Below are 1,109,988 nucleotides of genomic sequence, written 5' to 3'. Positions count from 1 at the left end.
GGGAGTGCTTCTGGGAGGGCCCTGCTGATTTGGCCCATTTAGGGCCCAAATTGGCCCACTGCAGAGCACAGGTGTGCACTGCGCCACCTGGGAACACACCCTAGGAGGCATGTTCCCCCTCCTTTCCCCCTGCCAGCGGGGGGTGGAGGGTGGAGGGTGGAGGCAGGGACTGGAGGGTAAGAGTGGGGGATTCCCTGCCCCCAGTGGGGAACTGGCAACCCTAATATGAGAAGTGAGTGGCAATTTGAGTAAAGGCCTTCTCAGTTGTGGTACCAAAACTTTGGAACTCCCTCCGCAGGGAGATTCCCCTCTCTCCTATCATTGCCTTCCACCAGCAGGTGAAGCCTTCTTTTGTATTGTTTGGTGTGCCCTCCCCAACTCTTACTAGCCTCGTATCTGTGTGTTTTTATTACATTTTAGTTGTTTTAAATATATGTGTGTCTCTCTGTGTGTGTCTGTATTTTAAATGCTTTTTAATGTCTGAAATGTTTTGATGCTAAAACAAAACATTAAACACTTTACACAATAGAAAGCATTTAAAATGCAAAAATACAAAAGTGTGTAAAGTAGGGTTTCCAATTCCAGGTGTGGAAATCCCTGGAGATTCGGGGATGGAGCCTGGGGACGGGGCAAGATTTGGGAAGAAGAGGGACCTCAGTGGAGATGTAATGCCATAGAGTTCAGCTTACAAAGCAGCCATTTTTTCCCCAGGGAAATTGTTCTCTATAGTCTGGAGATCAGTTGTAATTCTGGGAGATCTCCAGGCCCCGTCTGGAGGTTTGCAATCCAAAAATAAATACTGAAAATGCTATGAGGGAAGATGTCAGGAATGCTGGAGGCCACCCTACAGAGGAAAGGGGAGAAAGGTATTTGCTGACAATTGTACAGGTTTAAACAACAATGTGAAGGGGTTACAGATTCCCGGGGGACATTTCGTAGAAAAAGAGCAGGAGGAACTCATTAGTATAACTCATTAGCATAACTCATTAGCATATGCCATGCCCCTTGCCATCACCGGAAGTGGTTCATTAGCATAGCTGATTTGCATATGCCACACCCCTGATATCGCCTATCCTGGCTGTTTTGGACCCAATCCTGGCTATTCAGGGCTGAAATTGGACCCAAAATGGCAAAAGGGGGCTGAAAATGGCAGAAAAGGGGCACAAAATGGTCAGGATTGGGCCGCTGCTGAGTGGGAGATTGATCCACCACCCGTCAGAGGCCCGATCCGGGCCGTTTTGGCCCCAATCCAGGCTGAAACGGGCCCAAAATGGCCGAGAGTCAGGTGGGCGGGGCCACCTGACATGTGACCTCTTTGGGGAACTGCCAGAACTGCGTTCCTGCATGTTCCCCCTCAAAATGAGCCCTGCAGATTCCACAGGGGCAACCTTATCCGTTTATTGTATGCAGCAAAAATGATGACTAGTGTGGCATCTTAAAAAGGAACAGATTTATTTCACCCTGATGGAAACTCTTCTAGTTCATGAGAACTTATGCTTCAGTAAATCTGCTATAGAGTTATACCCTTTGCAGCCCATTGAAGTCTTCGGGTTTAGAAAGATGCAGCTCTGTTTAGGATTGCACTATTAATCTGTAACAGGAGTCTATGTCCACCTTGAGACCCAGTGAGAAAGGCAGACTATAAATGAAGTAAACAAATACATTTAACTTGAAGAGAGGAGTGCTTATGGTTTGGAGGCCACATAGTCTCTTTAAGAGCTAACCTTTCAGTTCCATCCCCAGAAAATGTTTCCTCTGGCTAATGAAATACCACAGCAGTTCTAAAAGGAACGTGGGGACTGGAAGATCTTTAAGAAGGCACCTTGCTTTGTAATTCCCTCTGAAGACCAGTGCCTGGTAATGTGATTAAAGCTCTCTGATTAACACACAAACCTAGTTTCTGGCGATTAGGAAGTGGCTGCTTGGGGGAATTCACCTGACAACTTAGAAGACTGCCATGACAAATTACTTATATATCAATTATCTTGCTAGGTAAATGTCACCTGGTATCTAGATGTTTGCAGAAGTCTGAGATCCAATTAACCGGAGTTGTCAGCGCTGGCAGTTGGAAGCCCCCCCTGCCCAGCAGCTGCCCGTGTGAAAACTTTCAACAGCTCAGCATCCATAGAAAGCCCTGGAGCAGTGTTACAAATGTGTAGCACGCCTCTTGTCTACATGTGTGCATACCAAAAAGCTGGAGAGCCAATGTGGCTGTAGTAGTTAGACCCGGCTTCAAATCCCCATTGTGCCATCAAGTTTACTAGGTAACAAGTTAATCTCAACCTAATATCATATACGTTTGTCATAAGGGTAGAATGAGGGAGAGAGAACAATTTACACTGTCCTGAACTTCTTGGAGGAAAGGTGGGGTAAAAAATGCTTAGATTGTAAGAAAATATTCAAAAGATGAGAATACCGCATGCTCTAGCTCTTCAGCCTTGTACTGCTCATATCTCTCATTGCAGTGAAGGGAACTTCCCTATACTGTAGCACGGGCTGTCCTGCAACGCGATGGAAGGTTTAGGCTGACACTGCAGATTTCCAAGTGCTAAGGAGGCCTCACTCAAAAGCTGTCTATGTGCTGCCAACCATCTGCATTGCAGCTTCAAGGATCACCGATAACAGTTGTGAGATTGATATGAGCACGCTGTCGCTGTCGAGGCTGTCCTGCAAAATGCTGTTCCTCTTTAAGGAGGAGCAACATATTAATCACAACGGTGCTGTTGACAAAGTTATAGTGGTTTTTGTGGGAGGACGTTTTCACGGTATCTCTATTAATCATCTACTTCCTGGGTTTTTCGTTGCTTGTCTCTGATCCTTCTGAACCGTGGTTTGATATAATCTTTTCAAAAAGATTGTAGTCGAAGCATGCTTGCACAGTGGTTAAGTGGTCTGGCTGTGACTCAGCACTCTGCTCCTTCGAATCCCACTACTGCCATGAACTCAGTAGGTGGCCTTGGGTCAGCCCCTCCTCTCAGCCCCAGCTCCTCAGCTGTATTGTGGGGATAATAATAACACTAACTTGTTCACTGCTCTGGGTGAGACACTAATCTGTCTAGAAGAGCAGTATAGAAGAGCAGTTGTTGCTGTTGTTATATCATTATCATTATCATTATCTGGGTGGCAAAGTGCACATTTTAAGTTTCTGCCAAACCATTCACCCCCAAGGCCGCTATTTTGCTTTTTCATCACCGGAGGGCTTTTTCGTTTTTAAAAACCGGTAATTGCTAGATCACTATAGCATTACAGTGATGTATTGTCTGATTATTTACAAGTTCCCCTGAATTCCCAGATTTCAGTTTTTTAAATGCAACGAAAAGGGCAAGAGAGAGGTCAGTTAGCGGGGGATGTGAAAGACCTGGAACTCCGAGAAGCTGCTGCCAATCAAAGTTGGACAGTACCTACTGATACTGACAGACCAATGGCCCGATTAGGGCCCTTTTCATTCAGTCTTTGTAAAACATTTTGGCTGCTGGTTGCTAGTTGATTTTTGGTGCCATTTCAGACACAACTGGTTTGACTGCTGGTTGCTAACAGATTTTTTTTAACCTTTTCAGACAAAGCGGTTTGAGTCCCATTTGCATTTGAGAGCCAGTTTGGGGTAGTGGTTAAGAGTGGTAGGACCCTAATCCGGAGAACCGGGTTTGATTCCCCACTCCTCTGCTTGAAGTCAGCTGAGTGACCTTGGGTCAGTCACAGCTCTCTCAGAGCTCTCTCAGCCCCACCCACCTCATAGGGTGATCGTTGTGGGGATAATAATAGCATACTTTGTAAACCGCTCTGAGTGAGTGTTAAGTTGTCCTGAAGGGCAGTATATAAATCAAATGTTGTTGTTGTTGCTTTGTTATTCTTATTCTTATTATTAATGTGGGGTTGAGCAGTTAAAAAAAAACCGTTTTATGTTCTCAAGTTTTCAACGCTCCTCCCATTCACTGATGAGTACTGTTTGAAATGGCCATAGTGCTTCCAACAGCGCCACCTTTTTTATTTTCCTGCCCAAATCCAATGCATTCTTTTTTGGGATGTATTTAGATGAGCACTACAGCATTGGAACGATACGTATAGCAAGTTCTCTGAATTCCCAGCTTTCATTTTTTTTAAAGTAAGTCTCTAGCCTCCTCAATTGCGGAGAGTAAGTTTCTATTCTCTTCTCTTGTTGAGAGATGCCTTTTTCCTTACATCTCTGCAACTGAGGAGGCTAGAGACTTACTTTTTTAAAAAATGAAAGCTGGGAATTCAAAGAATCTACTACACCTATATATGCCATGCCACTCTATAGCAATATTTTTGTGCTTTTTTAAAAACGCAAAACCCCCGATGGCCCAAGGGGGAGGAGCTTCCACTGCCAGAACAAATGGTGCTGTTTGAAACATACAGTTCATAAACGCTGTTTGAAATCAACCCCTCCACACACACCTCAATTTACATGAAGTCAAGGCAGTGATGGATAACAAACAACCAGGTTAAAATGGAAATGTGAAGGGGGCCTGAGTATAAGGCATGTTCATTGGTATTGATGCCGACAATAGCAAACAATCCTAGTGGGCTCAGCCATGCTCATATCCATCACGCACAAATGTGCAGGCGCACACAGTCTTGCAAATGCTCTCTGATGCATAGTTACCAGCTTTTTCCTCCAGAGGAGTTTCTAACCATGCTCATATAACATGATATAGCATTCTAGCGGTGAGTTAGAAATCTAGGAGTATTGCAGCGGAGGGACTGCAAAAGCTGGGGGAAAGAGATGTGATAACAATGAGATTTAACAGCACAATCCTAAAACCTCCTAAATCCATTGAAATCAATTGGCTTAGAAGGGTATCACTTTGTTTAGGAAAGCACTGTAAGTTTGAGGAGTATCTCCAGACCTGTTGCTAAACTCCCTGGCTAGGGAGCTACTGGTAATGAGTCAGGATTATGGAGAATATATTAGAGAGTCCCAAATCAATTCAGCCCTTGGTCCCATCCACAGTGAATTTGCTGACAAACCGTGATGCCAATTTGGAGTAGTGGTTAAGAGCGGCAGGACCCTAATCCGGAGAACCGGGTTTGATTCCCCACTCCTCTGCTTGAAGTCAGCTCTTCCAGAGCTCTCTCAGCCCTTCCCACCTCACAGGGTGATTGTTGTGGGGATAAGAATAACATACTTCGTAAACCGCTCTGAGCGGGCATTAAGTTGTCCTGGATGGTATATAAATTGAATATTATCGTTATCGTTATCGTTATCGTTATCGTTATCGTTATCGTTATCGTTATCGTTATCGTTATCGTTATCGTTATCGTTATCGTTATCGTTATCGTTATCGTTACATGCACACCAAGGACAGCAGGTAGGGCTGATCATGTTTCCTCATGTTCACCTGCCTGTGGGGTAACCCTATCCTGGACTCTTGAGAGCCTCCTTTGGGTCTACGCTGTGGCTGGCAGCAGAGGCACTGCAGCCCAGGCATGGAACCAGCCAGATGCATGATAACATCTGCTGCAGGCAACCACTGACCTAATTGCATAGCTCACTTCTGACAGTTGTCATCTGTTGCTTGTTGTATGTTATTATTATCCTTACAACAATCACCCTGTGAGGTGGGTGGGGCTGAGAGAGCTCTGGGAATGCTGTGTGACTGACCCAAGGTCACCCAGCTGGCTTCAAGTGGAGGAGCGGGGAATCAAACCGGTTCTGCAGACTGGATTACTCAGAAATATCCCAAGAGAAGCACTTTCCTACAGGGAATGAAAGAACTGTAAGTGAAAGAACAGAGGGCATAGTGTAAAAAAGGCAACAAGGGCCGGAAAGGTTCGGGCAACTTCCAGATACTGAGGCCCCCTAAAGCGTAATAAAAATTAAAATGATGGTACAGGATGCACAGAAAAAGAGTTGCAAAACTTAGCAAATCTTTAACGTAATTAACAAAGTGTGTTAAATGCCCCCCCATTGAACTCAATGCCCAGCCCAGGTCAAATGGCCCTCCTGCCCCCCCCCCCTTTGTCCTGTATGTGACTCTGATGAGTTTGGGGAGAATTATGAGGCAGTTTCATGTTGTGAGGACAAGGCAGGAGTGGGATTCAGGGCAGCCTCTCGTGGGCCTGGCTTACTTACTTATTTCAAAGAGTAAGAGTCCAGTAAGACTCACAAAATTTGTGGTCGAGCATGAGCTTTCATGAGCCACAGTATCTGATCTCTTGTAGGTCCTACCGGACTCTTGCTCTTTTCTACTGCTACAGACGGACTAACACGGCTGCCCATCTCGATTTATTTCAAACAGTGGGCCCTGTCTCCACAGTTCTTAATATTTTGGCATCTCCTTTAACCTTTTGCTTGCATCAAATGCTTAACATCTAACCTTTTGCTGTTTTAAGTTAACAGTAAGCCATAGAAGTATTTACGAGGTTGCATTTCAGTTTATTTTTTTCCAGTTAAAAGTGTATGCACATATAGTTAGACTATTGTCTTTGCTCTTTGTGTTTGCTTGCTTTGCGTGGCACATGCTTTTATTTATTTAAATAACTGTTCTAGGTGAATTATGGTGTATTGTTGATAGAGGTGACCTCCTGTCATCAGAAGATGATGGCCGGCTTCTTGAGTTAGTATTCCACTCCTGGAAAGAGGGATTGTGAAGATGTAGCAGAAATTCAAGCCTGTGAGCTAGAGTTGCCAAGTCCAGGTTGGAAATTCCTGGAGATTATATTATTTATTTATTTATTTATTACAATTCTAGACCGCTCTCCCCGTCGGACGGGCTCAGGGCAGTGTAACAACATACAGTTTATAACATACAGTTTAAAACAATAAAAACATTATAAACAAACATTTAAAACATTACGCCATGTGCAATAAAATTTCTCAAATGGCGGGTATAAATATTAAAATCCAGCATTTTAGACGCAGGGCTTAGCTCTTACATGATGACCTGCGTCACACTTTATGAGCTCCGGCATGGGTGGTAGATGGTCTTCAGTGGCATGGCCAGCAAGAGGACAGCCTAGCCCCCACCAAATGCCTGGCGGAACATCTCCGTCTTGCAGGCCCGGCAAGACAGAGGGGAGAGTTTTCACTGGGGGATAATGCCATACAGTCCACCCTCCAAAACAGCCATTTTCTTCAGGGGAACTGATCTCTGTTGCTTAGAGATCAGTTGTATGTCAACTCTACTCTGATAGATTAGGTGTATAGATCTAGGCTGGGTCAAATATTCCTCAAGACACTCTGAACTGAATATGTCTTGAAAATGCCACTTCACTTCCCCTCGATTATAACCTCTAGTTTTCCTAAATGAGGTTTGCCAGCATCAACGGATTAAATATGAAGTATCAGCAAAGAAACCTGAGAATTGTGGAAGTAATTAGCATAACTTCACTGCACAGGCATTAAGAAAACAGTGAGTGAATGGTTATTAAATTAAATTTAAGAATTACATGCAATCAAAATGCAGCGAATAGATCTATGAGAGGCACAAACCATGGAAAGTTTGCAGAATATCAGGCTAACAGGGCCTCTCCAAGAGTTCTCGTAGGCAGAATAGAGGAGTATCACTGTTACGTAGGAGGAGGAAAGCAGAATTTGAGAGGCCAAAGAGTGTTTTCTTTTCAAAAACACAAGCGATTGTAGAAGGCAATATGGCACTTTGTCAGTGAATCACAGAACGGAGAGGAGGTTCGTCATGTCAGTGAATCGCAGAACGGAGAGGAGGTTCGTCATGTCAGTGAATCGCAGAACGGAGAGGAGGTTCGTCATGTCAGTGAATCGCAGAACGGAGAGGAGGTTCGTCAAAGGTATCTTCAAGGTGCTTTCAAGAGCAGACAACCGGTGAGAAGGTTTCATGTTCAGGGCTGTCTCTCCCACAGACTGCAACAAAAGTGGGGGAATGTTTGAGACAAAAGCTAAATAGGTTGACGGACCTCATAATAGGACTATCTGTCTTTTTGGCTGCCAATTCTGTCTGAAGTTGTACACAGAGCTGTATTTCTCCAAAATGAGGACTTGGGGGTTGTGGCATTAGATCAACTTCTAGATTGTTTGTTCTGAACCTAGGATGTGAGATCAGACAGGCTGGAGACAGGAGAGATTTGTACCAGCATCGAGGAAGGGATAACCAATACACTGGCAGTGCAAGTCTAACAGGAGTTACTCCAGTCTAAGTCCATTTAAATGTTAGGATATGACTGTGGGATGGGTGTGATTGGGATTGCTGGAGCTGAATGTTGTCTATTGACAATTTGATATAAACATAAACAAATTAGACTGCAATTTGTTTTATTACTAGATACATTCGTTAAATGTCTAGATGATTAATTGGGGGGGGCAGTTTTAATCCATGGGGTTATTTTGATTCTGACATTGGTAATACAAAAATGTATTTAAATATCATTAATTGATTAAAAGACAGTTAATGAATAAAAAAATCTTTAATTAGTTAACATCTTTGATAATAAAACACTGTAATATAACTTTGTACCCTTGAAATGGTTTGTTACATATTAAGTGAAATCCTAAGGACAGTTACTCCAGTCTAAGACCATTGATTTCAGTGGGCTTAGACTAGAGTAACTCTTCTTAGGATTGCAATAAGTCTGCCCAGTGATCTGGGCCCACTTCTAATAACAACCAGGGCTGGAATCTTCAACACACTTCAGAATAAATCCCATTGAACTCAGGGCCAAGCTACAAGTGATGCCTGACACAGGTTGGACACTTGTCAGCTTCCCTCAAATTTTGATGGGAAATGGAGGCGTCCTGGTCTTGCAGCTTGGCTCTCCGACTGTTGTCCAATGGACTTTTCAACTGTCACTTGTCCAACATTCCACCAAGCTGCCTACATTTCCCATCAAAACTTGAGGGAAGCTGACAAGTTTCCAACCTGTGTCAGGTGTCACTTGTAGTTTGGCCCTCAGTGAGACTGACTTTGGAGTAACATGAAAAGATTGTGCTTCACATGTTCCAGTAGTTGGGTGAACTTGGGAAAAGTGTGCTGTAAATCCAGGCTAAAGAGGTAAACTTAACTTTAAAAACAAGGTTTATTTAGGGAAATTGATTTTAAAACATGACACATAATCATAAATTAATATAAACGTAAAGGCACGCTTGCTAGGAATAAAGTAACAGACGCAGGATGAAAAATGCTATCACTTTACCATGAAGAGATTTCAGTTCAGTTTCAGCAAGTATGGGAATATTCTTTCTCTAGTGGCATGGATCACTTGCAACCCCCCCCCCCCATGTTCTCAGATAAGAGAACTTTAATTTAGGCAGGTGGGACACAACTGGATGAACTAGAACCATTCCTTTCATATGTAGACCATATGTGGACCTGAACTTAATTTGCTGTTTGGTATAGTGGTTAAGAGCAGCAGGACTCTAATCTGGAGAACCGGGTTTGATTCCCCACTTCTCCACTTGAAGCCAGCTGGGTGACCTTGGCTCAGTCACAGCTTCTTAGAGCTCTCTCAATCCCACCCACCTCACAGGGTGATTGTTGTGAGGATAATAACAACACACCAGGCTAACAAAACACTCTATACTCGACAATAGCCCTGCAGAGAAGATTAGCACATCAAGCACCAATCCAGCCAGTTTGGTGTAGTGGTTAAGAGCACGGGACTCTAATCTGGAGAGCCGGGTTTGATTCCCCACTCCTCCACAAAGCCAGCTGGGTGACCTTGGGCGAGTCACAGTTCTCTTGAGCTCTCTTAGCCCCACCCACCTCACAGGGTGATTGTTGTGGGGTAATAATAACACTTTGTAAACCGCTCTGAGTGGGCATTAAGTTGTCCTGAAGGGCGGTATATAAATCGAATGTTGTTGTTGTTGTTGTTGTTGTTGTTGTTGTTGTTGTTGTTATTATTATTATTATTATTATTATATGCAAAAGAACCTCCTCAGGATACAGTGAAGCCTCCCGCCATTAGCATTCCACACCCTGGGAAACTCTTACAGGATGACTCAGCTCAACCCCACCCCTCCTGAGTAGATATAAATGACCTGTCAACATCTTTTCCACACTGTGACACTGAGAGATCTCTGTCTTTTGGTGCTACACCTCTGAAGATGCCAGCCACAGCTGCTGGCGAAACGTCAGGAACTACAATGCCAAGACCACCTTGCTAATGACATCAAGATTGCTGCTTTAAGAGGTTATGGATGGGGGGAACCTTTTGTTTGATTCTGCAATGTGGCTCTTATGGCTGTTGACATTACTATGTGTTCTGCCCTGTGTGGCTGCCCAGCCTGGGTGCCTAACGACTGTCACCCTTGCTAATGAATCGGGAAGTGAGCTGCATCAGCCACCAATACCTCTGACACCAGCTTCACATTGAAGGTAAACTCAGACAGACCCTTTTAGCGTACATGTTATCTGTGCTCTGGAGCTGTCGCTCTCGTTCCCTTCACCTGCCAGCCTGCAAAACAGACGGCCTTATTACAAATTGGATCCACGCGGTCGAGGGAAAGGCTGTATGCACCTTGCCGCCAATACTAGCAAAAGAGTTTGTTACATGGAGAAAAAATTCAAGGGAAACTACTGCCACTGCAGTCTGCTAGCAGCCAGACATGTCACCAACCAACTGGGCTGGGAATTGGGCTTCAAAACGAGCTGCTCAGGAGGAATTACTCAACAGGCTACAAGGCACAGGCAGCAGCAGGCATCCAATTTTCCCAGAAAAGAGCTAGCCTAGTGCTGGAACAGGCTGATTGCTTTCGTAGTTAAACTGTTAGTCACAAAAGGAGTAACGTATTTCTAGAAATAATTGCAATAAGGGGAGGAGTGTAACTATGAAGGAAGTGTCCATTTGTTTTGAGGAAAACGCAGAAGGCAAGGCAACTGGAGCAGTGTTCTCTGTTAATATGGTCGAATATTGTGAAAAGCAGCCAACGGGTACCGCCCCCCCACCAGACTGGAAGTATTCCCCAAGAGGCTTCCCCAGAAGGCTACTCAGAGTCAGAACTGAGCTTTGGTTGCATGAACAACTCTTTCGTGGGCTGATTATTTGTCTGAGGGCAATAACTGCCTTCCCAGTGTACAGCTTCTCTCCAGTAACATGAGTTTATATTTTCTGCTAAGGACTCAGGGTAGTGCCTCTGGAATGTTTCGAGCATACCTGCAGCCCATGTGGAGCCCTGTTGCCCTGTGAGCTCCAAGGCTCCAAGTTGCTAACCTCCACCTACTCCTTGGCAACATTACTAGAGATGGGCACAAACCGGAAAAAACCCAAACCATGTGGGTTGTCAAATTTCATGAACCATGAACCACAAACATTCACGAACCTGCCCCTGGTTCGCAAACCAGTTTGTTTGGTTCGTGAAAACATCACATCCAGGTCAGAAAATTATCACTTCCGGGCCAGCAGAAGTTCACTTCCGGGTCAGCAGAAGGTCTCCAGGAAGTCCATCCCCTGTTGCCGTAGGAAACTGATTGGTTGGCACCAGGCTGTCTGCAGTGACGAACCAAAAAATGAACCAAAGGAACCAGCCTAGAAGTTCGTAGCAGTTAGTCAGAAATGGGATCTGACAAACCGTGGTTTATGAACCATGAACCGGCCTGGTTTGTGCTTAATTTGGGTTTGTATTTTGGTTCATGCCCATCTCTAAACATTACAGCAGTTTGGCAGTAAGCAAGGTGCACTCTGCTTTCAGAAGCAGCCAGTTGCTGGTTTATATCTAAAGGGCAACAGAGAAGCTATGTTCCAAAGACAAGTGGGAATAAGATAAGGATTTGTTGCTGATTGCATCTAAGTTTTGCTTTGGACCTTTCAGAGAGTCAGTAAATAACACCTTATTAAGCATAAGGATGTAATTATTCCTAGATATGCACACTGTAGCACAGTGGTTAAGTGGTTCGGCTACGAATTAGCACTCTCCTGGTTCGAATCCCACTTCTGCCCTGAGTTCAGTAGGTGGCCTTGGGTAAGCCACTCCTCTCAGCCCCAGCTCCTCAGCTGTATTGTGGGGATTATAATAACACTAACTTGTTCACCACTCTGGGTGAGACGCTAATCTGTCTAGAAGAGCGGTATATAAGCGCAGTTATTATTAACTAATAAGAAGTTGAGTGTTGGCAAAATTCCAGTTATTCCTTTAAAATTCTGTGTGGGCCTGTAATACCTCCCGGAAGAACCTGCTTCACTGCGAAGGTCTGAGGAGACCTACTTTGTATACTGCACCTTTGGAGGCGAGGAAGTGGACCTCACAGATAAGGTATTTTCTGCTGTGATGGAATCCCCTCCCCTGCAATCATTTGTCCATGGCCTGAGTTCCTGGACTTCAGATAAAAACTTAAAAAAAAATTTTTTAGTGGAATTTGAAATTAATATTAACATTTTCATCTCTCCCCGCCCCCATCACTGCATATGGCAGAATATGCAGTGATGGCAAAACTGACGAGTTGTATAAATAGAAGACCAATAAGTGAATTTGAAGAGAAATGGGGGAATTATTTTGCTTATAAAGAGTAAAATAAATAAGAGGTTGCAGTTTTATAAAATAGAATAAGATCACATACTGTCTTATTGCATATAGTTTATAGGAGCTTATAGCCTAACAAGGGGAGAAAGGTATGAACATATAACCAAATATTTAATTGCTAAAATAGTTCGTAGATTCGGAAACATTGATAAAGTTAAGGACAAGTAGAGAGGATTGCTATATTAATCAGTTATATAAAGAGTTAAGATGAAACAGTGCAGCAATAATGGAATGAGGATTATATATTGATATATTGTTAAATATTGAATCTAAAGCTATGATAAGATGGAAATGGGCAAATATTAATGACGAGGTAGATTGCATGATGTATTTAGTTTGGGAAGGTAAATGTGAAAATATACAGTAGCTGGGATAGTATATGTATTCTTTATTTTAATATTGATTAACTTTGAATAAGATATGTTTTGAGTACTCTGTATTTTAATAACTCTTGTAGTGCAAAATCCTACCCCTCCTTTGAACCTGTATCTCCCCCTTTCTGTACCCCTTTTATTTTGAACATATTAAAAAAATTAAAAAAAGATTACCATTTTCAGTTCGTTGTACCTAATTTTAATTTAGTTGTTGATCTGACTTGTTTTGATTTTTGGTATCTTTAAAACTTGTTTGCAAGTTGCCTTGAGAACCCTAATGGTTACTGAGTGGGGTGGATGGGGGAATTAAATCCTGGAACATTTTCTGCTTTCTTGACACTGTGCCTTCCCAATAAGCTCCATTCTTGCATTTATTTATTTATTTAGAAAATGTGTGTGCCACTTTTCTAGACGTGCTTCGGGCAGTTCACAAGAACTTCCCCTTTCATGCTTTCCTGACACCTCCTTCCCAATAAGCTCCATTTTGCCCACTGGGCTTTCGTTCTCATGGGTCATATTGTGGCTTTGTTGATCTCCACCTTCATAAGTAGAGATGGGCATGAACCACAAAAAAACGGAACCATGCAGTTTGTGGTTCGTGGGTTTCCATGAACCAGGAATCACAAACTCCCATGAACTGAGGCAAGTTCCTGAACCGGTTCGTGGGGTTTAAATGCCCCTTTCCGGCTGCTTAGCAGCACAACTTTCTTTTTCTTTCTACCCTCTCTGCTTCCTGCATTTATTTATTTATTTAGAAAATGTGTGCGCCACTTTTCTAGGTGTGCTTCGGGCAGTTCACAAGAATAAAACAAAACAGACAGTAAAAACAATAAATCATGCCAATAAAACAACCCAAGTCAATAAAAAAACTAATGCCAATAAAAATGGCCAGTAAAAGCAACCCAGTCGTAACAGCACATAAAATGATTTTGATAAAATTATCTTCAGGAGCATACCGTAACTGCACATCTAAAAGGATGGAAGCCCTTTGTTAGAAGGCTGGGTAAAGAGAAATGTTTTGGCCTGGTGCCTAAAGGTGAGTAAAGTAGGCTCCAGACAAGCCTTAAGGGAGAGGGCAAGGTGCCAACACCAAAAAAGCCCAGTCTTTAGTGGATACGCACCTTACTTGAAGAGGTGGGGTATAAACAGTGCGGCTTGTAGAAGGATCTTATCTGGCAGGCTGGACAATGAGGGAGGAACAGGTCCTTGAAGTACCACAGCCCAGGTCCTTGTAGGTAATAACCAGCACTTGTGCCCAGAAACAGATGTGCAGCCAATGTAGATGCTTCGACATAGGGATGGTACAATCCCTGTAGCCGGCCTCTGACAATAGCCTGGCTGCCACATTCTGCACCAACTGAATTTTCCAGCTGTTTTCAAAGGAAGCTCCACACAGAGAACATGACAGTAATCTAACTTGGATGTGTTCCGAGCATGGATCGTTATGGAGAAACCATGGTCTGTAGCAGGCAGTTCAGCCCAAACTGATGTGCCACGGAGGAGACCTGAGCCACCAAGCGTCAAAAGAATCCCCCAAGCTATGAACCTTCTTCCTTAGGATGGGCTGACTTCTCAGTCCTCACGCAGCTTTGTCACTGACCAACAGCACCTCAGGCTTGTCTGGACTGCCCTTCAGTTTATTGGCCCTCATCCATCCCATTATCCCAGTATCTGCTTCCAAAGGCCCACCTGGCTTAGCTGCTAGGGAGAAACAGAGCTTCTTTTAGCTCCATCAACACAGGCAGGGCTAAAAAGAATGTGAAAAGGCCAGTGCTCTGTTTCATTCAGCATCCCACCCATGAGGTAACTGGATATTGCCTCTGTGACGAACAACCTTCCATTACACGGTGAAAGAGGCTTCTGGTAGTTGTAGAGAATAACTCTCCTATGCTCACCTTTTAGTCCCCAGCAGGGCTAAATGGAGCATGCAAGTGTCTTCCCCCTTCTCTGGGTACCTCTCCCACAGGGGTACCTCTCCCATCCTCCTGAAAGGAGGATGTTGGGAGGAGCAAGCCGAGTATGATTCTATTTCCTGTGTTATTACTAGGCAGGTATTTCTTTCAGCAGGAGAGAGAATAAAAGTTGGTGGCGGGCCTCTATCAAGCTGTGTGCCCAGCCATGTTGACCACTGACGCCAGCCCTGTTGTAGCTGATGGTTCTTCTCTGACTATCCAGTTGAACAATTATGAGGAATTCCTTGGATTTTTGTGTGATGCTGACAGCTGTTAAGAGGGCTGTTACGAAATAGGGGCAGCCTCGCACAAGTGCCATTGAAGTGAAATAGGTAATGCTGAATTTCCCACTATGGTAGAACCAGGGCACAGAGGTACATGTGACACCAATCAAAGGATCAGGTATATTTTTAGGTGTGCCTGTTTCCGTTCTTGAGGAGAGAACAAAAAACTTCAAGCCTTTAGTCTGAGACAAAATGTCTTTATTTCCAAGGTCATCATTTTTGTGGTTCCTTACCCAGTTCTCGCTCTTCATCTGTCTGCTTAATAATATACAGTCTGTACTTGCCAATTCTGAACAAAGTTATAAGACACTAATCCATCTCCCTTAATGAGCAGATTTAAATCAAGCTCAGCCACACCAAGGCTTAATAAAATACCTGACAGGTAGTCAGTGGTTCAGTAGAGTGGGTACCTTTCAGTGGGGAAAGTAAACACTTAGAAGACAGAGAGGAAGAAGTTTGCTCAGTTTTCTATGCTTGCTCTAAAATATACTACATCTAATGTAACAGCTGAAGGAGGGCAATGAAAACTCTTGCTTTCTAGGTCTCCATTTCCTGGGAAACAGGAATTTAGGCTGCACATCTGGAAAGTAGTAATGTGTATCAAGAGTCTGTGGTCACAAACTGCTAGGTACTGTTGGGAGAGGGAGAGCTTTGGAACGTCCCTTCACACATCCAGCAATGATCTAAAATGCTTGAGTCCTGTGTGTGTTAAGTGCCATCAAGTCACCTCCGACCTATGGTGACCCCATGAATGAGAGACCTCCAAAACATCCCATCTTTAACAGAATTGCTCAGATCCCTCAAACTGGAGGACCTGGCTTCTTTTATTGAGTCAAGCCATCTCGTTTTAGGTCTTCCTCTTTTCCTACTGCCTTCTACTTTTCCAAGGCTTATTGACTTTTCAAAAGAATCTTATCTTCTCATGATGTGACCAATGTATGATAGCCTCAGTCTTGTCATTTTAGCTTCTAGGGAGAATTCAGGCTTGATTTGATCTGCTACCCACTTAGTTGTCTTTTTGGCTGTCCATGGTATCCGCAAAACTCTCCTCCAGCACCACATTTCAAATGAATCAATTTTCTTCTTGTCAGCTTTCTTCACTGTCCAACTTTCACAGCCATAATGACTAGGCAAAGAGAATATTGCCACTTCTGGTCTATACAATGGAGTGGTAGAAAAAACTCTACATTTGATTCACACATACATGTGAATGTTGTGATATATGTTGAGGCCTGGGTTGATGATAAGCTAAATCTTGGTAAGCTCTGACTCAACATAAGCCCTGGTCATGAGCACCAGGCCAAGCCAAAGGTTTTGAGAACAGGACTTGACTTAAGATCATCTCAGTTACGCTACAGAACAAGATAGGAACTAGGTGTGGGGAACTTTAATTCAGACTGGCCAACTTATGTTCTCAGGTTTGACTACCTTTTTTCTTGTCTGTGGTTCAGACTTCCTGAGACCTAGATATTTTTGACTGAATGCATCACAAGGCTAATAAAAATGCAGTGTTTGGGGCTGCAGAATGGAAGATGATGGAATTGATTCTCCCATCACCAAATCCCCAATGCCCTTCCCACTGGAACTTACAGATCTGAATAGACATGGGCACAAACGGGAAAAAAACCCTGAACACCCTGTTTGTTGTTCGTTGCCATCCACGAACAACGAACATGGACGAACATGAACTGTTCCCGGACATGTTCGTTGTTCATTGTTCGTGGGGGCCAGAAGCACCCAACCCCCCCACTTAGCCCCCCCTCTCCTCAAACCCACTTACCTGGCTCTTTAAAGATCTCTTTCAGCTATCAGCTGGAAGGCGGCAGGGGGGATTTCCCCCCCCCCACCTGCCCGCTGATAGTTTAAAGGGCCCTGTCCTGGCAAAAACAGCAGTGTCTGCTGGCAGCTAGTTTGAGGGGTTACAAACTGACCTTTCCAATGTCTAATACCCACCAAATTTTAAGGGGACATAGTCCTCACTGTCCTCTGGAGACCCCCCAAGTTTCAGAGAGATTGCATCCCGGGAAAGGCATGATCCATGGGTCTCCCCATTGGCTGTCATTTTCTCTTCACAGTGGCGAAAACGGGACTCTCTGCTGGAAGTACTTTGAAGGGTTAAAGCCAGAAGGAAAGCCAGAAGGAGTTCAGACAGAGTTCAGTCCCTGCCTCTGGTTGCCAAGGGGATTGATTGCAGGTGCCAGACAGTCTGGCTTGACGAACGGCTGCGGAAGGCAACGAACAAGGCTTGCAATGACCACCTGTTCGTTTAGGATGGGGCCTCACAAACAGTTTGTTCGCGAACAGCAGATTGGGCTGTTTGTGGGTTTTTTCTCTTCGTAATGCTGTTCGTGATCTGAATAGGGGCTCCTTGACTATCTTCATTCTCCAGCTGCCACCAATCTACTTTTGCCCTCCTTCTGAATACGAAGTAAGATGCCGGTCCTCTGGGTCAGCTTTCTGCCACTTTTGAGTCTGAGCATTTGTGTTTTGCTGTCCTCTTTCAGTACCTTTGGGAACTATCCTCTCTTTTATCTTGCTGCTACTTTAGCTGCTTTGAACAAGGCAGCAATTATTTGTCAAAATCTGGTGATGGGCAGCCATATCAATTCAAGAGTCTAAAACAGGAAAGAGGATCCCTGGGAAAAAGTAGCTTTGAAGGCCTGTTGACCTCGTCATAGTAATACATTCAGAGGAGTTAGCCATGTTAGTCTGTAGTTGCAAAATAGTAAATAGTCCAGTAGCACCTTTAAGACTAATCAACTTTATTGTAGCATAAGCTTTGGAGAATCACAGCTCTCTTCGTCATAAAGAGCTTATGCTACAATAAAGTTGGTTAGTCTTTAAGGTGCTACTAGACTCTTTACTGTTGATCTAGTAGTTAGCTGTATATTTGGGGAAAAAATCAACTCGAATGTCCAGCTGTAGTTCTCTAGCTGCTCTCTCCCTCCCTTTTTATTTTTATCTAAAAAGAGGACAAAATAGTTGAGTGTACAGGAGAGGGTTAGGGCTGATTCATGCATGTACATACGTCATTTGATGACTTGCAGCTGAAAGTGTGATCAGCCTCCCCTGACAAGCATCGTGCTAATACATGAAAGTCCCATCTGTGCTGTTTGATTTGTGACTGCTTCTTTCCCGGTGAGCAGGCTGCTACAGTGATGAGCATACATGTGTGAAGAATGCTTCTAGGGTGGGAAGCAAACTCCCAAGACTTGAAAAGCTCAATCTGCCAAAGCTAGATGTATATATATCTATAAAGACAAGTATCCTGACTAACTTGTCAACGCCCAGCCCAAACCCCTGGACCTAGAAAGATGAAATTTGGAGAGAACGTTCCCTTCATGATGTAAACACCCACTAAGAAGGGATTTTAAGACATTAGGCCCCTTAAGGGGAGAAATGTGTTTTCCCAAAGGGATATAGCTTCCCTGTGTGGCTGGCAGGCTACTGCCTGCTTGTGCCCCTGCCCCTGCCAGCTCGGCCACTCTTCCCTGATTGGGCAAGCCTTTCAAGGTTATTTGCATATGCAGGCTGATTGGGGCTCACAACATTCCATAGCTCATCCCCCCCACCAGAGACAGTTGGAACACAGGGGTCATTTGTGTATGTGGCTTGATTGGTCCTCTCCTAATCTCCCACAGTCTAAACAGTCTGCAGTTGCTATTGGGAGTCATTGGATGTGTCCTGAGATAAAATGCACCTCCCAATCTTCCCCTCAGAATTCACTAGGATTGCCAACTTAAAAAAAAACCTTCACAAACCAAAAAATGTTACATACCCATAAGTATTATAACTGGTTTTAAAGTAGTTAAAATACCATAGCGAAGCACAGGTATCCAGCTAATCTTTTATAATGAGAACTTAGGGAGATTCCTCAAGATTCCACAAAGAACTGATCCCAGCCAAGGAACTGAACAGGTTTTGTTTACATATATACACATTGGACCTAGAGGCCCTAACTGCAACAACTCTAACAGCGATCTTAACAACCACCATGACACAGCTTAGGGTTGCCAACACCAGACTGGGAAATTCCTGAAGATTTGGGTATGGAACCTGAGCAGGGCAGAGTTTTACAAGGGTAGGGACCTCAGAAAGGGATAATAACCATAGAATCCACCCTCCAAAGCAGCCATTTCCTCCAGGGGAACTGATCTCTGTCATCTGGAGGTCAATTGTAATTTCAGGAGAGCTTCAGGTCCTACCTGAAATTTGGTAACCCTAAACAGCTTTCCAGACACCACCAGGAGGCAGATGGCTTCCTGTCCAAATATTAACTCTTTCTTAAGTGTATCATTCTCTATAATTAAAGTATAAAAAGCAGTAAAGGATACTTCCAAACATCACATCTGAGAAATACCCTTCATTTACTGTAGGCTGTTCAGCAGTAACCTAACGGCGCTCTGTCACTGTATGTTTTTATCTACACACACACATTCCTGTATGATATCCCAGATTATATTCTATATGATTCCCTTTCCCTCATAGGATATCATTTTTGTATTTACTTTTTCAAATGTTTATAGCTTGCCTTTTCTTTGTGGCTCAAGGGAACTTACAAACCCAAATTTAAAAATACCAAGTATAGTAAAACCCCAGTTAACCCCATCCCAAAATGCCTGCCACCTATACCCCATTAAAAGCCCTAACAAATAAGATGGTTGCTAGAAAGACTGAAATAGGGATTGTAGTTAGTATGATAAAAATACTTTTCACAGAAGAAAAAAAATCTTGGCGGAAGAAAATATTGGTTAAGGGATGGGAAAATTACAAACCCAGTAATTTACCTAGAAATTATTTGGTTCAGGTCTGTTTTTAATATGCTGTTGTGACTAGTCCTTTATTGTAGCTGCCATGAATGTTAAATGAATGGATTGAATGGCTAAATAAATTTACTACTGCAGTAGTTGTGTTTATTTAATATTATGTCTCTGTGTGTATATATATAAAGTCTCCTGCTGTATCAATAGATCCTCAAGGTGGCTCACAACAATTAATTAACATAATAGTATAAACCGTCAAGAATTTCAACAGATTAAACAAAATTCAACACAGATAAACCAAAGCAAAGCTAATAAAAGAGCAGCTAGAACAGCTGGTCATCTAATCTCCACATTAAATGCCACCAAAAGCTTGGATCAACAAACCAGTTTTTAGCTGACATCTCAATGATAACAAAGTAGGCACCTGACAGAAATGCTTGGGTAGGAATTCCACAGTCAGGTCAGAAAAGTCACTGTTCTGTCCACCATTTTAGATATTCATCATCATATGTCCTGCTTTTTGAGACCCGATCTATGAAGATGAGACGGGTGGCATCAGGCACAGGTCTTTTTTTGCTGATGGTACTCTGTAAAGTACTTTCTCTCTAGATGTTCACCTGGGAACCTACTATATTGCCCTTCAGCTGCCAGGCACAGATAAATCAAGGTGCCTAGCCTTTAGATGAGTTCTTTTCCTGTCAATTTTGCCCAGTGATTTTACCTGTGCTGTTGTTTTATTAGATAGTTTTATGGATTCTTTTTTTCCTTCTTTGCCATGTCTCACTGCTATTTTGTTGAATGTTTGTTTTTATTCCAGGACTGGGTGATTTTTGATCCCTTGTAACTCTGCAGCCCATTGGAAGACCTATGAAGCGGCAGTGATAGCGGCAAAGAAACTTTACTCCTCTCTGCAACAGGATGATTCACCTCCATTCCAATTGTTTAAAGTATCTTGACATCTTTTTGATTCCTAAACCTGAACCTTCACCGGCTGAAGAGCAGACAATCAACTGTGACACCTTTGCCAAGTTTTTTGCTGATAACACAAATACTCTCTGATCTGGAGGCCAGCTGTAATATAGGGGAGACAGAAGTAATGCTGTCTGGTCCAGTCCTGAATCATTTTGACCCAGTTATGGATATTGACTGGATCTTGTATCTGAGAAGGCCACTCTTTATGAACTGGATCCTTGCCCATCCTGGCTGCTAAAATCTTATAAAGACTACATAAATGAGCCTTTGATGTCTATCATAAATCAGCCATTAACTCAGGGGCTTTCCCTCGAACACTCAAAGAGGTGGTCATCAACCTACTACTTTAAAAAATCATCCTTAGTCAAAAACGATATAGCCAATTCTTGCCCAATCTCTAATCTGCCTTTTCTGGGCAAAGTGACTGAGAGAGCTATAGCTGACCAACTCCAGGCCTTCTTAGACAACTCTTGTGCTCTGAATCTGGACTTTTTTCAGTCTGGTTTTAGGCCAGACTATGGGACGGAGATGGCTCTTATAGCTTTAGCTGATGATCTCTGTCTGAATGTAGGCAAAGGCCATGCCTCATTGTTGCTTCTTTTGAATTTATCTGAAGCCTTTGACACAGTAGGCCATGCCATCCTGTTGAGATGTTTGGTGGCAGGAGTAGGTATCAGGGGATGTGCCTTGGACTGGTTTAAATTGTTCCTTGGAGACCAGCTGTCTTCAGGGAGAGAGTTATCTTGTGGGATTCCACAAGGCGCAATCTTATCCTCCATGTTACTCAACCTCTACGTAAAGCCTTTAGGAGAAATTATTCATGACTACGCAATTGGATGCTATCGACATGCAGATGACATCCAGCTCTAATATTTCGCTATCCAAATCTGCTGGTGATGTAACAGAGGTCCCGAGATGCTGCTTGACAACTGCTTGACAGCTGTGATCAAGTGGTTGAAGCAAACAAACTGAAACTGAACCCAGACAAGACAGACGTGATGCTGGTTAGAAAGGCAGAGACCTTGAAGGACATTGTGCTTCCCGCCTTTCACGAGGTTCAGTTGACCATAGCTGCTGACTCAGTTAAGAGCCAAGGGGGTTATACTGAATCCAGCACTCCTAGCTAGAGAAGCAAGGAAATGCAGCTGCAAAAAAGGACTTCTCCCAACTCAAACTAGTCTAGAAGAAGGTCCCCTACTGTGACACAGCAGCTCTGGCCACCTGAATTCATGCCACGATAACATTGAGACTAGACCACTGTAATGCACTCTACATAGGTCTCCTCTCAAAGTCCAGCTGGTGCAGAATGTCGTTTACCTTTAGGAGTTAGGCAAAGCATGTATATTACTCCCATTCTGTAGTCACTCCATTGGCTGCCCATCAGTTACTGGGCTTAGTTCAAAGTTTTGACTGTCACATACATGTCTGTGGGCCTCATATCTGTGCAGCCACCTCTCTCACTATGTTCCAACACAGCCGCTTTGCTCTTCTGAACAGGGCCTTCAGCAGATGCCACCCCGCAGTTAGGCAAAATCAACAAGTGCCTGTCCATGCATTTTCTCTGTGGTAGCCTCCACCATATGGAATAAGCTGCCTGAGGAGGTCAGGAAGAGTCCCACCTTCCTGGCTTTCCACAAACTATGCAGAACTGAATTATTCAGGAGGGTTTTCTACACATGTAATAGGGCTGTGCCATAACAAATGGCTCAGAGAGATGCCTTGGTAATGGACAAGGGTTGTAGACGACTCTGCTGGGTACTGTCGGCTGAGGTAGATACGCTCCTGCTGGTTAGTTCCCACATCATTAAAGATGTCATGTTAATAAGCTAAGTTTTGTTTCAGATTTCATCTCTGTGTTCAGATTTATGCTAGTTTCCAAATTTTAACAACCATACCCTATTGCATCTGTTCATTAAATAGCCTAGCTGTTGAGCGTATTGCCTTTTGCTCATTGAATGCCCTAGCTGTTGATTGTATTGTGTTGACTTGCATGGTGTAATCTGCCTTGGGTCTCAATGAGAAAGGTGGACTATAAATAAAAAATAAAATGCACCAAGTACAGAGGACCTCTGATTGCCAGTCTTTGAATAAAAGTTTGTGGCAGCTGATTGGAGGAAACTTTTGCTTCCTTTAGAGCACTTAAAGAATTTTCCTCTTAGCCTAGCTCTGTGCAACTCACCTGCCTTCCAGCTTTTCCTTTGCAGAGCTCATCTACCATCCCCAAGTCAGTAATTAGTCCCTGGTCAGAGCCCTTGGCAGGACCGTGTAGAGCTGGATATCGGCCCGGGCCTGATGGGAAATGTAGGCCCCATTTCAAATTGTACTTTTCAAGTACTTTTGTAATCAATGCTATATACATATGATTTATGTATGGGTATATACATGTACATGTGGTCAGGGCCGGCGCCACCGTTGAGGCCGTGAGGCGGGGGCTGCAGGCGCCGCGGGGCCGGAGGGGGTGCCAGAGGGCCCCCCGGGGGCAGAGGCGTGCATCCTGCGCCGCCACCGGCCAGCCCCGCGCCGCCACCGCCTGCCCCCAGGCGGGCGCAGCAGACACGGGCCAGGAATGATAGGTGGCTGGGGCGGCGCGCAGCGCGCAGGCGACCTCCTCGCTCCACCCTAGCCACCTGCGCTATATGATGACATCATCACATGATGACATCATCACGCAGCCTGGGGCCTGTGTGTGCGAGGCTCGCCTCCAGTGCTAGAAACCCTGGCGCCGGGGCCGCATGTGGTATATGATATACACTAGTGGTCAAAATTGTGGAAACCTTTTGGGAAAAGTGTGTTTTTGAGGTTTGATGGCTCACATAACACCACTTTTTTTGGAGTAATACCGTAAAATTATATATCAACGGAAAGATAATTTAATCAAGAATGTAATGCAATAACTTTTATGAAGGAATTTTTTTTTAGAACAGTAGTTATAAAGAAGAAAATTGAAACACATGGAAAGAATGAGTTATACAACAATTCTCACCATGTCAGTTAATACTTAGTTGGGTAACCTTTTGCTTTAATTTCGGCCTTACAATGCCTTCCCATGGAGTGAACCAAGTTTTTTAGTTCTGCAGCTGTTATAATGTGAAACCACGATTGAGTTATTGCTTCTATTCATTGCGGTTTATTGCTGGGTTGCTTCTCACTAATCAGTTTCTTTAGTCAGCTCCATAGATTTTCGATGGGGTTAAGGTCTGGGCTATTCTCAGGCCATTCCAACAGTGGAATATGGTTATCTTGAAACCACTTTTTGCACACAGCAGCAACATGACATGGAGCTGAATCTTGTTGAAATATAAATGCTTCATTATCTTGGAAAAGATCACATGTGGAAGGCTTCAGTTTGGGCTCAAGTATCTCATTTATGTATTTTTGGGCATTTATATTGCCATTTATCATGCATATTCTGCCCACACCTTTTGATGTCATACAACCCCATATCATAACACTAACTGGGTGTTTCACGGTAGGTGTAATGCAATCAGGATGCAAATCTTCTCCGATTCTTCTACTCACGTACTTTATGCCATCACTAACAAACAGGGAGATTTTGGTCTCATCACTCCAAATAACACTGTCCCATTGTTCCGCTGTCCAGTTAACATGGATTTTAGCCCAGTTTAATCTTTTCAACCTTTGTTTGAGAGAGAACAATGGTTTTTTTCATGGAATTCTAGCATTAAGACCAAATTCCTCCAGTCTGCGCCAAACAGTCCTTGCGCTCAACTTCACATTGAATTGCGCCATTTTGTTCTGTATACACCCCGATGATTTTCTTCTGTCACCTAGGCTCAGTCTCTCAATTCTTCTATCATCCCTTGCTTGTGTGCACCTTTTCCTGCCTTTACCAGTCTGGTTTTGTAGTGACTGAGTTGCCTTATACCTCTTCAAAAATTTAGAAATGCCACCTTTGGTTAAGTTTCCACCAATTTTTCTTCTGATTTCTTCATATCTGTAGCCTTGTTCACTTAATAGTACCATTTTACATCACTTTCTGGGTGACCAGTCAACTCTTTGTGCCATTTCTGATTGGCTCTCTAACTCATGCTCATTGGCTACATTCAAACGAAGGAAAGCTACTTCATATCAACCTAAGCAAGTTGTGCTTCCTTTTCCTGGTTATTTGGCTATAACATTTGATAGAACACAGATAATTGAACAAACTTTGTTGCATCACATTCTTGATTAAATTATCTTTCCATTGATATATAATTTTATGGTATTACTCCAAAAAAAGTGGTGTTATGAGCCATCAAACCTCAAAAATGCACTTTTTCCGAAAGGTTTCCACAATTTTGGCCACTAGTGTACTTACAAGCAATAGAACAGATTAAAAGAAATAGAACTGTAATGGCTAAGGAGCCGCTCGTTTGGCACAAATTCACGATCACTTACAAGAAATTAAACGATTTATTCTTAGAACTATATGATAAAGCACTCCTTAACTACATCACATTAATGACAAAATGAATGATTTCTACAGAACAATTTATTAAAAAAGTAACGGTAAGCAATTTTATTCAAGATGTATGTAATGCTAAGACGATACTAAAAGTACAGTACTGTAATGAGAAACACCAAATACATTCTGTACTGGGAATTTCAGATCGGAAACGGGCATCACTTCTTCACATTTAGAAATGCTTTACGTGCTTTTCTTTGGGAAAATTCATGAATAACACCAGAAAAATCAAGCCACTTTGCCTTGTCACTGTTGATGTTCAAAACAGCGAAACCATCGGTCTTGCACCATTGTGGACCGAAAGTATGACTTAATTCATTTTAGAACACTAAAGCTCCTCTCATTCGAGGCCACAGTTGCTGGTAATGACAGAAAAATGTGCAATGCGATTACGATATTTGGAAAAAAATTGCTCGATCTCAATATATGTCCACAATTTTTTATCGGTGACGCAACATCAAGTTTGAAATTCACATAAAAAATTCTTTTAAGAAGAAGTACTTCGCTCTGAACGTCACTTGAAATGTGACTTTGGTATCGCAGCTGAAAATGACTAACTTTTTGTGACAACTTGTTCTCATCTAACTGCTTAAAGTGCCACAAAAAATCAAAAAGTCTACAAATGTCCCTGACTGCAGAAAAGCAACGTGAAAGGCCATCAATAACAAAGCCAATTATGCTGTAGAACACATTTACCCTGAAATAATTTTCAGCATCCTTTTGAGTTGGGTTTCTTGGGTCCCCAGGTCCCCTGTGGATAGCAAAACTACCTGCCACACCAATTTTGACTGACACATGCCGCGCTTCCTCAAGTACGTCATTCCATTTCTCTCTCAGTTTCAGGATATCTGCCCGTAGTTGATCAATGTTGTCCCTTTCCACATCTAATGTGGCATCATGAGATTCTATTACTAAGTTGACCTCATGGATCATTGTGAGAACTTTAATCCCAATGGCTGACACCAGTGCACATTCAAAGGTATCCAAGTATTTTTTGATACCCTGAAGATTACACTTGCACTCTGCGGTCAAATTAGTAACTTCACTCAGCTCTGCCCGTGCATTTCTGACATTATCCAAATGCCGTGCACCCATTCGGGACTGATGGAGGACTGAAAACTGGGCGGGGGGGGGGGGCAGGCGGGTATCAGTTCTTTCAAGGTGACTGTTTTGCCCTCCCTTACCCAGGTCTCAGTCACGCACACCAGGTCCATATCATTTGCTGCAAAATAATCATGCAGCATTCTAGTTTTATGGACCTGGTATTGCACAACATCAGTGTCGAAGGGGCGCTAAATTTCCTAAATTCACACCCAGCATTTCTCAGGATGGGACGCACGTTGGAGGGACACTGAGCTCTACCATATCTCCGTGTCCTTCTCATCTTGGCCCGAGTCCCACCACCATACCTCCCTCGCCCCCAGAGGACTGAGACCCCTGACTCCATACTGGCCAGTCCTTCATCCACCACCCTCTGGCTTGCTCTATCTGCCCAAGCTACCAGCTCTTAAATAATTACAGCTTAAAAATTCCCAGGCATACAACCAACCATTAAACATCCTAACCACTTTTGCCCCTCAATTCAGATCATACACAGAAAGGGCTGTTTCTGTTGGTTTCTGTTACCTGCATTTATTTGTTTCTATTTTATCTGTATTAATCTTCTTTCAAATTTTAATATTTAGTGCTAAAGGATGCCCTTAACTCTTAGAGTAGGCCCCCTCAAAATCGTAGGCCCATGCCAACTGGCCCCACTGTCCCCCCCCCCCCTCTGTTCTGCACTGGCCCTTGGTAAAGTATCAGAGACTTTGATGAGGTCAGTCACGTCACCGGCAATGAGGCATGACAGCAAAGCCCAACACTTTGCAAGCCTCATAGCTGCTCCTCATTAGTTTTTGAGCAAGAGGGACAGACCAGAGGTTCATTTGATGGTACTTAGAGCTGGAAAAAATGTTGGTTACCTACGTGAGCTAAATAAAGCTGCAGTTTGATAAGCTGGAGATTTCTGTCCCTTGAAACTTCCAGAGTTAAGGATAAAGAGCAAATATGTTCTTTGGAGCAAAAAAATGATGGGGGGTGTCAGTGCTTGCCACGGCCACCGCTGGGCAGGGCATCAGGCGGTCTGCTCCTGACATCAGAGGGGAGCCAGGGATGCTGCAGGACCCTGCTCTGTGAAAGGAGGGGCAGTATACATCACCCAGACTCCCTCTCAATCCACTCGCTGGTCTGCTCAACCTGTGCCACTCACCCCCTTTGGCCTCTGGCCTCTCCTCCTCCATCCACTCACTTCTTGGTCTTCGCTCTCACTCCATCACTCCTACTCAAACCCACACCCCAGAGCTCTTCCCAACCATCCTTTATAGGGCTTCCTTTCTCTGCTCCGCCCTCCTTCCAGCCTGGTCTTGGGCTGCCCCAAGTAGTTGCAGCAGGGGTAGCTGATCTGGCTCCACTGACCAGCATCAGCTGTGCCTTGTTCTCTGGCTGCCAAGCCTCCCTGCCTCTGCTGATTGCCAAAGGCAGGTCCAGCTGCAGCCCCCTGGCTGGCTGCCAGGCCTCCCTGGCTGAGCTGATTGCTGAAGGCTGGCCCAGCTGTGGCCCCTTGGCTGGCTGCCCAGCTCCTCAAGCAGAGTGCCTCCAGCAGCTCCACCTGGAGGGGCTTGGCTCTTGGCATCTCCTGGGCCAGGCTACTGTCCTCTAGCTGGGGCGTGGCTCTGGGCTGTTGGGGCTGCTGCTCCTTCTCTTCAGGTAAGGGCGACTGCTGGGTCCCCAAACCTGCTGTCCTTGCCCCCTTCCTCTGCTCTGTTTAGCCCCCTTTCCTCCCCCAGGGGGGTGGGACTAGCAGGGCTCCCTTTGTCTCACCTTCTGAGGCCTTGGGGCCTCGCCCCTTCCCCTGGCACAGGCAGGTTCTGGCTCTGTTTGCCAATCAGAGTGGTTGAACTGCTGTCTCCCGGCTGCCCCCCGCCGCTGCCTCCTGGCAAGTCCGGGGGCTGGGCTGCTGACCCCGGACAGGGGGCTTCTAGAAAGAGCCACCATGGAATGATTTGACCTTCAGGGAAAACAGCTGCTTATTATGTGTTCCCTCTTTCATTCACCCTTGGCTAAGCAACAGCCGTGGCTGAGTAAAGCAAACTGTGCAACAAGCTCCATGCTCTTCTCGACCAAGCCAGAAACTGGTTCTCTGGATGAGGGAGTCAATATTATTTCTGCAATACACTAAACAATGGCCTTATGCTGCCGGTTAGCCCCGTCCTGCCGTATGCATTAAGAACACTACACCTATGGAAACTTCGTAGCATGTAGCATGCATTATGACTCATTGCTAATTAGCCGATCTGCATTTTACGGAGCAACTCCCAGGCTTGCCTGTGGCACAGCGCAAACAGCACAGGTGTCACGGAGGTATTTGTGGAATGTGAATTCCCAAGAGTGTAGGACTGATTACAGACACATGTACCCAGCCTCTGAGGGACAGTGAATATTATTTCTAGAATGGAAAACACTGCTGTGTGTGATGGAGAAAGTGAGGCAGGCTCTGCTTCTCTTATCTAGGCAATACTGCGATGTAAAAACAGCCTCTGCCGAATGACTGTTCGCCTAGTAGTAACTGAAGAAACAAAAAACAGCTTTGGCATCAGAGGCAGTTATTTCCAAATTTATTCAGCAAGGTGTGGTCAGATTGGAGATAGTCTACCATTGAAATAATTTGAATATGCTTGTAAATAGATGGTGTATAGATGATGTACCCTTCCTATGCTTTTTAAAAAGATACCCCACTGTTTAGACTATCACTTGATACAAGAGCAGCATCTAAATTTCCAGTATACGGAAATGTACAATGCTTTCAGTGGAAGATTTGATTGGCTGTTTTGAATCAGTATTTGAAATCCAAACTTCTTTATCCCTTCATAATCCCTCACATTGAACGCATGCTCTCACTCTTGCCCTTCAGCACACATGAGGGTTTTCTCATCTCCATTCTGCATCTTTGTTCTTGTGTCCCTCAGCTGTGTGTGAAGTCCCTCCAACCCAAGTCAACTGACCTTCCATTTCCTTCACAGAGGTGGAACCAATTTCCAGCATTCTCATCCTGTTAGTTGTTTGAATGTTTTTAAAGATTCCATGGTGCTATACTGGGCCAACCGTCACATGGACGAGCAGGACTTGAATTCTTGCTGGATATACTTTGCAGGACAGGCAGAGATGACTTTATGAATGTTGGCCCAGAAAGGAACATGGTGCTCTGGCAGATTCTTTATGGCTGACAACTTTCACATACTTCAGTCTCATGATTTCTTGGGTGGCCAGCCAGGATTGCGGGAAACAATGCCAAAGAGACCAAGAGGAGGATGAGCTCTGGATATCTCAAATCTCCATTGTTAGATCTTTTTAGTGAAAAGTTTGAGAACTATTTGTGCTAGACACATCAATACACATTAATTATATCTGCCCAATAACCAAAGCTTGAGAAGGAATGCATCTTTCAAGTGGATGGGCTATGGAATTAGAGTTCACATGGGCAAGTCTGTTCTCAGAGCCAAGCTACAAGTGACGCCTGACACAGGTTGGACACTTGTCAGCTTCCCTCAAGTTTTGATGGGAAATGTAGGCATCCTGGTCTTGCAGCTGTAATGGAGAGCCAAGCTGTAAAACCAGGATGCCTACATTTCCCATCAAAACTTGAGGGAAGCTGACAAGTGTCCAACCTGTGTAAGGCGTCACTTGTAGCTTGGCTCTCAGTGTTATACATACTGGGTGGGGGAGTAACTTGCTATAATTAAGGGCAATAAAAATTCCCAGATAACTTTCTCCTAAACGACTGGAGAAACTTCTGCAAAACTTTCCCATTAAAATCATATAATTAAAAAAGAAAGAATACTGCCATGACACATTTCAAGATTTTCTGTGTCAGAATTCTTCAAACTGCCAAAAAATCCTCTTGAACTCCCTCAAGCGGCATAACTAATGTCATCCCATTTGTGATTGGCTGAGAATTTGTCATCAGCGGGGACGGCAGAAAAATGAGATAGAACAGACGAAACGTGCGGGTGTTTCACCACAATGGTTATACTTTTTTTAAAAAGTTTCATTTCCTCTGAAAACTGATGTTTTGGTTACCAACCTCATGTCAGTGTTTAATATTTCAGGGGATAAAAAACCAATTTCCCATCCAATTCTAGTTAATGTTCCTCGGTCTAACAATAGAAGCTGCATGTGTGTGTGTTTTAATTTTTTCCATATGGGCTGCCAAGGTCAGATCAGACTAAATCCCCATCTCTTAAGAGCCTGTCTGTTCCTTTGACCCTTCTCCCCAAGTCTTCGGTCCTGTCCTCATTCAACCGGAGCCTTCCATCTGCTCTGCCTTCCCCAGACTTAACAGGCTTTAGCTCTGAACAGAAAACCATTCTCCCGTTGTCTCCTTCCTTTCCTCTCCCTTGTTTGCCACTTTCTTAAAAGATCCATGGCTTTGACAAGGATATCTTCTGGTTTTCCTCTTGCTCGATGCAGCTGCTGTGTGTCAGATTACCCATCACCACCTATGTTATTAAAGAGAGCCTCTCTTGATCTGCTCCCCGTCTCTTGGTCAGATGTATTGACCCTCACCTGCCCCTAATGCTGGTTCTCCAGGCCTCTGTGGATAATGACTAGACGCTTGCCTGATTGGAGTGAATCCCACTCCTACCCTAACAGCCTAGCTGTATGTGATGGTTGGTGGCTGGTGCTATTGTGTAAAGCACAATAAAACCTTGCTCCAAGAGGTAGGGAATAAAAGTATTGTACGTGCTGCTAGGCGCGTTGTGCTGTTTTTTATAGATAGTGGGAATGGCAGGGGGGATGGAGGGAAGAACAAAGGAAAAGAAACAAAGAGAAAGACAAAAAATATTAAAAGAGCCCTCTTCAAAATATTTCCCTGCCTCCTCATCTCCCTTGTCTTTTACCCCAAAGAATACGTTCATATTTCTATTCTAACTCTTCTTTGTGAGCTCCTCTTCTTTAGTATAATGGATGCCTCCAGATTGGATCAATGCTCATCCCCTCCATTCCCTGAGGACAAGACACTTTAGGTCTTCTGCGACTGGGGAATAGAGATGGGCACGAGATACAATGACTTTCCTACCCCTTTCACAGTTTCCAGATGACTAAAGAGAAGGAAGCCTGGCTGGGGTGGTAGTAAATAGGATAATTAGTATGGACTCCAGCAGAGAGAGGAATCTCAGCTGCCTGTAACACCAAGGAAAGATATTGGCTTCAGTTCCTAGCTTCTGTACAGTGACACACACACACACACCCCGCGACCATTTACTATTCTTTTTTTAAAAGTGTTATTTCAGTTTATAAACTCAACAGTATAATCATACAGTCATCTAAATCATACATCTACTATCATCTACTTCTACATTTATCTACATAAAACATAAACTAGACATATACAGTTTAACATAATCCTGAACTAAAATCATTCAAATCATAGAGTTCGCATATCGGTATAGACTTGCCTTATATAGCCCTGATTTTCCACTTCTATTTCAATATTTCTATTCTATCTCTGTCACCTGTCTTCATCTCCGGTAATGATTTTGTTATCAATATGTATTGCAAACATATATTGTCAGTCTCTTTACCTATTCTAATTTAAACTTAAAATTCTTTCTTACTCTTGATTTTTGCTAAATAGTCAAAAAATCCTTTCCATTTTTCTTGAAATTCTGAGGTCGGTCTATTATGTATATAAGCAGGGCTTTTTTTCAGCAGGAACGCGGTGGAACGGAGTTCTGGAACCTCTTGAAAATGGTCACATGGCTGGTGGCCCCCACCCCCTGATCTCCAGACAGAGGGGAGTTTAGATTGCTGTAGCGGCATGGAGGGCAATCTAAACTCCCCTCTGTCTGGAGATCAGGGGGCGGGGCCACCAGCCATGTGACCATTTTCTCCGAGGGCAACCCACTGAGTTCTACCACCTCTTTTCCCAGAAAAAAAGTCCTGTATATAAGATGTTAATTTTGTCAATGATGCATATTCATGTAATTTATTCTTCCATTCCTTCAAATCTGTACCTTTTTCTGTCTTCCATTTTGCTGCAAAAATCACTCTTGCTGCCGTCACCATATACTTGAAGTCACTAAGCATTTTTGCAATATTGCTTGGTATAACATTTAACAACAGATTTTTGGGATTCATCACAAATTTAAATGTTAATATCTTTTGCATTTCTTCAATGTATTTCCAACCAATATTTCCTTGCTATTTTACACGTTCACCACATATGATAAAAAGTTACATCCATATTCTGACATTTCCAGCATTTTCCATTGTACTTTTGGGAGTAATGTACCATCTAAAAACATTTTATACCAATTCTCCCTTAATACTTGGCATTCAGTAAATCTGATTTCATAGATTTTCCCACTGGCTCATGGATATATTTTCTCCAAAGTTTTGCATCCATTTTATCATACATTTTTTTACTTGCTCTGTTTGTGTGTCATAGTGCAATAACACTTTTATATTTTTCCTAGTAGATGCTTTGAGTCTCCAGTAATGAATTGTTCAAAAGCCGTTTCCTCTATAAGTTGGCCTCCTTCTTTAGCTATTTGTTCTTTAAATTTACATGCCATTTGATAATACAACAACCATGGAATGTTTTTTCCTTCATCATGAATTTCCTGCCAGGGTTTTATTTTTCCTTGTTTATCCATCATATATTCATAATGTACATAGTCAGTTTTGTTTCTTATAGTAGGGTCGCAGTAGGCATCTACTGGAGATACGAGTGGTGGCAGTCTTATTCTATTTCTGCACTGAAACCATATTCTTAATTGTCCATCCCTCAAAATATGAGTACCATGTTGTCTTTAAATGGTTTTAATGATTTCTTGATCCAGAAATAGTCATGGATTCCTTCTTTGGGATCAGTTATCTCCAGTTTAACATTCTTTCCATTTGGTTTTATAATCCAATCTGATATCCAAACTAATGTGGCTGTTTGGCGATACAGTTTGATATTTGGTACGGCTAAGCCTCCATTTACCATTCTGACAGAGAGAGAATCCCAGAATCCTAGGGTTGAAAAGGCCATTAGGTCCATCCTCCTCATCAGCATATGAAATCCAAACTTAAATCATTCTTGATAGATGGCTATTCAATCTCTGCTTGAAGGCCTCTACTAAGCACAATTGGTTCCGTTTTAAAATTTATCAGTAGGTAGTTTTTCCTAATTCAGCCAAAATATTCCCTCCAGTAATTTCCGCCAATGAAATCTAAGCAGGCCCTCTGGTACATTAGAGAGCAAATCTTTGCCATCTTCCATGTGACAGCCTTCAGGTATTTGAAGAGTGTGCTCATATCTCCCTTCGGGCTTATTTTCACCAGGCTAAACACACCCATTTCCTTCAGCCTTTCCTCACAGGCCTTGTTTTCTGTATCTTAAAAAGCTGCAGTCTATACCCTACTGTATTGTCTATTTGAATGTCCCAGCCATTGATCATTCTGATTTTCACTGTATAATCTCCTTGAGTCTCAGTAAGAAAGGTTGACTATATGTAACAACGATGACAACAATCATTTGTTGCCTTCCTCTGAACCCATTTTAATGTGTCTATATCCTTAAAATGTGGTGCTCAGAACTGGACACAGTACTCCAGATAAGGTCTGACTAGTGCAGAATATAACAGAATCATTACTTGTTACTTCTCATAATTTGGATTTTATTATTATATTAATACAACCTAATAGCACATCGCCCTTTGACATATATTCAGCTTGTAAATGGTTGCAATCTGGGCTCATTTCGAGGGGCAATGCACAGGAACGCATCGGCCTGGATTGGGGCCGAAACGGCCTGGATCGGGTCTCTGACAGGTGGTGGATCACTCTCCCTCTCATCAGTGGCCTGATCCTGACCATTTTGGGCCCACTTTCAGCCATTTTCAGCCCCTTTTTGCCATTTTGGCAAAAACACAAGTGCTTGGTCGAATGGCTTTTATTCAGAAATCAGATCATTTCCATATACAGGTCCATAAGACTACTTAGAAGCAAGGTAGACATCTAAGCAGCAAGAGCAGAAGTTGATAGGAATGAGAGCATGTGAGAGAAACTTCTCTTTTATCATTCTAGTTTACTTCTTTCTCCCCCCTCCCAACCATAAACAATACTTTGGCGCTTTCTTGGTGTGAGAATGTTTCACATATTTGTGATATCACGTTGAGTTACTAGGAAGCAAGACACAGCAATGTCTGGGAATGAGCACAAGGTCATGAACACTGGAAGCTGTTGCAGTCCAACAGATAAACACCTGTGAAAGTTATGACACTAGCAAAGTGATATTGAGCTATAGCAAGATACATTGTGTTCAGCAGAACAGAATCAAAATTGGCATGGATGGGGCTCAGACATGACACTTCCATCCAAGTTACTGACAAAAATGTGGAAGACTACCGGACCAGGACAGAGAGCCCTGCAGCCCTCTACTCAAGACCTTTTCCCAGATTGATGAAGTGCTGTTGAAAAGCACTCTTTGAGTACACTATTCCAACCAGCTATGAATACATTAGACTGTAGAATATTTTAGTTCCCATTTCCCTGGCTTGCTAACCAAATTTTCAAGGGGAATTTAATAATAATGATACTAACAGTGTGCTTATATACCAACCTTCTGGAGAGATTAGTGTCACACTCAGAGTGGTCAACAAAGTCAGTGTTATTATTATCCCCACAATACAGTTGGGGAGTGTCATTACAGGGAGCTTTACCCAAGGCCACCTGCAGAGTTCATGGTAGTAGTGGGAGTCGAACTAGCAGAATGCTGATTCACAACCCAACCACTCAACCACTATGTTACAGCAGCTTTGTTAAATGCTTTGCTGAAATCAAGATATATCATGTCCACAGCTTTCCCATTAGTTGTCCAGATTAGTAAACTGATCAAACAGCATGATAAGGTTAGACTGACAGGATTAATTCTTGCCAAATTTTAATCTGGCTTCTATAAATCACGCTTTTTCAAGGTGCTTACACTTTATAACCTAGTATCAACATTATGATGCGACGTCCCCCCATGAGTCAGTAAAGACTCAGTGCTTGCACAGAGGACTACCTTTACCTTTTTATCGTCACTGATTTCAAAGTCCAACTGACTGGTATGTAGTTTCCTGGATCCTCCGTTTTCCTCTCTTTGAAGACTGGGACAACATTTGTTCATTTCAAGTTTGATGACTTGTCACCTGTCTTCCAGGATTTCTTGAAGACAATTCACAGAGGTTCTTAGAGTACAACAACAAGTTTCTTTAATACCCAAGGATGTCATTCATCCAGTGCAGCAGACTTGAATTCATTTAGAGTAGGTAGGCATGCCTTAACTAACTCATCATCAATGAACCTTAATCTTGCCCTCTCCCTATTCATGCTATCTTTGCTAGAATGCACACAATTTGCCTTTGGGAAGAAGATGGAGGCAAAATAGAAATGGAGCCGTTCCATCTTCTCTTTGCCATCATTAACATTTCACCATCTTCACTGGGCAGTTCTAATTTTTTAGTGTCTTTGATAATGATATCTGTGATGATAATCCCCATCTACATGGGTTCTGCTTATGTTGTGGTTTTATCCATCCAATGGGAAGTGTACTGTTATTGTCCCAGCATTGTACATGGCATTTTGCAGTGTCAGTGAGAAAAAAAGGTTGGGTCCTTCCTGCTTAAACTAGCTTACCTGTGGGAAGAGTACCAAGAGAGAGAGAAAGAGCCAACGCTGAGGGGAACAATGGATAACTGTGAGCAAATGGAATTAAACAGAGTTAAACACATTTTATCCCACCTTTTCCCAAGGAGTTCAGCGAGGTGTGGATAGAGTTCATTTCCCCAATGTTATCCTCACAACAACACTGTGTGTTAGGTTCATGGCTGAATAGGGGTTTGAATCTAACTGTCTCTTGTCAAAATACAGCACTGCTCTCTGCTCCCAAGAAACATTGATAGGCTTATTAAAATGATTTTTGCTTTCCCTCAGGTATTTCTCCTGAAGGAACTTTCATACTCACCTCAAAATTTTGCTTCAGGCAAATTCAGTGGCAGCTCTAGTTCAAGATATCATGAAGTTGTATGGAAACTTTCTTCACCAGCCCTGAAATGCCACTGTTGGTGAGAGGTAAGTAACCCGGCTTGACTGACTAATGTTTTGTAGTGAGTCACAGGTTGTCTGTGTGGACCCCCTCTGAGAAATGTTGCTACTTCAACCTATCATGTCCCATGACCTCCCAGAGTCTATGACGGGGAAAGCAAAGTCACCAGGACCCCGGAGCCCAGCAAGATATCCTCCCATAGTCTGCTGTACTTATTAGGGCCAGGAGGAATTAACGCTCATGAGGAGGTTTATGAAAAACACACCAGAGGAAATGCATGCCCAATGTCCCCATTCTTTTACTTCAAAACAGGACCTCCCGGTATCATTCCAAGAGATTCAGGTACAGATATGGAGAAGCCTACGTTAGAAGGTTACCTGCCTTGTTTGTTTGTTTATACTCTTTTTCTCTCTCCAGTGGGGATCCAAAGTGGTTTCCAATGTTGTTCTCCCCTTCCCCATATGCTCAAAGCAACAACTCTATGAAGTAGCTTAGGCTGAGGAAGTGTGACTGGCCCAAGATCGCTCAGAGAGCTTCCAGGGTAGAACAGGGTACCTGGGCCTTCCAGATCCTAGTCAAGACACTCTACCCCTACGTTATACTGGTTCTTTACAGGAGACATTTCTGCTCTTTTCTCCACTTCTGCAGAATAGTCTATGATTCCGCACACGTTGGATAATGCTCTTTCAATGCACTTTATCAATCGTTTGAGGTGGATTTTTTGTTCCGCACACAAAAAAATCCATTCCAAATTATCTATAAAGAGGATTGGAAGCGCATTATCCAACATGTGCGGTGTCCAAGACTGGCCCCACTAGTGTTCCGGGAAGGAGTAAAGTGGAAGAGCCAACTATGTAGCCTTTCAGTTGTTGTGTAGACTTCGGTGGTGCAATGTCTTTTTCTAAGCTTGTGTAATCGTGCCTCAGTTCTGGCTGGACAGCTATTGCAGTATACCTAGCCTGGATGCTGCTCCCTGCTGTGCTAGGCAGTTCCCTGCTCCCCTGGCAGGCAAAATGATGGGAATGGGATGGAACCTGCAAATTCACATTAGAATTTCACTTTAAGCACAATTTGATAATAGTTCAATGGCATCATTACAGTGGAAGATGAACACTGGGTAAGCAAGAGGATCCTAGAGAAATTAAATTTTGCATAGATAATTAGATATCTATTTATGTAGGCTCTGGTATATCTTAGGAATGATCTTGAGTCTGATTAAGGAGTGAATGAAGAGAGTTTATTTAGGAACTACAACTTTGACAGAAAGCAGAGAAATAGAATAGAGACTAACTACCTTACTAAACTTGGACTTCCTGGAAAAAGCAGGAAGTAGCCTAAGAACACCAATCTGGAGACATGCAAGAAGGACAGAAGAAAGGCAGAAAGAAGGATCCCATTCTGCTATCTATCTGTCAGACCTGCTGCCCCCTGCAGGTATTATGTGTCTTCTGCCTTCTCTGTACACAAGACCTTGTATTTCCAACCAGTTATGTGTGTGTGTTTGTTTTCTGTGTTAACTCAATGTCCCCAAGGCTGCAAACAAACAAATAAACAGGGAAGAGGGCTAATAAGAGTTAGTGGAGGAACACCAAACCAAAATGTCTTCACTCGCTGGCAGAAGACTGCAATATACTAAGAGTTCTAGAGACTGCATGCAAAACCTTTGCCAATATAAGCTTTCCATATGAACCTGGTCACTTTTAAATACATTTACTGTGCACTCCAGAGTGGTCCATTCATATGTTGTATTGCTCACTAGTGGTTCATTTTTCTGAGTTGTTAATAGCTGCTTTGCTAATGTTAACATAGAAATAAACCAGTGGATATGCAGTATGCACAAAGATGTTTAAATATGCTTACCAAGCTCACTGGGCCCAGCCATTCACACGTTAACATGTGCCGATATTAAATGCAAATGGACTAAAGAATGTGGTTAAGTTCAGCTAAATGTGTGTGTGGAAACTTACTCAAGTAGGTTTTCCCCAGAATGTTTGTTCTATATAAATCAGGCCTAAAAGACATAAGGGCAGGCAGGCAGGCAGGCAGGCAGGCAGGCGGGCGGGCGGGCGGGCAGGCAGGCAGGCAGAAAGAGAGAGAGAGAGAGAGAGAGAGAGAGAGAGAGAGAGAGAGAAAGAAAGAAAGAAAGAAAGAAAGAAAGAAAGAAAGAAAGAAAGAAAGAAAGAAAGAAAGAAAGAAAGAAAGAAAGAAAGAAAGAAAGAAAGAAAGAAAGAAAGAAAGAAAGAAAGCTAAACGTGCTGCTGAAAATAATTAGGATGGATGTTTGGGTCATTTATGAGTACTAGTGACGCACTAAAACAGGTTGCCTCGAGGTGTGGTAGAATCATTTCCTCAAGCCATTAAGATCAGGTCATACAAGCATATGGCTGGATTAGTATAGGCTGGTTCAGTTTCTGGGGCAGAAGGGCTGATGCCAGTTCCGTCCATACAGCCATCAGTGGAAGTCCTTTGACAACAGCCGTTTTAAGTAGATTCATACACCTGGCAAGGGATTGTAAGTGATAATCCGTAAAATCCATTCTACCTCTAGAGTTGCTTGCTAGCCGAAGGTGACACATATACAAGTTGGGAATGTTAGCGGATGTTGAGAGAGCTGCAATAATGCACTGGAGAAATAAGTATAAATAAATGCTGGAGAGAGGCAAGGAGGGAAGTCCTTTTACCCAAAGTAAGAATGACTGACAGGAGTCTTGAGCAAAGCGTTAGGTCTATAGCCCGCAATTTTTAACACATGCATGTAGCCTGCAATTCAGGCCTTATGTTTTTAACTTGTTTTTAACCTACATTTTGTGCACATCCATAATAAATACTTTCTTGGAATATATTTTACATTTTAGGTTGTAACTTGACCCCTTTATTTTTTCCCCTGCTTATTTGAGTTGAGTTTGTGGGGGCTTTCCCCCCACCCCCTTTTCTCTGTTGAATGGGTGGCATGGAAGGCAAGTTGTGGTGTGAGTGTGCAATGCTCTCTCTCGGGGTCATTAACTGTAGAGACAGAGATAGGGGTCTGATGTGCAAAGGGACACAGATAATGAGAAGTGGAATAAATACAACTTCAAGGAGGAATATAAGAAAATGGCATTAAAGTGATGTTTGTACCAGAGTAAAAATGTTGGATTAACCTTATTACTCCAAATTTTACAAAGTTCTGTATATACACCTATGCAGGGCTTTTTTTCAGCGGGAACGCGGTGGAACGGAGTTCCGGCACCTCTTAAAAATGGTCACATGGTCGGTGGCCCCACCCCCTGATCTCCAGACAGAGGAGAGTTTAGATTGCCCTCCGTGCTGCCAAGCGGCACAAAGGGCAATCTAAACTCCCCTCTGCCTGTAGATCAGGGGGCGGGGCCACCGACCATGTGAGGGCGGGGCCACCGACCATGTGAGGGCATTTTCGTTGAGGGCAATTTAAACTTTAAAAAACTCCCCCCTTTTCCCAGCTGACCCAAAGTGACGTCATTGTGCGGTCTTGAGTTCCACCACTGAGTTCCACCACCTCTTTTCCCAGAAAAAAAGCCCAGCACCTATGCATTTCAAATGGAAATTGAAATACTGGTACTTTTTAAAAAGAGACATATACATATGCAAACCAGATCCTTTTATTCGTTGCCGCTTTGTAATCTTCTCTGTGCTCCTGCAGCCTTTTCCACTCTTGCACAACTGGTTTCCATAAGTTTTATGTATTGTCCAGAGAATTCGTTGCCTGTATATCTCCTTCAGAGAACAGTGTCCAGGTCTATTAAGGAAACTCTGTATGCTGTCGCATGGTAACCTAAGGAAATGGCTGTGTGAATTTTTCCCCACTGTTTCTGTTGTATCTGAAGGCAGCAAGGGTATTATGAATATAGTGCCAGAGAGCGTACAGGGTGCTACTCTCACTGATTGTAATAATCAGCGGACATTAATGGAAGTATCCCAAGAAGAGTGATTTGTAAATTGCAAAGCTTCCATCAGCCCTTCTCTGGGGACACCCTGTACTTCAGCTACAATGCTAGGCCATACTTACCTGTACCTAATTCTCCCCAAGCTCTAATCATGGCCCACAGGAAGGGGTGGTGGGTGGGGGAGGCTTCTTCTTAATCATAGTAACACTTGCCCGTGTCTGGCATGTTAAAGTGCAAACACAGAAGGAGCCTCGGGATGATGTCATCTTTTGTTCTTCACGAGTGAGGTTGTCATCGCTGGCTTTCTTTTCCTAGCAGATGGAATGCTTGCAAACAACATAACAGTTCTTTGTTTCCCATGGAAAACATTCTGATTTGGAAGATATAGAATGGCATGTGGAAAAGTGCAAACCAGCAGGGTGTGGGAGGGGATCGAGAAGGGGAAAGGGGGCTTTGACAGAACTACGGAGAGATTTGTGCATTTTGCTGCATAAAAATAGTGTTTTGGTTAGAAAAGTCAACAATGTTTCTGGTAACAAAAAGGCTGTCCTTGGAGTGCTGTGCTTCTCAAAAAAATGATAGTAGTATTATTACTGAGGCCCTGGTTGGTCTTTAAACAGAGTATAAATGTTAAAATAAATAGCTAGCAGCCCGTCCCATTACACTGTGATAGTATGCTCCTTTTACTGGAAGTTAACCCCATTGAGACAATGAGATATTTCTGACTAAGCATGCAAAACATCAGACGACATGTTTCCTGGGCCAATGATTTTTAGAGAAGGGGGCATATAAATTAAACATATTTTTTGTGTGTTATCTTTAAACATATTAGCAGACATCCAGAATTGGCAGGGAACTGGGCACTTATTAATGTTTGTATCAGAAGGAATCATGTGTGTATGTTTTTAAAAATCCCAATCTCTTGAGCTGACCCTTTCTTCTGATGACAACATTTGTGTCTTCTTGTTTCTCAAGTAGAGTGCAAAAAGGGAATACTTGAATAAGGTCATACATCCACACCCACACTCTAATTCCATGCCAGACGCCCACAACAATGGTTGTGAGGCATTCTTTGCCACTCATTGGGAAATGTGAAGTGACACTGGCACTCTCATGAAAGATTTCTTACCTCTGGTTGATTATACCCAACTGAGCCTTTAATATCTGCATGCTTTCAGGAAGCTTTCAGAGGAACATTACACTTAGTGTCTCAAATGCCCTGTCCTGATTTTTGCTTACTCTTAATTGCATGCAGGCGACCTCTTATGAGCCGGCCCTATCCACCAGGCTGTCTGCCTTCTCATCAGAAATGACTTTTGAATTAAGGGATGTACAAAGCATCTGGTGTGGACCATTTAGATCTGGCAGAGAAAGGTTTGAGGGGAAATATTCAGAAGTGCCCACATGCTGGAATCTGAAGCTCAGGAACATTGCAGACTCCTCTTTTCCATTTAGTAAAGAGTCCAGTAGCACCTTTAAGACTAACCAACTTTACAGTGGCATAAGCTTTCGAGAACCACAGTTCAGAGGACGAAGAGAACTGTGGTTCTCGAAAGCTTATGCTACAGTAAAGTTGGTTAGTCTTAAAAGTGCTGCTGGACTCTTTACTGTTTTGCTACTACAGACTAACAGATCTCTTTTCCATTAATCAAAAAGAGTCCAGTAGCACCTTTAAGACTAACCAATTTTATTGCAGCATAAGCTTTCGAGAATCAAGTTCTCTTCATCAGATGCATGGTACAGTTTCTGTACCATGCATCTGACGAAGAGAACTGTGGTTCTCGAAAGCTTATGCTACAATAAAATTGGTTAGTCTTAAAGGTGCTACTGGACTCTTTTTGATTTTGCTACCACAGACTAACACGGCTAACTCCTCTGCGTCTTTTCCATTAACTCTCAGTCCTTCCAGTACCTCTTCTAGGTCCAGTATAACAAAAGCATAGGCCATAGTGGGGCTAGATAAGGGAAGTCTCTCCTTCTTTCTCCCTACCAAGAGTTGCTTTAGACAGCAATCTAATGAGAAGAACCGAGTTAATAGGAATCCTTGTTCTCTGTAGGAATCCCCTTCCTGAATTCTCCATTTCCCTCTTTTTCTCAATGGGTGAATTTCTCTTGCACAGACTTACTATAAATATGGTAACGATTACCGTTGGGTGGCATGCATTTTTCCAGTTCCCCTCTCCACCACTTCACTAACAGGAGGAAGCTGATGGTGATACTTTAGAGCAGTATCTTGTATTTCTACATCAGTTGCCAAAATTCTGGCCGCACATGCCTGAAGCATTTGCTTCCCGTCTCTCTCTGAATAATCCTCAGGCTAGAAATATGTATACGGCTTTCCTGCCTCCTCTGGAGCGAGATCAAACTTGTAATGATAAGACCGCCACCATTTTCCCATTCTATCTTCGTTCCCTCCCACCCCCGCACCTTTATTTTGCAAACAACTGGGTTTTTAAAAAAATAAATAAATAAGGCAAACTCAGTTATCAACTCTCCTGGAGACAAGAGGCTTTTATGGTGGGGTCACATGCACTTAATGAAGAAGAGCAAGGTTCCAAGATACTGTTTCCCTGACAACCAGGAGAGAGAAAGTGAAAGATGGGAAGTGACTAGTGAATGGAAGTTGACGTGGATTCTCTGTGGCCTGCAGGAAAGGGACTTGGCTGAGGGCTTGGCGAGATTGCTTTGAAGGTATCTTTTGAAACCACATCCTGAGATCCCAATCATTACTTTGTTCCTTCTTTCTGGACTCTGCTTATACGAGATGCATATACTGGTGGGGTGATAACTTGGCCATTACGTACTGTTCAGTTTAATGATATTTCTTCCCTCTTGTTCCAACCGTTAGACTTCTTCTAAGGTCAACGCTACACCTTGCTAGTCATACAGAGTGAACTGAGTAGCTCTTCTGTGAGCAACGCAAGAATTGCAGGAGCCAGGATCTGACCAGGAGATGGGCCAAATTGGGTCGAGTCCCATAAGGGGTTAAAAGTGATCAACTTAGAAGCGATGCTACCCTAACCCTTCACTTAGGAAGGAGTGAGTCACAAAGGAAGAAGAGTCTAGAGGGTGGAGAGGCCAGGCTAGATAAAAGTAAGCACAATTCTGGGCAGGTAGGAGGAAATAGGCTTTGTATAACTGGTGTTGGAGTCAGGAACCAGAACAGCAAACAGCAAAGCAAGCCTAGTTGTTTATACTGAGGCATTGACAAAAGAAGGGAAGATGCATGCAAGCAGCAGCCAATTGGTGCTCCGTTGCTGGTCACTTGATCCATTTGGCTGAAGAGCATATGCTGTTTCCCCTCCTCCCCCTAGGCTGGCTTTGCAGGGTGCTGGCAGAAGGCCACGATCTCTGCTGCAATCCTGGGGGATCTGGGCACGACATCTCTCCTGCCCGTCAGCGCAGCTGCACTAGGCATAGCTGTCCCTATGGGAAGATCACTTGGAGAGAAATTTACCTTAGTGTTGGGGCTTTCTCTGGGAAGTCAGTATTTGAAAATGAACACATTGTCTTTCATCACTCTTTATTGTGTAAAAATAAACTCAACAATTCATGTAGTTTTAGCAATAAAATGGAAGAGAAAAAAAAAGCATGAAGAACCAGTAGAAACAGTGCATTTTAAGAACTGCTGATGTGGACCGTGGATGTAAGATAGAACAACAACTCATTCAAAACCCGGTAAAGACTGTTAGCAAGAAGTAGGAAAAATATACAGCTTTGGTTAACAGAATGATAACTCAGGAAACATTTATCCTCTTTCACACTATACAGTATTTACAATTGTACCGCTATCACCCTTTTTTGTTTTCGTTTTTGGCAAATCACACGCAATTCAGACTAGATTTATTTATCTTCACATGTTTTTCTCCCCCTTTCATCAGATTGTACTTACATTCATTATTAGTTGCAACAAGGTTTCCAATAAGGATCAAAACAGATCAATCTTACAAGGGCTAGTTGTTTTTTGTTTTGTTTTAAGAGAACTGCTTAAAATATGCTGCCCTGAGCCAAGATTGACGAGCAAGGTATCTAGGTTGGGTTTGTATAAATTATATATTCCTAGCTTTGTGTTTTTCACAGGAATGGTCATGTGACCCACTCTAATTTCTGAATAGCAGCAGTCTTTCAATAGTGCAGCGTCAACCTTGAACTGCTTATTATATGCCCATCCATGTTGCATATTCATTTGCCACAGCTTTAGAAATGGTCGAAATGGCTCATTAAAACCTTACGGGATTGTCTTTTTCTCCCTTTGACCAGGGAAAGCTCCTTGACCAGAGTAAGAGAGGGTGAGCTCGCTCAAAGGGGTGATGGCTGTGTCTATTAGTACAAACCAGGAATTCTTTTTAAAAAAGAAACTATATAAAATATTATCTATTTCAAAATAAACTTTATCATCCTTTTATCCTTCATCTGTAGCTGAAAAGTATTTTTTTTCAGGGAACGTTGGTTAATTTTCTATATATTCTCTTCTAATAAAAATACCTTTCTTGGTAGGAAACTCCTTTTTTACAACAAGAGAAATAATTTTGTGTTTACAAAAGCAGAAAGGGTTGATATTTCAAACAGTACCTAAAGGGACAGCAAAGGCTATTTCAACAACTATTATATTTAGGCTGATTCTGAACCTTTTTGTTCAGAAGTAAGTTCCATGGACTGACTTCTTCTTGCACAGGTTTAGGATTAAGTACAAGAGGATGATTCACTGGCAGACTGAATGATGTAGCTTTCTAGTTGTCAGTGAAATTACACCTGTGTAAATGGCCAGTTAATCCCCCTCTTTAGGAAGAGGCTTTTGGGGGAACTGTCAGTGTGTAGGCAAACACACATGATGCTCAACTTTTGTTTTTATAAAAGGACATTACCTGAGAAAGGCATGTATTATTCAGTGCAAGAGGGAACATCATCGTATTTAAGCAACAGGCTTGGTTTGAATGGGCCAGATCTATATCCATGCTTGGCCAGCAAAAACTCTAGTTAAGCCTGGAGTAGAAAAGACAATCTGCAGTGGTGCTGAAGGGACAGCTCCAAGCAGATCCAGTTTCATAGGCATTGTCGGTCTGAACCCACAGCAGTGTCGATCGATCGGGCAGCAGAGATACTTAAAGAAACAACCCCACCGCTGACTTTGAGGATAGATCAGGTGCTATGAGCTCCTAGGGCTTAAAGGAAAAAAATGGTGCAGAAGGGAACAGTCCCCACCGATTCAATAGTCACTAGGATTTTAACAGTGTTTGCTTACATACAAAAAGTTAGTAGAGTGCTGTTTATTATGGGGAAGAACGCTGCATCCTTGGTCACCTTTTCCCAGCCACACCTGACCTCTACGAATGTGCTCAGATGGCTTTATTATTTAAAGCATGAACTATTGCTCGGCAAATCCCCACAGCTCTGCATTAGCCCATGCAAACAGGCAAGCATTAGACCAGGTAAAACAAGATTGAGGCACCTACTGAAACATGCAAGAAACAGTTCACCCCTTGCCTCCCCTGTACACCTGCAGGAAATAGAAGGGTGCCACAAACTGGGACAGAATCAATAAACTTCACTCAGACATCACATCACTATGCAACCAGTTGCCACTAAAGGTGGAAAAACAGGCAGTCTCGTCTAACGAAACTGCAGTCTCCATGTGAAAGGTTAACACCTGCACCTTTCCAACTTCCTAAAATAGTTGGTACCTTTCAAAATAATCCAGTCTATATTACAATAAGGCCTACACATTCCTCCCCTTCAGAGAGGTTTGCACAGGCTCTACACAATCCTTCAGTCTATTAGACATCCCTTGTGTTGTTTTAAAAATATAACACAGGGTCTCTCCTGGTACATGAAAATACCGCAGCCTCTTTTTAATCCCCTGGGGCTTTGGATCAATCCCAGGATTTGTCCTTTATTCCCATTTCTGTACGTATTCCCTTTAAGCTTCTCTCAAATACTTCCTTTACTTCTCTCAAAAAGGAAGCATCTTTAACCTTTATGAAAGCAACTTATATCTCATATCCCATTGGGCCCTATAAGCGTGGGGCAGGCAAGACACATTGTGCTTGTTTCTCCTGCCACCTGCAATCATCCCAATTTATATTTCAAAGGCAAAAATATCAGCTCTGCAGTGTGGCCACAGAAATTGGACTGCAACTGCATGCTTTGAGTCCAACTCCCCCCCTCCCCCCCAGCCCTTCATGTTTATGGCTCTTAGTGAAAGTAACGGGGTGTTTATAAGGATAGTGGAATGTCTCATAAGGGGGATATGAACATCTCCCAGCCAGCTAATTCTGTAAGAGGCCCGAGGTGCATTACCTTTGGGGAAGAAAGGCAAGCAAGAGCCTGCTGCAGAAGTGAGAAGGGGAAGAGGGAATGAATTGGGGGATTCTCTGCCAGCTTCAAGTCACAGAGTCTGGAGAAACACTAACTCGTGCCTATGTAAAGAAGGGACTCTGGACTATACCTAGGTTTTGTGATGGTTAACAGAGGCAGATTTTTTAGGGGATATGGCAAAATGAAGGCAAGGTAGGGACGGGAGCTCTGCTGCATTACAATAGGTAAGAGACAGTCACTCCTACAAATAACCCAAGATCTGGACAAGACAACTAGGACACTTGGCCCAGCAGGGCTCTTGAATCTGACATGTGCCCTTGGGGGCAAAGATGGCTCTGAAGTACTCTGGCCATAGCCAGAGGGTTCGTGGTGGAGGAGGTTTAGGGACCTGAATAGGTTGAGAGAACAGTCCTACCCCCTACCCCAAGTCTGACTTCTAATTAAGCCACCTTCATGCATCATTCAAAAGCATTTATCCTCCTGTCACTAAGAGAATAATTCTTAATACAAAATAAAAAAAAGATCTTCCCATAGGTGAATCGGCTGCTTAAAAGACATTAAGTAGAGTAGGAATATAGAGATATCCTTTAAAAAGTATATGCAAATGAAGACAAATGTGCTGAGTCGCACCAGCCCAAAGGCACTCAGGCTTCGAAATGAAGTTGGCAAGCCAGAAAAATCAGACCGTTCATGATGAGACTTCATAAAGCAAGACGGAGAGAGAATAAAGTCTCGTTCCAAAGGAGGAAAGGAGAAATGGGAGAAGGGAGGAACCAACGAACCTTCTCCCTTCCTCGTCAGATTCCAAAGTTCCAGGTTGCCTTAGAATCGCTGTCTGAGAAAACTTGGTCCAAGTCTCCCAGACAAACATGTGACTGATTCTTCAGAACAAAACAAACAAACAATAGAATGGGGTGGGGGCGGGGATCTAGAGAGGCAGAAGAGAGAAAGGGAATAGAATTTGTCCAAAATTCATTCCTGGATGGGGAGAATGTCTGTTAACCAAGGGTTAAATGGGTTTGGAGTGGGAGGGGTAAGGAGCAGCACTTTCAGTTGATCTGACGACAGGCTTCAAATGTCCACTTGGTGGCTCCGCCATAAATATCAATGTTGGTCTCGGACCAAGCTATGACACTGCCCGACAGGGCTTTGGTGCTGCAAGTGGCCAGGTTGTAGATCTCCCCTGGGGTGAGCTTGCGATCCCAGATGTTGAAGTGGGCCAGTTCTCCCACAAATGCCTGCGTGGCATCAAATCCCCCACCAAGGGTATCCTTGAATAAAGAAATCAAAAACAAAGGCTTTGAAAAGATGTGGCATTTATCCCAGCCTAAAGAGCTCCCTTCAACCTAGCCATTGGGCATCCTACAGCCAAAGGACTTGAAACAAGCCAGAAAGCTTTTATAGTAGTTTGGAAAGGTCACCTCGAGAAGAGCTCGGTAAGCGGGAGAGAACACACTATCTTTGAAATGTATTTTCTATGGAAAAAACATCAAAAATAGAACATTTTGGTTCCTGGCTCTGATACCAATCGTATGCTTGAGAAGGGGAAAGGTTGCATTTGTGCACACATACACCAAAGACCACAAACTTCGACAGATATGATTGTGCAAGAGAAAAGGCGGGTAGGCAATACTGAAATAGATGATGATTAAAAGTGCCCCCCCCCCCACGTGTTGAAATTTCTGTGCATGTGAAAGTACAATAAATGGAAAGACTGCAAAAATGTGATATTGTAACAAGCAGTTTCTGTGAATATGCATCCGAGTGAGTGTGCTATGTAAATAGCAGGCAAATTGATCTACGCTAGTTGTGTTATATGTAATGGGGAAAATAACTGGCTATTTTGTCTAGAAATGCAGAGAGGAAGTTACGGCGCCCCATGTTATGTGAAAGAGTCGTGTCTGCCCAGGATTGGCTTTAAGTGAGCAAGAGAGGTGCTTTGACCCACTATTTTATGTATACATAAGATCCTATAAAGTGTAGATTTTTCTGGGGAGTGTGTTTGTGTGTGTGGTTGGGAAGTACTGTTTCCCCACACCAAAAAGGTGAGTCAACTGTAACTGAAACTGAAGTGCAACTGGAAGGCCCCAACTCTGGAATAAATGTACCATTTGCACAATGCACAGGCCATACATGTTGTGTGTGTGTGTGGTTGTTCTTGAAGGTGTACATGACAGAAGGGAGCAGATTTGATTCTCTTTGTTTCCCACTCATTTTAAAGTCCTTCTCCCCATACCATCTGCTCTCTCTTCTCCTCCTCCCCCTCCCCTTCTGCTCTTATAAAGATGCCACAGATTTTGCCACTCATTGTATTTGGAGGCAATCTGCACTGCAGCCTATGGAGGAACTGTTCGGTAGGAGATTTACTCCCAGAAACCGCCCCCTCCCCAAATTCACAAAGTTCTAGAGTCTCCATCATCCCCATCAGAAGCCTTATACCAGAAATATCTTGTACGAAAATGACAGGTTGGTTTCGCCATACCCTATTCACAGCACAGGAAATCTCTGCACAAAAAAAGACTAGAAGAATGGCTGAGATGGTGGAGAATCCAAACAGCCAAACTCTCTGGTTTCTAGTAAGCGCAGAAGGCATCTAGAACTGGAGTTGTGTTTGCAAAAGTAGGGAAAACCCAGGTCTGCTGGGCATGTATTGCTTTGAATTATCCTGATTTCTGTACATATATACATATACATATACGTATACATATACGTATACATATACGTATGCACACACACACACATATATATACCTTCCCTGTGAAGGCTGTCCACCATCCTGTTTTAAATGTGTATTAATACACTGTTGTTTTAATGTTTTAATGTAGATGAATTTTTAATTGTATTTTAATATGTTGTTATCCACCCCGAGCCCACTCGCAAGGAGGGTGGAATAGAAATTTGAAACAAACAAACAAACAAACAAACAAACAAACAAACAAACAAACAAACAAACATCAGAGAGGAAGCTGTGCGGTTTTTTTTACAGTTAGGCCCTTCCTATTCTCTTCTTCTATAATTAATTACTACAAATCTTATACAGTCACAAACAAACCCCGTTCTCTTTCATCTTCTGCTGTCACGGTGCTACTTTACCTGTTCCTGTCCCAGGACAAGGACCCCTTGAGGTTTGATGGGGTGATAAGGAGCCAGGTTTTCCCCGTTGCCTTGCAGTGCACCATCCTGATACGCCTCCCAGACACCATCCCGGGTTGTCCATGTGATGCAGATGTGGTGCCATTTCCCATCGTTAATGATAAATGGGAGCTTTGCTACCTGAATGGAGAAGAAGAGAATTACAGCAGGCACGCAAACCCTACATCAGACAAAGGGAGTACAGGTTGCTAGTCCTCCTGACGTGTCTGTTCTCTTCCCTAATCATAGATCCCAAACACCCAATCTGCACACAAGTCGTAGAGCCCTCTGGTCTCTTTTGCTACAAATATTTGGAATCTATGTGCCGGCAACAATCTTAAGAACCCTTTCCTAGGAGTAAGATCCACTGAATAAAATTGGTCTTGCTTCTGAATTGACGTGCCTAGGATTGCTTTCTAAGTAATGTTAATGACAATGGTACTTTTGCCTTCATAGGTTCAAGTTGCCTAACTCCATCAGATAATATTGTGGAAAACCTAGAATACATTTGTCGGCTTCATAAAATCTGGTGTCATTTATTTTATACATTCTTGTGAAGGCTTTGAGGAGATTTATAGCTTCTGTTGTTATATATTTTGATCTGTTTGGCTTGGTGTGTAAATTTGAATGCCCACATTTGTGAAAATGTGGCGTAGATATTGTGTAGGTTGGGGGCCTGCATTTTTCTGAAGATACCTAGAAAAATGACCTCCAAATAATGGATTTTCCCCTGATTTGGACCACAAGAATATATATTTATAGTTACTGTATGGTGAATATAAACCTGTAAATATTGTAGAGGGAAGAGGAGAACCAGGGCTTCTCAAATCTCTAACTACTTCCCCGTACCGTGTGCCACAAATAAGTCTCTCTAAATAGATTTTTTTAAAAAAACACTTGCATGTTTGTTAAAAGGAAAGGCATTGAAACCTTGAAAGCTTTAATTCACTTCTTTTACCTGAAGTTATCATTTTAAAAGCAAAGTCATGTTTTCTAATATTTTGTTCATTGCCGTATCAACCAGGACAATCACCAGATTGCTCTCATCTCATGTTTGGAAAGAGGATACAGAATGTTTATTGCTTAACTATCCATTTGATGTTGATCTCTCTCTCTGTCACGTACCTTGTCATTGATCAGGATCTCCATGGGATTGTTGCCCCACTCAATAAGCACCAACTCATTGGCTTGTCCGGGTACCGCATAAGAGAAAGGTGTACCTACACCTGGGGAGGCATTTGATTTAATCCACATGCAAATCGTGAAGGCATACATCTCTGGCAGGCTTTTCTTCACCTTGGCATACATGTAGTTGGTTCTCAGGGGAAACGTCAGCTGAAACTTGTCTGTCGGCCTGTTGTCTTTCTGACCTAGGGGAAGATAGAGAGGATGTTTGCTTGATGTCTCGAGAGAATAATAAGACAAGGTGGTTCTATTAGGGGCAATTATTTGGAGAAAGAATTAGTAAGGTGTATAGGAATGTCTCTGTTCCTTTTTCAACACCATGACTAGCAGCCTGGACCAACCCAAACCATGAAATTGGTTTCATACTCTCTCCTCCCTTTCATTATATAACAAGCCGTAAGATGGCACTGTTTAAATCCCTCCAGTACATTTCTGCGCTCTAATCCTGGTCACATGTATAGCACTTCGGGAACAGGGTCTTTCTCTCTCCTTCCCCCCCCCCCCGGCTTTTTTATTTTTACTGTAAAGCTAAAAAGAGCTAATGAGCTCTCATCAATCCCAAGGAAGGGAACAGAGGAGTTCAAATGGGCAAAATGTCCTATCTTGCTGAAGTTAAAGATACACAGATTGCTTAGAGAAAAGAGGAAAACGCTATAGTTTGTCCTAGGTCACTTAGAGGGTAGATGCCAAAGCTCTGAGATACAGACGAATGAACGTGCACTTTCCCTATTTAGGGCATGATAGGTACAAGATATTTTTTCCTCCTTTAGTGAATGGTTTATTTCAAATGTGCCAAATATTTTGGAACAATGACATACTTGTCATTTCTTGCTTTTCCTCACTACACACAAACACCCATCCACACATTCTCTCTTCTATCCACGGGTTCCAGAGAGGAATAGAGTTGAATTTGCTTATAGCTGAATTAATTCTTCATCTCTTTAGATAACAGAAGGGGGGGCACTGCTGTGTACCATGGTGGGGGGAGGACATAGCAGATCGGTTTAGCTCTGGCTGCCCTCCAAATGTGGCATTATTCGGAATAAATGCTGACAATTTCCCTCTATGCCTTTACCTTTCTCTAGGTCACTGATCCTTTGGTGAAGGGACGTTAAAGTGCTTTCTATTTTCCCTCTTTCTTCGGTCTCATTCTTAGGGTTGTACTTTCCTTCCTCCAGGCTGTTAATTCGGGACAGCACTTGCTTCTCTAAGTCATCAATGTTACTTTGGAGTATATCCTTCAAGGAATTGGTCTGGCTTGAAGAATTCATCCTACTGAATTGCTGTGTGGGGTGAGAGGGAAGGGGGAGAAGCAAAGACAATAAGTGGATTGTTGCAAACCAAATTAACACGGCAGCATTATTTAACAGAGACTAGTTCTGATGCCCGTTACCCTGTGGGCTAAACTCATTTAGAGCTTATCAAGCTAAGGAACAATTACTTCATTAAATGAAAGCACCCCCTCTGCCATTAAAAGACAACGGGTGGAGGAAGAGAACTTGAAATTTTACTGAGGATACTTTTTGGGAAAGGTGCAAAGGAAACAAGAAAAGGAGCATTAGAGCAACACCGAGGACTGCAGGTGCTGGGCCACCTGGAAGCTAGCCTGGCATATCTAACTCTGAGGAATAAGAGAAAGGAGAAAGTTGTACCTCCAATGTTTCTAGCCTTGTTTTAAGGGACTGCAAAGTTTGCCCAAGTTGGCTCAAGGTCTCTGCAGCTGGAGTCCGGGAGAGATCTCCCATGGTGTTTTTGGAAGAACCAGTCTGCTTCCGGTTGGAGCCCCCACTGGTTTTGGATTCACCGGGGACTGTCTCCAGCAAGCTCTGGCTCTCGCACCTGCCCAGCTTGGTGGTCAGTTCCCTAATGGTCTCCTTTTGGTTCAGGATGGTCTCCTTTTGCTGAAGCACCGTTTCCCGGAGTTGTAGCACCGTGGTCTTCAGATCCTCCGCGCTGCCGGTCTGCACAGAAGACGTGCACATGTCCATATCCACCGGCACCGACGTGCAGATAAACCGTGTTTGCCCGAAATTCTGGGCGCATCCCCGCAAGAAGACAAAAGAAGCCAACAAGAGGCTGCACCGGAGCCCTGCAGCCATGGCTGAGGCGAAGTTCCCAACAGATGCGCCGCCCCGCAGCCCCGGACTTGCTTTCAGCACCATGGAACTGTCCGCCGAACTGCCGAGCCGACTGCGGTACGCGGGCTGCTTTTATAGCGCGCGGGCGGGGCTACAGCACCGTTGACGTCATAATAGGGTGGAATCCCGGTTTAATTGCCTGGCCAGCGTCTCGAGGCCTGTTCTAAGGAGGCCGCTGGCAAAGTGCAGGGCTAGATCTACGACGAGGGGCCGCCCCTTGTCCTGGGGAAAGGCAAAAGGCAGCGTGGGTGGCTGGGAGGCTGCCCGCCCCGTTCGCCTTCCCCCAGGACAAGGGGCGCATGGGCAAGCCGGCCACCCCTTGTCCTGGGGAAAGGCAAAAGGCAGCACGGGTGGCTGGGAGGCCGCCCGCCCTGTTCACCTTTCCCCAGGACAAGGGGTGCACGGGCAAGCCAGCCACCCCTTGTCCTGGGGAAAGGCAAAAGGCAGCGCGGGTGGCTGGGAGGCCGCCCGCCCCGTTCGCCTTTCCCCAGGACAAGGGGCGCACGGGCAAGCCGGCCACCCCTTGTCCTGGGGAAAGGCAAAAGGTAGCGTGGGAGGCTGGGAGGCCACCCGCCCCGTTCGCCTTTCCCCAGGACAAGGGGCGCACGGGCAAGCCGGCCACCCCTTGTCCTGGGGAAAGGCAAAAGGTAGCGTGGGAGGCTGGGAGGCCACCCGCCCCGTTCGCCTTTCCCCAGGACAAGGGGCGCACGGGCAAGCCGGCCACCCCTTGTCCTGGGGAAAGGCAAAAGGCAGCGCGGGTGGCTGGGAGGCTGCCCGCCCCGTTCGCCTTTCCCCAGGACAAGGGGCGCACGGGCAAGCCGGCCACCCCTTGTCCTGGGGAAAGGCAAAAGGCAGCGCGGGTGCCTAACTAGAGCCTAACTATGGTTGCCCTGGGTGCTGGCAACCGTAGATCCAGCCCTGGCAAAATGGCGGGTCCCGGAGGGGCTACCCAGGCCAGATCACCGGGCGCCACTGCCCCTTTTCCCTGCCATGCATGGAATGGTGGGCAGGGCGAGCCGGAGGTGAGTAGGGGCGCCCAGCCTGCGCAGGGCGAAACCAGCGGTGTGACAGATGCGCAAGGCCTGCCCCTGAGCCGCAGAGAGTTTTCCTCGGCTATGTGGAAAGTGCTGCTTAGAAGGGAGTTCAACGGGGGGGGGGGCTGCCTCCCATTGCGCGCGTTTTCTTGGCAAGTGGTTTGCCATTGCCTTCCCCAGTCATCTACACTTTACCCCCAGGAAACTGGGTACTCATTTGACCGACCTTGGAAGGTTGGAAGGCTGAGTCAACCTGGAGCCTGCTACCTGAACCCAGCTTCTGCCGGGATCGAACTCAGGTCGTGAGCAGAGCTGGAACTCCCCTGTATGATGTGCAAAATAGTCGCTCCAACCAGGTTTTCATGAGGAAGAATAAACCGTATTATCATCCGCATGGTGTGGCTTCATCTGTAAAGGGGAGTGGTTTAGCGTGTTTTAATGTTGGCGCTTCTTGCCTTGGGACGGGTAGTCGCCCAGACGGTCTTCGGGAGCCTTCCAGACCTGTGTGCCATTTTGACGCAAGAATGCTTATCAGGAGTTCCTGGCCAGTAACCCAGTCGCACCTGCGTGGGAGCGCACGCACACACACGTGTAATAAAATCAGTCTTTGTATGAAGTTTGGAAAGAGGAAGCTGTGGCGAGAGGCCTGAATAAGTGAGTATGTTGGGGAAAACTTCAGACAGAGAGGATGTAGAAACATAGCTGTAGATGCAGACGAGTTATTTATAGGCCAAAGCAGGAGGTTCAAGCCAGCTAAGCAAGGAGAATCCTTTTGTAGTTGCGTAGGGGTCACATCTTGAGAAGACAAGAGTCTCTGGAAAAGTCAATAATGCTAGGAAAAGAGGAAGGCCTAAAACGTGATGGGTTGACTCAATAAAAGAAGCCAAGTCCTCCAGTTTGCAGGATCTGAGCAAGTCTGTTAATGCTAGGACCTTTTGGAGGTCTTTCCTTCATAGGGTCGCCATAGGTCGGAGGCGACTTGAGGGCACATAACACACACACACTCCGGGAACCTCTCTCCTTCTAGGAGCCTTATCGTTTGCTTCTAAGAAGAGAGCTGCTGGTGACCGAGGCGATGCCCTCTGAGCCGACGCGCAGAGGCTCACGGCGATCATGCACTGGAACTTTGCACATGCCCAGAGACCCTGACCCAGAAGAGACGTTTCCAGGGCTGCGCCCAGTTGCCAGAGCGCTTCCTTTGCCCTTCCCTCTTTCCGGCCTCTATAATGTTGGCTGCTGCTCCGTTCCCCGTTTTGAGCGGCGGCAAAACCCGACGCCGGGCCCCGGACCCGTCCGTCTGCTGTTCCGAGCCAGGCGTGCTTGGGCGGCAGGCGGGCCTCGGCTGCTCTCGGGCGCCCTCCGGGGCCGGGCGCATCACTCCCAGCGCCTCTGCTGCTCAGCCAGCCCGACAGGGCTGCTTGTCCCCTCCAGGGAAGGGAAGACGCGCCGGCGTCTTCCCGCAAGCCTTTCCCTCTCCCGGGCCCGGCAGGAAGACGCGCTTCCAGTAAAGGCGAGAGAGAAACATCCGCCCGAGGGATGCGCCTTCGGAAGAAACTCATTTCCTGCGGCTTCTCGCGGCCTCGGCTCTCGGCTGCGCTTCCCGATGCCTTCCCGCACAGCGCCGAGGTGCCTCCGGGGCTTCGAACACGCAGCTCTCCGATCGATCCCACCCTCCCCGCCTCTGCTTCCTCCCTCAGGCTTGGCTCTGTTCGCCTGCTCCGAGGACAGGCTGGCTGGCGCATGGGAAGCGCGCAGCCCTGCGCGAAGCCGGCAGTTTGGACTCTGCCCCGCAGGGGATCCCAAACCCATCTCTGTAGGCAAGCAATATGTTGCAGCGCGCCTGGCTTTCTTTGGGTTCTCTGTGCTCTGCCTCGGCCTTCAGCTCGGGCTTGGGTTCCCGCTGCCCTGCTCGAGGACGAGCCTGGCCCTTGTTAGTCAGCAGTGAGAGGAGAAATACCCCCCCCCCCCCGCAACGCATACACCTCCCTGCCGGAAAATTCTCAGAGAATGTTTAATGTGGCTTCTGTTGTGATGGGCTGGAGGCAGAGACGCCTCTGATGCTTTACTGAGAGAGAGAGAAAAAGGGGTATGCCGCAACACATAGAAGGAAAACACACAGCTGTGTTGTTGGCAGCACAAACGGAGGGTGCAGGATCAGGATGGTCATAGATCCAGATGAGTTAGCCGTGTTAGTCTGTAGTTGCAATATAGTAGAGTCCAGTAGCACCTTTAAGACTAACCCACTTTATTGTAGCATAAGCTTTCAAGAACCACAGCTCTCTTCGTCAGATGCATACATTTTTGAGAACCACAGCTCTCTTCGTCAGGTGCATAAGCTTTCGAGAACCACAGCTCTCTTCATCAGATGCATAAGCTTTCGAGAACCACAGCTCTTTGTCAGATGCATAAGCTTTCGAGAACCACAGCTCTCTTCGTCAAATGCATCTGACCAAGAGAGCTGTGGTTCTCGGAAGCTTATGCTACAATGAAGTGGGTTAGTCTTAAAGGTGCTACTGGATTATTTACTATTGATCAAGATGAGTAGCCATGTTAGTCTGTCTGTAGCAGTAGAAAAGAGCAAGAGTCCAGTAATACCTATAAAACTAACAAAAATTGTGGTAGGGTATGAGCTTTCGTGATCCACAGCTCACTTCTTCAGACGCAGCTAGACTGTGAGTCCATCTGTCCTTATATCTTGGAGAATGGCGTGATTGCAGAATGCTGGTGAATGACAATGGCCGGACTGATTGGATAGGGTGGGGCATGCATAGAGGTAATGGGTGTGGAGAAATTAGCTTTGGTAATGAGACAGGAAGCCAATGTCTAGATTCAGTCCAGGTGGATGCATTGTCCACACAGGGTGCATGGTGAGCATGTACGCATCCCCACTCCAGCCCCATTGACTCCCTAATCCACTGGCAATCCCTTGACAGTCCATTTTCCTTAGGAAGCTCCCTGCTGCAAAGGCAGGTGTGTATAAGGGTTATTTCCCAAGTTTAATGTTCTACAGATTTATTTTGTACTTATCTCATATGCATAATCAGGTATAGTCAGAAAGATGGAAGAGCAACTGTCCTCTGTCCTCCTTACGCGGATTGGAATTTAAAGCCCATGGCTGGGTGGCAGAGCACCTGCACTGCATGCAAAAGGTCCCAGGTTCAGTTCCCAGCACCTGCAGTTAAAAGGCTCAAGTAACTGGTGATGTGGAAGACCTCCGCCTGAATCCCTGGAGAGCCAGGCAGGCAGAGCAGACAACACTGACCTGATAGACACATGGTCTGACTCAGTAGAAAGCAGATTCATATGTCCACGTGGCCATAAACATTCAGAGGAGAAAGAGATGGGAAAGCTGCCTTATATGAAAAAGTAGCCTCCCAAACTGGGGAACAGCTGACCATGGTACAACTTGGCATCTACGGGCCAACATGCACACGCCTTTATTTTAGGATGTTCCAGTGGACTCCACCACAGGACCCCGGACAAAGCTCCTCTGGGATCCCCTCTCACCATTCGGCCCCAATCCATACATTATGTGAAATCAAAAATCAAGATATGTGATTCTATACCCAGAATTCTGTCTTCCTTCTGTTCCCCACCTCCAGCACTCAGCAGCCTTGTAGGCTCGTTGCCTGACTGGGCTGGCTGCCTAACCTACCTCGCAGGGCTGTTGTGAGGGACGAGAGAACCATGTGAGTTCCTTAGAGGAAGAAGATAAATCTCAGTGAGTAAGAGGGGTTTTTTAAAGGATTCTTAGCTACTGGCTGTTTTGAAGAGAAGTGGCGCAGGGAACGCTCAGCACTTGACTTGAAGAGGAAGGAAGAAAACAACACGGACTCGATCGATACAGATTTGTACTGCTCCATTACATGTCATTTCCCCCTCTTCGCTTCCTTTCTTCGGGTGGTCGCTGACTGCCTTGAGAGAAGGAGGTGGTACAGATTTCCTCTGGAGAGCCAGAGCGACCAGGGCCCGGCAGGCCTGCTGAGCTGTGAGGAAAACTCCTTTGCCGGGCTGCAGCATCCCAGATTTTCCCCACCTACCCACCCCGGCCCCCTCAGATTCCTCTGGAATAGCCCCTCTAAAATTTGTGGGAATGTTTTGTAAATCTGGCCTGGCCAAAGGAGCTGGCTATTCTACACCCCCCAGCTCTCCAGAGCGCTAAAAAAGAGAAAGAAACAGAAGAATAAAGCAAAACATCCTTGAAGAGCCCTCTGCCCGGACCACCTTAAATGAGACCAGCCTGACTGCCACTCTCTGGGGAGAGGGGCTCCCGCCTACTCCATTTTCCTCTGCTGAAGATTCCCTGACCTCATTTTTTTTCCCCCATCTGAGGCGCTGCTAGTTGGTGTTTCTCTCCATTCACGCTTGGCAGAAAGATGAAATCTGGAAGGATGTGGAGACATGGCCCCGTTGGCTGTCCATCGAGCCCTCGGCTTTCCCTTCGGAATTCCTCACCCCCCCCCCCCTCCGTTATCCATGTGTAAGACTTCTAACAGGTACACCTTAACCAAGCAAGTGTGAACACAGTCATCCAAAATGAGACAAAAGGGGCAACTATGCTCCCCCTCCCTCTGCCCCAGGTAGCTTGTCTCAGCCTTCCAAGTGGCAAGGAAAATATTACCACAAATAATGTGTGGCAGACAGTAAGGGCTTAGCACACATTGGCACAACATGTCTTATGCAGACCTGGGGGGGCGGGATTTTGGAGGGTTCTCTGATGCACAGCTAATGATATAAACACAGACAGGCTGTTTCAGATGTCAAAGCTGGTGTCCCTTATTTTGTCCTCTTCTCTTGCACCTCCCTGGTGTGCTGGGAATTTCTATATTGGATGCTCAGACCAATAATACGACCAATTCCATCCCAAGTAGTATTCTTCCTATGCCCCCCCCCGCCCCATTTGCAGTGTCATCACTGTAAGCCACTGGGAATCGATATGCCTTTCCCCACTCTGTGAAGGCACCTCTTCCCCCTTCCCTCTTTAAATCCAGATAAAGCAAGAACACCAATCTCCAGGTTTTGCTCTTTCCTTGCTGAGAATTTCACTGGGTTCTTCTTTAAGAGATTAGCATAGGATGAGTGCCGCTTCTGAATCAAAACTGGAGTGTTTCAAAGCCAGAGGCGAGGCAAGGAGCAAGCCAGGGGTGCATCAGGCAGACGTTCTTCAAGGGGAAAGAGGGAGAGGAGGCAGAGTGGTGCCAGCCTCAGGCACTCACTCAGAGCCGCTGTAAACAGCCACCTCCAAGGGGAGCAGGAACTTGCCTGCCTGCCAGGGGGGAAGAAGATGCCAGTAGCAGCCAACACTTTTCATCAAGGGAGAGGCAAAGCTGGGAAGCAGAAAACCAAGTCCAACCTCTCATCAAATGCAGATGTTCTGGGCAATGAGCCCAAAGGCCTTAGTGCTCTGCTGGAGCTCTGCCGGTGATTCATTGTGTGTAATAACCTGGGACGGGCCACAGCACGTTCCAAGAATCACAGGGATAAATGAGGCTTTGATGGGTGCTCTGCCCCTTTGGACTGAGGAAAGCAGAAGTCCACAGGATAAAATGTTGTTATGAATCCCGACAGAGTCCTCGAGACAGAGGGGCTGTTTGTGTGATTGTTGGGTGCAAGGCTTTTTTTCAGCTGGAATGCAGTGGAACGGAGTTCCGGAACCTCTTGAAAATGGGCACGTGGCTGGTGGCCCCGCCCCCTGATCTCCAGACAGAGGGGAGCTTAGATTGCCTTCTGCGCCGCTCGGCAGCGGGGAGGGCTATCTAAACTCCCCTCTGTCTGGAGATCAGGGGGTGGGGCCACCAGCCATGTGACCATTTTCTCTGAGGGCAACCCACTGAGTTCCACCACCTCTTTTCCCAGAAAAAAAGCCCTGGGTGGGTGGGATGGTTGCTCTTTCTTGCTGGTTTACATATTCAAAGAGTGAACAGTTCAAGTGCACAGCGTCAAGAATCCCCTGGCAAAATCAAAATCTTTAGCTAAATGTATTGAATTTTATTTAATACATTTTTATCCTGTGTCTTGGCCAAGTGGCATCTGAGGTAGCCATAACAAGTCAAGTCAAGTCAAATACCTTTAATGGCAAACCTAAAAATACAAACAAATCACTGTAAAATTACATTATATACCAAGTGGCTATGCACTTATACAGAACTTAAACTAATCTTAGGAACTCCCACTAAAAACTTCGCAACTACTCTAGAAACCACTGTGTCAATCTCACTCAACAAAAGACGATCGAGAGATGGATTGTTCTGGTATTCAATAGTTGATGTAGATTCGTTTTATTGCATATGACCATTGGCCTTCACAATATCAAAACACTCTCAAATATCAAAATAATACATGATCAAATAGTCAGGTGATCAAACACTTCAGAACCACATAAAACACCCTGCTAAAAGACTTTTAAAATTAATAAAACATTCTAAGATCAGTCACATCAAGTCAAGGGCTAATTCCTTTGCTCTAATCTTCCTAGCAGCTAAAGCAAAAAGCACCTATCTTAATGAAATGAAAGAATCCAGGACCGTTTCCAGATTGCTTACCTTCACGCGGGACGTCGCGCCTCGTTGCGGGGAAAATGCGAAATATCGCGTTTCCTCGCACGGGTTTTGCGTGATGTCGTGCAAAACTCGCATGAGGAAACGCGATATTTCGCATTTTCCCTGCAACGAGGCGCGACGTCCCGCGTGAAGGTAAGCAATCTGGGAACAGCCCTTGTCTGAAAGCATCGTAACAATCTTATCAGAATCAGACAGGGGATGTAAGGCCAATAAGATCTTAGCTAGGAATTTATTTCTGTGTTCTGCGTATAGAGGGCAAGCCAGGTTGTAATGAGGGAGGTCTTCCACTGAATGACCACATATACAAATGCGTTGGTCTACTGGCGTCTTTTTATATCGACCCACTAGCATCTCCGTAGGCATTGTTTGAAAGCGCAATGAAGTAAAGGTCCTCCCAAGATTGTACGCAGTTATATTGGTTAAATAGGAGGCCCTACAATGGTGTTTTTTGATCATTTTAAACCAGGGGGCAAACCTCGATCGAGAAATCATAGAAGCATCAATTAGGGCATCTTCTCTAAAGACCCATTCGCCAAGGTTGAAGCCATACTCTGAGGGCTGCAATAAATCATCTGGGATAGTATATCTAGCAATGATGTGATTAAAAAAATGAAGGGTGTTCAATAGACATTGGTAGCCTCTCAAACAGTTCTCTCCGTAACTTATCATACAGGTGGCATTCCAGCATTATATGTAGTAGTAGCAAAATCAAAAAGAGTCCAGTAGCACCTTTAAGACTAACCAACTTTACTGTAGCATGAGCTTTCAAGAATCACAGCTCTCATCTTCAGATACATGTTCTCTTCTTCAGGCCTAGCTGCATCTGAAGAGGAGAACTGTGATTCTCTTTTTTTTTTTTGAGAAAATTTTTATTGGGTTAGAATCAAATATTTAAACATTACAATCAATTTTCCCATTTCCCAATTTCTAACCCCCTCCCTTTCCCCCCCTTTTTTGTTGACTTCCAACAGTTTTCCAACCCTTTGTCCCTTTTCCCTTACTCTTTATATATACCTCTATCTTACAAATGTATATTCTCCCTTTATTCTAAGCAATACTTCTTTAACTATTTTTAATACTCTGTACCCTAACTATGAGTCCCTTTTTCCATAATGGATAAACAATTTATCCCATAATTCCATTTTCAAATATTTCTGTATAACGTAAACTATATAAGCCATACATTCATTTAAATCAACCAGCTTAACTTATACTCTGTATATTATTCATTCTATCTTCTTCTTTCTGTTTTAGTTATATTTGTTTACATTAATATTTCTATTCCCTTCAATCATACATCTATATATAATATCAATCAATTTGACTCATATATACCTTCAGATAAACATATTCAGTTTGGTACATTGTACAAAATCAGAAAGAAAATATTATTGGTTAGTCAATCCTTATAATTAACCCTTATGATTAATTATTTTCTATCAATATTCTATTTATTATTCTATATATATCAATCTAATAACATAGCTGCTTAGAGATTCACTTTTACCTCCTCTCCCCCCCGGTAAAGTCACCCCCCTCTGCAATGTATTATACTTCAGTAGTTCTCAAACTGCCACAGTTCTCCTCCCACCTCCCATTTCTTCTCCAAATATTGTTTCAGCTTCTCCCAGTCTGTGTTAAACTGTCCTGGGTCCAGATTTCTCAGTTTTCTTGTCATTTTGTCCATTTCTGCCATATACAGCAATTTGTAAATCCAATCTTCAATAGTTGGCACTTCTTGTACTTTCCATTTTTGCGCATACAAAAGTCTAGCTGCTGCCGTCATGTAAAATATCAACGTCCTGTATTGGGCTGGAATTCCCTCCATTCCCAAGTTTAGTAGCAGGAGTTCTGGGTTCTTATTTACTTGAAATTGTAAAATCTCACTCATTTCTCTTATTATTTCCCCCCAGTACTGCCTAGCTACCTCACACGTCCACCACATATGGTAGAGGGAGCCCTCGTGCTTCCTGCATTTCCAGCATTTATTAGAGGTGTTCAAATTCCCTAGCGCAATCTTCTTTGGTGTCATGTACCAACGATAAATCATTTTGTAAATGTTCTCTTTAATGCTGGTGCATATCGTTGTCTTCATTGTAGTCTTCCACAAGTATTCCCATGCCTCCATTGTTATTTCTTTGTTGAAGTTTATGGCCCATTTCACCATTTGTACTTTAACTATTTCATCCTCAGTATACCATTTCAACAGTACTTGGTATACCTTGGATATTCTTTTCTTGTCCTCTTTAAGAAGGGTCTGCTCTAGTTCCGAATTCTCTGATCGTATACCTCCCTTTACAGAGTCCGAATTATATAAATCTCTTATCTGTCTATACTGGAACCAATCGTAATAAGGTAATAGTTCCTCCTGAGTCTTTATTCTGAGTTTAGATGCTTCAGTTCTAGTTATTTCTTTGTAAGTTAAGCATTGTTGCTCATTATCAACAGCTCTCGGATCTATCACCTCATATGGAACTACCCACAAAGGGGTTCCTTCTTGTAAATAGATTCTATACTTCTTCCAGATTATATATAAACTTCTCCGTATATAGTGATGCAGGAACATCGAGTTCGCCTTTACTTTATCGTGCCATAGGTATGCGTGCCATCCAAATATTTTTTTATATCCCTCTAGGGCTAGTAGTTTCTTGTTCTTTAACGTCATCCACTCTTTCAACCACACCAAGCAAATTGCGTCATGGTAAAGTCTTAGATTGGGCAGTTGCATTCCGCCTCTTTCTTTTGCATCTTGTAAAACTTTCATTTTCACTCGAGGCTTCTTGCCTGCCCATACAAAGTCTGATATTTTCCTCTGCCATTTTTCAAATTGCTTAGAGTCACTGATGATTGGTATTGTCTGTAGCAAAAACATTACTCTTGGTAACACATTCATCTTAACTGCTGCAATCCTTCCCAACCATGACAAATTTAGTCTGTTCCATTTAATCAAATCTCTCTCTATCTGAGTCCATAATTTTTCATAGTTGTTTTTAAATAAGTCTATATTCTTAGCAGTCAGTTCGATTCCCAAATATTTCACCTTACTTGTTACTTCACAATCCGTTATTTCCGTTAACAATTGTTGTTTCTGCTTAGTCATGTTTTTACATAATATCTTTGACTTCTTTTTATTAATATAAAAACCTGCCAAGTCTCCAAACTCCTTAATCTTATCTATCACTTTTGGCATGTTCTCCAATGGGTCCTCTACAATTAACATTATGTCATCCGCAAATGCTCTGACCTTGTATGAATAGTCCTTTATTTTAATTCCTCGAATTTCTTCATCTTGTCGTATTTGTATCATCAGGATCTCCAATACCAAAATGAACAGCAGTGGAGACAACGGGCAACCTTGTCTTGTTCCTTTACTTATAATCAATTTCTTAGTCGCTTCATCATTCACCACAATTGCTGCAGTCTGGTCTCTGTAAATTTCCTTAATTGCTCTAATGAATCTTTCTCCCAATTGTAGCTTTTCCATAGTGGCAAACATAAAGTCCCAGTTTAAATTGTCAAACGCCTTTTCAGCATCAACAAAGAAGAAACCAACCTCTTTATCACAACGCTTATCATAATATTCAATAGCATTAATCACTGTCCTTAAATTGTCTCTGATTTGTCTGTCTGGCAAAAAGCCTGCTTGTTCCTCCTCAATAACTTCCGAAAGCCACCCCTTCAGTCTCTCCGCCAGTATCTTCGCAAAGATTTTATAATCGTTGTTAAGTAACGATATGGGTCTATAATTTTTCACATTAGTCAAGTCTTGGCCCTCTTTGGGGATCAATGATATATTCGCTTCACTCCAGGTATCCGGAATCCTTTGATCCCTTAAAACTCCATTGATCACCTCTTTTAGGAATGGTGTCAGTTCATTGGCCATTGTCTTATAAAATTTAGCCGTAAGTCCATCTGGCCCTGGCGCCTTTCCTAGATTTGCAGATTGTATTGCCTTGCTTAGTTCCTCATCCGTTACTTCACTGTTCAGTTTATTTCTCCAAGCTTCCGAAATTACTGGAAGTTTCATTTTCTCCAAATATAACGCTATTGACTCTTTATTTACCTCTTTCTTATTGTACAACTTAGCGTAGAATTTGTAAAAGGCTCTACTAATGGTAGTCTGTTCCAAATACGTTTTATTGTCTTCGCAAATTTTATTTATTATTTTCTTTTCCCTTCTCTTCTTCAGTTGCCATGCCAAATACTTCCCAGGTTTATTTGCACCTTCAAACGCTTTCTGATTCAATCTTTTAAGGTTCCACTCCAATTCTTTATTATTCATTGCTGTTAACTGTTCTTGAAGTATTTTAATTTCCTGATATAATTTCTTTTTCCCTGGTCTCTTTTTTAACTGTATTTCTTTGGCTTTTATTTTCTCCTTGATCTCTTGTCTTTTCTCCTCTTTCTTTTTTCTTGCTCTACCATTTAAGTCCATTAGTATGCCCCTTATAACCGCCTTATAAGCGTCCCAAACTTTGTCAGTTGGTACTTCTTTATTTACGTTGTATTGTATGAAGAACTTTGTCTCTCTTCTCAACATCTCCATATTCTCTCCTTCCTGTAGCAAGTCCTCATTTATTCTCCATGCTTTCCTTTTTCTCCTTTTCCCTAATTTCCACATAATTGGATTGTGATCTGAGCCTACCATCGGCATTATTTCTACCTCCTTAGTCCATAACGCTAAGTCTTTTGAGGCCCAGATCATATCAATTCTTGATAGTGTACAGTGCCTTGCAGAGTAAAAAGTAAATTGTCTACTTTTAGGATGTTCTCTTCTCCATACATCTTCTAGAGTCTCCTGTTGTATCAACTCAAAAAAGAGCTTTGGTAATAGTCCTCTTTTCTTTTGTGCCGTTGTTGTCTTTTTATCTAATTCCAAATTTGTCACTCCATTGAAGTCTCCAGCAAGAATTATCTGGTCGTATGAAAGATCATCTATTTGCTTCCTCAAATCCTCAAAGAAGCTTTCTTTTGCACCGTTAGGTGCATAAACTCCGACTACCAACACTCTCTTTAAGTCCCAGGTACATTCCACTGCTATAAATCTGGCTTCCACATCTTTCATTACAAATTTTGGCTGTAGCTCCTCTTTTATGTACAACACCACTCCTCTTTTTTTCTTGTTGGAGGCCGCTACAAATTCCTTGCCCAATTTTCCCAATTTTAAATATTTTACATCCTGCTTTCGAATATGGGTCTCTTGCAAACAAACAATGTCACATTTTTGTTTTAATAGCCAGTGGAAAATATTTTTTCTCTTATTCGGTGAGTTTAGTCCATTTACATTCCAAGATAAAACTTTACACTCCATACTCATAATCTTGTTGGTAAGTCTTTTTCATTGTCCCTTATAAATCGCTCCATCTCTCGCTCAGATCTAATGCGCTTTTTGGCCCCTCCAAATTCAAAGGACACACCTTCTGGAAGCTCCCATCTGTACCTGATTTTCATGTCCTTCAACATCTGGATTAGCACTTTATATTTTTTCCGATCTAGTAACACTGATCTAGGTAATTCCTTCATTATGATAATTGTCTTGCCATCAATCTCCAATGGATCTTGAAACTGTTTAGTCACAATCTTCTCTTTCATATTTCGTGTCGTAAACTGCACAATCACATCTCTTGGTAATTTCCTCTGGGTTGCAATTCTCGAGAACTGTGATTCTCAAAAGCTTATGCTACGGTAAAGTTGGTTAGTCTTAAAGGTGCTACTGGAGTCTTTTCGATATACTGAATGGAATCTGGATAGTTGGCTATCCAGAAGGACCCACAAGGACAATGTCTTTCCAAAAAGGGAGCTCGATGATATCTCCCATGGAGAACATTGGAAGGGAAGGCGTTCAGTCTGGCCAACATAAAGGCCCTACGACAACCAGGAATCTCGAGATCATAAATGTACTGAGGGATTCTGTCAGAAAACGTAGTCAAACCTAACGCAGCAGGCCATAACATTATATTTCCTAACAGGAGGATGGACAGGGCTTCTGTGAAGAAGACAAAATTCAGGGACACTAGGGGAGATTCCAGGGATACCAGGAATACAAGTTTCCAGGACCTGGGTTAGCTTGGGAAGCTGGGCAAGGCACTGCAAGGAGGATAGCAGCAGCTTGTCTGTCCTAATCAAAGCATCTTGGATGTGTTTTTCTGAATGTGAGAGATGCTCCGGTGGGAGTTTCCATCGGGAAAGATGTGGTGGCTCTTTGCAGCACTGGGGGTGTTTAGTTGACAACCCCTTGCGAACAGAAGGGCACAGGGTAGGGAGGTAATGTAGTGAGGGTGAAATGCCCAGAGACATCTTCTCCATAGCACAGTGCAAGAGCTGCCTTGGAAAAGCAATCTTGTGGCATTGCACTGAAGCAGGTTTCAGCTCACCACAGCATTACAGTAACCCAGGTATACATGTATGCAAGGGCTTGACTGAGACATGCAGAGACCCTAAGCCATATTAAGAAGCCCCATACCATTTTTTAAACGGTAATTTTTGTAAATTTAGTAAAGAGCCTAAGCTGTAGCATGTTTAGCTTGTGCACAAATCCAGCGCTCTGCAAAGGTGCATGCAAATTCATTAATTTTGTACTATCCTTCTATCTCTTTGGGGCAAGGGAAGAATTGGGTTGCACACATATTTGTGTACTCTAACGCCTCTCCCATGATCACAGCTCTGAGGCTCACCTACATTTGGTAAGATATTAGCAGGCGGGTAACTGGCTGAACTGGCCCTGAGATCTAGCTGCACGTTTTTAAGATTTGTTGGGACCAAATTCCACAACTTCAAGTCTGCTAGCGACAGCTAATCTGCCAGTTTCATGTTGGAGTATGTTGGCTTTAAGGTCCCTTACGCTACAGAGTGGCCAGGGAGATTGAAACGTTTTAAGGTGAATTCTGAGTTTGCTTTTTTTTTTTTAATGTCCGATCTGTTTCCCTTTTTTCTTCTTATGAAGAGATTGGCTTATTGCAGAAAGCGATTGGCTTGTATCCAGTCACATTCCAGAGAATTAAGGGCGCTTCAAGTTCCTTAAGAATAGCTGACGATTTCCACCAATCCCTTACTCCTCCTGAAGACCCACATACCGTTTCTAAGGATTCACACTCAGATCCTACAAAAGCTCAGTGGGTATCAGCAGCAATCACTTAAGAAAAGGGTACTGTTGTTTTTTTTTAATTAGGTGTTAACTATACAAACATTATCATTTCCCTCTTAAAATTCAATTGTTTTCCGTTCATCTTTCCGTATGCCATAAGACATTTTCCTCTAGTCCTTAGAGAAGACAGGTTTTACCAAGACATTACCAAGACATTTAACAAGACATTGAGAAGGATAAAACATTGATAAAGACATGAAAAAAAGACTTCTTTGGTTCTTGGTTTTTACATGCTGTATTTTCAAAATCTGTCAAAGTGGTGCATAATTATTGTTTGGAATTAAGATGCTTATGTAACTGGAAATACTGAAACCACCTGACATTTATAGTTTTTTCAGGTAAATAAAATACATCGGCCATCAACAAAGACATCAATAACTCTAGAGGAATCGTTGCTCGCCCAACTAGGTGAAGGAGCTCCAATTCTAAATTCTCAAGTGTAGCCGCAGGACATTAATGGGAATATAAGTGGGCTAAGATGTTTTCTTATTTTCCTGTGCTGTACTAATACCTCTTCAATCAGTGGGTTGGGAGAAAACGAACACTCTCTGCAGGTTACTTTACAACACTTAAAATACCAAGGCAGATAGACAAGAGGAATCTTAGATCTATGTTGTTCCACACAATACAGTACTTAAGTGTTCTTAACTCTGTGGATAGATACAGGCCATTATTGGCAGTGATGATGGTATATATCCCATTAAAAAGCATGCAGGTGAATGAGCTCGTCTTGATAGTTTGTCTAATGTTTGATCCACTGATAGTTTCACATTAATAGATACGTGAACAGAATTGCTCATGAGGTTTGTTGGCGCGGTTTGTTTCTGGATTTGTATCTCCGTTAGGTGGCTAGTAGATGCTGATGAGATGCTGATGAAGGTAGATTACAGGTCCTTGATGCTGTGCTGTGCTGGTGAGGTTTAAGCTGAGAACAGAGAGTGATTATTTTTGTTTTGTCTATTGAAAACAATTATATCCTGCCTTATTTCCTTGGGCTTAAGACAGCTAACAGAGCAGCGACAATTTGCAAGGACACCAAAACAACATAAAAGTCATCAATGAGATGTCATCATTCTATTACTTCCCCTTCTAGGCTACCCTCGCAGTGGGTTGACTCCACCCATCTGGCCTTGTCAATCTGCTTTTTCAGCTTCTCATTTTCTATTGCATTTTTAAGAATATTTGATATAGCATTTATTTCGATAATTTTCTGGATTATTTTGAACTTTAAAAAAGAATGTTTAATATAAATTAGATAAATAGGATGTAAATAGATAGGACACTCTGGAGGTCTTTCATTCATAGGGTTGCCATAGGTCGGAGACGACTTGACGGCGTATAACACACACACACAATCAGGGCTTTTTTTCTCGGAAAAGAGGGCAATTTAAACTCCCCCTTTGACTGGAGATCAGGGGGCGGGGCCACCAGCCATGTGACCATTTTTAAGAGGTGCTGGAACTCCGTTCCACCGCATTCCCGCTGAAAAAAAGCCCTGCACATAATATAAATCCTGGTTGTGTTGGCTTCTATTTAAAGGAGCAAATGTGGTTATATTGTAGGACATGGCGGTAAGCATCGCATCATGTGTTTTAGGTGGTAGTTGCATGCTGTTATGTGTAAGCAGTTTGTTGACTAGGAGTTACAGAGTGGCGCAGTTACCCTGTGAATTCAAGAAAGTGAACTTGTTGCATTTCAGGTGAGTTTAGAAATCACAGACATCCTGGTGCAATTTCCCAAGGACTTCACTCTATTATGATAGTTTTCATGTTTTTATTGTCTCTTTTTTCCAAGGAGTCGTAGGTGGCATGAATGTTTCTCCACTTCTCCATTTTATCCTCACAGCAGTACCGCGAAGGAAGCGAAAAGAAAGCGACAAGCTCAAGGTCATCCAGTGAATTCAATGGCAGAACAATACTCCCAGCATATATACAGTATTCAATAATGTTAAGAATGCAACGTTAAGCACAAAGCAAGGTCTGCCACAATACATTCATTAGATTTTAAAGCAAAGTGCCACCAGATTTTGTGGGTTTTATGGCAGCAGACCTGCAAAGCTACGCTCTGGAACTTTTCAGCAACTCTTTGAAATCCAAGATCCTTGAATTTACAGAAGATGAATGAGTGTTTGTCTTTCAACAGAGCAGGGATGTGCATGAGACAAAACAGGAAAGATCAAAAGGTATACTGCGCAACTTGATGGGATTTCCCTGTCTGATGTTGGTCAATTTGCATACAAAAATATCTTTGCTGCGCAGTTAACACAGGTTCAAATATTAATTTTATCAGCATCCAGAATCTTCCTCTTACATAGATAGAAATTAGATTTTTATATTATACTATTTTCATTGAGGGCTGGACACAAACGGCTGAGCCTGTGGATGCATTGTGCAAATCCAAAATACAATATTGGGTGTAAAAATCAGCAAACTGATAGGACTGCACTAAGCAGAGTTACTGTCAGTTCTAGGGACGGCAGTCCACGGCAGATAGACCCCCAAACCCCTCACAGCAAACACTCCAGTGCATTGAATGAAAAGTTTTTATTATGGAGATCCAATAAGTTCATGGGTACATCCATAGATGGATAAGTTGGCAGGAATGAGGATACAAGCATATGCCCTTTGATATAAGAAGCATGATTTCCCCCCTCCCCTTGAGCAGTTAGCAACTAGACGTGAAAATCCCAAAGGCTCATGAGAACACAATAGCTTTGTCTGGGCAGAGAAAGATAAAAGTTTACAAGGAATCCAACTCCCTCTGTCTCTTGTGAAAAGTTACTGTACAGCTGCAAGGTCAACAAGCAGCCTCCAGAAATAACAGGCTCAGAATTAGTACTTTTGTTTTTTGGCAGGCCAAGGATGGCATGATTATAATGGTTACAGTATATGAGCGTGACATGAAAGCACACAGGGTATCAATACATTGATCAGATCGCTACAGAGAGCAAAGAATATATGAATGGCATGGATGGATGGCAGGCAGGCATGACAGTTACAGCTTTTAAAACCAATTGATTTAAATGGACTTAGAAGAGTATACTCTTCTTAGGATTGCACTGGGAGGTTTTCATCTTCTCTGTCCCCGTTTGTGTCTTCATGGTTTCTACTGAGAAAAAAAAACTGGAACATATGGGTAGTGTTTACTAGAGAGGCTGAGTAGGGCTCCCAGAGATCATCGGACGGGGTTTCTATACTCTTTGTCCAGGGCTTTTTTTCAGCTGGAACGTGGTGGAACGGAGTTCTGGAACCTCTTGAAAATGGTCACATGACTGGTGGCCCCGCCCCCTGATCTCCAGACAGAGGGGCCAAGCAGTGCGGAGGGCAAACTAAACTCCCCTCTGTCTGGAGATCAGGGGGCAGGGCCACCAACCATGTGACCATTTTCTCTGAGGGCAACCCACTGAGTTCCATGATCTCTTTTCCCAGAAAAAAAGCCCTGTCTTTGTCTCTTCCAGGCTAGTATTCCACCTGTCCCTAATTACCCTCTTCGTTCCTTTCCCTGCTTGTTCTTATAAAACTGCATATGTTTAGTTAGATAAATGATATAAAAGAGATACATATGCTCAGGTATACTTAGTTGGTATCATCCTGGATGCGGAATTTGGGGCTTTGCGGCATAGAATTAAATGTTGCACAGTTTTGTTTTATGTACAAACATGCAAGCTTGACCTCACTTGTCCAGATCCAGCCAGGGAGATCCTCAGGCAGAAACAAGCTACCCTGTGCACAGCCAACAAGGAAGTACACGCTCATCTGTGTTCCATTCCACAGGCTGGAAACACCTTTGGATGTACATCCCCACCTGGGATCACCAGTTGTGTGCAATGATTGCTTTTTGCTATTTTAAGGGATGGAGTGCAAGAATGAAAACCTAAACCACAGCCATTCTTGATACATGGTTTCCAGTTCTCTTCCATAACAAGAACATATTAAAATGGGACTGCATTGAATGTTATAAAAATGGGTTCAATATAATAGATGAAAATAGTCCTATTGAGAGCTATGAATGGGCATATTTCTCCCCTGGATTACAACTTTTCCACAGTGACTGTTTTGTGCATGAGAGCACATTAGTTCATTGATTGACGTAAAGGAAAAAAATTCTTCATACTTTTAACAATTCTCCCCACACTCAAAACAGAAAGTCCACATTTCTGGATGAATTTTCCTTGTAGTAAAGAGGAGCCAGGCACAATTCAAGGAAGGAGTCATCGATATTCTTGATGTGAAGGTCGGCTGAGAGAAGTGGGTACGGAATATGAGGGGGGGGTTATATTTAAAGAGTGCATGAGAATAGAATTGGTAAGGATAAGAGGATAGGAAGGTACATTTACTCTGAGAAGGAATTTTGGTGTGATGTTGGTAGCTAAAAAAAGTCAGAAATTCCCAGTTCAGCTCCACTGTTGCCTTAAAGTCAATTGGTGGGCTTATGAAAGCCCATATCTCTCCGCCTCAGACCCACAGTCACCCTGATACTATTGCCTTACATTACCTTACCGGGCTATTGCAAAGATTAGATGTATGTCAAGCCATCTGTATCCTTGAGAGCGCTTAGATCTGTGGATAAACACTTACTGGTGGTCCTCGGCCCCAGGAGGCTCAATTGGCCTCAACCAGGGCCAGGGCCTTTTTGGTCCTGGCTCCCACCTGGTAGAACTCTCTATCTGTTGATACACAGGCCTGCCAAGACCTTCTATCTTTTTGGCAGGCCGGCAAGACAGAGATGTTCTGCCAGGCGGCATGTGGTTGAGGCCACTCCTGTGTTATCCGGTGAGCCTCCCTTCCAGTCTCCCGTCGAGAGGGAATCATAATGGCATGTTGGCCCTTATATGAACAAACTTGAGCCTGCCCCTCCGTCCCTCTTCCCTCACTTCCCCTCCCTCCTCCCCCCCTCCCCGTATTAGAGACAGAGGATTGCTGTTGGTGAAGACCGCCACCTCGGTGACTGTGCTCTGTAGTTTTAAATTGTAATTTATGCTTGTTGTAACCCACCCTGAGCCCGTTCGCAGGGAGGGTGGGATATAAATGGAATAAAACATAAAACATCAACAAGCATTCTGAACACTCAAAGTGGGGTATAAATGCTAAGCACTCTGTTTCTGGACACAGCTATCCCTTGTGCAAGTAGGTCTTCTTAGAACTGTCATTTCTTTTCCAGTGGGGTAGTTGTGCTTTCAATGGCATAGCAAGCAGAAATGTAAAAGGGACTACTTTTCTGTAACAACAACAACAACAACTGCAGCAGCAACAACAACAGCAACAGCAACAGCACTTATATACCACTCTTCTAGACAGATTAGTGCCCCACCCAGATCAGTGAACAAGTTAGTGTTATTATTATCCCCACAATACAGCTGGGGAGCTGGGGCTGAGAGGAGGGGCTTACCCAAGGCCACCTACTGAGCTCATGGCAGTCGTGGGATTCGAACCAGCAGAGTGCTGATTCGCAGCTGAACCACTCAACTACTGTGCTACAGCAGATGGGGATGTAATGGAGATGCAGGAGTGGGGAAAGTGATGTGACTTTCCACTTATCAAGCAGCTGTTAAAAACATAGAAACTCTGTTCAAAAGTTACAGTGAACATGCATACAATCTGTGCATAGTATACACTTCATACATGTGTTGAGTAATTCTCGTGTTACATTCAGCACATGTACGGTGCGGTATAGTGGTCAAAGTGTTAGGCTAGGATCTGGGAGATCTAATTTTGAATCCCTGCTCACTGGGTGACCTTGAGCCAGTCCCACTCTCTCAGCCTAACCTACCTTATGGGGTTGTTGTGTTGGAGGAAAGGCGAATGATGTAAGCCGTTTCAGATCATCGCTGGGAATAAAGATGGGGTATAAATGAAGCAAATAAATAAAAACAAACAAACATGTGATTGAAACCCCTGGTGGTGTCACTTGTAAAGTAAACATGTGTTGGCTCTTCTTTACAAACAGGTGTACACACGCACACAGCACATGTGTTCACTGTGACATGTTAACTGGGCTACAATCTCTGCAAGATGGGGAAATGAAGGCATGTGGTGTATTGGCCAGAGTACTGGGCTAGGACTGGGAAAGCCTGAGTTCCAATCCCCACTCCATTGTGAAACCGACAGGGTGATCTTGGGCCACTCTCACTCAGTTTGACACATCTCACATGGTTGTTGTGCGGATAAAATGGAGGAGGGAATAATCACGCATACCATTCTGAGCTCCTTTGGTGGAAGAGTGAGATAAAATGAGCTAGATAGGTCAGTCGGTTGGTCAGTGGGTCTCATGGGCATATTACCATCCTCAGATTTCCGTGCAGAAGGTACTTTTTTCTGGGATTGAAGCAGTCCTAATCTGTAGCATAGGAATTTGCTTTGCAGAAAGACCCACGTTGCGCTGTGCTGTCACAGGCTCCTTCTGTGCTTACATTGATACCCACAGGATGCTACATGCCTGCTGCATATTATATCCACTTCACTCTGCCTTGATCGGGGAAGAGGAAGATTTTTATGGTCTTCTTTAAAAAAAAAAGTTTGTAAAATCTGCTAAATGACATGTTTTATTGTCTTTTTATGATACCTTGTAAACTCTTGTGGTCTGTTTTACAGCTTCTTGTTCTTACTCTTTTAATTGTTTGTTTTCGAAGGCCATGTTTTGATCTCGGATGCCTCTATGCTAGTAATTCCAAATCAACCTCACTTACCACTAATCCCATTGTACCTAGTAATTGAGATAAGTTGCGATAGGAGGTGCATAGAGGTTTGAGTTTATGATCTAATTTTCCTGTTTAAAGACAAACCTTTCTACAGCTTTTTCAGATCTGCACTACTAATCTGATCCAGACCCTATTTGACTCGTACAATTTGGATTTAAGCCTGTATGGTGCTGTGGAAGCAAGTGGAGCTCAAATGATTTGAATCTTGAATAGTGTAATTGCCCTGGACATTAGTCTGAGAGCCTGGGCTGCTTCAAACGATGATGCATTTAAAAGCTCAGCTTGCCTTTAAGATAGAAAGCTCCTTTCCTCTACCAGGTCGAAGGCAAAGATTTCAGTCTGAAGTTTGCTGCATTTCTCTGCAGTCCCCTTTCACAGATCTTCATCTAGGAGGCTACCTTTCTTCTCACTGTCCCCGTCTCTGCTCAGTATCTTTCTCAATGCTTGACATTTGCAGCCAAATAATAAAGCGAGAAGGTTCTTTCTACAAGCCAGGTCTCTGTAATGCTACGGGGACACGGATCCTTTCATTACAAATAATTAATTTTGTTACATATTGCATAAGATCCTGAGAAGCTTTCTGGGGCAATCTCTTGCTCGCTGGCTGCGCAGCCCCTATCAATATTACATCGCATTTGGGTACTGGCGTTATGAAGTTTCATTAAAAATTTAATTTGTGGTTTAAAACTGCAGCATTCCCTTAAAATCTAGCAACGAAGTCATCGCAAAGGGTGTCGGAAAGAGTTGGGGTAAAGCGGTGTGAAGTGAACGGACAAAAAGTCAAGGCACGGGGAGTGCAGGTATTTTCCCAAGGGGAGGGGCAGAGGACTGGAATAGGAGGGCGCACTGCTCTTTCTCGCATTGCTTTAAGCATAACTAGCTACATTTCCAGTGCTACAGTACCTGACATTCTCCTTAACACTTACCACGGTATTCATTTGTCAGACCCTGACTTCTACCCTTTTCCCTTCTATTGCAGATTGTAAGAAATCATGTCAGTTCTATAACTCTGCATAGCAGCTCACATTTCTTAGCCTTAAATATATGTGAACATATATGAACAGGAGCAAGGGCAGTCTTAATGACCTGCATGGGACAGAAGGCTACAGTAGGGAAGGGAAAGGGTTTTTTTTGCCTCATCTGTTCATGCAGCCCCTTCTCCAATCCTGCTGCAGTCTCACAACTCACATGGCTATTACCCCAGGCGGGTCCCATGAGTTGGAAGGGGCCATACAGACCTTCTAGTCCAACCCCCTGCCTAATGCAGGATGAGCCTAAAACATCCCTGACAAATATTCATCCAGCCTCTTCTTGAAAACTGCCAGTGAAGGGGAGCTCAGCACCTCCCGAGGCAGCTGATCCCACTTTTGAACTACTCTGACCATGAAAAAGTTCTTCCTAATATCCAGCCGGTACCTTTGTGCATGTAATTTAAGCCCATTGTTTCGAGTCCTACCCTCTGTGGCCAACTGGAGCAGCTCCTAGCCCTCCTCCAAATGACAGCCTTTCAAATATTTAAAGAGAGCAATCATGTCCCCCCTCAATCTCCTCTAAAACTAAACATTCCCAAGGCTTTCAACCTTTCCTTGTAGGGCTCAGAGCCAAGCTACAAGTGACGCCTGACACAGGTTGGACACTTGTCAGCTCCCCTCAAGTTTTGATGGGAAATGTAGGCGTCCCGGTTTTACAGCCTGGCTCTCCATTACAGCTGCAAGACCAGGACGCCTACATTTCCCATCAAAACTTGAGGGAAGCCGACAAGTGTCCAACCTGTGTCAGGCGTCACTTGCAGCTTGGCTCTCAGTCTCCAGACCCCTGATCGTCCTCTCGCTCTCTTCTGCACCCTCTCGATTTTGTCCACAGGAATAAGCCCAGGAATAAACTTCCCTGCAATCAGAAAGGACTGCTGGGGGAAACAGAATGCTGGGAAAGTCTGAAAGCCTTATGGCGGCAGATCACTGGACCAACCCAATGAATCAAAGCCAGGTTCAGAGGAGTCCTGCACATTACAGGGGAACACAGAAAAGACAGCAGACCGGCAGCACGATAAAGGGGTGTCTTGCCCCAGGGAACTTCCCATTCAACCTCTGAAGTGTGTAGATGCAGAGGAGTTAGCCGTGTTAGTCTGTGGTAGCAAAATCAAAAAGAGTCCAGTAGCACCTTTAAGACTAACCAATTTTATTGTAGCATAAGCTTTCGAGAATCAAGTTCTCTTCGTCAGATGCCTGATACAGAGACTGGACAAACACAGAAGAGCAGGAGAGGGAAGAGGCAATTAGGGGGGGAGGGGGAGGGAGCAATCCAAACATTCCTTTGCTAGTATATGTAAACATCTCCTTTTGGTGTGTGTATCAGTTGGCTTCAAAGGAGTTTGCCCTGTTAGTTTGTAGCAGCCAAACAGCTAGACCATCCAATTCCAATGCAGTATGGGCCTTCGATAACCACAGCTCTCCCTGCCAGATGCATCTGACAAAGAGATCTGCGGTTCCCGAAAGCCCACGCCAGGTGCCACTGAGCTCCCCCAGACCCCACCTCTGTAAAGGAAATCTGTTACCTGTGGTAATGTGATAACCATTCATAGTCCCTATTCATAGTCCCTCCTCCCTCCCCCTAATTGCCTCTTCTCTCTCCTCTTCTGTATTTGACCAGTCTCTGTATCAGACATCTGACGAAGAGAACTTGATTCTTGAAAGCTTATGCTACAATAAAATTGGTTAGTCTTAAAGGTGCTACTGGACTCTTTTTGAAGTGTGTAGCAATTTGTCTAGAGCATCCACCCAACAGATTGTGTGGCTAATGCGCCTGAAAAATTGTTAAGCAGTTCAAAGGCCAAAGGCCATTAGAAGCTGTTAAGAGAAGCAGAAGGAGAGAGGCCAAATCAGGTCTTACCACAGCAGCCTCCAGGGGTTTCTCACTACTGCCTGCTTTTCCAAAAATAACATTGAATGAGCTGTAAGTGATACGGAACTCCCAGCACCCAAAACAGGGAGATCAGCAGGAACGGCTAGAAACTGAAATGTGGCTCTCAACCCGAAAACAAATTCAACAGAAAATAAAGGTGTTGCCGTTTCTTCTTTCAGTTTCCCAAACAGATCCACAATGCCAGAATGATATCGAGGGATGACCTGCTACAAGATAAGCCCAAACCAACAACAACAAAACACCACAAAACACCACAATACCGAATTCACTCCAACAACAGAAACTCTGGACCTAACACCAGCTATATCATCTTAGGCTCTTTCACTTGTTCATCTTCCAACATTATATATGCCATTGAGCATCAGCAATGCCCTTCAACTCTCTTTATTGGACAAGCCTGTCAGTTCCTTTGCAAAAGAATGGACATAAATCTGATATAAAATATCACAGCATTCAAAAGCCAGTGGGAGAACATTTTAATCTGCCAGGATATTCCATCACTGACTTGAGTAGTAGTTCTCAAGCAGAGAAATGTCCAAGGAAAATTACAACATGAGATTACTGAAATTGGGTTTATTTGTAAATTTGGAACAATGTCCGTCCAGCCCCCCCCCCCGGGTTTGAATTGGAACATAGGATTTTTCTCGCATTACGGATGCTAATTCTCTGTACTTCACACCCCTGCTTTATCAAGCGAATTACAACATATGTATAGCTAGCTTCCCAACACTCTGATTTACAGTACCCCTCCCATCCTCTGCCTGGATTATGAAGACATGTACATTTTCCCACTCCATGTATCTGAGAAAGGGAGCTTTGACTCTCAAAAGTTCATAGCTTGAAACTCTAGTTGGTCTTGAAGGTGCTATTTGACCTGGATCTTACTCTTTTACTGCAGACCAACACTACTACCCACCAGAAACCAAACAAAGCAGCAGTTTTTGGGATTTAACTGGTCTTTCAAGTGAGAAGGTAATGAAGCTGTAGTTTATGCTTCTACTGAATGTTGTTCAAAATTCAGGGATATTCACATTTCACACACTGGAAAAAAACAGGCAAAACAATTAAAACGCAGCAAGTGGGGGAGACAAAATGCCGCTTCTGCCCCTGAGCAATCAGGCAAATGTTAAATAACACTGTTCACTCTTTCCACAAAGACCTGCTATAAGCAAACTCCTGCAAAAATCATTGCCGTTCCTCCTGTTTTATGGTGTTGCTCCTGTGGCATGTTTTACCTTTGGGAAGAACAATTATTGTATCTTCTATAAGTATTATTATAAGCAACGGCATCATAAGGGAATAAGGGAGGGTGGAATAATTTGGAAACCGCACCCCTAAATCTCCCCCCCCCCCAAGTTTCTCTGTCCTCTCAGGGGCTTGAGCGGATTAATTGCCTCCTTTTTTCCCCTTTTCACTGCTTCAACTGCTCTCAACATCTCATCTTCGGGCCTTAGGGGCGGTTTTGCTTTTCAGTAAGTTGACAAAGTCATTTTTCTGAACGCCAAGTATGTGGAGACCCCACACTTTCGTAGAATCATAGAGTTGGAAGGGGCCATACAGACCATCTAGTCCAACCCCCTGCCCAGTGCAGGATCAGCCTAAAGCATCTCTGACAAATAGTCATCCAGCCTCTTCTTGAAAGATGTGGCCTATTTGGCTGCTTTCATCACTGACAGTATGTTCAATATGATGGGGAGGATAATTCCGTATATGCAGGGCTGGACCATCCAGTAGGCACACCTAGGGAATTGCCTAGGGTGCTAGAGGTGGAGGGGCTCCAACCAATCCTGTTGCCTCCTCTGGGCCACAATGTTGAGACCTGCTGTAGCAAGCAGCAGCCCCAGGACTCCAGGAGGTACCTATGAGGAGTTTTCTCCTTCCCTCCTTCCATGGGGGAGGGGGGGTAGGCCCCCCTTCCCTTCCCCCACAGTGCAGAGTCCAGGAGGGCACAGAGCAACCAGGCAACTTCTTGCCTTGCCACAGTGCGAAAGACAAGGTGAGGCACAGAGGGCGGCTGGCAGCTTCCCACCTTGCTGCAGCACAGGGGGAGGAGGGAAAGCTGCAGTTTTTCTGCAGCGTTGGAATGTGGCTTCCCTGCAGTGCAGGATGGGGTTAGCAAAGCTGTTTACCATTTAGGGTGCCAACAATCCTTGAAACAGCCTTGCATATATTGACTTGCATACACAAGATTGCAGATCAGTATGTGGGATGTGTCATTTTATCCTTGCAGCAGCCCTGTGAGGTGGGTTACGCTGACAAAGTGACTTGCCCGAGACTGAGCCTTTGATTTGAGCCTGGGCTGCCTAGCCTGTGAGTGTCCAGCCCGCAACAAACATGCGAAAGGCTTTTGTAGCACATCTGGACAAGAGCAGGAGATCAAGCACTCATAGCATAGACCTCTTGTCTGCATTACGACCCGCTTCTCAGGTGCTGCAATGCTGCCTTCTCATTAGATCAGGATACAGATGCACAAAAGTATCCGAAGACCTGGTGGGCTGCATAATCTTTTGGGCATACTAGCATGGCATTATCTCGATGGGGTGTCACTTATGCCTGTTCTGACAATTAGGAGCAGGGCTTATTTTGAGGAGGAATGCAGTTCCGGTAGTTTCCCAAAGAGGTCACATGTCAGGTGGCCCCACCCACCTGACTCTTGGCCATTTTGGGCCCGTTTTGGCCTGGATTGGGGCTGAAACAGCCGGATCAGGCCTCTGATGGGTGGTGGATCACTCTCCCACTCAGCAGCGGCCTGATCCTGACCATTTTGGGCCCCTTTTTGGCCATTTTCAGCTCCTTTTTGCCATTTTGGGCCCAATTTCAGCCCTCAATGGCCAGGATTGGGTCCAAAACAGCCAGGATAGGTGATGTCAGGGGGTGTGGCATACGCAAATCAGTTATGCCAATGACACATTTCCGGTGATGTCAAGGGGCGTGGCATATGCTAACGAGTTATGCTATTGAGTTTCTCCAGCTCTTTTTCTACGAAATGACCCCTGATTAGGAGTCTGGGGGAGATTCTGGATGCCGCCTTATCAATGAAGGCCCAGATCATAGTGGTGGTTAGGTCTACCTTTTTCCATCTGTGGCAGGCCAGGCAGCTTGCCCCCACCTCTCGACCCATGACCTCACAACAGTGATCCAGGCAATGGTCACTATTGTAACTGCCTCTACACAGGGCTTCCCTTGGGTCTGGTCTGGAAATTACGGCTGGTTCAGAATGCAGCCACGCACGCCTTTACGGATACTCCAAATAGGGCACATAAAACTCCTGTTCTATGACAGCTGCACTGGCTCCCCGTGGAGTTCCAGATCAGATTCAAGGTTTTGTTTCTAACCTATAAATCCCTTAATAGACTGGGACCAGCGTATCTCCGAGACCACTTCTCATCATATATGCCCCGGAGGGTGCTCCGATCAGCTGATCAAAACTTGCTGATGGTCCCTGGCCCTAAGGAAGCTTGCCAGCCTGCTGAAACCCAGGCCTGTAAGACAGAGATGTTATGCCAGGCATATGGTTGAGGCTGGGCTATGGGTGAGCCTTCTTGGGGGGAGTAGTGTAACCCCCCTCCAGTTTTCCACTGGTAGGACCACTGCTGTTCTTCACCTCCCACCCCATAGAAATGTTTTATTGGGGCTGGGTAACATAGGCCACTGTCTAGAGTTGTTTTTATGACTGAATTGTATGCCTATTTATGATTTTAATGTAATTTTAATGTAAATTTTAATAGGGATGTTATCCGCTCTGGGCCCGTTCGTGGGGAGAGCAGACTATAAGTCAAATCAATCAATCTCCCATTGATTCTGAGCTTGATTTGTCAAAGAAGTTGGCCACCGCACCACTTACCTATCTGTTGAGTGCATTTTTATCCCACCTCTTCCTCCTTTTCCTGTTCTATCCTCACAACAGCTCTGCAAGGCTGAAGAAGCTGAGAAGGAATGACTGGCCAGTGAACTTTGCAGCATAAGGGAACTGAACCCTGGGCTCCCAAATCCTAGTCCAGGACTGGCTTTTCTCAGTTGGACAGCTGTAGACTATTTCTTTACTTTCTATTCCTTAAGGACTTTGAGTGGGGGTAGGGGTAGAGGAAGTTTGCCAGAGGCCTTTGTTAAACAGCTGAGATAGCACTTCCATGCCATCAAACCACATTAAAAGCACTCCATTATCCTATCACAGCAATATAGATCTTTTAAAGTCCTTTGGCAATTTGAATGCTCAAAATTCTTTTGCTGTACAGTAGTTTGTCACTCTGTAATCTAGGAAGACTATTCATCGTTCTCCATTGACAGGTTTTCTGTTGAGAAAAGGGCTGGAAACACAATAGTAGCTGCGGAACAAAGTCATCTTTGTTTTTGACACAAGTAAAGCAAGAGAAATCCATTTAGTAATATTTTCAGCTCATGCAACGCACCTCCATTTTCACATGAACACAAACACATGAGTCAGGCCACTAGTCTATCAAGATCAGTATTGGCTTCTCCAGATAGTTCTCCAGAGTCTCAGGTGGAGGCCTTTCACATCATCTGCTACCTGAATCCCTTTAACTAGAGATGGCAGGGGCTGATCGTAGAGCCATGGTTCCCAACCGTTTTGATATGGTGACTAGAGATGGGCACGAACCGAAAAACCCCAAACCATGTGATTCGCAGTTCATCAAATTTCACAAATGGCGAACACGGACTTTCACAAACCTGCCCCTGGTTTGTGAACCAGTTTGTTTGGTTCATGAAAACGTCACATCCAGGTCAGAAAAACATCACTTCCGGGTCACCAGAAGTTCACTTCTGGGTCAGCAGAAGGTCTGCAGGAAGTCCATCCCCTGTTGCCTAGGAAACTGATTGATTGGCACCCATCTGTCTGCAGTGACGAACCAAAAAATGAACCAAACGAACCAGCCTAGAAGTTCATGGCGGTTCATCAGAAATGGGATCTGACAAACTGCGGTTCGCAAACCACGAACTGCCCTGGTTCATGCTTAATTTTGGTTCGTATTTCGGTTCATGCCCATCTCTAATGGTGACCCACAAGTCCAAATTCACTTTACATGGCGACCCATCCAGGGATGGCCCAAGAGACTAAGAAGGCACTGAGAGGAGGTGAGTAGGTGGTGGAGAGTGCCATCAAGTCCCAGCTGACTTATGATGACCCCTGGCAGGGTTTCCTTGGCAAGAGACTATCAAAGGTGGTTTGCCATTGCCTGCCTCTGCAGCCCTGGTCTGCATTGGAGGTGAGTTGAGGAGATGCAATAAGATGGCAAATGTTGGCAAAGAAGTTGGCGGCAAGTGGCTCTGTGCTGTACATCTCCCACAGCAGGGGGAGGGCAGTGAAGCACAGCAGAAGGCTGGTCGGACTGGTAAGAAGCAGCACCAAGACACAACCTGCACTCACACCCACCTCCTTCTTTCCTCTTCCCACTTTTCCATGCACTGAACCGTTCCCGTCCACTCTCCAGCCTTTCCTCCTCTTCTTCTATGTACTATTGTAAGGTTACTAGTTGCCAGACAGCTCCCCCTCCCCTATTATTGTTGCAAAGGGGAAGGGGCAAGCCAAGCCCGTGAGAAGCTAGAAAAGAAGGAGGGGAGTGAATGAGAAGGGTGCAAAGGGATGGCTGGCCTGGGACCCACTTTCAAAGGTTTTGCAACTCACTTTTGGGTCCCAATCCACAGGTTGGGAAATGCTGTCCTAGAGCCTTCTGTGTGCAATGCAGGTTCTCTGCAATTGAACCCTCTCCGAATTAAACTGCTCTCTCTCACATTCCCGCTACCCTTTGCAGTAAATTCTTCAAAATAAGGGAGGTCCACTTGGACTGCAATCTTAAGAACACTCTCCTGTTGACTAAAATGGACCTTACTTCCAAACAGTCGTGTTTTCCCTCCCCTTTCATACTTCTGACTCCATCTGGTGAAGGATTACGCTCACCCTGTTCTTGTCTTCCCCTTCTTTCCTGCCAACTCATCCTTTCCTCCCACCCGCACACCACTGCTGGTGCATTGCCAAGCAAAGCTGGCATCTTGGGCCTAAACGTACACAAGATCACATCCCGCTATTCTGCCTTGCAAAATAACCACTACTCCCTTTGTATTCGCAATCGCTATGGGCATCACCACACCATACAGGTCTGCCCTTTTCTCACCCTTTAACTATGTGGAGGATTTGTACATATAAATGAGGAGTTAGGAGGTCTCTCTTCCATAAATGCCTAGTTTTAGATGTGTGTTCATAGCTACACAAAAAGCTGCACCTCGCTCAACGTTCAAGCCAATCCTTATCAAGGTATGTTTGTGCCGTGAGGTGCTGTAAAGAGACCTTCTGTTGCATCTGCCACACAAGGGAGGGGCTTGGAGGGATAGGCTAAGCGCCTCACCCTGGCTATTTTTACATGCAAGCCAAGAAGTGCAATGTTAGGAAAAGAAACAATTATGTGAGAGGGGATGTTTTTGTGTTCAGGTTTTTAGGGGGGGGGGGTGCAAGCTTGCCCTATGAATTGGTACTGATTATCATTAGAAGGTGCTTGCTAAAGAATCAGGATCCCAAAAATGGTAACATCAAAACTTGACTATTGTAATGCACTATACATTGGTTTCCCATCTAAGTTAACTAGGAGGCTCCAATTGGTGCAAAATGCTGCGGCTCAACTGTTATCAGGAGCAAGCAGGAGCATAAGCTTCACGCCCATCCTACAGTCACTCCATTGGCTACCTCTCAGTTACCCATTCTCAATTCAAGGTATTGGTTATTACATACAAGGCTCTTCATGGCCTTGGCCCAGCATGCCTACGAGATTGCCTCACTCCTTATGTCCTCCACGGCAGCTTCGCTCATCTGAACAGGGTCTCTTGCAGGTGCCAGCCTGCACATGGGCAAAATCAACAGCAGTCCACACACAGGCTTTCTCTGTGGCAGCCCCCACCCTATAGAACGGTCTGCCTGAGGAAGTCAGGAGAGCCCCCACTCTCCTGGCTTTCTGCAAACGATGCAAAACCGAATTATTCAAAGGCATTTTACTCAGATCGGAGGGAAGTATTATCGGGAGGGGTCTCAAATGCTTCGGTAATGAGTTAGGGACCATAGACTTCACCACTATGTAGCCTTGCATATTATCTATTGCTCGAATATGTATTCTTATAGTACCAGTACTTCATGTTTCTCTAATGTCAGTCCTAGAATTGATTATGTTCTGTTTCAGCAATTCTTCAATTCTGTATTGGATCTTTGCTAATGCTACATCTTTGTAAAATCCTATGACATTGTTGTGGGAATGTCCTTAACACAGTATGGAAATGTCCTTGATACTGTATGGATACGTTCCCGATACTGATTATACTAATCTCACGCTATGTAATCCGCCTTGAGTCTCAGTGAGAAAGGCGGACTATAAATGACATAAATAAATAAAATGCATGCTGGAACCCCCAAGCACTTTGTAATAGAGCTTGGAAGGTGGCTATGGTTGACCAATGAAGCCATTAAATCCTTCTGCCTTGGTTGGCTAAGGGTTAAAGCTTTGATCCAGTACTGGTCATCAGCACACACATTAACAAATGGACAAAGGAGAGTTTAGGGATGCTTCCATTTGCTTCCCTTTACTATGTGAAAAAGTAGCATTAAACTAAGCTAAGACCTTCTGTTCCTTATTATGTCAAACTCTCTAAGGAAAATAATATAGATTAAAGAATTTGAAACATGACTTGTTTTTCTAAACTTTTGATTGCAACAGCTAGTGTATGGATTTTAAATAACCACAGAAAATTGTAACTTCCATATTGCTTACACATCCTGGGTCTAATAAAGTTAGGAGCTAGAAAGGAGTTTGGCGCAGTGAGCTGTCCAGCTCCAGGGGTCTTTCATTTTAATCCTTACCGTACCGTATGACAGGATTGATGGCTTGTATCATAATGTAATTTCCTGATCTGCAGGACATCTCAAGCAGAAGTGCATTTTGTACTTTCGTGCTCTTTCCCTGTGGCATGCTACACTTTGATCATTCACAGGCAGAACTGTTAAATGTGTTAAACTATCAGGAATTACTTGGTCACTGGTGGGTTCTATCCTCATTGCAGCTGGATGGATTTTGTGACTTTTGAGTCACCGCCATTCTAAAGGACTATGAATCTGTGACTTCTGGTTCTCTAACTGTGTTGATGTTCACAGATACTGGTACCGTTCTACAGTCATTTCCATTTCACAAAGGTCGGAAAGACCTGATCTGAGACTGAAAGACACTTTGGCCAGCATTTCCTTCTTCGATATAGAGTGAGCCTTCCTTATTAAAGGGAGTCCGGTAGCACCTTTAAGACTAACCAACTTTATTGTAGCATAAGCTTTCGAGAATCACAGTTCTCTTCATCAGATGCATCTGACGAAGAGAGCTGTGGTTCTCGAAAGCTTATGCTACAATAAAGTTGGTTAGTCTTAAAGGTGCTACTGGACTCCTTTTGATTTTGCTACTACAGACTAACACGGCTGACTCCTCTGGATCTATGGCCTTATTAAAGGGTTGTTTTAAATGGATAAACAGAGAACTCATCCTTCTTCCTCCCTCTAGTAAGTGTCTATTTGACACTGTAGCAAGAAAAAGACCTGTTGGCAAACTGGGCACACGGCCTGAGTGCTTTTGACCCTTAGTTTGGTCACGGCAAACCGGCGTTCCCATTTCTCCTAGATTAGGGGCTGTTTTGTTGCTGAGTCAGAGCTGATATTGCTCTCTAGCACCTACCAATGTTTAAGGAAACATTCCTGCGTTGGGAAAAAAGAGAAAAGTCTGTTCAGAGATTTGTATGATGGCATTAGCTGTACATCTATTTTTAAATGAGCACATGGCTGGGACTGAGGGGTAAAATTATAACAAGTGTTGCGAACAAGCCCAGAAAGATAGTGATATAACAAATGAGCTAACATTTATTTATATAACTTCTTTTATACAGATGGATATTAATGTGGTGTATATAAAAATGAGGCTAGATAAGGATCCAGGGGGCCGTTGCTTCTGTTGGCTTCAATGAAAGAATTATACTCAGGGCTTTTTTTCTGGGAAAAGAGGTGGTGGAACTCAGTGGGTTGCCCTCGAAAAAAATGGTCACATGGCTGGTGGCTCCACCCCGATCTCCAGACAGAGGGGAGTTTAGATTGCCCTCTGCGCCGCTTGGTGTGGAGGGCAATCTAAACTCCCCTCTGCTTGGAGATCAGGGGGCGGGGCCACCAGCCATGTGACCATTTTCAAGAGGTTCCGGAACTCCGTTCCACCACGTTCCAGCTGAAAAAAAGCCCTGATTATACCTCTCCTAGACTGTCCCTCTCTGATAGCTTTTTCTTCAGCATACACCCATATCTTAAACACTTTATAAAGTAAACAAATCACCTAAACCGGGGTTACCAACCTTTTCTTTAATGAGAGCTATTTCTGAGTAATGCTCAATATCCTGAGCTATTTCTACCACCCCACCCCAGCATGCTACCAAGTTCTGTCCTAGAAACAGAATGTGGAGCAGACGAGGAGAGCACCATCAGCCAAGCAGCACATAGAAAAATCCCATGCAATAGTTAGAGATACATATATTAGCTAATTGATTTTATTATTACACCTTTTTGAAATATCTTCAAAATGCATTGCTCACCTCTTTTGATTGTAGCAATTATAGTTTATATGTTAATGTTCTAAAATTATCCAAGAATTAATACATTGCTATGTTGACCTCAGATATTCAATATCTGATAGTTAATGTTAAAATAATTTTTTGATTCCAAGCCACCTTGTTTATATGGTTCATTAAATGTCTGTTGATCTAACGGCAAATTTCATTAGGACTGAGAGAGAAATATTCCTGAGTTTTATGAATATGCTGTCAATACCTGAAATTCGCATCTTAAATGTTATATGTTTATCACATTTTGGATGGTCCTTGTAACGTGCATTTTACATTTTCTTTTTAAATTTTTGTCCCCTTTCCCTTTTTTCTCTCTGTATTCCTACTTTGATTTCAAAAAATCAAATATATATATAAATCAAATATATATTACTGACCCATGGGGGGACGTTGCATCATGACGTTTTCTTGGCAGACTTTTTACAGGGCGGTTTGCCTTTGCCTTCCCCAGTCATCTACACTTTACCCCCAGGAAACTGGATACTCATTTTACCGACCTCAGAAGGATGGAAGGCTGAGTCAGCCTTAAGCCGGCTATTTGAACCAGCTTCCGCCAGGATTGAACTCAGATCGTGAGCAGAGCTTGGGCTGCAGTACTGCAGCTTACCACTCCGCGCCACAGGGCTCTTTAACACACACACACACACATATATACACACACATACCATGGAGCAGATCTTTTACTTGGTGTTCTACAAGATGCATGAACTACTCTGCGGCAGCTGACAAGCTACTGGTAGCCCGCTCCTGACCTAAACCACTTGGAATTTACCTCTGCATGATTTCAGCAGTCCTGCATTCTTGATACACATTCAGGTTCCTTGAAACTGATACAACCACAAGCCTATCTAGCAGCAGCAGGATTGCACCAGGTCTTTCTGATCCAGCACACACAGGACTCTCCTATCCTCAAGAGGCTCCCCGTTCACTTCAGCAGAAAAAGCAACTCCAGATAAGTAGAAAGCCAACATATTTTTGTTTTGCAAAGGACCGGTTTTCACCCTGGATGTGTGCTGGTCAAAACAGCAGTCATTCCTCATTTTAAATATGTGTTCTTCGTTTCTTTACATGATAAGAAGCATCGTCTGCTGAGAGAACCAAACTGCATTTTCAAACCGTCCCTAGCTGGAATCTAAATAAAGGATGCAATCATCACTAATCAATAACAAATGTGTTTAAGCCACTGAAGGTTTTATAGAGATACAACAAATTGCATTTGGTTTTGCATTATATTAAAACGTACAAAAACGTGCATCATAGCACATATAGCACTGAAACTGGAATATCGGTCTGTACGAAACCAAATAAGTATTGATGCCGGTTCTCTACATGGGGAAGATGTCATTTGCATCATTTGCATTTAAGAGTTCATTAATTGCAAGAATCCTGGTAATTCTGTGGTGAATTGCCTATCAGGGCATACAACCGAAATCCTGAGCCCCACTAGGTGAAGAAGAAAGGTGGTTGACTGGATCACTACAATACCATGGAGGAGTAAGTGGAATTTGGTAAAATTCTTACAAGAAATGTCCTTGAATTGACTGTACTAATCTCACACTGTGTAATCCGCCTTGAGTCTCGGTGAGAAAGGCGGACTATAAATGACATAAATAAATAAACACTGGATTAATGTTGAGCAGGACTCTGGACAGATGGTGTATAAATACCCTAAATAACAATGGAACTCCACCTGATCGTCCTGTTTCCAAAAAGGATTTCTTTCTTTTAGCTCCAAACAAGTCCACATCCACCCTCTAATACAGGGATCCCCTTCCCTTTTGCTGAATCTTTGGAGAATGGGTGCCAACACAAAACAATACATAATACTTGAAGCTGCGTTACGCTGAACCAATCCATTGGTCCATAAATGCTAGTCTTGTCTACTCGGACTGGCAGAACCCTCCATGGCCTTGGGTAGAGGTCTTTCACATCACCTACTACCTGATCCTTTTAACTGGCAATGCTGGGGATTGAACCTTTGTTTTATTTTTATTTTATCAAATTTATACCCCGCCGTCCCCATGAATGGGCTGAGGGTGGCTAACAACATATGTTTTACAATTAAAACCATAAACATATCTAAAAGCCATAAAAACAATATAAAACAACTAGCATCATGATCAACTCAGGCTATAATAAATATCTAAAAAACCATGTACATAGCGGTGGCACAGCCCAGAGCGGCTGCCAGCGGCACACAGGATGTGACAAACAGGAAGGGGACAATTAACTGGCTCTCAACCAAACGGTCCGTCTCCATTTTGCAAACCCTGTGGAACTGCAACAGGTCCCACTGGCCTGTATCTTGAGAAGAATTTTCTTTATTTAAGCTATAAACAGTAACATAAAAGCTATAAACAATAAACATAAAAGATAAAGAAACACAACATTCTAAAATGCACACACACACACTAACAATACATATAAACATAAAATAACAAACAAGAAAAAGAAAAAAACTAAAACTAAACAACAAATTGAGTTCCAATTGTCTCCGCAACAAATATACATCATTTTCAGTCTTGTTTATTCTATGTTAAACATAAAAGCCCTCTTTTTTCTATTGTTCATGATTCTTAATCCATAAATCCAGATGTCATCAAGTCATTATTATCTATTTCATGTAAAAGGTCTATAAACGGTTTCCATTCAGTCAAAAATGTAACTAATATCTTTTCTCTAATCAGTTAAGTAAGTTTTGCCATTGACGCAAACTCCAAAACTTATATCCACCATTCCTCCATTGTAGGCAATGTTGGAATTTTCCATTTTTGTGCACAGAGTACTCTCGCTGCTGTAATCAAATATAAAAACAAAGTTCCAAAACTTCTTTGCAACTGGCTGTCCATCATTCCCAACAAAAATGTATCTGGTCTCAACTGGATTTTAATCTTCAAAATCTTCTGGATCGATAATTGTATCTGCAACCAGAAACTCTTTGCTTTCTTACATGTCCACGACATATGATAGCATGTCCCTTCTTGTTTAGCACATTTCGAATGTCCCTTCTTGTTTAGCACATTTCGAACATAGATTTGAAGCATCCTTGTACATTCTAGCCAATTTTTCAGGAGCCATATACCAATGATACATCATCTTATAAAAATTATCCTTAATACTAGAGCTTAATGTAAATTTCAACCCCCTTGTCCACATACTTTCCCGTTGCTCCATTAATATGTCATATCCACTATTATTTGCCCATTTAATCATACATTCTTTTACTTGCTCTTCTTCTGTCTCAAACCTCATCAAAAGTTTGTACATTTTAGAAATAACATGTTCATCATTTGTTCAGAGGGCAATTTCAAATTCAGTTTTCGATTGCTCGAAGTCATAATGTCTCGTGTCTAATTTAAATCTCCCCGAGATTTGCATATAAGAAAACCATTGGCAAACATGCCCTTTTGCTGCTGAATCCTCTCTTGATTTAATTTTAACTTGACCTTGAGAAAATTCCAACAGGTCATGATAAGTTAACCATTTAGTTGGACTCACCATATTCCTTCTAAAATGAGCTTCTTGTGATGATCATCAGAGAGGTATTTTCAAACAAAATCTAAGTTTGTATTTATTCCATACTCTAAAAATGGCACACTTTACATAATGATTATTAAACTCTGCTTAGCTTTGTCATACCATAGATACCCATGCCACCCAAATTTTAAGTCGTGCCCTTCAAGGTCCAATAGTCTTCTAATTTTTAACAAAATCCATTCCTTCATCCAACCAGACAGTTAGCTGCAAAATATAATCTCAAATCTGGTAGTCCCAAACCTCCTCTTTCCTTTGCATCCTGTGAAACCTTAAATTTAAACCCTGTTTTTTTGCCTTGCCATATAAATCTCGATATATCCTTCTGTTATTGCTTAAACAGTGCCTCAGTTGTCATTATTGGAATTGTATGAAATAGGAATAGCATTCTAGGTAAAACATTCATTTTAGTTGTAGCTATTCTTCCCAACAACGATAATTGAATGTTAACCCACAGGGTCCGTATCTCAATTGGGAGTGTGTTCCACCAGGCTGGAGCCAGGGCCTAAAAGGCCCTGACCCTGGTCGAGGCCAGACGAATGTTCTGTGGGCTGGATATTCTGCATACCAAGTAAATGCTCTAATACTAAGTCATGGCCCCTCTAGAATTAGCTGCCATGGGATCTGGGGCCAGTCACAAAATAGCTGCCTGGGTGTGCTGGGGCCAATAAAAAGATTTTTCATGGAGTATGCTGCTTATGAATGGATGCTACTTGCAGGCTCAAAGGTGATGCCTCCTGGATTCTTCTAAAGCATCTCCTACTCCAATGAGATAGAGGAAAGACAGGAATAAACTATTAGCTTGTGGGGGGTGGGGAAGCAAATGGGTGCCATAAAACCCCTTAGTCATGGGCATCTCCATCACCACACTGGTGATCATTGCTTTAGCATAAGTATATAAGAATATACAAAGATAATTGCCCTCTGTTGCTGCCCATTCCCAACACCAGGTGTTCAGAGGTATATTACTTCTGAACATAGATGTTCCATTTACTGACACTCAAGGTGGATTACATGGCACACAACACAATCAAATAGCATGATGCTGTGGGGTATCTAATAAACAATAGGGCTAGAACTACAAAAAATGAGAACAGTGCAAAAAAGTAGCAGACGATATTTCAAACAATGCAGGGAATGGAATTACAGACCTAACACAATGCAATAAGAGCAGTATAATATATAGTATAAAAAGTGGCATAAACTACAGTCACATTCCCTTTATAAAAGCACCTTTTTGAACCATTTCTTTATTCTATATCCTATGCCTTTAGTCAAGGCTTTTTTTCTGGGAAAAGAGGTGGTGCAACTCAGTGGTGGAACTCAAGACCGTACAATGACGTCACTTTGGGTCAGCTGGAACAAAGGGGGAGTCTTTTAAAGTTTATATTGCCCTCAGTGAAAATGGTCAAATGGCCGGTGGCCCCGCCCCCTGATCTCCAGACAGAGGGGAGTTTAGATTGCCCTCTGTGCTGCTCGGCAGCGCAGAGGGCAATCTAAACTCCCCTCTGTCTGGAGATCAGGAGGCGGGGCCACCGGCCATGTGACCATTTTTAAGAGGTGGAGGAACTCCATTCCCCTGCGTTCCTGCTGAAAAAAAGTCCTTAGTACATAAGGACATAAGAAGAGCCCGGCTGGATCAGATCAATGGTTCATCTAGTCCAGCATCCTGTCTCACACAGTGGCCACCCAATTGCTACGGAGGACCAAAACAGGGCATAGGGGCTGAGGCCTTCCCCTGAACTTGCCTCCTGGTGCGGGTATTCAGAGGTTTGCTGCCACTGAATGTGGAGGTTCTCTTTAGCCGCCATGACTAATACCACTGATAGATCTCCATGACTCTATCTAATCCCCTTTTAAAGCTGTCTTTGCTTGTGCCCCTCACTACATCCTCTGGCAGTGAATTTCACATCTTAGTCACGTATTATGTAAAGAAGGGAGACTGCAATGAAGAAATCAGGAGAAGATTGAGATTTGGAAGAGCAGCTGTGAGGGAGCTAGAGAAGATCCTTAAAGATAAAGATGTCCCTCTGGGAACCAAGATCAAGTTAATCAACTAATTCCCCATTGCCATGTATGGATGTGAAAGTTGGACAGTGCAAAAAGCTGACAGGAAGAAAATTGATTCGTTTGAAATGTGGTGCTGGAGGAGAGCTTTGCGACAGCCAAAAAGACAAATAAGTGGGTACTAGATCAAATCAAGCCCGAATTCTCCCTAGAAGCTAAAAATGACAAAACTGAGGCTATCATACTTTGGTCACATCATGAGAAGACAAGATTCTCTGGAAAAAATAACGCTAGGAGAAGTGGAAGGCAGCAGGAAAAGAGGAAGACCTAAAATGAGACGGTTTGACTCAATAAAAGAAGCCACATCCTCCAGTTTGCACTTGCAGTATCTAAGCAAGTCTATTAATGATAGGACGTTTGGGAGGTCTGTCATTCATAGAGTCGCCATAGGTCGGAGGACACTTGACAGCATATCACACACACACACACACACACACACACACACACACACACACACACACACACACGTGTGTGTGTAAAGAAGTATTTCCTTTTGGCTGTCTTGAATCTCCTGCCCATTTGCTTCATTGGATGCCCTTGAGTTCATGTATTATGGGAGAGGGAGAAAAAGTTATCTGTCAACACTCTCTCCTCGTATATAACTTTATAAAAATTCCATTTTACATAGTCTGTGGAATGACAAGATTGTGGGAGCCTTCCTGGCCTCCTCAGTCAAACCATTCCACAAGGTGGAGGCCACAGCAGAGAATGGATATGTATGGGCAGCTGTTGTTTGTATTCATTTGTAGTATGGCGCCTTCAGGAGACTTTGCTCAGATGAACAAAGCTGTCACTTGGAGGATAGCAAGAAAGTCAGTCCTGTAGACAGGGCTCATTTCGAGGGGGAATGCACAGGAACGCGGTTCCGGCAGTTCCCCAAAGAGGTTACATATCAGGTGGCCCCGCCCACCTGACTCTCGGCCATTTTGGGCCCGTTTCAGCCTGGTTTGGAGCCAAAATGGCCTGAATCGGGCCTCTGACAGGTGGTGGATCGCTCTCCCACTTTGGGCCCCTTTTCAGCCATTTTCAGCCCCTTTTTGCCATTTTGGGCCCAATTTTGGCCCTGAATGGCCAGGATTGGGTCCAAAACAGCCAGAATAGGTGATGTCAGTGGGTGTGGCATCGCAAATCAGTTATACTAATGACAGACTTCTGGTGATGGCAAGAGGTGTGGCATATGCTAATGAGTTATGCTAATGAGTCTTTTTCTACGAAATGACCCCTGCCTGCAGATAAGAGTGCTTTTTATGTGGTAACAAGTACCTTGAATTGAACCCAATGACTGATGAGGGGACTGCAGAATTGGCATAATATGCATACTCTTATCTTGCTTCCAGTAGCAACCAGGCTGCAGCATTCAGTGCCAACTGCCGTTTCCAAGGAGAGACCCATACAGAATACCTTACAATAGTCTAGTCTGGAGGTCAGCATTTACCACTGTATCTTCTGACCTTGAATTTCATAATGATGTGCTATGTAAAGAAATACTTTCTTTTGTCTGTACGAAACCTTTGCATTTATCCTCCTAGGCTGCGTCTATATGAGGACACGAAAACACATCTCCACCATGGCAGCAGCATCAAGGGGCATGGGAAGAAGTGGGTATGGTGTCCACCTGCCCATTTTCTGGGCCATTCATTGCTGCTGCTGCTCTGCCCTCTTTTCCTCCAGATACAGTGGCAATGACAACAGAACCCGCCCCCCTAGCCCCTCTTTTTCCCTTTATCAGCTCAGCTGAGCCACCCAGTAAAACTTCTGCATGGTTCAGCTAAGAAAGAAAGAAAACTCTTTAAAGGGCCATAAGAAAGGAGAGGTGGAGAGACAGGCCAACCATTTTGAAGGCTGAGGATAGCTCCCCCCACCCTTCTCTTAGATGCTGCAGATCCAGCCGCCTCTCAGTTCCTTCTTGGAATCAGATCAAAGGAGAGTTTTCATTGATCTGTTTTAAAGGGGAAAGCACCAGGAAACACATGAGTCAGAATGAGCATGACATTAGTCAGATACTCCTATTTAATTCTGGGAATTCCTGCATTCCTTAGCATTAAAAAAATCCCTCATGTGGAAACAGTGCTACTTCAGGGTGTTTTTTTTTCCTTTCTGTAATAAGAAGCCTGCAAATGTCTCTCTGTGCTGGTTCTTAAAGTACCAGAAAGGTGGCGTGTGCTCCCATGAATAGTTCAGCAGGTTTATTTCTACAGCTGTTTCTTTTCATTAAAATGCCACCTCATGATAAAGGGAGACTACAATAGAGCATGTAATATTGTACCATGTCGCACTTTCTCTGCTGCCAAAGAAGAAGGGCACGTCGCTGGGTCCCAAAAGGAAAGAAAGCCAGTTGCTTGGACCCCCTGAGAATATCCATCAACCAACTTTGCCATGTACGCACTCTTTTTCCTAAGGCTTGCCCTGTTCCTAGCCTCAGCATGCTCTGGTTCACATATTCTACAAGAAAGCGAGTACTCGAGACTGTGGACTGTGCACTGTGGACACATGAATAATAGAACTGAAATCATCCTTAGTTAAAAATAGATATTCTTCTTAATAAATATTTTACTTACTGTCTTTAGGATATAAAGCTCCCTTGACTGAAACCTTGCTGTTTGGCCCAAGGAGCTTTAAATGACCCCTGGTTCTGGGTTTGCAAACAGTATGGGACCGGTTTAAAGGTTCTCTTTGCTTTCTTTCTTAATGTATTTTATTAAGCATATTCTTGCTTCTCCAGCTGTCAGAATATAATGGGGAGTCTCTTTAACTAAAGGCCAGCTTCTCGGTTTGTGGATAATTTGGTTAACCTTTATATTTAAGTGATGCAAATGTATAATGAAACATCTCTCCGATGTTTATGACTCTTCTTCTTTTTCTTTGTATCCTTGTCTACATGATGAAAGGAGGCAAAGCCAATCATTTTAATGGTTCCCATACGGGTAGCTAAAACCCCAAAAGGTGAAAATTGCTTTTCAGTCTTTGCCAGCATGCTGGTAAATGGTCTTACTGGAATAATGGTGAGAAAGACTGCTAGAGCAATCAAAGATAGGTTTGCAAGTTTCTAATGACCCACAAGATTTTCCAGATATAAGCTTTTGAGAGCCAAAGCTCCCTTCATTGCGAGATTTGAATCTTGAAAGCTTATACCAGAGTTTCCCAACATTTTTTCCACGGAGGAACCACTAAATTAATTTTTTAAATCCCAAGGAACTCCTACCCATGAAAATGTTTACAGGCCGGAAAAAGTTGATGGCAGGGAGTGCGATTTAATGACTGCTGAATTATGGTCACGAAAAATTATTTGTAAAGAGCTGTAAGAAAAAATGAAACATTTCCCCTGTCTTTTTTGTATTATCTAATATTTTTTCAGATATAAAAATATCAAATCAAAATAAGGTTTATTTCAACGTCAATATAAGGCTCACATCCAAAGTCAGTGTAAGGTTTACTAGTGACATTTGGGCTTGTTTATTTTTGTGCATATGTTGAATTCTTGGCTGATTTTTCATGAAACTCCTGATGATGTCCTATGGAACCCTTGTTGGGAAACACCAGCTTATACACTCTGAAAATCTTGTAGGGTCTTTAAGGTGCTACTGGACTAGAATCTTGCTGTTCTACTGCAGACCAACACAGTATCTATTATCTTCAAAGGTAGATATATTTATTTCATTTTCTGGGCCACTCTTTGTCCAAGAAGCTCGGGGCATCTGTTTTATTCTTGTAAGAAACTTATGAGGCTTATTACTCTGAGCGATGGTAACAGTTAACCTTGTGATCAAAGCAGTGGCGTGGCATAGGTTAAGAGCACCCCAGGTGAGGCAAGTACCCTGCCTTTTCGTTTTTGATCTTCCTCGTGCACATGCAAAGCAGGGGTGTGGTGCAGTCTCCACTCTGCCGCAGCTGCCTGCACCACCACAGCCAGCTCAGCCTGCTGCAGGAGGGCTGACTTGGAACTCAGTGAGCCGGCCACCCTGTCAGCGCTCAGGTGGTGGGGGCAGCCTTCCCAAGGTAATGGCGCAGTCTCCACTCCACCGCAGCTGCCTGCGCTGCTGCAACCAGCTCGGCCTGCTGCAGGAAGGCTGGCTCGGTGCCCAGTGAACCAGCTGCCCCATCAGCACTCAGGCGTGCGTGGGTGGCCTCCCCAAGGGGGTGTGGCACAGTCTCTTGCGCCCCTACAAATTTTGCACCTGGGGCAACTGCCCCTCTGCCCCCCCCCACACATACACACTATGCCACTGGATTGAGGAGGGATTGAACCCAGCTCTCCCCAGTTGTAATCGAACACACTAACTACTGTGTCACTTTGGTTTACTCATCAAAGAGCCTTGGCAACACAAAATTCACTGGATTTTTAGAAACATTGCATTGCAACAATATGCCATTCCTCCACATCAAGTATATCTACTTGGTTACCTTGCTCCAGAATGTGTTGCTGCATACCAAATATTTCAGCTTTCATATGCTTGTTCTTGGTACTATGTGCCATTTTAGAATAGACTGTCAGGGCTTGCCGCCACTGCCGCTGGGCATGGCACTGGGCGGTCTGCTCCTGACATCATAGGGGGGCCAGGGATGCTGCAGGACCCTGCTCTGTGGAAGGAGGGGCAGTATACCTCACCCAGACTCCCTCTCAGTCCACTCGCTGGCCTGCTCAACCTGGCCTGCTTGCCCCCTGTGTCCTTCTTCATCCCCTCCTTCCAGAACTCTCCTCCAAACCTCCACTCTTGCATTGCACCACTCTCACTCCAGATCATCACTCCTTACTCACATCCACCACCCCAGGGCTCTTCCCAGCCAGCTTTTATAGGGCTTCCTTCTACTGTCCCACCCCTCTTCCAGCCTGGTCTTGGGCTGCACCAAGCAGTTGCAGCTGGGGTAGTTGATCTGGCCCCACTGACCAGCACCAGCTGTGCCTTGTTCCCTGGCTGCACAGCCTCCCTGCCTTGGCTGATTGCTGAAGGCCTGTCCAGCTGCAGTTCCCTGGCTAGCAGCCCGGCCTCCCTGGCTGAGCTGATGGTTGAAGGTGGGACCAGCTGCGGCTCCTTGGCTGGTTGCCCAGGGCTTCATGCAGAGTGCCTCCACTAGCCCCATCTGGAGTGGCTTGGCTTTTGGCAACTCCTGGGCCAGGCTACTATTTTCTAGCTGGGGCGTGGCTTTGGGTTGTTGGGGCTGCTGCTGCTGCTTCTCCTCCTCAGGTAAGGGCTTTGGGTGGGTGACTGCTGGGCCCCCAATCCCTCTGCCCTTGCCCCCTTCCGCCTTGCTTAGTCCCCTTTCCTTCCCTAGGGGAGTGGGACTCGCTGGCCTCTCTCTGTCTCCCGCTGCCTCCTGAGGCCCTGGGCCTTTGCCCCTTGTCCCTGGTACTGACAGGTTCTGGCCCCATTTGCCCATGGGAGGGGTTGGCCTGCTGTTCCCCGGCTGCCCCCTCTGCCTGCCAGTCAGACCAGTTGACCTGCTGTCAGCTGGCCGACCAGTTGACCTGCTGTCTGCTGGCTGACCAGTTGGCCTGCTGGCTGCTGGCTGCCCCCTCTGTATGCCCGTCAGACCAGTTGACCTGCTGTTCCCCCCTCCCAAGTCTGGGGGCTGGGACCCAGACCCCGGTCATAGACATTGCAACTAGGTGCACCTAAAGCTATTGTTCCAGATGACAAGCCAACTGGAGCATATTCTAGCCCAAGTCTGAGTTTGTGTAAGCTGCATTGATCACACTGGGAGAGTATTAAGCACATGCTTGACTTTTCCCATTTAAATCGATGGGATGTACAACTGTTCAGCTTTGGCTGGAACATGGATTTCATCTTTAAGGTGCTCCTGGATTTTCTATGATCTTTAGGTAATAGATTAATAAGACTGTTCTTTTAGAATGAGGACTGTTATACTTTGTATATCACATCCAGTCTTTTGACCATTGAAACTGGGTCAAGATAGAAGACCTGGAATCTTAACTTAGATTTTGTTTATATGCGTGTGCATGCATAAGTGAATGAATGAATGAGCCCAAGACTGAGTTTGCAAGAAAGCCGAAGAATCTGCCCCCATACCCTGAAATGCATTTGATTTCTTTTCTGATATTTGTTCATTTCAGGTTGTATAACTTTTATCAATTTAAATAATGTGCCTAAAAGCAACATTAATTGATTTTTTTTTTACAATCTGCACTTCATCTTCTCCCATTTTCAGAAGATAAAACAAAAGCCCCCCCCCTCCCCGCCGCCTCCTCGGTTAATCAGTCTCTGTCACTTCCTTGGATTCAGTTTTATCTGCCTGATATTGTTCACAAACCCGGTTGTGTGACATCAGCCCAGTTTCCATGGTGTTGAATGGTGATGCCCCCAAATAATTACAAAAAGCCAAAGCTTTTCCAGTTCCAAGATTTCTTTTCAAGAAACTTAACATAATTGACATTTCAGAGCGAAGAGACATTTATTTCCTGTTTCTTATTGTTCAGCGAATCTCTAGTATCTTTGGCAATGGAGACTGGAATGATTCATTTTTTAGGGAAGCAATAAAAATGGTTAAGGATAAGTGAGCAGAGCTAGAGAAGCGTACATGCCGAGGACTTCTTCTTTTATGCAAACATAACAGTCCTCCCACCCCCATTCTCCAAACCTCTTATTGTGACTTATTGGGTTCTTCTGTTCTTATGGCACTAATTACTGAGGGTCCAATACAGAGTTGCACTGATAAGAATTAGAGCACCCCAACATTACTGCTGAATTTGACAGAATATTTTGAGTCATCTAGCTCAGGGGTGGCCAAACTTGCTTAATATAAGAGCCACATAGAATAAATGTCAGATGTTTGAGAGCCACAAGACATGAGGCATTGAAGTGACTTCAGATGAAGAGGCGGGTTTGGGGGAGTGTCCTGAAAGTGACGTCACAAGAAGGGGTGAGGTTTTGGTGCAGTATGCTGGAAGTGACATCATCAGAAGGGGTGGAGCTTGGGAAGAACCATCACCTGACCATCTCATCCTTCCTTAACCCGCAAAGTCCCCAGGTATCTTCTGAGTCAGACCTGGCAACCCCGGCATTTTTATTGAAAATATGAAAGACATGGAAAGAAGGAAAGAAGGAAAAGGGAAAAGGGAGGGAAAGACATGGAAAGAAAGGAGAAAAGGGAGAGAAATAAACTAAACTAAAATGTATGGCCATGGCGATACTCAGAGATCACTGGGAGCTGCACAATATGTCTAAAAGAGCCACATGTGGCTCCCGAGCCACAGTTTGGCCACCCCTGATCTAGCCGCTCTCTTGATCTATCAACTATTCAAGAATCAATCAATTATATCCTTCTAAGCCAATTGACTTAGGGTCTTAGGGTCTTAGAAAGGTGTAACTCTGCTTAAGATGGCACTGAAGTCACATAATGTATAGCAAATTTCCAAATGGAAGGCTGAAGCCTATCGTGGGTAAGAGTCATGTTTATGGGCTTTCTGGTTGCTGAAGTTATGAAGTCAAGGAATATGGCCCTATGCTTGTTCTCACCAGCTAATACTGTAGAATGCATCCATATATACATGTGTCAAGCAGGACACCTCTTCATGCCATATGAAGCAAGACCATCAGGCCATGTGTAATGACCAACAATGCCTCTTCTCACCCTTTCAACCACAGGTACAAACTAGAGTTAGAGCTGTGTGTGTGTTATGTGTCATCAAGTTGCTTCCAACCTATGGCGTCCTTATGACTGAAAGACCTCCAAAACGTCCTATCATTAATAGACTTGCTCAGATCCTGCAAACTGGAGGACGTGGCTTCTTTTATTGAGTCAAGCCATCTCGTTTTAGGTTTTCCTCTTTTCCTACTGCCTTCCACTTTCCCAAGCATTATTGATTTTTCCAGAGAATCTTATCTTCTCCTGATGTGACCAAAGTACGATAGCCTCAGTTTTTATCATTTTAGCTTCTAGAATTCAGGCTTGATTTGATCTAGTATCCACTTATTTGTCTTTTTGGCTGTCCATGGTATTCACAAAACTCTCCTCCAGCACCGCATTTCAAATGAATCAATTTTCTTCCTGTCAGCTTTCTTCAGTGTCCAGCTTTCACATCCATACATGGCAATGGGGAATACCATAGTTTGGATTATCTTGAGTTAGAATTATCAGGGGCTAAATAGAGGGACTTCAGCATAAATTAGGGATCCTTCACAGAAAGGTCCATTTCTTGTTAGAAATACTGAACTATTTGCAAATAATGTTTGCAGTCAAACCAAAAATGGACAACATCCTTGCATTTAGATACAAATGACGGCCGTATCCCATGAATACTACAATCCTACTACTGATATCAGCAATGGTTAGATCCTTATCAAGCACGAGGAGGGATTTATAATCAAAATAAAGTTAAGCAACGATAACCAATGGGAGAAAGTGGGGGGAGCCCATTCTAAGTAGGTGAGTGCCTCCAAAGCCCCCATTACATGCAAGCAGGTTAGATTTGGGTTAATCTCTTAACTACAGGGTTCATCCATGAAAGTGACAGGAGTGCAAACGGCTGAGTTGTTCTTAGCAAAAGAAGATGGGTAGCCCTGTTAGTCTGTCTGTAGCAGTAGAAAAGAGCAAGAGTCCAGTAGCACCTCTAAGACTAACAAAATTTGTGGTGAGCCATAGCTCACTTCTTCAGATACCATCTGAATACGTATCTGAAGAAGTGAGCTGTAGCTCATGAAAGCTCATCCCCTACCTCAAATGTTGTTAGTCTTAGAGGCGCTACTGGACTCTTGCTCTTTTCACTTAGCAAAAGAAGTGGGCTTTTGGCAGCTGCCACCCTTACAGTGATTATTTCGGTTTTCCATCAGACGGATTAAACAAAAGTCCAGTGTCACCTTAAATAAAAATAACACGTTTTTTCCATATAAGTTTTCATGAATCACAGCCTACTTTTTCCAATAGATATGTGAAGGAAAATCCTTCTGGGAACTCTTATGAGGAAGGTGGGTGGTGGTGATGGGGTGAACTCAAGCTTTGGGTGAATGACATCATAAGACTTGCAAGCATAAATCTCAACATAAGGGGGAAAGGTAAAGTTCATATACAAAGGTTAGGTGTGTCTGTCCAAGTCACCAAGCACACCCCAGCAACCACAGGTTTCCAGACAGCAATAGTTCTAGTGTCACAGTCCAAAGTCAGGTAACTTAATCCAGAAGCAAAGTCTAATAGGAGAGGTGACATATTCCAGAAGCAACATCAGTTTAAGACTCCACATCAAGCAGATCAGTCAACTGGGAAGCTAACCAACAATATTACAGTCAAGTTGATCCCACACTGGCTTCAGCCTCAGTGTAGCCTTATATAGGGAGGGAGTTTCCCCTACAGGTGAAGCTGGGTCTCACCTCAGGCTTCTTTTCACATGCTGAGTCAGCTCCTCTACTCATGAATAGACATGGGCACGAACAGAAAAAAAAGAACATGGTGTTCGTTGTTTGTTGCCATCTACGAACAACGAACATTGACCTGTTCACAAACATGTTCGTAGTTCATGGGGGCCAGCAGGCTCTCCTCCAGCTATCAAGATCCCTACCACACCACTGCCAGAAACCCCACCTGAGCAGGCAACAGGAAATGTACCAATAATAAATAATAGCTTGGCCCCAGAGCCTGGCAGCAGCCCTGGAACCTGAAGGGGTTCCCTACCACACCACTCCCAGAAACCTTACCTGAGCAGGCAGCAGGGAAGGTACCAGTAATAAATAATAGCTTGGCCCAGAGCCTGGCAGCAGCCCTGGAACATGAAGAGGTAGATCCCTATCCCACCACACACAAAGAAAATTCAAGCTCCAATGCACTCTCCCTGTCTCCCTCTCAAAATGCCAACAAAATGCCAAAGAGTGCTGCTATTTTTTTATATTTTTGTACAATGCTTTTAAATGTTTTATATGAAACGTTTTAAATGTTTTAATGCTGTTATCCGCCCTGAGCCTGCTTGCGGGGAGGGCGGAATATAAATACGATAAAATAAAATAAAATAAATAACAACAACTGTCTCTCCCTCACTGTCTGCAAAACCAGGGCCAAATCCACACTACCGTTGTTCTTGCGGCAGTTTTTCACTTCTGCAGCGCCATTCCTTCATCTGTTCACATGCATCGTCTCCAAAGCCGTCATTAATTCGCCATGGCGTCGCCACAGCCCATTGCACTTTCGCCGCGGGTTATCTTTTGATGAATAACTGCCCTCCGTTGAATTCCGAGCCTCTCTTGACCCACCTCCCAATTAAGGAGTAATTCTCCGCCTTTGTCCCCACCCCTTTTTTTAAAAAATAAGAGTACCGTGTCGATATGGCGACATCTCATCATATTAATCTCATTTTAAAAAAGCGGGCAGACCTCAAATATCAGAGGAACAATTTCATATGTTAATTCAATTTATATATTGGGGGGGGGGGCATCCACATGATACTGAAATCATGGCTCATGTTACGCCCCGACACGGACTGTGCCGACAAGTTAGGCACAGATTTCATTTTTCCAAAGACAAAATGAAGCTCTGCTGTGGGATGCTGCTGTAGGTGATCGTGACTGCTCACCCATTCCCGGATGATTTCAACCAGCATGCAGGCTGTGATGTTCCGAGCGCTCATCGTAAGTGTCTCGGGTGTTTTTTTAAAATATATTATCTTAATGGTGTCGTTGTACCATTGAACCAGGATGCTTACTCGTCGATATAGCGTCAATTTGTCCTTTTAAAAAAAAAAAACCGCGGAGCCGTTCGGGTTTTTCCCGCCCCTTTACCCGTCTTTTTGAAAGGGGATGTGATCAACGGATTGCGCAGGAGAAGCGCTATTCAAAGGGTGATGTGGACAAACAAGCGAAGAATGCGCAATAACAGATGGAGCAATCATTGCACAAGAAAAGCGGGAGCTAAGGTAGTGTGGAATCGGCCCAGAGCTGGGAGCCCCCCTCCCCCCTGCTCTTTGCTTCCTTGTAACAAATTTGGAGCGCCACACTTGAAAGGAAGACCTGCCTATCAAGCTAAATTGGGCTTAGATGGGGGTTTCCAGGGCAACAGCAGGAGTTCAGACAGAGTCCAATCCCTCCCTGCCTCCAGTTGCCAAGGGAATTGATTGCAGGTGCCAGACTGTCTGGCTTGACGAACAGCAACGAACAGCAACGAATGAGGCTTGCAATGACCACCTGTTTGTTTAGAATGGGGCCTCACCAACAGCTTGTTCGCGAACAGCTGATTGGGCTGTTCGTGGCTTTTTTTAGTTTGTATTGCTGTTCATGCCAATCTCTTCTCATGAAGAGCAGTGGGGCCCAGATCCTGCTGTGATTCGAGTCCTCATGGTCCTTCCTCAGCACGGGTAAGGCCTTGGACTGCCCCAAGCACACAGTCCTGTGTCTTTTCCAGGCCTCTGCATTAGTCCTTTGCCTTCTCTGCTCCTGGAGTGCTTCAGGAGACCATGGCAGGTTTGGCGGTGGAAGACACCATGCTGGGGCTTCCAAGCTTGAAGGGCAGGTGGTCCTACCCTGATGATGACTCATTGTCCCACACAATACCAGGGCAGTCCATGACGGAGTCCCATTATAACTCAACAGAATTAGCAGGTACACAGACTTGATTGGGAGGGAGCTCAGAGGTTTGAGCACATAAGCATATAGTTGAAGTGAAAATCAATCGATATTGGTACAAGTTTATAGTCTGATAATACATGCTAAGAAGAGCCAATTAAAATGTCTAAAATGTGGATGCTGTAAAGCAAATACAGTTTGTAACGCCAGGGAAATCCAATTCTCTATTTAAGCCAGGATGTCACAGTTTAATTATTTTACAAATTCAGCACTTTCAAGTTTTGTATATTTCCTTTCATTTTTTTTTTCTGTAGGCACGTAACTTTCAGGTCTGCCCAGGGAGATTAAAAAGTTCCTCTACAGATTTCTGAATGTTGTGATTTCTTATGTCCAATTTGTGTTTATGGATTCTTTCATGCAGAGCCTGGCACATTTGTCCAATGTAGACTGTAGTGGGTCATTGCTGGAACATGATAGCATATATTAAACTGGATGATGTGCAGGGGTATGAGCACTGAATGGTAAAGCTGATGCTATTAGGTGCTGTGACAGCATTGCCCAAGTGTATATGGGGACAAGGTTGGCCTCTAGGCCTGTTGCAGGGCTTCATTCCTGGGTTTGTGTCTCTGTTGGTTGATCTACAGTGGTTGCTGAGAAAAAGTTTTAATTGAGGGTGGGAGGTTGTCTGTAAACAAGGAATGGCCTGTTCGCCTGTGAAAAGGAAATATCCTTATCCAGGTGAGCCTTTAAGCCATTGATGAGGTATTGAAGTGGTTTAAGATATGAGCTGTAGTGGTAACTAGACATGGGCATGAACCGCATTACGAACTTCAAAAACCCATGAAATTGGCGATCGTGCGATCTCGATCCAGCAGTTCGTGATTGTCCATGGCAAACGAACCAACATTCGGAAGAAGCCTGGTTCGGTGCGTTTGGCCGCAGTTTGGGAAGCCAGACAGTTAGGCGCCATCAATCAATTCCCCTGGAAACGGAGCCGGGGGAATGCCTGAACTCTCTCTGCGCTCCTTCTGTCACCCTGGAAACCTGAATCGAAGCCCAGCTTACCTTGATCAGCAGGTCTTCCTTCCAACCATGGAGCTGCAAAGTGGTTACAAGTTGGGAGAAGACACCCGGGGGAGGGAGGGGGGAGGGGGTGTTCTGTAGCCACGGGCACTCCAATCTCATCCCTGCAAACCCTGATAGGCAGCTCTGACAGCCAAACACAGACCTCCTGTGTTGCTCTATGGGACCTCAGCTTATAAAAAGCACTGTGGTCCTAGGCTGGCTTTCACTTTCAGCGAGCAGTGGAGTGTGAGAGCTGTTGCTTGCTACTTGCTAGCCTTTGGAGAGAGACGAAGAGAGTATAATTGAGCTTGGATTTTTGTGGGAGTTTCCTGGGGGCCTCGGATTGGAGAGGGTATAATTCCAAGATCCCTATTGCAATCTTGACCAAACTTGGGTGCTGGCTGGAGGACAGCCTGCTAAACACTCCCTGTGAATATGGGCTCTCTACATGCAACAGGGGCCATTCTGAACACCACAAACCACCAACCGTGAACTGGTTTGGCAACGGAAAATGTTGGTTGCGGTTTGCGACCTCGGGATTGTCGTCGGCACCGAACCACAAACTGCAGATTTGATAAATTTTTTTGTTTCGTGCCCATGTCTAGTGGTAACTAGTTATGTTCTGTTGTAGCTTTCTTTGGGTCTATTTGTAGCAGGCTGGCTCTGGGTACCAGTCCAACTGAACATACCATTTCACCATGCACTATAGACATGAGCTTTCCTTCTCCAGACCTTTTAAAAAAGCAACATTTGAAAGATGGATAAGATGGTTGATGGTGGAAAAATGCTCTCAGTTTTTATTTCCTTCTTTCAAAGGAGCATTGATATTTTCTGGATTAGGTTAATTCACATATCCCCCAGATGGAGATTTCCTGAAGTAAATGTTATGCCCTTTAAATCACACATTAAAAATGAAAGTGCATTCACAGCTATGACTGTGCCCTCCTAGTGGGGGATCAGGTATTGACATAACAATGGCAGCACCTTGCGTGCTGAGAAGCTGGCTTTGCAGTTTTACTTCCCTTCGGAGCCTGCATTTCATTGAAGGAATCTGGTCCCATTCCTTTAGACGTGTCCTAATTTTCTACACAGCAACAATCATTGTTCTCCCGTCATGGCTAGACCGTTATCTGGCAAGACATAAGGAGAGAATTTTCTCTTTACATTTGAGGGAGGAAGAGGAGTGTTTGCCATCTGCCATCAGTCTGATTTTGTCCTGCCCTTCTTCCAAGGAGCTCAAGGAAGCACACATGGTTCTCTCCCCTACTCTATTTTATCTTCAACAACAATCTTGTCAGGTAGGGTAGACTAAGAGTGAATGGTTCAACTTGGGACTCCAGGTCCTAGTCCAACTGTTTAACCACTAGGCAATACTAAAGAGTCCAGTAGCACCTTTAAGACTAACCAACTTTATTGTAGCATAAGCTTTTGAGTGAGTCTTAAAGGTGCTACTGGACTATTTTGCAATTACAGACTAACACGGCTAACTCCTCTGGAACTAGGAAATACTGGCACTTTTGCTCTTCTTGCTGCCATTTCATCAGCCGTATTTACTCTTCCGCCATGTTTTTACTCTCCATCAGCAGCGCGAACCATCCAGGGTTACATCAGTGCTTAGTTCTCATCAGGGCCGGATCGAGGGGGGGCAGGGAGGTAGTCTGCCCCCGGCGCCACCAGGGAGGGGGCGCTGGGAGCAGCTGCCATCTGCCGGGATTGCGCGGGCGGCAACGTGGGCAGCCTCCCAGCCCCCCTGCATTGGGAGCCAGCTTGCCATGCTCCCCCTGTCCCGCAGGGCAGGCAAAAGGCAGCACAGGGGGCTGCGAGGCCGCCCGCGCCATTCGCCTGCCCCACAGGACGGGGGTGCATGGCCGCCCCCTGTCCTGTAGGGAGGTGAATGGCGTAGGTGGCTTCCCAGCCCTGCATGCTGCCTCCACCAGCACACCACACGGGCAACACGCTCCGTCCTGTGTGATGATGTCACAGAAGTGACGTCATCACGCAGCGCCAGGATCGCGTGTGTGCTGTGCGCGTGCGCAAGTGGTCGGACTAGGGTTGCCCTGGGCGCCGGCAACCCTAGATCCGGCCCTGGTTCTCATGGCCCTTTCTTATATGCCCAGGGTAATGCCGATCGCCACTTTAGGGTCAGGAAGCAATTTTCCCCAGACCAGTTTGGCTAGGGAGTCTGACGGTGTTTTGCTATCTTCTGGGCATTGAACAGGGGTCACTGGAGGTATGTGAGGGAAGAGGTAGTTGTGAATTTCCTGCGTTGTGCAGGGGGTTGGACGAGATGACCTTGGAGGTCCTTTCCTTCCCTATGATTCTATCATTCCAGAGATGAAAACAGGAGATGCTTGCACCATTCCAGTTCTCACACCAAGGATTCGTGCTGAAATGCCCCCCTCAATTCCTTGCTGAAGGTTGTACCCATTGTCTGTTGTATTCATTTACTCTGAAGTAACTTGTCCCGTCCATTTTTAAAAAGAGAAGAAATTGTTCACTCATTACTTAGGAATAAATCTCCCAGTAAAGTTCAGTATAAGGCTGTTTCCGCACACATTGGATAATGCACTTTCAATGCACTTTAGCAATAGTTTTGAAGTGGATTTTTTGTTTCACACTCGAAAAATTCAGTTCCAAATGATCACTAAAGAGGATTGGAATTGCATTATCCAATGTGTGCGGAATCAGACAATGTGTTCTTTTACTCTAAGGTTCACTAAAAGATAAAAATTGTTTTCTATCGGGGGATAGGCTTGGTTGGTTCCTTTGTTGTAGCAGCTGATACAGTACAGCAGCAACAGGGCTTCCACATGGCAGGTTTCCCACTGTTTCCTTGCCTCCAGTCCCCTGGCAGCAGCCAAACCCTCTCTTACCATGGGACTTTTCCAGGTTTTTTAAACTGGCAATTGATTAACAATCTGTGCATCAGGTTCTCTGAGTTCCCAGCTTTCATATTTTTTTTTTAAAGTAAGTCTTTGGCCCCCTTTCGTTGCAGACATATGTCTTCCCCCATATATATTTAAGTTGTCAATTTTTTTAAAATCCCTCCAGTAGTAGGAAGGAATGGCTGCTGCAGGGATAGTGACAGGGAAAACTGATGCCGTCTGGGTAGACCAGGGTGCTCTGAGAAACCGAAGGAAAAAAACATTTCCTAAAAGCATTGAATCTGGGGCAAATAATCCACGTGGGAAAGGTCAAATTCATGGGATTGGATTCCACTGGGATTTCCCCTTGATTTCTCTCAGTTCCTGTCTACCCTGCAGGCCACGTCCTTCCCAGCTTTTGTCCATGCAAGTCTCAAAATCCCTCTCATGCTGTCCTGGAGGGGTACAAGGTGGGATTCAGGGGAAGTGCCTCTGCAGCCCACCTTAAACCCCAGTCAGCAGTTGCATTCCTGGCTTCCCTCAGGACTGGGACAAAAACCTTGATGGTTGCCTTCTAATCATGAGGGTAGGTGAATGTGTGGACTAACATCAGTGTCTCTCCATCCTGACTCTCACCTTTATGTAAGGACGCCATTTTCAGGTCTCAGAGCTGCCTGCTTTTCGTAATCAAAGCAGGTAGTGGCCTAGGAGCAGCTCATCTCCTCTATTTCCCTCCCTCCCCATAAAGCATTAGTTTATTCTTTTGGCTTGAACAGTACTGCAACCAGGGCTTCTTTTCTGGGAAAAGAGGTAGTGGAACTCAGTGGGTTGCCCTCTGAGAAAATGGTCACGTGGCTGGTGGCCCCACCCCCTGATCTCCAGACAGAGGGGAGTTTAGATTGCCCTCCCCACCGAGCAATCTCAACTCCCCTCTGTCTGGAGATCAGGGGGCGGGGCCACCAGCCCCTGTGACCATTTTCAAGTGGTTCCGGAACTCCATTCCACCGCATTCCAGCTGGAAAAAAGCCCTGACTGCAACAAACCAGGTTTGATTCCCCACTCTTCCACTTGTAGCCAGCTGGGTGACCTTGGTTCAGTCACAGTTCTCTGGAGCTCTCTCAGCCCCACCCACCTCACAGGGTGATTGTTGTGGGGATAATAATGACATACTTCGTAAACCTCTCTGAGTGGGCGTTAAGTTGTCCTGAAGGGCACTATATAAATTGAATGTTGTTGTTGTTAGATAGCAGGAGGAGTAAGGTACTGCTTTCCTCTGTGTGGACATGCAAACACATTCTGGGGAGTACCAGTTGACATTGTATCCAGTATTTTGCCTAATACTAGATCATTCCATCCACCTGGTTGATACAAATACCCTTCTGTCTTACTCTATCACAAAATTAGAATTGGAATCCTATGCAGAAATACTCTGGTCTAAGCCCATGAAATAACTGGAGTAACTCGGCACCGGTTTTCCGTTTTTATCTTTCATTTCTCAGTTTTGCTAAATGATTCTTAAAGGCCACAATCCATGGAATGCTTCTCCTGATAAACACCCACTGAAACAACTAAAATATCTGCAGAATCAATATTTGGTAGATTCTGCCTGAAATTCTCTTGACATTTGAGGATATTTTGTGTAACTGTGAATTAGAATGAGACATATTTGTGGTACCAAAATATCAACACATGCTTAGAGAAATGAAGGTGACACAGCAAAAATTCTTTGTTAGGGGTAGACAATCAGATATTTTGGGAGGTCAGGGAAGAAACTAGGGCTGTTTTCACACTACTAACCTGCTTCCGTAACGTTGCAAAATGTCGTGCAAAAACCGCAGAAGATAGCGTCTTCTTGCGAGAGTTTTGTGTGACATCACGAGAGTTTTGCGCAACATCGTGCAAAACTCTCGCGAGAAGACGCTATCTTCCGCGTTTTTTGTGCAACGTTTCGCAACGTTACAGAAGCAGGTTAGTAGTGTGAAAACGGCCCTGCTCATTCCTCTGCCTCCCTGGTGTACTAGAAGCCACTTGCTTGCCTAATGTGAAACAAACATACCTATATTTATTTGTCAAACTTTGGAAGGTTTGCAGAGCACCCATTATAAAAATGAATAAAAATGCTGCCTGTGCCAAGTCAGTACCATAATAGCCAATCTTCTTGCATTGCCTGGGCTGCGAGACAGGATACGTAAGTGAGTGAATTATATATAAACGTATGGTGTGGAAAAGATTGCCTTTCTCTTTCCCATTCATTCCATGCTGTTTCTTTTTGGACAGCAAAGCTTTGGGCTAATTTTCAGACTGATGTTTATCTTATTCCCTGCTCTCATTCTTGTTTAGGAGACAAATACTCTATTGGATACTTGGACCTGAAATGTTGCCAAGGTAACAAACTGATGGGCGGTGAGACCTAAATGTTGTCAGTAATTCTGGGGTTACCACCCCTCTCTTTAAAAGGATGCAAATTCCAGTGGGATAGCAGATGGTTTCTACAAAACAAAAACAAGTGTTGTGGCATCTTAAAAACTCAGATTTATTGAAGCTTTCGATCTCTCATGCTAGAACCCAGTTCATCAGATGCATGCAGTTTAAAAAGGTAGGAAGTTACTGTTAATTTGCATATGCTAATTAATGTCAAGACCTGCATTTACAATTGCCCTTCAACTAGCTCCAAGGAATGAACTGATTATGTCAATTAATTTTTCTGAGAGTTGAGCTGTAGCAAAGGGCTCTTCTTTGATCTTTCAACTCAACTGCACCATAATGTGTGCCCTGTTCCTAAAGCATTCCCTTAAGCCATTACTTCACAATGTCAAAGCATTCCTTAGACTATAAGCCTACAGGAAGGCCTGTTTACAGTTTTTGCCTTAGTATAACACGTAAGTTATTTATAGCAGCTCAAGAAATAATAATATCGGAACTCGTGCACACCAGCAGTGCAGTTTTATAGTTATTCTGCTGCTCTCATTTTGCATGACCTACATGTAACCGAAGATTCAGTGTACTAGTACTGAGGAAATGAGTTAGATTATTTTACATGGGTTGTGGAAGAATCAGGACTAACTAATTGTAATAGACTGCCCTAGGGCCATAACGGGTCAGTCACACAGCTCTTCCAGAGCTCTCTCAGCCAAACTCACCTCCCAGGGTGTTTGTTGTGGGTATAATCATGGCATACTTTATAAACCGCTCTGAGTGAGTGTTAAGTTGTCCTGAAGGGAAGAATGTAAATTGAATGTTGTTGTTGTTGTTGATATAAAAAGAGCACCAGCACACAAGCACACTTGGAGTTCATGCATTCTACTTAATCTTGGATACAAATTTATTCAGTTATGAGAAGAAGCACTTTGCATATGCTCAGAGGCATTCTATTGTATTACTTTCTGTGTTACAGGCTTGAGTCCTAACTTTGGAAAGAAGATATATTGATTGTGCCCTTAGCTACCCATTATTCTAGAATTCACATTTCCACCAATATGTCTCTTATATTCAACAAGCAGTGTTCCAAAATGTCATTTGTATTTAAATTTTTGATTTGGCTCTTATCTGGTAGAGGCTTCAAGGTTCTTATAAACTTGCACAAATACACACATACACACTTTCAGGACAGCAGCACTTGCCTTACAACTGATTATTGAGTCTCAGCATTTAAAAACAGAAGCATATATGGCCATTGTTGGAGTACTTTTTAAATAGGGAAGTAAAAGTCAATGTACAACTAATAGGGTACTCCAAATGGCAAGATTTTGAAAGTTATCTATAACATTGGGGATGACCGAGAGGGATGTTCAGCTGGTTATACCCTCGCATAGGGCTTTTTTTCTGGGAAAAGAGGTGGTAGAACTCAGTGGGTTGCCCTCAGAGAAAATGGTCACATGGCTGGTGGCCCCGCCCCCTGATCTCCAGACAGAGGGGAGTTTAGATTGCCCTCCCCACCGAGCAATCTAAGCTCCCCTCTGCCTGGAGATCAGGGGGCGGGGCCACCAGCCATGTGACCATTTTCAAGAGGTTCCAGAACTCCGTTCCACTGCGTTCCAGCTGAAAAAAAGCCCTGTCCTCACGTGAGATCAGTTCTGCTCACTTTTTCACAGATTGCAGCTAAAAACCATATGGTTTCAAACCTATGCAGTTTGAAACCAGATTGCAGTTTGAAACCATAGATTTCACCATTATTTTGCCTTACATATTATCCGTTGCTTTAAATATGTACTCCTATATCCTACCTGTGCTTTATGTTGTTCAATGTCAGTCCTAGAATTGATTATGTTCTGTTTCAGCAATTCCTCAACCCCATACTGGATCCTTGCTAATACTATATCTTTGTAAACTTATATTCTTTTACCCCATGACATTGTTTATGGAAATGTCCTTGACCCTGTATGGAAATGCCTGCCCTTGTCCTTGCCACTAATTGTACTAATCTCACACTATGTAATCCTCCTTGAGTCTCAGTGAGAAAGGCAGAATGTAAATAACATAAATAAATATATAATAAAAATTGTTTTCGTCAAGCCTTACAGATACGCAGGACCAGTACAGCAAGAGAATAAAGGCGACATTGCCCGAGCTGTCTGCTTCCGATGGCAAGCAAGAAATAGCTAGGGAGGTGTGGCCTTCGAGCAAGAATAGTAGGCGAGACTGCAAAGAAGGATTAAGTTGCATTGACAGAATCTTGTGTTTCTCAGATGAAATAAAACTTCAGGTCAAGAAGACTATGGAATGCTGGCCAAACTGCATGGGGAACCAAAGCAAAAAACAAGAGACTCCTCCAAACTGCTCAGCCTAACAAAGTAGATGGAGAGAACCACACGTGGAGGAAATAGACAAGTCTGTATAGTGAAACTAATTCCTGTGCAATTTACTAACTTATAAAGTGTCTTTTCACTAAATGCAATACTCTATAAACATCAAGACACAACAGTATAGCAGCCATGTACATCGACAATAAACTGCTTCAAACCACTATACAATAAACGCAACTCTTAAGTAAACCCTATGGTTTTCATAGTCCAACAGGTGCAGAAGAATCAAATACCAGGAAGACATCCAAAAGGCAAGTCTTCACGATGCAGGAAAATTAGTTTGAGTCCTTTTTAAAAATTAATCTCATCACTTTCTTGTTTTTTCTTCCTTAGGTGGTGCCAACAAAGTCGGGTCATTCAGAAGACGCTACCTGCCCACCCGACATGTGGCTGGCAAAGAACTGATATTTCGTCAAATGACCTCCTCGAAGGCGGTTATAAGATCCACCATAAGTGTACTACAATAATAAACATTAACAATAAATACTATCAATAAATATCTGTCAATAAATTACTATAGTATTAAAATATATACATATTATAAGATTGTATTTTTGACTGTTTAATGAGATTTGTGAATATTTTTCTATGACTCTGTAATATGTCTTTAATTCATTAGGCCGCATGTGTAATGACTAGCACTTTAAATAAGCAAAACACTGGGGTGGTATTGCGCATGGCCGCCATTACTAAGCTAATGCCTTATGGTGCTGTAAGAAATTGCATTGAGAACTTGGTAAGTTTTACACTTTTATATAAGCAAACCATAGAGTTTACTTAAGAGCAGGGCTTTTTTTCAGCAGGAACGCGGTGGAACGGAGTTCCGGCACCTCTTGAAAATGGTCACATGGCCAGTGGCCCCGCCCCCTGATCTGCGGCACGGAGGGCAATCTAAACTCCCCTCTGTCTGGAGATCAGGGGGCGGGGCCACCAGCCATGTGACCATTTTCAAGAGGTTCCAGAACTCCGTTCCACCACGTTCCCCCTGAAAAAAAGCCCTGGCTGTGTTTATTGTATAGCAGTTTGGAGCAGTTTATTGTTGATTTATTGTTGATGTCTATGTCTGCTATACTGTTGTGTACTGATGTTTATAGAGTATTGCATTTAGTGAAAAGCCACTTTATAAGTTAGTAAAGTGCATAGTTTCACTACACAGATTTGTTTATTTCCTCCACGCGTGGTTCTCCACCTACTTTGTCAAACTGCATGGGGAGCACATCTCTCTAGCAGAAAGGAGTGTTACACAAGTCAAACTGAGATGCACTAGCAGAGATGTGCAAAAGAAGGTTGTTGACAGTATGTACGGTGCTTATCCTTGTTCGCAGGCTCTTGCTAGATTTTGAATGCCAGAAGGGTTTTTTCCTTTTCATTTTTTAAAACAAACTGCATCTTAGTTGTCCAATCCTCCGCCTTTGGCTTGGCTTTCTTGCTGCAGTTCTTAATTGCCTAAGAAATCCAAGCTATCATATTGTATCTTGAAGACAGGGTGAAGTCTTTTCTTTTTCTTTTTTTTTGCAGATCCTATATATGAGCAAGTAATTGCTCTTAAGAACGGACCTGAAGTAAGATTTATGTCTCTACAGATGTATTACATAAGCAGCAAGACGGGCATTAGGTTTGCAGAGGAAAAGATGTAGCCAGCATGTGTTTACACCATATGTGGATTGAGACTGTAGAGTTTTATGAAAATGAGACATCTACTTCAGCACTGCAGTGCTTATAAGGAGGCAATAACTATATTACTGCTTAGGACTCAGGCAATTTACAAAGCACAATAATTCTGAAGGGAAATTTCTGGTGGGTACATCAGACACTATTTAACAAATCACCATAATGTGTTAGATCATCACAAGCTGATTTGAACGAACTCCTTGTGATGTTCTTAGACAGAGTAGTGACTAGAAACTACAAAGCTGAAGCCACTACTTAGTGGGAGGTGTAGTATGGTAGGAGAGGAAACAGGAAGCAGAAGGGGGGAGTTTCTGCCTGGGTAGACTTGCCAGCCCCGCAGCTGCCAATTCTAGGAGATCTGGAAGGGGAGATCCTGGTGAGGAAGGAGAATAGTGGACATCTGACCTAATTTCCAGGTAATCACCTGAAAGTGATGCCACATCCCCCCAAATGCTTTAGGAATTCCCCCGACCTCTATGGTAAATGCTATAGAGATTAGATGAAATTCCTAGAGCTTTGGAGCTGCTGCGACATCATTTTCAAGTGAAAGTGACATCATAATGTCGGTGATGTTGTTTCTCCCATCCCCCCCCCCACTGCTCTATTGATCAAGTGTAGGAGATCAAGGATGGGGCCAAGGCCTGGACTTAGGAAGACAAGAAGGGGAGGGACATGGGGGGTGGCCTTTGGCCACAGTGTAACATCACTTTTGGGGAAACACCAGCAGTTCTATCATTGCTCTCTAGGAATCATTGAAAACTCCTTTACTAGAGAGGCATGATGTCACTTCTGTGTTTCCCCTAGAAATGATATCACAACATCAACCCAATGGCCATTTTTTAATTTTTCAGGGGGGTGATGGGAAACAAGAAGCAAGGGCAGGATAAATCTGCAGATGGCAAGTGTAGGCCTTGTCCTAGGATTGCCAGGCTTGTCCTAGCAACCAGCAGGAGATTGGGAGGGGGAAGAAATATAGGGCAGGGATGCAGGCCTTTGGCCACAGTGTGTCACTTCTGGGAATGGAAGTGACTTCAAGCCTCTCTAGAACTCAGTAAAAACTCTATGGTAAAACCATAGAACTTCTGGCAATTCTTAGAGAGGACTGGTGTCACTTCTGGGGGAATCTAGAGAGGTCAGTTGTTTTTAGGAATCAACAAAAATTCCTTTACTAGAGAAATGTTACATCACTTCCAAGTTTCCCCCAGAAGTGATGTCACACCATCAGTCCAACAGCCTTTTTAAAAAATTCAAAGCAGTGGTGGGAAATGATAAGTGAGGTTAAGGGATTCCCTGCCCTGCTGGGCAACTGGCAACCCTACCTGGGCCTATGCTAACTTACTGAGAGATGCAATAGCCTATTTAAGATCTACCATAAACTTTGTTTGCAACTTTAATTGGACTTAGTTGCTTGATACAACACTTCTACATCTGCAAATTCAGAAAACATGAATTCTAGAGGCCCAGAACTTTCCCATAAAGAATATGAGGAAAGCAGAGGGTGGCTATGTATGCTTATGTGCTAGACTGCCAGGTCTCCCCCTTATGGTCATAGAGTTTCAGGAGAATCCTAGACTACTGCACCAATGTGATGATGTCACTTCTGGGTTTGCACCACAAGGGATGCTGCAGCATTGGAGCAATTCCTTTTTGCATGTCCCTGCCCCCTAAACCTCTTGTGTGTATACTTCTCATGTGTATACACCCTCTTGTGTGTATACGCTGCCTTGTACTTCAAGTTACTTTTATAATAGCTACTGTCACATAAATCAGAGGATAAAAAGCTTTTTAGATTTCCATTACCTAAATGTAGAATAAAAGAATCATCCAGTGGAGCACCCAGCCTGGCAACTAAACAACAGCTGTTGTCATTCAGCACTTCAGGTGCCTTGAGACAGTGAAAAGACCAACAGCCCTAAGGGAAAGGAAGGAGCATATATGTTTGTTGTGGATTTTCCGGGCTGTATAGCCATGGTCTTGGCATTCATGGTCAAATTGTAGTTCCTGTCGCCAGCAACTGTGACTGGCATCTTCAGAGGTGTAGTACCAAAAGACCAAGATATCTCAGTGTCACAGTGCGGAGAAGATGTTGGCAGGTAATTTATATCTACTCAGGAAGGTGGGTTTGGGCTGAGTCATCCTGTAAGAGTTTCCCTGGGTGTGGAATTGCTAATGGAGGGAGGCTTCACTGTATCCTGAAACATCAGGAACTACAATGCCAAGACCACAGCTATACAGCCTGGAAAATCCACAACAACCATCGTTCTCCGGCCGTGAAAGCCTTTGACAATACAAGGAGCATAGAGCTAGGCAACTGAGCATCCAATTGTTCACAATTAGGCAAGTGAGGCTGGATGAAAGGGGTTAGAAAACCAGAAGGCCTTAACAAGAAGAACTAGGGGTTTGAAGTAAGAGGCAACCTGTTAATTATTCTTAATAAGACAGAAGTCTTCTATCCTGGGCTGGCACCAAATCTGAATAGAACAATGGGCTTTTGTTGAGAAAGTTGGTGACATTTTCTTAATGTAAGGAGTAAAGAGTAACTCAGCAACCTCATGGAACTTTGCTTCTTAAGGGATGTGTTAAAAAATGTTTAGTAAAGTATGTGTTGATTGGGATTTTTGGAAAGGTTTTCTTTTTCCAATTGATATGGTAAACACAGGGCGGGGCGGGGAGGATGACTGGGACTCTGAAATCAGCAGATTGGTAAAATGAAATGTATTTAATTATTAGCACATTGTAATGGGACTGCAATACTGAGAAATGAATGAATTAATGGTGTCTATCTCTCTCAATATTTAGATTCAAATAGGGAGAATCCTAATTTATGTTTTAGTCCACAAGCATGTCAAGATCTCACATTCTCTCATTGTTGGTGGAAATGCAAGCATATAATAGAATTTTGGGGGAAAGTCTTACATCAAATGTATCTTATTACATCATACTCTATACCTCTTAAACCAGATCTAATCTTTCTGGATTGCTGGGAAAATCAATCGATACCACAAATCAGATGTGACTTGATTACAATCTTATTCGTTGCGGCCAAAACTGCAACAACCTCGAGATGGAAGTCACAGTTACCCTCGTCTCTCAACCTATGGTATACAAAAATTTGGGACATATTGATTATGGAAAAAATAACAGAAAGCATATCACTGGCAGTAAACCCCTCTCTCGTATCTGACTTATTTGTGAAATGGAACCCTTTTCTAGAATTCCTCTCAAAAAATGAGTTACTTTTAACAAAAGTGCCCTACCAAACAATTATTAATTTTGAAATATAACATTATCAGCCTTAAAGATTATGGTAAAATATACGGCAAGAAACTTTTTTTTTTTAATTGGGGGGATGAGAAAAAAGAGAAGTTGTTTTGATTTTCAGTTCTTAAACATGACATATTTTTAAAAGTACATATGTTTTTTGTAAAAAAAGTTTTAAAAATGAAAATAATGCTTGGAAGTTGAATAATGTTTGAAAGTTTTTTCTCTGTTTTAACTCTTTTAGGTTACAGCAAGTTTTGTGCTATAAAAGTTGATAGAAAATATTGACATATCTATGACTTATTTTATTCATTTATTTTTCAAAATTAGCTAGACAATAATAATTATTCTTACAAGGGCCATTTCCAGATGGCTTACCTGCCTCTGGAACGTCGTGTTTTCTCACGTGAGTTTCGCGCGATGTCGCGCAAAACTCGCGTGAGAAAACGTGATATTTCGCGTTTTCCCCGCAACATGGTGCGACGTTCCGGAGGCAGGTAAGCCGTCTGGAAACGGCCAAGAGCAAAAATTAAGAAAGCTATATTGTGTGTCATGACCTGCATGCTTGTTCTATGTTAAGTATTGTATGTGTCATATTTTGGATTTTGGGTTTTGCAGGAGGCCCTTCACATGTTTCATTTTTAAATAACTGTTATTTCGAAATCCTCACAACATGTTTAGCTTTGACAAAGAAGGTAAATACCTTAAGAAAATCCAAAAGTTGCTGATTTTTTGCAGCATCAATATTTAGTCTTGCAGAATGTCAAATGGGAGAAATGTTAATCTGGTCCCCATATATAGTGTCTGAACCCTGCTCATTCTTACTTTGAAGACCCCCAAGATTGGTCTATTACAGGCCCAGGCACGATGGCCAAAGAAGAACTCTCTTAAGTGGAAGCAGCCTGACTAAACGAGCTCAGAGACGTGGTGAAGGTTATGCGAAAATTAAAATTCAGCAGTGTGTCTGATAAGAAGACAGAGGTGGCATATTTTAGCTGTATAATTGATGATACAAGTATAATAAAGTTGAAGAACAGCCAAAGCTGCAGAGTTGATTGCATATCAAATGAAGCAGCCTTGCGTACACCTGTGTGCAGTGATGAAGATGGGATGGTTCATCCCAAAACTTTCCCCCTTTCCTTAGTGTTGAGAAGTTTGCAGTCCCTGGGAATGCTCCTGCCTCGTCCCCTTCCCTTGAGTTTCCTGCCTCCCTCCAAATGTTTTGTTCCCATTATTTCTCCATTCCTATAGCAGGAGCTGCTGTGCTCCATTTTCAGAACTTGAGGTGTCCCCCACTGCATACTTTCTGGCTCACTTGTTCCATCTGGTCCTGCTCCAGATTCCCTCCTCGCTGGATCTCCTTTGGATTATTGCCTGCATTTCTGCTCAGATCCCCTCTTGGTTCCTTGCCAGACTTCTCCTCCCAAAGCTGCAAACCTTAGGTTTGTGGAGGTTTGAAGTCTATTTGGGTGCCTAGAAGCTTGCTACCGTAGATGATAACAATGATCAGGGCTTTTTTTCAGCGGGAACGCAGTGGAACGGAGTTCCGGCACCTCTTGAAAATACTCGGCAATTGTGCGTGAAAATAATATTATTTCAAAGAATCCCATGTGTTTCTTCCTCATTTCCCTCTTGAGAGTTCCACCACCTATTTTCCCAGGAAAAAAAATCTGACAATGATGATTGTAGTTTTTTATTTATAGTCCACCTTTATCACGGAGATCCAGGGTGGATTACATACTGCTAGTGACTACAATATAATCAATAACTAGGACATTCACAGCAAAAATACAATATGATCAGCAGGTGGGACATTCAATGAAAAACAGAATACAATTGGGTGTGGTAACTGTACATTTGAAAAGTAGCATAAAGCCAAAACACATACATAAAACCATTCTGAATTAAAGCATAAGTGATTAACATGACATTTTTATCAACATTAAAATACCCAGTAAGAGTGTATCTACATTAGCTCAGATAGTACCTAACAGACTAGTGTATAGTCCCAGTCCTTTACCAAGATACTTTTTGAGCTATTTCTTATGACACAGCCCTATAATCTGAGTAGAAAGCCGTCCTGAATAATTCAGTCTTGCATAGTTTGTGGAAAGCCAGGAGAGTGGTGGCAGCAGGGACAGGGGGAAGAGTGCACCACCTGGAATGCTGAAATCCATGTTGGTACTGAGATGTATTTTATTGGTTTTATTTATTGTAATCTATTTATGATTGTAACCCACCTTGAGCCTGCTTGTGGGGAGGGCAGGCTAAAAATCTAATCAATCAATCAATCAATCAATCTTGACCTCAGACAGGCCATGTTGTCTACATCTGCTCCAGAACACAGCAGCATGCGTCCTTACTGGAATGCCAATCCGAGCGCACATTCATCCTATGATGTGCCAGCTGCACTGGCTGTTCCGGATCCGGTTCAAGTGTTAACCTTAGTGTTTAAAGCCCTTCACGGGACTGGGACCTGCATACCTGCTGGACCACCTCTTCCATTATGTCCCCTGCAGGGCATTGTGCTCTGCAGACAAGCAACTCCTGGTGGTCCCCAGCCCAAAGGACATATGTTTGGCCTCAACCAGGGGCCAGGGCTTTTTCTGCCTGGCCCTGGCCTGGTGGAACGCTCTCCCACTGGAGATCTGGGCCCTGCGGGACCTGTTACAGTTCCACAGGGCCTGTAACATAGAGATGTTCCACCAGGCCTTTGGCTGAGTGCCAGCAGGTGTCCCCCTTCTTCCATCTAAGACCACCACTTTTACTGGGACTGCCCCTGGCCATGTGCTATGCCCATATATTGACTCCCAAACATTTATTTAAATAGCCTGTGTCTGGATTATTTTAATGACTCTTTTAAGATTATTATTGATTTTATGGTTTTGTGATTTTTGTGAATGTTGTTAGCCGCCCTGAGCCTATTTGTGGGGATGGCGGGGTATAGATCAAATCAAATCAATAAGTAAATAATGTCAGTCCTAAAACTGCTTATGTTCTATGGTTGTTGTGGATTTTCCGGGCTATGATCTGCTTATGTTCTGTTTCAGCATTTCTCCAACTCTGTATTGGATTCTTGCAAATGCTATGTCTTTGTAAACTTGTATTTATTTACTCCATGGTACAGTTTATGGAAATGTCCTTGATACTGACTATACTAATCTCACACTGTGTAATCCACCTTGGGTCTCAATGAGAAAGGCGGACTATAAATGACACAAATTAGAACAATTAAATAAATAATAAATACGGTGGGGGCTATCACAGAGAAAGTGCATATACAGGCAGTTGTTGATTTAGCCCAACTGGAGGCTGGTATCTGCAGGAGGCCCTGTTCAGATGAGCAAAGCTGCCACGACAGGACATAGGGAGAGAGGCGGTTCTACAGATATAAAGGACTTGGAATGTAATAGTCATCCTGACCTTGAATCCAGCCCTGTAAGTGCTTAGTAGCCAATGGAGTGACTGCAGAATGGGTGTTATATGCATGCTCTGTCTAGCTCCTGAAAGTAAATGAGCTGTTTTGTACCAGCTGGAGCCTCTGAGTTGATTTTGAGGGGAGATCTATGTAGAGTGAATTACAGTAGCCTAGTCTTGATGTTACCGTGGCATGAATCCAAGTGGCCAGATCAACTGTGTCAGGGTAGGAGGCTATCTTCCAGGCTAGTCTAAGTTGGGAGAAGGCCTTCTTTGCTGCTGTGTTTACTTGCTTCTCTAGCAGCAGTGCTGAATCCAATATAACCCGTAGGCTGTTCATTCAGAGCCAAGCTACAAGTGACACCTTACACAGGTTGGACACTTGTCAGCTTCCCTCAAGTTTTGATGGGAAATGTAGGCGTCCTGGTCTTGCAGCTGTAATGGAGAGCCAGGCTGTAAAACCAGGATGCCTACATTTCCCATCAAAACTTGAGGTAAGCTGACAAGTGTCCAACCTGTGTAAGGCGTCACTTGTAGCTTGGCTCTGAGTCAGCCAGGGTCAACTGCACCCCACTGAAGGTCAAGCATAATGCCCTTCAAGATCTCTGCTTTCCCAACCAGCATCTTGTCTGGGTCTAATTTCAATTTGTTTGCTTTCAGCCATTTGACAACAGCTGTCAAGTAGCTGTCAAGCACCTCTACAACATTACCAGGGGATTTGGGTAGTGAGATCCACACAGAATAAGACAGGTAAAATCTTCATCTGCTCTTCTTTCTGTCCCTTTCTCTTGCTCTCCTGCCTTCTCTTCCTTCAGCGAATACAGGCACTGGAACTCTTTACATGTATTGCATTCCAGAATATCGAAAAGAGTCCAGTAGCACCTTTAAGACTAACCAACTTTACTGTAGCATAAGCTTTCAAGAATCACAGTTCTCTTCGTCAGATGCATGACGCATCTGACGAAGAGAACTGTGATTCTTGAAAGCTTACGTTACAGTAAAGTTGGTTAGTCTTAAAGGTGCTACTGGACCCTTTTCAATTTTGCTACTACAGACTAACATGGCTAACTCCTCTAGATCTATTCCAGAATATGGGTCCAGAATGCAGCTGTGCGTGTCCTTGCGGATATTCCATTTAGGGCACATATAACTCCTGTCTTACAACAGCTGCCCTATAGAATTCCAAATCAGGTTCAAGGTTTTGGTTTTAACCTATAAGGTCCTTTGTGGACTGGGACTAGCATACCTACGGGACCGCCTCTCACCATATATGCCCTGGAGGGTGCTTTGATCAGCTGGAAAAAATCTGCTGGTGATTCTTGGCCCCTGAGAGGCTTGCCTGTCCTTGTCTAGAGCCAGGGCCTTTTCGGTCCTGGCATCGACCTGGTGGGACACTCTGTCTGCGGAAACTCGGGCCCAGCCAGACATATTATCCTTTCATTGGGCCTGTAAGACAGAGTTGTTTCACCAGGCATATGGTTGAGGCTGAGGTGTATGTGTGCCTCCCTGCTAGCCTCCTAGTCGGGGTGGGGGTGGGTGGATTTGTGACCCTCTCTGACCTTACCAGCAGACTGGTTGCTCTCTCCACTTCCTGCCCCTTGAATGTTAACGGGGCAGGGCATATTTTGGGAACCACCATCTTGAGTTTTATTGTATGAACTGAATTTTATCATTGTACAATTTTATGTGTTTTATGTACATTTTCATGTATTTTTACCTGGTTATTACTCCACTCTAAGCCCACCATGGGGAGAACAGACAAAAAATTGAATAAATGAAATGAAATGAATGCATTCATTTCAATTTCGGGGCTGCAATATACTTAAACATTACTTTGACAGTACACATCTTGTTCCGGCTTAATAAAATATCTCTGATTATTCTACTATATAAATCAAATATTATTATTACTATATTCCATTCTCCATTTCATTCCTCATCTGACTTGGAGCATCACCTCCTTGTTAAACACCCATGTGTCATTCCCCTTACACTGCATGTTAAAAACTAAACTTGCAGCTACTTTAAGACAGGAATGACTGGTGGCATCACAGAGGTTTGACTCTTATGGTTGGCTCGCTAACGCATAAGACCTAGGTAAAAAACGGGCCTTAGTCACACCGATGTACATCTATCTTCCTGAGCGCACATAGCAACAACTGAGGCAGGAAGAAGTATATGTTACTGCTACTGTTAATCTGGATGAATTTGTTTAGTAAAAATAGTTATACCCCACCTTATCTCCTCATACTCAAGGCAGCTAACAAAACAGCAAAAGCTGCAAGGATACAAAAACATCACAGGCTTCCAGCAACAATATAAAACCAAAACACAATTAATGCACACTATTAACGACCAATTTGCACAGCAAAAATGCAGCCACGTCTGCCTCCACCAAAGACTCTCCTTCCTGAATGCGGCAAGTGAAAGTGCTCCTAGCAACAGCCCTAACCTGCTTATTCATCTACAAGAGATGTATGAATTGAAGGTGCAGGAGCTGTTCCACTTCTGAATGATTGCTTAGAAGGACAATATTATTGTTTTGTTTTTCCATTTGTTATGCTGGCTGATTCATGTGTTTTGCCAATATTGTTTGTAGAGGTTTTTTATTCCTTGGATTGGGCTCTAGCTTGTTGGAAGAAAGGCTGGCTCATAAATCTTTTTGAAATATAAATAATTTGCTTTTTTTTTAAAAAAGTCTTTGTTTTTCAGGAAATTGACACAATGACAACAAATTTTCAATATATTACATTAGTAATTATATATGATTGGCAGTTCAATTTGCACATCGTGCCAATTTTCCTTTTATAAATTTCCAGCAAGTTTTCCAAAGGAGAGTTCTGTTTATTATATAAGAATATGTACCTTACAGGGAAGCTGCTCTGGAAACCAAGGCCCCCAACCTAGAGTAATTAACTTCCTTCTATTCTGGAGTCCTCTGTGTTGTATGAACCCAATTGGACCAATTGAAGCTAGGGTCACCTCTTCACACAACCGTACATGAAATATTTGTTCTAATTATTACAATGCAAAAACTATATTATGTGCCATTCACAGAGAATTCCAAATATGAATAAAATCATAAACAACTCCCCTTTCAGTTGCATCCATGCTTTATGACCAACCAGTAGCAAGAAATGGAGTGGCCAGCCATTTAGCCCCTTATTGTGGGCTGGGAGCTGGGAAAGAGAAAAGAAGGTAGGGAAGATGATGCCCAAAGAACTTAGTTATGTGAGCATTAAGAAGGATCTTGCTGACATCATTTGAATTCATGTTGCCACAAAGCTATAGCCCTGAATTTGCATGCCCTAGGGAAAATATTAAGTAGAAACCAATCTTACCCCCCAAAAACTCCACTACATGAACAAATCTATTTCCCCAAAATGTTGGAAGCTATGCAGGGAAACAGATCCCGTTTTTCACTGCTGGTAGACTTGCGAAGTCGTTGAGAAGTTCTGGTCAAATGTACTTAAGTGCATCAATCAGATCACAGGATGGGAGGTTCCCCTAAATCCTGAACTAGTTCTGCTTAATCTTTGGTCAGACCAAGTCCTACCAGGAGGGTTGAGGGATTTAATAGTTTCATTAGTAGTTGCAGCTAAGGCTACTGTAGCTACTAGAGATGGGCACGAACTGAAACACGAACCAAAATTAAGCAAGAACCAGGCTGGTTTGTGGTTTGTGAACCACGGTTTGTCAGATCCCATTTCTAATAAATCACCATGAACTTTTAGGCTGGTTAGTTTGGTTCGTTTTTTGGTTCGTCACTGCAGACAGCCTGGTGCCAATCAATCAGTTTCCTAGGCAACAGGGGATAGACTTCCTGCAGACCTTCTGCTGACCCAGAAGTGAACTTCTGCTGGCCTGGAAGTGACCTTCTGCTGACCCGGAAGTGATGGTTTTCTGACCTGAATGTGACATTTTCACGAACCAAATGAACCAGTTCGTGAACCAGGGGCAGGTTCGTGAAAGTTCGTGGTTCATGAAATTTGACGAACCACAGACCGCATGGTTTGGTTTTTTTTCTGGTTCGTGCCCATCTCTAGTAGCTACCCTATGGGAAAACCCCAAGCACCCCTCAATCACAATATGGCATAACAAAATCTGGAATTATTTTTTTATGGAGAAAATAACCTATCAACTTAAACAAGCGGATTCAATAAGTTTCCAGTCAAGCTTCCGGGAAGATTGGCTACCAGTTCTGGACTAGATGCTTAGCCAAGATATAAAACCATGCAAACCGTATCCAGCGGATCCTTTCAGCTTCTGAGAGACTGCTTCAAGATATGGACTATCCTCTAAAACTTGGTCCGTGGATACTTCAATAATGTATATCCTATAGTCACTTCTACCTGTGTATATATTTGATTGTTTCATTTAATTTATTTTTGCTTTCTTGTTATATTGTAAAGTTGAAGTTGGGTTTGAAATGTTGTGTTTAACTTTGTACAAAACAAAATTCAAAATTAAAAGTTTTTTTTAAGAAGTAGACACCATAGAGAAAGAAAGAGTTATTTTGGTAATCTGTGGTTCTTTTCATGCATCTCTTGTCACGGTGCTATAACTGATAACTGGTGTAACAAAATGCATTCAGCACCCTGGATAAGCAATGATGTATCAGTCTTCCATTAGAAGATTTTTGACAGCCACGGCTGTCCTCACCCACTTGTACTGAACCTCCTACCATTGTCATCTCAGGATCTGAGACAATAACTTCTGCTAATAATCCTGGATTAATACACACACACACACACACCTGAAAGTGGGCAGAATGGGCCCTATGGGAATTCTTTCCTGGTTTCCAGTGGGTCACGAGAGGTTCTTGAATGCGATTGAGCTAGGACAAAAGAACACTATGTTTGTAAAGTGAGGGGCGGGGAGGAATGCCCTCACTGAAAAAGTAAAGCTCTAGAAAGTTTAAGCAGTGCTATGTAGGCATTCGATACGCTTCCGTTACTTGGTACAAATGCATCTTACGCAAGGTGGATCCCAACTATTGCTTCCTTTTCTACCCCCTCCAACAGTGGGTGGAGGGAGTGTTCTGTGGCCCCGCTCCTCCCTCCTCCCTCCCTCCAAAAATAGAAAAAGGAAGGAAAAAAATCAAAACCTTTTCCCTGCATTGGCGCCAACATTAACATTAACGCTTGCTGCGTCATCCTATAGTGATTCAAAAGTCCTACAGTGATTCAATTTACCAACCGGGAGATACAAAGGATTTCTGTCTATAACCTTTTTCTTCTAAATGTTGGTGTTCGGAAAAATAGTGTAGTGGAAATTATATCAAGATTTACTCTCCTTTCTGACCCTCACCCCCTCCCCGCCGTGATCTTTACACGTTTTCCTTTTGTAATTCTTGCCTAAAAAATCGTCAACCATCTATTGCAGTTGTTTTGAAATTGTCTTCTGGAGTTCCTTAGAAGTTTTTATTAAAAGCATTGATGACAGACAAGGTCCTCTGAAATGGAACTTGCCTTTTAGTGCCTGTCCTCTTCTGCAAAGGCTGAACTCTTTGGGGATTTTTACACATGTGCTAAACAGGAGTTTGATTAGGGGAAATCCCAATTCAACTTGTGTTTAATGTGTAACCTTTAAAACAGAGAGGGGAGGCTCTATTTGTCTTAACCTTCCCAGGTGTGATTTGACAATATGGAGAGATCCTGGGCAGGTTCGTGGAACCAGCAGTAAGACAACTCACCCTCCTCACCCAGCCTTTCTCTGCTACTTAAAGTGCACAGGATGTAGGGAAGGAAGTAGCTCTTCCTGCCTGCACGCTTGCACCTAAGCCAATTTGTGTTCTCCACCCTTTTTTTAAAAGATGAGCATTGGGTCACATGTTCAACACAAGTTGAGTTGGGGTTTCCCCTAATGAAACTCACATTTAGGACAGAGATGAAGTCCAAAGGGCTGATTTAGCATTCGATATGAGTGGGCTGTGTTCTCCAGAACTAGGCTCGCCAGTTTACTGGGGTGGGTGGGAATAGGCCATTTTCACATGGCTTACTGGCCTCTGGAACGTTGCGCAACCCCCCCCCCCCCGGCAGACAGTGTCTTCTCGCCCGAAATTGTGCCAGGAAGATGCTGTTATCCAGGAGTTTTGCGTGAAATCGTGCGAGAAGATGCTGTCTGCCAGGAGTTTTCCGCAACGTTCCGGAGGCTGGCAAGCTGTGTGAAAACGGTCTAATATTCTGTCCATTTTACTTTTTTCCTTCAAGTAAAGGGCAAAGCTGTTTTTCTTTTTTTAAAAAAAAAATTATTGGGTAGGTTAACATAAGTATTACATATAAAATCAACTTCATTTTGTTCTCTATATATCAATTACCTCACAGTTACCAATTAATATATGCATTTCTCACCCTCCCTCCCTCCCTCTCCCTTGACCCCCAACAGCACTGAAACCCTTTTAATTCTTAAAATATTCCTTCTATTCTATTACTTCTCCTTATTTTCAAAGGTAAAGTTCATACATAAAACTTACCATTATTCTACATACATCAAAAGTTATCTATAGACCACAATTGACCTTTTACATCCCACTTGTTTTCCAAATATTCTTTAAGTTTTTCCCAGTTCCTTAAAAATTCATTTGAACTTTGTTCCTTCAGTTTTCTGGTCAACTTATCCATTTCCACCATATATAACAGTTTTTGTATCCATTCTTCAACTTCTGGTATCTCCTCTTGCTTCCAATACTGCGCGTACAGTAGTCTAGCTGCTACGATCATATACCATAATAATGTTCTATCCATTACATTTACATTTTCCATATTAAGTCCTAACAAAAACGTTTCAGGATTTTTTGGCAGGTTACCCTTCATAATTTTCAACATTTCTATGTACGTTTTAGACCAAAATTGTTTTGCCTTATCACAAGTCCACCACATATGGTAGAAAGAGCCTTAATGTTGTTTACATTTCCAACATTTGTTTGACATAGCATTGCTCACATTTGCTAGTTTTTTCGGTGTTAATAAATACCATCTATACATCATCTTATATCCATTTTCTTTTAGGTTAACACATTTAGATATTTTCATAGCATTTTTCCACAAGTATTCCCATGCCTCCATTGTAATCTCTTTGTTAAAATTTAAAGCCCATTTCACCATTTGAATCTTAACCACTTCATCTTCCGTATACCATTTCAACAGCAATTTGTAAAATTTAGAAAATATCTTTGTTCCCTCTCCTAACAGAAGTTCTTCTAGTTCTAAATTTCTAGTTCTAAAACCAACTCTCCTTTTATCTGATTCAAATAAGTCTTTAATTTGTCGATATTGTAACCATCCATATTTAAAAGGTAGATCTTCTTCTTTCTTCATTTTAACTGTGTCTCCTATCAACAATAAGTCCTTATATGTTATCCAATAAGGGCAAAGCTGTTTTTCCACCCTTAGGTTTTTCTTTAACTGTACCTTTTAGGTGAAGAGATATCTTTTGTGATTGTCTCTATCCTCAGATGCATTCTGTACCCACGGAAACCCCTTGGCTTGGCTTCTAGGCCTTTCCCTTGGACTTGCTTTGGGCTTTGTCCCAGACTGACAGTTGCCAACTCCTGCTGGAAAATTCCAGAGGATTTGGTAGCGGTGCCTAGGGATGGCATAATTTGAGGAGGGAGCTCAGGGGCAATGTGATGTCACATACAGACTGCCCTCGGAAGCTACCATTTCTCCCAGGGGAACTGGTCTGGAGACCGGCTGTGATTCCAGGAGAACTCCAGGGCCCACCACGAGGTTAATAACTATACCTAGAACCCAACAAGAATTTTTAATTTCAAATTTTGGCAATAATACTATAGGCAAAAGAGGTCAAGGTAGTCCCCTGTGCAAGCACCAAGGCATTACTGACCCATGGGGGGACGTCACATCACAACGTTTTCTTGGCAGACTTTTTACAGGGTGTTTTGCCATTGCCTTCCCCAGTCATCTATACCCCCAGGAACCTGGGTACTCATTTTACCAACCTCGGAAGTATGGAAGGCTGAGTCAACCTTGAGCCAGCTACCTGAACACAGCTTCCGCCGGGATCAAACTCAGGTCGTGAGCAGAGCTTGGGCTGCGTTACTGCAGCTTACCACTCTATGTGTAGGCAATTATATAATGTGCACTCATCTCTTGGCAGAGAAGTCAACGGGTGAAGAGTTCATTGAACTTAAAAACATTGAAAAACACTGATGTGTTCTTCAGACCATGTATTTATTTCCTTACATTTAATTTATTTAAACTATTTCTAGTCCTCCTTATCATCATCTTAGACTCATGGTGCTCAGGTATTAACTGCGCCCCCCCCCCCCCAAATGTGGCTATTTCCCCATACTCCGCTACTACTTGACCAAATGGCAAGGGATCCAGAAAGATGAACTTTGTGGAAACTTTTTTCAGAGAAGAACTATTTGGGCTGGATTGGGATAATCGGGTTAGGCTCTTTGGCTAGGCCAGAATCCTCAACGCTGCAAACTATGTCTCCTTGCAGAGGACAATAGCACCACATGTGGGCTGCAGATATCTGTGTCATTTTTTTCAGACCCTTCCTAACCTCCAGTCAAAAACCTGTGCTTTATTCAAAGATGGTTCTGACTGAGCTACATAACTAAATAATTTAAAAACAACTTTTAAACAGCAGCTTTTTTGGTGTCAGCTCCAGGCAAAACAAAGAAGGAAAAGGACTCGAACTTTGTCAAACAGAAGCAGAAGACATCAAAGGAAAGGTGAAGCTTTGAGGAAAAGGTATGGCAAACACAGAGAACGAAACCAATTAAAAGTTATTTAAAGACTGCTCAACCAGTTGGGTCTGTCCTTTTGAAAGTCTGCTAGTTGTCACACTTCTGTTCCTACTGTCTTGACTTTTTCCTCTTTGACCATGAAAAACAGTGATCTGAAAGAAGAATTCATTATCACAACTTGTAAAGTACAGTAAAATAAGTTCTGTGGGTTTTTAAAATTTTAATATATGCTAAAAAAACCCACATTGCTTGCTTATTCTGAGTTATTCAAGTGTTCTACTGTTGTTTCATACGCTGTCTCTTTGCATTTTATGGGATGATTTTTTTAAAAAATCGTGTAGACTATGTTAATTCTTCACATAAGAATATGTGCTCATATTCCTCAAGCACTGAGGAGTGAATGAGTTATATGCACAGTGAAAAATAATGGGATAGACATTTATCAAAGGATAAAACACAGTTTTACTACAACACTTATGAACATTATAACTATAGGCTGCAACACTAAAGCACCTTGGGCATCAGGGACATCAACATAACTGTTCACTATTCCAGAAGTCAAGCCGAAAGGCACAGAATCGGCTTGTATGTGGCCATTCACACCTTTCATGTTTGGTTGGCATGGCTCCAGTTTTTTGTTTTTGTTTTTAGTCCATACTGTGCTAAAATGAGCTGGGATCATGAATGCTGGCATTGTCGCCGTCAGTTCCGTCATTTATGGCATCACAGCCCCAGCCCTTTCTTTCATTCATTTTTTTGTGCATGCGCTGTGATGCATCACTGGAGTTCTAGATCGATCTATTTCCTTGATTTCAGCCTCTCCACCCCTCCCTTTGTTGATCCTGATTGGCTGATTCGCCTGTGCTCCTCTTTTTCCTTTTAAGGAACCCCACATGTGATTGGCTGGGAGAGTCACCTATTAGCCAGTCAAACAATAGAGGAAGCGGGAGGGCGAGGGGAATTCACCCATGCGCTTGAATCACTCGTGTGAACAAGGAAATATTCTTCCCAAGAAACAAATAGAAACAGTATTTTAAAAATATTATACAATATTCCCAGCCATGCCAAAGCAAAAAAGAATAAAAAGAGAACTTCCGCCTGTGTGCTTTCAAATGAGTGATTCATCCATACTACATGGACTTAATGTTTTTTAAAAACAGGAGAGGAAAGAGGGGAGGGGGAAAAGATGGAAAGGAGAGGGGATGGAAAGGAGGGAAGAGGGAGTGGCTAGAGAGATGAGAGTAGCCAATCACAATGAAGTGGGCTGGCGGGAGAGGGGGGAAGAGGGTGGAACACCAAAAGACAGAATAAAGAGTATGCATGGGAAAACTGCCGGCTGCAAAATGGATTTTTTAAAAAAAAGTCAGGGTATAAGTGCTCCCAGGAAAGCCATTGAAAAGCTGCATAGTAGCCTGAGTGACCGCTCCTAGCAGCAAATCAGGTGCAGATGGTCATGAAAAAAGGCTGCAGTATGGGAATTGAACTGGTGAAATTGGCCCGTGCAGAAGGGGTTTAAGAATGCTATCAAGGGGATTTACTTCCACCTTCCAAGTATTTAAGGTTCAAGAGCTGAAACATAAGTTGCAGATCTTGTTTCATCCACCACATCTGAATGTTACTAAATGGTGAACAAGAGTCATGTTTTTATATGTAAATTATATATTTCTTTTGTCAACAGGATTTATTGGAATGTTACAAAAAGGTAAGTATGTCCATCTATAACAGCAGTTCTTTTATCATTCCTTTTTCTTTGTAATCTTTCAGATGGATGCCAACAAGCTTCCAATAATGATATGTCCGTGGAACAAGGCTGATACCGGTTCAATATTCGACAGCCTGAGGGCTCCAGTTGGTTGACAATGAGCCCACCGGCTTGTAATTCTGCTCGTTTCGATGTCTCTTCATCCCAGCCACTATTTTCTAAGAATTATAATTGTCCACTCATAATTAAAAAAGTAATAAAATGTAACTGGTAGGAATATAATAGAGAGTGGTTGGTGGAGAGTGCCCTCAAGTCACAGCTGACTTATGGCAACCCCTGGTGGGGTTTTCATGGCAAGAGACTAAAAGGAGTGGTTTGCCATTGCCTACCTCTGCAACCTTGGTCTTCATTCGAGGTCTCCCGCCCAATTACCAACCAAGGCCAACCCTGCTTAGTTTCTGAGATCTTATGAGATCAGGCTCACCTGGGCTATCCAGATCAGGGCAAAGAGTGGTTACAGAGAAGTATTTTCTCTTTCTTATCATACTGGCAGTTTGGGTCATCCAACAAAACTGTAGGTTCAGGACAAACAAAAGTCATGTATTTCATAACAAGTATGGAATTCATGTTATTAAGATGTGTTGATGGCCACTAGCTTAGATGGCTTTAAAGAGACCCTGACATATGAATTGAGATGTCTGTTAACAGATGGCATCCTGATCTCCCAATTTTAGATCTTCTGTCTTTTCTGTTTTGTGTGAAAGACCCTAAAAGTACTTTTACAGTAGCCACGGACTACAGTAGCCTTGTTCCACGGACATATCATTATTGGAAACTTGTAGGCCTCGACCTGAAAGATTTCAAAGAAAAAGGAATTATAAAGAAACTGCTGTTATAGACGGACATACTTACCTTTTTGTAACATTCCAATAAATCCTGTTGACAAAAGAAATACATAATTTACATACAGTAATTTTCTCAGTCCTTTCATCCCTTACGTCATAATTATTTCTGCTGCTCAAGAGCTTTGCTGGGAGAAAGGAAAGGAAATTGAGATGTCTGTCCACAGTTTTAAGGTAGACTAAACTTCCGTGTAGGGAAGCTTATATCACCGAGTGGCAGATACTGCGGACATGAAATCAGGGCCATCACTCTCATGCCCGACTTGTGAATATGATGCAAGCAGGGATACTGAACTAGAGATGGGCACAAATCGAAATACGAACCAAAATTAAGCACGAACCAGGCCGGTTTGTGGTTCACGAACCATGGTTCATCAGATCCCATTTCTGACGAACTGCCACAAACTTTAGGCTGGTTTGTTTGGTTCATTTTTTGGTTTGTCACTGCAGACAGCCTGTTGCCAATCAATCTGTTTCCTAGGCAACAGGGGCTGGTTCATGAAATTTGATGAACCACGATCCACATGATTCATTTTTTTCCCGGTTTGTGCTCATCTCTATCCTGGACTAGTTGTACCTTGGTATGATTCCACAAGGGATGTTCAGACTGGCGTGTAGGAATGCCTTGTCACACTTCAGTAGAAGACGGACAACGAATAAAGCTATTAAGTATATTAATAATCAAAGGACAAGAAAGCAGTGCATATTAGGAGTATTTGCTGGGGTTATTTTTATTTCAATACCTAATAATAACTATAGCAAATTACCATTTTTTACACAATGGATTTGTGTAAAAGCCCATTAACAATAGTCAAACAATGTGTAGAATGGGTGAGTTGTCCAGAGATGCAGACGCTCCTGAGGAATTTTCGTATGTGACTTGCAGTATTCTGGGGTACTGTCCTCACTAAATCATGCCCCTGACTATGTGGAAGGTTAAATAATTGCTTCTTCCTTACTTTTTAAAATACTATTTGTAGTTTGTCTTTTTGATAAATAAATCCAGAGGAGTTAGCTGTGTTAGTCTGTAGTAGCAAAATCAAAAAGAGTCCAGTAGCACCTTTAAGACTAACCAACTTTATTGTAGCATAAGCTTTCGAGAATCACAGTTCTCTTCGTCAGATGCATGGAGGGCATATCTGACCAGTTTCTTCTTGCCCTCCATGCATCTGACGAAGAGAACTGTGATTCTCGAAAGCTTATGCTACAATAAAGTTGGTTAGTCTTAAAGGTGCTACTGGACTCTTTTTTATTTTGATTTTGATAAATAAATGTTTATGTAGGCCCCTGAAACCGGATTCCATGTTTGGGCTTTTAGCAGAATCTATCGTTTGGCATAGGAAGCATGATTATAGGTGGTTGTGAGTTTGTTCTGCTGGCTGGTGTGTGTGCAGGAGAGAAAATAATAAAAGCATACACTTGCTTTATCTTTAGAAAAGAAATAAGTTCTTTATTGTAGGAACTCCATACTCTGATAGGAAAGGAGGAGAGATAGATCCTAACTACATAGCTAGTCTAAGGATAGACCTGGATGCTAGGACAAGGCCTGCATCCGTGCTGCCAAGATGGAGGGAGGAGAAGGAGAGAGATGTTGCCTGCAACAATGCCAGGAAGAGAAGAAGTGAGAGGGAGGAAGTCAGGAGGAGGAAATCCTGAGAACAGCAATCTACATATCAAAGGACAGTCAGAGCAGTAAACAGTAAACAGCAGAGTGCCCTGACCTCTCTATCTTTCCAACACCCTGGTTTGTCCCCCTCCAAAACCTGAGGAAAGGGACTGCAATGAATCCTCTTCCAACACTTTCCCACTAAACTTTCATCCTATTATTTCTTGTACCTCTGGTAATTTTGTTTCTAAGTACCTCAATGTTTCTATGCCCTGGTTAGGTTTTTAATACTGACTAATGATCGTTAATTGTTATTGTCCTGTATTTTTGTTACATTTTAATTTGTAAGCTACCTGAAGCAGATTCTCTGGGGAGGTGACACAGAAAGTTTCTAAATAAATAAATACATTTTCTGGATCATTTGTAATCTAATGTTACAAAAATGGGGACAAGCTATGTATTCAGTGATTTAAGCCTTTACAGTGTAATCTACCACACTGAGCCATCAAGAAGGGCAGGATATACATATTTTAATAAACAAATAAAAATACAATCCTATGCATAGTTACACTTATGACTTCAATGGATTTAAAAGGGTGTAAGTCTTAAAGATTACACTTTCAGTTACTAAAGGGCTAAAGAGCAGATATTATGGTTATTGTTATTAACTTCATTTATAGCTCACCATTCTTACTGAGACTCAAGAAGGGTTACAAAATATGAAAAGCAATTAAATCTGTCAACAACGGCCTCTAATAATCAATGCAGTAAGACTAGCGTTACAGAATTGGACAATGATGTGTACAAAAATCTGTCTAAGGCAAGAAAACTGGCTGAGGCGTGATATACCATAATAAAGAAAGGGGGTTACAAAGATAGAGGGATTGTAGTAAAAAGGGAGGTGACCTGTACAATAGACACTGTAATAGACTCAAATACTGTCCTTTATAGGAAAAACCTCCTAAACTGTGACTAGGGTTGTCAGTCTCAGGGGGGTGGGAGACTCCCTGCCCCCTAAGGTTGCCTGGGGCCCCGGGGGCCAACGCAAGATTGCAAGTGGCTGGGGTGGGGTGGCAGAGGGGTACCTAACTCCCATGTATGGAGGTAGCACACTCTCCTGTGCTCCTGTTGCATTAGAAAATGATATTTTCCGTTATCACCGAAGAACCACTGGGTGCGTTTGGAGGCAATTTCTACTGGACTTCAGCATACCTAATGGCTCCTCCGTTGTGTGATGGGAGTACAGGAGCATGTGCTTCTTTCTCCCCTTGTGCTTTCCACCCTACTGATCAGATGAGGGAAGCCAGGAAGGCAGCAGGTGGGGGTGGTGGGACGGCAAGCCTCTCATTTACTGCCACCTCAGCAAAAAAGATGGCCATTGGGCTGACAGCTCGACTGCATTTCTGGGCAAAACCCAGAAGTGACATCAGTCTTTTCTAGAAATGGTGGGAAATTCTATACCTTGGAATTCCTGGCAGTCCCTGGATTGGCGTGGCATCACTTCCTCATTTTCCCAGAAGTGACATCACATCACCATTCCCAGGCCAGGCCAGGCCAGGCCATGCCTGGCAACTCTATAGTTGTTGCATTATTTTACAGTTCTTATTCTTTTATAAACATTTCCCTTCTAAATATTTGTTTTGCACATTCTGTGGAATGATAGAAGGGAAGCTTTTCTGACCACTTCAGGCAGGCCGTTCTACAAAGTGGGAGCCACCATAGAGAATGTACATGAATGGGATTCGGTTTCGTTTTCTCAGCCATGCCGGACGCTCCTCTCGGCTGGTCCGGGAGGAAACGACCGGGCACCCTGACCGGGCGGCTGATCCGTAAGGATTAGCCCCCAGGACTCCCAGGGAGGGAGCCAGGGTCCGGGACGCGGCGGGAAGAACTCCCCGAAATCAATGCGGGGGGGGAATTGCCCGTTTGTCCCTATGGAGGCCGGCAGATGTGCGCGGCGCCTCGAGTGCCGCCGGGCAACGAGAAACGGCAAGTAAAAGAAACAGGCGGAAGCCTGTAAACAAGCGAATCCCTTCTGTTCTACAAGCGTTTGTGAAGGAGAGGTTGATCTGAAGAAGACTCGCTCTTCCCCTTCGTGGAGTTCCAGAATTTTGTTGGCGCCCCCCCCCCCAAAATGGCAGCAAAGAAGCAAAGTCCCGCTCTCGGTAAGTCAATCTCGGCCACCTTGCAGAAAGGGGAGTCGCTCGAAGAGTTGGTGCGCAGGGCGGTGGTGGAAGCCATAAAACCCTTTGTTGACAAGCTGAACGAAACTGATCAAAGGGTGGGCTTAATTGAAAGCGAGGTGAAAACCATTAAGGCAGCAGCGGGGGGGGGGCAGAAAAGTCTGCTCTGGAAAGTGCGTCACTTGTGAAGGCTACAAAAAAGGAGCTGAAGTTGGTGGAGAACCAACTGATCGGGCTACAGGTGGAACGAACGCAGACAATTTTGCGTCTCCAAAACGTGAAAGAGGAGGAAAATGAGGATCTGTGGGATTTGGTCTCGGAACTACTGGCGACACCCGCGAGGACGACTAAAGGAGAGGTTAAAAGCGCCATTTTGGAGGTCCGTCGGGCTTCTTCAAAATATGCAACAAAGCGACAGTTGCCTCGTGAGATCATTATTGACTTTTCAACTAAAAAGATTCGGGACACCATCCTATATAACTCATACAATGCGGATTTGGACTTTATGGGTTTGAAAGTCAAGATTTTGAAGGACGTTCCATTTCTAGTCCGGAAACGGCGTTTTAAATATAAAAAGTTTGCAGCTCTTCTGAGGGACCATGGAATAAAGTACAAATGGTTATTCCCGGAAGGAATATGGTTCAGATATAAAGATCAGGCCTATAAGATATTATCAGAAGATCAACTAAAGGATTTTGAGAATAAAAACCCAGAACTCTGCTGCACCAAGAACGAAGAAAAGGAGGAGCCGGAGGGGGGGGGGGGAGGAGGAGAGCATCGCAACAGCAGTTGCACAGAGAGAATTGCGTCCGGGACCTAGAAGGGGGAGGAAAGTTTAATCAGAATTTGAAATGTTTATTTTCTGTATGATTAACCACTCCATCATTATTCTATGGAGCTATTTTTGTATTATGACAGTATGAAGGGAAACATTGAAGTGTAGTGTTTAGTGTTTGTAGTTCATTCCCCCCCCCCTTTTTCTTTTTCCACCCCCCTTTGTCCTTTCCCTTTCCTTGTGATAGTCTGGTGTAGTGTTTTGTAGTTATGAAAAATAAAAAAATTTATAAAAAAAAAAAGAGAATGTACATGAATGGACAATTGCTGATCTTAAACATTTGCAGGGTAATCAGAAGGATTTGCTCAGATAAGTGAAGCTGTCACTTCAGGGCATAGTAGGAGAGGCAGTCCTGTAGGTATGAAGGCCCAAGGCCATTAATGGTGATAACCAGAACCTTGAATTAAACCTGGTAATTGATCATTAACCAAGGGAGAGTCTGAAGAATAGATGTGACATGCACGTTCTGATTTGCATCTGAGTAACATTCTGTCTCATCATAGGGTTTTTAAGGTAAGAGTTTAGCAGAAGTGGTTTACCATTGCTTTCTTCTGCACAGTACTAACCAGGGTTAGCTGGAGTGACACCACTGTTGTCTGTGAAAGATCCTCTGCCAGTGTTACCTTCCACTACTGCTGCTGCCCAGTAGCTAACCTTCAAGAATTCCTCTGCTCCCATCACCATTGGAACATTCAATTCTCTTCTGCTGATGTGACTGTTGATTCATGAAGGGAGTGGAGGCATCTCTGGTGTCTCAGCTTTGACCATTCCGCTTTGAGTGACTCTTTCCGGAGTTCAGACTCTTGACCAAGCCTGTGCTCCTGATGGTGTTGCTCTCAGCTTCCTAACACACTCAAACCCTCTCACCACATTAAGGCATGTATCCAAGAGGGTTGCCATAGGTTGGAGGTGACTTGACGGCACATAACACACACACAGCATTCTGTACCTGCTGGAGTTTCTAAATTGTCTTTAAAGGCAGACCCACGTGGAGTGCATTAAAATAGTAATAAATGCTAACCATTACATGTACCCACACCGCCAGATTGTGGGGGGATCTTTTGATGGTAGAATTTTTTTTGGCGATTTATTTATTTAATTTATACTCCACTCTTCCCTCAAGCAGGCTCAGAGCAGATTCACAACATATAAATACATATAATAAAAACGTCATAAAACATTGGTAGCAATCATATAATACCGCATTGAAAACTGCACTAAAACATCCCAGGTGGCTCCCGTTGCACCCCATATCTCAAAAACATCCCCAAGGTCTACAGGAAAGATGTCTAAGATTTAATAAGCCACTTTGGTGTAGTGGTTGAGAGTGGCAGGACTCCAGTCTGGAGAGCCGTGTTTGATTCCCCACTCCTCCACTTATAGCCAGCTGGGTGACCTTGGGCTAGTCACAGTTCTATCAGAGCTCTCTCAGCCCCACCCACCTCACAGGGTGATTGTTGTGGGGATAATAATGACATACTTTGTAAACTGCTCTGAGTGGGTGTTAAGTTGTCCTGAAGGGCAGAATATAAATCAAATGTTGTTGTTGTTGTCCGGGGTCTGAGCCCCAGCCCCCAGACTTGACAAGAGGGAACAGCAGGTCACCCGGGCTGACGGGCAAACAGAGGAGGCAGCCAGCAGACAGCAGGTCAACCGGTCAGCCAACAGACAGCAGGTCAACCGGCCTGACTGGCAAGCAGAGGGGGCAGCCGGGGGACAGCAGATCAACCCCTCTCACGGGCAAACGGAGCCAGAACCTGCCTGTGCCAGGGGGAAAGGGCAAAGGCCCAGGGCCTCAGACGGCAGGGGGAGGCAGAGGGAGGTCAGCTAGTCCCACTCCCCTGGGGAAGGAAAGGGGGCTAAGCAAGGCAGAAGGGAGCAAGGGCAGAGGGATTGGGGGCCCAGCAGTCACCCACCCAAAGCCCTTACCTGAGGAGGAGAAGCAGCAGCCCCAACAGCCCAAAGCCACACCCCAGCTAGAAAAGAGTAGCCTGGCCCAGGAGTTGCCAAAAGCCAAGCCACTCCAGGTGGGGGTATTGGAGGCACTCTGCAGGAAGCCCTGGGCAACCAGCCAAGGAGCCGCAGCTGGACCCACCTCCAGCCATCAACCCAACCAGGGAGGCCGGGCTGCTAGCCAGGGGACTGCAGCTGGGCATGCCTTCAGCTATCAACCAAGGCAGGGAGGCTGGGCAGCCAGAGAACAAGGCACAGCTGGCACTGGTCAGTGGAGCCAGATCAGCTACCCCAGCTGCAACTGCTTGGTGCAACCCAAGACCAGGCTGGAAGAGGGGTGGGACAGTAGAAGGAAGCCCTATAAAAGCTGGCTGGGAAGAGCCCTGCGGTGGTGCTTTTGAGGAGTTGGAGTTGGAGTTGGAGTTGGAGTTGGAGTTGGAGTTGGAGTTGGAGTTGGAGTTGGAGTTGGAGTTGGAGTTGGAGTTGGAGTTGGAGTTGGAGTTGGAGTTGGAGTTGGAGTTGGAGTTGGAGTTGGAGTTGGAGTTGGAGTTGGAGTTGGAGTTGGAGTTGGAGTTGGAGTTGGGAGTGGAGGGAAGCCAAGGAAAAGGCAAGAAGGAGAGTGGAGGCTTGAAGGAGAGTCCTGGGAGGAAGAGATGGTGGAAGGTGCAGGGGGTAAGCAGGGCAGGTTGAGCAGGCCAGCGAGTGGATTGAGAGGGAGTCAGGGTGAGGTATACCGCCCCTCCTTCCACAGAGCAGGGTCCTGCAGTATCCCTGGCCTCCCTGTGATGTCAGGAGCAGACCGCCCAGTGCCACGCCCAGCAGCAGCTGTGGCAAGCCCTGACAGTTGTTATAGTTTGGGGATATCTCCCCCCAACTGGGAGGGGCCGGTTGGATTAACCTGTTTCTCCAGCAGTAACGCTGCATCTAATATGACTCCTAGACTATTGATTCAGTGAGTGTCAGCTAGACCTCATCAAAAGTGGGAAGCACAACGTCCAAGATCTCAGCCTCCCCAACTGATATTATTTTCATCTTGTCAGGATTCAGTTTCAATTTGTTCACCCTTAGCCATTTAAATATAACATGTCGTATGATCTTTTATGCATGCTATTTGGGGTCCCTACTTGGGAGGAAGTCAGGGTGGAAATGAAATAAATAAATAAATACAGAATAAACTTTTGGCGGGGAACAAAGTAGATCTGGCATTTTTAAAAATTTACTTCATATATATTCAACCCTTTCTCCCTAACAGGGACCAAAGTAGCTTACATCATTTTCCTCTCCTGCATTTTGTCCTCACAACAAACCAGTAAGGTAGGTTAGGCTGAAAATGAACCTTGAACCTGGGTCCAAGGGCACCCAGCAAGCTTCCATCATAAAGTGAGAATTTGAGAAAAAACAATATAGAAATGTACTAGAGGTTTCATTAATAAAAACAGTTGTATTATGAAAAGAAAAGCTATAAAGCCCATATAATTATAGTAATATGATTCTTGAAATATGTAATACAAATGTAGAATATGTCAATCATATGAAGAGTAAAATACAATGTAAATTCAAAACTGTAATAGCCTGACAATTTCTAGTCCTGAACCAATTTTAACAATTGTTATTCACAAACGGGCCATATAATCTCAATCACTGGAAAAACAATAAGCAACTCATACACGGAGTAAAATATAATACAAATTCAGAACTGCAATAGCTCAGCCATTTATTTGAACAACTGTAATTCACAAAAGTACCATATCATCACAATCGTTGGCAATATAACAATGATCAATTCTATCAAGTGCTGGCTGATTCATTTTCAATTAACCTCTTCCTTACAGCATGTCTATCTAGATTCAATTCCTGGAAACATGTTGATAAAAATCCAAGCATAATTCATATCTTACTCATATCAAGATTCACAAAAATGATTCAAAGTAGGGTTGGTGTCATTGTGTGCCTTAGTTCACATGGGCTAGAGGCCCTTTTTGGCTCTTTACTTTGAATAACTTGTAAGTTTTGTATGTTTTGCACATTCTACATTTATACTAAATATATTGTATTACCATAATTATATGGACTAAGGTGCTTTATAATTTTTATTTTCATAACACAGATGTTTTCATTTGTGTTTTCATAACACAGATGTTTTCATTTGTGAAATCTCTAGTACATTTTTATGTTGTTTTTGGTTGCTTGTAGAAGTTTGTTCCCTTTTTTTTTTTTCTTATATAGTGGGGATTTGAACCTGGGATCCTCAGATCTCAGTTTGCTGCTCTAACAACTGTACTACATTGACTGTAAGCTGGTGGGATGTTGACAGTGTCATTCTGTCTCAAATGACTCCTGCTCGTGGTGCTGGATATCTCGATTGAGTGTGCTGGGGAAATTAAAATGCATGTGGAGGACACCACAGGCCATGTCATGTCTTCATAAGTGCTGTGGGCAATGCACAGGTCTGTTCCAGGTTGTTATGGGCCCAAGACGCTGGAGTTCATCTTTTGCACTAAGCAACTTTCTGGTGGTTTGCTAAGGGGCTTAGAAATACTCCATATTGGGATCAGACCATTATCTGTGGAAGACGTGGGTGGTTGGGTTCTTCCTTCCTGTCAGTATGGTGGTGGGCCTGTGAAAATGGTCTCCCCTCAGATACTGATTGTATTAAATATTTTTTATTTAGTACATTTTATGCTTCCCTTCTTTTGAGGAGCTCAGGGTGGTACACATTGCTCTGTGCACCTTCATTTCACCCTCACAACATCCCTGTGAAGTAGGTTAGGGTGAGAGAAAATGACCAGCCCAGCAAGCTTTATGGTAGAGTGCGGATTCTAGTTTGATCCTAGTTTGATGCTCTAACCACTAGACAATAATGGCTCTTGATGGATTCAGTTGGATTTCAGACTGCTCTGGAGGATTTTGAGGGGCTGAAGACAAATCTATGGGAGCCTATATAGGTAGGAGCCTGGAGTGCTAGGCACCTCAGATCAATTGTGTGTGTGTGTGGGGGGGGTGGTCCCCAGCAACAGAAACCTGCGTCATGGAAATTTGAATATAACTGAAAAGTATCTGGCTGGGGCTTCACTGGTGGAAAACTTGGGCAAAATTTGACCATTCATCGCAAAGCCTATGAGATGCAATGAGAGTCGCAAAAAAGTTGTACTTTTATATTACTGTTGTGTCAGCTGAATTGTGTTTGGCATAATTATGTATGTTAATTCAGCAGTTGGCAACTCAGAATATGGTTTCCTACAAGGAATTGGCTGCTGGTGGTGACATTTCTGCCCAATTCTTTGCTGATAGCATGTCTGAGACCTGCTCCAATTTAGATAACAGTTTGAGATAGCAGAAAAGAGCAAGAGTCCAGTAACACCGAAAACTAACAAAATTTGTGGTAGGATATGAGCTTTCTTCAGATCAAGCTGTGAATCACGAAAGCTCATACCCTACCACAAATGTTATTAGTCTTATAGGTGCTACTGGACTCTTGCTCTTTTCTATTGCTACAGAGAGCAGAACTACAAGTGACAAAAGGCACAGGTTGGACACTTGTCAGCTTCCCTCAAGTTTTGATGGGAAATATAGGCATCCTGGCCTTGCAGCTTGGCTCTCTGACTGCTGTCCTATGGACTTTTCAACTGTCGCTTGTACAACATTCCGCCAAGCTGCCTACATTTCCCATCAAAACTTGAGGGAAGCTGACAAGTGTCCAACCTGTGCCTTTTGTCACTTGTAGTTCCGCTCAGACAGACTAAAATGACTACCCATCTTGATCTATCAGTTTAAGATAAGATCAGAGTTTCATCTTGGCCAGATTGTGGGGGAATAGCAGGGTGCAAGCATGGGTGTGTGTGGCTGGATACGAGAATGGATATGCTTTACTGGGGCTCAGATATTCAAGATGTGCAAGCCCCCAGTTTGGTGTAGTGGTTAAAAGCAGTGGGACTCTAATCTGGAGAACTGGGTTTGATTCCCCACTCCTCCACTTGAAGCCAGCTGGGTGACCTTGGGTCAGTCACAGCTCTTCCAGAGCTCTCTCAGCCCCACCTCACAGGGTGACTGTTGTGGGTAGGATTGCCAGCTCCAAGTTGGGAAATTCCTAGAAATCTAGGGTGTGAAAACTGGAGAAACCTGGAGAAAGTGGGGTTTGGGGAGGAAAAGGACCTTGGCATGGCATAATTCCATAGAGTCCACCCCTGAAAGCAGCCATTTTCTCCAGGTGAACTGATCTCCGTGGCCTGGAGACCAGTTGTAATTCCGGGAGATCTCCAGCCACTACCTGGAAGCTGGCAACCATAGTTGTGGGGGGTAATAATAACATACTTTATAAACCGCTCCGAGTGGGTGTTAGGTTGTCCTGAGGGCAGTATATAAATCGAATGTTATTATTATTACTACAATGAGGGATACCTATGACATTCAAGGAAACAAACAAACGAAAAGATCTTTCCCAGTGGCATCACAGGCGTGCACAAGCACGCGGGAGGGAGATGGGGGTAATAAAAGAAGCAAAATTGCAGAATGGAAATAGTGGAAGGAAGCAGGTTTTTCCTTTGTTTGTGTGTACGTACACACACAGATTTTTAATACAGGGGAAAACAGCTTTATGTTTATATTTTCTCTTTATATATCGGTAAAAACAAAATTTCCAGAATAGTAAGGGTCAGCGTACATGCTAAGTAAGCAAATTCCCCATTGCGGGGGTGAGGGGAGATGGCTGTCAGTCAGGCGGCATCTGCTTCCGGCACCTGACTTTTAATGCTGACTCTCCGCGGAATGCTTAGGTGGTTGCCTTAGCAACGCGAGCCCTCCAGGTCAGCCCCTCCCCGCACCGCTCTTACAGAACGCGTTTGGCTCGGCTTGAGCCGGCCGGCGGCCCGTCGCCGCGATGCATTCTGGGCCTTGGCAATATGGCTGCCTCCTTGGTGTGCTGCTGAAGGGAGTTTGGCTCTCCGGGAACGCGGGTCATTTCTCTTCTGCTTTCCGAACCCCGTTATCTGGGGATTTTGTACGTGAAGAGAAACCACCAGCTGCCCGAGGCGGGTGGCGAGATGGGCCGGACCGGGCTCCCGTGGCAGCAGCCGGATAGAGAGCAAGCACCCCCGCGGGGGTAGGACGTCCCCCCCCCCCCGACTGGCCACTATAAGATCTCAGAAACAGGCCCCGGAGGGAGAGCCTAGTCCATCGCCTGAATCGGACTGCCTCGCAAGGGGTGGACTTGTGGGGGTGAGCTGTTTCCTCCTGTGGCCTCACCAAAGATTGGGATAGCCCCGTCTGGAACAGAGGCGCCCCTGGCCAAACTACCCCCCTCCTCCGTAATCTTTCTCCTTAGTACTCAGTATTTTTTCTGAAACAGGATTCTGACTAATCTTCGAGTTCTGTCTTGAACAGAGAAGCATGTTGCAAGGCTGTCCTTCCTCCTTTCTCTCTGTAGCTACTGCCTGAGGCAGGGATCCTGCACTAACAGTCTTTACATTTGAATGCAGAGCGGGGATTGCCCAGTTCCTATATTTCTGCTAACTCCCCTCCCATAAACACTGAGACATAGTCTGAACAGCACCTCTTATTAAAACCTGGTGGGTGCTTGTGCTGTTGATTAGAAAAGAATTCTTGCTGGAGCCCTTTAAATAGGAACGTTCTCCATTTGCAGTAGCGCTTGTATGGTCCACAGTCCTTGTGGCACAAGGTTTACCCTGAACAAGAATGCCAACCTGCCCTGGTGTCACAGTTGCTTAAGATCTCTGCCAGTTAATGGGCTGTGATTAATTTTACTAGATTCTGAAATACAAGCCATATTTTATAGACACTATTAGGCCTACTGTTCAAATTTCGTTTTGAATAAATTCTTCTTGGCATTTCTTTCTAATGAAGTAACAAATAGCTTTTGTTGTGGATGAGGGCTGTTGGAGCCACGTTGTACTTTCCTCAGACTGGGGTACAGTTCATGTTTCTCTCTATTTTTACTCATGAAAAAGGCAGAAAAAAGGATCCACATGCACATCAGCAGTTTATAGTTTCATCTAGACAGTGGTAATCAATTTCCTGCCACACAGTACTAGTTATTTCTAGTACAGGAATTACAGTACTCCCTGACTTTACCGATTCTGAACAAGAGTCCTCCAGTTGCCAAGCAGGAAGCATTGTCACACTTCTGGAACAGTAGCACTCGCAAAATCTACATTGAACAGGGCTTCTTCCGATAACGGTTCATCTGGAACAGGAGCTGCCTGATTCCTTTGCCTTCACGGCTGCTGTTCTCTGCACCTTGTGTTGAAGTGGAGAGCACTCGATAACTTGGTTCCGTCTCTTCTGATGGAGTCTGAGATGCTGCAGTCACCCCTCCTGGGGCTTGGGGAAGAAGATGAATCAGACATGACTGACTGGAATCTGCCCTTGGCCTTCATGAAGAAGAGGCACTGTGAGAAGATTGAGGGCTCCAAGTCACTGGCTCAGAGTTGGCGGATGAAAGACCGGGTAATGATCTGTAGCAGAAGGTTTTATTTGGGGATGGGGGGGAAAGGATGGTCTGATGTTACAGTTTAGTCAAGCAGAGGTTTGCAAACTATCTGTTAGTGCAGCCTTAGGGCTTTTAGATTGGTTAGTTTCCTTTTGCATTGTCTATGTTAAGCAGCTACAGATATTTTAGCAAACCAATTATAGATATACATAAATAGCTTTCACCATTCCTTATCTTCTGTCTCTTTAGTAATTGTTTATCTTAGTAAAAAATAAGTGATATGCAGATTCATGTTTCTGGGAGGCTTACACCTTTCTTTTCTTGCCTGTACATTGCAGGGAATGTATGTTTTACAAAGTAATATTAGACTGGTTCCATTTTAGAAGTCAAATGAAGACAAGTGGATTTTCAAGAGCTTCAGAAACTATCATGTACTGTCACCTTGCATAAAACTTTAGAAAGCTGCAGTAATCAAACAAGGCCTGCTTGTTAGTTCTTCTGGAATCATGGGAAATTGTCGAATTTAAGCTTTTCTGGGAAGATGAGCAAGCCAATTGAAAAATCAAATCCATTGTAGCGGGTACGAGCAGGATAAGTGACAGTTTATCAAATGTGCCAGTGGGATAGTTTATCAAAGACTACAACAACTAGACTAGTTCCGCACACTTTTTTTAGAGTTTATGTTCAAATAAGGACTTTAGCCTCATATGTTTTCATTAAAAATAGTACAGTGGAACTTGGTTTTATAAAAATATTCCTATGCTCTAGCTGCTCAGTAGCTTGATTCTACGTTGTATTATGCCACAACAACAGCGTGTAAGTCAATGTTCGGATTCTAGTGCAAAGATATCCCTTTGTTCCTGTGCTGTGACCATATTTTTATTCTGAGTCAGTGGATGCCATTGGAGCTATTTTGTAATTGTTCAGGAGAAGCTCATGGACTTTGCAAGAGTGTGTATGTTATTAGAAGTGGTGGCTGAGTTTGGACTTCTGTTGGTGCTCAGACTACGTCTTTTGAGCTCTTGGAATGGCACCAGTGAATTTTGCACTATTAAAACAGAATAGGAAGGGTGCTTTAAGGATTTGCTGAGTATCAAGATCATTTCTGCCACAACCAGGGTATTTGGTCTCTTGGTCTGAATTACATTTTATATCTCTCTGAGACTTCTTATTTTGTGATTACTGTAGTTGTAATGCTTTACATTTGAGACTCCTAAATGTCTTCATATTTTCCATCCTTATGCAGTTTTTATTTTCGCTATTTGTGGTTTTATCAGAATTAAAGATTTTGGAGGATCTATAGTATTATAGTAAGGATGCTTTTGCACTCTCTGGATATTGAGTGCATCAGCCTATTCATAATACAGTTACTATTTGTGACACCGAAACAGAGGTTTGAGTCACATCATGCAAAATCCTTTGATTGTGGTTTGTGAATTTGTTTTGGAGGGCAAATGCAAACTGCAAATGCAAACAGGAGTCTGCTGGCATACTATGGTTTGATTCAAAACAAGGAAGGAATATGTGAGCCCAAGGATAATCCACATAATCCCAGATTATGGTTTGATATTATGCTTCCTTGAACAGGTCTGTAGCACAGTTTTATGATAACTTATACAAAAGCTAAAACTATTGTTTGGTATTTTTGTTGTATGTCTCTTTCAGTATTATATGAAGCAGACCATTTAAATCAGGTTTCCCGTTGGTTCTTCATGTATTTCCTAAACACTTAATTGGTTAATCTAACCAGTAAAAGATGCTAATTTACAGCCAATGGAGAATTTACAGTATCAAGGAGAGTATACTACTCTCCATTATTTTTGCTTTCTGCTTCTTTCTCCAATACTGCATTAACGTTCTCTTCCGAACTCAATCACACCCAAACACAAAGTAGGTAATACTCCAAATCATTTGCTGTTGCAACCCATGTGGTCTTTCTCTGTTCAGAGGAAACTAAAATTCTGTAGTGTTGTCAAAACTAGGATTGGTGGTGGAGTGTATTTTCATAAATAGAAATGTTTTTGTTAACAGAGAGTAAATAGACATAATTTAAGAACTGAATATTCATAATTTAAGAATCAAAGTAATTGCAGATCTCAGAGATGAACATATGGAACTGCTTTATACTGAATCAGATGATTGGTCCACGTAGTTCACTACCGTCTATTATGGCTTTCAGTGGCTCTTCAGGGTCTTAGGCAGGGAAGTCTGTCTCAATACCTGTTACTGAGATGCTTTCTAATTAGAGGAGTCAGGGACTGAATGTGCAAATGTGTGCTTTCCCACTGTGCTGCGAGCCCTTCAGTTCAAGCTACTAATATAAAATCTCTTTAGAGGAATTCATGTCAGCCTTGACCCTAACACACAGAGTTTGTTCTAGTTAAGCAATTATAAATAGCATAAAATAGGAGGAACAAGATCACATCAGTGGCTATAGTGGATGATCCTCCAAACAATGTGACAATGGCAGCTCCCGGAGCTGTGTGACGTCTTGTGCCACATTGATATACTTGACCTCCAAACAGTTTTTCCCCGTATGGCTCTTTACACAAAGAATGTCTTTTATCCAATGTGTTTAATATAGGTCCATTGGCTTGAGTTTTATATGTTTATTGGCCTCATTTACAACCCGCTTTCCGCCCCATGGAATCCTGAATGAATGACATCATTCTCCCCCTCCTTCCTTTTATCCTTTTAACAACTCTGTAAGGTAAATTAGGCTGCCCCAGCAAGCTTCCATGGCAAAGTGGGGGATATACAGACTGGTTTAATATGTGTATATTCAGATTTTTAAAAACTAGACTGTTTAAAAGAGGAAATACTAACAGCATGTGTATCTACATTTAAAAATCCAGGTTTAATATTAATTGAGTCTTATCCATTGTGGGGTTAAAACAGATGATCTAAGAGGGAAACAACCCATTGTTGAGGATTTTAAAATGTTTATTTAAAAAATTTATATGCTGCCTTTCCATTCACCAAAGTGGTGAATATCAGACATTAAAACATTTAAAACATTAAAATAACATTTTAAATGTATACATAAATACAATAAACACACACACAATCGGGATAGAGTTTATCTCGAATTTCCCTTGATATAACTTCATATGAACAGAAAGAACATTGAAATTTTTTGGAAAAATAAGTGCCTTTCATTCTGTTCGGTTCTCAGTTTGGTTCTCAGGCAAACCCAAACTAGCATGGGTTTACAAGAAAACTCTGTAAGTTATACAGGTGAGCATCCATATCCTATGTGTCTTCTCGCCACATCCCCACCCCCCATTTGAATCAGTGTTAACTACAAGTAGGGCTTTTTTTCTGGGAAAAGAGGTGGTGGAACTCAGTGGGTTGCCCTTGGGGAAAATGGTCACATGGCTGGTGGCCCCGCCCCCTGATCTCCAGACAGAGGGGAGTTTAGATTGCCCTCCATGCCGCTCAGTGGTGCGGAGGGCAATCTAAACTCCCCTCTGTCTGGAGATCAGGGGGTGGGGCCACCAGCCATGTGACCATTTTCAAGAGGTTCCGGAACTCCGTTCCACCGCGTTCCAGCTGAAAAAAAGCCCTGACTACAAGTTATTTTGGGTTGGATTCCACAGATGCAAGGATTGTGCATCTTTCCTGTATTTCCCTCCCCCCAGCAGTCTTTTGAGAATCTGGGAAAGTTTATTCCCAATGGTTGTGGGACTTGCATGGCGTAATATAACCACATGAGTTGTGAGGCTACACTGGGATGGAGGAATGAGACAAAATTGCTACCTCCTCCTTTTTCATCTGCAGATCTAGCCCCTATCCATGAGAATAGTGGCATAGGAGATGTGGTAATTTCTCTTGTAAGTTTCATATGTATAGTTGTTTTTGGTGATTTTTCAAAATTATTTTAGTTTTATCTGTGTATTGACTTTTCAGATTGCTTGTTAAAACAGACTGTCTTGCATAGCTGTCAGATGTTGGAGAAAATCAGTTTCCAGGCAGCAAATGTAAACCTGCTAATTAGAGGTCATTTTAACACCTTTTGCTATAACCTCAGCTCAAGGAAAAAGTAAAAAGGAAGTAAGAAGAGAGCCTTCTGGAGATATACTTGCACATCACACATGATCTTCTGAGTTATTAATTAACTAGGTTTGATCACCTTTTTAAAAAGTTGCCAAGCGAGAGGCTTTCGGTATGAAAGTGCTGACTGGCTAATTGGTGAGCACTAAACTAAGAAAGTCAACGTTTTTTAAAATCACTAATCTTACGTTTGGGAATGTGTTGCAAGCGAAGAGTTCTGAATCCCTATTTGGTTGCCTGGGGGAAGTTTCTAGTTGTTCGTAGTGACCAGGTGACTTGTTAATGACATCTATGCTGAAACTTATCTTAGTGAGGGTACTGGGTATCCTGTTAGATGTAGTGGTTTTTGCATTTTTAACTTCTGTATGGTGGTCTCTCCCTTTTTAAATACTGTTACCTCTTATGTTAATAATTCAGTGGCCTTTGTCTATTAGCAATATGTCTTGAGAGGATAGCAATTTTGATAATTACATTAAAGTCTGGTTAGAAAGTTTAACTATGATCTGACATCAGATAAATTGATATCCTGCATTCTTAACCCGTATGGTTTATAATGTGGATTCCATAATCACCAGAAACAATGAATGATACAAGATAAAAAAACAATAATAAGTTCAATTCAATAAATAAAGCCATAATATCATACTGTGCCACTGTGGTTTAGTGATTGAAGTGTCAGACTGAGAAACTCAGGTTCAAACTCTGACTCTGCCGTGGAGGCTTGCTGGGTAGCCTTGGGCTAGTCATACATTCTCAGGCTAGCCTACCTCACAAGGTTGTTGTGAGGATAAAAATGGAAGAGAGGAAGATGATGTAAGCCACTTGGGGTCCCCTTTGGGGACTAAGATAGGGTATAAATAAAATAAGTAAATACATAACAAAATCAGACATAAAATTAAAAACAAGCCTCTGAAACCAACAACAAAAAAGTTACATCTTTTTATTTTAAAAAAATCAAGCAAAAGACTGGTGCCTAACACTACAGAGTATGTGCCAGGTAAGTGTTTGTTGGGAGGGAGTTCCAGAATTAGACCACCACCCTAGAGAAGCTCTTTCTCCTAATGGCTTCCTACGTAAAGGTAATAGTGAAGACTCAAGCCTGCATGTGTACATCTGGATCTGATAGTACCCTAACTTACTTTAGGGGAATACAGCCTGGCCCGAACAGGTTGTCTCTGCAATCCTCCATTTGCATAATTGTTGACAAATAGAAGCCCATTCTTGCCTGGACTGAGTTTCATTTTACTGGTTTTTCTCAAGCCTCTTATTAATGCAGGAAATTCACAGATCCAGCTAAAAAGGAGAAATGGATTATGGTCATCCCCATACTGGTTACATTGAACTCCAAACATCTAGACAACCTCTTCCTAGTACTTTAACATAATGTACACGTTAAATAAAATGGGAACAGAAAAGAATCTTATGGAGCTGGAAAGCGTGTGCCACAAGTTGCAGAGATGTATCCCCTAATCATAAAACCGATCTGAAAGAAAGCACCAGAAACACAAGAGGATATTGCCTCCAATCCTGATCTCAGCTAATTGAACCGGGAGCATAGCATAATAGATGGTTTTTAGGGCTGGTGAGAGATTAAGAGTTTCAACAGGGTCTGTCTTTTTCCTGGCAGAGTTCATTGCCCAGGGTGACTAAAGTAGTCTCTGTGCCAAAACCATGTATGAAGTCATATTGAAGCGATCCAGAAAACTGGTTTCACGTATGTATTTCTTTAAACGTTTTAACCCTACCTTTCCTCGTTTTACAAGGCAGTTTACAGGAATAGATTAAAAAATATTTACAGATAAAACCAAAATAACAACCCCAAATCCATCCATCCCCCCATAAAAATGCTTGCGATTCACACCCCTCAAAGGCCCTGGCAAACAGGCATGTCTTGCAACATTTCCTGAAGATCTCCAAGTAGAAGCTCCCTCATCTCTTCAGGGAGCCCATTCCATGGGGCAGGAGCCGTGAAAGACCTGAGCTCTGATCAGTGACAGTTGGCCTACCCTAAGAGGTGGTATAGATAACGGAAGGCTGCCTAAAGACAGTAGTTGGTCACAGGGACATATAATCCAAGAAAGCCCAGAGCTGTGCCGCAACCACCCACTTTGGGCACCTTTGCGAAGAAGGAGATATTTACCACGGGTTGAAAATTAATCAAACTGTTTAGGTCGGTGGAGGGCTTCTTCAGGAGAGATCCCCTAATTGTTCCATTCAAATCAATTGGATTTCCTCCATCCTTTAAATTAGTAACTTCTCCAACCAGGTATTCTCCTATGACTCTGTTCAAAGTCATAACGGGAAAGGGCCAAGCACCTTGGGGGGGTTGATAGCAGCCTCCAAGCAACTTCCAGCAAACCTGGAGTTTTTTTTGCCTTCCTTTGGGGTCACTGAGGGAGTGGGGGGAAGAGAGCTGTGAATTTCCTGCATTGTGCAGGAGGCTGGACTAGATTATCCTTGGGCTATCTTCCAGTTCTATGTTTCTAGCTTGTCTTCTTGGAGTATAATTGCTGAAATTCATTCTGTAGAAAAGCTGTGCTCCGACTTCATTCTGACACTGACTTGTCTAAAAAATTCTGTCCAGATGATGATACTTAGGAGGAAACATCTCACAGCAGGCTGAGTGTTTGAATCCTTATGCTATAGATAGCAATCATGTGGTAAATCATGATTTGGAGGAGATTTGCAAACATTTGTTCATAACTATGATTTGGCATAATGCCTGAATTGACAAACCATAACCATATAGGTTTTCTTCTTGCTCTGCCTCCAAAGGCTATTTGCACCATAGTAACCGGGATGAATTTATGAACCTGAGTGTTGAGAGGACAGAAAATTAAAGAAGAAACAACCGTAAACATTGGTTTAGCTATTATATGTTTAGGAATTGCATCCGTGGTTTGGGTTATAAAGTGTGGACTGTACAGTTTATGATTTGATGTGGTACTTGATGATTGGATGGGGTGTTTGGTTTCTAAATGATAAACACTGTTGCTACTGCACTGAGCTTTGCAACTTGCGAAATGGGTCTTATGTGTGCCTGTATCCCACCAAGGGTATGTGAAATTTATCGGCGGGCCCAGGTTCCAAATAATGAGGACCTTAATGAGGAGTTTGCCTCTCTAGCCTTGTTCACCAGTAGCAATATAAACATTTTCCTGCTTGCAGCTCCCAGACATTTGTAGAGTTGTGCCAGTTTAGTTCTTCTGGAAGGTAAACTCTCTTTGACGACTCTTCTTTAGATACAGAGGTCAAGGCTATTTAGGGCCACAGTGCTTGTCCCTTGAATAGTAAGGATAAAGTTAGTCTTTGATGTGTGTGTGTGAAATAACCACACTTTACAAACAGCATTTTAATGAAAAAACCTAGCCACTTAATGTATTACAATCACAAAAAAGGAAACACCAAGCAAGTAAACAACTACTGAGCAAAGGACAGTTAAAGAAGCATAGAACAACCATGCATGTTCCCAAAGTCTAAACCATCTCCCTCTGCTGCCTCTGCCAGAGGTGGAATAAAGTTACCAAATTGCCATCTTTTTTGCATTGGTTTTGTACAAGTGAGTTCCTGAAGCCCTGATTATCTGTTCAGCTAGACCAACCGGCAGGGAAACAGCCAAGAAAACAGCTCTTCCTCCCACCTCACAATCTTGTTCAGGATAGAAATAAATCTTCCTGTTTTTATGCAAATCATGTTTCAGTTTTTTCACCTGGTGTGCAGTACTGGTGTCTGGCTCAGAGTTTTTAAAAGGAATCCATTGAATCCTAGAGTTGGAAGGAACTGTACAGCTCCGTACAGACCATCTAGTCCAACCCCCCGCTCAGTGCAGGAACAGCCTAAACCACTGCATGTGTGACAGACCCGGTTCACTTTTATGTTACTCCCCATTATCATGTTAGTTGCTGTCCTGCCCTCCCATTCAGACGGGGAATTTTAATTTAATTTAATTTATTATATTTATATTCCGCCCTCCCCGCTTTTGCAGGCTCAGGGCGGATAACAAATACAAACATCACCCAACCATTAAAAACATTTAAAAGCATTAAATAATACATTAAAAACATTTAAAAGCATTAAATATTACAGTTCATACTGCATAGTGGTTCATACATGCCTCTGTTTGCATAGGGGTGATGGTTTAACCCCCCCCTCCACGGGGGTGGGGCACCGCCCGGCGTCAACCATATGCCTGGTGGAATAGCTCTGTCTTACAGGCCCGGCGAAATGCAAGCAAATCTTGCCGGGCCCTTGTCTTGCAGGACAGAGCATTCCACCAGGCCGGGGCCAGGACCGAAAAGGCCCTGGCTCTGGTCGACGCCAGGCGGGCCTCCCTAGGGCCAGGGACACTTAAAAGATGTTTTCCACCAGAGCGGAGAGTCCTCTGGGGCTCATAAGGTGAGAGACGGTCCCTCAGATACTGTTTTACTGTCTGGTCCCTCAGACTGTTTTAGGTTAATTTCTTACCATTTGCAGGGTGCAAATAGACTTTACACACACTGCTGTGCAATAGACTTTGCCAGATTACACGTTTCACCATCTTTACTTTGGGATAAGCTATGGGATTTTTTGCCAGAATCGATATTTTATTTTTATTTATTTTACTTCATTTGTACCCTGCTGTTCTCTCCAATGGGGCCCCAAAGTGACTTGTATTATTTTCTTCTCCATTTTTTCCTAGCAACAACCCAGTGAAGTAGGCTAGGCTGAGAGTATATGACTGGCCCAGGATCACCTAGGAAGTTTCCATAGCAGAGCAGGGAATTGAACTTGAGTCACCCAGATCCTAGTCTGTCACTCTAGCCACTACACCATACTGGCTCTCAGATACACTTTTTGTTTTTGGCTTATCTAGTTACCAGTATGGATTGCAGACGATTAATTTCTGGACATGCTGTTTGTATATTTTCAAAAGTAATGATATTATCATTCCTTATGTTGCTGTTTCCTAAGTATACAGACCTCATTATAAGGAAGATTCCTGGTATTTAGCTGCTTGATTTTATCCTACTGTTCTTACATGTTTCGTATTATATCCCGATAGCCTAATTGTAAGAGTGTTTAGCAGTCATATAACCAGTATCAACTACTAATCCAATGCAGCATTCAAAATGTGGCATTACTCTGATGACTCGCTGACAGATGCTATGCGGGGGCACATTATCTTTTTCTTAGTTCCATAATTGATTCCTAAAAACAATTTTTCTCTCCATTTTGGCTAGAGCTACTTTTCCCTCTGGCAAATTAATGTGGTTAAACATCTTCAGAAACTGTCAAGGATTCTAGAACTGGCAACTAGTTGTTGATCAAATGTCTGTCTAATATATAGAGCATACAGGTCCATTAGAAAATTGAGATTAGAGCAAAAATGTGAGAGTCATGTTAATGATACTGCATATAAACTGCACTAGGTAAAGAGTCAGTGGAAGCAAATTGGGAAATATCATTTATTGGTGTAGGGTTCAAGTAGCTCTATAAATGCTCCTTTCTCAAGTTGTTTTCCTGCAGTTGAAGAATCCATCTCTGTATTGGCTAAATGGGTATTTTGTGTCTACCTGCGATACTGTCTATTAATTTACAGTGGAAATAATTTATATGGGCACTAGAATAAAGAGGTATTATGTGAATTATATTGTGTTTACGTATGCATTTCTCTTGTAAGATCAAATTATCTCAATACTCGACTGATTTAACATTTGTAATTTTTTATTTGTATTTTTGAAATTTGGCATATAATTCAGCTGTAAAACTCCTAGAGTTTTATGGTGTAAATGGGGAGTTAATAACTTCGGTTTTGCTGCAGAAAAAATTGTTAAATGCAGTAATCTACAGATACTTACTAGAAGCTTAAATCCCACTGGATTCTGGGTCTGGTACTTGCAACCATATTTGAGATCAAGTTATCAGAATAGCATAGCATTGACTCTGTGTTGCCAGTCATATTTTAGACCCGAGGAACAAAAACCCTGAAATCTTTGGGGAGACAGAGGATTCTTCATTGTGCTTTGGGTGGGTTGGGGAGGGTGACCTCTACATTTTAAAAAACAAATCTCAGTAGCATGATTAAATATTCACTTCCCTCTATGCCCAGAAATCTGAAATTTTGCAGAGTATTTATTGCTTTCATGGTGTATGTGTATCTTATTGGAATGGCGCTACTTTGATGTATTATTTATTTAAAGAATCTTTATCATCACACAGAGTAGGGATTACAGTTTGAATGTGGAATTAAATCTCATAGCTTTGGTAGTAAGGATTTCATTATAATAAAAAGATCTGGAATGTGTTGGATTTTAACTGACAAGATGCTACAAAAGTTAAAACATTTACTTACATTGATTTCTAAGCAGAGGGAAGCAAAAAGCTGGTTGTAGTCGCTTCATTTACCAGCCTCCTTTCCTCTTGCTGCCTCGTAACCTGCCAAGTGAGAATTAAATCTTTCCTTTATAAGACTAGGCAAACAGTAGGGCGTCCACAGTTAAGGAACCGTATTGGAGGAGCTCTTTGTTCTAATGGACTAATTGAGCATACTGATCTCTGTATCACACACAGTCTCCCCAAGAACTAGCACTAATGGACAGGTTTACTGGCATTTTCAGCATCACACCTGTACACACAAATCTTGACATTTCTAAAGATGAAAATGGCTGTTACAGATATGCAGCCTGACTGACCTTCCTTGCTCCGTGGGGACTAGGGAGCTGGCAGCAGGGAAAAGCTTGTTCAAAACCAGCAGGGTGGTGGGCAGAGCAGTCCAAGAGGTGTACCATTGGGGGGAGGTGTTTATTATAGCTCATTGCGTTGTGCTCCCCAATCAACTTGTTCTGTTCTTTATTGTCTCAGTTTTGGTCATGGAGAAAATTTTTGTAGAGAATACTTGTAAACCAAATGGGGTTCATTGGTCTTTTAAAAATAAAATGTTCCAATCTACACGAGCCCCATTTCTGCCATGACAGATAAATGTGAATAAACAGTGGTACCTTTGAAATGCATTGTTAAGTAGCCATATGGTAGTGGACTGTTTCACATAAACCTCTTACAGAAAAAATGGTGTGCAACATCTGTTCATTTGATAGCTACTACCCCCACACCTTTGGCATTCAGAGATGCCTTTCTAAATTAAACTAAATGTATATGTATTTAGGTAAAGGTAGTCCCCCTGTTCAAGCACCGAGTCATTACTGACCCATGGGGGGACGTTGCACCACAACGTTTTCTTGGCAGACTTTTTACGGAGTGGTTTGTCATGGCCTTCCCCAGTCATCTACACTTTATGCCCAGGAAACTGGGTACTCATTTTACCGACCTCGGAAGGATGGAAGGCTGAGTCAACCTTGAGCCAGCTATCTGAATCCACTTCCGCCGGGATCGAACTCAGGTCATGAGCAGAGCTTGGGCTGCAGTACTGCAGCTTACCACTCTGTGCCACGGGACTCAAATACATACTCATTTGAGAGACAAGAGGTTGAACCTTCTGAAAGCAGTTTATAAATGCTTCTCTGATTCTCTCCCAATATCTTGTAAGGCTTGCTTATATTTGGTGAGAACATTTCTTTACTAATCTCCATATATTTTGATATGTCATTTTTTTTTTTTGCGATCTGTTATATTTTGACATGTCATTTTTTTGCGACCAGTTTGCAGCCTCCAAACAGAACTCTTGTTTCAGTCAAAGTGTGCCAAACCAAAGACTACACTGTTCAGGTAATCGATTATTAAAGATACTTCAATACGAATTTGTTCCGTTTCTTATCGGGTCTTTATCTGAAAGTGCTATTATCCATGCTGAGTTTCTTTTGGAGACTGGGGTAAAGTATGCATCCTCCAGGTCTGTCTGCTACTTTACTTTGTTTATATAGTAGTTAAAGTCTCGGACTAGGATCTGGGAAGCCCAGGTTCGACCTGGGTGACCTTAGGCCAGTCACACACTCTCAACCTAACCTACCTCGTAGGGGTTTTTGTGAGGACAAAATTGAGTACAGGAGAACAAGATTTGGGTCACCATTGGGGAGAATGACAGGGTATGAATGAAGAAAATAAATGTTGCGGTTGCTCAGGGAGCCATTATCTTCCTTTATTGTTTTCTTTTCTTCAGTAGATATGGCCGCATCAAGCTAACCAGTCAAAGCTAATAAAAGGCAGTCCTGCCCACTTGCTGGTCCTGCGGTTGGCTTGGGTCCAAGACTATCCCCAAACCATGGACCTGTCCCTTCAAGGGGAGTGCATCCCCATCCAGAACGGTAACACCTTAAATCCCTGGTCAGAACTTTTGCTCACCTGTAGCACTTCCATCTTATAAGGATTACGCTTCAGTTTATTGGCCCATATCCACTCCAAAACTGCCTCCAGGCACCGGTTCTTGGGTTCTACAGCCTCCCTGGGAACAGCCAGAAGCATAAGATAGAGCTGAATATTGTCCACATAATTGGTGACAACCCAGCCCAGATGTCTGGATGACTTCACCCATTGGTTTCACGTAGATGTTAAAGAGCATAAAGGACCCCACAGACCAAGGTAGCACTTAAACCGCCGCAGAACGGTGCCTCTCAATCTCAGCCTGGAAAGGTGGTCCAAAAAGATATCATGATGAATAGTATCAAAATCCTTTGTAAGGTCCAGAAGAATCAACAGAGTTGCACTCCCTCTGTCCATATCTGGCACAGGTCATCCACCAGAGTGACCAAGTCTGTTTCAGTCCCATAACCGGGGCTAAAACTAGAGAAGAACTTAAACAATTCACCTTATCCAGGAAAGCTTGAAGTTGTCAAGCCGCCACCTGTTCAATCACCTTGCTCAAGAATGGAACATTTGAGATTGGTTGATAGTTGTTGAAATCTCCTGGGTCCAGGGTGGGCTTCTTTTGAAGTGGGTGCATCACAGCCTGTTTCAAGGCTGGGGTGAGCACCTCCTCTCTTAAGGAGGCATTCACTATTAACTACCTCTCATCACCAGTCAGCCAACCCCTCTCCCTTGCAGATTTAAGTAGACAGGAAGAGTGGGGGCCATACAAGCAATGATCCTGTCTGCCTCCTCAGACTGAATAAACTGAAGACTGAATAAACTGAGATGGCACCCTAGCACCATCTGTCCCTGTTACTGTTAATGTAGAGTCCAAGTCAGAACACGTGCAAGAGATTTTATCTGCAAAGTGCTGAGCAAAATGGTAACGGTGGGCCACCAAGCTGTCCACATCCTGCAGGCCAGATCCCAGCAGACCTCTACCCCTCTGCAACAGCTCCACTGGCTTACACAGTGCAAACGCAGTTGTGGCAGAAAAATGCTGATTGTTTGCCTCCATCACTGCTATGGAGTACGCTTTAAAATCAACTTACATCCATGTCTCACCAAATTTGTCCCAAGTCTTCTGTCACTCCAGCTGTCTCCCTTGTTTTTTCATCACCCACAGTAAACTAAGGGGCCACCTAGGCTCTAATACTTGAGAGAGGGCACCTGATAACTACTATGTCAACCACGAGGGTAATTTCCTCCTTCCAGAGGACAACCGAGTTATTGGCAGGAGTATCAGCCACATCAATGGGAAAATTCCCCATAAGCCATCAGAAAACCATTTGCATCTACCTGGCTCCTGGGTGGGGTGGGCGACATTTTAATAAATCCCCTTCAGAGTCTTGGTTTCCCTATCTCTAAACCTAGAACTCTAGTCCTAGCATTGATTACGTTCTGTTCCAGTGTTTCTTCAATTCTGTATTGGATCCTTGCTATTGCTTTGTCTTTGTAAACTTGTATTTATTTACCTTATGGCATTGTTTATGGAAATGTCCTTGATACTGATTGTACTAATCTTGCACTGTAATCCGCCTTGAGTATCAGTGAGAAAGGCTGTCTATAAATGACATAAATAAAATAAATAAAAATAAACCCAAGCAATTAGTGATCTGTTCATGACCAAGGAACTGCCATCAGTTCCTCTGCCCTCGGATTACATCTGGCCTCCAACCCAGAATGAAATACCAAATCAATAGTGTGACCTGCACAATGTATAGGACCAGTTATTACCTGAGACAGGGCCAAGGTTTTAGCATGTCCCGTGGAAGCATGCTTTTATATTTACTCCTGGTGCTGCACATTTTCACGTGGACATTGTTCTCTAGTGGATCCCTGTTCATTCATGTTCTGTTCTTTTTATGGAAAGAATGCTATGTCAGCTATGGTTGTGAAGTCACCAGGCATGGCCTTGCATTGTACGGTTTTGAGCTGGTTACGTTTAGGCTGGTATTTCCATGGTGGCTTTATGCACGAAAGAAAGAAGCATACTCCACATATCTGAAGAAAAGAATAACATTTATTTATCTGAAGAAGATAATTTGATATGCTCAGCAGCCGTAATATATTCTTCATCAGAGCTCCTGCTTTTTGTAATGTGGCTGTTTTTTATGATGCCGTTCAGGTTTCATGTATTTTTTTTCAATTCATGCCTTCTTGCAAATAGTCATTGAGTTTATTTATATTTACATGTATGCTTGTACATATTTTCAGATTATATTTTTTTCTCATTATTGATGGGTTTTTTTTTCTCACCTGTGTGCAGTCACAGGGAAGTGAAAGTTTTGCAGGTGGCAGAATAGTAAGCGGAGTCAGTGGCATTTTGCAAAACCAGTGGTCTTGCTGATATCATAGCTGCTGCTTCTTATCCTGATATTTTAAATTCCGTATGTTCTTTTTCTGTAGAAACCTGCACTTGCCTGAGGTACCGTCTGCAGAATAAACCTTTTATTTGAGATGTGGCAATAAAAGCTGTGGCAGTGCAGTGTATGTGGCTTTAAAACATTTTTAGTAGTTCAGGAGCTAGGAGTTGTGCTTGATGGTGATAACTGGAACCTTTATGTATGTGTCTCTATTAGGGCACCTGATGAAGGGAGCTTTGACTCTCGAAAACTAATACCCTGGAAACCTAATTGGTCCTTAAGATGCTACTGGACCCAAATCTTGCTCTCTAGTAGGGCAGCGTTTGTTCTTCAGGGTTTACTTTTCTCTCTGTTCTATAATTGGAAGCTTCCTTAAGGATACCGAGCAACATGCTGTATCTATGATGACTTCCTGAAATGTTGAATCTTACTCTTAAAGGTCAAGTTAGAACTATCCTTTTAACCACCAGAGAATGAATAGCAGGAGGCAGAACCTCTGGATCCTAAAGGACTGTTCATCTCTGTGGTTTGCTTAGTCATTGCCAGTTGTCCTTCATCTTCCTTTCTTGGAGGAAAAGTGGTCTGTAATGTAATGTAGGCTTTGCTGTTTGCTGTGATCTGCAGAACTCGGGAGTACCCTAATGGAAGGACTGTTGTCCCTCTTTAGTATTTGGACCTACAGAAGACTGGACAAACCTCTTTACCATTCTAGAGTTTTTAAAAACAAAACGTCGTGCTCAAGCAGGGTTCATGAACATCTTCACAGTGGATCTGTTGTTTTGTACTTAATTTAATGTATTTATTTGATTTGTATATCGCTTCTCTTCAGTTAAGAGCTCGAAGTAGTTCACATCATGAACAATTATATCAGTTAAAAACCAATACAAATAATATATTCAATCAAATTGCAATAAAACAACACAACAACATATTACATATACTTAAAACTGCTCTAGTCCCGGTTATGTAATAAGTCTGTCATTGGGCAAATTGCAAATGGAACATGTATGTAACTGAATGTTTGGCTATCATTACATGCTCCCATCTTTTCCAAGTGGCAAGAAGTTCCAGGGGCAGCACTTTGGGTGTAGTGGTTAAGAGCACGGGACTCTAATCTGGAGAACCAGGTTTGATTCTCCACTCTTCCACTTGAAGCCAGCTGGGTAACCTTGGGTCAGTCACAGCTTCTAGGAGCTCTCTCAGCCCCACCCACCTCATAGGGTGATTATTCTTGTGGGCATAATAATGGCATACTTTGTAAACCGCTCTGAGTGGGCGTTAAATTGTCCTGAAGGGTGGTATATAAATTGAATGTTGTTGTTGTTATTATTATTTATTATTATTACCTAGATTGGTTTTCTTTGTGGGACAGACCACTAGAGACTTCAGGCATTTTAGTAATATTTGCTTTATTTTCATATATGTAAGTAAAGCAGAGGTAGAGACAAAGAGTCACTCCTTCACATCAGATAGAGAGAGAGAGCGTCCCCAAGGGGCTTGAGCTAACACAGCAGTTTTTGTTTGCTTTTGTCTGTTTCCAACTAAACTGCTTTTAGTTTTTTCAAGTACTCAAAGGCCTCTTTTACTCTCTTCAGCTGTGTAGTTATGATTGCTCTGATTAACCATTACAGCCCTTTGAGAAAACATCCACAATCCTTAAAGAACACGAACGTATTTTTGTCGTAGTCCCTTGCTCCTTTCAGGTATGCTGCTTTATGCCAGTCCTCATAGGAGAGAGCTGTTCGTGGGAACCACGCTGACATTATAATAGGTGTATGTGTAACTTGCGCTTTTACTGATTACTGCTGCTAATATATCTATTTAAAAAGTGATGCCCTACTTTGTTTCTGCAAACTCATGGCAGCTAACCAAACAGCCGAAGTTGTGGAACACACACGTTTCAAGTGTCCAGCAAATTAAAACCGATACAGAATCAAAACACAGGGTTAAAAGCCAGGGCACGGAGTAGAAACGAACGAAATTGTGACATTTGTCCAAAGAAGTGCTTTTTATTTAATAGATGGTAAATCAAATAGGAATTTTCTTTTATTTGAGGCAACATTGGCGTTACTATCTGCTCTTGGAAATTGCTTAGCAGTTCTTTTTATTGAGTAAATAAACGTAGGGAAATGGGAAGTTCATGGGTTTTTCTGATAAAATTTCATGGAAGATCTGCAGAATGTGAAGGTTAAAAGAGCAAAACAGACTGAAGGAAACATGGAATGAAGGAACCAGTACGCGTTGTCACCACAGTCACAGCGAGGGTTGACCTTTTAGGGTGCACATGGTTGTGGACTCCCTATGGGGCTATGTGAATTATTTATATTCTCCTAAGGTTTTGTTATGCTCTCTTTTTGGTTTATATTTTCTTGTTTTTCAGAAACGTTATCAAACTTGTTGCAGAATTTCTTTTAGGTCTTTGAGGGTCATGGAAAGAGAACAATGATAACAAATATTCTGGTTTTTTTTAGTAGTCCTGGAAAGTTATCCTGGATGAATTTGATATTAAAAAATCAGTATGGTTTCTACAGGATGGGATAGCCCCTGTGGGTAGAAAGTCACAGGGAATAAGAGAATTTGTTTGTGTATTGTAGTGTTTGCGTCATTGTCTTGTACTGAGACTTGCACAACATGAAATAGGAAAGGTTGGTATAAAACAATACTAAGTTAAAAAGGCATCAGTGCTCTTCAAAGTAACCCTAGTGTTAAAACCTCTCAAGTGGTCCGTGGTAAGGAAGATTGCTGCAAAACTTCTATATCCCACTCCTGCAAACAGGAACGTCCTGAAATGTTAATCACTTGGATAGAATAAAAAACGAAGGGACTTCAGCTTCAGCAAGATCCTTCCTATACTTTCTGTTCTTTTTATATTCAACAATTATTCTGCATTCTGTCTCCATACACTAAAATCATTGTACTCTGGCTTTGTGCATGAAGTCATGGTGACTAGCAGTTTGATTAAGAAGCATCATATAAAACTTTCAAACTTCAGAGGATGGCTTGTATGTATCTGGTGAAACTTGCATAAATGCATACGAGGCAAAGAGCTATGAGAACCTTCAATGTTGAGTGAGGATGTTTTAGACAAGAAGAGTTAATCATGTTCCTTGGAGGGAAAATACAGCTCCTTTTGTAAATCGAATACTGACCCAGAATTAGAACTGCTCGAGCTAGACAAAATTGGTTATACTCTTGAGAAATGGATTGCCACAAGGTATCAATGGAAGTAATTACATAATGAATTAATATTCTGCATTTTGGGGTAATCAAACCATACCTTTATCCGGGGCTTTTTTTCAGCTGGAACATAGTGGAACGGAGTTCCGGATCCTCTTGAAAATGGTCACATGGCTGGTGGCCCCGCCCCCTGATCTCCAGACAGAGGGGAGTTTAGATTGCCCTCCGCGCCACTCCCTAGAAAAAAAGCCCTGTCTTTCTATGGCAGCTATTTTACACTTTACTTCCCTTCACCCAGGATCTGGCTGTGGGTTGGCTGGGGGAGCAGTGGGTTTAGAGATGCAATGCCTCCCTTGTTCTGCTTCCAAAGGCAGCTCCAGGGTTCAGAATGTTGGTGCTTGTGATGAAGTGTTCCATGCTTTTACCTATACAGCAGTCAGACAGGGTGACGTAGTAGGTGGTTGTTGGGGATGCTGTCAGCATAGGGTAACTGGTAACCATAAGGGGGAGACCCACAAGGACTTGCAGGGCAACTCATTTCTTCTTCCTCACTGTTTCCTCTTTCCCTTCCTGGCAGCCCCAGTACCCTCTCCATCCCCCCTACCAGCGAACCTACCTTTATTTGCCCGCTCCTCCCATCTTCAGCTTTTTCTCCTTCTCTCCCAGGAAGCAGCCTCTGTGGTGCGATGTCGGCAGAGTCTGGCTGAGTTACATGTGGGCACATTCCCCTTTATCCCTTCCCCACACTATTTCCTCTTTCCCTCCTCCTGGTAGCCCCCCGTATTCTCACCTTTCCTTGCTTCCTTGTCTCCTACCCACCCACCCATGCACCCACCCACCTTTCTTCTACCCTCACAACTTCCACTATATTTATTATTTGTTTACTTTATTTATATTCCCATTTTCTCCCCAGTGGATACTGAAAGCACCTTGCATCATTTCCCTCTCCTTCGTTTTATTCTTACAACAACCCTGTGAGGTGGGTTAGGCTGAGAGTTTCTGACTGGTCCAAAGTCACCCAGTGAGCTTCCACAGCAGAGTGAGAATTCGAACCTGGGTCTCCCAGATCCTGATCTGAAACTCTAACCACTGCACTGGCTTTTGTGAGGTGGCTGCTGTTGAACAGTAGCAAGCCTCCAGACCTGAGTGAGTAATGTAGGTTGTGTGGCAGCAAGTTGCCTTGTGGTTGCTGTTAGGTGTGGCCCCAACAAGTTCACCTCAAAGGCCAAAACAACCCTGGATAAGGCCCCTCTTCACCCCCCTGCCTTTTCCTCACAGAAACCAAATCTTGAATACTGGTGTGGTTGCCTAGCAACAGCCACAGAGGGCTGTTTCTTAAAGCTACAGACTCTCTTTTTATCAATTTGATGTATTTTGATTATCATGGATTTTTTTTTAGATTTCAGTTTTTTTTGCCGATTGTTCTGTACATCTGGGACTTCTCTCCAGTTTATAGAAAGCTCCGTCTTGTCTGTCCATGGTCACAGTTTCCAGATTTAAGTATCCACAGGTGGGACCATGTTGATAATGAGATATATTGATGTCATTCACTATCATTCATTCCAGGTCAGTGGCAGCATAACAGTGCAGTTCTTGTGTAAATTGGCTGCCTTGTTCCAGAACTAGTAGTTTGTAAGTTCTTGTACATGAATTCTTACCATTTTAAGGTATCTTTAAATATATGTGACAGAGCTGTATAAGCTGCAGTGAGAATTACTGGGTCAAAATGATTCCCTACGGGCATTGACAGGCCATCTAATTAGAGTGATGTGTTGGCGTTGATATGGAGACATTTGTTGTGTGAGAGCAATACATGTACCCTTTACTTGGGGGGGATGAATTTTAAAATAAGCTGACACAATCATTTTGTGTATCTGACATGAGTTCATTCTGTGTTGTGCCTTTTAAAAAAATGATCGAAGGCCTAGTATTGCTTTCTTTGTAGTTCTCAATCTGAACAGGTAATTGCTTCCAGGCATGATGAAATGATGGTAAACTTGGATGAGTTAAAGCACTCTGTGACAGTGAACTCTTCAGTTTTTAAACATTTTAGTAAATTAGATTGTCTAGCAGGCAGTGACTAATACAAGTAGGAGTTTTGAGGAAGGGGTATTCACTGTGTTAACATATTGGGAACATTAAACAAATATTACCACCCCCTTTCTTCCTCTTGGAAACTTTTTGTGTTGTTCTTATTTTTTTTCTCTTGTATTTCTGGACTAATTAGGCAACGACTGCAATACATTTCTATATAGTTTATCAGGTCATTAACAAGACATCTAGAAGTAAAATGGCAAATAAATGCCTTGTAGAAGAGGGAAGGGGCACAAACTACAAGCAGCAATATGTGAGAAGGAAACAAAAATAAACAGGATGGAATTTGAGAAGCAGATGGCTAAAGAGAAATTAAAAACAAATTTTTAAGTAGCCGGGAAGTCTAGGCTTGCCTAATCACCAGGGGCTAAAAAAATGAAGAGGGAAGAACAGAAAGCTGGTGAGAGGATCTTAGACATGAACACTAGTAATAATAATAATAACTGCGCTTGTATACCACTCTTCTAGACAGATTAGTGCCCCACCCAGAGCGGTGAACAAGTTAGTGCTATTATTATTCCCACAATGCATCTGGGGAGCTAGGGCTGAGAGGAGTGGCGTACCCAAGGCCACCTACTGAGCTCATGGCAGTAATAGGATTCGAACCAGCAGAGCGCTGATTCACAGCTGAACCACTTAACCACTGTTCTGCAGCAGCTCTCAGTAATTCCTTTACCACATAGGATTTAGAGAGGTATTCAGGCTTTCAGCTTACAAAAAATGAGACTACTTTTAAGAACCGTAAACTTTTGAATACTTCTTCAAGTTTTTAAAAAAATGCACTAAACCACTGAAAATGAGCGTACGTTTTTTACATTTTTCTTGCATTGACAATTTTTGTTTTTAGCATCTTAAACTAGCTCCCTTTGGTTCTGGAATTTTATTCTGAGACTCTGATCATATAATAAATGCTATTGAACTCATGGGTGAGATTATATAGGTAGTTGAAAGTATATGCATACTTTTTCCTGCACCGTCCCTTAGAGTTGCATGGAGCAGGCAACAGTGTACTGCGGAAGAGATCAGTAGTGGGGTGGTTCCAATAGGACTATGAGCCCTCCAGTTCTTGTTTAGTTGTGCCAAAATTTCCTGCTGCCTGTACCACAGCCCGACCTTGGGTTTTGTATAAAAACTTTTATGAACCGTTTTTGGGTGTCAGGTTGCCAGTTTTTCTCACTCTACATACAAATGCGTAGACGGCATTCCACTCAGCACGAGAGCCTAGAACTTTCATTCCTGGCATTCTGACCTTGGTGCTCTACACGGAGAAAAAGATCTGTTCCTTAAACACGACTGTTGTTTTCTTCCAATTGTATATGCTTAAAAAAAAAGATGACCCTTCCATAGAATGTATATAGCATAATTTGCTCCTGAAATTGCATTTTGCTTTTAAATATTATCAGTATTAGAATTACTTTGTAAGTATCAATGTATTTTCTTGTAACCAAGACTAATACGTAAGGAAAATGGCTTAGCAATTGGAGAGCTGCAGCTTTCTCATTGCCTCAGCTTGTTTTCTTGAAATGATTATGTTTCAGCACCTTGGGAAAACGGGTCACAAGGAAGGATGTATGAAGAGAGTAATTTGTAGTGAAGTGGAACAATGTATTTATAAGGGAGTCAAATCGCTGTAGTAGAATACCATACTTTTGTGTGTGTGTGTGTGGTGGGGGGAGAGGACAGGAGGGGAACAACCCTATTCGTCTTCAGGAACAGCCAACTAGACTAATGCTTATTCGTGCCAATTTGATGTCAGTTTTCAAGGAAAAATGCTCCTTTAAAACACATGGAACTCAAGAATAGAAAATAAATATTGGCATGCACAATGCTGGTCACAGATCAGACACTTCAAGTGAAATATTGAAAAATAAGATAGTGTTAGGCCGCAAAGGGGAAGTAGTAAATAAAATAGGGTGGGAGAAAAGATTATTTGGCAGTGTGCTTTTTCTTGGAAGAAATATCTTTGTGTGTTCTGTTCTAATAAGAGAATCTGTCATGTGCAGGCAGCGTTCTTTTATTTTTCCCAGGGGCTTTTCAGTAGCAGTGTCACAGTTTATAATATGCTAACATTAACTAGTAGTTAAGTCTCGTTCTCTGAGATTGTTCAGTCTCATATAATTGCTGAACTAGAAGAAGGTTTAATAGGTACAAACTAGTCTAGCGGTCTAAGGCCCCCCCCCCCTTTGAATGAGAACACTAAATAACTCGTGTGGTGCACACACAAGCATATTTTGACCCTTAAACTAGCATTTCGTTTCCAGTATGCTGGGTATAATTGGCCTTTCCAAAACTGCTGTCGTTACCCTTGGTTGTTCAGTTACTATCATGATAATACTGAGTGATTCTGCACACGTCGGATAATACACTTCCAATCCTCTTTATAGATCATTTGGAACGGATTTTTTTTGTGTGCGGAACAAAAAATCCACCTCAAACGATTGATAAAGTGCATTGAAAGTGCATTATCCAACGTGTGCAGAATCAGCCGTAATCTGACCTTGCTATCGGAATTTTTAAAAATCTGAAAGTCATTTTGCTTTTGATACATGTTTCAAAAAATGTAGTTAGCATCCTCTAACAGTGAGCAGTGTTTAGTTCTCCCAAGAGTATCCTTGTTGTCTGGCAGTGGTCTGGTTAAGGCTCTGACTGCAGGAAGGGCTTTATAGGATCAAGGCCTTCCAACGTAATTGCTCTTTTAGATCTCAGACATTCTTTTAAAAATGAAATAAACAGCTCCATTTTAGTTTAAGGGCCTAGGTACGTGATTCACTATGATTTAAATTAACGTAGACACTGCTCAAAGGAGGGAGGACTTGAGGTTTGAGTTGACTGAGACTGACTTGCTCAATGCAATTCAGAGCATTTCAGGACTGAGCACGGATTTGAATTTCAGTGTCCAAGTAGTATCCACCATACCACACTAACTTTTGGTTATGTTTAAGGTCCACGTTTGCCTGGATGCTCTGAACTGGTCCTAACAGGCTGTTGCTGTGCCATGCTCAGACATAGACGTGGCGTGTGTCACCCTGCTTGCTTCAGAATTTGATTTTGGTATCATAAGAGGCGTTTTGCAACGACTATCAAATAATTGAAAAAAAAATGCTAGTTGTCTTTGTTTTAACTATATTGGCATGACGTTTATTGTATATAGTTCACTAAGACTTTGTTGCTGTTCTATTTTACTTCTGTACATTGTTTTTGTTTGTTCGTTTGTTTGGTTTAAAAAAATAAAAGAAAAAAAAAAGAGGCGTTTTGTGTTGTTTCTTTTTTTATATATAATTTTTTTATTTTTCAATATACTACACAACACTACAATAACACTACACAAGACTATCACAAGGAAAGGAAAAGGATGAAGAGAAAGGGAAGGGGCGGGGAAAAGGAGACATAAAGGGAAGGATAAACTACATTCAACACTACACTTCAATGTTTTCCCTTCATACTGCCATAATAGAAAAAAATAGCTCAATAAAATGATGACGGGGTGGTTAATCATACAGATTACACATTTCAAATTCTAATTAAACTTTCCTCCCCCTTCTGGGTCCCGGACGCAATTCTCTCTGTGCAACCGCAGCTGCGGTGCTCTCCTCCCCCCCCCCCTCAGGCTTCTCCTTTTCTTCGTTCTTGGTACACTGGAATTCCGGGTTTTTATCCTCAAAATCCTTTAGTTGATCTTCTGATAGTATCTTATAGGCTTGATCTTTATGTCTAAACCATATTCCTTCCGGAAGTAACCATTTATACTTTATTCCATGGTCCCTCAGAAGAGCTGCGAACTTTTTGTACTTAAAACGTCTTTTCCGGACTAGAAATGGAACGTCCTTTAAAATCTTGACTTTAAGACCCATAAAGTCCAAATCCGCATTGTATGAGTTATATAGGATAGTGTCCCGAATCTTTTTAAACGAAAAGTCAATAATGATCTCGCGAGGCAACTGTCGCTTTGTTGCATATTTTGAAGAAGCCCGACGGACCTCCAAAATGGCGCTTTTAACCTCTTCTTTAGTTGTCCTCGCGGGTGTCGCCAGTAGTTCCGAGACCAAATCCCACAGATCCTCATTTTCCTCCTCTTTCACATTTTGGAGACGCAAAGTTGTCTGCATTCGTTCCACCTGTAGCCCGATCAGCTGGTTCTCCACCAACTTCAGCTCTTTTTTCGTAGCCTTCACAAGTGATGCACTTTCCAGAGCAGACTTCTCTGCCCCCCCCGCTACTTCCTTAATGGTTTTCACTTCGCTTTCAATTGAGCCCACCCTTTGATCAGTTTCGTTCAGCTTGTCAACAAAGGGTTTTATGGCTTCCACCACCGCCCTGCGCACCAACTCTTCGAGCGACTCTCCCTTCTGTAAGGTAGCCGAGATTGACTTACCGAGAGCGGGACTTTGCTTCTTTGCTGCCATTTGGGGGGGGGGGGGCGCCAGCCAGATCCTGGAACTCACCGAAGGGGAAGAGCGAGTCTTCTTCAGATCAACCTCTCCTTCACAAACGCTTGTAGAACAGAAGGGATTCGCTTGTTTACAGGCTTCCGCCTGTTTCTTTTATTTGCCGTTTCTCGTTGCCCGGTGGCACTCAAGGCGCCGCGCACGTCTGCCGGCCTCCATAGGGACAAACGGGCAATTCCCCCCCCCGCATTGATTCCGGGAGGTTCTTCCCGCAGCGTCCCGGACCCTGCCTCCCTAACTGGGAGTCCTGGGGGCTAATCCTTGCAGATCAGCCGTCCGGTCAGGGTGCCCGGTCGTTTCCTCCCGGACCTGCCGAGAGGAGCGTCCGGCATGGCTGAGAAAGCGAAACCGAATCCCCGTTTTGTGTTGTTTCTTTCAGTGGCCATAGCCATAAAAAGCACTCTGCCGGAGTTGAGTCTCAAAGTCAAGACTGTAGGGAGTTGCACATGTAGGCATTCTGCATAGTGAGTGAAATATCAAATAATATTTTGATTCTGTTTATGATGAGCACTAGTTTATGAGTCATGCATTTGTTCTTGGGAAGGCGCCCATGAGGGTGTGCACATGGAAGGTGGTATCAGAATGTGTCATCCATACAGATTTCCTGCCGACAACTTTAAGCTCTTAACTGTGACAGAAGCTGGATAATATACAGCACAGTTCTATGCGCAAGTAAATCATTCCAGATGGGTAGCTGTGCTATTTTGTAGCAGCAGAATAAAATAGGCATCCAGGGGTACCTCTTTTTAGGTGTAGACTAGCAGAATTCAGCCTAAGCTGAAAATCAGACCTCACTTCATCAAATGCATGGGGTGTACATATTCCATGCATTTGAAGAAGTGAGCTCTGTCTCACAAAAGCTTATACAGGAGTAAATTTTTTAGTCTTTAAGGTGCTGCTGGGCTCATGTATTAGTCTGTTTAGAGGTAGGTCAGTGGTGCTTACTCCAAGTTTACGTATGGACAGGATTACAGCATGTTAGAAGAGGGTACACTTGGTTTAATGTTCTAGAATTTCAAAATTTGATGGTGATTCTTTGAGTGTTTCCTCTGTTTATATCTTTGCTTTTATTTTAAAAAACCTCTCTTGGGAGAACATAGTTCTCATAGTTGTACTTGCTACCCAGACCACGGTAGATAAACCACAGTGCTTTGAAATCTTTGTGCTGATATTAGCAAGAGTTAGTGATATTCTGCCCATTAATATGACTTTTCTAGTGTCTGGGGCCTAGCAAAGGATACAATAGGGATATTTAGTCTGTTGAAATGATACTGTTGCTAGCAAGTGTACAGCCATCTCAGATATTAGTAAATAGGCAAGCCCCTACATTTCAGCTGTGTCTTTTCTGTAAAGTTTGAAAGGTACATGAAAAGTTTGAAGAGTGATGGCAATACAGGGGCATCTTTTCCATTCTGAACAGACTTGGTTAGGAAGCAAATTATGAGAAATCAATTAGGCTGGTTATATGAGAGCCCGTCTTCAGACATCAGTACTCTTTTTTAAGACAGTTGTGGTGTGTGTGTGTGTTTATTTTGATTGATGCTATGACCCTGTGCAGGGTTTCATTCATTCATTCCATTTTCCCAAAGAAATTGCCCCCATCCTGCAACTTCTGTTTCCCTTGATAGGCAAGTTTCAGGAAACTAGAGCGGGGCTGTGGTCCTGATCCAAGACACATGGAGATCTGATCACGGCTCTCCGACATCTTGTCTACTTAAGCCCTCCTAACTGATTAAAATAAATATATGCACCCGTTGACATCAAGTTACATGTACCGCATCAGAATGATGTGCAGTGGCCCTCAAAGTTCCTCTTAAAAAGCAAAGCTGTTAGTATGAGATACAAGCAGACCCCCATGAGATATTGGTGTGTGTTGGGGGGATTGTAGGGAGGTGTTTCTCCTCCCCAATCAGCTGCCCTTGCTTTCCCTATTCTTCTCAAGGCTCTGGGGTGACATCTGCTCCAGCCCGCCCTCCCAGCCACGTCATGGTGCATGTGGTTGTCTCCCCTCCAAGCTTCCCCTCCAGATGTGGTGCTTTTGCCGCTGTGGCTGCTTTCTCTTTCAGCTCCCCCCCCTTTTGGTTTTGGCTTTTTGTCACTTTCTTCCTTTCCTGGAATCTTTCTCCTTTCCTCTCCTCTCTTTGCCAGAAATCTTTCTGCTTTCTCCCCGCCCATCCCAGAAATCTTTCCCCTTTCCTCTTCTCTCTTCTTCTCGCAGTGGTGGCATGGGTGTACATAGATGCTTGCAGTCGTGCCAGGAGAGGCTGTATTGGCAGTTGTGCAGGCTGGTCTGGGGGCAGGCGATGCCCTCTCCCTGGGCCCAGAAGCCCACTTAGCTGCCAAGTTTTTAAGGAGCTAGAGTGGGATGGGCCCTGCTCCTTCAATGGCAGCGCCATGCAGCTTCCAACCTGGCTGTTTTTAACTTCAGTCGGGTTTGGAGTGGCCTGCTGTAGAGCCATCAGTTCAGAGAATCTGTGTTTGAGGTGGATTTAAACCCCCCCCCAATTTTGTTTTGTTCTTTTTTGTGATTTTTTTGCAACTGTGGGGAGTGTTTCAAGGTTGCACAAATACGTCTTTTGTTTCCAAGTGCTGCTGAATAGCAGGGTTATGTATCCATTATATCCTCTGTTCCTTCCCTGCCTCCCATAGCCTCTTCCCCTTTTCCTAGTTCCTTCTCTCCTTCCCACCCACCTTTGGGAGCACCCCTGTATTCACCTTTCCCCCTCACCCCCAGCAGCCTCTGTCCGATGACCTAGAAGGGTGATGCTGGCTGAACTAGGCCCAGGTTAGGCTAAGAGTTTATGACTGGTCCAAAGTCACCCAGTGAGGTTCCACAACAGAACGGTGATTCGAACCTGGGTCTCTCAGATTCTACTCTGAAACTCTAATCATTACACTACATTTGATGGGGGATGCTGCTGTTGAACCAAGCAGCCAGGCCTGGGAGAGTCATGCAAATCATATGGTATCAAATTGTTACATCTGTGCACTGGCTGGTTGAAGGAATTACTGTTTGTGAAAAAAGCACTGGTGGGTTGAAGTAGTCCCACTGTATCTTGGCCCTTGTTGCTACAATGTCTTTGTTGAATGCTATTTCTAGGGAATGCTATTTCTCACCCTATAGTCCCCGGAGAGCAGGAAAACATCTGCTGGTGGTCCCTGGCCCCAAAAAGGTTCGTCTTGCTTCAACCAGGGCCCGGGCTTTTTTGGCCCAGGCCCCAACCTGGTGGAACTCTCTGTCTAAGACAACTCAGGCCCAGTGGGATCTATTATCATTCCGCCAGGCCTGCAAGACAGAAATGTTCTGCCAGGGTTTTGGTGGTTGAGTCAAACGGGCCTCTTCCCTGGCCTCCCCACAGAGGGGGAGTACCCCCTCCTGGCTTCTGTTTTTATTTGTTGATTACCATTGGCCACCGTGGACCAAAATGATTATATGCGGGATTGTGCAATGTGTGCTGCTGAGGGTGGATTGTGCAGTTGGAACTGCTCTTTTAATGCTACCAGTTTTAATTGTCCATATTGTCTATATTGTATATTGCATGGGTTTTAACTGGATGTGATCTGTTCTGAGCCTGCTTGCGGGGAGAGCGGGGTACAAATAACAACAACAACAACAACAATTTTACAGTATTCAGATATCACTATTAACATTGCTTTATAACTAAGAATACTAATAATGAACCAGTATTCAAAGAACTAGATAGAATCTTGGGTTACCTACAACTTACTGTTTTTGCCCACTGTTCTAAACAAAGCAATATTTTTCAGAAGCTTTGATTTTAATGTATTTAAGTGTCGTTGGACATTTATGCCAGTGAAGACAAGGAGGTAGTGGAAATGAGACACGGTTGTGGATTTTGCAGTTGTAATTGCATTATGCTCCCGCTGTAGTAAATCACTGTGGCTCGTTAGTAAAAGCAAGTGTGCATTAGTCATACCCCATCACACTTTCTTTAGTGAGAATAAACGGCCAAGTTGTAATGTACTTGAGTGTTAATTAAAAAGTGATTAAGTTGTAATGCTGCTTGCCTTCTTGCTGGCTTGGACAGGCAGAGGCTGTTGGGAAACTCCGCACCAGGAGGGACAGCATAATAGAGGTGATGAAAAACACCTTAGTTTTGAGGTAAAAAAAAAAGTCCAGACGAGGTTTTTAGAGCCAGTTTCCTGTTTTGTGTAGAATTTTGGGCACGTTATTAGTGAATTGCCTTTTGTGTTTAATTCCTACTTAACAGTTGCAGGTTGAAGCACTGAGTAGGAATAGTCCAAAATACTGACATCTGAGTATCCATTTCTCTCTCTCTCTCTCTCTCCCTCCCTCCTCTCTCTCTCTCTCTCTCAGACATGACTGTATATTGCACTGTACTGTTATAGATACAAAAGCTTGTAAGGGCATGTCCCAGTGTCAGAGCTGAGGAAATCCTCTTAAACTGGTCCAGCAAATCCTGTTTGTATGTATAAATAAAGCCAGTGTGCCATATATATATCCAGGCCTGGTTAACTAAAGAACTGTCCCCATTCCCATATTTTGCAATTACGCCTAAGAAAAGTCTCTACATTGCAAACCTATATATATTTACTTCAGAGTAAGTCTCATTAAACTTAGTGGATATAACATGCATATAAATATGCATAAGGTTGCACTGGTAGTCAGGTAAAAGAATTGCTTCCCAACTTAAGGTCAAATTAATTCATGTCAACCAGGTTGTAATATTCTGGCATACTCTAATAACCAATAACCACTTGTTCATGTCCTGCTTCTGGATTTTTTGCTAGCAAATTCTAAGTTTTAAATAAAGATTAGAACAGATTTTACATAGGTTGTTGTGGATTTTCTGGGCTGTATAGCCGTGGTCTTGGCATTGTAGTTCCTGATGTTTCGCCAGCAGTGAAACGTCAGGAACTACAATGCCAAGACCACAGCTATACAGCCCGGAAAATCCACAACAACCATCGTTCTCCGGCCGTGAAAGCCTTCGACAATACATCAGATTTTACATAATTCAAGAGTATTCAGGGAAGAATAGCTTGAAGATTCATTTTGTTCCTTAAGTGAAATAAGAGTTTGTGTTAATGAAAAGTAAATATCAGATTAGTTTTTCGCAATTAATTTATGTAGGATTTGATGATTAGGTTTACCTCAGTGCCGGTGTTAAGAAACACTACTTTTACCTGTGGACTGGAGTCATGCTAATGTTAAATGGATTGTTTTAAAGCCGGAAGATTTTTTAAAAAAGAAAATAATGGTTGGCATTGTTAGTTTGCATCTTATAGAGGCATATTGAGGCAGTTTGCATCCAAAAATAAAAGCTGACCAGCCATCTTTTGATTTATCAGGAAATCCTCTTTAGGCTGGATGTTTTAAAAAGGGGAGGGGAAATAATGTTAAATTTATTGACTGCAACTAGAATTTTTTGTTTGTTTGGACAGGACTTTTTTTCAGGGGGAACGCGGTGGAACGGAGTTCCGGCACCTCTTGAAAATACTCAGCAATAGCGCTTGAAATAATATTATTTCAAAGAATCATGTGTGTTTCTTACTTATTTCCCTCTTGAGAGTTCCTCTTTTCCCCGAAAAATACCCCAGCAGCTACCTGCTATGTCAGTTTACATTCAAGGAAGGCTCCCTCTTCTTGTCGGTGTATGAAGTGGTGGGGAAATTGAGGTGGGAGCTCTGCATTCTGAAGCCAAAGTATCTTAGAAGTCAGTAAGAAAGGGGAAACTATGCTCTGAAATTTCATGACTTTTGACCTCATCCCTTAGGGCTGCTCCACATGTTATGAATGAAGAATATATATGTATTGTCGAAGGCTTTCACGGCCGGAGAACGATGGTTGTTGTGGGTTTTCCGGGCTGTATTGCCGTGGTCTTGGCATTGTAGTTCCTGACGTTTCGCCAGCAGCTGTGGCTGGCATCTTCAGAGGTGTAGCACCAAAAGACAAAGATCTCTCAGTGTCACAGTATATACTTTGTGTTTACATGGTGTTCACAACTGGTTTTCAAGTGGGTATATACTAAAATTTACTCTATGCAAACATGGTGTAATAAATACATGCAAGTTCTTTGATAGCGTGCATACACTGCACATTATTCCATAAAATGAAGCAGAACTTTCTTGTGAAGTCTGACGGTTAGGACTTTGGGTTAGCGTTCGTAGCTGAAAGATTTTAGCTGCTGAAATGTTTCCACATCTTTCAGCTTTGGGGGTGGGGGGAAGCTTTGAAACAAAATGCCGTATGATGTGGCAAATGTGGCAAAACTAATGTGGAAATTTGAGTCCTTCTGTTAAATGAATGCAGATATCTCTGTAGGAAATTTCTTCATTGATCCTGAGACATCTCAGTTCGCTGATTGGTATCTTCATATTTTCCTGTATTTCACTTCTGGTTGAATACAGAGGTGCTTTGTAGAAAAATATTGTTTGTAGTATTTGGACATGAGTAACTTAATGGAACATTCTCTACTGCTGACAAGGATAGAATATTGGCATAAATGCCGTCTATGATGAATATCAGTGGGGAAGGGGATAGTCCTAATTGGGACTCATTAGAGAGGTTAAATAAGAGAAAGATTCATTTATATTGGCATGCAGCCTCGCTCACTGACTACTGCAAAAATAACTGTATACCAAGGGGTCTCCATATTCAGGAGGCTCCAGCCATGTTTTTGGAATCAGACGATTTTAGGAATAAATGGGTGGCCATTCTAAATAAGTGTGCAATGGATCTTATGCTCTTGTTAATAGATAAATCACAGGAGGAAATACTCACCTGTAACATTCAGGAAATGGAGCAAAAATGTAAGGATACTATGCCTAGCTCTGAATTTGACAATAAAGTTGTGAATTTACAAAATAATTTGAAAGAATTTGAGATGAAAATCAAGGAAATTAAAATCAAAAAAGCCCAACAGAGAATAGAGAGATTATGCAAGTATGAGGGGTATATAGGTGGTGTTCACCTAATGAGAAATCTGTGAAACTACGCGTTTCATGGGCTGACTTAACAACTGCCCATTCGGAATCAGAGCTCATGGAAAGTGAGGAGTCGGGAACATTATCAGGTGAAGAAAGTAGATCAGTCAGATCTTTTTTAGACGGAGGCACCAAAAAATGAGCCAGGGAAACAGCACCAATACGGCAACACGGGGAGAGTCAGAATATAGTGATGAATTTATCCTCCAGGGCCCTTTCAACTATTGCATTAAAAGTACTGAATTTGGGTCTGGGTTTTGCATCGACAGCCAAATATAATGAATTTCGTACTAGAATTGATGTTTTCCGTTTGATTAGACTGTTGAAATTGAGATGTTGGTTTGGAGACACAAGAGTGTAAAACTGAGAATAAATGCAAACCTAAATCAACATTCATGCCATCCATCAGTTACCCTCGTATTCAAGCATTTGAGCAGCTGGTCCTTAGGGATATTGGAGCAGTAGAAAAAAACATTGATGTGTTAGATATAACATCAGTAAGGTGGAATATGAATCCCTTCTGAATTTGGCCCACAATACCAGCATTATTAAAAACCAGCTGATAAAGGGGGAGCCACAGTAATTTTGAATGGGGTAATTATAATGAGATGGTCTTAAGTCTTTTGAGAAATACGGATCATTATGTTAAAATTAAATATAATCCCACCCAACATATACTTGGAATTATCAGGGTTACCATACAAGAGGCTATGGTACTGAATCATATTAATGAACTTACAGCCAAATTCCTTATTACAGAAACACCTAGGGTACCTGTTTTTTATGCCCTACCAAAAGTGCAAAAAGAGCCCCGTGGCACAGAGTGGTAAGCTGCAGTACTGCAGCCCAAGCTCTGCTCATGACCTGAGTTCGATCCTGGCAGAAGGTGGGTTCAGGTAGCTGGCTTAAGGTTAACTCAGCATTCCATCCGAGGCCGGTAAAATGAGTACCCAGTTTCCTGGGGGGTAAAGTGTAGATGGGGAAGGCAATGGCAAACTACCCCATGACAAAAAAAAGACTGCCAAGAAAATGTCACGATGCAACACCCCTCCATGGGTCAGTAATGACGCAGTGCTTGCACAAGGGACTACCTTTACCTTTATCTTTACCAAAAGTACGTAAAGAGGGCTTTCCACCACCGAGAAGACCAATAGTCTCAGGGTCTGCTTCAGTATTGGAACCCTTGGCACAATTTTTGAATGAACATTTAAGACCTTTTGTTCACCAAACACCCTCATATATTAAAGATATTAAGCACCTAATTAGTGCAATAGAAGGAGTATCAGTTAGTGTTGATTCTATTCTGCTTGCTATTGATGTGAGGGCACTATATACCAATATCCCCCACGAAGAAATCAGACTTGTGGTGGAGGATTTATTGGAACAACAAACAGATAAATCAGTACCCACTTATTTTCTTCTTGAATTACTGGATATTGTATTGGAAAAGAATTATATTCGTTATGCAGATGATTTTTATTTCCAACGTAGAAGCGTTGCCTTGGACAGTCCCTGCACACCAAGTTTGGCTAATACCTTTGTGAATCATGTTGAAAAGAAATATATCTACTCCTCAAACAATCCCTTTAGGAAGTCTGTCTCTGTTTTCATGCTTTTTATAGATGGTTTATTGATTTTGTATGAGAAAAGAAAAGAAATCACACATTTTTGGAATGGATTAACACTGTACACCCCACTATTAAGTTTGATGGTAAATTTCACAGCGTTCAGATCAATTATTTGGATACCATCATTTATAAAGGTTCCAGTAACAGATTGGCACTGATCGTAATGCTCTATTACATTATGGGTCTTCACACCCTCTTTTCCTAAGAAATAATTTGCCCTATGGGCAGTTCTTGAGGGTAAAGAGGAACTCTATCGCATTCCAGGATTATAAGAAAGATTCTAAGAAACTTCAAACACAATTAATCACGAGGGGGTATCCAGTCCACATAATCAGATCAGCTAAAAGGCGGGCAGATGGTGTTGACAGGAAGGATATTAAAGGAGAAACTGCTCCTCAAAAGTAACAATATTTCATGTGCAATGGACTTTTCTCCCTTGGCGGGTGCCATCAAAAACATCATTTGCAGACGCTGACATCCAGTAAGCAGCTTATTAAGGTGCAAGGAGAAGCCAAAAATAGGTTTTAGGAAGAATAGAAGCATTAGAGACTTTTTGATTAGAACAGATACAGCTATTGGGCTCAGTAAAGTAACAGGTCACTTTAAATGTGGTCAAGGTTGTTCTGTCTGCAAGTTTGTAGAGGAACGGAAGGAATATACACATCCTCAGGAGGGGCATGCTATTTGATTGAAAAATTACACCAGTTGTGAATCTAAAAATGTTGTATACGTAGCCTTTTGTCCATGTGGCCTCCATTATTAGGCAGCAGTACTAGAAAAATTAAAGTGAGGATGTTGGAACATGCATCCAGGATAAAAAAATCAATTTTAGAGGCTCCCTTGGTTCAGCATTTTTTTTTGACAAGCAACATGTGTTTCTTTGACTATGAACCAGCCGTTCCATCCGGAATTTTGCTCCATGGTTTGTTTCATGCCCATCTCTACCTGGATAGCCCACAAGAGCCTGATCTCATCAGATCTCAGAAGCTAAAAAGGGTCAGCCTTGGTTAGTAACTGGATGGGAGACCTCCAGTGAAGACCAGGGTTGCAGAGGCAGGCAATGGCAAACCACCTCTGTTAGTCTCTTGCCATGAAAACCCCACCAGGGGTCACCATAAGTCAGCTATGACTTGCGAGCAGGATTTCATTTTTTCATATCTATACAACATCTTCACTATGCTGGAGGTTCTATATTAATATAGGCTCATACTTTCATATGTGATAGAGCCAAAGAATCACTTTATTAAATTTATTTGCAGAAGAATGTAAGAATTTGGCTCCCAAGTTTTCAATAACATTTCTTCTACTAGCAGCACAATCCATTATTCCTGAACTCTATGAATCTATGGCAGAAATTTACAGCCCTTGGAATATTGCTCTGTTAGGAAAATTTACTCATCAGGTTAGATCAGTGAATTATCAAAGAAGTCTTGATTCTTCATTGTTTGGAATCCATTTATATATTTTGTTAATTCACATTCAGAAGCTCTTTGTCCTCTATCAAATGCCTAGAAACTGTGGAAAGATGTCAATTAACATAAATAGTGTTCATAGCTTCATTAGAACTGTAGTAACATTTTGTTAAGCTGTAAAACAAATTGTATAATTCTCTCTTCTCCTTTCCACTTCTCTTCTCCCTGTTGGTATATCCTGTTACTTACATGTATTTAATATATAACTTGAGTCCCTGTATATTTATATATTAAAAATAAATGCGATTCTGCAGGATAAAGGACCAAAGGGTAGACTGCATTGCAACTCAGTGAGAAGACAAGATGAGGCATGAAATTGCATCTGCTTGTCCTTGAAAACTGTACCAAAGAAAATGAAGGATGAACGGCCTAGTTGTCTTAAGCAACACTGGTCCGGGGCTGACTGTTGCTTTTTTTATTTTTTATTTTACTTTCCTCCAAGGTAGTATACATGTTCTTCCCTCTTTATTTTATCCCATACCATTTTTGTGAGATAATTTGGGGGTGGGGAGAGAAGGAGTAACCAGTGTCATTACTTGGGCTCAGTTCAGACTCAGCTACTGTCAGAGGTTGGGAAGATAACAGATAGAAACTGTGCCCCTTGCCTCCCACACTACCACAGGCTAGGAGCTAGCTGGGCGCATAATGATACTGGCAGTGCCACAGGCTGGGGCTCGGCTTCAGACCCATCTGTCAGCACAGGTTTGAGAAGAGACAGGCATAGGCTCTTGTGCGCATTGTCTCCCATGCTGTGGGGGTGTGGCTTGAGCAGAGAACTTGGCTGGATTGTCAGAGAACATGTGCGTTTATCTGGCAGGCTATGGCCTGCTGGAACAAACTCTGGACTACTGGAACAAGAATTACTATCCAAGGCTTCACAGAGTAAAAAGGAGGTTTCTCAGGCACCTGTGGATGAGAGGGCTTGTGTTTCTGCCCCTCAGATTAGAAAATGTGTGGTGGTGATTGGGGATTCCCTACCGAGAGGGGTAGAGGCTAAAATGTGCTGACCAGACCTGCCGTCTTGAGAGGTATGTTGTTTACCAGGTGCATGTATCCAAGATATGACAGAAAAGCTGGAAAAGCTTATCAGTCCCATAGATTATCATCCCTTCTTGTTCATCCATGTGGGCTCTGGGTAGAATGCTAAAGGACCAAGGAGCACAGACTGTGATTTCGTCACTTCTTCCCGTTGAAGGTCATGGTTTAGGAAAAGAGAGCAGAATATTGGAAATAAATAACTGGCTATGCAGATGGTGTCATCAGGAAAGGTTTGGTTTCCTGGACCATGGACTCCACTTTCGGAATGAAGTGCCACCTTATCAGGGTAGGAAAAAATGTGTTTGGCAGGAGCCTAGCAAGGAGAGCTTTAAATTAAATCCTGAGGGGAAGGGAGAAAAACCCCCTCAAACTAGTATGATACAGATTACTGGTGATAAGAGTGCTAATGATCAGCAGGTAAGAACAAATTTGAAGCACTCCAGGCACATAAACCACAGATTCCAATGTCTCTACACTAAAGTGCAAAGTATGGGAAACAAAGAAGAGAAGCTCCAAGTCTTAATACAGGAAGGGAACTATGACTGAATAGGCATTACTGAAACTTGGTGGGATGAGACACACAATTAGAACATTAAGATTGAGGGGTACAAGTTGTTTAAAAGGAATAGACCAATAAGGAAGGGTGGAGGAGGAGTACTGTATGTCAAGAATGCATATACTTTGTGAGGAAATACCTGAATCTGAGCATGGAAGATCAGTTGAGAGCCTCTGGGTAAAACTAAAAGGAGAAAGAAATAATAGTGATATTATGGTGGGGGGGGGTCTGCTATAGACCCCCCCCCCCAGGCCAGGCAGATGACTTGGATGATATATTCCTAGATTAGATTACAAAATTTTCAGAGATGGAACATTGTCATCATGGGAGATTTCAATTACCCTGATATCTGTTGGAAGTCAAACTGTGCTAAAACATAAGGACTAATAAATTCCTAACTTGTCTTGCTGACAACTTCATCTTCCAGAAAGGAGAGATGGGAACAAGGGTGGGGGGGACTGCTATTTTGGACTTGATTCTTACTAACAGGGAAAAACTGATTGATGAGGAGAAAGTAGTGAGCACCCTGGGTAGTAGTGACTATGCAATTTTGGAGTTTAAGATCTTGGGTAAGGGAAAAGCTGAACATAAACATACAGGTTGGATTTTAGAAAAGCTAGTTTTAACAGACTGAAAGTCATGCTGGGGAATTTTGGAAAATTTCCTGATTCGAATTTAAATAAATTATTTAAATAATTAAATAATAGCAAAAGAAGGCAAATATACCATTTACAAGCTGGAGGGGGGGCGTTGTTTCATATCCCGCGTGTATCCCATCTTACACAACAGACCTACAGCATAACATTCCTGATAGCTTTAGATAAACAGAGACTACATTTTCATATGTGGGGTGGAACATTTTTCACAGAAAATATAGCATTGAAAAATGTTCTGCCTTTCAACACTGATTAGTATTATTAAGCATAAGGCTTCTTGCAGTGTTTACCCTTATATAAAAATATTTATATATTTAAAATGTGTATATATTTGTGGTTTCCAGTACAGATGATAATTAAACAATATAATAAAAAACAGTAAAATAATAAAATTTCAGTACACTATCATAAGTTAAAACTGGCAAAACCCATCAGATTAAAAGGATAAGATTGTTAATGCAATATTGAAATAGCAATGAAAAGAGTCCCTAAAGTCACAGTCTAAAATAATTTAAACATGATGGGGTAGTTTAAAAAAAAATCAGGGGGTATTAAGGGCTGGAAAGTATAAAAATGTCCTCATTTAGTGCCTAAAAGAATGTAAATTTGGCACCAGGCAAGCCAGTGTGTGGAGGAAGTTCAAAAACATAGGTGCTTGCTATCTCTGAGAAGGCCCCCTCTGTGGTACATACCCAAACGATGATGATGATGATGATGATAGAGATAGATTTATATGCTAACCTTCAGGACAACTTAACACCCACTCAGAGCAGTTTACAAAGTATGTTATTATTATCCCCACAACAATCACCCTGTGAGGTGGGTGGGGCTGAGAGAGCTCTGGAAGAGCTGTGACTGACCCAAGGTCACCCAGTTGGCTGCAAGTGGAGGAGTGGGGAATCAAACCCGGTTCTCCAGATTAAAGTCCCGGTGCTCTTAACCACTACACCAAACTGGCTCTAGCTGCAGAATGTGGGGGTACTTAAAGCAGACCCTCAAAGTTCATTTTAGTATCATTGACCCATCTAGATGTATGTGAAGAACAAGTAAACTCCAAGCTGTTGCTTGCTCATGCTAAAATAACCATTAGTTCCACTATTCTTCCCTAGAAGCATTTGTGCTTATGGCCCCATGGCAGGTCAGCCAGGTCAGAAATGTCACCTTTTTGTAATTTGTGATTTGTTCTCTTCTTTCTTAGTACCATGGGATAGCTTTCTGGCATCCAGCGCGTGCAGGCGGCTCAGGATTTGAGCTAGTTAGTGCAGAATTTAATATAAGACTTGTAACAGTTAGTCCTGATTTGTTCCAAGACACCATCACTACCACTTCATAAATAAGAGATATGTGCACTGCATTCCCATAGGGCTAAACTTCTGTACATGACCTCTTCACATTTATGTGTGTTAAGATTGAATCAGACATGGCCCAATTTTTCTTTTTCTCCGTTGAGCAATAAAGCTTATAAAATGAGTTATCTAGTAACTGTGAAACTGCTTTCTCCCATTTCCTAAGGGCTTTTCAGCCCTGTGGGAATTCCTGTGAAATACTGAATGACGGAACTGTGTGAGAAATGGGGCTGCTTCCTTCTGCATCCTAGAAAGTATCATTTAAATCCCTTGTTAGCATAAAATAGAGACCTGAAGCTTACAAAGCGTCTATGATGACATTGTGTTTTGATCAGCCGCTTGCCTTAGGATTCAGCCTATGTGTACCGCATAGCTTGTGTGCTGCAGGAAGAGGTTGGATGGGGAGAAGGGAGACAGTGGAAGCTACGGCGTTCTTGCCATGAAAGCACTTGGGATTTCCCCCACTCAGCCTCTCTCTCCAGTTCTTTCCTCGCACGGTCTCTTTGCTGTGTGCTCCACTTTCTAGCTTTCTTTATAAATTATGCATTTGTATGGCTCTAGCTTTGCTGTAAGTTTTTTGCCTGCTGTTCTGAATCTTAATGAGCACCCCGGGGATGCGGGGATGCGGGTGGCTTTGCTTTAGACAAGCTTGGGAGTGCTGAATACTTTTAATATAAACATTTGTGAGGAGTCCCCTTATATATGAGATTTGGAAAACGAGGGTGAAGGAGTTGCAGCAGGAGCAACAGAACACTTCTGTGCTGCTTCTCAGTTCTATTAATAAATTATTGGGTAGGGATATCATTCCTTCCTCATGGATATGTCAGAGTGTGTGTTTTGATCAGATTTCTTCTGCTGCCATTGAATTGGTAGCCCTGGGCAACACTAGGGAGTGAATCCAGCTGTCGTTTCTTGACTAGATCCTGCAAATGTTTCTTAATTATGTAACACGCATGTTATAATAACTTTTTGTCTCTATAATTAAACACTTAATGTCTGCAGAACAAATACTTTGAGTTGGAAATCAAAAGAAAGTATACAGTGGGAGCCTGTACTACTTTTGTATGTCATACTTTACTCACAGGAGATTTTACATTTTAAAAAATATGCTTTTTTCAGGTGAAAGTGTCACTGTAGTATCTGCACACCCGCCTTTTGTGTGTTTAGCGGATTTTGAGTTCGTACTTGAATATAAAATGTTCATATTTGGTTCCACTTGAGTGTCAGAACTTGAAATGTCTGAAACTATTTTGAACAACTTATTTTCATTGTTTTCAGTCTCTCTTACCTACTGATGGAGAATAGGTGTTTGGAAGTATGGGGGTAATTACTTGTCAGTTGGATCTGTGCCCATCCTGGAAATAGCTAGCCAAGTGAATTTATTTATTGGGAACAATTATACTTGAACTTTTCATTAAATAAATATTCCCGAGGCAATTTACAAAGACTAAAAAACCCATCCAGAAAATATAAAAGGGCAAACAAAATCGAATGTTAACTAAAATCAGTGCTGCAATAAGAATACAATTGAATAAAAATACCACAGCATCAATATTAAAAAAACCCTTATATATCTCAAACCCCCCAAATATGCCTTGAATGCTTTTCAAAATAGAGGGAAAAGCCTCTTAACTTCTGAAGGAGTGAGGCCAGATTACTACCCAGTTATGTTTATGGGGGAAGACAGGCAGGCTTAACTCTGGGATTATCCACTATCTGCTTTAAAAAGACAGCATTTTAGGTTCCTTGGCCAGCCACCAACTTTTTCTTGTCGTGGATCTCACTGAGTCATCAGCTGTCCTCCAATTCCAGATGTGCTTGAATACCATACATTTATATATATATATATCCTGGCCAGTCTGCTTTTTATCTGGGACTTCATGAATTTGGTGGATAATCTCCCCTGTTAGAGGGATTTATGCTCTTTAACATTAAGTGTAAATATGACTGCAGGACTTGATGTGGCCCCATTAGGTCCTGGCAGGGAGCTCTAGAGGATACTGGAAATGGTCTGTGGTTAATCCCCACGGAACACTTTATTCCGACACCAACAGGGTTCTATTCTGTTCCACACCTTCCGTTGTCAATAGAATCATAACAAGGTAGGAAGTTCAATGCCTTTGCTATGGTGAAGCCGTCCAGATTCGTTTGGGTATGTAGGTAGAGATGGGTGCAGTTGCAATGACTGGGGCTAATCCAAACAATGTATCTGGAGGACAGGGGGCTTTGGGTCACACAACATGGGTCTACCAGTGGGCCAGATGCTGCCTGCAGGCTGTATGTCGTAAACCCCTCATGTACAGTCTTGTTTAAAGTGGGAGTGCGAGCTACAAACCATAGTTTGTCAGTTTCAAAGTAAAGTCAGACCTGCTTGCACTGAAGAAGCAGAAGTGGATAATTGACTGAGTTTTCAAGAGGAGGGTGTCCCTGAGAACATAACTGGTTCATTTAGTGCCAGGTTGTGGTTTTTCATTAATGTCTGAATAATGCCTGGTTGGACCTTCCCTGTATTATACTCACATAAGCTAGATTTGATGCCCATCAGTGGGCCATTATACATTAGCACGTGGCATTGATTTCTTTGAAAAGTATAGTTGTGCATGAAAAAGTACATGTAGGAAAGTAAGCAGGGAAGTCAATTTGAGTTCTAACCAACTCCCACAGTGTTGCTTGAGACGGGCTGGCGTGCTCCGTGCAAAGAGACATGTTGTTTTCCCCATGAGGTCTTTGCAGTATATAGGGCCCTTTTTTCTCACATCTCAAATTACTCATCTAAGGAGTAGATATGACACACAGTTTGTCCTTCGGAGTATACAGAACTGCTGATAAATAAAGTGTGTTTGATGGCAGGACTTGACAAATTTTCTTTGGATCGAGGCACCAGCCTCAAAATTGAGGCACCAGTATAATTTTTCATCCTTCAGGTAGCTTCTATTGTAATGACCATATTTTCTAATTGTTGCTGCTACTGAACCTAATCGCAACCTCTTTCCACAAGTTCTCATAATTATTAATGCTATTATAGAAGTGTTGTCGTACATAAAGAAATAACAGGATGGTCCTGAATTATTAGCACCGCAAAAAGCCAACCTTTAATGGTCTTTTGAAAAGCTGCAGAAATGTTAAAATAAAATATCAAATAGGTTTTATTTACATACACACAATCACACACACTCAGAAAGAGAGAGAGAGAGAGAGAGAGAGAGAGAGAGAGAGAGAATCTCTGTCTATCGATCAATCGATCGATAGATGGATAGATAGAGATATCCTCTCTCTCTCTCTCTCTCTCTCTCTCTCTCTCTCTCTCTCTCTCTCTCTCTCTCTCTCTCTCTCTCTGTCTCTGTCTCTGTCTCTGTCTCTCTCTCCCTCTGAGTGTGTGTGATTATGTGTCTTCAGATTCCATTACTTAACATTCATTAATGCAGTATGAATTATGCCATGACTATCCACTTTGTCCTTACCAATTAGTATGGGGTGGACCTTCCTGAAACTAGTTCAGTTCTTATTTCATTGGGTATGGGGATGGTATAGGAGTGGGCAACAGTTGTTGGGAGTAGCAGCAATCAACCTAAGAGATGTAGGGTTTGCATTCAAAAATCCTTGTGTCAAGCTAAGAGAAAACAAGTTTGCATTTGTAAAAAATAGGATTTTATTTTTTTATTCCATTTATACACCACCTTTCTTCTCAGTGATAAACCAAAGTGGCTTACATTGTTCTCCTCTCCATTTTATCTTCACAACAATCCTGTGAAGTAAGTTAGGCTTAGAGTAACCCAGCAAGCTTCCATGGCAGAGTAGGATTTCATGCCTGGGTCTCCCAGATCCTTGCCCATCATTCTAACCACTATACCACATTGGCTGTAATAAATCTAAGGGAAATGCTAAGTTATCCTGTTGGTTAGGGACTTGATTAGTTTACCAGGCAAATCAGTATTCTGAGGGGTGTTATTTGAGGGAAATGGAATATCAGGTCATAGTCCCACAAGCAGTGGTTGTTCAGACGCGGGAAGATCCCATGGAGTCTTCATGAAAATTCTAGGTGCCATGGTGACCTCATGCCTGGGATTTATAAAGCGTTGCTCTAGGGCCTATTTAGGGTGAGCATGTTGAAGAGTGGCATTAGACACCCATTATCAGTGCTTTTGTTTTGAGGGTTTAAACTTATCACATCCTGTAGATGGAGGCATTGGTATAGAACCTGGCAGTAATTTTTATTATACTTTGTCAGAGGTGGGTTTGTTTTCGAACAGCATTGTAAGAATTGACTATCATCTACTTGAACTTCCTGCATATTTCCATGATTTACTGTACTTAAATTAGGAATGCAAAAGAAATTAATCAACCTCTTAAATAATTACATAAAATCCTGGATGAACAGAGATCTTTTGGCCTGGTGTGTCTAAAAAAAATGCAATGTAGGCGCCAGGTGAATCTCAAGGGGAAGGGTGTTCCGTAAGTGCCACTACTAAAAAAGCCTGGTGTTTGATAGCTGCTTACTTCATCTCTGAAGGCAGGGCTGGTGCTCCTTCCTTAGCCCTGGTCAGTCTGTAGAATACAAACATGACCTGGTCTTTTGACACCATTGTTCCAGAGTGGCTTCTACTCTCTTGCAGAGCCCACAATAGTCCTTCGTTTATTGAGGAGCTTGGAGTAATGAAGTGGTTGGGTAGATGGTTGGAATGCAAATGGAGGAAAACTCAGTGGATGTGACTGACCACTGGTGCTGAGGAACTACTACTTAATAACAACAACATTCGATTTATATACCGCCCTTCAGGACAACTTAATGCCCACTCAGAGCAGTTTACAAAGCATGCCATTATTATCCCCACAACAAAACACCCTGTGAGGTGGGTGGGGCTGAGAGAGCTCCAGAGAACTGTGACTAGCCCAAGGTCACCCAGCTGGCTTCAAGTGGAGGAGTGGGGAATCAAACCCGGCTCTCCAGATTAGAGTCCCGTGCTCTTAACCACTACACCAAACTGGCTCTCCCCATGACATTTATGCAGTTTGGTTGCACAGGGTTCCATCTTGTCCCTTTTGCTGTTTAACATCTACATGAAACTACTGGGAGAGCTTATTGGGGATTTGGAGTAAGGTATCACTCACTAATAAGCAAATTAAAGCCTTAACAGCTGAGTCCGGTGGGTCCGTGGAAGTCCTGAGCAGGTGCCTGGAGAGAGTAATGGGATGGATAAGGGCTAGACCTAAATCCAAACAAGAACGAGGTGCTGTTGGTTAATGACAAAGCTGCTCAAGGACTGCAGATTTGCCTATCCTGGATGGGTTTGCTCTCCCTTTGATGGAATAAGTTTGTAGATGCGTCTTGGCCTACAGTTGAAGGCCCAGATCTCCTTGCTAGCGCTCAGTGTCTTTTATCAGCTTTAGCTGATACTCCGGCTATGGCCATACCTCAAAAAGCGTGACCTGGCCACGATCCAGGTTAAATCACAGTAATGTGCTTTGCTTTATGTTGGACTGCCTTTGAAAATGGTCTGTGAGTTTCCACTCTTCTAAAATGAAGCAGTCAGGTGGCATTTGTTGGGGCCAGGATAAACACCACTGCTTTAAAAAGAGAGATTACCGTTCCTTTTCTTTTGGTTTACCATACAGAGGGAAATTAGAACAACAGAGCTTAATGTAGGCCCATTCACAATTTCATGATTTATCGAGGACGTGTTTTCGTAATGCTTCACTTGCAGGAATACATTTTAATCCATTTTTAAAGGATGCCTTAAACCACATAGCTAGAAAGAATAGTTGTTTAAAAGCAAGCACAAAGCTATTTTTATTTATTTATTAAATTTATAATCCGCTCTCCCTGAAGTGGGCTCAGAGCAGATACTGTCATATAGAATCACAATAAAACCACATTGAAAAACATAAGATTCAGTAAAACATACAACTTTATGCTGCAGCCCATATTGCTCAACGCAAACCAATACATCCCATGGGGTGGGAGCTGGTAAACAGTATTAGGTGAGTTGGTGGAAAAGCTGGGGTGAGGGAGGGTTTCAGTCCCCCCTCAATAGGAGACCAGCAGGGTGCTTGCTCTTCCCCTGACTTCAACCATATGTATAGTGGAACATCTCCATCTTACAGTCCCAGCAGAAAGATAGCAAATCCCGCTGGGCCCTAGTTTCAACAGACAGAGTTCCATCAGGCTGGTTCCAGGACCGAAAAGGCCCTGGTCTTGGTTGAGACTAGGCGGCCACCCTTGGTGCCAGGGACCACCAACAGCTGTTTATCAGGGACTAGGGACCACCAGCAGCTGTAATACCAGAAGAATGATTTTAATTTGGGTTTCTGGAAAAAGAACTTGGGGAAGGGATGAAGAAGGGTTGCTCCAACTTTGAAGAATCCCCAAATGATCACATTTTCAAGTCCATCTCCAGTTAACAGGGCCTACAGAGATAAATGCAAAGTTCTGCATTTAGGTAGGAAAAATCAAATGCATAATTATAAGCTGGGGGAGACTTGTCTTGGCCGTAGTATGTGCGGAAAGGATCTAGGGGTCTTAGTAGACCATACACTGAACATGAGTCAGCAGTGTGATGTGGTAGCTAAAAAGGCAAATGTGATTTTGGGCTCTATCAACAGAAGCATAGTGTCCAGATCATACGAAGTGATGGTATCGCTCTACTCTGCTCTGGTTAGACTTCACCTAGAGTATTGTGTTTAGTTTGGGGCACCACAATTTCAAAAGGATATAGACAAGCTGGAATGTGTCCAGAGGAGAACAGTGAAGATGGTGAGGGGTTTGGAGACCAAGTCCTTTGATGAAAGGTTCAAGGAGCTCGGTATGTTTAGCTTAGAGAGAAGACAACGGAGAGGTGATATGATAACCATCTTCAAGGACCTGAAGAGCTGTCATATAGAGGATGGTGCAGAGTTGTTTTCTGCTGCCCCAGAAGGTCGGACGAGAACCAGTGGGTTGAAATTAAAAGAGTTTTCGGCTAAACATTAGGAAGAACTTGCTAACAGAGTGGTCCCTCAGTGGAACAGGCTTCCTTGGGAGGTGTTGGGCTCTCCTTCTTTGGAGTTTTTAAGCAGAAGCTAGATGGCCATCTGACAGCAATGCTTATTCTGTGAACCTAAGCAGATCATGGGAGGGAGGGCAAGAAGGGTCACATCAGTGCTTAGTTCTCGTGGCCAATCGCCACCTTGGGGTCAGGTAGCACTTTTCACCATGAGAGATCCTCATGGTGTTTGCCATATTCTAGGTATGAAGTAAGGGTCACTGGGTATGCGTGTGGGGTGGTAGTTGTGAACTTCATGCATTGTGCAGGGGGTTGGACTAGATGACCTTAGAGATCCCTTACAACCCTCTGATTCTATATGTACTTAGCTTCACTAGCAGAATTGCTTTCTTTCCTTTCTCTGTACCCACTGAATTAAACATCTTGCCTAGCCTTGTATACCACTCCATGAATTTTAGTAGCTCGCTTGTCCACATTTTTGTTGCACTGAATTCCCCAGTTCAGAAAAAAATTCCATGCTTGGTTGCTGGCAGCAGAACTTGTCACAGGTGACCTGCTATTTACAAGCCTGGTCTTGCCATCTGATGATAAAGAATATTGAAAAAGTTGGACCTGGGGAAAATCTTGGCTATCATTCAGTGCCCAACATTATGCACCTAAAATGAGTCCTACTTGCCATATGGGTGTGGATCAGTCTGAAGAAGATCCCCCTAACAACATCATTTAATCTAACCTTTCTTGTTTTGCTTTTATTATGAAATAATAAAATGGTTTATTTCTGTCCACTTTTTGTTACACTTTATTTCTCTAGGGTTCTGTAATTTAATTCTGAGGTTGTTACTGAGCCAGTTACTTTAACTTTAGCTGTCTGAGATTTTTTGCTTGCATGCTGTATTTAAGAGAAGGTAAAATGTCTTATACCCTGACCTGGATAGCTCAGGTGAGCCTGATTTCGTCAGATCTCAGAAGCTAAGCAGAGTCAGCCTTGGTTACTAATTGGATAAGAGAACTCCAGTGAAGACCAGGGGGGCAGAGGCAGGCAATGGCACACCACCTCTGTTAGTTTCTTACCATGAAAACCCCACCAGGGGTTGCCATAAGTCAGTTGTGACTTGAAGATACTCTCCACCGAAATATCTTATGTATCGATTGCTTGATCGTGTATCAGATTATGCCTCATGTTGCGTATAGTAAATCTGTACTCCCTGTCCTTCCTGTACCCCCATATCCAAAGCCTGTTTCCTCTGCTTGCACCCATGTGATTGTACCAAAATCGTTGAGTGGTTCTTTGGGATATGTGGGCACAGTTTGATTGTCTTACACCATCTTAAATCCATTTTCCCCTTTTTTGACTATCTCTATGATTAACTGTAATGGTGGACTAAAAAGTAACAACTGAATTTAATGTATTAATGATCAAAGGGATACACTGGGATTCTAAAGGATTTATCAATTTATATTGAATTTTTAAAAACTTAGCACGAGTAATGAAAAATTAAGGCATCTAATACAGTTCCAGTGTTTGTCTAGTTGAAATCTGTTTGTTTAAGTAGTAATGGTTGATTATGGCTGCAAAGCTTTCTTTGAAGTAAGCCCCATTGAATAAAACGAGTCTCTTAAAGATTGCTCCATAAATTACTGATCCCCTTACACATTTTAATTGTAATGCTGTTAACTGAATAACTTTTGGCTGAATGCTCTATTCTTATATTAATTATTATAAGTTAATGATGTATTGATGTGGCTGTAATGATATAGTTCACATCAAGTCACATGGATAAAGAATTTTTAAAGGGGGACAATTGCATCTTAAATGATGATAAGACCAAAAAAGATACAAAAACTGAAAGAGAAGAGATAGTGATATAAAATGTCAAGAAATTTGAAAATTGGGGATTTCCCACCCACCCCCATTTATTGAAAAATTGAATATATAAAATTAAAATGTAAACCTGTTTTTCTGCATTAACGACAAAAATGCATAATTTAAAACTTAACATATAAAATTGTATCAATCATATTTATGGAATTTAAAAGTATAAATGCATTACTTTTCTGCAGTCAAAATTCCAGCTTGAAACGGCTACATGCCCTGCTGTCTTAGCACATTTCAGTTATTCCAAAAGGAAAAAAATACGTTTTATAGGAGTTTTTTCCCCTAGTGCTTACAAAAAATTCCCAATTACCCAAAAATTACCCAGTCGAAAAACGTAATGGTCTGAGTGGGTGAGACCTTGTGTGAAAAAAATCTTACTAATTAAAAAAAACATTTTTATACTGCTTCTCAAGGCTTTTTTTCTGGGAAAAGAGGTGGTGGAACTCAGTGGGTTGCCCTCAGAGAAAATGGTCACATGGCTGGTGTTCCCGCCCCCTGATCTCCAGACAGAGGGGGTTTAGATTGCCCTCCCCACCGAGCAATCTAAACTCCCCTCTGCCTGGAGATCAGGGGGCGGGGCCACCAGCCATGTGACCATTTTCAAGAGGTTCCAGAACTCCATTCCCCCTGCTGCTTCTTAAAATTTGTTGAAAAATTTGAAAATAAAATCCTCATCCTTTCATGCCATGTATTTTGAGTGAGTATAACCTTGTCTTTAAAAGTATTTCACTAATTTGAAAAACAAATATTTGGTAGGAGTGTTTCTCAGTGTTCTTCATAGCTTCCTAATTTTTTCATCCGAAAAACTGAACGATTTCCATGGGGGAGGGAGGTTAGAAAAATAATCCCCCAGTTCTGTTATTGCCAGGCCTTCAGATCTCTAGGAGGAAGGTACTTTTGGAGGTATTAGTACTGAAGATATTAGGAATATATATATTTTAAGGTGTTAGAAGAATCTGAGGAAAACTGAATTAACCCGAGAGAGAGGAAGAAAGAGGAGCTGTTAAAAGAGAGGCCACGGGGAGGGAGGAAGGGGAGTTACAGGACTGGGGTGAAAAGTATACAGAGCAGGATAAGAACCAAAAAAGCAATGCAGATGAATGATAGAAAGCTCAAAACAGATTACAAGTTTATGAAGAAAAAACAGATACAGCTAAAGAAGAGGTGAAACAAGAAGTAACATTCCAGAAGGAAGAGCTGGGGAAAAAGTTGTAGATAGGAAGGCAAATTTAAAACGATGAAGACTTCCAGAAGAGGCAGACGGCTAAGATTCGGGTAGCCTTTTTGAAAGACTATTTAGAAGAGTTTTGCAACTGGAATCATTATATTACAATGTTTATTATTATTACGGTTCAAAACCAGCACAGATTGATCAAGCAAATTATACTGAAGAAAAACAATAATAAAATGTACAGACATGAGTATAAAACGGTATAGGTTAAAAACAAGACTCAGGAATAGAAAATATATCATGGGCCATAGTGAACTCCCATTTCATATATCTGATAGCTACTTTAGGTGTTCTTTGTGAAATCTATAAGCTGCAGCAAAAAATCTGGTGCAAGACAATGTAAGCTGAGGAATTGCATCAGATAAAAACTTCATAATGCTATCGAAAGGAGAATTTTGAGAAAATCTAAACAAGGGTTGTAGGATTGTCATACGAGCATCCTGATAAAACTTCAATGAAGCAGACTCTCTCTGCCGTTGGGACCTTTTTATAACATCTCTCGACTGCTGCAGAGGAGAAGATGTTCCATCTGGCCATGGAGAAAGTCCTGCGATGGGATGGAATCTCTAATAATGACAAATAGGCTGCTGGGGTTACAACATATGTCATTTTCATAGAGGCCAAAAAGTGAGGGACTGTATCGATATCTCCCTGCTGTTCGATATCTAGTGTCCTTTGGTTAACTAGGGCCCTAGCTTGGTCTAGGGACCTTGATAGAAGAAACTTGGGGGAAAACCCTAACAAATTCAGCTTTTGATAAACTATCTTGAGCCAAATAGAACAGAAGCTGTCCCTAAGACTTAGTGATGTAAGATAGAGAGGGGAATGGTTTAGCTTAAGCCATCTATTTATAGAAACAAGACTAACTTAGCCTCCAGTCTTATCAGGCCAGATTCAATGCATAGGTTGGCACTGGTAACACAACTGGGGAATCGAAAAATTCCTCTTAAAATTTTTGATTGCATTTTTTCCAGTGGGGCGAAACTTGGTATAATTAGAGGGCCTCTGAAATATATTGCCCACCTTTAGTAAAAAAGAATCTTAGGATACCATGAGCAGATTTATGACCAATGTCGGCAACATACTCGTGGTGAGCTTTTCTCGCCTCAGAGAATTGAATCATCACCCCCAGATATTTGAAACTCGATACCTGCTTTAGACTAGGACCATTGATAGGAATGGAGATGGGAATAGAGTTGGTATGTTAAATAAAATTAGAATTTGCTTACAGGAAGAAACTAATTAGGGAAATTTTTGTAGAATGTATTACAGTTAAAGAAGTTATACTAAGTTCAATATGGAATAGAAAAATAGTTGAAGAGAGAAAATTGAAGTCTTAGCCGATTTACACTCAGACATACTGAGGAGGTGCATAGAGTTGAAACTTCTGACTTTCATTATTTAGTAAAGGAAGATCCATTACAGCTGGATGGAGAGTTATTTTTAAATTCAATATTGTTCTGGAGGATGAGGGGGTAGTTGTTAAAAGTATTGAAGAAACACAGCACCTGTTAGACATTATAATATGTATTCCTCACAAGACAGATACTGAAAAATCAAGAAGTAACAAACAAAACAGAGCTGATAATATTCAGTATGTTGTTCTTTGAAGAATAAAGGTGGAATATATTAATACAGTAACATTGAATGGTAATGATTTTAATCACCCAATTAAAAAAAGATCAATAGAGTATTATAAATAGAAGAATTCTATGTGGTCTTTCTACAAGAGACCCTCTTAAGGGAATACAGATTACATCTGGCAGACAATCTATTTAAAGATCAAAAATTATTGGCGTGTTCAAACCACAGATAAAGGGATGGGTATTTTTATTGCTCCTAAACAAAACTTCATAAAGAAGTGTAAAATTCTTGATCCAGAAGATAGATACGTAATTGTAAAGAGTTGCATGGATTATAAAAGTCTGTGTTTTGGTAGCTGCTATGAGCTCAAATATTCAAAAGCAGTACTTTTTTTTTAAAAAAGTAACATTTTTAGACTTTTAAAGAGGATGAAGTTATGCTAGGCTGAGACTTTAATGGTTGTTCAAACTCTTATACAGGAAAGTCTAGTAATACCAGAATTAAATTGTTTGCAGGTCATAGAATCATATAGTTGGAAGGGGCCATACAGACCATCTAGTCCAACCCCCTGCCCAGTGCAGGATCAGTCTAAAGCTTCTCTGACAAATAGTCATCCAGCCTCTTCTTGAAAACTGTCAATGAAGGGGAGCTCATCACCACCTCCCTAGGCAGCTGATTCCACTTTTGAACTACTCTGACTGTGAAAAAGTTCTTCCTAATATTCAGCCGGTACCTTTGTGCATGTAATTTAAGCCTGTTGCTTCGGGTCCTATCCTCTGCTGCCAACTGGAACAGCTCCCTGCCCTCCTCCAAATGACAGCCTTTTAAATACTTAAAGAGAGCAATCATGTTCCCCCTTCAATCTCTTCTTCTCCAAACTAAACATTCCCAAGGCCTCAGCCTTTCCTCGTAGGGCTCAGTCTCCAGACCCCTGATCATCCTCGTCGCTCTCCTCTGCACCCTCTCCATTTTGTCCACATCCTTTTTGAAGTGAGGCCTCCAGAACTGCACACAGTACTCCAGATGCGGCCTGACCAAGGCAGTATAGAGAGGGGCTATGACCTCCTGCGATTTCGACGCTGTGGCCCCTTTGATACAACCCTGGATTGAATTGGCCTTTTTTGCCACTGCATCACACTGACTGCTCATATTTAGTTTACAGTCCACTCTTACCCCAAGATCTCTTTCACATATACTACTGCCCAGAAGTGTATCCTCCAACCAGTATTTGTGCTTCCCATTTTTGTGGCCCAGATGTAATACTGTGCACTTGTCTTTGTTGAATTGCATCCTATTCGCAGCTGCCCATTTCTCCAGAGTATTCAGGTCTCGTTGAATTTTAATTCTATCTTCTTGGGTGTTTGCTACTCCTCCCAATTTGGTATCATCAGCAAATTTAATGAGCAGCCCTTCCAGGTCATACATAATTATTATTTTTTTGATATTGGAATAGCCTAAACCTGCCATATTCAAGCCAGAGCAGGGAGAGGAAATTAATTTATAATATTTTGTAGGGCTGAAATTGAAGTGATAAAGTTTATTAGTCTGGTGGTTTAACTATGTTAGGTAAGGGCATGCATAATTTCCAAGTTTTGCATTTTGCAGATAAGGCTGGTCAGATATATCTTATGCTGACAGTCAGGGCTTTTTTTTCTGGGAAAAGAGGTGGCGGAACTCAGTGGGTTGCCCTAGGAGAAAATGGTCACATGGCTGGTGGCCCCGCTCCCTGATCTCCAGACAGAGGGGAGTTTAGACTGCCCTCCGTGCCGCTCAGCGGCGCAAAGGGCCATCTAAGTTCCCCTCTGTCTGGAGATCAGGAGGCGGGGCCACCAGCCATGTGACCCTTTTCAAGAGGTTCCGGAACTCCGTTCCCCCGCATTCCCCCCAAAAGAAGCCCTGCTGACAGTCAGCATAAATGCACAGTAAGGATGTGGTATAGGCAGATTCTTAGGATTAAAAAAGCCCTTAACCTGGTTCTGAGAAGACATAATATGCTTAGAGCTAAGTTCCGTTCATTTGTGATCAAGCACGTATGGCGAAACTGTGGTGTATGGTACTTCTGCAATAGATGCCCATTATTTTAAGAGATTAGTAAGAGGTTACTATTGGAGATATGTAAGAGAACACCTTTCAGGCTGCTTTTGTTTTGTTGGTTTTCTGAGTGGTCACTTAAGGCAAGGCTTGCAATGTTGCATTATTGATTTGGGAATCTTGAATAAGGACTTTCCATTATTTTTTAATAAAGCACTTCAGTTGGACTCTGCTTAATCCATGATGTTTGGCAGAAGTCCACTGGCAATCAGTCTTCCATAGAGCTGCACTAAGAGTTTTAGAAATAAGAGCTTCAGGAATGTACGACGTATGTGCTGCCCAGTTATGTGTCTTCTGAAAAAAAAAAAGAATGAAATCAACTCATGAAGGACGAGGATGCACTTTTGTATTTAATGGATGCTTGCGAATGCAGAAATTTATGTACCTTTATTCCCAAGTGTAATACATTCTAATGGTATCTGTATAAGGGTCTCCACTTTTTCTCAATAGCCCCTGGATTTTTGCTTCCCGTAGAAATAGGCTGCAGTGACATTGCTACAGGAATTTCTAGGCCACACATTTTTTAAAAATAGAGTACCTGCCTTATATGTACCTACTTTGTTGCATATCAGTAGCCTGAAATAAAAGAACAGGTCTGTTTCCAGTTTTACAATTAGAAAGCTTTTTACAATGGGAAGTTTTTAAAAATTTCCCTAGAAGTGATTATTTGCCAGACTGGGTAGTTGAATATTTACATGCCTTCTTTATGACAGTGTGAGAATATTCTCAGTAGTTTGGGTGTGTGTGTTTCCCCTGTTAAATAGCAGAATTGAGCTTCAGCTTTCGGCCGCATGTGCATAAACAAGGCAATCACTATGCAGGTTTTTGTCATTCTTGAATGGGAACCCATATGTTTGCCCGTTGAATGGTAGGACTCCACGCATGATGCATTTCCATTCATTTCCTGCATTGTCTGCACAATGGCAACAGAAGACTATATATCAAGGGTCCTCAACCTTTTTGACCCTGGGGGCACATTTGGAATTCTGACACCATGTGATGAGCGCAGCTTCAAAATGGCTGCCACAAAACAGCTACTTCAGGAAGTGGAACCAGCTACAAAATGGAGGCTGCAGCTTCAGTCACACAGTGAAGGTCCTTGTGCTGTGGAAGCAGCTTCTGCCAAAGCAAGGTTTTTAGAAATTTACACAGCCAATCAAATCTCCAATGGCCAATCAGAAGTCATCCTTGGCAAAAGTCCCACCTGGCCCCACCTACTTTCGAAAACACTTGGCAGGCACTAGGAGAGGTGTTGGTGGGAGGAATGGTGCCCATGGGCACCGTGTTGGAGACCCCTGCAATATATAATGGACATGTGTGAGCCAGTTTGGTGTAGTGGTTAAGAGCGCAGGACTCTAATCTGGAGAGCCGGGTTTGATTCCCCACTCCTCCGCTTGAAGCCAGCTGGGTGACCTTGGGCTAGTCAGGGCTTTCTGCAACTCTCTCAGCCCCACCCACCTCACAGGGTGTTTTTTTGTAGGGATAATAATAACATACTTTTTAAACCGCTCTGAGTGGGCATTAAGTTGTCTTGAAGGGTGGTATATAAATAGGATGTTATTATTATTATATTATAAAATGGTGTTACCCAGGGCTTAGGTGCCACATTCTGCAAACCCAGTGAATAGCCAGATTTACAGAACAATCTAACAGTTAAAAAATAAATATATTAGTGAGACCATGCTACATTTTAATGGAATCTCAGTTGCAGTTTCCTTTTTAATCATCTGCATTTGGATATATTTACATGAGCTTTTTGGACAGTTATGGTATGTTATTGTTTCAAAGCACTTATACCATTTTCTTCCATTTTCTAGATGAAGACAGTTAGTGTTGCCTTAGTACTGTGCCTAAATGTTGGTGTTGACCCTCCTGATGTGGTGAAGACGACTCCTTGTGCCCGTCTTGAGTGCTGGATAGGTACGTTCATTTAATTATTATTTTCCTTGAACTTTTATCTTACCCTGTCTTGAGATACTAAGTACAGGTGACCATACTTTCAACACAACTTTAAAAATAACGAGCACTTCAAAGTGTTGCTTTAATCACCCTGTTTCTGACTGGGTTAATTCACACTGCTGAAATGGAACCCAGATGAAAAAAAGGCTTTCAGTGCTTCTGGGAAGAGGCGTGTCCTCAGGTCTTGGTGAGTCCTTTGATGCTCGGAGTTCTGTACTTGTGGAGCAGATAACTGTGGTTGGATCCTACATAGATTTTCACAGGTGTAGGGTGTGTGTGGGGGTGATTTTTGCAAATTTCCCCCTCCCAGAGCAGCCGAGATACCCCTCCACAAATGCTGCTCCTGGAGGGCAAGGAACACCCCGGAATAGTTTAGGTGAGGGAACTGGGGGGGGATCTCTTATGGCATGGGGGAATCAGTGAACATTGTTGTCCTCCACACCTGTGGAAATCTATGTGGAATCGACATAGTCAAGAACACTTCTGCACATACCTCTTAAGTATATACCGAGAAGACGGCTTTCATTTGATTTGGTGGCTTTCAGAGGAAGAGACCTGGATGGTCCAGGTAGTCTGATCTCATCACATCTGGGTCAGCCTCATTAAGTTATGTTGTAGTATGCTCTTTTTTGCCTTTAGTTATTATATAAATCACAGCAAGAACCTTTAAACTTTGCATAAGATTTTAATTAATTGCCTTATGAGGTAATAGATCCAGAGGACTTAGCCGTGTTAGTCTGTAGCTGCAAAATAGTAGAGTCCAGTAGCACCTTTAAGACTAACCAACTTTATTGTATCATAAATTTTCAAGAACCACAGCTCTCAAGAACCACAGAAAAATAAATTCCTTTCAAAAGTTTACTTTATGTGGCGTGGACTTGTTTCTCACTGTGAAAACATGTAGGCTTAAGGAAGCTGGGGGCATGGGCAGTAATTTCCTGATTGGAGGGCTGTCAAAACAAAATCAAGTTTTGTTTCTTTTGGGAAATCCCTGTGTTTCAGTTGGTTGTGTTAAGTTGGTTTTTCTTGATGCCTTAGTTGAACGTGGATGTTCTTTCTTCTTTGGGAACAAATGGGCCCTGATTAACATTAATTGGGTGAGATATTTTGCATATTATCCTTGAAAGACACGAATCCATATGCAAATATTTCATAAAACCACCAGCTGTTTCTGTGTTTGAGTTTAGTTTTGGGGTCACAGAAGCATAGATTTTTTTCAGCATTTGAAGCTTGACAAAAATGAGTTGTGGTCATTGCGATCAATTCAAGTTGATAGAGAAGAAAAAGTTTCCGAGCAGTGATATATTCCAATAGAACCAAATAGAGTTCTATTTATTGTATCACTGTACAAAGTGTGAAACCAGTCCTTCTTATACTCCCAATGAGGCATTTTCTATTGTGAGTTTTTAATATATACTACTATACCTCTTTTCTTAGTTGGGTCTGTGGATATAAAGACGTCCCCCAGTTTTTTGCATTGTAAATAGTGCTGATCTTTTTTTCCTAATATGGGTTTCTTGTAAACATGTAATATCTGCATTTAATGTTTTTAATTGTTTGAAAGCTTTCTTTTCCCTGGTGAGTTTAATCCGTTAATATTGGTTGAGAAGATTTTTATTGGTTTCTGCTCCATTATCTTTTCCCTTTATTAGTATCATCACTTCTTTTTCTTCTTTTTCGCATTGGTTTTGGGCTCTGTTTTGTGTTCCTCTGTTTTGAAGGTCTTTCTTCTTCCTCAGATGTTGTTGAGTGGTCTTGAAGTGGAGTTTCTTCTTCTTTTTGTACCTTTCCTTCGTTTTTAGTTCTCTTTTTCTGTCCATCTTTCTGTTCTCCTCTCTTTCCATGTCTTTCCATAAAGTTCTCCATCTTATGTATCGAGTTAATCTTAAATCTTTGTCCTTCATACTGAAAGAGGAGTCCTTTGGGTATTAGCCATCTAAAGGGGGTTGCTTCTTCCTTTAATTAGTAGAGTAAGTACTCTAATAGGTTAATAACATCTAAGAAATTCTGCAACTGAAGAAGTTAATGTAAGGGGCTTCCTTAAAAACATAGGAATTTTGGTCTGTATGGCCTGAGCATTTTCTCTCTATAGTTTAAAGGATCTTTTTGCGTTTCTTATCCTAAAAAGCTGCTGCAACGTTGGGTTTAATGCAGTTGCTAAGAAGGCAGTAGGTTTTAAAAAATGACTTTGGCATTTACTGCAGAGCTGTTAACAGAGCCTCACAGTTTTATGCACGCATGTTAAATTGTGTAAAGATAACTATGGATTTCTCCTTGCTCTTCAGAGTCTTAAACTCCTAAAACCACAAACAAGGTTTGTAACAATAAGCAATCAGATAATGCTGTTTTGGAGTGTTCTTAATAAACATTAAACTGAACATTAGTGCACTGAATAAATGGTGTAGTTGAGTTCAGTCCTTTTCCCGTTGAGTAGCATGCTGGGATTGCTCTCAAACAGGAGAGCATTGTCGCTTGGCAGTCACCACTCTCCCTTTTACAATCTTGGTGTCCCCAGGTTTACTGGTCCGTGGGATGAAGGTAGGGAGATATAAAACACTCTCTTATCTTGGTGTCTTTGTATGTAGATCTGATCTTGCCAGCTGCTTGTTCAGAGCTACAAGACTACCCAGGCCCTGCTTCTTCCACTATTTCTCTGGGCATCTCTGGCAGCACCAGCCTAGCCCAGTTCTTTTTAAGGTGATCCCAATGTTGCTTCTTCTCTTGGAAGTATGATGTCCTTAGGGTTGCCGCCAGCACCTGATACATGGTGTCATGCTAAGAAGATATCAGACAGGCCCCCAGATATCAAGCTAGCCTTTTATTCACCTTTCTGTCCCAAGTCCTGGGAAAGCAAATTTCTTCTCAGGAAGAAGGGTGCCGTAAAGCTGGCAGGACATAGCCATTTCCTTAAGCTGTCACCCTGTGATGGAGAAGTGGATGTTTTTCTAAGCCGTTTACTCCATCATAAAAACTAGCTCCATGTCAGACATGCTAGAGCAGCGATGGCGAACCTATGGCATGCGTGCCACAGCTGGCACACAGAGCCCTCTCTGTGGGCACGCGAGCCAAGTCGCTGATTGCTAGGTCCAGGGCTCATTTGGAGGGGGAATGCCTGCAACGGCGTTCCAGTAGCTTTGAGCAGAGATCACATGGGTTTTGGCCCTGCCCACGTGATTCCTTTTCCTCAAGGCTGCCTCCTGCTGCCCGTCTCTTTAGCAGCAGGAAGTGGAGGCAGCAGCAAGGCTGCTGGGGCTGGCTTTCTAAAGAAGAGTAAGCTGCTTTGATTTAACTTGCTTTACTTTCAGTCGTGGCTCTTGAGTGAGTGAGAGAGAGAGAGAGGGAGAGAGTGCTTGCAAGCTGCTGGTCTAAAGAAGGGCAAACTGCTTTGATTGTGGCTCTTGAGTGAGTGAGAGAGAGAGAGAGTGCTTGCAAGCAGGGCTGCTGCTCTAAAGAAGGCCAAACTGCTTTGTGGCTCTTGAGTGAGTGAGAGAGAGTGCTTGCAAGCTGGGCTGCTGGTCTAAAGAAGGGCAAACTGCTTTGATTTAACTTGCTTTACTTTCATTTGTGGCTCGTGAGTGAGTGAGTGAGAGAGAGAGAGAGAGAGAGAGAGAGAGAGAGACAACTGTATGAGTTGGGACAACTGTATGAGTTGTTTTTTCTTAACTAAAACCTTAGTATTCAGGTTTAATTGCAGTGCTGGCACTTTGAAATAAATAAGTTGGTTTTGTGTCGCAGTTTGACCTCTCAGGCTCAAAGGTTCGCCATCACTGTGCTAGAGGTTATCCTAGTCATGGATTCTGAGAAGGCTGATCCTAACTCCCAAGGAGGAAGGAGGATTCCCTCCAACCCGAGGATAGTGTTTAAAATACTTCGCAATCTTTTGTGTTACGTGGCTTATCTATGATGGAGAAAATGGGGAAGTAGGGGATTTTTTTGCCACTCCTGGAGTCTTCAACTCGATATGCACCCATCTTGAAGGGATGCAACGGTATCTTTGTAACTCTCAAGTGCTGTAGATAGACATTAGTAAGTTTCTTTTCCTATTTAGCTGCTAGCTAAATAGTGTGCTGTATCTTCCTGTGTATTGTATGCTCTTTGTATTTTATATTCTATTGTAAGACAATAAAGTTCTTCTTTTGGTTAAAAATAAGCTGGGTCAACAAAGTGTCCTCGCCCAGCTGCCTATGCTCAACCATTTGTTAGTACTTTGCACATACTCAGAGGTTCACTAGTAGAGATGGGCACGAACCACAAAAAAACTGAACAATGAGGATCGTGTTTTGTGGGTTTTCACGAACCAGGAACCATGAACTGGCACGAACTGGGCTAAGTTCACGAACTGGTTCATGGTTAGTGGGGTTTAAATGCCACTTTCTGGCTGCTTAGCAGTGGCAGGGAAAGGGGCATTTGACAGTTTAAAGGGCCCCTTCTTGCCTTGCAAGCGGCAGGGCCCTTTAAATGGCCCAAACCCCAGCCCCAGCCCCCACCCCCACACTTATCTTTCCTAGCCACCCTGTGGGCCCATGGCTTCCTCCCCCTCCTCCTGTGAGGGGGGAAGGCTGTTTTTGGCCTCTTCCGCCACTGCATGGGCCTGCTGTGTTGGTCCACAACATTCATTTGAGGGGCAGGAAGGCCATTTTTGGCCTCCCTCACCACTGCACATGCCTGCAGGGTGGTGGAGAAGGCTGAAAACAGCCTTCCTGCCCCTCAAGTGGCCGCCGCCCCTCGCGGGAGGAGAGGGAGGATGCTGCGGGCCCACAGGGCAGCTGGGCAAAGTAAGTGTGGGGGTGGGGGCTGGGGTTTGGGCTGTTTAAAGGGTCCTGCCTCTTGCAAGTGGCAGGAAAAGTTTATATGGCCATTTTCCTGGGGAAATGGCCATTTAAACTGCCCCTTTAATACGTCCTAAATGAACCAGTAGACCAGTTTGTGGAAGTTCATAGAAACAAGCTTCCATGAACCACTGGTTTGCGAACTACGAACCGGCCAGATTCGTGCGTTTTTTTGGGGTCGTAGTTCGGTTCATGCCCATCTATATTCACTAGTGTCCAAAAAGTTTGGTGGTGGCAGGGAAACATGGGGACTGATGGCTAGGAGAGAGTGAGACGTCCCCCTCTTGTTTGTAATACATGTCTACCTGGCAGTAATTCTCATTGAAGCGAGAGCACACAAATAACCAGAACTGCTTCAGTTGGGGAGATTAGTAGAAGCATTGTTTAATCCTGGTCCTGGGGCTGAATTCAGAAGTGAAAGCAAGCTGATACCTTCCTCCTTCCCCTGTTTAACAACCCAACAGGGCCTACTTTTTAGAAACTGTAATAGACTGTTTTTAATGAGGGTTGCCAAGCTGAACCTGGCAACCAGCAGGAGGATTGGAGGCAGGGACATAGAGGGGGCGGCGGCACATGTGTGATGACATAAATTCCAGGTAAACCCGGAAAGTGATGGCAGGTAGCTCCAGGAATTGCCACAGAGTTTCTGGTGATTCCTAGGGCTTATTTACTGTCATTTCCAGGTTTCCCCCAGAAGTGACATTGTCACGCTTGCACTGCTATCATTTTAAAAAAATTACCTGTACCACTACTTGGAGTGGCAATGGGCAACAAGAGCTCAGGTAGGGTTGCCAGGTCCCTCAACCCCCCAGGTGGGAGGTTGGAGGCCCAGCACCTACCTTTCGCTGTTGCTCCCTCGTGTGCGTGTCACTTCCAGGAAGAGACGTCATCGCACAGGCCACGTGCCACCCTGGGAGCACTCCTGTGCTTTGCAGAGGGGCCAAACCCTAACCTCACGGCAGGGGATTTGGCAGCCCTGTGAACATGTTGTATCATCCTCCCTTAATTAGTTTGTTGTTTCCTTACTTCATTGCACTTTTGATTATCTTCACAGAATGAGAGACTTGAATCTTTGGCCTTGGTTATCATCCATTATGTGTCTCTACCACAGAGAACCATGTCTGAATAATGATACCAGGTGCCTTTTAGCTCAGTTTCCCTCTTCCTCTCCCCTTCTGTAATTCTCTGAATAAAAATGAGGAAAACTGTTTTCTTTCTTTGATTGCATCTGAGGATGTGAGCTCTGGCTCATGAAAGCTCGTACTGGAATAAATGTTGTTATTCTTAAGGCGCCATTGGATTTCTGTAGTGTAAAGAGCAGTCTAAATAACATATTTTCTGGAGGTAAATACCTCTGCCTTCTTCTTCAAACAAAACTAAATTTCCCAGCAGCCCCAGCAATAGACCTGGAACTTGCTTTCCTGATACTTCCAGGCGGGTGATTTTTGGTATGGCAAGCACTTGTGCCATGGTTTTGATCTTATTTTAGATCAGTTGTCTGATCCTTCTGGAAAGTAGACAAAGGTCGACAGTCCGGGTGAGGGGGTCTTCAGCCACACACAGACTTTGCTGTGGAAGTGGTTGTGTCTTACAGCAAACTCATATGAAAAGGACTCAAAACTGTGTTTATTGTCAGTCTTCTGTACAGTCTGCATGGGACTGCACAGGCAGATGCTTGCTGATCAGTAGGTTTTTGTAGCTTTAAGACTGGAAAGGGGGTGCCTTCCTCTCCCAGAGAGCCTGCGTGGCTGTTTCCTGCCCAAACAGCCCACACTCTAGAAGGGGTGGTGCCCCAATTCTCAGATCCTCTTTTGCTGCCAGTTGGAGAAGAATGATTGTAGAGAGTTCTTCATCTCTGGGCCTTCTGCATCTTCCACCACTCGCCTATGAGAGAGAAAGCACATTTGTGAGATCATGTCATGTCTGTTTTAAAAGTGCATGTAACACAGCACTAAGATGACCGAGACAGGTGTTCGTTCTCTTTGTCTCATTTGTCTGGAAGAAGGGCATAAGTAAGCACATTGCCAGATCTTCATGCCAGAAACCCATCCCAAGAGAGCCACCTAGCTCTAGGCAGTTCTCTGGGAAAGGGCATTTTCCACCACCAACAGCCCAGCAGCAAAGTCCTCTACCCTGGTGGAACTCGTGGATTGACTGGATTCAGTACAATCAAGCATGTTGAACCTGAGTGCCCTGGGTCCATTGGATCCAACAGTTACGACTTGGATCTAACAATATTCCAAGTCCAGGGACCCCTTGGAGTCAGTCTGGAAGGCTCCATCATCGATGCCGACACCAAGTGGTTTGTGCTCAGACCTGCATCCTAAGAGATTGAGGTCATCGTAGATGAGCAAATTTCCATATGAGACTTTGGAATCGCCCCCCCAAAGAGGTGAAAACGAAGTTGAAACCCTCCACCGAACAAAAAGCTGACTCCCATCAAACTAGGTGCAGATGAGCTGGAGATCATCGAGATTCCCTGTTCTCCATTGGCTCACTCCATGTCTGTCGATCTATTCCTCAGATGAGAAAGGTGAACTGGTCCACTTCCTCCCAGAACCAATGTGGTGGACCCACAGGCAGGTACCCCATTAAGACGGTTGTTTGCATAAATGTGCTGCCTGATACCCTCACAGCATGCCTCTGCCAAGCAGGAATGATGGGCGGGGGGGAAGTACACTGCCTGGAGTTGATCAGATCTGTCTTGGATCCATTACACCCTAGGACCCATCAACACCATCAATTGTGAACTAATAGAAACCTACCAATTGGCAGGCCTGCACATGTGCAGTCCTGTGTGTGCCTGCATAGAAGACTTCAATGAGCAACAGTTACACATAAGTGCAACCCTGTTTTTTCCCCAAATGCTGTGTCCTCAATCTCTGTTTACTTACTTGTTACATAGTATCCCAAACTTGGTAATAATTCCAGAGTAGTAGCTATGTTAGTTTGTTACAGAAAAAATAAACAGGAGGCTTGTGACATTTTAAAGATGACCACGTTTTTATTCTTTGTGAACTAGATAGAGCCCATTTTGTTCCTAAAACCCCTGTGTCCAGACTCAGGTTCTGATACCTGATTAGGGTATAAATAGAGGAATCTTCATTTGAAGTCAAAGGTCACTCATAACATTAGGGACAGATGTTTCTATTTTGCAGCTGTTTTGTAAATTGATTGATCTTTTAAAGGTATTATACTAGGGCCAGAGTTCATTGATATGCATCAAAATCTTTCTCCAATAAAAATGCTCTTATGTCTCAGAATCAAATCTGCAATGATGCTTTTCTCAGAAAAAAAATCAGAATAGTGTTTATGTATCTTTTAATTAATTTATACATGTATTTATTTGAGTGGTTTAATTATTGCACTGTCCAAGGGTGAAAATTTGGAAAACATGTTTTGCCTTATTTTGGGTATACAAACATCTGCTCTTAATTATTGAAAAAATGTGTGAAAATATCTGTGAGTACTTACACAAGACAATGGGATTATTATTTTCAAAATATATTAAAGTCGCTTCAGATTTGGACTTTGATAAGGATTGGTAGTGGTGAAAACTGCTTTCAAGTCATAGCTCACTTACGGTGACCCCGGGCAGGGTTTTCATGGCAAGAGACTAACAGAGGTGGTTTGCCATTGCCTGCTTTTGCAACCTTGGTGTTTGTTGGCCATCTACCATCCAATTACTAAACAAGGCTGACACCGCTTAGATCAGGCTTGCCTGCAGTATCCAGGCTAGGGCTTGATAAGGATTAAAGTACACATGATCAAGGAGTTCTGTGATTAAACTACAGATATGTTATTTGGGCTTAATTTTTTTTACTTCATATATACCCCATCTCTCTAACGAATGGAGACCTGAAGCAGCTTACATCATTCTTCTCCATTTTATCCTCACAAAAACCCTGTGAGGTTGGTTAGGCTGAGAGCATATGACTGTGTCAAAGTAACCCAGTAGGCTTCCACAGAGTGGGGATTCGAGCATAGGCCTCCCAGTTTCTAGATCAGGGGTGCTCAACCTTTTTGATCTTGCGGACACATTAGGAATTCCTTCACTGTATAGTGGGCACAGCTTCAAAATTGCTGCCACAAAATGGCTGCTGCACAAGGTGGAGCCAGCCACAAAATGGCTGCCACATCTAAGTTTCAGTCACACAGTTAAGATTCTTGAGCTGTGGAAGAAGCTTCTTCCAAAGCAGTATTTTTAGACATCTGTACAGCCAATGAAATTTCTAATGGCCACTCAGAAGCCACACTTGGCAAAAGCACCCCTGGCCCCAACCACTTTCTAAAAACACTTGTCGGGCACCAGGACAGGTGTTGGCAGGTGCAGTGGTGCCCATGCATACCACGTTGGGGATCCCTGTCTAGACCAACGCTCTTACCACTGCACCACACTGGCTCCTCCCAGCATTGATAGCCGGTGCAATGCAGTACTTAGATTGGAGTAGGAGCTGGGAGATGTTGGGCTTCATGATCTTTAGCCCAATGCTTCCTCTTTCCCTCTCGGTCAGCCTACTCTAGTTCACAAGATTGTTGTGAGAATAAAATGAGGTGGAGGCAGAGTAAGATAAAAACCCAATCTTGAAATCTGCACAGGTGGAAGTGATACCCCCCCCCCGCCGCCGCCCGACCAATTTCTGTTGCTTCTGCAGTTTTTAGTTCTGTGTGCTTTGACCTACTAGGCTCCACCTTACGGTTGCCAACTCTGTGATAGGAAATTCCTGGGGATGGAGCCTGGAGATGTTGCAGTTGTGGGGAGGGGGGAGCTCAGTTGTGTTGTGATTCGATAGAATCTGCCCTCCAAAGCTGCTGTTTTCTCCTGTGGAACTAATCTCTATAGTCTGGAGATCAGTTGTAATTCTGGGAGAATTCCAGGCTTTACCTGGAGATTGGCAAACCTACTGTCTGCCCCCTAAACCTGACCAAAAACTTGCAAGGGGATAACTCAAGCTTTTCCCCATAGGTTGTTTTTGCTTCCCAGCCAACCTCCAGGTAGGAATGTCAGGGGCTTAACAATAAAATTAGGCTGGTGTTGGGTATTCCCTGATTTTCTTCCTAGTGCAAGTGTGCGTGATACTTTAACAATTTCATTCATTCATTCATTCATTCATTCATTCATTCATTCATTCATTCATTCATTCATTCATTCATTTGTACTTTGTAGTCCTCCTTTCTTGCTGAGACTCGAGGATTATATCATATAAACAGTGCAATCAGACAACCAACAAACAATGCAATATGACTAGAATGATGGAATTAGGAATGAATGTGTACTACAAGTCATCTAAGGCAGATGTTTTGTAAATAATAAAGATAGTGGATTACAGGGTCAAGACAATGCCGTAAAAGCAGGCAATCCATGCAGTCATCATTGCAATGGACCGTTCTGTTATTAAGGTCCCCTCCTAGCCTGTTGAGTCTATTACAGTTTTAATCTCTTTTTAAAAATGCTGTCTTGAATATTACAGTTTTACGCATTATGCGGAATGACAGAACTGTGGAACCTCCTCAGGCAGGCTGCTCCACAAAGTGGGAACCACCACTGAGAGTGCGTGTGAACGGGCAACTGCCCATCTTACCAGTTTTCAGGGTGGCACCATAAGAGAAGTTTCTTCATCTGTACCTTTCTGAACATAAAACAGATTTAAAATGCAATATTTTAATAGCTTCCCAGTGATTTTTTAAAAAAAAATTCTATTCCTTTTGCTTTTTCTTAAATCTCTCTCATGTCTCTTTGGGATTGATACTGAAACGAACATGCAGTTATGTCTCGAAAGAGGGTGAAGGATAGGTGTATGTATCTTTTGTAATTTTGCCCTGAATGAGCTGAAAAACACTATTGCATCCATCTTTTTGGATGCTAGAGTTGTTAAGCAGGCGGCTTTCACTCCAGGTGATCGACAGTGTTTCTGTAATATTTCCTCTCTCTTTAAAGAGAAATTGAAACCTGTCCTTCATTTTGGTTTTACTTTATGACTAGGAATTAAGTGCCCCAAGAAGAACGCAGAAAATGTCATTAAGAAAGATGTATACCTTACACTATGTGAAGGGGGAAAAATCTTTCTTATAAAGGAGCTGAATACTGAACAGAAGCAGTGCAATTGATCTTAAATCTCTGTCTTTATACATCCCCTAATGGAGACTATGGATCAGAACTAGGCTAGCAATACGGCAAGGGTTTGCTGAGACCTCTAGAAATTGGTTAATTGTAAAGCTGAAATTTTCTTCTTTCTCCCCTTTTGTCTTAGTGACCAAAACAGTACAATAGATAGGTAAAACAGTTCATAACAGAGGGAAAAAAAACAGAACAGTAAATGCTCTGTTCTGTCTGGGAACCTTTATTCCTTCTCCGTGCTAAAAGTACTGTAGCCATCTGGGTATAATTGTGAACTAACAGCTTTTGGGAGCCTTGCTTATTTCAGTTGCTGATGGAGACTGTACTTTCATATTGTTGCCAGTGGAAGAAGCAAAATGCAATTATTATTTTAGTAACCAGGAAACATCTTGCTTTGCCAGAGTGCCTATTATAATGCTATTGAGGGCAGGGCCAGGGGACACAGTCTTATTATGTCCGCACAGGAACTAGCTGTTTGTCATCCCCTTCTTCTGCCGGATAGTGCCGACAGTGTCTCGGTTTCCACTTTTCTCGGGTGCTTTCTACACGGGACAGGCTTGTGTAGTCCCCCCACTGCCGCTACAGCAATTGATACAGTGCAGCAAAACCAGGGCTTCCACAGGGCTAGTTCCCTTCTAGCTTCCCTGCCCGTTTCCTAGCAGAAGCCAACGCACCCGCCATGCCTTCATGGCATTTTCTGTTTTTTTTAAAACTCGCCAAATGAATATTGTTATACTGCTATAGTGTTATAACAATCTGCGTATCTGTGAATTCTCAACTTTCATTTTTGTTAAAACTATGTCTCTAGCCCCTTTCGTTGTAGACATCTTTAATGAAAGGGGCTAGAGACTTGCTTTTTTTTTAAAAAAAAGGGCTGGGAATTAACAGAAAACAATTCACAGATTATTACAACATTATATCTAATGATTTTCATTTGCTGAGTTTTAAAAATGAAAAAAGCACCCCAGTGGCAGGAGAGGGTGGGAAAATCGCCGTCGTGGGGGACAGGGGCAGAGAAAATAGCTGCTGTTTGGGCAAGATGAGGAAAATCTGTTGTATTTGTACCCTACTAATTTCTTTTATTTATGTTATTTATAGTCCACCTTTTTCACTGAGAAGCCAGGTGGATTACCCATTGTAAGTCAATGCAGCCAATAGGCTGAGACACATAAGCATAGTAATAGGTCTGAGATTGCAGAAATCAGAATGTATTAAATATGATACATCAAACAAGCAGTAAATGGTATTACATATGTAGAAATACAATGCATACAGCAACATAACACACACCATATAAAGTGGTGAAGTCCACAGATACGTTCTCTTCCTTTGAAACCTCTCCTGAACCAGTCTAATATAGCCCTGTCATCTTTATAAAAATGCTCTCCTGAACAGTTCTGTTTTTCATGGTTTGCAGAATGCCAGAAGTGTGGGAGCCTTTCTGACCTCTTCAGGCAGTCCATTCCACAAGGTGGGCGCCACCACAGAGAACTCATGTGCCTGGGCAGTTGTTGATACAGCCCATTTACAGGGTGAAAACTTCAGAAGACCCTGCTCAAATGAATGATGTTGTCATGGTGGAGCATAGGAGGACAGAGATATGCAAGTCCAGTACCATGTAATGGCCAATGCCTCGAACAGAAACCACTAATTGATGGGCAGCCAATGGAGTGGTTGCAAAATGTGCATGTTCCACCGAGTTCCTCAAGTTGCAGCATTCTGCACCGACTGGAATCTTGACTTTGAGGAGAGACCTATGTAGAATGAATTACACTAGTTAGTCTAGTGTATAGGGACATAGATCTAAGTGGCAAGATCAACCAAGTCAAGGTATCTTCTGGTGGAAGACAGCATTTTTTTTGCAGCTGCATTAACCTGCTTCTCTGTCAGTAATGCTGGGTTCAGTATAACCCCCAGGCTCTTAACTGAGCCTGCCAGGTTCAGCTGAACCTCATTAAAAGTGGGAAGCATGATATCCTTCAAGACCTCAGGTGGGACATATATAGGCTTTCCCCTCCTTTGTCCTTGTAACAGCCCTGTTAGATGGCTTAGGCTGAGACTCAGTGACTGACCTATGTTTACCGAGTGTGGGGCTGAACAGGGATTTCAGCCTGGGGTTTTGATTGAGATGTTGCAGTTTTCCTACTAAACTATGCTGGCCGTAGCGAGCGATTAAGCATCTATTGCATATAGGAGGGGAAATGCTTTTAGATAGAATGAAATTGGCCTAGTTAAGCATTATGTTCATTGTGTAGGTTACTGATTGGGCAAGTATTATCTCTTGTGAAGATAACTAGATAGAAGGTATTTTGTCATATCATTAACATTTGTGTTCTGTCCAAAGTCATCTTTGAAGTGCAGACTGGCTCAGAGCAGACTTTACGAAATGAAAATTCTTTATAAGTATATTAAATAGGGAAATGTCTGCTATGTTCTCCTTTGTTCTTTTCACCTAGAGCTGCTGCTATAGCTATAACAGTGGGCAGCAAAGTCATGCTTTTCTTCATGGTGTCATGCAGGTCACATTAAACACATAAATATTCCCAGTGGCATTTCAGAGCCTGCAAGGATTATAATTCTTCTCTAGGGGAACTTGCGCTGTATCTTATTAACTGCTCTTTGCACACATTTCAAAAAAGCAAATTCATCTTAATGTTTCAGGGTGCAATTTGGGAATGATCGGGTTCGCTTCCGCTTTTGCTTTGGCATCGTATTTTAAGAAGCTTTTAGTTCTGTGGTTCTGAAAGTACGAGAAGGGTGAGCTGAGGAAGGTGGGAGACATTTCATGGGGAGAAGAGAGTTCCTTCCTAATCTCAACCCACTCAGTGTTCTGGTTGTTGGAACAAAGTGCCCTCTTTCCAGTTACCGTAATGCAAACTTTCATGTTGATTTTGAGTGCGACTGACATTGCTGCAGGGCAGCTTTCTCCCTTTTACAAGGCCTTTGTTTCCTAAGGGGGCAGTTTTCAGTGACATGGTTATACCTAATTGTATAACCTTACTTCCATTTATCCTCACAACAACCCTGTGAGGTAAGCTAGGTTGAGGATGTATAACTGTCTCAAGATCACTCAGTGAGCTTGCATGGCAAGGGTAGTGATTCAAATCTGGGTCTTCTAGATCCTAGTCTGAAACTCTAACCACTATACAACACTGGATGTCATGAGGTGGCTGCTATTGAACAGTAGCAAGCACCCAGTTCTGTGTAAATCATGCAAGTTGCGTGTTTGCAAGTTGTCCAGTGGTTGCTGCTAGGCCTGATGCCATTGAGTCCTCTCTTAAAGGCCAGAACAGCCCTAGAGAGGGCCCAGCCCCTTTACTCTGTGTTTTACTGACAGAAACCCAGACCTGAAAGTGGGCAATACTGTGGTGGTTGCCTAGCAACGCCCACTGAGGGCATTCATTTCTTAAAGCTACAGATGCTGCTTCTATTTGGGGGAGTTTTAACCCCTCCCCCCAGTGTATTTTTTTATTTCAGATTTTTTTTCCTGCAAACTTGGGACATTTTTCAGGTTTGTAGAAAGATCTGTCTTGTCTTTTCATGGCTCCAGACTCTGGATTTAAGTATCCTCATATTCGGTCATTCTGAGAATAAGATGTATTTATTTAGACTCTGTTGTTACATTGCTTTACTGTTTGGAATTGATCTGCCATTTGAAAATGGCATATTAATGACATGTAGTTTTAAGGGGTGATATTGTTTTTTATTTATCCGTATTTAGTTTGGGCAGTTAGGACTTTCTGAATTTAAGATTACGGCATTTTCCCTGCTTTAGACTCTTATAATTTAGTAAGTTTTCTCTGAATGATACATTTGTAATTAATATTTTGATTTTAATAATGTTTTTCAGCTGTCTTGGAAGTCCTGTAAGGTGGAATATAAGGGGGGATAGTACATAAATAAATACACAAGAAAGTAAAAAGTTCATCCATTCAACCTTGCATATGATTTGTTTACAATACATGTGAGCTGTCTGGTTTGCTAGTTTTCAGTCTCAGAGACTGCATTAGGATTGTAGAAAGAACTTATGGAGAGAGAGTGTTTGAATTTTAATATAATTTTATATTATATTTTATATATAATACATATTTTTATATAATATATATAATACACACCCCTGTAGTAGAAACTACTTAAGTGCACTTGAGGTGCTGGTGAAAAATACTTACGGATCTTTTATGTGTCTTAGATCCTTTGTCAATGGGGCCACAGAAAGCTCTGGAAACCATTGGTGCAAATTTGCAGAAGCAGTACGAAAACTGGCAGCCAAGGGTAAGTATTTATATTTTTATGTGGGCATTCCGAGCCTCTCTTTCCCCTAGTTGTACTTCCTCTAGCAGTCTATGACAAAATCTTGGTTTCATATTAAAGTATAGAATGTACCTTTATGTAGCTTAATGACATCATGATGCTCAAAAGCCACTATGTTTTCATAGGACTAACATAATTTAAAATGTACCCTTGCTGTCTTTAACATTTTAAGGCTGGCATTTATATTTTCTTTCATTACTGCGCAGTTTCAAATGTACATGCAGGAGCTGTTAATTTCTGTAACTTAAGGGTTTCCCTTTATGCATAATCATTTCTTGATTCATTCCTGTAGCCTTCTCTAGCTTAGATTATATTGATTATGGCTGTTTCTTAGAGTTGCTTCAGATGTTAGATTTATGGAGTTACAGCCATTGAAAGCTGGAATCACGTTGACTTCCTTCCATGTAAAAAGTCATTTGTGTGAAGCAACCACTCTCGTGGTTGTGACAATTTTAATCATGCTCGTGAAACTACAGCCCAATAAGGAAAAATGCTTGCATGGTAAAAATTGCTGCATCTAGTGTTCATATCAAATGAATGTTTTCCTTTATGGGTGGATATTCCCTTGATTCAATTTTTTGCACATATGTTTTGCAAACCTCATATGCTGATACGGTTTGCAAACTGGAGCCTCAGAAGTATATCACTCTCAGTTTTATAACATGCAACCATTCTTTGGGTAATAAATATTCCTGGGGATAAAGGGACTGCATTTTTGGGATGGAAGAAATGGTCTTTCTCTTTTACTGTTCTGGTGAATCTCCATGTGAAAAGTTTGTGTTCGGAGCAAAATCCACTTTTCGTACTTTCCGCAGCAACCTACTGCATGCAAGGCATACTGCATGCAAGGCATACATATTGTCATGATAAACGACCTATGTCTAATCAAAAAGAGTCCAGTAGCACCTTTAAGACTAACCAATTTTATTATAGCATAAGCTTTCGAGAATCAAGTTCTCTTCGTCAGATGCCTGATCAAAACTGGGCAGATACAGAAGAGGAGGGGGAAAGAGAGAGAAAAAAGGGAGGGGGCATAAATCACAAGAAGGCAGAATGCAATTAGCATGGAGGCTATCAAAACATTCCTTTGCTTGGAAATGTAAACATTTCCTTTTGGTGTGCAGTCAGTTTGTAGCAGTGAAGGTATCCAATTCCTATGTAGTATAAGCCTTCGATGACCACAGCTCTCCCTGCCAGCTGCATCTGACAAAGAGAACTGTGGTCCCCGAAAGCCCACACCAGGCGTCACTGGGCTCCCCCAGATCACGCCTCTGTAAAGAGAATCTGTTACCTGTGGTAATGTGATAACCATTCATAGTCTCTATTCAGTCCCCGCTTGACAGAGTCAAATTTGCATATGAATTCCAATTCAGCAGCCTCCCGTTGGATTTTGTTTTTGAAAGGTTTCTGTTGAACCACAGCGACCTTTAAGTCTTTGGTGGAATGTCCTGGTAGATTGAAGTGTTCTCCCACTGGTTTCTGGACGTTTCCATTTCTAATGTCAGATTTGTGTCCATTTATTCTTTTGCGTAGAGGTTGGCTGGTTTGTCCAATGTACAGAGCAGAGGGACATTGTTGGCACATGAGGGCATATATCAGGTTGGAGGATGAGCAGCTGTAAGAGCCAGAGACAGTGTAGTTGATGCCATTGGGTCCTGTAATTGTATTCCCTGGGTAGATATAGGGGCAGAGCTGGCATCTGGGTCTGTTGCAGGGCTTGGTACCTGTGCTGGTGACTCTGCTGGCCGATTCATGATTGTAAGTGAGAAGTCGTTTAAGATTGGGGGGCTGTCTGTAGGCAAGGAAAGGTCTTCCACCCAGGGCTTCTGAGAGAGAGGTATCATTTTCCAGGATGGGTTGTAGCTCACTGATGATACGTTGGATCGGTTTGAGCTGGGAGCTATAGGTGACAACCAGTGGTGTTCTGTTGTTAGTTCCTTTAGGTTTGTCCTGGAGCAGACTGTTTCTGGGTACTAGTCTGGCCCTGTTAATTTGTTTCTTCACTTCATTTGGTGGGTACTGTAGTCCCAAAAATGCTTGTTGTAAATCTCTTAAGTGTGAGTCTCGGTCGAGAGCATTGGAGCAGATACGGTTGTAACGTAAGGCTTGGCTGTAGACAATAGACCGAGTGGTATGTTTAGGGTGGAAGCTGGAGGCATGTAGATATGAGTATCGGTCTGTTGGTTTCCGGTATAAGGTGGTATTTATTCGTCCATTATGTAGTTGTACAGTGGTGTCCAGGAAGTGTACCTGTTGTGTAGAGTGGTCCAGGCTTAAGTTGATAGTAGGGTGAAAGTTATTGAAGTCCTGATGAAATCTCTCAAGGGCTTCCTTCCCATGGGTCCAAATGATGAAGATGTCATCCAGGAATCTTAAGTATAGTAGTGGTTCCAGTGGATGGGAGCTGAGGAAGCGTTGCTCTAAGTCCGCCATGAATATGTTAGCATATTGTGGTGCCATGCGTGTGCCCATGGCTGTGCCATTAACCTGTAGATATAAGTTGTCGCCAAATTCGAAGTAATTGTGAGTGAGCACGAAGTGACAAAGTTCAGTGGCGAGGTTTGCTGTGGTTTTGTCCAGGATAATATTCCGTATGGCTTGCAATCCATCTGCATGTGGGATATTGGTGTACAAGGCCTCCACATCCATGGTTGCTAGGATGGTGTCATCTGGTAGGTTGTCAATGGATTGTATTTTCCTGAGGAAGTCAGTGGTGTCCCGTAAATAGCTGGGTGTGCTGGTGGCATAGGGCCTGAGGATAGAGTCCATGTATCCCCTAAACATACCACTCGGTCTATTGTCTACAGCCAAGCCTTACGTTACAACCGTATCTGCTCCAATGCTCTCGACCGAGACTCACACTTAAGAGATTTACAACAAGCATTTTTGGGACTACAGTACCCACCAAATGAAGTGAAGAAACAAATTAACAGGGCCAGACTAGTACCCAGAAACAGTCTGCTCCAGGACAAACCTAAAGGAACTAACAACAGAACACCACTGGTTGTCACCTATAGCTCCCAGCTCAAACCGATCCAACGTATCATCAGTGAGCTACAACCCATCCTGGAAAATGATACCTCTCTCTCAGAAGCCCTGGGTGGAAGACCTTTCCTTGCCTACAGACAGCCCCCCAATCTTAAACGACTTCTCACTTACAATCATGAATCGGCCAGCAGAGTCACCAGCACAGGTACCAAGCCCTGCAACAGACCCAGATGCCAGCTCTGCCCCTATATCTACCCAGGGAATACAATTACAGGACCCAATGGCATCAACTACACTGTCTCTGGCTCTTACAGCTGCTCATCCTCCAACCTGATATATGCCCTCATGTGCCAACAATGTCCCTCTGCTCTGTACATTGGACAAACCAGCCAACCTCTACGCAAAAGAATAAATGGACACAAATCTGACATTAGAAATGGAAACGTCCAAAAACCAGTGGGAGAACACTTCAATCTACCAGGACATTCCACCAAAGACTTAAAGGTCGCTGTGGTTCAACAGAAACCTTTCAAAAACAAAATCCAACGGGAGGCTGCTGAATTGGAATTCATATGCAAATTTGACTCTGTCAAGCGGGGACTGAATAGAGACTATGAATGGTTATCACATTACCACAGGTAACAGATTCTCTTTACAGAGGCGTGATCTGGGGGAGCCCAGTGACGCCTGGTGTGGGCTTTCGGGGACCACAGTTCTCTTTGTCAGATGCAGCTGGCAGGGAGAGCTGTGGTCATCGAAGGCTTATACTACATAGGAATTGGATACCTTCACTGCTACAAACTGACTGCACACCAAAAGGAAATGTTTACATTTCCAAGCAAAGGAATGTTTTGATAGCCTCCATGCTAATTGCATTCTGCCTTCTTGTGATTTATGCCCCCTCCCTTTTTTCTCTCTCTTTCCCCCTCCTCTTCTGTATCTGCCCAGTTTTGATCAGGCATCTGACGAAGAGAACTTGATTCTCGAAAGCTTATGCTATAATAAAATTGGTTAGTCTTAAAGGTGCTACTGGACTCTTTTTGATTTTGCTACTACAGACTAACACGGCTAACTCCTCTGGATCTATGACCTATGTCTAATTACGGATGAAGCCATTTTACCAGTTGCACGTAACAGTGGCTGTGTATCTTTCGGATTGCTGGCCCCGACCTTGCCGTGGGCCTGTCTTGCATGCTTTTCTGCAGATCGCTCAAAGCTGCTTTTTCCCCCTTGTCATTTTCACCTTCTGACAAGTATGTTTCAATTTGGTTTTACATGAATTGAATATCAGCCAGTAGATTCCCACACTGAACTGGCCATCTTATTACCACGTGCAAATACAGATAGTAATCTCTTCTTTCTGAAATTTTGATCAGTGGAAAGCTTTAGGGCATTTAGAAAATCTTTTTAATGTTCTTTTGCTCTCCAAAGAGGGCTTCTAGCTTGCCCTGGCTTTAGCATCCCCTTAGGTAATCTCCTTCAGAGTCATTGGCTCCAGTGCCTAATTGTTTACGTAGAGACATGTGGATATTTCATCATTAATTTATTTGTTCCTGTATAATTTATGAAATCAATAAAAATAAGTTGCCAAAGCAAATATGGTTAACTTGGGCTGAGAGCGAAGAAGGTAGATGTTTGGTTCGAGGATAATGAAACTGCAATAAAATAAATCTTTCTTCAAATAGTAATCAGAAATATTAATATCTGGATTGAACAAAACTGGCAGTGGGGAAATTTAGAGCAAGTGTGTGCTGCTTCCGAAGTGGAGTGTTAAGGCCTGGCAAGAAGACTGGGAAGGAATGCTAACTGAAAGGCAGAGCGCGTGCTTTGCTTTGAACTGGGGTATCTCATGCAGCACATTCAACAGAGGTCTCTGCTTAAGGCCTTAAGGAATGTGCCGTCGGCATAAGTACTGGACTAGATGATCCAGACTTGGCAGTTTCATATGTTCCTTGTGGAAGTTTCTGAAAAAAAGGCAGCTAGGGCTAGCAGGAGAACCTACTAGGTATTTGCAGGTTGAACTTTTCTCATATTGGCCTGTAGAATATTTGTGTCTCTTCCTTTTCTACTACTTCGTTGGCATCAAATATTGTTATTAAACACCAGTATATTATAGTTAACATTGGATCTCCTCAGTAGTTTCAAGAAGGGCTTTGTAGGCCCTGCATAAGAAGCAGGCTTTATTGGCACGAGCTCAGCTACCTGCTGTAGTCAAATGTTGATGCCATACTTATGGCAAGCTTTGCCTTCATTGCCACACTTGCTTCGTTCCCCTCGCTTGCTGGCTCATGTATACACAGAGGTGCATCTTGGACCATTCTTTATCTAGCCCTCATTTATTCTTGTGAGTTATCTGGGATTTGCTCCGTTCTTCAACCCAGCCTGTACTATCTTCTCGGTAACTTGACTGGCCTCTGTCTCTTCCTGGGTGAATTCCAAAGGAAAGACCAAGGTTCTGTATGGTAGGCAGCGAGAAAGAAGAGAAGGAAAAAGAACTGTTTCTGTTGCTGCCGTGTTGCAATGAGAACTGAGCCCCAATCTCCAGTAAGGCAGAGGGAGGCCTGCTAAGGAGTGAAGAGGGCAGCCTGGCAGGGCTCACAAAAACCTGGGGCTGGCCTTGAGTTGTTGCGGGTCAGCAGTTGGTTTCAACCAGTTTTACTGTAAACCAGTTTTACTTTAGTACTGTATTGTGGTAAATTAGCAGTATAGGAAAGGTTAAACATGTATTCGAGCAGAACAGAGTCTGCAATTGAGTTAAGGTCAAGGTAGATCAGGGAAGAAGACAAATGGACTTTTACCTTGCACACTATAGGGAGTCATGCTAATCAGCTATGAGTCTAGGATTTGGTCCAGATGCTTTGGGCAACATTGTGAACCCTGCCACCATCTGCCTTGCATCTGTGGTAGTGGGGAAACGAGGGTTCCTTCTTCAGATGGCGTGCCAGCAGTCCAAGTAGGACTGTGTGATTGGTGCAGCCTATATGTGAAAATGAGCAGGGCTTTTTTTCCGGGAAAAGAGGTGGTGGAACTCAGTGGGTTGCCCTTGGAGAAAATGGTCACATGGCTGGTGGCCCCGCCCCCTGATCTCCACACAGAGGGGAGTTGAGATTGCCCTCTGTGCCGCTCAGCGGCCATCTCAACTCCCCCCTGTCTGGAGATCAGGGGGCGGGGCCACCAACCATGTGACTATTTTCAAGAGGTTCCGGAACTCCGTTCCCCCACGTTCCCTCTGAAAAAAAGCCCTGCTTATAAGTAATGAAAGATGTAAGAATTTTTCAGCAAAGTGCTGGGATACAAGTTAGGGACAAAGGTATGGCAGCATTATCTAAGAAGGAATCACTATTTTCAGTCAATTTACAAAGAAGAGTTAATAGTTTCAAGACACACCAGTGGTACATTTCCCCATGGAGGCTTTCAAAGGTCTATCTGGAAACTGATGGAATTGCCGTTGTAGGAAAGGTAACTTCCAACATATGTAAATATTAAAGGGACCAGGAGTACTGGAAAACTGACCATCAGACTATTGCAGTTTTGGATAGTTTTATGCTTTAAAGGATAGTTTTACCCTTTACAGTTGAGGTTTTCCTATTAAATTATGTAGGGATGGTACAATCATATAAGGAAATACTGCTAAATTTGGTGACTGTGGCTAGAACTTATTTATGAATGTTTCTGGAAATCTCTGTATGTCCAGGAAAAAAGGACTGGTTGATGAAATTATGGGAAATCATTAGAACAGTAAAACTTACTGCACTTTGGAGGTATAAAGATATTCGAAGTGGGGAAATATGATAGTGTTTCATAATGAGTTATATTGAGAACCAAATTGACAGGTTAATATTGTGATGATTATATGATACTGTGATAGTATTTGATTATATTATATGCCACTGTTAAATTAGTGATAGATGTTTGCAATTTGCATTTTTTTTAAAAAATAAGAATATTTCACCAAGAATTTACACTATTTTTTTCATAGTGAGCAACATAAATATGGTAGTATAATTTTCTCAAACTGTGGTCTGGGGTCTGAAATGGTACTTCAGGGGGTTACATTTTAGCATTAAAGGGGCCCATCCTTTGTCCTTACAAAGGATGGGCCCCTTTAATGCTAAAATGTAAAGGAGCACTTTCCATTTTATGGCTCTAGGCACAGGGGCTCTCTTCTTTGAGGGAGGAGGACAAAACAGGTTCTTCCCGCTTTAAAGGGAAGGAGGTGAGCCTGATCTCGTCACATCTCAGAAGCTAAGCAGGGTCGGCCTTGGTTAGTAATTGGATGGGGGACCTCCAACAAAGACCAGGGTTGCAGAGGCAGGCAATGGCACACCACCTCTGTTAGTCTCTTGCCTTGGAAACTCCACCAGGGGTCACCAGAAGTCAACTATGACTTGAGGGCACTCTCCACCACCATGTAGAGTCACCCCCACCTGCAGTCAGTCACGTGGCTTCTGGATCACTGGCCAGAAAATGTGCTGATTGGTTGCTGGGAATTGATAGTTCAGCCATAGGAACTCTAATGGTCTGAATGGCACCAGGTGGCATATTCCCAATGCAGTTGTCATAGTTATTTGAAATGTTGTATTCCGCCCTGAGCCCACCTGGCGGGGAGGGCAGACTAAAAATCTAATCTAATCTAATAAATAAATAAATAAATTTCTGCTGTAAAGCAGAATGGGTTTTACTCTGTTCTTCCGTGCAGAGGGAGAGATTGAGATGCCAATAAGGGTTTTTAGTTGAAACCCAGAAGTTTAGGTTTTGTGTGAAAGTTTCCCCTCATCTGTTACTTCTCCGTTCAGCTGAGCTCTGGCACAAATTCCCTTCCAATGAAGTGTTGGCATTGAATAAAAGTTCGGTCGGGGTCTTTTGAGTTGTGGCCCTATATTGGCCATCATCTGAGACTTGGTATTTTAGGGCACGTACAAACAATACCAACCCTTACTTAAACTTGCTTCAAAGGGTATTCGGTGTGGTTTTCACAGAGGACAGAATGTGTCTGGCACTTTGGACTGGCATTTGGCTCCTGCTTGGTTCTGCTGAATGGAGAAGGGAAGGCATGAAAATTTTAAAATCAAAATGGGGGTCCTGACTGAGTTGCTAAAGTTTGAAAACGGCTGTGATAGTGAATGTACATGAGTTTTTAAAAAGGTTTAGCAGTTAAGCTGGGAAAAGAGAGTGGAAAAAAGAGACAAATGAGATTAATTTATCTAGAGCAAGTCTAATGAATGTTAACACTAAAAAAGACATCGTTTCTCTGATGTTCTGCTGACTGGCTAGGTGTTTTGTTAAAATAAAACTCAAAATATAAAGAAGCCACAGGAAATTGAGTGTTTTTATTGACAAAATTTTGGTGTAGAATCAATGGGCAAAACTTATAAGATGTTTTTCTGTTGGGAGTTCCTAAGTGGAGTGCTCAGTAAGTCTACACTTGCGCTACATTGAATGTTCACCTATTTAGAAGGGGGCCAAAACATTCTCTGAAATCTCCCATCGCATTGTTTACTGCGTATCTTTTTCCTGTTGGCTGCTGTTATGATCTGGAGGAGGGTTTCTCACTCACTCCCAGTCCGAAGTTCCCCTAGTAGAGCCCATCCCAACTGAAGCAGGCTTGACCAGCTGTTGGGAAAGCTGGTGAGCCTCTGAGCATGTGCAGAGTTCTAGCTAGTAGCTGAACTGAAGGCTTGTGGCTGAAGCGCGACATAGATCGTCTTAACCAAAGAAAAATCTTTATTGTACTACAGAAAACTATAAAAATATACAGAGCAGAAGAATATATCTGGAAGAAGCAGTGCACAAAGCTACAGCTAATAAGAGAACGAAAAAACAAACTCTCAAAGCCTAAGAGCTAACTGTCCTTTTTGGGTTCCCAAATAGTAACTGAGATGTCCAGAGTTTGGGAAGGTGTAGGCAGGTCCATCCGTTAGGACCATCCATTCTCTGTCCCCTGGCCTACACACACACAAGACTGCTGAGCCATTTTGTATTCTCCTTTACCAAAGGGGGTGGGGTGAGGTGGGGAGAGTTCCCTCCCTTGAAACCAGTCTCTCCCAAACAGCACCCTTGTGATGCTTTCCTTGAGTGATTCCGCACATGTTGGATACTGCACTTCCAATCCTCTTTATAGATCATTTGGAACTGATTTTTTTGTGTGTGGAACAAAAAATCCACCTCAAACGATTGATAAAGTGCATTGAAAGTGCATTATCCAACGTGTGTGGAATCAGCCCTTGTCTCCCAGGATGTCAGTTAGAGAAAACGGTTAGAGTAAATTGTTTATTTCCCTTTCCTTTCCGGCGTTCCCAGGGCTGGATCAGAAAAGGTGACTCACAGGCCAGCTTAATATAAAAAGGCTTATGTCCCCATGATGACAGCTGCTGCTTCATTGCCACTTTTAGAAGTTAGGCTGTGCTTTCCCCGTCCATTTGAGGATTACGTAGTGTTATTGCCCCACCCCCAATTGCTGATGGGGCACTTTCTGCCACTACCCAAAAAGTTGTGCCATGATTTTCTCTTCAGTCTTAGTGCATTTTTCTCATTGGCATGTCTTTCTTTCAACCAGTAATTGCTTTCTGAGTTTTTCAAATAATTAATGCACTTATATAGTGCTCTTGTAGACATATTTGTGCCACATTCAGAATGGTGAAAATGCCAGTATTACTATTATCTCTGCAGTACAGCTGGGGAGCTGGGGCTGAGAGGAGTGGCTTTTCCCAAGTCCACCTACTGAGCTCAGAGCAGTAGAGAGAGTCAAACCAACAGACTGCTGATTTGCAGCCCAACCACTTTAACCATTATGTGACAGCTGTACTTGGGGTTGTAAAATTTGGTTTTGGAAAGGGGGTTATTTCTATTTTACTGAATTTTGATTTTCTAAAATGTAATCACATTTTGTTTCAATGATCTCTGTCTTACCTATTCACCTCCTCCTTTCCAAAAAGCAGGGGCGGGGGAACCCATTGTGGCAACTGCCTTATTTGTTTTGGAAAAACTGCTTGAAGATTTAAAAACATCCCATCTGAGTAAGTCTGCACCTTTCTCAAGATGTCTTGTACTTCGTAATAATGTGAATTCAAGGGTCGAGACACAAACTTCTTGTGAGATCATGTACTGACATTACATTCCTTACTTTAAAATGAATTGCCGACATGGAATATCATTGGCGTTTTCTGTTTGAAAAGATAATGGAAAGTATTTTTTAAAAATATGAACTTCTGCTGTCATCCTCTCCTTCCATTCATGTTATTTCTGTACACATGAAGCAGCCCGGGGAGTACCTGCTAGCATACTTGAGGATATGCAGCTAAAAAATGTGATACCTGTAAACACCATTGATTCCCTTTGTGATAACATCTGAACAAGCATGAAAGACCATGGTGGATTTTATGAGCAAAATTGCAATGATAGCACATTATTATACTTATTGATGAGTCATGCCGTTTCTAGTATCCAGGCTACGTGCCATTGCAGAGCCCTTCTGTTTTCAGCAGTAACGAGAATAATGAATCCTCTGGAACACAGCCGATTGGCTGCCTGACATGAGGCTTTAACACAGCATGTGGAACCTAACGTATAGTAAAACCTCAGGGCAGAACGAAAACAAACGAATCTCTCTGCTGTTTAATAACAGAATCTGCGGAATTGGGAGAAGGGGGTGAGAGAGGAGGCTTCTGGTAGCAGCAGGTACTCTGTGTGTGGGCAGACGTCACGCTGCCTTGTATAGTTTGCACAAAACACGAGGCAATTACTGAGCTCAGATGTTGCGGTGCAAGGTGCCTGGTTCGTAGCCGTAAATCACTGCCCTTTGAAACACGGCAAAGCTGAACACGTACTAGTTTATTGCACTCAGGTAGCTTTTGAGTTTTTCTGCAGTAATAAAGAGAAGTTGCTGGGCTATCTGCAATAAAACATTAGGGGAATGATTGAATTTCCTAGACCTTTGCTGTAAATACTAATAGATCTACTTTTGTCTTTGTTCTCTTTCTCTCTCCCCCACCTTTAGTTTGGAAAAGAAGATGACTTGTGAAAGAGCTAAGAGAGAACCTGATGCCTGGTCACTGAAACAGACAGTGTAGGGCAGGGAATATAGAAATAGTTTATCATGAATGCATGACAAGTATTGACTACTGGAAAATGGCCTATGTTAGAAGGATTATCCAATAAGATAAGGCATTACGAGATTTCTTTGTCTATCACAGTTTTTCTTATCAGGCTTAACTTACAAGATTCATTCAGTAAATTCATCGGTTGAGATATCTGTCTAGGTAAATAGTGATTGAAATGAAACTCAAAGATCAGAAGACAAAATCTTTAGAGTCCTAAACACAATGAGCATTCTTTTAGTTTCCAAAAACAGCTCTGATCCTTTATTGCCTGACATACCTTCCTATGCCAAGTATTATTGAGCCCCTTACCGTGTAATTTATCTGCTTGCCTCTGCTTTAAGTATTTCTTTTGATTAAATTTAAGACTTTCCCTTGTTGTTGTGTAGTGCTATAAATTTCTCTGCTGCAGGAGAGGAAAAATTTTCATCTTGTAGTTTCATCTGCAGGACAGTGCAGTTAAATAAAGCAGTCATTTCATTGCAAGGCTCAAATGAAATTTTTATCGGGAGGAAAGAGCGGAGGATTACTAAATCGCGGGTGTACAACGAGGATTTTATCTTGGGAACAGAGTTCTGCTGTTGGGGTGGGGATTATTACAATACTGCATTTTTAAAAAGCCCATATGGCACGGAAATGTATGCCCTAGAATGATAGCAACATATGCTGTTAGTCTAGGCTGCGTCGATATTAAATTGTACTTCTATGAACCAAACTGACTGCAGTGTTGGGTATCCAAATGTTGCTGTATGCTGCCTCAGTCCTAATCGCTGCTGTTTGAACCTAGAATTTCAAAGGGAAGCCACACATAACTATCCCTCTAGCTTCTCTTTCTTGAATAACTCAACTCCTACGAAGTGAAACCCCAGATGTATTCCCTCCTGTGAGGATAAGTCTGGGCATGTGTGTTTTAATGTTTTATATTAAGTTACCAATGAGTTGTCCTTGGTTTTTAAAATTTTTTCTAGGATACTCAAAAAAGAATTATCATAATGAGCTGTTAGTTCCCGTGGCAGCCTTAAGAGGGACTGTATCCAGCCTGTCTTGCCTCATTGAATTGCAACGCTGGCTCCCAGTCGCTGTCTAAAGCTAGGCTTATTTTAAGCCATCTTCCATTGGTGTGTTGTATACTGGCTGAATGTTGTCCTAGTGTTATGCAGCCTGATGCTGTCAGGAAGCGGAGGTGGCTTTTGCTTCTACTTAAGAAATCTTGAACCTGCAGAAACCAGATGACAGAGTGCCATTGTTATTTATCCCACTTCAACTCAATCAACACAGAGTATTAATGAAACAATAAAATATGCAATAAACATCGTAAAGGGCGGTGAGGGAGAGATTCCAGTAACACCTGCTGCAGTCATTTTTGAAAGTTCTAAAATAGAACAGATTTACTATACGGTTAAAACTTTTATTGGAACAAAGAAGTCTTAATTAGAGATGGGCATAAACCAAAATATGAACCAAAGTTCATCAAAAACCTGGCTGTTTTTTGGTTCGCGAATTGGCGGTTCGTTGGAGCTCATTTCTGATGAACCATGTTGAACTGCTATGATTTTTAGAGCAGTTCGTATGGTTCATTTTTCAGTTCGTCACTGCAGACAGCCTGGTGCTGATCAATCTGTTACCTAGGCAACAGGAGGGATGGGCTTTCTTCAAGACCTTCTGCAGCCGTGAAAGTGACGAACAGATAAACCAAATGAACTGGCCAAGTTCATGGCAGTTCGTGGTTTGTGAAACACAACGAACCACGAGCTGCAACGAACCGTCATTTTCCTGGTTCGTGCCTGCCTCTAGTCTTAATCTTTTTTTCTAAATAGAAATAGTAGAAACTAAGCCTATACACTGGTAAACACCATGCTGTAGAATTTTGAAGCACTGTGAAAAAAGGCCCTGCCTCCTTTAACAGTTCTTAACCATTCCTACCTCTGTGGGAAGAAATTACGAACAGGGGCTCACCTCTAAATCTTAAAGTTGCTATCAGCATGTCAAGGTTGGGGGTGGGGTTAAACCGTGTAATCTTAATTAAAATGGTTGTACCAATTTATTCCAGTAGGAATGGAGCTCACCAACCTTGGATCAGGCCTTGTAAAACACTCTGTTAGAGAGGGTACCGCTTGCCTCTTGGTGTACTGAAAACGGGCGTATAGCAACCTTTCCAAACACTGCAGCAGATATTGTTCACAAATACACAAAAAGGTCTCTTTTGCTTCCTATATCCCCTTTCTATAAACTCTAATGCAATACAAGAGGACACTTTGAAAACATCTATTGGTCATCTAGACTTATTTTTAATACTAGTTTCTCTTGTAGCGGAGAAACTGCTGCAGAGGACGCTTCAGGCTGCCTGGTACTTTACATACCAATGTTTTTTTCCCAGTATCCTGTTTTGAGAGGACACCAGTGTTCGCTGCAGTCGATTGGTTGGAGCCTTGGAACTGGGTTACAGTGCCTTCATCCAAATACATTAATTCTGTCCTTTGTATTTTGGCAGTTTTAGCATGGAGCATTAAAACAGAAGCTACCCTGTAATAGATCTTCCCACAGTCGTTGACAGATTCTGTTCAGAGAGCCAAATATCACCCCTGTCTCAAGCTGTAATGGTCACCCTCTGGCTTTCTTTTTCCCCAGACTGTGAGCTTTTGCCTAGTTCATATTGTTTATGTATTTGTGACAAACTGCAAGCAGGGTCGTGTAGCTAAAGGCAAAATTGCAGGCTAGATGGCACACAGTTTACATAATTTAGAATCTGGTGTGAAATACTTTGCAGCATATGCTCATTAAATTTGCATGGAATTAGATTTTTTCCCCTTTTGGTTGATGATTGGATTTTTTTTAACCATTTAATTCTTTTAACTCCTAATTTTCCAGAAATTATCTCATTCAATTTAACACTTTCCCCTTCCCTTCCCTTCCCTTCCTATCTATTACAAGTTTTGAGCAACAAACTGGACATTCTAACTAATCTTATTTTGGTCCTGGAAGAATTGACCTCTCTTCTCCGTTTCCTCCTCTCCCTGGGATCTTTTTCTAAAGGCCATTGTGATTGCTGTTCCCCTTCTTGAATATAAGCTGAGAAAGCTAATTTAAAATGGTTCTCCACATTCCAATACCATTATTTCATGATTCGAATCCCACTACTGCCATGAGCTCAGTAGGGTAAGCCCCTCCTCTCAGTAGTATTGTGGGGATAATAATAACACTAACTTGTTCACCGCTCTGGATGGGGCACTAATCTGTCTAGAATAGCAGCATATTAGTGTTGTTGTTGTTGTTGTTGTTAAAGACCAACTAGATTTCTTGCTCTAGTACAGTTAATGTTAACCTAGTACCTCAGCCAGTACTCTGTTGAAGTACAGCAGTCTATAAGGCTCTGCTGGACAGTGCTACATAGATTTATATGTGACTGTAATGGGTAGGCAGCTTATCTCTATTTTTTGTAATCAATGGGTATTGCAGCCCCCCCTCCCCGAATAAATGATACCGATACTCAAAGGTAGAACCTTTCTCTGCTTATGGAGAAAGTGCGGGTCCTCTTCATTAGACAGATTACTTAGCTCCAAAAGCAAAGCAAGCATATAAAAAGATATAAAAATATCTTTTTGATTCATGGTTTTATAACTAGCCTTGAAATATAGGTTCTGGCTCTTTCTTGTTTGTCAGAGTGACAGTGTGTATATGTATGAGTGGGTGGGTGTCTAAATTCAGTGAACAGAACTTTTTTAAAATTCGCTCCTCATTTTTTGGTGTGATTTTTAGAGTTTCTCATCTGTTCCTTTAAAGTCTACAAGTATTATCAAGCATTTCATGTTTGTATTGCTAATTGTTAAACTTTCTTTTTGTCAACTTAGCCTGAACAGTTTTTAAAATCAAGCAGTAACGATGAAATTTCTTGTGGATCCTAAGAATCAAGATTATTTTTATTTGGCTTTGATTTGCTAATGTGAAGGCATTGAAAGAGCTGCAGTTGGTGAACATGAGCATTTAGAATGGTAAAAGGCAGGGCTCATTTCAAGGGGGAACACACAGGACCGCAGTTCTGGCAGTTCCCCAAAGAGGTCACATGTCAGGTGGCCCCATCCACCTGACTCTTGGCCATTTTGAGCCTGTTTCAGCCTGGATTGGGGCCGAAACGGCCTGGATTGGGCCTCTGACGGGTGGTGGATCACTCTCCCACTCAGCAGTGGCCCGATCCTGACCGTTTTGGGCCCCTTTTTGGCCATTTTCAGCCCCTTTCTGCCATTTTGGGCCCAATTTCGGCCCTGAATGGCCAGGATTGGGTCCAAAACAGCCAGGATAGGTTTGGCATATGCAAATCATTTATACTAATGACACACTTCTGGTGCCGGCAAGGGGCGTGGCATATGCTAATAAGGTATGCTAATGAGTTTCTGCAGCTCTTTTTCTACGAAATGACCCTTGGTAAAAGGGCAGAGCCTCCTAGGAGATCGATGCAGCTTCTTTTAATAAACAGTGACTTGGGCTGCCAGACTTATTAAATAGGTTTCAACACTCATATAGCAGCTGTTTCAAATGGTGGTGCGAGTATACAGGGAAATCTTGTACAATGCTGCTTTCCATAGTGGGGGGCTGCCTCCATTAAGCTTTTGTGTTGGAGTGTCCTGAGAAGCCCCTCTGAGTCACCTTCCATGGTGAGGCTTCTTTTGGGGAGCAGCGGCAGTTTTCTCACTTGGCCCCACAGCTCCTACTGTGACATCATTTTTCAACCATGCAAATCTTTTAAGGCTTTTGATATGGTCAGATAATTGTTATAGCAACCAATTAGAAAAACCAAGAAATTCGTGAATGAGTACATGGAAAATATGATGGCCTTTTTTCCTTGGTGCTTTAAACTATGATTTATATCAGCAATTTAAATTACTGACATTAATTCACCCTGGTTTTGAGGAAGTTATGTGCTCCATTTTCAAACACTCTTGGTAATTTGGAGTGCTTTGGAGTTCGTGTACGAAACTTCAGATTTTCTGTTTTGTGAAACTGTCTGAGCAACTTGATGTCCCTGCCAATGAGTGTATGTCCGTTTTATTTTAAGCGTGGATGCTTATATTTTGCAAGATTTCTGCAGATGTTCTAGTGTGAATCAGGAACTACAAAGCAGGGCTCCATCTGGATGGCGAGGTTGCTAGAAAAGACATCTCCTAAAATACATTAATCCATACCATTTATAAATTGTGTGTAACACCCTGAACATGCCTCATATACTTTGCTGCCATCATTCATGGTAATACTGTGTATTGGTTTACCGTAGTGTTTCCCAGCCTTTTTGGTATGGTGATCCACAAATCCAAATTTACTTGGTATGGTGACCCACTTAAATAAACAGAACATGCATACATGCTTATTGATTAAAATGTTTTTTCTTCAGCAGATGGAAAGTAAATATATGTGCTGTTTAGTTAGGAAAGACCTAAATATTAATAATGAGAACTGAACACATTGCTAAGCTTATGGAGAGTATAAAATAGCACAGGATCTCTGATACAGACTTTGTAGATGGTTGTGGTGATAGCCCCGAAAGATGAGTTGCTTCTTCCTGCCTCTAATAGTAATCTCAGAAAAGTAATAAAGTAAATGATTTATTGTGTAATTAGTAATGCTTAGTGCATGGATACTCAGTGGCTCGGGAGCCACATGTGGCTGTTTGACATGCTACTTGTGATTCTTCTGAACCCCGTTCCCAGTGTACACCCATCACATATTTCAGAAAAGTTGGCATGGCCATTGGGGTTTGTGATTGGCTAATAGTTCCTATTTTGAAACAGCTGCCTCTGGAAGACAGGGAAGCTGTGAGCCTCTCCCCATACCAGGGATGGAAATGAAGGACCTGTCCTCTGACCACTCCCCCCACCCTTCTCCATGTCTTCTGTACTCTCATAACCCTGGGTAGCTTATAACATAGGGAAGCATTTGTTTTTTAACATGTTGCCTAATAAAGCAAACTTGAAAGCTTGCTGTGACAGAGTCCACTTAACAGCAAAATCAGAAAGCTGGGAGGAGGAGGGTTAACTATTCCCTAGAATGGAGAGCTTGAGTGACAGGCTGCTCCCTCTTTTCTGATTGGTCAGTTAGAACCAGTCTGAAGGCAGTCAGTTGGTTTCTGACAGGATTTGGAGTCCGTGAGTCCAAGAAAAGTCAGATAGGTTCACCTTTAGAGTGAATGAAGACTATTCCTTTGCCTTAATAGTAGTATGACTGTCCTGAGGAAGACTTTTATCTAAGAATTCAAAGTCTAAGCATCAGCATAAGCTGAAGTATGCTTTACACAGACCCCAGAGAACGGGGAGTGTGTTTTGGGTGAGAGTGATTGGGTAGTGGGTTGAGACTTCCTTTCAAGCCAAAAGGAAGAGGGGTTATATTTTCTGATTAGAAGAAGATTAATTCCTTCCCAGTTTCAAAGGGGGTTTGGCTCTGAGGAGGACCCTGATCTGTTGTGCACAAAGAAAGTGACTAACTCCAGAAAACATGAACTGTCATAGGAAACTTCCTGAAGAAACATTGTTGCTGTAACTAAATTACTAAGTAAAGCATCTCTCATTGTTAAGGATCAAACATATATGAAAATAAGCTTCAAGGATACTATTTTGCCTGTTATACAAAGTGTATTCTGTAATACCAATAAAATTTTACCTCCACACTTCCGTCCCCTGACTACAGTTACTCAATCCCTGCCTGTTAAATAAAGTTATTTCTTCTTGAATGTTATACAGTCTCTAGTGCCGTTAATAAGCACAAAAGGAAGAGGGCTCCTGCTTTTCCCCATCAAGTTCCTGGGCTGGACTAAAAGCCAAAATGATATCTGCATGTCAAGGTGGGACAAACAGACTTTCAAAACCACAAATATTAACCCGCTCCTTTAGGCTACTCGGTCAAAGCAGGGTAGCTGAATTTTGGTGGGGAAATCTGCCTCACAGAGGAGAGAGTGAAGGGTGGGGGTGGGTAACTTATTAGCTCCCAGTGTATAAGAGAAGGAGTATGGAAGAGGGATTGCATGTGGGCCTGAAGGTCCTTCCATAGTTCATTACGTAGCATCAGATCTTGGTTTGGTGGCCAGACTGCTAAGAGATAGACATGATAAACCAAGAGATAAACCAAGAGATAGACATGATAAACCAAGCCAGACTGCTAAGAGACAGACATGATTAATTTTAAAGCATAGACTTCACTGCTGAAGATGGATTAAAATATTTGGTCTACATAGAACCCCTCTTCCATGCTCTAGAGAGAAAACTGTACACTGTGAGATGGCATGATGGATGGTTTCCAGTTCCGCCCATAGTCACTGCCAATCCCTGATCCTAGGGTGTGTATGCAAATTCTTACTGACTCCATCCAATGAGAGGATGGGGATCTTCACTGTGGGGAGGGGGAAGGAAAGGAGTTAGAGAGAGAGAGAGGTGGCCAACTCCACAGATAGGGCTTAGCCAGGAATAGAAATAGGGATAGGAATAAGTATCCTGTGAAAGGCAAGTTAGTCTATTTCAGGGAGATAGTAGGTTCAGCTTTTGTGAGAGGATCAAGGCAGGATCGGGAGTGAACCTTATTTCCCGAGTCTGAGTCCAAAGGTAACGGGACTGGGGAAGTGTGGGGACTGAATCCACGGTTCAGGTGTTTCTGTCAGTGTAGTAAAGGCAATAGTGAAGGAACCAGATATCCCAGGGTTTAGTAAGCCTTTCCCACATTCCACTTCTCTCACCAGGGAAAGCAGCCTGTGAGTTCTGCAACCTTGTGAGTGTATATGACACTGTAACTATTCTTAAGGGAACTGAGACCCTATTCATCTGTGAAAAGAAACACAGCATACTGGCCAGCCAAAATAAGCCTTTTAATCTTCTATGGAAGGGACAGTATACTTACTATTTTGTTAAAGAAGCTGACTGTCCGAGTCCAAAGGGGGAGAGAGAAAATAGAAACCACCTCAGAAACAAGTTCTGCTGTCCCCATATCCAATAGGTAACTTCAGCAAATTATCTAGCTATCTCAATAATTACATTTAACTGTACTGACCATGCACCATCAAACATTTATTAAACATAACTCTTTGCTAATCTATCTGTTGGGACGGGATTCTGTTCCTGGACTGCAGGGAACATTTAGGAGGGGTTGTATGGGATCTACACAGTTGGCTTACTTTAGATCGGCTAATTTGTCCAGGGTCCAGGTCTTGAGCAGTCCTCGCAACTGGGGAATAAAAAATCGGCTGTAGCTGTTGTGGGTATGAGGAAAGGGTGTTAAAAAGAACCCACCCATCACAGACGGTATTTACCAAGCTTTCTAAGGAAAACGTTTAAACTGATTATGAAGAAATGCTAGACATAAAAGTCATAAAGGCAAGACCTAATATGAGTAGGTCCTCTGGGCAACAATGTAAGTTATTTGAAGATGCCTTTATTATTTTTATTGAACTATGCCAGTGATGCTAATTTAAATAAGAGATGCTGTAACCCTTCACAATTAAGTAGTTGAAGTTCCATTGCCTTCAAGGGGATTTAAACAATCTAACTGTGCAGAGGGTAGCAGTCTTAAATAGTGTTATTAAATTTAACGTCCATTGCAAATATTGGAACCTCAGCAAAATTCCCATTTCAACTGAATGACTACAAAAGGTTTGGAATACAGCCAATGTAGGTTGAAATTACACACTTTATTCAACTGCAAGGGGATCATCAGAGGAAGTTTGCTGGCACTTAATTGCTCCTTGTTTGTTAATAACCGGAATAGGAAATACTCCATGAATTATTTGAATGATATTTCCACTTTCATAGTTCGTTATATATTTTTGTTCACTGAATGAATAATATGTAATTTGATTGTATTGTTATGATGTTGTGGAGCTATTTATGGAATGGAACTTTCATGTCTCTTATTCCTGTTAGAGTCCCCTGCAGCCAAAATGCTGCACCCCAAGAATTATACTGTATGTGATATGAGGTCTGCAGTAGGAGGGGCATTTGGAGAAAATCATGGTTATGTTGATAGAAATGCTTATTTGTTGTCTTCTAACAAATAAGTGAAAAAATAGGGCATAATCAACACTCCATGTAAGGCAACTTTATTTACATAGAACAAAATTCAAGCCCAGTAGCATCTTAAAAGACCAACACAATTTTCCGGGGTATAAGCTTTCATGAGTCAAAGCTCACTTCCCACTCCCCCTCCCCCAGCGGCATTTGGGTTATAGTGGGGAGGAGCTTCCTAGACCCAATTGCTTGTCTTTAGAAGGAACAGTTCTCTGCTCCATGTGTCAGTCTGAGCATCAAACCACAAGAAAGCTTCTGCGTTACCAAGGAAGAAGAAATTACATTGCTTTAAAACCCTGGAATACATTTGGGATGCATTTCCTACTTTGATTGTACTTTTATTGGCAGAATAGAAGGAAAAGTGGCTCTAGAATCTTTCCCTCTCAGGACATTGCGACTTGTACAGCAGTAAGCAGCAACCCACTAAGTACATCCAGTTACAACTTACACCTTCTGTAAACAAACAAATAGGCAAAAAGCATCCCGGGTAAAAAGTAGATGGGCATGAATCGAAATACAAATCAAATTTCATAACAAGTTGGGCCTATTCGTGTTTTGCGAAACATGTTTTGTGGGGCTGCAGTTTTCATGAAATTCACGACTTTTGGGGCTAATTTGTTCAATTCGTGAATGATTCGTGATGTCAGACAGGCTGGCGTTGATCCATTGATTCCCTAGGCAACGTAGGCCTGGAATGTCTGCAGATCTTTTGTTGCCATTGGAACCCTCAATCTTAGCCCACATAACCTTGATAGGCAGCTCTCCCTGCCAACTGGAGAGCTTCCATTCTGCCCTATACAGCAAGGAGCAGGGGGGTTAATCCCTAGGCAAGTGAGGAGATGGGCCTTCTGTAGCCATGGGAACACCAATCTCATCCCTCCAAACCCTGTTAGGCAGGTCTGTCTGCCACCCAGAGACCTGTTCTGCTCTATGTGAGCATTTCTTATATAAGGCACAGCTCTCTGCCTCATGCTTTTCAGTTCAAGTAGACAGAGGGAGAGGGAGGACCTGTTGCTGGGATTTGGAGTGAGAGAGTGGAATTGGGAGCTTTTGGCTAGATTTGTTTCTGCCTTAAAAGAGCCTGAAAAGCCTCTTCCTTATTTTCAGCTCTTGGCCTTGCTGTGACGGTCATTGGGTGAGGGTGCCTTCTTTCTTCCCCCCACCCCAACCCCAGTCTCAGGGCATTGCCTGGCTCTGGGGCCTAGCTTGACTGAGGCCTAACTTTTTTTCTTTAATTTTCTTTGCTTATATTCTTATTTAGAGCATTTGTTCTTGCTAGCTTGTTGAGTGAGGGTGGGTGGAGGAGAGCTTGCTGAAGTCTCCCTGCGAGTTTGGTATCTCTGGGTATGAAGGGGGCCATTGAAGTGCCCTGATAAATCACGAAACTAACAAATTGCTTTGCGAAACAGGACAATTTCATGAAAGTTCGTGATTCGTGGAATGCTGTAAAACACAAAACGCTTGTTTTGTTTTTTCCCCATTTCGTGCCCATCTCTAGTAAAAAGTTGGTTTTGGGGGCCCTAGTTGTTCTGGTACTGTGAAATACAATGAAATACACACAACACACACACACATTTAGCTTGGAGTATAAATATTTAAATATATGTGTAAGTATATATGTGTTAACTTTTTTACAGTGTTAATCAAAATGATGTGATTTGGTTTTCAGCTTCCTACATCAGTCTCTCCCCCCATCATCAATTCTAGTAAACCCTTCTGTTTCAAAAGCAAGATTTGGTCCAGCAGTACCTTGCTATTGAACCCAAATCTTGCTCTTCTGCTACAGACCAACACAACTACCCACCTGAAACTACCTTCTGTTCCATGCGAAGCTTTTCAGTACTGGAATATTTCCTTTTTTTCTTTTTCTATTGGCATCCAAGTCTGAAATCATTTGTAGACTAATTGGTGCAACTCGTAACTTAGTTCATTCATCATTGTAGCCTTTAAATGTGGGGTTTTAATTGCATTTTAATAGATGATGTTCTTTTGGGATAGCAGTTTTATAAACAATATGTGTAAATTGTTGAAGTCGGGATGTGGTTGAGATGGTTTGCCAAAGAACAAATTGTGTGTGTCTGTTATTTAGTCAACAGAAAACATTACCTTAATTAAATATCCTGAAACCATAGCCTGTATTGAAATGATGTAATATTCATTTTGATTGGTTAATTGGTTGATTGGTTTAAAAACCGGTACAAAATTTGTGGTTAAACTTCTTTTAATTTGTTGGTGACCAAGTTCTAGCAACTGCAATGTGTGCTTGGGGGCTCTCTATATGAATAGGTTTTGTATTTTTGTCTTTGAGTGGTGGGTTGCTCTATACATTTATTAAGGAATCACAAAGCATTTTTCTTAATAGAGAAGTTCGCCACGTGTGCATTTTTGTATTGCTATGTGGCAAAGGCTGCATCATGTGTCTAAAGGATCAGAGATTTGTTTAATGATCAATACGGTGTCAAGTTTCTCTTAACTCATTATGATTTTATTATTTAGCTATCTCGGGTCTCCCCAATGTTCTCACCTCTTCCATTTTATCCTCACAACCATCCTGTGAGTACGTTAGGCCGGCTCCAGGTCACCTAGTAAGTGTATGTGGCAGAGTGGAAATTTAAATATCGGTCTCCTAGCTTTTAGTCCAGTGCTCCAACCACTATATCATACTAGCCATTTCCTAACAAGAAAATATTCCCTTGTAGGAATAAGCATGAAAACTGCATGCATGATGTTCGATGATACATGTTGAGCGTTTTTATTTATTTACTTATTTATGCTATTTTTAGCCCACCTTTGTCACTGAGACTGAAGGCAGATTGCACAGTATAGGTTAATGCAGTAAATGGCTGGGGCATTCCGTACACATTCGTTAGAGAACAGACTAGAGTAAGGATTGCAGACATTTGAGAACAAGCAGAAATCTGATAGAGATTTCTGAACACAATGCTGGAAACCAAACATAAGCTGACGTATTACATGATGCAGAATTATCCGGTAGAAGCATACTTACAGCCAGGGCTTTTTTTCTGGGGAAAGAGGTGGTGGAACTCAGTGGGTTGCCCTTGGAGAAAATGGTCACATGGCTGGTGGCCCCGCCCCCTGATCTCCACACAGAGGGGAGTTGAGATTGCCCTCCGTGCCGCTCAGCGGCAATCTCAACTCCCCCCTGTCTGGAGATCAGGGGGCGGGGCCACCAGCCATGTGACCATTTTCAAGAGGTTCCAGAACTCTGTTCCACCACGTTCCTGCTGAAAAAAAGCCCTGCTTACAGCAACAGACAGTAAATAGTACTATACTCTATAGTCCCTATTCCATTCCAGTGCATCTCTCTGAACCATTTTCTGGTGTATGAATATATTTTTCTACATTAAGAGCATCTTTGGTGTAGGAAATTTGTAATATTTGATGCAGCCCTAACTGAATCTGCTTTAGAATTGCTGACTGGGAACTAATCTAAGAGGGCTTTCTGCCTTTGAAGTGACTGTGCTGGAATGGATGCTGTTAGTTTTGCTTATTGTAGGTATTGTGTTGTGCTTCGTAGTTCATTACTTTATTATTCTGATGGGACACTGTTGGAGTGTCCCAGACTGGCTGTGTAGAAAGGAACAAATGAGCAGCAGGTAACTGCAACATATTGTGCTCTACAGGAAACTCCAGCAAAGAAAGCCGAGAGTTCTTTTGTATGAAAGGTAATATACAATAGGAAGAATTGGTCCGCCACTTGAGGGCCTTAACAGTGGTCTTAACAGAGCTTGCTCTGTAAGTGAGAAAACGCCAGTAATGTCAATCATATTGTTACTAGAAGCTAAAATGACAAAAATTAGGCTACCAAACTTTGTTCACATGAGAATACGAGACTCACTGGAAAAGACAATAATGCTAAGAAAAGTAGAAGGCAGCAGGAAAAGAGGAAGACCTAAAATGAGATGGCCTGACTTAATATGTCCTCCAGTTTGCAAGATCTGAGCAAGTCTGTTAATGATAGGACATTTTGGAGGTCTTTCCTTCATAGGATCACCATAGGTCGGAGGCGACTTGATGGCACATAACACACACACACATGACAAGATTGTATTTGGGGGGGAAGGAGAGTGTTCTGCATTGGTTAAAATAATCTTTTGCAACAGTATCCTGGGATCCTGCAAGGCTGACATTTTGATATTGCTTATTAACTCTGATTGGATACTGAGGATTCGGAAAGTAAAGACAAATGTGACATGTTTTTTAATTTTAAATGGCACTTTATACCAAGTTTAACCTTATATCTGTATTGCATAAACAATTATTATGGAATATGAGAGAGGTTAATCTACTAAGGAGTGTGTAACAATGCACCTGCAAATCAACAAGCCGTGGAAATGGAGGGTGCTGAAGCAATAGGTCCATATGCGGCTGGATATACCGCGATGAGTAGGAGGTAGGGTTGCCAGGTTCCTATACCCTCCTGGGTATGGGGGCCCGGCATTTACCTTGTGCCTTCTGTGTCTTTTTACATGCCTCCTGGCACTTGTGTGATGATGTCACTTCCAGAAGTGATGTCGTCATGCTGGCTGCAAGAGTGTTCCCACACTCTGCATGAGGCCAATTTCAGCCCCAAATGAAGTGCTGGAGCATTCCCATGGCCAGCGCAACACTGTTACTTCCGGAAGTGACGTCATTGTGTCTGCTGGGAGTGTGCATGCTGCGTATGTTCTCACAGTGCCTGCTGGTGGTGGGTGATCTCCGGGTGACTGAAAACTTGCTGGTCGCCAGTGACTGGCGGGCAAGCAGGTAAACCACCGGGAGAGTCCTTGCCACTGGTGGGCACCTGGGATCACTAGTAGAAGTGCTACTGTGGTGAGTCTTGAAGACTAGAGTGTGGGCCCAGATGAAGCCTCTGCAGTTGCTGATCTTGGTGGTAGTAGCAAGCAAATATTTTTCAATAAGCTTGTGGTTTGGTGCAGTCCTAGGAAGAGTGGACTGCAAGGGATACCCCTTTTCTTTGTTCTTTGTGGTCTATCCTTGTAAATAAAGGCTTCTCTCTTTGCTATTTGGTTTTAAAAGGCAGACACACAGGGAATAAAAAAGCAGAGCTCATTTATCCCTAAAACAGTGGAATGATCAGTCATCTGTCCCTGGGTCTCAAATGTGTTAGTAACTTATATTCACTTATCAGAGAGATTGAATATATAGGAATACAAAAAGACTGCCATGAGCTCCGCAGGTGGCCTTGGGTAAGCCACTCCTCTCAGCCCCAGCTCCCCGCTTGTATTGCAGGGATAATAATAACACTAACTTTGTTCACCTCTTTGAATAGAGCACTAATCTGTCTATAAGCGCAGTTCTTATGATTTTATCCTTACAACAACTGAGTGAGTTAAGTTACTTGAAAGTATGGGATGGCCCAAGGTCACCCAGCCAGCTTCCGTGGCAGAGTGTGAATTTAAACCTGGGTCTCCCAGATCCTCATTCGACAGTCTAACCACTCCACTATGCTATTCCACTCTGTTTGTTGAGGTGTACAGGAATCAGGGATAGTAGTGCTCAAGCTTTGAAGTATCATAGACCAAAAAAAAAAGTCTACTAGAAGGGAAGCTCTTGGAGAAGTTTTCAGCCATTCATGTTACACGTCTGGTCTCATTTTGTGGATTCAGCATAGCAAAGTATTCCCGTATCAAATCCCACTTAGATATTTTAAAAATAAATACAAGTACTTGCTAATTTTTAGAAAGTACTTCTGAGTCAATGTCATACTTTTTAGAACTAAACTCGTCTGACTCCCTGTGCTGTCATTGGCAGTTTGTGAATAACTCTGTCTTGTCATACAAGACTGTTTATAATAGTGGTACTTACTCCACTGCTCCCAGAGAACCACATTTACTGTTACTATCTATCAAAAGTACCACACATACTTCTTTCCCTGGCCTGATGCCTGCACCTTAGGGAAGCTTGCACCTTACATTGTCGAAGGCTTTCACAGCTGGAGAACGATGGTTGTTGTGGATTTTCCGGGCTGTATCGCCGTGGCTTTGGCATTGTAATTCCTGATCCTGACATTTCGCCAGCAGCTGTGACTGGCATCTTCAGAGGTGTAGCACCGAAAGACAGAGATCTCTCAGTGTCAAAAGTCACAGCTGCTGGTGAAATGTCAGGAACTACAATGCCAAGACCACGGCTATACAGCCCGGAAAATCCACAGCAACCATTGCACCTTACATGTTCCTCCAGCAGCAGCTGTCTCAGGGTGGAAACCAATTGCCAGCCACAAGCCCAATCAAGCAAGGGTATTGCTCGCTTTCCTGAAACATGGGGAAGGGAGCTCAGAAGAGCCGCAGAGTGAGTATCATTGGTTTGCAAAGAGCTACTGAGAGAATACAAGTAAAATATGCCATATTAATGTTAATATTATTGTAACACCCAATTCCCAATATGTATTTGTCCATTTTTTCCAATTCAGTTTTTGCTTATGCCATAATATAATAGAAATTTATTTTATTTATTTTATTTTATCAAATTTATACCCTGCCCTCCCTGCGAATGGCCTCAGGGCAGCTAACAGCAAAGGAAACATTATACATTAAGACCGTATACAATATCTAAAAACATTATTTAAACCTAATTACAATACAAAAGTGCAAAACTGACGCCATAAACAATACAGGCTACAGTAATTATCTAAAAACAAGGCTACAGGGATGGCACAAGCCCAGGATAGCCACCGGTGGAGCATAGGGTGGGGAGCAGGCGGGGGACAATTTGTTAGCTCTCAACCAAAGGCCCCACGGAATATCTCCGTTTTACATGCCCTGTGGAAGCGTAGTGGAATTGTGGTGGTTTTAACCCACCAAGGTAGCTTTTTGATCCCTTCTCAAATTCCTTAATTTTACAAGTAATGCAGATTATTTGCTTAAAGCACCTAAATTGAAAGGTCACTTCCCTCCCCTTTCTGCATGTTTTCTGCTGTTGATTTTGTTGTACCCCTCATTAGATATCTTTGCGGACTTTGATATGGCTTCTGAAGTTTTGCTCTCTTGCATCTTGTTCCCTCTTCCTAGTTAATTGGCGTGCTGCCTACCGTACATCAAAGACTGAGCATTTCCTAAAGAGTAACTAGTTAAGCATGAAAGCTAATTGAACAGATGACCTAATTATTGGGTACTCTTCCAGCCATTGCTTTTCCTTTATTTTTTGTAGAGTTTTTGTTTTTAAAGCTATAGCAAATGCTAATTAATGTTCTCAAACAAATCCAAGAGAATTCCCAAAGGATGGGGAGTGGATATTGCAAGGGCAATTTTTTTTAACACTTTAATGCTTACGTTTTGGAAACATGCAGCTTTCCCAACCAAGGTTTGCAGAGTATGTTTTCCCCCTGATAGTTCTGTCTCAAGGTTGACATCTTGAATTTAGTACATGTGAGATTAAAAACACGCAGTGCAAGGCTTGGTAAATCTTTTCCATTTTCCCATATGGGATTATAGCTGTTGTTGTTGGGAGGAGGAGATTGGAAGTTTTGAGATCTCATCATTAGTGAATTCAGAAGACTCGTCAGATTTTGAAACATCAGAACTAGCCACAGAAGTGAAGCCAATTTAAGCCAAAATACCTTCTCTCTAACTAAGAAAAGCAAGATCACATTTTATTTACTTAAGGGTCCAACCCTTTTGGTTTAACCCCAAATGGGAAATCTGTATGCATTCTATTTTGCTATTCAACCCCTGTTCCAACACAGGTTTCCATCCCTGAATTCATTAAATCTTGAGGTAAATTCAGCGATTGGCCTGGAGGTGGAGGTGGAGGGTTAGATTGGCAAACCGGAAGTTGAATAAGGTGTTCTGGGTAATGGCTGGTGTGATGGGCACGTGTATCAACAACAGAGTGTAATGAAGAAGTATTCCATTGGGGACCTGTGACAATGTGTTTGTGGAGAAATGCCTTCCACCCTAGAGACTACACTTATTTTACAATAGTCGGGTCTGCACTCTACCTGTGCACAGGAGCCTGAAAAGTATAAGGGGTGAGTCGTGGATTCCCAAGCACAGAACACGACAGTGCAAATTACATTGGCTGAAGTGAACTACACCAAAGAAAAAAGTAGGAAGAAGTCCTAATGATTCCACAGGGAAAACAAAGCAGCAGGTAAAGACCTCAAAAAACCCATACAATTTATATGAAAAATTAGCTACAGTATATTCTCACATAGAATGAAATATAAAATATTACATGTAGAAATGTCCACACGTATATTTCCATAAAATGAAGAGAGGAGTAATTAGTTTCACAAAATTCTGCAAAAGACACACTGTTCACAGCTGAAGGAGCATAATACATAATACATTAAAAAGTTTCAATGTACCTTACAACCAGTACCATAACTCAGCATAAAAGAGCCAGTTTGATGTAGTGGTTAAGGGTGTGGGACTCTAATCTGGAGAGCCGTGTTTGATTCCCCACTCCTCCACTTGAAGCCAGCTGGGTGACCTTGGGCTAGTCACAGTTCTATCAGAGCTCTCTCAGCCCCACCCACCTCACAGGGTGTTTTGTTGTCGGGATAATAATGACATACTTTGTAAACTGCTCTGAGTGGATGTTAAGTCATCCTGAAGGGTGGTATATAAGTCTAATGTTATTATTAAAATACAAAACGTATAAACTATATGTTTTTACAATGTAAGGAGAGTAGCAATTCTCTATCAAAATATATTAATTCACAGTAAAATAAATGCTAATTCTTGAGTCTGACTTGTTTCAATACTGCTACAAGTATCTTCTTCAGTATGTCTGATAAGAGTGAAAATTCCCCATAGTTTGTTGGAATTAAGACAGGTATTTTTTTTAACACTGATAGTTTCACACTTGGCAGAGAATTAATGTAAATAAATCATCATAGTCACACTTGGAAGTATTACACATATTTTTCTCCAGAGAGCATATGTCATACTCATTTGTATCACATCTTGACTGTAGAATGGTCCGTGGATCTCCAGAGTTCCAGATCAGGTGAGCTGGAAGAACTAAAAAAAAAAATTAAAGGTTTGTGTGGTAAACCATTTTGATAATCTACAAAGACGTTTAGTAACCCAATTTTCAGATCAGGTGACATATTTAAATTTGATTCTATTAATTTCTTGGTTTACCTCCTCTCCAAATTGGCCACAGTTTTAGAGCTCTACCATATGTGGAAGAAAAAAAAACCCCTTGTATTGTGCAGTTGTGCCAATAGAATGGCATGGATGAGATGCTGCCTTTAGAGTAATTTTATAGCGCCTTCTTTTACATTGGGAGAAATTGCTTGAAAAAGTGGTGTGGACCAAACAAAAGACAAAATTTCAAGTTGGAATATCTCTATGATTTTTATTTTGTACTTGATAAATGGTGGGCATTGTTATCAGTAAACCATAGGGATTGTAGTGGATCATAGGTGACAAGCTATTCTCAAAGGCAGGTATAGGGCATGTGCTATATAAAAGTGATATGGCGGTTTATGTCTTAGGTTTGTATAGTGGTACTGCATTTTATGTGTCTTCTTCACTTTTCTTGATATCTAATATTCTAGCTGCAGCATGTTGGGCACACGGGATTGAAAATAAAACAGTAAGTGTCATAATGCCTTTATATAAACCTATATTGCAGCCACATTTGGAATGTTGGATAGAGTTCTTCCTAGTTAGTTTCAAAAAGAACATCACAGAGCTGGAAAAGGTATAGAGAAGGAAAGCAAAAATAGATAAGGATTGGAGCATTTTCCCTTTAAGGAAAGACAGAAGTATTTAGTGGCTTCTTAGTTTAGGGTGAAAGTGGCTGGGAACAAAATGATATTTCTACAGTTGTGAATAACATTGAAAGAATTGAGAGTATCAGCACAATCCGATGCAGAGTTACTTTAGTCTGAGCTCACGGATCTTGTTGGCCTCAGGCTGGAGTAACTGCATACAATTGCACTGTTAGTCCTATAAGACTAGAATTTAGGGTGACTTAATAGAGATGAGCCGCATCAAGTTAAGGACAGACAAAAGAAGGCAGTGATTTGCACAATGTGTTAATTAGTGAAATTCACTACCGTCAGCTGGGGTGGTAGGCACTAGCTTATTAGCTTTAAAAGGGGATTAGACAGATTCATGGAAGATGTGTTTTTCAATGGTTTATTAACCCAGTTAGATGTGAGATTCCTGTGTTTTATTTTGGGGAGGGGGAATGTAACATGAAGTTACTATACATATTCTCCCCCCGCCCCACACAAAAACATACAGTGGATTGGATACAGAGGTTTGTTCATGCAAGCATCAAAATATTCTTTGCTTTTCGCTCCCCTTGGGTCGTGGATGAGAGTCATGTGGAATAATAGCCACGCAAGTCGGTGGGCTGCAGTGAGTCATGGAAAGGGAGTGAAATCCTGCCTGCCTTGCCTGCCTCTTCCTTCTGTGGAATTCTGCTGAGAGAAGAGGTGGGAAGGATCCTTTCCCCACTCCTCATTGTAGGCCCCAATCTACTCCATACAGATACCATGACCCCAGGAATCAACTTTTTCAGATTTGGAAAAGGCAGTTGCAGGAAGGAGAAAGCAGGCAAAAATCCACAAATGTCCGTTCTTCTCCATGGAACCAACCTACTAAGTTTAGAAGCAGGCCCTGAAAGTTTGGAAACTACTATCCTAACCAATCAAGGAAACATTGCCTGTCATCTAAGTTAGCAGAGAAATACAAGGTTATTATTAACAGATGTGGGACACTAGCGGTGGGGATTGGGCTGTGGGAATAGCTACCTTACTGCACATTGGCTCCAATTCAAGACAAGCACTTTTAACAACAACAACAACAACAACAACAACAACAACATTTGATTTATATACCGCCCTTCAGGATGACTTAACACTCACTCAGAGTGGTTTACAAAGTATGTCATTATTATCCCCACAACAAAACACCCTGTGAGGTGGGTGGGGCTGAGAGAGCTAGAAGTTGTGACTGACCGGAGGTCACCCAGCTGGCTTCAAGTGGAGGAGTGGGGAATCAAACCCGGTTTTCCAGATTGGAGTCCTGCACCCTTAACCACTACACCAAGCTGGCTCTCACTACACCAAGCTGGCTTCCTTTTTCAGGAACCCTCCAAATCTAGAGTAATACTAGTTAAGTTGGCTCTTGACCATCACTTGAGACAGTTCGTCTTTAAGCTAATTAGGGTTATTATGGGGGTGGGTGGGTTCATTTTTAGACACAGCAACTGGTTCCTCTTATACTCTTTTCCTCTTTTGAAAGAGGAATTCTCTTTGGTTTGTCATTAATTTATCTTTGAGTTTTTTTCACCATGTAGTAGTGTAGATTTCCTCACCTGTGAATTTCTACCTGTTGTCGTGGCACCGTAATGCAATATAAATGGTAAAAGCAGTCTGATGCAGCAAGGATAAGTTCAAACAAGTTCTGGCTTGTGTTTAATTGGTAGTTTAATAGTTCACCTTTTTCGTTTTTCAATTATACTTGTAGTAAACACATTACTTCTTAGAGATCTAAATTGGATCTTCCTTTTCATGAAGGAGTTGATTTGAAATCGACTCAAATTTCTAAAAAAAGAGAAATTGAAAAGAATTCCTAGATTTCAGGGAGAAATTTTGAAAAGAGGAATTCCACTGAGCAACCCTAAATCTAATACAATGACAAATGGGCATTACCACTGTATTTTATAACAGACTATTGAGATTTTATTACAAAATATATTTCAGTACTCATTCTACATCTTTTCACAACTGTGAAAAAAGTTTGCAGTTAGATAGTATATTGCCCAGAACAGCTGCGGCTCAGGAGAAATGAAGTTCGAAAATTGAGCTACTCGTTACTACTCTTGTTCAGGCATTCTACAGCAATGACCTGTCATCCTGGAACTAAATCAAGAAAATTGCAAAATCAGTTCAATAGGGAAATCCACCGGGTTTTGCTATCCTGCTGACAAATGCAAGCTCCGCAGACAAAGTGACCTTGGAGAAGAAGAATCTGGGGCAAAGGGGAAATTGGTGCCAAAGTCTACGAGGATAGAGCAAACAACCACAGTCATTGCTCTCCAATGTGTTTGGGCGAGCCTCTCTTGCTTAAGCAAGTGAATGTTCTTGCAGTAATGGAAATGGGAATTTTGGAGAAAGCATAAGAGCTTTGAAAAGACATTTAATGCAAGCTGCTCAGGTTGGATTTGCAGTACTGACCTGTTCATGCCTTGCAGTTCTCTTTGGATAAATAGTTGAGCCACCGCAATGCTAGGTTGAAATTCCCAGCTGATATTCACTAGTAAAGCTTTGATAATGGGTGTATATGTAGTACACATTTTTTTTAAAAAAATCCTAATGTATTCTTTGAAAAGCTAGTATGTACTAGTTGATATATTCCCTTCTAGGTGGCTTTTAGTAGCCCCTTTGACTGAGCTAATCAATGGTAGTCTTTGAGCCTATGAAAGCTAACGTTCATGTTATGGTCATTGCTTCTCAAATGAAGATCATTTGTGGTTAAATCTGCTACCTGACTGTTTTCCAAATAAAAAACAAACTTTGCTTTTAATGAATTGAACAAAATAACCATGTTTTGTAGAGCTCAGAACTGCAACAATGGATACTTGTATCTTATACCAGACCTCTGCGTAGACATTGATTCCTTATTCCGAGCAGATTAAAGGTACCAGTTTACATCTAGGAACCCCGTAAACAACAGTTACTTTCGCATCAGATACAATCAATCTGGTATAATGATTATTATTCCACCTCACAGCTGATAATGTAGTTCAGTGTTTTTACTTTGTATATCAACACTGAAAGGGTGAGAAAGTCCATCTTCTTACCCTGTAAACTCTGTGGTTTTGTAGAGAAAAGATTGATTTAAATGTGTAAATGGTTCACTACGCTGAATTAAGGATCTAAAACTGTAATGTCATAAGTCATCTAATTATGGAGTTACTATTGTGTCCTTTCTAGTGGTCAGAGATAGCAATGGATTGATATCCAATCAAGATTTTCACCTGAGAGGTCATGTTTTTATGGCCACCGCACTCTACGTTGGTGTTTTTCGGTTTTAATGAGGATGTGCTGAAAGAACCAGCATCAAAATGACTTCTTGAAAGGGCTAAGCAACTCTGCTGTTTAAATCGGATTACCGTTTTTCTGTAATTACTACCCAGCCTCTGAGTGACCTATTTAAATAATGCTTTGTCTTTTTGTACAGAGAAAGGACCTACAATGAAGGGAGATGGAAGGGTAAAGAATATGTTTTGCTAGGGTTCTACTTGAGGGTGATCTGAGTGCAGTTTACCCTGCTAGGAAAGGGATATACAAGCTATGATGTTTTTCTCTGCTGTGGAAAATCCCAGATAAGTTTGCTGCCTAATCCTGTGCATGTTTATTCAGAAGTAAGTTCGTTGATTGTAGTGAGATTTACTCCTCAGTAAGTGTGCATAGGACTGTAGCACATATATTTCACCTTTTCGTTATACTTAGAACCTGGGAATTGGAAAGATTTGTTTAATCCAACCCAGTCTCATGAATTTGCCAGTTGCACTATAACAGACAATTTCCCCTTTAAAAATCTTTCATGGTACATGGATCTTCAACTTCCGTGTATCTCCAGCCATCCTGAGAGGAAGCTTTTTTCTGAAAGGCATTGGAAAACTTTGCTGTGTTGCTTTTTGAATCGTTACTTTCTTTGTATTCACATGTGGGCCTTACTGGTCAGTTGCCCTCCAAGGCCGTTTTCACACTACTAACCTGCTTCCGTAACATTGCAAAATGTTGTGCAAAAACCACAGGAGACACTATCTTCCGCATTTTTTGCGACATTTTGCAGCGTTACAGAAGCAGGTTAGTAGTGTGAAAACGGACTTGAAAAGTTGATTCCCTTGGTAGCTTCCACTAAGATTCCATCAACTGGGCTACATCACTTAGCACATAAAAATATAGCCTACTTGAGTGTGGTGGTTGAAGCGTCAAACTGGAATGAGACCCAGGTTCGGATTTGCCTCTACCGTTGAAGTTTGCTGGGTAGCCTTGGGCCAGTCACCCCCTCTCAGCCATGCAAGGTTGTTGTGAGGATAAAATGGAGGAAGAGAGAATGAAGTTGCAAGTTGCTTTGGGTCCCATTCACTTATGGCAGGGCTGGACAAATCCCAGGGGCCAAGTTGCCATGACTCCTAGAAATGTCCTTTCAGCAGTGATTTTGTTGTAGTGTTCGTAAGTATCAGAAGAACTACAAAGGACTTGATTCAATGAGTTTTTCCACTGATGAAAAATGGAGGAAGGGGGTCCCCTTGACCACCAAAGAGGCTGTATTTGGGATCATGGGACCTGCATGAAAAATAGCCATATGGTATAGGGTCTGTAATAAGAAAGGGAATTGGCGGCAATTGAACAAAAATGCTGGCTGCATCCAACCTAAAACTAATTTACTATTTCACGTCAGATTTTTTTGTTGTAGGACATAAAACAATACAGTAGAAAAGAGCAAGAGTCCAGTAGCACCTATAAAACTAAAATTTGCGGTAGGGTATGAGCTTTCGTGAGCCACAGCTCACTTCTTCAGATACATTTACTTAAGATTCTTGTCATACTTGTTTGTATGGTGTTTACATTCCCCCATGGGCCAGTAATGACTTGGTGCTTGCACATGGGGACTACCTTTACCTTTACATTCAGCAGTGGTGGATAAATGGATTTCTTAACCAAAGGCTTTCTACACTGGCTCCAAGCAATAATGGAATTATGAGAAATTGGGGAGAAGTTAGGCTAGAACCAACGAAAATTTGTCAAGGGCTGGCTTATGGTGATACACAATTTCCTCTATGTTATGTTCCTGCTGTATACTGGCAGAACATCACTGTAGTGTTTCTAGCATATTTTGCTCTTCTTTCATTTGTTTATCATTTTTTCTTATTCCTCTCTGTCATTCAATTCTACTGAGCACATTCTGACATCTTTTTCTTTCTATGTTGCCACCTCCTCCAGCCCTACTACTAGTACTAATGCATTCAGCCAGTTGCAAACACAGCTGTTGGATCCTGAAGCACACCCCAGTTAGTGTTTTCTCATGGGGCTGGTGCATCTTGCAGTCCGAAGAGGTAAAAATAACTCCTCACTGAACTGTGTTTCTGCTTCAAGCTGCAGTCCTGCAGCCTGAACTGAACTTACAGTACTGATGAGTTTACATTTAGGAAATGAGGAGCCACATGTAGTCTGAAACTTTAAAGGGCTCTTAAAATAGAAAAATATAGGAAGAAAGGTAAAATGACACAGCTGCGTGGCAATTAGGCAGTCTACTGACTAAGATTTTAAGGCTGTGTCCTCGTGTGTACTCAAAATCATGTTGCAGCCGTTTTATGATGTAACCCTTCGAGGATCCTAAACTGTCAGAGGAGACAGAGTAATGAAACAAAATAAATATATCCTGTAGGTTTGCTTTTATCCTATGTTTTTAAGAACTGGAAAAATATTTACCCTGTCAGCCTTTGAAAAATTGCTTTTGTGATCTCAAGTAGAAAGGTAGAACTTAAGGGCAGCTGGGGAGAAGGCTGCAAAATTCCCATACCCCTCCCAGCCATGTATTATAGTAGCTCTAGAAACCTGCGTGGACAACAGAATGAGTTCGTTCTTCCACGCTATAGAAAAAAAGCATGATAATTAAGAAAACGTCAGGGTTTTAGCCACTTTCGGGTTATGACTCTTAGCTGTGCCCTACTACACGTTGTAATCAGTTTTGGTTAAAAAAAAAATCAGAGCAAGATAATAATATCTTTGTTGTTCTGAGGTCATGCTTTGATGTCTCATTGTTCAGCCCGTGGCAATCAATGAGACTAAACAACTAAATGAAATCCAGCCCTCAAGTCATAGTTATGGCAACTCCTGGTGGGGGAAGAGACTAACAGAGGTGGTTTGCCTACCGCAGCAACCCTGGTCTTTGTTGGAGGTCTCCCATCCAATTACTAGCCAATGCTGACCCTGCTTAAATAGGACTTTGGTAATGTTTATTACTGAGGCACATGGACATTGTGCTCATTGAAGTAGTGTGTGTGTGTAAATAGAATTATTAAATAAATGTTTGCTTTAACATATGACTGGTAATTGAGAGACACATGAATGTAAACCATTGGCAAAACCAGGCCAAAGATTCGCTAAGGAAAAAGGATATCAAGGATAAGCTGTTTACCTTCATATGCCCTTCAGTTTCTGGCCACATGCTAAGCAAAGTTCCTTCCTTCAGCAAAAAGAAACAAGTACTGAGGTAGTGCCAATAAAATATTATAATGATGTTCTCTGTTTACTGCAGATCCTTAGGAATAAAATTTTGCAGGTAGAAACTACAATCATTGAGGGAGAAATCTGTCATCTCAAAAGACCCCCTCCAGGCACTTACAACTAGGGATCCAGAAGTCCTTGAGTTGGTCAACAAGCTAAATATTAATGAGATTTCCTTCAGTTGTTTTCTATCAGGCTTGTGAACTCAGTAAGTGATTCTCAGCCATTCTATCAAAACTAGTCCTTGAAACCATGAGATACTGGGATCACTGCACCTTTCAAGATAAATATTTGTTAGAGCAGATGAATTCTTAATGCCGCGAAGCCTCTCTGATGGGGTTAGGGAGTGTTACATAACATACCGTCAGCCAAAGGCTACATATGCTGTCCTCCAAATAGGCAACTCATCCTCTTGCACTGCATTTTGCAATCACGAAATGTCCTGTTCCGTTCAGGTGTGTGGAACTTTTGAATGTCTTGAAAGCTGACGCAAGTTCAAGTTTCCCAGACTCTTTACTGGAGAAAGCGGAAGAGGCTGTGCACAGGATTTCTTGAAACTAAATTGCCATAAATCACTTTGAGAATCTTGAGTTCTGAAGGAGCAGAGGAACAAAGCTTGAGCTATTAGTGGAACATGTAGCTTATCATTAAAACGACTGCAACATCGAAATCCTTAGAGATTGGCAAACATTTGATTCATTTCAGGAAAAACGGAGGAGTTGTGCCGTGTTTAAGGTGTTTCTGAAGTCTGTAATCAGATCAATACAGACCTTTAATTTTCCTATATTTGTTAATGTTCTTTGAAAGAACTGACTCTTATAGTTCCTTGAAAGAGAGTCGTACAAAAGGTTGCCCCACTGCTTTAAAATAGTGGAGTAATTAGATCAGCTTGCTGTTCATAGGGAAAAGCAACAGAGAAATTTTCTCGACTACTTCTTTGAAGAACACAAGGAACTCCTTGTCCACTAGGCCAGCATCCCATTTTACACAATGGCTATTTGGTTGCCAGCAAACAGGGCATTGAAGCCAATGAAACTTCCCCTGGTGTTGCCAGGGCCTCCTAGCACTGGTATCTATAGGTTTGCAGTCCCTTGCATTCCTACCTATAACCACTGTAAAGAGCCTAAGCATTAAGCAACATTTTATTAACATATTCATATGTTTATATAACTGAAGTTTTTAATAGGTCCTGACCACTTTTATTATCTGCACTATATCGTTTCATAGCATTCAAATAAATAGTTAAAGTTTCTTTTCAGAAAACGCTTAGCATTTGCCAGTTTAATGTAGTGCCTGGCGTGTCACCGTTTGACTAGAGAGTCTGTTATGTATTCTGATGTAGAAACAGTAATTATAGTCAGTATTAAAAAGTGCTGTAATTGCCAGTTTAGGAATAACGTGCAAAGATAAATATTATACTGTTAATAATTACATTCAATACAAAAGTGTTCTATCAAGACATTAAAATAGAAAAAAAGAGAGTAAGAGCAATCAGTGGCTATATCTTAATAACTTTACTTTGGACACATGGAGCTAGTTGTACAAGTCTTTGGATCCCAGCCCAAAATGTTCAAATCGCTCTATCAAGCAGCGCTAGCTGTCTTGAAATTTCATCCAGGCGAACACCTCTGGAGTGGCTTTTCGCTTAATGCTGAAAAGTACAACGTTGCTGAGGATCTGAAAATCTGGTACCATTATGCATTAGGGAAGAAAGTGAAATACTTTGAATGTTCTTAATTCAATTTGTTCCTCAAGACTTCTTTTATGAGATTTCCTCGAGACGTGTCTTATGAGATTTCATCTATGTCATTAACTCTGAGGTCTTCTCCATTTCCAGAGGTTGAAACTACAAGTAATGCTAACTAGCTTAACAGTGAAATCTTAAGCAGATAGAACAAGATAGGCAGCCGTGTTAGTCTGTCTGTAGCAGTAGAAAAGAGCAAGAGTCCATAGCACCTACAAGACTAACAAAATTTTTGGTAGGGTATGAGCTTTCGTGAGCCACAGCTCACTTCTTTAGATACCAGTATCTGAATTTTTAAAACCAGTGTGTGGTATTTTATATTTACTTATATGTCTATAAGTTCCTTTTGGTGTATATTGTTGGTTTAAAACATCCTTCTTTTCCCTTTTGTTGTTGTTGTTGTTTGGGTTAGAGCCTTTATTCTAATAACAACCTAACTCCTTGTCAAATTTCTGTTCTGTAATCAGGATGTTCTCTACGTCTACTGGGGGCGGGGGGGAGTAAACATCCAAAGCATTTACTTTTACTTTGAATTCTCACTCTCTTAGATAATTAGTTGCACTCATTTAAGCAAGATTTCCCTCTGGGTTTGCAGTCTGAGTGGATGATCTAAAGAGAATTCAAAAGCATATAAAAAAGAAACTTGTTTTATTCCTTATAAATGTAGATTAATTTAATCTGTAATTTGAGATGATTGGAAGTTATAACAAGAAGTAGTTCTGCCTGCTTCATCCCTCAGGCATCTAAATGTTAACATCATAATCTGGTTAGCCACATATCTCACTTAGGCATGTAGAAAAGCTTAAAACACTGGACTACTACTGTGTGTGTTGCTAGCATTGAAGAACAATTACTCTTCCAAACTAAATCTGAAATTGGTGTATTTTATGTATATGGTGCTTTTTTGAAGCCTGTTGACTGAATTATGTTAAACCTTGTGGCCTTTTGTAAAACTTTCACCTCCCTCACTATCCTCACTTCCCTCACTTAGCTAAATTCAAGGTTTAGTGCAGTGCTTAACCCTCACAATACTTTAGATATTGCATCAAACAGACCCCACACTACAGCAAAAACTAAAAGAAACCAGGTAGCTCTCTCAGTCATGGCTTAGCTACTAAAAATATTAGACCTTAAGAGTAACTTTCCTTGAAAATGCAGGAAAAACAAGAGTAAAAAGTGTAATCAGGGTAAAAAATCACCCTCACTGAAAACGTCAAAATCCCACAGAAATGTAATTGGGGTCAGATTGACCCCACCATTTTAAATACAACCAAAAAAGAGTATCACGATATCAGGTAATACAGTAGCCATTCCACCATTTTTAAAGCATAAGACATAGTTGGGTATCTGTAAAACTGTTTATTTTAAACAAAGCAATAATTTTTAACTTTTACAATACAGAAATTTAATAACAGTGCAATGTGGAATAACAAAATAAAAAGTGAGGTAAAAGGTGACGCAGCTAGAATTTTTTAAACAAATAATTGCCTCCCAAATTACTCCATTGGGTGTTTGGATGTTTATTCTACCAACCAACCCTTCACCCCGCCCCCCCCCCCCAATCCTGCCATCTCCTATGTCACATCCTTGAATAACTGCTGAGGTTCTAATGTTTGTTTCTGTTTTTCTGAAGGTGTGAATCTTCTTGACAACTGCAGGAAAGGGTTATATAAACGAGGTGACTTTGCTATAGACACTGGCTCTGTGGGAATGGAGTCCTTTGACCTTGCTGTATACACTTCCAAAATGAGAAAGCTGAACTTGGTTTTCAGAGATGGACTGCAACCTATTACTTCAGCATATCCCCAGATTAAGATGTTAAAACCCCACCGAAATGTAATTTGGGTCAAATTGACCCCACCATTTTTAAAGCATGTGACACAGTTGGGATTTTGAGGAGGGACAAGAAATCAAGTGGGCATATAACAGATCCTTGCAATGGAAAGGACTATTCTCTTCCTGCCAGTTACAGGGTTAACAAAAAGGAGAAATATCTGCACCCTTTCTCCTAACCCTCTGTATAACAAAGGGAAACAATCAACTCAGTCAGCAGATGGCTAGAGGCCAGCTAACGTTCCAGTCTTGAAGGAGCCCTTCAGCCTGGAAATGTGAAGAGCTTGGAAGGATGACTGCAAACATGTCCAGGCTTGTCTTGCAGGGGACAGAATGACCCCGCTTTACAGAACTGCAATACAGTTTGATTTGAGCTTTTCCATATGGCTATGGGACATAAGTAAAGCTTTGATGAAGCATAAACATGGGGTTTTTACATGCTGCCATTATCTACGTTACAATTCTGGTTACAAAGACTGGTTTTCCATTGGGGTATTTTCAACCCCGAAATCTGAAGTTGGTGTCAACCCCCAAAGCTGAAGGTGTGATGTTTTTTTCACAACAAATATCTCTATATAAAAAATTCTGGAGAGACATTTTAGTTTCCACTGTTTGCTCCACCTTCCTATATCAAGAAGATCTTTAGATCCATGGCACCAACAGACTCTTCAAGCCCAGATTGACAGGGCCATGAAAGTAGGATCCACATACACTGTGAGCAAATCTTGTATGTGTAAGTAAAATCATAGAGATCCTTGGACATTGTGTAGCCAACAAAAGGATCAACAAAAGGATCTGACTGCGTGGGTTAAAGTTACATCCAGAGGAGGGAGTAACTTTAATTCTGACCAAAGTAACGACCCCCTCAGAGGAGGTTCTCAAGTTAACATTAGTGTCAAAATATTATCATCTTATTATCTGTTCCGGATGTTCCTCAGACCTTCATCCTGCAGGTGTGAGCATTGCATCTGGTGCTCAGTTTGTTGCCTCTGTCTCACTCAGGGCCAAACTACAAGTGACGAATGACACAGGTTGGACACTTGTCAGCTTCCCTCAAGTTTTGATGGGAAATGTAGGCAGCTTGGCGGAATGTTGGACAAGCGACAGTTGAAAAGTCCATTGGACAACAGTTGGAGAGCCAAGCTGCAAGACCAGGACGCCTACATTTCCCATCAAAACTTGAGGGAAGCTGACAAGTGTCCAACCTGTGTGATTTGTCACTTGTAGCTTGGCCCTCAGATTCCAGCACTGCCGCTGTTCTGTCCCATCTCCTTAGTTCCTCCCACATTTTGGCGTCTTGCCGTTGTTGTGCTGCTCTCCTGGGCCTTCTTCCCATTGTGTACTACCTACCCCTCAGCTTCCTGACATCCCTGCTGCTGTCCCTTGGACCCGTATAAAGTTTATTCTAGCTTTTAGTTTCTCTCTCAAACTCTATCTTGTTTGTCAGCATTCTGTTCCTGAGCCTTTCCTTGCAGCCGTTAGAATATTTGTGACCACTACATGCCATCAAAGCAGCTCAGCCAGTGGGGAAGAAGGAGCATCACAGCAGCTCCGTAAATTCATTAACCTTTCTGTCAATGCATTCAATGGTTTGGGGTGTTTGTGTTGGCAGCAGCTCACAGACAGGCAATAGACAGTTTTTAATCTATTTTAATGTGTAAAATTATATTGTTCGTGCTTTTGAAAAGTTTGGGATTATGTGGCAAGATGTGAGTTGCTTTGGAGAGAGCGATATTACATTGCACAAGGCAGGAAGGGAGACAGATTTCTCTGCTTCATCCTTTGGGAATGTAAGAACAGCCCTCTTGGATCAGACCAGTGGTCTGTGTTGTCCAGCATCTTGTTCCTTACAGTAGCCGACCTGTTACCCTGGAGGGCCAATGAACAGGGCAGAGACCAAAGCCTTCCCTTGATGTTGTCACCTAGCACTGGTATTCAGAGGTACTCTAGGCATCCTGGCTACTAGTCATTGGTGGACCTGTCCTCCATTCATATTATCTAATCCCTCTTCAAATGCTAGTGGCCACCACTATGTCCCTTACCCATGAATTCCACCATTTAATTACTCATTGAGTGAAGAAGTGCGTCCTTTTATCAGTCCTGTGTTTCTTGCCCATCAACTTCATTGAGTTCTAACTTAATACTATGAGAGAGGGATAAAAACTTTCTCTTAACCATTTTATCTTCCCTCTTCATAATTTTATAAACCTTTCTCGTTTTCCTCCACTCCCTGCTTGTCAGTCTTCTGCACAGAAAAGCCTGAGTCTTTTCCTCATATGAAAGATCTTCTGACCTACTAATCTTGGTTGCTCTTGTCTGCACTTTCCCAGCTCTGCATTATCACATGCGAGGGCCAAACTAAACATGGCAGCATTCACGGGAACAGCTGCGGAGAGGGGATTTAAGCACTTGAAAAAGTGGGGGGAGCCCAAGAGCATCTCAGCCCACCATGTGTGGAACCTCACATTGTAAAATCACTTTAACATGGCAGTGGCATCTAAGGTGTGAATTGTGAATGCTGTCATATTTAGTTGGGCCCTCAGAATGGGTGAAACCCTCTTTGTTGGTCTAATTGAATAGGGCTATTAGAGATCAATTTTCAGATAGTTATTAATGGTCCATACTTCTTTAAAATTGGGTCATGCAGGGGTCATTTCGTAGAAAAAGAGCAGGAGGAACTCATTCGCATAACTCATTAGCATATGCCACACCCCCTGACATCACCAACCCTGTCTGTTTTGCACCCAAATCTGGCCATTCAGGGCCGAAATTGGGCCCAAAATGGCAAAAGGGGGACGAAAATGGCCGAAAAGGGGCCCAAAATGGTCAGGATTAGGCTGCTGCTGAGCAGGAGAGTGATCTACCACCTGACGGAGGCCTGATCTGGGCTGTTATGGCCACAATCCAGGCTGAAATGGGCCCCAAATGGCTGAGTCAGGTGGGCGGGGCCAACTGACATGTGACCTCTTTGGGGAACTACCAGAACTGTGTTCCTGCGCGTTCCCCCTCAAAATGAGCCCTGGGGTCATGAAAAATATTAGCTGAATAATGTGTAGAGCTACCTGCAGGAATCCTAATGCATCAGATCTGGTGACCAAAAATACTTACTTTTTATACCAGAATCTTTTAGTAGAGCATTATCTCTCATTTTAAAGGCTAGAAACCAGATGAAAGTTGAAGAAGATAGTAATAGTATAATAAGATTATAATGTAGTATTAATATACTATTATGATTATGTGTGTGTGTGTATAATATAAGTGTGTGTTTCACACTTCACACATTTCATAACATAACACTTTCACATGGTGTGCATTAGATAGTAAATTCAGTCTTTAGTATATTCAGATTTTCTGTAAGGTCAGGGCGTGGGAAACCAGAATATTGAACGAGTCATAGGGTTGCAAGGTATTGGCTGTTCTATCACAACTAAAATGATTATGTTATGTACTACCGCTTTCTTTTTCTTCTGCAGTTAAATGCATGTGTTTGGAGCAACTCGTGATAACATACGCAAATTAAAATTTGCAGACCGCTATTAGCATATTTCCTTTTCAATTCAGGCTACTATGTGGACATTGAAACTCTTGCGTAGAACTGCTGATCTTGATGTACTTCGCTGATTCCTTCTGTCCTCTGTAGTCCCCTAATCTGCCATCACAGTGTTTCACCAAAAGAAATGAAAGGGAGCATCAATCGTGAATTACGATTTCATGAAACTCTTGCATAAATCAGCTTTTGTCATCTCCGAAGAGAACACATTTATTAGCATTTTTGTAACATCAAAAGGAAGCAGTGCTTTGTATGTAAGGCACAGTTTGTCCCTAAAATGTTTGACATCATCTATTTTGATTTTCTGATCAAATGGCTTCATTTTAATCTTGTCTGGGATTTCTTCTTTTCCATTTGATGCTATTTCATCATAAAGGGATGCCTTTATGTTTTCATATTCAAGAAGCTAATTTTAATTAATTTTTTTCTGGAAGATTTATTTAGAAATAAAGTGAGTAAAGCTGTGAAAACCTCTTGGCAAGAGAAAATATAGGAGGTCTGGTGTGATTATAGTCTTAATTTTCTCTGACTGTTTGGTATATTTTGTTCAATCACCTTAGATGAATGTTTATTGCGTTAGTGTTCAGTAAGCATTAGCGGTCATAGGTAGATGCACTGCTGGAAGTAATCACCATTCCACTAGAAACAACTAGCTTTTCAAAGGTGAGTGTATACAGGGCAGAATTTTGCACAAGGATGTCACAGTACTGATTTGTGCCACTTTAGAGTCTAAGGCTTGTTCTGTTTTCCGTTAATCACTGCTGGTGTTGGTAGGACAGAGCTCAAGTTGAGGTGAGTTGCTTTGGAGGGCTTTTTTGTGTATGAAGTAGGGAAAAATATGTATTTTACCATGAGGTTCTCTACCCCTGCTGTTTTGTGTTTACTGCTGCTGTATTGATATGATCCCTACTTAGGTACAGTCTTGATAATACAGGCATTACAGAGTCAATACAGTTTTCATGTGATATGAGTCCTGGGAGTGGGGAGATGCAGGGCCGGATCGACGGGGGGGCAGGGGGGGTAGTCTGCCCCCAGCACCGCCAAAGAGGGGGCGCCGGGCGCAGTTGCCAGCCCCAGGAGCGCGTTGCCAGCCCCGGGAGCGCGCCTGGGGAAAGGCGAATGGCACGGGCGGTATCCCAGCCACCCGCGCTGCCTTTTGCCTTTCCCGCCGGACAAGGGGCAGCCGGCTTGCGGGAAAGGCAAAAGGCAACGTGGGTGGCTGGGAGGCCGCCCGTGCCGTTTGCCTTTCCCCAGGACAAGGGGCGCGTGGCAAGCCGGCTGCCCCTTGTCCTGCGGGGCAGGTGAATGGCACAGGCAGCCTCCAAGCCACTCGCGCTGCCGCCAGCTCTGTGGCGCGCCGGGAGAGCCAGCTTGCTGCGGGGGTGGGGGGCGCCCCAGCGTGAAGATGTCACGGGAGTGACGTCATCACGCAGCGCCAGGAGCACGTGCGCGCTATGCGCGCGTGTAGAGCCTGACTACGGTTGCCCTGGGCGTTGGCAACCGTAGATCCGGCCCTGGGGAGATGACTTCTGCCTGGTGACCATAGTTGACCTCCTGCTGGCAACCCTCTTGTCCTTCCGCCACTCTGTGCAGCAGGAGGGGAAAAAATCACTGGTGTTGCATGCTCCACGACATTACTTCCAGGTAAGCCATTGAGTTTCCATGATTCCAGACCTTCCCAATGTCCAATACCCACCAAATTTGCTGGGGACATAGTCTTAGCTGTCTGAAGACCCCCCAAGACCCCCACAACTGCTCCGTTGCGCCCTATGATGCAAGTTATAGAAAAGGGGATTATGCACAGTTTTCTCCAAAACACAAATCTCCCACAGTTTCTCATGCCGTCTGTCCAAAGAAGGTCCTGCTGGATCTGACCAAAAGGCAGCAATCAGGCTTTCGATATGATGTCTAACGACCTCCTTCCATTTTAGTCCCTCATGCTCCCAGCCTATATACCATGCCCATATAATATTTCCATCTGCCCGCTCATCTTCTCCCTGTGTTCAGTTTTCTGTAATCATTCTTTATATTACATGATCCTCTCCCCATTTCCCTTTGTATTTCCTTTCTACCGCGTCCTCCCTTCCTTGTATTGCCTCAGTTTTTAAAGTTGCTTTCTTTCAATTTCTTCCATTCTGAGCTGAAGAGTGTTGGATCAAGACTGAAATTTACTCATTGGTTATATTGACCAGTCTGCCTCTGGCTTCTCCCATTCCTCTGGCTTCTCCCATTCCTCTGGCTTTAGTATGAAGTGAGATTTCTGCCAAAAGACTGTGCAATGGCAGCTTTTGAGAAATGCTGCTCTTGAGAAATTTAGTGACCATATGTCACTTGTAAAGGACACTTAGTAGGATTTGCACATACCTGGCGTGCTGCTAGTTTCGTGCACATGTCTCACTCATCTCTTCTCATGCTGAGAATCTGAGTTGGAAACTAACTCTGGGTACCCATGATGGGGAAATGCAGGTGCATGGGTTAGCTGGGGGGGGGGAAATCATCCCACCCCACCACGATTCTAAACCAAAGTATAATACGGGTTTAGAATTACGGGGTTGGGGGAGGGACTTTTCTGTCTCCATCCAATGTATGTGCGTCTATTGGGTTTATGAGATAATCCCGCAGAGCCACTCTGTCAAAACATGCCAGTGAGATTTGGCTTTTAATATACATTCACTGATGTATTATTTTTTTCCCTTTGTCAGTCTTATTTAATGGTGTTAAACAATTTTTGGACTAATTCCTTTTATCGTATGAAGCGTATAAGAGGAAACCTGACATGATTTTGAACTCACCGTAGTCAATGTATTGTCGAAGGCTTTCACGGCCAGAGAACGATGCTTGTTGTGGATTTTTCGGGCTGTATAGCCGTGGTCTTGGCATTGTAGTTCCTGATGTTTCGCCAGCAGCTGTGACCGGCATCTTCAGAGGTGTAGCACCAAAAGACAGAGATCTCTGTGACACTGTGACACTGAGAGATCTCTGTCTTTTGGTGCTACACTTCTGAAGATGCCAGTCACAGCTGCTGGCGAAACATCAGGAACTACAATGCCAAGACCACGGCTATACAGCCCGAAAAATCCACAACAACCATCACTGTAGTCACACTAATATTTTAAATCAATTATATTGGTGCTGCATAGTCAGCACTTCGGTTCCTGTTGCCTTGTGAACTCAGTTCAGGAAGCTCATTTTGACCTATAAGGACATAAACATCTTGAGTTCCAGATACTTTATAGACCACTCTTTTTCATATGGCCTATTGGGCCCAATAAGATTGATTGAGATCATCCCCTTTACATTATCATCTGTACATTAGTTAACTAGTAGGATAATAAACTTGATGATAATTCACAATTATAAGATTCCCTCTCAATTCTGGCTGGGTAGGTAAGTCAGAAGGCAATAATTTTATTAGACTTCCTTTGTTTTATTTTTTTTCCCCATTCATTTTCTCTATTTTCTTAACATGTTCCTTCCCCTCTGCCTTCAGGCTGAGGTGGGATAGAAACATTAATAGCTATGTGCTAATGGTAACAGAGGAGAAATGTGAGACTGTGGTGATGTTAGTAAAGAGTCCAGTAGCACCTTTAAGACTAACCAACTTTACTGTAGCATAAGCTTTTGAGAATCACAGCTCTCTTCGTCAGATGCAGCTGTGATTCTCAAAAGCTTATGCTACAGTAAAGTTGGTTAGTCTTAAAGGTGCTACTGGACTCTTTACTATTTTGCTACTTAGGGGTCATTTTGTAGAAAAAGAGCTGGAGGAACTCATTAGCATAACCCATTAGCATATGCCAAACCCCTTGACATCACTGGAAGTGTGTCATTAACATAACTGGTTTGCAAATACCACACCCCCTGACATCACCTATCCTGGCTTTTTTGGATCCAATCCTGGCCATTCAGGGCCGAAATTGGGCCCAAAATAGCAAAAAGGGGCTGAAAATGGCCAAAAAGGGGCCCAAAATGGTCAGGATCGGGCTGCTGCTGAGTTGGAGAGTGATCCACCACCCGTCAGAGCCCTGTTCTGGGCTGTTTTGGCCCCAATCCAGCTTGAAATGGGCCCAAAATGGCCGAGAGTCAGGTGGGTGGGGCCACCTGACGTGACCTCTTGGGGAACTGCCGGAACTGCATTCCTGTGCGTTCCCCCTCAAAATGAGCCCTGTTGCCTCTACAGACTAACATGGCTAACTCCTCTGGATCTGTGGTGATGTTGAGTCTGCAGTATGAAAGAGAAATGGGGGCCTGGCTCTCACTATATGGTGGCCTGCAGCAGTAGAGTTCCTCTGAGAAAAGGCAATGCTCAGATACTGATATTTGCCAATATTCACACCCTACCATGCAAAGGCACCTGACAGGGATTCTTTCCAAAGATCTTGAGGTTCTTTGGGTTCAGAATTTGGGTTTTTGTTGCAGTATATACAACTATTATGTTTACAATTTATTTAGTGACTGTGGCAGGTGATGCATAGAATGCACATGGCACGACTCTGACCTGGGAATGTACTGGTTGAGACTATCTGTTCTCATTTTCTCTTATTTTCTCTGAGTTTGTAATGGTCTTCCATTGCAATAATTATGTTCCAGGAAGAAATAGTAGTTCTAATGATAACATGAAAGGCAGTCTATATAATTATATTATCTTCCAAATTCTTTTGAATTTAATGTTGTGACATCCATTATTGTTTCCTTGAGTAAAAATGAAGACTGGTACATGCAGCGTTCTCTTCTCTAGATGCCTTTTTGTTTCCTAAAAGCTGTTCATTAGTTGGTGGTCTGGTAGAGGTATAATGCTGGCAGTCTGTTTGCAAATCAAAGACAGCCTTAGGTCATCTTCTCAGAGTCTACATATGCACACAGATCAGCCATGCTTAACACTGAGCATGATTCCCTCATAAATGTAATAACAATAATAGCATAATAATAACAATGTGCTTATATAATACTCTTCTTTTTTTTTTTGAAAAATTTTTATTGGGTTAGAATCCATTATTTCCACATTTACATTCAATTTTCCCCAATTTTTTCATCTCTAACCCCCTCCCTTTCCCCCCCCTTTTTGTTGACTTCCAACAGCTTTCCAACCCTTTGTCCCCTTTCCCTTACTTTTATTAGCTTCCTCTATCTAAAACAAATATATATTCTCCATTATTCTAAGCAGTACATCCTTAACTATTTTTAACATTATATGCCCAAACTGTAAGTCTTTGTTTCCATCTTAGATAAACAATTTATCCCAATTTTTCAATTTCAGATATTTCTATATATCATAAACCATATAGATCATACATTCGTTTATATCAAACAATTTGACTTATTCTCTATATATATTACTCATTCTATCTTTTTATAATAGTTCTATATATCTCTCCTCACGTAGTCAATCAATTTGACCCATCTATATCTTCAGACATTCAGTTTGGTACAAAACTTATCAGAAAAAAAGAAAATATTGTTAGTTAATCGCTCCTTATATTTAGTCCTTATAATTAATTATTTTCTCTATGTTCTGTTTGTTAACCTATATATATCTATATATATGTCAATCTATTAATCTGACTGCTTATTAATTCACATTTATCTCTTCTCCCCCCGGTAAAGTCTCCCCCCTCTACTTCAATACTTCAGTAGTTCTCAAACTGCCACAGTTTTCCTCCCACCTCCCATTTCTTCTCCAGGTATTGTTTCAGCTTCTCCCAGTCTGTGTTGAACTGCCCTGAGTCCAGATCTCTCAGTTTTCTTGTCATCTTGTCCATTTCAGCCATATACAGCAATTTGTAAGTCCAATCTTCAATAGTTGGCACTTCTTGTACTTTCCATTTTTGCGCATACAAAAGTCTAGCTGCTGCTGTCATATAAAATATCAACGTCCTGTGTTGGGCTGGAATTCCCTCCATTCCCAAGTTCAGTAGCAGGAGTTCTGGGTTCTTATTAATTTGAAATTGTAAAATTTCACTCATTTCTCTTATTATTTCCCCCCAGTACTGCCTGGCTACCTCACACGACCACCACATATGATAGAGGGAGCCCTCATGCTTCTTACATTTCCAGCATTTATTAGAAGTATTCAAATTCCCTAGCACAATCTTCTTTGGTGTCATGTACCAACGATAGATCTATATAATACTCTTCTTGATAGGTTATTGCCCACCCAGAGCAGTGAACAAAGTCAGTGTTATTATTATTCCCACAATACAGCTGAGGAGCTGGGCCTGAGAGGAGTGGCTTACCCAAGACCTTCTGCTGAGCTCCTGGCAGTAATGGGATTCGAACCAACAATGTGCTGATTCACAGCCTAACCACTGAACCACTATGCAACAGCAGCTCTCCCCATGCCACAGCAACTGTTTTCAGATTCAGAGGGAGCCTTGTTAACACTGACCCTAGTTAACATCAGTGTATATGAAACGCTAAACCATAGCTAACAAGAGTGAAGGAAGGATGCGTCCCTGAGGGTAGATCCCAACTAGTAAACCATTGTTATGCCTGCACTAAAAAGTTGTCAAATTTTAGTCAAAACTTTGCAAAATTCTCCTTGATTTTCTCACACTTTTATAACAGCGTAGTATGCTTTAGAGTTGTCCTCCATGTCTCTGTACCCAGTTAAATACCTTTCAAAAGCCCTTCTGTTCTGTTGTACCTGTTGGATGAATCAGAGATTTGTTGTTAATGTAGCACTCCCCACAGTATTTATTTAGATATATGACCCACCCTGCTCTAAAGTCTTTGGGAAGGGAATAACTACTAGAGGTGTGCACTGAGGAAGTTTTTGTTTCAGTTTCAAATCTGAGGTTTTCAAAATAGCTATTTGCCATTATTGTTTTTTTGGGGGGTGGGGGGTGGCTTGTTGCCAGTTCTGCTCTAATCCGTTTGTTTTTTTCCATTATGAGTTTCAGACCCATTCTTTGCTCTTTGGGTCTGCTGTTCTTGAAGTTAACAGCACAGAACACAGTCCTCCCACTAAACCAACAACCCACCGAGTTTGAGCAGACACAATCACAGGGTTCAGCGTTTAAGGACTCCAAAGAAAGCTTGGAGAGGGAGTCAAGGCGAGTGTTAGCTGAACACATGCTCCCTGTTCTTTTCAAGAAGGGGTTGGAGGAAACAAGGATCTAGGCAGCTGTTTTGGCACTTAACCAAAAAACACATCACCATTAGTCCCCCCTCCCTCTCTAAACCATCAGTCCACCCAGTTTTTCCTCAAGTTTGCTGCACACAGAGACATACACACACAGACACACACACAACAATGGACCCTGAAGAAGGCGAGTGTCAGCAGGCACACACTGTGGGAAACTGGCTAGCAAAGCGGTGGCAGGGGAGCGTTGCCCAAACAAGAGAGCGCTGCAGCCAGTGCAGAGACATTTTTTCTATGTAATGATAGTCAACCTTCTCTTGCTGTTAAAACCAACACATAAATACATCAATAAAACAATTTAAATAACTGAATCTATTTAATTAAATAATTATTTTAAATAATTTTAAACAATTTAAATAAATTAATTAAAAACAAAAAAGATAAAAATGACAGTTAAAAACATTGGGAAGGAGGACAGATCACTGAGGGGGATGCCAAGCAAAACAAAAGTCTTCCTCCGCTGGCGGAAGATAGCAACAGCAGGGAACAGGTGACTCTCCCTGTGAAGAGTTTTGGTGCCAAGGCCCTCTCCCAAGTTGCCACCCTCCTAATCTTGGAAGGTGGGGGCACCTAAAGCAGGACCTCTGAAGATCACCACAGTAGTTGGGTAAGTTCATAAGGGAATAGGTGGTCCTTCAGGTATATCGTTTCCAAACCGTATTAGGGTTTATAATGTCAGCACAAGCATCTAGAATTGTGCCCGGAAGCAGGTTGAAAACCAGTGTAGATGAGCTAAGACTGGGGAGGAATATGTTCCCTGTGACCCATTCCAGTCAACATTCTGCTCAAGCATTCTGCTCGAATGGAATTTTCCAGGGCAGCCCCACATTGAGTGCATTGCAGTCATCTAATCTACGTAGATGTAACTTGGAGATGTGCCATAGTGACCAGATATGTGTTACCTAAGAAAGGCCACAGCTCACTAACCAGTCAAAGCTGATAAAAGACACCCCTGGCCTCAGCTCAGCCAGCTTGGGTCCAGAAGCCCCTCCAAACTACAGAACTGTTCCTTCAAAGGGAGTGCAGAACGAGTAACACCTTAAATCCTGGCTCTTACCTTCTGCTCACAAATAGCACTTCTGGCATTTTGGAATTAAACTTCAGTTTATAAGCTTGCATCCTCTCCAAAACTTCGAAGCAGTGGTTCTGGGGGTTCTACAGCTTCTTTGGGATCATCTGGAAGTGGGAGATAGTGGGAGTGTCATCTGCATATTGGTGACAACCCAGTCCAAACCTCTGGATTATTTTACACGTGAGGTTTGAGAGTTAGAGATTAGTTCAGGGGCTCTGCATTTTATCTGCATTGCCAGTGGCTCCGATGACAAGATAGTAGTATGATGTGGAGCCCCAAACACGCATGGCAATTATGCCCATGGCAGAACCAAGTCCAGCTCTTCATTCAGTGAACTGCTCTCTATTAGTCATCTATGTACGGATTTTTGCTTCAAGGAAAAATCAGGCTTCTCTGTAACCTAGCTGTTAAAAAGAATCTGACAATACATTTTTTCTGGCCTCCCGAGTGGCTGTTCTTGGATGAAGATCCTGGACAAGGACCCTGGAACTAAAGATTGTCTGATGTCCAGGGGGAATTTTGGCTCGCTAGCCTGCAGTTTAAAGCACTGCTTTACTAATAGTAGACTACTTGATTTCATAAGGGAAAGAAATGGTCTGACTATGCTGGGATGAGGTGGGGAGACCCTTGTTGGGAAATACTTTGATGCTGTGCTCTTAGGACGAATGGCTTTATAGATGAAGTAATCTGAATGAGTCAAGCTGGGATTCATGAGATACAGCTATCTTAATAGATAACATGGGGTGATAAGAAAAACAGGGGAGGGGGTACAATCCAGGGACCCTAAAAGGGCACTTTTGAGGAACTGTGTGTGGAGGAGCGGAGTGAGAGAGTAATGTTCATTCAGCAGTGTTTTCTGGATGAACTTGGGCTAGGTTCAGGATGTGCCCTGTTTTTTGAGAGAGAATCATAAGATACGATGATCTTTTGCTTCAGTGGCAACAACTAAGCAGTTTCTCCAATGTTCTTGGATGCGCCTTGGGCCACAGGCAGCATGGCCCAGGACTTGTTCAAGGGTTGAATTCCTGGTATCCTTAATAAGGTTGAGGGGTGCCAAAAAAGGCAGTGTGACGTGGTGTTTGGAGTGGAGTGGATCAAGGGAATTGACGTGGAACTTGCATGTTGCCTCAGTGTTCAATTCCAAGAGTTGTGTCCAGATCCCAAATTCAGATAACAGAGACCTCGTGATTTCCTGTGACTAGATCTTCAGTTAGTGGCCACAGTAAGCTGGTAGAGATCCAGAAGAGGTTGTATAACACATTGGCTAAGATGACTGTTTTTGTCTAATTAATTTACGAGGGGAAGGGTACCCTGAGAAGAGTATTAAATTAGGACCAGGGCTGCAGAGAGTCAGAGAAAGCCTCTCGTCTTTTTTGGTTTCTATGGTCTTTTTCAGGTTGTGCTCTACCTCTTCTGACTAAGCCTAAAGAATGCTGGTTTAAAATCTCCTGACCTGACTGATGAGAAGTGGCCAGTTTTTTCTATTTTTTTGCTCTTAGAAACTGGTGAGATTACTATAATCTCGTAAAGAGTTAGCATTTTGAAGTAAGATGTATTTGAATGTGTTTTTTTTGGTGGGGGCTAATTCTTTTGGTTGAGAAACTAGTGGAGAATTTATGCTTTGGGGTCAAAGAATCTATAATAAGAAGTCAAAATGAAGGAATTGTTGCCTTAAATCCTTCACTGCGGTATAGCTGCAGTATAGTAGTTGAATAATATTTGGGTTGTGTCTGATTCCTTTCAAATGGGTTTTGCTTCTCTTGTGCTGAGGACAAAAGACCCTTGTAACTGAAAATTAACATCTGTTCTTAATGTATGCATATAAATGCATGCTATGGTTTCTTCCATTCCACATAGGATTCAAAATTGGTTTTCAGACATTGTCTACATTTAATTAGTTTCCATTGCAAATTAGATCATTTCTAGTGACTTTTCTGAGTGTGGAAAGAAAGAAATATATTGGGTTAGTAGGAAGTATATTACTTTTTATTTATTTAGAATATTTCTACGTTCCCTCTTCAGAGTCCTGCTTGAGGTGGCTTAAAATTAAAAACCACAGTAAAACATTAAAAAACAAATCATTAGACACGAGCAGCATAAAAACTGTCAGTTAAACAGAGCAAGGAAAGATTACAAGACTGTCTAACGAAATCAGCACTTCAAAAGTATTTTATCATATCAATTGCCGTTCAGTTAATTGTAGTTTCTATTTTAATACATACATTATTTTATACAGTCCTCTTCTCATAGACCCATAAAGTGCTGGTGCAGTGCAAAGATGTAAACAGTGTCCACCACAACCAATACTATTCAGTACAACTCCACAATATACAGTTTGTTGGTCATATGGTTGTGGATTCAAGATAGGTCCAGTAGCATGCAGATGAAAACAACCATCTGACGGGATGACCGGTTGGAGTTGTGGAAAGATGCCGCTGTTGAGGTACTGGTGGGTAGAGGGGCATTCAGACATCTGCAGTTGCAGGTGACTTGCAGTCCTGATTTATTCGTGGCCTTGCTCTGCGGTTTATTCTGGAATGCTCATTCATTCATATTTGTTGCTCACCGTATTATCTGACAAAAAGCTCAGAATAGATAAGAGCAATAGTATCAAAATAAAACATAATATAGTAATAAGAGTCATGATTTTCCATTGAAATAGCAGGAAGTTGCCTTTAGTCCCACTCCCTACCTCAGTTTCTGGCTGCTAATGGTTTCTCAACAGTCGTAATGAGATAACAAGTGGAAAATTGATTCTCTCCTTCCACTCCTGTGATAGCATCAGCACATTCTCAGCTGCTAAGTGTGCTATGACCCGCACACATAATGCCGGTTTTATTTTCAGTCTTATTCTTTGTGGGAAGAATGATGATGAGTGTCTATTAGAATACTTCTCCCTCAATCTTTCATACTACAAGACCAATGATGGAGCTTAGTAAAAGCATTCAACTCTTAAGTAAAAATACAATTTCAGATTAAAAAAGAAATGCTGATGCCAAACAAGGTTAGTACCTGGATTAGGGGGAGGCTTAAACATCAGCTTCCTTAGTTGCTTCTGTGGTCTAAAACCCTCTAGGACTTGACATTGCCTTTCTCACATGAGACGACAACGTCTTTCTTCCCTTTGCCAGCCAGGATAGGATCACGAGACACTAGCAGACTAACTATATTGTTCTTACTTTCCCTCTATCCTTTTTTCTCTCTGTTTTTAATTTGTGTGCTCCTTGCAGTACAAGCTACACTTTGGACTATGTCCTTCTAATACCCACTCCCTTGTTCATACCCTGTTTTCAAATTTAGTTTACCAATGCATCCTGCTTTATAAATGCTTCTTCCCCTAGTGACTTATGGGGTCCAGAGACAACTGAATCTAGTACCATTAAAATTAGTGCAAATGGAGTGATATCGCCATAGCTTAAACTTTTACAAGTAATTATTGGCAAGGTTCTCCCCCCCCCCAGATATTATGTGCCATTATGGAGTGCCAGCACCTCTGTCTGTCTGTCTGTCTGTCTGTCTGTCTGTTTATTTATTGGATTTTTTTTAGCCCTCCCTCTCCGCAAGCAGGCTCAGGGTGGGTCACAGTCATAAATAGGATACAATAAGTAAAACCAATAAAATAACATCTCATGGATACCCACATTTCAAATGGGACACCCTTCCCCCTTCCCCTGCCCACCATACACAAGGGAAGAAAAGGGTGGAGGTGTGGGTTGGTGAACCTCTAGCTCTTCAAGCATGGGGAGGCAGATGGACCATATGCTCCCCCCCACTGCCAGGAGACCGGCAGGGAGGCTAATTAGATGGATCCAGTGCTGGCCTCAACCATATGCCTGGCGGAACATCTCTGTCTTATAGGCCCGCCGAAAAGATACAAGATCTTGGCGGGCCTGAGTGTCTTCCGACACTCTTTATGGAGTACCAGCAGCTCCTGAACGTTCAGGGCTTGGGCTAAGAGGAGACAACATCATGAATACTGGGATCTCTTTTTTTAGGGAAAAACTGCAAGTTAGAGTCTCAGACTTTTCATGTGGCTGTGCCCTCTAAGCCTTTCCTAGTTCCTAAGAAGCTCTGTGCCCATGTAATTATGAGTGATGCTTGGCTTTCCAGTCAGTGTTCCAGATTGTTCTTAAAACAAGAAAATACGAATGTGCTGTGGCTGCAGCCCAGAGGCATTAATGCAGAATCTGTGGATAACTTCAGCAGTGTCAAAGAGTAATGTGTTCTTTCTGTAACTCAGGATGATTCGCAGCTCAGTGAGTGATGCACTGCAGCTCTCATCAGGGAGAACAGCATTATTTCAGCTTGTGCAATAATTTATATCAAGTGATTAAGAGGTTCCCGGAGGTTCTTATAATTAAACTACTGTGCCCTTTGTGATATTCTAATACCTCCAGGTATTCGTGTCCCCTTTGTGGTATGAAGAAAATGAGGCATAATTTTGTCAGAAACAAATCTAGAAATATTTGTAATTGCATTTTAAGGAGGCACGTATCGAATCATTTTGTTGCTGGAAGAACAAGTAACTGTTAACACTTTTCATAACCTTCTTTCTTTTGTATAATTTTAATATTTCTTAGATGAAGGAAGACCTTGATTAGAATGCTGCATTTGAGTTGGTGATTGCCCGTATAGCTGGCTTCAGCCTGGGTATTTGGCATAGTATAAACCAAGCACTTGGCATTGGGGACACTGTGGCAGTAACATGTAAGGGCTTGCAGGGAGTATTCAGTGCAATATAATCTATATGTTGTCCTGGTCTCCATGCTCCAAACAAACTTAGTGACTCAAGCTAACTGAGCTGTAGTGGGAGATGACGTTAAACTTGAAGATGTGTTAACTGAAATTATTTCAAAATACATGCCGAAGCCACTTGAGGACGTCACAATATTAACCGATGTGTTCACTCAGTGGTGGAGTACTATTGTAGAATGCAAGCGTTGCGTGCATAAAGTTCCAGATTCAATTCCTGACTTCTCTGGTTTAAAGGGCAGAAGAGCTTCATGTAGAACTTTGCATGGGCTTAGGGTCTTGTTTAAGCTGTGAAGCACACCAGCACAATATCCGCAAAGGCTACAGATTTCTGGTCTATGGACTGAGCCCGTGAGCTCTTTTGTACAGTCTGCAGCTCAGTTTAAATGAAATGCTGAGCCCAGCAAAGTCACATGAGAAATGTCTTTACTTTGCCAGCCTTATGTTTAAAATGGGCCTCAAGAAGATGGACCAGTGATGCGACGGTATGAGATAGTATAGAGAATAGACCAAGATATTTTGATGCCTGAGTCAGAAAATCCAGATGTCCCCCAAGTTGTACACACATTATTGTAAGTTAAATTGTTAATAAGTCAGTGTCTTTTAATGATACAACATCAAATGTTGCTTGACAAGCTGTCTCATTCTGCCTAAATGTGAGCATCCTTGTTATTATGACATCCTAAAACTTCATTCAGCCCTTGTTCAAAAGTCAAAATTTCTGCAGCATAATGCAGTTGTTCATTCCTATGCAGTATTTCCCGCTGTTTTTTTGAAGTTCTGCTTAGCTGACACCATATGATATTTGTGATCTCTGCTGCTTTCCAGTGGTCAGCAGAGGACACTTTTCTAAATTCTCTATATCACATCAAAAATCAGCTAGCAGTTTTTGTCAGTTCAGATGCCTGTTTTAAAACATGAGGAGATCTAGTATAAGCCAACCCCCAGTTAAGAGTGCAAAACAAAGTTTAGAAGATGTTTCAGGTATGGTTGGTTTGCTTTTAATTAAATTAAAAGAAAAGAATTACAGTGCTGAATGAAATTTTGTTTGGAAAATATTCAACGTGGTTTTGGATGGGATGGTGATGGGGCGGCGGGGGGAATGTGGCCTAGGAGCTCCAGAATATTGTTCCTTCTCTCTTCAAGTTCCTGTTTGGACAGCCAGTGATACTTTCCATGGTGTAGATGAGAACATTCTGTTTTGGGCCTGACTGACAAGGTAAAGAGGAAGTATGATTGTTTTTCTTGTCCTCCCTCCTCCTTCACTTTCATTGTGATTTCTACTCAAAGATGTTAAAGATGAATAAAAATAACAGGGTCACAGGAGGTGAGCAAATTGCGCAGAATCCTAACAGAAAGAATTGGGAAAGGAGTTAACCACTTCCATTTTTGTCATCTAGGTATGGCCTTTTTTAATTCATCATTGTGGTTTTCTCTACAGAATACTAGAAGTTGTATTTTTAAAAAGTCTTCTTCAAATCCCTCCATGTCTATGTCATGATGTTTCTATAGGTGGATTCCATAGTGGCTGGTACCAGGAGACCAGGTTTATGCTAGGGTTGCCAGCCTCCAGGTCTGGAGATCTCCTGGAATTACAACTGGTCTCCAGGCCACAGAGATCAGTTCATCTGGAGAAAATGGCTACCTTGGGGGGTGGACTTTATGGAATTATGCCATGCCAAGGTCCTTTCCCTCCCCAAACCCCACTTTCTTCAGGTTTCACCCCTCCCCCCCGGATCTCCAGGAATTTCCCATCTTGGAGCTGGCAACCCTAGTTTATGCTGAGCAAAAAGGGGTTCTTGGCTTTATTCCTGTAATATTAATTTTTCACAAGACAGTCTGTTTTCTTGTTTTTCCTGGTTGATTCCCTCCATTCATTGCATACTGCGCCAATAAGTGTCAGCTAAGGGGAGGAGCGCAAACTCTTTGTTAGGACTGATGTGGTGTTTACATAGCACCTAAAATTCAAGCACCTTTCCCAGTGTATTCAGAGAATGCCAATATTTTTCTGCTTCAAGCACCAATTTTAGAAAAATACAGTTATTTCAACAAAATGCCTGTGATCCAGATCTCTGTGGATATTAGACATCTAGGAAGTTCCCACTGTGTGCATAGACTAACTCTCCTGCATTGTCACTGGTTTTTAATACCAGACTCATGAACAAGCAGGAGGCGCTAATAAGATTGTTATTTTGGGTGGCTGGTAGGTGACTCACCCTTCATTATATATTTATTTATTAATTACACACGCACGCACGCACATCCTACCTCCCCCCCCCCAAAATAAAAACTCAAGGCCACTGAATGTTCCTTGATGCTGTGAATCTTTTTTTATGTATGGCATATAACTTATTATTATATCCATGTATCTAAATAAAGTAGGGGAATAGTTAAGAACTCTTGGGTTGCATTCCTTTAGATGGGATTGTATTTCTTTTCCTGCAGTGACTAAAAGTTCATTTTAAATTCATCCAAGTGTCTGAGCCTGTGAGGAAAATAATACGTGTAACCGGGGCTTTTTTCCAGCTGGGACACAGTGGAACGGAGTTCTGGAACCTCTTGAAAATGGTCACATGGCTGGTGGCCCCGCCCCCTGATCTCCAGACAGAGGGGAGTTTAGATTGCTGGAGCGGCACGGAGGGCAATCTAAACTCCCCTCTGTCTGGAGATCAGGGGGCGGGGCCACCGGCCATGTGACCATTTTCTCCAAGGGCAACCCACTGAGTTTCTCCACCTCTTTCCACAGAAAAAAAGCCCTGCGTGTAACAAGGGGGCTGGCAAAAGAAGTATGAACTATAAATGCAGCTTGAAGGAAGAAGCTCTGTTGTCTCCCTTTCCTTATCCTGCAGAATGGCTATCACTGATGAAGGGTCAGGGGGGGCATGAATAGGGTCTTATGTCCCCCCCTTGCCTAAGCTGCATAGTAGCTGGCCACAGAAACAGCTGGAGAGGGCAAGGGGCACAGTGCAGTGATGTGGATTTCCTGAGGAAATAAGGATTGGAAAACTATCCGATGTTCATTTTGACTTAAACTTAGTGAACAGATTTTTAAAGTATCTCGTGTTAATATAATTTATTTTAAAACATTTGTTTGCTGCTATTCTCCCCAAGGTGGTGAACATTATACATTAAAAACAACATTTTTAGAAGTGTAGAAAAGAAAACCAAAGACACTGAAAACTGTTATGACGTACTAACAATGCAGCCCTATACAGAATTACTCCGGTCCATGGTTTTAGATTGGAGTATCGCTGCATATATTGCAATGTCATTTTAGCGCACCCAAAGAACGGTGTGTGGTATACCAGGGGCATGGTTGTCTGTCATCTATTTCAGCAGCATTTAACTCATCCGCACATTTAACGGGGGCACCTCATCAGTTACGTGTTAGCTTTGTATCAAATTGGTGATTTAAAAATCCATTCTTCCCTGTGTGAGGAAACATATAAATGAGAATTTTAGCTTTAGTTCTGATTTGGCCTTCACAGCCAGTCAGATGAATTCATAACCTGATTTTTTACAAATTTGAATTATTATACGTATTTGTGGTTTTATTTCCCCCTGCACTGTCAAGATTGTCTAATATTATATTGACAGTTGTATCCATTCAGTGTTATTATTTTATGAAACAATAAACCATAGATTTTTATATAGAAAGAAGAGTAAAGTTTCTGCCTCTCCTTTTTAGCCCTGGTGCAATTGTGGGGCAGGCAGGCCATTGGAAATAGTCTTTTATAAGACAGGTTCTTCTGTTCTACCCCACTTTAATTTCCTTGCTATAACTCAGTGATTTGGCTGTGTGTCAAAGCAATGGCTTAAGCTCTTTTCTTTTTATGTGACTGAGAGTCAGGCAAACTTTTTTATGGCGTTAATTATGACAGAATGCCACAATTAGACATATGGGCTCAGAGCCTACGTGAGTGCTGCCGCAAAAGCCATGATGTGATTTGAACGGCTTACACAAGGTTTCTGCCTCATGCTCACAAAGAGGTTGGTGTACTACCCTGCAGCTTCGTCATGTGGCCAGCACTAATGATCAATTGCTTTTCACATGTAGCCAGGGCTGGCCTGCCCATTGAGGCTGGTGAGGCCGCCTCCTCAGGGCGCTAAGGCGCCAGAAGGGCATCAGCCCGGGGGCAGGGGTGTGCGCCATGGAGCTGCTGGTGGCAGCGGCCAGGAGCACATGCTGACAGCAGCAGCGTGGGGCAGCTGAGCGGGCAGCCTCCCATTGAGTTGTTCTGTGGGCCAGGCGCAGCCAGCGGCCAGGGCGGCCAGTTGTGCCTGGCCCGCAGAGCAACTGAACAGGAGGGCTGGAAGGCCCCCCATGCACGCGCCAGCCCGAGTGATGACGTCACATGCAGTGACATCATCACACAGTCTGGTGTGTGCGCGCGCGCACACACACGCACAGAGGCAGCGTTAAGCTGCCTCAGGTGCCGGCGACGCTGGAGCTGGCCCTGCATATAGCAACTGTGTCTGCGTGTAAACTTTAATACATCTACCAGTCCTCATTGTGGCAGCATTTAAGTCCGCAAAATGGTTGCTTTTACACTGTGTACTTATATGCTAATGTGCATCTCTGTAGTATAGAAGCTGAAGAATGCAATGAATTGTTTTTTCCCTTGAAGCAAAGCACCCCTTGCTGATCCTGTTTCACCTGCCAAATCATTATGCATCCGGATGTTTTATTTATGTTATGAAAGAATTAAATCCCTTCTCAGTTGAATAGGGAAGCGCAGGGCTGATAAGGATGCTCATGATTTCTCATCACCTGATTGGATGGGACCGGAGAAGTACTGCTGCAGTGGTTTTAGCTAAGCCTGCTCTAATAAGAAGCGGCTTTATTGCCCATTCAAGACTTTCACCAGGTGTTTTCCCCCGACGTGTTAATTGTTTTAGCAGTGGCGGCGGCGTGTGGCTTGCCCAACTCAATCAGCGCGGTGCCATGGAAGCCTGCACAAGCACAAAGCGGGTCTCTCTTGAGTGATGGAGCTCAGGATGTGTGACAGGAAATGACAATGTGCCACAGATAAAATATGCAGTGCCAAAGCCCACAGTGAGTAGTGCCATGGTGACTTGCTTTCCTTCTCGCGGGGAAGGCAGAGTATTTGTATTCAGAGCTCTGAATCAGAAAACTTGCAACTATGCAGGTGTGATCTCCTGTGTAGATTATAATTTTTTGTGTGTGCGTGTTGCCACGACAAGAGTAAAGCTGCTCTTTCATTGTTGCTTTCTGTTGCTTCTTTTCTTAAGAAAGTGGTTTGAAACATTAGGAAAGAGAGCAGAGTGTAACTTCCCTTGTATCGGCAAATAAAAACTGTGTGTTTCATTACATTTTAGCCTCTTAAATGTCATGGATATGGTTTCGTCGCGTTGTCCTTGGTTTGGCAAATGTAGAACTGTGTAGAAGTATAGAACTGTGAAACTGGAATTTCCTGTAGATGGGAACTCACCGTTTTCATCAAGATAGCATCCTTCAGAATCAGAGCCCTTGGTTTTTCCACACCGGGTTAGGCTTGTCTAGTTTCTCCCTTGCTGCTGTGGCGGTCAGTACAGTTAAGCTGCAATGGGGCTTCCATATGGCAGGTTTCCCAATAGTCTCCCTGCCCCGGTTCCTCAGCAGCTGCAGTCTGCCCCCCTCCTGGGCTACCAGGGCTAGAGACTTTAAAAGGGCTAGAGGTGATGGTGGGAAGTGCTGTCAACTCGCAGCTGTCTTATGGCGACCCCTGTTGGGATTTTCAAGGCAAGAGACTGACAGAGGTGGTTTGCCCTTGCCTGCCTCTGTAGCCCTTTTCTTCTTTGGAGGTCTCCCATCCAGCTGCTAACCAAGGCTTGTTATGATGTGGACATAGGCCTTTTTATGTCAAACTGGCCCATCGTTCACCTTTTCAAAGCCAGCCCTGGGAAAAGCAGAAAGGAGAGAGGGCTGGGCAATTAAAACACCATTTGCGCCATCTCTTCCTGTGATGTTTGTGTAACCGACTGCCTTGGGATAAATAATGGTGTGTTGCTTTAGCCTTTTGATACCATCATAAAACTGACTTCATGGCCGATGTGTGCCTGTGTGACCAGGGGGCAGTATAGCCACGGAGGAGGAGAGTATAAAGTCTTTTGCAGGGTGCTTTGGTACCTCAGAAGGGAATGGAGAATGGAAAGTCCAAAGGGATGGCCTTGCCTTCTCATTCCCCAAGCCCAGAACGCCCATCCCAGCAGGGGGATGTCTCAGGTACTATTTGGTAATTCTCGATGTGATAAGTAGACAGTAGCCCTTTCTGTTCGTTATTTTCTTCTACTTAGCTGCAAGCCTAGGGCAAGGCAACTTCCTGTATACTGTGTGCTCTGTGCCTTATATACTAATAGCCGAGTGGCCCTGATCTGAGGATATTTAAATCCGGAGACTGGAGCCATGAACAGACAAGACAGATATACCTACATACCTGAAAAATGCTGCAGGTTTACAGAAAAATCTGAAATCTAAAAAAAAATACATTGAGGGAGTTTTAAAAAAACCCAAAATAATAAAAGGAATGCCTGTGACTTTAACCAGATGTCGTCAGTGGCTGTTGCTAGGCAACCATTAGCCAGTATTCCAGGCTTAGTTTCTGTCAGGAAAAGGTGTGGGGGGGATGTAGGGCCTTTTCCAGTGTCAGTTGGACATTTGAGGGAGGACTCATTGGGGCCAGGACCAGCAGCAACCTCTGGGCGACTAGATACCACATGACTTGTATGACTCACCCAGGCATGGTTGCTTGCCACTGTTCAACACCCCCCTCCAAACAACCCCCCCCCCCAAAGCCAGTGTACTGTTGAGCTTAGCGTTTCAGAGTAGAATCTGGGAGACCCATGTTTGAATCACCACTCTGCTGTGGAAGGTTACAGGGTGACTGATCCAGTCACACACACTGAAGCCTAACCTACCTCTCAGGGTTGTTGTGAGGATGATATAAGCTGTTATGGGTTCCCATTGTGAACAAAGGCAGTATATAAATGAAGTAAATTAATAAATATAGATGAAGATGGGGGCAGATTAAAGGTAAGTTATTTAGTGGGTTTGAAAGAGATGGATGCAGGGAAAGGTGAGCTTATGGAGGCTGCGAGGAAGAGGGAATGAGGAAATCATGTGGAGAAGGGGATATAGGGAAAAGAGTAGCACCCCCACAAGTCCTTGCAGGTTCCCCACCATTCAACTGGGCAGCTGGACCATAGGGGAGAGGTTGCCTAGAGGGAAGGAGAAGGAAATGGGAAGGGGGGGTAGACAAAGGTGGGTGGGAAGGAGAGAAGGAAGCAGAAAAAGAGGGGAGAGAGTATGAGGGCAGGGAAGGGAAAAATGATTGTGCGGGGAGGGAAAATGAGAAGCCCTCCACAAGTCCTTGTGCGTCCCCCACTCGTATTTTATATTCTCTGTAGTTCAATAGAGACCTTTCTTTTGGTTAAATTAAGCTGTGTGAACGTGTCTTCATTCAGAGACTCATCAGTTTCCCCAACAGCTAATAAAGGGACAGGCCTGTTTCAGATTCAGTTGGGGTGGTTGCTGCTCTACTACAAGAAACCAGTGATCAAGAGGAGAGGTGGGAAGCCCCCCTGCTGATCATGACAAGGGTGACTCTGCTTAGCTTTTGAAATGGGGCTTACCTAGCTATCCAGAACAGGGCAATGGAGCTAATGTGGAAGCTGGGAATTTAGAGAACCTGACACACCTATTGTTACATTTATTGTTACAGCTATATATAACAGTATTCAGTCGCTGATTTAAAACACCCACACATAAAGCCCCCCCCCCCGGTGGCGAGGGATGAAATGCTGTTCTGGGAATAGAGACAGGGAAAATGGTTATCCATGTGGATTGGACTGTTAAAATCCAAACTTCTGTACACATGGCAACCATCTAGCTTTTTCTTCTCAAAACTTTGCAACAAGCAGGTTTGGGGAAGATTGGAGAAAAGCCAGGGAAGCCCTAGGAAATGGATGAACGCACCACGATGCTGTGAGGAAGTAGGAGAAAAACCCACTTCCTAACATAATATAAATTAAAATATGCCACAACTAGGTGCTGGATAGGAATGTAGTAAAGTTTTTTTAATTGTTGAGGCAAATAGTGGCTGGTCTGTAAATGGGGGAGGAAGGATTTTGGGGAGAAGGGCTAATCTTCTTTCACTTTCTGACACGGTTGCAATCCAATTGACACCACTACCGGTTAACTTTCCAAAAAGAATATGTTCAGAGATCTTAATAATGAGTCTCCAATTTCTTGCCCAGTTAGGCCCTTAGAAATCATGACAGAGAGAAGCAGCAGATTCCTTAGGAAAACTGGATCTAAGTCACTAAAACGGAGTAATGTAAATTTAAAAGGACTGTATTGATCATGAGAACATGACATTTTTGCTTCAATATGCCTTTAGTTTTTAGCATTAAGTTCTAATTCTGCGCTCGAAAGGTTTTTTAAAATGACACCCTTATCTATCTAGTTTACTAATTGTACAGTTTTTGTTGTCATTCTTTTGGAGAAACCGGTATAATCCAGGATTTTGGTTACTTTCTTTTAGAGCTGGTGTGTGTTACGCTGATATTGTTATTTAGGTATTCTGTTGGTATGGTTATTTTACACTTACACATATTGTATATCTTAAACTTACATATGTCTATATCAGCTATGTGGATTGCAGCAAACATTAATCTTGCTAAGGCTGCTTTCTTTTGCACAATCTGTCAGCAGTGCTTATTCTGTAAACCTAGGCAGACAGGCAGATCCTGAGAGGGAGGACAGGAAGAGCAACATCAGTGCTTAGTTCTCGTGGCCCATTCGGGTCAGGTAGCAATTTTCCCCTAGGCTAGGAATCCTGATGGTGCTTTGCCATCTTCTGGGCGTGAAGTAAGGGTCACTGGGTGGGTGTATGCGGGGAGGGGGAGGGGGAGAGGTATTTGTGAGTTTCCTGCATTGTGCAGGAAGTTGGACTAGATGACCCTAGAGGCCCCTTCCAACCCTATGATTCTGAGATTTTAATTCAGTGGCTTAATCTATTACTTTGGTAGTATTTCATAAATCAATTGTGTACAGATATTGTAGCTTAAATCTGTTGTTGTCCTGTAGGTGTTTGGGGCACGGGGTACCTTGATTTGTATATATTTCTGGGATTGATGTATAAGCATCTGTATTTAGAATAAGTGTATTCATTATGTTGTCATTCTAGACCTGTGACAGGATTTTTATGAGGTTTATCTTCTTCTCCAACCTGATGTTGTGCATTTCTTGGGCAAGCAAATAACGTTTCATACAGTTCCCAGTCAAAATAGTACATGTAACTGTCACACTCAGCTTGTTTTGGCACTTGATGGTTCTGAGAGCCATTAGAAAAATGTTCATTTTGGTTTACTTAGGGCAGAGATCCCCACCCTTTTCGAGCCTGTGGACGCCTTTGGAATTCTGACGCAGGGTGGTGGGCTCAGCCCCAAAATGGCTGCTGCAGGAGGCAGGGCCAATCTCAGGTTATGCACAACTCCAATACTACCTGTGCAGCAGCATTTCAGGCAGCAGCTCTATTGGACAGGATGCTTTTTAAATGACTGTGTTCTTTTAAAATATCTTCTTACACATACATAGCTTTCCTTTAGCCATTCAGTGAAAATCCTTGTCCTAGGGTGCAAGTTGTTGCCAAAGCAACCTTTAAAAAAATCTGCATAGCCAATGAGAAGCCCTGCTGGGCAAAAGCCCCATCTGGTCTCACCCACATCACAAAAACGCTTGGTGGCTGCTAGGAAAGGTGTTGGAGGGTGCCTTGGTACCCACGGGCACCATGTGGGGGGGAATCCTGACTTAAGGTTTCTCTTTTGTAGGATTCCACATAATATACTTTCATATATCACTTTGGAATTAAGATGTAGCCAACATTTAAATATTCTTGGTGCAGTCGGTTGATTAAAAAAGGGAAAACTAAAGGCTCATACATTAAAATTTTACATTCACCACCTCATATTCTGTATAACACATTTCTTTCTTCAAATCTAGACAGGTGAATTTCAGGTCAGTCCTATTTTCCCAAAACTTATCTATCCTCAGGGAAGGATAACCTTATTCTCTAAATAGTGGTACTTGGGTACAGAATACATATGGACCATGTCACTTAAGAAATCTTGTAATGCAGGCCTTGACAAATTTTCTTTGGCTCCAGGAGCCAGCCCCCCAAAATTAAACATCCGCTTAATTTTTTGGCCTTCAAGTTTTGTTTTTTAAAGACCATATTTTCTAATTATTTTTTCTACAAAACTCCTCCTAAGCATTTTACAGTTTCTTTCACGGTTGCCAGGCAACTGGCAAGAGGATTGTAGGGGGCAGCATCCTGGGAGAGAAATTAAAAAGAAAAATAAGGCTTCGTCTACTTACAGGGAGTTCAAGTGATTCCTAGAGCTACCTGGAGACTATGGTAAGAACTTCCAGCTTTACCATAAGGAAACATTCTATGGTAAAGCCGGAACATTTCCTAGAGCTACCCTTTGTTACTTCTTGGTAGCTCTAGGAATTGTCAGAAATCTCTGATAAGAACTTCCTGTAAGTCGATGAGGCCTCATTTTTTCTTTGAATATTTCTCTCCTTGCTGCTTCCAGCAGTGGAAGGTAACAAGACCTGGGGGCTTGGCAGCCCATGTTTCTTGTAATTTTCTTCATGTTATGAGAACTCTAACCCTAACTCTAGTTGTCATTTCTACTACAGAAACCTAACTCTAACCCTCAATTTCTCATAATTTCATTTAATTGAATTTTGGAACTGGTACGGAACGCAACTGGTTAAGAAAGGAACTGAGCACTACTAAACAGTGTAAATTCAATATAGAAACAAAAAATTACAAGAACTTTGTGCACATGCATTTTTACATCATGCAGCAAAACACATCCTGATGGTAAATTATAAATAAGTTTTGTACTTACATTGATTTACAGAATTTATACCCAGCCTTTCTGTTCTTATAAGGGCCACAAAGGCAGCTAACAAATTAAAACCTTAACTTCAAGCTCAGGTAAGCCTAATCTCGTCAGACCTCAGAAGCTAAGCAGGCCTGGTCTTGGTTAGTAATTGGATGGGAGACCTCCAACAAAGACCAGGGTTGCAGAGGCAGGCAATGGCAAACCACCTCTGCTCATCTTTTGCCATGAAAACCCCTCTAGAGGTCGCCATAAGTCAACTATGATTCAAGGACAGGATTTCATTTCAATATTACAACAACAACAACATTCAATTTATATACAGCCCTTCAGGACAACTTAATACCACACTAAGAGTGGTTTACAAAGTATGTTGTTATCTTCACAATAATCATTCTGTGAGGTGGATGGGGCTGAGAGAGCTCTGAGACAGCTGTGACTGAAGTAAGGTCACTCACCTGGCTTTAAGCGGAGCGCTAGGGAATCAAACCCAGTTCTCCAGATGAGAGTCCTGCTGCTCTTAACCACTACACCAAACTGGCTCTCTAATTCTCAATAAGGCCCAATTTGTGTATATTTAAATCTGGAGACAAATCTTTCTCATTTGAGGAGAGGAAGACATCATGATGTATGTTTACCAGGTCCCCTTACCCTCCCAATGAGAGGGCGAGTACCTGGTATTCACTTTCTCGGTGTCCCTCGTGCATGTGCGCTCCCACGCCTGCATAATGATGTCATTTCTGGTGACTTCTGGGTTACATCATCATGCAGTCACAGGAGCATGTACGCACTTCTCAGTAGCGCGAAGTGCCAGCTGCAAAGTGTGGGTGTGCTCTTGTGGCAGTGTGATGACGTCACTCTGGGAAGTGACATCATCGTGCCACCCCAGGAGCATGCCTGGGAGGCCCGTTCCCCCTGCTGGGGATGGTAGCAGGGGGTGGAGGGTGGGAGCAGAGGATCCCCCACTACCACCAGGGGACTGGTAACTCTATCCTGATGCTTGACTACGCCTTCTCCCATGAACCCTGGAGTCAGGATATTATGTCTTGGATGCCTGCTTGTTTTCAAGTCTGCACATTTGCATACCCAACTCAGGTGAGTATCTGCCTCTAGTAAAAAAGCAAGATTCAGGTCCAGTAGCACCTTAAACAACAACAACCAACAACAACAACAACATTCAACTTAAATACTGCCTGTCAGGACAACTTAAACACCCACTCAGAGTGGTTTACAAAGTATGTTATTATTATCCCCACAACAAACCCCCTGTGAGGTGGGTGGGGCAGAGAGAGCTCCTAGAAGCTGTGACTGACCCAAGGTCACCCAGCTGGCTTCAAGCGGAGGAGTGGGGAATCAAACTCGGGTCTCCAGATTAGAGTCCCGCGCTCCTAACCACTACACCAAACTGGCTCTCCAACTAGATTTCCAGGGTATGAGCTTTCAAGAGTCAAAGCTAGTTCATACCCTGGAAATCTAGTTGGTCTTTAAGGTGCTATTGAATATCCCTGCTGTATTATATTGGTTTACATTGTGCAATCTGCTTTCTGTCTCAGTGAGAAAAGCAGACTATAAGTAACTAAAATAAAATAATAAATAATAAAATAAACGAAGAGCTGCATTTGCAACACACTTCAGTCCTTAATGCATTTTGTATTTGTATGTACAAATGGAATGCAAAATACCTGAACACAAATACTCAATACAAAATGTTTTACGAGAAGCTGTCCTCGCTATTGAGGAGTTTGAAAGCATCAGTTCTTACATACGGACCCGTCCATTTGTTATACGGCAGACTATGGAAATTGTTTTGATTTTTTGGCTATCTTGTTTTCCTCCTGAACTGCAGTTTTATATATACAGTTTTGTCATAGAATATTTCTGTAACTTTCTAAAGATTGTAAGTAAGCTTCCAGGATTCTAAAGTACAGGTTATGTTTTTTTTCTCTCATTGCCAGGAAGTCTATTTGTTTCTCTGTGTTGCCTGACTATGAAGAATCGCTAATATTTTTGCATTTATCAATTATTTATACTGTAGAGTAAACAGGCACCTCTGAATTCTAAAGCAGGATGGAGTCCTCATATTTTGAAGGCTGAGGACAGATGGGGACTTGTCTTTGTGGCTTGTCATCAGGATAGGCACTCTGTCATAGCACTTGAAAACAAAGAACGATTGACGTGGATGGGTGGCAGGCTGGGAATCAGATAAAAACATTGCTACTTGACAATTTATTGTAGTTCTAATATGAAACATTTCTAACTACACAGCAATGTAGAATTTTCAACTGTATCAATAATTAACCCTGAAGTCTGCTTTACACATAAATTCTTGATTTAGCGATATGTAAACGTTTGACACCCTGAAATTAAAATATATGTTGCATAGTTGACGAAATGTAGAATTTCTGTGCTGTGGCCTGCAGATTGCCAATGGCTCCAACTCTTGGGACTGAGGAGAGAGAAACTGCTTAACCATTGTAGCTTGCAAGTTGCTAGCTACAGTTCTACCTACAGAATTCCAGTTGTTTCAACTCGATCTCCTACCTAGAGATGCTGTAGAGGACCTGATTTAGAAGGGAGGGATTCTTTGCCACCTTTGTCTGCTAGCCTCCAGCTGCTCTGAATTCATCGGCAGAAGAGTACTTGTCCTCCCTGGGAAGGGGAGTACTTCCGCTAAGAGTTGCCATCAGCCCAAGAGCATTTTTCCCTGCAGCAGCATTTAGTAATATCTTGGAGGAGATGACTCCAGAGCCAGTTGATTGGTGTAAAGTTTCTATCACCCGCCTCCCTAATGCTTTATGTTGGTATTATCTCCCAGAGTTGCAACTTGGGTGGGGCTGAAGAGCCCTCACCCAACTATTCCATTTGCTTTTGGCTTAGTAGCTATTTTTGATGCGTAGAATATTTTCCACAAGAAGGATTGCTAGCCTCGGAGCTCTCCCCCCACCCCGCAACCTTTGGTAATTATTGAGCTGTGTCTTTGAGAACTGAGTGATGTCAGGAAAGGATCAGTGCCTGATACAGTTTATTGTAATTAGTAGTTGGTGGTACTATTTCCATTTTGAATTGTGGTTTTAAACTTTGTAAGCCACTTTGAGTCCTATAATGCAGGAGACAATTGGCATGGAACTATTTTAAACCAGAAATAAATTTAAGATGCTGTTAATTACCACGCAGCCCATAAATTCTCCATCCCATGGATGACCTCACCTCCCTCCATATACCTGAGTTCACTTCCGTTTTTGCTTGCCTAGACACTGTTCCTGTTGATTCTTCCATTTCCTTCATGCTTGCCTTGCCACCATACGGCTTGCTCAATTTGGCCAGCTTGGGCCTTCATGCATTTTTCTCGGGCATAGGGTGAGCCTTAATGGTTGCTGCTGCTTTCTCCCTTTCCATCTACGTCAAAGGAACAGAGTAAGAGAAAGCATAGTCTGCTGCCCAGCACTCTGCTGAGAGCCAGTTTGGTTGTAGTGGTTAAGAGCAACAGGACTCTAATCTGGAGAGCCGGTTTTGATTCCTCACTCCTCCGTTTGAAGCCAGCTGGGTGACCTTGGGTCAGTCACAGCTCTCTCAGAGCTCTCTCAGTCCCACCCACCTCACAGGGTGTTTTGTTGTGGGGATAATAATGGCATACTTTGTAAACCGCTCTGAGTGGGTGTTAAGTCATCCTGAAGGGCAGTGTATAAATCTAATGTTATTATATTATCAGGGCTCATTTCGAGGGGGAATGCGCAGGAACGCAGTTCCGGCAGTTCCCCAAAGAGGTCACATGTCAGGTAGTCCCACCTACCTGACTCTCAGCCATTTTGGGCCCCTTTCAGCCTGGATTGGGGCCAAAACAGCCCAGATTGGGCTTCTGACTGGTGGTGGATCACTCTCCCACTCAGCAGTGGCCTGATCCTGACCATCTTGGGCCCCTTTTTGGCCATTTACAGCCCCTTTTTGCCATTTTGGGCCCAATTTTGGCCCTGAATGGCCAAGATTGGGTCCAAAACAGCCAGGATAGGTGATGTCAGGGGGCGTGGCATATGCCAGTCAGTTATGCTAAGGGCACACTTCTGGTGATGTCAAGGGGTGTGGCATATGCTAATGAGTTTTGTTAATGAGTTATGCTAATGAGTTCCTCCAGCTCTTTTTCTACTAAATGACCCCTGAATATTATTATTATATTCCTAGGTGAAAAACACAAGTAGGAGCTCTATGAGAGTGGCCTAATTGGACACAGGGCCTGATACAGTAAAACAAGTTCTGACTGTTTTTTCTGTCTAGGACACACATGATACTCGATAGTTGGTTGGTACTTTTGTGCCACCCTGGGGTTGCTGTTGTTTTGTCTAGTCGAAGCACAAGCAATAGGCCTATTCCTAAGGATGTTTATTACTTTTTCTTGCTTTATTTTTTGTCTCTGGAGAAATCCTGGAGGGTAGCTTGAAGATTAAATGTTTCAGTGTTTTCTTCGTCTGCAATCCGAAGTGTTTTTGTATCACTAACTTGAATTGTAGCTTGTGTTTTTTTAGGGAGGCCAACATAAATGTTTTTTCAGTTTTTTACCTGTGCCAGAGGCACTACTTATTGCCTCGATGCTGCTTTGTTAAAAGCTAGTGTCTCCTGTTTCCTTCAAATATATTGTCATAGCAAAAGCGTTTGGTGTAGTGAAACCTGCATAGGGCAGAGTTAAAAAGAAACCAAATAATTATGGGAAATAACAAGATTTCATGCTACGTTTCTCATATTTTATCACACTTTTAATCAAAATACAGAAGTTTCAGACAGCTGAACTGGAACATTACAAAAGCAAAATAATTGGCCATGCATCCAGTTGTGAATGGAACTCGCTGGTTGTCTTAAGTCTTAGCAGAAGTTGAATTATTTCTTTAACACTCAGTTTTAGATTAGGCTTTTTAAGTATGTGTATTTCCATGTATGTGTATTTAATCCGTACATTGTTTTATTATACATAGTTCATTTAATACCATATTGCTTTAAATGGTATCTTCAGCTAATCAATAGGATATAAAATAAATAGAATATACTGTTATCTTTACTAGGCTTTGAAATGTGCCCAGCACTGAATGGAATAAAGTCTTCTGTCTTAATTATATAAATGGAATTGAAACTGTCCTGCAAATGGATTTCCCCAAGGCTCTTCCTGCTGACATGATGTCTTGAGTCACTAAAGAGATCAGGAAAATCAGATGCTCAGCAGAAAAGCAGCTGATTGACATCCCCATCAACAATGTCATGTTTGTCCTGTAGTGCACATCAGCAAGGCATATGGACAACTCTTGAGGCTGGCGTCAGTTTCGGAGTGACAGATACAGCTGGGTATCATCGGTAAAGCAACTACAGTTGAGTTGGCCCTGTCTGTTAGCCCTAAGCAGAGGCAAAACTCCTTGCCAATGGTCAGGAGTTGCTATTCAGAACAAATATTTTATAGAGACAATGACAGCTGCTCCGTGGGCATAAATGTGTAAGAACAGTGGAAACTTTTCTCTAGTTACTTGTGTTTCTGTTCTAGGACTAGTAGACAATGAGATGGGGTAGTACTGCCTTTGGGAAGAACCATGTGTTCATCAGAACTACTTACTCTTTTATCATAGTAAAATGCTATTGTAGCATAACAAGCCAGTCTAGAAACATATGGAGAAAAATATTTATTTTATTTTCAGCCTAAGCTAAAACCAGTCTTTTTGCTTCCAAGAATGGATTTGGAACATCTAGTAATAGAAAATAACCAACACAGACAGAGCAAGCTGATACAGAAAGTCAGAACATAAAGTAAGATTAAAAATGCTTGTGAAAGGAACAAGCTGGCACTAAACACCTTTTAAGAGAAAGAAGAAAGTGAACTTATAAGCAAAAAGATGGCAGTTTTTAAAAAGCTGTCAAAAGTTATGTTTAACATGCACATCCATATAATAAATTCATTTACTGGTGGGTCACAATCTAACATTAAGAGCCAACCAACTTTAAAGCCCTCTCTTTGTATCTGTAAGCAACGGCTGTCTATGGTTTAGTAGATAGTGGTGCAGTTTAGTCTACTTTATCTTAACAAAACCCAATACGATCTTGTGCATTGGTACCCATGGTAAATCTTTATGGGAGAAGGGTAAGGTTGTAAAGCTGTCAGTTGCAAACTTGAAAGAATGGCAAGGTAAATATGTTAGGCAGATAGAAGGAACAAGATGTGCTGCTTTAAACTCCCAGGACTACACGGACTGAAAATGAGGATGACTCCACAATGAAATGCATCAGTATTTTTTCTTTACTGTTGAAATTTATGGTTTGAGACTAGAGATTAGATATGGAGATGTGAAGCTTGGGCGTGCAGAATACATGTTTAACAGTTGTTTGGATGAGGACAGGAGATGTTCCTTTTAAACGTTGAAATAATTATTAAGAGGTTAATAATGAACAGATGGAGGGACAGAGGGAGGGGAGAGAGAGAGAACGGTCCCAGTCTCTGAACTTGTTTGCCTCTCTGGACCTACTCTCACTACCTTTCTCTACCTAAATTAATCAGATTCCAGCTATCCCAGAACGCTGCTGTCACTCAAGTAGCTCTTCCTCAACATTTTATAGTCTTAGGTTAGGGCATTAACAAAGGCAGAGGAGAAAAATGAATTAATCGTATGAAATTATGTGTAACTTTCCTGTCCGAATCTACAGCTAAGATATTGGTGTGAAATCCCTTGTCTCTCTTCAAGAAATCTCTTGTCTCTCTCCCATTTTAAAGTCACTGTAAGTTTCTTCAAGAGTTTGCACTGGGTGACTTGTAATTTGTTCTGCTATGTTGAGGACCCCCTCCCTCAGAAAATAACCATTAGGAACAGTAGTGGACCATTTTTAGTGCAATCTTATTATGTAATGTAGAGAATGCCACTTTTCATTTAATTTTACACTCAGTGCCGATGAAATGCTGGATCCTTGCATATCTTCTGCTTACAAATCAGCCTTTGGAATGGGCGTTGCCTCACCCTCCTCACTCCAGGGCAAATTCTCCCCTCCTTACCATGTTGAGCTTAACCATGGTAAAATGTTGCAAGCGCACCATGCCAACCAAAGCCTTCTTTAACATTGGAGCCCTGTTTAAAATTAACTCTAATTAGCATTAGCTAGTATGGGGGGAGGAGAGTAGACTTCAGAGGTATGGCTTCCCCATTCCTAGTTTGGGGCATGGAGTCTGGGGCTTTTTGATTCTGTTACTAGCAGGGCTTTTTTCTGGGAAAAGAGGTGGTGGAATTCAGTGGGTTGACCTTGTTGAAAATGGTCACATGGCTGGTGGCCCCGCCCCCTGATCTCCAGACAGAGGGGAGTTTAGATTGCCCTCCGCGCTGCTTGGTGGCAAGGAGGGCAATCTCAACTCCCCTCTGTCTAGAGATCAGGGGGCGGGGCCACCAGCCACGTGACCATTTTCAAGAGGTTCCGGAACTCCGTTCCACCGCGTTCCTGCTGAAAAAAAGCCCTGGTTACTAGCCTTATAGTGTTCTACCAGATGCAGATAATTGTGCTTTGGTTGATGGCAAAGGATTTCTGTAATCTTTCTAAGCATGTTTTCGGTCCATTGAAGAACCTGTCTCGATGTACTGGAGTACATCGCCAAAGAGTGATGTGGCTATTTGCAGTAAGTGCAAAACAAGCATGGTCCTTTTTGCAGTTGTAATCATGCTGAAAGATAATGCTTGACTAAAAATCTGAAGATGTCTTGCAAGATTTTGTAGATTTTTTCCCTCTTTGAATCCATTAATGCTTCAACCTGTCCAAAATAGGCAGTTTCTAAGTCTTGTGTTTTTCCTTGACTTCTGATGCTGTCAAAGGAGAACATTTGTCCGCCATCGAACATTTGTCTGCCAAACAAAACCCTTTTGTCTGGAATTTGGGGTGAGCACTGTAATGGCTAAGCTTACGGAGGAAACAAAATTATGCTGGTTGGTGAACACCAGGGCTGATTGTGAAGAATTCCAGGAGGCTGTTTCTAAATTGGGTTGACGACAACATGGCAAATGAAGTTCATTATATACAAGTGTAAGATGGTGCACATTGGAACAAAAAATCCTAACCTTATATACACACTGATGCTATCTGAACTGGTTGAGATTTGAGAGGGAAAGAAATCTTGGGGTTGTACTAGATAATTTGAGGGAAAATGTTAATTCAGTGTGTGGCAGCTGTGAAAAAGGCAAACTCTATGCTGGAGATTATTAAGAAAGGAAACTAATAGTAAAACAGCTAATATTGTAATGTCCCTGTGTAGATCTATGATGAGGCCTTCTTTGGAGTACTATGTGCAGTTCTGGCCACCGTATCTCAGAATTGATGGTGCAGAGCTGAAAAAGCACAGAAGAGGGCAACCAAAATGATTAAGGAGTTGGAACACCTTTCCTATAAAGAATTGTTATGAGCGTGGGACTTCTCAGTTTTGAAAAAAAGATAACTTAGAGAGGACATGATGGAGATTTATAAAATTATGCATGGAATAGTGAAAGTTAACAGAGAGAATTCTTCTGCCTTGCCCATAATACTAGTACTCAAGGGTACCCAAGGGGGCAACAGATTTAGGACAGGCAAGATTAAATACTTCTTTACTCAACGAGTAATGAAATTGTGGAAGTCACTGCCAGGGGATATAATGATGGCCACAAGCATGGGTGGTTTGTAAAGGACATTAGAGAAATTCAAGAAGGAGAGGTCCATCAATGGCTACTAGCTGACTAAACATCTCGGTACAAGTGCCAGGAGGCAACATGAAGGGAAGGCTTTGGCCTGTATTTCCTGTTTGTTGGCCCTTGAGGATGACCCGTTGGCTGCTGTATGAAATGGGTTGCTGGACATGATTGATCACTGGGCTGACCCAGCAAGGCTCTTGTCTTTTTCTTATGCCTTTAAGCAACCTTTCTTTCTGTTCTACAGAATTAATATTGACTGTGTATAGTCATAGGGTCAAACTACAAGTGACGCCTGACACTAGTTGGACACTTGTCAGCTTCCCTCAAGTTTTGATGGGGAATGTAGGCGTCCTGTTCTTGCAGCTTGGCTCTCCGACTGCTGTCGAATGGAATGCCGCTTGTGTAAAGTGCTGATATTGGACTGCATAGGAAATGAGAGGTGTGCTGCATTTTGATAGCGAAAGGGTTTTAAAAAAAAATAGTATTTGGTGCATGGTGGTTAGAAGGTTGAATCTGGGTTCCAATCCCAGCTGAACATTGGAGAACCCTGCCCCCTGCCTCCACATAAACTGCCTTGCAAAGCTGTTGTAAGAATAAAATGTTGAATCCCATTTATTTGGTACTCACTTCCTTGAAAGGGAAAGGTGGGTTCAGATTGGATGTCATGTAAGAGAAGGCCCTGACTGAGTAGAAATCTGATGTTCCTCCTGGACTGCTTACTTGTACACAGTAAAGCAAATTCTGCTCGTTGTCTGCTCTTTCTTCAGGGTATATTGCCTGTTGTTCTGAGTTGGTCTGGAAGTGTGGGGGAGGGGGAGAAAAGGAAGGAAAGGACGGGGTGGGAAAGGAATAAGCTCATAGGCAAGAAATAGAGCTATGTGTTATTAAGGCACAAAGCAACCAAAATGGCTTATGGCGCAGGAGAACATTCATTTAAAAAGAAATGAAACTTTGAGCTGCAGTTCCATGAGATGAAAATGGGTTTTTTTTGCTTGCATGGAATCTTACATCCTGATTTACTGTTTATACAATATTTGTGCTGTCATTAAAATGGTACAACAGCTGTGGACGCTATTTTAGAGAACTCATTTTGACAGGATAACATCTGGGGGGAAAAAACTGTGAATCAAAAGAACCAAGCTGGGCTCTTCATATTGCTTTTTCCTTTGGTGTTCTGTTGCATACACAGGGGGACGTGTACATTTTTAACAAAAAAAATTCCTAGTGTTTTTGAAAAGGGAAGCGGGCAACATTCTTTGAGTCATGTACCTGATTTGTTTGCAAATTGATAGGACTGATAAACCAAATTAATGTGATGAAATATTTTTTGAAAAGTAAATACGGAGCTGCATGCAGCTGGAATGGGGACAGTGAAACATGCCGCATATTTAAAACTTCACACGTGTTGGGTTATGGGATTTCATGCGTTTGATGAAGTGGGCTGTATCCAATGACACCTTGTGCCACAAAAAAAAAAAATTAGTCTTCAAATTGGGAGAAAACTTTTTGTTGTTCCTGGTGCAAAAAACTACCATGATAATCCCTCTATCATAGAAGAACTTGTTGCCACTGGATGTAGCAATGGTCACAAATGGAAATGAGATCAAATAAAAATAAAATTTTGGTGTAATAAAATGCCAACATCAGTTTTGTCATAAAATGTATTGTTGTGCATAATGCTCTGGATGACTCTGATCAGGCCTGATACAGATATAGGCATACACTTAAGAAGTTCTAAGTGTCTGCTTTCCCATATCAAATCATTTAACTCCTGGCAAGAGGAACACCACAAATAACATTTTAGGATCGTTTCCGGGTATAATACATAGGTAATACTATCACAGAATCTCTGCGTCCATTTTAAACCTTTATTGATAAACAGCATTCTTAATATCAGCTCAATTAACAGAAGATCATACAATCCCTTATCATAGATCATTAAAGGAGAGCAGTTATATGTGTCTAAGTATTTTACCCAAAGATAATCAGGTAAGGAGTGCCTTCGAAGAAGAAGCTCCTAATCAGTTCAGCTTCTCATAGGGTTTCAAAACCATCTCCTAACAATAACTAACTCCCACTACAAAGGGTGCATATTCTTGGCTAACTAATCATCTTATAAGTTCAAACTCAAAAAGTTATCTAAATTTGAAATATCTTCTTAAAGTGTATAAAAATGGTTTGTTTTATCTTAACAAAGTCAGTGGGAAATTAATGATTACAGGTTTCTCATACATATGAATATCTTTTGGCCCTCCACCAATACATCTATCCTTGAATCATATCTTCAACTTCTGGTAAAGTTAGACATTCTTGTTATTCTCAGACTCTGCATCTGAGTCTCAACTAGAGACAGGCACGAACTGGGAAAATTGCAGTTTGTTGCGGTTTGTGGTTTGTTGCATTTCACGAAACATGAATCACCATGAACTTGCCTGGTTCACGAACTGGTTCGTTTGGTCCGTTGGTTCATCACTTCCCGGGCTGCAGAAGGTCTGCAGAAAGCCCATCCCCCAATTGCCTAGGTAACAGATTGATCAGCACCAGGCTGTCTGTGGTGACGAACCGAAAAACGAACCATACGAACCGCTCTAAAAATAATAGTGGTTTGTCGTGGTTCATCAAAAATGAGCTCCGACAAACTGCCACTTCATGAACCAAAAAACTGGCCCGGTTTGTAACGAACTTTGGTTTGTATTTCGGTTCATGCCCATCTCAAGTCTCAACACGTTGTATATATTAATTAGACAGTTTTTCTAATTTACACAAGGTCATACAACTGTGTTATTCCTCTGTTTTGTGCCTCTCTCTAAGATTGTTCTGTTCTAGGCCTCTATACTCCTTTTATGGCCTGTCTAGCTAAAGGGCTGGGCTAGCTCTGTTTCTGTGTGCAGAAGTATCTTCTATGATTTTCTTGGTCAAATCTAGCAACTGGTCTCCTATAGTTCTAGCTATAATAAGCATTCCTACATAATATGTAAATTGTTAGCATGAGAAACAGGAAAAAAACTTCATAGTTTCTACTGATACATGTAGTTCCATAATCAATCACCTATAGTTTCCATGCTTTATGATACATCAGTGGGTAGGGCTGTTTATTGAATGTGGAGTTCAGATTTACCTCTGGTGGTGTTTTTCAATAAATTCTGAAGGAAGTAGAAGGGTTTTTTTTTACTATATGTGTATTTGAAATCTCACTAATAGAACCACAGCATACTGAAAATGTTGCACAATATTGGGTGAATCTGTGGCTTGTGGAGAGTTTAGACGAAGTATTATGAGCACAGAATTCTAAAGTTGAAGTAACAACCTTCTCAAGGCAGAATGTCTGTTCTTTAAAATTCCAACAACGTCATTGCCCCAAAGTTTTATATCATTTAACTAAAATGTATATGTAGTAGAACATATAAGGTAGATTGGAGAGCCAGTTTGGTGTAATGGTTAAGAGTGGCAGGACTCTAATCTGGAGAATCAGGGTTGATCCCCCCCACCCCTCTGCTTGAAGCCAGCTGGGTGACCTTGGATCAGTCACAACTCCCTCAGAGTTCACCCACCTCACAGGGTGATTATTGTGGGGATAATAATATCATACTTTGTAAACCGCTCTGAATGGGCGTTAAGTTGTCCTGAAGGGCAGTATATAAATCTATCATCATCATCATCATCAAAGATCTGGCAGTCTTTTACCACATGGCAGGATATAACAAGGCATGCATTTCATGCTTAACACAAGCTGTTCAGTAGAAATGAGCAAGAGTCCAGTAGCACCTATAAGACTAACAAAATTTGTGGTAGAGTATGAGCTAGAATGTGAGTCCATTTGTCCTTATATCTTGGAGAGGGGAGTGATTTCAGCTGCCGAATGACAATAGCAGATAAACGACAATAGCTGGTGAATGACAATAGTGGGTGTGATTGGATTAGGTGGTATATGCAGAGGGGTATTAGGTGTGGAGAAATCAGCATTGGTCATGAGACAGGAAACCGTCTGTTCAAGCTGTACAGTTTCTTCTTTGTCTCTGTGGCAGATGGGCTATTTTATGTTTCTTAGACTTGGCCCACAAGGTTCCAGTCCGAGCTCTGGATCCCCTGATAGTACTCCGTGCCACAATAAAACATCATAAAGCTTTTCCTGAAGTTTCTACTTCCTGAGTTACTGCCCTACTTCTCTGTTTTTCTCCAAAGGAAGTATTACATTGCTGTCAGAGGCAAAACAAATTGCTGGTTATTCCTCTCGTCACAGGCAAAACTAATAGAGATTTGGTTTGTCTGCGCATCAGAATGCTGTTTAATAAAGTGAAGGCTAAAAGTCCTTGGCTGACAGATGGGTATTTATCCAGTCATTAACAGGCTCTCTGCCTTTCTTCTGTTCCCTTCTCCTGCATCCCTGCATTTATAAATGTGGAAGTGATAAGTTTATTTTAGGTTAGATGGGCATACTTCTCTTTTTCTTCATGTTCATTAATTGTGAACTCAATTTAATATTCATACTAAGGAGATGTGATAGGAGACTCCAATGAGGAAATTAAGTATACCCCCCCTTTTTTAAATGATGTGGGAATTGAAAAATTGCCTACCACTTGAGGGCTTGGTTAAAGTGTCTTGTAAATGTGCCAACAGGCAGAATGTGATTTAGGATGTACATTTTGCAAATCAGCACCTTCATAACGGCGCTGTAAGATATGAGAGTGAGATGGAAGGCGATGCTTGCATTAATACAGTCTTCTGTGAACAACATTCCTAAGGGACAAACCTTGGCATCTTTCTTGCAATTTCTTGTCCCTTGCTCATAAACACGGTCGAATAGGGTGAAATATTGCACTGCAAGGCACAGTTTTCTCTGAACAGCTTGAAATGCTAAGAACCACCATTCCTTTATGCCTGTAAAAGTAAAAAACTTGAGAATACAATGTGTTGTGAAAGGTTACTGGGACCATAACTGATACAATAAAATGCTCTGTTTCATTTGTTAGTTTGCCAAAGCATATGGAGGGAGCTCTGTGTATCAGTGTGAAATTGGAGTATGTCTCTTTGTTTAGATGTAGCCTTTTTTCTCCTTTTTACTTTTAAAGGTGTTGCCTGTTGATTCCGCACCTCCAATGGCAACATATTAAATGCAAGGTATTTAGGTATTAATGGGAATTTGATTCCCTTCTTGGCTCAAACCCTTATGAAAAGCTATTGGGGCTGATGTGAGAATTCTTCTTTGAGCCGATGTAGATGAGCTGATTTTCCTCCACGCATGAAAAGTGTGGCATTGGCAGGCAACATATATATTGACTCCATCTGTGAACAAGAGTGGACCAAAGGCTGTCCTCTGCTTGTGGCATAATCCAAGAAGATAAAAATATTGTGTTGTGATTGTGTGTGTGTGTGTGTGTGTGTGTGTGTGTTTGGTAGGTAGATGCCACTCATTTCATTGTGGCTCATACAAGAGATTTTTATCCCAGGAGATGGAATGTGACATCACCTGTCTTTTAGATGCTTTTAGAAGCCTCATGCACTCCTTCCTTCATTTAAGCATTCAGAGTTAGTTAGTAGCTAGAATCCAGCAATGCGTAAGTGGAAATATAAATAAACAGTGCAGTCCTGCTTGTGCAACATCTTATGCAGTTCCTCTCACTTTCCGCCCTATATATTATAGTGCCCAGAAATTAGTTGCACAAGGTCTTGCTCAACTAGAAACAGAAGTGGGAATATAAAAGTTTGACATAGTGCAAGCGTCTACCATTTTTTCTCCCATTTCCACTTGCACAAGAGCTTTAGCACAAGTGGAAATTTTGCACGGGATCAAACCCATTAATTTCTGATTTTGCACAAACCATAATTTGATGCTACATCCAAACTGGCAAGTTTGTACTTCCCCTTTAAACCAGGTTTGTAAACCACAGTTAGAAGATCTACAAATGCAGGGGACACGTGGCAATATATAACCATAGGGCTTGTTAATATATGACCAAACCATGGTTTGGCGTAACAGCTTATTAACTTTCTCACATAACAGACTTAGGTTGATAACCTGACCTTAAAGGACATCCTCAAATGGAAAATAACAAGCTATGATGCCCCCTCCCCTTTTTGACTTAAACAACATAAATTGCACTAGAGGCATTTTTAAATTAAAAAATAACAAAATATTTAATTTAACATAGATGAGAAAGGTCAGGTGAAATCAAGGTTGAAAATTTCTGAGGTAACTTGATATAGATAACTCTGAGGTAAAATCAGTACATGTACAGACGTAATGTCTAATGTTTCAGACTAATGATAGTTTCTTAAGCTCTTCACAGTTTCTTAAATCTTTATGTTGAAAGGCTTTTGTTCCAGTGTTTTCTGAAACCGTCTAGAATGATTTTTTTTTAGTATTCTCTTACTCTTTTTGGTTTCCAGAAGGCTAGTATCCTCTTTCCAGTACCCAAACCCCTTCTCTTGAAACACCAGTACTCGTCTTGAATTTTAAACTGACCCTTAAGTTTCCAAAGACAGTTTCTAACCACACTAGACCAGGGATCTCTTCACTTTTCAAAGCTAACTCTCTGTTTGACTGGGTGGGGAAATTCTCCTCTAACTAGAAGATCTATCCCCTTTCTTTGGCCTGAATGGGAATCTTCGCTCACTTCCCGAACTTCCTTGCCAACTTTCCCCCAGTTCTCCTGTCTGTGTTCAACTGCTCTCAGGGCTGAATCTCCAAACTGTCAGTACTCAACTCCTCTTAGCTAGGGCTGAAATCAGACTCTCTTCTTCTCAGCATCCAGTTCAAAAGTCTTTTTCTGTTCAGCTCATGCTGAATCAGATTTGTTGGAGTAGCCAGTCACTCAAAGCTCTCTGTTTCTGTGAAGCATTAACTTTTCACAGTCCTTTGGCTGTTCATACAGCACTTCTAAGCTTTTAAAAAGTGCAGTTCACACAAATTTGCAGTATACTCAGTCTAATATAGCTTCTATTACTGGCTGATGTAATTGTTGCAATACAGGTGGTGTGTGCTAATTGTAGTAAACCCCTAACAGATCTACTCCTTATTAGTGATGGTGACACCTCATTACTAGGGGTGTGCAATTTGGTAAATCTGGTTTAAAAATATACTGGAAAATACCCTATTGGTATTTTTCAGGTATATTGGCAATCCTGATCAAAGTTGGGATTATTGGATATACCAATAATGGCTTCCTGGTTAATTCCTACGAGGAAATCTTTATGAGGGGCTAGAAAGTCTGTTTTTTGTACCAACCACACCAAAATTTCAGTATAGTGAGGGCTGCCTGCCCTTAAAGACTGCCCCTCCCCACCGAGTTGGATAGATAGTGCAGTAGCTCTCTCTTACATGCAATGCCATTCATCTTTGAGAGTCACTGCTCTCCCCTCTCCTTGGCTGGGAAAGCAGTGAAACGGAAAGGAAAGGGGGGCGGGACCCAAACTGCACTTTCAGGGTGAGGAGTTCGGTCAAGTGGTTTCTGCTGGGATTCTCCAGTTTTTGGGGGCTTTGCTAGTTCTTTCGGGGAGGCTTTGGGTCAGTACTTATACTATTTTGTTTGGGTAAGCCTTCTTTGACCTGGAAGAAGCATGAGATCTCCACAACCCCCCCCCCCCCAATAGGCTAGGCGCTTTATAGGACAGGCAGACTTCACTGCACTTCAACGTTGGTATAGTTTGCATGAAAAATAGACACCGTATTTCTCTGGAAAGATTCCTCCATAGGGAATAAGGAAGCTGAATATAATTCAGAATATTTATTGCATGTGGCCAAAGCCACCACAATCAAGCAACTAAAACTAAATAAAACACATAAGCAAAACATAAATATGGCACAATAAAACTATAATGTGAAAAACACATAAAATTACTTAAAATACATAAGCACCTTTGTTATATGTAGGCGAAAGAGTCACAGTCACTAAGGTCATAGATCCAGAGGAGTTAGCCGTGTTAGTCTGTAGTAGCAAAAGGTCCAGTAGCACTTTTAAGACTAACCAACTTGCATCTGACGAAGAGAACTGTGGTTCTCGAAAGCTTATGCTACAGTAAAGTTAGTCTTAAAGGTGCCTACTGGACTCTTTACAATCACTAAAGACAGCTTGAGTCCTGATATTCTTAGCTGCCAGGAAAAACCGTGCTACTGTGCTGCTATATAAGAGATGTGTTGATCCAGATTGGAAAGAAGGACGCTTACTTTTTCCACCCCAGAGGAAGAATAAATGTTTTTTAAGATTTCTTCAAGAAAGTTATTTCTGGGCTCTGTAGACAAAGGGCAGAACAAAAGATAACGGGGAAGGTCTACGGGGCTGAAGCTCCACCAATACAGAAATGGGTATCTGTTGATATTTGTTTGTCATATATTAGAATTCCTGAAAAAAATAAAATACTAAACCAGTATTTTGGTGCCCAAATAACCAGAATACTGATATTTATCTGATTTTTGATACCTGAATCTGAAAAATACTGATTTTTTTTTTAGTGCACCCCCATACCCATTGCTCAGAGCTTTTTCTAAATGAATCTTAGAAAAACATAATTTTGAAGCAGGGGTAGGGACTGGAAGCTGAGTCCTTCAGTAAATGTAATGGTCATGGTCATCTCGTGGTGACTTCCAAATAATGTTCAGAAACATTTCCTCAGTTAAAGATAACAATAACTAATAACCTTGTGATTTTTTTTTGGCTGGAGACGCTAAATCCAAGAAGAGCCAATACCATCTTGTTTGGAAAATCTCCAACCAGTTTCTGGCAAATTCCCTGGTTTGCTGTTTGGCTGCAGTTATATGGTGTCCTTGATACTGTTGATGGACTTTTGTTTACAGCTGATGAGACATAGACCCAGTTCTCTGCCAGGAAGCCCCATGTTGCCAAGGACTATTTCACAATGCAAAAGGTCACTCCTTTGCCCGTCACATCTCACTGATCTAGGTCTATAGTTCTATAGAAAACAACAGTAATGATTGCTGCCTAATAGCTGAACTAAATTTCTGTGTTCAAGTAAAATGTATCTCCTCTGAATAGGTTGTGGGGGAGATCCCCCTTGCTGTCCTGCTTTGTATGCCTGCCTCTGGATAGTTTCTGTTCGAAATAGAATGCTGTGTGAGATGGATCTTTGATCTGATCCCTGATAACTCAAAGAAAAAAGTCAAAAAGTCACTGGACTAGCATAAGCCATCTGCATAGCTCTGTCTGTCACAATCATAGACATCTAGAGAATTTAAAATAAAACAGGAGCTTAAGCTACAATAGACTTTCATTTGAAGAAGCTGTTGTACTGGAATCCTCTGCCTTCATTAATGTTTATTGACCTATTGGCTGATTCCGCACACGTTGGATAATTCACTTTCAATGCACATTATCAATCGTTTAAGGTGGGTTTTTTGTTCCGCACACAAAAGAATCTGTTCCAAATGATCTATAAAGAGGATTGGAAGTGCATTATCCAACGTGTGCGGAATCACTCATTGTCTGGGTCTACATTGTTGCAAGGCCTTGTCCTGTAAACATTTTAGGTGTTCATTGGACACCAATATGTCAGAGAGGCTTTTGCAGTAGGCTACCTTCTCGGGATTATTCAGTAATGTAACAAAGGTAGTTAAAAAGTGGCCTGCCTGCCTGCCTGCCTGCCTGCCTGCCTGCCTACCTACCTACCTACCTACCTACCTAGAGAGCAGGAATGAATATATGCTTGCTGGTCGTCTGTGCGAATACTTTGAACTGTTGTTAAGATTCATGTTTATGCAGAAATCCAAGTAACTGTTTTTTGTTTTTTTAAAACAACCAGGCTCGGTACAAGCAAAGCCTCGATCCTACAGTAGATGAAGTTAAGAAACTGTGTACCTCATTGCGCCGAAATGCCAAGGAAGAAAGAGTTCTTTTCCATTACAATGGACATGGTGTCCCCAGGCCAACAGTGAATGGAGAAATATGGGTGTTCAACAAGGTATGTGATTTGCTGTGGGAGGAAGACCACAGTCCCTCTTGTGCCAGCTTTGCTCTGTGTTTGCAGGAAAACCAATAAAATACCGCACCGTATTTCTGATGCTTGACCTAAAAGCTTCAGTTTGTTTTACTTACTTCATGTGCCCCCAGGTTAAGTTCTTATTCGTTTCTCAAGTCTCTTTTCCTGAGGGTGGTGGTATCCATATTCCTTCTTGAGCGGTGCTCTGAGCATGAACATCTTCACTGAAAGGAAAAGAGTATAGAGCAAATAAAAGTCTTGACTGAGGTCCAGAGCGGTGCACATGTACGATTCATATGCGTACCCAAATTTCCTTCTTGGAAGATGATCCTACAGAACTCGCAAATTATTCTTGAGCTTCTAAAATAATATGATACTAGAACATTTTAAAGTAGAATTTAGAGGAGAACTTCATGTGCATGTGTGGCAGTCACCCCCAAAGTTCTGCCTGTCTTCAGGGCTCTGAACCAATGCTGGGAAATCTGCCCTCAAGCCCTAGAAACTGGTCAGCCAATGAGAGCCCCTGGAATGTCCCTGGATGGGAGGGGGAGTGAGCCACCTCAGTTTAAAAGGGGAGAAGTGCTACATTTTCCTTTGGATAGGAAAATGGTGTAAGCCAAATGTAAGATACGTCAGACTTTTTTCGGGGGGGGGGGTTCAGTTAGGGTTGGGGGGAGGTCAGGATTCTTGTTTTTAATGAAACTTTACTTTAATGATACTGCTCATGCAGCCTATTCGGCTCTGAGCAGTGCCACACTAGAATTAGAATTAAAAGGAAAAGTTTTTAATATATAATCTGTATAGTATTAAAAATTTAAAACATTTAATAAGTATTTTTCCTTTACCTGTTGGGAGAGAAACTTGGCTACTGCTAAAGTAGTACTAAAATCCACCCCTGCTAAAAGAAGCCTTAAATTATCCTCTATACTTCCTGGGTCCTGGATGTAGGGCTTGATCCGGCTGTCCCTTGCCACGTTTAGAATATTGCATTCAAATAGACAATGTTGAAGGGTGTCTATTTGGCCAGAGCCGCATTGGCAGAGTCGCTCAGGGTAGGGAACCTTATTTAAGCATCCCAGCAACTCTCATGATGGAATACTTGTTTTTAATGAAATAAACGCCCCTTTTTGAAGAGACCTCCAAAACCCAACTGTTCTGTACCGGTACTGAGAGCAGTTTCTCTCAAAGTTAAGGGAGTGGCCTGGACCCTGAGTAGAAGCCGGTCAGCAGTGATTATTTGCCGAGGAGCTCTGTCCGGAGGAAAAGGAATTATTTTCTTCTCTCGGCTTTTGTGTGTGTGTTAACTTAGGCTCAGATTCGATTAGTAATCTCCCAGTAGGGAAAAGCATAACCTCTGGAGTAAAGTTGTAAGCCAGTTGTACCTTGTTTTTACTGTTCTACCGCACTGAATCTGTCGCTCATTTCTACACCTAATGTTTTGTGAATAAATTGTTGGTTGCCCTGTTCCATCTGTGTGTTGTCTGTCCGATCAAACTGTCAGAGGGAGAGAGGTTTCTAATCACCTTCCTATTGACTACCACATTTTTAGATGTCAGGTTCCACTGTAGGGGCATCAGAGCCGGGGGGGGCTTACCCTCCAGGTTGACCTGCTGCCCAAGGTGAGTTGCCGGGGGAGGAGAGAGGTTTACAGCACCCTCACACCCTCTCTGCCCTGTTGTGTGGCTTGGTTGCTTCCCTCTCACTCTCCTCTCTCTTTGCTGCACGGTCATCTTCCTCCTAGGCCCGCCTGGGAGGCTCGCCTTTATAGGGGCTGCCCTGTGGGACACCGCCCCTCCTCCAAACTCTGACAAATGCAATTCCTTCTCTGACTGACTGAGGGGCTGCAGGCACAATTGGGGGCTTCTGCAGGCTCCTTACCCTGTCCTGGCCTCCCTGCTGGCCATTGAATGTGGATCTGCAGGATCGGGCTGGTCGGGCCTCTCTAGCTGCCATACTGGGCAAGATGCCACGCTGGGACTTCCCTGGCAGCCCCCCCCCCCCAGTTACCACCAATGGCAGTGCGTCCGGGAGTGTCCAGGCTGTGCTGTACCTGTTGCCATTGGGGAGAGCTGCTGCCAGCACAGAGGCTCCCTTGGCGGCCATAGCATGGCTGCAGCAGCTGAGGCCTCCTCTCTGCTGGGTGGCCTCTCTGCTGCCTGCTTCCTTGGTAGTGCGGTCCTCCCTGCTGCCTGCTCCCTTGACAGTGTGATGGTGGTGGGGCTGTGACACCCAGAGCCTTGCTAGCTGGCTGGCTGCCGTTCCTCGGTCTATCCACCACCTGTGCCCCTGGCAGCCCTGGTTCAGCAGTGCCCGTCTATGCCTCCGGTGGTGGAGGTAAGTCCAGGGAGGCTCCCAGGACAGCCTGACTTTTTAGTCCTTGACCAGCAGCACCTCAGTCTTGTGTGGACTGAGCTTCAGTTTACTGGCCATCCTTTTACCTTCTCCAAATATTTGCTCTGGACTTCCAGAGACCTGTTGAGACTCATTGGTTGTGGAGAAATGGAGATAGGTATCATATGGGTAGTATGTTACTCCAGATCCCCAGGTGATCTCTCTTAGCATTTTCATATAGATGTTAAATAGCATGGGGCGGGGGGAGGGGGACAGGATGGAACCCTGTAGGACCTCATTGCACAAACACCACGGGGATGAGTGGTAGTCCCTCAATACCACCTTCTGAATGGGGCCAGGGAGATTAAGAGCGTGGTGTCTCAGCCTGTCCAGTTTCTGCAGAAGGATACCATGGTCATTGGTACAGGAAGTTACTGTGTGGTCCAGGAAAATGAACAAGGGTGTGCTCTCCTGCCACCCTCATAGGAAAAAATCATTACTCTGGACAACCTAAGTCATTTCTGTCCCAATTCTAGGCCTGAATGCAGATTGAGATGGGTCTGGATAGTCCATGTCCCACAAGACTGCCTGCAGCTACATAGTCGCCGCCTGCTTGAGTACCTTGCCCAAGAATGGAATAAAGACCACCAGGCAGCAATTAATATTAGATTAAACATAGCATGTACAAGACTACAGTGAAAGACTTTTTAATGCTCCTGACCTTATTATTTTGCTAGATTTTAATTCATGTGAATAATTAGAAGCACTTTACCGGTATTTCCAGCTTGCATGTTGTGTTTGATGCCATATCCTAATATAGCACCGCATCTGTACAGAATCATTGTCAGTTTTATTCCCAATAAAAATTTATTTAAATCCCTTTATAAAAATGGTTCACTGATCAGTGCAACTGAGTCATCTCACTGACTTAAAGGACACTTTACTCATTTAAATGGCTAGTGAGTTGGTTGTTATGATTCAGGACTCTGTTTAAGCTAAATCTGGTATTTAAAAACACTCAAGAGGGTATTCTTATCAAGTGGTTTGTGAGCAACGAGTGGCAGAAATAATGCTATGCTGAATCTATTACCAGAGGGAAAAGAACAAATTACTATTCAATGAAATTTGGATTTTGTGCCAGCAACATTATTAAGAATTTATTTATTGGGCATTTGCCAGCTAGCTTGCCATATCAGCTGGCATAATCTGATGAAGACTCCACTGGAGTCGTAGAGATTTATCATTCAGGATATGAAGGAGGACTGTTTTTGTATAGGTGGAATGTTAAATTTTATAGCTGTTTTGCAGTATTTTAGCCTGTCAGAAATGGAAGGAATATACTTTCTTGCAAAATACATGACAAAATACATGAGCGGAAAATGTGTTTTAAGTACCATCTTAAGACCATTTTGACCTTAAGAAACAAGCATAAGCTGCCTGGCTTTTGTGAGCCTGCCCATGTTTGGTTGAAGTGCTAAACGAATCCGCTTTTTATTTTTGTTGTTCATGCTGAGCTCTTTTGCTGTCACCTCTCCACTTATAGAGCCAACCCTTGATAAGCAATTAGAAAACCTCTTAACCAGAGGCTTGGTTACAAATTTGGGCTTGGCTTCTGGACTAGCTGGCTGTTTATGGCTACCAGAAGCACTGAGGAATGGACAGTGTTTCCCATTTGCTGGGCTCTTGTAGAAAAGGTAAGCCGGACTCTCTGTTGCTGTCTCCTGCAAAAGTCTAACCAGAAAGGAGAGAGAAGCCGCATCTCTTTATGGTGAGCGGAAGGGGAAAGAACCTGGGTTTTTGTTAACAAAAAATGTCTTACTGCTGTTGCTGCCTCCCACATACCAAGGTGGGAGAGGAACTTCCTTCCCTCTCCCAAGTTCCACATGAAGGAGTCGTTGGCTTCACCTTTCTGTTGTTTTTGTGTGTGAGGCTGCAGCAACTGCAAGGACTGCTAGGTTTCCTTCTGCAAATGCCCAGTTCACAGGAGGAAAATCACTTCTCCTTTTCTTTGCAGAGAGTGATGGAGGAAAGAGTAGTGAAGCAGAGGATACTGAAGGTGCAGGGGTATTTGCCACTGGCAATAAAGACAAGTGCATTTATGGAATTGTCTGTTTGAGAGGGGATTGGTAACGGTTTGTGTTGGGATGGTCTTTAGCTGTCTCTCTGAAATCCTATGAGATATGGGGAAAGTGGTGATGTTGCTTAGGTACCTGTGTTGATAGCCTAAGTATGCCAATCTCCAGGCAGGGCCTGGAGATCTCCTGGAATTACAGCTGGTCTCCAGATGACAAAGATCAGTTCCCCTGGAGAAAATGGTCACTTTGGAGGGTGGAATATATAGCATTATACCCTATTGAGGTCCCTATGCTCCCCAAACTCTACCCTCCACTCCTAAACTCCAGGAATTTCCCAACCCAGAGTCGACAACCCTAAGACAACCATATTATTTGATGTTTTAGTTTCTTATTTTTATTGCTGAGATGCTGATAGTGCTATATTCTTGTCACCTAGTTTTCTAAATTGTTCCGTTTGTTTGCATTTGGGATCATGTGCCTTGCTGATAAAAGGCTTTGGGATATGTTCTCTCTCCCTCCCTCCAATAAACTACCCTGGCCTCTTTCTTACTACGGAAGGCCATATTGGTGTGGCTGGCTTGTATTAATAAATATAGAGCTAGACTTGGTGGAGTGGGGAGCATATTTGTGGGTTTGAATTGTGGGAAACTCCCATAGTGATTCCTTTTCAGGCACAGAGCCTTGGACAATTTGTCATCTCTGACTAATGTTTATCATGAGGAAGTTTTGAAAACGAGCGAGTGTAAAACTTGCCAATCAGTTTGGTTACTGAAAATTACTCAAGAAAACGACTGCTGTTGTATATGATGAGCACGTATATAAAAACAAGCCAGTGTCCTTTGACTTTAGTTACAATGCCTGCCTTGTACATTGTGCCCTTTTTCTCTGCAAGAAGTACTTGCACACTGGAGAGGTCAGCATCACCAAACAACAATGGGGAAATGCTTCCGCAGACAGACAGTGATTTTACCATGATTGCTGTTATTAGCAAGCTGTATAGCAGTGTGGAAACTGAAGGACTTGCATGGTTTCCCATCTGGTCCTAGATTCTTAGAAGTTCCTGTTCATCTTTGGTCTTCTGTGCAAATTGGGACTGCACATGTGCAGTCTTTCCTTTATTAACAATAATTTTCTTCAACCTGAGGTCTTAAACCAAACAGTACAATAGTTACAAAATCATCAATCATATATTTGGTATAGTGGTTAAGAGCTGCGGGACTCTAATCTGGAGGACTGAGTTTGATTCCCCACTCCTCCGCTTAAAGCCAGCTGGGTGATCTTGGGTCAGTCACAGCTTTTTTGACCTCTCTCAGCCCCACCCACCTCACAGGGTGATTGTTGTGAAGATAATAATAACACACTTCGTAAACCGCTCTGAGTAGGTGTTAAGTAGTCCTGAAGGGCGGTATATAAATCAAATACACTGCTGTTTTAATGATGTTTTAATGTAGATGAATTTTTACTGTATTTTAATATGTTGTTATCTGCCTTGAGTCCGCTTGCGGGGAGGGTAGAATAGAAATTTGAAATAAATAAATAAATAAATAAATAATGTTGTTGTTATATCAATAACAAGCAGAGAATAACAAATAACAAACATTGTACTGTCAGTACATCATTATCCTGTTAAATACATAAAAGAGAATGTCTCAAACATATTATAATGGATAGAAACTTGGTTACAGATCACATAACTGCAGTGTTAACATCAGCCAGCAAAAAGGATACTACTTGAGGCTCAATAACAAGTTGGTATGTACTTAAAATAGGAAAGATCCAGCGATCCCAAAATGAAGACCAATGTTAACAAAATAACAAAATGTGATCATGGTCTCAATCATGCCAGAAGCAAAGGAGCAAAGAGGCACTTAAGTTCGCTATCCACCATCTTTCCTTCAGACTTTTATAGGTGTCTTCCTTCAAAAGATGTAAAAGACCTTGATAGGAGCTTGATGCTGACAAAAGGGACTTTAATCTCAGATTGAAGGCACAAAGCCAAGCCCTGGATTCCAGTTGTGCAAACTCCATTCTTAATGCAGTCCTTGCCACACAACATGGTACTCCAGCAATTCGGCAAAAATACAATAACAGCGAATAATCAATATCTTCAGAAACGTCATTTATCCAAAGACTTGGACCATATAGAATTTGTGGGAGTACCTTTGCATTTAAGGTCTCAGTGGCTACTGGTACATATTGCCTTCCTTTAAAAAGGAAAAAAAAATACAAGAACATTTATATCTACTTTAGCAGTTTTCTGAACTAAAGAAATATGGGTCTTCTGTGCCAAATTGTAATTAAATGTGACACCTAAATATTTAAAGTGGGCCACTTGTTCAATTACCCTTCCATTTATAGGCCAAGTCTTACACTTCACTCTTCCGTTTTTTGAGAACAGCATAAGTTTAGATTTTCCATAATTATCTGACAGTCCCTCAGAGTTACAATAATTGACAAACATTTTTATTGCTCGTCTGCCTAAAGCAAAACCAGAACATCACGGTTAGCTAAAACCAGTGCATGATGCTTCAAATTCTGCAGATAAGAGATCATATCATTCACAAAAGGTTCAAAAGTAAGGGGGCTAAAGAACAGCCCACACATGTGCGCTCCTGCCATGCAGATCTGAAGCCCAAAGTCAAAATTTCGAGTATACTGTACTCATACTCTCCAGAGACAATTGTATTCCCAGTGTTTGTTTTTTTTTTAATTTATTGGATGGGTTAACAAATATAAACATACAAGTCATTACCATTTTCCACCCCATCACATTTTCCCCATCCTTCCCCCCCCCTTTTTCTGGTGACTCCCAACAGTTTTCCATCCCCAACTTAATCTAAAGAATATATCATATCCTAAAATCTATAATAATATATATCATATATATCTAGTCTATTTACTTATATTAACTATCATAATATAATACTTATCTAAATTAAGAGTATGAAAATTATATAACCATATAATAAGTACATATATATATATATATATATATATATAAAATATACTATTCCTTAACTCCCTATTATCTGTATTATAAATCTATTACTTCTATTACATCCCTAAAATATCATATATACTTACTATTACCCATACAATCTTGTTACTCAATCTTATACTTTCCCAAATAATTATACTATCTTACTCTTAAATTTATACTACTACAATACTGTAACTCTCTAACTCTATACTATACCATTAAAATATGATAATATACCCCCTTTTAACCTTAAGTAAGTTTCTATCTCCCCTTAACAACTATCCAAAGACCACAATTTCCCCTTCATGTCCCACTTTTTCTCCACATATTTCTTAAATTTTTCCCAGCTTAATGTATATTCCAGTTCTTCTTGTTCTTTCAATTTCCTTGTTTAACTTGTCCATTTCTGCCATATTCAGAACTTTCAAAATCCAATCCTCCATAGATGGTATCTCCTGAGTCTTCCACAACTGTGCATAACACATTCTGGCCGCCGTAATCATATAAAATACCATAACTCTGTCCATTTTATCAAAGTCCTCTAGGTTCATGCATAATAACAACAATTCTGGGGTTTTATTTATATTCCTTTGTAAAATATCCGACATAACCTTAACTATATCCCCCCAGAACTGTTTTGCCTTATCGCAAGTCCACCACATATGATAGAATGAACCTTCATGCTGTTTACATTTCCAACATTTATCAGACATCTGACTGTTACCATTGGCCAACTTCTTCGGTGTTAAATACCATCTATACATCATTTTATAAACATTTTCAGGCACCGTGGTACATGCTGAAATTTTAACTTCATTTTTCCATACCTTTTCCCAAGTTTCCATTGGAATTTTCCTATTACAGTTTATTGCCCATTTAACCATCTGGACTTTAACAACCTCCTCCTCCGTGAACCATTTCAGTAGTATCTTATATATTTTAGAAATCATTTTCTTCCCTCCCTGAAGCAAACAATTCTCAATCTCAGCATTTTGTAGTCTAAAACCATTTTTCCTCTTGTCTTTCTCATACAAATCTTTTATCTGCATATATTGAAACCATCCATATTGGAATGGCAATTCATCATTACCTTTAAGCATATAATTATTCTGTTTTATCTCAAGAATTTCTTTATATGTCAACCAGTCTTCCCCTGCATATTCTGTTCTTGGATTTACTACTTCCGCAGGGATAATCCACATTGGTATAGTCTCTTCCATATATTTCTTGTATTTAGTCCATACGGCAAACAAACTTCTTCTTACATAATGATGTAAAAACATAGAATCTGCTTTTACTTTGTCATACCATAGATATGTAGCACCTTTAAGACTAACCAATTTTATTTTAGCATAAGCTTTCGAGAATCAAGTTCTCTTCGTCAGATGCCTGATACAGAGACTGGTCACCAGTCTCTGTATCAGGCATCTGACGAAGAGAACTTGATTCTCGAAAGCTTATGCTAAAATAAAATTGGTTAGTCTTAAAGGTGCTACTGGACTCTTTTTGATTTTGCTACCACAGACTAACACGGCTAACTTCTCTGCATCTATACCATAGATATGCATGCCATCCAAATAATTTATTATATCCTTCCAGTGCTAACAACTTCAAATTCTTCAATATCATCCATTCCTTTAGCCAGTCCAGACATACCGCTTCATGGTATAATTTGAAATTTGGTAATTGTAATCCTCCTCTTTCTTTTGCATCATAGAGTACTTTCATTTTAACTCTGGGTTTCTTTCCAGCCCAAACAAAGTTTAACATCGTTCTCTGCCACTTCTCAAATTGTTTACTGTCTTTAACAATAGGTATTGTCTGTAGTAGAAACATCATTCTTGGAAGAACATTCATCTTAATTACTGCAATACGACCTAACCATGACAAGTTCATTTTATTCCATCAATTTTATTCCCAGTGTTGGAGGGAGTTATGAATATTGTGAATGGGATATGGGAGAACCCTGCTTCTATCTCTGCTACATCCAGGAGGATAGAACATATGTATATGGTTAAGCAGGAGGGATGCTCCTTTTTATTAACTCATCTGCCCCCCCTCTTCTTTAGTAACTCAGAAGGTGCATTCAAAGCGGAGACAAGGATCTAATGTTTTGCTGGCTGCTAGGGCAGAAAATTGGATTCTGTGGGTGCAAAACATACTCTTCCACTGCGTTGAACGTAAAGATTGCAAACTACCAGGCAATTATGGAGGCTTATCAGATGTTCCTTTGGGAGAAGTTGTTGACTTATTTAGACCCTATTTCCAGAGGATTAAAAAAATCACTGGCTAGTCATCCAGACTGAGGCCATACACCTGTCAAAACAACAACTTAACCCAGACAGGCTTGCAGCTTACTGTTCTTCCAGGGCTATGGCTTCCTCCATCATTCTGCTCAGACCTGTGTGCCTGTAGTCAACAGCCCTTACCAACAAGACTAACACTGAAGGCATGCCTTTTGACGGCACCTCTCTGTTTTCTGCTAAAACTGATGATACTCTGAATCAGATGAAGCAGAACAAGTTCACAGCCAAGTCCTGGGAGTGACACCTGGGAATGCACAACCGTATAAACAGAGATACTTTCCTCAATTCAGAGGCCATCTTTCATACCAGCGGGATCACAGATAATACTCATATTAGCTGTCGCAGTATCGTCTGCAATATCTGTCTCAGAGATCCTTTCCCAAGACCTACACCCTGCCTATTCAACCTCTATGCAGAGTATATCGTAAGGAAAGCTGGATTAGATCTAGAAGACGGTGGAGTGAAAATTGGTGGAAGGAACATTATTAATTTGAGATATGCAGATAACACCATGTTACTGGCAGAAAATAGTGAAGACTTGCAATGACTACTGATGAAGGTTAAAGAAGAAAGCACCAAAGCAGGATTATAGCTGAGCATCAAGAAGACAAAAGTAATGACCACTGAGGGATCACACAATTTTAAAGCTGACAATGAGGAAACTGAAATTGTTCAAGATTTTCTATTCCTTGGCTCAGTCATCAACCAAAAAGGAGACTGCAATGAAGAAATCAGAAGAAGATTGAGATTTGGAAGAGGAGCTGTGAGGGAGCTAGATAAGACCCTTAAAGATAAAGATGTCTCTCTGGGAACCAAGATCAAGATGGTATTTCCCATTACTATGTATGGATGTGAAAGTTGGACAGTGAAGAAAACTGACAGGAAGAAAATTAATTCATTTGAAATGTGGTGCTGGAGGAGAGTTTTGCAGATACCATGGACAGCCAAAAAGACAAATAAGTGGGTACTAGATCAAATCAAGTCTGAATTCTCCCTAGAAGCTAAAATGACAAAACTGAGGCTATCATGCTTTGGTCACATCATGAGAAGACAAGATTCTCTGGAAAAGTCAATAATGCTAGGAAGGCAGTAGGAAAAGAGGAAGACCTAAAATGAGATGGCTTTACTCAATAAAAGAAGCCACATCCCCTAGTTTGCAGGATGTGAGCAAGTCTGTTAATGATAGGACGTTTTGGAGGTCTTTCATTCATAGGGTCACCATAGGTTGGAGGCGACTTAACAACACATACACTTAAGGAGGTGAGGGGGATCCAGATAGAAGCAGGAATTACAGCCACCTGGCTTCCCAAGAGCAGAATTGGCTTGAGTAGCCTACCTTCTGATTAAATATACATTCAGCCATGGGATGGGTTAATTTTTTGAACAGGCTATCCGCCTTTAAGAACCATTGGTTGTGATTTTACTTCAGGTTCATGGACCCTTTCTATGATTGCAGGGGGCTACAGATTAGAATTTCAGACTTGCTCTACATGTCAGTTGCCTGGGGCTTTTGTTAATTCCTTCCCTGAGTTAGTTATTCAGTGAACAATTTTGTTGCAGAAGTGTGCAGTTCAAGCTGTTCATACATATCTGTATCCGTAAAACTCTTCTTATGGCTTCTATCTGAGATTCTTTCTCATAGCCGTGAAAGATGGAGGCCATAGCCCTATTTTGGATTTGCGATGAGATGATTAATTATTTTCTCAGGGTTACAAAGTTTCATATGCTTACCTTAACTTCAGTGTTACAATTATTAGCAATAAATGGTTGGTTCTCGGTGTTAAACTTGCAGGATGTCTATTTTCATGTAACTTTTCACCTGGACCATTGAAAATATCTTCATTTCACACTTAAGGCTGTTATGTATCAGTATATGGTACTGCCCTTTGGGCTAGTCACTGCCCCATGAATTTCACCAAAATATTTGGCAGTGGTCATCTGAGAGTACAACAATGCTCTGTATTCTCCTGCCTGCATAATTGATTGGTTACTGTATCTTCCAAAGAGGAGCTCTCTAGCCACTTGAAATTAATATTAGATTCTTGCCAATAATTATGTCTCTAAGCTGGAAGAAGTCTGTGCTCCTCCCTTTACAGATGGTACACTTTGTTGGTGCTGTTCTAGATTCCAGTTTGGCAAGAGTGACTCTCCCTGATGAATACACTCAAGTTTTTAAAAGTATTAATTAGTTTCCTGGGTTGGGGGGAATTACCTGGTCCTCTGGACTTACCAGCTTCTCAGGGCATCTCTGCTTCATGCTGGGAGGGGCCTGGAGACAACCCATCTGGTCAGCCAACCAACGCAGCTGCGGAAACAAGGAGCCCCTGCAGCAGCCAGAAGACTGCACGATGTCAGCTTCAACAAGCTTGCCTGAACAAATAGGGCTGCCTCAACAGGGACAGGTGAGCTGTTATTGCTGGTCAATTGACCGTAATAAATTTGAGTTTGAAAATAAAGTTATGACCAGGCAGTTTTGTCATGTCCACTCAGTCTGTGGGCACATTCAAAAAGAGCTGATTCGGTTTCATTTTCCCGGCCATGTTGGACGCTCCTCTCCGCAGGTCCAGGAGGAAGTGGCCGAGCAGCCTGACCGGGTGGTTGACCTGCGAGGGTTAACCCCCAGGACTCCCAGGTAAGGGGTCAGGATCCGGAGCGCTGCAGGAAGAGCCCCCTGAAGTCGATCCAGGGGGTAAATAGCCCATCTGCTCCTATGGAGGCCGGCAGACTTGCGCAGCACATTGCGTGCTGCCGGGCCATGGAGAACGGCAACAAGCAGATTTAAGGTGAAAACCTGTAAGTAAGCGGATCCCTTCTGTTACTTTAAGCGTATGCGAAGGATTGGTGGGAAGCTTAAGAAGGTTTGGATATCTTCCCCTTCATTGAGTTTTGGAACTTAGTTGGCGGACCCTCCCCCCTCCCCCTAAGATGGCGATGAAAAAGCAGAGCCCTGCTGTGGGCAAATCGGTTTCGGCTGCATTGCAGGGGAAGGGAGAGACTCTTGAAGAGGTGGTTAAACGGTTGGTTGTTGAAGCTATGAAGCCCTTTGTTGATAGGCTAAATGAAATCGGACAAAGGGTTGGTTAAGTTGAAAATGAAGTGAAAACCACTAAAGATGTAGCACTCGAGGCAGAGAAATCTACTCATGAAAATGCAACACTCATGAGAGCTACAAACAAAGAAGTAAAGGTTTTGGAGAATCAACTGATAGGACTACAAGTGGATCGTGCTCAGACGGTATTGCGTATACAGGATGTGAAGGAGGAGGAAAGTGAAAATTTAAAGGATCTGGTGTCGGAACTTTTGGCGTCATTCGCAAAGGCAACTAAAGAAGAGTTAAAAAGCGATATTCTGGAAGTCTGTCGGACATCTTCAAAATATGCAACGAAGCGTCAGCTGCTTCGCGAGATTATTATTGACTTTTCATCTAAGAAGACTCGGGACACCATTTTATATAATTCGACTAACGTGGACTTGGACTTTTTTGGCAACAAGGTTAAGATATTGAAGGACGTTCCATTTCTAGCTTGGAAAACAAGATTTAAATACAAAAGGTTTGCAGCTCTTCTGAGAAAGCGTGATATAAAATACAAATGGTTATTTCCGGAAGGTATCTGGTTTAGATATAAAGACCAAGCCTACAAGATAATATCAGAAGTACAGCTGAGGGATTTTGTGCTTAATCATCAAGAGTTCGAGCAAGAAGAAGATCCAGAATCTGAAGGGGGGAGTGGGGAGGAGTGAGCGCAGCTATTGTAGCTGTTCAAAGAGAACTGAGACCGAGACGCGGGGGGGGGGAGAAGACCTGATCCTGACTGTAGTTTGTATCTTATAAGATGTACCAATCTAATAGCATATTAGAATGTTTAACTTTAAATAATTGTATTATGAAGGGAATTCAATACTTGTAGTTGTAGTTTGTGTTCTTATGTTGTTTTTTCCCTCCCCTCTTGTTTCTTTTTTCCTTTTTCTGTTTGTAGTTTGTAGTTTTGTAGTTTTGATGTTAGTAATTAAAATAAAAAAAATAAAAATTAAAAAGAATTGCGGGGGAGCAGGTGAGATGCTTGCTTCCCCCTAGGACGTCAAAAAGCAAAAAGCAAAAAAAAAAAAAAGAGCTCAGGCTTCCTCTGCAGTTTTCCTTCAAGGTGTTCCACTTCCTGACTTTTGTAGAGCTGCAACGTGGTCTTCATCAGACACTTTTGTTAGACGTTACTCTGTTGACATAAATGCAAGAAAGGAGTCAGCAGTGGGGAAAGCAGTTCTTCATTTGTGTTTCGGTGAGACCTTCACCCCATCACCTCGTAAGTAGCTTGTTAGCGTGGGACTGCACAGACTATTGGAGATGAAAACAGAGTTGCACTTAACTATAGCTGTTTTTTGTTACGTTGTCTGCTGTGCATGCCCACATTCCCTCCCTGATGTCCTGCTGTGAGCTCTTTTTCACGGTTATATCCCTGGAGAGGGCTGGTGATGTCTCAGGAGAAACTGACGGAAGGATATGATGCTTTAGGCGGGGAAAAAACATTGTGCACGCTCCAAGGGGAGGCACGCTCCAACAGGAGGCACGCTCCTTCAGAGTTTTAAAGCTAGAAAATCTTCTCCATGTGGTGAGCCTGCACATTCCCAGTGTATGAGATGACAACTCAATTAACAATAGTTACAGGTAAGTGCAGCCCTATTTTTCTGAACCTGAAGTGCACCTACGAGCCAACTAATGTGGGCGAGGAGAAAGGACAGCACTTGGAGAAATACAGAGTCCCAATATCCTTCCTGAATCTCCTTACTGGTTTCTTTTCTGACACCTTCAAACCTGCTGTGGTTCTTCCTCAGCCTCATGGGCCGGTTCTACACATGCATGTCAGCTTATGATGATGTGGACAGATGGAGGGCATCTTCTTTCTGTGGCTCAATGACAACTAAATTTCTACCACTGTGGGAAGTCTTAATTGATACTGTCGCATCAGTTATAGTATCGGTGGCCAGATGTAGCAAGGGTGGCATCTAAATTAATATTCTGGGACGGTGGGATTATTAGAGTCTAATAAAAGCTTTGCAGGTTTTACCATTTTTAAAAACTGCATTTGTCCTACTGTAGAGAGCCAGTTTGGTGTAGCGGTTAAGAGCGCGGGACTCTAATTTGGAGAGCCGGGTTTGATTCCCCACTCCTCCACTTGAAGCCAGCTGGGTGACCTTGGGTCAGTCACAGTTCTCTGGAGCTCTCTTAGCCCCACCCATCTCACAGGGTGATTGTTGTTGTAGGGATAATGATAACACACTTTGTAAACCGTTCTGGGTGGGTGTTAAGTCATCCTGAAGGGTGGTATATAAATCGAACGTTGTTGTTGTTGTTGTTGTTGTTGTTATTACTGATAAGTAATAAAATAGTTTGTCCTCTCTTTCCCAGTTGGCTCATGTTAAGTACAATTGAAGTTTTGAGGGTTCAGATGTAAATTAAATACTATTGTTATAAATGACACCCAACAATTCAATAAAAGCAAATTTCTCCCATACTCTTCTTATATAGCAGATAGAAATCCATTTAGATTGAAATACAGTTGACTAGCCCTGAAATGCCCTTAAGGGTAGGTAGCACTGTGTGTAGTCATGCTCTTCTTTTGAGCTATAGAGTTGAGCTATAGACAGACTTTGCAAATGATCTCTTTGCCCTTCAGTAGAAGAACTGTGAGGTTTCAGTGGTTCTGTGCAAATCTGGTAATGCTATATTTATGAGCGATTAAGCATAATATATCCTGATAGATAGATTAAACAGGATAAACCCTCCAGGAAGTATTATTTCAGCCTGATTTGTTTTAGCTAAAAAGTCAGATCTTAGTTGCTTCGTTTAACTAAGCAGAGCTGAAATTCCACAGGGTCCAAAGGTAAAAAGCCAATCTTGCATGGTTGGAATGAAACTTTTTTAAACGAATAGTTAAAATCTGATATTTTAAAAATTGGCATATACACATGCACCCAAATCTTACCTCCCTTCTCCACCCTTTGCTTCCATTCATTTTATCCTTACGTTTTTCATTATTCTTGTCGTGTTGTGCTTGTTGTGGTATAAGTGCCTTTGTGGCTGGGCTAATCTTTTAGGACTGCTTTAGGAAGCAAGTCTACTTTTGAATGTTTAATCTTACCCGACAGATAGAGAGGATCTTAATAAATAAATAATCTGCAATACTTCTCTGTTCATTTATTTGGAATGAAAAGTGGGGTTTCTTTATATATTTAGTATGAGAGAGATAATTAGGTTGTGCCCCTCCTCCTATACCAAATCCATATCGCCATGTGGCGAAGCATTCGGGAACGAAGGGAGCCAGTTCCTTTGGAGATTTGCTACCTGATTTAGATGCAGTACATCCAGCTTCTTAATATGTTGAGAGAGGCAAAGATGTACTGCGGTACCTCAGACAATGTCAGGAATCATTTATTGCTACCCTCCCCCTTACCTCTACTGCAGCAGCACAATGGTCCAGTGCAGCCTGGTAAAAATGATTGGTTATTCATCTAAAGACTTACAGGGGTTTAATTTTGATTTCCAACTTGACAAGCAAAGCAAGCCAGCTCTTCAGAGATGCAGATGGACTAGTACATAGAAATAATGGATGAGCTTCCCCCAAGTCATAGCCCCCTACCCTATGAATCCATCAAATCAGATTTTTGGAACAAGAATGCAACACCCCTCAAAGTTGTTCTTTGCTTTTGTAGAAGTTAATGGGCATGTCAGTGGTGAGTTGCTCAAAGAGAAATTACACCCCATGCTAAGGAAAAAAGCAGCAACCAGGGGTTTGAAAGAGGTTTCTTGCATGCTCTTTTTTTCTTATCTTTGACAATAAGGCAGAAAGCTATAGGAATCTATAGCACCATAACTGCACAGAATTTGTAAAATAGGTAAAGCTGAGATATACAAAGTATCTGTCTGTCTGTCTGTCTGGAAGAAGTTGGCCCATGCATTATTGAAGAATTCAATTTTTGGGTTTAAGCAACTTTAGAAGAGATGTAGTAATCACATCAGATGGTAGGTAAAGGTAGTCCCCTTTGCAAGCACCGAGTCATTACTGACCCATGGGGGGACGTCGCATCATGACGTTTTCTTGGCAGACTTTTTACAGGGTGGTTTGCCATTGCCTTCCCCAGTCATCTACACGTTACCCCCAGGAAACGGGGTACTCATTTTACCGACCTCGGAAGGATGGAAGGCTGAGTCAACCTTGAGCCGGTGACCTGAACCCAGCTTCCGCCAGGATCGAACTCAGGTCATGAGCAGAGCTTGCACTGCAGCACTGCAGCTTAGGCAAGCAGAGAAATCTGTCATAATGTTAAATTTTCTTGGCAAACCCAGCCGTTAATTTTAAGGGCATAGTTTACCAGACTTAACTCTTAACACATGTCTGATGGAAATGAATGGGACTCGTACAAATTGCATGCTCTTGTTCAGTGGTGCATGCACAGGTGACATTTCTGGTGTTTGGTTGTTTGTCGTCAGATTTCCTGAAGTCCGATTATTGTGTCCTTAGTATAGTAGCCCTGGTTTCCACATAATAGTTCAGTGAGCCTTGCAATGAGTTGAAAGACTGGCAACTGTATGGCCACAAGTTGTTGGACTAGGACTGGATCAGGTGCTGGGTCTTGAACAAAAGCAGACGTCTTTTGTTGGCATCTGCTTAGGAGTACTTTGGCAAAGCATTGCCTTTTCAAATTTGTAAACTTCTTTATAGACTATACAATTGTCATTAGGAAAATACGATATGCAGGGCTTTTTTTCAGCAGGAACGCGGTGGAATGGAGTTCCGGAACCTCTTGAAAATGGTCACATGGTTGGTGGCCCCGCCCCCTGATCTCTAGACAGAGGGGAGTTTAGATTCGCGCCGCTGAGCGGCGCGGAGGGCAATCTCAACTCCCCTCTGTCTGGAGATCAGGGGGCGGGGGCACCAGCCATGTGACCATTTTCTCCGAGGGCAACCCACTGAGTTCCACCACCTCCTTTCCCAGAAAAAAAGCCCTGACCACATGTATTGGCATGGTAGTTGACAGGATTGTTTTGGAAATTCGTGATATGCTTTGCTGAATCTGAATAAAATCCTGGGGGGAAATCATCATGGAACATTTCTATAAAGACATAGCTTGTTCCAAGGGACCGGTGCAGATATGATTCTGTTTATCCCTTAATGGCTAAGGCATCGGAGATCTGGTCTCAGATGTACCTTTTCTTGAGTGCAGGGATTCTTTCTTTCCAGTAGATTTTTAACTATGGGAAGTAGTGGCTGGAATATGTTAATCAAGGTTCAGTGTGTAAAACTATGACAGTTCAGTTTCCTCCTCCTAGGTTAGCAGAATTTCAGTACTGATTGCACTTTCCCCTCCTCCAACTTCCTTTGCTAGGTTCCAGTTGTCCATGCGGACTTTTTTGTTTCGTTTCAAGCTATCCATGAAGAGTGTTTTTTGTTTTGTTTAGCGTTCCCTCAGTGATTCCTCCTCCGTGCCCAGTGTTTTAATTTGTTTTAATTGTTTTTATATGCAGTAGGAAAAGAGAAAGAGCCAAAATGTGATGGCTTGACTCCGTAAAAGAAGCCATGTCCTCCAGTTTGTAAGATCTGAGCAAATCTCTTAACAATAGGACATTTTGGAAATTTTTCATTTATAGGATCAGGAAGTGATTCGACTGCATATAACACACATTTTTTTTAGCTCTGGTTTTAATTATTTTACTGCTTTGTTGATGTTGCTGCTGTTTTGGTTGGTTTTAATGGTTTTAAAATGTGATTATATTATTTGTTAGCTGCTTTGGTGACCCTTATGAAGGGAGACAGAGGGAATATAAATATTGTTAAATAAAAATAAAAAATGAATTAAAATAAATGCATCTGCTTTACCAGGTTACTGTTTGGCTGGAAGTTGAGGATAGAGTGAATCAAGATTGCAGGTTTAATTGGATCATAATGAACCGAGTATTGCCATGGTTTTATAATAGAGAACTGAGTTTTGTTGATGAAGATAGGTCCCATCATCCATTCTTCCAGAATTATTTTAGAGTGCTTTTGGGGTAGCCAGAGGCTAGGGGGATATCTTGTTATAGGGGATATAAGGTGTTCTTAGATTGGTGTTTTAATTTGGTTTTAATGGATTTTATATTTGTTGTTTTAATGTTTCATTGCTTTCATGTTTTTACATTGTTATCATCTGTCTTGGGTTCTGATTGCTCAGGAGTAAAGACAGGCATATAAATATTTTAAATACATATGTATGAATGCTAGTAATTTGTTTGCCGTGGGCTGCAGTGCAGCGAGAGTTGAGCTTTATTCTGTTGTTGCACCTTTTACTCTGTAGATACAAGATTGCGCGCTTCTTGTCATTCAGGCAATAATACATTTTCCCCTTATACATTTTGTAATGAAGTAATTTTGTCTACTGCAAAATAGTATTTGAACAGTTACAGTCTTTTATGGGAAACAACAAGTATTTGTCCAACATGATAAGCAACATAATAGCAACATGATAGCAATGGAAATCCTATACAGTACAGTTTGCATATGCTGCTGCCTGTGCCCTCAAGCATTTGGTAAAGTTTATTTTACTTCCCAAACTGGGTCTGATTGTTTTCACGACTGTGAACTAGTATCTCATATGATTGTCTCGCTGATACACAATAACTCCTCCCTCCTTCCCCTCCACCCTTCTCTTCTTGCTCTTTCTTACATGGATGAAGAATTTGATTATTAGGAGCTGCTTTTCTTCTGGATAATTTTCTGTGTCGCAATGAGAAATATTTGCTTTTATGAATTTCCAAGGGTTTTTTGGTTGTTTTTACTATATGTTGGAAAAGATACGGAAATTTTCAATGAACTACTGCAAGAAATGCATTCTAATGTACATAAGCAGGAGTTGGGTTAACACACTTCAAAACCCTTAGAAGACTTTCCAGCAGAATAAACAGTTGCTCAGCATTTTAGGGGTTTTATAAGATGTGGGTGGACCCTGAACACAGAAATAACTTTGTATATTGCAAGTAAAAGGCCTGTTAATTTTGGTTATTAACTACCCTGTGCGTTCTTTTTATTTCTTTTGCAGAACTACACACAGTACATCCCATTATCTATATATGACCTACAGACTTGGATGGGCAGTCCTTCCATTTTTGTATATGATTGCTCCAATGCCGGACTTATTGTCAAGTCTTTTAAGCAGTTTGCCCTGCAGAGGGAGCAGGAGCTGGAGGTGAGCGTTTCTGGATACTGGCAGAGGGCTGGTGGGGGACTGGAAATGCTGGACGGGGGAATTCTTGCTGATTGGGAAGCACACGACAACTAACTGGGCAGAAAACTGAATTGAAAAAAGAAATTTATTGGGAAAGAGCTCCGTTCTGTCCCAATCTTTCTGGCACTGTTTGCCGTCTGCTATTATGGCTGGATAATTAATAGGTTAATTAAATTATAAAATTAATAGAATCAGTTAGTGTCCTAACGAGTTTTTTTGCAGAGATGAATGCAGGGGTGAAACAGGTCCGTATATCTTACACATTACAGACATGGAGATCTGTTGCTACTTCTTGCTGTTGTATCGAACGTAACAGTTAGTAAACGAATGTTTTACAAAGGTTGCAAAGAACAAACTTACTGCGGTTGCCATTAATTTTACAGAATGAAGAAGAGCCCCGGTACTGTTAATAAAAAGCCGCATTTGCGTTTTTAGCGTTAAGTTTAGTGTTGCAAATGTAAACTGTAAAGATAAATTATATTTCAGCTTTACTTTTGACACTGAGTTTTGATAGGTATTACTTCTTCTAGTTTACAATTGCCAGAGATTCATGAATAAAAACTAATTTCTTGTTTTATGTTGCTAAATCCATTCAGTCTTTTTAACTTGCAAGTTAAATTTGTCTGAAGCATGATTCTGATTGTCAAGGATATCCACAAATTTAATGTTTTGTTAAAAAAATCTGTGTTGAAATTTTCAGTGTTTAATAACAATGAAATTTCTTATGTATAAATAACATACCCTTTCAGATAGGTGTAAATTTTTATGAGCCTGCTTATGCATTTACCTGCATGGTACCGAGTGGCTGAGTGCAGCCTGCCAGGGTGATATCATATGTCCTTCTCCCTGCTGCTACTCAGTGGCAGGGAGAGGGGCATTTCACCCCCGACTCAGCTGCTTGTGAGGGGTTTCCCTAACAAACGGGTTTCCCTGACAAACGGCTGAGTGCAGCCTGCCGGGGAGCATTCTTCCCTTCAAACTCTCCCCCCCTTCCTCCAGCCAGCTGGAAAGGGCCCTTCCATGCTTCAACTGGGTTGCAGGGGGTTTCCCCTATGACCCAGATGGAGTTTAAAGGGCAGGCCACAAACTCCGCCATGCAGCTGAACTGCTCGGTGGGATTTGAACTCTCCCTCCTCGCATCTTATTTCACCCAATGGGAGGGGAAGGAGGGGGTTCACCCATTGGGTGAAATAAGCAGGGGGGGTAGTTTGTCAGTGTACTCCGAATCTTTACGGAGCACACCGAAGCTGGTCAAACAACGGATTCCCAAAGCAGCTTGTCGCTTCAGGAATCCCTTATTTCTGACTCTTTTTTTCTGCTTCGGGTTTCCCGCTTTTTTTTTTTTGCGCACCCCTGTCAGGCTATGGATGACAGGCTATGGCAGATAGATCCCTGTACCATTGTAGCAAGAATCCATGCTCTTGGTTAAATGGTTTTATTCAGAAATCAGATCATTTCCACAGATATGTCTACAGGATTACTCAGAAGCAAAGTTAGCAACTAAGAAACAGGTTGACAGGAATAACGATACGAGAGAAAATCATTCCTCTTAAAGACAATTACTCCTCTCCCCCTTCCATCAGTAAATATACTTTTGTCGCAAACCATTCCTGAGAACTTCACGCATACTTTTCAGTTATCAAGTCTAGACAATGAGAAAGTAGGAGATCAAAGCTGAGACGCAGTAACTCATGGGAGTGAGCAGTGTCCAAGGTCAGACACACTGAGAGTTCCACAGCCGTTTGATAAGGCACCTGCATCTTCAGTAAGTCTGTGAAAGCATTAAGCCTGTGAAAGCAAAGCAGTTATGGCATGGCAATATGACATCAAGTTACAGCATGAAACACTGGTTCAGAAATACAGGTCAGCATGAAATAATGGCATGGATGGGGCAGACATGACAACCCCGAGCATTAACTACTAGATGAGGTCTGGAGTAAACATTGTCCGTATACGTTGACTGACACAAACACATTTTAATATTAACTAGTAATGCTTGAAACCTGTTGTTGAATTTGTTTATGCAAATCTTTTACCCTCCGTCTACTGATCAAACACATCCCTCTTGGTATTTCTTGGTCCATCCCTCTTGGATTCACTGATCAAGAAATATGTCTTTCAATTTTGGAGCATACCCTTTGTAGAAAATATTATATACCTTAAAAACATACAGTGCCTTCAGTTTTGTAAAACAAAATTTATTAAGGATTAAATTGCAGGCTGTTTTCAGATGACAGATACATAACAGTGTAAGAGTACATCTTATATTTCATAATTAACTGAGATTTTGATCTTGGTACTATATTTTTAATTAAAATTAAGAAGTGCCTGTTTTTCTCCCATTAGGTTTAATGTCATTGGTTATTGTTTAGAGTGTTGCTTGTATAAATAGCGGATATTAAAAACACAAAATCTGTTCCTAGCAAATATCTCTAAATATTTATTTTGGTAGATATAATATTTCCACTCTACAAGAAGTAAACCAATACAGTATAGCGACGTAAGAGCATAAATTGCATTTGTTCAGTTCTTCCTCTGAACTTTATTTTTGTGCCTTAAAAAAAAGTTGACCTACTGGACTATCGATTTATCAAGTAATTTGACATACTTTTAAAAAAATGTGGCCCACAATAGAAGTAGAGCTTAAAGGATGGCCAGATGGTGTGCTGAAATAACAGAGCAGAAGTAGTTGTGTACATGGTGTTTGCTACTTTTCATGTATTTTAATGCGAAGCGTGTGGTTAGATTATGCTCCCCACTCTATCAATCGTTAGCTGTCAGGCCGTGCTCTGTACCTTTATTAATATAAACTAGGTTTCCTCCCAGACTTGTTAACCAAGATATTTTTTCCTGAACTTAAATTTGATGTACAGTTTACTCGTATTCCATTTATAGCTAGCGTCCGTGCATGTGAGTCAACTTCCCTTTAAGCATGAGGTCTAGAAGCTTGAATTATTCAGAACGGAAAAAAACCTCTGAGATGGATAGTCAATCCTGTTTTTTGCACTGGATAAATACATGCAATAAGCATACTCTGGGTATGTTATCAGCATTATGGAAAGTAGCTGTTTCCTCTGTGGGTGCTGGTTGAGAGTGTTTGTGTGAGACTTTAAAATCTCAATGGAGACTGCAATTAGGAAGAATTCTTGCTCAGCATGAATAGTGTTCCTGAGGGACATGAAGATGAAGGGCTGAAATGCCAGTTCAGAGTTCTGAAAAAGTTAAATGCCAATTCAGCTGTATTTGTAGTCTGTGTTTGAAAACGCAAGGTGAGGGTATTTTTCTTGTTGCATCAATATAGCTCCCTCTTTTAATCACCCCAAAGGGAAGTTTTATAAAGTGCCCCTTTGACTTCACAGAATCCCATGGAACATTTTAAATCACTCCCCAAGATTCTAGCAGTGCTATGACTATAAACAAAAAGTGCCATATGCCATCCAGTGGTATTCACACGTTACAGGAATTTTTCCAAAAGAGATTGTTATTGGATATCATGACTAGAGATGGGCACGCACAGCAATATGAACCAAAAAAAGCCACAAACAGCCCAATCTGCTGTTCGCGAACAAGCTGTTCATGAGGCCCCATTCTAAATGAACAGGTGGTCGTTGCAAGTCTTGTTCGTTGCTGTTCGTCAAACCAGACAGTCTGGCACCTGCAGTCAATTCCCTTGGCAACATAGGCAGTGATTGTCTGAACTCTGTCTGAACTCCTGCTGTTGTTCTGGAAACCCCAATCTAAGCCCAATTTAGCTTGATAGGCAGGTCTTCCTTTCAAGTGTGGAGCTCCAAATTTGTTACAAGGGAGCAAAGAGCAGGGGGGGAGGGGGGCTCCCAGCTCTGACTTTGCAGACAGTGGAGAGGGAGAGAGACAGCTGCTGTTGGCATTTTGATAGAGAGACAGGGAGAGTGCATTGGAGCTTGAATTTTCTTTGTGTGTGGCGGGATAGGGATCTACCCCTTCAGGTTCCAGGGCTGCTGCCAGGCTCTGGCCAAGCTATTATTTATTATTGGTACCTTTCCTGCTGCCTGCTTAGGTAGGGTTTCTGGGAGTGGTGTCATGGGGATCTGCCTCTTCAAGTTCCAGGGCTGCTGCCAGGCTCTAGAGCCAAGCTATTGTTTATTATTGGTACCTTTCCTGGTGCCTGCTCAGGTCAGGTTTCTGGGAGTGGTGCAGTAGGGATCTTGACTAAACTTGGATGATGGCTGGAGGAGAGCCTGCAGGCCCCCATGAACATCCAACCACGAACACGTTCGTGAACAGGTCATGCTTGTAAGTGTTTGTGAGTCCCTGTTCGTGGATGGCAACGAACAACAAACATCATGTTCGGTTTTTTTCTGTTTGTGCCCATCTGTAATCATGACAGCTTTAAGAAGGAACCAAAAACAGACAACTGCCTGGAGGCACCTCCTGTAGGTGGTAAGGTGTCCAGAAGCTTCACCAATTAAAGCAGCACTCTGCTTGCCTCCAGATGTTGGACAGATGTTATTTTACAAGTTAACAGCTGCATGACCCACAAAGATACGTTTTGACCGTACATTAGGATTTTCCCTTTCTTTTCTGCTTTTCCTCAGTTTTGTCCAGGGTGTGAGAACAAACCAATAGCATGCAAACTCAGGGAGTTGATGCTCACAGTGATAGAAGCACCACTCTTATCCAGCAGCAGTTCACACCGCAGGGAATATTCCATCTTCCAGCAATGAGTGCTCCTAAAGGGATGGATAGGAATGATGTGCCTTTACTGGATGTGATAAGGATTGGTGTAAGAGGTGCTGGGCCATGGCTGCAGCACAGATAGTGAATCGATAGCAGAACTTGGTGTGGATGCAGATGAAGACATGATATGTTGGCATCGGGTTGCCCTACCCACTTAGTAATTGTGCAACTGCATGGCACTGGACCCTTGGCACCTCTGGCATCACCCGCTGATGCTTTCCATTAAGAGCACTGCATTCCTCTCTCTCATTGGTGATGCTTCGAGATAGGAGCTGGAATCCTCTCTGCAACCCACTACATGAGCAGCTGTAGGCCAGGGGGTAGGGGGCTCCCAGCTCTGGATTTGCAGACAGTGGAGAGAGCTGCTGTTGGCATTTTGATAGAGTGCATTGGAGCTTGAATTTTCTTTGTGTGTGGTAGGATAGGGATCTACCCCTTCAAGTTCCAGGGCTGCTGCCAGGCTCTGGGCCAAGCTATTATTTATTATTGGTACCTTTCCTGCTGCCTGCTCAGGTAGGGTTTCTGGGAGTGGTGTGGTAGGGATCTACCCACCCTCAGGTTACAGGGCTGCTGCCAGACTCTGGGGCCAAGCTATTATTTATTATTGGTACCTTTCCTGGTGCCTGCTCAGGTCAGGTTTCTGGGAGTGGTGTAGTAGGGATCTTGACTTGGATGATGGCTGGAAGACAGCCTGCTGGCCCCCATGAACAGCCAACCACAAACATATTCATGAACAGGGCCATGTTCATGAGTCCCTTATCGTGGATGGCAACGAACAACGAACATCTTGTTTGTTTGTTTTTTTCTGTTTGTGCCCATCTCTAGTAGTGAGCCCAGGCCATGGCCTATTGCAGGACATGGCCACAGTTTTGGATGCTGATAGATCAGATGAAAATATTATAGCTTTGTCCCTAGAGAGTAGTCCTACCAGGAGAACAGGGGTCTGGCCCCAGAATGTTTTTACTTATGGGGGCAGGAGACCAAACTATTTAGATATAGAAAATGGTTACATGAGAATTCCAGAGATCGATGTTAACCACTTTCATTATGGTATAATTGGGAACTTCAGTCTAAGCACAGGTGCCAGATATGCTCTAAGGCACAGGGATAAACACAGAAGGGCTACTTCAGAGTACGAAACCACTTAGAATGATAGATGACTGATATTGCTAGCCAAGTGTGCTTAAGTTTTTGTGTGAAGTACAGGGCAAATTAACCAATTTTGCTAGGCCTGTGTAGATCTCGAGTAGTGAAAGACTAGGTAATCTACTTCTAGCCCAGTCACCTGACAGCCTGGAGATTTTCTAACTATCAGGAGGAGATGGGCTAATGGAATAAGAAGGCTGTGTCCATTTTAATTTACTTGTCCATTTCTGTATTGACATCCTTCCGTAAGCCAGTTGAACATGCAACACCATTACAAGTACAGTCACACTATATCGGGGAGGTCTGTATGTAAATACCAAACGAAAGGGACAACTCCTAAACAGACCCAATTGTTGCGAAACCTCTTATGCCACACGCAAGGATTATCCAAATCAATGTACACTTAAAGAATCCACATCTTCATTCTTTTCAATCCATCTTTATTCTTCTCATTTTCAGGGTAAACATTCAAGCCACAACGTGTTGTGCAGTGAAATCGTTCTGCCGTGCCGCCCTGAAGGGAGCTCCTGGCGGGAGATTGGCAATGGGCTCGCTAGCCTCGGTTTTTCCCATTTCGCCACAACCGCTTCTTCACGGCCTTACCAATTGCTTATTTTGACTCTTTGTTATGCTCTACTCCAAAGCTTTTCTACCTAAGGCTTTGGAGTAGAGCATAACAAAGAGGCCGTGAAGAAGCAGTTGTGGCGAAACGGGAAAAACTGATGCTAGCGAGCCCGTTGCCAATCTCCCGCCAGGAGCTCCCTTTGGGGCAGCACGGCAGGACGATTTCACTGCATAACGCGTTGTGGGTTGAATGTTTACCCTGAAAATGAGAAGAATAAAGATGGATTGAAAAGAATGAAGATGTCGATTCTTTAAGTGTACATTGATTTGGATAATCCTTGCCTGTGGCATAAGAGGTTTTGCAACAATTGGGTCTGTTTGGGAGTAGTCCCCTTCGTTTGGCAATTACAAGTACAGTGTAACACCAGAACAGTTTAGCTAGTGGCATCTAGAAGAGAAGGAGAATGTTTAAGTAAGACCCTGTCACCCGTTTTTCAATGAAAAGTGACAGAGCAAAACAAACAAACCCCAAACAACAAAACTGAAGCGTGGAATGGGGGTGTTCAAGAGCATCAGAAGTTTGATCATGTTAGTTGCTCAGTCCAATGCTGGCAACTCATATGTATCATCAGAAATATGTTTTTTACTTATTTTTCTCACGGTTATCAAAAATTGTCTCCACCCCTTCCGCAAAGGTTTTTGCAAATTTAGAAAGCACTTTGAGTTTTAAATACAGAGTCTGCTTCTGCTGGATGTCCCCCCCCCCTTTTCTTCTGGTGGGTTCATGTCATTCTTGGCACTGTGATGGCTCCTCATGAGAAGGCTGGAAGTTGTCGGGGGGTACAACTGAAGGTCTGACAGATCCCCAGGCATGATCTCTTAAGAAAGCAAATTGCACGTGAGCTCCAGTCACTTGGTAGCTCTTACGGAGAAATAAGGCACCTCGGTCCTGCTCTCAATTATCTAATTAATTAGCTCTATCGAGTTCAGAGAGTGTAAACACACCATAATTCTGAATGGCTAAATGAGCTGCTCAAGGACACTGTGTTAAACAAAAGGCTGCTGATCTTCCTCTATCATCCCACATAATTACATATATACAAAGCAGCTTATTATATTTCAAGAGAAACTGGGAAAGGAAAGTGTCGGGGAATCTCTGCATGTTACAGGGATCTGCTCAGGCTATACAGAAAGGAGCACTGACACATTGGATTTCCTCACCTTATTTTCAGGCCTTTTTAAAAAATGTAGTTTGTGCTAAAGCGTGATATTCCTTTGTGTTTATTCCTTCTTTGTGTGGGAATTAAATGGTACCGTGGGAGTGCTTGTTCCTTTAGATTCAAGGAGGGTACATGACTAACTGCTTCTGATCAGAACTGATGAAATCAGCTTTGTAGTTTCCATTTGCTTTCCATCGTCGGCAATGATGAATCTTTGGAGTTACAATCCAGGGGAGTGCTGCATTATATGTCAATGGTATGGGGAATTTTTTCCTAATCTGTTAGAAAGAAAGAAGATTGTTCTTCTCTAGCTTTGTTAGCACATAGAAGATGAGGATGCTGTCAGTTTTGAGAAATCACCAGGCCTTGCCAGCACTCGCAATTTTAAGAATTGCAGTCTCCAGTTACCACGCTGTCTTTTTGACCTCGCACTGTCTCATGTAAACAATTGCTGTATTGCTAGATCAAACAGTAGCATCAGAAAAAGGTACAACGTATCAGCTCCTAAACAGCTGCAGGTGAGACTCTGGGCTTCAGAGTATTTAGATCAGATATTATGAATTTTAAACAAATTGACTTCATGGAATGGGTCTATCCCCTTAGCCCACCCCCTGATAGCCTCCTGTGTGCCCTTAAAAACTGTTCCTCGTAATCAGGAGGCCCCAGGAAGAGTGGAATTCAGCATGGGGAAATTGACAGAAAAAAACCCACTCTTCCCAGAGTTAAGCAAAAGCTTGCACAGCAAGAGGAGATTGTGCCCATTCCCCCTTCCTGTTGCAGGGGAAGGCAGAAAGTTCTGTCCCATGAAGTTTGTTAATTCAGTTTCTGAATTCCAACCTGTGATATTCCTACATGGTTATATATACTAATGTAGAAGGAAAACCCTCATCTACATGGTATAAACCACCATGTGTTACAATCACACTGTCGTCTTTTGTTTCAGTGACCCGTATGCTCATTTAGAAACTGAATTTTGGAAACAAACTACTGTACATGTTTCCCAGTGTTCATCCTGACAGGGAAAATGTCATATGTGAAGGAGGCCCCTAGAAAAAGTAAACCCTGCAGTATAGCTGCGCTCTACAGATGTACTGGGAAGATGCTTTGTGGCAAAGAAATCTGCTGAACAAGGGACATGAACTGTAGAGTTACAGATGAGTGTTGGGAGTAGAGGTGTGCAGGGACAGGAAGATTCGGCTTTCCCACCTTGGAATTTCCAAAGCAGGAAAAAGAATAAAAAATAAGCGATTTCCGAAGTGGAAGCCACTTTGGAAACCGCTTAGTGCCCTGCTTCAGTATGCCCATAAAGTTTCGGAGCTTACTGACACTTCCTGCCCCACCGCTTATTTCACCTGATGGGAGGGGAAGGAGGGGGTTCCCTCCTTCCCCTCCCATCGAGTGAAATAAGTGGCAGCAGAACTTTCCACGCTTCACCCTTTAAATGCCAGCTGGCCCACAGGGGGATCTCCCCCTGCAAGCCAGCTGAAGCACCGAAAGAGCCCTTTCCCTGCAGCTCAAGCAGCAGGAAAAGAGTCCTTTAAATGCCAGCTGGCCCATGGGGAGATCCCCCTCCCCCACAGGCCGTGCAATGGAACGGGCCCTTTAAATGCTAGCTGGCTCATGGGAGGGGGATCCCCCTTCCCCACAGGCAGGCTGAAGCACCAAAAGGGCTGGGATCCTCCACAGGTCAGCTGGAGCCACCTAGGGTTTGAAAGTCCCGAAGTGGCCCGAATTGCTTCAGGAAGCTTTGATTCGACATTTCTGAGTTGTGGCCAGCATGCTAGGCCAGATTCAGAATCTTTACAAATAGGGTCCGATTTGGGTATTTATCCCGAATCAGAAATCTGAATTGCACACCCCTAGTTGGGAGTGGAGTCCTCAAGCCAACTCAGACATACCAAAGGGCAATTGTGAAAGCAGGAGGAACAGAACTGAAACTGGAGGGCTGTTCAGATGGTTCTGGGCCCCCAAGTGAGGTAGATGAAGAGCAAGCTTTAGGTCACAACCTGCTTCTCCTTCGATAGAGGGAGACATAAACAAATGAACTGGGAACATTATGTGTTTATTTTAATTAAGAATCTCCCAATCCCTCAAATAGAGTAAATCAGCTTTCAACCAGATTGTGTTTTGCAAACTAAGGAGGTTCCAGCATTAATAAAGATGATAATTCTTTAATTTATTCTTTCAATGGGGTAATCCCAAGAAGGCAATAAGCGAGCCTCAGGTCTGCTCTTGACCCTAAATTCCCCTGATAAAATTTTGTAGATGAAGTATCTGTACTGTAAAGTATTGCATAGTGAGCCCAAGTTAGCTACTGCAGAACTACAAATGTGCCTCTATGTAAGCAGTCTCAATGAATAACTCCTGGTCATTGACCAGTAGGAGCCTCTAAGCAGTTCAGAATTTCTGTGGTCCAGAGACAGAATGTGGAACCATGTTCTCTGGATTATTAATATCACTATCTAATTTTTGTGGTCGTAGTCAGTTGTAGCTTTCAAATGTATGCTGTATCACCAATCTTTTGATTAGTTGTAAGGCAGTCAATTAAATGGCAAGGGGAATTTCTTGCAGTGTGCAAAGGAAATGGACTAGAGCAACAGCAAATGAGATGCTAGGTAAAATCTAGAGGAATCTAAATGTGCCTGAGCCTTATGTGTTGTAAGGAAATGGTTCAGAGAGATGCTTTGGTAAAGGGATACGGACTGTTTATTGTTTGTTGCTGCAAGTGTGCGCCTACTGCATAGTTTCCATGTTGTTTAATATGCAGTGTTAAATTGCTTATGTTTCAGCATCATTTCAGCCCAGGATTGGATCTTTGCAGTCCACCCACTCTACAGCATTGTTTATGGGATGCCCCCATCCTGTCAATTGTATTGACATACACTATGTAATCATCCGTGCGTTTCAGTGGAAAAGGCGGACTATAAATAAATAAAATAAAATAAAAACACTTCTCCTACATTTTTCTTGATTCAATATATTCAGGATGGTTGTCCTAGCAAATGGAAAGCTGCCCAGACACTGCTGAAGTCAGCTCTGGAAATCCAGCATTAGTAATCCTTTTGCTGTACATCGAGTTGTGCTCAGCTGATTCTGTGCCATCAGAAAATGCTTCTGCCTTGATACAAATGGCACATCTTCTTGGCCAGTTCTAAATTCTGGACTGCCCAATGTTGATTCAGTGACTGTTCCACATTTACCAAAGAACAAGAGCTTTCAGATCCTGTGAAATCAGCCCACAAGTATTTTGTGACAGATGCTGATTTTTCAGATTACTTTTTTTCCCCCTGACAAATACGTGACCACGTTGCAAAACTACAGATATGGTATCTTTCAGGTAGTATTTTTGCTTGTTAGAAGTTTGTGTTTGTAGCATGTATTGTCAACTTTGTTTGACCATAGCACACTAAATTGCTTTTGTTGATTAAATAAAGCTCATTTCCCCCATGGTTTTGCCTAGTATAAGTTTATGTTTTGTATATGCAAGAAGGAAAAATGAATAAATGGTAGTAATTCTTTGATTCAGGAGGGTCAGTGATGGAATAAAGCAATATTGGCTGTATTCAGGCAGCAAACTTACCCATGGTGGTTAAATTAAAAGGTGCACAGATCTGGCTTGCTGTTAAGCTCATGATGAAGAAATTCTTGTTAGAAATTACCTCTAACTACTCCTAAATACAAACACAAGTGCATTGGTCAAAGAGAGTTATTTTCTCTCTCCCTCAACCCCAAACTAATCAGGATTCTAAATCAGATTTTATTTCAGGCTTAGAATCCTGGTTAGTGAGGGGGAACTTTTGTTAACCTGTACATCATGAGTAGCCAGAATTGGTTTCTAACCGGAATTTCTTCATTGCGCTCTGTTCAAGAAAGGAGGAAGGAGGAGCAAGGTCCATGCACGAACCTGGCAGCAAGCTGTGGGTTTGTGTGCATTTCAACCTGAATTTGTTTTCTGAATGCAGCCAAAATATTGTTATACATCGTCCCTATTGGTTATCTAACTGATCTCAGTGCCATATTTGACCAGATTGGCAATACTGAACCTTTGCGCGGATATTTCCAAAGTACAACACCCATATTGCTTTTCATAATTTGTATTTGAATCCAGTAGCACATTAAAGACCAACTAGATTTGCAGAGTATAAGCTTCCGAGAGTCAAGCTCCCTTTCCCAGGAGCTTGATTCTCTGAAATGTATACCCTGGGAAATCTTGTTGGTCATTAAGGTGCCACTGGACTCACATCTTGTTCTTATACTGCAGACTAATAGAACTACCCAACTGAAAACATAATTACTATGAATCTCTTTATCTGGTATCACTGTATAGAAACACAAATGATCTTTCTAATTAAAACAGCGTGTGAAAGAAGCTGTGATGGGTTGGCACAATCTAACACGTCATCACATAACCAGATTTGATTGGCTGGATGATGACGCACAGTTGCTAGGAGGAAAGGCTAATTTTTTTGTAATAAAATGAACTCTTGACGCTGAAGCCAAAGTGGGCTGCAAACAGGCTTACTGTCAGTGATGCTACTCCCATCTGGACGCTAGGTAAGAGGGGGCTTGGGTTCTTTCTGTATCTTCTCCAGTGAGGGGAAAATGCAGGAACATGTCCCCCCCCCAAGAGGGCACCCCCCCCAAGAGTGCATGCACATATATTTCTTAAGAGGATCTATAAAAGGTGCCTCCATTTTGCTTTGCCCCGCTGCCTGACCCTGTGTTGGCCTGACTGGTCAGCTTTGCGTTGTCTGCACAGTATTTGGCCCTGATATTCAGATTCCACACTCTTTGAGACCAGAGCATCAAAGACTTCAGTATCTCGTCTGCAGTCAGTTTCAGCCCCCTCCCCTTTGAAATGGTGTCCTCCAGCACCTCTCCAGTGCTTCCTTTGCTTGGCACTTCTTCCTTTACATCCATTTGCTGCCTAGTGTTGATGGGTGGCAGGAAAGGGGGGGGGGAAAGCACCTCAGCAACAAAAACCACAGACACAGCAAGTGGAGTGAAAAGAAGACCACAACTTTATTGATTACAGCAGTAGGAGCATTGGCACACATAGGGATCGGATCCCCACATCGGCTGACCCACCTTTCAGGTGATGACCTCCAGCCCTCACAGACCCCCGCTGTGGAGGGGAAACCCAGGGATGGCAATTAGAAGGGTACACGTGGGTGTACACCCCTTGGTGTCCCCCTGCCACCTAGGAGCGAGTCTTTCCTGGCAACCCTCTGAACAGGGCTTGCCCCCTCGCCTCGCTCCCTAGGTTCCTTATGGGAACCCCCTAAAATGGGAGGTAGACGGGGCAGGCCGGCCCCATCTCTCCCCCCCCTTGAGGGATTGGATCCCAATGCCACTCCGCCCCCCAGAGTTGTGACAATGTGAACTAAACAAAACCCAACTAACGCTAAAATACAGGGAGAGGTGGGTGGGACTTTGCCTGCTGGGACTCAACTGAGCAGGGCCCGGGGCATCCATGCTTAAATCCTGGCCCGCCAGACCAGAGAGAAGACTGGGCTGCCCAGGTCAGGCCCACGCCCCGCCCCCCCAACCTTCCTCCGCCACTGCTGATTGGCCAGTCGGAGGATTTGAACTTGATTGGCCGCGGGCGAGCCCAGGGGAGTCTGGGGAGCCACGTCGAGGCCGCCGCGTCTCCCCACCCTGTCCAGCCGCCCCGCAGTCAGCAAACCGGCCGCCCGGGTGAGTCAGGCGACCGTTGCTTTCACTCTATTGCTGATTTTTTGGTTGTGATCTTGAAAACGCATGCTTTGGAACTGAAGTCCTGCTTCAACATGCTGGTAAATTTATGTGGTGGTTTTGCCAATGAGAATGCCCTGCTTCAAAAGAAGAAAGCTCATCATTTCTATGGAATGTCGATTCTTACCTAATCCTCTGAGTGGATGAATTGAATACCATTTATACAATTCATGTTTTCTAGCCATTGTTGCAGGGGTGCTGTTAGCATAATGTATTCATCACTGCACATCTAGTGTGTGAAAGCTGCGGTTGACATTTCTGTCACCCTGCCTATTCTCTCATCATGACTCAGATTTCATGGCTTGCTGTTCCTGGATCAAGCGTGATGCATAGCAAGGATATCATCCAGGCCTTGGGAAGCAATTTCCTGTTTGGAGCGATTTCATTTTGTTGACTCTATTTTGGTTAATTTTATTGACGTGAAAGTCACATGACTTGATGTTTCTCCTGTGACCCACTGCTCGGGGCAAAAAGCTAAGCTGTTATTGCAGGCTGGCTACTGTCTCTGACCCCTTTTAAACACAAAACTTTAAAAAAGATCTAGTTTAAGAGTTATACGTCCTCTAAAGAAAGCATTTAATTTCCTTCTCTGTGTATTCATTTTGCATAATGGTTCTTTCCTTTTACCTTGACAAACCTGCCCTCCTCTTTTTGGAATAGACTTCATTAGAACATCTCCATGCAGTTCTCTTTCTTACTCTTAGTTCACCTCACCAATTAGATGTGTAATTTTCTTTCCCTGAATATGAGGAATGGCTAGTTTATTCAGATCTTTCTAGTTAATTAGTATCTCTGATCTCCATTGTGGGGGTTGGAGGTGATAATCAAGTGTTATTTTGTGGGTAAGAACAAATGCTTGCTTACAACCACAATTTTAAAACCAGAAATCTCTTGAATGATAGCCAGAAATCTCCTGGCATGTCAAAAACTATTTTTTTTTAGAGACATGCTTTGCACCAGGCATAGACTCCTTTGTGAAAATACGCCCTACTTGCTCTTTAGTATTCTTGTTTCTCTTATAAAATCATCTTCAGGCAATGAAATCATTATACTGTTTTATTATTTTGGGATAATAGAATAGATGAATGAAGTGGTATCAGTAGTTCAGTGCTGACCTGGCTAGTTTGTCCAGACTAACATTTTGTGTCTTGTTATTACATGTACCTGGTCTGCACAAAGGAAGCACATTAAAATTTTAATTTCAGACTAAACAGATTTTTTTTGCAAGAATGGTGAAAGACAAAGGGAGTTGAGGTTGTGATGGTTAGCAACTGATTGTAACCAGGGCTTTTTTTCAGCCGGAACACGGTGGAACAGAGTTCCAGCACCTCTTGAAAATGGTTACATGGCCGGTGGCCCCGCCCCCTGATCTCTGGACAGACATGCGGTGCGGAGGGCAATCTAAACTCCCCTCTGTCGGGAGATCAGGGGGCGGGGCCACCGGCCATGTGACCATTTTCACCCGAGGATGATTTAAACTTTAAAAAACTCCCCCCTTGTTCCAGCTGACCCAGCGTAATGTCATTGTGCAGTCCCGAGTTCCACTACTGAGTTCCAGCACCTCTTTTCCCAGAAAAAAAGCATGATTGTAACTAATTTTGTTATATTGTGACTGCACAGCTTTGGTTGCCTCTGATTTTCATTTGTGGCACAGACCTGATGTGATAGGGAAAGGAGAAGGATGGAGAGCAGAGGGAGGAGACCTCTGAAGGGGGGGAAATCTCGGGACTGAGTGCTGCCCTGTTAATCCCACGCTCTGACCTCTCCTTTCCTTCTGTTTAAAGCCCAGCCACCACAATAACAATAAAGAAGGAGACACAAGCTTTTATCAACTGGATGGTAGCATGTAGCTGTACGTCCCTTAAAAGGTTTTTATTTGTGACCCTAATAATGTGGTACTTCATAGTGAGATGATTGGAAACCCCTTTCCCACAGCTGTTTTGACTGGACAGACAGCACACAGTTGGAACACAACAATCACCAAAGATTTATTTACAGGAAATAAGTTATAAAAATAGTTATAGGTTGTGTGTGGAATAAATAATAAGAACAAAGGTACAAGTGGCTTGCAACTCCACTCCCCAGAGGTTATGCTTTTTTCCCCACTGGAATTTAATTGGTTGAACCTAAACCTTCATTAATACAGATGCTGAGGGGAGAAATCAATGCTTTTTCTCCAGACAGGGTTCTTCAGCATTTAAGGTTCATTTGTAACCGTGAGCACAGCTAACAGGCTTCTTTCTTCTCAAATACAAGGCCACTTTTTTTAAACGTTCAGAGAACCCGGCCTCACTACCAGAAAAGTGATATTTTGGATGGGCTCTTTACATGGAGCTTGTTTAATTCCTTAAAACAAGGTTCCTATCCTACTCTGACCCCAGATTCCTAATTAAAAAGCCCAAAAGAAAAACTCAGCTTACACTCTTATCCACAGACAAAATCTGTCCAAAGGAAAATATAACAATCCTGCTTTGTAAACTGAGATGACTCACCACTAGACATGGGCACTATCTGAATTACGATTTCAAGTCCCCGATTTTGGCGTTTGCTCCATCGTGACTCAGCTCATCGGTTCTGTCCACGGCAACCGATCCAGCAGTTGGGAGTTTGCTTGTTCGGGACTTGATCAGATATATCGGTTTTTGTTCGGAATTGCAGACACTCTGGCACCAGTAATTAATTCCCGGGGCAATGGAGTCAGGGGGGAAATGAGCTGTGTTTGCCCTCCTTCTGTCGCCCTCAAAACACGAATGGAAGCCCAGCTTTCCTTGATTAGCAGGCTTCCTTCCAACCACGGAGCAGCAACCCAGGGGAGGGAGGGGGAAGGGGGTGGGCACAAAGGAAAGGCAAAAGGCAGCGCGGGAGGCTGGGAGGCCGCCTGCGCCGTTCACCTTTCCCCAGGACAAGGGGCATGTGGGCAAGCCAGCCGCCCCTGGTCCGGGGGAAAGGCAAAAGGCAGCGTGGGAGGCCACCCGCACCGTTCGTCTTTCCCCAGGACAAGGGGGGGATGTACTAAAATGAATGACAGGATTGCCCATTGAAAATAATGGGAGAGGCTTGAATGCCCGTTGGAAATAATGGGAACCTGGAATGCCTATTGACTTGCATGGGCTCCATTGAAACACATTAGAGCAAAAAAAAGGTGCAAAGAAAACGTGGAATGGATTTTGAAGGAAACTCTTTGGGCCTAGATAGACTGTTCTGGGACTGGATTGACAGGCCCCTGAGTGCAATGACGGCCCCTGGGTGTGACAGAAGGGGTCTGGGACTGGAATGACAGGCCCCATGCTGGAATGACGGCCCCTGGGTCTGTCAGAAGGGCTCTGAGACTGGAATGATGGTCCCTGGGTGACAGTCAGGGGTCTGTCATTCCAGTCCCAGAGCCCTTCTGGCAGACCCAGGGGCCGTCATTCCAGCATGGGGCCTGTCATTCTAGTCCCAGACCCCTTCTGTCACACTTAGGGGTCGTCATTCCTGTCAGGGGCCTGTCATTCCAGTCCCAGAGCCCATCTGAGACACCGAAGGGCCCTCATTGCACTCAGGGACCAGTCAATCCAGTCGCAGAACAGTCTATCTGGGCCCAGAGAGTTTCCTTCAAAATCCATTCCACGTTTTCTTTGCACTTTTTTTTTTTGCTTTAATGTGTTTCAATGGAGCCCATGCAAGTCTATGGGCATTCCAGGTTCTCATTATTTCCAATGGGCATTCAAGCCTCTCCCATTATTTTCAGTGGGCAATCCTGTCATTCGTTTTAGTACATCCCACAAGGGGCGCGTGGGCAAGCCAGCCGCCCCTTGTCCTGGGGAAAGGCAAAAGGCAGTGTGGGAGGCTGGGGGGCCGCCTGCGCCATTCGCCTTTCCCCAGGACAAGGGGTATGTGGGCAAGCCAGCCGCCCCTTATCTTGCAGGGCAGGTGAACGGCGCGGGCAGCCTTCGAGCCACTCACGCTGCTGCCAGCTCCGCAGCGCACCGGGACAGCCGGCTCGCTGTGTGGGCGGGAGCGACTCAGGAGCGCGCATGCGCGCGCAGCAGCCTGACTACGGTTGCTCTGGGCGCTGGCCTCCCCGATTTCCGATTTTGGATCCGATTTTGGACCGGAAACGAGACTTGATCGGTTAGAATCGGGTACCTGTGTTCGGCGGCGCCACAGAATCACGATCAGCTAAATCGGGATTATTTTTTGGATCGTGCCCATGTCTACTCACCACCTCCCATGCAGTGGAGCTCCAGGGGCTATGATTGTCTGGCCCATCTCTGGGGCTTGCTTGGGGACATTTCAAAATGAAACTACGTTTGCCTAGGCAATCTTGAATGGCTGCTGAGATCTCATTTAATTAATTAATTAAGGATATTTCTATGTTGTCTCTTCAGAGTCCTGCTCAAGGCAGCTTGCAATTAAAACAACATCAGAATATAAAAATAAGCTATTAAACACAACAGCATAATGTTATATTTAATGGCCATTAAAGCATTGGTAAGAGAAAACCCCTAAATCAATAGCCTGGGTAAAAAGATGTTTTGGGGTTAAAAGAAAGTAAAGTATGTGCCAGACAAGCCACATGAGATAATCTTGCGAGATCTCAACATTTTAAACTTTTTATTTTCTTTTAGTCTCTTCTTTTTTATCATATAGATGAAGATTCAGCGTTGGACTTTGCTGTTCACATGGGCATCTTTCTATGCTCACCAAGGCAATTGTTGATTCCGCACACGTTGGATAATGCACTTCCAATCCTCTTTATAGATCATTTGGAACGGATTTTTGTGTGTGCGGAACAAAAAATCCACCTCAAACGATTGATAAAGTTCATTGAAATTGCATTATCCAATGTGTGCGGAATCAGCCATTGTCTCTGGGAAAAATTATCCGCTTTCCCAGCCAGAACTCTAAACATGCTTCAGGTTATGTACTATACAGTGCCAAAAGAGCACAAGAAGGGAATCCTTTGGATAAACCATTAGATATAGTGTAGAGCGATTCACTCTTGAATGATAATAGTGCATCCGTATCATTACCTGTGAGGACCTATGACAGTAAGAGTAATCCCTCAGTGGAACAGGAGGTGGTGGGCTCTCCTTCTTCGGAGGTTTTTAAGCAGAGGTGAGATGGCCATCTGACAGCAATGCTGATTCTGTGAACCTAGGCAGATCATGGGAGGGCAGGAATCAGTGCTTAGCTTCGTGGCTCCTTCTTATATGCCCAGGGTTAGGCAGGTCGCCACCTTGGGGGTCACAATTTTCCCCAGGCCAGTTTGGCTAGGGATCCTGATGGTGCTTTGTCATCTGGGCATGGAGTAAGGGTCATTGTGTGTGTTGGGGGGGGAGTATTTGTGAATTTCTTGCATTGTGTGGGGGGTTGGTCCTTGAGGTACCTTCCAACCCTGTGAGTCTATGATTAGCAATTTGAGTGTTGTTGAATGGAGTGATTTGCTCAGCTTTGACATCGCCCATCAGAGATCTACGCTATCAGAGGACTTTCCAGATAATGATAGTTAATCAGAAGGAAGACTTAACTGTTTCTTGTTTTATTTTGATCTCCCATAAAGGTGGCTGCAATTAACCCAAATCATCCCCTTGCTCAGATGCCCTTGCCCCCGTCGATGAAAAACTGCATTCAGCTGGCAGCCTGTGAAGCCAGTGAGTTGCTACCGATGATCCCCGACCTGCCAGCTGACCTCTTCACATCCTGCCTTACTACACCGATCAAGATTGCACTGAGATGGTAAGTGATTTGCTTGCTGTCTGGGGGGATAATGTGCGGTCTGTGTTGTTTGAGACTTGCCTGTTGTGCCGATAGACTTGTTGACCCAGATACTTCAGCTGCTCTAAAATTTCTCTGCAGTACTAAATTACAAGGATTTGAGGTGTTCATCTGGGAGAGCATCTTATTAGGCATACTTTCACCTTTGCGGCTTTGATTATCCTTCTGTTTATTACATTTTGGATTCTAGCTGGATATTTGGGTTTGCTCAGATTAAGGGACTTACTGCGCTGGAAATTAAAATAGTCTGCCTTTTCACAGATCAGAAATACCATATGGCCACAGTGTTATATCAGGAAATCGTTTTTCAGACAAGATATAGTACAGATCCTCAAGTCCTTTACCTGTGCATGTTCTGTTTGCGTTCGTTGGGCTTGTCTCGGTATTATACTTTGGGGATTGGAGTGTGAATCCCATATGTTATAGAAATGCCTCAGATAAGCTAGTTAAATAATAACATGGGGAACAAAATTAAGAGGTATAAATAAAAGAGGAGATGATTGGAAATTATATGGCCCTTTGCTAAGGCAGAGAAAGCAAGCCAACTCTGCCAAGAAATGGAACACACACACACACACACACACACACACACTATGCAAACACATTTAAAACTTTATTCATTTTAACAGTGTTCAGTTCTGTCCTGTATTAAATGTCATAATACTGAATTGAGATTCATTTTTGTTTTTTCAGTGCTTGTTGAATTACTGGTGTTGAATCGTTGTGTCAATTTGGTGTTACATGCCTTGGCTTTCCGCTGGACAGTCTCATACTTTGTATGACAGACCCAGTTGCTGCATATATTTGAGTATTGTGTGCAGCAGACATTCGGAAATATGGAAAACTTTCAATTAGTACAACCTAAGGATGTGAACAACTTGCTTAAAGAAGTCCAGCCACCGTCCTCAAAGCTCAACCCTTCCCTTCTGGACTGAATAAAGCTGGCTGAGGGGGACCCATTGTCTGGGTCTAGAAATCCATAAATATATCTTTAAAGAAGTAGGCGGTACAAAGTTTCTTGGAGGAGATGGTTGTGAAACCGAGAGTTGCCAGGTCTCCCCAAGGGCAAACGGGGGCAGGGAGGGAATGTGTTCCCGCGTTGCCAGAAAATGATATCATTTGTGGCACAATGCAGAAGTGTCAAGTCACACCAGGGCCAAGTTTCTAGGCATCGGGGAGCGCACACGGATGGGCTGGTCCCTCACACCTTTCCCCTCTGCTGGTCAGGTGAGTGGGGGATGGCAACCCTAGTGAATCCCTTTCCTGGAGAGGCCATTCCTGGACCCAAAAGAACTGAATATCCTGTGGTGAATATCCCATTTGGGGCAAGATACCTGAGGCGCAGACTGTTAAGCTGCAGTACTGCAGCCCAAGCTCTGCTCATGACCAGAGTTCGATCTCGGTGGAAGCTGGGTTCAGGTAGCCAGCTCAAGGTTGACTCAGCCTTCCATCTTTCTGAGGTTGGTAAAATGAGTCCCCAGTTTCCTGGGGGTAAAGTGTAGATGACAGGGGAAGGCAATGGCAAACCACCCCGTAACAAAAAGTCTGCCAAGAAAACGTCGTGATGCGACGTCCCCCCATGGGTCAGTAATGATTCGGTGCTTGCACAGGGGACTACCTTTACCTTTTACCTACCTGAGGGGTAGTGGTCAATTTCCTTCAAGCATTTCTGAAGCATTCTGATCGTCTAGGCCCATTTCCTTCTGGCTCCAGGGCCAGCTTTGGTACATAAACTATCTTGTTTGTCCCAATAGATGACCTGTGCCAGAAGAGAGATAAGGGAAGTATGGCACTTCCGGTTCTCCTCCTGGATCACTCCATGGCTTTTAATACCATTGACCAATGCATCCTTGTGGATTGGCTTGCTGATACGAGCCCAGATCTCAACCTAACAGAAACACAGATTTCTGTTGTTTGGGTTGGTTCTCCTCTCGTGACTGTCAAGATGCTGGCAGCATCTGCCATACCCTACAGGGCGGAGGAGGTTGCGGCTGGAGGTTATAATGTTATGATTATCTGTTGCAGATGTGTTCCTTCACTGTCCCAGGGTTATTCTTCCTGGAGTTCTCTCTCTTAGACTATGCTTGCTCCTAGCCACTGGGACAGGAGCCCACATAACTTTGACCCCTGTGTCCTCCCCTGTGCAGATAGTTCCCAGCAGAATTAGCCAGCCTCTAGGAAAGAGGGGGAGGGAATGTTATCCTGCGAATGATATATGTTCTTGATATTTGGTTGTGCCTCATTCCTGACAATGAACCCAGTAAGATCATGATACTAGCAACTTTTCAATAAAGCTCCTACTAACAAACAGTGGAGTCTTTTGGAGGTTACTTACAGTGACCCTTCTTGGAGAGGTGGGATTTTGCACTCTTTCAGGCTACCTTATTGTACCTTACTGTACTGTACTTTGCCTCTGGTGATGGTTGGGAAATTGGAATTGATACAGAATGCTATAATGAGATTGGCTGATTCCAGCCATAGCGATCACATCTTGCCAGTGTCAGAACAACTGCATAGGCCTCCCATTTGTTTCCAGGCTCAATTCATAGTGCCGGTCATGATCTTTAAAATCTTAAATTGTTAGGTACCAGGATATCAAAAGGATTGCCTGCCTTCTCCCTTATGTTTCTACCCATCCTGTAAAATTGCCCCTGATGCCCTGTTCTGCCTCTCTTCTTTTTTTGGAGGCGGGGTAAGTAGTAGCTAGGAACCAGGGTCTTTTCTGTTGTCTGAGGCCAGCTATGGAATATCCCTCCCCTTTGGCTTGTTTGGTGCAGACTTGTTGTCTTTCCAGTGCTAGGTAAAGACTTCCCCCCGCCCCCTCTCTCAGGCTTTCCCTGCTTCCCTCAGTTTTACAGTGTTTTTTTAAAACCTTAGACTGCTGTGTTTATCACTGCTTTTTATACGTTTCTCTTACTGGCTGCCTTTCATTGCAGTGTTAAGGAAGTTAATGCCTAGGCTCCAACACCGAGTCCCAGAAAGAAACGTTGCAGTCAGGGCACTCAGTTATTGAAAACTAGAAAACAAAGCCCGTTGTGGGGGGAAATACAACAGGCTCTAGAAAGGGGAGAGCGGGCAGGCAGGCATTCCCTCCTCCTCCGTCACTGATCCCGGCCAGTGAAGGAGTGGGGTGGGCATTGCCACCTGCTCCACACCTGATCTCAGCAACATAAAGGGGTGGTGGGCTTTGCTACCTGCTGCATGTCTGATACAGGCCAGGTAAAGGGGGGCAGGCATTGCCACCTGCTCCACTCCTAATCCCAGCTGGGTGAAGGGAAAATGGGCATTGCCTTCTGCTCTGTGCCTGATTACGGCTACGTGAAGGGGGGCAGGCACTGCTGCCTGCTCAAAGCCTGATCTCAGCTGGGTGAAGGGCATTACCACCTGTTCCTTGCTGGGTGAAGGGAGGAGCGAGTACTACCTTCTGCTCCTCACCTTATCCCGACAGGTGAAGGTCCGCTTTGCTATGTGCTTTGCTACATGCTTCGCTCCTGATCCCAACTGGGTGAAGGGGGTACAGGCATTGCCACCTTCACTGTTCCTAATTCCAGCAGGTTGAAGGGGGGCAGAGTTTGCTGCCTGCTTGGCTCCTGATTCCGACAGGGTGAAGATGGGTTGGGCAATGCTGCCTACTCAGTGCTTTATTCCAGTAGGTTGAAAGAGGCGGACATTTCCACCTGCTCCCCTTTTTGGCCTGGCTGAGTGAATGGAAGAAGGGAATTGCCTCCTGTTCTGTGCCTGATCCCGTCCAGGTGAAGGTTCTGGGCGGGCACTGGCACCTGCTCCACTCCTGATCCCAGCTGGGTGAGAGGGTGGGCGTTGCCATCTGCTCTGCTCCTGAACCCACCTGAGTGAAGGGGGTGGACATTGCCACCTGCTCCACTCCTAATACCAGCTGGGTTACAGCGGGGGTGGGCATTGCCAGTTGCTCTACTCCTAATGCTAGTTGTGATAAGGAGGGGGTGGGCACTGCCACTTGCTCCACTCCTAATACCAGCTGGATTAACATGGGGGGGTGGGCATTGCCATCTGCTCTGCTCCTAATACCAGTTGAGTTAAGGCGGGGGAGGGGTGTGCATTGCCACTTGCTCCGCTCCTAATACCAGCTGAGTTAAGGCAGGGGCAGGCATTGTCACCTGCTCCACTCCTGATCCCAGCTGGCTTAATGGAGGTAGGCAGTGCCACCTGCTCCACTCCTAATACCAGCTGGGTTAAGGAAGGAGGCAGGTATTACCACCTGCTCTTCTCTTAATACCAGCTGGCTTAAGGTTTGGGGGAGCGGGAATTGCCAACTGCTCCACTCCTAATACCAGCTGACTGAAGGAGGGCGGGCATTACCACCTGTTCCGCTCCTATTACCAGCTGTGTTAAGGCAGGAGGTGGGCATTGCCACCTGCTCCTCTCCTAATACTAGCTGGGTTAACATGGGGGATGGGCATTGCCACTTGCTCCTCTCCTAATACCAGCTGAGTTAAGGCAGGGGCGGGCATTGTCACCTGCTCCGCTCCTGATCCCAGCTGGCTTAACAGGGGCAGGTGTTGCCACCTGCTCCACTCCTAATAGCAGCTGGCTTAAGGAAGGGGGCAGGCATTGCCACCTGCTCCTTTCCTAATACCAGCTGGGTTAAGGTGGGGGTGGGAATTGCCACCTGCTCCACTCCTAATACTAGCTGGCTGAAGGGGGGCGGGCATTGCACCCTTTTCCACTCCTAATACCGGCTGGGTTAAGGTGGGGGTGGGCATTGCCACCTACTCCTCTCCTAATACCGGCTGGGTTAAGGCGGAGAGTGGGTATTTCTACCTGCTCTGCTCCTGATCCCAGCTGCATGAAGGGGGGCATTGCTACCTGCTCCGCTCCTAATATCAGCTGGGTTAAGGAAGGGGGCCAACACCGCCACCTGCTTCACTCCTAATAACAGCTGATTAAGGCAGAGAGTGGGCATTGCCACTTGCTCCAGTCCTAATCCCAGCTGGATGAAGGGGGGCGGGCATTGCCACCTGCTCCGCTCCTAATACCAGCTGGGTTAAGGTGGAGGTGGGCATTGCCACCTTCTCCGCTCCCAATACCTGCTGGGTTAAGGTGAAGAGTGGGCATATTTACCTGCTCTCCTCCTTATCCCATCTGCGTGAAGGGGGGCATTGCTACCTTCTCCCCTCCTAATATTAGCTGGGTTAAGGTGGAGGGCCGGTACTGCCACCTGCTCTGCTCCTAATAACAGCTGGGTTAAGGCAGAAAGTGGGTATTGCCACCTGCTCCGCTCCTGATCCCAGCTGGCTGAAGGGGAGCGGGTATTGCCACCTGCTCTGCTCCTAATATCTGCTGGGTTAACGTAGGGGGCGGGCATTGCTACCTGCTCCGCTCCTAATACCAGCTGGATTGGCAGGGGGCAGGCATTGCTACCTGCTCTGTTCCTAATACCAGCTGCCTGAAGGGGGTGGGCATTGCCTCCTGCTCCGCACCTAGTACCAGCTGGGTTAAGGTGCGGGGAGGTCATTGCCACCTGCTCCATTCTTGTTCCCTGCCTGGGCTTCCAACCATGGCATGTGTTCTGGAGCGATATGGTGACCTATCTGGGCTTTCCTCTGCAGCAGTGCCCTCTGGTGGTGCACCCGGGTATAAAGTGAGTTGTCTGAAACATGCGTACTCAATTATATAGTAAGATATTGAAAATAAGTGGTGATAAAATGTGCTGTTTTATTATTTGTTTTATTTCCCCCCTGCCTTTTCCCAATGCCCAGGGCTTTCTGCCCAGGGCTTTCTGTATCAGTTGGTCTGTCATTTACAGATTGCATTTGTATCCTTACTGCTTCAAAAGTTGTTTTTCTGGCTATGGCTGCATTCAGATGTCACAACAAGGCCCCGTCTGTGAAGGGAATGACTCAGCTTGTTTTCAAGGCCATGCACCCCCCTTACCTCCCTCATTCCCTCCAGTGTGAAACAGAATTGATAGCTTGCTGGTTTGCAAAGCCTTCACTGAAACACCTTCCCTCCTTACTAGTGATGACGACTCGGTGAGGCAGTGCTGTGTGGCTTCATCCTTCCCAGAGGAGATTTAGAAAACAGCGGGAGAAAATATCTGTTAATCACATGCTTTTATTCAGTTTGCCAACATACAAAATAGAAATTGCACCACACAAAATGCTGTTGCAGTCAAAAGCAGTTCATACCTCCACCTGTCGCCATACCTCCCTGTCCATAAAAGAGTTTCTCCTTCAAATCAAAACTATTTCTGTTTACTCAGGCTTTTAATTATTGGGCTGATCTTTTAATACTGTTTTAGTCTGGAAACTGTTATTTTAAGCTGTTAAACTAGGATTGTAAGCAGTATCTTTTAATGTTTTGTTTTTATTATTTTTTATTTTATAAGCTACCTTGGGCAGGCTCCTGGAGAGGGGGCACAAACATTTTCTAAATAGATAAATGACACCAAAGAGAGAGAGAGAGAGAGAGAGAGAGAGAGAGAGAGAGAGAGAGAGAGAGAGAGAGAGAGAGAGAGAGAGAGAGAGAGAGTTTCTTCCAGAGCTTTTATTTCTTTTCTGAGAGAAAATGAGATGAGAGATTGGGACAAAGAGAAAATGAGAACCGGGTGGGTGAAAATTAGTGCTGATTTTTAGCCGAAAGTAGAGAGGAGGAGGCTTGGCTGTTCTCAGCCCCCCCGCCCCCTTCTGTCCCTGTTTACTGCAGCCGACAGTAGCAAGAAGTCTGTATATGTAGTGACACTTTGTCAACAGCCAGGAAATCAAAGGAGGTCTAAGGTCGCCCAGTGAGCTTTACTGGTTGAATAGGGATTTGGATCTGGGTCTCTCAGGTCCTAGTCTAACATCTTTACTACATCTGATTGTCTGCATGCAATGTGTCAGGCCTATATATTTTTTAAAAATATATCATTGTGGAATAGTGTTGCCACATCTCTTTATGCTCCCAGTGGGACGGGGTGAGACCTGGTGCTTACTTTTGTCTTCTTCTCAAGAACCTCCACGCACACGTGCTTTGCATGTGCACAGCCCTGTGTCAGCGTGATGATGTCACTTCCAGGAAGTGATGTCATTGCACAAGGTGGGGGAGGGCGTGCACGCTTCACCACAGGTCAGTTTGGGCCCCAAATGGGCCCTATTTGGCCCATTTGGGGCCCAAATTGGCCAGCTGCGAAGTGCGGGAGCGTTTTTAAGGCCAGCGTGATGACATGAGTGACCCCGTCGCTCTAGCTCTGGGAGTGCAACTGGGAGGCCCATTCCCCACCTTTCCCTCCCCATTGGCCGGGTCAGTGGTGGTGGTGGGCAAAAGATGGGAGCGGGGGATCCCCCACCAGGGGAATGAGATCCCTATTATGGTATGTTATAGACCAGACTAAAAGCTTGTGTTTGCACTGCCCTTGTTTCCAGTATTATGTGGCCCTTGAGGAATGTTCAAATGCACAATCTTCACTTTGTCTGTTGCGGGGATGTTCCCTTCTGTTTGAAGTAAAAGGGGGAAAGTAATATATGTCTGTATGCGTGTGGTTTTCCTCAGGTATGCAGAAACCTTTCTGTTCTTTGTTGGCGATCTCATTGTCCTTCTGTAGTCATCAGCAAGCATTGGCCACCAATTTAATTCTTGGAAGAGAAGACATTTCAGACTAGTTTCAAGTGGGTAGCAGTGTTGGTCTGTAGTAGAAGGGCAAGATTCAGGTTCAGTAACACCTTAGATATCAAGTAGATGTCCAGGGTGTGAGCTTTTGAGGGAGCTTTGACTCTCGAAAGCTCACGCCCTGGAAATCTAGCTGTTCTCTAAGGTGCTACTGGACTTGGATCTTGAATTTCAAACTAGTGGTTTGTGCTTAACTGATTCCTGCTCACCTGGCTGGTGGAGGGTGGGGGCATCTAAAAAGGCCAGAGGCAGGCTTGAGGCATATGTGCCCTCTTGTTACTTCACAAAATGATATCATTTCCAGCACAATGCTGAAGTGCTGGGTTGTACCACAGGCCGATTCTCTAAAAATTGCCCCTTAATACTAAGTTTCGGAACAATTTTTAAAGAATCAGCCCCCCCCCCCCCCAGTGCAACCTGTCACATCCAGGGCTTTTTTTCTGGGAAAAGAGGTGGTGGAACTCAAGTGGTGGAACTCAGGACCGCACAATGATGTCACTTTGGGTCAGCTGGAACAAGGGGGTAGTTTTTTAAAGTTTAAATTGCCCCTGGCAAAAATGGTCACATGGCCGGTGGCCCCACCCCCTGATCTCCAGACAGAGGGGAGTTTAGATTGCCCTCCGCCCTGCTGCGCGGAGGGAAATCTAAATTCCCCTCTGTCTGGAGATCAGAGGGTGGGGCCACCGGCCATATGACTATTTTCAAGAGGTGCCAGAACTCCATTCCACTGTGTTCCTGCTGAAAAAAGCCCTGGTCACATCCATGTCACGTCGGAAATGACATCATTTTCCAGCAGCACAGGCGTGAACATGGGATATTTACCTACCCAACACTGTTCCCCAGTTTGGCCCTCAGGGGACCTGGCAACTCTGGTCATTGCGGAGTGGATAGTTCCCTTTGTACCATGTTTATCTAGGTTATCAAATCATTCCCTTGAGACTATGACTCAAACTCAATGATTTTTTTGCAGTTCAAAGGTAGAGTGGCCTCTGTACCCCAGATGCAGAAAAAGATAAGAGGACAATAGAAAACAGGGTTGTTGTTTTATAAGAAAGTCATACGCTCTATAAAGAGAAAGATGCAATTCCAAAGAGACCTTTTAAGCGACGTTATTACTGTACAGAACAATTTGAGGATCTCTTTGTGTGAGGGATTAAGGTGGAGGATAGGTTCTCCAGAAGTTATAGTTCTTTTGAACTGAAATGAGGTAGAGAAATACATCTGAATGTTCTTCTGTTCCAAATCATCTCATTACAGAACAGTTGCTTTTGTACTTAATCTAGCACAACACATTTGAACAAAATGTACTGTACATGTTATGCACTAGTCTACAGAGGCCTCCACTTAAAAAGTGAAGCGTGAATCAAAATTCAAAAGCTTTAGTATAAACGGAACTGCCGTATAGTGTTTGGTTACTTCTGATATAATAGCTTAGTCATAGTGTGTATTATCAATTCATGGGGTGTAACTTCAGAGCCGAATGGCATGCAGCTGCAAAGTTTGTAGAACAAGGGTGCGTGTGCCAAACTTGCATGCACTGAAATGAAATTCTGCCTGGAGTGAAATGACAGATAAATTATTAAGTAATTTTCAGGAAGAAATAGAATGCCACAAGTAGAGGCATGCAACAAAACATTGCAGATTGTGTTTTGGTAATACTGGGGTCGGGGGGGGGGGGCAGTGCCGAGGGGTGTGCTGGTCCCAGAGTGGTGGTGGTGTTGAGAGTGAGGGCGAAGGGAATTTGTAGGGAGGCGGAATCCCATTCCTCCTGGCTTTGCTTTCCTCCCTGCAATCCATCCTTCCCTGTTTCTTTTTCCCCTTCCACTCACCCTTCCATGTTTCTTTCCCCCCCAATTATTCCGTGTTACCCTCCCCCCACTCAACATTTCTCTCTGCATGGTGCAAACAATGCCAGCCTCGGCCAGCCTCTGCCCTCCTTCTGGGCCCCCAGAAATGCCCACTTGAAACTGAAGCAGTGCAGAGGCCAGGACAACACAGAAGACTGTCAGACTGCTGTGGGGAAAGGCGGTAGCATGGAGCAACTCAGCACCCAAGGAGGGGGCGACGTTGGGGAGAGCGGTGGCCTAACTGCGCAGCAGTGCCCTGTGGTTTTCAGAGAGAAGACAAGGCACTCGGCAGCACGGGCAGCCAGCCTCTCTGTCCAAGAGCAGCCCAGGCACACTGCTTGCAGAAGTGTGGCTGGGCTTGCACCGCTCAGCCATGACAGCCTCACCCAGTGTGGCAGTGAGAGGCCCCCGCCCTTGGGTGGGCCAGACCCCAGCACCAACAAGTTGGCAGTGGCAGCCTCCAACCCTGTTCGGCCCTGCCCAGCCAGGTCAAACGCCCAGACCAAGAGAAGGAACCTGACCCAGGTGGAGGCCTTCCAGGGGACGCAGGGGTGGGGTTGGGGCAAGGCTGTATGGCAGCTCCTAGCCCAGGTGTTGGGCCTCACCCTGGGGTCAGGGACCTGAGAAGCAGGGTGGAGCATCCCTTAGAGCGAGAGAATAAAACAGGCTCAGAATCCTTGGCTGGGGAGGAGAGAAGAGGACTGACCCTGCTTGCCAAAGCCAGCCTCCAAGGCAAGAAAGGGCTTTTGGGGTGATGCAGCCTCAGCCCCTCACCTGCCATTTTTGAGGCCACGAGGGGGAGCTCTCGACCATGGTGAGGGAACCCTGAGGGCAGTGGCCTGCAGACGGCCAGCTCTAAGAGGATGGGATACTGTGATGGCATCACAGCAGAAGGGCAAGCACCCCTGATGAGCCTCATACCCTCTTACCCTTTTTACCCCCTCCAACCTTTCCTTGTTACCCTTTTCCCCCACCCAACTTTTTCTGTTACCCTTTGCCCCCCACCATACTGTTCCATTTTACTCTGTCACCCCAACTTTTCCATGTTACCCTTATGCCCTCTTTTCTGTGCAAGCTGTCCCTGTAACCCTTTCCTTTCCACAGCTCTTCCCTGATACTCTATCCTCCTCAACCCAGTCTTTCCCTGTTACTCTTTCTCCCCCTCCCATTCACATTTCTTGTCTTTAACTTATTGTCAGTGGTTTTCCCCGTAGGTATTGGCACCATCCCTTCATTACATCGCCTTCCCCCACTGATCCCTTGGAGCGATCCTTGCTCACGCTGATGCTGCTTCACCCAGTAAAGCCATTATCATGAGCTTTTAGCTGTTAAAAACTTGGCATGAGGCCCTAATTTTGCACTGTGCTGTATGCCTGATCAGGATCAAGGCCTCGTGGCGATTGTAAAATCAGTAAGAGCTTCTGTAAAATGGCATGCTGTTGGGGAAGGGGAGAAAATCGTGGGGGTGGATTTCAAGGAGCCACGTTGGGCTCATGTCCCCCTCAACACCATTGCCACCAGCAGAGGCCAGGAACCCTTTCCCCACTCTGTATCAGTGAGTCTCACAAGCAGTTGCTTAGTTTCACTGCAAGAAGCGTAGGGAGGAGCTTCCTGGTATGTGCTGCCAGGCTCAGCACAGTTCGTAGCTGTGGTGACTCCCCAGGCAGCTGGGCACCCTGCCCCAGAGTCATCCCTTCAGTGGCAGAGGCAGCAGCAACTCTCTGCCAGGCCCAAGCTTCAATCTCTTAGCAGAAGCAGCAGCAGCTTCACTTCCTCAGCAGTGAAAACTGGAGGCAGGTGTGGTTCTGCACTTGTGCAGACAATGCTGTTCTTTTTTGGGGAGAGAAGGGGTAACCCTCCCGATATATTTCTCCTGGTTTTCAGGTTTTTCTGCACCCCTCAGGAATTCTTCAAGGTTGCAGAAGCATTTGCTTTGTAGCCAAGTGGCCTCGACCCACAAGTTTAAGTATCTGCAGATCGGGGGCGCCTGCCTATTAGTATATAAGATGTGAACTCCAGTATTTGGGCTATGCAAATAATTGCTGGGTTAAGCGTAAGAATGGCCAGTAAAAAGTAATGGGCAGCACCATCCTGAGGACCGCTGAGGTGGAGGTGGCTGGCTGGCAGTGCAATTGTGGTGGCGCTGGTCCATTCCTTACGGACATTCCACAAGGGAAGACAATGTACAGCCCTCCGCAAGGCACAGACGGTATAGCAAATGCAACAGAGTCCATAGCAACCCCAACAGCATCCACCAATTGGGCAACAGCAGCCAATGATGCCTTTGTGAGTGGCCCACACAGAGGCAGCCAGTTACTGGCCACCAATCCAGCCACTGCCCCTCGATGCCACTCCACCCACTCCGAGGGAGAGCCAGTGGGCAGGGAGGTAGCCAGTGGACAGTAACAGAGGCCCATGCCCAAGAGGCCGTCTCTGCATACCATTGGGAAAGGGTACCCCTGTGGAGGACAGAATGCTTACTGCTTCCCTGGCAGGTGCCCAACTGGTGGTAAAACTGCAGCCCACATGCGACCATCCCTGCTCAAAGATATAAACCCTTCTCCCTTGAAAAAGTGCAATAAAAAGGGGCGGGGGAGAGAGCCACCCTGTGCCTTTTAAAAACTTTTTATAAAAATCATAAAGCTGTAATGAGGAACAACAATACATGATTTTTGTGTATTTATCATATAAAGCACACTTACTATATAAAGTAAATACTTTATCATATAACGTACATATAAAAACATCAGAGATAAACCAGAGAGAGGAGTGAAAATGGAGTGAATGGAAAACAGAACAGGGTACGCGCAGACATCCACACACCAAGGTAGATAAAGTCATGAAAGTTTCTTATCTAAATAATTAAATTGCATAATGGATGTTAGCTTTTCCTATTCAATAATGTTTTCTCTTCACTAGCATGTATGTTTCTCCAATATTTGAATGCTTTGCCGTCACAATTACCTGCTTGTTATAACTTCTATTCAGTTTTACTGGAGCTGAATAACATAACATGAAACTTGTCCTAACCCTGCCTCAGATTGCTCCAGTCTTATCTATATTTCTATTAATTATTACTGAATAATATATTAATTATATAATAAATATACAAGGTACTATATGGAATGTATTTTACTTATGTCATTTTTATGGTCCGCCTTTCTCACTGAGACTCAAGGCGGATCACACAGTGTGAGAGTAGTGTCAGTATCAAGGACAATTTCATGAACAATGCCGTAGGGTAAATAAACAGAAATTTACAAAGACATAACATTAGCAAGAATCCAATACAGAGTTGAAGAAATGCTGAAACAGAACATAAGCAATTCTAGGGCTGACATAGGAGCGCATATTTAAAGCAACAGATAGTACAATAAGGTAACATAGTGGTGAAGTCTGTGGGTGAAGTCTATGGTCCCTAACTCATTCATGGAGCATCTGAGACCCCCTCCCTACAATACAAAAGCCTTTTTGAATAATTCGGTTTTGCATCATTTGCAGAAAGCTAGGAGGGTGGGGGCTCTCCTGACCTCCTCAGGGTAGGGGCCACCACAGAGAAAGCCCGTCTACAGGCTGCTGTTGATTTCGCCAATGTGCAGTGTGGCACCTGTAGGAGACCCTGTTCACATCAGCAAAGTTGCCATGGAGGAACATAGGGAGGGAGGCGATCCCGTAAGTATGCCGGGCCAAGGCCATGAAGAGCCCCGGAGGATTAGAATCAATATTAAACAGATGAGGCAGGATTTCTGTGAGGATAAAATGGACGAGAGGAGACCACTGTATGCTCTGTGACGGAAGGGCTGGATCCAAATGTACTAATGCATTCAACTTTGCTTGAGATGCCTGTTGAAGAGAGCCAGTCAGTTGGAGAACGAAAGCAGAGAGTAGTAGGAAGCAGGTAATTTTGAAAGTAAGAACCAGATGCTTGAATTTGGCACACAGCTTGAAGCGAACCACTGGAACTACTTAAGGAGCAGGGTGACATGATTATAGCAATAGGAGAGAAAAGGGACTTGGGGAAAGGCAATTTAACTCTTCTAGAGAAGAAGAGCGAGGAGGGAGGGAATATTTTAGGTAAAGTTACTGCAGACCTGTTGAGGTCATTAATGAGCCGTACTGAGATGACAAATCTGCAAGATGTTTACTCTGTGTTATTGAACTCAGGCTGGAGGTATAATATGGTGAAATAGTACCATGTTTCTTATCTTAACCTAGTATTTTTAGTAATGCAAAACATGTGATACAGCATTGCCATACTTTTTAAAAATCATAAAGCTGTCATAAATAGCTTTCCCATTCCCTCTAATGTCAGCCGATGAAAGGGAAGCGAAAGCTCACGTCACATGTTTTCTATTACTGGACAACCTAGGGTTGCTATTTTTGTCAGCAGCAATGTGTTTCCTGGAATGTCTAGTTTTTCTTTATTAATTAAAATATTTATACCCCACCTTTCTCTTATGGCTCAAGGCAGTTTGCAGTTCCAAATTTAAATGCAAAATACAATAAAACCCCAATTAGCCTGGCACTGCGCCTTCTGGCTTGGAGGGCTCTCCTAGCCCTCCTCTGACGGTGCTCCCGAGGCTTTGGTGATGAAGGGGGAGAGCTGGCCCGCACCTGGCTTTCTGTTGCCAGTCCAGGGCTCAGAAGCTGAGGGGGAGAGCTGGCTGGTGCCTGACTCTGCTGCTGGCCCAGGGCTGGGAAGCTGAGGGACCGATGTTGTTACCAGAACTGCTCTATTTGAATGGGGAATCAGCTAGCAGTCTGGAACTAAATTTAGTGCGGATCTTTTAGCCAATATATATCGGGGTCCCTCTCCAGATGCTCATGCAATAAAGAGGCAGACTAAATAATGATACAACGTGTTTTACTAAATAATGTGGCGTATGCCTGAACTAGCACACACATACAAAATTACACACAAGAGCTAGGAAAACAGAGTAGGAAAATATAGACGGTTGCATTAGCAGGGTAGCCCACTTGAGAGCGATGAAGTTGGGTATACTTACAATCCCGACGTGGAGCAAAGACGTAGCAGTGAGATGAGATGGTCTAATGCCTGCACTAGATCCAATATAGGGTGACAGCAGGGAGTCTGGATAGGAATGGTACGCGCGCCATGTGGCCTGAGAGGCCGGCTTAAGTACCCCAAAACGTACCCTGGGGCTGGTGCGGTTCCCAGTGGTTCTCACGGGTGGAACAAAGGTTCTAATGGCTTTACAACTACCCTGAATGGGCCATCTTAGAATCTGATTGTATTATTGTGACACCTTGGGAAGAGGGGACAAAGGAGGGAGGGGGAGATCCGGGCGTGTTGAATGGATGTTCCAGCGGACAGGGCTTGTCCTGTCGTCATCATCTCTGGAATGCGGAGGCTGCTTTGAGATGCATTCCCTAAGCGCTTGGGATGGTCGGCACTTAGCTTCTTCTCTGGGGCGGCTATTAAGATATGCAGAGCAAGGCGAGGTTTGCCGCTGCGGGTGTGGTCTGCTCGCTTCTCCAAAATGGCTTCTCTCAGCAGGCTGTTCAGGCTGGTCTTCAGGCTGCCTGGGAACATGGCTGCCAGCTGGGCATGGCTGCGGCTTGCTAGCAGGCTGCCCAGTAGCGGGGGTAAGCTGGGCGACCGGCCCGCAGGAGACTCCAGGCGGGGACTGGCCAGGGGGTGCCTGGTCAGGGTCGCTGGAGGTCTCCCTGGCTGGCACCTGGCTGCTAACAGTGCGGCTCAGGCCCAGGTGAGGCAGGCTTCCATGGAGGCAGGGAACAGCAGGTACAACACAGTCCATAGCAGTGGTAGGAGACGGGCACAGTCCTTGGTAGATAATAAACAGGCAGGAAACAGAGAGGGAGGCTACTTGGCAACAATGTGCTGGGACCTGGCTGCGGATCTATGTCTGAACCTTCAGAGGCTGCCTCCTCCTGCAGTGCCTCTGCCACTGGCGGTGGATCTGGGTCAGGTTCGCCAGCTGCCTCTTCCTCAGAAGAGTCCTCTGTGTCTCTCTGCTCAGCTGGGCTGGGTCGGTCCATGGCATGTAGGCTCCATCTAAGAAAGGGGAGAGTTAGAGAACCAGATGCATCTGATAGAAGGCACTCATGGCCACCACTCTGGCCCGCGTTTCACGAACAAGGCTGGGTCTATGTGAACCGACAGGCTCTTAACGTGTTTTGCAAATGCTAACTCCACTCTGCTCAACTCGCCACAAGTGAATCCAGCCCCTTCAAATCATCAGCATTATCTGGTCTGAATTCAGCTCGCTCTGCCTCAGCTACTTGATCACATGCTTAAAGCGCTGGTTCAGAGCTAAGATCGATACACATGGAAGCTTAGATAATGAACTATAGAGCTGGGTGTCATCTGTTTATTAATGACATCCAATGCCAGAACTCTGAATGATCTCATTCAGTGGCCTCATTTAAACGTTGAAGAGCATGGGTAACAAAAAAGAATGCAGAGGCACTTCCCAGGACAAACCCCAACTGAAGACTTATTTTTGTAACACCGGCTCCATATTCCAACTTTGGTCTTTTGGCAAAGTTACTAACATGGCACTGCTGCAATGAGAGCTCACTTTTTATATGCAGAGGTGAAGTTGAGGATATGAGCGCTTTTCAAAGGAAATTGTAGCGTCTACTCAGTTGCAGTATATGTGTGTGCTTATACAAAGGCAAACAAGAACTGAAGCTATTTGCAGTTTAAACCGCCTGGGAGCTTTTAGGATGTTTGAGTTATTAATGTAATTCAGAAAAATAAATCTCAGGTAAAACTAAATTACAGCTCCCCTCTTCTCGATTGGCTAGCGTGGGAAGAAAAATGTCTGCTTACAGTACCTTAATATCATTATGCACCAGGACTCCAAATTATTTCTCTGACTTGTCGAGAAATATAACCTACAAATCATCTGAAATGTAGCTTTCCCCCTGTTTCTGGCATCTATAGTTCTTCTGGGCATTCAAATCATAATTGTTCAGTGCAGCTTTCAGTATATCTTGTCTGCATGGGAAACCTGCAAATGTGAGGTGCATGTTATTGAAAAGATACTGGTGAGATCCCGTTGAGTACTTTTGGAAAATCCAATGAAAGAGTAAAAATTGGTGGGAGGAAATTGAGATGTATGTATTCCCTAAATGGTTCTTTGAAGTCATTTTAGTATTACGGTTCCAGAGAGTGCATCTCCTTTAAAAATTTCAGAGTATCTGGTTTTTCTCCATAGACTGGCTCCGCACACTTTGAATCACCTTGACATTCCAGTCTATGCAATGGGGTGGAGGAGAGTATTTCTTGTGCCAAACTAATGTTGCAACTAATTTCTTGGAAATCCTTCTTTAAATGATGCGAGAACACTGATATGTTGCGTTTGGTTAAATAATTTCCATTTTAATTGGGACGCTTTTTTGTTCTAAAAGAATAATGAGTTACAGATTCTTATGAATTGTTTTTGCCTCCAGTGAAATATAGATCTTTTGTGGCTATCTAATACCTGTAGGCAGGGCTCATTTCGAGGGGGAACGCGCAGAAATGCAGTTCCGGCAGTTCCTTAAAGAGGTCACATGTCAGGTGGCCCCGCTCACCTGACTCTCGGCCATTTTGGGCCCGTTTTGTCCTGGATTGGGGCTGAAACAGCCTGGATTGGGCCTCTGACGGGTGGTGGATCACTCTCCTGCTCAGCCGCGGCCCTATCCTGACCATTTTGGGCCCAATTTCAGCCCTGAATGGCCAGGATTGGGTCCAAAACAGCCAGGATAGGTGATGTCAGGGGGTGTGGCATATGCAAATCAGTTATGCCAATGACACATTTCCGGTGATGTCAAGAGGCGTGGCATATGTGAATGAGTTCTGCTAATGAGTCCCTCCAGCTCTTTTTCTACGAAATGACCCCTGTTTATAGGTCATTGCCGAGTGGTTAAAAAGAACTGAACTGAATGATCGAAAGTGCTGGGAGAATTACAGGAGATCAGTCACTATCAAAAACTGTGGCATAGGGCAGGATAGATGATGAGGAGAAATAAAGAGAGTTGAGGTTGCATTTGAAATGTTATACCTTCTGGCATCTTAGTGCCTTTGGGCAACACGCTAGTATAGCATAAAACAATTCTGAAATATTTTGTTCATTTTCTGATTCTTGTTTTGTGGCACGCCCTTAATGATATTTATATAACTTCAATTTGCTGTGACATTGTTAAGTGAAGGTAGAACGAGCAAATAATACGTTGTTGTACATGAGAGCTTGAGTCAATACACAATGGCAAACAAACGATGACAATTTTAAAACCTAGTTACCATATTCATTGTCTCTAATGCTGATGATGTTAGAGCATATTTCTGCAGCCAAACAGTGGGGAGTGAAATAAGAAGTGGGTTTTTATGGCACGCAAAACTCTGAAAACTCTGCTTATTTGTCCAGATTTCCTACAGATATTTGAACAGCTTGGTGAATTTTAGCATACGCGCAAAATGAATTGCTGTTTGATGCTATCAAGAGAGGTAAAGAGGGAATATGTCATTCATTCATTTATTTGACAGAATTTCCAATACCTGTTTTAAGCTGAATGAGGCCTAAATATACCCCTATTTAAGTAGATCTTAATATGCCCCTATTTAAGTGGATCTTAATATGCCCCTATTTAAGTGGATTAAGTGGATCAAGAGCATTTTGCCTTGGTTTGTGACCCACCTCCAGAGTTCTTTCCTGTTCTTTCTCTGCCCTTCCTCCACTCCACAGACTACTTTACTAAAAGAAGCATCAAGGGTTTGTCCAACATTAAATTAACATGATTTTTTTTCCTGTATGGGGGCATGTGTAAACAGGGTAGGAAGAAACTTTGGGAATCCTTGAAATATTTTTTTAAAAAATTATATATTATTGATTGATTAATTCGATTTATATCCCACCCTTCCCGTGAGTGGGCTCTGGGCGGGTTACAGCAGCATATTACAAAAATAGACATTTAGATAACATTAAAACCATGGTCGTCAGTAGGTATGTACAATCAACATTAAAATAACATCAAGATGGCAGCTCCTTCCACTCTTTCCCAATCAGAGTATAAACAGATGGGGGGAGAGGGGGTACAAGCTAATATCACCACAGTAACTGCGCATATGAGGTGGCAGATGGTTGTATACAGCCCTCCCTTGACGGAAGACCAGTAGGGAGACATTCCTAAGAAGCCTTAGACTGGCCTCAACCGTCCGCCTGGCAGAACATCTCTGTCTTGCAGGACCGCCAAAAGGATATAAGATCTTGGTGGGCCTGAGTATCCTCAGACAAAGAGTTCCACCAGGTTGGGGCCAACCGAACCTCCCTGGGGCCAGGGGCCACCACTAGATGTTTTCCTGCTGATCTAAGCACTCTCCGGGGTATATACGGGGAGAGGCGGTCCCTCAGGTATGTTGGTCCCAGTCTGTTTAGGTCTTTGAAGGTTAAGAACCTTGAACCTGATCTGGAATTCCACGGGGAGCGAGTGCAACTGCTGCAGGAACAGAATGATATGTGCCCTGTATGGTATCCTCATCAGGACATGTACAACAGCATTCTGGACCTGCTGCAATTTCCGGGTCAGGGCCAAAGGAAGCCCTGCGTAGAGCGGGTTACAGTAATCTAATCTGGAGGTGACCATTGCATGGATCACTTTGGTTAGGTTGTGGATAGACAGATAAAGTGCAAGCTGCCTGGCCTGCTGAAGAATGCAGATGGCAACTACCGTGACGGTACAGTGTAGTGGTTAGTGTTGGTCCCAGGAGACTTCTTATCTCCACACTACTATGAAGCTTTCTAGATGAGTTTGGACTGGAGCAGTCATAGTCTCTAAACCTAACTACTAGAGAATAAAATGGGAAAGGGAAAATCAGGTGTGCTGCTCTGAGTTCTAGTCATGTGCTAATTCTTCCCCATTGGCAGAAAAGAAGAGATACTTTGCCATTGTCAAGGGTTGTTCAGGCTTTCTGTTTTATGAAAGGTGCCTGTTGTGCCTCCAGAAATCATTCCCTTAGGAGTCCATGAACCTTGGAAACAATGTGAAAGGCAAAGTGGAGGTCTGTGTTGGGAGAGGCCACCAAAATCAGTCCCCCCACCGACCAGAAGTGCCTTTCCAATGGGAAGAAACATGGTTAGAATATAAGGCAGAGACCTGAGATAAGACAAATAAATTTGGTTACTTTATTCAGAGGGGGTGTCACAGCATTGCAGAGAAAAGACTGCACACTTGCCATATTTTTGGCATCAGCTTATCCAGGTTTGCAGGGTATGAATTAGCTTTCCACATTAAAATTAAGCATTTGTCTTGAGTAATAATTCTTGATTAGCAGAAAAGGTTCAACCCCTGTGTTGGCCACACCATCTTTAAATTAAACGAGAGTTCAAAAGCCAGAAAGAAAGAAATCTTTCCAAACAGTCCTAATTAATTGTTATCAGTAACAAGATCTTAAGTTCAGAGGTCTCCCAGGAAATGCATAAATTTCTCAGCCAGTGAGAACAAAGTTGTAGGCTAATCTTTTATCTACGTTTCAGGTGGGTAGCTGAGCTGTGTTGGTCTGCAGTAGAACAGAAGGATTTGAGTTCAGTGGTATCTTTCAGACCAGCAAGGTTTTCAGAGTATGAGCTTTCAAGAGTCAAAGCATATCTGAACAAGGGCGCTTTGACTCTTGAAAGCTTATACCCTGAAAGTCTTGTTGGTCTCGAAGGTGCCACTGGACTCAAATACTGCTGTTCTTTTATTTAAGAATGTCTTCAATTTATAATAAAAAATAAACCTGGTATAATTGATTTTTTAAAACTTCCAGCGGCCTATAAGTTTTTCAAGAAGCAGGTCTAGAAACGTCTAGCTGTTAGTCAGATTGAAGATTTAGTGTCAAATATAAATGTGACTATATGACAAAGGACTATCTAGATCCAGATTTGCGATCTGGACTTTTGATCAATTTTTGAAAGAATTGTGACCAACTTTGGGGTCCCAGCCTATTGTTCAAGAACCACTGGTTTCACCATTCCAATCTAAAACTCTTCCTGTGAGTTACAATAGTTGTATGATATTCCTTTAGACCCAAGGCTTGTAATCATGTTAATATCTTCAACTTCCTTTTCCCATCCTTCATTATCCTTGAAATGAAATCTTGCCCTCAAGTCATAGTTGACTTATGGCAACCCCTGGTGAGGTTTTCATGGCAAGAGACTAACAGAGGTGATTTTCCACTGCCTGCCTCTGCAACCCTGGTCTTCGTTGGAGGTCTCCCATCCAGTTACTAACCAAGGCTGGCCCTGCTTAGCTTCTGAGATCTGATGAGACCCTAATGCTTATCCCAGCAAATGTACGCCCCAAGTGTTAGGAGCATAACCTCATGAGAAGCATGAAGAACCAATCATAAGCCTCCTTTTTGAGAATTAGTGGTATAAATCAATCCTTTTTCCTGTTGTTACTATTGCTACTTGGCTGCTGCTTTGTTGTTCTCATATTTTTATACCACTTGGCTCCTGTATGACCATAAAGGGAAGCAGAGAAGGCCTGTAATTCAAAATTAGTAGCTCTGCTATCTTTCAGAAAGGTATTTGGCAAAACCCCATATTTGCTACCTGGGATTGAGCAAAATCATAATAGTTAAATTTCCACAAAATACATGGTTGCTGAGAATTCATTCATCTTCAGTATAACCGATATATGCATTTTCTTATGTACTGGATGTACCAGAGTATGTAACATAATGGATGGTTTTCTTGGCATATATTGTTTTAAAAACAAACCTGTCCTATGTAGTCCTGAAAGGCTTGGGTTGACTAAGTTACAACCAATTTTGTGAGGAGAAAGGGAAGTTTTTTGGCAGTTATTCTGATATGGCAGATTAAACTCCTTTGGTTCCTGAACCCAGCTGAACTGAACACGTCTCAAAACATCTGAAAAGCAGGGAGAAAGCACTTTACTTGCCACTTCCATCTCTTCTAAACCCAAATATGCTATGAAAGGCTTGTTTGCACGTGGGAGCTGAACAACTATGGAGACTCCCCCACCTCCCCCCACCCCCGAATATAAACATGCACCTGTAGCTGTGGAAACTTCCTGGGAAAACACATTTTCCCATTGGTACCCTTAAAACAAGACAACCAGAAGTCAGATGCACAGAAAGCACAATAATTGGGTCTCGATGAGAGGGTCAAAAGTGCTTCACTTGGCTGTACTTGGTATGTTTCTAGAGAAGCACAGGGTTCATTTTGAACCCCCCCCCCCAAGGCTAGACATTGCTGACATTACATGACACACCCAGGCTCAGTTGTCTAAGAAATAGTGGTGGGCACGAACAGGGGAAAAAACTGAACACGATGTTTGTTGTTTGTTGCCATCCACGAACAGGGATTCACGAACATCGACAGACATGACATGTTCATGAACATGTTTGTAGTTGGAGGTTTGTGTGAGCCAGAATGGCCCCCTTGGGACTTAGCTGAACTTGAGCCGGGAAAGGTATGATCCATGGGTCTCCCCCTTTAATGTCATTTTCTCTTCACAGTGGCAAAAACTGGACTGTCTGCTGGAAGCTACTTTGAGGGGTTACAAACTGACCTTCCCAATGTCCAATACCCACCAAAGTTTCAGGGGACATAGTCCTCACTGTCCTCTGAAGACCCCCCCCCCCAAGTTTCAGAGATTGGACCCTGGGAAAGCCATGATCCATGGGTCCCTCCCTTTCCTGTCATTTTCTTTTCACAGTGGAAAAAAACTGGACTGTCTGCTGGAAGCTACTTTGAGCGGTTACAAGCCAGAAGGAAAGCCAGAAGGAGTTCAGACAGAGTTCAGACAGTCCATGCCTATGTTGCCAGGGGAATCGATTGAAAGGCGCCAGACTGTCTGGCTTTATGAAGGGCTGACGAATGCCACAAAGAGGGCTTGGAACGAACACATGTTCGCTGGGAATGGGGCCTCGTGAACAGCTTGCTCGCGAACAGCTGATTGTTTTGTTCGTATTTCTGTTCGTGCCCACCTCTACTCAGTAACACAGAGATTAACTGATTCTGGGAGGAGAAAATGTTCTTTGCCCTATTACACTACTGGCTCTTGATATGCGGTACTTCACAGGGGAGTCATTCTCCGTATGTACTTGGATTGGAGGTCTGTTTAAATTTGCATCACTCTGAGGTTAGTATATAAAGATCATTGCTTTTCACGTGGCTGCATGGCACGCTCATTAATAATGTGGGCAATAGACCTTTCAGTGCATTTGATGTTAAATCCTGAGTCACAGCTTAAATTTCATTTCTCCTAAAAGTAGGTCACCAAGATAAAGCAGTTATAACAGGTATTAAAGGACTATTTTGCAAACCAAGTAGTGGATATGAATAAGTTCCAAATTAACCTTCTAATTAAGTGACAAGAATTAGTTATAATACTGCTAAACTCTCACCAAACTGCGTGTGTTTCTATTTTCCATACACACATGCTGTGTTTGAAGTGCAGTCCCTATTACCATGAGGAAAAAATTGAGTATAAATTGGATCTCACTCCTGAGGATATTTATAGAAACTTATTTCCTTATATCTGTCTATCTGTTGTTCAGATCTTGTGAGAGCAACAGCAATCTCGTGTAACATTCTGAACTGCTGGGCCTTCTGGGTCTATCATTTCAAGAACTACCACACCCAGAGTTCCTTTTGTATAGACAGGAGAGAAAAACACCTGGTGGGAAGGGCAACACACTTGGGAGCAAGTGCTGTTGCTTCATCTGGTAGGATTTGCAGGACTAAAATATATGTGTAGGCTTGCCATTCCCCCAGTAGGAACAGGAGATCCCCCGCCCCCAGCCTCTTCCCCCCATCGCCTCTTACCTGGCCAGAGGGGGGAAGAAGGGGGTGAGAACACCATGTTGGGGCTGAAGCGCACTCTCCCATGCTCTGAAGAGCCCCCATACATACCCACATTACACCAGGAATGACAAGTCCTGGTGCAACATGGGGTGCTCTGGAATGCATACTCATGTGCGGTAAGTACCCCCTATACCCCCCGGGGGCCTGGAAACCCTATATATGTGTATAATTCACTCAGTCACAAATGCACACCCTCCATGTTGCTGTACCTGGCGGTGAATATAAATAGAAATCAGATATCCAGAAACGTAAGGAAGTAAAAGAAAAGGATTTTTTTCTTCAGATCATATAAGGGCTTTCTGTAGTGAGTCAACAATACAGTAACTGCGGAAGCAGATGAACAAAATCAAGGTGAAAATTATTTCAGTGCAGAGATTGTATTTCAGTGAAGTGTCCATAGCCCTAAAGATTATTTGCACGTTGCCAATGACTGTGGAAGAAGCGGAAAGAAGTTTCAGCAGGCTGGCACTCATCAAAACCCGAAAGTGTTCTACAACGAAGCAAGAATGGTTAAGCACTTAGCCATCTTTTCTATTGAGTGAGAACTGGCAAGAGAAATTGACTGGGGGGGGGGGCTAGTTCATGATTTTGCAATGAAAAAAGGCCAGAAAAATAACGCTTTAAGTTAATTGGCCCATTTTTGTAGCCATGTTGGTCCTGTACATTTTTTAAAAAAAATACATTTGCAGGGTAATTCCTTTTTAATAACCAAAAAGTTATGAAATAGCAAATTTGCAGAACATTCGGGTTTGGGTGTTATTAAGCAAAAGTTGCAAAAGTGGGCTTTTTTTCAAAAATGTAGAAAATGTAACAGTAATTTTATAACTAAAGCAAACTTTTATCACGGTTCATGAGATGGTATATATGGAATGAGGAATTGTGGTATAGGTGTAGAGGGGAAGCATTTTACAAGTTTTATTCGCCTGCCCCCCGCCCCCAATAAATCTTTGGATGCTAGTCTGATCTCCTTTGCATTGCCAGCCTCACTACCTACATAGCCTGCTCATATTGGTTGGAGAACCAGGCGGAGGAGGCTCGGGGAGGTCCAATGTATTCATCCTTGATTTTGGCTAAGGGTTGTTTCCCTCTCCCAGCTGCTTTGCTGTATTCTCAAAAGATAGTTTCAGGTAGGTAGCCATATTGGTCTGCAGTAGAACAGCAAGATTTGAAGAAGGGAGCTTTGATTCTTGAAAGTTTATACTCTGAAAATCTTGTTGGTCTTTAAGGTGCCACTGGACACAAATCCCGCTGTGTTCCCCAAACTGTACATTTTTCTTGCCTTTAGTGAAGTTAATGAATCACGTTTCTGTTTGGTATAACAAGCTTTCGAGAACCACAGTTCTCTTCATCAGATACTTGCATCTGACGAAGAAAACTGTGACTCTTGAAAGTTTATGCTGCAATCAAGTTGGTTAGTCTTAAAGGTGCTACTGGACTCTTTACTATTTTGCTACTACAGACTAACATGGCTAACTCCTCTGGATCTGTTTGGTATGTCATCACTAAAGCAGAGTATATGTATGGAGGGGACAAGAAAACACCATTGATAGCTGGAGTGGCAAGGTTTTCTGTGTACAGGAGGCTAAAAGGGGCAGTATTGCTGGGCTCGTGTCTAAATTCAGAACAAATTCACAACAAATCATAGTTAACAAGCCAGGGACAAACCATGTCTTAGAACCTCAATTTAGTATCTACCAGAAAACGGAGCTTGTTGGGCAACTAGCGTCCAGAAATGAGCCTTAAACTAAAGTCCATTCATGGTATGGATTATATACTGTGGTATACTTCTGAATGTGATGAAACAATCTGAAATGATTGTTTCACTTCAGATTCAGTGTGTAAAATACTGTAAAACGGGGGGAAATACTGAAGAAACTGGGAATAGTTTTATTGGTAGATAATACAAGTCACCACCATGAGGGACACAGCCTCAGCAAGCTTTTTGGATCGCTATCTTGTACAGTCAGACCTGCAGCAAAAAGCAGAGGTTTTTCTTCATTATTCCAATGCACAAATCCACCCCCTCGTTTTTATATGGGAACTTTTAAATGACAGGCTAAAAGGCAGCTGTAGGACGTCTTACTTTTTCTGGATGGTGTAAAATTGTGAGCATCTAATTTGAAATAACTCCTACCTCACGCCTAATTTTTCTAAGCACCAGTAAAAAAATTTCCTAAATTGTGCTTGCCTGGATTTTTTTTTTTGGCTCCACATTTCATAGCATGCATGCATGAAGTTGTTATATTATGAGAAACTGCACTTGCTTGTGTTTTCCTTCTCTCGCTCTCAGCAAGTTTAGACCCCATTAGCATATACTTGAAGTTGGGGTTTTTTGTTCCAGTGCGCATTACCTTATGCTTGCCTATGCTGAATTTCTTTTGCCACATTGTAGTTGACAGTGAACTTCATAGCCGAGAGGGGATGTGGTCCAGGGTCTCCAAGATGATAATTAAGCGCTCTAACCTCTCATGATTTCTCTATTCCACAAGCCACAACTTAGGTAATCCTGAGTCTTGGAGCTGTGCAGTTCTCAAACAGGTCTGATGGAGCTCATGGAAGCTTCCTAACCCGATTAAGCTAATGAAAAAACAATATATAGACTCTCAAGCCCCTTCCACAGCTCATGTAACTAGTAACAATCCCACCCCTGGCTATAGTCCTATGTTCTAGGGGAAAGTTTTCTAGAAAATATGTAAAATGACTTTGGCTAAGTTTTAGTTCAGTTGTGTTGAGGACCTTCCCCAAATCTACTCAGAGAAGCTCAGGAATCACACAGCTCCTTTGTCCCAAGAAATTTCGCTGAGCTGTGGCCTGTTGGCTAACTCAGGAACCACACTGTTCTCTTAAGCAGCGATTCTGAACTTACTATGCTTCTTGGGACCACTTGCCACTTTCTCCCACTCCAGCATAAAGCTCAGGAATATCACATTAGTTAACACTGAACAGGCCCTGATCTGGATAGGCCTGGTGAGCCTGATCTCGTTAGATCTCAGAGGCTAAGCAGGGCCAGCCTTGGTTAGTAATTGGATGGGAGACCTCCAACGAAGACCAGGGTTGCAGAGGCAGGCAATGGCAAACCACCTCTGGTGGTCTCTTGCCATGAAAACCTCACTAGGGGTCACCATAAGTCAGCTCTGACTTGAGGGCACTCTCCACCACCAGCACTGAACAGAGGCATATTTTATTTTGCTTGGTTTGTATCTATAAATGTAAAAGTGGGAGTCCTACAAACACTTGCAGGGGCATCTCCTCCACTGTTCCCTCTTTCTTTTCCTTGGCAGTCCTCATGGCCTCTCCCTTTTTTCCTGCTTCCGTCTGTCCTTTCTACCTACCAGCCAACCTTATCTGCCCCCTGTCTTCAGCTTTTGCTCCCTCCCAGGAGCCGTTCCCTTGGAAACTCTGGCCAAGTTGTAGGGCAACTCCTCAGCCAGGCCCAAGTTGCATGGCCGGAGAACCTATTAAGTGCTTGTGGGAGGGGGTGCCTCACTTTCCCCTGTATCCCCTCCTCACATTATTTTGCTCTGTTGGAAGCTCTCCATTTGAAGCATGCAGTACTGATGTTGTCTGTATGATATAAATTGATGTAGGACCTGTGCCTCTATGCCCTTGATAAAGATCCAGTGAAACGCATGGTTTAGATACCGGACCACTGTTGGGCAAGGACCCGGAGATCAGCAACAGCATCCCCTGGAGGAGAAGGTCCTCCTTAAGATAATTTTGATTTGAACTTAGAATCACAGAGTGGAAAGGGGCCATATAGACGTTCTAGTCCAACCCCCTGCCCAATGCAGGATGAGCCCAAAGCATCCCTGAGAAATATTCATCCAGCCTCTTCTTGGAAACTGCAAGTGAAGGGGAGCTCAGCACCTCCTGAGGCAGCTGATTCCACCTTTGAACTACTCTGCCGCTGAAGAAGTTTTTCCTGATATCCAGCCGGTACCTTTCTGCATGTAACTTAAGCCCGTTGCTTCGAGTTCTATCCTCTGCTGCCGACTGGAACAGCTCCTTGCCCTCCTCCAAATGACAGCCTTTCAAATATTTAAAGAGAGCAATCATGTCCCCCCTTCAATCTCCTCTTCTCTAAACTAAACATTCCCAAGGCCCCCAGCCTTTCCTCGTAGGGCTCAGTCTCCAGACCCCTGATCATTCTCGTCGCTCTCTTCTGCACCCTCTCAGTTTTGTCCTCATCCTTTTTGAAGTGAGGCCTCCAGAACTGCACACAGTACTCCAGGTTCAGCCTGACCGAGGCAGTATAGAGGGGGACTATGACCTCCTGCGATTTTGATGCAATGGCCCTTTTGATGCAACCCAAGACTGAGTTTGCCTTTTTTGCCACCACATCACACTGACTGCTCATATTTAGTTTACAGTCCACTCTTACTCCAAGATCACTTCCGCATACACTACTATCCAGAAGTGTATCCCCCATCCTATATTTGTGCTTCATGTTTTTGTGGCCCGGATGTAATACTGTGCACTTATCTGTGTTGAATTGCATCCTGTTCACAACTGCCCACTTCTCCAGAGTATTCAGGTCTTGTTGAATTTTAACTCTATCTTCTTGGGTGTTTGCCACACCTTGCCGCCCACGCCATTCGCCTGCCCTGAAGGACAGGGGGTGGCTACCTTGCCACACGGCCCCTGTCCTGCGGGGCAGGCGAATGGCACAGGCGGCTTCCCAGCCCCCCGCGCTGCCTCCGCCAACTCCGTGGCATGCCAGGGCAGCTGGTGAGCTGCGTGGGCAGCATGTTCCTCCCCACATGATGACATCACGGAAATGACATCATCACGCGGTGCTGGGAGTGCGTGCATGCGCGAGGAGCCAGACTTGGGTTGCCCTGGGTGCCGGCAGCCCTAGATCCGGCCCTGCATTTGCAGGGCGTGATATGCAGAACCTCATCTGGCACGATTGGGTATGCAGAAATTGGTCAGTTTGGACTGAATTTGACCAATAGGAAATGTGAGCCCCAGACTTCAGGTAATTTAATCTGCATGCTTTAGTTTCTCCCTGTTTGACTAGGGAATTTTTTAAAAAATGTGCATGCGTAAGTGAATTACATTGCCTTCACAGACACTCAGAAAGAGCTAATGAATTTTAAAAATTAATTTAGCGATAGGATTAAGGTAGAAATTGCTAATTAAATATCTGTGTAGAGCTCTGGATATAGGTGCAGGAACTGGCTTTTGATAGCTATGCGAAGCCTTCAACAGTCTGTTTGGTTCTGGCCTTCGATGTTCCTGTAAGTGTAGCAACAAATTTAAAAAATGGAAGCTTACGTTTTTTTAAACACAGAGAAAATTGAGATTAGTGGTTGGAGGATAGAGCCGCTGCTAACATCTATAGCATGTTTCTTAATCTGTTCAAGGTTAAGGGTGTTCCTCAATCAGTTTTGTTTTGATATGATTTTTTCAAAAGAGTGAAATCCCCTATAAGTCTTTGATCTGGCCCCAGTGAGTTTTCCTTGAAAACCAGATGTGGACGTGTTGTACCGTATATTGTATTGTGTATTCAGAAATGCAAAACTCTTCATTAATATCAGTTTGGTATTCAAAGTAATGACAACTAGCATCTAGATAAAATCTGTAAAGATGTGCAAGAGAAGGGATTTTTTCCCCTTCCTGACCTTTTGATTACAAAGGGAACACCAGCACTGATGGGCTTGTATTCTGTTCTCCAGGCCTGTTTAAAATTCTTTGCAGCTCTGCAAGAACACAGGATTAGCCGATTTCTTCTTTTACAGACATAATGGAAGGAGAGCCAGAGTTTGGCCAGGCAGGTTGAAATTCAGAGCTCTATAATAACATCAGTTTCAGAATACTTTAATGATTGGTTTTGGTAATGATACATGTGAGGACATTTTGCATGGTTTAGCAGTATAAAATGCACTTGAGTGTGTTGTTTAAATCCTAAGCAATGATGCTCTCAGAAACTACGGATCCTTTAGAATACTGAGGGATCTAACTAGATAGACATCACAACATATAAAAACTGTAGTACAATGCCCAAGCTTGCTTGTAAATTACAAGGGCTAAAATTTCGGTACTATTAACATTAACAGTACTGCCCTATAAATCACAACTGAATCACAAGAGGATTTTAGGCATTGGCTGTGGTGGCAGGTGGTGGTTTAAATATGTTGCAGTCCAAGGGATGGGTGGAAGTGACAATATAAAAAGAAGATAGGTTCCCTGTTTTATGCACAAGGTTTCTTTGTTACGACTTTTCCTGTATTTCATAATCTTTTGCAGTTAGGCTGACCGTTTTTTGCCCAAAGTCACTTGAGAACAGATTTACAACCTTCTAAGTCCATTGAAGTCAATCAATATAGAAGGGTGTAACTCTGTTTAGGATTGCACTGCAAGTAAGTTCATGGCTCAGTGGGGATTTGAACCTGCAGATCCCATCCTACACACATACTCAAGTGGATTCAAGTGGAACATCAGTTCCCTTCTTCATCCCTATCCTTTACCCTTCTTCATCACTATCAAGCACAACTGATAATTAAGCATCTTTAGCCTGGAAGTATTTTCTCAGAACTTGATTAGAAAAAACACTGTTCTAGTGTTTCCTAGAGCTGCAGATTCTGGTTAGTACTCTACTACTGGTACCTGCCATTCTTCACAAAACCAGCAGTGCTTAGGCTCTGACCTCAGTAGTCAGTCCTTCCCAAAAGCACCATCTCGTTTTCTCCTAATATTCTTTATGAATTTTACGGTGCAACCTTAGGCAGAGTTACAACCCTATAAAGTCAATGGAATTAAATGTAAGGGTGTAGCTCAGAGCAGAACCACAAGTGACAAAAGGCACAGATTGGACACTTGTCAGCTTCCCTCAAGTTTTGATGGGAAATGTAGGCATCCTGGTCTTGCAGCTTGGCTCTCCGACTGCTGTCCAATGGACTTTTCAACTGTCACTTGTCCAACATTCCGCCAAGCTGCCTACATTTCCCATCAAAACTTGAGAGAAGCAGACAAGTGTCCAATCTGTGCCTTTTGTCACTTGTGGTTCTGCTCTCAGGCAATCGTTCCCAATAAGTGCTTCAGCTGTGGCATCCACCACCAAACTCCGTCCGCAGATTGCCCATCCGTTCAGTATGACTAATTCTAGCTTGGCCACCAAACAAGCCAAATAATACGCACCGTACAAAATGGCTGTTGTCTTATTGCTTGTACACTCCGGATGAAGTGAATTATAAGAAAACTTTTAACTTTGTTTTTTTCTTTTTTGTAAGTGGGATAACTTGAATTGCTGCTATATGCCAGTAAAGGCGAACTTGAACTTGAACTATAAGAAACCTCCCTATGCTGCAGCACTTTCCCTTTTCCCTCTTAACCAGTGAGAGATGTAAGAGATCCTGCTGGTTCTGAAGTCTTCCAGTATCTCTGCAAAAGGTGAAAAAGCATTTGGGAAGAGCCTGCCTTTTAAAGCCTGCTAGGTATTTGGACTGGAGTTCAGGGTCTAAATTTCATTTGGTGCATTATTTAAGATCTCAGACTTAACAAACCTCTCCTAGGTAGGTTTTATTGTGGAGCTATTTGGGTGCCAGGTATGTACACTCTCATAGTCATGCATGCTTACCCAAGGTATTTGCACAATGATTTGGTCACTGACTTGCCTTGATAGCATGTCAAATAATTTTTGAGTTTACAGTGTAGTCTTTTATAAGTTTATAAGTGAAGAAAAAAAAAGATATCAGCAAACCTGTTTGGTTTATCTTTGGCCTTCGTGAGAGAAAATGCAGAAGGTCCTTAACAATAAAAAGTCAAGATTATACTAGTTTGCTGGGTGTCGAATTAGCCTGGTGACGGCACATGCTCATTAAAGGAGAAGACTTGAAGTGTTTCCTTCACTAATCTATTCTGAAGGAAGATTGCAGACCTGCGGACATGAAAGGTACGAGTTCTTGCTGAGTTTGTGCCATTATGTCAAACACCAAGCAGGTCTATGGTGTACTGGCTGTGCCCTCGGAAAAGGGTATTTTTCTTACTGATCAAAAGCAGACGGACCTGAATCATTATTCTCTTGCCTTTGAGAAGCTGAAACCTCCCTTAAAATTTCTGAAGTCTCAGCTTTATTTACATCCTGCTCATATGTATTTGTGGAATGCCCCAGAGGAGGAAAGCAAAATGACAGCTTTGTTCTGTGTGGAGCCTGTGGAAATACCTTATTATAACTGACCCCGAGCATGCACTTTGTTTTCTTTTTTTGTATAAAGAATCAGAATGAAATACTTGACACAGTGACGTTCCCCAGCTCTATCCGATGTCTGGGAGGTCTGCGACAGCTCAACCGCCAAGCCCTAATCAAAAGCCTACTGCCCACAAAGCATATTCTCGAATGTTTCTCCTGGGAAATGAGGTAGAGGCGCTATTTAGATCTCGAGAAGGGCTCTTTGCACTGAAGTCTATGATCACAGTTCGATCCTTAGGCTCCCAGAGTGCAGCCTATATGGGCTTGATGAAGGAGAAAATAAAAATTCACATTTACCCTTGTGGGTGGCTGGTAGCTGTGCTATTACTCTGATGTCAGATTGCACAAGCTAAGCAAGATGAGTTCAGGTGCCAAACGAACCATGCTCTAAAGAAGTCAGTGACCATCAAGCAGGCACATCCTGACACTCTGTAGATGCTGGTGAAGGGATATCAGTTAGATGCCTGAGTTACACTCATCCTGAAAGGGCACACTCTCTATTTATGCATTTGTTTCAGATTTTGTAATCTTAGCAGAAGACATTTAGTGCTTAGGCTTCAGGTACAATTTTTTCCTACAGTTTTTGCTCATTAACTTTACTGTTGTTGTTCGAAGGTAGTCATTCCATCCATGATCTTTAAGAAGGTTGTATAGCTTCTCCTTCCCCAAAAGCAGCAGACATAAATGGGTATGGTTTATTCTAACAATCAGCCATGGGTTTCCCCATCCAGAGTCCTGTGTTATTAACATCCTGCATCACCTTCTTATTTAAATCTTGGCTGTTATTTTTGTTAACAACTAAAACTTTATTTCCTCCCAAGAAAAGCGTAAGGCAATAATCATAAACATTATATGAAATAATGTTTATATATAAACAAGAATAAATTGTATTAAGGCTCTCATGCATACAAGTACTTACAGAAATAGCGTATAGTATTTCAAGGCCAGGCTAAGTCATAAGGAAAGGGTGATAAGCAAATCTCTCCCCAAGGTGGTGTCAAAATTTCACCTACAACAGAAGGTTACATTACCTGTATTTTCCCCAATACTATTTCTGAAGCAGAATGTGCCTTACACAATTTGGATGTGGAAAGGGCTTTATTGTATTACTTAGACAGAACAAAGGGTGTTTGCAAATCTACATCTGTTTTTGTGTGGTTTTTTGGACATTGTAAGGGTTTCCAAGCATCCTCCCAAACTTTATCCAGATGGATAGTGGCAGCTATTAGACTCTGTTACAGGAAGGCAAATGTCTCTTTGCTGATGGTGATCAGAGCACACCTGACTAGGGCACAAGCCTTGTCAGCAGCATTCCTATGAGGGGCCCCTCTTCGAGACATCTGTCAGGCTGCCATGAGGTCCTCAGCAGATACCTTTGTAAAGCTCTACTCTTTCATCACAGATACTAGAAGGGAGTCAGCAGTGGCAACAGCTGTCATGCATTCCTTGTTCAGCTGATCCACTCACACCCATCACTATTGGTGAATAGCTCACTATACTGGCCAATTATCACCCAGTCTCTAATCTGCTCTTTCTGGGCAAAGTGATTGAGACAGCAGTAGCTGACCAACTCCAGACCTTCTTGGATAACTCTAGCACTCTGGACCCTTTCCAGTCAGGTTTCAGACCAGGGAATGGGACAGAGACAGTACTAGTAGCATTAGTGGATGATCTCCATCTGAATATAGACAAAAGGCCATGCCTCCTTATTGCTTCTATTAGGTCTATCTGCAGCCTTTGATACAGTAGACCATGTCATCCTTTTGAGGTGTTTAGAAACTGAAGTGGGCATTAAAGGATGTGCCCTGGACTGGTTTAAATCATTTCTCTTGGAGCAGACTCAAAGGGTTGCCATTGGAGATCAGCTGTCTCAAGAATGGGAACTATCTTGCGGGGGTTCCACAGGGCACAATCTTATCTCATATGTTATTCAACCTCTACGTAAAGCTGTTAGGAGAACTAATTCGCAGCTATGGAGTGGGGTGTCATTAGGGGGGTTAAAAAAAAATTCACGTTTCCCGCTTCGGGAAACCTGAAGTAGAAAAAGGAGTGGGAAATAAGGGATTCCCAAAGCAGTAAGCTGCTTCGGGAATCCCTTCTTTGACCTGTTTCGGTGTGCTCTGTAAAGATTTGGAGCACACCGACAAACTACTGCCCTGCCACTTATTACATCCAATGGGAGGGAGAGGAGGGAACTCCCTCCTTCCCTCCCATTGGGTGAAAAAAGCGGCAGGGGGGTTCAAACCCCACCAGAGCAGATCAGCTGCTTGGTGGGATTTGCGGAGGGCCCTTTAAACTCCATATGGGTCACGGGGACCCCCCCCCTCCCCGCGCGACCCAGGTGGAGCGCAGAAGGGCCCTTTTGCTGTGGCTTGCAATGCAAGTGGCGGCAAAAATGGCCCTTTAAACTCCATCTCGGTCACGGGGGGAATCCCCCCGTGGCCCAGATGGAGTTTAAAGGGTTTTTTCACTGTGGGTGTCATGCGGATCAGCTGCTTGGTGGGGACTTCCCTGCCAAGCAGCTGATCCGCAGTTTAAATGCCCCTTTCCCTGCAGCTGCATAGCAACATGGCAAGGGGCATTTAAAACTCCATGTCCCAAAGCTTCCCAAAGCGATACGAATCGCTTTGGGAAGCTTAGATTTGGGGTTTCCATATCCCAAATCTTTGCGAATTGGGTCCGATTCAGGTGTTCTACCTGAATCAGAATCCCAATTCGCACATCCCTAGATGTCATCACTATGCAGATGAAACCCAACTCTGTATCTCGCTATCCAGGTCCCCGCAGAATGCAGTAGAAAACTTAGATCACTGCCTGACAGCCGTGGTGAAATGGTTGAAAAACAACAAGTTGAAATTGAACCCAGGCAAGACTGAAGTGATGCTTGTTGGGACGGCAGCGATCTTGAAGGACATTGTACTCCCCTCTTTTGATGGAGTTCGTCTGACCCTTGCAGACTCAGTTATGAGCCTAGGGGTTATACTGGATCCAGCATTATTACTAGAAAAACAAGTTAAGGCAGTGGCAAAAAATGCTTTCTACAACCTCACTCTAGCTTTGAAGATGGCTTCTTATCTTGACACGGCTGACTTGGCCACTTGGATCCATGCTATGGTAACATCAAGGCTTGACTATTGTAATGCTCTATACATAGGTCTCTCCTCTAAGTTAACTAGGAGGCTCCAATTAGTGCAAAATGCTGCAGCTCAACTGTTATCAGGAGCGAGCAGGAGTATGAACATCACTCCCATCCTGCAGTCGCTCTGTTGGCTACTCAGTTACCGTGCTCATTTCAAGATATTAGTTATTATATGGCTTTGGTCTGGCATACCTACGAGACCACCTCCCTCCCAATGTTCCTGCTTCGTGCCCCACTGTGAGTGCTTTTGTTTATTATTTTATGCCTCTGGCGGCTCAGGAGAGCTGAGGGAAATAGGGGCGCTCCAGGTCACTAGCTGCGCATTGGCAGGAAAACCTCTGTGCATGTGCAGTAGAGGCAGAGCTTACAGATTTTAAGAGCTAGAGAAATTTCTTCATGGCTGGCCTGTGCATCCTCAATCCCAATATGTGCATGCACAAAAAAATGTGGATGAACAGCAGTTACCAGTAAGTGCAACCATGTTTATCCCTTCAGCTGCCAGGATCCCCAAAGGACAACAGCCCCCTCTCCCCAAACTACCCAGCTTCACAATTCCAGCCTGGTCTGAGGTAATCTCTGAGCTATTCCCTAGGCTTTTATACATTGAACTACAGGGATTCATCATACTGGTCTTTACAAGAGTGAAACAGTGCTATGCCGTTTGCCAAGGGAAGACCCTGTCCACCTTTGGAATACAGGCTTTCATTTCTGACTTGAGACTGAACATCTTCTGGCTAGAGGAAGTGTTGCTGGGCGCTGTGGGAAAGTAGAGAAGGCAACAGGGAGGAATCTGAGGGGAGGAGGAGACCCGGGAAAGAGAAGGGACAGAGATACCAGGTGAATATATAATAATCATAATAATAGTAACAACAACAACATTCCATTTATGTACTGCCCTTCAGGACAATTTAATGCCCACTCAGAGTGGTTTACAAAGTATGTTATTATTATCCCCAGAACAATCACCCTGTGAGGTGGGTGGGGCTGCGAGAGCTAGAAGCTGTGACCGACCCAAGGCCACCCAGCTGGTTTCAAGTGGAGGAGTGGGGAATCAAACCCAGTTCTCCAGATTAGAGTCCCGCGCTCTTAACCACTACACCAAACTGGCTTTCACTGCACTAAACTGGCTTTCAGTCAAACATGACTGTGAGCTGGAGGAGGAGAGGGGCTGAAGTTCATAATGATTTGAAATAACCAGCCAATTCCTGTCGACTGATTTGATGGAACTATTGGAATGAAAAAGGGGACAGCATAAATGATCTATCAGTCCTTTCCTGACTGACTGTAACTCCATGAAATGTTTTCCCTGATCCTATTTTATCCAGCTACTGCTTTTTCGAACCCTGGGCTCCTCCTTCATTGCTTATTCTCTGGGAAACCCAGCTAACATGGGTAATTTATTTCATTAGCTCAGCTTTGTTTTTGTACCTATTGCTCCTGCTCTCTAGACAAAATGGAGGATGACCAAACCTTTTTCCTCGTCTCTCCCCGTTCCCAATCTGTTTAGAACCTTGTCACTGTGGCATTTACAATACACAAGCTTGACACCGTGAGGATGGAAATCACTGCATAATCATGGTTGCGGCAAACGCTGAGAAATGCTTGCTTCCTTCTATGTTGTAGCAAACTTTTGTCAACCCTTACATATAGGAGAAAATTCTAATAATGAGGAACTCGTTCCTGCCCCAGAACCTGCAGATGGGCTGTCATTAGATATTTAATTAGTGTGATTTACATTTAATCTCTTCTTTTCTCTGCAGGTTTTGCATGCAGAAGAGTGTGAGACTGGTACCGGGAGTCACACTGGATTTAATAGAGAAGTAAGCATGATTTTTGAGCCCGTAAACAATTCTAATTTGTCTAGCTTTTGTTTTTGTAAAGATTAAGTCTGAAAGGCATAGTTAAGAAGTCCCTTTCATCCAATTTCTGTGAACGTGAGCATCTTTGAAATGTTTTGTTTACTTTTGTTATACTGGAAAACACAAGAGCTCCACAGTGGTTGTGGCAGTATGACACAAGGAACTCACTAGCCCTGTGGCCACTTCATCAGAGCAACAGCACGAGAGCGAAGCTTGTTTTGTAGTAAAATACAGGTCCTAAATTCAGATAGCAGATAGATTCCATTCAGAAATGAGACTGGCTAAGTAGCAGGGATGAAAGTATTTATTTATTTACTTCAGGTATATACCACCTTTCTCCACAATGGTGACCCAAAGTAGCGTCCATTGTTCTCCTCTCCTCTATTTTATCTCACAACAGCCCTGAGAGGTAGGTTTGGCTGAAAGAAAGTGAATGGCCCAAGGACACACAACAAGCTTCTACGGCAGAGTGGGGATTCAAACCTGTGTCTCTTAGATCAGTTCAAGGTTTTGGTTATCACTAGGGGAGTGCAATTCGGGTATAGTACCCGAATCAAACCTGATTTGCAATGATTCAGGATTTCCTAACCGGGCCCAGCATGTTTGGCCTGATTCAGAAACACTGAATCAAAGTTTCCCTAAGTGATTTGTATCGCTTTGGGAAGCTTCGGGTCAAGGGGTTTAAATGCCCCTTTCCGTGCCACTGCAAAGCAGCACGGAAAGGGGCATTTAAACCCACAGATCAGCTGTTTGGTGGGGAGATCCCTGCCAAGCAGCTGATCCAGGCCTTCCCCACTGCCCAGCTGGCTGCTGCGGCTGAGGAGGAGCTGGCTCCAGCCTTCCCCGCCACCCAGCTGATCAGCCTCCCCTCACCCTGCTGGTCAGGTAAGTGAAGTGGGTGGGTGGATTTGCCGTGGGGGTGGGGTGTTTGCTCCACCTAATTTCAGTACGCTTTGAACCTTTATGGAGCATACTGAAGTGAGCTTCAAGATTCTGGTAATTCCAGATTCTTTTCCCACTTCGAAATGGGAAACCGGAATTTTTGGGCGGTGCACACCCCTCGTTATCACTTACAAAGCTCTTCATGGTCTTGGTCTGGCATACCTACGGAACCACCTTCTTCCCTATGCTCCTCCACAGCAGCTTCGCTCATCTGAACATGGTCTCCTGCAGGTGCCACCCTGCACATGGGCTTTCTCTGTGGTGGCCCCTACCCTGTGGAGTGGCCTGCCTGAGGAGGTCAGGAAAGCCCCCACTCTTCTGGCTTTGCATAAACAATGCAAAACTGAATTATTCAAAAAGGCTTTTTACTCAGATAGGAGGGCTGTATGGTAGGGAGGGGTCTCAGATGCTCCACTAATGAGTTAGGAGCCATAGACTTCACCTCTATGGATTCCTGCTAATGCTATGTCTTTGTGAACTTGTATCTGTTTACCCTGTGGCATTGTTTATGGAAATGTTCTTGATACTGACTGTACTAATCTCACACTGTGTAATCCACCTTGAGTCTCAGTGAGAAAGGTGGTCTATAAATACGTAAATAAGTTACAGGTAACCAACTTTTTATATATGTTTATGTGCCAGCATTTGGGCTTATGTCTATGTTTGGTAATGGGAGGAGGGTTGAATATGGAAAAGAAACCTCACTGAATTCACATATCTCACTATGCTCAGTTCTGAACTGTTTTTTCATACACGGACATTTTAATATATTTAGTATATAACCTTTCTGTTTCTTTACAATTCCTGTTACTCTTTTCATATCTTTCCTGAAAAGTGTAGCCTAATCTAATATTAACCATTCCGAAACGATGCCTTGTGAAGCTATAATTGGGAAGCTTAAACATTTTTATTGAAAGGTGATAAAAGAGGGTTAAGCAGAAGGAATATTAGCAATCTTTATCTCTATTCTCTTTTTATTGTTTTTACTCTGGGGCTCAAGGAATTTGTGAAATGGTATTGCTCTGCTTACCGAGCTACGAACGAGTGTACAACTCTGTATTTTCTAGACCATATAAACTGGCCATCATTTAAAATAAACCAACTTGTCCGGAGGGTGTTAGATATTGGAGTGCGGCGTTAGTGCTCTCTGAAAGCTTAGATTGAGAGGAGCTGATCTTGCTGACATTGCCGCATGCCTGTAGCTGAGTGTGCAGCTACAGAGCTCTGTCATTTATTCTGCACTTGGGGTAGCAGGGCATTGCTCTAGGACTAATGAAGTGCATTGGCACAGATGTTGTTGTGGTTTGCATAGCTGCAGCATTGCAGAAAAAGACGTTTTCACTGTGCTTGCTTAAGCTAAGACTTTCTTCAGCCACTGCAATCATTCTCTCTTTTGATGTCCAAAACGCCTTCTGCATCTTGAGTGTCTGCCAAAAAGTTGTGAAAAGGAAAAACAAACTGTGTTTTCCACTTCTTGGACACATTCTGTTTCTTTATAAAACACATAGCTTTTCTTTTGCAGCAGCTAGCTGCTCTTTAATAAGCCTTCCATCGGAGTCTCATATTACCATAAATATACACACCCAGTGGTAAGGCATGTTTAAATTGATAATGGTAGGGTTCTCTCTCCTATAGTTCTGTTCATATACATTGAAAGGCTAAATCAAAGCTGTCTGCGTTTTTCAGTGTCCTGCATGAAGGTTTTTTTGCAGACAAATGTTAGTATCTCTGATGCTCGTTAGTGATTTTGACTCGCCTGTCCTTTGTATGTTGCTTTGTGTTCAATCAACAAAAAGCAATTAATAAGAGATGTTTTGATTCCCAAAATGTCTTTCATTTAGAACAGGGGTGGGCAAATTGCGGCCCTCGGGCCACATGTGGCCCGCTACAGAGTTTTTTGTGGCCCGCCAAGACAGTCATTAAACTGATTCTAAAATTAAATGTGCTTGCAGCTATAGATGATATGAAATTAGCACAATAAATAAATTGAATAAAACTACCACTATTTTATTTAATTTATATTTATTGATTTTTATGATACAATTTATACCTTTTCTGAAATGCAAAGTTAACTAATGAATGCAATCATTTTAAAAAGTGCGGCCCTCCGCTAACCTCCGCTCCCACAAAGTGGCCCCCGAGCCAAAACAATTGCCCACCCCTGATTTAGAATAATTCTTTATTAAGATTATTTGGGAGCACAAACAATGGACTCATTTGGGTTTCTGATGTGCCTGCTCAGAAACAATTATTCTTTTTGCACTTATCCTGGCAAAAAATGCAGAACAAGGAAGTCGAGTGTATTCTAATTGTAATGAATAGACTTGGGGAGGGGGCATGCCTAATAGAAAATACTTTGACCAAAAAGTGAGATTTTGTAGTTATGCTTAGCTAACTTTGCTTGCTCAAAAGCCATTGCAGAGTTTGGTAATTATTGCAGTTGCAGAATTCCTGCAAGGGAATTTGCATACTCATGGCTGCCAAGTATCAAGCACTAGGTCACAGCAAGCCTTTCACAACGTTGCAACGCCTGTGTTAGATAGATAGTTTTAGAAGTAACAAAGAATGTTAGCTCTCCATCAGTTTCCTCCAATGCCTAGATCGTTTTCCTGGTGCAAAACAACAGAGGCGTTCCTGTAGGGAAAATACTAGAATACCCAAAAAGGTTCCCAGGGAATGAAATCTACAAACTGGCCCCCGAGGAAGTGAACATCACATGAAACAAGCCATCTTTGCCGGCTGCTTGTTGGGCGGGGGGACCCCCTTGGGTCCTCATAACATCTTTTGCTGTTCCATCTAATATTAAGAAAAAGATCATAAAGAGATTAAGCACTTTCATGGGAGAATTCGCTTTGGAGTAGCTGTTCTGACTCACCTGATAGGAAGAGAACGACGTTTCCTGGCAGTCATTGTTTCCTTCATTGCTTCTGAAAAGAGAACTACCCGCAGACAAAAAATACTGTGGACTTGGCACGGTCTCCAGTTTTGAAGACTTACATTGATGTCAATTTCTGTTGATTTAGAGACTGGAATTATGATTCACTGAGAGACGCTTGCTAGCATCACGGTCAGATGTTCATTCACTGTTGTTATGTATGATGGGTATTTGGTTTATCCTACGTTAATTATTGGTGAATTTTCATATAAATATTTGTATTGGATTACTGATTGAAAATTCCGGTTATTCGTTGTCCATTGTAGATTTCGTTCTCTAGATCATTTTCCCGGCAACTTTCTGCCACAAAGATGATATTTTCCAGTGTCCCCCCCCCCCCGAGCATGAAACAGTGTCCTCACACCACATCCTCTCAAATGCAGCTTTGAAGCCTGACCCCAATGCTTGAGACTTGCATTTAAAAGGCATTTCAGATTTCTGTTATCTCCATGAAACTAGGTCTGTTGTCCTGCTCATCATTTTGAAACAGATTTGAAATCTACACCCACTGAATAAAATTGGAATGTAGCACCTGACATGGAAAAGAAGATCAGTAGGAATAGAAAAGCATTCATTCCCGCTGCCCTGCTTCATTCTCAAAGCAGCCTCCATGAATCATTGCTGAGAAGGTGGTAGGTGGGTGGTAAGGTGGGCAGGAAACAAATCTTCCATCTCTCCTCTCCATTCCTCCTCCTATTTTTGCATCCTGTCTCAGCAACATTTGACAAATTTGCTGGGAAGCGTTTGTCTGGTAGATAATTATTCTAAGAGAATTGGCTGCTCCTTATAAACATCGAAGCTTAAGTCAAAACATCTTGACATGAATTTTTGGGTCAGCTCCCATCTGTGTACCGCAAGAAAAAAGGCTAGTCACATTGGCTACTGTTGGATACTCAGACCGGGATTTGAAGATTTGGTATTGCATGACACTTCCAGCACTGGCTAATCTATGTAATGCAGAGCACGTGCCCACTGGTTGCACAGGAAAGCAACCTACTCATGCTGACTGAAGTTGGCAGAGTAAATAAGGCTGCTAGATAATAGCAGATCATGTGGGAAATAACAAAAAGGAATTTCTTTCGCTAACCACATTTGAAAGAGCAGCTTGCTGCATAGCCAAATTTGGATACCTGTTTGGTAAAATAAATAAGAAAACAGTAGGGCGACGGCAACGCTTTCATTTGTCTTGAGGACTTTTTTACATATGAACTTTGACTTCCAACTGGAATGCTATGTTGATTTTTCAGGTGTTTGTTTCTATTATGCCACTGCTGAACACAATTTTCTTTTCCTGCTGTTTGCAGCATGCCTCATGTATTTTTAATCATAGTAATCTAGGCTGCATATTGCACACTGCATTGGTGTTTTAGCCTACTGCTCCAGGAATCCCTGTATGTGACCTGTATTTCAGACTGCAGAATTAAATACAGGCCATTAAATAACTCATAAAGTTTGGCATGGCTGGAAAAGCAGTGCCTGCAGTCCTGAAATAGTAAAGAGTCCAGTGGAATAATAAAGAGTAAAGAGTAAAAAGTAGAGTCCAGATGCATCTGATGAAGAGAGCTGTGGTTCTCGAAAGCTTATGCTACAATAAAGTTGGTTAGTCTTAAAGTTGCTACTAGACTCTTTTACTGTTTTGCGACTACCGACTAACATGGCTAACTCTTCTGGATCTACAGTCCTGAAATATCCATGTGTATAGGTAACTGGCACCTGCCTCTTGTTCATTCTTGCCTTACGGTTCTTTAAAAGATTCAGGAGCTTGCCAGGTTGAGGAGACCAATTTTAAAGAAGAAGTGTTATTGTTTTCAGTAAAGATATATGTTGATGAGATAGTGGCATTGCTTCTCCACTGATAAGAAAGCAGGGTGCAACTCTTGGTCTTGTGAAAGAGCAGCATGAAGAGATTGTCAGCTGTGTTGAGCCAATCACAGTGGACCCATCTAGGCAGAGCTGTTTCCTGACTTGCAGGGAACAATCAGGTCAGGGCCAAAAAGAAAAGCAAAAAAAATGGATTATTACAGGAATATGCACAGCATGCAGAGGAATTTCCTCTGTTGGGAAATAGACACACACACACACCCTCAGAGTTCTAGACGATTCTGAATGTATGGAATAAAGCAGAGTTGGCCTCCCTAATTCAGTTTTTATGCCTGATTTGTTCACGCATAAACTTTGGAGTAACCATGTTGGGATATCCTGCCTCCCTTGGAGACATCACAGCTTGCAACACTTAAGGATGGGGTGTATATATGTGATATATGTGAGAGCCAGTTTGGTGTAGTGGTTAAGAGCAGTGGGACTTTAATCTGGAGAGCCGGGTTTGATTCCCAACTTCTCCACTTGAAGCCAGCTGAGTGACCTTGGGTCAGTCACAGCTTCTCGGAGCTCTCTCAGCCCCACACACTTCACAGGGTGATTGTTGTGGGGATAATAATAACATACTTTGTAAACCACTTTGAGTGGGTGTTAAGTTTCCTGAAGGGTGATATATAAATTAAATGTTATTATTATATTCATGTTAAAGAAAGGCACTTTCTTTTGTTTGTTTGGAGAGATACAACGAGCACATTTTAGATTTCATGCCCAAACTATAAGTGGGATGTATGCTACAGCTCCATGGGAATGTAGAGAAAGCATATAATGTGGTATGGGGTGAAGGATACAACAAAAACATCTCATTTTTCTTTTAAGCTTTGAAAAACAAAGTTTTTAACCCTTTGATAGCAAACTATACATGTGGGCATTGCCTGCTAAAGCTTCAGCTGGAAGTTCTAAAATTCTGGAAGGACTACTGAATAAGATATCATGAGTCAGGGTCCAATGCCATTCATTGCTTCTCATAGAATCAAAGAGCCGGAAAGGGATCCTAAGCCGTTTCCAAAGAAACCTGTTCCACTGAGGCCCTGCTCTAACTGTCAGGAAGTTCTTCCTACGATTTAGCCCAAAACTCTTTTTCTTTCATTTGAAGCTGTTATTTCTGGTCCGACCCTCTGGGGCAACAGAAAACAACGCTGCTCCATCCTCTGTATGACAGCTCTTCATATACTTTAAGAGGGCTGTCATATCTCTTCTCAGTCATCTCCTCTCCGGGCTAAACATACCCTGATCTTCAACCTTTCCTAATAGGACTTGGTCTCCAGACCCCGCACCGTTTTTTTGGGCCCTCCTTTAGACACATCCCTGCTTGTCAACATCCTCCTTGAACTGTGGTGCCCAGAATGGAACACAGTTCTCCAAGTGAGGTCTAACCTTGCAGAAACAGAACAAATTATATAAGACAGTGAAAGCGTAGAATATGTTGTGTATAATAAAACTAGGAAATATTTGCTCATTTATTTAAAACATATCCTGCCTCAAGATGGCCTACAACAAATACTAAAATAGCAATTCATTAATATTATTATGGTGTAGTGATTATTGAGTGTTGAACCATGCCGTTCTACTTTGTCATGGAATCTTACCGAGTGGCCTTGGGTCAGTAAGATACTTTCTACTTAAACCGTCTTACAGAACTGTTGTTGTTAGGAAAAATGGAGGAAAGGATAATGATGCAAGCCACTTTGAGTCCATGCTGGGAAGAAAAGTTGAAGAAAATATTAGAACTGTGTAATAGAATGCAGCTTTTCTTATCATAGAAACTGGTTTTTCCTGTTGCGGAATTCTCTTTTGTTTTTGTTTTAAAGCACCAGAGTATTCAGAACTGTGGATATAACCAGTCTGTTAGGAAGAAATCCCCTTGGTACATGGCTCCTACAGCTGCCATCCAGGATCCAGTGCTAGATGAAGGATCCAAATTGGTTTACATTACCTTGTCCTGGTGGAGAGGTAGATTGTGTTGGTTAGACTCAGGGCTTTTTTTCAGTTGGAACGCTGTAGAATGGAGTTCCAGAACCTCTTGAAAATGGACACATGGCTAGTGGCCCTGCCCCCGATCTCCAGACAGATCTCCAGCGGCGCAGAGAGCAATCTAAACTTGCCTCTGATCAGGGGGCGGGGGCACCAGCCATGTGACCATTTTCGCCGAGGGCAATTTAAACTTTTAAAAACTTCCCCCTCTTGTTCCAGCTGACCCAAAGTGACATCATTGGTTCTGGAGCACCACCTCCCGCCAAGAGTTGCCCCCTGTGCTGGCAACCCACTGAGATCCACCACCTCTTTTCTCAGAAAAAAAGCCCTGGTTAGACTCAATCATGTGTCCCTGAATTCTTAGTGCATTACTAGCGCAGACTTGATGATCAAGCTAGGGAGAAAGGTCATGGTGGTCTGTAGGAGTTCCACCTCTTTCTCCAGGCCCCCAGTATAGCAGTTTTAAAATTTTGAGTGTTCATCTCTATGGTAACGTTGGGTACTTAGAACACATTAGAATTTCTATTGGTGAACTACTGATTACTACTTCTGGTGTTAATTGTTGCTGATGATTTTGTTTTTATCGTATTTTATGGTAAAAGACATTTTGAGCGTTATTAATCTAAAAATTAGATAACAGTATTTTGGCTGAAAACCTGGGAAGTGCATTCCTTTCCCATGTCATATAGCAATATTTGCAAGATTTTTACCAAGTGTGCAGTGCTTGGACTAGACTGAAAGAGCTGGGATATTTATTTTGGGTTTCCAAATTGCTTTTCTCAGGAGGAATTCTGTGCCTTAACTTGAGAAGGGTTATCATGTCAAGGGCATTGTGAGAGTCAGGACTCTGGCATGGTACAGAAGCATTTGGGCCCAATGCACCTATGTGCCATCTGCTCTGAGTGTACCAATCACATATTTTGGTAGGTTCAGTGGTAACCCCTTGGTTGGTGATGCCAGAGAATGAGATATTTACAGGTGATTGCAGCATACTGCATGGGAGAAGGGAGGCAGAAAATGGGAGCCCCTTGTGCTTGATGAGAGGTAGGGGTGTGCACACACACACACCACAAAAAAATCCGATAAATCAGAATTATTTTAAAGAATCTGACAAAAAACTTGGAATTCCCTGAAAAATTGTTTTCTATGAGAAAATCACTCTGGGAGATATCCAGTGGCTCGGAGGGGTCATTTTTCAACCAAACACCAACTTTGGAGGGAACCTACTGCTGACTGTCCTCTAAAGATCCCCTAAGTTTCATGAAGACTGGACCCTGGGAGCCAATTTTATGGGCCCCCCAAAAGGTGCCCCCCCATTCTCCAAGGGACGCTGTTGCAACTTAGCCCAACAGAAACAAACTAAAGCATGGGAATGCCTTGTGCTTGTGGTTGGGTACTGTTTGGTTCTGTTCTGTGGTGTTTCCCCCGTGGCTGAACTCAGTATCTGGTTTCTGTGAATGATACTGGTTCTGTTGAGCTAAGTTGCAATGGGGTTGCTTGCTTCAGTTTGGTTTGGGTGGAATGGATGTGAATCTCTGATGTGATGTTGGTCCCCTTGCTTCATTTTGATTCTGGGGGAATTCCATTCCTGTGCTTCAGTTTGGTTCTATTGGACTTTCTCTGGGATGAGTTCACCTTGCATTTGGGATTGTGCCTTGACCATGGCAGCCTTGCCCCAGTGTGTTTCTTCAATGGGAGTCAGCTTTGACTTTTTCCCCATAGGAAACATAGGAAACAATAGAGTAGCTGGGGACACCTTGTTCAATGACTCAAAGAATTGGCCCCTGGAGTGCAATCTTCCTAAAACATGGGGGGTATTTAGAGGGTGCCCAGGAGTATGTCCCCTGAAAATTTGGCAGAGTTTGCATAAAAAATGCCACCCCCAGCCCCACGGATAGCCCCCAGATATTTTTCCCTATAGAGAATAATGGAAAATGGGTGGGGCACCTTCTTTGTGGGCCCATAAAATTAACCCACGGGATCCAATCTTCACAAAACTTGGGAGGCCTTTAGAGAACAGTCAGAAATAGCTTCCCACCAATTTCCCCAGTGTCATTTCCCCATAGAAAACAATGGCCCAATTTTACCAATTTTTTTTTGAAAATTTGGTAAAAATTCAGAATACCTGGTTTTTTATTCAGAATACCTGGATTTTACCAAATCAGCCAAAATTCAGTATTTTAATCTGAATTCTGAACTGAACTGCATACCCCTAATGAGAAATGAACAGTCCAATCCTGTGCAGTTATTTCAGTCTGTGCCTGTTGATTTCAGACACCCTAGACTGGAGTAACTTTACAAAGGATTGTACTAGTCCAGCAGCTAGATGATGTGCTCAGTGTGTGGAGTAATTACCTTTTATATTACTGGCACAAACTGTACCAGCTTCCCCCATCCCCATGTATGTTAGAGAACAGCATTAAAATTTAAATGGAGACATATAAGAATAACTCCTTTACTGCATGTTCTCATTGCATCCAAAGCTGAGCTTTCTGCCCTGATATGAAAGAATCATCTTGCAAACAGTGGAATCGAAGTTTGTTTCCCTCTCTAAGCCACTTTCTATGCTTCTGCCAGATGAGAACCAAATGAGAAGAACCCACTAAATTAACAGAAAATGCCTTTGTGCAATGAATCTATGCTGTGTAGACTTTGTTTTGCTTTTGTTTTTTGCTTTTTTGCATGTGTGTTTATAAATAGGCAGTGTGGTTTGAAAATATTCTCAAGTCTGCCAAATGGTACATTGAAGAGGAGGGAGAAGTGCTTCATCATTAAACCCACTGCGTATTGATTAAGCTGTCAGGGCATTTGCCAAACTGGATCTCTGGATTTATTGTATAATTGGGAAACTTGCTACATATCCTCATTGCAGTCAGTTTTTTCACTCTACTCTTCTCCCGAAATTGGACAAAGAATTCCTTGTAAAACACTTTTTTAACTAAAGCAGACAAGATTGACTTCTTTCTCTCCGCATCAATTTTAGTCCACTTGGGGTTGTTGTATCCTCTGCTTCGACCCTTAAATCCTTCAGATGTTCACAGCAATAGAAGCCTGCTAAACAATGAAATAAACAGTGTCAAACCAAGTTATTCCACATGAGTGCTTTGCTGGGAAAATTCTCCTGCTGGCAAAGAGAGCTTTCTGTTTCTTTGCCACTTCTGCTGACTTCAAAACTCAGGTTCATCGCTGTAACCAAAGCATTTGTTAAGTTTTTGGAACTGAATTTTCCGAGTGTGAAACAAAAAACCACTTCCAAACGATAGCTAAAGTGGTTGTTGTGGCTTTTCCGAGCTGTATAGCCGTGGTCTTGGCATTGCAGTTCCTGACGTTTCGCCAGCAGCTGCGACTGGCATCTTCAGAGGTGTAGCACCAAAAGACAGAGATCTCTCAATGTCACAGTGTGGAAAAGATGTTGGCAGGTCATTTATATCTACTCAGGAGGGGTGGGGTTGAGCTGAGTTATCCTGTAAGAGTTTCCCAGAGTGTGGAATGCTAATGGCGGGAGGCTTCACTGTATCCCGAGGAGGTTCTTTTGCATATAGAGGTTCTTTTCCACACTGTGACACTGAGAGATCTCTGTCTTTTGGTGCTACACCTCTGAAGATGCCAGCCACAGCTGCTGGTGAAACGTCAGGAACTACAATGCCAAGACCACGGCAATACAGCCCGGAAAACCCACAACAACCATCGTTCTCCGGCCATGAAAGCCTTTGACAATATATCGATAGCTAAAGTGCATTGAAAGTGCATTATCCGTCATGTGCGGAATCAGCCTATGAAGATTAACAGAAATAAAGAGAAACAATGAAAAGTTCATGTAATGATCCATGCCTTACTTATGTCTAGACTGGACATTGCAATGCACTTTACTGGGGGCTACCCTTGAAGAGTGTTCAGAAGCTGTACTAGTGCACTGCTGTTTGTGGCCAGCTATTGGGATCACGCGATTCCCCCCCCCCCAACATTACAGCTGTTACATTGGCTACCAATTCGCTTCCAAGCAGTATTCAAGGTGTTGGTTTTGGTCTTTAAAGCCCTACATGGCTTGGGATCAGGGTATCTGAAGGACTCCCATATGTTCCTGCCCTGGAATTAAGATCACAGGGAGGGGCCATTCTGACTGTCCCGTCAGCTAAAGAGGATCACCTGATGGGAACATGAAAGAGGACAGCACCACCAAGGAAGTGCACCTCGCCTTTCATTATCGATCTTCAGTAGGCGACTGAAGGCATTTTTACTTCGGGCTGCTTTTAATTCATTTTGGTTTTTATGTTGCTGGCAGTCCCAAACAGTGTTGTTGTTTTTAAACTTTGTTTTTGTGTGTTGTTTTTAACTTTGTTTTTTAACTGCGATTATTTTTATTTATATTGCATGCTGCCTTGAGTTCCTGCATGCTAGAAAAGCAGTTTACAAATGTTTTAAATAAATAAAGTGTAGTGTTCAAACCTATTAGGAGAAATTAATGTTACCATTAAAATCATTTCGCATTTTGCTTGAATGTAGCAGAATATTTCAGATTGAAAACTTTTGTTTGATTTAGCAGGCTATGGAAGAACTATGTAGAAACCGGTAGCTGCTTTAAGTGGTGGATTTTTTCCCCCCTGAACACAGTGGGATACCTGTAATGTTTAACTATCTCAAATTGAAAGTGTACAAGCAACTGAATTTTGAAAAGTGCATGCCTTAAAAATAAAGAGGACAACGTTTGCATTGCATCACGCATGAATAGCTGTTCTTGCTTTCATAAAGAAGAGGATGATAACCTAAATTCTGATCAATGGTTGTTGGGGGTTTTCCGGGCTGTATTGCCGTGGTCTTGGCATTGTAGTTCCTGACGTTTCGCCAGCAGCTGTGGCTGGCATCTTCAGAGGTGTAGCACCAAAAGACAGAGATCTCTCAGTGTCACAGTGTGGAACATAGTGGCTGAACATAGCCTAACTCAAACAGGGCACAGTATCTTATTCCAGGACACCAAAATACTGGACAACACTTCCAACTACTTTGTCAGACTGCACAGGGAAGCCATTGAAATTCACAAGCATAAGCAAAACTTCAACAGGAAAGAAGAAACCTTAAGAATGAACAGAGCATGGTTTCCAGTTCTGAAAAACACCAGGCCAACAAAACACTCCACACCCGACAATAGCCCTGCAGAGAAGATTAGCACATCAAGCACCAATCCATATGCAAAAGAACCTCCTCAGGATACAGTGAAGCCTCCCGCCATTAGCATTCCACACCCTGGGAAGCTCTTACAGGATGACTCAGCTCAACCCCACCCCTCCTGAGTAGATACAAATGACCTGCCAACACCTTTTCCACACTGTGACACTGAGAGATCTCTGTCTTTTGGTGCTACACCTCTGAAGATGCCAGCCACAGCTGCTGGCGAAACGTCAGGAACTACAATGCCAAGACCACGGCAATACAGCCCGGAAAACCCCCAACAACCATCGTTCTCCGGCCGTGAAAGCCTTCGGCAATACATTAAATTCTGATCATCTTGCAGACAAGCGTCTAGTGAGGAGCAATTCATCAATACCTAGTGGAAGCATTTCCATTTAAGTTAGCAGTGTGCACCCCTGCTTAGTCCAGTGGATGCTTGTTTAGTGTCCATAACAGACAAGCAAAAGAAAAGAGGGTGTTTAGGGATGTTGCAGCTGTGTGTGTGAGAGAGAGGAGATGGAGAATCAACAGGGCCGGATTGACGGGGGGCCAGGGGGGTAGTCTGCCCCCAGCGCCGTCAAAGAGGGGGTGCCGGGTGCAGCTGCCAGCCGCCGGGAGCACACTGGTGGCTGAGCAGAGGGCTGAGAGCCCGCCTGCGCCATTCACCTGCGCTGAGGGCAGGGGGCATGTGGCAAGCCTGCTGCCTGGTCAGCGTGTCGCCTGTGCGGCAAGCCGGGTGACCTGGCGTGCCGCGGAGCTGGTGGCGGCAGTGTGGGTGACTGGGAGGCTGCCCACGCCATTTGCAAGCCGGCTGCCCCCTCAGTGGGGCAGGTGAATGGCATGGGTGGCCTCCCAGCTGGGAGCAGCTGGCTTGCTGTGGGACGGCGCTCTGCCCTGCATGATGACGTTACAGAAGTGACGTCATCACGCGGCGCCAGGCTCGCGTGCAGGAGACCTGACTTGGGTTGCTGTGGGCACCGGCAACCCTAGATCCGGCCCTGAGAATTAAAGTGGTATGGAATAGGGTCTCAAGGCTTTGCCCTGTGAGGATGGGGGAGAGAAGCAGCACAGTGCCCAAGAGCCAAAGGAGAAAGGGAGTAAATTGGTGGCACCCGGGGTTTGTCTCTGCAGTGAGCAAGCCAGGGAAGGGGTTGTAGCGGAACCAAACTGAGATGAGAATGGGGTGGGGGGGGTGTATGAGAGAAAAGTGGGAAGTGACAATGGGAGAAAGATCCATATGCTGCCTGAATCAAAGCATGAGCATAATCAAGAGTTATGGAAGGAAAATCCTGAAGTGGTAGAGGAGCAGACTGGAGAAGAATAAACTGACTGAACCTGAACTAAGCCTTCAAGAAGCACAATAGTGGAGGGACAGTCTTGGGGTAGAATTGAACCTGAAGTGCCAGCTAACAAGAGTCTTTTATACTTAAAGTCCACATCTCTTTTTGCTCGTGGCAAGAACCTTATTTTCTGGGAACTTGAGTTACTCTGAGGGGGGTTCTAATGAGACAGGAGATGACATCATTCTGTTGATTAAGAACTCAATCAAGTTACCAGGCAGGCCTCTGTTGAAGAGATGCCTTTAAGAGGGGTGGGATGTTAGGTTATTGTCCCACAAGCACCAGTTGTTCAATTTGGCTGGCTGTGAGGAGAAAAGGCATCACAAGACAAGCCCTTGATGAAGGAATATGACAGTTTTTCATGGAAACTTGTCTGTCTTTTCATGAAATATCATTTTATTGCATTAAGTTCCTACTTTGATTCTCTGATTGAATCTAAGATGAAGTCTGAATAGATCCTAGGAGCGTAGGGGGATCCAGAGGCAATCAAAGGTAGGTAGCCGGAAGTTACTGTTAAATTACGTCTTCCGGTAATAGAAAAATCACCCTCCCTCCGTTTTCATTACCAGGTTGCCTAGTGCCCTTCCTGTTGCTCATATTTTTCGATGGCTTTTCACAAACTAGAGAAGAAGAAAGACTTGAAGGAAGAACAATGTGGACTTTACTATGAAAGAAAGAAAGAAAGAAAGAAAGAAAGAAAGAAAGAAAGAAAGAAAGAAAGAAAGAAAGAAAGAAAGAAAGAAAGAAAGAAAGAAAGAAAGAAAGAAAGAAAGAAAGAAAGAAAGAAAGGGGATAACCATTATTTTTGTGGGCTTTGCAAGTTAAAGCGAACAGTTATAAGTCAGTCGAATGAGCTTTAGAAATTATTATAATTTCGACATTTTTGGCAGATAGCTGGAGAAGACAAAGTTGACAGGAGGACTAGGGTGGGTCAGCTATAATATGTAAGGCAGGTGAAGATATGGGCAGTATTACACAGTTTAGCATTCAGAACAAGAATCATGTCAAGATAGGGAGAGGAAGAAAGAAGTGAAGTGAATCCCTTTAGAATTCAATGTGCAAAGTTTGTACCCTTCCTGAAGTTTGTTCATTTTGTTCTGATGCCCTGGAGTCACTTCAGACTTCGTGGCTATTGGGTCTATATGGTTCAGAGCTTTGCTTTACAATGACTTTGATAATTATTTTACTGAGCTATCAAAATGGGTTTTGCTGAAGTTGATATCTGTGAAGCCAACCTTCCCAAGATCAAAAAGCTGTTTGGCCTTTTGATCTTTTACTGCAGCCACAAAAGCCCGTGGGTAAATTCCCTTTGCTCTGGGATTGATCAGAAATTCACCTCTCGTTTGGTATTTCCTTGAGACACTTAACTATGATACAGCTGTTCTCAACTTTTTCTCACTCTTCAACCAACACAGCAAGGAATATTTTTTTAACAAATGTAGATCATTGCTGGAAACTTAGCCAGTCAGCTAATCCAGAGACTCTGGGATTTGGTTAAATTAAAAATCCAAATAAAATAAATACAGAAGTAAAACGGTGCCTTCACATATCCTCTGCAGTTCTGTGAAGGCTGGTCTTAGGAATGTGAAGATAAACTCCACTCATTGTTTGACACGGATATATTGTCTTCTGTGTATAAGAAAAAAAGATGGGTGGGTGGGATAGGAAAGCAATAAATGCAGACTCAACAGCCAGCCTCAGACTAGATAGATGTTTGAGCTACAGGGAACATATAGCCAGGGCTTTTTTTCTGGGAAAAGAGGTGGTGGAACTCATTGGTGGAACTCAAGACCACACAATGATGTCACTTTGGGTCAGCTGGAACAAGGGGGGAGCTTTTTAAAGTTTAAATTGCCCTTGGCGAAAATGGTCACATGGCCGGTGGCCCCACCCCCTGATCTCCAGACAGAGGGGAGTTTACATTGCCCTCTGCACCACAGGCAATCTAAACTCCCCTCTGTCTGGAGATCAGGGGGTGGGGCCACCAGCCATGTGCCAGAACTGCGTTCTATTGCGTTCCTGCTGAAAAAAAGCCCTACATATAGCCATAGTTGTTGGAAAAGGCAATAAGCAAAGAGACCTGGAATTGGTCCATGTGGTTTGTGTTCTGTGGAACCGTGGCCAGGTTAGCACTCTTGCGGTACCTTCCTTGGTTTTTATCCCCCATTGCAGGAATGCAATTATTCCTCTTCTTGCTCTAAAACATTAGTGCCACACAGCTGGGCTTATTTTTATATACATGCCTAGATTAAATTGGGGTTTAGGAGCAAAACAGACATAAAGATCACACAGATACTCATTCATCTTTAAAAGTCAAATTGCAAGCACACGTAGCCCTGGCTTTTAAGCTGGATGTGTGCAGAGGGGGGTTTATCCCTTCAGCCTTCACACAGTTTCATGAATTACCGTCCCCCCCCCCACACACACACACACTGCTACTGGCTCTTCAGAAGAAGAAAGATGAGTTTTTGAAAGGGCACATCTTTCTCCTGTTAAGTGCTAACTGCAGGATGCCCTTCTATTTCAATTAGTGATACTGTATAGGGGTTGGAGGGTTATGCCCTCTCTTCTCTCCACATGGTGGCCTAATTTGAAACACAGTTTGCCTGTTACTGAAGAATGAACATTTATGACTTTTGTCATGGCTGTTTTGGCCCTGAGTTAGTAATTTGCCAATCAGAAGCAGTTAGATCATGATAATGTATGTTTGTGTAAAGAAGAACTACATTTATTAAAAACTGATTGAAGTAAGGTTCTCTTGAATATCATAGCTTAAAAACTTCCTCACCTTAATGTGTTACATGCAGGGCTTTTTTTTCCAGCAGGAACGTGGTGGAACGGAGTTCCGACACCTCTTGAAAATGGTCACATGGGCGGTGGCCCCGCCCCCTGATCTCCAGACAGAGAGGAGTATAGATTGCCCTCTGCGCAGTGGCACAGAGGGCAATCTAAACTTCCCTCTGTCTGGAGATCAGGGGGCGGGGCCACCGGCCATGTGACCATTTTCGCCAAGGGCGATTTAAACTTTAAAAAACTCCCCCCTTGTTCTAGCTGACCCAAAGTGACATCATTGTGTGGTCCTGAGTTCCATCACTGAGTTCCACCACCTCTTTTCCCAGAAAAAAAGCCCTGGTTACATGTATCAGTGATAAAGAACTCTTTTTTAGTAGACCCTAATTAAAGCTTGGGCAAACTGTGAAGGCGCAATATATTAAATATTGAGAAGCTGTAAACTTTTGAGTAAAAAATGCCTTGCACTTTCCTTGAAAAGCTGAGATTTATCATCAACTAGCGACACAAGTATGTTGCTAATATTGCCTCTGCTGCTTCTGTAGCAGCTGTAGGGATTCATTTTCAGCCCTTCATTGGAATGCCCCAAGTATCCCTGATTCTGAGATGTTGGATAGTTGCCTATCAGCAGCCATGCTTTGGGGTGAGGGTATATGATACAAGAATATCAGAAATATAGGGACATTCAAGAGATCATGGACTATTTCTTAGGGTCTGAGAACATACTGTGGAAGATGTGTATTCCACTATCATACTAGTCATGTTTTTTTCTTTGTGAAATGAATTTTTGGTCAAAGCAATTTGTAATAGCTGTTGAACAGCTTGAAAATCTGTCTCTGCTTTTGGCTTAATTACTCCATATGTCCAACTGCTAGCTAGGTTTTAGAATGTTAGTACCAGGGATCATTTCGTAGAAAAAGAGCTGGAGGTACTCATTAGCATAATCATTAGCATATGCCACACCCCTTGACATCACCAGAAGTGTGTCATTAGCATGACTGATTTGCATATGCCACACCCCCTGACATCACCTATCCTGGCTGTTTTGGACCCAATCCTGGCTATTCAGGGCCGAAATTGGGCCCAAAAGGGCAAAAAGGAGCCCTAAATGACCGAAAGCAGCCCTTTTGGGCCTGGATTGGGGCTGAAACATCCCAGATCAGGTCAGTGCTGGGCAGGGGAGGGTTCCCCCGCCCAGCACCGATCCAATCCAGGCTGTTTCAGCCCCAATCCAGGCAGAAATGGGCCCAAAATGGCTGAAAGTCAGGTGGGTGGGGCCACCTGACATGTGACCTCTTTGGAGAACTGCTAGAACTGCGTTCCTGCGCGTTCCCCCTCGAAATGAGCCCTGGTTAATACCATCATCCTTTTGAAGAAAATGAGCTTTTGAGGAAAATTCTAAAGGTAATGGCAGTAGGTCCAAGGTTGGTCCGTCTAGATAGAAGCAGCACAAGGGAAGCTAGTTTTGCTATTCCTCACGATGTAGTCATCCAGCAGTGACTGATCGTTGATCTCTAAAGCTGTCAATTAGATTCTTTTTACCCACACAAAATTCACTTTGGAGAATTTATTAAAAATAACTAAATCTGATGATACAATTACCTTTGTTTCCATTATATACAATTACTTTTGTTTCCATTATAAGTATCATGGAGAGAGTCAGGATGGAAATCAGTAATTCATTAATGTCTGCCAGTCACTGATAAGATGAGTAATGATTCACCATGCGTTAATTTAGAGATGAAATGTGGAAAACAAAATCCTTAGAGAATGTGCAGCAGGAAAATTGTGAGTAACGGGGGTGGAGGGTGGAGGGGTGGAAATTATACTGCAGTATAACAAAATAACCAATTTTGCCTATGTACCATCATCAGAGATCCTTAATTCAAGCAGTCTTGCTTTTATCATGGCTGATCTGGAAGACAGGCTGAGGGATGTAGTTGACTAAGATTCTATTGCTTCACCTCTGGAGAATTGGATTAAAAACGGGTGTACAAGTCAGTGGTTCATGCGGTGCTGACTGAGTTTCTCATAGCCTTTTATGCACTGAAAAATCGGTTTTGCCATTTGTCATGATTAGCAAGATCTTCTGGAAGCGAGGGCTGGCCATAAAACAGAATTTAAGCGACTAGAATTTCCTTTGTGCTAGAATTTTTTTTATGCACCAGCTGGCTATATAAACGTGAACACCATATTCTGACATGCATTGGTCAGTGAAGCAAAGCTCCATAATGAACCAACACTTGGTTACTAGTGTGTGTCATTATAGTGGTGTTGGTGATATATATATCACCATATCACTATATCACTGTAGCCATTGTGCTGTAGTGTTAAGAGTAATGGAACTGGGAGGAGGGAGACTTGGCTTCAAATCACTCTCTGGTTGACCTTGGGGCAGTCAGCCTAACCTGCCACAAGAGGATACTGGGAGGATAAGATGGGAAGGGGTGAGTCAGGTATGCTACCCTGAGCACCCTGGAGGAGTGGGATTTTTTTTAAAGTGATGGAAAAATAGGTTGGTGAGTTACAGCATGGGTGCTTTTTTCTTCTTCTCACCAGCTGCTGTGCTTGAGTCCTGCAGTTATTCGTGTATGTTCACAAAAGTTTTTGGATGAACAAGCAAGGTACTCTTTTACCAGATCGACAAGGAACTGCTCTCTTAAAGTGGCATGTGCAAGTGAACCATCATTATTCAAATCTCAAATATACAATAAACTATTCTTACTAAAGTGCATGTGCTTCAGTCTTCATTAAACATAGTAATGATAAGGCAAGCATAGAATATTGCTCAGTTCCACGAAAGAGTTCAAAAAAGGTTCATATTGCACCACAATAATAAAATGCGGAGTTAGTTCCTTATAAGTTATAATATCCATGCACATTCAGTTCTTGTTGAATAAATTCATCACTCACTTAATTCATAGGATATCTGTAGGTCCTTCATGCAGGTACAGGGTGAGCCATGATCAAAACTTGTTCTATGGGTTATCTAGATCCTTTAAATCCCATTTCAACATCAATCTTTTTCAGAGAATCACAGACTATAGCAAGCAAAATCATTCAGGCTTGCTGGCGTGTTCAGTCTTTAGCTGGTGATGTGTGCTTGAGTCCTAGCAGTCGTGGAGTGCATGTAAGGTTTAAACTATTGGGCCCCCAACATAAACCAAAGGGGTGGGGGGGATAATTCCACATGAAAAATGGCACATTTAAAATTCTTTAGCATTGAAATAGAGCTTTACAATGCAGTCCTAAGTAGAGATGGGCATGAACGGCAATACAAACTTAAAAAACCCCACAAACAGCCCAATTTGCTCTTTGCGAACAAGCTGTTTGTGAGGCCCCATTCTAAATGAACAGGTGGTCGTTGCAAACCTTGTTTGTTGCTGTTTGTCAAGCCAGACAGTCTGGCACCTGCAATCAATTCCCTTGGCAATTTAGGCAGGGATTGTCTGAACTCTGTCTGAACTCCTGCTGTTGCCCTGGAAACCTAAACCCAATTTAGCTTGATAGGCAGGTCTTCCTTCCAAGTGTGGACTGGAGCTCCAAATTTGTTACAAGAGGAAAGGACCAGGGCGAAGGGGGGCTCCCAGCTCTGGCTTTCAGGGAGAGACAGCTGCTGTTAGAGAGACAGGGTGAGTGCATTGGAGCTTGAATTTTCTTCGTGTGTGGTGGGATAGGGATCTACCCCTTCAGGTTCCAGGGCTGCTGCCAGGCTCTGGGTCCAAGCTATTATTTATTATTGGTACATTTCCTGCTGCCTGCTCAGGTAGGGTTTCTGAGAGTGGTGCGGTAGGGATCTTGATGACTGGAGGAGAGCCTGCTGGCCCCCCCGAACAATGAACATGTTCATGAACAGGATCATGTTCGTTGTTCGTGGATGGCAATGAAAAACGAACACCATGTTTGGGTTTTTTTTCTGTTCGTGCCCATGTCTAGTCCTAAGCCCAGGTATACCCTTTTAAGCCCATTGATGTTGGCAGTCTTAGAAGGGTGTAACTCTCCTTAAGATAGAACTATTAAAAACACAGCTAAGTGCTAAAATGTAATAGGTAGTTAGCTTAGCAAGGATGATAGGCCTGGGCTCTTTATTCCGCAGTACAGATTGTGAGGCTTATATAATTCCTCATCCGTGAGGTTAATGTATATAGTACATGTGATTGCACATAAGATCACTATATGATTGTCAGCTTTATTTATTTAGATAAGCTTCAGCCTAAGGCAGTTAAAAATGTAGTATCCATCGACATAAAAATTAAAATAGGTAAAACTAATAAATAATAACGAAACCAAAACTGATGCATCATATGACAAAGTAGGAAGTTTTCCTAAAGGAATGATTTTACATGATTTCTGAGAGACCAGAGTGAAAATTTCTCGTAAGCTTTCTTTGAAAGGGAGTTTCAAGAGTCTGGATCTGTAACAGAGATCTGAATTTTGCTGTCCTAGATTACATGTATACTCATGTTGTTAGAGACATGGACTAAGGTTTTCCTTTTTGTCTGGTATAAAGTGTGCAACCTTATTTTCACTTTTAGTGTTCAATAAAACTTACAGACATACAAACAGGCAGGAGAGCTAGCAAGAGTTACACCAAACAAACAAAGGCTATGAGGAATTCAGCTTCAAATGCTGGGCTTACCGGGCAGTAAAGAGGGGAGGATGATTGACATGCCCCCCTCTTTTGTGGCTAGCCTGAAATGGCAGTTGGTGATGGAATGTTGATGTGACAGTTGGTGCTACCAGAGGGACAGTTGGAGTAGAGTGAAAGGAGTTGGAGCCTGGCTTCTGACCAGAGATGGTCAGCCAGAGATTCCTTGGAAGGAAGTAAAGGAAAGATGAACCCTTACAAGAGAAATCATAACATTTCTAAAGCACTTTTAGTCCTTGAACTAAAGTGGGACAGATAGCACTCACTTCTGTGTAGACATAAGAGATCTGGGAATTGTAGTGGGCCAAGGAAGTGGGTAGAAAGGAGTCTCTCCTTCGGCACCAGGAACAGGGTTATAGCTGGGGCATAACTATAACTCCTGCCCAGTATCTTAAAAAAGTTTTGACTTAGTGGAGTACCTTGAGGTCTGCAGAAAAGGGGAAGCTGTGCTGTGTAGGTGTTAAACTTGGAGCACCTAACTTTTGAAGGAGTGCCAACCTCATAAAGAACTCATCTTTAAGTCTGATAACACCAACATCTCTCATACTCGCCAGCAACTTAAGAACTACATCAAGTGTTTTGTGCCTCACACTAGTGAAATATTAAGTTCAAAAACCTCTAAGTGATTTCAGTTTTAAACACTTGCCTATGTGCCTTCTTATTTTACCTACTTGTAAATAAACCTTGTTTCATTTTGAATCTCCCTGAGCCTCGTGTGCCAGTTCCCTTCTAAGGGAAGTGCAACCCCCTGATCTTTCCCTACTTAGACTCGGCTGGGTAACCATACCACTTACATAGTTCTTAAGGGTGGGACAAGAAAGAAGGTTGAAGCTAAAGTTGCTAAACCTCAACTATGCCACTAAAGGCTTCCCAGCCCAGTATTCAGCTTCATACACTTGGTGAAGAGAAGTTTTACCTCAGGGTAGAGGAAGGTCAGCCCAAGCCTGAGTTAGACAAGGGTTTGCGACAAGGACCTTTCTCAGGTTGCCATCCATGCAGCTTCAGATGGTGGGGGCATCTGAAGCAGGACTTGTCAAGATGACTGGAGTGGATGGGTTGGTTCATAGCGATCCTTCACTGATCATCAAGACATATAGGGTCAATATGAACACCGTGCACTGAGCCTGAAAGCAAAATGGGAGCCAATGTAGATAGAACAAGAATGGAATGATATGGTTCCTTTTTTTTTAAGTTTTTTAATTATTTTTTAATATTTAACATAAAAAAACTACAGAAGACTACAAAAGTATAAAGGGGAGGGGGGGGGAAGGGAAGGGAGAACTGGGAAAAGGGAAAATCAACATACAAACAACAAACACTACACTACATATCTTGTATTCCCTTCATGCTGCAATTTTTCTTAAAAGTTAACTTTCTAATATGCTATCAGATTGGTAGGTCTTATACAATACAGATTATATTCAGGATCAGGACTTCTCCCCCCCCCTTGCGTCTCGGTCTCAATTCTCTCTGCGCAGCTGGAGCAGCTGCGCCCGCTCTTTCCTCCTCCCCACTTTCCCCTTCAGACTTCGAACTTTCTTCCTGCTGAAACTCCTGATGGTTGAACAAAAAGTCTGTCAGCTGCGCGTCCGATGTGATCTTGTAAGTTTGATCTTTATATCTGAACCAGACGCCTTCTGGAAACAGCCATTTATATTTTATATCACATTTCCTCAAGAAAGCCGCAAGTCCTTTATACTTGAATCTTCTTTTACGAGCCAAAAATGGAACATCCTTCAATATTTTAACCTTATTGCCCAAATAATCCAAGTCCACATTATACGAATTGTCTAAGATGGTGTCCCAAGTCTTCTTAGATGAAAAGTCAATAATAATCTCGCGAGGCAGCTGACGCTTCATTGCATACTTTGAAGATGTCCGCCGGACTTCCAAAATATCATTTTTTATCTCTTCTTTAGTTGCCTTTGCGAATGGCGCCAAAAGTCCAGACACCAAATCTTTTAAATTTTCACTTTGCTCTTCTTTTACATTTTGAAGACGCAATACCGTTTGGGCACGGTACACTTGTAATCCTATTATATGATTCTCCAAAAGCTTCACTTCCTTACTTGTTGCTTTCATGAGTACTGCGTTCTCGTGCGCAGACTGCTCTGCTCCGGTCGCTGTTTCTTTAATGGCTTTCACCTCGCTCTCCACTGAATCAACCTTTTGCCCCATTTCATTCAGTTTTGCTACAAAGGGCTGCACAGCATCGAAAACTGCTCGTCTCACCAACTCTTCCAAAGTTTCCCCCTTCCCCTGTAACGTCGCCATCACCGATTTACTCATTGCTGGGCTCTGCTTTCTCGTCGCCATCTTAGGGGGGGCGCCAACTAAGTTCCGAAACTTGGTGCAGGGGAAGAAGTCTGCGCCTTTTTAGCTTCAATTCCCACCGATCCTTCGCATACGCTTAAAAATCAGAAAGGATTCGCTTACTTACAGGTCTTCACCTTAAATCTGCTTATTGCCGTTCTCCATGGCCCGGCAGCACACGCGGTGCTGCGCAAGTCTGCTGGCCTCCGTTGGAGCAAGCGGGCAATTTACCCCCTGCATTACTTCCAGGGGGTTCTTCCCGCGGCGTCCCGGATCCAGGCTCCCTCACTGGGAGTCCTGGGGGTTAACCCTCGTGGGTCAACCGCTCGGTCAGGCTGCTCAGACAGTTCCCCCCGGACCTGCGGAGAGGAACGTCCGACATGGCCGGGAAAATGAAACCGAATCGGAATGATATGGTTCCTATGACCTGCAATCAAAATTATGACCACAGCATACTGTACCAAGTAGAACTTCCAGACAGTCTTCAAGGGCAAGCCCATATAGAATGATTGCAGTAATCTAACCTAGATGTTACCAGGGCATGCACCACAGTGGCAAATTCTTTCTTGCCCAGGGAGGGCTAAAGCTGGTGAAAGGCATTCTTAGCCACTTCTGCCAACTGTTTGTCTGGCAGGAGGCCCAGGTCCAGCAGCACCCTAAGATACAAACCTGGTCTTTTAGGGAGAGTACGACCCTATTCAGAACAGGAGGGGTCCCAATTCCTGGGAAAACCGTCCTCCCACCAGTAAGCACCTCCATTTTGTTGGGATCAAGTTTCAGCTTGTTAGCCAAAATTGCTTCCAGGCACTTGTTTATGGTTTCCACAGCCTCTCTGGGATCTGCTGGAAGCATGAAATAGAGCTGAGTGTCATCTGCATATTGGTAGCTAATCAGCCCACATCTCTGGATGACCTCTCTCAGGGGCTTTACATAGATGTTGAAAAGCATGGAGGATAAGATGGAACCTTGCAGGACCCCATAGGCCATGGCCGAGGCATGCAGCAGCAGTCCCCCAGCACCACACTCTGAAAATTAACTTCAAGGTAGGACCGAAACCTCTGCAGGATAGTGTCGACCCATCCCAACCCCTAAAGGTTGTCCAGAAGGATACCATGATCGATGGTATCAAAAGCTGCTGAGAGGTCAATGAGAATTAACAGGGTCACATTGGGTGGGTCCAAAGTGAGAAAAGGGAACCTGGGTCAATGGCCTCTCCTGCCCTGCCCTCCTCAGAAGTTTTAAGAGGCTGCTCCATCAGCCTGCCCAGGTCCCAGGAGGGCCCAGCTATTGCTGACCTTCTCCTTTAGTCTGGTCCCAGGTGCAGCCGGCTGCCAGAGTCAAGCCTCCCTTCAGAGGTCTGTGCCGGACCTGCAAGGCTTTGAGGCTGCTGGTGGTACATCTCTGGGCATGGCCTCACCATTGCTTCTATCCCCACAGCCATGAGTTGAGCTACCTGCCTTAGTGGTACCTAGATGAGGCTATCCCCTGCCTAAGGCTCCTCTGGAGTAGGTAAGTGCAGGGGTGGGATAATAATTGTATATAGGCAACAAGCACACTGCCCCTGGGAGTTTAGTCATTTATACTTAAGAAATTTAAACCCAATGGGATTGCAGTAATATTATCCCTGGGACCACACCACCCTGAGTTATTTTGTGAAGATAGATCGTAAGTAGTTTAAATGAGTCGGGGATGGATTTCTTTACAACACAATGCAGTAGAATTTTCTTAAAACCATTTTGGTGGCCAGAGGCCAATGATGGCATCTGCCGAGTATACTTCTCCGGAAAGCAATCCTCATTAGTGCATGGGGTTGAGAGAAGAGGCAGCGTTGTCACTGCATTGTGGAAGATGTTCTCCAAGGTTTATGCTTGTCTATATAAATCACTGTTTTTATTGAAATGGTGCACTTAGTTTTATTGCCATTGTTACAGAGGGAGCCAGGCTCTGGAACAGCTATTGTGAATGCAAAGTAAAAATACTCAACCGGATGGTTTTCATGGCAACACTGTTCTGTCTCCTAATATAAATAAATGACATGTCTAGAAACAAACTCTCAAGTTTGGACACACTTTAGCAGTGCAGTCCTAAACTGAGTTAAACCCTACTACATTAAGTAGATTTAGAAAAGTATACATCTTTTTAGGATTGTACTTCCTGATACTTGGTGTGTGTGCGCGCGTGCGTGCACGTCGTCAAGTGGCAGCTGAGTTATGACGGGCCTGTAGGATTTTCAAGGCAAGAGGCATTCACAGGTGGTTTGCCATTGCCTGCCTCTGCAAAGCCACCCTGGCCTTCCTTGGTGATCTCCCATCCAAATACTGACCAGAGCCAATCCTGCTTATCTTCTGAACTCTGTCAAGGTTGGGCAACCCGGACCATCCAGGTCAGGGCTTTTAGTCTTTAAGGTGCCACGAGAGCCGTTGTAGTATAGTGGTTAGAGCTTGGGATTGGGATCTGGAAGACTCAAGTTTGAATCCCCACTCTGCCATGGAAGATTTCTGAGTGACCTTGGGCCAGTCACACACACTCAGCCCAACCAACCCTACAGGGGTGTTGTGGGGCTAAAATGGAGGAGAGAGGAATGATGTGAGCAGCTTTGGGTCCCCACTGGGGAGAAAGGCGGAGCACAAATGTAAATTAAAAAGGTTGCTACTTATTTTTGCTGCAGTAGACTAACACTGCTACTCCTTTGGAATTATTTAAGAGTTCTGTATTCTTTAGTAAAGAGTCCAGTAGCACCTTTAAGACTAACCAACTTTACTGTAGCATAAGCTTTCGAGAACCACCGCTCTCTTCATCAGGTGCATCTGACAACGAGAACTGTGGTTCCCAAAAACTGATGCTACAGTAAAGTGGGTTAGTCTTAAAGGTGCTACTGGATTCTTTACTATTTTGCTACTACAGACTAACACAGCTAACTCCTCTGGATCTATATTCTTTAGTTATTACAGAACATTTTTGTGCTTTGGAATTCAAGAAAAATCGGAATATATTGTTTATTTCAGCACCCACATGAAAGAAAAGGGAAAATACTATTCGCCTTTTCATTCACATTGGGGAAGATGGGAAGTGATGGTTGTTCTGGGCAGTGATGTTTTCCAGAACTACATAATCAATAAGAGACATCACTGTCCCAAGAAACAAACCATAAATAAGTTGGCAGTAGAGGATGTGAAGGGGTTTGCAGACTCCAAACCCAGAATCCTTGGAAAAGGGGAAGCCAAAATAGGGTTCCACCTGTCCATGAACCAGTAGGCTACCACCAGCACACACAAACACACCCGGGCGAAGTCCTTACACTGAAACTGGGGAACAAAGTCTCATGCTAAACCATACTTTACCCGAGTACAGCTTAAGCTGAATCCCAGCCAAATAGTGTAACAGTAGCAGAAAGCAAATTGGCCAAGGCACTGTCTTTAGATTGAAGCCTGAACTGGAGAATCATGACAGATAAAGTATAACAGCTTTTGTTAAGCAGTGGCCAAACTTGCAGCTAGAATGTGTGCATAAAGAATACAGAAAACAAGAAAGCTAAGAACTCCAAATCTCAGATACCTCACACAAAGAATCTGTATCAGGGGAAATTGCTGGTGCCTGAGGCACCAAGACCCAGAGACTTACTCCTTCCTCCCAGTTGTAGAGCATAGCAACCAGGCCAGCTCAATGCAAGGCACAGATGGATCACACAGTCCCCACGTCCAAGTGAACCACAAAAACAAAAACCGTTAGCTGGGGACCAACCTATATTCCTCTTTTGCCCAGCAAACAGCCCGAATTTAATTTGCCAGTCATACTGGAGGAATGACGTAAAAGCGTAGGACTCTGCAGCTGCTTCAGTTCCCCACTTCATGGCTCATCCCTCCTTGAGAGTTCAGACTGAACCCAGTTAAGATGATTGAAAGGAATGTGACTTTGGCCTTGAGTGCCAAACTCCCTCTTAGTAACGGATGCGTGTCAGGAATGCCTGCGCCTAGGTCAAAATAACAGTGTCAGCAGGGCTTTTTTTTCAGCAGGAATGCGGGGGCGGGGGGGGATGTTGGGATTACAAGTGTCATTCTCTTCTGTCATGAAAGAGTTAATCTGTTTGTGTTTAGTTAGGCACAGCTAGTTTAGCATGGAGGCCAGTTAGATGTCGAGTTGATCTTCCCGCCAGGGAAAAGGGAAGTTGCATGCTTAGTGAACAGATCTAGGATTGATTATTGGCTGACCAGGTTTACTGGGGGCAATTAACATTCTTTCCTTTGTCCAGGACGCCATTGCTCTCAAGACAGTTAGACCATTATCTCCATCATGTGAGGATGTAGGAACTAAATTAGCTCTTCTTTATTTTATCACCAATGTAACCTTTATTATTTTACCCTATATGTAGTAAACATTATTTTAGAAGCTGAACACGCATGTCTCTGTGATTCTTTATCTGCTGTGCAATACTCTTCTAAAACATAATCCTAACCCACAGAGTTCTGGCACCTCTTAAAAATGGTCACATGGCCTGTGGCCCCACCCCCTGATCTCCAGACCGAGTGGAGTTTAGATTGCTGAGCAGCGCAGAGGGCAATCTAAACTCCCCTCTATCTGGAGATCAGGGGGCGGGGCCACCAGCCATGTGACCATTTTCGCCGAGGGCGATTTAAACTTTAGAAAATGCCCCCCTTGTTCCAGCTGACCCAAAGTGATGTCGTTGCGCGGTCTTGAATTCCACCACTGAGTTCCACCACCTCTTTTCCCAGAAAAAAAGCCCTGAGTGTCAGGATGTCTCTGTAGAAATGCAGGCATTATTCATAGTGTGTCCAGCTACCCAGAAAGCATTGATAAAACTTTGGTGAAGTAGGCTCCAGCTACTTAATACCACTGTAGGCACAAGGCAGGCCAAATCTTTCACAAAGGAAGGGATAGAAAGGGAGAGTGAAAAGGGCTCAATAAATTAATTTCAGTTTGAGATGATACGGGGTTATATACCAAATATTTTATGGAAAAGGTGAAGGCTGAGAAGAAAATGAACAAGGCTGCACCATTCAGGTACTCTGGAAGGAAGTTCATGACATGGGGGAGAATAGGCAGAGTATAGAAGATGTTCAGGAGGCTGAGGGATGTGGACATGGAAGAGTGGTGGTCACATATGTGTTGGGAGATACGGCGGAAAAGCATGTTAGCAAGCCTAGGGGGAGTTTTGAAGGTAAAGCCAAAGAGCATATGAATAATAATAATAATAACAACAACATTTGATATATATACCGCCCTTCAGGACAACTTATTGCCCACTCAGAGTGGTTTACAAAGCATGCCATTATTATCCCCACAACAAAACACCTTGTGAGGTGGGTGAGGCTGAGAGAGCTCCAGAGAGCCGTGACTAGCCCAAGGTCACCCGGCTGGCTTCAAGTGGAGGAGTGGGGAATCAAACCCGGCTCTCCAGATTAGACTCTCGCGCTCTTAACCACTACACCAAAGTGGCTCTGAAGGATACAGAAATGGATACAAAGCTGGAAAAGGAACAATTTGTTCTGAATAACAAAGGAAATGTATGAATGACGTTCTAGATAGAGGTAAAAGATGTGACAAGATCAGAGGGAGACAGTTGTAGCAGTCAGTGGCTAATGAAGCATTAGCCACTATGGTAACTGAATAGATTGGGTAGAGGGTTTGAATGTTCACAGTGCTGTACAGGAAGAAGTGTCATGAGACATGAAAGAGTGAATATGGAGATCAAAGGCAAGGGAAGAATAAAAAATACACTTCAAGACGTTTTGCCTCAAGTACATCGCAATTATGTCAATGGACAGCAGATTAATTTAGGAGCCAGCCACTCATAAACTTGACTGCTCATGAGTGGACACTAATTTGTCTAAAAGAGTGGTATATAAGCACACTGTTATTAGTATATAGTTGACAGAAGTTCCCGTAGTCACAGAGCCGTTTGTAGCTCTTGTAATCAATGGCATTCATGTCTGTGAGGTTCATATATAACATTTGTCTACATAAATATACCGAGGGTATTTGAAATGGCCTGAAGAATACCTTTCAGGAAAATACCCAGGCTTGTACTCTGCTGATCTTGTTGAAAGAGAGCATCCCAGTACTGTGAGCAGAAGTTCACCTTTCTTATTTCATGTTTAGAAAGTAATGAGCTGTGAAAAGGGGACATCCTTGGATTGTCTACTACAGGGAAAGAGGCAATTTCTATGTATTGTTTAACCATGTTAACTGTGGCCACTCAATTTCTAAATTTTAAGAGTGGCTGAAACATACATTGATGCTCTTCCACACTTGTTTAGTTATTTTTATTTAAGTTCTTTCATTATTTAGTTGTCATGTGTAGCACCAATAAACAACAGATTGCTAGGGCCAGAATAAAACAGAAAAAGTCATACATAACGAATAGATCGTTAAGTAAGAGAGTAAGAAGTCTTGTCTTGGCATGAGAGGATAAAAACAGAGCCAGATCTAGGGTTGCTCGCGCCCGTGACATCATCACACAGGGAGGAGCGTGCCGCCTGCGCAGCTCACCGGCTGCCCCAGTGTGCCGCAGAGTTGGCGGAGGCAGCACGAGAAGGCTGGGAAGTCACCCACGCCATTTGCCTGCCCCGCAGGACGGGGTGCGCAGCAAGCCAGCCGCCCCCTGTCCTGCGGGGCAGGTGAACGGCGTGGGCGGCCTCCCAGCCCCCCGTGCTGCTGCCTGCGCACTCACAGTGGCGCAGCTGCGCCTGGCACCCCCTTTGGCGGTGCCGGGGGCAAACGACCCCCCTGCCCCCCCCCCCTGCTGATCCAGCCCTGGATAAAGATACTTGTTTCCTGGCACAGAGATACAAGGAGAAACAGCATGAAGAAGAAATCACTACAGAGAAGACCCTATCTCACTTCACCTCTGAAGGTGGTGGTGCGTAGAGGGACCAATGTTGCAGTCATTGATTTGAACTGTGCCACCAGCCCTGATGCTGCTGTTCCGTTTCCACTAGTCCACCGTGTGCTTCTGAGCCTCATTCAAGATACTTGCCCGGTCTTCAGTCTCAAAGCATTCTAGGTGTAGGTAGCTTCCTGGCCCAAGACTGTCAGTTGCTATAGCTGATTTCTAACCACGAGTCAGTATGTTCCAATCTAGCATCAGTCTATTACCTTTTTAGTTCATTCTTTCTTCAAGGTTCGGTCTGTTTACTGCAATTTATACCTCCATTTTTATACTTCTAAAGAACTTGGGGAAGTAGAAATGGTTGTCTCTTCCCCACGTTATCGCTACAACAACCCTGTGAGGCCAGTCAGACTGATAGGGCATAAGGTCATAGGTCCAAGGTCAGCCAGCAATCTTATGTGTCAGAGTGGGGATTTGAACTTCAGGCTCTGGGGTCCTAGTTCAGCACTCTTCCTGCTATTACGCTACACTAGATTCTTCTCAGGTTTTCCACTTGCCAGTTTTTCTTTCGCAATAACCCTTTTAGGCAGAGAAAGAGAGAAATATTGGCTCAGAGCCATCCAATAAGCTTGATAATCAAGTTTGGATTTGATCTGAGGCGTGCCAGTTCTAATGTTCTTCACGTTAGTTCTTGGGACTGAAAAGCAACAGCCAGAAGATATTACTCTGTTCTTCAGAGAACAGAGAAGACCATATTTCTAGCATATAAACCAGGACTAGCTATGGAGGGTTTAATCCGTCTTTCAATCACAAGTATTGATATCATACTCCACTGTTCCCTTCTCTGCCTGAAGCCTAAGCGCACACAGCTACAATTTATTAGGCTGGGTCTCATTCTCCTGCCATAAGCCTCTTGAATTAAATCCCAGAGGCCATGATGGCAGCATGCTGTAACAACAGTGGAGCTGTGGAGGCCAATGAAAATTAGATGAAAATTCTAGTTAGAGGTTTATTAAATCCTACGATCTGGACAGCTGTCAGTTGCTAGATAGTAAAGAGCCCAGTAGCACCTTTAGGACTAACCAACTTTATTGTAGCATAAGCTTTCGAGAACCACAGCTCTCTTCGTCAGACGCATAGAGGGAATGAAGAAACTGGCCAGAGATATATAGGTGGGGAGGGGGGGTGCAGGGAGTGAAGGCCGTGTAAATGCAAATCAGTTGCAAAAGTCATGAAAGAGGTGGAGTGCGCAATCCAGGCTGGGTGGGACCCCCTCCTCTCCATTGCTGAATCTGAATGGAATGCCTGAAAGGCAGTTGCTTCTGGTAATGAGATAACCATCCAGAGTCTCTATTCAATCCGAGTCTAATTGAGTCAGACTTACATCTGAATTCCAATTCAGCAGCTTCCCTTTGGATTTGGTTTTTTAAATGTTTCTGTTGAACTATGATGGACCTTTAAGTCCTTGATGGAATGTCCTGGTAGATTGAAGTGTTCTCCTACTAGTTTCTGCATATTGCCATTTCTGATGTCAGATTTGTGTCCATTTATTCTTTTGCGTAGAGGTTGGCTGGTTTGTCCTATGTACAGAGCAGAGGGGCATTGTTGACACATGAGGGCATATATCACATTGGAGGATGAGCAGCTGTAAGAGCCAGCGATTGAGTAGTTGACACCATTGGGTCCTGTAATCATACTTTCTGGATAGATATGTGGGCAGAGTTGGCATCTGGGTCTGTTGCAGGGTCTGGTTCCTGTGTTGGTGACTCTGTTAGCCGGTTCATGGTTGTGAGTGAGAAGTCGTTTAAGGTTGGGGGGCTGCCTGTAGGCAAGGAGAGGTCTTCCACCCAGGGCATCTGAGAGAGAGGCATCGTTTTCCAGGATGGGCTGTAGATCACTGATGATACATTGGATAAGTTTGAGCTGGGAACTGTAGGTGGCAACCAGTGGTGTTCTGTTGTTGGTTCTTTTTGGTTTGTCCTGGAGCAGGCTGTTTCTGATGATTTCTTCATCAGATGCAAGAAAAAGATACAAGAAAGAGATGCATCTGATGAAGAGAGCTGTGGTTCTCGAAAGCTTGTGCTACAATAAAGTTGGTTAGTTTTAAAGGTGCTACTGGGCTCTTTACTATTTTGCTACTACAAACTAACACGGCTAACTCCTCTGGATCTGATGAAGGTGGGAAGCTTGGTTTTGTTGATGTCAGATGTCCCGGAAACAGTTAAGAATGAGTCGTACAAATTTGCTAGATTTTCAAGAAGGAGTTTTGACTGAGATGCCTGGCGCAAGCTGTTTAGTGACCCTGACATTTCCATAGTCCTAACCTCACAACAGACTGTGGTGAACTGGAGCTCAGTAGGGAGGGCTGCCAGGAACAGTTTATAAAAGAAGGAAGTGAAGCAGTATGAGTATGGCTTGAACTGATCTGGCCTATTTCTTTCCATTACTAATGTATTTTAGTTGGTCTTCTGTGTCAAAAGCTTTCCTATGAATGTCAAATTACAATATGATGGCGTCAAGGGAAACAAAGTCTTTCCCCCCCAAGTATTTTGTAAGATTCAGCTGACCTTATACTTTTCTGGACTGTTGTATAGTCCCCCCCCTTTTTTGGGGGGGGGCTGTGCCTGCGAACTTCAAAACGGGTGGAAATGCACTCACCACGTTACCTCACACAGCTGATCAATGTAAATTACTTTTTAAAAACAAGATTTATTTAGGACTACGTTTTTAACTTCTGTTTCTAACTAGTGGAAATTAGAACCTTGCATAAGCACTGATCATTTTAGCATGCATCTGATAAGAAAGCAAATGAAAGATTCTTAATTTTTCCTTCTGGAAGTTGATGTGTACCCCAACTATGATATTCAATCTAGTAAATGTTGTCTGTAAGCCTTAGGCAACTTTATTATGCTGTTCTTCAGACATAGGCAATTATTTTGCATAAGACATGGTAGCAGTTTTGTCCTACAAGTGTTTCTGTGCCCATAAGTATTCAGGACTTGCTCCTGTATCTGCCACAATTCTATGAAAAGCAAGACAACCATGAAGCCTAACATCAGATTAAAAGTGCATGCACAATTCTTATCCCTTAGCATGGCTCTATTCCTTCATTTTTTTAAAAAAACAAAACCCTTGTGGTATCCTTTCAGATAATCTAAATTGTATTGCACTTGTGGTGATAAAGCTTCTGAAATTGATAAACAGAGATGGTGTTATAATTTAAAATATTGATGAACCATTCAAATAGCCATGCTGGCAATGTATGCAATCTGTCTTTTGTAAGGGAAGGGAAAGTAGTCAGTTTGGCTTAGCTTAAAACCTCACTGAGGCCCTCTGAAAAGAAGGAAGCTTATGAGCAGGCTGAGAACTGGAAAAAAGGTCCCAGGAGGTAGGGAAACGGAGGGGCAGAGAGGCCAGAGACAAATTGTTGAATACAATTTCTGAACAGCCAGTGTACTGAGGAAGATGATGATGAGGCAGGTGGAGGTATAGAAGGAAGTTTGGGGAAAGGCGCTTACGAGGTAGGGATCTGAGGTGAACGGGGGTAATAAACAAAGGCGCTGTCAAGAAAAGTAGATGATATGCTATCAAAGTGGGAAGAGCATGCTAAAAAGGGTGGGCAAGAGAATAAAATGATGTAAAAGAAGTGAGCTACAAAGTAGAAGCACTGAGAAATGGATGGTAGAGAGATGATATGAAGAAAGACGGAGTAAAGGAGAATGTAGGACTGGGACAAATCCTCACATGGCTCCTAGAGGTAAGAGTGGTTATGCAAAGTACAAGTGGGCAGGCAAGGCAAGTTGGAAGGACTTGAGACTCTGGGGCCATTTCCACACATCTTTACTGTTGCGCAAAATCGCGAAAAGCTCACGGAATGAAGGCATCTTCACAGAATGAAGGCATGGCATGATTTCTGACGTTGTCGCGTCACAGAACAGAGTAATGATGGGAAATTGCGCCATGAAGACGCCTTCATTCCGTGAGTTTTTAGCAATTTTGCACAACGGTAAAGACGTGTGGAAACGTCCCAGGTCAGGAAGCCAAAGAGTTATAGGATAGTTAAGTCTGGAGTGTAGATTCGGACAGAGCTGCTGCATCTTTTCAATGGCCGGCCTGAGGAGGTCAGGAGAGCCCCCACTCTTCGAGCTTTCCGCAAATGATGCAAAATCGAATTATTCAAAAAGGCTTTTGTATTGTAGGGAGGGGCTCTCAGATGCTTCACGAATGAGTTAAGGACCATAGCCTTCACCACTATGTTGCCTTACATACTACCTGTTGTATTAAATATGTGCTCCTGTGAGCTACTTGTGCTTCATATGGTCTAATGTCAGCCCTAGAATTGCTTACGTTCTGTTTCAGCGTTTCTTTAACTCTGTATTGGATTCTTACTAATGCTGTGTCTTTGTAAAATTGTGTTTACTGTACTAATCTCACACTGTGTAATCTGCCTTGAGTCTTGAGTGAGAAAGGCGGACTATAAATGAAATAAATAAATACATAAGTTACATAGAAGAGGCAAGCTCTGTCAGTTGTGTTTTTTTTCTATCACACTGCCAGTGTAACCTGGCAACATTAAGAGAACAGTGAGGGCCAAGAAGCAACGGGACTGGTAGGAGGTGAATACACCTGAATCAATGCAAATGACAGTTAATGCTGCATAGAGCAAGGGCTTCATTGCACTTTTGCCAGATGTTGCAAAAGTTTGTCACAAGTTGACAAACTTTTGTAGCATCAGGCAGAAGTGTAGTGAAGCCATTGTTGTACATGGCCTCGTTAACTATCACTCGTAAAGAAACAGATGTTGTTAGTTTCCTGTCATCCCGACTGCTTCGGGGCCTTCACTTGTCTCTTAATATTGCTAGATCATAATGCTGGTGTGATAGCCACAACTGTGGGCAATGCAGGTACCTAACCTATTGTGACTTATTCCAGAGGGGTAACAGTGTATTACAGTAGATCCAGAGGAGTTAGCCGTGTTAGTCTGTAGTAGCAAAATCAAAAAGAGTCCAGTAGCACCTTTAAGACTAACCAATTTTATTGTAGCATAAGCTTTCGAGAATCACGTTCTCTTCGTCAGATGCATGGAGGGCAGAAGGAAACTGGTCAAATATAGAGGAGGAGAGGGGGGGAGGAGAGGGGGGATGTAAACAACTCCTTTGATATGGAGATGCAGACAGCTCCTTTTGGTGTGGGGATCAGTTTGCTTGTGTAAAGGTTCAAAGGAGTTTGCCGTGTTAGTCTGTAGTAGCAAAATCAAAGAGTTCAGCAGCAGCACCTAGACTATCCAATTCCACTGCAGCACAAGCCTTCGATAACCACAGTCCTCCCCGCCAGATGCATAAGCTTTTATGCACTTTTCATCAAGTATATGAAGTAGATTCTGTAAGTGGAATGTGTATGGAGAAAAAAGAGGCCATAATATACAATACAAGAGACTCCATCAGAGATATCTGCAAAGTTCAGCTGCATACAAGATAAACACAATCATCATCATTCGTTGTCTCGGTATTTGGCAGTGGCAAATTCTTAGTGCACACAATAGACATTGATACACACAATAAAACATACTGATAAATTCTAGTTTGTCAATTTCATGCTTTGAAGTTTTATTGCCTGAACACCACGTGACATGGCTGATGTTGTTTATGTTGCCTATAAGGAAAGAATGGTCATCTGAGTTAATTGCAGGGCCTAGTCTCGGCTTATGTCTCTGTTTCATGGCCTGGTGGTGTTGAGAAGCTGCCAGACCTGTTACCGAAGGCCTGTGAGAGAAGAGCTTTGTCCTGGTATGGCTGGGAACACAACACCATTCAGGGTGTGGAGGAGAGGAGAGAAAGCCATGGAGAAGAAAGCGAAAAGGAATACACAAGAAAGGGGAACAAAAAGCCCAGAGCTGTATCTGAAGAAATGAGCTGTGTCTCACGAAAGCTCATACCCTATCACAAATTTTGTTAGTCTTACGGATGGTACTGGACTCTTGCTCTTTTCTACTGCTACAGGCAGACTAACACAGTTACCCATCTTGATCTAAAAAGCCCAGTTATTTTTTTAATGTATAAAAATGAAGATTGAAATGATGTCAAGATTGTGAACAGGCAGCTAGTTTCTGTGCTTAGCAGTTGCAAGTTTTTACGTCTCTGACTACAAAGGCTTTCTCTTAACAATAAACTGCTAATTCACAGTTGAGGGTCTGATATTGAAAAATAGCTAGAATCGGCGACAATGATAAAACTTCTGTTTTTGACACCTCATATGAATTAGCATAATGTATTCTGAGAATTTCAATGGCAGCTAATGGATTTATGCAGCCTAGCAGAGCTTTTTTCTCTTGGTCTTTGAGTGGAACGTTCTGATCTTCTAATGTCTTTTGGGTGTTCAGGGACATCTTTTGATACAAGTCATGAGTTGTGGTGGTGAATTTGTTTTGTTTTGTTGCCGCATATGAACCCCCTTCCCCCCCCAAGAAAAACATTATCCCTAAGCGCCGAAAAATCCTATCCCTATTGCCTGTTACGAGGAAAATAGTTTAATTGACATCAAGGGGACTTGCTTCCCTGTAATCTATTGAGGATCAAAACAAAGTTCACAGATAAATAGTCTTTTGAAGTCGTGTGTGTGTGTGTGTGTGAATCACTTACATTCTTTCTGACAATTTTAAATGTAGTGTAGTGCTTTAATAACGATTGGATAGATTGCGCACTTTCAGCCATTCAATCATCTTTGGCTGGCTTTAAAAACATGAAGGGACACATGAAATTTGGGTTAGATGACTGTATGCTGCTTTCATAAGAGATCGTTTAGGGTACGATGTATTGTCAAAGGCTTTCACGGCCAGAGAACGATGGTTGTTGGGGGTTTTCCGGGCTGTATTGCCGTGGTCTTGGCATTGTAGTTCCTGACGTTTCGCCAGCAGCTGTGGCTGGCATCTTCAGAGGTGTAGCACCAAAAGACTACACCTCTGTAGTCTTTTGGTGCTACACCTCTGAAGATGCCAGCCACAGCTGCTGGCGAAACGTCAGGAACTACAATGCCAAGACCACGGCAATACAGCCCGGAAAACCCCCAACAACCATCGTTTAGGGTACGTTTTGTGATAGACATTGAATCGACTTGAGTCTTTATTATTTTAGTGGAAGACTTTTGCTCAATTGTTTTAAACGGAGTAGGTTTTTGTTTTCCTAAATTTAGCAAGGTTTTGTTTGTTTGTTTGTCTGTGTGAGTGTGTATGTGTGTGTGTGTTCCCTCCTGAAATATTTTATAGTCCTGAACAGGAGGAACCATGTTGCTCGCCAAATTGAAGCCCCCACCCCTAGCTGTAATTGTTAGGAAGAGGAACATTCCGAAGCGTGTAAGAGTTTTGCGAACAATGAGGTTTTGCAGAAATTAAACTCTGAGAACGTCTCTGTGTGTTGTTTAATTGGTCCATTCGGAGGACGGTTGCGCTGATTACTGTGCTGTGACAGTACAAGGCAGCCTATAAAGAGATTTATGTCAGACAACAAAGTGCTTGGCTGTGTCACTTCAAGCTGCAGAGCTCCGGGATAGACTCCCATCTGCCTTTTTATTACATTCCAAAAAGATCCATTGTAGCGCATATTATTGTAATGAGGTAAATTTATGTTGTTACCTCTCCATTTATACACCTTAACCAAGCAGGATTCACGTTTCCCAAGCTTTTATCGCAACGGATCCCTGAGACTTTCTCAACAGAGACACATTTTCTGGAAGGGTGCCGTATTGTGTCAGCTTTGAGCCAGCTTGGCAGCCCAGAGCAAGTTCTGAATGAGGTTTTGCGTCCCCCCTCGTGAGTAACAGGATAATGCCAGAAATGGAACAATTTGGCAGAATGCTGAAGAGAGTGGATGGCATCAGTCGGGCAGTGATGTCGAAAACATGCATACTGCCCACGCACTGTAACAGAGGTGGAGTGTCTGGTGTGATATTTCAGTTTCAGGTGTCGTGACCGTTTGCTTCAGCTTGAAGCGCTTGAATCATCTTGCGGGGGGGGGGCACCTCTTTGGGGGATGTTTCCATAGCAAAGGCTGGTGATGGCTGACAAGTGGCTTTATCCTTTCTGGTAGTCAAATGTCTTCCTGTTTTAAAGCAATGCATTCACAGGCTACAGCTTCTGGACCAGCGGGGCTCTACTGAGGAAGTGATCTGCTAGTCCATAGGAACTGCTGGCTGTTTCATCACAATCTGTGGTTTTCAGTATTCCCCTTTGTGTGTCAAGAACAAATCAAGCATATAAAGGAATACATTCAGTGCCTGCTCCTTTACCTATAGAATTATTTCCACTATGTATTCAATATAATCCAGCTCTCTCCTGCTTGCAGTGTAAATCTTTTATTCGGATAATGTAGTATCTGGGCATAAGCAGAAGCTTATTTTAGTTCTGTTTGAATTTCAGCATTTAAAAAAAACCTTATTTATGTGGTTTAAGAAAAGTTCCATTTTATAAAACTTATCCTGCTAGTGCCTTCTAAAATGGTTATAAAGCCCATTCGTAGTGGAGCCCTACTCTGGGCACATTTGGCAAGAGCAGTGAGTGTAAGAAAACTGCTAATACTGGTTACAGTTTTCTCCACAAGTAGAAACGGGCTGCTGCTAGTTATTTGAAATTGCCATTTATCAAGAACTTGGTGGGAGCGAACAGAAAACTCGGAACTAGAGCAGACCCTTCTCAAAGAGGACAAGAAAAGAATATCTAAGGTATACCAAGCACTGCTGAAATGGTATACTGAGGATGAAATAGTTAAAGGACAAATGGTGAAATGGGCCATAAATTTCAACAAAGAAATAACAATGGAGGCATGGGAATACTTGTGGAAGACTACAATGAAAACAACGACATGCACTAGTATTAAAGAGAACATTTACAAAATGATTTACCGTTGGTACATGACACTAAAGAAGATTGCGCTAGGGAATTTGAACACTTCTAATAAATGCTGGAAATGCAGGAAGCATGAGGGCTCCCTCTACCACATGTGGTGGACGTGTGAGGTAGCTAGGCAGTACTGGGGGGAAATAATAAGAGAAATGAGTGAGATTTTACAATTTCAAATTAATAAGAACCCAGAACTCCTGCTACTAAACTTGGGAATGGAGGGAATTCCAGCCCATCATAGGACGTTGATATTTTACATGACGGCAGCAGCTAGACTTTTGTATGCGCAAAAATGGAAAATACAAGAAGTGCCAACTATTGAAGATTGGATCCACAAATTGCTGTATATGGCAGAAATGGACAAAATGACAAGAAAATTGAGAAATCTGGACTCAGGACAGTTTAACACAGACTGGGAGAAGCTGAAACAATATTTGGAGAAGAAATGGGAGGTGGGAGGAGAACTGTGGCAGTTTGAGAACTATTGAAGTACAATAAAATGTAGAGGGGGGTGACTTTACCGGGGAGGAGAAGAGGTAAAAGAGAATTTCTAAGCAGTTATGATATTAGATTGATATATATAGAATAATAAATAGAATATTGATAGAAAATAATTAATCATAAGGGTTAACTATAAGGATTGATTAACTAACAATATTTTCTTTTTGATTCCGTACAGTGTACCAAACTGAATATGTTTATTTGAAGTTGTATATGAGTCAAATTGATTGATATCATATATAGACTTATGATTGAAGGGGAATAGAAATATTAATGTAAACAAATATAACTAAAATAGAAAGAAGAAGATAGAATGAATAACATATAGAGTATAAGTTGATTTATATGAATGTATGGTTTACATAGTTTATGATATATAGAAATAATTGAAAGTGAAATAATGAAAAATGGGATAAATTGTTTATCCATTATGGAAAAAGGGACTCATAGTCAGGGTACAGAGTATTAAAAATAGTTAAAGAAGTATTGCTTAGAATAAAGGGAGAATATATATTTGTTAGATAGAGGAATATATAAAGAGTAAGGGAAAAGGGATAAAGGGTTGGAAAACTGTTGGAAGTCAACAAAATGGGGGGGGAAAGGGAGGGGGTTAGAAATTGGGAAATGGGAATATTGATTGTAATGTGTAAACATTTGACCCTAACCCAATAAAAATCTTTTCAAAAAAAAAAAAAAGAACTTGGTGGGAGTTACCAGATGTTATATGGGGAATTTAAAAAGTGACATTGCTCTGTGGGTCCCAAAATATTTTTAAAATGCCACTATTGTTGCTTCCTCTTTGATTGATGGAATAAAGTTTTACAACCTCTCTTCCCAGTACAAGGGTCCTTATTCCTTTTGCACGTGTACTTTTGATATGCACAAGTGATTTGCAGAGAATGCACAGTCTAGTAAGCATTTGCAGTATCACACAATATGGCTTCTCCAATCTCCAGAAAACTAATTGCAGAATTGTTAAACTGCTAAACTTACCTTGAGCTAGTATCATTTTGCTTCTCTGGCGAGAGGGTCACTGTGTAAACTTTTCAGCGTTTGCATAGGTTTGAACTGATTTCTTATCCCAAATGCTCAAGCTTGTGAATCTGTGCTAGTGCAATTTCTGCCAAGCCTCCAGGGATGTGAGTAGTGTGGGCTAGAGATTGTTACTTGGGAAGCTGCCATGCTCAGAATTGATTAGTGTCACTTTTCTCTTTTTTAAAAAATGAAATAATAGAGATCTGTGAAATATCATGGAAATTTGGAGTAGGGGGTGGAGGAAGATCCACAGTTATGGTTCCTTGGGAAAGAGTCTTTGAAAGTGTTCTCTGGTTAACGGCACTCCTCCCTAACTGTTCCAGCCAGCCGTGTTACATATGCAATCAAAAGTAATTATGCCAACAACATTATTAGTTTATTCATTCCTCTCCCCATTCAGTACTAACTTTTAAAATCAGTTAGTTCATTTTAAAATATAGTAACTAGATATGGGCACAAACCGGGGGAAAACCAAACCGTGCAGTTCATGGTTTGTCACGTTTCACAAACCACGAACTGTTACGAACTTGCCCCAGTTCATGAACCAATTCATTTGGTTCATGAAAAATTCACTTCCAGGGCAGCAAAAGGTCACTCCAGGGCTGCAGAAAGCACCCCCACCCCCAGTTGCCTAGGAAACTGATTGATCGGCACCAGGCTGTCTGCAGTGATGAACCAAAAAACCGAACTGAACAAACCAGTCTAAAAGTTCGTGGCAGTTCGTCAGAAACGGGCTCTGATGAACCGCTGGTTCATGAACCATGAATTGTCCTGGTTTGTGATGAATTTTGGTTCGTATTTTGGTTCATGCCCACCTCTAATAGTAATCCATCTAGGCATTCAGGAAGCCTTGTTCCAGCAATAATATTATATAAAACACAACTAAAACCATTTTACTAAAAACAGCACAAAAATAAATAGTTACAATGTTCCATATTGTCCATAATTTTCAGCAGCAGCTGTTAGGCACTGATATTCCTGATCAAAATAAATACAGTTTTGCTAAAACATGCTGGTCCTGAAAGCTAATCCTAATTCGGTATCTGAATGTTAATGTTTTGTTAATCCTCTGCTTTTTTTATTTGGGTTATGCACCAATCTGCAGCTTTAGTGTTCCTGTATTCTTTTGGCATTTCAAGGTTTCTTGGCTAGAGGGAGCATCTTATAACGACCTTTGAAATTAGTATAAGAACCTTTTGAGAGATTTGTTTTGCATATGAAGATTGGAGGAAAAAATATTCCTGCCTAATGAATCTAATATTCTTAATGAACACAGTGTCTCCTTCACCAAGAATTCCTGTGGGTTTCTATGTATTTAGAAGCTTTACACGTTAGGGAAGAAATTGATGTTCCAGCTTCATTAGTGCTTTCTAAGAGTGCTGATACTTTCCAATTTGAAATCCCTTGGTCATAAAGATGCCGCCTGTTGATATATTAGAAATTCAATATATTTAAATATTAACTTTATCTGTCCAGAAAGATACTGCTGTTGAAACCAAGAGATAGAGGAGGGGTGGACTGGCCATTTTACTTACAGAGAAAGTTTCTGGTGGACCACTGTGTTTGAGGGCTACTGGCAACAAGGAGAAAGCAAGGTCAAGCTCCATTATCTCCGCCAGCACCAATAATAAATAACATTGGATTTATATACTGCCCTTCAGGACAACTTAACGCCCACTCAAAGCAGTTTACAAAGTATGTTGTTATTGTCGGTTGTTGTGGGTTTTCCGGGCTGTATTGCCGTGGTCTTGGCATTGTAGTTCCTGACGTTTCGCCAGCAGCTGTGGCTGGCATCTTCAGAGGTGTAGCACCAAAAGATAGAGATCTCTCAGTGTCACAGTGTGGAAAAGATGTTGGCAGGTCATTTATATCTACTCAGGAGGGGTGGGGTTGAGCTGAGTCATCCTGTAAGAGTTTCTGCTGGCGAAACGTCAGGAACTACAATGCCAAGACCACGGCAATACAGCCCGGAAAACCCACAACAACCATCGTTCTCCGGCCGTGAAAGCCTTCGGCAATATGTTATTATTATCCCCATAACAATCACCCTGTGAGGTGAGTGGAGCTGAGAGCATTCTGGGAGAGCTGTGACTGACCCAAGGTCACCCAGCTGGCTTCAAGTAGAGGAGCGGGGAATCAAACCCAGTTCGCCAAATTAGAGTCCCACCACTCTTAACTACTACACCAAACTGGCTCTCAACCCCTCAACTCAGACCTGGACAGTGGCACAAGCAATGTTGTCTGTCCCCTTGCAGCTTCCTGTTGGCAGCAGTGCTGGAGGAGGCAGTATTTTTTAAAAATTAACAGAGGGAAGGGAGGGCTCATAGACATCGCCCTGCATTCATTGGAGGAAGGGCAAGACAAAAACATAGGTGGATCTTTATGTCATGGTGCCATTGCTGTTTAGACATTCCTTCCTTCCTTCCTTCCTTCGTGATGTTAGACTCACAGAATGTTTGCTTTATGAGGAATAAAGAATGATCACAAAACTGCATTATAGTTTGCTTAAAATTTCCATTACTTTCCCAGTTGCCCTTTTTCAGTAAAGATTGGTTAGTTTATTAGTCAATTCATTCAATGATTTAGTGTGCAGTTTGTCCTTACTGAATAATTAGAAAAACAGATTGTAAAAGTATTCCCCAGTTGTCTTATTACCATTTATTCTGAACTATGGAAGAGCCTTTGTTGTTATCTAGTATTTTTCTTTCCTTGATGGTGTTCGTAACTTGAGACTTTTGAGTCCACTGACTGAGTTGTTGAGACAGAAGAAGCTGCAGTGTGGGAACGGGATCAATATATGGAATAAATTGTCATGTGAAAGGAAATTCTCATAGGTCAGTTTAAGTCATGGTAATGCATGTTTTAAATTTCTGTTATAAAATGGAAATTGTAGCACAGTACCTTTACAGCCACTGATATAGGTATAGCTTATGTCTATTTATGACTAAAGTTTCATAACTTTTTGTAGAATTCCTGGAAGGCTAAATGACAGGAGAACGCCTCTGGGAGAACTGAATTGGATCTTTACAGCAATCACAGACACAATTGCATGGAACGTCCTACCCAGAGGTATGGCTGTAGCCGCTAAACCACAGAATTTCTACCTAAATATGCAGCTGGACACAAATGGGGGGGGGGGGCAGGAGTTTGAAACTATAAACTAATGAGGGAAAAAATCAGAAGAAAGAAGAACCCAGAAGGGGAAAAAACTTGAATAGAGAAAGTAGGATCTCCCCACTAGGGGTGTGCACAGGGAAAAGATTCGGGAAAAGAATCCAAAATACCCCTAAACCTGAAGCAGCAAGCGGCTTCAGGATTAGGGCATTTCCGCCGCTTCAATATGCTCTGTAAAAATTCGGAGGGAGCTCCCTCTCATTGGATGAAATAGCTGGCTTGAACTTTTTCAAAGCTCAGAGCAAGGCTTTTCAGCATTGCTCTGAGCTTTGAAAGTATTCAGGCTGGCTATTTCATCCAGTGGGAGGGAGGCAGAGGGAGCTCCCTCCCATTGGGTGAAATAGCCGGCTTGGACTTGTTCAAAGCTCAGAGCAGGGCTTTTCAGCGTTGCTCTGAGCTTTGAAAGTATCCAGGCTGGCTATTTCATCCAGTGGGAGGGAGGCAGAGGGAGCTCCCTCCCATCGGGTGAAATAGCTGACTTGGATTTTTTCAAAGCTCACAGCAGGGCTTTTCATCCAATGGGTGAAAAAGCCAAGGGCATTTCCCTTGCCCTTGGATCAGCTGTTTGGTGGGGATTTCTCCACCAAACAGCCGATCCTTGTTTAAATGCCCCTTTCCCTGCTGCTTTTCAGGGACAAGGAAAGGGGCATTTAAACCCTTGACCCGAAGCTTCCCGAAGCAATACGAATTTCTTGGGGAAGCTTTGATTCGGGGTTTCCAAATCAAGCCCAGCATGCTGGGCCTGATTTGAAAGTCCCGATTCTTTGCAAATCCGGCCAATTCAGGTATTTTTCCCGAATTGGAAACCCGAATTGCACACCCCTACTCCCCACGCTTAACTCCCTTATGATAACAGGTGCCCCTGGCATTTGCAAACTTTGGTTTCTGCTGTTATTTGCTGATGTAGCTCTGATAGCTCTTCTAATTCTAGGGCTTGGCCTATCACATGGCAGGAGGCAGTGGCATTGAAGCTGAGCTGATTAGAGGGTTTTATTAGTATCTTGTAGCTGTGGAAACCATGTAAAGATGTAGTATTGGTGCCTAGGAATAAAGACTTAGGTTCAGCTAGCTATTGTTAGTGTGTTTAAAATGTAAATACAAACAGCAGATATAACGATTGCAGTGATAATTTTGCCAGCTGGGCTGCCAAGAGTCACTATGGGCCCCAATATAAAGATTCCTTCTTCCCCATTCACCACCACTCAGACCCAGCACAAGCATCATATAAAAAACAAATGTCTTGTTTTGCCTGGCTCTGTGAGCCCACGGGATGATTATGGCCCCTTATTCCTTCCTTCTCAGCAGCCCTATTTGCCAGAGAACAGTCACATAATTAGACCTCTCATTTTATCATGGTTTTTATCACTTCTCTCTATAAACACCATCCCCCTTTTGTGTCTTTTTTTTGCAGATCTTTTCCAAAAACTCTTCAGGCAGGACCTGCTTGTGGCAAGCCTCTTTCGTAACTTCTTATTGGCAGAGAGGATAATGAGATCTTACAACTGCACACCCGTCAGCAGCCCTCGTCTACCTCCAACTTACATGCATGCTATGTGGTAAGTTGCTGCCAAAAAAACTACCTCGTACTCTGAAGGCTTTGCTCAAGCGCCTTACAGAGATTTCAGAAATTGCTGTCACTTCCTGAATGTCTTCAACACATTGTGGATGATTTATAGATTAGGAATTTCTGTTTCCAAATGCCTGTTTTCCTGTTTCCAAATGTCTGTTGAACTACATTATCTTGGCTATGTCAAATAGCTGCATTGTTTGTTTGTTTTTAGCAGGGAGTTGGGACAGAGACACCGAGAAATATTTGCATATTATGGACACCCCTCTTTATTTAGATTACTATTCTGCTATAGCTTGATTGGAATTCTGCTACATCAGGTTCTGCGTTATTTTATTCTGGATCAAAAAGAGTCCAGCAGCACCTTTAAGACTAACCAATTTGATTGTAGCATAAGCTTTCGAGAATCACAGTTCTCTTCGTCAGATGCATGGAGGGCAGAAAGAAACTGGTCAAATATAGAGGAGGGGAGGGGAGGGGAGGAGGAGAGATGTAAACAACTCCTTTGATATGGAGATGCAAACAGCTCCTTTTGATGTGGGGATCAGTTTGCTTGTGTAAAGGTTCAAAGGAGTTTGCCGTGTTAGTCTGTAGTAGCAAAATCAAAAAGAGTCCAGCAGCACCACCAAGACCATACCATTCCACTGCAGCACAAGCCTTTGTCAGATGCATCTGGCGGGGAGGGCTGTGGTTATCGAAGGCTTGTGCTGCAGTGGAATTGTATGGTCTTGGTGGTGCTGCTGGACTCTTTTTGATTTTGCTACTACAGACTAACACGGCAAACTCCTTTGAACCTTTACACAGGCAAACTGATCCCCACATCAAAAGGAGCTGTTTGCATCTCCATATCAAAGGAGTTGTCTACATCCCTCCTCTCCTCCTCCCCTCCCCTCCCCTCCTCTATATTTGACCAGTTTCTTTCTGCCCTCCATGCATCTGACGAAGAGAACTGTGATTCTCGAAAGCTTATGCTACAATAAAATCGGATAGTCTTAAAGGTGCTGTTGGACTCTTTTTGATTTTGCTACTACAGACTAACACGGCTAACTCCTCTGGATTTATTCTGGATGTAAATCTGTGGTTATAAAGGCCCAGGAGAAGTCTGTTTTAAGGCACTTGCATTGACATTCTTGTACACATACCACCTACAAGAAACCAAGCTACTGTGTCCAATTTTGCTGTATAAGACAGTGTCTCACTCGTTTTGAGCAGGCATTCCACATTTTTCAAGAACAGCTGCTGTCTAATTGATACAGTTTATTTAGAGAAAAGGCTCATCAAGTCTTAAGCCTTAAACCTCCTTTCAGTGCTGTCCCTCTGAGGCCAGTATTTTGGTTTGGACCATATTTCTGCACATGTGCAACAGGCTTTTCTTCAACACAGCTCCTGCTCATCTGGCATTAAGAAGGAGGCTTTCAAAGTAGAGCAAATAAATTCTAGGATGTCTTCAACCCTGACATCTTTCATTTTAGAAATTAAACACTACTAGCAGCTGCACACTAATATAGAGGCCGTGCTTTTTAGAGACTGCAAAGGTGACACAGAGCTTTCACAGTCGTATAGCTTAATGCAGATTGTATTGTCGAAGGCTTTCACGGCTGGAGAACGATGATTGTTGTGGATTTTCCGGGCTGTATAGCCGTGGTCTTGGCATGGTAGTTCCTGACATTTCGCCAGCAGCTGTGACTGGCATCTTCAGAGGTGTAGCACCAAAAGACAGAGATCTCTCAGTGTCACAGTGTGGAAAAGATGTTGGCAGGTAATTTATATCTATTCAGGAAGGTGGGGTTGGGCTGAGTCATCCTGTAAGAGTTTCCCAGGGTGTGGAATGCTAATGGAGGGAGGCTTCACTGTATCCTGAGGAGGTTCTTTTGCATGTGGATTGGTGCTTGATATCCTAATCAGAGAAGAGAAGATTAGCAGCATATGTAGATGAAATTACGACTGTACAAACCATCTAATTCATTTTCTCTAAAGGCATGATGTTAGATACCTCTGAGCATTCCAAAGCATTAATTGTTGAAAACTTTGTTCCATTGGTTCTAGGATTTATTCTAAATATAAAACCATGTATTCAAACGTTATCTTTCTCAAGGCCGAAGCTGTAGGTTTGCTGGAACAAAGAAAAAAATGGCACATTTGCAGATTTACTCAAAAACCTAAAAGCAAACTCTCAAGGCTACGCAAAACATTCAAAGCGGTGATTTAAAGTTAAAATCCACAACAGGATTTGGTTATGGGAACCATATAATGAGGAAGTGGTCTAAGGTAGGATGTTGTGGCATCTTTTATCAATAATTCGCAGAAGGAAACAGACTATGGGTAACAAAAGTAAACTGAGAACAAATGTGATTATGAGAACCATAAGACAACATTTAAATTGTGTAGCCAAGAAAAAGATGATAGAGAAGGCAGTATGAGTGGTTTGACCTCTCACCTTAGTCAGGGCCATATTATTCATAAGGCTGACTAGGCTGAAGCCTTGGGGCCCCACAGGGACCCCCACATAGATTACAATTAACTGATTCTCTTATATAACCTCTATTAATAAGATAATTAACTGCTTCCTTATTGGGTAAAAAGGTAAAGGCACCAAGTCATTACTTGGTACAAGCACCAAGTCATTACTGATCCTTGGGGGGACGTCGCATCACGATGTTTTCTTGGCAGACTTTTTACGAGGTGGTTTGCCATTGCCTTCCCCACTCATCTACACTTTACCCCCAGGAAACTGAGTGTTCATTTTACCGACCTCAGAAGGATGGAAGGCTAAGTCAACCTTGAGCTGGCTACCTGAACCCAGCTTCCACCAGGATCGAACTCAGGTCGTGAGCAGAGCTTGGACTGCGGTACTGCTGCTTACCACTTCCTTATTGAAGTGAAACAAATTGTCTCTTATATTAAAACAATTATCCATAATTTATATATTTTAATAAATAATATTTTAATAAATAATACAATTTTTAATAAATAATACAAATAAATTCAAAATATTACAGTATTGAAAAATTATATCCCCAAAATGTGCTTTCCTAAAGAGTTCTATTAGCGCAATAAAAATATTTTTAAAATTGTGAATAGAATTCTTCAGGAGACCCTCAAAATGGATATAGGGCTATGTACTGTGGTCTAGTACCTACCGTACCAGGGTCAGGCTGTCAGCTGTAGTGGGGTGAAAGATTGAAGTGCCAGAGGGGGTCCAAAATACCTGAGAGCCTAGGGGTCTGGCCATGGGTTAATGCAGCCCTGACCTTAGTAGCAGCACACACTCTGAGGTAACAGGTCAGCATCACAGATAAGGCCATTGGTATAGGAGCCATTTCCCTGCCACTGGAGAGTGCATGCAAATATACCAAAGGTATGGGCAAGGACAGTCAAATGGGTCTTTTCCACTTGAGGAGCACCCGAGAAGCCAAGCCAGAGTTGGATACTACTGCCATTCCTTAGGACATGATCAGGATCTAACTAGCAGCTTGTGCCCAGTGAAGGGGAAGGAGGGTGGAAAAGAGGATAAGAATTAGAACAGGGTCAGGAAACATGTCTGTGTCAGATTCTCAGGAAGAAAGAACTCGGAGTGAGAAGAAGGCAGGGGAACCTTATTGTGCAGCAGCCCATGGAAAAGTGAGAACTGTGGCTACGATCCAAATAAACAAGCAAACTTTTCATCCAGGATCGGATGACTGAAGAGTTCTTAATTCGACTTCAGCCAGTTTGGGCAACTTTATGTGTTTAGATTTCTTTTTCAGCACTATTTCAAGGACTCAATGAATGTTATGTCCAATATATAATATGGTATTCCCCATTGTATGTATGGATGTGAAAGCGACAGTGAAAAAAGCTTATACAAAGAAAATTGATTAATTTGAAATGTGGTGCTGGAGGAGAGTTTCGTGGATACCATGGACAGCCAAAAAGACAAATAAGTGGGTTCTGGATCAAATCCTCCCTAGAAGCTAAAATGACAAAACTAAGGCTATCGTACTGTGGTCACATCATGAGAAGAGAAGATTCTCTGGAAAAGTCAATAATGCTAGGAAAAGTGGAAGGCAGGAGGAAAAGAGGAAGACCTAAAACGAGATGGCTTGATTCAGTAAAAGAAGCCACGTCCTCCAGTTTGCAGGATCTGAGCAAGTCTGTTAATGATAGGACCTTTTGGAGGTCTTTCATTCATAGCGTCACCGTAGGTCGGAGGCGACTTGACGGCACATAACACAAATATATAATACAATATATTTATTTAGTGTGTGTAGATCATGACTGGTTGACAGCACTAAAAGAAATGCAAATGATGACTCCTTCTAAACCACTAGACTGCATAGGACTCTGCTTAGCTGTTTATAGTGCCTTTCGTTAAAATAGATTATTCGTATTGCAGGGAGGGGGTGGTCATATGTAGGTAAACTTCCCTCATTTGTCTCCCCCTTCTCATACTTTCCGTGGGGTGATATTAAATCTGATTTTTGTCCTGAGAAGTAGTAGCAAGCTAAGCAGTAAAGCACGTATTCGGCCATAAAAAGCAAATCATGCTCGTTGAGCCCCTTGCGCTTTGAATACTTGAGAGCACTGCAGGAATACTGGCTGTTTTCCCATGAGAAATACTTGGACTCTGCTGTAATATAAATGGGTAATTTACTCAGACACATAGGTTTACAAAACATTAATCTGCTTTCCTTGGGGATCTGATATAAGGGTTTAAAGATGTTTTTTCTTCCTTCAGTCCCGTTTCTCCTTGCTCATTTGCTCATGTGTGTGTAGCCCATTCTTGCATGCCCTTGTGATTGCAGTGTTTTCTCTAGATCAGGACAGCAATCTGTGACTGGAGATCCAGCTTGCCGAGCCCCTGCCTGTGGCCTAAATGATTATTTTGTGAAAACTGTAATGCAGATGAGGCATCATTCATGGAGAAAGAGAAAGGCAAAGGGCCTTGACAGGCTAATGTAACCTGTAACTAGCATATGGTTTTGCAATCTGTTTGTCCACATGCACACGTACCTTCTGTCCGCATGTATGGCATCTATGTATGGAGTATGGTAGCAGTGCTTCTCGTGGGGATGGCAAAATGATGAGGTTAGCACCTGGCTTGCATGACTGAGATTAATCTATCACTGCACTTTGTCCTCATAAGTTCTCGGTTCTGCATCATCATAGAAATGAAGACCAGTGAGAAGTTGAGGTGGTCTGTCAGAATTCAGTCTTGGTCATCAGCATTCTTGATTGGTAGAACCCCAGTTTCAAATGCTTTTATCTGGTGATGGTCATAGTTGGGAGAGATCAGAGGTTCTGTTCATGTACCAACAGCCTGTTTCCCTATCTGGCCTAATAGCGCTGGTTTCAGTTTTGGTGAGGAGGACCTCCAGATTCCTTATACAGGGAGATCTCGATGTCAATTCTGAGGCAGGAGCAACACAAACTCTTGGGGATGCCGTGACAACCATGGGTCTGTTCAAATATGTTACTGGGCTTACTCATATAGAAGATATTATACCTGAGCTGATAGTCTCTCCTGAGTAAGTGAGTGCGATCTGTGGGTTGTGTTCTCTACGTATACGTGAAACCACTGGATGAAGTTATCCAAAGTTTGCATGAAATGTCATCAATATGCAAATAGCATATAGCTCTACTTCTCCTTTCCCGGTCAGGCTGTGGATGATCTGAACAGGGGTAGTTAGAATTAGTGTTGGGCTGGATGAGAACTAACAAACTGAAGATCAGACATGGTGTTGGCTCACATGTACGGTTGGTGGGTGGCCGAATAGATCTTGGATGTGGTGTTTAGCACATTGTGGATGTGGTTGCACTCCCTCTTAACAAAGTCATTTGCGACTTGGGAATGCTATCACACCAGCTCTGGTTTCATTTATTTTTATTCTTATTTCGCACAATTTCTACCCTGGCAGGGTCACCAAAGCGGCTAACGAATTAAAACAATATATAATAAAATTACATTTTAAACCCTTTTAAAAAACCCCACCCCCCACCCCAATACATTATTAAACAATTAAAACTGGAGCTAAAATACGTACAGAAACATTTTTAAAAATTTAAACATTGGGAAGGAAGGAGGGATCATTGAGGGAACACCGAATGAAATAAAAGCATCTTTATCCACTGGCAGAAAATGGCACCAGAAGAGGACAGATAAGTCTCTCTGGGGAGAGATTCCAGAACTTTGGTGCCACTACTGAGTAGGCCCTCTCACAGGTTGCTACCTCCTTATCACAGAAGGTGGGGCACCTGAAGCAGGGCCTTGGAAGATGACTGTAGTGGTTGCGTAGGTTCATAAGGGAGTAGGTGGTCCTTCAGGTGTGTTGGTTCCAAACTTTAGAGGGCTTTAAAAGCCAGCATCAGTGCCTTGAATTGTGCCCAGAAACAAATTGAGAGCCAGTATAGATGAGCCAGTTCTGGAGTCAGATCCCTACAGCCCACTCTAGTCAACATCCTGGTGATAGCATTCTGCATCAATTAAAGTTTCCAAACTCTCTTTAAGGGCAGTCCCATGTAGAGCACATTGCAGTAATCTAGTCTAGATCTAACCAGAGCATATACCACAGTCGCGGGATCTTTTCTGCAGAGGAAAGGCTGCAACTAGCTAATCAGTCAAAGCTAGTAAAAGGCACTTCTGCCCACAGCTGCCACTTGCTTATCTAGCAGTAAGCCTATGTCCAAAAGCAGTTCCAGACTATAGACCTGTTCCTTCTAGGGCAGTGCAGCCCCATCCAGAATGGGCGACACCTGAAATCCTGGGTCAGACCTTACGCTCACCAGTAGCACTTCCCTTTTATCAGGATTTATCCTCTCCAAAACCACTTCCAGGTACTGGTTCAGGGTTTTTCCAGCCTCCCCGAGATCAGCCAGAAGTGTGAGATAGAGCTGAATATGACAATTCAGCCGAATCTCCAGTTGACCTCAACCAGCAGTTTCATGCAGATGTTAAAAAGCATTAAGAGACAGGATGGAACTATGCAAGACCCCAAAGGCCAAGGGGCTTAGCAGCAATCCCACATCACCACCTTCTGAAACATACCGTTCAAGTTGGACCAGAACTCCTACAGAACAGTGCCTCCCAATCCCAGCTCAGATTGGCGGTCCATGATCAGTGGTATCAAAAGCTGCTGAGAGGTCCAGGGGTATGAACAGAATCACACTCCCTCTGTCCGCTTCCTGGCATAGGTCATCCACCAGTGTGATTAAGGCTGTTTCAGCCCCATAACCAGGCGTACAACTGGATTGGAAAGGATATAAACAATTTGCCTCATCTAAAAAAACTTGAAGTTGTCTAGCCACTACCTGCTCAATCACCTTGTTCAAGAATGGAATATACAAGACTGGTTGATGGTTGTTGAGATGTCCTGGGTCCAAAGTAGGCTTGTTTAGGAGTAGACACACCACAGCCTTTTTTTAAGGCTGGGATGACCACCCACTCTCTCAAGGAGGCACCTCTCAGACCTGGTCAGCCTGCCTCCCTCTGTACATTTAAGTAGCCAGGAAGGGCATGTGCCATACAAGCAGGTGGTAGGCAAACCTCCATTGATCCCGTTTACATCCTCAGACTGAATAAACTGAAAAGTATTCTAAAGAGTTGGACAGGTTAGCACCATGAGACTGTCTGACCCTGTCACTGTCACTAGGGGTGTGTACCCCCTCCCCCCCAAAAAATTCACGATTCCGATCTGGGTTTTAGGGATAGCAAAAATATTCAGTATTCTTTAAATCTGGTTCAGATTCTAATCTGGTTAGAGAATCCTGAAAACTATCTGAGGGTCATGTGTGTATGTGTGTTGTGTCATTATTCAAGAAAACTCCACCAAATTTGCAGGGACCCTACTCCCATCTGTCCACTAAAGACTTCCCAAATTTCAAGAAGATTGGACCCAGAGGTCCAATTCTATGGGCCCCTGAACAAGCCGTCCCCAGCCCATTTCCATTGTTTCCTATGGGAGAAGCATTTCCAAGGGTTTCCAGGCAGAGGGAAAACCTTGAACAAAGGCAACCTCTGGCCAGAAGGTAGTCCCCAGTGCAAGTTCCACTTCGATGCAAGCTGGACCAACAAAACCCAGCAGAACCAGAGTAAAGCAAGGGAACCAATGTCAAGCTATAGAGCCCCAGATTCAAGATATTAGAGAGAACCCTTACTGAAGTGAGAGGGGGGAGGCTTGCTGGAGCCGTAGAGTTAAAGGTGGCTGGCTGTGTCATGAAAGGCACTTTTGGGGCATAGGCTGGGTTAAAGGGGTGGGATGGGAATCCATTCTGCCTGCTGCCTCCTGTGCCCTGCCAACCTCATGCCACTCTCCTGCCACGGTGCAAGGCTTGCTTCCACTCTGCACTGCTGGCACTGCCCTCTCACCTGCTGCTGCTCCTGCGGCCAAATAATCCAGCCCAGCAGAGTTTGGCCCTCCAGATCCCCTCCAGGATTCTTTAATGTGATCCAAGATGGCCATTTTATGCCAGATCAGCATAAATCTGGCTTTTTTTTCAGGTTCGTGAATCCCAGATTTTGCACTCCTGTCAGTGCAGACTCCAAGTCAGAAAGGATGTGACCGATTTTATTGTTGGTTTGGAATGCAGCAAGCTTTTTGACATGACGTTGACGTGTCAGCTGTCCTCTTGGACAGGAATAGTCTTGTCATACATTTCTATGCTCTGCAACATCCAGATTTGATTACTGCCCTGTGTTGTACATGGGGCTGCTTTGAACATTGTTTAAAAGCTTCAGTTGGTTCAGAAAATGGCTACCCAATTATTAGCTAGAAGTAGCTGAACTAAACATTCACCGTTATTGAAAGATCTTTCAACGATTTTGATCAGTAAAACAGCTTGGAGCCAAGGACTCCAAGGGACCATCTGGTCCTGTATGACCCTCTCTGCTTTTTGAGGTCACCTTGCTGTTTTTATTGTTTGCTTTTAGACAATTTTATTTTGTAAGCTGCCTTGAAGTTTTGGGAAAGGTAGAATAGACATTTCATAAAAAATAAACGACCCCCCCCCCGTTTGTGCTCAGGATGCTAATTTTCCAGCTGGTTTACAAATTTCTAATTGCTGTGTTTTCTAGGTCACGAGTCTCCATTCTTATATATGCTAATATTGTCTGCAGATTGCTCTATACTTAGATGATCTGATGAGCCAAGCCACTGCTTATGTTTTGCTAGCTAGATAACTGGCATGACACACTTTTAATTGCACTGTGCACTGTGTATTGTAAGTATGCACTGTGTATTGTAAGTATGCACTTCCACAGTGCTGCAGGTGCTTGTTAGTGTGACACTTGTAAGCTATCTCTTCTTTCAGATCCAAAGAAGCCTAATGGAACATTATCCTTGCACGAACACTGAGTGAATATGACATTGCAATTAAGTATTGAAAAGATTTAGTTTGTCTCCTTTTTTTTGTCATCGAGGGACTAGAAGTATAAAATAATGCTGTGAGAAGAGGGAGGATTTATGGGGCCAGGCTCAACAACCACCAGGTGACTTAATACCATGAAACTTGCAAGACTTGCTCAGGCAAGTTGCTGGTTATTGTTCAGCGGCCCTGCAAAATCCAGACAAAATTGCAAAAATCGCTAAAGGTGTCTCAAACTGGCTGAGAGCCAGTTTGGTGTAGTGGTTAAGAGCGCAGGACTCCAATCTGGAGAACTGGGTTTCATTCCCCATTCCTCTGGTTGAAGCTAGCTGGGTGACCTTGGGTCAGTCACAGCTTCTAGGAGCTCTCTCAGCCCCACCCACCTCACAGGGTGATTGTCGTGAGAAGAATAATAACACATTTTGTAAACCGCTCCAAGTGGGAGTTAAGTCATCCTGAAGGGCGGCATATAAATCGAATGTTATTGTTATGTTGGAAATGTGAACAACATGAAGGAACAATTTATCATCTTTGGTGGACTTGCAGCAAAGCAAAAAAAAATGGGTTACAAGTACACATGCTAATACAGAGAATTTTAAAGGTTAATTTACAGCTTAAACTAGAGTTCTATTTGTTGGGAATTATAGATAACAAATTGGGAAAAGAGTATGGAATCTTAATTTTATATATGGTAACAGTGGCCTGGCTCATATATGCTTAAAAATGGAAGTGTAAGGATCTACCTTCATTGGAAGATTGGGTGGGAAAAATGATGGACTTAGCTGAGATGGCCAAACTTACAGTGTTAGTCAGAGACAAAACACTCTCTGCATTCATGGCAAATTGGAAACCCTTTATAGATTATCTGCAAGAGATGAAGAGAGATCAATGATATTTGGGTTTGATTTTTAAAAATAAGGATCTGGGATACCAAGAAGACGAGACACACAGGGAAAAGATATTAATTAGACCACAAGCTGATAAATAATAAAGGAGGAAGTGTTGTAAGAAAGAAACTGTAATGGATTAATAATATGCCTAATATGCTTTTTACTTTTTTTTTATCTTGTAGATAGTAGGGGTGTATGCTTCGGGTTTCCAATTTGGGTAAAATACCCGAATCGGACCCGATCTGTAAAGATTCGGGAATCCTGAATCAAAGCTTCCCCGAAACATTCGGGTTGCTTCGGGAAGCTTCAGAGCCCAAGTTTAAAGGGCCCTTTCCCTGCCTCTTGCAAGTGGTGGGTCCCTTTAAACTTCAGATGGCAAGCAAGGGGGATTCCCCCGCCTGACAGCTGAAGTTTAAAGAGCCCCTTTCTTGCTGCTTGCAAGTGGCAGGGCCCTTTAAACATCCCACCCCAATCCCCAGACCCAGTCCCCCACCCCCACTCCACCCACCCCCACTTACCTTGGCCCTGCCGCATTGGACCCTGTTTGTGGAGAAAGGTGCAGTATAAATTAAGTAAATCAATAATAAATGTAGCATAAGATGGGGAGGGAGATAAAAGATTGGTTGGTAGGTCAGTGAGAAGGAGAAACGCAAGCAGGGAAAGTTGAGGATATGAGAGTTGCTTGAGGAAGGAAAAGAGGAATTAATGTTCAGGGGAAATTGAGGTGCCCCCCACAGGTCCTTGTGGGTTCCCCACCACACAGCTGAGCCTTGCCCTACAGCTCACACTGCACAGGGTTTTTCCAGGAAGAGGCTGCAAAATGGGAGGGAAGGAGGGAAAGTTGAAGGTGGAGGGTGGGCGCAGGTAAAGGTAGGTTGGCTGGTGGGTGGGAAGGAACGAAGGAGGCAGGGAAAGAGGGGAGTCTATGGGGGTTTTCAGGGAAGGACAAGATGAAATAGTGGAGGAGGGAAAATAAGATTCCTCGCTTCCCAGCAAGTTCTTGTGGATCTCCTACATGTTCATTACAGAGTCTAAGTTTTCTACATAAACTGCCCATCGTCTGATTTGCTTCTGCTATGTACTGCAAAATGGGTTTTTCCACACAGAGCATACTTGTTTCTCATTTGCAGCACCTAGTCTACATATATTTTTAAAGCAGCACATTTTTCTAGAGCCATTTTATTTCCCCATTATTCTGACTATAGAGTTTGTTGTGGCCACTCCACAGAGTGACTGCATGCTGATGAAGCTGTGACCCTGGCAGCTCTGTGGCTGCCTCCTGCTGCCTGCTGTTTAACAAGGCACTGCCTCCCCTCCCAATTCAGTAACGGGTCTGAGATATTATTTATGGCTGACCCCGTGAGCCACACCTGCACTATGGTGCCCTGGGTTTAACACTCAATTGATAGTTTAGTGTTTCCTTGGGTCCTTCTACCTTATATCTGCTCTTCTGTACCATTCCCACCCACCCCCTTTCAACCTAGCTGGATGCCAGAGACTTGTTAGATGTGGTTCAGTAGTTCTTGTGGAAAGAAAAGGTTAGCATAACTGACAGCCTATCGTGACAATGGGCAGTTCCACTATGAGTACATCGAAGGAATATACCTATGCTATGAATTGTTTTCTTTTTGACGCGACTATTCCTTATAAATAACCATGGAAGCCCCCTTTAGATGTAAGATGGCAACTGTTTCTCCCTCACTTTTTCTGTCTTTGTGCACCTAAAGATTTTCTCCGACTGTGCTCTCACTATGTAGAAGGTATTCTTCTCTTTTTACTCTCAGTACAAACCACATGAGATTACCTTTGATGGCTTTCTTCCATTTTTTCTCAGTTCCTCTTTAGAATTATATGTCTTGTAAGAAGAACCCCAATTCTTATGCTTACTTCATTATTGATAATCTTAAGACTTCCTTTTCCCTAAAATTATTTTAACTGTTTGCTGATATGGTCCCTTAAATGTGATATGCCTGCCAAAATCTATAATTTAATTTAATTATTTATTTATTGACTTTGGATCTAGCATAGGTTGTTATTTGTGTGTTATGATTCAGATTTTCACTGCAATTCTAAGAAGAGTTACTCCAGTCTAAACCAATTGAAATCAGTGGGCTTAGTCTGGAGTAACTAGGATTACACTGTGTATTTACAAGATCACATACCCCTAATACCAAGGCACTTTGCAGGCTTTGGTTTTGAAACTCATCTGCTTACTTAAGATAAATAAAGGAGACAAGATCCATTGAGATGGGGAAGTTAAAAGCTGGGATATAGTATTGCCTACATATCAGTTTATCATGATACACAGTAACAAGTGCTCTGTAACCATATTTGCCTAGTAGGCCAAGAAAAACACATCAAAAATTCATTTCGAAAAGGAAGCGTGACTGCTAATAGTCTGTGGCCTGTGCAGAAAGGATCTGATACTGTCTGTGAATCTGGATTTGTACGGGCATCGATTGTTACCAGGGCTTTTTTTCTGGGAAAAGAGGCGGTGGAACTCAGTGGTGGAACTCAGAACCGCACAATGACGTCACTTTGGGTCAGCTGGAACAAGGGGGGAGTTTTTAAAGTTTAAATCACCCTCGGTGAAAATGGTCACATGGCTGGTGGCCCCACCCCCTGATCTCCAGACAGAGGGGAGTTGAGATTGCCCTCCGCACCGCTTCAGCGCTGAAGCGGTGCGGAGGGCAATCTCAACTCCCCTCTTGTCTGGAGATCAGGGGGCGGGGCCACCGGCCATGTGACTGTTTTCAAGAGGTGCTGGAACTCCGTTCCACCACGTTCCCGCTGAAAAAAAAGCTCTGATTGTTGCTGTGATTACAGATAATTCCTATGAGCATTAGGAAATGGACAAGCAAACAAATATTAATTTTCTAGTATGACATAAACCATGAAGTTAAAAAGCTAAGTGCCATTGGCAGACCAAGATGATGACAGACATCTTTATTAGACATAACCAGCCTGGAATTCTAGCCGAGGAGAGTGAAGCCTCATATAATATTCATATTTAGAGAGATTATGTTATCAGATAACACAGTCAGGTATGCTATTATTATTGCTGTCTTAAAGATAGGGGATGTGTAGCTAACAAGAGGGCTTTGTTCGGCAAAGTCCAGTGCGAGCCTTCTGTCAAAACAAGACAAGCTCTGGAGGGGTCATGCTAATAGCTGTGTGATGAAAGTACCCTCTAGTCTATGAGAGCTAAGATCGGACTCAGTTCTGCATTCAGTAGTCTTGTGCCTGGATCTTTTTGACTCAAGAACATTAGGATTTTTGATGTTTCAGTTCATTTAGCATGATTGACTCTCACTCTTTGTGGCATTCTGTCCCTGTTTAAAAGATGTCCCTTAAATTTGGAATTCATTACTCTACCTCCTTCTAACTCCAGTAGCAACTGAATAAACTCCATTATACTAACCACTCTTCAAACATTTTTGAGACCATCCTTGTCCTATAGGATGTAGCAACAGGTAGCTTACAAAATAGAGCATGGGGGAAATGCGAAGGAACAGCACAGAAGCAAGTTCATTGTCTTGACTTTTCAAAATATACCTTATAAGAATGCTTGGCAGTTTTTTCTTTTGTTATTAACTGCCACTCCATGCATGCATTGAAGACACAAGCTGTTACCAGAACTGCTATTTATGGGGAAATTATCATGCAGTCTGAGTTTAATTAGTGCGGATCTTAACCAGTTATACCAGAGTCCATCTTCCGGATTACTCGTGCAATAAAGAGGCAATGACTAATAAGTTTAAAACGTGTTTACTAATAGTGTTGCGTATGCCTACAATAACACACACAAGCAAGGTACATACAAGAACTAAGAAATAAAGAGTAGGATAAGTAGAGCCGTTTGCATTAGCAGGGAACCCACTTGAGATCGAAGAAGCGGGGTGATATGCACCTGGTCACAGCGAGGAACAAAGACGTAGCAGTGAAGCGAGGCGATATCTAATGCCGGCACTAGACATGCAGAGTGATGGTTGGGGTTCAAGATAGGAATGGCGCGCACACCTCATGGCAGGGAAAGCCTGCTTAAGTACCCAAAAACATACCCTGAGGCGAGTGCCTTCCATGTGGTTTTCAAAAGGGGAAACAAAGGTTTAATGGGTCTACAACTATTGCTAATGGGCCACTTTAGTATCTGACTATATGATTGTGACACCTCAGGAAGAGGGGACAAAGGAGGGGAGGGGAGTGCCGGGCGGGTTGATTGAGTCTGCCAGGAAGCTGGAGTTGTCTTAATGGTATCAGCTCTGGAATGCGGTGGTTGTATTGAGATGCGTCCATTAGGTGTTCTGGACAGCCGGCACGTAGCTTCCATTCCAGGGCGGCTTCCAGCGATATGCATAGCAGGGCGAGGCTGGGCGCTGTGGACGTGACAGGAGCCTGGTCTTGAAATGGCAGCCTCAGAGTAAATTGTCCATGTTGGTGCTTTGCTGCCTTGGAACATGGCTTCTTCTTTGGCACGTCTTGGGCTTGCTAGCAGGCTGTCTAGTGGTGAGGGCAGACCCAGTGACCGTCCTGCAAGGGGCTCTCCGCGGGAACTGACCAGGGGGTGCCTGGCCAGGCTCGTGGAGATTCCCTCCAGCTGGCACTGTGCTGCTAGTGGCATGGCTCTGGGCCCAGGTGAGGTGGGTGTCCACGGAGGCAGGAAACAGGCATAGGTGGCTCAGTCCATTACAGCAGAGAGAACAGGAAACAGAGATGGGCAATGCTGCCCTTAGACAGAGTCTTTGGTGGATCCTCAAAACAGCAAGGCAGGAAACCGACCCAGTTCATAGCAGGCCCCATAACAGGAGGAGGGGGGACCCTGGCAACAAAGCAGCCATCTGCCATTTTCCTAGATATTTTTCAAGACTAATTAGTAGAGCTGTACCTTGCCATTGTGTTATATGTGGTAACTACGTAGCTCTAGCGTCTTCTCCAGTATGCACAAGTATCGTGACATGAAGAAAATGTTCTCACTTGGTAGAATAAACTTTAAAGGTAGCATGAGAAGAACACCCTTCGATTGAGGCACAGGTGTCTCATGGGCAGATCTGCACAGATGTCTCATGCGCAGGATATCTTCTAGGTCAGGTTCTGCATTGCTGCAAAAGCAGGAGATTGCCTAGAGAGAAGTGATGCATTCTCTGCCTCAGCCCTCAGCTCCACGGTTACCACTATAGTCATTCAGTTTTCCACCTCCAAAATTTATACTGACACCCCCTCTCCATTATGCATCTATGCATACACTCATGTTTCCTAGAAGAGAATTGGTTGCTTATTGTATCACAGAGTTGCTTGTGAGTTCAAGCAAGGGAAAATCTGAGATCAAATTGGAAAAAACACTGAGAAACAACAAACAGCAATAACTTGCTCAATGTACTCAATACAGACTGAAATGCTTAATACGTCAGAAATCTATAATGCCATCCGCTAGACTGGCGTCAATGTTCAGAGAACAGGGACGCCCGGCTACTCTGATTCTTGCAGCAAAAAATCTATTTCAGCGTTCAGAAGGAGGCTTTGGAGTATTGGTTCCTTTCACAAAGGAAAAAGCATAAGGCTAAGACATAAGTAACTTTTTACCCAAACATCGAGTTGAACTAAAAGCATTTGTGAGAGACCTGATTCGGCTCAGGAAATGAAAGCAATGCCGGACTTCTACCAACATTACATGTGACAGAAGAGAACCAAAGTGAGTCTTTGTAATAGGAAAGTAGAAATGTGGGTTTTTAAAAGCAGAAATGTGGGTTTTTAAGGAAATGTGGAAGTTCTCAGCCTTTCTTTCCTTACTTATAAAGTCAAGTTTTGCTGCCCCTCAAGAGACTTAAACTAGAAGCAAGCTGGAAGAGATTGGGATAAATTATTCAAAAGTATATTATATTCTTGCTGTACGTGTATTTGGAGTGGAAGGAGATGGAATTTTCAAGAGAAGAAATAAACACTTTATATTTTAAAGTAAAATATTGCTGCCTTTTTCTCCAGGGGAAGGTGGAAGTTAATGACAAGAATCACAGAGGCCTTTCCATTCTTTAATTTTTGATGTGGAGCCATGAGGGAGTCATGCTACCTGCCTTTTCTAGAATACTGGCGTTCCTTCAAAGTAATAGCCTGCAATTTATATTTTCATTCAGGTGGGGATCTCTTTAGTGCATCGCTGAATTTTTGCCCACAAAAATGTTGGTGTTCAAAGAGAGGGAAGGGTCTCCAGGGGCAGAGGTTTCACAAACTCCCCTAGCTTACCTGTTTTGCATGCCGTTCACTGTCCATTCACAATGCAGTGAAATGACACCTTGACCTGCAGGTAACTTGTGGGAAAATTACAACTTAGGAAAATGTTTAATTTGCTCTCTGCTAATGCTCTGAAGCTACTTTAACATAGATCTTCCACAAAGGCTGAAGAACAAGGTTTTCTGCTGAACTTTCAGCTTGCCCTAACTTTGAGACTAGCAATTACTATTAATTTCAATGACCAGAGGAAGAAAGGAGGGGTTTCTTTGTGCAGAGATGGGCACGATCTGAATTACCATTTCAAACACACACACACACACACACACCCGATTTTGGCGTTTTCGCCATCGTGACTCAGCTAATCGGTTCTGTCCACGGCAACCGATCCAGCCGTCGGGAGTTTGCTAGTTCGGGACTTGATCAGATGGGTCAGTTTCCGTTCAGAATTGCAGACACTCTGGCGCCAGTAATTTATTCCCAGGGCAACAGAGTCAGGGAAATGAGCTGTGTTTGCCCTCCTTCTGTCGCCCTCGAAACACGAATGGAAGCCCAGCTTTCCTTGATTAGCAGGCTTCCTTCCAACCACACAGCAGCAACCCAGGGGAGGGAGGGGGAAGGGGGTGGGCACAAAGGCAAAATGCAGTGTGGGAGGCTGGGAGGCCGCCCGCCCCGTTCGCCTTTCCCCAGGACAAGGGGCGCATGGGCAAGCCAGCCGCCCCTTGTCCTGGGGAAAGGCAGAAGGCAGCGTGGGAAGCTGGGAGGCCGCCTGCACCGTTCGCCTTTCCCCAGGACAAGGGGCGTGCAGACAAGCCGGCCACCCCTTGTCTTGTGGGGCAGGTGAACGGCGTGGGCAGCCTCCGAGCCACTCGCGCTGCTGCCAGCTCCGCAGCGCACCGGGACAGCTGGCTTGCTGTGTGGGTGGGGGTGACTCAGGAGCGTGTGCGCGCACGCACGCAACAGCCTGACTACGGTTGCTCTGTGCGGTAGCCTCCCTGATTCCCGATTTCGGACCGGAAACGAGACTTGATCAGTTAGAACCGGGAACCTGCGTTCGGCAGCAGCCCAGATCCACGATCCGCTTAATCGGGATTTATTTTTGGATCATGCCAATGTCTAATTAGTACCCTCAAATAGATTATAAATTTCTTCTGGTGCCAAGAGATCTCAAGTAGAAGTGGTGTCTGATATACATAGAAAGAGGAAGGATTCTTTTATTAAGGGGTTGGATAAAATGCCAGGAATTCCAAAAAAGCCTCCTCAGAGACTTTGAAGGGGCACCAGGAAAGGGTTGATTTTTTTGTGGCCCTTCCTCAGCTGGGAAAGACAAGATGCCATTTGACAACATGCTGACATCACATCATTAAACAACCACTTACCCTGAACAAGATTCCTGAAGATGCATTCTATCAGTGTGATGACATCACAATGTTACATCAGAGTTAAGGCTCTGCTTCTTGCTGTCATATTAAGTAGGCAATCATTTTCACGCACGCACGCACTCCAGATTTCCAGTGTCAGGTGTGTTACGTGTCTCATGTCACACATTTTTCATAACATCTGCATCCCCTTTCAGCCCTTTCTCTTGGTTGTTGTTGTTTTACAACAACAACAAAAATCAATTTTTTTCCCCTCAGCAGAGGCAGTCTTGAGATGAATGAAAAGTTTTAACGTGTATATCTTCCAGGGGAAGGAGGACAAGTATGAGTAATTTCCCTTTACAAGTGTGAACCTGAGAGCCATTTTACCACCTGGTAACTTATCACAGGTTCTTTTAAAAGGGTTGCATATGGCCAAATGTGGGAAATGGTTTTTCTATGTTGGATCTAGATCGCTTTCCTAAGCCTATCACTCAAAATGATTTCTCTTCGTGAGGTTTGCTACCTGCTCAGGGGCAAATGAAAACTCTTCTCCAGAAAACCGTCACGTCAAAAAAAACTCTAGCGGTCCTGAGTTGTCTGTTGTACAGGAATGAAGGGCCTTACACTATATTAAGTTGCATTATGAAGATCTTAGCCCAGTATTTCCTAAACCGTGTGCCATAAGACTGCTAGTGTGAAATAAGAAATCAATTCATAGATCATTAAGGTCCAAATAATCTGTCTAGACAAGAGGCTACTTTACACATATCTGTACCAAAATCGAAAAGAGTCCAGTAGCACCTTTAAGACTAACCAACTTTACTGTAGCATAAGCTTTCGAGAATCACAGTGCTCTTCGTCAGATGTGTGGAGGGTTCTGTTGTAAGGATATGCTCCCTCCACACATCTGATGAAAAGCACTGTGATTCTCGAAAGCTTATGCTACAATAAAGTTGGTTAGTCTTAAAGTTGGTTAGTCTTTTTTCAATTTTGCTACTACAGACTAACACAGCTAACTCCTCTATATCTGTACCGTTTACTGCTCTGGCCTTGCCTTCTTCCAATTAAGCATTGGGTGTAAGGATATGCTCCCTCCACACATCTGATGAAAAGCACTGTGATTCTCGAAAGCTTATGCTACAATAAAGTTGGTTAGTCTTAAAGTTGGTTAGTCTTTTTTCAGTTTTGCTACTACAGACTAACACAGCTAACTCCTCTATATCTGTACTGTTTACTGCTCTGGCCTTGCCTTCTTCCAATTAAGCATTGGGTGTGATCAATGAGTCAGTTATTCCTGATGCAGGCAGGGCAGAATTACCAACCCTTAGGGTTTTTCTGCACATTGTTTACACACACGCGCGCGCGCGCGCGCGCCGTTGGTTCTGGCCCCGTACTGCTTCAATTTATCCCGATTTCCGCACACATTTTTTTTCACTTTGGGGTTTTTGGTTTTTACAGTTTTTTCCCCCAGTTCGTTTGAAACCAATTTTACTGATTTTGAGTCATTTTTTCCCCTTGTGCGTAATGTTTCTTCCAATTTTGTTTGCCCCACCCACTCCCACCCACCACCAACCCGTTTTTCAATGATTAGATATTCATCATCATCAAACCACTCCCCTCCAGCTTCCTTTCCCTCCTTCCTGGTTTTGTTTTCTGTCTTTCTTTTGTCATTTTCCTATCACTATATCAACCTACTGTTGTAACAATAGATGTAACAGATTCTCTGAATTCTCAGCTTTCGGTTTTTAAAAAAGTAAATCTCTAGCCTGTTCTATTGTAAGGATAGGCTTTCCCCCTTACAACTCTACAAAATAAGGAGCTAGAGACCTTTTTAAAAGTGAAAGCTGGGAATTCAGAGAATCTACTGCATCTGTTATTACAATGGTAGGTTGATATGGAAATATGAATATGACATTTAAAAAAAAACAAATTGCTAAAGTTCTGGTAGCTCAGTGGAGGGTGAAGTGGCTACCTGGCTCCAGAAAAAGCAGCACAGTTTGAAAAACACATCACTGCAGCTCCGTCACAACAGAGGTCACTTTGCCCCACTGCTGTCGGCTTCTGTCTCCTGGCTGTGGGTCAGCCCAGGCAGGGCTCTCTGGTTTTCGGGGGGGGGGGGCTAAGGTATGGGAGGCAGATCTGCTCCCTTTTTAGGCTTCTCCATGCAAAGGCTTCCCTATATGTTCACTCTTGATATATATATCTATTTAAATTCAGCCCTTATATCAAAATAGTGATATAAGCATGTGCAAAAATAAAGGGGAGGAGTGCTGTGATGTTGCTTATATCTACAGCACCCTCATTTGAAAATCCTGATTATTTAAGTCATGTGCAGAACAAAATAAACCGACTCCACAACTATAAAAATATACATGCAAAAGAACCATACCCAAACTGATCCCAGTGCTTGTGGATCGAAGGCTAAAAAATCAGGAATAAGTCAAGTGTGCGGAACAGCTCTTAGAGCTCTTTACATCTCTGCATAGTTCACTGCTTTGTCCAGTTCCCCAAGTATGGACAGATATAGCCAATCTGCAAGCTCCGGTGCCCCTTACTCATGCAGCTGCTGCCCAGACTTCACAAAAGGTGATCACAGCATATATCTCCCCCCTCCCCCATATGATTGCCACCACCTTAGCTTCTTCTCATAGCCAGCTACGTATATATCAGGGGACAGGGGTTAAGGATAGAGCAGAGAGAAAGAGGAGCAGAGAAGGGGAGAGGGAGGAATGTGAGAGGTGACATGATGATGATGAGTAGATCCAATGGAATCCAGTTGCTTTTCAGGCCTTGGCACCTATCCTAGGAGGTTTACCTATAAATAATAGGGAAAGACCTTTTATTTGCTGAACATGTAACAGAAACAGAAGGTTGAAGACAAAGTGTACGTTTGTTTAACTTGTTTATAGGCACATTTCTTCTACAACCACATGACTTTTATATAAACTGCAAACTCAATCCCCACTCATAAAAAACGTAACAGGAAGTCATTTGAAGCTGTATAGGTCCTTCATAATAATACCTATGGGTCAGCAGCAGAGATAAAATTGTCAGATCTCTTATAGTTGCTAGATGTTGGGGTGTAGTTGCTGAATTCCCTTGTCTCTTAAGCTTATCATTTGTTAGCAGAATATTTTCGGATGAAACTGGTAGGTGAGGGCAGAGTTTCCTTAGGAAATACATAGTTAAAGTGGAACACTTGTCTAATATTGGAAAAAATGATCTTCAAAGTAATTTTCCAGATACTAAATCGCAGAGCCGGTTGTGTGAGTGGAGGCTCCATTTTAGCTTGGGAAGGGATGGTCAGTAATTGTCCCCCACTCCCCAGTTGCAGCCACCCAGGGCCTCATTTTCTCTTGACCTCCAGTATTAGACCTTCCACCTTACGCTGTGATAGCAGCTCAAGAGGCGAGAGGGAACTGACACAGCCCAAGTGCATGAACAGAAATACCAGTTAGCAGGGTTTTTATATCCAGGCTGCTATTTTGTAATGTGCCAGTGCAGTTAAGTGCTACATATTGTCATCGTCTGGCTTTTATGAAATGCTTCCAAAGTGCAGACCCTGCCATTCTGTATCCCTTTATATTCTCCATTTAAATTGAGTAGATTGCTTGCCATTCTACCCCATTTTGTCACCTCTTCATTTACCTTCACTTTTCTATATGGGTGGCATTTGAAGAGCTCTATTTCTCCCCACTTCTGACAGTTTTTACTGCATACTTGTAATGCCCTTTCTTGGGCAGCTGCCTATTGTACTTGCATATTTGTACAAGATTGACACTTGTTCTCTAAACATTAACACAGCGGAAATATTAGCAAGTCTTATACTGCTTGCAGCCCCCCCCCCCCATGCAAAAACTGCAGAGAAAATGGTCTCAGGGTCAGCAGCGTAGTAACTAAATGGATTGAGCGGTGCCTGTGAAGCAAGTCAGGTTAATCACTGGCTCTTTACATTGCTAAAGGTAGTCATATTAAATTCTGATGCTGGTGATTATGCCTTTCAAAAAAGATTGAATAATATTGACTGATACGGCCGCATTGATTTTTAATCATGTGTTTTTAGACGAAGGTAAAGAGATTTGGCCCTAATCGGCTGAAATCTCTTTTCCAGTAGCACTGAGGGCTTCCCCCCTCCTAATATCTTTAAACCATTCCAAGGTTTGACCTTGATGTAAAGTGCTATGAGCTCGGGGTGGTGGCAGTCGTAGAGGTATTCATGTTCTTTACCTGAAATGCCTTTAACGAGTTCAGCATCTGCCTCTGAAGGCTAATGACCTACACTGGTGTCTCCTGCAATTTGCAAGCAGCACAAATCAAGTCTGTAAATGTGTCTCTTCCCATGACCCCTCCTCACCCCTAAGCAATAAAGTATTAGATACAAAGCATTCATCTCAAAGCCCCAATGCTGCTGGCTCTTGTAAAGCATCGAAGAGTATTCTGTTCTACAAAATAGAATCTTATCTTGCCTTGAATTCCCCTCTTAAACCTGGCAATATTCTTAATCCTTCAGTGAAAGCTAAAAAAAATATGCAGTCAAGTTTTATTCACTACACTCTTTGGGATATTGGCTTGTCAGGTAGAAGCTGGGATGGGCAGGGGGCTAGGCTCTAGAATTGAGTTTTTGCTTCATAATCCAGGATGCTTTTTGTGTTTCAGTTCTCACCCAGCAAATCGAAAGGCTGTCAGGAGTGCTATCCGAATGCCCCAAAACAGTGGTTTACAACATGGTGGCTGGAGATCAGGGCAGGGGGTGCTGTAGGAATCCCAGGTCCCCCCTGCTATGACCCTTCACCCCTTCCACTACTCATCTGACTGGCAGGGGCGGGGGGAAGGTGGGAGAACAGGCCTGCTGGGAGCATACATGAAGACAGCAACAAAGGTGAGAGCCAGGTGTCCCCCCCATCCAGAGGGTAAGGGGACCTGGCAACGGACTGTGGAGTTATTGTAAGGGGGTTATGAATCCAAATGCACATTAAACATTGTCATTTTGATCTCTTTGTCATTGTGTGTTTTCTCAGTCAACATATTCTAATAGTACACCGACTACTGGAGGGGGCTCTGCAAATTTTCCGATGTTAGAAAGGTGTCCTCAAACTCAAAAAGGTTGGGAAGCACTACCTCTCTTCTTAGGTATGTAGGCGGCGGCTGGACTCTTTTACCCAAGGAGATGCTCTGATAGTGGTTAGGTTTTCCAAACAGCAACAAAGACAAAATTGAGTTTCAGGGAAAAAATGCTACCTTTGGCCTCAGAAACTAGTTTTTCTCCATTGTCCTAACTCCCAAGCAGTAAAACTAGCACCAAATGAGCAGCAGTACATAAGGAGTAGCCAAATCAGACTTGGAGGAGCACCATCAGATAAGCGGTAATAATACCTGCTTTATTTCCTGCTGTATTCAAAATGCATCTTTCTGTGGAAACTTTACGGAGTTGGCTGCCTACAGGAATTCTTTGTCTGCATCTACCGAGCAGGTATTTTCTCAAAAAAAACTGAGCACACACTCTGCAGTTAGATTTAATGTTCAAATATCATGTCAGGATGGTAGATTGATGTAGGATATAGATGTGAATGTAATAATTGACTTTATCTCTTGTCACAATCTGGGATAAATATCTCCCGCAACTGTTCTTTGTAACCATTTCCCCTGCATCCTGAGCATTTATTGAGCATGTGGGAGCCATTTATTGCTTTTCCTTTGAAGCTGTTTTGATTATCCCCTGATTACCTCTTAATTATATAGGCAGCCTATTGTGAAGTGGAAGGTCATTACTGAAGGAGTCCTGGGGACAAGGAAGGGAGGGAGCAAGTGAAATAAACCATATGTGGTGTACTGGAGAAGAAACGGAGAGTTTTGAAAATCTTTCCTTTTTATTCTGTGTGTAGATTTTACTGTCTGCAGTCAGCTAGTAGCTGAGCCAAAAGTCTGGACCTGCTAGTTAAGTTGCATTTGCAATAGCGTAGTCCCTTGGGTAGAAGACAGTTCAATAAGATTTAAGGGAGGTACTCAACCAAGCAGCTAAAATCCAGTGTGGTGAATTATCTACTATATCTGTGTGTGAAGATTCTTGGAAATTGCTTAGCCTGTGAATGGTAACATTTTTATTTCCATGAGTCATGGGGAAGCCACTATGTTTAAATAATGCTCCCCCCTATCAAAGAAAAAGTCCCTTAACGGTGGTATGCAGCTAACAATCCTGCTATCTTAAAATACTCAGCTTTAAGGTTTATAATGAGACATACAGCAACTGAGGAAAGGCCACTGATAACAGTCGGGGCCAAATTGATTCCATCTGTTCTCCCCCTTCCCCATATTTAAATGAGAGAAAAGTAACTCACCAAACCTTCACTAGGAATCTATAATCACTCAATTTAACCTTCACGTAGCTGGAAAACATAGCAAGTGCTAATAAAAAGCATAAGTTCATGCATGCATGGTATTTTTTTTTTATTATGTAAAGTATTTGTACCCCATCCTTCTATTAAAACTTGCAAAGCTGCATATGTTTGTCAATCAGAATATATCAACGCTATCTTGCAGTGAAACATGATAACAACCCAGTAAATTGTCACTACATTAAAAAAATGGGGCAAAAGGGGGCCACGGCAAGAATCAACTGCTAAAAGCATTGGGAAATAATACAGACTACCTTGCCCCAGAAGGTAGTATAGTAGTGTATCCCATAAATGGGACATTACCACCACAGAAAAGGCCCTGTTCACAATTTCAAGCTCCTAATCTCTGAAGTCAGGGAAATCCAGAGCAGGGCCTCAGAAGTAGATCTTTAAGAACAGGTAGCTTCATACGGGAGATAGCAGTGCTCACAAGCCATTTAGAGCCTTATGGGTCAAAAACAGCCCTTTGCCCTGAAACAATTTGGAAGCCAATTAAGATCTTTTAACACTGGTTAGATACGATCAAATCAGCTTAGTAATTTTGCCTCTGTGTTCTTTTTTTTTAATCTATTTTTTTATTTTTAAAATAGAAAAAGGGGCATAGAATAGAAAATTAAAAGGGGACAAAAATTTAAAGAAAGAAAAAAATACAGGACTATATATTACAAGGGCTATCAGAGTACAAAAATCTTATAACATTTGAGAGAGATATTTTTAAATAAACAACATGTACAAAATTCAAACCTACTTCCACTCCTCATCTTAGGAGAAAAAACTCATTATTACCCTTATCTTATTGCTGCCTTATAATGATATATTTCTTAACAATGTTTCAATACTGACTATAATACATTGTATTTTATTAATTATTTTAAGAAAAAAATATTTTACATTGATTGAAAAAGATTGAAAAAGATATCTATCTATCTAGATATAGATATAGATATAGATATAGATATAGATATAGATATAGATATAGATATAGATATAGATATAGATATAGACAGGGCTTTTTTTCAGTGGGAATGCGGTGGAATGGAGTTCCGGCACCTCTTTAAAATGGTCACATTGCCGGTGGCCCCACTCCCTGATCTCCAGACAGAGGGGAGTTTAGATTGCCCTCTGCACCACTTCGCAATCTAAACTCCCCCTCTGTCTGGAGATCAGGGGGCGGGACCACCAACCATGTGATCATTTTCACCGAGAGCAATTTAAACTTTTAAAAACTCCCTCCTTGTTCCAGCTGACCCAAAGTGATGTCATTGTGCGGTCTTGAGTTCCACCACCTCTTTTCCCAGAAAAAAACCTGGATATAGATATAGATATAGTTATCCTTTTGTTGTGTAACTTTGCCTCTGTGTTCTGAATGTTGGTGTCTCTTAGATTACTTTAAAGTAATCTTTCTGTGGTGTTATCAAGCAATGAATGATTATGTCAGGACTATATTTAATTCAGAAGGAGCTACAATTGGTGCACCAACCAAAGCAGATGAATGAATTTATGCCATGAATATCAGTGAGGGCATCCAGTGTAAATCCTGGATTTAGCAGCTGCAAACCGATTATTTAAGGGTTAATATAACCCTCTCTAAAACATGCTGAACACCATCTCCTAGATCAGCTGGATGACCTGTCAACTGTACTTTTGTCTAGTCTGGATTGAGCTTCAGTGTCTTAGCTCGATCCAACCCGTTATCAATTTCAAAGATCTGTTTAATCGGAGAATCCATTGAAAAGGAAAGCTGGGTGTCATCTTTATACCAATACTGTTTTGCTCAAAATCTCTAGATGCTCTTGCCTGTACCCATACTGAATCTGAAGTCCATCTAGCCCAGAGACCAAAACAGACGTAAACGATATCATCAGCAAAGTCCTTAGCAAATAAATCACAGTTGTCTACCAGGCTTTCATGCTGATGTTCACCTTGAGAACTCACTTATACCTATAACAGACTGTATCAGTTGGAAAAGCTACTCTGGGTGGTAATATATGATGTAATATTAGTGGGAAAGTAATTTTTCTTTGCCATCATCATTGCCACAGAATTCTAGTCACAAGTTAGACTCAGTTCAGTCTTTTTCCCATTTGCGCTATTCCATACTTGCTGCTGCTTAATTGACCCAAACTCCATAGCATGTCCATCAGCTGTTTGTTTGGAGAAGGGATTCAGGGGTCATCATCTCCACAGCCTGGATTGTTTCAGTATTCCACAAATAAATCATGGTTTTGACCAGAGTTTCAACAGGAAACTCCCTGAGCATCCTAAGAAAGCCATCCTGATTATTATTTTTCTGGGGTTGCCCCAAGTTGTTTCCTTACCTTGAAGGGCAGGAACACTAAACCTCTGTAGGAAATGGTCAGTCCCTAGCAGAGGAGATGTTGAAAATCCCCCACATACAGACACAGGCCCCAGTTTTGTGTACAAAAACTTAAGCAGGATCTGACACGTGATTTGAGATGGCCCTTTGTTTGTCATGAAGCCCATGAAGCCTTGAGCTGCCCCTAACAAGGAGTCATCAGTGTGGACAGGGCTTTTTTTTCTGGGAAAAGAGGTGGTGGAACTCGGTGGGTTGCCCTCAGAGAAAATGGTCACATGGCTGGTGGCCCCGCCCCCTGATCTCCAGACAGAGGGGAGCTTAGATTGCCCTGCAGCAGTGCGGAGGGCAATCTAAACTCCCCTCTGTCTGGAGATCAGGGGGGTGGGGCCACCAGCCATGTGACCATTTTCAAGAGGTTCCGGAACTCCGTTCCACTGCGTTCCAGCTGAAAAAAAGCCCTGAGTGTGGAGTATTGAATTCCTTATTACTATGTATGAGGCTACCTCCACTAGAGACACAGTGATGAGTGATACAGTAACAGAATTTGTAATCTGTGCTGAAAACCTCACGCTAAATGCTTGAAATTCGAACCTCCACCAAACAGGAAGTTTTGCTTTCTGTTCAAATGGTATACGTTACGGTGTGTTAGTCGTTTAATTCATTGTGGCAAAGATCCAAAAGGGCATACGTTTCCAATCCATGTGTGTATTCAAATATTTCTAAGAGTTTCCTTCTAAGAAAATGCACCCATAAAAATACAAACTGCTCTTTAACCTCTCTCCTAAGGCACGGCAGCCTTGTGTCCCCTTGTTCCTTGATGGGAAACTGTGCCGATGTTCTGATTAGTTGCAATAAGTGCTGCTATTATTGTGCTGAAACTGGAGCCGTGTCGTCTTCTGACTCCAGGTTAGCTGGAGGTTTCCCGAGCTCAGAGTTCTGCTAGTGTGGCAGGGAACATCTACGAATCATGCCTTTGAACTGTAATCTGTGATGTCTCCTTAAGAACCTGAAAGAAATAGTCTCAATATTCTCAATCATTTTTCATTGCAGCTTTAATTGGTTTTAATTTAAATGGAAAAACACTGGCTGAAACGTGTCCGAATGTCTAGTTTTGGAATAAAAGCATCTTTCCAATTATGTTGAGATTTGTTTTCTTAGATCAGTAGTGCTGAGCAATTTTACTTAACCTTCCTGGAGGTTGTGTAGAAGGCTTCCAAAGAATGTGGATTATCAGACAAACAAAAGTTCAGCTTATTTTTCCGGGACATTGCACAGTTGGGTGTGGATGACAAGGTATTTTTAGATGGACAAGGTTTAGAAAGTAGGGCTTACTAATACTATTTATAATTTATTGAGGTTGCTTTTCCTTATATCTCCTTGGGATGCTCTATCGTCATAACATAAATTTAAAAATAGTTAGAACAAGGTAAATTTTATAAAAATTAAATGGTTGTGTAAGTGGGTCATCTTGGTAGGCTCTTAATGTGTTAGAGCTAACACATTAAAGGATACTATAAGAGGCTTCTCTGTTACCGGAAGTGGTCTCCTTGCAATAAATATGATTTATGGGGGAATTAGCAAGCAAGGAAGACAGCTATACGAGAGGCGGCAACTGATATCTATCACCTGTGTATACCAGGTCCCTTCCAAAATTAGAACAGCGAGTCTGGTGCTTAATATCAAACAATAACTTTTATTGAACACAAGAACTTCATGCACAAATTACTGGGGAAAATAATTACACAGAGAGAGAGAGACTCCTAGGAAATGTAGCCAGAGATTGGGAATAGAGAGAGAGGGAGTAAGTATATCTACCTATCCTAGAGAGTAGTCCAGTCCGCGGTGAGGAGAGAGAGAGAAGAGCTTCAAATGTCCAGCGTCCTCGGCCAAGAGAGCAAGAGGCTTAGAGCAAACCTCAAGGGAACACCACTTGTGGATCTGGAAATTTGAATGGGGCTAAGGCTCTCCTTTTATAGGTAAAATGTGCCCCAAGGTGGAGGAGACTCCTCTTAGCAGATAGGACAAAGACTCCAATGGTCAGTTCCTGGGTTAGACAAAAGGCTTGATTGCCTTGATGGATAACTGCTGGGGTGTGTGAATGCAGATGCAAAACTAGTTCTATTGCTGCACAAAAAGGACAGTTTTCTGATGAAGTCCACTGGAGCTAGGTTAAGTACTTTTAGGGAGGGAACGCATTGTTCCAGGGACGAGTGTCTATACTTATGAATGTCATTTGATTAGCTCCTCATTCATGGACAAGAGATCTCATCACGGAAGGAGGGAAAGGAATGTGCTAAGTGGGGATGACTCTGCGAGACCTTTGTTGCACTGGGCACCGGCGAGGCCAGAGAGACAGTAAATCCAATCAAGCCGCAATCACTCCGCATTCCAGGGCAGCATTCCTTGCATGCCTGGTCCTCCCGGGCGGGATATAGCAACGGCAGAGGCTCTCTGGTGGCTATACGGTAGCCATTTTAAACTCCAGAGGCTTGTACCCTTTTAATATTACACGCAACTATATGAAAACTGCTGTACAAGTGGCAAAGGCAGGGCTGACTGCTTACATCTGGATTGAAACTCAGCTTCTCCTGCATGCAGATGCACCTGGATTGGAGAGAGAGGTGATGGCAGTGTTTCATAGCGGGCACACATTGCTAGGTTTGCCCTACTGACCAGAGTATCTCCAATAACATGTGCTTCATCCTCTGCCTTCACGACAATTACATCAGACTGCAGAAAGAACACATTTTAATTTTTTTTTAATTCTTAAATATTTTCCTCTTACCTTCAAAATGATCTTGTGAACCACCAGGAGGAGCTTGTCTGTTTGAGATTCACTGCATTAAGAGTTATATTTGAGTTGTGGGGCTTCTAAGAGGGTGCTTTAAGCATATTGAAGGGCTTCCTGTTACCCAGGGAGTACACATGCATTGGCTGTACACCTGTGCCTCCCAGCTCTGGCATTGGGCCCGAAGTTCGTGTCTATTCGTATGTGTACTTCAGGGATGATATTTAAGGGAGTATGAGAAAGAGAGAGATTTAATTGAACTAAAGCAATTTGTACTGAGTACAGTGCCCTGACCTGGATAGCCCAGGTGAGCCTGATCTCATCAGATCTCAGAAGCTAAGCAGGGTTGGTCTTGGTTAGTAATTGCGTGGGAGACCTCCATCAAAGACCTGGGCTGCAGAGGCAGGCAATGGCAAACCACCTCTGTTAGTCTCTTGCCATGAAAACCCCACCAGGGGTTGCCATAACTCTGCTATAACTTGAGGGCACCACACACATGTTCAGCTAGATGTCCTTTTATCCTTAAAACCTGAACCGTTTTCTGCCGCTGGTGGAAACAAGATCTTCTCATTATTTGAGTAATCCCATCACTTGGTTTGTAACCTGCCTTTCTTCCCAAAGGGGACCCAAAGCGGCTTACATCATTTTCCTCTCCTTTTTATTTTCACGACAACACTGTGACGTAGGTTAAGTTTGAGTGTGTGTAACTGGCCCGAGCAAGCTTCCGTAGCAAAATGGGGATTTGAACCTGGGTCTTTCAGATCCTAGTCCAACACTCTAGCCACCAAACTACACTGACTGCCGTAATTCCAGGGGAATGCTAATTAGGCTGGAGATTATTCTGGCGGATTTAGAATGTAATTCGTTTACCAGGCACGGTGCTCTTTGAGGGAACGGAATATCATGTTATTGTCCCACAAGCACTGGTCCTTCATTTTGGTCTGAATGGGGGAGATCCCATGGAGATACAAGACAGGTCCTTAATGAATGGAGTGACAATTTCTTACAGCGACCTGGCAATCTCATCATGATATGGCATTTTATTACACTTAATTCCTACAGCGATTCTCTGTTTTGATCCAAGAGGTAGTCTACTTGCATCTTTGGCTGCATTGGTTCTAGGAATATAGGATGCTCTCAGGGTAACACCCTGCATCTATGAGCAGCACTTTCAGGAGGTTGTATTCACTGATCGGAATCTTGATTAGGAGATTCTTCCATCGCTAGTAGAATGAAAACCAGCTGTCTCCAGGATGAGTTTATCACCTTTCAGTATATGCATTAGAATTATGGATAATGTAAGAGTTGGAGTGCAGTCTCCGTGGTGGATATTAAGACAGCAGTGAGAATTTAATGGGAACAGCAAGGTTAACTTCAAAAGTGGCCATTAAATTTAAAGCTAGAGCGAGCACAAGAAATAAAGTAAATAAATAAAATTGTCTCCTAGCACAAGCAGATAAGTACATTTTTCACGAAGGTTTTGTGTTGACTAAATTTAACAAAGGCTGATCATCACTTAGGCAGTTTAAAATACAAAGAATCAGCTGCTGTCCATTCTTGAGGACTGCTCTGTTTTACGATTACCTTTATTCTTTGCCTAGAAATTGGTTACCTTACAGAGTGATATTTGTTCACCCTGTAAGGTAATTGTAATTGGTAACAGTGCCCTGTAACTGGTTATCTTACAGGGTGATTATTACCTTTGTTCTTTGCCTAGAAACTGGTTATCTTACAGGGTGAAATTTGTACATGTTGGCCACAATAATGCACCACAATAATGTTAGGAGACCTTAAGCCTTTGGTTTTCTGTGGGTTTGAGTGCATCTAGTTCATCTCCATGGTCATAGTGCATTCCCATGTGGGTACTGCGCATGTGTGCAGGCCTGCCACAGAAGAATCTTCTAGAGCTCCATAAAACATATAAGTGTTCTCAGGCTCACATGTGCACCATTTCTTCCTGCCATTTTCAGCATTCGGAGGGGGAGGGGGAGGGCTTGTCCCTTAGTTCTCTCTCTACCACCATGAATGGCACTTCTACAGTAGCTCCTTCTTGGTGACTCATAGCACAGTTGTTTGTGGTTGTACTTAAGAGATTTTTATTAGAAAAATGTGTTTCTTTGTTCCACATTAAGCAATCATCATGTTCTTTGGCAAAATATATTTTAAAAAGAGAGGAAAAAATCAAGTTTTTTGAGGCACATTTCTTATTCCCTCATGGAGTACTATGGAGTTGGCCTAGAGATGTCTTAAAAGGCCCTGTTTAAAAAGTGCTCCAGCTGCAGGGCCAAAATGTCCCAGACAAGTGATTATGAACTCTGTCTTTTCTCTCTTGGGGAAGAGCACAATGTAACCAAATGTAAAATCTGCTGCCAATTCACTCCGAAGGCCAGGCATGACAGCACCTGCAGGTCTTAAGGTGACTCTGTGGAAGAAGGCATTGGCAGCACACACTGATAAGGCAGCCTCTTCTACCATGCAACCGGCCTCTTTGGAGCCTTGGTTGCAGGAGACCTCAGTTCCAAGAAATCAGCCATCAGTTCTAAGACTGGAATCAGAACTGACACAGCTGGCACCATCTACTCCTTCAGTGCACCACAATGTGTTGGAACTGCCAGCCGAGAAGGTAAAAAAGAATACCAACTATTTGGAACCAGGCAAGTCAGGAACACTTGAAAAACGTAGATGTTTTACATCAAAATATTCTGGCAGGTCAGTCAGCAAAGCCACATCAGTTCTGAGAAGCCCCTTACCTCATCACAGCTCACAGTCTCAGACAAATTCTCTGATGTCACCGTCAGAGGGAGAGATCATGGAACCGAGGGACAAGAGTATAATTCCACCTAACCTCAAGAGCGAAGACTTGAGTTCTAGGCACACTATCAGGGTGTCATCTCATCCGAGCTGATCACCTGAATGTATCAGAACCAGGGGCCATATTTCTGGATCTTATTATGGTTCTCTCTTTTCCAGCCACCAATGGCCCTGTCCACCTTATATTCAACGGACAGGTGTTCCATATCCATTCCCTTACCTAACCTATAGGGACTTTCATTCTGATGTGACGTAGACATAGGCAACAGGTGACACTCAGTTCTGGACAAGTGGAACCATGCATCTCCAGCCAGGGAACCATCAGAGCTAGCTCCTGATACTTCAGTTCTGATGGAAAGCACAGCATTTGGAACCACAAATCCACTCTGGTTCTGAATTAGAAGTGGACCTCGCATTGGAACCATCACCCAGTGACTCTTTTGATGATCCAGTTGAATAATTCCCAAGTAAGGATCATCACTTATACAGATCTTTGGAAATTGAAATCTCCATGTTACCACCTAAGTCAGAAGACCCTGTCATGGGCATCATGAGTATATCACATACAGGGCCAATTGCCTATGTCATCTAAGGGCAAGTGGCAAGTAATCCCCAACAGAAGCAAGACTCCACCCTCAACCTTTTAGAACTCAGAACCACCCATTCAGTGTACCAATCCTTTCAGACTACAGTCTAAGGGAAGTCAGTACGAATAGAAATGGACAATACCAAAGCAATGTTTTATTTAAGCAAAGAGGGGCACAGGGTCTCTAGCCCTGTGCAGAGAAGCTGTGATGCAGTGGGACTGGGGCATACATCACAAGGTGTCTATGAGGGCCATTCACATTCCAGAGAAACGAAACTGCATTGCATATTCACGCAGTTGCACTCATTTGCTACCTCACAAATGGTCTCAGCAAGAACGGTTTCCAAAATTGGGGGCACTTAAATGTGATTCACCTCATTTAAAAATATATGACTCAAAGGTGGTCCTCCACCGTTGCTTATCCTTTCTGCCCAAGGTAGTTTCTAAGTTTCATTTGGCCCAGAACATCACATTTCCAGTTGCTTTTCCCTAAGCACGATAAGAAAAGAGCACTCCAAATGTTAGAAGGGCCTTGTTGGTTTATATGAACAGACCACAATCCTTTAAAAAAAGATGTCAACTTGTTTATTAATCATTTCAATATCAAAAAGAGGCTCTGAGTCTCTTCTCAGTTGCTGTCATGCTCGGAGGTTTCAGCCATATGATTATGTTATCAGTTAACTAAAAAGGAGTGCCCCCTTAGTGCCCAGACACAGTCAACTAGGCTGCAGGCTTCCTCTGCAGCATTCCAAGCTGGTTTCTCCATCAACACCATCTGCAGAGCCGCTACATGATGTCACCTTTGACTTTCATCATGCTCTATGCCATAGATGCCGATGCTACAAAGGAGGCAGCTATGGAGAAAGCAGTATTACAGTCTGCTTTCTCCTTACACTATTGAGAGCATCACACCCACCATCCTGCTGTGGGCAATTTATTTATTTATTTATTTATTTTATTTCAATTTTCTATTACGCCCTCCCTGTGAGCGGGCTCAGGGTGGATAACAACATATTAAAATATAAAATACAATAAAAACAACATATTAAAATATAATAAAATCCATACACATTTAAAACAGGATGGTGGACAGCCTTCACAGGGAGGGTTAAGATTTTATACACCCCTTTTTTATATGCCTGGCAGAACAAGTCTGTCTTGCAGGCCCAGCAGAAGGATAGTAAATCCTGCTGGGCCCTGATTTCAGCAGAAAGAGCATTCCACCAGGTGGGAGCCAGGACCAAAAAGGCCCTGGCTCCAGTCGAGGCTCGGCGGGCCTCCATGGGGCCAGGGACCACCAACAGCTGTTTGTCCCCTGATCAGAGTGTCCTCGGGGGAATATATAGGGAGAGACGGTCCCGTAGATACGCTGGTCCCAGTCTGTACACTAGTCACCCATGTGGAACTGCACTGTGATCAAGAAGTTAAAAAATATAATCGCACTTTTCTGTAACTGATGTTCATTGAATGGTGACCAGTACAGTCCTACAGCCCTCCCTCCTGCCCCACTGCAAGCTTTTCGAAATCTGTCTTTTCTCATCCTCTTTTCATCTCTGGCAGCAACAGTGAGAGAATTGAGGGACAGGTGCTCCCCCTCTCCATCAGCACACTGAAAAGTAGGGGCATGCATCCCAAAAAGATTCACGTTTCCCTCTTCGGGTTTACCTCAAGTAAAAGATGCTCCTGATAAAGCATACAGGATTTTTGCATGTGCTGGATATATAACGTTTGTTCTAATGGTATTGCTGGGAATGCTGTGGTGCAAACAGTACTGCCATGCTAAAGTAAAATTTCTTGCTGGCCTCCTATATGATTTGCATAAAGCAATGAGCTACAGCAGTTAAAGTAAGCTATTCTCATACCACAGTGACTTGGATACATTTTCGCACAACTTGTTGTATTAAACTTGTCATGTTCACATTTTGCCTCTTTCCCCAGGCAAGCTTGGGACCTTGCTGTGGATATCTGTCTGTCTCAATTGCCCACCATTATAGAGGAAGGAACTGCTTTTCGGGTAAGTTACTTGTGTGTGTGGGGGGGGGTGTTGCTTGAAACGTATAGAGACCAATCTATAGGGACCAGCTCGCATTCCAGATTTCTACAGACTTCATTTTCATATTCATTTTTGTCTTTTTGAACCAGAAGATGTAACCCAACAAACACACATAGTTCTTGTTCATGTAAGCGACTAACTGTCTGTTTCTTCTAAAGGCCACATTTGAGTGGAATAGTCCCAGCAAGAGAGCTAGGTTGCTGAAGGCAGTTCTTATGTAAGGCCGGTTATGTTACAAAGTCCTTTTGTCCACCATGTGGACTTTCAATCAGATGAGCACTGGAGTTCAGACCTCCATTCCCAGGCATGCACAAGCCTGATTTGGACTGGGACTGCTGTGCTTTGTGACATGGTCTCTTAAGCCTTCCTCCTTCCTATATAATGTAACAACATGAAATGGCCTGGGAGAGCTGCTGTTTGCTCTACTGGGCAAACGTACATGTACTAATGGATACATACAAAGATGTCATAACATGTGAATCACTACGAAGTGTGCAGATAGGTGGGTGCTGCATCCTGCCTTCTTGGTCAAGAACCAAGGACTAGTCGCACATTGGAGAAAAACATGAGTACGTAGATAGATACTTCAGCACTTTGGACAGATCACAGTGAGTCCATATACTCTCTCATAACGTGGCTGCTTTTTCTAGCCTCTGTCCCTTTCCCCAATAGGAGTCTTAGAGCTAAGCTACAAGTGACAAATGACACTTGCCTGGCAAGTGAACAGACTCACATGTATTCCTCCCTGTTCACTTGCCATTCACTTGCTCTCCACTTGATCAAGTGGAGAGCAAGTGAATGACTAGTGAACAGGGAGGAACACACGTTGAGTCTGTTCACTTGCCTGGCAAGTGTCATTTGTCACTTGTAGCTTGGCTCTTAAAGGGGTAGGCCTAGTGCTCCAGTTGTCTTTCTGTCAGTTTTGTGTGTGTGTTGCCTCAGTGAGTGGAACCAGGGGATTTCAAGGCTCATGGGGCTCTGGTTCAAGGGGCTCTTGACTGTAGGGTTTGGGCTTGCCCTCAGGGCATGGGCCTAGTGTCTTTGCAGCCTGTGCTTCCCAGTGCCTCTCCTTCTGTTTTGGTGTCTAATTTGCTGCATAGCTTTTGAGTAGTATAGAGGTGGTTCTGATTTACACCTTCTCCTGTTTTGAATCTTAAGAATGAGAAAACTATCGCACATTAAATTGCACAGTTTACTGTTGATTGCTGTTCCAGTAGTAGTTGGTAACACTGTCCAATTTGGCTTTCATTGTAAGAGATCATAACAGCCCCCCCCCACACACACACACACAGTTAGTGCTCTTATTCTGACCCCTCAGTACTTGCATGGCTAAGTAGTGTATGAACTTCCTCTGGGTGTCGTTGATTCAAACTGAAATTTAGAGTAGATTGAAGAAATTACTGATATCAAGTATTATTTGCCCACAGTGGAAAAATCCTGCAATTTGACCTGTCATCATTTTGAAGTCACATTTTGTTGCTGAGACCTAATAAGCATACTTAGCTTCCACCAACAGAAAACAACCAATACAATTGGTGTGGGGGGGGGCAGACTAAGCAATTTGGGCACAAAGAGATGGCAAACTATCTCTGTTGGCCACTTGCCTTGAAAATCCCAGCAGGGGTCACTATAAGTCAGCTGTGACTTTACAGCACTTTACACACACAAAGTGCTAAGTATGCATACAAACCCATATAGCCATGGCATGTTCGTATTGCCAAGAATCAAATGTGAAATGTTTTATTTAATTCATACTACTTTTAAAAATGAAAGAAAAATGTGTTATTAATTCAGGCTGAATTCACTTCATAGGCTATTTCTTTTCCATTTTATGGACAGAACCATTTAACTTACGGCTCTTTTATAGGCTCATTAGCCTACTTGGTGAAGATGCTCCAATAGATTCTGGCCTGAACTCCGTAATAGAAGTTTGAGAAAATAAAACACAGGGTTTCTATCTAAAGCTGTTTTTGACTGCATAACCAGTTGTTTTCTAATCTGTGAAGAAAGAGGGAAAGGATTACACATACTCCATCGTTTCTTGAGTCTAAACTGTCACTCCAAAAGCACTTTTAGTGGCCATTGGTGTTTTTTAAAATACATAGTTTGCTGTCTTAAGGTTAGACTTAGACATGATGGTGTCCGATTGGTATGTTTAAAACTGGACCTTCCCCTGTCACAAAAAAACAAGAAGGGAAGCCAATTTTAATTGCAAAAGAGGAAGGTGGGTGAGGTGTTCAAAACCTTTTCTCTGGCCACTGCTTCCTTCTCAGTAGCCCCTCTCCCCACACACTTTTCTCCTTGCTGAGCTTGATTCCAGTGTAGCTGGTTGGTTGAGCAGAGAACAAGGAGAGAGGCAGATTGTGGAGATACTGGCTATGGGCAGCAGGAAGATATTTTCTGGATGACTCTGATCAGGCCTGATTCAGACGTAGAACAACTAGAAGCTACCTGGAGCAACCCGTAATGGAAATAACCAATGAATGGGATAATATATGCTGGCAAACCCCGTGGGCGGGGCTCTTTGCATTTCTTTCGTCTTGCAAGCAACTTTACAGCTTCGTATCTTCATCCTGAAATTTCTTTGGAGTGCCTGCGTGCACCTATTTGAATGAATTGTAGTTATATATTCTTGGACGTTGTTTCTACCGTTTTGGACAGAAATATGTTGTATGGCTTCCAAATATTGATTAGCCTCTTATCTTCATATTGAACTTTCCCTTGAGTGCCTGCGTGCACCTATTAGAATGAATTGTATTTATATATCTTTGGATGTTATTTCCACCGTTCTGGACAGAATTGTATTATATCGAATGGTTTTCAAACATTGACTTTGTAAGATTGATTACTGTGTATTCCTTGTTATGGATTTGAGCACTTTTTGCACTAGTTGCACTTTATAAAGTTATTTCCGTTGGTTATTTCCATTACTGGTTACTCCGGGTAGCTTCTAGTTGTTCTTGTCTGTCATTACTGGAGGAGCCCTCTTTGTATTTCTGATTCAGATGTAGGCGTGCACTTAAGAAGCCCTAAGTGTCTAGTTAGCTTTCCTATATCAGGTCATTTAATCCCTGGCAAAAGTTACACCTCAGTGTTTTTGGTTTATTATGGGTATAGTACACAAGCAGTACTATTAGAGAATCTTTGCTTCCGTTTTATCATTTTATTAGATAGCTATTTGTATTGTTAATGGTGACTAACTCTAAAGAAAATAATGCCATCCGTTATTGCAACGTATATAATTAAAGGAGAGCAATTACACAAGTCCATAAGAATATCCTCCCCAAAGATAAGCAGGTCACAAGAAAGGAGCCAGTTCTAAACAGAAGCTCTCAATCAGTTCTGCTTTCCATATTTATAGATTTTTAAAATCACCCCCAAACAATAGTTAGCTGTCTGACTTGATAAGTATACATGTTCTGGCTAACTAATTATGTAGCACCATACAAAGATATCTGTACTTAAGCATCTTCTTAAAATATATAAAAACTGTTAGTTCATTCTTGCTACTTTTTATTTTAACCAAGTGTATTTTAAAATACTGATTACAAGTTTCTCAAACATGTATGTCTGCCAGCTCTCAACCAATACACGCCATCTTTGAACTCTGTCTTCACCTCTGTAAAGACGGGCATTCGCCATTCTCAGATGCTTCTTGCACTTGGGCTTCAACATATATTATTCCTTGATCTGGGTTCGACTGTTTCTACTCTTAAAAAAGACCGTGTTGTTGTGTTACTCCTTTGTTTCCTGCCCCTCTCCAAGGCTATTCTTTTCTGGGTCACTAAACTCCCTTTTTGGCATGAGAGGTGATGCCAGTTCTGTTTCTGATGTGCAGTAACATCCTCCGTGATTTTTTCGGTCAAGACCAGCAACTGTGCCCCTAAATTACTGGCCATATGCATGATAACCCGGCTTCCCTCTTTCTTTATGGTTTGGGCGCATTTTGGTTTCAAGACACAAATCTGCTGTAGTCATGTTTTCTTTGGCTCTCGGTCCAGTATTTTTGTTTAATGGTATCCCTAACAATTGATAAATTTACCGCAATGTATTTTGTGGCTGATTTACCAATTGATAAATTTGATTCTTGGCTAATGACAAATTGCTACTACATCCATCCTTTCCCATTTATTCAAAACATTAGTCTATGTCAAGGTCTTGCCGTGAATACTCCTTTCTTGCTGTGGCTTCCTGCCATTTATTTTGACTGTGTCGTGCTTCAGTGCTGGGAATGATTTGTATATTGTAGTTTACAAATTACAGTATACAAATCATTTCCAGAAATGTATTTTGTAAACCAGTATGTCTCAGTATTTAGTGTGTCAGAGTAGGAGCTGGTGAGACCCAGGTCTGAATTCCAGCTCTGCTGTGGAAACTTGCAGAGTATTATTTATTTCATTTATACCCTATATACCCCACCCTTCTCGCCAATGACAACCCAAAGTGCCTTAAATCATTCTTCTCTCCTCAGCTGTATCTTCATAACAACCCTGAGAGGTAGGGTAGTCTGAGAATGTATGACTGACCCAAAGGCATCCAGTAAACTTCCATGGAAGATTGGGGTTCAAAATCGGGTCCCCCTGAGCCCGGTCTGACACTCTGGCCAGTCACCCTCTCACTGCCTAATTACTTCACTGGGTTATTGCAGTGAGAATATAATGAAAGAGGGTGAAACCAATGTTACTTATTATTTTTTTATTTTATTTTATTGGATTTCTATTCTGCCCTCCCGGCGAGGGTGGATCACATCATTCAAAACACAATAAACATAATTACACACAATTATCCATAAAAAAATCAATTAAACACAATGCAATTATACTGTTTTGGGTCCCCATTGAGTTTAAATGGATTTTAAATATCTGAAACAAAATAAGTTGCATTTCTCTAAATGCATATCCACATTTAAGGCAGCAGATGCAAAACTTTTTATGATAAGCTTCCCTACTTCCATGTATGGCGTGACACTGTGGCCTGGATTTTTGCGCACAGAATTCTTATACTTAGCCATAGTATTACTTATCTGACCCTCTCAGTGATTTGTAAGTCATTGTTTGTATTAATTTATAATTGTAGAGGAATGTTCCTTAGATTATTTTGTTACTCGGCGATTTCCAGAGGCTTTCAATATGTGTAACATTTCTGTGGTAATTTCATTTACATAGTTTTATTTATTTATTTATATTCCACCTTTCTCCTATTGGAGTTGAGAACTGTAAACCAGAAAAGGCAGATTAAGGTTACTTTGATCAATAACTATGTTATTATAGAATGTTCCTCGTAGGTACCCTTTGATACCCTAGGCCAGCAATGGCGAACCTATGGCACACGTGCCACAGTCAGCATGCAGAGCCCTCTCTGTGGGCATGCGAGCAGGGGCTCATTTGGAGGTGTGGGTTTTGGCCCCGCCCATGTGATTCCTTTTCCCAGGGCTCATTTGGAGCCAGAATGCACAGGAACAGCATTCCAGTAGAGCTGAAGAGAGGTCACGTGGGCTTTGGCCCTGCCCACGTGATTCCTTTTCCTCCGAGCGCAAGCCGAGTGGTGCTGGGCTTCAAAGGAACAGTAAGCTGCTTGGATTCCTTCTGCTCTGCTCCTTTACTTTCATTTGTGATGGCGGGGGGAGAGAGAAAATGAGTGAATGAATGCAAGCCGAGTGGTGCTGAGCTCCAAAGGAACGCAAGCTGCTTGCATTCATTCTGCTCTGCTCCTTTACTTTCATTTGTGAGGTGGGGGAGAGAGAAGATGAGTGAATGAGTGCAAGCCGAGTGGTGCTGAGCTCCAAAGGAACGCAAGCTGCTTGCATTCATTCTGCTCTGCTCCTTTACTTTCATTTGTGAGGTGGGGGGGAGAGAGAGAAAATGAGTGAATGAGTGCAAGCCGAGTGGTGCTGAGCTCCAAAGGAACGCAAGCTGCTTGCATTCATTCTGCTCTGCTCCTTTACTTTCATTTGTGACAGGGAGGGGGAGCTCTTTTAAGACAAAATATGTTAATTAGTTCGGACAACTGTATGAGTTGTTTCTAAACTAAAACCTCAGTATTCAGGTTTAATTGCAGTGCTGGCACTTTGAAACAAGTTGGTTTAGTGTTGCAGTTTGGGCACTCGGGCTCAAAAAGGTTCGCCATCACTGCCCTAGGCTGTTACAGCCCTCCTAGGTATTGTCAGGTTTCCAAGGCCGAAATAACCCTTGAACTAAACATCTATTGATGTAATACCCCAGCCAAGTTGGGTTGGACCCAGTCAATTATCATAACCCTAATTAATCCTGATTTCACATAATTTTAATTAGCATATTTTTCTCACGTGACACGAGTTCTTCAGAATGCATGTAAAGAGCTACTTCCTTCAAAGAGCTACTTCCTTCAAAGTGTCTCTCAGTTAAAAACTCTCACCTGATACACATACATGTCCACACAGAGAAAGATTTTGGCATGAATATTATATAAACAAACAGTTCTGTGTGGGCAGTTCAAATGTGTTACAACTGCATGTGAGGACTCTACTATATGAATATCTACATCTGACCTGGACAATTCTGAGCATCAAGTTGCAATTGTACCCTGACGTTTGCTAGCGGTGCATAAAGCTCCAGCGCTTCTCAGCCTGTAAACTCTGCCATAGAGTTTAAAAGGAGGAGGAGGGGAAAGGGGGAGTCAGCCCTTAAGAGGAATGCCTTGCCAAATCTCTAGCACAGAGATAATGTGTTGCTAAGATGAGCTCTGGTGGAAACATCTCAGTCACTGCTGGCTGCCCTTTGCCTTTGTCCGAAGCTTCTGTTTTCTCCTGCAGCGACAGGGAAAAGCTGAAGGCTGTGCTTTGTGAGGTGGGCAAAGGTAAGAGACTTTCCCCCCAAGAATGTAAGGAGGGCTAAAAAAAACACCTGGCCCAGAGGGGAAGCAACAAATCTGTCAGTCGTGAAGCCAACTTCCAGTGGGAGTGGAATCAATCAGAGCACAAATAATAAATTAGATTGTGAGTAGTTTTCTATTCAGGCTCAGTGCACTAATTATATACTCAGGGTTATGATCCAGATTTACTAAATCACTGGAGGCTCCTGTTTGAAATCTAATTCCCCCCACACATCCATAGAACTTTATGTGTGAATTGAACAGAGAATAATTATTGGGTATTTTCTTCCTTTATTTTGGTTCTAGTTCCATAGCAATTAAGCAGTAGTGGTTTAGCTTAAATAAAAAAAGTTTGAGTCTGCACAAACTTATGCTGCAATGCATGTCTTTTGGGTGGTGTAGGATTCTTGGTTTTATTGACACACGTTTAACATGGCCATGCTACTGGAACCCGTTAATTTAGGCCCCGTTTGTTTACATTCAGCTGAATCAAATGGTGGGGGGTTTTGTTACGCCGAACAGTCAGTGTGCGTGGTGCTTTACAAGAAAGACAGTCCCTGGAGCTTACAATCTAAAATTGGAGAAAAGGAAGATGACAAATAGAGGGCAGAGAAGATGGAGAGGAGGGAACAAATGGGGGAAAATAATATATATTCTGATATGTACGTTGGCTTAGTTCCTGTAGGGGAGGGGAACTAATGAGCTCTGAGAAAGTTTTCAGGTTTTTCCTGGATGGTGCCCCTTCAGGAAATTACCTTCATATGCACAAAACATTTTGTTCTCTATCTGAAAGATGACGAAGAAGCAACTCTTAGGTTGCCAGATGTCCAGTTTTGATCTAGATAGTCTGGTATTTGTGCTTGCCGTCCAGAAAAAAAATTGAGGAAAAAAAATGAACATACAAATCCCAGCTATTTTCTAATTAAGAGATTGCCACCGCGGAGGGCAATCTAAACTCCCCTCTGTCTGAAGATCAGGGGGCGAGGCCACCAGCCATGTGACTATTTTCATCAAGGGTGATATAAACTTTAAAAAACTCCCCCCTTCAGCTGACCCAAAGTGACATCGTTGGTGCGGTCCTGGGAGCGTGCATGCACTTTGCACATGCGGTACCAGGGGTACCACTTCCCGCCAGGAGTTGCCCCCTGTGCTGGCAACCCACTGAGTTCCACCAGCTCTTTTTCCAGAAAAAAAGCCCTGCCTATAACTGTCAGCTCCCCTATGGTGACATTCCTGGCTGCTCACATGATGGTAGTAGGAGGTTTCGCTTTTCCAAAATCAGGGCAGCAGTTCGCAAAATCACTTCAGAGGGCCTTTTCACCCTGGAGAACTGGTCTTGTTTTCCCTTTGCCTTCTTCCCTCCCTCAGCAATCCAAGCAACAAGTGTGGGTTGGAGGTGGAGGTCACTTTGGCAGATGCAGTCTCAATTCTATAAATATTTATTTACTTCATTTATACCTCAGTTTTCTCCACGGTGGGAACCCAAAGCGGCTTACGATATTCTCTCCGAATTCGTTTTATCCTCATAATAACCCTGTAAGGTTGGTTAAAATCAGTGAGTTGGGTGTTAGTTTGTTTGGATTTTGACTGAAAATGTTTTCCATCTATTATTGTAAGCTGTCTTGAACCATGAGGAAAGTTGGGGTAAAAATAAGTCAGTAAGATTTAATAAATAAGTAAGTAAAGGAGGTGTGGGAGGTATCTTTGGCTTTTCCCCAGGGCCCCAGAATGACTAAACCGCCCCTGTTGGTGGGGGAATCTGCCTGCCAGCAGGGGTGGCACTTCATGGGCTGGCTTGCCAAGTCATGTGATCCGTGCAAGGTTGACAGATTTTATCATGTGCATCCAGTATTTTGGTGAACCCATCTGGCAACCCTAGCAACTCTGCAACCTTATTCAGGAAAGCATTCCAGAGCCTGAGGCCAACTGCATTGAAAGCCCTGCTCTTCACAATTGCTGTTCTTACCTTTTAGACTGCTGAATTTAAAGACGCCAACTGGAGTGGAGAAAAATGTCCTTTTAACAGAGGCTTAACGTGGCATAGAGGTTAATAATATCATCAGACAAATAATGTCCCATTAATCTTCTATTAAAGAGAGAGGACATTTTTCTCCAAGCCAGTTAGTAACCCTCTTTAATAACTTGGAGGCCTCATTAAATTTGCTTAGTATAACAGAGGGGAAAATGTATTTGGTAGGGATGTGAATGGGCTCCTTAAGTTTGGGGCTGGCTCCTAGGTTCAAAGAAAATTTGTCAAGGCCTGATCTACACATTTGTCAAGGCCTGATCAATTTACAGAGCTCCTCTCTGCGTTAAATGGAATGGCTACTTCAGACAGTATTACAGTGGGCACATTCCCATCCAAAGGAAGAGCTGATGTATTTGTCAACTAGCAAGCATGGTGAGAATTATGATTTCTCTTCTGCAGAAAATGTGATAGGAAGGTCAAGGTGGCAGCGTGTTGCATTTGTTTCTGGCCACCTTAGCGGGTAGGAGTGTGCTGTTTATTACATCATTAAATTTTGCTATTTCCAGATCATTTTAAAGTAACAATAGAAGCTAGTCTTTAAGGAGAGCTGAACAGAGTAGCATTTTTCAAAGAACAGCAGGTAAAGAATGTACTTGAAAGAAAAACTTCAGTAAATGTCTGCAGAATGCTTCAGCAAGGAGAATATGTAAGACATGTGGCCTTTGACTATATAGGGTCAGGAAGCATAAATACGAGCCCGCGCAATAAAGCAGTTGTTCAGAGAGATTTGGAAAGCAGGTGACTCAGTCATAGAAATACACCACGAAGACAGTCTGAGCTGTGAACCCTGTCTGATGGAATAAAGGTAGGTGTGAAGAAGGCCAGGCAGAAGTAGATTACTGTAGAAGAAAGGCCTTTCTGATGCAGAAGTGATTAAAATGGTCTTATAGTCTGTACTGCAGTGTCTAGAGCTTTAGCTTATATCCACAGGAAAGGTAGCAGTATATGTAAGGTCAGTCTCTTCTTGGTGGCTGTTGCAGCACTGTGCATCTAGCTATATAATACTGACTGGATGGGAGCCCAGTTGAAATTTATTAGTCTTTTAAAAAACTGCAGTTGAGTCTGCTGGCCGTGACAGCAACAGTCTATGGCTTTAAGATGAGCACATTCAGTACAAATGATTAAAATCTTGACACTAATGACCAAAGGGGTGGGGGAGAGAAATGTGTAATCTACTGCTGTGTGTTTTGACTTTCTTAAAAGACTCCCCAGTACAACTTAATACTTGCCTCATTTTATTCCTGCTATTTGTGGCTGTAAATAAGCAGCAATCTACTGATAGCAATATAACAAAGTCTCTCCCTTACCACTTCTGAAATCAACTGTGGATCTTTGTCTGTTTGCTTGAACATGTTTGCCAAACAGTATTTATTTAACTTTGATTTGTAAAAGCTGGTTTCGGGATTTGTCAGTAGCAAGAGTTTACGTGAGCTTTGGCTCGCCTAAATGTGCGACAAAGAATATCGCTAGGCATTAAAGAGTAAGTGTATTTACCTTTAGTTGATTTGTGGATGTCTGAATCTTTTACCTTCAAACTCAAGCAACACAAAATTGATTTATAATAAAAAGTTCATTTTCTGATTAATGTACTTAGTCTGTTTCTTCCACAGGTTTAGGCAACAGCTTTGCTCTGATTACCATTTATAAAAATTTATTGATGAAATCACAGTATTATTCCAAGGTAGTTAACCTGTAATAAGTACTATCCACTGATTCTTCTGATTCATATTGCTTGTGCAATATGAATTTCTTAAAAGACTCCCCACCCCAATACAACTTAATACTTGCCTCATTTTATTCCTGCTATTTGTAGCTGTAAATAAGCAGCAATCTACAAATAGCAGGAATAAAATGAGGCAAGTATTAAGTTGTATTGGGGTGGGGAGTCTTTTAAGAAATTCATATTGATAGAAATGTAACAAAGTCTTTCCCTTACCACTTCTGAAAACAACTGTGGATTTCTCACATTGCTGTCTTTCCAACATATTAGCCCCTGCAAAGTGTATGTCAAAAATATGTTGTTTAGAAAGAAACACCCAGATTTCAGCAATATCAATAAAGAAATGAGTTTTTCCTCCTATGTTTGTGCATTGTTTGGTTTATAAACTTGACATAGGTAGTTTTGTATAGGATCTCATCTTTTTTCCTTTTACTTCCCTTGAGAGATTGGTGAACAATTTTTTTTAAAAAAAGAATCTCAACATATAATTGTGTATTTAATTCATTTTTATCTTTTGTCTTTTCTGTTTGTCTTTTTGCAATGTCAGTCAAGAAAAGAATCCTCCATTTCATGAAATCATTGCTTTTGCTGGCCTCTAGCTGGTAGTCCGCTTCTGCTTTACACTTCCATCCTAAATCACTACCTCTGCTGTAAAACTCAGAGGGTTACAGTGAAATCCTCACCATGGCAGAGTCAGCCAGATAGAGAATATCACACTGATCAGCATGGCTCAATGGAAAGGTCGTGGGATAGCAAGCCTGGTGCTCGTGGTGCAAATACTAGCAAGGCAGGAGGAGAGGCAGGCTAAAGCCCTAGGTCTGACTTCCTCTGTCTGCAAACAACAAAAAGGAGAGTGAGCTGGCCTTGCCAATGAGGCGGCCCAGAGATCCAGCGGTTTGGCTGGCATGTTGCTCCACAATTCCCCCCACCACATTCTCACATCCACTGTGCCCCCCGCCATGCACTACTCATCAGCCTGGTATATCAGACGCCAGCAATGCTGTGAGAGAGTGGTTGACCTCCTTAGAGCCCCCCTCCCCAGTGCAGACACAAATGGATAACACTTCCTGTAGTGTGCCTGAGGGGGAAGAAGTGGGGGGGGGAGTGAAGTGTGGCCTCTGCCTCCAAGGAGCCTCTGCTCTGTTTTGCCGTAGAACAAAATGTAGGGCCAGAGGCACCAGGAGCATCTTCCTAGGCCACCCCATCTTTACCAGCCCAGAGCCAGAGACTATCCTCTGAGACTATGGGAAAGTGAAAGATGGAGGAGGGGTTTGGCTCCGGGAGCAGAGTGGAGCTACTGTCATCCACAGGCAAGCAATAATAATAATAACAAAAACAACATTCGATTTATATACCGCCCTTCAGGATGACTTAACACCCGCTCAGAGCGGTTTACAAAGTATGTCATTATTATCCCCACAACAAAACATCCTGTGAGGTGGGTGGGGCTGAGAGAGCTCCTAGAAGCTGTGACTGACCCAAGGTCACCCAGCTGTCTTCAAGTGGAGGAGTGAGGAATCAAACCCAGTTCTCCAGATTAGAGTTCCACGCTCTTAACCTCTACACCAAACTGGGTACAAGCAAACAGACAGGGTGAGTGTTGTTGTACAACACAGACTTTATTGAACTGCCACATGTGAAGAGGATTTCTGGGCACGGGTTTCCAACTCTCGTCACCTGGGGTGGCGAATGCACAGGTGCATGCTGCTCCTAGGAGCCTTTTGGATGAAGAAGGAACCAGCCCTTATGCTACTTTTGCATGAGGGAAGCAAACTAGAAGATACTAGGGACTGTGACAGCCACTCACCCATGTCTTCCGTTTGGATTTCCGCCTGCCTGAGGAAAAACAGATACATGTAGCACTAGTGAGGCCAGGTCTGCTGTACCTCAGGATAGTCCCCAGCCTCAAGGCAGGGGGAGACATCTTTGAGGCAGAGACAATGAGCATCCAAAGGCTCTTACCCGTCCAGCTAGAAAGTACTCTTCAGTGGCATGAGCTTACTTTGCTCCTGTTGCTTGGAGCTCTGGTCATGTGTAAAAACAAGTGTGAGGGTTGCTTGGCTAAGGGAGTACAGAGAGCCAGTGGCCAGGCACCACGATCCACGGCTGTGCTCTGAGCTCTGCCCGGAGGAGGGGGGAGGGCAGCTGAGGGAGTCTGCACACAGCCCTGGCATAGGTTGCAAGCATCCCTCCCCACCTTCCCAAGGCAGCTCTGTTGAGGTCAGCTGCCTGGACAGCTGCCTTGTTGTCAGTCTTGGGCCTTGGCGCCTCAAGGGCACCATGCCTCATGCCTCAACTGCAGAGGCCAGCATTTGAGGGGTTGTCGCCGGCCCATGTGCAAGGGGAACTAGAGAGGCTGGTGTGGACAAGCGAGCTAGGGCAGCCGGCTCCTCAGCTCCATCTCACAACAGTAGGAGCTTTTGGAACATCTCTGGACTATGTGTGCACAGTTCCAATGTATGCCTGCAAAGAACAACACTCAGTGGGCATCAGTTATTAGATAAGTGCAACCATGTTTTCTTCTGGCTTATGTTTCAAAATAGTATTATACTTTTAAAGAAGGGAGTCTTAAGATAGGAGTCATGCGTTCTGGCATTGCTACTATTACCACTAGCAGTCTCTGTTACTTGCGGAGGAAATGAACCAAACTCTTACGTCTAGGGAGTTTGACATGGTTCCTGGTAACTGCATCAAGGTGTCCAGTCCTTAAGCCTGAGACCTCTGCTTCCAGGAGACTGTCTTGCTATGTGCCTCCCTCCCCCGAGCCTTGTTGACAGGATAACATTGGGGAAGAGTGGCAGTAGAGGACATCACACAAATAAGGTTGGGGACAGGGAGGCCTCTGGAATACTATTATGCTATTGATTACCTGTTAGGTTTGTGACAAGGCCTTATCTCAATGAGTTAATTCAGTTCCTATTCCAAGTAAAGACCAAATCAACCTGTTTGAAGCAGGCCATCTGAGAAGCCTGTCACTATTCAGTGGAAGCTTGTAGTTCTGAGATACTCTTTTATGATCTGTGAGGGTTACTATTAGAGGCGTGCAGCTAGAAAATTTTCATCATGGTTTCATATACAGGGTTGTTGAGTGAAATATTTACTGTGGTTGAGTAGTTTTCCTTTGCGGCATTGCCAGGTTGGGGTCAAAATTCATCAATGTTTTTCCATTCTCATGGTTTTCATTGCTGTTCTTTTCAATGGGGAAGGGGAGGGGGACCAATTGGAGGCTCTGGGGCAGCTGTTTTTGCACTTAATGTCCCCAAAGTCTCACAGAACAGTCCTCCCTCTAATCAAATGAACCACTAAGTTTCAAGCAGATTGAACAAAGGGGGGCAATTTCACAGACCCCCAAAGTAGCTCGCTCTCTGTGCAGCTGCACTGAGTCCTCTTTACTCATTCCTAAAAGGGCTGCCAAGCAGCAGCAGCCAGCCAGCACAAGAGTTTCAACCAGGTACCAGCATTAAAAAAACAAAGCCCCGTCTGCATTCATTTCATTCCCCTACTTCAATGATCAACAATAAAAAAATTACCTTTCCACTGAAAACACTGTATTTGTCTTCCTTCCTTATTTGTTATTTATTTCCTTTCAGAAAGTGTGGAAGGCTTCCATTGCAGCCCCCCTCCCAGCCATCTTTGCATGCTCATTATTCCCGATCAGGGACTTCCATGGGGCTGGAATCGTTTTTCAACCAAACATCACCAAAATTCCAGCAGTGTCTTCTGCCTGTCCTTCAAAGAGTCCCCAAGTTTCAAGCAAATTGGGCAAAATGTTCCAATTCTACAGGCCCCTGAGCAAGCACTTCCCCCCACCATTAGACTTTTTCTATTTTCACAAGAAAAGAAACTCTCCAGCCACAAGGAGGGTGGTTAGGAGAATGGCAGCTCTCTTTGGGATTGGCTGGGAGTGCACTTTGCTCCTCCCTTACAACAATCTGATTGGAAGGAAGAAATTCAGCAGAGATTCAGAGTGTAATGTGAGCTCATGCTTCATTGCTGGGAAATAGAGATGGGCACGAACCAAAATATGAACCAAAATTAAGCATGAACCAGGCCGGTTCATGGTTCATGAACCAGTGGTTTGTCAGATCCCATTTTGGACGAACCACCACAAACTTTAGGCTGGTTCATTTGATTCATTTTTTTAGTTCGTCACTGCAGACAGCCTGGTGCCAATCAATCAGTTTCCTAGGCAACAGGAGATGGACTTCCTGCAGACCTTCTGCTGGCCCGGAAGTGATGATTTTCTGACCTGGATGTGACGTTTTCACAAACCAAACGAACCGGTCCGCGAACCAGGGGCAGGTTCATGGAAGTTTGTGGTTCGTGGTTCATGAAATTTGATGAACCATGAACCACATGGTTCAGTTTTTCCCCGGTTCATGCCCATCTCTACTGGGAAACACTGAAACTCGGGGAAAAACTAGGGATTTTGTGAGGGAGAGGTTTCATGTCTACTAAGCAGCCAGGACTAGTGTTTCCATTCCAGAGATTCACAAGCAAGTCTCAGAAACAGCTATTTTTGTGATTTTTACAGCTTGTGATTTTCATTACGCGCAGCCCTAGTTACTGTGTGTGTTATTTTTCTTGCGATTTTCCCTCTCTGAGTTCTAGAAACTGCTGTTCACAATGGCCTCTTATAGTCCACATTCAGTTTGTACTGAAATTGCTAGAGAGGATTTGCTTGTTATAGAAAATCCTACCAATCTGACATTTTTTGTTAAAGAATTTAGTTTTAGGCAGGACATCTGTGTTAAAATGTCAGTGAATGGACAAGGCTGTTCTTATTTTGATCCATTGGTACTGGAATTGAATACAAGAAAATCAGTTATGATAAAGATGTTTTCATATCTAAATTTTATCATCTTTTTAAATCAAATTTGCTTTATGTATTTAGAGGGAAATGGTGAATGTACTATACATGCCTGGTCTATTCATACATACAAATAAGATGCCAAAATAGATTGTACCATGCCAGATTACCCTAGGGATGCCATTCTTGAGTGCTCCCTCATGTAAAAGCAGGAACCTGTCTGTAAATTAAAATACAAAGATTTCAAAACACCTGACCTCAGGTGCAGTGGCAGTTCTAGACTAGCTCATTACCTTCTGTGTCTTTTTTTTTACTTTTATGGAGTAGGAGAACATTAAATAATGTCACTGTTACATGCAATCCACACATACAGCCATTCCATCCTTTCATTCAACTTCATTTTTATACAAGGTCAGTGCCATGATCCAGAGGAACACATAGTCCTTCCATTCTTGGAATAAGTTTTAATTTAATTTGATTTTAATTTTACTCCTTTATATCCCACTTTTCTCCCCTGTGGGGACTCAAAGCGGCTGACATCATTCTTCTATCCTCCATTTTCCACTCACAACAACAACCCTGTGAGATAGGGTAGGCTAAGAGTATGTGGCTGGTCCAAGGTCACCCAGCAAGCTTCCATGGCAGAGCAGGAACTTGAACCTGGGTCACCTAGATCCTGGTCCATCACTCTAACAGCGATTCCACATTGGATCTTAAGAAGCCTTGACAGAATTCTGAATGTTCCCCTGGGTTTACAAAGCACTGTGGAATTCAGGTCTGGGAGATTTCTTTAAGGGAAAATAAAGAAATGTGCTGTCTCTTTCCATCATTTTATACATTTCAAGCATCACATGCCCAAACTGCTTTATTTAACTCAGGAGACTTTAAAAAGCTATTATGACTTTATATGGTGGCAGCATTTGAAAGGCAAACTGGGAAGGAAATGGAAACAGTTAGGGTATGAATAAATTGATTTATTTGTGACTAGACGTGAGCACGAACTGAAAAAAACAAACCCAAACATGGTGTTCGTTGTTTGTTGCCATCCACAAACAACGAACATTGATGAACTTGACTTGTTCATGAACATGTTTGTTGTTCGTGGGGGCCAGCAGGCTCTCCTCCAGCCATCAAGATCCCTACCACACCACTCCCAGAAACCCTACGTGAGCAGGCAGCGGGAAATGTACCAATAATAAATAATAGCTTGGTCCCAGAGCCTGGCAGCAGCCCTGGAGCCTGAAGTTGTAGCTCCCTACCACACCACTCCCAGAAACCTTACCTGAGCAGGCAGCAGGAAAGGTACCAGTAATAAATAATAGCTTGGCCCAGAGCCTGGCAGCAGCCTTGGAACTTGAAGAGGTAGATCCCTATCCCACCTCACACAAAGAAAATTCAAGCTCCAATGCACTCTCCTCATCTCTCTCTCAAAATGCCAACAGCAACTGTCTCTCCCTCACTGTCTGCAAAACCAGAGCTGGGAGCCCCCCCGCCCCCCTGCTCTTTGCTTCCTTGTAACAAATTTGGAGCTGCACACTTGGAAGGAAGACCTGCCTATCAAGCTAAATGGGCTTAGATTGGGGTTTCCAGGGCAACAGCAGGAGTTCAGACAGAGTTCAGGCAGTCCCTGCCTCCGGTTGCCAAGGGAATTGATTGCAGATGCCAGATTGTCTGGCTTGACGAACAGCAACGAACAAGGCTTGCAATGACCACCTGTTTGTTTAGAATGGGGCCTCACAAACAGCTTGTTCGTGAACAGCTGATTGGGCTGTTCGTGGCTTTTTTAGTCCATATTGCTGTTCATGCCCATCTCTCTTTGTGACTAAAAATTATTTGAATTAAACTTTCCAATAGCCTTTAGATGCTCTTGAAAGGCTGTAAATGTAGGAATATGCTCACAAAGCCCATTCCCTACAAAAATGAGGGCACAGACATCTGCCCTTGGTAACAGATGGTCTTATGATTACAGTGGAAAAGACGTTCCATTGCTGAGAGAGAAGAATGTTTTCTGGGCTTCTTGAGGCAATTAACAATATCTGTTCATGACCGATTGATCAGTGTTTCATGCCCAAACCCCATGCAATGCTTGCAGCTGAGCTAAGCAATTTCATAGTCATGGTTGTCACAAACAAAGCATGCATCCACACCTCATCGGATACTGTGCTCTTGTAGCACTCTAGCAATCGTTTGCAACTAGATTGCCTTGTTCACACATGGAAATCCAATAACAAATGTGTAATAATTGTGCAATATTGAAGAATGTGTGGGTGCAGTGCTGGTCTGAACTATGACCGTCACATGGAATAAGGCATGAAAAACACTACGTGGCTTCTGCAATGGGGCTCACTATACAGACTTCCCACACATGAAACATTTATAGACCCCTGCTAGCTATTACCAAGAATGCCTGTCTGTGGTGTGGAATGGAGACCTAATGGAGACAATGGGATGGAGACGTTCCACCTAATGGATGTGACATTGATGGCTAGCCAGTGTGCATGTAAATAGCTACCCCCCTTGAAGGTGTTTCAGCCGGCCTCCACCTGGCAGACTTTGATATGCAAACCAGTTCTAACTCTCCAGGTAAAGTATAACCATTTGGAACAGCACGAAGAACCATATGAGCTGATTTATGTCTGTTCAGCCTACCTCCTAAGCAGTTCTATATTGCACTGTACGAGTGCTTTTTCTTATGAAACTCAATTTGTAAATGTTTGATTTGGGAGAAGTCCCCTGTGTTTTTGGATACCGTGCTTTGTACAAATGTGATTAATTTTCAGAGCCTGTTGCTCATTCCAGTCATGTGCATATTAATCTCAATTTTGTTCAGCAACTTTAAAAGGGATTGAGCTGTACATTCATCAACTCTCAACAATTAAAATAGCTAAAGCTCTGTGAGATGCAGAAAATGGAGGTGCCGTTTGGCTAGATCTTCATGAGCATTTCCATTACTTCTCTATCTGAACTGCCTAAGAATGCCAATTTCCCACGTTCGTAAGGCTGTGTTTCGGAACATCTTTCCTAATAAGGCATCAGAACACTCTTCCAGACCTCCAAGAGGCCTGGTCTTTTTGAAGGGCAACTCTCTCCAGCGCTACAAATCACAAATGCAGTGCGAAAAGAAACCTGATTGTGCGATGATGATTATTGTCTGTCTGGGAGCACTGTCATAGATGCAGAGGAGTTAGCCGTGTTAGTCTGTGGTAGCAAAATCAAAAAGCGTCCAGTAGCACCTTTAAGACTAACCAATTTTATTGTAGCATAAGCTTTCGAGAATCAAGTTCTCTTCGTCAGATGCATGGTACAGAAACTGGTCAAATATAGAAGAGGAGGGGGGAGGAGAGAGAAGATGCAATTGGGGGGGGGAGAGGGAGGATGCAACCAAAACATTCCTTTGCTAGTAAATGTAAACATCTCCTTTTGGTGTGGGGGTCAGTTGGCTTGTGTGAGGCTTCAAAGGAGTTTGCCGTGTTAGTTTGTAGCAGTAAAACAGCTAGACCATCCAATTCCAATGCAGTATAAGCCTTCGATACATGAACGGCACTGTGCCATTCGTGGATTGTCGCTTTAAAGAATGCCCAGTTTGGGCTCAAGAGGAGAAGAACAGTGCTTTGTGTATTGCATGCATCGTATGAGCATATACACACAGATTTCAAGAAACACGTGCAAGAATTGGGAGGCGGAGTACATATAGTGGACTTGATACTTCCCTAATATGTACTCAGTGGAATGTACTCAGTGGGCCCAGGTCTCAAGCCAGTGCCTACTTGTGAGGAGTTTCCCTCTCCTTCTGCATTCCACTGCTCCCCAAAACACATAAAGGATCCATTTTCATCACCACCAGTAGGTTGAAACTTAGGTATATGTTTGTCTAGCAACAGCAATCCAAACACTCTTTTTCTGTCTCTTGAGGCTTTTCTTAAAGCATAGAGGAGACCTTGGAAATCTCACTTATTAGAGTAATTGAGATCCAGGCAGATGTCTCCATGCCTTCTCTTTGTATTCTGGTAAGCATAAACCCAGTAAGGCTTTTTTTTTTAGTATAACGGACCACCATAACATCAATTTCAGAAAAAGAAAAATTTAACTTGATTTGTATAAGCCAACACTAATTTTTTAAAAAAGCATCTGGAACAAAAATTGACTAACAACATCCGAGCAAAGGAGAATCAAATGAATAACACATGCATGCTCTCACCCTAGGTCTAACCTGCCCCGCCCCCATACACACCTTGATGGTTCAGTAGGAGGCATGCAGAATAATCATAAAGATTCCAGATTTCTGTTCAAACTCGGTGCATGACTTTCTCTATCATTTATTGGTCTCCTTCCTCAAGGTCTGACTCACATCTACCAAAAGAATTCTTAGACCCTTGTTCTCTTCTATTTCCTGAGTAAGGACTAGAGATGGGCACGATCCGCATTATGATAAAAAAAAACCCCACGATAATGGTGATCACGCGATTGGGACCCGGCGGACCATGCTCGGCCACAGCCAACGATCCAGCAATCGGGAGGAGGGGGGCTTGATCGGGGCAATCGTGCTCGGATCGGGGAACCAGACACTCAGGCGCCAGCAATCTATTCCCCTGGCAACGGAGCCAGGGGAATGCCTGAGCTGTGTTTGCCCTCCTTCTGTCACCCTGGAAACCCGAATGGAAGCCCAGCTTTTCTTGATCAGCGGGGCTTCCTTCCAACCACGGAGCAGCAACGCAGTCACCAGTTGGGAGAAGACAGCCAGGGGAGGGAGGGGGAAGGGGGTGTTCTGTAGCCATGGGCACTCCAGTCTCATCCCTGCAAACCCTGATAGGCAGCTCTGATGGCCAAACACAGGCCAGATCCCCCGCCCCCTGAGGGGAGGCGGCTCGTCACTGTCTCCCTAGGCCTGGCAGCCACCGCCAACACCCACCTTCCCACATAGCTGGGAATAGCAGCGTGCCCCGCTTTGGCCTCCACGATCCACAGATCAGGAACAGGAGATGATCGGTGTGGATCGTTTATTGGGGATCGTCGCCGGCACTGATCCACGATCAGCTAGATCGTTAATTTATTTTGGATCGTGCTCATCTCTAGTAAGGACAGAGATTTCTCTATATAGCCTATCCATCTCCTCTCATCCTACTAACTGGGACGTTACCAGTCAGCTTCCAGGTGATTCCCCGCAGTCTCCCTTGTTTATGTGCCGCTCCGCATACCTCACTAAGAATCTTTTATTCTTCCAGCAAATTCTGTTATATGAATTGGCATCCTGCTACCTTGGAAGACTAGATAGAATAAGTTTTTCTGCAACCTTTGTCTATCTGTAGATATAGTTGTCGATTAGCTTCTGAGCCATTTGCAGAGTGCAAATTCAATGTTTACCTTACACTGTTATAAATTTTTACCCAGCTATCTGAAGTGGTGTCATGTCACCACACCTCTTTCCTGCTTTGGTCAACCAAATGCCCCTGGAAGCTTATCCTCCATAAATTTGTCTAATCCTTTTTATTAAGTGCCAAGGTACAAAGTTGATCGAGCAGGATAAAATAGTCCAAATTGGGCTGCAGGTCAGAGAGGACCAGAGGGAAGCAACCAGCAGTAACAATGTCAGACCAGGCAAGAAATCAGGATATATCGGGGCGGACTAAGGTTTAGCAGAAATTTAGTTGGAGTCAGAATCTTTGGATCAGTCTGAAATGAAGGTAAATTGAATACTGGCAAGGATCAAGTTCTAAGAACCAACAGTGGTATTAGACTCTTTACAGTATATATAGTCAACATTAAGCTTTCTTATACTGAATCAGACCGTTGGTCCATCAAGGTTAGTATTGTTGACTTAAACTGGCAGCGATTCTGCAGGATCTCAGAGCCAAGCTGCAAGTGATGCCTGACACAGGTTGGACACTTGTCAGCTTCCCTCAAGTTTTGATGGGAAATGTAGGCATCCGTCTTGCAGCTTGGCTGCTGTCCAATGTTTTCAACCATCACTTGTCCAACATTCTGCCAAGCAGCCAACATTTCCCATCAAAACTTGAGGGACGCTGACAAGTGTCCAACCTTTGTCAGGCATCACTTGTAGCTTGGCTCTCAGACTGAAGTCTTTCTTATCATCTACTGCCTGGTCTTTGTAACTAGAGATTCCAGCAGTTGAACCTGGGACTTTCTGCAAGCATGCCGAGGCTCTTCCACTGAGAAACAGCCCCTCCCCAACTACCAAAAAGTTACTTAGACTGTGAGGAGCCAATATGGAGGTATCTCCAGAACATGCAGCCGATCTCAATAGCTCTCAGTGGACTCTCCAATCAATATATTGTTCCCTGTTGGCAGTCTTGAGGGTGTTGGCAGTCTTGTAGCCCATGGCGCCTAACACCATGTCAGATAGTTGCCAACACTATATCTTGTGGCGCAGAGTTCTATAAGTTCATTATGCGTCTTTGATTTGTCTGTCCTGAATCTATAATTCATCAATTATAGTGGGTCTCCCCGAGTTCTAATATTATAGGATGGGGAGAAAAAGTTCTTCCTATTGATTTTTTCCATGTCATGCATTATTTTAAAAATTAACCATATCATCCATAGTGATTTTGCAGAAGGATTGATTCTTCTCCCATAGTCTATTGGACTCTGTGCAGCTCTCTAGTGACATACAGGGCAATACCAGACATTCTTTCTTGTCCTTTCTATAGAAAATATATCCCTGGATAGTTGTATCCCACTGATTTTCAATATCACATTATGTTTCTGAAATGCTCACTCTGTCTTGTTTAGCACTAAGTAAGCACTCTTGGTTTGGAGGGATTTGGGGTTGGAGGCTTCTAACATTTCACACCATCTCTTCTATTTTTTCCCATTTATTATATTTATTAATGTTACAGTGTTGTCTTGCTCTGCCAACTGTAAACAAGAACTCAATCTGCCCTGTTAAAAAGTATATTAAAACTTTATTTCTATCTAATAACAACCTCAATAAAATGCCAAAGCTTGGATTTAAAATTTTATGTTTCTGCTATGCCTTTAATTGACATACAAATACACATAATCTTATGTCTGGAGCTTAAATATCCTGCTAATGATTTGTTGGCAAATACTTTACAGGAAATACATATGATCAACAGTATCAGCTGTAGGTTTACATTCAGTGATCTGAGCATCCAGAAAGCTTTGTTAGCTAAAATCTACATAAAATTTAGCTAAAATCTATATAAAATCTAGCAAATTTTAGCTTTGTTAGCTAAAATCTACATACGCCACTTTGGTGTAGTGATTAAGAGTATGGGACTCTAATCTGGAGAGCCGGGTTTGATTCCCCACTCCTCTGCTTGAAGCCAGCTGGGTGACCTTGGGCTAGTCACAGCTCTCTCAGAGCTCTCTCAGCTCCACCCACCTCACAGGGTGTTTTGTTGTGGGGATAATAATGGCATACTTTGTAAACCACTCTGAGTGGGCATTAAATTGTCCTGAAGGGTGGTATATAAATCGAATTTGTTGTTGTTGTTGTTGTTGTTGTTGTTGTTGTTGTTGTTGTTGTTGTTGTTGTTGTTGTTGTTGTTGTTGTTAAAAATGCAACTGTTTAGTAGCCATTTACAGGGACAAGGCCAATGCCATTCTAAGCATTAAGATAGGGAAAATGGTTGGTTTTCCAGTAAACCAATGATTTGACACCATGGCTAGTAATCAGTTGCTTACAGACAGTATCAATATTAGCCACACCAAATTTTAGATGACAAGAAAAATTAGATGGGATTACTTTCCTTTATGCAGAAAGTTCTTTATTTATTTTATTTATTATTATTTATTATTTTGATTTATAAACCACCCATCCTCAGGGGCTCTGGGCAGTGAACAACAGTTAAAATCAATAAAAACAAGAAAACAATAATTCTAAAATCAACATACAATAAGTAATAATAAAATAAATTAACCAAGTACATTAAGGTGCAATGGTGGGGAGAACCCCCCACCCCAAAGGTGGGAGGCTGACATGGCACCACCCCTTTCAACTACCAAACATCTGGTGGAACAGCTATGTCCTACGGGCCCGGCGGAACGATAATATGTCCCGCTGGACCTGGGTCTCCATTGACAGAGCGTTCCACCAGGCTGGGGCCAGGACTGAAAAGGCCCTGGCCCTGGTTGAAGCAAGGTGGGCTTCCTTAGGGCCGGGGACCACCAGTAAACATTTATCCATTGATCAAAGCGGTCTCTGGGGAACATATAGGGAATGGCAGTCCCAAAGATATGCCAGTCGCAACCCACCCAAATTTTAATTTAGGATTTGAATAGGTTTTTAACCACTGTCAATGTCACACAGTACAATATAGCATGAATTTTAACACAAGGTACTATTAAACTAATGTTAGGGAATTTGGGGGTACCCTACTCTTTCTTAATATCACCCACCTTTGCTATGTTCTGAATTCACTAAAGTGTCTCTGATTAACATATATACACACACAGCACTTACCATTTCATTTTACTCTGTTCTTCCAGTACTTGGTCGGTACAAGATGAAGGCCAAGTTAAACAAGGCAGGCATAACAAGCCTCGGGTGAATAGAGGCTCAGATGTTTTTGTTTCCTGCCCCTCAGCCTTGGGTATATCCTTTCCCAGACATGTCTAGATATCACTGGAGCTTTAGTAGTTAGTTTATGGTATTTGACCCAAAGCAAATAAGAACTTGTCAAGAACTTGTTTGAACATCATGTAACTTTCACTTGACTGTTGTATAGTCACAACATTTCTTGTTCTGTAAACAAAATTGTTTACCTGTATCCCCTCCTTTTGAAAAATATAAAAGTAGATGCTACCAAACTCTAGTATGCATTATGTGCATCAGGTTTATTGGAAAATAAACTTTACCTCTGAGATCATCAATTCTGAAGTCTTGGGTAATTATTCAAACTAAGAAAGAGGGGAACCTCAAATTGGTACACTGAGGAATTTAAGAATTTCCCCAACAACTAGCTTCTCCACAAATGAATGGACATAGGTGGTCCAATTCAAACTGGACTGCTTCCACACGAAGGATTTCTCACATTTCAGCCACGTGACTGGTACAGGTTTTTTTCATGTTTCCACATGACATTGTCCTTCCCCCCTTCCTTCCACAAAACAATCAGCTTTATTTTAAACTTGCAAAAAATCCAGTGTTTTTTTGAGCACAAGCAGGGGTCATTTTGTAGAAAAAGAGCTGGAGGAACTCATTAGCACAACTCATTAGCATAACTCATCACCATATGCCACACCCCTTGACATCGCCAGAAATGTTTCATTAGCATAACTGATTTGCATATGCCACACCCCCTGGCATCACCTGTCCTGGCTGTTTTGCACCCAATCCCGGTCATTCAGGGCCGAAATTGGGCCCAAAATGGCAAAAAGGGGCTGAAAATGGCCAAAAAGGGGCCCAAAATGATCAGGATCGGGCTGCTGCTGAGCAGGAGAGTGATCCACCACCTGTCAGTGGCCCGATCTGGGCCATTTTGGTCCCAGTCCAGGACGAAACGGTCCCAAAATGGCCAGGAGTCAGGTGGACGGGGCCACCTGACGTGTGACCTCTTTGGGGAACTGCTGGAACTGCGTTCCTGCGCATTCCCCCTCAAAATGAGCCCTGAGCACAAGCAATCTCTTGTGTCTGCTGGGGAAAGACCATTAAAGTGTTAGTTACTCTTTCATGTGTTGATGACTGCAAGGGGCAAGTCCCCTGCAAACATTGACAGTATGACAGTAGGGAGTCACCTGTCTTTTAAACAGAGAGGGAAAGGGATCCTGGGAGGAGGATTTTTTCTTAGTTATAAAGTTTTGCATTGTTCTTATCCAGCATTATTCATGCTTGTGGGTTTAAAAAAATGACAAAAGAGAATCACCCACAGCTCAGCCTGCCTTTTAGGGAGAAGGGAGGGGAATTGTTGGAGGTGTTTCTGCAAATGCATGTTTTTTAAAGCTTTTAAAATATATTTATTGATTCGTGTTATTTATAGTCCACCTTTCTTACTGAGAATCAAGGTGGATTACACAGTGTAGGACAATATGATCAAACATTCGAAAAACACTAGAGTATGGATTGCAGAAATCTGAATACAAGCCCAAGATGAGACAGAGCTAAAGACAATGTGAAACAAAGTATAAGCAATTTAACATGACATATTAAAACACGCAGAAACTACTCAGAAGGTAAACAGTAGTATAATCCACAGTCCCTCTCCTTTTACCAGCATCTCTCCACACCATTTCCTTACAGTATTGCGTTATTTCTATGCAGCATTGCCAATGCTGCTCTAAAACAAGGGCGGTCAGAGAATTCTGAGGATCATGTGAGGACAAAGCAAGAGGGCTTCCGTGTGCATAAGGAGTGAAAACTGGAGGGAAAATGGATTGCTCTGGGCTGTGCGAAATCTTGTTGCAAAGGCGATTTCACATAGAATCATGCCGGTAACTAGACAACCATGAAAAATCGCCCAGGTGTGGAAGCACCCCCAGTTGACAGGATGTGTCATCCACACACTGGGTTGTTGGGCTACTCCAATGCCCTGGTGACCCCTCCCCTTCCCCTTCACAGGTGAAATTCCAGCACCATCCAGCAGCCTCGTATGTACCTTATATCCATTTGGTCCTCTTCTTGGGACAAGCAGCAGATGATATAGTCCCAAACCAATGCCTGCTTGCTGACTTTTCCCACCATCTCATGCAGCTGCACCCATTCAAAGGTGGACAAGCAGTTTCTGGTCTCCACATTGACGGCCACCACTTGACTCAGCCAAAGAAAAGGGATGGGCAACGGGAGAGGGAGAGAGAAGGGCTTGCTTGCGGGGAGAGTGAAATATAAATTTAATAAAATTCAATTAAAACATCTCTTCCCTTTTAAACATCCTTGGCATGCCCCTTTGGTCTCCTTAAAGTGCAGTCATTGTCTTTCACAAACTCATTGTCAAGATCTAACCTGTTCCCGTTTTGATAGCCTGGAACATTTATCCCATCACCTCTTTGGGATGAGGTGTACGGAACCAAACAAGCCCTAGCTCCTGCAATTTTTAACCCTTTGGAATTAATTTAATCAGAGCTTTGCCAACTTTTTTTCATATTAGGCATTGGCTGTCTGGTTCTATTTTTGTTCAAGTGGAGTTTTTTTCTTCAGGTTTACTTTATCCCCAAATGTTCTCTAGTGTCTAACAAATCTTAATCCTTAACCCTCTTCTTACAAATCTTAATCCTTAACCCTCTTCTTACAAATCTTAATCCTTAACCCTCTTCTTACATTACAAATCTTAACCCTCTTCTTACATTTTGATACCCCTAATGGCCATCTATCCAGCTGACCCTACATGTGGAACAGATAGAATTTATTTCTTTTCCCATTAAGATTTTTAAAATTGTATTCCCATTGAATAGTAAATATAACAATACATTCCATGTAACCCTCACCTACCCTCTTCCCCAAAATAGCCCATCAACAAGAGAAGATAATAAGAGCTGCACAAGCAGGTACGAGTAGAGAGATTTTTTTAAAGGAGAGCACAAGTGGGGTTGAGAGGTTGTGGATCTAGCTAAACAGGGCGAGACATCACTGCTCGAAGAGATACAAGAAGTCTTGTCAGATGGAGCTGAAGGTCTCAGGAGCTTCTCCATCTGTTTTATGCAATTCTCTCCATCATACAAAGATCTAACATGTCATTGACCTAATCGTCCATAAAGGGGGTTGGGGAATACGAGATTTCCAGTGCAGCAAAATAATTCTCTTGTAACCAAAGCTGCCCTTTGAATCCATAACATGCGATGTTTTGGAAGTGCCTGTAAAGGCCGTATATAGTCTGGAGTTAGATTATTATCTGTGAGGCACCGCTTGATAAATAATATAAGATTTATCTGAGATATAACATCTTGCCACAACTGTGCAATTTTGGGGCACTCCCAGAGCAGGTGGACCAAATTGGCTCTAAGCATGTGGCAGCATCAACAAGCACCGTGCTTAGCATCACTAAGTGGCTAAATCTAGCAGGATATCAATGTACTCATAAAAGAGTTTTTTGTTAAATTAGTCTTGTATGCAAATCCAGGAGAGCAGATCTGATAGATTTAAGTGCCTTTTGCTATTGGGGCAAGTGGTTTGAGGTATTCAATTCTAAGTTCCACTGGGAACAAGTGGAATCTAGATTGTTTTGTTTGGCTTCTTTACAAGATGTATGTAATGGTAGTATGTCTAGGGAGAATTTCTAAGGATTGCAGTAGAGGAAGCAGTGGGGAGATTTTTGAAGCTGCAAAACCCTCAAGAACGAAAAGAGAGGTCAGACAATGGTTTCACTAGATGCCCTGCCAGCTAGCTGTGGCTGAGAGATTAAATTTTGCATAGTGTTGAACAGTTTGAAATTATCATTTGGTCCAGCCACCTGAGATAGCTAAACTACTAGACATCCAGTGTGTAAAAATAAAAACCCTTTGTTCCTTCTCTTAATCTTGGGATTTTTCCAAATAATTAAACCCTAGTGTGTGACTGGGTGAAGGCCAGTTGAGTGCCAACAATTTGCCAGGCCAGTCCTAGTAGCCTCAGTTACAGGAGAATACAGTTGGAGATGATTTAAGTGGGTAGAGAACATGGCTGCCCACTTATATAGAAAACAGAGCTGGGCCATTTCCCACTCGAGCTAGAATCTAACGTTTCACGTTACAGAGAGGAAAAGTTAAGGCTAAGTAATATTGGTGCAGATTGCAGAGATTCAATCCCCCCCCCACTTCTGCTGGTAGCTGAAGCTTTTTGTATGCAATCCTATACCTGCCCGAAGGACCCCAAATACATTTATAAAACAGGGAATCAATTTTTGCAAAAAAACCCCAACAACAATAAAAAAACTATGGGAATATGTACTGGAAGCCCTCTCAGACATCAATGGTACATAGAATAGCATTCATTTTAAGCCGGCTTATTCTCAGACATAGTTAAAGAGGCCGCATTTAGCCAGATAACTGAAAAGTTGTTCCAGAATCTGCTTCATATTTAGTTGAACCAAGGAGCATATCTCTCTTGAAACAGTAAGACCAGGTTATCTGACAGATTCAGCTTCCACATTAAATGGCTATAGACTCTGAATATCAGATAAAACAGGCCCTCCCAGAAAAAATAATCGATTTATTCCTATTAATGCAATATCCTAATATCTCCCCAAATTCAGTGATAATGTACATCAATTGTAGTAAAGATTGATTGGGATCAGACAGCAGAAACAGTGGAGTGCGTCATCTGCATACAACATGAGCTTGAATTCAAAGACCCACGCTTTGATACCTTTGATGTCTGTTGATTGCTGGATGGCAAATGCAAAAGGCTCTAGAACCCCGTCAAATAGTAGAGGCGAGAGAGTGCAGTCTTGGCAGGTGCCACAGGTAAGAGGAAGACTCTCTGAATGGAAACCATTAGCAACCACTCTAGAACCGTGTTCTTTATAAAGCAACTTTGCCCAGTTAATAAATTCTGAGGAGATGACCAAGGATTATATCACAGAATACGGAAACTCCCAACTCATGCCTTCTTTGCATCCAGTAACAGGGCCAGCAAAGGATCCCACATGAGTTTTGTAACAGCAAGAATATCAATAAGGTATTTTAAATGATTCGAACTTTGTCTTCTTGGGACAAAAACTACCTGATTTGGATGGAGCAACATAGGTTCCAGACGTTTAAGGCATATCGCAAATGTTGTTGCAGAGATTTTTCATTAATGTTTATGGTGGATATTGGCCTGTAGTTAGAGCAGAAAAATGGGTCTTTCCTTGGCTTGGGCAGAACTGTAATGAATGCTTCATATATCAGCTTTGGCAGAACACCAGGATCTTGTGCGTCTCCTGCAATCCAGACCAACAGGTGTACCAATTCACTCCTGAGGGTTTTATTAACATCACACAGGCTCCCTGTCTGGTCTTCACATATTTTATATTTTTTCTTGTTGTTGCAATCTCAGAATCTATTAGAAAAGCAGCTGAAAATTCCCGGTGTTGTTTGTTTAAAGCTGCAGGTATACCTTGCTCAGAAACTTTGAAACAGCCTTTGCAGAAGACACATGGTCTGTAGAATAAACATCCTGAATAAAACTTTCTGACTTAGTTGTTAATTGATTTTGGAGGGACATGAGCTGAGTAGACAGTATCTCTATTAATGCTATTTTAGAGGTCTGGGATTTTTTTCCCCTTTGCCGATCATACAACTACTATTCCCAGTACCAAAGTTATCAATGAGCACCATAACCACTGACTCCTCTCTTGCACTTTCTACCACCTTGCTAGACAACATATGATTTGTGCAACCTTTGTACCTGTCATGTCTGTGCAGGCCCGGTGCCAGAGGTTTTGGCACCCGCGGCGGCGTGCATGTGTGCGCCCGCCACGGCCTGCGTGATGACGTCATCGCAGACGTCATCACGTGCCGCAGCGGGGCTGGGCGGCGCACGGAGGACTGCCGAGTGCAGAAGCTGCGAGCTGCTGGTGGAGCAGCGCGCGGAGGCTGCATTGTGCGCCGCCCCAGCAGCAGCTCACGGCTTCTGCGCTCGGCTGGGGCGGAGGAGCGCGCAGCGGAGCTGGCGTGGCTGGCTGCAGTTGCTGCTGCAGCCAGCCAGCCCTGTCCTTCCGCCGCCACCCGCCGCCACCGCGCACCCCAGCCGGGCGCACAAGCTGCGAGCCGCTGCTGGGGCGGTGCGCAGAGGCTGTGCCCGGCTGGGGCGTGTGGCGGCAGCAGCGCGCCGGCCCTGTGCAGAAGCCCCGAGCTGCTGCTGGGGCGGGTGCCGCACGGAGGCTGCTTGGCGCGATGCCCCAGCAGCAGCTCGTGGCTTCTGCGACTGGCTGGGGCGTGTGGGGGCAGAGGAGCGCGCTGCAGAGCTGCCGTGGCTGGCTGCAGCTGCTGCTGCAGCCATCCAGCCAGCTCCATGCCACCACCACCGCCATGCGCCCCAGCTGGGCGCAGAAGCTGCGAGCCGCTGCTCGAGCGGCGCACGGAGGCTGCGCCCAGCTGAGGTGAGTGGCGGCGGCGGCGGCAGCAACGGGCTGGCTGCAGCAGTAGCTGCAGCCCAGTCATGCCAGCTTTGCTGCGCGTGCCTCCGCCCCCAGCACTCCTCCAGTGGCCGCGCGCCCGAGGCCACCGCCTACCTGGCCTCCATGGGCGCGCCGGCCCTGTGTCTGTGCACTCCCATGCCATGGTTGTCTGTTTGCTTGTGCCACAATATGCTGAACCTATAATGCATTATCACTGGTTTGATGTGTAACTCTCGGTTCCTCTGTAACCATATAACCATACTGCAGACGTTACTTCCGTAGGACCCAGAAAGGGCCTCTCCTGTTATCTTAGAGAAATATGCAAGTTTTAGCTAGCAGTGACCTTGGTGTGTCTAGATGCCAGTTTTCACTCCTTTTCCAAGATGCTGGGAATTATGTATTGTGTACTTAAAGCATAGTCATAACTGAATGGATTCTCACAGGACTCTTACAGGCTTGCCCACCCAAATCTTAACTGTCAGTTGGAGCGCAGGAAAATCAACTATAACATAGATTGTTCGATTCAAATTGTCGCTTCTGTCAAGTTCCGTGATGGAGAACAGACCTGAACTGCATAGATCCTAATAAAGCTGATTCTGCTGGAACCAACATGTGTTCACTGTGAATGGGCTTGTAGGGTTCTACCTGCCAGGGACTGACAGTACCTGGCAGGCAAGTTACTATGCTGGTGAAAGCACCTGTAGCAAGATACTTCAACCCAAGTTTACTTCTATTTCCGTGCATTCTTAAGATGATAGAAAACGTAGGAGAAGCTTCTTCAGGTTTTTATGCTCAACAGTATTAGGGAAAATTGATATTATGGACGGATTTCAAAAACATTGGAGCTTTCTAAAAAAAGTAGCATCTATAGAACCCTAAACTCTGCATGTTTGAATTTTAAACTCATTTGCCAGGGAGATATAAGGACAGAGACAGAGATTTCACTGTTGTGGAATAATTTTCACCTTGGATTTGACAGAGTCAAAACATGCACTGAATATGTGAAAGCCGTTCCAAGAGGAAGAAATTAAATTGTGTCCTGTCAGATTTATAAATGGGTGAACCAGAGAAATGGGTGAACCAGGAAAATCTCTCAAATGTTTTAAATAATAGGTTTCTCCTGTTTTCCTTCCATTTCTTCCTTAAACAGATATTTTCAGTCGGATGAGTTAACTTCCAGCATTTCATAAAGTAAGAACTGGATAAACTTTTGCGATTATAGTATGGCAGAAACTAGAACATATTTATTCCCAGTGTGCTGGACTTACTGAATCATTGTAAATCCTGGGGGATCCCTGCTTAGTGAGATGGGCATGCAATTGTTATTGTGGTTTATTGATGATGATTCTACCTATTCTGTCCCCAACAGCACAGCCCGTTCTTTGCTGAACAGCTGACGGCGTTCCAGGTGTGGCTGACGATGGGAGTAGAAAACCGTAACCCACCCGAACAGCTTCCCATTGTATTGCAGGTGAGTCATCTTTACAGGTAGCCAGATTTCTGGCTCAGCTGAGATTCTTGCAACATGTGGACAGTGCTCAGACAGCAAACTGGCTCTCTATGTGTGTATTAAGGGCATGTCTTTCGCTGACTGCTTTGCTCTCTGGCAGATGGTGTTTGGGTAAATAAATTACATGGACTGTATTCAAGACTAATTGGACCTGATTGTTTGCTAGGCCTTTGCTGATAAAGACGCATTGCTCCCAAACACAGCCCCTCCCCCACAACTAAACAAACTGAAGTTATAGCTATTAGCTGGTACTACAGAATTTAACTCCTCCTCTTGCCTCTGTTTTATCTGTTTATCAGCAGAACTCTTACATGCAATAGTTCTCTTCAGGACTTTTTTTCTGGGAAAAGAGGTGGTGGAACTCAGTAGGTTGCCCTTGGAGAAAATGGTCACATGGCTGGTGGTCCCGCCCCCTGAACTCCAGACAGAGGAGAGTTAAGATTGCCCTCCACGCCGCAGCGGCGCGGAGGGCAATCTCAACTCCCCTCTGTCTGGAGATCAGGGGGCGGGGCCACCAGCCATGTAACCATTTTCAAGAGGTTCTGGAACTCCGTTCCACCGCGTTCCAGCTGGAAAAAAGCCCTGGTTCTCTTGCTTTATGTCTTTGGGGGTAGGGGCGTGCCTTGTCTCTGGGTTTCTATATGGAAACAAGCACGAGGAGCCTTTGAGTCTTTCTTTTTGTTGTTCTGTTATTTCATCAAGATACAGTCCCAGACCCTGGCTGTTTCATCACAGTCTCCATTCTCACCTTCCTCAGTCAGCTGGCAGGCAGGGGGCTCTCCATCCTTTTTGCCTTGTCTAAGTCAAACAGATCCAGCGGATTCATCTTTGTTCTCCTCCCACCACCACCACCACCACCACCACAAATAATAAAAACAACAACAACATTCAATTTATATACCGCCCTTCAGGACAACTTAACGCCCACTCAGAGCAGTTTACAAAGTATGCTATTATTATCCCCACAACAACAATCACCCTGTGAGGTGGGTGGGGCTGAGAGAGCTCTGGAAGAGCTGTGACTGACCCAAGGTCACCCAGCTGGCTTCAAGCGGAGGAGTGGGGAATCAAACCAAATTCTCCAGATTAGAGCCCCACCGCTCTTAACCGCTACACCAGACTGGTTCGCCATCAGGTTTTCTACCTAGCCCTCCTTTCTAAACTCCACAAAAATATAGGTGCAAACCCAGGACAGATCTAGACAGGCTTTTAGAGGGGGCAGAGGACTCTCCAAAGGTATTATCTTTGGTAACCTCAGGTCCAGGATCCTAGAGGAAGGGGTCCATGGCAGCCAACATCTTTTTCTCTTCCCCATCCAGAGGCTTCTCTTTCTCTCCTTTATGATTTCTAAAACGTGTCTGTCCAATTTCTCAAAAAAAAATATTCTTAGGGCAACGTACAGAAATTCTTGTAAAACCATAAATCAATAAACCATCAGAATACAACAGCACTAAAAACAAGTAGCACAAAAGCCTTTATAACAGCTGAAGAGCAGTTACAAGCTAAAACCACAAAACAGCAGGCCAATTATAGGAAGAACTGGAGACAAAAACTCGACGGGAGTCAATATGTCTAAAAAGCATCTGCTACTATTAATATTAGAAGGCTAGACCAAAAGTTGAAAGCTAAAAAACAGCAACGAAAGAGAGACAGAACTCATTAATGAGAAGCTTGAACAAATAAAGGGCATCAATTTGGCATCAATGAATGGAAAGCCATTCATTGTTATGGCTCAAGAGAGGCTTCTTCAAGATGCTGGAAAATGCCAGCATAATTACAGGCACCTGTGAGGAATATGGATTTGAAGAAAGGGATTTTATATACCATTTCTGTGCCTTTCAGTATTATATATACCATTTCAGTATTATATGCCTTGCACCTTTTCTATGCTCAGGAGCCATTGTAGTATTTGTAATGCAACCTGCAAGAATATGACACTTGAAATAAGAAGATCAAAGAAGAATGTATGTTAGAACATGTTAAAACTCTGTAAGAACTGAGGGCTAAACAATGTATTGGTTGTAGAGAGGCACCTGTGGAAATGTCACACAAATGCTTTTTGAAGAAACTGAGTAATGTAGCAAGCTAGGTCAGCCACCTGTGGCATTATCTCTCTCAAGGCTGCAAAAAGGGGAGAGAGGACAGATAAGTGGGGGAACATTCCTTTCTGTCCACGGACCTGTTATCTGACCCCCCCCCCCCCACGGCTGCCAAGATGAGACTTCATGGCGCCATCAAAGGTAACATTAGCAAAAGGGAGGTGGGCAGGAGGAGGCAGAGGGTGTCCTTCCAAGGTGAACAAGCACAAGGACAAGATAAGGAGCTGCAAATCTTGGAATTCCCCCAATTAAGTAGCTGACCTAAACTTGCTCTTCCAATCAAATTAACCCTAGACACCTGTGTCAAAGACTGCGAGCCAATAAGATAACAAATATTAGAATATTGTGATATTATTATAATTAACCTGAGGGTATAAATGGCTTTGCACTTCTATTGTCGCTTTGATGAGCTTTGGACACAAGGAGACCACCTACTCCTGTGTAAAAGGGCTCCTCCATTGTTTAAATTAAACAATGATATATTGCTTCATTCTACAGGACTCCGTGGTGTGTGTGTCTCTTATTGTGATTGGCGAGAGGGACACCTAAGGCGCAAGTTGTGCATAACACCTGCTCCCTCCCTGGCTCCCTTGAATACCAAGGGCTAAGTCCAGAGGTGTGGGCCTGTCAGTGCCTCCCTACAACGGCTCTTCTCCAAGGCTGTGGCTTCATGCCAGTCTGATAGCTTTCCCTGGCACCCTTGAGTACCGAGGGCTGAGTCCAGAGGTTTGGCCCATCAGAGCCTCTTCACCATGGCTCTTCTCCAAGGCTATCAGGGGCTTCCCCTGTGGTGTGGGGGCCTTCTGTGAGGCTGTGTCTCCAGGTCGCTCCTGGTTATCTGCAAAATGACTTTGTCATACTACTATTACTTTCACCAAGAGTACTACAACATACCTTTCTTTGCCTTTTTTAATACTGAAAATGCTCCATGTCATTGCAGTGCATTGCAATAATGCTTCCTCAACTAACTTGCACCATCTCCTAGATACTCTGATTGGAGGCATGGGTTGTTTGGCCTTGTGACACACTGTGACGGTCCACGGCCTGCCCTATTGTTTGCTCCTTTGCTGCCAAGGACCCCCATCATTGGGGAATACCCTCGCACAAGGATCATCGATGGCAATCTGTCTGTCCTTTCTTTGGCCCTATCACACCCGCTTCACTGTTTTCATTATTCTGTTGTGGATCTGCTAGGTTTTCACTCCCGCTGATGGCTTTGGCAATTTTGGTCAACTCCTTTTCCTGCAGTATAGCAGTAGTCTCAGGGTTTTTTTTTCCCCCTGAGCGGCAGTTTCTGCTCCTTGGCTACCGTATCTTGCACTTCTAAGTTGATAAGAGTCTCCAAAGACATCTAAAGTAGAGGTGTAACCCATTGTCAATTTCTTGCACTTCCCTTCTACTTCATTTTTAGTGTACTGCACTTCTACCTGTGGAATGAGGACACTATGGATTTCTAACCTATGTCCTTCCCATTCATAGAGTAAGATTCTCTATCATGGGTTGGCTTCCAGCCCTCGTGTTTCACAACACTATTGGTTGTATTGGTCTTTCAGGCTGGCAGTATCCTCACACAGCTCTTCCTTTGTGGCTTGGTAGAGGCTATCACACTCTCTCTTGAGTGCATGACTGTTCGATGCCCTTTACCTAGCATGGCTCTCCCCACCGTGTTTTTTACTTGCTGCATTCCTGCTTGTACTTTGGCAGGGACACTTTTAGAGAGCTCCCAGCTTCTTTATAAGCACCTCTGGGTTAATGTCAGCAAGACACGAAGCATCTGTTGGGAAGCTGTTCCTTAGTCTCTTACTCTGAGAGCTTCACACCCACCTCTTCAGTAAGTGAGCTTGCTACTCTCCCAATGTGGGACTGCACAGAAGCGATGAAGATGAAAACAGGATTGCACTTACCTGTAAGTGTGATTCATCGAGTGGTCTTCTGTGCAGGCATACATCCCTCCCTCCTGCCCTGCTGTGAACTCTCTAGAACCTTGGTTTCTGGGAGGTCTCTGGTGGCAGCATGGAGATAACTGAGGGACTAGCACGCCTCCTCCTGGTCATGTGATGTTTTTGGTGGGAAAGCACCAAAGGGTGGAGGGGTGTTCCTAGTCTTCTAGAAAGCTCTGGAAATGTTCTCCATGGCTGGCCTGTGTGTGTGTAGCCCTAATGGATGCCTGCACAGAAGACCACTCAATGAACAACCGTTACAGGTAAGTGCACCCATTTTCCAGATTTTCTCCCTGGCTCAAATAGTTCAAGATGGACCATGGCAGAGCCTCTTATTTGCCCAAAATTACCTTTTCTAGTCTTAGAATGGCTTTAACTTCTCAGAGGTTTCAAACCATGCCCTCAGCCATTCTAGATGGTCATTACACACAAATACCATTTGATGCCTATTTCTGTATTTGTGGAGCTTCAATCCTTGAAGACCTTCCATACTATATTTCCGACCTGGATCAACGTATCTCTTATAGAGTAGCACAGTTTGTCCTGGGAGCTAAGAAAATCAGGGCTCGAACTGTGCTTAATGGTTGAGATGCCTGTAATTATGTATAACGAAGATGATCATGTGTTTTAATGTATCCTTATGTGTTTTTAACATCATCGTTTTATCATTTGGTGTTCATGTTTTGCTTATATGTTTTGTTTGCTTGACTGTGATGTCCTTTGGCAGCATGCAATAAATATTCTGGTTCTGGTTCATATGGGCAAAAAACTATTTCAAGTAATCAGATACCAGGTTGTGTGGAGCTTAGAGGGATTGTGTTCAGAAGCAAACCAGAAGCTTTTAAGACCGGCAAGATAACGTGCACCTGTCAGTAGCTTTGCTGCCACGTTTTGAACCAGCTGAAATTTCCAAACAGACTTCAAAGACAGCTTCAGATAGTGTGTATTATAGTAGTAGAAGCTGGATGTAATTAATGGATGGATAACCATGGCCAAACCAGACTTCTTGAGGAAAGTCTATACCTGATACTCATTGAAGCTGGGGAGATGTGACCATCTGAAGCCCCTGTGACCATCTGAAGCCCTGGATCTAACAGCAAGCCCAAATGGTTCACTTGCTCCTTAATACAGCCCCATCCAGAGTAGACCAGCTCCTCTACCAACCAACATCTTTTTAATGGTTACTTTTTATGACCTTCTATCCTAAGGGCTTTGTGGCAATCAGCCCCAAAGTTCTGCTTGTCTCCAGGATTCTGAACCAATCCTGGGGGATCTGCCTGCAACCAAACCCCAGAGAGTGGCCAGCCAGTCACAGTCCCAGGAGCTCCACTGGATGGGAAGGGGGGGAGCCACTTCAATTTCAAAAGGAAGGTTTGATGCATTTCCCTTTGGATAGGGATCTCACAGCTCTGGATAAGAGCATAAGCTGAGTTAGGCATTTTCCTTTGGGCTTTTTTAGTTAGGATTTGGGGGACAGGGGTAGGAAACTTGTTTCAGGAATTAAACAAGCACCTGTAAAGGGCCCATCCAAAATCTTAACATTTCTGATATTGGTGCTGAGGCCAGGTCCTCTGAAAGTTTGAAAGAGTGGCCTAGTACTTGAGTAGAAGCCTGTCAGCTGTAGTAAAGGGGTTACAAAGGGATCTTACATGCTGAGGTGCCATGCCTGGGGGGGAAGCATCCATTTCTCCACTCAGCATTTGTTAATTTAGGGTCCGATTCAACCAGTTAACTCCCAGTGTGGAAAAAGCATAACCTCCAGGGAGCAGAATAGTGAGCCAGTTGTACCTTTGTTCTTACTGTTTATTACTCACAAAACCCTTAACTGTTTCTATAATTTATTTTCTGTAAATAAGTCTTTGGTGGTGGTACTGTTCCATTTATGTGGTATCTGTCCAGTCAAAATAGCTGTGGGAAAGGAGTTTCTAATCACCTCTCTATCACATTATTAGGGTCACACAAATAAAAGCCCTTTAGGGAACACAAAGTTGCATTCCACCATCGAGCCACCACTCACTTGAGCACCTTTGCACCAAAAGGGTATATTTAGCAACTGACTGATAGTCTGCTGGGTCCAAGATGGTTTTCTTAAGGAGAGCTCTCACAAAAACTTCCTTCTAAAACCAGGGCTTTTTTTCAGCTGGAATGCGGTGGAATGGAGTTCCAGAACCTCTTGAAAATGGTCACATGACTGGTGGCCCCGCCCCTTGATCTCCAGACAGAGGGGAGTTTAGATTGCCCACCGTGCCGCTCACCATTGTCATAACATATGTCCAGAGTTTGCCCTTTACTGCCCTTTGGTCCTCCTTCATTTGCACTTTGCCAGACCACTCCATTACCTTGGTTCTTCAATAAACCAAGGAGCATGGTGGGCTGTTGTAGGACATCTAGGAGTGATCATGTCCACTATTTGGTTATCTCAGGGTTCCAGAAATTGATCAGAACATTGTCAGAAGTGTTCTGAAATTCCCCAACAGGAATCCATCTGGATCCAGTCTCTGAGGCTGACCATCTTAATGGATCCCCCATCACTGCAGATATTTCAAATTTTTGTAAGCCTAAAGTGCACCATCTAATGGATGATGATAAACTGTTTTTCTCTATTCCTGAACTATGCTGATTTTTGCCAACTGTAAAAAAAAGAGAGCATGTGGCCTGCTATATGTATAGAGGCTAAAATAGTCTGTGACAGCGCCATAGTTGTCATAGCAGCTATGAGGATGATTCTCTGCATGGATGCTGAAATCTACAAGGACTTTAAAACCATAGACACTTCAGTCTCCAGTTCAGAATCAGTCTTGTAGCTCAGGTATAAAAATATAGGCAATGGGGGGCAGGAAGTATACTAACAAAATCCACAGTCTGTGGCTGATTCCACACATGTTGGATAATGCACTTTCAATGCACTTTATCGTTTGAGGTGGATTTTTTGTTCTGCACAAAAAAAAAATCCGTTCCAAATGATCTGTAAAGAGGATTGGAAGTGCATTATCCAACGTATGTGGAATCACTCTGTGTTATATCCCAAATGCTAGGTAAATACCCTATGAACTGGAGCTGACAAAATAGAGAGAATAAAAATAGTCAGGTAGACTTCAGGTATTCCCTCTCAAAGGCAGTTGAGTCTAAGCTAATATCCCACTGAGAACCTGGAGGACAAAGTTGTGAGCAATCAATTCCTGCAGTTTCATCTAGCCAGGTCAACTTCATCCTTCAGGATCAAATCCTGGATGACGGATGGCTTCCCAGAGGCGATCCTGGCAATAATCCCCAGCACTAACCGATCTGAGGATTTCTTGACATAGCTATTCCTATTTGATTTGTTTTTAAATGTTCTGGCCCATTTGACTGAGAAAAGAGCTAGAAAGAGACACAGGCACAATTTTGCTGAGTTTCTTCCCCTTTATCGAGCTAATCCCTGCTGCTAATTTTTCCTATTCTACCACTTATGGCACCAAACTACCCATTCTCAGTGCTAAAATAAGACCCTTGTTAACTACCCTATACATAAGGTCTGTCTGTCTAGCTCAGCATTGCCTACTCTGACTAGCAACAGATCTGCAGGATCTCAAACAGAGGAGGGTCTTTCCTGTTTCCTGAGATTGTTTAAGTGGAGGTACTAGACATAAAGTGCGTGTTTTACCTCTAAGCCACAGCCCTTCACCTAAGACATGTATCTCTGTATATCACTTTGTTTGTATTAAATAGATAGTTCTTTAAACTGTACCATTTTAGGAGAAGAACCTGGGGACCAGGAAACTGAATGATGTCCCGTGTCATGTCTAGAGATGGGCACGAACCAAAAAACCCCCGAACCATATGGTTCGTGGTTTGTCAAATTTCACGAACCACGAACTTTCACAAACCTGCCCTGGTTCACGAACCATTTCATTTGGTTCGTGAAAACGTCACATGGAGGTCAGAAATCCATCACTTCTGGGCCAGCAGAAGTTCACTTTCAGGTCAGCAAAAGGTCTGCAGGAAGTCCATCCCCTATTGCCTAGGAAACTGATTGATTGGCACCAGGCTGTCTGCAGTGACGAACCAAAAAACAAATTAACCAGCCTAAAGGTTCGTGGCGGTTCGTCAGAAATGGGATCTGATGAACCGTGGTTCGCGAACCACGAACCGGCCTGGTTCATGCTTAATTTTGGATCGTATTTCAGTTCGTGCCCATCTCTAGTCATGTCCAGGATCAGGGGACAATTCTCAGCAGGCAAGAATGCAAAGCTGTTCTTAAAATGTCAGGCTATCTAGTGGTTTCTCTTTCTCTGATGTTACTACTTTTTCAAGTCAAGAAACACAGGTATGCCAAGTAAATATGAGAAACAGGTAATTTACATGCAAAATATATGCAGTCAACATCTAGAAAAAGTAATGCGATCTTAGTTTTGAAAAATGGATGCATCGGTTATTTGTCCTTATATTTAATATCTATTAAATGACTGTAATCTACCCTGTAATTAATCTACATTTCCCTGTACTACCAAAACCAGCATTTTCATCATTACTGCAGTATCACATACCCTGGAAAACCACACACCTATGCTAGGAATCTAAGCAGTTTCCCAATAATAAATCATCATAATTCTGACAAAAAGCTCACCTAATTTTCTACAAGTTTCTGAGAACCTTTAGCCACTTTGTTGGGGGGGGGGGAAGTTGGAGATAGGCACAGGCTTCTCCTGCTAAGAGAACTGGGTTTGTATTTTTTTTTAAACCTATCCAAGGGCATCCATTTTTTTCCCTTATAATGGGAAAGGACTCTCATTCCCATTTAGATCCACTGTCTTGTATCATGCCTGACAATACCATCAATCTCTGCGAGACTGAATCTTCATTTTGTAGAATCTCTGAAGCCTGGGTGATCATGTTGGGGGAGGGGGTGATAGATGAGCTATTTATCTCTGACAAATGGGAACAGGCAGGTTTCTTATCTGGCATCAGGTCTGTTGAATGGCTTTACACCAGAGGGCTGCTCTCATAATTAATTTTGCAAAAGTATTAAGATACCTACCTACTCATGGAGAGAAGTGACTCGGCCAGTGCAAAAGGTAGCACGGAGGTGAGGATGCAGTAGGGGAATCCAGTTCATACTGTTTCATCAGATTTGAATCATTATGTGATTAATTAAGTCTGGCAAAGTGTGTGGATGTTTCAGGCCCTGAAGGATCCTAAGCATATTGAAGCTAAAGAAGAGAGAGAGAGAGAAACAGACTTGCTAGGTTTTTCTTTCTTCTTGTGTTGCTCTTTCTGGAGGAAAGGTGAATTTGTGTGCCTAAAGTGGCAGGCATTTATGCCAGGTTGTGCTAGCCATAGGAAAAGAGTCTGTCTGTAAATGGCCTTTTATTGACTTTTTAAAAACTTCACTCCCTTGAGAATCTCTGCTCTCTTGGGAAAGACCTGACAGAAGCAGATTCCAGAGGGTAGAGAGGAAGAAAACCACTTCACAAAAGAGAAATATTGACCATTTTGCAACATGCCTGAGCTGCAGATTTTTAATCTTTGGTGAAGCATTTTCCTTCCAGACTGTGTCTGGTGCTGCTTGATAGGATTAGTAGATGCCCTGTGGTGGCAAAACCCAATTACAGATGCAAAGGAAGCGTTCGTTTCATCCACTGCTGCCTTTTAATAATACCACTGTCTGCTATTTGACTTACGGTATCTTTGAATTTTAAGGCAAAATCTCCATTAATTTATCCATTCCTGCCTTGGGTGGGAGGTCTGATGTTTGCCTGCCTGCCCGCCTGCCTGCCTGCCTGTCTCACCTCCACTTGTCTTTTCTGTGTGTGTGCCCCTCTGGTTTTGAAAGCTACTTTTGTTCTTATCAAATAGGAATTGAAGTTAGTAGATATCAACTGAAAAGTTTGCTTTACTTTTACATCTAGCAAAGCCTGATTGATTTCTAGTGTTTCCTTCTGTACTCAGAAATAAAGTACTGCCTCTGCAGTATCCATTTTTTAAAAAGATGTAATCTTATATCCATTTCCAACAGCAAATGGAGAGTGCAAGAGAGTATTGCTTTTATTGTTTTCTGCTTTATGACTGCCAGACACTTCTTGATGAGTGCTGGACAGGAATGGAGGGAAGGGATGTTTCTTTTTTAAAAAATTACCCTGTTTCAGTCATTTTGGGGAAGTACTGATAAATTGGAAAAATGTGTTCAGCCATTTAGAGTGAAACCAAGAAGTATTTCCTCACTCTGATTTGGCTTTGGGATGTCATCACCAAGTCTGCTTAGTTGTGTACAGGGCTTTTTTTCTGGGGAAAGAGGTGGTGGAATTCAGTGGGTTGCCCTTGGAGAAAATGGTCACATGGCTGGTGGCCCTGCCCCCTGTTCTCCAGACAGAGGGGAGTTGAGATTGCCCTCTGCACCGCTGAGCGGCGTAGAGGGCAATCTAAACTCCCCTCTGTCTGGAGATCAGGGGGCAGGGCCACCAGCCATGTGACCATTTTCAAGAGGTTCCAGAACTCCGTTCCACTGCTTTCCAGCTGAAAAAAAGCCCTGGTTGTGTAGCATTTTCGGGAAGCCTGTACAGAGTAGGTTCTTCCTCCTCTCCCTCTGATTTGAAATTGGTTGTTGGTTGGCATGATGTCATCATACAGCCTGTATTGTCACTGGCTGGCTGGGAATGACCAGGATTGGAAATTGGAGAACCTATAAAAGGCCAGCTGCATGCAAAAGGGGGTGGGTAAGTGTAGGGTTCTCAGGTCCCTATACCCTCCTGGCAAGGGGGGGGGCTTGGGACTTACCTGTTTTGATCTCCTTGTGTGCATGCTTTGTGCGTGCACACTTCCAAAAAGGCATGATGATGTCATCTCCGGGAAGTGACTTCATCACGCTGACCATGGGCATGCTCCCACACTTTGTGCGGGGCTTATTCTGGCCCATTTGGCCAGATGTCATAGTGCTCCACTGGAAGCATGCCTGGTGCACACTTTCCTGGGTTGCCCGCCAGTGGTGGGCAATCTTCCAGAGGTTTCCCACCTCCTGCTGATTGCCAGCAATCAATGGGCAACAGGGAAACCTCCAGGAGATTGCCCCCAGTGGCAGGCAGCTGGAACCCTAGGAAAGGGGAGGAGAAGAAGAAAGCAGCAGTATGTGGGGAGGAGTTCATGAAACTTCGCCCCCCCCCCAGACTCTCCTTTTACCCTGAGGATAGTTTAGGTGGGTAGCCATGTTGGTCTGCAATAGAACAGCAGGATTTGAGTCCAGTGCTCTCAGGAATCAGAGCTCTCTTCATTTCGTGTCTAAAGAAAGGAACTCTGACTGTCGAAAACTTACACTCTGAAAGTCTTGTTGGTCTCTAAGGTGCCCCTGGACTCAGATCCGGCTGTCCTTTTACCCTGAAACCGTTTATGGGTGAAAAATTCCCTGCAGCTCTTGTGTTGAGGCCTTTTTCAAGTCTATTGGAATTAGCTAAAATAAATACTTGGATTGTACTTGATGGGATTGCAGAACAGAATTATACTATGTAAGACACCATCCATTCCTAAATATGTAGCTCTCAAAGGTACACATAAATGGTTCTGAAAAGCATTTTAGTGTAAGTGAAGTCTCATTACCTTTAATCTCCCCACTCTTGTACTGCCTGACCCAATTTTGTTGTGTCTCCAGGCTAGTCTGCTCATCTGCTCCTAGAATGATGTATGCAGGGCCGGATCGAGGGGGGGCAGGAGGGGTAGTCTGCCCCTGGCGCCACCAAGGAGGGGGCGCCAGGTGCAGCTGCCAACCACCAGGAGCACGCAGGTGGCAGCACGGGCAGCCTCCCACTCCCCCGCGCTGCCTTTTGCCTGCCCCGCAGGACAAGGGGTGGCCTGCTTGCCGCACTCCCCCTGTCCTGCAGGGCAGGCAAAAGGCAGCGTGGGGGGCTGGGAGGCCGCCCACACCATTCGCCTGCCCCACAGCCACCCCCTGTCCTGCAGGGCAGGCGGATGGCGCGGGCGGCTCCCCAGCCCCCCGCGCTGCCTCCGCCAACTCAGTGGCACGTCGGGGCACCTGGCTTGCCACACAGGCAGCACACTCCGCCCTGTGTGATGACGTCACGAAAGTGACGTCATCATGCAGTGCCGGGAGCGCAAGCGCACTGCGCGCACACAAGGACCCGGATGTACGGCCCTTGATGTATGCATAAAGCAAGAAGGTGCATTTCTTAGATAATGCCAATTTGAAATTTAATAGATTATGCCAGTTTTGAAATAAATAAAAACCTGATCTCAGTACATATTCATGCCCATAGTATGCATTTGCCAAGCATGTGCGATCTTCTGCAATCCATTTTGAAGAAAACTTGTTTTTTAAGCCTGCCTCTCTGTTCGAAACAGTTATATAAATTCTTATGGAAATTGCAGAGCACTAGTATGTGATATATTATGTGGAGCATCTTGAGCCTAGGACTCTCCCTGCTGTCCTGTTTCCCTCAACCCCAAAGTATCTGCTCATATGTTCTGCCTTTGCAACTTACCCCGGCTTTATTCTGATCCTTTTCAATCTGGTTTTTTGCCCATTCTGCTCTACTTGCAGAGGTTTCCCGTGACTCTTAATCTTCATTCTTTCAGCATCTCTAGGATCATCCTGCTTGTATCTATCACTGAAACCTCTGTTCATGCTCTGGTTATCTCCTGCTAGATTTTAATCTATGTCATTCATATTGCCTTATTTTCGGCCCTTCAGTCCATTCAGAGCCCCCCATTTACTAGCTGCTGGTGCCATACTGTGTATGTGAAAGAATTATAAAGTGAAGTTATTGAGCAGATTGACTAAAATATGAAGCCTTTTACAAACTTTTTATCCTTGCCAGAGGTCAGGAAGGTGCCCTGTATAACACTGGGCTGGATCCCACGGGTGTTTCTGCCCACAGAAGTGGGGGACAGTGATTTTTGCAGATTGCTCTCTAGTAGCCTGTCTACCAGGAGCAGCATTTTGGGGTCTGCAACAAGATGGGGGAGGCGAGAGCGTTTTGTTTGCAGAAATCATCTGTGACAGTTTCTTCTAAATAGAAAAATTATGCAAAATAATCTTACAGAAAACTCTGGGAGAGCATGACATTGTGGCCCTAGCGAATGAATTAATGGAACTCATTTACAAAATTTTTAAGCATTGCCTGAATGTACGGTCTCATCCTACATAACTAAAAATTAATCCTTATTTCATGATTTAAAAAATCTTTGGGCTATAATGGATAGAAAGCTATCTTTAGATCGATTTTCCTTCCAAAAGCATTTATCAAACAAAATCTGATTTAAATAAAAATCCGATTTAAATTTTTAAAAATTTGATTTTCAATTTTTAAAAAAAAATAATTGATTTTTCTCCACCCTGGTTTGCATTTACAGTGAGCTTACTACTAAAAGAGAAGATCAGTAAGATGACAGTCCAATGATACTTATTGCCACTTTAAAGTTATAGAGATATACAATACGAATGATAATAATTGCAGGCAATGTTGTGAGTGCAATATATTCATTTAATTACTTTACTTTACTTTACTTTACTTTACTTTACTTTACTTTACTTTACTTATACCCCACCTTTTTCCCCAATGGGGACCCAAAGTGGCTCACATCATTCTCCTCTCATCTAACACATTGCTTTACATCTATGGTAGCACTGCCCTATGGCTCAAGAATTCAGGAGAACACCAGCAAGAAAAATTGCTGGAAGTACATAATGGTGCTGTGGTTTCCAGAATTTTTTTCTTTTGAGCTATGTTGCAGAGCTCTCAAAACAGGACCAGGTGATAATTCAGAATATGATAACTGCAGCACGATCGGTTTCTGCAAGGTATTGGACGAGAAGGCAGCAGGCTTGTTATTTTTGTTTGCTTTTTCGCTAGCTGATTTTTTGTTTGGTTAGTGTTTGTGTAATTGTCTCGGTATGTTTGATTTTTTTATTTTATAAAATTCTTAATTAAAAAAAGAGAAAGTGGCAGGCAAAGATTAGAGAACTATATATATTAGTTAACTTACAGCCCTGCAGGAGAACCAGGATGCAACACCGCCAGATATATACTGGAAACTGTTGCTGAAATGAGGTATGTTTAGCAAGTTAACCAGTTTGAGTTACTAATTAGACCCTGGGCTTTGCTTCAGGCATTTTGACTCAGCTGCCACCAGATATTTTACATTTCAGTAAATTGTATCTGCATGGGGAAGATGATGAAAGGAGGATGTATTTTGAGCAAGAAAGCTGACCCCCCCCTCCCCTCCTTCTCTCTGGTTGCATGGCACTTACCTACATGATCTGTATCTCCTTCTCTTATAGTGTAATTAGGTGTGCCATTCCCCTGCCCGGGGCAGGGGTCCCCTGCTCCCCCCTCCCCCTGCACTCACTTACTTGGCCAGCGGGGGGGGCACGCTCCTCAGGGTGCCCCCCCTCTGGGCAGCATGGTACTCCCCCAGGCGGCGTGGCATGCTCCCACACCCACAGCACCCGTTTTGGGCCAGAACACGCCCTGCAGCAGGCAGATCCAGCCCCTTTCTGACCGGGAGAGCACTCCCAAGCCACCCTTTGATCCACACGATGATGTTACTTCCTGGAAGTGACATCATCATGCAAGCCAGAAGCATGCACACTGTGCACATGCACAATACAAGGACCCGGGGCACAGCAAAGTAGGTGCCAGGCTCCCAATCTCCCGCCAGGGGAGTCAAGGGACCTGGCAACCCTAAGTGTAATCCTAAGAGGGTTACACCCTTCTAAGTCCACTGCAGTCACTGGGTTTAGATCTGTACTTAGGATAGCACTGTCAGTTCTGTAACATTGCAACTAGACATGCAAGCAGGATTTTGGATTTCCATACCCAAGGACATATGTAATTATTTGTAAATATTTATTTCTTATGATATACTTCTGTATAACTCTTTCAGCCTATCCTTATGGTAGGCAATCAAATTTACTGCCTCAAAAATGGATCAAAAGTAGTTCTGCTTGCCCCAACTTTGAAAAAAACGAGGTTATTGGGGAGGAGATGCAGAGAAGGGCAAATGAAACAATGGATTTGAGCACCTTATCTAAAATAAAAGGTTTGTGAAACAGGCTTTTTAATTTATGAAAAATGGAAGGAGGAGATATAATAAAAGTTATGAAATTATTAATCATGTGGAGAGAGTTTATAGTTATAGATAATTCTCACCATAATAGAACTCAGAGTTATCCAACGTAATTGATTGCCAGTCGGTTCAGGCTAAATGCAATGCATAACTAACGGAATTTGTAGCGCAAAGTGAGGCGATGCTCATTAGCTTCGATGGGTTTTAAAAAGCATTACACACATTTGTGGAGGAGAAATCTTTCCGTGGCTATTAGCAGTGAGAGTCAACGAATTGAATACCTCTTAAGAATGATGCTGCCTTTCAAAACGAGTGCCGCAAACAAATAGGATAGCGATTCCCATCATGCCTTTTGTCATTTATTTATTTTGATTTAGATAGTTTTACCCCATTTTTTTATCCCCAGTGGGGACCCAAAGCAGCTTACAACAGCATCCCTTTGAGGTGGGTGAGGGTGAGAGACCGTGACTGGCCCAAGGTCACCCAAGCAAGCTTCTTTGGCGAGAGTTAGGATTCAGACCTGGTTCTCACAGATCCTAGTCCAGAACTGTTGTACGTTTTTAAAGCGTGGTTGCCCTCTGTTAGAAATAGAGCACTAGACTAGATAGTTTTGTGGCATGATCCAACCAAAAAAAATCTAATTTGTTCAGTACATTTTTATTCTGCCCTTCCTCCAAGAAGGTCAGGGCAGCATATATATTGGTTTTTCTTGCCTTCTGCTGTACCCTCACCAGCAGGCTACGCTGAAAGAGGGCGCCATAAGGCTCATTCGTGTGACTTTGGGCCAGTCACTTGGGGCCTTTGCTCATGAGACTTCCATATCTTAGTCTAGAACACTGCACCACTATACCACAGTGACTTGAATTATTTTCATTCTTTCCACATGTGCTTGGCCACTGACAGTTTCCTTTGTTACCATTCTCATTTTCAGTTTATAACTGTGAGGCCCCTCCCTCACTGGCGCCCTCTCCTGACAGCCTGCCATCCTACCAGCTCTCCAGGCAGGTGCCCTCCGGCCTCAGATGGGCAGGGAAGGGGGTTGCACCACCTTGTTCCTTCTCCTGCCCTGGGAGTAGCAGCACGCTCCAGCTGTCTCTCCCTGCAAAATCCTCCTCGGCCTTCACAGGAACCTGAATTTAAAGGCCTCCCCTGGCCCCACCTCCCTGGCTCTGCCCCCAATCGCCACTCAGTCTCCCTGACTGGCCCTGCTCCCAGCCTATCTGATAGGAGGGCTGTACAACACCTAGCGCAAAAGTGCTAAACAAATGCTGAATGATAATTTTCAACATCTTGTTTTGTCTCGTTTACCAGTATTTGTTTTTAAGATAGCAGTTTTTGTCTCATGTCAAATTACAATTTAGTCTGATGTCCTAGAATATAACCAGTGTAACCAGCCCTCTTATGCCCTTTGCCAATGCCCTAGAGTAGACTGTTAAGATGTACTGGTAAGAGATCCATTTATTCCTTAATGCACCTTATATTTTATTTTATATTCCTGGCCCTGCACTCTATATTATAAGCACTAAGAATAATAATCTCAGGGGAAAGGTATGGGAGGCAGAAAGAATGTCAATAGTAAACAAAGTGTAAGAACATTGTGACAAAAAAGAGGGACAAATCCAGTTTTTGTTATTCAGAATGGAAATGCAATTGATTTAAAACCACAGATTACACATTGCAGTGCAAAATTTTAATTCTATTAAAATGATTACAAGAGAGAGAAGGCACAGCCTGATAATATTTCACACCCAGCTAAATGTGATCCTGTAGAGCAGTCAGTTCATTAACATAGTTGGACGTGGCTTTAATGAGTTTGTATTAAATGACTAATGTGTGACATCTTCTTGCATTCCTTTCACTCTAATCTCTTGGCATCCGTTTGCCAGGGAAAGCAAAAGCTGATTACTGCTTCCAAGTATTTCTTGCTGTTCTTTATATTTTTGGACTGGAGATTTAATTCTCACCTTAATCTCTCCTCTTTTCCCCCGCGCCATCGTACCACATACTTTTTCCTTGGTGTTATCCAGGGCTTTTTTTCAGGGGGAATGTGGGGGAACAGAGTTCCAGAACCTCTTGAAAATGGTCACATGGCTTGTGGCCCCACCCCCTGATCTCCAGACAGAGGGGAGTTGAGATTGCCCGCCGCACTGCTGGAGTGGCGCGGAGGGCAATCTAAACTCCCCTCTGTCTGGAGATCAGGGGGCAGGGACACCAGCCATGTGACCATTTCCTCTGAGGGCAACCCACTGAGTTCCACCACCTCTTTTCCCAGAAAAAAAACCCTGGTGTTATCTAAACCATTTCGTATTAGAACAGGGGTCCCTGTGGTCCCTTTTGAGACTGTGGGCACCTTTGGAACTCTGACAGAGGGTGGTTGGTGCAAGCTCAAAATGGCTGCTGGAAGAGGCGGAGCCAACCACAAACCACATACTTACTAATATTTAATAACTTAAATAAATAATGTATAAGAAATTAACACATTAAAACATAGTTCTTGTTATATTGTATACTCTTAGCAATTCTTTACTTTACTTTATTTGGTATTTAGCCCACCCTCCCCGCAAGCGGGCTCAGGTCGGGGTACAACATTAATAAAATGCATAATTATATAAATACAATTAAAATCATATCATAAAATCATAACTCAGATGGCCTATTGCACATTCCTGCCCTCAAATACAAAGAGGGAGACACCCAGACAGACAGGATGTCATTGGATAGGAGAAGTCGACGGGAGGCTCAATGATGGTCCTAATACTGGCCTCAACCATATGCCCAGCAGAACATCTCTGTCTTTCAGGCCCTCCGAAATGATACTAGATCTTGGCGAGCCCGAGTGTCTTCAGACAGAGAGTTCCACCAGGTTGGGGCCAGGACCAAAAAGGCCCTGGCCCTGGTTGAGGCCAAACAAGCCTCCCTGGGGCCAGAGATCACCAGCAAGTTCTTATCTGCTGGTTCATATCAAACCTCACACTGCCATGGAAGCTTGCTGGGTGACCTTGAGCCAGTCACACACACTCAGCCTAACCTACCTCACAGGGCTGTTGTAAGTATAAAATGGAAAGAAGTATATAAGCCACATTGGATCCTCTCTAGGGAGAAATGTGGGGCATAAATTAAGTAAAATAGAATTTAAAAGCATATAATGGCAATGAGTACAAGTAGAACTGCGAAGAGCAATTCTGAGAAGAAAAAGAAGAAGGGGGGAGGGAGAAAATCAGATCAAGGAATGCTACCAGAGAGCACTGACATGGGACGAACAGAACAGGAGCCTTCATCGAGCAAGAAAGCTCTAGGGATGGGGGTCGATCCTGGAGAGAAGTTCACCACAGCCAGGGAAAATCCCAGACACAGGGCCAGTAATCCTTCACTTGCAGCCTTAGTAGCTGTATAGACAGCAATAGCTGTCCACTTTCCATTCCTCCGAAAGGCCACCCCCCCCCTCTTCACTGCTTTCCAGTTCCCTCTCATCTCCATTTATGGACTCCTGAAAATGCAACATCTTTCCTTGATCAAGCATTTTGCTTTCATCCGTGAGGAAATAAAACCTGCTCCCCCTTTTGCCATATGGTTCAGTTATATTGCTCCATCATGCCTTGCCTGCCATCATAAAGGATCCAGCCATGCTGCCTTCCACTAACATCGAGCAGCGAGCTTAAACAAAACACTGCCTAAACCCACCTGCTGCAGTTGCTGGAAGGATGAATTATTTCTTTCTCTGCAACTCTCAACTTTAAATGATGCAGCAGCTTTGTTACTGGTGTGAGCACTCCATTGCATGTGTTTGCCATTCATTCCCTCTTTTGGGGTGCTCTGGTCTTTGCCTTTGGCTCCTAACTTTTAAAGTGGATCAGGATGTTTTTCCTCTCCCTTCCCCCCCCTTTCCTCCCTGCCACTTAAGTCTCTGGAATCGGGTCATTTTGCACTCACTCCTCCCAGCACCAAGAAACAGCCCAGCCCAGCGGTCCTGTGATCTCAGTGCAGGCAGGTAGAGTGAAACATATGCAGCAATAGATCCAGAGGAGTTAACCGTGTTAGTCTGTAGTAGCAAAATAGCAAACAGTCTAGTAGCACCTTTAAGACTAACCAACTTAGCAAAGCTGTGATTCTCGAAAGCTTATGCTACAATAAAGTTGGTTAGTCTTAAAGGTGCTACTGGACTGTTTGCTATATGCAGCGAGGAATGCAGAGCCTCTCCTTCTTGAGCAACCAATTAAAATGCATGACCAGCCCTTCAGCGTTCCAAATCAGAATGCCGAGTATCTCCTTGAGCTTCCAGAGGCCCCCTTTGAGCCTGTGCACAAGGTACCCTTTCTTGCCTTAAAGAGATGGTCGAAACAATTAGCCCTGCTGGGCACATCTCCACCTGGCCCACCACTTCATGAAAATGCTTAGTGGGCACCAGAAAAGGTGTAGGACGCCCACTGGCTACATGTTGGGGACCCCTGTATTAGAACATCACATCTCTGTAGCTGAAAAGCATATATTGGAAACTGCTCCCTTCTAATGAGTGATGCTCCTTCATTCAGTATGCACACCCCACCACACCGCCATCTTCGGGAAGGTATAGTAAGAATAAAAGTGGATTGATTATTTCTGTATTGATTTTGCCCATAGGATGGTGACTGCAACTTGCTATGATTAATGGGTGCCAGCATTCCAGTACTGATGTAATTTGCTGGATTTACTTTCTGTCTGTCCTTGTTAATTCTTTGGTAGCACCAATGGACACCTGTAAATAAGGGGCATTGCTAGACTGTGGAGGAGGCTGGCTTACCTTCAGTGGGGTGGCACTTTGGTTAGCTAGCTGTTGATGATGATGATGATGATGACCTTCAATTTATATACTGCTTTACAAACATAACAATCCCCATAACAATCACCCTGTTAGGTGGGTGGGGCTGAGAGAGCTCCAAGAAGCTGTGACTGAATCAAGGTCACCCAGCTGGCTTCAGGTGGAGGAGTGAGGAATCAAACCTGGCTCTCCAGATTAGAGTCCTGCCGCTCTTAATCACTACGCCAAACTGGCTCTCAGCCTCTCACTGATGTGGCAGTGCCTGTGTTCAAACTGTAATGTTACTGTTCTCCCATCCCTGGGAGCCTTTCTTCAGCCTTCCCCATTCACCCCTAGAAGGTGACCCAAGTTAAGTAGAGACTTGGCCTGACTGAGTTGTTGGCATTGTTTAGAAACTGACTTTGTGTTGCAGAAGCAGGTATAGGTTCAAAGGAGTGGTCTTGTTTGGAAGCTCAGATCTCACCTTTGTCTTGTATTCAGTTGGTGGCGTCAGACAAGCAGTTTGTCTCCACTGTAGTCCGCTTGCATGTGACCAGTCAAATGCCTCTAGGAAGCCTGCAAGCAGGGCACGAGGCAACAGTGTCCCCTTGTTGTTTGCCTTCATTACCTGGTATTCAGAGAGAGAGAGAGAGTAGGATGTGTAAGGTTTTCTCCCAGGCTTTGTGTCGTGTTCCCCATCTCTAACATAGATAAATGTTTTCTGTAATAAAATCTCCCACATGCTTGATTTCTTGATTATTTAATCTCTCTCATATGTGATTTGCCCTATCTTCCACGGTTTGGCTCACATTTCTGAATTATCCTCTGTACATAAAAAAAATGTCCTACTTTCCTATTGTGGAACGGTTGTAGCCTGAACATAGTCATTCTCTGTTTTCCATAGTAAATTTTCTTTAAATGGCTGATCTATGTCAATGCTTATTTTAACTAAGCGGCTTATTCAGCTAAGCTGCACTAGGCAACTGCTCTGGGCAGCCACCTGGCAGGCCCACTCTGTTTCCAAAACTGGCAAGTGGTTATCATCACCAGCCTTGTTTATCTCAGCCTGCACAGCCCTTCTGTGCCGGGGGGGGGGGGGATCAGCATCGTCATCCTCCCCTGATGGAATACCAGACAGCTACCAGGTTTGAGATATAGCCCCTTAGCCCCTGAGATGCTCCGTCACAGATGGTGGTAAAGAAAGATGGAGGCGCTAAAGTTCCAACTCTGCGTGCTAACACCTGTTCCCCTTCCCCCCCCCCCATCTCTTGTTCTTGCAGGTGCTCCTAAGCCAGGTGCATCGACTGCGAGCTCTAGATTTGCTGGGCCGGTTTTTGGACCTCGGTCCCTGGGCTGTCAGTTTGGTGGGTATATATTGTATACATGCAGGATGTGAAATAGATTGTCCCTTGAGTTCATAGCAATAGCGGCTATCTGTCAGCCGTCGGATGACCTTAAGGTCATCGTAAATCAGGCTGCCAGAGCCTCAGCAGGTGATCGAAGTGAATGGGAATCCTTTTTGTATGTGGTACATATTAGCTGAAGACAGCAGTCCCAACCTTGTTTGGACTCTCCAATTCTGCCTGCAGCTGAGTGCAGTGATAATAAGGAAGGTGATGTGAATGCTCAGATTCCTTCTTGCGGTATGTCGAGTTTATTGAACAAGCTGCTTGGGTAAAATGAGAATAAAAAACTAGATCAACTCCAAGCTGTTGTGAATTTTACCCATACTTCAGGCATAGTCTACAAGAGCAGGAGTCACCTTAGAGGAGAAAGGACATGTTCCTTTTTAACTATTTATGGTTGAATGCACACGCAGTTAAAGAGTAGCAGTTTATTTTTAAGATGAAAAGTTCAAACAAATTAAAGTGCGAAGCAAAGAATGGAACACTATTTTCCTTGTAGGTATCTAATGAAAAGCTTGATGACTGAACTTTTGCACCTGTTTGTGAGTGCAAGAGGTCTCAAATGAGGAGTATAAAAGAAAGCAGAGCATCAGTGTACTGAGTAAAAATTGATACTCGTAAGCTGTGATTTTGGGCAGGCCAAAATATTTTTGAAAGTACCAGGTAACATCTAGGTATTAAATCAACCTGAAATGCGCACGCAAGGCTCGTCCGTAGTATTGCCATTCTCCTGTCATGCATTCTTCATTATATTGAAGTGCGGGGATGGATAAGAGATAACATAAGTCGATCTGTTTGCACTCTACAAATATGAAGTTTATGTTCTGTTCTCTATTTTCTTCCCTCAGGCTTTGTCTGTTGGCATTTTCCCCTACGTGTTAAAGCTCCTTCAGAGTTCTGCTCGAGAGCTGAGACCTCTTCTCGTCTTCATCTGGGCCAAAATTCTTGCAGTGGACAGTGTGAGTAACCATATTAATATGGTGGGGGGCAGGGCTTTTTTTCAGCTGGAACGCAGTGGAAGGGAGTTCCAGAACCTCTTGAAAATGGTCACATGGCTGGTGGCCCCGCCCCCGGATCTCCAGACAGAGGGGAGTTTAGATTGCCCTCCACGCCATGGCAGAGGGCAATCTAAACTCCCCTCTGTCTGGAGATCCGGGGGCGGGGCCACCAGCCATGTGACCATTTTCTCCGAGGGCAGCCCACTGAGTTCCACCACCTCTTTTCCCAGAAAAAAAGCCCTAGTGGGGGGGTGTAAAATATGTTTCAAATCCTGTCTCCTTTATCTCAGTATTATTGTATATGATAGCTTGTTCGCTTGTTTGTGCTTGGTGAAGATACTTCCCATGGTGACTGAACTGCATCCATGAGAAAGTTGGGGTTTTCTTGCAAATCTTGCAGAATCAAGCTCAGACATCTATCTGATAGGTTTCTGTGTGCCTTGGCCTCTCTTTCCCTCCCTTTTTCATTCCCTTTCTCTTTCTGTCTCACCGTCTCTCATTTGATGATGTCTCCTCTTTCCTGTTGATTTAAAATTATTTTCAAACTTCTATAGAAAAACGAGAGTGGCAAATTACAGTTCTTGTGAACTGTCAGAAGTTGGATTTAATAAGCAAGGGGTAGTTTTCTATCCCATCATCTTCAATACTGGTGTGAAATCCTCAGTGATGGTGACACCAGTCCTCTGTAAACATTTTTTGCACAAAATATCTAGTATCTTATAGTTGCTATCACAAAGCATTTAAGATGGAGTCACTTTCGTTTTATTCCTCATTCATACTGAACTCCAGCATCAAAGGAGAAAGTATCAGGGTCCAAGTTCTTTACTGGAGCAGTCAGTTTAGTAGTAGTAGTAATAACAACAACAACAACAACAACAACATTCGATTTATATACCACCCTTCAGGACAACTTAATGCCCACTCAGAGCGGTTTACAAAGTATGTCATTATTATCCCCACAACAACAAACACCCTGTGAGGTAGTAGGAAAGTATTTCATCACACATGCTGAGATTTGTGCCTTAAATTAATATGCAAGACATGCTAAACACCATGTGACGCTTAAGGTCTCACTATGAAGTGCAGGGGCTCAGCACCTCATTCCCTTGTGAATACCTAGAAACTTCTTTTTCTGGTCTAATCTGATCAGACAGCCCTCACATGTGAAGATTTTTTCATGTTTTCTTTATGTAACTCTGCCAGTGTTTCACTCCATACCTGCATATATATTGGCTTGATTTGGTGTAGTGGTTAAGAACGGCGGGACTCTAATCTGGAGAACCAGGTTTGATTCCCCACTCCTCCACCTGAAGCCAGCTGGGTGACCTTGGGTCAGCCACAGTTCTTCCAGAGCTCTCTCAGCCCCATCCACTTCACAGGGTGTTTGTTGTGGGGATAATAATAACATACTTTGTAAACCGCTCTGAGTGAGTGTTAAGTATATAAATAGAATGTTGTTGTTGTTGTTGTTGTTGTTGTTGTGCACTTTACAGACAATAGCCATGTGAATATGCAACATTAAGAATGTAAAAAGAGCCTCTGCTGGATAAGGCTATCTAGTCTGACATCCTGTTTAACACAGTGACCAACACTTTGTCCTAGAGGACCAACAGACAAGGTTGGTGGCTAACAATGGGAAGGTTGGAATGAGAGAGAAGAGAAAGAGGATTCTGAGGTAACTGCCCTCTGGATTTAAGGCTGTCCGTGCCCCCGCTCTCTGGTCCCTTCTTTTCTTTGTTAAAACCCCAGTCACCCACAGTCAGTAAAAAGGGAGGACAGAAGCTTAAACTAGTTGGTAGTGTGTAAAGCTTTGTGCTCTCTAAAGGGCTCTCATTTGAGACTCTACTAGAATAATGTACTTAACTGTGAGGTAAGTATAAATTTACCTCACTTGGGAAGGCAATGGCAAACCACCCCGTAACAAAAAGTCTGCCAAGAAAATGCTGTGATGCAACGTCTCCCCATGGGTCAGTAATGACTCGGTGCTTGCACACCTTAAGTATAAACCCCTCTTCATAGCTATTTTGACTAGACAGACAAGACACAGGTGTAATGAACAACAAAGATTTGTTTACAGAAAATAAGGTGTAAAACAAGGTAAAGGTTTTGTGTGGAATTCTTCAGTCTAGAATGTACAACTGGCTCTCAGCTTCACTCTCCAGAAATTACTGTTTTTCCCAATAAGAGTTAACACATTGAATCTGAGCCTCTCTTAACATGCACATATACTGAGAGGAAATTTGATTCCCCTTTCCCCAGACAGATTATCTCAAAGGTGTAGGACTATCAGTCTCTGGTTCTGAGAAACCGCCCAGGTAGATTTGATACTTCTGGCTTTTACCAATGGGCTTATGTATCACCTAAATATAAGCTTTCTTCCCTAAGCTTACCTAAATCCTACCTAAAAGTCAAATAAAAATCCTGGATCAACTAATGTTCTTATCCCCTGTACGAGGGGAAAAGTTTCTCCTTCCCCTTTTTAAACTGGCTCACCACCTCCCAACCAGTAGAGTTCCATGGGCTCTGACTTGCTGACAATCACTTGGATTTTGATAAGGCCAAAATCCCAAGGACTGGAGGATAGGTAAAAGCCAAAGTCTTCCCCTCCCCTGTGGTTGCCTTCTAACATTGGTATTAAGGTTTACTGCCTCAGCATATGGAGGTTCACTGTAGTCTCCGTAGCTAGTATCCATTGACGAGACTATCCTACATGGATCTGTCTAAACCCTATTTAAAGCCATTCATGCTAGTGGCTATCGCTACATTTGCTGACAGTGAATTCCATAATTCAGTTACTCACTAAGAAGTGTTTCCTTCTTTTCCCATCATGAATCTGTTGCCCATTGAGTTCTGTTATTCTGAGGAAGAGAGAAAAGCTCTCTTGTGGCACCTTGCCCCAGTGGCAAGGTGCCACAACCCCTTAATCATCTGGGTTACCCTGTTCTATATTTTTTCCAGCTCTGCAATTTCATTTTTGACGTATAGTGGCTAGAACTAGAATTTGGTACACAACACTGTGGAGGGGCACATGTCTGTGGAATTGTTATTCAGGATACAGGAAATGTTCACTGCTTTAAAAATAATTCTAGATATAGCCTTGTAGATTAGAGTGGCAAAAGACAAGCTTTAGTTTGCAAGAGATGTAAATCCCTTACACTTCATTTTATACCTTATATTATGTGTAACTGGTATAGAGCAGGGTCTCTGGGATTCTAAAATAGAAAGCCCTGCCCACCTTACTACATGCTTTTTATTGCTATTGGATATATATATAGGGCACAGAGACATTTGTGCTTTTACGTTCCGAGTTTTGCTGGATTGATTATGGATGTGGAAAATCAGTGGGTGGATGTGGGACTATATTGCAAAGGAAAGCATGAGTGTTGTTGCAAACTTCCCTGCCTATTAGGGATGCACTATATGGATGATAATGCCAGACCCTTTCTTTGTTAGTTGCTGAGTTGGTAACAGGCCTGTGGTTGTGGGGCAGTGTAATATAAATAGCATAGATGTAGTATTTGTATTAATGGTAGAAATCCCAAATTCAGTACATGGTAGATCTCCCTAATTCTCTCTCAAAGCATTAAAAACATGAAATATAGTACTGAAAGGAGATGTGGGCGTACGAGAGACGGGGAAAGGACACCGTTCAGTGTGTGACAATCCAACAGCAATCGTCCCATAAAGTGTGGGTTCTGATGAGAGCATTCCTTGCCTGATTATGGCTTTCTAGAGCTAGTTGGTTTGTACGATTTATGTCAGAGAGTGATGACTGCGGGGGAATGTCCTGTGAATATAAGTGAAAGTATTATCCCAGCTGCTGTAGGCAGTCATGAGAAGCTGTTGTTCATTGTGTTGACTGAAAGATAGATGGGGTGATTAATTGTTCAGCTACAGTGAATCACATCTGTTGAAAAGTGCAGCAGGAAAAAAAGGGAGAGAGTAGAAGAGGAGAGGGGAACTACAAATGTATTTCTCCATTCAATATCCTCTTGATGTGTGCGTTTTTAGTAGTAGTGGGTTGTTGAATAGAACTGTCGGACCAAAGCAGTGTTGCACAGCATGTCTTTATTTTCAAATACTTGCTGTTTTGGGCTCAGCAAATGGTCTTGGGAACACCTGTGGCTGCAGAGTTGGCTGAAGCTTGGATGGGAGACCATAGGGAATCCCATGCAAGAACGAGATATAAGTATAATAAACTTAGTTTGAAAAAAGTAAATCCAGTTCAACATTTCATTGTCTCTCCTTCAGTGTCAACTGTCTCATGCTCTTTCTCAGTGCACACATTGTGATGTAACTTCGTTAGCAGAAGAAGTGATCTCTGAATTAAGGTTCTTCTCATTGTTTACTCAATAGTTTCATCTAGTTGGACCAGTGCGGACTCAAAACAGCCTGTGTGTACTCATCCTTTCTGAAAGGTTTTCTCTTACGTACATCCAAGGCAAGGCGAATCTATTGCTTTTTATGACTTTGTCTTCAGAATGAACAAAGAAACTGAAGATCAGAGAGAGGAGTGGGAGGATGCTAGAAGTACACATTTGTACTCACAAAACATGTACTATATCGGAAAGCTTGGTTTCAGGGAGTCTTTAGTTAGTAGCTCTTTCAGTGAAACATCATTCTATTTCGTCATGCAGGCTGAACCAGTTTCCAAGAAGTGTGTCTTTAAACAAAGCTATGTATGCCTACTTTGTGTTGATGTTTTTCATTTCTTGTAAACATTTCTGTGACTGAGGATATTTGGCCTAATCCTCTTGCTTGGTAAAACAGTACTCACAGTCAATTTTATTTATCAAAGTTCCTTGGCTAGCACCCATCTCAGCACACAGAGTGGAAGCAGAGGTGGCAGAGGCCGTTTTCACACTACTAACCTGCTTTCGTAACGTTGCGAAACGTCGCGCAAAAAAAGTGGAAGATAGCATCTTCTCGCGAGAGTTTTGCGCGACATCGCGCAAAACTCTCGCAAGAAGACGCTATCTTCCGCATTTTTTGCGCAACGTTTCGCAACGTTACAGAAGCAGGTTAGTAGTATGAAAACGGGCAGAGAATCAGTAAAGGCCAATGGTTCACCTGTTCTTGAAACATTGGGGAGATTATGGCAATGTGCTGGCAAAGCTTAAATAGGCCTATGATTTCCCTTGGAACAGCGAGCTAGGAAGGTGCTTAATAAATTTTGTTGGAACTTTTACTGTTACAGGATTTACAGAGAATATTCATAAACCCTGAAAAATCTGGAAGCTGGTGGGAGGTAGGGTTGCCAGCCTCCAGGTAGTGGCTGGAGATCTCCCAGAATTACAACTGGTCTCCAGGCCACAGAGATCAGTTCACCTGGAGAAAATGGCTACTTTGGCGGGTGGACTGTATGGAATTATGCCATGCCAAGGTCCTTTCCCTCCCCAAATCCGACTTTCTCCAAGGTTTCTCCAGGTTTCACTCCCCAGATCTCCAGGAATTTCCCAACTTGGAGCTGTCAACCCTAGTGGGAGGAGAAGGCTGTCTCCCATGACAGATAAACATAGGATATATCAAAAGCCTTTGTTAAGGGAACTTAGGTCAATCAGCCTATATTAACATAAAGTATGGAATTTTGGGGGAATGCTTCCTAAAGTTCCTAGCAGTATTCACTTCACTTAGACTGTAAATAACCTAGTGAGGCATCTAAAAACTTTTGATAATGAGTCATTGGGATAAGTTACAGTTGTGTGTGTGTGTGTGTGTGTGTGTGTGTGTGTGTGTGTGTGTGTGTGTGTGTGTGTGTTAGTATTGCATTGCTTTGGGTGTGGAATTGGGGAGAGAGATTGCCAGGTACACAGTGGTCAACTAGAATGTTAGGGTAATTGGAGTAAAAAACTGGGATCCAATTCTCCTTGTTAAAAAAAGAAAAGGAAAAAAAAAGACCTCCTTATTGTTGCTGTTAAATATACTAAAAAGTGAAAGGGAGTTGCAACATACACTGAAACAGATAGGTACAGGCAAAAATGTATGTTAAGATATATAGGGCTTCTCAGGGGTCATTTTGTAGAAAAAGAGCTGCAGGAACTCATTAGCATAACTCATTAGCATATGCCATGCCCCTTGACATCACAGGAAGTGTGTCATTAGCATAAATGATTTGCATATGCCACACACCCCTGACATCACTTATCCTGGCTGTTTTGGACCCAATCCTGGCCATTCAGGGCTGAAATTGGGCCCCAAAGGGGCTGAAAATGGCCAAAAGGAGCCCCAAATGGTCAGGATCGGTCCGCTGCTGAGCGGGAGAGTGATCCACCACCCAGCAGAGGCCCAATCCTGGCCATTTCAGGATGAATCCTGGCTGTTTTGGGCCCTATCCAGGCCATTTCGACCCCAATCCAGGCTGAAACAGGCCCAGAATGGCCAAAAATCAGGTGGGAAGGGCCACCAGACAGGTGACCTCTTTGGAGAACTACCAGAACTGCATTCCTGCATGTTCCCCCTCGAAATGAGCCCTGGGGCTTCTCCTTCCATTGATGAATAAAACAAACAGCTTGTCTGTATTTAAAGGAGGAGTCATGTTGGTCTGTTTTTCTATTATTATTATTACCTGAGAAGACTGTTAAAACACAAATTTTACATTTTTTTACTACAAAAAGGAATTTTTTTATTAAAAGCAGTTTTAACTACACCTTTTTTGGCTTTGCCGTTGATAAACATTAACAATATTAATCAATGGCCACTGGTATTTATGTTAATTATAACTTAGAACTGTAGCAATCTCATTAATGACAGTATAATTGACCCCCACACACACAACACACAAGCTAGGTATGTTAATTTATATTCCATATGACAACAGTGCTTATTGTAAACTAAGTGGGAAACAACCACATTAGTAAGACAACGATTGCTCAGTATTTGGGTGCATTTAAGGCAATGTACAATTTAAGAGTAGGTTTTCCAAAGGAAAAGACTGTGACTCTTTAAATGGCATATTTAAGTGCCACATAAATAATGTGCTGCTAGAATTTGTAGAGAACAGTGAGATCTTGTCACCGATAAAAAATGTTCCAGACATAGCTGTAGTGTTTTTTTAACAGACACACATAATTGTACTCTTAGGATATAAATACAGCATCCAGAATAGGGAAACTCTTCCCCATATTGTATCCCAGTATCACAAAATATATTTGCTTACTGAATAAGGTGGATATTAAGCTCAATAGTGACAGCCCATCAGGGCCAGATGAGGGATTTTGTCACCACAAGCAACATATAATTTTACTATATGTACCTGTCCCACCTCTTACTCTTGCTTCCTAAAGAGCGCAGCATGGGTTCATGGAAAATAATCTAGAGTTTCCTGGGTTATTGTTTTCTTTTAATTTCTTTAATGTTAAATACATAATAATTAATTTATTACAAGGTATCATAACTTCATGGCAGAATGTATTATAATTAGAGATGGGCACGAACGGCAATATGAACCAAAAAAAGCCATGAACAGCCCATTCTGCTGTTCGCGAGCAAGCTGTTCGTGAGGCCGTTCTGAACACACGTATTCGTTCCAAGCCCTGTTCGTTGCATTTGTCAGCCATTCGATAAGCCAGACAGTCTGGCACCTGCAATCAATTCCCTTGGCAACATAGGTAGGGACTGTCTGCACTCTGTCTGAACTCCTGCTGTTGCCCTGGAAACCACAATCTAAGCCCAATTTAGCTTGATTAGGCAGGTCTTCCTTCCAAGTGTGGAGCTCCAAATTTGTTACATGGGAGCAAAGAGTGGGGGGGGGGGTCTTTTGTAGCCATGGGAACACCAATCTCATCCCTCCAAACCCTGTTAGGCAGTTCTGACTGCCAACCACAGACCTCCTGTTTTGCTCTGTGGGAACTCTGGTTATAAAAAGCACCATGCTCCCAGCTCTGGCTTTCTGTTTCAGCAGACAGTGGAGTGGGAGAGAGCTTTTGCTGGCATTTTGAGAGAGAGAGACATGGAGAGTGCATTGGAGCTTGATTTTGTGTGTGTAGTGGGATAGGGATCTACCCCCTCAGGTTCCAGGGCTGCTGCCAGGCTCTGGGGCCAAGCTCAGTGGGCACCTCGGCTAAGGGCTCATAGTGATTTTAAGTGCCTGCCCTGCCTGTTCTGGTCAGGTTTCTGGGAGTGCTGGGCTAGGGCTCTACCCCCTCCCTCTGGTTCCAGGGCTGCTGCCAGGCTCTGGGGCCAAGTTCAGTGGGCACCTCGGCTGAGGGCTCACAGTGATTGTTAGTGACTGCCCTGCCTGATCTGGTCAGGTTTCTGGGAGTGCTGGGCTAGGGCTCTACCCCCTCCCTCTGGTTCCAGGGTTCCCAAATACCACCTGTGCTACTTGTGCAGGAAAGCAAACCTGAAAGCCATCATCATCTACCCTCTTCTGCATACAGAGAGAATTTTTAAGTTGCAACTTCTGCTACTTTGGGGTGGGCGGGTTTGCAGCACACTGTTGCCTGGCAGAGATGCTCTTGTGATGCTGTGCATTAATATTTTCCCCAGGAATCATGTTAAACAATGAACAATTTACGTATCCAGCAAATCTTCCACTACACAGTCTGATTCTTTCAGTTGACATATTATGATGAGAATCTGATAGGAAAAGTTGCCAGTTTCTGTACAGTTAATTGACCAGTACTTTAATTGGCAGCAGTGTTATAAAGAGCCCCAGATTAGCAGACCGTTTCCCCCAAAAGAAAACCATGAGCCTCCTTGTGCAACTTGAGTACCTGTCTCCTGCAATGCAGTTGCCTGCAAAGCAACTATTGTTGCTTCAGCAGGGAAATATTCTCTTGCATCTGTGTCTTTTCATCCTCTTCTTTTGACAATTAGACCCACCCACCCTTTACCCTATATTCCTGATTAAAAATGCATTACTCTTTCCCCCTCCCAAACCTCACCCTGCTCTTTGGTCCGTAGCATCCTGCAGAAAATATAGCTGCAAAGAGAGTTCAAAGTGAAGTCAGCTTTCTTCCCTTCTCTCCTCTCTACCAATTGTCACTTCAGTCTTTTATATAAATATATGTATATATTCATTCATCCTCATTTCTGGCCTTAATATGTCATACCCAAAGCCGGAGCTACAGTAGAGGAACAGGATGTCTCAAAAAGAGGTTGCCAATGTGGAGTATTAGCAGTAAAAGCACGACTCCTTGATTCTCATTTAATTGGCACCCCATGTGAAAATGTGGGGGAAGCTCATTTTCAAAAGGAATTCTTTCCTATCAAAAGAGTTTGTGTCCCATCCTTATTATTGGATGCTAGCAAATACACATCCTTAAGATGGAGTGGGTGCAGGGTTTTTTCCCTCTGGGAAAAGAGGTGGTGGAACTCTCAAGAGGGAAAAGAGGGAGAAACACACGGGATTCTTTGGAATAATATTATTTTCGTGTGCTATTGCCGAGCATTTTCAAGAGGTGCCAGAACTCCATTCCACTGTGTTCCCACTGAAAAAAGCCCTGAGAGTGTGTGTGGGTGGGTGGGTGGAGTGAAGGGAGGGCTTATATATTCTCTGGTGTTGGTGGGGAGAGCATTCCTTATTCTTAGGAAATGTCTCCTCTTGGTTACAGCCAGGAATCATGTGATGATCTTTAATCACAAAGGTTTGCATCAGTCCTGCCTAGGTAGTAGATTGCAGGATTTCTCTGCTTGCTCCTCTCAGAGGAAGAGGATCACCGTAAAGTTTTCCTTTTCAAAAAGGATCAAGCCCTTTCTCCCATCTCCCATCTTAGTTAGGGATCAACAGAGCCATTCTCGGTCACTCTTGAGGCCAGAAAGCATGTGATCAGTGAGCCATTTTTTCCTGCTTCGACCCCCTCCCACCCTTTCAGGAGCCTGCAGCACTGTGTGGCTTGCTGTTCTGGCCTTTTTTGTCAGCTTTCTCAGCAGTCCTACCACTACAATTCTCAAAAATGTTGGGCAACTTGCTTTCTGGCAGGCAGGTCTCCCCTACACCTGGACTCAGCTGTTATGTGAGGGACGGAGAGCAGCAGAGTGAAGAGATATGAGGGTTGGTGCATATAGCTAAGTAGCACATGGACACTGCTAGAAATTGCTCCCTGCCACATGGCTACTGCATGTGGCAGGACTTTTGCATGTGGTGCAGTCGACTTTTTCAATGCAGCTGTTTCCTCCAGGCCATTGTAATGTAGTGAGAAAAAGGAGTTTCTGGTGATGTGAAGAAAATGCTGGTTCTATGTGGGAAGCTGTCTGCTACATATGGCTTGTTGTTGTGGAGTAACCACCACGTGGAACAGTTTAAAGTACCCTCTCTGTGAATGCTTGTCCATTAGCATTGGACCTTGCATCAGAACAAGCCAGTCTCTGTTTTATCCATGTACTCTGTTCTGCTCATTGAAGCAAAAAAGAATTTGCCACGCTGATCTGGTATAGAAAAGTGGAGAAAGGTGACAGAGAGCCAGCATGGTGTCAGTACAGGATCAAAGCCGCAGTCTGCCATGCAGGGGCCATTTTGTAGAAAAAGAGCTGGAGGAACTCATTAGCATAACTCATTAGAGTAACTCATTAGCATATGCCACGCCCCTTGACATCACTGGAAGTGTGTCATTAGCACAAGTGATTTGCATATGCCACACCCCTGACCTCACCTATCCTGGCTGTTTTGGACCCAATCCTGGCCATTCAGGGCCGAAATTGGGCCCAAAATGGCAGAAAGGGGCTGAAAAGGGCTGAAAAGGGCCCAAAATGGTCAGGATTGGGCCGCTGCTGAGCAGGAGAGTGATCCACCACCCGTCAGAGGCCTGATCTGGGCCATTTCAGCCCCGATCCAGCCAAAACGGGCCCAAAATGGCTGTGAGTCAGGTGGGCGGGGCCACCTGTCATGTGACCTCTTTGGGGAACTGCTGGAACTGCGTTCCTGCGCATTCCCCCTCAAAATGAGCCCTGGTGCCATGGAGGCTTGCTGGGTGACCTTGGACCAGTTACACACTCTCAGCCTAACCTATCTCACAGGGTTGTTGTGAGGATAAAGTGGAGGAGGGAGAAACTATGTGAGCTGCTTTGGGTCTCCATAAAAGGGGAGAAAGGCAGGGTCTAAATAAAGTAAATTCCAAGATAGCTGCTTCATCCAGAGCGATCTGGGAGGCCCCTGAATCATATCAGTGGCCCTTTTAGCCATTCTGTCCAAGATCCTTGTCTAAACAAGCCTGTCCGTATACATTTCTGCTGTCCTTCTTGAGCTGTGACTGGGTAGCTACAGATGCATTTATTTGTTGTTGAAAGTAGGCTTGCTCTTGTTTCCTTACTTAGTCTTGGTTTTATTCTGATTTTTCCAGATTCTGCTTTCTGATAATTTCATTCTCTCCAACGTTGACCAATATCTGCTGCCTCGCAGCTATGTATATTTTCCTCTTTTTCCTTGAATCCTTTAGTTCCTCTCCATATCTGCCCATTTTTATTCTGCCTGCATTTCTATTGTCCCAACCCCATCACTGCCCATGATTTAACATGGTGCTTATATAGGATGATTTCAGTTTTGGCGTGCAATTTAGCAATTTATATGTAGCTGCTGACTATATAACGGACTTTCATTTTAGACAGATTTGTCAACTTGTGTTAGGCCACAGTTTAATGATCCCTCTTCTCTGTTATTCATGCCCTATCAATGCAGCCTAGATGTCTATCTTATTACCCTTTACGAGTTTATAGATAATCCAGTACCTTTTTTAAAATTAGCAACTGTGTCTGCTCCTGATTTCTTTCATGTTTCTTTTGGAATCATTGCCATCAAAGAATAAAAGTTAAAAGGGTTAGGTTGGGTTGGAAGTTCAGGGAGAGCATAACAAACGTTCACACAGCAACAACACACATGTATCATTTAGACTACTTGTATATGAATTTCAGGAGAGACTGTTCTTTAAGCAGAAGCTTGTGATTTATCCAAGGGAAATTTCCCCATCATACTCTGAGAGCAGAAAGAAATGCCAATGCCAAATGAACCACCTGGCTCCCAAGGCGTTTTTTGGAAAGGAAAAGCTTGTCAACATTTAAAAATCCATCCTCTCTTTCTCCCCATAGTTTTCTGTATTTTGGAGTTTAAAAGTCACTAGAGGAGAAATAGGAGGATGAGTTTTTATCAATTAGAAAAGACATACAGTTATGAAGTCCAGAGGACAGCTCTGTTTTCTACACCTGGCTTGCAGATGGCTGTTCTCCCAGTTCCATTGCTTAGGCTGAATGAACGGGAGCTGAACCATTCTCTGCAGATGTGGCTTGCTGATAATTGCTACCAAGAACTCTCCAAGCACACACACCATTGGAAAACTAAATGAACAGCTTGTGGAATCTTGGCCATGGTCCTTGGGCTCCTTGGACACAGAATAGCTATCCGATCTGTGTGTCGATAACACAAATCTTAACCAGTATTGGAGGCTGTCTTGGCAAAGATACTCTGCTTCAACTTTTTTTCTTTCTCTGATCAATTGAAAATTGGTTTTGAAGGAGAAAAAATTGCTATGGCATGAAATATTCATAAATCATCTAGAGGCATAAAAGAAATTCTCAGGTTATTGTACTCATTGTTTCCCCCTCCCCTTCATTTTTCAGTCATGCCAAGCCGACCTTGTGAAGGACAACGGTCACAAATATTTCCTTTCTGTTTTGGCAGATCCCTACATGCCGGTAAGGACAAATGATCAGATTTTTTTCCCCTCCCTCTTCAAATTCTCTTTAAAACTACCTTGCTCTGTCTTGGCTGTGCTGTTGTTTTGTGACAAGTTGTGCTGCTGGTTTTGTAGATGAAGTGAGATTCTTAGACTGGGGGAATGAGGTTTCAGTGCACCAGCTAAACAAAAAGGAGACTTAAAATATCTAAATTATTTTTATGTAATCAAAGTATTTTCCACACAAACAGTATTCATTTCTCCTTGCAAAGGAGGCCACATAAGTGGACTAAGGTTATTTGTTGTCAGTGGATTGTGTAACAACCTGTTCCATCTCGGGTGGATATCTGTTGTGCACTGCAAATTCTTCCAATAAATATTCTTATGTATGAAAAAAAATGGTACATGAGACATTCTTTTTCTTCTTCTTCACTATACTGCAGTTGTGAGCATGAACTATTGAGGCACTGTTTTTTTCTCTACATTTGTTTTTAAAAACCTTGTATTTAAGGGGAAAATCTAGCAAAGTACAAAATACTTCCCCATCTTTTCTTACTGCATAAGAAACACAGTAACCTTGGGAAAATGTTTATATCATTCTTTTATTTCTTTGAACCACATAACATCAGCCTGTTGAAATCTAACAAGATAGAAAGCGGAAAATTCCCAAAATTCTTTTAATAATAACATTAGATTTATATACCGCCCTTCAGGACAACTTAATGCCCACTCAGAGTGGTTTACGACGTATGTCATTAGAGAGGGGTAGAAGAATTATGAAGAGTATCTTCCTTTTTGCTTTTCTGACAAAGTTGTTCTGTGTTCATGCATGTATGCATGTGTGCTGGCATAGGTTTTGCCAGGGCTTTTTTTCAGCAGAAACGTGGGGGAACGGAGTTCCGGAACCTCTTGAAAATGGTCACATGGCTGGTGGCCACGCCCCCTGATCTCCAGACAGAGGGGAGTTGAGATTGCCCTCCGCGCCACTCAGCAATCTAAACTCCCCTCTGTCTGGAGATCAGGGGGCGGGGCCACCAGCCATGTGACCATTTTCTCCAAGGGCAACCCACTGAGTTCCACCACCACTTTTCCCAGAAAAAAAGCCCTGGGTTTTGCTTTGTGGTTTAATTTAATTTGTGGGTTAATTTAAAACAACGCTTTCTAGCCTTACATAATAATGCTCAGAAAACAGATTGAAATAATTCAAAACTCCAGCCGTACTGCCATTTTTATGGCCATTGTCCCCGTTTTCATTAAGCAGCAAGAAAATTCAGACAAGCCTGAATGTTCTCAAAATCTCCCCAAAACAAAGGAAAAAATTCTTCCAACAAGGACAGCATCTTTTTTCAAACTTTGCTTTGCAGTATTCAAATGTTGTTATCTTGAAGTTTTAGAAACAAATTCTTCTTGTTTTAAGGCTGAACACAGGACGATGACGGCTTTTATCTTGGCTGTGATTGTGAACAACTACAATACAGGGCAGGTGAGTTCCAGAGGAGAAAGGGGATCACGGCCTCCTCGTCTGGCCTCATAGATAATCTTGATTTATTTTTAAAAGTTGCATGCCACTGGCCTAAGCCAGTATGTTTGTGCTCTCCCGTTTGATCATTTCCCTAGGTATCCTAGGTATTGATATATTGCTGTGCTATTTGTTTCAATACTGTGCACTGACCTCTGTTATAGGAAGCCTGTCTTCAAGGAAACTTGATTGCCATTTGCCTGGAGCAGCTGAATGATCCACATCCTCTCCTGCGCCAGTGGGTGGCGATCTGCTTGGGGCGTATCTGGCAGAATTTCGACTCTGCGAGGTGGTGTGGCGTGAGAGATAGTGCCCATGAAAAACTCTACAGTCTTCTTTCTGATCCAATCCCAGAGGTAACCTTGCTAGGTTTGTGAATAAGAATTCATTGAAAAGACTGGAGCCATAGTTTGACAGGTCCGTCAAAGGTAGCTTCACTATGCAACATTGCCTAATCAGTGCCTAGCTAAAATATAGCCCTGCGTTATCTTTGCACTAAATCAATGAACACAATCATTGTCAAGGCTTTGGTTAGATTGTAACTAGATTTCAGTTCTCAGTTCCAGTGTCCATGGACTGTTAGTTATATGAAATAACTCTCTCAAATGTATCCCATTTAATCACTAGAAATAAGCTTAACTTGGATGTCCTTTCCTGTTTAATGGATGTGGGGGGGGGGGCGGTTGCATCATCTTGGTGCACTACCACATATAAGTGAAACTGAAGAGACCAGCAGAAAGGGCTTGCTAAAAGATTGAGCTGAGACCTGAATGAGCTGTGTTTTTCTTGCAGGTTCGCTGTGCTGCAGTCTTCGCCCTTGGCACCTTTGTGGGCAATTCAGCCGAGCGGACTGATCATTCTACCACTATCGATCACAATGTTGCCATGATGTTAGCCCAGCTCATCAACGATGGAAGCCCCATGGTTCGAAAGGTACACAAGAGGAGGGGGAGGGGAGGGGAGGGGGAGGTTCATCCAGGTGACCCTTCTCCAACAGAATAGTCCATACTGGCTTAGATGGCTGAATGGTCACATTTGCTGCAAGGCAATTTTGTCAGTTCATACGATCTGCTCAGAGTATGCTTTGTGCATGGGTTTTATTTTCCCCTGGAGAGCAGTGCATAAACGTGTTGTAATGTTTGAACCAAGAAATAACTTTTATAATGTTGTTAGAGATAATGTAAGATCCCCAGATGTCTCATACTTTAAAAGCGAGTTTCTTATTTCAGAAGCTGATGGCTGTCTCTTACTCAATAGCGAAGCTTCAAAGGGTGCACCGCATCTCAAAAATATGTTACTTATTTTTGATGTTATGGTCTGGCAACATTAGGCAGTGAAGGAAAACGTAACTTATCTGGAAATGGCTACTCTGTAAGGCGTTCTTTGTGGGATGCATGAGGATGAATATGAATATCTTATGTAGAAGTGGTTGGTAGTAATGGCTAATCCAGCCCTCAAGTTTGCTTTGTCACCTACACTTGGCATGTATTCCTGATGTGTGTTTCTTACTGCTGCCTGTGCAGTGTGAGGTTGTCCTTTGCCTGTTTGCATTCTCCTCTTGCCAATTAAATCATCATGATGTTAAATTTTCCTCTTTGCCCCCTACATAGCCAGTTCTCATTGAGTTTTCCTTGCTTTAATCCCTTGTTTTCAGCAGAACTACCAATAAGAGTGGGTCTTCTCTTCTCTTCTCTTCTCTTCTCTTCTCTTCTCTTCTCTTCTCTTCTCTTCTCTTCTCTTCTCTTCTCTTCTCTTCTCTTCTCTTCTCTTCTCTTCTCTTCTCTTCTCTTCCCTTCCCTTCCCTTCCCTTCCCTTCCCTTCCCTTCCCTTCCCTTCCCTTCCCTTCCCTTCCCTTCCCTTCCCTTCCCTTCCCTTCATGTGTGGGTAGCTGAAAACAGAAGTATCTTCATCTCTATGTAGGTGCCGTTTTGATTAAAAAACACTGGTTATCCCAAATAAAATTATTTTACATGACAGAGAACTTGCCATTCTTATTCCTGCCCTTTACTACTTTCCCCCCAACTATCACAGGGGATAAATACGTCCTGAAAGGGTTGCTTGCTGGCCGGCTGCTTGACTGTTGAGTGTGTGTCATCACTGTTCTTGCACTCCTGCAGGTTATATCAGCTTTCTGTTCATTGGTAATTTTTCTGAATAGCAAGTCCCGTCGTGTCGATCATTCTGTCTCTCTATTTCCTGGGAGGTTTACATAAATGTCAGCTTCTCCCTGGCATTGTGTTTTCTGCCTGAAGAATAACATTACGCTGCTTTCCCTCTTCTAAAGGAAAGAAAATTAAGCTCAGTACCCAGAGTATGATTTAGAAGCGCAGTTGCTGCAAGAGGTGGGGGGGGGTAGTGGTCCTCAAGCCGAGGTCATAAGCTTCATAGATCCTCTTACCATCCTGATTTCCATGGGCTACCGCAGTCTGAATTACTAAACACCATTTCTTGTTTGCAGAGCTTTTTTTCTGAGGAAAGAGGTGGTCGAACTCAGTGGGTTGCCCTCAGAGAAAATGGTCACATGGCTGGTGGCCCCACCCCCTGATCTCCAGACAGAGGGGAGTTTAGATAGATCTCCGCGCCGCTCCAGCGGCACAGAGGGCAATCTAAACTCCGCTCTGTCTGGAGATCAGGGGGCGGGGCCACCAGCCATGTGACCATTTTCAAGAGGTTCCAGAACTCCGTTCCACCACGTTCCTGCTAAAAAAAAGCCCTGCTTGTTTGTCCCGAACATCCGGATGCTTCATTTTGCCCAGTGGGTCTAGACATGAGGTCTTTATCAATCTGGCATTTCATTTGCTGTACAGTACGGGAGATCCCTCTCGAGACGCAAAATAGTGAAAGGTGAACAAAACAGTGAAAGATGAGGCATTAAAAAAAAGAGAGAGAATTATTTTAGAGCCTGCAGCATATCTGCCACTGAAGAGTGCGTTGCTGAATGTTGCTGAATGCCAAAGGAAAAATATATCTGTCAGGACGGCTGTCAAGCTCGTTATGTCAGTGCTTTCATTTTGAAGCCCCCCCGAAGAAAAACAATAGACAAGGAAATGCGATTAGCCATGCTGGCCTCTACCTCCAGAATGTATTCACTCTACTGAGACAGTCTACTGTCTCAGGAAACAGGAGCCACGTTCTGTCTGTTTAATGTTCTTGTGTTTATCACTCTTTTGGCAACAGCGTCTTACATTACAAGCTATGAAAGTAAATATGAAATATTAATTTGTTACTGGAAACGTGAAGTCTCTGCAGCCCTCTGGGAGGAAAAGGGGATTGGATATGCAAGGGCAAAAGGAAAGCAGGACAGTTGTCTTCAGCAAAGAGTTTTCCCCTAAACTACATTGGGAGAGAGGGGATGGAATAGGAAGGTTGCATGTTCTGGCCTCCTGTTTGTAAATCAGTAGCACAGTAACTACTTGCCTAGCACTCAAGGGCGCCGTGGCCAGAGCCCTCTGCTTGCATTCTGTTTCAGGAAAAAACGCGTTTCAACTTTCCTGGCACCTGTTGGTGCAAATAGGACTTTAGCAACACAGCCGTTAGCTGAATTGCAGATTTGCTTCCTTTCTTCGAGCTGCGACACCCAGCATAGACAGCTCTGCAGTCCTTAGAACACATCACGATGTTTCTGTCAGGCCTTCAGACTCACTGCATAGCAGGTAGACAAATCTTCAGGCTGCAAATTGTAGACTCTTTTGTCATGCAAGAGTCTTGCCCTTTAGTGCGATTCATTATGTCCTACAAAGTGCAGAAGGGAGGAGACTGTGGACAGGAGAGGAATTAAACAGTGTCCGTTTCAGTACTCCATGTGACAGTACATCAGTTTGACAATACCAGGCGGAATCAAAGAAGGGGAGCCTGGCCAAGAATAAAAGGCCTTTTGTTGCAAAGAATTCATTTTAGAGTCAAATGCTCCAGCTTTCTTCAGATACTCACACTAAAGTGAAGGAAAAATCAATTCTTCACCAAGCCAAGTATAAAAAAGTGCCCCCCCATCCCTTCTCAAGGTGACAGATGGGTATTAATTTTGTCAGGAAGCTGGTTTCACATGGACTCCGTTCTCTTGGATTATTTTTTAAAGATGCTTAGAAAGGAACATTATCTGCAACGATTTTGCAAAAAGAGAATACATTTGCTAAGGGGTGCTATCTTGACCATTTTCTTTGTACAAGAAAAGGACTGGGGAAGAAGTATGTGCTGTCGGTCCCTTAGGAGGAAACGTGCACAGCCCAGTGAATCTGTACAGGTTATGGTGAACTGAGAACAGAAGTACATGCATAGCATTATTCACTCTGTACAAAAGGGTATAATGCTTAACCCAAATCCAGAAGTTTATTGAATATATATCAGAAGGTATAATGCAAACCACAATGGAAAAAAAGGAAAAACCAACTTAACACTAAGGCTTTAAGTATATATATGCAGTCTTAAAAGCTTAAGGCTAAAGGTACCAACACACTAACTACTAAGTCTCTATGTTCAATTGTTCAATGTCCCATTCTCCCTTTTAGATCGAAAGGTTTCGGGCTACCCCAGCCAACAGCTTCGGAGAGCTTCCTAAAGGTGGAAGTCTCCTTGCCGATTGGCAAGTGTAGCAATGATGGGACCTCAGCTCCTCCCTTTTATGGACCCGAGTCGGCGTTTTGTGTACAGAAAGCTGCTATCAGTAGGCCCATCCTGTTCCTACTCAAGGGCCAAATGGACTACTACCTCTAAAATGACCTCTACCAGTTAGAGAAAGGAATTTCACACTCTGCCAGCCCAGGCTCTGTTTATGTTTCTCAAAACATGGGGAAAAGGACCTGAAATCCCTCTATCTGACTGACTTGCTGTAATTTAGAGGCAAGACTAAAGACCTTGCATACCACTTGATGCCAATTGGCGCCAATTAGTGCCCTCCTCCCATTTCCCAGGAAGTGAAACTCTGGCCAGCCTTGGGGGTAGGGGTCGTGATACAGAAATGAAAGTTAAAGGTCTCCACTGCGGCTTTTGGGAGCTTCTCACAGAGAGCCTGAGCTGAATTCATGTTACTAATGGCCTGGTCTCAGAACCAAACTTCAAAATTCCTACCACACATATCACAGACTTGGGTTTTTCTGCATGATTCTGGGTTTCTGCATGATTCTGATTGGATTTTTCTGCATGATTTTCTCCATCAGTTCTGGTCTCATATGGCTTTGATTTATCCCCTGATTTCTGCACACATTTTTTTTTGCCTTTAGGTTACACTTTGGGTTTTTTGGTTTACCCCTGTGTTTTTTTTCTGGTACTTTTGAGACACTTTTATCCTGATCTTTTTCTGGAAGCCAATTTCGAGTTGATATTTTCCTCATGCATAGTGTTTCTTTCGGTTTTGTTTGTCCCACCCGCTCCCACACCCACCTCCAAACTACTTTTCTATGATTGGACATTCATGATTGTCAAAATGCTTCCCCCCCTTCCTTTCCCCCTTCCTGATTTCTATCTGCTTTTTAAATTGTCATTTCCATAGTCATATCATTGTAGCACTTAGGGGTATGCAAAATGAAACAAATGAGCTGGAAGTACACCCAGAAATCACTGTTTTGTTTTATTAAAGCAGCTTCCAGAATGCCAAGCCAAATCTGGGAAATCAATTGTAACGAGTCCCTCCCACCAAAATGTTTGTGTGATTTGTTTCATTTCGTACCTTGCAGCACCAGTAGCAGCATCAGCAGGTAGGCAGTGGGCTCAACTAGCAGGGCAGCATCTTGTTCTCCCTAATGGAGTTCAGATCCCAAGAGGAGAGAGCCCTTACATTATTAATTAAGTCTGTTGGCAAGAAGGGTGAATGTGTGCAATGGACATATGTGCATTCTGCCCCCCCCCCCCGTTGCTACCCAGACAATGGCATTGTCTCCCTGCCAATCAGGTCCTTGCAAGAGGAGACCCCCTTACCCACCTATCAGCATGGAAAACATTTGGAAAGGGGAATGTACAGACTTCAGTCACAGGCTGCAATTCAAAAGACACTTCCCTGGGAATAAGCAGTATAGAATAACATGAGATTTACATCTGAGTAGACCTGTTAAGGATGCACCATGGTTTTTTTTTGCTGCACTACCCAGGTGCTAGTCTGTCTCCCCCACCCCTATCAGAACACTTGGACAGTTGCTGTGAAGAAAAGTGCTGGTGGAGGAGAGGGGAGTGCAAGTGGTCTGTTCAATCAATAAAATTTGATAAAAGCCCTGGAATACTTCAGTCATAGGCTGCAATTCAAAAGACACTTCCCTGGGAGTAAGCACAAGAAAACTTAAAACCAACAAGAGGATGCAAAGGTAATAATTAGAGATGAGCACAAACCGGGAAAATGGTGGTTCTTTGCGGTTCATGGTTTGTCACATTTCACGAACTACGAACCGGCATGAAATTTCCCGATTCGCGAAACAGTTCGTTTGGTTTGTGAATACGTCACTTCTGGGGCAGCAGAAGGTCTGCAGAAAGCCCATCCCCTCCATTGCCTAGGAAACTGATTGTTTGGCACCAGGCTGTCCACAGTGACAAACTGAAAACTGAACCAAACAAACCAGCCTAAAAAACATAGCAGCTCATCACGGTTCATCAGAAATGCCCTCTGACAAACTGCTTTTTCGCGAACCAAAAAACAGCCCGGTTCGTGAACTTTGGTTTGTATTTTGGTTCGTGCCCATCTCTAGCAATAATTTATTGGCGCTATAGAAAAAGAAAAAAGTGAACATAAAGCAGGATTGTTTTTAATGTCACTGCCACCCCAAAATTTGCCAGCCAATTTCTTGTGTGTGTGTGTGCGCGCGCGCGCGCGCACGCGTGCGCGCAGTGTAATTGGGTGGATCAGTGGTTTAGAGGGAGGACTGTTCTGTGCGATTTTGGTGCAGTTAAGTGCAAAAACAGATTAGATGCAATCTGGCCATGCCCCACCCAGAAAAAATTAAGAACAGCACATAGTTGGTTCAGAATCCTGGGTCCAAAACTGAAACTGATTTTTTTTCATTGCACACCTCTACTAACAATACATGCAACCGATTCTCTGAATTCCCAGCTTTCATTTTTAAAAAATAAGTCTCTAGCCCGTGCCATTGCAGAAATATACCTTTTTAATCTCTCTACAAGGGAAGGGGCTAGAGATGTGCATTTTAAAATGAATGCTGGAAATTCAGATAATCTCCTGTACTTATTGCTAGTATGGTAGGTCAATATAACACAATGAAAATGACAATTTTTAAAAAAGATTGCAAAAGCCCTGATTTCCCAGGGGAGGGGGAGTGGCAACTTCTGCCACCAAAAAAAGCATGGTTTGAAAAGCTCATAGCCTCTGCTACTCTGGTCTGTGTCCCAACAGAGGTCAGTTTCCCTGCTGGTGCCAGCCTTTGCCTCCCAGCTTTGGATCAGCCCAGGCAGGGCTCTTCAGCTTGGACCATGGGGGGGGGTGCTTAGGCATAGGTGGTGGAGGTACTCCTTTGTTACACTTCCCAATGCAAAGACTTCCCCATGTGTTCATTTTCAATCATTTTAAAAATAAACCTTTATATCAATATAACATTATAAAAAGGTGCAAGCACCGAGTCATTACTGACCCATAGGGGGACATCGCATCACAACGTTTTCTTGGCAGACTTTTTTACGGGGTGGTTTGCCATTGCCTTCCCCAGTCATCTACACTTTACCCCCAGGAAACTGGGTACTCATTTTACCGACCTCAGAAGGATGGAAGGCTGAGTCAACCTTAAACCAGCTACCTGAACCCAGTTCCGCCAGGATCAAACTCAGGTCGTGAGCAGAGCTTGGGCTGCAGTACTGCAGCTTACCACTCTGCGCTATGGGGCTCCTTACAATAACATTATAAGCATACTAGAAAATGAGGGGTGGGTGCTGTGATGTCACAAAAGATGCCACTGATGACGAGAGTATCCTCACTTGAAGATCCTGTTTATTTAAGGCACATGCAGAGCAAAATAAACTAACTCCATAACTGTAAAAATACGGGGGCAGGGGGGGGCAGACATACAGAAGAACTGTACCCAAACCAATTCCAATGCTTGAGGATCAACTGCTAAGAAAATCAGGACTAAGGCTAGTATGTGAGAAAGCCCCTTGTGCTGGGCAAAGTTCTTTCCCAGCACCTGCTTCCTGGGACCCTTTAAGAGTTCTTTCTGCATGACACAATTCTGTAAGGCAGAGCAGACAGACCTTCCGTTTAGAGTACAGAAATCTTTTCCTCATCTGCCTTTGCCTTGAATTGCAGCTCCTCAAAGAAATAAGGGCTGTTAACCTTTGCTCTAAAGGAAGATTTGGGACCAATTCTTATGTAAAAGCACTCCTCTACCACAGCACATTGCAATGAATCCTAGATACCTGCTGTTCTTGTTTATAGATAACTAGCAACAATGCCTGTTATGGGAAATAATACATCGGGCTTTAGAAATGTGATTCAGTGGGCCCCTCTCAGCAGCAAGTGGGCGCTTTGCAGCGGCCTGGAGGCCACAGCGGGAGGGCACTGAGGGGAAGTGCGGGGAGGAGTGCTCAGGCTGTTGATTCCATGGGTCCCCTCGTGGCAATGTGCCTGTGCCTCCTCTCAGCATCTTCCCACTTTGGCCTCCAGGCTGCTGTGAAGCATCCTTTTGCCACCGGGAGGAGTGCTCAGGCTGTCGATTTGCCAGCCCACATCGCTGTGACAAGTGAGCACTTTGCAGCATCCCCAGGCTAGAGCGGGAGGGCGCTGAGGGGAGGCACGGGGAAGAATGCTAAGGCTGTCAATTCGGCACACCTCTTCCTGGCAGTAAACGGGTGTTTGTAGCGTCCTTGAGGCCAGACTGTGCCTGCGCTAGGGTAAAAAGTGAGTCGTCGCCAATACGGCTTGCCTTTTATATGTAACGGATTTGCCAAGGGAGGAAGGGACTGCACAGGATATGTGAATTATCACTGTAATGTTTACTACCAGTCTACAAGAATGAATCTACAAACATTCCCATGGAGTCCAATACAAAGCAACCTTGGAAAGGTTTTGTTTCCAGATCAAGAAGACTATCAGATGTTCCCCAAACATTGAAACAGCTCTATTAGTGACCTAGAAATTTTTATTTAAAGATACACTTTGACATTGGGATTCATTGTTAGAGGTGACAGAAGTCTCATAAACTTGAAGACTGAATAGGGGAGGGGTTGTTTTCTCCCATGCCTCCCCCTCCCCCATGCACACTAGAATAGTTTTGTATTAAGGCTGCATTGAGCCTGGTCTGAGTATAGCAGCTTGTAAACACCTTAGTAAATAAAAGTTGTGAAATTGCACTCCAACTCAGGAGTGCTTAAATGTTAATGTTGCACTGTGAGTCTGAACCTGTCTCAGTATGGATAGATGGAACCGATGTGTCTTATTTTCAAAACTTGAACTCCTTGTCCAAGAACCACTTGTACACAGTGCAATTGCTTTAGATAACATGAAAATCACAGCATTTCAGCAAATAACATTCCTCAAACTTTGACTTTCAATGCTGGATATCCTATTTTCTGTTCTCTGAGGCACCTGGTGCCTGCTGATTGAAATGTTCCCCAACTTTTGCCGAGATGGGAGTTCCTTGCAGTTGCCGTTTGATGCACACGCGGTGATCAGAGGCCTAATTTTTTCCCCTTCTTTGCCTCTCCACAGGAGCTGGTGGTGGCATTGAGTCACCTCGTGGTCCAATATGAAAGCAATTTCTGCACCGTTGCCTTGCAGTTTATGGAAGAGGAAAAGAACTATGCACCTCCTTCTCCTGCTGCTCCAGGTGCTGCTACAATTTTCTTTGTGGTCGAAGAAAGTTTGAGAATTTTATTCTAGATGGGGGGGGATTACTACTGTGGTCAGTCTTGCTGGCAAATAACTGTTATAGTCTGCATTTTTCTGCATTATAACATTTTAGTTCAAGTCTGAAAAGACTAAAATCCTTTTGTTTTTCATTGGAAAAGGAAGAGTAATTACGAATGAACTTTTCTCTCGACTGTAACATGGCCTCCCTAGCCAGGGTAGTGTTAAAAGAGCATGGAGATGTATATAAAGTTGTTACCTGTGCTAAACTTTATACCATTCAGCTAATTGCCGCTGTAAAGGATTGTTGTTGATCTGCTCTTCCAGCCCTGCTCTTGGAAGGTGACAGATAAGAGAATACTGTGTTGTACAGAGAATCTATAGCTTTTAAAGCCCATTTCTGTCTGCAGTTCAGAAATGAGGGCTTTAGATTCTTTTCAATCCCTTCTTTTTATTTCCTCCTCTTGTGCGTTTTCCTTCAAGTCTTAGGCAAAATTGTTGCTGGCCTTTTATTTCATTAAATGTCATCTTAAATATTAATCAACCTGGCTAATCTCTGGGGACTCTGTCAGATCATTTAGAGGAAAGTACCATTGTCTCCCTGAAATTAGTAATTTAACAGCTCTTTTTTATGAAAAAGTGAAGCACATTAAAATATGAAAACCTATCTCACCTCTACTTTTCTTGCCTTTTATTTTTAAAAAGATTTTGGCAGTAGAAAGTAATCCCTATCCCTAAAAATACACAACACTGACATACACTTGTTCCAAGGTAGTATGTAAAGAAGATACAAAATAGAAAAATTATGCTCACCATTTCAAATGCAGCTATTTCTAATATAAAAGGGGAACTCTCTTGTACAGTACAGCTACTTGAATACATAGGAGGGTGGAGGAGATGAAAATAGGTAGAACCAGGGCTTTTTTTCAGGGGGAACGCGGGGGAACGGAGTTCCGGAACCTCTTGAAAATGGTCACATGGCTGGTGGCCCCGCCCCCTGTTATCCAGACAGAGGGGAGTTGAGATTGCCCTCCGCGCCGGCAATCTCAACTCCCCTCTGTCTGGAGATCAGGGGGCGGGGCCACCAGCCATGTGACCATTTTCTCTGAGGGCAACCCACTGAGTTCCACCACCTCTTTTCCCAGAAAAAAAGCCCTGGGTAGAACCGTTGAAAATTTCAGGAACCCAGTGCTAAAATTGGACCTGAAATATCCTTAGGCTTTATGGACTTATTATTGTGGAAACTACATCTAGCGTCACACAACATCACCAGTCACTCTGATGCATTCAGTTAAATGGGACTTGCACGGGAGCTGTCGTGTTAAGTCCAATTAGAGTTCAGAGAGGTGGCTAAACACTGTTAAGTAAATTCTGTCCTTTTTTTAAACAAGCAGGTGCAAACAGTGTCTTGGATTCAGAGGTCTTTGCAAGGGAGTGTCTTCTCCATGAAGTCCCGTTAATGCTAAATTAGGGCACTGGTGATCCTGAGGTCACAAACAAAGTGGCCTGATTTTGTGCAGCTGCCAGAGCCCATGTTATCTGCTCGTTTTAATATATCTTATTTAATCTTTTATGTATTGATGGTGCTAATGTATGTATTTTAGAAGTGGTCTTCAGTAAATAATTGAATTCAAGTGAGAGCACGTGTCCAAAGGAGAATTAAAGGAGGCAGGCAGCTCTTTGTGCCGTTTTCATTTCTGGACTAAGACTAGCCCTGTTTGGTTTAAAATCCAGGCTGCAATCACTGCAGAGAATAGTGGTACTCTTGCATGAGGATGATGAGAAAAGAAATTAGCTTACCGGCTCTCATTTAATTCCCTAGCGAGCAAATGTGATGCTCTTCTTTTATACCGCTTTTATTTTTTGAGACAGTCATTACCCTATCACAATGAACTGAAGGAGCTGGTTTTGATTTTTCTGTCTGTGAGGGTAATAGTTAAATATTGCCTCTACAGAAGGTGGGAGTCTGACTCCAGTGCGGGACAGTCCATGCACACCAAGACTTCGTTCTGTCAGCTCCTATGGGAATATCCGAGCAGTCACCACAGCAAGGAACTTGAATAAGTCTCTGCAGAACCTCAGCTTGAATGAAGAATGTAAGATGGCTTTTCAGGATTCTCTTTCATTTTTTATCTAACTCATTATTGGTGTAGTGGTTAAGAGCGCGGGACTCTAATCTGGACAGCCGGGTTTGATTCCCCCCTCCTCCACTTGAAGCCAGCTGGGTGACCTTGGGCTAGTCACAGCTTCTCAGAGCTCTCTCAGCCCCACCCACCTCACAGGGTGTTTTGTTGTGGGGATAGTAATAACATACTTTGTAAACTGCTCTGAGTGGGTGTTAAGTTGTCCTGAAGGGCGGTATATAAATCGAATGTTGTTATTATTTATTTGAGTAAACTTTAGTTGGAGGGCTGCTACCAAAGTCATAGTGAGACAATTCACTGTTTAAACAGCAAAGTGAACAGGGTCCCCGAAACTCTGTGGATCTTCCATAGTGTTCTCAGCCTCTTCAAAAAAGATATACCAGCATGTTTGGTCATTAAGTTCTTGTCTCATATTTTCATCCAACCCTGCTGAAGTTCATTTCCTGAGCTTTTGAGTCTTTCTTACAGGTCTTTCCCTGTACGTATCTCCTTTCTGCCTCCAGATTGTTATTTAATTTCTCATTCTCAACCAGATCTTTTCCCCAGTCCACTTCCAGATACATCTCTGTGAAAAGAAGAACTATGCATCTTTGCAATGTAGGAATGGTCAAACTGGTTTCTGGGGCAGTTTACAATAAAATCTTAAAACATTGTTGTCACACATCAATAATAAAATAAAAATAGAATCTCTATTACAACTCATAAAATGGCAGCACAGCAGAAAACGAAAATAAAAAAGCTACAGCATTAAAACCAGCAAAATCAGCAGAGGGTTAAAAGAAATATTCCATAGCTTCAGTTTTTTAAAACTGCCTGCAAATAAACAAACACACACCCTCACTTAAGAGTCTGGGGAAATAAATTTCTCCTGGAGCTAGCAACTCAATAAATTTAGCACAAGGCCAGTGCCCAGGGATTTTTTTCTGGGAAAAGAGGTGGCGGAACTCAGTGGGTTGCCCTCAGAGAAAATGGTCACATGGCTGGTGGCCCCGCCCCCTGATCTCCAGACAGAGGGGAGTTTAGATTGCTCTCCATGGAGGGCAATCTAAACTCCCCTCTGTCTGAAGATCAGGAGGCGGGGCCACCAGCCATGTGACCATTTTCAAGAGGTTCCAGAACTCCGTTCCCCCTGAAAAAAAGCCCTGCCAGTGCCTAAGGGGAGGGTTCACCAATGGCTTCACCTTGGAAAGAACAGATCTCCGCAAATGATCAAGAGCATGTGGGAAAGAGAGCCCTTGACTCAAGCCATTTAGGATTTTAAAGGTCAATATCAGTACCTTGTCTCGGGCCCAGAAGCGAATAGGCAGTCAGTGGAAAGGTATTAAAACTGCACAGATGTAGTCTTTATAATTGCTACCAGGTAGCAGTCTAATAGCTGTTTCAGCTGAAGCTTTTGAATCATCTTCAAAGGCAGCCTGATGAAGAACTCATTATAGTAATCTAATCTGAATATGGTAATTGGATGGATAACCATGAATCAATTCCTTCTCTCTAGGAAGGGTCACAGATGGCATACCAACCAAAGCTGGTTAAAAAGTGCTCTGTGTTGTAGGAGGGATCTATGCCTCCATCCAGATCTAGCAGCATCCCCAAGGGGTGAGTCTGCCCTTTTGGGGAAAGTGCAGCCCAGTGCAGAACACACCAACCATTCAATACCAGTCTGCTTATATTATTGTGCAACAGGACCTCCAGTTTATCTGGTTAACTTTTTGTTTATTGGCCTCCACCCAGACCATTACTATCTCCAGACAATCGTCCAGAGCATCTCCAATCTCACCTGATTTACCAAAACAAGCAGAGTTAGATGTCATCTGCATCTTGATGGATGTGACTCCCAATCTGTAGATGATCTCTCCCAGCAATTTCATGTAGATGGTAAAATACATGGGGAATAAGACCAATCCCGGAGAAACTCAATAGCCTCAATCAATACTCTCCCACCGTCAGCTTCTGGAGCCAACCAGCCAAATAGGAAAGGAACCACCAGGACGTGGTAGCTGAAATTCATATATCAGCTAGTTATTCCAGAAGAATACCATGGCCAGTGGTATCAAAAGCTGCTGAGAGATCTAAGAGGATTCACTAGAGTGGTTCTTTCTGTCTCTCTCCTGGTAAAAAAAAATGCTGACTTTTAGAATTGTTAACTTTCAAATACAAGTCTAAAACTTGGCTGGAAAGGATATTATTTTACTAAACATTCAGCACCTTGCCCAAGAAGAGGGCATTACCATGAGTTATTTTTCACATCGTGGGATAGCTTTTTCAGGAGTGGTGTTATTTTGCTACAACTTGACTGGTGGGTGCTACCCCCTCCTTTAACAGCACATTTATTATCTCCTGGATCCAACTAGCCCTCCCTCTAGTTTTAATCAGTCAAGATAGGCAAGGATCAAGCACTAAGGGTGTCGGTTGAGCTCCACCAAGCAATTTTTATCATGTCTTCTGGCTTCAGTAACTGAAATATATCCAAGCAACTGTGATTAGATGACGCTTTGATAACGTTCTGAGATTGAACTATTAAACTAGAGGAATCAGAATCAGTTGTGTCAAATGCGACTAACTTTATCTGCAAAATGTTTCACAGAAATGTCAAGCAAAATGTTCTGAGACTTCGTCATCAGACGAGGGTCTAAGGCATGTATTTCCTACACCCTTCTTTATTGTTCATATGCCTTATATTCTTGTCTGCACATTCCCACATTGCAAATATAAGTATCGATAGGTCATTTATTAACACATAATCAAGACAATACAGCATTGGGATGCAATTGTTATTGCCAGGGCTTTTTTTCAGCGGGAACAGGGTGGAATGGAGTTCCGGCACCTCTTGAAAATGGTCACATGGCTGGTGGCCCCACCCCCTGATCTCCAGACAGAGGGGAGTTGAGATTGCTCTCCACGCTGCTGTGCAGAGGACAATCTCAACTCCCCTCTGTCTGGAGATCAGGGGGCGGGGCCACCGCCCATGTGACCATTTTCGCCAAGGGCAATTTAAACTTTAAAAAACTCCCCCCTTGTTCCAGCTGACCCAAAGTGACGTCATTGTGCAGTCCTGAGTTTCACCACTGAGTTCCACCACCTCTTTTCCTAGAAAAAAACCCTGGTTATTGCTACCCAGTGTCTGCAGTCTGTGCTGTGAGACAGCATCTGGAAGTTATGAAAGACTAGCTGGACATTGTTCAATGACACCCGTCTTAGCCAATGAAAATGCCCGAATGCCGTTTTCCTCAAGAATACGTGTGCACCTCTCAGTGGTCTTTATAAGGTGCTGAAGCACTGAATGCTTTTCATGGAGAGAACACGGAACCTTTTGGTTGTTCTCCCAAGGACAGTGAAAACCATAACGTGTGTGCATTGCTACTTCAATAAGTGTTGTCCTCACAAACTTGTTTCTTTTAATGTTCTCCTTTAACAGCGGGGAGCTCTGTTGCATTTTCCCCTGGAAACTTGAGCACGAGCAGCAGCGCCAGCAGCACTTTGGGCAGCCCTGAGAACGAAGAGTACATCCTGTCTTTTGAGACCATTGACAAGATGAGAAGAGTCAGCTCCTATTCCTCGCTGAATTCACTCATAGGTGAGCCTGAATGTTTCCAAGCCGGCCCGTATCTCTAGTCTGCAGAGCAGGATGCCCGTTCGAGTGAAGGTAGCAGTTCTGAGAAAGGAAAACAGGGAGCTTACTTGACGTTTTTGAGAAGAAATAGGGGAGGGGAGTATAGAGCAATGACACAGCTGCAGGCAGGGCTTTTTTTCAGCAGGAACGCGGGGGAACGGAGTTCCGGAACCTCTTGAAAATGGTCACATGGCTGGTGGCCCCGCCCCCTGATCTCCAGACAGAGGGGAGTTGAGATTGCAATCTCAACTCCCCTCTGTCTGGAGATCAGGGGGCGGGGCCACCAGCCATGTGACCATTTTCTTCGAGAGCAACTCGCTGAGTTCCACCACCTCTTTTCCCAGAAAAAAAAGCCCTGGCTGCAGGTATGTGAGAATATATCTGTTTTCTGATAAGGAGCGAATAACTTTTCCTAGTTAACAATCTGGGCATAAAGAGTTAATATTGAGTGGAATATAAGCTACTTACAGCATTCTGGAAAACAGTCAAGGATGGGAAACGTGCTGATAGGTGACCTCCGTGGCCCATGGTCTTGATAAAATGCAGTGTTGCTGACTTTTATATTGTCTGTGCTATACTATGTTTCTTCTGTCTAATTTCAGCTTCTGTCCCTAGAGTCTGGGAACCAAGTCACACCCATGTTGCTGCATCTTAATTATTAAGGCAGTTAAAGTGCCTATCATGAGATGGATATGTGTGTGCGCGTGCAGAATTAGAGACATAGAGCTCGAGATCTTTTCTTTCTTCTGTCTGCTCTGTATCTCAGCTCCTTCTCCCATTTCCATCCTGCCAACCCCTAAAGCCCTTGGCATTTCAGGTCCCACTCTGGGACAGGACAAGCAGCCATAAAATTAGAGCCGCTACTTTCCTTGCAGCAGAAAGGAGGCAAGGGGAAGTAGAAGTCTGGGAGGTGGGTGTGGAAGGGGAAGAAAAATCAGACCCATTGCTGGCCACAGGAAATGTTTCATCTTCTCATTCATGTGCCTCAGGCACTTGTCGACACCTTAAGCAGGAAATGGATCAGAACAATCAAGTGAAGAAAGGCAACTGTCAGGGGCCAGAGAACAGAATTCTCCTCCTCGGGCCAAGAGACTGAAGACTCAGAGGTGGAGGCAGCTGGGCAGCTAACACCACTGTACTACGAGGCAGTTGAGACACCTCCAGAAGGTGATGTACTGGAGGAGCCCCAAGACTGCTCAGCCTGCTCACCTGACCCCTCAGGCCTCTCAAAGCCCTGAACCAGTATTTAAAGGTGATGCCGCCTTTAAATACTGGTAGCCTGCTCTTGGAGGGTAGGGGCCTGTATCTCCATAATCCACTGTTAGCTCCAGCTGCAGTAACTTGCTTCCTGCCTTGATTCCTGGACATCAACCTTGAACAGGACAACAAGCCCTGCTGGTTCAGGTGCTCCAATAAATTTCTATCCCTTTCAACATCTGAGAAAAAGCAGGTAGTTTCTTGGGGTGAAAATGACTGGGACCTGTGAAAGAAGGGGTGATATGCTGTACTCCACTGTTCATGTGGCAGGATCTAAAATAACTCATTCATTCATACCTTGCTGGCACATCCAGCTGGAATTATAGCAAGCTATGAACTAAGGAATCAGGAGGGGGGCCTCTCCTGTATCTCTGAGCCTCAGTGCAGTTTGTCAGGGCAGTCTCTGCAGCTGTCACTGTGAAGTAAGCAAGGGCCAAAGCTCTCCAGCTCTTTACCCCAGAGTAGACTACACTCAATCACGAGAGAGAAATGGTTAGACTGGAGAAAAAAATTGGGTTCCATATGATACATTTTTAGATCTGGTTATGGCATCCAGATCTATGATGATGATGATGATGATGATGATGAATAACAACAGCTGTCCTTTATACCTTTCTTCTAGACAAATTAGTGCCTCACCCAGAGCAGTGAACAAGTTAGTGTTAGTATTATGCCCACAATACAGCTGGGGAGCTGGGGCTGAGAGGAGTGGCTGACCCAGGGCCTCCTACTGAACTCATGGCAGTAGCGGGATTCGAACCAGTAGAATGCTGATTTGCAGCTGAACCACTTAACCACTGTGCTACAGCAGCTCTATGAGATTTTGAGAAAGAGAGGATTGCTTAGAAGCCTCAGATACTAAAATTGCTTCCAAAGAACATTTGGTGAAGAGGGTGAGGGTTTAGCAGGCCCAAAATGTTTTCCCCAGCATTTACCTTTTTGTGCCTCCTCACCTTTGCACACAGCCCTCTCGGTTGCTGCTCTGTTATTGCTTCATTGCCCTGTCCTGGGCTTTGTGATTCCAACTAATCAGGGACCAAGTTGTGAATGTAATATTATTAGGTTATGTGGTTACAGCACAAAGCAAATTCTGAACGGGAAGAGGCTTTCACTCTTGTTTACGGCACCACCCTTGCAAAATTGCCAGAGAGCATGCAGAGCTTTTTTTCTGGGAAAAGAGGTGGTGGAACTCAAGACTGCACAATGACATCACTTTGGGTCAGCTGAAACAAAGGGGGAGTTTTTTTAAGTTTAAATCACCCTCGGTGAAAATGGTCACATGGCCGGTTTAGATTGCCCTCCGCGAGGGCAATCTAAACTCCCCTCTGTCTGGAGATCAGGGGGCGGGGCCACCGGCCATGTGACCGTTTTTAAGATGTGCCAGAACTCCGTTCCACTGCCTTCCTGCTGAAAAAAAGCCCTGAGCATGGCACATTTTACTGGGGAATGAAATGTTCTCCTTGTCCCTCTTCGGATATCTTAGTGCATCGGTTCCTTCTGTGAAGTGGATTTCCGTGTTGCCTTCTACTGGAGTAAACAGCTGCATATCTAATGGTTTATGGGTGTCTTAAAGTTTTAGAGTGCAGCTGAAAAAAGAGCCTAGGAATGAGTTAGAGATGAGTAAAAGAAACTTAAAACACAAAAGCCGCTCTCCAGTGCCTTCCTCATTCATATGCAGTCAGGAAGAACTCATATCCAGCTGTAAACGACATAGCTTATGGAAGTGTTTAAAATTCATAACTTACATAGAATTCCATTACTTTCAGCATTTACCGCTTTAAGGCCAGGGTTTTTTCCCCCTTCTTATAATTTCTCTCCCCTCCCTGCCCCCCACACTTTTTCAGAACTGTGTCTTCCAGTCTTTTCTCTGCTGTATCCCAAAGGAAGTGGTTTTAAGAGCCTAAGTTTGACCCGTCCTTCATTTGAGATGCTTGCACTAGAGTTGTTCTGCATGTTTAATTACATAGCAGAATCTTTTAACTCCAACCTGTTCTCCCTTGTTTAAATATCTTCCCACTGGCCAGGGACGAGAAACTCATTCAGAACCAAAGTCCACAATAAGAATTTCATGAGCTGAAGGGTCAGAGACCTTTTACATAAAAATGACATGAACTCTGTATGAATATAATGGAATTCTAAGCAATGGTCGATGGACATTGCCCATTTTGCGAATTACCATTTATGTCATTTGCAATGTAAAGGTCACGTTCCAGGCAGACTGCGAGCACCCTAGGTGTCAAGCAAAGCCTAGAGGAGACTGGCCAGAGGCACGAGTCATCCAGCAGTGAGAAGCCAGGTAGCAAATGTGGGTTCTGGGTAGCCAGAGCTGGGTCAGGTAGTTCAGGCTATTGGCTTGTTCCCAGGAAAGCACGGGTGGAGTGGGGTGGAGAAAAGATCGGGAGCTGAACATCTGAGGAGCAAAGGAGGCCTGACTGCATAAGCACCTGACCTGCACTGAGAGCTAACACGAACTGGAAGATTCACAGACCGAGTTTGAAGCCCTGCACGCTAGTGTTGCTAGGTAGTCTCCAGTGGCGTCCTCGGTCTTCTCTTCAAGGAGCTTACAGAGCCTGAGTGACCAGTGAGGTGATGGAGCTGCAGATTTTGGTTCCCAGCTTGAATTAAATGAATACCTGGAGCCAGGGGTCACGTTCCCTTTCTCTGCATGTATTGCAGATTGCTTTCCCTTAGCTCGTTCCTCGGGCTAGCTTGGAGTCTGCAGGATTCCTGCAGCAGTCTCCTGCTTCACATTCATAGAAGTTCCCTCCACCTCAAATCCACTGCTACTGCATCTAGAGCATGACAGTGAGGACATGATAATCAATTGAGACTCATTTATATTTGTTCAGGCACGACAGTCAAAGCGGTAGTTCCCCAAAGTACACATCGCGTTGCTTTCCAGTGGCACTCCTGATTGATGGGGAAGAACTATGCCAAGGGGCTCTTCCATTGTTCCGCACTCTTAATAAGGAGAAATAAACTTCTAGGAGATAGGGTGACACTAAAGGGGGGGATCTACTTTTTAAAAAATAGGTCTTTATTAAATCAGTGAATAATAATATTCTGACTTTTCTATCCCAGGCTTCATCACATGCCCAAGATCCCAAGGCCCTGGCATTTCCATTTAAAACACCCTGTGTAGCAGGACTGGAGGAGATCTCAGTCTAAGCGGACCTTGGAGAGTAAATGCTAATCTGAACAGACTGTCTTGGGATAGATATGCTTCATATATTGAACTGGTTCCTGTGGTTCACTAGGCTAGCTTCCAGTATCAAATCCTGAGGGTCTAGTTCAACCCTCAGAGTTCTGTGTCTGTGTGTTCAACCCCTGGCGTCTCCAGTTAAAAGGTGGTCAGATAGCAGAGGCGGAAAGAAGTCTTTCGTGCCTTGTAGAGCCACTGCTGGTCAGAACAGATGGTGCTGGAACAGACAGACCAGTGGTCTGACTCCCCATAAGATAGGTTCATATGTTCAAATGCCAGTTGCGGTACCTTTATGTACAAAACCTTTTTTTTCTCAATTGCAGCTTGCTTTTTATCATGTCTTGTTATGCAGCTCTTCTCTTCGTACTACAAAAGGTACAGCAGTTGAATATAGATTGAACTCCTTCGTGTACTCCACTATTTTTTTACTAAACAGAATCCCTAGGGTTGGAGGAATAGAGAGAATCTAGGAAACATGTTTTTCTTGAGCTCTGAAAATCTAATTCACACACTAGACACTACGTTCTCATAAGTGATTATGTTGTCATGAACTCAAGGTTAGAGAAGAATTTCATTGTACCCTCCATCAGAAACTTGGAACCAAAAATTCAGCCTCCTTCCAGCTGGCCCTCTTATATATTTAGCATCATCTGTGCGACCCTCCTCCCTTACAAGAATCTAGATTTGAAACAGTTCAATCCTTCTCCTCCCTAGCCAATGCTATAGTAGTGCCATAAGTATATTAGGCTCTAATAGTAATAATGATCACATTTGATTTATATACCACTCTTCAGGACAACTTAATGCCCACTCAGAGCAGTTTACAAAATGTGTTACTATTATCCTCACGTCAATCACCCTGTGAAGTGGGTGGGACTGAGAGAGCTCTGAGAGAGCTGTGACTGACCCAAGGTCACCCAGCTGGCTTCACACTGAAAAGTGGGGAATCAAACCTGGCTGTCCAGATTAGAGTCCTGCTGCTCTTAATCACTACACCAAAGTGGCTCTCTCTAAGGAGGCATTTTGGTTGACTAAATATTTGCAAGTTCAACAGTATTTTGTGTTTAGATGCCGTACAACTACCTTTTTCTTGCATATCCTCCAAATGATTGTTGAATCCTATTATTAGTCATGTCTCATCTTAAATTTGCTGGGGGGGGGCGTTTCTCTTGCATTTATGTTAATGTGATTATCCAAGTGGAATGTTGTTTATTTAGGAAATTGGTTTTCTGAAACCTCCAGGATCCGGCAAGCTTGGGATTTGAGTGATTTGAATGGGAAGCAGAAGCTATAACATGCGTCACGTAGAAATCCACCTGAAGGACTATTAGCACACACTGATATTTATGGAATAATGTCATAGTGCAGTAAGTGAAGGAATGGTATTTGTAAGGTTGGCAGTGAGAAAAGATAGAACATGAAAAAATAAAAGAGCACTGATAGAAAATGAGGGGATTGCAGTGCTGAAAAATAAGAACACAAATGAGATGTGGGATGATTTTTTAACACATACTAATTCAGAATCTGCAAATTTATATCTATGGGTTATTCCCCGCAAGTTGGTAAAATATGCATGATATAAAAGAGCAAATATACTAATATGGTAAGATAATATAGAAGATGTACATGGCAAAAAGGACTGGCAAAAAGTTTATTTTCATAGGTCATATTGGGGATGTACGAAGTCTTTCCCCAGACCCATGAATTGCCATGTACTACTACTACCAATAGTTATGCTTAGCGCTGTCAGCTGTGCTGTGTGTTTTTGTAACACAGATGTGCTACAGTCTTTGTTCAAAGCAGGGCTTTTTTTCAGTGAGAACGCGGTGGAATGGAGTTCCAGCACCTCTTGAAAATGGTCACATGACTGGTGACCCCACCCCCTGATCTCCAGACAGAGGAGAGTTTAGATTGGCCTCCGTGCCACTGGCACGGACAGCGATCTACACTCCCCTCTGTCTGGAGATCAGGGGCGAGGCCACCGGCCATGTGACCATGTTCACTGAGGGCGATTTAAACTTTAAAAAACTCCCCCCTTGTTCCAGCTGACCCAAAGTGACATCATTGAGCAGTCCTAAGTTCCACCACTGAGTTCCACCACCTCTTTTCCCAGAAAAAAAGCCCTGGTTCAGAGTGTTCACATTGTAGGTCTGATGGACAGAACAGAGGGGAAGGCAGTTGGGAAAATAAGAGAGATATAATTCTGAACCAATTTAGAGAGAGATATCCTTTGGAAACTGGAATCTCAAAATACCAAGTGAAACACACAAAAGAATATTAGAATAGTATGAATGTTATGGTGTACAGGAGTGCAGGAGTATGATGGACTTGATTCGGAACAAGAGGAACCTTAGCAATATATATATCCCTCTCATCATCACAGTAAGAAAGAAATCTGCCATGGTCATCATGACAGTGTATTGTGAAAGCCATATTACGTTTAACTCTTTTCATTTTTCTTTTAACACTAGCCAATTTTTCTGCTTTCCCTGACTTCCCTTCCATATACTGTAATGCCTGCCCCTTTGGGTCAGTTTTCAGTGCGATGACAGCATTGCATCTGGAGATGGTGGTGTAGGGAAGGAAAATCTCTGACGAAAGCCAGGGAAGTGAAATGGCGCTCTACCTGCCTTAACTTTTGTGTGTCCCTCAGCCATGCCCTTTCAGTATCCTGGCCAGTGAGGCTGGAAGATGTAAACCACTTGTACTGCTATAATGGTGACTGTTAAATTGAATGAAGAGCTGTGCATGTCTGAATAAAAACTAAAAACCATCAGTGACGAAAGGACATTTACTTGACACATTCTTTGCTAAAAAGGAGTCAGTTTGCAATTCTCTGTCCTGCAAGGTCCGTTTAACCAGTTTTGAGCTGGCCCTGTTAATTACAGCGCTGTCGTTTTAGATGAACTTCTAGCATGTCCACTCTTGCCTTGTACTTTTGTTTCTGCATTAGTTTTCTTTCTTTTTCTTGTATTTCGTATTACAGTCTATTATGCAGAAATAGAGCAACTGCTCCCTTCTGCTGCTGATACTTCCTTTCATCAGTATACTTACTGACTCAGGTGGTTCAAACTTGACAAGAAGCTATCTTGAATGCATCAATCATGTTGAATCAGCGCTATGAGCAATCCTTTCATTGAAAGAAAAAAAGAGTGAAATAATGTATATGGGAGGGGGCACTTTCCAGTAGATGGACTAATATATTTAAAAATCTTTCCAGTAGCTGGTCTAAAATTCTTTATAGCAATCTCCACTGTTCTTTGTAGTTGGTGAGCAAGTGAGAAACAGCAGTGCTGAATTCCTTTGCCTGTCTTTCTTTTTAAATCATATATAAGCAGGGCTCATTTCGAGGGGGAACGCATAGGAACACAGTTCCGGTAGTTCCCCAAAGAGGTCACATGACAGGTGGCCCCACCCACCTGACTCTCAGGCATTTTGGGCCCGTTTCGGCCGGGATTGGGGCCATCCAGCCCCGTGCCACTGCCGCCACATGCCCCAGCTGGGCGCAGAAGCCACGAGCCACTGCTGGGGCAGCACGCGGAGGCTGCTCCGTGCTCTGCACGCCACCCCAGCAGTGGCTCATGGCTTCTGCACCCAGCTGGGGCGTGTGGCGGCGGCGGCAGCAGCGGCACGGGGCTGGCTGGCTGCAGCACTAGCTGCAGCCCAGTCACACCAGCTCCGCTGTGCGCGCCTCCGCCCCCCAACGCCCCCTCCGGCACCTCTCCAGTGCCCTCGCGCCCAAGGCCACCACCTACCTGGCCTCAATGGGCGTGCTGGCCCTGCTTTTCAGCCATTTTCAGCCCCTTTTGGCCATTTTGGGCCCAATTTCAGCCCTGAATGGCCAGGATTGGGTCCAAAACAGCCAGGATAGGTGATGTCAGGGGTGTGTGGCATATGCAAATCAGCTATGCTAATGACACACTTCCGGTGATGGAAGGGGGCATGGCATATGCTAATGAGTTCCTGCAGCTCTTTTTCTACAAAATGACCCCTGGATATAAGGCTTTCCTGCACACTCAACTTATTCCTCGAGCATTGGAACTGGTTCAAGTTTGGTTCTTCTGCACATTTGCCCTCGGTTTGCATTTTTACAATTGTGGCATCAGTTTATTTTCTTCTGCATGTGACTTAAATAATCAGGATTTTCACATGAGGGCGGGTGCTGTCGTCATCAGTTGCATGAATGGTGATGTCACAGCAACCCCCCCCCTTTTAACTTCTTGCTTATGCTTATAATGTTATATTGATATAAGAGCTGATTTTTTTAAAAAAATGAACACATGGGGAAGTCTTTGCATGGGGAAGCCTAAAAGAGGAGCATCTCTACCACCTATACCTAAGCCCACCCCACCCCACCCCACCCCAGTCCAAACTGGAGAGCCCTGCCTGGGCTGATCCAGAGCTAGAAGGCGAAGACCAACAGGGGAAACCAACCTCTGTTGGGATGGAGCCCAGAGCAGCAGTGGCGGTGTGTTTTTTAAACCGTGGTTTTCCTGCTGCCAGAAGTGACCACTGCCCCTCCCCTGAGCCGCTAGAGCTTTTGCAATTTTTTTTAAAAATTGTCATTTTCATAGTGTTATATTGACCTACCGTTGTAACAAGAGGTGCACCAGATTCTCTGAATTCCCAGCTTTCATTTTTAAGTCTAGCCCCTTCTGTTGCAGAGATATAAGGAAAAAGGCAGATCCCTGCAGTGGAACAGGCTAGAGACTTACTTTTTTTAAAATACAAGCTAGGAATTCAGAGAATCTGCTGTATGTATTAAGGCACATATAAGACTAACAAAATTTGTGGTAGGGGATGAGCTTTCATGATTCACAGCTCACTTCTTCAGATACAGCTAGAATGTGAGTCCGTCTCTATATCTTGGAGAGTGGACTGATTTCAGGTGCTGAATGACAAAAGCTGTTGAATGACCATAGTGGGCATGATTGGGTAGGGTGGGATATGCAGAGGGGTAATGGGTGTGGAGAAATCAGCATTGGTCACGAGACAGGAAGCCCAGGTCTCAATTCAGTCCAGTTGGATGCATTGTCTTGAGATTTGTTATCAGTTGCAATTCAGCAGCCTCTCTTCCTAATCTCCCTTTGAAATTCCTCTGCAGGATAACTGTTACTTTTAGGCCAGCAACTGAATGTCCTGGAAGGTTAAAATGTTCTCCCACTTGCTTTTGAACCTTGTGGTTTCTGATGTCAGACTTGTGTTTATTAATTCTTTGTCGAAGGGACTGGTCAAGGTAAAGGGTGGAAGGACATTGCTGACATGTGATGGCACAAATCACATTAGAGGATGAGCAGGAGTATGAGCCTGAGAGCCAAGCTACAAGTGACGCCTTACACAGGTTGGACACTTGTCAGCTCCCCTCAAGTTTTGATGGGAAATGTAGGCATCCTGGTTTTACAGCTTGGCTCTCCATGACAGCTGCAAGACCAGGATGCCTACATTTCCCATCAAAACTTGAGGGAAGCTGACAAGTGTCCAATCAAAGTGTCCAAAGTATCAGGCGTCACTTGTAGCTTGGCTCTGAGATGGTATGGCTGATGTTGATGGGTTCACTGATGGTGTTGCTAGGATCTATATGAGAGCGTACCCCACCCTATCCAATCACGGCTGCTGTGATCATTCACTGGCTTTTGTCATTTGGCACCTGAAATCTCTCCACTCTCCAAGATATAAGGACAGATGGACTCACATTCTAGCTGTATCTGAAGAAGTGAGCTGTGGCTCGCAAAAACTTTTACCCCCACCACAAATTTTGTTACTTATAGGTGCCACAGACAGACTGACACATCCTGATCTATCTGCTGCATGCACTGTTAGAATGGTAGGTTGCTATAATGCTATGGAAATGACTATTACAAAAATAAGATATAAAACAAAACCAAGAGGAGGGAAAGAAGTCGGGGATGGAAAAATGGATCAATTGTGATGAACATCCCATCATCGAGACGTGGGTTGGAGGTGGGTCTTGCATGGGTTTTTGCCCCTTTCTGTCCCCAACATGAGAAGAGTATGTCGGTGTATGCGTTAGCACTGGCTCTTGAAATATTAAAAGATGCATTCTTTCTTTCTCGCCACCTCGTCTTTCATGAACTTTAGAAGGAATGTCAAACAGTCAAGATTTCCCAGCAGTCCTTATGCAACTTTCTGCATAGACCCAAAAGCACAGGAGGCAGAATGCTGATCGGGGAAAAGAAGGCTGCAGAGAGCTCTCTTGGTGGTGCAAACTGCCTGACGCGTTGACAGCTGGCATCTCCTGACTTCCATCATTTTTGTCTGCTGCTATCCATGCGTCTTCCAGAGTAAAAATATCAAATGTCAAGCTGGTTGAATGATCCCATTTCCCAGCCCAGCAAAGGCCACTGAAGATCATCAGTCCAAGCAGGGTGGGGGCTTGGGAAATTGGCCGAAGTTGAGGTATCACCAAATTGCCAGGCTAATACTAAGTACTTGTTTTCACAACAAGGGCATACCAATTGCTGGTTGGCCCAGATTGTGTTTTCCATGTCATTTTAGTCCCGTGATTGATTAATGACAGGTAGGGATGCTTGTCTTTGATGTAAGACACACAATAACAACAACAACAACAACAACCGATTTATATACCGCCCTTCAGGACAACTTAATGCCCACTCAGAGCGGTTGACAAAGTATGCTATTATTACCCCACAACAATCACCCTGTGAGGTGGATGGGGCTGAGAGAGCTCTGGTAGAGCTGTGACTTGCTCAAGGTCACCCAGCTGGCTTCAAGCGGAGGAGTGGGGAATCAAACCAGGCTCTCCAGATTAGAGTCCTGTGCTCTCAACCACTACACCAAACTGGCTCTCACTTAGTAGTAGCTCATATAGTCTTAACACTGACTCTCCCTAGGATAGTCGTTGTAGTTTGGTGTTTGTGAGGCCATAGGCAACTATAACTACCAAACCCTACTTTGTAACAGTCATAGCGTATTTCCTTCCCAAGGAGTGGTCTTCCTAGGCAAACCAAGTGGCCCTGATCATCTGCCCTCTACCTAGCCCTGCCTTCTTTTGGGCCTCTCTGTGTCAGGTGTTCACCTGCCATACTCAGCAAGATCCTGTGTAATGCCATGTCATGTTTTGTTGTGTTCTGATGCTACGGATATGACTGTGGCGTGAAAGTATGCAAGGGGGCCGGTCTCCACTGTTATCTGTCTGTTCTCCTACACTCCTCTAGCCTGAGTCTGGGAAGAAGTGCTGGCACGGGCACCCACCACCTTGAGGCTTTTCCTACATCGACCCTGCTCTTTCCCACTGAGAGGCTTCCTCTTGAACTAAAGGGGGTGGGGAGTTGGGAATTCGCCCATGCTTAGAATCCTACATATGCTTTGTGCTGGTAGAGAAATGCCGTTCCTGTCAAGGATGGAGTAAGTGCTGAACGGGTAGCTTATCAATAAAGTTCTTTAACTCATGCCGTGAAGTCTTTTGAGAGTTACCTGGCAAAACCCTCACGCTCTGTTTCTATTGAGAAGAGCAGATCTTTAGAGTCCTGAAGCAAGTAGGAATGAGCTGCCATTTTGATGGCCCTGCAGTCTGATTAGGCTGTGGTGGTTTCATTGAGGGCCAGACTGCTGATCCAGGGCCGGTGCCACCATTGAGGCTGTGAGGCGGGGGCTGTGGGGCCGGAGGGGGTACCGGGGGCAGAGGCGCATGCGCACGCCACAGAGCTGGCGTACCTGCCTCGCGCCACTGCCACCGCTGCCACACGCCCCCGGATGGGCGCAGCAGCCGCGGGCCAGGGGCGGCAGGCAGCCAGGGCAGCGTGTGGAGTGCGGGCAGCCTCCTCGCGCCACCCCAGCCACCCGCCGGCCAATGGCCCTGCCTTTACTGCGTGATGATGTCATCACGTGATGACATCATCATGCAGTTCCCCAGGTGCACGTGCACTTTGTGTGTGCGCGAGTGGCCGCCAGCGCCAGAAACTCTGGCGCCAGTGGTGTGCTGATCTTACTAAAACCAGAGATGTTTCCGTTGCTCTGAATAAGCCATATTCGATCAGGTTCTTCCTCAGTTAGCCACAGAGCGATGCTAGTGCATTGTTTTATATGTGTCGAACTAGTCAAGAGGATTCAGTTGTTGTGGGGCAACAACCATTTACTCCCTTTTGTTTTTGATTTTCATTGTCTGTTCAAAGTCAGATTTCTATTTTACTTTTTCCTACATGGCATAGAGAAAAGATAATGATGTGATCTCCACATAATGAAATTCGTTGACAGAAACTGTAGAAATAGGGGCTTTCGGCTCTTCACTTTTTTTCTAAGTTGACCATGTGATCAGCAGTTCCAGGTGATCCATAACAGCGGTTTGTAGATGTTGTCACCATCAGAGGTTCACTGGATGACACCCAAAAACTTTGAGGCTAACTCTTTGTATTCCTTTATGAAGATGGTAAAAACCAGCCTCTTCAGGAGGACTTTTTGTCCCTCTGAGCTAAGATGACCAGACTTGGAAGTGCTGTAAAATCCTGTGTTTTACAGAGGAGATTATGGGATTCATTGGCTCTTGCTCTCCACACCCAACCTTTGTAAGGCTGAAATAGGAATGAGAAGTCTTCAGCAAAGATGTTAAACAGCTCACAAAAATAAGTGTCCCATTCAGCCACTGCCCATTTAAATGTATTCACTACAGGCCTTACAGTATAAGCATTAACACCGCAGCAGTTAATGAGAGTACCGGGGTTTGATTTGCGGGGGAACGGCTTGGATGTCAAGTTTCTGTTCACCCTACGCACTCATCCCAAATCAGTTCCCTCTGAAGTTCAGCCATGATTCGAAATGGCCTCATTTGGTCCCACCTCCATTTCCAAAATTTACTAAGGGGAATGGGAAGCAATGGGGGGGTCACAATAGATATAGACATCCAGCTTAAGGCGTTGATTCCACCACACATGCTCACGGCTTTATCCAGAGATACTGAGAGCCCAACTACAAGTGACGCCTTACACAGGTGGACACTTGTCAGCCTCCCTCAAGTTTTGATGGGAAATGTAGGCATCCTGGTCTTGCAGCTTGGCTCTCCATTACAGCTGCAAGACCAGGATGCCTACATTTCCCATCAAAACTTGAGAGAAGCCGGCAAGTGTCCAACCTGTGTCAGGCGTCACTTGTAGTTTGGCTCTGAGAAGCAAGGAAAAGGTAGCCTCTGTACTTCCCAGTGTCGGTAGATATTGCTGTGCTGAGTTTCATGGCTCAGCAAGGTTTCGAACCCTGTGGAAAGTCTCGTGTCTTGTAATTTTTGTTTTGTTTTGTTTACTGGCCACCTACTGGAGACAGCTAAACTGTTTGTCCTGGGTGACTTCAACATTCATGCTGAATGCTCCACACACCAGGGGCGGCACAGGACTTGTCTTTGGCTGCCCTGGGCCTCTCTCTCAGACAGTGACTGGTCCCACACATGAAAGAGGCCAGACCTTAAGTTAATCATTTGCACTGAGCCTTTGAGGGGCGATCTTCTTTCAGGAGTGGAGAGTCAGCCTGAACCATCATCTGACCGCTCTCTATTGAAGGCAAGGGTGAATATGGCCTCCACACCCTGCGAAAAGGTAGGATCCATTAAAATGATATGCCCACAAAGGTTCATGGATCTTTCTGGTTTCCAGAATGCCCCAGGGGATTTTAGAATTCCCAGCACACTCTTTGCTGAGGCTGCAAGGGGAGCTTGGTATGTGGAGCTCCTCGAACCCATTGACAAGATTGCTCCTCGTCGACCTCTCCCGCCTTTGGGGCAGAAGCCAGCCACGGAGCTGGATGACTTAAAGAGGGCTAGTAGACCTCTAGAAAGACCGGCAAAAATCTTGCGCTGAATCTGATAGCATTATGGAAGATCTATGACGTGGCAGTGATAGTGGCAAAGAGATGTTATTTCTTTGCAACTGTTGAATCAGCTGTTTCATGACCATCTCAATTGTTTAAGGTATCTTGTCGTCTTCTGATTCCTAAATCTGAACCTTTACTGGCCTAGGAACAGACAATTAGCTGTGACACCTTTACAGAGTTCTTTGCTGATAAAATAATGTGAATATACTCTGAGCAGGATACAGCCTGTAATATAGGGAAGCAGAAGAAATGTTTGATACGCCATCTCATCCACTTAGGAACCCTTATGACCCAGATACAGTGATGGATCCTAGCATCTGTGAAGGCCACTACTTGTGCAATGGATCCCTGCCCATCTTGGCAGCTAGAATCATGTAAGGACCACATAAATGAGCCCTTGATGTCTATCATAAATTAGTCACGAACTCAAGGCATCTTCCTTCAACCACTCAGAGAAGTAGTGATTCACCTACTACTTAAAAAAAATCCCTAGACAAAAATGATGAGACCCATCACCCAGTCGCTAATCTGCCCTTTCTAAGCAAAGTGATTGAGAACAGTAGCGGAGCCGCTCCTGGTCTTCTTGGATAACTCTTGTACTCTAGACCCTGTTCAGTCTGCATTCAGGCCAGGCTATGGGACGGAGATGGCTTTCGTGGCTTCAGTTGATGCCTTCCATCTGAATGCAGACAAAGGCCGTGCTTCTTTGTTGCTCCTCCTATCTGCAGCCTTTGATAAGATTGAGGTGTTTGGAGGCAGAAGTAGGAATTGGGGATTTGCCTTGTACTGGTTTAAATCGTTCCTCATGGAAAGTACTCAAAGGGTTGCTGTTGGAGACCAGCTGTCTGCAGTAGGAATTACTTTGTGGGGTTCTGCAGGATATAATCTTATCTCCCATGTTATTCAACCTCTGTGTAAAGACTTCAGGAGAAATAAATTGTAGCTATGGAATTGGATGTCATCAGTATGAAGATGAAACCCAGCTCTGTATCTCACGATCCAAATCGCTGGGTGATGGTGCAGAAGTCTTGAGTTGCTGCCTAAGTAGTGTGCTTAAATGGCTAAAAGCAAACAAATTGAAACTGAACCCAGACTCGATAGAAGTGATGCTCTTGGGAAAGCAGAGATCTTGAAAGACTTTGTGCTCTGTGGGGTTCGGTTGACCCTTGCAAACATAGTTAACAGCTTTGGGGTCCTAGCGGATTCAACACTGCTGCTCAGAGAATCGGGTTAACTCTCTGCACAAAAAGCCTTCTTCCTACGCAATCTAGCCCAGAAAATGGCCTCCTACCTTGACACAGCTGATCGGGCCACCTGAATGCATGCCGCAGTAATGTCAAGACTAGACGGTTGTAATGTACCCTACATAAGTCTCCCCTCAAAGACAGCTCAGAGACTCCAGTTGGTACAGAATGCCACAGCTTGTTTATTATTAGGAGCTAGATGGAGCGTACATATTATCCCCATTCGCTAGTCATTCCATTGGCTACCTATCAGTTATCAGAATCAGTTCAAGTTATTGGGTATCACATGCAAAACTCTTCATGGCCTTGATCCCTCATATCTGCAAGACTGGCTCTGTCACTGTGCCCCACCATGGCAGCTTCATCTGAACAGGGCCGTCCGCAGGTACCGTATTGCAAATGTGCAACATCAACAACTGCCCATACACACGCATTCCCTGCTGTGGCTCCCACCGTATGGAATGGCCTGCCTGGTAGGGTTAGGAGGGCTCCCGCTGGCTTCCAGCAAACTGTGCAAAACTGAATTATTCAGGAGGGCTTTTTTTTTTTACACAGGTAAGAGGGCTGTACTGTAAGGAAATGGTTCAGAGGGATGCTTTGGTTAAGAAACCTGGGCCCTTTTCACGCTACATACCTGCTTCCAGAACATCGTGAAATGCAGTGCAAAAAACACGGAAGATAGCGTCTTCTCGCGAGAGTTTTGCGCAACGTTGCGCGAGTTTTGTGTGACATCATGCAAAACTCTTGCGAGAAGACGCTATCTTCCGCTTTTTTTGCGCTGCGTTTCGCGATGTTCTGGAAGCAGGTATGTAAAAGGGCCAGGGACTGTGGACTAGAAATTTTCTCTAGCTACATTGGCTCTCACACCACTTCAAATGAATCATATATCACATTATTTAAAAGGTCGTCACTATGCCGGACAGAAGAGCTTGCTTCAGCATTTGTTTCAACCAAACTGTCCTCTGCTAAATCCCTTGTGCACCAGACAAACAGTAATTTAATTTGTAGGTTTCATGAGCATACGAAAAGTCAGAACAATGGTTATCTTGCCATATAGAAAACATAGGTAAAGGTAGTCCCCGTGCAAGCACTGAGTCATTACTGACTCATAGGAGGACGTCACATCACGATGTTTTCTTGGCAGACTTTTTACGGGATGGTTTGCCATTGCCTTCTCCAGTCATCTACACTTTATCCCCAGGAAACTGGGTACTCATTTTACCAACCTCGGAAGGATGGAAGGCTAAGTCAGCCTTGAGCCGGCTACCTGAACCCGGCTTCCGCCAGGATCGAACTCAGGTCGCAAGCAGAACTTCGATTGCATTACTGCAGCTTACCACTCTGCGCCACAGGGCTCCTTATAGAAAACATAGTCGCCTCTTTATAAACAGAGCAAGAATATGGGAAAAGAACATCGTTTATACGCAGCTCATAACTGCTAGCTGTATTCTATTTAAGTCTTTGGACATAGGTTCACAAGCAGAAATCCGCCAGCAGAGAAAGCAGGCACTAGCTCATGAGAGCTTATACCACAGTAAGTGTTAGTCTTTAAGTTACCACAAGAATTATTTTAGCCAAATGGTCAGAATCTATTCTCTTGCTTGAAATATTGGGTAAGCGATCATCAGAGATACAAGAGTATGAACTTGTGAAAGAAATCTTCTTCTCGCTGTAAATTGTGTTTCAGATTCTCTTTGGGAGCTACTGGTGTTGATTGGTTATTCCTGCCTATTAGGAACAATGTTCTTATCACAGCAACTATGTTATCTTTCTGAAATAGCGAAACTTCCAAAAGTCCCATCACAACCATCACACAGTGTGGGACTGGAACTGCTGAAGTGTCTACAATCAAGTAAAACATGTCCATGGAATTATTACCAGTCACACAATCAAGCCTTTTATGTTTTTGTTCTAAATTGACCTCTCGGGCAGAACACTTCTGCTTCCAAATTAAAAGCATTCGCATTAGTTTTGGGGAATGTAATCTCTTCCAGGCAGGGACCTGTTTTCTGCCTACGATATTCCATAAATGGAGAGCAACATAAATAAAAATAGGGGAACCGTCTGCTGTTGTACATAGTAGAACGGTATGTTTGGTACGTTGGCCGTAAGATTTTGTTTGGAAAACTTTTTTTTCTCCATCTTGCTTCTAGGGGTTTCCTTCAACAGCGTTTACACACAGATTTGGAGAGTCCTTTTACACCTGGCTGCTGACCCCTACCCAGATGTTTCAGACTTGGCCATGAAAGTGCTCAACAGCATTGCTTACAAGGTACATGTCCATGTGCTTCTGAGTTCCTGTTTATCAACTTTGTGCACATTGCAAGTGCTCTTTTGGAAGGCATTCTGAAAGAAATTACCTTACCAGTAAGCAATCGATTGTTGAATGCCATGGAGTAGGGCATAAAGTTATCTGAGTTCATTGTTTCCTTTGATTTGTGCTCTAGTTAAAGGTCTGAGTAATACATAGAAAAAAGATTTGCTTTTTCCCCGAGTTTGCATCTAAATCAAACATAGAGCATCTGGGAAAACAAGAACTGCGGGTTTAAAAGGATACATTATTATATTGGGCTGACGGTCATTTTTGTCCCATCATCTTTAACTACCTTCGTTCTTCTTATTCCTTACTGTGGTCCCCCTGCCCTGAACACAATTTGCCGCTGGCTATCATAGCTCACAGTTTCTTTCACGTAGGAGCTAAAACTGACACGTAATGTTCTCTTTCTGCACCATCTGTCCTCTAAGTGTAGAAAGATAAAGGGAAAAAAAAATAAGAGTCTATAAAGACGGTTCTGATAGAAGCCCAAACAGCTGTTCAAGTACAATGTACTAGAGGCAGCTGACCATGTAGAAATTACTGGAAGGATCTGAATATGTAAAGGCATACATGGGTAACTTTCTAAATCAATGTCTAGCTTGGATGTCTTTGATGCCTAGCTAATACAGTTGACCTTATGCATTTTTTTGGTTATTTTCTTTGCAAACTCGTTTAGATTATGCAAATGAGAGTAAGACTGGATTGCAGATTGAAGCCACAACGGCTGCCCAGTGCAGGTGATCTAGTACATGTGAGTCAGCATGCAGACACCCCGTCCCACTCTTCACCTCTCTCAAGAGCACCACCGTTAACTGCTGTCCTTCATTTTGCAAGGATGATTTGTTTTTACCCCAGGCTGCTGTCACTATTATTGTAGAATTACAAGCTCGAGGGGTTTCAGTAACTGGGCTGTTATCACATACCATTTGTGATAACAAATCTTCCACCGGAAACCAAGCACGACTTCAGCACTTTGGTAGATTTGATTATGAATCCTCCATTCCTGCTGTCACTGTTACGCAGTTGAAGACCGTTTGCACATTTTCTTTCTTTGTTAGGCCTGAGATAAGAGCATTCATCACTCCCACAAATTAATAGCATGCACCAGTCCAGTATAAGATGGGATAGCTAATTGATGATTCATCTAGTTCCTGAGTTACATTCAGCATAAGAGATGCCACCAAATTAATGCACTGGCCAGTATCCTGTTTCATCCCATTTTCCCCTTAAGAAACTAATTTTTCTTTTTAAACTTTTTTTTTAACTGGAACTCGGAGCCCACTACATAACCATCTTAGCTCACAGGCCATGTCTGTTGGACATTTTGTGACAGTGAAGGCTCAGAGAAGCTGGTGATTCAGTGCCAGAAAAATATAGGTAATAAGGGCGAAATATTCTTATCCAGGATGAATAATGAAGTGAATTTATGTTGTGAATACCTGATTTACTCACGTTGGTATTACATGTGAGGTAGGCTAGGTAGATCTATGGATGAATGAATATGGATACATCTATACAATATACTTATCAGGGACATCTACTTCTTTGGTTAGGATAATAATAATATGCCCATTCTTGTAATAATCTCTGTTGCAGCGGTGTGATTTAAAAAGCATGAGTCTGGAAATGGAGTTATATTAGAATCAAGCAGGGCTTTTTTTCTGGGAAAAGAGGCCGTGGAACTCACTGGTGGAACTCAAGACAGCACAATGATGTCACTTTGGGTCAGCTGGAACAAGGGGGGGGTTAAAGTTTAAATTACGCTTGGTGAAAATGGTCACTTGGCCGATGCACCCCCCCCCCGATCTCCAGACAGACGGGAGTTTAGATTGCCCTCCACACCACTCTGCGGCGCGGAGGGCAATCTAAACTCCCCTCTGTCTGTCAGGGGGCGGGGCCACTGGCCATGTGACCATTTTTAAGAGGTGCTGGAACTCCGTTCCACCACGTTCCCACTGAAAAAAAGCCCTGGAATCAAGGTGGTGATTTTTAAAAGTTGTTTAGGTAGTTATATCCCATTTTTATCCCCAGTAGGGACCCAAGGCATCTAACCCTGTCTTCATTTTATCCTCACAAAACAACAACCCTTTGAGGTAGGCTAGCCTGGAAGTGAATGACTGGCCTTGAAGCTATGCAGTTGCTAGTGGTTTCTCTGAAACTCAAATAGGGTGGAAGAATCTCAGCAAAAACTAAATACCTATAGAAAACTTCCATTCTGTCTTTAGAGACCAAACACTTCCACAAATCTGTAGAAGAATTTTTACTGACTTTTTAACATCTAAAATTTTCCCCGTCTTGTCCTAATTGTTTCTTATCAGATGCAGCCTCATCGAGTCTATTAAGATCTTTTCTGCCTGAGTCAAAATACATGCTTCACAATAAGAATACCAAAAGAATACCAAAAACATGCTTTGTGGAGTTCTCATTCATACATTTACCATGCATTAGTTAGCTGACTAAAGAGACATTGACTTTGGTAAGAAGGTACTTAATCCATTGCTGAAGTGATATTAACTTGTCAGAGAAATAATGCCTTCCAACAAGAGGGAATAAATGCTCCCTCAAAGCAGAAAAGTTTCTTGTAAAAAATGTATGTCAGGAGGCACTCTGTCCAACAGGGAGTGAATTACTGTCTTCTCTGTTACAAAATCCAGTCCCAACTTTCATGATAGAAATTGAGGTATCTGGGCAGTAACACTTCTTAGATGTACTGTAGGTGCACATGCATGCTACACACTTCTGAAGAAGGCAGGTAGAATCCTCCAGTGAATTTTATGGTTTTAGCAAAGAATTCAGATCCTCTGCTGCATCCATTTATTTATTTATTTTGCATATATTTATGCTCAGGGCTTTTTTTCAGCTGGAACGCGGTGGAACAGAGTTCCAGAACCTCTTGAAAATGGTCACATATGACCATTTTCACCGAGGGCAACCCACTGAGTTCCACCACCTCTTTTCCCAGGAAAAAAAGCCCTGTTTATGCTGCTTCTCCAGAGACCTGCTCAGGGGAGCTCACAAGAAAAAATGCCATAAAAATGATAAAAACAACATAAATGCTCAGTATTAAAAACAAGTAATTAAAAACCAGATGGGCATAAGCTATGTAGCTCCCAAAGTACTAGTTTCTAAGTACCTCTATTTAAAAGGACAAGAAAAATGGAAAATCAACACCACTCAATCATAATTTAGGCTCTGTTTTGTTAAAGGCTTTTTATTACAGTAACTGGAGCTACTACTTTAACATCCTACCTGTGCTTTTTGAGGTTTAAGGTGATTTAGCGACTCTTGACATTTGAATGGAACGCTTGATGTTAAATTATCTTCATTCATAACAGATGGATTCCAGTATCACGATTTGGTGGTCAAACCATCTGAAGTTACCACATTTTAGCACTCAGAATGATCCGATGATGAATATTCCACTATACTCCGTTGTAGCTCCGACGTAGAGAAATCACACCTCACCAAGTCCTTGAAAATATGTGAAATTTGTGTAACACAAATTTATAGCGAGGTTGTGACAGAGTAAGCCATGACAAGTGTGAAAGCATTGACAAAGCCCACCTCCATGGTAAAAATGAGAACTTTTTATCCCCACTTAAAAATGATCATGTGAATGTGTCCTGCCTGTCCTTTTTGCCTGTCCTTTTTGAAAGCCAGTGCTATAAAATGCAGATATACGTTGAAAATCTAGATCAGAGGAATTGACTACTTGCTCGTACATAATTGGCCTTATAGACCATCTAGTTCAGCCCCCTCGTCAATGCACCATTCCCATTTTGGGAGAAAAAAGAGGGCAAATAGAAGTTGAGCAGTTCCACCTTCTGTTGATCACATCTCTTTCCACTTTTTACTTTGAATGTTCTGGAAAAGGACTTTTTGTTGATCCTGGCCAAAGCTCAGTTCAATTTGAGCTTTAGCTTTCCCGACACTTTCTATACAAGTCTAGGCTTCTCATCTATAAACATTCCTAGTGACCCGCAGTTCCTTCCTTTTTGACTGTTCAGCTCATCGCTTAACTTTCCATGCAGCCACGTTGATTTATTTAAATGTCTCCCGTTTTTCTTTTTCATCAGTATTGTTTGGAATTGTGTAACTCCTTTTTCAGGAAGTTCTAGTCATCATGGATTCCTTTCCCTGACAGATAAGCTAATCATGAAATCCTAATGCTCATTTCTCTAAAAATCAGTTTTCCTGAAGTTCAAGATGCTTTAGCATGGTATATGCACCAAGCCAACGGGGACTGGTTGAATCTCACATGTAACGTTCTTCATGTCAGCATGCACAGTGCCATCCTACATGCTGACATTCTCAAGAAATTAGGTGCATTGGCTTGGTACTGAGGCTGGCGTTCTTTATTCTTCTAAAAAATGTTAAATATATTTACTTACTTATTTTATGTCATTTATAGTCCACCTTTCTCGCTGAGACTGAAGTGTGAGATTAGTTGAATCAATATCAGGAACATTTCCATAAACAATGCCATAGGATAAATAGATCCAAGTTCACAAAGACATGGCGTTAGTAGGAATCCATAGTGGTGAGGAATCAAAAGGCAGCTACAAAATTTAAACCATGCGATTCCTCCCCCACCCAATCTTTTTATATCTCCAAACCAGTCAAACAAAATCTTCCTTCTAAAATTAGCAAAATTGCAAGTCTCTAAAATCCAGGTATATAAAAGGTGCTAACAAGGCCATGCACAATTGGAAGGGTGGTATGCTAGATCAGAAAGTGATGTATTGCTATTCTCTGATGTTAGGACCCACAGCTTACACGCTTGAACATACTCAGTTTACTTCAAGATACTGTAGTCCATGATCTATGCTGCAGTCAATCACGACTGTGTTTTGTTTTCATACTTGGATCCAGGTCTTGGGCTTGGAAGAATCCACTGTGCAAGAAGAAGTTACTTCTGTTCATTCATGGAGTTGCTGATTTCCTCCACCCCACCCTAAAAAGTTTCCTTAGAGCATTTCTTGATGCAACGGAAGCCAGTTCGGGGCAGGACAGTGGGATCAAAAATCCCCCACCCGCTCCACAGGAAAATGACCCATAATGCACAGTAGTTGCATTTCTTAAAATGTCTTAAGCCTCGGTTGATTGTGGCAGTTGGCCCTCCAGAGTGTTCCATCTATGGCAGCCAATTCTGTGGATGAACAAGCACCAAACCCTAGTAGCTCTTCAGGTTTCATTATTCACTGTCTTCTTTCTTAGGCAAGATAAGTCTGATATGAGTACCTTGAGAACCAACTTTTAGTTTATTTTTCAGCCAAATTGATTTGAAACTTATTCATCAGATCGATTGTTGGCTGCTGGGACTTGAGATTTTTAGCTGTTAGATACCAGACTTTGACAAGATTGTTTCATAGAGCTTCATGCTACATTTTTTTATCCAGCTCTCTATGCTTGTTAGCATTTTGGAAGTGGACCTCTGTTTACATGTTTACATGTCAGCGGCTTATCCCATCATGAAAAAGCTATCCCTAAGCTTTGAGAACCTTTTTTTATTCCAGTGCTTTCTCCAGGAATGTAGTATTGGAATGATTGTTCTTTTGTCGTCCTCTTTTGTCACCATCTTTCTTTTCATGTTTTAAACAGGAAACACCAGTACCAACCATCACATATTGCAAATTTATGCAATTATAGATTGAACAAACCAGAGCCCCAGTCCATGGAATTCCTGCATTAAACTGTAGCAGTCTCTTACTATACTTCCTGTTTCCTTTTCGAGTAAGCTAATAGAGATGCTCCAGCAAACCCAGCAGCCAGATACAGGGGAAAGTGCCAGACCAGAATACTCTGCCCAATGTAGGTTCTTATATTTGTGTCCAATATCAACAACCTTTTCACAAACATAATGCTTTAGTGGTGTGTGTGATATGTGCCGTCAAGTCGACTCTGACCTATGATGATGCTATGAATGAAAGACCTCCAAAACGTCCTATCATTAACAGACTTGCTCAGATCCTGCAAACTGGAGGACGTGGCTTCTTTTATTGAGTCAAGCCATCTCATTTTAGGTCTTCCACTTTTCCTAGAGAATCTTGTCTTCTCATGATGTGACCAAACTACAATAGCCTTAGTCTTGTCATTTTAGCTTCTAGGGAGAATTCAGGCTTGATTTGATCTAGTATCCACTTACTTGTCTTTAGTTAAAGATGTTAAAAATTAGCCCTGTGTGAACAACCTGGGATATCTTTGCAATTTGCTTGGATTGCATTCTTTGACTTAGATCCAGAGGAGTTAGCCGTGTTAGTCTGTAGTAGCAAAATCAAAAAGAGTCCAGTAGCACCTTTAAGACTAACCAACTTTACTGAAGCATAAGCTTTCGAGAACCACAGTTCTCGAAAGCTTATGCGGCAGTAAAGTTGGTTAAGCTTAAAGGTGCTACTGGACTCTTTTTGATTCTTTGACTTAGTGTTTCAAACTCTCTATATAAATTTATTTATCATTTTGGTAGTAGCCCATCGGAAAACGGAGAGTTTAATCAGTACAGTAGTATTCATAACATCTTGGGTTTAACCCATAATATTGGAGTAGCATAATGTGACTATCTGCTTTCACACCCCGTTTTGGGCTTTTCAATAGAGAGGGAAGGGTGTTCTTGTTTGATTCAGTTTTGCTTTGGCAGGGGAGGCAGGGGCAGGCTTTTGCAGGGGAGGCTGGTGCTAGCTCTGGTATGATCTACTGGTTCAATTGAACTAGGCTGGCTAGAATGATAAGAATCAGATGAAGATTAATTTTTTTCCTCCCATCCTTGAAGATAATATCAATATTATGGGTTTTATTGAGTCTTCTTCATTAAGAGCAGACTGGAAAATGAGTGCTTTTGAAGTTGCATGGCCAGATTTGAACAGCAGCTTCTCTCATTCATAGAGATGGGACTGGTTCTGGATCATTGCGAATTCACAGATTATCCATCCCTTCCAAGTATGGAGTTCATAAGTACTTTGACCTTTTAAGCAAAAAACAGCACAATGTAAATCTCTCCTTTGAGACATAGAGAGTATATAAGAAAGCCACCTGAAAAGGCCGATGCCGCTAGCTGAGGACTGCATGAGAGATAATTTGTGTCCTCAAGCACAATGCTGCAATCCATCTGTGTGCACCCAGCAATCAGGGGTGTAAAGTGCAAATTTAGGTATTGTGAGAAATGCTCCCTTCCGTTTATGCTATTTCTGTCTCCAAGCTCCCAAAGGCCTTGTCTGTGGCTCTTTACGCCTTTTTTCTACAACTACTGTGATCTTAATGGCCATCATCTCAATCTCGTTTGGATGTGACACACCTCTGAAAGAGACAAGTGTGCTGCTTGAGAAGCCTGGTTTTTTACACTTTCTTGTCCTCTGTGCCCGTCCCTCCTCCCCTTGCCAAAGATTTCAAGAGGTGGTAAAGGAGGTTGATCTATTACTACCTTTTGGGAATTGCAGGAGCGGCTACATTTATTTCCCCGCTGTTTCTTTAAAGTTGTTGCCCAAAAAGCTATTTCCCCCCTCACTTCAGCATCTAAAAACAATTTGTAGTTGAGGGAGTCCATTTATGGAAACAATAAGTAATTTTTCTCCCCGGAACACGTGTTTTTTCTTTCCTCACAGGTTAGATTTGTTCTAAAGCACCATGTCTGCATGTTTGTTTGTTTGAAAATGTAATTGTTCCCATTTCCAGAAATATTTTTACTCAGTATTTTTGAAAGGTTTTGTGCTCATCAAGGACCAAGTCAAGTTCTGACATTTTGTCAGGTTGGTATTTAATGAAAGTTTCCTTTCAGTCATAGAGATAAATAATCTCAACTTTTCTAGTTCTCTTTTGCCAGTTCCCCCCGCCCCGCAGTGCCAGTGCAAATGTTAACTGCATTAAAGGGAGGAGGAATGGCATATTAATTGTGAACAATGAACAAAATCAATGTATGGACCAATTAAAACGGCACAAAACATTGCGCAAGCTTTCAAAGTTACCAAACTCTTGGGAGAAGAGGTTGTTTTGAATTTTGCATCTGGATACAACTTTTTTTTTCCCTATTAATTCTGAGGTTTTTATCTGTAGGCATCAGATAGGATCCTCTGTGGTAGGTGTGAATCTAGGTAGTCTAAGAGTCTTGGTTCCACGGTGCTCCCCTTGACTGTGAGCTTATTCTTTTTTTTTTTTTTTTTTTTTTTTTTTTTTTTAAATAAACTTTTTATTAACTTTAAAAAAACAACATACAATGCGTAAACAGGAAAACAAATTACACAATATTAAAGTCAACTATAATACAAGAAAAAACAGATAGCTTATAATATACTACCAGTTTTCAAATATAATATTAACAAAGGAAAAAGAAAATTTGCTTAGAGAATTGCAATATACCTAAGCAGAGAGGGAGGTTCTTTACAGTTTGTATGAAACCAAACATATTGCTCAGAAACACCATGAGACAAACAATAAGTGCTTTGGAGGGTGTATATCATTGGTTAATAAGTAGTCAAAGAAAGGGAGCCATTTTGTCATAAAATCAGTTTCTTTTGGAAAATGCTGAGATATATAAATAGAATCATAAACTTTCTCTTGGATATAATAATCCCAGACTCTGGAAAACCAACTGTCGATAGATGGGATCTTGGGGGACTTCCAGTTAGCTGCCAAAAGGGATTTTCCGACCATTAGGAGGTCATTAATTAATTCTTTCCTAATGCTTGGGATATCTATGTTGTCCCATTGATTTAGAAAAATTAGCTTAATATCAAAGGGTATTTCATAACCTGTTATTTCTTTTATATTCTTTAAAATCTCTATCCAATAGTTTTTAACTATGGGACAATTCCACCAGCAATGATTGAAAGAACCTATCAAATTACATCTTTTCCAACAATAAGGTGACTGAGTTTGTGAAAATAATGAGAGTCTCTTTGGTGTTAAATAACATCTGTGGATAATTTTATAAGCTTGAATTCTGTTGTTTATTATGCGAGAATCTCTTATATTAGAAGACCAAATTTTTTCCCATTGGGCTGGGGGAATTACAGATCCACAATCGGTTTGCCAGTCTAGCTGATATTTCTGAGGTTTTAATTCAAAGGTATTAAGAAGCAAATTATAAAGTTTGGATATCAAACCTTTTTGTGTCCAATCTGTTTGATTTAAGAGCTGTTCAAATTCTGTCATAGGGTTACTAAGGATTTGTTTAATTCCAATTTGATACATCATGTGAGAAAGTTGAAGATAAGTAAACCATTGCATTTTTTGTTGTAATTTATGTTCTAAGTCTTGTTTACCTAAAAAACCTGTACTTGTGGATATATCAATTAAACGAGTTAAATTCTGTTGTTGCCAGAAAGACATAAAAGAATTAGATTGGCCTGGGGGAAACCATGTTTGTCCTAAAAAGGATGAAAACCGGGATAATTTTGGCAAAATCTTTTTTTTGTATTGAGACCATATGCTCAGTATATCCACTAAAAAAGGATTATTTATCAATTTGCATAAATGATCATTTTTAACATTCCATATTAAATTCTGTATTACAAGAGGTGCATAATTAGGATGTATCGTTGTAACCCAATTCAAAGAAGTTGGGGTTCGTAAAATCTGGACTACATTCAATAACCTGGTAGCTACTTGGTATGTGTTAAGGTCTGGGTAATTAAAACCCCCTTTCCCATATTTCAGTCGGAGTGTGGTAAAAGCAATTCTCTGTTTTTTATAGTTCCATAAAAATTTATTTAACAAACTTTGCCAATTTTTCATCGTTTTCTGCGGGATCTTGAGTGGAATTGCTCTCATAAGAAATAAAAGTTTTGGCAGAATAAATGTTTTAATTATATGATACCTTTCAAACCAAGAGAGATTTAATTTGTTCCATTTGCCTAAGTTCAATTTTATTTGTTCTATAACTGCATTATGGTTTAGTTTAAACAGTTGCTTCAAATCTGTAGAGATATTAATGCCCAAATATTTTATGTATTTAGAGACCCAACGATAATTACAGATTTTTTTTAGATGGGTAATTGAATCTTTTTGAATATAGACTGGGAGCAATTGAGATTTCATTTGGTTAATTGTTAACCCTGAAATATTACTGAATTTTGTTAGTGTCTCCTGTAGGGGAATAATCGATTTAATTGGATTTACCAAATAGAGCAATAGGTCATCAGCAAAAAGGCTTAATTTAAAGTTGTAAATTTTGGTGGTAATCCCTTGTATTCGGGTGTCATTCCTAACAGTCTCTGCTAAGGGTTCCATAGCCAAAATAAATAAAATGGGGGAAAGTGGGCAACCTTGTCTCGTACCTCTCTGAATGGCAATTTTATTTGAAAAAAAACCATTGATTTTAATTTGAGCTGTATTTTGTGAGTAAATCGTGCCTATCATTCTTAGAAATTTATCACCAAAACACATATGTTTTAACACTGATTTAAGATATTGGATCTCAATGGAATCAAAAGCTTTTTCAATGTCGAGAGAAATAAAAGCAGACTCTATATTATTTGTTTGGCAGTATGAGATTAAGTTTAGAGTTTTGTAAATATTGTTAGTCAGGTCTCTAGATGGAATAAAACCAGATTGGTCCTGGTGAATATAGTGGGAAATGAATGAATTTATCCTTTTAGTTAGAACCATAGTGAAGATTTTATAATCTTGGTTTAAAAGGGATATGGGTCTATAAGACCCCGGGTTGGTAACATCTCTGCCCTGTTTTGGTATTACAGTAATTGAAGCATTTGTCCAAGAAGGAGGCATCTTACCACATTCTAAAACTTCATTACAAACTTCAGTTAAAGGTTTGCTTATAAGCATGATAAATTTTTTGTAATATTCTGATGGAAATCCATCAGGACCTGGCGATTTATTATTTGGCAATGATTTTATTGCTTCTGATATTTCCTGTTGAGTAATTGGGCTATCTAAAAGAGATTGATGCTTAGTGTCCAGTTTTTTTAAATTTGCTAGTGACTGTAAAAATTGCAAAATAGACTTCTGATTTGGTTTTTTGGATGTATATAACTGAGTATAGTAATCCTCAAAAACATTCAAAATCTCTTTTGTTGTGGTGTGAGCTACTCCCTTAGTGTCGATTATTTTCTTAATGCACCTTTGTGTCTCTTTGTCTTTGATCTTGTGGGACAAAAGTCTAGAAAATTTGGGTGAATTGAACCAGTAATTTATTTTAACGTATTGTAGCTTTTTTTGGATTTTATTGATATCTAATGATTCAAGTAATTTACGTTGAGATAGTAATTTTTTATAAATTTTTTTACTGCATGTTCTTTTATGGGTAGCTTCTAACATTTTTATATTCTCTTGGAGTTCCTGTTTAAGGATATTTCTTTGTTTATTAATATGTGCTGAAAGAGATATTAAATGTCCCCTTGTAACAACTTTCACTGTATCCCAAAGTATGCTTGGTGAAATGTTTTCTGTTTTATTATCAATGATAGCTAATTCTATAATCTTGTTAATTTCTGTGACTGTTGTTTGATTGGTAATTAAGGACTTATTGAATGACCAAAATTTTGGTTTGAAAAAATTTGGACTGATTTGTAATGAACATTTGACCCATGCATGATCTGACAAGGTAATATTACCTAATTCAGAGCTGACTATATTGTCTGTAATTGAATCAGAAACTAATAAATAATCAATTCTAGTGTAAATGTTGTATTTTGAAGAAAAATAGGTAAAATCTTTTTCATTTTTGTGTTGATACCTCCAAATATCAACCAGGTTATTGTTCTCTAAAAGGCGTGCTAGACCGGAGTAGTCATTCTTATATTTAGATGTCTTCTGTTTGGGTCTAGATCTATCTAGTTTATAATTTATTATATAATTTAAATCTCCCCCTAAAATCTGAATGCCTTCACTAAATTGTGTAAATTTGTCTAAAGAATTTTTTATAAATGTTAGTTGGTCCTGGTTAGGTGCATATATAGAACCAAAGGTGTATAGCTGGTTTTCAATTGTACCCTTAATGAATAGAAACCTGCCCTTAGAGTCTCTAATTAAGTCATTAAGTTGAAATGGTAAAGTTTTTGAAATAAGGATAGACACCCCTCTTGCTTTGGAAGTCCCAACTGCATGGTATTGTAAATGATAACGATTAGACTTCAAGTTTTTTGTATGTTTAGAATCAAAATGAGTTTCTTGTAGTAAAATAATGTCTGAACCTGTTTTAGATAATTCAGAAATAATTCGTTTTCTCTTAATCGGATTTCCAAGGCCACGTACATTAAAGGAAATAACTTTGAGATGGTCTGCCATATCTATTTTTGTTTGTTATAAGAAAAAATAGTTCTCAAATAACTTATCAGATACTTATTAACGACCAAAAATTAAACACTTCTTCAACTTAGAAATAGCTAATCTTCTCTTTTTTCCTCCTCTTTTCTTCCCCCCCTCTTTTTTATGTTTCTTTGCCAAAATTAAAATTAAAGCAGTACTAAAAATACTAAGCTAGTAAGCTTAGATACAAAGATTGCAGTAAGCAATATTTTGATTTGTGACAGTAGAATTAAGTATTTTTGCTCTAATACATTTTAAATCTCAAAAAACAAACAACTAAGCTCTATCAAGCGTTGTAGAAAGGAATCTATAAAAACACTATTTAAACTAATTAACTTTTATAAAAAACAAAAATCACTTTTATATAATCCGTTAATACTATTTCCCTTTCCCTCCCCCAGTTCTTATTAGTAACAGAGCATTAAAAATATAAAAATATGAAGCTATAAAAACTTGAGTAAGAAAAAATAAAAAGACAATTATAAATCACGTGGACTAGTGTGTTACTTCACGCACTAGCTATTTGTTGAGAGAGAAAAAAAAACCCAACCCTTAAAAACTAACTCAACAGAAGCCAAAGAACACTAAGCTAGCAGCTTAGATATACAATAAGCAATATTTTAATTTGCAGCTATAAAATAAAATATTTTTACACTGGTGCACTTTAGAGGCTGAGTTCTAGCAAATGTAAAAAAAAAAATTAAAGATCACTACTTAAACTAATTAACTTTTATAGTAACAAGACCCTCCACAATACAATTCCCCTTAACCCTATAACAGTATACCCCTCTTCCCTCCCCCAAATCTTATTAGTAACAGCTCAAAGCTATAAAACTGTAGAAATTTTTATAAGGAAAAAAAAACAGTTATAGTTCACTTGGACTAGTGTGTTACTGCACACACTAGCTATTTGGTAAAAAACCAACCCTTTGGAACTATCAACCCAACAGGAGCCACACTGAAGAAACCACCCTAGGCTCCCCCCACCTGGAAAAATAAGATGAACATTAACGTGCAGAGAATTTCCACCTCAACTGTTGACTAAACTCAAAAACACATTCCCACATTAAGCTTAATTCTTTTTTGTTGTTCTTAATTAGTTGTCCAGAATAGGGATTTTACTCCCTTTTTGAGGAGAAGGTGTTGGAAATTTTCTTTTTTGACTATACTTGCTGACATCCATCGGAGTCTCCACATGCAAGTTCTGCAGCAATTGTTCAGCCTCATCTAAATTTGAAGCAATCAGTTGTTTTCCATTATGCATGACAGAGAGTTTAATAAAGTTGCTCCATCTGTAACGAATGTTAGCTCTTTGCAAGGCTAAAGTGACTGATTTTAAGTCCTTCCTTTTGGACAACACTTCACCCGGTAAATCAGGAAAGATGTAAGCTGGCTTTTCGTTGAAAAGAAGTGGGCTTTTGACTCTGGTCACATCCATTAGTTGCTTGCGTATTTTGTGGTCTGCAATTTCCACAATGATATCTCTTGGAAGATTTCTCTTTTTGGCAGCCTGCTCAGATCCCAGTCGAAAAGCCTTAGTGATGGTTAGCTCTGCATCGTTAGGTAAATTGAGCAGTTCGGAGAACCATTTAGTTAGCATTGTGATTAAGTTATCATTAATAGATTGCAACTCTTCTATGTTTCTTATCTTCAAATTGTTTCTTCGGGCAGCCACTTCAAGGTTAATTAGCCTCATTTCATGAGAGTCAGAGGTATCTTGGAGCTCACGAATATCCCTCTGCGACATAAGAGCCAAATCCAGGGCATTTTCAACTTTTGCATTTGTTTTACTGAGCTCTAGTTTAATGTCTGCCAACTGCATTGAAAGGGGCTGTATTAAAGCCGACATTTGTTTTAAGAGTGACTGTTCAAGCTGTGCTATTTGTTTAGGTAAGAGTAAAAGCTGTTTATTTACCTCTGCACTAGCTTCCAGTATTCCCTCGGCCATGTTTGTTTTGCTTTCCAGGCCTTGGCTTTTCTGCACTTCAAAGTCAGCTCCTTCAAAGAGGTTTTGCAAGCACTTAACTGCTTTTGTTGGTGATTTTTTCTTCATCAGCCCCTGCTTTTTCATAGCCTCCTCAAACTTTAAGCTTTAAAAAGCTTTATTTACATGCTTCCAGGCGGGGGAGAGCTGGAGCTCCTTCAATATGCATCCATCTTGCACAGATGCCACGCCCCCCACCCGTGAGCTTATTCTTACTTGTGAAGAGGTTGTCATTTGCTCACTCTCAGGTTTTCAATTTTTTGATAGGCAACTGTCAACGCTCGCCCCCAGCGCATCCTTGACACCTCCTCCCTCACTCAGTCTGCTCCAGCCAGCCCTACCAACAAGGGCATGCACATACACCAAGTAGGGTAAGTTACTTACACGTTAGGTTCCGTATCATACATCAGTGACTTTGTACCTAAGGGGTTTGTGTTTGTATGAATACTGTTCTTATTTAGGCTTGGCTCTTATATTCCTATTTTGCACATGGAAAAATGGGAGGGTGATTCTTGCCATTTCTCCCCTCCCTCTGCAGCCCCCATACCACTTCACCCCCCATGGTGTTCCTGAGTTCTAGTAATCCATAGGGGCACAATTTGGGAAAGGAGTTCAGAAGACTATAGCCGGGGTGAGATGGGATGGGAAAGTTGTCTTTCGACTATCGCAGCTCTTCCATGCCATGGTTAGTTTTCACGCCACCTCTTTGGAACGGTAAACTGTGAGGTGCTTCACATCAGAGCAGTTTCAGCCAACTCTCTCCCTTTATACAATGATCTAGTACAATCCCTGCAAAGAAGACTGCTTTTCTTCAAAAGGGCTCATTTTTGTTCTGCACCAGGGCAGTTCAAACCCATAAATCAGAAGTAACATAACTCATTGTTGGGAGCAACTTCATCTATTATTCTTTTCAGTGTACAGAGGTTAATCTCTATGCTGAAAAAAGCGTGTATCGTATCCTCTACTGTAAGAAAGGTGTCTTGTTGTGCCTTGTGTATCTGTATTGGGAAGCTGTCATGTTTGTCAGCTTCCCACTGCATGTACTTAAGCATAAAAAGGACCATTAAGTAATCATTCTGTCATCATGGAATTCAGCGTTTTTCCTACCACATAGAATAATCTGTGGGTTGGGGGAAAAAATGACTGGTCAAGTGGTTCTTGGGTCCTTGTTAAGAAGGAAAGAAAGTTTCTGCTCAGACTTCATTTTCACTAAATAATAGTCTTTCACTCAACAATAACCTGACATTCTAGTCAAATAAGGAAAAATCAAATTGGGGGGGGGGGATTGTGGCATCAACATCTGTACTTAGTTGCAAAATATAGACAATTCCTAGATTTTAGGAACGTTGGGTATTTGATGTCTTTGGATCAAGGGGGAAAATATCCCCCCAAACAGTTGATGTATTCACAGTAGTAAACAAAACTGCAAAAGCATCCGGTAGATTTGAAGCCACTGTTAATAAAGGCAGCCTGAACATCCAGCCGGGTTTCATATGCTCCTGTTAGTTCCCAGTCCTGTGTTCACTCATATTTCTTTCTCCTTTTCTAGAGGATCACCGCCAACCACCAGTACCAGTAGCTCCAGTTTGACGAATGACGTGACAAAGCAGCCTGTCAATCGGGACATGTCATCTGTAAGACCTGCAAATGTGGGCAACATGGGAGTACAGTACACTCCTCACTCGCACCAGTTTCCCAGGACAAGAAAAATGTTTGACAAGGGCCCAGATCAGGTAAGATATCGATCTCGGGTCTTCCCAGAAGTCTTTTCAAAATGCTGTTTATCTCATTGCATTCTTGTTCCTCCCTTATTCTTATGGCTTCTGGATTGGCAACTCTTAACAGTGTTCCATGCTTCAGCCTGTGGAAAGCATCTATGTTTAATAGCACATAATGCTGTACAGAGTTCCTGAATGGGATCAGTTGGAAATGTTGGTATTTATGATATAGAAAGACGCAAACATGGATGGTTAAGATTCCCCCCCCCCCCAAGGCACATCCAGTTCTGTGTACTATAATATGCAAGAACAAAATGTGACCATTATGCACCTAGCTACCCTTGACCTCCCAGTGAGCCTGGGTCTAGTCGTATTCTTTGCTGTCTTCTTCTTTGGCATCCTTGTGTTGCAATAACTGGTTCTGAACTAATTGCATCATCTTGTGGTCCATGCAATGCCTGTGCCCAGAGAAAAGGGGCACGCAGGCCTCTTGCGGAAGTGTTTATATTTTAATTTCATCACTTTTTCCCTTGACAGACAGCAGATGACGCCGACGACACTGTAGGACACAAAAACTTCATGTCAGCCACAATGCAGACAGGGTTTTGTGACTGGAGTGCCAAGTATTTCGCCCAACCAGTGATGAAGGTACAGTCTGTCTGTTTTCCATAAACTTTTCCTGAATCATAGAACTGAATCATAGAACTATCCCTAAAAAGTGAATCATTTCCACATATATTTAGCTGAAGTGTCTTCCCAATACTCATTCCCAATTCATGTTCCCCTGTCCCTCAATTATTCATTATACTTCCTGCATTGGTGTTACTGAACACTGATTTTTACTAACAGCTATTTCTTTCCTTCCGTTTGCTAATAGGCGTGCAAATAAATAAGGCATATTCACAAAATGTTTCCTCAGCTTATGCCAGTTCTATTCTTCTGAAGGCTTCTGAGCCAATACTAAACCTGTCCCATATAGATTGGGCAAATCTGGCTTGGCCCAAGTAGATCACTTCCCACTGCCAATCTATGAACAGCAGGGGGGATGTTGGGGGGCGGGGAAGGGGGAGGCTTCAGTTGGCTGCAGCTGTGGCCAATACTAAGCTAACAGCGCTTCTATCTCTACAATACGGAGAGAACTGATAGCAAACTATGAGTGTACAGCTGCTGCAGCAGAGTGTGAGGCCAAATCCCCTACTTACCTACCTTCATGACAGAGGTAGATTTTAACCCATGTGTCTCAGTTCCCAATTCCTGCGCTAGAGGCCATCTGCCATATATGCCTGTCTGCATATCTGCCATGAATGTATCCTACTGTATTCATATCTGTCATGAATGTATTATGTGTTATGTACTGGTCCTCTGAGGGCATGAGAAGTTTCTTATTAATGTTAAGGCAGTAGGTTATCTTACAAGTATTTACTTTCTCTTTCCCCACTGCCTCCAGAAGTGTCCTTGAAAGCTAGCTGCGGCCCGCTCAAAATGTATCTTTCTTGGGAACTGAGATGATTTCATTCTTTGTTCTGTCTAGACTAAACCTAGCTTCTTCCTAACAACCCCCCGGGCTCTTTCGCGCCCAAAACTTTAACAGCCTTTATCCTGATGGCGGGAACATTCCCTATAATTAACATCACCAACCCCAGTTATGTCACTTCTGCCAATGCACTTGTCTGAGCACCTTGAACTTGCTGGATCTCTAATACAGTTACTTCAACCAATACACCTGCATGTTTGCTGTGGAGAACTTGGGGATAGGGGTGTGCAGCGGGGAAATATTCGGAAAACAATCCGGAACAACCCAAAACCTGAAGCGGCAAGCCGCTTCGTGTTTGGGTTGTCGGAAATTGCTTCAAAATTATTCGGAGCATACCCAAGTGAGATTCCCACCTCCCCCTTGAGCCCCCCTTCCCCCAACCCCACTTACCTTCTGAATGCCGGAGCAGGCCTTCTGCCGCCACCGCCAGCAGGGCGGCGGGGGAAGGCTGCAGCTGGTGCCTGCACCACAGCTTCAGCTTCTGTGGCAGCCAGCAGGTGGCAGTGAATGCCGGCGCCTGCGCCGCCTGCACTGCCACTTTGGCTTCTGCAGTGGCCGGCAGGCGGCAGCAAACACTGGTATCTGCACTGCCCGTGCCGCTGCTTTGGCCGGCAGGTAAGTGGGGTGGTGGTGGTGGGAGGACGGGCACCCTTTAGAGGCCCTGAAGCTTCCCGAAGCAATCCAAATTGCTTCGGGAAGCTTTGATTCGGTATTTCTAAATCAGGGTCATCATACTGGCCCCGATTCGGAAATACCGAAATTTTACGAATCGGGCCTGGTTCAGGTTTTTTTTCCAAACCGGGAACCTGAAGCACACACTCTTACTTGGGGATTCTACCTGCCAAAGACTGACACCATCTGTAGTAGCAAGTAAAGTCAAAAATAACCTGTGTCCAGAAATTGCAAAGATCCTGTCGCTTGGTAACAGGATTGCTGTTCCCCTTTCCACAGCAGTTAGGATTGCAGATCTCTCTTCATAGCGCTAGAATTCTGTTCTAGCAGCTATCTTGTCCAGTATTTTATGTAGCAATATTTCCCTGTAGATCAGATATGGAAATCTCTCCACATTCTTACCTCATATGAGTCAGGACAGCTTAAAGGCAGCAGAATTACAAGCTACTGTCCTATTTGGGGTCTGTGCCTAGGATCCCTTTCATCCTGGCTCTTTAAATCCACTTTGGCATCTGAAGGCAAACAGATTTTTTTAAGGTTTCAGACGCCTTAAGGATACAACACAACAGAAAATAACATGTCATGTGTGCGCACACCCATGCCATTTATGTATTCTCTGTTCTACTGTATGGATCTCTGTTCTAGTGTATTGATCTTATGTCATGCTTTTATCATTATACTTTGTAATGTATACTTTGTAATGTCACATAGTCATGCCAATTGGCCTACCTAAAACCAAAAGTACCTTGCTAATGCTGATTTTGCAGAACAAGTAACCAGCCTGTTATCTCTGAAAATATGCTTCACTGACCTTGCAGCTGCAACCAGAAATGTAACCATTTCACAGGGGAGAAAGAGGCTTTGATTTCTTTGTAATCTTCTGCCTTTTTCTGTCCAGACTAAGCTATTGTGTTCTCACGTAACTTCTTAGGTTTTCGCACCTAAATGCAAACTGCTCCAAGGGAGGGGGGAATAGTGTTCCCTATATCAATAGTGCCTTTGCCTGTATAACCATTCCTGCCAACTTTCCCATCTATGGATGTACCCATGAACTTAATGGATCTCTAAATAAAAGCCTTTCAACCAATGCACTGGAGTGCTTGCTGTGAGGGGTTTGGGGGTCTATCTGCCATGGACTGCCGTCCCTAGAAATGACAAAACATCAGAACAAAACAGGTTTTAGAAACTCCAGATTAAAGTTTCATTTACTGTGGGCAGATAGAGTTTTATCCTGAAGGTGTGCGAAACCTTTAAAACATCAGTTTGCCTTTAGAAGCCAAAGCAGCTTAAAGCGCCCATATGAAAGGGAGGATGTATGTCATGTGTGAAGGGAAACTTGTACAGCGCTCTACAAGCTCTGCATGCATTTTGCATGATGTTGCAGCCAGTCCTGATTCCTTGAAGAATCAATTAATTATTTGACCTGTATTGATGCACATGTTTCCTTTAATGGACTGATATAGCGGTAAACATCTTAGCTGCTTAAGTACGCTCAAAAACATAGTATGTGAAGAGGTCCTTAAATCTGCGGGCTGAACCACTGAAACAACTGATACTACTGTGTCTAGACAGGGCTATTACCAATATTTGGGCAGACTATGGGATAATGAGCCCCATGGCGCAGAGTGGTAAGCTGCAGTACTACAGCCCAAGCTCTGCTCACAACCTAAGTTCGATCCTGGCGGAAGCTGGGTTCAAGTAGCCGGCTCAAGGTTGACTCAGCCTTCCATCCTTCCGAGGTTGGTAAAATGAGTACCCAGTTTCCTGGGGGTTAAGTGTAGATGACTGGGGAAGTCAATGACAAACCACACCGTAAAAAGTCTGCCAAGAAAACGTCGTGATGCAACGTCCCCCCATGGGTCAGTAATGACTCGGTGCTTGCACCTTTTTTTACAGGACAATGAGGGCAGTTATCTAAACTTCTTCACCTGTAGTTCTGCTTACTGATGATGATTGAGCACCAGAGTCGGCAAATGCTGAAAATGGAGGATAAGCTCATAGTAAAGACTGGAGCTCAGCAGTAAAGAGTCTTTGCAGTATACCTTCTTTGAACCTAGAAGATGTGGGTTCGGGCCCTTGGCTCACTGTCTTTCAGCCTTATTTCCATCATAAAATAGCAGCAACTTTGGGCTGTATGCTAGACCATGCTACATAAATTATGAATAATAATGATACCCAAGCCATCACAGTAGTTTGGGGAAGGACAGTTTCTAAGCAGCTGGCTGCATATTTGGTGCAGGCAGCCGTGTTTCCCATATCTTTCCTTGTTAATTACTACAGAGGTTTGTGTAGAAAGTGAATTTTACTGCTGCCTCCCCTCTCATCACAGTCCTATTCATCTCCATAGCGAGGAGACTGTTGCATTCACAATATTGATATTGTTGTGTCTGATATTGTGAACAGGCTAATACTCTATCTAGCTATTAGATTAACATGGTTAATCTTCATCACATTTTACATGCATACCTCTTTGAACAAAAGGAAAATGAAGTGGATGGTTGGAAAAAAGGAAATGGGAGAACTAAGATTTCAGCACAACCTGAATATAGCAGAGCCACCTTTTGATGTCCTTGGCTTGGAGCACAAACAAGAGAATGCAGCCCCATTCTTTTAGCTTGCCTGCCACGAAAATCACTATCATGTGTTTTCCTTATGCCCCACAATAGTTAGAAAATATTTTTTCTGAGTGAAAGTGAACTTGAGCTTCCTGGGAGACTTGTGGGTGATCAAGTATTCTGCCCGTCTCCTGTCCCAGAGGGACACCAACAATTAGGTTTCTAGCTGTGTTGATACTTTTAACATTGTTGAAACATTACTCCTTAAGTGAAGGCCATTTAATCCAGGGAGAAGGTCAGCAGATCACATCCTTTGCTAGAATTTAGATTTGAACTGGCTTGCTTGAGAGAATCTTTAGAGTTTCAGTTTGTTGCCGAGCAGCTTCTCTGAAGTTTGAATTGGAACTTGGGGACAACACTTCGTAGCCTGTGTTTAAAACATCAAATACAAAATTAGCACACTTCACATCCACAAGATTCAAGTCCAGTCACATCTTAAAGATTTTCAGGGTATAAGCTTTCGACAGTCAAAGCTTCAAATAAGAGACCTTTGATTCTCGAAAGCTTATATCCTGAAAATCTTGTTGGTCTTTAAGATGCTATTGGACACGAATCTTATTGTAGACCAACACAACTACCACATGAAACTATCTTGATATTCATAGTAAGCACAAAGCTTCTACAAAGACAATACTAGAGAACAGGGCTTTTTTCTGGGAAAAGAGGTGGTGGAACTCAGTGGGTTGCCCTTGGAGAAAATGGTCACATGGCTGGTGGCCCCACCCCCTGATCTCCAGACAGAGGGGAGTTGAGATTGCCGTCCGCACCACTCGGCAGCACAGAGAGCAATCTAAACTCCCCTCTGTCTGGAGATCAGGGGGCGGGGCCACCAGCCATGTGACCATTTTCAAGAGGTTCCGGAACTATGTTCCATCGCGTTCCTGCTGGAAAAAAGCCCTGCTAGAGAGGCATGGAGGGATAGTCTCATGGATGAAACCAAGCCAATTGAAATTTGAACTGTGAGAAACCATGAAAAGGTCTCTGGATTAAAGTAGACGGATAAATAATGCTCCCAATTATTAAAGTAGTGAGTTGTCAAATGGCAGCTCTTTCTGCTATGTTCATATGAATGTATGTCTTTTGAAATCGTCTGTGCATGCTCCCTGATCATAGACAATGCTATAGTCCTTTGATTGGAGAAGGGCAGAAATAAATCTTTCTGTGTAGATACTGCAGTGGGTTTCTCACATGCCGGCCAATGTAAAGCGTTTAAAAATGTCTTGCAATGAATTTGGGATAAAATTGGCGGCGAAAAGAAAACTAGACAGATGGCATAAGTGGGCATGCATTCAAAAATTAGACTTTGAATCATGGCAATGTACTGTACCTTCTAAAATAACAAAACCTCATTGCCAGTGCTATTGTATTTAACTACTCAGTATCACATCCTGAATCACATAATGGTCAGAACCAGCCCATCAGCACGGAAGCCACTGCAGCTTGTTTCCTATTCTCAGGGGTCCTTTCGTAGAAAAAGAGCTGGAGGAACTCATGAGCATAACTCATTAGCATATGCCACGCCCTTTAACATCACCAGAAGTGTGTCATTAGCATAACTGATTTGCTATTGTGACGGCCTTTGGCCATATACAATTAAACCTACTGATAGCATAACTGATTTGCATATGCCACACACCCTGACATCACCAATCCTGGCTGTTTTGGACCCAATCCTGGCCATTCAGGGCCGAAATTGGGCCCAAAATGGCAAAAAGGGGCTGAAAATGGCTGAAAAGGGGCCCCAAATGGTTAGGAGCGGGCCGCTGCTGAGTGGGAGAGTGATCCACCACCCATCAGAGGCCCAATCTGGGCCGTTTTGGCCCCAATCAAGGCTGAAATGGACCCAAAATGGCTAAGAGTCAGGTGGGTGGGGCCACCTGACATGTGACCTCTTTGGGGAACTGCCGGAACTGCGTTCCCGCACGTTCCCCCTCAAAATGAGCCCTGCCTATTCCTGTGAGAAGAGTGTATGATATGGCCTCTTCCCATGGCAGGACTGACCTAGCTCTCAAGAGGAGCAGTAGCCGAGCTGGAAATAGTTCTGGTGCTGGTCCTCCTGCTTGGTCTTAGAACTCAGAAATCAGCATGGGCAGGAGACATTCCTCTGTGCAGTTCTCACCACATCGTGGTTTTGATGTTAAGATGATTGAATTGTGCACCTAATGTGACAATGCTGAAGGTGCAGAACAAGTATTTGCATTTGCCTGGGACTCAGGACTGTCTGATGACAAACCTGGCCTACAAGAGGAGCACATTCAAAATAGAGTACTCTGTCCATTTTTGCCATTATTCATTCTTACCAAATTATTCAAAAAGGCTTTTGTATTGTAGGGAGGGGCTCTCAGACGCTTTGCTAATGAGTTAAGGACCATAGACCGTGTTGCTTTACGTATTACCTGTTGTCTTAAATATGAGCTGCTTGTGCTTCATGTGGTCTAATTGCTTATGTCCTGTTTCAACATTTCTTCAACTCTTAGATTCTTACTAATGCTGGGTCTTTGTAAAATTGTGTTTATTTACCCTATGGCATTGTTTATGGAAATGTCTGTACTAATCTCACACTGTGTAATCCACCTTGAGGCTTGGTGAGAAAGGTGGACTACAAACCAACAAACAAACAGGTCTATTTATTTATTTATTTAATTATATATGGTTGGTTGGTTGGTTGGTTGGTTGGTTGGTTGGTTGGTTGGTTGGTTGGTTGGTTGGTTGGTTAGATCTTCTTGTGTGGCACCAGAGAAGAGCAGTTGCAGTCCCACATTTTGTTACGCTTCATAACAGTCTGGAAGTGCGTTAGCAAAAACAGACATGGTATCCTGCTTCACCCATATACTTCTCTGAGTAGTAAATGGCACCATACAGAAAGAAAACCTAGCAGGAAGGGCCCTCTGGAAGTTTCTGGCACCTGTGTCTCATGTACATCATATTCCATTGTAATATATGCTGATAAAGGGCACGCCATTGTGTCAGTCCTGCTGGTCTCACTAAGACTTGGTTTTCAGGAGCAGTTAAGTTACTCAATATCCATTATTGTTGTTCCATAGAGCCATCGTTCTTAATTATGTAAATATTAACAAAAACTGTACTAATTGGTTACATGTAGAAAATGTTTTGTATTGCCACGGATATTGCAGACAGGTTTTCAAATCTTGGTCCTTTAACAAGCTTGAATCACCAAGGGAATCCTTTAAGTAGTAAAACAGTTGGTACTTCATCCACCACAGCACAAATGTAATTAATTTTCTCTTGATACCCATAGCTATGTAGCCAGCAAAACATTTGGAAATATTACTAATTTGATAGACATCATGTAATCTTCAAGCTGTTGGTCTCACTACAAACATTTGCTTTGGCCAAGCTGAGCTTTGTGTGCTTGTTTGAAAGTCCAGAAAACAGTAGGTAAAATTTAAAAAAGAAATTAGGATAATGGTTTTTTTATTTTACCATTTAAAGTGGGTAATATATTAACTCCCAATGGTTATTAAAAACATTTGTCTAGTTTCTGAGAATAGCTCTTAACCAGAGTGGTGTCTTATTAATCTAATAAATCACTCTAGACAACCAATCAAAATGTATCTTTTTGTGCACACATGGTTGTTGATTTTTTTGTTTGAGTAGTTAAGGGCTTAAAAAACTTTGTGCTTTAAGAGTATTTGCAACATTCCCATTAATTACCTGTGATTGGATTTAAATTACAAACAGTAACACCGAGATTTGTCTAGTGTGTGAGTCTGGGAGGGCCTGAAGCTGGTTAGCAATATGCCCGTTTTGCCTTAAGAGTGTGGGTCATGGTCTACCAGGTATTCTGTACCACAGTCTGCACTGGAAACTAAGAGGATTTCCTATTTATTTAATTTGATTCTTGAAACAAAATATTTCTAGCGGATTGTGGCAATTACGCTTATGGTCTACAAATGAGCTTTGTGTAGTAATAATTTTCTCCCCGGTTGTTCCCACTGCCATTTTATAATTACTTTGACCAAAACATAAAATAAATGTGGCTTGACTAGTCCGGGATATAAAACAGAAGTCTAGTGGCACCTTAAAAGGCTAGCAACATTTATTTCAGCCTAAGTTTTAATAAGTCACAAATCACTTCTTCAGATACTATAAAGAGGAAATCGTTTTCCATATATTTATAAGGAAAATTACAGAAGTTGAGAAGGGAAGGGGGAGGAATTGAGGGCAGAGAGAGGCTTGGTGTGAATCCCATCATCAGCCTTGCAGAAGAGACTGAAACATTAGAGCGGTCAGAGGTTCCAGTCCTCTTATAGAGGGTAGAAGGCTGATAAACAAGAGTGTCGTTGCATAGGATAATCAACAGCAAATGGAGGAATAAGGTGTCCGAAGTATAAGAAAATTAACTGATATCAGTGGGGGATTCCGCATGATCAATTTTTATCAGACTTTCTGAGCAGTCATGCCGCGGTGGAGTCCTACGAATCCACTTCTCCCCGATTCCACATTAGGCTTTTGTTTCGCACATTTCATCGGCTCAAAGGCCATCATGCGGAATTTTTGACAGGATAAAAATCTATTCCTCATTGCTTTTTCCGGGGGAACTGTCTAATGATGCACATCTTCATTTCCCCCCCCCCCAAAAAACATTGCTACACATAAATGTTGCATCAAACCAACACATTAGAAAAAAATTTCTCACAAAAAAACGTTGCTACACATAAACGTTGCATCAAATAAACATATTGGATAGGCCAGAGCACTTCCCGCTGATATTGTGGAAGAGTATTATTGGCTATTGACATTTGGAGGGAAAATTGTTACCAATGACCCCGCGTCTTATCTTTCCGGCTTTCTTCGTGAGCAGTGTGGTTTAGTGATAGGTGTTGTGTTGAGGACGGTCTCTTTCTCCCTCCATGAAATGCCTAGACCACTAGTTGAACGCTGAAGTCCCTCCATCACACTTTCACTCTACCTCAGAAGCTGTCAGCTGTCAGCGAGCAACAAGTAACAAATTTGGCGTGTTGTAAAATGGACCCGTTATTGGTCAGCTGTTGTCATGTGACACAGGATATGTTTCTGCATAGATTTGTAGAAACATTGCAATGTTTTTTTACATTTTTTTTTTTTAAAAAAGGGGAAGGGAAAGGGTAGTGGGTGTAGCTTAGAAAACATGATTGGCCAATCAAATTAAGTTGATTCGAAGGGCGAGAGAAAAGGGCAAGGGTGGGGAGAACATCGGATAAAGAATTCCGCATGATTAAAATCCCTAATCTGCTGCGCATGGACAAATAAGTCGGGGGAAAGCAGGATGGGAAAAAAACGGACAAAACGTGCGGTGACTTCGAATCTGCTGCTAGGATTGCCTTCCCACGTGTGGAAACAAGAAAAAATCGAGGTCATTTAGAAGCTGAAGCAGGGAAAACCATTTGTGTGGAATCACCCAGTAAAGGGGTATAGTCAGGGCTTTTTTTCAGGGAGAACATGGGGGAACAGAGTTCCGGAACCTCTTGGAAATGGTCACATGGCTGGTGGCCCCACCCCCTGATCTCCAGACAGAGGGGAGTTTAGATTGCCCTCCGCGCCGGAGGGCAATCTAAACTCCCCTCTGTCTGGAGATCAGGGGGCGGGGCCACCAGCCATGTGACCATTTTCTCTGAGGGCAACCCACTGAGTTCCACCACCTCTTTTCCCAGAAAAAAGCCCTGGTTATAGTATGATATAAAGCATAGACATCAGCCAATTAAAGTTTCTAAAAAGTATGTTCTAATTGAATTACTGTAAATTATAGTAAGGAAATCCAAGTCTCTTTTTAACCCAAGATGACAGAAGGTGATTCTTTACTTTCTGCCTGGGGGGCAGGTAGAACAGCAACTTTCATATCTGCAATATTAAATATTCTCTCACAGGTTTTTGAATGTTGTGATGTCTAATGTCAGATTTCTGTTCATTGGTTCTTCTCTTATGTAAGAACTGACATGTCTGTCCGATGTAGATAATAGAAGGGCTTTATTGGCTCATGATGGTATATATTAAATTGAATGATGTGCAAATGGATGAGCCCAAGATTGTGTGGCGTTGTTATGGGACCTGATGTTTCTTTAGGGATTTTGGAAGGAATATGCAGTTTGAAACCAGGCCTGGATTTAAATCTAAGAGGTTTAAAGGTTTTTGTGGCTGAGTTAATATTCCTCATTGGCATCGTATCCAAAGAACTTTCAGATGAAGTTTATTACCTTATTACAATATGTAGGCTAACTTGGCTTCATGCATAATATGTATTGGTTATAATGTTTGGTTTTTGTGGGCCTGTGTATCTAATTTTGTTTGGTTTCTGTGAATCTGTGTATCTAATCTTTCTATATAAAAGGCAAGCCGTATTGGCGACAACTCACTTTTTATCCTAGTGTGCCTGAGTTGTCGCCAATAGGGGTGTGCAAGCCAAAAATTTTCGGCTATAGCCGAAAGTAGAAAGCCGAAAGAAGATTCTCTATCGTTAAAGCCGAAAGCCGAAACAAGAATCTCTTTCGGCATTCGACTTTCGGGATTCTTTCGGCATTATTTCGGCATTCTTTCGGCTTTTTTCTATGGGAAAATGCCTCCGTCTTCCAGGACGCCTGGAGGAGGCATTTTCCCACCAAATAAGCCCAAAATTGGTGGGAACCTTCCTCTAACCCTTCTCTAACAACCACCCAAGTTTCAGACAGATTGGACTTTGGGGGGCCATGTTATGGCCCCCCAAAGCAGGTCCCCCCATCCTCCCATAAGAAAGCGAAGGAGCAGCATATTGTTAGCATGCTGCTGCTGATCTTTCTTCATTATTTCCTATGGGGAAAAAATGAAGAGGCAGGCTTCCTTTGCCAGGGGTGGCATTTTGCATGCAAAATGCCCCCCAGCCCTCAGGGGCCCTTCTCCCACCCCTCCTCCCACCCCCCACCAAGGCTCAGCCTGCTCCCACTTGGGGGGGGGGCATTTCATGGCCTCCCCAAGTAGGTGCTCTAATCTCTACCACTGACAGCTGGGGGAGGCTTGTGTTGCCAGGGGTGGCATTTTGCATGCAAAATGCCCCCCAACCCTCTGGGGCCCTTCTCCCACCCCTCCTCCCACCCCCCACCAAGGCTCAGCCTGCTCCCACTTGGGGGGGGCATTTCATGGCCTCCCCAAGTAGGTGCTCTGCTCTCATCTCTACCACTGACAGCTGGGGGAGGCTTGTGTTGCCAGGGGTGGCATTTTGCATGCAAAATGCCCCCCAGCCCTCTGGGGCCCTTCTCCCACCCTTCCTCCCACCCCCCACCAAGGCTCAGACTGCTCCCACTTGGGGGGGCCATTTCATGGCCTCCCCAAGTAGGTCCTCTCAGCCCCTAAAGTCCACCCCTTACAGCCCCACACAAACCCAATTCCCCCCCAGCTGCCACACACAGACCCAAATCCCCACATTAGCCCCTCACAGACCCAAATCCACCCCCACCTGCCCCACACCCATAACCCCAGGAACAGGCTGGCAAAGGCCAGCCCTCTCCCTTTGTTCCCTATGCTGGGAACTTCTAAACTCTCTTTCCCTAGGCAATTCTGCACAGCCCAGGGGTGCCACAATGGTGGGCACACTTCTGAGTGCCAGCTGGTCCCTGTGAAAGAGCACCTGAACCACAGACACCCTCCCTCAAATTCCCCCACCACCTACAGAGATGGCTGGCCAGCCAGCCCCATTGTTCCCTATGATGGGAACCAACTGCACAACAAAGAATAAAACAAGAACAACACAAAATAAAGTTTTAAAAAAATTATATTCTCCCTTCCAAAGTACAAGTAGGCAAAGCATTATGACACATTACACCAGCAGTCCCCCACACAGAAAAATTAAAACAAAACTCACTTAACATCAGAGAATCACAAAGCATGATTCCTGTCAAAAACACTTTATTTCTTGAACAGCTTTAGGTTACACAGCAGGGGGGAACACCAAAGGGCATGGCAGCACTATCTTACACAAAAATAATACAACTCACTTCACATCAGAGAATCACAAAGCACAATTCCTGTTAAAAACACTTTATTTCTTGAACAGCTTTAGGTTACACAGCAGGGGGGAACACCAAAGGGCATGGCAGCACTATCTTACACAAAAATAACACAACTCACTTAACATCAGAGAATCACAAAAACACAATTCCTGGCAAAAACACTTTATTTCTTGAACAGCTTTAGGTTACACAGTAGGAGGGCACAACAGGGCATGATAGCAATGTACTACAAAAAATAATACAACCCACTTCACCGTTTTTGACAGCAATTGTGTTTGTGTGATTCTCTGATGTGAAGTGAGTTGTGTTATTTTTGTGTAGTACACTGCTTTCCTGCTCTGTGGTGCCTTCCTAAACCAGTTACAGAAATAAAGTGCTTTTGACAGCAATTTTTTGGGGTGATTCTTTAATGTGAAGTGGGTTGTGTTATTTTTGTGTAAGATAGTGCTGCCATGCCCTTTGGTGTTCCCCCCTGCTGTGTAACCTAAAGCTGTTCAAGAAATAAAGTGTTTTTGACAGGAATCATGCTTTGTGATTCTCTGATGTTAAGTGAGTTTTGTTTTAATTTTTCTGTGTGGGGGACTGCTGGTGTAATGTGTCATAATGCTTTGCCTACTTGTACTTTGGAAGGGAGAATATAATTTTTTTAAAACTTTATTTTGTGTTGTTCTTGTTTTATTCTTTGTTGTGCAGTTGGTTCCCATCATAGGGAACAATGGGGCTGGCTGGCCAGCCATCTCTGTAGGTGGTGGGGGAATTTGAGGGAGGGTGTCTGTGGTTCAGGTGCTCTTTCACAGGGACCAGCTGGCACTCAGAAGTGTGCCCACCATTGTGGCACCCCTGGGCTGTGCAGAATTGCCTAGGGAAAGAGAGTTTAGAAGTTCCCAGCACAGGGAACAAAGGGAGAGGGCTGGCCTTTGCCAGCCTGTTCCTGGGGTTATGGGTGTGGGGCAGGTGGGGGTGGATTTGGGTCTGTGAGGGGCTAATGTGGGGATTTGGGTCTGTGTGTGGCAGCTGGGGGGGAATTGGGTTTGTGTGGGGCTGTAAGGGGTGGACTTTAGGGGCTGAGAGGACCTACTTGGGGAGGCCATGAAATGGCCCCCCCAAGTGGGAGCAGTCTGAGCCTTGGTGGGGGGTGGGAGGAAGGGTGGGAGAAGGGCCCCAGAGGGCTGGGGGGCATTTTGCATGCAAAATGCCACCCCTGGCAACACAAGCCTCCCCCAGCTGTCAGTGGTAGAGATGAGAGCAGAGCACCTACTTGGGGAGGCCATGAAATGCCCCCCCAAGTGGGAGCAGGCTGAGCCTTGGTGGGGGTGGGAGGAGGGGTGGGAGAAGGGCCCCAGAGGGTTGGGGGGCATTTTGCATGCAAAATGCCACCCCTGGCAAAGGAAGCCTGCCTCTTCATTTTTTCCCCATAGGAAATAATGAAGAAAGATCAGCAGCAGCATGCTAACAATATGCTGCTCCTTCGCTTTCTTATGGGAGGATGGGGGGACCTGCTTTGGGGGGCCATAACATGGCCCCCCAAAGTCCAATCTGTCTGAAACTTGGGTGGTTGTTAGAGAAGGGTTAGAGGAAGGTCCCCACCAATTTTGGGCTTATTCGGTGGGAAAATGCCTCCTCCAGGCGTCCTGGAAGACGGAGGCATTTTCCCATAGAAAAGCCGAAAGAAAGCCGAAAGAATCCCGAAACGTTTCGGCTTTTTTCTTTCGGCTACCCGAAACGTTTCGGCATTCCCCGAAACGTTTCGGCATTCCCCGAAAGAAGCCGAAACACTTTTGTTTCGGCATTCTTTCGGCATTCTGAATGCCGAAACGCACATCCCTAGTCGCCAATATGGCCTCCGGAGGGCACCACCACGGCAGGAACGCCAGGCAAGCCAGTCCGTCCCTCCGGAAGGCACCAATATGGTGGGAAGGCCGAGTGAGCCGATCCGTCCCTCTGGAGGGTGCCGCCGCATGAGAAAGGCCAGGCGATCTGGCCCATCACTCCAGAGGGTGCTACAGTGGCCGGAAGGGCAGCATTCCTGCACTGTTTTCTAGGGCCTGTTTTTTTTTTTAAAAAGGGCTCTGATGCTAGTTTTATGTGTCTGTTTGATATATATTATGTATGTTCTTTTTATTGATGCATTTTACTTTTTATATTTATGCATTTAGATTATTTTCTTATTATTGTGAGACATATACTTTCCTGCAATTTTTCGTTTTAAGCTTAATCTTTAAGATGCCACTGGATTTCTGTTTTATTTTGCTAGACCAGCATGGCTAACCCATGGAATAGTCAGGGAAATGCCTGTGCTAGATGGGGTTCCGCTCATTTGCTTTTATTGAGTTTTAGATCAGATTTTAATTTTAATAAATTTCTGAATCCTGCATTGAAAATCAGTAGAAGAGTGTTTCACATAAGTAAAAGGTGTGTGTGTAGTTGGGTCTGTATTCTTTGAAAGAGGACATTCCAGAAATGTTTAGGTAAGTAGCTTAAGATGTTCCATTTATTTCCAGGCACACAAGCTGAAAGCATTAAGTAAGTATGATTGAATGCTCAGAGACCAAGGAATATTAAGTTTACATGTACAACCTTTCCACTATTGCTTGTTGTAAAAGGCGATTATGCAGTTGCAAACTTTATTCCCTCTCCCGCCCTGTCCAAAACCAAACAAGGATAGGGTAGAAATGTGTTTTTTTATACAAGTAACATTTAGATGCCATTTTTTCTTATTTTTCCTGCATAATTTATCACATTACTTTCATTTTTAAAAACATTTTGCAGTCAACAAAACTACTCTGCTTTATAGGTATGTTGTTTTTACTCCTGCTCACCACCCTCATTCACCCTTCCCAAGGGACTAGTGACACAATTTTTACCTTAGCCAGACCTTTCCTCAGTATAGTTGTATATTGCCTGCCTGCCTGTCCTCATGTTTTTCCATGTAAATGCGAATATGTTTTTATAGATAGTTACCCAGCTTGGCCTTCATTAGCATGAGAAATGGAAACATTAACATAAGCTTCACTGATAGGGTTTTCTCATGTCATCTTATACAGTATTGATTATCTCATATAACCAAAGGAATATGTACTCCATGTCAGCTGTGAAGGGATTAGATTTTGTAAAAGAGGTGAGCGCAGTGCTATGTGTGAGCTTTATTCTTGTGTATTCTTGCATGAAGCACATACGGTAAGACTGGGCACGGCCAGTACCATTGTGGCTGCTTTGAAATGGCCAGTGACTGTTCCTTCTCTTGTAGGACAGAGGAGCCTTACTTTTCAGCCATATTTAGAAATGCATTCGAAATGCATTCTTCTTTTTTAATACAAATTGCTTCTGGTTTTCTAATTAATAAACTTATTTTTTTCTGTAATCTGCCTGTGAATTTAAACTTTCTGGCCTTCCTGCACTTGATTGTGCTGTTGAGCTGCTCATGAGCTGCGCTTGTGATAACCCAGTATGTTTATTTATTTATTTATTCATTTAAAATTTCTATACCGCCCTCCCTGCAAGTGGGCTCAGGGCGGATAACAACATATTAAAATACAATTAAAAATTCATCTACATTAAAACAGTGTATTAATACACATTTAAAACAGGATGGTGGACAGCCTTCACAGGGAGGGTTAAGATTTTATAAACCCCATTTTTCAGGCCAGTGGAAGCCCAGTTTCAGCCATATGCCTGGCAGAACAACTCTGTCTTGCAGGCCCAGCAAAAGGATAGTAGGCCCTGCCGGGCCCTGATTTCAGCAGACAAGAGCGTTCCATCAGGTGGGAGCCAGGACCGAAAAGGCCCTGGCTCTAGTTGAGGCTAGGTGGGCCTCCTTGGGGCCAGGGACCACCAACAGCTGTTTGTCCCCTGATCGGAGTGTCCTCTGGGGAATATATGGGGAGAGACGGTCCTGTAGATATGCTGGTCCCAGTCCGCACAGGGACTTATAGGTCAATACCAGAACCTTGAATCTGATCCGGTACTCCACTGGCAACCAATGCAGCTCACGTAAGAACGGTGTTATATGCGCCTTATTTGGCACTCTCGTAATAACACGCGCCGCTGCATTTTGTACCAGCTGTAATCTCCAAGTCAGGCTCAAGGGCAGCCCCGCGTAGAGCGACTTACAGTAATCTAGCCTAGAGATGGCCATTGCTTGGATCACTGTAGTTAAGTCATGGGTGGTCAGGTAAGGGACAAGTTGCCTGGTCTGCTGCAGATGGAAAAAAGAGGACCTGACAACCGCTGTGACCTGTGCCTCCATTTTCAGGGAGGCATCCAAGATCACCCCCAGGCTCTTAACCCTCGGAACTGGCACTAACGGTGCCCCATCGAGGGCCGGGAGCCGGAGTCCCAAACCTAATCCCCCGTGGCTCAAGTACAGGACCTCCATCTTCGTCGGGTTCAGTTTCAGCTGACTCTGCTTCAACCAACCAGTTACGGCTGCAAAAGCATGTTCCAGGACATCTGGGGCTGAGTCGGGCCAGGTGTCCATCATCAGATACAACTGGGTGTCATCTTGATTGTACATGAGTAACTGAAGCAAACCGAAAATCCAGGGGTAGGGGATTATTAGAAAATCATATTTGGGACACGGCAAGTACTTACTACAGTGTGGGAGAGAGGTTGTACGACACTGTGTACATGTGCATGTGTATTAATACTGCAAATGAAAGACATTACTTGTATTCACAGCCAGTTTCCTGATCTCTTTAACATACACACACATGCATGGTGTTGCACTCCAGCTCAAGAAAGCTAAGCAGTAGCTCTTAAAGTCTACCGCTGGGTCTGGAAAATCACTCTTGTGAAGGATGTTGTGGCTGGCGGAGGGAAATGAAGAGTAGCTTTGGCTCAGACTGGGTTTTTGAATGTCCTTATTTGCCTTCATCCTCTTAATGGTAGCACTGCCTGTTGATAGCTTCTGCTCTAGTAACACACATTGGGGAGAGTGGAGGGAGAAAAGAAAGGGGCTCTTTCTGCTGTCATAGGGAAAGGCTAAGGTATGGCTGTGTGAGCCTCTTTGATACATTTCCAGTCATAAAAGTGAACAGGTCCAAATCAATTCTTTAGCAGAAATAGGAGTGTGGTGGCTGGAGATCTCAGAATCGGAGCTTTTTTTCAAGGGGAACGCGGGGGAACGGAGTTCCGGTACCTCTTGAAAATGGTCACATGGCTGGTGGCCCCGCCCCCTGATCGCCAGACAGAGGGGAGTTGAGATTGCCCTCCGTGCCACTGAGCGGCGCGGAGGGCAATCTCAACTCCCCTCTGTCTGGAGATCGGGGGGCAGAGCCACCAGCCATGTGACCATTTTCTCCAAGGGCAACCCACTGAGTTCCACCACCTCTTTTCCCAGAAAAAAAGCTCTGCTCAGAATTACAACTAATCTCCAAGTCATAGAGATCAATTCCCCTGGAGAAGTATTGTACCCTACTGAGGTCCCTCCCTAACCCTGCCCTCTCCAGATTTCCCCCCCCCCCAAATATCCAGGAATTTCCTGGCCTGGAGATGGCAACCCTAAGCAGAAATAAACCATCATTCCTGGGAATACTGTTTCAATGGCAGGAAAAATCACCTCCACACTGGAATTTGGGCAACTTGGCATTACCTGGTAGTGATCTCATTAGGCACCTGTGTGGTTTTTTCCCCTTCCTCACCACCACCCATGATTCCTGCAGTGCCCTTGAGAACTCTTCACTGCCACCCATCACCTTTTATAAGGATGGGCATTTTGCTAGTATGCAGAACCATGTGCTGTGTTCTTCAGGGCATTCTGCATCAGAGATGGTAAAAATAACCATATGCTTCATTGACCAATAATTTGTGTTTTTGTAAGAAAGCTGCATTATATTGCCGGTAACGAAGAGGTAAAATTGGATCTGCCTCCCTCTTCAGCTCTGCTGTTTCTCTGACAGTTGCACCAGTTCATCTAGGCAAGCTTGACATTCTTGCCATTCACATTGTTTGCTGGAGTTATGCTGAACAGTCTCTCCTGCAAAGGCCATGCTCGGCGCATTCAAGAATACAGAAACCTGATTTGCTCCTGCTGCCTTCTGGGAATTTCAACCTGGGTAAAACAAGTTGAAATGAGAACTAAATGTCGGTGGGAGAGACAGATGTTTCCTGGCCCTTAGGCAAAGGTTCTGCTAACAAATACTAGCAACCAGCAAAGTGACAAAGTGGAGGCTCGGCAATGAATAAATGCAAAAGGGCTGCCTCTCTTATCTTAAGGCTTGTTCTGGGAAGTACATTCCTCCCCCCCCCCGCCGCCCCCTAAAAAGGTATTCTGTTCCTGTTCAGAAACTAGTAAGATTATAAATCACGGGTATGCTTTCAGGCATCAGTCAGACTTTGATTTATTAAATATCAGATCACATTTTATTGCAGAAGAGAGGACTGCATTGTGGTGGCTTGTTAAAGTCTTTAATTGTTGCCGCATGAGCGCTCATCTAATCCAAGATTCTTCCCTCCCTTCTGCTCAGAATTCTGAAAATGCATTAAGTGAAACAATAAGTTTTGAACTCCATCAGGGAAATGCAGCTGTGGTCTGTGCTCCCACAACCAGTGAGACCAAATTTGATGTGTTATATGTGTAAATCCAGGCAGAATGTGAATGAAAATGTTTTGAAGGTCAGAAGATTGAGAAGAAAAAACAACAGAAAACAGGGGGGGAAAACGAGTCTAGGCTCCCAATCCCATGTGCATACCTCAACATCGCAGTGACTGAAGCTCAGCTGAACTGAGAAAGTACTTTAACCCCTTAGGAAACTACGTCAGCCTTGTGAGCCGGCAGAGGTCTCCTTATAAGATTATTTATTGCTTCAAGGAGCCGTCCCTGCCCTTAGTTCGACAACCTCTCGCTGACTGTTTCCATCTCGATACAGGTAAAAAGGAGAACAAATTCATTGGCTTTCACATGTTACTCCTCAGTGGGAGGCTTCTGAATTGTAATTGGTTTCTGTCTGAGGGGATGCCAGGAGGTGTTTGAAATGTGTAGCGTGTCATGATCCTAATCACGTAATGCTATTACCGACACCCACGCACTTCCGGGAGACCCAGATAGAAGATAATAGAATGGAAACCAGGAGTACTGCTCTTTCTATAGGTAGAATTTCCTTAACTGAAATGAAAAAAAGAATCAGGAGGGGAGATGAAGACGAGGGGGGGACCTAAGGATAGCCATACTGGTTCAGAACAAGGATCCATCCCCATTTCCAACACTGGGTAGCCAGATGTTTCTGGGAAGCCCACAGGCAAGATCACTGTACCCTCAATGGCTTGCCCACCAGCAACCGATGCTACTGCTTCTGAAACTGAAGATTCCATTTTTTCATCATTGCTTGTAGCTGTCGATAAACCCTATCCTCCATTGATTAATTTTATCCCCTTTAAAGCAACCCAAGCAGGTGGCTGTTGTGTGTTGTCACATTTTGTAGCAGTGAATTTCTTACATTATTTATGCTCTGCACGAAGGAGCACTTCCTTGTGTCTGTAGTGAATCTACTACTGTAGCGAATCTCCATGCTGTTTATGATTTTATAAGCCTCCATCATGTTCTGCCCTTCCTTCCACCACCACCACCACCACCCCTGCCAAGTTATCTCTTTCTAAGCTAAAGAACTTCAAATTTTTTATACAAAAGGAGTGAAGGATTTGCCTGAATCGCTGACTAGGGAGAATGCTCTTATGTGTGATCTATGAGCGGGACCACAAGTGACGCCTGACACAGGTTGGACACTTGCCAGCTTCCCTCAAGTTTTGATGGGAAATGTAGGCAGCTTGGCGGAATGTTGGACAAGTGACAGTTGAAAAGTCCATTGGACACCAATCAGAGAGTCAAGCTGCAAGACCAGGATGCCTACATTTCCCATCAAAACTTGAGGGAAGCTGACTAGTGTCCAACCTGTGTCAGGCGTCACTTGTGGTCCCGCTCTATGATGCGTGTGCTGTATTCCCATCCAGTATAGCATGTCTCTTGGCCTCTCATTGGCTGCATCCACACATAGGTTTTCTCTGCTTTGGATAACAAACTGGAGTGCTTGTTTCTTTTTCGGGGGCAGGGAGAGAGCACCACGTGGCGTTATAATCTAATCAGGCTCCCGTCATCCTTTCCGTCTCCTTGGCACCCTTTTCCCCAAAGCAGCTTTTCTCTGATCATTTTGAGAAGGGTGCAGTCAAAGCACATTATCAGGTGGTGCAGAAGGGAAGGTCCAGGGTCCCAACCACATTGGTGATATTTTCCATCCTTCAGCCCTGCAGCCTCTATTTTCCCTACCACACCACTGGAGGGCTTTAAAAAAATGAAAACTGTCATCTTGTTAACGTCATAGACCAACATTTCATTAACTGCTCTCTGCTACGTATACGACATTGGAAAAGCAGGCTTCTATATTTTGTCTATAGACTATTTTCTTTCTCCAGAGCTGTAATGTCATGGTTTTTTGCCACCATCTTTATGCAGGTTATGTTATAGAGGGAAGGAGCCATGTCCAAGGTGAGACCTATAAAAGGGACACTAATGCCAGCTTGAGACGTCTGGGATTCTTTGCACATCCCTTGTTTTCTCTTTTTGATGCAGCATTTTTAGAACTTTTTTCTAATTTATTCATCTAAAACCAGGTTTTCATTAAAGTGTAATATCTCTCCACTTGGATATGCTTGGATGCATTTTATCTTGAGTTTGCTTATTGCTGTACATTACTGGTCATTTGTCATTCTCCATCTAATAAAACGTGGATTGTTGCAAAAGAAAACTAGGGGGGAATTTAAATTAAAAAGCAAGCAATCTAGCTCAGTAATTCCTGTTGTGAATTGTTTCCAGGGGTGAGCTGCCATGTGCGTGACAGTATGATTGAGCTAACTATGGTGTTTTCCACATGGGGGACAGGATTATGACACAGCACCTGACAATATAATACAGTGGCAATGGAGCTTCAATATTTCCCTGCCCCAGCCAGCAGCCATACCCCCCACACCACCACCAGGGATTTTTCAGGGTTTTAAATTCAGCAATTGAATATTGTAATGACATCATAACAATCTGTTTATCAGATTCTCTGAATTCCCTGTCTCCAGCCCCTTGTTTTGCAGAGATATGGCTTTCCCATTGTATCTCTGTAACACAAGGGGCTAGAGACTTCTAAAAGAACGAAATCTGGAAATTCAAAGAACCTGATAGACAGATTGTGTAGCAATATGAACATGTTCAATTGCCATTTTTTTTAAGACCCCAATGGCAGGAGGAGAAAATGGCTGCCAGAGGGACTGTGGCAAGGAAAATCAAAACTTTCCCACCCACTGTGTCTCAAATATATTAAATATTCCTCTAGTTTTGTGCCCATGCAACCATTTTTTTTCAAATTCCCAAGTATATAGGGGTGACAGTAGGGAGGTATTATGGTGGTTTCACACAACCAGTTAACTGAGCAAGCTTTCCTTTGATAGTCATAGTTTCTATCTAATAAGGAACACTTAATATCTGGCTTGCAAGAAAAAATCCAGGTCTTCAGGTATCCTATGGAAGTACCTGTCTTGCTGTTTGTCCACTCCAGCTGGCAGTGGGTCTGTGAGAGCCAGAAATACACAACATGTGAGTCACGAGTGCCAGTCCAACTCAATTTGTTGTCACACATACTCACTTTGAGTGTGATTCACTTTGAAAGAACTTCATTGCCCCATATAGATTCAAATGCTGAAAGGAGGGAGGAGGGGCTTCAGGCTTCTCGGGGGGGCTGTTTGCCCCTTGCTTGGAGTCCATGTGCCCTGGAGTGAACATTTGGAGCCTCAGGAAGGGGCATGCAGATCCCCCCATGGCCATTTTTTCTGGCAAAACATCACAAGAGAGAAGGCCCTCCTTCTGCCTCGCAGCAAGAGCCTCACAGAGCAACACAATGCTTTCAGAGTGAGTTATACATGTCACTAAGTGTTGGGCCAGGCACTAGAGATGGGCATGAACCGGAAAAAAACCAAACCATGTGGTTTGTGGTTCGTCGCATTTCACAAACCACGAACTTTCATGAACCTGCCCCAGTTCATGAACCAGTTCGTTTAGTTCATAAAAACGTCACATCCAGGTCAGCAAACTATCACTTCCAGGTCAGCAGAAGGTCGCTTCCGGGCCAGCAGAAGGCCACTTCCAGGTTAGCAGAAGGTCTACAGGAAGTCCATCCCCTGTTGCCTAGGAAACTGATTGGCACCAGGCTGTCTGCAGTGACAAACCAAAAAATGAACCAAACGAACCAGCCTAAATTTTGTGGAGGTTCATCAGAAATGGGCTCTGACAAACCACCGGTTCACGAACCACGAACCAGCCCAGTTCATCATGAACTTTGGTTCATATTTCGGTTCGTGCCCATCTCTACCAGGCACCCATGACTCATGTCACACATACTGTCTCTTTAGGCCTTGAGATTGCAGTCAGAGGTCTTCCTCAGCTATGTTGCCACCTAGATTCATTAATTGGAAATGCTGAGAGGGTATAGCGTTTGAGACCTAATGGTTGCAAAACATGTACTCTTCCAGAGAGCTATGTCCCTTTCCCTAATGTCACAACAGTATCAAGTACTATATGAATAATATGATCTTGTAAATCTATTAGTGCTCTTCAGCAAGAAGGACTCCAAAACAACCTTTCATGTTTTATGGCCATGTTGTTTCTTCTAACCTTGAGTTTTAAAGTAAATGATAAAGCATTCCATTTCAGTCCTTTGAGAGTTGTACAGCAAAGAACCATTGTTGTTTCCATGTGGACCTTCAGAAACAAACCAGACCATCTGTATTTAGACCTCTCAGTCCAGTGCTTTATGGCACTATTTATTAGGAAGGAATTATGCAAACTATCACACTCCTTGCATATAAACAAACACAAAAAGCCATGGAGACTAGTGTTTAAATAGTTCAGAACTTGCCATGCACGTAACAGAAGCCACTAGATTCAAATATATCTTCTGAGACAGTCCATTTATATAAGCTTCGTAAATTTATGTTGCTCTTTAAGGCAACTGGACAGCCATTTTCTTCTGAGGAGATCATGCACCCTGAGTGAGAAAAGACAAGAGGCAAAGACCTTTTTGAGGCATAGGTAAAGAGTAGGTTTTCCAGTATCTGTCAATCAATCAATAAGATTTATCAATCATAGACTTAAGGTATATTTTTAAACAGCTATCCTCTATGCAGGTGGCATTTTTGTAAGCAATCTCTGTACATAATTACATTCACACAGTGCATTTCACATTGCCTTCCAAATCATAAATCTCTTTTTCATGCATTTGATGAAAGAAAAATGTTATCTTTATTATGTTTGCTGCAAATGTATAGAAAGTATGTAATTTTATTTCACCTGGTTAAAAGAAAGCCTTTAATTTACCCAGTCTTTGATCAGCTCATGCTCAGGGTAGGGGAGGCAGTTTATGGTGTTTAGCTGTAAAGGTAATGAAATGTACCAGTAAAGACAACAAGAAAGGGGAGAAAAAACAATAGCCCAGCCGAAGAAGGATACCCAAAGAGGTTGGAGCAAAAAAAAAAAAAAGAATAAAGTATAACTAAAAATGTAATAATAATTAAAACACCGGTATATAATTTAATTCAACAAATAAAAGTGCTTATGTTTAATTTAAAACATCGGCATGTGGTTCAACATATGAGTACCATACCGTTGAATATATACATAGTAAAATCACACATATACAGGTATATTAGTACATTTTATCTCCATATATACAGAACTAGAACCAGACATGTTTCGACCCCAGGGCCTTCCTCTGTAGTATATCTATCTCATACACAGCACTCTATCAATAAAGTTAATGAATCAAAAATGCATGACTCAGCACAAAGTAGACCTAAAAAAGGGGGGGTGGGGTTGCAGTAATTATTATCTGGATGTTTCATGAGAAACAAAACTAATTAAAAATGTAAAATTAATATGATTTTGATAAATAAAATTACTCACACCAAGATATTATATAAAACAGCTTGGAGTAAATTCAGATCTACCCACAGAACAGCTTATGATGCAGTTTGGGCAATACATCCGGATTAAAGTTGTTCCTTTGCCCCTAGATCTAAAATGCACATGCAAAATAGTGCCAAATCAATCCAAATTCAAAATCTATTTTGAAGAAATATATCTCATTGAAAAAAAAAATCTAAAATATTTACCTCTTTAAGTCAGGTCAGAAGTATACAAATCCTAGATGGAGAGCTGAGCAACAACCAGAAATGAACCAGCATCCCGTCTATACTGTACAGCACCCTGTCTATATAGACATCTTGTCTATATACTGTGAAGAGGAGAGGAGGAACGTGATGCAATAGTAAGAATTACAATGAGGTTGTGAGCAGCACCTGAAAAAAAAAGATTGCATCAACTCACAGAGTTATCACTCTGATATCTAGCAGCCAACCATACCAAAAGCAGATGTAATATATCAAAATAACAAAAGATTCCATAAACAGCAAAACAACCTGACAACCATTTTCTTCAGACGCTTTGGCACCAAGGTTTCCAATGTGACGATCCAGAATATCTTCCTTTTTCTCAGAAGTTGAAACCGTTGTAAAAGCACTTGCAGTTTTTCTGTGACCCAAAACTGAAGCTCCTTATCAGAGTGACCCAAGGTTCTGTAGTGCTTAACAAGCGGAGACTAATTTCTTCAATCCAGTGCAGCTCCTATATTCAAAAATCCTTATCCTTACTGGTCAAATTGTAAACCTACATATAACAAATTACATAGGCATTGTATGCAATAAATAATGCCTTAGGAGTAACAATTAACAAAAGATCTAATATAGTAACTTCTAGTCTTTGAAGAATTTTGAAATGTTGGTTTTAAAGTAGTGACTACATACTATACAACTGCCACATAAGATTTCTCTCCTAAAAGTAAATAGAGTGTTGGACTTACACGTGGGGATATCAGACAAAAGATACCAATGTTTTTCTATTATATTTCTCACACCAGTAAAAGTACAGTCATATGTCAGGTTGCCAGGTCCAGGTTGGAAAATTCCTGGAGATTTAGGGGATGGACCCTGGAGAGGGTGGGGTTCGAGGAGGGGAGGGACCTCAGCAAGGTATAATTCCATAGAGTTCACATTTCATAGGAGCCATTTTCTCCAGGGGAACTGGTCTCTTTGGCCTGGAGATCAGTTGTAATTCCAGGAGATCTCCAGCCATCACCTGGAGACTGACAACCCTAGCAATGGTATTATCATTATTTTTGTTGTTATTATGAGTCCTAGGTGTTAATAAAGATATTCTGGGTGTGATCTTTGCCTTACAAAAGGCTTGCTTGAGAACTTTAGAGGAGTATCCTCTGTCCTTTAAATGAATCTTTGTCTGTAGAAATCTATATTCTGGCTGCAGTTCCTCCTAATTCTCAACATTTGGGGAAAAGGCAGGTTTGTTTGTTTTTTAGGTGATAAGGGTGGAAACTGCCACCTGCTAGAAAAGAATTTGCATTGGTAGTTTTTCTGAAAACATACATATGTATCAACTCTCCCTTCTTTATCAGTACCTCCAAAAATGACTTTAAACCGGTCATAAGGCATTTTAAATTTAATACTGTTATGTATAGTATTGATAAACTGACCAAACTGCAAAAGGAGATCCTTTGAGTCTTTCCAAACAATGAAAATATCATCCAAAAATCGTTTGTAGATAATTGTCTGTATAGATATTATTATCTCTCCAGAGGATGAAGCTATAATTTATCCATAAACAGATTAGCCAGTTCAGGAGCAAATTTGCACCCCATGGCCCTGCCTGAAATTTGGCAGAAGAATTGATCTTGAAACTGAAAATAGTTCTTTTTCAGACATAATTCAGCGATGGAAAAGAGCAAGAATCCAGTAGCACCTATAAGACTAACAAAATTAGTGGTAGGGTGTGAACTTTCATGAGCCACAGCTTGCTTCTCCAGATACCCTACCACTAATTTTGTTAGTCTTAAGGTGCTACTGGACTCCTGCTGTTTTCCACTGCTACAGACTAACACGGCTACCCATCTTGATCTACCTCATAGTTCAGCCAGTTGGCATAAAAAAAATGAGGGTGGACTGGAAAAACACTCCCTCTTATCAAAAATGTCTTACAGGAGGTCTAGAACTTCATCCTGTGGAACGTTGGAATGTTTGTATATGGTAAAGGTAGGACTCGAGCATGGAATGTTTGTATATAGAGATTTTAAAAGTCCATGATATCCCTCAAATATGATGAAATCTTAAGGACATAGAGTTTTTAAAAGAATCAAAATACATCACTAGAGGTTTCAAAATAGAGCCACAGCCTGAGACGATAGGTGTGCCATGGTCTGCCATAAATTTTAGGCAAAAGGTAGAACTGTAGCACACTAACCTCGGTTTCCAATAAAAAACCGTATGTCAACACAAGTGCCTCATCCAAAATACAATCTTTTTCTTAATCATGGTAGTGGGATTTTCTGTGCTCCTTCTATAATGATTTGTACTGTTCAATTGTGTAAATGCCTCCTGAATTGTCTCTGTCCCACACAACTGCTGCACCCAGCCCTTATCTGCCAGTTTGAAAATAACATCACTGTGAGTGCAGAGCTGTTTCAGAGTGCTCTTTTCTAGTTTATTTAAATTGGGCCGGACTGGCAACCTTGAATTCTGTAGCTTTTTTATTTCCTCCAAACAAGATCTTGAAACACCAATATCATAGGATTGGGGGGGGCGGGGAGCGGTAAAAGTGGATTTAGGTCTAAAAATATTGTCAAATGAGGCATTATCAACCATATCCCTATCCTTAAAAAAAATCTGTGTCTGATTTTTCTAAACATATGTTGTATTTCTGACTTCTCTCTGATAGGATTATGTTGGTGCACAGGAACAAAAGAAAAACCCTTCCTCAATACTGATATAGTGTACCCAGAGCTAAATTTTTGGCTCGAATCCTATTGGTGACAAACACATACTTTGAAATCGAGAAGATTGTGTTTTTGTTATCTGACACTGATAATCATGTGTCCTATAGAGTCTCTCAGTTTGCACTCGCAGCCAAAAAGATAAAGATCTAAGGTGGTACTGAATGAGGCTGTTCCGTGACTCCTGGGATAGTTTGGCATACTGTATTGTTTTAATTAATTTTAGTAACCTATACAATACTGATATTTCAGTGTCAGAGAGAGCCATCTTAGAAAGATTAACTACTGTTTTGATTTATTAACTATATTGATGTAAAGGTAAAGGTAGTCAGTCCCCTGTGCAAGGACCAAGTCATTACTGACCCATGGGGGGATGTCACATCACGACATTTTCTTGGCAGACTTTTTACAGGGTGGTTTGCCATTGCTTTCCCCAGTCATCTACACTTTACCCCCAGGAAACTGGGTACTCATTTTACCAACCTCGGAAGGATGGAAGGCTGAGTCAACCTTGAGCCAGCTACCTGAACTCAGCTTCCGCCGGGATCGAACTCAGGTTGCGAGCAGAGCTTGGACTGCAGTACTGCCGTTTACCACTCTGCGCCATGGGGCTCTTAACTATATTGATGTAGTGCTGTAAATGAGAGAGACATATACCACTGAGGAAGGCTCTTGAGCTGAAACGTATCTGGTTCTGTACATACGGAGGTAAAATGTACATGTGATCGTCCTGTGTATGGTAGTTATATGTTGAACCACACTGTTGACATTTTTAATCAAACCTAAGCACCATATTCCAGTGTTTTAATTATTTGTATCACATTTTTAGTTATACTTCATTCTTTTTTTGTCCCAGTGAAATGTACCAGGACACAAAGCTTTTATCTACCCCTTACTGCTGTTGCCCAGGCTACAGGAGGTCTTACCAACAACAGCCTTCTGTAACTGAAATAAGCACAAATGATGTTGCAAGGAACTTTCACCTTCTCCCCACTTTTGCCTTATAGTAACCGTTTTTTAATTTCCTGGCAGATTCCAGAAGAACATGACTTGGAGAGCCAAGTGCGCAAAGAGAGGGAGTGGCGGTTTTTGCGCAATGCTCGAGTCCGAAAGCAAGCCCAGAAAATCATCCAAAAAGGTAAATGCCTGTTTTTTAAAAGAATTTTAAGAAGAAATGCAATTCTATCTGTCTATCAAGAAACCTCCAAATTGTTATTTCTTGGGCCGCTTGTGTGGGTCCCTTAACTCCCTGTTGAACAGAAATGCAACCTCCTGTTTACTAGCCAGCATTCTTTCAGGGTGTTCTTTCTTTGTTTATGTTTTTCCCATCTACTTTTTAACTAGAGTCTGATCCCAGCATTATTACAATATGTAACTGTTTCAATATGAAATTAAAATTTAAAAACTGTCCCATTACCGTTCCATTACCGCGTGGTCCATTCATATGTCTGCAAGCTATTTTGTGGTAGCCCGAGGAGTTCCCCAAGAGTTGCCGTGCTGCTCGTCCGGTTCCTAGACATGGTATTTTTCAGGGAGACGGGGAAGTAAAATCAAATGATCCAGTCACAGCCAATGCAAATGATTATTTTGTGACATGGCAGGAAAGGATAAAAGGATCGAAGACGTGAAAGAGAGCAATTGGTTCTACTTCTGGTTTTACATGTATACAGTCCTCTCTGTAGCTCTGAACTCGACCCCTTGCTCTTGAACTTGTAGGCAACCATGTCAATCAGAGGTGATGTGCCCGCTAAGAGGGAAAATATCTGGCACAAAATGAATTGCTCAAGGGCACTCCACAGATGGCGTTGACTGACCATTTTGGCCTTGCTTCCCTGTCCTCGTTACAAGAAAGAGAAAGGGCGTTGCAGGCAAAATGCCAGAGCTTCCACTTGGTCCAAAGGGCAATGTCAGAATTTGACGCCTGTCAAAATGCTGCTGGAATTGTCATCCTTGTCAGACTGGCTTCAATCCTGCAACAGTCGGCTGTGTCCTCTTAACATTCAGAAAGCACCTAAATGACTCCGGTTTCCCTTGGCTTTACGGAGCCCCGTAAATGAGTGTTTATTCATATCCTGTCATATTTCTGCAATGCTGTTTATGGGTGGCCTCTTTTCCACTGTGTCTCTTTTTGCCAGTATGCATTTCGCTCACGTTTTACCAGCATGTATATTTTCTGCTCTACTCAAAGCCCATCTTGCTTATTTATAACTCTTTATGCATCTTGCTTATTTATAACACTCACCAGGCAGAAATCAGGCTGTGGACTTCTTTGTTTAATGACAAGGGACATTTTAATTCCCTGTTTCATGCTGAAGTGGCCCCTTTTTGCATTGCTGTGGTTAGAATTGATGTTATGGCGCCTTCTGCTGCTTGCTTGGACATCCAGTAACAGGAGTGAATTCATGCTGTTTACCTATAGTATCATTTTCAACGGGACTCAAGATTGCTCTCACCAGGAAAGAGAAAATTTGGGGTGTTTTCCCATCTTGAGATGTCAGCTGGGCAAAGATTAGTGTGAAATATTAATCTGCTGAGAGAGATGGCCTGTCTCTCACGTACAGCTCAGAAGAAACCTGATAGGCTTGAGTCAGCAGAGAGGGAGGTGAACATTCAGAATTTTATGAAACAGAATGGTATGCACGCACATCTGTACAAAATAAGTGTGACCAATGCCGAATATTATGGGAGGATTTTCGCTTTACTGCAGTGGAAGCCACTTTCGGAACATCAGTAAGGATCTCATGTCCCTTTTTAGGCTTAACATTCTTCATGACACCTTATGGAGCTTGGAACGTTTTGGCAGACCGTATCTCGATATTAAAATGTACAATATTTTTAAATGTTTTATTTGAGTATATTAGCTGCTGTGGAAGTGCTCGGAGCTGTCTGTTGTAGAGGTCTGCTTTTACTAATTGGTCACACAAGCCACTATATTAAAAGTATTTTGTAAAAATTATTGCCTTATGCCAACTCTACACAAACTTCCTCTTTTATGAACATTTGGGAGCTATGGGCCATTTTCAGATATGATATTCATTTTGTACACTTTTACATTGAAATGGATATTTCAGCGACATCTGTTTGTAGTAGGGTTGCCAGCCTCCAGGTAGTGGCTGGAGATCTCCCGGAATTACAGCTGGTCTCCAGGCCACAGAGATCAGTTCACCTGGAGAAAATGGCTATTTTGGGGGGTGGACTCTATGGAATGATGCCATGCCAAGGTCCTTTCCCTCCCCAAACCCCACTTTCTCCAGGTTTCTCCAGGTATCACCCACAAGATCCCCAGGAATTTCCCAAGTTGGAGCTGGCAACCCTAGTTTGTAGGCTGCCCGTTCACCATGCCCTAAAATAGATATTCATGTTATCACAAACACCTTAACTGGTCTCCTTTCCACTCCCATTTCAGTCATGCGACGTATAACTGTCAAGCTCAGAAAATCTTCATAACGTCTCGCATTTCTCAGGGATGCTATACAATGCCAGGAAAGTGTATTAACCAACAAAGATTGCTTGGCAGCCCTTTGTTACCTTTGTTTTCGCACAGAAAAACAGATATGCTGGATAGAGTCAAGCTCATCCATTGGGAGTCTGCTTGAATGGAAGCTGGGTGGTGTCTTAGTTGTATTTTTGAAAGCAGATTTCTCTGTGCTGTAAAGTGATAAGCTATGTCAGTTTGATGCAAATTCTAGACCCTGAAGCCAGTGTTCTTTGGTTTCCCCCTCTACCTTTCTAGGCATTTCAAGACTTGACGATCAGATTTTTCTGAACAGGAACCCCGGCGTGCCGTCCGTAGTCAAGTTTCATCCATTCACCCCCTGCATAGCAGTAGCTGACAAAGACAGCATTTGGTAAGATTTAGATTTGGAAACACTTATTTATCACAGGTATTTCAAAGTGGCATAGGCCTATTTGAGCTGATATCCTGCGCTTTTGGGGGGCCTTAGTTATGTCTAGATTTGTTGCAGACCCTTCTAATGCAATTTCAGCCTTATTGCTCCCTCTGCAGAAGCTGGAGCTGAAATCGATGAAGAGATGCCAAAGAACTTTGAGGAAGAAAATACATTTGATTTTAAATCAGTCTGTAAACGAATATTTGTATCCTGGGGTAGCTGCTTAGTATATGAACCCACACTTCTAACTTGTAGATTTTTTTCTCCCTTTCTTAGTTTTTGGGATTGGGAAAAGGGGGAAAAACTGGATTATTTTCACAATGGAAACCCACGGTATACCAGGATCACTGCCATGGAGTATTTGAATGGACAAGACTGTTCTCTGCTCTTGACTGCTACAGGTGGGTATGCACTTATAAATAACTGGAGACTATGATAGACATTCCCAACCATCAAAAACCATTTTCAGGATTGGCGTAGGTACCAGTGCCAGGCTATTATCCCCATACTGCTGGTCCTGACACCGACTGCAGGAATCTACCCAATATTTCAACCCTTGCATTGGCTATCCCAACTCCAGAGCAACTGAGGGTCAATTGAGGCCATTACAGAATGTATCTCCAGGTACCTTGGCTCTGTGGCAGTCTCTTTAACTTTAAAGCCAAATGGCATTAATGCGCACAGCTTGGTTCAGAGCAGATCGTGCCTATGCAAATCAGTGCTGTGAAGCAAAGTATTACTGAACAATACCATTGTTGGGTGTATAATCATGACTCCATCTTGTGGGAATTTTTTATTTGGGAGTAGGTGAAGGAAATAGCATGCATTTGTTCAGGGCCAACAGCTACCCTAAAAACAGATCGTGTTCAACAAAGCAGGCATTGTTATTTTTTCAAATAAAACCATGCATTAAGAACTTGTTTGGTGAAATTTCTTTGGAAACCAGTAAACACAATGCAGTTTACTTCAATGATGGTCTTCAGGTTTGCTTACACTAAGGTAGCAATATCTTCATAGGCACTCATTCATATATGCCCCAACCCCCCTTTGACTCATGATAAATTTACATCAGAGTTACACCCTTTGAAGATTCATTGGCCTTTAAAAGGCATAACTCTGCTTAGGATTGCACTGTTAATGTACTAAATCCTTGTCCACAACACCCAGACAAGAAAGCTAAATGGGAACTCTGTTCTTACTGTGTTTGGACATTGCTGCTAACATTACTTGAGCTTTGAAGGGGACTGTTTGTGTGTGCGGAGAAACGCCATTCTGTTGTTGGAGTGAACTTTCTATGGGCTGCAGAGGGGAGGGGCCAGTTCTGGAGTGGAATGTGATTGGAGGGAGAGCGAGTCAGTTGGTGGAGGGGAGTTGGAAGTTGACAGTTGGTGGCTGGAGAGGGGAGGGAGAGACGGCTCTGAGGGGAGAGGTAGATCTAGTGTAACCCCAGGTATCAAGAGATTGGGCCTGCCCTACACAACATCTAATTAGGGCATGAGGGAGATAGAGTAGGGGGTTCTGTTTATGTTTTATTATTCCTTCCGTTCACTGTATATTTGCCTGTGTATAGTTCGAAGTTAAATAAATGAGTTTTGGAATTTAAGAAGGAAGAAAGCTCTTCTGTTCTACATAGTCCCCCAACCGCTTGGACCCACTAGCAGAGGAGGGAGGTTAGGAGGCTGTCCCACCTAACCAGGACCCCATACAGGGACAGTGGTGGCAGCAACTACCCGGAGATGGGAAAGGGAGACCGCCTCTTCAGGTGCCTGGCCAGAGGCGGAAAAGGAGGGGTAGGCAGAGCGGGGTCTACTAGTGGGAGGAAAGGCCCCATTTTGCCACAGTGTCCAACACAAGTGGGCTCATACACGCGCACGCATGTATGTGTGTGCACTAACCAGAGAGACCTGGGCTCCCATCCCCACTCCCTCCTGCAGTTTACAGGCTGAGCTAGAAACTTTCAGCCCAGTGTTCCTCACAGGGCTGTTGTAGGGAACTGTGCTCAGAGCTCCTTGGAGGAATGGAAGGATAAAGATCTAATACATAGATAAAATTTTTGAGGTTTTTTTATTTATTTATTTATTTATTTATTTATTTAAAAATTTATTTATAAATTTTTGAGTTAGTTATTTATTTGATTGTTTACTGTATTTATACTCCACTCCCCCCCCCCAAGGTGGCTTACATCCTTCTCCTCTTCTATTTGATCCTCACAACAACCTTGTAAGGTAGGTTAGGCTGAGAGTATGTGACTGGACCAAGGTCACCTGCAAGCTTCCATGGCAGAATGGAGACTTGAACCTGGCTCTCCCAGATCCTAGTCCAACGCTGTAATCACTACACCATGCTAGCTGATACGTCCATCTCTCCGACTACATCATTTTAAAATTAAAGCATCGTGAATGCCCTTTTCTGATCCAGAGTAGATAAATTAACAAAAAGTACCGCAAAAAAACATTCACGGCCTGAAGTGGTATTCTCCTTCAGTGCTCTTCTCAAAACCATTGCCAGTCAGAGCTGATACTTGTATATTTCCTTATTTCCTAGAATCGTTTTAAACCTGTCAGACTAAGGATTTTCCTATTGCTGAACTGTTTAGCTTAATTAAGAACCTTTGGCAAAGGAATTGTGATGCCTCTAAAGCATCCCCTCCATTCCCCCTCTTGATCCTTAAGCACTGAAAATATTTTTGCTGGATGGCACGAGGGAGAAAACAAGGTAAAGGGTTTTTTTTAAATACGTTGTTTGAAGAGAGCGCCATTTATGAAAGCCGGTGTGGAGTAGTGGTTTGTGTCAGACTATACCTTGGAGACCTGTGTTGGAATCCCCACACTGCCATGAAGATCACTGTATAACCTTGAGCTACTCACTCTCTCTCAGCTTAACCTACTTCTCAGGGTTGTTGTGAGTCCCATGTATGCTGCCCTGAGCTGCTTGGAGGAAGGATAGGACGAAAATGTACTAGATAGATAAGCGCCTTCTCCATTTTTAGTCAGGAAGAAAAGGAAAGAGCAGGGCTTTTTTTCAGCGGGAACGCGGTGGAACGGAGTTCCGGCATCTCTTGAAAATGGTCACATGGCTGGTGGCCCCGCCCCTGATCTAAACTCCCCTCTGTCTGGAGAGCAGGGGGAGGGGCCACCAGCCATGTGACCATTTTCGCCGAGAGCGATTTAAACTTTAAAAAACTCCCCCCTTGTTCCAGCTGACCCAAAGTGATGTCATTGTGCGGTCCTGAGTTCCACCACTGAGTTTCACCACCTCTTTTCCCAGAAAAAAAGCCCTGGGAAAGAGTACTAAAAAGCAAAGAACTGGTTGTAGGCAACAGGAGGAAGAAAATATGACAACCCCCATTGGAACCTTCATGGTAGATGTTGTCGGACTGTTCCCTAATGAATGTCTTTTTTGAAAAAAGAAGCTTCTCTAATTGACCCTCTAATCCAGAATCCTGACAAGAGGGGAAAGCTGTGCTGCGAAAGGGATGCCAGAAAACGAAAAACCTCCCAAAATGGGTTGATTTATTTCTAGTTAAAGCCAACAAGCATGGGAGGAAGGAAAAAATAGTTTATATTGCCAGACAATTTGCTTCCTATGTGAAGAGGGGGCTGCTTGATATTCTACTTGCTATACGCTAAAGAATAACTGGTTAGAAAGGATTAGGGAGGAGTGTAAACTTCGCTTAGCAACCGCTGCCCTTAGGGGTGCCTGCTTCCTATTTGGAAAACTTGTCATCTGGTGGAACCAGTCCCAAGCTCCATTCATTTTATATTAAAGCCTAATCAGTAATGGCAATGAGTAAATGACATGTAATTGTGTGGCGCTGTCCAGACTTGCTCTTCTCCTCTGCATGTGCCGCTTAATACATAGCAAGGCTGGCATTGCCTTATGTTTGCCTTTCTGTTCTTCCTTGAAGATGACGGTGCTATAAGGGTGTGGAAGAACTTTGCTGACCTGGAGAAGAACCCTGAGATGGTAACTGCCTGGCAAGGTTTATCAGACATGCTGCCAACGACGCGTGGTAGGTATGGGCTTGACTGCCTATCCAGATTCGGAGGATGAAAATAACTTGCCATGGCTTGGCATGGAGTTGGGTAACATGGCATAGTTTTCTCTTCTTCTGCCTTCAATAACATCTGATTAACTATCTTTTGACCTTTATGGAGAAAACCTGAAGAGGGATTGCTTCTCTGCCATATATATATATATTTTTTTAAAAAATCAACCCTAAATGGAGACGCCATGTGGGACTACATGGGGAGACTCCGCCCCCCCCCCCCCCGGTAATGCTGAACAAAAGGATGCAGCTGGATTCTCCATCCTGGATTCCAATCGAGTTGCATCCCTAGAGGTCAGATCTAACTTTTGCTTCTAGGTAGAGAACTGCGGTTAAAAGGCTGTAATCAGCACTGCTCTTCCTTGACCTCCTTCTACCAGCTGGTTATCTCCTCTCAGTTCAGGCCTTACCTGAAAGCTCACCTGTTGCCTCTATCCTTTTGTTTTGCTCCTTCGCCCCACCCCCAGCTTTGCATGCTTCCTTTTATGATCCTGCTCAGCCTGCCTTGATTTTAGCTCCGCTTGCAATACTTCCTGCCGTTCATGGCGGGGTGGGGGGGATTCAAGGGGAGAATAGGAAAGATTAACAATCTTTTAACAATCTAGGCAGGGCTAGATGTCAGCAAGAGACTTGTCACAAAGCAAGCCAGTCCAAGCGGCTGACGCAGGGTTACGTGAGCACAGAACCTCTGTCAAAAGCTATAATAGGAGGGTGCTTGCTCTGCATCCAGGACATTAATGCTCTGACAGCTCTTGTTTCTGAGCCTGTCTCTCTTAGCACTCAAGCCTTGACAACGGCTTATTTGAAAACGGCCTGTTGCTAATCTACTCTTTTGCTATCCCTTTAAAATATTTGTACTAGCGCAGCTGTAAGCAGTAGCAATTTTGACGTGTCAAAATAAAAACCTCTGTCCTTTGAACATGAAGAATTTTACATTTCAGTAGCAGTGCCTACCTGTTTTTCTTTAATGTCACCCTCCTCTCTCGTACATTGCCTCGCTTTTCCTGGGTAATGTGCCTTCTAGCTGTTCATTGAGATTCACATGCCAAGCATCTTTTGGATCTAAAACTTTGACAGATCTTATTCTGGCTCCCAACTTTAAAATCGCCTCGTGGTGCTTTTATTTCTCTGCTTCATCTGGTTTGGCAGCCAGAAAGCTTGAGGATCATTTGCACTAAACCCAGGCTCCGCAGCACTCCGTTACAAATGCAAGGAATTGATCGTAAAACGCTGGAAGTTAAACTTGCTGTGGCTGAAATCCTGCCACTTACTGGCATGTCATCAATAGTAGCTAGGAGAAACATGCCATTCGGGAATTCCCTGTACTACTCTGGGAAGAGAACAGAGTGCTAAGCTTTCATCTCAAGTCAGTCTCTCCAGGCCTTGTCTCCACTGGCCCCTCCATATTTATTTAATATTCATTTAAAACACAGCATGCCTGAGGTCTCCCAAACTGTCCATCCGAGAATCAGAAGATCCATTCTGTTATCACATAATTTAGCTAATTTCATTCATTCATTTTGGTGGAGCAAATGAGTACCAGATACTGCAAAAACAGGAAATTCATCCCAGTGTAGATATTTTAAAGAAGAATAAAAGTTTTCAAACGATGAGATTCCACACATTTTATGTCACCCACACAAAAGAAGTTATAGCGTTAGTGATTTCTGGCAACTTGTAATTATAAGAAAAAGGCCGATTTTGAAAGAAAAAGTCATGGTGAAACTGAATGCAGAGCTGGCCGTAGGATCTAATCTTGAAGTATAACAGGCAGGAGAACATATGCCAATCCAATAAAATGAATAAACCAAATTCATATCTAAGTCCTAAAACAGCAGCAGTATATAATACTTTCTGTTAGGATCAACCAGCATGATTGAGAGAGTGTGGTACAGTGGTTAGCGTGTCGGGCCGTGATGTGGGCGACCCCGGTGCAAATCCCTGTTCTGCTATGGAAGCTTGCTGGATGACCTTGGTCCAGTCACACACTCTCAGCCTGCCTACCACATTGCATTGTCGTGAGGATAAAATAGAGGAGAGGAGAAAGGCGTACGCTGTTTTGGGTCCCCGCTGGGGAGAAAGTCTGAGAATGAAGGAAGGAAGGAAGGAAATTAGCCAAACTCTTGGGTTTCCCGGAATTCTCTGTCAGAGTACAAAATGAGGCGTGGGGAGGTACAGATGTTGCTGGGCATGACAGAAAAGCCCCTCAATCTACAGATCTTAGATGCTTGCTTATTTTAGTATATAATGGTTGGTCCTAATAAAGGGTATTGCATTATTGTTACTATTGGATTTATTCCACTAGACCAACGTATGTAGCTGTCTACAGTTTTTAACAAAATTTAGGTGATCGTCCATCTTAAATTTTCATTGTTTGAAATCTTAGCATAGAAAAGTTTTATAACCTGTGTGATTTATGTAAAAGCTCAGGACTGAGAAAGAACTTGCTGCTACCAACAACCGGTGGATGTTTTTGTCAGGGCCGGATCCACGGTTGCCAGCTCCCAGGGCAACCCGTCTGGAATTCCCCACGCACGTGCATAGCGTGCATGTGCTCCCGGTGCTGCATAATGACATCACTTCCATGATGTCATCACGCAGGGCCCAGAGGCGTGCCGCCCACGTGGCAAGCCGGCTGCCCCGACGCATGGTGCACCGTGGAGCTGGCGCCGGCAGCGTGGGTGGCTGAGTGGAGGGCTGGGAGTCCACCCACGCCATTCGCCTGCCCCGCTGATGGGGCGGCCAGCTTGCCGTGCACTCCCTGTCCTTCCGTCAGCGGGGCAGGCGAATGGCACAGGCGGACTCCCAGCCCTCCGCTCAGCCGCCCGTGCTGCTGCCCCCAGCTCTGGCGTGCTCCCAGCAGCTGGCAGCTGCATCCTGCGCCCCCTCTTTGGCGGTGCCAGGGACAGGCTACCCCCTCTGGTCCCCCATCGATCCAGCCCTGGTTTTTGTGCTGTAATACTCTTCCTTCTGATCTCAACTCATGACTTAACAGCCACTAAGCCCTTTGTTCACATATGACTGACAGGAATGATTTTTAGAAATTCAGAAATATATTCTGTTTAGCCATGATCCCTCAAATAAATCTTGTTGTTTGAATTACTACGCAAAAATCATCCAAGACCAGAGGTCCTCAACCTTTTTGAACCTGTGGGCACACTTGGAATTCTGAAAGAGGGTAGTGGGCATAACCACAAAATGGCTGCAGCAGGACAAAATGGCTGCTGTGGGAGGCAGAGCCAACCACAAAATGTCAGGCTGTGAGATTGTTCATAGCCCTGATAGTAGCTCTTCAGCATTTCTGACTGAAGCTCTGTTTAACAGGATGCCTTTTTAAAATTAATGTATTGTTCTAAAATATTTTCTTGCATACCCACCAAATGTGACAGTTAGTATGGTGTAGTGATTAGAGGGTTGGACTAGGATCTGGAAGAGCCAGGTTCAAATCCCCACTCTGCCAAGGAAGCTTGCTGGGTAACCTTGGGCCAGTCACACACTCTCAGCCAAACCTACCTCACAGGGTTGCTGTGAGGGTAAAATGGAGGAATTACATAAACTACCTTGGGTTCCTGTTGGGGAGAAAGATGGGGTATAAATAAAGCAAAACAAATAAAGTATACATATTGCAACAGCTAAAAACTCATCTGGCAGTATTTACCTTCATTTTGCCTGCATCTAGCACACTTATTCAGGAAGAAAAAAATCTTCTCCTGGCTTTGTCTCCACTTTAGATGAAGCCTTCTCACCAATATTTTCCATGTGCACTATTTCTTGTAATGATGATGGTGCTGAAGGGCTGGTGAGAGCTCATTGCACTTGTGACCTGTACATTAAGAAAGAGGTTCTGGCCCGATTTTGTTAGAAATATAAATGGTTTTTGAAAACTTACCAACATTTGATGTTACTATCAACTTCCACCTGAATTATAAAAATATATTCAAATTGGAAAGATCTGATTACTTTATTAGAAGTTCCAGTTAAGTTCATTAAGCATTTTAACTGTTCTGACTTACTGCGTTTAGCAGTAATGGTAGCATTACTGCTACCATGCTGTACATCATCACATTCACCCTCCCAGTGCGTCTTTGTGGCTCAATCAGTTCTCCACACGCTACTGAGTAAAGCGTTATAGTGGGCGGGTCCCTCCTCCATCGTCAGCATTGATGGTGCGGGCCACTTCCCTTTTTTTAAAAAAAAAAAAGTTAATTTTGCACTATACCGATATTCCGACTTTTAAGAAATGGCAAGGTTCCCTCCCCCTCAACTTTGATTGCCTCATTTTTTGCTCGTCACAGACCACTTTCTAACAATTGGCTGGTGACATACGCATGCTCCAGGGACCGTTTCTTTTCCCGCACAAACTGCTGCTCACTAAAGTAGGTTTTGCAGTATACCGACCTTTCTTTATTGTGCAAATGCGCTATGAAAGCCCTTTTTTTTAAAAAAAGGGGCAAAACCAGATTTCCGCCATTATCACGTGGGACGGAAAGGAGGCGCCATTGTGGCGCAGTGATGGCGGGGAACACACAGAATGGGAAAGCATGTGAGTATCTGCTTGAACAGTGCCACGGTTGCGAAAAAGCTGCGGAAACAAAAAGGAAGTGTGGATTTGGCCCTTGTGCTTCCCATTAATGCCCACTGCTGCTATCATCTGTTTTCCCCCATTTAAAAGATGAGGCTCACCAATATCTTGGCCATGCACCTGAAGTCTACTTGTGTTTACACCAATATATCCCACCATGAGTTAAGAGAGGACAGGAAGGAGAGGAAGATGAAAGGGAAAATGCACTGCAAGAAATTCCAGCCACCTTATTGGCACAAACGTACCCATGAAACACTGGATTACCAATATAGTTAATCTTAAATAACAGACTTTAATGTTTGCCTCTCAGGAGCAGGGTTTATTTTCAGCTGGAACGTGGTGGAACGGAGTTCCAGAACCTCTTGAAAATGGTCACATGGCCGGTGGCCCCGCCTCCTGATCTCCAGACAGAGGGGAGTTTAGATTGCCCTCCATGCCACAGAAAGCAATCTAAACTCCCCTCTGTCCAGAGATCAGAGGACGGGGCCACCAGCCATGTGACCATTTTCTCTGAGGGCAACCCACTGAGTTCCACCACCTCTTTTCCCAGAAAAAAGGTGTAAAGATCTTGCTATTATTACAAACGAACTGATGCCAATGTCTGCTACAAAGCAGCAAAATTGTTGTTCCTGACCATCCTCCTCTTCAACGCCTTTATAGCACCAACAAAAAGAAGATACATGTAAGCAACAGATAATCCTAGTAGATGAGTGACAGAGGCACTGTCAGTCTATGGAGTTCAAGTTACTTTGATTTCATCTCCCAGCCCTTGCAGCAAGAAATCCACATCTCTTGAGTCAAAGGTTTTTATTGGAAGAATATATATTCAAAGTACAAGTGTCCATAGATAGTCCAAATGCTACAGAAGCATCTGGCTGAACACAAGGCCTTTGTTGAGAATGACGTGTTAGTTTCTTGCAACAGTATATCAAACCCTCCTTTCCATTCTCCCCCCCCCCCCCGGATGCCTAGTTAGTATAGACAAGTTAGGGAATGTGAAAGTTATTGCTCCAAGGTCCCTGCGAGCCTCTTCAGATAAGGCTGTCTTGGGAACCACATCTGTTCCTGTGAACCTGCACACAAAACAACACTGGAAAATTACAGCAGAACAGTAGTGAGAAAGCAATATGGCAGTGCTGTGGGTAACAGACCTGACAGGCACCCTTATGTGACCATCCTGTCTGGTATCCATCTGTGCCCTATAGCTCGGATTTCCAACCAGCATCAACTTCTCCATTTTGATGAATAAGGGCTCTACGGGTGGGGGGAGGGTATGCATCTGTGACAGAACCTTTTTCTGTCAGTGCTCTTTCCATCCTTGAGATTACGGTTACCCTTGCGTTCTGCTGTAGGGACGATAGGGTTAGTTAAACACACAGAGAAGTTCACTTGCTGCAGGGTGAATTAAACAAGATTCTCAACAGAAGTGCTAGCCTTTGCTCTGAAGTCTGCAGGTACAGTTCAGCTCAGGGTTATAATGGGCCTGGTGTCTCTCTGAGACCATTAGGCTGATGGCCTCAATATCCTGTGTTGTGCTTCCTCCCTTACATGGCCAGAGGAATAATATCTGTGTTTCAGAAGCTCTGCTGGCGATTGTTTTTTCTCCGTCTTCCTCTTCACCTCCTAAATCCTCTTCTAGTAATGTAATCATCTTGATGAAAAATAGGTTACTGACCTTACAAGAGATTGAGTGAACAGCGGGAGCAGAGGACACTCCTAAGGAGTGAGCACAGGGCTTTTTTCCAGCTGGAACGTGGTGGAACGGAGTTCCGGAACCTCTTGAAAATGGTCACATGGCTGGTGGCCCCGCCCCCTGATCTCCAGACAGAGGGGAGTTTAGATTGCCCTCCGTGCTGAGGGCAATCTAAACTCCCCTCTGTCTGGAGATTAGGGGGTGGGGCCACCAGCCATGTGACCATTTTCTCGGAGGACAATGCACTGAGTTCCACAACCTCTTTTCCCAGAAAAAAAGCCCTGAGTGAGCAGGACCAGTTTGGGCAAGCTTCCTCATTTGTGAGGAGAAGACTAGAATCGTTTAAGAGGGCTAGAAAGAAGGAAAGCTTCTGTCCGAGTGTATGGTTCTCTTTCTGTAGCAGAACAATACGAGTGCCTCTGTAAAGGCAGCGGGGGCAGAAGTCTTCAGTGTTGCACTGACCATATATCACCGTAGCAAATAGCCTTTTTTCTTAGCATTGACAATTCCCTTTCTTGGCTTATATCTACCATCCAGAATCATTGTCTCGCTGGAGTGTAAGGCATACAGGAGTAAATGATCATTTTGACCATACTCTACATTTTGGACTTTTATGTGGCACTGAATCAGATGGAACCATGCTTATGAATTTTATGAGCTATCTCTGGTTCAGAGCTGACCGGATGTTGGTTTACTCACCATCTAACCCCTGTTGTCTGTAATGAAACACCGAAGGACAAATGCAGCCGCCACCAGATGCTCTGTGCACATTTTTCATCTTGAACCACCCTAGAGGGGCAAAAAGATGAACATCCGAATGCACCCCGAACTTGGTCCGTCATGGCATCTGTGTGTTTGTCTTTGCCATTTGTCTGCTGCTTTGATCTTGTCTGTTCCTCGTGTCATAAAAGATGATCAGGAACTAAGGTCGTCTTCTGGGGGGGTGGGCAGGTCTAGATTGACTTCCATGCTTGTTCATTTCTCTGCAAGTTTTTCTGCAGTGTTTTTCAAAGTAGAGGATCAAGTCTAAAGGCAACACCGACCTTGCACAATCTTACACCACAGTAGGCTGCAATCTAGGCGAGCTATTTTGCTATCATAGTTAGAGTGTTGGCTTAGATAACAGAGACCTGAGTTCAAATCCCCACTCAGCTGTGAAGCTTACTGGATGACCTGGAACCAGTCACTCTGTTGCAGCTAGGGTTGCCAGCTCCAGGCTAGAACATTCCTGGAGATTTGGGGGGTGGAGTCTGGGGAGGGCAGGATTTGCAGAAAGGAGGGACCTCAGCAGGGTTTAATGCCATAGAGTCCACCTTCCCAGGCAGCCATTTTCTCCAGGGGAACTGATCTCTGTCACCTGGTGATCAGTTGTAATTCCAGGAGATCTCCAGCCACCACCTGGAGGATGGGAACCCTAGTTGCAGCCTGACCTACTTCATGGGGGTTTTGTGAGGATAAATGAAGAAAAGGAGAGCCATGACTAGACTGCACCGTGAGGGTTCATGGACAGGAATGGCAGAATGAATCTTTCCCCAAGTTGCCTGCTATTTGTCCCAAAGCTCTTCTCTGATCATTCAGAGACACTTGCAAGCGAAATGAGCCATATAACGGGGGCTGCAGAGATAATGTGGAATCGCTGCACATTTGCCCTTTTGGTTGCTTCTGCTGAGGTGAGCCATGAACAGAAGAGGAGAAAGGGAGCAATTTTAGTCGATTCCTCCTCCCGGTGGAGTGTCTCTTGCTTTCAAGGCTCTCTGGATCCTCAGGGAGGAGTTTCGGGATAAACAGGAAGCGGCTTGGGGAAGGGCAAGATCCACTCCTCGGACACCTTCCATCAACCCTTCCATTGACTTCAACCTAGTGTATGTTATCCTGAGCTCCTTAAAAAATATAACGGGTATGTTAGGCACACTGCAATAGGATAAATGAAGAAAAGGAGAACCACGACCAGTCTGCACCATGAGGGTTCATGGACAGGAATGGCAGAATGAATCTTTCCCTCTTGCGGTGCCCGTAGTTGTTTCAAAAGGCCAGAGTTTGTTTGTGCGGATGGCATGCAGGAGTCCACATAGCCTGATTCTGCTAGGACACTTTAAGATGAACGGATTAGCAGAAAGCACAGAACAGGCTCCTGGCTAAACGGATACAAAGAGGACGTGTCCATTCCTGTCAGCATATTTGCCATTTTGTGTAATAATACTTTCTCCAAACAGATTTGTGAGATGCAAGTAGAGCAAGGAACAATCTTCCTGGGTCACATTGGCCCTACCTAGCCAAGTTTTCTGCCTGCCTGTGAGCCGTACTCGATGTTCCCAGTCTATGCAGCAAATCAACTTGTGCAAAGGGCCCCTGAATCGTATATCTGATTGGGGCTATGTGTTTCTATAAGTACTGCTTTCTTTTCTCAGAGATTTAAACAGGTGAGCTAGAATATGTGGAAGGGTCTTTGCAAGACCTGCCCAGGATAGGATGAGCTGGTTCACTTCCTCAAGTGCACGGTGTTCCGTGGGCAAACCAAGGGCAGCTAACCGCAGCATGTACTTGAACTGCCGTATCTTTATGGCTGTGATGCTGCTGCCGTCACCCTACCGCTCTTCTCTTTATCCTGCTTTCTTTCCGATGACTTCAAATGAATCCTCTTGTACCACTAATTTCCCCCACTTAAGCAGTTGTTTGAGCAGAGCCTCTGCAAATTGTCCTCCCTCTCCGACCAAGTGCTCATTAGCAAATCGTTGAAGTGTGCTGTGCTGAAGCCCGTTACATTGTTCCACTGCCAAGTTGGTGGCTCAGTGTGTGAGGCCCAAACAACACACACTTGCTGTTTTGTGTTTTATCTTTCTCTGAGCAGGTGTTTTATGTTGAGGGTCATTTAGAGCAGCCTTTTAATTTCTCACACTCCCTTGACGATGGAGACACCTTTTGCTCTAGGTCCAGGAGGAGGGGTCATTCTTAGAGAGAAAATTGCCAACAATATGGGGACAGGAGCAAAGAAAAGTGCCATCGTGTTTTCCTCCCGTGGTTAGTAGCTTCCTAGGGCGGCCGCTGTGTCCAAGCTACTTGTCTGCCTTTGTTCCTAAACGGAGACCTCTGCTGCTTCTCTCTTAACTGTGTTTTTTTCTGTTCCTTTTGGGTTGCCTTTTCTAATCCTTTTTAAGATTTGTTTTGCTTTGGCTGACCAACTTACCCTTAGCACCAACCCCTTAATCCCTGTCTTCTCACAGGTCTGGCCCGAAGGGTTTCAATCTATCTTGACAGAAGTAAACAGGGAGGTGAGTGCTCTCTTTCCTCTTACCTATGATCAACTTGGGAGGGGGTGGTTCTTCTAATTCATCTTTTTTGTAAAAAAAAATGCCATTCCTTCTGACGTCCACTGGGTCCTGTGCGTTCTTGGAAGGCGGCTTAGTTTCTCATGCCCTTCCTGTCCCACTCTTATATTGCCTGTCTATAATGAACAATGTAGACTTTTAAACTGTGGTATCTAATATCCTATCCAGATGGGTCTCTGTGTCTAATAGGGAAAAGATTATGGGAGGAGACGGCACATTTTTCTTTGTGTGTTGCTTCAGCTGCTTGTCCACAAAATGCAGATTTTTTTTCAAGATACACAGACATAGTGTTTTTATGAGAATGCTTTAAACAAGGATTGTAACAAGGCAACAATGCCTGGGGTCTGCATACAGCTTTCTCCCCCAACTCCCTCGACGTTCTTGCATATTTCAACAGGGTATTTTGGAATACTTGAATGTCACTTTTTAAAATCTGCCTATTCAATTTGTGTCAAGGATAACGCTGAATGAAAACGAACGCTAGGCACAGCCTTCCTATTGTAACCTGGAAAGTGGGTCTCCTCCTTTGTGTGTTAATCCGTGTATATTATGTAGCTCTCCAGAGTCAAGCTGCAGGAACCTGTGGTGGGTTGGGACTTGAAATCTTTTTCTGTTGCTTCCGCCTTTGAGATGGGGACAGATGGCTGACACAACAGGACATTGTGTGTGTGGTATGTGTCAGAAAGCTGATGTAATCTTCTTAGGTGCTTTATGAATTATTAATACTCACTAGTTGGTAAGGTCTGGAATGTGTCTGCAATGATTACCCGAACAAAAGGAGTCGTGTGTTTGTGATTCGGGCTTCTTTTAACCCGGGGCCTTTATACTTCTGATTACTGGGAGGCAGTGGGAAAGGAACGCGCAAAATGAGTTCATTGCTATTGTTAGCATCCTAACTCTTCATTCTCAAGGAAGCGGCTGGCTAACAGACAAAGCTGAAATTAGACAGGTTGGAGGGGTTTCCTGTTTGATACGTTGAGCATCAGAGCAAGCTTAATGCAGCCAGAATGGAGAATCGATAGTGATAATGCTCAGGCAAAAACTGTCAGGAATGCTCAGAGAGAGAGAGCTCTAATTCAGTGCCGATGTGGCACACTTGTTGAATTCCATGGAACTCTTCAAGTCTCTATCCCCATTTAAAGAAACAGGTTCTCCAAGTGGCTTTGCCCATTACACAAGCGCATCTCATTTTCCACTGTATGTTGTGCAAAGCTGTAGCCATTCATTTGAAGTTGAGTAAGACCATTGATCCATCCAGCTCAGTTACTCGGATCGGTGGCTAGTGGCTACTCTCCAAGGCCTGAGAAAGATTAAGGCCTTTCTTGGTACCTGCTACCCGAAGTTCGTTAACTGGATTTGTCAGGGATTGAACCTGGAACCTTCTGTTTACAAAACATATCCTCTACCACTGAACCCATGTGGTGACTAGACATGTGCTTAATTGCCAAATATGCCATCTCTATCAGATACTTTGGTGTCAAGTGCACCTGCTCTGTTAGTACAGCACTTGTTCCAGCCAAATTATTTAAAATATATTTTTATTTCCAAAAAATGTTTCAGGATGTATTCTATATTGACAATTAACTTAATTCAAAATGGGCTGTGCCTAATACAGGTTCAGCCCAGTTTCTACCTACTTGGTGGACTAGAGCTAAGGCCATTGTGGAATTTCAAGGAAGGGAATGGAGGCTAAGAAACAGCATGCAGCTTTAAAGAACATAGATATAAGCTACATTTCAGACTTTTGTGTTTTGCTGGCATGCTGATATTTGGAAGACTTTAGCAAACGTGACACAGTCCGCTGTGTCCTAAACTCTAAGCAGCCCTTCTGTACCTCAAAATCAAATCAGCCCTATTGACTCAACTAGATATCTAAAATGCTGGCCATAGCCCCTTTAAGTGGCTATAATCCACCCAGTTTTAGTCTCACTTCTGGTAGTTCTCCTGGGAATCTGTCCGGATATATTTTAGTATTTGTGGACTTGAAGGAGCTAGGGCATTCTAAGTAGAGTGTGTACTTGTTTATTAACTACTAAAAAAGCAAAGCCATAAAGTCTTAATTGTAATTGTCATTATTATAATGAAAGTTCATAGGTTAACTAACAACATTCATTAATATTTGTTGTTCTGGCATCTGACTTCTGGTTTAAATAGTTCGAGTAGACTTCAGATTCAGAAGGGAGGGTGGAGGAACTAAAAAAAAAAAAAGGAACGCAATAGGGAAATTTTCCAGTCAGCAGAGTAAGACAGCTTCCACGCAAAGCTGTGAAAATGCACCACTACAGCAGCAAATGGAGCAGGATAGGCATCCACATATTCCCATCGCCACCGCACCAGCTGCTACTATTGCCCTCCGCCCTGTTCCTCCGCCTTTTCTTCACGGCATTCATGCTTCAGGCATGACAGCAATTCCAGCCCCCGCCGCCCCCGCCCTTTTATCTGTTTAGAAAAATGTTATGCCACCTCTCCAGGGAACCTGCATGAGGCAGCTTACAAAAGAAAACATAGCAAAGACATTAAATATTAAAAGTTATTAATTAAAATCCAGAATTAAAATAGAATAAAATATTGATACAAATACAGAATTTTTCTTTCCCTGCCAAACTGTGCTGTAACGTCACAGCGTAGCTCAGCGGGGACAGGAAAAAAAGTCCTTTCAAAGGCTGAAAAGAATGGGAGGAAATGTCAATTGTGGAACCGAGCTCTGCCCTGTAAAGGCTCCTTCCCTTTTAATGGATGCTCTGCCTGTAGCCGCCCCACACTTTGACCTTTGAGCTGGATTAATCATCATCATCATCAGGGCTTTTTTTCTGGGAAAAGAGGTGGTGGAACTCAGTGGGTTGTCCTCTGAGAAAATGGTCACATGGCTGGTGGCCCCACCCCCTGATCTCCAGACAGAGGGGAGTTTAGATTGCCTTCCGCGAACTCAGTTCCACTGCGTTCCGCGAACTCCGTTCCACCGCGTTCCCGCTGAAAAAAAGCCCTGATCATCATCTGCACTTATATAGTGCTCTTCTAGACAGATTAGTGCCTCACCTAGAGCGGTGAACTAGTTAGAGTTATTATCCCCACAATGCTGCTGGGGAGCTGGGGCTGAGAGGAGTGGCTTACCCAAGGCCACCTACTGAGCTCATGGCAGTAGTGAGATTCGAACCAGTAGAGTATTGATTTGCAACCAAACCACTTGACCACTGTGCTACAGCAGCTTATTTTTAATCCTGCTCCAAGGGGAATAATATGGGGATCCAGACAAGTTATGGATCATGATGTCATCTAGATGCTCCTAACTATGGTGCAGGTTTCCTGCTGCTTGTGTGGGGGGGGCGGGGGCGGGGAACAGGTTTTGCAACATGAGAAACATTTTTGGTAAGTCTTTCTTTCCACCCAGTGTGTTACCACCAAACATATTATCTTGGGGAGGGCGTTCTTGATTCTGTGTAGGAAACATTCCCTCCAGTCAGCCTCACTGCCTGAGCCAGTTCTGTTTTTTTGAGAGTGCATGTTTTCACGTTCTTTCTGGTGTTTTGCGGATTGCTTAGCTGCTGTGTGACTGAACTCTGTGAGAGAAAGTGTGATTGATTTGCCTTTTTTACTAGTGAAGAAGAGAGGTGCTGCTAGTGTGGGGTTTCCTCCTATTTCCTCTCCCTTTAGCATTGGTTTAAATGAGGGCTCATTTCGTGGGGGAACGCGCTGGAACGCAGTTCCGGCAGTTCCCCAAAGAGGTCACATGCCAGGTGGCCCCGCCCACCTGACTCTCGGCCATTTTGGGCTGTTTCGTCATGGATTGGGGGCCAAAACGGCCCGGATCAGGCCTCTGACGGGTGGTGGATCACTCGACTGTTCAGCTGCAGCCCAGTCCTGACCGTTTTGGGCCCCTTTTTGGCCATTTTCATCCTTTTTTTGCCATTTTGGGCCCAATTTCGGCCCTGAATGGCCAGGATTGGGTCCAAAACAGCCAGGATAGGTGATGTCAGGGGGTGTGGCATATGCAAATCATTTATGCCAATGACACACTTCCGGTGACGGCAAGGGGTGTGACATATGCTAATGAGTTATGCTAATGAGTTCCTCCAGCTCTTTTTCTACGAAATGACCGCTGGTTTAAATGGAAATCTGCCGGTGATGCCACTTCTGAACTCTGTCCACAGGTCTGTTGTGTCATTGAGTATGTCACTGATTATTTGCAATCTTCAGAACTACACTGTATACTTGAGTGTTATTCACACTAACCAAATGCATGCTGAGTCAGTAGTCATTCCCTTTCTGTGTATGTATGTATGCATTAAAGTCTACATGCAGATCAACTCATTTCTGCCAAGAATTATTCTAAGGCAGTTGCTCTCATTCTCTGAATAGTGACCAAGAGACTGGGAGCTGTACCTAAATGTTCTGCCATCCCTAGCTACTTTACTTGGGGCGCCAAACACTTCCCTCTGCTTATTTCTTTGAGGCACTAAATGCAAGCCACGTTGCTCACTGCGTAACTTGGGGCTTCAGAGGCCTTGTTGCCCTGGTCACCAACACTGTCTGCCTCACAAGGGTGCCAGATAGCTGCTTTTGCCTGTTCTTCTTCCAGCAAGATTCTTAATTTTCTATTAAAATGGTTACTTTCTCCTATCTTCCTGAAAGTTGGCAGGTGCGATTCCCTGATTAAGGAGTACAAGCTAGAAATCTTAAACCAAATGGGATAGAAGTAATGCTTCAGCCAGAAATGTGTTTGCCATTGAAGCAACTGAAAAATTAATAATGTAATAACAAAGCAAATAACATTTTTTGAAATTAAAAAAGTCTGGGGGACTGGATGACTTCAATTTAACACTTCTTAAAGAAAGCAATACTTAGAATCTGATTTTTGATGTAATAAATATCTAATTTTAAGAAGTTCAGAGGTGGTCAGGAGTTTTCCCCTTAGTTAACTAAAATCTGTTAACTAGAATCTGATCTTATATTTTTCAGTGATAAGGGGTGGAAAGGGCACAGGGTAGAGAACAGAAATACAGCTGTATTCAAAAGTAATTCAAACCATGATCTGTCATTACAGGAATGATTCTTGGAAGTCTTTGGATTCATATGCTGCTCAGAAATTGAAGGCATCCTGGTTAAACAAAACAAAACAAAACACCAGTTTGTCTTAACATCTGAACTGAAGAAAAACAACAAACTAGTTTGTTCTCTTACCTATAAACCAGGATTCTGAAGTTTGTAAATAAGAGGACAAACCACAGTTAGCCATTTTGTCTGATTCAGCTATCAAAGTCAACTAGCTTGCTGGAATCCTCAAAGCTTCAGTCTCTGAGTTGTGTGTGAGGGGAGGAAGCGGGAGAAGTGCACCCAAGTTCTCCAGCTCATTTCTGAAATGACAAACCGTGATTTTCTCTTACGTCTGAGAATCTCTCTACGGAAGACATCTTACACAGGGACGCTCAAGTGCCTTCCTTTCTGTGTGGTCTTATATTCAAGTGAGCTCTGTCTCCCTATGCATGTGTATCCACAATGGGAGAACAAGTGTAAGATATTTCACTTGGGCATTCCCATGTAAGATGTCTTGTGTAGAGACACTCTGAGTGCAGCCTCAGAGAAATGGGGAGCTGGGTTATGGTTTATTTTGCAGAGTAAATGCTGTAAAATGGAAACTTGTTAAATTTTAAATTGAAAAGACAGTATTAGAATTTCATTCATTTGAATGTATAGCAGCCCTGTTTGAGAGAGGAAAGGTAATTCCTGGAAGGAACTGTAATCACGGAGCATTTGCGCTCTAGAGAAACCGACATCAAAACCTGAACAAAACAGTCCTGAAAGGGGGTCTGACAAGGAAATGGGTTTTTTTTTAATGAAGTTGTGAATCCGAAAGCCTGCTTGTCTCTAGGACTGACATCTGTTGTGCCTCTGTAGTCAAGACAAAGAGCTATGCCTTAAGAAAGGCCAGATCTTTTATGCAAATAAAGTAATTAGGGGATCTGCAGCTCTATTTTGAGGCCCTTTGGTTTGTTAAATTGAGCTTCCCTGTGTCCTAGATATTCTTCTTTTGTCGTGTGCTACTGTGGGCGATGCTTGGCACAGGAGGAGTGTCACTTGGAGGTGCGTTTTTAGGAATTAATGAAAAATGAGGTAATTCAGCCTTCCCACTGCTGCCTGGAAATTAAAACAAGGACATGCCTCATTCATCAGCCAGGAAGATGCATATATAAAAACATCAACTACCTGTCTCTGGGATGCCCGTGTGTTGTGGCTCACACATACATTTATTTACAAATCGAAATACCAGTTAGACACTGACTGCATTCTACTAATGGCTTACAAAAAAAAAGTCTACCAAGAGTATATGTACTTGAGATACAACTGCTTGTGATGCCAGGTACTTTACTGAAATGGATGCAGGGAACTATTCCGTCGAGGTGCATCTCTAACTTTAGAGCACAGTCATTAGAATTTCCTATACAGCAGTCTCTTTCTTGAAGAACTGCTAGTCCTTGTGTGCAGAATAGGGTTGCCAGCTCCAAGTTGGGAAATTCCTGGAGATCTGGGGAGTGAAACCTGGAGAAAGTAGGGTTTGAAGAGCGAAAGGACCTGGCATGGCATAATTCCATAGAATCCACCCTCCAAAATAGCCATTTTCTCCAGGTGAACTGATCTCTGTGGCCTGGAGACCAGTTGTAATGCCGGGAGATCTCCAGCCACTACCTGGAGGCTGGCAACCCTAGTGCAGAAGTTAAGCTGAATTATTTTTAAAAGTACCGTTCTGCAGAGGTCCTGTATGTCCGTTCCAATCCAACCCCCTAATCCCATTTTTGAGAGAGATAATCATTCTAGCGATACCTTGAAAGCCTACATCATTATGGGGCTCAGGGGCTGTGAAAATTCTGCTGTTTCTTTGGGGGACTTCATTACCAAATCTCGTCACAGGCATGCAGAGGCAACAGTTTTGTGCAGCCCCTGTGCCCTCTTGAAACTGATGCAAACAAGCCATAAGTTACTTAAAAATTAGAAATGCTAATCTTTTGAGCTGCCCGTTCCTCTGCTTGGCCAACTGCCAGTATTGGGTGCACCATTTCCACCTCAGTTTTCTCTGCACCAAACAGTACATAGTATGAGCCCCAAAATATTAGTTAGCTCCACGGGACCAGAGTATTAAAGAATGGTAATTAGTTCACCTTTGTCTTATCCCAGTAGGGTTGCCAACCTCCAGATGGTGGCTGGAGATCTCCTGGAATTACAACTGATCTCCAGGCCACAGAGATCAGTTCCCCTGGAGAAAATGGCTGCTTTGGAGGGTGGATTGTATGGCATTATGCCATTCTGAGGCCCCTCCCCAAACCCTGCCCTCTCCAGGCTCCACCCCCAAAATCTCCAGGAAGTTCGCAACCTGGACCTGGCAACCCTACATCCCAGACACAGACCAACATCAGGTAAATAAACTAAGATTCATTTACAGAGCACCTCATCCTCCACTGCATTAAAGTTTTAGATTATTCACACTGTAATGTGTCACATGCAACTAGTAATGAGAAATGAGAAATATTGTGGCAGAACTAACCAGATGGCTTGAGTAAGTGAGCTCAAGCCACAGACAGCAGAAAGAACGGCAAATAAAATCCAAAAGCCAAAATTGATAGCCGACTGGACCTGAGTAAAGCTCATTATTCCCGCATAGAACAATCTCATTTTTTTGCTACTCATCTATTGCTCATCCCCAATTTCCTTTTTCCTGTTATGACTATGTGAATCCAGCAATGCGCAAGTGGAAATATGAACAGGCTTAGTAAAGTTTGGCTTGTGCCGTATGTTGTGCAACACCTAACACTTTCCCCTTTATACATTATCCGATCCGATTCAAACCACACAGTCGCGTCCGACCCTCGGCTACTCCGTAGATCGTCCCCCTCCAGGCCTTTCTGTCCTATAGCGCGTCGAGAGAGATCTGCAGAGTCTCGCAGTGAAGTTTTTACAGGGTAGTTCACCATTGCTTTCCCCAGCCCAACACACTTAGCCGTATGACAGCCACGGATGGTAAGTCATACGTTGCCACCCCCTTGGCACTTTGAGCCGGTGCGGGATAAGGGGGTTATACATTATAGTGCCTAGAAATTAGTTACACAAGATCTTGCCCAAGTTGAAACTCTGGTGGGAAGTAAGTTTTACTTAGCTTGCGCAGCTACCGCAGTCTTGTGTTTCTGGTTATACAAAAGCTCTAGATCAAGCATAAATTTTGTGCTGGATCCATCCCAATATACAGTACTCCTCAAGAGCAAACTACTTCTGTAGCACTTCAAGGAAACGATCTTCATATAATACTTTTAAAAAACATTTCAGTTTAGAATGTGGCAGGGCATTGCTGAGATGGGAGGAGGGGAGCTTAGCTGGTGCTCGCTTCTTTGTGGAAGGTCTGCCAGAATGTTTGCATATCTGAGCTGGAAGTATGTTCAGCACGTAGCAAAGTAAAATGATAATTAAAAATAGTCTGATCATGGAAGCAGGCAAGAATGTTAATTGGCTTGGGATGTCACAAGCCGTATCCAGTCTGTAACTGTGATGCTCATGCAACCACACAAAGCTGACAGTGGCGATACATGCACTAGCTAGAGAGACAACATTCCATTTGTAGCCCTACCAATCTTGCTGGCTAAGTGCAACATCCTTGCAACAGAAAGCAGTAGTTTGAAGAAGATAGTCCCTGTTGCAAACAACAACATATTGCCTGCAACATTTATTTCATGCAAAAATAATTTGGCTGTCAAAGATTTTGGAGAACCATCATTCTCATCCCCTGGCAAGCTGTGGAAAGGTTTTATTTGCTTTTTTTAATTAAAAAGAAATCAAGAGTTGGCAACATTATCTCTCGTTCTCAAGATACAAGGAATTTGAGATGTAAACAAGAGCCAATAATGTTATAATATTTCCCTCTTTGAAAAATATGAGAAGCCTCAGGCCTGCTTTAATAAACATCAGCTTGCCCTGAAGAGGATAAAACACAAACTGCTTTTCTCTTAATTGTGCAGAATTTTATCACTATTAGCATTTCACAGCCTTCTATACATTTATGCAATTATGAACGACATAAATTTCTATACAGAGGAATGCTACCATTTCCAGTTCTTTTAGCTATTCATGTCTCATGGATGAGTTTGGAAAAGACACCATTGCATAAATATCACACAGGTTCCTCGTCTGCTGCAATTCCTGGAGGATGGGATGGATGCTATGTCAACCTGGTTTTCAACACATGGGCACCCTCTGGTGGTGAGAGGTGCCTGTGTAGCAGTGGGTTGAGGGTATCCTGTATTTCTCACCATCCAGAGGCCAAAGGCCACTCCTCTCCCACAACTTCATAGAGCAAGTGTTCACTTATCACTCCGTTAAATGGGTGGTTTGGAATTATGAGTAGACATGGGCACGAACAGAAAAAAAACCCCAAACATGGTGTTCGTTGTTCGTTGCCATCCACGAACAACAAACACTAACGAACATGATCCAGTTATGAACATGTTCGTTGTTAGTTGTTTGTGGGGGCCAGCAGGCTCTGCTCCAGCCATCAAGATCCCTACCGCACCACTCCCAGAAACCCTACCTGAGCAGGCAGCAGGAAATGTACCAATAATAAATAATAGCTTGGCCCCAGAGCCTGGCAGCAGCCCTGGAACTTGAAGGGGTAGATCCCTACCGCACCACTCCCAGAAACCCTACCTGAGCAGGCAGCAGGAAAGGTACCAATAATAAATAATAGTTTGGCCCCAGAGCCTGGCAGCAGCCCTGGAATTTGAAGGGGTAGATCCCTACCGCACCACTCCCAGAAACCCTACCTGAGCAGGCAGCAGGAAAGGTACCAATAATAAATAATAATTTGGCCCCAGAGCCTGGCAGCAGCCCTGGAACCTGAAGAGGTAGATCCCTATCCCACCGCACAAAGACAATTCAAGCTCCTGTCTCTCTAACAGTCGCTGCTTGTCAGCTGTTGTTCAATGGCTGAAAGCAAACAAATTGAAATTGAACCCAGACAAGACGGAAGTGATGCTGGTTGGAAAAGCAGAGATCTAGAAGTACATTGTGCTTCTGACCTTTGATGGGTTCCAGTTGACCCTGGCTTACTCAGTTAAAAGCCTAGGGGGTATATTAGATCCAGCACCGCTGCTAGAGACACAAGTAAAGGCAGCAGCAAAAAAGGTCTTCTCGCAACTTAGACTAGCCTGGAAGACAGGGGCTATAGACTAGTCTGCTAATGTAGATACATTCCTACTGGGTAATTTGGTGTTGCTGAAGATGTCATGTTAATTGCTTATGCTTTCATTCAGAAAGGCTTCATTTAGGTGTTCGGCTTTCTGCTAGTTTTCAGATTTGTGACTACCATACCCTCTACTGTATCACTTGCAGTATGTAATCCGCCTTGGATTTCAGTGACAAAGGCAGATGATAAACAAACAACAACAATAATAATAATATTAATGGAATTCAGTCTAGTCACAATTGCTTGGGATGAATCTTAGTTGTTGTGGTCCTCTGAAATGTTATGACCAGGAGATAGGGACTTTTCAGTAGCAGTGCCTTCTTTTTGGAATTCCTTCCCCGTTGCTCTTTGCCTGGTTCCTCTGTAGCCGGTTCACTTAGATATTCTATTGATTTTCTGTTGCTATCTAAATTTTGTGTGAGATGTTGATTTTCATCCAACTAGAGGTACTGATTTTGTTGTTTGCTGTTATAAATTGTTATATTTTTAAATGATCTTTATCATGATTTCACTATTGATTTTGACCTGTTTCTGTAAGCCACCTTGAAAGCCTTTTCTGAGATTAATTGTGTGCAGGGCTTTTTTTTCTGGGAAAAGAGGTGGTGGAACTCAGTGGGTTGCCCTCAGAGAAAATGGTCACATGGCTGGTGGCCCCACCCCCTGATCTCCAGACAGAGAGGAGTTGAGATTGCTCTTCACGCCGCCAAGCGGCGCGGAGGTCAATCTCAACTCCCCTCTGTCTGGAGATCAGGGGGTGGGGCAACCAGCCATGTGACCATTTTCAAGCAGTTCCGGAACTCCGTTCCCCCGCGTTCCCCCTGAAAAAAAGCCCTGATTGTGCAGTATAAATCATTAAAGTGGTACTTGTTAAATATGATGGTTGAAGAAGGCAACAAAAGGCAACAACACATGAGGCATCTGTGACAATGAATGTGTTGCTGCAAATTTGGTCAGATATCTACCAACATAAATCAGAAGCTAAGCTAACAACTGCAGCTACCCAATTGTCTTCAAGGTATCTCTATACTGAGCACATTACAGCAGTCAGTCTTAGAGGTTTATAAAAGCATGGGGATCAGCACGGCGAGATGGCTCTTCTCTGAAAAATCTTTAGAATAAATGCAATTGGTCACAGGCATTCCTAGCAATTGCTGCTAATCAAGTCATCCAAAAGTGAGATGAGGGAGGGAGGTCTAAGAGCATCCCCAGACTTGCTCGAGGAGGAAGCACTAACCCATTTATCTGGCAGCCTAGTTTCCTCTAGGGTGTTGGGATTGTGCACCAACATCAACTCCATCATGTATGGACATCATTTTAGCTTGCCTCCAGACCCCAAGTAGCACAAAGGCAACCCTCTTTGCACTTGTGCAAGAAGGAAACGCATTGCCCATGTGCGATATGCCGATTATGATGCAGCGGAAATCATGTAAGATCCTTGACTTGAAATATAAGTTCATGGGACTGAAACATTGGAAGCTTTAGCAGTGCTTCTGAGAGTGCTGCCTGCTTACGATGAAACGGCAGCATCCATTTCAAGCCCGCTGGGTTTATCTTGTCATACGGACCATAAACAAGATGACGAACGCAAAAAGCTTATCATCTAAACCGCTGCCGCGTGGCTTGCTCTGAATTGCTAGCACCCCTCAGAGTTGCCAAAGAAGCTGACGAAACAATCAATTTGGATGCCCAGATGAAGATGTGAGCCATCCGTTTACCTGCCGTTCTTTCCCTTTCGCCTTTTTGCATCGCCTGCAGTGGGATAAAAGCTGTCAGTTAGTTAGTCCACTGATTCAGTAGGACTTAGCAACATTCAAAGTTGACCTGGTTATTTAATGTGCTCTTCAAGGAGAGAGGACGGGGAGATAATGAGAAGAATGTCTGCAATGCATATAGCTTTATCACCCTCCTTCCCTTCAGAGCACAAGCATCAGCTTGGAAAAAGGCAGTTTTGCCACCATTGCTTTGTTACCCTGCCAAAAGCCCCACAACGTTCATCTTTGCAGTCACGGTTACTGCTGTATGACTGCACTGCAGTTAGCATTTAGAAAGCCTTTGAAGTCTTGATATTACAGTTCTGAGAGCCAGAAAAAAGCAAGTGGCTGTACTTGATTTGACTGATTAGAAAACTGGGCTTTGTACAGGGGAGGGAAGATTTCCATGGCCTGTTACAGAAGTCCAGTGTTTGGTTATTCTTATAAAAGGCCCTTGAGTGCAGGAGCGTTCCTGTGCTCCGCAGCGCCTCAAAACGGGCCCGATCCGTGCCGAAACGGACCCATTTTGGGGCGCTGCAGAACACAGGAGCACTCCTGCGCTCTGCAGCTGCTGAAAACAGGCCCGGTTTGCTGTGGATCAGGGCCGTTTTGAGTGCTGCAGAGCGCAGGAGCGCTCCTGCACTCCACAGCAGCCCCAATCTGGGCCAAAAAGGGCCTGATCCCGGCAGCTGCAGTGCATGGAAACGTGCCGCGCCGCAGGGGAGTGCGCAAGGAAGATGCGAGCGCCCCCGCTGCTCAGGTACTGGGGGTCTGGGATCCCTAACCCTTGTGGAAGTGAGAAGGAAATTATATGGAATAACTGACTTTGTTGTACACAAGAAACGCCTGCAACCCCTCTCCTGTTCCAAAGCTTTTTGACTTCATGATCTAACCTTCCTATAAAGTTCAGGTGTAAAAGCCAGCCAAAATTCAACAGCCCTACGATTTTGTTGATTATAACCAAGAGAATATGATTGTAAATGCAGCTTTTCCAAGCCTGGAATATTTTTCTTCACTGTCCGTCTTCTGTGCAGCCCCACATGGGACTGCGCCTGCGCAGGCCTGCCGACCGGATTTTTCTTTACTAGTCAACGTGCACTAGGGGGCGCACGTCCGATCCAATGCGCATGCGCGGCAGTTTCCCTCCCGAGCGACATTGGGCGACGTCGCCCCCTTTCCCCTCAGTTTCTTCTTTGCCGCCGACCGGTTAGCAGCTAGCTGTCCGCTGTGAAGAAGTTACTTTCTGTGAGGAGATCGTTATTCTGAGGAGAGATGGCTGACAAAGCTTTGTTTAAGCATTGTTCTACGTGTTCCACGAAGATGACGAAGACGGATGGCCATTCCGTTTGTTTGGAGTGTTTAGGAGAAGGTCATATCGTGGAGAAATGTGAGCATTGCCGGCGTTTTACACCTAAAGCCAGGGCTGAGAGGGCTAATAGATTGAACGCCCTACTTTGGAGAAGAGCTATGAAGGCTTCTGGGGTCCCGGGTACTCCTCAGAAAGGGCTATCGCCGGTTAGCGGTACGGGTGAGACATAGATGCCCGAAAAATCCGCTCGCAGCTCCATCTCCACTCCGCGCTCCCGCTCGCCGGGTCGGCCCCGTCAAGCGCCGGTTCCGGCTTCGGATCCGAACAACACCAAACTCGGATCCGCCTCGGATCGCGGGAGGCTGTTGGAGTCGGATCCTACTCGGAAGCATCGACATCGATCCAGGTCGCCTTCCAGATCGGAACCATCTTCTTCGACTCCGAGACCGCAGAAGAGGACGTCTTCGGTTCCGAAGATCCCGGCTGGGTCGGTTCCGGAGCCATTGGATCCGATGCCCCAACCGTTGTCGGTTCCATCGACTAAGCCAGTTCCGAATCCTTCAGACCAGCTAACGTCTTCGGATCCGAGCCCTCCGAGTCGTGATGGTAGCCGTGCCCCACCGGCTCCGACGTGCAAAAAGGCTAAAAAGAAGTCGAAATATACGCAATCGGCTTCGGCCCAAACTGATGAGGTCTTGTGGGAGAGACCTGCGACTCCATCTCCGCACCTGTCTCCTCCCTCTCCCCATTCGGAATCCGGTGGGGATGGTAATCTGCCTGATGCTCCGCCTCTTCATTCCCGTTCCTGGAGACACTGTGGGCCCGTCAGTGGAGAAGAACCTCCTTATCGTTCACCATGGAGAGGCTTTGAGGGAGACGGCTCCCTCTATGAGAGATCGCACCGCTCGTATTCCCCATCCTTCACCAGAGATTATTGGGGTGATGTAAGGAGTGATGCCTCTCGTTATGGGTCCCCTGGCCAGGGGTCACCTTATCAGCATGGCGATCCTTATCAGGAGCCGAGTCCTAGTCCTCCATCTGACCCGTTACCAGAGGACATTGTTATCGGGACTGGTCGTATCTCACCGACGGATGATTATCGGCTTTACACGGAACAAATGGTCCGTATGGCCCGCTCCCTGGACATCGATATCTCGGCGGTTGATCCGAAACCGAAGGATAAGATCCTTCAATATGTCCAGTCTGGGAATCCGCAGACCATCTCGTTCCCGTTTACTGAAGGCTTGGTGGACATCATCAACACCATTTGTGAGAAACCGGCGACAGTTTACCCCACGTCCCGGAAGCTGGAAGCATTATATAAGACCAGGGATGATGTCTGTACATATCTGTTTGCTCATCCACCTCCCTCTTCCCTCGTTACGGAAGAGATGCAGCTCTGTCCTCGCCAGGGTTCCCACGTGGTGCCCACTGACAAGGAAAGCAGGAAGCTAGACTCTCTGGGCAAGAAGTTGTACTCGTCTGCGGCCCTTACACTGAAAATTTCCAATTATTCGGCCATTATGGGGGCTTATCAAATCTTCTTATGGAACCGTATGGCAGTCTTCATGGAGAAGCTCCCTGCTGATCAGAAGGTCTTGGCCAAGGTTGTGCTGGATGAAGCGCTTCGATTGTCCCGACAACAAATCAATGCGGGGCATGATACTGTGGACACTTCCGCACGGGCGTTGGCATCCTCCGTTGTTCTACAAAGGCACTCCTGGCTCCGCACTACGGCACTCCCAATGGAGACGCGTAACAAAGTGGAGAACCTGCCTTTTGAAGGCCAATCCCTTTTTTCCGCCAGAACGGATGAGTATCTTTCGCAGAAGCGTAAAGACCGGCTGACGGCCCGTTCCTACGGGATCCTTCCCCCCAAGCAGTTCACCGATAACCGCTACCAGTACCGCTCGTTCCAAGGCTACCGTGGTCGGCAACAAAGATACCAGCCGTATCCACGTTATGGGTCCTACAGACCTTCCCAACCACCTGCGAATGCCTTTCAGCGCAGAAGGCCTAATTACCGCCCCAGGCGCACGCATCAGGGCTCTGATGCCAAAGAGTCAGCAACTCAACCCAAGCAGTTCTGACTAGGAGTGGAACAATCCGTTGTTTTTGGAAGCAGATTGGCTAGTTTTGCCTCTGCTTGGGCGGAAATTACCCGTGATAGTTGGGTTCTCAACGTTATAGCTGTTGGTTATAAAATTCAATTTGATGTTTACCCTGTGTTGTCTCTTCCTGATTATGCAGTACACTCCTTTTCTGATAAATTACAGACGGAGGTTGTAGAGCTTCTGCATAAAGGAGCGGTACAGGAGGTGCTTTCACAGGACTCCTCCTGGGGGTTCTATTCTAGGATGTTCCTGATAGACAAGAAGGATGGTGGCGTCCGGCCTATCTTAGATTTAAGAGAATTGAATAAATTCGTTCTCGTTAAGCGGTTCAGGATGCTTACTTTAAATACAGTTCTCCAATTAATGCCGGAGGGCATGTGGTTCGCGGTTCTGGACCTCAGGGACGCGTACTTTCACATCGCCATCCATCCTGACCATAGGAAGTACCTTAGGTTCCTGTGTAATGACAAGATCTACCACTACCAGGTGCTCCCGTTCGGCCTCTCATCGGCCCCCCGAGTCTTTACGAAATGTATGGCCGTGGTGGTGGCGTATTTGAGGGAACAAGGGTGTACCATCTATCCCTACCTTGATGATTGGCTGTTAGCGGCTCCCTCTGTCGATGCTCTACGGGCTCAAATTGAAATTGCCCTCAGTACCTGTTTCCGATTGGGGCTGCTGGTCAACTTAAAAAAGTCTAACCTTACCCCATCCAGGAGGATACTGTTTATTGGTATGGAACTGGATGGCGTGGTAAATAAGGGTTTTCTACCTAGGGACCGTGCATTAAAAATTGGGAGACTGGTGAACCTCTTCTTGAGGTGTAGGTTTCAGTCAGTCACATCTATACAGAAGCTGCTCGGCCTTATGGCTTCTTCTACGGCAGTTACCCCTATGGCCCGGTTGCACATGCGACCTCTCCAGTTATGGTTCCTTTCTGTTCACGATTTTGAACATGGGTCCCAGAACAAACGGTATTCCATTCCCAGGGGGGTCCTTCGCTCATTACAATGGTGGCTTAGTGAAGCTAATCTTTTACGTGGTGTGGGTTTTGGTTCGGTCCACACTGATATTACCATTTCGACCGACGCTTCCACGATAGGATGGGGGGCCCAGTGTGGGTCCCTTAGGGCACGTGGGGTCTGGTCAGAACAGGATAAGAGTGATCATATTAACCTGCTAGAACTGAGAGCGGTACGTTATGCCCTTATTGCCTTTTTAGACACGCTACACCAGAAATCAGTTCAGGTGCTCACAGACAATTGCACTACAATGTTCTACCTGAACAAGCAAGGGGGCACTACCTCCAGGGTACTCTGTGACGAGGCCAGTCGAATTTGGACCTGGGCCGTGGAGAGGGACATATTCCTGCATGCGGTCCATATCCCTGGCACCACGAATGTGATCGCGGACAAACTGAGTCGAATGCGGTCCGAAAATTACGAGTGGACTATAGCAGACTCCTACCTGAATTCCATCTTTTTGGACTGGGGGTGTCCGGATGTCGACCTTTTTGCCTCAGAGGCCAACAAGAAGGCTCTGCAGTTTTGTTCCAGGGGAGGTCTCGGTCACCGCTCCCTAGGGGACACGTTCCAGATACGCTGGACAGGGCACCTGTTTTATGCCTTTCCTCCCTTCCCCCTATTAGCTCGAGTGGTCAGCAAGGTTCAGAGGGATGGGCCTCACATGATTCTGGTAGCTCCCTTTTGGCCCAGACAGGCGTGGTTCCAGCATATCATGCAGCTGTCCCAAGGGTCATACCGTCGGTTCCCTCTGAACCCAGACCTTCTGTCCGACAACGGAGTGTGGTATCACGACCTACCCAAACTCAGCCTCACGGCTTGGCACATTCAGGGGCAGGGGGGATGTCTGACAGAGTAGCTGAAATCTTACTCAATGCACGTAGGGACACCACTCGAAGGTCGTATTCAGCTAAATGGAAACGTTTTGAGGCCTGGGCTACTGACGTTGGCCTGAATGCTTGGGATTGCCAGTTGTTTTCTGTTTTTGAGTTCCTCCTGTCTCTAAAGGACGGGGGACTCTCTAATTCCTCTATTAAAGTTTATTTGGCTGCAATTTCAGCATTCCACCCTAAGATAGATGGGAAGACGGTGTTCTCCCATAGTTTGTCAAAGTCTTTTTTGAAGGGGTTATATAACATGTATCCACAGGTGAAAGATATTGTTCCCCAGTGGTCACTACAGGTGGTGCTCACTGGGCTTATGAAATCGCCCTTTGAACCGCTGGCTACTTGTGACTTGAAGTGGTTATGTTGGAAAGTGACCTTTTTGGTTGCCATCACTTCTGCCCGTAGGGTTAGCGAATTGGCGGCCCTGAGATGTGACCCGCCCTTCTTGAAGGTCCATCAAAATAAAGTGGTCTTGAGACCCGACCTTCATTTTAGGCCTAAAGTGTCCACTCGGTTCCATACGTCTCAGGACATTATATTGCCTGTCTTCTTTCCTGACCCTTCTGGTGCTCCTGAGCAGACCCTACATTCTTTAGATGTTAGGAGGGCTATTTTGTTTTATTTACATCGTACATCACAGTTTAGGTGTACCAAACAACTGTTTGTGTGCTACTATGGACCCAGAAAGGGTAGGGCTGCTACAGCTCAATCAATTTCGCGTTGGGTTACCCAAACTATTAGGGCATGCTACTCTCATGCTAAATTACCTTGCCCTTTGGAAGTGAAAGCTCATTCCACCAGGGCGCAAGCTGCCTCTGCAGCTTTCCTCAGGGGCGTGCCCTTGCATGATATCTGCAGGGCAGCAACATGGTCGTCTTCCGACACGTTTGCCAAACATTACGCACTAGATGTGTGGGAATGGAAAGAGGCTGCTGTGGGTCACGCAGTGCTTCAGTCCCTCTTTCATTGAGAACACATGCCCGCCTCCTGGGTAAGTGGCTTGTGAGTCTCCCATGTGGGGCTGCACAGAAGACGGACAGTGAAAACAGAGTTGCGCTTACCGTAACTACTGTTCATTGACATCTTCTGTGCAGACACACAACCCTCCCTCCTACCCCGCTGTGTTCTTCCAGGTAATGTGAAGACTTTCGGCGGCAAAGGAGAAACTGAGGGGAAAGGGGGCGACGTCGCCCAATGTCGCTCGGGCGGGAAACTGCCGCGCATGCGCATTGGATCGGACGTGCGCCCCCTAGTGGACATTGACTAGTAAAGAAAAATCCGGTCGGCAGGCCTGCGCAGGCGCAGTCCCATGTGTGTCTGCACAGAAGACGTCAATGAACAGTAGTTACGGTAAGCGCAACTCTGTTTTCTCTCTACATAAAAACCATCCATGCACATACCTTTGGCAATATGGCTGAAGTATGGTCAGTTGATTCCCAAGGAAACGTTGAGGTGGAGTGGGGGGGGGGATAATTGCCAAAACTTTTCCCCTCAAAGCAAAACATTTGCATACCAGGCAGTTTGTGAATTCTATCAATATGCTGGAATCCATTGTTAGACATTTCTCTGGGACTTTGCAAAACTTCCTATTCCCAGAAGCCTGCAGTAGTAGTGACCATTGACCATATTCTAAAATGGAAACACTGTATTGTTAGAGTAGTCCTGGCTTGGTCTGTTTGGCTGTGAGCATTTAATGCCAACAATATGCAGAGAATGAAGACCTGCTGCAATGGAAGAAAGATCTTCCGTTCATCTCATCTGGCAGCTTGCCTGTATCAAGAGTCCGAGCTATGCTCGAAGAGAAAAGAAATACACCTGCAATATAACTCTGCCACGGTGGAGAATTTTTTCCAAGCGTCTGCTAGCAATCAGTTTATGCTATGCAGCATATGGATAGAGCTGCAGTTATTCCAACTGATGTAATTTTAAAATGTTGTTACAGTTTTATTTAAAACTTGGCCTTTTGTCTAGGTATATTTGATTCAAAATTTTGGAGCAATGAATTGAGCAGTTCCTCTCAGCTTTCAAACGCTTTTCCTGTTAGATACATGCAGTTCCTTGAAAGCAGAGTTATTGGTGTGTATCACTCTAAGAGCCAAGCTACAAGTGACGCCTGACACAGGTTGGACACTTGTCAGCTTCCCTCAAGTTTTGATGGGAAATGTAGGCGTCCTGGTCTTGCAGCTGTAATGGAGAGCCAAGCTGTAAAACCAGGACGCCTACATTTCCCATCAAAACTTGAGGGAAGCTGACAAGTGTCCAAACTGTGTAAGGCGTTACTTGTAGCTTGGCTCTAAGATGCCATTCAAGGCACATTCCAGTCAGTGTTGTGCAAATAATTTTTGCAGTACAGAGTGAAGGAACCCCAACTTACATTCCCTTCATCATCCTCTGAATGAGGAGCTCCTTAGATGGCTTGGTAACTCACTCTTTGGCTCACATTTGTTTCTGCTCGCCTTCCCTCTCTAGTACTTTCGTCTTTTCCTGGAAATACTGGAGCAAACCTGTCTAGAATTAGTATGTACAGATTAAGTGGAATACAGCATATCTGCAAAAAGGGCATTCTGTTGTTGCTCGATTTTTTTCTTCTGTCCTGGCAGCATGCAAACTCATTCACTGAATTCCCTGAGGTGGCAATAAAACGTACTGGCTGTTCAAAATGTCTCTCAAAAGTAGCAGCTCTTTTCAGCTCTGCACGGTTGCACAGAATAGATTGGTATGCTACACCTTTTCTTTTCCCCCTTCCTCTTCGCAGGTGCAGGGATGGTGGTGGACTGGGAACAAGAGACTGGGCTTCTCATGACTTCTGGAGATGTGCGGATCATCCGAATCTGGGATACAGACCGAGAAATGAAAGTGCAGGTAACCCCAGCGTATCTTCCTCTGCAACTCCATATTGTGAAGAGCAGTTTTGCATTAAACAGAATGCCTTTTTCTTGTTTAAAGGATAATCTCCAGGGCTTTTTTTCAGCAGGAACGCGGGGGAACGGAGTTCCGGAACCTCTTGAAAATGGTCACATGGCTGGTGGCCCCGCCCCCTGATCTCCAGACAGAGGGGAGTTGAGATCGGCCTCCAGAGGGCGATCTCAACTCCCCTCTGTCTGGAGATCAGGGGGCGGGGCCACCAGCCATGTGACCATTTTCTCCAAGGGCAACCCACTGAGTTCCACCACCTCTTTTCCTAGAAAAAAAGCCCTGATAATCTCAATATTAATATTTCCTGTGTGCTGTTTGCAGAATCTCTTAATACTCTTTACAACTGGATAAGAGATAGACCTGCATAAGAGATAGACCTGTTATCTCCACGTTATCATTGGGGGAACTTGAGACAGATAATGGCTACCTCACTGAGTTCATGGCAGTGGTGAGACTTGAACTCTCAGATCAGAGCTCAGTCTCTTACACACTATGCTGCACTACACTATAATTAGTATAGTACATAGATGCAGAGGAGTTAGCCATGTTAGTCTGTAGTAGCAAAATCAAAAAGAGTCCAGTAGCACCTTTAAGACTAACCAACTTTATTGTAGCATAAGCTTTCCAGAATCACAGTTCTCTTCATCAGATGAGAATCACAGTTCTCTTCGTCAGATGCATGATGAAGAGAACTGATTCTCATCTGACGAAGAGAACTGTGATTCTGGAAAGCTTATGCTACAATAAAGTTGGTTAGTCTTAAAGGTGCTACTGGACTCTTTTTAGTATAGTACAGTTCATTAAAAAATTCTTACCCTTACAGGTAAGAATTTGACTTCCTACAAGACTCCCAAATATAACCCTATGATCTCTATCAGGTAACACTCTCGGGATGAAATGCTTTCAAAGAATGACTGGAGGAAGCAGGTTAGAAAAAAGACTGAAAAAACATCCCTGTTCTAAACAAAACATATTTTAACTGTTTTTATGGTACTGAAGGTTGAACCTGGTCCTATATTTTCATCAACTGGAAAAAAATATTTTTTTTGTTCTACAGCTTATACTAGCTTCTACTTTCAGCTGGCTGAAAGGGCACCAAACATCAGCCTAAAGCATTGATTTGGTGAAAAACGGAAGAAATCATACAGAAAAAAAATGAAGGGACAAAATAACGAGCTGTCTCTCTCTATAGACTATCTTTCGCTTTCAGAAATGTCACAGTAACTTCACTAAAGTACTCCTTTTTAAAAAAGAAATGTAATGTCCACTTCATGGAACTCTGACAGAGAACTCACAGCACGTGTAGATCGCCCAACTAAGTAAGCCAAGCCAAAGATTATAGGTAAAGACATGCGCAACAATTCTGTGAGCAAGGAATTGATCATGCAGGCAACATTCCAAAGAATATTTTATCCACTTCACAGCCTCACATTTCCATCTCCACTGGCGCATACACATGTGCTTTCCACATTGTTTTAATACATCTATGTAGGTACAACAGATCAAAGACATGCACACACCTTCTCCAGTGCACGCACAGACAAGCATTATGTAGTCGCAAACCTTCTTACATACATGCAGACACAATCATATACACAAAACCTGGAGTTTCTAGCCCAAAACTGGTTTCTGCTAACTATGACTGGTTTTTTTCCGGCTTCTCAGCACACTCTCCACAGCTGCCACTGGCTCTCCCATTTTGGTTGCATGGTTCACTAGATAAGAGCCAAAACACACGTTAAGAAATACCTAGGTTCAGCACGTGTTCTCTTACCTCAAGGTTTGCCGGGATCTGTAGGCGTCCTGGAAGCTTAAAGATCTGTAGGCGTCCTGGAAGCTTAAAGTCCTGGAAGCTTAAAGGATCTGTAAGCGTCCTGGAAGCTTAAAGGCGTCCTGGAAGCTTAAAGCTTAAAATACAGGTGCCTGTATTTCCCTTCCCCTTTTTGCTGCTCTGTAAATGCTAAACTTTAAGCTTCCAGGACGCCTACAGATCCCGGCAAACCTTGAGGTAAGAGAACACGTGCTGAACCTGGGTATTTCTTAACGTGTGTTTTGGCTCTAAGTCACGGAAGCCACACCAGCCTTGTTTCTGACTGCTGTGCTCTCTTTGTCATCAGGCCCCAGTGGCTGGCTCAAGCCTGGTCCAAGGCTGAAGAAGTGCCCCACACACAATCCTCTTCCTTCTTTTCTTACCATCCCTTATCTGCATCCCTGAGAGGGAAGAGCGTTACTGGGACCACCATCCACCACTGGTCGTTTTCGGGACAGCTGGGGTCAATAGACACTAAAAGGCAACAGCATTGCATACATATAGTAACCTCTAGGCCTCCCATGCCTAACATTCACACCAGGTCGGTTGACAACAACTCTGCACAACAGCCATGTACCCATTGCCCGTCGCACCATTGCCTAACACACCTTCCCACTGTGGCAGCCCCCAATATGTGCTGCTCTTTGCATTTGCCACCTGAACCAACTGGCTTCATCGCACCTCACAATACTGCTGCTGCTCCTTTTCCTAGGCATGGAGAATGGCAAAGAAATACGGCTCTTTCAGCCTCCTGTTGTTTCTCTACCAAAGCTGTCCTGCTGCACACCGTAGTAAAATGTATATAAATTCACATCATTTGCCATTAAATCAAACCTGTTCTTCAGCCATGTAATGAGAGGTAACATCTTTGTCTAAGCCTCTATGGGAAATGAAGTCTAGTCTCTTCCACAGCTTTTAGGAATTAATTACCTCTGGATGAACATTAATTATGACACGTTGACCCAGCAATGCTGCACAACTAAGCCTATGCTAATCTTAATTATTTTCAAATATTATTTTATCTGTGCAAATTAGGGAACATCAGAAATCAGCGGGGTGAAAATATTTTAAATGAGAATGATTAATGATTGCACTGAGAGAATCTTAAAGGCATTTTATTTCTTGGATAGTGCAAATTGGTTTTTGCAGAGACGCAGGGAATCAAAACTTAATCATATTGCAAAACCGAGGGCAGTAGAATCGTAGAAATCAATTTGGATGAATATGCTGTCCAGTCTGAGCCAGAGATCACTTTGAGGGCTACAGTGGTAGTAGAGAGGATAGTTATGGGCAGGGGTCATTTCGTAGAAAAAGAGCTGGAGGAACTCATTAGCATAACTCTTTAGCATATGCCACACCCCCTGGCATCACCTATCCTGGCTGTTTTGGACCCAATCCTGGCCATTCAGGGCTGAAACTGGGCCCAAAATGGCAAAAAGGGGCTGAAAATGGCCAAAAAGGGGCCCAAAATGGTCAGGATCGAGCCGCTGCTGAGCAGGAGAGTGATCCACCACCCATCAGAGGCCCAATCCGGGCCATTTCGGCCCAATCCAGGCTGAAACGGGCCCAAAATGGCTGAGAGTCAGGTGGGTGGGGGCACCTGTCATGTGACCTCTTTGGGGAACTACCGGAACTGCATTCCTGTGAGTTACCCCTCGAAATGAGCCCTGGTTATGGGTGAGATTGGTGTGTGTTCACATACTTAAAACAGCAGTCATGAAATTTGACCCTACAGCCAAGGTTAATATTAAGTGCTGGAACCTAAAGGGCTGGAGGAACTCGTTAGCATAACTCTTTAGCATATGCCACACCCCCTGGCATCACTCTTTAGCATATGCCACACACCCCGGCAACACAGTTCAGATGGAACATTTTTACTGTATAGAACAAGCACAGCTCATGCAATATATTCTCATTGAACTATTCTGTATCCTATCTTGATTGCCAGATCTCTGTTAGGATTAGAGATCTGGAGGCAAGCTAGTATCGTTCAGGCCGATGGCAAAGTTAAGAAGTCAAGCAGATACGTGAGCAGGCAGGGATGGGCATTAAGTGAACAGCTGTATCTGTATCTCAGTGTGGAGTTTCTCAGACGGAAGATCCAGGCCACAACTGGGCACTTTACAGGATCACGCAACCCTTCCTTAGCACTTTATATAAATCTAGTCCTTGAGGAGCTGGCAACGCTACCCTCTTTTCATCCATCCAAAGCTGTGTAGCTCAGAACAGCACAATGGAGGTCGGAGCAGTAGCTCCCTTCTCTGAAGCTGTCACACTGATACAGAAAACAAGGTACCAGAGTCCCCAGTTATGATTCTATGATGAGATCGGTAGGTTATTTGATTAGCTGCCAGTGCGCTGCTGACATCTTACCAGGGCTATTTCAGTGATGGCACTATTGTGGGATTCCCCTCTCTGAGCTATTTAGGTACCAAGTTAAGACTGTTTGTATTCCATGGGACTTTTGGCATCAACTGAGTTTTGATAGACCTGAGCTTAACAGTGGAGACCGCTTTCTTTCGTTCTATTGATGCAGTTTCCTGATGGGTGATGATTGGGTAGTTTTCAAAGATTTATCATCGTTTTATTTATTATTTCTAATCTAATCTAATCTGACGAAGAGAACTGTGATTCTGGAAAGCTTATGCTACAATAAAGTTGGTTAGTCTTAAAGGTGCTACTGGACTCTTTTTGATTTTGCTACTACAGACTAACACGGCTAACTCCTCTGGATAATATGGCCTGTTAGGGAGACCAGCAGTGAAATCCTAAGCAGAATTACTCCAGTCTAAGCCCATTGATTTCACTGTAGAATCGATACTGGGCTGGAATCGATATTGTTGTGGTCTCTTCCCAACACTTTGTTCTATGAAAGACCTGCTGATTTGGAGATGAGCACTTCTATTTAGTGTGGGAGTTTTATGCAACATGAGCCCCATCTGAGTGAAAATCTGGCGATTCTGGGTAGGTGTCTTCAGCAAACAGTTAATCTAATATTTTCATCCAGCAAATGCAAAAAATAACAACCAGAGAAGGTGGATAGGCTCCGAGGAGGAAAAATAGGAAGGAGGTGTGAAATTAGCTAACACGCTTCTACAGAACTGGCTCTGATAGTTATCCTAGTTTGAAAATGTTTTTTTGGCTGCTTAATTGAAACTGTTTTTCTTTTTCACAGCTGCATTCTTATTATTCCAAGCAGTTCTTTTCTATGTAGCAGATAAAGAGGGGAGAGCTACAGGCTTACAATAATGTCGGGTGTCTTTCCAACAATGCACCAGCCTTGCTTTTTGCATTTATTACTTTCCAAAGCTGTTCTTTGAAAAAGTATCTAGTCCTTTGTTTTTGATTCTGGCCATTCTTCTTTAGAGCATAGACACATGCGATGTTGAATCCCGGAGCAGTCTGTCAGATTCCAGACATTCGGAGTCTGGTCTGACCTTGATCTGGCCTCGCAGTGTTTCATTTTACCCATGTCACTGGCTTGTGTTCTGTCTTAATTTACTCCCATAAAAAAGATGAGGCAGCATTATCTCTCCCCGCCCCACCCCACCCCACCCCAAGATTTTACAGTTCTGTAATGCTATCTACTGCAAGTTTTAGGAGAAGAGGGAGTGTTAAAGTGGAGCAACCTTCGACATTTGAAAGAAATCACTTTCTGGTAATATTCTTTTCTTCTCCCCAGAGAGGAATACAGGGCAGTGAAGGCAGGCTACATAGTCCTGTAATCATCAGCAAAGTGCTATGCAAGAGTCTGGAAGTAGAAAGGCTAACTGAACTCTTCCCTTTAGAGAACTACCACTTTTAGCTGATCATCCTTGCTGTTTGGTTGGGTGCACCTGCTCACTAGGTCATGCTGCTATCAGTTCGTACCCCCACATTTATTGTTCTTCAGGGCATATGGAAGCTGCTTTTGTGGTATTTGTGGTTTGGTTTAATGCCCAAGGGAGAGCTGTTGCCCTGCAAGCACATTCCTTGTAATAGGTATTTGTTTAAAGCGCTGTAGCTGTCAGTAACATGTTCCATTTCTCCCCTTTCACATATGTTTGGATTTCCCACATATGCCCATTAGCTGCCAGCTATATTTTTAGCAAGCACAGATTAATCTCTCTCCAGGGAGATCTTGTGTGTATGTTTGTCTGTGTCTGCGTTTTAGTAACATTTATCCATCCATCCTGCTCTCCCAAGCATGGTTTATGGCTGATAGAGGATGGGAGGTCGAGAAGGGAACTCCCTCTGGACATGTCGTTAAACTAATTAGGTATTTTTAAAAGTGGATAACACATATCTTTTTTCCTTCAGGATGAAGGGCCACTTCACACACTGCTTTTTCAAACACAAAAATGAATCGAGAGATAAATTACTGCCCAAACATACACACTGGCAGGGCTTTTTTTCAGCTGGAACGCAGTGGAACGGAGTTCCGGAACCGCTTGAAAATGGTCACATGGCTGGTGGCCCCGTCCCCTGATCTCCAGACAGAGGGGAGTTTAGATTGCCCTCTGTGCTGCAAGTGGCGCGGAGGGCAATCTAAACTCCCCTCTGTCTGGAGATCAGGGGGCAGGGCCACCAGCCATGTGACCATTTTCTCTAAGGGCAACTCACTGAGTTCCACCACCTCTTTTCCCAGAAAAAAAAGCCCTGCACACTGGGAAGTTAATAGTCACTTGTAGATTCCCAAGATATGTACCTAAGGGACTTATGCCACCATCTCATGATAGGTATATATATGTGAGAAGCAGCCCATATTATTTTTTCTGTTATTTCTATGTGAGGAAAAAAGTAGTAAAATGTTAACAAGCCCTAAAACCTTTCTGGTGGGAGGGATCATGTGTTAAAGTTAACATTACCCAAAAGGTGACTTTATGCCGCTTTTGGCTTCTATAAAGGAAGTCAACAACAACTGTGTGTTGCTTACTTTCACTGAGAGAGCGACATTGCTGGAACATAATTTGGTTTTTTAAAAATTTGTCATTTATAGTCCGCCTTTCTCGCTGAGACTCAGTAGCCTCTCTTGAAGTACCTTCCAAATAGATAATGATTGACATTTATCACCGGTATATCCAGTTAAAAATTGCCCAAGGCTATATACAGCTTACAGAAATATCAATAGTTTATAAATATAATGCCAAAAATGAAAAGCACAATAAAACAAAACAAAACAACGAAACAGTAATTATACAGATAGTGAGCATAAATAAGCCATAAAAACAGCCGCGATCAGGGTAAATTTGAAAAAATTTAGGAGACACTGTTCATTTACCAGCCAAATTAATGGAGGATCCTGATGGGATACCCTGGGAGACAATTTCATAGCACCAGTGCCATCACTGAAACAGCTTGATTCAGTGTCGTAGCAGTTCTAACGTCGTGCGTGGAAAGAATACAAAGTGGAACCTCCCCAGATGATGTGAAATGGGGGAAAGGCATAAGGTGTATTGAGCCCAGGGCATTAAGGACCTTAAGGGAGATAGCGCTTAGATATAAACCAAACCTGTCCAGCTAGACACGGCAACAACAGGTAAACATGTTACATCCACTAGTGGAAGCTCCTTTAAAATCACTTCAAGCAGAGGATAACAACATGCAACTCTTTGTGCATATACTCAGTGCGAGCACAGATTGAACCATTTCTACCATGCCGCTGTAAAACCTTTCTGAAGACACAATGGCAACCATGTGGTGGAAATCATCTGATTCTTCTAGTTATGTGCCTCACCTTAATGGAAGTGACTCAAAATGGCCTCACTATAACAGTCATAACATGTAAATTAACCCTGAAAAAATACATTCTTATGCACTGTTGCAATGATCTTCACCCCATAGATGCTCCAGGGTCAGCAGAGCGCTATTGAGCTATATTTTTACTACCTTTTAGGATGTTGCTAGTGTGCATGTGTAGAGGGCAAGGATGCCACATCTCCTGCCTCTCTTTGTACACACATTGAGAAGAACTGCAAGGTCACTCAGTGATGGAGAGGATTCCTCCATGACTCTGAAGGTTGGCATGTTTTTCCTGCCGCTTAGACCACTGCCCTTGCTCCTAGTCTCAGCACCAGTGAGGTGATACCTCTGGCTTCCTTCTTCTAGTCCTAGCATGTGACTGCCTCTTGACGTATTGTCATATGCTCAGTGTGTCCCAGGTCTAGAAAGTTAGAAGACCTCTACGTTGTTGGAAAGGGAAAACCAAGAGAAATATATACAAATGGTTCCCAAGCCCGGTCATTTTTGTAAGCGGCCAAATCTGGGGGTACTGTGAAGTTGCTCTGATGACTTGCTTATGCCCTCGTCTTTGTTACAACTAAAGATCTAGTTAATCTAGACATCGTATTGAACATCTCACCGGTGCCCTTATTTTTTTCTTTGTCTTGGTCCTGCACAAACATGTTCTATGATATAGTCCCCATTCGAGTTTCTTATTTACATTTAAACATATGCACATTTAAAAGTTCATATTCCCAGAATTGCATCTATACAACTATAATTTGCTCCTATGGATGGTCTGCTTTAGCCTGAAACCAAAACTTGTGTGTTGCAGCTGCCACAATCAACTTTTTAAAACGTGATGTTGCTCAAACTCCACTAAAGAAATGATACTGAGTGGGCTGTAGCTTAGAGTGTTCTTGCCCTTTCAGCCTCGGCTTGTGTATTTTTCTTTCCTAGGATATTCCAACAGGAGCTGACAGTTGTGTCACCAGCCTGTCCTGTGATTCTCATCGCTCGCTCATTGTAGCAGGTCTAGGTGATGGTTCTGTCCGTGTTTATGACAGGCGGATGGCTCTGAGTGAATGGTAAGAGACCTCTCTAATCTCTGTGGCTGACAAGTATGGCTCACCCTTACACTCGTTGTTTGTCATTGCCCCAAAACACACTACAAACCTGACTGCTCTGGAAAATACATATGTGTATTATGTGCCATCAAATTGCTTCCGACTTACAGCAACCCTGTGATAGCCTAATCTTGTCATATCTTGGAAGCTAAGCAGTTTTGGGCCTGGTTAGTACTTGGATGGGAGGCCGCCAAGAAACTCCAGGATCGCTACACAGAGGCAGACAATGGCAAATCAACTCTGAACATCTCTTGCCTCGAAAACCCCACGGGGACACCATAAGTCGGCTGCGGCTTCGCACACACAGAGAGACACGAATGAAGACCCTCTAAAATGTCCTATCACTGACAGCCTTGCTCAGGGCTTGAAAACTGAAGGCCGTGGCTTCCTTTATTGCATCAATCCATCTCATATTTGGTCTGCTCTTTTCCTAATGCCTTCCATCTTTTCTAGCATTATTGTCTTTTCCAGTGAGTTTTATCTTCTCATGATGCGATTAAAATACAATAGCCCCAGTTTAGTCATTTTAATTTCTAGGGAGAATTCAGGCTTGATTTTATTTAGAACCCACTTATTTGTCTTTTTGGCAGTCCACGGTATCTGTAAAACTCCTCCAATACCACAATTCAAATGAATCAATTTTTTCCTGGTCAGTATTCTTCATTATTCAGCTTTCATACCCATATACAGTAATGGGGAGTTATCTTGATCTTGGTCCTCAGAGACGCCTCCTTATCCTTAAGGGTCTTTTCTCGTTCTTCCTTCCCTGCCTTCCTCTCCCCTAAATGGGAAAGTGGACATGAGACCCACTAGCCATAGCTGGGGTGTGGAAGGGGATGGAATTTATTTATTTATTTAATATTATTCATAGTCCACCTTTCTCACTAGGACTCAGGGCAGATTACACAGTGTAAGTCAGTATGATCAACCAATGGGACATTCAATAAACAATATTCCAGACTATGCAAATGCAAATTTGCAGAAATTGGAACCAAGCCAAAATCCAGTAAAAAAACTGAAAACAATGCTGAAACACTGTGGCTCTGCTGGCAGAAAAGAGAGGAGGACGAAATTTCGGCCCCTTTCCAAACCTCCACAGCACAGACTGCTGTCCCATGTGGCATGTGAGTACCTTGACCCTGAGTATAAGCTTTCCCAAAGTTAGTCAGATATAGCGGCAGGGGAGCGATCCATGATCCCTGCATCTGTAAACCACTGGATCCAACCCATAACATGGAAAGGATATTGAATGCTTCCTTTTTATTATGTGAAAAACAGTGCACAACTCCAAAACGATTTACATAGGCAAGGTAATTTTCCCAAACCACCACAAAACCTTTTTGTAGAATCCTGTAAGAATCACCCTATATTTCTTTTATGTAACAGACACACATCTTCCTCTGTTACCATACTCCATAATTGCGCATCCTAAGTAGCTTAAGAAGGGATTGCCCATTATATCTTACAAAAAAATGATAAGGAAAGTAATTCTGACACTGTCTTAATTTCTTGAGTCTGTGAATGAGAAGGCAAAGCAGATCTATCATTTGAGGGCTCTGTGATTAGTTTTATAACATACTACAGGGCACAATTCCGTCACCATGTTTCTTCCAGACTTAAGTCCTCACCATAAGCTTTTATCTCAATATTCTGCAAATTACACTTGCTTGGGAATTTACCTGCCAAACTCTGTATTTCTCACCTGCTTGTCTCCACAAAACTGTGACCTGGCAGCCAATGCTATGAGGAGTTGCTGAGTTAATTTTTTCAATTAATTTTGAGTCTCCTTCAGTTGAAAAAAGCCTAATGTCACTGCATGGATTTCCCCCTCCCTTCTGAAATTCAGAAATTATGACATTTACTGAAGTCAACACTAAAGTAACCGCTTTAAATCTTTTCATGCAAAAAGGAGATTCCCCCCCCCCCATTTTCTCAAGCTGTTATTTCCTCTCATATCATATCTGGCCAGCAGCAGACCAGAGTACCTGCTGAAAAGTGTAGTTGCGAGATGGGGTGCCTATATGTCGTCTCCATCTTCGATTTCAAAGGCCTGCAGTTGTACTTAAATGGGAAACTAGTCCCAGCAGGCAGCTGGTTTCCCTTGGATGATTGCAGAGCCGGTCCTGGGTGTTTCTCAGCCGTGTCTCACGAAGCTTCCTCCCTCTCCCCCTCTTCTAGCCGCGTGATGACCTATCGAGAGCACACAGCCTGGGTGGTGAAGGCATATTTGCAGAAACATCTGGAAGGCAACATCATGAGTGTCAGGTAAAAAAAAGGAAAGGAACAAGGGTCTCTGAATATGCATGCGACATTTTCCTGTCAAAACATTATTTTGCACTCTCTTGTTTAAAAATCCAGCTCTGGTATTTAAACAGCAACGAGGTTTCAGCTTCTCACTTTGGCATTTCTGCTCTTCAATTAACTTCTGCTCCGAAGCTTCCGGGGGGTGTCTGGGGGAGGTGGGAGAGGAAATGAGTAACCTCGTTCCTAAGAGCAAACGGTTTTAAAACTTCGGGCAGGACAAACAATTTGAACCTCCCCAAATTAAAGAGTCTGCTGGTGATCGATCGCATTTTAAAATGTGGGCCATTCAGACAAAAAGCGGAGGGAGGCACTGTGGTTTAGGTCAGAGCGTTATTATTTGTGTTACCCAGAGAAGTAGAAGGCTCACACAGATAACATTTTGCCCCATGCACTGCTGTCTGTCTGACACAAATGGGAATGCACAGGGGTCATTTCATAGAAAAAGAGCTGGAGGGATTCATTAGCATAACTCATTAGTATATGCCACGCCTCTTGCCATCACCGAAGTGTGTCATTAGTATAACTGATTTGCATATGGCACACCTCCTGACGTCACCTATTCTGGCTGTTTTGGACCCAAGCCTGCCCATTCAGGGCCGAAATTGGGCCCAAAATAACAAAAAGGGGCAGGAAATGGCTGAAAAGGGGCCCAAAATGGTCAGGATCAGGCCGCTGCTGAGTGGGAGAGGGATCCACCACTCGTCAGAGGCCCAATCCAGGCCATTTCGGCCCCAATCCAGGCCAAAATGGGCCCCAAACGGCTGAGGGACAGGTGGGCGGGGCCACCTGCCATGTGACCTCTTTGGGGAACTGCTGGAACTGCGTTCCTGTGCGTTCCCCCTCGAAATGAGCCCTGGGAGTACACAATATGATCATATTTCTTCATGACTTTAGGTTGGGCCTGTGGGACAGGTCATCAAAGAATATCCACTCCTTTTCTTGCAGTGGCCTGCTGCTTCTTCAGGGCGCTGAATCCCTTGTTTGGAAACCCCTGAGGGTACAGTGTTCTAAGCTTAATTAGGAAAACCTTCTTAATGGATGTGGCGTAAAAGGGAGGAGATGAAGCAAGACTTGCTAGGGAGGGACCAGATGCTGAAATTTTTTTTTTAAAAAAGAGTGAGGGTTGGTGGGATTTCATTGCCTTTCTTGGCTTATTGCTATGCAGGATTATTTCTTCTTCTAGCAATTTTCTGTGCATAAATCCATTTCTCATGCTTTGTAAATATGGTGTGGGAGCACTGTGTTTGTTTATTGTCCCATTCAAAGGACAGCAGAATATAATTTACTGCTGGTAAGCCGCAGTTTGTTTTGAGAGAAGCTCTGCCTGGTATATAGAATTGAAAGAAAATGTAGTTCTTTGAAATGCAACACTTTCTCCCCGCTGGGGATGGGCAGCAAATGTTATGATTTTTATTTTTCCTGGAAGGGGGTTGAAGTGGTTCAATATGTCAGATGAGCAGCTTTTTCCTGTATTACTTTTATATTCCTCATACCATTTCTCCATGATTTATTCTTAGCAAACCTCGCTGTCATTATCTAACGGGCTCATAGATCACTTCTCTCTGGCATGTCTTCCTGACAATTCTACTCGCCAGATCCCTGAAACAAACCAGGATCTTACATGAAATATACTTTGGCCTCCATCCATGTTTGGAACCCCATATCATTTCAGCTGCATACAGTTTGGTTCTTTTTTTTCTTCAGAAGGAATTGCCCAGCAATTGTAGATAAGCTCACAATCTGAAGTCACATGATCAGCCATCTTATTGACGCTAAGCCGGTCTGGGTCTGGTCCATTCCTGGATGGGGGGGTCACTTAAAACTTTGTGAATGCCATCTTGAGCTCCCTGGAGGAATGTTGAGATATACAAGTACAGTCCTATTCAGAGTTACACCTTTCCAAGTCCACGGACCTCAATGGATTTAGAAGGGTGTAACTTTGCTTTCGTCTTCATTCATTCTTCTGTGCAGTCCCACATTGGGACTACTGTGTATGCTCAAGTCAGTCATTTGGAAGTTTCTCTTGCTTCTTTAAAGCTGCTTTATGTGCTGCTTCTCTCCGAGCACATAGGAGCCCATTTCCCCATCTGAACAGTCACATGCTGTGAGAGAGGAGTATATATACAACCTGTGTTTCTGTAGTGGGTTTTCCAAATATGATCTGTTTGCAACAGCAGACAGTACCAAACCTTTTGCTCCATGGCAGGAAGCGATTCACAGTCTGTAGGGGATACCTTCCAATGCGTTTGGACAGGCCCTCTTTTTCATGCATTCCATCCTATCCCTATCCTAGTCATAGTGATCTGTTAGATCTTTACTTTAATGATACTGCTCATGCAGCCTATTCAGCTCTGAGCAGTGCCAGCAGTGTTAGATCAAGAGGGATAATACCAAACTGTGTTCTCATAGCCCCTTTTTGACCAAGACAAATTTGGTTTCCAAAACTTCTCAGGCTGTCCAAACAGAACTATATCACTCTCCCTCAGGTACCGGATGTGATTCACTGGGGTGTGGTACTTCACCACAACCCGTTGAAGCCACATCTCACAGCATGGTGGCTCTACCCTCAACCTTAGCTGTTTCTGAACAAGTTCAAAGGGTCTTGATGAGTACCAGAAGACGCTCAAGATGTAAGAGCTAGGGCACCAAGTGGATGCTCTTTATAGCATAGGCCATGGCAAAGGGTCCTGACCCTCATCACTGCCCTTTGAACCTTATCTTAGAGTATTTGTGTGAGTTACTAGTGGGTGGCTTAGCCACTTCCTCACTCAAAGTACATTTGGCAGCATTTCTGCATCTCATGTTCAAATAGAGGTAAATTGGGTTTTTTTCTCACTGCTTCCTAAAGGAGATGCTCAATTTGCACCCTCCAGTGACTCTTGTCGTCCCACAGTGGTCTCTGTCCTTGGCGCCATCCCATCCCATGTTGCTACCTTTCGAGCCAGTGGCTACCTGCTCGCTTGACGTTCTCACACTGAAAGTTGCCTTCCTTGTGGCTATCACAACAGCCAGGTGAGTTCGTGAATTAGCTGCTCTGCAGGCAGATCCTCCCTCTTGGCCATTTTGGGCCTGTTTCATCCTGGATTGGGGCTGAAACAGCCCAGATCGGGCCTCTGACGGGTGGTAGATCACTCTCCCACTCTGCAGCGGCCCGATCCTGACCATTTTGGGCCCTTTTCCAGCCATTTTCAGTCCCCTTTTTGCCATTTTGGGCCCAATTTTGGCCCTGACCATTTAGGCAGGAAAACGGGCTTCTACATGCTTGGAAAGGAACAACCCCTCATGGCATTTTAAAGAAGTGAGAGAAACTTTTCCAAGTGGCTGGCCTCTGCATGTGCAGTCCCCATGTGTGCCTGCACAGAAGAACTTGATGAACAAAGGTTACAGGTAAGTGCAACCCTGTTTAGAATTGCCCTGTAATTTTATTAAATAAATAACAGTTGAGGATGGTAGCCTGCTATAACCGAGCAGCCTGAGCATCACCTAGTGGGAGTAACATGCCTTTGTAACATTTACCTGGCTAGATTACACCCTCTTTTCCTGATTCCATCAGAATATATGAAATACGGTTGATTCTTTCTAGGCACGTATCCAGGCCCCCTCACTGGTTCTGATCAAGGATAGGTGACATAATTTAGGACTTCAGCATTATACTTCTCATTAGCTGATAAATGTTTGTCCTGAAACGTTAACATTAAGGACCCACAGAACATGCACTGCCACCCTTTGGGAATAACGCTATGAATAGTGATCTTTGTTCATTTCAAAGGTCAGTAAAAGCTTTGCAAAGAGATTTATGTACCAAGAAGTGAAGTGGAGAATAACTGTGGATAAATGTCTAATCTCGGCACTTCTCCTTATGGCAAAAGCAGCACTCTGAAGGTCAGTTCTAACCTCAGAGTCTTGAATTGTCTGGGATGGGGCACTGCAGATACTGGCTTCCACTTGGTTCTTTGTTGTCATTGTTAAGGGATGTCTCCTACTCCGCTTTGTATGTAGCGCTTGTTCTGCTGGAACAGAAAAGAACTTTGAAGAAACAGAAGCAGCTGCAACAAGGAAAGTGTACATAAGCCAAAGTTGCTCTCAAGTACTCTTTCCCTTCACGTGTCTCAAGATGGTTAGAACAGTTCCAAGAATAGCATCCTTCTGAGACTGAGCAAGTTACTCCTAATTATAATGGTTCTGCTAAAGAAATTCTTAACAGTAGGCGGATTTTTTTTGTTTCAGCCAGAATTTAAGACACAACACTGCTGCAGTTAGAATTTAGATTGGTAAATAGCAACTCTACCTCATATAGATTAATTCTTTTGAGAAGTTTGTTGTGCTTCATCAAATACTTCAGGCAGATTTTATGAACTGCACAAGAAGGCTTTCTGAATTAGAGTTCCCCTCACCAATTGCACTGGTGACTAGAGGTGGGCACGGACCAGGAGAATCCCACAGACTGTCGGACCATGGTTTGTCGATTTTCATGGACCACAGACCACGAACTTTTCAGACCAGCCTGGTTTGCGGACCAGTTCATTGGTCCCTGGCCCATCACTTCCAGCAGCCCTGGCTCCACCCCTTCACACCCAGAGAGCCCAAACTCGCAGAGAATCTTCAGCAACTTCTCCTCCAACCACCCTTCAAGTTTGGCCAAGATTGCATTTTGAACGTCCGAGTTATAGCCACAAAGTGACCACCCCTGGGAAACTTCCAGTAGATACTAGGAGTCGCAAATGCCAATTGTCTTGCATTGGCTGGCAACACCAAAAAGTTGCAGTGAGGCAAAATCAAACAGAAAAAGGTGTGGGAAGAGCCCCCTCACTCACCACACAGACACCTTCCCAGCCGTTGCCTTGGGTATTAATTCTTGCTCCTTGCTCGCATAAAGAAGAATGGGAGCTCTCTGCTTGGTAGGCAGAGCTGCCTATCAAGGGTTTGAGGGCTATGATTGGCTACAGAACGTACACGCCTCTGATGCAGAATGGAAGCTCTCCACTTGGCAGACAGAGCTGCCCATCAAGGTTTTAAGGGCTTCAAAAGGTCTGTGGATGTTCCCTCCATTGCCTAGGGAATTGATAGATCAGCACCAGGATGTCTAGACTCACAGCCCAACAGACGGGGCCAAACGGACCAAAATTCGTGAAAATGCGAGTCCCACAAATCGCATGTTCACGAACCATGAACCAGGATGGACAATGACAAAATTAGGTCCATTTTCCGGACTGTGCCAGCCTCTTCTGGTGACCTTTTCAGTAATGAAATAAATAGTAATATGTAGTATTTTCATAGCACATCCAGTATGTGCTGTTAAATTTTCTCCTTGAAATTTGGCCTGCATTGTTGCTGCATGCTTGCTTCAGCCACTAAATTTGGCAAGCATTTGTAACATTCATTAGTACAGTGACAGAAATTAGTGCTTCCATTGTGTAGCAGTGGCTCTCAAACTTCAGCAACCCAGGTCTCCTGTTTTTATTTAAATTCATTTACAGATCTCCAAGGCCTCCCTCTCAGCGGCATCTGACATGCCTCAGACAGCCCCTTTTCAAAGACTCATGGCAAGCTATGCGTGCCTTATGGAGGCCTCCATTCTGTAGTATCCTCAAAATAATACAGTAAGAAAAGTATCAGTTATACTTTAAAGGAGCTAAACTACAGGATTTGCATTGTCTGTACATAGTTTACAAGTCAGGTCTCAGATGGTAGACACAATTCAAAAGGGCCTAGCCTTAGTTCTAATCAGTCTGAACACTTGATTGGGACTTTGGACCAGAGAGAGCAAGAAACTTCCTTATTGTGACGTTCCTCAGTCACCGGGGTCATTGGCTGTCCTTCTGCCATGGCATTGCTGCCTTGTATGGGTCCCTGGGTGTGGGCCTAGTACCCAGACCACTTTGTCAGATCGCTGTGTGTGCAAGTCTCCAAGGAGGGCATCCTCCTTTGGCAGCATCAGAAATGGCATGAGAGATGCCAGGGCAGCTTCCCCTATAAGCTTTTCTCCCACCTGAGAGGTTGCCCCTTTCCCCAGGAACAGACCTCCATTCTCCTCCCCCAGCCAGGGGGTTCTGCCCTCCTTATGTCGATCCCTCCTAAATTATTGCCTTCCCCCCCCCCCCACATCCCAGGGCTCTGCCAGTTTGGTGTAGTGGTTAAGAGTGCGGGACTCTAATCTGGACAACTTGGTTTGATTCCCCCGTCCTCCACGTGAAGCCAGCTGGGTGACCTTGGGTCAATCACAGCTTCTAGGAGCTCTCTCAGCCCCACCCACCTCAAAGGGGGTTTATTGTTGTGGGGATAATAATAGCACACTTTGTAAACCGCTCTGAGTGGGCATTAAGTTGTCCTAAAGGGCACTATATAAATTTATTATTATTATTATTATTATTATTATTATTATTATTATTATTATTATTATGCCAAGCCCAAAACCTGAGCCACCTGCAGCCATACTGTCCTTCCCCAGGGCTGTTCCCCTGGCCATCTGGGGCTTGTGCCTTGGGCCTGCCCTTTGCCCTTCCCTAGGCCATAGCCTTCCTGGCCTGGGGACAGTGGCGAGCCAGTCAAGCTGGCCACTTCTTTACTGCCACTGAGTACTGCAGCGGGAATCCTCACTGCAGTGGTCAGGAGAGAGCAGCTGGCCCCAGCAATGCAGCTCTTTGCAGCGGCCCTCACAATGGCCTTCCCAGCGGGTTTGACCGGGCTTTCCCCGACTTGATGGACCTGGCAGCCCTCACAGCAGCCTTCCCAACAGGTTCAGCTGACCTCTTCCTCAGCTTGATGGACCCAGTGCTGGTCTCAGGTGCCTATTTTCCCTGAGGATTCAGGAGTTCTGGGTGAGTGCCATTGGCCGGTAGGAGGGGCTGCTGCAGGCAGTCTGGGCTGTGCCACAGCGCCAGCTCTGGACACTGATTGGATAATTATTTCTAACCAGAGGCTGGCTAATTAGGTATGGAAGGATCTGGAAGAAGTTTGAAAGCTGATCACAGAAAAAGACCAGCATCACACAAAATCTGAACTTCCAATCCAGATGGTATTCAATGGAAAACTGCTGTTGGACTATTATTGTCTGTGGACACAGAGCGACATCTCTGGTGAAAGCCTTTGCACTGGAAAATATAGTGGAAGCTTTAAACATTTTTGTTTGTTTTACTATTTATATTTCATGTATGCTGTTAGTTTACCATAATACTTTGAACTGTTTCAACCTAAATGAGTCGAGCGATCATTTTTCAGTAGTAGTTGGATACTTCCCTGCTCCTCTTTTTTCTTTATCCATTGGTGCTACCCGTGGTTAGTTAGCCAATAATGAGCAATGGTGGCTGAAAAGGCCTATGAAGGATGATGCCATATTTCTGACAGCTAAAAACTCCGAGTGACCATTGGAGAGCATTGTTTGTCTCTGTGGTTCTTCCTTTCATAGCATCCAGTGTTGACCTTTGGGATTTGTAGTACAGCAGTATGTGAGCCAGCTTCCGTTCTGTACATATAGCTTCTTTTGGAATTAGATCGGAGCGCGTACTCCTTTTCAGCCAGTGTTTAAGCAGGAGAGCTATGTGCTCTCAGCCTTCAGATAACGATCTATTCGCTTATCCCAGCTTTTGCTGATTGTACACAGAAATCAAATATTAGCTATTTAGTTTTTATTGCTATGGTTTCATAGTCTCTCCTTTGAGTACAACCCTGGAGCCTTCTACCTGTACATCTGCAAAAATAAATTTAATAAATGTTGCCTCCATTTGTTTATAAATCTTATTTTAATTTGCTGACAGTTACTTGGCATCTAGGAACTCCTGCTTAGACTTGGGGGGGGGGTCCTCACAGAGCCTTTGTTACTACAACTACTACTACTACTATGATAACGACTATTACTACTACTATTTTTACAAAGGGCCTCAAACACTACGTGATGTACTATTAAAAAAGAACAAACCCTGCCCGCATCCTTACCATTATAGAAAGAGAATACTATTGGAAAATTGGAAGGAGAGGCGGAGGGAATTCCAGAGAATAGAGGCAGCAGGAGTGAAGAAACAGAGGCATGAAGGAGAAGTAACCAAAGTTTTAAAAGAGAAGACTGTTAGCAGAATGATAGCAAAAAACAAAGAGAGAAAATATAAGAAAATATAGCTAAGAAGCCAAAGAGTTAGTAAAGTTTAAAAACAGAAAGCAAAAATGCATGTGGATTGAATGAGAACAAATCAAAGGACTGTAGCAGAGAAAAAATTAGAGTAAAATGATATACAGAAAAAAAACCTGAATGGGCAGCAGAACAGAAGAGCAACAAGGCAGGACATTAGGAAGAAATCAGAGGAAAGAAAGGTAAAGTTGCAGATCTTTGACACAAATTAAAAATGTTAAGAGGGTGAATAATAGGATCAAGAGGAAAGGCAGAAAAGAGAGCAAAACAGATCCCTTTAGAACATGGAATTGAGAGGCAGAAAAAATTTGAATTACCGTTAATAGAGTAAAATAGCCCTCAGGAATACAAGGATGAGTCCAAGAAAATATGTCAACCAAAACCCATAGACTGTAACACAGAGAGAAAAAGTGATGTTGAGTAAAGAGGAACAGAAAACTGACCATGTGATTTAGCAAGTAGCAGATTGTTAGAAGTGTAAGAAAGAGCCAAATCAGTGGAATAACTGGATTTTTTAAAAAAAAAAAATTGAAAGGGATGTAACAGTTATTTAGAAGTAAATTGAAACACCGATTAAGGGAGGTCAAGAACTTTTTAAGTTGATGGAAACAGCAAAATAGGACATCTATTGAAGAAGGAAAAATATTGAGAAGCTTACTTCAGAATAGGGAGACATAACAGATTTATAGTAAGAAAAGTAGATATCCTGAAAAGTTAAAATATGCAGTAAAAGAGCAGTAGGAAAGGGGTTTTAATAAGGAGAATCAAGCACACAAGTAGAAAATGAGAAATCACAAAGCAAAATCGGAAAAACAAACAAGAGTATAAGAAAAAAATTGTGAAGAAGAAAAGATCAGTTCATGGAGAGAGTTAGAAGAAGAAGAAAGAAGCATGAGTAGAAGAAGCATTATCTACAAGAGCCTGAACAGAGAGGACAGGAAGGAATGACTATATGGAAGAAAACGGGGCAGAAACGATTGAGAGAAAAACTTAGAATAGAAGCTAAGAGGAGAATAAAATTAGATGATGAAGCCATATTTATTTAAAAACGTGAAAAATCCATTTCACAGGAGGAGGGTAAAGAAAAGTGAAATACTAGAGAAAATGCTCAGACTTTAAGATAAAAGAATCACTGGGAGATCCACAGAGGAAAATATAATATGACAAAAGATTATCGAGCAAGGTGGATGCAGATTCATGAAAATGGAAAAGTTGAAAAAAATTGAAGTGATGGAGCATTTGCTGAGAAGGTATATTGGCAGCTATACCAAGAGGACCGTAAGGCAGAAGGACAGCTAATAAATGTTTTAAATAAATAAAAAATGTTAAAATATCTAAGAAAACAGCTGTAAAAGAAGATGGAAGAAAAAGAGAAAACGAAATATGTAACAGCAAGCCAGAAAGAAAATTGATAGGGAAAAAAGGTATCTTTTTTTTAAAAAAGAATTTTATTGAAAAGTTTTTCCAGGTTAATAAAAGGCATCAAAGGAAAAAAAGAAAAAGAAATAGAAATTAGGAATAAGTACCAATTTTCTCTGTGAAAAGATGTATATATATTCAGTAATATGATAGAAAAAACATATTGATAGAAACTCAAAAAATGTGTACAAACAAGAAGGGGAACACAGTGGCATATAGCAGTAGCATCACGAGTGTCTGGAACTTTAATAGTAGAAGAGCTAGAGAATCTAAGTGATTACATGGGACATGGATTAGGGCAGGAAGAAGAACAGCTAAAATAGTCCGGGTCTGAGAAAGTATTCTCGGCTAATAGTACAAGCATAGCACTGAAAGCAGACCAAAGTGTCCATGGAAAGGCCATGGTCTAAATAACAAAATTGGAAACCAAGGACATGAAAGGGGGGAAACACACACACGCACCCTCATAGCAGTCCCGTTGGAAATGGATTCAATAAGCTCTTTCACTTCTGCAACTCGGAAAAAGTAAAAATGCCCTAGAACAGCCACAGCCTTAGGAGGCTATTAATGCTAACACTGGTGAAGAGGAAGGCAGTGGTGCTAAAATACCTCCGGTCTTTGCCAAAATCCTTTTTCCTATACAAAAGCCAATGGCTGCAGTATATTGAAATCAAAACTACAACTGTATAGGTGATTATTGTTACAACCCCAGTTGAAGCATTTTCCCTGACTTTCTTCTCCCTTCCTAAAAGGGGGATGATATGGTATGAAAAGGATCCAGGGGTTCTTTTCCTGTTCCTCTTTGGGCCCTTGAAGGGCCATCCTTTGTGGCTGTAGTCACTCAGGGCCCTGTCCTGCCATCTCAATACCAGATGAAACCAGCAGAGGAGCTGGGAAACAGCCACATGGAATGCTAATGTCTTGAGCCGTTGCAGCCTTTCTCTCGGCATTCAGCCTGGGTCTCCAAAACTCTTAACTGAAGCACAAAGTACTTGATAGACTCTGTGTACTCTGGGTTCTTGGCACCTTGAAGGATACATAGCTTTAACTACAGGGCTAAAGATTTTCCATTACCTTCTGGTATATTTGAATATTGGCTTTTACATTATTTTGTTGACATTCAAGGCTTTTGAATGGAGTTACTGCTTCATTTTTTCTTCATTTTTTTTTTTCAAATTCCATTTATGGTCATTCTCCCTAAAGTGCAAGTCAGTCTCAAGTTGAAATTGCCCTAAATTTAATGTCTTGACAATGAGATTTGGAGCTTTTTGTAATTATGATATCAATCGATTTGATGGTTTTCTTCTCCCAAGCACATTCACAAACCCATCATAAGATATTGATGCAAATATGTGCTTGATTTGTACAAAAAGACACCAAAGCTCAAGCCAGGCCTTTCCCTCAGGGTTGCTGATTTCCTTCAGATAAAGATTCCTCCTGAACTTACACACACACAAACACAATATATTTGGGTTCCCCTCCGATTCAAAAGAACTCACACAATAAGTTTAATTAGAACAGGTATGCTGCTGCTATCCTCCAGCAGCACCGTGCCTGGTGCTCTGAGAGCCAAGCTACAAGTGATGCCTTACACAGGTTGGACACTTGTCAGCTTCCCTCAAGTTTTGATGGGAAATGTAGGCGTCCTGGTTTTACAGCTTGGCTCTCCATTACAGCTGCAAGACCAGGATGCCTACGTTTCCCATCAAAACTTGAGGGAAGCTGACAAGTGTCCAACCTGTGTCAGGCGTCACTTGTAGCTTGGCTCTCAGACCCCAGAATTTTATAGCTGCCCTGCGTACTGTATGAGCCTTACTGCTCTGCATGGACAGCTTGTGGTCTCTAAATGGTGAGGGAAGGGAGCGCCGCACACTTCAGAGGCTCTTTCTTTGTTATTCAAGCATCCCTGGCTGCTGCTGAAAAGTGATGACCAAGTTAAGCCCTAGTGATTCCTAACACAAATTATGCTCTGCTTTTGCAACAAGGCTGTTCCGTGTCCAGTTCTCATAATAAATAGGCAAGACTGGAGAGGTGAAAAGATCCAGGAAGTTGTGTAAGAAAGAGCAGTATAAGTTTAGTTGTGGAGTTACCTAACTTTCCCAAGGTAGGAGGAAATGCATTTCTCAGATGCGGCTTTTGACTGTTTGAAGTACCCATGGTTGCATTTTCCAGCCAGCTGTTGTAATGCACACTGAGTAGGGAATGAATAGTGCATGGACTTGATAGGCTGGACAGATGAAGGTTTTTACACTCAATTGAGCGACCACAATTAATTATGTAAAGCCAGTATGTTTCCATGTAATTCCATCTTGCTGTTTCTAATTTCATTCATTTTACAAGATCTGGGAATTTGTGGAATTTAAGAATAGGAAATGGTAGGTTGGAGCAAAGGCAAGCGGATTTCCAGAATTTATTTATTTATTCAGTTTTTAATACCGCTTCTCTTCAGTTAAGATTTTGAATCGTGGGGGGGTGCAGACAGGGATCAAGAATCCAGAATTTCTGACTCCTGGAAGACCTATGTCATTCCAGAATCTTAGCAAATGCTGTTTTCAAGTCTTTATCAGCAACCATGAGGAACAAAAACCTGTGTGCACAATTACCGCATTATGTACTAGTTGTCCAGATCAAAAAGACCCAAGAAGGCACCCTGCTAGTCATAAATACTAGTCTATTTATATCCCACGTTTCTGCAACAAGGTAACACTCAAGTAGAGATGGGCACGAACCGAAATACAAACCAAAGTTAGGCACGAACTGGGCCGGTTTGTGGTTCATGAACTTGCGGTTCGTCAGAGCCCATTTCTGACGAACCACCACAAACTTTAGGCTGATTCATTTGGTTCATTTTTTGGTTCATCACTGCAGATAGCGTGGCGCTGATCAATCTGTTTCCTAGTAAATAGGGGATGAACTTCCTGCAGACCTTCTACTGACCCTGAAATGGCCTTCTGTTGGCCCAGAAGTGACAATTTGCTGACCTGGATGTGACATTTTTATGAACCAAATGAACTGGTTCACAAACCGGGGCAGGTTTGTGAAAGTTCGTGGTTCGTGAAATGTGACGAACCACGAACCACACAGTTCGGTTTTTTTCCAGTTCATGCCCATCTCTACACTCAAAACAAGATAATTTCCACTGACTAGGATTTGTTACACATCTTCTTCCATCTTTCTCACTCTAGTTATTCTGTTGTATTATTTTAGTTAGTTTCTTTTTGCATTCGAAATTATAGCAGGAGGTTGTTTAAGAACAACAATGTTCTTCAGTTCCTTTATAAAGTTCCTTTATAAAGTTTTATTTTGTAGTAATGATCATTAAGAGGCCAGTACCTTTACTAAGAAATGCATCGTTTGTCCAATTGTAGTACCAGGAATGGACATGCTATATCCCTAAACTGTTTAAAGTTTAAGAGGCCCCATGACATTTGCAAAAATGGTGTGATATTCTAACAGTTGTATTTAGTTGTTGTATTTTAATTTAGAGGCCACTTATAATATGAGACCCTAAACTGTAATTTACTTCAATTGTACATAATCTGGCTCTACCTAGAACCAAGGTTTCAACTTTGTCTCCCTCAAAAATGCAACACCTTGATTGTGTGGGAAGTGGTGAAGGTTAGTTTCATAAGGTATTAATCCAGGTGGTAGTCTGAGGGCCAAAAAGTTCATTTTATCAGCTGTGATCTTAGTTACATGCTCATATCACCATAGTTAAAGACCTTCATGTGGAAAAAATCTGTCAAAGACCAGCCAGTCTGGAATCAGTTCTCTGGCACAGATCACATGGATCAATATTGTTCAAGTCACCCAGCAAGTCAGGTTGTACCAAGACAAACTGATGTTTACTGCTGGAGGATCTAGTGCTGAGCAAATGCTGCCTGAAACAGATTGCAATAGTTAGGAAAGACTGATGACAGAAGATAATAGAGCGGGCTTTGCTGGTAAATTGACCATTGGCACAGCACTTCCTTGGTTGGGGTAGGGATCCAGTTCTGGAACAATAAATCTTGCTTACCATATTGGAGCTTGTAAGTAATCTTCCAATGTTTGTTCTTTGGCAGCGTCAATGGAGATGTCCGTTTCTTTGACCCCAGAATGCCAGAATCAGTGAAGGTCCTTCAGATAGTGAAAGGCCTGACAGCTCTCGATATTCACCCACAAGCCAACCTGTTTGCATGGTAAGTATCAATTTGACCCTGCTGAATATCCCCTCCTCCCTCTTCAAGGGCACAGGGAGAAGAATCTGATTGTTTCAACCATTTTCATTTCTTTTCCTTGACATAATTAGAGCAGCTTCTTTCCCATCTTTCCAGTTGAGGTATTTTAACCCTTGCATGCTTCCTTGAACTCTGAGCACCTGGGATTTGGGGTGTGGTTGGTCACCATATTTAAACATGTTGGCTTTCTTTGCTGAGAGCAGCAACGGCACAAGTGAATTACAGTCCTGCTGTTCAACTTCACCAGTTTGGTGACTGGGATTTTCACTCAAGAAGATTGTCCCATGGTTGTCTTCTCCCTGCCTTTTTTTCTTTCTCCCTCACCCTTTCCTTGATCTCAAATAGGGCACGTAAATCTTTTGCTGTTAGTCTGTTGATGGGCGGGACTGTGCTGAAGAATTTATTCATGTATTGGATGCTGTTAGACATTGCCAAGCATAACCCAGGCAGGTCAGAAAATATAAAGATAAATACATGTATAACAATAAAATTGCAGTTTGGATGTTACCAAGGCATGCATGTCAGATTTGCCATCTCCATGAGGGGCCACAGCTGGTGCAGCAGCCTGTGCTAGTAAAAAGCCAACCACTGCTGTCACTTGCTTATTTGGAGACAAAGACAAACTCACCCAAGCCATAAGCCTGATCTCTAAGGGGAGCCCTATCCAGGACAAATTGTCGAATCCGCAACGCTTTCATTCTGTCTGTATTGCGTTTCAGTTTGTTCATCCTTTTCCAGTCTTTCGCCACTACCAGATACTGGTTTAGCACTTATGCCTACTTGAGTTTCAGGGATTTAAAAACAAATCTGTTTGCTAATACAAGCATCTTGCTTGGAACCTTTTCTCCTGGTGTTTGAATACCTGTGTCCATAGCCGATATAATAGTAACACTGCCTGTCAGTTTCAGCAGCGACATTGTAGCATCATTGGTTTGCTGTGTTCTCTCTTCTCTCTTGCAGCGGCTCTATGAATCAATTTACAGCAATCTACAATGGGAATGGTGAACTGATCAACAATATCAAGTACTATGATGGATTTATGGGGCAGAGAGTGGGTGCCATCAGCTGCTTAGCTTTCCATCCACACTGGGTCAGTCTCCTTTCTCAGCATAGAATATTTCTGCCATTTGGTTAGAAAACAAGTGTCAAAATGAGTGCTAGTAAAGCTGACCTGAGGCTATCCTATGTGTTTTCCTTTTTCAAAACCTGCAAATTCAGTAATCAGGAAAGCTCAAATTAAGTCACAGAATGGTTTTAGTGACTGGCCTCATTTGCAAACTCTTGCAAGTTCTAGTAGAAGTCTGTGTGTTTACTTTGATGAGGTTGGTAGAATTTAGAATTTTCCAGTAGATGTTAGTCTGGGGGGGATGCCTGGGGAATAGGGCATAGTAGATATGTTGACTGTGAATATAGGTGGATTCCCTATAAACAAAATAATTTGGCAAGAGTACTAAGAAAAAACATTTTTTAATACTGCATAAAATGCTTCAGAGTTAATTTGTCTCTATAGAGGGAAAACCTAATAGATAAGAGATTGTGGTTATAATGCAACAAGAAGGAATACAGAAGTCCCTCCTTAATCACTGGAAACTTCCTATCAGCCTCTTTGACAGCCTGCTTCATACGTTAGGTATGATAACCAGCATATCAGCATGGGAGCCGCTTCTCATGCTTTAGTGACATCTGTGTTCTGTAACCTTGAGTGTATGTGGGAGATAACATGGTTCATTGCCATACCAGCCTTACCCTTCCTGGCTCCAGAGCCACATATATCAGATTTGTTTGTTTTTTTAAAGACACAGAATTTAAATTCTAAACTATTTGTATATTCCATTCTACCAGTTTGGGGACTGGATAGTATATTTCTCTGAATTGCAACCATGCCAATCTCCAGATTCCCAGCCTTCATACATAGATGCACATGTATTTGCGCTTCCATTTCCAACTAGCGTTTTTAACCCGAATTGGGCCAATTTGGAAAGATTCGGGGTTCCCGAATCGGTCCCAGCATTGCTGAGCCGATTCAGGAATCCCAAAGCAAAGCTTCCCAAAGCGATTTGTATGGCTTGCCGCTTCGGGATTGGGGTTATCCCAAATTGTTTTCCCGCTTCGAGTAAACCTTAAGCGGGAAACCCAAATATTTTTCGGGTGCACACCCCATTGAACTGCCAAGCCTAGTTACATTGGTAGTGGTATAGAGCATCATGGGTGCATGTGTATCTGTCAGTCTGTTGATCTAGTTGAGCATTAAACAGGCAGCAGCATGCACACTTCAGAATGAGAAGCTGGGTGTTTATTCTGCATAATGAGCTTTTCTTTAAAAATGAAAGCAAAATGCTGTAGCTTTGTTCATATATTTCAGCATAGCAAGATCGAGCATGGTGGTGCTATTCCTCCGCTGGTAACCTCATGTGCTATCCCCATCAAAAATAGGCACAATATCTACGTGTGTAAAAATTATGGAGGGGGGGCATTGTAGCCAGAGTGTGCTTTGTCCCATACCCCTTCTATGTGCTTTTGCCCTGTACTCCTTATGCCATGTGTACAGAGCTACTGTCTAACAAAGATGCCTTCTGGCACTCTTTCTGGGGTTCTTAATTGACATTTGTGTGCACTAGGATGGGGGGCTGCTGTCATTGAGAATATGCCTACTCAATGCTTTCTGTCCAGTGTAAAGTACATAGTACTTTTCCCCCCTCTTCTCTGCAGCCCCACCTAGCAGTTGGAAGCAACGACTACTACATCTCGGTGTACTCAGTGGAGAAGCGCATCAGATAACAGTGTGTGGCTGCAGTGTCAGAACGGGACATCTTCTGGCAGGCGGGACCATGTCTCCCTCATGTTGTACATAGCGAAACTATCAACTTGAATGTTTAGTGTTGGCTGCTGCTGCTGTGCGACCCCTGTGACTTGGACACTTTTTTCTCCTGATTTTAGCTACTGATGATTTTTTTTTTGGCACTGAGGGGAGGGAGAGAAACCAACATCTGTCTTTCATCACAGCAAGAGCCTCCAGGAGCTACAGAAAAGGAACAATTTGTACTTTGAGTAGGATCAACCTTCACCACATGGCTGCTTCTCTGCTTATTTGACAACATGGCTCCTGTGAACTCATTGAGGCGGTTTCTGCCTGGAAGATGGGTGGGGTTTTCTTTAAAACAAGAATGAATTCAGAACTTATTTACCGTTCCACAAAGTAAACCTAGAACCTCTGTGGCTGCTACCTATCTCGTGCCAAGTGCTAGCCCTGGCAGTCATATGCCGGTAGGCTTCCTGGTTTTGGATAGCCTGTGATTCTTTCTACTCTTATGTGTGACCGGCCACCTTTTCTAGCATTCATAGTCCCACTGGAAATAGAGGGAAATAGCGGGAATCCTAGGGAAGAGGAAATCTCAGTGCTGCAGAAAATATGGCAGGGTTGGCTACTGCTATGGGAGGGGAAAGCAGACATGTACCCTCGCTTCTTTGATGTCCATTGGGAAACCAGTGTGATGCATTTTTAGTTGCAACAGTGCATGAGACAGGAGAGGAGATCTTACCCTCTTACGTCCGCTCCATCCTTATGTTGCTGTAGCCATCCTCTGCTCCTTTTGCCCAGAGCAAAAAACCCCCACAAGCACAAGAAACAGCCTGCTGCCTCTGCATAGACAGCAGGAGTTCGCTGATCATTGTACCACTGCCTTAAACCTCCCCTACTCTCCCTTGAATGTTTTCCTTTTGCAGAAGTGCTATTATTCAGCTTCGGAATGGATGCAGATACTTGCACACAAATACAGATCAGGCCTGTGCCGGGTGTCCCTCTCTCTTCCTCTCCGGGCATTTGAACCAAGGCTGTACACAGGGGCAGCTGTACATGCTCGTCCCTCCCCACCCCCCGTATATGTGCTTGCATGCCTGTATGCTGACTGCAAGATAGTTACTGCTATTCCTCTCTCTAGAGAATGCCAGTTCCATCTCACACACCATCCCTAATCCCATATAATAACAATTCCAATCCCTTCAGAAGCCCAAGGGAAGATAACCCCAAGAAAAGAACTGCATGAGTAGCATAGAGCACAAAGACAAGTGACCAGCGCCACCATGGAAAGTGTGCAGCTGTCAAGGCTGTGGCTGTAATACCAATTGTCTACAAAGCTGTGGGGAGACGTGGAAATTTAGTCTTACCAATAATGTTGTTGATTAGGATAGCATTAAGAGTAGAGAACAATCCTGTTAATCTTTCATTATAGATGCCAGCTTTGCTGTGCCATGCAGAAAACATCTGGCTCTCCCAAACAAAGCCTGCCCTATGTATGTTTTTTGTACGCTGCCAGCCAGGTATGCAGAATGTTGGTGAGAGACCAAGGAAGATTTATTGTCTAGCTAAAAACCTTCTTTGTGACCCACCAAAATTAAATTATGGGAATAAACAGGAGGTGGTGTGACACACCAGGGTGCTGACCCTAGTGTCAGTTGTGTGGGACATGCAGTCTCTCGTCACCATTGCCATGCCTGTCCTCCGTAAGTGGCAATGAACTCAGGGAAGGACAGAAAGATGATGGATTTTGCTAATGAGCATCAAGCCAGATTCTGGGATCCATGTATAACTGACTTAACCAACACAGGTTTTAAAAGAATGGAAATAGGATTTATTTTATTTTATTTTTATTTTGGGATCCTGCCTCCAGTGTGTTTCTTTCCAGAACAAGATCCCCTGTGCTTCCTCTCAGCTTGTGCAGCCAAAACTACGGTTGTGGTATTTTTTTTTTTTAAAAGAAAGACTTATGCCAGACGGTCAGCTTTCATCAAGCGAGCGTGTGTATGTGGGCTGTGCTTTTTCACAGGTCTGATGTGGAGCTCCAATCATGAAGTTGAACCAAGTCTCCAGAATGCATCCTACCTACACAGTTCACTTCTATTTATTTCCTCCCCCCCCCCCGCAAAAAAGAAAATTAAAAGGAAAACTACATAAATTTAATAATTAAACTGCCACAAGATTGTAATGTGAGAGTAAAACAATTAATGAAAAAAAATGGTTAATAAAATATAAATGCCGAAACCACCTCTGGTGACAGTAGCCTCATTTTAGTTGATGGGTGAGGCAGCTCGGACTAGCAGGTAACAAAATAGGAAACCTACTCAAGACTTGGAGCTCAGTTGCCTAGGCCATTCAAATTTCTCTGAGGTATCGCAGTTTTTGTAGCCTAAGATACAAGTTACAGTAATATAATTCGTAATATGCCTGTCCATCCTCATTTCTCAAGGCTCAGTGGATTTAGACCTATATGGAACTGAAATGGTAAAATGTGGCTATAAGCATAGTTGTGTGTGAAGTGCTGTCAAGTCTCAGCCAACTCATGGTGACCCCCCCCCCATAGGGTTTTCAAGGCAAGAGGAAAATAGAGGTCGTTTGGTTTCCCTGCCTCTGCATAGTGACCCTGGACTTTCTTAGTGTCTCCCCTACATAAAAGTACGAATCCAGGCTGACCCTGCTTAACCCCCAAGATCTGACAAGATGGGGCTAGACTGAGCCGTCCAGGTCAGGGCTAAGTATAGTTACTCAGATATAAAATTATCACTGAGTTCAATGGGATGTAATAGTAACATTGATTAAACCTGTATCCTGCAACTCAGTCTTCTCAAGCCGCCTGCAGTGGAGGGTCTCCCTCGCTCTGTCCCTTGAAAGCATACACAAATTTGCATAGCCCTGCCTGGAGCAAGGGGAGGCGTGACCTAACCTGTTTGGATGCTTTCCCCCACTGAAAAAGAAACCTTCAGGTAAGTCCAATGTTTTATTAAACCTGTATCCTGCAACTCAGTCTTCTGAAGCCACCTATAGCATAATAAAAACCACATTGGCATCTGTTTAAAAACCATGTTTATATGGCCTGTATTGACGAGTTCATGTTCCAACTTCATCTCAGAAAAGTCATTCCCAGTTAGTCCTGGCCTTATGCATGCAACCAAACTGCTTGCTTGGATTTCCAATATTTATAGAGATGCATAGCTAAATTTAACTAATCTGCAGTCTAGACACTCAAGTTAGCATTCAAGACATTCTAGTTGGCATTCTAGGAAGCATAGTGTAGAGCAATAAAATCAATATGAGGAGACATCTAATGAGCAATTGAATCGGCATTGTGTGACCGTAGAGTTACCAGTCCCCACTGGGGGCGGGGGATCCCCCACTCCCACCCTCTGCCCCTCACCCCTGTTTACCTGGCCAGCAGGGGAGGAAGGTGGGGGAATGCACCTCCTGAGGTGCACTGCTGGGCAGCACGGGGCACTCCCATGCTTCACAGTAGGCTGATTTGGGCCCCAGATGGGCTGAATTGGGTCCGTTTGGGAGTGAAATTGGCCCACTGCAAAGTGTGGGAGCACTCCAGGGCCCTGCATGCTGCCCCGGCAGCGCTCCCATTCTCTGCAGCAGGCTGATTCCAGGCTTGATTCAGCCCGCTGCAGAGCGCAGGAGCACTCCCAGGGGCAACATGCCTGCACAATGACATCACTTCCTGGCTTGTCTTATAGCTTCAGTCACTTAAAAGGGGGCCTTTCCAGTAGATGAAGATTGATGGACTCTAAAAAAGAGTTCTTCAAAGTTGCCATTGGTCTGGCAAGGCACTGTACAAATTCCTTGGAAATAGGACAGAGCTGAATGTAGGTGTAGCAGGATGGAAATACTTGTGTACAAACTCTGTGAAACAGTCATAATATAGGACAAAGGCCTAATGTGTCTGTCTCGCTTGTCTGAAACTGCTTAAGATTAATTGACATAGTACTTCGTTATGTCTTTGTGGAAGTGGTTACCATAGGAACTGTAAATGAGCTCTGTCTGTAGCGTTTATTCCAATCAATTGCGATGACTGTACTAAATTACCATTTATTTTAAAGAATAAGCCTTCCTAGCAATTTGCATCTGTTGGGTAATGGGTTTGCTGTTCAGGATGACAATGGCATTGTGTTGTTGAATAACTTGTGGCTGTTACCCTAAATCTGTGGATTAGATCTCAATGATAATCTGCCAACAGAAAGTACCTCCTCTAGAAAAATGGTACTTCCCTGCCTTTCTCACACCCACTGCAGTGCTACTCCTGGAGAACAGAGGAACCCACTTCTCAGGGTGAATCAGGGCCCTGCTGTGGGAGGGAGAATCAGCAAGTATCGCTTCACCCTTCCTATTAGCATAAATTACCATCTGGTACCAAACCATGTAAGATATTTAATGAATGATTTTAGATTGTGAAGGCCTATGGCCACATACAATAAATTCACATCCATCCATGTAGGATATTATTCTTAACAAGTAATGGGTACAGTGACCACGTGTGTTCAAAGTCCAATACATGTTAACATTATGAGTGACCATCCTTATATTAATAATTGTGGACCCATATTTCTGCCAGTGCTCCCCCCGTCGTGGCCCATAAATCTTTATCCAGTCTTCTCATACCTCTTGGACATGAGCTCCGTCTCACTGATACAGAAATATACCCATACGTGAATTCCTTCTTTTTAACCCAGCAGGTCTATACCAAAGGAGTCTTAGGGGAAATGAAAACGCTCAGTGCTTTAGATGATGTGCTGATAAACACTGCAACGTTAACAGCTGGCTGATTTTGCTTGTGGAGCTATTGGGCATTCAGCATGCATATCGTCTACCCACCAAAAACCAGCTTGTTCTGGGGGGAAATGTTGATTGACTAATCCGATCTTTTGGAGCCAGCTGCAAGCTTCTGTAGTGTATAGGAGAGAGATGGGGCCGGGACTCGACGGCTTGGAGGTAGCCCATGTTCTGACCTCCTATCTTCGGCTCAATCCTGGGAACGTACTACAGCTTTGTAGTGTCTGTCAGATCAAGTCTTAAGAAAGGCGAGGGCCATACTGCTGCTTTTCAAGAAGCACTTAAATAAAGATAAGGATTCTACTATTTTCACAGCTGAGAAAATGTGTTGAGTAAGACAATCCCCCACATCTGGTAGTGGGCCAAAGTTTAGAACACCAGCTGATAAACCAGGACTTAATCCTCTACTCTGCCACAGACTCTCTATATAACCTCAATTGAGTTGCTCTAAACTTGGGTCACACATCTATGAAATGGAGGATTATCCCAATGGCTGATTCTCAGATACACTGTCCATTTGGACTAGATAGATATTTATTTTCTAGGTTTTTAATATCACAGCATAATGTATTTCAGACTTGTTCTGTTGCAGGCTTAAGGAGCAACCAAGATTTGTTCTGTGCTCTAAGCTTAATGCATACTAATTCCTGAAGTCCAGTGAATTTCTGACTGTATGGTATACTACGGTTTATGAGTAGGAGAATGCTTGAACACTGTTTTCCAGAAAGTTTCTGAGGTTAAACGCAATTCTCCCAGTGGTAGGTGCCAGCTTAAGAGGGAATTCTCTCTGCATGTGAATAATGTTTTAGACCATCTTTTTACAGCCCCTCATATCCTATTTGCTCTCCTGCCTTCCCCTCCCCCTCCTTAAACAATGTCCACATTCTTCAAAAGAGAACAAATACCAATTTTTAAAGTCAGTTCCCTCATGTTGAAAACACTGCCTGACAGCAAGGCCAGATCTACACTGCACAAACCTGTGGCACCGTTGACATTAGATATATGCAGATAATAACTACAGTACACTTATAGACCACTTCTGTAGACGGAGCCACACCCTTTCCGGATCACCTCACCTGCATGCACTTCTCTTGTGTTTTAAGCATTAGAAATGGGCTGGTTATTAAAAAGAAAGTTGGGATCCTCTCAAATGTTGCCATTAAGATTGTGAGCGGTGTCAACCTTGACATTATATCCTCGAGAAAATTGCTACTGAATTTTTTTAGCCCACCGGGAGGTTTTGCCTGAAGAGGCAGCATCACACTGCACCATGAGAATCCACAGGAGCTTGAGCGAGATCTTTGCATGAGGGAAATGAGCTGTATAATATATTCCACATGCACAAGCTGTTCTGTGCAGCTAAATGTTCTCCGGCACAATTCATACTGCCCAATAACATATCCGCAAGCATGGAGGTGTGCCAGCCTTCCCCCTGCCCCTCTACTGCAGCCATTGTTCCTTTCTAAAAGCAGGGAGTTTGGGTTTGGTTAAACACGACTGAACAAATTTAAGGAAGATTTGCAAAAATACATGAACAAGACCTTTGAGCGCCAGGGTGGTTGTTATGTTTCATTATCTCTGTACAAATGATATTCTGAGTGTATTTAAACACAACCTTAAAATAAAAAGACAACGTATTCTTTGGAAAATCTTCAGTAATCTGTCGCCTGAACTGAAAGAGGCAATGACCATGAATTCAGCACTCTGATTTTAAAATCCATGTTTGAATCTGTGAGTAATCCAGCTGGGATTAATTATTCTGGTTAACTAAATCTGTTTAACATCCCAGCCAAGAGAGGAGCCCAGAAGCAGTCTGCCTGCTGAGGGACGGGTAAGCCATATAATCCAGCTGCCGCCAGCTGCTGCCTGGTACCTCATCAGTGGGACTCAGCCATTCTTTGCTTTAGCAAGCCCCTGAATCAGCAGGGGTTTTTTTCTGGATCGGGTTTGCACCCTCCTCCTTCCCAGAGTCCCTGAGATAAAGCCTGAATTCCTGCCAGGTCACCACTGAACAAGCAACACCAAAGGGGGTCACCACTTCATGGGAGCTGTGAGGGTCTACCCTCATGGCTGACGAAATAAGGATACTGGACTTGCTAGGTACTTAAGGGAATATTAGTTTCTCAGCTGCCTCCTTAGTGAAGGAATAGCCAGAAGATAGGTGCTTTGGGGGACGGGGTTGCCGTGCTCCTAGTCCTGGGCAGAGGGAGATACAGTGGTGGGGTGCGGACTGGCCGTTCCAGGAGGAGGAAGCCTGGCTGCAGCTTATCCCCTCTTCCATCAAGTCTGCCTCCCAGCCAACAGAGACACAGGTGCACCGAGGCTGGGCCTCTTGGCCTTAAGACCTTGCTGCTGAAGTCTAGGGCAGTAAATTGAAAAACTACTGCCAGCAGTAGTTTTTTAATCCTGGATAGACAAGCAGACCTGGCATGTATTACAGGTACCTGGCTGGAAGAGGTAGGAGGTAAATGTGACCCAGCTGTCCCCTCCAGGTTTCTCTGTACAGCAGCAGGCTAGTCCAGGAGGGTGGGGAGGTGGGGTTGCGGTGGGCTGTCATGATTCCATCCATCTATCGAGGTACCGCCTCCAACAGTCTCTTGGGTTTTAGTGTGTGATCCTGAAGATGGGAGGCTGGGACAGGTAACCATCCACCCCAGAAAACTCAGGGTGAGACTGATTGAACACAGCCTAGATCTCAGATACTGTTCTGTGGCAGTGATGGCAGCAAAAAAAGCAATATTTCTCTGCCACCATTGTGTCTGCACATAATTGTCCAACTGAGTTGTTTCATGTGGTTCAAGGACTTCTCCATCAGGGCCTCATGGAATTGGACTCTGACCACATGAAAGCTCACTGTGGTCAAATTGCTACTTGCAAACAAAATTGCCAAGATCTGCTTTGAATTAAATGCCAACATGGATTTATATTCAGATAATGTACCTTTAGCATCTGCTTGTCCAATTTATATGGATACCTTGCAGCTTGTGGAGCCTGAGGATGTGGAAAAGATCCTTGGAGAGGTAAGGCCCACCACCTGAGCTCTCGACCCTTGCCCTTCCGGGCTGATAAAAACGGCCAGAGCGGGACTGGTAAGGGGAGTGATAAATGTTTCCCTGAGAACAGGAATAGTACCACCCATGCTCAAGGAAGCAGTCATTCAACCTGTGTTGGGGAAAACCCTCTCTGAGCCCTGCTATGTTGGAGAACTTCTGGCAAGTCTCCAATCTTCCATTTTTGAGCAAGTTGTTAGGATGGTTGCTTCCCAACTCCAGGGGCTCTTGGAAGAGAATGATTTTCTGGACCCATTTCAATCTGGTTTCTGGCCAGGATTTGGAACAGAGACTGCATTGGTTCCCTTGGCGGATGACCTCTACCAAGAACTAGACAGGGGAGTGTGATCCTGCTGCTAGACCTGCTGAATCTCTCAGCAGCCTTTGATACCATTGACCGTGGTATCTTTTTTAGTCACCCCTTGGTGCTGGGACTAAGGGGCACTGTGTTACTATCTGGCTGACTGGTCTCACAAGGCAGTACTGGGAGACTCCTGCTCTACCCCAAGGCCATTGACCTACAGAGCCCCACAGGGCTCAGTTTTATCCCCCATAACATTTAATATTTACATGAAGCTGCTGGAAGAGGTTATCAGGAAGGTGGGCTGCCGTGTCAGCAATATGCAGATGATACCCAGCTCTACCTTTCTTTTCCATCTAATTCCAAGGATGCTGTTGATGTTCTGAACTAGTGCTTGGAGCCAGTAATGGGCTGGATGAGGGTGAACAAGCTGAAGCTTAATCCTCCTGACAAGACAGAGGTTCTCTGGGTTAGTAAAAAGGCTGACTAGCAGTGTGAGATGTCCCCTGTTTGGGATGGGGTTCCTCCCCCTGAAAAGTCAGGTTCACAGCTTAGATGTACTGCTTGACACAGCAGTCACCTTAGAAAGCCAGGTGGCATCACCTGCATCCATTCCTGATAAGGGCTGAATCCACATTACCTCGGCGCGTCCAAGTGTTGCACTAGGTGTTTGCTAAACACCAGGAAGTATAGCATCTTTCTAGCGCGATTCAGAAATCACGCTTGAAAGACGCTATACTTCTGGGTGTTTAGCAAACATTTAGTGCAACACTGGGACGCACCGAGGTAATGTGGATTCAGCCTCAGTCACATCTAGCCACAGTGATCCATGTCTTAGTTACATCTTGACTAGACTACTGCAGTGTGCTCTAATTGGGGCTACCCTTGAAGATAATTTAGAAGCTGCAGGTAGTATAGAATGGTGTGGCAAGTCAGCTATCAGGAAACATGACCCTGATATTACAGCAACTACACTGGCTACAGATCCGCTCCCAAGCCCTATTCAAGATGCTAGTTCTATCCTTGGCCTGGGACCAGAGTATTTGAAGGTCCATCTTCTCCCATTTGTTCCAGCCCAGGAGTTAAGATCACAGAGGGAAACCCTCCTAACTGTCCCATCAACTAAAGAAGCTAAGTTGGTGGGTTCTCGGTTGAGGGCCTTTTTGATGACAGTGGAACAATGTCGCCAGAGCAGTGCGCCTGGCCCTCTCATTCTAGCTTCAGGAGGCAGCTGAATACTGTTATTTTAGGAAAGATTTTAATATATTTTAACTGTGTTTTAACTCTTTTTAACTGTTGTTTATTTTTAACATATTTATATTTAACATTGCAAGCCACATGAGTATCATTGGAGGAAAGGTGGCTAATACATTTTTTAAATAAATAAAGCTCCCCCAGGGTAATACCACCCTGTCTTATATCTCCACTTTCTACCCCAACTTCATTTAGTTATTAATGATATTTTTTTAAAAGAGACACTTAAACAGCTAGAAATTGCCCTACTGTCTCTCTGAGAGTGTATCCATTCCACACTATCGAGTCATATCAGTGCTATCGGTATAACTATCATGGCCTTCCCCTCACCATCCTGAGAATTAATAAGAACCCTGAGATTTCAGACAAGAGTTCTTAAATCCCTCTCGGAGCCAAGCTACAAGTGACGCCTGACACAGGTTGGACACTTGCCAGCTTCCCTCAAGTTTTGATGGGAAATGTAGGCGTCCTGGTCTTGCAGCTTGGCTCTCCAACTGCTGTCCAATGGACTTTTCAACTGTCACTTGTCCAACATTCCGCCAAGCTGCCTACATTTCCCATCAAAATATGAGGGAAGCTGACAAGTGTCCAACCTGTGTCAGGTGTCACTTGTAGTTTGGATCTCATAGGCAGCATTACAGCTGCAAGAGTTCCCTGGAAACAAAAAGATCATGACTATTAAACCAGTTTAAGTCTGTAATGTAACATGCCATTAATTTCTAAATTACTTAAAATTTTATATTCTGCTTAAAATCTCTATGAGGCTCTCAAATGACCAAATAATCATACAGCCACAATAAAATCAGTTAAAAACAGTACCAGCATTATCCAAAAGCACCAGATACAAGCACTCAGTCGGAAAAGCCCACAACCCACATTTGGGTCATTTTTTCACAGAATCTCACTACAGAGCAGGCCCCTCCCTCTGGGAAGCATTTTCTAAGTAAGGGCGGGAACCACTGGGAAGGCCACCCACCTTACTTTCAAAAACGATGGCATGCGTAGAAGTCTCTTAAAGAGTGTGGGAGATTTTAAGGCAGAAGATGTGGTCCGCAAGCAAGTGTAAGAGTCCTGTGGCCCCTATAAGACTAACAAAATTTGTGGTCGGGTATGAGCTTTCGTGAGTCACAGCTCACTTCTTCAGATACCAGTGAGCTGTGACTCATGAAAGCTCATACCTGACCACAAATGTTGTTAGCCTTATAGGTACTACTGGACTCTTGTTCTTTTCTACTGCTACAGACAAACTAACATGGCTACCCATCTTAAGCAATGTGAATCTTGACATCACCACTTTGAATGGCTCCTGGAAGCCAACGGTATCCATTGTAATTCTCTAAGAACAGGTGCAAATGTGCACAGGGTAGGGTCCGTTATTGAATGGCTTTTTATTATATTCATTGTTAGTTACTAGTCCTTAGCTTGAATTTATTCAATGCAATTAGGACTTCATTGTTACAGCCAGCATTTTCATTCCTTTCCCCTGTGCATTCCCTCCCTCCCTGTTCCTTCTCTCTCAGGGCCACTTCGCACAAAAACCATTTTCTATACTTATTTAATGTGTATGTAAGTGGCGTGTGCATATTATCTGTTTTGCAGTGAAAAGTGATCCATATGAAGTATTCTTACAAAGCATGAATCAAAAAATGTTGTGGAAGTGGGGAGACGAAGTGGGAATTTCGGTGGTCCATTTAATCAGTCGTAAGACTGGTCATAATTCTGTCCTCAAATTCATCCCTAAAACGGACAGGGCATCCATATTTTCTTGCCTGGGCCTGTTTTGAAAGTTCTACATCGCCTTATTTACCTAGCCACCATTTTCCAGCTATTTGGCAGTGTGAAAATTTCCTGTTTCCCATCTAACATCTTGGAGGTTGGGACTTTGGGGAGGAGCTCTAACTTGGTGGTAGAGCACATGTAGAAGGTCCCAGTTTCAATTTAAGGATCTCAAATAGTACGAATGGGCAAGAACTCTATCTGAGGCCTTAGAGAACTGCTGTCCGTGGAATAATGTGGAATTAGTTAGTCCAGTGGTTTGTGCTGAGCATATGGCACCTTCATATGTTCATATAGCAGAGTGCAGACAGTCCTGCAAGAGGCTTCACCATGGATTAACAACTGCTCATCAGAGTGATCTACCGATAGGAATAGTGCCATGTATTAGAGGGAGCTCACAGAAGAATGCAACGTGTCTTCCGTGCTGTAACGACAACAGAACAGGATGCTGTTTTTTCCTAATAGCCATTATCCTCCATGAATACTCGCTGCCATCATTACTGACTACTTCTATAAGTGCACCTCCTGAATAAGTAGCTGTTCCACATTAGGGTTGCCAGTCTCCGAGTGGGGAGATCTCCTAGAATTGCAATTGATCCTCAGGCTGCAAAGGCTATTCCCTTGGAGAAAACGACTGCTTTGCGGGGTGACTCTTACGGCATTATAGCTTGCTGAGGTCCCACCTTTCCCCGAAACCTGCCCTCTCCAGGCTTCACCTTCTGAAACTCCAGGAATCTCCTAACACAGAGTTGACAACCCTATTCTACAGGTAAGCTCGTTCCTGTAACATCTGCATCAGTTCTAATTAGCAATGGGCTACGTGTTGCTTCCTGGAAAATCATTCATAGCCACGCAATATGCATATCTACAAGGAACTGGGTGGCTATAAAACATTAGGAACTTTCCCCTTCTGTGATATTACAAACACTTTAGAGGCTTGAGCAGACTAACATCTTCATCTCTTTTCAGCTGCTTTTAATATTCCATTAATTCTGGAGGCCAATGAGCATACTCAGAAGTCTTCAGGTTTTTTATTATTTACAAGGTAATTCCCCCCCCCAAAAAAAACATTGGGGGAGTCCCCAGAGTATGTAGAGACTTGTGTGTTGACTGTTGGTGGCCTGTGGCTGCTCTATATGCAAAAGAACCTCCTCAGGATACAGTGAAGCCTCCCTCCATTAGCATTCCACACCCTGGGAAACTCTTACAGGATGACTCAGCCCAAAACCACCTTCCTGAGTAGATATAAATTACCTGCCAACATCTTTTCCACACTGTGACACTGAGAGATCTCTGTCTTTTGGTGCTACACCTCTGAAGATGCCAGTCACAGCTGCTGGCGAAATGTCAGGAACTACAATGCCAAGACCACGGCTATACAGCCCGGAAAATCCACAACAACCATCATTCTCCGGTCATGAAAGCCTTCAACAATATAACTGGTTAAAAGCCTACCACCTCCTTGAAGGCTATATAATGATCTCTGCACAGATTTTTAAACAACTAGACTGGGTGATACATAGGCCAAAGCAACACGGACTGAGTCGTCATGGGGTTAGAGCTGCCACATAGTTTATGGTCATCAAGTTCCCACCACAAGCTTCAGGGAAAGATGGTTGGGATTAGTTCTTCCTTCACACTCTCGTCACTGCTCTGTGACGTCACAGTTGGAGGCTGATTTAGAGGCTAACTAGACTGTAAGCAACCACCCCTTCTCCCTCACACATATACATACACACTCCTGTTAATAGTTTTGAATTTGGAATGAGTGAAACCTTTGTTGCAAAGAAATCCATGGGCTAAACTATATGCGTAGTAGTGGGTTTCCCCCATTGACTACTGCACACAACATACACACTATACATGCTATACTGCAATCCTAAGAACACTTTCCTGGGAGTAAGCCCCATTGAACAGACTTGACTAGGATTCTGAGTAGACCTGCTTAGGATTGTTCTATGCAAGTTGATTTTGAAATTCAGGAGAGTTTCAATAGTAGGTTATAATGCAATATTGAAAAGGTTTCCGTTCAGAAAAAGTAGCCCTTACTGCACATGTGCTATTCCTTGAGACGATAAAGGAACAGTGTCAGGTCTTGCCAGGTACTTCCCAAACACTTCACTGCATCACTCAGGTGGATGAGTTAAAGTTGTTTTTATTGATGAAAAATACCAGTATCAAGATACTGTGACAGGGGAATTGGCTGGAATGTCTAAAGGTAGTCAAACATGGTTAATTATAGGCAGAGCTTTTTTTCTGGGAAAAGAGGTGGTAGAATTCAGTGGATTGCCCTTGGAGAAAATGGTCACATGGATGGTGGCCCCACCCCTCCACCAGCCATGTGACCATTTTCAAGAGGTTCCGGAACTCCGTTCCACTGTGTTCCAGCTGAAAAAAAGCCCCGATTATAGGTTGATGTTCCCGCCCCCAGTGGGAAGAAAAGCCCGTTAGGAGTTTTGGCGCACAGTGCCTGGGAAAAGGGGAGGAGGGAAGAGGAGCTTAGTTCAGTCTCTGTGTGTGAAATCCAAGGTCAGGTTCATAGGCTTTGGCTGGAATTCACAATCAAAACACCTTGCCTGCAAGATAAGCATTTAGCAGCACAACAGAAACCAGGGTTTACTCTGCATATACTCAGAGGCATATTACTCTAGCAAGAAACATTTAATACGTGGCCGATATGCTGGAGGCCTATCTGACACACAGTGGAATATGGCTTACTTTTGGGGATATGGAAATTCTGTGAGTAATCTTGTTTCCTAGCCAAGTTTGAACACTTGGCTTTCTTTCCTATTATAGTCAATCACCTCTGATTATTTTTATCCCATCACCACACAGTTTCTCAGTTCTGAAGCCTAATATTAAGAATTCATTATAAAATCATAAGTGTTGAGTCTCTTTTTTAAAAAAGTTTCTACACCCACTAACACTCAGTTACTGAGATACTCAAAATCATAATACCACCCATCTTTTTGCTGGGGCTTTTTCTGGGCTCATTCTTTCCATCACTATCTGCGACATGCAGATTTACCATGTGTCAAATACTAGAAAGACTTAATAACAAGTTATAAAATACCTTTTAAACCTGAGCTTATCTTTCTGGACCTTTGGCAAAGTCACCCAATATCACAAATAAGGCAAGATCTGATTTCATCCCTCTTAGTAGCAGCTAAGACTGCCATAGCATCAAGATGGAAATCCCAACATCCACCCAGCCTAAGCACCTGTTCATTAAGGTATGGGACCACCTGATAATGGAAAAGCTATCAGATAAACTTCAGCAGTCAGAAAATTATCCCGAACTATCAAATTTCTTAGAAAAATGGTACCCATTTATAGAATCTCTCCAGTAATGATTCCAAACGTTAAAAACACGAGGGCTTTTTTCAGGGGAAATGCAGTGGAACAGAGTTCCAGCACCTCTTGAAAGTAATCACATGTCTGGTGGCCTCTCCCCCCCACCCCTGATCCTGTTTCCTCCCTGCACAGCCCAAGTGTTGCTGCTTTCAAAGCTGGCAGCCTTTTTCAGCTGACAGGAGGGGGATTCTGCTCCCATCAGCTGAAAAAAGCGGTTTTAAAATGCTGGCAGCTTTTTCAGCTGAGGCGAGAGGGAGGAGAGACCCCCGCTCTCCTCCCCACTCTCCCCTCAGCTGAAAAAAAAGCAGTGGGGCATTTGAAAGCAGCAACACTTTTCTTGCTACAAGAAAAGTGTTGCTGCTTTCAAAGCTGGCAGCTTTTTTCAGCTGACAGGATGGCAAGAAAAGTGCTGCTTTGAGCTTCCATAAAGATTCCCAGATCTCTAAGGAGCATACTGAAGTAGTAGTATTCTTTATTACAGCACTTAGCCAGTACATTCACCATAAAAATTTAAGTGCACATTTTACAACCATTAAAACATGAAACATATGAGTATATACAATTTGAAAACATAATTTCCTAATATCTATCAGAATTTGTAAAAACCAGGAAGTCAGCATAGTTCTAAGCAAGCAACCAAAATGGAGGCCTACACTCTACCGAAGCATTTAAGTATCCAAATCCCAAAACAGCGTGCCGCTTGAGAGTTCCACCACCCCTTTTCCCAGAAAAAAGCCCTGAAAAACACCATATTGAACATTCATAAACATAGAACTTTAATAACAAAATGTACCAAATCAAATACTAAACTCTCTCTTAATCTCAATCTCATCTCTAAATCACAATGTTATCTGACCTGATTACTTATCTACTATAACAGTTATAATCACTTAGGATATAGTATCTAATGTTTATATGTCAACCATGTTATACAAAATTTAGTTTACTTTCTATATCCAATGCATCAGACCACTTTGCATTGCATGTATGTTCAATCGTATGATGTATGCTGTTTGAAATCAAAGTTTATAATGTTTTTTTAAAAAAATACTAGAAAAACTAATACAAAGAACAACTGTTGAGTTCTTCCAACACATACACACATTACAGCAGCCTAGACTCCAGAAAACAGGACTTGAAATCAAATCAGGCTTTTGAAGAGAAAGCATGCCAGATTACAGTGAACCAACCAAACTCTTCATATATTGATGGAGCCTTGCAGGTGAGTAAACATGGCTCAAGATTAAAGATTAAGAAACTCAGTTTTGAAAACAATAATTATTTATGGACCGATGACCTAGCCTGGCCCCTTCTGTGCTACCAACTTTAATTGGTTTCATACCACCCTACTTCTCAAATCTAGAAAAGTATTTAAAAAATGAGCTCTTTACTGCTCAAGACAAGGGAAAGGGAAGTATTATCTTGGGGACACGTTCCAGATCCCTTTTTGTGTGCTTTTCCTCTCCTCCTTCTCATGCACACTCTGCAAAATGTTGAGGGATCAGTCCTCTGCAATACTAACAGCGCCTTACTGGCCAACGCAACCCTGGTTCACACACACTCTCAGTTGGCCCAAGGCAAGACTTGTATCTTACCTCCTGTTCCAAACCTTCCACATTATGATCTCAGCACCCAGAAGCTCAGCTAACCTTCTCCTCTTCAGCCCAAAGGATTCTCCATTCCAGTCCCAAGGATTATTTTAGAACCAAGGAAACCTTGCAAAATGAACCAGCTCTTCAGCTCGGACTCTTAACAGAAGATTTACCTTCATACTTGCCCCTTACCTTTGGTCCTCCTCTATTTAGTGTATCTTAAGGACCAGGGACTAGCTAAGTCCTCCATTAAAGTCCACCCGGCGGCCATTTCCACCTATCATAACCCTATGGGAGGAAAGTCTCTTTTTGCCCAAGTGGAGTGACTTTCTTTAATTAAAGGTTTAGCTAATCTGTACTTTTCAGCCTTCACACCCACTCACCAATGGAGCCTCTTGCTAATCCTTTCAACTCTCATGTATGAGCCATTCAAACCTCTAGCTACATGTCCACTTTGTTTTCTGTCTGCCAAAATGGCTTTTCTAGTAGCCATTACATCCACCCAAAGGGTGAGTGAACGGCAAGCGCTCAGATCTGACCTTCTGTTTCTAAAAACAGTCCTCTGGCCCAGCCTACCCTTTCTGCCCATGGTGGTTTTCGCTTTCCACCTTAACTGGGACATTATACTGCCGATGTTTTTTCCATCTCCGCCCAACAATAAGGAAAGACTAGTCCACATACTGGTGCCTTATCTTTTTATTTAGACAGAACAAGTTCCTTCTACAGAGATCCAGATCTCATTAAAATGGCCATATAACGACCCGAGGATTAAACCACAGCACCTGCGTGGGTACCTCTAATCAGAGGCAGGTAAAGGCCGATATTTCGCAGCCTATCTGGCTTAGAACCAAGGGCAATAATCCCAGAAGCAAAACTGGTCGAAGAGCTCTGTCCAGAGACTCCTATTCAAGCACCATGTTGAATGAACGAATGAATTTATTTGTGGTCAGAGACCATTACAATGGCAATACATCCTTAACAGTCAATAAAATAGTTAAATCCAGCATAAAAGTGTAAAGGACATAGAAAAATATATTTAGCATTTAAAATCTTATCTTAAAATGTATATAGTTCTCTAGGAACAGAAGTGATTCTATTATTTAAAATATTGACATTAAAATAGTTAAAATCATAAAAAGAGCAGGACAGACTATGTATGGCGATGCTTCTTATTATGGAATTTAACCAAATGGAGACAGAATTTGGCTAGGAGTTTCTCCAGGCAGGCCTTATTTGCCTCTGCAATTGGTCTGTCCAAGAGTGGGGAAATAAACTTGTCCCTATAGAATTGATGGAAAGGACAGCGAAAGAACATATGAATAAGTGATTCCACTTCACCAATGGAACAACGGCAGTGTCTGCCCTCGTATGGGATCTCCCTATATTTCCCTTCCATGACCATTGAAGGGATAGGCGCCATGTTGGATCCCCCCCACTACAGCTCCAGGCATACTCCACGTGCGCCCATCCTGCATTTTCAGCCTTCAAGCAAGGCATTCTGCTAGTTGACATCTGTAAAGTGGCCACCTGGTCAAATCCTTTGATATTCATTAAACATTATGCCATCAATGTTGACTCCAGATAAGATGCAGTAATAGGTAGAGCTGTCCTGAAGAATCTTTTCAATTGAAAAGCATCAAGCCCTTTTCCAGGGTAAGTCAGCTCACTAATCTCTCATGTGGGACGGCACAGAAGCCGCAACAACGAAAACAAGATTGCACTTACCTGTAACGGTTGTTTGTTAAACAGTCAACTGTGCAGGCACACATCCCTCCCTCTGACCCCGTTGTGAGCTCTTCTTTCTCTTCTCCAGCAGTGCTCATTACAACTGAAGGAGAGAGCTGCAGGGGGTGTAGCAGGGGGGAAAGCATGCAAAAAGAATGGGTGAACATCAGCTGCTTCCACACACATTCAATAATCCACTTTCAATACTCTTTAATGAACATTTGAAACTGATTTTCAATGTGTGGAACAAAAAATCCACTTCTAAAGGATTACGAAAGTGCATTGAAAGTGCATTATTCAATGTGTGTGGAAATGGCCATCTTGTACTTCTAGGAGCTTTGGAATGTCCATGGCTGGCCTGCACATAAGACCAGTCGACAAACAACAGTGACAGGTTGAGTACAACCTTGTTTTCTGCTCCTTTAAAAGAGTCTTAATCGGATGTTATTTACCAAGGATGCTTCCAGTCCAGGGAGTTTTACTGTCATCATGTTGCCTATGTGATATTTTCTCAGTTTGCACAGAGATTCCACATGGCACAGTTGTCAATGTGATATTAGCCATGTTTTCCCTTTCATACCAGGCACACGTTACCATCACACACATCCCTCCATTGATGTGTTCATGAATCTCCAACCCACCCTCTTTATCCCTTTTAACTTTTTAAGGGCATGCATGGTGCTTAAGAGAAATTGTGAAATAACACAAACCTTTTTCTAAAAAATCCTTCTGTGTATCTACATAGTATTGCTCAAGAATAATTCATAACACAGCTCTTCTCCCCCCACCCAAACAAATTCCACTCTCCCAAGTTTCCTACATTTTAACACTGGGTGTTAAATGGGTGATTCCTCCCACACATACACCCCTTCAGAGTTAATTACAGCACTGGGAAACTCAAGGCTGACCCCCTCCCTTCTTAATGAATTCGTTCCCCTCTCCCAAGTTCAGAGTTACATTTCAGTGCTGGGCAGGAGACTTTGGGTGAATCCCAGCCCTTCCAAGTTAATTACAGCACAGGAAACACAAGCAAACTGTGATTCTGAATTGCCATAGCTGAGTAAAAGTGCAACAACATTATGATCATTACAGAGAGAAAAAATAAAATTAAAAAAATCTAAAGGCTAGGCATAAGAAGGGGCATGTTCCTTTTCTATGAAACCAAAAGCATACCCTTCCATTTGGGAACCTTTCCTTTGCTATCCGCTGCTTCTTAATGCTGAGATCCGCACAGTGTAACAGACACTGTGCAATTGCATTGTTTGGTATTAAAAATAAAGAAATCAGCCCATTGTTCTACAGTCTGGAGTCACAGCCAATCCAGTTTCCTCAAGTGGTACCAGGCCCTTGGCTCTGGAGCTAGTAGCACAAGGCTCATGCCAGGTGCCCTGATTGATCCAGCAAGACAAGCCTCCCAGAGGTCAGCTTAAGTGGGCTGGGAAGTAATTGGGCCCAGCTGCACTGCCACAGGTGCTGAAGTTCCCCCTAGGCTGTGTTGTGGATTGGCCAGGATCCTGCAAAGAAGTACTACTCTTAGCACTCTGCTCTGGATCTACACGGATGTTGATACGGTTGCCAGCCCCCTGGGAACTCAAAATGGGGGAGCGGGGTGTGGGACAGGAGCACTTGCCTTATTTATTTACATAATTTATAGTCTGCCTTTCTTACTGAGACTCAAGGCAGATAATACAGGATGAGTCAGTACAATCGATAGCAAAGACATTTCAATAGGTATAGATCCAGAGGAGTTAGCCTTGTTAGTCTGTAGTTACAAATATTAAAGAGTCCAGTAGCACCTTTAAGACTAACCAACTTTATTGTAGCATAAGCTTTTGAGAACTACAGCTCTGACAAAGAGAGCTGTGGTTCTTGAAAGCTTATGCCAAAGAGAGCTGTGGTTCTTGAAAGCTTATGCTACAATAAAGTTGGTTAGTCTTAAAGGTGCTACTGGATTCTTTACTATTTCAGTAGACATGTAATAGGTATATACATGCAATTTTGCAAGATTTAAAGAAAAGAAAGAAAGAAAGAAAGAAAGAAAGAAAGAAAGAAAGAAAGAAAGAAAGAAAGAACGAACGAACGAACGAACGAACGAACGAACGAACGAACGAACGAACGAACGAACGAACATTGGACCACTTCCTTACAGTACAGCCCTTCCATCTGAGCATAAAGCCCTCTTCAACAATTCAGTTTTGCATCGTTTACAGAAGGCCAGAAGAGTGGGAGCTTTCCTAACCTCCTCAGGTAGACCATTCCATAAAGAGGGGGTGACCACAAAGAATGCCCATGTGTGGACAGCTGTTGATTTTGCCCATGTGTAGGGTGGCACCTTGCACGCTTCCACATTGTGTTTGGGGCAGATTTTTATCAAATGGGCCCCTGGAGTCACCCTGCACTTCCATCTTGTGCCAGGAATGAGTTTGGGAGTGTCTAAGACTGTTCGTGCACCTTTCCCCCTGCCAGCCAGGTGAGAGGTGGCGGGGGGGCAGAGGCTGGGAGCAGAGAATGCCCCGCCTCCACCAGGGAATTAGCAACCCTAGATGTCGAGCATAGCCAGTCTGGCAGTTTGCCTCCTTTGTGCTACTTCTGCCACTGCCATTCCTGCGGAGTAGAAGAGGGTCCTGGAGCTTCGCAGGCCTGGGGCTGAGTCCTGCCTGGAGGCCTAGCAGCTAACTCATGGGCTGTTGGCACAGTTTCACTTTCAGGATCTGGCAGGTGGCCCCCGGTGGTGCTGGGCTCTCCCTGGTCCTCTGCCACGGATCTGGCTCCTCCACTGAGGACTCAGAGTCACTGAGCTGGTTGGAGGGGCTCATAGCTCATATTGAGAAAAGCCTAAATACAACTGCCCCCATTCTCCGGCAGAGGAGGCATTTCTTGTCACTGAAACCAAAGCATGCCCTTCCATTCTGGCCACAATACCATGCAGGACTCCCCTCCTTTTTTTTCCTTTTAGGAGAAAAACTGCTTACGGTTGAGGAAGGAATGCAGGACGATGTCACGTGGCTACAGGAGAGGAAAATACATGAGTTGGGTGGCTGAAACAAGGAAAATCCTCCGTGTGGAAGGAGCCCTGCAGTGCAATCCTAAGAAGAGTTATGCCACTCTGAGCCCATTGATTTCAATGGGCTTAGACTGGAGTAACTCTCCTTAGAGTTGCACTGATGGTGACATTCACCTACATGCCCTTAAATGCTTCAGCTACCCCTTCCCACGCAGTAAACTTCTGTTAAAGGGACAGGACATGTTTTTTTCTCCAAACCTACTTGGTCATGGCCTAACCTGGAAGGCCCAGTCTAGCCTGATCTTGTCCAATCTGAGAAGCTAAGCAGGGTTGGCTCTGGATAGGAGACCACACACGGTCTCTATGCAGGGGCAGGTAATGGCAAACCTCTCTTTGCCTTGAAAGCCCTATGGGGTCACCATAAATCAGTTGCAACTTGACAACACTTTGTACACACACTTGGCCATATTTAGTTTATATGGATGGAGGTTACGAACAGATAGATCTTCTCATTTGTGGTGTTAGCGGTCTTTTTGTGGCTGTAGCTTGAAGAGCAGAGGTGTCAAAATGGCTGAGGGCAAAAACCCTATTGCAGCATCCTTTATCTTCAGAACAATAGTTGTTTGACAGAGTCTCTTGATCCCTTGACAGAATGTCAGGTAACAATGGTGTGTAGCTAAATATAACCTAACTCGAAATTCAGCTACTCCAAAGGGGATTTGAAAAATGAAACCAGCCACTTTCACTGGTGTATGGTAAGAGCGCTATTCTGTTCTGTCTAGAACTGAAGAACTCCTTGAATGAAAGGATTAATAATTGTTTTCATGTATATTTCTTTGGGAAGGAAGAGATTTCTACCTACCCGTAGCCCATTTGTCCCTGTCACTTCACTGACTCCAATTAAAAGAGAGCGGGGTGGGGGGGAACAGTTTTCGGTAGGATGTTAGAGGGGCATTCTTTACCAATGATAAATGGGAAAAGCTATATTTCAAAGAAGAATATATTATTTCTAGAAAGTAAATATAACTATTGGGACCCTTCAAAATTTTAGCTGGTTAGGAAATGACAGTTTTGTGGGGGTTCAGTCAGGAACTGTGAAATTGTACCACTTTTAAAAAAAAAACTATTAACTTTTTCATATTTAATCTTAACAGTCAACTTTTAAAAAATAAATAAAAGATAATCAAATAGGTAACTATCTGGTGAAGGAAGGTATATATATTACAAGAATTAATAAAATACAAAGTCTAAGTATTTTTTTGGCATAGCAGTGTCTATGGTTGCAAAGTCTGAGATATAGTCCAAGTATGGGAACCATCTTTCCATAAAGCTTGATTGAAAGGCTGAATTCAGTCGTTGTTTGTTATTATTTGTTCTGAAATGTTGTCCATGGCTATCACGTCCCATATCTTACGCATACACTGTGTGATTGTTGGTATTTTATTTGAATTCCACATTTGTGCCAACAAAAGTTTAGCTGCCAGCACTATCAGGGATCATTTCGAGGGGGAACGCATAGGAACGCAGTTCCAAAGAGGTCGCATGTCAGGTAGCCCTGCCCACCTGACTCTCCCACTCAGCAGCAGCCTGATCCTGACCATTTTGGGCCCCTTTTTGGCCATTTTTAGCCCCTTTTTGCCATTTTGGGTCCAATTTCGGCCCTGAATGGCCAGGATTGGGTCTGAAACAGCCAGGATAGGTGATGTCAGGGGGTGTGGCATATGCAAATCAGTTATGCTAATGACACACTTCTGGTGATGGCAAGGGTGTGGCATATGCTAATGAGTTTTGTTAATGAGTTATGCTAATGAGTTCCTCCAGCTCTTTTTCTACAAAATGACCCCTGAGCACTATCAATTCTTTTCTGAGGGTTGGTAATGGTGAGTGGTTCCAAAAGTTAAGAAGTATTACTTCAGGCTTGTATGGAATTGGGTTACCTACAATGGTTTCTATTATTTTTACAATTCTTTTCCAAAATGCTTGGATTTTTATACAGGGCCACCAGCAGTGCAAAAAGGGTACCGCTTATTTGCATTCAAAACTGACTTTAAAAGCTACATTTTGTGAACCACTGTGTAACTAACAGAGGCATCCCAAGCAGAGTTATTCCCTTCTAAGCATAGTTACACTCTTCTAAGTCAATGGAACTGTATGGGCTTAGAAGAGTAAAACTGCCTAGGAAGCCATCGTTTGGAATGCTTTCAGAAATGGTTGTTTTGGAGTATATTGAATCTTGGCACCTCATGTATTCTTGGATATATGGCAATAATGATACTCCTTGGCTGTCTGGCATCTACACAGAACATCTGTTGTCTATTGCAGACAGTATTCTTGGAAAGTGAGAGTGAGAGTGAAAAGGGGGTAGTTGCCACAAACTAATCAGCCTCTAACCATTCTCCAAAATACTAAAACTTTACACTTCTTCCTAAAGGCACATAGTTTCAAACAGAGGTAGAGCTCTACAGACAATACATTTGGAAAAGCAAATTCTGCTTGGTTCTCTGGGGAAAAAATGTACTTCTTTAACAGATGGAATTTGGAGCAGTCCCTGCATTTCAAGATATAAAGGCTCAAATAGGGAAAGGCACTTTTAAACAGGGCTCATTTTGAGGGGGAACGCGCAGGAACACAGTTCCGGTAGTTCTCCGAAGAGGTCACATGTTAGGTGGCCCCGCCCACCTGATTTTTGGCCATTTTTGGCCCGTTTTGGCCTAGCTTTGGCCCACAATGTCCAGGATCGGGCCTAAAATAGCCAGGATTGGTCCCAAAATGGCAAGGATCGGGCCTCTGATGGGTGGTGGAGCACTCTCCTGCTCATCAGTGACCTGATCGTGACCATTCTGGGCCCCTTATCAGCCATTTTCAGCCCCTTTTTGCCATTTTGGGCCCAATTTCAGCCCTGAATGGCCAGGATTGGGTCCAAAACAGCCAGGATAGGTGATGTCAGGGGGTGTGGCATATGCAAATAAGCTATGCTAATGACACACTTCCGGTGATGGCAAGGGGTGTGACATATGCTAATGAGTTATGCTAATGAGTTCCTGCGGCTCTTTTTCTATGAAATGACCACTGCTTTTAAAGTGGGATGCCAACACTTTGTTGAGAAATACTTTGAGATTTGGGGGGAAAGTCTGGGAAGGGTGGGGTTTGAGGAGGGGAAATACAATCCCATACCACTGTGCAGTTCCAAATTTCCCTTTTTCAAAAGTCCTGGAATAATGCAACATTTAAAGACAATGGGCTTCTCCTTCAGAGCACTGTGAGAATTGAGTCCATATTTTAAAGTACTTTCTTTATTGCAATTCTGATAAACTATTTCCTCTTTCGCTCTTTCAATCTGCCATCTGGTGTAGCTATGAGTAAATTGATGAGATAGACTTGGAATTCCAGTCTATTAAAATTAGCCTTTTGGCTATTGCAGGTGCCGTTGCTATCCATCTACAGTGGCCTAAAGGCAAGGCCCACGCTGTTGGAATATAGCCAAGACTTAAATTATTGAATTTAAAATTAAATGTATGCATCTAGAGACATTTTTTCCAGAACGGGGTTGTGACCTTGCACTGCCCAAACATATGTACAAACTAAGCATCTTTTTGTGCTACGCCTCCAGCAATTTGTCTGATAACTAGGAATCCTGGGTGAGATCTATGCAAGGTATTATATTGAATTAATTGTCACTACTATTAATGATTAGAGATGGGCACGAAATAAAAAGCCACAAACAGCCCAATCAGCTGTTCGCAAACAAGCTGTTCCTGAGGCCTCATTCTAAACGAACAGGTGGTCGTTGCAAGCCTCATTTGTTGCTGTTCGTCAAGCCAGACTGTCTGGCACCTGCAATCAATTCCCTTGGCAACAGGAGGCAGGGACTGCCTGAACTCTGTCTGAACTCCTGCTGTTGCCCTGGAAACCCCAATCTAAGCCCAATTTAGCTTGATAGGCAGGTCTTCCTTCCAAGTGTCCAGCTCCACATTTGTTACAAAGAAGCAAAGAGCAGGGGGGAGGGGGGCTCCCAGCTCTGGTTTTGCAGACAGTGAGGGACAGACAGCTGCTGTTGGCATTTTGAGAGAGAGACAGGGAGAGTGCATTGGAGCTTGAATTTTCTTTGTGTGTGGTGGGATAGGGATCTACCTCTTCAAGTTCCAGGGCTGCTGCCAGGCTCTGGGCCAAGCTACTATTTATTATTGGTACATTTCCTGCTGCCTGTTCAGGTACGGTTTCTGGGAGTGGTGTGGTAGGGATCTTGATAGCTGGAGGAGGGCCTACTGGCCCCCACAAACAACGAACAACGAACATGTTTGCGAACAGGTCATGTTTGTCAATGTTCATTGTTCGTTGTTTGTGGATGGCAACAAACAATGACCACCATGTTCAGGTTTTTTTCTGTTCGTGCCCATATCGATTAATGATTACATTGAACCAACACACATTAGGAATGCCATAATTTTTTTATAACCGCTCCTCCCCTTGCCACTGAGAGCTTCAAGTATTAGCTATAGAGTTTCAGTTTCCGTCTTGCAAGGCACTTGTGCATCTGGGCAGTAGGTGAAATGGATCCTCCATGACAGTCGTGGCTGGTTGGGGCAGGTAATTAAATGACACGGGGAGAACTATGACTCCCTTAAGGCATACACAAAATAACCTCAAATAATCTCTTCTATTGTAATGCTGCTGAAGGAACACACCATTCCAAAGACAAAGACATAAATTAGTCAGGGTTCAAAATAATAAACGCAGTTTCCAAACTATCCCTGGCAGTCATCAATGGAAATGACACTGTTGACTCTTTTGGAGACTGTACATTCATCTCCTCAGAAGGAGCAAGTGTAATTGATTATGCGCTGATTGGTGATTCTTACCTTTCTAAAGTATTAGAGTTCAAGGTGGAAGACCATGGAACAAGTGACCATCTTCCAATCTCCATCAGAATATCAATGGAGACCACACCTGACTTGAATACTGGCCTAACTGATCCCAAAGTGTTGACTTCTAAACAAAGATGGTCCAAAAAAATAGCTGAAGCTGCTATAAAAACCCTGCACACCACTGAAGCTCTCCAGGACACTGGTACTTTTCCCCGTAAATGAAAGGGCCCAATTGTCCCTGTTCTTATCTCATGGGCATCGAGTTCCCCACGAGCTCAGCACCTTCTGAACTGTTTTGAAGGGTAATCCAAAGTAGACCACATAACACCAATTTTTCCCGAAGGTCAGAACATTAATGATGTTATGCCCTGTGCTGCTTATGCCCTTGGGTAGACAAGCAGTTTGTAGGTAAGACAAAAGATTCCAGCGGGTAGGGTCCAGTAGCACTACCAGGGCTTTTTTTCTGGGAAAAGAGGTGGTGGAACTCAATGGTGGAACTCAGGACTGCACAATGACGTCACTTTGGGTCAGCTTGAACAAGGGGGGAGTTTTTTAAAGTTTAAATCGCCCTTGGCGAAAATGGTCACATGGCTGGTGGCCTGCCCCCAATCTCCAGACAGAGGGGGAGTTTAGATTGCCCTCCGTGCCGCTGAGCAGCCCGGAGGGCAATCTAAACGACCTTCTGTCTGGAGATTAGGGGGCAGGGCCACCGGCCATGTGACCATTTTCAAGAGGTGCTGGAACTCCGTTCTACCACATTCCTGCTGAAAAAAAGTCCTGAGCACTACCAAGCTGCAAACCTGATCTGTTAGGAAAAAGGAGACATCACTAATATCTCTATGTTCAGCTGCTAGTACTTCACCAACAACTGCTTGCCCAAGCCCACCAAGCAGTATGTATTTTCACTGCTACACCTGGATGGGTTTTAGACAGTGTGGTGTAGTGGGTAGAGTGCCAGACTAGGATCTGGGATATCCAGGTCTGAATCCTCTCTCCGGCACAGAAGCTTGCTGGCTGATGGTGAGCCTAACCTACCTTATGGGGTAGTTGTTGTGAAGATAAAATGGTGTAAGGGAGAATAATGTTGTAACTCTCAGAGTCTCCATGGGAGAGAAAAGCAGATATAGATAAACAATAACAGTCAGTTGTTATCTGCATATTGAGGATGCCTTGCCCCAGGCCTAAACATTTACTCCAACATTTAAATGTCTTTCTACTTGTCTCTGTCATTCCCAGCAGAGTGAGTGTTAGCAGTAAGAACTGGGCTTTCAGATGTGTGTGTTTTTCCTCTGCCTTGGCCTATTTGATATAAAAAAAACCTGTTTGATTACCCAATCTGAAACGTGATTGCTATCATGAATCTCTTTTAGGCCAAGGCGTTTAAACAGAATGCTTTCATCCCCTTGCCTATCTCGTGTATTTAAAAAGTGGATAGCAGCATTGCAATGAAATAAAGCAGGAACTCTAGGCAGGAGTCCATTGATCTGCTTCCTAGGATGTTGGGAGCTGGCCATCCAGCAGAGAAAGAGATGGCCCACTCTTGCACACCTCGCCTCTGAACCCCTTGATGTCCTCAGCATTGTGGGGTGAGAAAGGAATAATCTAGGCATCGCTGTGCATTTTCAGTCTCAGATATTCCTCCTAAATGTTTTGCTTCTTCACCAGGATGTGGGGGGGGAGCTCTGATTTTCTAGGCAAGTGCCTTCTTGACCCTTTGATAATGGGCTTCTTCAGGGCTTTTTTTCTGGAAAAAGAGGTGGTGGAACTCAGCGGGTTGCCAGTACCACATGCACGTGCGCAAAGTGTGCGCATGCTCCCAGGACCGCACAACGACGTCACTTTGGATCAGCTGAAACAAGGGGGGAGTTTTTTAAAGTTTAAATTGCCCTCGGAAAAAACCATCTTCACTGCCCTCCTCTGGACACTTCCCAGCTCATCTATATCCTTCTTAAATTGTGGTGCCCAAAACTAAACCCAATACTCTAGGTGAGGTCTAACCGGAGCACAGTAGAGCAATACCATCACTTCTTGTGATCTGGACCCTATGCTTCCATTGATACAGCCCCAAACTGTGTTTGCCTTTTTAGCTACTACATCACACTGCTGACTCATGTTCAATGTATGGTCTACTAAGACCCCTAGATCCTTTTTGCACATACTACTGCCAAGACAAGTCTCCCCCATCCTATAATTATGCTTTTGATTTTTCCTTCCTAAATGCAGAACTTTGCATTTATTTCTGTTGAAATTCATTTTATTTGTTTTAGCCCACTTTTCCAGCCTGTCAAGATCATCCTGTATCCTTACTCTGTCTTCAACCATATTTGCCACCCCTCCCAACTTAGTATCTTCTGCAAATTTAATAAGCATTCCCTCTATTCCTTCATCCAAACCATTTATAAAAATATTGAACAAAGCAGGTACCAGAACCGATCCCTAAGGCACTCCACTTGTCACTCTTCTCCAAGAGGATGAGGAACCATTAACTAGCACCCTTTGGGTGTGATCTGTCAACCAGTTACAGATCCACCTAATAGTAATAGGATCCAAACCACATTTAACCAACTTGTTGACAAGAATATTATGTGGAATTCTATCAAAAGCCTTACTGAAATCGAGATAAACTATGTCTACAGCATTCCCCTGATCCAGCAAGGTAGTGACTTTCTCAAAAAAAGAGATAAGTTTAGTCTGACATGACTTGTTGAGAAACCCATGCTGGCTCGTAGTAATCACAGCCTTCCTTTCTAAATGCTCAAGAACTGACTGTTTGATGATTTGTTCTAAGACTTTTCCAGGTATAGATGTCAAGCTGATGGGTTGGTAGTTACTTGGATCCTCCTTTTTCCCCTTCTTGAAGATGGGGACAACATTTGCCTGCCTCCAGTCTTCTGGCACCTCGCCTGATCACCACGAATTCTCAAAAATAGTGGACAGAGGCTCAGAAATTACACCTGCGAGTTCTTTTAGTACCCTTGGGTGTAATTCATCTGGCCCTGATGAGTTAGTTCCATTTAAAGAAACTAGGTATTTACATACTACCTCTACGCTGATTCTAGGCTGTAACTTCCTTCCCCCATCATGTGTGCTGTTATTGCCATGTTGAGCACCATCTCCCTCGCAGGAGGAGACTGAGGAAAAGTAGGAATTGAACAGTTCTGCCCTCTCTTCATCGTCTGTTACATTTTCACTTCCCTGTCCTTGCAATGGCCCTACCCTGTCCTTGCTTTTTCTTACTTTGAACATAAGCAAAGAACCCTCCTTTGTTGTTTTTAGCATCTCTTGCTAGCCTAAGCTCATACTGAGCTTTAGCTTTTCTCTCTCTACAAGCATAGGTTATTTGTTTATATTCATCCTTGGTTTTCTAAATGAGTCTTTTTTACTTCTCAGTTCATTAGAAAGCTGTTTATAAAGCCACCTTGGCTTCTTTAAGCTCCTCCCAAACGGAATCGTTTGTGATTGTGCTTTCAATATTTCACTTTTAAGAAACTCCCACCCCTCTTGAACTTCGTTCTCCTTAAGTATTTCTGACGGTGATTCTACCCAGCATAGCTTTCGGTTTGTTAAAATTTGCTTTCCTGAAGTCCATCCTATATGTCTGACTATGTACAGCTTTTCCCTTCCCCAAAACTGTAAATTCCAAAATTACATGGTCACTGGCAGGGTGCCTACTACTTTCACCGTGTCAACCAGTTCTTCCCTGTTGGTGAGAATCAAGTCCAAGATAGCAGAACCCCTTGTTTCACTCTCTACTTTCTGAAAAATTAAGTTGTCAGCAAGACAAGTCAGGAGGAATTTATTTGACCTTTTATTTTTAGCAGAGTTAGACTTCCAACAGATATCCAGGTAACTGAAATCTCCCGTGACCACTATGACCCATCTCTTTGTAATTTGTAATTTGTTCTAAGGGTTTCTCATCCAAGTCCTCTGCTTGGCTTGGTGGTCTACAGCAGACCCCCACCATAGTATCGTTATTATTTCTTATTCCTTTTATTTTTACCCAGAGACTGAATTCCCATGCTCAGTTACATGTATTTCCTCATGAGTATATACATCCTTTACATATAATGCTACTCCTCCTCCCTTCCTTATCTGTCTATCCCCTTTGAACAAGTTATATCCCTCAATCCTAGTATTCCAATTGTGAGTGTCATTCCACCAAGTTTCAGTAATGCCTATTATGTCATAGTCCCCTTCCTGTATTAGAACTTCAAGTTCCTCCTGCTTGTTCCCCATACTCTGTGCATTAGCGTAGAGACATCGGAAGCCATGAGTTATATGCCCTGAGGTTTTTGTTTCTGTGCTTACCTGTGAGTTCATGTTTCCTAGCATATGTTCCCCTGCCTGCAGGTCTTCATTGTTCTCTTCTCCAGTTATAGGTTTTGAATTTGGAGGGCTCGTTTAGACTGTGCAGATCAAGGCTGAGGATCACCAACTGGCTGTGATGTGGAGATTAAAGCATATTTAGTCAGTGGGTTGTCACTCTGTTTTAGCTATTTTTTTAATGTTCAGAATTCACCTTTGATCTATAAGAATCTCAGATTGCTAACAGACTGACCTGCATGTTAGAAAACTCCAAACTCCAATACAGAACTCTGTTTGCTTCCTTAGCAACACACAACCTGTACATGTAGCCATTTAAGGCATTAAATTAAGAAAGTCTTATAGTAGCTGTCGGTTATTTTCCCAACTGGTAGCCCCATCCTAATGAAACGAAACTGTTTCTGATAACTCAGCAACGAGAATGGTGTGAAGCAGGCTGACTAAAATTCCTGGACGGCCAGTTTGCACATATCTATTGCTCAGGTTAGCCGCTGTCCCATTGGAATCACTCTAATATGTATTTCTCACAGACAGTTGGAAATTGATTAAAATTTCTTACACTAATTTTTTTCTGACTAAGGAGCTCATTTGGGGCCCTGTGTGTTTTCTGCTTTAATCAATTCACTTCATTTTCTCAATTAGCTGGCATTTGAACCCGGGAGGTATTCCGGCAGTCATTCTGATCTGTTTTCTCCAAGATGATCATTAAACTTCACAATCGTAGGTCTTTCCTTTATAACCCATACAATACGATCTGCTACTTTTCAATTCCTGAGTTTGGGTTTTGTTGAACATTCCTCTTATTGATTCATTCTCACAAGATGTCAAAATCCACCTGCTAACCACTGTACTTCTCTTTTAAAAGACAGCATGCTCTTCCCTTCTGGTGTCAGATAGGCTCATCTCAAAATTTTAAAAAAAAACACATTTTTAAATGGCTAGAGTGTTGTTATTATCTCCAGTAATGATTTTTTTTTGTGATTGTTCCTGTTGCAAATAAACATGGGCTATGAAGACAGCAGCAGCAGGATTTGAGTATTTTCAATCTGATTGTTATAAGGCAATTTACTGAAGATCCCTAACTCTGTTCATGGGTGTGAATGAATCAATACTGGGACCAATTAAAGCACATAATTCTAACCACAGCAATCTTGTAACCTCTAGGAAAGAGACATGTTGTAGTGGAAGGTACATACTGTGAAATGACCAAGTCAGGCCAATGCTTATGGTAAAGTAAGACACACAAGGTCACCCCATAGTATATCCACATCAGTAGAGTTGCATATTTATATATTAGCAAATCAAACAACTAAACAAAAAGCCATTCTTGTTAAAGTTATTAATTACAAATATAAAGAAATGACATCTGTTCATATTTGACAGTAACCAGATCGCTTTTTTATTCCATTGCCTGGCTGTTTGAATTAGAGTAGTTTACAAGTCTCCCTTTTTACGCCTGTATTGCTTCTTATTAACTTTATCCATTACACTAAACACAGTTTTTGTAACAAGAGTCACTGTTGCCACATAAGGATAACTTAAACTTAACAATTAAAATCCAGGTCAGGCAAATTTTGATGTCAATATCATTGAGATAAGGAGAGTCCGTAATTTTTACTGAAAGGCTAGGCATTGCTTTCCAACTCAAATAACTGCCCAGGTTTTCTAGATTCAGGACAGGACAGACTCTGTACCTTTTTATGGAATTGTGTCAAAGGGAGAATTTTAACGGGTAAACTTTCTGCCACCACTGCAGCACTCAGTTGTGAGAAGTTGTTCTTGCTGGAATTCTCCATTTGATATAGTGGCACAGAAACTCTATCCTTTATAGTACTTTGGACCCATACACTTCCCTCAGTCTCCTCCAAACTAATATATAAGAAGTGTAGATTGTCCTAAGCAAGGCTGATGCTGTACAGAAGTAGTCATTTTAGTCCATTGTCAGCCCTTTAAGCACACATGATTAAAACACATTAGTTTTGGTGGCCTATGACAACTCAGTGCCAATGCAACATTGCCAGTCAGATGAATATCTGGTATGTTTTTATACCTGGGTGAGATACAAGGCAGCCATCCTATAGCCTTGGGCAGGGCTTTTTTTCAGCTGGAACGCGGTGGAATGGAGTTCCGGAACCTCTTGAAAATGGTCACATGGCCAGTGGCCCCACCTCCTGATCTCCAGAGAGAGGGGAGTTTAGAGTGCCCTCTGTCTGGAGATCAGGGGGTGGGACCACCAGCCATGTGACCATTTTCTCCAAGGGCAACCCACTGAGTTCCAGTGGGTTGCCCTGGCCTTGGGCAAGTCCTGGCCTTGGGCAAGATTTTGTGGAAAGATGAGATAGAAGTCTTCTAAGCAAAGAAAAAAGATCAAAAAGACTCTTCATCCTGAAGTGGAGAAAGTGGATAGAAGGAGCTTTCTCTCTCCCATAATACTAGAATTCAGGGGCACCCAATAAAGCTGATGAGCAATAAGTATAGTACAGACAAAAAGAAATACTTTACTGATTGTGGAATTCACTGCTAGTGAAAGTTATGATGGCTACATGTATGTACAGTCAAATCACAACTAACTTATCACAACCCCAGCAAGGGGCTTTCTGCAGTCTTCCTTAGTGGTCTCCCATCCAAGTACTGACCCTAATTAGTTTTTGAAATCTGGCTATAGCATGCCACTTTCCCTCCAACCATAAGCACAGATGGCTTTAAAAGGGACTATGACGGACTGCATGTTTTACAAAGCCAGGAAGTGCTGTGCATACACAGATGCAGGACGGTTAAGTAGACATGAGCATGGACCGGGGGAACTTTTCATGAATCTGCCCCTGTTCACAGTCTGGTTCATCAGTCCATGGACAGTCACTTTTGGGGGCCCTAGGACCTCCCCCTGAGCACTCAGAGATGCCAAATTCACAGTGAGTCTCCAGCCACCCTCCAAGTCTGGCCTAGATTTCATTTAGGAGGTTCGAGTTACAGACCCCCAAAGCAGCTGGCCTCAGATAGATAGGAGCCGCAAATGCCAATTGACTTGCATTGGCTTGCAGCAATTGGCAGAGCCCTAGGCTGCCCCAACCCACCACCCCACAATCAAATAAGAATTGAAAGAAAAAAATGAAACAGAAAAGTGACTCCTCAAGGAGCCCAATAAGCTTGCACTCAGAGTCTTACTGCAGGTGTGAGACTGGGTTGGGGCAGAGCCCTAGGCTAGCCCACCACCCCACAAGCAAATAAGAATTGAAATTTAAAAATATTAAACAGAAAAGTGAGCCCTCAGCTGAGGAAACCCAATAAGCTTGCTCCCAGAGCCTTGCTGCAGCACAAACCCTAAGCCTTCCTCTTGCGCAATCCAAAAAATCTCCTGCAATAAGCGGTTCCTCCCTCGATAACCAGCTGGAAAGTGAAACCGTGGCTCAGCGCTGGGTGTTATATATACTACTTGCTCTCATAGAGAATAATGGGAGCTCTCTGGTTGGCAGCCAGAACTGCCTATCAAGATTTTCAGGGCTAAAATTGGTGTGTTCCAAAGGCAGCAGAAGGTCTGCAGGCAACTCCTCTACATTGCCCAGGGAATTGATTGCTCAGCGATGGGACGTCTGCTTCACAGACCAACGGACTGGCCCAAAAGTCGTCACGTCCATGAAAAACACGTGTCCCATGACCCGCCTGTTCATGAACACTGAACCGGGCCAGACCATGTCAAATTTTGGTCCATTTTTCAGTCCATGCCCACATCTACTGTTAAGAGTTAATCCCTCACAGAATCAGAGAGCTTTGAGTGGCAGGCTACTCCAAGGGATCTGATTGTGTAGCATGAGCTGGAAAAAGGAGGGTCTGTTTTCAGTCCTAGCAGAACAAGAAGGAGTGTGAAGAGTTGGGAGATGGAGTCTCAACAGGGGGCAATTTTAACACTGGCAGGAGAACTGGGGAAAGTTGGCAAGGAGATTTGGAAAGTAGGTGCAGACTCCCAAATGGGCCAGAGAAAGGGGATAGATCTTCTAAGGAGTGGAGATTTTCCCTCCCCAGTCAAACAGGGAGGTAGCTCTGGAGAGTAAAGAGATCCCTGGTCGGTGTGGCTGGAAACTGCCAGTGGAGTCCTTCAGATTCAGTTAATGCCTGAAGGAAACCACTGGTGTGTGAAGAGAAGGGGACTGGGGTACTAGAAAGTGGGAACCAGCATTCCTAACTCCAGAAGAGAAACTCCAGAAGAGAAAGAGAATACTAAAAGAAAATATATTAGAGTGCTTGGAGAAAAACAAGGGAATGAAAGCCTCAAAACAAAAGCCTTTAAGTACCTGTGAAGAGCATAAGAACTAAAGTCTGTGCATGTTCTGATTTCACCTCAGAGATATATATGTGTGTTTTCAACTCCTGATTTCACCTGACCTTTCCCTCTAAAATGAATAAACTAGTTAGTTATTTTTTAATTTTAAAAACACCTCTGGTGCCATTCTGTTGTTTAAGAATGAGGGAATATCATAGGGGCTTAGTCAGATCCATGGAGAAAAGGTCTGTCAACAGTTACTAGCCATGGTCAGTAAAGGGAACATCCATATTCAGAGGCGGTAAACGTCTGGAACCCAGTTCTAGGAGGCAACAGTGGGGGAAGGTCTTGGCCTCCGTGCCGTTTGCTTGTCTTTCAAGGCAACTGGGTGGCCTATGTGTGAAACAGGATCCGGGACTACACGAACTACTGCTCTGATCCAGCAAGGCTGTTCTTACGGTTTTACAGTTCTTACTTGTTTTTCTATGTCCTACAGAAGAGTTGGACAATTACATCATATAATCAGCAACAAACACTGTAAAAATGCCTACATGGTCATGAACTGTGATTTAGGGGAGGGCAAGAGAAAGATAAATACACAAATCAAATCCAACTTAGACAGAGGGGTGGGAGTGAAAAGAGTAGGCATATACTTGGGATATATCTTTGGACTTTCAAGATGTGAGGTTTTCAGTATTCTAACAAAGCCTATACAACAAGCCCAAAAAGCTTCTGATCCCCCCTTTTGCTCCATCCTTTCCTTTGAGCAGCATAGGAATGTGCTCTGACCACATTATAGTAGCGTCTTGGAAGTTCCAGCTACCTTCTCAGACATGATATTTGCTGCAGGACCAAGGGAAAAATGTCTCTGTGAGCAACTGCCTTGCTTTCCAGGGGCCATAGTAATGCAAGCAGCCTGCAAGGTGTGTTTGGCTTGCTATTTATCTGGCAGTCTTTTCCTGACCTATTGGATGCAATTTGCTTGTTCTGGCTCTCATGTGTCAACTCTCGTCGATTTTCCCCTCAAGGCAAAAGGACAAATAGAATTAAGGGACATTGCCCTTGTTCAAATTTGATTCCGGATCCATTTATGGATCTCTTAGTGGGAAATCGAGGTGTGCTGGCATGTCACATTTCCTCTTGGCTTACGGGCAAGATCCAAAGGAACGGCCAGTTATGCTTTTTCTTTAAAAGGCCTCATTCTAATAAGTGTGGTGCTTTCTATCCCAATTAACTTCACCAATCAATTTGGCTGAACATCCTAATGGGAAAAAAATATACTATTTCTCCTTAAGGCACCAGCCATTTCCCACTACTACCAATTAACAGGGTGTATTTAGGTACTAAGCAAAAAAAAAAACATTTACATTCATGTTCATAATCCAAATTGGGGACCTCTGTCTGAGGTCATATAATCAGGATATACGTAATCCAGTAAGTAGAGGAAAACAATGTTGCCGCTGAGGACTGTGCGAAAAGCTTTTTCTTTCCACAGTGTTTCCTTCTCACCAGTCATTGCTATCATAGTGACTAAAGAGGAAGGCATTCTGGAATCTGTGTTAGCAACCTCTCCTTCCAAGTGCAGCCTCTTCGCTTGTGCTATTTTTGATCTGAGACAGAGTATTTACAGATCGTGGTTGATGCTCGGCTTTTCATTAGCATTGCAGTGATTATTACTGAGCTGTCTGGGAAAGTAGGGTTGTTTTTTTAATTTTAGTTCTTGGGGTTTTATTATATGCCATTTAAAGTCATTACTTTGTTGATGTGTTTATCTGAATTTTTTGGCCCTGTGCATTACTGTCATTAATTACGATGCACACAAATTTCAGTTTCTCGTGTGCTATTCATATTACCGAGAGTGCGCACATGAATAGCTTATGTGTGTGAGAGAGAGACTCATCACAATATACTAACTCAGTGACACACAAAGTGATTTCCACCAAGCAATTATTTCATTAGAGTATTGCTTTGAAAATTACAGGGAATGGTGCCCAAGGGTCTATCTGCACATTACAAAGTCCTTGTGTTTGTTGGGGGATTTGTGTCACATGTATGATGGGAGTTTTGTGCCTCCAGGATGTACACTGACTCTTTTCTGACTGCAGCCACAGCACGCAGGGAGAAATGACAGTAGCCCCCTCTCCAATGCTCTGCATTCTCAAACAGCTCCATTAAATTGCTAGCTGCAGACGCTTCCAAATGCTCCAACTTCCCCAGGCACAGTGGGCCTTGCTCCAGATCCTGCTTTGGGGACCAAAGAAAGCAGGCAAAGCTCCTTACACAGGAAGCCACTTCCCCTCCTCGATACTCCTGTATGCCTCTGAACCCCAAAGCCATGGTTCCATGGAGAGGGAAACTCTAGAGGTTTCCAAAGTAGGGGTGCTTCTGCGTGGGAGAGAAATCAGACACAAAAAGACTCCGCAACAATTCATTCCTTTATGATACATCATAATTTTCTGCTGCTGCAAGACCAGATGGGTGAAGGAGGCCAAACATCTCCCTCTTTCCAGTTCAAGGTAAGGGAAAAGAGAGAGAAAAGAATCAGAAGGCCTGGTCTGATTCTCTGCCCCCTGCTGTTGAGTAACAGTAGTGCCAGGTGACTGTGGAGCCAGTGAGAGTTGGTGGCACAGGCACGGGGAAAGCGGCAGCCCGCATCGATCACTATCAGAGTGACCTGCATGATTGGATACCGATGGGCAGGACTATTGCAGGCATGAAAAGCCATCAGCTGCCGCAGGAGCAGCAAGGAGAGTTTGGCACATTGTAATCCCGCCTCATGTAGGACGTGGGCACAAGGCGTGGAGAGCTGCAGTTTTTCCATGCTGGAGAAGCTGATGGAGGGCGCAGTGGAATGCCGTGTCCCAGTTGGTGCAAGTCCTGAAGCACTTCAAGGACTCCATTAAGGGCTTTGCCGCTGCTACCACTATCCTAAGCCAAGTTATCCATCTTGTGAATCTCCCAGGGCAGATGCAAAAACAAACAGTGGACAGGGGGAGGAAGAAAGGAGAGAAGAGGTAGAAATGGTCCTAAAGGAAGGTGAGAAATGTGGATACAAAAATGTAGCAAAGAGTACACACGAGTTGACATAACAACAACAACAACAACAACATTCGATTTATATACCGCCCTTCAGGATGACTTAACACCCACTCAGATCCAGAGGAGTTAGCCGTGTTAGTCTGTAGTAGCAAAATCAAAAAGAGTCCAGTAGCACCTTTAAGACTAACCAACTTTATTGTAGCATAAGCTTTCGAGAACCACAGCTCTCTTCATCAGATGAACTGTGCATGCATCTGACGAAGAGAACTGTGATTCTCGAAAGCTTATGCTACAATAAAGTTGGTTAGTCTTAAAGGTGCTACTGGACTCTTTTTGATTTCACCCACTCAGAGTGGTTTACAAAGTATGTCATTATTATCCCCACAACAAAACACCCTGTGAGGTGGGTGGGGCTGCGAGAGCTAGAAGCTGTGACTGACCCAAGGTCACCCAGCTGGCTTCAAGTGGAGGAGTGGGGAATCAAACCTATTTCTCCAGATTAGAGTCCCGCGCTCTTAACCACTACACCAAGCTGGCTCTCCAGCTTGGAGGGAAAAAATGAAATGAAAAAATGTTCACATCACTAACTTCTTTATTAATTTTGGATTATGATAACTGAAGATAACATTTGTGTTCCCAGTTTGTTGATCTTTGCTTTCCATATTTGGTCTGTTTTGACATTTGACAATTCCATGGAAAATTTCTGAACTCTACTATAACAATACTTTGATATGATTCAGGATGGATTTTGTGCTGAAATGTTCTTGCAGAGTAGGTAGGAGTTCAGAAGCCTTTTGGATATAGCAAAAAACAGGTAGTATATTGACAATGACAAAATTAGATGATGCTGAATATTCTTGCCACCGCTATCACCCCTTATGCACATACACAAGCACGCGCAGACTTCTGATGGGCAGCATATGTACACAAATTAATTGCCAAGGCTTATAAACCTAACCTGCAGACACTGATGGACTGTTATTTCAATTTTGATTTGCACTGGCATTTTATATGAACTGCAGAATCAATTACTCTTTTAACATGTGAGAGATGTATTGGCACACAGGCACAGAATAATCAACGGCTAGTGACAGATTCCATTAGTTCTGGTAATAACATGTGGGGTAGCTGTAATGAAGTGTCACATTTCCAGCTTCAGCCCTGCATAGGCAAAAGGCAAAAATTGGCCACTGTGTGTGCTTTCCCCCCTCCTGTGTACATTTAATCTACTTGAACACCATTCTTAGCATCCGGTTCTCTTCAGCTATTCCTGTTGCCAAGGCCTAAAAATTCAGAATTCCAGTGTGTTTGTGAAACAAATGCTTTTGCCTTCCAAGAAAGTTATAACCACCTGAGCCCCAATGGTGCCAGGCTTTCGGAGATCCATGTGCTTACACAGTCCCCAGCCATTCAAGCTTCCTGGTCTGCCAAGAGGGCACAGTCCCTCCTGCCTCTTTTTTCCTTGGTCCCTCCATTATTGGGCTGATTCCGCACACGTTGGATAATCCACTTTCAATGCACTTTATCAATCGTTTGAGGTGGATTTTTTGTTCTGCACACAAAAAAATCCATTCCAAATGATCTATAAAGAGGATTGGAAGTGCATTATCCAACATGTGCGGAATCACTCATTGATCAGCCTCTTGATCACTTCCTATCTCCTGCTGACCTTAACTGCTAAGAGATATTTTCAGAAGTCCCTCTCACATTAATAGGGTTGCCAGCTTCAAGTGGAGAGATTCCTGGAGATATGGGGGGAGAAGCCTGGAGAAAGTGGGGTTTGGGAAGAGAAAGGACCTCAGCATGGTATAATGCCATAGACTCCACCCCTCAAAGCAGCCATTTTCTCCAAGGGAACTGATCTTTGTGGCCTGGAGATCAGTTCTAATACCAGGAGCTCTCCAGCCACCACCTGGAGGCTCTCAGAACAGAGAGAGTCACAGAAAAAGCATCCTAGACCAAGAGCAAACCATGACTAACTTACTAAACAAATTTAAGGATACAATATATCCAATTAATACAAGACCTTTATATCACAGAATCAGTAACCATTCAAAATAAACTCTAAATGGTTATAAAGCTGGCAACAGTCAATTCATGGGAAGTACAGTACAAGAAAGAGCTGGCAGCATCACACAGTAAATAAATTACAAATTGCAAGCTACTCACCTTGTGCAAGCGGCCACTGTGCATGGAAACTGTTATGTGACATACCTCGATGTGTCTCTTTGTAACTGCCAGGAGGAAGGGGATATCAGAAACGGGAATCCTCGCTAGCAAACCCCGTTGTGGTTACTACTCTTTGGAATGCTTGATGTATAAACCATTGCGAGCTTGATGCTGCCATTGGAATTTGGATTCTATTTCTGTACCTCGGTTTGTCACTCATGAAGTCAGAAATTGTACTTTTTGTACTCTGCAGTATAAAGAGGTGCGGTTATTTGTAGCTAGCTTTTGCACCTTACAACTGAGTATTGATTAGCACTTTTGCACTTTGTAATTTGTTTACTGTGTGATGCTGCTAGCTCTTTCTTGTACTGTACTTCCCATGAATTGACAGTTGCCAGCTTTATAACCATTTAGAGTTTATTTTGAATGGTTACTGATTCTATGATATAAAGGTCTTGTATTAATTGGATATATTGTATCCTTAAATTGGTAAGTTAGTCACGGTTTGCTCTTGGTCTAGTCCAGTGATGGCGAACCTTTTTGAGCCCGAGTGCCCAAACTGCAACACAAAACCAACTTATTTATTTCAAAGTGCAATTGAACCTGAATACTGAGGTTTTAGTTAAGAAAAAACAACTCATACAGTTGTCCCAACTAATTCTCTCACTCACTCGCTCACTCACTCAGGAGCCACGACTGAAAGTAAAGCAAGTTAAATCAAAGCAGCTTGCCCTTCTTTAGAAAGCCAGCCCAAGCAGCCTGGCTGCTGCCTCCACTTCCTGCTGCTAAAGAGACGGGCAGCAAGCAGGGAGGCAGCCTTGAGGAAAAGGAATCACGTGGGCAGGGCCAAAACCCATGTGATCTCTGCTCAGAATGCCGTTCCAGGCGTTCCCCCTCCAAATGAGCCCTGGAACTAGCGATCCAGCGACTTGGCTCGCGTGCCCACAGAGAGGGCTCTGCGTGCCAGCTGTGGCACGCATGCCATAGGTTCGCCATCACTGGTCTAGGACCACCTGGAGGCTGGCAACCATACACATTAAACTTCTCTAGCCTTCAGTTCCCTCCATGTCCTTTGCTTCAAGCCTTTCTTTTTCCTCCTCTCCCCTCAGTTCCCTCTGCTTCGATGCATTGTTTATTCAGCACCCTTTCTTCAGCCGATAGTGGGTGAACAAGGATGGCCGCTCCCTTGCCATCCCCCCTCTGCCCCTGCACCCAGAATATCCAGCAGCTTCTCTCCCTATCTCCAGTTAAGAGTTTGGGAAGCTCTAGTGGGTACCTGCAGTTTGTCATGCTGCAAACCTCAGGAACAGGTCAGGAAGGAACATTACTCCAATTTCTGGAGGTGGGGGTGGAGATGAGGCAGCGGTAGCAGAGGCCGAAGTCTGAGACTACTTGCCTCATTATAATGCCAGCCACACCTTATCTCTGCTTTTCCTGCCCCATAGATTCCCTACTTTCCTCCTTCTCTTTCTAGTTCTCAGTGCTGTCCATCAAAGCTACTCTAGTCTCTAGGACCTGTCCGAGGTCTCTTAATTCCAAAAAGGCTGACAATTTTGGTTTCTGTCACAGAAGCTGCACTATAAGCCTTGCGACTACTGTGAGGAAAATATCCCTGTTGTTTATCATGTTGACTTACACTGTGTAATCCGCCTTGAGAAAAGCAGTCTATAAATAATGCAAATAAATAAAACAAAGGGCTTCACCACTAGAAACACAGTACAATCTAGATGGTGTATACAGGGGCATGAGTTGTGGGGTAATGAATGAGTAAATCTGCATGCAACAAAGATGACCCAGAATTAGAATTCTTAATAAATTAATAGCACTTGAGGACATCCTTTCAAAACTTTCAGCTTTGACCCAAAAAAGGCCTTGTTGGCGCAATCAGCCTCAACTTGTTTCCTGGCTGATGCTCGAGATGGCGCTGTTGCTGAAGGCAGAGAAAAAGAACTGGGCTGCCAGATTTGGAACAAAATGTGCTAAAGCATGTGAGAGTGATACAGCCACGTCTTCCAAGCAAAGCCGCTGCCCTGAGCTGAGATCTGTGTCTCAGAAATAAAGCATCTGCTGAGCCATAGCTGCACAGGGGTGTCAGCTGCAATCTTGGGTTAATTTCCCACTTGTGCTATCATATCTCGCAGCTTGGAAATCTCTGTGTTGGTTGTTTATAGAAGGAACCATTTTCCTCTTGGCCTGCTCTCGAATAAATTGCACGTAATACCATTCTGTAGCAAAACTGCTTCCCTCACCATTTAAAGACACAAAAAGGCAGACAATAGCAGTGCACAGATGGGACAGGAAACATTATTGGCTACACTTCGGTGGCTGCTAATTGCCTGACCATTGACCTCCTCACAGACATACCAGTGAATGACACTGGAGTACCTAATAAAGAAACAAGAAAAAGTAAGCCTATGCCCCTTCTCCACTTTTCTTAACTACAGCAACATCTGCGTGCTATGTTTCTATTGATGTAAACATCTGTCTCCTTGGCCTATGCCGATCCTAAATACTTCCTACCTCTCATCCCAAAGCTCGTGGTTTGGAATTTGTGTGGGATCTTGTATCCTTAATAGTTTAAAAACACCCTTTTTCTTAAACTCATTATAGAATTAAATGATTGTAACTTCCAAGGCATTTTCAAAGGGCTTTATATGTTCTGCGCAAAGGTTCCTACTCATATCTGAATAAAGGCGGTCTGACTCTCCAAAGCGTACACCCTGAAAATCTTGTTGGTCTCTATGGTGCCACAGGTCTCAAATCGTGCCACTCAAAAAATGAAAATTCTGCACCCAAGAAACCAAAACTTTGCATGACCTATATGAATTAAGCACATTTACATATATCTGATGTTTTGCAAACTGTATCTTCTTCATGGGGAGGGACGCAGAAGGGAATCTCTCCCTTTAAACTACTGAAAATCTTATGCCAACCCCCTTTGGCTTTGAAGATTTCACTACTGATTGCCTGCTTATGTGCAAACTGATCTTCATATCCATGAGGGCTAGACACTTGCTCTTTTAAAAAGGAAGGACACGGAGATTCTCCAGATGTTGAATTCTGAATCCAATGTTTGTAAAGAACCATAGAAGATGCATGGTTGCTGCGCCACCCCTTGGCCTCTGGTCTATTGGGTCCTGCAAGGATCTATCTTGCCCCTCATGCTTTGGGAGAGGTAATTTGGAGATGTGGGCTGAGTTGCCACCAGTCTTCAGATGACACCCAGTTCTATCTCATGTTTCTAGCAGATCCTAGGAATGCTGTAGAAACTGTGAACAAGTGCTTGGAGATGGTTTTGGGATAGATAAGGGCTAACAAATACAGGCCTCTTGTTGGATAAACAGGTGGCAGTAGTGGTCAGGAATGCCTTTCACAAGCTCTGGCTGGTGAGCCAGCTGCAGCCCTTTCTAGGTGAGAAAGATCTTACCACTGTGATGCACGCACTAGTAACATCTATTTATTATTTATTTATTTTGTGGCACTTATATTATGTTCTCCCTGAAGCACAGGCTCAGAGCGGATTGCATCAAAATTATAAAACAAGGTACCGTAATAAATAAAAAACAATTCCAGCTAATAAACACAGTGACATTCACATTGCATAATCCCTAGATTAGATTACTGCAATGCACAGTACATGGAATTGTCCTTGAAGACTTCTCAGAAACTACAGTTAGTACAGAATGCTGGGGTGAGAATTTGACTGGACTGCATCATAGGGAATGTATCACTTCAGTCTTGTTCCAGCTACACTAGCTCCCGATTTGTTTCTAGGCTCAATTCAAGGGGCTACTATGGACCTTTAAAGCCCTATACGGCATGGTATATATGGGGCTAGCATTCCTTAAGGACCTCCTCCCCCCATATGAAACTACTCACTCCAGTCATCTTTGGAGGCCCTGTTTTGGGTTCTCCTGCCATCTGAGGCTGAATGGGTAGCACCCCAAGAAAGGGCCTTCTCAGCTGTGGTGCCAAAATTTTGGAACTCCCTCCCCTGAGAGGTTTGTCTGTCTCCCTCTATTGTCTTTTGCCAATGGGTGAAGACTTTTTAAAATTTTGCCCCTCCCTGTTTGTGCTGTTGTATGTTTTAAAAAAATATTTTATATATACCTTAAATGCTGTTTTAATGTTTTAAGTGTTTTAATGTTTTGATGTTTGCTACCTGTTTGGGTGGAAAGGTGGCATAGAAATGTTTTAAATAAACTAAATAAATAATAAGCCCTGGATGCATTTAACTCCAAATGGTTTCAAAGCTAGTGTTGACTGCTTGAGTTCAATAACTGCCTCAATCCCATAAGAGCACCTGGTGGAAAAATCTTTAAATCAGTATAAACGAGCCTCACTTCCAGAGCTGCCAATAAAACACAGATCTATTCACCATCCTGGGGAATACCTTCTTGACGTACTACGTTGTATTTCTTTCAGCAAACTTAGAATTGACTAGTTTCGTTTGAATGTTGGCAGAGATGCGGCTTCTTGTCCATCTGGCCGGGGCTTACGCTCATTTTCCATGTGGACCACTGCAGTGCCTTCAAGGTTGGACAATGGATCTCTTATGCCACCTTGAGGAAGAAAAAGTCCATTATCTCTCTGTAGTGGAGAAGTGGAGGAACTACGTGCCTTAAAAATGAACCCTTTTGTACATTATAATAATTTTTATAAAAAGGTCCATTTACGCTTGTTTTCTAAAATCTATAAAACAATTGATATAATCAAATGCCTTAAACTTGAAGTATTACAAACCAAATAATGATTTAATTGACCTCTAACCTTCATTTTATGACTTGTTCAAGGTGGCATAGTTGCGTACATGAACACAAAAACTGGGCATAAATAATAGAAGGGCAAGGAATGGCACCACGCAGGCTTAAGAGACTTGCAGAGGTTGAGTCTGTGATCAAGTTAACAAGGATCTAGGAAGAAGTGGGAACCACTGCTCATTTGCATATACATTGTTCTTTAAGTACTTAAAAAATACATCCAACTGTCGGTCAAACACACCTATGAATTTATGGGGATGGTTTGTAACCAACCATGTGATTCCTAAGCATTTAGCAAGGCCTAATAAAATCAAGAACAGAGTTCATGGAAGCAGGATAAATGCCAGAGGCCTTGTTTAGTTAGTTATTCAGACTAATGTATACAGCAGAATGTATAGAGAGAGTAGACATGGGCACGAACAGGAAAAAAACGAACATGGTGTTCGTTGTTCGTTGCCATCCATGAACAACGAACACTGACGAACATGACCTGTTCACGAACATGTTCGTTGTTCATGGGGGCCAGCAGGCCCTCCTCCAGCCATCAAGATCCCTACCGCACCACTCCCAGAAACCTTACCTAAGCAGGCAGCAGGAAAGGTATAGTAATAAATAATAGCTTGGCCCAGAGCCTGGCAACAGCCTTGGAACATGAAGAGGTAGATCCCTATCCCACCACACACAAAGAAAATTCATGTTCCAATGCACTCTCCCAGAATGCCAACAGCAACTGTCTCTTCCTCACTGTCTGCAAAACCAGAGCTGGAAGCCCCCCTCCCCCCTGCTCTTTGCTTCCTTGTAACAAATTTGGAGCTCCACACTTGAAAGGAAGACCTGCCTATCAAGCTAAATAGAGCTTAGATTGGGGTTTCCAGGGTAGTTCAGGCAGCAGGAGTTCAGGCAGAGTTCAGGCAGTCCCTGCCTCCGGTTGCCAAGGGAATTGATTGCAGGTGCCAGATTGTCTGGTTTGAGGAACAGCAACAAACAGCAATGAAGGAGGCTTGCAACGACCACCTGTTCGTTTAGAATGAGGCCTCAAGAACAGCTTGTTCGTGAACAGCTGATTGGGCTCTTCGTGGCTTTTTTTTAGTTCATATTGCTGTTTGTGCCCATCTCGAATAGAGCTGTGCTGCTGCCTGTAGCACAGTGGTTATTAATAATAATAATATTTGATTTATATACCGCTCTTCAGGATGACTTAACACCCACTCAGAGCAGTTTACAAAGTATGTAATCATTATGCCCACAACAACAATCACCCTGTGAGGTGGGTGGGGCTGAGAGAGCTCCTAGAAGCTGTGACTGACCCAAGATCACCCAGTTGGCTTCAAGTGGAGGAGTGAGGGATCAAACCTGGTTCTCCAGATTAAAGTTCTGCATTCTTAACCACTACACCAAACTGGATCTCTAAGTGATTTGGCTGCAAATCAGCACTGTACTGGTTTGAATTCCACTACAGCCATGAGTTCAGTAGGTGGTCTTGGGTAAGCCACTCCTCTCAGCCTCAGCTCCCCAGCTGCATTGTGGGGATAATAATAACACTAACTTGATCACCGCTCTGGGTGGAGCACTAATCTGTCTAGAAGAGTGGTATATAAATGCAGCTATTATTATTATTATTATTATTATTATTATTCAAATTACATGCAACACAATCAATAATAAATAAAGATCACATGTTATCATTGATTGGCCTTGCTGAGCTGATACAAGTTTCCACCAGAGACCTAAGTATCAGCCAGGTATCAATGCAATACGTACGCTGTTCCAAGTAACGCCATCTTTTGCAGCTCTGTAGGTGTTATGTCAGAAAGCTGCAGTTTTTCCATATGAATTGCAAAGTTTTTCGAGATGGTTCCAAGTGCCCCGATGACAATGGGGACTACTGTTGCATTCTTCTTCCATAGTCGGATGGTTTCTATTGCCAGATCTCTATATTTAATCATTTTTTCTTGTTCTTTTTCTTCGACTCTGGCATCCCCAGGAATTGCAATGTCTATTATCCAACCTTTTGATTTTCCACAGCTGTTATGTCTGATGTATTGTGTTCAAGGTGTCAATCAGTTTGTATTCTAAAATCCCACAAGATCTTAACTTGATCATTTTCTAACACCTTTTCCACCTGATGTTCCCATGAATTCTTTGATACTGGCAGATTATACTTTTTATTCAATGACAGATGAATCAGCTTTGCAACCCTGTCATGTCTAGCTTTGTAGTCCGTCTGTGCAATCTTGCTGCATTCACAAATAAGGTGGGACACAGTTTCATCTTTTTCCTGGCAAAGTCGACATTTTGGATTTTCACTGATTTTCTGAATTTTGGCTTTCATAACATTCGTTTGCAATGCTTGTTCTTGTGCTGCAAAGATCAGACTTTCAGTTTCTTTCTTGATCGTACCCGTCTTCAACCATGCCCAAGTTGGGCTGTTGTCACTTTTTCTTTCAATATTTTTTAGATGTTGCCCATGTAAGAGTTTCTTCTTCCAGCCATTTAATCTATTCTCAAACTGATTCTTCTTGTATTCAGCCTTTGTTTCAGTTGTTTTTAATATGTTCTCTGTTTTCACAGCCTGAAGTAATTTTTCTGTGCCTCTACTGATGTAATCATTCAGGCCTCTCTTTTCTTCTTCCACTACCTGATGTACTTGTAACAGTCCTCTTCCACCAAATTTCCATGGTAAATATAGCCTGTCAACATCACTTTTCAGGTGTAAAGAGTGATGCATGTTCATTAGTTTTCGCATTTTTCGATCCAATTTTTCTAAATCGCTTTGTGTCCAGTCTATTATTCCAGCTGGATATCTGATCACTGGGATCACCCATGTATTTATAGCCTTGATTGTATTTCTACCATTTAATTTTGACTTCAGAATTTTTCATACTCTCTTGATATATTCTTTCTGGGTCAGTTCTTTTACTTTCACATGCAGGATGTTATCCAATTCTAATTCCAAGATATTTATAATTTTCATTATTTGATAGTGATTTCATAATGTCACCATCTTCAAGTTCTATTCCTTCAATATTTTTTACTTTTCACCGCTGCATGGAGTGTACTGCACATTTCTCTAAGCCAACCCATTATTATTGTTGTTGTTGTTGTTATAGTTATTATCGTTATTATTATCATTATTATTTGAATTATCTGAAACTCAATCAACAATAAGCAGAGGTCACATTTTATTATTGATTGGCCTTACTAAGCTGATACAAGTTTCCACCGGAGACCTAAGTATCAACCAGATATCGGCATAATATGTACGCTGTTCCAAGTAGCGCCGTCTTTTGCAGCTCTGTAGGTGTTATGTCAGAAAGCTGCAGTTTTTCCATATGAATTGCAAAGTTTTTCGAGATGGTTCCAAGTGCCCTGATGACAATGGGGACTACTGTTGCATTCTTCCATAGTTGGGTGGTTTCTATTGCCATACCTCTATATTTAATCATTTTTTCTTATTATTATTTATCTGAAGGCAGATGACGTGTAACATTTATTTATTTATGTTATTTATAGTCCTTTCTCCCAGGGAGTAAAGGTGGATTACACAGTGCAAGTCAATACAATCAACAGCTGAGATATTCAATGAACAATGTAATAGGACATGGTTTGCAGACATTTGAATGCAGCAGAAATCTGATATATGTCAGGTCCAGTGTATATCTAAACTGTACTGACTCCATTTTCTAATGCTTCTAGTGTCTAAGTGCTTTCTTCCCAGGTGCACCAGTTCCCAGGCAGCGTTCCCACCGGAGGAGACTGTTTTGTCTAACACCGTTCCACCAAGCATTGGCCTTGAAGGAGAGCAGCTTCCCAGGACTGAGAGATGTTGTTTTGAGAACTGTGGGGGGAGGCTAATCCAGATGGGTATTGTTACTCTGTACCTTATGCTTGCTCTTCATTGGTAACAATGATCATGTACCATCCTGAGTCTCCTATTCAGGACAGTGGACTATAATGGACCTTTTCTGCAGTAAAGTTTCCTTTTTCAAACAATGGACTTGTGTTTGCTTCTAAAGGGAACCCTGTAGTGAGAGCCTTATTTAGCCACAGTCTGACATTTTGTTACCAATCATGTCTGAGTCGGGCCCAGCGGAATCCAAGGTTGTCCCGGACAGGGATCCTTTGTTTGATCCGTATGCGTCTCCCGACAATCAACCAGTGCAAGCCCAAGACTCCCAGGAGCTGGGAGCAGCCGGGAACGGGACTGGAGCCTCCACTTCCACCCCGCCTCTCATCGACCTCGGTGCTCGGGACGAGACCGAAGGCGACCTCGGGGCAAGGCCGAAAGCGACCGCTCTCCCCTTGATCTCGGTACCCACCCCGTCGGAGTGGGGAGCCAGACCCCGAGAAACGAGAGAGCGCCGGGCAGGTGGACTCCATCCACGAGTTTCGATGGACGGGCGCCGAAGCCTAGAGACCGTCCCTGAGCTAGATAGCAGCCAACCATGGCGATATTGGAACAGGACGTTCGAGCAGACGGAGGGGGACACGTCCCGCCGCGGCGCCCTGAGTTGGGATTATTCCGAACTTGCTCCGTGGAAAGAGCCAACGGAAGTTCCTGAACAAAGTTGGGAGCAGATACAAGGTCGCACCTATGCGGTAGATACCAGCATCTCGGCAGTGACGGGTATGGCCAAGGGAATTCTAGCCGCGAGATCGCGAGTTGTTCAAGGGGACCCTCCTCCTTGGGGCCCCTTTTCCCCGGTGAGTGCAACGAATGGAGGTTCCATGAGCGAGCAACCGGGGCCAAGTCGAATGCAACAGTTAGAAGCTAAACTGATGGATATGGAAGAAAGTTTGGCTCATGCCATTCATTTAATTTCTGCAATGGGAGCAGGAGAGAGACTGTCTCCTGAAGAGATGGCGGTACAGATAGCTACCCTCCAAAGTGTCATCTCCTATCCGGTGGAGGAAGTCCAGCAACGGTCGTCACCTACCGGAGAAGGGGGCACCTACCCTGGCGAATCGGGAGAACAACCCAAGGAATTTCCCAAACAGCACGAAATTCCACCGAGAGGGGATAACCCGGTTGAGCCACCCGGAGAGACTCCCACCGAACCTCCTAACTCGGGAGGGGATGTGCCGCCAGACGAGACTCCCGCTGAGAGGCCTACGGAAGGGGAAGAAAAGCCAAGTGATACACCGGTGATACCCCCCCATACTTCTCCTATAACGGTCCGGCCGGACCAATCGGGAGCACACCCGGCTCCATCCGAGGAGGAAGCCCCTCGTCAACCGCGGGAAACTGTTCCCGTCGAGCAACCTTCGGGGGACGGTCTACCAGCGCCACGAGGCCAGCCTTTGCTTCCCAGAATAACGACGCCCGGAGGGGCAAGCCCGCGCGGCCTTCCACCCGTCCGACCTTCGCCGCTGCGGCCCCTCTCACCTCGACCGCAGCTCCTACCGTTGCAGCAGCCACAGGACCAGCCCGCCTTACCACCCCCGAATCAACCGGGAAGGCCTGCACCACTAAGACACCTCCAACCCCCTCCTCCGCGGCCGATCCCCACTCAACCACACCAGCCTCCTCCACCTCGACAGCTACCGCCAACGCCTCCCGTGTTACCAGCCAGACCAAGACTGCCGCCACCTGCTCGCCCGCCACTGCAGCCTCCTGCCCAACCGAGACCACCCCCGGCAGCCCAACCACGGCAACCTCCGCCAGCACCGCCGGTTCAACCTCCGCCAGCACAGCCGGTTCAACCGCCGCCAGTACAGCCGCCACCGTTGCCCCAACCGAGGCTCCAGTTACCTCCTCCCGCGCCGCAGGCGCAATTAAGACTGCCGATGGACTTCTACCCAGCGCCTGCTCCGAGACAAGAACTCCCGATGGGCTGGGTGAAACTGGAAGCCACCTTCGATGGGGATCCCTCCAAACTAGGATTTTTCTTGGTGCAAGTGGTACAGTTTTTCAACCGGTGGGGACACCTCTTCGGCAGTGAGGCCAGTCAAATTGAACATCTTGGATCTCGCTTACAGGGCAAGGCAGCGGATTGGTATGTAGGACTATACAATGTTGGGGCCCCAGAACTCGATACTCTCCAGGGGTTGGTGGATGCTATCCGAGCACAATATGAAGACCCCTTAGAAGAAACCCGGGCCCGAACAGAATTGCAAGCCATCAAACAAGGCAGCATGTCAGCAAGAGACTATGTCACAAAATTCCGGCAATTAGCAGCCAAGTGCCCTAGGTGTGAGGAGTCCACCAAGATTATTCTGTTCAAACAAGGACTAAACCCGAGACTCTTGGACAGAGCCCTCATGCAAGACAATCCCCCTACGTTGTTAGGTTGGATTCAACTTGTTTGCGAAGTGGAGAATCGCATTTTGGAAGTCCGTTTGGTTGAACAACAACAACAAACGGGACAAAGAAGACCATTGACTTTACAGAAGGGAGCTCGGGGAGCTGGCTACGCCACCCGTGGAGCGAGAGATGCTAGATGGCAACAAGGGCTGTGTTTGCAATGCGGACAAGCTGGTCACTTTGCAGCACAATGCCCCTACCGGCCTGTGCAAAGACCTCCGCTTCAATTACGGCGTCCAACCCTTGCTCCGTTTCCTACTCTCCAACGCCCGACTCCCGCACCACGAGCGAATAGAGGCCGCGGCGCTTCCCAAAGGCCAGCCTCAGAGAGAGGGCTGGAAGCGGAAGAAGTTATGGAATACGACCCCGCTTCCCCAACCGCAGAAGTCAATCCAGAAAGTCCCCAGTCGGGAAACGAGATGGATCTGTCGTAAAAGGGCCCAAACGACAGATCCACCCCAAGCCAGTCCCTGCACGGAACCGGCCGCCTGGGTCCATCTTATTCATGCCAGTGACTCTAATCAACCCAGAGAGGAAAATGCACATTAGGGTGCAAGCTCTTATTGACTCGGGCTGTTCGAGAGACATCATCGCCCCAGCTCTAGTCAATGGACTAGTCTTACCAACTCGGGATTTACAAAATCCAGTAATCTTTGAGCAAATGGATGGTACCAACATGAACCCTGTCACAACTGAGACCATCCCAGTGATCACAGGCATGGGACAACATTGGGAAAGGAGGTCCTTCGTCATCAGCTCTACTGCCAAGTACCCGTTAATTCTAGGCAGCAAATGGCTATGTGATCACAATCCCTACATAGACTGGGCAGAAGGATGTATTACCTTCAGTCATGCCAACTGTAAAAATCACCGTTGGAACCAAAACTGGGGCGAAGATCCAACTCATACTGAAAAGGCCCTTCTCACCCAAGAAGAAGTCAACCAAATACCCGAACCGTACTGGCCTTTTCTAAATGCTTTTTCTGAGGAGGAAGCTGATACTCTACCCCCGCACCGACGAACGGACTGTGCGGTGGAAATTTTACCCGGAGCCTCACTGCCCAAAGGACGACTCTATCCCATGAGTCTCCATGAACGCGAAGAGCTCCGGAAATTCATCGACACCAACCTCCAACGAGGGTTCATCCGCCCAGCCACTAGCCCCCACGCCGCTCCAGTCCTCTTCGTGAAAAAGAAGGATGGGGGACTCCGACTGTGCACGGATTTCCGAGGACTGAATGCAGTGTCCACCAACAACGCCTATCCGATACCGCTCATCCGAGACCTTCTCAACGTCGTGGCCCAAGGTAAGATCTTTACGAAATTAGATCTAAAAGATGCTTACTTCCACGTTCGTATCAAGGCAGGGGATGAGTGGAAAACTGCGTTTAATACGCCCCTTGGACAATATGAATACTTAGTTATGCCTTTTGGATTGACGGGAGCCCCGTCTGTATTCATGTCCATGATAAACGAAGTTCTACACGAATTTCTGTACAAAGGGGTGGTGGTGTACCTTGATGATGTTTTAATTTATTCGGACACCGAGGAAGAACATGTTCAAATGGTACAAAAGGTCCTGGCCACCTTGATGAAGAATAAACTGCCCATCAAGTTGTCCAAATGTGAATTCCATAAAACCGAACTCACTTACCTCGGGTATTGTATCTCCCAAGAGGGTCTGAAAATGGATCCAGCCAAAATACAAGCGATCCAAGACTGGCAAACACCCACCACCCGTAAAGAACTGCAATCCTTCCTGGGTTTTGCCAACTTCTATAGAGACTTCATAGCAAATTTCGCCCAAATCACACTCCCCTTAACAGAATTGCTGAAAACAAAAGATAAAGGGGACCAAGCTAAAAAACCCTCCTCCAAACTACAATGGACCCCCGATTGCCAAACGGCCTTTGAATGCCTAAAAAAGCAATTTGTAACGGAACCCATCCTCTCCCACCCCAACGAACAATCCCCTTTCATAGTACAGGTCGACGCCAGCGATACGGCGATAGGGGGGGGTTTACTACAGAAGGGGGAGGATGGGAGATTGCGGCCTTGTGCGTTCTTGTCTAGAAAATTTTCGGAGGCGGAAAGGAATTGGAATGTGTGGGAGAAGGAGGCTTTTGCAGTAAAAGCAGCCCTTACTAACTGGAGACATTGGCTGGAGGGGGCGCGATACCCTTTCGAGGTTTGGACAGATCATAAAAATCTGGAGGCCCTCCGAAGCCCACGCAGACTGAATGCCAAGCAATTGCGATGGGCGGAATTCTTTTCCAAATTCAACTTCACTCTAAATTATCTCCCGGGCAAAACTAACTTTTTGGCGGACGCCCTATCGCGCATGCCCCAACATAAGAGCAAACGGGAGGAGACTGTCGACACGGTCTTCTCGCCTACGCAACTTGGGGGCGTGGTGACTACTCGCAGTCGTGCCAAGCCGCCCCTCCCGGCCAACCAGGAATGGAAATCGAAACTTAAAACTGAAGTGGAGAAGGAGGGGGATAAAGCTCCGCGAAACAAACTGACCCAATCCCCACACGGGGATTGGCTAGCTGGGAGCAAGTTTTATGTCCCAGACAGCCTCAGGCTGGAGGTCTTGCAGCGCTGCCATGATGCTCCCACTGCCGGTCATTATGGGTATCTGAAAACTTTGCATCTAATCCAAAGGCAATTCTGGTGGCCGGGCATGCGCAAAGACATTTCCCAATATGTTAGTTCCTGCCCCGTTTGCCTCAGCGCCAAAACCAGGAAAGGAAAACCTCCGGGTCTCCTGCAACCATTGGAAACGCCAAACAGACCCTGGGAAATAATATCTATGGACTTTATCACTGATCTACCTATTTCAAAAGGACATAATTGTATTTTAGTTGTGGTAGATCTGTTCTCCAAACAAGCTCATTTTATCCCCTGTACTACTATACCCTCCGCTCGAAAACTAGCGGATTTGTTTCTAAAACACATCGTAAAATTACATTCTTTTCCGTCCAAGGTGATTTCGGATCGCGGCGGACAGTTCGTTGCCAACTTCTGGCGGGAGCTTTTGAGAATGTTGAATATTGAGCAAGGTATCAGCTCAAGCCACCACCCACAAACCGACGGACAATCCGAAAAAACAAACCAGATACTAGAACAGTTCCTTCGTTGCTACATTAATTTTCAACAAGATAATTGGGTGGACCTTCTCCCTCTAGCCGAATTCTCATATAACAACAGTGTACACGCTTCAACGGGAGAGGCCCCCTTCAAAATTGTCTATGGAACTCACTTCAATCCCTTCCCATTGGACACTCCCCCTCTCCATTCCTCTAAATTGCCAGATGTATCTTCGTGGTGGGGGGAGGCGGCGCAACAGTGGACTCTTATTAAGAAACACCTTGAAAAAGCCAAACTGGATTACAAAAAATACGCAGATCGCCATCGTGTGGCCGAATGGGAATTACAACCTGGAGATCATGTGTATATTTCCACAAAGAACCTGAAACTAGCTCAGACAAGCCGCAAACTCGCTCTGAAATTCCTGGGACCTTTTCCGGTGCGCAAGATAATAAATAAAGTGACTGTTGCTGTAACTTTACCCAAGAACCTGCGCCATGTGCATGATACGTTCCATGTCAGTCTTTTAAAGAGAGCTCCCACCGACAACAAATGGCACCTCAAAGCTCCACCCATTCCAACTTTAATTGACGACCAAATACACTATGAGGTACAACAAATTTTGGACTCTAAACTCAAGCGAAATCAGCTTTTTTACCTCATTAGATGGAAGGACTTTGATTCTGGTTACGATGAATGGGTGAACTCTGCACATGTTCATGCTCCTAGATTAACCAAAGCTTTTCATACTCGCTACCCATATAAACCAGGGGGGGATCTGTTTTAAGGGGGGCAGAATGTCAGGTCCAGTGTATATCTAAACTGTACTGACTCCATTTTCTAATGCTTCTAGTGTCTAAGTGCTTTCTTCCCAGGTGCACCAGTTCCCAGGCAGCGTTCCCACCGGAGGAGACTGTTTTGTCTAACACCGTTCCACCAAGCATTGGCCTTGAAGGAGAGCAGCTTCCCAGGACTGAGAGATGTTGTTTTGAGAACTGTGGGGGGAGGCTAATCCAGATGGGTATTGTTACTCTGTACCTTATGCTTGCTCTTCATTGGTAACAATGATCATGTACCATCCTGAGTCTCCTATTCAGGACAGTGGACTATAATGGACCTTTTCTGCAGTAAAGTTTCCTTTTTCAAACAATGGACTTGTGTTTGCTTCTAAAGGGAACCCTGTAGTGAGAGCCTTATTTAGCCACAGTCTGACAATATAGAGCTGAAATAAAGCATAAGCAATGTAACATGATGTTAAATGATGCAGAAGCTACCCAGTAGGTACGCAGTAGTATAGCCCATAGACCCTGCCCCTTTACCAAATCATCTCTCTGAATTGTTTCCTTACAGTGCAGCCCTTCTGCCTGACTAAGAAAGCCTCCTGAAAAATTCAATTTTGCAAAATTTGCAGAAAGTCAAGAGAATGTGGGCCCTCCTAACATCATCTGGCAGGCTGTATCATAAGTTAAGGGCCATAATCATGGCTGTACCATAAGGTGAGGGCCATAATCAGTTGCTGATTTTGCCCATGTGCAGAGTGGCACCTGTAAAAGTCCTTGTTCATATGAGCAGAGCTTCTTGGCAGAGCATAGGACAGAGGGGGTTCCCACAGATATGAGAGACCAAGGCCATGCAGGGCTTCGTGTGAGACAGTCAAAACCTTGAAATGAGCCTGATAACTGATAGGTAACCAACTGAGTGACTGCAGAATGGGAGTAATATGCATGCTCTACCTAGCTCCTGATAATAATGGAACTGCACCAACTGGAGTCTCTGAGTTGGCTTTGAGGAGAGATCTATGTAAAGGGCATTACAATCGTCTCAGGTATTGTTGAGAAAAACCTAAACCTGAAACCCTGGAAAGCTGTACTCTGAGTAGACGATACTGACCTTGATGGACCTAAGATCTGATTCAGTATATTCCTGCTCCTTACTCCTTACCCCATTCTCTTCTCATAAACAAGCCATTCCCAAAGTTATATCAGTTGGCTGGAATCTTAGGCGTTGTCCTTCAACAGCTATCAGCTGTAGTGCTGCTGCTTGGCAGATGGCAAATGAGTCTCTGAAGAGCCTTGTCTTTTCGAGCTGAATGGCTTTGGCTGTATATCATACACAAAGTATGGATATAAATGAAGGAAAGGTTTCTGAATGAAGGAATCCGCACAGCAGTTTCTACTCTTGGGACAACACAGTTGTTGTCACACCACTGAAAAAAGAGTCCACAGCAGTTGATACAGGTGCATGACTTTTCAAAAATCAGATTTATCTTCTTGAGTGCCAACCTCATCTGCCCACCTGTGCAATTTATTTGGGTTTATTTATACTGATTCAGGGAGGTTAGGAATGTCTCGTTTAACCTCTACGAACCCATTTGGTCTATCTACTGGCTTTCTAATCTGAGGAGGAGAGAAAGCAAGACTCCCCCCCCCATACACAAACAGTTTTCCATGGTAGATATTTCTTTGCCAAATCTTACACTGTAGTATGCATTGTGGCTCCTGTTGAAGTGAGCTCAGACACATGAAAGCTTATGCTGGAGTAAATTTTGTTCTTCTTTAAGGAACCACAAGACTTCTGTGGATTCTGTAAATTCTCCAAGGCCAGAAACCATGAAGTTAAATGCCTCACAATGTTAAAACCCACTCATGAAAAAGGAGTGAATTAGACATGATTGTGGAAAAGTCTCTACATGAGTCCTTTGTATATGGCAAGGGAGATAAGTTCAAAAACAATTATGTATATATTTATTTTCTTTATTTATACCCCACCATTCTCCAAAATGGTACCCAAAGTGGCTTCACTGTCTTCATCACCATTTTCTCCTTCCAACAACCCTGTGAGGTAGGTTAGGCTGAGAGTGTGTGACTGATCCAAGGTTGCACAGCTAGCTTCCATGGCAGTTTGGGGATTTGAACCTGGTTCTCCCTGATCTTAGTTCAATACTCAAACAGCTACACCACATTGGCTCTCGTGTGTCCTGTCATTGTTTCTAGTCTGCCATTAAGAATTTGGAATCTGTAACCTTGATCAGGGCTTTTTTTCATCAGGAACGTGGTGGAACGGAGTTCCGGCACCTCTTAAAAATGGTCACATGGCTGGTGGCCCCGCCCCCTGATCTCCAAACAGAGGGGAGTTTAGATTGCCCTCAGTGTGGAGAGCAATCTAAACTCCCCTCTGTCTGGAGATCAGATGGCGGGGCCACCGGCCATGTGACCATTTTCACCGAGGGCAATTTAAACTCCCCCCTTATTCCAGCTGAACCAAAGTGACGTCATTGTGTGGTCTTGAGTTCCACCACTGAGTTCCACCACCTCTTTTCCCAGAAAAAAAGGCCTGCCCTTGATCCACCCTAAATCCAATAGCATTGGTAAATTGTCACATGATACAAAGGGCTTTTAAATCATGATATAAAAGGCTCCCAAAATCATACATCTCTTCCTCCGTCACCCTACCCTGGACATGCTTCTAAGAGATGTTGAAGTGAACATATTATCAGTGTCAGTGATGTATGGTTTGGGGAGTTTTACTTTGTGGGCAGAAACCAGTTTGCAGTGACAGCTTATCAATGAATGCAATCTTCTGCTAGTGAAGTCATGATTTGAGGATAGTTACAGCTTATATTGGAGTGCACAAAGCAGTCCCTTGTTTTCTGTTGCATTTTTGATCTAAAATAGTGCCAATCCCAGAAGCAAGCTTCTTGAAAGTGATTTGCCAAAAGGAAGTTTTCAGCAGGTTGTATAGCTAGATCATCTCATAAGTAGGATGCAATGGGATACAATTTTAGTGACCCTAATCTTACTCAAGAAATGTATTCAGCCAATTAGGGAACTAGACATTGCAGAGACTGTGAACCGACATCCATCTTCTGCAGCAGTTTACAGAAATTTGTTAATGGAAGAATGTAGGGCAAGTAATTGAACCCTGGTCTCTTGATTTCAGTTTGCGCAATATTTCCGCTTTGCATAATATTTATAAATCGGGCCCTAAACAAGTTCACTTGGAACTAAATCTGTATCTCATATCTGTTATATAAAGTATCTAGAAATTCGTACCTGAGATTGCTTGTTTTCTTCTTTCCTTTCTGTCACTTTTATGTAATACGTATTATACTGTAGGAAATTCTTTGGAATTGTAAGCCACCTTAAATGCTGAGGCAGGAGATAAAGTGTGTAGAGGGAACTTTTTCTCCCTCTGCCATACTACTAGAACTGATACTAGAGTATGGAATCCACAGGCAAGGGGCACCCAATTATGTTGATGGGCAACAGATTTATTTTGGACATAGCCCAGATTGTTTTAAAAGGTGGTAAGACAGGTTTATGGAAGACAGCTCCATAGATGGCTACTTGTCAAGGTGTTTAATAACAACATCATCATCTGATCTATATACCGCCCTTCAGGACAATTTAGTCAACTCAGAGCAGTTTACAATGTATGTTATTATTATCCCCACAACCATCACCCAAGGAGAGGCTGAGAGAACTCTGAGAGAGCTGTGACTGACCCAAGGTCACCCAGCTGGCTTCAAGCAGAGAAGTGAGGAATCAAACCCGGCTCTCCAGATTCGAGTCCTGCCGCTCTTAACCACTGCACCAAACTGGGTCTCTATTCAAACGACTTTTCCGCATCCAGAGACAGAATACTAACTTGAGGAGGGATGTACTAAAACGAATGACAGGATTGCGCATTGTAAATAATGGGAGAGGCTTGAATGCCCATAGGAAATAATGGGAAACTGGAATGCCCATTGACTTGCATGGGCTCCATTGAAACACAATAGAGCAAAAGAAGAGGTGCAAAGAAAACGTGGAATGGATTTTGAAGGAAAATGTCTGGGCTCAGATAACCTGTTCTGGGACTGGATTGACAGGCCCCATGCTGGAATGACGGCCCCTGGGTGTGCCAGAAGGGCTCTCGGACTGGAATGACAGGCCCCTGACTGGAATAACAGCCCCTGGGTGTGCCAGAAGGGCTCTGGGACTGGAATGACAGGCCCAGACTGGAATGACGGCCCCTGGGTGTGCCAGAAGGGCTCGGGGACTGGAATGACAAGCCCCTGACTAGAATGACGGGCCCTGGGTGTGCCAGAAGGGCTCTGAGACTGGAATGACAGGCCCCATGCTGGAATGACGACCCCTGGGTGTGCCAGAAGGGCTCTGGGACTGGAAGGACAGGCCCCTGACAGGAATGATGGGCCCTGGGTGTGACAGAAGGACTTGGTGACTGGAATGACAGGCCCCTGACTGGAATGACGGCCCCTGGGTGGGCCAGAAGGGCTCTGGGACTGGAATGACAGGCCCCTGACTGGAATGACGACCCCTGGGTGTGACAGATGGGCTCTGGGATTGGAATAACAGGCTCTATACTGGAATGACGGACCCTGGGTGTGAAAGAAGGGCTCTGGGACTAGAATGACAGGCCCCTGACTGGTATAACGGCCCCTGGGTGTGACAGAAAAGCTCTGGAACTGGAATGACAGGCCCGTGACTGGAATGATGGTCCCTGGGTGTGCCAGAAGGGCTCGGGGACTCGAATGACAGGCCCCTGACTGGAATGACGGGCCCTGGGTGTGACAGAAGGGCTCGGGGACTGGAATGACAAGCCCCATTCTGGAATGACGGCCTCTGGGGGTGCCGGAAGGGCTCTAGGACTGGAATGACAGGCTCCTGACTGGAATGACGGCCCCTGGGTGTGACAGAAGGGCTCAGGGACTGGAATGACAGGCCCCTGACAGGAATGACGGCCCCTGGGTGTGCCAGAAGGGCTCGGGGACTGGAATGACAGGCCCCTGAATGGAATAACGGCCCCTGGGTGTGCCAGAATGGCTCTGGGACTGGAATGACAGCCCCGTAACTGGAATGATGGTCCCTGGGTGTGCCAGAAGGGCTCGGGGACTCAAATGACAGGCTCCTGACTGGAATAAAGGCCCCTGGGTGTGCCAGAAGGGCGCTGAGACTGGAATGACAGGCTCTTGACTGGAATGACAGGCCCTGGGTGTGACAGAAGGGCTCTGGGACTGGAATGACAGGCCCCTGACTGGAATAAAGGCCCCTGGGTGTGTGAGAAGGGCACTGAGATTGGAATGACAGGCCCCTGACTGGAATGACGGCCCCTGGGTGTGACAGAAGGGCTCTGGGACGGAAATGACAGGCCCCTGACTGGAATGACAGGCCCTGGGTGTGACAGAAGGGCTCTGGGACTGGAATGACAGGCCCCATGCTGGAATGACGGCCCCTGGGTGTGACAGAAGGGCTCAGGGACTGGAATGACAGGCCCCTGACAGGAATGATGGGCCATGGGTGTGACAGAAGTGCTCAGGGACTGGAATGACAGGCCCCTGACAGGAATGACGGGCCCTGGGTGTACCAGAAGGGCTCGGGGACTGGAATGACAAGCCCCTGACTGGAATGACGGGCCCTGGGTGTGCCAGAAGGGCTCTGGGACTGGAATGACAGGCCCGTGACTGGAATGATGGTCCCTGGGTGTGCCAGAAGGGCTCAGGGACTCGAATAAAAGGCCCCTGACTGGAATGACGGGCCCTGGGGGTGCCCGAAGGGCTCTGGGACTGGAATGACAGGCCCCTGACTGGAATGACGGCCCCTGGATGTGACAGAAGGGCTCAGGGACTGGAATGACAGGCTGCTGACAGGAATGACGGGCACTGGGTGTGACAGAAGGGCTCAGGGACTGGAATGACAGGCCCCTGACTGAAATGACGGGCCCTGGGTGTGTCAGAAGGGCTCGGGGACTGGAATGACAGGCCCCCGACTGGAATAACAGCCCTTGGGTGTGCCAGAAGGGCTCTGGTACTGGAATGACAGGCCCGTAACTGGAATGATGGTCCCTGGGTGTGCCAGAAGGGCTGGGGGACTCAAATGACAGGCCCCCTGACTGGAATGACGGGCCCTGGGTGTGCCAGAAGGGCTCTGGGACTGGAATGACAGGCCCAATGCTGGAATGACGACGCCTGGGTGTGCCAGAAGGGTTCTGGGACTGGAATGACAGGCCCCTGACAGGAATGACGGGCCCTGGGTATGCCAGAAGGGCTCGGGGACTGGAATGACAAGCCCCTGGCTGGAATGACGGGCCCTGGGTGTGCCAGAAGGGCTCTGGGACTGGAATGACAGGCCCCTGACTGGAATAAAGGCCCCTGGGTGTGCCAGAAAGGCGCTGAGACTGGAATGACAGGCTCTTGACTGGAATGACAGGCCTTGGGTGTGACAGAAGGGCTCAGGGACTGGAATGACAGGCCCCTGACTGGAATGACGGCCCCTGGGTGTGCCAGAAGGGCTCAGGGACTCGAATAAAAGGCCCCTGACTGGAATGACGGGCCCTGGGGGTGCCGGAAGGGCTCTGGGACTGGAATGACAGGCCCCTGACTGGAATGACGGCCCCTGGGTGTGACAGAAGGGCTCAGGGACTGGAATGACAGGCCGCTGACAGGAATGACGGGCACTGGGTGTGACAGAAGGGCTCAGGGACTGGAATGACAGGCCCCTGACTGGAATGACGGGCCCTGGGTGTGTCAGAAGGGCTCGGGGACTGGAATGACAGGCCCCTGACTGGAATAACAGCCCTTGGGTGTGCCAGAAGGGCTCTGGGACTGGAATGACAGGCCCGTAACTGGAATGATGGTCCCTGGGTGTGCCAGAAGGGCTCGGGGACTCAAATGACAGGCCCCTGACTGGAATGACGGGCCCTGGGTGTGCCAGAAGGGCTCTGGGACTGGAATGACAGGCCCAATGCTGGAATGACGACGCCTGGGTGTGCCAGAAGGGTTCTGGGACTGGAATGACAGGCCCCTGACAGGAATGACGGGCCCTGGGTATGCCAGAAGGGCTCGGGGACTGGAATGACAAGCCCCTGGCTGGAATGACGGGGCCCTGGGTGTGCCAGAAGGGCTCTGGGACTGGAATGACAGGCCCCTGACTGGAAAAAAGGCCCCTGGGGGTGCCAGAAAGGCGCTGAGACTGGAATGACAGGCTCTTGACTGGAATGACAGGCCTTGGGTGTGACAGAAGGGCTCAGGGACTGGAATGACAGGCCCCTGACTGGAATGACGGCCCCTGGGTGTGCCAAAAGGGCTCAGGGACTGGAATGACAGGACCTTAAAAGGAATGACGGGCCATGGGTGTGACAGAAGGGCTCTGGGACTGAATGACAGGCCCCATGCTGGAATGACGACCCCTGGGAGTGCCAGAAGGGCTCTGGGACTGGAATGACAAGCCCCTGGCTGGAATGACAAGCCCTGGGTTTGCCAGAAGGGCTCTGGGACTGGAATGACAGGCTCCTGACTGGAATAAAGGCCCCTGGGTGTGCAGAAGGGCGCTGAGACTGGAATGACAGGCTCTTGACTGGAATGACAGGCCCTGGGTGTGACAGAAGGGCTCAGGGACTGGAATGACAGGCCCCTGACTGGAATAAAGGCCCCTGGGTGTGTGAGAAGGGCACTGAGATTGGAATGACAGGCCCCTGACTGGAATGACGGCCCCTGGGTGTGACAGAAGGGCTCTGGGACGGAAATGACAGGCCCCTGACTGGAATGACAGGCCTTGGGTGTGACAGAAGGGCTCTGGGACTGGAATGACAGGCCCCATGCTGGAATGACGGCCCCTGGGTGTGACAGAAGGGCTCAGGGACTGGAATGACAGGCCCCTGACAGGAATGATGGGCCATGGGTGTGACAGAAGTGCTCAGGGACTGGAATGACAGGCCCCTGACAGGAATGACGGGCCCTGGGTGTACCAGAAGGGCTCGGGGACTGGAATGACAAGCCCCTGACTGGAATGACGGGCCCTGGGTGTGCCAGAAGGGCTCTGGGACTGGAATGACAGGCCCGTGACTGGAATGATGGTCCCTGGGTGTGCCAGAAGGGCTCAGGGACTCGAATAAAAGGCCCCTGACTGGAATGACGGGCCCTGGGGGTGCCCGAAGGGCTCTGGGACTGGAATGACAGGCCCCTGACTGGAATGACGGCCCCTGGATGTGACAGAAGGGCTCAGGGACTGGAATGACAGGCTGCTGACAGGAATGACGGGCACTGGGTGTGACAGAAGGGCTCAGGGACTGGAATGACAGGCCCCTGACTGGAATGACGGGCCCTGGGTGTGTCAGAAGGGCTCGGGGACTGGAATGACAGGCCCCTGACTGGAATGACGGCCCCTGGGTGTGCCAGAAGGGCTCAGGGACTCGAATAAAAGGCCCCTGACTGGAATGACGGGCCCTGGGGGTGCCGGAAGGGCTCTGGGACTGGAATGACAGGCCCCTGACTGGAATGACGGCCCCTGGGTGTGACAGAAGGGCTCAGGGACTGGAATGACAGGCCGCTGACAGGAATGACGGGCACTGGGTGTGACAGAAGGGCTCAGGGACTGGAATGACAGGCCCCTGACTGAATGACGGGCCCTGGGTGTGTCAGAAGGGCTCGGGGACTGGAATGACAGGCCCCTGACTGGAATAACAGCCCTTGGGTGTGCCAGAAGGGCTCTGGGACTGGAATGACAGGCCCGTAACTGGAATGATGGTCCCTGGGTGTGCCAGAAGGGCTCGGGGACTCAAATGACAGGCCCCTGACTGGAATGACGGGCCCTGGGTGTGCCAGAAGGGCTCTGGGACTGGAATGACAGGCCCAATGCTGGAATGACGACGCCTGGGTGTGCCAGAAGGGTTCTGGGACTGGAATGACAGGCCCCTGACAGGAATGACGGGCCCTGGGTATGCCAGAAGGGCTCGGGGACTGGAATGACAAGCCCCTGGCTGGAATGACGGGCCCTGGGTGTGCCAGAAGGGCTCTGGGACTGGAATGACAGGCCCCTGACTGGAAAAAAGGCCCCTGGGTGTGCCAGAAAGGCGCTGAGACTGGAATGACAGGCTCTTGACTGGAATGACAGGCCTTGGGTGTGACAGAAGGGCTCAGGGACTGGAATGACAGGCCCCTGACTGGAATGACGGCCCCTGGGTGTGCCAAAAGGGCTCAGGGACTGGAATGACAGGACCTTAAAAGGAATGACGGGCCATGGGTGTGACAGAAGGGCTCAGGGACTGGAATGACAGGCCCCTGACAGGAATGACGGGCCCTGGGTGTGCCAGAAGGGCTCAGGGACTGGAATGACAGGCCCCTGACTGGAATGACGGCCCCTGGGTGTGCCAGAAGGGCTCAGGGACTGGAATGACAGGCCCCTGACTGGTATAACGGCCCCTGGGTGTGACAGAAAAGCTCTGGGACTGGAATGACAGGCCCGTGACTGGAATGATGGTCCCTGGGTGTGCCAGAAGGGCTCGGGGACTCGAATGACAGGCCCCTGACTGGAATGACGGGCCCTGGGTGTGACAGAAGGGCTCGGGGACTGGAATGACAAGCCCCATGCTGGAATGACGGCCTCTGGGGGTGCAGGAAGGGCTCTGGGACTGGAATGACTGGCCCCTGACTGGAATGACGGCCCCTGGGTGTGACAGAAGGGCTCAGGGACTGGAATGACAGGCCGCTGACAGGAATGACGGGCACTGGGTGTGACAGAAGGGCTCAGGGACTGGAATGACAGGCCCCTGACTGGAATGACGGGCCCTGGGTGTGTCAGAAGGGCTCGGGGACTGGAATGACAGGCCCCTGACTGGAATAACAGCCCTTGGGTGTGCCAGAAGGGCTCGGGGACTGGAATGACAGGCCCGTAACTGGAATGATGGTCCCTGGGTGTGCCAGAAGGGCTGGGGGACTCAAATGACAGGCCCCTGACTGGAATGACGGGCCCTGGGTGTGCCAGAAGGGCTCTGGGACTGGAATGACAGGCCCAATGCTGGAATGACGACGCCTGGGTGTGCCAGAAGGGTTCTGGGACTGGAATGACAGGCCCCTGACAGGAATGACGGGCCCTGGGTATGCCAGAAGGGCTCGGGGACTGGAATGACAAGCCCCTGGCTGGAATGACGGGCCCTGGGTGTGCCAGAAGGGCTCTGGGACTGGAATGACAGGCCACTGACTGGAATAAAGGCCCCTGGGTGTGCCAGAAAGGCGCTGAGACTGGAATGACAGGCTCTTGACTGGAATGACAGGCCTTGGGTGTGACAGAAGGGCTCAGGGACTGGAATGACAGGCCCCTGACTTGAATGACGGCCCCTGGGTGTGCCAGAAGGGCTCAGGGACTCGAATAAAAGGCCCCTGACTGGAATGACGGGCCCTGGGGGTGCCGGAAGGGCTCTGGGACTGGAATGACAGGCCCCTGACTGGAATGACGGCCCCTGGGTGTGACAGAAGGGCTCAGGGACTGGAATGACAGGCCGCTGACAGGAATGACGGGCACTGGGTGTGACAGAAGGGCTCAGGGACTGGAATGACAGGCCCCTGACTGGAATGACGGGCCCTGGGTGTGTCAGAAGGGCTCGGGGACTGGAATGACAGGCCCCTGACTGGAATAACAACCCTTGGGTGTGCCAGAAGGGCTCTGGGACTGGAATGACAGGCCCGTAACTGGAATGATGGTCCCTGGGTGTGCCAGAAGGGCTCGGGGACTCAAATGATAGGCCCCTGACTGGAATGACGGGCCCTGGGTGTGCCAGAAGGGCTCTGGGACTGGAATGACAGGCCCAATGCTGGAATGACGACGCCTGGGTGTGCCAGAAGGGTTCTGGGACTGGAATGACAGGCCCCTGACAGGAATGACGGGCCCTGGGTATGCCAGAAGGGCTCGGGGACTGGAATGACAAGCCCCTGGCTGGAATGACGGGCCCTGGGTGTGCCAGAAGGGCTCTGGGACTGGAATGACAGGCCCCTGACAGGAATAGAGGCCCCTGGGTGTGCCAGAAAGGCGCTGAGACTGGAATGACAGGCTCTTGACTGGAATTGCAGGCCTTGGGTGTGACAGAAGGGCTCAGGGACTGGAATGACAGGCCCCTGACTGGAATGACGGCCCCTGGGTGTGCCAAAAGGGCTCAGGGACTGGAATGACAGGACCTTAAAAGGAATGACGGGCCATGGGTGTGACAGAAGGGATCAGGGACTGGAATGACAGGCCCCTGACAGGAATGACGGGCCCTGGGTGTGCCAGAAGGGCTCAGGGACTGGAATGACAGGCCCCTGACTGGAATGACGGCCCCTGGGTGTGCCAGAAGGGCTCAGGGACTGGAATAACAGGCCCCTGACTGGTATAACGGCCCCTGGGTGTGACAGAAAAGCTCTGGGACTGGAATGACAGGCCCGTGACTGGAATGATGGTCCGTGGGTGTGCCAGAAGGGCTCGGGGACTCGAATGACAGGCCCCTGACTGGAATGACGGGCCCTGGGTGTGACAGAAGGGCTCGGGGACTGGAATGACAAGCCCCATGCTGGAATGACGGCCTCTGGGGGTGCCGGAAGGGCTCTGGGACTGGAATGACAGGCCCCTGACTGGAATGACGGCCCCTGGGTGTGACAGAAGGGCTCAGGGACTGGAATGACAGGCCCCTGACAGGAATGACGGGCACTGGGTGTGACAGAAGGGCTCAGGGACTGGAATGACAGGCCCCTGACAGGAATGACGGCCCCTGGGTGTGCCAGAAGGGCTCTGGGACTGGAATGACAGCCCCGTAACTGGAATGATGGTCCCTGGGTGTGCCAGAAGGGCTGGGGGACTCAAATGACAGGCCCCTGACTGGAATGACGGGCCCTGGGTGTGCCAGAAGGGCTCTGGGACTGGAATGACAGGCCCCATGCTGGAATGACGACCCCTGGGAGTGCCAGAAGGGCTCTGGGACTGGAATGACAAGCCCCTGGCTGGAATGACAAGCCCTGGGTTTGCCAGAAGGGCTCTGGGACTGGAATGACAGGCTCCTGACTGGAATAAAGGCCCCTGGGTGTGCCAGAAGGGCGCTGAGACTGGAATGACAGGCTCTTGACTGGAATGACAGGCCCTGGGTGTGCCAGAAGGGCTCGGGGACTGGAATGACAGGCCCCTGACTGGAATAAAGGCCCCTGTGTGTGCCAGAAGGGCGCTGAGACTGGAATGACAGGCTCTTGAGTGGAATGACAGGCCCTGGGTGTGCCAGAAAGGCTCGGGGACTGGAATGACAAGCCCCTGACTGGAATGACGGGCCCTGGGTGTGCCAGAAGGGCTCTGGGACTGGAATGACAGGCCCGTGACTGGAATGATGGTCCCTGGGTGTGCCAGAAGGGCTCAGGGACTCGAATAAAAGGCCCCTGACTGGAATGACGGGCCCTGGGGGTGCTGGAAGGGCTCTGGGACTGGAATGACAGGCCCCTGACTGGAATGACGGCCCCTGGGTGTGACAGAAGGGCTCAGGGACTGGAATGACAGGCCGCTGATAGGAATGACGGGCACTGGGTGTGACAGAAGGGCTCAGGGACTGGAATGACAGGCCCCTGACTGGAATGACGGGCCCTGGGTGTGTCAGAAGGGCTCGGGGACTGGAATGACAGGCCCCCGACTGGAATAACAGCCCTTGGGTGTGCCAGAAGGGCTCTGGGACTGGAATGACAGGCCCGTAACTGGAATGATGGTCCCTGGGTGTGCCAGAAGGGCTCAGGGACTCAAATGACAGGCCCCTGACTGGAATGACGGGCCCTGGGTGTGCCAGAAGGGCTCTGGGACTGGAATGACAGGCCCCATGCTGGAATGACGACCCCTGGGAGTGCCAGAAGGGCTCTGGGACTGGAATGACAAGCCCCTGGCTGGAATGACAAGCCCTGGGTTTGCCAGAAGGGCTCTGGGACTGGAATGACAGGCTCCTGACTGGAATAAAGGCCCCTGGGTGTGCCAGAAGGGCGCTGAGACTGGAATGACAGGCTCTTGACTGGAATGACAGGCCCTGGGTGTGACAGAAGGGCTCAGGGACTGGAATAAAGGCCCCTGGGTGTGTGAGAAGGGCACTGAGATTGGAATGACAGGCCCCTGACTGGAATGACGGCCCCTGGGTGTGACAGAAGGGCTCTGGGACGGAAATGACAGGCCCCTGACTGGAATGACGGGCCCTGGGTGTGCCAGAAGGGCTCGGGGACTGGAATGACAAGCCGCTGGCTGGAATGACAAGCCCTGGGTGTGCCAGAAGGGCTCTGGGACTGGAATGACAGGCCCCTGACTGGAATAAAGGCCCCTGTGTGTGCCAGAAGGGCGCTGAGACTGGAATGACAGGCTCTTGAGTGGAATGACAGGCCCTGGGTGTGCCAGAAGGGCTCGGGGACTGGAATGACAAGCCCCTGACTGGAATGACGGGCCCTGGGTGTGCCAGAAGGGCTCTGGGACTGGAATGACAGGCCCGTGACTGGAATGATGGTCCCTGGGTGTGCCAGAAGGGCTCAGGGACTCGAATAAAAGGCCCCTGACTGGAATGACGGGCCCTGGGGGTGCCGGAAGGGCTCTGGGACTGGAATGACAGGCCCCTGACTGGAATGACGGCCCCTGGGTGTGACAGAAGGGCTCAGGGACTGGAATGACAGGCCGCTGACAGGAATGACGGGCACTGGGTGTGACAGAAGGGCTCAGGGACTGGAATGACAGGCCCCTGACTGGAATGACGGGCCCTGGGTGTGTCAGAAGGGCTCGGGGACTGGAATGACAGGCCCCCGACTGGAATAACAGCCCTTGGGTGTGCCAGAAGGGCTCTGGGACTGGAATGACAGGCCCGTAACTGGAATGATGGTCCCTGGGTGTGCCAGAAGGGCTCAGGGACTCCAATGACAGGCCCCTGACTGGAATGACGGGCCCTGAGTGTGCCAGAAGGGCTCTGGGACTGGAATGACAGGCCCAATGCTGGAATGACGACGCCTGGGTGTGCCAGAAGGGTTCTGGGACTGGAATGACAGGCCCCTGACAGGAATGACGGGCCCTGGGTATGCCAGAAGGGCTCGGGGACTGGAATGACAAGCCCCTGGCTGGAATGACGGGCCCTGGGTGTGCCAGAAGGGCTCTGGGACTGGAATGACAGGCCCCTGACTGGAATAAAGGCCCCTGGGTGTGCCAGAAAGGCGCTGAGACTGGAATGACAGGCCTTGGGTGTGACAGAAGGGCTCACGGACTGGAATGACAGGCCCCTGACTGGAATGACGGCCCCTGGGTGTGCCAGAAGGGCTCAGGGACTCGAATAAAAGGCCCCTGACTGGAATGACGGGCCCTGGGGGTGCCGGAAGGGCTCTGGGACTGGAATGACAGGCCCCTGACTGGAATAAAGGCCCCTGGGTGGGCCAGAAGGGCTCTGGGACTGGAATGACAGGTCCCAGACTGGAATGACGGCCCCTGGGTGTGACAGAAGGACTCAGGGAATGGAATGACAGGCCCCTGACAGGAATGACGTCCCCTGGGTGTGACAGAAGGACTTGGTGATTGGAATGACAGGCCCCTGACTAGAATGACGGCCCCTGGGTGGGCCAGAAGGGCTCTGGGACTGGAATGACAGGCCCCATGCTGGAATAACGGCCTCTGGGGGTGCCGGAAGGGCTCTGGGACTGGAATGACAGGCCCCTGACTGGAATGACGGGCCCTGGGTGTGACAGAAGGGCTCAGGGACTGGAATGAGAGGCCCCTGACTGGAATGACGGCCCCTGGGTGTGACAGAAGGGCTCAGGGACTGGAATGACAGGCCCCTGACAGGAATGACGGGTACTGGGTGTGACAGAAGGGCTCAGGGACTGGAATGACAGGCCCGTGACAGGAATGACGGGCCCTGGGTGTGCCAGAAGGGCTCGGGGACTGGAATGACAGGGCCCCTGACTGGAATAAAGGCCCCTGGGTGTGACAGAAGGGCGCTGAGACTGGAGTGACAGGCTCTTGACTGGAATGACAGGCCCTGGGTGTGACAGAAGGGCTCAGGGACTGGAATGACAGGCCCCTGACTGGAATGACGGCCCCTGGGTGTGACAGAAGGGCTCTGGGACTGGAATGACAGGCCCCTGACTGGAATGACAGGCCCTGGGTGTGGCAGAAGGACGTGGGGACTGGATTGACAGGCCCCTGACTGGAATGACAGGCCCTGGGTGGGCCAGAAGGGCTCTGGGACTGGAATGACAGGCCCCTGCCTGGAATGACGACCCCTGGGTGTGACAGAAGGGCTCAGGGACTGGAATGACAGGCCCCTGACAGGAATGACGGGCCCTGGGTGTGACAGAAGTACCTGGGGACTGGAATGAAAGGCCCCTGACTGGAATGACGGCCCCTGGGTGGGCCAGAAGGGCTCTGGGACTGGAATGACAGGCCCCTGACTGGAATGACGACCCCTGGGTGTGACAGAAGGGCTCTGGGACTGGAATGACAGGCCCCTGACAGGAATGACGGGCCCTGGGTGTGCCAGAAGGGCTCGGGGACTGGAATGACAAGCCGCTGGCTGGAATGACAAGCCCTGGGTGTGCCAGAAGGGCTCTGGGACTGGAATGACAGGCCCCTGACTGGAATAAAGGCCCCTGTGTGTGCCAGAAGGGCGCTGAGACTGGAATGACAGGCTCTTGACTGGAATGACAGTCCCTGGGTGTGACAGAAGGGCTCAGGGACTGGAATGACAGGCCCCTGACTGGAATAAAGGCCCCTGGGTGTGTGAGAAGGGCACTGAGATTGGAATGACAGGCCCCTGACTGGAATGACGGCCCCTGGGTGTGACAGAAGGGCTCTGGGACTGGAATGACAGGCCCCTGACTGTAATGACAGGCCCTGGGTGTGACAGAAGGACTTAGGGACTGGAATGACAGGTCCCTGACTGGAATAAAGGCCCCTGGGTGGGCCAGAAGGGCTCTGGGACTTGAATGACAGGCCCCTGACTGGAATGACGGCCCCTGGGTGTGACAGAAGGACTTGGGGACTGGAATAACAGGCCCCTGACTGGAATGACGGCCCCTGGGTGGGCCAGAAGGGCACTGGGACTGGAATGACAGGCCCCTGACAGGAATGACGGGCCCTGGGTGTGCCAGAAGGGCTCAGGGACTGGAATGACAGGCCCCTGACTGGAATGACGGCCCCTGGGTGTGCCAGAAGGGCTCAGGGACTGGAATGACAGGCCCCTGAGTGGTATAACGGCCCCTGGGTGTGACAGAAAAGCTCTGGGACTGGAATGACAGGCCCGTGACTGGAATGATTGTCCCTGGGTGTGCCAGAAGGGCTCGGGGACTCGAATGACAGGCCCCTGACTGGAATGACGGGCCCTGGGTGTGACAGAAGGGCTCGGGGACTGGAATGACAAGCCCCATGCTGGAATGACGGCCTCTGGGGGTGCCGGAAGGGCTCTGGGACTGGAATGACAGGCCCCTGACTGGAATGACGGGCCCTGGGTGTGACAGAAGGGCTCAGGGACTGGAATGAGAGGCCCCTGACTGGAATGACGGCCCCTGGGTGTGACAGAAGGGCTCAGGGACTGGAATGACAGACCCCTGACAGGAATGACGGGCACTGGGTGTGACAGAAGGGCTCAGGGACTGGAATGACAGGCCCCTGACAGGAATGACGGGCCCTGGGTGTGCCAGAAGGGCTCAGGGACTGGAATGACAGGGCCCCTGACTGGAATAAAGGCCCCTGGGTGTGACAGAAGGGCTCTGGGACTGGAATGACAGGCCCCTGACTGGAATGACGACCCCTGGGTGTGACAGAAGGGCTCAGGGACTGGAATGACAGGCTCTTGACTGGAATGACAGGCCCTGGGTGTGACAGAAGGGCTCAGGGACTGGAATGACAGGCCCCTGACTGGAATGACGGCCCCTGGTTGTGACAGAAGGGCTCTGGGACTGGAATGACAGGCCCCTGACTGGAATGACAGGCCCTGGGTGTGGCAGAAGGACGTGGGGACTGGTATGACAGGCCCCTGAATGGAATGACGGCCCCTGGGTGGGCCAGAAGGGCTCTGGGACTGGAATGACAGGCCCCTGACTGGAATGACGACCCCCTGGGTGTGACAGAAGGGCTCAGGGACTGGAATGACAGGCCCCTGACAGGAATGACGGGCCCTGGGTGTGACAGAAGTACTTGGGGACTGGAATGACAGGCCCCTGACTGGAATGACGGCCCCTGGGTGGGCCAGAAGGGCTCTGGGACTGGAATGACAGGCCCCTGACTGGAATGACGACCCCTGGGTGTGACAGATGGGCTCTGGGGCTGGAATGACAGGCTCTATGCTAGAATGACGGGTCCTGGGTGTGACAGAAGGGCTCTGGGGCTGGAATGACAGGCCCCTGACTGAAATGACGGGCCCTGGGTGTGACAGAAGGGCTCTAGGACTGGAATGACAGGCCCCATGCTGGAATGACGGCCTCTGGGGGTGCCGGAAGGGCTCTGGGACTGGAATGATAGGCCCCTGACTGGAATGACGGCCCCTGGGTGTGACAGAAGGGCTCAGGGACTGGAATGACAGGCCCCTGACTGGAATAACGGCCCCTGGGTATGCCAGAAGGGCTCTGGGACTGGAATGACAGGCCCGTGACTGGAATGACGGGCCCTGGGTGTGACAGAAGGGCTCGGGGACTGGAATGACAGGCCCCATGCTGGAATGACGACCCCTGGGTGTGCCAGAAGGGCTCTGGGACTGGAATGACAGGCCCCATGCTGGAATGACGACCCCTGGGTGTGCCAGAAGGGCTCTGGGACTGGAATGACAGGCCCCTGACAGGAATGACGGGCCCTGGGTGTGCCAGAAGGGCTCGGGGACTGGAATGACAGGCCCCTGACTGGAATAAAGGCCCCTGTGTGTGCCAGAAGGGCGCTGAGACTGGAATGACAGGCTCTTGACTGGAATGACAGTCCCTGGGTGTGACAGAAGGGCTCAGGGACTGGAATGACAGGCCCCTGACTGGAATAAAGGCCCCTGGGTGTGTGAGAAGGGCACTGAGATTGGAATGACAGGCCCCTGACTGGAATGACGGCCCCTGGGTGTGACAGAAGGGCTCTGGGACTGGAATGACAGGCCCCTGACAGGAATGACGGGCCCTGGGTGTGCCAGAAGGGCTCAGGGACTGGAATGACAGGGCCCCTGACTGGAATAAAGGCCCCTGGGTGTGACAGAAGGGCTCTGGGACTGGAATGACAGGCCCCTGACTGGAATGACGACCCCTGGGTGTGACAGAAGGGCTCAGGGACTGGAATGACAGGCTCTTGACTGGAATGACAGGCCCTGGGTGTGACAGAAGGGCTCAGGGACTGGAATGACAGGCCCCTGACTGGAATGACGGCCCCTGGTTGTGACAGAAGGGCTCTGGGACTGGAATGACAGGCCCCTGACTGGAATGACAGGCCCTGGGTGTGGCAGAAGGACGTGGGGACTGGTATGACAGGCCCCTGAATGGAATGACGGCCCCTGGGTGGGCCAGAAGGGCTCTGGGACTGGAATGACAGGCCCCTGACTGGAATGACGACCCCCTGGGTGTGACAGAAGGGCTCAGGGACTGGAATGACAGGCCCCTGACAGGAATGACGGGCCCTGGGTGTGACAGAAGTACTTGGGGACTGGAATGACAGGCCCCTGACTGGAATGACGGCCCCTGGGTGGGCCAGAAGGGCTCTGGGACTGGAATGACAGGCCCCTGACTGGAATGACGACCCCTGGGTGTGACAGATGGGCTCTGGGGCTGGAATGACAGGCTCTATGCTAGAATGACGGGTCCTGGGTGTGACAGAAGGGCTCTGGGGCTGGAATGACAGGCCCCTGACTGAAATGACGGTCCCTGGGTGTGACAGAAGGGCTCTAGGACTGGAATGACAGGCCCCATGCTGGAATGACGGCCTCTGGGGGTGCCGGAAGGGCTCTGGGACTGGAATGATAGGCCCCTGACTGGAATGACGGCCCCTGGGTGTGACAGAAGGGCTCAGGGACTGGAATGACAGGCCCCTGACTGGAATAACGGCCCCTGGGTATGCCAGAAGGGCTCTGGGACTGGAATGACAGGCCCGTGACTGGAATGACGGGCCCTGGGTGTGACAGAAGGGCTCGGGGACTGGAATGACAGGCCCCATGCTGGAATGACGACCCCTGGGTGTGCCAGAAGGGCTCTGGGACTGGAATGACAGGCCCCATGCTGGAATGACGACCCCTGGGTGTGCCAGAAGGGCTCTGGGACTGGAATGACAGGCCCCTGACAGAAATGACGGGCCCTGGGTGTGCCAGAAGGGCTCGGGGACTGGAATGACAGGCCCCTGACTGGAATAAAGGCCCCTGTGTGTGCCAGAAGGGCGCTGAGACTGGAATGACAGGCTCTTGACTGGAATGACAGTCCCTGGGTGTGACAGAAGGGCTCAGGGACTGGAATGACAGGCCCCTGACTGGAATAAAGGCCCCTGGGTGTGTGAGAAGGGCACTGAGATTGGAATGACAGGCCCCTGACTGGAATGACGGCCCCTGGGTGTGACAGAAGGGCTCTGGGACTGGAATGACAGGCCCCTGACTGTAATGACAGGCCCTGGGTGTGACAGAAGGACTTGGGGACTGGAATGACAGGTCCCTGACTGGAATAAAGGCCCCTGGGTGGGCCAGAAGGGCTCTGGGACTTGAATGACAGGCCCCTGACTGGAATGACGGCCCCTGGGTGTGAGAGAAGGACTTGGGGACTGGAATAACAGGCCCCTGACTGGAATGACGGCCCCTGGGTGGGCCAGAAGGGCTCTGGGACTGGAATGACAGGCCCCTGACAGGAATGACGGGCCCTGGGTGTGCCAGAAGGGCTCAGGGACTGGAATGACAGGCCCCTGACTGGAATGACGGCCCCTGGGTGTGCCAGAAGGGCTCAGGGACTGGAATGACAGGCCCCTGAGTGGTATAACGGCCCCTGGGTGTGACAGAAAAGCTCTGGGACTGGAATGACAGGCCCGTGACTGGAATGATTGTCCCTGGGTGTGCCAGAAGGGCTCGGGGACTCGAATGACAGGCCCCTGACTGGAATGACGGGCCCTGGGTGTGACAGAAGGGCTCGGGGACTGGAATGACAAGCCCCATGCTGGAATGACGGCCTCTGGGGGTGCCGGAAGGGCTCTGGGACTGGAATGACAGGCCCCTGACTGGAATGACGGGCCCTGGGTGTGACAGAAGGGCTCAGGGACTGGAATGAGAGGCCCCTGACTGGAATGACGGCCCCTGGGTGTGACAGAAGGGCTCAGGGACTGGAATGACAGACCCCTGACAGGAATGACGGGCACTGGGTGTGACAGAAGGGCTCAGGGACTGGAATGACAGGCCCCTGACAGGAATGACGGGCCCTGGGTGTGCCAGAAGGGCTCAGGGACTGGAATGACAGGGCCCCTGACTGGAATAAAGGCCCCTGGGTGTGACAGAAGGGCTCTGGGACTGGAATGACAGGCCCCTGACTGGAATGACGACCCCTGGGTGTGACAGAAGGGCTCAGGGACTGGAATGACAGGCTCTTGACTGGAATGACAGGCCCTGGGTGTGACAGAAGGGCTCAGGGACTGGAATGACAGGCCCCTGACTGGAATGACGGCCCCTGGGTGTGACAGAAGGGCTCTGGGACTGGAATGACAGGCCCCTGACTGGAATGACAGGCCCTGGGTGTGGCAGAAGGACGTGGGGACTGGTATGACAGGCCCCTGAATGGAATGACGGCCCCTGGGTGGGCCAGAAGGGCTCTGGGACTGGAATGACAGGCCCCTGACTGGAATGACGACCCCCTGGGTGTGACAGAAGGGCTCAGGGACTGGAATGACAGGCCCCTGACAGGAATGACGGGCCCTGGGTGTGACAGAAGTACTTGGGGACTGGAATGACAGGCCCCTGACTGGAATGACGGCCCCTGGGTGGGCCAGAAGGGCTCTGGGACTGGAATGACAGGCCCCTGACTGGAATGACGACCCCTGGGTGTGACAGATGGGCTCTGGGGCTGGAATGACAGGCTCTATGCTAGAATGACGGGTCCTGGGTGTGACAGAAGGGCTCTGGGGCTGGAATGACAGGCCCCTGACTGAAATGACGGGCCCTGGGTGTGACAGAAGGGCTCTAGGACTGGAATGACAGGCCCCATGCTGGAATGACGGCCTCTGGGGGTGCCGGAAGGGCTCTGGGACTGGAATGATAGGCCCCTGACTGGAATGACGGCCCCTGGGTGTGACAGAAGGGCTCAGGGACTGGAATGACAGGCCCCTGACTGGAATAACGGCCCCTGGGTATGCCAGAAGGGCTCTGGGACTGGAATGACAGGCCCGTGACTGGAATGACGGGCCCTGGGTGTGACAGAAGGGCTCGGGGACTGGAATGACAGGCCCCATGCTGGAATGACGACCCCTGGGTGTGCCAGAAGGGCTCTGGGACTGGAATGACAGGCCCCATGCTGGAATGACGACCCCTGGGTGTGCCAGAAGGGCTCTGGGACTGGAATGACAGGCCCCTGACAGGAATGACGGGCCCTGGGTGTGCCAGAAGGGCTCGGGGACTGGAATGACAAGCCGCTGGCTGGAATGACAAGCCCTGGGTGTGCCAGAAGGGCTCTGGGACTGGAATGACAGGCCCCTGACTGGAATAAAGGCCCCTGTGTGTGCCAGAAGGGCGCTGAGACTGGAATTACAGGCTCTTGACTGGAATGACAGGCCCTGGGTGTGACAGAAGGGCTCAGGGACTGGAATGACAGGCCCCTGACTGGAATAAAGGCCCCTGGGTGTGTGAGAAGGGCACTGAGATTGGAATGACAGGCCCCTGACTGGAATGACGGCCCCTGGGTGTGACAGAAGGGCTCTGGGACTGGAATGACAGGCCCCTGACTGTAATGACAGGCCCTGGGTGTGACAGAAGGACTTGGGGACTGGAATGACAGGCCCCTGACTGGAATAAAGGCCCCTGGGTGGGCCAGAAGGGCTCTGGGACTTGAATGACAGGCCCCTGACTGGAATGACGGCCCCTGGGTGTGACAGAAGGACTTGGGGACTGGAATGACAGGCCCCTGACTGGAATGACGGCCCCTGTGTGGGCCAGAAGGGCTCTGGGACTGGAGTGACAGGCCCCTGACTGGAATGACGGGCCCTGGGTGTGACAGATGGGCTCTGGGACTGGAATGACAATCTCTATGCTGGAATGACGGACCCTGGGTGTGACAGAAGGGCTCAGGGACTGGAATGACAGGCCTCTGACAGGAATGACGGTCACTGGGTGTAACAGAAGGGCTCAGGGACTGGAATGACAGGCCCCTGACAGGAATGTCGGGCCCGGGGTGTGCCAGAAGGGCTCGGGGACTGGAATGACAGGCCCCTGACTGGAATAAAGGCCCCTGGGTGTGACAGAAGGGCGCTGAGACTGGAATGACAGGCTCTTGACTGGAATGACAGGCCCTGGGTGTGGCAGAAGGACTTGGGGACTGAAATGACAGGCCCCTGACTGGAATAAAGGCCCCTGGGTGGGCCAGAGGGCTCTTGGACTGGAATGACAGGCCCCTGACTGGAATGACGGCCCCTGGGTGTGACAGAAGGGCTCAGGGACTGGAATGACAGGCCCCTGACAGGAATGACGGGCCCTTGGTGTGACAGAAGGACTTGGGGACTGGAATGACAGGCCCCTGACTGGAATGACGGCCCCTGGGTGGGCCAGAAGGGCTCTGGGACTGGAATGACAGGCCCCTGACTGGAATGACGACCCCTGGGTGTGACAGATGGGCTCTGGGACTGGAATGACAGGCTCTATGCTGGAATGACGGACCCTGGCTGTGACAGAAGGGCTCTGGGACTGGAATGACAGGCCCCTGACTGGAATGACGGGCCCTGGGTGTGACAGATGGGCTCTGGGACTGGAATGACAATCTCTATGCTGGAATGACGGACCCTGGGTGTGACAGAAGGGCTCAGGGACTGGAATGACAGGCCTCTGACAGGAATGACGGTCACTGGGTGTAACAGAAGGGCTCAGGGACTGGAATGACAGGCCCCTGACAGGAATGTCGGGCCCGGGGTGTGCCAGAAGGGCTCGGGGACTGGAATGACAGGCCCCTGACTGGAATAAAGGCCCCTGGGTGTGACAGAAGGGCGCTGAGACTGGAATGACAGGCTCTTGACTGGAATGACAGGCCCTGGGTGTGGCAGAAGGACTTGGGGACTGAAATGACAGGCCCCTGACTGGAATAAAGGCCCCTGGGTGGGCCAGAGGGCTCTTGGACTGGAATGACAGGCCCCTGACTGGAATGACGGCCCCTGGGTGTGACAGAAGGGCTCAGGGACTGGAATGACAGGCCCCTGACAGGAATGACGGGCCCTTGGTGTGACAGAAGGACTTGGGGACTGGAATGACAGGCCCCTGACTGGAATGACGGCCCCTGGGTGGGCCAGAAGGGCTCTGGGACTGGAATGACAGGCCCCTGACTGGAATGACGACCCCTGGGTGTGACAGATGGGCTCTGGGACTGGAATGACAGGCTCTATGCTGGAATGACGGACCCTGGCTGTGACAGAAGGGCTCTGGGACTGGAATGACAGGCCCCTGACTGGAATGACGGGCCCTGGGTGTGACAGAAGGGCTCTAGGACTGGAATGACAGGCCCCATGCTGGAATGACGGCCTCTGGGGGTGCCGGAATGTCTCTGGGACTGGAATGACAGGCCCCTGACTGGAATGACGGCCCCTGGGTGTGACAGAAGGGCTCAGGGACTGGAATGACAGGCCCCTGACAAGAATGACGGGCCCTGGGTGTGACAGAAGGGCTCAGGAACTGAAATGACAGGCCCCTGACAGGAATGACGGGACCTGGGTGTGCCAGAAGGGCTCGGAGACTGGAATGACAGGCCCCTGACTGGAATAACGGCCCCTGGGTATGCCAGAAGGGCTCTGGGACTGGAATGACAGGCCCGTGTCTGGAATGACGGGCCCTGCGTGTGACAGAAGGGCTCGGGGACTGGAATGACAGGCCCCATGCTGGAATGACGACCCCTGGGTGTGCCGGAAGGGCTCTGGGACTGGAATGACAGGCCCCATGCTGGAATGACGACCCCTGGGTGTGCCAGAAGGGCTCGGGGACTGGAATGACAAGCCCCTGACTGGAATGACGGGCCCTGGGTGTGCCAGAAGGGCTCTGGGACTGGAATGACAGGCCCCTGACTGGAATAAAGGCCCCTGGGTGTGCCAGAAGGGCGCTGAGACTGGAATGACAGGCCCCTGACAGGAATGACGGGCCCTGGGTGTGACAGAAGGGCTCGGGGACTGGAATGACAGGCCCCTGACAGGAATGACAGCCCCTGGGTGGGCCAGAAGGGCTCTGGGACTGGAATGACAGGCCCCTGACTGGAATGACGACCCCTGGGTGTGCCAGAAGGGCTCGGGGACTAGAATGACAGGCCACTGACTGGAAGAACGGGCCGTGAGTGTGCCAGAAGGTCTCGGGGACTGGAATGACAGGCCCCTGACTGGAATGACGGTCCCTCGGTGTGCCAGAAGGGCTCTGGGACTGGAATGACAGGCCTCAGACTGGAATGACGACACGTGGGTGTGCCAGAAGGGCTTGGGGACTGGATTGACAGGCCCCATGCTGGAATGATGGCCCCTGGGTGTGCCAGAAGGGCTCAGGGACTGGAATGACAGGCCCCTGACTGGAATGAAGGGCCCTGGGAGTGCCAGAAGGGCTCTGGGACTGGAACGACAGGCCCCTGACTGGAATGAAGGGCCCTGGGTGTGCCAGAAGGTCTCTGGGACTGGGATGTGTTAGAGGTACTCCACAAAAATATTTTAGAAATGAAAACTCTGGTATGGCACCCTTCAATTAACCCGTTCCATGCCAAAAAGTCTGGAACGGCAGTAAACAGTCCGGAACGGGCACTAAAGAAAGGCCAGTGCCACAAAAAAGAGGGGGATGTGTTAGAGACACTTCAGAGCAATATTTTAGAAATGAAAACTCTGGACTGGCACCCTTCAATTAACCCTTTCCATGCCAAAAAGCTCCCGGAACAGCACAAAACAGCCCGGAACGGGCACTAAAAAAATGCCAGTGCTACAAAAAACAGTGGGATGTGTTAGAGCCATTCCAGAACAATATTTTAGAAATGAAAACTCTGGACTGGCACCCTTCAATTAACCCGTTCCATGCCAAAAAGCCCGGAACGCCACTAAACAGCCTGGAACGGGCACTAAAGAAAGGCCAGTGCTACAAAAAAGAGGGGGATGTGTTAGAGACACTCCAGAACAATATTTTAGAAATGAAAACTCTGGACTGGCACCCTTTAATTAACCCGTTCCATGCCAAAAAGCTCCCGGAACAGCACAAAACAGCCCGGAACGGGCACTAAAGAAACGCCAGTGCCACAAAAAACAGTGGCGTGTGTTAGAGACACTCCAGAACATCATCTTCAAGGCCTGTCCATCATCTTCAAGGCCTCCTGGAGGACTAGGGATGTGCCACAAGATTGGAGAAGAGCGAATGTTATCCCAATCTTTAAGAAAGGGAGGAAGGATGACCCGGGAAACTACAGGCCAGTCAGTCTGACTTCTGTTGCTGGGAAGATATTAGAACAGATTTTAAAGGGATCAATCTGTAAGCATCTGAAGGACCGCTCAGTGATCCGGGGAAGTCAGCATGGTTTTGTTCCTAACAGATCCTGCCAGACCAACCTGGTTTCCTTCTTTGATCGAGTGACCAGCTTGCTGGATCGGGGGAACTCTGTTGACGTGATTTATCTGGATTTCAGTAAAGCTTTTGATAAGGTCCCCCATGACATTCTGATGGGCAAACTGGAAGACTGTGGAGTAGACTATAGGACAGTTCGGTGGATAGGGAACTGGTTGGAGGACCGCACTCAAAGAGTGGTGGTCAACGGCGTTTCATCAGATTGGAGGGAGGTGTCCAGTGGGGAGCCGCAGGGCTCGGTTTTGGGCCCGGTACTTTTCAATATTTTTATCAATGATCTGGATGAAGGAGTGGAAGGGCTGCTCATTAAATTTGCTGATGACACCAAAGTGGGAGGGGTAGCAAACACCCAAGAAGATAGAATTAAAATTCAACAAGACCTGAATACTCTGGAGAAGTGGGCAGCTGTGAATAGGATGCAATTCAACAAAGACAAGTGCACAGTATTACATCTGGGCCACAAAAATGAGAAGCACAAATACTGGATGGGGGATACACTTCTGGGCAGTAGTATATGTGAAAGGGATCTTGGGGTAAGAGTGGACTGTAAACTGAATATGAGCAGTCAGTGTGATGCGGTGGCAAAAAAGGCTAATTCAATCCTGGGTTGTATCAAAGGGGCCATAGCATCGAAATCGCAGGAGGTCATAGCCCCTCTCTATACTGCCTTGGTCAGGCCGCACCTGAAGTACTGTGTGCAGTTCTGGAGGCCTCACTTCAAAAAGGATGTGGACAAAATCGAGGGGGTGCAGAGGAGAGCGACGAGGATGATCAGGGGTCTGGAGACTGAGCCCTACGAGGAAAGGCTGAGGGCCTTGGGAATGTTTAGTTTGGAGAAAATGAGGTTGAGGGGGGACATGATTGCTCTCTTTAAATATTTGAAAGGCTGTCATTTGGAGGAGGGCAGGGAGCTGTTCCAGTTGGCAGCAGAGGGTAGGACGCGAAGCAATGGGCTAAAACTACAAAGGTACCGACTGGATATTAGGAAAAACTTTTTCACTGTCAGAGTAGTTCAAAAGTGGAATCAGCTGCCTAGGGAGGTGGTGAGCTCCCCCTCACTGGCAGTTTTCAAGAAGAGGCTGGATGAATACTTGTCAGAGATGCTTTAGGCTGATCCTGCACTGGGCAGGGGGTTGGACTAGATGGTCTGTATGGCCCCTTCCAACTCTATGATTCTATGATTCTATGATTCTATGAGAAATGAAAACTCTGGACTGCCCCGCTTTTATTAACCCGTTCCATGCCAAAAAGCTCCCGGAACAGCACAAAACAGCCCAGAATGGGCACTAAAGAAAGGCCAGTGCCACAAAAAAGAGGGCGATGTGTTAGAGACACTCCAGAGCAATATTTTAGAAATGAAAACTCCAGACTGGCACCCTTCAATTAACCCGTTCCATGCCAAAAAGCTCCCGGAACAGCACAAAACAGCCCGGAACGGGCACTAAAGAAACGCCAGTGCTACAAAAAACAGTGGTATGTGTTAGAGACACTCCAGAACAATATTTTAGAAATGAAAACTCTGGACTGGCACCCTTCAATTAACCCTTTCTATGCCAATATGCTCACGGAACAGCACAAAACAGACTGCTTTTTTCTGCAGACTCGGGACTGAAAGCACACCCAGACCATGTTTTTCGCTTCCCTCCACCCCAACAATTATCTGTTGGTAGCCTGGGACTTAGCCTCAGGCAAAGAGGAGTTACCTGGCTGGATGCTCCAAGTAACAATAAAAAAATATGTCCTATTTTTTCAGTTATTTATTTGTTTATTTATTTGAAAAAAAAATTAAGAGATGTCCGATTAATATATATAATAAACCAAAAAAAGGAATCCACTTTAAGGATTGCTTCCCATAGACCAATTCAGTTAGAGGGTCAAAATGAAGGTGAGTGCAAAAATGATGCGAAGGGTGTGTGTGTTTGTACAGTGAACAGTGGATTAATGTGAACAAAATCAGTGATGCAAAAATTCGTGACAGCTTGGTTGGAAAGCTGCATGAAGTATTGGTATCTGAAGAGGGTTTTGACTAAAGTGTCAGCAGGTGCTTGGAGAGACGGTTCAAGCATACAGGAGGGAACAGCAGAGCTGATTTGAAGAGAAGGAGACTGGGTAAGGTTGCAACCTCCAGATAGAGCCTGGAGTTCTCCTGGAATTACAGCTGATCTCCAGATAAGAGAGATCAACTCCCCTGGAATAGCTGCTTTGGAGGGAGGACTCTATGACATTATATGCCACCGAGGTTCCTTTCCTTCCTAAACCACACCATCCTCTGATATTACCCCTAAATCTGCTGGCACAAGCAGGAGTCAGCAACTGTAAGACTGGGGAGGCTGAGGATGGTGAAGCAGCAAATATCATACTCTAGAATGTAACAGATAAAGGGCTTCTAAGCAAGATCAGGTTTGCCATTATGGCCTCTAGGAGAAAATTTCCTATGGGATGGTGGTCTGGGGTACCACTTGTCTGCACACAACACACACACACGTCAGTGCCCAGGCAGCCAGGAGGGCCAATAAGGCTGGCTAGGCAAGAATCAGCCAGTGGTCTAGTGGTGCAGAAAAGCCTGGTGCGGCAGATGCTGCCTATCCTCCTCACTTGGCTTGCCTTTGCCTCAGTTGCCCCATCAGTGATCCCTCTTGATCAGAGACACCAGCCACAGATGACCAATGATGAGGCAAGTGAGGCAAAGACGAGCCGAGGGAGACAGGCAGCAATAGTCCTTGGCATCACTGTGGTGCTGCCTCCTGCTGCTGGCTTGTATTTGCATATTAGCCCATTATCTGTTGGATCTCCTCCAGATGAGGCAGTGTTGATGGAAGAGGGATGGGACCAATGGTGAAGAACCATTTTCCATGGCTTCTTTGGCAACCCTGTCCACCCCCATTGCCACGTGATAAAGATGATCCATTTCAGTCTGATTGTTGCCCTCATCATGGCAGACTAAGATCATTTGTTGCCCTGATGAATGCCCTACTCTGATCCTCTTATTTGGAAACTGCATCCTTGTTTGTTTTCCTGTACTTCTTAGTGCCTTTTGATATCATTGACAATGCCATCCTGTGACAGCACAGCATTCATATTTGCTAATGCTGTGACCTGGAACCAGGTATTTGGGACACAGGGAAGTTTATATCCCAAACATCTGTCTGCCATGCAGCCACAAAGAGGTAGGTAGATAACATGCACAAATGATGTCTTCTTCACCCACTGGTTTGTAAAGTGTGGGTTGGTGAACCCCAAAAAATGGAGCCAGGGCATCCATTGTAGATGTCAGCACTCAAAAGGCAAGGATTGGTGTGTGGGGGGGTTACCTCCCCCTGTCACATATGTGGAAGAGAACAGCTTCTCACATATGTGAAGGACAAAGGCTTTACATTCAGTAGACAAATGGCAGCTTTCTCCCTCCCTCCTCGACGGTATCTGAAGACAGCCCTGATCAGGTGAGCAAAGCTGCTGTGGTGGAACATAGAGGAAGAGGTTGTCCTACCGATATGCCAGGCCAAGGTCATCTCACAGTCAAGACTTTGAACTGAGTTTGATAACTGATGGCGGAGGCGGGGTGGGGGACTTTGGGGGGAGCGGCGCAGCCGCGACCCCTGAGGGCCCGGCTGTCCTCGTCCTCGTCTTCGTCCTCATCTTCGTCATGGGCATGGGCATGGGCAATTTTATTTTTGGCAACCTCTTCTACATGCAAAACTTTTTTGGTACAAAGTTGTAATGTTATAAAATGGTAAAAATTTCATAAAATTGTAATTTTAATAACAATCCAACTCAAATAAGTTTATAGACAATTCAAACAGTATTGCTTTTATAATCATATTAGGCAGAAATATTAAACATAACTTTTAAACATTAAGTAAAAAGTATTAAACACTCGGTAGAGATGGGTTGAAGGTTTTATCTTAAATCCTGAGCAGCTTGAAACCTTCAAGTGAGAACTGAAAACATGTTTCTCTGTTTTAGAGAAACTGCTTTTCAGTACAAAATAAACGGGATGTATGTTTTTGTTGCACTCTCCCAACCAGGAGACAGACTCCTCCTAAGAGTTTAATGGCTTCTTTCATTAACAAACGCTAGTCGTTTTCATTACGTGAGGTATCAAAATATAAATGTTTATTTAAATAAAACATAGAAAAATAGAACAGATGAACGCAACAAGAATTAAGTTTCCTAACATTTCTTAATGAAATCTAACTCAGTCAGATTAACGATGAAATGCATTCAAGTTACCGTAGCACATATTACAAGGGTAAGTTTCCTGCCTAGATCTCCATGAGATTTCTTTTGGCCAAAACCCTGATCTGCTATTTGGATTACCATTTTTATATATTATCTTATGCAGAAATCTAAGATCTTTTCATATGATAACAAAGATAAATATCAAACCAATCATAATTTAATTCTTTTTTACTATTTCCAATCATCTGACATTTCACCTAGCCAAAAGTACCACTATGCCCAGCTGTAAGATAAGAGATATGGATAGTAAAAGTGACAAGAAAAGTTACATGACCAGATCATCCTTGGTCTCTGCTAACAATTACAGAACATGTATCTGATACTGTTCACTATTTTCAATTGGCTGTCAAAGATAAAGAAGCACCAGTTATACACCATACTAGAAAAAGAACTACAGTGATGTTCATACAGTGTTATTTAGAATGCATATGTTTCACTAAGTATGTGTTCTAAACCATAATCAGCAGTCTACTGGTTTGAATCCCACTACTGACATGAGTTCAGTAGGTGGCCTTGGGTCAGCCACTCCTCTCAGCCCCAGCTCCATTGTGGGGATAAGAATAACACTAACTTGTTCACTGCTCTGGGTGAGGCACTAATATGTGTAGAAGAGCGGTATATAAGCACGGTTATTATTATTATTTATATTTCCATGACACCATCCCTTGACCTGTGAAATTAAGTATTTTGATAAATATGAAAGTGATACCAAATATAAATGCATTGCATAATGTGTGAGTGTACATATACAAACTTTAAAAATTGTATTGGATAATACCGCAAAGCATGATTACTGAGAAAGCTGCTTTCACTGCTTTCAGTGTGGAGAGCTGCTTGTAGATCAAAACAACCTGACGAGCTGTCTTCATGCAGAGTGTGCTTGATTCTCTTGGCTTTCAATTCTGCTTTCGTTCAACATGGGTAAATCGATGTGTCAGCAGTAAACATTTGTATCACTCCTCTCTGAATGACCTTTTAAATTTTACTGCCTATCGTGTCAAAGCGATTAAAATTAACAATACAGTTACTAAGCTGCTAAGATCAATTAATGGCTCTTAGGCTTTATTTATTGATCTAGTGACATCTTCAAAACCCACTGGTAACAGACTATACATACTTCTCTTCTATTCACAATATATACACAAGGATTGATTACATATTCTTATCTTCTAAATTACATATTTAAATGACATATTCTTATCTCCTAAATTAATTAGTCAACCTCTTACATCAAGGATTGGTGACAAGTTGTGGACAGACTACGCTTGGACAGAATGTACACTGAGAATAAATGACATCAAACAAATTGGAAACTAAATAAATCACTTCTATTTAACAAATAAATTTCTTCTGAAGTCTCTTTAGAAATTAAACAAGAGAAACAAACTATGTGGCATTCCTCAAATCCACATGTAGGATGCTATGGAAGTGGTACTTAGAGGGAAATTAATCTCCGTTGCCTCCTGTCATGAAGAGCAAAAAGAAAACATTAGAAATGAAATGATATCTAGAATAAGAAAACTAGAAGATGAACACAAAAAAGGCCACCCAATCTATAAACTTGCTTGCATGAAAATTAGAGGAAAAAACCTCCTCACATTCTATACAAGCTATTAAAGGCACCCAGGAAAAACTCAAACTAATTCTGTAAAATTAGCCGATGTATTTGCTGAATACTACCAAACCATTTGTACATCAGACAATCCTGACACTAATCATATTTTAAATTATTTATCATCACAGGAAATTTGGAAAAAAACCTCACAAGAACATAAACAATATCTGGACCAACCAGTCACAACAGAAGATGTTACAGTCACTATCAAATCCTTGAAAAAAATAACAAAGCTTCAGACAGGGATGGATTCCCTGCCAAATTTTTACAAAAAAATACATTCACCTACTTTCAATTCCACTAACTGCCACATGCAACTCTGTTATGTTAGGAGGTAGCATCCCTCTATCTTGGTCAGAGGCTGAAATAGTAGTTACTCCAAAAAAGGACAACCATATTACAAATACTAAATCTTCTCAACCAGTACCCTTCCTGAATCAAGACCAAAAGATCTTTACAAGCATATTTGCCAAAACATTGTCTAAATTTAAATAACCAACTACATTCACCTTGACCAGACAATACACGTAACACTTTAACTATAATTAATTTCTGTGAAGCATACAAAGCCCCTGCATTACTTCTGGCCTTTGATATAGAGAAGGCATTTGGTTAAGTGGAAATACCATATCTAAAACTTTTACTTCAAAAAATGGGTTTTGGCGACCAATTCTAAAATGCCATTAATGCTCTTTATCTTTCTCCAAAAGCTACAGTTAGGACTAACAATGTACATTCAATAGATATCATATAGCAAGGAGAACTAGACAAGGCTGTCCCCTTTCCCCATTTCTGTTTGCCATAACTATAGACAGGGCCGGTGCTACCATTTGACCAACTAGGCAGCCGCCTTGGGCACAGACCTCAAGAGGGGCATAGTTTTATACAGATTACTTTCTTGAAAAAAATGCAACTGAGAAAACCTATTGAGCACCCCCTAAATGGTCCTGTCCACAGACATCAAGCAGCTCAAAAGCTCACCGTAACTTTTTTATTTATTTATTTATTTGATGTATACCCTGCCCTCCCCACAGATGGGCTAAATCACAGAAACATAAAATCAATATTTATTTAAAAATAATTAAAATGGTCCAGGAGCAGGCTATTTAAACAAATATTGGGAGTCCGTATACAGGCATGGCAGATGGCTGAGGGCAGCTCCGGAAGAAATGGTGGTCTTAGATGGAAGAAGAAGGACACTCGCATGGATTACTGTGGCCAGGTCCTGTGGTGAAAGATAGGGCGCCAGTTGCCTGCCCTGTCGAAGATGAAAAAAGGCAGACCTGGCAACAGTCATGACCTGGGCCTCCATTGAAAGTGTAGCATCCAAGGTCACACCCAGACTCCTCACCATCAGGGAAGGTTTCAATTGTACCCCATCAACAGCTGGGAGCCGGTTCCCAGCTCGATTGCCCCATGATCCAGACACAGAAACTCTGTCTTCAGGGGATTCAATTTCAGGCGACTCTGATGTAACCATACCGTCACAGCCTTAAGACCCTTGACCAAGGAATCCAAAGCAAGATCGGACTGGCCATCTGTAATTATTCCAAGTTAATGTGTGCATGTATCTTTAAATGCTTGGTGAGATAGGTGAAGAGTGGGGGGTGAAGGAGATGGATGAGTGAGTGATATGTGTCAGGCTATGGCATTCCATACTTGATAGTCTGTTTCACTCCCTTCTGCAAGAAGACGAGGTCTTTTGATTTCAAAAGGTTTATTGTGAAAGACAGCATTCAAGCCCAGATGTGCATATTCCAGGATTAGAGATCCTGGCCGAGCAAAGCATTGCTAGGAATGAATCATAGAGCAAAGGTTGTTACATTTCACACTCCCGGAGCCCAGCCTCCCCCCCCTCCCAAGTTCATACAGCAAAACTTCTCAGAGGTGCGCTGAGCTGGCCAAGGTCGAAACAGCAGATAAGACAGGATCCTTTCCCATGGAATCGGCTCCTTGCTGGTGTTGCCTGGAAGGAAAGAAGTCTAAACACTACTCGATTAAATATGGCATTACTTAGGTTAAAACAGTTTCTGACAATATGATTGGTTGAGGACTGAGAGGGTGGGTGGAGTGAATGCAGTTTGAGACAGAGTAGAGAGAAAATTTTTAGTCAGAAGAAAGCAGGCTAGCTGTGTGCTGCCTGAATATGTTGAAGTGTTTATGAGAGAAATATAACCTGTGTGGAACCTGAACTGAGCATGTTTGTGAAAGGACACTCAGTCAGGGAAAGAGAGGCCAGCTGTGTGAATGAGAGTAAATGAAGTAACTTTAAGAACCGAGAACTACGTTTATGAAACCAATACGCTTCTCGAATAAATAAAAGCTTATTTTTGTTTTGCTATATCCCAGTGTAGCTGTCATTGCTATATCCCATTCCTATCTTCAGGGCCACATAGAACCACGAAGGAGCCTGACGCTTAGGAACGTTATCAAAGGGAAAATTTAAATAAAATATCTTGGAATAAAATATTCCGGGTGGCAGCAGACTACCCAGAGGGTTAAGGGATAGATTAAAAGAAAAATCTACCCTAAAGAAAGTAAAGGTCATAACACCATCCATCAGCAGATAGAGCTGAGTGTCATCCGCATACCAGTGACAACCTAGCCCAAAACTGTGGGCTAACGGGGCAAGGGGGCACATATAGATGTTAAGTAGCATCGGGGAAAGAATCGCCCCCTGAGGGATGCCACATACCAAAGAATGATAAGCAGACATCTGTTCCCTGAGTGCCACCCTCTGTCCTAGATTGTGAAGAAAGGAGTTCAGCCATTGCAGGGCTGTTCCACGAATCCCCACATCGGCAAGGCAATGGGTCAGAAGATTATGATTGACCATGTCAAATGCTGCTGTAAGATCTAAAAGTATCAGCAGTGCCGACCCACTCCGGTCCAGGTGTTGCCGCAGATCATCTGTGAGAGCAACCAGAGCCGTCTCTGTACCATGGCCAGGCCTGAAGCTGGACTGGAATGGATCCAGGATAGAGGCATCACCCAGGTATACCTGCAGCTGTTCTGCTACCGCCCTCTCAATTACTCAAAGTTATCTCAGAAGTCTCAGTCAACTTGAGAGGAACAATCCTTAGTGAAAGTACTCCTTTTTAGCTCTCCAGAGATCCAGCTAAAAAGAGGAAAGCAAACAAATTAAGTATCTGCAGACAAAAGTATCTCCTTTTCAAGTACAACACAATTCTCTCTCTCATTGTCTCACAGCAAACATGAGAAGGGGGTGGGAGTAGAAGACACTCTGTTGTGCCAGCCAGGAAAAAGGTGGGGAAATAGCTTCCAATGCTACAAAAAGAAACTTTTCAGCAACTTGAGGAAGCCAAGCAAGAAGTGAGAAGGAAAACAAAAGGGAAAAGGTGGGAAACTGCCTCCAGAGTTAAGAAAAAAACCCACTTCTTAGAGCAAACTGTATCCCAGCTACACCAAGAGAAGAGGCAGAGTGGAAAACACTAAAATCTTCACAGCTATTCTGCTGTGTCTGGAAAGAAATGGGCAGAAAGTCAGCTTCATGGCTGCAATAAAAGGGAGGAAAGTAGGGAAATTCTGCTGTAGCAATGCGCATAGCATACTTGCTGCAGAGGAACAAGTGCAGGGAAAAATACCTCTGCACTAGAACCTACAACTATATAGCCAAGCTTTTAAGGTTTCCTCAAAATCTGAAAATCCTTTAAAGAGTTATGATGACCTCATCCAATCCTTAAGGCCACTTTTGGTAGGTGCTCGAGAGGGAAAACTGGTCAAGACCAAGTTGTCATCTAAACCTTGGTTTGATCAAAGCTGTATTTGTGCTAAAAATGCTTTAATCTATGCCTATAAGCTAGCATTGAGAGCTGATGAAAAGACCAGACAAGATGCATATCGTTCTCTTTCATTTTTAAAAAAGAAGTATAAATCACTGGTTGCCCGCTGTAAGAAAGAACATACCAGAAAACTGTGGGCCAATATAATTGAAGCAGCTACGAGCAAAAACTCAGTGGTGTTCTGGAAACTAGTGTCAAACCGCGCCTCCACAGCCGCCTCCCCCTTGGCTTCCTCTATCCCCCCAGATAAATGGACTTCATTTTTCCAAAAAATGTATGATGATCCTATTCAACCCCCTCCTGCCCTAACAATAGAAAATCTGGCCAAATGTCCCCCAGTTCATGCTGAAGAGTTCATTAGAATACACATGTATCACTTAGTATAATTTGCTCTAAACCATATTTTCATGACAAACCCACAGAAACAGCAGCAACATAATCTAAGAGTATAATGGAGAGCAACAAATAGAAACAAGGATTAAAAGTATCCTGCTCACTAGGTTGGAGCCAAGTTATGACGACAACAGGGTCAACAACAAAGATTCTCAGGCCAAACTCCATGGTCAAGTAACAGATTCCAAAATCAAAGACTGTGACCCACCAAGGCTCAGGCAGCCAGAACCGAAGAGCTCACCAGCAGCCAAGTCCAGAATACCACAATTGTGACTAGCTAATCCCATGCTAGCTGCGGCCTTATAATGTTACCAGAACTGCTCTTTATTATAAGGGGAAATTAGCTTTAGCAGTCTGTAACTTAAAATTAGCGCGGATCTTAACCTATGTCTACGGAGGTCCCGATTCCAGACACTCTAGTGGAAAAGAGGCAGACTACAAATAGGTTCAAACACGTGTATTTTCTAATAATGTGGCGTAAGCCTGAACTTGCACATACATACAAGAAAACATACAAGGTCTAAGAAATACAGAGTAGGAAATATAGAGACTTTCGCATTAGCAGGTTCCCAACGATGGTAAGGGAAATACTCACAATCCTGGAGCAAAGCAGAGACACGACAGCGAGGTAGCCCAATGCCAGCACTGGGACCACAGACGGACAGCAAGGGGTTCTGGACAGGAGTGGCCGAGGCCCCGAGTGGTCTGAGAGACCAGCTTAAATACCCCAAAACGTACCCTGGGGCTGGTGCTGTACTTGGTGGTTCTCACAGATTAAAACAAAGGCTCTAATGGGTTACTGAATGGCTTAGATGGGCCACTTTGGTAATCAGATCGTGATAAGTGACACCTCAGGAAGAGGGGACAAAAGAGGGAGGGGGAAATCCGAGTGGGCTGAAAGGATGTTCCAGCGGACAGGGCTTGTCCTGATGTCATCAGCTCTGGAATGCGGAGGTTTCTTTGAGATGCATTCTCTAAGTGCTTGGGATGGTCGGCACTTAGTTCCTTCTCCGGGGCGGCTCCTAAAATATGCAGAGCGGGGCGAGGTGTTCTCGCTGCGGACGTGGTGTGCCCTCTTCGCCAAAATGGCTTCTCAAAGCAGTCTTCTTCCTTAGATCTTCTGGCTGCCTGAGAACATGGATGCCGGCTGGGCATGGCTGGGGCTGGTTAGCAGGCTGCCCGGTAGCGAGGGCAAGCTTGGGGACCGGCCCGCGGGAGGCTCCAGGCGGGAACTGACCAGGGAGCGCCTAGCCAGGCTCGCTGGAGGTTTCCCCGGCAGGCGCCCAGCTGCTAGCAGCGGCTTGGGCCCATATGAGGCAGGCTTCCGTGGAGGCAGGGGGAACAGCACTTAAAACACAGTCCAAAGCAGGGAACAGGCACGGTCCGTGGCAGATGGCAATGCAGGCACGGGGCACACTTGTAACAGAGTCCAAACATACACTGGGAAATCCAGATACAGGTCAGGGCAGGACTGCCCAAGAAGAGAGTCCTTTTGTGCAGTTAACCAAACATGGAGTCAGTGAACTACACAGTCCATAGCAGCAGTAAAGTAATTGACACGCAGGCAGGAAACTGACACGTGTATTAGAGCGCACACGTGCAAAGCAATCTTTGTGCAGCAGTAAAACAGCAATGCAGGAAACTTTAACACAGTCCATGTCAGGCCTTAAAGCAGGAGAGGGGGCCTACTTGGCAACAATAAAGGGAGTTTCTCCTACAGGTGAGGCTGGGTTCATTAAGCTTCTTTCTCCAAGCTGGCTCATCTCTGTTACTCAGGAGGAGTAGATCAGATCCTGTACTGGCTCTCCTGACATTTCCTCAGCAGGGGGAAGGCCGTGGGCTGCCAGGCATGCACTCCTGTGCTTGGTCCATGCCTCTGCTCTTACCCTCAGCCTTCGCTGCTCCTGGGGTTCTTTGGGAGACAATGGCATTTGGAGATCAGTTGTAATTTGTGGGGATCTCCAGGAGGGTTGACAACCACAGAGTCATCAAGCCAGGCCACCTTAGCATGGACCTGCCTGCTGCCAGAACTGCCACTGTCTCCCAAAGAACCCCAGGAGCAGCGAAGGCTGAGGGTAAGGGCAGAGTCATGGGCCAAGCACAGGAGCGCATGCCTGGCAGCCCACGGCCTTCCCCCTGCTGAGGAAATGTCAGGAGAGCCAGTACAGGATCTGATCTACTCCTCCTGAGTAGCAGAGATGAGCCAGCTTGGAGAAAGAAGCTTAATGAACCCAGCCTCACCTGTAGGAGAAACTCCCTTTATAAGGCTGCAGCTAGCATGGGATTAGCTAGTCACAATTGTGGTATTCAGGACTTGGCTGTTGGTGAGCTCTTAGGTTCTGGCTGCCTGAGCCTTGGTGGGTCACAGTCTTTGATTTTGGAACCTGTTACTTGACCATGGAGTTTGACCTGAGAATCTTTGTTGTTGGCCCTGTTGTCGTCAGAACTTGCCTCCAACCTGGTGAGCAGGATACTTTTAATCCTTCTGTTTCTATTCTACTCTTAGATTATGTTGCTGCTGTTTCTGTGGGTTTGTCATGAAAATATGGTTTAGAGCAAATTATACTAAGTGATACATGTGTATTCTAATGAACTTTGTTTTAGAATTTCATTAGGCTGTCTTGTTTTTGGGCATAAATTGAACCAAATGTGTAAGTTTGGTTTTCTATAGTGCCTTTAATAAATATGAATCTGCCTTTCGGATCTCTTAGTGTATTTTTAGGTTGGAAGGGTAAATACTTTTACTTTACCCTTTTAACATAGATTTTAATTTTCCGGCATGGGAGAGATGGAGCTCTTTCAATGTGCTATCATTCTCTTCAACACCGACACCACACCCTCCGCTTTTCTCCATTTCTCTGCTTCTTCTGGTGGTAGCTAGGATATTTCACCCCATGAAGTAGGTTCAGGTATTTCTGCTGTTCTTAGTGCAGAGGTAGTCAAGTCAAGTTTATTATTACAGTCTGCGACCAGTACATATAAAACCATTTGCAAATCAGTTTAAAAACAGTTGAGACTGGATACTGGGGAAGAACGATGAATAAACATAAGAGTAAAAAAATAAGATCATCATAAATTAGTTGTTTAAGCTGCCTTATGTGATTTACGTTGCTTGTAGACCTGGGCACAGAATCTTGCTACTTGACATGGTGTCTGGTGATTCTGATCAGACAAAAGATAATCAAGTTTGATTTTATTTGAACTTCCAGGGAATCTTTCTACTAATAGACTAATGGTTTCCGCTCTAATTTTACTATGACTTGGGCAGTTGAAGAAGATGTGCTTCATTGAGTCAGTTTCTCTTAGGGGATAGGAGAAAAGCCTAAGAGAGTAATGGACAGCTTTAAACTTTCCTTCCAGAACGGCAGAGGGTAGAGTTGAACTTCTAGCTAAAGCAAATGCCCTTCTGGAGTTACTGGATTCAAGAAAGTAAAAATAGGCTGCAGGAGCGGCAATATATTTAGTAGTATCTGAAGAAATAAAACCTGATGCTCTAAGAAAATGTTTGTCTTTCAATGTCTGTCACTCTCTGCTTAATGAGTGATTTTTCTCGGTCTAACCCCATGACTAGCAAACTTTGAGGGGAAAGACCCAATTTTCCCAGGGATTTCAGAGTCGCCTTTTGCCAATTAGATTGAAATTTGTCTTGGAATAACAGAGGGAGCAGACGTTGCGGGTTTAGACACCCTGACAGCCATTTGAAAATTGAAAGGATGGTGATTCTGGCCTCTACCCTTAACATTCCTGTTTCCAGTCTAACCCATGAGTTAGGCATGCATTTGGGCACTTGTAATAGAGCTCTAAGGAATTTGGAGTGCACTCTCTCAAGTTGAGAGAAAGAGGAGGATGGCAGCCCCAAGAATGATCCGTATACTAATTGGGCCAATGGTTTGGCTTTAAACAATCTGAGCGCAGCCGGTACATACTGCCCCCCTTGTGATCGATAGAATTTCAGTATACCGTGTGCTGTTTTTTCTCCCACATCAGCAATGAAGCCGCTATGTGTTGTTTTGGTACCTGAGGCTTGCAAAACTACACCCAAATATTTGAAGCTGGTAAGTTGTTCTAACTGATGCCCCTGAAGCTCCCATCGTCTGGTCTTTGGATTTTTACCGAAAGCCAGGATCTTAGTTTTTTGGTAATTAGTTAGGTGTTCAGTATCACAGAATTGGGAGAATTTTTTTAGGGCTCGTTTCAGCACTATGGGGGTCCTAGAAAGTAATACAGCATCGTCTGCATAGAGCAGTACGTGAATGTGCCTATTTGCTAATTTGGGAGGATGCAATCCAGGGGCATTCAAAAGGTTTACCAAATTGTTGATGTAGAAGATAAACAGAAAGGGGGCTAGAAGGCACACCTGCCTGTAAGTTTGAATGGGGTCAGTCAAATGCCCAATTTGGCTGCACCTTACTCAAGGCAGTTTGCTTGTGCATAGCCCCCAAAAGGGACAGCAGTTGCCTATCAATAGAGGAGGCCTGCAGTTTCCTCCAAAGTCTATTTCTAGAGACTGTGTCAAAAGCTGCTTTTAAATCAACAAATGCCCGGTAAAGTGATGCTTGGTTTTCTGTAGCGTATTTCTCTACAAGGTGTTGCATTACTAGGTAGTGATCTATTGTTGACCTGCCAGCTCTAAACCCAGCTTGCTCATCAGCAATTATTTCCTCCTGTTCTAGCCAGTCTAAAGATTTCTTCAGCAGATGTTTTGTAGACAACTTGCTTACAATGCTTAGTAAGCTGATTGGTCTATAATTGGATGGATCCTCCTTCTTTCCCTTCTTATGGAAGGGGACTACTATAGCCATTCCCCAATCATTGGGGATGTAGCCAGTTTCATCAATATAAGTAAATGGGGAGGCTAGGAAAGTTTCCCACCAGTCCTTATTTGTTTTTAGTAATTCTGGAGATATTCCATCAAGCCCAGGGGCTTTTGCATTCTTTAACTGGCTAATATAAGCGTTTACCTCTTCGGCATGAACTGGGGGGCATTTGGCCAGATTTTCTATTGTTAGGGCAGGAGGGGGTTGAATAGGATCATCATACATTTTTTCGAAAAAAGAAGTCCATTTATCTGGGGGGGATAGAGGAAGCCAAGGGGGAGGCAGCTGTGGAGGCGCGGTTTGACACTAGTTTCCAGAACACCACTGAGTTTTCGCTCGTAGCTGCTTCAATTATATTGGCCCACAGTTTTCTGGTATGTTCTTTCTTACAGCGGGCAACCAGTGATTTATATTTCTTTTTAAAAAATGAAAGAGAATGATATGCATCTTGTCTGGTCTTTTCATCAGCTCTCAGTGCTAACTTATAGGCATAGATTAAAGCATTTTTAGCACAAATAGAGCTCTGATCAAACCCAGGTTTAGATGACAACTTGGTCTTGACCAGTTTTCCCTCTCGAGCACCTACCAAAAGTGGCCTTAAGGATTGGATGAGGTCATCATAACTCTTTAAAGGATTTTCAGATTTTGAGGAAACCTTAAAAACTTGACTATATAGTTGTAGGTTCTAGTGCAGAGGTATTTTTCCCTGCACTTGTTCCTCTGCAGCAAGTATGCTCTGCGCATTGCTACAGCAGAATTTCCCTACTTTCCTCCCTTCTATTGCAGCCATGAAGCTGACTTTCTGCCCATTTCTTTCCAGACACAGCAGAATAGCTGTGAAGATTTTAGTGTTTTCCACTCTGCCTCTTCTCTTGGTGTTGCTGGGATACAGTTTGCTCTATGAAGTGGGTTTTTTCTCAGCTCTGGAGGCAGTTTCCCACCTTTTCCCTTTTGTTTTCCTTCTCACTTCTTGCTTGGCTTCCTCAAGTTGCTGAAAAGTTTCTTTTTGTAGCATTGGTGTAGCAGGGTTCAGTGTTCCCAAGAATTGAGACTAGACAGAATCTTCAGGAAGGAATGATGTTTATTGCCGGCAGAGCTCAGCGTGACTAGTGCCACAAAGAACTGAGCTCCCGATTCATTCACAGTTCCTCATTTTATACATACAGCATATAGACACATCACATGGTGTTGGTGTCAGGTAAGCTAAGCTCATTTTAGCTAGAATGTATCTGTTTTCCCATCTAACAGCGAGGCACTTCAACTGACATTTTAGATGAACATGTCTACATTGCTTCCGCTTTTACTTTGAATGCAGGCTATTTTAGATAAGCATGTCTACATAGCTTCCTCTTTCACTTTGAATGCAGGCTACTGTAAAATGTGAGAACAAAGTTTATTTTTCATTATAATCATTCAGTATTAATGGCACTCAGCATTTGCAATCTATTAGTAATTAAACAATTGTTATTTCCTTCAGCTACATTTCCCCCCTTTCAGCCTCTGATTAGCGCAGCAAAGAGGCTGACCCAAAACTTTGTCTGTACAATTTATGCCTTTAGCCCTACATACTCCCCCTCCTTCTTTTCATCCTCTGACGGGAACCTCAGAGCCCGCATCTTAATTGAATAATCCCGTTCAGGAGATACAGAGGTAACAGTATATAGCTGAGTCAGGGGTGAGGCTCCCCTGGGTGGAGGCGCCACCGGTGTGGCCATCATTGTCATGCCTGAAACTGTAGATTGTATGAGGCGAATAACACAGGGAATACAACGAGGGAGGAATATAATACCGGCTAGAGCACACCCCATCAGAAGCAAAGCTTTCTTCCACCAACCTCCTCCTAAGAAGGAGTCCCACCAGGTAGTGTCCCAAGCAGATTTCTACGTCTGCACAGGGACATGGGCTAGCTTGCGTATATTGGAAGCTATGTTTGTAACTGCTTGCCCACTGTCATCAATTGATAAACAACAATCCGAGAGATTAAACTTTCTACATACTCCTCCTTCCTCGGCTAGCAGATAGTCTAGAGCCAATCTATTTTGGTAGATAGGTGCTCTCATTTGGGTCTGCTGCCGGGCCAAGAGTTCAAGAGCCGCAGCTGTTTGATTAGTAATAATCTCAAGGACAGCCTGAAGACGGATTAGGCGGTTGAGTATGTAAATAGGGTGTGGCAGCCCCAAGACCCATCCTGTGCCCAGGTGGCTGGGCCATAATACTCTATTATACGCTGGGGGGCCTGAACTGTATGGTTTCACTGGGTTAATATTTCAGGGGTCTCTTCCATTGCCACCCAGGGCCATTGCTCACTCATAAGGGGTCCCCCACACACCCAACAATCTGAGACATTTAAAGAGGCGGCTATTTGTTCAGCAAGAGTCAAAAAGAGATTTCTACCAGGGGCGGGGATTGGAACATCTGAGGCAACCTCCTGATACAAGGAGGAGTATACCACAATCGGGGCCTTAGTTGTGGCCTCAGTTTCTGGCGGCTGAGTTGCTCTGGGGGCGTAGGCCACATGATCCTTCCCCCACGCAGCTGGGATGCATAACCATGGTATGGTTGGGCAACCTTGCACTGTACCAGACCAGGACCACCCTATATTTTGGACCATTGCATACATTTTCCCTTCATGATAACAAACTTTTGCAAGATGTCTGTGATAACACTTTGTACTAACAGGGGTGGTTACGGCATGAAAAGTTCGGATATACCGTTTCAAGCCAAAACAATGGTTACACCTCCATCCTGTCTGTGGGAGCGTCATCTGTGTTGGAAGGAGTATAAGGAGGAGGAGAAGACAGCCTACAATTGGGGCACGTCATAATAGCATAGTGTTGGCACTTACAGACTGGACAAGTCTCTATTTATGGTCGTCTGCCCAAAATACACCTGAGTAGGCAGCTGAAAAGAAGGGTTAGCCAGACCCCAAACACACACCCCAATATAATAATGAAGGCAGAGTATGACATGAAGCTCTTCTTAAAACTTAACTTTAAATTGCAGCCTGAGTCTAGCACATTTTCCCTGGACCAGGCTTTTTAGCAAAGCACTTATAATATAGTCAAGCAAAGCTTAATCTAGATATAACATCAGAGCGGTGGGTGAATAGCACCACTCCCTGGAGTGGGAGAGTAGGAGGAGTATATAAGAAACACTGGGGGCAGGGTACGTTACTACAATGTTGTTGAGAACAGTCAGGACAAACTACCTCTTGGATGCCTGTCCCGATCTTATAAAAACAACAGATAAGGAGAACAAAACACAGGAAAAATGCACAGCCAGTAAAGGTATAGGAGAAAACGCGAAAAAAACATCAACTGTTACTGTAGTCCACCGATGATCGAAGCTTCAGCTGTGGGTAGACTAGCCAGCCCAGGAGTGGCTAGACCAGAGCGTCTTCAGCCTTGAACCTGAACAGCCTCCTGGGCCGTTTCCAGACGGCCCCCCCGCCTCACGAAACGTCGCGCGTCGTCGCGCGTCGTTGCGCAGAAAACGCGAAATATCGCGTTTTTTCGCGCGAGTTTTGCGCGACGTCGCGCAAAACTCGCGCGAGAAAACGCGATATTTCGCGTTTTCTGCGCAACGACGCGCGACGACGCGCGACGTTTCGTGAGGCGGGGGGCCGTCTGGAAACGGCCCTGGAGTGCTCAGGTACCAGGCCCTGGAACTGTTGCCTGTGAATCTTAGCCTTTTCCGGTAGGCTGAGATCCAGAGGGTAGCTTCTTCAGTCAGAAACGGAGGGGATCGTCTGGACAGATCTCTGAAACTCAAGGCGTGGCAGCAGGTTTAATATTAGTCCAATGAACCCAAACTGCAATGCCTTTTACCTTCACAGCAGTAGGAGTTGCTAACAGGACAGTGTATGGGCCCTTCTATTTAGGTCCTAGCAGAATTACTTGCCAGTCCTTTACCCAAATCTCAGCTCCTGGCTGAAACTTATGGACTAGATTAAACACTGGCAACGGCTATTGTTCTCCTACATACTTTTAAATTTTCTGCAAAGTCTGCCCAGGGCCACAACTTGTTCCCTGAGTCTCAGATCTCCCAACTGACAAGAGTTTCCTGTAACACCTTGTAAAATAGGAGGTGGCCTACCAAACATTAACTCAAATGAGGACGTATTGTCGAAGGCTTTCACGGCCAGAGAACGATGGTTGTTGGGGGTTTTCCGGGCTGTATTGCCGTGGTCTTGGACCACGGCAATACAGCCCGGAAAACCCCCAACAACCATCAAATGAGGACATTTTCACTTAAAATAACTGCTGGCAGACCCCACCGTCCTACAATTTCCTTTAAGAGACACCGAACTACCTCTCTGGCCTTTTCAGTTTTACAAGGAAATGCTTCTACTCACCCAGAATATGAGTTAACAAACACTAACAAGTATCGGAATACTTGGTACCGTGGCAATTCAGTAAAATCTACAACTAGTGACTGAAATGGCAGAGACCCCGGGGGTTGGAACCCAGGAGGTGGACCTGGTCCTTGTCGGGGGTTGTTTCTGGCACACACGATACAGCTTCTGGAAACAGCTGCACACAGTCCATGTAGTTTAGCAATGTACAAGTCCTTGTTTAGTAACTCTGCTAGTGCTGACTTTCCATAATGAGTGGCTTCATGGGCAGCTTTTACTACTGCATGAGCAATTGATTCTGGCCCAAAGAGTCTTCTATCTGAAAACTGAAGCCAGCCATCACATCTCTGGGTATTCTGAGGACTAGCCTAGTCCTCCTCCTCATGGGAATACTTTGGAGTCCAATCAGACATCTGGACTTGGAAAAGGACATTGAAAATGGGATGGCTGCAAAAATTCTTCTCTGGCCACTGCAATGCATGACAGTTACTTTTTAAAGCCTTGGAGCAATTGCAAAATATCAGGTCCATTTTTAATTCATTTTCATGAAGCAGTGATGAGACCTTTCTTTTTTTATAAAACTCCATGAGCATGCAGAGTAAGAAATGCATATTTAGAATCTGTCCAAATGTTAACCTTTTAATCCTTCTGCTAACTGAAGAGCTCTGGCTAAAGCAGTAAGTTCAGCTTTCTGAGCAGAGGTATTGGGTGGCAAGGGTTTAGCTTTTATATTCTTTGTCCAAGTTACTACTGCGTACCTTGCGTTTCTAACCCCATTTTTGACAAAGCTGCTGCCGTCAGTAAAATAATGTCTGGGTTTGGCATGGGGACATCAGTCAGGTCCTTTCGGCTAGAGTAAACTTCATCGATGGTTCGGAGACAATCAAGGGTTGGGCTCTCCTCATCTAGTGGCAGTAAGGATGCTGAGTTGAGAGCACTAATTACAGTTAGCTTCACTTGTGGGTTTTCAGCAATCCCTGATATGTGGTCATGCATACATTTGTGAACGAATCTCTTCCCTGTAGTTCATCAGGGCGAGCACAGAATGTGGGACTTTAACACAGACCTTCTGTCCCAAAGTCAGCTTCTGCGAATCTTTGACTAGCTCTGCTGTGGCTGCTACAGCACGGAGACAGGCTGGCCAGCCTTTTGCTACAGCATCCAACTGCTTAGACAGGTATGCTACTGGCCTTTCCTAATTTCCCAGATGCTAGGTTAATACTCCAGCTGCTGTGCCATTCCTCTTATGCAGAGAAGAGCAAAAAGGCTTCATAAGGTCTGGCAGACCCAGGGCAGGGGCTTCCAGCAACTGTCCTTTAAGAGTCTGGAATGCTTGCTTCTGCTCTTTTCCCCACAGAAAAAGGATCCCGTTCTCCCCCCTTTGTAACTTCATAAAGGGGCTTTGCTGTTTTTGCAAAGTTGGGAATCCAAATTTGGCAATACCCTGCAGACCCCAGAAATTCTCGCACTCGCCTCCTGGAGGAGGGCTCTGGAATGGAGCAGACTGCTTCTTTACATTCATGGCCCAGGGACCTCATTCCTTCTGATATATCAAATCCCAAATATTTGACTTGGGGCTGACAGAGCTGTGCTTTCTTCTGTGACACTTTGTAGCCAGCTTTGTATAGCACCTTTAGCAACTTCTGGGTAGCCTCATAACAAATCCCCTTACAATGATTGTTTTATCTGTCATGGGGACTACTGGCTGAGTTACTACTGAACGTTCAGCTCTAGTGTCCACTAAGAAAGAAATATTTTGGCTCCTCATGCAAATTTCAACCATGGGCTCCTGGGGGCCAAGATTGAAGGTGCTCAGTCTGGCTTATGCCTCCCATTCTTCGTCCCATTCAAAGTCTATTTGCCATCCATATTTGTCCTCTCTCAATGCTGCTTCCATGGCTGGTCCTCATCTTTTATACATTCCATCTCGGACTTCCCCTCGGCTCAGGGGGTCCCATCTTTTCCTTCTTCTATCATCTCATCCTCTTCCACATCCCCTGATACTCTGTAGCCTCTCTTTGCACTCATCTTTCTAATGCCCTCTTTTAAAATACCACGCACATGTTTCAAAATCTAGGGACTGCCTGCCTCCTCTTTCTCAGGGTGCCCCCCATACGTCCCCTTCCAGGGGGGTACTGTCCCTGTTGGGGCTGCTGGGCCAGTGCTACAGCCAGCAATTCTGCCTTCTTTTTCATTTTTCTATCGGTCTTTGTGCTTCCTGTTCACGATTAGAAAAAACTTTATGGGCAATTTCAAGCAGCTGCTCTATATTCATTCCCAGGAACCCTTCTTGCTTCTGTATTTTCCTTCTAATGTCCCCGGCTGCTTGGGTGACAAAAGTGTTCAAAACCATTCTCCTATTTTCTTCTGCTTCTGGGTCATAGGGAGTGTATTGACGGTAGGTCTGGTAGACCCTTTCTAGGAAAGCACCAGGAGGCTCATTTGGTCCTTGTTGACACTCTTGTATTTTTCTCATATCGTTTGCCCTTTTTCCTGCAGCCTTTATCCCTTGCATCAGGGCCTGCTGGTACCCGATTAGTTTAGCCATGCCTCCCTCTTCATTGGCATCCCAGTTCGGATCTGCCATAGGAAATGCCTCTTTCACCTTTTGTTTCTGCATCCTCCCCTTCTTTCACTAGCTTTGCTAGGTATTTCCTAGCTCGTTGTATAATACGTTTGCGTTCCTCTGTATTGAAGAACGTGATTAGGAGCTGGTTACAGTCCTGCCAAGTTGGTTTATGGCTATTAATTATGGACTGAAACAAAGTAGTCACCGGTTCTGGCTGATCTGAGAATGGAGGTGTGTGAGTCTTCCAATCGTACAGATAAGTAGTTGGAAAGGGTATATATATTAAATGCGAGGTCCCTGAGCGAGGGTCCACTGTCTCTCTTAAGGGACAGGCTTTAGTTTTCTTCAAGGGATAGACATTGCTCTCTTCCCCTTCTTTTTCTAGCTCTGGGATATCTTTATACTCATCTTCTGCCTCTACATTTTCTTTCCGTGTCTAAGATCTGGTTTTGGCAGGGGTAGCATTGGAGGGGTTTCTTGGTCCACCCCCAGCTCCCCTTACTTGCTCTTCTACAGGCCCTTCCACTCTCTCTCCTCTAGGCAGCGAGGGAGCATATGGTGGTGGGGGCACCTCTTCTTCTTGGGTTTGTTGAACAGGCTTAGACTTCGGCTGGAGCCTAGCTTCTAGAGGGGCAATGGGGCAGGCAGTATCTCGCTTTACTGGCACCACCGGGTAGATGCCTCCCTTTGGTGGTCGCCTTCTTGACTATGGATTCATCCTCCTTCCTTTCCCTAGGGCCATAAGCTGCACCTCCTTCTTCCTAGCCCAGTACCCCGGCCAGTTCTTAACCCAGGGAGGGGGATTCAAACAAGTATCAAACCATGACTGTGCATATATAATCTGATCATCATGTTACTTAAGAGTAACGTGATAAACATTTAGGGCAGTTGTTTCGTCAAAAGTCCCTTCCTTTGGCCAGCCTAAATCAAATGTAGGACAGAAAATTTCCAACAGCTCAGGGGTTGGATTCTCCCCTGACTGGACCCATCCTCCATACACCTCCTGGAAATGTTTCAACATCAATTTCAAGGGGGTTGTTTCTGGGGATGAGCATGAACTAACCATTATCAACACAGAGCCCAGACAAGACAAGACAGTCTAGGGATTAATAACAGTGAGAAAGCAGTAAGGGGTCTGCTTCTCACGAGGCCCTACACACTCGCTTCTCATCTTTGACGACCTGATGAAGTCGCCCAGCCAGGAAATGCGTCTCGGAGATTCACACACCAATCGCCCTAGGCGTTCCATTCATGTCATTCACATGACAAGTTTCCATCCCAGTTCCTACAAGCACCAGCGGGTTCAGTTGAGTCCCTCTGACTCACTTACTTGGGCTGTGCTAGGGGGTAATCAAGCCCCTCTTCGCTCCAAAGTGGAACGGTAACCCCAATTACTCCATACTCACATGTCCCGGGACTTTCCTGGATCACTCGTTCCTGATTCCGTCACCGGGTCGTTGACGCCCCAGTGGCGCACCGCTGACACCCGAGGAAGGCAGGGCCTGCTCCTGAAAAACTCAGGGGGTGCCCACAGGTCCACTACCAGTCTAGAACCAGCGGCCACGGACTTGGGGTCAAGGGGGTACCCCAAGGGTCCCCTCAATCCCAGAAGAACGAGCCCCCAAAAATGTAGCAGGGTTCAGTGTTCCCAAGAATTGAGACTAGACAGAATCTTCAGGAAGGAATGATGTTTATTGCCGGCAGAGCTCAGCATGACTAGTGCCACAAAGAACTGAGCTCCCGATTCATTCACAGTTCCTCATTTTATACATACAGCATATAGACACATCACATGGTGTTGGTTTCAGGTAAGCTAAGCTCATTTTAGCTAGAATGTATCTGTTTTCCCATCTAACAGCGAGGCACTTCAACTGACATTTTAGATAAACATGTCCTCATTGCTTCCGCTTTTACTTTGAATGCAGGCTATTTTAGATAAGCATGTCTACATAGCTTCCTCTTTCACTTTGAATGCAGGCTACTGTAAAATGTGAGAACAAAGTTTATTTTTCGTTATAATCATTCAGTATTAATGGCACTCAGCATTTGCAATCTATTAGTAATTAAACAATTGGTATTTCCTTCAGCTACATTGGAAGCTATTTCCCCACGTTTTTCCTGGCTGGCACAACAGGCTGTCTTCTACTCCCACCCCCTTCTCATGTTTGCTGTGAGACAATGAGAGAGAGAATTATGTTGTACTTGAAAAGGAGATACTTTTGTCTGCAGTTACTTAGTTTGTTTGCTTTCTTCTTTTTAGCTGGCTCTCTGGAGAGCTAAAAAGGAGTAGTTTCAGTAAGGATTGTTCCTCTCAAGTTGACTGAGACTTCTGAGATAATTTTGAGTCTCCTAGACTATTTTGAGATGCAGCAATGACTGGCAGTATTATCTGAAAGCAGGATGATATAACTCATAAGGTTTGCCTTTTTTGAGAGTTAATGATCTCATATTGCCTATCCAAAGCCATACCATACTGCTGTTATTCAAAGAACAATATACACGAATCGCTAGCATCTTTTTCACCTTAATAATTACTTCAACTGGTCCACTTTGTTGGGGAAAAAGGTTAAAAAATAGCTTTTCTTCAGAGGTGCAATGGATCTTGAATCAATAGAGAGTCAGCACACGAGTTTAGCTTTTAAAATCATTTACTTCTAAAGGAAAAAAGGTTAACAGGATTGCCTACAAAATAACAAATGCCTGGAGCTACATTCTCACTACTGGTTACAAACAAAGAGCTGGGATAACTGAATGGAGAATCTTCTTCTTCCTCTGTCTTCTTGACCCTGAAAGAAAATCACCTGACCTGTTGACCAATAACAGTTTACAAACACTCAAGTTTTCTGGGCTTGCAGATTATTGGCTTTGAGCCAGGTTCCCCTTCCAGGTCAATCTAAACAATAGCATGGTAGGTAAACACATTAACCCCATAATGAGTGAATCTCAGACCTTGCAACACACATATATTCCAACACATTTATGGTACAGGTTTCTCATATTTGTTTTACATATTGGGAAATGTCTTGTTGAGGTAGTGGTGCTCATTCGAGTCTTTCTCCATCAGGCTGCTCCCTTTGCCAAAGATTGCTGGCATTGATTATGTGGGCCTGGTGTGGGATGCCGAGGAGAGTATAGCCATCTGTCTGGTGTACCGATTGCCCAGCGCACCAGCAGATGCTGTGCCTGGCCTGTTAGAGGCGGTGGCTGGCTGGGCCTTGGAGTACCCCAGGCTTCTGGTCTTAGGGGACATCAGTGTCCATGCTGATGATGCTACCTCCTCACAGGCCATGGACATGATAGCCTCCATGGCAGCATTAGGACTCTCCCAGTTTGTATCAATGCCCACACATCGAGCAGGACACACACAGGATTTGATCTTTGGGTTCGGGATACAGGTGGATCTGGATAAAGCTATAGCAGTGCCATGGTCAGACCACCTCATCCTGAGGGCTTGTCTGGGCACCATGACCCCCTCCTGCTTGGGCGATGAGCTGATTTATGCTCACCCGTGGAGTCAAATGGATCCAATTGAATTGCAGAACACTCTGCAGGATCCGATGCCCCCTGGTGGCTCATTGGATGAGCTGATAGAGGACTGGAATGTCCGTTTCTCTGAAGCTATTGATGAGATCGCTCCCCATCGCTCTCTCCGCCCCCGAACTAGAGTAGCTCCTTGGTATACTGATGAGCTATGACAAATCAAATGGGAGCTGAGAAGGCTAGAGCGAGCGTGGCGGCGACTCCATGATGAAATGACAAGAACATCTTATAGGACGTTTATGAAGGCCTATGAGATGGCACTGAAAGCTGCAAAGAGAGACTACTATGCAGCTTCCACTGCGTCCACTAGTTCTTGCCCAGCACAACTTTCCAGAGTGATTTGGTCTTTAACGTCCCTCACACATGGGACAAATAAAAATGTAAATTCGGTAATAAGCTGTGAGGCTTTTGGAGACTATTTTGCGAATAATATCTTGTCACTCCTCTGGGATCTGTCCACCACAGTTGATGCAGTATGTGTACTGGAGGCCCCTTGGTCATCCTCAGGGTTGATATTAGATCAATTCAGGCCACTCTCCCAGGAGGAGGTGGGCAGGGTCCTTCATGCTGTGAAACCTACCACGAGCTCACTGGACCCATGCCATCATGGCTGGTGAAAAGTGGTGATGGGATTTGGGCACCGTTAGCTGACATCATTAATCTTTCTCTGAGTTCTGGGTTTTTTACAGACTCACTGAAAGAGGCAGTGGTGCGGTCCTTCTTAAAGAAACCATCACTGGATCCTGCTGATCCAGCCAATTATCGCCCAGTTTCGATTATTCTGTTCCTGGGTAAGGTAACTGAGAGGGCAGTAGCGGAACAGCTGCAGGTATACCTGGGTGATGCCTCTATCCTGGATCCATTCCAGTCCAGCTTCAGGCCTGGCCATGGTACAGAGATGGCTCTGGTTGCTCTCACAGATGATCTGCGGCGACACCTGGACCGGAGTGGGTCGGCACTGCTGATACTTTTAGATCTTACAGCAGCATTTGACATGGTCAGTCATAATCTTCTGACCCATTCCCTTGCCAATGTGGGGATTTGTGGAACAGCCCTGCAGTGGCTGAACTCCTTCCTTCACAATCTAGGACAGAGAGTGGCACTCAGGGAACAGATGTCTGCTTATCATTCTTTGGTATGTGGCATCCCTCAGGGGGCAATTCTTTCCCTGATGCTATTTAACATCTATATGTGCCCCCTTGCCCTGTTAGCCCGCAGCTTTGGGCTAGGTTGTCACTGGTATGCGGATGACACTCAGCTCTATCTGCTGATGGATGGTGTTATGACCTTTACTTCCTTTAGGGTAGATTTTTCTTTTAATCTATCCCTTAACCCTCTGGGTAGTCTGCTGCCACCCGGAATATTTTATTCCAAGATATTTTATTTAAATTTTCCCTTTGGTAACGTTCCTAAGCGTCAGGCTCCTTCGTGGTTCTATGTGGCCCTGAAGATAAGAATGGGATATAGCAATGACAGCTATACTGGGATATAGCAAAACAAAAATAAACTTTTATTTAGTCGAGAAGCGTATCGGTTTCATAAACGTAGTTCTCAGTTCTTAAAGTTACTTCATTTACTCTCATTCACACAGCTGGCCTCTCTTTCCCTGACTGAGTGTCCTTTCACAAACATGCTCAGTTCAGGGTCCACACAGGTTATATTTCTCTCATAAACACTTCAACATATTCAGGCAGCACACAGCTAGCCTGCTTTCTTCTGACTAAAAATTTTCTCTCTACTCTCCGACTCAAACTGCATTCACTCCACCCACCCTCTCAGTCCTCAACCAATCATATTGTCAGAAACTGTTTTAACCTAAGTAACGCCATATTTAATCGTGTAGTGTTAAGACTTCTTTCCCTCCAGGCAACACCAGCAAGGAGCTGATTCCATGGGAAAGGATCCTGTCTTATCTGCTGTTTCGACCTTGGCCAGCTCAGCACACCTCTGAGAAGTTTTGCTGTATGAACTTGGGGGGGAGGCTGGGCTCCGGGAGTGTGAAATGTAACAACCTTTGCTCTATGATTCATTCCTAGCAACGATTTGCTCGGCCAGGATCTCTAATCCTGGAATATGCACGTCTGGGCTTGAATGCTGTCTTTCACAATAAACCTTTTGAAATCAAAAGACCTCGTCTTCTTGCAGAAGGGAGTGAAACAGACTATCAAGTATGGAATGCCATAGCCTGACACATATCACTCACTCATCCATCTCCTTCACCCCCCACTCTTCACCTATCTCATCAAGCATTTAAAGATACATGCACACATTTACTTGGAATCATTACAGATGGCCAGTCTGATCTTGCTTTGGATTCCTTGGTCAAGGGTCTTGAGGCTGTGACGGTATGGTTACATCAGAGTCACCTGAAATTGAATCCCCTGAAGACAGAGGTTCTGTGTCTGGATCATGGGTCAATCGAGCTGGGAACCGGCTCCCAGCTGTTGATGGGGTACAATTGAAACCTTCCCTGATGGTGAGGAGTCTGGGTGTGACCTTGGATGCTACACTTTCAATGGAGGCCCAGGTCATGACTGTTGCCAGGTCTGCCTTTTTTCATCTTCGACAGGGCAGGCAACTGGCGCCCTATCTTTCACCACAGGACCTGGCCACAGTAATCCATGCAACGGTCACCTCCAGGCTAGACTATTGCAACTCACTCTATCCTGGACTGCCCTTGGGTCTGACCCGGAAGTTACAGCTGATCCAGAATGCAGCTGCATGTGTCCTTACTGGAACGCCCATCCAAGCGCACATTCATCATGTGCTGTGCCAGCTGCACTGGCTTCCAGTGGAGTTCCAGATCCGGTTCAAGGTGTTAACCTTGGTATTTAAAGCCCTTCATGGACTGGGACCTCCATACCTGCGGGACCGCCTCTTCCATTACGTCCCCTGCAGGGTGTTGCACTCTGCAGACAAGCAACTCCTGGTGGTCCCTGGCCCAAAGGACATCCATCTGGCCTCAACCAGGGCGAGGGCTTTTTCTGCCCTGGCCCTGGCCTGGTGGAATGCTCTCCCGCTGGAGATCTGGGCCCTGTGGGACCTGTTACAGTTTTGCAGGGCTTGTCAAACGGAGATGTTCTGCTGGGCCTTTGGCTGAGTGCCAGCGAGTGTCCTTCTTCTTCCATCTAAGACCACCATTTCTTCCGGAGCTGCCCTCAGCCATCTGCCATGCCTGTATACGGACTCCCAATATTTGTTTAAATAGCCTGCTCCTGGACCATTTTAATTATTTTTAAATAAATATTGATTTTATGTTTCTGTGATTTTAATGTATTTTTTAATGTTGTTAGCCACGCTTAGCCCATCTGTGGGGAGGGCAGGGTATACATCAAATAAATAAATAAATAAAAAAGTTACGGTGAGCTTTTGAGCTGCTTGATGTCTGTGGACAGGACCATTTAGGGGGTGCTCAATAGGGTTTCTCAGTTGCATTTTTTTCAAGAAAGTAATCTGTTTAAAACTATGCCCCTCTTGAGGTCTGTGCCCAAGGCGGCTGCCTAGTTGGTCTAATGGTAGCACCGGCCCTGTCTATAGTTATGGCAAAAAGAAATGGGGAAAGGGGACAGCCTTGTCTAGTTCTCCTTGCTATATGGATATCTATTGAATGTACATTGTTAGTCCTAACTGTAGCTTTTGGAGAAAGATAAAGAGCATTAATGGCATTTTAGAATTGGTCGCCAAAACCCATTTTTTGAAGTAAAAGTTTTAGATATGGTATTTCCACTTAACCAAATGCCTTCTCTATATCAAAGGCCAGAAGTAATGCAGGGGCTTTGTATGCTTCACAGAAATTAATTATAGTTAAAGTGTTACGTGTATTGTCTGGTCAAGGTGAATGTAGTTGGTTATTTAAATTTAGACAATGTTTTAGCAAATATGCTTGTAAAGATCTTTTGGTCTTCATTCAGGAAGGGTATTGGTTGAGAAGATTTAGTATTTGTAATATGGTTGTCCTTTTTTGGAGTAACTACTATTTCAGCCTCTGACCAAGATAGAGGGATGCTACCTCCTAATATAACAGAGTTGCACGTGGCAGTTAGTGGAGTTGAAAGTAGGTGAATGTATTTTTTTTGTAAAAATTTGGCAGGGAATCCATCTCTGTCTGAAGCTTTGTTATTTTTTTCAAGGATTTGATAGTGACTGTAACATCTTCTGTTGTGACTGGTTGGTCCAGATATTGTTTATGTTCTTGTGAGGTTTTTTTCCAAATTTCCTGTGATGATAAATAATTTAAAATATGATTAGTGTCAGGATTGTCTGATGTACAAATGGTTTGGTAGTATTCAGCAAATACATCGGCTAATTTTACAGAATTAGTTTGAGTTTTTCCTGGGTGCCTTTAATAGCTTGTATAGAATGTGAGGAGGTTTTTTCCTCTAATTTTCATGCAAGCAAGTTTATAGATTGGGTGGCCTTTTTTGTGTTCATCTTCTAGTTTTCTTATTCTAGATATCATTTCATTTCTAATGTTTTCTTTTTGCTCTTCATGACAGGAGGCAACGGAGATTAATTTCCCTCTAAGAACCACTTCCATAGCATCCTACACGTGGATTTGAGGAATGCCACATAGTTTGTTTCTCTTGTTTAATTTCTAAAGAGACGTCAGAAGAAATTTATTTGTTAAATAAAAGTGATTTATTTAGTTTCCAATTTGTTTGATGTCATTTATTCTCAGTGTACATTCTGTCCAAGAATAGTCTGTCCACAACTTGTCACCAATCCTTGATGTAATTAATTTAGGAGATAAGAATATGTCATTTAAATATGTAATTTAGAAGATAAGAATATGTAATCAATCCTTGTGTATATATTGTGGATAGAAGAGAAGTATGTATAGTCTGTTACCAGTGGGTTTTGAAGATGTCACTAGATCAATAAATAAAGCCTAAGAGCCATTAATTGATCTTAGCTGCTTAGTAACTGTATTGTTAATTTTAATTGCTTTGACACGATAGGCAGTAAAATTTAAAAGGTCATTCAGAGAGGAGTGATACAAATGTTTACTGCTGACACATTGATTTACCCATGTTGAACGAAGCCAAGAGAATCAAACGGACTCTGCATGAAGACAGCTCGTCAGGTAGTTTTGATCTACAAGCAGCTCTCCACACTGAAAGCAGTGAAAGCAGCTTTCTCAGTAATCATGCTTTGCGGTATTATCCAATACAATTTTTAAAGTTTGTATATGTACACTCACACATTATGCAATGCATTTATATTTGGTATCACTTTCATATTTATCAAAATACTTAATTTCACAGGTCAAGGGATGGTGTCATGGAAATATAAATAATAATAATAACCGTGCTTATATACCGCTCTTCTACACATATTAGTGCCTCACCCAGAGCAGTGAACAAGTTAGTGTTATTCTTATCCCCACAATGGAGCTGGGGCTGAGAGGAGTGGCTGACCCAAGGCCACCTACTGAACTCATGTCAGTAGTGGGATTCAAACCAGTAGACTGCTGATTATGGTTTAGAACACATACTTAGTGAAACATATGCATTCTAAATAACACTGTATGAACATCACTGTAGTTCTTTTTCTAGTATGGTGTATAACTGGTGCTTCTTTATCTTTGACAGCCAATTGAAAATAGTGAACAGTATCAGATACATGTTCTGTAATTGTTAGCAGAGACCAAGGATGATCTGGTCATGTAACTTTTCTTGTCACTTTTACTATCCATATCTCTTATCTTACAGCTGGGCATAGTGGTACTTTTGGCTAGGTGAAATGTCAGATGATTGGAAATAGTAAAAAAGAATTAAATTATGATTGGTTTGATATTTATCTTTGTTATCATATGAAAAGATCTTAGATTTCTGCATAAGATAATATATAAAAATGGTAATCCAAATAGCAGATCAGGGTTTTGGCCAAAAGAAATCTCATGGAGATCTAGGCAGGAAACTTACCCTTGTAATATGTGCTACGGTAACTTGAATGCATTTCATCGTTAATCTGACTGAGTTAGATTTCATTAAGAAATGTTAGGAAACTTAATTCTTGTTGCGTTCATCTGTTCTATTTTTCTATGTTTTATTTAAATAAACATTTATATTTTGATACCTCACGTAATGAAAACGACTAGCGTTTGTTAATGAAAGAAGCCATTAAACTCTTAGGAGGAGTCTGTCTCCTGGTTGGGAGAGTGCAACAAAAACATACATCCCGTTTATTTTGTACTGAAAAGCAGTTTCTCTAAAACAGAGAAACATGTTTTCAGTTCTCACTTGAAGGTTTCAAGCTGCTCAGGATTTAAGATAAAACCTTCAACCCATCTCTACCGAGTGTTTAATACTTTTTACTTAATGTTTAAAAGTTATGTTTAATATTTCTGCCTAATATGATTATAAAAGCAATACTGTTTGAATTGTCTATAAACTTATTTGAGTTGGATTGTTAGTAAAATTACAATTTTATGAAATTTTTACCATTTTATAACATTACAACTTTGTACCAAAAAAGTTTTGCATGTAGAAGAGGTTGACAAAAATAAAATTGCCCTTGCCCTTGCCCTTGCCCTTGCCCTTGCCCTTGCCCTTGCCCTTGCCCTTGCCCTTGCCCTTGCCCTTGCCCTTGCCCTTGCCCTTGCCGCAGACGCAGACGCAGACGCAGACGCAGACGCAGACGCAGACGCAGACGCAGACGCAGACGCAGACGCAGACGCAGACGCAGACGCAGACGCAGACGCAGACGCAGACGCAGACGCAGACGCAGACGCAGACGCAGACGCAGACAAAGACAAAGACAAAGACAAAGACAAAGACAAAGACAAAGACAAAGACAAAGACAAAGACAAAGACAAAGACAAAGACAAAGACAAAGACAAAGACAAAGACAAAGACAAAGACAAAGACAAAGACAAAGACAAAGACAAAGACAAAGACAAAGACAAAGACAAAGACAAAGACAAAGACAAAGACAAAGACAAAGACAAAGACAAAGACAAAGACAAAGACAAAGACAAAGACAAAGACAAAGACAAAGACAGCCAGGCCCCTGGGGGTCGCGGCTGCGCCGCTCCCCCCGACGCCCCCCGCCCCGCCTGCGGCGGGCCGGGGGCCCCCGGGGGTCGCGGCTGCGCCGCTCCCCCCGACGCCCCCCGCCCCGCCTGCGGCGGGCCGGGGGCCCCCGGGGGTCGCGGCTGCCAGTCAGTCCAGTCCCCGAGCACTTCTGGCACACCCAGGCGCCGTCATTCCAGTCAAGGGCCTGTCATTCCAGTCCCCAAGGCCTTCTGGCACACCCAGGGCCCGTCATTCCAGTCAGGGGCCTGTCATTCCAGTCCCAGAGCCCTTCTCGCACACCCAGGGCCCGTCATTCCAGTCAGGGGCCTGTCATTCCAGTCCCCAAGCCCTTCTCTCACACCCAGGGCCCTTCATTCCAGTCAGGGGCCTGTCATTCCAGTCCCACAGCCCTTCTGGCACACCCAGGGCCCTTCATTCCAGTCAGGGGCCTGTCATTCCAGTCCCAGAGCCCTTCTGGCACACCCAGGGGCCGTCATTCCAGCATGGGGCCTGTCAATCCAGTCCCCAAGCCCTTCTGGCACACCCAGGGGCCGTCATTCCAGTCTGGGGCCTGTCATTCCAGTCCCAGAGCCCTTCTGGCACACCCAGGGGCCGTCATTCCACTCAGGGGCCTGTCATTCCAGTCCCCGAGCCCTTCTGGCACACCCAGGGGCCGTCATTCCACTCAGGGGCCTGTCATTCCAGTCCCTGAGCCCTTCTGGCAAACCCAGGGGCCGTCATTCCAGCATGGGGCCTGTCAATCCAGTCCCCGAGCCCTTCTGGCACATCCAGGGGCCGTCATTCCAGTCAGGGGCCTGTCATTCCAGTCCCAGAGCCCTTCTGTCACACCCAGGGGCCGTCATTCCAGTCAGGGGCCTGTCATTCCAGTCTCAGCACCCTTCTGGCACACACAGGGGCCTTTATTCCAGTCATGGGCCTGTCATTCCAGTCCCCGAGCCCTTCTGGCACACCTAGGGCCTGTCACTCCAGCCAGGGGCCTGTCATTCCAGTCCCCGAGCCCTTCTGTCACACCCAGGGCCTGTCATTCCAGTCAGGGGCCTGTCATTCCAGTCTCAGCGCCCTTCTCACACCCCCAGCGGCCTTTATTCCAGTCAGGGGCCTGTCATTCCAGTCCCTGAGTCTTTCTGGCACACCCAGGGCCTGTCATTCCAGTCTGGAGCTGTCATTCCAGTCTCAGCTCCCTTCTGTCACACCCAGGGGCCTTTATTCCAGTCAGGGGCCTGTCATTCCAGTCCCAGAGCCCTTTTGGCACACCCAGGGGCCGTCCTTCCAGCATGGGGCCTGTCATTCCAGTCCCCGAGCCCTTCTGTCACACCCAGGGCCCGTCATTCCAGCCAGGGGCTTGTCATTCCAGTCCCTGAGCCCTTCTGTCACACCCAGGGCCCATCATTCCAGTCACGGGCCTGTCATTCCAGTCCCAGAGCCCTTCTGGCACACCCAGGGGCTGTCATTCCAGCATGGGGCCTTTCAATCCAGTCCCCGAGCCCTTCTGGCACACCCAGGTGTCATCATTCCAGTCTGGGGCCTGTCATTCCAGTCCCAGAGCCCTTCTGGCACACGGAGGGCCAGTCATTCCAGTCAGGGGCCTGTCATTCCAGTCCCTGAGCCCTTCTGGCACACCCAGGGGCCGTCATTCCAGTCAGGGGCCTGTCATTCCAGTCCCCGAGCCCTTCTGGCACACCCAGGGGCCGTCATTCCAGCATGGGACCTGTCAATCCAGTCCCCGAGCCCTTCTGTCACACCCAGGGGCCGTCATTCCAGTCAGGGGCCTGTCATTCCAGTCCCCGAGCCCTTCTGGCACACCCAGGGGCGGTCATTCCAGTCAGGGGCCTGTCATTCCAGTCTCAGCGCCTTTCTGGCACACCCAGGGGCCTTTATTCCAGTCAGGGGACTGTCATTCCAGTCCCTGAGCCCTTCTGGCACACCCTGGGCCTGTCATTCCAGTCCCCGAGCCCTTCTGTCACACCCAGGGGCCGTCATTCCAGTCAGGGGCCTGTCATTCCAGTCTCAGCGCCCTTCTGGCACACACAGGAGCCTTTATTCCAGTCATGGGCCTGTCATTCCAGTCCCCGAGCCCTTCTGGCACACCTAGGGCCTGTCACTCCAGCCAGGGGCCTGTCATTCCAGTCCCCGAGCCCTTCTGTCACACCCAGGGCCTGTCATTCCAGTCAGGGGCCTGTCATTCCAGTCTCAGCGCCCTTCTCACACCCCCAGCGGCCTTTATTCCAGTCAGGGGCCTGTCATTCCAGTCCCTGAGTCTTTCTGGCACACCCAGGGCCTGTCATTCCAGTCTGGAGCTGTCCTTCCAGTCTCAGCTCCCTTCTGTCACACCCAGGGGCCTTTATTCCAGTCAGGGGCCTGTCATTCCAGTCCCAGAGCCCTTTTGGCACACCCAGGGGCCGTCCTTCCAGCATGGGGCCTGTCATTCCAGTCCCCGAGCCCTTCTGTCACACCCAGGGCCCGTCATTCCAGCCAGGGGCTTGTCATTCCAGTCCCTGAGCCCTTCTGTCACACCCAGGGCCCATCATTCCAGTCAGGGGCCTGTCATTCCAGTCCCAGAGCCCTTCTGGCACATCCAGGGGCCGTCATTCCAGTCAGGGGCCTGTCATTCCAGTCTCAGCACCCTTCTGGCACACACAGGGGCCTTTATTCCAGTCATGGGCCTGTCATTCCAGTCCCCGAGCCCTTCTGGCACACCTAGGGCCTGTCACTCCAGCCAGGGGCCTGTCATTCCAGTCCCCGAGCCCTTCTGTCACACCCAGGGCCTGTCATTCCAGTCAGGGGCCTGTCATTCCAGTCTCAGCGCCCTTCTCACACCCCCAGCGGCCTTTATTCCAGTCAGGGGCCTGTCATTCCAGTCCCTGAGTCTTTCTGGCACACCCAGGGCCTGTCATTCCAGTCTGGAGCTGTCATTCCAGTCTCAGCTCCCTTCTGTCACACCCAGGGGCCGTCCTTCCAGCATGGGGCCTGTCATTCCAGTCCCCGAGCCCTTCTGTCACACCCAGGGCCCGTCATTCCAGCCAGGGGCTTGTCATTCCAGTCCCTGAGCCCTTCTGTCACACCCAGGGCCCATCATTCCAGTCAGGGGCCTGTCATTCCAGTCCCAGAGCCCTTCTGGCACACCCAGGGGCTGTCATTCCAGCATGGGGCCTTTCAATCCAGTCCCCGAGCCCTTCTGGCACACCCAGGTGTCATCATTCCAGTCTGGGGCCTGTCATTCCAGTCCCAGAGCCCTTCTGGCACACGGAGGGCCAGTCATTCCAGTCAGGGGCCTGTCATTCCAGTCCCCGAGCCCTTCTGTCACACCCAGGGGCCGTCATTCCAGTCAGGGGCCTGTCATTCCAGTCCCCGAGCCCTTCTGGCACACCCAGGGGCCGTCATTCCAGCATGGGACCTGTCAATCCAGTCCCCGAGCCCTTCTGTCACACCCAGGGGCCGTCATTCCAGTCAGGGGCCTGTCATTCCAGTCCCCGAGCCCTTCTGGCACACCCAGGGGCGGTCATTCCAGTCAGGGGCCTGTCATTCCAGTCTCAGCGCCTTTCTGGCACACCCAGGGGCCTTTATTCCAGTCAGGGGACTGTCATTCCAGTCCCCGAGCCCTTCTGGCACACCCTGGGCCTGTCATTCCAGTCCCCGAGCCCTTCTGTCACACCCAGGGGCCGTCATTCCAGTCAGGGGCCTGTCATTCCAGTCTCAGCGCCCTTCGCACACACCCAGGGGCCTTTATTCCAGTCAGGGTCCTGTCATTCCAGTCCCTGAGCCCTTCTGGCACACCCAGGGCTTGTCATTCCAGTCAGGAGCCTGTCATTCCAGTCTCAGCGCCCTTCTGGCACACCCCGGGGGCCTTTATTCCAGTCAGGGGCCTGTCATTCCAGTCCCAGAGCCCTTCTGGCACACCCAGGGGCCGTCATTCCAGTATGGGGCCTGTCAATCCAGTCCCCGTGCCCTTCTGTCACACCCAGGGCCCGTCATTCCAGTCAGGGGCCTGTCATTCCAGTCCCAGAGCCCTTTCGGCACCCCCAGAGGCCGTCATTCCAGCACAGAGCCTGTCGTTCCAGTCCCAGAGCCCTTCTGGTACACCCAGGGGCCGTTATTCCAGTCAGGGGCCTGTCAATCCAGTCCCCGAGCCCTTCTGGCACACCCAGGGGCCGTCATTCCAGTATGGGGCCTGTCAATCCAGTCCCCGTGCCCTTCTGTCACACCCAGGGCCCGTCATTCCAGTCAGGGGCCTGTCATTCCAGTCCCAGAGCCCTTCCGGCACCCCCAGAGGCCGTCATTCCAGCACAGAGCCTGTCGTTCCAGTCCCAGAGCCCTTCTGGCACACCCAGGGGTCGTCATTCCAGCATGGGGCCTGTCGTTCCAGTCCCAGAGCCCTTCTGGCACACCCAGGGGTCGTCATTCCAGCATGGGGCCTGTCTTTCCAGTCCCAGAGCCCTTCTGGCACACCCAGGGGCCGTTATTCCAGTCAGGGGCCTGTCATTCCAGTCCCAGAGCCCTTCTGGCACACCCAGGGGCCGTCATTCCAGTCTGGGGCCTGTCATTCCAGTCCCAGAGCCCTTCTGGCACACCCAGGGGCCGTTATTCCAGTCAGTGGCCTGTCATTCCAGTCCCAGAGCCCTTCTGGCACACCCATGGGCCGTTATTCCAGTCAGGGGCCTGTCATTCCAGTCCCCGAGCCCTTCTGGCACACCCAGGGGCCGTCATTCCAGTCTGGGGCCTGTCATTCCAGTCCCAGAGCCCTTCTGGCACACCCAGGGGCCGTCATTCCAGTCTGGGGCCTGTCATTCCAGTCCCAGAGCCCTTCTGGCACACCCAGGGGCCGTTATTCCAGTCTGGGGCCTGTCATTCCAGTCCCTGAGCCCTTCTGGCACACCCAGGGGCCGTTATTCCAGTCAGGGGCCTGTCAATCCAGTCCCCGAGCCCTTCTGGCACACCCAGGGGCCGTCATTCCAGTATGGGGCCTGTCAATCCAGTCCCCGTGCCCTTCTGTCACACCCAGGGCCCGTCATTCCAGTCAGGGGCCTGTCATTCCAGTCCCAGAGCCCTTCCGGCACCCCCAGAGGCCGTCATTCCAGCACAGAGCCTGTCGTTCCAGTCCCAGAGCCCTTCTGGCACACCCAGGGGTCGTCATTCCAGCATGGGGCCTGTCGTTCCAGTCCCAGAGCCCTTCTGGCACACCCAGGGGTCGTCATTCCAGCATGGGGCCTGTCTTTCCAGTCCCAGAGCCCTTCTGGCACACCCAGGGGCCGTTATTCCAGTCAGGGGCCTGTCATTCCAGTCCCAGAGCCCTTCTGGCACACCCAGGGGCCGTCATTCCAGTCTGGGGCCTGTCATTCCAGTCCCAGAGCCCTTCTGGCACACCCAGGGGCCGTTATTCCAGTCAGGGGCCTGTCATTCCAGTCCCAGAGCCCTTCTGGCACACCCAGGGGCCGTTATTCCATTGAGGCGCCTGTCATTCCAGTCCCAGAGCCCTTCTGGCACACCCAGGGGCCGTCATTCCAGTCTGGGGCCTGTCGTTCCAGTCCCCGAGCCCTTCTGTCACACCCAGGGGCCGTTATTCCAGTCAGGGGCCTGTCATTCCAGTCCCAGAGCCCTTCTGGCACACCCAGGGGCCGTTATTCCAGTCAGGGGCCTGTCATTCCAGTCCCCGAGCCCTTCTGTCACACCCAGGGGCCGTCATTCCAGTCTGGGGCCTGTCGTTCCAGTCCCCGAGCCCTTCTGGCACACCCAGGGGCTGTTATTCCAGTCAGGGGCCTGTCATTCCAGTCCGAGAGCCCTTCTGGCACACCCAGGGGCCGTTATTCCAGTCAGGGGCCTGTCATTCCAGTCCCCGAGCCCTTCTGGCACCCCCAGAGGCCGTCATTCCAGCATGGGGCCTGTCATTCCAGTCCCAGAGCCCTTCTGGCACACCCAGGGGCCGTCATTCCAGTCTGGGGCCTGTCATTCCAGTCCCCGAGCCCTTCTGTCACACCCAGGGGCCGTCGTTCCAGCATGGGGCCTGTCAATCCAGTCCCAGAACCGGTTCTCTGAGCCCAGACACTTTCCTTCAAAATCCATTCCACGTTTTCTTTGCACCTCTTTTTTTGCTCTAATGTGTTTCAATGGAGCCCATGCAAGTCAATGGGCATTCCAGTTTCCCATTATTTCCTATGGGCATTCAAGCCTCCCCCTATTATTTCCGATGGGCAATCCTGTCATTCGTTTTAGTACATCCCCTTGAGGGGGCAACCTCAGCAGAAAGCCTTGGCCCGTATGCCCTGTTCATGGGCCTTTCAGGGCAACTAGTTGAAAACTGCTTGGAACAACAAATAAATAAATAGCTAGGGGTTGGGGGGCAATATTTTTCAACTATAAGATACAAGACTATTTTTTAAAGAAGTCAAAATATTAATACTTGATTTATTATTTTAAAAAGTTGAAATCTGCTGCCTCTTCAGAAAGCCCAGAGCGCTTACAATGGCTCTCGCCCTTCTGAAGCGCCCACAGATGGCAGACACAGGAAACGCCAGCCGTTGAACCGAAAACCTTGACGTTGAACTAGTCACTCTCCTATTGGTCCTCTTTCGTGCCTGTTTGGGCACTCTCCTATGGTGCCTGTTTGGGCACTCTCCGATTGGTCCTCTTTCGTGTCTGTTGGGCGACAAGCCCCACCCCCTTTCCAAAGCCCAGCTCCACACCCCCTCTGGCTGCGTGCGCTCGTCGCCTGAAAAACCGGCTTCGGTTATGCGTTTGCTTTTGGGTTAGACTCGAGCCCTGGTGGCCGCCGTAGTGGGCGGGGCCAATGTAGGCCGGGGCCGCGCGGGCGGGGCCGCGGCGATGGGGAATCTGTTCGGGCGCAAGCGGCGGAGCCGGGTGACCGAGCAAGACAAGGCCGTGCTGGTGAGGACGGCGGCTGGGGGCCGCCGGCGTCGGGCGGGGCGTGGAGCCGCGGGTGGGATTGGTCCTGGGAGGATTTGACGGCGGACGGCTTCCAAGGGGGCGGAATAGAGCCTCCATGTTCAGAGGTAGTCTACCTTCCGGATCACTTGGGCTGCGGAGGGCCGCGACAGCGAGAGGCGTGGGTCGCTCTGCTCTTCCGGAGGACACCTGAGGGGCCGCTTTAGGAAAGAGAATGCTGGGCTGGGGGTCTAAGTCAGCCGGGCTCTTCGTATGACTCTCCTTCCAGTGGGTTTTTGGTAAGACAGGTGTGACAAGGCCCCCTTGAGGGGGGTGAAGGCTGTGAAGAACTTTTCATGCTCTGCTTTATTACTCTGGAGTCGAAGCTCTTCTTATCCTGAGTACACTGGGGGAAAGTTGTCACTTTTGAGAAATGAACATATAATACTCCTGGGAAAAGAAGTTTGTATGCCACCCTGCTCCTTACAAAGCCTAAAGGGATCAAGGTCCAGTTGTAAAGAAATTATTCATTCTTCCTCCATTGACATCTCAAAGATCAAACCTACCCAAAACAGCTAAAATTTAAGCAGTAGAAAAGAGCAAGAGTCCAGCAGCACCTATAAGACTAACAAAATTTGTGGTAGGGTATGAGTTTTCGTGAGCCACAGCTCACTTCTTCAGATACTTCTTTAGATACTCTCCGATTGGTATCTGAAGAAGTGAGCTGTGGCTCACGAAAGCTCATATCCTATCACAATTTTTCTTCGGCTTCTAGGTGCTACTGGACTCTTGCTCTTTTCTAATGCTACAGGCAGACTATCACAGCTACCCATCTTGAAAATCTAAGCAAAACAGTATTGGAATCCCAGTCATTGCAAACTGAATGAAATGTGCTTCCCAAAGCTGTTAAGGCTTAGAATGCAGGGGTTCTTCTGAAGAACTGGGGTTCCTTACCAGCAGGGCAGCCCCAAACATCTCTTCCATACTCCTGGTTGGCTGCTGTACACAGGTGGAAGGCAGACAAAGAATACTTTACAAACAGCAACATGTTGCAAAAAATTATTAGCATGTTACATAGGATGTGGTTGAAATGTACACACAGGGCTTGGGAACACCCCCACTTTGTCTTCTGAGGGTCCAGTAACTGTCCAGGTGCAAAAATTGGGGGCCTCGGCTGCAGTAGGAGGGGGAAGCAAGAAAGTCCTGCTCCACACAAAGTACACTGGTGGTTGGATACATATTACTATCTGATTCAGCGCAGTTTACAATTTGGAAAATAAAAGAACTAACTCACAGACAATAATTATAAACTCTTACTCATTAAAAATCTTACTTATTAAAAAGCCTCATAAAGAAGCCACGGTGGCTGTTCTGTCCACAAAGCGATGCATACTCTGTGCAAAGCTTCTCTTGGGCAACTTTGAGGCATGCAATTGTAAAGTCTGTGGAGCAGCAATTGCTTCATGTGTTGAAGTACCAAAGCCCATTAGCCAAGTGACTCTTTAACAGCTACAAGTTCTGTTGTGTGATGTTAAGAACCTTTTAATTTTTAACAGTTCATTTGTTTACTCTCCCGATCCCTTTTGGTCAGCAAACAATTACTTCCACTTTCAGTTCTGTTTATGCTTTCCATACACCTAGTGTTACTGTTTGGCCTAGTATGTGAACTTGTAATAATTCCAGATTTCAGAACAGCATGTGGGATTTGGCTGATCTTTCCGCTCTTGTTGCTAGGTTGAATATTGCTGTCTCATCTTGAAGATGCAAATAAACATCATCACAGAGTAATGGGTGGGGTCTGTTTTACTGCCTTTGTCCTCTAGAAGCCACCAAAAGAAAAGAAAGCAGTAATAGTTAAGCCTGATTTTTATTTTAGAGCCATCCAAGTAATAGATGATAGCAGTGTAAAAAATTACTATGGAGCATATCAGAAGTAACCAGTCTAACGCTTAGGATGTTCCTAATACCTTTTTTTCAGCTGGCTTTTTTTCAGCGGGAACGCAGTGGAACAGAGTTCCGGCACCTCTTGAAAATACTCAGCAATAGTGCGTGAAAATAATATTATTTCAAAGAATCCCATGTGTTTCTTCCTCATGTCCCTCTTGAGAGTTCCACCACCTGTTTTCCCAGAAAAAAAAACCCTACCTACAGGTATCAGAAGCAGTGCCAAGGGAGTGCAATTATTTGTGCTCTGTATTCATAAAGCTTCTTAAAACCTCTCTCTGAACACTGTTGAAGACATGGTCACTAGCATAATATAGTTCTTAAGTAGCCCTATTTCCGTCTTCAGATTGTCGTTTTTTTACATCAGGTGGAGGCGTCCATGATTGATCCCTGTTAGAAGTTGCTTCACTGATTTCTGCTGAATAATCTCATCCTGTTGATTTCAGCGGATTTCGGTTGGAGTAATTCTGCATAGGGTTGCAGTGTACAATTTTGCACATTTTGAAGGTCCTGAAAGTTGTCTGATGTTCATTGGTTTTTAAAAACCAGCACTACCCACTGCCACCTGAAAGCAGCAGAAGACACGTCCTCTAAAGGACATGTCTATACTAGACATGTTCACCCGTTACAATGAACATACATACAATTAATGTATAACATACACTTCATTTTTCTTTATACAGGCGTCGAATAATTCTCACGTGCCATTCACTGTATGCTCAGCTGAACTTTTAATGAAACTACATTTTTCCAGGTGTTGGTCCCCGGTTTCATTTGTAAACTGAATGCACATTGGCTTTTTCTTATGAACAGGGTGTAAGCTTGTACATGCAGGTTGTATGTATGTACACCGAAACACACTGAATTTGTGTAGGGCTGAATTTCAGTAGGGCTACTGGAAGATGTGTTGTACTAGAACAGATGATGAGTCTGTGCTTAACTTTGCACAGCATCAAGTACAGCTTTTATCACTGCTTGCGCGCAGCAAACTACTGACAACGCAAACGGGTTGTGCGCGAACAGGATTACTGATGCTGTAGTTGAATCTGCTTAAAAGGGATGTATTGGTGTGACTTTCCAGTGGTCCGAATGCTACACCTTGGCAGCGCACCTTCTAATTGCCCGTTTCCTTTGTCTTTTAGCAATTGAAACAGCAGCGGGACAAATTAAAGCAGTATCAGAAAAGAATATCTCTGCAGCTGGAGCGAGAGAGAACAGTTGCTCTGCAGCTACTGAAAGATGGCAAGAAAGAGTAAGTGAGGATTAGTTGTTTGCATCCTTTCACTTGGAGGTGTCCTGATAAGTCAGTTCAGAGGGTCAGGGTCTTTTCGCCTCAACTACCCCCGGCATGTGTTTGAGTGGAGAATGTCATATCATCTCCATAGCTGTGAATCCCACAATATCCAAAAGTGGTTCTGTGATTGTAGAGTCCTCCGCTGCGAAGCTATAAATGAGCTGCGGCTCACGAAAGCTCATACCCTACCACGAATTTTGTTAGTCTTATTGGTCGTACTGGACTCTTGCTCTTTTCATCTTTGCCATGTTCAACTTGTCTCAACCACTTTATCGAAACGAGTTTGTCTTGAGGAATAGGCTATAGAAGAACGTCTGAACTGGCCATTTTTAGCCTTGAACGTACTTGTTGCTTCAGTTAAAGCTCTAACTACTCTGGTTCTATAATAGGTCAGAGGGGAAGGGAATATCTTGCGTATGTAATGTCTCTTGTGGGTGTCTTCACTCGAAGGTAAATTGGAGAGCAACACTGGCAGTATTCCCAAAAAGAAGTTGAGAAAGATGGTTTAAAACTGCATGGTTGAACTTTGAAATTTTTTTTAGTGGGTGATGATGGTAGTTCTAGTGTTTTTTCCTTGATGGACTGTTTGTCCTTTGAGCACAGATCTATTTATTATGCAGGCGCTGCACTTTCTTTTGAATGACGGCTCACATGGCGTGTGCTCCTCTTCAGAGCGGTTTGCGAGGCTGCAAGAAGCCCCAAATGCAACAGAGCTGAATTTTCTTTTGACTCTGTGTGTGGGTGTTTGCTTAAAAGATGTTTAACTCTACAACCAAAATTGACTTTGTGCATTTTTGTACTATTTGCCATGCACTGTTGTCAGGCTTCTCACTGGGGTCGTTGTCAGAGCTTGAGGGAGGCCTGCCCTCCAGGATGGCCTATGCGCTGAGCTGAGTGCAGAGTAGGGGTAGGTAGAAATGAGGGAATGGAGGGGGTTGGCTGCACCCTCGCTCCCTCCCCCCCCCGCCCCGGGATAGCTTTGTATGCTCTTGCCCTTCTTTCTGTCACGTTCTCTGTCTCTCTGCCTGCCATGCTCTCTCGTATCCACTCCCAACTACTCCTCATTGGCCACCCTGTTGCTCACTCTTAAATCGCCTTTCTAGGAGAGACTCCTCCCCCCCCCCAGACCTCGCCCTGTCCATGGTTAACCTGCCCCCTCCCGAGTGACAGCCAGGGCTGTCCGCCTCTGTTGGCCTCTCCTGGGGCTTGGGGCCGCCCTGGGCCCCTCCCTATGCCTCTATTGCCACCTTGCAGGACGGGGCTGGCTGGCCCACACCAATGAGCGTGTTCTTGCTGCCGCGTCAGCATGGCCTGGGCTGCATGGCCTGCCGTCGCTGTTCCTGCAGCCTCCAGTGCCGCGGCCGTTCCTGCAGCCTGGAGTTCCTGCTGGCTGCTGTGTTGTCCTGGTGGCTTGGGCCGTGTCCCCCAGCCACACTGCTGCGCCGGCATGCCTGGTGGCCCCCCACTGCTTCCCCAGTGGCTCCCAAGCCTCTTGGCTGCAAGCCATGCTACAGTGCTGGCCCAGCTGGTGGCCTTCATGCCACACCCTGGTTCGGCCACAGGCCGTGCTGTCTCGTCAGCTCAGCTGGCAGCCTTGGCTTGCCTGACACCACTGGAAGGTGAGTCCAGCGGGGGACCAGGTTGGCAAGGCCAGGGGCTGGGCCTCCCCTGCCCCCCCGCCCCAGGCAATTGTTTTTAGCATTGTAATCTTTTTCACTGAACAGGGGATGGGGGTGTGGAACATATGATCTGTAAGGACTCTGAAACCCATTTTGTAGCCCGAGCTTTGTTGACAGCTGATTCAGTTTTGAGCCTTGGGGCAGTTGTATGTGCCTGGCAGCAGCTGCTGCAGTAATGCCGCAAGATACCTAGCATCAAGTCTCTGTGATTATCTGGTACTATGTGAAGCTGAAAATTAAAGAGCACATATCATGCCATGATATTAAAGTCTATAGTGTGCTTACAGTGCGTGGCTCTGGTTTCCACCATCTTGACGGTAGTGCAGCAAAAGGTAAATGGTGGAAAAGGCGAGTAAAATGAAAATGGTGAAAGAAGAGCTTCTGAAAAAGTGCAGGCAGATGAGGCTCTTTAGCTGAGAACAAAAGAGGACACAGCCAATCGATTTTTAGAGAGTTGTGTCTCCTTTGGGAGGGCAGGGAGAGCTTAAAAATTGAGAAACTTGTTGGCACCTTAGCACAGAACGTTGTATTTGATGGAGTTTTGTTATGATCCAGTAAAGTGTGAGGCTTTGAGATCGTGCTTTTTAAAAAGTCTTTGTTTGTTGCCCTCTGTGCTCTTCTCTCCATCTAGAAAAGCCAAACTGCTGCTGAAGAAAAAGCGGTATCAAGAACAGCTGCTGGACAAAACAGACAACCAAATCAGCAACTTGGAGCGCATGGTATGTGAGCCTTTGGCTGTTCATGGCTGTCCTCCCTGTTTTCATGACTTCCGAGGTGGGGTGCAGCTGCCTTTAATTAATCTAACCGGGACCAATTAACCACCGAGGCCTGCTTGGGACAGCAAGCAGGTGGTGGCAAAATGGGAGGCTGGCTTGGAGCAGGTGTCGCCTGTCGTGCCAGTGCCGTGGCTGCCTGTGGTCCCGAGATGGGTTGGGCTGAAGATGCAGCATGAGAGGACTCACGTGCCCTCGCTTGTACCTGCCCCTTCAGATCTGTCTAAGGCACTTCTTCTGCTGCCCACTGCGGATTCTGCTGGCAGGGAGAGGGGTGATGCTTGAGGTTTAAAACAACCTACCACAAATGAGATTTTGCACTGAAGTGTGTGTGTTATGTGCGGTCAAGTTGCCTCCAACCTATGGTGACCCTATGAATGAGAGACCTCCAGAACGTCCTATCATTAACAGACTTGCTCAGATCCTGCAGACTGGAGGACGTGGCTTCTTTTATTGAGTCAAGCCATCTTGTTTCCTGCTGCCTTCCACTTTTCCTAGCATTATTGACTTTTCCAGAGACTCTTGTCTTCTCATGATGGGACCAAAGTATGATAGCCTCAGTTTTGTCATTTTAGCTTCTAGGGAGAATTCAGGCTTGATTTGATCTAGTACCCACTTATTTGTCTTTTTTGCTGTCCATGGTATCCGCAAAACTCTCCTCCAGCACCACATTTCAAATGAATCAATTTTTTTCCTGTCAGCTTTCTTTACTGTCCAACTTTCACATCCATACATGGCAATGGGGAGTACAATAGTTTGAATTATCTTGATCTTGGTGCCCAGAGAGACATCTTTAAGGATCTTCTCTGGATCCTTCACAGCTGCTCTTCCAAGTCTTAATCTTCTTCTGATTTCTTGTACTGAAGAATAAGATCAATATCATGGTTGTGTTGCGGGGAGGGGAGGGGGCATTGCTTGGCTTTCAGTGCTGTGAGTAAAGTGTTAAGCTCTTCTTTAGGGAAGTGAATGTCCAAGTGTAGCGTAGATGGTTAAAAAAATGGACCCTCTCCACTGTATTCCACTTGCCTAAAGACAATAGGGTTGCATTTTTGAGGTTCCTTGACTTTCCACCACGCTCATTTCACTAGAATCTGTGGCAGCTCGCCTAAGTTTTAGGTTCTCATTCCTCAAGAATCCTCTAGCAGTGTCTGTGTTAGGGCTGTAATACAGTCTTGTTCTGGGAAGAGTGGCATGTCCATACATGAGAGCAGCCCATGTCACAGACCTGAACAGCCTGGAATGCTGCTTAGGCAGATGAGCAGGCGTACACAGAATTTAACAGAAAGGTTTGTATGGCTGCGTTCCTACTGCATTTTCCATTACAACTGATACAGCCTGGTCCTCATCCAGTATCATTGTTCTACTTACCTTGGATGTGGTCTGTGGACAGATGCAGGCTGTGCTTCCAGGTAGGGGTGTGTGATCCAGGTTTGGCAACCATCTTAAAAAGCCAGATTTATGCCGATCCGGTTAAGCTGGATCACATGCCTGGACCCTGGATCAAATCCAGGTACCTGGACTCACTGGGCCAGATTATCTGGCCACAGGCAGCTGCAGCAGAGGTACAGCAACAACTTGAGTGAGAGGGCAGTGGCACAAGCTCCCCACCACTGCAGAAGAGCAGCATGAGACTGATGGGATGGGGGAGGCAAAGGCAGAATTGATTCCCATCTCATTCTGCTCCCCGCAAGCTCCGAAAGAGCCCCTTCAAGCTGCCACCTCTGGCTGCTTTTTAAAAACTGCAGCTTGACCAGCTTCCCCCCCCCCCCCCATCCCCTTGTGTCACTAAGGGGATTCTCCATGGGATTCTCTGATTCGACACTGGGATTCTCTGATTTGACAATAAGTTTGCAGGGGGGTGATGTTAAACCAGAGGATCCCAAACCGTGGCGTTTCAAAGCCTTGGAAATGTTTTCACCGTAGGAATAAAGGGAGGGTGGCTGTTCAGAGGCTCATAGAATTGGACCCTGAGGTCCAATCCTCCTAAAATTCGGGAGATCTTTAGTGGACTGTCAGGAGTAGGTTTTCTGAAAAGTTGGTAGGAATTGCTTTAAAAATGCCCCCTCCAACACACACCCCAACCTTTCCCCCATAGTAGGGATCTTGGATTTTTTTTGTCATCCTAACACCCAGATTACCTGGATTTTATTGTATTTGTTGGTGCACAACCCGTTCTTCCAGGCTCCCCTTCTGACAAACAGCAGCCAAGCAGTAAACATGAGAGGGAGGGTCTGACTTGTGTGGTGCAGGCACAACATTATTGTCTCTGGGCAGAGGCCAGAAACGCGTCACTGGTTTGTATAGACGCAGCGCTTCCATTGCGCAAAGCCTGTTCTTTCTGCCCCATCTTGGCTGCTTTTGGTGTCAGATGGAAAGAGCAGTGCACACCCGTATCCGAGCTGCAATTGTCTACTTTCCGTGCAGCCCGTTAGAATATCTGATCCCTCCGTTGGCTTCTGTTTCTCCCAGGTCCAGGATATTGAATTCACCCAAATCGAGATGAAAGTGATCGAGGGCCTCAGAATTGGCAATGAGTGCTTAAATAAGATGCACCAGGTAGGTGTCCCTTGGAGTTCTTGGGCTGTTCAAAATTGAACGCAGGCTGTTGTATGCCTCTTCTGACATACTGCTTTTCATGTGATTTGGACTTCTTCTTCCGTAGGTTATGTCAATAGAAGAAGTGGAAAGGATCATGGATGAAACCCAAGAAGCTGTAGAGTACCAGAGAGTATGTATTGCCTTCATGTGTCATCTTAGAAGTTCCCTAAACAATGGACCCTTCGTTTATATTTTATTTTATTTACAAAATTTATACCCTACCTTTCTGTCTTCATCAGGGCCTCCCTGGTGGCTAACGTAATAAAAAAAACGAATAATAAAAACACACATCTTAAAAACTATTAAAATCAAACAAAAGCACATGCTTAAAGCAAAGTTATAATAAACTTATACAAACACAAACAACCATGAAAACATAGGGCAGGAAAGAGGAATCGTTGAGGAACCACTAGTTGAAACAAACGAGTCTTCACTTGCTAGTGGAAGATGGCAGCAGAAAGGAACAGGCAAATCTCTTGGGGGGGGGGGAGGGGGAGATCCAGAATTTTGGTGCCATGACCGAGAAGGCCCTCCCAGGTTGCCATTCACCTAGTCTCAGAAGGTGGGGACAACCAAAGCGGCGCCTCAGAAAATGACCGTAGCAGTCAAGAAGGTTTGTAATGGAGTTGGTAGTTGTTCAGGTATGTTGGTCCGAAGCTATATAAGGTTTTAAAGGTCAGCCTCAGCAACAGTGGTATGATCCCTATGACTCCCTCCTGTCGATATCCTGGCAACAGTTGAAACTTCTGGACACTTTTCAGGGGCAGGGGCAGCCCCGCAAAGGGTGCATTGCAGTAATCTAATCTACTCTAGATGTAACCTGGACATGTACTGCAGCAGCCAAATCTTTTCTGTCCAGGAAAGGCCACAGCTGGCTAACCAGTCAAAGCTGGTAAAAGGCACTCCTGGCCACAGCTGCAGCTTACTTATCCAGCATCAGGCCTAGGTCTGAGAGCCCCCTCCCCCCCCATCCTATGGACCTGTTCCTTCAAGGGAGTGCAACCCCATCCAGGATGGGTGACATCTTAAATCCCAGTCTCAGACTTTGCTCACCAGGGGCACTTCCGTCTTGGCAGGGTTAAGCGTCAGTTCGCTCGCATCCACTCCAAGACTGCCTCTAGCTACCAGTTCACGGTTTCTACAGCTTCCCTGGGATCAGCCAGATTTGTGAAATATTGCTGAGGGGCTTCCCCATTTATAACATATCCCATCATTCCACTGATTTTGATGGTTCAGGTGGCCGCCTAACTTCCTTATTGAGGAAGAAGACATTTTTGTGTTTGCGTATTGCGTGCAAATGTCGTCTAGAGACTGTTGCTTAATACTGCATGTGAAATTAAAATAAAAAGAGCCATGTGGCTTAAAACACGTTAGACATGGCTTTTGCTTGCAGCGAATTTGAGTACATGCATGTATTGTTAGCAACTAGAACCAGACTGTTGTGGGAAATCAAAGGGAGCGGAACACCAGGGGATGACTTGTTTCTGGAAATGAGTTTTCTGTGACCTCCAGAGCCCCTCCTGTTGTCTTAAAAAGTGCAGTCCCTCAGCAGAGGTACACCCTTTTGAGCCCATTGACTGCAATAGATTTAGAAAGGTGTAACACTGCTTAGGATTGCACTGTAATTCCAGCTCAGAGTATAGCTTTGTAAACTCCAGTTGGAATGAATACATGAAGCAAAGCTTGGTTCACTTATTTTGAAGTTCAGAGTGTGGGATCCTTTACAGCTCTTTGCTCATTTTGGGGCCTAGTAAACCTGCCCGTGAAACTACTTTTCTATAAACTTTTTTACACCTCTCTTGCCTCTTCCCCCCCCCCCTTTAAATTTCAAAATGCATATTTGGTTTTTAAAGAGGTGCATGGGGCCTTTTGTAGCCGCAACATAATAAAAATGTGCTAAATAAATAGTCACTAGGTGACTAGCGACCCTCAGTAAGTACCAAATGGGCTACTAACCTCTTAAACCATCAGATACAAAATCAAGTAACCCGTCATCCACCTTCTCAAGCAGTACAGGGAGAGCACTAAGGGATCTTTCCAGAGATGTAGAGCTGGAACAGAGGAAGCGCCTTCCCGCCGGGGCTCCTTGTGGCAGGAAGGGATTCTCTGGTTGCAGCCCGTGTGGGTTTCCTGTTGTGGTGGCGGTCCTTAGTCCATGTGCCCTTTTCCTTCACAGCAAATAGATGAGATGCTGGCTGGCAGCATCTTCACGGAAGAGGATGAAGATGCCATCTTAGCAGAATTAGATGCCATCACTCAGGTGAGTGTTCATCCTGCGTTTGGGTGGTGACTTTTTCATGACCTGGGAGGAATATCCCCCCCCCCCCATCCCATAGAGCTGGCCGCTGATGCCGTTCTGGCCCAGAGAGATCTTAATTGTAGCTGCCTGCATTTGTTTTCTGAGCCGTGAGAGAAATCATCCAGATCCAGAGGTTGCATATTCTTAACGTCTTATTGTGTTTTGCTTTCTTAATGTTCCGCTGAATATAACTCTGGCCAAGTAGAATTCATGCGTTGATAGAACAACACGTTCGCATACTTCATCATTATGGAATAATTGCACCTAGTTTTCACTTTTATCCAGGTCATTGTTAATTAACACGGGCAGGATGGCCGTATATCATTATACCGCTTATACCAAGACAGTTTCAGGCTGTTTTCTCTGAAAGCAGTGTAACTTCTGCAAGAAATGCAAACAGCTATTTATACACACCTTTGCTTCACCCTCAGCCTCAGCAGCAAGGGAGAAAGTAAAATAAAAATTACTTCCTGAGACATGCTTGCACGACTCGGACAGTACATTGATGGAGTTGTTAACCTTAATCTACTGGGTCTTGATTGGCACAAAAACAATCCAAAGCAGAGATCTTTGCAAAACAAAGCAGGAGGGATGCTGGCTGGAAAACCGATGAGAGTTCAGTAAGCATTGAACTCAGCATGTCCGTTTTTAACGGCTAGACTGTGGAATGCGCTGTAAGTCAGAGACCTGGGAGCAGATCTAGTTACCACTGGCAACCAGGTGCCTTGTAAATGGTACTCCTGCTCGTACTTCCGGTCCACATAACTATAACGTTGGGGATAACTATGATGCATACTCATTAAAGTGAATTATGCCGTGGAGAAGCTTAGTTGTTGTGCAGGCTAATCCTGTTGCTCATTTGTTCAGCGTTGAGATCAGTGGCCTTGGCTCCCAGGTGGGTGCAGGTAGACTTACAGTCAAAACATGTCGGTGTTCTGCTTGACCTCTGGAGTGGGGGCTTGACCCAGGCAGTAGGTGCAGTTGCTTCAAAATGTCCTTGATATGCCAAGGAGTTGCTGGAAGCTGGGTGGGAGGTGCCAGGTGGTAGAAAATTCAGGGCTAGTCCAACCAAGCAGGGCACAGAGCCCCTGCGGCTGTGCTGGTGAATAATAATAATAATAACATTCGATTTATAGACCGCCCTTCAGGACAATTTAATGTCCACTCAGAGCGGTTTACAAAGTATGTTATCATTATCCCCACAACAATCACCCTGTGAGGTAGGTGGGGCTGAGAGAGCTCTGAAAGAGCTGTGACTGGCCCAAGGTCACCCAGCTGGCTTCAAGCGGAGAAGTGGGGAATCAAACCCAGCTCTCCAGATTAGAGTCCTGCACTCTTAACCACTGCACCAAACTGACACAGAAGCAATCCTTAGGCAGCGAAATGCCATCACAGTCGAGCTCTTTAGGGTGAGAAGTCTCAGTCATGCTTTAATCTAGTAGAATCATAACTTATTCGTGAGTCATTTGGAAGATAAATTCACTTGCATTGATGATTATTTGGATGCCACATGGGTAGAAAGCTTGACACCTGAAAACAGCTTGGTTGTGCGTTGCATTTGCTTGTATACGTTTCAGGTGATTTCACTTGTGGAGGTGGATAGAGTTGGTTTCAGGCCACTTGTCAGGCAAGAGGGCTTGATCATTGGCCTTACGGGTTGGTGGGTTCCAGTGAATCCTCTTAAGCGCCTGCCTTACCTTGAGCTCCTGTACGGTTGTGCGGTAGTGAGAGCTGTGCTGTGCTACCTGCCAGGAAAATTACCTGTGCTTGTCAGAACCTGTGAGTGAAAGAGCTGCAGACTGACACTGCTGTCTTTTCCAGGTCAGCCTCTTTCTGCCAGCATGCTTAAGCTGGCAGCCCGGCAAAGAAGCTAAACGCTTTTAAGATCCTTGTGTGATGTAGAAGCAAAACTCTAAAGCTCAGAGCCAAGCTACACGTGACGCCTGACACAGGTTGGACACTTGTCAGCTTCCCTCAAGTTTTGATGGGAAATGTAGGCATCCTGGTCTGGCAGCTGTAATGGAGAGCCAAGCTGTAAAACCAGGACGCCTACATTTCCCATCAAAACTTGAGGGAAGCTGACAAGTGTCCTACCTGTGTCAGGCGCCACTTGTAGCTTGGCTCTCAGCCATATCTTCGCTGGGGATGGGGGAGGTGGGCAGGCAGGGTAGCACCATTTCCTGTGACTCAAGGAGTTACAGGTTAAAGTTGTCTGTCACAAAATATTAATGCCATTGTGTGCCCTGGCTTCTTCTTACAGGAGCAGATTGATCTTCCGGAAGTTCCCTCAGAGCCCCTCCCAGAAAAGATTCCAGGTAGAGCTTTTTCCCCTCTGCTGTTCTCTCTTGATGATACTCCTGCTATGCAAAGCTGGGTGGGACCTTCATAAGCTTGTTTGCATCAAATGTGTCACCGCCCGCAGAGGTGGGGCAGGCGCTGTGCAAATGGCAAGTGTACATAAGACACTCTAAGCATTATCAGTACCCTTATTTTAATGGCCTCTCCTTTGTCAGGCTACAGATGACAGGATATGGCAGACAGATCCCTGGACCATTGCAGCAAGACACAGGTTCTTGGTCAAGTGGCTTTTTATTGAGAAATCAGATCATTTCCATACATATATGTCCATAGGGTTACTTAGAAGCAAGGAAGACTCTAAGCAGTACAGCTTCCTTGAAAGGAATAGAGGCTTGAGGAAAGTACAGGTCTAAATACTCAAACCTTTCCCTCCTCCCTAACCCCACCAGTTTTGAGCGGGAAGAAGTCTGGGAACTTTTTGCTGGAGTTTATACATCAGTTAGACAAGACAGAAAGAAAGGGTAACATTTCAGACACTACAAGGTCATTTCGGTGAGCTTCAGAGAAAGATTACACAGCTGTGTTCTCAGGCTGGGAGAGAGGGCAACGAAAGTGATGCATATAGCATTTGCAATATGAAATCAAAACACAGTAGTAGCAATTAGCATCCCCTAGAACAATGACATGGATGGAGGGGTTACAGACATGACACCCTTGCCCCACCAGTGCTCATTCTGCCCTACCAGAACCTACTTAATAATAATCTTACTTGGCATTTATCTAGCACTTGGGAGTGCTCAGAGGGTTTCTCATGTTGAAATCCTTGCTGCAGCTCGGTACATACAAGAGATCACTCTCATGAATCTCCACAGTGTAGATGGAAGCCTGAGGCTGAGATGAGAGGGGGCTGGCCTAATGCGTTGATTTCATGGCAGAAGCCAGTTTCAAACCAGGGAGCCCTTGATTTGTAGCTTCGTCCTTTACCCCATGCCTTTGGCTACTCCGTCTCTCATTTGGGTGGTAGGAAGGTTGGAGTGAATGATTCAAGGTGGGTCAGTAATTTTTTAGTTTCATGACACGTGCGCACTCGCTTCTTCCAGTAAAGCACCTCTCACAGTATTGTGAAAAACCGGTAGGTAATATTTTTACGGTGCTGAGTTCGTTTAGAAACGTCCCTGCCTCCCACCCGCTTCTGTACTGCCATGCTGTTCCTGGTTTTTTCAGCCACCTGTCTGTGTGTTCGGTTTTAGGAGCAGGATTCTGAAATGTGCAGGGAAATGAGGTGGTTTGTGGGATCTCATGCAGAATGGGCTTGAGTTGGTATAGACAAGCAACTGGGCGAGGAACCCAAATTTTCCATGGTATAGAATGTTAGGATCCCGGTATGAATCTGCTCTGGTTTATGAGTTTAATTTAATTTAATTTAATTCTGTAACATTAGTGCCAAAAACCTGAGACGTTGTCCCGTCCCCCGAAAAAAAGAAACAGCAGAAAGGATAGGAACTTGCGTGTCATCATCTTCTAATAAAAAAAAAAGCCATACTCATCACAGAGTGATACACAAAAATAACAAGTTGCCTCTTAGCTGTTAAGGTTACATGATGGAAGCTCGCAATGTGATTTATCCTTCTGGCTGGGAGGGCAGACGCAGGCACCTGCGAGCCTCAGTACTTTCCATGACAAGGAAATGATTTACAAAAATCCACAGGGAGCTTTTGTTCACACAGGGGAATAATGGTCCCTTTGTACCATCGCCCGTTTCGTCCGTCTCTGCCCACAGCAAAATCTCTTCCCATGGCCTCTACCTCCCTTGCTTGGGAGGGCAGGGGTCTTCGTGGTGGCTGTCAACTGAACAGTAAAGCTGTTGAGCTGCCCTGCCCAGGCTCAGGTTGTGGGGGGATAGGGGCCTTTGATTGGCACAGCACTGAGTCCATTTTCTTTTTACTTGATGAGTCTTTAGCCAGCAGAGTTGTTTGAACTGTTACCATATGTGTGCTCTGTTCCTTGGCTAATAATGCAGCCAGTCAGGAAAATATCCAAGGAAATGTAAGATCTTTTCTCAACGAGACCATATTTCTGGGGATCTTTTCAAGCACTGTATGGGGAATGTTGTGGGAGCATATGATTGCAGGGGCAAAATACATCTGCCTCCTGATCCCAACCCTCAATTTTCCGGGAAGGGAACCAGATAGTATGCCAGGCCTGGGAACAGGAAAGCTCGGTTCAAGACACACACCAGTCCAAAGGAGTTAGCCGTGTTAGTCTGTGGTTTGCAAAACAGTAAAGAGTCCAGTAGCACCTTTAAGACTAACCAGCTTTATTGTAGCATAAGCTTTCAAGAACCACAGCTCTCTTCGTCAGATGCATACATTTTTGAGAACCACAGCTCTCTTCGTCAGATGCATAAGCTTTCGAGAACCACAGCTCTCTTCATCAGATGCATAAGCTTTCGAGAACCACAGCTCTCTTCATCAGATGCATCCGATGCTACAATAAAATTGGTTAGTCTTAAAGGTGCTACTGGACTTTTTACTATTTTACACTAATCCAAGGTCAAGATAAGTCATGGGTCAGAATTTAGAAGATTTTTCCTCCTCCAGAGGGGGTCAAATGAAGTTAACTTGTTCCTCTTGCTTTCTCTCTTCTTAGAACCGTCACCCGTCAGAGTCAAGCCAAAGCCCGAATTGGTGGCCGCATCATAACTCTGCTCCTTGGGAGATCCCTGCAGGGGACCCTGGAACCCCAGCCTGCCTGGGGTGTGAGAGGCCCCCCCCCATGGTGCCCCGCTGGCACTAGACAGCCATGCTGGAGCAGATTTCCTGCGCAGAATGGAAGTTGCAGCTGGTTATGGTTCCTATATCAAGATGATTTTTTTTGTAGTGCGATCTCTCCTCCTTTTTTGTAACTTGAAACACTGGATTAAACGGTGACTCTCAAACCGTTGAAGCCAAATGCTTTCTGCAGAGCAGATTTTGGCTTGCAGACCTGCCTTGGATGCCGGCACCAACCTCTTGCTTAACCGCCTGTGCCCCCTGATGCCTTTTTGAGCTGATGGGCGCTATGAACAGTGATACGTTTTTCTGCCGCATTACAGAACTTCTGGCTTGTGCAGTTCTCTGGCTCTTTTGAGTGGATTCTCTTAGCAGGAATGGATTTCCCCAACATTGGGTTGGTGCCTATTAGACTTGCTTGGTGTTGAGATGAGAGTATTATCTCTGTTGGTAGTGATACCTTCTTGTGCTAACCCATGTGAGCCTCCCATGTTCAAAGTGTGCTTGGGCAGCAGGAAGCAAAGCCAGGTTGCTGGGCTGGATCTCTAAAAGACAGAAGGCCCATCTCCGGCTGGGGTGATCTAAAATGCTTGTTAAGAATTCATATCCAAACACCCCACAAAGAAGCTGAATAGATGCAAAGCAGCCTCTTGATGGCTGTTGCCCTCCCTGTACTGTTGCATCTCCGCATTAGGTGGAAACTGAAGGCACCTTAACCTTTGCGGTGGGGAGAGCTGTCTGCTGTATCTACTGTTCCTCTGCTTGCAAGATGCAGTCAGGAACACGGCGAGCCAGTGCTACCCGTATGGGGCTGTACGTCTTTTCCCTCCTCTTAATTATATAAGACCTGAATTATTATTTTTTCTCCTGAATGTTAGAAGGGGCTGGATCCCAGTTAACTCAGTGGTGTCACTGGCTGCCCTGCCTGGATGATGAAGACTTGATTGTAGACCACATGACTTCAGGCCCCCTTAATCTCTGGCCTGAGCTACCCTTGCAGTTGGTAACCTCCCGGGCCGTATCTCAAGTTCTCCATCTTTTAGAGCCATCTGGCATGCAGCGATGCTCATATCAACATTATCTGCTGTGATTGCGCAGCTTGTCCCTCTGCGGATGTGTGGTTGAATAGGCCAGAGCTGGGTCATGGGGTGTCAAAACGTTCCTGTGGCAATACGTAAGAATAGTAAAGTTCTCCACCTTTTTGCTCTCTGGAGCCCACAGCTTATAGCTGAACCTAGCTATCCTCTCTTAAAGTCTAATCGGCACATAGAATTGTATCGTTGTGTTCATGCCAAACAAGAGAAGTAGCATAGTCGGTCATCTTGGATTGTGATGTTTTTGTAATGGGTTTTCACCCTCCTGGTCACTTGCTAGAAGGCATCCTGGCTGCTTCCCTCTCCTCCTGGTGGCTTCTCTGTTACCAGCCATTGTACTGTTATATAAAAGGCAAGCCATATTGGCGAGGACTCCCTTTTTATCCTGGTGTGCTACCAGAGGGCACTGGCGCATCAGGAAGCTCAAGCAAGGTGGCCCATCCCTCCCGGGGGGGGGGGGGCGCCGCAGCAGGGAGCTTGGGCATGGTGTCCCATCCCTCTGGAGGACGTGCCGCGGCAGGAAGCTCAAGCGAGGCAGCCCATCCCGCCAGGGCTTCGTTGCTAGTCTGTAGACGATGTCTCTTAATGCCGTATCTGTAGTACCCCCTTCCCCCAAATGCTGTGAGTAAAGTCCAGATGGCTGAGTAGCGAGTTAGATCTCCCTTGAGTTGATGGTCCACTTATCCTACCTGTTTTATAATGGTGTTGTGTTCACATTGCTGCGTTGGTCTTTGCACCGTTCAGCCAGGCTTAATACCAGAGTGCTAACCGTGAGAAAGTCATGTGATTTCGTAACCCTATATTCACAATGTCCACCAGGTGGCAGTCACGTCCTTGCCTGTTCCATTATCGTAGAAGAAACACATGATTTCTTCTCTACTCCCCCCTCCCTTTTTGCTCGACCTCTTAGTTGCTCTGGGTTGGTTTTATTGATTCTTTTTAAAGAAACGGAATAGCGGATGGGAAGAAACATCAGGCTTTTCCCCTGGGCACTGAATTAACATTCAGCTGGCTTATGGGGATCCTTAGCAAGCTCCTTTGGGCCCAGTTAACAACTCAGCCCTGTTACCTGGGGGAGCGGAAAGAAGTGTGGGTTTTTTTTCTCCTTCGCTGCTGGTACATAACAGGAAAGGAAAAGCTCTTGTGAAGATTGGTGTTTGCTGGCCCTGGGGGAGACAGCACTGCAGTGGGGAAAAGGGCTCTCTGAAAGCAGCCCCTGAACCTACCAAAATTGCTGACCTCCCCTGACTTCCCGGTGGGGTGCCCTCTTTGTTTGAAGCCAGGTGGAATTCAAGCTGTCATCCTGCCTCCACAAAAGCGCCCAACTCCAATTTGCATGCATGAACAGAATCTCTCTCTCACTCGCTCTCGCTCTCTCTCTCTCTCGCTCTCTCTCTCTCGTGGACTGAACCCCGAGTACCAGAGGCAAAAGCAGGTGCAGTACAGGCAGTAACAATAAAGTGTTTCTGACTCATTTGCTTCTAGCCTCCTGTCTTGGTCTGTGGCAAAAATGGGGCCATGTTCTTCGGGACCTGGAAGTATTTGCAAGTTGGGTTACTAGGGAGATTTCTGGGCCTCTGGGGAGAAAGGTCTTTCAGAATAGGTGCGCCGGCTGCAGAGATGACAGTTAATGCCGCTCTGCAACCCTAGCACGTACGCAAAAGGTAGTGATGACTGATGGTTTGTTAACCAGCTGCTGTATCACTCCAGGATATTGTTAAGCTAGTAAATATAGTATCCAGACACTGTAGCATCTGATCTGATGTGGCTTTTCTGGAAATCCAACATGTTGCAGAAAACATGGTCCTAAAAGTGTTACTGCCAGCCAGCCTTGGCTTTCCGTGCTGTGGGTGGTGGGTTGGGGGGGGGCTACCTTGAGCTTTACGTTTCCAAATTTAGAACTCTTCTGTTCCAAGGAGCTTTGCTCCACTTGGAGCATCCTCCAGTGACTGGAAACCTCAGAGAAAGCGCAACATCTTTTCCCCTTTAGGCATCTGGAGGAATACATCCATGTTGTGCAGTCTGAAATAGAGCTGCCGTTTGCAAGTAGCGGTGCCTCTAAATGGAGCATTGCTCAAAAGTTGTCCAGAAGGCAGCAGCAGTCTCTTCTTAGCAGTGGCTGGCTGGGAATGCATGTACCCACTGCTGTATCCTCCGGGAGCCGCGGCTGCCTTTGACTCCACGTGAGTGGGCTCCTTTCCCCCCACCCTCCACTGAGCCAGCCACCCATCATCCCTTGTGGCCTGCACAACCCTCCTGAGGAGGAGTTCTTTATTTAGTAGCGATTGTGTAACTGCTTCTGTGAAGTTTCTATGCCAACCTAGCACAATATGGGGCTAACAGGAGAAAGAAGTGGGGGGAGAGGAAATTGCTCTAATGTGGCCCAAAGTGGCCATTTCTGTATTTTCTGGGGCGAACTCTAGTGTTGAATCTGAAGGTGCTTTTTTATCAGTGGAAGCCGCTGTGACCAGGAGAAGAGGTGGGGGGTGACTTTGCTGACATCTCCCTCCCCCTGAGCTTCCTGAATGGCTGCTTGTAGCGAGTAGGGAACCCTCAAGATTGATCTGAAAGTAGGGAACCCTCAAGATTGATCTGAAAGTCCACACTTGTGGAAAACAATCTTGGGATTTAAGCCACAGGCTTCTATTTCATAAGTGAGCTAAAGGTTCTTTGCTCCTTAACTCTTGTTCAGTGTTGCAGCATTCATCTGTCCCTGGTAAACAACTGAGGGAACCACTGAAGGTGCCTGCGGTGTTAATGGCAGAAGATGCTGCCTGTTCCGTCCGTTCTTGAGATTTTCTAGTTTCCATCCAAGGTGGTCTTTCTCAGGCCTCGTTGTGTTGATTTCCTCTCAGCCCTGTATTTCCAGCTAACTGGATCGCACTGAAGTGCTATGTAGACACTGCTGGCGCCAGGGTTTCTGGCGCCTGTGGCAACCCTCCCACACGCGCCACAGACTGCACGATGATGTCATCGTGCGATGACGCCGCAACCCGGGGGCATTCACCGGCGAATGGCTGGGGTGGCAGGGAAAGGCAGCTCCACACGCCGCCCCAGCAGCGGCTCGTAGCTGCTGCGCCCGGCTGGGGGCGTGTGGTGGCGGTGGTGGCGGCACGGGGCTGGCTGGCTGCAGCAGCTGCGGGCCAGCCACGCCAGCTCCGCGGCACGTGCCTCCGCCCCCGACACCCCCTCTGGCACCTCTCCAGTGCCCTTGCGCCTGAGGCCACCGCCTACCTGGCCTCTATGGACGCACCAGCCCTGTATGTAGAGTAACTTCAGGGGAAGCTCTTGTCAAAAGTAGTTTTCCCCAGGGGTCATTTCATAGAAAAAGAGCTAGAGGAACTCATTAACATAACTCATTAGCATATGCCACGCCCCTTGACATCACTAGAAGTGTGTCATTAGCATAACTGATTTTCATATGCCACACACCCCTTACATCACCTATCCTGGCTGTTTTGGACCCAATCCTGACCAGGGCCAAAATTGGGCCCAAAATGGCAAAAAGGGACTGAAAGTGGCTGGAAAGGGGCCTAAAATGGTCAAGATTGGGCCGCTGCTGATCGGGAGAGTGATCCACCACCCATCAGAGGCCCGATCCGGGCCGTTTTCGCCCCAATCCAGACCGAAATGCCCAAAATGACCCAGAGTCAGGTGGGCAGGGCCACCTGACATGTGACCTCTTTGGCGAAGTGCTGGAACTGCGTTCCTGCGTGTTCCCCCTCAAAATGAGCCCTGGTTTCCCTCCTTGCAAATACTGCAAAGATTCTGGCCAGAGGAAGTAGCAATTTCCATCTTTCTCTGACCTTGTTTAATCTGCATATATTGTTGGGAAGGGAATAGCTTGCTGGAGGATGCCTTTGTCAGATAGACCTTGCAGGAAGCATTCCTAAGTTAACCAGTCACTCAGTGTGGAAGGCACCGGCAGGCATCAACATTTTTTTCTTACAGCAACCCTCGTTCTTTATCAAATAGAGCATCCATTCTTTCAAATGTGGGTGGTACATATTAGCAAGCCACAAACCTGACTGAAAGCAGTATGTAGGCTGCTACCTTTATTCACTACATTTCTCTACTGCTTTTCCTTCTTATTCAAAGCAGCCTACAATAAAAACAAAAACCAACCAGAAACTTGACGTATTAAGACACAAAATGAAGCACAATTAAAACCAGGCAGCTCTGACTCTTGTAAGTTCATACCTGGAAAAATTTGTTGGTCTCTAAGGTGCCGCTAGACTCCAATCCTGCCATTAAAACCAGGTCAGCAAAAAGCTTGCTTGAACAATGTCTATTTGTACAGTCTGAACTGAATGAGAGAAGAGGCTACCTTAACTTTAGGACAAAGCTGCTGCTGAAAACATGCTCTTTCTTCCCTTAAACATCTTAATGTCTGGGCTCATATGGTGTCAGGTGGACCTAAAAGTATGTGGGAAGTAGACGATAAAGGACCAAAAACACCACCTTGAGCTGAACTTGGAACCAAGCGGGTACAGTGCAGCTGTTGCAATAGTGGCATCGTAGGGTAGTCCAACGAACCCCAGTTAATAAACAGGATCCTACGTTCTGGTTTGATTGCTGGTTCCACATTGTCTTCAGGGAAAGCCATCCATAGAGTGCGTTACAGTAATTCAGTTGCAAGGTTACAGGAGCAGGTATCAGTGGGGCCAAATCAGCTGTGTCCAGGAATGGGTAACATTTTCCTGGGCAGATGAAAGGGAAAGAAGGCACTCCTAGTAACACCACCAACCTGGTTCTCCGTATCCAAGAGGACCTCCAAGCTCTTTACTGAATCTACCGGTTTTAGCTGTACTCCATCTAATGCAGGCAACAAAATCCAGAATACTAGGTTTACCAGCTAACATCATCTACATCTTATTTGGATTTAACTTTACCTTGTTCCGTCCTAGCTGCTTGACTATAGCCTTAAGAGAGTTGCCAAGATTAAAGACAAAAGCACCTTGAATCTTATACAGAGATACATGGATGATATTCATTGTAGACAATCTCTCCGGACAATCTTACATCAATATATTTTTGTTAAAAGTAAACAACATAACAGATACCTCATGCCACAGCAAAAATACACTAATCATTTGCACCAATGGATTGTAAGAACAAATTCTTGACATGTTGAAGCATATTTTTCCATGCATACCTTTCTCCAAATACAGTTTTAGTTACCAAACTACAAAAAGGAGAGGGTAGCAGCAGGAATGTGGTATCAGTTTTGATCCATTACATGGGAGTGATTTCACCCAATATTCCCTGCAGTCAATCCTTTTGCTATCCAGGGATCGCAAATTGATTCTGCTTGTTTAAAAAGCATGAAGGAAAAAAGTGTGGGGAGGATCCTCTTTAACCAGTTAATTATGCAAGTTGTATACACTATTCTCATCTTTCTAAGGCATCCCTAGAGAACAATTGAACAGTCTGTGGTTCTGCATTTACTAGACTCAGGGCTTTTTTTCTGGGAAAAGAGGTGGTGGAGCTCAGTGGGTTGCCCTCGGAGAAAATAGTCACATGGCTGGTGGCCCCACCCCCTGATCTCCAGACAGAGGGGAGTTTAGATTGCCCTCTGCGCCACATGGCGGCGCGGAGGGCAATCTCAACTCCCCTCGGTCTGGAGATTGGGGCGGGGCCACCAGCCATGTGACCATTTTCAAGAGATTCCGGAACTCCGTTCCCCCGCGTTCCCCCTGAAAAAAAACCCTGACTAGACTATAAACCAGTTTAATATATGAGGCAGGAGGAGTGTAAGCTCAGGAATCTTCCAGGAATCTCCATCTTATCCTTCTCGTCAGTTCCTTCTTGCTCCCTTCCCACCAAGTTACACATTCCAAGTCACTGAAACTAATTAGAAGAACTCCCTACACGTTCCATTCTAGTTTCTCTACACTGTTTCTTAATGGGTGGCAATGATAAGGAAAGGGCTTACAATAAAAGCTTCCATGTGCAATTTTTTTTAATTATAGTTCATTCCAAACTTGAGAGAAGTACTTTTTAAAAAACCCGCGAAACCCGTTTAAATCCGGTAAAAACAAAATTACGCTATAATAAACCTAGCCTCTGCCAGTTTAGCTCAGACCTCCAAAAACTAGCCTACACATGGTTTTCTAGTGCTCTTGAAAGTTGCTTGGGCTTTGATTTTGGAAGTTTCCATAACTGCTAGGAAGCTCTCTGAAGCCCGTGCATGGATGGAATTGTCAAGATCACAGTCTGATCATGAAGCGATACAAAAGAAACGGATTAAACAAGGATGCCATTTCCCCCCTGAAACGTCCACGTTTTAGAAACAACGTAGGAAAGGATGCCATTTTGAATTACTGTCCAAATAAGTCAAATATGACAAGTCATATGGAAAAGGTCTAAGCCCAGCAGCATTCACTTGAGAGGTGACTCTCTGTAGATCTTGGAAAGTCTCAAATAAACATTAGGAAAGAAATAGACTTTAGAGCCTAAATACCCCTACGGATATTTTTAAATGTTTTATTTTAGAAAACTTGTGTTGAGTTATTCTGTCCAATGAATCCACAAAGCATTTTACAAGAAAACAGAAAATACAAAGATTATTTTAAAACCTCAGGGAAATCATAGTAAAAACACAATTCAATCTAAGCTGCCAGGCCAGAACCAACATTCTGAAACATTGTCAGAGGACTTCCTGAAAAATGTCTTCAGTTTTTAAAAAGAAGAAATGTAAAGATGGGGCAAAAAAGTGAGGGGGTCCCATAGTCTAGGGGTGGCACTAAGAAGGCCACTCCACGAATTCCCATCAATGGAACCATCTTTCTCTCACCCCCCTCATGATAATCTTAGTGCCTGGGCTGATCGTATGTGTGGAATACTTCAGGTACTTTTAGGGTTGCCAGCCTCCAAGTAGTAGCTGGACATCTCCCGGAATTACAACTGATCTCCAGGCCACAGAGATCAATTCACCTGGAGAAAATGGCTACTTTGGGGGGGTGGACTCTATGGAATCATGCCATGGCAAGGTCTTTTTTCTCACCAAACCCCACTTTCTCCAGGTTTCACCCCCCAGATCTCCAGGAATTTCCCAACTTGGAGCTGGCAACCCTAGGTACTTTGGTCATAAATCTTGAACTGGGCCTAGAAAAAAAACTAGGAGCCAGCATAGTTAGAACAACACTTGTGTGTAGTGGCACCATATTGATATTTTGCATTTTGTGCCAGTTGAAGTTTTGAACTCTTCAAAGGCAGCCTCATGTAAAGCGTCTTATAGAAACCTAATATAAATACATGGGTGGTCTCAGAATGGGTCATCTAAGAATAACTGTTTCTTTAACTCTTGGTGAAGTTATGTCAGAGACTGATAATGGATAGGAACAGTAACAACTGCAGGAAGGGGATTTTATGCCTAAACATCAAAACTGGAATCTCCATAGAGAGGGAGATGATGTCTGTATGAACCAGTCTGTTGGTATATGCAAAAAGAATTCACAGTGATACTTTCATCAATGCTTGCATCCATCCGCTTTCTTGCTGTGTCTAGAGTTACTAGGTGCCCGCCAGTGGCGGGCAAACTCCTAGGGATTTGCCCCCTTATCCGCCGATCACTGACCAAACTCCCAGAGCGTGCCCGCCACTAGCACGCACCTCAGGAGTGCGTGCTGTCCACGCTCCCACCCCTCGCGCTGGCCGCAGAAGCATCCCTGCCCCAAACCGGCCAAATCAGAGCACGGGAGCACTCCCGCGGCCGGTGCAACAACATCACTTACAGAAGTGACGTCGCCACACATTTGGCATGGCGACGTCACTTTCGGAAGTGACGTCATCATGCCACCGCTGGAGCGCGTGTGAGGGTAAGTTCCAGGCCCCTATCCTCCCACTGAGAGGATAGAGGGACTTGGCAACCCTAGCTGTGTATCATCAAATGTATGATAAGAGTCTTGTTCAGATTCAAAAAAGGAATAACAAAATTCTTGGCAGGCCTATTTTGTCTCCTATAGGCGCCTCTGGCCCTGAAAAAAATTGGTAGAGCCCACTTTCTGCTTGTGATACTGCCCAACAACGACGACAACATTTGGGAATGTCTCATACTCATAGTGAGTGAACTTACGGTTGCTTTTTGGATTGAATTGAACTCGCCTCTCTTTGTAACACACTCAATACCCCTTTCTGTTGTATATATAATCAGCCTGATGAATTTCTGCCCCTGTTTTATTAGTCTTTCAGGTGCCACTGGTTTCTTGTTTTGTTCTAATATTCAATTCAGTATCAGGATCCTGCACAGAACTACAGTGGACAGTGAGAAAATGCCCAGTGATACATGCTTGAAACAAGCACTGGATCTAAACTGTAGTAGTGGAGGAACAAACAGTGATCTCTGTCATGGTAGCTCACATGCCACATTGACCATTGGAGCAGTGGAATGGCTCTTTCCAAGGGCTGCTGCCCAAACTGGTTCTCTGCGGCAGAGTTAACTGTGCCTGTTCCAGCTCAAGGAGCGAATCCCAGCCCTTTGTCGTCAAGTGTCAGTGCACACACACGGGCTACAAGCTTAAATTGTTTTTATTTAACTTCTTCACACATGCAAGGAATCTCTACTCACATTTCTACTAAGTAATGAAAGGAGAGAGTGCATCTTTCATGGACAGAGGTCCATCACAGGGATTTGTAACCAGAGATGGGCACAAACCAAAATATGAACCAAAATTAAACACGAACCAGGCCAGACCGTGGTTCGCAAACTACGGTTCATCAGATCCCATTTCTGATGAACCGCCACGAACTTTACGCTGGTTCATTTTTTGGTTCGTCACTACAGACAGCCTGGTGCCAATCAATCGGTTTCCTAGGCAACAGGATAGACTTCCTGCAGACTTTCTGCTGCCCCGGAAGTGAACTTCTGCTGGCCCGGAAGTCACCTTCTGCTGACCCGGAAGTGATGATTTTCTGACCTGGGTGTGACATTTTCACGAACCAAACAAACCAGATCGCAAACCAGGGGCAGGTTCGTGAAAGTTCGTGGTTCATGAAATTTGATGAACCACGAACCACATGGTTCAGTTTTTTTCCGGTTGGTGCCCATCTCTATTTGTAACCTCAGTGTGTGGTGAAAAAAAAGATGACTTGGCTTTTCTCCCACCCAAGGTGTGAATGAACATAAGAGGAAATGGCCCTAACAAGTTTTGATAAGCTGTGAATGCCCAAGGAACTGAAAACTGTGGGGTAAGGCACTACAATTCCCAGGATGCACTTCTCTTAAAACTGCAGGTATACATTCTAGTCATAGTACATACGGATTAACTGAATAATATGTTTTAGCTTGCTGCTGAAGCAGCACGATGCCGATGGGCCAATTTCAAAACCAAGCCATTGAAGGGCCAGCTGTAGGACAGACCCTGCAGTAACCCCAGTTTTCAGCCAAGAAGAAGATCATCTTTGTCAGACCCTTCCAAATGTTGTATGTAAAAACAGCATTATCCAGAATAAATTATACAAACTAAACAGCTTTGTACAAGTGGGAATTCTGAATTCATGGCCATTGTAATGGGGAGGATAGCAAATTGTCAAGTCCTATGATGATCGTTTCTGTGCATCTCTATTGTGAAGTCAATAAGCGCAACTGAAGCTGTGTTTCGGTGATACTGGTCCCTGAGTCATCACTGGGAGTTCCCTTATATGATGAATGAACATTCTTGGCTTTTGGCCCTGGGTGATAAATTCCACTTTAGAGCTCTGAGCCTCTGCTTGGCATTAACCTGGGCACCTTTCCCACAGACACTGGGTGGGGCCTGCTTACTATTGTTTGTACCTTGAGGAACTGTTGATCTAAGGCTGCTGTTTCCCAGACAGCAGGACGATGTTATGGTTTGGGGTGGTTGCTGCATAACAAGGAAAAAACTGGGATACTTACATGGCTGTTTGATTATGTTTTGCTGGGATGTCATTGATAGCTGCATACTTGGTTTTGGTTATACAGTCATGAAAATATCGACAATATCGAAATATTGACAATATTGCTTCCGCACTCGCCAAAGAGCTGAATCGCCCCTCTCGGGCCCAATTTGGCCCCAAACGGGCCTGTTGCGGGACATGAAAGCATGCCGCGGCGGGGCATGGGAGCATGCTGCGCCGGCCAGGGGTGCGCCATGCTGCCAGGGGGGCTTCCTGGGGAGCATCCCCCCACTGGCCAGGTAAGTGGGGACGGGGGGAGGAGGTGGGAGCAGGGGATCCCCCGCCCCAGGCAGGGGAAATGGCATGCCTAGCTGGATTCCTGAAAAAAGTTAAGGGGAAGGCTAAACTTGCTGGCAGAATGTGGTTGAATCAGGCAAGTCTGCCAAAGAAGAGGGTGTAACCCTCCCATGGATCACAATCAAACAATATAAACAATACGCCTACAAATCTTATCGTCACAACTATGATGAAAGTGCAACAGTGTATACGGTGTAATAAATAGTGAATAAACAGTTCAATAGATTACAAAAATATTTCTGAACAAGATTCCAAACTCTGCTTTCAAAAGTTCACCAGTATAACAAGTTCATTAACCATTTCTGCTTCAGGAAAGTGCCATAAAGACATTGGATTTCTAAACCTACACATCAACCCTTGCTTCATGGAAGTTAAATATGTATACTGAAGAAGGCAGGAAAGTATTGTCTTCTTCAACTGTTTTATTAAATTTGATAGATTTAATAGAAAATACAATAGATCCACCATCAAACCCATACATTACTTTTTTAAAAACCGACTCTTTGAGCATACAGAGTGCTCGGTAAGTCTGTTTCATTCATCCACACAACAGATACCGATGAAGAGGAATTGTGATTGAACGCTAGCAGAACGAAAGCTGAACTAGGCTTCCCAACTATCCTTTCTATGACATTTTTTTTCAAGCACTTCAGGGTTGCCTAAATAATTGTACCCTTCCTCTCCAGTTTGCCCTCACAACAACCTTGTGAGGTAAGTGAGGCTGAGAGAGAATAAGTGACCTGGCGTGCTGTCAACAAGTGAGCGTCATGGACGAGTAAAGATTTGAATGTGGACACTCCTAGACACTGCATCACACTGGTCAGGGGCAGTTTAGCTTGCAATGTCCACTGTTACCTTTACCTTACCCCCTAGCCACTGCATCACACTGGTCAGAGGTCAGTATAATTGCAATGTCCACTATTACACTCTATCTTCCATTGTTTGTTGGGATTTGCAGTTACTAAGGCATTTGGTATGCACATGTTATCCAATTAGAGTGGGTTGGCACAACCCATTTATTTCATTGGCCAATATCCAGGTACATACTAGTTTATGCTCAGCTTATGGCCAATCATCAATCAGAGGTCTTTGGATACTATTTTCAGTATTTAAGAACAGGCATTAGCCGATGTGAAATAATTTGCAAGCATTGCGTGTGCATAAATATCTACGGTGAGACAAGAGGTTATATGCATCGAAGAGTGCCTGGCCCTACAACAATGTGGTCATCAATAACTTTCGTGATGAAGTCGTAGACCTGGCATAACAAAGATACAAGGAGATGATATAACAAACCGATCTCACATGCTTGTAATACTTCAGTCTACTCTTGAAGGTAGGTGGGTCATCATGGTTAGAGTTGCTAACTGTCTGGAGGGTGGGAAATGCCCTGTCTTTTTAATAGAGCTGTAATGGGATTTTTCCCCAGGTGATACAATTTACTTCCATGCCATGAAAATCTCCAGCTGCCAATTTCCACACATCATACATTGACTATGGGACAGGACGCTAGGGGTATCTTGGCACCCCTAGTTATAGTTCTGGGGCAGCTCACCAGGAACCTCTACTACATGTCTCAACAGTCTTGAGGCAGGATTGATACTATAGTGGAGAAGGCACGTTGTGTCCATCTATATATATAAAGACAAGTGTCCTGACTCATCAACGCCCAGCCCAAACCCCTGGATCTAGAAGCATGAAATTGGGGGAGAACATGATGTAAATACTCACTAAGAAGGGATTTTAAGAAATTTGCCCCCTAAGGGGGTAAAAAGGGGTCAAATGTGTTTTCCCAAAGGGATACAGCTTCCCTGTATGGCTGACAGATTGCAGCCTGCTTGCACCCCCACCCACTGCCAGCTCAGCCACTCTTCTCTGATTGGGCCAGCCTTTCAAGGTCATTTGCATATGCAGGCTGATTGGGGCTCACAACATTTCACATCTCACCCCCCCCCAGACAGTTGGAACACAAAGGTTATTTGCATATGTGGCCTGATTGGTCCTCACCCCCCACATTCTAAACAGTATGCAGTTGCTATTGGGAGTCATTGAATGTGTCCTGAGGTAAAATGCACCTCCCAGTCTTCCCCTAAAAGTTCACTAGGGTTGCCAACTAAAAAAAAAAAACCCCACACACAAGCCAAAAAATGTTACATACCCATAAGTATAATAACTAGATTTAAAGTAGTTAAATACTGTAGTGAAGCACGGGTATCAAGCTAATCTTAGTATAAAAGGACAAAGGTAAGAAGCCTGGGGCTGACTGAAAAAGTGTACTCCAGAAATGTATCCACGGCATCTTTTCTTATCGTGCAGAAGCATTTATTAGAATGGGTTCACCTTCTGAATTTCTGCTTTTCACACAGCCCTTAAAAGCACATGATGAGCCATGCTCAACTGGAAGGGGGAAAATTGTAACCAAATATGTGGGACTTTTCTTTTGTAAGAGGCTCAGCATGTTATCACTATAATTTTAATCCGGTTTGGCATCACTGACATCTATTAAATTAGCTCCATGTAAGTACTATTTTTAAATTTCAGTATATGAAATCGAGAATAAGGAGAATATTAAGCAACCCTGAAGTTTTCTTCAGCTGCCTAGCCTAGTTGAGACTTCCTTCCATTCCATTGTTCTTTTGAATCTGAATTTTCCCTAGTGACAATTATGAAATATTAGAGCCGCAGGAAAGTCTGGTGGCTGCAGAGATTGAATGCTGAGTCTTAGATTTTTTAAGAACTGGTTTTGACCTCACAAATGAACAGTATCAAAAAGTTAATAGCCACGTAAAAGAAAAGCAAGTGCTGGAGAGTCCTGGAGGCATGCCAGCTACATTTGTTATGATAAAATGCCTCCAAAGGTCACTGAAGGCCTTTAATTTAAGGTGTGTGTGTGTCGGGGGGGGGGGGGGACAGTTCCCCTGCTTGTACATGGGCTGGCATGATCCGATTAGAATGATGTAGACCCCATTGCACTTCCACAATGTTTCACTAGATGGCAGCAATTGTTTCAGAACTCTTCATGTGATTCATTAAACTTTATTTTTGGGAAAAGTACAAAGTCCTTCAATATGGACATTTCAGCAGGGTATAGAAAGAACACTAGCTCTGTGTAAAGCTTCAGAAATGAAACATTTTTTTGTGCACCCTCCATCATGTTTATTCAAGAAAGTATTTTTTTTTTGCATGTTTCTCTTAAATGATGCAGCAAAATAAGAGCCAATCGACACGGACAAATAGGAAAGTTAAGAAGGCAGGTTAAGGGAATGTGTTATCTTAAAGCGGTCTTTTAGTTTGGATTGCAGCCTATATTATATGAGATGCCATAGATGATATCATAGTTATTTGCAAGTCAGGAAAAATATATATATATCACATAATTTTGTGCTACCTGGCTATTTTGTAGTTCTAGCATTGCCCACAAGGCATCCTAGATGGGGCCTGCATTAATGCCCGAGCAAAAGTGAATGTGTTAAATGTACAAATGAATGTTCGCAGCACTTTATGTTCTCCAGAACTGCCTGCTTTCTTCATCACATTCTGATAGGGGAACAAGTTAAACTAGTGTTTATATATGTCTGTGCTGGCTGGTTTATGCTAAGCAAAATGCCTGAGACGCCTCCTAAGTGATTATATTGGTCTCTAATAATTTTTCCATTAAAACAAAACCTTCCCACTGGAAAGATCACTTAGGAACTCATTTTGGAAAGCTAGATGGAAACATATGTATTCTTCTGAAACTTGGAAGGAAAGAAATATTCACTGCAGAACCAGGGGAAATTAGGTCTCAGAACTGATGAGAAAAATAATAATGCTGATGTTTGTCCTAAACAAAATGCATTCTTTTCTCAAGAAGCAGAATCTGCATGGGAAGCCAATTAAAGAATAGAATGCTAAATGGATCCTATCCCCAGTGCCTTCGGATGGTCCCAAAAGCGTAAAAAAAAAGATTGCAGACCATCTAAAAAAAAATCAGTTTGAAAGCAAGCATCTCCCATTTCCTTTCTTCTTCTGATCGCCCTATACATACCTAGGCAGTGTGCACAGTTGTGCGTTTGGATTCTAGTGTGAAGCCGCCTATCTGAGAAAAACACATGATGCAAATGTCTTTTCAATCTCATTAAACAGCTCACACTTGGTCTTCCTGAAACACAGGAAGGGGATTAAAATACGATGCCTTCTTTTTCTGGACTATCCTCTTAATTCGGAGGAAGGAATATTGAAAAAGCACTTTGCATCTGTAACTGTTTCCCTTAATATGCCCTTCGCATACCTTTATGTCCATGTAACCTCTATACAGGACTGCAGCCTTGTGCCCAGTTATAAATGTGTGTGCCCATTTCCGTCAGCTGGCATCAATAAATCTCACAGAAGCGAAGATTGCAACGTCTATTTTATAATCTGATCAACCTGTGATACTCACAGTGAAGCTTGGAAGGACTGGGCAGTACTCTGATCCAGGCATTAATGTCAGAATTTGTACCAACGTGGGCTCCTGGTTCCCGTTTTGATGTACATGGCATTGCAATAGGGCTAGAGGCAAAGAATGTCAATATGCCTCTTTAAAAAATTCTGTGACTTCCATACTTCAGACGTCATTACTGTGTCTCAATGGAAGAGGCAATATGCTGTCTGAATTCCTAAAGCAATGGGGGTTTGCTGTCCAGTTATCCAGGGCTTTTTTTTCTGGGAAAAGAGGTGATGGAACTCAGCGGTGGAACTCAGGACCGCACAATGATGTCACTTTGGGTCACCTGGAACAAGGGAGGAGTTTTTTAAAGTTTAAATTGCCCTCGGCGAAAATGGTTACATGGCCGGTGGCCCCACCCTCCTGATCTCCAGACAGAGGGGAGTTTAGATTGCCCTCTGTGCCGCTGAAGCGGCACGGAGGGCATTCTAAACTCCCCTCTGTCTGGAGATCAGGGGGCGGGGCCACCGGCCATGTGACCATTTTCAAGAGGTGCCGGAATTCCGTTCCACCGTGTTCCCGCTGAAAAAAAGCCCTGCTGTTATCTAAATGGAGGGGGCATGACTTTGTTCGGGCAGCCGTCCTGGTCATGGAGCGGGTGTCTAATGGACAATTTGTCCGGGCCTATCCAAAGCCACTCTAGAATGCATTTTGAGTTGTGTCCGCTTGAAGAATGGAGGAAGCTGAGAAGAACCTGCTATATGCTACCTGTACAGTCATTTCATCTTGCAATAAAGCCCGTGAGCCGTCCTAGCCTGTCAATAGCCATGGTTTGGGGCATGTGTCCTGAGCAACAGACCATTACAACCAGCAGTTGCTCCTTCTACCACGGTGGTTCTAACCTTGCTGACAGTTTCCCATAGTAAGTATTTTGATGTGTATCACCATAGTTTTTCAGCAACCCTTCCCTCCCTACAGATTTTTTACCTTCTAAGGGATTGATGAGGAACAAAGTAAGGCCTCAAGCTAGAGCTTGGTTACCAGGGTTAATGGGGGCTATGATAGATTGGGGTCTAAGGGAAACACATTATCACTGTTTAATTTGTTCTGACTCCCTCCCTCCCTCGTAAAAGATGGTGCTTAAATCGGAGGGAGTGCAGGAGAGAGCAAAGATGCCAGGAAGAAGGACCTTGGGGGTAAAAAGGCTGACGGAACGGAGAGATCGAAAGCAAGAAATGTAATGAGAAAGCTAAAACATAAGCCATTCGTTCATAAAGGAGGGAGAGATAATAGTTATGATTTGTGCTGCTGCCAAAAAAAAAGGGTCAAGAGATTATAGGTTTAACATGCAGAAAGTTAAATTGAGATTAAATATTAGAAGAAATAGGTTAAGACTCCAGAGTTGGGCCAGAGTAGAATCCTTTAATGTCAAGCCCTTGTTATTGGAAGCTTTTAAAAGAGGTCGAATAAAAGTTTCGAGGAAAGAATGGAGTGGGTTGTAGAGGACTCTTCTAACCCCACAATCCATTTCTCCAGTTCCCTTCTTGAATCTTAAACAGCTCTTTTGTTAGCTAATGGGCCATAATGAGCAAATTCCTGAGAGATACAGCATGACACCATCATATCATAAATTACAGGAGGGAGGGAAAGAGTTTAATGAAACTACTGAAGGAATACATGCATACACAGACTCTCTCTCTCTCTCTCACACACACACACACACCTGCAGTCAAACTGGGCAGATTATATAATGTAGTGTGTTGCTACAGTAACTCCACTCCACTGCAGCAGCAGCTGGGGGCGGATGCTACTGTGCTATGAGCCAGTGGATTATCATTTCTCCCTTTCCTGCTTTGAAACCAAAAAGGGTCCGGGGGGGGGGGGACGACACTGAAACCTGCATCAGGAATTTTTCAGGGAGTGGACTGTATAGCAAGGTAGCCTATGCTTCCTTATAGGAGATGTTTGCACTCCCCACTGTTATGAAGCTTCTTGCATAATTTTTGTATAAGAAATGACATCTCTCTTCCCAGTATAGGGCTGCCAGACCCCCAGTGGGGGCGGGGGATCCCCCGCCCCCACCCTTGCCCCTACTTACCTGGCCAGCGGTGGGGTGCACCTTCCATGCGCGCCCCCCTGTGGTGCTGCACGCCCCCGCGCACAGCCACTGCCAGGATGCCTGTTTTGGCCTGGATCGGGGCCCCTGCGGAGCGCGGGAGCGTTCCTGCGCTCCGCAGGGGCCCACAACGGGCCCAATCCATGCCAAAATGGGCCCAATCCGCGCCCATTTTGGCATGGATCGGGCCCATTTTGGGCTGCTGTGAAGTGCAGGAGCGTTCCTGCGCTCCGCAGCAGCCCCCAATGGTGCAAGCGTGACGTCATCACGCTTGGAGGAGCACACACACACACACCCCATGTAAGAGCCAGGCCCCAATCTCCCGCTGGGAGATTGAGGGGGCCTGGCAACCCTATCCCAGCAGGTACCATCAGGTCCATTCCCCTTCTTGTCTTAGAGTTAGCAGGGCCATATTAACCCATGGCCAGGCCCCTAGGGTCTCAGGTATTTCGGGGGCCCTCTGGGTCTTCAATCTTTTGCCCCACTACAGCTGAGAGCCTGCCCCTGGTACAGTAGGTACTAGACCACCGTACATAGCCCCAGGGCTTTTTTTCTGGGAAAAGAGGTGGTGGAACTCAGTGGTGGAACTCAGGACCGCACAATGACGCCACTTTGGGTCAGCTGGAACAAGGGGGGAGTTTTTTAAAGTTTAAATTGCCCTCGGTGAAAATGGTCACATGGCCGGTGCCCCTGTCCCCTGATCTCCAGACAGAGGGGAGTTTAGATTGCCCTCCGCGCCACTCAGCATGCCACTCTGCGCCACTCGGCGCGGAGGGCAATCTAAACTCAACTCTGTCTGGAGATCAGGGGGCGGGGGGCACCGGCCATGTGACCATTTTTAAGAGGTGCCAGAACTCCGTTCCACCGCGTTCCTGCTGAAAAAAAGCCCTGCATAGCCCTATATCCATTTTGAGGGTCTCCTGAAGAATTCTATTCACAATTTTAAAAATATATATTTTTATTGCGTGAGTAGAACTCTTCAGGAAAGCACATTTTGGGGGTATAATTGTTCAATACTGTAATATTTTGAAGTGAATAATTTTTTATTATTTATTAAAATATATAATTTATGCATGATTGTTTTAATATAAGAGACCATTGGTTCCCCTTCAATAAGGAAGCAGTTAATTATCTTATTAATAGAGGTTATATAAGAGAATCAATTAATTGCGATTTATGTGGGGATTGTGCCTCAGTAAGGAAAAAATTGACAAGCCCCTAGTCCCTGCGGGGCCCCTAGGCTTCGGCCTAGTCAGCCTTATGAATAATACAGCTCTGAGGGTTAGGACATGAGCCCACAGGGATTGTTTGGCGTTGATGTCGGTGGGGCTGTGAATTATCCCGATCCCTCCAAGTTAGATGGCAGCTTTGCACAGTTCACGTTAGTCTTCCGGCAGTCTACACAACCATCAGGAGGCACTGTGCATGAGGATAGCATGTGGAGTATCCAATGCAACAGAGCACCAGAGAGTCCCTCTTGTTCAGATTACAAGCTCCTCACCTGCATACTTTACCTACAGCTTTAAATAAATGGATGTACTGTGTGAGGCTGTAGCCACTGTGCATCTGTTCCTGCCTTTGGCCACCTGCTGTGGAGCAAAATAAGGTTCCTGCTTACAATAGCAAGCAGAGGAGGCCTGTGAGTGAAAGGCCCAGCGGAGGGACAGGATGAGGGGCACTTTGGCTATAGCCTAGCTTAACACATCTAAAGGTAGATAATATGTCTAAACGAGGATTGTCACTAGACATGGGCACAAACCAAAAAAGAAAGTAACAAACCCACGGTTCATGGTTCGGTGCTGCTGCCGAACCCCAACTAACAAACCATAACGAACATTTCCCATTGATGAACTTGTTCGTGGTTCATAGTTCGTGGGGCTCGGAACGGCCCCCGTTGGACTTAGAGAGCCCATATTCACAGGGAGTGTTTAGCAGGCTCTCCTCCAGCCAGCACCCAAGTTTGGTCAAGATTGCAATTGGGATCTTGGTGCTTATCAGGGTTTGCAGGGATGAGATTGGAGTGCCCGTGGCTACAGAACACCCCCTTCCCCCTCCCTCCCCCAGATGTCTTCTCCCATGTAACCAATTGTAACCAATTTGCAGCTCCATGGTTGGAAGGAAGACCTGACGATCAAGGTAAGCTGGGCTTCGATTCGGGTTTCCAGGGCGGCAGAAGGAATGCAGACAGAGTTCAGGCATTCCCCGGCTCTGTTTCCAAGGGAATTGATTGATGGAGCCTGACTGTCTGGCTTCATGAACCACGAACGACCGCAATGAACCGGGCTTCCAATGAATCCTGGTTCATTGGCCATGGACCCTAACGAACTGCCGGATCGCGAACAGATGATCAGGAGGTTCGTGGGTTTTTTGCATTCGTAAGGCGGTTTGTGCCCATGTCTAATTGGCACCCCTGCTTCTGGTTTTCCTACAAAGAAAAGTTGCATGCACAGTTTTAATGACTGTTTATATGACTGCCTCTGCCTGTAACAGAAGTACGTTTTACTAGGTGCAGCTGCATACAGCTGACGAAAACTGGTATCATACAGCACCATCCTAAGCAGAGCCCTCCCCTTCTCAGTCCACTGAAGCCAACGCGCTGAAGAGTGTGTGACTCTGCTTCGTATCGCTAACTGTTCCTTAGTTCTGATCTAGCACTTAGCGTTCACTGTGAAGGCAAATCACACGGCACACATACCCTGGAAAAGTTATAAGTAACCATTTATGATGTTATTTGGGTCACTGGATTACTGCAAAAAGCGATTTTGTGAGTGTCCAATAGTACATCACAACAGAGACTAACTTTTTTTTTTTTGCTTATGAAGTCTACCTCTGGTATTGAACAATACAAGAGTGCACAGTGGTTAAGTGGTTTGGCTGCAAATCAGCACTCTACTGATTCGAATCCCACTACTGCCATGAGCTCAGTAGGTGGCTTTGGGTAAGCCACTCCTCTCAGCCCCAGCTCCCCAGCTGTGTTGTGGGGGTAAAAACAACACTAACTTGTTCACCACTCTGGGTGGTGCATTAATCTGTCTAGAAGAGCGGTATATAAGGCCTGCTGCTGCTGTTGTTAAAATGAAAAGAGAATGCCAGCAGTTACATATTGCCATAAATTGGTGACCATTTTTCCATTGGGCAGAAGATGTGAAGCTGCCTTCTAGTGAGTCAGGTCTGACCCACACAGCTCACTATTATCTACTCCAGTGTTTCTCAACCTTTTTTCGACCGTGGCCCGCTTCCGACCTTGTTTCCTTCCTGTGGCCCCCCCTGTCTTACCAGTATAAAGGTAGCTATTTTATATGCCAAAAAAGGTGTTGTACTTGAAGGTAGCTATTTCAATGTCTTGTTTGTAAATAGCCAAGGAACAAATAAGCATAAACGGCCACACAAAATGCAGGTTAAATCTGAACAAACACAAATGAAAAATTATGTCTGATCCCAATAAATCTTTACAATGAGAAGCAACTGAACATGGCAGCCGCGAAAGGAACGGCAAACACAATGGCTAAAAATACCTGAAGATTACATGCAGAACTCTTCCACGCAGCAACATACCTCTTTTCACAGTAATACTTGTGTAACTCTAATTTAATTAAAAGAAGGATACCAAAGAAAGCTTTTCTTTTCAGTTAAGAACTGAGGGAGTTCAAGTTTTTGACAATGTGATCCCACCTTGATTAACGTGTAACAGTTTAGGCCTGCTGTGTTCAACCAGACCAGGGGGGCTCAGTCCTTTCTGACTTCTATAGCCCCTCGAAGGTGAAGACACTTGCAACTCTTAGTCTGTCTGTTCCTCCTTTCAAGAGTCCCATGTAGCCCTGGCCTATGAACACATGCTTTTATAATAAAGCCGGAGGGCAGTTCAGGCCCTCCAATAACTCTCAGAAGATTCATATAACATCCATTACAAACATTCACAACAATCAAAATACAAACTTCATATCCAATCAACATAAGTATAGGAATTCTCATACCTAGAATATCAAATATGTAGGTTTATAACAAAATCTGGAGTCCTTCAGGCCTCCCAATAACTCTGGGGAAATGGCGCTTTTTCTTCCTTATATGGAATACCCCTGCTCTTTAGCTCCCCTTAGTGGACTCAGGGTTACACTTGCATGAAGAAACAGCACGCCACACACTGTCTTTTCTGTTTTCTTTTCTCGGTCACTTTTCTGTTTTCTTCACTTCTCACTTGCCTCTGTAGCCCCCTGGTCTCGTGCCGTGCCCCCCTATTTATGCAATTTTTACCTGTGGCCCCCTTGGAATATCCTGGGGCCCCCTGGGGGGCCGTATGGCCCCAGGTTGAGAACCACTGATCTACTCTAACTGGCAGCAACATTCCAGGATCTCAGACAGAAAAAGGTATTTTGACAACACCTGCAATCTAAGTGTTGTTTTTTTAAATTGGGAAAGCCAAGGACTGAGCCTGGCATCATCTACCCAAAAAGTATGCGCACTCCTGCTGAGTCATGCCCTGTTCCTTTTTACAACATGCATGAATCTATTTACATTATTTATGATGATGGTACACTAAATACAAAGGCAACAGTAAGTGGGTATCTCTTGAGTTATGATCCCATATGGTAGCAATAGTAATTTAGAGAGCCTGAGAGCATCCATTTGTTTAGCTTAAGCTCAGTCTAGACAACTCTGGGTTCATGGGGACATTTGTCATGTGATACATTTGTTCTTAAGACTTACCACATGCGCATTTGTCACCTCAGGAGTCTACACCACCACGATCTTCCCCATTATCCTTTTAGAGCCAAGCTACAAGTGACGCCTGACACAGGTTGGAAACTTGTCAGCTTCCCTCAAATTTTGATGGGAAATGTAGGCATCCTGGTCTTGCAGCTGTAATGGAGAGCCAAGCTGTAAAACCAGGACGCCTACATTTGCCATCAAAACTTGAGGGAAGCTGACAGGTGTCCAACCTGGGTAAGGCGTCACTTGTAGCTTGGGTCTTAGTCTGTGGCAATTAAAATGTTACTCCAGGAAAGGAAGTGTTCCATATTGGCTGACCAAAGAGTTCTGTTTCCAAACCATGGCCATGGTCTGGAAACGTCTTACCGGCTCCGGTATGTTGCACAAAGCTCCTGCAAGGAAAGCGTCTTCCTGGCGCAATTTCCCAGTTTTCGCGCAAAATCGCGCCAGGAAGACGCTGTCCTTTCAGGAGCTTTGCATGACGTACTGGAGCCAGTAAGACATGTGAAAACGGCCCATCTGAAAAAATCAGGTCTAGGCATTTGTGTCTGTGATTCTTTTCTCAAAGAAATGACTTTTACAACTCCCTTTAGGAAGCTTGCAAGTCCTCCAGGTATCTGGGGGAAAGTTTTCATTCCAAAATAATTCTTTAGACCATGCAATGCAATCAACATCTGCAATGATCAATACATTTGGCAAGTAGCCGTGTGAGATATCATGTCACAACTGGGAATGTGGTAAATTATCTCATCTTGACTAAGCCTCAGGTTTACTTCATAAGAGTCTTTGACAGCTAACTATTAAGATATGTTTACTTACTCAAAGTGTCTTTGACGTAGGAACTGGTGGCATGTATTCTACTTTAGGCTAGAGGAAGTTCCTCCATCCTAAGGTGCCTTCCTCCAACTTAAGTGGCTTTTCTGTTGAAGGAAGAGCCATTTAATTTGAAAGAAGGCTCCTGAGACTAGAGGAAAGAATCAACCTTTGCTCAGTGGACTGGCAGGATACGTGGCAGTAGCTTTTCACATGGCGTGATTTTGAACAGTTCCTGAAGTTAACTGTTGCATGCCCTGCATTTAGACAATCCATTACCTCTTACTGCTTGGGATTTATTACAGTATAACCCAGCCCATCTCAAAGGCTTGTCTGGATACACTATCCTTGGGAGAAAGCTTTTTTACTATTGATTCCAGATCGTAGGCCCAAGACCTGTGTGTGTGTGTGTGTGTGTGTGTGTGTGTGTGTGAGAGAGAGAGAGAGAGAGAGAGAGAGAGAGAGAGAGAGAGAGAGAGAGAATCTCTTCAGCCTAAGGTCTACTCACCCATTCTCTAGAGATATCAACCACGCCAGGGATCAGCAGCCACCCAGAGGCTGTTCCTTGCATCTTCAATTGATATTCACAGGGCTTTTTTTCAGCTGGAACGCGGTGGAACGGAGTTCCGGAACCTCTTGAAAATGGTCACATGGCTGGTGGCCCCGCCCCCTGATCTCCAGACAGAGGGGAGTTTAGCTTGCACTCCGCGCCGCTTGGCGGCGCTTGGCGGCGCGGAGAGCAATCTCAACTCCCCTCTGTCTGGAGATCAGGGGGCGGGGCCACCAGCCATGTGACCATCTTCTCCAAGGGCAACCCACGGAGTTCCACCACCTCTTTTCCCAGAAAAAAAGCCCTGGATATTCATAATATGCAGACTGGTCCTTTAGAAGGCTTTCTCTCTGAGAGCACTCTCTGCTGCACGGACTGTAGCTTTAAGAGAACGTCTGTGAAATATAGGTGTTGATTGCAGTTAGCATTGTCTTTAGCTGACCACTAAGATCCTAGAGAGGCATGGCAGAGAAAGCAGCACTGTGTTCAAACCTTGGAAATAGAGACTGCTGTCAGTGACTTGTCAGTGGTCACACATGGCCAAAATAAACAGCATCTTTAGGAAGAGACTCCTTTAACATAACAACAGCGGCAACAACAACATTTGATTTATATACCACCCTTCAGGACAATTTAACGTCCACTCAGAGCAGTTTACAAAGTATGCTATTATTATCCTCACAACAATCACCCTGTGAGGTGGGTGGGGCTGAGAGAGCTCCAAGAAGCTGTGACTGACCCAAGGTCACCCACCTGGCTTCAAGCGGAGGGATGAGGAATCAAACCTGGTTCTCCAGATTAGAGTCCTGCTGATCTTACTCGCTACACCCAACTGGCTCATGTTGTCTGATGCCATGATGTGCCGCAAATCTCAGGTTCTGTTACCTTCGGATCTTTGAGTGATTCCGCACATGTTGGATAATGCAGTTCCAATCCTCTTTATAGATCATTTGGAATGGGGTTTTTTGTGTGCGGAACAAAAAATCCACCTCAAACAACTGATAAAGTGCATTGAAAGTGCATTATCCAACGTGTGCGGAATCTTCTTTGGAATCTCTGTCCAATGAAATCGCCATGGTTTTTCCCGTCCCTCTCAACTTGTCTTTGTTTTTTCCCAACTCTGTGTTTGTGCCAGAATCTGCCTCCTCCTTTGTTTTCCTGCTTACCTCCCAGAAACCAAGTCTACATCTTTTCAGTGACCTTTCAAACCTTTCTCTGCAAATAACCAATTTCAAAGAGGCTGAAGAAAAGCAAAAAAAGAAAAGAAAGTGCACCAGTGAAAGCAGCTTTGTAATGACCCTAATTATTAGACCCAAACTGCCTGCTGCTTGAAGAATAACTCAAAGAGGAAGGAAAGGACAATTGACAGAAACAAAAGAAAATGTTATGGCATGAATCAAAGATATATTTACCATGAGTGCAACAACACCCCAAAAGTACTTAGCTAGCTTGCACAACAGATCCTGTTTCTGAATCAGTGCCACGCTTTAGGGCAGAGCAAAGAGAATGAAGCAAGAGGAAAAAGCTGGGATCTTCTCAGACACATCACAGGTGATCCCTACTGGTTCACAGTCCTAGAAAAGCTATGGGAACTGAAATGCCTTGGTTAGAACAAGGACAAAACGAACAGAGACAACCAATTTACCAGGGATTGAAGGAATTCCTTCTCATCCTGTTAGATTTTGGACATGATGATTAAGCTCAAGTACTGTCAGAAAGATGATTTGGGGAGAAGGATGATTACGTGGCAATAGAAGTAGGATATGCTTGAAGGTAGAGCCTGATGTCCGAGAGTCTCTGATGAGAAGGATCCCAAAAGACAAGCTTTGTTATGGGAAATTACAGCAAATCTTTTTTATCTCTCTTGCCAGAGGAACAGCTTGTTTGAATTGGTAGGCTGTAACTCTGAAATTAAGCTCCCCCCCCCCGCTCTTCCTTCTCCTTCTCTCCATCCGCCACCAACACCCTCTCCAGCCATGCAAACTCGTGACGTAGTGAAGATCTTACATAACAGCCCTAAAAATAATATGACAGAGAAGCATGCAGAGCCGCCTCCTGATCTGAAATCATTGTCTTAGAGGCTTTCTCAAGGGAGATTAATTAGATCTAGAACTTCTCGCCAGCAGATAGGAGGGCCAGGGCTCCAGGATTCTCTCCCTCTCTATCAGGATGTTCAGTGAAAAAATAATTATCTCTGTCCCTCCTTGGCTTATTTCTGAAAACAGGAAACATGGCATTTTTATTGGTTTACCAAGGAATCCAAGTCAGTACTGGGTATTTTCTATTTCTGCATCTCTGCCAATGTCCCAGGGATTCCTCTTAAATTTTAATACATGCTGTTTCATAAAACCTCACGAGAGAGTGTAGTTTCAGTCCATATGAACCAAACAGAGTTTTCTTATATTCTCTTGTAATGTTCAATGCGCCACCATGAGGATCAGTTTCATACAAAGCGTTGTGTGGTGAGAAGCACCCGTTTTGTACGATCTGCAGATAGATTTTTGAAAGCCTCTGGATAGCTGAGCTGATTTCTCTTGACAGATCAAGTTTCCAGGTTGATCTAAAGATTTTTTTTTCAGGCGTGTTTCTTGAGTTGATTTTAATGTGTTCAAACAGAACTGTGTTGTTTAAGATTGTCAACTACAGCCGGGGAAATTACTGGAAACTTGGGGCGATGTCTGGGGAGGCAGCTCAGCAGAAATTCTATACAATCTACTCTCCAAATCAGTCATTTTAGCCGGTGGGGGCTGGTTTTCTGTAGTTAAGCTGTAATTTTGGGAGAACTCCAGGACTTCCCCGGGGGTTGGCAACATGGGTGTTTTCTTGCAGGGGCTAGTGGAGTTCTGCATTCTTCTCACCCCTGCAGACCTGTTGGAAGGGAAAGGTATTTTTCTAACATCAGGAAATTTAGTTCCTGTCAGTTTGTGCTAAAAACCCAGTTGCTTCCTTGTTTTGTGAGTGATTCCTCACAAGCTCAGGTCCTGGCCAGCACATGTCCAAAAGTCTTCATTTGTGATTAGTCTGTTATCTGAGCAGATACTGAGCGATTTGTAAGAACAAGATGTATGTGACTGTTGGCCAAAAGGTGTGTGGGGAAGAGCTGCCTCAGCTGCCACCTCAAACGATTGATAAAGTGCATTGAAAGTGCATTATCCAACGTGTGCGGAATCAGCCATAGTATCATGAGATAGCACCAGAGTTCTCCGCAACTGTCCATCTATAGGACTGTGCCACCTGCACTGATCTTGCCAGCTTCATTAACCCAAGCTTCTAGTCCAGTGATGGCGAACCTTTTTGAGCCAGAGTGCCCAAACTGCAACACAAAACCAACTTATTTATTTCAAAGTGCCAGCACTGCAATTAAACCTGAATACTGAGGTTTTAGTTAAGAAAAAACAACTCATACAGTTGTCCCAACTAATTAATCTCTCCTCTCTCTCTCTCTCTCTCTCTCTCTCTCTCTCTCTCTCTCTCTCTCACTCACTCACTCACTCACTCAAGAGCCACAACTGAAAGTAAAGCAAGTTAAATCAAAGCAGCTTACTCTTCTTTAGAAAGCCAGCCCCAGCAGCCCGGCTGCTGCCTCCGCTTCCTGCTGCTAAAGAGACGGGCAGCAAGGAGGCAGCCTTGAGGAAAAGGAATCACGTGGTCAGGGCCAAAACCCATGTGATCTCTGCTCAGAACGCCGTTCCAGGCGTTCCCCCTCCAAATGAGCCCTGGACCTAGCGATCGGCGACTCGGCTCGCGTGCCCACAGAGAGAGCTCTGCTTGCCAGCTGTGGCACACGTGCCATAGGTTCGCCATCGCTGTTCTAGTCTGTGACAACTGAATTGGCACAGACGTCCCTGTGGCTTGTGAATTTTGAGATGCCTAATAATATGTTGAGAAGAAAACATCTTAAGAGATCTAGTTACATATTACGGACCCAAGTAAAAAAATTCCCTGACAGTGCGTAAAATAAAGGGTAAGAATAGACCAAGGCAGTGCTTTTTTTCTAAAAAAAAAATGTTTAGGGGTACTCTCTGTTTGACTCAAGAAAATCACCATTTTATAGTTCAAATCGGAAAAATAAATGCAGTCAATGGATAAAATTACCAAGAACATGCATTACCTCATATTACACAGCTCACAATAACTTCCAGATTGGCATGAGGTTGTGTTCACTAACATCTTCCTGATTCCTCTGCTTGCTTTTGGGGTCCATCGCCAGATGTCGTCCTTTCAAAAACCATGAATTTATATACACTGAAGGCTTAAACAAACTCAAAGGAGGACCTCTATAGTGACACGTACACACAGCCGAAGAGTTTTGGTATAGACAAACTCTTTGCACTCTTTGTGCAAAACGTACACAAACACACAAATTGGTCGCCGCCATCAGGGGTAGCAACAAGACTGACCAATCACTGTGCTAGATTCCAACTACCAGAGCTCCAAGTGGCTTACAGAAGACTGGTTTGTATTTGTCTGCACTCTAACGATCACTGATTATGCCAGCGATCTCGGTGGCGTGTTCGATGCTCAAAGATGTTCCGTTTTTTGTAAGACGAACAGTGCTCCTAGTGAGTTTAAATATAACTAAACATCTTTGTTGCCAACATACGCTACATAAAACTTAACAAATCACATAAATATCCATAATAATACGTTTGGAGTTGGTTTAGCGGAAATTCCAACATTTTAAAATTTTTACTTTCTCCTGTTAGATTCACAAAATGTTTAGGGGTATACATACCCCCGCATACCCCCAGAAAAAAAGCACTGGATCAAGGTATGTAAACAGGCAGGCCATTGGAATGTTCTAGAACTAAGACAAACCTAAAGTGTCTCTTAGGCTTCTGTCCTCTTGCAGTTTCTTGATGCAGAAATTAAAAGAACATTAATAGTACTCTACCTGAAAGGAATGCTAGAGGGTTTTTTTCACATGTGCTGTCAAGAAAAAGAGAGCCCCATATTAAATTTGCATAGAAGTTAGAGTTATGTACAGCAATAAAAAATCTTTTACACATAACCTTTATTTAGGGAGATGGTCTTACATTCAGGGTTGTCCTTTTCAGGAAAATATGGTATATTCAAAAGCTTGTAAAACTATCTCAGCTTTACTTTTACAAGAATCCTGCTTTTTGTTCCATAATTTTCCAGAGGGAAAAGCCTCCTTGGAAATCTCCCTCAGAAAAAGCCCATAAAGAAACTTAGAGCCAAACTAAAAGTGACGTCTTACACAGGTTGGACACTAGTCGGCTTCCCTCAAGTTTTGATGGGAAATGTAGGCATCCTGGTCTTGCAGCTGTAATGGAGAGCCAAGCTGTAAAACCAGGGCGCCTACGTTTCCCATCAAAACTTGAGGGAAGCCGACTAGTGTCCAACCTGTGTAAGACGTCACTTGTAGTTTGGCTCTTAGCCATCACAGGAGAAGCAAACTGTAGGAAAACACTGACAGTTATATTGGGCAGAAGTAAACAGAGGGACAGGCGAAGTTGTCTGAAGATCTGTATTGCGAATGGTGCTATTTAACTAATTGATCTGTACCTTAATAGGCAATCTTGGTGGAGGTGGTGTTGGGAGTGTCAGGTGCACAGTTCTGTTGAGTCTAGATAATCAGTAGTACCATTTAGGGGAATCCCACCCCCCCATGTTTCAGACCACATACGATTATTCCTCAAGGGCAGCTATATGTCTGGTTATTATAAGGTACAAAATGCGATTAAGATGTACTTTTTCACGTTTTGATTTTGAAAATATTCAACAACAGGCCTTTGAATCTTGCTCTAAATCTTGCTTCTCCCGCAGAAATCTTTCTTTCCATTCTGATTGAAAATAGAAAGTCAGGGCTGTATTAATCATAAGGCTGACTAGGCCGAAGCCTAGGGGCCCTACAGGGACTAGAGGCCCGTCAATTTTTTTTTCTGCTGAGGCATACCCCCACATAAATTACAGTTAATTGATTCTCTTATGTCACCTCTATTTATAAGATAATTAACTGCTTCCTTATTGAAGTGAAACAAATGGCCTCTTATATTAAAACAATTATCTATAAATTATATATTTTTAATAAATAATAAAAAATATTCACTTTAAAATATTACAGTATTGAACAATTATACCTCCAAAATGTGCTTTCCTAAAGAGTTCTACTCACACAATAAAAATATTTTTAAAATATTAAAATATTTGAGGAGACCCTCAAAATGGATATAGGGCTATGTACTGCGGTCTAGTGCCTACTGTACCAGGGTCAGGCTGGCAGCTGTAGTGGGGTGAAAGATTGAAGTGCTGGAGGGGGCCCGAAATACCTGAAAGCCTAAGGGCCCGGCCATGGGTTAATACAGTCCTGCTTAAAGTGTGCCCCTCATGAGAGGGAGGGACTGTCCACACTCGGTCCAGGTGCCCTCCCAAAAGTTCTAAGCTGATCAGCATTAAGGCTTGAGGTGCTTGTGTGGGAGAGCTGGGAAGCAACTTTACTGGACTGGCCCAAGTTTACTGGCTTTTCCTTGGCTGGTTCAGTAACTTCAGAAGACATGGGAAAACTAAAGAAGCCAGTAAATTATAGGTAGGGTTGCCAGGTCGAGGTTGGGAAATTCCTGGAGATTTTGGGGGTGGATCCTGGAGAGAGTGGGGTTTGGGGAGGGGAGAGGCCTCAATGGGGTATAATGTCATACAGTTCACTCTTCAGAGCAGCCATTTTCTCCAGGGGAACTGGTCTCTGTTGCCTGGAGATCAGTTGTAATTCCGGGGGATCTCCAGCTACCACCTGTAGGCTGGCAATCCTAATTATAGGTTAGATGATAAAACACTAGATGGACCTTGATCTGATGGGGCCAGCCCATACTTATGTTATTAAGGATGTGCTCAACATCTCAAAATAAGAAATGGAACCGTCTTTTGGTACCAGCAGAGATTCTGTCTTGAATGTTTGTTTAAATGAAGGGAAAATCTAATGGCTGTTCCAAAAATAATTTCTTGTTTATGCGCAAATAATTGTTTTTTAAATTGGGCTTATTGCTAAATTAAAATTGTACCTGGACGGATTAGAACCACAAACTTTTATTTAAGAAATCCCTTCACCAAATGAAAAAGAGCTCTTGGCCCTCATCCCCAAGTGACCTGTTTTAAGATGCAGCCACTAGAGCATATAGAAACCTGTGGCTATGAATGCTCTGGGAGCCACAGGCATCTCATCCCAGATCTGTAGTTTGGTGTGAGGAAACTTGTTGATGGTTTTATCTGGTGGTATGGTATGTGGAACTTTAGAAGACCCAATGGGAAATTCCAGTGGGTCTAGTAAAAATAAAGCTCGCTTGAGCAGTCTGCTATAATGTTGAAAGGAAAAGCCATTAACACATTCTTTGGATATCACTTGTGGTCCTTCCTTTTGACCCACCTGTACCAAAGACCATCAGCCACCACTGGGAATAGTAGCAGCAATATATTTTGTCACAATAAGATGGTGGAGTGAACGGAGTACTGGTCTCGGAGTGGGGAGACCTGGGTTTAGATCTGTATTCAGCTGTAATGCTCCATGACGCCTAAAGCAAGTTACTAATTGATTCACACATTACGAAGTCCACCTGGCCACCACAAGGACTTTCAGCCAGAAGGCCCTGGGAATTCAATGGCAGGAACTCAGTTCTATGATTTGGATCAGGATCAGGGCGAATGAGAAGATGGTTCTAAAGTTCCACAAACCATACCACCATCACTGTCAGTCCTTGGCAGGTAGAATCCCCAAGTTCTCCACAGCAAACATGCAGGTGTAATGGTTGAAGTAACTTTATTAGAGATCCAGCAAGTTCAAGGTGCTCAGACAAGTGCATTGGCAGAAGTGATGTTACTGGGGTTGGTGAACCCCAGGGAACATTCCCGCCATCAGGATAAGGGCCGTTAAAGTTTCTGGGCGTGAAAGAGCCCAGGGGGGTTGTCAGGGAGAAGCTAGGTTTAGGCTAGACAGAACAAAGAATGAAATCATCTCAGTTCCCAAGAAAGATACATTTCGAGCTGGCCGCAGCCAGCCTTCAAGGACATTTCTGGAGGCAGCGGGGAAAGAGAAAGTAAATACTTATGAAATAACCTACTGCCTTAACATCAATAAGAAACTTCTCATGCCCTCAGAGGACCAGTACATAACACAGAATACATTCGTGGCAGATATGCAGACAGACAATCACTCCCCAACTGCCCTGGTTTCCTGGCCTGAAACAGCCCAGACAGGTGCTATTTGCCTTGCTGGGGCAATGTATGTGTACTGGTTAGTTACATACAAGTTTCCCCAATAGAACAAAGGACTCCCCAGGTGTGTCATGGGAAAATGGGATGGAGGGGAAGGCTTGAGCACCCTGTCCCTATACTCTGTGATCCCAAGTTAGGGTTCCAAGTTGGAAACTCACGGACCACATGTGTCAACTGGCCACATGGACTTTATAACATGTGAATCAGCCCATCATCACAGCCAAACTGTACACAGAGATGAGAAAGCTTCTCTGTTTTAGGCTATTCAAATACTCCCTTGAAGAGTGGGCACACAGAGGTGTATGGATAGGTTTTTCCTCTGGCCTTTCCCGCTATCAAGATTTAAACAATGTTCAGGGCCACTAAACTTTGCACACATGCAAATGCACGTACTCGCGCAACTATACTTACTCCATCATTTAACCATGCTTCTTCCAGCCCATACCTCAGTTTACATCTTTGGATCCATTCAGGAGAGAGTGGGCTTGCTTAGAGAAAATGAAACATTTTGCTGCATGTGACAATTCGCAGGAGGGTGTGTGATTTACTGCTCTTTGGCCACATGCAGAGTTTTTGCAAAAGAAATATACCTCCCCCCACCTCTGCTTATGTGTGAACAGATAGATGTGTGCATAATTGATTTCAGCTGATTCATTAGCAACGCTATCCTAAGCAGATTTATACTCTTCTAAGCCTATTGACCTCAATGTATTTACAGGGTGTAACTATGCTTAGGATATTATTCTCATTGTGCCAGTTTATGGATAAGAGTTACCTAGTCATAGTAATTAATAATTTGGTGGTGGAGAGTGCCCTTAAGTCAGAGTTGACTTGTGGCGACCCCTGGTGGGGTTTTCATGGCAAGAGACTAACAGAGGTGGTTTGCCATTGCCTGCCTCTGCAACCCTAGTGTTCGTTGGTTGTGTCCCATCCAATTACTAACCAAGGCCGACACTGCTTAGCTTCTGAGATCTGATGAGATCAAGCTCACCTGGGCTATCCAGGTCAGGGTAATTAATAATTTAGGGATCCTTAAACTTGTTGAACCTGTTGACATTTTTGCAATTTTAAGAAAGGGTAGTGGGCTGCATCACAAAACCGCTGCCATGTGAGGCAAGGCCAATCACAAAACGGCTGCCATGTGAGGCAAGGCCAATCACAAAATGGCTGCCTTGGAGGGCGCAATTAGAAAATGTGTGGAGGTTCCAAGCCAAATATCCTCCTATGATGGTGACAACTATCTATGAATGGCTTCTCCCTGCAGACCAAAAGTGATGCCTCCTGAAGTCTTTAGGGACACCTCCTGCTCCAGTAAAATGGCTGAGAGTTGGATTAACTTTTTCTTTGGGGGAAGAAGAAAGTGGGCACCAGGAAATACATTAATGAACATTATAGAGTTCATAGATGTCATGTTGGGATATCCAGATAAGACTATTATAATTAGGGTTGCTAGGCCACTCCATAATGTTTATGGCATTTCCTAGAGCTACCCTTTGTCACTGTTTCCACAACCCTGCAAAAAATGTGAACATGCATGTTCAGACTGACTTGGGGAATTAGATTGCTTGTATGTGCACAGAGTGGAAACAGCGTTCTTTTACCTAATGAGGTAGCTGTGAGGAGAATGATTCAGTAGGGAAAAGATAACAGAAAAAGATTTAAAAAGAGATACAGAGTTTATTGAGGGATTTAGTACACCAGGGAGATGGGAGGAACTTATCATAAATAAAACCTAGCAAATTCTAAATCAAAGCACAAGCAAAATAACGTATTTCCTACCAACATCCAGAAAATATCAACCAGATCTGTTCCATTTCAGAGCAGGAGCAACATTAAACTAGAAGTGTAAATATGGGGAAATAGGGAGCAAGACAGAGGAGAAGTGAGTATCTAGTCTTCCTGATCTGAGGTCCTTTCTAGCAAAGAGAAGCAAAATACCAGGGTCGAATCCACATTCACCCATTACCCGCATGTTTATCGGATATCTTCTGTTTGCCTCCAATCCGCGATTTTTTCCTCTTCGTTCACATTCCTGCTTCCAATCCGTCTTTCTCACGCGTCCCTCCGGTCACACGGCTGCTCGAAAACCGCTTTTTTGGGCGGGACCTTTTTTCCCACCCATTTTTTCAATTTTTTTTTAGTGCACTTTTCCGTTATTTCGATCTTGCCTTATAAAGAAACATCATTGAAGATAATGATGCCTCTCTTTCCCCCACTGACAGCACTGATGGCTCTCTCCCGTTTCTTTTTTGGAAATTTGGAAGCATGTGGGAAGCTTTCGTGGGCATTTCCTATGCAGGACAGTTCAGTGCCTGAATTTTACTGAAGTTTCACTTCCTTGGAGTGTCATTATTTTGATATTTTGTAATTTCGATATTACAGTAATATAAAATAAAAAAAATAAAAAACAGTTAAAAAGGAAGCTTCGCGAGTCCGTTCTGAGGATGGATTCACCCCAAAATGATTGTTCAAACTACCAGATTTGATTCAGAAACAGCATAATCAATAAATCCAATGCTATGAAGTCAAAAACAGTCTTTTGCAGACTACGGAGCACTTGCAAGTTGAATCAGCCAATAGGAACTCTCGGAACGGCTGGAGAGACAGGAAGGGGGGTGGTTTTTAAAAAAAACGCATAAATTGCGCATTGGCCCATTCACGGCCACCGTGAAACTCCCATTGACAATCTGTGACCACATATTCGGGAAAAATGTGAATGAAATGCATCTGTTTAATGAGGTAATGTGACCGGCACTCGGGATTGCGTAGGGAATGCAGGGAACATGCGACTTAGAATGATTAATGTGGATTCGACCCAGGTCTCTGTGTGGAACAGTGTGGGTTGGAAATTAAGAGAGGGTGTTAAGATGGAGAGCAAAAAATATACCCTTCCTGTTCTGTGTAGAAATCAGAAGGAAGAAGGAGAGATTCAATGCATTGGGAGCCTGCCCTGTTGCAGTCCATGTTGAAGCTCAGAGAGGACTTATGGGCAGGCTCAATTTGCCAGGCCTAGAGCCAGGAGAGATATACTGTTTGTGGCCTATAGGATAACATCAGGGCTTTTTTCTGGGAAAAGAGGTGGTGGAACTCAGGACTGCACAGTGATATCACTTTGGGTCTGCTGGAACAAGGGGGGAGTTTTTTAAAGTTTAAATCACCCTTGGGTGAAAATGGTCACATGGGCTGGTGGCCCTGCCCCTTGATCTCCAGACAGAGGGGAGTTTAGATTGCCCTCTGTGTCGCTGGAGCAGAGCGGAGGGCAATCTCAACTCCCCTCTGTCTGGAGATCAGGGGGCAGGGCCACTGGCCATGTGACCATTTTCAAGAGGTGCTGGAACTCCATTCCACTGTGTTCCTGCTGGAAAAAAGCCCTGGATAACATGGATCCTTTTCAGAACACAAAAGATTGTAAACAGAGACTAAAAGAACAACTTGGAAGTTGTTCTTGTAAGAACAACTTGGAAGAAAACTTGAGAGCGAAGTTTCTGATTTAATCATAATACGAAATTACAAAATGGAGCACATGATTAGGCCCGCCATCCCCCCCACCCATGGCAAGGGAAACCCCGCCCCCGTCTGCCATCCCCCAGTCTCACTCATGGGGTAGAGAGAAGCATGTGCTCCTGTGCTCTCCCACTGCAACAGTGACAGAGAAATCACTGTGCATGCTGAAGCCGTGCTCTGTGAAAACCAGCTCTTTGGAGGCAGTTTTTACCGAGCTCCACTTCTGCGCTCACAGCAACTTCTCCATGCTAATTTTCCAATGTGATAGAGGAGCGGCAGTGCGCACTGAAGTAGAGCTCAGTGAAAATGACTTCCAGAGGGTTGGTTTTCACAGCTCACAGCTTCAGCATGCACCACGATTCTTCTGCCACACTAGAAAATGATATAATTTTCTGGCGTGATGGGGGAACAGGGGAGTGCGCATGTGCTACACACATGGGCGGTGGGTAACCCATGGTCCCTCATTCCCCAGCCACTTGCATCTCCGCTTTGGCCCTTGGGGAATGTTGCATGTCCCTTTGCATTTTTTACGGATATGAAGACAGTTTATTTTCTTTCTCACATGACTTAAATAATCAGTATTTTCAAGTGAGGGTGCTGTCATCATCAGCACACCCCTTGTTTATTTTTTGTTCATGCTATGTCAATAAGAGGGCTGATTTTTTTTTAAAGATAGAAAATAAATACAATAAATAATGCCAGTCTGTGCCTGGGGAAGCCTAAAAGGGGAAGAGCTCTGCCAGCCATACCTATGTCTCCCCCTGCCCCTGGTCCAAATCAGAGAGCCCCACCTGGGCTGACCTGGAGCCACGAAGTAGAGGCTGGCGCCAGCAGGGCAAACCAACCTCTGCTGGTACACAACCCAGAGCAGCAGTAGCTATATGCTTTTCAAACTGTGTAGCTTTTTCTGGTGTGAGAACTGCCACCCCCCTTCCATGGGCCACCAAGGCTTTTGCATTTTAAAAAAAATAATAAATTTAATATTTATGTATCGCCAACTTACATTTGTAATAGGTACAGCAGGTTCTCTGAAATCCCAGCTTTCATTTAAAAAAATGAAAGCCTCTAGCCCTTTGCCTTGCAGAGATATAAGGTAAAAGGTATATCTCTGCAATGGTAGGTACTAGAGACTTACTTAAAAAAAAAAGAAACCGGGAAATTCAAAGAATCTGCTGTACCTCTTATTTCAATGGTAGGTCAATATATCAATATGTAATTCATGATTTAAAAAAGATTAAAAACAAAACCAGGAGAGAGGAAGGAAAGGCGGGGGAGGAATGGTTCAACAATAATGAAGGTCCAGTCATCCAAAAGTGGGTTGGAGGTGTGTAGGAGAGGGTGGGACAAACAAAACCGAAAGAAACATTATGCACAAGAAAAAAAATCAACTCAAAATTGACTTCCAGAAAAAGATCAGGGTAAAAGTGTTCTTAAAAAATGGAAAAAAGGAGGAAAGTAGAGGGGGGAAATGCAAAACCGAAAGGCAAAAAATGCACATGGAAATCAGAAGCAGAAGCAATATGGGGACGTAACAGATGAAAAAATCTTGTGCGGAAAATTTGAAAAGGTTTGCACTGGAGATCCCCACCTGCCACCATGCACTTAACATTCAGATTATATTAATGGTCAGTGATTGCATATCATGTAAATTATAATACTTTGCCTTCCAGCCCAGTGGCTTAATTGTCAGTTTGTACAATTCACCCTCCTGAGTTTCTCTTGTAAAAGGCTCACAGCTGCAGTGCTGCAGAATCACTGCTGCCAGGCCCATCTTGAGATGTAAAACATGGTGATTTCTCCCCATGTTCTGTGTTTGCCTTGTGGGGACTGGGGCTGGGCCTTGCTCACAGTGATCTACATACAGTACAAACATTTGGGCTGGGAGTGAGGCTGTGTAGATGAAAGGACAACATCACTTCTTAGTTGTACCTGAAAATGTTGCTCATGTCACTGTTTTTTTTTTTCTTCCAGTGCTGCTTGGTGTGGCAGTAGTAAGGTTGCCAGTCCCCCACTGGGGGCAGAGTGTCCCCCGCTTCCCCCTCCCCCTGCCTCCGCTTACCTGGCCAGCGAGTGCTTTCTGGGGCACGCTCCTCAATGGGCTGATTTGGGCCTGTTTGGGGCCGAATTGGGCCCGTTTTGGGGTCTAAATTGGCCTGCTGTGAAGCACAAGAGCACTCCAGGGCCCTCACGGCAGTGCGTCTGCACCCACAGCGGACCGCTTTCGGTCCCAAGCGGGCCTGATTTGGCTCGCTGCAGAGTGCCGGAGTGCTGCTGGGAGGGCCCTGGAGCACTCCTGTGCTAAGGATTGCCAGCCTCCAGGTAATGGCTGGAGATCTCCTGGAATTACAACTGATCTCCAGACCACAGAGATCATTTTCCCTGGAGAAAATGGCTGCTTTGGAGGGTAGACTCTATGGCATTATACCCCATTGAGGCTCCTCCCCTCCACAAACTCCACTCTTTCCAGGCCCCACTTTCAGAATCTCCAGGAATTTCCCAACCTGGACCTGGAAACCCTACCTGCGCTCCATAGGGTTGCCAGGCCCCCTCAATCTCCCAGCCAGAGATTGGGGCCTGGCTCTTACCTAGGGTGTGTGTGTGTGCGTGCGTGCTTTGCACGTGCGCGCTCCTCCAAGCGTCACTTTAAAGTGACGTCATCACGCAGCCCCCTGGCTTGCGCCGTTGGGGGCTGCTGCGGAGCGCAGGAACGCTCCTGCACTTCTCAGCAGCCTAAAACAGGCCCAATCCACACCAAAACGGGCATGGATTGGGCCCGTTTTGGTGTGGATCGGGCCCATTGTGGGCCCCTGTGGAGCGCAGGAATGCTTCCGCGCTCTGCAGGAGCCACAACAGACCCGATCCGTGTCAAAACGGGCCCGATCCACGCCAAAACGGGCCCAATCCATGCCCGTTTTGGCGTGGATTGGGCCCGTTTTGGCGCAGATCGGGCCTGTTGTGGGCCCCTGCGGAGCACAGGAATGCTCCTGTGCTCCGCAGTGGCCTCGATCCAGGCCAAAACAGGCATCCTGGCAGCGGCTGTGCGCCCCTAACAGGCTCAAATTGGCCTGCTGCTGACTGCAGGAGCACTCCCAGGGGTGGCACGAGGCTCTGCATGACAGCATTTCTCCTGGAAGTGACGCCGTTGTGTGACTTTGGAACTATGTGCACATGTGCACAAAGACCTCCACAAAGTGCTTAGAAGCTAACACAGGTCCAGAGAGAGACAGCGCTGCCAGACTGTTTACTGGGGCGTGTTGCTTAGAGTATGTACTGCCAATTCTGTAATCACGGCACTGGCTCCCACATGTCTGGACCCAATCTAAATTGCTGGTATCAAACCTCTAAATGATCTGGGTCCGAAGCACTTTAAGGATCCCCTCATATGAACCTACCTGTATATTTCTATGAATGGCCTGCTTCCAGATTGGATGTGCAGTAAGGAGTGACTATAACAGAACAGGACCTTTTCAGCAAGGGAAGTGAGGTTGTAAATTCCTATTCTAGCACCGGAAGAAGGTGATACTTTTTCAGGGAGATTTTGTGGCTGGCTCATTGAGTGTTCTTAATTATAAAGTGATTAATAGCAGTGGTTTCTGTTCAACGATTTCTCTACCATGGGGGCCCAGAATAGATTACAGAAATGTCCTCCTTCCTCCCTTTTCTCCATCTGACCACTCTGTGAGGGAAGTTAGGCTGAGTTAGAGTGACTAGCCCAAGGTCACCCAGCTAGCTTCCATGGCAAAGTAAAGATTCAAATCTGATTTCAATCTGACATTCTAATCACTATACCACTACTGAATCTGCTGTTTGGTAGTTCTATTGCTATTTAGTATTAAATTTATTTTGGTGGTATTGTACCTTTTATGGATTTTGCTAGCCGCTGTGTGGATCTGTCGACTGAAGAGTGAGATACAAACATTTTAAGGAACAAATACATTCAGTACACGTTGCAGTTCAAAGGTCATTGTTCCTCATCGGAGGCCACTATTTCTGATAAAAGAAATAGCATAACTCCATTTTGTTCTTGCAGAAATCTAAGGATTGTTACAGAGGAGGCTCAGTTCATTTTCGTATGCAGATTCTACACACGCATATAATGGGGAGATGAAGCTCAGATGCTTGGTCTGTTAGATTCAAGCTGTGGATTGTTAGAAGTATCTTCAGTCATGCTCCAATTTATGACCTGTTTTGTTCACTTCATCAAGAACTTTCACTCTGACGACGATACCTTAAATGTCAACAGCTTCACAGCTTATCAAATAATTATTATAAGGAAGGAGAGGAAGTAACATCTACGGCAGTGTCTCCCCAAGGAGCGGGGGTGGTGTTAGTGGGGTGTGTGTAGGTGAAAAAAATAACCTGCAAGTTGGAGAAAATACTGATATTGTCAGATTTTTAACCCCTAAATAGGTTACAGAGGAGTCAGCTCAGCTTCGTATTACACTTCTTGAATGATCTGTTAGTTTCTGAAAGTGTGGGAAAGGGAGAAATAAACCTTATAAGCACCTCCTTGTTCCCTTCGTAGAACTGTCATATGAATATATGAATAATAAAGAAAATGGTTTATTTGGGAATAGCACAGGTTCATAAAACTTCTCAGAAGAGAAACCTCTTTCTAGAGCCACAGTTCCCCATAGAAAAGGTTTTCCAAATGTCCTCTGGAGGACCCCACTGAAGACAAAGAACCTTGTAGAAAAAGTTTGAGCTACCACAGGATGTGCTGATAGACACTATTTTAGACATCTTTAAATGAGGATTTGATACAGACCTGGAGTATCGATCTATCTGTTGCTGTTAGCTATTATGACTAAATAGATGCTCCATATTCAAAGATAGTATACCCCTGAATGCATTGTGGGATGCTATTGTCTTCAGACATTACTTGTCAGCTTCTTGGAATCATGTCACTGGCCGTGGTCAGAAACAATATGTTGACCTAAATGGACCCTTGGACTGATCCAGGGACATATGGAACAAGATGGTAGCTCAAAAATGTGGGTCCCAGGTCATGAAGAACTTTAAAGGTCATAACCAGCACGTTGAACTGAACTTGGATACAGACTGGCAGCCAATGTAGTTGTTTCAAAATGAGAACGTATGTTCTCGGTGGCTAGTCTCTGACATCACTTCCTCTTTGCTTCAAGCATGAACATCTCTGACTGGAATTTAGGGGCAATCTTGCTTTAATGGAAGCCTCACCTCTTCTCAATGATGCCTGCTTGTGCTAGGACGTCAAGGAGTTCTACTAAACTTCTCTTGACTTATGTTTCTTGCTAGGCTTAGGAACGATTCAATGGATGAAAAGTTAATTGATAGGGGTGCCCTGGCAAGCTGTTTACTTTTGTGTCTATTTATTGCAATATCCTTGTTTGTCCATCAGCTTTATTGGTATGTATATACTTGACCCAGCCTCTTTTTCCATCTAATAATCCTTCCCAGTTTTAGACTTGCCTTTATTGAAGTCACAGACGGTTGATCTTTCAAGGTTGGTGCTGCTTACTTTTGCTGGCAGCAGATCTCCAGGGTCTCAGATAAAGGTCTTTCACGTCAATTATTACCTGAGCCTTTTAATTGAAGATTTTAGGGATTGAACCTGGAACCTTCGGCATGCAAAGCAGGTGCGCTGCCGCTAAGCCCCAACCCATCTTGCTTTATCTTGTAAAAAGAAAAAAGTAGGTGTTTTTTGTAAGTTTTTTTTTGTAGCATCTTCCATTAGGACTATCTTTCAGCCTTCAAAACAGGTAGTCCCTTGGATCAATGTGCTTCCCTGAGAAACAGCCACAGTGGTGAAGCTAGAAGTTAAAAAGAAATAGAGAGGGAATGAAGGCTACAGAGCAGGTACCAGAACGTCACATGGGAGATGGGGACTGAAGACTGTGACTGGCTTGCCAGATCTCATCCTCTTCTAAAAGTATCCTTGCTGGCCAAGGATATAAAAATTAGCAGCAAAATTCCTTTTATCTTGAATGCTATGAGGTTGAGGGTATGAAGCAGAGTTTGTGTGTGGGCCCGAGTTCAGGTGTAAGTATGGTGGTGCGGTTAACACAGCGTATTACTTTCGTTCCTGCCTTTTAATTATATATTGTTGAGGAATTCGTGTTGACAAAAATGCACGTGAAGCAAAACAATGGCAGAATTTGTGGTATCTATATCTGAGCTTAATTTCTAAAGAGGGAGGTGCCAAGGTTGAAGTTTGTGTAGAAGTTGGAATAGTCCCCCTCTCCCCTAATCTCAAGCATTTTGGGGGGTGGTAGCATTACCCATTAATGTGGGGGAAGCTCTTTGCATGCATGGAGAGCCACTGTCTTCTATAGTATTACTTCACATTCCCAGGGGGAGTCTAGCATTGAAAAGAGTTGCCAGAACTAAGCCCTGCTGAGCCTTGATTCATGTGTAGGTTGTGGTAAGGGTAAGAGATGGAAGCAAAGTCATTTGTGTGTGTTCACAATCGGTTTAATCTTGTGTTGCCTGGGTGAGAGCTGAAGCAAGGTACTGTGGTCTTGTGTGGTGCGGCCTGTAAAACGGAAATGGGCTTTTGGTCTTTGTGCCTCCTGTGTACGTGTGTGTGTGGTGGTGGGGGGATTGTCTTTGAAGGGTATTTTGTTGCTCCAACGTTTTGTCCCATTATTATCCTTTGTGAACTTCACAAACTCAGGGCATTTTGTTGGTCCTTCTTTTTGCCCCTTTATTATGGCTTTGTGAACTTCACAAACTCAGGGCATTTTGTTGGTCCTTCTTTTTGCCCCTTTATTATGGCTTTGTGAACTTCACAAACTCAGGGCATTTTGTTGGTCCTGCTGTTTGTCCCTTTATTATGCTTTGTGAACTTCATAAACTCAGCGCCCATCCGCTTAAATCGCTGGCTGCCTACTTGGAAGCCAAGGCTGACTGAAAACAATGGTTGCCAGGGCCTGAAACAGCCCTGACAATAGGCTGTGTGGCAATAGCAGAGCGGTTCAAGTGTGCGGTTTTCTCGAAAAGGACCCTTTGTGTGTGTGTGAGAGAGATGGCTAGTAGTCATCGTTTCAACTCCCCATTGTCTGTGACTCTGTGACAGGGGCTGTTGAGCTGTGTGTGGGGGCGAGAGGAGGACGCTGCCTTCAGCCCTCGGGGTGTGAGGCAGCCTGTGTGAGGGCAGGATTGTTCTTTTCGCCGGGGCGAGGGGAGCGTGTGACGGGGCGCTGTGTGGGCTGCGGGAGGCCGTCTGCGTCGGCCGCTTTCTGAGCGGAACATGTTGGACCGAACCGGTCCAGCCGGCGTGACTCCCGCCCCCTCTCCCTGCCCCTGCGCCGACTCCTGCCCCCTCGCCTGCCTCTTCCCCGCCCTTCCCAGCCTGCGCTCTTGCAGGCGACCGCCAGGGCCGAGCGAAGCGCAGCAGGCGGAGCCGGGGGCGGGCGGAGGCGGCGGCTGCTGGGGGACGAGCCCGGCCCTGGGAGGCGATATAAAAACGTCGCGCCTTCCCCGCCGCGCCGCAACGTAGCCGGATCCGGTCGCGGCAGCCTCCGTCCCTTCTCCCGCGCTCTCCGTCGAGCTGTGCGCTCTGCCCGGTCTATGGTGCTGCCCGGAGCCCCCGGCATCGTCATGTCGCGCTCGGAGGAGGTGCACCGGATCACGGAGAATGTCTACAAGGTGAGAGCCGGCTCCTGCGGCGGGGGATCGGGGGGGGATCGGGGGGGGGGGGGCATTGCGCCAACTGCCTTTGGAGCCGCGCCAGTCTTCGGGGCTATGGATTGCTGTGAATTGTTGCATCGCGGCGCATCTTTCCATTGCAGCCCCTGGCGTGCTCGCCCGCCTTGGGTGCCTGGCTGAGTGGCAGTCACCTGTTGCAAGATTTTCCCGAGCTTTTCTTTGCAGGCTCTCACTTCGCACTGGCGCTGCTTCCATCGAACGGGTCGGCTTTCCCGTTCTGGATCAGGGCTTTGAAAAAGATGTTGTTTTGCCTGCTTTGGACGGGGGGGGGGGATCTTTCCAACCCCCTGCCTTTTCTCCCCGGATGCGTCTCTTCTTGGCTGCTGCTGGTTCGCAGACTGTCCAGTGCAGAGCTCGTCTTCCTTGCCCTGGGCGGGGAGCGGATCCTCTCCTTGATTATGGCTTTCCGACGAGGTTGTACTGGGAAGGCTTGTTGGAAAATTATGATTAATAGGGGCGAGAGAGAGAGAGAGGCTGGTAGGTCCTTGGCGAGGCGTGTGTGCATAAGTATATGTATGGCTGTGTCTCGGAGAGAGGCATAAATAGAGGAGTCGTTAGCTAAATACGTTAGGAAGTAATTATTCATTCTCCTCTTTTCAGAAAGAGCTTGCTTTTTTTTTTTAATATTCGGTTTCTTTCAAAGGGATCCCAATTGGTAGGTTGCGTTTTAGCTTGAGGGTTCTCTTGAGTTGTTGATATGGGTTAAATTCCTCGGAAGCAGTAATTTACTGCTGTCTTTGTCAAACACTATCATGCAACTTCGTTTTAAAATAATTATTAGGTTTCATTTGCCCCCCTTTCGCTGTCTACCACTGTTGCCCCCCCTCTCTTTTCTTAGTTTCTAAATAAGAGAAACAAGTTGGTTTTCTTCTAAAATGGGTGTAAGGATATGTCTTATGTAAGAGCTGACAGGTGACTGTGTGTGTAGGAGTACCCTTTTTTTTTAAAAAAAATAGAACTTTCCCTCTTGTACTTAAAATGAAAAGCGTCCTCATATATTTGATTCTTAAAAAATGTTGTCTGAGAACCAGTTTCTGGGAAGGGTAATTTGGAAGTGTGTTTAATAGAGAGTTGATGGTTGGAGAGGAAACCAAGATTCCCCCCCCCCCCCACAGGTGTGGTTGGATCTTCATCCCGTTTTCTTTAATGGCTCGGCAGTTCTTCAATGCTGTTAATTTCAGACCGAACCATCAAAGTTCTAGGACTGTAAATGCTGAATGCTTCTGAAATTAGTCTTAAATTGTGCAGCTGTTTATAGTTGCCCTAGTATGTATTATTCGTAGAGGTTCTATTGTCTTAATTCTAAATGTTTGCGTACTATTTAAACTATTCTACAGGTAGATCAAGTCAGAGCTTTGTTGTGGTATGTTGGATGAAGGCAGAGGGTACATATATGGCATACTTCTTATACTGAGATCTGTTGGTTCATATGCTATCTTTGAATGAAATGCCAAGATAAAGGATTAAGAAACACTCCACTTAAAGGAGCTGTGTGTTAAAGAGGCGTCATGGTGTTTTCAGACAATGTGACATTAAAAAAAAAGCCCAAGTTAAGCTGTGCATTCTTGGTGAATTAATTATCACATCTGATTCTATGGTATTCTGTGGCATTAAAATGCACTTGTGCCTTGATAAACACAGTAGTCGGCAGATTACCCTGAGGCAGTTGTTCCAATTTTGTTTTCCCAAAGTATAACTGCATTGTGGTATGTGCTTTTTAAAACAGGGCCGAGTACAATCACTTATTAAGTGCCTGATCCCCCAGAGCCGCACACTTCATGTAAATAGGTCTGTACTTATCCACCACCTGCACATATGTCGGATGCAGGAATTATAGCCTGATGTATGAATTATAGCCTGGGTGCACAGATGGTACTGTCTGTTTGGGAGACAAGGAGACACAAAATCCCAGAGCTATCATACCTAGAAGAGCAAGTCCACCTCCTGTCTTGTGAGTCTATATCTTGTGGAATAGGAACTGTTGGAATCTCCCCCTGTTGGAATCTTCAATCCCAAACAGTTCTCAAGGACAATACAACATTTTTTTGCATTTATATAAAGAGCAAATGTTGCTTTTTTAAAGACTGAAATTGACCCGTATTGGTTCCACGTTTGCAGTGAGAGTAGCTTAATGAGGGCCAGCTTTAGAATATTTTGAAGTACTCTTGGCCGTTGCCTTCAAGTAGTCAGTTTCTGCAAAAAGTGTTATTGTTAAGCCAGTAATTAGTTCCATGGCTGTGGCTCTGTTGAGTTTTTTTAGTGTTGGCAAATCTTTTGAAAAGGCTCCTCTATCCACCTTTGCGTTTGACAGCTATCATGAAATATTCTTCCGCCATGAGAATGTGGGTAAATGACATAGTTGTACTTCACTGAACTCTGTGAACAACTCTTAATAAAATCTTGCTAACTAAAGAACGTAGTGCAAGCTGTCATGCATTAAACTAGAGCCAGTTACACTATTGTCTGGGGTCAGTCTCCGTTCCTCTCTTTAAATGATTACAACATTAAATTATTTGTGAAAAGCACGAAGTGCCTCAGTTATTAGGCTCGCATTATTTAACCCTGCATGATCTAAAAGCTACCTCTTTCTTTCAGTTTTGTGATTTTCTTAGCCATTCAGAGTTTTCTTAAATTAATAACAAGTTTCTTGGTGTGTTTAAATATATTTTTGCTAGGAATCCAAAGAACCCAAAAGGTTGCTTAAAACTGCCCTGGATTTGGGGTGAGGTGGGGTAGTCACCGCCCATACTGCATAGCAAGTTGCTTTGAAATGGAAACGTTTCAAAAACACTAAACAGGCCTCCCTGGGACCAGGGACCAGTAACAGCTGTTTATCACTGGATCGAAGTGTCCTCCGGGGCTCATATGGGGAGAGGCGGTCCTGTAGATACGCCGGTCCCAGTCCGCATAGGGCTTTATAGGTTAGTACCAAAACCTTGAGTCTGATCCGGTACTCCACCGGTAACCAATGCAGCTGGCGCAGTACCGGTGTTATATGTGCAGTGCACATTTTACTTACAAGTAGATGCACATTTAGAATCGCACCAGTATGAAACGGCCCTATATGAAGCACTGGGCTTCACGATTCGGCGCAAGTATCCTAGTGCAATCTTTAGCCGTACTGTGAGTCCAGATCCTGAGTTGAATCTATCGCTGGTGCTGCACCAATGCTTATTGTTTCTGTGCAGGACTTGCAAAGAGATGTTACATGTTTCTGTTGGGGCTAGCAGTGTCTCTCTGTTCTCTTCTAGGGATGCTTTCTTGTCCTTGGAGCCAGAAACAGCGGCACAGTTGCATGTCACTGATCCCCTTGTAATAGGTGGATGTATTTGGCCTATGAGGCCGAGAGGGGATATCTTTGTCTCCCTTGCCAAGTACAAGGTATTGTGCTTGCTCCTAAATGTAATATTAGGCTGCCATAATCCAAATGTCTTCAAGGTGGAAAAGCAAGTTCCTTTCTTTAATTACAGGGAGGGGGGAATGAGCCGGAATACTCGCTGTAGTCCTCAAAATTCTGCTGCTAGCACGAATGCCAGAAATCTTCATCCTCATTCTGTGATTAAGGCTGGCAACCAAACTAACCCAATATTCAGTTTTCTCCAGCATAGTTCAGGAAGTGAATCAAGTCAGTCTTCTGTTCCTGCCCTGGTTACAGTGGTTGAACCTGATTGCTTACCAAATTAGCAAAGCTGTGGTCCGTATTTGCTTGTGCGTCTCAATGGGTAGAGTTTGGCTTGGGCATAAGAGACCCAAGGCCATTTCCACACACGTTGAATAATGCACTTTCAATGCACTTTAGCAATCCTTTGGAAGTGGATTTTTTGTTTCACACACAAAACCCCAGTTCCAAATGATCACTAAAGAGCATTGAAAGTGCATTATGCAACGTGTGTGGAAGCAGCCCGAGTTGTAAAATCTAGTTTCATCTTAGGCAAACTGAAATGTTTTTAGTTTGGATTTTTAGGGGAAAAATTGAGGCTAAACACAGTTCTCTCCCTTCCTTGTTTAGGTGAGCATGCAGACAAAGGGCTCCATATATTTTGAATGAATTATAGGGCTGGTGTGGGGGGAGTAGCCCCCTGTTTGGTTTGATTGCTCAAATGCTATTTTAATTGAATGAAATAGTTGTGGAGATTTGCTGTCCTGGGTAGTTATGACTTAAAAGTATTAGTGAAATTTGTAGATGATAGCATGATGCATAGTAGAAGGTAAGAAGAGTGGAGGTAGATAAATAGATCTACCATATAGGTCAATAATTCATTCTAAAGTCCTTGTGAACACATTCACGGACCTTCTCAATGTGTTCCATTATATTGTCGAAGGATTTCACGGCCGGAGAACGATGGTTGTTGTGGATTTTCCGGGCTGTATAGCCGTGGTCTTGGCATTGTAGTTCCTGACGTTTCGCCAGCAGCTGTGACTGGCATCTTCAGAGGTGTAGCACCAAAAGACAGAGATCTCTGTGACACTGTGACACTGAGAGATCTCTGTCTTTTGGTGCTACACCTCTGAAGGTGCCAGTCACAGCTGCTGGCGAAACATCAGGAACTACAATGCCAAGACCACGGCTATACAGCCCGGAAAATCCACAACAACCAATGTGTTCCATTGTTTGTGCTCTCTTACAAACGGTTTCCTCTTGGCTGCCTTTCATAGGCAATCAGTTTTCAAAAGAATTTCATCGTAAGTTACTTCGAGGGATACGGAATGTATCGTTGCTGTTAATAATATGTAACATTTATAAACCACATGCAAGTTTTCAAAGCTATTCCTCATATATGTAGTCCTTACAACAACCCTGTAAGGTAAGTCAATATTATTATCCCTTCTGTTGCAGATGGGGTAGATCAGGACAGCTGAGTCTGAATTTATGACTGAGATGAGATCTGAAGTATTGACCCTGGAGCTCTAGCAGCCGCTGTATTTCGCCAGTGGGATTTTGATGTAATACTGTGTGGCATAACAACAAATAATCTTGTGGCACCTTAAAGAATAATTCATTATATAAAACAAATTATTATTTTTATTTGCAATAGCTGCCCCCTCCCTACCCTTCTGCTGTTTGATAGTGTTTTTTTTCTTCAAGTTGCCTGCTGACTAATTAAAGGGGGGTTTGAATTTATGTGGTAATAAAAATTCCGAAGGTGCCACATGACTCTTAGTTTTGGCTACAGTGGATGAACACAGCTGTCTCACTGGAATCGCTGCCTGGTGTTTATTTATTTACTTTATTTACTTTCTCCCCACTGGGGACCCAAGGTGGTTTAGATTGTCTCCTCGCCTCCATTTTATCCTCTCAACAGCCCTGCGAGGTAGGTTAGGCTGAGAGTATGTCACTGTCTCTACGTCACCCGGTAAGCTTTCGTGGCAGAGTGGGGATTTGAACCTCGTACTCCTAGATCCTAGTCCGACAATATAACCACGACACAACAGTGTCTCTCTGGAATTGCTGCATGATATAGGAGCGCTACCCTAGCTTATTCCTTGGTGGTTCATGTGGCTGGTGATTAGCAGAATCAGTGCAAACTTAGCTGGCTGTCCAGGAGGAGAATATGGAAACTCCGTGAAATATGGTATCTTTATCCTGCCCTCTGAATGGTTTGATCAGAGTTCTGTGCCAAACACAAGGGGAAACTCCTATGGACACTTTGTGGCCAGAAGGGTTTGATTTTTTTAAAAAAAGTCTGATAAGCTAATACTGAAGAAGCACTTTTTTGTTCTCTTAATGGGGGACATGTTTACGTTTAATCAAACCCAGCACTCATGCAGCTGCTTCTTTCACAGACATGCTTAAATCCCAGGGCATAAAACACATTTGTAATTGTGTGGCAGACTCCTTTACTGGCAGTCTGAATGTTCTCTTGTCGAAAGGTTGTGTTAATAAGTGAGCTGGGCCAAGGTAGGTGACTAAGAATGGTGAGAGATTAAGCTAAGCAACCAGGAAGAGGAACGTGGCTGAAAAAGTAAACTGGATTCACCAGCCATCCAAAATAACACAAGGCCTCCAAGGACCATCATAGTTGGATGATAGTTGTTGGGAAGCCATGTATTAATGACATGTTTGCAGCCAAGGTAGCAATTTCTCCAGGAGAGGGAGCTGTTGTGAACTTGCCTGACTTTGTCACGTGATGGACTGGTATTACTTACCTAGGCAGGTGCAAACTTCTAATGCCTGCTTGCCTTTTACCCAAGACTTCTTGGAGAGATTTTGGTTTGGAGATGGGAGAGGAAAATTGTCTAAGATTTTTTCACCCCAAGAAATAGTGGCAAATATGGAGAAGGCTTGCCATATTGTCTTATCATATGGAAGGTCGGGTTAGAAAGTGTGTCTGTAGCACTTTTTCATTATACAAAGCTTCTTCCACGCAGTTAAGTATTCAGTTGTTTTTGCTTGTCTGAATCTGCTGGTGTCTTAAGAATGCTTTATCATTAAGACTAATAGACCAGTACCATTTGACAATGGCTAGTATTGGTTGTTACAGAATGCATGTTTTCCTCTACCTGTTAATTCTCAGCTCCCTGCAGACTATCTGATAGGAATATCAGTCTTTTTATTATTTAGCAAATAATAATAAGCAAAAGACAGGTCCAAGCCTCCAGTAGAATACATTTAAGCTTAGATTGGGCGGGGGTGGGGTGGGGAAGGTAATAAGAGATGGATGTGAGCAAATGCAGTTACACACACATGCACACACACACACACTGGCTTACTGAAATGCAAACTAAGGATCCAAGCCAAAATCTTCACAAAAAAGAGACTGAAGGGAAGTTTGATGCATCCATTCATCATCTTGCTTCTTGTGTTCATATTAGCATCGTGTCAGATCTGTAAATTGTATGTCTTGAAATGGTTGTTGGCAGGGCTTTTTTTCTTGGAAAAGAGGTGGTGGAACCTAGTGCGTTGCCCTTGCATGGTGCGGAGGGTGATCTAAACTCCCCTCTGTCTGGAGATCAGGGGGCGGGGCCACCAGCCATGTGACCATTTTCAAGAGGTTCCGGAACTCCATTCCACCGCGTTCCAGCTGAAAAAAAGCCCTGGTTGTTGGACTCCCCTCCTTCCACTACCTCCAGTGGTGCAACACTGAAATGTTTGTTTTGGGTTTATTATCTCAAAGCTTCCAATTTCTTGCTTCTGGTGCAACTTGTCTTTTGAAACAGATGTCAACAAAAGCTATGTAGTAATGTGGGTTAATGCTTTTGGTAGCTAAACAGTATCCATTAGGAAGGCCAAAACTCTAGTCTTGGGTCATTTCACACCTCAGTTTTATCTAATGTCAGTGGGATGAAGGAAGATGATGGTGTCATATCTTGTGTCTAATCCGAGATTTCTTCGGGAAGACTGCAAAAGGAAAATAAAGGAACTGGGAAAAATCTTACTTTTACTTCAAAGCCAAGAATAAGTTACCAGCCATGTAAGGTTATCCCTAAAGCGGACTACGTAAAAAACACCTTTCCATTGTTTCATGATGTTCTCCAAGGAAGGAATCAAGAGTTTGGCTCCATGGCAACCTGATATCCACCCCCATCCTCTGATTTTGTAAAGGCAAGTAAAACCCATATATTGTCCCAATATTACGCCATCTGGTGTGTTAAAAGATTAAATATATAGAGATTCGTTTATTTCCAGCATTTCAACTGTTCTTTTAAAAACATTGATTGAAATATGTTTAATTTTAAACTGTGTTGCTTTGACATTCAAGTGATTTTACTTATCCTCTTGTTTGTCTGCCTGATCTAGTCAGTTTTGTGCTCCAGAGAGATTCATGATTCTAACTGGTAGCTGGGTGACCACTGGAGTTTAAGCTGGAAAGAATACTAGATTGTTGGCCGGGGTCTTTTTTTGTGTCCTAGCCTGGATGTAGATCCAGAGGAGTTAGCCGTGTTAGTCTGTAGTAGCAAAATCAAAAAGAGTCCAGTAGCACCTTTAAGACTAACCAATTTTATTGTAGCATAAGCTTTCGAGAATCAAGTTCTCTTCGTCAGATGCATGGTACAGAAACAGTTTCTGTACCATGCATCTGACGAAGAGAACTTGATTCTCGAAAGCTTATGCTACAATAAAATTGGTTAGTCTTAAAGGTGCTACTGGACTCTTTTTGATCTAGCCTGGATGAAGTTTGCTGGGGCAGTTTGACTTTCAGCCACGCCAATGAAATGAGTTTCTGGCCAGTTTTTGTACTCCTTGCAAATTACCATGCGATCTTCAGCAGAGTTGTACCCTTCTAAACCCACTGATTTCACCGGTCTTAGAAGGGTGACCCTCAATTTGAGATTGGCTGTTAATGCAGTACTAAGCAGAACAAGATGTTATCTCTGAAACTATGATAAAGCAACTCGTTAATGTGTTACCTTGAAGAGCAGTGCTAGGCTAATTACGAAAATTATAAAGAGAAATACAGGAATATGGAGGCTTTCCTCTAAGATGCTTCCAGCTTTTATTAGTCTTTTATCTGGAATGATTCCAAGTTTGACCAAGCTGTAATGATATTCTTTCAGCTTTTTCAGAATGAGAGCCACGCTTTGAGATCATGTCGGTCAGGAAGTTAAAGGAGTCAGAAATAAAGCATTTTTAAAACTTGTTGACATGTTGTGAATATTACTTACTTGTCGTAAAATAGAAGAAAATTCTCTGGCCATCTTAAGGTACAAGGTCAGAAAATGCTGCTTACAGAAAGGAGGTACTTGGTAGGCAGAAGTGGGTACATTTTTGTTCCAAAAGGAGAGAGAATGAATTACTAGCGGCAGGCTGAAAATAAACAGGATCTCTAGCTTGAATTGGAAAGCCAAGTCTTCCACCCTCATGGCTATTGGTAGGACTTCTTTGCTTAATATCATGTTTGACACTAACGCAAGCAATTAATTAGAAAGCATGACAGTTAATTAGGAAGCATGACAAATCTTTCAGGCAAATCGTAAGGGTGATCTTAACTTCCACTGGTAATGGAAGGAGAATGTACAACTTGCCAGATGGAAGGTTTTCTGCCAAGTTTTTAAGACAACATTAAAGTTTGTCTTTTTCCAGAAGTTTTGTTGAATCTTTTGAAGGAGGGGGGAGTGGTTTTTTTTTTTTTTTGCTTTTTTTGTAGTCTTTCCAGTGACCCTATAGACACAATAGTAGATCTATATATTGATGGCCTCTGCTTTCAGAAACGTCAGCTGGATTCTCAGTAATAGCTGTCAGTACAGAGGAGAAAGATGTTATGTTGTAAATGGAAAGTGGGATCCCACCCCCACTGACAACCACCTGCCCTGAACCCCCTGGATCTTACAAGCATCCTTGACAACAACATTAATCTCCATGTCCCTTCCAGCTTCAAAGGCCATTGGCTGGTTTTCTTCCTATTGAAATCTTGTGGGAATTATTCTCTAGAAGTACATTACTTTTATATGGCTGTCTGTGCAGGACGGGATGCTGAAGTCAAGAGAATGCTGGATCTTCTTACTTTTTGTTTGAGCCACTTTTTGTCATTCGTGACTATTGTTTTGTATGGATATTCAAGTTAATACGGCCTGCCCATCACTTTTATTTATTTATTTATTTATTTATTTATTTATTTATTTATTTATTTATTTATTTATTTATTTATTTATGTCATTTATAGTCCGCCTTTCTCACTGAGACTCAAGGCGGATTACGTAGTGTGAGATTAGTACGATCAGTTGCCGGGACAAAGGCAGGCATTTCCATACAGCATCAAGGACATTTCCAAAAACAATGTCATAGGGTAAATGAATACAAGTTTACAAAGCAAGGATCCAATACGGGGTTGAAGAATTGCTGGAACAAAACATAATCAATTCTAGGACTGACATTAAACAACATGAAGCACAAGTAGTATATAAGAGTACGTATTTAAAGCAATAGATAATATGTAAGGCAACGTAACGGTGAAGTCTATGGTTCCTAACTCATTAGCAAAACATCTGAGACCCCCTCCCTACAATACCGCCCTCCTATCTGAGTAAAAAGCCTTTTTTGAATAATTTGGTTTTGCTTTGTTTGTAGAAAGCCAAGAGCGTAGGAGCTCTCCTGAACTCCTCAGGCAGGTCATTCCATAGGGTAGGGGCCACCACAGAGAAAGCCATGGTACGGGCTGCTGTTGATTTTGCCCATTGCAGGCTGGCACTTGGAAGAGACCCTGTTTGGATGAGCGAAGCTGCCATGGAGGGACATAGGGAGGGAGGCGGTCCTGTAGGTATGTTGGGCCAAAGCCGTGAAGAGCTTTGTATGTAATAACCAATAGCTTGAATGGAGGGCGGGAACTGATTGATTTGTTGCATTAGTGACTATTGGGTCTCATGCAGGGGTTTGGAGATACTCTTGAGTATGCATGCAAGCTAGTCCTATCCTGCCTTTGTCACAGTTTAGTGTGTCTTCCCAATATGTCAAAGGAGCATGTGGACCCCTGGCCTGCTAGTCTTCTATATTGTGCTTCCTAATTTCTGCTTATGTAACCACCTTGTTCCTATCAGCCTTTCAGGAGAATCAGCAGCGATGCTCTGCTGCCTTTCCTCCTCCATTAGGTATAGCTTGGAAGCCAGAGGCTTTCTGTAGCACATTTCATGAGATATATATCTAATGAGTTCAAGCACTCTGCTTCCATAAGGTAGCCTTTCCCAAGGTACCCTGCTTAAAAATCCCTTCCTTCTAAAGAATTACGATTTCCAGCACTCACCCTCAATATGATTACACTTAATGAGATAGTGGAAGGAGCTGTCATCCTCCCCCTCACCACCGCTGCCTCTACAATCGTCTTGCCTACACATGTGGAATAATTACAGGGGGAAATGGAGAAAGCTTGGCACCTACCGCCAACGTAATCCCACTTCCCCTCTCCTATGACTCATCCTGATGGACTTCTTTGTAACAGAACAGCTCTCATGGTGGTGCTGATATAACTCTTATCACCTCTCCTAGTGATTAGTGAAAATTTACATTGCAACTTCACCAACCTAGACTCCATTGCTCAAAAATGTGTGAGAATGTAAGAAGTACATCAATGCAGGAAAGCAAACTACCTCCTTAGAACCGGGAAAGATTGCAGCAGAGCTGGCATGGCTGCCTTGTGGGTGGGAAACTTCAGATTTCCCCAGTCCTGGCCATACAGCAGTCATTTTTCTTGCAGTTGTCCCTGTGATGCCACCCTCGGGGACATTTTTAATCATTGGCAATTGAATATTATTATAACAGGCAGTGTATCAGCTTCTCTGAATTCATAGCTTGCATTTTAAAAAGTCTCCAGCCACCTTTGTTGCAGAGTTATTCCTTTCCCCTTATATCTCTGCAACAAATGGAGCCACACTTACTTTAAAAAAAAACACCTGGGAATTCACTGAACAAGATAAACTGATAGTTATAACAATTTGCAGTCGCTAATTAAAAAAAAAAATTAAAAAGCCCCTGTGATGCAAGGGAAAGGGGAGATGGCTTCTGGCAAGAGCCAAGCTACAAGTGACACCTGACACAGGTTGGACACTTGTCAGCTTCCCTCAGGTTTTGATGGGAACTGTAGGCATCCTGGTCTTGCAGCTGTAATGGAGAGCCAAGCTGTAAAACCAGGACACCTACATTTCCCATCAAAACTTGAGGTAAGCTGACAAGCGTCCAAGCTGTGTAAGGCGTCACTTGTAGCTTGGCTCTGAAGGAGGGAAACTGCAGGGAAACGAGCCATGTCGAAGCCCCATTGCTGCTGACCTGTATTGGCAGCAACAGGGAAACCACATGAGCCCACTCCTGTGTGCAAAGCTCTTTTGAGCTGGGAAATCCCCCCCCCCCACTTCCATTTCTCTGGAAAGTTAGGTAGTGCCTAATGACATTTATAGGAAATTTCAATCCAGTTTGATTTAAAAAAACAGACATTTTAAGACATTTTTCATGGGTGGTAAGTTGCACCATCCAAGCCTTTCTGAAGGGACTGGATGAAAATTTAGTCTTTTCCTTCAGTGCTGTTTTACTAGCCAGGGGTGAGCATAGCCAGAATTCCTGATCAGGACATTGTGCGCATCAGACGCAATAAGTGTCATCCTAAGCAGAACAGCTGATTGCCTTATTATCTCAAAGTCCAGAGGGGAAGGAGCGAGATTCTCGTTCAAATGAAGCTAAATTAGACTCGTGGGTGGCTGTCATATCCCAACAGCTGGAAGGAGACACATGGGTTGACAGAGGGGCTCCTGTGCCTGAGGAGTTCCCTTATGCCACCTTTCATATGTCATGCTTTGTGATCTCCCATGTACGCCTCGGGCTGAAACTGTTTGCGTTGTCTTGAATACTATCCAAATATAATTAATGACTAAGGATGGTCGGAAATGTAAAGGTATAGTGGCATCACTGAGGCAGACGCTCCCCTTTATTTATTTATTTATTTATTTGGAATGTATTCCTCATGAATTTATGTTGCCGCTGTTCTTATGGGTGAATCTTTATTTCAGATCGCTTGTTTGTACCGGAATGCAAGACACAGGACCAGTGAAAAGGGTAAATCCCCAAGTAAATGATTTGGGGAGACCGATGCGTTCAGCTTATATTGCTTAAGTAGTAGTAGTAGTAGTAGTAATAACAATAACGATAACAACATTTGATTTATATACTGCCCTTCAGGACAAATTAACGCCCACTCAGAGCGGTTTACAAAGTATATTATTATTATCCCCACAACAAAACACCCTGTGAGGTGGGTGGGGCTGAGAAAACTCCTAGAAGCTGTGACTGACCCAAGGTCACCCAGCTGGCTTCAAGTGGAGGAGTGGGGAATCAAACCTGGTTCTCCAGATTAGAGTCCGCTACACTAAACTGTGTCAAGTGTCAGGACTGGGAGATTTTCGTTCACTAGAAATTACCTGCGGGCTTCTTCTTAGATCTCTTTGTGTGCTTTTTTCTGTATAGGGCCACATCAGTCTGAAAGCCCAGTGTGCGTGTGGTAAAACACAATACTGTTATAGTGGTTTCCAGTACTGTTATAGTGGTTTCCAGCACAATATCAGTAGTAGAAATTTTACTAGCATAAACCAGGACAAAACAAAAGCCCCTGGAATAGGTAATCAGTTGAAAGTATGCTGCTTTAATCGGGAAGGTTGAGTCATGAGGCATGTGACCTCTAGGATGGGAGAGGTCAAAACCACTTGCGTCTCCCGTAGCAATTTCTCATGACTAGCTAACTGTGTATATAATTATCTTTAGGGTGGGGGTTGGGGAAGAAGAATGCAAGAGCTTGGAAATAGGTCAAGAATATGGGAGAATATGGCTCTTAGGCTTTCCTCTGTGTGGTGCAGAAATCTGTGTACTAGATATAATCTTAATCATTGACTGTGTGAGGGCATCGAGTTAGTGACCTCAAGGTAAGTGCCAACCCTCTGATTCATTTCTTACCAATGATTTATGATACAATTTAGTTCATTACAACTGAGCAAATAAAAATGGCTTCGGGCCTACTCCGTACAGTCGTTTCCTCAGTGCCGTTGTCGGGTCAAATGGGATGGTGGTAGATAAAACCAAAGCTTTTGTTTCCAGCTTGCTGAGGGGAGGTACTTCAAATAAGGTTTTGTATCTGAGATGTGGTAGTGCGTAGTCACTGAGGGCCAAACGACATGACACTTGAATGGCAAGTGGATCGCGTGGAGCGCAAGTGGAGGGCAAGTGAACGGAGAAATACACTTGCTGTTCACGTGTCATTCGTCACTTGTAGCTTGGCCCTCAGTGTTCAGACTTTTGGTCAACAGCTTCTTCCCTTATGTAACACCTGTGCCAGAGGATAATACTTACAACACAGAGATGCTATCGTTCTCCAGAGTGATGTAACTGTTTACATCCTCCAAAATGGAAATGTCATTACAGGCAGAAATGACAGGTGTTTGTAGTCGTTTGTCTACGCCAAAATTTGATCCAGCAATGAAAAGTTTCCTCCTCAAAGTAGAGGCTCAACCCCTCTGAAACTATGATGTGGTCTTTTGAGCCAGTTTGGTGTAGTGGTTAAGAGCACGGGACTCTAATCTGGAGAGCCGGGTTTGATTCCCCACTCCTCCACAAAGCCAGCTGGGTGACCTTGGGCGAGTCACAGTTCTCTTGAGCTCTCTTAGCCCCACCCACCTCACAGGGTGATTGTTGTGGGGTAATAATAACACTTTGTAAACCGCTCTGAGTGGGCATTAAGTTGTCCTGAAGGGCGGTATATAAATCGAATGTTATATATATGGAGGGAGTGACTGAGAGGTAAATAGCAATTGTGTTTGAGCAATAAATATTAATCTATATACTGAGGTGGAGTTCTGAATCAGGACCAACCAGTTCAGTTATTGGAAGTTCTTTAGAGCATGAAATGAAGTAATTGCCAAAATGTACTCGGTGCTCCAGAAGGTATTTCACGTAAGCCTCTTCTTTTCTTCTGTGGTGTTCTGGAGTGCTGTCAGATGAGGAGTTTAAAAGATTATCTTGCAAGACAGAAGTGTATCGTTTTATTTCCTTGCATTTGCATCATTTTGTGGCACTACGACCTAGCAGACCTGAGGGCCGGCCAGGTTTCCTCGCCATACTTCTCATAGCATAGGGAAGGTTAGTCAGAGAGGATGAACTGCAGGCATTTTGAACCAGCTAAACAATATGGACCAGAATCCTTCTTAGCTTGATAATTAGTTGATCTCAGAGGACCTGTCCTATGCTACTGTCTGTATTTAATTTCTAGGTGTGCTACAATCTCTGGCTTTGGGCAGATTGTGGGACGTCCCAAGGCTGTCCCTCTGCTTCCACACTGCTTTCCTGTTCCTGTCTGTTTCCTCTCTCAGCAGCATCCTGGTTGATTTCCTGGCCTGCCTTCCTGTATGTACCCTTCTGCTGTGAAAACTGGCCCAAATAAGAGGTCTTGTGCCACCTTTAAAAACGAATGAATTTATCATGGCATCATTTTTTGTGGTCCAGAGCAGTTTGTCAAATGAACAGTTTTGTTAAAAGTTTGTCTTCATCTCCTGTGTGTGCTGCGTCCTGCCCTACCGCATTTGCTTCCAGGTATCTGAATTTGGATACCTGGAAGTTATAAAGGCAAAAATATAGTATTGAATGAAAAACGTGATTTCATATAGGAAAGGTCTCCTTCTCTAAGAGTTCTGGAAAAACTGACTTGTAACTGGTGTTTTTTTGCATGTGAAGCCTTTAATGTTTGCCTCTTTCACTAAACTCTGTTTTTTGTTTTTAAGGTGGTAAAAGAATGTACTTGAAACCATGCCTAATATTTTTCAGCATCTTTTTAGTGGAAAGTAGTTGTATTGGAAGTCTGACTTTTTTTCCTTGTGATTTTTTTTAAGAGAATGGACTTTCTCAGGTTACTTACCCCTGATTTCATCAGTTCAGTGTTAGCAGTTCAATTAACATTTCTTAAAATGGTTTAGTGGCAGTGGTTGGCATTCAGGATCATAGATTTTGGGACTTCCAGTAGAATAAAGGCCAGTTTCTTTCTACTGGGGGAAAAATGCTAGAATTAAGTTGCTGATGCAAATTGATCCAGTTTTCATTAAAGGACTCCCACACACACACACACACACACACACACACCCTGCCAAAAGATAGTGGGGAGTGTTTGATTTTATGCTGACAAAGTCTGTTTAAAAAAAACCCTTCTTACAAAGTAAAATCAGTAATGTTAAAGACATTGTTCCCAAACAGGTTCTCTAAATGCTTTGAACTCTCTTTATCAGCTAGTGCCATTTGTTTACCTTTGGGTGTTGCATTGAACTACAGATGGACTCCATCCTCATTTGCCCAGTAGGATGTGTTTAGCCAGTGTTGAAGGTGGGCTGGAATGGCTGGCTATGGAGCACATCAGAGTTCCAGTAAAATATGTAATCTACTTTCATTGCTCAGTTTAGCTGACATTTTAGTGTATGTTCAATAGCTCTAAGTTAAGAGGGAAGTAAGTTCTATGTTTTTGGACCAAATATCACTCTGAAATTGCCAGCAAGCATAAGTGCCTCCTACTACTGTTCCTCCACATAATGTCCAAAATAGAGCTTTCACATTCCCCCCCTGTGTTGCTCCCACAGCTTATGAGTCTCCCTGCTGGGACAATGTGGAGGCACAGGAAATGAGACGCAACTGTTCTTCTCACTTCCTTGATATCAGCAGAACAACAGGAACTGTTGTTAGAACCAGTATGGTTTCCATAGATGGCTGCATCTTAGTCTCCAATTTCAGTTTAGCCATGGAGGCACTGGAGACTGAGTTTTGCATTATTTGTTTGCTTTGTGAAAGAGGAGTGCTTATTACCTCCTTCTCACAGCTTTGATTAATGTGTTGGGGATTGTAGATCATGTGCCGTGGAGGTATGTTAACTCTAAAAAAACTCTCACTGAACTTAGACTTAAGGCATATGCTTAAGATTACTGCCTTTGTAATCTAAAGCAGTTTGGAAAGCTTTGCCTTTCTTCTGGAGAAGTAATCTACATTGGGGGTTCCAGATAAGCCACCAGTAGTATCTCTCTCTTTCGATGGATTTGATCTTATTTTTCATTATTGAAGCAATTTTTTAAACTCTTGTGTAGTACTGCATTGACTCCTACTGATAGATGACTAGCAAATGCAATCAATTCATAAAAATACCATCACCCATCAATAAGTCCTGATTAGAGCTTACGAGATGGCTAGTTTTTACTATAACTTATTTTTTACTGATGTGTTTAAAAGATTTGTATTATACCTTATTAGAGGTGAGCATGAACTGGGAAAATACCGAACGGTGCAGTTTGTGGTTCATCGTGTTTCACAAACCAAACTTTCACAAACTTGCCGCGGTTCGCGAACTAATTAGTTTGGTTCGTGAAAACGTCACTTCCAGGGCATCAGAAGGTCACTTCCAGGGCTGCAGAAAGCCCACTCCCCCCCTGTTGCCTAGGAAACTGATTGATCGGCATCAGGCTGTCTGCAGTGACGAACCGAAAAATGAACCAAACAATCTCATCCTAAAGTTTGTGGACCTTGAAATGGACTCTGAAAAACTGCCAGTTCGTGAACCACAAACCAGCCTGGTTTGTGATGAATTTTGGTTCGTATTTTGGTTTGTGCCCACCTCTATACCTTTTCTCCTGAGATTTAGGGCAGCTAACAAAGCAAGAACAAGCTTCAAACACACAGAGAAGACAGCACTCAACCAGCAAGATAACTGCCTCAAACGACTTACATTCTGCTGAATATCCTCTGAAATAAAACTGTTAAAACACCATCCTGAATGCAGGTGGAAGTGCCCTCTGCACCCATTCTAGTAAGCTATTCCAAAGTGTGTGTTGTGTGCCATCAAGTCATCTCTGACCTACAGCAACCCTAGGAAGGAAAGACCTCCAAAACATCCTATCATTAACAGACTTGCTCAGATGCTACAAACTGGAGGTCATGGCTTCTTTTATTGAGTCAAGCCATCTCATTTTAGGTCTTCCTCTTTTCCTACAGCCTTCCACTTTTCCTGGCATTATTGGCTTTTCCAGAGAATCTTGTCTCCAAATTACTGCCACAGAAAAAGCCTGTGATGGCCCATCCTGAGAGAAGACACTACCATGGGAAAGCTCTCTGAAGAATGCAGCTGGTTTGTGAAAGTATACTAGAGATGAAGTTCAATAAATATGAGCACCCTAGGCTATGAAGGGCTGTAAAGGGCTTTAACCAACACTTTGAATTGGGCCCAGAAGCCAGTAGCTAACCAGTGCCATTGATGCAGCGCTGGAGTGATATTCTCCAAGCAGCTGATCCAAGACAAGTTTTGCTGCTACGTTTGGTACCAATGGAAGTTTTTGAGATATCCTCAAAGGTAGTCCCACATATAGAACTCATGACTGAAGCCCATTATGGAGGATCCAGTGGTGTAGATTAGCAAGGCTAGGTCAATAGAACCGAAATAAGGGCTGGCTAATAAGCTAGATGTAAATGTAAGAAGGTGCTTCTAGCAACTGTGTCAACCTGTTTAGCCATCAACAAGGCAGTGTCCAGAAGCACCACTAAGCTCTTCTTGATCTTGTCTCAATCTAAGGCTGGTAAATCACTGCCAGTCAATACTCTGCTTTTCCAACCACCACCACGTCCTTCTTGTCTGAATTAAGCTTCATTTTGCTTGTTCTTAGCCAGTTCACTGCAGCCTCAGGACACTGGCGTTGGACCTTCACATCTGCTTCTGAAGTATTATATGATATGTAAAGTTTGGAGTAAACCACATATTGGTGACAACCCACTCCAAAGCTCTGGATGATCACAGGCAAAGATTAGATGTAAAAGTTTATGAGTAGGGATAAAATGTACCCTTGAAGCACATATCCATTCCCAATTAGCTGACCTTGTCTCTCCTATAGATATTATTTGTTTCCGGCCAACAGAAAAAGAACAGAACCAGAAAAGGGGTTGTCCTTTTACCCCAAATATTGATCATAGCCAATCTATCAGAATATCATGGTTGACAGTATCAAATGCTGTTAATAGATCTAACAGTATCAACTGTGATAGATTGTTCTTACCTAATTGTAGTCAGAGATCATAAACCAGGTCTGATAGCGTTGTTTCAGTTCCACACTGAGATCTGAATCTGGATGGGTATGGGTCATGGGTCATGGTTTCACCTAGAAATGCCTCTAGTTGCTCTGTTGCAGCCTGCATGATCATCTTACCCCCAAGGGGGAGATTGGACACAAGTTAATAATGATTTGCATCTCTCTTATCCAAAAATCTCTTCTTATGAAGCCAGAGGAGTTAGCCGTGTTAGTCTGTAGTAGCAAAATAGTAAAGAGTCCAGTAGCACCTTTAAGACTAACCAACTTTACTGTAGCATAAGCTTTCGAGAACCGTGGCTCTCTTCATCAGATGCATGGAGGGTATGAACTGGCCAGATATATATACGTGGTGAGGGGAGCGGGGAATAGATGCAAATCAGTTGCAAAAGTCATGAAAGAGGTGGAGTGCACAATCCAGGCTGGTTGTGACCCCTCCCCTCCATAGCTGAATCTGAATAGAACGCCTGAAAGGCAGTTACTTCTGATAATGAGATAACCATTCATAGTCTCAATTCCACCCAAGTCTAATCACAGCTTCTTTCAGCTCTGAAGGAAACACCTCTTGGAAGAGGGACATATTAATAATTTTCCCCAGGGGAGTTTCCACTTTCTCTCTTTGTGACTTTAATAGCCAAATCCAAATCCAATTTATTACAGCAAAAGCCAGCAATATAAAACAATACGATTACAAGCAATAAATCAATATTATCAATACAGGAAAACCACAGGCATAAAGGGATAAGGGTGAAAATGGAATAACAATAATGAAAATAGAAAAAAAATTTATAATGTTTTTTTCACTAAGAGAAGTTTACGTTTTCTGATAGCTAAAGAGCAGAATTTGGCCACAGCATAGGTTACTGAGCTCTGAGAATCTTCTAAAAGAAATTTGCGCAGAACTTCTGGTCTAAATTCCAAATAGGATTGCAAAGGGATAAATTTAGACAAAAGAGGTAGTATGAGGCGAGACCGTTCTTCACAATAAAATTCACAGAATAAAAGTATGTGAGTAACCGATTCCACCATATTGTCCATGCATGGACATAAGCGCTCATGCATTGGTATCTGCCAGAATTTGCCGTACAATACAGCTGAAGGCAATGCCTCAAACTGGGCTCTAGAAAATGCCCATCTGTAGGACTCATGGGTAATACTGGATAAATATGGGGCAGCTGAAAAATTAGGCCAAGATTTTAAGCACCTGAAGTTCTTGGGAAGTAAAGCTTCTTCATCTTGAAGTTCAATATCAAGAAGCCTCTGAGTAATAGCTGTTTTTGCCATATTCAGGGTTCCATTAAAAAGATCTTCAGGATTTAGGCCAATTTGCTTGATCTTGTTAAAGATTTGTGTGAACCAAGGTGGGTAGGGGTTCGCAGCTAGGAGATGAGTTATCATTCCCTTTGGATTATAATGAATTTTCAGCCAGAGGAATATTGCCTGTTCCCATACTTTTAATTCAACTCTGGGTAATCATGCCTCTTGTCTAAGTATTACATTAGATGTACTCTTGGGAGCACCAAATAGAGATCTAAGAAATTTTGCTTGGACTGTTTCAAGAATCTTAAGATTGGCAGAGAGTCCAATTTGTGAGCCATACAAAAGTTGGGCCAAAGATTTTGCCTGGTAAGTTTTTAAGGCCATAGGGAGAAAGCCAGCGCCTTTCCTTCTAAACAATTTAAGGATGGCATTTGCACTTCTCTCTGCTGAAGTGGCTGATGAGGTCAGATGTGCTGAGAATTTGGCATTATAGGAAAAAGTTATGCCTAAATACTGAAAGTTCTTAATTTGATCTATGACATTTCCTTTCATATTCCAGATATATTTCCTAAATGAGCTGCCAAAACGAACAATTTTGGTTTTAGAGAAATTAATTGTTAACAATTCAATGTTACATTGATCATTAAATTTTTCTAAAGCTCGCTTCAAGCCAACTTTGGTCTGAGATAAAAGAACAGCATCATCAGCATACATTAAAATTGGAACTTTTCTGCCACTAGAGAACACAGGGGCATGAGTGTCCGTTGTATGAAAGCATGTGATTAAAGAATTGACATAGATGTTAAATAGGAACGTGGCCAGTCGACTTTAATAGCCAGGATGGGCCAGGATCCAGTTTGCACATAACTAGAGATGAGCACAAACTGAAATACGAACCAAAATCAAGCACGAACCAGGCTGGTTTGTGGTTCGCGAACCACGGTTCGTCAGATCCCATTTCTGATGAACCGCCACGAAATTTAGGTTGGTTCGTTTGGTTCGTTTTTTGGTTCGTCACTGTGGACAGCCTGGTGCCAATCAATCAGTTTCTTAGCAACAGGGGATGGATTTCCTGCAGACCTTCTGCTGACCTGAAAGTGATGATTTTCTGACCTGGATGCGGCATTTTCACGAACCAAATGAACCGGTTCGCAAACCAGGGGCAGGTTCATGAAAGTTCGTGGTTCGTGAAATTTCACGAACCATGAACCACATGGTGCGTTTTCCCCCCGGTTCGTGCCCATCTCTATTCATAACCCCAAGCACTCTGTTGATATCAGTTAAGGAGACCAGTCTGAAACTATCCATATCACTCTGTCAAGGGGCTGCCTCTGAGACTTCCAGTGTAGGATCTACCCTCAAACTGGTTTCTAATGAAATCACTGTTGTACTTGCGGATTAATTTGAGTCTGTGCTGAACACCAGAAGATTTTTCTCTGCCCACTGTGCTCTATACTATGACAAAATAAAAAGGATGCTATAGTATCTGTTCAAAGTGCCTTTTTTATTGCTGATTAAGCAACGCCAACTCAAAAATAACATTAGATGCAACAAAGATACAATTTCAGATAAGCTGTTTGAGCTCTTTTGCATTTTTTTTAAAAAAAACTATGTACTATATTCAGTCATTTCCTTTCCAGCTTGTCTCTGTAGTTATTGGGGGTTATTTACTATTTGGCAATGGCAGTAATTTTGATTCAGTGATATAAATGTCTTATTGCTGATTCATTAAATGATAGGTATGTGCTAATGACTTTCGGAGCAGCCCTTGGAGAGGTAAAGAACGACTTGTGTAACACTCTGTAAATGCTAGTTTCTGTTTTTCTTTTTAAATAGACACTGGTCTTCATGTTTATTGTTCTGTGACAGTGGATGCTCTCCTGTGCACAGTAAGAGGGGTTTTTTTGGACAATCTGAATGTAATAATAATTACACAAGCGTTGTATTGGATCCCAAAACTTGTTTTCAAGCCCGTGTTTTTGTTATGAGGAATGATTCAATTTCCCATCACATTATCAGACATATTTTGCCACTGGAGCTTTAATGTTCTTGCATCATACCGGCAGATCGGCCCCCTCTTGTCATCTAACTGGCATCGTGTTTGCCTGCCAATTCTGTTCCTCTGTGTGCTTTAGCATATGGGACTCTTGTGCCATATCGAAAGACAGAAATGGCAGCTGATTATTTGTTAATAAAAATGATTATGTTCTTACAGCTCAAGGCGGCTTACATGCCACAATTAAAACATCTCTGTTTAAAACCAACAAAATACCCCCCCATCCAAACCCTGCAATTTATATACTGCTAAAAGTCTCGGTAAGTAAAATGGCCTTGCAGTGTATCTTGAAAATTTCTTAAGATGGCGATCCCCTTACCTCATCAGGCAGCCCATTCCAATAGCGGGAGCTGCAGTCGAGAAGGCACAGGTCTGGTCGATGTCAGGCGGGTTGCCTTAAGGGGGGCAACAGTCAGTAGGTGGCACGTAGGGAAGAAAAATCTGAGAAATATCCCAGAGAAATGGATTACAGCAAGGAAGCCAAAAATGCCTTTACAGAAAGAAAGTTTATTATAGAAAAAATTGGGAAATGGCGGGTGGATTCAAAAAGGGGTAGGAAGCAGGACAAAATACAAAATCCAGGGAAAAGCACGCTAGCACACAGTCTTATCAAATAAAACAATAATGTTGAGCGAACTCAGCTAAATACACTTTACCTAAGTTGTAGAAGGTTCCTCAGAGCCTATGCAGAGTTCCTTGCTGTGCCAAGAGGTGGAGGAATCCTTAACCTCCCGCCTACTGGTGGTGGGGTCTCCAAATGTTTCAAAGTAGGTGGCATAGTTGGTGCAGGGGGACATGGTAAGAGCCTGTTCGCGGGGAGAGCAGACTATAGTCTTTCTAATCTAATCTTTCTATAACATCAGCCTTTCTGAATTGCATCGTTTTTGTCTTGTCTGGATTCAGCTTGTTCTGACTACAACATCAAAGCACTGGTTCGGAGCCAAGACGGTCATATGGATAATTAAATATAGAACTGTGTGTCATTTGCCTACTGATGAGGCCCGATCCCGAAACTCTAGATGATATTCAGCCACCTCATATAAATATTGAGGAGAATAGAACCCTGTGGCATTCCGCAGAACAAACCCCAACTTGTTGATTCTGGCTGATTCCGCACACGTTGGATAATGCACTTCCAGTCCTCTTTATAGATTATCCAACGTGTGCGGAATCAGCCTCCGTGGTTCCAGGGGAAACTCTTTGTATCTGATCAAACATACTAGAGCCAGCGTATCAACACAGGAATGGGCAGACCTGGGGAATATGGCAACCATAAATCCTCTAATAATAGAGCCTTATCGTACACAGCAATTGTACAAAACAATTGCTGGTTCTGTTCTTGGCCTCTTATACATGCACATCCTTTATTCAGATCTACAGCTCAGCATTTTTATTGTATCCGCTTTTGAACTAATTTAGCATGATGATTTGGGAAAAGAAATGTAGGGGTACAGATGTGACTAAAGGAAAGAGTATATGGGGCTGTGCCAGGATGCACAAGCCATCTCTGCAGGAAATAAGCAAGCTTCCTCTGCAATTTGGCTTCTTGGTTCCCCCTGCAACAATTCAGGCTTTTGCTGTTTTATTATTATATTAGTTTGCAAAAAATGGCAACCAAAAGGAACAGGTTGGAGCGTCTTCCCTACAAGGAAAGGCTGAGTTTGGAACCTTTAATAGGGGGAAAAAAACAACTAAAGGGAACATAATAAAGATTTACCTACTTCTCCAGAGTGTGCAGAATTTTAGAGATACTTTTGGAAGAAAGAAATAGCATTAGAACTTGATGGCACCACATGAAGTTGATAGACAGTAGATTGAAGTAGACTGAAGACAAGCAAAAGAAAAGAGCAAGAGTCCAGTAACACCTATAAGACTAACAACATTTGTGGTCGTGTATGAGCTTTCATGGGCCACCACTCAAGTGAATTCAAACACCACTGTAAGGTTTTGAAGAGTCTTTCCAGGTTCATAGCTGTTTGTATGGATATTTTGTATGATCTCTTATTGTGAGTTTGAGTTGTGCCTACTGACTTTTTGAATTTGTTAGATAGCATGGTTAGTCTCCTGGAGTTCCTCACAGAGAAAAGCAGGTGGAAAATTCCTTAAATAAATAAGAATTGAGGGAATAATGGGATTTTGTGAGAGGAATAAAGGCAAATGAACGCATGCTCAAAGAGGAGCAGGCAGCGGCACAAAATACCTTTTAAAATGGGGAGGCATTAACACACAACAGCTTAGGGATATAGGAGCAGCTGAGAACGTTCTAGAATCTAGATGTCACTTCCAAGTCAAAGGTCAGGTTATGGCTTTTCCCAAGCTCCACCCCTTATGATGAAGTCACTTTCAGCACACTGCACCAAACCCCCACCCCTTCCTGTGATGTCACTTTCATATCCGCCCCTTCTTCTGAAGTCACTTCAATGCACCATGTCTTGCGGCTCTCAAACATCTGACGTTTATTCTATGTGGCTCTTATATTAAGCAAGTTTGGCCACCCCTGTTCTAGATCAAGACACCTTTGAAGGCAGGAAGGACCTTCTAGCACTTGGATGGCATTCTTCTCTCTCTCTCTAAAATATGTACACACAACTGTGTCCATCTTAAAGACAATTTTGGTGCTATGATAAATGCTAAAAATATAGCCTCTGTAGCTAAAGTGGCATATAGATGTCTATAGTTTGATGTTAAGAAAAAAGTGATCACTGAGCTACAATAACTAGAAGCTAGCATAACTCTACTTAGTAACTGCTGTTACTCTGCTGTTATATTACGTGAGCCCCCAAACACTATGAAATATGCATCCTGAAATAGCTTTATCAAGAAGTTATCCGAGAGAGTCACATCCTTCCAGCAGTTGACATGACTTGATACGAGATCTCACTGGCATACAGATATTCTCCAAATTTAATATAAATGCAAGATAGGACTAGCCAGAACTAAATGCCAGTTTAGAGATAGTTACCGCATTTCGTACTCAGATTGGCCTAAGGAATTGGAAGAGTCAGTTTTGGCATCATATTAGAAAAGAGATTCCAGGATATTATTTGTAAATCATTGTCAGGAATTCCAGGCATGAGAAGTCTGTGATGACACCTTTGCATATACATATCTCAAGAGGCACATGTTTGTATTTGAATTTATTTATTTACTTAATTTATTGCCTTCAACCTTAATAGGGGCCCCGTGCAACCTTTCAGCTGGCATGATGTTCCCCTCAAATTCCCTTTCCTTTGCAGCATTTCAGCACCTGAGAGCAAAATCACATAAAATGAGACAGACTATAAATTCACCAAAGATCTTTTAAACTTCTGTAGATACCCCCCCCCATGGGATTTTTAAAAAATTAATTATTCAAACAGCAAAAACATAATCAATATGAGATTACAAGCCTACAGGAACTAATCAGTTATGTCGTTAGATTCCTCCACAACTTCCAGAACCTCTGTTTCTTAACTAAACAAAAGGTACAGGTGGATTGGGCAAGAAGCTTAGAGAGATTAATCACCTGGTCCAGTTGTAATGAATTTGATCCTAACAAAACTTCTATCACATGTGTATCCCAACCTTTCCTCTGAGAAGCTCAGAGAGGCTTATATGTTCACCCCACTTCCCTTTGATGGTTGGGAGAAATGTTTTCCTGTGAGATAGGCCCTTACTCTCAGCCTAACCTAGCTGCATGTTAAAGTCTGCATGTCTTTTGTGTGTCTGTCTAACCCTGTCAACCAGATGTACTCTTGGAGTTCCATGCTGAGAACTCTTTTCTCAGGTATGTGTGTGTCTGGTTCAGTTTGGGAAAATGGCTCACGGGAAGAGGGGCTTAAGACTCCCTCCTGCCGTTTTTCCAACTGGAAACAGTCCTGGGGAACCGCTGTTTTCTGCTTTGGGGGAAACTTAAGTGTACTGATAGGCTGTGTGTGTGTGGTGCCCTCAAGTCAGAGTTGACTTATGGTGACCCCTGGTGGGGTTTTCATGACAAGAAACTATCGGAGGTGGTCTGCCATTGCCTACGTGTGCAACCCTGGCCTTCGTTGAACGTCTCCCATCCAATTACGAACCAAGGTCGACTCAGCTTAGCTTCTGAGCTCTGACAAGATCAGGCTCACCTGGGCTATCTAGGCCAGGGCCTATAATAAAATCAAGTCTGCATCAACACACAAAACACTTGTGTTTATTTGAGCTTTGCTGTGTTTTGCCTTGAATAATGTGTGTGATGTCCTCAGGTCATAGCTGACTTATGGTGATCCCTGGTGGGGTTTTCAAGGCAAGAGACTATCAGAGGTGGTTTGCCATTGCCTGCCTCTGCAACCCAGGTTTTTGTAGGAGGTCTCCTGTCCCATTACTAACCAAGGTCAACCCTGCTTAGCTTCTGAGATCTGACGAGATCAGGCTCACCTGGGCTATCCATGTATGGTATGTATGTTATTCATCTATGTATGTTTCTCTATCAGTATACCTAGTCTTTGCAGCATTGGGGAAAACTTGTCTCCCCGAGGGTTTTTCAGGTGAGGGAAATGGCATGAGGGAAGCCATACGCTCCCTCTCCCTGTGTGCTGAGTTCCTGAGCCAAGAGTTTGCTCGGAAATTCAGTTCTGAAACAGAAATCCCAGTGGATGTTTGATTGACAGGACTGGGGCAGATACGCAGGAAATGCAAGCACTCTGTAATTTGTACTTAGGCCCTTAGAGACTGGCCCAAGGTTTCAGTGAGGTTCGTGGCTAAGTGGGGGCCTGAACCTGGATCTCCCCAGGTGCAGCCTGAAAGTCTAACTACTACAGCTCTCTGACTCTGAGGCAAATATGAATGCCAGCTCAGCTGGACTTGAAGTCCTGTTGATACAACAATGTCCGTGTCACAGCATATTCCAGCAGAGCATTAACAGATAATACAGTAATACTTGCAAATAGAAAGAGAGGCTCTAGTGACTGCATGGAAATGTTTTTCCTGTCCCTCTATACTGCTGACAGAGTGCCTGGGCTGGGTGAATTGAAGAGATCTGGGAGATGTAGAGAGTGGTATTAGAAAAGAAGCTCAGAGTGAAGCTGACATAACGGGCTCAAAAGCCCATTGGAAGGCAGTGGCATTGATAACAGCAAAGAAACGGTACTTCTCTGCTACCATTGTGTCACTTAGTATGCAGCCGGCTTAGTTGTTTATGGAATTTGGCACCCACTGACTTTACCTATAAATCTTTAAGTGCTTAGGAATTGGAAACTGTGTTGCTTTGGTGAAGGTTTTTTTTAAAAAACTCTCTCAAATTCGTGTAGATTTGGATGCTGGTTGTGACTCAGCTGAGGCAATAGAAGTGTCTAATGCTAGCCTTACCAGGTTCCTGCCAATAGCGGCCAGTCTTCTAGAGATGGTAGTCTCTGTCTGCCAATCACTGGGAATCAATGGGAGGAGGCAGACCACTCCGAGATTGCCCACCATTTGTGGAGGCTGGGAGGCAAGCTCGGGAAATGAGCGCAAATGTGCCCACATCCTAGTCCAATGATGTCACTTCCGGTGCAACCTAGAAGCAATGGCTGTGTTTTCGACCAATTCCTAAAGAGTCAACCCTGGTGCAATGGTGTTGTTTGTGGGTTGCACTAGCATTGGCAGGTTCTGCAGAGCGTGTGCGCGAAGTAAGGAAACCAGTGCCCCTGCCGCTTACCCTCCCACTGGTTGCCAGGGAGGATCTGGCAGCCCCAGTCTAATGCAATGCCTGGTCCATTTATAGATAATTTTGACTTGGTTGCCATGATGGATCTTGACAGGTTCTTGGCCACCACTTGGGTTCTTGACCATCGTGGTTACTGAAATCTTGTAACAAGCAAATGATTAAGCCCTTGATGTCTTCGTTAATCAATCACTGACTCGGGGTATTTTTCTTAAGATGCTAAAGGAATGGCTTATTCAGCTAGTTCTGAAAAGAAAACATCTTTTCAGAAGTGGAGTGACCATCCTGACCTCTGGGCATGATCATCAAGAGTGGTGGCAAAGCAACTCCAGGTCTTCCTGGAAAACAAATCTGTTCTAGATCCTCTTTTGGTCAGCTTTCAGTCTGAGCTCTGGGATGGAGATAGAATTGGTGGCTATAGTTAATGATTTCCATTTGTAGATAAGGGTTTTGCTTATTTGTTTTTATTGGATCTATCGGCAGCCTTTGTTATGATGCGCAACGCCATCTTGCAGAGGCTTTTGGAGGTAGAAGCATGTATCGGGGATGTGATTCGGTATTTTTTAATTTATTACCATTGGATCGGACTCAGGGGATTGTTGTGGGGGACTGGTTGTAATCAGAGTGGGAGTTGACCTTTGGGGTTCATTTTGGAATCCCAAAGGACTTTATGTAAGGCCTTTGAATGGGAGAGTGGGAGTCGTCCTTTGGAATTCCAAAAGGAATCCCAAATGCTTCATGTAAAGCCCTTGAGAAGGCACAGTTGCGGTTTTGCAGCTGAGTATCAGTAACGTGATAATGACGCTGTGATATTTCTTTGCCCAAATGACCCAATGCTACTGTAGCTGTCCTGAGCCAGTGCCTGGTTGCTGGGGTTAAATGGCTAAAAGTGAATTACTTGAAATGGAATACTGAAAAGATGGAGACAATGCTGGTTGGAAATGCTGAAGTCTTGAAGGTCTTGAAGCCTTCTATATTTGACGTGGCTCAGCTTGTCCCTCGTTGACTCAGTTCGTAGTCTAGGGCTTATACTTACTTGACCAAGCCTTATTGCTGGAGAAGCGAGTTAATTCAGCTGCAAAAAAAGCTTCCTTCCTTCTTCATTTAGCCTAGAAAATGGCTCTCTACTTTAACCCAGCTGATGTGGACATCTAGATCCATGCCACAGTAATCTCAAGGCTTGAGTATTGCAATACACTCTGTGTGGGTCTGCCCTTGAAGACAACTTCCAGCTGATGCAGAGCACTGCAGCTTGCTTACTATCTGCAGCTGGACCAAGTATGCATCTGCTACCTATTTTGTAGTCACTCGTTCAGCTACTTATTAGTCTCTGGGTTCAGTTCAAGGAGACCCATCTCTGCAGAAGAGATGGTAAGACCCATCCCTGCAGAAATGCTTCTGTTGAGATGCTCCACTATGACAGCTTTTCTGATCTGAGCAAAAAATTCTAAAGGTGCTACTCTGGAAATGGGTGAGGTCAACAACTGCTGTACCAAAGCTTTCTCTGTTGCAGTGACCACATGTTGGAATGGCCTGCTTGATAGGTTAAGAAGGTTCTTCTATCATTCCAGCAGGATGTGTAAAACAATTGTTCAGGAGAATATTTTTTTGTAACATTTAATGTGTGAAAAACTTAGGCATTTTTCTTTTAATCTTGCATTGTTTAGGTGTGGAGGTGTAGAGAGAGCTTCAGAAAGCATGTCTGATAGTTGTATGGAAACACAATGTAAAGACCAGAACAATATAGAACAGGGAGTTACAACTAAGAAAGTCTGTGCAACATATAGTGCCTCTGCATTTATTCACTGGTTCATGTCTCTCCTAAGCTACTTGGAAGAGGGTGAGATGTGTGTGATAAATAAAATGGTGGGCGTACATCAGTGTTTCTTAAGATATTGTGTAGGAAATACAGTCCACTATCATAGATCCGGAAGCGTTAGCAGTTTTAGTCTGTAGCAGCAAAATAGTAAAGAGTCCAGTAGCACCTTTAAGACTAACCAACTTTACTGTAGCATAAGCTTTTGAGAACCACAGCACTCTTCGTCAGATGCATGCATCTGGAAGCTCAAAAGCTTATGCTACAGTAAAGTTGGTTAGTCTTTTTTTTAATATTTTTATTTCAATTATTAACAAAACTGTTTACAATATGAAATACAACATGGGTAAATTGTTAAAAACTACATAACAGAGAAAGGTAAAACATGGAAAGACAAATTCAAGTTGAATGATCTGATATACTTTGGATTATAGATTCAGGATTGTTTGGTATATTTTATTGGGAGGATATAGATTTTCTTTAGAAATGTATTCAAAAAGAGGGAACCATTTTTCCATAAAATTTATTGTTTGGGGGAAATTTTCAGCTTGATAGATTCCATCATTGATTTTTTCAAATAAAAAATGGTCCCATATTTTAGAATACCAACTGGTAATTGTCGGTACAGTATGTGATTTCCATTTTAAAGCAATTAAATTTTTTGCTGCCATTAAGAAGATATTGATGAGGTCTCGTCGAATTGGTGGGATCTCTATATCATCCCATTGATTCAGAAATATCAGCTCAGGTTTCTTTGGTATTTTATAAGTTGGTTAGTCTTAAAGGTGCTACTGGACTCTTTACTATAGTCTACTATATATCTGTGTCTGCCTTGGCCTCCATTTCTAATGGGCCACATTGCACAGTTACTACTTGCTATTGACTACTGTTTCCGGATAACTCCAGAGTCCAACATTGCAATCCTTACCTCAAGGTAAACATTCATAGGATTGTGATAGTGTAAATTGTCTAGCTGTGAATCTGGTTAAGTCAAGCACAAACTTGTCCTGATCTGTATTAGATGTCTGCGGTCACATGCTGCATTCAGACTAGGTTACACCCAAGTTTCCCTTCAAATATAAACTCTCTTTTTTGGGTGTGTGTCGGGGCGGGGGGGGGTCAGTCCTAGAGGTGGCAAACAGTGTGTTTCCTAGACTCTATGCAGTGCTTCTCTGCAGAGCTGGGATATCTAATGTGAACGATTAGATATCTAATGTGGCTTAGATATCTAATGTGAACGATTACTTCTATGGATCTCCTGTACTGAAGCATTTTATTAGGACAAATGTCAATGCTGGAACCAACACTTATCTTTAATTATTTATTTGTATTTATTTATACCCCACCTTTCTTCTCAATGGAGACCCAAGGTAGCTTTCATGATTCTCCTCGCCTCCATTTTCTTCCTCACAACAACCCTGAGAGGTAGGTTAGGTTGACAGTATATGGTGGGCCCAAGGTCACCTATCAGCCTTCCATGGCAGAGCAGGGAATTGAACCTGGATTGTTCAGCTCCTTGTTGGTCATTCCCGCCACTACACTACTCTGGTTTGGTACTTTATTTCTTTTGATTACAACTTTGCATTTTGTGTGGCATGATAAACCCTAAACTTTTGGATAAATAAAATACTCCTGATATTGAAACCAACAGTGATAATTTGATACTTCAGTTACTAGTTGCTGAGATTTGCAGTTCTACCGGTCACTTGAGTATGTGTATTTGAGAATAAGAGCGAAGAACTTTAGTTCTAGCACTAAACTAGAATAAATAGATGCGCATCAAATTGAGTTTCAAGTGATCCAGTGGACCCCAGGAATGTCATAGGTTGCAATCCTAAGGACACTTTCTTGAGAGTAAGCTCCATTGAATAACATGGTACTTTCTTCTGAGTAGATGTGCCTAGCATTGCTCCCACAGTCCAATCGCTGCTGTTGGATGTCTGCTCTACCCTCTTCTTGAATGGGCAGGGCTGTGTTCCAAAGCCAGATGATGTCAAAAGGTTGTTTGCTTTTCTGCCCTTTTCCAAGGACACAGAAAATAAGGATTGTTGTAAGGTGTGTCTGTGTCTGTGTTTTGTTATAGGGCTAGTTGAAGTGACTGGATTGGCAGTTTTCACGAGAAATATTTGTGACTTGTCTCTCAATATCTGTAATAAAACAGCACTTGAAAAGCTTGGAGGTTGAGTGATGGTTTTTTAATTAGTTCCTGACTGCTTGAATCGTTATGCAAATCTGAGATCGGCTGGGCTCCAATCTTTTCCCCTTAAACTTGAAGGGAGTCATACTTTCTCAAATGGATGCCCCCCAAACTTAGCAGTCCACGTGTTCCTCTGAAGTATGGAGAAACTTCTTTCCCCCTTCCATTCATCCTACTGCTTTTCTTCTCTCTCAGCATAACAACCCCCCCCCCATCTCAGAGCCCTTGTGTTTTGCATTAGTTTCAGTTTTTTTGGCAGCTGAATTAAAGCTGTAACAATCTGAATGAGTTGAGCGGCAATACCAGGGGAATTTAGAGCAGTGGAACAAAACCACAAAGCCCTTTCAACCTTCTGCTGCTAGGGTTTTGTGTTGCATTTCTACTTCCCGCCCCTTTCCACGCGAAGCATTGACAGCACATAGAAAGCAAACAACTTGTTGGTGATGCTGATGGGACAGAAATTAAGCTGGAATGCTGTTTGCTTTCATTAACTCAGACTTTTGCTGAGTGTAAAGCCCTGCTAAAGCCTCCCATGGCTCTGAATGCATTTTCCTTTAGACCAATGAAATTGCCTGCACCTTTGTCTATTTTGAACTTATAACTGACCAGACATATCCACTATTTTACCTAATATATGACAAATGAATGAACTTCTGAGTTCCATTCAGCAGTTGAGTACAACCTATAGGAATTAGCTCAGCCAGTCCAGAGGTAGATATCACATTGATGGACAGCTGTGGTTGCATAGCATACTTTGTGGCATATTCACAGTATTTGCAAAGGAGGGGATGGATTATGTGAACTAGGTGTGCCACTGTTTCCATTGGTGAACTTGAAACATAACAAATAAGTTTCCCACTGGCAAAATACTTCATGCATCTGTTTGTGTTGCCATTTCTACACTTTTTGAGTATGCCCTGAAGTTGCATTTTAAAGCTTTGTTTCTCAGTCCTATGGGTTATAAACTTTCCTCTTTAAAACGAAGAGCTAAAATTGTCAGGCACAATGTGCTGGGTAACTTGCTGCCTAAGGCTTGTGACAAATCTGAGACTCGGTCAAACTGGACATTTTTTTAGTGATATTAGTGACTACCACCAGAGTGTACAGATTAAAGAATGGTGGGAATAGCCAAATGGTTTTAGAGAACTGGCTGTGTTGGGAAGAGAGCTCTGATGTGACTTGAATTAAAAAAAAAGAAAATGGGAAACTTTGAAATAGCTGAATCTCTGCCATGCGCTATAAAACATAGGTTCTGGCAGGGTGAGTTTACATCTTTGGAGCTTCTGTTGGATTGGAATGTCTTGCCTACTGCATGAATGGGCAAGATTGCATGAGCTCTTCCATGCTTGTACTAGATTTGTGAGATGGTAACAGTGCTACTGATTTCCTAAGTGGAGGTTCAGCGTACCTGAGCTGCAGACTTTCACAACATTGAATGCTAGATTTAAATCAGTCATTGCCTATTGAGTCTATTTGCTAAACTCACATGCTGTGCGTATGGTCTTTTGGTATTTGCACTGTCGTCCAGGATAAGGTTGCACCATTGCTTGACCAAGTGTTCTCAAACACTGTTAAAGCAAACCTTTAACAGTCAAGAAATGAACTGTTGAGATCACAGCCAAATCTGGGAATAGAAAGGGGACATGTCACACTTAACTGTAGTGTGATCTTTAGGCTCTGTAATTGTGGCTTGATTTGCTCTTTATTAAAGAGCCGTGGATAAAGTAAGGTTCCTGGGAATTATTTGCTGTTCATTAACCTCATCTGAATATTTGGCTGAAATAAGGGGACCGACAAAGAGTAGGCTTCTCTCCAAGGAGTTTGTTTTGATTTTCTGTATTAAACAGCAATTGAATGAAACTACTTAGCTGCTTCCGTGTTTACCCTTTGTGGGCCCAGTGTTGAAGGGTGACGGGGTGAGGGCAAGTGGCACAGAGATGACTTTTTTGGAAATTAAAAGGCCACAAATGTATTGGCTTACTGCTTATGGAGACTTGGCACAGCATAGGGCACAGGTCCAAGAATCGGTTGATCCTCCTGCCAGCCAATGTCCCTTGCTTTCCCCTGCTGAAGGAGAAGGCACAGGATGACAGGCCATGGATTCCATTGCACAAGGCTCAGTATGGATCCCCCTGCCATCTGGAAGTGAGCATGCCCTGAAAGCCCCCAACTGTGCTTGCCCCTGCAATGCATCATCCCCAAGATCCCGTAAGATCACCTGCAGAAGGTGATGCCAAAACCGCCCCTCCCGAAGTTGTGACCGAGATAGAACAGCCTAGTGCATAAGCCACATTGACATCATGATGTTACAGACCCCCCAAACAACCATTAAACAGGATTTAAAAAAGAATAAAACCCAGGAGCCATTACAAATGCCCGGCAAACCCTAGAAACAAGGGTGGCATGGGTGGGAAGCTGGTTCAGGCACAGAGTATTGGGATTCCGGCTAGCTCTGCAATTTATTCCCAGCAGGCGGATCAGAGGGGAAAACCTTGCCCTCAAGGTCTGCCAACTGGGGCCCACCCCATGGGGATCCCATTTCCCCCAGCAGGAGATCCCTTGCTTCCAGCCTCCCCCCCCCCGCACTGCATACCTGGCCGGTGGGGGGAAGGTCTAGGGAACAGGGCCTGGGAGCTCTGGAGCACACTCCTGCGCTCTTCAGAGGACTTGCTTGTTGTGCTAGGAATGACGTCTTTCCCAGAGCAACGAGGAGGTGAAGACCCTCGCACATGTTGTGGCTCCTGACCCTAGTTAACTACTTTTCAAAATGAAATTTTAACAGCTCTGTGGGTCTCTCTTATAAAGAGTATTGCTTAGAGCAACCTGTTAACATTCTTGTAGCCTGAGCAGAATTGTAGCATAATCTTGTTTTTTCTTGTGTAAGTTTTCACTGAAAATTGATGTTATAAAATGCTGGTTCAGTACTTGCCATCTGCAATTATAGAAAGGTCTCTGGTGGTCTGACTTTGTTTAAAGAAGGGTCTCTGGTGGTCTGACTTTCACAGGGTGTTTTGTTGTGGGGATAATAATGACATACTTTGTAAACCGCTCTGAGTGGGCATTAAGTTGTCCTGAAGGACGGTATATAAATCGAATGTTATTATTATTTAAAAGCCGCTTCTTACATGTTTTTTTCCCCTCGAACAGTCCTTTAGAATTCCTGAAACAGTGTCAGAAAAATGAAAAGATTTACAGACAGAGATTCATTTCCCCAGTGGTAAAGATCTTTCTTTACCAGAGGAATTCTAGCCCTGTTCCTTTTGAATAAACATTTACTCAGTGTAAGAATCCTGAGATAGATTTCTTTAAAGTGCAATAATTGCTATGTTTCTGGTAAAGGTTATCAAAGTGTTTAGGAGAATAATACCACCAAGTAAAAGAAATGGCTTTTGTTACGGGTGCATCTGTCTCTTTTGTAAGATATGTCTTTGTGTTGCTTTCTTTGGAAATGCCAGCACAACAGTGCTTCTATGGCACTCTTGTTCAAACCCTACCTTTCGTGTACCAAATCCACCCTATCCACATTTATCTGAATTTGAAAAGGATTCTGGTGAATTACTTTCTCTTTAAAAATCTAAATCAATATATGTATATATGAACACAAAATATTTTATTTACTGAACTGAGCATTTTATTTTTTATTTTATTCATTTATATACTGGATTTATATCCCACCTTTCCCCACATGTGGGCTCAAAGCAGGTCACAAAATCATATTAACAGCAATTGCAAATATATATAATACCATAAAATACTATAAAATATAACTTAAAACCATGTAAAACAGTAAAACAATAGAACACAGTCCAGTAAGGGCCTCCAAGATGTGGCAAGGCAGTAGCTTCAGTGCATATCACTGTGGGTAGGCGCAATAGATCTCAGGCTTTGGAAGTGGAGCAGACCAGGCAAGGGACCAGCAGGATAGTTTGCCAGCTCCTCAACTACTCTTATAGGTCTGGCAGAACATGTCCATTTTACAGGCCAGACAGAACTGTAATAAGCCCCGCAGGGCCTGGATCTCAGTTGGTAGAGCGTTCCACCAGGCTGGAGCCAGATCTAAGAAGGCCCTGGCCCTGGCCGAGGCCAGGCGAACATCTTTGGGGCCAGGGACCACCAGCAAACGCCCTCCAGGGAACGTACAGTTCCCTAACTAACGGAATGCAGAAAAGACAACAAAGCATTTATTTTAAATATTTGTAACTTTTCTTTTCTCAAGAATCATATGGGACACATTAATTTATTGCTTTGTTAAGGAAGAAGAGACCACTTGTGTCACATTTATCCCACGTTCAGGGAGATGCTAATTTTCAGTGCTCACAACTCTCTTGGCCTTTTTCTTTTTATTCTGTTGGGATTTAACTTTGGAAAAGTGATGCTTATTAGAGAAAAGGGCAGCAGCCCCGCTTTCAAACATCTTTTTATGTTTCCCTCATGGGGAAAGATGATGTACAGATTTTCTTAAGTGTGATTGAAGTAATGTGTCATAGTCAGGGCTTTTTTTCAGCTGGAACGCGGTGGAACGGAGTTCCGGAACCTCTTGAAACTGGTCACATGGCTGGTGGCCCCTCCCCCAATCTCCAGAGGGGAGTTTAGATTGCCCTCCGCATGGAGGGCAATCTCAACTCCCCTCTGTCTGGAGATCAGGGGGCGGGGCCACTAGCCATGTGACCATTTTCTCCAAGGGCAACACACTGAGTTCTCCCACCTCTTTTCCAAGAAAAAAAGCCCTGGTCATAGTTAAAAGCCTCCTGTAATGATGGAAGATAATCCACCAACTTCTAACCGCTAGTGATTCAATGTATTTTCTTACTGCAAGAACAACCGATGCAGCACTGTTGATTGTTCTGGATGATACAGTCACATTGACTGTGGCAAGAATCGTTTCCGTAACTTAACAACATCATCATCAACATCAACAGCATCATTCGATTTATATACTGCCCTTCGGGACAACTTAATGCCCACTCAGAGTGGTTTACAAAGAATGCCATTATTATCCCCACAACAAAACACCCTGTGAGGTGGGTGGGGCTGAGAGAGCTCCAGAGAACCGTGACTAGCCCAAGGCCACCCAGCTGGCTTCAGGTGGAGGAGCGAGGAATCAAACCCGGCTCTCCAGATTAGAGTCCCGCGCTCTTAACCACTACACCAAACTTCTTGTTTCCTTTTTAAATAAACCTCTAGAACATCAAGAGTCCTCTCCGGGAAGCATCCGATGTTCATCCCTGCAGTTCAGGAACATCATCTGGGAATGCTGTATAAGCTGCTCTCACCTTCTTAGGGGATGGATGGGTTGGATGTCAGAGATACACAGATACATTTAGTGTATTTTAATACAGTGGGTTTATTTTTTGAATTGCTTTTTGCAACGGGCTAGAGGTTCATAGTAGCCATAGAGTGAATTTCAGAGACTAAAATCATAGTTTTCTCGTGATCCTTGTGGCCCAAATAAACATGGCAATATTCAAGGACAACTTAACATCCCATCACATATAGTTGCTGGCTGATACCTTAAAGTATCTACTCATATTGATCTAGATTCAAAGCCATAATCAATGTATGGTTAACATTGTGAGGTATGAGATATACCATTCTCCCTCTGAGGCAGAGGACATCTTGGGTTGTTTCCCTTCGCCCAATCAGGGAGACAGGAAGTTCAAAACTTTCTTCCTTTTCCTCTTAGGTCCTGGAAACTCTTCCTCTCTTCCGGTTCTTTCCTGCCTCCAGGGAGAGCAGACGTGATAACAGATTCTCTGCTCACTCACAGCCTTTCCAACCGAACCTGATTCCTTTCCCCCCCTACTTTCTTCCTCAAGATTTCCAAACATCCTCACATTCAGCGTATTCTAAGGGGTGCTACCTTACCAAGCCCCGCTACGTGGCGTCTTCACATCGTATTATCCACCTTGACGAAAGCTCCATTTGAACCACTGAGAGAAGTTTCCCTAAAGTGGCTGAAACTTAAAACCATATTCTTGGTTGCCATCACCTCGGCCAAGAGGATTTCAGAGCTGGGAGCACTCTCAATCAAACCCAACCTTTGCATCTTTCATCGGAATAAAGTGGTTCTTCGCACGGACCCTACCTTTGTGCCCAAGGCTAACTCAAGTTTTCATAGGATGCAGGAAATCAATCTTCCGTCTTTCTGCCCTAATCTCTCTCATCCCAAGGAACAAGATTAGCACACACTGGACATGAGGAGGGCTGTCAAGACTTACCTGGCAAGCACGGAGTCTATCAGAAAATCTGATTCCCTCTTCATTAACGTTACACCCCCTAACCAAAGGAAGAAAATATCATCCTCAGTGATCAGGAAGAACATCAGAGCTTGTATTGCAGAAGCCTACAGAGCAAGTAATAGGGAGATACCTCAGGGGATCACGGATCATTCTATCAGGAGTGCAGCGACTAACGCAGCACTTTACAACAACACTTCAGTGGAGGAAGTCTGCAAAGCGGCCCCCATGGTCTTCCGTCTCTACCTTCACAAAGCACTACAAACTGAACATCTTCAACTCTGCAGATGTGGCCTTTGGAAGAGTTCTACAACACATAGTACAGGACGAGGAACTATCCCCTCCCTCAAATAAATAACTGCTTTGGGAGCACCCAAGATGTCCTCCGCTTCAGAGGGAGAACGGATCTTTGGACATTAACGAGAAGGGTCCTTCTCTGAAGGCAGGAGGACATCTTGTCCCTCCCAAGTTCCTCGTCATCTCTACCTTGTGTCTCCCAACTCTTCATCTGCCTTCGGTCTGTTTTCTTTTTTTCATTGGACAGATCACTTCGAGTAGACCAAGTGATGCTTTCAACAGCGAATGATTAGGATATCAGAGGCCTCACTGCTGTGGGGAGTCACCCAAACTGGAAGAGAGGAGGAGTTTCCAGGACCTAAGAGGAAGGCAGTTTTGAACTTCTTGCCTCCCTGATTGGATGAAGGGAAACAACCCAAGATGTCCTGCCTTCAGAGGAGAAGGACCCTTTTCGGTAAGTGTCCAAAGGTCCGATCTCAGTCACCATGTTGTTGTTTTTTAAATGCACACCATAATGAGAGAACATGGTGCCCTAGTTTCCAAGCTATATACTGCAAGCAGTAGATTTATAAATGCAACTGATGGGCTCCCAGGTGCCCCAGCCAAGGTAGCTGGCTGACCTTCACCACAGTAGTATCTTCAAATTGAAGCAAATGATATGAACGATAAGGAGTTTTCTCCAATATTAAGTTCATACCTGGAGTCGGTCTTTTAATTATGAAAAAATCAACATGATAATTCAACTCACAGAGAATTTTGAGTTTTTCTGGAGCAAGGTCGAGTCCTTCTTTCTTTAGAGTTTTTCTCTTTTGCTCTCTTGAAACATTCTTCTGAATTCTTTTTTTTTCTTTTTAAAGAGAGGCTCACGGTGGTCTTATTTGCCAGCACTTGGTGTCTGCTTACTTCGTAGCCTGTCAGGAAAATTGCTGGATTGAGGCCATTGCTCAGAACTAATCTGAGGATTTAAAAGGAAATTCCTGAGCTAACTAACATTTTTTAAAGTCTGGACAATGTTACCTCAAAACACAGTGTACTCTTTTGAAATCTCCAGGCTCGGATGCATTGCCTTGAAGAGGCTGTGGCCTGTTTTGGAATTAATAACCTGCTGTCTTGAACTCCAGAAAGACAGATGCAATACCACTGCTCTTCAGTGTAAGCAGCGGGTTGCATTTGTAGAACTCAATTACAGCGGTCATGGTCTCAAGCGAACTGGCTGCAGGAATGAAGAATAAAAATGCTTCAGGCAGAAAATGAGCTTTATAGTTGCATGGCCAGCTTCAATTGAGAGAGCAGATGTTGAATCGGCTTATTCAACGCAAGCATCCTATCTCTTTTTGGCTCTCTCCTCTGGGAGCATAACTGTTAGAACTAGTCCTGCAGTAATGCTGAGGACAAGTTGTAAAAGGGCAATGAGGAATACAGCACAGCAGCTTTACCTATTTTTGTGACTTAGATGCCATTGACCTAATTGGAGGTGGACTGCTAAATTCTTTTTTAGATGCAGCTAGATCCAGATGCTTCTGTAGGTGGCACTAACAGGTGCTCATTTCCTTGGGGGGGGGGTCAGATAGAGGTGGGGAGCCATGAATTCTTTCTCGCTGCAGGTAGATTACAAAAGGAAAGCACTCTAGTTCATTAGCCATGTATTTAAAAAGTGTAAAGTATCATTTTAAAAAGTATAGCAGTAGAACAGAGAATAAACTTTTCACACTGAAGAAAATATTATCTGTCGCATGTGTTTGGACTTTGGAAAGAAGTAAAACCTCCTAAAACTCACCATCTGAATTTCATCAGAGTTCAGGCTAACTCCTTCAAGTTATTGAGCCTCTTCTTTTCTGTTATCTGACTATGGGTTGCTTTACTGCAAAGCGAGTTTCTGTTAATTCCAAAATTAGGTTCTTGGTCCAGAAATACAGAGTTGGGTTCTGCTTTCTCTATAGCTCAGCCAGTGAATTCCTTATCTCTTTTGTGAGATGCCAGAGTTACAAAATGACTGAATAACTTTTTGAATTGTGCAGCTAAGGTAGGCAGGACGACTTATTCACAGCCTGTTACACACCTAACAAAGGGCTATTCTCTTGGGTGATTATGTAGAGCAAGGGAAACAGTTGAAGCACAAACTTGGTAACCCAAGGTGCAAGATTACCCTGTCTTTGAAGTTCCTTGTTTTGCGGCTGGTTTCCCCTCTTCAACAACTCCTAGAGAATAATATTTTAGGGGTACTATGTTACCTGTCAGTTTGGTGTCAGAAATTTGGGCTTAAATAGACTTGCTTTTGATCTTCCAGACCTTTCTATAAATAAATCCGTCTATTCAGGGTTCCCCCCCCCCCTCCTTTGGTCATGTCTATGAGACAGATCGCAACAACCCATTTTTATTGAGTAGTGCATTGAAGACTCAGAGCCAAGCTACAAGTGACACCTGACACAGGTTGAACACTTGTCAGCTTCCCTCAAGTTTTGATGTGAAATGTAGGCGTCCTGGTCTTGCAGCTTGGCTCTCCATTTAATTGAAGTTTACAGAGCGGCAGTCTATGGGAGGGAGAACATGCAGTTGGGAGGGGAGTGCAGGCGTTGGACTCTCACTGGGTGCCCCCCCTTCCCCTCCGCTGGGTGTGTGTGGGAGGGTTTCTGTAAACTTCAATTAAGTGGAGAGCCAAGCTGTAAGACCAGGACGCCTACATTTCCCATCAAAACTTGAGGGAAGCTGACAAGTGTCCAACTTGTGTCAGGCGTCACTTGTAGCTTGGCTCTCACATGCCATTCAAGGCCACCAAGTTCCACTGGCGGGCATTTGTTTGAACCAGTAATTCTTCAGCAACTAATTTTAGCTAACAAATGCTGTTTTTCAAAAGAGAGCCTCCCATGGGTCACATTCTTATCTCTAAAAAGTAAAACATACCGGCTTTGCTTTTCTTGCACTTTGATCTGTAAATAAACTACTTGGGACTACTTAAATTTCTCATTCAATTTTCAGGGGACTCAGACATTAAAAAGTCTTTGCTTCAAAACAACAGGACAAGGTTTGCAAATAATCATGTGTTGAACAGTTGTTTGGCTTTTCTTAGCTATAAGTGAATTAATTTGATGCTTCTTAATTTGACCTCAAGGCAGTTCCAAGATTTAATATGTACCGTATGAAATTTCTGGGGTCTTGCTAGCTGTCTGATTTCGGGCCTTTGGAACAGTGACTAGGTGGTAACTGCTTTGAGGCACATATGTTTTGTTAGCATATGGAATTACACTTAATTTCTTGTTTTGCCTCAGAATTTATTCATTTCATCCCCCCTTCGTCCACAAAGTTCAAAGTGGCATTTATGGTTTCATTTTGGCCTCCCGATGACCTTGTGAGATAGGTTGGTGAATTTCATGGCAGAATAGGTGTTTGGACTGAGATCTCCCACTATATTATGTCGACTCCCTAGTTAGTAACAGTCTTGTGGCTGGATAGAAAGAAGGCAGAACTTCTCCTGGCACACTTTATAAGATCATGCAGAGTAGTGCAATTAGATTCTCTTTTTGCATTTTCTGGCTAGGCCAAACATAGTTGTTTTAATAGAATAGCAGGAATCTTGCAGGAGGGAAAGAACTCTGATAAAAGAGGTCAGGCTAAAGTGTTAAAATGAGCCTCAGGTGAGGATTCGTGTTTTGAAATGAGCGTGAATTCAGACTGCTAAAATGTAATATGCTGTGGAATCAACTGTATTATCCATATATTGGAAATGAAGCCATGGCTTCACACTATCAAATATTGGTTGAGATTCCATTTTAATTCTGACCCCCCCCCCTAGTTATACGTATCATTTATTATCTGAATTTGTCCACTCTAGTTGGTCAGCCTGTATTGAAGCTAAAATATGTTCCTTGAACTTATCTATAGAATCTTTATCCCTGCTTTCTGAGTCCGAGGCCTTCTCAAAAATAAAATCCAGTCTTTGGGGATTAGAGTTACAAACTCTTTATAGTTCTGCTAATAGAACTTGTTCTCCCCTAAACTTGGGGATTGTCCCTAATGTAAGTTTCCCAGCAGTATACCTTTAGCAACTCCTGGCTCCCAGTTTGCGTAGAGCCTTTTCTCTGGCCAGATTTAATGTTCTTCCTTCAGCCATTTTATCTGGTAGATTTCATGGGATTCCTTATTATAGCAGGTGTTGTCCTTGTTTGATGGACTGTGTTGAAACTATTTCCCACGTTCTTCTCCATGTCCGTTTTATCTGGCGCCACGCCGGGATTGTCTACATCCTATATTAGCCCAACTTTCAGAGTTTTCTGATGATTTTAAGGTTCAGTTTCTTTTTGACAACCCAGATGTGGAAATAACTGAAATAGTAGCAAATTTTCTCTACAGTACCATGGCTATATGCCCTGACAAGTAATATCCTGTATTGGTTTTGCTACACTGTTGTCCTGTTCCTATCTGTAATTTTCATCTTACTCTGTATGAACCCGTTTCTGTATTTAAAATTTTATATTATATATATGATAATAAAGGCTTGCTTGGCTTGGCTATTGGAAATGAATGGGTGACAATTCTGTATGAACTAGAAACTATACCCATTGTGTGAAACAATACAACGGGCTCTAGCAAACTGTTATAAGATTTTCTTCATATTTCATGAAACATAACAGTCAACATTGAAAGATTTCTTTATATACAATGTTTTTTGTAAAGATGTTCATGTGTATTAAGGCCCTCAGCATTGCAGCCAGGCTTCTTTAGGTAGGGGAGAATAAGCGCCACTGACTGAGCAGGGACCCCTCCCAGGCTACTGCAGACAGGTGTTCAGTAGCACCCTAGCTTCTGCCTTCTCCTCAGCAACCCTCATTTATTGTGGATCATCCTGCTCAGCAGAGACCTCCAAATGCTTATAAAAGGACTCAGTCACAAATAATTAATTTCTCCAACTTGCCATCTGGGTTAATTTCATCCCCAAAGTGAAACAGAGCTCTTCCCTCATCCCTTCACTCACAGAATAACTGTCTCCTCTCACAGTTACAGATACCAACCATTTCCCTCAGAACACTCTCAAAAAGCTTTCAGTTAATTCCATCCCATAGGTTCTAGGCGCCACTGCACGTGTGCGGGGATAAAAAGTGAGTTGTGAGGGACATGGTTTGGCTTTTATGTCTTAGGGATAAATAAGCCACTACGGAGGAGCAGAAAGTATTTTTAATGCACCCCATTTAATGTTTAAGTTGTCCATGAAAGAACCTAATCTTTCTTGGGCATTTAATGGACAGTTCCTATGTTCTTTTTCTTTATCTTCAGCTGCTAAATGCTTTATGTTATACAGAACCTTAAACATCGGGGCCAATTTATTTAACTGCAACTGGTAGGCATGGCTTCATGCAACATTATGGAGTTCTTTGTGTGGTGTTCTGTGGAACGAGGAAAATACTTTAGAAAAAAATGTGCTTAAGGCAGTTTTTACTGTATCTGAGATTAATTTGCTGTTCCTGTCAACTTTGTTGCTTATGTTCTGTTTACATATTGAAGTGTTTGTACCCCATTGCCAGATGTTCTGACATTACATGCTCTGATTTCTCTCTTTCTGGTATTTATTTATCCTTCATATTGCCAGTCCTGGCAGAATAAATAGTCGCCTAAGAGTTCTGTGATGTCTAGAATTAATCCTCTCTTGTAGCCATATACTTAACTCCTGGACTGGGTTGTAAAAAGGCATCATTGTTTTACAAAATGTCATTGACTCTTGAGTTGTCTTCTCTGTGTGGCAGTGTGTTTGTGTGTAGTAGGGGGAGGGTTCAGTTTCTAAGGCTTTATTCTGCTTGGTGGTGTGACTCAGCCTATCACAAATTCCTACATGTGTACACAAAGAATGCAAGAATGCTCTGGCTGTCTCGGCATAGTATCCTTAAATTGCTGATGTCTTGTTTGTTTATTTCATAGACAATCATGGAACAGTTCAATCCTAGCCTCCGGAACTTCATTTCCATGGGGAAGAACTATGAAAAGGCCTTGGCAGGTAAGCAAAGTGGTATTGTGTGCGCTGTCATAGCTGTAACATGACAACTGTGGGAATAGCAGTCCTCTGACATTTGGGGTGGGTGGGGGGAGGTAAGAACTGCTACTAAGTACAGTTTGTCAGTATTGTTCTTGAAGTTAGAAAATGTGTCAGGCATGCTCTTGTCTACCAAAGGCAACTGCAAAGCAGCTTTTTGAATGAAGATGCCGACATATTATCGTTTATGACATATGAGCCATGAAGGGCTTTTGCAGGCAGACTACATGAGGCGCTATGACATGAAATCTTTAAATGATGAATCAGAAACAGTCTGCTGATTTACTGACAACTAAATGATAAATATAACTTGGGATTTCCTCTTCTTAAATAACTTGTGAAGATTTTCCCTCCTTTATGTGTTACTATTAAAATAGATGTTAAGAAGTTACGGCTATAGAATGCAGCGTTAAACGTGTTAATCTACAAGAATGTTCTAAAGCTAGTTAATCTTTAAAATAAAGGTGTAAAATTGCATTTGTTAAATTAACAGTGCAAACCTTCCTTTAATAAACAGAAACTTGAGAGTTTGGTATTTTTAAAGACTAAAGCTCTGGTTTAGCTAAAGTTAATCATTACCAAGTTCCGTTAAAACTAATACAACTAGTTATTTGCAAGGTTAGTAATGGAAAATCTGTTTCTTACCATTTCAATAGGACATAGGTTGTACCAGGGGAAGCTCCGTTGAATATAATGGAACGTCTACATTAAATACATATGTTTAAGATTTAACTGGTGCTTATGCTGTGATTTTGTGGATAAATAGGCTGTCTAAATCCCAGTTAATTGTAATTTAAGCACTCTACCTGGGGATGGGATCACACACTAACAAACTGAATTATGGTAGAAAGCTTTTGTAAGTGTAACCCCTTACAAAGGGAGCAATTCTAAGGAGGTCTGCTAAAAAGTAAGTCCTATTTTAGTCAATGGGGCTTTCTACTAGTAAGTGCTCTTAGGATTGCCCTGAAAGGCCCTTCCCTGTGAAACCTCATGCCCTAACAAATAGCAACACAATTAAGTTGTGGTCATTTCACATATCATACAGCAAAAAGACCAGCCAGTTACCAAAGAAGGACTTCAGTGGGTATCACAACCGACGTCAGCACTTTGCTGGGTGAACCTGGGACAGTTGCTTGCTTTCAGACATTTGTTGTATTTACTCTTGTGTGTGTTAAAGTGTAATTAACCCTGTGCCTTGGCCCTGATCAGTAAATATAATGTTTTAAAGTACAGTTCTAAGGGGACATGTGGCGTTTTGCCCCCTATATTATACTGCCTTCCTAACTTTCCTAGCATTTCCTTAGATTTTCACTGCCACTAAAGGCTCTGGCCTTGGTTCTTTCTCAGTTTGACTTACGGTATAGGAAGGCTTACAGTATAGATGGTGGAATGACAGAATGGTCAATGCATGTGGTAAAAGGGGATCCTTTATACTAGATGACACAGACGTTTTACTTAACCAGAAATAGAATTTATTTATAAGTACATATATGTAATGGTTTCAGAGTAATTCATAATTTTATTGGTTTTAGAGTAGTTCATAAGTATGATGGTTTCAAGACAGGTATAGTACAGACCTTCAGATGTTTATAAAAGGACACAGTCACGAAAACTTACTTTTCCCCAGTTGCGAATTAGGCTGATTTCATCCACAAAATTAAACACACAGACTTCTTTCCACAGCACTTCACTCACAGAATAACACTCTCACAGAATAACTCCCTCCTTTCTCTCACACACAGATGCTGACCGACTGCCCTGTTCCCTCAGACCACTCAGACTCGGAGCCAAAACAGATGAGACACCTGATGCGTGAAGGGCACACATCGGTTTTCCGCAAGGTTCCACAGGAAGTGTAGTGACAAAGAACCTCTACCAGGGAGAAGAGGGAGAGAATCCCTCTTCTCTCTGACAGAGGTTCTTTCTCTAGACGTCTTGTCTAGTCCGCTTGGCTCCTTCTCACTGCCGTCAGCTCCCCTTGCTCCCCTAAAAGCACTCCGCAGCCAGAGGGAGCCGAGTGCGTTGGCAATGGCAAGAGGGAGTCGATTGTGCCTGCAGTGATCAGAGGGAGCTGGTGGCAGCAATCAGTTCCTTGTCCCTCTCACCACTGCCAGTGTGCTCCCCTTGCTCCCCTAAATGCACTCAGCAGCCAGAGGGAGCCAAGTGTGCTGGCAGCAGCCAGAGGGAGAAGGAAGTGATCGCAGCTGCCAGCTCCCTCTGACTGCCGGCGGCACAATCGACTCCCTCTCATTGCTGCCAGCGTGCTTGGCTCTCTCTGGTTGTGAAGTGCTTTTAGGGGAGCTGGCGGCAGTGAGAGGGAGCCGAGCGGACTAGACGAGATGCCTAGAGAAAGAACCTCTACCAGGGAGAAGAGGGATTCTCTGCCTCTTCTCTGTAGCAGAGGTTCTTTCTCACTACACTTCCCATGGAACCTTGTGGGAAACCAACATGTGTCCTCCACACGTCAGGCGTCTCATCTGTTTTGGCTCTCAATTGCAGTTCACTCTACCCTCTTAGAGTACCGCTGCTGTCCAATTACAGCATGCTTCACTTTCCATCCAGCCCTCTCCTTGCTTTAGAGATCTGCATTTTAACCACAGTAAACATACATTCAGTTCCTCACATTACTTAACTGAAATAAAATAGACAGAACATTTACATGGCAAAACATTACAGCCCGCCCCCTTCTTTGTAGCAGAACTGCTCCTTGCTGATCCTTTGCTCTGACTCCAACTCATATTGATCTGGTCTGGATTTCCTGGATGCCAGTTGCTCTTCATTGGTCCAGGCTGCTTTCCACCTTAGGCCACTAGCCATCCCTGGTTGCTCTGTTCTGGGTAATTGCTTCTGGTCACTAGTCAACTACTCACATTGGGATAATGCATCTGCAACAGCATTTTTTGTCTTTTATGTGCCCAGTATTAAGATTGTACTCTTGAATACACTGAGACCACCTCTGCAATAATGTATTGGTGTTTTTCACGGTTTGCAGCCGTTTCAGAGAATAAATAGCACAAATGCTTTGGAACAAATATAGTTTTTTAACTTAGTGTGGGATGACATGATAGCCAGGCACTCTTTTTTTTCATAGAAGCAGGGCTTTTTTTCAGCAGGAACGCGGTGGAACGGAGTTCCGGAACCTCTTGAAAATGGTCACATGGCTGGTGGCCCCGCCCCCTGATCTCCAGACAGAGGGGAGTTGAGATTGCCCTGAGCGGCGCGGAGGGCAATCTAAACTCCCCTCTGTCTGGAGATCAGGGGGCAGGGCCACCAGCCATGTGACCATTTTCTCCAAGGGCAACCCACTGAGTTCCGCCACGTCTTTTCCCAGAAAAAAAGCCCTGCATAGAAGAATATTCTCGCTCCCTAGTAGTTAATTTTCTGCTTGGGTAAGCTACCGGGTCTCTCAAGCTGGCAATTTCTTACATCAAATCATCATTTAATAATATATTTTCTTTAAGCTAAGGATCTTTAGGTGCTGGTGCCAGTTTACACTTAAGCTTTTCAGTTTCAAGCTTTAGCTTGATTAAGTTTATTTTTCTGTATTTTCTCTTTGTACTTGTTATGTTCTTTCTATCTGTCTATATCTTTATCTTTTTATTTTTATCTCTCCCATCTGGAGTTTTCAGTAATTTATCTTTCAGCATCTTTTCTCAATGACATTTTTTTTCAATACTTGATTTTATGTATAGGGCCCATTTGATCTGTTGGATGGCACTTTCCTCTTTCGCCTCTTGTAATAGGTCAATTAACAAGTTTTCAACACTATTATACTATTCTGGCTTTGGGAGTAACCCAGAGAGATAAAACAAGTCTAAAAATAAGTATAAAAACCTTAATGTCTCCGAGCTCCGTGAGAAGCGTCCAAACTACAAGCCACCATTTTCCTCCCCTGCGGCTTTCATAGGTAAGAACACCATCACTAAATCCCCCCCCCTCAAATTCTCTGTTTTGAGCACTCACCTCATAACACTTCTTTTGTTTTGCTTGGGCCCATGCTATATTGTCTCGTACTATTTCTGACATCGCTTCCAGCTTGTCCCTAAGTTTCACCACAATGCATAGCCAATTTTCTCCTTTCCTTCCAGCTCTCATGTATTAAGTCTAACAGTCCTCTGACTTTTCTTCCAAACATAAACTCAAACGAGCAGAAAACTCGTTTGGATTCTTGAGGTACTTCCATTCTTTGAATGGGTTCTTGAGGTACTTCCTTATATACAAACACCAGATAGGACAACTTTTCATCCCTGTCACTGGGTTTGGTTTTCACATAAGCCTGAACCCCATTAAACGTTTCTGACCGGCCATTATCTTGTGGGTGCCAGACAGTGATTTTCAAGTGCTTTATCCCATAGCACTTCCATATAGCCTGCATCACTTCAGATAAAAACACTGTGCTGTGGTCTGATAATATTTCAGTGAGAAAACTTTTAATTTTTTTTTGTTTATTGGAAAAGAAAAAGACAATAAAAATTCATAAAAGAAAAAACATTAACAGAATATATAACAGCACATTTGAGAAAATATTGCTCTTCTTCACCTCCTTACTAACTTTATTCTCTGTTTTTGTATTCAGCATTTTAAAATATTAATTTTCTAATTAGCCTGCTTCCATAAAAACTGTTCTTAATATTTTCTTAATTATCAGCTACAAAGGAATTCCATTTTTCCTGAAATTCTAAAATTGGTCTGTTACGCATATAGGAAGTTAATTTAGCCAGAGAAGCATATTCACACAATTTGCTCAGACATATGGACAAGAATCTGCCTTCCGTTTTGTTGCAAGTACTACCTTTTCCATATGTCACCATATCACTATATATCACCATATCACCACATATCCCATATATTAATATACCACCATATATTTAAAAAGCTCACTATGTATTTTTGTAATATTACTGGGTAAAATGTTTAATAATATATTTTTAGGATTGAACACAAAGTGAAACTTTAACATCTGTTGCATCTCTTCATGAATTTTTATCCAATATCTTCTCACTTTCTTACATGTCCACTACATATGATGGAGCGTTGCATCCAGACATTGGCATTTCCAACACCTTCCACTATAATCCTTATTGGTTCTTGCCAGAGCCTTAGGAGTGATATACAATCCTGTCTTAACATTTGACAGCCTGTAAATTTGATTTCTTTTGTCCATAAATTTTTCCATTGATTCATAGAGAAACTTTCTCTCAGATTTTGCATCTATTTTATCATATGATTTTTAACTTGTTCTGATTCTGTGGCATATTGCCGTAGGAGTTTATAGACTTTTCCTAATAAGTGCTTTAAATCTCCACTGATAGTTATTCAAATACTGTTTCCTTTCTTAATCTGCCATCTTCTTTGGATAATTGTTCCTTGAGTTTGAACACCATTTGACAAAACATCAGCCATGGGATATTTTTTCCTAGAGCATGAATTTCTTGCCACTTTTTTTTTATTTCCTTGCTTATCCATCATATATTCATAGTTTACATAGTCTATTTTATTTTTGGTAATAGCATCATATTGGTGATGCTAGTGGTGAAATTGGTGGACTTAATCTGTTTCTGCATTGAAACAATATTCTTAGTAGTCTATCCCTCAAAATATTGGTACCATCTTGCTTTTGAATAGCTTTTAGAGATTTCTTAACCCATAAGAAGTTATGAATTCCTTCCTTGGTGTCTGTTGTCTCCAACTTTGTGTCTTTTGTTCGGATTTATAATCCAATCTGATACTCAAATTAATGCGGCCACTTGGCAGAACAATTTGATATTTTGTATCACTAACTCACCCTGACCTGGATAGCTCAGGTGAGCCTGATCTCATCAGATCTCAAAAGCTAAGCAAGGTCGGCCTTGGTTAGTAATTGGATGGGAGACCTCCAACGAAAGCCAGGGTTGCAGAGGCAGGCAAGAGCAAACCACCTCTGTTAGTCTGTTGCCATGAAAACCCCACCAGGGGGTCACCATAAATCAGCTATGACTTGAAGGGGTCACCATAAGTCAGCTATGACTCTACCACCACCACCACCACTAAACCCACCTTGCCTTTTTTCATCTTGTAATATTTTCAATCTTATTCTAGGTTTCTTCCCATTCCATACAAAATCATTTATCGTTTTCTGCCACTTCTTTAAAATCTTCTCTTCTATATGGATTGGCAGCATTTGAAATAAATCCAATGAGGGTAAACTTTGATAAACATCTGCAAGCTCTGAGACTGGGTAGATAATGAACTATGTGGTAGGAACATTCAAATTTTGGGTAGCTTTCTCAAAAGTGGCCTAGAAAATCTGGGGATTTTCCTGTACTACATATGAGGTAAAATCTTTAGCTGTCAATGTTGGAGGATTTGGACCCTCTACTTTGATTCTCTTGCTCTTGTTGAAGCTGTTTTTCCTGCCAAATATCCTCATTTTTCAGCTTATTCTTTTATTCCTCTGCCTCAAGTTTAAGCTTCTCTTTTTATATTTTTATCTGTTGCTCCCACTCAGACTCCAGTTTCTTTATCTGTTGTACCCTCTCATACTCCAATTTCTTTTCTTCAACTTTGTATTTTTTCAATAGGCTTCAGGCTTCTTATTTTTTCAAGTCTAAATTTCTCTTGTAATTTCAGAGCTGTTAAATCTGTTCTGCTCTTTCAGAACCTCCGTGTACTCCGGGGATACAGAAGTAACCTCAGAAGTTGCTCGAGTTCCTACTTTACCACTTTACAATGTCTGGTGCTAGATCAGGGACACACTTAATGTCTCTACAGATTTTCCCTCATAAGGGATCCCCAACTGTATACACTTCTTAAATTAGAGAGTCTTCCTTCATTCCCAGAAATGCTGCCATTTTTTGCTGTCTTGTGCCCTGTACTCTTCTCAAATATCAGTAAACGACTTCCTTTTTCTTTCCTCAAGTGATTTTTTTTGTCACCCACCTAGATCAGATTTTTGGGATTTGCTCTGGTAGCCTTACTTGTCTATAAACTGAAAACATTTTTGGACCAGATTCTGACTTTGGTGAAATGAAAGGTCAGCTTAGGGTTGCCAGCTCCTGGTTGGAAAATTCCTGGAGACCTGGGGGGAGGAGTTGAACCTGGAGAGGGCGTGGTTTGGAGAGGGGAGGGACTTCAGCTGGCTATAATGTCATAGAATCCACCCTCCAAAGCAGCCATTTTCTTCAGAGAAATTGGTCTCTGTCACCTGGAGATTAGTTGTAATTCCGGGAGATCTCCAGCCACCACCTGGAGGCTGGCAACCCTAGGTCAGCTTTAGATGTTGCTGTTCTTTTGCTGTACTGCTGCTCATGTAAGTAGGCTGTTTTGGATCTACCAGCTCCCTTAGACTTGAGCTAGGGAATAGAATTTAATTGGTTCTTCCTTTCGTGCTTGCTGGACACTGAACCTAAATGCAGTTTTTTGGGGAAAGCTTCATCTGAAAGTTTCTCTTTTTAGATGTCTTGAGCATCCCATAGGAAGCTTCATGGATTGTCTCTGCCTGCCTATTTAAATACAACATTTGATAACACTTGGGAATTTTTTTCTTAAATAAAAAACCCTGTATCTGATGAGTCAGACTTGTGAGTCTTCTGGGTGAGACTTCAGAAAAATCTCCTTAGGTCAACTGTAGTTCCTTCTTTACATACCAGTTCCAGGTCAATTCATCAAGGGTACACCAGCAGCGTCAAGCAAATACTAAAAGGAGAAACTGGTGCTGGTCTTAAGCCCACTTGGACTCAATCAGGCTGTGGTGACGCAGTGGGGAGAGAACTCAGCACCGTGCAAATAGCACTGTTGTTGCTTTTTTCATTTCCTTAAACGTTTGCAATCTCTTTCTTGAGGGAAAAAGGAAAGTAATCATTCTATAAATCCCTTGATGTATTTTAAGGACCTTGACATTGATAATTCCGCAGCCCTAAAAGAGACAGGTGACATAATTTGAAATGTAATGGCATTCAAGAGGAGAAGTAATAAAAGTTTTACTTTAGTATAGTATAAAATACTAAGCAATATAACCTAACTGGGGAAGCTGGGTTATAAAATCGACAACCTGTCTGATGAGGAAAGTCACAGAAATAACATAGGATTGTGAGGGTCCACCTAGGACACTGCAAAAAAAAAAAAAAGTATGTGTGCGTATTCTGTAATGTATTCTGATAACATATTTTTCCAGTCTTAGTAGACTTCCTCCAAATTAAGTTTGAGAAATGCTCTTCAGGCTTCAAACTGTGCTCAGTGGAGTGGTAGGATACTTAGCAATATCTCCAATAATGTTCAGGTAGCACTTGTTTATCATAAATCAAGTTTAGCTTAATTTATGAATGCTATAGTAACTATTGAATGGACTGCCGATGAACAAGCATCTGCTTGTAAAGACAAAATGTGTATGCCCAAAATCAATTCCATACATATAGGGCCTTTTTCCTGGGAAAAGAGGTGGTGGAACTCAAGATCGCACAATGATGTCACTTTGGGTCAGCTGAAACAAGGGGGGAGTTTTTTAAAGTTTAAATTGCCCTTCACAGAAATGGTCACATGGCTGGTGGCCCCGCCCCCTGATCTCCAGACAGAGGGGAGTTTAGATTGCCCTCCACGCTGCTCGGCGGCGCAGAGGGCAATCTAAACTCCCCTCTGTCTGGAGATCGGGGCGGGGCCAGCGGCCATGTGACCATTTTTAAGAGATGCCAGAACGCCATTCCACTGAGTTCCCGCTGAAAAAAAGCCCACAAAAATGGCTAAGTTACAAGTTCTGCTTCCATCCGTGCCTTGTTTTGCTGCCCTTATTTCATGAGCTGCATCTCTGTAAGAGTTAGACTTGAGTAATTACAAGCCAATATCAAATATGCATTTTTAAAAATGTAGCTCTTGTGACTAGGGAGGGAAACAGATTCGCTCACCTTCCTTTTCCCTGCTCTTGGCCACCAAGAGGAAGGGTTGCATACCAGGTAGCTGCCACTAGCCTGTCCCCTAAGGTCACAGGTAGGACTAGATAGACCAAGCTCTGACCCATCTCTTTCCCAAACACATGCTCCAGTCTTGATTTACCAGACTGTGTTTATACCAAGCAGTCAAAGACATTTATCAACTCTTGGCTTCTGGGAAACAAGCTTTATTGGAATAAGGGAGAGAGAGAATGCAAATGAGATTTCAGAGGAAATTGAGATTTCAGGGAAATCTCAGATTTCAAGGAAATTGGGAAGGAAGGCAAACAAATCCTATCTACGCTTTCTCTAGCCATGATTTATTTTCGTCTAAGTCCTAAAAATTCATTTGATCGGAGCTTCTCACATCCATCCTTGGTTGTCGAGACTTTACAGGGTATCCTTTTTGAACAAGCTTTTAAATGAGTTGGCTCTCTCCTTGAGGCTGAGTTGCTACTGTGATGGGCAGTTTTTCATTCCTACTACTGAGAATGGCCAATGGGAATGAAATTGTCTTGGAGGGGAAGGTGTGTGTGTTCTCACACTTTTGCACAAATAATGAGCCCAGACTCCATTGGAAGCTTAGTGAAGGCTTAGTGTTGAGAGCAAGGATGCTGGCACAGTGAGCTAAGCTTCTCTGGGGAGCTTATTCCCACAAAGAAAATTAAAACCAGTGAGGGAACATATACAAACAAAGAACACAGATACACAAGCCTTATACTGAATGAAGACCATCAAGGCCTGTCTTTATCTATTCAGACTGGCAGCAGCATAGAGGTCTTTCATATCAACTGCTTCCTGGTCCTTTTAACTAGAGAGTGGAACTACACGAGACGCGGGGGCGCATGATGGATCCTGCAGAGTTTTCTGGGAAGTGTAGTTTTTTTTAAAAAAAAAAAAACCAGCCGCTTGATACAATTCTCAGCTGGGCAGAATTGCAACTGGAAGGACTCTCTCTCTTTTTCAAAAATCCTCCAGGAGCTCGTGATGGGGGGCGGCGGGAACGATGTAACAGGAAGCAGGAAAAAAGCCAAGGTTTTTTTGCACGAGAGAGAATCCCAGTCCCTCCATTTGTTTTTCTCCTGGCAGGTAATTGCACCGCTGATTTTATTTAGTGTGTGGCTTTCCCCCTGCTACCTCCTGTTACATCCCCTCCTCCATCTCCGAGATCCTGAAGGAAAACCAAGCTGAGTGAATTTTTGAAAGAGAGAATCTCTCCAGTCGAGTGGCTGTTCTCCCCCCCCCCGCCCCCCGCCATCCTGAGTTCCTGGAAGATTTTTGGAAAAAGAGAGCGCGGCCCCCTCCAGTCGCGATGGTGCCTGGCTGAGAATTGCATTGAGCGGCTGGGTTTTTTTAAAACTACCCCTCCCAGGTAAGCTTGTGGGACCCAACAAGTGAAGACTACATGTCTGGTGTCTTGTGTAGTTTGGCCCAGAGATGCCAGGTATTGAATCTGGGACTTTCTGCATGCTAAGCAGAGGCTTTTCCACTCCCCAGGCCACATCCTCTCCCTAGTGATGCGATGCTGCTTTACAAGTGTTTCCTGCTGGACAGATCCCAGAAAGTGGTATTCCTATTCTTCTTCCTGGGACTTTTCCTGTGCAGTTGCTTGGGGTTCAGTCTTGTTGCTCCTTGCCGTGTAACATCTACTTGAAGTTGTTGGGAATGGTCATCCAGAGATTTGGAGGGATGCATCATATGGTGACGATGCCCTGCTCTATTTTTCTTCTTTTCATCAGAACTGGATGAAGCTGCTGCTGTTCTGAACAGATATCTGGAGCTGGTAATGAGTTATGACAGTGAATAAATTGAGGCTCAATTTCAGCTTCAGCTGGAAAGGTTAGCAAGGAAAATGCCTCTGTAGGAAGTATGCTCTCCCTGAAAGATTAGGCTTGCCGATGTGTGTGTGTGTGTGTGTGTGTGTGTGTGTGGTTGTGTGGTTGTGTGTGTGTGTGTGTGTGTGTCTCACTTTGCTTCTGGAACTTCAGATAGAGGTTGTACACCAGAGATGGCATTTAACAACTTAAACTGACTACCCAACAGTATTTGCTACTGGAACAAAAGGGGCTTACCATCTCATACTGGAGAGTTAGTTGGATGCACAATATGTATTTTGTTTTGTGAATTTCGTTTGGTTATCCTTATGTTTGTATGCATAGTTCAAGAAGCTGTGTTTGACCACTTAAAACTCTAAATAATTTGGGTCCAAGGTAGTTGAAAGAAAGTACAGGTGCTGTTGTTGCTGTTTTCCAAATGAGGGAGATGTATGTTGGTGTCTTCTGGAAGGGATTCTGTCTAAGGGATCAGATCCATGGCTTGGGGAACTTAAAACTTGGTGATATCTCCGGAGGTCAAATAGCTTCCTGGACTTGAAGCACCAATTAGAAACTTTTGTAATATAGCCCATAATCCAGGATAAAGTGTAGGCACCTGCTTTTGCAGCCAGAACTGTTGAATTTTTTAATTTAAATATAAATTCCTCATTTGTTGTTACTTCTATAAGTTCTTCTTGTAATTCTGGAGATTCTTCTGTGTCTATAGACTCTTTTGCTGTCTCTTAAGAGACCCAGTTCAGAGTCGCCTCCCCTGCTCCAGTACCATAGAGACCGGGTGAAAACACTGGAAATCTTACTTACGTTTGACATCTTCCTCCCATTTGTATCTTGGTAACCATGAGCTGAGTAAGACTTTGTGTGGGTGCGGAGACTAACCACAACACCAATTTTAGAAGAAAAAAAATCTTTGCTTGTAATGGCAGTCAAAAAGAAAAAGCATACTGTTGAGCAACAGCTGACTAACAGTATCTGTGTGAAGGAAAATAAAATGAGTATTAAACACAATCTCTTCTCTCTCGATTTAAAACATACTCCTTGTAATAATTTAAGGGAGAAACAGAATAATCTTAAAAAGGGGTCATTTTGTAGAAAAAGAGCTGGAGGAACTCATTAGCATAACTCATTAGCATATGCCACGCCCCTTGACATTGCCAGAAATGGGTCATTAGCATAACTGATTTGCATATGTCACACCCCCTGACATCACCTATCCTGGCTGTTTTGGACCCAATCCTGGCCATTTAGGGCCAAAATTGGGCCCAAGGGCAAAAAGGGGCTGAAAATGGCCGAAAACGGGCCCAAAATGGTCAGGATCAAGCCGCTGCTGAACAGGAGAGTGATCCACCACACATCAGAGGCCAGATCTGGGCCGTTTCGGCCCCAATCCAGGACAAAACGGGCCCAAAATGGCCGAGAGTCAGGTGGACGGGGCCACATGACATGTGACCTCTTTGGGGAAGTGCTGGAACTGTGTTCCTGTGCGTTCCCCCTCGAAATGAGCCCTGATCTTAAAGTTTCCAGATTTCTTATTTGGGCTTTGTTGGTTTCTGTACATTGTTCACCATCCTGTCAGCCTTCTCGATTTTGACCTCTGCTCTGATCACTCCCTTTATGTATGAGTGTGTAATCCTGTCTGTGTCTGTCTCAAAGGACAGAAATTCTCCTATATAATTGATTAGACCACTCCTACGCTATGTGATGGGAAATCTCTTGGTACATAGAAAAAGAACCATAGAAGGTTCTTACTGCTTCCACTGAATACATGCTGTTTTCCCCCAGGCCCTAGAAACAGGTCAGTTGTTTTCCTAGCTAGCTTCATCAACATATAAATTAACATCCTGCTACCTCTGCAAACTGGAAGTTACTCGAGGGAAAAACTTGTTCTGCAACCTCTTGACTACCTTTAAAAGCAGTTCTAGTTTAGCCTCTGAGAGTTCAGAGTGGTTGCAGAGCCGTAAATTTTTACACAGATATTTGGAGTGAAGTATTTTTTTTCCACCACAGTATCTTGGATAATTTTAGCTGTTGTCGCTGACAAATAACACTTCACAGTCTGGATCTTATTCTACCTACTTTGAGCTTTACCAGAAAAATGCTGCCTGCACATCTCCTATATGAAGATGCAACCTTAGGTCAGTGCAATCCTATGCAGAGTTATTGCAGTCTAAATTAGAGATGGGCATGCAGTACGAACTAAAAAAAGCCACGAACAGCCCAATCTGCTGTTCGTGAACAAGCTGTTTGTTAGGCCCCATTCTAAATGAACAGGTGGTCATTGCAAGCCTTGTTCGTTGCTGTTCATCAAGCCAGACAATCTGGCACCTGCAATCAATTCCCTTGGCAACTGGAGGCAGGGACTGCCTGAACTCTGTCTGAACTCCTGCTGTTGCCCTGGAAACCCCAATCTAAGCCCAATTTAGCTTGATAGGCAGGTCTTCCTTTCAAGTGTGGAGCTCCAAATTTGTTACAACAAGGGTGCAAAGAGCAGGGGGGATGGGACAACGAGGGAGAGTTTTGCAGACAGTGAGGGAGAGACAGTTGCTGTTGGCATTTTGAGAGGGAGACAGGGAGAGTGCATTGGAGCTTGAATTTTCTTTGTGTGTTGTGGGATAGGGATCTACCTCTTCAAGTTCCAGGGCGGCTGCCAGGCTCTGGGCCAAGCTATTTATTACTGGTACCTTTCCTGCTGCCTGCTCAGGTAAAGTTTCTGGGAGTGGTGCGGAGGGATCTACCCCTTCAGGTTCCAGGGCTGTTGCCAGGCTCTGGGGCAAGCTATTATTTATTATTGGTACATTTCCTGCTGCCTGCTCAGGTAGGGTTTCTGGGAGTGGTGCAGTAGGGATCTTGATGGCTGGAGGAGAGCCTGCTGGCCCGCACGAACAATGAACATGTTCGTGAACAGGTCATGTTCATCAGTGTTTGTTGTTCCTGGATGGCTACGAACAACGAACACCATGTTCGGGTTTTTTTTCCTGTTCATGCCCATGTCTAGTCTAAACTCACTGAAATCAGTGATCACAAACCAGAGCAACTCTGCAATAAGATTATACTGTCAAACTCTTTTTTTGATTTCAGACCTTTATAAAGGTTCCAAAAATGCTTGCTTTTTAAAAAAATCTGTGGCACTTGCTAGAAAATAGAAGATGTGGCTTGTTTTGTCAAGTCAAATCTGTGCAGCATGTTCTTTTGATAAAGAGGAACCCCTTGATTATCTGTCTAAAATAGTTACAGTTGGAAAGTCAGCAAATGAGCTATTAAGTATGAGCCACAATGAAAGTCAATGATAACTGGCTATTTAGTAATGTTTTCTGGCGCCTTGATAAACTCATATTATCAGGAATATAATGGGTCTGCTCTCAAATGAAAAATCCAGATTCTGCACTGAGGTAAGTGAACATCTTACAGTCTGAATAACCTCTGCAAACACAGTAGATTTCAATATGTTTTGTGCATAATTTTGCTTTCAAGGCTCAAATTTTCAGGGAATGATTTTAACAAATCCTGGTTTAATAGCAGAAGGTTCAGACCCTTTCCGGATCATGAGACTTGTGGTAGACGCAGCCCACATGCTTTTCTATGCTTTCCCATCTGCTGCCAAAGGAGAAAGCTAAAGAATGTCAAATCTTGCATTAGATAATAACATATTGTTGCATCTAACCCTGTGGAAGTACACAATACCTGCAGTTCTGGCTACCACGACGATGTTTTCTTGACGGTGTTTTTCTAAAAATGCACCTTCCACCACTCATATGTCTTGGCTGCATTCCCTACAATTTTGTACATTCTGTAACTTTTAAGATTAAAAGTGGTTCTTAATGAGAACTCTGAATCCAAGCTGTAGTGACCCTTGGTGTTTTGTTTTTTTTAACTCTAAAGCCTAAGGGAGGTTAGATAACACACGGTCCACAAGCAGGGTCTGAGATGCTTGTGGTCCACAAACTCTTCTTGGAAGCCTTTGAGAATTCCATCTCATTTCCTAAAGTGAAGTTATGGTTATGGCATGACAGCATATATGTTAAAGGACTGAAACTGAAGAAATCCAAAATCTGTGAGTGGTGCCATAACTTGTAATTTTGTTTTGCAACCTTTGAGGTCTGGAATACAACCCTTGTTAGATCCCCAAAAAATTCTAAAATCAGCACATTTGCAAATATAGTATTACAGCCGACTCAAAAACTCCTAAGTTAATCTCAACAAATCTACTTTGGGGTGAAGATGCCCAGAGATGGAGCCAGTCTCTCCACCCAATATATTTAGTTGCATCTTATTTTTGAAAGAGACACGTGGAAACTACATTTTCATAGTTTTTTACACAATGGCGTGACTTCAAAGGCTGCAGATATCTCCCAAGGCTGTCGTTGTTGGCAGTCACTACTGTAGCTTTCTTTTACTAACTTCTGTATTCTTGGTTGCTCAGTTCTGCTCTTCAGCAGCCTTCCTCATGCCTCCCTCCCACTTCTCCTAAATGATATTACCCTCTTTCCATCTGTTTATGTTGGATTTCGTATACTTGCCACCCCTTTCTCTCTTTGGAACAGAGGCTGGATTAGATAAGTTAAATGTCCAGGTGGAATTCCACTGTGAAGTCTCCCTGCCTTATCCTGGATTGTGGATTTCCATGGGAAATCTGCCTACTCACTAGGGTTGTCAGATCTGTCTTACAGCCAGGGGTCATTTCGTAGAAAAAGAGCTGGAGGGACTCATTAGCATAACTCATTAGCATATGCCATGCCCCCTTGCCATCACCGGAAGTGTGTCATTGGCATAACTGATTTGCATATGCCACACACCCCTGACTTCACCTATCCTGGCTGTTTTGGACCCAAACCTAGCTGTTCGGGGTCAAAATTGGGCCCAAAATAGCAAAAGGGGGCTGAAAATGGCCGAAAAGGGGGCCAAAATAGTCAGGATTGGGCCGCTCCTGAGTGGGAGAGTGATCCACCACCCGTCACAGGCCCGATCCGGGCCGTTTTGGCCCCAATCTAGGCTGAAACTGGCCCAAAATGGCTGAGAGTCAGGTGGGTGGGGCCACCTGACATGTGACCTCTTTGGGGAACTGCTGGAACTGCGTTCCTGCGCATTTCCCCTCGAAATGAGCCCTGGTTACAGCAGATCTCCAGATGATGATTATCAGTTCCCCTGGAGAGAATGGCTGTTTTGGAAGGTGCACTCTATTGCATTATGTCCCACTAAGGCCCCTCCCCTCCCCAAACCCCACCCTTCCCAGCCCCCGCCTTCAAATTTTCAAGAATTTCCCAATCCGCAGTTAACAAACTTCCTACTCAGTCCAATTGATTCAGTTAGTGCTCCTGTGTTCAATATATTGAATATCATACATGCTCATGATGCTTATATCAAACATAGCAAGTAGAATAGCATGAATAGCACTAGCAGAATTTAAACAAAGTGACGCAGTTTCTCGTGCTTTCCTAATTTTTGCATTTTTTTTAAAAAAAAGAAAAGGTATATGCCATCCCTCCAGGAACCGTCTTGGGTTGACTCTAAAAGTAAAAAAACAAAACAAACAATAAAATATTAAAAAACAACAGCTGTTACACAGAAGTAATTTTTGCAAAATGACTTTGCCAGAAAAGAAACCAAATTCTATTTAAGATGGAATTTAAAAGCAACATTTGGGTACTGACACAAGTCCCAAATGGTACAAGGAGACCTACAAGCGAGTTATATCATGGGGACGTGTCACTTGGTTTCTGGCACCATGTGGTATTGTGACTACTATGCAATATTAGGAATCAGTGCAATATTAGGAACCCAAGGTATAAATGACATCAGTGGTGTGCACTGTATTTATTAAATAAAGGAAATAATTCTGGAATAGATTTCTCTAAGGAGTCATTAGAGTGAAAATTTACATGACCCCATGTTTTTCGTTTTCTAGGTGTGACATATGCAGCAAAAGGGTACTTTGATGCTCTGGTTAAAATGGGGGAATTGGCCAGTGAAAGCCAAGGATCTAAGGAACTGGGTAAGTCAAACAACTTAATGCTGTCAATAGAAGGGTCAGCTTAAAGTTCCTTTAAACAGGGATCCCACCACTAAAAAAGCTGCATTTATACAATACAGGACATCCTCTTATTTGTGAGGTTGTTAGAGTTTTAAAATGGCCAAGTGGTGCTGCTTCCATATAGCTTGGATTTAGGTTCCTTTTGCATTTGGCCTACTCATCTCAACAGAAAAACACCCACTGATTTATCTTCTGTCCTCCCCCCTCTTCCCACAGTGGATTTTACTCTTTAGAAATACGTGGGGTACTGCCAGTTAGCCTCCGTAAGACAAAAGGCCAAATTTGGAGCACTTTGTACTGTGTGAAAATCAATATGCTGCTGTAGGTTAATAGGTTAAACATAAATTCTTTAATCTTTTTAAAAATTAACTCTGTGCTGTGTGCCTGAACTGATTCATTGACTGACCACCTGTATGGAATACTCAAAATAACACTGGAATCTGTCCACACCCACATGCAGCGTATACGTGAATTTAATTTCGTTGTTCTTAATATGTGGTCTGTTATCAATCAGGCAGGGGATTGTCATTTCGTGGCTCCCCGTGAAAGCTGGGACATGTTGGGTTTTGGCTTGTGACACATAAACAAACATAAGCCAAGGTCTAAATGCTATGATGATGTCTGCCAGAAATGATGTGTAATGTCAAACACAGAGGAAGATAAGCATTCAAACTCAGAGAGTGGAATTCTGAACTTGCCTAGAGTGTATGTTCAGGATCCCTTAACATAGATACGAGAGCCCTTCTCTCAGCCCTGATTAAAAGTTATAGCGTGGAGTCCTAAAAACCTCCTTGGGCAATTATATTGTATGCTGACATTTTTATTTGTTAAAACTCCCAAATTCCAAAAATACTTGTCCCAAGATGACCTGTAAAAAGTTAAAGACCAATGCAGAGGCAATTAAAACAATAAAGATTCAGTATGCCTAAGTAAGCAATATTACATCTGGTTTAATAAAACATCTAGTTTTAATTTCATTACACTATAGAAAATTTTTTTAAGCTGAGCTTCCTATGAAAATAAAAGGTAAAGACAATACCAGCCCCCGTGAGTTTTGCTCAGTGAAAGAACACAGATGCAGAGGAGTTAGCCGTGTTAGTCTGTGGTAGCAAAATCAAAAAGAGTCCAGTAGCACCTTTAAGACTAACCAATTTTATTGTAGCATAAGCTTTCGAGAATCAAGTTCTCTTCGTCAGATGCATGGTACAGAAACTGGTCAAATATAGAAGAGGAGGGGGGAGGAGAGAGAAGATGCAGTTAGGGGGGGGAGAGGGAGGATGCAACCAAAACATTCCTTTGCTAGTAAATGTAAACATCTCCTTTTGGTGTGGGGATCAGTTGGCTTGTGTGAGGCTTCAAAGGAGTTTGCCGTGTTAGTTTGTAGCAGCAAAACAGCTAGACCATCCAATTCCAGTGCAGTATAAGCCTTCGATAACCACAGCTCTCCCCGCCAGATGCATCTGACAAAGAGAACTGTGGTTACCTATCACTTCCCTTGTCCTCCGTTTCCCATTTGTACAGCCTTTTAAAAATGTTTGGTTAGCAAGACTTTGGAGTGGGAAGGGGAAGAGAGCCTGAGACCTTCAGCAAATGGCTTCTAATGCATGGCCTTAGCTACTGTTGTAAACTGAGAGCAACTTTATATAATGGAAAAATAGAATATGAATAGCTATATTAATACATTCACGTGTTTTAAAATTTGTTTTAATGTTTTTATTGTTTGCCACTTTAGGGGCCCTAAGCTGGAAGGAAAGGCAGCTTTATAATGTTTTACGTTTTAAAAGACTCAAATAAACATTAAACACAAACATTGTATTTGGTGAGAAACCGGAAAGTATAGATGGCTCTGTTTGGCCGACTGTGAAATCTTGTCCGCGTGAGCCCATTGTAAGCGACCCAAACCGTAGACCTGCACCATGCTAGGTTAGCAAAAACAGCTAGTAATTGCTATGCTAGATGGTAGTCCAACCCTCAAGAGCAGTTAACTTGAGCAGCAACTTGAGCCGCCAGAATTCTAGAAAGCTGATGTTATTTTAAGAAACACATCTAAATTTGTTTTAATGTGGAACCATGGCCTGTAGGAAACTGGATTTGTGCAGACTAATTGCTAGAGGGCTAGAACCATTTAAAACTTTACATCAGTCATGAGTTTGCCTCTCAGCTATTCATCTAAGACAAGCAGGCACATGTCAAATTGACCTTCTAGCTCTGGCCTACGTACTTGTCTGGGTACACAAGAAGTGTAAGTAGATTGTGCTTCTGGCTTTCATGCAGTTGTATCATGGAATTCCTGCGTGCTGACATTCCTCATGTGCAGGGGTCATTTCGTAGAAAAAGAGCTGGAGGAACTCATTAGCATAACTCATTAGCATATGCCACATCCCTTGACAATACCGGAAGTGTGTCATTAGCATAACTGATTTGCATATGCCACACCCCCTGACATCACCTATCCTGGCTGTTTTGGACCCAGTCCTAGCCATTCAGGACCGAAATTGGGCCCAAAATGGCAAAAAGGGTCTGAAAATGGCTGAAAAGGGGCCCAAAACGGTCAGGATCGGGCTGCTGCTGAGTGGGAGAGTGATCCACCACCTGTCAGAGACCCGATCCGGGCTGTTTCGGCCCCAATCCAGGCTGAAATGGGCCCAAAATGGCCGAGGGACAGGTGGGCAGGGCCACCTGACCTGTGACCTCTTTGGGGAACTGCCGGAACTGCTTTCCTGCGTGTTCCCCCTCGAAATGAGCCCTGCTCATGTGAGTAAAATGTGAAAGTAATTGTTTTTCTAGTTCCAAATTATTTATTCACTTACTACCTGACTTCATTTAGACCCCACATTTTTCCTCAGTGCAGACACAAAGTGACTTACATCAGTCTCTTCCCCTCTGTTTTGTCCTCACAACAACCCTGTGAGGTAGTTCAGGCTGAGACTGTGTGACTGACCAAGCATCACCCAGCAAAGTCCCATAGTAGAGGAGGGATCCAAACCTTGGTCTTCTAGATCCTAGTCTGGCACTCTAACCACTATACAACACTGCCTGTCCAAAGGCTAGATGGCAAGTTAGCACTGTGAAAATACATCCCAGTGATACGGCAGTTGTCAGACAGAGCAAGCGGAACAGAAGTGGGTAGCCGCCTCTACCAATTTACATGGCTGCTTTATATAGTCACAGACATGATCGCACTGATTACAATGGTTTCCAATCATCTTGATGTTAATGAGCAGTAAGAAAATGGTATGTGTAGAGGGGCCTTGGTTGATTGCATTATTTAGACCTTATCCTTTGAGTTATTTGGGCTAAAATATTTCTGTTTCTTTGTTGTAAAAGCAAGGCTTTGGGGAGCTAGGGCAGGAGGAATTTTTTTTAATAAGTATTAAAAGGGTGTCTGCTAGCTTGCAGCTTTTAAAAGTTTATATGCTGTTGGTTGTAAATTGCAGTTGTCTTTTGGCAGCCTATAAAGATTCTGTGTCTTGCATATTTGTATATATTAATACACCGTTGTAAAAGAAGACTTTGTGAAATGCATTGTATGCATGAGTTGTAAATTGTCGTACTCTGTTTGCATCTTATGTTTTACCTGGCTTAATGTGTCCGGTTATGTATAGTGCCCTATACGTACAACATTGACAATTTAGAACAGGGACTGGTGGCTGGTGGATCTCAGATCCAACCCCTTGTTTTTAGAATTCTCAAACAAGCCGCAGTCATCAAGGAAAGAGCTAATACACCTGAAAAGTAACAAGAGTCTTGACTTAGTAAGGTTCTTGCACAGTTGGGATGACTTCTTGAACCTTCCGGAAAATTCTTTGATTCCACTGAGAGCTTTTTCTGTGTCAGCGGCTTGGGTGAGGGCTTAGAATGTAAGCAGTACATGTGGGAGTATTAGCATGTCTGGATATGTGAACTGTACTCTTAAGTCTGGAATCTGATACTGTAATGCTTTCTGAAAGTCTTTACAAATATCTTAACTGTTTATTGAATTGTGCCTTTTTTGGATCCAAGTAGGATTGCCAGGTCTAGGTTGGGAAATTCCTAGAGATTTTGGGGATGGAGCCTGTAGAGGGAAGGGTTTGGGGAGGGGAGGGGCCTCAGAATGGTATAATGCTGTAGAGTCCACCCTCCAAAGCAGACATTTTCTCCAGGGGAACTGATCTCTGTCACCTGGAGATCAGTTGTAATTCCGGGAGATCTCCAGCTACCACCTGGAGGCTGGCAAGCCTACCTTCAAGACAGATATCACAAAGCTGACAAAACACTTCCTGATAGTTTAACATCAAACTTCAGGAATGCAATAGGAGTAAAAACCTAGCAGATGATGATGAAATCGAGGAAGGGGTGGGGGGACAGTGCAAACAGAAAGGCAGTACTTACGTTTGCCCATCTAAGACTTCGTGAAACGAACGTTTTCACTCTTTTTCTGAAGATCTTGAGAAAAGGAAAGGAGACTGACATTCATCCTTAAAGCCTTGAACATCTTGAGTCCAGGATACTCGAGACCAGCATTTTGAATTGTACCCAGAAACTAACTGGAAGTCAACGCAGATCTTGAAAAACGATGTAAAATGCAACTTGTACTAATTGACAACTGGGAAACTGCCTTCTTTATCTATTTAGAAAGGATTGGATGAACTTCTAGATACATAAAGTCTTGGAGGTTAGTTCATATGGTGTCCTAATGTGAACACGCTACATGCAATAGAGAGTGAACATTTTGTGCAAACAAATGCATACATTTGTAAATGAGTGCACATTTCTCATCCATAACACACACGCACCCAACTTTTGCAACTGGTGGGATTGTATACAGGAAGCGTATTCTTGTATCTACATACATAAGCATGGATCATGTAGTAAAATTAGCCCCATAACCCAGCAGGTATGGAGCCTGCGTGCTAGGAAACAGTGCCTTAGATACTGCACCAAATCATGGTTTGCTCTAATCATAGAGTGATTCCGCACACGTTGGATAATGCACTTCCAATCCTCTTTATAGATAATTTGGAATGGATTTTTTGTGTGTGCGGAACAAAAAATCCACCTCAAACGATTGATAAAGTGCATTGAAAGTGCATTATCCAACGTGTGTGGAATCAGCCATAGTTTGTAATACAAACTATGAGCTGCTTGTCCTTCTTGTTTTTCTGACTACTCTGTTTTCCTAACTCTTGGGGTGGTGGCCTCCAGGGGCAGAGCAGTAGTCCCCAACTGTGACTCATCAATTCAGATAGCAAGTCAAATTATAGAAGAAATTACATCTTAGAAATCCACTTCAAACCACGGTTGGTTTGTTGGCAAATTAAAAATGATGGCATGTCAATTTGGACATTGTGGCAAATCATAGATAAATTTCCAGAATGCTTGAGTTGAACCGATATGAACTGTCCTTGAGAAGTAATAAACAGTTGCTTCTTTTTGCCTGCAACACTATAGTTGAGTATGTTGAAATAGAGTTAACTTTATGTGATATACCTTGCTTCATTGGACTTATATCAGTGAGTATAAATCCAACAGAAAAATCTGCTTAATAGAAAGAGCATGAAAGTACTAGTTATGGGATATCAAGAGTCTTAAAGTTTAGCTCTGGTGTTTTTGCAAAATGTAGAATACTGCTGATTAAGACTTACACTCTAGAGCTGCTGTAACTGTGTAATTCCTCCATAACCTGGTTCATAAACAGTACTTGGCTATAGTACTTGAAAAAAGAAATATTTTTTTAAATTGGTTTCTTAAACACCTTCCTTCATGCTTACTTGAAGGTAAATGAAGATAGCAGGATTTTTTGCTAAGACCTTGAATGCATCTGTTCTGTTTAATAAGTGAATGGACACCTTGGCAAAATGTTCTCATGTTCTCCTTTTATTCAAGTTCACACTTGGAGTAGAAGTAGGGCTGCCAGGCCCCCTTACCCTCCTGGTGGGAGGGGGGAGACCGGGATCTTACCTCCTTCTTTCCCTCTTCATGTTCTGTTTGTGAGGGAGGAAGGCATGGGAACGGGCCTCCCAGGCACACTCTCACTGCTGCATGATGACATCATTCCCGGCGATGTCACTGCACAGGCACAAGAGTGTACATGCACTTCATACCGGGTCAATTTGAGCCTCAATCAGGCCCAATTTGGCCCATTTTGGGGCTCAAATCGGCCTCCGGCGAAGCATGGGAGTGCTCTCGGGGCAACATGATGACGTCAGTGACATCGTTGTGCCACCCTGGGAATGTGCTTGGGAGGTCTGTTCCCATGCCTCCCCCACTGGCCAGGTAAGTGGAGGTGGGGGGTGGAGGGTGAAAGTGGGGGATCCCCCACCTCCACCGGGGAATGGGATCCTTAAGTAGAAGTTCTGATCATCAGTTTTTTTTTTAAAGAATTTTTATTGGATTAGAAACATATAATAACAATTATAATCACATTCTTTAATTTTTTCTAATTCTAACCCCCTCCCTTCCCCCCCCTTTTTATTGACTTCCAACAGTTTTCCAACCCCCTATCCACTTTCGCTCTACTCCTTCATATTTATTTTATTTGTTTATTATAATATACTTTCAGATTCTTCTAAGCACTATTTCCACTTCCTTTCACATATAAATTGTCATATAAATTGTCATATAAATAAAATCCTCTTAATCTATCTTCTTCATTAAAACTACTAATAATATTCATTTTGATAACCTGTGTTTTATCTTACTCCTTCTATTCTCTTCAATATGGGACAAACAATTTGCCCCCCTTTATACATCAATTCCAATACTTCTATACACATACTTATTATACACACTTATTGTCATTTGCTTAGGCTTCTGTTCTATATGTTGTTCTTTATCTATACATATACCATAAGTCTAACAATTAGACCTATCTTTGAATTTACGTATGTATGTATATATTCACTCTATGTTATACGGTTATCTTTCCAAAAAATATAGATTAGTTAATTTCTATCCCATTAATTCTCATAATATCAACGCTATTGCTACTTAATATAATACTTAAAAATCATATAAAGTTGCTTAGAATTTTTCCATTAACTCTCCACCCCCTCGGTATAGTCACTTCTCTCCTCCTGTGTACCTCAATAATTTTCAAACTGCCACAGTTCTCCTCCCACCTCCCATTTTTTCACCAAATATTGTTTCAGCTTTCCCCAGTCCATGTTAAACTGCCCTGGATCAAGGTCTCTCAGTTTTCTTGTCATTTTGTCCATCTCCGCCATGTACAGCAATTTGTAAATCCAGTCCTCAGTAGTTGGCACTTCTTGTACTTTCCACTTCTGCGCATACAAAAGTCTGGCTGCTGCCGTCATATAGAATATCAATGTCCTATGTTGTGCTGAGATGTCTTCCATTCCCAAGTTCAGTAGCAGGAGTTCTGGGTTCTTGTTAACTTGAAATTGTAAAATCTCACTCATTACTCTTATTATTTCCCCCCAGTACTGCCTAGCTACCTCGCAAGTCCACCACATATGATACATTGATCCCTCATGTTTTTTACATTTCCAGCATTTATTAGACATATTCGAGTTCCCTAGCGCAATCTTCTTTGGCGTCAGATACCAACGGTAAATCATTTTGTAAATATTCTCTTTAATATTGGTACATGTCGTGATTTTCAATGTATGTTTCCACAAGTATTCCCACGCCTCCATTGTTATTTCTTTGTTAAAGTTTATAGCCCACTTCACCATTTGCACTTTGACTGTCTCATCTTCAGTATACCATTTTAACAACACTTTGTAGACCTTAGAAATTTCCTTTTGGTCTTCTTGTAAAATTACTTTCTCTAATTCTGAGTCTTCCATCCTTATCCCTCCCTTTGCACAGTCTGAGTAATAAAGATCTCTAACTTGTCTATATTGAAACCAGTCGTAGTTTGGAGACATCTCTTGTTGCGTTCTTATTCTTATTTTAAAGGATTCTATTTGAGTTATCTCCTTATACGTTAAACACTGTTGTTCATTATCGACCGTGCTTGGATCTATTACTTCATATGGAACCACCCAGGAGGGAATTCCTTCTTGTAGGTATTCTTTGTACTTCTTCCAAATTGTGAAGAGGCTTCTCCGAATATAGTGATGCAGGAACATAGAATCTGCTTTTACTTTATCATACCATAGGTATGCATGCCATCCAAATAATTTTTTGTATCCCTCTAAGGCCAGCAGTTTGCGATTTTTCAATGTGATCCAATCCTTCAACCATACCAGACAGATTGCATCATAATAAAGTCTCAAGTTGGGCAGTTGCATTCCCCCTCTTTCTTTTGCATCCTGTAACACTTTCATTTTCACTCGAGGCTTCCTGCCTGCCCACACAAACTCTGATATTTTCCTCTGCCATTTATCAAATTGCTTGGAGTCCCTAATGATTGGTATCGTCTGTAACAGAAACATAACTCTTGGTAACACGTTCATCTTGATTACTGCAATTCTTCCCAACCATGACAAGTTCAGCCTATTCCATTTGATCAAATCATGCTCTATTTGAGTCCATAATTTCTCATAGTTATTCTTAAATAGATCTATATTTTTTGCAGTCAATTCAGTTCCCAAGTACTTCACCTTACTTGTTACCTCACCGTCTGTTATTTCCGTTAATAACTGTTGCTTTTGTTTAATCATATTCTTACATAAAATCTTTGATTTCTTTTTGTTTACATAGAAACCTGCCAAGTCTCCAAACTCTTTTATTTTTTCTATTACCTTAGGCATGTTTTCAATTGGATCTTCCACAATTAACATTATATCATCTGCAAACGCTCTGACCTTATAGGAAAAGTCTTTTATCTTTATACCACGGATTGCATTATCTTCTCTAATCTGCATCATCAAAATTTCAAGAACCAAAATAAACAACAATGGGGATAGCGGGCAACCTTGTCTTGTACCCTTTCCGATAATCAGTTTTTTAGTCAGCTCGTCATTCACCACAATTGCTGCACTCTGGTCTCTATAAATTTCTCTCACTGCTCTTATGAACCTTTCCCCCATTTGTAGCTGTTCCATGGTGGCAAACATAAAGTCCCAGTTCAAATTGTCAAATGCTTTTTCAGCGTCTACAAAAAAGAAACCAACCTCCTTATCACATCGCCTGTCATAGTATTCTATAGCGTTTATGACTGTCCTTAGGTTGTCTCTGATTTGTCTATTTGGTAAAAAGCCTGCTTGTTCTTCTCCAATAACTTCGGCTAGCCACCCCTTTATTCTCTCCGCCAAGATCTTTGCAAAAATCTTGTAGTCATTATTAAGTAAAGAGATAGGTCTGTAGTTTTTAACATTGGTCAAGTCCTGTCCTTCTTTGGGGATCAATGATATATTTGCTTCACTCCAGGTATCTGGGATCCTTTGGTCCCTCATAACACCATTGATCACCTCTTTTAAAAACGGTACCAGTTCATTGGCCATTGCCTTGTAAAACTTAGCTGTGAGTCCATCAGGCCCTGGCGCTTTTCCCAAGTTTGTTGACTGTATTGCCTTCCTTATCTCTTCTTCTGTTACTTCACTGTTTAGTTTAACTCTCCACTCCTCGGACATTACTGGCAGCTTCATTTTCTCCAGATATGCGGCTATCGCATCTTTATTCACTTCTTTCTTATCATACAATTTAGCGTAAAATTTATAAAAGGCTCTGCTAATAGCGACCTGTTCCAGGTGTACTTTATTGTCATCACATATTTTATTTATTATCTTTTTCTCCTTTCTTTTCTTCAATTGCCATGCCAAAAATTTCCCAGGTTTGTTCGCCCCTTCAAACGACTTTTGATTCAGTCTTTTCAGATTCCATTCCAATTCTTTATTATTCATGGCCGTCAACTGCTCCTGAAGGATTTTAATGTCCTGATATATTTTCTTTTTCCCTGGTCTTTTCTTCAACTGGATTTCTTTGGCTTTTATTTTTTCCATAATCTCCTGTCTCTTCTCCTCTTTTTTCCTTCGGAGTCTTCCATTTAAGTCCATTAATACACATCTGATTACTGCCTTGTACGTGTCCCATACCTTGTTGGTTGGTACTTCTTGAGTCATGTTGTACTGTATGAAGAATTTAGTCTCCCTTCTCAACATTTCCATATTTTCTCCCTCTTGCAACAAATCCTCATTTATTCTCCATCCTTTTCTCTTAGTTCTTTTTCCAAATTTCCACATAATTGGGTTATGATCTGAGCCTACCATAGGCATTATTTCTACTTCCTTAGTCCAAAGTACTAAGTCCTTTGAGGTCCAGATCATATCAATACGCGATAAGGTAGAGTGTCTTGCAGAGAAAAAGGTATACTGTCTGATTGTGGGATTCTGCGTTCTCCACACATCTTCCAACGCTTCCTGTTGCATTAATCCAAAAAAAGTCTTTGGTAATAATCCTCTTTTCTTTTGTGTAGTGGCTGATTTCTTGTCTTGTTCCAAATTCGTAACTCCATTGAAGTCTCCTGCAAGTATTATCTGATCATATGAAAGTTCATCTAGTTGCTTCTTTAAATCCTCAAAAAAGCACTCTTTAGCTCCATTAGGCGCATATATTCCAATCACCAACACTTTCTTTAAGTCCCAAATGCATTCCACTGCTATAAATCTGGCTTCCCCATCTCTAATTATCACCTTTGGTTGCAGCTCTTCTTTTATATATAGTACCACTCCCCTTTTTTTCTTTTTTGAGGCCGCTACAAATTCAATGCCCAATTTACTTACTTTAAGGTATTTTACATCCTGATTTCTAATATGAGTCTCTTGTAAGCAAACTATATCACATTTCTGTTTTAATAGCCAGTGGAAAATACTTTTTCGCTTATTAGGTGAGTTAAGTCCATTTACATTCCACGATAAAACTTTGCACTCCATATTCAAAGCCTTGTTGTTGGTAAGTCTTTTTCATTGTCCATCATGAACCTTTCCATTTCCAATTCAGATCTGATGCGCTTTCTTACCCCTCCAAATTCAAAAGATATCCCTTCCGGTAATTCCCATCTGTATCTTACTTTCATGTCTTTCAAAGTCTGGACTAACACTTTGTATTTTTTCCGGTCCAAGAGCACCGATCTGGGTAACTCCTTCATGATGATAATTGTCTTGCCATCAACTATCAATGGATCTTGAAATTGCTTAGTCACTATCATTTCCCTTACATTCCTTGTCGTAAATTGCACTATCACATCCCTTGGTACCTTTCTCTGGGTCGCAAATCTGGAATTTATTCGGTACACCACATCTAGGAAAGCCACAACCTCCTCCTCCTCCTTTTCCAGGTATTCAGCTAACACTTCAGTCACCTGTTCTTGTGCTGTCTTTCCTTCTACTTCCAACAAACCTCGAAACCTCAGCTGCTTTTCCATATATTTACTCTCCGCAACTGCCATTCTTCCCCTCATTACTCTCATGTCCGTTCGCTGCGTCTCTGTAAGGTTGTCCATCGCCTTCTCCACATCGTTAACTTTTTGCTGCGCTGCCTGCAGGTCGGTTTGTATCGTCTCCATTCCCTTTTTTACTTCTGCCAGCTCATTTTTAACTGTCTCTTTGACATCTTTGACTTCTTTCACCAACTCCAATTTTGTTTCTTTAAGCTCCTTTAGCATTTCACAAAATTTTTTGTCCAAGTTCTCTATGGCTGCTTGCCACTCTTTCTTCGACATCGTGGGGCTTGATTTACCTCGCTCCCACGAGTCTGCACGTTTTCTTAGCTCCGTGGCGTCCAAATTGGTAGTCCTTTTAATTAATTTAAAAGTCCCGGTCCTTTAAATGAACAAAAATTGCTTCAAAAATCCAAAATGTCGGGCGTCTTTTCTCTATGGTTTCTCTGTACCCTTTTGTAATCCAAGATGTCCTACTTCCGCCCTTGCTGAAGCCAAAGCCCTTCCCTGTTCAAAAATGGCGATGCCCTTCTTCCTGTCTTCCAGTAGGGGCCGTCTCCTTCTGGCGACTCTATCACTATTACGTACTTCCTGTTTCCCGACTCTCCGCTGCAGCTCTCGCGATGGTAGAAGTTTTCCCACAGCCTGCTATCGATTCTCAACCACAGGTATGATAAACAAATGTCTCTTTTCTGAAATTACTTCTTTTTACTTAGTCCTTTTTGGAATCTATTTCTTGCCGGGTTTCCCCCTCCTTATAGTAAGTCTGTTGCAGTTTAAAAAGTCCTTTTAAAACTTCGTTACTTTTAACAATCCATCCCAATTCAGGAGATAGTGATCTTTACCTTTTCAAACGTCTTTCTGGGTTGTAATCACTGCTTCAATCTTAAGTTCTCTTTCCGTTTGTTTTCCCCCTGTTGAAGCTTGGGCATGAAGGTCTTATGCCAGCCGCACTGGCCCCGGGTCTGTCGCAGAGATCTATGCCGACCTGTCAAAGGGTGGGACCTCAAGGGTCGAGAGAGAATCCTTAGCGCAGAACCCCCCCTCGCCCGAGATCAACGCGCCCTGAGGTCTTTGAGCGTTCTTTGCCTGTTCTCCGCCTGAGAGCAGGTGGCCGGGGGCTATTTGTGCCCCTCCGGCCGCTGAAACGGCAGCCCGGTCAGCTCTGCACTTAGAGCTGCGTTAGACCTCCATGGATCCCAAACCGGAAGTCCCTGATCATCAGTTTTAGTAGGAAGGTGAATTAGCAACCTTGAGCTTGCCAACCACATGATACCTCCACTTCTTTTAGTTTCTAGAAACAATAGTGGTGTGGTGGTTCAGCAGTGTCAACAAGAGGTTTCTGGGAATAGCAGGGGCACCTAGCTACACTTAGCCCCTATGTGGCTGAAGTCTTAGGGTCAAGCTAAATGTGCTATATGTTTTAAAGAGTTGAGTCCATGTGAAGTATTCTGCGCATATGGAGCAGTAAAAATGGGGACCCCTCCCATTCGCCTGCTGATGCGGGGAGGGTGGAATATAAATTGAATAAAATAAATAATTCTAGTGTGATAAAGGAAAACGGCTTGAGTGGGGAGGGAGGAACACTTCCTCCCCCATGGAGGCATTCTGAGGCCGTTTGGGCTGCCCTTTGATTTTTTTAATAGGCATTCCCCAAAGTGGCTCTGTGGCTGCATGGAACTTGGATCTGGCTTCCTGACTGTCTAGCTTGGCCCTTAGTTAGGGCTGTTTCCCTCAGCTGTGGAAGTGGCAGTCTTGCTGGGTTGCTACAGTAGCACTGCTGAGATCCTCTGGTGTGGGGAGAACGTGTTTGATTTAGTTATGGGCAGGGCTTTTTTTCAGCGGGAACGCGGTGGAACAGAGTTCTGGAACCTCTTGAAAATGGTCACATGGCTGGTGGCCCCGCCCCCTGATCTCCAGACAGAGGGGAGTTTAGATTGCCCTCCTCACCGCCAAGCGGCGCGGAGGGCAATCTAAACTCCCCTCTATCTGGAGATCAGGGGGTGAGGCCACCAGCCATGTGACCATTTTCTCTGAGGGCAACCCACTGAGTTCCACCACCTCTTTTCCCAGAAAAAAAGCCCTGGTTATGGATGTTGCTGTTGATTTAGGATTCCTAGAAAAATGCCCAGAAAATGTAGGCCTGTGTCATATTTGAATGCTTGCTGCCAGTAAACAGGTACCGGTGAAAACACTAGAATGTACCAGGGCTCAAGGATACCTCACAAACTTTCATATATGTTCTGAAGAACCAGACTTTTGGCATGCCTATTGCTCTTTCAAGTAAATTCTTGTTGGCATAATGAGGGCTTGTTTGGGTTTCCTTGAAATCTTTATGCAGCCTTTCTAATCCGTATCAAACAGCCACCCACGTTCAATTCCTTCCTTGCTGCTCAGTATAAAAATCTCCTCCCTCATCATCCCAAGTAAATGTATACATGCTGCATGCTTTCTACAGTAAAAGCAGTAATACAGTTTTTTGGCTCCGCTCAATTCTCTGGTTGAGCATTTAAGAAATCATCCTGCAGTGAAGGCTGGTTAAGACTTAAGTCTTTCCAGACCTTTAGCTAATCTGATATTCAAATGATGTTCTTGGAACTAAGTGGAGTACAGCTCCCTTGGGTACAGTTCTAGCCGTATGTAGATAAATGGCATCTACAGAGAGGGAAGGAAAGTACAACTTCAGTTCTCCTGCTTTGAGCCAAAGTGATCATCTTGCCCTGAAGAAGGCCTTTGTCCGCATAAAGACATCTTGTATAGAAAGGTACCAGTTATATTGTCGAAGGCTTTCATGGCCGGAGAACTATGGTTGTTGTGGATTTTCCGGGCTGTATTGCCGTGGTCTTGGCGTTGTAGTTCCTGACGTTTCGCCGGCAGCTGTAACTGGCATCTTCAGAGGTGTAGCACGGCGATACAGCCCGGAAAATCCACAACAACCAAAGATTGTCCTTTTGCTACTTTCTTTATTGATGTATAAACAGGGTTTTAAGTGCATTGCTTTTTCTTCCTTGGAGAAATCTAAAAGGTATTACTTGGCTTCTGATTGGCTGTGGATCTTTTCAGGTTATCAGGGAATTCTGCCTCCCATACAAACATTAAGGCATAGTTGCTGTAATGTGGGTACTAGCTTTAGACATTTTTGCACATCTCTTGGGTCGTGTGTATATTTGCTTAGTAGGTGAGCATTTCCTTTCGTTTATTAGATATTGTATATACCGCATTGTGGGTTGAACACTATCATTCTGGGGTGAACACTGTCATTTCCTTGGGGATAATGCAAAATCCATGAAGCACATTGAACAGATTAAGCCATATGGATCATTCTGTTTTGTTGATTAACCTTGGGGTGGACAGATATTCTTGAAACACTGTCAAGGGACAGTGATTGCGGAATTGTTTGTACAATTCCTGCAGTAAACCTTTTTCAGTGAAGCATTTCTGATATTTACATTACCACAAGACAAGAGGAGGATTAGACGCTGAGCTTATTTTGTTTGCATGTGTGTGTGATTGCATTTGTGTATGAGGCAGTTTATTTACAGATAAGACAGCCATCTGACTAATTAGGAAATTCCTTGGCTTTTGGGTCAAATGCTCATTCCGAGTTCTTCAGTGTCTTGCTGTTCTTGAACATGGCACAAGCATTTTTTAAAAATAGTTTAGTGCTCTTCAACTTGTGGGTTGGGGCTCCTACACAGCTGCCATTTTTCTTGTTTTTTTTAGAAGGCATTGTGTTTGCAAGTTGCCCGCTGTTTTTAAAGGCATACCAATCTGATGCCTACCTTGTCAATTATGACTTGGGGAAACAACAGATGATCCCCCCCCCTCCATTAGCTGTATAGCTTGGACACTTCTATTCTTGCAACATTTTTTAAAACCAAATACTTAATCAGGAAGAGTGGAAAGGTAGTTTGTACTGATCTATAAATAGAGCAAGGTTGGCTACAGGCGCAGGTGTCTTTAGTTATTTAAAGTTGTGATCGAATTACAAAACATTCAGCTCTTTAAATGCACAAGGCAACCTGAACAACAGCTTACAGATCATTGTAATGATCAAAGAGTTTTGTTCACCCCACTGTCTTTTCCATTCAACAAAGTCACGAACATGGGTTCCTGTGTAGCTCAGGTTTCTTTAAGAAGAGGTAGGCAGAACAGAATGTTAGAGTGTGCTGCTGAAAGCCGTATCTGGTGCTCATGGGAAGTACCTATGTTGTGCAGAAGGGCTGAACTTAACTTAATGCTTTGACAGATTCCTGGGAACTGACTCATCGTACTTGGGTGCAGCCTTAAAATTCTTTCCTTCCATAGTTTCTCTTGGCACATACTGGCATCTTTTCAGATACCATTACCTAGACAAAAGGGGGTGGGGGTGCAAATTGAAGGAAAATAAATGCCAACTCTGCCTTTTGAAGAGGCATACAAGTGACCTGTTTTTATTTGGGTTGCTACATCAGGGACCTATTGATTTTTTTTTCTTCACTGGAGAAACTGGCGAAGAATATAGGTGAGCTGTCCAGTTTCTCATAAGCACTGACCTTTGTATGGATTAGGTAGAGGTCCTAATGATAGCGCAGAAAGAATAAACCAACAGGTAAAGACTTTAACAAAGCAATACAATTTATATGTTACAACAGGCAAAATGATGAATAATATACAAAAATTAGTTTCAATTTACTTTTCGATAAGCACAGTAACTCACAGCAGAATGAAGCATAGAGATACAAAATTCACAGCTGAATGAAATGGTGTGTGTAAATACATGAAAAATTAGTTTCAGTGTACTTTAAAAGTACAATTATTCACAGCAGAATAAAACAGAATATTTTGAAAAGTATATTGAAACTAATTTTTCGTATCGTATACATCATTTTACTGTTGTGACGTAAAAATGGTATTGTTTTGTTGAGGTCTCTTTACCTGTTGTTTTGTTCTTTCTCTGGGACCTTTATATGGAGCCTCTGAAGAATGAACTTCTTTCTCATGTATTTTACAAACAGATGGTTTTAAAAGCTTGGAAAACAAGGCCTGTAGTGAGGAACCCGATAGAACAGATATGGTTTTGCTATGGAGAAAAGGGGAAAAATATAGGCAGAGGAGAAGATATAATTCCATATGTGGCATGGGTGGTGCTAAAAAAAGAGGAAATGACTCTTTTGGTTTAAGATGGATTAAAAATTATCTCTAAGTGAGTAATAGGAAGGGAGGAGAAATTCTCAGATATACAGCTTTTAGTATACAGATGAGTTTAAGGAGATGAGTTAAAGAGAAGGTTAAGGTCTGTTTTGTTGGACTGTGCTAGTAAAAATGTTTTTTTTAAACCCTCCAAGTTAAAAAAACATATCACAGAAGAAAGTTGTATCTCATCATCATGTCTCTCCCCCCACCCCCCGCCAACAGAAACTAGCTTTTCGCTTTTTACTAGTGAGCAGGTCAATAGGATTTATTCAATTAGTTCATTTCTTTTCTGTTTCTTTAAGGAAGACTGCCTGCGGCAGCTCACAATTTCAAAATGACATGAAACAATTGAGTAATCCTAAAACAACCCAAGAATAGATACATTAAATTAAAAAAGAACCAAAACCAGTATAAAAGCAAAAAAATGCCAAATTGGCAGCAAGGTGGGGGAACCTCCACAAAATCAGCCTAAAACTTTAAGACAAGGCTAGTGAGAGAGCCCTATAAACTAATATGCAGGCCGTAATACAGATGTTAGAGTACTAAAATGGTCAAAGAAAAAAATGCTAAAAGATTGCCAGAGAGAAAACTGGAATAAAAGCTTGAGCATATAAGATGTCAATCTGCTACCGGAAAAGAGAGGTACCTAAAAGTTCAAGGTGATCTTCCAAGGGAAAACACTCCACATAAAGGATTACATCTTTGGCTTTCACTTGCTACATTTTGGGGGTTGGAAGCTTCCAGAGCAGGATTTGGGGTGAAGGAAGGCAGGTAAGGTGAAGGCAGACCTCCAGACATGCTGGTCCTAAGCCATTCAGTTGAGAACCATCACTTCGAGTTGTGCCCACAACCAAAATGACAGTGCAGATCTTTCAGTACAGGAGTGATGAGTTTTCTGTATTCAACCCCCCCCCCATACTAATTGAAGTTTTCAAGCTGTCTTCAAAGTATGGAATGATGCATTACAGCAATCTGACCTGGATATGAGGATGGTGCTATGAGCATAGAGGGCCAAGCTACAAGTGATGCATGGCACTCGAACGGCAAGTGAACAGACTCACATGTGTTCCTCCCTGTTCACTTGTGCTCCACTTGCGCACCACGATCACGTAGCGTCACTTGTAGCTTGGCTCTGAGTCTTGTTTCTTAAGGAATGGCTGCAGTTGGCTTATCAGCTAAAATTGGTAAAAGATGCTACACGATGGACCGAATTGGCTGGAAAGGTAGGCTAAAACCCTTCTAAATAAGAAACACGTGCCCAGAGGAAATGTGAGTTTTGAACTATAGATCCCGATCTAGCAGCACCCTCAAGTATGAACCTGTTCTTTCAAACGGAGTGCAACTCTCTCCATAAAAGTCTGATTTGTTGTGCTCTGCCTAAGACCCTGGACAAATGTTACCAGTTGGAGCAAGCAATAACTGAGCTAGATGGGTTAGTTTCATGGGTTCCGCTGCATTTCCCCCCCCCCCCCCAGGTACCAATTGCATATAAACAAAGTACTCAGAACGTGGAATTTCTGCAGTAGAAGCAAAGTCTTAGAAAAGATATTGTTTGTTTGCTTTCAAGTCATAGCCACAATTTATAGTTTATTATACAACGACAAGCCAGATGACAATAAAGGGGCAGGTATTTTATACAGAGATCATGGTCTAGGCACGGTTGAGCTATTGCAGGGTTTGCATTGAATATGTTTTGACCAAAACTTTGGGACACCTGATCCCACTTAGTCTTTGGTGAAGGCCAGAGGTAGCTAGGCAACTGTTTTGAATCTGCAGTTAGTAATGTATTGCAGTTATTTTTCAGGTTGTAGGCTGCACTTGTCAAGAGGCTGAAGTGTGTGTATTCAGTAAGCCTTGCTGTGATTTTCTTCTCTGAAATTCCAGTGTCGAGAAGCATTTAGTGGCGATTTCTCGAAAGTGAAACATAACCGATACGGTTACCAAGCTTGGTTTTTTGTTTTTCCCAAGAAGTTCTGTACCAGTAACAGAGGTTGTACAGGCAAAAATTCTACGGGTACAGCCTTCTTACAGCATGCTGATAAGGATGCTTTGCAGCTGTTCAATGCAAAGGAGCTTTATCAAGGAGGAAAAAAACTGGCAGCTCGACAGATTTGGTGCCGCGGAACATAATGGGGAAGAGTTTGCAGTCCATTTTGCCCCCCCCCTTTAACTTCTACAGAAATGGAAAGACCTAAAACTGTCCTTTCAACATAGTTTGAGATGATTCTCCTAAATGCAGTGACTTACATTTTAATTGGAAGAACTCTGGCTCTATGCACATGCTCACTTGAAAAGGAGATAATGAGACGGATGACTTTTATGGCAGATCTTCAGTATAAAATAAGTCCATTATGGCACCCTTCCCTCATAGAGGTGAGGGTAGGAGGCGTGAGGTTAGTCGTGGTTTTCAGAATCGGGTGGGGCAAGGGAAGGGTTACCCAGTGGTCACAGCTCCATCCACCTCTCTTGACTATTTGTGTGAGTGTGCCTTACAGCTGAGGCCAGCACCCTGAAGCATCATTTGGAGGGTGAAAGGGTAATCACGAGACCAGTCCCAGGGTCTTGGAGCTGTTGTGGACTTGGGATAGGAGCCCACAGACCCAGTGGCTAGGAGGTGCGGATGTGGCACACCGTCCTTGAGTGCTATGAAGGCTTAGCAAGGAGGATCCTAACATCTACACTCGTGAATGACTGCTCAGTGCTCTGACCCAGATGTCATTGCTTGTAAAAAATTGGGGGTGCATGAACAGAGGCCAGAGAGTCTTCTCTGCCTGCACTGCAGCTGGGGACAAACAGGATTGGCTTGCGGGTGCTGCAGATCCCCCTTTGTTCAGAGTAAAATAAATAAACTTAGCCCTTTTTATTATCCCATGCGGCGGTGCCAGCTCTTCTCATTTCCATGGCCATATGCAATGCCCTTTATGCTCTGCTGCTTATCGAGCATTAACACCGTGCTCTTTTTACTCTGGCATAACTCGCAAGTAACTCATGTTTTCAACCATTGGTGTAGGGACCTTGCTAATTACTAGAACGCCGGGGTGTGCAGAAGATGTAACTGTGGTGGGATAGGTTATACCTTGTTTGTAAAAACAATTGCTGGCATGCGATACTATATTGGATAGGGGCTTGTGCAGTTCTGCACAAGAGCTTGTTACAGTGTGTAAAGACCAATTTCTTCTGAGTGCAGACAAATTGCCCAGAATTGCCTGCTCTTACGTGTATCCTCCATTGCCTTTGGCCCAGATTGGAAACCTTTTTGTAAGTGCTCCTTTTAAATCCTTCTTCAGAGAGATTAATAAATCTCTTAATTGGATTTGTACTTGTCTTAGGTAGCTGCATTCTGTGGCAGCTGAAACAGCATAGCGATAAACACGGTGAATGCGGAAAGGTCACTTGTCTGGGTAAAGCAGTTAAGATGACAACAGATGTATACCAGACAAGGGACCTGTACTTTTGTGGGCTAATGATGATTATAGTGACTAGTATTGCATTGCCCAAGAATTGCTAAACCATTCATTTGGCTTCTCCAGAACACAAAGGGGAAATAAAGTCTCAGGAAATATGTCTCATCATCTCGTTTAAGGGTAGCCAACAAAAGAATTGCATAATTATTTAAAAGGTAGATGTGCAATTTGAGTAGTATCAGTGCAGTCCTAAACAGAGCTACACCTTTTTAAATCAGTGAACTTAGAAGGGTGTAAACTTTGTTTAGGATCGAACTATATCTCAGTAGAGGGACAGAACACTGGAATGTTACGTTTATTATGTCTGTATAGTCTTATGTTTAAAACTCTGGTCTGCCTGTCCACATTCTAACAGCAGTTTATGTTCCATATGTAAATAATATGTAAATTTTGTGAAAAAATCTTTGGGAACCAAGCTCTGCATGGATTTTGCTTGCAATGGCCGTTCCCATGACAACACCAGGTGCATTCCCCTCCCCGTTACCTACATGTTTGTTACGTCAATGTCAAAGTTCTGCTGAACCAGTATCATTAAACACTGTTCAATAGACTTCCATCACAAGGTCTTGGGACTCTCTGCTGACATACATAAAGGAACGTCTGATACTAAGGGGATTCAGGTAGGGCTAGAAGGAATATTAATCTATATTAATCTTCTATGTGTTTAAATGTGTTCATTGGAAATCTAATGCTACCAGGTATGTGTATGCGAATATTAATCTGAATTAGCAAGTGCTACTGCCTTTTCCAAAATCGATCTTTTGAAACCTTCCTTCCAGACTATCACCTCCCTCATTGTGTGTGTGTGTGTGTGTGTGTGTGTGTGTGTGTGTGCAAAGTGCCGCCAAGTTGCAGCAGACGTATGATGACCCCTTGTGGCCTTTTCAAGGCAAGAGACTAACAGAGGTAGTTTGTCATTGCCTGCCTCTCTGTAACAACCCTGGTCATCTTTCGAGGTCTCCCGTCCAAGTACTAACCGGGACCAACCCTTCTTAGTTCATTAGGTTGCAGCAATGGAGCCAAGTAGTTCTCTAGTTGATTGCAACACATCAAACTACATGTGTGTATATGGAAGCAAAGATGGGCATTAACGCACAAGTGTGTGAGTGAGAGAGAGATTCAATACCTTCATTGATCTTGAGCCTGGTAAAGGATTAAGGTTGTTTCATTCTGAATGAAAATATACATACTTGGTTTAATCCAGTCAAACATCGTAAGTAGTATCTGTGCATGTTATCAACTAGAGGCCTCTAAACAGTTGCAATACTGGAATAGTATGAACCAGGCTCTCCTCTATTTCCTTTCCTACCCATCTCCCGGGATACTGGTAAGGGTGGAGGAAGTCCCAGCAAATACATAGTGACGAAGCTAGAATATTAAAGGAATAGAATGCTTTCCTTCTTTAAGAATCTGTATAGCTTCTGGCAATGGATAAAGTTTCCTTTTCAGCGGACAGGAAAGAAGAAGAATGTAAGAAAATAAGACATGGATAAAAGGGTAAATCTATGGTTTTAAGAAGCCTAGTTTCTGACACTGAGATTTAATTGGCAGGCTCTTACTAGATTTGCTCTCCTGAGTGGGTCTAATGATTTGTTTGGATCTGAGATGACTATTTTCCTGTGACATTGTCTGAATAATACAGTGTTGACTGCTTTGGGGGTGGGTGGGAGAGGGGAAAAGGGATGACTTTCAAATTAAACACAGCAGAGTACCATTTCTCTGCTATTCAAATGCTGCAATGAGTCCAGTTTCCCAGTAGCAAATGTGCTGGTTCATTGTGCTAAATGTAAAGATAAAATAGTTAAAAACTACGTTAAAGGTAATTTTGCTGTCCGTGTGATATGTATCATAACATACAGCACATTCTTTTTTTTTTTACATGTCTTCTTCAGATAAAAGTGAGCTGTGGCTCACGAAAGCTCATACCCTACCACAAATTTTGTTGGTCTTGAAAAGCAGCATATTTATAACATCCAAGCAAGATGAGTCTGTGAATGAGGTCTCAGAGCCAAGCTACAAGTGATCCCTTACACAGGTTGGACACTTGTCAGCTTACCTCACGTTTTGATGGGAAATGTAGGCATCCTGGTTTTACAGCTTGGCTCTCCATTACAGCTGCAAGACCAGGATTCCTACATTTCCCATCAAAACTTGAGGGAAGCTGACAAGTGTCCAACCTGTGTCAGGCGTCACTTGTAGCTTGGCTCTCAGAGACAACCTCAAGCAGAGGCATGACAGGCTGAGAAGGGTTAAACATAAGTCCTCTCATTTTTCACTGCTTCACATTAGCCCCATCCTCTCTTAATCCTTTTTCTGAGAGAGAAGGAGGCCATGTTGTATACATTTGCACATAAGATCTAGTTTGGCTCTTAAATTATCACCAGCAGTTCTTCAAAGGGTCATTATAACAGCGAGATTGCTGAAAGTGTGTTTATTAGCAACAATGGACACCTCCCCGAGTTGAATTGAGACATTTTCTGCATCACAGATGCCAATTGTCTGTACTAGTTTGCACCCCTGCTCTATCAAGCTAATTACAACATGTATTATAGCTAGCTTCCTGACACTCTAATTTACAATACCTCTCCTGCCTTCTGCCTGGATTATCAAGACTCCTATCTTTTTCTACTTCATGTATCTGATGATGGGTGCTTTGACTCTCAAAAGCTCATACCCTGAATCTAGTTGGTCTTTATGGTGCTACTGGATCCAAATCTAGCAATTCTTTTAATAATACTGATAAGCCTGAAATGAATAGAAACAGACTATTGTCTCTTTCCTTCCCTTGCCCTTTTGTTGTTAGCTAGGGTAGGAAGTGGATCGTGTAAAATTTGATACTCAAAATGAAGAACAAATGAGTTTTAAACTGGAAGATAATGTATGGGAATGCTTGGAAATAGTTCTGGAAGATAGCCAACTGAGGGCCAATATACACATGACATGAAAGACCCAATATGTAGTGGTTAGAGCATTGGACTGAGATCAGGGAGGCTTGAGTTCAAATTTCTCCTCCCCTATCAGCCTTGAAGATCACAGGATGACCTTGGCCAGTCAAACATTTTTTTATTGCATTTAATAAACTGTCAGCATAAAAGACAAGAAGAAACACAATCATCTAAGAACCACACCAAATTAACAATACATATAAATATGAAAGAGAAAACAGAAGAGGCAACTAATAATAAAAAGAAAATATAAGAAAGAAAAATAAAAGACTAAACTACAAGCTGGGCTCCAATTTTCTCTGCAACAAATATGTCATTTTCAAATTCTCACTTATTCTATGTTAAGAATAAAAGCCCTCTTTTTCTGTAGTTCATATTCCTTAGTCCATAAATCCACATATCATCAAATCATTATCGCCTGTTTCATGTAAAAAGTCTAGAAACGGTTTCCATTCCACCAAGAATGTAGATACTGTCCTCTCTCTAATCACCGAAGTAAGTTTTGCCACTGATGCAAATTCCAAAATCTTCATCCACCATTCCTCCATTGTAGGCAATATTGGAAAACACATTTTCTTTCTTTAATGTATTCCAGAGAGCTGTTTGTGAAGATAAAATGAAGGTGGGAGAATATTGTATGTCATCTTGACTTCCTTAGAGGGAAGTCAAAGTATAAAATGCAATAAAACTTAAATACGTTGTGGAACTAAATTGTATTAATAATATGCAATTAGGCTTGCCATCTTAAAGTTGCAAAATATGTGGAGATTTGGAGGTGGAGCCTGGGGGAGGACAAGGTTTGTGGCCAGGAGGGACCTCAGCAGAGTGATAATGTTGTAGAGCCCACCCTGTAAAGCAAACGTTTTCTCCAGGGGAACTGATCTGCCTTTGAAGATCATTTGTAATTCTGGGATATCTCCAGGCCTACCTGCAGGTTGACAATTGTATTTGCAATGTGTATATATAATAACTGGCTTCCCCCCTTTTTTATTTTAAATTGAACTTTCTCCAGAAGCACTCCAGAGTGATTCAGTTCCTTTCCCTGTGCTTCAGGGTCATGTTCAAGGGGTGTGTGCGTTGATGCTCATATCTCCTGCTAGGGGAAAACAAGACTGCACGTCATAGACTAACTTTGTAGAGCTTACCTCACTCCAAATCACAAGGAAGGCAATTTTTGATAATGTTAAACTTTTTAAAAAGCCTTTATTATGAACATAATAAATACACGCAAAATAATCTTAAAAGCCCTTAGTGGACTGGGACCAGCATACTTGCGGGACCGCCTCTCATCATATGTTTCCTGGAGGCTGCTCCGTTCAACAGACAAAGTACTGGTGGTCCCTAGCCCGAGGGAGGTTTGCCTTGCCTCAACCAGGGCCAAGGCTTTTTTGGCTCTGACACCAACCTGGTGGAACTCTCTGCCTGTGGAAATCCAGGCCCAGTCAGATTTTATTATCTTTCTACCGGGCCTGCAAGACAGAGATGTTCCACCAGGCATATGGGGGTTGAGGTGGGCGGGCCACCAAAACCGGTCTCCTGTCATGGGGGAAGTGTTGCCCCCCAGCCTATTTTCATCTGGTAGCTGGCCACCCTGCCCCACAGATTTGTTCTACGTCTGGTGAGTGTGCAGTGGTCATGACTGTTTTATATAGGTTTTACTGAGTGATCGATTTTTAATGTATGCTACCATGTTTTACTGTATTTATTACTTTGTGTGATCCGCTCTGAGCCCGTTTGCGGGGAGAGCAGAATATAAATTCAATAAAATAACAACGACAACAACAAACAACAACAACATTTGATTTATATACCGGCCTTCAGGACAAGTTAATGCCCACTCAGAGTGGTTTACAAAGTATGTCATTATTATCCCCACAACAAAACACCCTGTGAGGTGGGTGGGGCTGAGAGAGCTCCAGAGAGCCATGACTAGACCAAGGTCACCCAGCTGGCTTCAAGTGGAGGAGTGGGGTATCAAACCCGGCTCTCCAGATAAGAGTCCTGCGCTCTTAATCACTACACCAAACTGGCTCTCACCACTACACCACTACACCAAAATAAAATAAAATTGGTACTGCATTTAAGGGAGTTGCAAATAGAATCATTTTTCCCCCTTGGAAAAAGTGATGAACACACAAAGGCATCTCCTAGCTTAACATAAGATAGAGATAGATAAGATAGAGTGAGCTGTTGTACATCATTCACCGCATCAGCCCCTCAGGCTAAAAGGTTTCATCTGAACCACACATGCCTTGATTTTTCCCAGACCACCTGCCTCACATAGCAGGTGTCTCTACCATTTGGTGACCTAATTTGCAGATTTTTTTAAAAAGCTGAGGGTACACCAAACAGTAGATTATTGCAGATTTGTCAAACCCGGGCTGTTTCCACACAGCCAAAGCCTCTGGAAGATTGCATGAAACTCACGGAACGAAGCGTCTTCCTAGTGCGATTTCCCGGCGCGATCCCATTTAATGATGCGATTTAATGGCGTCATCGCACCGTTAAAGGGGATTGTGCTGGGAAATCGAGCTAGGAAGATACTTCATTCCGTGAGTTTCACGCGATCTTATGGGTGCGTGTGAAAACGGCCCTGTATTTGTAATTTCAATAGTTGATCAATAGGTATAAAAATGTAACAGGTGAAGAGTCTCCTGGTATACAGATGCAGTACTGAGAAGAGCTTTCTTGACCTGCTCAGTTTCTGCATGTTCAAGGCACAGGAATTTAGCCTAGTGGGTTGTTTGACTGTTCATTAACTACCCATTCTACTTAAGGGAAATAAATGAAAATAAGACCTCTTCTATATCTGGAACGGCACCTTGATGCTTCAGCAGCAATCGGTGTCCCATGATAAATGCAATAAAAATAACATTGTAAGAGACCATAAGAGAATTGTATCCAGTATAAAGACTGTTTAATATAGGACATCTTTCCTGAATCCTGATGCAGGAAATCTATATTAAAAGCATCTGTGACAGATACCAATCCTTAGATTCTTTTAAGGTTTGCACAGTCATAAGGCTGGGGTCCTACTTCGAAGATTCTACTTCATTTTCTCTCACAAAAACTGCACGCTGATGTGCCTTCTCCCAGTCCATTACCTTCTATACCTGCATAAGACCAAACACTGCACAAGTGGATAGAAAAGGTGTCAGATAGAATTGCAGAAGGAGCATGGTAGAAGAGACCATGGCTCCATCCTCTTTCGTGGCTGTAGAGCGGCTATACATGAGTTGCAACCTGGAAATTCTAGCCAGAAAGGAACAGGTGAGTATGATGATTGCCACCCCATGGCATGATTGCTACCAACAGACTTTGATATGACATCCTTCCTTTACAGATTAAGCTTTTCTGTGCCAGTGCAAATAAGGGGTCTCTTGCCAGAGAAACCTTTTTACCAGCAATACCTGAGACTTGAAGTAGTTTAGCAGAATGGTCCAGATGGCACACGAGCGTGAGCCAAGCTAGATGCTGCAGGGGAAGAAAATCCATCAAATCTGGGAAGCTACTGAAAGAGAAAGTAGACATAACAATAGGTGACTTCATCTGCCCTTAATTTGACTGAGTAAATATAAATTTAGATTATGGCAAGGCAAAAAGCAGTGTTTTTGAATACCATACATGATCATAGTGTCACACTATGACACTGAGAGATCTCTGTCTTTTGGTGACACTGTGACATTGAGAGATCTCTGTCTTTTGGTGCTACACCTCTGAAGATGCCAGTCACAGCTGCTGGCGAAATGTCAGGAACTACAATGCCAAGACCACGGCGATACAGCCCGGAAAATCCATAACAACCATCGTTCTCTGGCCATGAAAGCCTTTGACAATATATCAACTCCTCTTTAGATTGCTTTTGCGGCGGGGTGTGTGTGTGCGCGCGCAAGGATGTAGTTCTTGTGAAACTTGGTAAGGAAGCCATAGCTAAGTGTAAGAATACCTCTTGGCTTTAGTCTAATAGATGCCCAGGCTACATACATGTTGGACATATGTTTCATGTTTTGGGGGTAACTTTGTCCTGTATTTTTACTCTAAGACTGCTTGGCCTGTTAATCTAACTATTATTTACTTTCTTCTAAATCAAATGCTACATAAAACTGATAAACTTTTCATATTACCACATCAGTCTGCTCACCTCTTATGTGTTGTATGTGGGTTATGTGCTGTCAAGTCGCCTCCGACTTGTGGCGATACTATAAGAGACCTTTGAAACTTCCTATCATTAACAGACTTGCTCAGATCTCGCAAAATGGGGGACGTGGCTTCTTTCATTGAGTCAAGCTGTCTCACTTTAGGTCTTCCTCTTTTCCTACTGCCTTCCACTTTTCCTAGCATTATTGACTTTTCCAGAGAATCTTGTCTTCTCATGATGTGACCAAAGTATAAGAGCCTCAGTCTTGTCATTTTAGCTTCTAGGGAGAATTTGGGCTTGATTTGATCTAGTACCCCACTTATTTGTCTTCATGTAACTTGTATTCTTATGTCACATGTTTAATTTGCAGCTGGTGAGTTGGCTATGGGTGGTGGTGGATCCTGATATAGGATTGGGGCTGCATTGCTTCTGAAAATGTTTTCATCCTTCCGTGTGTACATGTGTGTGCATAGTCTCTCATTCTCGCTCTCCTCTCCCCCCCCCTTTTCCCCGCTCAGTGGGGAACTGCTGCTCTGGCTCAGCAGTCTCTTGCTGACTGCCACCAAACCTCCAGTTATGTTCTCCTGTACCTGTTAATTAGCTCTCTACCCTAAAAAGAGTCACTGCCTTTCCCCTGTGTAAGTTGCCTTAGTAATTGGGCAGTAGAGACTTGCTGATACAAGCAGTCTTCCTCTGACATTTCTTTCTTTACAGAAGAGCAGATATGTGAAATCAAAGTGCTGCTCCTTGATGTATAGATCTTAAACATTCAGCTGGTAAAATGCAGTCCCAGCTTCTTGGTTTTTGAAATCTACTTTAAACTGTGCAAGAAATAATGTACATAATATACTTTTCCTTGATATTTTTTCAAGTGCGACAGGGAAAGCTTTGATCTGTTCAACAGCTGCCTTTTTATTTTAGGAACTGAGCTTGTTAACCTTTGACTGAAAGTTGTTTGGTAGAATTTGGCAGAACTAAAAATGTGTAGTAGGAGTTTCCCTCGCTCTTTCTCCCTGCTCTTCAGCACTGCCAAGAAGATTTTGTGAGCTTTTGAAGACAAACTTAATACAGAGCAAGGTACCTGGGGACGCCTGCGACTGTACTGATGCAGGTTACAGTAAAGTATTGACACTTTGGCTTGCCACTCAAAGAAAGGTATATTTGGACCCACTACTGAGAAGTTTACGGTTACTCTAGAATACATTTGTACATATTAAGTTGTATTTTTGGAAATTGTATTTGCACATATTTGTCCTCTGTACTCTGGGGAGGGTGGGGGGGGGACACTTGTAATAGATGAGCCTTAACATAACTCGTACAAACATTTGATTTTCAGACTAAGGCAAGCAATTTCCTGGCAAAATTGTATTTAGCAGCTAGTAATAAATACATCAACATTCCATGTTTGCTGTCAAGACATGAAAGATCCATTCGGTCTGCTGTTTCCTTCTGCAAGTTTATAAGCCTTAGCTTCCCTCCCCCACCTTTATATAAAACGTGAGGGGTGGCATAGTCAAATCAAAGTATTTGAATAGGATACAGGCTTTAATTAGGCAGCTAAACCTTTAATTGATTGGTAGAGCCAAGTTTGGTCGGTGAAGATGGGCTAAGACAGGATCCCCATTTTTTATTGTTTAATAATACTAATTACAAAAACAACGTATAATGCTAACACTAAACTAATACAGAACTCTGTTTTGTATACACACACACGTACACACACACACACACACACACACACTTGTCAGTCCTTCCTAAATTCATCTACTCCTACAATAATACTAACTTCAACAAATGTCTGTATTTACACTGACCCTGAATTCAATTTCATTTTTGACATATTAGAATCCAATACATTTCCCAACCTTTCATTTTCTTCTTATTTATCAATGCAGCAAATCTAATCAACTTCACACATACAGAATGTTGGAAGTCCCCAACGTGGTGCCTGTGGGCACCATGGCACATGCCAACACCTTTCCCAGCACCTGCCAAGTAGTTGTAGAAAGTTGGTGGGGCCAGTGGAGCTCTTGGCCCAGAAGAGCTTCTGATTGGCCACTGGTGGTCTGCTTGGCTGTGCAGATTTTTAAAAATTGCTTCAGTGGTAGCTGGGACTACTGCACAAAGTTTTTTTTATTGTATGACTGAAGGTAAGTTGTGAGTATGCAAGAACTTATTTTTAAACAATATGTTCATTTAAAAAGGCATCCTGTTAATCAGAGCTTCTGCCTGAAATGTTGAAGAGTTGGTATTAGATTTTTGCATAACCTAACTCCCTGACAGTGTGAGGTTGGTTTCACCTCCAGGGGCAGCCATTATGTCATTGTACCCACCACCCTGTGTTAGAATTCCAAGGGAGCCCACAGTCTCAAAAAGGTTGGAGGCCCCTGGGCTAAGATAAGGGCTCATATTAGTTCTGAGGCATTTTGTTGTATAATAAGGAATGACAGAAAATATTAAAAGATGGCCTTCCTTTCTAACACTGACTTAATTGAACTGAACTGGAAATTAGCTCACATTTTCTTTGATATCTCTCCGCCTCCCAACACTCTAAATATGGGTGCATATGGACAAATCCTCAGTACAGTCAATTAATTGGTTAAAAAACACCAATCTTTCAATTTTTAAAAAAATGATGGATGGTGGCCCTAATTTGAAGCTTGTGTTCAGTTTTTATTTCTTATGCTAGAGGTGGGGCTGGGCTTCATCAGTTTGGAGGCTAGTGGACACGCTTTATGGGCGACCCTGCCCCTCTCCTCCAAAATTCTGGAGGTAACGGAAAAATCCTGCTGGGAACAATTCACCTTCATCAGTGGTCTCATTCTCCTCTCATAAATGGGCTTTGTAGACAAATAAACATCATCAGTAAGGGAGCTGGTATTTACCCCCCTCCCTCCCACCCTACGCGTGTGCACCCCCCCTCCCTAAAATACTGTTTAGCAGGGCTTTTTTCTGGGAAAAGAGGTGGTGGAACTCAGTGGTGGAACTCAGGACTCCACAATGACGTCACTTTGCATCAGCTGGAACAAGGGGGGAGTTTTTTAAAGTTTAAATCGGCCTCAGTTAAAATGGTCACATGGCCGGTGGCCCCGCCCCCTGATCTCCAGACAGAGGGGAGTTGAGATCGCCCTCTGTGCTGCGGTGCAGAGGGCAATCTAAACTCCCCTCTGTCTGGAGTTCAGGGGGTGGGGCCACCAGCCATGTGACCATTTTCAAGAGGTGCCGGAACTCTGTTCCACCGCGTTTCAGCTGAAAAAAAGCCCTGCTGTTTAGCTAATACAATTGTCCTTATCTCTCCAAGGAAGTAAAGATCTGTGTAAACTATCTATTGCTCAGTGGTTACAGAAAGTTTTCCCGTAATCCCCTATATGTTTTGTGTATACTTGTACAGTTTTTCATAGTCTGCTGCTAGCAGAGAGGGGAAATGTGCTTCCGTTCTGATCCCAGTATTTGTGTTTTACTACCTTGTTTTCTAACAACATACACATGTTTCGGGGTCTTTTCCACACTACATCGTGCATACTTTGGGGTGCATAGATATACCTGCAGACTTGCATGCTGTGTGAAGTTGCTCTTAAAGTGTGTGGATAGTTAGAAGTTTAATTTGCTGATTAAAATGTCAGCTGCACATATGCAGCAGTACGTTTGTTTCTGGAGCCTGTCCTAATTCTTTAAACTTAAATAGCACACTGCTGATATTCTCCATGGAGATCGGGTAGGTGTAGTTTGAAAGGGATCAGACAGAATTGAAAAACTCTGATTCTGTACCACCTCCTTCATTTTTAAAGGCCAAAACAAACCTCTTAAATGGCTTGAGGATAAAAGTGGGTGGGTTTGTGGTGGGCTTAGAAGGATATAACTCTGTTTAGGATAGCACTGAGGGACACCCGTGCTTTATTTGCTTTCCTGAAGATTTGGTTTTGTCTGTATACATCTTGAGAATTTGTTCAGTTGGCTTTAATCTGTTCACTGTGGGATACAGAATTATGAACAATACAGAAGTTAAAATCCTTACAATTGATTGGCACTAAAATACTCTTGACTGCTTAGAGCAGCGGCGGGAAGGTGGTGTGGTATAGCCCAATCTTATCAGATCTTGGAAACTAAGCAGGGTGGGCACCCTTGGATGGGCAACCACCAAGGAAAAGTCTGCAGAGGAATACAGTGGCAAACCACCTCTCACTTGCCTTGAAAGTCCCTTGCTGGGGTCGCCATAAGTTGGTTGCAACTTGACGGCACATATGCATGCACGCGCTTAGAGAAGTGCTTCAGCAGTGAAGTCCAAGATGATTTCTGCTTATTGTGAATGTGCTTTTGGGATGATTTGGGGAAGAATCTTACCTAACTTTATATTATGTTCTCCTCTAGCAAGTAGCTTGTAGTTGTCTAATTTTTTACTTGTGCCTATGAGCCCCACTCACAACATTGGTGGGCAAATAAGGACACGTTACCTGTTTGATTGTCTTTGGTCCATCCTGACCACTCTTCCGAGGGTCAAACCACACGAGACAAAATACACTCGAATTACACTCGAATTACAAAATACACTCAAATTACCTGTGTAATTCGAGCGTATTTTGTCTCGTGTGGTGAGACCCTGAGCGAGAGAGAGCGAGAGAAGAGAGCGTGAGTGGTGGTGGTGCAGGCAACAAGGGAAATATAGTTTCTTGTGCCCTGAAATATGTGGAACAATAAATTATTCTAAGATGTTGATAACAATAAATCTGAACACACATTTGATTCCAAAGAGAAAAATCTGTAAGCTTCAGTGTTTTCCTGCTGTGTTTTGGTCCAGAAGCACTGCTGTTAAGAAACTAAAGTTCTGTGGAGGAAGGGAAGGGTAACCTAGTTGATTTGCTGTGCAATCTTATGCAAGGTGACTTAGAAGTAAGTTTGACTTTATTCAGTGGGATTTATTCCTGAGTAAGTGTGCATGGGACGGCAGCCTTCATTGACTTTCTAGGGGAGAATTGAAACCTGAATTAAATTGTCTGTTTCTTCCTGGGAGCCTCTGATGTTACTGGAACCGTGAAGGCTTATTTTCATCTTGGTACAGTTAGTGCTTGTTTAATGACCTCCTGATCTTTGGGCCATGGTTGCTGTGAATAAACAAACAAATGCTTATCTGTTGTGCTTTGGAATTGCCATGTAGTTGCCTTATGCATGTGTGTGAGAGAGAGAAATGGGAATGATAGGGAATGGTGTGTTTTTTTGCAGTTCATAAATAAATAACTCTTGGTCCAGTTGATCATAGTGATACTTGTCAGTTGCAATTAAGTTGTTCCGATAACATGCGGGAACCATATTTTTTTTCTTCTGGAGATTTTTTTTCACTTTGTTTCCTAACACACTGTCTTTTTTCCATCCTCTGTCCCTGTCCAAGGTGCTCCCAATTTACAAACATATTTGTAGGGCTTTTTGTAAGCTACGATGCTATGGAGGCCCCAGAAAGCGTGCAGTGTGTGATACTGGGAACAAAATCCATCTTGCTGAAAATATATCACCTTTTGTTTTAAAAAGTTACCAAGGTTTCTAAACTTTATTACTACCTTCTTTAGAAGATGGACATCGAGGATATGGGTGTTTCTGTACTACTTAAGCAGTTTAGCAGAGGGAGCACTTAAAAGGTTTTTTAAACACTGTGTGTCAAACTCTCGCACGTATGTTGTCAGTGGCTCCATTTCATAAACATCTCTCTACAAAAAGCTTCTTGGAGATTGTGTGCTCTCACTTTCTGGCTTAGGAACAGACTTGCTTTATTTAAACAAAGCATCACAACGGTCTGTTTGCAGCAAATATAACTTCATGCGTTGCCCAGAATCCTGCCACTAGGTTTGGGCTGACTCAGATATCTAGGGATAACATTTGGATTTTTGTTGGACATTGCAATTGAACATTCTCATTTCTTGCTGTTGTGTAACACCGCTGTTTACATTCTATGCATTTCTGATGCTTCCTGACTCTCATTCTGCTAAGTTTCTGGTCCAGTATTTTAATTCTTAAAAAATGCCAACTTGGAAACTGCATTCATAATTACTGCTCATGCCACCCTGCTTTCCCAGTTTTGCTGTTCTTTGATATGTGTCTCTTGGGATAATGCATGGATTTCACCTGTCATGGTTCTTGCTTATAAACCATCATGGGTGCTGTAAAGAATTAGATACGTTTTTCCTCCAGTAGCTGTGCATTGGAAATGTGTAACCCAAAACCACAAACCAGGACTTCTGTTCTTTCATTCTGAGTCTTGATTTGCTTTAATTTCTGTTGTTGTTTCACTTGTACAGGTGGAATTAACTCCACCTACCACAGTGGAGAAGAGAGGCAGCACATGGACATGCCGAGAATTCATGTGACAGCTTCCATAAACAAACACTCCTCGTTTCTCTTTGATTCCATTGCACAATGCTTGTTATATCACTGCTCCAAGTTCAGGATTCCGGGTGAAGGAGTAAACTTCATGGGGCTTTTCTCTTTGAACTTTCCTAGAACTTTGGAGATGAATCTGTTTGTATGAAGTTTTCTGTACCATCTGTCTGAAATTACTTGTGGCCTTTGATAAAAATGTGTTTGCATGCAATTAGCTGAGTGCAAAACATAAGAACTGTGGAAGCTGTGATGATATTTGCCCCCTGTGGACTCAAGTCATGTCTCTTGCTTCATTTGGATTGAATTAGGGTGACTCAGCACTAGATCTCAAGATGACTAATGTTTTCAGACATCTTAATAGATGGAGTTTCTTAGGAACTGAATTAACCAACAATAATGTGAGTCTTTTCATTACATCCAGGGGAGTCCAGGTTGCAGTAGTCATTTTGCATTTCAGCCTGTACAGTCCTACAAAGAGGGGCTATTATCATATGTTACATGATTACAGTATGGTACAGGTTGCTGTATTGATCCACTTCTTCAGAATCTTGGAAAACTTCACTTTAATTGAAAACTGAATATACCCTTAATCTTTTGTGGAGTACAAAGAAAATGGAATATTCTTGAAGTGTCTTCTAATCTTCTGACCAACCATATCACTGATCTTCTGTTCAGTGAGCCATCCAGTGATCATGAGTGAGGACCTTTGCACCTCTCACTAGTTCCAAGTTCCTACAACCCCTTTTTATATGCTTGTTTTAATTCCTCCCCCCCAAATTCTGCTAAAGAAACGTATGCGGCTCTTTATTGTAGAATGTGAGCATTGTCTTTGTGTGGCCTTGGGAAGCTGTCCTTGGCATGTTTGGTTGCCTTTGTGTACTGAGAGCAATTAGAGCACATGAGTTACAGTCTAGACATGGTGAAGGACGAGCTTGTGACACAGATGTCACAAGTAGTGAAGGTTGTGTCACTCTGGGACTGGAGCAAAAGGGTTAGGTCCCTGTGATGCAGTTATACCTGTAGACCTGCGTACTTTCCCCATCTGATGTTGTTCCCTGTTTGCCCAGCTTAATAGACTAGAGGTGAAACTACGCCAAGGCCTGAACAGGGTGGAGGGGGAGGCATACATATATAATTAAGATGCAATAGAGTGCATCCCATCTCATACTTTAGCACACGTGTCCAAAGACACATGTGGCTCCAACCTTGGACATTGGATGATCAGAAGAGCAGTCCTCAGATATCAGGAACCCCGAGAAAGGGGCAAACGCTCTCCTTGGATTCTCAGCGAGGACCTTCTGAAGAGACACCACTAGAGGCTATGCACCCTGTATTCTCAACAACCTTTCTCTGCAAATGGTGTAGGCAAAGAACTGCCCAAGACTTTAAAGCAGGGAGACGGGGAGAAATGTTGGAAGAAAATGGAAAAATATGCAACATCTAGTTTCTTATAAGATTTATGTGTACTTTACTACTTTAAATGATAAATTGTATTATATGAATTTAGTGCAGACAGGTTTTTTTCCTGTTTGGTGTATTTATAAAATTTAATAATTACAAATATGCCCATCATTGGAGCTGGAGCAGCAGTCTGTGCTTAGTTCTTGCTAGATGGAAAACTGGAATAAAAATAAGAATTGAAATTAGAAGCTCTCAATAGTGTAGTAAATGAAAAGGAAATTGTGTCATCTGGACTTCGTTTCCTCCCCATATATACATTATTTGTAAATGATAACAAAACCTACAACATCTCTTTTTTCTGAAGGTGACAGTGGGATGTGTGTGCGCGCGCGCGCGCGCGCGTGTGTATCCTAGTTCTCTTAGTACAGGGTGGGGGTGGACCTTGTGTCTGCCTGCAGCCTAATATTATAACCAATAAATCTAGATACTGAATTCAACTTAATAATAATATCGAACCTTCTTTAGTGTATCATCATACACACAGTAGATGTCATAGTACTTGTGGGCAAAATTAACGACTTGAAATTCATATCATGTAATTTAAAGTGTAAATATAGCCTTAAGTACTTCAGCTCAAGTGCTTAGCTAGCCGGAACCAGTTTCCAAAAGATCAAGAGCATCTGATATTGAACTATTATTTTTATCTTCAAGTCTTTACCCTTTCATGTTACTTTCTTCATTGGAGGGTGTGTGCGTGTCTAATATGTATTTCCAATACAGAACCGTTTCTTTCAGTGCTGTGAAAGGTGTTGTAATCTGGAGTAGGTGAGAAGATTTAAGAATTATGTGTGTTGACGGTATACAGGAGTGATCATGACATCCTGTTAGGGCAGATTTCAACATCTAATCTTGGACCACCTCCCTTTGTCTGTTCTTCAGTGCCTAGTCTGAGACACCTGAAAAGAAGTTTGTTGTTTTTGATGTTTTTATTTTTGCTGCAGACACGAGGGAGAATTTTCTTTAAAGTCCACGACAAATATATTGCTGCAAGATTCAGGGATCCCAGGTAAAGCAGACTCAGGTGTTGCAAAGTAGAAACAAAAAATTAAAAATTCCTTTAAAGCTACCATAAGGTAAGGGATTTCTTTTTATTTCTCAGGAAAGCACAGTTGTGTACTTCAACGACAGCAAAATAAAAGAAGCTTCTTCAAAACTAACCCTTTGTATGACAATATATATTTTAATTTTGGGCTATGGGGCAAAAGGGCTCATTAAGGGGGCTTCTGTTATTTTGTCTTGAATGACGCAACACATGGATGCATTTTTTCCAAGGTTTCCCAATTCTTGGGATAGCAAAAATATTCATCTCCGGGACTTACAATTCCCCTTTTCCCTTTATCTGTGCAGAAAACCATGGGGAGAATCACCCCACTTCTCAAAGACTCATGGCAGTCATTGGAAGGTCATCAGAGGGGGGGGGGAACCTGGTTTAAATGTAAACAAATTCTAATAGAGACAAAGCTGGAGGCATTTGCTGCTCCTTAATTATTACATTCTTCCAAAGTTATTAGAAATCCTTTTAAAGAAGTAAAGGACAGCCAAAACAGTGTTTTAAAGCCTTGCTTTGAAAAGCATTTCACTCATCCCTTTAAAAGAAAACCCATGATTTCCCCCCAAAGCTTGCTTGTTTTTTCATTAAAAATAAATAAAATCAGCATGGTATGTTCCTTACTTGAGTACGAAAGTTGGCCACCACCGCTGTCCTTGGGTATAATCTGGTGCCTTCTTATTTGCCATTAACTGTAGTGCAGATAGGACTATAGGAGGGGAGGGGGAAGAATTAATGTAGTATTGCTTGCTTCTCACTTCCTTAAGCGGTGAAGTTTAGCTGTAGCAGGTATAGATTTCCTTCTGGATAAGACAGCTGAAAACATGGTACCTTGTTTACAAATACCCATGTTGAACATGGAGGAAGCAGAACAGCACCTAGGCAAATGAGTGCTAGCTTATAAAGCAGTATCAGTAGCTCCCTCTTCCGAGCAGATGTCATTCATTTGGGCAGCTCTCCCCAGGCCTCTTACTCTAGCCACTTGCAATAGTTGGAGCATGCTAAAGAGGCTTGACTTTCCACTAGTAATAGAAATGCAGACTTTAAAACCCCTCTTCAGAAGGTTCAAGGAAAGAATTCTCTCCTTTGAAGTCTATGGTGCACCTTTTAAATCTCTGTTTAGATCTATTTTTCTAATTACAGTTTGCTGAAGTATTTTACGCTTCCTACTTCTGCGCTAAGGAAAACATGATTCAACGGGCAGAGTTCAGCCTACTTATTTTGAGCATATTAGCAATTTAATATAACTAGAAAAACAGACCTGGATTTTCCACTTCCTCTTGCTGATATATGCTGAAACCATTTTATAGGCATTGGAGTGATCTTTTTACCATTTACCAGCCTAAAAGTGAAAATCATCAGGAACTGGTTACAGATGAGAGCTTCTTCCTTTCTTTTAAAAAACAAAACTGAACTAAGATGTGCATTTCTGGTCAGTGGTCTCTAAAAACGTTCCAGTTATTACTCCAGACAGTCTATACCCAAGTTGTGCAGTATGCAGAGGTATTACTTGACTGAAACTATATTTGAGGGTTTCCAAAAACTTCCTGCAGACGTTTGAGTACTGATGTGGTAAAACAGTGACAGTCAGGGCTCATTTCGAGGGGGAACGCGCTGTAACACAGTTCCGGCAGTTCCCCAAAGATGTCACATGCCCCGCCTACCTGACTCTTGGCCATTTTGGGCCCGTTTCAGCCTGGATTGGGGCCAAAACGGCCTGGATCGAGCCTCTGATGGGTGGTAGATCACTCTCCCACTCAGCTGCGGCCCGATCCTGACCATTTTGAGCCCCTTTTCGGCCATTTTCATCCCTTTTTTTGCCATTTTGGGCCCAGTTTCGGCCCTGAATGGCCGGGATTGTGATATCAGGGGGTGAGACATATGCAAATCAGTTATGCCAATGACACACTTCCGGTGATGTCAAGGGACGTGGCATATGCTAATGAGTTATGCTAATGAGTGATGCTAATGACTTCCTCCAGCTCTTGTTCTACGAAATGACCCCTGGTGACAGTGATGCCTTTGACTGTTGCATTTAATAGCAGAACTACACATTCATATCTAGTTGTGCAATGAATATTTAATGACATTTTTAAATGTTTATACAGTGCAGCTTTTGGGATTGCTATTTTGAAGGAGAAGACTAGTGATGTGGAGAGAGATTAGTTTCCCACTGAAAACTGCTCCCTCCTCCAGTACTTTGGGCCTGCTGCAGAGAATGTATGGATATACACAAGCTCTCCCCAATAAGAGAAAAATCAATTTGATGTGTTTGATTTTTTTTTAAAATGGAAAAACATTCAAGAGAAAATGGTTAAAATACTATTAAAATACCTCCCCCCCCCCCTCCTGGGCTTCCTGATTTTAATTGCCAAATAAAAAGTGTCCTTAAAAACTACATTAAGGGTGCAATCCTAAGGTCGCTTTCCTGGGAGTAAGCCCCATTGAATAAGATGGAACTTACTTCTGAGTCGACCTGCTTAGGATTGCTCCCATAATGTTTAGTTCCACCTTCCACGTGTACCACCCTCCATGTTGCAATGGGTCTGGCTCAGTATACTTAGTACCAGGGCTTTTTTTCAGCTGGAACGCAGTGGGACGGAGTTCTGGAACCTCTTGAAAATGGTCACATGGCTGGTGGCCCCGCCCCCTGATCTCCAGACAGAGGGGAGTTGAGATTGCCCTCCGCGCCGCTCAGCCATGTGACCATTTTCTACAAGGGCAACCCACTGAGTTCCACCACCTCTTTTCCCAGAAAAAAAAGCCCTGCTTAGAACAATTTTTTCCTCCATCTCAGTAGCCTGACTTGAGGATGCTTCGTTCTGGGTTGTAAAGAAGCAATAAACAATTCCCCCCCCCAGGTTAAAAATGTCAAGAATAGAGGTACTTTGGGCAAGACCGGGACTTTCCTGATTGCTTTTCCTTTTCTGAGATCAGCTTGAAAATACATTGTCTCTTTGCCGGTTCTGTAAAAGGCCAACAGGCATAATGCTGTAATGAGTACTGACAGCAGAGCTATAATAATAATACCCAGTAATATTACTGTGTAATAATACACAGGCTGCAGATCTAGAGAAAAACAAAAATGGAGCCCTTCTAGCCTGTTAGATAACACAGGACTTGTTTTGAATTAAAATCCTAACTAAGTCCTTAATTTCATGCTTTTAGATTAAGTTGCTGCATCTCTTTCTGTGTCTGAATATGGAATAATTATCAGTTGGTGTAATTGGGATGTAGAAAGAAAAATCTGAATAATTGCTGCCGAATATGAGTGCAGAAAATGTAGCTTTTATGTAAAGTGTCTAGTCCATGTTGTTTAAGAGACGTTAAGTGTTTCTAGGCAAATATTCGGCTTGTGTTACAAGAACTGCATGCCAACGGAGGCGGGGGGGGGGCATGGGGGTTCTGCATTTTGAATGGGGGGAAAATTGCACGTTAATGCAAACTCTGCAAAAGAAATCACAGCCGAGTTTGTAATATTACGTCACTTTCCTTCTGACTACAAGAACTGGGCACTTCCCGTTATTTAAGTTCTGCAGCTGAACCAGAGAGCAATTTCCTGTAGATTTTGTGGCTGCTTCAGCCGCTCGTCAGACTTTCCCTTTCATTCACAAAACCCTATGCTGTTGTGAAATGGTGTAATTGCGGGTGTCTGGCGGAGTGCATTCGGAGCAACTGAAAGACTTGCAATGTCTTTCAGTGCCTAGAAAATCCTTCTGTCTCCACTGTATGATACCTTTAACTGAATTCAAGGAACAGCCAAAAATTATGGGCACTGCAGAATACAAAGCTATTGCTTTGGCCAGCTTCTCATTCAAAAGGACAGTATGGTGAGCTTTCTGGGCAGCATGAATAGCAGGAAGAATCCAGAGACATAGTACTTGTGGGGTTTCCAAAGGACTGGGGGATGTGCCATCTTGCAGTTTGGTGAGATTGAGAAAACATGAAACTGCCTGTGAGATGGAGAGCGGTAGTTCCTTTACAGCAGCGAGAAGTAGCAATCTGCGGTTTCTGCTTCTTGAGATTCTTTTAACTGAGCATTCTAGCGATGAAACATAAGCAATGCAAAACTGGTGCTCTGCTGTGGAGTTCTTGACATCTCTTTTTTTATGAGGTTATTATCATGTCTTATGGGCTCTAAAGAGGAGATGGAAACTACACACTGCCGCTGGATCCGCAGATGGCAAAATCTTAGTGTTGAAAATCTTGAGGAGGAGGGTGAGCAAGCATTTGAGAGAGAGAGGCTGTAAATATAAAATGTCCTGCCTTAAGGAAATGGCTTTTTCTAATGGAGTTTCTCTTAACCTGATATTCAGAAGGGAAGGGAGGCTAAATTAATTGCCTTGGAGACAGATCCCAGTATTGTCTTCAGTATCTGGGCACTGCACTAAAATGTTAAGATAGTGACAGCATTGCCGCTGTGACTGGCTACCTAGTCACGAGAAGCTGCTAAGTTGAAGGGGATGGTGGTGAGAAAAGGGTCTGGCATGGTGATATGTATGTTTAGAAATACGAGAGTGTTACTTTTGTATTGGTCTTTAAGGTGCTATACTGGACCTGGCTCATGTTTTTCAATTGTCGACTAACAACAACAACAACAACAACAACAACAACAACAACAACAACAGTAGTTGTTGTGGGTTTTCTGGGCTGTATTGCCGTGGTCTTGGCATTGTAGTTCCTGACGTTTCGCCAGCAGCTGTGGCTGGCATCTTCAGAGGTGTAGCACCAAAAGACAGAGATCTCTCAGTGTCACAGTGTGGAAAAGTTATAGCAAACTTCTACATGGAACATTTTGAAAAAACAGCTCTAGAATCAGCACCCCACAAACCTAGTGTATGGTTCCGGTTTGTGGATGATACATTTATCATTTGGAGCCATGGGGAGGAAGAATTGATGGGGTTTTTGAATCATCTCAACAACATCCACCTGAACATACAATTCACCATGGAGAAAGAAATCGAGGGAAAACTCCCATTCCTGGATACCTGGGTCATCCGCAAAGCAAACTTTCAGTTAGGTCACAAGGTCTACAGGAAACCAACTCACACTGATCGGTACCTACACAAAAACTCCAATCACCATCCCCGACAGAAAAGAGGCATAATGAAAACATTAGTGGATCGTGCAAGACGGATATGTGAGCCGCACTTTCTCAATGAGGAAATTAATCATCTAAACCACGCACTTCAGGCAAATGGCTACTCCAGAAATGAAATCCGAAGAGCAATCAAACCCAGGATGAAGCAAACAACCAAAGAAAAACAGTCTCCCACAGGAAAAGTGTTTTTGCCATATATCAAAGGAATTACTGATCAGATGGGAAAGCTTATGAAAAAGCATAACCTTCAAGCAGTATTCAGACCCACCCGAAAAATACAACAGATGCTACGATCAGCAAAAGACAGCAGAGACCCCCTAACCTCTGCAGGAGTATACCGTATACCCTGCAGCTGTGGACAAGTTTACATCGGGACCACAAAGCGTAGCATCCAGACAAGAATAAAAGAACATGAAAGACACTGCAGACTTGGACAACCTGAAAAATCAGCAGTGGCTGAACATAGCCTAACTCAAACAGGGCACAGTATCTTATTCCAGGACACCAAAATACTGGACAACACTTCCAACTACTTTGTCAGACTGCACAGGGAAGCCATTGAAATTCACAAGCACAAGCAAAACTTCAACAGGAAAGAAGAAACCTTAAGAATGAACCGAGCATGGTTGCCAGTTCTGAAAAACACCAGGCTAACAAAACATTCTATCCTTGACAATAGCCCTGCAGAGAAGATTAGCACATCAAGTACCAATCCATATGCAAAAGAACCTCCTCAGGATACAGTGAAGCCTCCCGCCATTAGCATTCCACACCCTGGGAAACTCTTACAGGATGACTCAGCTCAACCCCACCCCTCCTGAGTAGATACAAATGACCTACATCTTTTCCACACTGTGACACTGAGAGATCTCTGTCTTTTGGTGCTACACCTCTGAAGATGCCAGCCACAGCTGCTGGCGAAACGTCAGGAACTACAATGCCAAGACCACGGCAATACAGCCCGGAAAACCCACAACAACCATCGTTCTCCGGCCGTGAAAGCCTTCGACAATACAACAACAACAGTAATCGATTTATATACCGCCCTTCAGGACAACTTAACATCTACTCAAAGCGGTTTACAAAGTATGTTGTTGTTATCCCCACAACAACGAATACCCTGTGAGGCGGGTGGGGCTGAGAGAGCTTTTAAAGCTGTGACTGACCCATGGTCACCCAGCTGGCTTCAGAGGAGTGGGGAATCAAACCTGGTTCTCCAAATTAGAGTCCCATTGCTCTTAACCACTACACCAAACTGGCTTTCCAACACATCCACAAACTACCTTTTGTATTAGGCTTCCCCCAAAGTCTGAATGTCCTAGGAGTGGTGATGAATGTGGCCATTTCCACACGTCCTTAAAAGGATGGCCCACTCACTGAACGCTGCTGGCTTTCCCCGTTCACTCCAGACGTCTCTGATTTCAAAATGGTAGCAGGCTGTTTGGCTTCTGTTTTATCAGCGCGTTTTCTGAGAATGCATTGTTCTTCGTTTCCCATTTTATCCTCTCACTAAACCTTATATAATATTGACAGTGTGACTGGTCTGTGGTCATTCTGAGAACTTCATGGCAGAGTAGAGATTTGAACCTGGGTCTTCCTAGTCCTAACTGTAACCATGCAGGGTCTGACTGTTAAATTCTGTTTGTGTCTGTGACTTCCAGTGGCAGAATGAGCTAATTAGCGCTATTTCTGTTCACAGGCTCCAAGAAAAGAGAGAGGCCTGATAGTACTACAATAGAAAGAACAGGAGGTTACTAAAGATGCCCGTGCTCTTTCCCCTTCACTCCACACATCTCCAGTAGTCTTTTAAATAATCCAATGGTCTTTTATACTCTTAGTTACCTTCAGCCTATCAAACGACACCTATATTGGAGGTTTTGGTAATATGCAAACCTGGTTGTTAAAAGATAGATAGTTAATCATTCATTCATTAATTAGTCCTAGTTAAACTGTCACAAGTATGCAGATGCTTTTATGGCAAAGGATACAAACACTGTATGAATGAGAATAATGCTTATGTATAATATACACATAGTAACAATAAAGGTCCCTCATCCAAAATGAAAATGCATGAGATTTGGTGAAATATAGTGGATTTCAGTACAGGCGTCTCTTTCTGGCTTCCTTTTAATGAAAAATATGAAGCTGTTGCTGATGATTTTTTCTTTTATTTTCTGCAGAATTTCTGATTTATATCGGGCTATCTGCAGAGATAATAATCTGTTCTGTACTCTCTACATAGATTCTTATTCTTATGTCCCTCCTTACATAGAAGGGCCAGTCTGTCTTTCCTGTATTGTTCATGGTCAGGGGAAGCCCTGAGCCCAAGGGAACAATGTCTTGTCAACAATCTAATGAATTTGTGGTGGAGATGAAATGTGAACTGAGATTTGCCAGCTGGCGTGCTTAACTGTGGTTCTCAGTCAATGAAGGAAACTGCAGTTGCCCGTCAATTACAGAATTGTTTTTAGAATCAACTGAAGGAATGAGGAGGGAAGAGTCTTTGTGTCTGTTTGAGTGCATTCACTGTAGCAACAGAATAACCTGGTTTTTGTAATCCTATTTTATTGCCAACTCCTTCTACGTTTGGCAAACAGTGTAGGAAAAGTCTTTCGGTTTTTGAAAATATCTCTAATACATTTAGCTTCTCTGGACCATCACACTACTGAATCATTAATTCTGTAATGACCTCTCTCCTATTGGATCACCTGGGTCTCCCCTACCAAATGGTGACCGTGTCTGACCCAGATTACCTTTATTAGCTCTGACAAGAGCACAGCCAGAGCTGGAATCGCTTCAGCCTTGGAGGCTAGAATAGTTCCACAACCTAAATTGCATTGTGTACTGTCTGCAAACGACAATAATGCTATCTTAGCGGGATAGTACTGGCACAGTTACAGTGCATGTATCCAAAATAAAGGTGTGATAGGGTGCTTTTCATAGTAAATCAAAAGTTATATATTTTAAAAGAAATAAACCTCCAATATTTTCTGTCGAGATCTTCTGCTTATTTACTAGGTTCCCCTGTTTTTCTACCTCATGCTGTTCTTGGGAGCTCACAAACACTGCTCTCTGCATGTGTACATGTGTTCATGCATGCATCCATACAGGGTAGGGAAATGGAGTTGCAAGCTGGGAACTACTTTAACCACCCCTGAGCGTTACTGATTTCACACTTGAAAATTATTTTCCCCCCAAGTTTGCTACTTCAGAGTAAAAAAAAACAAACAAACGTGGAGATTAAGTGCACCATGAACATCCTTTGATTAGCAGCGGATCCAACTAATTGCTAGTTTTTATATTTTCAAAGGAGAGCATTCATTTTCTCAAAACCACAGCATGTCTTCTTGCAACCTGAGACCGTTTTTTGCACTAGGCCGGATTTGAGTCCACACAGATCTCCACACCACTTTTAAATTATTTCAATATCAGTGGAACACTTGGATTTTATCATGTCATTTTCCTCTCCCACTCCTTTCCCTTTTAGTATTTTTTAAAGTTTAACATCTTGCCTGAAGAAGAACTCTGGTGAACTTGAAAGCTTGACTGCTCGTGTGAGGGATTTCAGATTCAGTTAAGGACTGAAGGAAAGTACCAGTGTGCGAAAAGAGAAGGGGATTAGGGCTGCTAGAAAGTGGGTACCAGCCTGCCTAACTCAAGAAGAGAAAGAGAATACAAAAAGAAAGTATACTAAAGTGCTTGGGGAAAAACAAGGGAACCAAAGCCTCAAAGCAGAAGCCTTTAAGTATCTGTGAAGAGCATAAGAACTGAAGTCTGTGCATGTTCTGATTTTTTACCACAGAGATATGTGTGTGTTGGATTACCTCAGAAATTTTCAATCCCTTTCCCCTCTAAACGAATAAACTAGTTATTTTTGAATTGTACAAACACCTCTGGTGCCATTTCTGTGGTTTAAGGACGGGGAACATCATAGCTAGTTTATGACTTTTTGCATTATGCCATTATTGCTTTCTGGATTTTTGCCAAGTGACAACTGCTAAATTCAATGTATTTTGGGAAGCCCAAGTTACAGATGTCAGTTTCTTTAAAAACAGTTCACCATAGCTGAGCAGCTAGCTGGTAGGAAATATGTCCCCACTATACTGTACATGAATGTAGTTGTGAGGGTGGAAGCAGTCCAAAATGTAAGAAATTGTAACTTTTAAAGTACTGCACAAGTGATTTTTTGGGGGCTAAAGAAGAGCACTGTATACTTAAAGCCTCCTCTAAGGGAATTCACCTGCTTTAAGTTCTCTGAAAGAAGGGCCCCAGGGAAATAAAGTACCTTGCAGAAAATTGAGAATTACCTTAATATCTGTGCTGGAAATCTGTCAGTGAACTCAAGGCAAGACAGTCTTGGTCTCTTTTCTTGCACTGATTAGGTGGGACGACCAGTCATGTATTGGAGGGATCAAGGACTGACTTGTGTCTACCATGGCAACAGTCCATACCTGTCAAGAGAGAGACATTCAGCACAGTTTGAAACTGTCAGATGTGTTACAAGTGTATTATTGTTAAATAAGTAACTTAATAAGCACTTATTAATTAGGATTAATCAAAATTGAATTGTTTGTCCTTTACCAAAGCTGCAGGATGATAGCTTGGGGGTGGGGGAGGGTGGTGAAAGAGGACTGATGCAAAACACTCTAAAATTTCACCTTTGGTCTTCCGTCTTCTCTACTTTTGTCTTGTTTTTTCTAGGAGATGTTCTTTTCCAGATGGCTGAAGTCCACAGGCAGATTCAGAATCAGTTAGAAGAGATGGTAAGTACTTTATTTCATGTGGACATTGCCCTTTGCAGAGGCTGGTTCATTCATTTGGATGCAAAATACACCTATTACGAATCAAGTCCTCAAATAAGAATAAGGCTCTGGCTTAATTTACAAGCCATGGAAATCATATACTGGCCTTAGGAATGTCACAGAAATAGCTAGATATGTTAAAGAGTTGCAACAAAGGTTATCTAAAGATCCATGTCTTGAATCAGATTATTTTAATTTCATACAATGTGAGGACTGAGAGAACTTTCCCACACTTTATTCAAGTAAAGATACAGGTCTTTCGACTTAATTTGTGATTGCGGATACCTACCTATGCTTATAACTAGGGCTGTGCACAGGTGGGGAGATTCGGTATTCCCGCTTCGGAATACTCCCAAACCCGAAGTTGCAAGCCGCTTCGGATTCGGGTTTCGGGAGTCGCTTCGGTATGCTCCGTGAAGATTCGGAGCATACTGAAGCGAGGGGGGGGAACTCCCGACCACCCCCACCCTCCCTGGGGCAACCCCTCTACCCCCCACCCTCCCCTGGGGAGGCCACAACCCTGTTACAACTGGGTGAGGATGTGCAGAAGAAACTAAGGTCCTTGGGCATCCTCTTCCATATGAGCATAAGAGGCTGGCAAATCTTAGTGTATTTGGATGTTGACATCATTCCCTTTTATTTTCTTTACGGTTCTTAGCTGAAGTCCTTCCACAATGAGCTACTAACACAGCTGGAGCAGAAAGTAGAACTGGACTCACGGTACTTAAGTGTAAGTAAGGCAAAACTTATCACCTCTTGACTTTGACTGAATTTGTGTGTGCATTTCATTGAAAGAGGTGCCACTGAAATTGTTCTGCTACTCTTAGACAGAAGGACAATTGTGATCTGGTGAATCATCAAGTGGTTGCTGGGATTCTTTCAAAGAATGCTGGATTAAGTAGGCCTTGATGTGATCCTGCAAGCCATGTCTTAACTGTTAAGATACAACTAATCTGTAATTAGCTATCCTAGATATGCAGTTTTGCTTAAGAACTTAAAAAGATCATGAAGATGCAGTTAGGGCTTCCAACAGGCCTGGAGAAAACTGTCCTGCCCCTTTAATAGAGGCTTAATGCATGCATATGGGCAGCTGAACCTTTTGATGGCATGGAAGTAAAATAATGTCACCCACTAAATAACATCCCATTAAAGGGACAGGACATTTTTTTTCTGATCAGTTGGAAACCCAAGATGCACTCTTGTTCACATCTCCCCCTTGGTTAAAACTGCCTTGGTCCATTGTGCTTCCTGTCCAGCACCCCCATTTATGGTCAACTCTGAAATGACTTTTAAATATCATACAAGTGGGGGACCTGCAAGGACTTGTGAGGGTACTTGACTTTTCCCTGTATCCCCTGCTCCACATTATTTCCTCTTTCCTTTTAACTGGCAGCTTCCATATGCTCACTTTTCCCTATATCTATCTATCTATCTATCTATCTATCTATCTATCTATCTATCTATCTATCTATCTATCTATCTATCTATCTATCTATCTATCTATCTATCTATCTATCTATCTATCTATCTATCTATCTATCTATCTATCTATCTATCTATCTATCTATCTATCTATCTATCTTTCTATCTATCTTTCTATCTATCTTTCTATCTATCTTTCTTTCTTTCTTTCTTTCTTTCTTTCTTTCTTTCTTTCTTTCTTTCTTTCTTTCTTTCTTTCTTTCTTTCTTTCCTTCAAACTCACTAAGCAACTTAATCTTTATCTGCTCCCCATCTTCACCTAAATTTGCCTTTCTCCACAATGGGGACCCAAAGGAGCTTACCTCATTCTCCTTGCCTCCATATTTTCCTCACAACAACCCTGAGAGGTAGGTTAGGTGGAGAGTGTGTGACTGGATCAAAGTCACCCTATGAGCTTCCACAGTAGAGTGGTGATTTGAACTTGGCTCTCCTACATCCTCCTCTAAAAGTCTAAGCACTACACTACACTGGCTTGGGGTGGGGGTGGGCTGCTATTGGGCTGCTGTTGAACAGTAGCATGCAAATCTTGTAGTATCAGGTTGCCTGGTAGCTGCTTCTGGGTCTGGCCCCAAAGGCCTTGCCTTTTCCTGACAGAAACCAAGCCTAGAATACTGGCTAGTGGTTGCCTAGCAACAGCTGTTGAGGACATCTGGTTAAATGTATAGGCACTCCTTTTATCATTTTGGTTTTTTTTTAACCCCCTCAATATTTTTTTAGATTTCAGGTTTTTCTGCAAATCTGGGACATTTTCAGATGTGTAGAAAAATCTGTCTTGTCCATACATGGCACAGTCATGACTTCAGTCTCCAAATTTAAGTATCCTCAGATCCAGGCCATTAGTATATAAGATATCATGGATAATTCCAGGCGTTCAATGTATTTGGACTTTAAAGGGACAGTGCAGATGGCGCCTGAATTCAAAAGAAATGTTTCTGTATTGTTGATACGAACAGAGCTAGATAAAGCAATTGATCATTCAAAATCCAGCATTTTCCCTATTCCATTTATCACCATGTGGGAGCTTTAGGATAACAATACCTTTAGGTATTTTGGTTGAAAAATATATGTAAGTCGATAACGTTTTAAAACAGCTCTATCCAGCCTCATTGGTTCTCTTGTAGTAAAAAATGGGTATTTTTTCACAACTAGATTCGTGGTGGTAGTGATGCTTGTTTCTTTGAAAGGAATCTCTCATATTACCCTTTGTAAAATAATGCCCAGAGAAGAGAGGGGAGAAACATTTTGCAACACCAAACATGACGCTCATAGGCAACTGACACAATGTTAAAGTTTTAACTTTATGTCCTGCTAATAAAGCTCCTAGGGTTAGAAGCATACCTATTCTCTAGGAATGTGTTTTCTCTACTTTTTCTGGAGGAAGTTGGCTTGGGTCTCTAAACATGCAGACATTCAAAACGTACCTTCTGTACTAGGCACAAAGTCAAGACCTTTTGATTGTAGGGCTGTAAACAGAGAATCAACCTCTGCCAGTCTCTTCAGCCTTTTCTTATTTCACCTATTCAGCAGTCCCACATCTTTTCCATATTCAGGCTGCGCTGAAGAAATACCAAACTGAGCAAAGGAATAAGGGGGACTCACTAGAGAAGTGCCAAGCAGAGCTGAAGAAACTTCGGAAGAAGAGCCAAGGGAGCAAGAACCCTCAAAAGTACTCTGACAAGGAGTTGCAGGTAGGGCCAGTTGTTGCTTGAAAGGCTTCTGGGTTAAAGAGTCAGTTCTTGTTATCCTCCTGATAACAGGAGGATAACCTTCTGTTATAGTAACCTTCTAAGCACATGTGGCTACGCTTGTATTATGCCACTCTACTACATTGCCCCCCCCCCCCACTGTAGCTTGGCCAGCTACAGATCGTATTGTAGACACCACATTGAGTAACTGCTCTGGATTTTCTGTTGTGGAGAAATCATGCAACTTTGTGATGGAGAGCTCTGTGGTCATCAGAGAGTAAAGCTGTGATCCAGTGTGTATTTACCTGGAAGCAGGGCTCATTTCGAGGGGGAATGCACAGGAACGCAGTTCCGGCAGTTCCTCAAAGAGGTCACATGTCAGGTGGCCCCGGCCATTATGGGCCTGTTTGGGCCTGGATTGGGGCCGAAATGGCCCGTATCGGGCCTCTGACGGGTGGTGAATCACTCTCCTGCTCATCAGCAGCCCGATCCTGACCATTTTGGGCCCCTTTTCAGCCATTTGCAGACCCTTTTTGCCATTTTGGGCCCAATTTCGGCACTGAATGGCCAGGATTGGGTCCAAAACAGCCAGAATAGATGATGTCAGGGGGTGTGGCATATGCAGATCAGTTATACTAATGACACACTTCTGGTGATTGCAGGAGGCGGGACATATGCTAATGAGTTATGCTAGTAAGTTATGCTAATGAATTCCTCCAGCTCTTTTTCTACGAAATGACTCCTGCCTGGAAGTAAGTCCCACTGAACAATATAGCATTTGCTTCCACAAAACCTATACAGAGTTGGGTTGCCCATCTGGAAGCGTGAGACAAGTAAAATCTCTTCACTTCAGGCTGTAGTAGAACATATTCACAACATGCCCATAACAAAAGGTGTAGAGTTAAAAAGCTTATTATAAGAGTCTGAAAACATTTGAGCTGTCTGAGATGCTGCTTTTTAGTAATGAATAAATTTTGAAATCAGGGCCCCCTGCCTTTCCATTGGCATTAATTGTGATTTGTTGTGCTATATATATATTTCATTCTGCTAGCTTTATTCCCCAGGCCTCTTAATTTTCGGTTCAGCTTCTTCTTTTTTCACACCCCACTTCAAGAAATAAGAAATGTCTATTTGCATATGCCAGAGGGGTTTTTCATTTAAAAAAGATAAATAACTTATCTAGATATAGTGACTTCTGATTTCAAGCACACTTGAAAGCTTCGTTCTGTTTTCTAATCAGATTTTGATTGTGTCCCCTAGAGACTGAGACATGAGAGTCCCAAAGGTAGATGCGGTATCTGTTGTCTGACATGAACTTGCATGAATCTCAGGGAAAGGAAATTACGTTCTTCAAAATAAAAACTATGAACTGTCTTGAAGAAGCCAAAGACGGTCAGATAGAAAATATATTGTGTGTGGGAAGGGGGAACGAATATGTGCTGCCGCCGTTTAATAAGCAGCAGTGTCGGTCTGGAGCTGATCACAAGCGGAGAGAATGGCGGCAGTCTTTGGGTTAATGGGTGTAGTTGCTTGGTTAATCTCTTCCCCAGCCCCATGGAGCATAGTTGTTTCTCAACTGGTACACCAACTTCTCCAGACCTGCAAGTACATCAAGTCTTATCAAGAAATTAACAATGTTTCTATAAACTTCTTGTAATCTACAGAGAGCTGCGTTATTGTTGGCTACTATTCTTTACTTGTCAAAGAGAGAAGTGCTAAACTAGAAACAGTTGTGTGTCTTTCTTTGTATGCACACATTTTTTATATCCATGCCACTGGCTTGGTTGGTTAGTTGCATGTTTCACATTGTTAATGCTGCCTATATGGATGTAAGTTAACTCGTTGCTACATATCTCGGGTAAGAAGCAAGCCAGTACACCTAATTAATCTTGAGTTGAGACATGCCTGCACAATGCTTGTTAGACTTATGGACAGGTATGTTTGCTTTTAATCACTGAGCATAAATGTTTCCTGTGTGGATTTCATGAGAAACGACCCAACCCCATTGGATCAGTGTTAAAACAGTTGTATTTGGAGAGCAAAACTATACTTCTTTACTGAATCCAGCATGGAGGATAATTTAGGTATTTTCCACTGTACAGAGGTGCAGGTGTAGTCAAATAATTGCTAGGTGATTAGTATGAAGATTATGTTGGGGAAGTCTGTATATTTTAATTGCATGAAAAAGCAACGAGTTGCTAGTTCTTAATTGCCTGTGTGATTTGAAAAGAGTTGCTAAAGGGAAATATGACTGTTTATCAGCAATTATCTCTTAGATGGCTTTGAGCTAAGTCAAAATAAGAACTTTTGTCTATTTTTAAAACATTTTACATGTAAGTTTATAGCCGTATAGCCTCCTAAGTCTGTTTTCAGATGCTATCTGTAGCAACGAAGTTGTATTTCCAGTTTTTTATGCATTCAGTGGTCTGTATCAGCCTTTTTATGTACCGTAGCTACCTGAATGACTTTTTAAATTAAACATGGCATGCACCTGAGCCTTTAAATGCCATCTAAATGACTGCTTCTTAATCTTCAGTGCCTGCAGAAGGGCTGTCACAAAAGACATCTGTAGAAATTACATGTGTTTCAGAACTGCTGCAGAAGATTCAGACTTGGAGAGAATCCAGACATTCCCTCTGTCTTGCAGTGCTGGCATTTTTTCAGTGGTTGCATGATATTTATACAGCATTGGCACTACTTTATATTATGGCATGCTTCCCAGAAAGTTTCCATGCACTGATTTTTAGCATGTTTTTCTCTTTTTTGTATGAATCTGAATAACATAGTTTAAAAAATTCTTCTAATTGTCCTTGAGGGGGTCAATAAACACTAGCTACCACCACCAGAGCAGTAAATCTCTATTGTGCTGTTCTTGGGCCTGTAACCCATCCCGACTTGAGTGGGTGAGGAGGAGTCAGTGTGAATTGTCTTTGAGGGTCTGTTTTCCGACATCAGCTGAAATCCTAATGACTTACTCAGATGCAACCATTTCCCTTCACATAGAAATGCCTGAGTGGAAATGCATATGAAAAGTATAAGAATGTAATATTCATATACATTCTGCATTCTGATAAGGGTTTTTTTCCTCCATGCATTCTTTCACAGGTATGTAACTTTTTTAAAAAATAAAAAATTAGATCATGTTAGTGGAATAGTTCAGTAGCAAGCTGCTACTGAACTAATGCCTTTAATTATGAGATGGACAGACTTGTGTAATATCTTCCAGTCTTTATTAGAGATGGGCATGAACTGGGGAAATGGTGGTTCGTTGTAGTTTGTGGTTCGTCACGTTTCACGAACCACGAACTGCTATTAACTTGCCTGGTTCGTGAACCAGTTCATTTGGTTCATCGGTTTGTCACTTCCAGGGCTGCAGAAGGTCTGCAGAAAGCCCATCCCCCAATTGCCTAGGTAACAGATTGATCGCTGCCAGGCTGTCTGCAGTGACGAACCAAAAAACGAACCATAGAACTGCTCTAAAAATCGTAGCGGTTCATCACAGTTCGTCAGAAATGAGCTCCGATGAACTGCTGGTTCACGAACCAAAAACCGGCCTGGTTCGTGACAAACTTTGGTTCGTATTTCAGTTCATGCCCATCTCTATTCAGTAACAAACTACCACTGAACTAATACCTTAAATTGTGAGAAGGATAGACTTAAATCTTTATCTTTTCACAGGGGAACGTAAAGCTGGAAAAAGCTTTTGAAATTTGAGGAAAAAACCCATGAAACAAACATTTGAATCTTTATCAGTGGCGTCCAAAATCTGCCTCCTCATTCATTCTCATAGTGTTATCAGCCCTAACTCTAGGATATTTTCCAAGCGTGCATTTGATGGGAGGTAGTGTGATACTGCAGCATTGCCTTGCCTGCCTCCTGTGTGTATATGTTAAATGTCTGGCATTGGAAATAGCGGGGCAGGTGGTGGGGAGGGGAGGAGAGGAGGAGAGAGATTCTCTGCATGATGGCTGTCTAGCTAGTTGTGCCACCACAAGCAGCAGCCCCAGTAAGTATGAAAAGGAGAGGCAGAGACAACATTGTGGCAGCCTTTCCAGTGGGACTAGACCAAAAGCTGTAACAAAACACAAAAATAAGGAATAGAACGAACTTAAACAAAAAACCCCACATCTTCTGTCATATACCAAGAATGACTGGGTGGGGGGAGTGGAAGCTGATCAGGAAAGCCGTTCAGCTGTGAATTCGATACATTCCTGCTTGCAACTTTTAACTTTTATTGGTTTTTAATAGGATTTTTTTTAAAAAAATTAGAGAATAAATTAAGCCTGTGGAAATCCATAGTCAAATAAAAGGAGAAACAAATTTAAACAACCAAGGTGAATTGCTGGGTGGCAAAGTGGAATATCTCAGATTACAAAGAATAAATGCATTGTAATTATTTGGTATTCATCAGGAGGAACTGAATTTGAATGTAATCCATCTGCATATACCGCAAAAGGATACCAGGTGGCAAACAGCATGTCTGCTTTAGCCAAGGATCTTAAGCTATTATTTGATCAGTTTGTCAATAACGAGATTGAATGTACCCAAACGATATAACACACTTTTTGAGGTGGATCTTGATACTAGCCATATATAACATGGGAAATGAGCCCTGGGTATGCATCCCTGACAGCAGAGGCATCTCTGATGCCTTTTGAGAAGGCTGCTGAAATTTTATGTGTTTATCTTTGACTGATTGCCAGGTGGCATGGCTCACACAGCTGCATGGTCCAGCTGTGTGAGCCATGCCACCTGGCATCAACTGCAGCCCACCTTGATTGATCTGAGCTGGCACACGGAAAAGGAGACTCATTCTTGTGATCCCTTCCTTCCCACTGATTGGGTTGCTTTGGTGGTAAACTGGCTCTGGAGAGGAGAGGAAGAAATTTCTGGTGTGTGCGCGCACATGCAGTCAACTAGAGTTTGGTATGAATGTTATGATTTAAAATTGGAAAATGAAGCTATTGCTGGAAATAATAGGCAACTTTCGGTTCTGTACTGCCCAGCTATTATATGGGATTATTGCACATATAATTTCTGCTGGTTTCATTCATACGGAAAGTAACAGAAACTGCCATGCCCACTTTCCTGTTACATTTGTGTGTGCAGTTTGATATTACCTGATCTACCATTGGACAGGCTACTAGGGGTGTGCACAGGAGAAAGATTTGGGTTTTCCCCATAGGGAATAATGGAGATTGAAGGTGGATGGGGTCACTTTATTAAACTTGGGGTGGTGGTGGTTTGAGGACAGTTAGGAGTAGGTTCTCAGTAGGTCCCCCCTGGCCCCTAGAAAGCCCAGAATTGGGTTTCCCATTGGAACAGGCAGGAAGCAGTGATTCTTGCTGCCGTGGCACCCAAAGCTTTCCAAAACGCTTCAGTAAACTTAGGTTCAGTATTACCAAATTGCTTTGGTTTTACTGAACATGCTTTGGTAATATCGAATCTTACCGAAGCAGGTAACATTTGGTATTAAAACCCACATCGCACATCCTTACAGACTACCATGATGACAGTAACTGCACAAAAAGAGATGTTTGTATGTACCTTGTGGTGACAGAGGAGCAATGTGATGGGGAAAATAGCATGTGCTAAAATTCTCCATGCTTTGAAGCCCTGCTAAGCCTAGAGGTTGAAGGCTGTATTATTTCTTGTGACTGCCTTTGATTTGGGTCATGGCCCCAGGACTTACTGTGAACAGCTAGTGAGAGACTCCTAAATTGTAGGATTTTAAAAGGCATATTGGAGGAGAGAATGGGGGGGGGCATATTTGATTGCACAGAGAGTGTACTTTCCACAGAAATACCTTGGTAGGCAAAATTAAGATTTTAAGCTTTGGATCCTGTGTCCACATGGAGGGAGGGTTTCCTTCTAACATTAGGTTATAGAGCAGTCAAGCATGGCTGTGAAATGTAATCTTGGCTTCATATCGCCTCATTGCACATTGACATCCAATTTTGTTCTTCAAGTGTGTGATCATGTTGACAGTAGTTATTTTAAAAGTAGAGCACCCCTCCTTTCCTGGCACAGTATTTGATGTTTCGTCCAGATGCTCTTGCCTTGTAGTATTTTCTACCCTCCCCTCATCCAAACACTGGTATAGAAACATTTGTGTGACTAAGCTGCCGGGATGTATGTGTGAGACTCAGGGCAGCTGTGGATGGTGGAACCAGAAGGTATCATGTGCTGGTGCTCGGCTTTTGAAAGCTATTTTTTTTCTTTTGGCAAAAATGTTACCTCTCCCCCCACCCCCCAGTTCCAATTTTGTTAGTTAAAGAAAAATATAATTCTATTGCTGGAAGAGGGATCTGTTACTATGAGGAAGAATCCTAGACTTGACTTTGATGGGGTGCGTTTGTTTAACCGGCTGTTAAACACCCAGAACTCAGACATTCTGTAATCTCTTGTTTTCATATTTTAGAACCGCAGGATGTTCAAACGCTTCTTTTGTGTATAGCCATTGTTTGTGGAATTACGGTGTTTTGTCATTGTCCCGAAGCTTTAGAGGGGAAAAAAAATCTGCTGAAGGAAGAAGGACAGCCGGCTGGGCTGGAGATAAGGCTGAATAAATAATCAAATCTGACTCTGCACCAGGCAGGTCCAACATGTGAGGAGTGGACAGAAGAGGCTTCTCTGCGATGCTGTTGCCACACAGCCAAATATAAATTGCGGCAAACCAAGTTGCTACATCGAGGCAGCCTTCCAAAGAAATAGGTTCCTATGCTGCTGAGCAGGGCTTTTTTTCAGCGGGAACGCAGTGGAACGGAGTTCCGGAACTTTTTGAAAATGGTCACATGGCTGGTGGCCCCGCCCCCTGATCTCCAGACAGAGGGGAGTTTAGATTGGTGGCGCGGAGGGCAATCTAAACTCCCCTCTGTCTGGAGATCAGGGGGCGGGGCCACCAGCCATGTGACCATTTTCTCCAAGGGCAACTCACTGATTTCCACCACCTCTTTTCCCAGAAAAAAAGCCCTGCTGCTGAGGGATACCTTTGCAAAAAGTCAGTGCGTGTTTTGATGCAAGAGAGGATGGTGGGAAATGAAAGATTTTAAAAAATAATAATTGAGAAGCTTGCAAACTCTCGTATGAACTTTGCAAAAAATCAGTGTGTGTTTTGATGCAAGAGAGTATGGTAAGAAATGAAAGATTTTTTTAAAAGGAATTTTAGAAGCTTGTAAACTCTTGTATGAACTCAAATATATTATTCTTTTCTTTTTATTTATTTAAAATATTTGTATGCCACTTTTCCACCCAACTAGAGCCCTCAAGGCAGCAAACAATAAAAAAGACATTAAAATCAACTTTTAAAAACAGCACATCTGTTTAAAATCAGCAATTAAACCAACAAGAAGTAGGTTAGTTAGTGTATGCCAGACAAAACAGAAAAGACTTAATCCACTTGCAGAAGTCAGTGATCAAGGGGGTCAGTCGAATCTCCTTTTAGCGTGTGCATTTTCTATGTAGATTGAGTTTCTGGGTGGGCAACTGAATTTGGCAAGAAGGCATTTAAGTTGTACTCAAACCAAATTTCTGTCCTCAGTGTAACTTGACAAGCCAGTTGAAACATCATGAACAAATGTTCCACGTTGCTATATTTGCTCATTGCAACTTCTTTCGATAATCAGTTCCCCAACATGGAACTCCTTGTTGAGCTGCTCTGGCACTTATTGACAGGAATGGATCTTTGGGTATTAGCCCATTTGCTAATTCTTTGCAAGGTTGGAGAATGAGAGATTTGTAAGGAGTAAAGACGACTTTTGACTCCAGAATAAAACCATCTTTTAAAGATCAGGGTTTTTTTTAAACTTTCAGATTTCATCTGTGACAGCAGAGATATACAGTATGCTGGAAAGATTAGACGTGTGCACCTAATTATTAATTACTTGGGTCAGCATGAGACCAACTTGTGCCTTCAATAGTAGAAGGAGACATTTTGCACGTGCTTCATCCCTTATCACAGTAGCAATGTGATGGGAGAAGTGATACCTGTTGAAATTCTCCCTTTAAAGCCAACTAAACATGTGAGCTTAAAGCTTCATATTTTCCAAATGAGTGGAGCAAAATTTTTTCTTCTTCCCCCACTCCCTTGTGCAGGTTTCTGTGGAACTAATGGCATTATTGGGCCATCTTTGAGAACTGGCTTGGTGGCTAGGATACCTGCAAACAAAGCAGTATTTTCTTTGGAACAAGTCTGAAGAAAGGCTCATAAAACCCTTGCGTCTGAACAGCTTGGATTCTAGGGGTGGTGCCGTTTTATTGAATGGTTTAATCTTTAGAGGCCTTCCTTCTCCAGAGAATGGCTTCATCAGTGCTGCTTTTCCACTGGGGGTGCCTTTCAGTTGCCATACTGTGTATAAATAAGGTGGATTCCTGCAAACCGGTCAAGTTTAAATTTAATAATTTTCATTCTAGAGTGAGACAGCTGATCCTGCACTGGGCAGGGGGTTGGACTAGATGGTCTGTATGGCCCCTTCCAACTCTATGATTCTATCTTGCCTTGCATATACTGAGAGCTTCCCCATCATTGCTCAGTCATGTTTCGCTAACTCGAGATTCTTAGAGCAATCGCTTCGAGAAATGCTTCTTTATAGTCTGGTCCTGTGCCTGTGTACTTGCAAGTAAATGCACAAAGGATTATAACCCAAAATGAAAAAAACTATTCTGTTGTACATCAACTGGGTGACTCCGTAGCTAGTGAATGGGCTTTAAGTGGTACCTTTTAGCTTGCATTTGTGTCACTTATATATTTTAGCACTTGGGTTTGCCTATCTTCTTTGCATTGTTACATTACAACGTTCTTTAGTACGCCATTCTCTTGAGGTACTTCTGCCCCATTATACTGTCAAGTCTACATGGAAATCAATTGAGTGAGCAAATGTCTCTTACTAGAATATTTCCTTCCCCAACTCTAAATTTTTGTCACTAACATTGTTTTGCAAGATTATTGCAGGGGACCAGTTTGTAAACAAGTGAGCAGCATAATTAAAGCAAAATTTATTAGTACCTGTACTGGCTGATTTAAATACTGTTTTCCTAGATGGAAATCCTTTGTATGAAATCCTTAAACTTTTATTTCCATGACAAAATAGGATGGGCCAGCAAATTGGTTGATGCTAAATTAACAGGCTGGTCCTAGGAGCCACAACACTGACCCAAAGGTCATGAGCAAGAGTTAGGCTCCAGTCCAAGTGCTACCCCTGGAATAACTGCTGCCGTTTGTATCAGTACTGTTCTCTTGTGTACACGAGGTCTTATTTTTGATATGAAGAAAAGTGCAGGTGATGGCTTGGATTCCCCATTATACTGAGTTTGAGCTGCTCTAGAGACACTGCTGTTTCAATGTTCCTTTTTCGTAGGGACAGTTCAGCCCGAGCCAGGTGATGGAATTAGGCTGTTAATTCAGAAGGATTTCATCTTCATTCCTTGTTCAATATTGCATGCATAGGATGGAAGGAGAAAACTTTAAAATTAAAAACTTCAGAAGTCTCAAAACTTTCTTTAGGCATTCAGGTTAGACAGACTGAACAAAATCTAACTTGGGACTAAGTATCTAGGTGTCTTCTAGGTCCTAGATCCTCTTTGAATATTTTAGATGCTTAAACAGTATTTGTTCAAATAGCCTGGAGTTCTTATAAAGTTTCCGTAATTGAAGCCTCATTTCAGTATTCCCAGAAGGAGAAATAATTTTAGTTATAGGTCAGGGAACTCTAATGAACGGGAAGCTAGTCTTGAACCAGGCCATTTGTGTATATGAGGCATGGGGGATTATATAAAAAGCACAGAGGTACCTAAGGTTAAAAAGGGGATCAGTTTTTGTTCTCAAAACATTGAGAACTGCTCATTCACTAGGGAGGAGGGGGTGAAAAGTAGCCCATTTAATAGTAGCCTTCTAATGATGGCTATAAGCCTTTGCTTAATTGGGCTTTGTTTCAGCTTTCAGACTTGATTCCCCTTTTCCATAAGCTCTTGGTCTGTGGACACTAAAGACTGCTGCAGCTTGAAACCTGTGTGTTCCTTACATAGAAGTGTTTGAATTGTATGTCCTGTACAGCAGAAACAAAGAAAACCAAGACAAGGCTTTGCTGGCAGGCTTAAAATGTAACTAAATTAAATTTTGGATCATCCCATACCAGAATTACTCAATTTCATTTCTGCTTTCTAATTAGAACAACGTGCATCAAGCTCTGTGCTGCCCCATATTTATTCCCCCACCCCAGCCACCGAAGATGTTTGAATTTAACCAGAAAGAGGTGGCAGGTAGTTCGGTTGGTCCAAAGCAAATTCCAAACACAAAAATACCTTTTGATAGGTTCAACCAAAATGACAATGTGCAAACTTTCGAGTCCTCCAGAACTGTTCACCAAGCTGGATGTCATATTTAAAAAGTGAGATGGAGAGAACAAGAGGTCTCCAGTCTTGTCCTGTAAGCATCCGATGTGAAATGCTAACCAGGTAAGCAGACTTGAAATGGTGTTTTGCTTGCACCCTTGGCCTCCTGGCAGGAAGAAGCTGATAATGGAAGCATCCCACACCCAAAATATAAATAACAGCGGTTGACTGACTCTCTAACACCAGCTGGGACACACAGATCATTTAGGTCCCTTCAAGCATTCAGAGCCTCTGTGCTTCTGTTAAACTTTGATCCAATCATCAAGAATCAATAGAGTTGCATCTGTATCACCGTCCTTTTTTTACCCTAGCTTTCCCTTTTTTTAATTAATTTTTTTATTACAGATTTACCAAAACAAATAAAAAACGGTTAAAATACATATGCAATGCAGCAAGTTACATTATTGAGGTAAACTCGTTAACATTTAGTAAGGTGTGTATTGGTAACAAAATAATATACGTAAAAGGTCCTTTAACTCTAGCTTATAACACAAGCTCTTATATTGTATGTTCTTCATATACAGAGCGAGCTAGATTGAGAAGTATCTGTTAAATATTCATTACCACGATGAAACATAATATAAATGCTTAGGAGGATGCAAATTGTTAATTGCTAAGTATTCAAAAAACGGGCACCATTTGAGCATAAAGTCGGTTTCTTTCGGATAATGCAATGATTGAAACAACTTGTCGTTAGCTTTGCCTTTGGTGGGTGCTTCTTTTAAAAAAGAATGAAATGCTAGAGTTCTTCAGTTTTCAGCTCCTTTTCTAGGGTCTTCAGATGTTAAATCTCTGAATACGTTGGCAATAGATGCGTCTTTTCATTAGTGTATAGCTATATAAATTTGTTTGCATGAACATTAAGGCATCATGTAGTACACATCTAGCCATTTTAAAACCTGTGAATTGGCTTGGAAAAGGTGCCTGAGCCTAGTCTAAGGGCGCATGATGCGGCCATCTTGTGGAAGCCAAGCAGGAATAAGTCTAGTCAGTGCCTGGATGGGAAAGCCACCTAGGAACCCTGTGATACACAGCCTTGAATGAGGTAAATAGTTTGAACTGATGAAGGACAACTATGCTTGTTTGTTTTTAGTTTATCTTTAACTGAAAGAGCAAACACCATCTTGGGAGTGTAAGCTCTGCTATATCATAGGAATGATCTTGAGTCTGATTAAGGAGCGAATGAAGAGAGTTTATTCAGGAACTACAACTTTGACAGAAAGGAAACAGAATCGATACTAACTACCTCACTAAAAAGGGAGGAGGGACTTCCGGGAAGAAACAGGAAACAGGAAGTAGCCTAAGAATACCAATCTGGAGACATGCAAGAAGGACAGGAGAGAAGGAAAGAAGGATCCCATCCTGACATCTAACTGTCATACTTGCTACCCCTTGCAGGTATTCTGTGTCTTCTGCCTTCTCTGTACACAAGACGTTGTATTTCCAACAGGGAGGAGGATATGGTTGAGCTTTCTAAGACCCAGTGGTACAGGCTTGAATGCTCCTGGATATCCAGATGTTGGCAGTGGCCAAGATCATTTGAAATCAGCTTGGTTGGTGCACTAGCTGCACCCTTGCCTAGACAAAACTAGCCTAGTTACAGTTTTCCAAGCCCTGGCAACATCTAGGCTAAAGTATTCCCCTATGATTTACGTAAGATTGTCTTTGGAAACTGTTCATGCATTGCTAATTGGTTCAGTTGTAGAATATTAATTGTAGTTTCTCAGATGGAGCATATTCTTCAATATACTTTCTTTTGTGTTGGCTTCCTATTTATCTTCAGGGACAATTCAAAGTGCTAGAGTTGACTATCAAAGTGTAGAACAGTCTGGGCCAAACTGTCTCAAGGATTGTATCCTACTGTAAGGTATATGACCTCTTAGGCTGAAATCTGGACCCCTTGCCTTGCATCCGTTCACCATCTAAGGTTCCGTGATTTGGGATGCATACTAGAATATGTTCTGTGATGGTGCCATGTATGTAGAATGCCCTCTCCAGGGAAATCTGGTCATTCCTGGAACTTTGTCAAGTAAAGCATTTGCTATGTTGATTGTGGGTAATATTCTCCAAAGCAGAACAAACTCCAGAACATTTTCCAAAAAGGGGTGTGCCCAGTTGAGGCTAGCCTTGGTAGCTTGCCATTATTTGGCATTATTCCTTTCTCCTTCCCTCTGTACAAGAAAGGGAGTTGGGAGGGGTCACACTGTCTTTGCAGCAGGTTTTGTATATACTTGGAAGCAGCAAGAGGGATCCCCAATGCTTCTAAACGCCTTCAGTACAATGTGGGCATCTGAAACTCCCTCCTCCCGACATGAAGCAAAGTATCCTTCCCTCCCTCAAGTTCTCTTCAGTGCTCGTAGAACATGTTAGAAGGTGGGAGTCTTATGCTGGAGTCGATCAGGTGGTTGCCAGGAAGTCATCCAGGGTTGCCATAGGCGACTGGCAAGCATCATTTGTAGAATCCTAGTTCCTAAGCAGTCTGTCCTTGATGCTGAGTGTTGATTTATTCTCTCACATGCTGTTGGTTAGACTGGCCTTCAACAAACCGCTGTTAGTTCTGGAGCAGGGAGCATATATTGGGAAAAGCAGAAAGCTTTCCGTTTTGGCAGGTAACAGTTTGCTAGGAGACAGCGTGTTTTGCATCCGTATGGCAACAGAAACCCAGTTAATATTGGGGGAAAGACAAGTTACAGCATCGCAGAGTTGACTGAATCTTTGCTGTTGTTCTGTTGAGATGCATTTGAAAAAGAGTTGCTTTATGGAAGCAGGAGAAAGGTATTATATTAGTTTTCCAAAGAAGGAAAGCGGACTATCAGCTTTTAGTGCATTAAATGCCCTTTTAATACTTACCTTAACTCTTGAACTGAGGACCAATTTAAGGATTTATTAAATCAGCTTGTCACATGGCCAAGTTTTTACTTTCAGGCAATGCAAATGATGCAATGGCTCTATTCTGAGCTTTTTAGCATAGCAGTGTTCTGTAGCAGTGACGTTATAAATAATAGTTATATAATCTGGGGTGGAAGGGCTTGGTTATGAAAGATAAACTCAGACAATTCATATAGGAATAACTTCATTGTCACTGGATTTTGCTACTACAGACTAACACGGCAAACTCCTTTGAATCTTTACACAAGCAAACTGATCCCCACACCAAAAGGAGCTGTCTGCATCTCCATATCAAAGGAGTTGTTTACATCCCCCCTCTCCTCCTTCCCCCCTTCCCCCCCCTCTCCTCCTCTATATTTGGCCAGTTTCCTTCTGCCCTCCATGCATCTGACGAAGAGAACGTGATTCTCGAAAGCTTATGCTACAATAAAATTGGTTAGTCTTAAAGGTGCTACTGGACTCTTTTTGAACTGGCATGAGAGTGTCTTCAAACCAGATGAACTGGTTATTTTTTTTTAAAGTTTGAGACATCTAGCCAAAATGGTGGTCTGTTGATATGTTATTCTGTAACATAATCCAACTGGCCATTGTTTTTGGATGAGGTTGCAGTAATAACAATTAGCAAGACAAAGAACATAATAAAAAGATGAGGTAAAAAGAAACGTCTACACTAGCATACAAAATTCAGTAGGCTTAGTTTTAGGTGAACTGTTATGGGGAAAGAAATCCGCAGTCGTGTCAATTTTTTTTTTAAAAAAAATGCAAATTGGCAGCCATGTGTTCCCAGGCAGTCATGCCAATAAATAATTTTGAGGCATTGTATTTGTACAATTTCTGTTGCATTGGTGTTATTGGGTTAGCAGAATGAATCCAGGCTTCCATTCCCCACTTGGCCACAAGTTCACTTGGTGGCTTTGGGCAAATCACCATCTTTCCTCCAAATGTATTATACATGATTTGTGGAAGATAAAAGGAAATAACCTCCAGGTATCTTACGCCGGCCTTTTGGAGGAAAGACGGGATATAAATGTGAAAAATGAGCACAATGAGGTCAGGGCTGAATCTACAGTCTGTGGATAACAGAGTTGGGGAAATGTCCTAACTGGAGAGTGAGCCCTTGGTAAAAAGATATGGTAGGCAACCTGTGAATTTATTTATTTCATTTGATTTCTATTCCGTTCTCCCCACAAGCAAGCTCAGGGCAGATTACATCGTTTAAAACACAGTCACAACAATAAATGCAATAATCTTTAAAATTCATAAAACATTTTTAAAAACTGAGTGAATTAACATAATAGAATAAATATCAAGATGGCATAGGGTTATCATTCCCCCACCGAGGGCAGGGGATCCCCTGCTCCCACCCTTCCACCCCCCCCCCGCGACCACTTACTTGGCTGGCTGGGGGGTGCACTCCCCTCTGGCACGCCCCCAGCAGGCCCATTTTGGGGAGAATCATGCCCTGCAGGGCCCGATCCGGCCCTTGGTGAGTGCGGAAGCACTCCTGGCCAGCCTTTGATCCCCGCGCGATGATGTCACTTCTGGAAGTGACGTCATCACGCAAGCCCGGAGCATGCATGCAAAAACCCCCAACCCCCTGAGCAGCAAGGTGAGTGCCAGGCTCCCAGTCTCCCGCTGGGGGAATAAAGGGACGTGGTAAACCCCCGATTTGGGCTCCAGGGGACCTGGCAACCCTAAGATGGTAGCAACCACGATATAACTATTTGCTTAACTTCAATTCGATAAAAACCTGTAGGCAATACTGTTGAAATTTCCTGGTGCAATTAAACTGTTAAAACAGGGTGGTAGTAAACCATCTCATGGGGAGGGATTAAATCATTCATCTCCTCCCTCCCCCTACATGGCCAGCGGAGGCCTAGCCCAACCTCAACCATATGCCAGGTGGAACATCTCTGTCTTACAGGCCCGATGGAAGGACAACAGATCCTGCTGGGCTCTGGTTTCAGTGGACAGAGAGCTCCACCAGGCCGGGGCCAAGACTGAAAAGACCTTGGCTGTGGTCGAGGCCAGACAGGCCTCCTTGGGACCAGGGACGACCAGTAGCTGTTTTCCTGATGATCGAAGTGTCCTCTTGAGCATATATTGAGAGAGGCGGTCACACAGATATACTGGTCCCAGTGATGTTATCTTGGTTAGTTTGGCATTCAGTATTGGTTAGACCATTGTCTTCAATAGGTTTAAAAGGGTCATAGAATAATATAACCCTCTGCTTCGGTTGACATTAATTATGTTGTAAAAAGATACTACTTAATTTGAATTAGTTACATGGCTTGTAGTTATTTTTTTTATAACAAACCCGTTGTTTAAAAGCTTTTGAAATCTTGGCTTTACAGCAGTTCCGGAATTTGTAATCATGAACTTCCCTTCAGGGTTTCCTATATCCTCTGCTGGAATCTGTTCTTAGAACTGGGGGACAAATTCTGCTAGAAAATTTCTCTGTGCTTCACAAAGATGGATCCCAGATTCTCTCTGTGGAGGAGATTGTGCCTTGTGGCAATGAATGAAACAACCACATGGCCAACTAATGGAGGGTAGGGTTTAGGTTTTTTTTTTTAGCTTTGGTATTTTTTAATGCCATGGTACTTTGCAGACACAGTGAGATGGCTTGTCTCGTATCTGTTCTACCTGTGAGATAGGCAACATAACTAGGGTTGCCAGGCCCCCTCAATCTCCCAGCGGGGGATCAGGTGTTGGCTCTTACCTCTGATGTGATGGGGGTGCGCACATGTGGTGCTCCTGCAGCATGCCCCCCCCTCCGAGCTCCCACGCTCCACGGGGGCTCGCATTGGGGGCTGCTGTGGAGCTCAGGAACACTCCTGCGCACCACAGCGTCCCAAAATGGGCCTGATCTGCGGGCGTGCGCAGCTCTGCAGGGGAGCGTGCACAGAGGGTGCGTGCCTCCCCCGCTGGCCAGCTAAGTGGGGGCGGGATGTGGGGGCGAGGGCGGGGGATCCCTCACCTCCACCGGGGGTCTGGCACCCTTAAACATAAGAGAGACAATGGTGAATCGGGTGTTTGTGAAATTGTAGATTTTTAAAAAATAACCATTGTTCTTCCTTGGAACTTGCTCATGTTTTATATTTGCCAAGCTGCAGTTAATGCAAATATCCATCAGTGTGTGAACAAAACCTTCCATGCAGAGAGAACTTGATTTGTCTCTCACTTTGGGGATAAGAATTAGACTGCAAATTAACAATTGTTTAAAACAACCTGAATAAAGGGAAAAGGGATAGGTAGGAGGAGATTGATTGAGGGGGAGGGATTTGCCACTAAGAAGAATAAAACAGGGATTGAGGCCTCCTCCTCTGCTCTGTTCTGATAATGCATTGAGGAAACATGTAAGAAGAAAATGCGTAGGGGGTTGGCACATGTCTGTCTTCAGCAGAAGTAAAAGCAAGAGAGCGGCCCGGAAGGGTTTAAAAAGTGTGTTGTCCCGTGTGCTCAGGGGGCATGTGCATCCCAGGCTGTGTGAATGACATCCACGTTCCCTTTAGGCATGTCCTTAGTCTTTCTGCTTAGCCTCCAGTCCTTCAGAGTGCTAATGCTCAGAAACTCTGTGTTCTTGGCTGCGTGTGACTAGCAGATAGAAACTGGTTCCACATCCTCAGGATAGAGGTGAGAAAAAGAGAGGACGAGAAAAAAATTGGGAGTTCGATAGAAACTGTATGAGTGGGGTAATTAGATTGCTTTACTGTGTTTTTTATACATAAAACCACGGATGTGAAGGTTTCTCAGAACTAGTGTATTGGTGTTCTCAGAACCAGCGTGCCTTCTCTGTGTTTGTACAAGTGGTTATAAAGAGACTTTTGGAAACTGGAGCTGAGACAGATTTCATGTGAGAAACTTATTTTTATTCCACTGTTCCCAAGGGGCTCATACGTCAGTCATCTCCTCTGTTTTCCTCTCACTGCTCTGTGAGGTGGTTTAGGCTGAAAAAGTGACTGATCCAAGGTCACCCAGAAAGCAAGCTTTGTGGCACAGTGGTTATTTGAACCTGAGTCTCCCAGACTGTAGCCTAGCACTTTTAACTACTATTCAAGATACAAGATACGCTGTTATCCCAGCTGTAAGCATACACAAGCAGCAGTGTCATTTTGGGATGTGGTGTGTAGGGCTGCCTGACACCTTAATCTTGGGGAGATAGAGAGCACTTGGATAATGTATCTGAAATTCTTGGATAAAAGATCTCAAATAATCCACACGATTTCATTCTCAGATTTGTTAAACCCTGTTTCGTTGTAAGTTTTTTTTTTCCCCCTTGCTGGGGGAAAAGTTGGAAAATGTATATTTTTTTAATAGGATAGGAGAGCCAGTTTGGTGTAGTGGTTAAGAGTGTGGGACTCTAATCTGGAGAACCGGGTTTGTTTTCCCGCTCCTCCGCTTGAAGCCAGCTGGGTGACCTTGGGTCAGTCACAGCTTCTAGGAGCTCTCTCAGCCCCACCCACCTCACAGGGTGATTGTTGTTGTAGGGATAATAACATACTTTATAAACTGCTCTGAGTGGCCATTAAGTCGTCCTGAATGGCGGTTTATAAATCGAATGTTGTTGTTATTATTATATTATTATAAACTAATTTTTATTGCTTTCAGTGATATGAGAATGTCAGTTTTGACTTATTCATGTTTTCAAAATTTTCATGAAAGCTTTCAGAAAATTTCAGGCCTGGAAAGATTTTCTTTTTTTCTACTGGGAAATAAACTGATCCAGATGCCACCAGTTATTCAAATGTGGCCAGGTATCTTATTCTACTTTTATTGCCAATGTTATAGCGTGGTCACGAGAAATGTGTGCAGCCCTTTATAGTTTTTTAATGATAGGTCTCTCCTCCATCTATTTCTCTCATCTTCCAACTCTAGAACATGGAGTCTGTTATCTGATATCCATTGTTATATGCCTCAAAATATTTGCTAAAGCCATGCAATGTTTGCAGCAAACCTGTAAGATGCTCAGTCAAAAACTTTTTTCCTCTCAGATGCCTAAATATTGGTCAAATGCAAAAAGTTTAAAGAAGGTGATGGTTGCAGGACAGGTATTACAAGATAAAGCAAGATATATGATAACTGATCTCCTCTTAACATTAACTTTTACTGCATAGGTTCTTAACCTTTCTGGTATGGTAACCCACAAGTTCAAAATTTACTTGGTATGGTGACCCCATTGATTTATTGTCACATGAATTTTGGACCTAGGTTTTTGGCAGCTATTGTTTTCATGTATTTTAACTGCAAGTTTGACTGTTTTATTTTTTTAATTAGTCCGATAACGTATAGTTACGCAAGTTGTGTTAGATATAATAAACTTTCAATAGTTTTATTCACAATAAAGTCCATTTTGGTTCGTATCAGTAAGTGGGCATAGGTTTGCTTGGTAAATAGGTCTCTTGAATTAAATAGGATTAACTCTGCTTCACACAGAAGAAGAGCAGAAGGATTTGGCCAGTTACTTACTTTGGATGCAGAACCAGGGTCCTGATCTTAGCCACCCCACTTACTTCTTCTATAAAGAAGAGATTGAGAAAGCAAAATATGGAAAAAAGGTTGGGGTTTAATGAGGTTGGTTCCAATTTAGTGAAAAAATTCAGATTCCACACCTGAAGTTCTCTCTCACAATAATGTTTTAGAATTCTCCCCTGTAGAAAATAGGGGAGCAGCTTCAAAGCAACAGGTGAACTTGCCTGAGGGAGGGGGGAGTAAGGTCCAAGGAGGCAGGACTCGTTCATTCCTGCCTCCGTTGCAGCATCCACCCTCCATCTTGCTCTGCCTCTTTCTATCAGTTGTCAAATGAAGGGGGGGAGGTAGAAAACAATTTTACTGCAGCAGAAAATGGATGTACTAAAATGAATGACAGGAATGCACACTGGGAACAATTGGAGATGCCTGAAGGAGCCAGGAATACTAACTGACTTGCATGGGCTCCATTACGGCACACAAAAGTTGCAAATAAAATATGGAACAGATTTTGAGAAACCTGCTTTGAGCCTGGAATGACAGCCCGGAGAGTGGAATGATAGCTCTGGGAGTGGTATCAGCGCCGGGGGACTAGAATGACAGCCCCTAGAGTGGGATCATCATCATCATCATCATCATTTATTATTACAGTACCTCCTTCCCCACCACAAAGGATGGGGATGATACTGAACAGGAATATGGAGGATAGGAAGGAAGCAGAATAGGAAGTTAGGAGGAAAAGGCCCAAGATTTATACTTGTAAACAGTGCAGTATGACTTCATACTGATACTAGCCTGATACCAGCCTCCAAAAACATTACTTAAAATGTAGGGTATTTCAATCCACTGTAAGGTTTGTGATTCCTATTGCAGAGAACTGATTCTAATTCCAGGGACTGTCATTCCACTCTGGGGGCTGGAATTCCAGTACCAGAACAGTATATCTGGGCCCAGGAAATGTCATTCCACTCTAGGTCTTGTCATTCCAGTCCCAGAACACTTATGCTATTCCCAGAGACTGTCATTCCAATCGCAGAGCCCTTATTTTACTACCCCCACAGACTGTCATTCCACTCTTTGGACTGTCATTCCAGGCTTAGAGCAGTGTATATGGTCCCAGGGGCCACATTCCACTTTGGGTGTTGTCATTCTGGGTCCAGAGCAGGTTTCTCAATTCTGTTCTGCATTTCCTTTGCAACTTTTGTGTACTTTAATCACGTATTTCAATAGAGCCCATGCAAGTCAATTGGCATTCCTGTCTTCCATCATATCTCCCATTGTTCCCAATGGGCGTTCTTGTCATTTTCTTTTTAGCATATCCCACAGACACGGCTGCTTAAGAGGAGGAAAAGAAGGACAATGACAGGGATGCTGCTATGCTGAGAAAGAAGGTATGCATGCTGCTTTCTCAGCACACAGGCGCAGCTGCAGCTGCAGATTTGCTCACCATGGACTGCCGGTTGTCTGGCTGCCTTCCTCCTCCACCTCATATTCAGCATGAATTTGGCAAGCACCAGGCAAGGAGTGGAAGGGAATGGCACCATTAGCCTACAAGAGCCTGCAACCCACTTCTGCAGGCTTCGTAACTCAGAGCCAAGCTACAAGTGACGAATGACACTTGCCTGGCAAGTGAATAGACTCACGTGTATTCCTCCCTGTTCACTTGCCATTCACTTGCGCTCCACTTGATCAAGTGGAGAGCAAATGAATGGCAAGTGAACAGGGAGGAATACACGCGAGTCTGTTCACTTGCCAGGCAAGTGTCATTCATGACTTGTAGCTTGGCTCTCATTTGTAAGTCCCAACCCACAGGTAGGGAAACACTGTTTTACTGAATATCCCAGCTTGTTGGTTAATTGGCTGAATGTAAACTGAATGTATACAAAGAACATGTGCTCAGAAATGCTGTTGGTGCTTGACCCAAGGCTGTGAGGTGCCCTATATGAGCTTGCAAAATAGTAAAGATCTGACAAAGAGAGCTGTGGTTCTCAAAATCTTATGCTACAATAAAGTGGGTAAGCCTTAAAGGTGTTACTGGACTCTTTACTATTTTGCAACTACAGACGGACATAGCTAACTCCTCTGGCTATATGAGCTTTCCACAGTTTGACTTATTTAACCCTGTTTCATCCTTACGCTGGTTTCTTGGCTGGTCCACATTCTGCCCCTTTTCTTTGGCCACCTTGAGCTGCTGGTTACCATCTCTATCCTGCCAAAGGGAGCTTTGGCTCTCAAAAGCTTGTACCCTGAAAATCTTGTTGCTCTTTTAGGTGCCACTGGACTCAAATCTTGCGGTTCTACTTCAAACCACCATTGCTACCTACCTGAAATTTTCTGTATCCTGTAATCCTTGCTGCGTCCCCTTTCTTAATTTCCCCCCTCTGAAGTAAATGACAGGTGCTCATGCAGTTCACATTCATGCAGTTGTTGTGTGTGTGTGTTTGCATTCCCCCCCCCACCCTGTCTCCTGCACTCCTGTTGTGTTTGGTTGCAGTCTTCTAGCTGGGAATAATTGTTGGTGGCAGTGACAGATGAGATGCAGAGTATTCTTAGCTGTCATTCACAAGCTAGTGCTCTGAGTAGCAAGTCTTTTTAAGTAATGATAGTGAAAAGCGCATATTTGTCATCCTGCCAAGCATTTGCATTAGCTGTGCTTTATTTTAATAGTGGCATATCATGTTGCCTTTCAATCATTTCTTCCTCCACCCAGTGCAGGGTGTGCGTCTGTATATATCACTTGCCTTGCTACGTCTCCTTGCTGTCATTTTCATGATAGTGGTATGAGTGCATAGAGAAGCACACTGTGCTTTAACTTAATGGGCCATTTGCCAGTTAATTGGCCTTTTGCTACTCATGTTGGAGCGATTTTTTTTTGTGTGCTGCATCAGCGTTCCCTCACCTTGAAATATTGGGGCAAGCTTCCTGTGTGTTTAATGATTTTAACAACAGGTGTTTCCCAAAGGGTTGTGGGCTTGGGTTTTGGTAGCCCAAACAAATGCGTTGGCTAAAGAAGTGCCCACTCCTTCTCAGCAAGGTTAAGCAAACTGCTTTGATTGCCATATCAATCTTAGCTCCTATCCACTTGTAAAAGAGCCAAGAGGCGCCGGCTTCCAGAAGTTCCCCATGAGAGGCCACTCTGCAACGTGTCTTGCTGGCAGGGCATTCTTCTTCCTCAGTTGCTGAGCGTTTCTTCTTTCTTAGGCTTATACTGTCACTTTTGATTCTCTCCAGGGCTGTGAGGAACCCATGTGTTTAACAAAAATCTAAACTCGGGGCCAAGAAAAGCTAAATTTTGTGATCTGTACAAATTATGTGAAACAAGCTGTTGGTGTATATTTGCTCGCTTTGCTTGATTCGTCACTGTATGCACCTACTTTGCATACAGAAGCTCCCAGGTTCTTGACTCAGTGATAGACAATATGGCTTTTGTGAAACTCTCATTAAAGAATCAATAATGGGTAATGTGAAAATCTAATCCCTTACTGAGAGCTGCTGCCAGTCAGCATAGCCAGTATTGGATAGATTTTCACACATCTTTCCCCCTCGCGCAAAACTCACAGAACGATGGCATCTTCATGGCACAACTTCCCATCATGACTCTGTTTTGTGGTGTGATGACGTCAGAAATTGTGCCATGAAATGGAATCATGATGGGAAATCGCACCACAAAGATGCCGTCATTCTGTGAGTTTTGCACGATTTTGCGCGAGGGAAGGACGTATGGAAACGACCCAGTGCTCTGGTTCAGTGTTCTAGCTTCATCTGTTTGTGTGAGAGGCTAAGAACTAGGCAAAGCACCGACGCTTCCGAGACATCAGTGAGCAGTGTATACTCACGCCTTCAGACATTTCTTCACTTCCTTAATGACTAGAAACTTGTTTTATCTTTTAAATGAAAACTGAAATTCTCAGGGAGCTGAGTTCGGCATCCAATAATAATTTCTGTGGTCATGGCACCGACATGTGCCTTTATGTCTCCAAAACTTAACCCCATGCCTCTTCGTTGTAGTTTTAAATTGTATACATACTTAATTATTACCCTCTTCCATTGCTCCCTGTGTATGTGTTTTTTGCATACAAAACTAAAACTAGCCATTGAATCTAATGAACAGCTACTAGGACGTAGCACGTTATTTATTTCTCTGTTGGCAAAGTGTCCCTCTCCACTCCCCATACTGTTATCCACTCAGAGAGACAAGGTACATTCAGCTGTGAGGTGGATTAACTCAGTGACGTATATATGACCAGGAAGTCAGACAAGAATTTGGAGTTCTGTATTTGCTTTAAGTGCTAATTTAGCTTCTTGCTGTCTGAGAGCTTTTTATGTTTCATGGTACTGCAGCACATGGCATACAGACAACCCATCACAAGTTAGTTACATAAACAAGTTACATCATGCTGCTAAACATGTGAAGAACAAATGGCAAACTCTGAATCCACAAAAACTTCAGCTGCTTTTATTATGGAGAAAAATACATTTGTCTGCTGAAGATAATCGACTTGAATACATGCCTTTTATAGGGCACTGCCCTTCTGTGATTTTTTTTTTGGTGTAACTGTTTACACAAGTGTGTGTTTATAGTTATTTTGTAGATTGTAGTTCTTAGTGAGTGGGTGGGGGATTTGCTGCACGAATTGTTTTCTGAGCTAGTTTTTCATAATTGCACAGTGGCAGGGAAAAGAGAACTTGAATTCTGGGCCTCCTCTCTGTCGATGCCTTTCCCCCCTTAAATTCATGTGATATTTTGAAGAGGGCAGTTTGAAGCTGTCACTCACTTCCGTGCAGTCACAATGGCAACAGACATTCTCTAACAAAGAAGCGGTCAGAGAGTTAAAGTTGTATATCCATATGGGCAGAGACTGTGCTTATGAACAGCCCATTACTGCTGCAACAGAGATGATGGCTTTTATGTTCAACAGAAAAGAACGAGAGTCCCGTAGTACCTATATGACTAACAAAATTTGTGGTAGGGTATGAGCTTTTGTGAGCCACAGCTCACCCTACCATAGATTTTGTTAGTCTTACAGGTTCTACTGGACTCTTGCTCTTTTCTACTGCTACAGACAGACTAACGTGGCTACTCATCTTGATCTATGTTCAGTAGAGCCATTTATATGAACAGCTGCCTTCCATTCCTCCTCTCCACCCCCCATAACCTTTCCACACCCTACACTCATACACTATTAGAGAATAATGGAGACTGCTTACAATGCAACTGGAGCTCTCAATAGAAGCACCAGCTTCTGATGAGTGATTAGTCACCTGCGTCAAGAAATAACTTACCTTTTCCTCTAAGATTCAGTGTCCTTTCCCCTCTCAGCACAATTCCTCCCTCTTTCTTCCCCCTCCCACAATCTTTTATTGTTTGAGCTGTATTAGCCCAAAATGCTATACTCCGCTTGCCTGTGCAAATGAAAGTATGAATGAGTCTTAACATTTTTTTTTTGTCCATCCTGATTGCAAGCACATCTGCTTATAAGCATGTCCCATTGATTTCGGTGGAACTTGCTTCCAGGTAAGCTGAGGATAGGCATGCTCAGGGCTTTTTTTCAGCAGGAACGTGGGGGAACGGAGTTCCGGAACCTCTTGAAAATGGTCACATGGCCGGTGGCCCCGTCCCCTGATCTCCAGACAGGGGAGTTTAGATTGCCCTCTGCGCCACTCAGCGGCACGGGGGGCAATCTAAACTCCCCTCTGTCTGGAGATCAGGGGGTGGGGCCACCAGCCATGTGACCATTTTCTCTAAGGGCAACCCACTGAGTTCCACCACCTCTTTTCCCAGAAAAAAAGCCCTGGGCATGCTATTGTAGTGTAAACCATCAACAGAATACATAGCTGGAGCAGGTATTTCTTCTTGGACATTGAGGAATTCCTTCTGGGGCACAAGCTTCTAGGGCAGTTAAAAACAAAGACCAGCTAGTACAGGACTTCCTGAACTTTTTGAGCATGCTGGCACGTTTGGAATTCTGACACAGTGTGGTAGGGGCAGCCACAAAATGGCTGCCACAAAATGGCTGCCAGGACTTGCTTTCAGTCACACAATGAAGATTTTTGTTTTGTGATGGCAGCTGCTGTGGCTGTCAAGGTACTGTTTTTAAAAATCTGCACAGCCAATTAAATCCCCAGTGGTCAATCAGAAGCCTTGCTGGGCAAAATCCTTGCTGGCCCTATCCACTATCAAAAAAATTCTTGGTGGGAAAACCAGGAAAAGTGTTGATGGGCACCCTGGTACTCATAGGCACCACATTGGGCTAGTATATAATACCATGAGGGAAGAGTGTTGTCTAAGGTTGCCCCCAGGGCTGAAAGCAGGGGATGAGGGGTTGTTGAGGAGGCACACTGGCAGGGTTTTACCATGCATGCACACTCTGGAACACTGCCACATCATGGTGGGAATGACATAATTTAGTGTTTCAGTAGAAATTGGCCCCAACATGACGTGACCTGTAGCAGCGTCACACTGGGAATGTCATCCAGTGTGTCAGACATCCTATAAGTATCACTTTTTGAGAGTTTGAGTCCCAGTTTGCTACATGACATTGTAAATTATGGGTAGCACCCTCTGTATGTTCCTTCACAAGCATATCATCTCCTCAGCCTCTCTGTAAAGAAGCAACATTATGAAATGGTGCCTGTGAGGTGGTAGCTGCCGTGGCATTCGTCATTGACCAGCATAATGGTTGTCTGGGTGGAGCTTGCTATGATGCGGCAAAATCGCTGGTTATTATTGAAGCCCTGGGCTGATTCCCAAATTTCTGTGGGACACCAAGCTGGATACTATCAATAGATTTTCCAGGCCTGCCTTCTAGGGCCCAGGATCACTTTTGCTCCCGCCCCTGTATTGTAGCAGCAGGACTCCTAATGAAATGTTCTAGGCCTAACATTGAGCTCTTAGGAGTAGTGAGATGGAGGGAAAATGCCACTCTCACTACTGAGGTAATGTCACAAGTTGTTCTAATTTTATGCACAGGTGGCGAGATTGAAAGTCGCCTGTACAAGAAAAATGCCTTGTTCCTTTAATAGAGACTTAATAGGATGTTACTTACCAGGTAATTTTATTTACCTCCCTCCCACAAAAATGTTCAGCTGCCCATTTCTGCATATTAAGTCTCTATTAAAGGGACAGAATGTTTTTAGTAGGAACATTCCCAGTCCCACTTGTGGCTACTGCCAGACTCTTAAATTGGTCTAGATCTTGCTAAGTGTTCGGCCTTGTAAGCTGCAGGTGCCTGCCATTTTCAAGTCCCATGTGTCATAGTGGATCCCCTAGTTGTGTTATTGCTAGTTTTAAACAACGTACCAGGAAGTCTGTTTTGTGTCCCTTTAGAGAGTCTTCATGATCCAATTGGAACTATTATTGCCACCTCTTCAACTAAACAATTACTTTAAAGACACTTTAAGTGAAGTGAGAGTTGAGTAACAAGGATCCCCCCCTTTGGGGGAAACAACTTTTTAAAAAATTCCTCCCATGTTATTGGAAGTTCTTATCAGAAATCTAGAAAAATGTCTTGATGAGTCTTTCCCAGGGACAAGCACGACATTCCATGTAGTGAAATGACACACCTGATTATTGGTTTGTCAGCAGCCCTGTATCATCTTTGTGCAGATTCCTGAATAAAGCTAAGTGAAAGGATTGGTTGTAGCACAAAAGTTTAAATGGTTCTCTGCAAGTCACTTGTTGTGCCTCCTGAGAGTTGCAGTTTTAGCACAGCTGAGAGGGACTGTGTTGAAGGCTAAAAAGCTGAAGAAACAAACTACATTTCCCAATAGGCAATTACTATTTGGTAGTGCAGAACTCCAAATCAAAACTTTTTAAAGGTGCTTGCATGTGTACGTATCTGTGTGTGTTTGAGAGAGAATATTTTAACAACAACAACAATACACACACACTGCCCTTCAGGACAACTTAATGTCACACTCAGAGCAGTTTACAAAATGTGTTGTTATTACCCTCACAACAATAACACAACAATGTGTTGTTATTACCCTCAGAGAGAGTTCTGAGAAGTTGTGACTGACCCAAGGTCTCCAAGCTGGCTTCAAGCCAAGGAGTGGGGAAACAAACCCGGTTCTCCAGAGTCCTGCCCCTCTTATATATTCCTTTCCCAATGTGAGCTAAGAGAAAACCTGCAGCAGAATTCCTTATTCTGTGATGTTTTTACTATCTTTCTGCCCACTTTTTTGTTTTGTTTTAAGCTAGGCAGTAACTCTTCATGAGTTGCTATCAGCCCTTTCTCTGGCAACCATAAGAACATAAGAACATAAGCAAAGCCATGTTGGATCAGGCCAGTGGCCCATCCAGTCCAACATTCTGTCACACACAGTGGCTAGAAATCCAGTGCCATCTAAAGGACTGTCAGTGAGGCCAGGACACCAGAAGCCCTCCCACTGCCTTCCTTCCAGCACCAAGACAACAGAGCACCACCTCCCCACAAAGAGAATACCATCTATCTCCTGTGGCTAATAGCCACTGATGGACCTCTGCTCCATATATTTGTCCAGTCCCCTCTTGAAGCTGGCAATGCTTGTAGCTGCCACCACCTCCTGTGGCAACGAATTCCATGTGTTTATCACCCTGTGTGTAAAGTAGTATTTTCTTCTATCTGTTCTAACCCGACTGCTCAATAATTTCATAGAGTGCCCACGAGTTCTTGTATTGTGAGAAAGGGAGAAAAACACATCTTTCTCTACCTTCTCTAACCCGTGCATTATCTTGTAAACCTCTATCATGTCTCCCCTCAGTCGTCTTTTCTCCAGGCTAAAGAGCCCCAAGCGCCTCAATCTTTCCTCATAGGGAAAGTGTTCCAACCCTTTAATCATTTTAGTTGCCCTTCTCTGTACTTTTTCCAGTGCTATGATATCTTTTTTAAGGTGTGGCGACCAGAACTGTACACAGTACTCCAAATGAGGCCTCACCATCGATTTATACAGAGGCATTATGATACCGGCTGATTTGTTTTCAATCCCTTTCCTAATAACCCCTAGCATAGCATTAGCTTTTTTTATGGCAGTCGCACACTGTGCTGACGTTTTTAGTGAGTTATCTATCATGACTCCAAGATCTCTCTCTTGGTCAGTCTCCGCCAGTTCAGATCCCATCAACTTGTATTTATATTTTGGATTTTTGGTTCCAATGTGCATTACTTTGCACTTGGCTACATTGAACCTCATTTGCCACATGGATGCCCACTCTTCTAGCCTCGACAGATCCCTTTGGAGTGCCTCACAATCCTCTCTGGCTTTCACCACCCTGAACAATTTCGTGTCATCTGCAAATTTAGCCACTTCACTGCTTAATCCCAATTCCAAATCATTAATAAACAAGTTAAAAAGCATTGGACCCAATACCGACCCCTGTGGCACCCCACTGCTCACCACCCTCCACTGTGAGAAGTGCCCGTTTATACTCACTCTCTGTTTCCTATTAATTAGCCAGTTTTCGATCCACAAGAGGACTTGGCCCTTTATCCCATAGCTACTGAGCTTACTTAGGAGCCTTTGATGAGGAACTTTGTCAAAAGCTTTCTGGAAGTCAAGATAAACAATAGCTATCGGGTCTCCCTTGTCCACTTGTTTGTTCACTCCCTCAAAGAACTCTAACAGATTGGTGAGACAAGATCTTCCCTTACAGAACCCATGCTGAGTTTTCCTCATCAGCTTTTGGTCATCAATGTGCCCACTAATTTTATTTTTGATAATAGTTTCCACCAACTTACCCGGTATTGACGTCAGGCTGACTGGCCTGTAATTTCCCGGATCTCCCCTGGAACCTTTTTTAAAGATGGGGACAACATTAGCTACCTTCCAGTCCTCAGGAACAGATGCAGAGTTTAATGACAGATTACATATTTTTGTGAGGAGATCTACAAGTTCACACTTGAGTTCTTTCAGAACTCTTGGATGTATGCCATCTGTATGCCATAATGGTGTAATATTCTCTTCCCTTCCCTCCAGCAAGCCTGGGGTATGTGAGGCCTAGAACAGCAGGTTATGCTAACAATATTTTGCTTGTATAGGGTACCGATCACATGTTAAATGCATGTGAGATTTTGAACTGTGGAGGGGACATCCTGACTGACCGATCATACTTTCAGCTAAATATGTAAGGCCCTTGATGTGCCTCAGGGCTGCCCCTTCCCTACCCTCAACAGAAACTACACTGCAGATGCATTTCATCATTTGGAATCCTCTTGGGATTTAGCACATACTCTTTTTCTATCTTTAACAATTTTTCCCATATGTTATGTTTTCTTAGCATAAAGGTAAAGGTAGTCCCCTGTGCAAGCACCGAGTCATTACTGACCCATGGAGGGGCGTCGCACCATGATGTTTTCTTGGCAGACTTTTTATGGGGTGGTTAGCCATTGCCTTCCCCAGTCATCTACACTTTACCCCCAGGAAACTGGGTACTCATTTTACCGACCTCGGAAGGATGGAAGGCTGAGTCAACCTTGAGCTGGCTACCTGAACCCTGCTTCCGCCGGGATTGAACTCAGGTGGTGAGCAGAGCTTGGGCTGCAGTACTGCAGCTTACCACTCTGTGCCACGGGGCTCTTAGAATAGACCCCTGGAAAGTAGGGTGCCTTGACATGATTTACTATCAACACTGCTGTGGAGAGAGTACTAGTATGGCAAGCAGCTGCCGCTTCTTCATACCCTCTAAATATACAGTGACAGTTTGGAGTGCAACATTATCAGATAGATGGGGAGGCTGCATGGTTGCATCCATTTCCTTGACTAGCTTCCCTTTTTTATTGGGAAAACGAGAGTGCGGGCCCTCCTGACATCATCAGGCATGCCATTACGAAAGATGGAGGCCACAACAGAGAATGTGCCTGTATGGGCAGTTGTTGGTTTTGCCCATGTGCAGGTGGTACCCATAAAAGGCCTTGTTCAGATGAGAAAAGCTGCCAAGGAGTATAAGGTGTGAGGTGGTTCTGTAGATATGCGAGACCAAGGCCATAAAGGTCTTTGTATGTGATAGAAAATACCTTGAATCAAGCCTGGTAACTGATGGGTACCATTGGGTTGTCTGTGAAATAGGAGCAATATATATTTAAAAGGTAAAAGTGGGGGGACGTTGCATTACAACATTTTCTTGACAGGCTTTTGTTACAGGGTGGTTTGCCATTGCCTTCCCCAGTCATCTACGCTTTACTCCCAGGAAACTGGGTACTCATTTTACCAATCTCAGAAGGATGGAAGGCTGAGTCAACCTTGAGCGGCTACTTGAACCCGGCTTCTGCCAGGATTGAACTCAGGTCGTGACTCGTGAGCAGAGCTTGGGCTGCAGTACTGCAGCTTACCGCTCTGCGCCACATTTAGCAGATGTCAACATTTCATTCCAGTTTTCTGTCTTTTACCAGCCAAACGTGACACTTATCATGACAGGCTCAAAATCCTTAAGAAGTGAAGAAAATATGTTTCAAACACTTCCTTGCAACCAAAGTAGTTGCAGATGTACTAGCAAGTATAATTCTACAAAACCATGCCAGTAGACCTATGCATGTAAAAATACTGCAGTAATTAAAGTCAAAGGATGCAGTGAGAATCAGATGGCAATCAGAGACATATGGTCATCATGGACATGTTTGCCAGATTTAGGTGGCTGTCTTGGGTATGATTTAGATAAGGTGATGGACTTTGCAGCCTCATTTATTTCATTGGAAAGCAGATAAATATGTGTTTAGTTTCCCCACTGAAATAAATGGGATTTCAAATTCCTGAACTTTGGCTGACTCATTCCCCATAGGACTTAACAGTTTAATACCAGAAACACTTATTTTGGACAACTGGGCATTTGGTGAATGCCCCTCTTTACTAGTAAATTAGATAAACGAGGATGAAATTTGCCTGTGAGATTCCAATGTAGCCTTTCCTGGGATGTGTCACACTCTTTCCCCTCCTACTGCCAGACGCTAATGAGGAGAGTGATGCAACAGCTTTGTGAGATATCCAGCCTAAGTGTGTATTTGTGTACATTATAAAGCAATGAATGATGCCGCGTTAAATTATACAAGGAGTTAACTTAAGCAGCTTGCTCCAGTTGAGCTTGTAATAGTGCAAGGAAATGGAACTGAAGTTATTTCTTAATTTTTTTTTAAAGGCCAATGCTTTTATGTTCATTGCATCTTTGCCCAAAGTAACTATATTGTGCAAAACAAGCTTCCTTGGGATGCAAGGAGAGAAAGTGAAAATGAGAGCCCTTTAAAATCCCAGTTTAATCACCATGGAATCGTGAGTGCAGTAGAGGTGAAGGTTTTGAATACTTGGAGGCAACTCAGTTTGCCTTTCTGGAGTATATGATAAGAATGTTGGAGCTCCCTTTATTTTAACACTACCCATTAGTCACTTGCATCTCTGTATAGAAAGAAAGGCTGTTATCCAATTAAATAAATCTTAATTTATTAGTCATATATGTTTCAATTGATTACTTGTTTAAATCTGCATCTGAATAATAACTTATTATTGAAGAAAAAAGCATACTTGCTTTGTTTATGAATATGTCGTGGCATGCAGGATCTTAAAAGAGGCATCCTCCTCTTTTCTCTCACATGGCAATACCTGTTCTAAGATGGCGCCAGCTGCCTGCATTTTTTCTTCAACCATGGCCAATGCGAGTTCGGGCCTTTGATTCCTTGGCTTCGAATGTCCTATTCAAGAAATGTTCTCGTTGTGGGACAAAGATGACCCAATCAGACGGGCATGACAAATGCCTTCTTTGTCTGGGTGAGGGGCATGACAGCTTGTGGTGTGTGGTCTGTAAACAGTTTATGCCCAAAGTGCACCATGAAAGGGTGTCATGACTTAAAGTGGCTCTTTGGGAGTCAGCTTTGAAGGGAGATACTGACTCCGATACTTATGCTGCAGATAAATGATCGTAGCACCCAGAATGGGCCTTCTTGGTTCCTCCAGCATGCTTGGGGCCAATCAGTGCCCAGAAGGACCAGTTGGTTCCAACCGAGCCTTTGTCGGTTCCACCTTGGTGCTAGTCAGAGCCACCTACAAAAAAGGCTAAGCTTAAGTTGAAGCGTGCTGATAAAACGTCAACTTCTAAGTTGCAAAAGAGGAAAAAACCCTTTTCTTCAGCTCCGAATGCTTCAATCGCATTGAGTCCGCCCAGAGTTCCGAAGCTCTGTCTCCAACCTCCAAAAAGCATTCCGTTCTGGTTCCATCTCTTTCAGAGGATAAGATTCTTGAAATTATAGAACTGTCTACAGCTACTTCTCCAGTGCCCCCATTATCAATATGGCCTGAAGAAAGACAGAAGGGTTCCTCAGTTCCATCTGAGAGTGACGATCTCTTGAAACTGGCTCCTCACTGAAGATGCCATCAGTTCCATTATTCTCCATACGGCTCCCCGTACCATTACTATGCTTACAGGTTTGAAGGTTCGTCAGGCAGGTACCCACCCACTCATTACTTCTGCCATGACAAGGGTCCTTATGTTTCAATTCGCTCAGAACCTTCATCAGTTCCAGCCAAGGTTCCAGAAGACAACACTGTTCCAGAACCATCGTTAAACCGTGCTACTCAGTCTGATGACAACTCCAATGGCAGATTGGATTTTGTAATAGAATCATCTCCACCAAAATTGAAGATTCTGTTGTGTCCCCAAATGAGGATCTCCATTTGTATACTGAATAGTTAGTCCGGATGGTGAGATCTCTGGACATTGAGATGACCAGTTCTGCTCCAACCTCGTCAGATTTGGTCTTCAAGGTCCTACATTCAGAAGTAGCCAGACCAGAGAGGCATTTCTGATAATGAAAGGCATACTTGACGTGACCAAAGATGTGTGGTCCAAACCAGCAATGTCAAAATAGCTGTATAATATGTATAAAACCAAACAAGAAGGATCAGGTTTCTTGTTTACTCACCCATTTTGCCAATTCATTTGTCACTGAGACCCTCCAAGGCAAGGGCCTCCAAAAAACGACAGGTCATTCGGCTCCAATTGATAAGGAAGGCAGAAAACTAGACATAATGGGTAGAAAGGTTTATGCATCTTCAGCTTAACCTCTAGAATCAGTAATTATGAGGCTGTTATGGCTGTCTAACAGCTTTTTCCGAAGCCTAATCCCGGATGAGAAACATAGGCTTGCTAAACTGTTGCAAGGAGCAGTGTTAAGGCTTTCCAAACAACAAATCAATACCACCAGACATATTGAAGATACATATGCGTGCATGGCTCAGAACCATAGTCCTAGCACCTCACCATAGGATGAGGGTAGAAGACCTTCCCTTTCAAGGGACAGACCTATTTTCCTCCACGATGGACGAGGCACTCAGAAGGATTAAGGGTGATATGTTGACAGCAAGGTCCTTGGGTATCACACCTCTCCACCCAAATCCTTTTAGGCAGAGGTTTCCCCCAAGGCCATATGCACCTTACAATAGTAAATACAGTCTATTCCGTTCCCGACTGATGCACACATTGCCCAGAGGCTCTCAACTGCCTTCTTCCTTTGCCTCTGTTCAACCTCTGAGGAGATACTTCCAAACCAAATCGAAGAACGGTTTCTGTTCCCTGAGGGATCAGTCTGAATCCAGTAAACAAAGTTTTTGACGCCACACCTTCCACAGCTATGTCAGTCAACCACTCAGTTCTTCTACAGGCTTGGGAATCGATCATTCAGGAGGCTTGGGTGTTGTCCATAGTCAGCCAAGACTACTACTTAGAGTTCAAGTCAACTCCACCCAACATTCCCCCTCTGTACAACCCTCCACCTCCTCCCACCTTACTATTAGAGGAAGTGCAGTCTTCTGCAAAAACAGGCCATCCAACTAGTTCTGTCTCGTTGCACCGACAGGGTATTTTCCTGATATTTCATTGTTGACAAAATGCCAGGAGGTCTCCGTCCAATTTTAGACTTCTGTTCCTTAAACAAGTTTATAGTTTTCAAAAAGTTCAGAATGTTGTCATTAAAAGATGTTTTGCCCCAAGTTAAAAACTCAAGTTTGGTTCGTTACTGTCGATTTAAAGGACACATATTTTCATGTTCCAATAAATGTTTGCGACAGAAAGTTCCTTAGCTTTCAGTGTGGCTCTCCAAGAACTACCAGTACAGGGTTCTTCCTTTCAGCCTCTCCTCTGCCTCTTGTATTTTTACAAAAGTCATGGCAGTAATAATAAGCCACCTCAGACTGAAGGGGGTGTATTATTTTTCCCTATTTCAATTATTGGCTTCTGGTGGGCCATACCAGAGAAGATTTGTCCTATGACACGTCTCTAGTCCTTAACATCTTCCACCAGCTAGGCCTGAGGGTCAATGTGGAGAAGTCATCCCTGGTTCCCCAGCAGAAGGTGCTATTTGTGGAGCAGTCTTAGACCCCTCCCTTGCCTTCTCTACCCCAGAAAGGATAGGGGAATTTCTCCTCATGCTGAACAAGGTCTTTTCATACACGTACCAAAGTTTAAAACAAATTCAAAGACTGTTATGGCTTCTCTGACTCTCATAGTTCCATTCACCAGGCTGAGGGCCAAACTACAAGTGACAAATGACACAGGTTGGACACTTGTCAGCTTCCCTCGAGTTTTGATGGGAAATGTAGGCAGCTTGGCGGAATGTTGGACAAGTGACAGTTGAAAAGTCCATTGGACAGCAGTCGGAGAGCCAAGCTGCAAGAACAGGCCTACATTTGATGGGAAATGCCTACATTTCTCATCAAAACTTGAGGGAAGCTGACAAGTGTCCAACCTGTATCATTTGTCACTTGTAGCTTGGCCCTCAGACTTCGTCCCCTGCAGAACTGGTTCATCAGAGTGTTCCACCCACACGGACAGAACCTGTAAGAGCATTTCTCTATGCAGAGGTTTGTTCACAGGTCCCTGAAGTGATGAAACAACACACAGAACCCCTTGGTGGGGACTCCCTTTGGCTCCTCCCCAGCTCACATATCAATCTAAACAGATGCCACTCTCTTGGGATGGGGGGGCTTGTTCTGGAACCACCTAGGTAAAGGGAGTATGGTCCTCTCAAGAATCATCCCTGCACATCAACCTCCTCGTGCTCAGGGCAATAAGGTATACTCTGAAAGCTTTGTTTGACCGAGTGGAATGCAGGAATGTTCAGATACGTGTGGACAGTGTGAATGCCATGCATTACTTGAACAGACAGGAGGGCACAGCTTCCCTGGCACTCTCCAAAGAATCCTCAGTGATATGGGAGTGGGCTATCCAGCATCGAGTCACTCTCTCTACCTAGTGGGCAAGAACAATGTTCTGGCAAATACACTTAAGTTGATCTAAATCCCAAAACTACAAATGGTCCATCTGAATGGACTTCCTCCGTCCTGTTTTTTTGAAATGTGGGGGTATCCTACCATAGATCTGTTTGCCACAGACCTCAACAAGAAATGTGCTCAATATTGTTCATCGAGTGGTCTTCTGTGCAGGCATCCCTCCCTCCCTCCTTCCCCGCTGTGTGCTCTTTGAGACAAGCTACTTGATCAAGTGGAGAGCAAGTGAATGGCAAGTGAACAGGGAGGAATACACGTGAGTCTGTTCACTTGCCAGGCAAGTGTCATTCATCACTTGTAGCTTGGCTTTTTTTCTTATCTTCCTTCTACATTGGCAGCTCAGAGAACTGAGGCAGGGAGCCACTCGCTTCGCTTTTTATAGCTGCGCCTGGAGGAAAAAAATACGAAAAAGCTAGGCAAACATCTTGTACCTCTAGAAGCTTTGGAACGTGTGCAGCTGGCTTGCGCATGCACACTCACATGTGTTCCTTGAACTACTTGAGCTACTCAGTCTTTCCAGCCTATTGAGACTGAACACTAGGGTTCATGGGTTGGATGCCTTTGGATCCTGTGGCAGAAGTGGGCAAGAAATAGGGTGGTCAGCTCTCGGTTGGGATATCCTTGGTGATTTGCGAGAAGAGCCTGGGGAGGTTGGAATTTGGGAAGCGGGGGTGGGGAGGGAACTCAGCAGGGAAGTCCTGCCATAGAGTCTGTCATCCAAAACTATCTTTTCTCCCGGGTAACAGGTCCCTGTAGTATAGTGGTCAGTCGTAATTCTGGAAGAACTCCAGGCCTCACCTGGAAAATGACAACTCTAGCAAGGGAACAAAGAGAGTTGCCCTCTAAGACGCTGCCATCTGGGTATTAAAACATATTTACTTCTCCTCCCTGCCAAAACATGAGGGATGGGGACAGGGAAGGAAGAGAGATGCTTTCTCACCATAGGATAGAGTGAGGCATATATTCCTTGGTTCATATATTACATCCCACAAGTCCACTCCTGTGGGGAGATAAGTGCCAGATAAATCCCCACAGAGCCCAGATTCCCTTTACTGGATGAAATGAACTTTTGAACAGATTTCTTGTACTAGGGATTCCTGAAAGTGTATTGGTCTCTATATGGGTATATGGTAAACTACTAATGTGGGTGGGCACTGTCTTTGACACAAGGAATACATTTTTGTAGAAGGAATAACAGTGAGCTCTGTGGGGATTTTGTCGGGCAGTTATCTCCCCACAGGAGGGGGCTTGTGGGATGTACCATGAAACAAGGTACATATACCTTTCTGTGTTGTGGAAAGGCACCTCTCTTCCTTCCCTGTCTTCTGCCCTCACGTTTTGGCACGGAGGAGAAGGAAGTACATTCTGACACCTTGATAGCAGCAACTTAGAGGAAGAACTGTCTTTGAGTCCTTTCTTACCTGAGTGAATGCCTTTTAAAGCATTTTAACCTGGTACAAGCAATGCAGCCCTTTTGTAAGGATTGGCACTAGAAAAAGAGCACTATCCAGGTGCAGGCTAAGTAGGAGGGAGGCTGAGAGAATCTCTCCGCTCTTCTGCCACCCACACAACATCTGAATCCCACGTTCTGAGTCAGGAGCTTTTGTGAGGGGGAGGTCAGATGACTAAGGATGGTTGGTGAGGGGAAAGTAATATATATTCTCTCAAGTCTACCTATGTTCTGTTGCCGAGTGCCCCCTGCTGTCCAGTCTTAAACTATATAAAGAATTGAAATTTTGGACGTTCTGTGGTAGTGAAGGGAGACAGACCACTCTGTTGCCCTTTCTGGCAAGGAATGGCGTTCTACAGAACTCCGCTACGTACAAATCATCTAAGTGATAATATAGCTTAAGATGAAAGGCCCTGTTTTCTATGCTGTCATTCAGACTGTACATTTGAGTAATCTGTTCTGTCTTTTCTTCACAGTTTATTGAAGCTATCACTAACAAGCAAGGTGAGCTGGAGAACTATGTGTCTGATGGCTACAAGACAGCACTCACAGAAGAGAGACGGCGATTCTGTTTCCTGGTGGAGAAGCAGTGTGCTGTGGCTAAAAATGCTCTCACATATCATTCCAAGGTGAGCTATTAGTGTGTTGGTAAGCCAAGCAATTGCAATAATCTGCCCAAATAACAATCAGACAGAAGTTCCTCCCATGTATGTGGTTCTAAGAGATCTAGATGTGAACTTTGCAATATTTGGGTCCGCTGTGGCCTTAAAATCCCATTCGTCATATATGACATCACTTGTAAATAGATTAAGTGACTTCAGGTAGGTGGATAAATTTCAGGTAAATATATTTTGAGGAAGAATTGTGGCCCGCCAATTGCTGCTGCTTCTATGGAATTAGCAGGCAAAGAATGTTTTTTTTAATAATAAAGAATTTTATTTAAAAGAAAAGAAAATGTAGTAAAGTAAGCGCATAGCAAAAAGATTCTAGATTCTAGATTAGACATTAAAATTGAAATGTATACAATCTTATGCAAAATAAGTACGTAAGCAATACATCTATAATAGTTTTGGGAGTTAAACAAACAATATACTTCTTTGATCTAACAAAGAAGAACATTGCATATTTGACTTCCCTTAGCCAGACAGAATACATAACAGCAGGCAAAGAATGCCCAGTTCCTCTGTAGAGAATGTTACCTATCCCATCCCCAAACCACCTTCTCTCATGTAATTCCCATATTATAGAACATTCAGGAATGAGCAAAGAGAAAGTGGTGGCAGAGGAGAAGTACACGTGTTAACGTGTTCTTTATTTTGCTACCTTGGCCCGTTCCACTGCTTATTCAGGCGCTTAATGTGTCCCCTTAGCCCTCATTTTCTATAGCATTTTCTGTCATACATCCCTTGTTTCAAGCAGATAGGAATTTTGCTGCAGAAAAGATATGAAGTATATATCTCTGGGGCCCTGCTGTAGGTTGCTGAGTAATTAAAGCATAGAGGTTTCCAGTATAATTGCTGTTCCAGTGTTTCTGTAAACTAAAAAAAAGTGGTTGGATTGTCCCAGAAATATGCTAGCAATTGTTACTACTGCTTGTAGTGTAACTTTCCAGTTCTAATGCAGAAGCAGATGATCGTCGTCGTCCTTCTGTGCAGCCCCACATTGGGACTGCGCAGGCGCAGGCCAGCCGCGGAGAAGATTCTTTTAGCTTCTAGAAATGTGACGGGGACGTTCGGGCCCACCGCGCATGCGCGTCGGTGTTCCCGCCAATTTTGAAGTACAAGTACCCGAACGTCCCCGGCATTCCCTCAGTTCCTTTTTCGCCGCCGTTCGAAAAGGTTCTTTAGCTGTCGCTCGTGTCTTCGGACTGTTCGTCGCTTGTGAGTTATCGCTTCATCTTCTGGGACACGTCTCCACCATGTCCCATTCCTCTCTATTTAAAAAATGCCAGCAATGTGGCACTAAAATGACCCACTCGGACGGTCATGACCTGTGCCTTATCTGTTTGGGCGAGGGGCACGTCGTGGAGCGCTGTAAGTTCTGCATGGCCTTCACCCCGAAGGCGCGGAATGACCGCAAGGCCAGGCTCCGAGCCTTCCTTTGGGACGCCAACCTTTTGCCGCCCAAACCGTCTGGATCGTCCGGGAGCAAGCCCAGCTCTGTCGCTCCCTCGCCGGCTCCGCGTAAGTCGCCGGAACCGCTCCCCTCGGATCCGAAGGGCCCGCCCGTTCCGGAGGGCTCGACCGCCTCCGGTTCCGTGAGTGTTCCGTCCAGTCGGAAGGCGAAGAAACGCGCTTCGTCGAAGCCTTCTTCCAAGCCTTTGGCCACTGCGGCTTCTTCGGAGCCCCCGCCAAAAAAGGCAAAGGCCAAGTCGAAAGCCAAGAGCCGTGCTTTATCGCCGGCCCCGACATCGTTGGCTGGTTCGCCTCCCAGATCGGCCCCTCCTGCTGAGGACGTCAGGAGTCTCCTGCACACCCCTTCGCCTCCTCGTACGCCTCCTCCGGTGGTTCCGGACGACTATGAATCGTTCCCTTGTTTTTCGGAACCGTTCCAGGAGTTTGAACGCTCCCTGCCATCTGCTCCGGTCCCGTCGGAGGCCTCCGTTCCGGCGCAGCCAGTCTTGTCGGTTCCGACGCCGTTTCACCGATCCGTTCCAGTGCCTGCTACTCTACCTCCTTGGCAGCCTGTCCCGGGCTTTGGGAACGTGGCCTCCTGGCAAGATTTCGTGGCTTGGATCCAGCAGTCCGCCCCCTTCCTGCCTGGCCCATCGGCGCCCTTGACCTCGGTTCCGGCGCCGTCGACTCTGCCACTTGCTCCGCCTGCTGCTCGGCCGCATCGCCATCTTTCGGCTCCCGAGCCTTGTACCACGGTTCCGACGGAGCGCCCTTCGGTTCCGACGCAAACCCCGGCGGTTTTCTCCGACTCCGAGGATGAAGAGGGCCTGGCGTCTCCATCAGAGTACTCCTCGGACGCGGCTTCCGACCCTTCCCCTGATGATGCTGTGGGGGAGCTCCGTTCGTCGTCTCCTAATGACGACTACAGAGTGTTCGCGGAGCAGCTAGTCCGGATGGCCGCGGCACTGGAGCTGGATGTCGCCTCTTCCACCTCAAAGCCCAAGAGCAAGCTGCTGGAGCCGCTGTACTCTGGCTCTCCTGCCTCGGTGGCGTTCCCCCCTGTCGAGGATCTCGTCGACAATGCCCTCGCGCTCTGGCAGACCCCTGCTTCCGTTCCGCCTACGGCCAAGAAGGTCGAGAAATATTATCGGCTCAAGCAGGAGGATTGCCCTTACCTCTTCACCCATCCGAAACCCTCTTCCATCGTGGCCGAGGAGGGTCAAGCTCGGTTCCGACGCGGTTCCTCTTCGGCTCCGTCGGATCGGGAGGGCAGAAAGCTAGATGGCATTGGTCGGAAGGTGTATTCTTCGGCTTCCCTGGGGTTCCGTATCGCCAATTTCCAAGTGATAATGGGCTCCTACAATCTCTTCTTGTGGAAGCGACTATCCTCCTACCTCTCTGACCTTCCCGACGATCGCCGTGCCTTGGTCAAGGCTCTCCAGGCTGAGGCATTCCGGTTGTCAAAGCAACAGATGACAGCTGGCAAGGACGCCGCCGACTCTGCTGCACGTGCGATGGCATCCTCCGTGCTCTTGCGTCGGCACGCCTGGCTTCGATCTACGGCCCTGCCCCCCGAGAAGAAGGCCAAGGTCGAGGATTTCCCGTTTGAGGGTCCCCAGCTCTTCTCAGAGAAAACGGATGAGTCCCTTTCTCTCATGAAGAAGAACCAGCAGACGGCCAAGTCCCTCGGGGTTGCGCCTTCGGTTCCGCAGACGGGTCCGAGATATCGGTACGGCAGGTTCCGGTCCTATCAGTCACCCTACCAGCAGTTCCAACAGCGCCAAGGAAGGTTCTCCTCCGGTCAATCCTATGGCCACCGTTCCTACTCTGGCCAGCAGCGCCACTCTTCGAGACGCTCCGGCCGGTCCAAGGGACGACATCAGCCTCCCTCGCCCAAGCCCTCGACTTCGGCGCAAAAGCCCACGGTCTTTTGACTAGACCAGGACGCTTCCCAGTTGGCCTGCAAGGACACTGTTAATATCTTGTTCTTGGACAGGCTACGGCCTTTCTTGCCCCATTGGCGACTCATTACTACTGATAACTGGGTCCTCTCTATTGTGGCCCGTGGTTATAAATTATCGTTTACCACTGCACCCCCTCTTTCGCACCCCCCTCGTTGTGCTTCTTGTTGTAATGTTGTGTTACAAAATAATGTTTTGGAGTTGGTTAACAAAGGTGCTGTCCGGGTGGTCGATGTCTCTGCTTCCCCTTGGGGATTTTATTCAAGATACTTCCTTGTGGATAAGAAAGATGGGGGGTCTCGTCCCATTTTGGACCTTCGGGCCCTTAATACTTACTTGAGGGTGGAAAAGTTTAGGATGCTTACTCTGTCGCGAGTATTGGAACTCTTGGAGTCAGGCGTCTGGATGGCCATTTTGGATCTCAAAGACGCCTACTTCCACATTTCCATCTTTGAGGGCCACAGAAAATACCTCCGTTTTACCTGTGGAGGCGCTGTCTATGAGTACACAGCCTTGCCCTTTGGCCTGGCCTCGGCGCCCAGGGTGTTCACTAAATGTATGGCCACCGTGGTGGCACATTTACGGTCTAGTGGCTGTTTTGTCTATCCATATTTGGATGATTGGCTCCTGGTGGGTCCCTCCTCTGATTCCCTCCGGGCCTCTATCGCCCTCACCTTGTCCGTGCTAGACGGCCTGGGGCTAGTGGTCAATTTGGGGAAGTCTGTGTTGTCCCCAGGTACGAGCATTAGGTTCATCGGGGTCCACTTTGACTCTCTACTGGGCAGGGCTTATCTACCCCCGGACCGCTTGAGCAGGCTGTCCTGCCTGGCCCGCCACTTCGTGCATAACCGGTTCCAAACTGCCCTCCTGATTCAAACCTTGTTGGGCCTCATGGCCTCCTCCACAGGGGTGGTGTGTTTTGCACGCCTGCACATGCGGCCTCTGCAAAACTGGTTTGTTCGGGTTTTCAACCCCCTCGCTATGAGTCAACACCGTGGGTTTTCCATCCCGAGGGTGATACAGCGGTCCTTGGTGTGGTGGACTGTCCCTGAGAATTTGTCCAAGGGTTGTCCTTTTGGTCCCTTCCTGCCGGAGGTCACCGTCTTTACGGACGCTTCCACTCTAGGCTGGGGAGGGCGTTGTGGGCGCCTGTCTGCTCAGGGTGTTTGGTCCTCCCTTGAGGTGAACATGCACATTAACCTCTTAGAGCTTAGAGCGATCCGTTACTCCCTTGCTTCTTTTGCAGATGTCATTCGGAACAAGAGGGTGCAGGTCCTGTCGGACAATACCACAGCCTGTTACTATCTCAACAAGCAGGGAGGAACGGTCTCGCTCAAGCTCTGCAGGGAAGCGACTACGCTCTGGAACTGGGCCATTACCAACAACGTCCTGCCCAAGGCCGTTCATATTGCGGGGGAGAGCAACACAGCAGCAGACGCGCTGAGCAGAGTGTTTTTGCCCCAACACGAGTGGTCCCTCAACAGGGCTTACCTCCATGTGGTTTTCCGCATGTGGGGCACCCCGCTCATCGACCTCTTCGCCACAGCCCACAACGCACAGGTTCCCCTGTTCTGCTCCCGGGCCGGGATTGGCCATCGTTCACTGGGGGATGCCTTCCAGATACCCTGGTCTCCAGGGCTCTTTTATGCCTTCCCGCCCTTCCCACTCCTTCACAAGGTCCTGTCCAGGATCAGAGCCTTCCGGACCCATTGTATCCTGATTGCCCCTCGGTGGCCTCGCCAGGATTGGTTCCCCCTTTTACTCTCCCTGTCACAGGGGCGGTGTCTCCCGCTTCCACACGCCCCAGACCTGCTACTCAGGGACGGGGTGTGGCATCACGATGTGGCAGTGCTAAATCTGACTGCCTGGCTCCTCTGCGCCCCAGACTAGGCCTCTCTGCTAGGGTGCTTAACGTGATCTTGAATGCCCGAAAACCGTCTACCAGGTTGTCCTACCAGAGGAAGTGGTCACGTTTCTCTAGGTGGTTAGCCCCCAAAGGGGTTTCCCCTTTCACTTGCCCGCTGCCTGTCATTCTGGACTACCTCCTGGATCTGTGCTCCCAAGGCCTGGCGTTCTCCAGTGTTAAGGTGCACATGGCTGCTATCTCTGCCTTCCATGAGCAGATTGATGGGAGGACTGTGTTTGCACATTGGCTGTCCAAACAGTTCCTGAAGGGCCTACTAAAGTCCTTTCCTCCTAGGGCCCATCCTATTCCTCAGTGGAGCCTGACCCTGGTGCTCTCCCGTCTGATGCTCTCCCCTTTTGAGCCCCTGTCTACCTGTCCCTTGCCTCTGCTCACGCAGAAGGTGGCCTTTTTGGTTGCAGTCACTTCCTCCAGGCGGGTTGGGGAGTTGTCTGCTCTAAGGTGTGACCCCCCCTTCCTGCAGTTCTTCCCCAGTACGGTCATGCTCCACACTAGTATGCAGTTCCTGCCCAAGGTGGTTTCCAAATTTCACCTGCGTCAAAAGGTGGTCCTTCCTTCCTTTTTTCCTACACCCTCTTCCCCAGAGGAACGTACTCTACACACATTGGATGTGAAACGTGCTTTATTGTTTTATTTACATCGCACCAAGTGTTTCAGGAAGTCTCCTGCCCTGTTCTTGTGTTACTCTGGCCCTCGCAAGGGCTCGCCGGCTTCTGCCCAGTCCATCTCTCGCTGGATTGTGTCTGCAATTAAACTTTGTTATCAACAAGCTGGAGTCCGGTGCCCGTTGTTGATTACTGCTCATTCTACTCGAGCACAAGCTGCCTCTGCTGCCTTCCTGCGAGGAGTGCCACTCCAGGACGTCTGCCAAGCTGCAACGTGGTCTACCGCTGACACTTTCATTAAACATTATTCTGTAGACGTGAATGCACGCCGTGAATCCGCTGTTGGCACGGCTGTTCTGCATTCTTTGTTCACATAGACACTCACACCCGCCCCCATTGGTGAGATGCTAGCTATTCTCCCAATGTGGGGCTGCACAGAAGGACGACGACGATAAACAGGGTTTCTCACCTGTAACTGTTGATCGTCGAGTCTCTTCTGTGCAGACACACATTCCCTCCCGCCTGCCCCGCTGTGAGTGCTTGGTTTACTCCATTGTTTCTCCGGCGGCTCAGGTGAACTGAGGGAATGCCGGGGACGTTCGGGTACTTGTACTTCAAAATTGGCGGGAACACCGACGCGCATGCGCGGTGGGCCCGAACGTCCCCGTCACATTTCTAGAAGCTAAAAGAATCTTCTCCGCGGCTGGCCTGCGCCTGCGCAGTCCCAATGTGTGTCTGCACAGAAGAGACTCGACGATCAACAGTTACAGGTGAGAAACCCTGTTTTTATAGAATAGATGCATGGTGCCTTGGCTGGACCTGAGGGCCAGGGGGTTCCAACTTCCATCCAATCCATATACTTACTGATTGCCTTACCTTTTGTGTTTAGCATAACCCCTACACCCCTACAACATTTTCAAGTATTTTTCATGGTCCTTTTGATCCCTTCAGTAGGTTCGTTTGAGGATCCCTCTTCTAGAACATTGTTAACAAAGAGTACATAAAAGTCACTTTGCTAGTGTGACACCTATCAGTGCAATCCTCAGCAGAGTTACAGTGTTCTGAGCCCATTGACTTAGAATGGTGTAACTCTGTTTAGGATGGCGCCATATACCTCTGAGTCATAAGAATTCTGCTGCTGGAGAATGGTCTGGAATAATTAGGAGGCTAGCACATACCCAGAGATGAGTCAGAAGTGTGTATATTCACTAAGGCAACAGAAGAACAATTGAGTGGCGGACAGGCATGGATAATGACTTCAGATTTCAGCCGGCTGGCCTATTCGCAGTGTATCTGCAGTTTTGTCATTCGGTAGCCAGAGGAGTATGCTGTAAAATCAACTCTGTCTTGCACCGGTCTAGAGCAGCTTTTCCGTTTTGTGATAGTTGCCTATTATCCTAGTTCTTCAGCAGAGAAACAGATTATTATTCTCCTGTCAGCTGGCTCCTGCTGATACTGTTATGAACAAACATACTCTATACTTAATTGTCTATGTATATGTATGAGTTGGTGTAGCTATGTTTTCCTCATATATCACTCATCTCATCTTCAGTATCCATCTGGTAAAACTCAAAAACGTTTTTAGATAATAAAGGGATTAACTGAAAAGTCCCACTAAACATCTTCAAATGGTAGTGTATGCCAAGTGAATTACCAACATATGTGAAGGGCCTTTGTATGACATAGATGTACGCAGGGCTTTTTTTCAGGGGGAACGCGGGGGAACAGAGTTCCGGAACCTCTTGAAAATGGTCACATGGCTGGTGGCCCTGCCCCCTGATCTCCAGACAGAGGGGAGTTGAGGCGCGGAGGGCAATCTACACTCCCCTCTGTCTGGAGATCAGGGGGCGGGGCCACCAGCCATGTGACCATTTTCTCTGAGGGCAACCCACTGAGTTCCACCACCTCTTTTCCCAGAAAAAAAAGCCCTGGATGTATGTAATGTACAAGAACAAAATCCCTTTTCCTGTTCTGGTTTAGACAGGCAGAATTAATTTTTCTAGGTTTTTGAGGCTTCAGACCTGTGACAGTATTCCAGCAAAGGAGAATAAATTCTTTTTCCCATCTAGCTTTATTTAGATTTGCTATGTGTACTTTCTCCCCGCCCTTAAGAAAAAAACATTGATTTGCATGGAGATCTGTGCAGGTGGCTAATCCATACTGTGGGTGGGTGTAAGTGTAATGTGTATTCTAGGTCTGTAGAGAGAGAATAGCATATGAACTTCTAGTAAAAGATGTTGCTTAACACTCTGTGTGTGTGTGTACATTTTTTAAACCCATGTTTGTGGCTGGACATCAGTTCGAGGAGTAAAACTGGTTTATTTGCTCTTTTTTGCTAAAATATGTGTGGCCTGCCTTAGTGGAGGAAAACTTGGCATATTTCATAAACCAAATTACTTGTGTGCTAATAAATGTGTTGAAAAAGTGGCACCTTTGTTTACCGGTGGAAGGGTTGTTTGTTTTGGAAAATGTCAGTACTCTCAAGGGGAAAATGTATGCAGGCAACCTCTAAGATGAATGGTTATATTTGACCACTAAGCCTGTATTGATATTCAGGCAGGAGTTGCAGTCCCAAGAGTATGCCCGTGACTTTCAAAGGCAATGTCAGGCATGGCCTTGAGATTTTGAGACTTTTAGCCAATGGTCTGGATTAAGACTAAATAGCTCCCAGGCCCCCTGTTGTGGCTGGATATTGTTAAAAACATATTTGAAAGATTGAAGATGCTTGTGGCCATGGGAGAACCTGGTGTGGGAGAAGGGGTGGCGGGGTGGCAGCAGTGAGGCTGCCTAGCAGAAGGACCAAGACAAGATAATTGTCTGACATGGGCCTGTAACTTTGAGGTTGGATACTTAGGAGGATGCCCTGACCTGAATGGTTCAGATTAGCTTGGTCTCGTCAGATCTCAGATGCTAAGCAGAGTCAAGCGGTGGTTAGTACTTGGATGGGAGACTGCCAAGGTAGACGAGGGCAGTTCTGCACAGGTAGTCAATGATAAACCACCTCTGCTGTTCTCTTGCCTTGAAAACCCTCAGCAGGGGCCTCTATAAGTTGGCTGTGGCTTGATGGCACTTTATACACACACACTCAGTCACTCACTCTTTTAGGAAGATGAATGCATTTCCTGCATTTTTCAAGCCGGCATCGTAAAGTGATTAGATATGTCACTGAGAGCTGGCATAGCATATCACCTGAGTGAGCTGTGGAATATTTGGTTCCATCTCACCTCTGCCACCAGTGCACGGGCAAACCCCTATTCTTCCCCTGATTTGGTGACCAAATACGCATGTTGCCCCTTTCGTAAGACCCAGGAGGCAGGGTAGAAGAGGTGGAAGGAAGCAGGAGTAGTTTATGCCTCTCCCTCTGTAGTCAATACTGAGTGTTCATGTAGGGCCACCACAAGGTGAATTAATTCCTCCCACAGATACTGCTTTTATGCAGGAAGCCTTAGGTACTCTATTATTTATTTATTTTTATCCTGCCCTTCCTCCAAAGAGATCAGGACAGGGTACGTGATTCTCCCTTCTCTCTTTTATCCTCACAACAAGCCTTTGAGATTGGCTAGGCTGAGACTGTGTGGCTGGCCCAAGCTCTGGTGGGAGCTGTGCAGCAGAGGGGAGTCTTCAGCCTAGGGCTCCGACATTCTAACTGCTACACCTCTGGCTCGGTATGAACCATGAGCTCGTTTGTGTCTCTTTCAGTGCATGTGGACACCTGCTGTCATTCTGGGCTTCTGCTTGCACATGCATGCATGCCCCAGAAAGCAGCACACCTGCTGATTGTGTGTAGTTATTTAAATGTGGAATCCATTGTCGTCTGCTCAGAAGTGATATCTGTGTAGAAATGTATCTGTGTCTTCCTTTTCAGTACTGTAAACTAGCCCCAAGAGAGAGGTTTCATGCTCTTCTCCCCACCAATTTGCAGTCTGCCGGGAAAGTCAGAAGTGTGTCTGCAATTTGTCATTTTAATATTCTGCTGCTGTGGCCGTTGCTTTCTTGTTTGTGACATTTCTGATCTGTCCCTAGGATTCCAGAGCAGTTAGGTTTTTATTAGGCTGGAAGGAAGGGCTTAAGACCTAGCAATGCTGGGCACTGGGAAGTCTTGGGATTCTAGTCCTCCTATAGCTGGGTCCCAGGAGGGCATCTCTTTGCTTGCAGTCCTCCCTGAAGCATAGCCATTTACAGTTCATGCAGGAGAAGGGAAGGCGGACTGGTACGGACAGTGCCTGTAGCCACCATCGCCCCATTTCAGACTGTCCTCTGTCAGGATAAGCTGAGGGTGTCCAAGAGGCAAATATTACTGGCCCATTTCAACTGAGCTATACAGACCTTTACGCGGGCAGTCTCTTTAGGCATCCCAGAATTCCAAGATCTGTGAAAGATTGCTTGTTTTAATTCTCTGAAATCTGAAGTTGCTAAACTTCACAAGCAGATCGGCTGTTTTGCTGTTAACACCCCCACCCACCCCCATCACACCATACCCCCAACTAACCTATGCTTGCTGAAGGCTACTCTAGGACTCACTCACTCAAACTACAAGAGACAAATTACACCTACTAGAAGGGGGGGGGTGGAACTGACAGAGCCTTCCAGAGGAGAAGAGGAAATTAACAAACGCTCTGAGGAGCAATCTTGGCTGGCTCTGTAGAGTAGGGAAATTGATAAAACCTTCCCATCTGTCTTTTAAAACTCAGTTTCCCGGCTAACATTGTGACTCCCTTCACGTGCGCGTCCTCATGTAATTCGTCTCTTGTAGCTTAGCACGCACTCACTCACTCACTCACTCACTCACTCACTCACTCACTCACTCACTCACTCACTCACTCACTCACTCACTCTTGTTGCTATGCAGTAGTTGGGCTCTGCAGCCTAGTAACCAAATGTGTGTCACGACAGCACACTGCTGCGACACGGTCATATTCTGTGAACAACCTGTTTCTGAGGAAGTGTCCCATGTGTGGTGGTGCCTTTTTCACTTTTGCTCTTAACCTTTTATGTTGATCTTGGAACTACTAGGGAAGCTGGGGGGAAAAAAAACCCACAGGAAAAGCAGGGCCTGATGCTTTAATAGTGATGGTGAGGGGCAATTGCTTTTCACATGACCGGACAGAAATCTCTGCCCATTCCCTTCTTTGGCAAAGCATTCCTTACTTACCTTAAATAAATAACTAGATGTACAACTTTTGAAGCACGGGCACATCCCTCATTCTTCCTCTCATCCCCTCGATCTGAGCTTCAGGAAGAAAACCCGGTTTGGGGCCTGTGCAGAGTATAACACCCCCCCCCGCCGCCCCGGTTCCTCGTGTCTCCCTTTGGAATGCGTGAAGAGCAGACTTCCAGGTCTGGCCTTTTCCTCCATCAGAAAGGCAGCCGAACCCTTCTCCCTAATTTACAGCAGCCAAGACAGGATGGAAAGATGGAAAGCCAGATGGTGCTAAAAGTTCCTGCAAGTTCTTGTGCTGTGGCCTCATTTGTTTTCTTAAAGCTTCCCCTCCCCAACTGCCCATATATGTTGCAATTTTAAATGAAAATTCCCTTATGTTTCTTGCATATGCCACCTCTTTTAAAGTTTAAATGGAATTGTGTTGTTTGTACCCTGTGGTATTGCCACCCATTTCTATCCAAAAGAAGTATGGGTTGGTGTAAAATGCCACTGCGACTGTTGGTGTCTAATGTACCTAAGGCCAAATGAACCGGTTCACAAGTCGGGCAATTTCTTGCCAGTTCGTGGTTCGTGAACCACAAACCGCCATTTTCCCGGTTCATGCCTACCTCTGTCTCCAACTGCTGATTGTTGAAAGTCCTGTGCTGCCTTGACAATAGCATGTGTGAATTTCCTTGTGTTCTTTTCCTTACTACTTCTTGATGCTCAGCACCTGCTAGAATTCCTCCTTCCAGGTTCCGAACCTTGCTGTGTTAATTCCACTTCTGCAGTGTCACTGAAGCAGCAAAAGCCCCAAACTTGGTCAGTAAGAGCTGGGTGGTGGTCAAGGGGATAAGATCACATTCCCTGTAGGGAAAAATCCTACGATGAGATCTTTCCCAGACCCCTCTGTCAGATGGTATCTCCTAGCCATGCTTTAGGTTCAGCTGCTACCAGAATATTTCAAGATACCCTGGAAAAAAATTGCTTTCTTTCATCCCCCCTTTCCTTTATAAATGTTTCATGTGCCCTTAACTGGTCCATCAGCTATCATAACCCATATATTGATCTCTTTTATTGGAATTTATCTTATTTATAGCTCCCACAGGACCAAATTAATCTCCTTCTCTGCCCTAACTAGGTAAATGGTGAATAAATGTTAAGTATGTCTCTGTGCATGTGCGAAGCAAATACAGATTCTTGACTTATCTCTCTTAGAAGCCAATAATTATTAGGAGGATCCATTGAAGGGGGCAGTTGTGCTCTGTGGTTTGTTGCTTGCTTCTTTTTCATGCGCATCTCCTTTGCGGAAATATTCTTGTGGGTCCCCTTGTGCTCTGACTCTCTTCTGGTTTGTTTGTAAACATCAGGGAAGAGAAATCTTGACACAGAAGCTTCCACTGTGGCAGCAGTCTTGTTCGGACCCCAACAAGATCCCGGACCGTGCTGTTCAGCTCATGCAACAGATGGCCATCAGCAGCAACGGGACCGTTATGCCCAGCCCTCTTTCTACATCAAAGTCGAACCTCGTCATCTCTGATCCTATCCCTGGTGCCAAACCACTCCCAGTACCACCAGAACTGGCACCTTTTGTTGGAGTAAGTATTGTGTAAGGGAAATATCTTAGGCTTCTCCTTTCTGTTGTGGTCCAAGAAATAACCTTTTGCTCAGTTATATAAGACAGAATATTTATGATTTAGATAACTGCTAGAAAGCCCAGGGCTGTATAGAGGCACTGCACTCATATTTATAGAATGTGTTTTCACAAAGTAAGGTCATCAAAGTTCTCAGAAACTGGGCTTTTTGAGAAGCAGAAGGGAGCGAGTCCTGTCTGCATGAAAACACAGTAAATAACGAAATAGCGTAACTTTCGGTGATAACATCCCGGGCTGTGTTCGTGCAACAAACTGCTACAGTTGTGACCTTCATAAGGCTGAAATCTTACAGCTTCTAGGCTTCCTCCTCCCTCCTTTGTGATTTATGAAGTCTATAACCACAGTTTGTTGTGATTCCTTAATAGCTATACTGGAACAAATTAATCCTGGTTTATAATCTTATTTTGTAGTCAGAAACAAACCCCACTTTGTTTAAGTTCATGAATTTGGACATCACACCAAATTGTAGTTAGAGCAAAGACTTTTTTAAACAAGGAATTCTTCAGCCTTGGTTCTGCGCACAGTAGGAGGATGCATATGAGCCCAAGGATTTCCAGGTCATTCATCTCGCAAACAAATTGGTTTGTACATGACAGTTTGAAAGCTGCCCAGTGGACATTGCACCATGTTAGAACAATGGTCCATCTGGCTCAGTATTAGCAAATGGTGACTGGCAGTGATTTTAAGGCAGAAAAAACTTTCCCCCAAATACTTGTTCCTTGAAATACTTTCTCTGGATATGCCAGAGATTGAACCTGGAACCTTCTGCCTGCAAAGTATTTACTCCAACACTGAGTACATCAGCACACCAACTGAAACCAATTATGCTTTTTCTCAAAATCTGGAATTATGAAAGGAGAACATCATGCCTGTGAGAACCTGTGCTCCTTACCTTGACATATTTGAACTTGCACATTCAGTATTTTCAGTAGTGTGTAATAACAATTTATACTGCTGCAGTCCATTCAGCTGAAATGTAATCAACCTCAATCTGTATGTTTGGACACTTGGGCATAGTGAGCTGATTTATGGTTGCAGCTATGAATATGGCATCTCCTAATATGCAAGTGTTAGAAAAACATGCAAAGTAAAACAGTAGTAGTAGTATTAGTAGTAGATTCTTCTTCTTTTGGTTAAGGTTTGTTCCAATATACTAATAAGGTTTGATGGATACGACCGGTTAATTTCCTACTCTGACCATTTTCACACTGCTTACCTTCCCTCGGAATGACCCGGAACATCGTGCAAAAAACGTGGAAGATCGCGTTTTCTCGCGCGAGAAAACTCGATCTTCTGTGTTTTTTGTGCGATGTTCCAGGTTGTTCCAAGGGAAGGTAAGCAGTGTGAAAATGGCCTCTGTGTGTCCTCCTCTGCCTGAATCTCACAGTACTTTGGTTTTTCTCTTCCTTCCTTCCTTCAGCGAATGTCTGCGCAAGAGACCATTCCCGTGATGAATGGTGTCTCAGGCTCAGAAGGTGAAGATTACAACCACTGGTCTGACAGGAAGCCTCCTCAGCCTAAGTCCTTTTCCCCACCTCAGCCACAGAAGCAACTGAGCGACTCTTACTCCAACACGCTTCCTGTGCGCAAAAGTGTCATGCCGAAAAACAGTTACGCAACCAGTAAGTCTGTCTTCGGAGAGACATGGATGGGCTCTAGGGCAACCTTCCGGCAAGTTGCCCCTTTTGGAAGCATGTCACTGTTGTTATGCTGGGTGGGAATGGCTACTGCTGCAGCAGCATTTGGGAGTGGGGGGTGGGAACAGGGTGCAAGAGGGGCATAGAAATTATGAAGGTGGTACTAAAGGCTTCAAAGCTATTTCTCAACAGGTTGCCCCGTTGCTCCCTTACAGTGGTAGAATTGCTGGAAGCTTGGCAAATACGAAATGTGAATAAAGTAGACCTGGTCATTAATCTTTCACAGCAAGTGTTTGTATAATGTGGTGCATATATGAAGTAGTCTTTGTTGCTACAATCTTGTTCTTGATGTGTCATGTCAGAAGCCATCAGAAAGGAGCTGCAGCATTAGCGATCTAGTGATTTTTTTTTTTTACCATATTGAGACTGTTAAAATCTGGTTTCAGATATTTACTGCTGCTGATGCTCAGTTGCAGCAACAGACAAGAGATCTTGCTTAGGGTAAGCAGGAGCAGTTCATGGCATTAGGTGAGAATGGAGGGCCTGTCGTACAGTGTTGTTCATGCGCCATTCTTTGCACAAGCATAGCTCTTTTAATAACATTTGATTTATATAATAATAGCATTCGATTTATATACCGCCCTTCAGGACAACTTAATGCCCACTCAGAGCGGTTTACAAAGTATGTTGTTATTATCCCCACAACAAACACCCTGTGAGGTGGGTGGGGCTGAGAGAGCTCTGAGAGAGCTGTGACTAGCCCAAGGTCACCCAGCTGGCTTCAAGTGGAGGAGTGAGGAATCAAACCTGGCTCTCCAGATTAGAGTCCTGCCGCTCCTAACCACTACACCAAACTGGCTCAGTGTAGCTCAATGTAGGTATTTTGTCAAGACCCTCACTCTGCCTTTTTCTTTTCCCACTTCAGTGGCATAATCAAGAGGGAAGTGTTCAGGATAATGAATGAAGTCTCGAACCCAAAGCACCACAAAAAGCTTGTTTTGCACAACAGGCAAAGTAACAGTGCTGAAAAATGCCACCTTGTGCCCAAAGCCTGAAACAACTTAAGGATTCTAATGGGACAACAGTTATTAAGCAGTGGTTATGCACCCCATACCACAATTATGAGAGATGCCAATTAAAACATTAGTTTTTCTGGATACCAAAATGTACAGCTTATGCAGCTTGTTATGATAATTTGAAATACAAGCCATTAAATGCTGTTCCTATATACCCCTTTTTTCTAGCGGGTCTCGTGCATAAACAGTGATAAGTGGGTGTGTTAGCCTTTTTGCTGCTGAGCCCTTGCTTTGATAATTTGTGAGAGGACCACATTCATTAAAGTTAAATAAAATTTCTTCTTTTGTTTTTTATTTCTACATTTTTCAAAACTTGCTTATTGTCCAAAGAACTTTCTTTTGTAATATCCCTCCAAACAAATGCAAAAAACAGAATCGCGCAAATTCAGAGAGCTTCTGTTTGCTAAAAAAATGGTAAGTTTAGCAAACAGTTTTAAAGATGAGATGATCTGTATTAAAGTTGTGAACATTTTCTCATATATAAGGTTCTGATTAGCTTGTGAAATCCTGTCCAGAATGAGAGCCGCTTGATCTGATATATATATTTTTTTGTTTCCCCCGTTCTTGTTTTCAGCCGAAAACAAGACTCTGCCCCGCTCTAGTTCCATGGCAGCAGGGTTGGAGAAGAATGGCAGGATGAGAGTACGAGCAATTTTCTCTCATGCTGCTGGGGATAACACCACCCTTCTGAGCTTCAAAGAGGGAGACCTCATTACGCTGCTAGTGCCAGAGGCCAGGGATGGGTGGCACTATGGAGAGAGTGAGAAGACAAAACTGTAAGTTTTTTCCCCCTTCGTTTTTTAGGTTGTGGAAGTGTGTGGATATCATAACTTGTAGCCAAGAAAAGAGTGCGTACTTGGCAATTGCTAGTAAGGACCAAGCTACAAGTGACGAATGACACTTGAACGGCAAGTGAACAGACTCACATGTATTCCTCCCTGTTCACTTGTCCTCCACTCGATCACTCAGAGCCGAGCTACAAGTGACGAATGACACTTGAACGGCAAGTGAACAGACTCACATGTATTCCTCCCTGTTCACTTGTCCTCCACTCGATCACTCAGAGCCGAGCTACAAGTGACGAATGACACTTGAACGGCAAGTGAACAGACTCACATGTATTCCTCCCTGTTCACTTGTCCTCCACTCGATCACTCAGAGCCGAGCTACAAGTGACAAATGACACTTGAACGGCAAGTGAACAGACTCACATGTATTCCTCCCTGTTCACTTGTCCTCCACTCGATCACGTAGTGGCAAGTGGAGCACAAGTGAACAGGGAGGAATACATGTGTGTGTTCACTTGCCGTTCAAGTGTCATTCGTCACTTGTAGCTTGGCCCTCAGTTGCCTTCCCTGAAAAGGGTGAGGGCAAGGGGGCAGGACTTGCTGGTGGCCCACAGATGGGAGCCCGTGGATGTAAGAATTTCCAGAAGGGCATATGTACGGGGGGGGACGGGGACGGACACAACATAAGAGGAAGCCACATAAGGCATCTTCATGCAGTTGTCCCCCCCCCCTTTGACGTAGCTCCCCATATAATGGGATAGTGTGCTGTGTTGCCCCCGTTTCCCTTTGCTTGCATGTATCATTTGGAAATATAAAACAAGGGAAAATTCAAAAGGTACGGGTCCTGATTCAGTATGAGTACAATGCCACCTCTTCAGGGGAATTATTATATCCTGCCCTTCTTTGCTTGAAATGCCTGGTTTGCCCATAAATCTGGTTTGCGCCATTTTGGAAATTTTTGTAATCTCTTTAGTGCCTGGTGTTTTATTCCCAGGAGACAGTTTAGTGTGCCAAGAGAAGGCTTGTAGCTCCAGATTGGGCCAAAATATTGTCCATAGAATAAAATTTGGAGTGAAATGCGGGGGGGGGGGGGGAGGTTGTAGACTATGAAATTAACTCTCCCATACAAGAAAACTTTCCCCTCTCCACTGTCCACATTTTTTTGTGATTGTTCTCCACCACAGTGGTCTACTGCTTTGAGTCCCATGGGAAGAGCGTCTGATGTTGTGCTGTCAGTTTAGTGTGGGAAGGAAGGAAGCTTCGCCTTGTTGCCTAGGTATAACAAGGATACTTTTCTAGCTTGTTTTGTGGAGCCGTCTGGGTGCAGCCCAGGAAGTGTGCAGTGTCCCCAAGTTGCCATGGAAACAAGGGACCTGCTTCCTTATCACTACATGATGGATGAACTTTGTCCTGCTTTGCTAACTTCTTGCATCCCAGCATCAATAATAAAAGGAGGGTGGTGGTCCAGCTTTGTAGCCTGCTAACAAGCAAAATAAGAGGGTATGTTTCCGCTCTGGCCTAATAGTAAGTTCATGCCCAGCATCAATAGAGCTGCCTTTGCTAGCCTTGTCCTTGGAAAAGCAAGAGTTCTTTCTCAACTGAGACCGCTAAGCAAAACTAAGGGAAACAGTGGAAACTGCTGCCACTGAACCCCCTAGAAGTGTCCGCGGGGCGGAAACCAAGAACAAAAGCTGCCTTGGGATTAGACGGCCACAGCTGGTTTGCTTTTGCACAGTCTGCTTGCTGAGGAATAAGGGCAGGCTAGTTGCTTGGCAACCGCTGTGTAGGTAAGTTCCTCTATAATCCTTGACTATTTGTGAGCTGTCTCTGATAATCAAAATCTTGATGTTCAGAGTCTTAAATCTGGAGCTACAAGCCTTTCTCCCATCTGCCAGGAAACGTCCTGGCATTTACTACTCTGTCCATGCAAGCTGGAAGGGATTCAGTCTTTGAGTAAGATGTCTTGTGGCTGACCTCACTGATCAGTGACAACTGCTAAGGAAATGATGGATCTCATTAGCAATGTCAAGCTTTGAAAGGCTGGGCAGGCAGACTTCTCATATGCTGTGATCTGCTCTTATTTAACTATTTAGTCCTACTTGTTACCACATGGTGAGATAGGAAGCTGAGAGTGGGGGGCAACAGGTGAGAAAGCCTCTGTAGCATTAAGGTAAAGAAAGAGGAACGTGGTAAACAGCTTCATGGCATGATATCTGCCCCAGCTGACTTCTACAGATAACAATAGTTTGCCCATAAACATCCAGAAATGAAAGCTGTTGTGGAGTGGGGGGCTTACCACAGAACTTCCCATTTTAAATGGTCCCATTGTCTGCGACATCCCTTTTAGATATATAACATTGAGGTTTTGAGTGTGTGTGTATAAGCTTGTATTTGTATGTTTCTCTCCAGAGCAAAGCTATTCTACCTTTTTACTTCATCATGCTGAAATTAGCATTTGCCCCAGCAATTAAGAGCTACCTGGAAGTATCAGAGAGCTATCAGAATAATGCTGTCTGCTGTTAACATGTTGTGGCAAATCCAAAAAGTCCAAGGAAAAAAATAATGTCTTTAGCCCACAGACCTTATTTCTACAAGATAACACGAAAGCCAGTTTTATTTATACGATTACTTGTTTTTGTGACAAAAAGAGTTCTCCAGGACTGAAGGGGCTAATTTATCATTGTGTAAATGGAGTACAGCATGTTAACGTGAGTCATTCATAGGAGTGGTATATTCTGCCTGTCCTTATGCATGGGGCTTTTGATGTTTTTTCCTCCCAGGACTTGACTGTTGATACACCTCTGACATAAATAGCGCTGGTGGCTGTTTTGAGTCCCTGGACTCAGTAACACAAAGCTAGAATCTACTTGTCTGCATATGTTGGGCCTCCTTTGTGCTTCCATTGGAAAGGAGAGATGGGCGTTGGGGAGAATCCCTAGTCCTTGTGACTAAGAAAAAGTGTGTTTACAACTAGATTTGTGGCAGCTCAAAAACATAGCATCAGAACTTCAAGATGGGTCAGTAAGTAGGGCTTTAATAATAACATTCGATTTATATACCACCCTTCAGGACAACTTAATGCCCACTCAGAGCAGCTTACAAAGTATGTCATTATTATCCTCACAACAATCACCCTGTGAGGTGGGTGGGGTTGAGAGAGCTCTGAGAGAGCTGCGACCGACCCAAGGTCACCCAGCTGGCTTCAAGTGGAGGAGTGGGGAATCAAACCTGGTTCTCCAGATCAGAGTCCTGTTGCTCTTAACCACTACACCAAACTGGCTCTCTCTTAAGAATTACTATCTTAATAAATATATATGCACCAGTGGATTGCTTCATTGCATGATCCCAGCACTCACACTTGTGCTATCCCGTCTTAAATTCCATGTTTACGGAAAGTCCAGAATTGTTCCAGTTTGAGGCACTCATGCCTGGAGCTTGAGACCAGTGGATTAACAGAGTTGGCTGCTCACTGCTTTAAATGTCATACTTCTCAAATATTGTTTTCCAGTGTGAAAGAGTAACATGCACACTTCTTTCGCCTTTTTTATGCATTATAGGAGAGGCTGGTTTCCTTTCTCCTACACCCGTGTGCTGGACAGTGATGGGAGTGACAGGTTGCACATGAGGTAAGTAGATGTTGTTGGCTGCTGTCTCCATACAAGCCCATGACCTTTAGAGGACACTTGTCTTTATAAAGATGAGCCCACATTTGGGAAGCCAGAATAGTGTCTGTCTCCTAGCGCATTGTTTGTTCTCATTGTTCGTTAGTAATATGCTGTACCTGATCCAGGTCAGTCAGACCAGTATTGCAAGCTTTGCTGTGAAAATATTTGGAGTCTTTTATTAGGAATAGCCCAAAAGTAAACATGTTTTTAATAGAATTACTCCCATCAGGATGTTTGATAATTATTCAGAAGCAGTAGCCAGGAACTGTTAACTAGAGATGGGAATGATCCGCATTACGAACGTCAAAACCCCACAAAAATGGCGATTGCGCGATCGTGACCTGGCGGATCGTGACCTGCCACGGCCAACGATCCAGCGGTCGGGAGAGGCCTGGATCGTGGCGTTCGGGCTCAGTTCTGGAATCCAGACACTCAGGCACCAGCAATCTATTCCCCTGGTAACGGAGCCAGGGGAATGCCTGAGCTCTGTTTGCCCTCCTTCTGCCGCCCTGGAAACCCAAATGGAAGCCCAGCTTTCCTTGATCAGCAGGGCTTCCTCCCAACCACGGAGCAGCAAAGCAGTTACAAATTGGGAGAAGACACCCAGGGGAGGGAGGGGGAAGGGGGTGTTCTGTAGCCATGGGCACTCCAATCTCATCCCTGCAAACCCTGATAGGCAGTTCTGACGGCCAAACACAGACCTCCTGTGTTGCTGAATGGGACCCATGCTTATAAATAGCCATGGGCTCCCAGGCTGGGTTTCACTTTCTGCTAGCAGTGGAGTGGGACAGAGCTCTTGCTTGCCACTTGCTAGCCTTTGGAGTGAGAGACTGAGAGAGTACAATTGTGCCTGGCTTTGGGGGATAGGGATCTATGTGGCCTCCACGATCCACGATCTGGTTCGGGAACGCGAGATGTTCGTTGCTTTTCGGGAATTCGGGATCGTGGTCTGCACCGAACCATGATCCTCTGGATCGGTAATTTTTTTGGGTTCGTGCCCATGTCTACTGTTAACTCTTTGGAAGAAAAATCAATTCCTTGAGATAATTCAAAGTTAATGAAGATTTTGACCATATGCCTAAATACGATTTTTGAGCAGTCGAGGGATGCTTTTTTTTTTAAGACAATGATTCCCTTTTTTGTAGACAATGATTCCCTAGCTAAAGACATAAGCCAGCTTATTGAATGGGCAATAAATGCCAGCCATGAAAAGGGAGCATCCAGATAAGGTGCAGCCATTTCATTTGGGATGGCCGTGCCATGAAAAATGCAGCTTGGCTGCTTCACTCATGGTGAAGTGTATAGCAGACATTAATCACAAGTGTGTGTTTCTTCTTGCAGCCAAGGGAAAAGCAGCAGTACAGGTAACTTACTGGACAAAGAAGACATCCCCCCTCCAGATTACAGCATGTCCTCCCGAGCTTTCCAGACACAGAATGTCAGCACTTTCAAACAGAGGCCATATAGCGTTGCAGTGCCAGCTTTCTCCCAGGTAAGGAACTTTATTGGGTGGGGCAGGATAAATAACCCACTATCAAGGCAACCTGATTTAACTGCTTCCAGCCGAGCCAGAGGAAGCAAGTGCAAGGCAGAAATTCCAGAGCTACACAGCACAGAATGAATTTAGACGGATTATGGGACTTGGGTAACCGAGAATCAGAAAACGGGGTCTGTTTTACACTTTGTGGGTGATGTTCTGTTTTGCTTTGAAAGAACTGAAATCTTGCTCTGCATAGGCAGAGGTGACTTAAATCAGAGTAGCGAGAGAGCCAGGACTTTTAAAGTTGCCATAGGAGCATGGCCATTTTTAACAGACAGCTCCAATTGGCCGGATCTGAGCGAAGAGCTGGAGCTGACTCTTCCTTCTGGACTTCTTACTAGCCAAATCCTAGGAAAGAGAAAATGTCAACTGAATCATTGCCTACAACAAAATGGGACTCGACTTTATTCTGCCATAGAAAGACAGGTCCCGTTTTTTGACTGAGCAACTCTTGTAATCCTCTGTTTTGTTTAGGATTCTTCTTCTTCCCCGTCTCCCAACTCCACTGCCTTTGTGGAATAGGGGATGTGCTATGAACTGCGTCCACAAATTACGTAGTGCAAATGTTTTGTATTTGAGGAATATTCACTAGGCTGTGAGCAACAGCATCTCCAAACCCCACTGTTGACTTTTCCTTTTCTCCTTCTCCTTCTCCTTTTTTTTTTTAAAGAGTGTACTTGGATAGTTCTTCCAGGCCTAGGAGAGGTGTTGAGGAGCTGGCGAACTATCCTGCTGGTCCCTCACCTGTTTTGTTTTGTTCCCCCCCACTGTCCAATGAGATGTGTTCATTTTATTATTTTTAGATTTTAACTGTTATTTATTGTATTTTAAACTGGTTTTATGAAGCTGTGACCCGCCCTGAGCCTACTTCTGGGGAGGATGGGATATAAATCCAATTGATGATGATGATCATTATCATCATCATCATCATCATCATCATCATCATCATCATCATGTTCCTCCTCCTGTAATCCAATTCAGCAATTGCTGTTGAGTACAAACTGATCTGACCTGGATGACCCAGACTATACTGATCTTACTACATCTTAGAAGCTAAGCAGGGTCAACCCTGGTTAGCACTTGGATGGGAGACCACGTGCCTGCAAAGGCAGGCAATGGCAAACCATCTCTGTTACTCTGTTACCTTGAAAACCCCAGCAGGGTTTGCCATAAGTCAACTTGGACCTGATGGCCCTTCCCACCACCACCGTAAACTATTTAGAACCTTTTATAGAGTGCAACGCTAGAACAGGAATGGTGGTAAAAACTTTTGCCGTTTAATGTAACAGCTCCTTTTCCCACTTCCTTTTGTGGGAAGCTCTAATTTCTTACACATACTTGATCCGTAGCAAATAAAGCTGCCCTTGCTTTTGGTTTGAGTGGGTTGTTGTATTCTGACAGAAGAGGCAGAGCTGGACCTAAAGCACAGAGCACCAAGTGTTGCTGCCTGGTGTGGTGAGAGGGGAGGGTGTTTCGCTAAACTGAGTCATGGTTTCAGCACTATGTCTGTTTCCTGACATAGGCCTGTCTGCAAGCAGGTGAGGCTTACTTGCCAACAGGTACTTATGTTCATTATTTATAGGACTACCTTATGCCCTATGGCTGTGCACTTAATGAATATCCCAGTGGCCTCTGCCAATTGCTACCAGCTTCCTACCAACCTTACCCTAGGTCAACAGCCGTAAGTTCCGAAGAACACAATGTTCCAACTGGGACTTCTGGAGACTGTTTTCTGCCTAATGGATCTTTTTGCCTTACCTAACATGTCACCCAGATGAATCTCGCTCTTCCTCCATTCAAAGGAGTCAGTGAGTTGGACTGCTCCTTAAAAAAAATTAAAAATTGGAGAGAAATGCACAAAAAGCATTGGAGAAAATGGTAATGTCGGCAAATTTAATGATGGTTGAGGCACAAAGAATGGCAGTAAAACAGCAACGTAAACCCAACTGGTAACATTGGTTGTTCTGTAAATGTCTCAGACTAGAAATGGGCTGCTTGCAGATCAATTCAGCTTATTTTTCCCCTCTTAAGACCCTCAAGGTGGGAACTGTCTCTAAACTAAGCCAAAGCCGGTCCTAAGTCACAGCCAGATGTGCTGTTTAGTTGACAAAAAGTTGAGAGGGTAAGTGGAATGGAGGGGGAAGAAACCTACCCAATACATTGGAAGGCAGTGGCTGATCCTAAGAGAAAAAAGAGGTTCTATTGAGTGGTGAAGCCTGAACACTGTAAATGTTGTAAGGTTGCAGAGTTATTCCAGCCCCAAATGTATTACAATTACAAATGGGCAGAATTTGGCTGCCTACGGACTAAAGCCAGTTGGACTTCCTGAGATAAAAAGGTTCAGAATCAGACCCTCTAACAATCCATTCATTTCTTAAGAACTGTCAAAATGTAAATATTATTTCAGGGCCAGCTACAAACACATTACAGAATAACTGCAGTCCTGTTGTTTGATTGTGATGCTGGAAATACTGGGTTGTGTTAAGTGAATGAGATGCTGTGGCTCACGCTGGCATGGCAGGCCCAGGCTTTTGACTCAGAAGTCATTTCCCCCTAATTGCAGGTGTAGGAGTGCTAGTTATGATTGCTCAGGAGGAGCTGGGAAAGGCCTCACTTTCTCTCCTTGCTTTAAAACCGGCTCAGTAGCTGTCCCTTATTGATACTCCTCAGACGAAGAGTTGCAGAATGGAGGGGACCACAAATTTGGCTGAGCTTGGCCCCAGAATTTGTATCTGTGGAGGATTGGAGGGCGGATGTATGCATTTCCCATACTAACCATTATTTGCCAGCAAGCATGAGGGGAAAAAATGCTTGGCATTTTTGCTGTGTGGTACATTCGTAGACCCTTTAGGAGATGAGGTGTGAACCTTTGTTGCTGGTTTAGTGAAACAAGAGGAGCGAAAACGAATTCTCAGTAGGGATTGCAGAGGAGCATGTATCCATGATGGAAATAGCCACTTGGAATTAACCAAGCTCACATTTCTATTACATGGGAACTTGAGGGTCTGAAGTGTCCCAGTTCTAGACCTGTGTCTTGTCTTCATTCGATGCGCACACACCCCAATCCCAGCCAGGAAAAATAAGCTCTTGTAGATTTTCTTCTCTGTATGCATCCAAGCATAGAGATGAACAGGCAGACTGCATTTTTTCTGTGCAGCACTTGTTCCTGTTTTATCCTTTCCACCAATGCCTCGAGCCATCTCTTTAGCAGGTATTTTATGGGCGGGCTGATAATGCCTAAAAGGAGATGGAGGATTCAGAATTCGGTACCTGTTTCTGCCGGAAATGCAATACTGCCAATCTGCTTTCTTGTACAAATTGTTTCTGCTGCATATATCTAGCATTCCCAGCTTATAGCGCTTGTACTGCATGCCTTTTAAAGTTTACAGGGACCTTTTCTGTCCCAAGGAAAACTTGAAAAGAGAACTCAAAATTTATCCTTGTTAGCCGGTGAAAGGAATGTAACTTTCCACCCTTCACTGATGCCTGTTTAGCATCTACAGCTAAGCTTCTTTGAAAGATCAAGAGCTTTGATTTCAAGTCTGAAAACAATTCTAGTGCAATTTGTGTTGATCTTCTATAGCTTCTTGTTGGAGGAAATGCAGCATATTCTGGTAATTAACATCTTGGCTGTTTTTTCTCATACATAGGGCCTGGATGACTATGGAACAAGATCCACAAGCAGGTAAGAGTTTATACTTCAAGCTCATTGTAAATCTACACAGTAAATGTCAATAAGGGAGGCTGCAGTATCTCTAGTTAGAAGACTGCATATAAATACTGGCCACACGAGCATAAGCCTTTGAGTACACTGGAAGCTGTGAGAAGAATCCTCTGCCTTCCATTGTGTTTAGTTTGTTGGGCTTCGGTCTAGAAGATTTATTTGGGGAGCCTTCACAGAAAGAGAATGTGCTGAGACACATTCTCTTTAATAAGAAGTGGTTTTCAAGCTGAGTTCCAGGGAACCCTGGGTTTCCTTGTGAGCACAGGGAAGTGAGAAGACTCATTCGTCCCTGCAGGCCCTACAGAAGGAGAGTTGGGAGCGTTATAGATCGCTCTAGCAAATCCGAGACTGCATCCTAGAGCATGCCCCAGAACTTCCTTGCAATGCATTCTTATTCCCTGGCAGATATGCAGGCATTCTCTGCTAGATGAATCATTCCAGAAAGAGCTCCCTGAAAGTAGGAAATGTATAATGGAAAAACAGCAGCCAAAGCTTGGAAAATCATAATATGTACACAAAGCCAAATATAAAAGTTGGCTGCTTTTTAAAGTAGACAGGGAAGGTCAACCATTCAGCCAGGCAACCTGAAAATTGAGGAGGCGAGGGAGGAGCTCCATAACTTGAGAAATCCTCAAATCAGACACCCTGCCTTGGACCTAGAACAGGCTTTTCTTGTGACGTTTATTCTGTAGTCCTGTTGGACTTCCAGTGGCCCTAATGATAGCGCCCTGGCTCTCATGTTGGGGGACAGAAGAGCTCCTCAAGGATCTCCTTTCCAAATTTCAGTTCATGTTGGTATTTCCAACAGTATGAGCTGCGGTGATGAACATAAATTCCCAGTTTGATATCCCAGTTTGCATTGGAGAGGCTTAAGACTCGGTTAACGAGGACCAAATGTAACGAGTCTTCTCCCTGCCCCCACCCCCCACAGCTCTGTGTGGAGACTGCAGGGAGGGAGGATGAAGCGTAGCAGAGCTCGGGGCAATACTGAGAACAGACCCTTCACCTTCTCCCCCGCCCCCTTCCCATGTTCTAAAAACCAAAGGGATACTGCACTGCGCTCAAGATGTATTTCTGTTTGGTGGTTGTCCATCGGGTGATTTTCTTTCTTTCTTTCTTTCTTTTTGTGGTGAAGTGCAGTCTGGCAGTATTCTGTGCTTTTTTTTCTATTCCACAGCAGCAGTGGCACTTTGGTATCTACAGTGTGAGAGAAGGAACCTTGACTAGAAATGGCAGCTGCTGTTTGGAAGACTTTTCTGCTTCTCTGTCCCCTCCGTTTCTTTTCCTCTTCCTTCTTCTGCACAGTCCCTACACACACACAAATACAAACCTCTTCCTTTTTCCCCGTTAAATGTCACTCCTCCTCCTGGAATTCTAATTCTTGTGATCATCAAGGAACCCATGGGTGCTGCTACTTCCATTCCCTAACGTTTGCTGACATCCTTTTCTGAGCAGAAAAATCTCAAAACAGGATTTCCTGGTTTTCACAGCAGCCGTCGCCACCGCCGCCTGGATGCAGTTTACATTTAAAGTAGATTTAGATGGAAATTCTGCATCTTTCTTTTTCTTTCTCTTTGTACTTCGTAAATGGTTTTTTAAAAAAAAAACTGAAAAGAAAATGCACTATCCCTTTTCAGAGGCTTTAATGTGAGCTGCTCATTAATAGGGAAACAAATGGAGTTTTTTGTTTTCTTTTTTCGCGCGCGCTCTCTCTCTCTCTTTTTTAAAATCCAGAAACAAATATGCATGGCCTATGGTGTACGTACTGTTATTTCAATGATCCTTTTTTTGACTTTTACCATGATGCCAGTTTTGTCTAATGGGAAAGGTGCATATTGATGCCAGAGAGGCTCGTCACCTTCGGTGGCTCTTCAGGGCTTTCAGTAAGAAAAAAAAAATGGGGGGTCCGTGGATGCCTGGAGCGTGGACAGTGGTGGCTGGTTCTTAGGGAGGACTGGACTGCTCCAGCTCGTTAAGCTGAGCACCAACCCAGGATCCATTTTTTTAAAAATGTTTTGTTTTATATATGCATATAATATATATATTATATATATATTTTGTAGGAAGGTATTGTTACCTCATGGTTAGTGCTCTGGGGTATTTGGAGTCAGGGGTTACCGAAGGGAGGGGGGGAGGACGTTCTGTTCGGTGGCACAGCTTGCCGAATCATTCCGAAGACTTTTATTTCTCTAAAATCTGAGGGCTTTCCCTCCACTGCTTCTTTTGGATAGAAACGTGTGGCAAAACTTGCCTGAGTTTGGGGGGGAGGTGGGTCGGATGTCAACCTGATGGTTTTGAGAAAAACTGAAGTCTCTTCATTTCCTAAAATGCTGTCAATCTTCTTTGTGTGTCTTGATTAACTTCAGAGACAAACACGGTAGGATTGGAATTAATGGCTACTGGTATTGCTTCTTCAATCTCTGAATTCTGGGAAGTCAGTCACGTGGCCCCTGTTAAAGACTTAACTCTTTCAGTTCCGGTTGAAAATCCACAGTGCAAAGCTGTATACCATTCTCTTTTTTTGACCCCAATGTGATTTTTTTAAAAGAAGAAAAAACCAAAATAGAATCATATTTGATCTGTATAGGAGGCTGCTGACAATATAATATTGACTATTTGTATATATGAAAGATCTATCTACACACATAGCAAAGTTTTTTTGTTTTGTTTTATATAATAGACCTGGGGCATATGTAATTACAAAAAAAAAAACACCCTCCTTGCATTGTTCTCATAACTTTGGTCAAAGGACTTTGAAATCCAGGTTATTCTGTGGTCAACCAATGAATGTAGAGAAGACAACGCAAAACAAAAATACGCAAAACTTGTGTGAAGACTGTAAAAGTGCTGGGGAAAAAAACTTTTTTAAAAAAGAAAAAGCACAAAAATTAACAAAGTCGAAGAGAAATGTGCCCTGTACTAAGTTGTTTGAATAAAAGTTTTGATTTCCTCCACTGAGTTGGGTTCAGTGATTTTTCTTCTATTTTACTGCCTTTACTGCTGATCAGTCGTACAGTCACCAAACTGTGGATGTTGCCAGATATTTTTCATTCATTTATAATGAAGAACTTCATTCTCTTTCAACCAGCTTTTATTCTATGTTTTCTTCTTTCCCTCTCCCCTCCCACCCCCAAGTTCAGTGCTTTACAGCCCATCTTTAGAAATATCTGATCTCATTCCTGGGAGGGCAATACATTATTTCCATTTTACAGACAGACAGTTGAGGCTGAGAGAACAATTTGCACAAGGCCATATGGGGCATCCCACTTGGATTTCTGCTGGACTTAGGGGAAGGTATCCCACAAGTCACATTGGTCAGCTGACAGAATATTAGATTGGATATTTGGGAAATTACTGAGAGTTTAAACCCGGACTAATATTGGTTTATTCTGCATAGCGGCAGTCATGCTTAATTGAGCCATTATAGTTTTGCTTATCCAGTTGTCCTAGGAATTAGCAGCTTCACCACGGCAGCTTAGAACCTCATTGTGTGGCATCTACATCTATGTGGGTAGCTAGCAGTGCTGTTTTGCTAGTGGCTAGCTGCTGAGAAATAGTGGAGCCCTTGCTAAAGCTTAGAGATGTGAGGATACTGAGATTGAAGTAAGGTGAGCTTGTATCTCTGGGCCAAGCTACAAGTGACGCCTGACACAGGTTGGACACTTGTCAGCTTCCCTCAAATTTTGATGGGAAATGTAGGCGTCCTGGTCTTGCAGCTTGGCTCTCCGACTGCTGTCCAATGGACTTTTCAACTGCCGCTTGTCCAACATTCCACCAAGCTGCCTACATTTCCCGCCAAAACTTGAGGGAAGCTGAGAAGTGTCCAACCTGTGTCATCCGTCACTTGTAGTTTGGCCCTTAGTGTGGAGATACTGAATTCGTTAAAAACCGGCCTCATTTCTGTGACTATCTGCTTGAAACCTTCTGTGCTGACTTGGTTTCCCCCCTCCCCCAGCTGTTTGTCACCCACGTGATCATCGGAATTATCACACGGTAGCCTGGGTTGCCTGAAGCTTTTGTCAAGCGGAGGCTCTGTGCAATTATCACCAGCGTGATAGGTCTTTATTATGCCTTGTCACTTCAGACACCCAACTTCTTTTTCCAAATGCCTCTGAGATGGTCATGTTGCTGCAGTCTAAGTAAAGGGAGATTGCTTCCTTGAAAAAGCTATCTGGTAGATGTGTACTGAGACACACATAGCAGGGAGTTGAGTTCTTAGTCCATTCCTAGCAATTTACAAAGGGCAAGGACTCGCATCATGCAACCTTTGTTACAGCGAATCATGCCTTTGTCATTCAGTGGCAATCAGTTAATAGTATTCTGGAGCTCTTAAAACTTCCAGAGGAGCAAATGTACCTTTCCCAGGTCCCCGTGCCTTCAAGCTGTAATGCGGTAATGGTGACCATCAGGTACCTTAGGGGCACCGTCAACTCCTTTTCTCAGTAACTGCACGCACACACCCCTCCGTCCCTCCCTCTTGTTAACTTAAGGAGTATACATGCATGCCAATTATTGGTCTACAAACATCCTCTCTATTTTTCCATTACAGCGCTGATGTTGAAGTGGCCAGGTTTTGAGATGTGTCCCTGACTGTGTATAGTTGTAAGTTAACCACTTTTTTTGTTTTTCATGTGCCAACTCCTTTCCCTTTGCCCCTCACTTTACTCCTAAGAGTGCTCTGGACTGACTCTTTAAATACTGGTGAATCTGGAACCGGAATATGGGGGTGGAAGCTGTCATTGACTATGGAAAAAGCGCTGCTGTTGAACAGCTATGGACACACTGTTGGTAAATTCTCTTATCTGCAGATGGTGGGTCAGTTCAGAGCTTGACTCATTTGCTTGCACCTGAGACCACTGTTAGGAATTCCTTTACCTACCTCTGGCTGATGGAACTGGATTCCTTTCCTTTCTCTGTATTGAAATAAGCCATGTCTGCCGCCCACTCCTACAGCCACCTAACTCCTGGCATAATACCCTTACCCATCTCCTCATTTAATCCCTTTTTTGCTGTCTCACTGCTGGGGTGAAGTGTGGATGGAATTTCTGTTGGGTGCTTCTAAGCCTGGGCACATGGGGGGGTTCTCTGGCTTCAGGCTGGTGGTGGACATTTTGGCTCAGTAATAGTGTTGTTTTCACTAAATCCTCTGTATCTTTGCCCACATTGGTTTTCCTCCTACTTGATAGGACAGTTTTTCTTGCTCTTGTTGGGTTATCCTTTTCAGTGCCAGAACTCTGCCCTGGAACACATGCACACCCATCCAGTGTGTATGTTCATAAACCGGGCTTCAGCACTGGGAACAACTTTGTGCGCTGAATGAGAGCATGCACATGGAGTTGCATGTAGACTTGGCGTATCTTTGTGGGTATAGCAACTCCCACGCATGGAAGGATACCTAGGGTAGACTGTTTAAATAACGAGCATGCTTTTCTGCATCACTGAAATGGTGAACAGTTATTGGCAGCAATCTCAGGAAAAACACATCCCTTGATAACAAGTAAATGTAGGGTGAAAATTTTTTTCTTCCACATTATTCTTTGGACCTCTCAAGTCCATGGACTTGGTGGTCTAAAGCAAATTTCTTCTAGTTTAAAACAAGAGGGCCAAAAAGACTGCATTTAAAAGGCTTTCTTTGTACTTTTCAGAGGTGCTTAGTCCTGAACGTTCAACAATATTTTGACACCAGTGATAGTAAACATATTGATCCATGTTTAGGTGGCCAAGTGCCTGCTTCCATTACTTAAAAAAGAACAGCAAAAAAAAAAGCCAGATTAGGGCCAGTGAGGTCATAGAGTACATTTAGCCCTGATTCTTTTTGTCTGTCCCCACCTCGAAGGTAGACTGTCTGGGGTATGGCAGCAAGCTCTCGAGTCCCCCTTGCCTTTCTCACTTCCCATTACAAAAATAGTTAACTCTTCCTTGATGAGTCACAGTGAGAACAATTTTCGATACTTCCCCTCCTCCTCTGTTAGTTCCTTTCAGCTTCAAGAATCTATTTTAGCATCCCTTGGGGGGGGGGAATGATCTGAGCTTCTGCGTTAATTAAGTAGGGAATATTAATTGCCTGTGCTTTAAAAATAGGATAATTAATCTTGCTGCTGTGAACTGAGCAGCACTTTTTAATAAACAGAGCCGGTGACGGCTGCAAAGAAGCACTTTCGTCCGAAAGAGGGATGAAACTCTTTCCGTGCCGGCACAACAAAACCAGCTTCTCTCTCCCTTTTGGAATAGGCTTGTGGCTGCTTCATACCAGGTATTGAAGTAATTGAGTGTGATACCGGAATGCAAAGTGAGTGTGACCTACATAGGTTGAGGTCTGCGTGAGTCTATTCCCTTGGGTCCAGAGCGCAAGTGATTGCCAAAAGGAACTTACTAAAAATACATGGATGTTGCCTTTCATATCTGATATGGCTGAGAAAAGACCCAGTACCACTAAAACAAAAAGAATATCCCTAAAGAAGAATATTATCCAAGTATCAGGGAAGGTCATTTGTTTTTAATCTCCAATATGGTACGGTTTGTAGGTAACATTCTTGGCACTCTTCATTCATCTGGGTAACAACTCAGTGAAGTAATAAAAAAGAGCAAGAGACCGGTAGCACCTATAAGACTAACAAAATTTATTGTAGCTGTACAATAAATTTTGTTAGTCTTATAGGCACTACTGGTCTCTTGCTCTTTCTCTACTGCTACAGACAGGCTAACATGGCTACCCATCTTGCTCTATCTCTATGAAGTCAGTCACTAATTCTTCTGGTTTTAGGAATAAATGATTTAGCCAAGACCATTATATGACCTTTTAGCTGAACGTGACCTCAAGTTGAGTATTCTTTATTGACTGGCTCCTTATTCCTTGCTTTTTACTTAGAACATAATCAAACCATCTAGATTCCAACCCAATTAATTGCCTGCTTGGCCTTTTCTCTGTGTGTGGTACCCTCAAGTCACAACTGACTTATGGTGACCCCTGACGAAGTTTTCATGGCAAGAGACTAACAGAGGTGGTTTGCCATTGCCTGCCTCTGCAACCCTGGTCTTTATTGGAGGTCTCCCATCCAATTACTAACCAAGGCTGGCCCTGCTTAGCTTCTGCGATCTGATGAGATCAGGCTCGCCCGGGCTATCCAGATCAAGGTGGTCTTTTCTGTACTCATTAAAATTTAAGGCATGTTTATCTAGTATTTGACATGAAACCGGTAACTCCAGGGAGGCATAGGTTCCTCAGATCTTTCTTGTCTCTTAATTGCATCATGTGCTGGTAAGGCAAAATAACTCCTCTTTGTGCCTCTATACTCACACTGAATCTTGTTTAAACTGAGCTGCTACCTGTGCAAAGCAGCTGTGTGTTTAGTTACCAGACAGAAGTCCAGAACCTGGATGGGTGCAGTGCTGGCATGCTAATTAAGCACATGTAACAGCTTCGCAAGGGAAGCAGCCCAATTTAAATGAAACCCTGTGCAAGTAGAGTTGCATGGACGAATTCTTTGTGTCTTGCTGGTATTGTGCTTAAGAACTGGGCCATAGCGAGGAATTATTGGGGAAACTGAAAGCTCAATCTGTAATGTTTTAGTTGTTCCTAATAAAAGACTTTACATTAGTGTTGTGTTTTGAGTTTTGTCTTAAGTTATACTTGGAATCAAATGCTTTTTTGGCATGGAGAGACTACTGGAGGATCTTTATCTGGTTTTGTCGGAAGCAAAATGTAACTGCATCCTTTTTGCAATACTACCCATTGATCAGGAATTTGTTTGCTGAAACCCTTGCAGGTTTTCCCTACCATCTGGACTTATTCCTAATTATCTTTGCATCCTGTGGTATTGAGAAAGGAAGTAAGGGTATTCACAAGATTTCTCTCCCACTCACAACGCAAACCTGGTGAAGTTTTCTGCATTCTCGGCAAGAACATGGATGCTTAGTTACACACCTAATGCTGGTTTGACGTGATCTTTTCAGAAGTGCAGTATTTCGACTTTTTTCTCCTACCTGGAGGTGGCAATCATTGAAAAACCCATTAACTTGAAACTCAAAGGAAGTGATGCTTATTACTGAGAAATAATCCATTACTGACTCTCTCTCTCTCTCTCTCTCTCTCTCTCTCTCTCTCTCTCTCTCTCTCTCTCTCTCTGTGTGTGTGTGTGTGTGTGTGTGTGTGTGTGTGTGTGTGTGTGTGTGTGTGTGTGTGTGTGTGTGTGTGTGTGTGTGTGTGTGTGTGTGTGTGTGTGTGTGTGTGTGTGTGTGTGTGTGTGTGTGTGTGTGTGTGTGTGTGTGTGTGTGTGTGTGTGTGTGTGTGTGTGTGTGTGTAGAAGAAAAAAAAGAGGAGGTGGCCTTACCTTCAAGGGAAGATTTGTTAATGATTGGGCACTGTAGTTTTAAACTTAACTTGGTTTTGGAGAAGGTGTTTTAAAAAAAAATTTCTCCACCTATTTGAGCGAATACTCAGTGTCGTCTGCTATGAACTATGGCTATCCCGTGCCCCGATGTCCTCTCATTTTGGAAGAAACCGTGTGTATTGGTGCTGTATTTTGTTATGTGCGTTTGTATGTTCTGTAGAGTGGTACTTGAGGGAAATTGTGTTGTGCACAAATATAACCTGCTTCTCATAACAGCAACAGCATTGGAGGAAGAGGTGCTTTTAGAGATTGGTGTTCGGAGATAGTATTTAACACGTTTACACTGATCTAGGCATTGGTTGGCTCAAAGGTTCCCAAGAGCTCTAGGAAAAAGAATGGCCCCCCCTTTTTGGGAACAAATTGTTTTGCAGTTGTACTGGTTGTCAGTCTTTATTTTCTTTTATTAATTGCATGACTTCAAAAAATGACTATTCCAGAACTGTAAGAATCAGATCCTTCAGATCCAAGTAGTATCCTATAGATGGCTGTCTTGTAGAAAGCATAAATCATTACTTTCCACCTGTCTGTATACTGACAAATTCCTGGACAGTGAATCTTTCTGCAAGATCCCCAGCGTGCACAAAGGCAAACTTCAGTAAATGGATGTTTAATTCTTGCACAAAGTGTGTTTTGGTCTGTTCGTCTCCATACATCTAACATGTCTTGTACAGCATGTACGTTGAAGTTAAATCAGGTTTTCTGTTGTAGGAAAATTTCAGGTGGGTGGTCTGATGAAGGGAGCTTTGACCCTTGAAAATTTATACCCTGAAAATCTTGTTAGTCTTTAAGGTGCTACTAGACTCGAATCTTCCTGTTACAGAGAACAGACTTTCGGGATTGAAATACATTCTCTTTGGCCTAAACCCAGCAGATCCGGCCAAATTTCATGCACCATTTCTCTACCGTTGAGCCAAACACAGTAGATCGTTGCCTGGTAATGAACAGCTGATGTAGCACCCCTTCAGATCTCTCTGTGCCCAGCTAGATCAGGACTGCATTTAGCTATTTGGTTGGGAAATGCCTCCTCCATATCCACCCTACATAACCTTAGTTAGGCTCTAGATTTGTCTATGCTGGAGCAGCCAGCACCTAAAAGTGCAGTAGGCCCACAATAACTCTTTGTTAACAAGTGATCAGGAGAGAAGCATCTTGCCCTGGATAAACGCAAGATGTTCTGGAGGAAGCAATATTGTGTATGTGGGTGCAGCGTAAATATCAGTAAAATGTGCCTTTTCCTGGTGTGTGTGGATAACAACAGCATAATCTGAAAATATCTCCAGTTGCTTGGGAAACCTGTGAAGGAAACTTGCCGCCCGCCAGGTAGCTTCCTCCTCTGCTTGTGCGCTTTGAGGGAGCCTCTTCCTAGGGAAGATTGCTCTTGGCCAAAGAGGTTTTCTTTGAACTTTGAGTATTCTTGCCTGTGAGGTCGGGTGGAGTATACGCTTAAGTATCTTCTCCTTTAGGGGACGTATCATTGTTTACAGATGGATTGTGTTAAAGGAAGATTCTCCCACGCTTTGCCCCAACGTTCAAGAGTCTTTGCGCTGGACTTCTTCTTTACAGCCATGGCTTACACGGAACAATAGATTTAAAAAAATATTTCTGGGAACTTTACAGCAAACTTAGTTTTACCGGTACTAAATGCAAGTTTCTTAGCAGTCTTGGTCCACCGGGTTTTTGAATTCTATCAGCGACTTGCATTTTTTACTGCCTTGAAACTTAGCATTAGAGCATGTTAGAGTTGCCATGGGAATGCTACCAAAGTCTTATTGGTGGTTATTCTTGCTCAGCTATAACACATACGAATACTGAACTTGTGGGGTGTGAAACTCCGTGGCTTGGATCCTGTATCTTTGCTGTTCTTAAGCTCTGCGGGCACTGCAGCGAAGCTTGCCTGTTAGTGCTCAATGAGAAGGTGCAAAGGGAAGTGCTCGGTGCAAAAGAACATGAGCTCAGCACCATCTCCCCAGCAACCAGAGAAAAGTTCACGTGGAGCAAAGCGTAGGATCCACACGGAGGCTATTTTGGTGGACTCTTCATAATAACAAATAACATAGGGTACAACAGTTGGGATCCAACCAATGTGGTCCAAGTCTTGGGATCATACCAAACATAACATGAGAGATCCGGGATTAGGACTGCACAAGGTTTTGTAAAAAAAACACAAAAACCCGTCATTAGTAGCCCCAAGTGTTTGATCTGCGGAACTACTTGCAGCTTCAGCAAGGAGAGGTAATTTAAGTGATTGCAGAGGAATGGTAAGAAAATGCTACACGCCCCCAGCCAGGACCATTCCTTCCTAATTATGTATTGTGTGTTCAATCTGGTTTTGTCCCTCAGTGACGTTTTCCCTGTCGAGAAGTTTCTTCATTGCACGTTCTAAAAATGATTATTTTGTGTGTCACTCTCCCCCTGCATAAATCATCTCTCTCCGTATGTCCTTTTTCTGAACAGCGCTCACATATTTAAGAGCAAATATGAGAAAGTTCATGAAAGCGAACATTAAAACATTTAAGACTCAAGCCAGTTAGGGCCAAGCTACCTTCCATGTAAACCATAGTAACTCGTGTGCATATAGTAAACATTGGTTTATGTTTTTCTGGTTGTAATAGGAGCTGTGTTCCTCATGAACGTTGTAGATGTTCCATTATCCTCGTTCCTGCCATTGTCTTGTTGTCCCTGCTTGGTGAAGGCCACTCAATTGCTAAAGCTCTTCTCCCTAAAGCTGTGCCTTGCTTTTTTTCCTGCAGGAATCCTTTTGCCAACGTTCACCTCAAACCAACCGTGACAAATGATCGTTCAGCTCCTCACATCAGCTGATTCCAGGAACATGGGGCGACGGCGGGTACCTCGCACCTTTTAATGTCCATTTCACCTGTGTTGCGTTTCTGAGGTTCTTTGTACCATTTACATGTCTGTCTTTCTACGACTTTATTTTTGTAGCTAGGCTGAATTGTGAAGCCCTCTGCTTGAAAAGCAGTTGTTGGTGCACACGTTTAATTGTTTCTTTTTGGGGGGGGGGGGGTCTTTAGAACAGAAGAGATGCCCTGCCCTGGAGTGACAGGGCTCTCCACAAATTATGGGATGTCTCTATCCTGAATGGAGAAATAGATAGCTGTGAATTAAGCCCTGCGTTCTTCGTCTTTTTCATTATAAACTATGTTCAAGATCTTCTAAGGACAGGGAAACTGACCTATGCGCCGTAGCTTATATTCTGTTTAGCATTTCTCGTGGCCTTCCTGTATCAACACCATTGAAAAACATGGATTTAAATAAACTGAACCGAGCGACTCCTGTGGTTGTCAAGAAAAACGGTCTGCGCTGCCCACTGCCATTAATAAAGTCTGGCAGCACTCAATCTCACATGAAATGCATGACTTCTGTAATGCACAACTCTCTAGCTGCAGCGGCACCGCCCTCAACTTACTTGGATTTGTAATATTAATGAACAGTTCAACACTCCCCAAGTACAGCCTGCCTGTTCTCAAGATGGATGAAGCAAAGGCCGTTATGGGGGGGGCAGGGGTAATTATACTATGCCTAAGCATGTAGACGTGGTTGTGGTAGTCCTGTGTTTCTTTCAGATGTAGTCGCTGTTCTTTGGGCACCTGCCACTTGGCCCTGTCACTCTAATGACTAACGGTGCAGGAGAGGCACTCCAAATTTAAAACCAAAATATTTTAATTTTTCATGCAGTGGAAATCTCCAGCGATTTTGCAGGAAGATGCTGATGGGAGTTCCGACTCCTGGCATTAGCTCAGTACTGCAGGCCAGCGCTGTCTGAAGTCCCTACTTCTACGACCAAAACTATGACATGTGCCTCCTTTTCTTTGCAGTCTTTTAGCTAACTCTTCTTTAAGGGGCCACTCTTCTTGCCTTGGAAGCTAAATATTAACACATTGATTAAAAGCTCTCAAATGTGCTCTTTGTTCACTTGGGAGTGGAGTCAGAATTCCTAAGGTGCAATATAGAGGTCTCAATACTATAGAAACATTTACACGCTGACATCAGCACATGGTTCTCGGCAACATCAGTCATCAACATGCAAGGGGAGCAGATGACTCCCTGCCATTGTGAACTTGGGATTGCTCTCTTGGTTATTACCCTCTGGCAGGGCTCATTTTGAGGAGGAATGCACAGGAACGCAGTTCCAGTAGTTCCCCAAAGAGGTCATGTCAGGTAGCTCCGTCCACTTGACTCTCGGCCATTTTGAGCCTGTTTCGGCCTGGATTGGGGCCTCTGACGGGTGGTGGATCACTCTCCTACTCAGCAGCGGCCTGATCCTGACCATTTTGGGCCCCTTTTCGGCCATTTTCAGCCCCTTTTTGCCATTTTGGGCCCAATTTCGGCCCTGAGTGGCCAGGATTGGGTCCAAAACAGCCAGGATCTGTGATGTCAGGGGGTGTGGCATATGCAAATCAGTTATGCCAATGACACATTTCCGGTGATGTCAGGGGGCATGGCATATGCTAATGAGTTATGCTAATGAGTTCCTGCAGCTCTTTTTCTACGAAATGACCCCTGTCTCTGGCATTTTCACATACAGTCTTCCCTCAGAATGCAGCCAGCAGAATTGTTGGAGCCCAACTTTCCCATAGGTATGGTGGGACAAGGGAGGATTTATTGCTTAGATTTAAGATTATTGGTTCCGATACAAAACCATCATCCTCTCTGATAAAGTGCAGTCTTGCTATTTACCAAATGCTGCTGTACAAATTGAGCTCTTTTCCTGGAAACTGATAGCTATGTCTTTTCCTGTCTTCAAGTGGCAGTTCAGCTTCCGCTACCACATTCTTGTTCTGACACCACTAAAAAAAGAACTGTGCGCCAAGCTACACATTATATGTAGTTCTATTATGAGTTGTTTTTTTTAATGCAAGGAGGTTTGGGGATGTATAGTCAAAATCACACATCCCCCCAGCTGCTTTCTCCTCAGTGGGAAAAGCTATAGGCAGGGCTTTTTTTCAGCAGGAACACGGTGGAATGGAGTTCTGGAACCTCTTGAAAATGGTCACATGGCTGGTGGCCCCGCCCTCTGATCTCCAGACAGAGGGGAGTTGAGATTGCCCTCCGCGCTGCTCTAGCGGCGTGGAGGGCAATCTAAACTCCCCTCTGTCTGGAGATCAGGGGGCAGGGCCACCAGTCATGTGACCATTTTCTCCGAGGGCAACCCACTGAGTTCCACCACCTCTTTTCCCAGAAAAAAAGCCCTGGCTATAGGGGTCTTGTTTCACAAGAAAACCATGTTGCAAGTGGATTGGTGGCTTTAAATTGACAAATGGCTAGCAAAGAATCAATAATCCAAGTCAGTATCTATATCAGAACCCAGTCTAAGCAATCAATCCTCCCCTCTCCCACCACACACATGGAACCATACTGTGTGTGTAATTTGTCCTACAGATAAAGCAGCCACACCAGACCAATAAGTTGGATCTGTGTGACAGTTCTGCTCCTTTTATCTGGGCCAGAGTGTTTTAGACTGCTGCAGTCCATTTCAGAACTTGGTGTTGGCAAGAACAGAGAAGTTGTGATTGCTGCTTCACATAATAAAAGAACCAGACTTATTAAACTATGCTTCTGTTTAAGACTATGCTGCTTCCTTATTCTGACGCCTAGAGTTAAGGACACAATAATAAAACACACAGGTTTTCTGCCCATCAATTCTTTGGACATTCTGCAATTTGTTGATGTAATCTAAGGGCAGTTTGGTTTATAGAGAGGTGGGATTTCTGATACTGAATTGATCATGCAGTTTTACAGAATTACATCATTGCTTATGTTTTTAACTTTAATTACCTTTAATATGCTTCTCACAAAATGGCAAAGAAAGCCACCTACATGTATAAACAGGTTATTAATTTGATAGAAACTATATTTTAGTTGTAAATCAGTTACTGATAATCTCCAACATGGATTTTCTATACAAAATAAGAATGTTTGTCTTGACCAAATCGCTAGTGTCAGGTAAACTTAACAGAAATTAAATACTGAGCTTATTAGTTCTTGCTGTTGAGTTTATGTGCGCAGGCTTAGCTACAGTTAGAGCACGCTGGCTGCCCTGTGCCCTGCTTCTACTACTTTCTTCCTTCAGAATTCTTTTCTTCCTGTTGATTAATATCAGGGCTTTTTTTCTGGGAAAAGAGGTGGTGGAACCCAGTGGGTTGCCAGCAGAGGGGGCAACTCTTGGTGGAAGGTGGTGCCCCTGGTACCACATGCATGTGCACAAAGTGCGCACACGCTCCCAGGACCACACAATGACATCACTTTGGGTCAGCTGGAACAAGGGGGGAGTTTTTTAAAGTTTAAATCGCCCTCGGAGAAAATGGACACATGGCTGGTGGCCCCACCCCCCGATCTCCAGACAGAGGGGAGTTTAGATTGCCCTCCGTGCCAGCGGCAAGGAGGGCAATCTAAACTCCCCTCTGCCTGGAGATCAGGGGGCGGGGCCACCAGCCATGTGACCATTTTCAAGAGGTGCTGGAACTCCGTTCCACTGCGTTCCAGCTGAAAAAAAGCCCTGATTAATATTACTGGGCGGGGGGGGGGGGGTGGAATGTTCACAGGATTTCTCAAAGCTTTCTGTTTGGTGAAGTGGAAGTAAACCACATTAGCCAAGAAAGACAGGTTCTAATTGGAGCCCCCCTTCTGTTTTTAAGGGGGTGGATTTTTGGCTTTTTCCTGTTGCTAGCCTGAATCCAGCATCAATGTTGGCAGATTCCAGCAGGAGTACTGTTTGCAGAATAACAGTATTGCCATAGAAAAGAGGTATGTTCATTATTTCTCATTTAGATTACTCATACGAGATGTGTGCTGTAGTTCTGGACAAAGCAGCGCAATATTATTGAAAGAACTATGGAGTTAAAAAAACAACAACATACGAGGTTTAGAATTATGGAGGCCTTGGGCCCCTGCTGTGGGCCCTTAAGTCCAAGAATGTTGTCGCTCGCAGCAGGGGACTGCAAGCTGGAAACACTATCCTGCTTTTTATCTTCTTGGACCCTCCACACACAATGAAAATGATAATGGGTTCTCTTGTCTCTCCCCACCCCCTCTTTTGGGGTGCTGGAATCAGGGACTCAACAAATGTCTCTAACTTTTCTTTTTTGACTGTTCTATCAAAGGGGGTGGTTCTGTAGAAGTTACAATTTGAGGTGTTTTTCCCTCTGGGGGGAAAAAAACTCGTGCAAGTGTTTGCTCTGAAAGAAAACAGATGCCGTGGTTTTCAGCAAGTCATCATTCACCTATATGCTGACATGAGTAGGTAAGGAAAGAGGGAGAACAATTTGAACACACTTTCTGCAAGGCATGCAGGGAGAGAGGAGAATTGAACAGGGCTGTTTTCCAGTACTGGAAATGTTTGTGAAGAACAGTGAGTGGTCTGGGCTCAGCCCTTGAGGGGACAAATGAATTAAATGAACATAAGATGACTGGGTGTGGATGCAGACAAGATTTGCTAGTATTTGGTGCTATTTCTCTTGCTGTTCAGAGCTGCATTAATATTTCCTTTTGCAAGAGTAGTACAGTTGCAAAGTTGTTGTTGTTTTTTAAATGGGGAAGTGATATGGAACCATATAGCAAAATGCAATCTCTACATTTATTGAAGGAATGCAATTTTTCATTAAAACACTTCCTGTATGTAATTAATATACATTTATGGCATTAACAAGCTCTGACCTGGATGGCCCAGGTGAACCTGATCTCGTCAGATCTCAGAAGCTAAACAGCGTCGGCTTTAGTTAATTGATGGGAGACCTCCAATGAAGACCAGGGTTGCAGAGGCAGGCAATGGCAAACCACCTCTGATAGTCTCTTTGCCATGAAAACCCCACCAGGGGTCACCATAAGTCAATTCTGACTTGTGAGTATTCTCCACCACCATGGCATTAACACACTGGTTGCCCCAATCCAGCTAAAGTGAGTTGTGCTTAAACTCCCTCAATTTCAATAGGATTTATACTAGTTGGTACTAATTTAAGACCTATAGCTTGCAATGGAATTTATGTGTGACTACTTTTAAAGCTTACCGTTTCCAAGCTCCTTTCCTTTGTTTATTCCATTGCATTCTTGCTGGATTCAGGGATCTTGTCCAAGCTCCTCCTTAGAAAGTGCCCTCAAAGCTCTGGTATACTGCTGCTTGAAGGTTGAATGAGATTGCTTCTTGGCTAGGAGAAGAAATGTGGGCAGGAGGGGTGCAGAAATGACATTGTGCGACATGTTGCCATAACCTCCAGGTGAAAGCCCAAATGTGACATTAGGCAATGCTCTGGACTTCCTTTAAAACTCTATGTTAATAGCTTCTTCTATGTGAAGCTTTCCTTCCACTTATATTTTCATTCTCTTTACATGATACAACATATCTGATAAGAAAAAAAAATGTTAAGAAGGAAACCAATAGTTTAGTGGTTGAGGCTATCCTAAGAATTCATGTTCAAGAAACAAAAAACTTGAGCACAAAAATAGATGTGCCAAAGATCAAAAACTGATCAGTCTAAGAGAAAGATCCAGGTGATAATTTACTCTGCACCTCAGTGGAAAATCACTGAAGTCCTAAGCCATGTGGATCTCTTGCATAGAGATCCATAATGGGTCATCAGTTGAGACTCTAGTCTCCAGCTTTGCAAGTTCCTGGAGATTTGGGGTTGGTGGTGTGGCAATCTCCCAAAGTCCCATCTGTCCTCCAGGGCTCTGAACCAATCTTTGTGAGTATAGCCTCAGGCAAATCCAACTCACTGTCAGCCAATCAGTGCTCATGGAAGTCCACTGGATGGGAAGGGTTAGCAAACTTGAGTTTTAAAAGGGGAAGGAAAAATCTCAGGGGCTTAGAAGCTCTAGTTAAGGATGTCTGAATAGTCAAGTCTTTGGTTGTTGTGGGTTTTGCGGGCTGTATTGCCGTGGTCTTGGCATTGTAGTTCCTGACGTTTTGCCAGCAGCTGTGGCTGGCATCTTCAGAGGTGTAGCACCAAAAGACAGAGATCTCTCAGTGTCACAGTGTGGAAAAGATGTTGGCAGGTCATGACCTACACCTCTGAAGATGCCAGCCACAGCTGCTGGCAAAACGTCAGGAACTACAATGCCAAGACCACGGCAATACAGCCCGGAAAACCCACAACAACCATCGTTCTCCGGCCGTGAAAGCCTTCGACAATACATCAGTCAAGTCTTTGTTTGGGTTTTTAGGCACCATGGAGAGAGAGCTTATTTTTAGGTGATAAATAAGCACCCAAGTATCAAGGTAGTTTCTGGGAGGCAGGGACTGAGGAAAAGGGAAAACCTACACCTTTAAGGGAATATGCATTTTGGTGACCATGTCTAGTAAACCTCCTACCTAACTTGAGGTAAACTTTCTGAGAAAAGGGAAGTAAGAATTTCTCCTCAGTGTTCGTTTAGTTGGGCCCAGTTACGAATTATTTCGTCTCACAGGAGAAAGGTTGGAACTGCTGGGTCACAGTGAAGAGTCGCTTTACTCTCATAAGCTGAAACAGTCCACACCAACACTTACTGTGTTGAACACTTTCTGTTAAATAAAACCTGTGGTTTTTTTTCTGCCCAGTCAAGTATATAGGAAAAAAGGAACTAAATGTGCCTCATAAATATAACCAATATTGTTATAACAGCACCTGAATAAAAGACTTGTGGGGGTGTGCATTTTACAGGCTACTAACACTTTGTCATAAACCTGTCAGTAGAGATCCGAGGTCCCCCGATTGGGGGGGGTAGAGGATCCCCCACTCCCACCCTCTGCCCCCCTTATCTGGCCGGCAAGGGGGAAAGGTGGGGGAACAGAACTTCTGGGCGCACTCTCAGGGCAGCACGACAACATCCCTCCCGGGAGTGACGTTATTGCATAGCCCTGGGAGAGCTCCTGAGCTTCACAGCGGGCCCAAATCCACCCATTGTGAAGCACAGGAGCTGTTCTGGCTCTTGTGCGATATCACTTCAGAGAAGTGATACCTTCGTCACATCCTGGGAAAGCACCCGGGAGGCCTCCTCCTTCGCCCCATACCAGCTCCCCCCTCCCATGGAGAAGGTAAGGGACCTAGCAGTCCTACCTGTCAACCATTCTCATGATTGTGGGTGGTTTCTGGCAACCGGTGAAAGAGCTGGAGGGCGCGGACATGTGGAGCCTGGTACTGGCTATGCTACCACATCATGTCCAGGGAAAACCCAGAAGCAACGTAAGGCAGCTTTAAGAATTGCCAGAAACAATACGGTTTTACCAAAGTTTATGGCGATGCCTAGAGCTACCCTATGTCACTTCCAGGTTTTCCAGAGAAGTAATGTAGTAGTGTAGCTGATACTGCTGTTTTTTAAAAACTTTTCTTCTGCCAACTCTTGGAACAGCAGTGGCCAATTAGGGCTGTTGATAGGAGGCCTCTCACCCTAGCAGTTGGTGATTCAATGATAAAGAGAGGGTAGCAACTGAGAGGGCCATTTTAGAAAGTTTCCAGACTAGAGAGGACCCTGAGGCATCCAATATGCCATAATCCTAAATATAATAAAGCCTAGAACACAATAGCGTCAGAATTTCATCCCAGCCATCCTCCCCCATAACTACCACAGTGCTTAAGGTTGCCAACTTCCAGGAGGGTCCTAGAGATCACTGGAATTACAGCTGATCTGCTGACTACGGCAAAGAGTTCCCCTGGAGAAAAATAACTGCTTTGACCAGGGCTTTTCTTCTGGGAAAAGAGGTGGTGGAACTCAGTGGGTTGCCCTCGGAGAAAATGGTCACATGGCTGGTGGCCCCACCCCCCTGATCTCCAGACAGAGGGGAGTTGAGATTGCCCTTCGCACCGTTCAGCAGCGCGGAGGGCAATCTAAACTCCCCTCTGTCTGGAGATCAGGGGGCAGGGCCACCAGCCATGTGACCATTTTCAAGAGGTTCCGGAACTCTGTTCCACCGTGTTCCTGCTGAAAAAAAGCCCTGGCTTTGACTCGGCTGAAGTCCTTCCCGTCCCCAAACCCTTCCCTCTCCAGACTTCACCCACGAATGTTCAGGAACTTTCCAGCCCAGAGTTGGGTGCCTGAATTCAGCAGGGATAAACGGCCACTCCAGGATTTCTGTTTTTCCTATACTGTAGTATACCTTTGAAGTGGCCATTTCTTCCAGGGGAACTGATCTCTGTAGTCTGGAGATCAGTTGTAATTCCAGGAGAACTCCAGGCCCTGCCTTGAAGTTGATGACACTACCTTGTGCCCTGCGCCAGTCAGGACAGGTCCCAAAAGCAAAAGCACCTTTTCAGGCAACTGCAAAACACTGGGGGCTGGGGCGGGGTGGGGGGCATCAGATACATAAAAGGCAACAATCTAATTGTTACGAGTGGCAGCCCGATCCTGACCATTTTGTGTCCCTTTTCGGCCATTTTCAGCCCCTTTTTGCCATTTTGGGCCCAATTTCGGTCCCGAATGGCTAGGATTGGGTCCAAAACAGCCAGGATAGGTGATGTCAGGGTGTGCGGCATATGCAATTCAGTTATACTAATGACACCCTTCCGGCAATGGCAAGAGGCATGGCATATGCTAATGAGTTATGCTAATCAGTTCCTCCAGGTCTTTTTCTACGAAATGACCCCTGCTCCCCATCATCCCAAAAAGGCAGTATGACATTCTACAGTAGGCAGTACCAGAAGATGCTTCTTATTGAAGGCAGCACGTTCTTATTCACACTCCAGTACAACGTTCCTGTGCTTTTAACAAGACAAAGTGAAATCCAGCAAGCACAGCTTTTCCATTCCGGCTTCCCTGAATTTGCTTCTTGTTATGCAGCTATCAAAGGCCAGCTACCTTACATTCATGCCCTACCACAAGGAAAGCTCTTCCATCCACTACGAGGGTCTCTTGCTTCACTAACACTATTCATATGATAAGACAGCATGCTGGCAACGAAACACAGATGTACGATGAGAGCAGGCAAGGATTGCATTATTTTAAAAACTTTTTATTGTTATTATTATTACTGGACCAATGGTATTTGACACACATGCTGGGAGCGGTATGGAAATCAGCATTGATAAAAAAATACAGCAATTATGACCCGTATCAATAAAATATACGCTGTAAATAGCCTCTCGCTCGCTCGCTCTCTCTCTCTTAAGAAAAAAAAGAAATCCAAAACGCAGCTCAAGCTCTGTCCCCATGCAGCCTCTATGGGGCTGAAAGCAGTTTGATGCTATAGACCATACACCTGTAGGATCTTCCCCCTTCAAACACAATGCAGTGGGAATACAACTTTGTGATCAGACACTGCTTGTAAATAGCTAGCAGGTTCAAGATTGCTGTTGTTGCCCTCTACTGGAATTCTCCCTGCATGGCCTTTGAAGTGGCTGCCTAAGGGCACCCTGCACATCTGCTATGCTTCTTCCTCCAAATAGTTCCTCTTCAGACCACCTCATGCTGATGCTACCACCATGCTCACTCATAAGCACTCCTGACAGCACACTGCTGCGCAGAAAGATGCGGGGAAGATTAGATGGATCTGACACCCATGCAAATGGCACAGCTTGCTGCATATGCCCAGCAGAGCAACGTGATGTTCTACACTTGTTGCTCCCGCACAGACTGTTTCCCCCCACCGCCACCTTGGTTTCCAAAGTGGAGGTGCCCCCCTGCCCCAGAGCATCCACGTGACCTCATGTTCTTTCCGTGTTTCCCCTGTTTTTAAAATGTTCCCAATACTCTTTTTTGGAAAGAACGTAGTAATTCAGTCCTAGCCTGTTAAAGCATCGTGCAGAAAGTTTTAGGTGGGTAGCTGTGTTGGTCCGCAGTAGAACAGCAGGATTTGAGTCCTGTGGCACCTTGGAGACCAACAAGAGGGTCAGGTTGTGAGCTTTCAAGAGTCAGAGCTCCCTTCTTCAGATATGAGTAGGAATGGAGAACCCTGAGCCTTTATATCCCAGACAGAAGGTGGGAAGGTTGTTACAAGGGCATCAAAGGTACAACGCAGCTTGATTACATGGAAGGGTGTAGTAAAGGAGGTTTGTCATGATGTAAAGGTACAATGGTACAATACAGCTTGATTAGAACAGAAATTGGCATCTGTAGCGATAAAAGAATCCTATGTCTCAATTCGCCCTGGGGTGGGTTGGGAGGTTCCATTATTGTAAATTTGTGAATGCCACACTCCTCCCATCTAATCAAGCTGCATTGTTTGATGCCCTTCCTTGTAACACCCCTCCCACATTCTGGCTGCGCTATAAAGGCTCAGGATTCTCCATTCCTACTCGTATCTGGGAGCTCTGACTCTCAAAAGCTCATAACCTGAAAATCTTGTTGAGACTCAAATCCTACATCATATAAAAGCAATGGTGTAAAGATCCCACCCATATTTCTAGTATATCCCCCACCATTTTTCTTTTGTTGTGCCACCGTAGGGCTTTTTGCAGGCAAAAAAAAAATTCTATAGCTCTATAATGAAAGATCACCACTTACCTATTTCTGTTTCACATTTTGTTTTTTTCTGAATTTCTAGTTTTCATTTTTAATGAAGTCTCCACCCCTTTTCATTGTAGGGGGAAACAGCAGGCAGAGTTTGCCCTAATTGCCTGGAAAGGAATGAGGGAGGGGATGCTACAAGAGGGCTGGAAAGATGATAGTTGTGTAATGTCAAATTTTAATAGAACTGTTATAGTGCTGTTGTGAATGTGAACAGAAAAGAACAAGAAAAGGGTCAGCAGCCGTGACAGCCTCAGAGAGCCAATGCAGTTTCACTCCAGAGCATGTGTGGAAGAGAAAAATCATTTTAAAAAGTGGAAAATAGACAGAAAACACCCCCATGTGGAATCTCTGTCATCAATGTACATGCCTCTGAATTTGCAGCAGCCATGAAAGCAATGCAGAGAATTCTCGCCATGCAGGAAGCATTCAGCATAAAGGCTCCCTTTCCCTGATGGAAATTCCCTGAACTTTGTACTTCAATCTTCTATTCGTGGCTTCTTATACCCAATGCCCCCCCCTTAAAATAAGTGATAACATGGCTCTGTTGCATGCAATTTACTTTTTCTTACACACCTGTAAATAAAGGGAGAGCGTTGTCTTATGGACAGCATTTCCTTTTATGCCCACAGCTAATTTTTGTTGTGGATAATGGATGGTGCTTAGCCCTTCCATGCAAATTAACCATGTCCAAAGCTCAGCAAAGTCTCTTATCTCTGCTTTGTGCCTTTAACATGCAGTTGGTCGTAATGGGCAACTTCCCTCCAACAACAATAAAAACAAAACAGCCCCGTTATTTGCCTTCTTGATCGGCAGGCAGGGCTTTTTTTCTGGGAAAAGAGATGGTGGAACTCAGTGGTGGAACTCAGGACCGCACAATGACGTCACTTTGGGTCAGCTGGAACAAGGGGGGAGTTTTTTAAAGTTTAAATTGCCCTCGGTGAAAATGGTCACATGGACGGTGCCCCCGCCCCCTGACCTCCAGACAGAGGGGAGTTTAGATCACCTTCTGCGCCAGTGGCACAGAGGGTAATCTAAACTCCCCTCTGTCTGGAGATCAGGGGGCGGGGCCACCGGTCATGTGACCATTTTCAAGAGGTGCCAGAACTCTGTTCCACCGCGTTCCAGCTGAAAAAAGCCCTGTTGGCAGGTATACTGGTTTGGGCAGCTTTCCTGCAACAACTGTCTACTCTAAAGCACGTTCATCTCTCAGATGGGAACAGGCAGGTTGGCCCTCCAGCTGCTTCCACTTCCTTTACAGTCAACTTACAGCACCTCTTGCTGTACTCTTCTCCTCACCAGGCACGTGCATGCCCTGAATACAACAGACATTTAAATTCTGGGCTGGGAAAAGCTGTATTGTATGACCTGTATATATATATATATATATATCACATAAACCTAACAAATCTAAATATGTTTATATCACACCATTTATTTTGGTGCTGCTAAAAGGAGCTATGCAGGCCTTGACCAGTGAAACTTATACGCCATCCTCTGGCAATTCTTGTGCTCGGCTTGAGGCTACTGCAGAACTGGGGAGAAGAACACAGTCTCGCTACTCAATATTGCCTAAGTGGATCAAACAGAATAAAAGCACAAGTGGCAAGCATTTGCGCCACCGACTGCAGTGTCTGCAGCTTCCGAAGTTTACACAGTAAACCTTGTTTGCCTCCCAATGGCTCAGCTAAGCATGCCCAGGAGAGACCCCATAGACTGGAAAACTGAGGTTAAAAAACGATAGCACCATATGACAAAACCAAAAATGAAATGCAAGCCTCTGAGCAACAAGACTGAGTCATTCGCCTTCCTCCTTAAGTACGCAAAGTGCCGTGTACTCTGTAACAAGCTGGTTTCTGCAACCTGTATAATGTAAATTAAACAGATTTGCTTGGTTTCCTATATTTACAGTATTTATTCTGCTCGACAAAATAGAGGGAGGAAGGGCAGTGCTGTTACAGGGCACTGAGGCCCCACCTTTAATCTTAGCCAGAAATCCAGTAATCGTCTGAGATTTCACCAGGCACTGCCAAGATTTTCTTTGTGATCATAAGGGACAGAGGCTCTGTTTTCCTTTAAATGAAAACAAAGGGTTCTTAGAAAACTAGATTTGTTTGTAGATTCCTTGCACTGCTGCAGAATTGCAGACCCGGAAGTCCTCCCCAGGGGTGGCATGGGCAAATCTCTCAGTGCAGGTACATGTCTAGATATACCCTGGTGCTTTCTGTCAATGCAAAAGACATCTTGCGGTTGGCAACATCCTACTTGCTCTCCAAGCGTGGAAATGTATGAGTAGGTGATCACCAAGGATGGTAGGAAAGCAATCAACGGGCTGTCTGCTCCTGATGCTGAGACCACAGGGCACAAAAAGACTCCTGACCGCATTATAAAGCCTCACAGGCCTGCCCCTGCAGCAGGTTGATTTTATGAGCTCACAGAAGCAGTGGTAAACTTATTTCTAGGCACCGGAAGGCTGGCAAAGATGCTAAGGCTCATTAGTCCTCTGTACTAGCTGGTGCTACAAGAAAGCGGATTCCAGTTTCCACGCTTGCAGGTCCTTCAGCTCTGACGATTTCCTGAGCCGCTTGGCAACTCTGAGCTGAAACAAAGGACAGAGTTGAACAAGCAGCCTACCTTTCCACGCTACAGCTATACTTTGTAAACTGCTCTGAGTGGGCATTAAGTTGTCCTGAAGGGCGGTATATAAATCGCATGTTATTATTGTGACTGCCTCAGCTTCTGAAATTCCTACCAGGAAAACAGGCTAAGGAACAGATTTCCAGCATTAACAAGGAGCAGGAACTAAATATCATTAACGCGACAGGGAAATCCAACCTTTCGTGGACAAAAAAGAAAGAAGAAAACGTTGATGTCTGCTTTCCAGACTAGAAGGCAAGGGCATACCTAGTTTCAGGAAAGAGAAGTGTTCTCCAGCTGTACTGAGAGAATACAGCTGGAGCAAAGAGTCCAACGTATTTGCTGGGCTGAAAAAGGAGAGAGAGCTGAATGCCTAAGTCCCTGCTGTAAAAGTCGTCTGTGGATGCAGGCTAAATAACTTGCATTGGGGGTATTTCCAGAGACCTTACCAAGATTGGAGCAAATATTGTTTCCCACTGAGGAATGACACACACATGACCATGTTCTGACTACAGAAAAAGAAAAATGACAAAACCTACACTGAGCCCCAAGGGTACCCCAGGCTGCATACACCAGTCAAAATAAAACAGCAGGATCCTAAAATAGACTTAATCAGAACTATGTTCCATGCTTAGGATTTCGGACAAAGAAAATTCCCGACTGATTAGCATAAACGGTGGGGGAGGGATGCTGCTGCCACCACCCCAAGAACAAGGCTCAAGGCTGTGTGTAAATTGAAGCACATAATGCCCCAGGTGGTCACGAACCAAAAGAGAGTGAATGATCAGCTCCAATGGCATGCGTGCCTCCAATAACGGCATCATGTATCAGCAGAGTGCAGGACAACAGCCACAGAAGTACACAAAACTAACAAAAACATACTTTCTCACTTCCCAAGCAAGTGTTGTTCTGGGTCCTCTCTCAGTCCATTAGGGAACAGCTCACAGCACAGCAGCCAATAGTTCATCGTGCATCGGCATGGCAGCTTTCTCATTTCCAACATTCATGTTTGGTCTATAGCCCCAAAAGGCCACAATCCCCAGAAAGCACCTTTCCTCTCATCCTCTTCCTTCTTCCAATCCAAATTGCACAATTATCCAAAACCTTAAACTGCTCAAATTGAAACAAAAAAGAAAAAAAAATCCCACCCATCCTTTGCTTCTTCCCTCTTCCCCTCCCCAAATGCCTAGATAAAAGTTCTTTTACATCTCTTTGGCAACGGTAACAAACCCACAACTCTGTTAGAGCAAGTGATATGGGGGACAGGGTGGTCAATTTTATACAAAAATAGTCCGGGGGCTCTTTGACCTACTTTAGCTAGACAACTTGCCCGGAGACTCCTGCTGCATGTGAATAACGGAAAGGGGTGTGGCAGGAAGCGGGAGACCCTCCCTGCCTTGCCAGGCTTGGCCAGATCACGTAATTCTGCCCTACCTCCTGCAAGAAGCAACATCTTGGCTCCACCCACATAATACTGTGACAAAGAGAACCTGAAGATTGCACCAAGCATGGTGGCAGTAGGGAGAGAGGAGGAGTCTTATACATGTAGATCCAAGCATCGCATGGCCCCTCCTACCCGGTAATGCATTCAGACAGCATATTTCTTGCACTTTCCCTCTGTTTCCTGCCTATGCCACTCCAAAAACCAACCAAACAAAATGTTACTTCCCCAAGAGGCTAGGATGGAGAAGTGATGTGCCTAAGGCCATTAAACCACAGCTCCCATGCCTCTCGGGGCCCAGGTGATCTTGTCCATCACAGAGGTGGAGGTATTTACTGTAGTTGAGCAAACAGAATAAGAAGATTTCTGTCCAAGGACCACTGCAAGATAGGGAACAGTTCTGAAACAAAAAAAATGCCCAAGTTGCACAAACAGCAGCGGCTCGACAGTTGCAAGGAAGTTTATATGGGGGGGGGGGGAAATCAATTGCAAAAAGGGGAAATGGCTGCTGAGCCTAGGTGCGCCCCTCACCCTGCAGATAAAAAACACCCACCCACGGCTAGCTGCCCCACACATTCCTTGCATTTGGCCTTCCAGTCTCTCCTGATCATTTGCCTTTCCCCTTCTAGCTGCATGGCCGAGCCTGGCAGTTCCAGCTGATTGCCTGTTAAAGCATGTTAAGTGAAGGACAAGGAAGGCATACAGAAGTATCAGTGCCCATTTGAAGTATATCTGAATGGCACAGGGCGCATGGCTGCGTGCTCTCCCTTGGCCCCACACAGGGCTTGGAAAGGACACGTGACAAGCGTAGAGAACAGGCAGAAGTCGGTGTCTCAAGGCGGTGGCCCAACTTGGGAAGCCAGTGTGGGTCAAGAGATCAAGGAGGGTGAGCTGGAGGGAGGGGTGTCAAAATGGCCTGGGTGGAGGAGCAACAATGTTAGCAAGGTCACAGCTCTACCCTTTAAATGCTATAGGTTCTATATGTCTATCTATACACATCCACACGCTCACTCTTGCACGCACACATCCACACACTCTCGCGCTTATCCCAAGCTGCCGCATTGTGGGGCAGCTCCAGCCCTAGCAGCTTGAAGTCAAGATCTGTCCAATAAAATCTGCCTCTTAAAAAAATAGACCGAGGCCCCATGGAGTTCTTCTGCTCCACCCAGATTCTGGGTCTCAATCCTTACTCCTTTTCCCCCGATGCAGAAACTGATGCTACAGGGGTCAGGATGGAAAGTCCAAAAAGAGAATGGGTGGCCAAGCTCACTCTCTGTCGCCATCTTCACTGCTGCCTGGAAAAGGAACAGGGTGTTAGCAACAAAAGCAGCATGACCCAGAGGTCTTGTCGTTTCTGTCCCCAGAACTACAACATTCAAGGCCCTGAAAGTAAGAGAACGGATCAGCCCATCTCTCCACTACCATGCCAATTTTATCATGAATGCTGGAAGTTTGTTTTTGCCAAAAAGACATAATTAAGGTATATCCACATCAGACAAACAATATGTAGGGCTATGTGATTTAAAAAAGTGGCTCCAAGTCCTCTGAACGTGCTTTGAACTCTCTTTAGTAAGTATGTCTGATTGGAGCATATCAGTGAACTTATTACTGGTACGTTACGCCCACTGGCTTCCCACTCGATTGCTATCACCCACTTGTTTGGGAACAAAGTAAAAGGCAGCTGGTAGACAGAGACGGGCTACTTCCCTCTTAATAAATTCCATCTTAATAAGCCCATTGGGCTTAGACTGGAGTAACTCTTTTTTAGAATTGCACTGTAAATGTTGTTAGTCTTTAAAATGCCACTGGACTTCTGCTTCATTTTACTTCCACTTTAGGCACTCAGCTGCTGCATGTTTTCATTCCTAGCAGGTGCTGGTGACAATGTAAGTGAGACAGCAGCAAAAGAAAGTGATTGGGTTCAGTGATCAAACTTCTCTTTGTAAAGCCAGCACATGGGGCCAAAGAGAAATTGAATCTAAAGAGCAGCATTTGTGTACATTTCTTTTAAACGGAAAGCACTAACAAGGGCTGCATCTACAGGTTCCTGTACAAGCCAAAGCATAAAACTTTTCATGTTAAACGCTGGAACAATGCTTACCAGGGCTTTTTTTCTAGGAAAAGAGGTGGTGGAACTCAGTGGGTTGCCAGCACAGGGGGCAACTCTTGGTGGGAGGTGGTGCCCCTGGTACCACATGTGCATGCGCAAAGTGCGTGCACGCTCCCTGGACCAATGATGTCACTTTGGGGAAGCTGGAATATGAGAGGAGTTTTTAAACATTTAAATCGCCCTTGGCAAAATGGCCACATGGCTGGTGGCCCCGCCCCCTGATCTCCAGACAGAGGGGAGTTTAGAATGCCCTCCGTGCCAAGTGGCACAGAGGGCAATCTCAACTCCCCTCTGCCTGGAGATCAGGGGGCGGGGCCACCAGCCATGTGACCATTTTCAAGAGATTCCAGAGCTCGGTTCCACCACATTCCAGCTGAAAAAAAGCCCTGATGTTTACTATATGAGGACACCAAACCACTGAATCAGAATTTATAAAGCTGCATCTCACGACTTCCTGTTGTTCATTTGCCTCTCATCAACTGTGCCCTTGAGTTTCAGTACAATGGGCGAATGGTGGGAAACTTTTCTTACTGGTTCTGTCCATATAAAGTATTCTTATGTTCAGGTACTTATATATGGGGATGCTATGAATTTTGCAGCAAACAGTTCAGCAGTTGATCTTAATCCTGTTCAACACTCACAATCAGACAGTGAGCTGATCTGTGGTATGTTTGGATTGCATCGAGCAACTTTGATAGCTACTATCCAATAAATTTGCATCTGACTGTTGGACAGAAGCTAACTCCCAGCTGATTGGGAGATCAGCTGGGAGTAAGGTTCTGCTCCACTGCCATCCCGCAGAAAAATAGCTACACAGTGAAGTTTCTCTTCCCTCCCTTCCATGTTGGGCAGAAACAGAAATAACTCTCCTTTCTCTACTCTTTCACAGCCCAAGAAGAATCTGACTTCCAGCTAGTCAACGGGAAGTCTGCTCCTGATTCCACTCCCCCGGACCCCCCCCCCCAAACCCTTTGCTGGGTACAGAGCAGAATTTCCCTAGCAGGAGATCAAAAGCCAGCTCCCAGCTGATCCCTCATGAACTAGCTGCAAGTAGCCTGTTCCTGCCAATAGATATGAGCAGGAACAGTGAAACAGCTGATCACATGACATCTACTCCAGATTATGTGGCTTGAGAAGAATTGCCCCACCTGCAGCTGGCTTAAGGCCTAAACGCTTCGGGAGCTGCTGTAGCACAGTGGTTAAGTGGTTTGGCTGCAAATCAGCACTCTACTGGTTTGAATCCCACTACTGCCATGAGCTCAGTAGGTGGCCTTGGGTAAGCCCCTCCTTACTCAAGTACAAGGGACGAATTACATGAGTACGCTCGTGTGAAAGGTGTTGCAATGTTAGCTGGGAAGCTGAGTTTAAAAAGAGATCAGAAGGCTTTGTCAATTTCCCCTCTCTACAGAGACAGCAAAGATCCCTCCTCAGAGGGTTTGTTTATTTCCTCTTTGCCTCCTAGAAGGGGAAATGAAACTGACAGAGCCTTTGGGAGGCAAAGAGGAAATTAGCATCTTTAGAGACGGGAAATTAACAAAACCTTCCGATCTCTTTTAAAACTCAGTTTTCCGGCTAACATTGCGACTTCCTTCACATGCTCCTCCTCGTGTAATTCGTCTCTTGTAGCTTAGCTCTCAGCCCCAGCTCTCCGGCTGTATTGTGGGGATAATAATAACACTGACTTGTTCATCACTCTGGGTGCGACACTAATCTGTCTAGAAGAGAGGTATAGAAGCACTATCATTATCAGGTTCCCCACTCCTCATTAAGATCATTTTGCTTTTTTGAATGCACCTTACCTCCTACGGACTTGACGTCTGAGTCGGTGACGTGTGTGATGGAGAACCGTGATACTGGGGCAGGTGAGACGGTGAAGCGTGAAAACTGGATGGGCAGCACCTGCTTCTGTGCAGGCACTAGTATGGGTGGCAGCGTAGGGAGAACCGGCTCAGACACCGCCGATGTTAATGATGGCATGAGCGACGATTTCACTGGCATGAGGGGGAAGTCGTCATCCCATTCAAAACCACCGCCTGGAGTTGAAGACATAAGGAAGAAGTCTCAACCAGCTTGAATCCTGCCTCCAATGGGGCTTTCTGCCTGTTATCCTACTGGAGCCCCAAAGGCCATACGATCAATGTCATACCACTTTCTATCCCCCTCTAGTGGTCAAAAACACAGAGAGGTCAAATTTATATCTGCATCCTGGAAGCTCCTTACTGCAAACTTCAGAGAAGGAGGAAATAAATGAAATGCTTTCTGTTCCTAATGAACATAACAGAGAAAAGCTATGAACCAATTTTGAACCAGTCATTTAGGCAGACAGTGAAGCTATCATGAGACCAAAGCAGGTAAATAATAATAATAATAACATTTGATGTATATACCGTCCTTTAGGGCAACTTAACACCCACTCAGAGCGGTTTACAAAGTATGTTGTTGTTATCCCCACAACCATCTCCCTGTGAGGTGGGTGAGGCTGAGAGAGCTCTGGAAGAGCTGTGACTGACCCAAGGTCACCCAGCTGGCTTCAAGTGGAGGAGTGGGGAATCAAACCTGGCTGTCCAGATTAGAGTCCTGCCACTCTTAACCATTACACCAAACTGGCTCTCAGGCAGTGGTGATGGTGACAAAAAAAATGCCAAGGAACACCCACCCATGGTAGTGAAGAAGGGTCATACAAAACAGAACTCAGAAAAATACATTCTTAGGTCTCCTGTATTATACAGAAAGTGTATAAACAGTAATGAAAACCCCTGTTCTGAAGAAAAAGGGGAGGTAAATTGAGCTCAAAACACGTCTTCACAAAGCTGCTGGGAAACATGACGTGACCCCGCCCCCTTCCATTAGCTTTGATTGGCCTTCAATTCCCCATCAAGTCCTACCATTACTCTCTTCAGAGGTGCTCCCTTCTGAGGAACTGTTTGGTGTATCTGTCCTGCCTGCTGGGCTTGGAGGAGTGGTGCCTTCTTTCTGGGCCAAGCTTGGCTCTGTGATCGCTGGGAAAGGCTGATCTGCAAGTTCCTTTGTGGGACTTTCCTGTACATAAGAAAAACAGTGGATAATTATCACTTATTATGGGACCATCTTGCATGAAGCTGCTTTATACTGAAACAGTCTCGTCGACTCAGACTGCTAACAGCTTTCCAAGGTCTTGGGCAGAGGTCTTTCATATCACCTATTGCCTGGTCCTTGCAAAGCAGATGCTCTTCAACTGAGCCACCACTCCTCCCTGCAACTCTGCAACAACTCAGGCTACCATGCTGAGGATAAGCAACTCACTCTTTATCTGCCAGGACCTATTCTACTACCAGCCCTTCCTCATTTAGCCCCAAAAGCTCTCCAGTCTCAGGGCCAAGCTACAAGTGACGAATGACGCAGGTTGGACACTTGTCAGCTTCCCTCAAGTTTTGATGGGAAATGTGGGCATCCTGGTCTTGCAGCTTGGCTCTCCGACTGCTGTACAATGAACTTTTCAACTGCCGCTTGTCCAACATTCCGCCAAGCTGCCTACATTTCCCGCCAAAACTTGAGGGAAGCTGACAGGTGTCCGACCTGTGTCATTTGTCACTTGCAGTTTGGCCCTCAGTTTGGCAGCCTCAATTTGCAGGCAATTTGGTCACCTCCATGCCAAGTTGAAAAGATCGGGTTGGGCTTAAATTAATGGCAGGGCTTTGGCGTAACATTTGGTTAATTCTGCCATTTTCCTGGTTAATAGGAATAGGTTAATACTCTTTCTGCAAGTACTTACAATGAATGGCACCAAGGACCGTAGACATCACCACTATGTTGCCTTATGTACTATCTGTTGTTTTAAATACGTGCTCCTATGAGCTAACTGTACTTCGTGTTTTCTAATGTCAGTCTTAGAATTTCTTATGTTCTGTTTCAGCATTACTTCAACTCTGTATTGGATTCCTGCTAATGCTACGTGAACTTCGTGAACTTTTGTTTATTTACCCTATGGCACTGTTTATGGAAATGTTCCTGATATTGACTGTACTAATCTCACATGGTGTAATCCACTTTGAGTGTCAGTGAGAAAGGTGGACTATAAATGGCACTGATGATGATGATGATGATGAGGTGTACTACAACTACATGCCAATAGAGAGCTCTAATGTTTACAGGTTTAGAAATTTGGAGGCTGGCTTAGAGTAGTCCCAGAGCAGATGGTGGTGATGGAAATGTCTAATAGCTCCTTTAGAATCTTTTAGGATGCAGTATTCAAACAGAAATGCAATTGGCACCCTGTTACTTGGCACCTCTTCAGGCTTGTCTCTCCCTTTCCGCTCTCCCCCCACCCACCCCCAGACAAGTCACCTGGTCAAAGAGGTAGACGGTGACATCATCGTAGAAGGAGACAGCTTTCTTCTTGCGTTCGAGGTCATCGCAGAAGGACTCCACCAGCAGGTTGGGCATCTTGAGCAGACTGCGCAAATTGCGTGCACTGTGGCTCTCAGCCACCACAATGGGCACCGCAGGCAATTCCTCCTCGCTCTCCTCACTCTGCTCTTGGATGTGGTAGCAGCGCAGTTCCTCGTCAGACTCATCGCTGTCCTCTGTGTCATCCTCCTCTTCCTCAGGATCGGCGGAGAGAGAGGACAGCCGGGATGGTACTGCTGACAGGTCCAGTGAGAGACCGGAGAGGGCAGAATTGCTCTGGGCCTTCTCACTCTCGCCCATTCCCTGCATTTCCCCAGGCTGCTCTGGCTCACTTAAGACACGCTCTGGCCCTGCCCCCCCTGCCCCCACATCTCCCTCAACCACCAGGGTGGGCACCTCTGGACTCATGGCCACGGGTGACAAGAAAAAGGACCGGGTGGGAGCCAGCTGTTTGGGCACAGCAACGGTCCCCTCATCCTTGTCCCTGGCTGAGTTTGACTCCAGCTCCTCAGCATTCACCAGCAGGCCCTGTGGCGCACGGAGAGTTCCTTCCCTCATGACCTGTTCCTCGGTTTCTGGAGAGGTGCAGACCGCACGGTCTCCACAGGGGGCAGCAGGCTCAGGGCAGGAGGGCAGAGACTCACATGCGCTGCCATTTTGGTTCAGGCCCTTCCCCAGCCCTTCTGTGATGACCTGCGAGTCCTCTGGCTCATGTCCTTCAGAACCATCACTGTCTTCTTCCCCATCCTCCCGAGTTCCCCCTTCAGTATCATAGTCAGAGAAGTAAGCCGAGTCACGGTAAGGGTTCTTCTCATCTAAACCCTGCAGCTCAGCGCTGAAAGAACTGGAAAGGCTTAGCTCTTTGGTTGAGTCCTCCCTGTCTTCTTGCATCTTCCCTAGCTGAGCAAAATTTTCAGGCTCTCGTGACTCGTGAGGCTCCTTGAGGACAAATTCAGGAGACTCATAGTTCTCTGTATCATACCCACTATCCAGGGCTTTAGGCTGGCTTGAGGATACGTAGGCTGTGGGGCTGAATGCCTCACAGGAACTTGTGGTGGAGGGAACATCCAATGAGTCCAAAGAGTCAGGGGTCCCCTCCTGCTTCTCCAAGGACTTGAAAGCAGGCACTATATCCTGCCTCTCGACACAATCAACCGAGAAGTCAGCAAAAACTCCAAAAGTGATCTCAGCTGTATCCTCGTCGCTGGCCTCATCCATATCGGGGAAACTGGCGCTCGACACAGTCTTGTCTGGTGTCCGGTCCTGTTCACTGCTGACACTCTTGCCATTTTCTAGGTTGATCTCCTGTAGCATCTTGGATGGGCATTCAACGGAAGTTTCCTCCACAATGACAAGATCTTCTCCAGCGACTGGTACTTCAGCCAGTGCAGCTGTATCTCCAACATCTATACTGGCAGCTGGTTCTGGCACAGATAACGATGCCCCCACGTCCACTTCCTCCAGTGGTGGCACAATGGCCTGGGGGCACCCTTCTCCACTCTCGGTCCGGGGATCAGTGGAGTCTTCTATACTGACCTCAATACTAGGAACATCGGCTGATTTTTGCCCCTCTGTAGGCAACTCTGCGTCTAGACACGAAGAGCCTGTTTGAGATGACGTTACATGCTCCTCACCCAGGAGAGCTGCTCGCAGATCCTTGAGCCCTAGAGTGGGCTCCTCGCGGGATACTGTGCCCAGTGGCTCCGCCATGAGCCCTTGGAAGGTGATCATGTTCCGGTAGCACCAGCTGTCATTGGCAGGTGGCTCACAGGGGGATAGTGAATGGCAGCTGTTGTTATTGGCTGAGGTGTTGGATGCCCAATGCTTACTGGAGGAAGGGGATTCATCGTTCTCCCCCTCTTCACTCCTGGGGCTGCTGCACGAGTTCTCCTCGCCCATTTCCAGAGCGACACAGTCCGATGTGGCCTCCTTGAAGCTGTAAGTCATCGACGGTGACACACCCAGTGGGTCAGTGAAGATGCTCTTCTGCAAAACTGGAGCGCGCCACTCGGAGCCACTGGGCTCCTTCAGCAAGTAGTCGTCAACACTTTCCCTGGGGGAGGCCTCGTAGTACGGGGCTTCCTTGTCCCCTTGTCCTCCATAGGAGTAGTATTCAGGGGGCTCCCATTGAGTGTCAGCGTGCACGGAGTGGCCCAGAAGAGGTTCCATGGTGAGTGAAACAGTGGGGCTGTTGTTCGATTCGTAGTGATCCTCCTTCGCTTGCCAGCGAGAGGAACAGCCAAACTCGGGGCTGTAGGAGCACATGGTGTAATCCAGATCAGCCCCACTCCCCTCGGAGGCCGCTTCTTCGATGCGGATGTAATACTCGCTGTTGAGGGAAGGGCTGTGGGCGCTCAGCACAGGAACCACCCCTGGAGTGTGCAGACCAGGGCAGCCTTGCACTTTGCACTCGTAGCAGGAGGGCGAGACGCCCAGGCTGAGGTGCCCACCTCCTCCTCCGCTGCTGCTAGCTGAATAGTAGAGCTCATGATAGCGGGCAGCACCACGAGGGCTCAAGGCGGAGGCTGGCAAGTGCTCGGTTTTGCCTTGGTCCCACTTGTACTCAAAGTTGAGGCCGTGGCTCGTCTCCATGACAGTCAGGACATCATCCCCATCGTTGGAGAAATGCTCCAGCAGCGGGAAAGAGGAAAGCTCAACTCCCAGGTGGCTGGAGCCGGAGCCGGAGCCAGAGCCTCCCCCTCCCCCGGGTTTCATGGAGTTCCAGCGCCGCTCGAACTCCTCCTCCACTTCCGAAGCGCCCTTGGCACATAGGTAAGAGAGCAGCAGGTGCACCTCCTCAGCGGTGGGGCGCTGCTCTGGCTGCAACCAGCAGAACTGCATTACCTCATACCTGAGAGCAAGGAAGAGAGAAGACTCAGTTTCACTTGCTGTGCAGATCTTCCTCCTCCCCTAGCAGCAGCACACCTCTTTCCTCCCTCTTCAACCTCACACAACATCCCTCTAGGTACTTAAGAACTGCAACAAAGATGTAAGTACAGGGAAAGGAGATCAAGAGTCCAGTAGCACGGCACAGTTGAGTGTGCAAACCAGGGCAGTCTTGCACTTTGCACTCGTAGCAGTGCAAAGAAGGTATCTGAAGGAGTGGGCTGTGGCTCACGAAAGCTCATCCCCTCCCACCAATTTTGTTAAGTCTTATAGGTGCTACTGGACTCTTGCTCTTTTCCACTGCTACAGACAGACTAACATGGCTACCCATCTTGCTGTATCTCCATAGAGGGAAAGAAGAATAGCACCCTTATCTCACTTGCTGCTCCAGACTGACTCCTGGGAAAGCACAATTTACACCTTTTGGAGCACGGGGATGGGTGGGTGGGGAGCAGCCACACACTGCCCCAAAAGGGCATCCATCAGATAAGCTTGGTTCATGCGCTCACCATAGCAGTCTCCCCATTCTGGTCTTCTGTAGGCCCTGACCCTTTTACCCTTCCAACTGTTTCTAACAAAATGATTGGATGCGATGCACATAAACTCCAAGTGGGCAACTTGCCAGTCCAAGAAGACTCACATGCATGCTGTCACTAAATTGAAGGCTGTGGTGTCAGAGCTTGGCACAAAGGCAGCTTGTGAACATCTACCCACCCGACTGGTCTCACCTGTCCAAACTAGCCATTGGCTGATTCCGCACACGTTGGATAATGCACTTCCAATCCTCTTTATAGATCATTTGGAATGGATTTGTTTGTGTGCGGAACAAAAAATCCACCTCAAACGATTGATAAAGTGCATTGAAAGTGCATTATCCAACGTGTGCGGAATCAGCTTTTGTCCCAATATGCCTGTCACCCTTCTTTTCTTGACCCTTGGGTGATACTATTCCACTCACCAGCGGTCAGAGAGTGAGAGTGGGAGCTTTGGCTTAGGAAGTTTAAGTTGCTGCTCCTTGATGGCATAAGTCAGCACCTGCCGGTCCGAGTAGTGGCAGTACGGCTGGCCACCCAGCTCAAAAAGCTCCCAGATGGTGACGCCCAATGACCTGCCAAGAAGGAGACAGTTAAAACACACAGAGAGGCACAGTACACCATATGTCAGATACACCCAGCTTCTTTGAAGCCAGAGCAGCTATGTTCAAAAGGAACACACTCTGCTTATATAAACTTTCCGCAATTTCATAGAGAATGCTTTGAACTAAGGTAGCAGATGCTAAAGTCTGGCTCCTGGGCCAACAGAATAAAGCCTAGAGAGCAGGAGCCATAAACAATCACTTAGTGGCAACAAGTTGCATTTCTGTATGCCTAGTACAAAGAATTCCAATTACTTTGTGTGGCGAAACGGGACCTTTCCTCCTACTGGTAGACCCCGCACTGCCTATCTCTTCCTTTTTGCCTCTGGCCAGGCACCTGAAGGGGCTGTCTCCCTTTCCTGTCCCCAGGTATTTGCTGCCACCACTGTCCCTGTATGGGGTCCTGGTTAGGTGGGACAGCCTCCTAACCTCCCTCCTCTGCTCGTGGGTTCAAGCGGTTGGGGGGACTATGTGGAACAGAAGAGCTTCTTCCTTCTTAAATTCCAAAACTCATTTATTTAACTTCTGACTATACACAGGCAAATATACAGTGAACGGAAGGAATAATAAAACATAAACAGAACCCCCTACTCTATCTCCCTCATGCCCTAATTAGATGTTGTGTAGGGCAGGCCCAGTCCTTTGCTACCTGGGGTTACACTAGATCTCCCTCTCCCCTCAGAGCCATCGCTCCCTCCACTCTCCAGCCACCAACTGTCCACTTCCAACTCCCCTCCGCCAACTGACTCGCTCTCCCTCCAATCACATTCCACTCCAGAACTGGCCCCTCCCCTCTGCAGCCCATAGAAAGTTCACTCCAACAACAGAATGGCGTTTCTCCACACTGTTCTAGGCCATCCCAGCTCTGAGGACTTGGTCTATGGATCAGGTTGAGCAGAGTTTTGATGTGGTTTCCTCCTCTCTCACGTATAGTCAGCCACACACTCTGCCAATATTCTCAACCCAGGGGCTCTTTCTCTATCACACCAACCCTTGATTTTCTCACCAGATATTGCTGGTCTTCGTCTGGTCGACGATAAGCAGGTTGCCATGTACCTCGTCGATGAGCTCAGGGGCCACCCAGCGCAACGGTACCCACAGCTGGTCAGCCGTCACAAAGTAGTCATCCTGCCAGGCATGCAGAGACAAAGCGAGACCACATCAAACCGGCATCAAAAGAAACTGCAAATTGGTCAGAGGATGGCCAGCCTCCACCCTCAGCTACATGCAAACTCTAAACCCTATGCCCTGCCAATAAAGGGAGCATGCAAAACTCCTTCCAGGTGGAAAATATGGCAGGTCTCATTATACGCCACTGCCCTTTGGCTCCACTCCTCTCCCTTTTACCTCGCCTACCGAGTCACTGGTGTTTGCACTATTGTTGAGGGTAATGGCAAAGCCCATTGAATCTGTCCCCAACATGCACGTTTATAGGATACTGTGCATGGGTGTTTAAGTGTGTATAGGTATAATTCTTCTGATTCTTTCGACATATGTTCCTATCCTCTTCTTCGATGCATGTGTTCCAGCAAAGTTGCCCCTCACCCAAAGATAGCTGCTTTCCCCCTGTCGTGCTGCAAGCTCGACAGGGGGAGCACAGCCGATGCTGTGTGCCCCCTTGCCTGGCTCCCTACCCCAAAGCAGACTTACTTTGTATTTGCAGTGAGAAAGGCCATAATCGCCAATTTTGACAGTCAGGTCAGCCGTGAGTAAGCAGTTCCGAAGTGCCAGGTCGCTAGACAAAAGAAACGCCCCGCAGAGATTATACAACGGAAGGTAGTAAGCGCCAGTCAGACCAGGGGAATTCATGCATTGCGATCAAGACCAGCATAAGCACTGAGCCAGGGAGTGAGGAAGGACTGATCAGATTTGGTAGGATCCCAAAGCTGCTGCCCTCCCTGCATTAGGTCTGCCCAGCATACCAAAGAACAACAAGAGCAACGAAGATCTCGCTAGCCGATGAAATGTAGCGAGTCTGAAAATCGCCCTCTAGCCACACACCAGCCTGCGTTCATTAAAACTGCTGCTTATTCAATGGTCAACCGTGCACCCCACCTCACCTCCTTCTCCTGATGTTCTAGCGAAGTCCCTAGAGTAGAGCGAATGGGCGGGTAGAGAGCTGACCAGTAAACAGAGGAAGAATTCACCTCTGCTCATGGCAGGCCGAGCTAGTCCTCCTGCACCTATTCCCTTTGCTTTAATACTCCTATTGCTGCAAGTCTGCAGTTCTCTTCCCCCGTTCTACACTGGAATTAAAAACTGCAAATTCTGCAACACAGTCACGTCCATACATAGCAGGACATTTAAACACAACATGCAAAGTAAACTCAAGCAAACGCATGCTAGATTTTCTGGTAGTAGAATTTACGGCTTTTTAGAATCCTAGCTCCTCCAGGTGAGTGAGTGAAACTTTCATCCTTTCTAGTAACCATGTCAAATCACCCGTCCTCCTTGCCCCAAATACATCCTGCTCCCTTTTGTGCACTTTCCTTTCCTTCCCCTTCTTTTCTACGGTCTCAGACCTAGCAATCTATCTGGAATTTCAATCAGAATGTCTATTTGCATAAATGGGCATGTCTGGATTTCGACAGTATAACGTCGAATTTGGGGCACAGAGTATGCACCACGTACACTACAGCATTCTTAAATGTGTGGTTGCTGCTGCTGCTGCTGATGCATTCCGTGTTTAAGGGATACCCTTATGAAGATCCCATTAACCTAAGTTTAAGTGATAAACATTTCGAAGTGCAATGACCCAACTATCCTTAATTTTTGGAGATGAAATATAGGATCCTGCTCTTCCAGGTGTCTAATTTATTTACTCTTTCCACAACAAGTATGTCTCCTCCTTCTGCAGCAGCATCACACAAGCGGGGCGAGAGGTGGAATACGGAGTTATCTCAGTTATGTGTGTGCCTGGTTGAGGTGATACTAGAATTTGTATAGGGCTTTTGTGTGTTCAGAAGTCTTCACATAATCCTTACAGTAACCCTGAAAGGCAAGTCGGTGCTATTAATCTCCAGGGCTTTTTTTCAGCGGGAATGCGGTGGAAAGGAGTTCTGGCACCTCTTAAAAATGGTCACATGGCCGGTGGCCCCGTCCCCTGATCTCCAGACAGAGGTGAGTTTAGATTGCCCTGTGCGCTGCTTGGCGGCGCACAGGGCAATCTAAACTCCCCTCTGTTTGGAGATCAGGGGGCGGGGCCACCGGCCATGTGACCATTTTCGCCGAGGGCAATTTAAACTTTAAAAAACTCCCCCCCTTGTTCCAGCTGACCCAAAGTGACATCATTGTGCGGTCTTGAGTTCCACTACCTCTTTCCCCAGAAAAAAACCCTGTTAATCCTGTATTTTGGATACTACCTAGTGAATTTAATGTCCAAGCTGAGATTTGAGCCCGGGATTTCCTGTTAGCCACTAGGCTGCACAAAATGCGATGCCCCGTGCAGGCTAAGACGTCTCCCCTTCCTGGAGTATGTGCCTTCATCCGATGGCAGAGCTCAACCTCTTCAACAAAATCACTGATGCTGGAGTCTCTGAGCGCCACTCGCTCAGCACCAGGATATTGTTGGGGAAGAAGAGCAATCGGTCGAAGAGCGGAAGCGGCAGAAATATCCAGGGCCTGCTGGTTCCTTGCTGTAAGCCATGTTCCATGTGTCCAGGCAGGACAAGAAGGAGGAAAGAGAAGGGACTAGTGAAGCCCTGTGCGTAAGGCCCAGACAAGTTCGATCCCTACAGGGCCCAACCCCCTCACTTTCTCGCGAGCCACAGCTCCCACTCAAGAACCCAAAATCTCCCATTCCCACTTTGCCCCAGAAAAACTTACAAAGCCACGCCAGAATACAGCTCAGTTCACCTTCTATGATCCACTGCCACCAATATTCAGCATGCCTCTACATCTTATCTCCATGCCAGTATTCTCATGGTGATCTCTGAGCCAGGTCTTGGCAAATTTCCAGAAAGGCACAGATAACTTTAAAACCCAAGGATCTGAGGGACAATCTTTAGCCACTGAGAGCCAAGCTACAAGTGACTTTTTTCACGTGGAGAACGCGTGATTGTTTTCGCAATTTTTCCTGGGACCTGAAGTCCGAGTGTCCTTCCCCTCTGTGTTAGAATTGCTGCCTGAAGAGCCAGAGAAAGCCGGGGGCAGCAGCAGCTTTTGCAAATCGTTCCTCCAGTCACAAGCCTGCTGGACAAGAGGGCTCTCAACGATCGTTTGGGGGCAGGCAGCTGCTACTTTCTCCCTGGGCATCCTGCTCCCGGGGAGCTTCCCCAGCACAGCAACTTTCTCCAGAGCAGCAGGCTTGTGACTGGAGGAACAATTTGCAAAAGCTGCTGCTGCCGCCGGCTTTCTCTGGCTCTTCAGGCAGCGATTCTAACAGAGAGGGGAAGGACACTCGGACTTCAGTTCCCAGGAAAACTTGGGAAAACAATCAAGTGTTCTCCATGTGGAAAAAGTCACTTGTAGCTTGGCTCTGAGTGGGCTCAGGACACTTCCGTGTGACACAAACAGGTTGGCTGCAAGAGCCACAGCGGTTGCTTAGTTGACTACAATGGCCACCACCCTGCATATCTCCCACTCCTTCTTGATCTCTGCGCTTGATTGCAACTCAAGAAGCGGTTCCCCCCCCCACATACACACAGCAAGCAATCAGACAGGAAGTCTCACCTGTGTACATAGTTGTTACGGTGAAGGTGCAGCAGGCCACAGGACACCTCGCAGGCCATGCGTTGCAGTGTCAGGGGGTCAGGTGCCAGTGCCTCGGCCACATGGCAGCTCCGCAAGTAGCCCTTCAGGTCACCCTGTCAGGGTGGCAGCAGCAGCAGCGTTACCCATGGCAACCACTGCCTCTGGACCTCTCTTGTGAGGTCTCAATGGATGGGTGGGAGAAGAACAAGAAAGAAAGAGCATCTCTGCAATGCCGTCAAAGGGGGTGATGCCAAGAGGGCCCAGGTTGAGGGGACAGGAAAGGTCACGTAAACGGAAGCATCAGCAGCACAGAGAGGGAAGTGCAGCGCTCACATCAAGTTGCCTCAAACTGGGTCTTTCAAGGTCAGGCAGTATTGTCCGCTCTGACTCATGGTGGCTCTCCAGGGTCTCAGGCATTCACATCACCTACGACCCGATCCTTCTGAATGGAAGAGCCAGGGATTGAACCTGGGACCTTCTACACGCAAAGCAGATGCTCTTCCACTGAGCCGTGGCCCTTCCCTGTGGGCACTTAGTCCAACCCTCCCTTATCCAAAGCAGAAACGGTCACCCCCCATCCCCTACAGATCAGCCCATGCAAGAAGGCAGGTGCTCCGCAGAAAGGCAGCTACAGAACAAATGGCTTCAGGGGCCCCAACCAATGAACAGGCAGCACGACACCCCGCCCCCAAGGCTGGGAACTGTGCCAACAACACACAATAATGGAGAATGCTTCCTTGCCTCCAAACCTGGGGGCTAAGACACGAGTGGAGAGGTTTGGGGAAAGGAGGCAAAGGGATTTTCCTCTTCTAGCGACTCACCAATGGACAGAACTCCATCACCAGCAGGTAGGGTGTGACCTCTGCACACTGGGCCAGGCACTGCAGGAGATTGGTGTGTTGGAGTGCCCTGTGTAGCAGGGGAGAAAAAGAGACGGGATTGGAGGGGAAAGTGCAAGGGAGCACGTCCAGAGCTGGGATAAGGAAAGGCTGAGGGCTGAGGGTTTCAAGATACTCTGGGGATCATGGGCATGGCAGAGCAAGGGAAACCAAGCCCTGGAGAGCTGTGTGGTACTATTTGAACAAAGAGCAGGAGAAAAACAAAGGCCAGGATAGCCGGAAGAGCAGCAGGTTAGGCCTGCGGATGATGCTCTAACCAGGTTTAGCTGAGAAAGAAATCTTTTTCAGGGTGTGCAGTTTTTTTCCCCATCCCCTTTTCTAACAATGGGTTTGTTTGGGGACAGGGAGGGGCTCTCCTATGACACAGCCCTGCAAGGACAATAAATAAATGAGTCCTAAGTTGTACCAGCCACCCCAGCAGGGCCACAAACAATAGAGAGTTGTTTGTTCATGAGTCAGTACAAGTCATTCATTGCTTTCCCAGCACTGTCCCCCCCGCCCATCAAGGCCCAAATTGCAGCTCTCCCGCCATCAGGGCATAAGCTGTTAAAAGTCAGGCATCGCCAGCCTGCTCAAAACAGTGGATTCCTTCCAGTATCTCCATGCATGCAATGGGGACCTTTAGTTGTCATGGATACATAACCAGGGAATGTTAGTTATTCTGGATTGATTAATTCTGAGTAAAATAATGTGCGGCTTTCACGTCACTTTCTAAGACTGCAGGTTCTTCATGAAAAGATGTTTTTTTGAAATCCTTCCCTCCTTTATTTATAGTTCTTTGGTGTACTATTTCCCTCTTTTCTTTATTTTGTCCCGATCAGATACTGTATTTCCACGTAGATCTTTCAGCATCCCTAGCCATGGCTTGAATTCCCCTTTGGTTTCCTGGATCTTCACAGCCATCTTAAGTACATATCTTTAAGCTGATTCCCACTCCAGCCCTAGAGAAGATGTAACTCACAGAATTCCTCCTGTCCTTCTATTATGTGTTTTTATCAATGTAATTCTATCCATCCTAAGTTAGAAGAGCAAGATTCAGGTCCAGTAGCACCTTAAAGACTTAGTCTAGTAGCACCTGAAACTATCCTAGTTTAGATCGAGAGGAGTTAGCCGTGTTAGTCTGTAGTAGCAAAAATAGAAAAGAGTCCAGTAGCACCTTTAAAACTAACCAACTTTACTGTAGCATAAACTTTCAAGAATCACAGCTCTCTTCTTCAGATGCATGTTCTCTTCTTCAGGCCTAGCTGCATCTGAGGAGAACTGTGATTCTCGAAAGCTTATGCTGCAATAAAGTTGGTTAGTCTTAAAGGTGCTACTGGACTCTATCCTAGTTTAGAGTTTCACATAATTCTGAGGTTGCTTTTCAGTCCTGACACTACTGTCAAAGTTCCTTCTCAAAAATCAAAAAAATGTCATGTTGAAAGTGAAAAAAATTCTCTGCCTTCTATTACCATTTGACCAGTTGTGGGTATAGACCAGTTCTGTATTTACGGATACTGTATTTTTAAGCATACTTTCTTTTTTTCTGTTCTGGCCTGGGAGTACTAGCTTTGGTAGCTGCAATTAGCAGCATGCTTTAGGTCTAGCTGTCTGTTAAATTAAGGCCTTGTGTTATTGAGTGTTTGTGTATGCGTGTCGCCAGTACTGTTCTCCACGTCCCTCGCCTGTGATAAGGATGGTTATTAGCTAGCATGGTCCCCAAACAAAAATTCCCACTGGGTCCCCCTTCATAACATCCAAGCCCAATGCCAACATCACAATAAAACAAATCACACATCTTACACAGCTCCATGGACCCTCAACCCCATGCCCCCATTTCTAGGGCTTTCTCAAAGGCTTTGTCCCCTTCTAAGCAACCCTGCTATGAACTGACTTTGTAAATGAAAATGATAGAAGGGCACAAAGTAAACAAAGCTGATACAGTAGCGATGTCTATATTAATGGCTGGCTTTTCCATTGATGGAGATACTTTAGGGATTAGAATCCTCATACAGGGAGGACCGAGGATTGCAGCCAATGGCATAGACCCAAGGAATTCTCCTTTTTGCATTCTCTGCTACCGAAAGGCCCAAGAACCTACCTATACGGCTGAGCCTCTTCCAGGAACTGCATCTGATCTTGCACGCTAGCACTAGCCTTTAGCTCCTTCACGACCACTTGAGTGCTGCTGAGCCCTGCATTCACCTCACCGAGGAACACCTAAAAAGGAAAAGAGAGAAGTGCAAACCCTGGAACTCTCATATAACTTAATGCACTAGGACGATTCTCAGCATCTCTCAGATGGGAACTGTGAAAGCTGAACTGACTTGTTGCAAATATCATGAAGAGGGCAAAGTGAAAATGCCGGATTCGTCATCACCGGGCCCGTACATCGCAAACCCAGCCTGCCTCACCATTCTTGAACAAAAACAAGAAACGCTTTCATGTCCTTGCTTCCGTTTGTTCCACTTGTGCCACTCAACATTCTTTTTGGGATTCCTTTTCAACACAAGAGTGTCATCTGTTTCCTAGCCAATTGTTTGACAAAAGTGACCCAGGGTAAACTATAAGCTGGTTGTAAATCTTAAATCTTAGCCTTTGCTCGTTTCACACGTGGTCTTGGGCTGAATCTATACTGCAGCTCAACTGATTTCACGCGTTTACTCGTTCCTTTATTTATTTTAAAGGTCATATGCTTCCAGCTAATAACATGTACTCGAATGGTAGCTCATATGAAATTAAAACGTGCAATAAAAATCCATTAAAAAAATACAAATGGAAGAGTCCTTGCTCTACAGCCCTCCTCCTAGCAATTCCCCCTCCTTGGCCTGCTTCTACTTACACTTAGGATACTCCACGGCCAGCTCTCAAACAGGCTTTTGAGAGAGTCAGGAGCACTGAGTACCGGACTTTTTTCTGCCTCGTTCGAAACAGAATTCCAAATTAGAAATAAAGATACATATGAAAATGACTGACAAGTCATTGCCTTTGGTGCCACTGAAAACCCATGCTTTGTCTCAGGTCTCTCACTTCCCCTACCAGCCCCTCTCCTGCCTCGGCAATCCCCCTGACCCTTTGCACACTAACGACTCATTCCAGCTCTTCCCATTTCATTGCCTGCTCCATGCCCTACAACACGGCCCCAGTTAAGATCTTCAACAGTAGCCTGTAAGGTAAAAATGTCTTGTTCCAGTCCTGCTCCCATATCAGCCGCCGCCAAAGTGCAATACTTGGCATCGACAGAGAGGGCAAGAGCCTCTCGAGGTAAAAGTGCAGAGAAAATAAACTGCCCAATTTTCCCTTGTTCTCCAGTTTAACTCCATACAGCCTCTGAGACCCACCTCCACCCCAGGGGTCCGTTCTCCATGAATCAATGCTGTGAAGTGGGCGGTCAAACCCAGGGCACGAGCTTACCTTGCCGAACCATCCGTGGCCAATTTCCTTGAGGTACAGCAGGCTGTGGCGTCCCAGGTCAGTGGATTTGAGAAGCTGAACTGTGAAGGAGCACATAGAATAGTCTGAGCCTCAGCATGACCTGTCTGGTAAGCCTGTGGTTCTGCTAGTCTGGCCCCCGTGGGCGGATTCGTTCTAGCTTTCACAGAAGATGGGGGTCTGGGGCAGAAGGCGGTCTAAATAACCAGACACAGGAAAGCTTACAGAAAGCAGCAGACATCCCAGGCGCTGAGGCCAGGCTGAGCGGTCTTGCTGCATCTTTGTTTCAGTGACAAAGCACAGCGAGGGCTGACGGTAAGAGATCCTGCGTGCACACACATGTATGCACAAGGAGACGTCTGCTACAGCCAGTCCAAGCCCTCAAGCAGCAGAATGTGGCCATGCAGTGCCCATCCCACTGGGCAGTCCCATGTCCCAGCAAGCAGGCAGTGCCATCTCTTCGCCCCCTCAGTGCCAGACGCCGCTGTTCCCATCACTCTGAGCTGCAAAAGCCCTATTGTTGAGCCCAGCAATGGTAGCTGCAGCTGGACACTGAAGCTATTCTTTAGGCGTCCATTCAGATCACGCAGGGCTGCCATGGACAAAATCATGTGGGCAGAGCAGAGGGCACCTAATGCCTGGCTAACTGGACTGACTCCTGTTCCATCCTTCCCATTAAAGCAGGCCTTGGATTCCTCAGCCACTTCACATGGGAAGGAATGCAAGGCCTGTGGGAGGTAGGGACCAAAGAGCCTTTGTTTCAGGGGTGGGGTGGAGGGAGAGAGGAAATGCTCAGGTCAGGAGACGGGAGAAACTTCAGCTGAGGGGAAAAGGGCAAGGCCAGTTCCCCTTAGCGGGAAACCAAGAGACACCATACCTCTCTCAGGCTCCTGCCTTACCATTAACGGAGCGTCCAAAACGCTTTTCTAGGTACCCCACCCTAGGGAGAGGGCTCCCTGAAGAACCTACCACATCCTCTAAATGAGAATGCCCTGCCATGCTGACCCCACAAGATGGCACTGTCGAGTCGCAGGCCACAGCCCCCGTCTGAAGAGCCAGAACAATCCGGAAGATACTAGTTGGAGGTGGATTTAAAGAACAGCGGTGTAAAGCTGCTGCAGTATGGAAACATAAAGCTCCTCTAATGTGGGTCTCTGGCACTTCCCATGAAGAATGTCAACTGCCACCAGTCCTCCCCCTTTGTACCTCCTACCATTTGCGTACATACTTTTCAGTGCCAAATCTGTGGCATTTTTTCTTGCTCCTTGAAGGGAGGAATAGTATTTGGAGTAGAGAGGGCAAGAGGTGTGTGTGTGTGTGTGGGGGTGTCTATCATATCTATGTAGGGTTGCCAGCCTCCAGGTAGCGGCTGGAGATCTCCTGGAATTACAACTGGTCTCCAGGCCACAGAGATCAGTTCACCTGGAGAAAATGGCTACTTTGGGGAGTGGACTCTATGGAATTATGCCATGCCAAGGTCCTTTCCCTCCCCAAACACCACTTTCTCCAGGTTTCTCCAGGTTTCACCCCCCCAGATCTCCAGGAATTTCCCAACTTGCAGCTGGCAACCCTACATCTATGCCTCCATAACACATATTGCAAAGGATAAAACGGGAGTCCAACGGCACCTTAAAAGATACCACAAAGATATTCTTTGGTATTAGAGGGTCTGCCAATAAAAATGACCGATAAACACGGCTGGTTTGACACGGCTCAAAAACAAGCTGTTCAGCACGCCAAGAAAGCTGCCCACACCTCCACAGCAGCTGCTGCCAATGGCAACCGAGCATCCCCAGATGTGGGCGAAGACAACCAACTTCCAGGACAGAAACCAGGATTTGATCCTCCCGGACACAGTATCCAGCAAGCAGCTGCAAGCGTGTCGTGGGCAGCGGGACTCACAGCGCCCATTCCTTTGAGCCTAGTTGCTTCACAACCATCAGGGTGGGTGGGGAGGCCAGAACAGGGATCTTTAACTTGAAGAAGAAAAAATAAAAGGCCGCCTAGACTTAAAGACACATGAGCAGCCTGCCTATACGCTGAAGTCTCTTGAGGCTTGGGGAGTAATGCATGGGACAACCCAGTTGTGATCCTTGGATTCCTATCACAACATACTGCTTCATGTCTGTTAGTTCAGCGGAAGGCATTCTTGCTGCATTAGATCCACAGAGAACAAAACCACAATGCGGCTCATTTTTATTAAACCAACAACTCTTGATAAAAGGATAACACTTTTGTGTTACACAAAACAGCTGGCATCCTGAATATGCATTTCATATAACTCAAGGCAGCCAGTGTGGTGTAATGGTTAGAGTGTCCAACGAGAATTTGGGAGACCCGGGTATGAATCCCCACTCTGCCATGGAAGCTCGGTGGGTGACGTTGGGCCAGTCACACACTCTCAGCCTAACCTACCTCACAGGGTTGCTGTGAGGATAAAAGGGAAGAGAGGAGAATTAGGTAAGCCACCTTGGGTGCCCATTGGGGAGAAAGGTGGGGTATAAATAAAAGAAATAAAAAATAAGAACTAAATGCTTGAATGCCTCTACACCAATGGAAGGTATCATCTCATCTAGGCTGGATTTTGTAGGATTTTTCAGCAGAGACGGCCAGAAGGGCCACTCTGGTGAGGTGCCTAGAACGTTGGAGCTAGAACCGGAGAGACGCTGGCTGAAATCCTTGCTTGCCATGAAACTTACAAAGTGAGCTTGGGATAGTTATTCTCTTTCAGCCTAAACTCAAAGGGTTGTTGTGAGCATAAAATAAAATTAAGGAAGGGGAAAACCAAGCATGCCACTCAGAGCCAAGCTACAAGTGACGCCTTACACAGGTTGGACACTTGTCAGCTTCCCTCAAGTTTTGATGGGAAATGTAGGTGTCCTGGTTTTACAGCTTGGCTCTCCGTTACAGCTGCAAGACCAGGATGCCTACATTTCCCATCAAAACTTGAGGGAAGCTGACAAGTGTCCAACCTGTGTCAGGAGTCACTTGTAGCTTGGCTCTCAGAGCACCTTTAAGGAAGGGTGGAGTTAAAAAGTAACCAACAGATAACGATCCCAAGGCCCTTCTGAAGCTGAACCTAAGTGCACGTCACTGAGTTTGCCTATTTTTTACACCTCTGTTTTCAGCTCTCTGTTGCTCTTCTCAAAATGTTGCTTGTAAGCTCTTCAGGGAAGAGCCCCTCTCTTTTTGCTTATCTTACTCGGTAAAGATCCATGTACATGGATAACTCTAGGCTGTAGCATAGTGGTTAAGTAGTTGGGCTACGAGTCAGCATTCTGTTGATTTGAATCTCTCTATTGCCATGAGCTAAGCAGGGCCGTTTTCACACGGCTTACGGGCCAAGGAACATCACGCCAAGCTCCCGAAACGACAGCGTCTTCCTGGCGCGATTATGCGCGAGAACAGTAGTTCTCATGCAAAATCGCGCCAGGATCTGTCGTTCCGGGAGCTTGGAGCGATGTTCCGTGGCCTGTAAGCAGTGTGAAAATGGCCCAGGTGGCCTTGGGTCAGCCACTCCTCTCAGCCCCAGCTCCCCAGCTATACTATGGGGATCCCAACAACATCGACTTCGTTCACTGCTCTGACTGGGCACTAAGCTGTCTAGAAGAGCAGTATCTAAGTACAGTTATTATTACTACTACTACTTTAAACCAACAGGTTGGATGCAAAGCAGAAAATGGCACTAATGGAATGGGACTTTTTAGTCTTCCTTCTCCTGCCACAGCCCAATGAACCCCCTGAAATTTTGCTTCCAGGGGTTAGATGACCTTCACGAACAATTTGGGGGGCCGAGTTGGCAAAAATCCCTCCTTTGCCAATAATAGTGCTGTTCAGGGCTTTTTTCTGGGAAAAGAGGTGGTGGAACTCAGTGGGTTGCCCTCGGAGAAAATGGTCACACGGCTGGTGGCCCCGCCCCCTGATCTCCAGACAGAGGGGAGTTTAGATTGCCCTCCGTGCCGCTCAGCAGCGCGGAAGGCAATCTAAACTCCCCTCTGTCTGGAGATGAGGGGGCAGGGCCACCAGCCATGTGACCATTTTCAAGAGGTTCTGGAACTCCGTTCCACTGCATTCCTGCTGAAAAAAAGCCCTGGCGCTGTTACATGGAGGGAAGAACAGCACCATTGGATCCAAGCCATGAACAGTATCTTAGTACTGCTACTACACCTGCCCGCCTGCACTGGTGCCTGGCCACCTTCCCAAGCCACGGGCTCATAGGTACCAACACAACGCTGATTAGTCATCCCTCACACTGCTTTAACCTCAGTGATGAACTCACAATCACAGTGCGTATGGGTGGGGGGAGCTTCCCTCGGCCTTCTCAATGCATGAGCATTTGGTGAGTAAAAAATTCTAATCCCTGCTCATTATTACGAGCATAAGACTTTAGCAGTGATTCTAGGCTTGTGCTAGCCTAGATAGTGAAGGAGTCATTTCAATAAATGCAGAGGCTTCGCTAGCTTACCTGAGCGCCCAGGCTGCCTGGACATGGGCAAAGAGACTTCAGTGAGAGGCAGGATGTACACTTCGGGGCCATTCTGCGTGGCTGGTGAGCCCTGGGCAGAGAACTCGCTGGCATATTCTTCTCCTTCAGCATTCTCAAATTCCTGGGGGCAAAGAGGGGAGGGAGGGAAACAGCTCACCACAGGGTAGGAAGGCATTTTTTTTAAACTACGCATGTAAAAAGAAGCAGAGCAGAAACATATGCCTTCTCATGCTGTCAGAATGATTGAAATAATGCATGTGAGGTTCTTGAAAGATTCTGAAGTCTTATTATCTCGCACACAAATGAGGAAACACAGGCACACACACCTTCTCCAAACAAGTAGTGGGGGGAGAGAGCACTTTCCCCCTCCTGGATATGTAAAGGTAAATAATGTAAACAAACACTGGTGGGGTGTGGGGAGACAGGAACAAACCCTCTCCTCAAACAGGGGGAGAAATACATATATGCATAGCCAACAGTGACACACTAGGGGAAAATACAGATATGCCAAAGGGCTTCCACACACAGGTACTATCTACTCCATCCTAACCTGCATTAGTCTGATACCATTTTAATAGTCATGGAGTCCCTCAAAGTATCCTGGGAATTGTGGTTTGGAGAGCTGTTGTTAAGTCTCTCCATATCTTCCCCTCAAACTACAATTCTCAGGATTCTCTAAGATGAGAGAATTACTATTAAAGTAGTTTCAGTTGGTAATGTGGATATGGCTTTAACAGTTCAGAGGTGTTGAGAAGGTTCAGTTAACAAATATTTACAGGTGTCACACTACACCGGCCTGAATTATTCTCCCTGTAGGGATAACCAGTTGAGATAAAATTGCCTGTGCTTCACTGATGGAGCGGTCATTTGTACGAAAGAGATTTTCACACAGTTTGGGCAGCTCCAACCATGTCCCTGTAAACTCTCTGCTTGGAGTGAAAAGAGAAGACGTATGTGGAGAGAACTGTTCCTCACAACCATCTTTCTACCTGGGATTGTGCCTGCATCTTTCACAGTGCCATTTCAAGCGGGCACCCACAGAACAAAGCACATTTATGAACTGGGCCATACACACAAAGCAGAGCCACTCATACGCTATCGTCAAGATACAAACACACCTACTGAAACTGGGTAGGGGGAGACGACAGAGACAGCCGTGCACTCACTCACACTCTTCCTCTTTTCTTCCAACACACAATTGTGTGGTGACTCGGGCTGAGGGCCTCTGGGAAATAGCTCCCAGGATATTTAAGGATAGCCAATTTGCAATCTCCTTTGAAAAGAAAAGGGTGTTCCATGAAACTCCGGCTGGAGAGAAGGCGATGAAAAACAGGACACGAAACTGAGGAAGCACGATCGGCCCAGATTCTCTACAGATTCTCAGAGAGGGCCCATGCCAAGCTCTGAAGGGACTGGGGCTGGGAATGGTGGAAGCGCCTGTCTCCAGGCCCCCCACCACAGCCTCATCTCCATATGGTACTGCTGGCAAGTCACAGGGGGATCTGAATGCAGAACAGTAGCTCATTTGCTGTTCCTAGTCCCAGTCGGCCCTCTGAATTTTTGCACCGTGTGGCCAGTGGGCGGCTGCTCTGCTCCCTCCACCCTGCCCCGCAGTGAGAGACATAGCCATAAATACAGTTGAGGGAGAAGCAGCCTCACCTTGGTCAGGGGGCAGGGGGAGGGCTGCCCGGGGTCCCCCAGTTCTACATTACAGGCTGTTTTTGGCACTGTGCTGGCCCCCGTGCAGGGCAGACACCTCAAAACCATCCTCAGCCTCTTCTCTCGGGATTCGCTTCTCCAGCTCTAGGCAAGAGTGCCCAGAGAAAGAGTGTTAATAAATGCACCCACCCTGAAGTGCCCTGCTCCCCAGCTGATGCCCACAAAGTTAGATCCCTCCCCAACAATCTTTCTTGCCCGCCTTCTAAAGCAACAGCCGTCTCCACCCCCATTCGAGCCCTGCAAAAGTCAGTTAAAGGCCAGCCGGCACGTCCTGTTACCTGGGTGAGCTTTTCCCCACCGAAGACGGCTCTGGCAATCAGGTAAGAGAGGGCAAACATCACCTTTGTGCCTCTGCCGCCATGGTGCCCTTGCGCTGCTGCCACTGCGGCATTTCCACGAAGAAAGCACGCAGGCTGCTCGCGGTCTCTACCCGTGGCCCCTATATAGGCAGCGTAGGGGGGCTGAAGAGCTTCATTGTTCCCACAGCAAAACCTGGCCGGTGCTCCAAGCTCTCAGCCCACGGATCTGTCCATAACTCCAATTCCAGCACCCCACTTCCACCATGGCCTGGACGTCAAGAGCCTCCGCAAGAATCTCGGCAATGAGGGGATGCATTTCTCCAGCACATTCTGTGCCCGTGAGGTCACTTTACTGCCCACTCCCTCACAGGCCGTTCCAGGGCAGACTGTAACCAAGCCAAGCATGGGTGAGTGGATGATCCTAGCTAGCTTGGGAACGGAGAGAGAAAGCCCCTTCCCCACCAAAGCATGAACTCTGCAGCAGTGAAAAGTTGCGATTTGTGACCAACAGCTGTTAAGTGATCTGAAAGCCCCCTTCCTACTGGGCCAGCACCGCCTTACTAAGCTTCTAACCCCATCACCCAAATTACAGTTCCCACATGCTCTGCTCTGCACTGGAGCCTTTAAAATTTGCTCTTTAAGACTAACAACATTTTTCCCAGCATAAATTTTGTAAGTCTTTAAGGTGCCACTAGACTCTTGTTTTGTCTTGTTGCTATGGATTAACGCAGCTGGCGACCCCATCTGGAATTAAAATCTGCTCTGTTTCTGTAGGTATTTATTCACCAAATCAAGGCACCGAAGTCCAAAGCAGCTCTGAACTAGGACTTCCATCCTCCAAGTGGGACCGGGGATTTACAAATGATCTTTAGACTGCTGAGGTCAGTTCCTCTGGGGAAAATGGAAGCTTTGGAGGGGGGCGCTCTATGGCAGTATATCCTGTCGATGTCCCTTATCCTCCATAAACTCTGCCCTCCCCAGGCTCCAGCTCCAAATCTCTAGGGCTTCCCTAACCTGGAGCCAGCAACTTTCCTCTAAGTCTAGACATGATATTGCAGAAAAATAGTTCGATAGCACCCCTTACACAAACAGACCGCCTCTCGCACACTGACTCCCTACTGTTTGTGTGTCCACAGGCCCTCCTCGCTCGCTTTGATTCCTCCTCTAGGCTTACTGGTGTGTGAGGGAGGGGGCTCAGAAAGGACTCCTTAATCTCATTTTTCCTGCGCATTGCCAGACAGCCATCCCCCTGCTGTGCTCTGAACCTCACTTCTCAGCAAGTCTACAAGGTTTACTGAGCTGCTACAGCTCACATAGCCTGCCTACACATTACCAAGTACCTAGGGATGCTCAAGTGCAGGATTCTATGTCTAGTCCTCAATAGAGATGGGCACAAACCAGAAAAAAAACCAAACTGTGCGGTTCTTGGTTCGTCGCATTTCACAAACCACGAACCATGAACTTTCATGAATCTGCCCCGGTTCACAAACCAGTTCATTTGGTTCATGAAAACGTCACATCCTGGTCAGCAAACTGTCACTTCTGGGCCAGCAGAAGGTCACTTCCGAGCCAGCAGAAGGCCACTTCCGGGTCAGTAGAAGGTCTGCAGGAAGTCCATCCCCTGTTACCTAGGAAACGGATTGATCGACGCCAGGCTGTCTGCAGTGACTAACCAAAAAACAAAACAAACGAACCAGCCTAAAGTTCATGGCGGTTCATCAGAAATGGGCTCTGACGAACTGCTGGTTTGCGAACCATGAACTGGCCCGGTTCGTCATGAACGTTGGTTCGTATTTCGGTTCGTGCCCATCTCTAGTCCTCAATTCAGATGCAAGTTGCTCAATGCATGTGAATGCCAGTTCCACAGGAGCCCCCTTGTGCTGCTGCATCTGCAAGTAATTCCGGAGGGCAAAAAATAATTCCGCTCTGTTTTTGCTGCAAGAACAAGTACTGTAGGCTCCTTTAAATTGCCAGTTTGCATTTCTTTAAGGTGTGAAAAAGTGTCAAGATCTGCATTTCAATGAATGGATGTGGGGGAAACTGGGATACTTGTAGCCGTTGAGGAGGAACTGATATCAAACATGTGACGCAGGGCAGACTGAAGTGTGACTGTGCGAACGAGTGCCTGGAACGTTGGAGGGAGGGGGGATACATGAAGTTCACTTGAGCATCCCTAGGTACTTAGTAACATATAGAGACACTCTACAGTTCACTGTAGGCCCACGGGATTCCTTGCTGGATATTTCCTGCTGCTGCTGTAGCTGTTGCTGCTGGGATCCCTTGCTCGATTTAGCCTTCATCCCCCACTTTCCTGGTTACACTACAGTGGCCTAAGATGCTTTTTCAAAAATCTTGCTTTGCGCAAGTGCGATCTCTCTGCATTTTTACCCTGACCTTCTCTCGAAGGTGTTCAAGTACACTGCTTGGGGCTCTTCCTGCTCCTATTTCATTCTTGCAACAACCCTACAAAGTAAGTTAGGCGTCAAAATTCAAGGTCACCTTCGTGGTGAAGCAGAGATTTTGAGAGCCCATTCATCCCTGGGGGCCGTGAGCATCCACTGCTGCTTACCTTGAAGCCAATGCCCCCCTTCTTGCAGCACAGACAGGCCAACATGAGGAAGATGAAGGTGAAGAGCCCAGAGAAGGAAACGGCCACAACCACCAGAGAAGAGGACCAGGAGAGCTCACTCAGGGGAGTACCATCTGTAGGTAGATACAAGGAAACCACAGGGGGAATGAATTAGAAAGGAAGTGCAGAGGAAGGAGAGGATGGAGAGTAAAAACTGAAGGGGAAGCATCTCAGTGAAGACAGAAATACGCAGCCAAGGACGGAACCAAGGAGGTCACCTGACTCAATCTTATGCACTATGCATTTATATTTATAGGCTCAAAGTTAAACCCGACGTTCTCGTTCCAAGGCACCTTCCTGCTCCCCACAACATCACCTTCCCTGCTCCAACTTTTGCACTTCAAAACCTTCTCAGAGAGGGGAAAAAAAGGATCCTCAGGGTGTTCTATAGCACCTTTAAGATTAACCAACTTTATTGTCGCATAAGCTTTTGAGAACCGCAGCTCTCTTCGTCTGACGAAGAGAGCTGCTTTCGAGAATCACAGCTCTCTTCATCTGACGAAGACTGCTGTGGTTCTCGAAAGCTTATGCTACAATAAAGTTGGTTAGTCTCAAAGGTGCTACTGGACTCTTTCCTATTTGGCAACTACAAACACGACTACTCCTCTGGATCAAGATGTTCCGTCTCCGGTCACTCTCCTCCCAGCTTTGGGAAGGGACATCCAGACTCCCGAGCTTATTCTTCTCTCCACTGACCCAGTTCAGGGCTAAGCCAAATAGGCAGGAAACCAGAGATGCCCCTTTGGAGTGCTATTCCACCCACATATATTTCCTGGCCTCAACTAGCCACACAGAACAGCCGCCAACCAGAACGGAGGAGGGACGCATTCAAGAGCTGTTTGGGCATTACAGGTTTCCTTTCCTGTTTTCCCCTGAAGGGCTTATCTGTGTAGAAGAAGGGATGGGTGTTGCTGATTTAACATCAACAGGTCCTTGATGATTCTCCCCTGCTTCTTACAGCCCCACCAATCCGCCCCAGCTGCCCATGGCTCTTTGCAGTGCGTTGCAAGACCCTCTCCACCCGACCCCACAGCACCCTGCTAGACATACAATTCTGCGAATACGTGTTTTTGCTGAAAACAAGCAGCCATTTCCATTCGCCTCAGGGGAAAAGTATCATCACATGCAGAAAATGCAGTTATTCGCAGAGGGCAGAAGAGAGTCATATTCAGGAGCTGGCGGGTTTACAGGACTGCTGTCTCCTGACACCTGGTGCCTTGGAAAGGGCCTGACTTTGGGGGGAGCGAGAGGGCAGCCTCTCCATCAAAGTGAATAGCGGGTTGTTTCCAAAAACACGCAGAATGTTGGAAATGGCACGAAAGCTTCGGGAAAAGGAGCAAGATGTGAGGAGAGCTCTTGCCACATCTAGAAAGCCCAGACAGTCAAATACCGGAAACATCATTTTCAAGAGATGAAGGAGACGGAACAAGGGGAGTGATAAAAATTAATTTCTCAACAAAAATGGAGATGAGGCAAGTCAATTGACAATTAAATGCATTAAGGCAGCATCTGCATCGTTGTGATACCCAAACAAAGCTAATTTGCCAGCTTACGCTACTTAATAGAGTCCCAAGAGCAGCATTTAACTTGTTGCTCCAGTTATAGGTTTAAATAGCACGCGTATTGAGTGTGACAAGTCATGTAGCTGGGCGAGTGTATGGCAGCGCATAGATGCTTGAGTGTGAGCAGGTTAAGTGTAGAAGGGTGCATGGTGGCTGTGACGCACAAGTGGAAATATTTAGACTGAGAAAGGCAAAAAGGATGCTTGTTGTTAGTGTGTTAGTGTGCTCTGCTTTGTGGGAATAGAACATCTGTGAGTGTACCCTGTGTGTCTGTGTTAAACATCTGTCATCTGAAGCACAAGTGGGAATATTCTGATGACAGATTTTTTACACAAACACACAGGCGCACTCACACATGCTCTGATCCCACGAAGTAGAGCACACTGACACCTAACCACGGGTATCCTTCGCCTATCTCCTCAACCCCAACAGTGAAATTATTTCACTAATCAACTTTATTGTAGCATAAGCTTTTGAGAACCACAGTTCTTTGCATCTGACGAAGCGAGCTGTGATTTATCAATCGAGATGTGTAATATGTGCATCTATCAATCGAGATGTATAATATGAACCAGGGCTTTTTTTTCTGGGGAAAGAGGTGGTGGAACTCAGTGGGTTGCCCTCGGAGAAAATGATCACATGGCTGGTGGCCCCGCCCCCTGATCTCCAGACAGAGGGGAGTTTAGACTGCCCTCCACGCCGCTTGGCGGCGCGGAGGGCCATCTAAGCTCCCCTCTGTCTGGAGATCAGGGGGCGGGGCCACCAGCCATGTGACCATTTTCAAGAGGTTCCAGAACTCTGTTCCCCCACGTTCCAGCTGGAAAAAAGCCCTGATATGAACTATATGGTCCTGTTGGCTTCTGCTTCCAAGGGGAACAAAACAGCAGAAGTTGAAACCTTTTGTGTGCTGGTACTTGCAATATATTTGAGGCACCAGGGGTCAACTGCTATGGTCTAGGCTCTAGATCAGACTGGAGGAATAAGGCACTAACACTGCATGGTACTGATGGAGCAGTACCAATATGTACCAATAGAGCAGTAGCCTGGGTAACCAACAATTTGGTTTTTTTCCAGAACTGGTCCCACGTGCCCCTCCAACTTGCCCAGGATAATGCTGACTGCCACTTAGAGGTCAGGAAGGAATTTTCCTCAAGGTCAGACTGGCCAAGGATCCTGGAGGTGTTTTCTTTCCTCTGGACATAGAGCAGGGTTTGCTAGGGGAGTGGGGGGTGTAGCTATGAATTTCCTGCATTGTGCAGGGGGTTGGACTAGATGACCCTTGTGGTCCCTTCCAGCTCTACAGTTCTATGAACTTGGAGTTGAAAGCACAAGTGCAACTAGATGACCCCCCCACCACCACCAAAAAGATGCAACCTGACAGTTTTGTTCCCTTATTCCCTGTCTAGGGTTTACTGGGATAATTTGATCTTCCCAAGAGATGCCTCTTGGCTGTAGCAGGAACAAAGCTCCCTCTGAAGCCGCGCAGCTGCTCTTTCTGGGGGAGGACTCGGTACTAAATTAACATCATGAAAGGAAAGCATGCTGGCAGCAAGGAGCAGCAGCAGTAAGTTGCAACAGCCCCAAAGGCCTGAAGTAGCAGATTAGGCATACAGGGCTACACTTTAGAAGTCGGCATCCTAAAAGCGACCTCAGTGACAGAGAAGTAGATAAGGAATCTTAGCCCAAACAGCAGGTCCTGTGGCTCCTTTAAGACTAACCAACTTTATTGCAGCATAAGCTTTCGAGAACCACAGTTCTCTGCATCTGACGAAGAGAGCTACAATAAAGTTGGTTAGTCTTAAAGGAGCAACTGGACTCTTTACTGTTTGGGATAAGATCAGCAGATCAGGGAGAAGGGCTGTACCCTGGGCCTCTTCTTGACATGCTCACATTCCACATGCAAAGGAGTTTTGATACCTGGAAGCATTTGATCATGCAGCACTCACCTGTATTTTGAAATGGGATAGGAAGTACTACTATACCATTATGACTCTGCGGAGCATGAAGCTTGGATTTCATGAACAAGGACAGAATACAGGACATCTGCTGAGCTCCTCTAGCAGCTCTCTGGCCTCCTGCTCACTTTGCAGAGCCTGTATCAGGACTAGAGATGGGCACGAACAGCAATATGAACAAAAAAAAAAGCTACAAACAGCCCAATCAGCTGTTCATGAACAAGTTGTTCGTGAGGCCCCATTCTAAATGGACAGGTGGTCGTTGCAAGCCTCATTCGTTGCTGTTCGTCAAGCCAGACAGTCTGGCACCTGCAATCAATTCCCTTGGCAACTTAGGCAGGGATTGTCTGAACTCTGTCTGAACTCCTGCTGTTGCCCTGGAACCCCCAATCTAAGCCCAATTTAGCTTGATAGGCAGGTCTTCCTTTCAAGTGTGGAGCTTCAAATTTGTTACATTGGAGCAAAGAGCAGGGGGGAGGGGGGCTCCCAGCTCTGGTTTTGCAGACAGTGAGGGAGAGACAGTTGCTGTTGGCATTTTGAGAGAGAGACAGGGAGAGTGCATTGGAGCTTGAATTTTCTTTGTGTGTGGTGGAATAGGGATCTACCTCTTCAAGTTCCAGGGCTGCTGCCAGGCTCTGGGCCAAGCTATTATTTATTACTGGTACCTTTCCTGCTGCCTGCTCAGGTAAGGTTTCTGGGAGTGGTGCGGTAGGGATCTACCCATGTTTGTGAACAGGTCATGTTCGTTGTTCGTGGATGGCAACGAACAACAAACACCACGTTCGTGGTTTCTTTTCTGTTCGTGCCCATATCTAATCAGGACTGGCCTCTGCCTTAGTCAGACCATGATAAATGCATCCCCACAGTAATGATTTTCTGTGTTCCTTCCATTGCCATTGTAAATGCAGAGGTATTTTCATCAAAGCATCCACATGGTAGTTTCTCCCATGTTTTCCCTGTCTAAGCCTTCTGCTGCAACCATCCACCACCTTAAGCTACAGTGTAAGCTCTGTGATATGTCAATTGTCGATGTTAAGTTATAAATGTTTATTACTGAAAAAAGTGGCTACCGGCAAAGGGGGGAATGGCAGCTACAGAGGACTGAGGCATGGGGAAAACATGAATGTGAGTGGAGCCTGCAAGAATGCACACTTACCCATCCACACCATATGCAAAGGCACTTTGGTTACAATCTTTTGCAAAATATACCAAACCAGATTTGGGAACTATCACAACAAGGGGGAGGGGGCATGGAAAATGAATAATTAGCAGACAATGCTCCTCCTTCACCCCAAAAGCCATTCCAGTTTAGCCATGAGACCAGAGCAAAACTTCCATGTGGAAGCAACTTTTACCTCTGTTGTTCCTCCCAGGCATTTCTATCGGCAGCCTGTCTTTCTATCAACCCTGCACTGGCCAGGGCAGTTTCTTGAGCTTCCCGTCAGCTCTGTTCCCACTAGCCTTAAAAAGCTGCCTTTTCCCTGCAAGGCTTAGAAGAATTACTGGGCAGAAGTGTGCCACTTATTCAAGTGGGGTTAGTGCGGAAGTCATCCCCAGCAGATTGAGCTGCATGTAAAGCAGAAAATCCTCCTAACTCGTGTCCTCCATTTTCAACTATACTTGCTGCACAAACAGGGAGAGTCCCAGGACAGTACACTGCATTTCACACAGTGGGCTCAGTTTTTATTCTCTGCCTTTCCTTTGTGTGTGATGTAAACTACACACCCTTCCACTACTGTCATCCTCCCGCGGTCTGATTAGGATCTACGAATCCCCCTGAGGTGATACAAGTGGCAACTGTCAATGTTATTTAGAATATTTAATACTATAGCAATGCAACGCGAATAAAAACAGCGGTAATACAATAAGAAATAGGAGATGCAGTGATTCTGTAGAAATATTCCTCTAGGTAACAATAAGACAGACAAACGGCTGCACGCAGGTAGAATCTACCACTCTTGGCACGGATCTGCAAAGTTAAGAGTGTGGTATCGTATTTCAGCCTTTACAGAATAGTTCTACAAGCTCCCATTCAAAAACATACAATATCCAGGGTACACATAATGGATTGTGGAAGAGCCTTGCTATGTGGGTGCACATGTATGTGTTGAAGGACAACTGTTCTGTTCCCACCCACTCCCTCTTTTAGTTAATTTTTTATTAGAAGTGTTTTTAATGTAATGCAACCTTTATATAGGGAAGCTTCCTGCAAGGCATCAAGTTCACAGTAAAGTATGTAAAACATCACTATATTATTTCTATATTCTTATATAAGATCGATTGCAGAGGTCTTCAGCGTTTCAAACCCATGTGAAGGAAAATCGTGACATCAGAGACATGTGAAAGGACGACAAAGAGCTATAACCTTCGTGGTGTCAAGAACAAGCCCATGGACAGCAGATCAAGATTGGTGGAGATGGAAAACACACTAGGTGTACTGGAGTATGGAATAAATGAAGGGGCAAAGCATGGAATACTGAGAGACTTTGACTTGTTGTTTGCGGTTCTTCTCAGAATGCTTGCAAAGAGAAACAGGAGGCAGGGCTTTTTTTCAGCAGGAACGCGGTGGAACGGAGTTCCGGCACCTCTTAAAAATGGTCACATGGCCAGTGGCCCCACCCCTGATCTCCAGACAGAGGGGAGTTTAGATTGCTGTCCGCGCCACCCTCCACTGAGCAGCACAGAGGGCAATCTAAACTCCCCTCTGTCTGGAGATCGGGGCAGGGCCACTGGCCATGTGACCATTTTTGCCGAGGGCAATTTAAATTTTAAAAAACTCCCCCCTTATATCAGCTGACCCAAAGTGATGTCATTGTGTGGTCTTGAGTTCCACCACTGAGTTCCACCACCTCTTTTCCCAGAAAAAAGCCCTGACAGGAGGTATGGCACCCTTGCTTTCTCTGCATGTGCTCTAGTGGCAGGTCCTTCCCAAAAGCATTGAAGAAAACACTGGTGGAAATGTGACCCAACTGGCTGGGCTCCACACTATGAGTTGAAAATTAATGATCTACTGTAAATCCATAATATATCAGAGGAACAAACTGATCAAGAAACAGAATGTTTACAAACAAAAACATGCTAGAAGCAATGCTCACTCTTGTCTTAAAGGTTGCATCAGATCTATTCTAGCATGCAAAGAAGAGAATACGGAGGTTGCAAAACAGAGATGCGCCATGACAGCCAAACTCTGCTCCCTAAGACAAAGCCCCTTTTCAGTTTCCCCTCACAGCAGCTGAAGTCTCAAAGACAAATATGAAAGAAGCTGAGAACAGATCCAGGCAGTTACCAAAACAAAACAAAACCCAAGGACCAAAACATCTCTCCACTGGAACATGTATTGTGCATCTCCCTTTTGGTAAAATGCGTAAGCAGCATCTCACAACAGAAGAACGGCACACACAAGTTCTTTTTTGCAGTGAGAAAAATGAAGGTGAACGCATTTATTTCTTGAAAACGTTCTCTAAGGGGGCTTCCTCTTGTTTTGCCTGAAGATGAATGGATTTCACACAGGCCTCATCTTTGCAGCTTGTGCTAACAGCAACATGGCATGGGGATCAGGCAAAGGACAGGGTTACGTTGCTCATTGGTACTCAGGTCAAGGGCACGCAGCCACCTTCTGTAAAGCACTACACAATGCAATGGCCGCACAAGGTGTGCAAATAATGAGGTTTTCCCAGCAACAATATAAATGACGTTTCACTAACTGAGAAAATGCACTCCTTCCAGAACAGAAGTGCGAAGCTCTCTAGATCTCAGGTAACATATAAGCAACATCTGCACATTTGTTGTGCTATAGAATTGATCTTCTGGGAAGGCTTTCTCTCTGGTTTTTATTTTTTTTTTGCAGTGCTCATGGATAATAAAATACTCTCTGAATTAAATCGCTAGGCATTACACTTGCCTGGAATGAGAAGAAGGGACCTGTCCCTCAAGGAGGGAGGCAAGGCTAACGGCAGAGAGCACAGCACTGATTCCTGACAAAAGAGGTCTTCATGTGCCATGTTGGCAGGGCACCTGCAGTGAGAGCACCTCGTGGCCTTTCTTGCTCAGCTGTGAGCCTGCTTTGTGAGCTCTTGATTGGGCTGCTACCCCTGCCTTAGAATCTGCAGCTGGGCTATCTCTAGGCTGTTCCAGACCCTCTCACAGCAAATGGTGTGTTCGGAGTGGGAGGAAGCAGCGGGAGAAGGAGGGGGAGGCAACTAACTACTCAGAGCACTGCCAGTTTGAGCTCTATAGAAGCATCAGGGAATGGAGAAGTGGCCGGCTCTCCTGATCTCAGTTAGACCCCATTTCCCCTCTCCAGGATCCCCTGCCCCCACCGGGGATCTGGCAGCCCTAGCCACACCCCTTGATGGCACCGGAAATGTGTCATTAGCATAACTTATTTGCATATGTCACACACCCCTGACATCACCTATCCTGGCTGCTTTGGACCTAATCCTTGCCATTCAGGCCCGAAATTGGGCCCAAAATGGCAAAAAGGGGCCCAAAATGGATTGGGCCGCTGCTGAACAGGAGCGTGATCCACCACCTGTCAGTGGCCCGATCCAGTCGTTTCGGCCTCAATCCAGGACAAAACAGGCCCCAAATGGCTGAGAGTCAGGTGGGCAAGGCCACCTGACATGTGACCTCTTTGGGGAACTGCCGGAACTGTGTTTCTGCGCGTTCCCCCTCGAAATGAGCCCTGCCCCTCTCTAATGCAGCTAAGGAGATGGTACGTCGACTTAGTCTCCTTAAAGCAATTTCAGATTGTCAAAATATATATACTAAGGAGATTGGGATCCCGAGCTACAAAGCTTGCTGACGGTAGAAAGGATGGGAGGGGACCCAGCTACAAAAATTACACAGCAGAGGGAAATGGACATGGTAGAATCATGACGTAACAAATAGTAGGGGAAAAACAAATGCAATACTGGAGGGAAGCTGTCCCGCTCCACATTCATTTAAGGAGCTGAAGGGAGTCAAGACAGGGCTCATTTTGAGGGGGGAACACGCTGGAACGCAGTTTCGGCAGTTCCCCAAAGAGGTCACATGACAGGTGGCCCCACCCACCTGACTCTCGGCCATTTTGGACCCGTTTGGGCCTGGATCAGGCCTCTGATGGGTGGTGGATCACTCTCCCACTCAGCAGTGGCCCGATCCTGACCATTTTGGGCACCTTTTTGGTCATTTTCAGACCCTTTTTGCCATTTTGGGCCCAATTTTGGCCCTGAATGGCCAGGATTGGGTCCAAAACAGCCAGGATAGGTGACGTCAGGGGTGTGTGGCATATGCAAATCAGTTATGCTAATGACACACTTCCGGTGATGTCAAGGGGTGTAGCACATGCTAATGAGTTATGCTAATGAGTTCCTCCAGCTCTTTTTCTACGAAATGACCCCTGGATCCAGAGGAGTTAGCCATATTAGTCTGTAGTAGCAAAATAGTAGAGTCCAGTAGCACCTTTAAGATTAACCAATTTTATTGTAGCATAAGCTTTCAAGCTTACGCTCGAGCTTTTTACTGCAACGTTTAAGGCCCTTTGTGTACATAGAGGGCTGAATGCCCAAGCTGCAACCATCAAACTACTTATGACACAGGAGTTGCGGAATAATCCCATAGACTGCGATAAGTTTATTAAGAACTTTATACAACAAACAGAGAGAACAAGAACCCGTGCCAAACAGTGCGCAGGGCAATATAAAGCTATCTAATGTAATCTGAAATCCACTTTAAAATCAAATGTTTAAAGGAGGAACAGAATACAGAGACAGCAAGATTCCCCTTTTAAAACCCAGAGAATAGAAGTGGGCTTTCAGGAACTTTATGAAAAGGAACAGTACGGGAGCAAAAGTTAAGTATTTTGAAAGGGCAATTTCTACTGAAAGGGACTTGTCTTCAAAGTACAAATCATGCTGGCAGGATCACCAAGAACGAGTGATTAAGGAATAGACAGCAGTGTGAGATTCCAGGAGCAAAAGATTCCAATGTAAGTAGCTTATGAACTACAGCGTCAAAAATGTTCTTTAGGTAAGAAAGTGAAGCTGCAATTCTGAATAAATTAAACATCCAAATGGCAGGTTAATTATCTATTTGCATACTACTTTGGGAGGAGGAGTGTAAGTTTGTTGCAGAAGCACTTCCCCGCCCCAAGAATCTTTTGGCACCTTAAAGACACATTTCACTTCATCAGAAGTACGAATCAGTTGGCAGACATATCTTGTGTGATATGCACTCAAGAAAAGAATTGTAATCAATGGGGTCAAAAGGCCATGAAGTACAGGCCATGGCATTTCTATGCAAAACTGAGACAAGGTAAGTTTAGTGTCAGTGATCATTCAGAACACTGGTAATTTGTGATAACCAATTCAAGCAAAACTAGGAATGCTGTATTAATATAACAGTGGGTGGGGAAAGCATTCTCTTTATTCAAACCCTGGTAAATTCTTTTCCTGCTTTTAGTACTGAACTGCTTTTATGTCTGACATGCTGGTTTTAGTATGCACAGAATTTATAATTATTTCTTCTTGTAAATCACCTTGGGTACTCCAGGAAGTAGAAAGGTAAGGTACAAATTGTCTAAATAAATAAAAAGACATTTGTATTTAATCATGCTTTTTGTGAGTTTTATTGGATAGCTAAACAGAAGTATGTTACAACCTTTTATAAATTTGCTAAACTGTTCATTACTGGGCTTTTCATGTTTTTCTCCCACTTCTGTACTTCTGCTACCATGAAAATTTTGCTTATGTTATGCTGGGGAGGGGAGATATTAATTTGACGTAGATATTTATCTAAATTATTTTTAATTAATTATATATATTTTAATTATAACCTTTATGGTGGTTTTAATCACCTTCTCACAGATGCTGCATTATTTCAGATTTCCCCATTTGCTATGCTTGTATTTTGCTGCCAAATTATTTTACTGCTGGCTTTAGTTATATCACTGTTTGCATTTTTCTTGTATTTGTTATTTCTGCTCTTACTGATAAATGTCTCATTGGCCTTAAAGGTTTTCATTGGATTACTAGCTTTGGGGTGTGAGCCACCTTAGGCACTACTACATGGAGGATGGCAAATAACTAATCTAAATAAGTTAATATGTGTTGGTCCCTGGCAGGTAGACCCCTCAAGCCCATCCACAGTGAACACATGTTGGTTCCAGCAGAAGTAGCTTTATTAGAATCTATGTAGTTCAGGTCTGTACCCCATCAAAAGGTTTGGCAGGAGTGACAATTCAAATCAAGCAATCTTTGTTATAGTTGATTTTCCTGCGCTCCAAATGACAGTTAAGGTTTTGGCGCGCAAGCCTACAAAAGTTCTGTGAGAATCTATTTAGTTATGACTATGCATCAGGTATACAATAAAGTATTCCCAGCATCTAGGAAGAGCAGTGAAAGCTTGCATCTAGACACACCAAGTTCACAATTAGCCGAGACTCACATATTTCTCTAAGGTACATTTCGCACTCGTTTTTTAGAGTGCGTTTGTACCTGTTCCACATCCCATGTTTGCAAGAGTTTCACACTTAAAAGCAGTCATGGGATGCAGTCTCGCTTTTTGTCCGCTGTATCCCCGATTTTTCCCCCTGCGGACATACCCCGATGTTTTTTTAAGTTCGCTGCAGACTGGCAGCTGGCCCGCATTTTGCTAATGTGAACACTTTTGCCTCCTTTTTGCTTCTCTTCTCCCCCCTCTCCTTTTCCCTGGGAGCTGATTGGTTTGTGCAGAATTAACCACTCCCACCCTCCTCAGCTCTCTGAACTCCTTGTCCACCATTTTTTTAGTAAAGCGAGCTGAGGATCATAAGGCTGCTTCTTCGTTGGTTTCCTTCCTCCCGGTATGCATGCTGTTTTATTTTTTTTCAAAAGCCAGGAATGATTCCTAAGCTTGCTGCTAATTCCCTGCTAGCTTTAAAATCAAGGAAAGTGTTAAATAGCTGCTTTCTCCTTCCTCCCTTAGGGTATGCACACACATTCTTTTTTTTTTAAGACAAGAATGGGTTGCAACGTTGTAATGTTCCTGCACTTTCTTCCTGGCTTTAAAAGCCAGGAAAGGATTAAACGGCTGCTTTTCCCTCCCTCCCAGGCATGTTTCAGACTTTGCCAAAGAGGGGGAAAAAACCCAAGCATTTTGCACAGCCCTTTGGAAACAAGCCTCTGCTTCCTGGGAGGAGATTAATCGGCAGCATTTTAACCCTTTCCTGGCTTGATTTTAAAAAATGAGAGTGGTATATGTTTTCCCCCAGAACTCTGCCACCAATTGCCTCTCCGGTGGGCAGGGGACAGCCCAATCAGCAAAAAGGGGGGAAGGGTTCCAACATTGCAACGTTACTACGCATGCTCAATTTTTTTAAAAAAAGTGTGACGTGAATTGCAAGGCCCCAAAAGGCCAAAATTGCACCGAGGTTTTGAAATGAAGCACAGACACCAAATCGAAATTGCAGTGGACAGTGTGAAATGAACAGGTGCAATGCCGAAGCCACTGCGATCGGGGCGAATGCTCATAAATGGCGGTTTAAACCGTAAGTGCGAAAAGGGCCTAAGATACCCGGGGAGGCCCATTCTGGGTCCCAAGCAAGTAACATCTGCAATATGGTTATGAATGATCAGAAAGAGTACACATCAAGTTAGTAATAAGGCAGTATAGTTTCAGCATATTGTGGCACAAGCAATACAACAAACAGACAACCATGGCATGGCTGTACACAGACATGACAATATGTCATCTCTAGGTATGACTCCATGTACATGCTGCCACCACCACTCCCAGTAATGTGGGGAGAGCACCACTGGGTATTCCTGCTGTTCTTGTAAACAGAGGAACAATCCAGACAAGACAGAAGTGATGCTTGTTGGGAAGGCAGAGAGATCCTGAAGCACATTGTACTCCCCACTTTTCATGGAGTTTGTCTGACCCTCGCAGACTCAGTTAAGAGCCTAGGGATTATACTGGATCCAGTGCTATTACTAGAAAAACAAGTTAAGGCAGCGGCAAAAAATGCTTTCTACAACCTCTCCCAAGCCTGGAAAATGGCTTTTTACCTTGACAGGGCTGACCTGGCCACCTGGATCCATCAAGACCTGACAATTGCAATGCACTATATATAGGTCTCCCATCTAAAATAACTAAGAGACTACAATTGGTGCAAAACGCTGCGGCTCGACAGTTATTAGGAGCAAGCAGGAGCATGAAAATCACTCCCATCCTGCAGTCATCCATCGGCTACTCATTAGTTACCGTGCTCAGTTCAAGGTATTGCTTCTCACTTACAAAGCTCTTCACAGCTTTGGTCTGGCATACCTACAGGACCACCTCCCCCCACTCATGCTCCTCCACAGCAGCTTTGCTCATCTGAACAGGGTCTCCTGCAGGTGCCACCCTGTACATCAGCAAAATGAACAGCAGCCCACACATGGGCTTTCTGTGGTGGCCCCTTCCCAGTAGAACAACTAGCCTGTGGAGGTCAGGAGAGCCTCCACTCTCCTGGCTTTCCACAAACGACGCAAATCCAAATTATTCAAAAAGGCTTTTTTACTCAAATAGGAGGGCTGTATTACAGGAAGGGGATCTCAGATGATCTGCTAATTAGGAACCATAGACTTTACCACTATGTTGTATTGGATTCCTGCTAATGCTATTCTTTGTGAACTTGTATCTGTTTACCCTACAAACAAACAAACATAACTTCTTCTGCTTATACTAATAAAAATTGTTGTACTCGTGGAATATTTGTCATGAAACTGAGTTTTTGGGGGGAGGGGAGAGTGCTACTGCTGCCGATTCCAGAGAAACCAACAGCACTCCCATTAATCATGATTTAGGAGGAGAGCGCATTTCACTTTGCCTGCACCTCCTTAGCATGCACGAGTTTTCTTACCCAATGTCCACAGTAGCAACTAATCTTTTCACGCACCGGTAGCTCAGCACTTGCCACAACGACAAGATGAAGTACAGAAAGATTATTCTACTTTTTATGTTCATCACCAGAAGGGATACCAAACTGTGCAGTTAAACAAAATAACTGCAATAGTTCAAATTCACCGTAACCCTTTCTGGCACTAGTTAGTATCAGTTGTGTTTTAAGTACTTTCAAACAGCGGCCGTTTCTACACGTCCTTAAAGGGATGGCCCACTCATGGAATGCTGGCTGCTTTTCTTTACTCCACACATCTCCGATTGCAAAGTGGAAGCAGGCTGTTTGGCTTCTGTTTTTTCGGCGCCTTTTATGACAATGCAATTTCCCGTATCCCCCAAAAGGTGCTGAAAAAATGGAAGCAGAGTAGCCTGCTACCACTTAGAAATTGGAGATGTGTGGAGTGAAAGGGGAAAGCCGGCAGCGTTTAGTGAGTGGGCCATCCTTTAAAGGACAAGTGGAAATGGCCAGTCTCAGGTTCTGTGGGGGGGGGGATCTGTAGGGGGGGAACCTGATCTGTGCAAAAGCTAGGGATCCCAGACCTCCGGTGGGGGCGGGGGATCCCCCACCCCCACTCCCGCTCCCCACACCCCGCCCCTCACGTACCTGAGCAGTGGGGGGGACCTTCCTTGAGCGATACCCTGCTGTGCAGCGCACTCCTGTGCACTGCAGCCACCGGGATTGGTCCCATTTTGGCCCTGATCGGGGCCGCTGTGGAGAGCGGGAGTGCTCCTGCACTCTGCAGCGCTCAAAACGGACCCGATCCATGGCAAACCGGGCCCGTTTTCAGCAGCTGCAGAGCGGAGGAGTGCTCCTGCGCTCCGCAGTGCCCCAAAACGGGCCTGTTTCAGCATGGATTGGGCCTGTTTTGAGGCGCTGTGGAGCACAGGAACGCTCCTGTGCTCCACAGCACCTCAAAAATGAGCCCAATCTGTGGCAGAATGGTCCATCCCGGCGCTGCAGAGTGCAGGAGCGCTCCGCAGTGCCTGAAAACAGGCCTGCCCAAGGGCCGCGTGATGATGTCACTCCTGAAGTGACATCATTGCACCTGTGGGGGGCGTGCGTGCGCACACGCTCCACACGCGCTCCCCCCTCCCCCCAAAGGTAAGTGCCAGGCCCCTGTCCCCCGCCGGGAGGTTGAGGGGGCCTGGCAACCCTAGCAAAAGCATATTTGTGCTTCGAATCCAGCTATCCTTTACAGATGCTACAAACATTCAAAAACGGCTGGTAGGAATTGAAAACATTGGGCTATTTTAAAATAGCATCACTAAATTGAGGGAAAACTAATTACTCAAGCATCAACTGTCACATCAGTATTCTAGCAGCTCTACAGTAATACCTTCAAAGGGACTTAGATGAAATTGCTGCAATATCAACAGTACGAGGAAGAATTTAGCAGCAAGTTCCCTCTTCTTCACTAAGATAAAATTAATCTCCAGTTATTTCTTGAGAAATCTCCCACCTGTTTCAATGGGCAAAGTAATGCAAGATTTGGGGTAAGGCCATTTGTGTGCATGTGTGTGTCTTGTTATGTTCGGGTCCTTCTAAAGAGATACAAAAAGTAAGCTAAACTAAATTGAGAAGCAGAGAGAGAGAGACCATTTCTGCCCATCATTTTGTCTACGCAGAAATGTAGCCAGTCTACTTTTGGTCGTTGAATAGTTTGTTTTCAAAGTAGTTTGGTTATCTTTAGAGTCAGCTACAACATGGCTGCACTTAAGACAAATGGGTTTTGAGATTCTAACACCGGGTTGTAAGTTTGGTTTTGTTTTTTGCCGGATTGGGCCTGGCTCAGTCGCTTTAGACAATTAATGGGGAATTTGAATCAGCAGAGAATTAGGTAAATACTTAATAATCCTTTGGGCAAACTGTGGGACAAAATTTGGGAGCAAAAAAAGGCCACAATAGCAAAGTGCAGTTCAGCAGCTAGTGGTAGGAAAATCATCTCAAAATACAGAGACTGCTTTCTTCACCCACCAGCAGTCAGTCTATGAGGGCGACACATCCTAGCAGAAGTAGACTAAAGCAGCAATTGTTCTCTCCAAAATTTCGGAGACTTTGACCTATCTTGGACTTCCCAAGGCTTTGTTTTGTTTCTTTTGCTCTATAGCAAGGAACTGTTAACTATGGAATCCAAATAAGAGATTCTTTAAAAAGTAGGTTTTAGTCAAATTATAATTCAGAGAGTTTGTGTATGCAACGATTTATTTCAGAATAATGACACCCTTTAGCTAGTTAGCTGCTAATAGGGATGCCAGAACCCCAACTGGTGGTGGGGAATCCCCGCCTCCCACACCCTGCCCCTGCTTACCCGGCCAGCAGGGGAGCGCGCCTTCTGTGTGCAGTCCCCTGCGGCACGGCACGCTCCTGTGCACTGCCGCTGCCCGGATTGGGCCTGTTTTGGCCAGGATTGAGGTTGCTGCAGAGTGCAGAAGTACTCCTGCCCTCCACATGGGCCCAAAACGCGCCCATTTTGGCCCAGATTGAGCTCGTTTCGGGCCCATTTTGGTGCAGATTGGGCCCATTGTGAGCTGCTGTGGAGCGCGAGAGTGCTCCCGTGCTCCTCAGTGGCTCAAAATGGGCCCATTTTTGCCTGGATCAGGCCTGTTTTGGGGTGCTGCAGAGCACAGGAGTGCTCCTGCGCTCCGCAGCGGCTCAAAACAGGCCCGATCCATGCCCAAACAGGCCTGAAATGAACCCGATCTGGGCCGAAATGGGTGCGTTTTGGGCCCCTGCGGAGTGTGGGCACACACCCATGGACTGCGTGGTGATGTCAATTCCCGGAAGTGATTCCATCACACTTGCGGTGGTGTGCCCCCCCACCAAAACAGGTAAGTGCCGGGCCCCAATCCCCCGCCAGGAGGTTGAGGGAGCCTGGCAACCCTAGGTGCTAATGCTCTTAAATCTAAAGGGCTGAAAAGCAGTGGTCTCCACTCCATGGCTCTCAGACAGCCACATTTGCAATTATCATTCACCAAAACAGCCACATTTCCTTCCATTCCTGGCATGATGCTGGCACCTCAGGAAGTTTGCAGCAGCGGTTTCAAAGTCGGAACCAACTGCCAGTCACAGACCCACCAGGCAAGGGCCTTACCCTCTTTCCTGAAACAAGCACAAGAAAAGGGCACCGCGTAGTATAACGGAACTGAAAAGCAACAACCTACTGCAGTAGATACTCTACCCATGTGGGTATCTGGGTTACCCACATGGGAGCAGAGAAGAGAAAATTGTATGAGAGCTTTGTATTGTGAACTCATTTTGACTTCGTTGCTGGTTATCAACACTCGACAAAGCAACACCGAAACAGGAGTTCAGCTTGCAACCTGCTGAGTTGTTGATAGCTGGGACTGCTTCACAGCACGGCTGACACTTCCACCACAGGATTCATCTTCAGGGAGCCGACTTCTCCGCTTACCTGTTTTTGGAAGTCTGACATGAGACTTATGGAAGACCTTCCTATTTAATTTGAACTGACTGGAGTACTGAGGACTGTGTTGTGTTATTGCCACCTCCTTTAAGTGTTGTGTGTCACTACCACTTATATAAAGGTTGTATATTTAAGGTTAGACTTTGGTACTGTGTCTTTAAATTTACCGCAATAGGTTGCTGCTCTTTCCTGAAACATGCAAGTGCCACATAGGGGAATGTTGCTCAGAAGAATGAGAAGTGGCATGCTGAAGAGCCAAACCGCTGAGTGGATATCATTGGCTTAAAGGGTAATAATGCTACGTGGACTCAGCTTCACAGAGGATCCTGTGCATACAAAACTACAGGATAGTCTATGCAAGAATAGTTGGCTGATTCTGCACACGTTGGATAATGCACTTTCAATGCACTTTAGCTACCGTTTGGAAGTGGATTTATTGTTTCACACTTGAAAAATTCAGTTCCAAATGATCTCTAAAGAGGATTGGAAGTGCATTCTCCCAATAATGGAGATTTCAACTACCCTGATGTAGAACTCTACATACATTCGACTTATCTATCAACTGTGGTACATACATTGAGAACAACAGAAGAAACGCTTTGGCCACAACTTTTAGATTCATTGCAACTACCAATCCCAATCCAAGAGATAATATGGAGTAAACAACACCTCAGACCAACTCAAATCATTAACAATATATTTTGGACAAACCTACTTAAAATATGGGATCAATACAAATCTAAATTAATTCCAAAGATACCACGTTATTCCACTATACTTATGCAAAAATGGTTCCCACCAGGTTGTAACTTTTTTTTTTTATTTTTCATAACTACAAAACACTACACAGCACTACACAAGACTATCACAAGGAAAGGGGAGAGGGAAGGGACAAAGGGGGGTGGAAAAAGAAAAAAAAAGAAAGAAAAAGGGGGGGAATGAACTACAAACACTAAACACTACACTTCAATGTTTCCCTTCATACTGTCATAATACAAAAATAGCTCCATAGGATAATGATGGAGTGGTTAGTCATACAGAGAATAAACATTTCAAATTCTGATTAAACTTTCCTCCCCCTTCTAGGTCCCGGACGCAGTTCTCTCTGTGCAACCGCTGTTGCGGTGCTCTCCTCCTCCTCCCCCCCCTCCGGCTCCTCCTTTTCTTCGTTCTTGGTGCAGCAGAGTTCTGGGTTTTTATTCTCAAAATCCTTTAGTTGATCTTCTGATAATATCTTATAGGCCTGATCTTTATATCTGAACCATATTCCTTCCGGGAATAACCATTTGTACTTTATTCCATGGTCCCTCAGAAGAGCTGCAAACTTTTTATATTTAAAACGCCGTTTCCGGACTAGAAATGGAACGTCCTTCAAAATCTTGACTTTCAAACCCATAAAGTCCAAATCCGCATTGTATGAGTTATATAGGATGGTGTCCCGAATCTTTTTAGATGAAAAGTCAATAATGATCTCACGAGGCAACTGTCGCTTTGTTGCATATTTTGAAGAAGCCCGACGGACCTCCAAAATGGCGCTTTTAACCTCTTCTTTAGTCGTCCTCGCGGGTATCGCCAATAGTTCCGAGACCACCTCCCACAGATCCTCTTTTTCCTCCTCTTTCACGTTTTGGAGACGCAAAATTGTCTGCGTTCGTTCCACCTGTAGCCCGATCAGCTGGTTCTCCACCAACTTCAGCTCCTTTTTTGTAGCCTTCACAAGTGACGCACTTTCCAGAGCAGACTTCTCTGCCCCCCCCGCTGCTGCCTTAATGGTTTTCACCTCGCCTTCAATTAAGCCCACCCTTTGATCAGTTTCGTTCAGCTTGTCAACAAAGGGTTTTATGGCTTCCACCACCGCCCTGTGCACCAACTCTTCGAGTGACTCCCCCTTCTGCAAGGTAGCCGAGATTGACTTACCGAGAGCGGGACTTTGCTTCTTTGCTGCCATTTGGGGGGGGGGCGCCAACAAAATTCTGGAACTCAACGAAGGGGAAGAGCGAGTCTTCTTCAGATCAACCTCTCCTTCACAAACGCTTGTAGAACAGAAGGGATTCGCTTGTTTACAGGCTTCCGCCTGTTTCTTTTACTTGCCGTTTCTCGTCGCCCGGCGGCACTCGAGGCGCCGCGCACGTCTGCCGGCCTCCATAGGGACAAACGGGCAATTCCCCCCCCCGCATTGATTTCGGGGAGTTCTTCCCGCCGCGTCCCGGACCCTGGCTCCCTCCCTGGGAGTCCTGGGGGCTAATCCTTGCGGATCAGCCGCCCGGTCAGGGTGCCCGGTCGTTTCCTCCCGGACCAGCCGAGAGGAGTGTCCGGCATGGCTGAGAAAACGAAACCGAATCCCCCACCAGGTTGTAACTTGATCAATCGTCAGCACTGGAAATTCCTATACGGCATAAAATTATGTGATATATCATCCAAAGATGGAATATTAACAAAAAATGAAATGGAATTAAAATTAAACACTACCATCCCATGGTGTTCCTATTTGCAACTGTCTAATATGGCAAATAAGATAGGTTTGAGAGACATTATGACAAAGCCACAAACCCATTTTGAAGAGCTCTTGGAAAATAATAACAACCAAAGGAAGGGATTAATTTCTAAAATCTACAAATCTATCATAACCATCCAGAAACCAAAACAGTACGCCTATCAAAACAAATGGCAACAAGAATGTAATGCCCAGATTTCTCAGGATCAGTGGAAGGAAATTTGGTCCTCCTCGACATTAAAATCAAAAGCAATAAATATTAAGCTTCAATCGTTTAAAATTCTCACTCGTTGGTATCTAACCCCAAAGAAACTTTCAGTCATCACCTCTAATTATTCGCCTATGTGCTGGAAAAATTGTGGCAATATAGGCACCTTTGCTCACCTTTGGTGGCAATGCCCCAAAATTAATGCATTCTGGACAGAAATATTAAAACAGATAAAACTAATAACGAATTATGACATACCATTGGACCCTCTTTTAATCTTCTTAAACCTTTGGCAAAATCACGACATACCTCCCTCACAGAAAGAGTTAATTAATAACCTACTATCGATAGCAAAATCTTCAATTGATTATTTTTGGAAAAAACAGACACCCCCACCAATCTCACACTGGCTTTCAAAAGTATGGGATCAACTTATCATAGATAAAATAACAGATAATTTAACCAGCAAAGTACACAAATCCAACTTCTATGAAAAATGGTGGCATTTCTTAGATTACATTGACAGAACAGAAGCAAATCCTCCAAACCATCTATATCAGAAAATTCTTGATAGTTAGATATAAGATAAGTTGTTTCACTAGACTCTGTATACTATTTCTAACTGTAATGACTGCAAATAATAGTATTCTGTTATCAATTTCTCTATGTAAAACATCTTATTGTTACTTCTATACCTTACCCTTTGTATTTACTGTTTATGTGATAATGTTTGAAGTTGTTTACTGTTATGTTGATTTATAAAATTTAATTAAAAAAAAACAGAAGTGATTCCAACGTGTGCAGAATCAGCTAGTGTAATTCACAAACCTGCAATTCCTTGCTATTATTTTTTTCATATCCTTGATTTTATGTACTTTATTTCCCCCTCCTCCCCTCAGAATACATCTTAGTTGTTTGAAGAGTACGCTTGAGGTTTGCCTTGTGGGTCCCAAAGCTCTGGCATCCCATTCCCTGCGATTCAAGTAGCAAATTGCTCCCTGATTGAATATGTTCCTGTAATGCATGAGTACGGACGATGTTCACAGAACGGCAGAACTGGGGAAGAAGCAAGCACAGGAGGGACTAAAGAATGATAGAACAAGTCGAAAATATGAAAACAATTCTAGCAGCAACTCATTCCTTTTTTTAATACTCTAAAAAATTGATTATTATGAGGTTAAGTCTCAGGTGGGCTTGACGTAATGATACACAGAAGGAAATCACTACCATCAATGGCAAAGCAACACAGACATAATTACCAAATGGCACCATACGGCTATAATCGGCACTGCTAGGAGGCAGCAGCACCCGCATGGGCGTCCCTTTGCCAGTTGTGGAGAGAAGACTTCTATGTGTGCACAGCTTTCCTAGATGGGGCTGGGAGAACAGAAAACCATGAAGGTGCTTGTTAGGAAATTCTTTCTCATATTTAATGCCTCTTCTTGAAACTTAGTTCCATCCCCTTCTTACACAAGAGCTCCATTTACATCTAAACATGTTTGTACCGCTTATATAAACACCCCTCTCCCCACCTTTCCATTCTGCTAAGCTATCTCGATCCATTTTCTCATATAATTTTGTACTTCTCTTCCTCACTGCGCGTTCTTCCCACCTTGTCAGTGTCCTTTACCGATACGCAGAGTCCAAAATAGAGGAAACGGTCTGGATGAAGATATTGTCCAATTCAAAGCATGCTGGTTTAGTTTTTTTTAAAAATCCCAGGCTTAGAATAATGCTGATAACACCAAAAGGAAGATAAATTGCATTTTGAATGGCCCTAGCAGGTTTGTTCTAGATTTTTTGTGAGCTTCTAGTGAAATCAAGGATAATTCATAGAGAATGTAAAGCAAGCCTCCGTTGTGAACAAAATATTCAAATGACAATCTATACACACACATATGAATGACAGGTTTTCCTAATGACTAAAGCCTTTTAACTTAAAAATATGTCACTGAGTTCTAGTCTCAATGTTGTGCTGTTATTACCTTTAGTTGAGTTTTTACATGTATATGACTGACTGCCAAAAGTTGTTATCCCATAAGCGCTCTCAGAGAGCATGAACAAGCCACTATTTAATCTTTCCTTAGAAATACTGAATAAAGCAACTTAAATGCAATTGACTTAAATCTCATCTGGGGAGAGGGACATGTTATGTCTTTATCTGGCCACCTAATGGCCACTGTCACAATTACATCAACTTGATAAAGTAGATACAAAGCTACGGGTCATTTGGCATACTTCACGCAGTGTGAAATTTGGGTCCCTGAGCATTTCAGTTCTCATTTTAAAAAACAGGCAGGCCTCTAAACTTCACAGACAGAGGGATGAATTGAAAATCATAAATGACGCTGTACAAAAAAACTATTCTAAAAAAACCTGATTCAACAACCTAACAAAGAACGGAACTAACTTGCCTATGGCCAAGTCTATTCATCTTCCTCTGACTGTGATCTCTGCTATTCAACCAACACTTGCCAAAATATTCAGAACTGCAAAAATCCTAAAACAGCAGTAAGACCAAATCACACATCTCTGCAAAAACATGGAGATGGCACAAGATCTGCAGAATATGCTATAAACAAGTATTTTGGATTTTCCTGCTGCAGGGCCTGAACACGTGGCAGAGCTGAAGTGAAGGGTGGAGGGGCCAGCAGCTGAATAAGTACCCAGCTGCTGGACCTGAGTGGAGACTGCAGCCCTGCGGCCCGCAGCCAAGCCCCGCCCCCAACTGAGCCATCCCAGGCCGCCCGTGATTGGTTGGCCCTGGGATTTGAATTCGATTTGCTGAGGGCCCGCCCAGGGAATACCAGGCAAGCCCTCAACAGGGCAGCCGCCATGCCTCATTCCTCCCTGCCCCTCCGGCGGCAACCAGGCCCCTGGTAAGTCTGACAGCCTCCGCTTTTTAAAGGACAGGCTTATCCAAGTGTGCCGTAAGTGTCACAGAACAAGGATGAGTCCACCCTTCAAAACAGAGAGCAGTACCCAGTAAGTTTGCTTCTAATACAAACAGAAATAACCGCCAGCGAATGGAAAGTTGGGTAAAGATTTGCAAATGGAGAGTTTAAATGGCTGCAGAATCACTCTCAAGAGAAGCACTTTTAAAATGATCATCCACATCATCACTGGAAGAAACTAATCTCAGCTGTTTCTCTATAGCAGGTGCAATTCAGAGCCCAGTACACAGTGGCAGTGGTATATTGCCTCCTTCCTATCCAATGAGACTCCATTAGTAGAAGCTGAGGATCCATTTCATCAACCGAAAAGCATCCATTTGCTTCAATGGCTCTTCTGGGCCAATCCAGCAGCACTCAAGGTTATTAGATGAAGGCTGTATCCGATAATAAGAACAGCCGCAGTAAGAACATTTTGACTGAAGAAGAACCTCCCATCTATTCTATCTTATTTTAAAATGTAAGTACTAGATTTTAAAGGCCATTCTACAATAGAGTGTTGAGTGTGGCACTCCAAAAGCCAGTTCAACAGGTGATGAGATGAGAATGGAAAGAAATATGCAATAAATCCCCATGAGATTCATCAAGAAATGGGAAGAAACTACTATAACACTCACCACATGGTAAAACAAGTGGTGAGAAAGGGATACACCCTTCAGAGGCTTACATTTCTAGTTTATTTCCTGAGTAAATAGTTTAATGGAATAGTGACATGATGAGCAATATAACCCAATACAATCCAAGAGGATACAATACAATAAGAACATAACAGAAGAAGCCATGTTGGATCAGGTCAATGGCCCATCCAGTCCAACACTCTGTGTCACACAGTGGTCAAAACCAGGTGTCCTCAGGAGGTCTGCCAGTGGGGAAGGGACACTAGAAGCCCTCCCACTGATTGCCCCCCCAAACACCAAGAATACAGAGCCCATCTATACCTTGTGGCTAATAGCCACTGATGGACCTCTGCTCCATATGTTTATCCAATCCCCTCTTGAAGCTGTCTATGCTTGAAGCTGCCACCACCTCCTGAGGCAGTGAATTCCATGTCTTAATCACCCTTTGGGTGAAGAAGTACTTCCTTTTATCCGTTCTGACCCGACTGCTCAGCAATTTCATTGAGTGCCCACCATGAGTTCTTGTACTGTGAGAAAGGGAGAAAAATACTTCTCTCTCTACCTTCTCTATCCCATGCATAATCTTGTAAATCTCTATCATGTAACCCCTCAGTCGTCGTTTCTCCAAGCTAAAGAGCCCCAAGTGCTTTAACCTTTCTTCATAGGGGAAATATTCCTTCCCTTCAATCATTCTAGTTGCCCTTTTCTGCACTTTTTCCAGTGCTATATCCTCTTTTTTGAGGTGTGGTGACCAGAACTGTACACAGTATTCCAAATGAGGCTGAACCATTGATTTATACAGGGGCATTATGATAATATGATACAATACAAGAGGATGGGAACCATTTCGTGGTCCTTTTTGTATAACAGAATCAAAGGTAAAATGTGTCGTCAAGTTGCAACCAAGGTGATTCACTACTACCTTCATTTGCACAGGAGCCCCAGTCTTCCTTGATGGTCTCCAAGTACTACTACTAATAATAGAGCTACAACTGTGCAAAGACAACATCAGCACCATGGACAAGGGCTGATTATGAATTTGGGCAGACCGAAGCCATCATTATTCAAATGTTATATTGATTTCGATCAACTGCAGTGTTTCTTCCACAGAGGGCAAGTTTCCTACCTTCCTTTGCTACTGCAGCTCAAAATGGCCCCTGAAATACCGCTCCCAGAAGTCAAGAGTCCTTTTAGGAGGTATTTTGGGCTGCAATAGGAGGTGGGAGGCCAGAAAGTCACACTCCACAAAGGGAAATTCTACTGTCCTGCTTCTCCTCTTAATTATCAAAATCAGAATAAATTTAGCAGAAAGATAAACACCATGCGATCAAATATGCAAAATAAGAGAATGCATTCTTAATATGTATAATTTACGCAGGTTGCAAAATTCACCTTTTCTCAGTACAGAATTTGGATCGCATGAGTACAGTCTGTTTTCTTCTTTTTCTTTAAGTACAGACAAAGGCTTTTTCTGGTGATGCTCAGCAGTACTGAGTATTAGCAGTACTGGAAGTGGAGAGTGCCCTCAAGTCATAGTTGACTTATGGCGACCCCTGGTGGGGTTTTCGTGGCAAGAGACTAACAGAGGTGGTTGGCCGTTGCCTGCCTCTGCAACCCTGGTCTTTGTTGAAGGTCTCCTATCCAATTACTAACTAAGGCTGACCCTGCTTAGCTTCTGAGATCTGATGAGATCAAGCTCACCTTTGTGAACTGGTGCCAATCAGTGCAGCTATACAGATGAGTACCAGCACTGTTTTAAATCCAAAAAAAGCATTGAGTATAGAGTATACCAAGTTTTGACTATGCCCACCTTCAGGTCCCTAACAGCAAGAAAACCTCTTCATTGGGAAGTTCTGCACATATGGTTGTCCAAGGCAGAATTCCCTTTCTCTGTAAAGTGGATAGACATAGGCCGTTTTCACACTACTAACCTGCTTCTGTAACACTGCGAAACGTCACACAAAAAATGTAGAAGATAGCATCTTCTCGCGAGAGTTTTGCGCGATGTTGCACAAAACTCTTGCGAGAAGACGCTATCTTCTGCGGTTTTTGCACGTTTCACAACATTACGGAAGCAGGTTAGTAGTGTGAAAACGGCCTATATGAATGTCTCAGATTGTTCCCAGATACATAGCTTAATGCTCTTCATTCACAGCAGGCAAAGAAAGATCGCTGCTTGCAGTAACGGCAGTAGAAATTTTCTACTCAGCTTTCACTCTGTGCAGAGATGAAATACATTTTCATGTTTTTACCAAGTGCTTTGCAGTGAACACTGTGATAATGAAGCAAGGACCAACCTTTTCGTAATAGAAGTAGCCCAGCTGAGCCAATTAAAACACTTCTCATCTCAAATTCCAATGGAAAAGATTTTTCCCTCTAGCTGTGTATTAAAAGCCTGTATTTCATAACATCCCATAATAATGCTTCATTTCCTTGTCACAAATACACTCCAAAAACTCTCCTAACCAAGTAGACATTTAAAGGCCTGATCGGGAAATAGAAACATTGTTCCCCCGCCCCCACCCCCGCTCCTCTATTTTTAGAACAGAAAAAAAGAATTTTTGGGGGAAACTGTGAAAAAAATTCCTGTGAAATATTTTCTCTTTTAGAATTGGTTAAATCCATTTTAAAACAAGGTTTTACTCACTTGCAATGTATAATAAGTAGGGTTTTTAACATATAAGACAATCCATAGAACATTAGATAATGATAATTTCTGCAAAATAGTAGAGTCCAGTAGCACCTTTAAGACTAACCAACTTTATTGTAGCATAAGCTTTCGGGAACCACAGCTCTCTTCGTCAGATCAAAAGCTTATGCTACAGTAAAGTTGGTTAGTCTTAAAGGTGCTACTGGACTCTTTACTATTTTGTGACTAACATGGCTAACTCCTCTGGATCTATGATAATCTCTGTGTATACTTTAGACACGTAAAACACATCCAAGATGCATTTCTGTATGCAGAAGATGTTGGCATCTTCGTGAAAGGATCATACAGGTATCTTTTTGCTTGTGGATTGCTGCTTGCCTTTAAAATTAAGATATATGTGCTCAGGTACTATAGGGTATAACAGTTTGCATCTCCCCCCCCCCCCCCCCGCAAGTGGGCATATTTGCAATTTTGCTTGTAAAACACTAAGGTACCTTTGAATTTAAAAAAAATACGAGAAATGATTCCTAACTAGTAGATAACACATTTTATGGAAAACCATTGAAGTGATTGTAGCAAAGAAACATTATTTCTCTGCAACCATTGCATCAGCTTGCTCATGACCATCCCAACTATTTAAGGTATCTCAACATCGGCTGATTCCGCACATGTTGGATAATGCACTTTCAATGCACTTTATCAATAGTTTGAGGTGGATTTTTTGTTCCGCACATGAAAAAATCCATTCCAAATGATCTATAAAGAGGATTGGAAGTGCATTATCCAACGTATGCGGAATCACTCATCTTCTGACTCCATCCTAAATCTGAACATTTACTGACTCAAGAACAGCAAATTGGTAGTGACACTTTTATAAAGTTTTTTTGCTGACAAAATAGTATCAATATGTTCTGATATGGATGCCAGCTGTAATACAGGCAAGGCAGAAGAAATGCTTAATACGCTGTCTGGTCAAGTTATAGACCATTCTGACCCAGTGACAGTGATGGATATTGACAAGATCCCAGTATCTGTGAAGGCCACTTTTTATGCACTGGATCCTTGCCCATCTTGGCTGCTAAAATCATTTAAGGACCACATAGAACGACCCCTTGATGTCTATCATAAAACAGTCACTAACTCAAGGTGTCTTCCCTTGACCACTCAAAGAAGAAGTTTTCAACCCACTACTTTAAAAAAACCATCCCTAGACAAAAATGATGGGGTTAATTATCGCTCAGTCACTAACCTGACCTTTCTAAGCAAAGTGATTGAGAGAGCAGTAGCTGACCAACTCCAGACGTTCATGGATAAGCGTCCTGCTCTGCACCCTTTTCAATCTGGTTTCATGCTGGGCTGAGGGCCAGAGACAGCTCTGGTGGCTTTACTGGATTCTTTGCTGCTCCTCCTGGAACTATTTGCAACCTTTAATACAATAGGTCATGCCATGCTAACAACAACAACTGTGCTTATTATATACTGTTCTTCTAGACAGATGAGTGCCCACACAGAGTGGTGAACAATGTCAGTGTTATTATTATCCCCACAATACAGCTGGAGAGCAGGGGCTGAGAGAAGTGGCTTACCCAAGGCCACCTACTAAGCTTATGGCAGTAGTAGGATTAGAACTGGCAGCATGCTAATTCCCAACCCAACCACTTAACCACTATGCTGCATTAACTCTCATTAAGGCATCTGGAGGCAGAAGCAGGATTCAAGTCATTCCTTGTGAACTCACAGGGTTGTTGTTAGAGACCAGCTATTTCAGGGTAGGAGTTATCTTGTGGGGTTCCTCAGGGTGCACTCTTATCCCCCCATGTTATTCTACCTCTACGTAAAGCCTTGAGGAGAATCATTTGTAACCATGGAATTGGATGTCATCAATACGCGGGCGACACCTAGCTCATTCTCCTTCTATCCAAAACCCCCTAGTGTAGAGGATTTGAGTCGCTGTCTGACAGTTGTGGCCAAATATCTGAAAGTGAACAAATTGAAACTGAACCAAGACAAGATGGAATTGATGCTGGTTGGGAAAGTGTAGATACTGAAGGACAGTTGTGCTCACCAGTTTCAGCAGAGTTCAGCTGACTCTTGCAGACTCGGTTAAGAGCCAAAAGGGTTATACTGGATCCAGTGCTGCCTCTAGAAAAGCAAAAGGATGCAGCTGCAAAAATGCCTTCCACGCATTCAGGCTAGCCCAGGAGATATTTCTCTACCTTGACACAGCTGACCTGGTTATCTGGATCTGTGCGTGATAACAATGAGACTTAACTATTGTAATGCAGTCTACATAAGTCTCTCCTCAAAGCCAACTTGGTGCAAAACCCACCTTTTTTTCATTCATTTATTTTATTTGACTTAAACCCCACCCTTCCCTTCTATCAGGAGCTAGACGGAGCATGCAGATTGTTCCCATTCTGCAGTCGCTCCGTTGGCCACCCATCAGCTCCCAGGTTCAATTCAACGTATCAGCTATCACATACAAACCCCTCCATGGTCTTGGTCACTCACAGGGCTTTTTTTCAGCAGGAACACGGTGGAACGGAGTTCTGGCACCTCTTGAAAATGGTCACATGGCTGGTGGCCACGCCCCCTGATCTCCAGACAGAGTGGAGCAGCGCGGAGGGCAATCTAAACTCCCCTCTGTCTGGAGATCAGGGGGTGGGGCCACCGACCATGTGACCATTTTTGCCGAAGGCGATTTAAACTTTAAAAACAGCCCCCCTTGTTCCAGCTGACCCAAAGTGATGTCATTGTGTGGTCCTGAGTTCCATCACCTCTTTTCCCAGAAAAAAAGCCCTGATCACTCATATTTAAGGGACTCCCTCTCTCCCCATGTGCTCCCTGTGTGCTCCACTACAGCAGCTTCACTCATCGGAGCAAGACCTTCTGCAGGTGCAAATGGGCAAAATCAACACCTTATGAAACAGCCTGCCTGAAGAAGTACAGCAAGCTCCCGCTCTCCGTGCCTTCCTCAAACTGTGCAAAACAGCATCGGAAGCTCTTTTTTGCACAGGTCTGTGCTGTAAAAAAAAAAATAGTTCAGAGAAAGGAATAGGAACTGTACTGTCTGTTGCTGTAAGTATGTTCTTACTGAGCAGTTTCCACAACATTTAATATATCATGTTTAAAATGCTTATGTTTGGTCTCGGCACCGTATCAGATTTCTGTTCATTTTCACATTTCTGTAATTGATACCTTATTGTATCTTTTATTGAATGTCCCAGCTTTTGATCATGTTGATTTACACCGTGTATTCTGCTTTGCATCTCAGTAAGAAAAAGCAATGGTTGTTGAGGATGATTATGAAAGGGAAAGGTTTCTTCCCCTTTCAATGACTTCAGAATGTCCAAAAATCCTTCATCTCAGTCACCAAATGAAGGGTAAAGCCAGGATGGTACATTTTTTCAAAATGTCCATGAAAAGGCAGGAGGGCCGGAACAAAAAATGGGACCAATATTTTTAACTAGGTAAGTACCCAACTGTATAAGCGGGAAGGGGAAGACCAGGAAATCAACAAGAGTACTGGAGTGGAGCAACATTTTTAATGCTATAAGCAACTGCTCCTCTTATGCTTTTCCTCATAGCCAATTCAACTTCAGGAAGAAGGAGAAGGAGAAGAGCAACTGAGCTGGGTCTCCATAGTCTGGTATTAAAGAGTAGATGCACCTCTCCAAACTCCCATGGCAGCTACATGGGTCATTGTTGTGCAAGCTGCATTGCAGTTCAGCTCCATACCACCGTTACAAACTTACACACACCTATCAAGAGAAATGCAACAGTCCAATGTTTTATTCTGAATATTTACTTCTGGGAAATGGCCACTGTATCTCAAGGGGCCTTGCTGCTGTAGCATAACGGTTAAGTGGTTGGGTTCCGAATTAGCACTCTGCTGGTTTGAATCCCATTACTACAGATGGCCTTGGGTAAGCCACTCCTCTCAGCCCCAGCTCCTTAGCTGTATTGTGGGGATAATAACAACACTGACTTTGTTCACCACTCTGAGTGGGCATAAATCTGTCTACAAGAGTGGTATATAAGCACACTGTTGTCATTATTTTACATACTAATAGCCAAGAGACCATGACCTAAGGATTCTTAAATCCAGAGACTGAACCCATGAATAGACAAGACATATCTTCCTACACACCTGAAAAATGCTCCAGGTTTACAGAAATATAATATAATATAATATAATATAATATAATATAATATAATATAATATAATATAATATAATATAATATAATATAATATAATATAATATAATATAATATAATATAATATAATATAATATAATATAATATAATATGAGAAAGCCCATAAGCACAGTGTCTTCTGGGGTCATTTGAAGAACCCCTCTTTTTAACTGGCTAGATTCAGACATTTCCAAAATAAACAGAGGTTGCAATGTACTCTGTAGGTCCAAAACAAAATTCAAAAACCATGTCATCTTTTTATTATATTTAGATTCACTCTTCCTCCAGGGAGATCACACTTGTTTTTAATCACAACAACCCTGCACATCCGGTTAGAACGAGAGAGAATGACTGCCTAGGGTCACCCAATAAAATTCACAGCCCCAGCAGGTATCTGAACCCAAGTCCAACATTCTAGAGGATACATCACACTAGCTCTCTTAGAGATAACAGACGTGGTTAAACGCACGGCAGCTGCCATAAAACACAAGCCATGCATTAGTTCATCCTCCCAGTCTGTCATGTCTAGTAGAAATTATCTCATGTTGTGACTTCATGACTCCATGCAGTTCCCTTTGCCCAGATCCACATCATTGGCTACCAACAGTGGAGGCAGGAAATTTCAAGATGCCATGCTATCACAACAGGAGGTAAGTTCTATTAGATGTTATATGGTGGGTGGTGGAGAGCAAGAAGCTAGACCATGCAGTTGCCATTGCCAGCAGGAGACACATCTAGCTTGGTCCTTAGTCAAGTCATTGGCCTGTACCCAGCTGCTCCACTCAGCAAGGACTGAAGTCTTCCACCAACTTAAGATGCTCCTTAAGATGGAAGAAGGCTTCAAACTTTAGTGAATGGAGTGGTTGGATACAGTTTTGCTATACTGTTACAGCCTTTGGCCTTCTCAGTGTGGTGATGGAGAGTGCCCTCAAGTCAGAGTTGACTTATGGTGACGCCTGGTGGGGTTTTCATGATGAAAGACTAACAGAGGTGGTTTGCCATTGCCTGCCTATGCAACCTTGGTCTTCGTTGGAGGTCTCCCATCCAACTTCTAACCAAGTCTGACCCTCTGAGATCTGATGAGATCCGGCTCACCTGGGCTAGTACTTCAAATAAAATGATATGATCACACAACAAAGTACGCATGTGACAGTATCTCTCAAATAAGTTTTGTGAATTTCAGCAACTGTTGAAATACACCGGCGCGTTTCTGGGTTTGCACAAAATTCAGCAATCAGGGATTGTTGATAGTCCCTGAACATTGACTTTTGCTAAATTCTGGACATTCACTTCAACACAGATACAGTGCAGTCATTTCTATTACATCACCCCCCCCATCATCCTAGCCTTAGTCATAAGGACTGAATGACCCCTTAGAGAAGTCTAAAATTGCCACACATGTTATCGTATCACCTTCCTACTGCCCTCAGGCAGGCACCAGATCTCTCTCCCTTTACCTACAGTTAGAGAAGAAGGCACTTGCTGCCTGTCTCATGAGTGAGACATATAATATGTTTATCTCATGAAAACTTTCAAAGCAGCTGGAGAGTTCACGGCTTCCCCTTCAAATTAGATACTTCTCCGTAACATTTTGTGTGACTTCTGGCGTGTTGCTCACCAGCGCGTCATTAAAATGGAACATCACAGGAGTAGTTAACTGCCATATTCAGCACCACTATTCTTTGGATAACACCCCTGCCTCACCTCCTGCCAAGCAGCCTCCTTAAAATCTCGACGCAGCATTTTCTTCCCTTTTGCAGTTGCCTGTGTTCTAAGTCTCCTGTTGGGACCAACACTTGTAGCTGCTGAATAACAGATGAACCAACAACAAAAGGCTAAGAGACAGTGTGGAAGCATCACAACAGAGGAACAGAAAAGTTCTGAATGTAAGTGCAATTGGCAAGGCAAGAGGGTGGAGATGGAAGAGATGCAGCAAAAGAGCTGCTCACACATTTTACACTTAACAGATATCTTAATGACAAAAGCTCCAACACGACCCCCCACCCCTCCCACCCAACGGCTAAGCCTCATTGAACTTTCCTCATCCCCCAACTCCAGAATTTATTCTTGGGATATCTCAGAACTGATATGGTACAACAGACATACCAGTATCCCTCTTTTGATGACTTCATTGAGACTTTCAGAAAGAGAGCACTCGTTTGTTTGTTTCTCTTCCTCCAAATGGTAAACAGAGAGGGAGCATCCATGCCACAGTGGATTTAAAGAGAGCATCCATGCAACAGTGTACTCCACTGAGCACTACTCACGGAGCTCCCCTTTTTACTGGGATCAAATATAAGCCTGCTCTGATCTAGCAGAAAGGAGAATTTCAAGGTGTGGGTGGAGTATCTATGTAGATACTTTGCCTCCAGCCAATGGAGGGAAGGGTCAGATTTAAGCTTCACCTTGAAAATGGTGGAGCTAAGCTTTGCATTCCCCTTTGCCTATTAGACCTTTAAAGGGTCTCCTTGAAAATAGTGGAGCTTTGCATTCCCCATTGCCTATTAGACCTTTAAAGGGTCTCCTTGAAAATAGTGGAGCTTTGCGTTCCCCATTGCCTATTAGACCTTTAAAGGGTCTCCTTGAAAATAGTGAAGCTTTGCGTTCCCCATTGCCTATTAGACCTTTAAAGGGTCTCCTTGAAAATAGTGGAGCTTTGCGTTCCCCATTGCCTATTAGACCTTTAAAGGGTCTCCTTGAAAATGGTGGAGCTAAGCTTTGCATTCCCCACTGCCTATTAGACTTTTAAAGGGTTCTGCTTTCCCAGTCAAGCAGTGCTATAGCTACAGTGCGCCTTGCAAATGGAAGGAGGGATTCTGGGATGCAAGGTGGGCAGTATGATTAGCAGCTTTGCACTGATATGATGGAGGCAAAGGTGGAAAGGCAGCAACATCAGCAAGCAGAGCCCTTCCCACTTGCTCCTTTGCCGCTATAGCAGGCACATGTTTCCATGCTCCTGTCTGGAAGCAGCTCTTTCAGTTGCAATTCATTGCCCTGTTTTCAAAAATAAAACTCAGGTCTAGGCAAATAATACCAGTTCATGAATAGATATTATGATCCCCTTTGTACAGATTTTTAAATGCATCCAATGTTTTTCACTCTGAAGACACCAGAAAGAAAAGCTTGAAAGAGAGACCCATTCTCATAACTATTGATGCTTCTGAGAATAATTGGTAGAAACACTTGAGGGCTTCCACTCTGCGCATTAAAGAATTAATGGTGTCTAGGTCACTTATATTTACCTGTGTTGCTTTCTGAATGTTAAAAACATGACAAACAATGAAAAACATTGGCTTCATTCACTGAAAAGCTATCCTTAGAGTCTGAATGTGAATTTTTCTTTAAATATGTAAGCCTATTTCATCTAACACTTGGCTATCTCCAGGGGTAATTTCGTAGAAAAAGAGCTGCAGGAACTCATTAGCATTGCTCATTAGCATATGTCACGCCCCTTGACATCACCAGAAGTGTGTCATTGGCATAACTGATTTGCATGTGCCACATCCCCTGACTTCACCTATCCTGGTTGTTTTGAACATAATCCTGGCCATTCAGGGCCAAAATTGGGCCCAAAATAGCAAAAAGAGGCCAAAAATGGCTGAAAAGGGGCCCAAAATGGTCAGAAAAGGGCCGCTGCTGAGCGGGAGAGTGATCTACCACCCGTAAGAGGCCCAATCCTGGCTGTTTTGGGACCAATCCTGGCTGTTTTAGGCCCAATCCTGGCCATTTTGGGCCCGATCCAGGCCAAAATGGGCCCAAAATGGCCAAGAACCAGATGGGCAGGGCCACCTGACATGTGACCTCTTTGGAAAACTACCAGAACTGCATTCCTGTGCGTTCCCCCTCAAAATGAGCCCTGGCTATCTCTAGTCTTCTAAGCCGCAGGGTCACAATATTTAAAGAGGGAGCAGTAAAGATAGTTTTGACAGGAGGGGACTTTCCAAAGCACTGCAGTTTTCAAACCATTATCATTTACAGAGACTATCCGTATAATCCTAAACAGTTACTCCAGTCTAAGCTGACTGATTTCAATGGGCTTAGAGTGGAGTAACTCTGCTTAGAACTGCACTGGAAATGTGTACATATCCTAACAAAATTTGTGATAGGATATGAGCTTTCGTGAGTACAGCTCACTTCTTCAGAGACTCATTTCTTCAGTGAGCTGTGACTCATGCAAGCTCATACCCTACCATTAATTTTGTTAGTCTTATAGGTGCTACTGGACTCTTGCACTTTTCTACTGCTACAGACAGACTAACACGGCTACCCATCTTGTACAAATCCTGTTATTCTTTCATCATCTTTGCTCTGCTTCTTTTAAATTTCTCCAGGATGTCTACAGCTTGTTCAAAGGCATAATGCTTTTAAACTTAATAGTTTCCAAAGATCCACCCAATGATAAAGAGAGTACAGGCAAGAAAGAATCATTATCCTATGTCTCCATTTTCATGTGTATATGTGCATTTTTTGATCATCAAATCTAGCCAAGGCAACACCCTCAGTATTCTTGATTGAAAGAGGGAAACATTTCTGGATAGAAATCGTTTGCAAACACACAAAATCAGGTCAAAATGTCGTGGGACCTCACTATACCAGCACTAAAAGCTTGAAGCCACCACCCAGTTGGTAAATAACCTGAAAATGTGTTCAGGACAGCACTCACAGTTCCTCTAGGCTGATTATTCACAAAGTAGTCACGCATCAAGTGGAAAGGGGATTAAGCAATGATGACTAGGCAAAAGCAGAGGGTGCTGGTGTAGAACATAAGAAGTGCCCTGCTGGATTTGGGAATTATCCAGAATCCCGTTTCCAAAAGTGACCAGCTACATTCTTATGGAAAGTCAAAAAGTTGGGCATGAATGCCACAGCGCTTCCCTGCTCTTTGTAGTGCGCCAACTGATATTCAGAGGTATACTGCCTCTGAATACAGAGTTTCCATCAGCTAGTATGGCTACTAGCCATCAACAGACTTATCTTCCATGGATTTGCCTAAGGCCATTTTAAAGCTGTCTCAACTAGACATGGGCAAGAACCAAAAAAAATTAATGAACCTGTGGTTTGTGGTTTGGTGCCTCTGACGAACCCGAACAAACTAACCATAATGAACATTTCCCATTACCGAATCGGTTCGCAGTTCGTGGGCGTTAGAATGGCCCCCATTGCACTTAGAGAGCCCATATTCACAGGGAGTGTTTAGCAGGCTCTCTTCCAGCCAGCAGCCAAGTTTGGTCAAGATTGCAAGAGGGATCTTAGAGTTATACCCTCTCCAATCCAAGGCCCCCAGGAAACTCCCACTCGATACAATTAGAGCCACCAGTTGACGTTGGCCCAGTGTACAAGGGGTTGGCCGTCAGAACTGCCTATCAGGGTTTGCAGGGATGAGATTGGAGTGCCCATGGCTACAGAACACCCCCTTCCCCCTCCCTCCCCCCGGGTGTTTTCTCCCATGTCAATTGTAACCAATTTGCAGCTCCACGGTTGGAAGGAAGACCTGCTGATCAAGGTAAGCTGGGCTTTGATTCGGGTTTCCAGGGTGACAGAAGGAGTGCAGACAGAGTTCAGGCATTCCCCCAGCTCCGTTTCCAAGGGAATTGACTGATGGTGCCTGACTGTCTGGCTTCATGAACCGTGGGTGAACACAATGAACTGGGCCTCCAACAAACGCTGGTTCGTTGGCCATGGACCCTCACAAACCGAACAGATGATCAGGCGGTTTGTGGATTTTTTTGGTTCATAATGCGGTTCGTGCTCATGTCTAGTCTCAACCATGCATGGTGTGAAGATGTATGTGTCTGCCTTGAGTCTATTACCTATCAATTTCACTAGTTAACCCAAAGTTCTAATACTATTATACTGTCCCTTAAGTATAATGTTATACACCAATGTCCCATTGTTTCTCTTTGTTATCTTTTCTCTAAACTAAAACCCTCCTACTACTTTAACCTTTCCTCACAGGGAATGTACTCTGAACTCTTGACCACTATGGTTGCCCTTTCTGCTTTTCCCCAGCTCTATGATATCCTTGGAAAGGTGTGGTCATCAGAATTGTATACATAATCCAAATGTGGCCACATTGAAAATTTATATAATGGCAATCTTGCGGGGGCAGGCGGACAGTGCTCAGGGTGCCGACCAGCTGCTACACAGTGCAACCCAGAGATACACCAGTACAGCAACCTAGCAACACCATGCCATGGCCAACCACTGATGCAGCAACACTGCAGCCTCCTGCCAGAGTGCTACCAGTGCAATCCCCTGTGCCAGCAGGGAAAGGCCCAGGGTATGGCGAGAGTTCATTGGCACCCTAAGCCATCTCAGCCCAGAAATACCCTCCAGCAACAGCTCCTGATTGTGGGACTTAGCACCTCACACCACAGAGGCAGCGGAAATGCATACATGGGCAATGGGAGCACCATACAAGAACACAACCCGCTAACGAGGCAGTGCTGGGGGAGCTGCAGAGAGCAAGCATACTTCTGCGGAATTGATCCCCCTCCCACACACAGAGTGTGCCCCTTGCAACCTCTCCGACACATCCTGAGAATTTTCTGCAGGCTTGCCAACCTAGGCCAGCCAAGGAACACCGCTCCCAACAAACTCTGGGCCAGGTGCCGTGGTACAGATGCTTCATCATGGAGCAAGGTGAGTAAAATGGCCCCTCTCTGCCCCCCCCCCCCACATACACACCCTGTTCTCGGCCAGGGACTGTGGCCACAACATTCCGATGTTATTGGGAGGCGCCCCGGCTTCAGATCACCACGTGCCTATGACTGGTCCCATATTCCTGGGGCAGTGCATGATGGGCTGACCTGAATGTGCCTGGGGGTGTATATTTTGGGTGATGGTGTATGAGGTGATAGGGTTCTGTTCACTTCCTTGTGTTGCTGCCTCCATTCTGTTAGGTGGAGGCCTGTGCCTTTAAGGAATTGGGGGAGACACAAGGTGGAGGCTGTCCCTTTCCACCCCTCTCTTGTCCCCAGGAATGACTCCCCATGGCTACCACCCTGTGGTTAGTTGGTTCCCCCTTATCTGTCACAATCATGCTATTATGTCTTTGGATGTGGCAGCACAGTTGCTGGGGACACAGTCATGGGCTGTGCAGCCCTGCTGCAGGGGTGTTTGCCTAGACCCCAGCCTGTGCATTAGGGAATGATCCAGTAGAGCAGCTGTTGTTCTGGTGGACAGCCATCTCTGCCACTGTGGTTTTCAAGATAGTGCTGAAATTTTCCATCTCTTTCCTAATAATCTCTAATACGGAATGTGCCTTTTTCACTATTGCTACATATTGAGCTGCTATGTTGATTGAGTTATCCATCGTGACCTCGAGATACCTTTCTTGAAGTCAGCGAGCATGTATGTTGCAGGTTGTGTGGGTGTGTTGCGGGTGTGTGCCCCAAGTGTGCGTCATTGTACACCTTGTTAAACTGAATCACATTTGACATTTTCAGGGTAACCCTAAACAGAGTTACTCCAGAGTAACTCTGCTTAGGATTGCACTGTTTGTTACCCATTTATCCTACTGGGTGAGGTCCTTTCATAAT

General features: G+C 44.0%; 5 protein-coding genes across 10 annotated transcripts; 3 read left to right on the top strand and 2 right to left on the bottom strand.

Moving 5' to 3' along the window:
• Positions 1-47,640: 47,640 nt before the first annotated feature.
• On the bottom strand, positions 47,641-53,070 carry NPTX1 (neuronal pentraxin 1). Its single transcript, XM_054978333.1, has 5 exons — positions 52,561-53,070; positions 51,984-52,191; positions 50,849-51,093; positions 49,685-49,864; positions 47,641-47,862 (listed from the first exon to the last, which is right to left on the bottom strand). The coding sequence occupies exons 1-5, from the start codon at positions 53,068-53,070 to the stop codon at positions 47,641-47,643; spliced, it is 1,365 nt and encodes a 454-aa protein (XP_054834308.1).
• A 90,967-nt stretch (positions 53,071-144,037) lies between these two features.
• RPTOR (regulatory associated protein of MTOR complex 1) lies at positions 144,038-669,757 on the top strand. 3 transcript variants are annotated; one of them, XM_054976818.1, is made up of 35 exons: positions 144,038-144,338; positions 199,226-199,328; positions 214,504-214,586; positions 300,395-300,553; positions 320,329-320,475; positions 339,460-339,635; positions 376,079-376,138; positions 420,402-420,502; positions 422,019-422,163; positions 456,819-456,894; positions 488,701-488,802; positions 509,987-510,070; positions 510,961-511,071; positions 523,660-523,734; positions 525,133-525,198; positions 525,399-525,590; positions 526,027-526,167; positions 534,869-534,986; positions 536,962-537,102; positions 540,566-540,724; positions 558,451-558,569; positions 573,121-573,224; positions 574,403-574,586; positions 575,109-575,219; positions 603,271-603,376; positions 605,972-606,086; positions 606,405-606,529; positions 610,036-610,140; positions 619,673-619,720; positions 639,835-639,941; positions 648,466-648,593; positions 650,811-650,897; positions 664,542-664,658; positions 665,658-665,787; positions 667,407-669,757. In XM_054976818.1, the coding sequence occupies exons 2-35, from the start codon at positions 199,226-199,228 to the stop codon at positions 667,473-667,475; spliced, it is 3,894 nt and encodes a 1,297-aa protein (XP_054832793.1). In that variant the 5' UTR covers positions 144,038-144,338; the 3' UTR covers positions 667,476-669,757. The 3 variants fall into 3 exon arrangements, with proteins under 3 accessions (XP_054832793.1, XP_054832790.1, XP_054832791.1); XM_054976815.1 differs by having other exon boundaries at positions 144,038-145,586; XM_054976816.1 differs by lacking the exon at positions 619,673-619,720 and having other exon boundaries at positions 144,038-145,586.
• A 117,059-nt stretch (positions 669,758-786,816) lies between these two features.
• On the top strand, positions 786,817-805,124 carry CHMP6 (charged multivesicular body protein 6). The gene is made up of 8 exons (XM_054978882.1): positions 786,817-786,900; positions 789,984-790,093; positions 792,446-792,533; positions 795,057-795,143; positions 795,250-795,315; positions 797,362-797,445; positions 799,745-799,799; positions 802,432-805,124. Exons 1-8 carry the CDS (start codon positions 786,838-786,840, stop codon positions 802,482-802,484), a joined length of 606 nt encoding a protein of 201 aa, XP_054834857.1. The 5' UTR covers positions 786,817-786,837; the 3' UTR covers positions 802,485-805,124.
• Positions 805,125-845,668: 40,544 nt separating this feature from the next.
• On the top strand, positions 845,669-1,029,618 carry BAIAP2 (BAR/IMD domain containing adaptor protein 2). 4 transcript variants are annotated; one of them, XM_054975929.1, is made up of 15 exons: positions 845,669-845,812; positions 889,805-889,880; positions 906,551-906,637; positions 952,402-952,463; positions 953,161-953,232; positions 955,535-955,672; positions 992,585-992,737; positions 1,005,223-1,005,450; positions 1,006,928-1,007,129; positions 1,008,795-1,008,996; positions 1,012,566-1,012,634; positions 1,014,015-1,014,165; positions 1,017,864-1,017,898; positions 1,022,487-1,022,539; positions 1,029,078-1,029,618. In XM_054975929.1, exons 1-14 carry the CDS (start codon positions 845,735-845,737, stop codon positions 1,022,512-1,022,514), a joined length of 1,581 nt encoding a protein of 526 aa, XP_054831904.1. In that variant the 5' UTR covers positions 845,669-845,734; the 3' UTR covers positions 1,022,515-1,022,539; positions 1,029,078-1,029,618. The 4 variants fall into 4 exon arrangements, with proteins under 4 accessions (XP_054831904.1, XP_054831902.1, XP_054831903.1 ...); XM_054975927.1 differs by lacking the exon at positions 1,022,487-1,022,539; XM_054975928.1 differs by lacking the exons at positions 1,022,487-1,022,539; positions 1,029,078-1,029,618 and adding an exon at positions 1,019,115-1,022,458.
• Positions 1,029,619-1,045,102: 15,484 nt separating this feature from the next.
• AATK (apoptosis associated tyrosine kinase) lies at positions 1,045,103-1,067,923 on the bottom strand. Its single transcript, XM_054977500.1, has 12 exons — positions 1,067,821-1,067,923; positions 1,063,338-1,063,417; positions 1,062,025-1,062,143; positions 1,059,867-1,059,954; positions 1,059,025-1,059,158; positions 1,056,004-1,056,088; positions 1,055,360-1,055,481; positions 1,054,177-1,054,326; positions 1,050,270-1,053,183; positions 1,048,832-1,048,985; positions 1,047,746-1,047,979; positions 1,045,103-1,045,131 (listed from the first exon to the last, which is right to left on the bottom strand). The coding sequence occupies exons 1-12, from the start codon at positions 1,067,843-1,067,845 to the stop codon at positions 1,045,103-1,045,105; spliced, it is 4,134 nt and encodes a 1,377-aa protein (XP_054833475.1). The 5' UTR covers positions 1,067,846-1,067,923.
• Between the last annotated feature and the right edge of the window lie 42,065 nt (positions 1,067,924-1,109,988).

This window comes from Eublepharis macularius, chromosome 4 (assembly GCF_028583425.1).
Source record: "Eublepharis macularius isolate TG4126 chromosome 4, MPM_Emac_v1.0, whole genome shotgun sequence".
NCBI lineage: Eukaryota > Metazoa > Chordata > Lepidosauria > Squamata > Eublepharidae > Eublepharis > Eublepharis macularius.
Note: the sequence above shows the minus strand (reverse complement) of the source record. Positions and strands in the feature narration are given on the sequence as shown.

Coding starts and splice junctions, on each gene's coding strand:
- CHMP6 (XM_054978882.1), top strand. CDS start 786,838: ATGGGGAATCTGTTCGGGCGCAAGCGGCGGAGCCGGGTGACCGAGCAA. Junction 790,094..792,445: donor CTGAAAGATGGCAAGAAAGA/GTAAGTGAGGAT, acceptor CTCTCCATCTAG/AAAAGCCAAACTGCTGCTGA. Junction 795,144..795,249: donor GCTTAAATAAGATGCACCAG/GTAGGTGTCCCT, acceptor CTTCTTCCGTAG/GTTATGTCAATAGAAGAAGT.
- AATK (XM_054977500.1), bottom strand. CDS start 1,067,845: ATGTCCAGGCAGCCTGGGCGCTCAG. Junction 1,063,418..1,067,820: donor CAGGCAGCCTGGGCGCTCAG/GTAAGCTAGCGA, acceptor GCTCCTTCACAG/TTCAGCTTCTCAAATCCACT. Junction 1,045,132..1,047,745: donor AGACGTCAAGTCCGTAGGAG/GTAAGGTGCATT, acceptor TTCCTTTTCCAG/GCAGCAGTGAAGATGGCGAC.
- BAIAP2 (XM_054975927.1), top strand. CDS start 845,735: ATGGTGCTGCCCGGAGCCCCCGGCATCGTCATGTCGCGCTCGGAGGAG. Junction 889,881..906,550: donor CTATGAAAAGGCCTTGGCAG/GTAAGCAAAGTG, acceptor TTCGTTTTCTAG/GTGTGACATATGCAGCAAAA. Junction 1,008,997..1,012,565: donor GAGAGTGAGAAGACAAAACT/GTAAGTTTTTTC, acceptor TATGCATTATAG/GAGAGGCTGGTTTCCTTTCT.
- NPTX1 (XM_054978333.1), bottom strand. CDS start 53,070: ATGGTGCTGAAAGCAAGTCCGGGGCTGCGGGGCGGCGCATCTGTTGGG. Junction 52,192..52,560: donor CAAGGCTAGAAACATTGGAG/GTACAACTTTCT, acceptor CACCCCACACAG/CAATTCAGTAGGATGAATTC. Junction 49,865..50,848: donor AGATCCTGATCAATGACAAG/GTACGTGACAGA, acceptor TTCTCCATTCAG/GTAGCAAAGCTCCCATTTAT.
- RPTOR (XM_054976815.1), top strand. CDS start 145,425: ATGGAGTCTGAGATGCTGCAGTCACCCCTCCTGGGGCTTGGGGAAGAA. Junction 376,139..420,401: donor ACACTGGATTTAATAGAGAA/GTAAGCATGATT, acceptor AACTTTTTGTAG/AATTCCTGGAAGGCTAAATG. Junction 603,377..605,971: donor CCAGAAAATCATCCAAAAAG/GTAAATGCCTGT, acceptor CTACCTTTCTAG/GCATTTCAAGACTTGACGAT.